Source organism: Passer domesticus, chromosome 3 (genome assembly GCF_036417665.1).
Source record: "Passer domesticus isolate bPasDom1 chromosome 3, bPasDom1.hap1, whole genome shotgun sequence".
Taxonomy (NCBI): domain Eukaryota; kingdom Metazoa; phylum Chordata; class Aves; order Passeriformes; family Passeridae; genus Passer; species Passer domesticus.
Genome location: NC_087476.1, coordinates 65,615,136 through 66,768,568, shown reverse-complemented (window position 1 = coordinate 66,768,568; position 1,153,433 = coordinate 65,615,136). Strand labels below are relative to the sequence as shown.

At 38.1% G+C, this 1,153,433-nt stretch overlaps 8 protein-coding genes and 6 long non-coding RNA genes across 65 annotated transcripts; 9 read left to right on the top strand and 5 right to left on the bottom strand.

Moving 5' to 3' along the window:
- Window positions 1–74,546: 74,546 nt before the first annotated feature.
- Window positions 74,547–81,388, top strand: LOC135298128 (uncharacterized). The gene is made up of 3 exons (XR_010360114.1): window positions 74,547–74,635; window positions 76,490–76,611; window positions 81,194–81,388. It is a non-coding gene; the product is annotated as an uncharacterized LOC135298128 (long non-coding RNA).
- Window positions 81,389–169,843: 88,455 nt separating this feature from the next.
- SAMD5 (sterile alpha motif domain containing 5) lies at window positions 169,844–213,396 on the bottom strand. Of its 7 annotated transcripts, none has more exons than XR_010358830.1 (3): window positions 212,700–213,396; window positions 212,099–212,286; window positions 169,844–171,443 (listed from the first exon to the last, which is right to left on the bottom strand). XR_010358830.1 is itself a non-coding variant. In XM_064413674.1 (2 exons), the coding sequence occupies exons 1-2, from the start codon at window positions 213,153–213,155 to the stop codon at window positions 172,157–172,159; spliced, it is 462 nt and encodes a 153-aa protein (XP_064269744.1). In that variant the 5' UTR covers window positions 213,156–213,396; the 3' UTR covers window positions 169,844–172,156. The 7 variants fall into 7 exon arrangements, 1 of the variants encoding a protein (XP_064269744.1); XR_010358832.1 differs by having other exon boundaries at window positions 212,099–212,258; XR_010358834.1 differs by lacking the exons at window positions 212,099–212,286; window positions 212,700–213,396 and adding exons at window positions 199,760–199,812; window positions 202,925–203,073 and having other exon boundaries at window positions 169,844–172,162.
- Window positions 213,397–248,749: 35,353 nt separating this feature from the next.
- On the bottom strand, window positions 248,750–349,989 carry STXBP5 (syntaxin binding protein 5). Of its 11 annotated transcripts, XM_064413647.1 has the most exons (30): window positions 349,850–349,989; window positions 349,234–349,625; window positions 347,348–347,445; window positions 321,838–321,919; window positions 320,947–321,047; window positions 309,315–309,449; window positions 308,155–308,218; window positions 305,745–305,828; window positions 296,936–297,059; window positions 295,810–295,888; window positions 289,809–289,963; window positions 288,715–288,787; window positions 286,473–286,620; window positions 286,193–286,260; window positions 285,121–285,161; window positions 284,018–284,238; window positions 282,336–282,514; window positions 280,420–280,545; window positions 279,789–279,940; window positions 278,304–278,387; window positions 272,462–272,527; window positions 269,093–269,152; window positions 268,949–268,996; window positions 262,209–262,259; window positions 257,884–258,123; window positions 256,121–256,484; window positions 253,461–253,626; window positions 252,583–252,694; window positions 250,194–250,414; window positions 248,750–249,506 (listed from the first exon to the last, which is right to left on the bottom strand). In XM_064413647.1, the coding sequence occupies exons 2-30, from the start codon at window positions 349,384–349,386 to the stop codon at window positions 249,465–249,467; spliced, it is 3,537 nt and encodes a 1,178-aa protein (XP_064269717.1). In that variant the 5' UTR covers window positions 349,387–349,625; window positions 349,850–349,989; the 3' UTR covers window positions 248,750–249,464. The 11 variants fall into 11 exon arrangements, with proteins under 11 accessions (XP_064269717.1, XP_064269718.1, XP_064269719.1 ...); XM_064413648.1 differs by lacking the exon at window positions 262,209–262,259; XM_064413649.1 differs by lacking the exon at window positions 278,304–278,387.
- A 15,983-nt stretch (window positions 349,990–365,972) lies between these two features.
- LOC135296816 (uncharacterized) lies at window positions 365,973–377,054 on the top strand. The gene is made up of 3 exons (XR_010358816.1): window positions 365,973–366,186; window positions 372,803–372,906; window positions 374,155–377,054. It is a non-coding gene; the product is annotated as an uncharacterized LOC135296816 (long non-coding RNA).
- Window positions 377,055–410,267: 33,213 nt separating this feature from the next.
- ADGB (androglobin) lies at window positions 410,268–584,880 on the bottom strand. 11 transcript variants are annotated; one of them, XR_010358819.1, is made up of 42 exons: window positions 584,745–584,880; window positions 572,107–572,233; window positions 569,449–569,541; window positions 567,125–567,196; window positions 565,696–565,884; window positions 562,942–563,081; window positions 561,190–561,276; window positions 559,436–559,647; window positions 556,166–556,285; window positions 549,806–549,900; window positions 547,286–547,460; window positions 546,469–546,559; window positions 543,624–543,768; window positions 535,277–535,322; window positions 533,569–533,734; window positions 531,623–531,686; window positions 529,909–530,011; window positions 528,685–528,817; window positions 527,103–527,217; window positions 525,505–525,672; window positions 523,403–523,541; window positions 523,012–523,068; window positions 517,797–517,985; window positions 516,328–516,421; window positions 514,616–514,750; window positions 513,725–513,878; window positions 510,394–510,581; window positions 508,712–508,896; window positions 503,534–503,730; window positions 502,242–502,353; window positions 495,545–495,654; window positions 493,712–493,867; window positions 491,807–491,915; window positions 489,661–489,748; window positions 488,336–488,519; window positions 486,561–486,706; window positions 472,265–472,398; window positions 470,330–470,497; window positions 461,323–461,475; window positions 459,818–460,028; window positions 448,513–448,643; window positions 423,010–423,167 (listed from the first exon to the last, which is right to left on the bottom strand). XR_010358819.1 is itself a non-coding variant. In XM_064413644.1 (37 exons), exons 1-37 carry the CDS (start codon window positions 584,801–584,803, stop codon window positions 484,555–484,557), a joined length of 4,683 nt encoding a protein of 1,560 aa, XP_064269714.1. In that variant the 5' UTR covers window positions 584,804–584,880; the 3' UTR covers window positions 484,509–484,554. The 11 variants fall into 11 exon arrangements, 3 of the variants coding, with proteins under 3 accessions (XP_064269714.1, XP_064269715.1, XP_064269716.1); XR_010358818.1 differs by lacking the exons at window positions 423,010–423,167; window positions 459,818–460,028 and adding an exon at window positions 410,268–410,477; XR_010358817.1 differs by lacking the exons at window positions 423,010–423,167; window positions 448,513–448,643 and having other exon boundaries at window positions 459,872–460,028; window positions 461,309–461,475.
- LOC135296824 (uncharacterized) lies at window positions 479,278–485,540 on the top strand. Its single transcript, XR_010358829.1, has 3 exons — window positions 479,278–479,355; window positions 479,663–480,565; window positions 484,822–485,540. It is a non-coding gene; the product is annotated as an uncharacterized LOC135296824 (long non-coding RNA).
- Window positions 584,205–587,533, top strand: LOC135296823 (uncharacterized). Its single transcript, XR_010358828.1, has 2 exons — window positions 584,205–584,579; window positions 585,020–587,533. It is a non-coding gene; the product is annotated as an uncharacterized LOC135296823 (long non-coding RNA).
- Window positions 587,534–591,430: 3,897 nt separating this feature from the next.
- Window positions 591,431–611,329, bottom strand: RAB32 (RAB32, member RAS oncogene family). Its single transcript, XM_064413659.1, has 3 exons — window positions 610,948–611,329; window positions 595,173–595,450; window positions 591,431–592,978 (listed from the first exon to the last, which is right to left on the bottom strand). The coding sequence occupies exons 1-3, from the start codon at window positions 611,174–611,176 to the stop codon at window positions 592,829–592,831; spliced, it is 657 nt and encodes a 218-aa protein (XP_064269729.1). The 5' UTR covers window positions 611,177–611,329; the 3' UTR covers window positions 591,431–592,828.
- Window positions 611,330–611,431: 102 nt separating this feature from the next.
- LOC135296822 (uncharacterized) lies at window positions 611,432–632,650 on the top strand. The gene is made up of 5 exons (XR_010358827.1): window positions 611,432–611,472; window positions 627,111–627,200; window positions 628,585–628,678; window positions 629,159–629,294; window positions 630,977–632,650. It is a non-coding gene; the product is annotated as an uncharacterized LOC135296822 (long non-coding RNA).
- Window positions 632,651–646,977: 14,327 nt separating this feature from the next.
- GRM1 (glutamate metabotropic receptor 1) lies at window positions 646,978–828,990 on the bottom strand. Of its 8 annotated transcripts, none has more exons than XM_064413641.1 (11): window positions 828,618–828,990; window positions 826,210–827,107; window positions 790,966–791,215; window positions 715,391–715,626; window positions 691,659–691,905; window positions 685,841–686,009; window positions 683,847–683,973; window positions 677,439–678,369; window positions 662,458–662,496; window positions 661,329–661,409; window positions 650,590–650,729 (listed from the first exon to the last, which is right to left on the bottom strand). In XM_064413641.1, the coding sequence occupies exons 2-10, from the start codon at window positions 826,970–826,972 to the stop codon at window positions 661,349–661,351; spliced, it is 2,823 nt and encodes a 940-aa protein (XP_064269711.1). In that variant the 5' UTR covers window positions 826,973–827,107; window positions 828,618–828,990; the 3' UTR covers window positions 650,590–650,729; window positions 661,329–661,348. The 8 variants fall into 8 exon arrangements, with proteins under 8 accessions (XP_064269706.1, XP_064269708.1, XP_064269707.1 ...); XM_064413640.1 differs by having other exon boundaries at window positions 650,625–650,764; XM_064413643.1 differs by lacking the exon at window positions 662,458–662,496 and having other exon boundaries at window positions 828,618–828,989.
- Window positions 828,991–847,795: 18,805 nt separating this feature from the next.
- On the top strand, window positions 847,796–915,339 carry SHPRH (SNF2 histone linker PHD RING helicase). 2 transcript variants are annotated; one of them, XM_064413635.1, is made up of 31 exons: window positions 847,796–847,958; window positions 850,243–850,912; window positions 851,302–851,431; window positions 856,854–857,072; window positions 857,394–857,472; window positions 858,244–858,394; window positions 859,696–859,801; window positions 860,302–860,558; window positions 861,054–861,749; window positions 864,190–864,441; window positions 865,237–865,315; window positions 867,226–867,389; window positions 867,480–867,736; window positions 870,493–870,614; window positions 873,080–873,168; window positions 874,861–874,950; window positions 875,507–875,614; window positions 876,103–876,245; window positions 879,101–879,274; window positions 879,589–879,651; window positions 880,693–880,918; window positions 881,808–881,951; window positions 883,262–883,363; window positions 884,201–884,272; window positions 886,001–886,189; window positions 889,727–889,819; window positions 890,371–890,457; window positions 890,904–891,082; window positions 892,918–892,998; window positions 894,218–894,357; window positions 912,191–915,339. In XM_064413635.1, exons 2-30 carry the CDS (start codon window positions 850,274–850,276, stop codon window positions 894,312–894,314), a joined length of 5,088 nt encoding a protein of 1,695 aa, XP_064269705.1. In that variant the 5' UTR covers window positions 847,796–847,958; window positions 850,243–850,273; the 3' UTR covers window positions 894,315–894,357; window positions 912,191–915,339. The 2 variants fall into 2 exon arrangements, with proteins under 2 accessions (XP_064269705.1, XP_064269704.1); XM_064413634.1 differs by lacking the exon at window positions 912,191–915,339 and having other exon boundaries at window positions 894,218–894,965.
- Window positions 915,340–929,370: 14,031 nt separating this feature from the next.
- On the top strand, window positions 929,371–946,749 carry FBXO30 (F-box protein 30). 4 transcript variants are annotated; one of them, XM_064413626.1, is made up of 4 exons: window positions 929,371–929,555; window positions 934,052–934,156; window positions 940,852–942,940; window positions 943,841–946,749. In XM_064413626.1, the coding sequence occupies exons 3-4, from the start codon at window positions 940,868–940,870 to the stop codon at window positions 944,042–944,044; spliced, it is 2,277 nt and encodes a 758-aa protein (XP_064269696.1). In that variant the 5' UTR covers window positions 929,371–929,555; window positions 934,052–934,156; window positions 940,852–940,867; the 3' UTR covers window positions 944,045–946,749. The 4 variants fall into 4 exon arrangements, with proteins under 4 accessions (XP_064269696.1, XP_064269697.1, XP_064269698.1 ...); XM_064413625.1 differs by lacking the exon at window positions 929,371–929,555 and adding an exon at window positions 929,880–930,016; XM_064413627.1 differs by lacking the exon at window positions 934,052–934,156.
- Window positions 946,750–954,500: 7,751 nt separating this feature from the next.
- EPM2A (EPM2A glucan phosphatase, laforin) lies at window positions 954,501–997,908 on the top strand. Of its 5 annotated transcripts, none has more exons than XM_064413632.1 (4): window positions 954,501–954,959; window positions 973,512–973,686; window positions 994,406–994,647; window positions 996,056–997,908. In XM_064413632.1, the coding sequence occupies exons 2-4, from the start codon at window positions 973,625–973,627 to the stop codon at window positions 996,334–996,336; spliced, it is 585 nt and encodes a 194-aa protein (XP_064269702.1). In that variant the 5' UTR covers window positions 954,501–954,959; window positions 973,512–973,624; the 3' UTR covers window positions 996,337–997,908. The 5 variants fall into 5 exon arrangements, with proteins under 5 accessions (XP_064269702.1, XP_064269700.1, XP_064269699.1 ...); XM_064413630.1 differs by lacking the exon at window positions 954,501–954,959 and adding an exon at window positions 954,971–955,126; XM_064413629.1 differs by lacking the exon at window positions 954,501–954,959 and adding an exon at window positions 961,176–961,605.
- Window positions 997,909–1,068,384: 70,476 nt separating this feature from the next.
- LOC135296808 (uncharacterized) lies at window positions 1,068,385–1,112,668 on the top strand. Of its 11 annotated transcripts, none has more exons than XR_010358808.1 (10): window positions 1,068,385–1,068,815; window positions 1,076,235–1,076,363; window positions 1,077,667–1,077,778; window positions 1,077,858–1,077,983; window positions 1,078,115–1,078,325; window positions 1,096,737–1,096,824; window positions 1,096,925–1,097,026; window positions 1,104,037–1,104,142; window positions 1,105,653–1,105,818; window positions 1,106,794–1,112,668. It is a non-coding gene; the product is annotated as an uncharacterized LOC135296808 (long non-coding RNA). The 11 variants fall into 11 exon arrangements; XR_010358812.1 differs by lacking the exon at window positions 1,104,037–1,104,142 and having other exon boundaries at window positions 1,068,439–1,068,815; window positions 1,106,794–1,107,645; window positions 1,111,155–1,112,668; XR_010358807.1 differs by lacking the exon at window positions 1,104,037–1,104,142 and having other exon boundaries at window positions 1,068,386–1,068,815; window positions 1,078,068–1,078,325.
- The last annotated feature ends 40,765 nt before the right edge of the window (window positions 1,112,669–1,153,433 follow it).

Sequence of the window (1,153,433 nt, the reverse complement as noted above, 5' to 3'; positions counted from 1 at the left end):
TATTCTTATCCACACAGAAAAGTCTGCAATACAGAAAAGCAACAATTAAAAGAGAAAAGCTGCTAGACCAAATCAGCGTATTCTTTAGGTTTTGACAGCTGGCAGCAGGTATCACTGGCAGTTTTTCAAGTCACCTGCTAAAGATTCTCTTTTGTAAACCCAGCCCCTTGCTTATGCTTTTTTACTCCCCAACAGATTTCAAGGCTCTTGGAGACTTCTCAGCAGAAGTCTCTGCCCTACTCAGATGTGAGGGATCCCAGCCCATACTGGACATTTGCCATTTGGGTCTGGCCACACAAACATCTGATACAATATTAATGCTATTAATTCCATAGCATTGAATTAATACCACAAATGTATAAAAACCAGTAAAAGAGGGATCTACATATGCAGTCTTGTAGCCTAAATGGTAACTGGAGAGCTTCTCACTCTGTACAAGAGCCTGAAAAGAGGTTGTAGCCAGGTAGTGGATCAGTCTCCTTCCCAAGTAACAAGCAACAGAACAAGTTGTTCTGCTCTGTTCAAGTTGTGCCAGGGGAGGTATAGCCAGGGTATTAGAAAAGAATTATTCACCAAAAGGGTGGTCAGGCATTGGAAGAGGCTCCTCACAAAAGTGGTTGGGACTCCATCCTTGGAGATACTTAAAAGACCTTTAGATGTGGCACTTAAGGACTTGGATAAATGGTGAATTTGGCCATGTTAGTTTTAATGGTTGGACTTGATAATCTTAAAGGTCCCTCCCAACCTAAACAATTCTATGAATCCAAGTAGGTTTAGAGAGATTGATTAGTTGCCATCACAACATAATATACCATTAAAAAAGTATTAGAAGTTATAAAATGATCAATTTATCTCATTATTATGTTGTTGTTATAGGACAAAGTCAATCTACATTTCACAGAGTTAATCTTATACCAAGGGACAGGGAGAGCTCTCTGCACCAAAACTAGGTCCAGGCACACACCACTTACAGGCGGGAAGCCCAAACAATGCAGGTCTAAAGACCACTGCACAATGTATTTCAAACCAAATACTGCTGAATGTTTTGTATACTCTTGTTCACAGACATTTCAAAGTATCTTTTAAACTGCATTTTTAATAAAAGTTAGTTTTACAAGCCAGTCAAAGGAGGTCGCTCTGTAGACTGAAGTTCATCTCCCTCTTCCTTCTTTTCCAATTAATATTTTCATGAAGCTTCCTCCACCAATACTTTAACAGGTCAAGGAGGACCAAAAGATCCCCATGCAAAGTTATAAACAAATAATGCAGAGAGAAACATTAATGCCTGCAGAATGACTGTCATAATAGCTAGGGTCAAGTCATATCAAACACAGGGGTGTGAAATGGCTTTCCTGTGGGCAAAGAATTGCTCAGAAGACATCCCATTAAGATTTTACTACACATTTTGTCAATACTCTTTGCTCATGGGAGTTCTCATGAAGGTCTGTGTGGATGACGCCATCTCAGAGAGACACAGCTTTACACACTGAAAAGCACTGAAGAAGAACTGCCAGAACACAGAAGGAGTTCTGTGATAGTGGCTCTTGGTTAATGGGGAGAAGGATATTTGTTTTTTACACTTGGACTCAAAAAAAAGTAAATTTCAGGAAGCTTTGTAAAGTTACAGTCACTACTGAATGGCTGCCATCATGTAGCAGAGACCAGGCGTGTAACTGTGCCTAATTACAGACCAACTTTAATCCACCAGATGATCTGGCTGTGCAGAAGTCTGGCAGGAGCTATCAAGAAACATCACCTTGAGGGGCTCAGTACAGGCAGGCTTCAAAAGCTTTATTTCACTTTTGAAACATTTCTGCAAGGGTACCAGAAGGCAGTATAAAAATTAGCTCTGTTTTCCAGCCTAATTAAGCTTTGAAAACACTGAATTTTGGTGAGTAAATTTAGCACATACCCAGAGCTGTGGAGCTACAATATGCTACCTAATACTCTGAACATAGAGCATTCTGAATGTGTTTTCTGAATATAACTACTAGTTTTACAGATTAATTTATTATGCAGGTATTTTATACAGTATCTCTCATTTTTGACAACCAGCAGTAAATGAAGGCAGAGTCAATAGTTTCTGAACTGAGTGAATTATTTTCCTAACTACCAGTAATCATGGATACCATATTTCCACCAAAGCAGCATTAGCACTTGATTTATTTCTATCCAAAAGTTAATGCAGTGTTATAGCAAGGAAGCATAAGATACATACTTTCAAACTTCTCTCCACACTACAACCAGGATGAAGTGAAATTCAGATAATAGCAATAGCTGTCTATTTGCTGGTTCAGTCTTTTTCATCCTTTCCTCATTCATACACACAGAAGGGCTTTCTGTGAAAGAGCTCTTTAAAAGTTTAATATATATATATATTTATATACATATCTAACCTGTATCTATATAATTTATATCTATTCTATATAATCTATATCTATCTTTTTCTCTATGATGCATTATGTTCAATTTGATTTTTATATTCCCCAATACACATCTGTGCCTCAGAAGCAGCACAGGAACCCCAGGAGGCTGTGTGTGTGGCTACTCCTGCTAGGCTCAGCCTTTTATTCTTTTTTTTCCCCTTTTTTTTCCCTTTTATTGTAAGATTTTGTATTTCTTGAAATTCCCAATATTGAGTAAGTATTTCTGCAAACAGTAAAATATGCAAATCCTGCTTGAGTTATACAAGATGTCCTTGTTTTAAGATCCATCTCACAACTGCAGTGTTCTCCTTAGGATGATTGTATACATCTAAGTAATGGTTTGAAAAACAAGAGAAATGCAAAACGTACTTCAGTAGCTAGAGAAATGGTCAATATTCTTCATTTTTGTAACATTCTTAATGAGGATGACTAAGAAATATATGACAACACAGTCTAATATTTTGAAGATGGCTCTTGGGTTTTTGGTTTGCATGCAAGGGGCCTTTTCTCCAAACAAAGTAAAAATAACTGAATGGTGTCTATATTATCCAGTCGTAAGAATCTTTCTGAAGAACCATAAATCCTACAAGTGCTTAACTTACGTTCAAACAATTGCACAGGCTGATTTCACCTATGACATAACTAGCAATTAACCTCTGAGTGGCATAAGGGCAGGACTTCCCCATTCATTGTCTTGGTAGCTTCTCCAACCAGGCAAACCAAGCACCAGTTCTGCATTCAAAGAATCTACGCACCAAACTGACATGCATCAATAGCAGAGAACACACAACAAGCTTCACAATAAAAAACACTTCAGAGAATGACAGAGGCGATCTAGCCCTGGAAGAACACCTGTCTCAGGATTTATGGGCTCTGTTGAAGGGAAGGAAACTTGGACTGTATCTGCCGCTGCCTGAAGTTGTTTCTCAGCAGCCAGGCTACAGTGAGATGGATCATGCTGAATTCTACTGGCATGGCTGCTCTTGCCCTGCATCCTTCACATGAAATGGTTCATCTTGGCAGAGAATGCTTTTCTACTAGCACCCTCCACTGTCAACTTGCCTTGAGAGTCCCACTTTACTTATTTTTCTTCTTGATTTTGGTTTTAAGACGTCAGGTACGCTTGCTTTGGTGCAATCTTGGCATGTGTTTTTCAATGCCACAGGCAATGGTGCTGCTTCTACTGCCAAAGGCACATGAGCAGCCATCACTTCTATCAGTTAATTAAACTTCAAAACTCAAAACAGCTAAGTAGACCTGCACCAGGGTCTGAACCTTCATACAGAAAGCAGGAGCAGGCCTTGCAAGATCAACAGCTCAAGTGTTTTTTCAGGTGAACTGAGAGGAGCAATAAAAGTGGCATCAGCTAGTTTGAAATCCAGGTTCAGTTTCAGGCAGGCACTGGGACTGTGGATGCTGGAGGGACAGAGTGTGCTCCTGTGATTCCTCCCAGCAGTGCTGGAGCTGCTCAGGGCGCTGACCTCTCATGTTGAGGAAGGCAGCAGCCAACTAAATAAAGCCTGTCTGCAGGGTTTTGCCTCAGCTACATATCACAGCTACTGACAGCTAAGCTGTTTGTGACATCTTCCTCAGCTGCACTTTTCTAACTTCTCCTTTATGGAGGCTGTTTTTTTCTTTTTCTCTAAGGCTGAATATTTTAGCTGGGCTCCTTAAATAAACTTCCAACACATGGATGCAAAGAGCGAGAACTGAATAAAACTTAAAAGAAACATAAGATTTTACAAGTAGCTTTGATGTCCTCTAGTTTTTTATTTATAAAATACAGATTAAGTTCCTTTTGTTACCATCTATTGTTGTTTTATAATGGGCCTTGCTTTGATAAGTGAATTGAAAGAGTTTACTGCAGTTCCTTTAAGTGTCCTGTCGTACTAAAAAGTAGGTTCTGTAAAAATGTGTTTCTGACTGAAAAATGGAACGAGAAAACTTAATCTGATTTTGGATGATTGTGAAGTAAAGCAATTGCTTTGAAGTTGGGAAATGTAATTTCTATTCTCACATGTAACCCATAAAATTCAGCTTCAACCTAACTCACATATGGGCATTGGACAAAAATAATCAGTAAGTCTGCTCTTTGACTGTTTATCCCTTTTGATATAACTATATTGTTTCACTGAGACACTACAGGTTCCTTTTCTCCAACCTTTTGCATCTCTACAATCAGTACCTTTTTGTAATACATAGAGAGGTTTGCTTCTGAGGGATATGCCTGATCCATTTTTTATCAAATGTGCTTGAAATTTTCTATAGATGTCTAAAATAGTCCCAGAAGTGGCAGATATTCTGAGAATTCCTAGGATCACTTTAAAGAGTTACCAGTGAAATTTATTATGAATGAGCCTAGGTACGTGCACTCTAGCAATAGGGGCTACTGGATGACTGCTACTGTTTCCCTTCTTATTTCCATTCAGACACCTCCTGTTGCTGCCACACCTACTGCTGTCCTCAGTGGCACTGTTCCTAATGCCAGTGCTTTGGGCAGAGGAGGTTTTCAGTTCAGTACTTTCACAAACTGACAGAGAACCTGAAACTCAGGTGACAAAGGTCTAAATCAGCACAAGTGCCAAGGTACCTAACATGCAGTTTAAGTGGAAGGTAGTGGCCTGGACTCAGACAGGATGTTTCACAAACTTCAATCCCCACAAGCCATATCCATACCAGTAAATAAACAGCTATCACCTCAAGGTCTGCTGGTAGGTGTACAGCAGTTATCTCCAGCAGTAAGTCAGAAAGCAGTCACAGATAAAACACACTTTTCAGTCTGTATCATATTCAAACTCCTTTTTCCCATCACGTACTCTGCAAATGACTTATCTTTTCCCATTTGATTGCTCATTTTCTGGTCTCCCACAGGTGCATTCAGCACAATGGTGCAGCTCCTTTTACTGAGCTGCACATGTCCTCTAGAGAGGAATCAATGTACATTTGAGTCTTCTCAGGTCATAGAGGAAACTATAGGCAGACTTGAGAGCACTGGATGAGTGCTCCAGCTGCAAGGATACATGTAAAGGTCAGCAACTTGTCTGCAAAGAAAAAAATCAGTTATTTGTCCATACTAAAAAGGGCCATTTTCAAGGATTAATTCCAGGCTTGGTGTAATGAATTTCCATCTTTTCAAGGTCACAATTCAGGTGTTCAATATGGCATCTAATTTGTAGGAAAAATACCCTCCTCCATGGCATAAATCGGCAAATATTCTTACTAAAAGGGTTTTTCTCCTCAGCTATATATGATCATATGACTACAATTTTTGCTATTTGCTCTTCCCACTAGCTGTGGGTGCAACAGCAGCATGATTCGCCAGTTCATCTGAAAACACCACTTAATGACATATATTGATCCTTTGGTTACTACAAAATCCAGCTTATTTTGCTTGGGCTTGGCTTTTTTTTTTTTTAAAGTAGTATCTCCTTTCAGTTTAATAAATTATTATTTCAATTTAGTTGATTTCATCTGCCATGTGATTTCTGAATAGAAAAACATCTCACCTTTCTTTTTTTTTTTTTTTTTTTTACTTGGTTGTATGTTCTTTCAACTATTCAGGGCTCCTTTCTCAGCCATGTCTTCCTTCTAATGGATCAGATATGCAAAAGGCACATTCCTTTTACTCAAATGTAAAACCACGATGTTTCCCGTATTTAATGATTTCCAGCTCAGTTTTGCAAAAATAATATTTGGGGAATTGGACATGCTTGTTAGCTGCTCTTCCTCTAATCTTTCAGCTTCTTCCTGCTCTTTTCTGCAAGCCTCCTTCTCATCTCAGCTTTTTAACTCCAAGGACTTGAACTCTATTTTTAGTCTTTGTATGAATTTTCAATCTAATGCATTTAAAGAACCTATCACAGATGTCTAAAACCTTGGAAGCAATTAATTAAGTCCTGCTATTTCCAGACTACACCAAAACAATTTGTCACTGCATGTAAAATGGTATAATCGTGTAGTATAAATGTTTTCAGGCCAAGTCTTGCTATGAATTATTTAGTTCATCTCTCCTAATTAAAGACCTATTGGAGGATTAATGTCTCATAACCTGGCAAACTACTTTACTAAGTAACAAATTATCCATAAAATGACCTCAAACTAAATTTATGTAACCTGAGTAGTAATTTGCATAAGTATACAAAATCCACTGAAATAGAGAAATCTGCATTCAAAAAAGGAATCTGTACTGAAAGTAAATCTGTACTAGAAAAAATAGTTCACTGAATATCTGGGTATTTTCAGCACTTACATCCATATACATTTATAAGGACTGCTTCTGTGAACACAGCAAGATAACACAGTTATGCTGTGGAATGAAAACACAGATTTTCCATTTTCCTCATGGAAATAGAACTTACTTTCCTCTGTAATGCATGCAATACATACATTTCCTGGTGTTAGATTTTGTATCATGAGCCTACAGAATATGCTATGTACCTGAGATTGGTTGTGAAAACAATGTAAATGGTTCAAAAAATATAGGGAAAGATGAAATAGATCAATATATAGGTCGATGTGGAAAGATGAAATATTGGTCAATATAGAGCAATTGCCTATATTGGTATAAGGAGGAAAGCAGGATGTAAGGCTATGATTTCACAAACAAAATGCTCAGAATTGTTATTGTTGTCAAAAAATTGATAAAACTAAATATTAACAGTAAAAAAAAAATAGGCTATAGCAAAAATCAACAACAACACTCTGCAACCTTCCCCTTTGATTCCCAGGGCCCTTCCTGGCTGTGCTTTCAGAACCCAAGGCCCAGCTCTGATCCAACCCAACTATGTTACTGTGCCTCTGGCTTTTAAGAAAATGACTAAGCTAGGAGAAAGAGCAGTCTGAAAGAGTAGAAAGACGAGAAAATAAAGATTACAGGTAGGGAGAGTTGCTGAGCTGGGGCTTGTTACCAATGCCAGAATTTGAGAGGGAAAGAAAAGAAAGCTAACTTCCAAGAGGGAAAGCTTCACCAACACAGCGACATCTGAAATCCTAAGGGGAAAAGGCACGGATGCCAATCAAGGGAGCTGGGAATGATCAGGTCACAGCTCTGAGCCGGCAGTGACAGCAGTGGTGGCAGAGCTGGTGGCAGACGGCAGCTCAGCAGCGGGGCCGGGGCTGCAGGGCTGACCCTGCCTGCCGCAGGTGCCGCATGCTCGGCCTAAGAGCCAACGCTGATGCTGTGGGACTGCAGCTTTGCCTAAGGGCTCATTGAATCCTGCCTGTCCTCTGTGTGCTACCTAGGCAATTATTGCTTATACTCCGTGTAATATATACATATAGCTTGTGTCTGACAGATTTTTATACTAGCTAATGATAACTGAACAAACCCATCCAAACTGGCAAAAATTCTGCTTTAATATTTCTTCTTCTGGTTACATGACCTATTTCTACTAAGCATGGTAGATCAGGCTATGACTGGACAACTTCTGAGTCCAAGATTTTCAGACCTTATTTCTGCTTTCTTTATGTCCTGCTTTTATCAGGCCACAGTTTTACTACAATGAAAACCAAGTATCAACTCTTCTTATCCCTCTTTATTATCTGCAGAAGAAATTACAATCAACATGCATATTCCAGTCTGATTGGAGACAAAAAAAACCTGCTTAGAGGACATAAAGAATTTATTAGGTTTTTCTGCCTTGATTCTGTAAACTCTACTGTAATATACATATTATCAAAGACAAAGCTGAGCAAAACCATCTGCCCTCATATACACCAAATGCCCCCAAGAAAGATGAAAAATAGCCTGTCAGAGCATCTTACTTGGCTTGCAAATAGAAAGGGACTGATGAATTTGGATATGATTTCTGTAGCCTAGGGGAGAATGCCTGAAGAAACATACTTTACTCAAGAAGCCAATCCATAACATACCTGATTTTAATACTCACCCAAATACAACAATAAAACAGAAAAAATATTCAAACCCAACAAACAGTCCTCCCTGACCAGTTCTTTAATAAGCCTCTAATATACCTAACCTTAAAAAACTGCTTCTTAGGAACAAAAAGGCTTTCAAGGTAATACAACAGAAGCCTCTTTAAATCATGCAATCATTAAAAGCATAAATGTTAGTAAACCTAACTGAATGGGCTTGAGGGTTTTGGTCTGTTGTACTCTAAGAATATAGTATGGCATCATTTCCAGTACCTAATAAAGAATTTTTAAATTCCAGTACGAAAAAAATGGAAGAGGTAAAAATTAAAACACCTATACCATATTCTAGATATATGACAAACTATAAAGGGCTGTTAAAACTACTTAAGAAGTCTATTTTTACAAGTCAGAATAATCAAAATGCAAAATATGCTGCAATTTCTTTTTTAATAAATGCTCAATAAAATGTAGAGAATAATGTAGAAAATATAGTGCCTTCAAATCAATTATACCTGTCTTTTTATTATTCATTCCCTATTCAGGAATGTTCTATAAAAATATCCCTCCATCTTCAGGATTCAGGAAGCATCACCTTCACTATAGATCTCTGTTCTGTATTTTGTATGAAATATATATGTTTGTGCACAAGCTCCTCTGCAGAGAGGAAGAGGAAAAAAAATCCCAAAGAACTTTGCGGGATCTATTTTTCTCAGTGTCCAGGGCTTCACAGGAGGTAGGTGAAGACCTGGACCCTGAGAAAACTCCTAGCTTGTCCTCTACACCAAGTTTTTGTTACAAGACCCAGTTACTGACTGGCAGTGAAACCCAGTTATGGTACATATCTAAGCATTATCTATAACGTTTCTGCTCTATCCCAATAATCCCCACTACTAAGTCCAGCCTGGCACACACCACCTTCCTAGACAGCAATTTACAGAGGGTTGAGGTGAGCCAGTAGTGCAAATGAGGACTGTAAAATTCATTTTGATGCACTTCTGTATGATTTTAACTGTTTCCTGAAGAGAAATGTAGAGTTGTACAACTGGTTACCTTTAATATACAGTTTGTATTTGTAGTATGTCCATGGTGTGCCTCGGATGTATTTTTGAAGTTTTCATCCTATAGCTCTGGAGAGCACAAGAACTTCTTGAAAACAGCCGGAGAAAAATGTGACAAGACAAACTTTTGTGTTTTCTACTGGGAGCTGCAAGGTCAATGCTGATTTAATCGAGATGTGGGGAACAGAGCTTTACCCAGAGGCATAATGGAGAAAGATGCTTTCAAGATTTTTTCTCATGAAAATTTCAATTCAATCAATATGAAAGCTACACATTTGGATCAAAAATGGCAGTGAATCCTCAAGGACTCTTCATACAAAGGGTTCAAATAATCCTAAAATAGCCTTTGATAGCCTGAGAGAGAATTTTGTGGCTTTGAAAGTATTTAAATAGCTGAAATTAATCAGTGTTGCTGGAATCTTCATTTTAATGCCAGGCAGTGACATTTCTTACTGTTTTTAGTGCTTCCATGCTAATTTGTTCTTTACCAATAAGGCCTGTCCCAGGAATGCTAAGAATTCTCTGCATCCTGATGACAGTACTTGAAGAAGTACAAGGCAAAGGTGGAGGGTAAATCCAGGATAAGTTAATATATTACCATGATGAGGAGTTTGTCCTAGGAAACTGATTAACTTCCCATTATGTTATCTGGGTCCATGCATCTCTCCCCTTCTTTATCTGTAGTATTTTGAAAAAAGTCCTGATTTTTGTTCTTCAAAGGCTAAATGAAAAAAAGAAACAACCCCCCCAACAAAAAAAAGGCAAAAAACTCCGCAAAAAACCCCAAAGAAAATGCCCCCAAAAAACCCCAAAGAAAACGCCCACAAATACCAATAAGAAAGCATTACTTAGGTATCCTATTATAGTTCCTGAATTGAAATATTTCCATCTATATAATATCAGTTGGATGCCTGTTTAAATGAACTTAAACTAGCACCGTATCAGTTTCCACCTGCCCCCTTTTTAGACCAAGTTATACAGATATGGATCAAAACAATTCTCATGTTAGTAAGTGAGCTGGTTTCCATGTTAGAACATTTAAATTTGAATTGCAGTTTTTTTGAATCAGCTAACAGTAAGTGAAAATATGTATATAGAGTATGCAATATTTTAATATATTTTTATTAAATACAGTGTGTATATATATATACACATTTATAATTTAAAGCCTACTATATTACATTCTTAATATGAAAAAGTGAAGAAAACAGCTAGAAATTAAAAGGAATGGTGTTTTAAATTATCTGGGGTATTTGAACTACAACATAAAGTACCTTTAAATTTTATTACTGAAGGACTTTTTACTTTGCTTATATCAAAATTTACTTTAGAATGCAGAAGCACTGATAATCTCTTTGAAGAGATATGCGCTCAAAATCTATGATTCAAAACCCAAAGCATTTAAAATTAAGTAACTGTCAAGGGGCATGTGCAATAAAATGAACATTAAAAAAATCTAAGCTGATTCTAAGTTTATTTATGGAATTTTCTTCCCTTGTGTGGAATAAATGGATATGCAATTTGCTTTGGCTTTGTGTTTAGATCTAATTTACATCTGAAAAAAAGGTTGTTCAATGGATTTCTGGGATAACTAGAAAATCAGATCAAATCAAATCACTTGTTCTTATCAGATGTATCTACCCTTATAGATTATATACACACACATAGACACATACATAACCTTGGATATGTACCCTCATCCACTCTGCTCTCTTCCCTCACCATAATACTGTCATCTCTGCATCCCACAAAATGAACTTGTTGAATCTTCCCTATTGGACTGCAATGAAGAAACATGAAAAATTTGGATTGCCATTGCCCAGGTCACCATTTCCAAAGTTGGTGTTTTTTTTGGTTGTTGTTGTTTTTTATTTCTTTTTTTTTTTTTTTTCAGAAAAAACATCTTGTAATCTTGTAAGAGGCAAATAAGTCGGACAGCATAGCGGTATTTCCAAATACTGCATATGTTTGACTTTGGATTCAAAAGACTGTGAAATACTGGAGCTCCACTCAGAGTGGCAGTAGTGTCATCAATTACCACTTTTTTAAACCATAGCAATAGCATTTACTACCTGGAAAGCTGCATGTACTCATAGCTGACTCAAAATAATGCCAGGCAAGGATTAAACAGGAGATACACAGAAGAGCTATGAAGGTGTTATTTTAAAAATTATATATTTTGACTTCCTTATTTTTCCAGTCCCTAACATTTCTGATTCCTCTTGATTCAGAGGCAACTTCTAGGTCTGAAACTTGCATGGGAGACCTGAATCTGAGGGTATACACAGCACCAAAACTCCTGAAACTGAATGAATAAAGCAGGTACTGTGGTAGGCCTCAGACCTAGTATGCTTAATTAAATAATAAAGATGAAAACACGCAAGTAATCCAGGGAATTTGGTCAAGGTTTAAGAGTCACTGAGAGCTAGTGATCAAAAGTACTATTGAGAGATAGTAGAATAAGATGGATAAAAAATATAAATGGTGTGAGATTTTAATTTGACTGATTGCTTGAATCAAATCATTAACATTTTGTAACTGTGACAGGAGACATAAAAACTCAAGACTTGACTATCAGAGGAAATATAGCTAAAGCCTGAAATGCCAATTGAAAGTGGAAACAGAGCCTTTGCGTGTACTGGCATGGAAAGTAGTTCCCCAAAAGTGTCACCAGATTTAAGATACGACTAGCAGTGAATGACCCACCTTTTATTTTAACTATCAGCTGAACCTTTTCACAGCCCCAGAAGCTAAATGTGAACTTTCACGTGACCACAACTGAGTGCATCTCACACAGTTTTTAAAAGACAGCAGTTTTAAAAGTAATAACCATAGTTAGAACCACCACAGAAAGTCTTGCTCTCCGTAAGCAAAAAACCCAACCAACCAAAAAAACACCAAAAAAATCACCCCACAAAAACCGAAGAAGTCTAACCCTCCAAACTGAACCAAAAAATGTTGTCTGTACCGTAGTTTTTACATGAGAGCAATTTTCGCTACCAGTCAGCTCCAGCCTTTTCCATGCTTTCTTCTAGATTTATCAGTTTAGTAATTTCAAAGGTTTATTAATAACATCATTGTGTTCAATGACTTCAAGTCTCCAGTCCTTCTTATAGAGGCTGAGACCAGCAACTGTCATTTGAAGGAACGGCAGGTGTTCTACAGAAGTAACAGAAATAACTGAGGTTAAGAAAACTTAATCTCTTCCCTTTACTTCTCTGTAGGCATGAAGTCACATGCAATTTCTCAGACAGAAAACCAGACCACTTGGATCAATTTGGTGTCTCAACTTCTTATTTTGGGGACTATTCAGTTGAACATTAATGTGGCAAAATGGGATAGTGGAGGATTAATAAGCAGGGAATAGTGATATAGACAGTCAATCAGCAGGCTTAAAGTTGCATATATAGTTTCAACTGCCATATAAAGAATGACATGTTTCTTGCCCTCTACAGAACTGGTTAAGATTTAAACTTTTGTAACTGAAAGCTAGTAAAGGAGCTGAAACAGCTGCAGATCTCATATTTTTGATGCTGGATAAGACAAAAACAAAACTTTAGATGAATATTCTCCTTCCCACTAACATAATTTCAAATTTCTTATATTGGAAAAAGACCCTTGGGGCCCCCCATCGTGCTTCATTGCCTTGGGTGGCTCTGCCAGCCCACACTTCCTCATTTGCTCTCATAATTCTGCCCATACAAGTTGGTGGTGCAGGGGGAAGAAAGGTAAAGTCCTACAGTCATTCAAGTATGTCTTCCTGCCCAGTCCTGTACCAGCAGAATAAACTAAGGCAGGAAAAAAATCAGAATTGGTGATTGGTGCTGTCTGCTCTCAAACACACATCCTTTTTGTCCCCAAGTTGTCTCTGCTAAATGAAGTGGAGAAATGGCCCTTCCTGACCCATAACATATCTACTCAGTGTGCAAAAATTCAAGATTTTCTGTTTGCATTTAATAGTATGTGAAATTACAGAAGAGGTATAGTAGGAGAACATTAAACACTGAGAAAAACTGGAAGTGAAACACGCAGAGTAGACGGAGCAGGTCATTGTCTTCATCTGTAATCTCTTACTGAACCTTACTACTACCCCTAAAAATAATGTCAAGTCATGTAGAATATTACAGAAATGTCAGCTAATAAAAAATAAAATCCCTTTAAGAATTTAAATGGCAAGAGCCTTGAGCAGTTGACAATAGGTTTCTCCCAGAGAAACAACTCATGTAGACAGAGGAGTCAGGATTACTGGAGCTAGCTGTCATGCAGCTCTGTGAACTTTCTACATTTCTGTTAGCTGAGGGTATTGGCCCGTGCTGACCTTCTGTACTCTGCTTGAGGCAATCACATCAAATTCCCTTTCTGATGAGACAATGTGAATGGCACTCTGCTAATGACTCTTCCTGCCACATTTCAAGATTCATGGCAGTTACATCCAAAGGAATTATGGACTCCCTATCTTTTGCCTTCAATTAATGAAATCCTTTCAGTTCAAAGACCCTCAACTTGCATGCTAATTCAAAGGATATCAAAGTAATTGATAGTCTGCATGAATAAATCTATGTGCTTTAAAATGCTTAGCCTTCAAAAAACCCATCAATTTATAATCTTGGTGCCTTAAAATAGTGAAATCAGAAATCAGAAGAAATTCCTGTGCATTACACATGCAGTTGGTTAACCTATATTAGGAAAAAGAATTTCCTTACCAACTAATTTCACAGAGTAAATTCAGACAGCAAGTAACTACATCCCACTTCTTCTATATGTGAGCTTTTACTTGACCTTTGCCTGGAGAATTTCTGCACAATGACAGTTTCATAGCTTGTACTTCCAGTATTACTCCTGATTAAAAAAAAAATCCCAACTAATTAGCATGTAACAACCAACATTAACAACATATGCTGGGACTGTAATGAAGTCCTAATTTGGAAAATGTTCTCAAGGATGCTGTATTATTGATTAAAAATTAACATTTTCTCTTGCTCTAGAGCAATTAGTGAAAATGTAAGATAATGAATATTTATAAAGCTAAGGTAAAAACTTGATCATACCCTAAGACACCATTTTTTGTGCTAAATAGCAACCAGCAAACTGCTGGCAAGCAAATCTTAGGTTTCCAAGGCAGAAGTTTGTTCATGGCAGTCTGCTTTACAGCTAGAGCTGAGAATGCAAGAAAAGGGCAATTTCCCTCACAAAAGCCAAAAGGCAGCAGCAATAGCACCAAACAAAAAACAAGAAGTCAAGTCAAGCTAACTTCTCATGCATATTCCCATGAGTTTCTCAAGAGGTCAAACTGTCAAGTTAGTGAACACCTTTGAGGAATTCAACAGCAATGCCAGTTACAGCTTTGCAGTTTCTGTTCAGAAAAATATTATGTGCATGCTGCATTGCACTCATTCACTGGGACTCCCCTGATGGAATATAAGGTGGTAGCTAGACATTTTTATGTCGCTGGCAAAGGTAAGATTTGACCCATTTCACTCTCAGGAACAACTTAGTTTTATGAACTATTCTGCTAGCACTCTGCACTCATAGAACAATTATACCTGTTAGCACTTTGTCTTACTATCAAATTTTTAATCATTCCTTAGCTCCGAACAACCTATCAACAAAACCTGCCTATTTTATATTTCCTGCCTTTGATTCTCTTCCCCCAGAATTCACAAGCACAATAAACTTCTTCTATACTTATTAAAGAGATTGCCCCTGGACTGCCATATGCGAGATGATAAAGCAAACGTGTCAAACCTTGAAGCTAGCGATATATTTCAGATATATTAAATTCTCAGCAATTAATTACACTGGAAGGAACACTTCAAAGTAGTTGCTAATGCTAACTTCTGGAAATTGCAACTGAAAAAAAATACAAACAGCTGTCATAGGAGTTTTTCATCCAAATCAAGAAAAACATTACTGTTGTGTAGCCCATGGTCTTCAGAAACACAGAGATATATTAGATGGTCACGAGTCAGGGAAGGATCTGCCTGTAAAGGATGCTATATCCTGCCAAAATATAAACATATCCCTTGCAACCCTGAGTGGAAACCCTGTCTCCAGCCTGAGTGGAAACCTTTCTTGCTTCTTTTTCTGGACCAGATGGGAATTCAAACCCTTTTTGAGAGCTGCCATCCCACACTTGCCATTAGGTAACTGGGACTTTATGTGTCATGCTGAGACCTCAAGGTACTAAGTTCTTAATCAAAAAAGATACTTTTTCTCATTAAGGAAGAGTCTTACATAATAGCCATGGCAGCAGAACCTGCTGATCTCAGCTGTAGCTGCAATACACAACACATCTACCTGCAGCCTTCACAGAAATGCTTCTGACACTGAGGGAAAGGTTGTTAAAAGCTGTGGCTGTCACAAGGGGAACCGTCATAGAAAGAGGAGTGTTTTTCTACAGCTTGAATCTTTCTGGAGATATTAAAGGTGTTTTGGTTTGAGGGGTAGTTGTTGTTGCGCTGGGGTTTTTTTGGTAGTTTTGTGGTGTTTTTTTCTTGTAATGAATAGGTTATATCAATAGAAAAGAGAATTGAAAAGAATCTTAAAATTAGGCTGCAGTGTTATCTCTCCTACTTATTTGCTAGCACCATAGAGCCATGGCTTTTCTACTCTCAGGCAAAGTCAGTTTGTGGTAATTAAAATATTGACATCCATTTTCTGACAAAAATGAAAGTTCAGTGCTTTTATAAGATAACTCAAAAAAATATCTTTTGTCAGCATTTTTTTTCCAGTTAACTTTTTGTGGCATTAATAATGTAAGTTAATGTGAAGATTTTTAATTCAGTTCTCTGCTGCAGAAGGGCTGACTATGGCATTACCAATCAGAAATAAATGCTGAATGACAGCTCACTACATCCATATGCATTTCCTCCTCTTGTTAACTTCAGTAGATGTGACCTATCAAAGGATATTGCTTTGTATTTCATTAACTCAGAAATATGGGGAAAACACATAAGGGACGAGCATTTCTAACCAGAGCATTTCTGCTATAAAAATGTTTTCTAGATCTTTGGTAACTTTTGCGGCAAAAATAATTTCTTACACTTATGCTTAGTTTCAAATGTGCAAACCACACTGCTAATTTTAACAATAAACTTTACAGCATCAAAATCTTTTGTCAATGCTAAATAATGTTAAAAAATAAAGTTTAACTTCCATTAAGCATTTTAAGCTCTAGTGTTTTTTAGCACTGAGAGCACTAACACACGGTCTTTGCCATCATGCCCAATTAGAGGCCGTGTTCTTTGTGCTTTTTTCAGTTTAAAAAGATGAGGTTTTATGGTTTTTGTTCCTTTAAAATCTTGGTGATTTTATCAGAAAAAATAAAGAGCCAGGAGAGGAGGGTGTCTATCACAAACAAAAGAACACATTTAAGCAACAGGTGAATGCTCAAATAATCAAGTGGTTCAAGAGATGAATTACCGCTGTGATAATTAACATGATTACAACCAAGTGAGGAATAAAGCTGTGGCCACTCTGTAAATATTCTAAGATGGACCAAACTGAATGGTAATTGTACCAACCACTGCTCTTCAATACTGCTTCTCAATGGCAGGAAACACAGCCAAGGTTCTGTGGGTTTGTTTTTGAAAGGAGCTGAGTATACACAGAAGCTACTAAAAATCCATTACTCCAGTCCTATGAATTTTGATGAACTTGGAACACCTTACACCTTGGAAAAGCATAATGTAGTGGGCAAGTAAAGTCTCTGATTTTTTCAAGTGCTCTTTACAGAGACAGAGTAAATTTGGTAAATTTGCAGGTCTCTTTTTTTCAGTTTTGAACTACTAAGCTAGAGAAACTCAGTACTGTACTTCAATTTCCATAAGCTGTAAGTTATTGTGAAACAAGTTTCCCAGCAATACAACTTAGGCTGTTGCTTCTTAGCTTATCTGTGCAAGTTTTCAGGAGAGCTGACTTGTTATCTTTTAATTATATATTCTACATCAGCATTGCCCAGGCTGGCTCCCATGGGTTTTGCTGTCTGACTCTGACTGGAATTACTACTTTCTTTACTAATTCATGCCAAGAAAACTTCTGAATGAATTACTCTCAGGTCAGTGTCAAAGGTGCCCTATAATATAAACACTTGTTTAGAGTTATCACTATTACACTTAATTTATTGAAATAAATAAGAGATCCCTTGGCACAAATAGTATTTTTCACTATAGAGAGAAGGCAACAGTCAGCATTATGGGTTCAGAAGTAATTACTGACATAAATCAATCGATGCTGGAAATATTGATTATACATTCACTGTTAATTCTCTGGCACTGCATCTCCAGGATATGACCACCACATCTTTCATTTAAGTCTTTAAAAAAAAAGCCTAGAAATAAATACAGATTTTCAGGATCTGGCAAAGATTAAATACTCAGTTAATGACTCATAAGAGAAAATCTTTGTATGTCACTGCATCATCAGACTTTGAAGGTTCCATGGAGTAATTTTTTACTTCCTTCTCAATTAGTGTAAGATGCTAATATGGGTTAAAGGGAACTTTCCAAGAAAATGAGAGAAATATGATAACTGTCATAGAGTTTCCTAGTTGCATTTTTCCTTGTTCTTGTGAATGAAAGTTAAATGTCATCTCTACATTTAATGTGTTCTGCTTTCATCAAATTGGGCAGGAGGAATATGTTCAAAGATTAGCATTTTATATTGCTTTATGAAAGAAGAGGTTTTCAGCCTCAGTTCCTAGCACTGGGCAGTCTATTTACAGAAAGGTTAAGTGGAGTTAAATGGCAGAAAGGACTTAATTTTAAGGGATAACAGTACAGTAGTTAATAAGCAGTTAAGTTTGGTTTTTGGGTTTTTTTTGTGAGTGAGGGTACGTGCACATGTGTTTATGTCAAGGAAAATTTTCCCAGATGAGAAAGATAGAAACTAAACTGGACAGACAATAATACAAGGAACCAGAGAGAAACACAGACACTAGGGAAGAGCAAAAGACATCAAAGCTAACTTGTCATGTTAGCATGAGAAAAACTGAGTATAGAAATAAATTTAAGAATTAAAATGAAATTACTAGTCTGCATAAGCAAGGGAGGCAACCATTCTAATTAGTTTTCAAATGGAACTTGATGAATTTATTACCAATAATCCATCAGGCTGTAGCTGTAATCACTGGAAACTGAAATCAGTTCTTCCCTGCTAAAGCACATCCCCCGAGCCTGCTCTCCCCAGGCACATTGGTCTCTGGGAGCTTCACCCTGAAAATAGTTTCATATTCCTCTAGAAGCACTACCAAGTCTCTTTTTCTAATGTGAATCTTCTGTTTTAATGAATTTCTTAATCCTTTCTAAGAGACACCAGTTGTGTTGTTTGCACTGCCACTGTTCCAGCCTCTGCCCTAGGTCAGGCACATATATTTCTGCAGAACAATCCCCCATATCTTCTCCATGAAGCATTTCTTAGCAAGGCTGCAGCAGGACCGTATCAACAGGATGTACATTTGCTAAAATCTAATAGAAAGTTGAATTGCTGATAACTGAAATTTTATTTCTGTAGATGCTTTGCTTCATACACCCAGGGTCAGAGGCTTTCCAGAGCCACTTCTCACTTAAAGAAACCCTAAAGAAACTCCAGCCTTTTGCTGGAGCATTTGCTTAGTTGAACATGTTTACAAAAAAATTATTTACGAACTCTCCCCTCCTCAAGCACAGAGGTGTTCTGTTTAGGATCTGTGTAAATGTACTGGGGCAGGAATACCCCAGTGCGCTTCCTCTGTGATTTTCACAAAGTTAGTGAACAGTGCTCACCCCAGAAAGAGAGAAGTCTGTCTCTTCATCATTAAAAAAAAGCTATGATGATTAGAGCCATAAGAAGATGATGAACAGTAAAAGTCACCTCCCAGTCATAAAAGTCACTCAGATCTGTGTGCAGCACAACAAAAATTAAACTGCCTTTTTAAACTGAAAATGGGACCTTATAGTATTTGTCTGAGTCGATATCATGAATGTGTCATGTAATGCATACAGAGTGGTATGCCTGGGTTTAAAACAGATTTTCAGCAGATTTTCAGGCTACCTGTTATATTTATTTTACTAGAGTTATTTTTTTAATTTTAAAGACCTGGATATTCATCCCTGCCCCAAAGTGTATCTCTTCTTTGACTCCATTGTATTTGCATTAAAAGTCACAAAATTAAACTGCAGATTATCCCTTTTTGATTCTAATGATTCTTTGTTATATCTGGGAAAAACATGCTGCATAACGTTTTATGCCTGCAGTTTTAAACAATGACTTTATATACCTTTTTGTGTGTGCATTGAAATAAATTGCATTTTAAGAATAGACCAAGACCGACTGATTCAACCAGTTAATTTTAAAATGGATGTAAATCAAGTTCATTAGAGCTGGCAGCCTGATCTACTGTGTCTGACTTGTATCAGATATTTGCTCTAATTCACACAGAATATGGCAGGCCATCCTTTTTAACTAGATGATTTAAATAGATGGCATCTGTACTGTGTAGAATTTACCTCTGGCCAAATATCCTTACACTTCCTTTTGGCAGTGTCATCAACTACAGTGACAGTCTGGTTTGTCCTGAAAGGGATGGCAGGAACCTCACAAGCACAGCTGTGGTCTTTCCAAGGCATCTAGGCCTGGATGGAATGAGGACAACTTGGGACATGAATTGTTTTGTACACATGCACCAATCCTTCAAACACCAGCTTTCCCACTGGCTGCTGAACAGAAAAGCAGTTAGGTAGCTATTTATAGCAGGTTACTGTATGAGGCACCTGTTACACATGCCAAATATATGAACAGGATTTATGGTTTGTCAGGTAGTATCTCTCCACAAAACGCTACACAGCATTTTGGACACAGTCTTTGCAACTTTTCTTTTACCAAAGCTGAAGCAATCCTCTAAACCAAGATAAAAGATGCCCCATGTGCAAACACAGTTTTATTTCATGACAGAGCCCCGTAAAAGAGGCAGCATCTGCATAATCAGCAGGCATTCCCAAAGTCCCAAGTCCTTGCTCTTGCAACAGATGGGACTGTGAATGACAGGGAGACAGAGCCCTACTGAGGAATCTCTCCTCCCTAAATACTTATTTTAAGCAGGCACCTTTGAAACTCTTCAAATGAAAAGCCACAACACAGAAGTTACTTTGCATTCTTACTTTGCAGACAAAATTTGGTATTCCTACATACAGCCTGCTGAACAGTACTTTCTTTTGCCTTTTTCTTCTAAAAAATGTAATTTGTTTGGTATTTATACTGCATTATTAAATTCAAGTTGGCCTTTAAATTACATCTTTGGAAAAAGTAAAAATATCAATATGGGTTGTTAAAAAAAAAGGCGAATGCTTCTTTTTTTCCTTACAATTTTGAGTGTAAAATAAGAATGTCTATCAAACTGTTAGATTGTTATAAAGTGCCTACACAACCACAGCAGTGTTATGATTGGTTCCACAGAATCTCTTCTACTTTCACACTGCTGCTCATTTCTGAATTGCTCCAACAGAAAATGATTTCAGAGAAAGAATGGATTCCTAGGCAGCAGATTCAGTCAGGCTCCAGAATGTTTTGAATTCTTGCAATCATAAATACAGTTGATGCTGGGAACTGAAAAATCGTTGACATACTATTTGTCTCCAAGATGCACTGTGAACTGACTCAGCTCTTGCAGCCACAAAACAATAAAGCATTCTGATGTAACCTACCCCACTTTCAGAATCACATTTCTCTACCTCCCTCTAGAAAATCTCACCTAAATCTATGTTATGTTTGTGGATTTTCTTCCTTCTTAACATGGGAGAAATGTCTTTTTCTTCTAGTCTCAATCTCACTTCACTTTGCCTGGAACAGAACCCAGAGAATTTGTTTTAATGAGGAAATCTAGCCCAATTCCTATTTAGACATAATTCATGGACCATACTCTGACCTTGTTAACCACTCTATTCATCTATATGCATCAATCTCAATGGATGAAACAAGTACTGACACTAATAATTTTGCTTCCAGTTTCCAAATGGGACTGAAGGGAAGTAGAGTGAATGCAGCTGAAGTCTCCTACGGACTGTGAGCTTTATCTTGTTCTCATCCCCCGAAAATGTTTTACAGTGCTTCTGACAGATTCTGAATATGCTATGCTGATGTTATTAAACATTTGTTATTAAACATCTGGTGCTTGTTTCTATAGAATTGACATTGCAGAGGCTTCTTGAAACCAGCAAAGATGCTGATCTGACATACAAGGTAACAACTTCTAAAACATTCTCTAAAAATCCAGCCTGGAGAGAATCTGGTCAGTTCTTACACACTTTGCATAAAGGCTAACTGCTATATTAATGAACTATGAAGAGGTGGAAGACTGAGTTCCCACCTGCTGTATCCTCAAAACTACCATTAACATTTATTTAAACACTGGCAATATACTTCTAGGTTCCCATTATATCATATATACAATGTAATACGTACATTATATGTGTAATATGTATCCTATGTAGACTTGCATTTATCCTACAATATTGGTCAATCCCTATCCTTGGTTGTCTTCCATATATCATGCCGACTATTACAGCCTTACAAAGTTCAAATGCTGCTTATAACACTGATTGCTATTTTTTTCCCAGTTACAGACCAGCCACTATCAAAGTCTAACTGCTTTTCTAAACCATCTGAGTGAGACCTTATTAAACAAGGAACATAAATTTTGGGGGGAAAAAATTGCCTTTGCTAATAAAAACATGGGTATTAGACTGTCTCATTTAGCAGAATTCGGACGTTATCTGCTTCTCTCTGCAAATTACATTTGATCTTTGCCAAAAAAGCAGAAGTACACAGTTTAATATGATAATATAGGACCTGTTGTGAGGTAACACAGTAAAAAAAAAAATCATAACTAGGCCATAAATGTTAAAATGCAAAAGGAAGGAAATGCCTGTTATTCATCTTGCAGGCAGTATTCAGACATTCATGAAATTGAAAGTTAATGTACCAGGGACTTTCATTATCTGACCCATTCTATACTATCCATTAGAATCCCATAGTACTGGAGACAGAGGACCAATATGTCACTAATACAAGATGGAAAAGGTCACAAAAACTAAGCATCAATAAGACATTACTTCTCTATTAAATTTCACAACACTCAGCAGAAAACACATTTGCTGAAACCAGAATGTTTTATTATGTAATGTAGCTAAATTGAGAAAAATATATGTTTACCAAGGCAAGGGCATAATGATTAGTTGTCGAGTGAAAGTAATGACTTTTTCCCCTCCATTTCCTCATTAAAGAAATTTTGTTTGTTTAAAGGAAAAGAAAGGTATTGTATGGGTTTATTTTTGCTTTTTAAGGATATTTCTTACAATAGAAATATATTGCTCCTTTGGCTTTAGCAAAGGTTTCCTTTCACACCACTGAAAATATAATATTTATTAGTATGTAGTAAAGCCAAAACAAATTTGCTTTCCATTTCCTCTAGTGGAATATTCCATTTATTTAGAATAGCTTTCAGTAAAAACAATATCACTACTACTGTAACATCATTTTCCTGTAGAAAGATGATGTACTGATTCCCTTGAGCTTTCTCCATCCCATTTCTCCCCTAACATTGTTGCCCAAGCTGCTCCATATACAATGCTCTTACTACACAGCTGAGAAAAATGCATAGCAGGAACTGTGATGTGCAAATAAATTACTATGAAGCAACTTATGAAAAGACTCAACTTTACCATTTGCCATTACAGAAAATATGTGAGCATTCACAATATTTATTTTAAGTGTTGGAACTAGTTTTTTCATGAGACAAAGTTTGCTGTCGATGATCTTGGGACTCACTGAGATGAAAAGCTCATTCCTCATGCTCCTCTATCCAGTAATGGGTAAAAAAGACTTGTCATAGTAGACTCATCCATGTAAATGAAAAGCAGGACCAGTGATTATGTGCTGATGGACAATGGACCAGAGGATTTCATTCACCAGTCTTTGACTTGTGGGGAATGCCACAGGAAAAAGAGCTACAGCTGTCCAAGTTTTACCTTTATACATTAGTTCAGTGATTCTAGTATTTTCTGTATCACCAATAAACATCTGGAGACTAGGATAAAACTTTAACTGTTTAAATATAAATGAGCACATCCAGGTCTTTCAGTAAAATAATATTTTAAAATTGTTTTAAATAGTACAAAAACAACCTGAAAACTGGAGAGAGTGTACTAAAGGTGCTTGTAAAGAAGAGACAAAAATGAAAGTATGATGAAATTAAGGAGATCTCAGGAAGCAAATTTTCATTTGGGATTCCCAGAAGTAGAGTGGACAAATTTACACAACATACTACAGGACATATGATGCAAAGAGTAACTCTACAGTGCCTGGAATAGAGACACGATAGATCAGTACCATCTCACTGCCTGCCCCTGCTATCCTTTTCAGTCAGGAAGGCTGGAATTTCAAATTAATCATGCAAACCAAGGAGTGACTGAAGAAAAGCCTGACACAATTTCAAGTCAGTTGCATCTACAAAGATACGAAGTATTTGCAGTCTTTAATTGAAGATTTGCTGGTTTTATTTTTTTTTCTTTTTAATTAGAGGAATTACTAGGTAAAGATAACTGCAGCTGAAGAAATTCAAAATTACAGAATGACAAAAATGAAAAAAAATGGCTGAAAGACAAATTATTGCCTTGCCTTCAACTCAGCAACTTTTGGTATAATGGTTTAAATTCCTTGCCATCATATCAGAGGGAAAGCCTCTCCTCTTTTCATCAGCTCTGGGCCTGGGCTTCCAGTGCCCATCAGCTTCCACCTTTACCCAGGTCACCTTGGCTGGGACACAGCTGAATGCTCCCACTGCCCAACCAGCTGTACTCTTCAATGAGTGACAGAAGTGAAAGCTTGGTTGTTCTGGGGAAAAAGAAACTTTCTCCTGCATACTCTCCAGAAGGCTAAACTGAAGGAATGGTGACCAAGTCTAAAGGACATCCATCATTCTTTCCTGTCTTTCCTTTATGATTTAAGATTTGATATTTACCCAATAAGTACGAAGAAACATCTAAAAATCTCTACTGCTCATCAAAGAACACCATATCTAATTACAATACTTAACCTAAGGCACATGGAAAGCATCTGCATTTACTTTAATCCTACTGTTCAAGGAGGAGACACAAGGGAACATTTTAGGCATTTTTTACTCTTGCTTTGGTAAACACGTTGCAGTGGACTGTGACACAATTTTTATTTAGAAAGTGGTCTTTTTAACGGTGCAGAATCAATAGTAATGCAGACAAGGTTAGCAGTTAATGGCTAACCTCTGTCCAAAATAGCAGGCCCCTGAGGCACATGGAATTTATGCAGAATGAAAGTTAATAGTGTTGAAAAAAGAGACAAAACCCTGAATCCTTGCTACTTGATGTTGCCTCCTACCCAGTGTGCTCACTGTGTTTGAGATAACAAAGACAACCCAACACTCCTTTTCCATCCTAATCTCCTGATCTTTTTTTTTCCATTTTTTTAAATGGATGTATAGTATTATTTAGCTGAAAGCAAAAAACTCAGAAAGTAATTAGGATGGAAGTTTGTTAAAATTACCTTGCAATTACCTTGTAAAAGACAAGGAACATTTACTTCTCTTTTTTTCTTTTTTGCATTATAGAAATTTGTTGACTCAAAATATCTGGATAAAATGGTAGTCACCTCTCTGTGCTTACTAACCTTTAATAAGGGCTGGATTGAATGGGAGCATTGGATGGCATGACAGCTCCTCCCAAAAGAACCAGTACGAAGTCTTCAACTTGTGTTTGAAAGAAGAATGTTTTTCACAAGACTTCTTCTGCCTACCGGTGTGCTAATATGAAGTAACCCCAACACATACAGACAGAAAACACTGACCTGCAATTCAAAGATTTTAAGTTTGGCAATACTATTCCATGTAATGTAGTCAGTCTGCACTCCAGATAAACCCGGAAAACCAAGAGAATATTTCCAAGAAATGCAATTCTAAAATAATTACTTCTATTTTATAGTAGATTACAATGCATGCACACCATATGTCTTTACATAAAGAGATCTGTATCATTGTACCAAAGATTAAAACATGAAATCTACATTTTCCAAAAGAAAATGACAGCTGAGAAAACCTAGCCAGCTACATTTCAATAACAGGGCAGGCCATATTCTTGTTTTACTGGGAAACAAAATATATGACAAGTAAAGCTTTGGTTTAGACTTAATGTCACTGTACAAAAATAACTAACCTTCAGAAAAAGTAAAAAAATCTCAACCCCAAAAAACCCCTTGAAATACAGTGTCACTACACAACATACAAAATACAGCACTTCACAATACTTCAGCTTGAACAGGCAATAAAACACATTCAATAAAGTCTCTCAAGATACCTATTTCTTTTTTTGACATGCCTCCATGTATTACTGTCACCATTTACTACTATTTACTTTAATTAGATCCTACTGCCAAAATTCATTGGAGAAGAATCTTGTACAATGAAGAATAATAAATTCTGTTCATATGTTTTTTAATTATTCTGCTCCTATAGAGCAAAAATGATACCTTGGCTTTTAGCTAAGAGATTGAAAAGAGTCACAACAATTCTTTAAAAATCTTGTGTCAGTCATAACTGAGTTCACAGGATGTACTGCTAGAGCTTCAGGCAAAAGAGCTACACAGGATACCCATGATCGAGTGCTGTATTACCGGAGTCTACACATCTTACTGCAAGAGACACTGTAATTGTTGGCCAGGAGGGGTGACTGACACCCCCCAGCCAAACCCTGTCCCAGATATCATGAAATATGGAAAGCTCCAAATTTTGAGCTGTGCTTAATTACCTGGTTTAAGGTTCTGGAAGGAGAAGGGTGGAACGAAGTCTCAGCCTAGTGGCTAGATAATTTGCCCAGGAAGTTAAGAGTCCTGGATTTAATTCTCTCTCCATCTAGAGTGATGGGTAATTTCAAGGTAATTGCATTAACAGCCGGTTTAGGAGCTGCTTTCTACCTACCCTGTCAAAGGAAAGCTACCATGCAAGTACTGAAAGACTTATGATTAGGTTTGACAAGCTACTAGGTATATATAACTACATCCATTTTCATCCCAACTAGCAATTAACTGTTGAGAACAAACACACACACACACATGTATGTCATCACTCCCTCAGCTTACACAAATGGCTACTAGAAACAAAAATCAGCAGAGTCACCATAAAGTGCATTGTGGAAAAATCTTCCATCAAATTGTAGTGTAACTCCAATCAATTAGTGCATTAAAATATTCATTACACGATATTTTTATAAATTACTACTACGAAACTCAAATACTTAACAAGTATTTATCGAGGAAAATCCTTTTATTCTCCCATGTCAATGTAGAATCCCACTTTTTTATTTTATTCTTTCTTGTTTAGATACAAAAGAATGCACATCATCTTCTTTTCAATGAATATCATCTTCAGGTAAATGTTATATCATTCCTGTCTTTTTTGGGAAGATGAAATGAAGAGACAAATTCTAAGTCCTGTAGGAAATCTAACCCATTTTGAAGCTGATGGAAATTGCCTGATTTCACTGAAGGATACAAAATCAAACTTATAATGGAAACTTCTACTTTAATTATGGAGCAAATACTGATGCCACAAGAGAAGGTTCATTATTGGGCTGTTACTTAGGTTACCATGGCTTTCAATGATATCCAAAGCGATACTGGTTGAATTTTCTCACCAAAATTCCACATGGATTAAATGGAAATATTACAAAAAATTCAAGGAGGTTACAGGAGAAATTGAGCAAAGACAGGAAATTAATTTTCTGCTTTAAGTCAGACCCTTATTTCAAATTAGATTCTGCAGGAAAGGTTAAAATGCCTTTGTAGAGCACCTTCTCTACATGCTCCCTTTTCCTTAGGCACAGGATTTTCCTGTGCCACTTCCCCACCTATGACAGGACAAAAATAACAGCTCTCATTTGGTACTTGAAGGGATAAGGAAACCTGTGCTGGCCAAGGGAAATAAAGGACAGGAATTTGGCTTATCACCAGGCCCTCTCTCTCTCCATTTCTGTAAAACTTCTCAGCTCATAGGGCACAGATGGAGCTATGAAAACTCAAGGGCAAATTCCCTGCATGCCAAATTGCAGATTTTTTATCACCTCCTTATTTAACTTTATCATTGTCTCCTAACACCATGAAAAGAATCACTAAAAAAACCACCAAAATATCCTTTTTCCTGAAAGTCATGAAAGAAGAAAAAAAAACCTTGCTACCCCTTCACATGATCTGTCTTCAATCAGTTAGCTGCACTCCAAAAGCAACAAATGTGGCTAGGAGCACAGAATCAATATAAAAAACAAAACAAAACCAAAAAAACCCCCTCCAACCAGCAATACAGGTGCTGCTAGAGATAGAAATTAAAGGAAGAGAAGAAAGAAGTGAGGTATCAGTTATATTCTCACAGTCTACAAGAGGAGAAAAAGGTTTATGCTAACCCTTGTGCCTCATTCTTCTTCCTGGGCACAAAAATGCAGTATTAAATATTTTCTGAACTGCTGAGAAGAGGGGGCAGCAGGCTTAAGTAAAGATAAATAAATGATGCCCTGAAGGCCTGCTACATATCCAGGGTGCAGTTTTGTGTAACAGCAGAGAAGGCCTGAGGAACGAGTGGAGGCCAGCATTAATTAATTTGATTTGGCTAAGATACTAGAATCAAGCTACTTCATTTGGCTGGGCACAATTCAATTACAAAAGGGTTCAACTGATGATTTTGAAGAAGAAATTATTTATTTCAGAGAAGTAAAGATACATGGATGGAAATAAGCCAAAGAAGAGACGGACAGGTACACAGATCATTTCTCATCCCTTTTCATATAAATTTACTTAATGCTTTAAATTTTGGGTTCCGGCAGATTCTCCCATAGGAATAATCCTTAGCAAATAGCAGCTGTAAATATTTGGCTTGCTTAAACACTTGGAAAAACACATTTCTAAGAAACTCAGCTAAGTAAACAAACGTTCCAATTTGGAGTCAGTCTGAAACTGAGCACCAAATGGCACAATAATGATCAGATTGTGCACAGTCAGCTAACCTATGTGTGGCAATGAATGCATGTTAAGAAGTATCTGAATAATTTAAAATGCCTCTTTGAGCCCCTACTGAAAATATGGCTTCCTATTTTATTGAATTGTTAATTACTCCAAGTAGAAGATTTAATGCCAGATAAAGTCATGTGTGCATGAATTTTTCACATCTAAAGCATTTAATTGTGTGATGCCTATGTTACAAAGCAGAATAAAGCAATGCTGTCTGAATTAAATACTCTAAATGCCAATAGGTTGGATGGAAATAATTTCCTCTTCCCTCTTTTTGCTTCTACATGACAAAGATAAAAATTAGCATTAATCATACACTGGCAAACAGCTCAGTGTATTTAGTTTGAGCAAACTCATCTCAAGTGGATATAAATCCAAGTGGATTGGGAGCAAGAAAGACTCTGCAGTCTCCTGGGCAAGTGAGCATGAGGGTGGCTGGCACACTCCTCTGTCAAGGCACAGTGTTTAAGCTGCTAGGCATTTAAGGTATTAACTCTATAGGGTGTGACTCAGTTTGTTCCTCACTTTCATAATTTGTGTTTTCTCCAACTTCTCTATAAGAACAGCTGCTCCTTACCTGAGAAGACTTTTTATGGAAGAAGCTTCCTCAGTGCTAACTTCAGACAGAATTTTCAGTTTAGGGTTAATGTCAGAAGAAAAGCTAACACTGATTCTAAATATACTTTCCTTCACCTTAAACTTGAAGAGTCTGATCCTTACATTCCTGAAAACCAATTCGTTTCACCCAAACAAATCAATCTCTATTTGCAGTCTGAGCTAATTTGTCAGAAATGCATCCACAAAATGCTTTTATTTGTCCTAATTCTGTTAGCTCATCTCATTTTCTCTTCCCCACTGTCCCCTGGCCGAGGAAGAAGATCTAATTAAGAGCCCTGTTAAAGTAGCACGGTGTTGGCTGAAAGCTTCGTTTGTACCCTTGCCAGCAGAGAATGATCGACATTAATAATAACCCAGATTGCAGCCGCTCCCAATAGTTAAAGCAAAGCAGTGGCTGAGGCAAAGCCAGCACCAGCGGTTTAAAAGAGGCAGGGTAACAAAATGGGCCCACATACCTGGCAGCAATAAGAATCCTTTCACTGATGGATAGGAATAAATATAGAGGCTGATAGCACAGTAATAAAACAATGATGATAACCTAAAATTATTTATTACAAGGCAAGAATGCTGCTGCTTGCTCAGGCTCTGCTGTAAATGGAAGCTGACATCAATGGATGACTCTCAGTGAGAAAACATGGACCATTTTAATTTGGGAAGTGTCATCTCATTTTTTAAGGTGAAAGCCATTATCAGAGGTGACAATGATCTATAGTGAATGAAAAGAAACAATAAACCCCCATACTTAACCCTTCAGTCTTGTACATTTACTACTGATAGAAACTTCCTCACAAACACTACAAGCTCTTAGGAAGTTGAAAAACATCAACGACATCTTCTTGGAAATCAAAAGTCTTATTTGGTTTATTAAAGAAGAGCTAGAAATCACACCGATACAGTATGTTTTTTGAAGATAATACAATTAGCCCATATTATTCAGACAATGACTACCAGTGAATAACAGGGCATTCCATTGGAAAAAAATGAAAAAGCACAGCATAAAAACATGGAGTAAAGTAAAATTCTGATGAATGGTGTTCAATAACTCCTAGAGAGTCCAGTCAGGAAGGGAAATTTTTCTTCTCACTGTTTCCTGCCTTAACACAGCTAAACCTATATTGACAAATTTAGGAGAGATAATGTGCAAAAGAAGCCTTATGGCACATCCCATGTAAGTTCTATGGCCTCCAGTAAAATGTTACCATAGAAACACCTTTGCCACAAGGAAGGTGCACTTTTGTAAAGGGCCTGGGGGTAAACTTTCAGATTCCCATGGCAACTGTTGTGTTGAAAGCGTAAAGTACCATGTGTCAGTTCATTTTGGAGCAGCATGCAAGAGAAAGAAGGAAAAAAACCCACCCCATATTTTCTTCACTGGAACTGGTAGTCATAGCTGATAATCATTCAAGGTAATCATTTACCTGAAAGTGGAATAGCCCCAAGAGAATATTTTAAAACTGTGTGTGAGCGGAGTACTAAATCTACAAAAAAACAAAGGATGAAAGTAGCATTAATTAAAATGGCAGTGAATAATCTGATGCATTCTCAGTAAGTGAAACCTCTAGGGGCTTTAAAGTTTTTAAAGTTAGAAGGACTCAAAATTCCCAGATGAACTCAATACAAAAAGAACTACAGTAAAAAAAAAAAAAAAAAGTCAGTTATTTTTGCCCATCAGATTTTATACCACCTAAGTCAAGAAATTCCTTTATTTCTGTCATATGTTCAATCACCACCACTTGCTGGGAACAGCTCTCACCAGGAGAAGACACTCTGTAACAAAAGTCAAGAGGGCAAGTATGCTTAAGAAGGGCTAAACATTTCTCATACTTCAGCAACTTTCCTATCAGCTAATACAGAGCAGTCTGTGGAAATCCTAACAAACAGCAAACTTTTATTCAAAGCAGATTATTAGACAGGACCTGTACACAAAGGTATACCTCAGCTTTGTTTGGACAGCTTGTCCTTTCTGAAGCACAATAAGGGTCAGTAAAAAATTGTGTATATTTACTAATGCTGACTGAGAAATGTAATAATGCTTCTTGTCTCTATGATAAATCCCTCAGTTTCTTGTCCTTAAACCTAGGTATGAATATCTAGGAGAGTAATAGAAAAGTGCTTGTTGATACTGAATTGGTATCTACTAAAACTCTCAGAGTAACTGAATTATTGCCTTTCTGTGAACTGTCTTGGGGCTGTTATTCTCATCCTCATGAATCCTATTGGACCTAGTAAAACCACTAACCTTTTTTGTTCAGATGGAGGCACTTGTAATAATTAGATGCCTGTTTTCTGAGGTCTTTGAAATGGTCTTTAATGAGAACTTAGAAAATTACCAGCAATATATCTGGTAACTGTCAAAGTAATTAGAGTTCCTTGAGATCAAATACTTCAAAATTCTCAGAAAAATAACAGTGGGAATTTTTTCTTTATCTGAAGTAAAACTAGAAATATTTCTTTTAGAAAAGCCAAACCTGGGCCGAGGATTAAAAACTGCGAAAAATTTGAAAGGTGTCTTCAGCTGAACAATTCTGGTACTGTCACACCATTATCAACATGCTTATGCATTTTCTGTCATAATCCAAACACACATTGCAGCTAGGGGGGAAAAAAACCCCAAGTGGACAGAAAGGCATTGCCTTGAATCGGTCAGTACTATGGCAAAATTCAACTCAGAGAAACGAACATAGAAGGGCAGGCTTCCTTTTGGTATTATATGAAACTCCAGGACATAAATATTGGGTTTTTTCAAACCAAGGAGACTCATATTCTCTGAAGAAAAGGTTTTTCTCATCAGCTGGGAAGTGGCAATACCATGCAAGCCCTCCTTCTGCTACAAAGAAACTTAAACACAATATTCAACCGGCTGACACCTGTTTGTTCTTAACAAACATAATCTCCTTGATCACTTGCAATCTTAGCCCTTATTTACAGTGATTTCAATATAATTTTAATCCTTTTTGAAGACACACACGTTCATGGCATTTCAGAAGGAATTCCATCAACATTTTAAATAGTTGATACTACTCAGTACAAGAACTAGAAATACCTTATCATATGTCTTTTGCGTGTTTTGCACAACAAAATCTCATCAGTTTTTCATAAACATCCTATGAATGCTTAATGCACTTAAGTCTATTTTATTCTAAATTATGAGGGCACAGAATATAGCAGATATTATTTGCTCCTGATACACGGCTTTGTCTCTTGTACTATTAAAATCCATCTTTTTATTCATTTCAGCTCTTCATATTACCCACTTCATCCTACTTGTTATTCAGCTCCTACTCTGCATTGAGATTGACCCCATCTCTGTTATATCAGCAAATTTCATTCGTGAGTCAAGGTCATTAAGGAGAATGTTAAATAAGATTGTTCACTTGATGAACTCCTCTAATATCCTTTTTCCCTGAAATACTTCCACTTTCAAGATAACTCACCATTCTGGAAAGATAAGGAGGATACATGCAGTAGACAATGGGCCAGGAATGAACTCGGCGGCTTCAAGTCTCTTCCTGGAACAGCAATAAACTGAAACCTGTTACTGTTATGAAGGGCATTACATATTAATGTCACCATGGTACTGGTGGTACCTGACCTGTGTCTCATTCTGTAGTCCCAGATGTGGCCTGGCCCTTTGCTAAGCCACTGCATTTTGTTATGCCAAGCCCCCCATCCCAAGCTGGGCCTAGCAAGAGGACTGTGCTGGGAGCATGACTTGTGCACAGCAGCGAAAGGGACTTGTACCAGCAAAATGCCAGGTCAGGGGCTGCTGGATGGACCTAGAGACAAGCTGGGGGGTCAGTGATGAGAGACAGAGTGCTCTAAAGCTGCAGGAAAAGAGCTGGTAACAAAAATCTCCCAGATGAATGTCCTTACATCTACAATAAAACCAAGACTATCTAGAAGACAACAGTGTTAAAGAGGAAAGAGACCCCCAGATTCTTAAAACATAATCTAAATATTTTCAGGGCTTCACAGAATATGAATTATCATGATTCTTACTTTTTAATAGCAATATTATGAAATTTTCAAATGATACTATGCATATTAGTACAATAAAATTCTGCAATTCTTAAAGCTTTGATGAAGGGGTTTTATAGCTGTGCAACAAAATATTAAATATTTCCCTCTTGTCCTTTGGTGCTGAAGGTCCACAACTATTTAGCCAGTCCACTGGAGCTGGCAGGCCAATGGGGTGAGAAATTAGACAGACTCAGCAATGCTGCTTAGCTAAGAGCCATTGCTAGGCTTAGTAGGATTTCAAGTGAAGCCAATCTGGCACAAATAAAGAGAAACTGGGTAGAAGGAAAGAAATTTTTTAAAAGCTAATTGAACTTCTTCAAGCATATTCCAGTCTCTTTTGTGCCTGTTGGCCTGTGCAGATTGGCAGTGCAGGAAAAGCAGGTGTGGAGAGGAGAGGTCCCTGGGCAGAGGGGAGGCCAGGCAGCAGCTGTGCAGGCTCACAGAGCATGCTCGAGCTTTCTGGTCTGTAGCTGGACCGTGGTGTAGAAAATGAAGGAGGGAAAAGAGGTGAAAGCAAAGGTAAAATGGGGAACTGAAATAGATTGATCGCATCTCAGTGACCTTGGTTGAAGCACACTGCCTCATGATATATGGAACTGCAAACTGACTTTTGAAGCATACTGGTCTATTTTACAAGGATTTATTGTCAAAAATTGTGTTTTGGTTGCAAATAGGCTTACAAGTGTTCACACAGAAATTTGATACAATAAAGCAAATTCTTGCATTTCTGTTTCTTCTCTGCTATGGCACAGAAGTCCTGAACTGGCTTTGAGCAGCTGTACAGATACATCCCAAACACAGCCAGGCTGGCAGCTTACGTACAGGAAACTGACTTATAGAACAGCCTGATGGCAAGCTTTTCCTCTGGCTCAGTTTTTTGGTCAGTCTGAGGAATTAACAATTTTGAGCTAGACTTAAGCTTTAAGAATCATTATCAATTGAGTTTTAAAAGCCCTTACAAGTACCTCTAAGAAAGATAGCTGTAAAATCCAGTTTAACACAATTTATTTGAACTTGGAGCATAAAAGTATAATGGAAAAGGAACTGTGCAGTCAATAGCCAAATGAATCAAGAATTTATCTGGGATTTTAACAGAACCTAGAAGAATTAAAAAGCCTCTGAAAAATCCCTTTCTTAGAAAAACAGGTAAGACCGAGGGCTTTAAAGAAAAGTCAGTTATCAACAAGTTTGCAAGAGTAGATGCTGCATGCTAAGTCAAGATGTCAGAATTCAAGGTCAGGATTTTGACAAGGCAAAATCTCTTTCACTAGCTATTTTCCTTGGATATTAATCAATGTGAGAAAGCAGTAACAAAAGCCTAGAATTTATCCAAGTGTGATCCAAAAGAAATTTCTAATGACAGTATCTAGCACTGTATCCACAGGCAATGTACTTGATTACAAAATCCTCATGCAAGTTAAGGACACACTAGTTAAGGATTATATCAAGGGCCTGCAAGAAGAGGTTAGAAAGATATGCAACATTTCTTAGTAATTTCATTGTTTTAAAAACATCACACTTCTACACTGATGACCCTTTCTTTGGCCCTTCCTGGATTACATTACAGTACTAAAAAATAGATGAAACTGAAAAAAAGTTCTTTGCTTCATTTCCAATGCAGTCTTGCACAAGTTTCGTAGAACTCTCAGTTCTAAGAACTTTTCAAGTTGAAAAATATTGTGTGTATGAAAAGAACAACCCTCACACATCAAAAAACCAGCATATTTATTTCCCAGGAAGGGGGAGGCAACAGGTACTTTTTAGTGAAGGATATGGATTATTGACTGTTTTAAAGGAGGCCACGTCAGTTTACAAAACAGCACACAGTTGCAGGAACCCTTTACACTTGTCTCACCCAGCACTGAGAACCTGTAGCTTTCAAGTAAGCTAAGTCATAACAGGCAAATCATGTTTGAATCCCATAAAACAGAGGCAGAGAAAGAAAGGTTGGAAACTGCCTCCCTAATCAGCTTCTAAAACAGGGAAACTAAAATGTTCCCCTATAAAAATAATTTTCAGTTCTGCAACATTGATGCAAAAAGGCAATATTCTCTCTGCACTATTCTTACTTAAGTTCCTTCTGCAACTGATTGAAGCATGATTTTATTAAACAACATTTAAATTTCATATATGAGACCTATTTTAGAGCAAACTATTTGTCCATAGTAGGCAAAATTCTTTAGGTGTTAAAATTTTCCTTTTTTATGTCTGCTATTTTTAACATCTTCATAAGTAAAGTAACAAGTGCATGATTGACCTCTTTATGAGAAAAATCTAATGTGTAAATTAGCAAGACATCCTAAGGTTCAGTAACTAAAAGTGACATGAAATTCCCTTTTGCTTTTTAAGCTAATTATCTAATTGATGCATTTGCTTCATTAAGCTTTAGGCTTTATTTCTTTTCTCAAGTAGTAAAATGCTAGCTGACATGCATTTTAAAGAGATATCACTTTCAGTGGCTTAAGACAAATTTTAAAGTAGTGTTTCTTAGAAACTTTCAGCAGATAAGGTTTAAATTACACTTTATAACAATGGCACACTGAACATTTTAAAGGCTGCACAAATATTACTCAGAAGGACACAAGCTGCATTATCCACCTTGAGTATCGTGACTAGTTGTGCACAGAAATTCTTTTCCTATTGCAGAATGTACAGACTTTTAAAGTGCAGTTTTACAGAACTAAGAAATTAGGCAATTCAACTTAATATATATGCACAAAAATTACCATGCATGTTTTTTACAAAGGAGAACAATTAGTACCCAATAAATATAATTATTAAAGCCAGGAGAAGAAACTGAACCATGTGTGAAAGGCCTATTCTCTTATAACAGGTGAAAAGGCTTTTCAAACAGAATTAATGTTAATCACATCAGGATACAATGCATATTTCAACAGAATAAGGGTCACTTACTTATTTGAGCTATCATGGGGGATATTATTTCTTTTTCACAATACTGTTCTTTTTGTTGAACTTTATTAATAATAGTATTGAATGCAATATATTATATATAATTAAATATAATTAAATTACATAGTAGCACCACACAGATTATTGAATCTGCTAGCTAAAAAATGGATTTAAACTTAGCAAAGAACAAAGCAGCAGCACTGTTTTACATAAGTTTGGAGAGGTATGTTTGTTCTACCTGCAAGTCATTATCTACTTTATCACTAGAAAAGATTATGGCTACTTTTCATTGTAGTTTCTGTTTCAGAAGTCATTAGAACACAGAATAGACTAAAAAATATTTTAGATTTGTGGAGACAGAAATACTTGTATGTAATTAATAGAATTTTCAGCCAGCCTTGAGTAACTACTAGTAAGGTCTATCTACATCAAGACAGATGGGCTTCCAGCTACCACTGCCTTCTCCAGTTTCCAGAAACAACATCATCATCATACAGGATGGAACCAGGTGTCACACATTTATTAATGTGGCTGGAGAGGGAGCAGAAGTGTTAAAAAAAAGTCAGACTCCAAATGAATACTATTTTGGAAATGTGACAAAGAGAAAAGTCTGGCTATTTGAAAGCTGCACTGACTGTGGAGCCAAACCTACAAGCAAGTGGACAGAAACCAGTTTTAAATCTGACTCTTGTGCAACATCCATTTTTAAACTATGTACATATGTATCTGAAGTGTCAGTGTGAAAGGCAAAGCCACACTTTGCTGTTCAGATCAGAGCCCATTCAGGAAGGTGAGTGTTCAGCACAGAACTTTACAGCAGCAAGGAACCATTGCCTGCTTAGAAATCTATGTGCAGCCTTCTTCAAGGGATCTGTCTTAATAGTAGAAATCAGACTTCCATTATGAAGTGTTCTTACACTGTGTGGTGGCTTGATCACGGCTGGGTGCCAGGTTCTCAACTTTATTCCTGATTCTCTACTTCCTCTTCCACAGCAATGTAGGGAGATGGGGGATGGGGATGTGCTGGTTTTGGTTGGGGTAGAGTTAATTCTCTTCACAGTGGCTTGTAAGGAACTGTGTTCTGGATTTGTGCAGACCACAGTGTTGATAACGAGGAGATGTTTTGCTATTGCTGAGCAGGGCTTGCACAGAGCTAAGGCCCTTTTTATTTTTTGTACTGCCATGCTGGCAAGGAAACTGAGGGTTACAATCAGTTCACCACATATTATTAGTGCTGTTGCTTTCTTCTCAGAAAGAGGAGTCATTGCCTTTGTCCGTCCTCCTCCTCCATGGACTCCTCCAGTGTGATTCCTTCCCATAGGCTGCAGTTTTTAACAAACATTAGATTTTTCTCATAAAGAGGTTAATCTTGTACTTGTTACTTTATTTAGGAGGGATAAATTAAAAAAAAATCTGGATTGCCTTCTATGCTTTGTGGCTATTATTAGGATAACAGGTTCCAGGATAAACAGATCCACTTCTGAACAGAAATTAATCTGTGAGACTCCAGAGCTAAGCCTTTATTCTATGTTTGCATCTATTTCCTACAGTTTTGGCTTTCCTGAATCAGATGGATTTGTACAATTGATGATGTCTCTATCTCCCTGCTCAGTCAGCTACCCCTGTTTCCACCTCTTTACTGTTAACTTCTTTTACTGTATTTGGCTTCTGTCACAACTTCCTTGTTCATCCACACAGGTTCCTTGCTAACATTGCCGCACTTCCTGCACATTATACAGGACTATTACCAAGCTTGAAAGTGGAGATTTTGGAAAATCAACCAACTCTCCTGGACACCTCTTCTACCCAGGGCCATATGCCGTTGAGTTATTCCAAGAAGATCCATCAACATGCTAGAGCCTGTTCTCTTAAGCACAGTGTTATGATCCTGCTTTTTTTCCTGTTAAAGCCTTTCAACTTCTCTATTCATGATCACTGCAGAGAAGGCTGCTCACCCCAGGCTTCAAATTCCCAAGCAATTCTTCCTTGTTTGTAAGTATGTGGCTCTGCAGAGTGGTATTTCTGTTGGCTAATTGATCACTTTTGTCATAAGCGAACCCTTTTTTCCCTACAATTCACCTTTTCCTCCGTGATGTTGTCTCTGCACAGGAAAGATTGCAAAGCAAAACCAGCAGAATGGTAAAGAATGAGAGCCAAGGGACAAGAGGAATTATAAAGCAACTGTCAGTGGTATGTTTTCCTATTTGAGTATTCATGCAGCACTTGAAAAACCAGCATACATTAAAATGCAGTCAGGTATTTTCTTACACAAATTCATCTCCAACTGCTCAGCAGGCTTAAAATAAATTTTCTAGCATCTCCTGTGGCAGATACTCTGGTGGTATTCCTAAATTCAGAAATAGTGCAATGGGTGATCTGCTTATTCTGGTAAGTTAACATAGCATTGCATGATGAAGGTGTTTGTCTCATTGTTCCATGTGACAGCAGCATCCTTTCTTTGCCCTGTCTTAGGAAGTTGGCTGTGAAACTAACTGGCACTCAGTCAAATTCTGCAGTGGACCAGACAGAAAACCATAGTTCAGAATTCAGTAAGGTTTGCAGTGTGCAGGTTTACACAGTGACACCTGCCACACTGTGCCACCGTGTTCAGCCAGCTGTTTACAGGAGCCCACTCAGACTGCCACTACATTTCTCATTTTGATTCTGCACTTATAACCCCTTCACTTGTAGTCCAAATTATGCAATGCAAGAAAACATCTTGAAAGTGGGAAACAAACAAGCACAAAAAATTAGTTTCAGTAACCCTTGCTGTGTGGAAATTGAATAATAACATCCCCCACAGGGATGTAGAGATTTACAAAGAATGATATCTGTTCATATCAATGGTTTACCATTCAGATCCTGGACAGTATGTAAATACCAGGCCCCCTATAGTGTCTCTAAAAATTTCCCTAAGCTCGATTTTAGCTTTTGCACCTCAAAATCATTTCATAAGGTGTAAAAGTTTGGTTCAAATCAAATTTTAAGCTTTTGTGGATAAAAAGACAAAGGACCTTGGGTTTAGCACTAAGCACAATATAACTTTAAATGATCTCTTCATTAAAACCATTACAAAAGAGAAAAAAAGCAAACCTGTATTGCACAACATAGAAACCTTTAAGCATTAATTAATCAATCATTTAACATTGCTATATGTGATTCCCTTGTACCAATGTGAATTTAATAAGAGAAAACTTTAGAAGAATTTGGAGCTTTAAAGCAATTTAGCTACATTGTGCAATGCCTCCCATACATAGCATGATGGGAAGCTATGGGTGCTAAGATCAGACAGAAGTTTGTAACTCAAAAGTTGTGTGTGCACAAGAAGTGTATGTATTTTCTTGGTGTGGTAGGGAGAAAATAGTTAAACATTAATTACTCTCCTATCCCTTTGCAACTTTAAATCTATCAGACTGATACATAAGGATAGAAATTCCCACATATTTTTTGTTTTGCTACCTTTATTTTTCCCCCAGCATCTCAGCTATTGAAAATTTCCAAGGCTTTTTGTTCATTTTAGACAAAACAGTTTTACCAACTTGGCCATAGAAAGAAACCAGTCTCACAATCAAAAATATGATTCTTAAAGATGCACACACACAGCTCTTAACAAAATGCTGCCACTGCATCTCATCTACACATTAGCAACCTGTCATGACTGGCTTGCTGATGTGCAGCTTCTACTAGTCTCTTAACCTCTCCACTTCCAGGGCAGACATCTCATTATATGCTTTCACATAGGCGAAATATTTATACATCTTTCAAGTTTTCTTTGAAACATTCACCATCTTTCACTGACCGAGTCAACATGAAGTTTTTCCCAAAAATATTACAGCCTTTACCCCTGCTGGCTCCATCTCACTTCTGTCTACTCACTGCTACACAGAGCCACTTCCAGGTAAGTTTGAGAAAGTGGAAATAGAGTAAACCCACATTTGTGTGCTGTATATCACTTTTACTATGCAAATGATTGTTTAGAGAAGAATAAAAGGCTGTAAATATTTTGAGAAGTGGGCCCCCAGTGCCTCTTCAGTCTGCCAAACGGCGGCGCGTGCTTTGTAATTATGTAATATAGAGAATACCAGCTGGTTTGAATCGTTCTCAGGGGCTTTGGATGATATCGAAATGCTCGGCTCCCCCAGTGAGAGCCATAATCAAGCAAGTAATACCGTAAAGTCAGACCAAATTGACATTGAGCTGTTGGCTCTTAACACACTTTAAACCAGATGTTAATGCTGTACTCTGTGATTTTAAAGTTTTTTTGTCTTTTCTTAGATAAAGCATTATTTCTCTGACAAATGAATGCTCTTGTATATAGTCTCTCAGATGTTGCATTTTACATTTCCTGAAGAAACTGACAGGCATTTATTTTCCACTGCTGTGGCACAGAAGGGAAGGGGTACTTGTTTTGCTGACCAAGTAGTTTTGGGAGGCAACCAGCCCAGCCTTTGTTATATATTCAACATGACAGTGGCTTAAATTGGAGTCTTAGGAGCAAACTTCTCCATTCCTACAGTGACACTTACTAAGAAGAAGTGGTAGCTTTTTGTTAACATGTAAAAATAAGCAAGAATCTCCATTAAAAAGTTTTTGCAATGGGTTCTCCACTGCTTTACAAAGAAGTAGACACCTTGAGTTTCTCCAAACCTTGTGGTCTTTATATATTCACAAAAATGTACTGTGAAACCATAATATTATATCCATTCTGTGCAATCTAATATAGAAGCTGAGAAAGGTCTCAACTGTTAGCTGTTAGTGCAATACTTCCCTCCCAGAACATCACAATTAAACCTTTCTCCATAGTATCTATGTCTTCCTTCATATTTTTCTCAATAATTTCATACAGCCATGCTGAAACAACTTTCAATTTTTATGAGAAGGCAAAGAGCTGCTTCCTTTTCCATACAACACCCTCCCAGGTCAAAGACCCTGTAAGCCAAAGCATGAATAGAAACTCACCACGTTCCCTATGGACTGTTAGGAGTTGAATTTAACTACATGGGCTGCTCTTCTTGCTGCTTATAAGCAAGTTTAAAAACCACATCTTACCTTCTGCAGGTGTCTAAATGCAATAGTGGGATTGCCCAAACAGCAAACTGCACTTTGCAGTATGGACTGGAGGCTCAGCAATCAGCTGGGTGACCCAGCTCACTGCTTGGGTGCTCCACAGCCAATCCTCCCACACAACCAGGGAAAATTTTATACAATGCCCATGTAAATCCTATTCACAATTTATAATGCTCTCACAGTGTTAGCCAAAAATATGCCATGTCTGAAGGACCCAAGAATGGCTGCCATGCATTACATGTATCATGAGACCAGTTCAAGTCCCTCTTCATCCTCACTCCCCTCCTCCTAGCCTTAGTGGTTTTCCACTCTGATCCCTTGACAGCCATTCTGCTGGTTTTAAGCTGCTTTGCATGCTGCTGTCTGATCTGAGATGCGGGAAACAGAGTGCAGTGTGATTACGTGTGCTGTTAGACAAAGCCACTGCATAAGGGACAGAGGTCAACAACTGCTTGGTTGAAAAAAAAAAATGAAAGAAATGCAAAAATGTCCTAACCCCCTGCTGTATATTGTAATATCCCAAGGTGAATCACAGTGACATTTCCTCCCTGAAACACAAATATAGCATAGTTTTTGTAGAAATATGTAGCAATCCTCCACCAAAAATCAGTATAATACACTTTTATCCTCCTCAATAACCACTAAAAACTCTTTTACATATTATCAATACCCTCCTTCTAGATAGCCATGTTAAAACAGCAAATAGACAAGCCCCTAGGTAATAGGAATAAACACAACCAATTATGTTATCAATTATTCAGATGGATAACTACTTCAAAGAGGACAATACAGCTACTTTAATAATTAATAATATATAAGACACTAACAAACTACAGTGTCACTTAAGATTTTTATGGTCTACTGGGCAAGTATTTTTTGAAAGAGCACATAAAAATAAAGGAGCATTTGAGAGACTTCTGTTTGGGTTGAAAGAATGAAATGAAAAGATTTTATCAGTATTTCAGGTTCGATTTTAAAGCTACTTTCCACAATAATCTTCTATCCCAAATGACCTGTTCTTAAAAAAATAGGGCAGCCTTGTATTTCGATAGTTAACATTTTGCTTTTTGTTGGGCCTATCTTTATTCATCTTTATTCTTAAGTTACCTTATTTCAGTATATAAAAAACCTGACTTTAAATCCTTCTCTTTCCAATGGGAGTCCATATCAAAATGGAAACTTGTTGGGAATGGGTGCTGAGATAACCTAAAAATAAAATAAAATGTTAAAAAACTAGAACAAGAAGATGTCCAATCAGCTCTTGTTTGCATAAAAAACCAGCTCCCTTTGAGGAATGCAATAAAAATATAAGCAATTGTATTTTTGTGAGTAGAATATGACCTCTACTGTTATTATCTCTTGTATCAGTTTTTATTAGTTCCATTTAACCAACAGAGAGGAGAGATCTAGAGATTTTTGCCCCGATGCGCATTCAGAAATTTCCTAATTTCTTTACAGGAGTTCCTAAAAGTGGATTAAATCTATATACTTTGATATCCAAGATGTTTAGCTTTTTGGCATGAGTAACTAACTGCAAGGTATTCATCTCCTGATAAAATAGCTGCAGGTAGGTTTTTATTCCATGTCCATTAAAGAATGAAAGCATCTCTAATTTAGTAGGACAATTCTTGTGTCATTTAAGATTAAAAGCATTGCTACTGACATGTGCCTTTTCAAGCCCAAGATCCTGTGGCAGGTTCAATACACATAATTTCCACAATTAACCTGGAGCTGAGTGTGGTATCTGAGCTATAGTTTTATTGCTTATATTTTTTCCTCTAAAAGGTAGTTATCCCCCAGGTTTCTTTCCCAGAATCTTCTCCTGCAACCATGGTTCACTGATTGCTTGTGATTCAAGGACATGACTGTGCAGGAAATTCGTCACAGCAGGCTGGAGGGGTGTTCCATTTATGTTCAAAAAACCACAGACTCCACAGTAATATGTCTTCAGCCTTGCTCTGGCACAGCAACTGCACAGCAAACAGCTCCTCAGAAAATATCAACACCTGACTTACAGAGGGAGCAAAAAGGAATATGATTTTGATTCACAATGTGAATCAAAATGTGCCTGGCCTACTGATACAGGCATATTTAGAAAAGGGTTTGAAAATTAAAGCAATTTAATTACACTGAAGTTAAAGGTCATAAAAGCTTGTTTCAAAAGATACACACAGTTTTTATGTCACACCTTAACTATCTCCAAGAGGACTATGTAATTTCTTTGACAAAAATGACATGGTTGCTTTGTTAAAATTTATTTTATTTTTACATATATTTTTCATTCTGAAAAAATCCTTGCATTTGTGATTTTTTTTTTTAGCTACTCCTCTCATGGCTTTTAGAAACTCATTTAATATTCTGTGAAAACAAGAAAATTTTAAATATGTCACTGCTTTGGTAAACCTAAAAATGAGCTATGTTCTTTATTACAGCACAACTACACAGTGACTGAACTGGAACACATAATAGGTTTCAACTAGATGACATTTCTCTTTTTTTATCACCACTTCCCCAAGGGCTGTTTGCCAAATTGGAGAATGATAAAGCAAGGGGAAATTATTTAGTAGGATGGATGTTATCAGAAACATGGGAATGCAATCTAAGATCAACCAGAATAAAATCACAGATGGCAGGTATACAGCCATTATGAAAAAGGCTTTTAAGTATAGTAACATGAGAATACTTAGCAATTGTAAAAACTTCAATTACAAATGGAAATGATAAAATTTCATGACATCCCAATGAGACTAAAATATTCAAGTAATACTTGAACTTACAAAGAGCACAATGTGGTACTCATCACATAAAAATGCAGAAAGATTTTTTTTCACCATGTCAGTAAATTAAGGTTATAAATACACAATATGGACTAGGGAAAAGAATTACTTAAATGGCTTCTTTTTTTTATAATGACCTCTCAAAACTCTATGGAGATGAGTGCAGAGCTATTTTAACCACTACTACCAGTTTTTATAAAAACCTCTTAATATTCAGGATACTTAAGAAAGTTGAAGGCAGTCTAGCATTTCATTATCCAACAAAGGCAAACAAAGAAGTATGATGAATACCGTGCATAATGAAAGAAAAGATTGCCAAAGATTTGATTTCTAGAGGATGGGAATGCAGTTAAACACTACATTTGTGGTTGTATAATGAAGGTCTTGGCAGCCATACCTAATTCTACTATTTAAAGAGGTTATAATTTGGTAACTACAAACCTGGGATATTCTTAGAATTTTGTATTGATTCAACTATAATCACATTAACTACAAACTAGAAAATAGTGCAACACTAGACAAATACCAGTAAAGAATGCACAAGGCATAAAATTATCTAATAATATCTAATGATTCTCAAAATGCTGAAAGTGCAGTTTTGTAATATTCAGTACTAAAGACAACCCTCCAAAAATTTTTTAAAAGCATGAAGGAGTAAATAAAAAAACCTCCAACAAACGAGATTGCTGATTTTTCAAATTACACAAAGAATGCTTGTAAATTCAGATCTGGAGAAGTAGTGCATAGAAACCAGTTACTGGGCAGGTAGCACATCTAGGAACCACAAATACAGCTCACACTAACAGAACAGGAAGTCTGAACTCTGGAAAATGAGGCTGGAAAAGATTTAGAGAGAACATAAACTTGCAGGTTGATGTTATGATGTAAAGTACTAATGAAATTCTTGGGCAGGAGCAAGAAGTATGAAGCAGAAATAATGACTTCACCACAGTGCTAAACTGACATGCATGCACTTGGCATGCATGAGCCAAAAATGATTTTCAGAAACGGAAGAAACTACAGGGAGAATTTAAAAAAAATAATTTGGTTTTGATATTGCTGCATAAAATGTTCAGAACTAATCCACATGTACCACACATCAAGAAACTCATTTCAAGATGATCAGATAAGCAGCTTTGTAATTCCTTATCTGGCCCCAGCGCTTCTATCCCATCCCATGCCTGAAAGGTGCTACGGCCTCACACAGCAGTTCTGTAGGTAGGAATCATCCCAAAAATGGTGGGGTACACCCTCCCCAGCCCACATATTTTCTGGCCTCCTGTATGAAAAGGCAGAACACAGACTGGACTCTTCAGGTGGAAACAACCCTGGCTCAGGTTGCAATGGCCAGAGCTAACCCCTGATGAAATAAATAAATAGCTGGAGTCAGACAGCTTTGGTGGGAAACTGGCATGATGTTTTAACCATGAGAATGCACAGGTACCAACACCACTGAGCTCAGGAGTTGGGCTCTTCACTCTCCCTATTTGTGCCCGCTGAATGGCACCTCAGCCTGGAAGCAGTAGGGAGGGGAGCTTGGGAGAAAGTCATGCTATGTTTGCAGGACGTATCCTCACCTGCTTTTCATGATGAGTCAATTCAGTATTAACTGCTCTGCAGAAACACTGATGTTTGTCTGACCCCGCTCAGGTAAAAATCTTACCAAGGGAAAAATCTACTCAAAAATTAGCCATGTTTTACAGGCTGTCTTTTCAATTTATTTCTGAAATGGAAAGACATAGATTGTTATGAAAGTTTTTAAAAGATGAAGACAAAAACATATTTAGGTTTTTCTGTAATTACTGCAAGATATTCAGCATTTGCCTTACAGATTCCCTGGAAATATTACAGTACCTTTCCATCAGTTACATGACAAGTGAAGTCAAGAACACCTCCTATGTGACTGCAGATTGTGTGAACTATGAATGATTACAGCCATGAAAGCCAAGGAAATTCCCCCTCAGAAACAGAATACCTATTCCCAAGTCATATACTGAAAATTGAATATAGGAGACACTTGCTGTATTTGAGCTGTGATAGGAACTTTGTTCTCTCTACACTTGTTCCTCCATTAATAAGCACCTTTTGATTCACTCAACTACAAATACCACAGAAGATTAAAGACTTTAAAGAATTAGAGCATTAGAAGAGTTGCTTTCAGTTAGATGCATTAGCATTGGAAGAAATTAGCCTTTCTAATTAGGCATTTAGATATATTTTCAGAAAAAAAGGATGCAAATATTTAAAAGCTATTAAATTAACAGACAGTCTTCTGTTATTTGAAGTCCTATTAAAAGTTGTAAAACAGTGCATTTTTATGAAAAAAACCCCAAAATTTAGATGGGTTGGTGCGGAATGGACTGTAACCAGTTATAAATCAAATTAAACTCTAAGCTAGCATGCATTTAAAAATCTTTATTCCACTTTAATTTGTTTCTTCTTTTGCACACAGAAAGCTTGGCGAAAGTAGAGTTGACCTAAACCAATACAATACACATTCATCTCAGAGTCCTTTATGTGATAACTTTTCCTTTCACCCTAGCTCTAGATCATGCTGCTTCAAGAAGCAGGATTTTAAGGACTTTGACAGCTGATATTTTAGATGTTAGGCAGCTAATATCTTTTGAGCACCCGACAGAGAAGTTTAATCTCTTGACCAACCATTTTTATGTGTACCTGTCCTACAGATTCAGCATTCAGGTTGTGCACTGTTGGAAGTAATATCAGAATGCTTTTGTGACAATTCTTTGTTGCAAAGCTTTATTTGTTAATGCTCACAAAGATTGTTTCGCTTCAAGTTATAAATGAGGTTAGCCATTATCCGAAGAACTCACCTCACTGTAAGAAATGGTTCAAATTAATCTTCTGATCCACAAACTGATCCTGTGGCTGGGCACTAACTACAGCACATACAGCCTCAGCTTTTCAGAAGTGCAATTCTACTCATACCAAGGCCCTAAAAAGGCAGCTACACTTTCATGAGAGAACAGGCACATCCTTTTATTCTAGAAATACACAATATGAAAGCCACAAAGGAGAATGAGAAATATAGGTCTCACTTTTTAGGACTGCTGTTAAAAAAATACCATTTTCCATAGCTTACATTCTGTGTGACTGAGAAGGAAACCCAAAAAGAGATGAGATGAAAAAAAAAGAGCTAGCAAAGGACAGAAAGTCTTTCACAGGATGAGAAAATATAAGTGCCCTCTCAGATATGGAGAAGAATATAAAGACTAGAAAAGAAGAAAACCCAGTGAGTTGAGGCACAGAGTTACAAAGGCAATACATGGAAGCAAAGCAAGCAGGTCATTTTTACAACAGAAAAGATCTTGACCAGAAAAATACAGCAATATACATATGAGAGGCAAAAACGTGTAAATATATTGGGTAACCATAAGATATGGAAAGAAGAAAGATATCAGAGCTTCCAAGGAGAGAATAAACAAAGGGAATAAACAAAACTCTTGGAAGAGAGATGGAATAGGATATTTTGAAGTGGAAGGTATCTAGGGATGGTATGAAGAATGATTCACAGGAAAAAACATCAGGAGGCTTCAGGCAAAAGGAAAATAGAATTTTGGCTTGAAGGGGAATGAAAAAAAAAAACTTTGTAGATTTTTTTTAAGTAGCTTCAGAATGAAATGGCTAATAAAGGACAATAGACAGAAAAATGGTATGGAAAATATGGGTAGTTTAAGGTAGACAGTTCAAGGAATTGGTATTGGATGGGATTTTTCCACTTGGAAAGGCAGACTGTTTACTCAAGACAAGATTGGGATGAAGAGTTTGAGTGGGCCTACAGAAACATCACAAGTCAAACCAGAGATGCAGAAAGCAGAGAGAACTAAATGAACGTTGTCAGCCAGAGATACAAATACTACCTGCATCCATGACAAGAACCAGCATGAACCAGTCTAAGCCTCCTAACTGAACAATTACTCAATCAAGGCAACATATTAAAAAAAAAAACATATTTAACAGTAGTTATCACCATATTTTCTCAGGATGAACAGCCACAAGTTTCATCAATTTCCAGAGGTCTAGCATTCCCACCTGCTACATTCTATTTTTTTTATATGCTGTATACCTGCAGGATAAAGGTTATACTAGGAGCCCTTAAGTGTGTACATCTCTCCCCAAATAGTTATCTCAAATTGATTAGTGAAGTAAATAATTACTGCCTGTCTAAGCTGCAACTTAAATTACTGAAGGACTCAAAACAATCTGAGAAGATGATAATAAGCAACATTACCCAGCAAACACTTTCTATTGTTTTAAGACCTGCCAGAGAGTAGACATGCACTGGGATATTGATATGAAAAGATGAGTTATTACTTCCACTCAGTTAGCAGAAAATTAATTGACACAATAAAAGGAAAAAAAAAAAAACAGTGATTTTTTTTTTCCTTCTCTGAGTTTGCACTTGTAAAGCTGTGACATCTTGTAGTGAAAGGAAAAAGCCTCACAAACTCTGTGGAATAATTTCTTTCCAACATACTTACTCAAATACACATAAACTGTGTTTATGTGTTAAGTACTCATTTTGGCAGAGATCTGAAAAGTTACTCACATCTTGCTCAAGCCCGTGACTCAGAAACTGACATCGTCCTACTCCTGCTAAGTCATGCAGCTTCAGGGATTTTCTAACTGGGAGCTAATATTGCACTTTGCTCACATGTATCCATCAACCTCAATCACCTTGGCTGGTGCATTTCTCATATTTTCAACTCTTTCATTTCACTTTATCTTGTCTCAGCTTTTAGGTCCAGGAGTTCAGAAAAGCAATTTCTCCCTTTCACCACTTCAGAAGCATCCTGTTCGTTCAGCTGACCTCATCAACCCATGAGGGATTCAGCTTCAGAGTTGAGGCCTCTTTCTCATGCAGGGCAGCACAGTACCTGAGAGATTTGTCTTTTTTATCTTTGCAAGACTGAAAACAGTATCAGTAAAGCAACACATCACAGTATGTCAGTATATTGTGAAAGGTGCTGACAGTAGCACCATTCAGAAGCTCTCTGTGCTAGCCACAGAGAGTGGTTATGCTTTCATCTGCTGGTACTAAAAGAGGCCATGTTGTGGCACCATCCACAGAGAGAGAGAACTATCCAGAACTATCCCAGAAATTATTTTTAGGGCAATTTTAGCTCCTTAGCTGTAACACATAAGAACTTTTATTCTGCCTCAAGAGGTAACATGGCTGTTCAAAACCTGCCTCCTTTCAATGTTCCAAACATGTTTTCTGCTGGCTTCAGTTCAGCCCCTCTTATAGAGGAAGATGTTCTCAGCTTGGCCAGGTCAGTCTTTGTCCTCTTGAGTACTAATAGTGAGCTCAAGGCCTTCATTTTCTGTGTGAAACTTGGCCTGTATCAGAATTTCTACCTACTTCAGATTTTGACTAGATCTGAATTTCTGCCTGCATCACTGCATCTGTTTACATTGTATTTCATCTGCCATTTCACTGCTCAGTCACTGATTCTGTAAGTTCTTCTTGTAGCTGGTTGCTGATGAACCTTGTGGTTACTATGCTGAGTTAACCTTAATATCACAAAGAGATGTGGTCATATCTATATTCAGTCTCATTATTTCTATTTCTTTTTTCTTTTATCCACTACTGGACTACTAAAGGAACTGTATAGGCAGCAACCCTTTAGTCACTTGATTTCCTTAAAAGTTTTTGGAAGTCATCTTTTGGAAAGCCACCTGGAAATTCTAACAATATCCCTTACCCACATACTTGCTAACAACTTTGAAGAACTCCAGTGGCTTTATGAGTTCATTCTATTTAAATAACCATCGTAAGAGTTCATGACAATTATTCAAGTATCCATTAATTCTGTCAGCTAATGATATGTCCAAATGATTTAGAACTGTTGCCTTACTTTCAGCTACACCTAACTGCTTATACACTTTATCCATTTAAAATTGAAAGTAATAACCCTCACAATTATATAAAGATAGAAATTTTCAGATCAGAAACTGTTTTGTATGCAGTATCTGCTGGTATGTCTCTTTCATTACTGGCAAAAGAAATTACAAGAACACAAACCTTAACCAAAATGCTGCCCAAGAATTCCTACTTAAACTTAATTGGATATGACTTCCCCTTGTTTCCAGATTTTGGCATAATTAGGTTCATATTTATTTTTAATTTAAAATACCTAAATTTCCACTAGAGAACTGTTTAGTTCTGAACTTCCATCATCTTAAAGGTCTCAAATGGAAGACTGCAATGGATTTTATAGAACTGAACATCTGTGATGTTGAGATACCTGTCATCTCTGTCAGCGCTCCTTGATAAGCATCGAAACAATTTTGTTCTCCCTCCTCCTCAGCAACTGAATAGGTCAGGCATTTGGACTAGATGATAATTTCCAACTGAAATATCCTATTCTATCCATCTACTGCTAGTCTGGCTTACTTCTAAGAAATAAAAATTTAAATTATGTACAGAAAGCATGCATATGGCACAATACAACACTATCTAAAAATGTTCCTACCAGGCTACGTTACTTTGAAAAACATCACTGTTGATAATATATCCACATACACGACCAAATGCTGTTTAATATATTAAAAATAGTTTGTACAATTTAATTTTATTCCAGTTACAAAAGCTGTCTCTAATAAAGATACAAATAACCTGTGAGTGAAACACAAACATATTTTCTTCCAGCCTTGATTTGAGGCAGGATCTCTATGCTTCACCAAGCAGAGAAAGATGGTTTTCTTCCTTGCATCAGACACAAGCAAGGAGAAGATTTTGTATATGTCTCTTGACAACATTTCATCTTAATACAATCTGGTCACAGCAGCTACTGCAGAAAATTGCTCGTGGTTTGCTGGCACCATGGGAGACCATCATTACTGACAAGATTGAGAAACCCATCAAAGGCAATTCAGGACTCAATCTAACTGTGGCATCCAGGTGCTGAGCTTTTTTATTGGGGCTATTTTCTTGCATCTCTTTAATTCTTATTCATGTCCATTGGTCCTTGACTCTCATTGTGATTCAATGCAATAAAGGCTTCAGCTCAACTGAATTCAATCTCAGAAATCATCAAAAACTAAGATTTATGTTATAGTTTTTGGAAAACCTTATGACAGCTACCAATTCAGGTGAAGAGATGTAATCTCTTCTTCAACAGCATTATAAAGATATTTGCCTGACTCCTTCACAAAGGAAATGCACAAGGCAGCCTATTCTGTATCATGTTGTGATGACAGAAGTCACTATCATGTTGTGATGACAGAAGTCACTTTCTCTGTGGATGTTTGGCAGAAACCAGTTACCACCTGTGTCAGCGACTTTGTTTAATAGGTTTGTTTGATTGATTGAAAGTCATCTATGGTATGGTAGTTTTTACCAAAAAAAAAAAAAAATAAAAAAATGATCCTTTCAGTTTCAGGGTCACCCACTCCAAATTAGACTGAAGCCATCACTGCTTTTAAAATACCATACAAAACTATTCTTTTGAAAACACATAACTTGCTGATCTTGCATATGTGACACAATAACCAGCAGAAAGCAAGAGGCAAAAATCATAGGTGTATTTTCATCTTGTTATTGCAGACAAGATACCACTACCTGCAAAGGGGAGAGAGAGACTACAATTCTGGAAAAGTTACAAAAACACATCGTTTTCATGAGCAGGGCAACAGACACAAAGATTCACACGGTCTTCAGCTGAAGTTGATGTACCTGTCATTATACTGCACCAGTTCTATGATCTTCATCTGCAATACAAATCTCATTTTATACCTTACAATGGCAAATATTAACAGCTACCTTTTCCCAAAAGAGTTAATCAAATGAGTAATCTGGATTTAGTTTGGGAAAGGAAAAAAGGAGGAAAAAGATTCTGTGATTCTTCTTTTTTTTTTTTTTGACTTCTATTCCCTGTTTGAAAGTTCTCTCAAAAAACCGCATCCCCAGCCTCTCACTAATAAGTAGTAGAATATTTTAGCTTTTGATTTTCATCAGTTATTGAAAAATTGTCTCTTTATACAGTCAAAATAGGTTGTTTCCAAGTTTAGTACAGATTCCCAATTTGTAAATATCCAGCTTGGAGAATTAATTTGGGGCAAGGAGGAATGGTGTGTGAGTGTGGAGTGGTGTGGGGTTTTTTGCTTTTTAATGTCATATAGTCAGACATAGAACAGAGGTTAGGAAAAGTCCTTTCTTCACTGCAACTGGGTACTGAAGATACCTTCAAAAATCTTGTGATCTATTAAAAAAACCCAAAATATCTGGCTGGCCTTGTTTCGTAGCCAAAGGCTGGTTTCATCTCATATAAAGTTGTTACCAACTAGCTCCAATAATGAACATCACATTATTATGCCATCAGACAAGCAGAGTGCATTAGGCCAAGGCTAAGAATTCCTCTCTTTCATCATTACGTAACACAGATCCAAAATGAGATACCAGATTGTGGTCCAAAGCCAGGATTGGCCAAAACACTAGCAACCCAGGAAGATACTACCAAGCTTTCCTCTGGGAAAGGGATACTGTGCAAATGGAAAAACATATCTGTGTGCTGAACTGCCCACATCTGAAGGGATTAACCAAAAGGAAAATTATTTAGTTGTGGAAGCTATCCTAAATTTTAGATAAATTAGCATCCTAAGTTCATTCACTTTTCAGATGCTTATTCACTGGCTGATTCCCATCTACTATGTGTGAGATCAGAATCACATCTATCACACCTCTATTAATAGAAGCTAATTTTGGTTGTCTCTTTTACAGCTTGGAAAAAAATAGTAAATGATCACACACATAGAGTAGAGAGAGAGTGCCATTAAAATTATTCAACACATCTAGTTGCTCAGATAGGACAAAGGCAGTTTCTTTTAACCACAAATCTAATTAAAAACAGCTTACATAGAGAATCTCCAGTGTATAGTGAGAAAATATGGAAAACATGCATATTTAAAATCCCTGGATTTAAATCTAGCAGAGCCAATAAAGCAAAAGAATGTGGAAATAATTTCAATTAAATTTAGAATCCTAATTATTTTTTATTTCTTTTTCAGTAGGGTCTTAGGTTTTTTTGGGCACATTTAACCATTTTATCTTTGGTCTAAAGGACAGGTTTCCTAGTTGGGCCGCAGAATCTGTAGAAAACACTCAGGATGAGTAATCTGGTTGATATCATCAAAAATATTACTTGACAGAAGAACTGAAGCTTTACATAATTCTGCTCCTTCTCTGGATCTCTCATGAGATCCAGGAAGATCTCATAATGAAGCATCTGCTCCATTTAAGCAGAGGTGACTGAAAATGCACCCCTAAATAAGGATATACCTCTCAAACACAATTGTCCGAAGTGATATCTAAACAGCAACTAGCACCAGAGAGAAAATGAAATTACAGAAAATAATCTCAGCAGCAAAAATAGAAACTCCAGATATAATAAAGACAACTGAAAGAAATCGGAATCATATTCTGTACTTTAAAAATGGCTCCTGGTGAAAAGAACCAGCAGAGAACAGTCTGATAGTAGCTGACTCCTGTGTTCTTGATGTATTTTTGTTGGCAATCACATAGAGGCAGCTGATTGTGCAGATGCATTGCATATGACTGAGAAGAATCATACCTCAGGTAAGATCAAAATTTGTTTTAAAATATGTATGTCTTGTGCTTGATAACAGAAGAAAACCTAAACCTTGAAAATGTTTGTAGCTTACCTAGGACTGAAAAGCTATTTGCAGCTCTGAGAGAATTCTGAGAGAATAAAAGACCAACTCTTGGTCAATCTAAAGGACAGAAATGTCAAAGTGATATTCAAGGACATTTAGAATCAGTTCTTTACAGGGAGATCCTCATTTTCCCAGGAACAGCCCCCATGCTGATCAGGCTGTAGTTTCTGACCACACAAGTGAGATTAAAAATGCAAAGGTATCACAAGGAAGGGCTGGAAGCAAAAAGCAAGTGGACCTAGTTCAACGTCTTGTTAATAATACCTGGAGCTTGCCCAAAGTGAGAAAATCTGAGAAAATCTAATGAGGCAAAAAAAAAAATAGAAGGGATGCAATTTATTTTTAAGAAAGAATACCAATATCCAGGTTCAGCTGAATTGCAGAAGGAATGGTGGCAGCACTGTGTCTGCATGACAGCATACATCAACTGCCTACAGTATGCTAGGGACCCAAAACAGGCATATTAGTTCATTTTCAGAAATGCATAGTTGAGAAACAACTCCATTGCCTAATGACAAATCGGATACGGAGAAGCACCTTAATCAGTGGGCAGGTGTCTACCACCTAAACTTGCATGCAACTACAGCCACCTAAATTCTCCAAGCAAATAAAGTCAGTTGGTGTGTTTAGAACAAATCTAAAAATCACTAAGGCAACCTTCCCTGACAGAAAAGAGATGCTCACATCAGGCAGCCAAAGCCAAGCCTACCTTGGTGAGACATCCAGCAGCTAGCAAAATTGCTGTCAGAGGCAGGACCCATGCCTTCCCAGCCTGAAAATATTTGAAACTCACTGCTTGGGAGTGCCCTGCTTATCTGACAAGAGGCACAACTGAGAGGAAGCTGCCTCTGTTCAGAGCCAGAAAACCAAGATGCAAAGGGCTGAAGAGAGAATGAGCGTGAAAAATGTTGATATGATAGCTTTGTTCCTATTCACAGATCATTGCATAGAGCTTAAAAAAGGTTTTCAGAACTGGGACCAGCTTTATGAATTCCCAAAGGAATTTGTTCTTCACTGGGCTATAAGTTGCATACTTGACATTTAACTTTCAATATAATAGTCTACTACTATAGCAGGCTCTAGTTTGCAATTTGCTACTATAATTTCTGAGGAACCCATCACAGTAACTTATGAAAGGCTAAGCAGCAGGCCAAAGTGCTCAGTCTGGTCTGCCTAAGCATTTGACTATATCAACAACAACAAAAAAATCAGCAGTTTATGAATGCTTAAATTACATATGTGGGAGAGGACAGGTCAAGGTCATACTTCTGTACTTCACATTTCTGATTTTTTACAGAGACAAAATATGCAGGGCAACTCTCCAAAGTTTTACATGTCATTCAATTCTGGTGCTGACCTGCTTAAAAACTTGAACTTTATCCTCATGCAATGACTGAGAAAACTGTGAAGCTGCATTTTCCTTGATAGTTCAGACCTCATCAAGAAACATCCAATTGCTGAGTCAGTAAGATTTTTAAAAAGCTGCCCTATAATGCAGCTCTAATACTGGATTACTTCCAGTCTACTTTTTTGACCCTTCACTGAATTACATGGCATGGATTTTTCAAACAAAGCCTTCATTGCCTGCCATTAATCCTTTTGGGTAAGCAAATCAGCAAGCCTTTTAATCACTGCAATTGATGCAACCACTCTTAGAAAAGCACCACAAGCCATCTGCCAACTTCACAACTATCAGATCCATGAGTGAATGAAAGTACAAAATAAACAGCATGGTACAGAATGCCACGGCTGAATAAAAAATTAGAACCACCACTGGAGAGATGAATTTCTACTTTGTTGTACTACAATCCATGGAGCAGTTAAATCTCAACATAGAATTTCTATTATAGTAGTCTTTGCTCTGAACCACAAGTCTAAGCACAAACTCTTTTCTCTCCATTATAAGAACAGAAGAATGCAGTCACATATGCAAAAAATATGAACATAATGTAGGTTTTCATAGGCTACCTTGCTCCTGCTACCTACAATCATGCTTTATCTGAAACAGTACTTCAAAATAAAGAAAAGTCTTCGTACGCTTTACACTTTAAAAAGTTGTAATTTTTGTCCTATACAGTTAAATAAACTCGAAACTGCTTAATGGGATATGAGATGCCCCTTCAAGATTATGACAGGCCAATCAGCAAAGGCTACTGCAGCAAAGTAGTTGATAAAACTAGGTGCAAAATAAAACCCAGGACAGTCTTTTTTGAAACAGTTGAAGATGGAAAGTTACAGTGGAGACAAGAAAGGGTCACCATCCTCCCTCTGCATATATGGATTAGAATAATTTATCTATTTGTTTTCTTTTAACATCCTTTTTGAGAACATAATGGAAAAAACCCCTTAAAATACATTGAAATAAGAAATAATTGGAAAAAAAAGTCTAACCACCATCACAACATGCTGGAATTAATAGTGGCTACAAGCAGAACAAAAGATACAATTTGATGCTCTGCTCGAAAGTGCTAGCAACAGCACAAGTGGCTGGGGCCTCTTCTGAGTCTCCCTCAAACTTGCAAAGATCAAGCCTTTTCAGCATAAGTTCAAAATTCAGAGAGCCAACTATTTGACAGTAGCAATCAGAAAAAAAACCAAAAAACCCAGCAGTGAACAAAAACTGTAAAAATTATAGTTATTGTTCCCTTTCTCTTCTCCCAGGCCAGAGATTTCCACCTCTAAGGATGTCAGTTGCACCCAAAGTTTAGAAACAGAAGCTGATTGGGCATTAACCATAGGTTACAAGTGATAGAAATAAACTTTCAGTAGAAAGACAAGATAGTGAGAAGGCAGAGACTTTCCTGCACTGGTTTGGCTAATTCCCACCAAGCCCCCAGTTTTGCAAAAAACGAGCTGCTCATCCCTCACTTGGGCACGCTCACACCCAGTACTGCTCCTCAGGCTGAGGGAAAAGCCACCCCTGGCAGGGCAGGAGCAGGCAAGATTCTCTTAATCTGATGCTCAACCAGTAGCAGCTTGGGAAAATGAGAATCAAGAGGGAAGTTGCTGATGAGCAGCTTTGCCTGAATACTGAGAAGGGAGTCAACCGGACCCTGGTAGCTTCTAGATGGATTCATAAGGCAAAAGCAATCAGTAAAATGTCAGGAGATGAGAGAGACCCGCAATCCAGCTTTTGTCACTGGCATGTGGTAGCTTCAGCCACACTTAGTGAAAAGCGCCACAGGCCTCTGGGCTCTTCTGAGGTCCTCAGTGGTTCATGCTTCTCTGAGTATTCAGGGAGAAGACAGCCTCCTTTCTGGATCCTCACTTAGAACAAGAACCAGATGAATCACAAATACAAGGTTTCCTGCATAAGGGTGAATGGCCAGAAGCTGCTCTATTTGGATCCCCATTGCTCAGGAACCTTCCACTCAGCTGTGTCTGAAGCAGAACAAACTGGAGAGGCCAAAACCATGCCTTTGTTTGGGGCTGTTTGTAGAAGCAGTGTGAAGGTCTTTAGCCAAGATAATGTCCCAGGCCTCTTTTATTACCTGTATCCATGTACTAATAGAGAGCACAGACACATTCTTACTAAGGAAAAACAATCCCAAAAGCATTAAAAAATTTTTTTTTGTTTACATTTTTTTTTCTTAAAAGTATCAAACCATTGTCGGCATTGTGAAAAAATTTGATCAGTGTTTTCAAATTTGAATGGCCAAGTTCTATAAACTGCCTGGTTGATAGAAATATAATTAAGTTTCTGAAATCTCCATCCTTTGGCAATCAATTTAAGTGTGTATTTCTGATGTGTAAGTGTGGACTTAGATGTCTTATTTAAGTATCCCAGCAAGACAATGTCAGCATGATTATTTAATGTCCAAACAGAAGATTTTAATTAAAATTGTTTTATCTCATTCCATGTCTTGAAGGAGATTTATCTGCAGAAGTCATACAGAACTTAAACCCCCTAAAAACTGGGGCTATTCACTTAAATGTATCTCTAATTTCAATAGTAAATGTATCTCTAATTTCAGCAGGCCAAGTGGCAACATTAATAGAGGAGAAAGCAATCCAGAAACGGATTTCTTTATTGGCAACAGTTTTGGATTTGTGCTGAATACAGGGTTGATAATGGAGGTCTGTTTTTGTTAGTGCTGAGCAGAGCTTGCAGAGAGCCAAGGCCTTTTCTGCTTTCTGCACAGCCACATTGCTGAGGACACTGGGGGTGCATGGGGGCTGGGAGGAGACACAGCTGGACAGGTGACCCAAAGTGACCAAAGGCACAGTCCAGACCACATGACATGATATTCAGTACATAAAGTGGGTGGAAGAAGGAGGAGGAGGGGATGTTTGGAGTGATGGTATTTGTCCTCCCAGATAGCTAACTAATACTGCTGACCCTATTTATTGCACAACCACAGTTTTTAATAAGAGTTTGCTATACTTGAAGTTCACTTACAAGGTTTACATTATTTATCTATTATCTTATTGGTGGCTCCAGGCCATTCCTGGAAATTAATGACCAATGACCAAACAAGGACTACTGTGAGGTGTTAACCTTTCCAGATGTCAGCAGTACCCCTATGAAATAATTTACAGAAGTTTTAGTCTCCTAAGAAATGCAGAAATAATCTCTTTCTGCTTTCTAACATAACTGTTTTTGGGAAGAGCTACAGTTTTGTTTGCTAGAACCCTTTCCTAAAACTTTTGAAAGATGTTCCCAATGTGCTGAGTCTTTCTGAAGGCTTTAAGCTCTGAAATTTGGCACATTCAGTCTTGATTACAATGGTTAAGGTTCTGCCAACAGAACCTGCTCTTTTAAGCATCAGGGGGGAAATATGCTTTTCTAAAGTGGGTCAGCTGGCCTGCTCCTGCTGGGGCAAAAGCTTCGGTATATTCACAGAAGGACCAAGCTATTGTCTGGCTTTATGTTTGCTATTATCTCTTGAATCAAAGAAGTCGTTGTTACATTTAAATTCTGTGAAATATTTATATAAGAACATCCAGAAGGTTACAGTCTCCTACAGGCAAAGCCTCTGAAACTTCCTGAATGGTCCTGCTACTTTTTATATATTCTCCCTATTTGACATTTTATCAATGCTTTTTGTCTTCCAAATCCCCCATTCAACCACCATCTCTTTCCTTTCTGCAAAACAATAAGGGGCCAATATTCACACTTTAGAATTTGAATTTTCAGTTATAAATATGTACCTCATTTAAGAGTCCCTTGATGCATGAGAAAAAAATGAATATGTTTTGCAAAGTTCAAGAACTGAAGTTCCAAATGGTTGAAGGCCAAATCAGCTAATACTTAAAAAAAAATTAAAATAAAAAAAAGATTACTATTGTAGATATGGACCAAAAATGTTTTGCTGTCACATAAAATTGAGTCATTGCTCTAACAGTGGAATCTAGTCTGCAGAATAGGGTGGTGTGCTCTATAGTGACCGCAACGCTTATAAATATTGCAGAAGCATGAATCTTGCTCTACTCTCTTAATCCACACGTCAACCAAGTAATGTCCTCAACTCTGACAAGAGGAAGGGGAGACAGATAAACAGATACCCAGTGTAGATCCATGATTTTTGCCAGGTTAAACCTGCTCTAACACCCAGACAAGCACTCCCGTCCTGTTCACACAGCTGCATTCCTCTTTCCCCTCCTACATTTAAATCAGCTTAAAAGTTTTGCAAAGGTTCTAAAAAATCTTGGAAAAAAAATAGAAATAACAGTAATCCTGATCTAACTTGAGAAACTAAAAAAACTACAGGAGGAACATCAATTAAAGAGAGCATATTTTCTGTCTGGTTTGACAAAAATTCCCACACAGTTCAGGGGGCAATTAGCAGAACCAGAGTAAGGATATGCAGGAAGCTCCCCAAGACAGCCCACACCTGTAAAACAGCATCCTGGTCAATGTCACTTGTGCTCATGGCACTTTTATATACTGACCTAAAACCATGCTGAACATGGAAAATGTAGTTTGTCTTATGTCTGTGCTCCCTGTTTAGTGTTTCTACTCACCACCCCCACCGTTAGTCACGTAAAGAAAAATAATTTGAGTCAAGCACTTAAATAAAAATAATACATATATTTTGATATCCCTAGTTCCTATAATGAACAACTACAAAACTATGATTAACAATCACTGTCTCCAGATCTCAAGAGACTCCTATGCCTTTTACTCATGATTACTACTGAATAAAGTTACTTAGATGCTGAAAGGATGCATAAAACCCAATACAGTTGCTTTGTGTAGTCTGAGGCACTGTTGTACAACTATGAAATGCAATTCCCTATAGTTACTGTGAATATACTTGAAAAGAATGCAGTGTATTTTTATGAGGGTACACCATGCCAGAAATAAAGATGAAAATTGCTATCAGATTATAATAAGCAGTCTAGAAATTCAACGATAACCTATATGCACAAAGAGATGTATATTTTTACATTTTACATATTAAAGACTACTGAGAGGACGAATTTTGTGTATCAACTCTGAATCCTTTAAAAACTTTGAAACATACCTTATAGTAACTTTATGACCTTGTAGGTTTGTTCCATTTTACATTACAGTCATTTTCAATTGAAGATTAGACTGAGTGAAAGAACCATCAGTCAGTGCAATTTTAGAATGTTTTAAAGCAGGAGTAGGAGCAAGAGTAAACCTGGTCCTTTCATGATGTGAACATAAATAAGAAGTGACACCGTGGCAGCTACAGAGTATTTCCTTTACCTTTGTGAAGGCTTTCTTCTATCACACCTGTGCTTCCATAGGCGTTTAACCAAGCTGCAGCAAAAACATGGAAATTGCCTAGTCAGTCCTCTCTTGGATAGACATTTCTCCCCACATGATCTACTGAGTCTGCCACTGAGCCTATCCAGTGACTTACAAAGTCCCACAGTTCAAGTACTGTCAGCTGTGTTTATCACTTCTGCTATCCCAGAAGTGATAAAAAGAGGGCTCAGCCATCTCTGTGAGTCCAGACAGAGTATCTCCTACTTTGTCACTTGAGACATTTACATATATTTCCCGAACATGTATGGATAATAGGGCTTGGGATAGGCTCCAGCACTTCTCCACGATCATTTACTGTCAAAGCTGTGATTAATATCTTGTCTGGTGTTTTTGCTCACACCAGGTAACACAGGTGTGATTGAAAAATAGTCTGCTTGTAGCAAAATGCAAGGGCTGTTCTTAATAGCCTGTGTACATGAGGACATGATATTTTTTTGAGGGAAAAATATACTATATGAGTACAAACTCTGTTGTGCTCCTTGAGATAAAGGCCAAGGAGTGACGCTTTGTCCATAGATGCTTTCCCTACATAATCTACTTCCCTGCAAATGCGCTAAACTCCTGGTGAAACATGGCAAGAAGGCAATCATTGAGTTTCAGCAATCAAGTTTAACCTCTGATTGCTCTGTCTGTGATTACTTCTCATTGGACAATTTTAGGGCTTTGCCTTCCCCATACTACCTTCCCACAAACATACACATTCTCCTCTACTTTCTGTGAGGATTATTAATAAATGAGAAACTGCCATTGTAATAGGGAAATGTCTCTCAGTTGAAGGCCTTTTATGGCACAGTGACCACTTGGAGCCTGTCACTGCAACAGCTGCCAGGCATCTATGACACAATTGTTACTGTAAGCCACCCCAAAGCCAGCAAAGATGACACTGCAGAGGGAAGATTGCAATGCAGAGCTAAGCCCTTGAAATAAAGTGTTTACCAACCTGACGCATTTTATTTAATTTTTCATAATTCTAAATGGTTTAGTTCAGTATGTCTTTCTTAACCTAAGATTCAAACAAATTTGTTTTCTTCATTAACCTTTCTAGATACTACTCCCTACTCATGCACACACTTTTAATTTGTTTACTGAGCACCTTGCAGGTATGAGGCACACACTATCCTCTTTGGCTATACTTTTTTCTTAATAGAAAATATTAAGAGGTTCTGTAGAACCAGTAACCAAGAACAACCCTGTTTCAGTTTTATGAGTATGATAGAAGCTAGCAAATGCACATCGGTGTGGTCAGAAAGAGCTCTTAGGGATTGGTTTCAATTTTAAAAATTCCTCTCCATTTCTACTCTATCTTCATAATCTTCTATTATACTTCTAAATAAACCCTTATGATGAACACATCACTCTTGCATATGAAAAACTATATATCAGGTGTTAAGGAAAACACTGTCAGTGTCTTAAAATCCTCATTGCAGAGCAGCTAGGTCTCTGAAAGTAGACATACATACTAACCTTTTAGCATGAACAGAGAAAAAGAGGATGAAAGTTCAAAAACTACACTTTCTTTTAAAAAAGTAAATGAAAATTTCAGCTCAAAGATCCAATGTAGAACTACGTACTGTCACTGAGGCAAAGGCTGCCATGAGTTGCTGTCTTCAGCAAATGAATATAGATTTTAAGGATTACATGTATATCTTGCCTAGCAAGCACCTGCAGTAATTGAAGATGCTGCTGTTCCACAGCAATATGTTCGAGCCTTGGTGCTGGAGGTTACTGCATTGACCTGCATTCTTCAGCCACTTCATCTGAAATCCAGCAGCTTAGCCCAACCCACATTTTCATGACCATATAAACTAAAACCACTTAATTTTGCACTGTTGATGAACACTTTCATAACCTGTTGACACATCTCTCTAAGAGGTGGTTTTTAAACTTCTGCAGCTGATTGCCATGTGACATACACCTAAGATTTTAATTGTAAAAAACTGAAAATTAAATACAAGATTAACATTTGTACCCCAATTTGCTTCTTCAGAACCCAGGCTGATCTCTGGAGCATGTTTGGTCTACTGTGCAACAAGGATTGCTCACAAGTCTAGCAGTGGTGCTTCAGACATTCCTAAAACTAGCCCAAAATTAGTACACAAGTTAAAATCTTGCAATGAGAAAAAAACCCCTTTTTTATATACAGCCAGGATCTGAATTTCATTAGTCAGTTTCTTCCTGCAATACACTCTAAAACTAATTTAAACAAGGAAATTTGACAGTTATGGCTAGCCCTGAGGCAAATGCCCTAAAGAGATATGGGTTGCAGAACTAAAGCTGTGACAATCTGTACAACATACATAACTGTAAAACAAAGTGATGGAGTGAAATCATCAAGCATTTGAAAAACAAAAAATAAAACTCCATTCTCTACATCAGAAGTTATCAGTAGAGTACAACCAGCATACCAAGTTTGCATTGTTGAATTCAGCATATCTTGCATTTAGACTGATGGAAACGAAGAAGTCTGTAACCATGTTCTGAATTGCCTGAACAATAACTTGAGACACAGTTTTCTAATAGTCAGAGTAGAGAAATGTGCTGGTGGCAGGGGACCTGAGGGAAAGAAACACCATTTTCAATTATTTACTTGATGACAACCTACACTCCACAGTATAATCACTTCTGTAAATTACGAAAGCCTTACTCCTGTTGTAATGACTTGGTAATAAGTCCAAATGCATTGGAGCATGACACAACATCTAAACTATTACATGAAGTGCAAAAGATCATTACCTGGCTCAGAAATTATTATTGTAAATAGCATCTTGTGCAATTAGCAATATCCACTGAATTTGAAAAATGACAAGTCATTTTAGGCCAACTATACATTGCTTCTCTAACATTTACATATTACTGTGAAACAAAGACATCTTTATAGTTAGAGCCCAAATCCTGAGAATTTGGAACGTATGTGTTTGAGCAAGAGAGAGCAGGAATGTCTGTCATTCACTGGATGTCTGTCTTCTGTTTGCTGTATGTTTTGAATTCCAGCATTTGATAACCTCAGACACTGTCTAACTGGATAAACATTTGATAATTTTCTGTTTAGCAGAAAATAGTTCAGATGTACGTTCCAACTGTCATATTCTATCCTTATTCTTATCTATAATCAAAACACAATAAACTTGTTTCATCATAAAATAAATTTGGTGGAATAAGGCTTTTAGATCAGTGCATAATGAAAGCTGCCTTCTACGCTCTCTTCCTATGGGACACAGGACAATTTCAGTTTTGAGCATCAAACAGTTGGTTTTTATAGGATTTCCAAGAATAAAAAATACTCTTTTATTTTCATTGTTTATGAGTTTGGATCTTAAATCATCAATGTAATTGTCCTTAGTGAAAAGATAATGTGATTACAATGAGTGGGTCCAACTGTTAACAATAGGGTTCTCTACTTTCAAAAGAGACTGTCCTATTTTTAATGATAATTTATGAAAAGAGTAATAAAAACCCCCTAGCATTTTCCACCCCTTTTATGTTGAGTCCTTTAACATCATAAAGTAATCAAAGTGCTAGTTTCATCTTCTTGTGCTTCACCAGAGCACCTCATCAATAAAAAAAAACAAACAAGAAAGGATTTTCTTCAATAGGAGAAAAATCTACAGCAACTTCTCCTGCCCTTTTCCTAAGTCCAGGGATGCATTACTCAGAGAATATTGCATAGGTGCTCATTAGAGTGTTACTGCATTTTGAGAAGTTTCAGTAGCCTTTTGGTTTTCATTAATTTCTTCTATACCTCCTTTTTTTTAAATCTCTCTCCATCTTTACTCTCAGTGCATAGAAAACACACAAAAGGAATTACACCCACTGCTGAGGCCTTTTGTGCTGTATTTCAATATTTCAACATATATCTGTTTCTAAAACAGAATGCTGGTACTCTAAATATAGTCACAATCAGGGAATATTAACTTATTCCTTTAAATAATTTTTATTTAAATATTTTATGTCAGACATAAAATGCAGATTTGGGCTCCTAAAGAAACATGTGGTGTTTATACATCTATATATGTTTCTTATAAATATAATGCAATGATCTTTAGATCTTCATAATACACAAGGCCCAGCAATAATATGAAATCAGATGTGCAACAAAGCCAGTCTTGACAATGGAGAAATGTTTTCTTTTCACTGTCTCTTTATCCAAAACCCAAATCACAGTCAAACTGAACATTTTCTGAGCTTTGAAAAAAGTTGGCTAGATTTTTTTCCATCCACAGTTTCTTCTCCTGTGACCACCATATCACAGAAATATCAAACAAGTTATTGTGGTCAGACTGATGAAAAGCAGAGGTTTCTTTTCAGTCATGCTGAACTGGTTTGTGGAGTCAGTGTACACAGTGACTGAATGTTTCCCCTAGATTTCTGCAAACATATTCAAATTGCTTGGGATTCTTCCAGAAGTAACACTTGCATTCTAGCAAGTGCCACTTTTATTAGCTACTGCTTCCATTCAAAACTGATGAAGAAAAACAACAATGGCTATTTTATACAAATTTACAGTCCAACTCACTACCCACTTTTCTTATAAAGAAGCAGCTATTCCAGAGAGTTCAACAGCCTTTTTAATATGTAACATGACTATTTCCAAGACTAGGTCAAAGCCCCTTTAATGTCTTTAAAGCATTTTTGACTTGCCAGTTCCTACCCCACAGAGTAAATACAGCAGCATAGCTGAATGTGCAATCTGCAAAATACTTCATTAGCTACTGAACTCTTAAAATCCCTTTGACAGGGTCACACAAGGTGTGTGAGACACCAGACACAGTCAGTATACTTTTGGCAGTGAGATTTCATGAGAAAGTGCGTGATGGGACAACTTCCCAAAATGGAGATTTGTTAAAGCAAAGTTATGAAGCTCTGATGAACTGTTCATACAATCAAGTCAGTAGCATTCCCAGAGTCTCCTTTCAGTGTGGGTGCTAAAACCTTGTGAGTACCTTCTTCACTGAAAAATAGCCCAAGATCACAGTTTGATCCTGTGTACAGAACAGCTGGGCACTGCACCACATAAAATATAATCAGTATTCTTCTACTATTTACCACCTGATATACAATCATTATTATTCTATTCCTTGAATCTACAATTGTAGTTGTCTTCTGAATCACATACCATGCTGTAATTTAAATGACCAACTGTCCACACCATATAGCTCATTAGGAACAGAGCAAAGCTGAACTCTCCTTCTTGCTCTATTTCCTTAATTAGCTCAAAATCTGCTCTCTCTTACTGTTTTAATGTATATTAATGAGATATATTTTATTCATCTACTAATTTATTACCAAACTTTTATTTCAAAGACTGGATTCTGAAAGAAAGATTTGCAGTTACTGTTGTTTTCAGAGTTCAGGTTTTTGATCATCTGATAGTCAGGAAACACAGTAGGAGATGCTTTGTATCAAGGAGGTAACAAGGGACTTACGAAATCAGAGGATTGTAGTTAGTTGTGCTATCAATAAAACAACAGAGCTCCTGCTAAGGAAGCAGTTTGTTGGGGGCATGTAGCACAGTAGGAACACCATGTCTGTCTTTAAAGGTGACCTGAAAAAAATTATGTTATACTGCTGAGCTGTTTATTATGGGGCCTGTTTCTTTCACAGCACAAAACCTGTCACATTTAAAAATTACTCCAAAATGTTACTCCAAAAATCCATGTTTGAGAAAACCCGCAGGAAGGGCATAACATTACACAAAGGAAGAGGGTCAGAAGCCATGCGCCATACAAGTTCATGCACTGATAGATGACAAACCTTCACCAGGAAATGACATCACTGATCTTTTGCTATGCCCTTCATTGCTTCAGTAGTGACACATTTTAGTAAGGCCTGTTAATGTCTTCAAACTAAAAGATGGTAGATTTTGGCTAGATACATGGAAGAAATTTTTCACAATGAATTTGGTGAGACATTGGAACAGATTGGCCAGAGGGATGATAGTTACCTCCTGCTGATGCTACATTAGGTGAGATGACAGTACCTTTCATAAACAAATAATAAAGTATGTAAATAACTATTCATCTATCTTAATCAGCTACTGGTTCTTCATTAGTTTAAATTCATACCAATCTCTTCTTTGGCTGAAGATAAATATCTTCACCATTCAGCTTTTAATTTGCTCAATATTCTATTATCTTCTCCCCTTCAATAGGGATGAAGTGATTAAATTATTTTTAGAGATTAAATAGCTTTCATATACATATGTATGTAAAAATAAATCCTTTCTCAATGATACGGGCAGGTTGGCTGAATAGCAGCTGTGTTACATCCCAGGCTGACGCTGGCACAGACTAAGTTCCATTTAAAATTTTTCCTTTTAAAGAGATATATTCTCAACAAAGGAGAAAAAACATATTTAATCAACAGAAAATGTAAGGATAAATACAATGTGATCTTACCAGGAGCTACAATGCATGTCTTTTATTCTGTATTTTGATAAATGTGTCATATATCTTTGAAATGGAAAAACATCTGATGAGAGCATATCCCTTCCAGAATGTGGCCCTCTCCACCAAGGTCATACAGTTATGAAGATGTTTTTCCTCCATTACAGCACATTTTCATTATGATTTATGACTGCAAAAACCTTTTCACATTAAGATTTGTTTGATTGTCTGTTTCTATTAAGGGTATCATAATAATATTTTTCTGTTTTCCAAATAAATGTTCCACACTGCCTAGCATCCGCCAGACTTGCACAGGACTGTGACAGTGATTAATTTCTGTTGCTGAACTCTTTATTTCCAATAACTAATTTAGGAAACTCACTGCTTTTTAATAACTAAAAGGTATAAATTCTGCAGGGTATTTTTGCTTATGTAATTGATAAAACATCTTCCTATAATACCTATAAGTTATGACTGTATTGTATAAATCTATCTCCTCTGAAGTGTCCTGTAGGACATGCAGTATAGGCAGCTGCTGTGCACTGAGGTATAAAATTTACACTAAGAGGAATAACACATTACCACAATACCAGAACTTCTCTGAAAAAATTAATATAAAAATACTTTTACTGCTATAATTTTATCTAGATGATAAAGTTCTAATTAAATAATATATAATAGAAATAAATTATATATAAGGTTTTTGAGACTGCTCAATATCATCTTCCCATAAAAAATTGCAAAAGTACAATTTGGCTTGAGTTTTAAAGAGCAAATTAGACAAACCACTGGAAAATTGTTTGTGGAGAAAAATGGTGCAATGACACACCGAAGGACAGGTAACTTTAGAGAACTTCCCTAATATCTTAGAATTCTCAGTCACTGGTCCTTCCTTAGGTAAAACTATAATCAAGCGTAGACAAAGTTGGAAGCAAATTCCAAAAATAAATGGTAAACTAACACTCCATTTTTAAAGCAAGCTCATGAAATTATCCTTGCTTCTACATAATCCTTTCTGACAGGTGAGCCCACATTAGAAAATCAGGAAATTTTCTTTTGTAGTATCATATACTATACATGCTTAAAAACACTTTAATGTTTAGAAAATAATTTGGTCTTGGTATGGCCTACTATCTTTGAAGAAGCTATAGGAAGTTTTTTCAGGCAGTGATGAATCCAAGTCATAGTACAGATGGATAATCAGACTTTTGATCAAAGTAGCTAAGAGCTTGGTTTCACAATTCTATTGATCTGCAAGCCACTAAAGCCTCCAGAAATTGTCAGCAGCCAAAATATGCTGATATTTCATCAGGTTTTGATATCCATGTATTTATATTCAATTTTATTGCACCTTATAGGAAGGTATAGTCCATATATTTGGGTTAATAAAAGTTAAGATGACTTCCCATGCAAACATAAGGCTGAAAGTCATGTTGAACAGAAACCCACTCCTCTGAAATATTCTCTGCTAAGAACAATGTCTCTGGGCACTAGACCAGACTACAGAGGGGAGTAAAAACACCTTTTTAAGATACTCAGTAGCTGTTCCTTATTGTGCATTTTACTGGAAATCAAAGACAGCAGTATTTCAATAATGCTTATAAGCAAAACTATGATATCTGTATAGTGTGCAGGCACGGTCATCACTTATTCATACTGCACTATTCTTGGCTCTAACTCAGCCATCCTTTGTAGTTGCACAGAAAGAGCAGGAGCTAAGGAGGATACAAGGACACTGACACAGACCCTTCACCATACCATACTGGAAAGCCTCTCCAGATTTTCTATCCACCTATCCTTATATCACTTTTGTGCATGCTACAACCTGCCATTTTATGTGTGTACAGGATTTTACTGTTTGTCAAAAAAAAAAAAAACCCTCTAAAATGTTCGTGCCAGACAGCTCCTACTAGACAAGACACAGGACAGCAGAGACTTTGTCTGTGAATATGCAACTGAATTTTAACAGCCCTGGAAGAGAAAGGGTTGAACACTCCTAATCTATTGGCCAGTATACAAAAATATTATCTGCCAAAGGCCTAAGTACTTCTCAGACATACTTTTAATAGCATTACTGTGTTAGTCAAATTTAACAAGAAAGTGAATTCAGCTGATGCTGTAAGAAGAATGAAGTTGTTATGTTTTAGCATTCTGTCTTTTTAAAAATTATCATGGGATTTATTAAGTGCCAGTCGATCATGTCTTTCAGGGACTGAAAGTATTCTTGGATATGACAAAGGCAATATGTTACATTATTTCTGTATCATAAAGCAATTCACCAGGCATGGAGTAGTGTAGTAAAGAAAATTACAGTAATTCTCAAATTGACCAGGATGAATGTGCTCTTACCTTAAATACACACTGAGCATCCCTGAAAAGAGAGGTCTGAATTCCAAACAAACCTCAGCATGCCTCAGCCTGCAGCTGAACACACCCTCTTTCCTCTTTCTCAAAGGGGCTATGCTGGAGTTATCACAGACTAGATGTTTTGTTGGGGTCAATTTTGTCTTACTCCAGCTAGGCAATTATACAGGAAAATTATAGTTTTTAAATTGCTGCAAGTACAAACATCACCTTGCTTTTGCAAACAATAATATAATTAGAGGCTATTATAAAATAATCAACTCTGAACCATAATTCTGCATGTTTTCACTAAAAATGCACAGACTATAATTTTTAAGTACTGTAATTATTTTAACATTCAAATAACATTTCATGGAAATATTTTGTCCAATGCAGATTCAGAAAGACCCAACACCTTGAAGACTTGCAAAGTCATAAATGAACTCGCAGTTTCTGCATGTGCTTTAAGATTTTACAAAGGAAATTATCTACAAGCTTTGAAAAAGACACAGATGGTATTTCATATCAGAATGTTACTGGAAGCAAAAATTAAAACAAAAAAAGAGAAAAAGTTAAAAAAAAACCCCAAACAAACAAAAAAAAACAAACCAAGACAAAACCCCACAGGGTACGGAGTGATTTAAGTTGAGTAGCAATGCTGGTAACAGAGATCTTTCAACAGTTTTCCAAGGGCAAAATCTTTGACAGTGGACAAAATTGAGTCTATCATGTCCTACACAGGATCAAAATAATTGAATATTTTCTGACATGCCAATTTTTACAATATTTAAGTATATACCATATCTTAGTTTTGCCCATAGGAATTTATTTGAGAATGGACTTTCCACCTTCACACCTTGCTTTCTTATTTAATCCAGTACTGAAAAACAGCGGAAGATATGTACCTATTCCCAGTTCAAGGAGTTAACTGGAATGAAACTTCAGGCCTGATAGTATTTGCAGCTGAGGAATGAAGCAGCTACACAAAATAGCAAATGTAAGGAAATACTATAAAGAACATAAAAGTTCATACAAATATTAAAAACTCTGAAGCCTTCTCTTTCTAGGAAAGCCTAACAAAGATACTGAAGCATCCTATAATTTACATCTATAACTTTCCCTTTTAAGATCATATTATTAATTTAACTTCAAAATAGAAAAGCAGTTCAGAAAAGTGCTTCTTCACAGTTAAACCCTAACTCTTCTGCTTTTAAGTGAGAATTGAATAGAAAAGAACTACAGTCTCAGAATGCAACAGCCTGAGGCAGATCTCCCAATTGCCAGAGCTCTTTGCTGACAAGCAGCCAAAATAATAGAGAAAATAGTCACTGTGAAAAACTGGAAATAGATTTGAGATTTAAAGGGGAGAGAAATTAAATACATGTGTATTTTTTTACTTACAGAAGTATTGCATGCATTGAAAATAAGCAAAGCTACAGAAGGTGGATTTGAGAAATATGCCACTGAAAATTATTAATACTGTCATTAACTGCAATAGAACTAAAAATATTATTTAATTAAATTTATAAATATTCCTCTAAAGTATTAAGACCCAAGTTACCTCACAGCATAAGTTTTCCTTCTCTTTTTAGCAGCATTACCTGGCAGCAGCATGAAAAGGATGTTGTGCTACAACACTAGACTCTTTATTTATTAATAAATTAGTTCATCCATAAACATCTTGTGACTAAAAAATCCTGATCCCTTGCCTACTTCTGACAATGAAACTCCTGAAAAACTGAGATAAAACAGAAGACATGACATTTTCCATGACAGTGCACTAGGCTGCTAGAGCAGTGAGCCTGCTGTTCACCATCCATGCCATGGCTACCCACCTGGAGCATGGGACAACCTTGAAGCTGACAACAGAGCTGAGCCTGCTTAATACTGGTAGAGCAAGAGTTCTCAGAATATTTTAATCTCTGTGACTGATGGCAGCATATGTGGAGGAGCTGCCAGAGGAGAAATATAAAATGCCGTGTTAGGCTACCATAGCGTGCTGCTGTTCTACACAGCAGTAAAAGCTGGTTTCAATGCCTTCCTGTGCTTTTTTGGGGAACACTTCATAACCACTAATTTTATTTTAAAATATTAACGCTTTATGTGTTTATGATGTAAATATATTAATTAATATTCTTGATTTCATTAAAACCTGGCCAAAAGTTAAGTTCTTCATAAAACTAGACACATGGTTGTCAACAAAATCTATGGCAACATGGAAAGAACTAAGCATAGAATAAACAACAAACCCTCACTTGTCTTCTCCTGAAAAGGACATCACAGCATGACAGGGTGCATGCACACTGGGACAAATTACATCTGCTATTATCCTGTTCCTTTTGCATGGTATGACCTTTCTCTGACTTGACTTTTTTTGGTGAAAAGTGCAAGCTCTAAATGGACCTTCCACCAAAGTGTATGTAATAAAGCTTTGGATAAGACCACTGTTTCCTGATTTGGTTTGACCTTAAGCATGACTTTAGAAGAAGAAACTTGATCGCCAGGAAGATAAAAAAATTTTAGAATATATATAAAGAATTTAGAAATATAAGAATTTAAGAATAAAACTGGACATTGCAGAACAGCTGCTCCACATCTTCCACAAATACTGCTGCTGTTCTGTTTTTAATGTGCATCCACACATTCCAATCCAAGTTGTCCAATTCTTTTCTCTTTTTTTCTTCAGAATCATTACACTTGAGCTGCTCAGTATTTTAACACAAAATGTGGAAAAAATATGGTTTAATTTTCTGCATATTCCCTTTCTTTTTCTTTATGTCCATCTTATTTGAAGTCTTCCTCCATTCTAACTGTATTAATTACAGTTAGCTCCTCTTATTCCCCTTTGTTATGCAATCCTTTATTGCTCCCAACTACCATTATTTTCTCATGTTGCAATTCCTGGGTCTATCAATTAGATCTATTTCTACTTCCCTCTGTGTTTTTCCAGAACAATCCCCATTGTTATCCAGCATGGTCCAAATCCTTCCTTTCTTCCATTTGTATTTCTTCCTAACACTGAAAATATGATCCCACTTTCACATTGTTATGTATCGCTCCTACATTTTGGTTTTCCCAAATCTAAACCAGACATCGCTAGCCATCTTCAAAATAATTCCGGAGTGTCATTCTGGTACTTACACCTGCCCTTACTGTGGGCTAGACTTTAACTCTTTTCCTGATATCACTCTCATGGTGGCTACACAACCAAAGGAAAAAAAGTACCTCAGCAATCCATCAGGAAAAGTACAAGAGAGGAAGGCTGAGTGAGCCCTTCTCTCACCATGCCAGGCTGAGCACATTCTGTGATATCCCATGGGGGGCACAGATAATTAAAGCAATAGACAATTCAGTAGGACAGAATAGGAAGAAGAAAAAGTAGTATGAATATTATTCAGCAGGCTGAGTTAGCCACAGACAAAGAATTTTGGGCTACAGAAAGAAAACAGAAAGGTGACACACTCTGGTGGACACAGAGGAGGAAATTATTTGAATATAAAGGTATCTCCTTCCAGTTGTGAAACATAAAATTACACTAATGGATAGGAGCACAGCCTGTCCTTGTCAGATTTCCAAAGCAAAGGAAGAAAAAGAGCCCTTGCTTCTGTTTCTGCTTTCGGTGCATTGACCATCACTGACATAATCTGGTAAAGGACAATGAGGGCAGTGTCCTGATATATTTTAACTGCTGTTTTCATGCAGCTGATGAGAATATTTTCCTAGAGACATAACTGAACATATTTTCAGAATTATTTGAGTAAGATAATGCTGTGCACACAATTCTTATTTCTGATTTAGAGCATAAACAGAGTTCCTTGGGATCAGCTGAGAGAGAACACAACATTCTCAGAGTTCACCTTGTGGCCTAGCAGAGAGTTAAAACCTTCTGTTTACTGTAAGGAGTTTACAACTGTCATTTAATAGCTCCCATATTTCAGTTTTTACAATGGAAAGTAAAAACATCAAAACAAAGGATAAATTTATGTTTTCTACAGGCTTTTCATCTCAAGAATTGTTTCCAACATTTCTAGAAAAACATACTTAACTGTGGCACATGCTTATCTTTCATCTTCCTTCTTATATATAATTGAGGAATAGTACATGTTTCTGTGGCTAAATTTTTTAAGCACCTGTGGAAAAACACCCCTCAAATGCTATACTGCAGTACATGACTAGAAGACACTGTAGCCTTAGAAGACATGACAAGCTAAGCAGAAGGAAATCTGGGATTGGATTTTGCTTGTTTTACTCAAAGGACAAGCACAGTAATATTTACAAGCTGTGACATCTGACTTAATTTTACTTCTTGTTGGCTGGAAAGAACAAATAGCTTCATTTCATTTTCAGCAACCTAGAATTTGATTCACAAGATCAGAGGACAGCTGCAGCACATTCAAAGATAAGCCTTCAGCTTCTAAAGTGAGTTTTAAAAATGTAATGGGCCCTTCCTTGTAATGAATTTATATTTTCATTTTTGAGTAAATAGTACCACCACAAGAGATTACAGAATGCACTATTGCATCAGAAAAGCATAAAGATTATTTCCTTTCAGAATTTAGTTCAGGTAAATATTAATGAACACATGTAAAATAAAAAGTTAGGGATTCTGGCTCAAAACAGAGCTGATCAATAATACAGTCTATGTGTGATTATGAGAAAACAAGCATGAAAATGATAAAGAGATGGGTATCCAGAAAATATGTCCCAGAGAGCACCAGCAATAACATGTATTTTATTGAAAAATGTAACATGTTCATGATATAAAAATGTTAAGTCAATAAATCATTTTGTGAGGTTTCTTCATTCATGTGTCACATTATTTGCATAAGATATTAATTTTTTTATTTTTTTTTTTACAAAATCAACTTTTTTTTTAAGGGGGTCCAAGAGAAAGATTTAAAGACTGAGACCTTGAGCAATGCTTACCTCACTTTTAGATACTAGTTTTTTACAGGCAAAAGAATTCATTTTTTTTCCCCTGCATTTTTGTGTCAAGGATTCTTGTTTCTCTGCCTTGTGTCAGATAAAGGGAATTATACAACTACACGGTGAGTTAGGTCAGTTGGCTCATCCTTTAGAAAGCTAACTCTGCCAGCACAGAAAAAGCAGAAGGCAAGTTTTCTGATGATTTAACAAGATCTATTGATTCACCTTCTTGTGATAAAATCACTTGATCTAATGCAAAGTAGAGAAGTGGGAATATGGTTGTCAGAAGGAAAGTACACAGACTGTTTCATTAAGTAGTCTTGCCACAGGATCAGCTTTATGTACATATCCCAACATAGATGCCAGTGTGTGGATGGGTGGAATGTAGGAAAATATAGTGCTGAAGGTAATCTCGCCCCTAAGGAGTTACAGCTGTGCTAATTATCAAGAATTAGGAACAGGCCTGCCCTTAATGGGTCACAGCCAGATCCAGTTAGGGTGGGTATTGTAAAATAGTAGGTTAGCTGGTTTAGGAGGAAGATGGAGTTTGTTGGCTGTGCTGAGAAGAAGGAGGAGTCAGTGCTGTGAGGAGCTGCCCATGAGAAATCACCAAGAAGTATGAAAACTTTGCAACAAGATGGGCAACACCAGTGTATGGGCCATTCCTTAAATATTATCATCTGAGATCTCCCCTCTTTCTTGGCTGTACCTTTGCAGTCCTTTCAAACTCCTTTTTCTGGGGAAGGTGAGATTATGTCTCGTGACTTTATTGTGCTTACACTGCTCTGTCAACAGATGAATTTTTCTAATGCTGTTGTATGTTATCAAAAAAGTTGTGATACCTCTCCCCAGTTGTCCATGTCTACGTATCTTTGCAATTTATGTTTTCATGAGTGCTAAAAGTGTATTTTTCAGAGGCAGACTAAGCATGAAAGCACCTGATGAGGAGTGCCACATAAATTAGAAGAGGCACTGTTATTAAAAGAAGAAGTACCAGTATTAAATTTCTGAAGTACTTCTTGCTTTCTAGTGGTTTTCTTAAGTACTTGGTTTCTAGTGACTGATACTGGAAAAACAGAGGTCCAAAAGGCAAACATGTACTCCAGTTCCTCTGACAGTGGCCTTGGAACAGTAGGATCCTTTATGAGAACTTTCTTTAAAAGAAATTCAGATGCAGAGAGCCTTAGACATTGAAAGCCTATAGGACTCCTGAAGAACACTGGACACTGTGAGCAGATGAAGTCATAATATGAGGAAAATGTCACCTTTATTATCTTTCGCAAATGGCTCAGTGCATTGGCTATTTCTAGGAGATCTATGACAGAGAAGTGCCTGAAGAGAGCACTCTGGTTTCTTTTCAAACAGCTAAAAGAGGAACAAAATCATATCTAAGGGTCTGGATCTGCAGAGTGCCAATTTTACCTCATGCTGTTTCAAATGGAACTGGAGCTGCCATCTTTCTCAAGTTCATATCTTTCATGAAGTTTAGTAGTGCAAAATTCAACACAGAACTAACTTATAAGCTTGGCCAACACTGTGAGCAGTTTCAGCCATGATATGTGATTTTTGAGGTTGTCTGTTCAGGGCAGGGGTATACTATGATCCTTGTGGAGTCCTTCCAACTCCAGATATTCTACGATGCTCAGTGCTGGGCAAGAGATGGTGGGTGTTAACACCAAGCCTGTGGAAATCACAGGTGTCTGGGTCTGAGATGCTGCAGAGGAGAAAATACCATCATAATCTATTGTGAAAAAGAAAACATTCAGGCCTTGGAATAATGAGCCTAGGATCAAGAACAGCCCTTGACAATAGCAAACTTGAAGTTTTTCCAGGCTTTTTAGCTCCTCTAGCAGTTATAAATTAATTATTCAACTGTGTCCAGAGCTGAGGAAGCCAAAGAGTGTTCCAAGCTGGAGAACTATGCAGGCAGCCCTAAAATCCAGGGGACTAGTGATCTGCCACAATAGTCTCTTGAAAAGCACAATCAGTAGGAGAAGCTATGTCTACAGAGAAATATAAAGTCAATTTTTTTCCCCTCTGAAATACTAAATTTATAGAATTCAAAGAAGAGGAGAAATAAAATGTGGTCACAAAACAAGAGTGTAACTGTCCTTCACATGAGTAAGCTCTGACATAGGAGTGACAGAGCACGTGGTCAGCATTTGGCTTCACACTAAGCTTGACTTGGTCTTTTGTTGTGGTCAATAACAACTTCTTCACTTGATGTACTCTTACATTCTATGTTAACATTCATGTGAGAACAGACAGACATTTGAGGAAACAAACACATTTACAAGTCTACTAAACTAATTAGCAAAACTGAAAGGTAGTGACTAATTCTCTTTGAAGTTTTTCCCTCTCCTGAATACATTAGCTCCAAACACTACAGTAATCTTATAATTGATTTCTTTTCTGAGATCCAAGCCTCTGGTTACTATATCCTGACACTGATTTACCAGGGTTAATTCAAAGGAGCATTTTAAGATGACCTAAAAATATTTTATAGTCTACCCAGCAGGTCTACTTTTAGTTATGCTGTCCTTGCACAACTTCCTCTGCTGAGCTGATCAAATATCTCAGCCCTTCTTTTGTTGTTTAGGTAACTGGCAGCAGAAGTCCCATTTGGGAATCCTAGAGTGCCTTCTCCTGTGTGTACCCAGCCCAATGCAAATGAAACCCTTGTTCACATGCAGTACTGAAGAATGCCTCGGAGGACTACAGGTGAGAAAGCCCTCTGGATTTGACTTTGTGATTGTACGAGCACCTCAATCACTGAGGCAGCAGATGAGGCTACAGGATAGTGCAGATGAGGACAGACCAGTTTTTTTGAAGCTCTTTCCAAGACACTGCCTCTTCTGTCACAGTGACTGTCACAGCTAGAACTAACTTAGAGATTCTGCAGCCAGTACACAACTGCATTTGCTCAGAGAAAGTACTCTGTTACATAAGCAACGGCAATCTTATGCCAGGAATTTTCAAATAACAGCATCCAAGGCCACAGTCTGTACAGCAGAACCCATGATAAATCTTTTCTCATATACATCAGTCACACATTAAACAAATACACAATCTTGTAGACATTTATTCAAAGAGAAAACAATAGAAGAATTGGGCTGTCCATATAGACTACCATAAACATCAGTCATTGGCTCTCAATGCTTTAATAATTAATTCATATTTTCTTAAAAAAAAAACCCAGGTAGCTAAATGAGCCCCAAAATGTGAAAGTTGAACAGTGTATAAAATAAAAGTATAAAATAAAATGCTGTACATGAAATTTATATTGACTAATCAAGAATAATTTTTGTTCAGAAAAATACCACAGGTCTTCCACAATGCTTCCAAGGACATTAGTGTTAATGTACATACCTAACCTCATATTATGAGCTTTAAATTTAAATTATCTTACTCACTTCTGATTGTATAATATCTGCAAGGTGCTCTGGTTGTCATACTACTACTTTTCTGAAAGTTAAAGAAAAGCTTAAAAAAAGGAAGCAGGAGTTAGACTTGGGAAGTTGCAGGCTTTTTTCTATATTTGCTTCCACAATCTTTTTTTTTTCATTATTTGCACTTGGGGTATTTTAGATATATAATCTTAGGAGACCTCCTGAATGCAGCAGGAAGAATTAGAGAAAAGAGAGCAAATTGCACAAAAAGCAGAGCTATAGACACTAGTTAAGGAAAGAGCAAACATTGTAATCGTGTTACATATTAGTGTGAACCAACGTAGAAAAAACACTGAGTAATTTTACATTATATTAAAGAAAGCATCCGCTCTTCCTACAATGATTATTTTTATTGAGAAGTCTCTCACCTAAAAAAATTCCCAACCTTTTAATGAGTCATGCCCACTTTCCACAGGAAATCTGAGTTTGACCTTTTCTAGCATTATATTATCAGTGCTGCTCTGGAACCAAAACTTGAGACTATTTGTGTGTCCAACAGTTTGACAGGGCACCATTGTCATTTCCCTCATGCCTCAGAACAGAACCATTAGTTGGGTGCTGCAGGTAACACTGCTAAATGAAACATGGTTTTCCTGTTTCAATGAAAGTACTACAGCATTCAAGTTCTTATTTTAGACAACAGTATCTAACTATGAAGGTGATAAGAGTAAGGGAATATTATGACTAAATCATGGGGGTTTTTTACTTATTTTGAAAGCTCACAATATTCAGCAGATGAACAACATACTTATGGAGAGAAAATTCTATTCATAAGAAATGTCAATGCATCTTACTAAGTGCCAGCGCAGTAGCATGTTTTTGATATTATTAAATTCACAGCTTTGATAAACAGCCTACAAATTACCTCTTGAAGGAAGCTGCATAATAATACCTGAAGCGTAAAGAGAGGAAATGGAGTTTAATTAAGTGTTGCCCAGCTAAATCACACAGATAAAAGCTTAGGAAAGTGGTAAAAATACTGAGGACTTCCATCTCTGCATGGAGGTGTAAGACAGTGTTGCCAGGCAAAAGGCTGTATTTGAAAATATACTGAGCTATAGTGGGTTATACACCATCACTTCCTGATGAGCAAAAGCTCCCATTCTCATTCCTGTCTTTCCACATGCAACATTCATTTTCTCCCCCTTGTACTCAGAGGAGAAAAGCAGTATCATAAAACAAGGAAAAAACTAGTAAGGATGAACTGCATGTATCCAAATTAACATTTAATACTTAAAAAAATATGCAAAGCTGTAGTGCAATGCACATTTAGTAGCCCAGCAGGAAAGTCTTGGGGAAATAAAAAAAAACCAAACACAGATGGAACCACCAGGGAAAAAAGTTACCAGGGTTATACTGGTGTTGGAAAGCAATGGTACTCAAATATCTTTTGCAGAATTTATAGATTTTTAAGACAAATGGTTGAATTTTTTTGCCATGACGCTAAATGCTAACATCACACACTGCTTTCCCTCTTTCCCTAAGTATTAATAAATATGTATTAATTGTGATAAGTAATACAATAATTAATAATATAATAAATGAAATTACTTAAAATATAAAAATTATTATGTAATTATGTAGTATATACCAATTTTTGTTTCATATATTCTTACACAAAATATTATTTTTTAATGATTAATAATAGATTATTAAGTACCATCTATCTTCTGGAACTATATAGCTTCCCACAAAGAAAAAAAGTGAAGTACCATGATACTTTTAGAAAGTATACAAAATTTTTAATGTATGAAGAGTCCAACATCTGTAGGAACAGGGAGATTCTCAAAAATTGTGTTGCTGCAGAGCTCCAGTACTTACTCACATCCCACAGGTTACAATGAGCCTACATTTGACTTTGCCTCATTATGAATAATCCTTGACTGAGAGCATTTAATAGAATCCTAAAATATTTTAAATTAGAAGGCAGCCACAAGAATCATCAAGACAAATCCCTTGCAAACCACCTAGAACTAATCCATGTAACTAGAAGTTTCTGGATGATGCTTGTCAATATATGGTTTATTTCTATTGCCCTAATTAAACAAATGAACTTGTAGAACCAGAAGCACATTAACACTCTCCTAATTTTACCAAAATTTTTTTAAATTACTTGTGTAAACAATAATTCAGTTGTTTGATAGGATATCAATTTCTAGACTTTTATGACTGTGAGAAATAATTCCAATTCCTGTTTTTCTCCACCCTGATTCTTAAATTAAAATGTGCATTCAGTAAACACAAAAGTATGTACAATGCCTAATGGTTTGAAAACAAAGACAAGACATGAATTTAATAGGGATTCATCTTCATAGAAAGACCATCCCAACTACATCATAGACAAATAATGCAAGCAAATTCACACTGAAGTCAAGGACTCCAAAGCAATGCACCTGCCCTTCAGAAACAAGCTCAGGCAGATATGGCAACAACTGCATTTTTGTCTTTGCCCAATGAATGAACAAAGGCTCTTTAAAGTGTTTCATATGACATAATCCCATAGAAATATGTCTTTGGTTGGGGAGAAGAATAATGTCAGACTTCTGTAATGAAGAGAAATGAGAACATAAGAAATTTCCTGTTTCTTAAGAGTGTTGGTTAGGTAAATGCTAACCTTAAGCTTCAAGAAGACAAGTGCTGGTGCTTCTGTAGTGAGTCAGTCTCTTAACTAGAGACTCAGCAGTCAAAACAGAGAAGAACTTCAGCACAAATTGCCTGTACTAATAATAGAGACAAGGTGTCATCTCCTAATTAACACACCAACAATTGAATATTGATTAGAGTTTGTCACTTTCAAAATAATTGAATCTATTTTGCCTCTAACAGCCATGAGTGTTAAAGATTTGTAATAAAGGATCTTCAGTTGAGGAATGCTTTGTCAGCTTTCCTACTGGACACTGGAAGACATGTTCAAAATATTTCCTCCTATTTGATAATTTTCCCTATTTTTTGGTTCCCAAAGAGAAAACACCTGGGATATCCTGGATGCATAGAATTAATGCATATCTTCTTGTTCCCACATACAAAAGCAGATCAAAGTACAAAGAATTTAAGATAATAAAAACCTAGAACTAATAGTGCTAAATGTTACATCATTTACTGGAAACTGGGATAAAATCATAAGGGTTGCACAGCAACCCTATGAAAGCTCAGTAACATAAAACAGAAGGAGGGTTTTTCTGCTGGATTTCCCCCCCCCCCCCCCCAGTTAGATTTTTCTGGAGACAATCAAATCCTGAGAAATAGCAGTACTTGAGATAAATTGGAAAAAGAATCTATAGGAAGGTATATGCCTGGTTAACAGTAGAAACAAGTTAAGGGTATAATCCTGCTGACTGGGAAAAAAACCAAAACCCATTGGCCTTAAAATATTTTCTTATTGGATGTGACAGGAGTATAAGGAGATGAGACCAAAATCCAAGTCTTAAAAGGACAGCTGAAATTAAATTGAATACTATTCAGAAATATCCCCTTTGAATGATTTTAGTTCTTCTTTAGTTCCCTCAGTTTCACAGGTATGCCTCACAAAACATAAGATTGATTAAAAACCAGTAGATTTAAAAATAATAAATAATCTTTCCAAGTTCCACCTGGTTAAATGATTTCATGCTTACAAAAGAGGTTACTTTCTAAGTTAAAAGCTCACATCTGATAAAATATATGTCATACATGCACACACGACATTCCAAGATGATTTTTTAAGAAGAGATATTATTTTAGTACAATTTAAGTTTATAAAACCAGCTTTTTTTTTTTCTGCAACAGGGATTAAAAAAATGCATTTAATAAAAAACCCAAAGTCATCCTGATTCCATGATGTTATACTTAACAATTTTGTGATGCTTGCTTCCCAGGTGTTCAAGTAACCAGAAAACAACAACTGCCAGTTCACACAAGTGACTTCTCAGTTCTACCTTGTCCACCCTGAAAGAAGTGCAAGAACTTAAAATCATGAAACCTGAGAAGCAATTTCTGTGGTTAAAAGGCCATTTAGGCATAACAAAATGAGGTGTTGCTGGCCAAATAAGTAAAGGTATTTATTTTGCCTTATTTAACCAACAGAGAAATTCATAGGTATTCCTTTGCTATTCTACCTTTCTTTCAATATGGAAGTTGCCCTCTGCAACTTATGCAGCAGCTGGAGAGAAACGGTAACACATATCCACCAAATACACCTTTTTCTCTCACAGAAGATACTTTCTGTGCTTGGATTTTGCGGGAGAATACTCTGGATGGAAAAGTCAATTTTTCATTAAAAGCCACTGAAGCTTATCTTTAAATTGGTGCCAAAAATGGTTCTTGCATTGCAACCTTTTGTGTCCGGATTCATCATGTAGGGAATTTTTACAGCAAATTCCACACCTCCTGCAAAGCATGATTTAAAATGCAAGCTCCAATACAACATTACCAATGGCCATGCCATGATAAGAGAGCAGAGAATACAATCATTGTTATAGTTTGCTAAACTCCACCTGGAGGACCTGGTGGCTAAATAGATTACTTGCTGACTTTTCACCTCTGGGATTCCAGCCCTGACTGGAGTGACTGAAAATCATTCTGATCAGTCAAGTGAAAAAAGACCAAAGTGAAATTAGACTGGTGGTTTCAGATCAGTTCCCTCAGTGCTGTACTTCCAAATCACAAAACCACAGCACGTTGAATGCTGCTAGCAGGGGAGAAACTGAGAGGCTTTGAGGCTTAATGAGCATGAATCCAGCTGCCTATCCAGCTCACAAACACCTTAACATAGACTATAACCACCCCATACAAACAGGCACAAAGTAGAATAAATGACTGTGGATTACCATACAAATTAAGCAGGAGGAATCCCTTGCGAACTTGTATTGAAATGCCTGCACTGCAATCACAATAATAAAATTGTTAATCATATTAGATTAATTCTGACAGCCAGATGATACTTTGGTAAATGTTTAAACCAAGTCTGTAACAGTATTTGAATATTTCTATTTTAAAAAAGAAATGCCTTTCTCTTTGCATTGCATTTGCAAAAACTGAACAGTCCTAGCACATCCCATGATCCATGTGTTAAGAATTATTTCAATTTGAAAATAGGAAAACTGGGGATCAAAGAGGCTGGAGTGTTTTTATCCATAGATTTTTAAGGCCAGAAAAGGAAAACGTGATTGTCTGATCTGATATTAGACCATCCACCATCTCTGTACAAAGCTAGACGATGAAAAAATCAATCAAGAAAACTGCTGTTGCCATGCAAGAATGCAAGATTTCAAACCCCAAGCTCAATTTCCTGTTAATTTATGGAACTAGGCATAGAAAATTTGCCTTGAAGCCAGTGTTTTACTGCAGATAAAACAGTCTTGCCCTGTGCTGCTGTCTTTGGTTGTAGCTTAGCCAGCAAAGACAGAAAAAAAAAAAATCCCATTTTCTACAGTGAGACAACTTAAATGGGAAAGAGAGCTGGCATACATGTATATGGGAAATACTCCATTAAATGACTGCTTGGAACCAGTCAGAAGAAAGACCTCTGTCATAGTTTGAATATTTGAGGGCTAGGTCTTTTTCCTTTGGTAATTTTTTATTTTCCTTGTCTAAAATCATATGAGATTGCTTCTTTATGGCAGAACCCACAGAAAATACTCATGTGCTACACAAACACAAATGATAGTGTAAGTACAGAAGAAACTGTAATTTTTACACTGGAGGTGAGATATCTCAAAAAGAAGTCTCATCAAGAATGTTTCCAATAAAAATGAACATTTTTATTCATGAGATTATTATTTGGGTGTATCTAGCACATTGTCATGATTTTCATTAAATGAAAAATCAACTGAGGTAAAAACAGAGCCTGTGAATTTCTCTAGGGGATCAGGCATCGTTCCTCACTCAAAAGCGATGTTGGTTTTGCACTGCAGAGCATTCTCAATTCTCACATCAGAGAAATAAACACGAGTTCTTATAAAGCAGCCACAGCAGCCCAGCTTCAGTTTACAGAAGTCTGACATTATTTTTCTCCCCAACCAACTATCTTCCATGCTCTGTTTAACGAGATTAGGGAATATTAGCAAATATACAAGATTTGACTGCTGTGAAAATGTGTGAGAAAAAATTAGAAGTCGATTGAAGCATCCTGTGTATGCGGAAGATTTTCAAATATGGTTCACTGCAGAAGGCTTGATTAGCTATACATGATTGCAATCACTAATTCTCTTCTTTAGGGTCATATACCTGCTCAGATGCCCAGGAAATTTTCCCTACAAAGAAAATGGGCTGTGTGTGCTCCACAACTCCTTCACTAACCTAATACTGAAAAGCCTTCTTAAACACTGTTTTTGACCATAGCTCATGCAAGCAATTTCCTGTTTGGAATTACTTGTCTTTATTTAATATTTATATTTATTGCTTTATAGGATTTTTCTTAATCTATTTTTAAATGGTTCACAGTATGGAAGTGCTTGTAGAACTTTTGTAAAACTTGCATTTAATGAAAGAGTATGCCAAAAGACCTTCTAGAAATCCAAAACCAATTTAAACTCCTGATATCTATTTAGCTATTGGCACAAAAATACATGGCTCCAAATTATTTCATGTATCACAGGCACCTTATACTGCAAGATCTCTCTCTCTCTACTCTTCACCTTCCTGTCTTTAACACTGTTGAAAAGAGACTGTATCCATATCCTGAGCTTTATTTTTTTGGCGCAATCTCTGACAACTGGGTTACTGGGACCTGGATTACTTACTGTAGTCTATTGAAAACCATGTAACATTATTTTTCTCTGGCAAGTCATATGTATTATAATAAAAACTTTCTCAGTGAGAACCTTGGTAAAAACTCATCTGAAATTAATTGGTCTCCATACAGACACCAAAATAAGACAAAGGAGTTGATACACTTTATCATAAAGGAAAGATCAGAATTGCTAATGGCATTTACTGCTATGCAAAAATAAGGGGTTAGATGCAAGTTAATTGCATCTGATGTTTCATCTATTTCATTATAGAAACTCACGCATTCTGCCTTAGAAGAGTACCACTACAGAAGATAATGTTTTCTTTTGATGCATCACCAGAAATTAAAACTGGCTTTTTAAAAAGTCTATTGGGGAACCAACATTTTCCACAATTTTTTTCATCCTTTACGTCCCCAAAATGGATTTTCTTATTGATTTTGGAGCTATCATATATTTTAGTCAACATTAGCCCAGCACACTGAAACATTGCTGGGTACATCTATCTCTTTTGCTCTCTGCTATTTAGATTTTGGATTATACAGTCATTCATCTCCCAGTGTGAAAGCCTGCATCATTTTCCATCTGTGCACCCTATTAATAATATTTAGCTATATTTTCACATCAACTTTTTTTCTTACCAGTCAATCTTAATTAAAAATAAAAATCTAAAAATCTACGCATGATTGTTTTAAATAAGCCTTTACTGTTTTCTTTCATGTAAAGAAGTGTATATTAATTTGATTCCTATTTTCCTATTTTCCATGTGCAACAGTATCCAAAATTGCTGCTGGTCCAACGAAATACTGCTAACAGAAAAAAATGTTCTTCCATTTTTTGTCTCAGTTAAGAGCTAGTCATTAGATAGGTACATTTTTCTTATTTAAGCATATCCGTGTATTAAGAATCTGTGTCTATTTGTACACAAAATGTAGTTCTTGGAGTATGAACAACCTGACCTGAGAGCTACTGCCTGTGAATCAGATGGAAGGATTTACCTTAGAATGAACTAGTATTAATGCAGGTCATTTCTAAAATGCTGAGACCAAGTTGCACATTCTTCTCTCTGCCTGGATATGAGATTATAACCTGATACCACATCCAGGTTTGCATTTCTAGAAGTTGGACATTGCATTCAGTCATACTTATTCTATTTGTCTTCTGTGGAAAAGCCATTGAGGGAAGAGATGGCAACAGTATCCTTGGCACCCTAGCTCGGCTGGGCATGTAACAAACACAGCATCTTCAAACCAGGACTCAACAAAAAAGGCCTAGGAGAAAGAATCTGTATTAAGAGTGAATCCAAGCTGTGATGTCATTCAAGTGTCCTTATCATGTGCCACAAGATGTAGCAGAGAGAAAAATATTTAAAATTAGTTAACCAAAAGAATAGGATGGTATGATCTTGATTTTCATATAGTATGTGTTAGTGATAAGTATTAAGGCCTAAATATTAACATCTAAATTCATGTCTAAGGATAGAGTTTTTCATTCATTCTTTAATACCTGCAGCTATGGTTAGCTGGGAAATCAACATATCCAACACCAAGGCACAGGAATCACAAGCAGGAGGAGGGGCAGAAAGCAGAAGCGCTTAAGGTATCATGAAGAACAGCATGCCTTCCCAACAACCAGCCTCAGGCAGAGTCCTTAGCAAGCAGGGAGAGAGGGAGAATGCTTAAATTTCTGCCTTTGTGAAAAAAAAAAACAAAAAACAAAAAACATTTTCCCTAAGTGAGCCCTACAGCTTATTTAACAATTCTTAGTTTTTGTTATATTGATCTTAGCTTTTGTGCAGTTTTTCTCCACAGTGGGAGCTGTATGCAAGCAATAGTTAGAAACTCCCACTCCCTGAATCTCCCACTACTGCGATGGGGTTCTTCAAGTGGAGGCATTAAAGTTAGCCCCCATTACACAGCAGTGTCACTCCCACTGGGTTTGTGAGAGGCGTAATTCTTCTCTCTCACAGAAAAAACCCCAATAAAACACATTTCATATGCCAGAGACCATCTCCCTACCAGCTATCTTTACTAGAAGGGCCCTTGAACACCCTTGAGTTCATTTATGCAGCTGATATTGGCAAGGCTTATTTTTTCCTCTTACTGGTGATTGTTGCTATTTTAGGGGAAATGCCGTTCGAAACAAAAGCACCTGTAATCACAGACACTTCATAAAGTGTCCTCAGGCACAAAAGCAGCCAAACAATGGATGCCTCCTCATACATTTGCATATATTTGGTTTCTGTATTCAGAGGAAGCTATTAGACATAAAGAATGGTTGAGAATGCTGATGTATAAAGACAACTGCATGATATATTTAAATTAGCCTTGCCCCCCACCCCAGCGATACTGCTTCGAACAGTATTTTTAACATGGCACAAAAAGAAATTTCCACACAACTACACTGTCATGAACTGAGATTATAGCAGCATATCCTACAAAAAACAGCTCAGGTTGGTAGATGTTCAGACATGGTCCCTAATGAATTAATATTTCCACCAATTGTAGGTACAACCCTAGACTCCAGGTGATACCCTGAAAACTTAAGTTTCTCTCACTAAATTAACAATTTTTTAAAAATTATAGCAATATTTGCTGTTTTTTGCTTTCCTAAGGAACAACACATTTGTACTTTCTTAGTGACCTCCTGTGTCTCGAATTTGTCCAGTTAGCATCATATCACTGTACAGGTAAGGAAACCATAACTGGTCACAAGTTTTCTAAAAGCAATGCTCCTAAATTCTCCTCTTCCCCAAATAATATCTCAAACACCTGTAAAAGGTAACAATGCACAAAAAAAGGCTACCAAATTAATTGTAGAGTTGAATACTATCTTATTACTAAAATTTAGGAAAAAAGTTTTATTTAGTCAACTTTGGCTAACCTAATATTTTTATTTAATTACCAAGATGTACTTCTGAAATCAATCACCAGAACTACAATAAAATTAAATAAAATAGTGAAGGGAAAATTAGAGCATTAAATAGTCTTATATAACAAATAGGCTCCCTTAAAAGAAGACTATTTGCAAATACGTAAAATATTAATCAACTTCTAAAAATATAAGCCAGAAAATTGTTGCAAGCTTATAGCTCTCATGCAGCCTATAAAAGCATTACCATTTTGTAGTTGTAATTAATTCCCCCAAACCAAATACATTCAGGAACAGTTACATTCTTTTTGCCCTCCTGCTACTACCACCCTTTATCTGAAACAGTTATTTCACTTTCTTCTCTGGTGTCTGCTCCCAAAACAGTAATCACACTCCTCAGCATTAATTGTACTGCACTTAACAAGCCAAACTCTCTTTGTAACCTGCACATGGTAGACATTCCATTTTTTAATTACCCTAGCTCCACCTGTCCCATTCAAATTCATTTTCCATGAGCATGGCTAAACAAAACTGACAGGTGAGTCCTTGCACCGTGCTGTACATAATGAATGCTCACCTATCTCTACCCAAATGCAGTTTTTGAGTGGATAACAACATAACCTTTTTTTATGGACTCAGCATACAGATACCTCTGATACATGGGGTTCTAGTAGGTTTGCTTTTTTTCTAACTCGTTGATTTGTCATTGAAGGGACTAGCTCGGTACAGAAACTGGTGTTCTATAAGGCTAAAAAAACTCCAGAACTTCTCTATCCCTAAAGCCAGGTACACAGCACACAACACTAGAGTGTAAGGCTGGGCCCATATTGTATGTCCTTGATCCAAGGACACATGTTGATGACAACAGTGACAGCAATTGCTATCATTTTTACTATCAGTATTATTACTGCTAGTGTGTGGGGTTTTTTTCAGACCCACACACTAGCTGTTTAACATACTCATACTAAAAACAGAAAAAGAACCCCATGTTGTAGACCACCACTGTAAGCACTTTTATGCTCCAAAATGAAGTTTATCTGCAATGCACAGCACACAGATGCCATATGAAAGCATATGGGACTGTTTGCAAGTGCAAAGCCTGTGGGAGTTAATTGCTACCAGCGCTGTCCAAACTGGTGGCCAGGAATGGTATTTGGAGCTCTCTGTTTCCCAAGCCATACCTGCCCATTGTCTTGAAGAGGGCATTAAAGCTCATCAGAAGGCATGCTATGAATTAGAGATCATGCTAAAAATCAAGAAGTACAATCTACACAAGTATTTAGCAGTCTACAAGTAATCCAAAAGAATGATCCCACACTTCCTAAAACTGAGTTTCATCACATTTCTATAATCTTCAAGTTCATCTTATTTTTCTCATCCTACTACATCAATCCTCTTTCTTTGCTGACAGTAAAGAAACCTCCTAAGTTTGTGTCAACTGCAAAAACAGAGCACTAAAACTTATTAGAATTTGATGAAAAATACTAATTACTCCATTAATTTCTTAATCTTTAAGAAATCCCACTTCTTTTTCACCCTCAAACCAATTTTTTTTTTTAATACAATCCACTACCACACCCTGTTAGCCATCTCTTACGCTTCCATATACTAATCTTCATCTTCCCTGGTTTAATAAGTCATTTTTGTCATTCCTCTCTACAGATAACTTGTTACACTTCAATATTATTCCTGTCATTACAGATTCCCTCAAAATTACTAATTCCAAACTGACAAACTTATTTGCAAATGGCCTCTGAAATCTGGGGTGTCAACTTTGTAGTCCTCTAGAACTGAACACACTAAGCTCTGGAAATTCAGATGCAGTAATTCCCATTCTTATGCAATCCATAACCCTCATGCTTTTGATCAGTACAGTCTTATAGAGTAGAAAATACAATTCATTATTCCTTTAGTCACACAGTTGAAAAACTTAACACTAAAGTTTTATAAGGATTTAAAAGGAGTGTAAAGTGTAAATCAGTCTTCTACAGTACTACAACTTTTATTACACTTTCATGGCAGTCTTTTTTGTGCTGTCTTAATACTCTTCAATTAGTTATTTAAACACATATTTTGGTTCAGAACCTCACAACAATAGTAAGGTAGGTTGACAACAATAAACACATGAAACTTTTTAAGCTTTTCAAATTCTGACCCTAGGGATGAGCTTCTGATGAGTCCAAATTTCATTGTTAAGTCAATCAATTGGATGATTATACATTATTTTTTTCTAAAATAAACATTCTACTTCAAAACTAACTTCTCAGCTAGTCTCCCTAGCCACTTACAAGATCTCCTGAATTTGACATATCTCTAAGAGAAGCAATTGAGAAATGGAAGGTGAAATACAGCCTCCATCAGGGGAGGGAGCAGATAAGGTCATACACTGATAAGGGATTTTACCCTTTTGCGTTTGCAAGCTTGCCAAAGGACCAGTGGCTGAAATAAAGTGGTGAGCTCCAGATTCATTCCAGGATGTACTCCACTTCCTGGCAGTTCAGGTAGATTATTTTCTTTCAATAATTTTCTTAGTGGAAAAAAGCAAACATATTTGCTCCCTTTTCCCTATGAAGGGAATAGGTTCAACTATGGCACGTCTCCAAAAAGCACTCCTTTTCTCCAGCACATCTCAAACTGGGACATCAGATTCAGTGAAACTTTTCGCTATCCTCAACTTGTTTGTGCCAGACACATTTGGAAACTATTCAAATGTGAATTTAAAGATTTTTGTGCCTCTAGTTACATGATAGTGCTTTGGGTTGTTTTAGTTTTGATATTTTTTTTCCTAAAAGGAGAGGTTTTGCTTCTCCTTCATTCATTGAAATGACAAAATAGCTTTAAGAACATATTTTATCTTTTTTACCTCTTGTTCTATTAAAAGACACAGTATAACAAAAAAGCATATCCCAATAAGTATTCCAAAAAGTAACAAAACCTCTGAGCTTATTCTCCTCTCAACAACTGAAGGAAAATAATAGGAACTACAGACTTTTTATGATAAAAAAGCTTTATCTCTGTGCAATCTACAAGGCAGTTTATTCATTATTTATCCATTCTTCCATTCATTCTACTATCCCCTTTGACTGTAATAATTACATTTGCAAGACGAAAAGAAAAGATTTCATTTTAAAGTCAGTTTTGATCCTTTTCCTTTGCCAGAACTTCTTGACCAAGCTTCCTTTGTCTCTCTGGAATTAAATGAAAGCCATATGCTGAAAACACGTAACTTGAAGACTCCTTCAGTATTAGCAATGTTACAGCTTGCACTGAGAGAACCACACTTAGAAGGAAAAAAAGCCCAAAGAGCTACTTTTCAGAAGCACTACACAAATCCTGACCTACCACTACTGTGTAGAAGCACAGAAGAATTGGTTTTGGAGCAAATCTACCAAGTAATCAGACGGATGCTCCTTTCTCTCTCCCAAAGACAACTAATTGAAGAATTGTGGAAAAAAAAAAAAAGAAATCCCACATTTACCTTAGAGAGGCAAAACCACAGTCTATTTATGGTCTGTCTGAAAATATCAATGTGCACAGAAACATGCACTGCACCTTGCCACATTTAGTTTCTGATGTCAGATGCAAAGCAGTATGTGAGCATGCAGTTTCCACTGGAGGAATGCCTTCATAGAAAAAAATCCTTCAATCTGCTCCATCTCAGCAACAGCAGCCCCATAGCGCAATCATTTCTGATAAGTAGCAATACATTCTCTCAGAAAAATAATTAATTATTTTATACCAGAAAGCTCTGACCAGACTGAAATCCCTCAGTCTCAGGATGGATTCAAACACAAACTCCTAAAAGGAAGTCAGCCATACAAGAGATTCCAGGAAAAAAAAAATAAAATATTTTCTACTTCAGAAAACCAGCTATTTAGGTCTTTTCTGTATATCACAAAATTAAATTTCATTACAGAAAAACCATATTATTCTACAGAATATGAGAAATAAAATCCTATCAGATGTATTAACACTTATTCTTTAGAAGTACTGTTTCCTAAATAGTGCAAATTCACTCCAGTTTTACTAAAACTGTTGGTAAAGCTGGTGAAAATCTCAGAAGTTTCACCATCTGCATTTATTTTTACAGAGTGTTAACAACTCTCCTATTATGGTAACTCCAACAAGCAAAGTATTTTTAAAAAGTAAGCTGGGTTTTGTTACAGATTTTTGATTATTTTTTCAGAAAGATATGACTAGAGAAAATTCTAGAAAAGATAGGTTTTTTATATAGGCTGTGTGTTAATGAATTATTCATATAAGTAACTGGTCATTACCACCTATAATTCTTCTGTGAGTCTCTGCATCTTAGCTACACTTTCCAAGCTACTGAGGATGGATTCAGGTTCCCTTCCCCAGTAGGAGACCAAAACATCTCATTTTCTTTCAGTGGGTTTTATCAGAAATTACTTTTGCCTGAATGCCCTTCTCTAAAATCTCACTAAAGCTCTTCACAGGCAAAATTATTTCACCATTTATAGTTTCTCTTCTTTTAATTAATAACCTAGGATATAATTGCAATATGACATTTCAAAGAGTGCAATTACAGTTTAATAAACCATGCGGGGCATTTAAAGGCAAAGTGCCCTAGGTTTTCAAGTACTCTGCATTATTTGCATACTCTTTGACATGCTTTGTGGTTTAGTCTGATGTGGCTTTTCTAATTAGAAATAAACATAAGTTAATCATTCAAGAGGCAAAGGGAAAGGCACAGTCAGAAAAAAACCCCAACCTATTTTGCAGTTATATGTTTATTCCATGCAATAATTTAGACACAGTTTACCCCCTCCCTTTTTTTTCCCAAATGGACTGAAGAAATAGACTGACATTGAGAAGGAGGGGAAAAGTCCAGCAAATAATACAGAAACTTAAAGACAGAATAATGTTCTGTTAATGTTTCTTCAGGAGTCTATATATCACCTCTGTCCACATTAGGTTTTCTGAGCAGTACCTTGCAGAGTTCTTCCACAGAGAACAATAAACACAGTTAGTTAACCAGATGATTCAGAAAGGAAGAATTTGATAAGGATATCACCCAAGTTCTAAATGGACTCCACATGACTCATTTATTACTTAATAAAATCTATGGTATTCATTATCTAATATTTTGGGACTATCTCCAGTGGGGATAATTATTTGGGGAAAAAAGTACAATCATATTATCTAGGAACAAGGTCAGATGCCCATACAACATAAAGATTTTATTAAATAAAGCAAGTGTTCATCTACTGTCTTGCAGGAAGCTCAGAGAAGATAAGGAAGCTCTGAGCATGGGAAGTTGTTGACAGACTTCATAGTACTGAGCAAAAACCAAATAAAGGAGCCATAATATTGAATAAATAGTGGTTCAAATTATGTAATTTAGCCTCCACTTCCAAACTACTATTTTCCAAAGTAGGTTACAACCAGAATTGTCAAGATCTTTGAGTGCTCTCAGGACACTCAGGCATCTGACAGACATCTGACAGTCATCTCAGGACGTTCTCAAAATGACTACCTTTGATAATAATTTTCCATGAAAATATGATCTTTTCCTACTTCAGACTACTTCTTAAGTCAATTATTTTTATAATAAATATTTATTGTGATGAAACATACTCTGAAAATTATTATTGGAAAATGAAGAAACTGGACCAACTCCCTAACAAAAAATCACTAGGCATTTTTTCAAAGAGAGAGAAAAAAAAGTTATTTTTATTCTTACAGTAATGACAGGATAAGAAATGATGTATCAACTATCTTTTGCAGTTCTCTAATTCCTTTTGTAAAATCTTACCTCAAAATATTGATTTTCCACTATTATCCCAATAAATTGCTAAATATTCTAACTAAATGTGTGTAAATTAGCAAACTAAGGGTTTTGAGAAGCATGCAGTATGTCTTCCTTCTTGCTGTGTGTATATTCCAGGTACCTTAACTATTATTTAACTACTTCATTCTATTTATTTTTTTGGGTATTTTATATTGTGTCATTTAAGTATTTGCTAGAACGTGCCCCAAAAGGAAAACCAATTTTTCACTCAGACCCTCAACATTCTCACCAATAATTTAATGGCCTTGAAACTGAATGCTACAAGCTATGTTTAATTATGTTCAGCACTACATGCTTTATTCAACCTTAAAAACCTTCACAGTAATATCCCAGTCTGGAAAGAGCTTTCTTTCCCTTTTCGCCCCTCCTCCTCTTCAATTTGTTACTATCATCTAGTAAAGAAATTTTCAATCCACAGCTGCTAGGAGGACCATAGAAAATCCTGAGACCACCAGGTGCTTACCTTATGCTTGTACTGGGAGATTTTCTTTTGCTAATTTCCCACTAAACTTTTAATAAAGCATTTTTGAAGGTGGTCAAAAGTAGTTTGTACTTTTATAAAGAGCAAACACACATGTTCTCCCAACCAGTTCTAGTAAATGGAAAGCAGCTGCTGTTTGTGCCCATGTCCCCAGCACCTGTGGGAACTGCTACCAAGGCAGATGGCCAAGAGGAGGATGAAATGAAGACGGATGAAGGAAAGAAGGAACCAGACGGACAATCCAAGATGGTATTCATCTAATTCTTCACAGTTCTATTTTTCTATTTCTTCCCTTCTGTCTCTCTGTCTGTTCCAGACTGAAAATCAGTTGCCCCTTTTCAAGACATTTTACAATTTCACAAGCAAACTAAATAAAAACATTAATTCTGCTTTTCTGGAGCTGAAAATGGTAAGCAAAATAAGAGTTCATTGACAATAGTGAAACTACTAAACAAAACACTTTTATTCCTGAGAAAAAGGGCTTTCTGATTATGTAACTCTCCCATCATATAGGAAACTTTTTTTCACGACAGTCCAACAATATTTGGAATTTATTTTCCTCAGTTCCGGATCATCCCGGCCTTTTATCTCTGTTTCTCAACCACCTTACTCCATTCCTGAAACCCGCTCTAATATGCATGTCAACCATTACTAAAAAGCATATAATTAGACTTAAATCAATAGCTGGATATCTGGCTTGTGCAGTGGCAAAAGTCAGGCAATTCACAGAAACAGCCCCTGGGGGATATCCTCTGCTGCTCTACAAGGTTTTAGGTTTTACTTTCTGCATTTTGACTGATTAATACAAAATGTACCTTGGCATTTTTGCTGCTTATAATGAAAAAGGTTTGCAACATACAGCAAGATAGACTTACATTTGCCCAATATTTCTAATACAAACACTACCTTAAATTTTCTGAATTACCACAGCAGATTTTTATTATTTCACACACACACACGTTCTCTATTGGTAAAAGCAGTAGCTGTTTAATGTTTTTTAATTAGAATTAAAAATCTGTTTATTTGATTTAATCAGCTCATTGAGCATTCTCTTTGTTCCTCTAATCCCTTGAATGGGGATGTCAAGGCATGTGATAGCACGCAGCCGTGACAATAATCTCAGGAGGTTATCTACCGCTGCCATTCATAATAACTAATGCATCTTAGCACTAACGAGACAGCCATACTCATTACAGGGGAAATCTACTCCTCCCCATGCATAAGAGCAAGGGCAGCAGACGGCTTTTGGCAAGGAATTATGGAGGTCTTTTGGGTATAGAACACATTTACAAAATGGGAACTGGCTCTGGAGCCCTCTGGAAAGGCTCTCACTCCATCACATATTTTTGTTCAGCATCTAGACTAAGCAGCAAATTGTAATTGTCTCTTAGTTTACTTTCAGATCTTCCTCCTGTTATACCACATTCAGAAGCTGCCATGGACTCATGGCTCTACTCTGCCACTGAGTATGAGTGCTATGGGACTCACCAGGAAAAAGAACCTTCCATATCCAGTCATGGATATGGATACCATATCCATAGTTCAGGATATATCTGCACATGAGATATATAACATCGGACTGTGAATGAATAGGTGTATGAAGTAAAAATCATGCCCTATTTTACTTCAAAGATAAGAACCTTCAATTAGACTACCATGTAAAAGAAACTCTTGTCGGAGTTGTTTAGCACCAGCAAAGACCACCAGAACTTTAATCAGGGCAAACCTCTTTTAGCTGTTTCAATCTAATTTCAGTTTCTTGCCCACAAAACTGAATGTTTTTGTCCACAATCAGTTGATACATCTATGTAAAAGCTATGTTAGGGTAAAAGATACTGCAACAGCAAAGAAAATTTTTTCTCTCTGGAGATGAAAATGTAGGCTGTCCCACTTAAGTACACCTACTATGTTTTTTTTAAAGTTTCCTCCTATTCCAGTTTCCAATTCACTACAATAATCTTCCCTGATAGTCACCCTGCTTCTCTTTACAAATTCATCAGTGTCTGAAGTTGTACTTCATGATGAACAAGAAAAATCTGCAGTGTGCTTCAAAGGATTGTGCAATGCTGATTAGCATTCATTTGAATGATGTGTGCACTCGACAAGGCAGGTAAAATAAGTCAATATGGTTATCATGAGTGTTCAGTCAATCGGTTTCCAGAGAACTACACAATTGTTTCAAGTAAGGCAATTTTTGCCTCTTTTCTTAAGCTATTTAGATAGAAAAGAGTTGTGCCATTATCCTTCAGCCTTGAAGAGAGATGATGACTTGGTTTTTTCTCACTAAATTGCAGCTCCAAACTTTCAAAGAACAAAGGAAAACTAGAATGCAAGGGCTATCATAGAAGCACCATAAAGTCTTTCAGGGTTTATCACTGTCAGGTTTAAATTGTGTGGGTTTGTGGGGGTTTTTTTTTGTTTGTTTGTTTTTTTTTTTTTTTTTTAATCCAACAGTTACTTGCATTAGTAAAATTTTGTTTTCTTTTTTACTTTATCTTATACGGGCCATGTGGTTGCCTTTACCTACACAACTGAAAACACTTCTGGGATTTCTACTGAAGCCTAAGTCTGTGCCATTATTTAAGCATTCATATTCATGTTTATGCTTCATGGCTGCAGAAACGTGGTGAATATCAATCACTAAAGTCCCATCTCAAAAAAGCAGCACAGAAATTTGCAGGTCAAACCTCTATGAAGTGATTAGGTCCTTGCTAATTGATATAGCAGGACGAGTTCTGTTTAGCAATATGTAGAGAAATAATAAATTCCTTAAACGCATCAGAGTTACCTGAGAGCCTTACTCAGTGACACTGAGATCAGAACATAACTATAAATAGCAGCAGATGAGAAAGAACAGTACATACTGGGATGCTTACCTGTTTTTCCTAGAGGTGATACCTGAAAGGGCTATTACTACAGAAGAAATAAGTTGGAAGAAATATGATATCCAAATTCCTGTTAACTTCTCCTAGAGATGAACCTCAGAAGCTGCAGAATCAGACTCCCCTTTTTTGATGACAAATGATGATAAATGGATGGTTTTAAGCCTTTATTTGCTAACCACATGATCACATAGCCCAATGTAGCAACCACAGATACCACAACTTATTTTAAAAGAAAAGAATTTCCATGCCACATGTTTTGAGTGGCACATTTTAATGGCTGCTCAGTCTGATGACTTGGATATCATGTCCCATCTTCAAAGAGTGCATCATTCTGCACAGGTAATTGCACTGACTAGAAACGGCATCTCCCCATCAGAACTGATTGAGGAATTAATTCACTCCATTTGGTGGTAGGTTTGGAATCAGCTTGGGTCCCTGACTCACTCCATTTACTGAAGTCAAGTCACCTTCTGGTCAAATATTCAGGCCTTCTTGAGCAACAGAGAAAAATTATGCAAGCAATTAAAGATAGCATAAGTTTCAACTTAATCACAATGCAGTCTAGTAAGAATGGAGTTATTTCATAGATACCTATTGTATGCCCTCAAAAGAACTCACAGGCAAGAGATATTGTTAGGCAACAAATCCAGATTTGCCTTGTGCAGTGAAGTGTGAAGAGAGGGGGAGCTTCTTTTCCAGCTGTAATGAATTCAGTGCAAGCACATTAACAAGCCACTTACTTCTATTCTGATTTATCTTTACCATCAATTAGATAACTTTTATTTATGCCTTCGGGCTGTGCTGTGTTGGCACTTGCTGTGCACTCTTACCCCTGTGAATTTATTAGCCAAAGATGTAATTTAATCAGTGATTTCAATTTACCACCAGCAAATCACATTTACTGTCATTATTTCTGATAATGTTTTTCAACCATGTGGGGTTTTGTTGTGTTTCCTTTTTGAATAGTGTCTTCAGTATTGTCCATCTGATCACATTAGGCCTCAACCTGTGCCAAAGAATGTACTAACTTCCCGAGTTCCAACTCTCTACTACTCTACAACATATCACATATGTTAGAAACATAATCAAATTTTAAACTAATGCCTCAGGACAGTGACTTTTCTATCTCAGTTATAGTTCTGTTACTTTCCGGATACTGGTCCCAATGGTCTCAACAAAATGATACCAACTCTCCCAATGATATCAACTAAACCTGTGTGAGTCGGGTAAGAATGACAAAAGATAACGGAGCCACTGCTTTGAGCTTCCCCTCAGGCACCTTTTATCATTACTTTGCAATATTAGCATTCCCAATGAATGACTGGCATGTCTAGGACAAGTAGCCAAGGAGCAGTAACCACAATAAATATGCCATCTGATTTTCAAGGTTATTCTAGCTGATTATGCCAAAAAGTCCCTCAAGTGGCTTCCACTTTGAAGTACCAGCAACAGGAAAGACTTCATGAAGCTCCCACCTACGAATGCTGCTAACAGCCTTGCTTGGTGAAAGAGGTGAGAAGGGCACTAAGTCACAACAAGAGTCTCCTACAAGGGATCCTATAGACTCTGCAAATATTACTCACATATTTTCTAGGCCTCTGTTTTCAACTTAAGGTTAATTTCCTTAAAGGCTTAACTCCTTTGTAACCTGCTTTTCTGTGGCATGAGGAAACAAGGATCATTATGATTTTTAATACATAAAATAACAAAACTAAAGGAAGACTGAAGCACTTCCTCCATATAAACATGACATTTATAATTTTTAAAATTCAGTTCAACATGAATATCTGATTGGTTTGCATATAAGCTCAAGGTACTGAACAAAAGGGTGCTGCAACAATGGTCTTCAAAACAAAAGAAAGGAAAAAGATGAGACAAATGGTGATAGATTAATAAATAATGAATCAATTAGGACTTAAAAGGTGTATTCACTTATTAAAATCAGTTTCTCTCATCCCAACATTTCATGATTCTCTTTGATACTAAAATGAAAACATTGATTACAGATTATTATTTCTAGATAATTTGCTATGTGTATAAACTGTAATTCAGATGTTAAACATCAAGCTGTTACTGAACAGTATTTTGTGTTTTATTTGTTGTGTTAGCATAATTTTTTACTGTAGTTATATTTACTTTACCTAGAGTTAAAAGCTGATATGGTTAATGCATCTCAAAATATATGAGAAATAAACCTCTGAATAACAGTATTTTACACCTTTTTAATGAGTAAAGACTGTTAATAACAGCAGTGAGTGAAAGTACTTGTAAGTATTAATGTCTATTCATTCTACAGTATAGTTCCTCACATGCACGCTTATAATTAGGAAGACTTATGGAAAGCAATGCAAAACTAATCAATTAGGTAATATTGAATTGGAATATTACCTTCCTGAAGTTCAAAAGACTTCTTAACATGGTGCAAATCAGTGACAATGAAAATAACCATTCTTCAAAGGAAAGAGATGTTTACATTCATTTGGGGAATCTGCACGTTTTCTTTAAATGAGATTTCAAATGTAAAAGTTACACCTACAGTGTGTCTGTAGGGTTCACAAGGCTCAGTCTTATTACTTTAAATAACCTGTGTCAAATCCTCAGATGCACCAACCTACCTTTTTGGCAGGTCAATAGGGACAGATTAGGCAGACTGTCCTGCCTGGCACTCCTAAATTTCACCTTTCTATCACCCAATAGAATTAGTATATTAAAGGAAATAATATGGTCAGAGCTCTGTTTTACTAAGTATTGTAATCAATTCAGACACAGAACAGACCCCAAAAAGGATGGCCCAAACTTCATCAGAATCAGGACCAGCAGTCAAGCAATTTTTAGCAGTTAGAAATCTAGGCCATTGTCTTTACCTGTTTTTGTCAATGACTTTGGTTATCTGCCACCTATCATGACCAAACTGCAGCAGACTCCCAAAATCAATTAAGATCCCAGATTAACATTCTTTATAATAATAGATTAAAAAGAGCTTTCAGTTTCCTGGAAGAGTTTTTAAGGTGAACTAAAGCCAATGGGGTATGAAGGAAAAAACTTAAAAGCCCTCAGAGGACAAAACATGATTCTCTCTAAAGCTTAATTCTTAGTTCACAGCACAAAATAGTGTAAGGGAATTGTGTCTGATTTGCTACAATTTTAGTTCCTTACTTGTTTGATCTTTTATCTGTAACACACCACAAATAAAGTTTTACAAAACATATTTAATTTGTACTAGCATTCATCTTCCCATTGAAAAACAAAAGAATCCTTTTCTAAGTGTTCTCAAGGTTGAATCTTGCTGTATTTAATAAAGGAACAATGAATTTTTTAAAAAGGCAAACAAAGGGCCAAAAAAGAGTGACAAACCTGCTACCAAAACCAGTTTCAGATCTTTCCAGATATCCAGATGGTACTATCAGCTGGACAGCAAAATTTTCCTGCATTACATGCCTTCAAAACTCAGAAGACCTAGATGTACCACATCACACAGTATAGCCAGAATAATCCCAATGCTAACCAACAATAAATTGGGTATTACAGATTTCAGAGGTATTACTACAAAAAGAACATTTGTACTTCATCACTGCAATCAAAATAACACTCAAATAAATAATTTAAATTCTGGACGTCTCAGAGTACTGAAAACAAATTCTATTCCATTCTCAGAAAAAATTTGCCAAGAGAATCCATTGTTGATCAAAGGCCTTAAGTATTTAGGCTTTGCATACATATTATGTGTTATCTGAGGGAGCTACTGATGCTAGTAAGATATATAAAGCAAAGACTAGTAAAAGGTTATCTCCTTCTATACTTAAATGGCTTCATCAGAAGTCATCAAAATGCAAAGGTAACACAGTAACTCAGCAGCTAAAGAGTACCTGACTTCCACCTGCATTCTTCTTCTTAAATGACATATTTCTAACACAATTACTTAAATAACAATATACTGCAAGGCAGCACAAACTTTTTGAGAGCGTGAATAACTCTTATCTCCCACAGAGGACACTGGGAAGCGGCAGCGCTCTGCACCTTGAAGAATCACACCTGGAAATTTCACATAAAACCAATGGGATCTGGCCTGTCCTAACACTGTGATTCTTGGATGGTTAAACACACGTGGACAGGGACACAATGACAAAGCTAAGATGCTTTTTTAATGAGAGAAATGAAATGGCATGAAGGCAAGCATCTCTTCAGAGGAGGACCATGCACATAGTCAGCCAGAAATAGAGAATATGTAAAGACAGCATGCTTGTTTCTAGATTACTAGATTAAATACGGCACTACAAAACCAAAAGCTTCACAAATTAATTTCCTTGAAGGGTCTCCAAAAACTTGGACTTCCAAAGCGTGATATCTACAAAACAATAAATGTTCATCTTACAAAGCTCTTTGTAAAGATGTATGAAAAGGAAGCTCAGTCTAATTCACCACTTAGGCAGTTAAGGAGTGCTTCTTTCAGCATTCCTCTGTGGCCTGTGTCAACCCCATTATTCTTAATAAGATAAGGATGTCTTGACACATGTTTCATTTTCTGTAATAGTCAAAATTGGTGATGCTGGAAAAGCTTTCAGGCACATGACCTCCCTCTATCTAACTGCAAGTCAGCTCTTGTTTACAAGTGCTGGTATTGTGCTGTGCTGGTATCATTATCTATATTATCTGCAGCACAGGTTGCATTATAGATTTATTTCATAATGATTTTTTTTTTCCTTTGGATGAAAATTCTGTTTGCATGGTACCTCAAAAAAAGTCTCCAGACAAAACAATATTGGCATTTTTTAAATTTTCCAGCCTGTTAATACTAATAGCACCTCATATTTCTGCCATGAGTCATTCACTGGTACCCAAGTGCTATATGAACAATAATTAATTATGTTTCTCAACATGCTGGCAAGGTACCATGGCTATTATTTTCATCTTAACAAGAGATTAAATTACTTGTTCAAGGATGCAGAAACAAATCAGTGATTCAGATGGAAGGTTTGAATCCTGGGTTCCTGCTTCTTGATGACCAACATTTCCTCTCCTTTTGCTGGAGAGAAATAATCATAAAAATTTTCAAGAGTTATCTGTTAAACATCTAATTGTGCATTGTACAAACTATCAGTATCGGTGTGCATAAATACATCGCCACCCAACCATTTCATCTTCACTCTAAGACAAGTAACTTCAGCAATAATGAAAAAGGAGATGTATCAGAAAGAGATCAAAGGTTAATTGTTATCACATTAGACTCTAAAAATATGCTCCCCTTAACACCTCATGACAGATGCCAGAAAAACAGACAGAATCTGCCACAAGGGAAGAAAAGATGCTAATTTGCAGATAAGCCAGCTATAGTCTACAGTAATAAAGTCAGTTCTTGTTGTTTCTTAATAATGAGCTGTCAGACGGTGGGATTACAGTGTGGTTTGACACCAAACTACTCACAAAGAGCCACAGTGTTGTGACGACACTCATCTCCTTCACTCCTCTGGGATATTTCAATTCCATTACGTTTAAAATGGAACCCAATTTCCCTGGTAGAACAAACCAACTTTGAAACCCTTAATGTAATTCTGTGGAGTGAGTGGGCATGAGGGAAACCACTTCATAAGGAAACAAAATCACATTACTAAATCATCATTTCTTACAAATACACTGCCTACTCTGCCTGGTACCCTCCCTTCTTCTTCCCCTTGCTCCAGGGCACAACACAGTACTGTGCAGTACATTGCCTTATGAATCTTCTTCAAGTACCCAATTATCCTGGTGCACCAGACTTGTCATTACCATGACAGCTGTGTGTAGCATGCAGTACATGCTGTCAGAGGTGAAAGATTGTACACGGGCATCCTGCATTTCCATTACAACATGGAAAGGAAGACAGACACAGACATGCGCACACCCCAACAAACAACTTTGCTGAAGATGCTGATTAAAAGCAGAATTTAAGATGCTTTTTTTAAGTGGCAATAAAATTGCCAGGCATTCCAGTGCTGTCTATGCCTCCAGCAATAGCCCTCCTGTGTGTTTTTTGTCATGATAATCGATAAAGTGGCATAAGTACATTTTGAGCACTTTTAAACAGAGTTGAATAAAACACTCCATCAGCCTGAAGTTCCTCCAGAAGAATTAAACTTCGTATTTTCTTTCCTCTGACCAATTTTCTTATTTTCAAAAAGTAAATAACTCATTACTTTTCACAAACAGAGACTCAAGCACAAAATCTCACAGGGTATCTCCACAGTGCTGGATTAGTTGTGCTGCTTTAAAGAGCCTCCCATGCACAGAAAGGTGCACAGAAGTGATATGGGACACTCACCCTCTGGGTGAAAAATATTGGCTAAGTGCACACATCTGACCCAGGACACATCTGGCAAACTGAATTGTGATGGATCAAACCTGGCACTCACATGGCGGGAAGCAAGCCCTCTAAGCATATGTTCATGCAAGGTGACATATGCCCTCAGTTCCTACTAATGCCAATGAAAACCATACCCTGGAAATATCACAGTCAATATCTCACTGCATCAGGCCGTTTAAGGACAAACCTGCAGGACAGATGAGTGGTCACGGTTCTTAAGAACGTGCTGCAGCTTTTCTAATTACACAGTGTTTGGCACTTAGGTTCTGCATCTCACTTCCTCCTCCTTGAATTACCCCCAGCAATCCCTTACTAACTCCTCATGTGATCATGCAGTTCATTACAGCTGTAAATACAAACACCTTTTTTCCACAATCCATAATTATTAGAAAACCAGATGGTACAAAAATACCTAGAATAAAAGTGAGATAGGGAGATTTCTTCTTCCCTGAGTAATGGATTTTCTATTTTAAACCAATGTATAATAAACCTATAGAAAACAATAATTACAGAGAGTTAAGGACTTTTTCTAAAGGCAAGCAGGCTGAAAAGGCTGTGTAATAACTCCTAATTCAAAATTAATTTGATCTAAATTAATAGACACAAATGGAAGCAACCTGAAACCCCTGGTCAAGTATTCTAATACCAGCACTTGAGAAGATGTATCTTTCAGTCTGAAATGAAAGAGAAAGGGAACAGCTGCAGAGAGAGAAAGGAAGTAAGCAGAGAGCTCCCACCTCTCTCCTTTGCAAAGTGGCAATGAGGTGTTTATTACTCAGCATCAGCTGCTTAGTTTTCACGGGATGATATAACACACAAAGCTTCTGAACACGATCTAGAGGTAATACCCTGTGCAGGCACAGCGCATTTATATTTATAGAGGACATGGGAGGCTGAGGTTATGGGGACTCAGTGCAGAAGCCTTTCATTCCATGCTCCACATAACCAAAGGACAACCATCAGTTCCTTGGAAGAGCTGTACAAAATCTGTGCTCTGAAATCAGCGTCCTGTCATGAAATATGATAGTGCTGTTCTCCTGTTTAGATAACACCACTCCTTACTGAACAAGAAGCACTCAGAAAGCAGCCTCCCTCTCAGAGTCAATTACACAGAGGACAAAAAAAAAAATGCCTAGACACAGAATAAGCACTGAAAGGTAAGGTTTCAGAAAAATGTTTAAAAAATAGGAACTGAAACACTCTTCAATATCAAACATTTAATCCTTCATAATTTTTCTTTACTGCAAAGGCCCAAGAGCATCACTATCACCTTAACAGCACAGTCCCACCAATGTCAACAACAGACTTAAGCCCATGTGAAAAACAGATCTTTGGAGATGGTGTGGGAATTAAGACAGTGAGATAAGGAAGTGGTGAAGGGTGGAAAAACAAATAACAGCAGCAATAAGAAAGTGAGTTCTAAAAACCTAAACTCATTATTTGTGTATTATCTTGTAGGAGCAGCTCTGACAAAAACCAAACCCAGCAGTTAATCTAACAAATACAAAATATGCATAATTTTTACTAGTTATGAAAACTGCAGCTGTTTTATAGCAGAAGGTTATGAATTTCCATATGGTTTAGATTATTATAATGTCTTTTAAAACCTACATCAAACTAACTATTCACTTGTGCATATAAAGTGCACAAGTGAACTTTTTCATCTCTCTGATAATGACATTTTTCTATCTCATGTGAATTTCTTTCATTTTAAATTATGCATTATCATTTTTTCACAAAAAGATCCAATACTTACAAAATTTTGCAAATGCTTATCTTATCATATATTCCTAAAGTAAATATCCTCTTGTGATGCTGCAAGGTCAGAGGCATAGAATGCACACATGATCATGTCAGTGGTAAGAAGGAGCTATAAATATCTTAATTAATTTTATTACTAATCTCACTCCCAAGCTCCTTTCAAGTTAGCAAATCATCTTCACCTTGCTGAAGCCTTGTGAGTGGGAGCACTACACAGCTGGAGGATGTGACAACTTTTCTGTCACAAGGATATGCTGCATAATACCTGGACAGCATCTCTGTGAAGCTGGTAGGAAGGCAGAGAACACTTCAGCTTTTTAAGGGCATTTAGTGTGACTAAGTTCTGGCTCATCTTAGTTCTGTAAAATTACTCTTATGCTTAAGATTTTTTTTTCCTTAGCATCTATTAGCCCTGTGAATGTTAAATCATCTGCAATTCTGGCTTTAAAAAAGAAATCTGCATAGCCTGGAATTAATAGTCTTGAACAATGTTGTGCATTTTGGTAAACACATACGAATCACTTCCTAATGTGCTGTGTAGGAAACCAGAGGTGCTAAATACAACTTCCATTCTGAAGAGCAACACTAAAATTAGGGTTTATGTCTGAGTTTTTCTGAAAGACAAAAAATAATGTACTATATTTTAACAAACAAAATGAGAATTTCAGAAATCACTTGGTGATAAAAGGATCCATTTACTTGAAAGTGAGAGGAAATTACTCTCTGAATATTTATTCCCTTGCACCTCTGCACATACTTGTATACCCAACAACAGAAATTAAAAACACCACACTGGGAGATGAAGACCTCAAATTACCAGAACCCACGGGACTGTTCACAATCTGTGAACCACTGATATTAGCAGACTCTCCCTGCACACAGATCTATCACAACTCACTTTCAGAAAGTTGTCTTACTTTAATGCTGATTACAATTGAGCCTCTGATTTTTGAAGACAAGCATCTTATCCCAAGCCTGCATTTCCATTACTATTACCATTATTCAAATTACTAATGGTATTTTAAAGGCCTAAAGTAATTCCTAAAATATACCCTAAATTATTTCATACAACAAAAGCACTTTATCAATGGAAATAACTGTCTCTTTGATTTGAAAAGAAAAAAAAGTCCCACTATATGATTAAATTTTAAAACTAATTAAAATAATATTTCCCCATTAGACACATTTTCTTACCTTAAATTAGGAGTAATTATTATTGCTGTTAATGTTAAAAAGAACCCCAAACAACAAAAACCCCAAAATTAACAGAGGTTAATTGAAAGTGGGAGAAAAAAGTTGTAACCAAGATGTTCTACTTCATTGAAACTGATAGTGAATATCATGTTTTTATAGAGAATTATTCCAAGCTTTTCAAAATTCTTCTGTAGAACATGCAATGCTGGCAGACCATGATGCTGTCAGGGGCATGATGTCAGCTGTTCCACCTGATACTGTACTTCAACAACAAACAGCTGCCTTTTGCCTTCCAATTTCCTTCAATCTATTATGTTTTATTTCAATATTAAAACTCCACTACATAAATCCACCCAACTGACACCTGTAGTTCATATTCAGTAGACTAGAATGTAGTCTGACGAGTGTTTGCAGAACCAAATATTCTAATAAAGTTTATATGCGCAAGTGAATTAATAATTTTAGCTGATTTATCAAACTGTACCCGGAATGTATCAGCTATATTCTAAACAGTAAAATTCTACTCCCATAAGAAGTGTTAAATTCTGCAGATGGTGCTTGCACAACTGGAACATCTTTGACGAACCAGCAATATTTTGGGGCTCTAACACAGCCAAATTGCTCAAGTACCTACTGTCTCAGAGGACTAACAAGTGAAGAGCCCTCACCCCCATGTGCCACTCAGCCCAATGAAAGTAGCAGCACTGTGAACTACCTGTATTATAGGACCATAAGGGAAAGTTCCAAACAAGGATTCGGGTCAGGACTTGGAGAGAGCTTCTAATGTCCAGCAGAAGAAGCTATATACTGTGATAGCATGTGCCTTCAAATTGATTCAACCATTTTCTGCTACAGAAATAGGAAGGTTTTGCTCACTAACCCCATGATAAAACTATTGGTGGGTAAATCCTTAAAGAAAACAATTTATCTAACTATAGAGGAAACACTGCTGCTACCTACTGCTTGGGATAATGCATGGCACTGAAAAAGTCTTCATTATTTTATCATATCATTGGAATAATTTGAATTGGCAGAAGTTTAAAAAAAATAAAATTCAGCATCATATTAGAAAGATTTGAATGTATTAGCAATGCAAGTCTTCTAGAAAATTGCCTTCACGCACAGACAGTCTTGTAATTTCCAGATTCTCTGTTCTGCTCTTATGTGCCTTTTAATAATGCAGCATATTTATACGGTCATGGCACAAAAACATTTATTAGCAGAAACATTTGACAGTAATAAAGCAGGAGGAAAGCTACCTTCCTTCCTTAACTGTGTTGCAGAGCAGCAGGCCCTTGGTTTTTCCCATGCTTAGATGCTGTCTGGGATCCGTGCAGGAGCAGACCTACCAGTTTTCTTGATCTCCTTCTGCACATCATGGCCTCCACCTCAAATCTTGCTCGATGGGATTGCAATGCCATGTGAAACGATGGTCTGTACCTTGCAGGGATACTCTGCATAAGCTCCCCAAACCAGTTTAATCTTCTAATACAGGATTATAACATAAACCTTTATCAACACAATCAAATCGGGGGTGGGGAAAAAATTAAGAAATTGCTCTATCTGCAGTAGAATTTCACTCTCAAGACCACAGCTGTGTTATCAACATTTCATTTTGAAGTTTTTTAATACAACCTTCTAAGAAAATATATTCAGCATTTGTTTCTATCAGTCTGACATTAAGAACACTCACAGGGCAAAAAATATGCAATTTCATTTGGTACAACTGATAGGCAATAAAAGTAAACATAACTTATGAATTTTGAATCTAATCACAACAGATTGCTAAAAGGACTGACAAAAAATGTGACATGGCTTTCTGAGATATTTCTCTACCCTATTTACAGTAAATAGCAGAAATGCCTTTAGAATTTAGGGAATGCTAAGGCTATCCAGAAACCATTCTCAATTTAAAGTCTATCGCCATTTAAAAAACCTGAGGTGGAAATAGAAGATAAAATCTCTGTATCAAAGCAATTACATCCAAAAAATAGCAAAACAAATTACAACATGTAGCACAGGTTGCCCAACTGCTTCTCAGTCATGGCTTGTGGCCAAGCACCCCTTGTCTTTGTTTCACACTAACAGCTGGACACTCTTATGCATGGTAAATGGCCCTCATAATGAATTATACTTAACAATATAATCTATAGATCTTCTCCAAGACCAAAATGGAGACACCACAAACACTTGAGACACTTCATAGGCTGAGACTAACCCCCTTTTCTTCAAGGGCCCACACAACAGAGGTGTGCACACTAACTATTTCTAGCCACGAAAAAGGAGATGGGCTGTGCAAGTCCTCCCCAAAAGTGGGGAGGGAAAACAAGAAGCCTTCCAGCAGGACTGGCTTCAACACAGGGCTGCACAAGGACGCACACACAGCTGCAGCAGAGTGCAGAAATCTCCAGGGTCAGAGGCAGATGTATGAGCTTCTCTCACTGGTGTGAGGGGTCACAGACTGAAAGAAAGGCCAGTGCCATCCTTCCTGCCTGCAGGATGTCATTCTAACTTGGGAGACACTGGACACAGGAGCCTGTCTCATGCACTATTTCTGGGCAGGAGGTGAAGGTGTGCATTTAAATGAGTTTACAGATGATGTAGAAATGGTACTCTGGAAGTCCTGTCTCAGTGCCCTTGCAGACACTGCTTTGTCTTAGCTACGACTCTGAGTGATATTGTTTCTGGCATCCAGTACACCTTGAGGGTTTAATATCCTTTTCTCTCCCCTTCTTGTCCTGTCCATGTATGCTCCTACTTCACTGTTGTCTGTAATTTAAAGATATACTTTAGGATATTATATCGGTCTTAAAGAAGAATATGACAACACTTCAACTTTCTTAAGGGTTATATTTTTCATATCAGAAATTAACCTCAGCCACACATAAAGAGCTTTTGCTCCCTTTTGCAAGAAATAAACTATTATTATGCAACAACAATTGTTATGGGGCTTTTTTAGTTAATAATTTTAAGGACATAATAAGCATAACAATTAACACTTATTTTTAAAAGAACCTGAAATTTGCAACTCATCTTTATTGATTGTTGCCAAGTAATCTGAGTACTTCAAAAAATTTCAACACAATCCATTAGCCCTCTAATCAAAAGCAATAAAGCAATGTTGGAAAGCTCTCATAGCTCAAAATCTCCATAGAGGTTAACAATGTGCACAGTGATACATGAGTCCTTGTCTATGTGTGTGCTCTCAAAAGGGGCAAAACACTGAGGAGGTGTCTTGATCCAAACAATATTATCTATTACCTGAGCAATAGTCTCTAAAATAGAGTAGAGAGACAGCAGTAGCATAGAAAACAAATTAGTAGAAGTACTCCTTGGTTACACTTACAGCAGTACATTTTTCCTGTGCCATGGAATGTTTCTGGGTACTAAGCCTCAATGGTCTCTACTACTAAATCACTAGAATATGCTTTTGGGCTGGGATGACCATTGTGTTTCCTAACAATTTCCTGCCACAGTTCAGGAGTTCAGAAATGCACACTGGAGACTGTTTCTAACAGAAGTCTGCCTACAGCCATGCTGGGCCTACTTATGAGAACATGAAAAGTGTGTGAAAATGTATTATGAATGTATGGGTATACCATAACAGTTCTGGCATGTTTAATTTAATAATGACAGTGTGTGTCAGTTATAGCAGATCCCAGAGGTTGATCTAAATACATTCAAAGTGAGCTATTAATAGACAATATGTTCAGCAAAAGATGTTTTAATTTTTTTTAAGTACAGGTTTAACTTTGCACAGCTGGTATGTCTAAATAGCTGCCATAAATGAAGACAAAAGATATGAACCATACTAAAGAAGAAAAATTTACAAAAAAAATTTGCTTAAAATTTTGGTAAGTGCATTAGAATCTCTTTCTGGACTCAGCCAGTGAAGTTTTATTTCCAAATGTAATTAACACAGTGGGAAAACATCAGTTCAGAGTAAAGATCTTTGTTAACAGAAAGGAGGTTCCTACAGCAGAGATCTTTTTATATGGTTGATGCCCAGCCTAAGAAAAAAATGTTCATTGCATTTGTGTGGAATAAACCAACTATTATAATAATGTAATTGGTGTGAACCCAAGGTCACTACTTTCTGAGCACTGAATGAAAATAACTGGTATAAAAACAGAGATTCAAGTACAGTGCTGCTACCAGATGTATACTGTCTGTGTTGTTTTTACTTGTTTAGGATATAAAGGGAGTTTTGTTCTTCAGAAGAAAAGAGAATTGGCAACATTCCACCAAATGTGCTTATGTGCTGCACCTCAGGGGGCCAGTCAGTAACTTTATTTTGCTTTTGTTTTGTCTTTACATAAGGGCCTCCATATGCTTTACCAACATATCCATATGCCTTTTCTTTGTGCCTTTGAATAAAAAACTGGGGTTTTCTTTTTCAAAACTAACAAAGATTTTGTTAACATTTATCTGATGTGAAATGAAAATTTAAAAAAAATATAATCAGTTTTATTTTCATCTCAGGAAGCCCACAAATGGATAATCGTTTGCTACTGTTCTGAGTTCTCAGAAGTCAGTTCTATTAATTAGAGTGTAGCACATGATGTGTCTTAGAGAATTTGGGACAGAGCCCTCTAAACATCATCTCCTCAACATATATGGCTGAATTCCTCTTCCAAGAATATATAAACATTTGGAAAAGCATGTTTATCAGAAAAGAAAGGTATACAAATTTGCTTGAATGCCTGTCATTATTAATACTGTTTTTACTGAAACTTTTAAAGCAACAAACTTAAAGTTACCAATAACTACTATATTAGCAGTTTATTACATTCAAATGTTCGTTTTTCTAAGCCATGCATCTGCTGCATGTTTCTTTTTTGCTTAGATTTTACTACTAAATAAGAATGAATAAGCACAAGTGAATTATTTTCTTACAAAGTCTCTCTTTACTACAGCCTCTTTCTTAAGTGCATCCAAATAGTACTAGTTTGGGCACAGAGAAGAAGGCGCCAAGTGTTACTCAAAACATAGAAATAATTGTAGATTTTAGAATTTGAGATGGAAAATTAATGTGTGATACTTGGGAGACAGACCTCCTGTATGGAATAACTTATTGTATAATTGGGGTATCTGTTTTACACATATCTAAAGTCTGGTTTAATATATCTACTCCTGTTTTCCATCCTTTGTGTTCCTTTTTTTTTTTTCCTTTTACGATCCCAATATAGATATAACTTTTAGCTATCTTATTACCCAGTGAAATTTTATGAGTTCATATCTATATATGTGTATAACCACTGAAAGAGCAACATAATATGTAAAAAAAGGATTTCCTTACTCATAGGTGGTGAATGACTGCAGCTGGTCACACATACACTTAACAGCACTAACTCTTGGAGACAGAAATGTTAAAATACAAAGGGCTTTCCTCTTGCATGATAATAATATCTTTCCTGTTGTAAAAGAGCTTTTATGTTACATAGCTCTGTTACAGTCTGCCTGTGTTTTGAATGTTTTGTTTTCCAATGTCAAAACCCCTGCAAATTACATTTACTTTGCAAAAAAAGTGCAAAATACATAAATACACAAAATATGACTTACTGTGACAGACAGATACTTATTTTATTCTGAACACTCAGCCATTTCCTTATGAGTTTTCCCTTCTCATGTCGTCTTTTGCAAGACACATGGAAAATGATCCCACAAAGACATTGCCACTGAGTAACAAGACCTTGTAAACTGAAAGCTGGATTATGCAATCAGGCAGCTACATGGAAATAAGGAAAGAACAATGAAGTTAATACTTAGAAAATTTTACTCTGCAAGTTTTGAAGTAAAGAAATGACCAAGGCAGCACCTACAAAAATACCTTATTCTTGCAATGAAAACACACAATGTATCTGCACAAATGCTTTAAGGTCCATTTCCCCTTAGAACATAGTTGATGGATGCTGGCAAAATATCTGCAACCATATGAAAATAAAAATATAACCAAACATGTTCATGTCCAGAAGTCAATACAGCTCCGGCCCGTCAGTGATTTTTGCACTAACTGCCAATGACTCCCAGGAAGGCTGTGATTTCCATCACAGTGATGAAACAATCTCTCTTTCCTCCCTGTCTTAAAGGACGTTTTCTGGTTGTCCTGTTCCATTGTCCAGTTACTCCACTGTCCACTTACTCCAGAGCTAACACGTTCTGGTCACCATGAGCAAGTGCAATGGGAAATCAACACTGCTTGTGCCATTACAGCATTAACGGGGTCATCTTGCCTCTTACATTACACTGCCTTAAGGGTCATGTTTTGTAATAATGCAAACTTTTCTACTTCTTAGAGTAGCAATCCATAGACAGTCAGAGAGAGCTGCAGCACATTTCACTACAAGAGCTCAGAAAAAGCCTGTGTGAAAACCCATAGCAGAAGAAAGAATATTTTACTCAAGTCTAACATTCAGCAACCATGTTATTCAGATGGTAACATAAAATGAAGTTAAAATAAATGTGCTTCATAAAGCTCAAGACTAGGAGAAGCATCACAAAAAATACAGGGTGGCAGATCATAATTATTTCTTCTGCAGTGACTCTGGTTAAAATAATTTGGGTTGGCTTTCCATATATTCCTTTATCAGCAACAAAATAATAGTATCTGTAAGTGCTGACTGCTAATTGATTTTTGAAAGATTATTTTTTCATTTATTTTAAAATAACCTTCACAATTAGTCTGCAACAAAATTTTTGTCACAGACTTCATATCTTGGAAGCAAGCAAAAATTTATTTCAATAAATTCCGAGAACACCAACACTTCATAATTTAAATACTCCTCTGACATTATTAGAGATACTGTCCCTCAAACTCCAGAGGAGCTAAGAAGTGAGATACATATTGGTGAAAGGGACATCTTTTCCTTAGGTGCTGCCTCATAATTAGATATTTGCCCAAAGAGAACCCTTCTGAAGTCATATGGTTAGAAAACTCTCCTGATAAGAGCAAGCTGTGGCTTCGAATCCCAGTAGTCTATTAGGATGCTTCCAAGAAATTCTCCTTAAGCCTTGATTGCCCACTCAAACAAAAAAAAAAACAAAACAAAACAAAAATCCCCTAAAAAGTTCATCTACCAGCAACAAGAAAATATAATGTTTCAAATTACCATGCTGCTGTGATTTGTATCAGTTCTCTGTGCTTGGTTAGCTCTTTGGTCCTCAGACAAGGGTGGTTCCAGCTGCGTGTGGAAGAAAACCGAAGTACTTTAAACTTGACATGAGGTACTAAAATTATTTTGTGTCACTTTGAGTCAGACTTTCAGAGGCTACTTTTTAGATGAACACAGCTTCTCTGTATCTCACTTCAGAGACCTGAAATGAACTTTTTCCTGTCAGTAAAATTACTCTGACTTTGCTTCGAGCAGTTTTTAACCCAGTTCATGGTGAATTGAATTTTCTTTGTCTAAACTACTCCTGTATTTTTCACAGTCTACACAGCTCTGCTCTGCACTGTTGACAGACTTCACACAATGGAAAATTCATCTTGTGCCTTTGTCCTATTGCATGGAAAACTGAAAGGAAAGGTGTTGAACTTCCAGTCAGATTTTTCAATGTCCACTAACAAAGTGCATGGATATTATACAATACTGCAATAAAAGTAGCCACACCTTTCCCTGTAACACCTTGTTTCTGCTTTCCCACTTTGCATAAGATGACACATCAACTGATTCTCACCATTACTTATACTTACAACCTCAGTTCATTATCAGTTCACTCTTTCCTCTACAACACAGCTGAGATGCTCCAATTCTACTGCTACCTCATTCTTAGCATCTCCAAGACCCTGCTTGTGCTTCCTACAGACAAGTCTATTACTCAGACCCTTATTAACCTTAAGCATAGATAAATCCTGTTCCTTGACTTGTCAAGACTCCCCTCATTCATGCAAAACACAGCTGCTGCAATAGTTATCTTCATCACCTGTCAATTTGATCATGTCAAGTCACTCCGTCTTTGAAGCTTTCCATTTCTATCACATCAAATTTAAGCTTCTTGTCATCACATTCAAAGCTTTAAATTGCCTGTCCCTGTCCCCTTGTTCCCTTGACCAGTTTTCCTTATGCTCTGAGTTCCCTAGAGCAAAGAACGTCCTCCTTGAACACTTGTAAAATCATTAATGGTATGACAGAGGTTATTACCACAAATAAATCATAAACAATAAAAGACCCCACCAAACCTCATTTTTTATTTCACTGTTAACCTTGCAAGCTAATTCCTACAGCTCAGACACTAGTGAGATAAATTTCACTTTCCAGTTGACATCTGAAAAATTTCTAATTTATTGGCCTCAAAACCTTTCTTCCCAGAGTACCAGATAAAACTGCAGCATAGAGAAACTGAGAATGTGCAGAATGTACATTCTGTGCAGAATGCACAGAAATGTTTTAAATGACAAAATTGAGGACTAAAGAACCAACAGAAATTCTCTCCAAGGGAAGCTTACACAAACAATATGCTTTTGCTTCTAAATAAAATCCTATGAAGATTTTTATGACTATGTCATATGTCATGTCATACACAAATTGCTTTCCCACATCACTCTGCCGAGTAGCCCTCTTTCTCAGGTGTCTCAGACTTAGAAGATAATTTCACAACTGCTTTCACTGCTTCATAAGATTATTCTGCATAGTAACCTTATGTGCTTTTTCATCTACTTTAATATAAAACCCATCTGTAGGTAGTACACTTGTGTGGTGCTTTACTGACTGCCAGGAAAGACTTCAAAACCACAAAAACTGTGAACTTTGTTGCTGTATCTTCCCCATTTTTCACTTCCAGTTTCCCAACACTTTGCTACAGATAATAGGCAAAAAACCTCTTTTATACACTGGCTTTCCATGGACAACCAGATTCTTTAACATTACATGTTGAAGAAATAAGACACAATTGTGCATCATCATTATCCAACTCTTCTCCAAGGATATGTCATTCTGAATTTGAGACAAGGGCTAACTAGCAAAAGGTCCTATATCTGCTCTGAAGCACTTCCCTCTTTATGTGTATTCCAACTTTCTGTGTGTTAATTAAGACAAGCTAGATTTCCACTTGAGCTAACTTCAATATGTCAACATCTGTGGCAGATTGAATCCCCTTTTCTGTAGCTGCCTTTACATCAAATGCATGTTATATTTTTATCAGTTCCTTGCTTGCTCATGACAGATTTAAACACCCATGACAGCTCAGCACAGAAGGACGACTCAAGCTTTTAAGAATTCCAGGAAGTGCCACTGGAAAACCTCCTTAGGCAACCACACTGCCCTATAGCCCTCACGTATCCTCTTCAACAGTGAAAGTACCTGTTGCTCTTACCACTACTCCCTCCTCTCCTTTTATTACTTAACCATTTCACTCACACACAGAAATTGCTCTTCAATGTTTATAGTTCATTAAAAAAAAAAATCAGCATCTGTTAAGTTCATGCAAATATTTTGGGCATAGCAGGTGGACTGAAATCGGAAAACATGCAATATTATTGTGCTTCTTTTTCCTGCAGCAGCTATATTTCCATAATCCTGCCACAAGTTAAAAAAAAACTATAAAAAATGCATGGTGACAGAAAATCTGGTGGATGCATCAGATTCCCAGATCTCTGCTACTACTGTCTTCTGTGCACTTTTGTTTCCTGATCTTGACTTTATTTGCTCCTCTGGTTATGGTTCAGGGACATTATGAGAAAAATCTGAAGTACACTGCTACTGCAGGAGGAGCTCCCAGAGTTGCCAACTAGAGCTGGCATTCCCCTGCTTTGATCCCAGTCATTTCATCTTCCCCTCATCTTCCTTTGCACCACATCAAGTACGTTCTAATTTTGTAGACTCAGTCCTCAAAAACAAAGCCTGAGCAGAGGAGCTAAAAAACATCCTGTTGAATTAGCAGCCTAAACCTTTAAATGAAAAGTTAGGAGTCAAAGCTGTGGCAAAGGAGATGGGTAGAACCATGTGGTTTAGGGGCAGACAGGAAGAGCAAGGGAAGACTTGTCTCTACACCTCTCAATGAGCTCAGCTGTAACACATAATTGCTTCTTAGGCTGTGGCTCCACAGCAGGCTAAGCAGAACAGCTTACTTGGACTTGTGCTTCACTGGCTTGGTGTGGTGAAATGCAGGTTTGGTGAAAACAAGAACTGTCAAATGTGAGTGGGATATGTGTGGCAAAGAAAGGGGCAGACTGTGACTGTGGAAACAGTGAGAACAACTTAAATTCCTGTTATGTGCTTGCAAGAGCTTCAGTTATTTCTCTGAGACAGGAACTTGTCTCATCTGCATTCATATGATGCAACTTTAAACTCAATAAGGCCATTAAGTGCAATCACACTGGAAAAATAATAAAACAGATAAAGTAAGATGTCAAATTGAACATGTCACTTTATGATATTTGCTGAACTAGCCACATTCCTAGTAAGTGATAGCATCAGAGGCATCACAGATTTTGCTTAGAAAATACCTCAGTATATTTAGCAGATCTCATACAGATATTCAAAATGACAGAGTCCAGCATAAAATGCTTTCATTTTGGAAGATCTATGAGCATCAGGAAGACAGCTCTAAATCCTATATTTTTTGCTTCCAGACTATTTTTTCTAAGACAGATAGAAGAGATGCATCAATTTAAATACTCTACACTAACGTAGCAATGCGTGGGACCTTGTTTAGAAAACTGATGCTCTTTCTGCGACAATTTGTAACCCTTTTTAAAGGCTCTTCAAAGCTTAAATAAAATCTGACAGTTTTCTTCCTACCATATGTAGAGGTAATGAATCTATCAAGTCTCTTGAGGCAGCCAGCAATTATCTCTGACATTACATACAACACACTTGCATTTAACCACACAAACAACTTTAACTATGGACCAGAGTAATTAAAACTTTCGAAGCTACTATGAAGTAAGGACAGAACAGCTGGCAAAATGAAAACACACTGCAAATAGATTTTAAAACTGCAGTGTACTGATTTTCTCCTGCTTGCAGTTGTGGCACTTAAGGATATCCACCAAAAGAGGTTCTGTGAAGCAGTTTGGCCCATTCCAGCATGGAACAGTTTGTGCACCTGCAGACTCACTCACTAGCTCTTAATAGATTCAATTCCCTCTAGGTCTGGGGCATACCTTCTTTGAATATTTTGGTGCTGTTTTGAACTCACTCTTCTTCAGTCCTTACTCTGACTGCCAGTGCCCCTTGTTCCTAGTTTTACCAATTCTGGCTACAGAAGGGAATTATTTAATTCCCTCTGTACTATACAGGGTTTGGAAACCATAATAATAAAGGTACTGGGATTGCCTACACTTGTTTAATTCCAATTTCCAGAATCTGAAAATTTCCAGTATTCTAGGGCAGGCAGAGTGTCTTGTTTTCTTGTTCTCCAATCATCTTTGCACAGGGATGGTTAAAAAGCTCTTGAATCCACTGTCTCTCTCTGCTGTGTAGAAAGGCTGGGACGTGTCAGATATTGTTAGTTATTCAGTGATGTTTTCTCAGAAAATTCATTGTCTCTGCCAACTGGGCCAACTTCAAAACACAGTCCAAATTCAGGATCACCTTGCAATGGCTCTCGGGGACAAGCTGTCAAATGCTCCTCTCAGCAGGTAATACATCTGCAATACAGTCCTGGGCAAGGTTAGATTTCTTCCTGCAGTAATACAAGATGGAGACCCTAAAGTAAGACAGTGACAGTTTGACAGAGATGTATCTTACTGTCATCCTTGAAAATTGGTAGTTTCAGGCCTGTATGAGTTACAGCTACACAGTGATTTCTGCTATGCAACCCAGTGAGAAGCTTCCCATCTTTTCCTTTTCATCTTCACCTATCACGTCCTCAAAACCACATCACAAGAGAAATTTGGCCTGCTTTGTCCTCTTTCCTCTCAGAGCACATATTTACTACAGATAAGCAGCTATTTGTTTCCAGATGACTGCATAGCTAGCCAGACCTGCTTTGTGAGTAGCTTACATGCTGTGTGTATGGGTCAGCAACTGTGAGCAAACCAAAAGCTACACAAAACCTGCAGCTGTTGATGTGCCCAGTCCTGCTCTCATCACCTCCAGTGTGCTTCAGCACAGGTACAAGTTGAGCTCTAGACCTCTTCCACAGCAGTGCTCAGTCCTGCAGTGAAGGACTATGCACACAGGACAGTAAATTCCTTTTTACTGTAATGCTCTCATCTCCATACGGAAACACCATGCCTTTCAATATACAGGGTCTGTTGTATAGGACTGATATAGATGAGAAATTTTGCACTGAGACTGGAGGGAGTGGGGGTAGACTAAAAAAACTGAAGAAAGAGCAAAAAAAACCCAAAACCCAAATTCCATACTGAGGACTTGCGTGAGACAGCACGTCTACACTACAGCAGAGAAACAGAGCTCTTTTAAAAATTACTTTAATTTCCTTCACCCACTGCCTATAAGTCATGAGCTGGAGACCCCTGAAGTCAAAGTTTCCTGGCACTGAAGATCAAGCCTGCTTGGGCTTTGCTCACTCTGGAAAATCCCTGTTGTCAGCACATGGGAATTTTTCAGTCTTGTTTGAAAAAAGTTGCTTTTAGTCTCAGCTCTACAAGACAGAAGCCTCCCCCACCATTCCACAGTTAGAATCATAAACCCACTACATGTTTGAAATAGACACGCATAACCTTACTAAGCTTTCAGAATGGCTATGGTTCAAATTTATTTTGATCATGGCTACAGCTTTCTATTGTTGGAGCATGATGAAAATTAACAGATTTGATGTATACTGTGAAGGTGCATGTTAACTTTTGAGCCTGACACAGCAACTGGAGGGAGAGGCAGAACAGTAATTAACTAACTATCTGGATGTTGTGGCAGTGCTAATTAGATACTGCAAAAGCTGATTTAGCTCCACAACAATTTTCACTGAGGTAGTCACTTCAAGCACTTCTTAAAGGGGTCTTTCTGTCAATCATACAAAAAGATTCATGTTTTGCTTCTTTTTTTTCTCCAAACTGTCATAACATACTTAAAAACTTGGCACACAAAAGAATGAAGATCAAACTATGCCTCATCTCATTTTCTCTGCAATCAAAACAAATTCAATACTTGAAACATCAGGCCTATATGACTTATGCAAAGTGTGTCCCAGTATAGTCATATTTAGTTAGTGAATGATTTAACTAACATACGAGGACAAAGCAAAAATTCAGTCACTGCTTCCACTCTTCCTCAAAGGTGCTCCAGGTAAAACCCAACAGTTTTAAAGAAATCGACGTGTTTCCCACTGGTAAAGAAAAGGAAACAGATCTAAGAAAGCAAGACAGCTTTCTCCAGGAGAATAAAATTTTCAGGCTTCTAGCTCCTATGTACCAAGCATACAAGATCTGTCATGTCCACAAATTGTTGCACTTGTAGCTGGCATTTTAAAATGAATTAGGTGGGTGGATGGTTAAATGACAACAAGTACTGTATATCTTTAGCCCTCAAGGAAGAGAGTACTTGAGATCTCCTTAATATGTCTTTTTTCCCCTCCTTCTTTTAGGTAATAAATTTTTCCAGGAAAAGGTCAGGCCAGAGTGACAGAAAATCTGATTTGAAGGCTTTTAGGAGTTATGAAAGTAACATATCCTGCTATATTCAGCCAGGCTGGATTTGTGCAGAAGCCTGCACAATGCAAAAACACAGGAGAATGTGCACTGGTGGGGAAATAAAAAAATTCAAAAAAAAAATTCAAACAAAAAACCCCAAACACCAAAATGAAACAATTAAAAAAAAAAAAAAAAAGGCAAGAAACAAAGTCTCCACAAAGCAAGTTCTCCCAAAAACAGAACCAACAAGAGAAGGAAAGAAGCAATGTTACTTATTTTTGAATATAAAGCCTCCTATACCTACTCTAGCACAACTTTCTACCATTTTTTCACATAAAAATAGCTACTTCTTCAGATTATGTTAGAACAAGTTGGGGTAAATGCATTTTCAATAGCAGTAAACCTTTCAAAAAGCAGGGGAGCTCAACTGTGAGGTGGCTTGCATCTCTTTCCTTAAAATGTGTTGACCAGAAGAGGTGAGCTAATGCAGAGGGAAGATAAGCACTGGCAGGTTTAAAGCTCATGATAATTCAGTGATCTAGCTCCAAGACATGTACAATAAAGCTTCTTCGAAGACTTATTTCATTGCATTCTTTACCAAACAAGGAAATCTCCTCTAATCTGCAAGTAAAGGAAATGACAAGTGTGAACAAAAAAAATGAACTGGTTACAGACTATTCAACCTTAGATTATATTATTCTGAACTGTTAATTAAACTCTTTTTATAGCTCTCTCCTGAGTCTGCCTGGGGCTATACCTTTAAATTACCTTTTAATGGGAAATTGATGTGAACAGCATGCAGCCACAAGACCAGGGAAATGTGTCCCCATTCTTAGGATGTCTGCTGTGCACATCAATGGACATGAGGGGTTCATGTAGAACTGCTACCTCTATTCTTGGCTGAGTGAGGAGACAGCCAATTAATTGGCTGTCAGGAAATGCATACAGCACTGTAACAATTGGATGGAAAAGAGAAAGAGCATACAAATCAGAAAAAAGAACACAAGATACGCAGGTCAACTATCATAAAAAGTGTGGAAAGGAAAAATAGCTATTGGAAATAGATGAACACAACAGTGGCTCAAACTTTCAATTCACTGTATTTATACTGATGCAAGCTTGGCCAACATGTTTACACAATGACATAAACCACACTATGATATATTCTGAACTATTTCCAAAAGCTTGATTTACACTGAGAAGATCACCCCTGGTAGCACATGTCAGATGAATGGTGTAAATGAGATTATTGATATGATAAACTGTTACAAAAGAAAACTGTGACAAATAGCAATGACTTTATGTTATAGTTTTAAGTTAGGAATGTAGGATAATGCTAATGGGGTTATGGGATTTTGTTTCATTATTATGTCTGTCTTGTTTAGCAGAAAATACAGGTCTGATGCAGCCTATAGATTTAGCATCTTAAAGCTCTTGTCAAACACAGTGTTTTCTGCTGGGTCTAGCCTGAGAAAATCCAGGTGAAATACAATGATATAAAACGCGAGGAATAAATTTATACCAATAAAAAGGCAAACTGTGTCAAATAGGTCATAAAGAGAATGAAACAAAATCAACATAAATACTGCCCTCATGTTCCATCATAGAAAAATCAGCTTTCATAAATGTACTCAGGGGAAGTCTAACTTGGAATAAGAGGACCGGCAGAAAACATTTAGAATTCAACCATCTAAAGAAAGATAACTGTCACCATTTTCAAAGAAAGGTTTAAAAGAAAAACTACATGAAAAAACCCCACTATATGACATAGAAATGGTCAAGGTGTTAATTGAACTTCAGCAGTCCTATAAATCAGAATAGCTATGATGGGACCTGAATTCATAACAGAATTACAGGTCAGGTCAGTGCCCCACTGCTCAGACATCCCTGGGACTGGGGAAGTGAAAATATAATAGCTCCAAGGAACAATTACTGAAACAGTATTTTTTAAAATATGTATTTAGCTACAGTAAATTATTCTATCCTTACCTGATAAACTACTATATAGTATAAAAACCAAAAGCCAGTGCATTATTACAGAGTTACAGGACAGACTTTACATTTTACTAATAAAATCAAATACATAGATGCAAAAACCTTAAAGTTTGAATCACACAGAAGTTGATGGTTAGAAAAGTATCAAAAATAACTACATCAGTGCAGGACCATGCTGTGCACTTATGTTCTTAGATATTTCTAAGCAATCATCACAATTTTAACTAAGAAGCAAGAAGTTAATCATATTCAGCAGAGCTGAAATAGGCCTAAGATCACAAGACTGCGCAGTTTGGTTCTACAACAGCAATCCTTATAAAACAACAATAAGGACATATGACCATGTCTACTTTATTAAATATTTCTTAAACAACACCCGCATCTTTGGTTTGAATACACAAGGGCTGATCAGGAGATTAGATGGACAGGTAATTCAGCATTTCATAACCAAAATCTTATCCTCCTTTTGTTCCTCCTTAAGCAGAGCCAGCAGGAGAGAAGGCAAAGATTTGCTATTCCAACAGCAAATAGAGAGTCTTGTTGGGCAGAAGGAGCAAGGAGGGAAAGGTAGGAATGGGTCACATCCTGCTGACTCAACACAGCTCGAAAAAAGCCCTGTATTGGAAAGGGGAAGGCAAATACTCATAATGGATAAATTCCTTCCTGTTTCCTCAAAGAAAAGGAATGTGATATTTGCGTGCAAATAGCATCCTCATGAATGATCATTTCCATGTATTTCCACTGTATTTCAGGATGTTGACATGTTACCTGATCTTTAAAATTCCTGAATATGATTCTGTTGAACCGTATTTGTCTCTCCCAACATTATACTGCAATTGCAAAGAAACTGCATTTCTCAAGAGAATCTCCACAAAGATAATCAAGTAGCACATAGTAACAAGTTAGGGGCTGATTTCCTCTCCTAAGAAAGATGTGTTCTTCTTGAGAAGGTCATGGACCACCAAAAAAGATTACAATAAATTATGGACAATTGGCTAAGGTTTTAGCCTAACTAGTAATTTTGAAGCAGCTAGATGGAACATTTTACCACACAAAATCTACAATGCACAGCTGGAAACAAAAGAGTAAGTAGACAGCATTTACACTGCCAAGTGGTTAAAGGCATACAGAGGTATCCAACAGGATGTAAACATACCTTGCAACTTAAATAATTTAAAATGGATCCCCTTCATGGAGAGGTTATTCAGAGTGGAGGCTAACTGCCATTCTCACTACTACTGATAAAATCCCACCTACAAGGGGAAAAGAAATCTTTACAGCAGACAAAAAGCTTTGCCAGTGGCAACACTGAGAAAGTGACTTTAAATAGTCAGTCCTTACAATTGAAATAAATTGCTGAATTATATATTTTATTTAAACTCAGCTCTAGTATCAGACTACTTTAAAATGTAATCAAGCACAGTTAATTACTGTCAGTTACTTGTTCTTACACTGTGTATAGGTGGCACACATTGAAAAAAAAGATTGCTGAAACACATTCTCACTCCCTCTCTTTGGGAAAGACAAAAAATACTCAAGAATCCAGAAGGAAAAGAGGATGCTGGCTACTGTTTCAAATTGTACTGTGTCACTCTTCCATTCAGCTGTATAAATGCAAGATATAAAATGAAAAATATTACTGATATTCCCAGTGCACCAAAGTAGAACACACAATTTACTTGTATACACTTTTCCTGGGTTTGAATGCTGATGTCCACAGAGCCTTTACAATGAATTTTTCATTTGTTTTCCTTATAGAGAGAAAGACTGAAAGAAGGAAAATAAGGTACAGGCTACCTACAAAAATAATACAAAACCCTTCAAACTAAAAGCCCACCACTTCTGACAGCTTTTAGTTAGGAAAAATACAAAGCATTATATTCATTCATCATCACACTTGTAAAATATTTCTAAAAAAACCCCTACCTATTCTCTTCCCTTAAATCCCCTTCAAATCCTCTCCTGTCATATCTACAAGAGCCTGATAACAGTGTAGGCAATGCATTATTGCAGAACTATTCATAACCTTAGATTTTACAGCTTAGCATCAAATGTTGTTAGGAATATACCTTGATTCATAAATATTTTTCCAGACATACTGTATCAGACATGTTACTCTAAACATACTGTTCCTAATACAATTTATTTTTATGCATGATTTGCAGATAGACACACAACTGTAGAATGCACATTTTTAAAGACAGCATTTAAAAACTTTAGAACCTCCACAGTGCTGAAAGGCTGCCCCAGGAAGGACTGTGTCAGGATGAAGGCAGCTACAGGCTAAGAAGAAAGGAGTGTATGCATCCTTGGGAACCTCACATGGCACACAAATATACTCCATTCTTCCCTCTCCTCCTCCCAGATGCCAGCACAGACGCTTATAGTTGTACTAGCCTACCAAACAATATGTTTGGATGTCTCAACAGTTCAGGCATTTCTTCTTTTTACACAGTGATGTCATAGACTGGTTCACAACACTTACAACTTTAGTCTAGTATCTTCAATAGCCATGTTAAAAACACCAGCTAAGAGAAATATCAAGAAGATAACAATGACCTGAATTTGCAATTAGTGTCCAGGTACTTTTTGAAACCCTCATGGTCCAATCAACCCTCATTTGGTTCAAGAATGCTTACAAGCAACAAAGTTTCCCCAGATGGTATTCAATTTAAGTAACAGTTTACTGACTTGATAGGCTGTAAAAATCTTTAATTAAAGGAATACATTTAGATTAACTTTCTTTATCCACTTGTATTATCTGACTCTTTCTGCTACACACAAGGGGAAAGAAGCAGGAAGCATGCAATACTAAAGGGTTTATCCTCATTTCATATTCCCCATTTTAAGATCGATACCTGAGAGACTTAAGTAACTGCATAATAAAATATGGCAGAAAGCCCAACAAAGCTATTGCTGTTACAAGAAAATAGTCTTAGGCACTAGAGGGAGCATCTGTCTTTCCAGTCACTGAACAAATGTTTCCATGTCCCTACAACTTATTCTGTATTATGTGCAAAAATAATTTTGCATGTTGTGTATAAGGTACAAGTCCTACCTTTTCCATGAAAGACAAACAAATAAAAGCAATACCAATATTATAAAACCATTACTTGAAATAAATATGCCTTCTTGTCTATTTAACTTACTAAACACTACTTTTAATTTTATTTTCCTAAATTTCAGACTCTGAAATTAAACCTTTTCTGTAGAATTACCTAAATAGCCTAACAGCATTAGAATACCATGGCTGCACTGTTTGGGAAATGAAAGCAGTGACATTTTGCTTTAAGGACACAGCTTCAGACTTCTGCAGACATCCACATCTTAACTAACTGCCTAGACTCCCCATGAGAGAAGGGCATTTCTGGGCTGTGATTCACCTGACCAGCTCTAGGCAACTGTCAGAGGATTAATGTGTGAATCATACTCCCCAAGCACCACTTCTATGAACAGCAAAAGTAGCTGGACTCACATGTGGACATGCACACCACAGATTATTAGCTCACAAGCTCCGCACCCAAAACCACAGATAGAACACGCTAAGAAAAAACATGTGTGGCAACATTGGTGATTGTAAACTGGGGAGGGCGGGGACAATTGTGGATCACAGTGGCTGGTTACCTGGACTGTACTGGCAGCATGAGCTTACTGTACATTTTCTAGTACTATAAAACTCTTCATTCCTGCTACAGGTAACAGATTCAGTTAGGAAAGCCAAGATACAAAGAGTAGAAATCCCTTAATAAAGTCTGTAAAAAATAAGACAACTTAAACACCTACCAAACTTGCATACAGAACCATTTGAAACATTATTACACTTTCATCCCCTTAGAGCGATGGGAAACAAAAAGTATCTGCCACCCATGGTTCTCCTTAATGCCTTAGCCCTCCTGTGAATTCCCTTCCTTACTGGCAGGTTTGCATACTCACTTCAAGATAGCCCTCAGCTCTCTGCCTGCCTGGATGCTGCTAACTGAAACACTGCTGCTAAGAATCACAGCTTAGTTTACCATGGCAGTTTAGTAGCCATGGTTATAATATCAGACATTATGTTCCCAGACTTTGTGCCAAGCCCTGAAGCAGGAAATTCTATTTTCAAATGCATCAAATTGGTACTACTGCAGTCAAGGTTAAAAAAGTATAAAATTTTAGCTTATTGTGGGGTTTCTTACTGTTGTGTACAATGATCAGCCATGTAAGCCAGGATTTAAATTTTGGGAAGTAATATTAACTCTGCTTAAGTCCTCTAAACAAAATACAGTGGCCGTGGTTCGCCAGAATTTTTATTAGAAAGCTCCTTTCTTCTTCCCCTTGGCACAAAGTTCCTTGCTCATTGTGAAGGACAATGCATCACAAAGGCAAAATTACTACAGTTTCTTCACTTATTCTTCCAAATTTATAAAGCAAAGTGATATCCAAATAGGACTTTTATTGAAAGAAGGTAAGAGACCAACAGCCTCCCAAGTTCAAAGCTGGGTTCACAAACCCACTAGTTTTGACTCTAATAAAGCTGAATATAAATTATTGTACCAAAAGGATCTGAGCTCCTGTAAATTTCAGATCTCTTTGAAAACATTTCTCTTTGCACTTCAAACGTTTTTGCAGTACTGTAGCAAAGCCTCCAGAAAACTAACATAAGCATTTATCTTTAGAGCAATAATAAAAAGAATATAGAAAAGTCACAAAAATAAAACTTAAAGGTAAAATAAGACTTAAAAGGTAAAATATTGAAGATTCAGCCAATATATAGGGTTTCAGAATAGAAATATATATATATATTTGGTACTGCAGTAATAAGGCAGCTGGAAATTCCCATGGGCATTGCGGTTTGTTAGTCACAAAGACTGTGCCTGAACTGCAGGGTACCTGACCTAAGCATGTATGGGTGCAAGGAAAAAGAAAAAAAAATGGGACAACCCAATTAGAAGGAATTACCATATGGTGTAGACTTGTTCTAACATGAAGCTGGGACATTACAAGACTAATAAAGTAAAGATGAGCAGAGGTGAAGAAATAGCCTTTCATATTTTTCCCTTTCTCCATTCACTCAGTGTGAGCTTTTGCACAAACAAAATGCTCAGTTCCCTCATGTTAGGTACACAATATATTCCCTCCCTGTGCAGGAGAACAATCTGTTTGCAGATCATTATTTGAACTCAGATTCACTTGCCAGAAGATGTGTATTTTGAGCAACTAAGAGCCACAGAAATTAAAATCTAAGATTCCTGGGTACGTGGGAGACATACAGTTGGCCCCTGTGAGCCTTAATGCAGAGGTGATAACACTACAAGGATGAAATAACTGCGGAATCAGATAACCCCATTTTTTTCCCTTGTGACACAAAAGTTACTGTGGTCAGTAATACCATACTATAGGGGCAGAACATTTCAAGTCTAGGAAGTTACTCTTTCCCATTGCTATCCAGTTTTAAAAAGTTGGCACAACTCCTTCAGTAACAACTTTCTAAGGACTTAAATATTTTTTTCTCTAAAATATCTGAATTTTTTAAAAGCAGTTAAAAAGACATGTATGAAAAGTTATTGGTTCCGATTGACAAGCTTCATTCTGTTTAACTGGGACCACAAACATTAACAGCTATATCCTGTGCTGGATAAACTAAAAAATACAGCAGACCACACTCAGTCTAGGATAATGAAGAAGCAAAAGTCCTGTTCATGTCTCCAACATGCATTTAACAGTTTAAAGGATGCTTAGTAACTCATATCAGCACCTTCCCTCAGTTACCAGGACAGTTTCACCCCCCAAAAGCACTACAGTGGTGTTTCTTTAGTCCACAGACTTCCTCCCAAGCAAAATGAATTGTGCATCATGTTGTGACAGGGAAGGCTACAAATTACATACATCATTCCTCCATCATTCCTCTTGCTTTGTGGAGTAAGGGATGGGGTGGCGGTGGGGAATATTTAATTCCTCCCATGTTTCAAAAACAAAGCTACACAGGAAAGCTCTTGTTGTGTTTTTTGGTGTTTTGTTTTGGGGGTTTTTTTGGGTTTTTTTGTTTTTTGGTTTTTTGTTTGTTTGTTTGGGTTTTTTTTCTTTTTTTTGGTTGGTTTTGTTTTGTTTGGTTTTTTTTTTTAATATAACAGTGAAATCTACTAAGGCTGTGGTCTCTTTAGAAGAAGGTTGCAGATAGTTACATTTTTGTAAGCTCTGAAAATACACAGCGGAGCCCCCTAACCATTTTCTTTACAAATTGTGGAACACTTGCTGTATCAGAAGCAATCCATAAATATGTATTACAATCTTATAAATATGTATTGTGTTACAGATGAAGAAAACAACTGAGTAGAAGACCTCATAATCGCTATGGTCCTTCTTTTAAAAATTAATAAATCCCCACGTAATTCCACAGGGAAGTACTCTACATGTAAGTGTGGAAAGATAGTATAGCAAAACAGTTTCTAGTTCTTTGTACTTGAACATAGTATTTGCAGGTTTCAGGCATTTTTTTCAGGAGGGGCTTTTATTTATTTATTTTGGTTTGTGTTTTGGTGTTTTAAAAGTTTTTTTAGTTTAAACTGAGGCAACAGGAGGGCAGAATGAGCTGCTTGGTTTATTGCGAGAAGGACAGTAGAGAGGGCAGTTTTGTATTCATCCACATGGCAACAGTACTCATGCAAGTCCACAGCACCTCGATTATTATATTATTTTTCTTTCTAAGGCTGGCAATTGCAACAGTACTCAGTTGTGGTCACTTCCTGAAGCTATTGCTTTGAGTATGCCACCCACATATTCCCTCTAACATTTTCTATTAGACTGAAAGAACAGTAGGCACATGCCTGTAATTTTGTGCAAGTTCTTCTTATCAAGCAAGCTATTTGAAGCCTGATTGTATATTTTGAAATTCATAAATACAAGAAAAAAAATTAGTTGGTTAAACTCTCTTTAGAAAAATATGCAAGTTTTCAAATTTATTCTTCCCATCTAAAATATTCCCAATTTAAGAAGATACCTACAGGTCAGCCAGGAGCTGCACACTCCTCAAACACTGGGCAGAGGCACTGGTGAAACAATCTCCAGCTGTTCAGCACTGAGCTGATGTGAGCTGTTGAAAGAGTCACACACAGGTCCATTAGTTTGGGCTATGGACTCTGGATGTTAAGTGGAAACACCAGCAACCTGAATCATGAGAGAGGAAGAAAGACCTGAAGTCCAAGACTTTACATCTAGAAAAATTAATTTACTAACACTTTGCTTTAGTGCAGAATTGGAAGGCAGAAGAACAGATTGTGTATAACTTTTAAAGTAAAATACAACAGTGATAATATCAGTAGATGGCAATTTTTTCTTATTTTAAAACTAGAGGAATAAACAAGATAATGAAAGAAGGGTGCTCATTACTGGGAATATCACCTGTACCTCAATTCATCAATCAGACATTATCCAACTGTATATTTTTCTATGCAAAATGGTGTCTTATAGATATTGAAGATCTCTAAACAATTATTACCACACGCTTCAGGTTGCTTTGCCAAAGATGAGTGTAAGAAACACTAAGAATGATAATATAAGCAAAGCATAAAGATGGGGATTTGAACCACCTCCATGCTCAAGGACACAGCCTTTGGGCTCTTGACCGTGTGTCTTGGATGTCATTTGTAAAGGTCATTATATCTCCAGTCCCAGGGTTAAACCTGAAGAATTTCCAGCCCATAAGGCAATTTTTGAGCAAATGGGGTGTTGCAACTTGGAGAATCCAGCTCAAAGTGAGCTAGTCTACTCCATAATGAAAACTGTAAAAAAGGCCACAACTTCATCTGCAGGAGAAGCTTGAGTTGTTCTAACACCCTTATGCATATTCAGTCCATGTAACTTTACAAATGAACAGTGAAAAAGGTCTCCAATACTTCATAACATCTATCAGTCTTTCATTTTTTTTCCACACAAAATTACCTCAGACTAGGGAGCTCTTTAGAAAAGCATGAAAAACACCAGGTAGGCTACAGAGAAGGGTCACCACTAAGAATATGACAAAAAGTGACATGGTCACATGTGACTGTATCTTCCATGTGAAGCATCACCAGACTGATGCCTCCCAGTAGGGAGTCAGGGCTAGAACACTGTCTTTCTATGGAACCATCTATTCTCTTGTGGCAGAGGAAGGTCTGGGCCATATACCTTCAATTTTCAGAAGAAAACCAGCACTGCCACCTGAATATAACATAACACTACTGTTTAATATTCTGCAATTTAAATGAAAACAACAGCAGACTTTGCAATTCAGTAACCTGAGGTTCTAAATTAATGAACATGGGATGATGAGAGTAGAATGTAAATGAAAGGGTTCAGCACTAGAATTCCCACAAATAAAGATCCAAGGATTTGAGAAACAATTTACAAAAACACCTGATTGTTTCACTGCTATTTTTCAGTAAGGACTGGATAATGGCACTACCACAGTGCTATTTTCTGGCAATCCACTGATGTATGATTACACATCATGTGCATGTATGTATGTATGTATGAGATGAGATCTTTATTGAAACTAAGTATCTTATTACAAAATGAAAACATAATTTACTGGGAGTTTATGAGTAAGAAATTATTTTACACTTTCTAATCTCCCTCCCATCCAAACACCATAAATGTTTCATTGTTCTCTCGAGAACATGTCTCTGGTGGAATATAAAGATGGTGCTTACAGCAGCATTTTGAGACAGTAAGTAGTTAATCATACGTAAAACTGTTAAAAACTAGGGGACCAAATAATTTTTAAACCTCCCTCATGCATCCTGTAATTGTGCTGAGGGAGTCTGACAGCCTGATGAATACTGGGTCAAAGTTTTGCAGAATACATTGTGTTTAGGTGACTGGGTAGGTAACACAGTAATGACAGCATGATAATTACAAGGAAAAAAGGCTTACGGAAAAGCCTTAAAGGAAATGCAGACATATAAACATGTACCTCAGCCAGAAAACATAACCAAGGGTTCTAAAATTCAAGCGTCAGGACAGACTCACAGAACACAAGAAGAGCAGGCACTGTATGTTGCATTTAACATACCTTCTTAGTATTGTATTGAAATGGGATGCAAGATTGTCTACAACATCTCATGAGACTTTTCCTGTTAATCTATCAGAACTGACTGCCACTTCATTTCTTAATTCTTTGGACTCTCATTTGATTCCTCTTTTGGGCTGATGTCATTGCCACTCAAAGAGATGTAACATAGCCTGCAGCTCTTACCTATTCAAACCCTAATTAGAAAACCAGAGTAGAAAGCAAGACATTCTCTCACAGGAGCACACGTACTATGGTGACCAGAGAACCCCTGTTAATCACCATTAAAGGATGACCTCTACCTTTTGAACTAAGTCTCTGGTTTTTTGTCCCATGTGGAGTCTGTTATGAAGGGATCTTACCTTATCTGTCTTTTAAGTAATGGCTTTAGGAACTTGACCACTCTTGGACTCAAGCCCTATCATCATTTCATCAAAGTTTCCGCTCCTCATTTAATTTTCTATAAGATTGATGATCTTGATGATACTGCAATTCATTAAAAAAAACCAAACAAAATAACCCAAACATCCACCCCCAAAACAAAGAAACACCTGACAAAAACTAGACCATAAAAAAAACCGACAAAAAACCCTCCCCCCCCAAAAAAAAGAAAACAAAAAAATAAAAATAACTGAAAAACCCACCAAAAAATCCCCAAAATAATCCCCAAACTCATATTTATACAATAATGATAATAATCCCTAAAAGTTTTAGATTCTGTGCCTATTTCTGCTGAGAGAAGCCCAAGAGGTTGAGTTTTGTTGGGTCACATCAAGCACACCACAGTTAGCAGTGCAGCTCCATTGGCTCAGTGTGAGCAGTCTCTGACTCCTAGGCTGCCTGCTCCATTCATGAAAAGAATTGTATGACTTCAGCAATCAAAAGAGCCTTTGAAAGCCACGCTGATTCCCCTACTACATGAGGCAATAAAACACAGTCAGTCTCCTCCTGAAATCACTTATATTTTGAGCACAATTTATTCCTAAGTTCTTTTTCTATTACTAACTTGTTGAAATGAAAATTCTAACAATTCAGTATGAGTTACCTGTCAAGACTATGAACTGCATTCACTGACTTGCCCAAGAAGGAACAAGGGACAAAGAGAAGCCTAAAACCAAAACTAATTCGCTTGGGGTGTTGGAGGTCCTGTCAGCATTACAGTGGGAAGTTTTGCAGTTTAGTATCATGGCTATATACATAGAGCCATACAAATACTTTTTTCCTTCTTTCCATGTTTTATAATATTTTTATTATGTCACAAACAAACCTAAAATTATTGTTCCTGGACATCAGTATGCCTGATAATCTTTGCAGAGTATCTGACTATTAAGTGCGGAAACTCACTTTTCAACTTTCACAGCACTGAAGAAAAACCAGTTTACACAATTTATTCTTTATTTTTCACATTTTGGGAACCAAAGGAAGGAAAATTTGTAATAATAATATTCAGAATATCATATTCAGAACTTTGGAAATGCAAAAGAGAACAGGTCAAAAATCTGACTGGGTCACACAGAAGTGAAAAACACGTCACTACTTACTGCTCAGCTGGCAAAGCCACTGTTTGTGTGAATGCCAAAGAAAATTAAATAATATTCATTTGGAAGCCATTCAGGGTTTCATTTCACATGATTATAATGAATTAAATGCATACAAGATTCACAGCATCAAAGTACTCAATCAAAATAAAACAATGAGAAACCAGGCAAGAAAGCTTGATAATTTAAATATGAACAATTCTATCACAAAGCAAATAATTTTCAGTAACACAGCCAGGAGAAAATAGGTAAACATTATACACATGGCCTTTTAGTTTTCTTGCACCTACTCTAGAATGAATGCCCTTTGTTTGAAAATATATTATAGTATATTAAAAAGTGAAACAGACTTGATTGACAGAGAGGGACAGGGATTAAAAGCCCCAAGGTTTACTAGCCTAAAGGCAGCCATGACAAACTGCTGCCAGTTGCCCAAAGCCTGCACAGCTACTCAAGCACACAATCCTCAAAATAGTAATATGTGGCTGAGGACAATCCCTGCTGTGCAGAGCTGAATTTCAAACTGGGCTCAAGAGAAGGGAAAACATCAACACAATCACACACCAGTCACTCACATCTTACATTCATTATCAGGTTTTTCAAAGGAATCCCCAAGGCAGCTATATTTCACAGAATTGAAGGTTTAAAATAAAACAAAAGGAAAAGAAAACCAAAGCAACCCTCTCTACGCAAAACTGAATTTATTCTGTTTTCTAAATAGACAATAAAACATATGAAATAAAATTGCTCAAGTAGACTTCAAGACAAACATGTTTTTTGGAAAGTGAAAAATAAATATTAAGAAAATACATAACAAGAATAACACTGCTACCAAGCAATTGAATGCCATCCAATATATAAATTCTTAGCCAAATACTATATAATTATAGCTTACTTTCCAGGAAACCCTGCAAAGAAATTTTGATTTGCTGTACAGAAAACATAGCTACCCCTCTTGTCTTTTCCTCTGTGAAAATTCTATCACTGCAGGTAAGTACCAAGTATCAGCAGTAGGATGTGATATGTTAATGTGTTCTAATTTTGATTACTTCAGCAGAACTGATGTGTGAAGAAATTAAAGTCTGTGCATTAGACAGATTAATAGTCTAGGATGAATAAAATTGGCAATTAGAAAACTGTTTAAATTAAGAAGAGAATTTGCAGAGAGGAGGGCACATTACATTCACATGAATGGCAATCTACTGACTATTTGTGTGTTTTCTGGTGTCAGACAAATTTTCGTTATTGGGGTACTCTGAAAAGAGTTGGAAGAAATTAATAAAGACTTCAGAAGGATTTATGTATATTTTACTGACCTAATGTGCTTCAAGAAAGCCAATAGTAGTCAAAAATAAGGCAACAGTTAGTAGTGCAAGCAGAGAGTAAGCAATCAGAACACACACGACTTATTGATACGTTACACATGCAGATGAGAATGTTAAGTACAGCCTGGGAGTTGTTGGTTGTATTTATGTTCATTTTACTGCAAGACCTCCATAGTCCTCATCCAGCACTGCCCTAGTGGGAACCCTTCTTTCACATCGCCCTTTTACTCCGGCAGGAAGTATTTAATAAAAACCCCTGAGATTAAACAGATCAGAACAGTAAGTGAGACTGACTGCAGCCAGCAATGTCATTGTCATTACCCCATTCAATGCATTACCCATCATTCGCACAAAGGAAATGTGGCAACCAGCAAACCCTGATTGTGTTGGGCACAGATGGGAAAGCTTCCTCCCTCTGCTAATTGTCTGGGAAGGAAACTCATTAAATAGTGTTTTTCACCTGTCACAGTCCAAGAGCAAACTCAGCAGCCCTCTCAGCTGCCCACTTGTAGGGGAAGGCATAGCTGATGGTGCACCGGGTTCTCTGTTTCTCAACACAAATCAGCAAAGGACCATCCATCTAACAATTAAGCTCCAGTAGACTCTAATGTCATATGCACCATTACTTTCTACCAGCACCCCAAATAAATGTTACAATTCCTGATTTTCATAGGCAGTAAATCATGAATAATCTAGAGAATGAGTTCAGAATTTTGTTGGGGCATTTTTTCCTTTTTGTTTAAAGCACTGTCAGCACAACGAAGCTTTATGAAAAGACATTTTGATTTAAAAAATAAGAAAATACATTAATTGTTTTCAAATTACTTTTACCTTTTCAAAAATCAGGCCCATTATTATTTGCACTTACTAGAAAAAAATAATACTGAGAGTTTTTTCCTGCTTTGTGCTCTGTTTTATTACACTGCTTCACTTATAGCAGTATAATTTTGTAAAATTCAAAGAATCAAATGTACATACAACATCAGTGTAAATCCATGCTAGACCAGAAAATCTTGAACTTCTGTGTTACACTGGTATAAAACAGAACGGGATTTGGTTTTTGGCATTGCTAGAATGCTTAAAATAGTTCGTACACACTTGCGCTACTTCATTGGGTTGTGAAATTCACCAGTGGACTCCAAGAAAAATTAATTAATGTACCTAAAAAATCTTACACAATTGCTATGTTATGTTCAAAAAGAGTAGATACTGAAACTTTCTAACAGAAAGTTACTACTTTCTAACAGTAGTTACTACTACTGTAATTATGTATGCTCATATAGCGACATCAGAGAGAAATAAAAAAGAAAAAATCCCAGAGGTATACATCTCACAAAAAAACTAATACATGCACTAGTTCAGAGTACAACAGCACTCAGCAAGAATGCACAGCTCTTACAGAGACAAGAGCAGAGAAAGAACAGCAAACAGTTTTAGAGAAGGGGTTTATGCAAACACAGAAGCAGTGTGCCCCTCTTCAAAATGCAGACTTTAAAGGGAGTTCCACCAGTTTCCTGTCAAACAGCTCAGCAAAGTGGGAGAGTGAATATAAATCAAATTTATAATCAAAATTTCTCCCACTGCTGCTTTTCCCTGACCTCTCCCAGCCCAAAGAAAACCTCACTAATGCTTATCTGTACTTGTATATATCATGGCTGGGCTCTCCTGCACAAAAACCTGTCCTTGTATTTTAAATGGTTTGCAGGAAGAACAGATTTTACTTCAAAGCAATGCTGCTTTCAAAGAGCTGCTTAGCTATCAGTCTATTTTAATTTATGATTTGCATACCAACTCTAAACCACAGAAGAATTTTCTTTCACAATGACTGGCAATAAACAATGCAGAGCATTGACACTGAAGCTGAAAGAAGAATTAAGGAAAATAGTCCCAAAATTAATTCTATTGATAGGAAAAGTGCCATGTGGCATGTTTTTTAAGAGGACTGGTCCCAATACCTCAGCCACTTTTCCAATTTAGCATGTTTTTAAAGTGTTGTTCTCCTTATCCTTTCATTGAGTCCTTACATAATACAACAAACTAAAAATTTGAGTAAGATTACTCACTTTCTGCCTTAGCCATAGATAAAGATCTAACTTGTAGAAAACAGACTGATGAACAAATGGATACTTCTTCCTTTTAGTAAAATTGTATCCATAGGGAAGGAGGGGCGATGGCTTTGTAAAACCAGTAAAATAAAAAGCGAGAGCAGTGCAGGTCAGCCCAACAGCCCTCTATAAATTCAGTTTTCCATCGGCCTCATTGGCAGTTTAAAGAAGGAGCATGATGGGGAGCAGTGATGTAGCTCTGTAGATCTTCATGCTGAATTCTAGCCAAGTATGGAAAGCTGCACACAAGACTGTCACTGGCCAGTCTGATGCAAGGGAAAGATGTCCTCAAGAGCAGATTCACGCTAGAGCTATCCAGCACAAAACCAGGATGGTAACAAATGGTAAAGGATCACAAAAAACAAACAAAGACAAGTATCTGTATAGTAAATAAGGAGCAAATGCACAGACTCAAAGAGGAGCACAGTCCATGCAACAGGTCATGAAGAGGACATACCTCCTTTTGGGTTGCTGTATAGTAAAGCAAGCAAGCCTCCTCTGCAGAGGAAAAAGAAGGATCAGTGGCTACAGAAGAGCCAGGATGAAACTAAGTTTGTCGTTATTCTTTTAATGCCAGCTCCACGAGCTGCTGCTGAAGTAACAATTGGAAAACAAGTAAAATATTAAGAGAGACTCCCAAAAATGTAACTTTCAGACTCACAATTCACACTTTATTGTTTGCCTACAGGGTAGAACTCAAGACCATGCTGCTTTAATTTTTTCTTTAATTTCTTTCCATAAGACATGATGGTAACAATCATCAGGTTAGACAAATTTGTTGCATAGACTAAATCTGCCTATTTTTCTACTTTGTGTCCTACTTTCATTGACAATTATCCAAATAAAACTATTGTGTAAGCTCTTTGGTTTCATTTGCCTCTGTAAAGATTGCCCACAATGTTATACAACATCCAAAAGAACGCACACAAACCCCCATATTGTGAAAAGTTACTTAGTCACTTCCATCCCATTTGAAATATTTTATTTGTTTCTTGCTTCAGATGGAATATACCCATTATGTTCTCAGATGTCAGACATGTCTTGTGAACACAATGCTGTCAAACTATAATGGACTAAGACTTTTTTTTTTTTCCATAGTGTGTTTTGCTTGTATGAAGAACCGGGCCAAGTATCTACTAAGTTATATCATTTCCTTCAGTGAAACTAATTTACAAGGAAAATGAATCATGGGAAAGACAAAGACGGTATCAGCCATTCTATATCCACCCTGTTCCTTCCTGTATCTGTGCTTGGAAAAACCAAGCAACATAATAACAATAGAGCAAACGCTGACCTGCTGCAATGCCATTGAAGTCAATGATGTTACAGCATGAATGAAGTTGGCGCAACGACAAAATTTAACTTTCACCAATGCCAAAGTCTACCCCAGCATGCAAATGTTTTCCAATTACTTGACAATATGAAGATAACTTTCTGTTAAAAGCGCAGTATGCTGAATCTATTTTAACTGGAATTGTGTAGGTAGGCAGGAGGCATACCATAGATTTAAAACTAAGTTAATGCTTCAGGTGAGTAACAGAATAAGTGCTCTAACAAGATGCATGAATGATTCGTAGGCACAGCAGCAACATATTGCTACAACCAAACAAAATCCCATCTTGTTTGCTTCACTGAGAACACAGACTTTAAGATTGGTGGGACAATGTCATAGCTGTGAATAAGTAATTTTTTATCATAAGTCCTCGTGTCAGGTATATTCATGCATTCTCTTAGGAAGGTCATCCTTTGGGACAAAATTTCTATGCTTGATTTGTTTCCACAATTTCTGAGGGTAATCTGTCATTCTTGTAAAATTGCATATACAAAAAAAAAAATTTAAAAGCCCCAAACTCCCAGAATAACAATAACCAAAAATCCCTCAAACAAAACAAAAACCCCACAGCAAACACGAAAGCATAAAAGTACTCTATCAGCAATATAAGGATTAAAGGATTATACAGCTGCTTTTTTCTCCCCAATTAAGTATCACAAAAACAAAATTATTTTAAATCTGAAATTTACTGCCTACACCACATAAAGGTTATATTAATGGCTCTGCAGGTTTTTTTCCCTGCACCCTGTCTTAATAAATACATGCTGCCTCCAAAGTGAATGATTCTCTAAAGTTCATGGGAATGCATAGATAGAGAAGGTAGAAAAACTGTTGCAAAAAGAAAATATAAGTATGTAGCCCTGAATCACAAGTTGTGTTGATAGACAAATGATGAGCGATGAAATTTTTTAACTTATTTTAGACTTAAGGATTTTTTGAATAGTGCTCTTGTGATGAGCAGCAATCAGACTAGTTTTAGGCTTGTTTCTTCTCACCTCAGTAAAGAGTACATGATTTTCCAGTGTCCCCCCACTGCTAACACAGCCACTTGTGCAGGATATGGAATCAAAATCTGTTTCCATGTAGGTTGTACTCATTGTTTCAATAAAATTGCATGCCACTTGACCTCAATACTATCCAAAACTAAATGCCCATTTGAAAGATCTCTGAAATATTTTTCAAGTACTACCATTATTTAGTAGATGCTCATAAGGCTGCAGCAGGGTGTGCAGTACTACATCCCTGGATTGCCCTACCTGAGCAGTGCCATCTGACAACACCTTTCTCTTGGCTGAGAAATGGCACTGCTATCCACAGCTTAAAAATCACACCATACGTAGAAACCTCTACTCCATCTTTTAAAATTAGGCTTTTATATCCTTATTGTTGAAAATTAATTTTAGATTACGATTGTCTAGGGATAAAGACTACTATGGAAGTCTACCAGCTTTTGACAAACCAGAAAAAAGTTTTAAACTAACAAATACGGAAGAAAGAGATGGATTAGCTACAATATAAAAACAAAAGATGAAGCTCAAGACAATTACTGACTCCAAAACATGGATGTATATTCCACAGCTTTAAAGAGAAAAAAATCTTTTATCACATAATAAGAGCAAACAGACCATTCACACAGTGCTCTTACGTATCCAAAAAGCACTTGAATCAATCACACTATTCTTGGCAGCAGGTGGGCCAAAGAAAAGATGATGGTGTGTTGCACTGTGCACTGATGATCCAGAGGCTAAGTCCTGACAATGCCTCACTGACCTAGATATTTCCTGGTCTTCAAAACCAAGGCCAGTGGCAGTAACCTTACTGACATGCTTATGATTTACCCTGGACAAGCAGCGCAAACGCTGGGAGCCGGGTGGTGTAGCAAGTAGTACTATGTCACATGTTTTCAATTACACAAGCTTAACTACTTAAGATTAAAATACAGCCTTGTGCAGGGCAGTCCTGCAAATAAACTGCTCTGAACCTTGTTAAATGCCTAAAATGGCCTTTTTTTAAAGTTTGCAGTCAATTCAGGTCACAAGGAAATAGGATGCAGTTTCACAGCCTCAGAAATAGGCTAAGAGGGACAGACACTGACTCACTTTGAATTCTGTTCCTTGTGCTCCAATAGAGTACAAATTGTACTGTGTTTGTGTTGTTGAAATACACATCCTCTGATCTATTGCACTGAGTGACACAGAGCACAAACTCACTTGAAAATATGTGCTCCATTACCCAATTCCTTAGGTGGAGGACTTTCTTTTGTAGATGCATTTTCTACTCTTGTTTTCCTACCAGCAAATTGTGTAAGTGACAGTCAGTGAAGTAAAAGGACTTCCCCATCCCCATGAAGCCATTCTCCTTTTCTCCAGGTTGCTTTCACTGTCTTGGAAAACAAATCTGAGCCATGCACAGAGTTTATAACAAGGGCTGTAGTGCATCTCTTTGCTTAATATGATACCATAAAATTTAGTTATTATATTCCAAGCAAATCACTGAATCTAAAGCTGTTACATAAAAAGAGCAAGCAAACCTTGTGTAAGTAAAATAGAAGAAATGCAAGAAATAAATACAAAAGTGGGGCATAAACAGTAGTAGTTATGGTCTCAGATAGTTGTCAGAGACTACAAAATCTTGTAAAAAGTAGGGGAAAATGTGTTTTTAAATTTATTTCATAAATCTAATGTGGCAAAGTATACACTACATTGCCAATTAAAAAAGGTAACAGCTCAGTCAAAATAACAGTAGTGTTACCCGCTTCAAGTCTCTGATAAAACAATGTTTGAGCTACAACAGCTTGATTCCAAAGGATAGCTCTATGTGTCCAGAAATTTATCACTGGCAAAGACAAAGAAATGAAGGCAGGCAGCCAACATTCACTGAAGGGAAATAAATAACAGTACCTAAAATGACTCCAAATATACACAGCAATATAGCCATAATTTTAGAAAAAAAATATAAGTAGCTAATAAAGGCATGCTTCCAAAGAGTTTCAGCTAGAAATCTTGCTCTTTACTTTTACCCATGTAATGTTTGCATATGTGCACATGAAAAATAATGAATAGTACTGAAAATTCTTTGTTTGCTTTAAACTGTTCAGTAACATGCACTGCCATCTTAATCATATCCCAGGTATGTTGGCAGCAGTGCAAAACAAGTGGGAGTCACAACTGAATTTTCCTCTGTAAGACCAAATCAGCCTTTAAAGACCTAGAAAGGAAAAGTTCTGAAGCAGCTTGTTATGTATGAAATGATGTGTTCTCCAACAGAAAACAAAACAAGTTCCCTTTTATTTAGAACCCACTAAGGAACAAAACTTATTCATTGCTTAGAGGCTTAACTTGAATCAAAAAATTTTCTTAAGTATCAATTAATAGTGATTTTTGCTGCATTATGAGCAGTAAGTTCACTTTACTGCAATGAAGCATATACATTTGCTGAGGTGGTAACAAGAGTACATACATTTTATTGTCCCACACACATTGAAGCAGTTATGTATTCTTCACTAGATTTTTTTTTTCCAGAAGAACACACACAGAGAGTGTGTGAGTTCAGTACCTCTCTGAACTCCTTTCTATACCCTTTAACAACATTCCAGACTGCCAGAATGATGCATTTTTTCATATATATTATACTTACATTTGTTAAGTTTAGGGAGCCAGTATTATTTAACACTGCACAAAACATTATCATGTAGTATATTAGGCAAAAAAGACAGTGTACCTCCTTTCAAGTGACTGAAAATCCCTAGCAAAGTTATATTAATCTTAGTCTAAAATAATCATCCACAGAAATAATTTTGATCCACATGAGTCTTTAATCCTAATCAGCATTACTGCTAAATTCTTTCTTATTGGACCAAACCACAACATTAAGAGGTATTTTCTACAGTATAATGCCCTGCTATGTAGAATTACTGCAATTAGCTCTAAACCCACAAAAGGTCTCATTGACTTCAGTTCAGGCATAAGAATCTGCACTGCTCTGTATTGTTAAATACTCCACACCAACAGATGCAGAGCATTACTGTAAGTTGCCATTGATCCAGGAGATACTCCCTCCAGTGTGTCTCAGTATCATTGTTATGCAAAAAAATCATGCAAAACCCCCAAATCCAATAAAGAATTCCAACAGGATTCTCATTTTGTTTTCAAACAGGGGAAAAAAAAGGTGACAGATTTTGAAAAGGCACCCTTTACAGACTTGCTCATATATTGATGATGGATCAAATTATGTCACTTTTCCTTCTTCTCCCTGCCCCCATACCCCTAAAAAGGCGAGGAGGTGGTCTCAAAATATAGCTACTTATCAGGCTATTGTTTCCTTTCCCTCCAAGACCACCCAGCTTTTCTAAACTGAATCTCTCTGCATGAGACAGATTGGAGCACTACTGCTGCTCTCTATGCAAAGACTTGCTATGCTGCACTATTTACCATCCCTGCATAAACAGAGCACAATGTACTGGCTGAATACAAACACATAAGAGATAGTAAAGCTTGGGTGGGAAATAGTGAAATCTTAGGCATTTCAGGAGGGGAGAGCCATGAGTAAAGTCCTCTTCAGAGCTCAGGAGATTGCTTAAAAACAGGCACCTTTTTTCTAGAGAATGTATACAAAGCCTTTATTTTCTTCACACATTTGGAGTTTTGAGGCTATATCGTTAAGGTGGGAGTGTAATTCAAGTTTTAAAAAAAACTGGAAATTATCACACAATTGAATTCCACATTCTAGCATTTCTGCAGGAAAAAAAGAGAAATCAAAGAGGACGTAAGTTCCAGTTTGCCCTGAAGGTGGGGGCAATACACTGGGCAACGCAAAACACAGATTCTAATTATGGTTTTCTTGTTATCTGCTTCAATTCTCAGATTATGACACTTCAGTTTCCCACCCAGATACTGGTACATTGCTACTCGTCTTCACCGTGCTTTGAATACTACAAATGAGAAGCAGAAAGTATGAAGGGAACTATGCTATTATGAAAATGAAGTTGGAATACCACACAAGGGATAGACACTGCTTAGGGGCATGGTTTTTCTAGCTGGCTTTAGCCAGCTTTAAAAAAATTAAAATGAAAGGGACAAGGTATGAGCTCCTTTGAAGACAGAAAAAAATCACAGCAGGGAGTTGCTCAACACTGGTGCCAGCCCAGACAACTAGATTCAGGTGACCTGAAACACACCCTAGGCAAGAATACAAAGCTAAATTATTTACAAGAAAACATGTCAAGCATTTTGTTCTTGGCTCATCAAAGCAACACTGGCACCAGTGTTGTTCTGTATTTCATCAGATTTAAAATAATCAGTTTTTACTGTGATCAGTTGTACATATCCTTGACCAGTCATGAACTTGCCACCCCACACTATGCAACTGGCACAGAAAATATCCTATAAATCAGCAGCTGCTCAGCAGTGAAGTGGGGCTGGCACAGAACCTCCTAAGACCATGAGCAAGAGAGGGCACTTCTTTCTGCTATGACATGTATCAAGGAGCATCTAAAGACAAAGTTATTTTTGAACCAAGACATGTCATTATTAAAATTAACTAGTATCAATACAAAGTTAGACTGGAAATCAAAGAAAAAGAGGAAAAGTGCTCACTAGTCTACTGTCAGTAATAACATTTTGACCCTGTCTGGATGTGGGTTATGTTTTAAATACCTTAAGATATGCATTTTTTAAAACATGAAAAAAAGAGATGTAGCATTATTGCTCTGTTGCTACTGGTATTTAATATGACACTCTAACAAAATGCTTCAATTTAGATGATGGGTTTGTATTCCTAATTTTCCTTCTGGTTCCCTAAAGTATGATAAGAGTTGAATGTGCAGCTCATCTAGGAAACAAGGTTGCTTTGTTTCAATTACACACAGCATAAATATGATAATACAGAAAATAAGGTAGCTAAATTGGAGGTGGGGATGTCAACATGGAGAGTTTTCACAGAAGCACAGAGACAGGATGAGTGACACCGACACAGGCTGTAATACAGGAAATTCCAATGAGGTATTAGGAAATAACTTTTCAAAATGAAATAGTCAAGGACTGAAACAAGGGGCTGGTCCAGTTGATGAATGCTTATTTTTGAAGAGATTTAAAACTGGGTTGGATGAGACTCTACGCAACATGCTGTACTTCCTCTAGTTGCAGTGGAGGGCTGGACTTATTTCTCTAGAGGTTGCTCCAGCTTAAATTACTCTGATTGTAAAGCACCTTGAAATTCCTTGCCTTCCAAATGACCACTATGTGTAAGACATTTTAAATTACTACAGTTAACAACATAATAGGTAGTATTGTCAGCATTTCCCTGCTAGGTGAATTTCTGCTTCTCAGGTAGGCAAATAGCTCATGCATCAGTGACCTGGGAGGCTGCCCTGAACATCTTAAGCTTGCTTGACAAAAATTAATTTCTTCTTTGCAGTCTTGGCATGCTTCCTTCTCTCTCCATCCCTATCCACAGCTGTGGCCTATAACTAGTTTTGTGCCTGTAAAATAATCAGTGGCATTAATTCTTTCTGATAACTACATCACACACATTTCCCAAGCTGCCATTTTTATGAGGTTTGATGTTGCCTGCTTCTAACCTGGGCTTTGAAACCCTCCATGTGCAGACAAAAAAACCAAAAATTAAATGTGCTTCCATAATTGAAGTTTAACTACCCAGAAGTCAGCAAATTAGTTACTCACTGGAATAGGATGTTTGCAAAAATAGATGCTTCCAAATATATTAGTAAATGGCTAAAAAGGAAGGCGGTAGACAGGCTTGCTACCACTCTGATACCTACAGTCAATTATAGTAATAGTCCAATAAAACCACATCCAAAATCCCTACAAAATTTCAAAACAACAGCATAGTTTCTGGGAGAGAGAATTCTCTGCTTTAAAACAAACATATCTTCACAGAAATCACCCCAACAGTAAAAGACTGAATTTTATAAATATTTATAAACACTGAAAATAATTTTTGAGTGCCAAGGTTCCTGCCGTTTTTTGCCAACCCTCCATTTTCTCCTAACTTGGTGAAAAAGAATGAAGAACAATTTCACAGGCATCTGACATTGACAACTGAATTGGATTAGGCTTTGGACAGAGTAATAAATTATCAAGATTGTTATTATGCTGTATATTCATCAACAACTGAGCTTTTACAAACTTCAGGAACACAAGTATAACTACAATGTCACAAATAACAAAATCCATTTCCATGAATAAGGAAACACAAAAATAGCAAAACAAAAAACATGGAGACTTTTAAACTGTGAGAAAATGCCCAAGTGGAATAGCAGCTGTTGCATTTAAAATACTTTAAGGCTTGAGTCTATACAAATATATCTATAGATTTATGACACTGACTTTGTCAATTGACAGTTAGAAGGTTTTCATGTCATTCATAATGATTAATTCTAATGTCTAATAAATATAGTCTTACTGTATTTTTTCCTCCTTTCATGACTTCCAATATGAAAAGCTTACTTAACACAATATTAACTCTAAACTGACACAAAAGGAGAGGTTTTTTGCCACAAAAATATTCATTTTTTTCCAATTATTAATAAAATGTCAAAAATCCAAATATGGCCTAAAGCCAAAAGAAACCCAAAATCAATGAAAATGTTTAACTTAGATGGTTGCAATTTTTTTTTCTGTTTTAATGTTAATTATTATAGCTGTTGAAATAAACACCAAAGAGAATGATTTCATTTAAATAGTGTTAAATTAGGATGTCACAATAATTTCAAAACTCTGTCAAAAACATTTCAAACCAGGAAATTCCCAACCACTTCCTATTAAGATTGAAGCCAGGAAAATTTTGGTGTAGCTTGCTGCTTGGGCTGTTTTTTGTGTGCATGACATGAAGTATTTCTATGATGGAACTGCAGTGAAGAGATAGCATTCCAAAGGCAACCATTTTAGAAATTGGAATGAACTGTGAGTATATTTTTTAAACTCTATTTACATAAATGAATTGTCACTGAATCATAAAACCTTAAATAAGGAACAAAAGAAAAACCAGAAACTGTCTGCATGCAACTATGAGAAGTAACATTACAGCAATTTATGCTTTGATTTTTAATTCATTGCTTTTATTGGAACAAAAATGTATTTGAAAAATGAGTGAAAAGCTAATGAGCTTCTGTTCTGTGTTCTGGGTGGTGAGTCAATCTCATACTCTAAATCATCCACAGGAATCATGAAATACAAAAAGGGATGCTGTAGCTTGTGTATCAGCATTGAATTAATTATTTTGTTCTTGGATCAAGCACATTCAATCTTCAGATATGTTACAGCTGCTTTCAAGATTTACTAAAACCCCTTTAGATGTACAGGACTTAAGAGGGTTTCTATGTTTTAGAGAAGGATCTCTGGATAAAGCATATCTTTGCCTTTTCAACTACTATGTTTTATGTGGACATGCTTAACACATGTCCTGGTACAAACTTTCTGCAGATTTCAGATGAGGAAATGGCCTGGGTTATTATTAACTTTGAAGTTTAAGTGTTTAGGTAGGCTGAGAATACTTATTTACAAAGGAATTTCATGGATTATTTTCCCTTAGGCACAGAATACAACTTGATATATATGTTACCTGGTATTTATCAGCCCCTGCACAGTTGAGCTACCCTGCTGCCTAGATATCATTGCCAAATTTTGAGGCACTGTCCTTACAGACCTGAGTACCTCTACACTGCACTCTAAAATCACAGAAAAAGGACATGCCTCAGTTTCAGAGACCAGCCACATCCCAGATATCACACTTAGCCAACAGGAACCAAAAATGGCAACAGGAGAGCCTACTGGTGTATCTTCAACCCCCCATCCCCTGTCATGGAAGCACAAGCAGCAATATTCCTGTTCAAGCTGTCTGGAATGCAATCAAATTTAGATACATAAACTTTACAAATCTAAACTGTTGCTTAATGTTTTTAGGTAAGTCTCATGACTTTTGTGTGCAAAAAAGCAGTTTCAACTGAGGACTGTCCCTCAGCCCAGATGAGTGTCATCTGCAAGGCAGGGCCATTTCCTGAGTCTGAACTAACATATTCCCAGATGCAAGAAATAATCTTCAGTCTTTCACATCCTCACTGAGGCCTTTAAACCAGAGATAGGAAGACTTCCCCTTCCTCAGGTTTTGGGGTGTTTTTCCCCCTATTTCATTCCCATTGTAATTCTTCAGTGTGGCAAGTTGATAGAAATAAATCATGTGGATATGGCAGACACTTTAATGTTTAAAATCAGATCTCTCAGCTCTCAGAAAATTTTACTTATCAAAATCTGAGTACTGGAGACGTGTTGTTAGACATACCTCGATAACATGTCTAGATTTCTAAATTTCTTTCTCTACCAAGTTTTGGTTCCACTAGGGTATGGGTCTCAGTCTGTCACTGAAACACATGGAAATGGAAACATCAGGAGTGAGGCAGCAGAAAGCAGTTTGTCAGTGAACACTGCAAGTGTGTATAGAGTGAAAAATGCTCTGCAATGTGCAAGGACAAAGGGCATCTTCTGTCACACCAAGTCCCAGGGCAGAATCTTTTACATATTTAAAGTGATCATAGTTATGTATGCTTCAGTGGTTCCCCAAACAGAAGTGCTTTCATTTGCAGCCTGACGCAGTCCTCAAAGACTGGGAAAAGGAGGTCCAGGAACGGGAGACTTGCAAAAGTACTGCAGCAGGACTGGGAGGCCATTCACAGCTGAAACCTTTTTTAAAAGCCTCAGGTGATCATTAATATATTAGATGCTTTTACAGAATTCATAATCTCTCAGCTGTTAAGTAACTAACAGATTTACTATAACTTGATCAAGCACAAACAACCTGTTTTTTAAAAAAAAATATGTTCTGGGGAAAACAGCAATCTTCATACTTGATTGATCTCTGACACTGGCTTTCATCTCCTTAATTTTGTTAATGAAGTTGCTATTTTGTAAGCATATTTTAGTGCTAATTGGAGTAGTTGAAAAATTAAGTTTAGTTTTCTCAAGCTACTGGTAAATAATTTCAGTCCCATCTAGTTTTATAGGAGAACAGGAGAAGCACTGAAGGCTACAGGAATTTATTGCAATAGAAACAAATTGCTGGGGTGTTCACAGAGACTAACAAGTCCTACTATCCCAAAAAGTTATTATCTTATTAGAAACAAGCTACCTATTTCGTATTTCTGGAACTGGCTGTTGTTTTTCTGGTGGGTCATTTTATTAGTGTATTTTCTCCTCCTAGGCCATGTTTTGGGGAGATCTTTCCCCTCCTTTAACTACAGCAAGGATGAAACAGGTAGTTTAAATTGCTGAATAGCAATTTCAACAGAATTGCTGTTCATGTAAATTACCTACCCCCTGTGGCATGTTTACTAACCAATCAAAATATTTTCTTCAGACAAAGCACTGCAATAAATTTAAATGAAAATAAGGACAACCACAACAGAAGACACATAATAAGAGATTTGTGCACAGCATGGAAAGTATCTTATAAGTAAGAAAATTATGTTCATGCTTTACAGTGCAGAATTTTCAGAATAATATAGCGTATTTATCATTTGCTGCAGTACAGTTGTTTCCAACAACTTAATGAAAAAACTCCAGTAATAAGTTGCTATTGGAATTGCTGGGAATAAAAAAAATTAATCTGCTTTTCAAAGCATTTGAAAAGCCATGCATATTCTATGAGAGCAGATCTTTTATCACAGCCTTACTATAAAAAACACTTAGTGAAATGTACATTGCAACCCAGCCAAAAAAATTCCATCTAACAATTTCTGGGGTCCATTGCAAGTGCAGATGGAGCATAACACAGCTCTCATCAAAAATTATGGAACAAGGCACACACACCAAAGCTGAACAGAAAGGAAGTGTAAATACCCTGTAAAATAACTTTACATCCCCTCAACAGACAGATGTTAAAGACCCTAGTTGCTAGCCGGCTCAGAAAGTATCTCTCAGTTTTCTTCTGTTTACTAAAGAAAGGGCACACCCAGAATAGCACAATAAACTACAACTTTGGAAAATGACATCTATCCCAACCCAGGGTAGAGTCTCTCAGTTTGCTTTGTTCTGTGAACTGATAGTCTCAGCAGTAACTGATAGTCCCAAAAACTTTCCCCTTTGGATTTGGTAACATTTTACATATGTGTATGTATGTATAAATATACGTGTGTGTATACATACACCTACATATCTATTTGGATATAAAAATGTAAAAAAATCATTACTGTCATCCTGAATCAAGATACAATAAAATTTTATCCCTCTTCAAATCCAGTTTTCTGATATGCTGGCATTTGGCAGCTCACCTGCTGCCACAGTGTTAGCCAGTCTCTTCAGACTCTTCCCAACTCAGGATCCTCTAAAAGTGTGCAGTTGAAGCTGATGATTGCCTACAGCAGCAAGTTGCTGGAGGCAGGAAAACAGTCTTGCATCCCTGCTACTTGCTTTCCCATTCCAGCTCTCCGAGAAGTGAGATGGCTGATGGTGATGCTGAAGAAGAGCGTGAGGCACAGCAGTGACTCCTGTCCAGGGCAGAGAGGAGCCAGACCCACCCTCCCAGGCAGCCAGTCTGCCCCAGTTCCCTGGTCTGTCCCTACCTCTCTCAGAGAGGAGAAGCATTGTTTTTCTCGGCAGGATGGGTCCAGTCAGACCTGGAGACCCGCAGCCTCTGCAGGCCCTGTGGCAGAGCCATCACATCACAGACCCCACTGCACCCCAGGTCTCAGCACTGCAGAACCTGAGGCAGTGCCCCCAGCTGCTTGTGACCAGTGACTGACTGCACAGCCAGCTTGAGACACACAGCATTCTCAAAGCCTCTGGAAAAAAAGGCATTCCCACGTGAAATGACCAGAATTTTTTTACCATCTGATAGTCCTTTTCATTACTACTTCTTTTCCTCCAACAGCTCCCTTCTAAACTGAGGCTGCATATTCAGACAGCAAACACATCAACAATACACTGACATACTGAGCTGCCCAGCCCAGACTCAGCTTAAATCCATCCCCCTGTATCACATCTGTGCTACGGAAACAAGAACACCATGGAAGAGTGCATTGCCACCAGCCCTTGAGAGGCAGGAGGCAGAAGCCAGCTGGTCCAGCACTTCCCAGCCACCTCCATCACTCATCCAGCCTGAATGCATGTTCATCCACCCAGAGAAGGGTGAATGTTTGAGATACATTAAGATAAAGAGGATGTCATGGAACTAGTGGGGACAATATAGAGGCAAAACAGAGTAATGTGCCACTGGGAGTATTGTGAATGGAAAAAGGGAAACACCTTACACACAGGGAAATGTGCCATGATCTGTCATAGTCCATCAGGCAACCTGATGTGTACACTCCTGTTAAGGAAAATGGGAGAAAGTTGGAAGCATTAAATTGAAGAGACTACAATTTTAACACTTTTTGCTTTTTTTTTCAAACTGAAAAACAGCTAGAACATAAAAATCAGTATTTATGTAGAGAAGTTAGAATGAGAGTGACTTATCTTGCAACATAAGGAATTATGCAATGAAACTGAAGGCAGAGAAATGCAGGGGGGTGAAACTGATCAGTATTGTTTTGCAGAATTAAAAAAAAATCAAAATAAGAGCAAGTTTTGACAGTCATAACTTGCACAGCTGTCAGCGATATTCAGATTTTGTGAAACCAACATAACATCTTGAAAGGTTATTAAAATCTCATGTTTTATGGGTTTAAACCTGTCTTTAAATATCTGTAATTAGAGTGAAAACAGTTGGAAGAAGAACTTATATGCCTACTGTGCCATTTTTACAACTTCAGTTATCGGATGCTGTCAAGTACACTGTCAGAGCCAGGACACCAGCCAAGACAGCACTGGGAACTGGTATTCCCACAAACAAAGCACTCATTTCTCATCAGTGAGGCTTCCCATGGCCATCGTTCTGCAAAGTCAGTGATTCTTAAATCAGGGTTAACAGACCAAAAGAAAAACTGGAAAAAAAATATTGTGCTGCTGGAACTGGATTCACACACAACAGAAAGTTGGAAACTGCTGATCTGTATGCTGTACTTCATTAAGTAAACTGTATTTTGATAAAAGTTTAAACATGAAATTATGATATACAAAATATAGTAAGGATTTTGGGGGGAAAAAAGCCCTTATGTTTTAAATTTATCTCTTTTCCCCAAACCAGAGAACATTCGTAAAAATTGCATATAACATCTTTGTCTTAAATAACTATTACAGCATGAGGACAGGTGTAGCTAGTCAGTTAAAACAAGAGCTGTATGATCCAAAGTGAAAAATCAAGCCCAGAGTTGAACTGAAAAAGTCTCCCTTGGAATGGCAAGAACAAAAAAATCCAAAAGTTACTGATTCCTAACAGATCCTTAGGTTATTTTATTTTATAAGTATTTTGCATGGAAAGTAATAGCTACCTCGCGCTTTTTTAAAACATTGCAATCTGTTTGTGTTTTATCTACAATTACAGACCAATGAAAAAAAAATTCAGTATATAAAATTAATGAAAAATAAGCCTTGTCTTTTTGCGCTATCAATAGTTTACAATTTTTACTGAATCTTGGCTGGAACCTACCTACCTCCACAGAGACAGAAGGTTAACTCGAGTCGGAATATCTTGAATCCTGACTAGCTAGCACAGATGGCAGCATGGCTTAGAGCCCAGAGTCTAGTTTAAACTCAGTTAGCACTTGCCCATTTTGTAGCAAGAACAGAAATAAAAACACTCCGAAGCCTCCAGTACCCCTCCTGCAACCCATAAGAAGGGGAAGCATTTCTAAAGCTAGCCTAAAAGGAAGTCTAGTTTTCCACATCTGGCTGGGATAACCTTAAGGCATCTCAGGCTTTGGGAACATAGTTACAGACACAAGGTTAGATCACACTGTTCATCAACTAGTACAACAGTTGCATTTAAAGAAAGAGAAACTAAACATTAAGGTTATGAGCTTGAACTTACAGCACCTGAAAATATGTTTCCCTGTCTCTATCTCTTTGGATGATAGGGTCAGGATGTGGAGCTGATCAGATACAACTATTACACCCAAAATTAACACTCTGCCCTAGCAAGAAACATTGGGAGGGCCACCAAAGAATCAAGTTTTAGACATATTGAGGCCTCAGGTGAGATCAGTCATAGGAGCCCCACATCTCTGAAAACTGCGGTAGGTGGCCAGGTTTACCTGCCGCCACAGAAATTGGCTGGCTGCTCATTCTGTAAGGGGGAATCACACACAGCCTTTCCCATCCCACATGGGCAAGATGGGGGAAGCTGAAGCAGCTCTGTGAAAGCAGCAACATTCGTCCATTTCCAGAAAACCTATGCCTGCCTAGAGGTTTCAAAAATTGGCTCCTACATTTCCATTAATGTCCAGTCTTTATCTGTGGAGCTCTGTGAAGTGTCTGTGGTGTTCAGGTTTATTAAAAAAACAGAAGGTGTATTCAATCAATATCTTTTCACTATTTACTTGCTTTTTACTGACATTGCTTGGGATTGTACATGTTTCTATTTCAAGTCTTCCAGTGGCTCTTCTGAAGAGTAAACCCAGAAAAACCTGACCACTTGCAGCACTACACTGATTTTAAGAGAGAATGACAACGTATCAAGTGGAAAAAGAAGTAAAATCTAAGAAAATATATAAAACCTCAACCATTTTTATTATTTAATATGCTTATTAAAATAAATCATACAGTAGCTTCTAGTTCTCATACTGCTATTTACAAATGAGTTTTAACCTTCCATTCCTTTACGATGTTTTAATCTCCAATTAAGTACATCTTATAGCCTTCAATAAACTTGTTCTTTCACATCTGCTAGGCAGAGAAGTGCTATTCTCCCATGCTCCATAAATATGGTGCCTGGAAATTCATTATTAAAACCATTCATGTGATTGCTCAGGTTCTAATTCATGACTTCTCTGGAAGGATTTAATCAAACCAAGATGTCTGATAATCAAGAAAGTTCTTCCAATAGTCAAGAGCAACAGATCTTTCATAACCCGTTAGAAGATGTGCCAAGACAAGTTCCTTCCCTGTGTAATAGAAGCCACAGGAATCAGAGCTTCTGATCGAAGTCCAACACCTCAGCACTGCCAAAAGCTGACAAGCCTTTTTTCTCCTCTTTCCTGAAAGGAGCTCTGTAATCACACTGGATTTTAATAGGATAACTATCTCTTGGACTCAGACTGAACTCAGTTGTATTAAGCTATGATTAAACCATATGACAGTTGCTACATATAGCATTACTTCATATATTTATTTTAAAGCATGCTGATATTCTTATGCAATCTACTACTACAGTCCAGATCAATGGGGTTTTCTTAACATGTAGAAATTTCCCTTTCATCAGGGACATAGTATGAAGCATGGAACAGAATACTCCAAAAAAGAGCAAGCGACAATTCTGCTCTATTTGTCAGTCCAGAATTTAGACACTGAATTTAATGAAGTTATTCTGTTTTGACCAGCACCACCATGAAGAGATTTTAATTGATGGAAACAAGTTCTGCTATACATTGTTTCATACTGTGGGGCACTGCTTCGAACTTTTTCACAGCCAAAGCACTTAGGAAACTCATGGCTACAAAATTCCTTCATCAAGATTTAGGGACTAAAATAACAAACTGATCATGCAAAATACTAGAGCAGATTTGGCAAAGTTTACCTGCTCATGTTTGCATTGCAGCTTACAAACAGGGTGTTTTCAGCTTGCTAGTGAGAGATACTCCCATCAGTGGGAACATAACCCTAATCATCTTTAAAATTTGAAAGCATCATAAAACTGTTCTTGAGTAACAAAGAGCCAGCATTAACAGGGTCTCTTGCAGCCTAAAGAAAGGAGACACAGAGATGATACGCTATACAACAATTCACATTCAAACCAGAGCAGAGGGTGAGGAACATCAAGATCTGTGCATATGACTTTCCACAGCTGTGCTGATGCTCTGCTTCCTGCAGAGTGCGGGGACAACCACACACACAAACTAAGCAAATCACACCTTAACTGAGGGACTCGTGGACAAGGGCCACTCCAGCCAGCCAACATCCTTCATCAGTAATGTATTTTGTTAAATACTTGCACACCACTGAGATCCTTCAAAAATCTAAGGATTGTTCTCATGGAAACCTTTAAAACTTACCAGTTTTGGATGTACAGTTGACATTTAGATATTATTCAGTTAGGGGTACCAGAGGAAGTAGAAGTTCAGGAGTAATATACAACAGTCTGGACCTACCTCTTGTATTACTGATTTAGTGTACAGCCACAGCAATACCCCAGAGCTGATTTGTGCTTCATTTACCAGGAGAAAAGGCTAAACACTGACCAAGAAGATCTAATTGTCCTCGAGAGGAAGGACTGTTGCCATAACATGTAGCCTTAAGATGAGAAGTCAGGAGAACCTCAGGACACAGAAGATTTTCAAATGCTCTTTCCTCATTTCACAAATGCTCTTTCCTCATTTCCAGGTCTTCTGTTTGAGCTGAATCACTTAAACATGTGTGCCAATGACCTAATTCTGTTTTCTATGGATGCATTACTTATGCAAGAGAGACTATAACAACCTCTTCACAACTATTCCCAGTCATCGCAGAGTTACATATTTAAAATACATACAGTGCATAGTGAAATGTAACAGTGAGAAAACATGCAAAACTCAATTTAGCAAAGGGATTACAACAAGTCATACTGCCAGTTACATCTCAATTCAGTAAAAACAAATCCATCAGATTTCATATTACACATTTATGGGAATTTTAGTACCTAGAGAGAAATGAGTTAGCTTCCTCAAGCACCAATATTTTTAAATATAAGATATTATGGAGGCATAAAAATATCATCAACAAATGATAACATAAACCTCTAATTTAGTATAATTTTTCTTTTAAATCTACCAGATGGGGAAAGAACCTATTTTCTCTCACAGTTCTCATCACACAGTAGTCACTTATTTTCCCACAATATTCTTCAACCAAACTGGATCAAACTACTTATAATAGTGGAATAATCACAGTTAATATTTCGAGAGAGTTTTTATAGGAAACAATTCGAACCGTATGCTTGGACTTGAATTAAAAACAGTTCGTGTGAGTCTAATGTTTTGTGATTATTAAGGTGCAAACTGCTGACACGAGGCCTTACAACTTGTTATATTAGCTTAACTCTCAGCAAGGACTAAATCACTCAGAGGTGTATTAACAGGTTTCGCTGTAAGATGCCATTATTTTGAATTTTAAGTTTGTGGCAGACCTGCTAAAACTGTCATTGCAACCTAAAGATAACCAGACTTTTTATGCCTGCCTATGTATGAATTGCTTCTTACAAGAAGGAACAATAGGAACAGGCAGCAGATTCCTCTGTATCTGGTGATATTTAGGTCTGTTTGAAGCAGTTCCAGTCAGCCTAAGGCTACCAGTGTGGTGCTGACCACACACAACCTCTCAGCAATTGTATGAGAAAATGCTGTGGGCTTGTGCACAAGTGGAACCAGCTTTTTCCTACCCATTATTGGCTTGACAACTCTTCCCAACCAAGCTTTTGATTTTTGCTGACCGATTTCAGTCAGTGAAGAATTTTAATCCCCACATACTCTCATTATTTAAAAAATCCTTAATGTAAATATAAAACACACAATCATACAAAACCAGAAAAATAAGTCTCTCTCTCTCTCTCTAAACACAGAAATCGTACACTACCAGAAAATTTGGAAAAAAGAAAAAAACAAGTCTCTGTAAGTTACCATTTTGCAGTGAAAAAGCTAATGTGTATTGCAAAACTGAACGGATTTTACTTTGCACATTATATCTAAAATGTAGCTGTTCATATCCTGGCACAATCCACCCAGACAGGAAACTGTTTGCTGTCCTGCCAAGTTACTTTATAGTTTGAGCAGGTTGCTTCCCTTTAGTTTGAGCACTAATTTAGCTGAAAAAGGCAACAGATCAAACTTTTCTCCTGGTGAAGTGGTCTTTATTCACCCCCACCACCACCCACACACTCACTTCAAATGTTACTGCTTGGCCAGGGAACAGAAAACAAGTTAGTTCCCTTTGCACTGCTTAAATGGAAGCAGATTATCCCATATTATTGCCAAATGGGTGAAATTGAAGTCACAAGATTCCATCACGTGCTTGATAATGTTTATACACATGATGATCACACTTTCTAGTAAGCTAATTAGGGTATTTTGGCACATAACACCCATAAATATCTTAGAAGACATCTATGGTTAGATATTTCTAAGAGAAATTACTTGCTAAACAAAAAACTATTCAGCTAGAATAGGAGATGGGAGGCAGTTTCTCAAGTTACTGCCTTTATGAAACAAAAAAGTTAAAAAGAAGAGTTAAATTTTAGATACTCCTTGCAACACACTTGCCTTGAAGCCAGACAAGAATCATTTATCCATCTAGTGGGCAATGTAATCCTTTAATCCCTGTGCTGCAACCCAAAAAACCCATGTGCCAACCAAAAGATGTGCCTAACTCAGAATAGAGGACTGCTTGTCATTCCACAAGACCAGACAATATTAATGTCAGCGCTGGATCTTCCTAACTACTACTTTTTTGTAGTTTATTATAATAATGAAAATGAAATATGAAAATAAAGGCTTTTTAAAACTCTCACATCAAGTGTCAAAACCCCAAAAACATTCATCATGTCTCAGAATTCAAGCTACCATATTTTAATGGGGCTTCAAACAGGAAAACACACTGAGTACAGTAATGAACAAGAAAATGGATAGCGGCTGCTGATTTTATGCAAACAAGAAAAATTAAAATATGCATTGCAGAATTAAATAAAACTGTTTTGCTGCACTTTTCTCCAATTGCATTATATGAACAGCAAAGGAAAGAAATAAGGGGTTTTTTCTCTAATTTTAGAAATCAACATACCCTAAAAGTATCTCCACATATTTAGGGAAAATTCTGCAAATGCCACACCCTAATATTTTGTTGTTTATCTCCTGCTGGAAGACATACAAATTATGGTGAGCAGGAAATGTTTACTGCATCTCACATCCCATACTTCTGAGATTAGAGATATGTGCGTGTGTCTGTGCAGAAACAAATGTTCATGGTTATAATTTTCTTGAAATCTTACTCAAGCAGCAGCAACCCTGCACTCCATCTTTCCTCACACATACATATTAAAAATTTCCAGAGACAGAGACAGGAGCTTATTAGCAAACTGAAGACAAGTAAGATGAAGCTTCCTTAAATTATTATTTTCCCATTAATTGTTTTGACATTACAAGATAAAAATCTGTGAATAGACTGTCACAGCAAAGCAGTGTCTATAAAGCATTATGTAAAGATAATAAGCCTTTACAGATCAGATTTTAGTCTGGTTCCCCAGGATGACACCTATTTCAATTTGTCAAGTAAAAATATCTAAATAGCTAAGAAATTAAATCAGCATTAGTGTGTGTTTAAATTTTTAAGCTCTGAGAATTGTTGTAGATGTATTGTCAACCATGTGTTTGGTATCTAGCTGAATTATCATCAGTTTATCTGATGGTAATTAAGAATTCTCATGTGCACGTTGAAGAAATCAATTTGCGTGTTCCATAAGCTATAATGCATTATGGCTTAATAAAGATAAAAGCCACATACACCCATTTTTTTTCTTCCTAGACTATGCTTCTTTAAAAAGAAAATACTTGGTATCATGTGCAGCTTTCTATTTCACATTAACAACGCCATAATACACCTGATTGAAATATCAAGGAGTGTTTATATTTTGCTTCCTGGACATTCCATTTCTATCAAGCACAATCAATAATTCATTGCAAAAATGTGTGCTTCACATTTGTTTTCAGTAGTCATTCCACTGCCCTTTCACTAACATGAAGATGGCCATAATCCAGTCTTGACAAGTACCCATCTCATTAATGCCTTTTTAATCAACAAGGATGGAACCCCTGTCAAGTTCTAGATAAATTATGTCAAAGCACATTCAACACACAAAAGCATCATTCTCTCAATACATTTCAGTATAAATGGGTTTACCATGGTAATCTGAAATGAAAAAGCAGTGGGCAACAGCATAGGAAAAAATAAAAGAAAATACATAAGAACAGGAGTTCTAGTGATATGTTGAAATACCAAGCAGGGGTTTTTTGCTTTGGGTTAGTGGGGTCCTTTTCAGTTTGCTAGGCTTTGATTTTTTCTCTATTCCCTGTCCTCCCCAGTATCGCAAAAAGATATATACTCTCAGGATTACTATTTCTTTTTCCTCCCAGCATTGTTCTGCTGCCACCAAAATGCTTCAGCCCTGCTCTTTCTTCCCTCTTGCTCTGCACACTCCTGTCTGACAGCTTCTTACACAGCATTGCCTCGGGGGCAGCACAGGGTTCACCAGGAGCACAGCAAAACAGAGGCTATGATTTCAGTTTCAATGCTAGTTGTTCACCCAGAAGCAGCAATTGCAGCAAAATGAATCCAGCTTTAATGACATAGCTCCAGGCTAATGCATGTTAAGTATCTCGGGGTGATATGTGCACAGACTGGTCAGCACTAGCAGAACTAAAACATGCAGAAAAATGCTCACACACAAATTCAGTGAATTCAGAAAATCCTGAGATGAGAATTCACTAGTACTAACTTCAGTCAAGCAAGTTCTCTTTTCCTTGGCTTCCTCCAGAAGTAATGAATGAAGAGAGCAACTCAGCAGGAGCCTAACTTCGATCCTTTGAATCAGTCCAGGAAAAACTTGTCTCCCATTAATTACAGAGAAGAATAATTTTTTCCAAAATTTCCCTTTTGTCTCTATTCACCCCATGCAAGCAGGCTTTAAAAGTTTGTAATCTGGCAAATGAATTATACAAGAGATAGCCCTGGCAAAAAGACCACCTTGCTCCTAAATTTCAAGGCAGTGCTCCAATTATTGATCTCAGTAGATAAAGCTAATTATTATCATTAGCTGCTGGAATTATTTTGCATGTAAAACTTATTTTCTCCTCATCTTCTTTCCAGAAACTGTGCAATAGTTTATTCCAAAAATAAAAAAAATAATTTAAAAACTCAATTATAACAAAGTTTAACACACGTTTATAAATGTAGCGATCAGGCCCCATCAAAAATATTACACCTTGACTACTGTAAGTCATTCCAGTGAGGTACAAAATGGCCTCAAGTCAAGCAGTGGAAAATTTCCATGCCTCTAAACACCTGCCACATTGGAACAAAAGTCACACAACAGGGAAGAATCATACAGAACAATCCACTCTCAGGGATTATTATGCAGTACTATTAAATATTGTCACCACTAATCATCTAAGCACATAGAATTTTTCTTAACCAAGACCTTTATCTTCAAAAATAAAACTAAAATAATGTCAAGGCTGAAAGTTCTGCTAAATACCCATTCCCAAAACTCCCCAAAAAACATCTCTCCCCATCAAGACAGTACCACCAGAATGCCCTCATATCTAATCCTCCTCCCTTCCCTCCTTGCCCCAAGAACAGGAAACAGTCTTGCAGCAACATCCACTAATTTAGCTGCATTTAACCAGATGATTTTTGGCATAAATTTATATCTTTTCTATTAGTACAAAATGAGACAATAAATATATTCAGACCATATAAAATTGCAATTCAATCCTTCATTTTAGCAGTTTCTGTATTCAAATATTTAACCAATGCATCTCACACCTTTTACTGTTTTTCTAAGTGTATTAAATGACCAGCTTATAAATTTTTTATAACAAGAGTCTCTTAACATCTTAAGATCTTAAAAATATATTTTTAAAAAGCTGCCCTGACTAGTCAAGGCAAAGCAAGAAAACTACTACACAACTGAAGGAAATTTCAAATAAATTTCTGAATCCCTTTCTATATGCCACTCATTTCAATAAAGAGAAACTAAGATATAATACTTTTCTAAAAATATGTGATGAAAAACTTGCTGTTATTATCTGCGGCTGGGTTTTGGAAAAGTTCATGGGGAGCTGATAGTAATGTGGTAGCCTAAATGTTTTGTTTTTTTAAAAAACAAATAAAAGAGTAACTATATTAATACATCCATGTTTACTGAAGGCTTCTAGGCATGTCCTTGAAATAAGCTTTTGAAAACCTGCCAGACAAATGAAATTGCATATCTTTGCATTGTCTCACCTGACTCATGTTGGCTAAGCATCTCCTTACTAAAACTGGACTTCTCCCACTCAGGCTTTCTAATTACCATCCATAATTATCCCGTCCCTCCAAGAAGACTACAATTCCTTCTTCCAAACAAGAAATAGATTATGTTATGTTTTGTTATTTCACAAAGATCAGGTAAAAACCCTTTAAAGCGTTCCTGCTTTCACATATATTGCTCCTTTTTGTGTTTATTGGGTTCCATCCACCAAACTTAATGGCAATGGATGAACATATCTGAGAAGAGAATTCAGCAAAAAGTAGTTACAAAGTATGGCAGTGGGTTAATACTTAGATTTCTCTGCCAAGGGCAATAGAGTTTTGAATACATAAACATACTGCTGGGCTTCAGGGTTGTTGTATGCCAAGTTATTCTCTTCCCACATATGAACCATAAACTTACTTCTGAAAGCAGAGGCAGCAATCCTAGGCTTTAAAGCAGCTTATGAAAGCTAGCCACTGCATGCCCCATTGACTGGGCATTTCATTCCTCAGCTTTCCTTCACAGTCTCATAGCATAATGGATGCCATACATATAAATTCATGTCCCCATGCATCAGATTTCTACAGTTATTCAGCTGTCTCAACGCCTAATTGGATTTTTAAAAGCACTGAGTAATTTTACATTTATTGATTTCAATGGAAGTATGCATTCATGTGATTACCTGAGTCTGTAAGTACACTAACATCTATAATTTAACTGGACTTACAATGAGATCACCTAATTGGATACTGCAATTTTGTCATTGCTAGTGGTGTGACTTCCAAAGATGCTGAGTCTTTGCAAAACCAAGGGACTAAGCGCTTTGTAGATGCTCAGCACTTCTGAAAAAGCAGACACTAAGCTTACCTGCCCTAATCAGAAGAAGGCTACCTTTGATCAAGTATGCCTGACACAGCATGTTTATTTAAAGTGCTGAAGTGTCATGCACTGTATACTGAGAGAGTCTAGCTGAAGAGGAGACTAAGGGGTCCTTCCACATTCATTCAGCACAGACCTGACATTCTAGCAGCTGTGTTTAGGTAGTCTGGAAGGAAAAAACTGATTCATACTTCAAAGATCCTTAGCACATACATCAAAAAATAGAAGGTTCAAACTGAATTGTCTTTAAAAACTGTCTTTGCCAAACAATGTAGCCTCCATTCTGTCCTACACTTTGAAGAAATGGGACCAAAGACACACATCCATTTCTGTGAGATCTGTCTTGGAATTTATTTATTTATGCCTGCTTGAAAATTTGGCTGGCATATCCCTGTTGCCCAGTCTGTTATCTGTATAGCTAGAATCTACTGTACTGGAGGCATCCTGATGGAGTAAAAGTGTATCTAAACACTACAAACAGCTAATGTCAAAGGAATGAACCAAAGTAAGGAAGTGAAAAATTCAAGCCCATACAAGAATTTGCCAGGGAGATAAAGACTACTATTTTTTGAAATAATCTCACCTTCAAAACATGCTTTTAACTTATGCCCTTCAGGGAGCTCTCAAGCCTAGCCAAAAAGGGAGCTCAGTGCAACAAATTATCTACTTTGTCCATCCTAAAAGGAAGTTTTTCATTAAGTTGTGGTGATAACAAAACTGTATTTCTTCAGCATTTAATGTGGAAATCTATAATATAGAAAACGCTTAAACAAGATAGGGAAAAAGTTCTGTCTTGTAAATGTATTCTTATTTGTACTAGTATAAGGTGCACACTAATATAGCAGTGATAGTTATGTGGTGTTGTTTTTTTTTAAACAAGAAGAAAGAGACAGAAGTAGCTATTATAAATGTAGGTTTGGTTAGGACACAAAAAGGGTAAAAATCAAGACATTAATAGATCCAAGACCAATAAACAGACCTTTGCTTCCACTGCTAGAAAACAACTTCAAAAACACAAAATACAATCCCATGATACAAATAGTCTTGTAGATCAGCAGATCTTAATTCTGTCTCTGAAAACTCCTAGAGGCAGGTTTTACACTGCACTGGTCCATGGATTTGATTCCGTGAGCACACTGAGATCGAGGTTGGATAGCAACATTCTCCAAATGCTTTTTTACTACTGACTATGTCTTCACATAGTCTTACATGCATCTTTCCTTTCATAGGAGCTGACAACTTATCACAAGTCTTATAATATCTTTTCAATCACTATATAAGTTGCTTACATACAAGAGCACCATTAGCAATGTGTTTTTTTCTTCATTTCAATACAGTTTTAAAATTGAAAATGAAGAGGTCATATATCATTAGTCAGCTCTCTAAGGATCAAATACTTGCCACATACTTACCAGACCATCAACAGCTTGTGAACCACAGAATTAAAATCTTTACGACACAGTGGAAAGTCAAGAAAAAAGTAGGTGGACAGTGAGTTTTGCTCATTTCACTGAACTACTCAAACAAATCTTAGCTTTGTTGCCTTCAATCTACAGTATATGCAAGGGCTAATACAATAGCAAGGGATATTTAGTAGCATTTTAAAACTAGGTAATGAATAGAGCCTGGAAGGTAGAGCGGATGTTTCAGAGGACGAAGAGGAATCAAGGATGGGAGTGGGAACGTGTGAGAAAGAAAAATGTTTTCCCCATTTCTGATTAGCCAGATTCTAAAGATACTTGAGTCAAAGAAAATCTGTTAGATGCAACTACACAAAGCTCTCCACTCCTAAATCAAATTATAATGTTATTGGTTACTCTTTTCTAGTACATGATTACATAGTTAAGGTTTTTCCTTGTTTATTTGTTGGGGTTTTTTGGGGGGGATGGGGGCTGGAAGAGGAAGCAGTTATTTGCTGGTGTTTTTAAAGTACTTTTTAGTTATAGGAATAGAAACATATTCTTTAAGTTAAAAGAAAAAAAAACAAACACTGAACACCAAAATACTAGTTTCAGCTGCCACTAAAAGCTTTTCAATTAACAATACGTGAGATTTATCTCTTAAATCCCAGCACAAAAATTTCCAGGAACAGGAACACTGAGAATCCTTAAAGATGAGCTAAATAAAGCTTTTGCCCTTGGAGAAGGCTGAGGGTCTTTCTAATTCAGAAGAGTTTTATGGAGCTAGGTTTTCTATTTTCTTCCTTTAATAGATTCAGGATTTATTTCCTTGGTTGGCCAGCATTATTTCTATTTTCCAGATAGTCCTGTTTGCTTGGTTAGTCACATGCAGACAGCTATTGATATAGTGCAACTGTAGGTTTCTGCACAACATAGTCCAGACAATGAACACTTAACTGTTATCTTTAGCTCAGTCTATAGCTAGAAACAGAATTATACCTCAGCTCAGTCTTCAGTTCCCAGAACTCAGCTGGTAACCAAGCCAATGTAATCTCAAAGCTCCCTAAAATAAGTGTTAACACTAAATAAAATGGGCAGAAGCTGAAGGATCAAGAACAAGGTGTTTCCTCCATAAAGCCAGTTTTGCTCAGGTCTGAACTCCTATAATGTTTAATTCAAAGCACTAGTCTTTTGTTGCCAGTAGTTTGTGTTAAGTTTGATGCCAGCTGGCAAAACCCAGCCTGTCACCTCAGTAAAACTACCTTCCCAAACAGCCCAAGCCCACAGCAAAATGTCAGTACGGACAAACGCCAATGGAGAACATATGCCCTCAGCTCCCCTGACGCTGTCCTTTCACAGTATAGCACCTTCCTCAGCAAGCATGCCTGGCACTGGGAAAAGCAGCCAACTCTGCATACATTCCAATAATACAGCAACACTGGCAGCTGTGGGCTGGCAAGTTTTTGGAGTGTTGTGCACACCGATGCAGGAATAGAGGGGGTGTGGTTTGCATTCTAGGATTTAATTAAAATGAATACAATTTTCTAGAGGCTTAAATTCCTCCTCCTCACCTTCTTTTGTACCTAACAAATTAAAAGGGAGGAAATTCTAAGAGGAAGGAGGGAGAAGAAAAATAAAATAGATCCTTGTCACTGAGGAAGACAATGTGCTAGCAAAAATGCAGCCATGGTAACTTAGTAATTACATCGCAGCCTGTTGTATGATAATTAGAACTGACGAGGTCACTTATACCTTGGCTTCTATGGAACAGAGAGGGAAGCATGAACATCAGTTTCAGTACTTTTAGGTGACCACCATTTCATTATTGAATAAACTGATAATTGCTTTAGTCATGAAGGAAAAAAATGCCAAATAAGTTTCAACACTTGTCTTTGAAAAATCCCCTTTTCTAAAAGAAGTTACAAACTAAGCAGACCAGCACAGCACACACAGTAAATCCTACATATTGCAGTATGCAGAGAAACATTTTGGATTTTTTTATTGCTCAAACCTGTGCACATAGCATGTGATCAAAACACTTCTCATTCCCATCTGAGAAATGGAAAAATGGTCAAATTGAATCAGACAGGCTGACTTTGCCAGACTTGACCCAAATGACAGCATGTTTTCAAGCTGCACTGCAAGGCAGCATGCCACAGATAAGAACACTGATATGACCATGACTTACTGCCACAAGGTAAGCAAGTTTTTGAAATTGAAAGCAATTGAGCTATTTGCATGTTTGTATGGTAGCATTCACTTCTGCAGGAGCTTTTTCTGGATCATTGGAAAGGAAGCATTTGAATACCATTCCTTTAGATTTTAATGACACTTTATCTAGTCACATGTACATCAGGTGGAAAACAAACAATAAAAATAGCTTTTTACTCAGAGAAAAAGATACAACCTTAGTAAATCAGACTCTTGCTTAATATACAAACAAACAAATGAAAGATTCTGGTTCTTGGTTTGCAAAAAATCAACAGCTAATATTGCTGCTCAAGGGACAGTATCTCAGTAGACATCTCGAACCTACTGATTAATTAATAGATTCATTAATTAGACAGCTGTAGTGTTAGAAGATAATTTAATTGTTTGGATTAATAACCCTACTAATTAGTCCTAAAGAAAATCATCACCTACCTATGGAGATGAGAAAACACTGACTTCCTAAATGCCCATCTGCATGATTAACGTCACATTTCCAGAACTTGTTAACTAAGTACTGACAGACCTAAAAGACTGTATGTGCCTTAGGAACATCCAGAGCACATCTAAAGGCTGTGGTTTTTCTGGTATATAGCATATATATATATATAGATATAGATATACATACACACTCCCCACTGAAGACAAAAGCTACTAACAATAATTTACCTATTCCTTGATTCTGAAGTATGGCCCTGACATGGCAATCTGAGAAAAACAATTATAAACATTAAGCTTTTGTGGTGCTACATAAAAACTGAGGCAGCCTATGAAGATTACTTAATTTAAAATCATCAAGGTATGCAAGAGACACACAACAGTGAAGAGGAGCCTATGCAAAACCATGACAGGGCTACAGGCTTTGTGAATAATCTTATTTGTCTTATCTCATCAAGATAGACATATCCCTTTCTAGAAAATAAATGCTGAAATTATGAGGTATTTCATACGAGCCACAATAATCTACAATATGTGACAGCCAGCTTAGAGTTCTGTTTAATAATGAGCTAAAGACCTCATTGCAGAATGTTCCTGTCAACAGAGTTGAATCTGACAGTATGTCTATTTGATGTTAAATATGCTAAAAATTCTCATGCTCGTTTTCCTCCTTTGTGTCTAAGCTGCCAAATGTATAATGCAGGTAGTACATCAAGGAGTATTGTTAAAATAAATTAATTAATTTTTGTAAAGCACAAAGGTGCTTCACTGTCATTCACCTCAAAACCCCACAGATAAAATGGGTCATTTTGTATGGATTTCATTTAATTAGCATAAAAAACATGTAGTAGGGATATAGAGAGGAGAAAACATTTTGCAGATCAAACATCCCGCATGATAAAGTTTACAACCAGCTGGAAAATAATTAACTATGAAAAAGTTACACATGAAAGGAGAGGGGATAGGGTAAAGTAGTTAAAATTGCAAAGGAAGCCACAACTTGATGGTTTTTTCCTGTTCTGAGTGCTTGTTTCTAGAGACATAAAATTCTCTTCCTGCATTCATGAATTCTTTAGCTTTTTAGGCCTTTTCATGCTGTAGAGTTTTGGAAAATGAAGTTTATTGGCTAAGTCAAAGACTGAAAGAAACCACACCACATCAAATTATAAAAGCTACTTAGTTACATAAAAATTCATGGAGCTCCTTGCAGAATCTTAATGGGGAAGAGATATCAGGGATGTTTTTAAAATTCTACAGCATCACTTTATGCACAGCTTCCTCTGAGTAAAATAAATCTTTTAATGAATGTGTGTCAGATTATTATAATAAACTACATGACGTTAGGAAAGAAACATATAGCTCAAGTGAAACTATGACTTAAATACATAGTAATCTTGTCTGGCCAGTGCTTATTTTACCTGCAATGTAATGCTTGAATATTACAATCAAAATCAATATTTCTTCTTACAAACACTTACAAATTCTGCAGTTGTATGTTAAATCAGAAGTTTCTTAACAGAATATTGATCAAGGAAGTTTAGCGATTAACTTCCATCCTACCAAGTACCTGCACAATTGTGTGTACCAAAAGCCCAGTGCTTCCAAAACACTACAACTCACCCAAAATGCAATCCACAGAGCAAGAACTGAGTAGAGAGTGGGAGAAGCACATAGAAAAACCTTCAGAGACTGCTTGGGTAAGGATGCAGTAGAAAGATGTTGTGGTTGACCATGTACCATGCCTGCACACCAGGTACTCCTGGGCCGAGGTAAGGACAGGGAGAGGTCACTCATCAGTTACTGCCATAGGCAAAACAGACCTGCCTTGGGGTAATTAGTTTAGTTTATTACCAATCAAATCCGAGAAGGACAGTGAGAAATAAAACCCAATTGTGAAAACCCCTTTCCCCACACCTCTTTTCTTCCCAAGGTTAACTTCATTCCTATTTCTCCACCTCCTTCCCATGAGCAGTGCAGTGGGACAGTGGTCAGTTCATCACACTCTGTCACTCCTTCCTCCTCACAGGGAGGATTCCTCACACTTTCCTTGCTCCAGTGTGAGGTCACTCCCACAGAAAACAGTCCCCCATGAACCTCTCCCATGTGAGTCCTTCCCACTGGCTGCAGCTCTTCACAAACTGCTCCTGTTTGGGCCCTTTCCATGGGGTGCAGTCCTTCAGGAACAGAAAGCTCTAGTGCTGGACCCCACAGAGTTACAAATCCTGCCAGAAAACCAGCTTAAGTCTGGGTTCCACTCTCCACATGTTCATAGGTCCTGCCAGGAGCCTGCTCTAGTGCAGACTTTCTACACTGTCACAGCCTCCTTCAGGCATCCCCCTGCTTTCCACCATCACATCTCCCCAGAAGACATACTAATAATCAAATTATAGGCTAGAACACACTAGAACATTTCTGGTCCCTTGTTGAATTGTAGCTGCAAAATTGGTCTCTACAATGACACAGTCAGGGCAAAAAATACAGAAGGGGGAGGGAAAAAGAAAGTAAATAATGACACAGTCTAAGATAAAGACATCCATCCACTATTCTGCCAACCAATACATTTTCCCAACAGAATTATTTCTTTTATGCAATTATTACTACTTGATACAGGATAAAGACACAGGTAGCAGAATAGAGACCCACAATACTGAGAACTCCCCCATTAAAATTGCCTATTTCATCTAGAAACTTTCACAATTCAAAGCCCAGCTACAACTAAGTGAAGAAGCCCTCTGAATAACCTGGCAAGAAGATAAATGATCAAACAATGAGATGGATCATGTACTGAAATGAAGGGAAAAACAACCTACTTCAGGATCCATTTATACCATGCTTATAAAAAGAGCAAATGATTTTTTTTACCTGACAGAAACAGAACAAATGTGAATTTTAAGAAACAAGTAGAAAACACACCAAAATATGTTCAGAGGAATATTGTGTGTGGGAAACCACTTTCCTGCCTTCTCTAAGTATACCAAAAGTTAACAAAATCACTCTAGTAAAAAAAAAATGAACATTAAAGCTTATGGTAGAAAAATTTTTCAAGTAGATTTATTTCAGGGATAAAATCCACAAATTCCTATTATGTGGTGTTAGGGAAAGACAGATATCTATTTAGATTGTAGTGACTGCAGTCAATAAGTGTATTTCATCACTGCTGCTGCGAAAACAGACAGCATAGAAAACATGAATGATTTATTATTTGCATTACATTAATAACTGAAGTGTCTGAAAGAAGATGAACCAAGTGGGATCAACTGGTTAAAAATAAATCATCGGCATTGCTTTTCTAGAAATAACCTTTTTCCATAACTTATCAAGTGACTTTCTCATATTACTTTTTCTTCTGCATTGGGCACCCTTTCCTCTTGATGCCTATTTAAGAAAGTATCACACATAGTCAATGATTCCGTTTACCTGAGAAACATGAAAAGTTCCCTAACATAAGAGTTACCAAAACATACATTTAAATTGCAAACATCAACTAAAAGTAGACTATTTTCTGAGTATGGAGAAGACTTACTGAACAGAAAAGTAGCTTAAAGAAAAATATATTGAACCAAACTACTAAAATTAAGCAAAGAGCACAGGAATGCTCTTGATGGCTCAAGGAGCACCTCTAAGGTTTCCCTTTGTCCTTCTGTCTTTTCTTGGCATTTTGACATTCTAGAAAATAAATTACTCAAACTATGTAATTATTTAGGGTGGTATAGATAAGACAATTAAGAGTCTTTTTTCACTCATTGTATTATTAGGAGAGAAGACAATTTCTAGCTATGTTGAAGCGTAACTGCATTCAGCCTTTAGTAACTGGTCACCATCAGCAGATGGCAGGCAACCTGTCAGTCAGTAGATTAAAGTAATGCCAGAGGCCCTTGCTGCTATTGCAAAAGATTTCTGTAATGATCTTAAAAATATACAGAAAATATTGTTACTGCTACAGTTCCAGCTATGGAATACCTCTTGCAGCTGAACTAATCATTATTAAAACACCCTTTACTTAAACTGTTTGTATCATCAAGCTATATTGAGAGTAGCAAAGTGCAATAAAGCTCAATCCACCAATCCAACAAACAAGTATTTGCTTGAGAGGCTAATTTTTATGGTAGACAATGCAGAAAAAGGAAAGGAAGTTAACACAGGGGAAACCAATAGTCATAAAATTAAAAAATTAAGACACAAACCCATATGGAAACACAAAATCGAAGACTGGAACGGGAAGAGAAATCTGGGACAATGGGATTTTATACCTGTGCTTGACCATAACAGAAGTCTCATGAGACCAGTATATTTGAATGTGATTCTCAATTCTTTGTTTAGATAGTAGCAGTGGAAAGAACAGAGTTGGGGGGGTGGGGAGGTTTGATTGTTGTTGGGGTTTTTTTCTTGTTTTGTTTTTAATATGCATGTCAGCCAAATAATTTAGAGTATCAAAATATAAATGTTGAAGTCAGCTTGCCTTTCTGTCAAGAACACACAGAGAATATGAGCATGTTGCCAACTTCTACAACACTGTCAAAAGTATCAACAGCACTTTTCTCCCTCAAGGCATATGGTTCAGTAACAACCCAACGAGCTTCCATTTTTTAATAATGCATTATTTGTGCTTAAAAAGCACAAAAGCAAAAATAACAGACAGAAGTTAACTGATGATAATACAGTGACAACACAGCTGTGGTGGTCTGGAAGAGCTCACCACATCCAGCAACATCGAGATTTATTGCAGAATGAGGGTGATGAGTGCAGTCAGAGTTTTGTGCAGGCCCCTGCAGCAAATACCCTCCATTACCCAGAAGTGGGCTAAATTATGCCCACTGCTGGACCAGCACTCCTGTTCCTGAGAATGCAACTGAGATTTTTCTGGGATGAACTTGTAAGGATTTCACAATATCATTTTTCACAACAATTAAGAGCCATCTTAATGGCTTAAGACACCCCTACAGATGGGATGTTTTTTTTCCCTTCCTTTCTATTAAAGGAACACGTTTGTACACATGAGCTTGAAAAAGTCCCTGGCTTCCAAAGAGAGCAGAGAGAATAGAGCTGGAACACCATCAAGATGTCCTCAGGACAGCATCCTTTCTCCCTCATTCACCCCAGCCTCTTCATGGCATGAATTCTCTGATGGTCCTCTGGGCAATAAGTCTGGCCCTGCTAAAAAGTAATACATATTTCCCTCTTTTCACTTCTTTATCTGAAGTGCCGCATGATTTTTGATAAATGCAGTTTTGGAAAGAATGCCACTGCTCTGCAACAGATTCTTATCTCAAAAGTCCCATATCTTTCCATGGGATCTTCTGTCAAAATGCTTCAATGAAAATAAGAAAAACTAGACCATAACAAATACATTTACACCTCCACAGTGAACAGAGTTTATTTAATGTGCACATCAAGTATAACCACTTTCACCACCTGCTTTATATTCATATCACAAATCATAAAAATGTTTAAAACTATGATAAAAAGGAAAAATTATTATTTTTTTAATGCTTTAATTTCTCATTTTCAAGGTGCATTGGCACTTATGTGTAAAAGCAGCTTTTTTCATGGCTCCGCAGTGTGGAATGGAGTATCTTATACTGGAATTGTAAATCAAATCACAAAAATAGATATACATTAGTGTATTATAGATACAATTTGTTTTGGATAAATCTCCACCACATAAGAGACTATCTTTGTATATTTTCACTGTGAATTATTTAAAAAGACGAAAGCAAGCTAAAAACCCCAAAAAAAACCTGCTACCACAACAGGCTGAATTTCAGGAATTAAGCAGATATTCAAATAAGACTCCCAAATATACAATATTTAATTCTTGATTTTTAATTGTCTCAAGTTACATGACTTTCGATAAATGTCAACAAAGAAAACGTATTGAAGAGAAAAGGTATTGCAATTAAAAAATATCTGAAGAAACTATTGCCTTTAAATTTAATTTCTCTGGATTTATTTCTATTTAGCTGTAGGCACTATTAAAGCCCCTGGAGTTCTGTACTTCTTACATGAGTTTCAGTATCTATATCACATGCACATCAGCTTGGTTACTGCTGCAAGTAATAGGATTTATGGTACCCATGGAAAATAGCAACAAACAACTCCAAAACCCTTGAATCAGCAAAGCTATTTTTTTCCAGAAGCTACTAAATGATCAAAAAGTAATAGAAGGTATTTTTCTGAGTATAATTCCAGCCATCAACATTTTCACAAATAGGAATTTGTCAGAACATTTATTTTCATTCAGCTACCAGATAACATATGGATCTTTCACAATACTTGCACCAAAACATTATATTTGTCCAATGTTGTGACACAGTATATTCATATAACAGATTAGCATGCCTTGTCACCATAGAATACTTTGTCAGAATATTGCTGAATATTCCATTTCTTTGTTGGACATCACACTGTTTTGGCAATAGTAGCCCAGGTTGGTCCCAGGTTCTGCTCCACTTCTCTCATTAGAGCTCTCCAGTATTTTCTAAACTCTTGTATGTGCTGTTGTTCACACTGCTTTCTACTACCCACAGATGACTCTCAAATCGCACATGCAGATAAACCTAGACCAAAAGAAACTCAACACTTCATACATTCTTACAGCTGTATGTTTCTGGGCTTTTTTTTCCTCTGTTTTTTTCTTTTTTTTTTTTCCTCCCCTTCATTTTGTGCTTCTTATGTTTTTGAAAAGCATGAGGCAAAAACTATTTTGTCAGGAATTCTTAAATCCTCTTAAAATTTTAATCTCTTTCCTCCTCTTGCCCTGGCATTTCTTTTCCCCTAAAGCAGGATGATGGCAGTATTTCATACTGGAGCATGCAACAGGGAAAAGAATGGATTTACAGGAAACCATTCTATTTCAATACTACAGATTCCCATTATATAATTTATTTTTAGGAGCAGTAACTCAGTTTAAAATAGTAGATACACATTCTATCTCAGGTAGAAGACAAGATGCAAATTTTAGTTCTGAAATACTGAAAAGCCGAGGGTACTATTTATCCCTCTGAGCCAATTTATGAGGTCATGGCAAAGTAGGTCCTAACCAGGAAGGATGACTGAAATCAAAGCCATGTGCCACTGTGCTAAATGCTGCCAACAGTGGCTGTGAAAGTGTTCCTCCACCAGTCTTAGGATTTCTGTGTAAACAACCAAAGCATGTGCCCTCTCTCAGCTGAGCTGGCTCAAACATCTGACTGACAGCTTGCTGCCTTTAATGAACTGGAAAAAAGTGTCTTCTGCCTCTGCAGATTTGGGCAAGTTCCACTCTGAGAAATCATGAGCTGCTTTTTGCCTACTCCATCATCCCACTTCTTTCAACACTCAACTTTGAATAATTAAAAAGACAAAGACTTGTTTTACATTTTAAAAGGTTTTCCTGCCTCTTTTCTCCCCTGTTGCTTTGTGTCATTCAGACAGAAGATGCAGATATTTGGAAGCTACTAGGCCCCCAGCTTTTATTCCCAAATGAAATGGGGTCCTGCTTTTTCTTCTTAATACGTGTTTGTATTCATTAACAAAATGACGTTTTCCCACAAAACTGCATCTACAGAATGTAGTAGATCACATCCACAGCACTAACACCTTACAAAGAATTGCGCTGACTCAGGACTGCTGGAGCCAATATCCACATTCAGTGTAAAAGACATTATGGAATAAAGATAACTGAGCTGCCCATCACCTAATTTTAACTCCAAGATCTGGGGTTTTTTTCTTGTTATGGTTATTACAACTAAGAAAGGCATTTTGATTTTAAAAAGAAAGACAGGAGGGTAATAGGAAAGCTGTTTCCTGAGCAAAGTACTGCTAGACAGGATGTGGAGGTTGCTGCAATTCTTCCTTGCTGTGAAATTAAATTTGTCTCAATGTAGAGCTGATTAACCACTGAAACAGGTACCACTTAAGTGTGCAGCAAGAGTCTTAAGTTCATATCCCATTCTGCCTTACATAAAGTTGTTTTTAATTTTTCTTCTTTATCCTGCTTCCACTTTAGCAGTTTTCTCCAGTCCAGAAAACATTTCCAGATTAGTCTGCCTCATTTCCTCCTGGCAGCTTCTCCAAGAAGCACATCTCTGCAGTGGCTTGAGCAAGGCTTTTCCTCCCAGGGCAGAAGAGGCTCCTTCTGACACTCCACTTGAAGATGGAGCACTTTACACAGAAGCTTGCAACATGCCCCTGAAATTCTTACAGATCATTTCATAGCTGCTAAATGAGAAGAAATTCTGTTTGTGATGCACGTTTCTCAATCTGTGTCCTGACACTAGAAAAATAAATGAAAACCTTTTGCTCTTAACAGCTGCAACCTCAAAAATCTACGAGTGACTGAGCTCAGTGGACCTCAGGCCACACAATTCTAGATTTCCCCCTTTCAGTAGCTTTCTTTCTTCTGGTGCATGAAGCATCCATTCCCTCCAGAAGCCCCCTGCGACATCTGTTGAAACATCTGCTTCATTTTCTATTCTGTATAATATCCATAAGAAAACACTCAAAAAACCCACAACCCACAAAAAAACCAACTTGTTTTTACACTGAAAACAAAATAAAAGCACACACGATTTGGAGAACTTTTAACAACTTGTTCTCATCTTGAGTAACATGGTAACAAGTTTTACAGGGAGAGAAGAGTACACTTGAACACCAGTATTCCCAGTGTATCCTATGACATTTACTTTTCTCTACCAGTTCCAAAGAAAACATGTACATATACGCTGTGCAACAGAAAGTGGAAAAAACCATATCTCATAATGAATCCACATTTGCAACACTGCCAAAATAAACATAATCAAAGGTAACCTAACACTCCTTCTTTCATCATAACCCAGCTTTCTTCCCTCATGTGTCCTTATTTCTTTAGCATACAAGGATAAGAATCCAAAGCTTTTTCAGCCAAGGTCTTCAGCTTTCTGTGCTCTGCTTCATCCCTAAAAATAAAGTCAATCCAATCAGTACACCTATTACACACTTATAAATCACTTCAAAAGTGATTTGTCTTCATGATATTTTAGAAGTAATGCAGTATTGAGAAATCATATGTACTGTTTTAATCCATGAGTCATAAGCAAATTTTCACAACTAAAGGTCCATTGTTCTTTTAAAAATATATTTTGTAAGAATTAATTTAGTGCTTAGCAAAGACATTGTGTTTGCAGTTCTAAAACAACTATGACCCTATCTACAAATTCTGATGGAGATAAAAATTGAACTTGCAAGCCAGAGGTTAAAATACTTTGTCATATTGCTGAAAATCCCTTGCCTCACCTGTGCATGTGAAGGGATAAGGGAAACAATATAACATGGCATAAGAAGATTAAATGCAGAAACAGCTTCTCAGTAAAACAAAATGTTTTAAACATGAAAATATTAGAAACTACTCTTAAAAAAATTGATCAAATGAAGTTTAGCACTGAAGAAAACAATGTCACCTACACGTTCTTCAAAGAGAAGAGTGTAATTCTCCAAATTACACTCTTACCTTTCTAGATCTGACAAACTACTAAAGTGAGCACAATCCACTAAAACCCCATATACACTGCACTTACATTACCTGAACACAGCTTCTTTTAGGACCATCACACCAGGAGTCATGCTCCAAAGGCTCTAACTATCTGAGGAATTGCCATTCAAACCAATAAAGATTTCTAGGCACTGAACAGAACAACTTTGGTATAGATGTACTGCCAGGCTTCCCAAAGCACAGCCTGCAGCACAAGCCTGAAGCTCCTCGGACGCGAGTCCACACAGATCCAGAAAATCTATACCTTTGCACTACCTCATCTAGGTCATGTTACTTCTCCAGACAGCATTTCAAATCCTGCCATAACATTTTTGTGAGGAACATATGATTCGAAGCAAGTGGTGCAAGGTAGATTCAATGCTGGTCAGTATTGTGCTTATATAAAAAACTGTAACTAACAAGAAAAGATTGTCTGCTGTAAAAACTCAGCCCATTAAAAATAGCCCAAAGTGCTTCTAGAATTTAAAAACTTAAGACACTCCTCTCCTGACATGCTTTCTACTTATTTTGAAAATAGGATATTTTGGGACAGCCTCAGGAAAAGCAAGTTACAGTCAGCATAAGAAAATTAGTCATAAGCACGTAACTACACACTATTATGGCCTTGTAAGTGTACACACATGCTTTTTCCCCTCACCAAAATTCCCAATGAGATTCACTTGCAAGTGCCAGCTTTCACCTACAAAACAGTATTTCCTACTATAGCATACAGATTTTCAACTGAGAAGAAAACAGAGCAAGAATCAATTTTGGTATTTTTCAAGTTCTGCTAGACAAATTTTGAAGAATAAAACTGGATGAGCCATAAATTTTTTCTACCATATCTACCCTTATATACAGTTTCTTCTGTATATACCCTTAAATAAATGCAGATGTTAACACTAAGAGTATCATGGGATTATTATACTAAATCATTTACCACAGCTTTTCATTTTCTAAATCAACACTTGACTAAATTAACTTAAATAACCTGGGGATTTTTTTCTTCTTCAAGAAAAATTCAGAACTATTACACAACATAATGTGCAAAGCATCATAATATCATATATTACAAATAGGTTTTTCACCCCAAGGGTGGTTGGGCACTGGAAGAGGCTCCCCAAGGTAAGTGGTCACAGCACCAGCCTGACAGAGTTCAAGAAGCATTTGGACAATACTCTCAGGGTGTGACTCTCGGGGATGGTGTCATGCAGGGCCAGGAATCAGACTTGATGAGCCTTGTGGGTCCCATTCAGTTTAGGATATTCCATGATAATACACAAAATATTAATTATACTGGAAGCCTTCCTAGTAATTACTGTAAATAAATCTTTAAACCAACTTAGCATTTCTTTAGATTTCTGAAGTCTTTAACTAATTTATTTTGACAAGCGGTAGATTGAAGATGAGCATTTTGAAATACTGTGAGAAATAAAAGAACACAGGCTTGTGTAAAGAGCTGTATTTCAGAATGCTTTATACAGTAAAGGGCTGTCAAATGCACAGTTACTCTCTTTAAATATAATCTATTTAATAGTTACATTAGTTTGATGCATTTGATTTTTTTGCAATCATTTACTTAATATTCCTGTACAGCTCTCAAGGGTCTCTGTTCTTGGCTATTTGTACACAGCCCAAAAGAATTTTAAATTAAACTTCTGTTTTAAACATATAATTTTGATGTAAATGCATCTAGGTATGTTATATTTATTTAGTGCTGCAGACTGACGTGACATTCCATTTGCTTCCCTTTTTTATTGTATAAAAGGCCCTTTTTACCAAAGTTGCCTTGATTTTAATGAAGTGTGCAGTTCCAAAAGCAGTAAAATACAGGGTTTGCATAGAATCCAAGTCACTGTACAACTAGATTTTTTCATATGACATATTTTTTATGTGCACACAAGGGAGAAGCTTGAAGTAGAAAAGACTTTCTTATTTTTATCAGTTTAAGTAGACAACATTCAGCCTCTGCATTTAATATCATTCAGAATGACATTGTGGGCAACCACAGTTGTCATGTTCATATTCTGCTTTTTAAGATGGAATTAAATTCAACCACACAATGGTGTGATTTTCTATTAAATCTGCTTATTTTTAAACTTAAAGAACTGCAATAAGTTTAATCAGAAGGTTACAGTGTTAAGAGACACCCACAAGAGTGTTTCTCAATACATTTGAAATATTGCAGCTCAGTGGAAACATTGAGCAAAATGGGTGTACCCACTGAAGCAGACACAACTCGGTATCAAAACTTATGGACCTAAATAAAATCTCCAGATAGCAAATAAGAAATGACCTCTGGATGAAATGAGAGAAAAGATACAATTAATGACATAATAAGTAGAGGAGCTAAAAAGGCAAGGTGAAATGATGGAAGAGAAAAGAACATGGTATCTATATAAATTGATCAATGAGACACAGGTACAATCTACAGTAACACAAGACAATCCAATTTAACTCTTCTTAATATACACCAGGAGCCTGAGAAAAGATCTAACTATATAAATTCTGCTCCACAATTGGTTTAGAAGAGCTGCTGTCTTTCTTGATAAACGTTGGATGTTAGGATGGTTAAACCTCCAACACACAGAAGTTTTCCTTCAGTGAAAGCACAAATATCTTCAGGAAGGAGAAACACTACAGATCCTTTTTTCTTTTGTTTCCAACTGTGTTTTTAAGTCCAGCATCATGCACTTTTTTTCATTTTATTTTTTCCTACATTTGTAGGTTACTCAGTTTTTTCCCCTACACTTCGTAAGGGAGATTAGAAAACAGAGGATGGTGCAAATGGCAAAGCAAAGCAGCATCTGCAGCTCCTCTGCAGAGCTGTGGCCAAGGGCAGCCTGTGCTGGCAGAGTCCCTCCCACCTAGTGCCCACAGGTCTGGGTGCTCTCTGGTTGAGTTAATCTCAAAACTGGATAATCTACCCTGGGTTAATCAAAAATAGACCTTAGCAAATCAAGACATACAAATACAATTTTATTTTATACAAAACCCAGGCAGAAAGACGCAAGGATTTGGGGGGCGGGGGCAGGTAGGGGAGGAGAAAGAACAGGACAGCTTTCAAGAACAGTCAATATTCAGTGTTTGAACTTTTCTTTCAGCAAACTAACATCTGAATAAAAGTAGTATTTTCTTCTCCGGAAAACCAAGACCCAGATTCTCAACACCCCCTGTGATAGTTGTTTAATGAGTGTCATCTCTTACCTAATATTGACAGATAGCAAGATAGCATTACACTGCAAAACCAAAATGTTTTCGCCACCATGGAAGTTTGTTTGGTTTTGATTGTTTTTTTTTTCTTTAAAACTACAGAAAATAATGCAGTTATTTGATTTTAATATAACTTCATGTGTGTAGTCCAGTTCAGAAACAAAAGGAGCACAGCTCCATAAAGTCAGTATTAAGACATTGATACTTTTTTCTCTAATGTTCGTGCTGGTTAAACACACACCTTTAATTACAGAAATGCACATTGCTCCCAAGCAAGGCTGAAAAATGGTTGATATTCATGTCTACAATTTGTTCAAGGCTTCTCCTTTATAATGAACCTTCTTATAGGAAGCAGACTACATTAGACATATAACAGCATGCTATTTAACTGCTTTTTGAGTTGTACGAGACTAGATCTTGAATTATCCCAGTGACATAAAATTGTGTAAACTAGTGCATTCTGAAAAACATTCTTCTTTGAAATATTAGAAAATTCTATTAAGTAACACGACTTGTAAATCTCCTAACAATTACAAAGATAACTACTAGTTCCGGGAGACTTAAACATTATAAGATCTCTACTTTATGCTCACAATTCATGAAACAAATTCTGTTCAACTAATATGACCAAATGATTAGAAATTGTCATTTATAGAAGTAGTTTTCGAAACTGAATTATAAATTTAATTGAAAAACTTGAATTTCATCTAGGCAGTAAATGACACACTGTATCATTACTACAGAACAAGCAAGATGAACCAAGATTTAAAATAAGAGTGTCCAATATAGTAAAAGGATTTTCAGGAGGGGTGCAGAAAAGTGTGGAGATGTAAACTCAAGATTTCTAGCTTAAAAATCAGTCACATTCTTACCACATGCATTTCAATAATACTAACTAGATAAACACAGGCAAAACTCCCTGTGCCCAGTTTCAGATCATTTTGATTAAAGTCTCATCTCAGTAACTAACATACACTCTACAAATTGTCAGGGAATGCTGCAACTTGTTTCTGCAGCGGGATTTTTTTTCACCTGATCTGTTCTGTACACTGTATGGTAATGAGAAAGAATGTGGCATGAGATAAATGATTTCTAAGTTACTTTAATTTTCTAGTTCAACAACAAGCAATTTGACTAGATAGCAAAATAAGTTCATATGTTCTTCATCACATGTTAAAGTTTACTGAACATGAGAGCTGTTTTCTCCACTGATTTAACATACTCCCCATGGAGAATACTTCATTATTTTGATTATTCCAAAATTCTTATTTCTGGAACTTTCAGATGCAGCTCTGCAAGCTCTTCTCCCCTCAATCTCTACCCTTTCACTTGGAAGGCTGAAAAGCAGTTTGCCTTCCATTTTCCCAGAGGATAGATTCTTCTGATATTCTTACTTAAAATATTTAGACCTATTTTTTTTTGTGAGGTTTTTTAGTGTTATATTTTGGTATTTTCTGGTTTTTGACCTACTGAGTCTTCTGGAACCACACTGAGAGTGAAGGAACCACAAATGCATATATGTTTTGCTAGAATATAGTTTGGAGCTATGGAAATAAAAGCCTGGAAATGCATCATTTCACAATGACTTTTTAAACAAAACTGGAACTACATAGAACCCTGTCAAAGTAGGTAAAATTGCACCATGTTGAATAAAATAAAATAATAAACCACTACCAAGGCAAGGGCTTGCAAAACAGGATATCTGGCTAATCTCCTCCTTCCTAATTACAAGCATTAAGAATGTCCATACCATTCAAGTGTTATTGAGACTGACTGCAGCTATAGCTCAAGTGAGAGAGTTTTATTCATTCTTTCTTGAAAATTATCATTTTGGTTGAAAATACTTTGGTTTACTGACAATCAGAACAATACTTAGCTTATGATAGGCTCAGCAGAATTTATGGGAAATTGTTTCAGTTGGAAGACTGGGAATTGGTTTTTTACCCTCTTCCTATGTCCCAGATGATCCTCTTAGTGAACATGCAATCATTTAGTCTAAAAAGAGTGGATGCTGAAGTATTCTTTCAGTTTACAATGGACTTGGAGGCCACAATCTCCTGTTTCTGCCCCTAGAACAACGGGCCTCAACTGTATGTCTCTAGTTTACCTTTTCCAGTCAATCAAGTAATATCCAGTCATGCAGTAATTTTAATATCTAATAAACTGTACCTCTTTATTAATAAATACAAGGCCTCCCACATCCTTGATGGCACATGGCTGCAGACCACTGCCACCAGCCTACACCTGCTTTGCCCACAAGCACATTTTACTTTCAGTGGCGGTGCAATAAAAATTTGGAAATACTTCAAAGATAACATGCTATTCAACAGAGATAATGGCATCAAGTATTGCTCTACTCCCACAATACCTTTAAGTAAAAAGAAATAAAGGAGAAAGTAACATTTATGCTGTCTGAAAAGACTAAATAAAATCCTTCAGAAATACATGTCCCTCAAAAAACCCAAATCAACAGGGAAATATTTTTAGAACATTATTTAAATAAAAGACCTCACACACGCTTATATAAGCACTCAGATTGTTAAGCAAGCCCCAGAATGATTTTTCAGGGACTGGGCAGATTTCCTATTCTTGGAGGATTTCACTGAATTAAGCCATTAGCACTAGTTCCTAGAGAATGTTAAACACTTTGAGCCGTTAAAATGAATACAGAAGTCAGTGACATGCACGACATACAGTCCCAGGGATGGTTCCTGATTTTATCCTGTACATATTTGAAAGACTGTTTCACTTAGAAATAATAGATGTTGTAATTTTTATAAAAGCCATGATACAAAATACAACCATAATAGATTTTTCCGGTCTTAAATTATGTTTAAAAGTTTATTTCCTTCCTAATGTTCCAGTGGAATGACTTTTTGGCAGAACTAGCTGGAAAGTAGAAAGCAGACTTAAATGCAGAGCTTAACCCATTTATTTCTGATCTGAAATGCGTACTAATATTTGTACAATTTTCAAGTCTTTTTCAAGCTTTAAGTTACTAAAATAAACTTCTTTAAAATAATCACCTTATTTCCCTTTTGATTTTTTTCTCCTGAGAAATTATAGGGAGATTTTTTGGGAAACTAACTGAAAAGTCCAACTTTCCCCTTTTTGTCAACTGTTTAACTTATTTCTTCATAACTCTCAACAACCCTTTCCATTAGGAGAAATTCCCCCCAGACTGTCTCTGCAGTGAGCTGTTCACTGCAGCCATTTAGTGTTTTGTTTTAAGTATTACAGAAACAAGCATTAGAATTAAACACATACATTTATTAAACATCCATGTAAAATGCTCCCCATTCCATAACAAGCTGATCATTAAGGCATGCAGTTTTTGGCTCAAGACCAAATGGGAGGAAAAAAAACTAAATAGCTATGCTCCACAACAAAAGGGAAGATGCCCAAGCCTTGAACAAAAAAGAAATAGCAGTAAAGCACATGCAGCACATTAAACTAAGAAATACTCACCAGTATAAAAAAGACAGGAAAACCAAAAATGGACAAAAACCCCCTAGTCAACACACAAAAAATCCCCAAAATCATGGTCAAAACTCCTTTTTCTCCAAATAAGCATTGTCTGTCTTGCGCAATAACAAAAACTACAGTAATAGCTGTTTTATACCAAGTCTCATTCCAGAAAGCACTTTCCATGGGACTTGAAATATTTGAACTTTAGACATGAGTGAATGATACTATTTCTTCTGGTGGAACAGCTCACTTGACTAAAAGTAAGTTAGCATCATTAGAGTTTATAGACCCTCATTCTACAAAGCCAGTTAATTGCTCAGTGTATCAGTTTTATTAGTGCACTGCAGCTTTATCTATATCCTCCACTAGCTGGAGTTGTTCCCACAGTGCTCTATTTCACTGTTAGCTGTTTACAAATTTCCAGAAATCAATGTATCTCTTCTCCTAACCAATTGTTCCTTCTATATTACAAAGGAGTAAATAATATAAATTGCAACCCCCCCCCCTTTCTAATAGGCAATAACAGCTGAAATTAAGGCAAGCTTTTGCAATTTTACATGGAGGTTCTGCAGCTTTTCTTGGGATCATTGAACACACGGATCTCCAAATGTAACCATATATTTTGGTATTTATTAAAAATTAAGCAAGAGCTCTACTGTACAGCTTCGTCATATAAAGTTGTCACTTGTTGAATTTGATGACTGGAGTTTGTACAAGATGCCTTTTCTTTTTGTAGAAACAGTATTAAAGAGAAAATAGAAGTAGTGATGAGTTTCCACAGAGAGACTATGAGAAGATATCAGTCAGGTCATTGCATGTAACTACAGCAAAGCAGCTGTCACATTCTCTGCCTCAAAAGAATCTGGAGAGAAGGAAGTTAAGTTCTTTTTCCCCCTCTGTATATTTAATTTGGACAATCTTGCTCTTTCAGGAAGTTAAAAGTCCTTTCTGAATGGCATCTTCAAGGAAGTCAATAAAATGGGTTATTGCCTTCATAGCCAATGTAAATTCTCCACAGCTTCATTTGTTTTTTGGGGGTTTTTTTCAGATGTTCCCACAACAACACGACTTCCCAAGAGCACTGCAAGCTCAGCAAGTGCATGTACACGTGCTGCTGCTGGGCTTCACTTTGCATTCCACTGTCATACTCAGTTCTATTGATTTAACTAAAAATATACTTAACACTCTACAGCTTGAGGATGGACAACACACACAGACACCTCTGAAACAAAGAATTTTGAGAGTAACACAGAAGTCATTTATTACAGTAAAATTGATTCTTGTCAGAATCGTATAGGCCTATAAATGTAATGTATGTGTGTGGATAATTGTATGGACCAGTTTTTGTCTGAAGCACTACTTCTACTGGAGCACACTTCCAGAGCAGCCATATGATTTTTACAATAAGAGCTATACGTTCTCACTATAAATCCCTCCAATCATGTAGGGTCACATAACTAAAACACTTGAGCCACTTAAACTGAAATTGTCAAACAAAAACAATCCATGGCTAATGGCATCTGTGTCTTCAAACAACATTTTTTTCTAATTAAAGTCACACAAACCAAAAGGGAAAAAACCTCCAGTACACATCAATTTAAGCAATTACCTCACACATTTCATGACCACTTCCTTGATGATTACTTTATGTTACACTACTCCATATCTTTTTTCATTTCCAAGGATTTTGAAAGCCAGACCTCTTCCACAATTTGATTTCTTGCATTTAGTCTTTCTGGAACAGCCTTTCCAAGGGATCATTCCTGCTACTTTCCTCCCCAAAGAGGAAAAATTATTTAAATACAAGCCCTTTTCTTCTAGAAAAAATAAACAAATATCACAAATATCACTAACTGATGATATTTGCTTGTATACTGCACTCAAAGCAACTAAATCAGTGAAGAATTTGCTATATATTTTTTTACTAAAATCCATCAGAAAAATACCAAGGAAGCACTAGAAAATGTGTGCGTAAGTTACATAAAATTACATGCTACCTAATCATGGCATATTTATCCACTGTAATTAATAATCAGCTGTCAACATCCTGGAATGGCTTTCCAAACACATTAAACATAGGATGCTTACATATTTTTAACTTATTTTGTTAACATGCATCTTTGAACAAGCCGAATTATTTTTCCAAAGCACTGCATTATTATGAATGCCTGAATAGGATTAAGAGGCTTTCTTGAAATACAAGAGACCAAGTGGATTTCATCTGCTATGTGGGAAGCCAGTGCTGTTCATGGGATTCTCAGGTTTACATTACATTCATTATCCACAAGCACTGTTAGGTGTTGACAGTTCTAACTGCCTTCACTGGAACGACAAGCCCTGCCAAACTGAACGCGCGCAGAATTTACGATTCGCCGCCCATCTGCCAAGGCTGAGAGTCAGCCCTTCAGAAGCACATGTCACCACAGGCACATCTCCCCCAACCTTTATGGGGGAGGTGAGAAGGGGGAGTCAGGGCCAGAACACGAGGGGGGCTGGGGAGAAGACCCTCAGCAGTCTCTGTAAGCTTCAATTTCACCCAACATCCAGTCACAAACAAAAATCCTACTAAGAGGTTTACGCGTATTTTAAGCGGCACATAAGTCTGTGCCTCAACCTGCTATGCCAGAGGAGTCAGCATGAGTTTGTAATATGGTAAAGATTTCCAGGTCCAGAGGAGGACCTCAAAGATGAAATAGAGAACTGAAGCACATCTCCCATGAGGAAAAACTGAGTTAGGGTTTTCCAGACAGAGAAGAGAAAGCTTCAGGGGGACCATTTTGTAGCCCTACAGTTCCTAAGGGGAGCCTACAAAATAGCTAAAGGGGGACTTTTTATAAGGGCAAGACAACAGGGAACTGCTTCAGAGTAGGATTAGATTAGATGTAAGGAAGAAATTCCTTACTGTGAGGCTGGTGAGGCTCTGGAACAGGTTGCCCAGAAAAAGCTGTGGATACCCCATCCCTGAAATGCTCAAGGCCAGATTATACAGGGTACTGAGGAATCTGGCCTAGTGGAAGGCAGCCACTCCCATGGCAGGGGTGGGAGTGGAACTGGAGGTTCCTTCCAACCCAAACCATTCTAGGATTTCACAAAGAGTAAAGAGACACAGGTGAAATGAAGAGATTCTTTTGTCAGTGACATGAATATGTTCTGACAATCTGTTTTTATGTTCCAAAACCCAGGAACACCTTTTCCCGGTTTTACTATTAAAAGCAATCAGCATTCTGAAGTATTCCTGTTCTAGACTCTTAACTTTCCACTTTCCATAAGGAACATTATTTTATTTCAAAAGCATACTCAGATACAATTAAAGCATATTTTTAGCTGATATTATTTTCATTATGCTAAAAAAAGAAGTCACACTTCAAGTAATTGCCTGATGGTGCCAGTATCTTAACCATGAGGCTGTTATTAATTGATTTTGTGTCCAACTAAATTGTGTAGTGCAACCACAAAATGCTAGACAGATTACCCAGAGAATTTCACTCATGCGTCTTTTCAAACTTACTGCTTATGCAGTAGTATTTTTTAGAAAAGAAAAATAGATATTAAAATACTGAACTACGAAAAAGAAAGTGGAACAAGTGGGAAAAATAGAGCAGTGTTTTAAATAAAAATTTGAAAAAGACATTGTGTTGTTCCATACCAAAAAATTCCACTGCACAACCTTTAGTAGAAAAATTCTTTGACAAAGAACAAACATTAAAGCATACACCAAACACCAGCATTCTATATGAAGTTTAAATTGAGAGAAATTAAAAAGTCAAATGATGGCAAGTAAAGCCTTTCAACAAATAGTGGTTGTTTACAGCACATATTGTATTTTTTGACTTTTTAAAAATATATAAGTGAAATACCAAAAAAAAAAAAAAGCCCTGATGTTCGTTCTTGAAGATAATGTTATGAAGTAGATTATTTTCAGCAGTTACTAAAAAAATGTTTTGGGAGGTATGGAACAAAACCTACTTTGACTCAGTTTTCAATAGCAGAGGATAGAGAACACAAAGGCAGGAGATATGAACAAGAGAGCTCTTGAGCTCTTAAACTCATCAAGGCAGAGGCTTATGCTTGGATTTGGAGAACTAGATGAACAGTACTCCATAAGAATGAGCAGGAATAAAAGTCATTAGGTCAGTGAGAGGATTTTTGCACAAAGAAAACAGATCATTTGTTGCAGAGGAAAAATGTTTCAGTGGTTTAGACCACTCCAGTACCTATTCTGTCCAGGCAGCAGCTGCAAGGGAAAGGGGTTTTAGAACAGGCATGTGAACAGACAATTTCTGTCATTTTAAAGGTTCCCAATTTGCTGTGTCAGGCACAGTTTCTTTATCCATTTTACACCCATGACCTACAAGTTTTGAGTCCAGTGTAGTTCTCACATGACAAGATTTGGTGAATAGCAAATCCAGTCTGTCAAGTTGTGATGTTTCTAAATCCTATCTGGCATTTCCAAGAAACTGTGTTGGGGACTTTTTATTGTTTCATGTCCTTACTTACTATACCATTGTAACTTTTTCTACTTTCAAGGCTTCACAGCTACCACTAGTTCTAATTTCTCTTTTTCTATTTTTAAAACCTACTTCCACAACTTTCTATAAATCATCCTACATTTACTACTTCCCACAGGAAACAGGTAAGCCTGGTTTGGATTATTCTTCCACTCAAAGCACTACTTAGCTTTAGCGCAGAACAATACATATCTGATGTCTTTTGCCCGCTTGGTATGGTGAAGCTCCTCCCCAAAACCACCACATAATTTGAGCACTCAAAAAAAAAAAAAACAAAAAAAAAAAACCCAACAAGATGCCCATAAAATTCCCCACCCACTCCCAAAAAGAAAAAGAGCTCAGCATTATCAATTTCCTTAGGGATTTAATATATATATATAAAAAAGCAAGATTCTGAATGTTACAAAGCATAGAAGGTTCGCCAAAACACATTCAGTCTCATACCAAACAATTAACTCAAGGATTACTATATGAAAAGCAGACAAGTACAACACTTCAGAGTGAAAGGCCTGTTTATATAAAAACACTAGATACCTGCATTTACATCAAACTGTACTTAACCACAAGTGTCAGGAGGACAATCCCACCCACAGGAAAAGCAGATGTAATACAGTGATGGATCAGAAAAGTATTGGAAATATTCTATTTCAGCTGTAATAAACCAATATATGTATATGGGACATTCATGTTAAAGATATAAAAAAAAATTAATCCTACTTTGGAATTTCTTTCTTTGATCTATGCTGGAAACCAAAAATAATCAATCTTGAAAAAAACCACAAAACAACAAGACTCTGTGGAAGAAAGAAAACTCACTTTATGCAATAAACTAAAGCTCTCCTCTTTCCCCCGCATTCTTTTAAACCACAGAGATTGATACTGTCATTGGAGTAAAGACAGCTTTGTCTGATTGAATTTAAAAATTATATTAGCATTGTGGATAATTAGGTATATTAAAGATACTTAAAATGTATAATAAAATATAACTCACAGAGAGTTAGAATAATTGGTGTTTGCAAGGAACCATGCATAGGCGTGCTCTGTATATAGCACTACTGCACACATGTATGATACCTGTTACTAGTATCAGTAACTGCCATCTAGTCTTTCTGGGGAAAAAATTCAGGGGAAAAAAACAAAACTGTCTGCACAAGTACTTTTTTTTTTTACTGAAAAGAAAACAGGAGAGCAGCACAGGAATATTGTGGTTTATTTCCAGATCTTCAACTGATCTAATGAGCACATTCAGGTGATTTAGTTTGCGATTATACATAAGTTTCATCACCTGTAAAATGGTACTTATTTCCATTGTAAAACACTTGAAATGTACTGATGAAGATCTCTACATAATCAAGTACTTTTATTTTTTAGTTCACTAAGTAGGCATCTAGGTCAAGAGATTACAGAGTCTAAGAATTAAGGAACAAAAAAATTGTCACATGCAATATTAAAAAGTATTCCCACAGCCTTGAGAGTATCACTGCTGAGATAATACAGATAAAACCCAAAACTCTACTAAAATAATTGTTCCCCATTAGTAAAAAAATAATTTTGATGGAAGGTGATTCATTTATTCCAAAAATCATCTATAGCTTTCTTAAATTAAAAAAAAATATCTCACACTTCAGTTTAAGCACATATTATTTTAGATTTGTACATCTTCTTCTACAGATATACAATTACACTGGCTAGAAAAAAAAAACTTATTTACTATGAACTGACTTTCTCAGTTAAAATCAAATTGCTGGAATATTAAACACCAACTTGAAATAACTGACACTGAGAAAGAATGTTACTTAAAGTAACAAACAAACAAAAACCAACTGGAACAGAGGAAAGTGGTCTGTAATCATGGTTTGCAGAATTACTGTGTTCTTATTTTTGGGGAGATTACCAAGCCTTTGCTTAATATAAAGATAAAAAAAGCATTTTTATCAATTATATTATTTTATTTATGCTCAGATTACTCTATCACTGGTAACAATTTATATAACGCTCCAAACTTTGCATTTCCTTTGTCATTGAGAGTCATTGTCATTTACAGAAAATGGGAGGCTGCCAGTCAGCTCATCAAGCTGTCACTTCTACTCCTTCCCACCCAAAAGGGGAAAACAGGAAAATTCTTGTCTTTCTTCAGCACAATACTCCAAGCAAAATACAAAACTATGTCACTTGGTACAATGGCAGCACCAGAAGACTAAGTGCAGACTATATCCCCCTAACACAGGAAGCCATTAGGCTTCACACATTTATAATCTGCCAAAAAGAAGATTCCCCCAACAAGACTGCAAGGCTGCTGAACAAGGACAGGAGTTGCTAAGACTCCTGTTCCCCTTTTTCAGCAGAGCTTTGAAGACAGGCAGTCACCCTGGAAAACCCAGTTCCAGTTCAGCTCTACATTTCACAATTTTCCTGTTTCATACTTCATCTTTCCCACTCAGATACCAAGTCCAAGAGCTCCTCAACACAGCAGCACAAGATAACCTGGTATAAAGATAATTCTCACTAACAAATATCACAACTCTCAGTACCAAACTAAATACAGTCAGTATTTTGCCTGACACCTCAGCTCATAGATCCTGTAGGCTAAGTGGGTGATACCTACTGTATCACATCTGGGTGACACAGAGGTATTAAATAATAAATTCAGATGATCTCCATTAGGTTGCAGATAAGTTTTTTGCCAGTAGTCTCCCAAATCACTCACTGTTGGCTGAACTTAGTATACATAAATTATAGAGGATATTATAACTATCTAATATTTTCTGCAATAAAACATTTGCCTACAATAATTATACATCTTGGAGTTTTGGGACTTGCTTATTTGGTTGGATTTTTTTTTTAATGACACTTGACACATTGATCACTTGGTACAAGGTCAAAACATCATGCATTTCCCCCCCTGCCCCGCAATTCTTTCATGAACAGCTTAGTCCACTTTAACCTCCAATTGCTTCTTCTACCATCCTTCAAAATTTCTTATAATTTGAGACTCCCTGCTTCTAGTTGGAAAACCAATACACGATGTACAGAATAGTCTTGTGTTATCTGTGAAGTCCTGGAACCAAAGTAGTGTAAACCTGATTAAAAACACATATAAACCCACATTACACAAACAAATACACATGAAGCATCCTGTTAAGTTTTGGTTGTGTATCTATTTTCCTGACTCCAGCTCTAGGACTTCAAACACAGTCTATCAATTGTTTAAAGATGGAATATCTCAGTGTCTTTTAACTTAAAGGTAAATGAAAATTTAAAACAAACAACCAAACACGTCCACTTCAGTAAACGTATTACCAGTTTTTAACACGCATGAAATAATTTTTATTTTCAAATGTCTTGCTTTTTCACTTACATGGCAATGAGGAGTTCAACCAAGTCTGCTATTGTGAAGTTTTTTTTGGTGTTTTTCATATAGAATTAAACTGCATCTATTTATCTCTGTTACAGCCCTTCTGCCATCTGTGACAGATCATATTTCTTGAATTCATCATCAGAAGATTACTTGTTTCATATGTTACCCCTTTACACTGCTGTACATGTATTCCAATCACTGATATTTCACCTCTAGGAAAGAAATCTTTGGATTTCAAGAAGCAAAAGGAGACTAATGACAGAGCCCTCAGCAGGACTGCAGCTCCTTGATACCAATCAGGGATTACATTTCCTGCCTTGCACTGCAGCAAGAAAGCACCAGCTGAGCAGTTCAGAGGAGATCTAAGTAGTTTAGAAAAAACCCTCAGAGCCAATCATAACTGCCTACTGGACACAGCAGTCGCAGAGAACTGGATTAGTATGCAAAGCAGGAGGAAGATGCAAGTCATTCATTAATTCAGTCATCTGGGTGCCTTAATAAACTATTAGAGAAGAGGCAAAAGAGACAGAAAATGACCAAAATTATGTTAGGAAAAAATCTCCCCCTTCTACAACAACAACTAATTTGATAAATACAGTTATTCCATTATCAGGGCTCTTAGACAATTGATGCAACTCTGCTGTCTTATCTCCACACAGATTTCTTTGAAGGCCAAAGAGACCCAGAACACAGCTCCCCTCCCAAGCAGACCAACCTACACAGAAAGGGCAAGGGTTGGAAACAAGTGGGCCTGAGACCCCTGGCCAAACAGACTCCTGAAGAAGAAAAGGTTGTCATCTTGTCTGGACAAATGGAAATCTTGTGAGAGGCACCATTCCTAGGTTGGGCACCTTGCTAGCATGTCAACAAAAAGCATCTACAATGAAGTTTCAAAACTGGTATTATGAAATTGGAGATCCTCATTCCTGAAATGATCAGGATAAGCAAGAGTGACATGTAGAGATTTTCTGCACATCACATACAAGAGTGATGATACAAAAAAAAAAGCACAGTTAGCACTATAACCTGCAATGCTGTTAAAACTACAGTATGTGATCCCAACATTTCAGTTCCCATGCAGCAGAGGTCTGCTCTGAGTTGTAAGAATGTAACAAGAACAGTTCTATGCAAACTTTGTGTGATGTGTTGTGCACACTGCTGCAGTAGAGTCCTAGCTTTGAGCATGGGGAGGAAGAAAGACAATGGGGAAAAAGGTTGCTCTTATTCATCACAGCATAAAAAAAGCTCTGGAAGCACAATCAATTGCAACAAATTCTGATCATAAGGAGGTTAGGTTTTCAGCAGAGGGACAACCCCACATGTATAGCTTGTCAGCAAACAGACAACCTGCCATGGAACACCAAGACGCAAGTTTATTTTGGAATACTGATATGCAAACCTTAAGGGTAAAAACAAACACAGATAATGTAGATGGGTTTTAGAAGAACCCAGTTTCCTAAAGCAAGTCACTTTCTTATCCACCAGTATTTAGCTACTATTCAAACACTCAACAACAATAACTATCAGTTTATATGGCAGGCCACTTGATGTATTCCCCGTAATACGAAACAAACTTTCCCAAAAAGCCACCATACTCACGCATACAAGGTTTTATACTTGGGCATAGAATGGCTGTACTAATCTATACTTCTATCACAGCCTTCTTTGTGTTGTCTTTACCCAGCTACACTTCCTTCCTAGTTTCCAAAAGACAAAGAATAAACTTGTAATGACTCTCCTGCATGGCCTCGAGCCCATCATATCCCTTACTTCCACCTCCCACATTCCTTATCTTGCAAGTCTAACGTAAAAACTTACTTTTTTTCCCCCGAAGTCAAACTATCACTTCAATTTTTCAAAAAAGAGTATCACCATTTCCCTAGGGGGTAGAGAAAAAAGAAGCCCTAAAACACAATACAATTTTATTTAAACTTTTTATTTAAGTCTTTACTTCAAATAAAATACTCTATTCTACATTGACCATTTAAGCTCTTGTTTAAAAACTATGACTGCTGGTGTTTTTTGTGAAAAAACCAAAACACTTAAAAACTATCTCACATACTTAATAAAAATACTGCTTCCCAAAATATTGTCATAAAAAATGAAACCAGCTTTACTATCCAAGTAAGTATAACAACTAGTTTTAAAATTTAGAAAGGGAAGTGAGAAGATTCTGAAGTTCTGGGATTATAGTCAGAAGCAAAAAACCCTGCAAAAAGAATATAAGATACAAACTCAAAAGAGCTCATTTATGTATCAGTGACAACTGGCAAAACAAATAAAATGTAGCCACTCACAGAAGTATTCATTTGACACAACAACAAACTCCAAAACATCTTCTCTAGTCCTTGTAAGGCAGAGTGTCCTGTTTGTACCACTCTCCTCCTTTATACTTGGAACAAGAGAATAATAACATTCTGGCCTGCCTTTTCCTCAGTTAATGTATTGCTTCTATTCACACTCATGATATGTCCTTGGCAACTAATGATTTACCTCACCTGTTCCAGACACAAGCTGATTGTAATAAATTAATCTGGCTTTCAACACTACTTCTCCCATCCATATGGCCCCTACTATACACTCATCATTAATCTACAGTGTTTTCTGAAACAAGTGGTGCTGGTGAAGGAAATGCTCACACAGTAAAACAATATTCCCATTTATTTAAAATGGGCACAATTTAGAATGAATATATTCAGTACTGAAGCTCAGCTTAGTCCTAGGACAGATCAGTCATAAGTGTCTGGATCCAATTGAGCCCCTAAATGTTCACCTTTTACAATTATATTTAGGCCAACTAGTGAAATAAAGTGTTTGCTACATGCTGCTTCACAGACAAGTAATAGCACTATTGCTGTAGGAACTAATACACAAGGCATTAATAATGCAGACAATTACTATGATCTCAATCACACTTGGAATTATGTAAGTCCATGTCAGCTGCTGCCATTTCATGTGTTCTCTTTATTGCTCAATTTCCCTAATTTAATAATATTTTAGAACTCATAAGTAATTCAAAGCATAAAACTATGCCTTATCTCCCTTTCAAATCTTCACCATATAAGTCTCAATATTTTGGTTGCTGATGTAGAGCATTGCATACTTAGGTACTGCATGCTGTGAAACATATAATAAAGCCTCAAAAATTTTCAAACAGATAATTTGCAATGTATAAAGAGGGAAACCAGTAAGGAAAAAAAATGGTATGAGCTATTCTCTCTCCCTCTCACTTAATCACATCATCACAAAAAATGAATATAAAAGCCTATTTACACAAAAGTCATTCTAGGACAAAGAAATGACAATTCTGATTCAATAAGAAACAGAAGAAGGTATGGCTGTGATGCAGTTCTGTTATCATATCCAAAATAATTATCCCAAAGCAAATAATGAAGTGGCTCAGTTTTCCTAGACTCCATAAATCTATTTTGTGACACTATGATTTACCACACATCATGCCTTAAAATTTGCGGTATCTACAACATAAATCTCTGTTTTTTTTTCTCAACATTGTTCATCTGCTACTACTATTTCAGTATGAAAAAAACACACAAGACAAACATACCAAATTCAACTCTGCACTGACTCTGCTAAAGTTCTGTGACATTGGCGGCAAATCCTGCCCCTCATATTTTGTGAGCAGTCAAACAAAACCCCCAGCACTATACACTGTTGCCATACAGGCACACAGGTAGAATACATCTACATCTCTACAGAAGCAACCTGACCTAGAAGAAAGCACCCGTCTCCTTGACAGCCTGAGAAAATCAGCACACACTTGCTTACAGCAGCACATTGTCCCAGGCTTCCAGGCCCTTTCGTAGCACATCTGTGTGCGAGGCAGGTAGACAGTCTCAGGCTGCAGGTGCAAGCACTCCAACAGTGCAGGTAGTGCTGCTCTCAGACATCAGAGACAAGATGGTGCTCTACCATCAGCCAACTGACGCTGCCCAGACATTAAAAACAGAGATGACTGGCAGCTTTCACTGCTGGCAATCTCCAGCATCCAGAGTGCCATTTGCAAGCACCTAAAAGCTTCCCATGTAACCTTTATGGAACTGATTATATAAAAATGGAAGTGACTGGACCTTTTGTTGATAAATGTCATTAAACAATCCCAGCAAGTTACACACCAATCTCATATGCAGTCACTGCAGCACCGTTCAAACTCACGTTTTGTATCTGCCACAAGGAAAACTGTTCATATAAATTTAAGTATTCATACGAGACAACTCCACATCCTAGCAGACTCAAGGATCTCCTTTACACATACAGGCTTAATCCACATGTACCTTCAGTAATTTCCATATCATCTTTTGCTACTTCCAAGATTAATCTTAGAAGTATTCAGTTCATCCCTGTCTACCCTAGTTTAGTCCAGGTACTTCAAATACTATTTTTGAGCCCAAAGGCTTACCCAGCAGTCTAACTCTACAGAACAATGAAGACTTAGCTAATTATGCTAATTAATTAAGCTAATTAGGCAGCTTCAGCTAATGTATGTAAATGCAGCTGGTTTCAGAATGTTTAATTTTAAAAGGCTAACATAATTCAGCATCACTTAAGGCAAACAGACACTTTTATAGTAAGTGTTAGGAAACAGCTGTAGTGGGCTGTTTTGCACAGGAAACTATTGCTGCCATACTCCCACAGAGAGAAATGCTCAGGGGACTCAACATTACTTAACAAATCGAAAAGACTAAGCTCAGCTACAAGACAGCGAAAGTGTAACTTGTACATCTACCTAATATATGTGCCTTGCTGTCCAGAAAATTCCCAGCAGAATTTCAGAGTCAACCCCTAAGTCTGAACTGTGCAAATGCTGCTATAATCTAGTTAGCTTTAACCTGAAACAATCTCACTTTGCCTTTGTGCAGGCAGAGGTCACGATTGTAAAAAAAGTCATGGGTCTGTCCTGCCATTTTAGACCACAAATATCTTATTCAAGCTTCACAAGCTAAACCATCAAAATAGAATTAGCAGGATATAATGCACTTTTTACATGATCTACTACTCCAAAATGGATTGACTATGTAAAAGTATTTAGGGTTAAATGTGCATTAACATAATCTTCAATTTTACTAACAAAGGTTAGCTACAGATTACTACTGGCCCATGAAGGTCCAAAGGCCCCAAATGTAAATTTTATTGCTAGGCTGAGCTTAAAGTGATAGATTAATCTGAAATCTGGCTTACTAAAATATAAAATGGACACTCACATTTGCAAAGTATACCACCTTCTCATCTTGCTGCATAAAAACACTAAGACCCTATTTAAAAAATAATATGAATATTTGTTGGATAAGCATAAGGCTAGAGAAAATAAGTGTCAAAAGAAACAGTCAAATTTAAACTCCGACCTACATTCACTTAGGGTAACTAGCAGGGTAAAAGGCCAACAGCCTGTAAAACTAGAACTAGAGACTCTATATTTTGGTAGGAAAAAAAAGGTGCTGAGATCTCTGCAAGAAAGTATTTAACATGACAATTGACAATTATGATTAAATAAAACTAAGAGCTGCAGTGTGCATACTAGCAGTCTATCTCATTTTTGCTTGCTGTTTATCTTATTTCCTTTTCATTAAGGAAATGCCTCTTTTCCCTACATGGAAGTGTAGTGACATTTGACAAAGTAATTAAGAGAAGGATGATCATGATCAGCTGCCTTTGCCCTGTTACCAAACACAGTCAATACACAGTTCATGACTCCAGCAGATGTTCGTGCTTTACAGACTTATTGGAAACTTAAGGTCTTAGTTTTTCTGTCCTTCCTGTATTACATGGAAAAGAGAATCTAAACAGAGAAACCACTGAATTACTAGCAGCAAGTATTAACCCCTCCAGCACAATCTACTGTACTAATCATCAAAAAATAAACTGCCCAACAGTTTTATTTCCACTAATACAGAGCTATTATGAAACAGGCGAGCTTGAATTCTCTTGACAAATGGCAGAAAAACTTGTTTGAGCAAAGGACTCTGTCAGGGTCATTGGCTACACATCCATCACTCACTACCCCTCCAGTTAATACTTGGCTAAAATAATCCTGCTCACAAAACATGACTCTACAGTGCAGAGGACAGAGGGTCACATAGTATAATGAGGTAGAGTCGAACTCTGACTGTAAAGAAGCATTTGTGAATTCCCCCATCACTTATGTCCTCACCTCTGCCTCTACTCCATCTCCATTTTCTACCCATCTTCACATGACCATGGACCTGCTCACATCACAGGATTTATCCAAATCAAAGCTAACCCTTCTCAAAGGGCACAAAGAGGAGCTTTGTGTGTGTGTGTGTGTCTGTGCTCAGACAAGATGAAGGTAGTAGAAATTTAAAATTCGCTGCCTAATAAAAAGGTTGGGTTTGAGACTTTGTTTGTTTGTTGAAATTGCTTATCAAATGAAGGCCTTATTCTAATACAGACTCCTTCAACTAATGCAGTGAAAGTACAGTAGTTAAAATCTAATTTGGCAAAAGGCATCTCTAGTCATGCAAGAATGCCATCGCACTGAGCAGCTATGAGTATGAGGTTACAGGATAAATGGCTCCTAGGCAAACTCCTCCTCATCCTGACAATTTCTGGGCTTTAAACACTGGAGTTTTGGCTACACCCTAGACACCCATCTGGGCTTCACAAATATATCAGAGATCAGCTGCAGAAACTGGGGATGGATACCAGCTAGGGATTCACAGATCCTCCAGTGAAGAAGCTGAGAAGGAGAAATGAACAGATGAGGCTGTACAGATCAGAGCGATTCTACAGGGAGCCTGGGCCAAGTCTCATTAGAAATCAAAAGTTCACTCAAAATGGCAGAACATAAATGGAACACTTCAGATGCTCAATTTTAACAAAAAAATATCCAACAATCTCTAAACACAAATAGACTATAGTGATTTTTTTTTTTTCAGATTCAGTTTTGGTTGGCATCTCTCCTGCATGATTTTACAAGCACTTAAGTCCTTAAGAAAAGAATAAAGATAAAATCTTGCTATTTTCAATTCCCAATGCACCTGGTCTCACACTATCATAACCACTAAACAAGGTGCCAGGCTGGAGAGAATCTGCCAGAGTGTGCAAAACCCAAAGCAACCAGGACTGCGGTTATCTCTGTTGCACTTCAAAATCCACTTTCTGATGAAGAATCTTAATATGGAAAATTTCTAAAGATCATTCTTAAGAACATTTTACATCAGTGGTATTAATACAAGTGTTAATTCAACACAGTGACTGAAACCTTAAGTAGAATTCCACATAAAACACAAGCTAATATAAAATACTACATTTATTCTTGTAACACTATTGGTCAAAAATAATAAAGGCCCTGCATGAGAGCATGCAGAAACAAACCACTGTCATTCAAATTTTCAGAAACCTCTCTAGTTTTGAGTTTTTTATTCACTATTCCTAACTAACAGATATATAATCAGTAACTACAGCAGTACATTTTACATCGTGACTTGACTGCTAATGTACCTGATCACTATCTTATCTTAGTTAAAATCCAAGTTTAATAAGAACAGAAAAGTGCTCTCTATGCTAATGCTCAAGAATGTTCTCAAGAACCATGTTATTTTTAAAACAGCTTTAACTCAGACTTCCCAAAGCCCAGCTCAGAATCACAGAATGGTTTAGGTTGCAAAGGATCTTAAAGACCATCTTGTTCCAACTCCTTGGACATGGACATCTTTCCAGGTTTCTCCTAAACCAGGATGCTCAGGGATCTCCATCTAACCTGCCTGGAACACTTCCTGGGATTAGGGATCCACGTCTCTGGGCAATGCTTTGCAGTGCCTCACCACCCTCACAGTAAAGAATTTATTCCTAATTTCTCATCTTAACCTGCCCCCTTTCAGTTTGAAGCCATTTCCCCTCAACCTGTCACTACATGCTCTCATAAACAGTCTCTCTTCATTTTTCTTGTAGGGTCCATTGAAATAATACTACTTAAAGGTAGCTGTCTGCTCTTGAGTTTTGATGCATGAAGGTTCAATAAAAAAAATACACAGAAAACTGAAAAAATGGACAGAAAGAGGAAATGTGACCAAAACTCCTGCATACACTTATTCTATTCAAAAGGCTTTCTAAAATAATCTCCAAGTAAAATAGATCTTTTTGTGTGTTTTTAAGTGAGTGCTCAGAACTTCAATATATTAGCTACTTTTTCAATAATTCATATATACCTAGATATGCATTTGGGGTATGATGGGAAGAAGTGAAGAAAAGGACTTCCTTTACATGCCAAACAGAAAGGAGGCTGGCAGCTAACCTTAAGTTCTTAGACCATAATAGAAACGAAGGGGAAAAACCCATATGCATATGTATGTGACTCTGGCTATTGCAGTCCATCTAAGTCATTATAGCTGTAATTAATTTCCAGCAACAAAAGAAGATACAAAGGGCTACATGTGTATTCTTTATTATACAAGATAATAACTAATATAAAGTCTTTCTTAAATTTACTGTTATCATCTATTAAAGAATAACTAATTTTACAGCTTTCTAATGCGTAGCTCTTAAGCTCTAAATCACTGACCATAACTAATAAGCAGTGTAATAGCGTGAGTATCTGAAGTAAAACCACAGACTGCAATTTTGTTGATTGTAAATCATAATCATTTTAATGCAAAAGCAACAGCAAATCTCTGTAATTACTGGGTGCATTTTGAATCACTTTTATGATTACTGCTCTATACCCATTAAAAATCCAAAACACTGAACTGCACAGGGTATAAAACTAGAATTATGATATACTACAAACTGTAATTGAAACCCATAAATTCCCTTACCAGTATTCAAGTTATTTTGTTGCCATGAATTGCATCCCTGCAAAATTGACTTTACAAACTTTTCTTACTTTATCTAGGGGCAAGGATAGTAGCAGTTGCTTTGAGATATGTAAAAAAAAAATTAAAATCATCAATGGTCAGTTTTGGCACCCCTGCTTGTTTATGTAATACATACAGCTACCAAATTTGCCAATTAAAAAAAACTGTTCTAAGTTCTAGAAGTAAAAACTGAAAAGGTCAGCAGTGGTATACATGCAATTTGGACCTGTAATTAAACACTTCAAGACACAACTTGTAACACCTGGGATAACTTACCATCTACATCATGGTCAAGAATATTCCACAAAGTAGTGAAACACTGTATATAATTTTAAAAAGATAAAACAAAACAAGACGAAACCCAGGAAACAAAAAATAAAATGTTTACGCATCATTTGAGCAATCTCCTGCTCAAATAAAATTTCCTCGGTAATAAAAAGAAAATTGGCTTCTATAAATGTATGCTTTTTTTAGGAGAGGTGGAAAGGAAATCAGAAAAGTTAAATACCTCATAACAGGAAAAGACTTTAATGTTTCTAGAGAAATCAAAGTGTATGCTAGCTAGACATTTCATAAAATACCAGATGAAAAACTCTGAAACAAACTCTGATTCAGACTTAAATGGTGTTAGCAGGAAAGGGATAACAGAATATTTGAGGTTGTGGGCTATTTGAACAAGGAGAGACCAGGAGAGCTTTCCTTGTTTCAGCTATCAGAACAAAGGCATTGAAGAGATACACCTGCTCTTACTGTGCTGTGGGTCTGGGCTATCCCTCAAATGGGGACTGTTCCTGCAATTAATCTCTTCATGCAAGGAGATACACACACCCATGTTGGAGACTGTGCACAGGGCACTGTGTCAGGGTTGTTCTATTGTTACACAATAACCTACTTAAACAGGTCATTAATATTTTCTAAAATATGAAAGCCAAATCTACAATAAAAGTAGGCTGAAAATTAGAAGACAGCTTCTGTTAAAAAAAAACTGAAAAACACTTTTGAGGATCTTGCAGAGCTTCTCTTAGGATGACTGATAGGAATAAACCAGCTGCTAAGTCAGAAAGATTCCTCCACACCTATATACTCGTGACATTGTCTGCTTCAACTGGTCACTGAAGTGTATTTTTGTGCACAATAAAAATTGCTTTTTATTCTGGTGAGGGTTTTCCTCAATTAATGACACTGCAAAAAAACCCAGTAAGAGACAATTTGCAGATCCTTCCTGCAGAGCCTCCAGGGATAGAATTTGACGAGAACAAGGTAAAAACTACACTTTGCCTTTTCTTTTCCTTTCCTCTCTTCACTCTCTTTCCCTTCCCTCCCCACCCACCCCTCCATCTCCCAGCTTCAACACAGTAACTTCTACACGATCAGATTATACATTCTATTCTATAACATCCTATTAGGGGCCACAGTCATGGTTGAAAAAGTATTCTTTAATCTAAAAGCCCCTTTACACAGATTTATAACTTCCTCTAAGTGATTTCCTAATTTCCCCAAAGCTCCAGGCTAGGAGCAACTGCAAAATGTTTCCCCTAAAAGCAACATATTGAACTGTTTGTTTTCAGGAATTGTGTGGTGAAAGTGGGTAACATCAGTATTATTTAAGAATGTTTGCTATTTAAAAATAAACTGTTGAAAACACCAAAGTTCACATAAGTAGATGAATGTGTGGTTCAGCAATTAAGAAAAAAATCTCTAGTATGCTGCAGATTGCCCCCTTCTCATCAAGATCAGCATTTGTGAATCAAAACATATTCAGTCCATTAGATGATAACACAGACAACATTCTAAGACACTGCATGGGCTCCCACTGCATTAAACAGAAGATCTGCTGATTATACAAGTAGGGACTAAGATATACAGCACCACAGAGATGCGAACATGGGGATTTTCTCATTTATCCCTTCTATTTCTCAGGCTTGAAGAAACACAAGAGTGACATTTTTGGCTTTCTTTTCTCTTGCTTGTGCATTTGAACTGTCCAGGGCTTTTCCATGAACTTGATTCCTTCCAGCAGCACATTCTTTCCCCTGATTAAATTACTGTGCAAGGTTTCATTATACCATGCATAAATCCTTTGCAGACTCTGCTTTTGCACACACACACTTCTGTAGCACCTACAGGCGAATCCTGCTCAGGCACAAAGTGTTTGAAGAGGAGAACAAAGTTAACCTCAGTTCCCTCTACCCACCAGAAAACCAGCAGGAGCTGAAACACAGAGGACATAGGTGGCTCTGGCAGACACTGTTAACATCTAGGGGTTAACTCTGTTAACATGTTAACCCATGTAGGGGTTAATAGCTGTGCAGAGGCCCTCACCTACAAGGCTGGGTTTATGATCACAGCATGGGCAGAACTCTAGACTGCATGCAAGGAGATGGGCTGCTGCTCAGCAAGAAAACATGCTACCCTTGCCCAAAACTGGTGGTGGGAGTGACCAAGAGCAGTGAATTTTTGGGTAAAGGAAGATAAAGAAGGTTGAAACAAATGTGTATTGTTGGAACAAGATTTCTATGCTGTACAGAGAATACTTATTAATCCTCCCACATAAAAATGCTTCTGTTTCATTAATCAAAAAGTGACAGGATGTTTAACAGTTAGCCTAGACTTGTCTAGAATTGATTATGTCAACTCAACCTAATTTCTTTGTATACCAGACAAAAAATTGCCACAAAAAAAGGAAATAAGCGAATGCCAAAAATCTTAGCTTCAATATATCTTTTGATGTTGTTTCACTAGACATTTGGATTAGAGAAGCATAGTATAAATCAAAATTTAAAAAATGAGTACAAAATATGAGTAAAATGTATTTTTACAAGCAAAAAAAGAGATATCAGGACAAGTTTTGCAGGGGGCTATCCTCATTAATCACTGGTTTTAGTACTGATTTGGGTAGAGAAATAGAAAAATTTTTAATATCACTAGGCCACATTCAACTAGATAGAGCATTAGTGTACAGAACAACAGGCTTAGACTTCCAAATGGCTTACACTGGAGGGAGAGCCTGGTAAATACAGGAACATTATTCATCAGGGACAACAGCAAGAAAGCACAACTGACCACAAAGCAGTGCATACACCAATGACGTGAACTAAACATCTGGCTCTGCTACCCAAGGTCTCAGGGCCACTTGTGGATCCAAGGCATGAATCCACAGTATCACAAGAGGCTAACAGCCATATGGGGGAAAACAAACCAAATTGTCAACTGCAAAGAGTTATGCCCCACACCAGCAAGGCCCCAATGGGATTCAATGGCCAGAGCCCTTCAGTCCAACAAAGGAGGGGACCAGCTTCGAAGAACCAGAACTGACCTAGCAAGTAAAAACTAAAAGTAGAATTAATTAACCATCTTTATTAGCTAAGCAGGTAGAACTCAGTAACATCCTTGGGCAGCTAAAGCTTGTCACCAGAAGAGAAGACAAAAACATTTATTCTCCATGACCATGGCAGACATGGCAAAAAGTAACAAGCTAAAACTTTCATGGAAGATTCAGGAAAAAAATATATAACAGCAAAGACAGCTTAGTGTTGTCAAACAATTAATAGTCAAGATTAAGATCACCGGTAATGTGACCTTTGAAAAGTTATACAACTGCTTGTCAGTCACCAGTTTCAAAATCCAGAATTGAGGAAAAAAATACTTACCAGTATGTCACTTCTACTCAAAGGTATGGGACAAGTATTTCAGTCACAAAAACCTTCAAGGGTTAGAGCTACCAATTAGTTGAACAGCAGAAGGACATTTAACTCCCTATGTAGATCTGATGTCACATAAACAGAATTATTTTTACAACTCAGGCAACACCCACTTGGTCAAATCTTAGATACCCTGAAAGGGAGCACATGGAAAATGGCTGAACCATTTTCAGTCCTTTTTCTGGTATTTAGAAATACACATTTCCATGCAGCACTACCACTTATTTGTACAGGAGAAAAAAAGAAGCTTATATAAAACTGCAAGAAACATTCTTCAGCTGCAAGCTGTCTAAACAACATCCAGAGCTGTGATTTAAACATGAACCTCTGAAAAAAATATGCTTTTCTTTTCCAATTTTTTCTTGTATTTAAAAGTCACTGACAGTATTTGGAAAGCCAGGGTTTAAATATTCTTTTTACATAGTTTTGGGGATATAGAAAGAAAACATCCTTAGGGTGTTATTAGCATACCCTTTCAGGACTTTTTTTTTTTTCCAGGCTGATGGTCTACATGAGCACAAGCAGTGGGCTCACAGGTCTAAAAAATGTGTGTATTTATCAGAAAAGAAAGCAGAAACCATAGATTCTGAAAAAAAGCAATGGAACATATGGGCAGACAGCCAACAACTCCTCTGAACACTTCCACCTTTAGGATTGACCAGACACAAAAGGAAACCAATCCTACCCATCTCCAAACAAATCCCACCCCTTCACCAATGTCTGAGCGATCTCATCTTTGGGGCATACAGTTCCAGAACAGCATTATACAAATCCACAGTGCAAAAACCCTTCTTTACTAAAGCTCATGCCATCTTTCCAAGTTTTGCTCCTCCAAGGCAGTTTAAGTCTAGGAAGTCACCAATAACTAAAATATGGAATTATTTTTCTTAAATAGGTTAAAAATCCTTTTGAAAGAGATATATAGCATCAGTAGATAATTATATGATCAATTTATTCCACTTCTTGACCTCTCAATATTTATGAATAGCAAAAAAAAAATCTCATTCTTACATTTTCTATTCCCTAACTCCCAGCTGAAAAAATGGAAAACCATCCAGAATTTCACCAGACTGTTTAACAGATTACAACTTCAGGGCCTTTAAACTGGAAAAAAGAAAAGGAGTGGGTGGGCATGGGGGGAGGGGAGAGTTGGGTGAGAGCGAGAAAGAAAGAGAAAAAGGCAAGCAAGGAGAAAACAGAGATACAGATTTATTTAACAGCATTTGGCTGACAACATTAAGCATGGTGGGGAGGAGCACCCACAATCTCAGCAGCTCATTCCCAGGAAAAGGGACTTTACCAGCTTGTGAAAATAGCAGCTAATAAAAATATGTTTTAAAAACTATTTAAATCTAGGCAAGATTTCAACCAGAAACCATAATGGTTACATTTTTTATTTAGTACTTTGAAAGCACAGTTGTAGCTCCTTGGTAAAATCCTCAGTTCATTCCCAACAAAATCAATAGCAAAATTTCCACTAACTCACATGATGGGAGTAATGGCCACAGCCTACAAACCTGACAGAATCTAGTGTAAATATGCTTTTAATTTGAAAACCCTACTATAGAAAAGAGAACTGATCACACTTAAACTGCAGAAATTTCCACTTCTACCTAAGACCTATTTACCCAGCATCATACTATTACATATTCTGCAGGTCTCACCTTCAAGCAGCTAATGAGCAGACCACAAGAAAGTACAGCAAGATAAAAATTCAATTTTGTAATCTGTTCAGGTTTTAGTTTCAAGGGTTTTTTAAATGCTTTTAAATATTCATATATGCCCTTAAACCCATGTAATATTAAACCCATAAATATTTCTCTGTTAGCTTATTATTTTCCATGAGATAAACATAACCACTAGTAGATAATTACTAATCAGGTACCTATCTGAAAGAGTCTAGAGAAAATCAGGATGGTTTTTTTTTTTGGTAAATGGAACACTTAGCAATACAAACACATGCTAAAATAAAGGAAGACAGATCAAAAAGAGAAGAAAGGGGAAAAAAAAGGGGTAGCAGAAAAAAAAAAACTACCAAAGAGCACATAAGTTCTCAGAGGGGGTCTATAAAGTAGCAAGGTGCTAGTGATAGCAACTGAGTCATTCTGAAAGTCATTTTTGGGATGCCAACTCTAAAAATTTAGAGCAGAATTTAGATATCATTATTCATTTGAAGGCAAACCAAAACTAGAACTTAGCTAGAAGTAACACGTGCAAACTTTCAATTAGACAACTATGAAATGAAAAACTATCAGGTACATGAAGCATATATTCATACTGCACAAACTATCAGCAAAAACAACAACAAAAGGAAGACTTTAAAGTTAGAATGTGCTAAGTAAAAGTATCACATTGTTCTTGTCTAGTTGTATGGCAAATTCAAATTAGAGAAAGACAGTTTTCCATTGCAAACATGACAAGAGATACAAGGAGAAGAAAAGAAAAATAAGCTCTTGAAATTCCTTCACTACCTTCACCTTGAATTTAATTCATATTCACTGTAAGTACAAAGCTGCTACTTATTATTGAGAAGGTGATACTCATTTCCTTGTCCCTGTAGGAAGAAATATACTCAGCACAAAGGAATTTCTGCCTTATTTTCCAAAATGAGATCAATAATATTAACTATTACATCAATTTCAGCCACTGAGAGGTCTATAAAACAAGCTATATAAAAACCTACGCGAAACCATGCTTCTTCCAAACCCATCACACACAAACAGACAAAGGATATACAGCAATAGCTTATTTCACAAGAGACACCATAGGAATTGACTTAATGAATCCAGTGGTTGCATAAGCAGTTCTTTTTAATATACACAAGTTAAAAATACAAATTTTCTTTTAAATGTGTTTCCAGCTCTATGATGAAACAATTCCTTAGGGAAATACCTCAATCCTTTACAACTTCTCATAGAGGTGAATTAATACCTGCTACTGAAGACTCACAGGAAAGACACCCAATTTCATAAGCAATACAATGTTTTATAAAAAGCACAACACCCAAAGCAGTACATACTTGCTACAGTATCAGCCTAAGACAACCTTCACAAGAGATTCACACCACCTCTTATTATGATAATCCCTGCTTTCAATGGCATGCATAAAACTTACCTATGACAAGAGTCATTGCAAGCAAAACTCCCTTGAAAACATACTCCCACACAACTCAAGGTTATGCAGTGCTACTCATATTTATAGAAGTAAAGGAGCACTGAGGCCACCAGCCTGGGAGCACTTAGGAGCAAGCCTGGCTCAGCTGATTCCCATCACTGCCTGATAGCAAATAAGCTCCCTTCCTTTCACTTAATGGCAGATGCACGCCTTTCTGTCAAAGAGAACAAAAAAATTTCCTGGGGAACTATTGCATCACGACCCAAAACACTACTGAAAAGAGAATTTTTCAACATTGCTTCAAACTAGGAGGTTTTAGAGCACAAGCATGAGAAATATTGAAGAATTTTGCCTTAACCTTTGCTAGAGAAACAAATGTTACTTCTTGAAGAGATATAAAATGAGTGACTGTGGGGTTTGTTTGGTTTTGACATTACTGGCAATGACACATACACATTTTATCACTTCTAATCATTGGCCCTATGCAGTATGTCCCTACTGTGTGTAATTTTTAGAGCTGGACAGAAACCAGCTAGTGGTATTCTTGTCTAACTTCCTCTTGCTCCATCCTACTCCACAAACTACAGAGCATTATTTTTAACACTGTGCAAATAGTAAGTGCATGTGAAAATGCTCTCTCTGAAACACTCTCTTGGCAAAATCTTATTTAGAAGTTATCACAGTAAAGTCCAATAAGTTTTCTACACATGAAAACAGCAGGTTAAATCAAAATTACTCTTGTTTTAGTCCCATTTCCTTTTTTTTTCTGTTTTCTCTTCTTTTAAATGTTAATACCTTAGAAGGAACAAATCTTTTTGGTTAGCAATTTCAATTTCCACCATTAGTTTCTACAAGTTAGTGTCTTAAAATAAGATCCCCTTCTGACGTTTGGTATGATGTGAGAAAGAATACAGATTCAGAGACTGAAATAGCCATTTTTCTTATATTTAGGTTGAAATTTTTACCGTAGGAACCAGAACATGAAGACCTATGATAGTCTTGATGATTCTTTATTCTGGTACTTTTCATTCCCTAACTGCAGAAAAAACTTTGCTAAACTAATTACTGGATATTTAGGGGGAAACCTTAACTATGAGGCAAACAAGAGGTCAGAGACGCATTTGTATAAAAATTCTTAATGCAGTACAATACAAGCAGTTACAAGTAGAAAAGGTTCAAATAAAATCTCAAGAAAAACATTTTGGCAAACAAAAAACAACAGGACAAGAATTCAGAGATGCTGCAATTAGAAACAGTTATTATGATCATACTATTAGAACTAGAAAATTATGTAAAAAAGAAAGGCCTTTCAAAATTTTTGCACTGAAGGCATTTTGTATTGAGGTTACAACTTACTTATTTTTTTAAGAATACATTGAGTCCTGCTTCAAAAAGACCAAATCAGTCCCATACAGCAGTTCAAAAGCTATTATACATCTTCCTTTTCCTAGATCAGTCCCTTCTTTCTGCCACAAAACAGGGGCTGGAGGGACTTCAGATGACTGCTGCTTGTGGCGGTTTTAAGACTGAAATTTTTAACATCAAAGTTCAGAGCTTTCATTTATGAGAACAATCTGGGTTCAGCCACCTGTGTAAGTCAGTGGGAAGGCAGCTGGGGACACTGAGCACAATGGGTAGAGAAGTGATCGCCCTGCTCTCCTGAGTGAAAGTTTCTGTTCTCATTAGAACAAAAGAGAGGAGAGAGAAGGATCCAAATAGCAGCCTGAGACACTGGGCAGCAGGAGAGGGAGGTGGAATGAAACTCATACAGAATGCACATTAGGAGAAAAAAAATGTTATGGAGACCAAAGACAAAATATGTATATTCTTAGGTGGGAAAAACATTCTTTTTAGGGAAGAAGATAATGTATCTTGAGGCAGATTTTGGGGAGATAATTTAGGAGAAGTCAGGGAATGTGTAGCTCTGGGGTACACAGAAGGCTCTGGGAAGGGCTGGGAAATGTGGAGCCCAAAGACAGAGGTACCACTTCCAGCAAACTTCTCTATCCACAAACTCAGGGTGCTGATGCAAAAATGGCACACACTCCTAGTTTTGTCTGGAGGTTGTTTTGTTATTTCCTCTAAGGAATATATTTATTAAGCTTTTGGTTTATACTGGCTTTTGGCCTTCTTCACAGCATGAATAGCCTAGTTACAGAACTCAGCCACTGAAGCTCTCAATGCCTTTTTCTCCCAATAAAAATATTTCCTTCTGTGCATGTGAAAGCATGGCCAAGTGGCCACTTAACTAACTCTGGGGAAAAAAAACAAAACAGTACAAGCTTCCCTTAGGCCCTGACTGAAAGGCAAGCAGTTTTTTTCCAGCTTTTCAGCTTTCTTAACCAGGCCTAGTTTACTGTGTATTTTTTGAGGCACAGACATCAGAATCAGACTTAATTTCCCCAAAAGATTGACATCGTATGCAGTGATAACACCACATGCCTGCATCAGGGTGTGTTTCCTCAAAACTAATGCAATTATTCTGCAAAAAAACACAAACGTGTAGAAGACATACATTTGTACCTGCTTATAAGGTTTATTTGCCATATATTATTGCTATTTCTCCCTGATTTTAAGTTACTGAGAGGACAGCTGTAAACAACTATGTTAGTTTCAACCGACACACATTAGTGGAGATTTCAGAGAATATTTACCAAACATTTATTGTTCGAATATTGCCAGATATTTATCAAATATTTATCTAGCACAGACCTGTAAGATATATGTTCAAAAGTCTGTCTCACTACTGTTTGAGCTGTTAAAGGCGATACTTAAAGATTTGAACATTTCTAATTTTTTTTTTCTACTACTGTTGTATTTACCATTCTAAACTCGTGTAATCCTGTTCTTGTCCACCACCACAATCATAGCCTGTAAGGGTATGTTTGTTATATCTGATGTAAATGTGAACACCTCACTCAAAAAGCAGCATCAAGTGAAATCCCTGGCAAAACCCCCACTGACTTCACTGGGAATGAGACCAACTGGAAGAACTGGGCTCCCACGAGAGGCATGAATCACTGTCATTCCCATCCTGCTGAGTTTGTGGGAATGAAGATGAGATACTCTTTGAAGGCCCTTCTACTTGCGTTTCACGTGACACGCCACTTCTTTTTGTTTTGCAAAATCATAAGGAAAGGTTTTTTTACTATCTGAAAGTAACAAACTGAAGAGGCTGGATGAGTCACTGGAGACAGCTTTGGGCCAGCTTGGCTCTCAGACTGCCAGAGTCATGGAAGGTTCACCCGAATCTATCCTTCCTGCTTGCACAGCCATTCCCAAAATAACGTGGCAGTGCTAAACATAGCCACGCTGTGCTCTTTTAATAAAAGACGATTCCTGCAGGGTGCACAAGCCACCACATTTGTCAAGATAAGCACATCAATATGAGATGTCATATTAGCCTAGACAAAGAGATTGAACAGATAGCTTTGTCAAACACCAAGCAGAGGGGCTCATTCAAACTGACAAAGCAAGAAATTCAAACGTTGAACCTACATTCTAGTATTAACACATTCCATCCTCTTCTGCTGTAGCAGAGTCTCAAACCAGTAAGTGAGTTCCTGTAAGTGATATCATAAATTTATTCCTAATCTACAGTAATAGTATTCCTGTCAATTCAACCCTCTCTGCTGTACTTATCAAAAATTCCATAATGGCTGTTAGTATGTTTCAGGTTATGTTTGGATCTATACACTTTAGTGGATAGGGACCCTGCAGAATGGCATATGCACACAGGATATAACTAACATGGAGAATTAACGAACATAACTAATTGCCATGCAGCCATGCCACCAGTTATTCCTTGATCACTTTTCTGTTACACATAAGGAAGCTTACTCTTAATCCTAAAGCAATAGACAAAGACACTGCACCAGTGGGTCCTCATCTGTCTAAAATCTGTCATGACTTTAAACAAATTATTCAATTCCATGTCAGAAATCAAGGACACAGCTGCCCATATTATGGAATATGTGAGATATTCATATTGGTCATATACAAAACTAGAAACATGGCTCACAAGATTACTTCTTTGGTGAAAAATTATCTTGGGTTTTTTTTTTTTTATTCCACATGTGTAGCTGTGTGTATGGGCTTAATCATCCTACACATGGCAGAGGCAGAAGCTATGGGGGTAGGGTTATCAACATAAATATTTTCTTTAAAATGCATTTACACTTCAGAAAGACTTAGGATCACCAAAGTTCCTTAAAACAAGACAGGTTATCAGTATGTGGAAGTGAAACTGGTAGACAGATTTTTGTCACACCCTTGAGGTGCAGTATTTACACAAAACCCCACAGTAGGTGGGAAAAATCAGTTCAGCTTTGCACTACAGAGCTCTGACTGAATCAAGACCTTTGGGGGAAGGAAAAAGCCCTCAAGAAACTACCAGAGGCTAGGCATTTCTCTTTTGGCAGGAAACTTTAAGTTTAGCTTTTCCTTCAAACTTAAGAGACTTATGGAGGATGTAGGAAGGATTCCCCTTGCAGGGCAGCTGCTCAGTCCCACACAGCTCCTCTGCCAGCCCACACCTCGATTAGAGCTCAGAAATTACTCTTAACACAATTGTGGAAAGGGGGCAAAGAAGCTGTGGAGTTGATACTATTCTCTCTCAGAACTCCACCTGTAATGTACCCTAATGAGATCTTTCTTCCCTCTTAACTGAAAAATAATAATATCCATGAAGATTTGCATTCAACATTTCCAGAGGAGATTGAATACACTTTAAAATATTCAGGAACAATTCAAATGCAAATACAATATAATACTGTATTGTTCACATTCTGCAACATTTTGCTTTAATGGGCTGATTGAAAGATCTTTTCCAGTTTGTTTTTTGTGATTTTAATAAACTGGGACTTTGAAACAGCTGCCAAATATATGAGGTGCTACATTTTCTTTAAAAGAAAACAGAGTTGTGAAGTCAAAGGCAAAATCAGTGGTATCTTATATAAAATACTTTTTCACTTCCTGAACATTGCCTGTAGCTTTGCTAATTTATTGCCATGAAAATATTGTTACTACTTAATGCACTAGTACTTCTGTCAATAGGCAGCTTTCCCCAAGGCATATTTGAGAACGCTCTGCTAATCAGAGTTGATGCAGTTATTCTAAAGCAGCCAGGTCTTTAGAAAAAGGTTCATGTTTAATTCCAGTACAGGTGAGTGTTGCCATTTCTTCAAAGCACAATGTTTTTAATTTGCTGAATTCACTTCTGTAGAAATCTAAAGTACTGATTACATTATCCAGCCCCAGCTTGAACCAGTGTATTTCAAAGCAGTATTGCTGGCTTCTTTACATCTTACAACTTAACTTTCGTGAAATATTCCTCATTTTGTAGTGGCAAGGATTAAACAAAGACTTAATCAGAACCACAAATCTGTGCTATATTATCAGCACATAACTTAAAAAGAATGTGTTTGGGTGTTTAAGCAGATACTAATTTGGATCTGACATTTTACTTTTCTACATCTGCTTGAACTCTTGAGATTATGATCTCATGCATCTGAATTTTTAGTGTTTGTTTTCCAAGCATGCTGATAATCATGAAGAGCACAGTGAGTGACAATGAGGTCACGTACACACACATATGTGACACTACAGTTTTATTCTCTCTAATAAATACTGAAATCTCCATGACTATAACTTTACTGAGGCTAAGCAAATAATCTTATTGGTGTGGGAGATTTAATGTATGTATGTTTTTAATGTACTTTCACTTCTATGCAGACGAAAAATTGAATAAAGTTCTTCAAGAAATAGGTCAGGCCATTTATTTCAATTAGAAATAATAATGAAATTACCGTAAACTATTAAATGTCACTTAATCTATATTCAAGATAAATAGAGTACTAAATTTCTCTTGGCATGTTCCACAACAAGGTACCCTACTTGTATTTTATTGATAAAATTGAATGCTTCTCTCTTCCACAGTGACATTTAGTGACTTTACTCCTTCTCAAATCAGCATGGACATTATCCATTTTGGCACAAGCCCACCAAAGAAGTGGTTTTGTGTAAAGTTGATGACTATACATCTCAGATCCCACTGGTTCAGATCAGTGCTGTGTTTTATTACATTCATCTTCACTGTATGCAGGGGGTCTGCTCATGTTGGTTTCCTTCTGCTGTCAATTCATTTCCCAAAACTTCTAGGGGTGAAAGACTTTTAAAAGTCTTTCTACATTGTGCATAATTCACTTCCTAATTAACGACAGAATTATAACCATCAAAGATAATTTTTTGAGCAGATATTTCAAGATGACAAGATCTTTCACTTGGCCATGGGCTCTTTTTTGAAGGGCATTCAATCCCATCACCTCCACAAGAAATTTCTTAGACATGGGAGACTCCTAAGGCTACCAGCCAGCAATAGCAAGCTTGGTGAAAAAAACTAAAACAAAGCTTTGAGTACTATGGAGCATTACCAGCATGGAATAAAATCTGACTCCTTTGGAATTCTCCTCAGTTAGTTATCTTCCTGGGTTTACCTGAAATACACACAGGATACAATGTAAGGAGGTGAGGCCTCATTCAAATTCTCCATGGAAATAATCAAGATGGCTTATGATAATTCTCTGTGTCTGAAGTCACTCACACACATGGCTTCAATTCCAAGTCTGCACGTCTTTTAAGGGATTTATATTAAGCTCTGCTAAGTGGCTGTTAGCCATTTCTGCTGACTGAAATCAAACTAAGTTAAACTAAAATTTACCATAGCCATAGATTTCTATCCTGCCCACTCTGTTGTTCCACCTTTCATCCGAAACTACAGCAAAAAGGAAAGACAGCAAAAGGATGCTTTTAACATCTCCACAACTACACACAATAGTAATTTTTGATCTTTTGACATGTTTACAGCTCAGCCATCTAGCAAAAGACTCTGAAAAAGCCAGAGGAGCAACACTTCATTTCTCAGGGATGTTTCAAAATAAAACACCAAATCTTGCTTGAGAACTTCTTAACCAAGTCCAAGAAGTGAAATGCATATACAAATGTACATGTACATACATATACACACCAGCAGGCTCCTCCTTTCATAGATATTAAGTTCTATGCATAGATATTAAGAAAAAATGGCATTCTCCATGTAAGTCATGGAAGTGGAAGACTAGTATGCAGCTCAGCACAACCAGAAATGCAAAGAGATATTGAATAGGTCAATGGTGTAGTGTCTCACTCCAGAATGTCCACATGACAAGGATGAGTGGTAAATGTATACCAAAAAACCCATGACATAAACTTCAAGTTGATTCTTCAATCCTGTGTGCTGCAGAAAATACATTCAATTTTTTGACATGCAGAATCTTGTATATTCTACATATGCTGTATGTTCTATATAAAACTCTAATGCTTAAATTATACCCATAATTTTCTCAAGTTTGGCTTTATTGGATTTTTTAGGTTTTGTTGGGTTTTTTTTAAGAGATGCTGCTATAATATGGCTCTTTCCCAAATGCAAAAATACAGTATTTCATGGCTTTTGCTCTAAACAACATCCAATGAATAATGTACAGTGACACAATCTTCTGCTATTTACTTTAAACCATTTTGGAGATAGATTGCTACAGTGGGTGGCATTCAGAATAATGCATGTTGAGCAACACACACTCAAATCTTGCCAGCTTTATGCTTTCTTACAACATGCTACAATGTGAAATGATTCACACTGAGAAAAGTTTTTTCTGGTATTGTAAAAAATGATGTTATATGCATTTATTATCCAAAATAAATACATTGACACCACAGCCTGAAAAAAAACCCTAGGAAAGTAAGCTTTGTTTCTCTTTGTATTTCAAAATATTACACTTAGATTTTAAAAAATTAACGCTGAGTGATGCTTTCTGTGTAAGTCAAGCTTGTTCTGACTGTTAATCCACATTATTATCAGACCCATCAAATTAAAATAAAGTGAGCTAAAGAAGAAACCAATGCCAAGGATTTGAATTGCCTTGATGTCATACGCTGGCATCTTATAAATTTTACAATTCCCATGGAAAAGTATCATAGAATCATTTAAGCTGGAAAAAGACCTTTAAGACCACTGAGTCCATCCATTACCCTGTACTGCCAAGTCTGCCACCAAACCATGTCCCAAAGTGCCACCTCTACACCACTTTAAAATACCACAGAGATAAGGTAGATGATCCGCTTGGAAAGACTGAACTGGTAACTAAGAACACACAAAGTCAAATGGAAGAAGTGAAACATAGCTGTGGAGGTGGTAATGTGGAGCAGCTACACTGACAAGCCATAACTTCCATGGAATTTCTTTTATATCAAACATGTAATGGTAATTTCAATCTAATGATGTGTTACTCCAAACCGTGGGGGGAAAAGAATCTCTGCAAAATGACACAGTAACTTTTGGAAGATGCTGTACTTAGACCATATGTTCATGAGTGTTAAATTTGACATAGTGTCTCTTACCATGTTCTCAGCCAGAAGCTCAGGAAGAGGGAATAAATAAATATCCCAAACCAGACAACTGTGCTGTACTTGAGAAGTGACTATGGGCCTCTGTCACCGAGATGTTAAAAAATTGGAATACTGAAATTTGCAGTTATATTATCTGCACCTTCACAATGTTATCCAAGTTGAATTTTACCCATTATCCTCACAGCCATGTCCAAGAGAGCAGATAATACATTCTCAATTTTAATTCCTCAAATTGCTGTAAACCCAGACTTGCAGCCCTCCCCTTCACCTTGCTTCTGTACATTCATAAGCATTTCAGAGAGAAAGAGAACCCACAAGTTCAAGGTCAACATCAACTGCTCAGTCTTTCTGAAAAATGAGACTTCAAATCATTGAAGAAAATATAGGCAACTTGGGTCATCAAAGTACTCTGAAGCACTTCACCCTGAACTCTTAAACCCCCATGCATTATAATACCTTTGCTTCTTTTGCAAAAAATTTTCTTCTTCACGGTATTATTAATTTTATTCTATTGTTTTACTTATTCTGCATATTACATTTTCAGCAGGAAACCTACCAAAAATTTCAGACAAAACAATTTCAAACTTCCAAAACTGGTGAATGTTACATTATAACCTTTTCAAAAGATAAGAATTAGGTAAGCATTGAGGCTTCATCAGCCTGGAATGGACTCTACTGAGATGTACCCTTTTCTGTCTTTCAGCAGATTGTGCATCCTGGAGACTGACTGACCTGTGCTGGAGCTTGATGAATAGTTTTGACATTCACCATCATCTTCCAGCAAATAAATCCAGGCAACAGTTGGGTTCAGCTGCTGGAGTTCTTTCTCCAACCAGATGACTTGTTGTTTCAGGAGTCATTTCACCAACAGAAACTGACTAAAACAGGACCACTAGCAAAAGATGAGAGAATCCATCCCTCTTGAACGCAATGGGAAAGTTTTACAGAAAACACAAAGAAACGCCCAAACAATTAAGACCATCCTGTCAATTTCCACTTTCCCACCTCAAACTAAACCAGACTAAAAGAAATGGTTAATTAAAAAAAAAGGAAGGTGAAACCAAAACACAGCACCATGCCGTACCACCAGTGCCAAAAAGTTCTGGTGGATCTGACCTTTGTTGGCCCCACTACTCTTAACACCTTGCTGGTGCTCAATCCCTACCATATTCCCCTCCAAAACGCTACAGTGGAGAAACTTAGCACCGGTACATGGCAGAGGCGGGACCAGCCCCTGCTGGACCCCCCATCTCCAGCCCAGCCGCCCCGCTACTCCTCCACGCCCGACAGCCACGGCTCCTCCCGGAGTGGCGGCCGGCGGGGACCCCCTTACCTTGTTGGAGTAGGGCGGTTTACTCAGGTTGATGCCGTCGCGGATGAGCTTGTCCCGGATCATGATCTTCAGCTTCAGCCGGGGGTAGGCGACCAGCCCCCCGCCGCCGGCCGCCCCCCGCCGCCCGCCGGGCCGGGCCCTGGGGGCCGCCCCCCGCCGCGGCTCCTGCGGCCCCCCCGCCCGGCGGGGACAGCGCCCGGCGGGGGCGGGCGGCGGCGGCGGCGGCTCCAGGGTGAAGTAGAGCCCCGCCGCCCTCTCGTCCGCCTCCTTCAGCCGCCGCACGGCTTCGTGGATTCGGCGCCGGTGGTGGGGCACGGCCACGCCGATGGCATCCAGGTCCGGGTCGCCGATCTGCTTGCAGACCTCCAGGTCGTCGTAGCCATTATCGACGAAGGACTCCGCGTACTGGGGGAGCTGCAGGGTCTTCAGCCACTCGTAGACTATGTTGGTGCACATGCTGGCTCCAAAATAATAACGATTGCAACTTTCAGCACTGAAGCCAGCCTCCCCCTCTCCACTTCTCGCCAAAAGACATAAAGCCACAGAAACTGCGATGCAAGTAAGAGGTCTCAAAATCAAGGTCAAGAAAACATCCACCAGGAAAAGAAAAAAAAAAATCCTTAAAGCAGATCAGTAGGGCACCGCAAGCACTGCTGACCGAATCCCTTCTGCTTAGTCCTCCTCTTGTACCGAGTTGTACCGCTTTCTGCCACCGGAGAAGGGAGGCTCGGACTGGAGAGAAGCAAAATATAAGGGTGCATCCCCTAAAATCCCAGGTCGCTGCTGCACAACATCCACCCACTTTCTCTGGAAGTAATTCGCAGACGCTGTCTTTTTTTCTTCTTCTTCTTCTTTCTTCCTTTCAGTGTTAGTTTCTGTTTCTGCTTCTGTCTCACCTTCCTGCGCTCTGTCGTATGATGAATCTGTCTGCTGTAAGTAGCTGCTTTGGTACACGATGGTGTCGGGGGAGAGCCGAGCGCAGGATCCCGCACCCTCGCCCAGCGTGGGCAGGGGTGCCGGTGTGCAGTGCGCTCCTCTCCCGTGCCTCTCCCAGCAGCGGGCGCACACGGCGGCTTTTGCTTTCCTTTTAAACGGCTCTTTTCGGATTAGGAGCAAAACAGAGGAAGGACCAAAAAAAAAAAAAAAAAAAAACCCTAACAAATCCCACTCACTTTTCCGAGTTACTTTCCCAGTTTCCCTTCATCCCCGTAATGTTAAATGCGCTTCGCTGGCAGCGAGACCAGAAACTGCTTTCCAGCCCCAATTTCTCCTCTCTGATGCCGGCGGTGCCCTCCTGCCCCGGCGGGGCAAGCAGCCCTACGCCCGGCCCGCACAACTTTCCCCGCGATTCCCTATCTCTGCTGGCGCTCCCGCCGCTCTCCGCAGCCGCCCTGGGGAGGAGGCGGCGGCGGCGGGGCCGTGCGGGCGGCCGGCGCTCCGTGCATCCTCCGGCGGCGGCGGATGAGCCGATCTGCGGCAGGTCACCGGCGCTGCCCCCGCCTTCCCCGGATGCCGCCGGATACCCTTCCCGGCCAGCGGTACCGGAGCGGTGCTCCCCGCCCGGGTCCTCCCTCTCCTCTACCCCGGAGGCGCCTGATGCGCCGCCCGCAGATCTCCTCCGGCTCCTCCCGGTGCGGCTTCTCCCCGCTCCTCCTCCGCGCCCGCCACCCCGCTGCCAGCCCCCTGCCCCGGCTCTCCCCCAGCCCTTTCCAACTTTCCCTGCCGGCAGCCCGCGGTCCCTGCCGCCGGCCGCTCGCCGGCCCAGCCCGACCCGCCGGGGGCGCGGGGAGGCGGCCCGGGGGGCAAGGCAGCCTGGCGGGGCAGCGGCTCGGGGCTGTCGCCGCTCCGCGGGCTCTCCGCAGGGCTTGCCCGTCCCCGTTTTCCCCGCGGCAAGGGAACGCCGAGGGGGGCACGGCCCGGGGAGCTGCCCCCCAGCGCCCTTGGGACACCCGGACCGACGGCGGCGCCGGCTGCCCCGCGGGGACAGCGACCTTGGTGGGTCGGAGGGGCGCAGAGCGGTGCCGTCCCGGCAAGCGGCGCTGCCCCGGGCACGGCGCGGGCAGGCCGGAGGCGCCGGGCCCGCTCCCTCCGCGCCGCCGGGGCCGCCCGGGGCCGCTGAGGCGCCGCCGGGGCCCTCGAACGCCGGGCTCGCAGCGCCCCCGCCCGGCCGCCGGGGGAAGCGCCGCCAGCCCGGCCCGGCCCGGCCCCGGCGCTGCCCCTGAGCCAGCCCTCAGGGCCTGAGGCGAGGACCCTCCTGACATTTTCATTCTGAACTGCTTGGAACTTGTTTTCCTGCCAAGATCCGTCCTCATGCCGGCTCGGGGGAGCTGGGGACAGGCGGTGGGGCACCCGCCAGCCTCCCGCAGCACAGGGGTGCCGGAGGAGGGGCACCCTCCTCCGGTTTTGTTATTTGGCGGGGGGACATTATTCGCAACGGGAAGACTTTTTTGAGCAGAGTTAGGCGCACATTTGTCCTCAGGCTTCGTGTAGCTCGCCACAGGATTGCGCAGCACAGCGGCGTTCTCGCAGAAAGCATCGCACTGCAAGGTGTTTTGGAAGGGTTAGCTGCTCACCAGCGGTTAAAACGCAGCCTCTGGGTATAAAGCCTAGGGATCACAGGTTCATCTGCTAAAGGGGAAGAAAAGGAGAAAGAGAATTTTACTCCTTTAAAAATCTTCTTACATACTCTTTTTTTAATTTATTTTTTTATTTTTTCTCCCTGAATCTTATTTTCCTTCCAGATCACATAATATGTCAAACTCTGTTCTCAGCCCACAGACAGATTGATGCAGCAATTATCTTCTCTTCACAGACCTGGTGAAAGACTGACAGCACCGGCAAAACTAGCAAGGAGGTTCTGTGATCTGGATCTGGAACTGATGGTATGAGAGGCAGGAAATCTGACTGATGCAGGCCCTATTCATCAGTCTTGTTGACAATACATACTGAATTACATTATTTTATGTGTGCATTTTGGAAGGGTCTTGAAAGGCTTTTCAGATATTGCAAATGTTTTGATTCCGATGTGCTTGGTGAAAGGGTAAGGCCCTTCTGATGGGGCTGCAGGAGGAGAAATGGTGTATTCCCATGGGACTGTGGAGGCTGGCGAGGTTACAACATTGTCAGCCTCTCTGGTGGTTTGGCACTGATTTTGGTTTCACAAAATTAAGTCACCTATCATCAAATATAGTAAAGTTTTATGGGACTTTGAAACAAAAAGGACTTTGTGGGACTTTGAAACAAAAATAAACAACAATAGAGAAAAAGAAAGACAATCAGAAGTCAAGGAAACAAAAGACTGGTCTACCTCACCTCAACCCCACAGAGAAATCTGGGGCAAATCTTTGTGAGGACTTACATGAGATTTGGGTGGGTAGTTAGAAGGAACGTTCCTCAGGGTTGATACTAGTGCCAGCACTGTTCATCATTGTCACTGATGCTCCCAGTGCCAAGGTGAAATACATAGTCAGGGAGTTCCCAGACAACACCAAATAGGGAGGAGGGTAGTCAGTATGTTGGGAAGATAATTCAAGAGCAAAGAAGAAAGAAGGTCAAAAAATGGCAGAGCAGAAAATGGAGGCATGTTTTGATTGGTAATAGCAAATTCAGTTTGACGAAGTCCTTTGTGTGCTTTTTATTAACTGCAGTGACATTATTCAGGAACACTTAGAGTTGTTTATTTTTTCTACATTCAAGATTTATTTGATTTTTTGACACATTAAGGAAGAAGCATGGGCATTTGCTCTGGATACCCTCTGCTGTTCAGTGTTTTAAGTCATACACTCACATATTTGATGGTCGAAAAAAACTAGACAAGAACACAAACACTTAGAACTGAGTATTCACATAGTGGATGAATGAAAACAATTCCAACAAGATATTTATAAAGGTGTTCAGGTAGAACAGGAAACTCAGATTCACACAAAGAATGAGTACCCCATTACTATATTGCAAAGAATAATGTGCAGTGAATGAGTGGAAACTAATATTTCTGTGATTTTTTTTTAAAGAAGAGAGCCAGACTCTAAAATATTTCTCTAGGGCTTCCACTGGGGAACAAGGTGAATAATTCACTGGAACTCCTCATACACAATGGCAAATGTTTGCAGAACCAGGCTATTAGTTCAGGTAAATAGAGCTATTTATACTTGTGTGTAAATGTTGCCATTATTTGACTGTACATGGTATACATTGGCAAAGAGTTCAAAGGAAATAACAATGACAGCTTTGAATGTATCCAGCGTCTTACCCCAACTGTTAATCTTAAAAAACATATAGCAACATAACTGAGCATCTAAAGGAAGATTTGACCATGTAAACTCTGCAGAGAAATAAACTTAGAACTTCAAAAACTGGTATACATCATGTCAATTCCCACAGCTGTACTAACTCTAATGGAAAGTACTGTCCATTAAGTGTTCTGGAGATTGACTTTTCCTCATTAAAAAATCAGATGGCCATTATTTAAAGTACTCTTTCATAGAAGATTAGGAAAATTTAGTTTGGAGAGGACCCCTGGGAGTCACCTAGGCCCATACCCCACTCAGAGCAGACCTAATTGCAAACTCTGATCACTTTGCAGACAGGTTTGCCCCATTGACTTCTGAAAATCCACAGGGATGGAGGTTCCCCAGTCTTTCTGGGTGGTCTCTTCCAGCACTGACCTACACTCACCATGAAGAATTCCTTCCTCTTGTCTGGTGAGAGCAGTTGTGACCTTTGTCTCATGTCCTTTTGCTGAGCACTTCTAAGAATGGTTTGGCTCTGTCTTCTCCATGGCTTTCCCCACAGGCAATGAAAGACTGCAGTGTGATCCTCTTTGCCTTTTCATCTATAAGATAAATAAACCAAGTGCTCCTAACCTCTTCTCATATTTTGTCAGCAGACAAAAACTTGAAAACATGTTTGTGAGGTATGTAAGTAAAAGTTTTATCACAGAAAAGACAAACAAAAAAAGAAGACTAATGAGAAAATTGCAATCAGGAATTTATCTGAAATTTAAATGTAAAAATAGAACTGTTTACCAAACAGATTTATCACTTAGAATTTTATATAAACAAAGCAATGTTTTAATTAGAAAGGAAACTTGAAAATATACAAAAACATGACCCCACTCTAAATTTACTCACCATGTTTGTAATAATGCTCACTGAGACTATACAACAGGGAATCTGAAAAAATCTAGTTGATTAAATATCCATTTTTCTTTGTTGTGAATATAAAATTTGGATTTGAGAGTGTATTTTAAACAGAAGAGTTACTTTATTTACTGTGACTCTCCTTTCCTGTAACAATTTACAGGCATTAATTTCAGTTCTCTTTTTAATGAGGTAGATTTCATCAGAACAATTCCATATCAAGAATTGTCTAAAAATTATCCTCTTTTTTCCTTAGTAACAGAAAGAAAATGTATAACAGCCCAACTGCTTCCACATACTAGCAAATTCCCCATTAGCCAGTCAACTTCAAACACTTTATTTTTGGTGTCACAGCCCATGAGAAGGTAAATGGGCTTGCACAATTTTTACCTGCTTGGCCTTTTATAACAAAGACTCTATCCTGAAAGAAAACAAAATTATCCTAAACCAAAACAAAATTTTTTTTACTATTTTACCAGCTGCTGACAGACACCTATTTTCATAAAGCAATGGTTCCCTGTAATAATTCAGGGTGGGTTTGTCTTTACAAACATAGACCACTGACCAACTCTCATTGCTACTAGCTTTGAGCCAGAAGGTAGTGCTGATATGGTGTGTGCATGGCTGAATTTTTCCAAACACAAAACATTTTGCTTCACACTGAATGCTCTTTAAGTGAACTGCTTATTGTAGATAAATATAAGAAGAAATCTTAAAATATTACTAATAGTTGCATTCTTACTACTCCATAAGTTGTGGAAATCCCTACTAATAACAGCTGAATACCAGTATGGTGGATAGAAAACTAATAAATATTTACATCCTCAAAATTTACAATTAGTGCTTCCATATGATACCGTCTGGAAATAATAATGAAGAAAAAGCTTAAAGCTTTGCTCTCTTGGTCATTTATTTCCATTTCTTTTTTTTCTATGAAGTTCTACATACTCATCTTCATCAAGAAGAGCTTCTTCATAAGACACATTCATGAATCATGAAACAACAATCTTTTTGAGGATGTCAAATTGGATTTTTTTTTCCAGTGAGAAATTTAATTTAAAGCATTGGCTAATGCCTAACAAAATTGAACTCACAGTCAGTATAGTCACATGCCTTAAACAAATATCTTGTGAAAATCCACAAACATCAAGCACCTGGTTTCCAGGAAACCAAAGGGAAGAAAAGAATTTAATAAAATGTGCAAAAATAATTTGTAATTATTGTTATTTGTATTATTATTATCTGTAATTCCTGTGGAAGAGAAAGCATATGCTAGGGAAGGGGAGAACCCTTCAATCCTCCAGAAATCCTCTCCCTTCCAAAAGGGTCCTCTGGTGTCCTAAAACCTCAAGGTAGTATCCTGGCCATGGTGGATACCAGGGAAAGACCCCTGCCATTCAGTTCAGAACAGCTGAGCCTTCTGTGTGCTCCCAGAGCAGTGTCACCCATTCATCCTACAGAGCTTCATCAAAGCTGCCCTATGACAGACAGGTCCTAGTTTGTCCCATGTTTGTTTTTACTCTGGCTCTCTTCAGCAATTTATACACAAAGGCCCAGATTTAGAAAGTACTTGGGGGAAGACAGATAGAAAATAATGAGATTTTCAAAATTATTCAAAACCCAGACTCTCTTAAGTAAATACGCATTACAACTGTGTCCGTAAACTTCTTTCTGTTGGGTACATAGCTGATAGTAGACTGGTTGTTCCTATTACCTGCTGACATGTGTTAAGGTTGTCCTATTCCCATGGGCTCTTTCTCCAACTGCTCCATTCTTCCACCCTTCCTCCATATCTATTATCCACAGCAATTTTCTGCCCAGTTCTCTCTACCTTATGGACTGTGTTATTTCACCATCTCCTATTTCCACAATTCCTCCCCTTTTCCTTTACAAGAGCCCTTCTGAATAGATTTTGTTCACACTTCTCACTTTCAGTTATTTTCTCCTTCTCTTGCTGTGTCCAGATCTAATTCTTTCCCCCTACACCTCCAACAAAAATAGTTAAGTGAGAAAATTTCCTTGTAATGTTTTCCCTCTTTGTGTACTTATTTTTTACTTAGGCACCTGCTAGGCACCTAGACAAAATATCGAGCTAGAGGAGCTTCACATCTGATTCAGTGTGCCCATTACTAGGTATGGTTTTTGTGAAGGGTGAAAGCACCATCCTAGCTTTGCCTTTCTCTCTTAAGCTCAGCTACTGTAGATGTTATAAACACACAGAACTTCCTGAGTGGTGCTTGAAACACAAGGTCTTAAAGCAGGAAGGTAGAAATCAGCAAGAGCAGAGAAGCAAATAGTTATTCTGTTTCTTGAGGGTCATTGAACATAAAGCACTTCCTCAGAGGAAGAAGGTAAGATTATTACCCAGGTGGCTATCAGGTAAAAATTACAGGAGTCAAGCAGTACTGCAGGTTAGCAGTCAGGATTTGTTCTCTTATGGACCTGAATCCGTCACATTAGCAGGGCTATAAGTCCTGGAGGAAGAGAAGGAACCAGCTGGCATGAAAACATGGGCTATGTATGTTAGACCATCTGAAACAGCTAAGGATTTGGCTCCTGGTTTGAAATAAAGAGTCCTGATACTGCTGCGACTGTGAGAAACCTCCACCAAAAAATCAGAAAGCTTCCGCTGTGCCGTTTCAAAACAAAGACAGAATAAAATGTTTGGAGTTGTGCAAAAGCTTTTCTCCAAATAATCAATGTTTGAAAGAATCAAATATTTCCCTAATTCCCCCCAGACATCCCAATTCTGGATGAGTAATGAGAAATTAATCATTCTGTCAAAATGGATGCTGTGAGACCTTTTAGTCATGCTCACCCCTCTCACCATAATAGATTTTTGTCAGTCATTCAAGAAGGTGTCCCAAAAGACAGCACTGCATCTCAGCTCCTGCCTTTTTTATGGTCTTTTTTTTTCTGTCTAGGACTAATTCCAGCATTCCTCAATATGTCAGGAGTTGATCACACATCACAGGAGCCCAACCCATCACACCCTCCTTGCCTCCGCTCCCACAGCAGCACACAGCACCAGCTCTTCATTAAGTCAGTGTTGATTCCAGCCTTCCTGCAGCTGATACCCAGGATCTTCCTGACACAAGCAGGCACAGCTGGTGCATCTGTGGGGTTTTAACTTCTTAGATGGATAAACACAAGGCTAGCAGAATATAATAAGGTCAGGGAATTACCCAATAGGAATTCTCACAGTCATATGAGTTCATTTACACCACATATATTTCTGCTGAAGTTGATAAAACAGTATAATTAGAAATGTGAGTAAGAAAAAGGAAGATGTAACTTGGGTTTACTTTTCCTCTGAGTCATGATAACTAAAAGAACCTGGAGTTTTTCTGTAAATACAAAATTGAAATGATGTGTTTTATCTCTAGAGAGCAAATCCATTTTAGATTTTAATTATTTTTTTAACTGTCAGTACCTCAACAGAAGTTTTTTATCTTTGTATTACTGTGTCTTCACTTCTCAATAGCCTGCATGCAATTTCCATTAATGTACAAACACTTTCATTGGCATGAACCATCATCTATCTTTAATTATCAGTTTATATTTGAAGTGATTCCAGGAGGGCTGCTGAGGGGTAGAGACCTTGGCTGCAGAAAGAAAGACAGATCTGAGAGTTGGCCTCTCTGGTAGGAGAAGACATGAGAAAAATGAGTTATAAAGCAAATAACTTTCAAATTTAAAAAAATACCATATGTGAAAATCACTGATGCTTTTAAACCCTGGAAGTGTTGGTAGGGGGATGGAGGATGTTTTCTTTCCTTCCAGGCATCTGTAGACTTTCACATCTCACCCACTTCAGCTGAGTATGCAATACAGGAGTGTTGCGGAAGTGGAGAGGGGCTGCACACATGAGATAATCCAAGCTGTGACACCCACTCTGATCTATATATGGGTCAAATCTAGCCCAAAAATAGCATCATTGACAACACCTTGGCATTTGTCAGCATCCTGATTTTTGTTGTCATTTCAGGTTGTGACATTCAAAAGACAGTTTTAAGTCTATAGCTCTGGCTTTTAAGTATCCAAGAAAGACTCTATCTCGGCTTAGTGGACCAGGGACATTTCTGTGCTCCTAGATTCTGTGTTTGTAAATTCTCCAGCTGTGTCACAACCTCTTACCAGAGTAGAATTTGGGGGGCATGTTAATTATCTTTGCAGTAAATTTTATGGTAAGAACAGCAGTCACACAGCCTGGAAGACAGCTATTGCTGATGTCAACCAAAACCTTAATGTGGATGTTAGAGAGAACAGGAGTCCAAAGTGTGTCATGAAACACACCCACCTTTCCATCTAGCAAGCCTCTGCAATCCTGCTAGTGATTTGAGACTGGTCAAATCATGTCCTCAAAATTCAAGACTCTGATTTGTAATTAAGAGTCATGTTTTGATCTAAAGCTAACATAATGATGAATTATCTTATTTTGGATTAATCAAATATTAGGGCAATTCCTCTTTCATTCAAGCCCAGTTAAAGACCAGGTAGAAGATTAATGCATCTCTGTCTCTGAGCAGTGTTAGCCTTAAAAAACTATCATTGGTTCAGGCTGGTTAGCTGAAGTGTCAGAAGTATTCTGAGGCGATGTGCTGTAATGAATAATTTTTCCTTTTTCCAGAAGATATAAAAAGCTAACTCTTTCTAGTGATGCCAGTCAATAGGTTTATGAGGCAATCTGTAGTCTACATTTCCATTAGCAGACATGTAAGATAGGGTTGTGGACATTCCCTGTCCTTTTACAATAAAAAAATCACCTCTCTTACAGCTGCAAAAATCAAACCAAAGGAAGCTTAATCAGCTCCAGCCCAGGCAAAATGCCCTACCTTCAGTGAAGGATTCATGGGTTTTGGGTTACAAGCTTTTAACAAAATCCCATTTCACACAAATGAGCTCTTTTACTTTCAGAAAAAGACAGTCCTCTATGGATGTTTTCAATGAGAGCTTTTAAACTCTAAAGTCCCTATTTCATGGCTGTTTTCTCCCTTAGTCACTGCTATGCTGAACTACCCACCACCTGTCTAGTGTAATTGTAGGAGGGATCATTGGAAGTGGTACATTTTAGAAGTAAGAGAAAGAGAGATGCGAAAGGTTCTTGTGAATTAGATAAGGAGTACGAAATGGAAGATCCTATCAATGAGATCAAAGAAAACTGTAGAAGTGGGACATATATGTCTCTGTATTCAGCCTAGTAATTCAATCTTAACCCTCATGAGTAGAAATTTTAATACATAATTAATTTAATAACAAAACTTAGGTAAAGTTTTGAGGGTACTTTGTACAAAGCATGTAGGTAAACCTTTGCTATGCTAGAAGACTTCACTGAACTTCCAAAGTAAACTAAATCTGAACACACCTAAGTGAGGTGCATGTGAGTGTGCTCATGGATGCCAGAGCAGTGATGCTGGGGGCTTTCAGAGCTCCAAAACGTAAAAGTAGAACACCACATTATCTTCATTTTGCCCCTGCCTGAAGTACAAATAGGAAAATGCGTCTTCTTACTCTGCAAACTGAAAATATTCAATGCTTTTAATATTTTCTAATCTACCCTGTATTCCAACAGTCTCCACAGTTCCCCTGAGACATAACAACCCTAAAGCATTGCTGCAGTTGTCAGTCAAAGACGTGACCTCTGAAGTGCTAATGCTGATAGCTGTTTAAAGACATATTACTCTGCTAACATGTCACAACTGCTTGTCACACATGATGGTTTATATGCTATAATAAATAAAAATAAGGAATTTTTGCTTTATTTGCTTACCTTCCTATCAAGGAATGGCAGACACCTCATACTCATTGCATTGCAAGATCTTATTATAGCAAAAACAAACCAAAGAGGAAACACATTGAGCAGGAATATCTACTAATTTTTTTTTGTCAGTGTACAGCTCAACTTAATTTTGAAGATTTTACTTTAATGAGGAAGAAAGTTAAACTTCCTTATTTCACCAGGTTTTCACTGCTAGAATAAGCAAGAAAGAGAGAGGTCTTGCAGCAATCATTCTTGACAGCAGAGCACTATAAAAAGGATAATAATATTTAGAAACTGGTAATGCAAATATATATATCTTTTTTTTCATTTTACAGCAGGGACACCACAAATGCATTTACTTCTGTTAATAGTAATGGTAGTGAACCACAGCAAGTGGCTGAAGTGCAGATTCTGAAGATCACTAAAGTGAGTTAAGCAGTATAAATCCAATTCTGTTTTGCTTCTGTTATTTTCTTTATCAAAAATATTTTTTCAAGTTTTTGAAGGGGTAACCAGCCAGTTTAGTTAATTTTAATTTCCTTTTTAGTTGCAGAACTAGCTCTTGTAGATTGCACTGCCTAACCAATGGCATCAGCAAATTATCTCAAGTACATCTTGAGCAGTTTTGCATATTTCAGCACAAGTTTTCTTTGAAAAGATTACTTACGTAGATCCATCTGCAAGAAGAAGCTAATTTGGTAAGTTTGACTTCAACAGGCTCTTAAATGTTTTGCAAAATAGAGGCAGACTCTGAACCTGAAGTAATTTCCTTTTTGAATGCTGCTAGATGATTGTTATTGAAGAGAGAAGGAAGGAGGGGTAAAGCATGCCTAGAAAACATTGCTGGTCACTAGCCTGTACTGCTTTGAGAATTGTTCACTCGCTTCAGCAGATATTTTTCTCAAAGTATTCCAGAGATCATACAGATTTAAAGCACTTTCAGATCAAGTTTTTGCCTCTGTTTAGCCACCACCATTTTTTCAGTGTAACACTCAGACCACTACAGAGACCACAAATAATTATTCATAGGTTTGTGCAGTTGAAGACCATATTTAATTGCTTCAGAAAAGTGCCTGCTATTCTTTGCCTCTGTAGCAACCGTTGTGTTTTCAATACAGAATATTCAGTAATCATGAACTATGTCTGACATTTGATGTCATTCATATGATTTTTCATGACAGCTGTTTTTTTTTTACAGGGCAGCCTAGAGTGTGGAGGAGTTCCTTTTTTTTTTTCCTTTTTTTTAAAGAAAAAAAGATTTTCACACAATCATTTGCTTTGGTGATTTGGAGTTTTAGTAAATTTTAGTATACTTTGCACTGCCAGTAGTGCAGGTGACATCTCAGCAAAGCAGAGTAGAAAGGCAGAATCACCTCCCTCAGCCTCTTGAAGCATCCCAGGAGACGGTTTGCATTCTATTATTGTAGTCACTGCAAACAGTAAGATATGACTATATTAGCCATTGCTTCTGACTTCATTGCTACTCATTTGACTGCCAGAATAAATACCCAGAGATCCCAAATAACTGCAGGACTGAAACCCTGATGGATCCTGCCCATGGTCGTGGCAGGCTGTGCTAAGCCAAGGCCACCACGTGGCTTCACCCCATGGGTGCCCAGCACAAACCAGGGGCTCTGTCTGTGTAGCTGTTCCTGGGAAAGGATAGAAATAAACATTACTGCTTCCCTGCCTTCCCTCCACCACAAACAGCCTGACAGTCATCTGAGTATCAGGGACTTGTCATGCCTGCCTTCATCAATAACAAAATTACAATCTTGATTGCCATTAAAGAAGCTTTTTTTTTCATTTTTTGCTAGGCTGTAACAAGCATTTCAACTGTTCATTTGTGTTAATGTTGCAAGATAGGGTGTAACCTGTAGACTAACTAATTAAATGCTCTTTGATTTTGAGTGAAGTGTTTGGTACAGTCTAGACAACAGAGTCTAATTAGCGCTGGATGTTTAATGGAACTAAAGACCCATGAAAAGCAAAAGGTGCTGAAATAAAAAGTCAGTGAGAGAGATGTGAAGATAAATGAGAGTGAAATAAGGAAAAAAAATAACCCTTTGCTATGCAATAAATACCATTCCCTCAGAAAAAAACCCACTATATTAATTATGAAAATTTGAAAAAATCCAATCAACTCCAATGTCCAGCTGTTTAGAGTAATATAATGGAAAGCTATCCAAAATACATTATGTCAGCAAGGAACAAATTAAGGCGTTTTGCACTATCTCACTGCATTTCATTTCTTCCAGGCAACAAATTCACCCCAGTATTTTTACAATAGAATAAAAACTCCGCGTGTATTGCTTTGTGAGCTATGATTCACAGCCTCTCGGCAGGAAATTGAATGTTTGCCTTAACAGTACCTTCCTCTGTCTGTAAATGTAGCCAATTTGTGGTTTTCCTCAGCTGAGAAAAATGTGGATGCAACTCTCCATTCGTATGTAGTTAAGTCCATTTTAAAAACCCAACACAATACAACAAAAAACTAAAAAGAAACCCCCAAACCCCCTCAATAGATTGGTCAGCTTTAAACCAATAAACTTTTATTCAATGCATGTGTTCTCTCTAAGAAGGGATTAAGCTGGATGGGCTAGGAATAACAAAGCTAGATTGGCCCCCCAGCTCTGCACTAATTCCCTGGTACTCTCATCTGCTGGAGAGCTGGGAGCAAACTGTACCAAATCAAAGCCAAAAGCTATGGTCTTCAGCACCTCTCATTCCCAGGAACCACCTTGTTTTCCAAAGAGAAGTTAGTTTTAGGCTTGGTGGCACACTTGGTTTTCCCCTGTTTTCTTTTAGGGCTTTTCAGAGTATTTTCGCTTTATTTTTTCTGAAGGAAAGCAAGCTAACAAAGGAGTCAGGAAGCCAGTGATACACTGTATAACACTGTATAAATAACAATATACTGTTAGTTACTGTATAACTAACACTAGTTCCTGAATAGGATGGTTTAGAAAAAAAAAACCCAAACTAAAAAACCCCACCAAAACACAAACAAACTAAAAGAAAAAAACACCCACAGCAACTGCTGTACAAAACCAGATCCTTTAATCCTGCAGCAGCACGTCAGTAGATTTATAATCCAGCCCTTGCTTTCTAAGAAGTAACATTTGCCTAATGATGTGCAGCATCCCTGCCTGGGGGATGCAGTAGGGCAAGGATACCTCCAAGGACAAAGCTTCCTGAGGAGGGTTGTGTGCTCTGTGGCAGGCTGTGGGGAGCAGAGCTGTGCTATGGGTCAGTGCAATGCAGAAGTGGCACCTGGCCCCTGTCAGACATGAAGAACAGGACCTTGAGCAGCTCAGACTTTGTTTAGCTGTCATGGGGCAGGAATAAAAATGGCTCAGTGGTTCTGGAAGCCCCTCCTGCCTCTAAGCTCTGTGGCTTTTCTACTCACACCTCACTGCCCATATACAGTGACAGATAATATTTGCCTTCCACATAAAGCCACTGTACCCTCTTCCATCTTTTCAAAGCATGGAAACCAGGATAATGTATTCCTGAGCTGGACTCCTGTGCTCCACTGAGACATGCTTTGTGGGAGAGGCCCCAGGAACTCATAGCCAGGTCAAATTTTGATAAACTTGGTAGAAATTAGCAAACGCTTGGTGGGCATCACAGTGCAACAGTGCAGCCTTTGGGCACAAGAGTTGTTTTCCTTCTGGTAAAAAAAAACAAAAAACCAATACCAAATGAACTAAAAAAAAAAATATAAAAAAATAGGAGAAGAGTGTTGCAGAAACTCCAGAAATACATCAATGTACAATGTACTTAATCTGCATATTGGAGTTCATTCTCAGGGACCTCAGGGACCAGAATCAACCTATTTCAAAGCAGCCTTCCTGACTTGGGTATAGCCTGAAAAGCAGATATTTAACTCTGAGTGTTTCTCACTACCAGTATCTTTCTATTACTATTTTCCAATGCAGCTGCAGCCACATTGCTCAGACGATGGGTTAAATGCTTTCACCTTCTCTACTTGTCAGTCCTGAAGCTACTGCTATTGCTGAGAAAAGGAAAGAACTGACTCAGCAGTCACAGCAGCAGGGTTTCATATAGATCAGCACAGCACACAAGGTGGCACCATATGTTCCTGCCCTTCAGCATCTAACAAATATCAATTAATTCCAGCAGGCACTAACACAGAAGCAAATACTAATTAGAGATTTGGAGAAAGTGGTGGTATTAGCAGTCTAAATATTGGGGGAAATTCATGCTATGCTTAGAGGCATTTGAAGAAGGACAAACTGAAGGTCATTTGCATATTTGCATTTCAAAAGCTGTGATAGCAGCCACCCCCCCACTCCCCACAACATGCTAAACCAGAGCTAGCTTGGTCAGAAGAGATTTGGAAAGCAGGCTGAGAAGTTCATATTGGGTACAAGGAAGAACAGGCTCTTGTGTGAGTGGCTAAGAGGCAGAAAATACTGAGTTAAAAGAAAGATACCCTACTCAGGAGTTTTGAGAGTGTCACAGACACCATGGTGCTGCTGATCCATAACTAACAGAATAAGAAATAATCATTTCTTCAAAAGTACAGTTTTATGTAATTAAAATTATTTTTGGGGATCTACCCCTGGTTGTATAAAATACATTTTACTCAAACTTACTGCAGTTTTTATAAGGCATTTATTCTCTATGACTGGGAAGCTTGCATGGTGACAAGGAAGAGGGGACTTAGGAGCTCTTATTCCATAAACAGTGACAAAGCCAAGATATAGATCTTACTTTCTTTTTTTTTTTAATGGGATATTTATTATATCTAATAACAAAACCTGCTGTTTTCTTCTAAGTCTTTTAAATACTGTGACTTAATGACAGGAGTCTACTGCCAAGAAGGGAGTGGAAGTTGCAGGTAGGGGCTCTGTTTAAGTGAGCCCTAGAAGTGGTTTGAAATACTGTGAGGTCAAAATCCAGCCTTAAGATTTTGTGCACCCAAGCTCTTTCAAAGGTTCCAGTCCAGAGGATTAGAATATCAGCAGCAGTGACATAATCTTCAATCTGTGCAGTTGATAAAATAAAAAAAATCCCAACAACAACAACAACAAAAAAAACCCCACAAAACCAAAACCAACCAACCAACCAAAAACAAACAAAAAACCCCACCCAAACAAGAAAAATCCTACCAATACCAACAAAAATAATCAAACTCAACACAGATTTACATGCAGGTCTGTATTTTGAAAGGCAGCAAGAGGAAGCAGGGGCAGAATGCCTAAAGCCATGGAAAAGTAGCTTTCATAACACTGACTACAACTTAACAGAGCCACTGACTCTTGTGAAATCCCACCCCACCTACAACCTGTCAAGACGATTTCTACTGCAATGTAAGCTGGCAACCAGAACTATTTGCACAGAAACAAATAGAGTAAGGAACAATTATTGAGTTTCCAGGTGTATTTTCATAGAATAAATTCTATGAAATTTATGAGGTTTTCTTTTCCTCCAGTGCCAGGGAAAACGAAGTCTCCGGAGATCAATATCCCAAGTATTTCTTTTGGAGCACAGGAAAATCATACCACTGTTGGCTTGTCCTTGTCCATCAACTATTCTCTGTTTTCCAAGGTAGGTTAGTGCAGTCCTTTGTTTTTCTGCTTTGTTTTGGTTTCAATTTCTTTCTCTGTAGAAACTTTTTTAATGCTGGAGGTAAAATGACAAAGAGCTAGTGCAAGCTTAGAAGGTGAGAAATGTGGAAAACTTTATCCCAAGGCTGGTTTTCATGACTGATTAAGTAGAAACAACTGGAGCAACAAGACTACTGCAAGGTCTGCATGTCGTCTGCTATTCACATGGATTAGTGCTGAGAATGAAGAAATTAAATGGATGGAGCTCAGAAAAGTAGACAGTATCCTGGAACACTGCTCATGGAATTATTTGAAATGAAACTCCTCAAATGTGAATTAATATCTGATGCTGGGTGTTTTCTGAAGTCACAGCTGTTTCTTTATGAGGAGGAAGGCAAGGGGAGGGAGATTTCAGCATTGCTGCTTGTGCTTAACTCACCGCAGCAATACCAGATCTCCAAAATGAAGTCACAGCCCCAAAGTATGGCCTTTTCACTGTCATCAGTTCACATTCCTTTGAAGATTGTGAGTGGCACAAGGTCACTCAACTTCAAAAATCATACAAAAATCCCATTAAATGCTTACAAGAGAGAAAGCACTGAGATTTGTGAGAGAAACTTTTGCACCAAGGGCATTCACAAGAACAAGCCACCTTCTAATCCTGAAAAATTGAAAGGCATGTGAGACACAACTTCAAGACAGTTTAGTGGTTAAACAAAAATAGAGACAAAATACTGAAAAAAATTTTCATTATACCCATAACTGACTATGGTTTCCAGTGCATTTTCTTTCCTCTCTCCTTGCCTTTCTCAGCCAAGAAATACATATCATATCATCTACCTTAAAGGCAGCTATGGCCTGACTTTGTGTCATTGTCACCATCAGTAGTTTTTCTATTCACCCTAACAGACCCACACTGATTTTCTTCTAGCTCAGGTCTTTCCTTTAATCCAAGGACTCTAAAATTCCCTGCACTAAGCTTTGCTGGACCTTTGAAAGAGCAGGTAATAGGTAATGTACTGACCACAGCCTTAAACGCTGAAAGAAAAAAACACTATTCAGAGGATGGCCAGAGCCTGCTTTACATTCCTAAGAGCATTTTCTTCATGACCCAGACCAAAGAAAAATCTGAATCCCTATTGGAAGGTTAGGTGCATAGACAGAGAGATCTGAGAGGCTCTGTGTGTCATGAAAAAAAACCAAACCCCAAAACTAGAAAACAGTAATGGATGCTACTCATGCAGTACAAACCAGTGAGTATCCTTGCAGTCACACATTTTGGTACTCTAAGCACCAAAAAAACCCCCCTCACTAGGTTTTTTAAAAAATCCTAGCCTCTAAGCCTGGCCTTCAGGTATGTTTCATCCCTGGTGGAAGACAATGGAGAAGCCTGAACAGTCAAAGGACTTTTAAACAATGAATGAAAAAAATCCATTTCTGTGGTTATCCTGCTCTCAAGAATGTGAAATTCAATAGTAGATAGTAAATAGTTTTTGCTTTTTTTCTGAAAAAACTTATAATTTGTGATAGAAATACTAAAATGCATAACCCTTATAAGCTATGACTCTATGTTATTTAGTAAATATGTGATATGGAAAAAAATTACCTTAGTGCTTTACTTGTCCATCAAAATTCTAAAGATACTCTTCAGGCTTTGAAAGAGTCTCATGGGAGAATTTGGTAGAAAGGAGGATGACACTTTTGTGATCCAGCTGACAGCTGGAAAGGCAGCAGCAATTTTCCTGTTGAATTCAGGCTGCTGTATGATAAACGCTGTTTTAAATTGAAACCTTGATGTATGAATGTAAATTGTTTGCAACAAGAAAAGCATTGCTGACCAAAGGACATGGGCTAGGCAGCACAGGTTACCAAAGCAGTATCACCCCAATTCTTCTGTCTTTAGCAATTCTATATGTAACTACAAATCAGAGGAAAGGTTTGATTCATCTTATTTTGTGAGCAAGTTGCAATTTGTGTCTGTAGAGTCCAAATTTGGATTTTGGAATTGGGATCTGTAGCTGGATCAGAGCAGTGGCCACTCAGCTCTGCAGAGTGGCACTGAGAGACCACCCATGTTTTGTTTCCTCTCAGCTGGTCCAGGGGTTTGAGGTTTGTAGCTCACTACAAAATGACACTCAGATGACTAAAACATTTGCCATATTCAGAAATAAATACACAGGCCAATTTTTTGACCTCTTGTCTGAAGAAAGAGGTAAATGAAACTTTTCCTCACTCTGTGTAGTTCTGGGAGGTGCTAGGATTTTAGTCACCTGTGTAAGGACCTCAATCAATAAATTGCAAGACAAAGGCAAAAAAGGAGGAAAAAGCCCTACTGAAGCTGCACTCAAAGTGCTTTTACAACATAAATAACAAAAGCAATTTTACAGCTTGGTGACTGAAGTGACATAGCTGCATGGAGGAATTATTAAAGCAGACAAAAAGCAGATTTTCCCGTGGGGCTCTGCCTACACCCATCACTGGGGCTGTGCAGAGTTCTGGGGTGGAGGAGGGAAAAGAGCACTTTATACCTGGCAGCAGGTTCTGGTAAAAGGAGGGCTCCTGATTTCAGAGTGAGCCTTAACCCCTCTTCCTAGTAATTAAAGTTAGAGAACACTGAGGGAATTAGTGAAAATCAAATAATTTTCTAAACTTTGTCTATTCAATTCTGCACATGCTTATCAAGGATTGCTTATTTTCAGGCAGAAAATTATTGATTCAGGAGGATTAGCTGGGACTGGGAAGTCAATGCCAGACTATGGAATGGGAGACAAAACCTGAATGTAGCAGGATCTGAAGAAAGTCAGATTGGCAAAAAATATAAAAGTGACAGGGTAGGAGAGTAGAGAGGGACCAGATTGCCCAAGAGGAGAGGGCAAAGCCTGGCAAGGATACAGATGCTGGGAAATTCGGGACAATCAGCAAAACAGGGTTAATAGGATCCTATGTGGACCTTCTGGGCTTCTCCTAACATAGAGAGATGAGTGCATAGCTGAGAGGGGTGAGGTGCTCCAGGGCAAAAGGAGCAGCAGGACACGAGTGACAGGGACAGACTGCTCTGCCTGGACTGCAGTCCTCAGAGTCCTCAGAGGCCAGCCCAGGACACTGGGGTGGGCTAGGGAGCAGTGGTGGGGCTGCAGACTGGCTGGAAACCTGCTGTGTGGGAACAGGGGCAAGGAGAAAAGATGGCAACCAGAGTTGCTCCTACAACACTCATATAAAGCTAGGCTATTTTGTCTTAAGTGGCTTACATTTTCAATCTTCAAGCTCGGAATCCAATCTATTCTGATCTGTTTGCCATGTTTCAGGTTAGCATAAAATACACAAATCTTATATGCATAAAAGATAAAGAACTAGCATAATTTAATACCTAGAATACAGCTTCCTATCATAGCTCTATGTATTTCTGTTCAACATTTGAAAGGAAAAAAAATAATTCTTTGTTTTAAGTTGATATTTTTACCCTCTAAGGATTTCCTTCAGAATAAGCCATGCTGACCCATCTGCCCACAGATGTCTGTAGCCTGAACTGGATTTTCCACCTGTCATTATGCCATCATTTACTTAATTTGCTAGAAATTTTTAAAAGCAGAGAAAAGGGAAATGGTAAATAGAAAACTTGCAAGCTCTTTTTCTGGATTAACAGATAGTGGGGAAAGTTTGATAGAAAATGGACAGTGGACATTGTTGTTCTATCAACATGGTTTTCTGTTCCATGCAAACTGTTAAATTTGTTCTATTTAGAACAAATAAGGTCCAAGGTACAGATGTATACTCCTAAACACTGAATGAATAATTATAAGCAAAATAAATAGTATGCAAGCTTGGGAATGGAAACCAGGTCAAAGGAAGAGAAATTGATCAGAAAGACTGCAAACCCTTCAGCCTGGCACAAAAGAGACTTCTCTGATGAGTTTGACAAGAAGGGTCATGGATTAAGCAAACGGGATCCAGGCTGCCTGCCTCCATTTTGCAGAAATGTGAAGTAGCTTCACAGATGGAAAGCAAGAGGAAACAGTATGACCACCAGACTACTTTGAAGAAAACTCCAAGGAAAAACCCCCTCCTCATATTACCAACCCATTCAGCTCTTGGCTTATGAATACAAAGTGCAAAGCAGCTGTAAGAGACCCACATACCACTGTGGGTGGACAAATTTTACTTACACTGGGGGAAATTCCATTTTTCAGGGTTGCACCTACGAGGGGCGTAAGCTCCAGCAGTGTACAGCATTTATAACACCATACCACAAAGATCTTGCTCTGAAATGCAGGAAAAGCATTTATTAAAATATAAAGTACGAGTACAGTCATTTTCCCAGGGTCACAAACAATTGCTTTGCTTGACATGAAGACTTAATGTAATGACTCAAATGCAGAGAAACAAAAGAACTGGAGGATACAAAGCATCTGTTCTGGAATTTGTTTATGAAAAAAAGTTCTGTCTATTTTTGCTTAATTCATTCCAGTTTAAAATTTTTTTTTCTTTGCTTTTAATGACAGTAATTTACCACAAAAGGGAGGAAATCCAGACAGGTGTGGCATGGGCTGTGTTGTCCTTGACTGGTGGGAGAGGAGCTGGGCTGAGCTGACAGTGGCCCTGCTTCCTGAGTGGGGTCCAGCCCTTCTTCCCTGCTCCCCTCCTCCATGCCTGCCCTTCTCCCCTCAGCCTCACCAAACCATGTCCATCTACCATTTCAAATAGCAGCTGTGCTGGTGCTGCAGCTTAGGCTGCAATTAAATTGCAGGCTGAGATCTTTCATGAAAAATGCCATGAGATTATGAATGATCCCAAACAATGAAAACAGGACATCTCTAGCACAAGAGGGCTGCTGCTGCTTGTTGGTGCATCAGGGGAATTGTTAAAGTAGTTATGAGCTGTGACACCATTTACCTGTTGCGATTCAGTGAAGTCATACCTCCACAGGCAGGAATCTTGGTGATGTGTAGATACCAAGCACATGGAAAGGTACCTGAAAGCAGTGCTCAACCCTGCAGGTTCACAGCTTTCTCAAGAAAAAATTGGAGCTCAAGTGCTTCTGGAAATGCCCAAAGAAGCAAAGTTTTACAGGTAAGCATGGTCTGATTTCCACTTATTTCGGACCTTATTGAGGATCTGCTTCTAACTGCTTTATAACTCCAGATTCCAGCATAAGATGGAGCCATACCCTAAGTTTGCACTGCTCTGGGTTTTCTTTAGCATTGACTAGTTCAGTTACTGGTATACAGAGGAGTGCTAGAAGGCAAACTCCAGAATGATTCCCATATGCCCAAATGTTTCAAAGACCATGCTAGGATTGACTGACACATTGCTCTCATTGTCCTCACAATTTGTTGTAGAATTTGAAGAGTTTGAAATAATCATACTCTCCCACATCTGCATTTGAAGGGAAACATCTAAAACTTTTTTTAATGTTCTAAATGAATTGAAACAAACAAGTTGCTATTTCACAGCTGGTATTAATGAATCTACACCCTGTGCATCTTCTACTGGCCAAGGAGCTCTTCCATAATGGACAAAAGTAAGGCTGGGGTTGCATACGGTCAAGAATAAAAGCACAAGCAGCTTTGTGAGAACATGGTCTGTTACTGTGCTAGTAAATGGGATCTGCAACCCAAATAAAATATCTGAGTAGACTGAAGCAAGAATGAAACATAATATAAACTCCACTTTTGTCCCAGGGGACAAAATGTGATTTGTTAACACCCACAGTAGCTGCTCATGGCAGAAATACGTCAATGAGTATTGCTTATGTGGAAAGGCAGCAGAATTCCTGTTTCAGCAAAATCTTTTGAGAACAGGGTTTGTCATAAGCTGCTGATGTTACACAGTATCATATCCAAGATGCTGAAAGACATCAATTTTTTTTTCTGTGGAACAACTGCCAGAGAAATACCTGATGGGTCAATGGCCTCGCTACGTGGGGGGAAAAATTCATGGGCATCTTTTGTCAGGAATGCATAAGTAATTATTTGCACTTGTTCATTCTGCAAGAGAGAAATTGTTTGCATGTGAGCAATAATAAATTAGGCACTTTAAACAGTTGATCCTCTGCTGTCAGAAAAATGTCAATACAAAGGCAGTTTCCAGTAGCTAAGATTTGTAATAGAAATTCAAGCCCTTTGTGCAAAGGGCATTGGATTTAAGGATCTCATCTTTTTCTGTAGCAGAAAAATAAGTAAGAACCTTGTCTATTTAGGTGAATCTATACACTTGATAAAAACTTTATAGGATTTTCAACTGGCTGTTAGATTTAGAATGAACCCATTTACACATTGTTATTCTTACTCTTATTCTTAGCTGAAATGCTGGATTTTGCTAATGCATGTGGCTGGTTAATGGGGTCACTGCAGTATTGAAAGAATAATTGTCAGAAACAGGGTAAATTGTTTTCTCTGCAGTTTATTGTTACCATTACTCTTCTGAGATGTATATCAAACAAAGTTACCTAAATTGCCTCAGAGAACCTCATTGCAAAGTGATAGATTCCAACAATTTAGCTGAAAGGACATGTTGCCTCATGGTCTTAACACACTGCTCTGTGAGCTACCCCCTTCCCAGTTCAAGAGGAATTATGGCTTAGTCTCTGAAAAAAGAGTTACAATTGTGCTACTTCACCTTCATTACATCACTGTGGCTATCACTACTTCAAGCAGACTTGCTATATATTTTTTAAAATTTCCCAGGGCAAGAATAATTATGCAGATTATAATCACTGTTTCCACAAAATGCATTGTAGCAACCCTTATGAAGAAGGCTCCATGTAAAATGGAATGAAAAGGCATACACAGGACTCGATGAAGTCGGCAGTATAAACTTAGAGGATTTTTTTTCTGGAATGCAGTTATGTGAAAATGACTTCTGACTTCTGCCTGAATGGCTTCTTACAATATTCAGTCATATCTGCTTAGTTGTTTGACAGAAATTACCTTTATTGCCTCTTCCCCTTGAGATACAGTACGTACCAATGCAATTTTTAAAGTCTTCTTTCAGTACAGAACCACCTCTTGCAGCCAGAAAGAGACAAAGACTCCAGCAAGGCCTTTCAGCTCTCCTCTCCCCCTGCCTGGGCTCACACACTACAAGGATAGCCTTTCTCTAACATTTTTTGTTGTTGTTGTTGTACAATTTGTAATTTATTGCAAATATCCAGGGAGGTAAATTGACAGGCAGGTGAATGTTCGGGTGATATTTCTCTCCTGACAACACTAGATGGACCCAGACATAGGAAACAATGTGGTATCGTGAGATATTTTTGCTGAATATGACATTTCCAATTGAGCACCTTCAAGACTGCTTCAGCTTTGAATCCGAATTTGCCTGATACAACAAGGATTTGACATTGACCCTTCACCTGACAGTAATACATTTTTTATCTTTTAATAACATACAGTAATGCTGCTTTGTGATTTCAGGGAGCTCTTTGAGTAAACAAATCATATTCATTGCCTGGAGACTAACATGCCTTTCCAGAGTCTATAAAGATGAGAGATAAGCTTAAAGGCAGGCTTGAAAAAGTTTTCAGCCATCTAACACAATATTTTTAGGAGCACACTGCTGAACCAGTTAGAAATTACTACTTACTTTTATTTTTTAAGGTACAGTTGTTTATATGATTTCTCAAATTGATTTCTCAGTATTGTTTGATCCAAATGTGTTGAGGGTTTCAAACTGGGTCTTTATGTCAGTTTCTCAGAAAAACAAATGTTATGTGCTGTTACACTGTCTAGCTGCCTACGCAGAGCAAATCATTTTTGAACTCCAACTTACAATTTCTCTTAAATTTCACATCACACTAGCAGCAATCTCCTCCAAATTCTGATTCACTGGTCATTAACTGTTAGAATGAGAAAAGCAGTCCCACTTGTACCATCACACCCACACCCCATGGCAGAAATGCTGAGGCCTGGAGAGTGTTTGGTCTGGCAGAAATGAGTCAGCGTGGGGAAGATCAGTATTACAGTAAAATAAAGCTTTTAGACAGTGATGCTTTAAAACAGAAAATGAAGACACTACCAATACAATTGAGGACTTTTGTTTAAAAGGCATTCTTGCAATGTCCAGGGGACATCAGTGTGAAACCAGGAGAGCATCATGTGCTGCATGCACCCCTGGGTCCTCCCAGCAGAGCACAGCACAGACTTTCCTCCAGACCCAATTTTGCGTGACAGCTGCCACTTACAGGGAACTTCATTTGGCAGCTGGTGGTAGGAATGAAACGTGTCCAGAACAGTAGGATGACAAAAAATTAATTAACTGTGGTTTGGCTTGGAAAATTAGCTGGATGAGGGGAAGCAGCAAGATTTGTTTGAAGTTTGAGGAATAGCCTATGCAAAGTATTTCAGAATATAGAGGGGACATACTTGCAAACCAAGAAGAGTTTCCAAATATGTTTGGAGGGTGAAGGCAGAAAGACACAAACAGACACACAGAGGTTGGAACATCACCCACATATATGTTTTAAAGTTTCTAATGAGGCTTTTGAAACTGTGTTCAAACTGGAAGGGAATATTTTTGTGTAGCATAGTGGAGAATAATTACTGACAGATTGAAGTGAATAGCACATGCATTGTACCATTTATTTTATCAAATGAATTCTATGATTTGTTCCTTATCCTACAGTCTTGTAATGGCATTAAGTGATAATTCTGTGCTACCATGGGTAATCAGAATGAAAATTAGCCTTTTCCAGTTGAATTAATTGTCTCTATTTATTCTGCTTCCAATTCAGTTTTTAGCCATTATTTGTGGTCTATTTTAAAAAGATTGCATCTCTTCTGCAAAACCACTGTCTTCAGCAAAACCACTGTCAGAAATAAGAGCAGTTTTACAAAAACTGAAATAATGCAGTGTTTCTCATTTCAGTTGGCTGTGCCTTCCATAGTTAGCTCTTGGCTTGAAAAGAAAGCCATTATATTCAGATAATAGTTTTTCCAGCCAAAAGCATGCACTCATATGGAAAAGATTGACTGTTAGACTATAGCAAAATCTGTAATCTACCCACAATGGCATTTTATAATAGCAGCCTAAGCTAAGTAAAGGCATTTTGTTTTTATTTTTAAAAAACTCCTGAGAAACCACAGGGCTGATGTCTCTGAATCCAGACCAGCAAGCAGCCTAGTACCCCACTGTGCATTTGACAAAAGCTGATTTGTTCAGTTCCAGAAAAGACTGGGATGGTTGTATCAGTGTTTTTACAATATAGCAAAGGTTCCTATCTGATACAGCTTTGTCTTGCACAGGAATTGAGTCCCATAATTTGTCAAGTGCTATTGATCAACCATAATAATTGCTAAATCACCCAAGGTTCACTTCATTGCCATCAGACCTATGTTAAAAATCCACACTGTTGCTTTCATTATGCATTTTGGGGTAAATTTTTCCTCTTGCTTTGCCTCTTGGCCCCCTCCAGGCAGGCAGTAATCACAAGTCTGTGTAAAGCATCCTCTGTGAAACAAGATTTCCTGGGAAACACAAATTAGAGGTGACAGGGTGCAGCATACCCAAGTGTTTGATTTGGTCAGACTTTCGGTGACCCACAGACTGGTGCTGCTCTTCCTGTCCCTGGGATATTTTCTCAGAACTTGAGAGGTGAAAGGCTGTGTGCATAGCTGGTCCCTCTGTTGTACTCTGCTGGTTAGAGAACAAATTAAATTGAAACGTAATAGCATGAGGTGGAAGAGTCAGAGAAGCCAGACCACATCTCACAGGTATCCAGGGACGCCCAGTGTTTGGTAAACATGACACTGGATCCCAGCAAGCCATCGGAGCAGCAACTCTCCCCACACAGAACTTTTTCTTCCTGCCATCCTTGGCTTATCCCCTCCACCTTTGAACTCACCAGCTGCACACAACACTCCTGTAGTGGCAATCCACAGGCTTTTCTTCTTCCCATCCCTCACTTGTCCAAAAATACAGCTGCACCTTGCCTGGGTTCTAGCAGATCTGGCCGGGACCCTGCCAGCCCCTCCTACACTGGAAATTCTGTTCCTGAGCCCAGGTCCCTCTAAATACTCCCTTCCTGTGTACCCCAGTCCCTTGTGCAACCTGTCTAGCCCCAGGGGTCACCTCACCTGGGAAGGGGCACAAAGCAGGGGCAAGAGCCCTGCAAAACCCCAAACTCTACACATTCCATCCTGCTGCCTCTCCTTTCTCCTCCTCGTGGTATAACAGTATCTTCTTCATGTACCTGATGGGAAAACGGTGGCTGCTGGTGAAATGATAAAATCTCGGAGAAACCTTCCTCTTCCACAACATACCTCCACTCCTGTGGCCCAGTGGCATTTGTTTCCCTGGCACAGAAAGCAAGGAACACCCTCCCCAGTGAGCTGCCATGCTGATGCACAAAACAAAAAAAAAACCCAAACAAACATACAAAAAAAAACAACCAACAAAACAAAAAGTGGAGCACATGTTTTGGGAAAGGTTTTCCTGTAGCTCACACAGTGATAGGAAGAGTTAATACAAAAAGTAGCTGAGTGTGTGGATCTTTTAAGCGACTCATTCAAAGTGGAAGTTTGAGACTCATATTTTAGTTATACAGGAACTTTTAATGGGAAGTTTTACTACAGCATATACTAGTTACTGCATTACTCCCGTGTGCAGAGGAGCAAGGGATAATGCTGTCAGAAGATATACAACTTCCCATTTCCTATGCAGTAAATCATCCCATGTAGGAGAAGAAGAGTCTGCAATTTCAGTCATTCTTGATGCCCTATAATGTACCAGCACAGCTTTTAATTAAAACTATGGAGCAGGAAGGGCTTTTATTTCACTCCAGAGCAGGATGGTTGGTAATGATGAGAAGGGGATGACTCTTTGCTTATTAACTTGCAATATTACCAGTACTCCTCCCATGAACAGCCATCTGGTGCCTGAGAACAACCCAACTTGTTATTACAGGGCACGTTTGCTGCCGAGGCTGTGAGGCTGTTGCAGATCCCTCTCACAGAGGCCTGGCAGTGAAGCTCAGAAACCTGGCATGCCCATGAAATCCCTGTCTCACAAGTGTTTAGCCAAAATGTGACAGTTCACTGAAAACTCTGAGAATGAATCAAGAAAAAATCTACTCCTCTGTCACGTGCATTGCCTGCAGGGAGCAAGTGTCCCAAGGCACAGCAGACCTACAGAACAGCAACTGTGAGGCCAAAAGAAAGTCTGCTCTGAAAATCAATTTCTTTGCACCAAAGGGTATTTGCATCTGCCGTGTTCTTTGGACAGATGTGGACACATATCAGTTCACTGAAGTAAGCTGCAGATCTTCTACCATTAAGAAACACTGCCAGTTAATTTGGCCTTCAGCAGTAGTGGGTAGGGGCGTTTTCTTAAAGTAAAAGAACTAAAAATCAAAGGCTGCAATTGCTTCCCATCAGTCCAGTGGGGGAATAGAGCAAGCCACCATTAGGCTTTGCCTTTTCCCAGGTGAAATCAAAAGGAGTGGGGTTTTCAGGCTTGAAATTTGCCATCCAGGATGTGGTCAATGTCTCCAGGACACAGCCAATCCCTGTCCCCTTATACTTTGAAAGACATCTTGAGTTACAACCCTTGCTAAACTCTGCATCCACTTCAGCCACCCCCACTCCTACTATGGAAATACACTGAAATAGTGGCAGGCCTCAGATGCAATACTGCAATACTAACAGATTTTCTATTGTTCCTTTGGCCATGATCTGCTAAATACTTTCAAGCAGTTGTGATACTGGTGTTAGAGCCTCATAGCCCCAGCCATATTTAGATATTCTTCAGTTTTCTTTACCTGGAGAAAGTTTGCATCGGTGACTACAATCCACAGGCTACTTGCCAAAATTGGTTCATGCAGCACAACTAGACTACTGGAGAGAAAGAAGCTGCTTACAGAAGAATCCTAAAAAGAGCTAGGAGTTGCATGTCAGACATAGAGCCAAACCAACTACTGGCCTTTTAGAACTGAGGGAAAGCTCTAGAAGTCAATGTAACTTCCATGGATCCTGCTCTGACTACAAATTATATTTAAAAAAGTGTAAAAACAAGTTTTCTGAAGGAATTTAACTGAAACAGTAGAAAAAGGAGCTAATTTCCAGAATGTCGTGGAAAAAACCTGTGAAGTGGTTGGGAACTCTGAGACCCAACCAATAATTGCTCTGCTAAAGACAAAATGGGAGGTAAAGGGCCTCTAACTTCACAGCTAGAATTGACTTTGGATTCGATCATATTAAAAAGAAACCATGATTCAATGACCTTGATTAGTCCTTTTTCTAACCCTTTCATATTTAAAAAAGAAAAACACAACAGTTCTTCCTTCTATAAATTAATATTAAGTTCTGACATATATCTTGAACAACAGACATGCATACTCAGTCTGAAGACAGCAACTGTAAGAGAAGTCTCATGAGACCTTGGACCACTGTGCTGTGTCCTTGGAGATCCTGGAAGAAAAAGCACCACAGTCAGTACGTGACACTAACACTCAGGTAAAAAATACTTAAGTGGTGCTGAGAGTTGCAGATGCACAGGAGAATTAGGGGACACCAGCTTGAAATTGTCTTCTGTTCCCTCTGTCATGGGAGACTGCAATCCACATTATTCTTTCCAGGAGTGTCTTGCACCACAGAAACCATAATTATATAAAATTTCCCATTATGTCTGCTTAATTAGGCAAAGGAGTTCCTAAATTTATCAAAACATAAGCACAGTCTGACATTTTGATTGCAAACCCCTTCAAACACTTAACTGTCTAACAAGTCCTGCTCACACTGAGACTGTAGCAAGATACAAAAATGCAGTTACTTACTCCAAAACACCTCAACCTTTCCATTTGTATCTCGACTGTGGCTTTGCCAGAGTCCCCCATCAGCCCTTCTGAGCAGTGTTGGAATCACACAGCTCCAAAGGAGTGTTTGAGGCTAAAGGAGTGTTCCCCAGGTCTCAGCAGGGGCAGTGGGGGTGGCACAGCTCCCTCCTTCTGAGCAGCCTGTGCACAAGCCTCAGCCCAGATTGTCTCCTGTGGCTGGCAAACACACAAAGCTGTTTGCTACAGCAAGTGAGCAGAGCTCTGCTACTATAATAAGTTGCATGTGCAAGCCCCCAAGCCCTCACTGAGGGAATGTTAATTACACATTTAAAAAATCAGCTAGCAAACTAGGAGGTGAGAAACTGGTGCTTGCTGCCATCCTGCTCTTGTGGGTTCCCAAATCCCATTTCCTCAGGCCAGGCTGGGATGCCTCCTGGAAGAGGAAGCAGACAGTGCCTCTTGCTTGGCTGACCCGAGGCCAAGGGAGCAGTGCAGGTGCACAAGAAGGCAGGAGGAGGGAGCAGCCAAGATCAGGGATACCACTGAGCACCCACAGGCCAGTGGGCAACAAGGAGGGGCTGGTTCAGTGACCCTGCCTGGACGAAAATTCCCAATTCAAAAAATCAGGGTAAGAAAAGTGCTGATGGGCATATAATCATATGTCTATAGGTCTTAAATTCATTTAATTTACAGTGCACTGGCACCAAAACTGTTGAAGCACATGATATGCAAAGGAACCACATTTTTAATATGGTTCTCATAAAATCCTGAGTTTCACTAAACGAAAATGCTTCACTTTGCAATCTCACTCTGGCACTCCGCTCTTGTCAGTCCATTGGTGTGTGCAGTCCTACAGTACCCATAGGAGGGAGCTACTTCTACTCTAGCTTTTTTACTTTTATTGGAGACTACCAGACCTACTGAGTAGCTGGAGGCAGTGTGACAGCTCCAAATATCTTGAATCCAATTAAACTGAAGATAATTTTTTTTTTAATTCCAATGCATTATCCTTTTTATAACTCCATGCACTGCAGAGCCTCCAGTTCATTATGTGTAACCACCAGATATTAAAGAAAAAACAAAACAAGTAGTCTGGAACTAGCAGACTTTTCCCACAGATGAATCTGTATTCTCACATACTGAAACAACCAACAGTGAAATATTTTGCTATTTCACATCAAGAGATTCCAAAAATTTCTCCAAGGTACAGCAATTTCACTTCTCAGATTTACTGCCCAAGCCTCTCTTTGGATTCATTATTTCCCCACCACTGAGTGTATGTTTACAAAGCCAGGTTGTTTCTATTTCCCTCTCTCCCCAGCAGCAAAAGACAGAAAATTTAATAAGACTGCAAGCTAGAAACTGCTCTGTGGCAAAGCTGAGCCTCAATCCAAGAAAATAATCCATCTGCTGTATGTAAATATGGCAAAGAAAAAAAACCAGTTTAATCCCTTCTCCCCTTACACACTGGATTTTTCATTTAATAGACACTGACAAAATGCAGCTACAGAAAATACTTTGCTTTACTAAGTCTGTACAATGAATGTCCTTAACTTTCTGATAACTTAAAAAGGTAACAGGACTTCACATTGTCACCATCAGTATACACATTTCAGAACATTTTTAGACGTGCCTGAGGACACCACTGCAGATGAACCATTTCAAACCTCTCAGGGTCCTTCAGGGCTACTCCTCATCATCCAGGCTGGCTGCTCTGCTTGCTATAAAGCACAACTCACACCTTCCTGCTGCTCCAGCCAGCAGAAAAACAACTGGTCAGGAAGTAAAGAGTAAGCTACACTTGTTTCAGGAGAGATTTGAATAGTTTATTTTGCCCAATCAAGAGCCCTTCAGCATAATGACACATTCATATACACATATATGAACATTTTTTTCTGAAACATTAATGTATAATACATTTTAAATTTAAAATACCAGCTGCACAGGTATTTTTATTTACAAAAATATTCCATACTTAATTTTTTTACTTCATTATGATGACATAGTTCAGTCCAAGTACATGTAAGTAAAATAACTCTATGCAATCTAACATAGTTGAATTTGTAACAGTACAGTTTGCAGTTCATATGAAACTATATTTGTAGACAAATGGATTTGCAACCCTACCTAAAAATGCATATTCCAGTAATCATCCTCAGAAGAGCTAGTGGGGCTCAGCAAGACTTAACTGAAGAAGTTGTTGCAATGAACATAAGGGAAAAAGAAAACACACATGTACACACTAACATATACAGAAACGAGAACTGCTACACATCAAGCATGCTTACCCAGGAGTGGGCAATGTTAGAAAAATTTACGGATGTATTTTTTTTCCCCCCATGGTGCTGGTACAATGAAACAGCAGCATAACTAGAAAGCAGCATGTTTTCCTAGTTCTAACCACTACAGATAGCAGAGCTCAGGTCTAAAATAACACAGTACTGCTTATTTACAATTCTGTTTTAAAAGGGAATATTTAAAACATGTTCCCACCCCTCTCCCTTTCCATCACCTATGACTGAATGGTAGTGGTAATCCACATACAACTTCTTACATGTTTACAACTGAAACAGTTTAACTTCTGGTTACTTGCCTGGTGATATGGAACTTAGGAACTAACAGAAAAATACAAGTGCCAAAGTAACCTACAGCTGTAGGTTAGCTTAAATGTTTCTAGGTGCACATGGAACTACTAAAAGAAATACTGACTGACATCTTCCATTTGATTGTTTGGTCTTTCTGCCTCATTTATCTTCTTCCTTTTTTCCACTTTTAAAAAATTAATGCCTGCATCTTTAAATCTAAACTTTATAAGGTGGAAAAGAACCCAGAAACAGTACACTCATCGGATTTGAAACAGTAATAAGGCAGATATATAGCACATCTTTATAATGGGCTTAAGAAGAAGAAATCGGCCCAGGTCAGATTTTCAATGAAAACTGAAGTAAAATTGGTTTAACTGATTCACCTACATTACACTCTTTCCCCCCCTGATTCTGTTCACTTCCACCCCTCAAGCATCATTAATTTCTGTCTACAGAGTATTTGAAGATTTTGTGGTAGCAGCAAAGCTATCAACATCCACCCAAAAAGACTCAAATCAATTACCCAGGAAATTCCCTGGCACAAGAGAAGGTTCAAGTGACAAGTTGCCCTTCCACCTGGAGAGGGAGGCAAGGCACTGCAGTCCCTCCCTCCCACACCAGAGTGTCTGCAGTCAGTGCCTGCCCAGACGTGTTAAACTACAAGCACAAAGTAGTGGGCACTTCAGCCACAGAGTCTTAAGATTTCCAACACGTTTCAGACACAAAAAAACCCCAACAAAACAAACCCACATAAAAACCAACCCTGATTTACATGTAAAGAGCTGATGTATAATCAAAATACACGGATTACTCAAAGAAAATGTTTATTGGACATACCTCACTTCAGTTTTGGAGAATTTTAAAAATCCAAGAAATAGAGCTGAAAAAAGTCACTCGTGTACCAGAAAAAACCCCAAACCATAGAAAACCAGTCAGCCATGGACTGCAGCTATTAAGAAAACTTGAATATTAGGCTAGTTCCCTATCTTCTTGCTCCATACTTGGAGAATTGTTCAAGGATGTTCATAATGGGAGGTAAAAATAACTGATCATTTTCTGCAAAGCAAAATGGGCTATTTGTTTTAGTTGCTTAGAAATTGTATCATCTCGATATGAGATATGAATGTATTCATAAGCTTAAAACAACTTCTATGGATAATATACATACTTTAAGTACTTTGACTTAAAACTTGAACGTAAGTCTTTTTAAAATTAAAGGTAGAAGTGTACATATAAAAATTATTTAAAACTAAAAGTATATTCTTAAGCAGTATGTATAAATATAACAGATTTCATTTGTATTATCTAGTAACAAATGCGAAAGTGTTGCAGTAATTTATAAACTGAATGCTGACACAGAATACGTGCCTTTCATTAGATTCTATATTGTATATACATATTTTGCTAAGAAAACACACATTCTAAATAAATCACATAATTAGCAAAGGTGCCTGAAAGTAATCTGTTCTAAAGTCTTTATTGAACATGTGTGTTTATATACAAATAATGAACCTGAACTGCACAAATGCAGAAACAAAATTAAGGAATAAAATACCATGATTGAATTAAAGTGCAGGAAAATTCAAGTTTAAAAGTTCAGGTAAGATCAGTGCCATTAATTAAGCAAAAAAGAAAAAAAAAAAAAAAACAACAAAAACAACCAAACAAAAATTCCCACCCCTCAAAAAAAAAAAAAACCAAACCAAAACCAAACCCAAACCAAAGCACCACCAAAACCAAACCAAATTAAAAAAAACCCAAAACATAGAAAGGAAAATAAAAGGAAAACTAAAAGGAAAAAAAAAAGAAAATGAACTTGCTTCCAAAAATCCTCCTTTGGATGTAGCTTTCCAATCACCTGCCATGCAAGTACCACCTCAGGCACAAAAACTTTGCATAAAGACAGACAAGAAACACAACCATACATTACTCTACTTTATAACTGACTGTTTGCTGAAGAACAAATCACTGGAGATGCCTGTGGTGTGACACTTTCAGACTGATTTGGAATACACACATATTTACACATACCAGGATTCAAAAGTTACGATTTGGCAGGACTAAGGTGAAGAAAAGCTTCTTCAGTTTACAGTTCCTAATGAGACACACTACATATTAACAGATAGGTAGCAGCAGGTAGTTTCTTACTTTCATTAAAAAAAAATAATAGCTCAATTGTATTTTATAGTTTTCCAGACACTCTAAAAAATGTCACAGAACTAAGATGCTATTGAAAAAAATAGGGGTGCTTCCCTGCAAGGATTTCAATACACTTTGCTGTACAAAAGGTGCACCACCAACAGCACAATAAAATGCAGTGATGTGTGTGTGATTGCTTTCCTTCCACTGGGAAGGAAAAAGTAACATTTTAGATTAAAATTTTACATAGCCCCTTTTATTGACCAAGAACCATTTGTGTCATTATCTCATGAGCAACCATGTCATTAGTCTTCCTGTCCCTGAACATAAGCAACAGAAGAGATTCAACTACAATAGATTCTGTAATACCAAATAAGCCACTACTCTTCTGGTACTGCCAGATGGTCTCTCATTGCCTCTTATTATTTTGCTTGCTGGTGGTTGTCAAATGCATCTTGATGAGAAAGTTAAGTATGTTTTCCTTTCAAGCCAAGGTCATCTTACATTGAATGATACCATAATTTGTTGAAGAATACTTTTGTAATCCTCTCCCCCTGAGCCTGACCAGATTAATTTCCCAGGATTCTGTTGCAATGAAATGTACTTTACCTTCAGCAGGTCAAATAATAATGAGTCAACTCAATTTATAAATGTGAGACAAGGAAGAGGACAAGTATCAGCTAGGGTGGGTTTTTTTTGGATGTGGTATGGGTAGTGGTTTCTCTCATTTTCTTCTACCTGGATGTCTCACAAAATGGTGCTAAATAGGCATTAATTAGACACTAAAAATAAATCAACATGCAGAGGCAAATATTGCATGGCAAACTGAGTTAAGTAACTCAAGTAAACATCGCCTCAGTAGCTATGGGACACAACTATCAGGAAATCATAATACTGCTTGTTTGAATTGTCACATTCTCATTTTTTAAGTCCTTTGAGCAATGGGCATAGTAGGGCATGCCCTTTTACTGGCAACACAATTAAATTGTCTTTTTAAAATGTTGCTCTACCTAAAGTGAGAAAATTTATCAGTTTGTGTTTCAAAGCCCAAACATATTTGCCTGTCATTTGAAAAGTAATTTAAGAACCATAAGTAATTTCAATATTTTACATGCTTGAGGTGTTTTGTAAGGTTGCCTTATCTGTGTACCTGCAACATCACTTCACAACACAAACATAACCAAGGTTTTGCTTTGGGAACATTCAGAAAGTTTGTGGAAAAAAGTACACAAAATGCAATGCTTGGAGAAGCAAACCTAAGTGATTAATTTCAGACAATGTAGACCTATCAGCTTCTAAGTACTCCCTTTTATGAAACAAAACCAGTCAATAACTATTCCTACTTTGAGAAAAAAGTCTAAAGGAATTTTTGAAATGCAAGCATTTATTTTAAGGAATCCTGTCTTTTAAAAAGAGCCCTGGTCATTCACACTGCTATAGCTTTGGTGCAGTAGCCATTAACAAGTTAGCTCAGCTGTATTATTTACCTCTCCCAAACAGAACATTAGTTCAGCAATTCCTAAAGTTTTTATGCACACTTTATCACTGCTTTAGAGATTGACAATGAAAACACTGCTTTAGAGATTGAGTCCAAACTTTAGGACAAGTGCCTTTAGTGCTGCATGGGGCTGAGACAGGTACTTGTAAAATAGCACTACTGGCAGAACCTAGAGATTTGATAAACAACATACTGACAATTATTAAGTATTAGATGCTTGCTTGCCATTATTCATGCATCAGCACCTCCATGGTATGTAAAAGTTTGAAAACCTGAGTCCAAGGTTATCTGATTTCATAGTAAAGGACTAAAGGGGCATCTAGAACTTGAGTCTTGAGCAAAACTATCCCAACTATTTCAATTAATGGCTGTAAAGATACATTCTGTTAAACATTTATAAAAACTCACAGCATGAATGGAACCCACAGCCAATTCTAAATGTTACACAACCTGAACCAATAACTATTTTTGGCAAAAATAATATTTAACTGAACAGAAGTTGAAGAATTCTTACCACAAGGAAGATGTTACCACATTTCACATTGCACGGCCATAACACAAACGAAAACTCCCAGCATGACACATTCCAGTCATATTATTCACTTGACTTTTTAATGCAAAAATTACGTATTCTTTTGTTTTGCACGTCACACAATATGATGTGAATACAAGAATACTAGATCAGGGGTCCAAGAAAAGACTATGCACAGGTCAACTATGTATACAATTTTCAATAAGAAATCTTCCAAGCTTCCAGCTTTTAAAATGAATGAAGTGACAGGAAACTTCAGCTCTTCTTCAACAATAATGGTAAATACAGAGTCCTAGAGAGGGTAATTGTAAGTCAGCTACTGTCCAGCAAGACAAACAGCTTGATTCCAGCTCTTGGACCCCTGATTTATTGCCTCTCCTTACAGGAGGGTATAACACTGGCAGCAATTACAATAGCACAAAAACTTTTGGCATATGAAATATTAACACAGGATTGACCCTGCATTGCCCCTGCCCATCTCACCACGATTTCCTTTTACTCTCTTTTCCACATGTTCCAGCTACCTTCTCTGTTCAACTTTATGCTAACCAACAGCTAAGAAACACTCAAGTTTCTTTTTTTGTGTGTGTTTCTTAGATATAAAGCTCCTCAGTTAAAGCCAGGACTGAGGTAAAACAGTGTGTCATTTGTGCTAGGAAACAACAGTATCCGATGGTGAATACTCCTTTAAATTTCAGTGGTCCTGCCAAAAGTAATGAAAAAACAAGATTTTTTCATCAGGACAAAATTAAAGATGTGGTTGATGAGAGTCATCAGAATTGGTACCACTTCTTGTCTTTGTACTTCAACATCATCTAAAAAACAAAAAAAAATTTCTAATTACTGTTTCTGTAATGTACCAAAATGTACAATGACACCAACAAACACTATGCTTTACAAAGCAGCATGAGAAAGAAGGATTTAGCAAGGCTTCTCAAAGTTGCAAACACATCGCTGAACACTGAGTGTTTAGCATGATGAATTTTCTAATGTTAGCGTCATTGCTGGTGAGCTAGCCTCAGAAAAAGATATTTTTGGGAGAATGGGGAGGTTGCACAGGAATTTGGGGTGTGGAAATAAGTCAGCATGAAAATGGATGAGAATAGCATTCTGTGGTAGTCACTGAGGAAAAAAAAGAAGTTGTACTCAGAGGGTCTGTATACAAGAGGATCTTTCTTAAGGACAGCAGGAATCTGACATCAAACATTACTCTTCTTATTAATTCAGTGACAATAAGTAATTTTTTCAGTAATGAGGATTAAGTTGCACATTTAGAAGCTTACATGCCACTCCAGCAGACTGCATGCTCTAGAGCAATGTGCCACAAGACAAGGCTGTTTACAATGAGTACATCATTGTTAGGAGTGCCAAGTGATGGATGAAAGGGAAGTGTCCTCTATCAATGACACTCCATATCCTTTAGATACCTCTAACATGCCTTTGGCAGAACTCAGTCACTTGCAGAATTTGCATTTGTCTGACAATCAGTTTAATATACTCACCTCGTGAGCGTGTTTTGAGAAAGAATCAGCACTGTAAAGCATAGCTGCAGTTTTTTCTTCCAGTTCTCCCAGCTTCTGTCCTCTTTCATCCAGTGCCAACCGGGCTCGTGCCAGTTCACCAACTACACCAGATGCTGCTCCTTTGACACCTTCGATACCCCCAGGTCCTGGAATATGCTGGGCAAGACTCCTTGATGCCTTCCCAGATGCTGATTCTCCAACTGGAGGCATTTGCAAAAGCAGAAAATACAGAATAGTAAGTTTTCCTGTCATTGTGACATAAATATCACTGAAACTAGCTTATATAGAGATGTAATTTCTTTGCATGGAGACCAGACAGCTTACTGTAGGTATGACTATGAGGAACACTCACTACTCTATATTAGTAGATGCTTTTGCATTAGAACGGAGACATTCAAACATATTTTCAGGTTTCCAGGTAGGTTATACAACTGTAAGCTCTTCACAGCTCAAGTGTGAAATTAAAATTCTGATGTTCATCAATAGAATTGTTAAAAAAACACTTCACCAGTACAATATAGGTTATTTCATGAGGAATGGTTTTGAGTTCAACAGACAAAGCAGGGTATTGAAATACTGAAAAGTTGTGGTTAGTTCTGGAAGTGCTTTGCTGGTATGTAAGCCAGCCAGTGTGATTCCACCAGCAGAAGTCTTTTTTGATAGAAGTTCAATTTTATATGCAGACACCTGAAGATTAGGTGTCAGTGCTGCCATTATTTAAAAACCTTACAAAAAAGAAAAAAAATTGAAAAGGAATGTAAAAAGACAGTATGGCTGTAAGAACAAATCAGCACAAATGGTCAGCTGAAGAGCTCCAGACTCCAGTGATGGCACTGACTACACCGACTTTGCTCTTAATGGCACATCAGTCACCCAGTTCAATCTAGACACTTGATGTGCCAGTCTCAAGCAGAATTGTATAGACCACTGAAATCTGAATATTTGTTTTAAACAGTGAAATATTGCTTGAATATTTTCCTTTTTTTTACCTCCAGGAAAAATAATATTAACTGGTTAAATACATCTTGATGCAGTATTTCAAGACTCTCTGATTTGATTTTATGCTTCTATTAGGAATAATTTACATTTAAATTAGTACCATAAACATCTTTCTGTGAATTTGCAAAATAAGAGAAATAATTTCACTTATTACAGATTCTGCTGTGACTCTCATGGTAAATATGTTTACTTTAAAGATATTCTTAAATGTCTTTTGAATTGTCATTGAAGTCTCTCTCAGGCTTTTTTTCATTCATTAGGATTTTTTTCTTCCATTCAATACTATTTTCCTTCTAAAGATCCAAGCCAAAACTTAATGGTAGAAACTTGACACGATATAAAGAGATAGCTTCTAAAGCTACACAGTACTTTCCCCCCTGTCTCAGTCATACTAGATTATAACTTGTGCACATAAATTTCTCTACTGAAATACTTGACCAGCCTTCCATAGTATTACATATGTGTATATACACATATGTGTATATAAGAACACCCAAAAAAGAAACCTATGACACAAAATGTGACCTCTAAATATCTGATAGCTGCTCAAAGTGTACAGGCACAAGTAATGAAGTCTAATTTTTATTCTGTAGAGATCAAAAGAACCACCATAAAAGAAAGGATTGGCAGGGCACCTTGTCCATTTTGACAGATACATTTCACATTAATAAGAAAAAGGTTCTTAAAAAGAAGCTTGCATAATATGGTATTGCATTTAGCAAGTATCTAAATAAATAAATGGAAGCTATTTTCCTTAAATATATTAAAGTGCTTAATGCCACCACAGTAAAAAAAATGTAATAAAAAAGAGAAAATTATAAAGCAATGAAAATTTTGTCAAATCTGAATTTTAATGTCCTATAAATAGAGGACTGAATTGAAATATCATACAGTTCTGCCCTTGCTGTCATTTCTAAGGCATGTCTGCTTAAGCAAAACAAGGAAAATCTGGCAAATAACTGAAGTAGAGTGAAATTTTAATTTTCTCACTGTGCAGAAGAGAATTCTCCAAAAGCAGTGCCTTTCAGTTTACCAGCATAAATAGAATCATGGTCAGTACTACACGCTTCATAAAGATGAATAAAAATAAGGTTATAAAACAAGAAATGGTAATAAAACAAAACCAAAATGTTATAAAACAAAACTCATCTACTGCTGAATAAATGAGCTAAAAGAACCCATGAAAAAAAACATACCAAGCTTTTCTCATCTTGTTGGTAAGGTGTACAACACAAAATCTATGGAAAAAATATTTGTCACTCCCTATTTTACTCTCCTCTTCATACAGGTAATGTTCTGTGAACACATTTACTATGAATCACTACCTTAGGAAGAAATACCAGAAAAATAACAATTAATAATAACTTACAGAGTTCTTCTCTGTCAAGTGACTGTGCCCCACCTCCGAACAGGCCTTTGAAGAACCCCCTGTTTGGTGCTTCTGGTGTTTCTACAAGAGTGAAGAGCTCACCCAACATTTCCTTTGCAATGAAAAAGAGACATAACAAGGCATAAATTATTAAAAATAATGGAATATTCTTTCATTTTCAGGATTTGTTTAATGGATTTTAATTTTAGAAGAAACATGCTTTAATGGGCATCTGTCTTTGCAAGGTGATGTAGGAAATAGAAAAACAAAAATATATTAAGAAATTTGTCCAAACCATCTGCTTTTGACGGTTGCAAGCTTAGAGCTCATGGAATTCAGAAGCAAAGAAATGCATTCAAGTAAAGCTTATTTGCCCCTCTACAACTTGGGCAAGACTTCTGACTTGGTTCTATTGAAACTGCATCTACAAACACTTATATCCATGTAGCAGTATGAAAGAAGAGCCTGCAACTCTGCTATTGCATTATTCTATACAACTAACCAACCTGAAGCATGACTGGGAATTTTTCAAGCTGTTAATACCCCTGAAACATAATAGCTTCCTTCAAATATCCTGAGTTGGCATTCTCCACTTGTGTCAGCAGACACCTCCCTCAGTGTGAACTGATCAAGGGAATTTTAACTGCATGTTAAAGGAGGAAATTTCCTGTTGATCAAAATGGAATTAAGCAAGAAACTGATTCAGCTACAATAGGATGGATGAAACAAAAATTTAAGGTAGAAGTGATTCATTTAGAATCAGAGTCTACAATGAAGAAAAACAAAAGGGAAAAAACGAAAATCAAAGCACAAAAGCCTAAATGCTCAGCTCAGAATGTATCTAAGAAAAAAGTGATTTTTCAAAAAGAGTTAATTACCTGAAGATTTTCACATGTTTCTTGGCTGTAGGTGAGCCTCTGTATTTCAGTTGGTGAGACAAGATAGAGTGCTTGTCCATTATCAGTGAAGCAGAACGTTCTGGCTATCCGCATATTGGTGAGTGGCAGGTAATATACATCCAACAATGGCCTTAAACTTGGCAAACTTAAGGAAAAGAATTAAAACCCCATTAAGTATAGCAGAAATGTCTCTTATTGATCAAATTACTGATTTTTAAACTGTAATACATAATTTCTCTTCACCATCTGCATGACACCAAATAAACAGGTATCATTTAATGACATTACAGAATCTCAAGACATCAGATTTTTCAAGCTAGCACCTCAAAAGTGAAATTTAAACATCTGCATCACAGATGCATTGAAAATAATTCTTTGAAATTATAATCTGAGCATGTGTATCACAAATTCAGTATTTAATGAACTAGGTATCACTTAATAATTACCAAGGTATTTTGATAAGTATCTACCAACAGTTTACAACTTAACATCCTGTCTCTTCTCTCAGATTAATAATTTCTCCTTGACTAAAAATACAAGTCTAAAAGATCTCTTCTCAAGAAAATTTAGAAATGTAACATAAGTGTGCTGTCAAAGAAAAGCAGAGTACAATAGCCTCAAACAATCTTATTAATTAAATGCCCCTTTTTTCTCTGACTAGATGTTGAAGAGAAAGTCCTCTTAGAGCAAAGTTTGCTTACCTTGTATTTTCTGATTCTATACATGTAACTGCAGAACTTACTGTATCAATCTACTGAAGAACAGACTGCACACTTGGGCTAGAACAATATTCCACTACCAAACATTCCTCTCCCTCAGTGAGATAAAAAATGCAAGGGACAAACCACCTAATCTCCTGACAAGTAGAACCCATAATAAACCACTGTCTCAAACATCCCCTGCAAAGTTCTCCTAAAAAAATTACAGAAGTTGTTAGCTGCCAATGTCCTAATAATACAATGAACAGCTTCTGCTGCAGACACAATCCACATAACGTTATTAATTCTAGACACTAAAAAAGCAGCCAATGGGGAAAACTGAAATTAAAACAAAACAAAACAAAACAAGATGTAGTAACCACAACAGTATCAGGCTGCCTTGTTTTGTTTTTGGTTTTTTTTTCTTTTTCTTGCATGATGCTGACATTGCCTTTGGAGGCAAGTTTCAAAAGTGAGAAATAAAAAGCCATATTCTCTTGTAAGCATGTCACCCGGATACGACACCTCTGCCATGCATGTATCTAAAATAAGAATATTGCTAAGAGTCAGTAACAGGGAAGTGTTTTGCTTCAGATCAATGGGAGCACAAATCATTCTTACAACTTCAAAACACAAAAACATTAGATCACATAGAACAAGCATGATATCCATGAGAGCATTTTCATAATTTCTGTTACAGATTTCTTTGTTACTAAGTCCTATCTGAATGTATATCAGTAGTTAAGTATTGAGCACCTTGTGTACTATACAGCGCTCTGACAACTTTACATGAACTGCACATAATGTCCATCCCCAGCAGCAATTCATGCTTACGAAATGGAGCTCAGCATTGGAATCCAACTTCCCCACACAAGGTAACAAATCAGCGTTTATAATTTACCACATATGCAGAGAACAATGTGAACCCTGAAGAAGACAGGATTTTTTTCAATATATGGTATCTGAACATTACTACGTTTAGTTTTAATTAGGAAAAAAAAAAGTTTGCCTTGCAAGGTGAGCAGCATTTTTTAGAGATGTTTAGAACACATAAAAGATGGGATATACACCAATGGAGTTACAGACTTACATACTACAATTAAAAACAAGTTTAGATTGTATCAGTTTTAGTTTTACTCCTAACAACTTCCTAAACAAATAATTTTTACAGAATTTTCCAAGCTGAAAGCTTCTTTTGGCAACCTTAAAATAATCTTTTAGGAACTTCACTGGCATAATTTCATAGGGCCACACATTACACATTCATCTTATCAGGCCACAACTAAACTGCAGGTGCAACGGTGTAAGTATATACACACTGATGGTTCAGAATAAAATAGCACATCAAAACATTTAAGATTAAGGAGATGAAAATTACACAGGTGACCTGTAAGTATATTTAAACACTACTACTACTACTACAACACATGTTTAAACTAATAACATAAATCCCTTACTTTAGATGACTTATTACTATACAACTGGCAGTTAATCTTGCCTTCACAGACTGAGTTTAAGCCTTTAAGGCACAAGCAAGCTACACAAGAAAATATTGAGGCATGAGTGTGATGCAAACAGCTGCACAAAAACAGGCAGAGTTCTGGTCAGGTGCAAGCTAAAGGTCTGACTCAAGGCAGTTTTCTCCATCAGGAAGTAAATTCAGCTTTTAGACAAACCTGGAGTCATGGACCTATATCACCTGTTTGGAACTATGTGTTGAATAAGTGTAGCTTGAGTTAAAGTGATAAACTTTTTCATGTGTTAAAGACATAACTAACAGGAATGTCCAATCAAAATTATTCAGGCTCAAGTATTAGAGAATCACCAACACTGAGTGAATGTAATTTTTTAAAAAAATCATCATCCTGTGGAAAAGGAACCTTTCTTTGTAGCAGAGGACTACTTCTTTTTGTATTTAAGTTACTATCAAACAGGTCTTACCTAAAAGTCATAATATGTCCATTGGCACAAAAACATGCAAGGCAGATACTGTTACTCAACGACACTATGTCTCCACGAAGAACAAAAGAAGTCTCTGTTATATTTTGCTTATAAATACAGTTCTGGGATGGCAGTGAGATAACTTTTGCTTGCTTTTCAGAACATATCACTGCATATTGGTTTTCACTGATTTCCTGAGAGGAAGAAGGGGACACTGAGACAGGTCGTCGCTTTTTTGCTTTTTCTTTTTCATCTTTATCTTCATAGTGTTCTCTCCAGGTTTCATGTGCTGGTGGGACCAAAGATCCTGTGGTGTCCAAAAAAGCCATTCTCAAGATTGCCCCTTTTAGCCTCAGGATGGTTCCTAGGAAAGAGTAGTTGAGCACATTTCTAAAACAGTTCTCCTAAATTGCTTTCCAAGCTACAAAACATTCCTTTAAGAAGCTAGGAGAATTAAAAGAAAACAAGAACTTCAGTTTGCCTTCCTAGCCAAACAGATGTACACAAACCTTGGGCATTAATCAAAAAACCAATGAAGCACAAATGTAACCATGAAAATGTTAAACCAATTTTCAAGGGTAAAGTGGGTACATACTCTTTCAATAACTTCAAGGGAAATGCATCTGTATTTATGTTCAGTGTCACAAATGCAACTCACTTAATTCTCTCCTGATGAGTACACAGTATATTTAATATCAACAATAAATGTATTAGTCAAAGTGAGCACCACCTTTTCTTTCAATTGGTTTAGAGACAAGCATGTGCGTTTTTTTTATTTCTCCCCTGCAGTTCACACTTGAATGCACTTCTCTAGCTTTAAATGAAAAAGTTTTCCCTCCTTACTGTTCAAATCACTGTCTCTGTAGGCCAGACCTTAAGCAAATAAATTTTATTTTACTTTAATTCATTCACACATAAGTAACATGAACATTTGCTAAATCCAAAATATAAAGCAATATCTTTTAAGGATTATGCTGCAGATCCAAAGGGGAAACAACTGCCTAGCCTGCAGCATTGCCTTTATGACCAAATGTTACCAAATCTGACCACTGCTGCCAATCCCTCACTCAATGGGCAAAAATCCCATTTATGGTCTAGATGTCCACTCCTCATCATTCCTAAAATCAAATGGCATGGCAATTTGTACGTTTGATACCATCTGTGTAGTAAAATGGACTAGAGCAGCCTGTTCTGCATGAGACAGTGGTAGCAGGAAAGCCAAATCTCTGACTAACAGTCTATCCAATAAACCATTAATACATAATCACAACAAAATCAGTTGCTGTGTATCAGAATAAGATCCAAAACCTTTCCCAGCAATCAAAAATAATTTATTTATCACTAATATTTCAAGCTAGTTGTTCTATTTACCGCCTCAGTTTGCACTCCCTTTTTTCACTGCAGGAAAACTGATTGACTCTTACCTCATGACTAAAAAAACAGTAATAAACGGAGGATTTGATAATATTCATGTCTTCTGCTATCTCTGTTTAACAGCGATAAATGCTTTCTCAGCAAGTAAACACTGAAGTTATATTTTTTATTTTATGAAATTGTACTTTATACTTTTCCAATTTGAGAAACTCTGGTAACAAAGTAACCAGACTAGCTTGTTAAACTTATCAGCTAAATCAGTGCAATATATATTTTAAATTAATCAATCGTTGAAAAGAAAACCCCAAATCCCAAGTTTCTTAAAAAATATGAAGAACGACAACAATACTTCATCAAAGTGTACTTTACCCTGTCTGCTTTGTACATACCACTAGGAGAAACGATTACTGGCTGAAGAAGTCTTTGCTCTCCTCCTGGGGGTAAGTTCAGCGCAATGACAAGCACTGTACCCAGCGTGGTTCCAACCCACAGGCATGGGGAAGGTGATGTATCAGCCTTTCTTGTGAAAGTCTCACAAAAATGAAGAGCTGAAATTGCCTCGCGTGACTCTTTATCAATGCTAGTTACACTAGAACTCCGGGATCGACTGAAAGAGTTGTCTTTGACATCTGAAAATAAATTGGTATTAATTAAAAAGAATGGCAAATTGGAGGGATTAAGAGAATTTAATTTTTTTTGTTGTTCTTTAGCATCAACTGTTTACTAACTATAATGCTGTTGATTTTTGTACCCCTATCCTTCATAAGTCATATCTCCTTATTCCCCAATTTCCAGCTGTTTCTTGAGCAAAGCACCCAATATTTGTTGCAGAGGCTGCCATTAGGTAATTATCATGAACAATTTGAAGGCATATTTCTGTCATCTAGAGCCAGAGAATAACAGTCATCAAGTGGTACTCCTTTAAAACCTCTCTGCCAATTTACTTCACTGGGCAGATGAAAAAATGTTGGCTCCCATGGAACACAGTTAACCAATCTTAGGAAGATACAACTATTTTACTATAGGAAATGCAGTGACATCTGCACAGCATGATAGCATGGAACCTGTATGACTCAGAATATTGCTCCACTTTAGGAAACAGTGTGCAGGAGATCTAACAGGCTATTTACACACCCCCAAACTTTTAGTAAGAGAAAAACAAACGCTACCAAATGCCATCTGGTACTGCTATGCAAAGCTGAAGATTTCTACTGGGAATGCTGTAGCATAGTGCCAGTAATAGCACTAAAGCCCTTCCGGATGTCTTGCTCACTGTTTAGCAACAAGTGAATTCTAATGTTAACAAAAGTAAATGTGCTGCTCTACTCTTGCTGTATGCTATCTGTAGGTGTGGCTGATACATCAGCAGACACTGAATTTATCTACGCATTCACAAATTAATGCTGTACTTTCTTATTTCATAATTGCAAAGTCATAGCAGAAGACAGCCCTCACCAGCAAAAGTTGGATGCAATTTATATTATGCTTTTGAAAAAAATAACTCAAAAAATCTTTTGAGTAGGGTATAGATGCAATTGACATTTTAAAGCAGGATTAAGATCTAAAGAACAACATTCAACCATGTACTATTTGGAACTACTGCTATGTTAGTTTCATTAAATTATTGAAAAACTTTATACAAAGAATATCTAACATGCATTTGGAAAGCATACATACTAGATTTCAACTGACTAAATACACACATCTACTTAACACAAACAGTGAATCTTCTGAGGAATTGCCTCATTCCAACAAGGATAGAAAAAAACCATCGTCCTGTTGAATTTTAGCTGTCAAATATAAAACATGGATTATAGGAACTAACACAATCAGATGTTGACATACTAAGTTTTCACATTAAAAACAATAAATCCAGTGTAAAACAATGAAAATTATAATTTGTTTTTATAAGTCTTCTAATGACCACCACCTCTTATGATGCTTGTTTTTTTCCAGGCTTGAATATTTACTAATTTAATGGGTTTTTTTCAACTTTAACATGGATTAATCAGTCTGAATATAACCAATCATACAGTAACTACAATAAACATAGCTTTACATGTGCATTTGTGTCTTCTAGCTATTTGATTTGATGAACATGTGTACAAATTCCAGAAGCATTGGAATGGACAGGAGAAAACCAACAAAAACTAACTTGTCAGACATATGGGCATTTTTGAGAGTGGATAATCCATTCAGAAGAGAGAACAGAGGGTTAAAAGTTTAACTGCTTTAGTGCATCCTACTTATCCTGAAGTCAAGGAAGAAGTTTGTAAATGGATTAGATTTTGATGCAGAGGAAGGAGCAGCAGTGTCATGAATCACTACGCACCACCAGAAGGATGGAAAGATGAGGCTCTTTTGAGCAAGTAAAGCAAGGAATAGCACCTAGTGGCAGTAGCATCTTAATCACTGGATTAGAACATTGAAAAGCAATGGTATAATGCAGACAAGGGTATGATCAAGATAACTTCTGTTTTAGAAAGCAGAGCATAAATACAGAAACACATAGTTTAGATTTTATTTGTTCAGAGAGGAAGAGGAGTCGGTTAAAGATCTAACGACAGAAAATTAATTTGAAAGAACAAGATCATGAAAGAGTAGGTTTCAAGAAGCTATGGAAAGAAATGAAAGACAATGATAAGGATAATGAATTTAGGAGAAAGGCATTTCAGTTGTCTCCTACAGCCCATAGACACGGCCACATAAGTGACAAAAATATAAGCAAGCCAACACTGAAGAACACTATGCAAAAGCTATATCACTAAAAGAAAAGACAGAAGCAAAATTAAATGTAACTGCTTAAGAAAGTGATTTACAGACTTGAAAACCTAGAATAATTTTACACAGACCAAAATGAGGTTTCTAAGCACAGATATTCACATGTATGCAAAGTCAAAATCAGTCAAAGGCTATTGAAATTCAGAAGGTACAAACAATTTTATCAGTTTATCAGAAATGATGTGACAAAAAAACCCTTCCATTATTTCAGTAGAATGAACAGCAAATACTAAGTGATGTAGAAAACACTGTAACTCTTTTTAAGATTGGAAAGTGCTGAATAAAGTTCCGCATTCACTTTTCACCAGTCTTCATTAGGAAAAAGTAACACTTCCAAGTAATTATTGCCATCAAAGAACTGTGAGTAAAACAGCAGAATTACAATTGGTTGATACTTAAGTTTAAACATGCTCCAGTTTGTCTAATATGAAATTCATCCTATACCAAATTTATCCCTAAACCATTAGTAAACATATTGTGAAAAAACAGAAACATATTGAAAAGAGTCGTCAGATTCTTCAGCTCTTCTGTGCCGACATGGTCACAGTCAAATTGCTCTAGTTCCAGACACTGAGCTTAGAAAGATGAGGAAAAGTTCCAATTCCAAAGGAGGTTAACAGAAGCCACCCCAGGTTTACATAACATAACCTAAAGAAGAAGGAACTAATTTCTGTAGAGAAAAAAAAATTCTGTAAAAATGAAATTAGATATGATGGCAGATTTCAACACCATAAAAAAAATACTAACAAAAATAGGGAGTGTTATCCCTGTTTATTGTGCAAAGGACAAGAAAAAGTTAAAATGGAAGCAAGGAAGTTGGATTAAATAACAGGAAATCTGTCTAATTAGATGACACAACAGTGAAACTTTGTCTGGTATATTTCTAAAAAGCTTTTTTATTGGAGGCACATGAATAGATCAGAGGTTAACTTGTCAAAATATCTGTATCCCTGCCAAATGATCCTTGCCAATCCTTGGATAAAGAATCTCTAAGAATTGCTTCCAACTTAACATTTCTCTGAGAGAGGCAAGCTGTAAATCAGGGCGGTCCAGCTCAGTTTGAGAATATTCCAGTGCCATAGATTTTTCCCCTGGTTGACAGCAGCAGCACCTGGCAAACACACAGTGCTACAGCTCCCATCTGACCCTGGCTGTCTTCTGCTGGGCTGGTGGTAGAAATTCTGCTGCAGAGAGAGGAGCAAGCTGTGGCACGCAGAAGGGAGCTGCATTTATTACTGTAGGTCTACAGTTGTCCCCCATCATCTTTAGAGAACAAGTCAGAGGAGCTGGATCTAACAGCTGGCAGTCAAAGTATTTAAAAAACCCCCAAATGACTAATTTGTACATTGTTTTGGGCAACACAATGACCTTTAGTACCACAGACCTCACAACTGAACTGATCCTTATTAAAAAGTTACTGTGCATTTTCAAGAAAAATAAATTCTCAGACTGGTCATCCATCCAAACAGTTGCATATTGCTTTGCTTTAGAGAGAGTGGTCACAAGACAATTAACATTTATAAAACTATGCCCAACTATTTGTTGAGAGCTCCTCAACATATCCTGTTAAGATATTTCATTTTTCAATTTAAAGTGTATCAGATGGTCCTAAACAGGCAGCAGCAGTTTTCCTAATGCTGTCTGCTTATTCACGCTTTTGCTATCACAGCACTACTGATAAAGTGAGTGACAGATACCTAAAAATTATGATGAAAGTGTGATAAGCCATATACAGGAATTGCAGGCTTACCTTATGATGACAGCAATGACATTTTGTGCCTGAGAGTCCCCAAAAAGAGTGGAATTAAAATTTTATTTCTACACTTCAGATAAATGCAACATAAAGTCACAATAGCTTACATAATTTAGCCCTCTTATTTTAACATACTCACATTCAGATTCAGTAAAAATAAAATCAACTATATAAACTTACCTAAATCAGGCTTTAACTCAGTTGGCAAACTTAGCTTCCTGGACATCTTTGCTGAAAAGTGAAGTATATCTTTTTTTTAAAAAGAATAAACATAATTTTCCTGGTCCTTATTTGCTTCTGTTGCAATATTTAATATATAATTATTACATTCATTGAGGTACTTTAAAGGATTTCCACTAAGGCAGAGCCTCACTTCCTCAAGTAAGTGGTACAAAGTAAATCATGGAAGACAGCAAAATCCCTAAATACAGCAACTTATGACTTTTGCTGAGCTTGATTTCTCTTCAGGCTTTAGGCAGGACTTCATGGATTGGATGCACTTGGCTTTGACTCAACCTCAAGTTTTAAACCCTCAGGTGAGAGGCCAGAATTACAAGGATGTGCACTGATTCTTACAAAAAGTTAAGATCCTATCCCCCTTTCTTATGCCCCACTTTCTGATCAAACCTGAAACATTTAAAATAGAAAAAAAGGACTTGAAATTATACTAAAATTAATGCACATGTGTAAAAAGTTAATCAGCTGACAGAAAATCCACAACCTGAGACAAATGAAGACATTACAGAGAATAATCATAAAATCAGCAGTGTACAAACATTTGCAAGACATTCAAAAAACCAGAAAGACTTTGATAACACTGCTCAAGTGAAAAACAGCACTTCAACTCATCCCTGACTTAGAAATTCTTTTTATAGGTTTTGAAATCTTGCAGTCCATTTAAACTGCAGCACAATACAAACAAATGTTGCTACAAAAACCATCACAAATAAACTAGTAGGCATACATATCACTTCCATCTTACTTTCAGTAATTACTGGAGAAGGAATTATTTTAATATAGTTTATCTGCTAGACCAGGACTACACTCTAAATTTATTTGTCAGCCACATGCTTCTGCTTTGATGTATCATTTTTATGATCTCGCATGGGTAATATTTCTTTTCCTAAAGTAGATACTGAGCTTAGCCTCATAATTCTATGAGTACCTTGTACTCTCAAAGCAGCCTGAATCCTGCTGCTTTTCTCTGTTAAAAATGGAGTTACCTCATTCTAATTATCGCTTTAACAGAAATCTTTCCAATTTCTACATATCCTGAAGAACAGCATGTGATTTAAAGTTAGTTCCATTCCTCCAAAAGTGAAATACTTCACTGTATCATAAATTATGCGCATCAATATTGCAAATTCTAGTTATCTGAATAGTTGAACAGTTTTATTCCTGTAATACATCATAAAAATTTGAGAACAAGACTCCAGAAATAATCTTCTAATTTCCTTTATGTGTCAATGTTAAAGGTATGCCTGAATTAAATTGAAATTACTTACTCTTAGGCAGAAATGCTAACCACCTATTTTAGTGCAGGCTGATACTGAAAAGGGCAGCCTGACTGTGTGTTTTGTACCCCCATCCTAGCATTAGCACTGGCAAATACCTAACTTAATGGTGAGGCCAAAACTCATCTAAATGATGTTTCTGCCAAAGGTTGCTTCCAAACAAGATAAATTCCTATTTCAGATCAGAGCTCAGAGATAGGAACAGAAAACCAGGGTATACAACAGCAGTAGTGATGAGGAGCCCATCTTTTTGCTGTCAGCTTGAACTTAAAACTGCTTCTGGAGAGATCATTAAATCTCATCTGGAACAGTGAAATTCAGGATGGGCATTCTTCATAACACTTATTTTCTCTGTTAGACATTTAAATAATAAGAGCTGAGGTACTGAAGAAAACCTCAAGTGTGTACACAGAAAATAACTATTTTTTCGCTTTTAACAGCTTTTACCATGTGTAAATAACCTATTTAACTAATTGAAGACTAGTACAGTCACTCTTGGCTTTTCAAATAGAAACATTGTGCCAAATCTTAACAACTGGGAGAGAACTGACCAAAAAAAAAAATTCTAAAGTTACAGATAATATAACATGTAATAGCGAGTATAGGCAAATGTGTTGGATTCTGAGAGCTGATCCAATTTTGGCTTTTTGTTCCTTAGTGAAAGACCAGCTGTGTGAACTAGGCTGGTAAGATAAAACAAATTTGTCAGACAATTTTCAACATACACTGAACTATGCCTCATTAATAGGACAAGAGGATACAAGAATTGTTAAAAAGGATATAATTACTGGAAATTGTGAATTACTGTGCTGTGCAAAAAACCCCCAACATTTCAAAACATATGTTAATGTGTCAGAAACCTCAATAATTCAAATGTAAATGAGAAATAAGGACCTATTCCAACAGCAATGGTGCCATCTTGTGTTTAAACAAAAAACTGCCTAAACATGCAGTAAGAAAATAGGAATTTCACCTGCTAAGCCCTTTTTAACTAAAGTTACTCAGTATAAAAAAAAGCCCTGTTTGCATTCACATTGGCCTAAGTTTTACAATTTTTGATAAATTCAGGTTTTTTTGTCAGATGAAAACCAGCAACATGCTAGATACCTTGTACAAAGCAAAAGATATAAATCAGCAAAATGGAAGGTATAGAATGGAAATCTACAGAGAGAGCATTCAGTGTCAGGCTTTCATTCCAGCGGTACAACAGGACAGAGGTGATGCTAACTGCTCCTGCTGCACGTGGCTGACTTCCAGTAGGAGCTGCCATATCAGAGTTCAGTATGTCCCTTGTTGCTGCAGCATTTGCAGACCAGACAGAGATCCTGGCACACTGCTGCTCAAGGCAACAGTGACTGTTTTGCCTGGATTTAGTCTTACATTTAATATTTCTCTATATTAGAAAACCTAGAGTAATACACGGGTGCACACACATGTTCTGTCAACGTATATAATTAGGTATCATATTAGCGAATGGTCCAAACCCAGGGATTCTTGGAGATTTCTCACAGGTCAGGCTTGGGAAGGTAGGTGTTAAAATATGAAAGACTGCCTTTCAATAAAATATTATGTGTCAATATAGCAGGAACAACCTTCAATTCAATGAAGAAAACCTGAAGCCTGAGAAGGCTTCACCATAGGAAGCTGTGGCTTAGCAGCAAGAGTTACATTTCATTTGCAGTGGGTTATCCCGAGCTCATATTTTAAAATCTATGGCACATCAGTTTTAAAGCTATACAGTGACTTCTCCATTCCTTTTATTTTAAAATAAAATTCTAAAGATTATAAAAAAGATGTGTCTTGGAGCTTTGACAACTAAGAGAACAACTTATGAAGCCTATTTCATATAACATCACATGAGAAATAACTAAGCAGCTTAGAATTTGTTAGAGACACCAAAGCTCCCTAGTTATTCTATATTTGACAACTACCCAAAGTGAAATATTTACATTACCAATTAACTAATGTTGAAATCTCTAAAATTCACATGAGAATAATAAAACCATTGTATAACAATCTGTAAGAAAACATGTACTTGTATACATCAAAAACTAGATCAAAGTATTAAAAACACATTGAAAGAAATGGTCTTTGACATTAGGGCAAATAATTATGAACATCTTAAAATTTGTTTCCATTAAAACAGCTGTAATGGCAATTACTATAGAAATGTTTTAAAAGTTTAGGTATATGCTTAGAATGTAAGAAATATGAGAAACTTCTGTCAGTACTAACAGCAGGGATTACAAAAGTTTGGAACTAAATCTACTCTGCTTAAGTCTGTCTACTAATACTCTCTGCAATTATTTTTAAATTTTAAAGTGCAGGAAATAAATGAGACCAATTTTTCGAAGAAGTTTGACACATAGGCTACTAGAACAGTTATAAAGGTTTTAAAATCTGCCATATTTTGCAGGCACCTTTACTAAAGGTTTTTCCAGAAATGGTTGTTACATCTTAACTTCCAACACAATTTGTAGCTATAATATTTAATCATATGTATCTCTATATGCCAAATACTTAATTTACCAAATTATGAGTAAAAAAGCTGAAGATTTTGCTTCCACTGAAGTTGGATCCCAATGTCTTTCTATAAAAATGACACAGCCTTAGAAAATAAATACTTTCTACCAATTCTTCTTTCTGTAAATTAATTTACATTTAGTATATTCCTTCATATTACTTCACAGCATATTGTTTATACCGTCAAATAAGTGACATTTGTAAGTGAATGGGCTGGATTCAGTAATGGCCAGAGCACTTGTTAAAATTTCTAGAAATGCTTAGTTAAATCAAGTATCTCAATATCTCCAAGGAAACAACTAACTATGATTTTTTTGAAGTTCATCTTTGATGCAAACAAAAGGGAAACATGACCCATAAGCAACAAATTCGTGACAGGTCTTTAACTTGATTTACTATCCATTCCTTAGCACTGAGCATTCACAGTTGTGCATTTAGAAGAAGACAACAAGCCAGACCAACTGATCAAAATGTTGGTGCATGAAGCATTTGCATATTGTTTTACAGAAATCTGTAGAAATGATGATGCTTTACATCAGTTGCAATAAAGTGATAAATTGACAGTGGCTCCATGTTTATAACTGTGTGTATGATGTTACCACCTTGCAGCCCTAGCACAGAAATTAAATTACTCCACACTTTGCTAGCAGCATTCCCTTGCTTCTTGTTTCCATGGGGCAAACACATGTGTGATATTAACAGCAACTGAAGTTACCAATGGAAATTATTTTAATTCTGTTTTGCACCGCATTTAGCAGTTTGTGTTTTACCCATTGACAAGGAATGGAAAGAACTTGAACTGAGTGCTCTGTATGCCAGTGCAGAGAGCTATGATCATGCCATATAGATCAAATACATCTAATTCATCCCTGAGAATACAGTTGATGGCAAACGATTTGTTTCATACAACATGGTGGTGTTGATGACAGCGACGTATTTTACAAAACTCATTGTCCATGCACATTTGGTTGTCAATTTAGTTTAAAACAATGAAAAGCAAAACCATGCAACTATTAACACAGGAAAGGTGTTTTATTTACATGAACGAGCTTAGAAGTAAGTTCAGAAGGAGCTAGAATAAGCATGCCAGATAAGCTATAGAAAACATGGTAGCGAAACAACCACATTCAGTGCACAGCAACCCACTCAAAACTATGAAAATGAAAAATAAATAATTATCTTTAAGCTTCCAGTAAACTGTGCAAATTACACAAATCACAGTATAACTTACATCCTGAAGAATGCATTGCTTATATATAAATGTTTTGCTTTTTTTAGCTGTGAAATACATTTCAAACACTTTCAGTTGAAAGGCTTACAGCTGAAACAGATGTGAATGGCTCTATAGAATCCTCATTAGCATACTTTATTAATGCTCTAACATAACTCTTTGAAAAGAAGTGGAAAAAAAATCGAGGTCGCAGTCAGTCAAATTTTCCATGTATTTTGCACAAGACAGTGTGTCTTATTTTCATAAGAGACAAAAGGGAAACTACCTCAAAGGACATTGATTTAACACGCACGAGATTAGGTGTTGTTTTTCTCAACCTGAACATTAGGTTCTAGTTACCCTGAAATTCCTTTAGGGGAACATTTGAATGCTCATGTAAAAGGCACTAATTTCTTTTTTAATTACAGATGAATTCACATAATGTATTATTGACAGTAATTTGCTTTCTTGACTTATATTCACACTTTTTCTGCCCCAAAACTAATTTTCTCTGCCATTTCTGATGTCATTGCAAGAAGATCTCAACATAAAGCAAAAATATGCCCTTTGTACAGTACTTGCTCATTCTCAGATTTCAAGGATTACTCTGTCATACTCCTGTTTGTCTCCCTGAATTTTGAACGATTCTTTGCCTCAAATACTGAATTATGATGAAAGGGATTAATATTTTGGGATAAAATTTAAATTGCCAAACAGAAAAACAAAAGGGAGACTTCAGGAAAAGAAATCTCTTCCTCCTTCAAGCTATGCTTCCACACAACCTGTGAAATAGTGGCTTAGCAACTAGTTTTGCTATGTAATTTCAACCTAAACTGACTGAAGAGATAAAATGAAATTATCCTACAATGACATACTAATTTGCTAAATGAAAACAAAATGAACAGTAGCAAAGTGATTCTGCAATCAAAGTAACCATATCAAAGTTAAGGAAGAAGAGTCCCTTTCCCAAAGCTAAATCATACAGCCTCTTGCTTTCATTTATTTAATGAGCCAGTTGTCAGAAGCAGAGTTATTTCCATTCCAGCCGTGAAAGGGTTCAATCTACCTGCATACAACATATCCCAGGGCAATTTTGTTACCAAATTAAGACACAAGTTTAGAGCTGGTAAGGTATTGTGTCACTGTTAGATGCAAAAAAAATACAGCTCTGGAACAGCAGTGGGGAATACTTATACATATACAAGCCAGTCCTCTTCCAAATGAATAAATGAAATCATGATAGTACCTCTTTCCTGACCACAGCCATATAAAAAAATCTGACCATATGGCCATGAATACAACATATAAAAAAGAAATGGCATCAGCAAAATGTTCCCAAAACCAGCACACCTTCACAAAATAGTGGAATCATGTTGTGACTTGTACAGACTGAACTCTTACTATGTATGAGAATTTCATCCATATAGAAAAAGAGAAGTGCAACTGCAAAATCAGAGAATTTAAATCACCAATATCCTTGATTTTTTAGATTATTATGCCCAGTGTATTTAGTACAGAAGCAGCCCACAGAATTACCAAGTAGAGTAAAGAATGAAAAAATTAATAATAGAATGCATTGAAATTTGACTGTTTGCCTTTTTTTTGCTGCTGGGTTAGTGCTGCATAGAGTAAGGCACTGAATTAGAAAGAGTAGGTTTTTTTCTAGTTCCTACCTATGTCATTGGTTACCATCTTGGAAAACTTTCTGCTTTTGGTCTTCACTGTAAATAATATTATAATAAAAAAAAATCAATCTAAGTGTACCAAAAGGTGAACTAAAGAAAAAAATAAGACTAAAGAAAAGAAAAATACTGTACCCTTTTCTATAAAATTATTCATTTTTTGTTCATCATCAGAATTGTTTGGTGAACCAGAACCTACAAGTGGAGACAGAATGAAATGGATATACATTTGACATGAATGAAGGGGATACAGCTTTGACACAAAAATCAATGTATATTAATACACTTAAGATATACATATATTATACAATATATGTATATACATAATATACAAAATTATATACAAGATCTGAGTTTAACAAAGATACAAAGAAAACATCAAATACTGATATTGGTATTCTCTGTAGCTGTATTAGATATTATAAAGTACAAATTACTTTGGCATGACACAATTCTGGCATATTGGAATTAGCCATAGAACTTACAATGCAAGGTACAATGCTGCACATTGCAGTGAGTTTATTGCTAGAAATAATGTCCTCATTGAACAAATGTTTACACTGAATAACTAAATGGCTCTACTAATCATTGCTCCAGACACAGAGATTAGCCCAAGTTATGATTCACAAAACACAGCTGTAACAATAAACACAAGTTCTATAAATCTGTTTGGGTTTTTTTTTCCAGTGCAGTAAATTACTGTTGGACCACAGTTCTTCAACTACTCTGCAGACATCTCTGAGCCAATAGTGCCACCTGGCGTTTTCTGTATCCCAACCCTGAAAAACTGATCTTAGCAACACACCACAGCTTCAGGCTTACCATTGTCATGAAATTAAACGATGGCCAGGATATTAAAACAATTTGTCTAAAAAATTTAAAATTTAATTGGATTTTATATTGTGGAAGTGTAAAAACAGAATAGAACACAAGCATTTTGGCACTTCTGAAGACAAAAACTTGACAGTTTAAATGCTGTACAATCTTTTAGGTCAGATAAACATTCCCAGAGTCTAAGCCTAGTACTGCTTGACATCTATAGAAAAAGCAGGAGGTAAGATTATTCCTCCTGCATTTTCACAGTATTTCTATAGTTCTGTGCTACTGAAACCCTATAATTTTGTGCTACTGAAGGGTAGGATACCCTTCTAACTTGCACAGGCAGGCAGTCCCTTTCGCAGTCCTCTCATCTATATAACTCCCCATTGGAGGAATTCTAATGGAAGTTAGCTTCCACTTCACTTGGACATGGAAAGGTGGATTTAAGCAAATGCAGACTTCCGTCCAAACAGTGACTGGTCTCTTTTACAGATCATAACAATGAACACCAATAAGGCATTCAATTGCCAATCCCATCCTCTAATCTTAGAGCTAGTAGCATGCAAACATTTTGTGTTTGTGTATTCTCTTACTAGAAAACCTCTGGACTGAAAGAAGTTTCCTTAAATTTAGCCTCCATCCTTCTTCTCAAGCTCACCAATACTCCACAGCAAATTTCTCAAAAAGGTCCTCTCTTACCTCTGAAAGCTAAATGCCACTTTCAAGCTTGTTTTCAGTCTTGAGATTTTGCCCAGAAAAGATATAAAACTCAAACCAAACCTAAGGAATTGCAGTTCTCTCTTCACAAGCATCAATAAATTATTTCCACACCAGGGTGGTGCATCCAAGATTTTTTTCAAAGGAAAAATTGTGAAGTCCACCATAAACTTAATCTCATTCACTGAGAGCAAAGGACAGAATCAAGGGAAGCAAGGCACAGTCCAGCCTTGCTACTAGAAGTTTCTATTTTACAGGAGAATGCAAGAATTACATTCCCCCTCTATCTTTTGTCCATTCACTATTTTTGGTACTTTAGACATTTTTAAACCTTCTTCAGCTCACACTCAACTCAAACAAGCAGGAGGAAGGTAGGGGAAACCAATTATTAAAATTAGGAGTTTTTGATAAACCTTAATTTTCATCTTTGGAGTTGCCTTCATTACACTGTTGCAGAAGTGCTGAATTGAGTTTTACTCTACTTCAACACCCAATTATGAAAGAACCCTCTTATTTAAACTACACAGTGTTTTAAGTGTTTAAGTGGTACACACTAGGAGTTCTTTGGGCTAACATTTGGGTGAGTCTGGAGCAGGGGGGAAAAAGGTCATTTAAAGTTATGATTCATTAGCTGTTCATTGCAGACATTCTAGTGTTCCAGAACCTAGATTTAGCCCAGACTTTTTAACTGGGTCAAATTCAAATGCCATAGTGAATTGATAACTATGCTCAACCCTGACAGACAAAGGATTTACTGCAACTGCAGCAATGTAGAGCAAATTGTTTACAGGCATTGGTCTCAGTATATAAAAATGAAATAGGAAACATGATCTTGATTCTCAACACCATAAAAAAGCTTTCATTATAAACTACACTGAAGTTGATGACTTCAGCATGCCAATACTTCGCAACACAGATTTGTCATAAAATCGCATCTTCAGGCAAGACTTTTAACTAAAACTCACATCTAGGTTTTGCTTTAATTATAAATAAATCAAATTTACTCTAAGAAAGAGCTAGCAAAATGAAAATTACATTCATTGATCTAGAGGTGTGTTTTGCATAATTTAAAATGAACACCAAAATACAATTGTCAAATTAGAAATTAAAATTTATGTTAAAATTTCTACTAGTGCTACAAACACAATGTCTTGGTTTGTTATGCTTTCAATTTGGCTTTGAAAGATACAGGCTACAACAGAAAAGATCTTTAGACTCCCATCTTAGTTAGCATTTTACACTACATTCTATTTTACGTGCTTCATTTAAATCTGCAGTTGGGTCCTTTAACCTTGAGTAGTTTTGAATGAAACAAAATGACATCTTTAAAAGTTCTCCAAGCAATAAGTAAAGAGAAGTGACAATTTTTACCTACTACAAAAACTATTCACTCTAGGCACTGACATGCATTATTAAGTATTTACATGGTTATAGCCTCAACTAGCCAACATGAAAATAATTAATCTTGAAGGTTTCACTTAAAATTTTCACATGCAACAGTGGCAACTGGAAAACTGAAAAAAAAAAAAAAAAGGGTGCAGGAGGAGGAGTATTAAGTACTCCTTAAGTATTAAGTAGGGAACTCCTACTTTCTCAGGATGCTGGTTTCGCTCAGAAATAATCTCTACCACTTCTGAGGGATATGAAACACAATCACACAAATTGTTACAGGAATTTGTGCATCTCTTGTCAATGCTTCAAAATTCCATTGTGCAGTATGTTCCCTAAGGCATAAATATTTCAGCTTATTCTCTCTGCAATCATCTTTGTGACATACCCCTATTGCATCTCTTAAGTCAGCCTTATTTTAAAAATGCAGTTGTTCAAGACAGCAAAATTTATGACACTTCCAAAAATTTGTGAGAGGACAACAGGTTTTATACAATTACTTAACTAGTAAGTGTTAACTTAACACATGACATCTTCTGGGAAAATAAGAAGCTGAAGATCAGGGAAAGTTGTGATTACCTGACGTGGGTGACTTGCAGCGGTCTTCTGGCACCACCGTACCTTCATTTATATCACACAGACCTGCTGAAACATAAAACCAGTGTATTATAAATACAGTTCCCATTTTATTTTTACTTCCACTGCAGTCAGGAACTTCATTTCTTATTAGAGACAAACAAGCCAGTTGTGATAGAATTTCTGTTACATACTACTCTTTTTGACATTACCCACAGTAACTGTGGAGTCACTTTTTCCTACTGAAGTTTTCTTTGCAAAACACACACTACCAATAAATTTCAGTGAAATCCATTATATTTTCAGCTAGACAGACTTATCAGAACAGTTAATTATTTACATTCTACAGGTATATATTAAGCATAAACATAATTTGTTTTGAAAAAATCAGTTATATTAAAAATGTAATTGCAAAAGCAAATAATATAAAAGAGAGTCTTGAAGATTACAAACATGATGTGTGAAACTACAGTGCCTTTTTCCAAACTACTTTTCCACTGTTACAGTGATATGCCCGTATTTGCCAATTTGTATTGCCAAGTTAATTTTCCAGAAAAACTCCTTATTGGTGTCACTTGGAGAACTCAGGTGTTAGGGTATTCATAGGTGTTCTCCCTTGCATGGAAGAATTTCACTAAATTTCTTACAGCATCAAATCTGATCAATTTGAATAACTGCAGTATGTGAACATCTGAAAGCTCAGTCCTTTCATTCCAGTGAAGGCAATAAAACTTAGTCATACACAATCAAATGCAAAAGATGGAAGCTGCCTCAAAATAGTCCTAAATATAATAATAATTGCATAAATTAAAAGTATACAAGAAATTTTCTATTTCAATTTTGACAAGAAATTGCTGTCAAGACTGTCCACAATTAAGAGAAGTGCATTTTGTTGATATTTTAAAGTTAGTAATGCATCTTCAGGTTTATATCATGAAGCTTTCCTACAGAAATTTCATGATGTCACACTAAGGCAAACAAGCATGAATCAGGCAAACAATACTGAACAGTAATAACTAAGAAATATTTGCTAAAATTACAGAGTTTTGCATGCACACAAATATTTCCAATACTCAAAAAGTTTGAGTGTTAATGATAATGGCTAAGGCAAGAAAGGTATCACATGGAAAGCCTGTCTATACAACTGCACACTACACATTCACCAGTGCGTCTGTACATATCTGTTAACCAACAAAAATACAACAGCTCTACTCCATAAAAGTTTTAAAATTTCCAAACACTTAATCAGAAGTTAATAGTTTAAAGGGAAAAAAGGTTCTCCTGAAATGACATATCAATATGGAACACATCGAAAGTATGTTACATTAACAGTTCCATTTATCCAAAATAGCCTTTTTAAGATCACTAAGAGCATGTATAGCTTAAACCCCAAAACTCAATGACTAGAATCATCAAATGACCTTAAGGCTTTGTTAACCCAACATTTAACAGTCCTGGAACCAATTTAAATTCTAAAATGTCAAATGGAATTCCAGGTGGAAGCTATATCTTTCCACTACACAGGAGAAAGAAAAGAGCAATTTATTTAGTCATCTGTCAGTAAATCAATGAACACTATGGGATAATGAGAGCTTTATACCAGAGTTTTAAACAGGCACAGGAGACTAAATGTTTTGAACTAGACAGGATTGTGTAAAAAGATTTTTGAAAAATCCTAAAGTTGCTTTCACAACAAGCAATACAAGTTTTAGATGAGAGCTGTGCTGGGAGGATAAACCCATAATGTGCTCTTCGAAGTAGTTGCACCCTCAGGAGCCAAACCAAATAAATTCATACATGCAGTTCAGGAACACAATTTCCTCCTTTCCAATAAAGATTAATTCTTTACCTTCAAAAGAAGAGTTTTAACTTCTTGTACAAATTCTCCTATGAAAATTCATTAATTGACAGCAATAGTCTTTAACCAAGAATGAAGACACCTGCACACTTGAATTTTTTGTAGGAACTCTCAAGGCTATAGTTTGATTAATATACATCTTAATTAATAATGAGAATAAGTGTGCATTATGGTAATCATTATGGCATGTAAATCTTGGATATCTGTTCACAGCCATTACTGCTATTACTTAGGAGAGAAAAGGAACAGGAATAGATGAAAAGTAATTTTAGCTATGATTGCATTAGTAATTAAACTGAGCAGAGTATAACAAGAACGATCTAAGTTTGTGAACTAGGAGGGTCTGCCCACGACCAAGCTGAAGAAACTTGCAAGATAATCTCTTGCTGTTCATCTTAAAACCCCAGGTATACTGATAGAAGCACTGGGAGCAAGACAGCTCTCCTGGAAAAATTCTCTGCATGCAAATTGCTATGAATTACAAAAGAAAATTGATCCAAGAGTTTCTGTTTCAGAAATAAAACTATATCCTTCTATAACACCAATACATGTACAAGTGACCTCCTAATAATATTTTAGTTTATCTCTGCAAACTCCAGAAGCAAGAAAATTAGAATCTCGCCAAATTACCGAAAATTAAATAACGTCATTGAAGACATCGTTACCATATTGCATTAAAAACTCCACAGAATTACCACTGAAATTAACTGATATATAAAGTTTCATGAGACTTAGTCATTTTTTTGCACAAGCCTTAAGCAGGAATATCTCAGAAGAACCTACAATTTGAATGAAAACAGTGCAATTAAAAATTACAACTAAAGCTAACTTGATATGATGTAAAAGTTAGAATTAAAAACAACCTGAAAAACAGAGTAAAAAAAAACCAAACCCCAAGTCCAACAATAAAACTTTCTGATACAGTTTTGGCCTTGGCTGATGTCAGTCACAACTGATGTTGGTCTCATGACATTTAAGCTAAAAATTCAAATAGTGCGTGAAGGTGAATGGGAAAAAGAACATGACCAAGCAACTCCAGAAGAGTTCCAGGCATGTATTTTCTTCCAGTTTGTCTCCACCCCACTTTTTGAATCATTCACAGATTACTGTCAAAAAGCTTTTTGATGTAAAATAAAAATTTCAAAAAGTCACATGCAGGTAAGGACTGCTTAATTTTTGTCAGAAACCTAAACTGCCTCTGGGACAACTAAGAAATACTAACTTTTAAAGAGTTGTACTAAATTGCACTAATCAAAAAGTCACATAAAATCTTGTAACTCTCACCAACAGTAATTTGCAAAAAAAGAGTTATGATTGATGTTCTCTGTGAACTTATGGAGCTAAGCAGGAAAAAATAACAGCTATATAAGTTTTGATGTTTCATCATGAAATTATGACCTGTCTCATTTTTTTATCAGTACTGATTTAATGACTCCTGTCTTATTTAGCCAAGAGTACCTCAATCAAAGGTCACCTAACAGTGTAAGCCTACATCTTGTATAGTTTTCATCACACTATAAACTTTTACTTACACATTTCATGTCTTTGGGCACATGGCCAAAGTTGATTTTCTACACCCTCCCCCCTCACTATACGACTCTGAAGGCAAACTTTGATTTTGTTTTTAACCTTGACAAGCACCTGATGACACTGTCTGGCAGGCCTTAACAAAACACATATACTGCATGCTTCACAAACTATAAATTGCCACCCAAAACATGTGAGTAGTATACCTGGTACGAATCACTGATAAATTCCAAAACACGATCCCAACTGGGAGCTTGTATCTGTAGAGCTAGCCTGAAATGACATTTTACAGTCTAGCTAGTGTAGAGAGCCTTGTCTCTAAATAGATGCTGCTTTAAGACGGGAATCTGAATTTCTTTTCTGAGTAGAAAAAATAAGATGACAGAGAAATACATCATATTCTTGCAACACAAAAGAAGGGAAAAAAAGCTTGCATTTCCATTCATATTTTCGAAGATATGTAACTCTCACTCTATGAAATTTTTTAAAAGATGCCTTTGCAAATTTTTACTTCTTTGATTAAGTTACTAAATCTTAAGTATGTTGGCATATACTGATAATCTATTGAATTGACATTTTATGCTGAAACATACAGAATATCCAGGTTTTGATGATGAAGGACCAATCCTTCCTGCCTTTTCTGGACGTGGTTGAATGTACAATAGCAATATGCTGCTGTGTGGCAGGCTGCCTGAATGCATATGTAAGCTAGTATGGTTATTTTTTCCCTTAAATACACTGTTGTTGTCTCAAAGAATAGGAATTTTCTAAACCAACCACATTAGATAGAAAAACACTTTTTCTAGGAAGATTTAAATATTAAGTACTAGTACTCCCTGAAGATTATTAGTTGTATAGCCATTGAAAATATCTTATTAATAGATAAAAATAATCTTGAAGTATTAAAATAGAAATGTTTTCAAGATAGAGATTCAATGAAGGCACATCTTTCAAAGCAAAAACAAGGCAGCATAAACTCCTCACATTTTTGAAAACACTAAATGCAGATAATGAATGTTCAAGAAAGGGAGAATGCAAAATCCCAAAGTGTTCTATCTCATATAGTTCCAATCCTATAAATAAATCAAAGGGTAGTACTTAAATATATCAGACTCATTATTTGTGGAAAATTATTGAAGCAATTATTGAAGTCTGGGCAACACATACATTGAAAGAACTACAAATAATGAAAAATGTTAAATGATAACTAAAGAAATTATTTTCAGTTTTTAAAACAACTGTAGCTCCAGTTAACCCAGATACTGTCAGGATGCTAAACAGAAAGAGAATTACAAGGGTTATAAAATTAAATCTCAGATACAAAACTTGTTTAAACTTATACCTAAATAAAATAGTCCAAGTAAATTCAGCTTTACAATATTTACTGGTTTTGGGATTTCTACCCATCTTTATATTTTTTTTTTCAAAAAAATAATCAATCAGTGCCAGATCCTGGTTTTCAGTTCTGTACCATCTTAAGGTGGAGGCATTTCTTTTATGCCTAGCTCCCTTTCTGCCATGGCAGTAGAGGAGGAAAGACTATAGAGAAGCCAGTATTTGGCAATTGAGACTATCCTCTGAGATGTATTTCTTTTTTCTTGTTGGGGGAAAAGAAATGGCAGAACTATGACTCAGACTAGAATTTCAAGTTTGTTTTGCAGTTTTGTTTGTTTGCTGTTTTTCTTTTAAAACTCCATTTTTAGAGTAGCTTAATCTGCTCTACTTCATTAAAAAAAGGGCTGAGATTACCTACCTCTGCCTGAGGGCTGAAGAAAACTGGCATCCTAAGAAAAGGAACAATGCTATGCTTTTAAAAAATAAGCTTTACATTCTCCAGATTCTTGAATGCTGTGAATGATGTCGTAAGTCAGTCTCTCTCGGGTAATTCATGGTTCTGATGGCTTACCTTCCTCACACAGATACCTGAACTTCAAAGCTGCTTGGAAACTGAACAGGGCTGTTCACAAACACCTCTTAATCCCTATAAACAACATTTTTATAGAAGTGACTTTTCACTTTTAGAAGAAGAATCTCTCTATAATCAGAATGTTTATTCTTATCATTGCTACTAATACTCTAACTCTGGACTTCTGAAGCTTTTTCTGCCAGAAAGGGAACCATGCAAGGAAAGTTTCTAGTAACATAACACTAAATTTTTGAGTAAGATCTTAGCTCTATAAACACCAGCAAATTCTGAGATAGGATCTCCTTTTGATTTTGAGATTTATTTATCTAAAAACACAAAATACAGACACTATTATGGCTGCTTTTTTCCTTTAAATTTCTTTTAAAGATAACATGAATGAGAAACACGAGGGATGCAGGATGGATTGAAACCAGTTTCGATAAGTAAAACAATTACTTAAAAAGAGCTAAAGAAAATAATTATGGTGAGTGAACAAAACAAAAAAATCAAGTTCAGATGCTCAAAAAATATTTGAATGCCATGAGATGACTTACTTATATAAGAGGTGCGAAGCTTTTTCACAGACTCTGAATATAAGTTAGAAAGGCCGCACATGCAAGAAGCCACAGTCAGCATACCTTCATGAAGCAATGAGAAAAGGAAACACGGAGACACTAACAGTACTTTTGAGACAGAAAAGCCAGCCAAGTAACTTGTACAACCAGGTTATTAAAATGCCATTGCCATGCAGATTGTTAGTATCAGAAGTTAAGATGAAAAAAATACAATTTCATATAACAGCTATACTAATGAGCAAAAAGGGCTTTCATCATGAACATCTTAGAGACAGAGTTGAAACACAGAGTTATGTGAATCCAATTTATTGGATTAAAATAACATCAGTTAAGAAAACAAAGGCAAGTGATGTTTAAAGCTCCAAAAGGCAGTTTATAATCTATATGCATCAGCCAGAATTTAAGCCCTTTACTCCCAGGACAAATTAACACAGTCAAACAGTAAAGCTATTTCTTTCTCTCACAGTTTATATCACACAAGAAAATATTTTATCTGACAGGATACCAACTGTGTATGCCCTGCTCTATATGAACGATTTTTAGATCCAATTCCTCAGTTGAAATAAGCTGACTGGTGTTAACTGGATCTTTTTCAAACCATCCATTTACTATATCCATTACCTCTTAGAACATCCATTTCAATTTGAATAAAATATTACCTGAAGAACTTTCAAGGACTTTACTCTGGATCTCCTAAAGAAAGTAACACTCAATCATGAGGAATGGTTTTTTTGAACAGTTTATTATCATGCCTTGTGCTGTTTTCTGAAATAACTTAGGAGTATTCATGACACATCAGGGAGAAGAAAATTTTAAAATACTAAATTTTTCCTTTGGTTACAAAAAGCTTTGCATTTTGATTGAAAGTCCTTTTTAGCTGAAAAAGGACACTCTTCAGCATATTTTAAAATCAAAGTCCTTTTTCTTTCTATTTCAAAGGGATTTATTTTACCAGTTTGTATGTAGAAGTTTATTTTGTTCATTTCAATCTCTCTCAAGCATAACATAACAGTATTAACAACATAACATGATTTAGCTCATCAGTGACATTTCTAGTCAAATTTTAAAAAAGGAAGTCAAAAGATCCCAGCAAACACTCAGGCTATCCTGCAAACATTAATGGATTTACATAAACATGTAATATGGGTACTAGCTTTATCAGAAATATCAGGATGCTTCCTCATGCTATGTAAATTCTTGTAAACTGCATAAATCCATTGTAAACTGACTTTTTTTTCTTAAAATACACATTACACTGAAAAATAAGTAATGGTATGAAGCATCAGTATATTCCACTGAGCAACAATTTTTAAGGAAAGATGTATTAACAAAACTGCAATAGTGACACTAGCAACAGATAAAGAAGAAAGAAAACCACAGTGAAGAATGTTTGTATTCAAAGAATACACACTAAGAGTAGATGAGCCTTTCTTCTGAGCTTAAAATATGTTTTGGGTTACCCACCTCCAGATGGCTGCCGAGTTTTTCGGGGAGATCGTGGCTCCCTGCGATAGGGATCATTGGAGCCATACAGTTCAATAGTGCCTAGATTCAGGAGCACTGTCTTCTGGAGGTAATCAACCATGGCAATACCATTACAGTTTCCAAAAACTACTCTGGAAAAAGAGAAGTTAAAGGAAAAACAATGCTAATGAAATGTTGGAAATGCTTCATACAAATATTTTTTGCAGTACAGCATTTAATACTTCCTAATTTTTAGGAATTATCCTAGATTGCACTTCTTTAGAAATTCCTATTTTAGAGTGTAGTATTGATTAATTCTTCTCTCATACATGGTGCTGAATAGAACAGACCAGTCTCAGTGTCCTTGCCAACCTATCTGACACAGAGCCTTAAGTGACACTTACTCTTGGCTGTACAGTGCCAGGTGAGGAAGAACGATGCTGATCTGCTTCTGCTGTTAGCATCATCAGCATCTGCCATGACCCAAAAGGAATGCTCTCAATAGCATAAGAAAGTGATTACCTCTATTTTGCTGTGCAGCTCATGTGAACACACACAGAGACTCAGTTTTAATGGATAGTTTTAAACCACTGTGACGGAATAATGGAAGAGATGTGCAGAATACACTTACAGGCCATATGCTGAGTTGATGGCTAAGCTGGTTATCTGTTGAGGAGGTTCCCCACTCACCCACACCAGCTGGATAACGAGCTCAATTTGGTAACCTGGAGACTGCTTGAGAGGAGAATTTTTGACTCTGCAAAGTAAACAAGACATGGAGTGTCACATTTCAGTGTCTCAATTTTTTCCTTATGGGATCAGAATTCATTAAATTCTACACTACACTGGACTTCAAAATGTTGAAAAATTGTAAAAACTATGATCAAAAGTAAATAAAAGCAATCAGAAGAAAAAAACAGAAGAAAAATTGACACTAGGAATTCACTTTTTTATTCACTACCTAATTGAAAATTAATTGAACAATGATCACAAATTTTTCATTTTTTCCAACCTCAGAACAAGGCATAACAGTGCTATTATGTTGTATTTCCTTTAATAGATATAGGTGCTCAGTCAGTGTCTAAGAAAGAAGGAGTTACGTTTTTTTTTTCAGAGTTTCCAAAATAACTGATTTAGAGAACAGAAAAGGTTGAGAGGTGTACATGGAATGAGCACAATGACAAGGGAAACAGAAACAAAATGTATTGAGATAAATGCAAATAAAAAGCTGAGGATATGGCAAAACTAAAATGAAAACAAAAAAATTATTGTAATGGCAGACCAATTGTATGCAATGAACCTGGGACTGGGGGAATTGAAACTCTTGTAAAGACTTTGCTTGCATGCTGACAAATAAGCAGAAAAGATTAGGTATTGTATTTTCTTACACAAGAAATTTTATGTAGAACAAGCTTCTGTCTCCCCAGTTCCACTTATTTTACCCATTTATTCTCACTAATGGAAATTTGAAATTGATATTTGAAAAAATATTTGAAAATATTTTACATAAGTTTAGAATTTTCCAATTTTTCTACTTTGATGAATTTCCTTCAGAAATACACCCCTCCAACTCAGTACAACCAATATAATTTGAAAACTCTTACCCAAATACAGCAACTGTATCAGAACTGTTTTCTAAATTGATACACTCAAAGAATTAAAATCCCAATTGGGATCTTAAACTTCAGAAAACAAGGTATATACTTTATATCTCTAGTTATATAATCCATATTTCTTACATTCCGTTAGAAAAAGTCATGGCTCATAAGTCCCATAATGCACTCTTGTAGGAGAGTAAAAAAAGATAGACTTTTTAAACTCTAATTTTTCTAAATGGGTACAAGCTCACAGAAAGAAGGTTGCAGAAAAAGCTTGCAATTTAAAAAGATTAAAAAACTTGTCAAAGACCTACAATGAGAGCACTATTAGGCATCGTGCAAAGTGCAGATCCATGACAAAGGGATATTTAATTAATTCTGTTTCCAAAACGCAAAGTTGTTCCCTAGCATGATTTTCAAAAAAGAAATATGTTTATAAGCCTAAAGAGTCAGCACTCAGCCACCTATCTGCAAGAATTTTCACTTCTGATTTGCTTCTAAAACTTTAGGCTCTGCAAAACTAACAGATGAAACATATTCAGACATACTTGGTCTAAAGTTAAGGAGAACCACAGAGCATCAACTTACCTACCTATTCATTTCAAGGACAATAAGAGATCAAAGTGACTGAATTGCTGCTATTAAAAACTGTTTGCTCTAAGGCATGATCATCTATCACTATACTAACATTATACCAAATTCTCCTAAAATCAGGTAAACCAAAAGGCAAGGATTGTTTTTTAAGTCAGCTTAAGAAGTTTAAAAAATTAACATTCAATATTTATTTCTTAAAGCAGAGCTCAAATTTCAGATACTTGGAAAACTTTGCTTTACAAAATAAAACATTTTCACCAGCAATGACATATCTGTAATGATATCAAAGTACATATACTCTGACATATTCTTGCAATGTTTCAGACTCACTGAAAGCATAACAGAATAAACTTACTTTAAACATGGGACATTATCACGAAGTCCATCAGATGAACTGCTACTAGTAGATGGATGAGACTGGGGAACAATGGATTGGGGATTGGAACCTGTGCCTGGAGTTGGTACAGGTGGCGCCTGCTCACCATCTGGAGTTTCAACATCATTTATTTCATACAGGAGACGTACTTCCAGCATCTGTAAATTAAAGGAAACAGAAATATCAGTAAAGTCTGCCTTTCAAAACACTGAATATGAAATAAATGAAGTGCAAGTGAAGCAGTAGTGATAAAAGTGACACCCAGAACTTTTCCATTTTTTGAAAGATAACCATTTAATAAACAGTGTAACAAAGACACGTGGTTTTCAGAAGTACAGAGTCATACTATTACAGACTGAATATCTGAAGACAGCTAGAACTTGAATGTCTGACATATTTTCCAGTTTTTGAAAGTTTGCTTCTTAATAGTGAAAGAAATTAAATACTGGACTTATTTAATTATCATTCTGCTGACATACATATTTAGCTATGAAGATGACTTGGTTTATGTACTTCAAGAATGGTAAAACAGAGCTAAAGCCACACAGATTGCTAAATTTTTACTGATGTAAAATACTGTACACATGGTGACATAGTTCGGTATTTGATGTTGTGTTGAACTGGATCATACACTTTAAAGAGCTGAATTTTAAATTCAACATGACTTTAGATTTCCTTTTCCAGGATCTGTAACAACATCAGAATTAACAGCAGCGCAGTGTAAAGGAAGTTTTCAACTGTTTCACTATCATCCACAAAACAGAACTTAACTCAAAGAGTATAGAATTACAGAACAGAGAACTATATAGTATTTTTTTAAATACTGTTGAAGAGTACTGAAGATTAACTTGATTTGGGCTGATTATAAAAACTTAGAAAAAAACTATTCCCTAAGAAGGGAATGTACTTGTACATAAAAAACACATAATGAAAGCTACACACCTCAGGTCCATAAACTACAACTTACAAGCGAGCAGAATAGGGAGGGGAGGGTGTGTGTGTGTGTTGGAGCAAGGGGTCAGAGAAAAACAAAACTACATTGCAATTAATGCTTAGAACAGGCAACACCTTATAATTAAATGTTAAGTTTTAGTTCATACATTCAAATACACAAATTTGCATGTGTGTGTTTCTGATTTAACAAGAAACTTCTCAACTCTTGTAATCGATTCACTGTATCTTATACAGACACAGCAAAGTTCTTAACAGATTTCAAGGCGTGTTTGGCACATTTTTATTCTTCTAGTTCTGCATACTGCAGAAGTTTTGATAGGACAGATGGCAATTATGAAGACTCAAGGGATCAACTCCCTAAAAGCTTTGAAATTCTTCAACTCCATAGGTCATCCTCTTCTGTTTTCATTATACCTTTGATACAGCCAAGTTTTGATACACTATTTGTTTTCATAGATAGACCAAAGAATGATTATTGGCTGCAAAACCTCAAAATGTCACTGAAAACCTGTATCTCGGTGTGCAATATTTACTTTTGTTGAATTTTATAATTAATTACTTTTTCTCCAAAAACTCTCATCTGTTTTGAGTCAATTATTTTTGTCCATTTCACTAATGTAATTAAAAACAAAAAGAATAAGAAATTGTTAGAACAGTCTTATTATAGCTAAATCCTACAAAGTTAAAAAATGGTTATAACTCTTTACCGGAATGACTTCTGTGGTCACTTCCTGCTTGCTGAACCTGTAAATAATGACATGTGCAGAAACTCCAGCTATGCACAGCATTCTACTTTCTGCACACCATGAGATGATCTGAATAGCATATGGATCTTCATCAACTATATCTGTGTTTGGCCTCTCATCTTTATTCCGTGATTTTTCAAATACTTTGGCTGTTTTTAGCTTATAGAGTACTTGCAGCGTTACTAGAACAAAGCAAAAGAGAAAAATCAGTTTTGAGCTAAACATATAGCTAATATATTGATACAGCTAATTCTCGAATTGTACCCTTCTCAACTGAAATTTTAATTCTGTGTTAGATTTTCTTTCAATTGTCTTCATGCTGACTTCAAACTTCACAGGCGCATTATCCTATCAATGGCCCAAATTACTGCTATAAATACTAATCACAACATTAGGAAAACCTAAATTACAGCATGCCTTCTCCTCTTCCATATTTCATTGGTTTTATCTGAATCACATTTCCCTAGATCATCAATAAGACTGTCACATTAGAAAGACTCAGAAGTTTTTGAATCTATAATAAAGAGGATACTTGCAATTTCTCCCTTAACAGGTTTATTTATCTGTTTAAGAAAGAAACTAAGTAACTTTAACAGAATCTCCTTTTGACAGATCTATGCCGAATAGAATTTTTAAGCACACAATCAAGCAGGTTTGGCTTACCCCCTCCTCTTTCCCAGGTTCCACTCCCACTCCAAACCGAAATTAAAGATCTATAACACTCCAAACAGTCCTCCTCCCAGCTTTTAAACATATACATTGCATCTGCTTCCTCCCACAACCACACACGCCTTAGCCTTTTGGAAGCTCACCAGTTTTCCACAAGTTTTCAAAGACAACTGATGACGATCCCAAGATTGCTTTAAACAGCCTTTAAGTACCAAGAGTAAGCTTAGTTCCAACTAGAGCAATTCAAACATCTAACTTTGTGCAATCATTTCTACTTTGAATTCTTGCTGCATTTTTCACTGTGAGCTGTGTAGAATATCAGATGTAATTGACCCTTTAACTGCAGAAGAAAAATGTACAACTGCACAAGAAAAATCTCTACTGAAAACACTTACTTGCTGATGCATCCCAAAACTTGATTGATCCATCAGCATGCCTATCAAATATAAAAAAATGAGATGATGAAATGATTAGTTGGAGTGCTTGACCTCTGTGGGAGAGTACACAGTTAATATTCTATTTTTATTAGTCTTTTTAGTGACACCTGATTTTCACAATTTTTTAAAAGCTGGTATTTTACCAACATGTGCTCCAATTACTTTGGACAGAAGAGACTAAAAAAACATTTGAAAGCTAACTTCCTGATGATTCCATTGTGACATATTCATTTACCATTTTAAATACTGAGGCATACCTTACCATGCACTGTTTTTTGAAAGATGCCCTATATTAGGAGCAACACTTCTAAGAAGATGCCTAAATATACAGTATCCCACTGCTAATGAGTCACCTAACATGTTTATTTAGCCTTGAGTTTGAAAAATCAGATGATTAAATTTTTTCATGACCATCTCAAAGTCTCTGCAATGTGTAGTACACAGTTGACAGTGTGACAGTAATCCTGATTCGGGCTAATGGGCTGTTCTAAAACCACTTCAGCAGTGCTCTCACTTTCAGTGATACACTGCACAGTTATAAATTAAATTTCACTTATGTTCCTTACAGTGGTATTAGAAAGATCAGTATCAAAATGATCAGATTTAAGTATTTGCTTGTCCTTTTTGAGATAAAAAATTGGCTTCTCTTTGAGAACTGAACTCAATAACAACTTAAATATTACTTTAACTACTTTAAAACAATACTCAGGTATTTTGCAAAAATCAAAGAATAAAAGGTAATTTTGATCCAATATACTTTGATAGGAAGCACATATAATAATGATAATAATAATAATAATAATGCCTGTAAAACACCTGCTATCATTGTGTTGATACCTTCCCTTTCACATTCTGCTTTACTTTCTCAGTAACATGTCAAGGAGATTATGCCAAGGACATATCTGGTGATCATAATTTCATTAATCACTCAAACCACTCATACAAAACAATATTTTAAAAGAGAAACAAAAATTTGACACTTCTACTTAATGAGCTAAGAAAGTGATTAGTAGACTATGGTATCACTTACCCTGTAATAATGATCTCTGAATAGCTCTGAGTGATCACACCCCAGTTGCCTCCACTGATAGGCCATTCCTGGAAGATTAACAAATACACTGAGGAAGAAAATATCATACAATGCAAAGTTAAGGCAAATTACTGCAGATACTGCAGATTGTCTCCTGCTCTTAGCCACTGTCAAAGGCAGGCTGAGTCAGGTGTAGCTTTGGTCTTATGGCACTCCTGTTATTTAGAGCTTTTGGGTTTTTAGTATTTTAAAATACAAGCATGTGTAGTAGATATTGTACCTTCTTACTGTAGCCTTGACGTTTCTGTCGAGCACCAACTGAATAGAGTGCAGGTATGAGATCCACAGGACAATCAGCAAAATATTCACAACAGGTAACTGGAGACTCATGTATAGTCAAAGGATAGGGATTCTCAAATATAGGATACCTTTAAAGGAAGAAAAAGGCTAACTGTTAATCTAAGGAAAACTTTTTTTTTAAGTGCAGAACACAAGTAAAATACTAATGACTCAGTTGGCATTCTTTTTGTACAGAGGAAAATAAATGCATATCAAATTAGATATGAACAAATACGCTAGACAACTTTACTGCTCATCCAGTACACTACAAAGATAGTGTAGCACTCTAGATGGAATCTAACATTTGTACAGTTTTTAGAGTTTTTCTATAACACTACTATTCCCCCTGTCATTTATATTTTCAAAATATTACTAATTTAGTGGCCTGTGGAAAAAATTAAGCTGCCAAGTCTCAGCTGCAGTAACATGGAGCTATGAATTTATTTCTAACTCTTCGGTCTATTCTTCTAGGGATAAAGACAGGAAGACTCCTATCCCACTTGCTATTAGCACACGGTACTTAAACACAAAGTTCTCCAGCATTCTGCATGGACAAATTTTGCTTAATCTACTTGCACCTCCAAGATCACTTTCTGGCAATTACAGATAGCAACACTCAGTTACCAATTAGAAGAACATACACACATATGCTCCACACCATTATCTCTGTCTGAAAAGTGACAGAGGCTTAATGAGGAAAACGGTCAATAATACTAACAGAGGCAAATGTATCTGAGTTCAAAGAACATTTATCTCCAGAGAAATGCATGCCATTTATTTTACTTTTTTTTTTCTGTTATTTTTATCTCCCCTTTTTTAGTGGAGGTGAAAAGACACAGCTTCTCAACCCATCTAAAGGAAAAATTAACAACAACAGATGAAAACACTCTGTGCATCAGGAACTTTCTAAAGGGCTATAAGGAAAGCTACAAATATAGCTTAATATACAATAATTATGTGCAGAAGAGGCTTAACTTTAACAAAATATAACAAATCCCTGAGAGAACACAAGGTAAAAGGAAGCCTGTAGATTTTTCTGGTATTATTTTTATTTCTTTTTCAGGTGTCAAAAACCTAATGGTTTGCAAGTCAATCATAACAAAGACCATTGTAAAAACACAAACTGCTGAAGATCTTTCAGTATGAAACAGAATAAGCTTTAACCTAACTTCAAATTTCCGGCACTTCAAACTAAATATGAATGTTGACACTTCAAACTATTGCTATATCAGAAACAAGTTTTGGATATATCATACGACCATGTAACATTTGGAAAACCTAAATTACATTGCTCAACAGCTGCAGAGATTTAGGACAAAACTTGATCTACTTCCACATTTCACAGTCTTCATTATCTAAGATGTCACCATTGACTTTGAGGACAAATATTTACAGGATTTTTGTTTTGCCTTAGAAGGATGCTCTTCACAAGGATTTTCCTCCACTGATCATTGGAGACTTTTAATCAGGAACAGTAGCAAGTTCTTACCCAGCCCCTCTGCTCCTGATCTCTTAACAGTTAGTTGTTACTGCCTATGCAAATTTCAATACCCTTCATAAAAAAAATTTTGTAGTGTCTGGAATTTTTAATCACCACTAATAACAGTGTATGTATTACTCAATGGACAAAGCAGCAAGAGACTCAATGTTTTAGGCAGGTATGATTTGTGAGATTAGATCTTATAATTCAAATTTTATACATATGATATTATTGCATCAGTATGGAGTTACTTTAAGCAATGCAGATAGTAATTTATTTGGCAATAAGATCTGCAAATATTTAAGTGATGACAACAGCCAAAATTACTTGGGTTATTTAATCAGTTCTGTTCCCTGCTGCCTTCCTCAAAACTGCAAGTTCCCCAAAACTTCAAATTCCTCCCACAACACTAAGGAATCAACTTGAAAAGAAATTGTGATACTTAAAAAGCAGAAATTATCTATGAATAATTTTGGTCAGTCAATCAAGCCTGGAAAAAGTTACATGATATTCTACTCATCTACTATACATTAACTTGAAAAAAGTTGATATAACAGCATTATTAGTTCATTTGAAGAAATTTTAAATTTAATATTCAAAATTTAATGTTCTGAGGTACTAGGTTAGACTAAAAAGCTATAAAGTAGAACAGGAGGCTGATCATTGTAGCCAATGACTGAAAAAGACTAGAGAAAAGTCTTACCCATTTTGTGCAAGGTCAATCAGTACTAAGTCCTTTTCTAGGAGAACAACTACAGCATATGGTTCCTGAAAGTCTGCAAACAACAACAAAACATTACCTATTGGATGCCCATGCATGTACAGCCTCAAGAATAGAATCAGTGCTTGCACTCTGGCAGCTGAGATTAGAAAGCCATTTAAATTATTATAGTTTTTGAAGATATTTTATACATGCAGACTCCTGAATCATCCAAGTGAAGTTTGAAAAAATTATATTCTTTTATTCAATATTCTCAACAGCTCAAATAACAGAAAAATGAGCATGCAGAGTAAATTCTGTAAGCAGGTTATATGAGTGAAAGAGCCAATTTCTGAGTAACATCCTCCCACCCCTAAACTGCTTTTCCTCATATTCAGTGGGTTTTAAGTTTTACTTGCTTACAAAATGGCTCAAAAGACAGCTGACTTGACAGTAAACTAAGAAACTTGAAAAGGTATCCAAAGTTTAAATTGCTCTCTTTCAGCCAGATCTCAAATTCCAGGCTAAGCAGTTTAATATACTCTGATGGAAGCTGACAGCTAAACCCATTGGAATCATCAGCAATATAATACTATTCACCTGAAATAACTACCTAAACTATAATAAGAAATCCCCTGCTTCAGAAGAGAGATTACAGGTTAGTGATGACATACATCTAAATATTGGAATGAACAAAGCCACTAAAAGTTTAAAATAATACAAATATGCTCCTCATGGTTTAGCACTGACTGTAAAGGCCTCATGCACCCAAATATCCTGATGCACATATCTGCTCCAGTAACTACAGCTTTAAGTTGTAATGCTTTTGGTCTGCACATGCTTTTGGGATTAAAAAGAAAAAAACATGCTATGAGTAACTGGCTTTTTTTCTAGACACAAAATTGGCTTTATAATGGACTATTCTGTTCATGTTTTGGCAAGTAAACCACACTTCAGACAATAGGGATAACAGATGTTGCTGCTGCAATCTGATCCCCAGAGATAAAACAGAAAGACAATAGTAAAGAATATTCTGATGGGATAAAACTTCAGTGATAACAAGTCAAGGTACCAAGAAAAATCTTTACAGAGCCTACCATTAGGATATGGTGTTTCACACAGGGTTAGAAAATCAACAATAGAATAATCCATTTCTAGCACAGCAGTACTTTTCCCATGCATGACTGTTAAACAGGGTCTTCTTCCTACAGTGTCATATGACAAGCCGCCTGAGAGAATGATGAAAGGCTCCCTGGAATGAAGCAGAAGCATTTAGGATCAAGTCAGGATAACATGCTAAAAGAGACAGGGCGGGTTTTGCAAACTTATGATAAAATTCAATGAAATATCATTAAGCAAATGTGGAGTAAAAATAATGAATTATACAGCTTGGGTATGTATTTCAAATCTTACTGTAACTTTTGTTTAAGTCAGACATCTCCTCCAAATATTTTGTTGACTTAACCAATCTTTAAAACTTCGTGGCAAGATGAGATATTTTTATTTTAAAAAAATTGTACTAATTTAGAGCTGTTTCTTTTCTACTCAACTGCAGATTCAGATTTGCCAACACTCCCATTTTTCCATAACACAAAACACCCAGCAAAATCAGGAACAAACAGTCCCATTTACTTGCTGTACACTAATATGATTGTCTTGGAGATGCAACCAACTGCTGGATAAGCTTTAAAGACATAACATCTCTTAAGTAACATCACACGTTTACTCTAGATGTTTTATCCGTATTTCCCCCTACCACCATGCACAAAATTCAAGAAACTACTCTGTCATACATTATTCTTACTGCAAAATCAAATAGCTGAGTAGAGCAAAGTAGAGATATTTCTTCTAGTCTTGAGAAGAGTTTAGAAGCTTCCCTTGAAATTTTTTTAAAAGCCTTTGCAGAAACATACTTTTAAATAGATCCATATATTTCCAATATGCACATAATGTACAGTTTACTATTTAATTTATTGAAAACAAGATGAAGTGAATATGTTCATTTTACCAGGTATTTTCTTATTTCCTGATTGTTATGAATCACTCATTTAAATATCGCTTACTTTAAAATAGGACATAATTCTTTTTAAAGAGTAGGCTGACTCTAAGTATACAGCTCAAAATATAAATGTTACTCATTACTGACTATTGCCTGAAATTTCACATTATATTTCTGAAGGAAAAATAGGCACTTTGCATATCTATCAGTTGCCTCTGATCTACTTTTATGCTCATTTTCAGTAGCAGTTCTACCCTTCATTTGCATCTTCCTTGGGAATAGCTAGTATATCAGTATCTGGAGAAAATGTTTACAAAAAAAAAAAGCCATGATATATTGTAAAAAGACAGGAAACTTTTTTTTAAAGTCCTTTCCTGTAATACCATCTTTTCCATACTGTCTAAAGTTGTATAGTTGGCATTTGAAGCACAAAGTGAGACTAGATACATCAGAATTCTTGAAAACTCTATATTAAGGGTTTGGTTTATGTACATGCTGCAGTTCATGAGTTTTAGACTTGGCTGAGATGTGCTTTGTGTTTGTAGCACTGAAGGCACAGCAGACTGAGATAAGCCTCCAGCTTCTACAAGTATTCCTTGTGGATTCCAAGATCAAGCAATCTGATCTTCCAGAAAGACCTATGACCAAAGATTCGATAGGATCAAGGAGCACTGCTGGCTGAGGAAGAGACCACAAAGGAATGGCCACAAATCAAACCATGGGCCCATCAAATTCATTATCCCGTCTCCAACAGTAGCCCAGAATGTATCTCTAGAAGTTCAAGGATCAAGTTTTCTCTGAGTCTTCATTTAATCTCATATTGAAACTTGGTACAATCTTTTATGGTCAGGTCCATGAAAAAATTACAAGAAAGCTATACACTTGAACTTAGTCTGGTATTTTTCAGGATGTCAGGGAAGAGAAAAATACTGGTGAGGTCTCATTGTGTTGGAATGATTTACTGTAGTATTTTTTTGTCCATAGAAATCATAAAGTTTTTTAAACAATAACGCTGCCAGGACAATTTGTAGTAATTATGAGATTTGCACATTCACTGGGATCAACAGACAGTAACAAAGTAACAAATTTCAATTTTTAATTTTCATACATCACAGTGACAATTGTATGCCAGCTTCTCCAGGTTTTATTTCTCAAGGTAATCCAACTGCTTTGGGCAGGCTTGCCAGAGACAGTATCCTTTAGATGCAAGGAATGGAAGAGCTAAGAATAGAGCAACACTGATCTGTCACACAGATTTTCCACAAATGAATCAAAGATTAAACCCGACTTGAATCTGCCAGAAAGACCACTAAAAGTTTGCATACGAGTTTTTCATATTTTCATTAAACCATGGATTTACCACGAACACAAACTGCATTTTCTAGTTAAAGTGCTGCCCTTCAGCTCTGATACATATTAAAAGGTTAGTGCACATCAATCAGAAATACATAATTTAAAATTAAAATTTAGAAGATTTGTACTTTATATAATAGAGGAGACTGATTCAGCTTTGGGAATTACACTTTACCTACCTGAAACAATGGAAGACATTTAAAAAAACTCAGGGTTCAGATTTTAGAGAATTGCTTTAGAGCATTTTTAATAGCAATTTATAGCAACTGCTCATGCAGAGATTCTTTGAAACAGTTCAGCTTCAGCAGGTTTGCAAGTAGTCCTTTACATGAATTTCCTCATCAGTGAAGTATGTAGAGTCACTTGGAGAATACTATAAGAAATTGACTATAAAAGGGGGCAACGGATCATTTCAGAATTTTCAGAAAACACAGGATTAGGTTTTGCAATGTATGAAAAAAATACAATTGAAATTTGAGTGGCTCACAAACCAGGAGGATATTTCTGTTCCATTTTACTAATGAACTATCAAATATGAGCCAGCTTCTGACAATCCAGATGTGTGAGAGAATGGTATACAGAGAAATCAGGTCCTTGGTGTCATCTGGCTTCCTCTTCAAACCCTGAGTAAATCTGTGGAGAAGTTAATCCTAGTATGAAGTTGGAAAAGAGTTAGTTTACCTTAATACTTGAAGTCCTGAAGTAGTAGTGAAGACAAAACTACAAATTTATTTTGGGAAGTGTGGTTTTAAACCAGTAAGCTGACACAAGAAAATACCACTATTCAAACCGAATGAACAGATTAACAACTTTTCCTTGGTGGGAGGCATCATCACTAATGTAACCTCGGGATCCCAGTTACACACAACCATCCTGCTAAGATGACTCAGTCAGTCAGTGACAGCTGCATCAGCTACCAAGACAAAACCCTTCTGAATTACGTTTTATAAAGAGACTTTGAGCTCTAATTTCTATTAGACACAGGCAATTTTACCACAATGCTAATATCAACCAGAGTAAATACTGCAGGGCACTGAGCCTGCACACATGGAAAGTAGCATCAGGAAGAGGTGAATCTGGAGGGAGAGGGAGTGGCACAAGGAAGCTTGAGAGTGTCTCTAGATCCACTTAGACAGAAAAAGTATACATGCAATACTACACATGCAAAAAGCAATATGGGAACCAGTTCAGAAAGCTTAAAAGGTAAGCTACCTTTGAAATTCAGTGCTTCTGAAAAGGATGAAGTATTTTAGATGAAGAGTGGCTGCAGTACAGTGACATTATGCTCTGAGACTGCAAAATTATGCCACTTTGCACGAGGAATATACAAAGAATGTACCTTTTTCACCTCTTATTGATCAGTAGTAACCTTTCTCCCAGGAAGAAAGCTACAGACATACTCTTGTTGTAGGGTAAGTTACTTTGACTCTGGTCACTTCACTTTTTGCACTATTTGCAGTAAACTTAAAAACCAAACCAACCAAACAGAAAGCAACAGAAACCCCACAAAGTTAGCAAATAAATAGGCAGCCCATAACATGCCTCATGTCCCCTTTTTGTCCTGACCCCAGTTTTACAATATGGAAAACACCATGCAAGGAAAAAAAATTGAGAAGGAATTAAAAAGAGGTGCAACAGTAAAAAACCTTAATGTAGGTTGCCATAGGTTATGGTCCTTCCTTTTGCATGGTTCTGAGCCACTTTTCCCCAAAACCAGCTTATAGAATTAGAAGCAGTAAAAAAACCCAGTTCAGATCATATCAATGAAATGTTTGCCACTGGAGGAGATATTGAAACAGATGCAGATCTTTGAGCACATTAGATAGGGGAGAAACAAAAAAGGGGTGACAGGAAGATGTTCAAAATACAGCATGAAAATAATGAACATTTTTTCTTAATAAAGATTTGAAATATAACTTAAATAAGTATTAAATAGTATCTCTTAAATGTAAGCTTTTTTGCTTTTTCTTCTGTTTTTTTATAATTTGTTTTTTAAGAACAGCTATAGTGTACTGCCATAGAAAAAAGTTTATTTCATATGTTTCTTACATTGTTTTGGTAGCCTGAAAAATTCTGTCCTGTCCAGAAACAATTCTCCTCTGTGTTACACAAATTAAACCATGAATAAGAAATGACAGCACTTTGGATAAAAAGTATTGCTCATATTAAACAATTCCAAATGGTAAATAGAAAATCTACAGAAAATTTATGTATGGAAAGGTAGTTCTGTCTTGCCTTAAAATTCTTGTAAGATTAGAAGTGAAACTGAAAATTGAAGTACAAACTGAAGTACACATAGCAGTAAATGGAAGGAGATTTCCAGCACACTGCTTCTCTACCACAGTACAGACTGGTGTGGTTTTGTTTTTGTTGCAGTTTTTTTTTTCCCCTCTCTTACTTAAAAAGTTCAGGAAAGGTTATCAATAATTGTAGATTTAATAGTACACTGAAGATAGAAAACATTAGCGAGAAGACTAAATTGAAATGTGTCAAAGCATTCAGTTTGGATAAACACCAGAAAGTGAGAGGCACAACAGAAAAAAAAAAAAAGCCAAACCAGGAAAAAGTAGCTTCCCCAAACCATCAAGGATTATTAGAAATTATACTAGAATAAATTCCTCCTTAAACTATGTCAAAAGTCAAATAGTTTTCACATTGTAATACTATGTCACAGAACAAGCTCCAAACCAATAGTCTCCTTCAGAATGACTATTCATAATAAAAGAAGGCTTTTGATTGCAGAAACTGACTTGCTGAAGCTGAGATTTTTTTTATTATCTCTCTTTAAATCAGCTTTTGATATTTTAGTTGAGAAAGGATTACACAGATGTAGACTTTTGCAAGTAAAATATGGCTTTCCAGATGATGACAGATTTTTATAAAACTGGGAGGCAGACAGTTTTAAGTTTCTATTTACCTCATTTTTAGCAGAAAATAATAAAACCTAAAGCCAGTGATATTATGAGTATATAAACACATTACTGTATTGTATCATTTAATTAACCATCTTCTACAGATTTGAATGCCTGAAAAGCAAATAAAAACAGTATACAAACCCCCCAAATATAAAAGAAGACAAACAAAAAAATCAGATTTTGCAAATAGCTGAACTGACTTCCATGGATATTTTATCTTCATATTGCACTTTTTACTCAAACACTTTATAACCACAAATTATAGAAAAGAAATTCCACATTCAGGAAATCCATCCACCCTAGCTGCAGTCTGGGTAACAAAACATGCTACTCTATGGATCCTGTAATTCCATCTGAGCCTCTTGTTACAATTACTGCTTTGTTACATTCTCAATGTGCATAATTAGGCATACTTCACTGCATAAATTACTGCACTCTACTAGAAAAACTTCTCTTAATAACATTTTATTGGGGAGGAATATGTATTCAAAATTAAAAATATTCACTTTGGGATACTATTTGTCAAAGTTCAATTTATCATGTCTGTGTTTTGGTGTCTTTGCTTTATCAGCCTTTTTTTCTTCAGAACTCTCAAAAAATTGAACAAAACCACAAGTTTTAGTAGCATAAAAGAAAATGTAGATAATGCATTAGCAGCATTGTTGGCTTGTATACAGTAATTCATTCACACAAATTTTTCTATTTTCTTCATCAATATCTGATTTATTAAAGCTAAAACAAAGCTATACCATCAGAATATGGGAAACAAAGTCCATTCCCAGAGTGCTGCACTGTTAGATATGCTCATTTTGCATACAGAACAAGTCTTACCCAGCTCTAGTTGTTTTATATTCCACCTTAAGGATAGGTTTGCAGGGTTCTGGCTTCTTTCCATCCTTCAGCTGCTTTCCTAAAGTAAATTATTTTCCTGTATTAATCTTGCAGTTCCGTAACATTATGGCAAGTAATGAAATTCACTGTGCAGCTTGAGGAGTATAAAATTCACCCAACATATATTCAACAACTTTGACAGTTATAGATTATGCCTAGGAATAATAGAATTGAAAATTTCTTAAAGCTCACAACACGCCAACTATGAAGGTTTAGGGAAAAGAGCAACTCTAAACCTGACTGCTGTACAAAATTTGTTTTCAAACATATAATCCTCCCCTAAAGTGCTGTTTTAAGTAGCACTAGGAGAGTTCAAATTTATGTTGTGTCTACACTTTTGCAATTAAAATTGGTCAGCTTACAAGTAAAGTGAGGTTTATCCTCAGTATTATCCTTAGGGCTAAGACTTCAATTAAGCATGAAAAGTTCACTCTCTCTCAACTGTGCAATTATCCTCACTGATACAGACACACTTAAAAATCTCAAGTTGCTAAGACATGAAATAGAGACATGCACAGCATGTAAGCCTGGCATTTGTGTACAACTTACTTGAAGAGCAGCAGTATATTTCACGGAAGAACCACATGTAATGTTAATTTCCTAGATTAACATTAATGCAAGACCTCTCAGAAGTGGAAACTTCTTATCAGATGCTATTCTTGTTCTGTTACAAACCCTTCTGAAAATTTATGTGGTAATCTACACATTTATACACAAAACAGGTACTTGCTCATACATATTTTAAACAATCTAGGGGATTGTAATATAAGCAAAAAGCAAGTCCTGCAAAATACGCATTGGTTAACTCTGAGATCAGTGCCATTGAGTGAAAGGCAAGCTTAAAGTTTAGAGATTTAGAGAAAGCTGCACTGATTTGGATTCTGACTTCATAAAGATTTTTCTTTTTCAAGTGAAATCTATGAGCAACTGACATGACTGAGAAAGATTTTTACTGCATTAAAAGTGCACTTTTAATATTGTTTTTTGCAAAACACACTTCTATTAAAAACAAGTTCTCTGTGTTTTAAGAGCTGTCAAGTAGAGTGGGTATCCATTTTCATCTTACCGTGTGGAGTGATTGTCTGGAACGGTTTGGTAGGAGATTTTACATTCCATATGGTCAAGGTACCATCTGAGTGACTACAAATAAATTGTTTTCCTTCATGATGCCAAGCCACAGAGTGGATAGCCTATGCAAGAAAAAGCAGAACAATGTAAGTTGTGTATCTTATATCTTATTATAATTTTATTCTTACACCTTCCTTAGTGACATTAAACAGAAAACGCCAATTAGAAAAATTACTAATTAAATAATACCTATCCTCTTATGTCCTAATTTACCCATGTGAAGTTCTCCTAACTTCAGACACACTTTACCCATCAAAAATACTGTCTTCACTGTAGTGACCTGTTTAGGGAGAGCAAGAGGAGAACCCACCCTCCTCAGAGTAGTATTGAAGAATTCTTCCATGAAGGTTAGCATGAAGAGAATATTTGCAAGCACTTACTTAAGCTTTGCCAACCAAAATTTTTCAGTATTGGGAAAAAATGTATTGTCCAGACAAAAATCATAGGATGAGATTATTAAGTTCAAGTGTTACATATCGTTTCGAGATGTTTATGTGGATGTGCACATGAGACAAGCATTGGGTCAAAACTTGCATAAAACAAGAACTGAAGTAACAAGACCTTTTGAAATTATGATGATGAAAGCAAAGTATTAGCCTGGATGCTCTAATATTGCAATGGCAGTTTGAGGTGCAGGAAAGCGCAGGAAAGCACAGGAATCTACTTGCAAATCTTTCCATAAATACAAAATCATCTCTATATTCCTAAAATTAGGAATGGAACAATTACACCACGCCACATAAAAGCTACAGGAAACAGCTAAATAAATAAAATCTATTTGCTGCCTTCAGGCAAGAGGAAAGTAAACAATGACGCAAAGAATACAAATAAAGAAAAAATATTAACTAGCAAGAAAGGATTGGTCCCATTTCTGCTTCCAGCATCTCTGTTAGTACATGGAAACATGATGGAACCATTAGGTGATATTCAAAGGAATTTTAGTTATAGCATGAAAGTAAATAATGAAACCTTAAAGTATTTCTCTACTACCCAGAAGGTGCAAAAGGAACTATTAACTGCAAGAAATATTGAATTTTGGTACTAATGAAAAGCTAGATTTTATGATGAAGACATTACTCTAGGTAAACTAGAACAGCAGGTGCTGAATAAGTGAGAACTGATGGACTTTACAATACCCTCAATGGATACCTTCAGTTGTGTTTCTGTCTGTAAGAAGGGCTTACACTCACTCCAGCTCCATGGGGACCTTGGGATTTCCTCTGTGAGGAAACCTGGGTGTGTGAGCAGTAGAGAACTGTAACCAGCAATGACAGCTTAAGCAGTAATTACTGGGTGAAGAGCACATCTCAGGACAGATCCAAGCGAGCTTTGCTCAAACTGCTTATACACAGATCAGGTCTTCATATTTCATGAAGTTATACAGAGACAAGACAGTTTCCAGCAAACTGAATGGGAGAATCCAGAGCTTAAATGACAGAGGAAAATGGCTATGCTATATAAGTCTAGTCTCCAATAAAATTTTCCCCAATATAAATTAATATAACATCTGGATATATGTAAACTACAGATTAAGTTTAGCATTTCTTAGTGAAATTTAATATTGTTCTCTATGTATTATGGAATCACTATAGATTATACACATTACACCAAATAAAGCAAGGGATCAACAATTTTGAGAGTGCAGACTCAGTAAAGAGAAGGTTGCATTTAAAGAAGCTCATCACTGTCAAAATAAATGTCTACAGCAGGCTTAGCAATACAATATAATCAGTACATTTTACATTATCTCCCATATGAAGTCTAACCTCGACAACAGTAGGCAGCCCACAGTGTAAATGGAACAGTTTGATCCACATTTATATAGAAATAGGTCTTCAGAAGAAGTAAGAAAGCAAGTTTTACAAGAGGAAGGAAGAATAAATCTGAGAAATTACCACTTCTTCCTTTTCTTGAAAAAGAATGTCAAGAGAAGGGAAATACAACAACTTGTTACTGTTGAAATATAATTAATGCTCAAGAAGATAAAAAGACCTGAGCACAAAGAAGGATGACTGCTCTCACTTTCTGCGAGGAACATGGAGGTAAAAAAAACTAAAACCCCTGAAAAAAAACAATGAGTCTTTTGGCCTTATGGCTATTTACTGCCTAGTTTTAGAGTCACTTGTTATACTTAGTAATGCAGCTAAATATTTTTTAAAATGTAGCTGAAATACATGCTTTGTATTTTGAAAAATAATCCAAATAACAGCTCTGTTGGCTGGGTATGATAAACTTTGGTATAGAGCAATATTCTTTGCTGTCACACAATTCACAAATTCTTGTAAGTCTAAAAAATAAAAACCAACTCCATAAGTAGATCCAGCATTATCTCAAGGTACAAAACAAACTGGTCTAGTGTCAAGACAGTTATAATGAAAAGAATACAATAACCTTGAGTAGTACTAGCTAGCTGATAGCACTAATTGTTGACTAGCAAGAGTCTCAACCACCAAAACAAAGTATCTGAAAAATCATCTCTATACACAAGAGCAAAAAAGTTTTGATATTTTTTCCAGAGTTAATATTAGTGCTGGAATTTGGAGGAATGCATAAAATAGAAAAATGAAGCAGAATCCACTGAGTCTGCAAAACTACACAAATCCTCTAAGACATTAAAGAGCTACTACGAGTAGTACATTTTTATTCTAATATTTTACACAAAACTTATTGCAGAATAAAACTCTCTGTTTTAATCTTAATTCTCATATTGATTAAAACTTTCTGTTTTCTTTTTGGTACTATAATGCAGCAGTATGCTTATATCAGCTGGTGCAGATTTAACTGTGTCTTAAATCTTTTTTGGTCATATGTGACCAGAAAGTAACCCCTTATAACAAGATCACACCAAAGCATCACAGAGGATTGTTGTTATATTTAAAGCATTTATATCCATAATCGGAGTTGTCTGCACAGGTAAACTGAGTCTTGACCTTACTTTCATTCTGAGTCCTTCCATTTACGAAAATGAACCAAATACAGGGAATCTCTACAGGAACTCAAACAGAAAGAACTCTAACAAAAAAGCAACCAAATTTGTCAACTTTTTGTAACTTTAATTAATTACCACTGAAGGTTTCTTATTAGAAGTATTCCTACTATTCCCTTCACTTTAATTCAAATTTAAGGTACCTATTCTGGACTCTAGGGAAGTTTGTTTCAAAACTTCTGAGACAGTTATGTATTTTCTTGGGAAGTGGGGAATGGAATCTTACATTTTTGAATAACAACACAATTGACCTTGCTGTCCTACATATGCCTAAACTTTATTAGAAATTGTAGAAACTATCCCTGAGTTTTATGTAGAGACAGGCTGTACACAAACACAAAATCAATTCACCATCTGTTCCAGAAAGATGATCCCATGTGGAAAACTTACTGCTATGCAGCCTGCAAAGAAGGTGAGTATACCTGATTTTAAGACAGAAACATTTTTGCAGCAACTGCAGCAGTTAACTGAGGGATACTTTGCAATCACAAATAAACCAAAAAAGTCTGAGGAACAGAATTGAAAACATTTATATGCAAGACTCCTACAGAAATATCTTAAGTAGATCACTAGCTTTTCGAGCGATTATTGCTTACTTAAAAACATTTTATGACATTTATTTTCTTCTGCAATAGCTTGTAAATATCCCTAGAAATAACTATTAGTTCTTGGTACTTTTAAGAGGTACAAAAATGAATAATTTAAATGAATCCTTGCAATATAAGAGACAAGTTCATCAATAAAGACTGAAGCCTTTATGGTATTTTTCCACCAGGGGAATTCAGCTGTTTCAATTCACTAAATACTGACACAAAGAATCCCGTTCTTTTAAATTTATACAGGCTTATTTTAGCCACATACATATGATTTTGGAACATTTTGAGACCACTCATCTGTCATGGTTAAACCCCAGGCAGCAATCAGGCACCACAATGCTGCTCAGTCACCAGTGGGATGCGGAGCAGAATCAGATAAAATGCTACAACTCGTGGATTGAGGTAAGAACAGTCTAATAATTTCAATAAAAAGAAGTACTCAGCACAACTAAAACATCAGTGTGTTATTGAAGTTATTCATAGCAAATCTAAACACACAGCTCTTTGGCAGGTACTAGAAAGAAAATTAAACCTATTCCAACCAGAACAGTACATGGAGATTTTCAATGATGAAAACACAGAAGTTATTAATTTAAGCAGTTTACAATGTTTTCAAGAGAGATTTTTTAATCCAGTTTTCTAACATTGAATTTAGACTACTGCAAATATGGAAAGCACTAGAGACATTGATAAGTCCTTTCATAATTCCTTGGATTTCTCAATGATCCTCTACTCTCTTGTGACATTAACTGAGCTTGAAATACACTGTGCATGACTGGCAAAGTCCATGATTAGTTATTATGCAAACCAGACTGGTTAGTTACCACATCTTATCCAGATTTCACTGCCTTATTATGACAGTCCTTTAATTTCCATGGATATGGGCAGCATTTTTGCTTAAACATGAATGGATGATGACACTCACTCCTTTTCTATCAGTTCACCGAAATATGCAAAGAAGATATTTTAAAACTTGGAAGTAACTATGCTAACGCTCTTGTCAACAACCTAAAGAAGGGAAAAAATGCTGTGAAAGGAAGAAAACAAACAAAAAAATGTAGCTAATGAGACTTAAATGACAATACAACATGAAGATTATTTCAATGAAATGAAATACATTGACACATTTTGGTTTCTGGCAAGTCGCATACCAGGGTTGTTTCTCTTTCCCCTGTCCTCTTAATTCCACAAGCTACTTTGACATGTTTTTAATGCTCTAAAATAATCTCTTACACTCAACCATGTACCAGAACACTGAGTCTAAAAATAGTCATCTATAATGCATTATAGTTAATGCTGTCAAAGCTTACTTGACATCAGAACAAACAAAATATTACTAGAAAAAGGGACTTGATTATAAAACAAGCTTTAGTTTTCAGAAGTTACAGTTGAGGGATTTGGGGTTTTTTTTGGGCAAAAGCAATACTTAAAAAATTTGTTTAATTTCTTTCATGAACATACAGGTTGGGAAATGACTGCAATATAAACTGTATTTCACATAAAAAATGCACTGCTTAATTTCCTTAAATCCCCAATGTCTGCATATAAAAAGCTTAAAAATGGTGCAAAAGGAATTTAGTCTTACTGTTTCATTGAGCCTGCCCAACACAAAAGGGATGTTTTGCGTAAAAGGTTTCAAAGAAATTTTCTAAACAAAAGTTAATTCACAGCTACAGCTCCACTATGTGCAAATAATTTCCTCGAAATTCTCTGAAAAATAATGTTACACTCGTGCATTATTCTAAGTAATTCTAAATATTTGAAGTATTACTGTTATAATAAAATATATACACTAAGGTCAGGATTTAATTCATAATATAGAAAGATCAAGTACAAATTACAGCTAAAGTCTGAATTTTTGTGTAAGTAGATTGTTCTGGAGAGAAGAACATGCCAGCAATCAGCACTAACCTCATCATGACCTAGAGCTGCATCCCCCAGCCATGGTTAATGTTACTCACCTGTTCCTCTCCTTAGGGTGAGTGTCCTAGTGTCCCTGTGCTGCAGCTATTGGCCCAGGGTGCTGGAAAGGCACACGTGTTCAGCCAGGAAGAAAGTGTGCACAGTGATAACATTAACCTGGCTTTCAGGCAACAAATGAGACTGCCCTACCAAAACTTGGGAATTTACTTCAAGAAAGCCTCCTGAAGGTCAGGACATTTGAAATGAAACCAAGCAGGAAGCTACAAACCCATATAATTGGATTCAATATCTTCCCTCAGGAAATAACAGGTATCTTTCCACAGACCTCTGAACACACATAGATTTTGACCCTCACTATGATCTTCCTCTGCTAAGGAAGAAAGGATGACATTTGGGTCCCTGCACACATCTGAAGTTTTGAGTTAAAAAAGCTGCATCAAATGATGGTGAAAGACTGCACAGACCTTCATATTAAATGTTTTAAGTATAACATCAACTACAAAGTGATGAGAGAGGAGGATACCAATCCAATGGCAAAGTTTCTAGCAAACTTTCTTTATGGTATCAATGTCCTGGCCACCCTGCTCATCATGTCCGAGGAAGCCTACCCACCCACTAAGATGGCAAGCATGACAAAATTGGACTAAGTAGCTCTGTTCTTTACTGGTTGTCAACTCCACACTCAGAAGAGCTCTCATCAAGAACAAGCAGAGAACCAAGCACATAAATCCTGAGGCTTCAAATCCTGCTCCTGCTACAGGGCAGAATGTCACATGCATTACCCTCAGTGAGAGAAGAGGTGAAGCATGTTGTGACATTAGATGCTCCCTGTCCCTGGAGGGTAGGTTGGCACACATGTTCATGATGGAACACAGCCCTTTCAGTCAGTGCATGAAAGAAATTCTCTAACAACGCCATGAAACCAGGAAACCAACAAGAAACTAGCCAGAGAGATTCTTTGCACAGAAATGTCCAAATTCACAGTTTGTTAGCAGGAAACAAAATGGAAAAAAACTTTATTTGCTCTGGGTCACGGTAACCAGAGACAGAGGAGATCTCTTGAGACAAGGCACTGCTCCACTCTGAGCTTCTGTGTGCACACCCTCATGAGCAAGGAAACCACTACATTACCAGATTGGCACTTTTTTCCCTTCCCTTCCTAACCATTCCCAAGTCATGATAAACTCATTTCTTTACCAAGGTTCTGACCTGAGATATTTCATTATTTCTTCTGCAATCAAAAAACTCAAAGTGAACATGTAGATGTATTCACTTCTAAATCCTAAAGAAATTCAAAGGTGTAACACCTGACCTATTCACTGGTCTCTCCAGCCTCTCAAGTCAGAATTGGTTCCAAAAAGTACTGAGACAGATATTAAGTTAATTTTTAAATAAATGGACCACAAAATAAAATAATAAAAAAATCCAGAATAAGCAGCATGGTGTCTGCCATAGGTAAGTTTCTAGAAGCTGCAACAAAATTTTCATAAATAACACAGTTAATTGACATATGGATGAATATAATATACCAGACAGAAGTAGTCAACATGGTTTTTGTGAGAAGTAATTATAGTCAAAAAAACCTCCAAGAATGGTAACAGGCATGAGGTTCATGGAAACACGACTCAAGCTGTCTACAACATTTTTGAACTCCTTGAACAACGTATCTCAAAGGAAGCTAAAACTAAACAGATTAGATAGCTTTGAACAAATAAATAACTAGTTAAGGAAGCAAAGCAATCTGGAATAAAGACAGCTTGCACTAATTGATTACTTCATGGATGAACCTAAATGGTAGAGACCCTCAGGGATCTCATCTGCTCAGTTTATTCATAAGCAAGTTGAAAAATTAGAAAAACAATATTAAGATGGTAAAGTCTCCTGACAGTACCAAACCAGACTCAAAGCAGAAATCAGGATTTCAGTGAAAAACTGCAGCAAGACTTTAATTTTTACTGTCCAACCATGTGAATGAAAAATAATGCCTAAATGTCAGGACTTTGACCTGACAGGTAACACCTGAAGAACAAGTCTCTGGTTTTATAGTTGGTTGTTTCAAGAAAGCATCTGCTTTATGCTTGCAGCATCAAAAGGCTAATACAATATCAAGATCAAGAGAAAAAGAAAGCAAGGCCAAAGACAATTATTCCACATGATAAATCCCATGTGCCCACATCTTCATATATACTATGCTGCTGTGTTTCTGTTTTACAAAACAAAGACGAGATAGAATGGTTTAAAAAGTTAGAGAAGAACACAAGTAAGAGGTCTAGGAAGAAAAAGATAATAAAGACATAAGAAAATTTATATTAAAAAAAAAGATAAAGGGAATTAATTAGGTTCATGCAATGAAAATGGAAGGGAGAAAAATTGTTCTTTGCATAACACACTCTGGGGCTTAGATGGATTATTTCTGATGATCTAAGGCTTAGACTACTTCAGAGCCTCCTCCTCCAAGCAAACTCTTGATTGGTAGAATACATACAAGTACTGAGCCAGAACTGCCACCAAAAAATCCAACAACCCTGGCCTCCTCCCCCTACAAACACCCTGAAGCTGGTACTGAACAATGAAAAGGCATTTTACAGTCAGCAAAATGTAATCAAGACCAATTTTATATTATTTTAAATGATAGACATCAATTTGTATATTATTTTTACTCATTTTTTGTAATCTCAGTTGTTCAAACAGTCTGTTCTCTCAAGAATCAAGTTTTAAAGAAATGAATGGCACCTAACGCTATTGTTTTTTTTAAACCTCCCCCAGTCTCATTTCAAAGAGCATTGATCTTATTCGACAGAGAAAAGGTGGTAAGAGAAATGTTCTAGTGAGACTATTTATTTAGTGGCTTCTTCCCCTGCCCTTTTGTCTTGCAGTTCCCAGAATATGTGAAAGATTCCAAATTACAGAAATTGCTAAACCATCCTGTTTCAACTTAAACTCTTAACACAAGTGAAAGTCACACCATTAACATAAATAAGATCTAAAAGCTTAGTGAAGAAATCCAATTCATGCCACCATTCATTACTTTACAAATTTAAACTCAGTGAAGTTATTTGGTCAGAAGTTTATTATCCAAGCCCTACTGCTCTTTTAGAGAAAATTTCCAGTACTTGCAATTTCAAAGAGACCTACTTATTGATCCACTGGTGACAGAAGCAGGAGATTAAAAAATAATAAAAGTCACTATTTGAGTAGTGAATTATAGCCTCAGAGTAAGTAATGCAGACGAAAAATGTTACCTCATCATGTGTATATCTGTAATCTGCCTTCTTTGACTTCAGGTCCCATAATACCACCGTCCCAGATTCAAAGCCAATCAGAAGCTGCATTAAGAAGATACATTAATTCTTCATAAGGAAAATCAAAATGATATAATTTGCAATGCCTAGGGTTCTTGTCCTAAAGGATACACAGCATAATAGCACATACAGTAACAGCAAGTAGTTATAAAAACAAAAATTAAAAAGGCAAAAGCCTCAACATTAGAAAGGTTTACTTTGTACTTATTGTCCTCAAGTTCCAGAAAATATAATGGGCATTCATGCAACATCAGAAAAAAATGAAAGTATCCTTCTGAAGTTTCCTTGGAAATCACTTTGAGTTGCAGAAAGATCTATACTAACCCTTGCTATGTGTATTCCATCCTGAGTGAAAATAAGGGGTGTTGAAAAGGAGAACTTTATTGTGCGTTTTCCTCACTGCAATTTGTTCTGATTAAATTTGCTGGAAGAACACAATATTCCCTCTGAAGTTCTCAGTAAGAATTCATTGTCTATAAAGAAACTATGTACTATGAGGTTTCTCCAGAAGTTAATCACAATTGAAATAACTGGCTGAAGGAACCCCAAAAACATTATTTGTTCATAGGAGGAAAGCTAGATAAACTAAACTAGATAATTTCCCAAACAATCTTTTTACAAGAACCAAGTTTACACCTTTTCTGCAGGGAGTGAAGACTCAAATTGCTCATAATTGTTGGTCTAACTAATTGTTGAACATCTAAATGTTTTAGTTGCCTATCTCAAGAGCCACTTCTCTTAATGGAAAAAAAGAAACTAACCATGTCCAACATAAGGCAGTAGTAACAATCTAGTGCCACACCTAGAGGTTTTGCCTGGATAGTCTTTTCAGCCTGTTAAGATTTTCAAGGTGCACTGTTGTCTCCAGTACAAAAATAACAGCTCTCCTACAAGCCTACAAATAAAATATTTCATCTCTTTCAGTGCTATACAGCACCAAAGTATCATCAATATTAGACATCTTTGACCTAGTAAAAGTGAATATTCAATTTTTCCCATTAACATTACGTATATTAAAAATAATCTTGCCTATCATATGCCATATATTATAATTTTTCTATTTTAACTTAAAACATTAAAAAACCACAGTGATTAAAAAGCTAAAAGCATGAACAAATTTTAAAAGTGTATACATGGGGAATTTCTGCAACTACATGGGGCTCTTCTAGTAATGTTTTCCTTACAAGAAATTAGCAAAGTATAAGGTCAAGATTTCAAAACACTGATTTGTAGCCTAATGAATAAAACTTTTTAAACTTTAACGGTAATATTTAACAGTAATTTTTAAACTTTGACAATATTAAAGTGGGGTGGAATTGATCATTTTTATTTCCTGAAATTAGAACAGCTTCATTGCATTCATATGCTAGAGTTTGCAAAGTTGGAATGTGATTCAAACCTAATTTTACAGAGAAACCCATTAGTTATGCAATTACTGCAGTGAGCATCATACTAATGAAAAAACCTCTATTCATTAAATTCTCTGCTGGACCAAAACCTCAGGTGTTTAGGATACAAGTTGATAACTAGCTAAAGCTTTCAAACCACTAAGACAATGGGATCATTCCCCCTCCAATTTAATCTACTACTGACATGAAAAATACAAAGTAGACAAAACATATTTCTCCAGCATATGTAGGACACTAGTAAGCAAAATGGTATGCCACAGGACAAGAACTCCTGTCTTGCAAGGGCTTCAAGAACATGCACTGTAAAACTTCTTTTTAAGATGAACAGATGATTATGTTAATACCATCTCATAGGAATGAAAATACAAATCTAATACATAGATCTTTCTCACATGTTTTGGTTTGCTTTTCTGTAGGACAGTTTCATCAGCAAACAGCACCTAGTGGTTATAACAAATGGCCTAACAGGGGAGTATGAGTTGGATGTCAAATTCCACAAAACCCTGTCTCAGATCAGTTAATCTAAAGACAAAGAACATGGTATTCTATATAAATATGCTATACAAATAAGCATTTTAAAGTTGTGAAATAACACACTAGAGTATGATAAAGTGGAATTAATTTCCATCACACTTTAAGCAATCTAGTTATGATTGACTATTTTTTGTAGCATCTTAATTTTTATCTCCAGAAGTAAGTCTTTCAGCTAATCATTTTTTCTCTGTTTTCAAATTACAAGATGATTCACTCCAGTAATGTATCCTACACTCATGTCTGCACATGTTACTTTCAAAGAAGTAACTTTATGTTACTTACAACAAAGACCTAAAATCTTTGTTGTCTTCATATACTTAATCCTTCCTTAAAGAGCCGTGGTATCTATACTTTAAAAGAGTCTTGCTTTGAAAATAATGTATTGAAAAGTCTTTGAAATATCTTACCTTTCCTTCATCCATTGGATTGTCACTAATGTGGACAACAGGTCCTGGGTGAGATTTGGATGACCTAAAAAAGAAATATTTCCATTTAAAAAAAAGTTAATACCCCTGCCCTAAATGGTATCTCAAAACAATTTGAAGTAATTTCTTCTAAAACAGATTCTGCAGATACAGACTCTATGTAAGCAAGTTATGACATTTCAAAATAGAGTTACTTTTACTTTTATCTTCAAGCGCAAAAATACCGTGTCTGTTTGTAGACATTTAGACTAATTCATTGCCTATCAACAAAAAAAAAATAACATTAACTTTAAACATTTTATCCTAACATCTGTTGTTACAGAATTGACACTGTAGGATAAAATGTTTACTTTCATACTGGAATACATGTTTTTCCATTATTCATAAATTGTTCAAGATGGTCATTGTTACAATAACACAGAATTAACACTTCATGTGGACTTCTTGCTATTTAAGAAGATGGACTAATGCAGAGCTGTGTTTGCTGCAACACCCTTTGGCAAGTGATGGACTTCATGTATTTTGGAAAGAAGATATACTGGGAACAAAACACCAGCACAAGAAAGAGCAGCACACAACTACATCTTTCCCCCACAAGCCACTGTATTTGTACATACAATTTTAACACTGAAAAAAGGAGATGCAGTGACAATAGCTATAAAGTGTGGTTTGGTCTTAGAATAGACCTATTTAAATTTGCATTTCAGAATGTCACTTCCTATTCAGAATATATCAGCCCTCTTAAAAAAAGGCATTATTCTTACACTTTGGTCTTTAATCCCCAACTGTAGAAGTGACATGTCTGTCCAAGTACCAGCAACACCATATTTTAATGTTTTATCCCCAAACATAGGGGTTTTTTAACATCAATTTCTATACTGTCTATTTTGTCTATTTCCATGTCTATCTCAGGAACTATGATAAAATACTGCTCAATGGCAGAAACACATATTAACATTAGCACTTCACATTCTTAAAAATAGAAGTATCTACATGACCATGTACTTTGACAGCGTACATAGTGCAGTAAGATGAATATGGAGGCCTCTCTAGAGAACAATGACATTCCTGCAACTGATGTTAACAACATCTGGGACATTGCTGTTCCCTCCCCTCCACAGACAAAAATTGGTTAAACTCACAGTTCAATGGCTTTATTCCACATGATGACATAGCCTGAGAGAGTAAATGATTCCACATTGACAATGTGAATGTTTCCTCTTTCAGTGCCCACATACAGCCATTTGCTTTGGAAAGGCAGGTGACAAAATGTTATCCTGAAAGAGAAAGCCACCAAAAAAGAATTAAAGAAATGTCTTTTTGATATCCTACATTGAAAGGTCTATGCTACCAGAAGGCAGAAATAAGGCAACAGGCAAACATAAATATCTAAGACAAGTTTGAGGTAAAGTAGACAAGTCAGTACATGACCAAAGTAAGAGATGAGCAGACAAAGTAGAACCTTAGGCTGAACAAAGAAATAGAAAGTAAGGTATACTAAAACTCATAAATCGTTAAAAACAAAAAGAAATTAAAGTCACTTTTAAAAATTATTGAATGCATTTGGTTGCTGTCATGTCAAACTTAAAATACAATACTCCTATAGTCTCTAAATCGCCCTTTGGAATCTATCTACTTTCAAGTTTTAAAGAGCAAAGGATTTTAGAAGTTTTCATATGCAGATAAGGTTGATTTCAAGTAAGGAGACAGACAAAAGATATAACTCAAGATAAGTAAGTTCACATGTAATCCAAATTAATGCCTAAAGAGCAAACCTTAGAATAATCCTAAACAATTATAAAAGTGATTTTGAAAATAGTTTAAATTTCAGGCTTTACTTCAATCGTGTTTTAATCTTCTGCCTTTTAGTTTTTCCTTCTGCTAGAAAGATGTACCTGCACAAGACTCAACAGCTAACAACTGTATGTACCAGAAGAGGACTCCTCTTTGTAGCTTCAGCCCAAATACTAGCATTTGAAAACCTGATTATTTCTGCACCCTTGGGTCCTGATTACTGTTGACTATTTCTTCAAGATAAGGAAATCATGTCTGTACAAACTGACAGAATGCTAACTTGAAACTGGAGTCTAGAAACTTTCTGGAAACTCTAAGCCATTTTAATCTGACAGGGTCTGACATTGAAAGAAATTGCCAAATTACTTAGCTATTGAACTTGGGCTTTCAGAAATGCTTTAGTGATAAGGTAAAACAATTATTCAACAAGAATTTGTTCTGTCAGCTCTAATCCTTAGCTTCACAAATTTTTTATGTTCTTGTTTTCTCCCAGTTGGGTTGCTTATTGCCAAATCCATGCATCACTTCACAAGCCTGTTAAGTATTTATGCAAAGAACAGCTTTAGATCCTTTGCATTAGATGCTGCATACACACACCAACTTGAGCTGAAAGGAAAAGCTAACAGCAGCAAAGAGAGAAGTTGCTGTGAAGAGATGCTAATTTTGCACTGCAGGTTTCAAAAACTTCTGTCGTGATACTACCTGGATTCAGATCCAGATACCCCTGGACCTTAGTTTTGTTTCACTTATTTCTCCCTAATTAGGAAATGGACTTTGCTCAAGCAAATACTAATCTCTCTGCTTTCCAACTCAATTTCTTGTCCTTGAATATTTCTGCCAAAATGAAAGACTGCATTAACTTTTTCATTGATGTTTCACAGAAAAAAAACACTACATACGTGATTTAAAATGTCCTTCCAACTCAACTTGCAGAGGTTGCAACACATTTCACAAAGCACACTAATCTGTAACCACCACAGGCTGAAAAGTTGTGTTTCCCCAAATCCTTTAAAAAACAGGATTTTGATGGAAGCTAAATTACATACATTGGTACACATTCTTCCTAGGCAGGCAGTTACTGTATGCAAAGATAAACATAAACCTTCAGCACTCTGCAACACCACAGCAGCTTTTTGTGCCAGCACTCCACATGCCAGAAGCAGCTGGCAACCACATCAGTTGGATCCAAAACCATGGCCTAGCAGCCAGAAAAAATAATCAGTAGCAGGGTTGTAGGCTTGTCTTGATTAGCAAGTTAATATTGTTAATTACAATTGTCCAACACTTTCGTTATAAAAAACCAATCAATTTACATCATTTCAAGTGGGCAAAAATAAAAGTCTGGCCTCTAGTCTTGACTGTTATAGCCCAAGGGTAACATTTAAAGAAGCTCCTCAATATTTTTGATACTCTTCTTGAATATGCAGGGATATTCAATTTACTGTCTCCTTTGCGCAACTGAGATTAATTTTGTCAAGAGTTAGCAAACAATGAAGTGATTCCATGGTAATAGTAAATGAAGAGAGCAAATAGCTTCACAAAATATTTACAAACTCTCAAAGGCAGGAGGTTGAGAAGACTTTGAAAGAATAGGCACACAACACAGTTCTTGACCTTATTCTTCAAAGTATTTTACCATTCTTCCACAATCAGACTTGTATAATTTTTGTATAAACTAGAAAATAGTCCTAGATCTTTTATTTCACAGAAAAACTAGTTAAATACAAAAGGAATGGCATGCTGATCTTAGTAGAAGAACCAACATTCCTCCCTGAATGTAGTAAATGTTACTCCATTTGCAAATCAAAAAAAAATTACTATTTTATTTTCTTAATAGAAAAACTGTATGTCTTCCAACTTTCAGAAACTCCATTATATTTTGACTTAATGACTCATTTCAGATAACTACATTTGTTTAAAAAAATTGAAGAATAATATTTCCAACATCAAAGTTCATGCACTGAGCTTCCATCCTCACTAATTAAGGCTTCACCTTAAGCTCTGTATACTTTAAACAACTTCAGAAATGTTACAGCCCTCTCTAAAAACTAAAAATCAGTGAATCTTGGACCATCTGAATGGCCTGAGCAGCCTTGTTAGTTCTGCTGAGAATTGGAGTGATGATTGAAGGGATTCAAACTCCTTTTGGAGGATGGAAACAAAAGGTTAGAGTCTTCTTGGTAGTGATGCAATACCTGCTTATTTGGCCACAGACAGCATTTTTTGGTTCTGAAAAATGCAGATTTTTCTTTCAGAAATCTATCTTTTTGCTGCAAGATTAGAATATATTTCATTCACAATGTATTTTAAGATCAACAGAAGCAGAAATGGACTTATAATCCTTTGACCACTTCTACAACTCAAGCAGTCTTCCCCCTCTCTCCCTGCCATTTGTGAATGGATATATACATAAAAGTGGAAAACGTAATCAATTGTTGAGAACACATCAAAAACATTGTTGTACTTGTCTTTCTTGCACACAAACCCCAAGTGCCCAAAAACAGTGTAGCAGTCAAAAGCAGACTGTCACACTTTTCTTCTGTAGCAAGCCATTCTGCCCAAAAATACTAAAATAGAAGCATCTACGATTTAAAATCGTCCAGTTTTGTAGATCTAAAGCGACAGCCTGGGATTGTTGGAGCCAGCAGTCACAGAAAGCAGGCTTTTGCAGGCAGCTCTTTCATGGCACAGCAGATTCCTCATGTTGTCTCCAAGGCAATTTCAGCTCCCTCAGTAAGCGTAGTACATTTTGTGAAACAGACCAAAGTTTTAGCATAAACCAGTACAGGGCACAGCATGTCATTTCAAATATTTCACTTTCCCATATCTTCACAAAGAGAAAGATCCCTTTATAGAAAAAAAATGCTTTAAGGAGATTTATTTTTTCAATGTGAAATCTACAGCAAGATTTTAGTATAAACTAACATCACCACTAAAATGAGGCACTGTTATACAACCTCAAAGCAGTCAGGGTAGTTTTAAATTCTCCTGTAGCTGTAATTTACTGTAAGCACAAAATCTTCATCCTCACCACACATATATTTGCAAAGCTGCTCCCTCCCCGCCCCTCAAAAAAAAGGACAAAACCAAGATTTTTCTTTCTTGCAAAATGAATTTGTAAAAGTTGAACCAATAGTTCAAGAAAACAAAATTATATACAGAAAAGCAAGTGACACACCCACAGGGAAAAACAATGATCAAATATTTACTCTTCTTACAGTAATTAAAATTAACTTAGGATATTGCTTATGGGAGAGTCTTAGAAATGACAGGAGATTATTCAATACACTTTTTGTTAACCTGCTGAAAGGATTCCCTTTCTTAACTGCAGACCATGTATCTTTTCTGATAATCTGTGAAAGATACTAAAAAAAAATCTTAATTGCTGCTGTTTCACAACATATATTAAAACAATTCAGCGAGTGGTAATAGTCCCCACAGGAATTTAATTACAGAAATATTAAAGAATACAACTTATTAAATTAATACATTATTCAGAGGAAATTAGTAAGAGGAAATACTAAGGAAAAATGACAGACTGTTAACTGTATTATTATGACAGCAGAAATCCTTCTAAATTAATCTTTACCTTTTCCGCGTCTACTGCATTATGAAGCATTATACATTCCTCAGAATTTTTCACTGCTTTAACAAAGCACAGTGACAAATACTTTGAAGTATGACAAACACTGATAACAGGTTTTATTGTTAAGTCACTAAAATATTTCTAGTGCCTCAGGCTGTCATTACAGGTGTGCAGTAACTGTAAGCACACAGCTGCTCGGATCAGTACTGTATAGGCAAAATAAAAGCAAAAGATTAAGCTATCAAAGCTGTATTCTGCACACCTTTATCCTCAACCTTTTATGTATGAGATAGCACCACGAAAAATTCGGAAGCTAAAAAGTTTAATTCTGATGTTAGTGTAGACTCCAAATCCATGGACTCTGGTCAAAGTGCTCCATGGGCTTTAAAAGTCAAAAGCCAGTGTCAAAATGACATTCTGATGGAAGCAAGCAGTAGCTTGGATACCACCTGACAGCTGCAAAACGGTATTTTTCTTCATCTGATAACTTCAATAAGCTTAGAACATCTACCCATACAAAAAAAGGCTCAAAGACCAGAAGGCATAAGCAGAGGAAGATGCATCCCAAAGAAGAAGCTCTTCAATGCATCCTAAAATGTCCCACCAAAAGAACATGTGGGCAAATGCAATAGGAAATGAACTATTCCATTTATATCCCTCAACCATAGCATTTACTTCAATTCCATTTATGTCCCTCAACAGCATTCCAAATGTTGCTTCTCCAAATCCACTGACTTGAATTGCTGCCTCTTCAGGCAGCAGAGAAGCACCTATGCTCAGTATCTGAGTTGTGGCGAACACCAGTGGTGTCAAGATGGAGTAAGCACGTGTCAGAGCAAGATGCTCAACTGCCTTGGGATGACACAAAAAGTAACCAGACCATTGGCATGGCAGACACACCAAGAGGAGTTCACAAATATATAGTGCAGGGTATTTCATCAGCGTTAAGAAAGTTTCAGATTTTTTGAGTGTTTGGTCTAATTTCTTTCACACCGAAAAATTCTCTTGGTTTTCAAATCAGTTGCCTCAAAAGGCATGTAGGAAGTCACAAACTCGAACTGCAGAAAAAAAAAATGGCTATATCAGAGATGAAGCCCTATCACGCAAGGCAGAAAAATTATTCCTATCACTGATGGAGCCTGTCATTTAGGCAGAACTTAAAGACTGTAAGTCCAATTCTGCCCAAGAACATGGCAGTTGGCCATTATATGCCTCATATCACTATGAAAGTCAGTGTGAAAAGTATAGCTAACAGGGCAATTGAGGCAATTTAAAAACTGTTTCTCCAAATTTGAAATTTCAGAGTGACAGGACCCGGCATTTTGGGTCTGCCTCAGTGCTAAAGGCAGAGGAAGGCAGCTGATGCAACTGCAGTTCCATCAACCACACGTGGAACTCTGCATGCATGCATGGCCTCAAGGAAACACTTTTCAAAGCAATTTGATCCTTGTGAAAGAAACATTAACATATATAACAAAGCCAATATGTTAATTTTCTCCTGCTAGTTTCTTGAAACAAGATCAAATTCCTTCTAATTACATGCCCTAGTGAATCACCACTAAGTTAAAATTTTAAGCTCACTAAGTAAAAGGCTTTACATGACACCATCAAGGCAAGGAGACCCAGTGATTATAGCCTCTCACTCTGAAGAAAGTCACTTTAAAATTGTGAAAAAAAGAAAACAAACCCCAACCCAAAAACTATGTGTGAAAAATGAACCAAAACCCCATAAACAATGTCCATCACCACCTGCTCTCACAGGCAAGACAACTTGTATGTCCTTCTGTTATCCACAAAGTGGCAGAATTGGTCAGTTTATAGATTCAAGGTGAAAGAAAACTCTCAAGTCTGCTCAGGCACAGGCTGAGTACAAAGCTACAGTATCTAACAAGGTAACATATGTGCCAACAGAAGTTTAAAATCTTATTATTAATAAGTAAATACAAGTGGGATTTTCCACTCTCCATAGACACTGTTCCAAACACTATGCTAAAGCTGCTGTTTACAGCAGGATACAAAGCCAAAGATATTTTCAGCATAATTTTGTAACTCTGAATTATGCAGTTTCATGTTGAGGAAAACTATTTAAATCCCATAGCACAGAAGTTGACATATTAAAAATTAAACTGCTATCAAGGCATTCAGAGATCGATATGCAGAGCACTTGCACAAAACACTCAGTTCTATTTTTATGCCATTCTTGCTTTGTGACTTACCATAAAGTAAGCCAAAACCTTCTTTTGCTATTAGAACAGGGAAGGATGTAAGTCTTGGAAAATTAAACAAATTTTTCATACTTGCATACAAAGCTGGTTTGCTTTGGCAAAGTAGCTAGAAAAGGGTCCCCAAATTTGTCATCCCACGCTACTTTTTCTTTTTTTCCATCAAGTTAGTCTGTCACTCCACCTTCTCAAACAGGATCTGTCAAAGTCCCTGTCTAGTTAGTGATGCATGTTTGACTTTTCACACCTCAGATCAGCATCAAGTTTAACAGTTTCTGCATGGCAGGCAACTAAAGCCAGATTAGTTATGAATGTATGTACGTATGTATCTCACAACATGCTTTCAATATTTACTCTAATAAGATGTTTTAACTACACTTATTCACTACATTTATGTTTACTACCGAGTTAAAGTGAGTTTGACATGAATCTTGCATTACTTGTTAACACACGACAACCTTGTGTTTAAGATACTTATACATAGATATGTAGATGGCAAAGGAAATAGACAGTGATCAATTGAAGTCATCTTAGAGATGTACAAAACTTGAGATATCAAGTTCACACACTGAATTATGCATGCTGAAAAGAGGTAGTATTTAGACACTTTTGCATGACAAGTCACACAAACAACTGTTCCATGCCATTATGCATTTTTGTCCCGGCCCCTACACACCGCTTCCCACAGTCAAGGAACAGTGGCCAAGCATGACGTTGATCTACTACCTCCTAACCCTTGTTTGGTAACTAGAACATAAAGCAGCTGCAAAGCCTCCATAAATGCAGCAAACAAAAGGCTAAAAAACTTGAACTAGCTTGTTTTGCACTGAGCTTTTGACATCTGTCAGTAACTTCAGCTAACTGATTTGTTAGACATGTAAAACCTCACCAATTCCTGCTTCAAATTAATAACTATCACTGTTACAAAAGGCAGTCAGGAGCTGTGAATCCATTAATGGTCAGTCTGTTATCTACAGATTATTCACTAATCTAATGATTCAAGAGAAAGCAGCACCTTTCAGGACTATTGGCCACTGTTTTTAAAAAAATGTTTTGCTCAAATCTAAGATTGGTGTAAATCACCCAAAGACATTTTCCACATATCAGAACAAAGCCTGTAATGGATCAGAATTACATTTGAAAGAATCGGCTCTTTCTCACCACTCCCTGTTCTTAAAATTCATGAGTAGAAAAGCAAGAATTCATATCACTTTCCTGTCATAAACTAGAGACTTCATTCTGAAATAATTTACAGATTTAAAACTTAACTTTTCAGGTAAGTTTACAAAACATCTAAACACACAACAGAAGCATTTATAAATAAGCTAGCTCTGGGGTTTGTATCTTAAGATGTTTAAAACACCTGAAAGTGAGGCAACAAAATTCAATTACCAACAGGAGAAACAAATATGAAATCTAGAAATTGTGTTGTTAGACATTGGGCAGTAGTTCTTCCACATGACTAAAAGGAATTAGGCAGAGCTGTTAAAAGGCTGTGCCAGAAGACTACAGAATTAATTAACGAAGCCTTATCACTTGATTTTTTAATTCTTGTTTTTTAAACAGTTAAAGAATAGTTTTCAAGACTAAGAAAATGCTTTCATCTCAGTAGCTAACTGGTACAGTTAGCTTTCTATGTTAAAGACAAGTTTTTAGATCAAATCTAAACCTTACATATAAAAGTTATTTAGAAACAAAATCTGAATAGAAATTTGCCTGTGACAGTTTAAACTTCAACTCCTGTTAAATAGGACACAAATACTGCTTTTCTCCAATTTCAATACACTTCCAAATAAACCCAATCAGTTAAATAATTTTAAACCTTCACCTCAACAAGAGTTCGAGAACAAATACTGATGCCACTACAATCATTGCTTCAGTCATATAATGAGTTGGAAGTTATCTAATCTCCTTTCACAAACTGACAAAGTATCAGAGAAGACAGTTATAAGGCCGTGTTGTAGTGCACAAAATACTTCAAATAAGTCCTGTTTGAGAAGTTAGTTATCCTTATGAACAGATCTTAATCCCACAACAAAAAAGTACTTTAAAATTTTTATTAATTAGGTTTATAACAGCTTCATGACTTGAGAATGTAGAGGCTGAGAGGAGCTGACATTAGTCGTGGTATGGGTAGTGGTGCTGCATGCCTCTGCCACCCAGGACACCAATTTCTCTGAGAAATGCTCATTAAGCCTCGGCCTCGATGAACTGCACTTGGACTAAACTCCCTTTGAGCTTATCAGGAACACTGTCTGTTCCCAGGAACTAACAGGTGTCTAATGAACATCTGCTTTTAACAAACAGCCTTGGAATTTTATTTTTTTTTAATAACAAGTGGAATAATATTTTTGTTGTTAAACAGTCAAAGAAAGTTACCAACTCAAATTGGCCAGAATGGAAAATTACTACAACTAAAGCCCACTCTCTTGATACCCTATAAACAGTGGTCTAAAGTGAGACCTTTTTGAGCTCCTGATTATAAAGGGCTAACATATATTAAAGCCCAGTGTCTAACAACCCTATAAACAGCAGTCCACAGTGAGATCCCTTTGAGCTCATGATTCCCAGAAGATAAGGGACTAATGTGTATGTCTCAAACACAGATAACTGGATGGCTGTGGAGCCAGCCAAGGACTGTTATTACTAACAGACAAGAATTGCTGGTAAATCCAAGGACTATTGGTATTAACACACCATGAGAAAGAAAAGATTTGACTGGAGAAGGGGGGTCAAGGGAGATAGAGAGGAAAATTTCATTTACAAAGAACACAACACAGTACAACGCAGAAATGAGTGGCAGGAAGTGGACATGGACAATAGGCTGGGATTAAAACCACCGAAGTCCTCCAAAGCCCCCTGACACATTTCCAGAAAGATCTGACAGAAGAGACTGTGCATAATTTACATCATGAACACTCTTCTCAATAAACTTAGTTGTTAATATACAGCATAAATCTGACCAAAGAAAAGCCCATTTACTTCAGATTCATACAGCAAAGTATTAGGTATAATGAATTACAAAGAACTGAGTGTTATAAAAGCCCCTACGTATAATGATTCAACAGTGAACGTTTTGCAGTTCAAGTTCAAATCAAAATATTTACCTGGTAGTGAAATTACACACTATTTCATAAAGTTGTATTTTATAAACTAGTCAAAAGAAAACAGAGTATTTGAAAACAGTTAACAGTCATCCAGCATAACCTAAGTGGCTATGACAAGGTACAGATCTGGGAATCTTAAGTGTTCTGGCTAACTTCATATGTTATTATAATAGATGTTTTAAAATTAAAATTGCTAGAAGAATAAGCCCTTGTCTCAAGCTATGCTCACACCACTCATGGTAACTATGGTGCTCTCATTACCTACCTTGGCAAGATAGGATTAGTAACTAAGTCAGCCACTAAAGCAACATCAGTGACCAAGACTCCTTTCTACCCCCCCTCAACTCCCTGTGATGGATTTTGCTACTGACATCATTACATTTACAGAAAAAAGGATAGTTTAAAACTTCCAATTTTCTTAACCAAAGATACCACACATCTAAAACTCTAACCCAGCCTACAATAGATTTACACACAATCAGAATCAGATACCTGTTAGAAGCCCATGTTTAAGTGTGGTTTCAGGCTACAAATCCCACTTTTACACTGACACTTAAGTAGACACTACAAGTAAGAGAAAAGTCACTAAAAAGGGAAGGCAGAAGTAGAAAATTCAGTTTGGACACACTACTGTATCTCTTACACTTGGACAATCCTCATTAAATTAGTTGTTATAAATTGCATTTTCCTCCATTTGACTTCTATGCTGCATAAAGGAACACTGCCACTCCTTTGGGGCCAAGAATTTGCCTCAGTCAACAAAGCTTCCTGTTTTCTGCATAACAGTTCAGAAGCACAGAATTGTCTGGGCCTGAAGGGGTCACTAAAGGTCACCTAGTCCAACACATCTCCTGTGGGCAGGGACATCTTTCAATAGATAGTTGAGCAAAAACCCATCCAACCTCTTCTAGAACACTTCTAGGGATGAGGCACACACTACTTTTCTGGGCAGGCACTTACAGTGTCTCACCATACTCACAGTGAAGAATTTCTTTCAGTATCCAATCTCAATCTACCCTCTTTCACTTTAAAGACATTACCCCTTGTCTGATTCCTACAGGCCCTGGTCAGATTTTATGCATAGTGATCATAGAAACAATTTCAAAAGGGACTTGGAATCACTTAATCCTCTACTAAAGAAACTCCAGTAATCTGCATTTATGTTGGTCCTGACAAAATTGTTCATAACCTGCTCTTTAAAACAACAAGATTACCATTTCACCCACCCAACAGTTTGTTTAGAACTTGGCATGACACTACATTAGAAGGTATTACATAAGTATTTAACTTTTTCTATTGCTATCTATTACTTAAAATTATTACCTCCTGTCCTATTCAAAAGAAATACAAGTGTCAGATTATTCTGTGTTCTTGCTAGTATCCTCTGAGCTCCCCAAGCAGTCCATGTCTAATGCATACTGTTGAAAAGCAAACACAGCATTCCAGCTGAGACTTTACACATACTGGAAAAGAAGGAATACCTCCTAAAAGGGAAGGAATACTTGCTTTTAAAACAAAGAACACGCTTTTCAGAAATTTAGTCAACTGACTTTTAGAAATTTAATCTTAAATGTCTCTCTAGCTTGCTTACAATTCTATTACTTGAGTATAAAAATTTTTACTCAAAATACAAGTGGTATTCAGCTACTCTGATACAAACAAGAGCTCTAACATGGCAGAATTTTGCCTTACCATCAAGGGAGAAAAAACTCCAGGTAAAAAATTGAACCAGTTTTCCTGGTTGCCTTGTTGGTGCACACACTTTCTTTTGTTCTAAAATTCCTCTGAAGACATATTCAAATTATTCTGTCCCTCCACATTTTAAAGATATGAAAATTGATGTTCAGCAATGCAACACAAAGTGATAGAAAAGGCATCTCAGTTTAGGTCGCCAGTGTGTCTTATTCACAACTACTTTGGGGCCTAACAGATTGAAACTCAAACCCAGTGTAAGCCCAGTTCAATTATGTACCAAGTTATGACTTGGACTGCATCAGTAAGATCTGGTTTTACAGTAGCAGGTAGTGTGATGCTAAGGGGCCCTGCAACAATGAGCAGTCCCTACCGTTCCCGGTTAAATTTGAGCGAATGAAGTATAGCTGGCCTCTTCTGGCGCAAGTTCCACAGGTGCAAGGTGTCATCAGCCAAGGCACTCACAAGAGCTCCCTAGGAGAACAAAAACATTTCAGTCAACTTGTTTTCACAGCCCTAGGAACAGTGTAGCATCACAGTGGAAATGCATTACATATCAATTATCAGGATGAAAAAATTATATAAGCATGTGCATCGGCACCATAGCACAGCTAAGTTCTAAGTAGTAGGAATGAGATAAGTGATGTGATCACATGTTCAGCTCACTCATATTTGGTTCAGTGCTATACTGAGAGGTGATGGGGAAGAAGCTTTTTCCAGTGTGTGCTCATCAGTTTCCTCATGCCCATCTCTGCAGAGAAATCAGGCAATGAACTGCTAATATTTGTGTGCTGACAAAGCTAGCAAGATCCCTCTGAAAACCTGTCCCTAGCTCAAGAACAGCGCTGCTGTCAGATCTCAGCTGCTACATCCATAGAAACACGCATCTGAAACTGAGGCAACATTATGCAGTTCATATCTAAAACAGTAACTCGATCAAAATAAAATTAACTACCTACTGAAACTGGTAGTACTATTGAAAAAAAGTACTTCACCACTTCCAGAGATAACTTGCAATGTTCAAGGACATGAAAAGATATTCCCAGTTCTTGCTTATAGCAAAAAAGTACTCTAGTGACAAAGATATTTTCAGGAGTTAGTCAAGCATTTTCCAAAACTAAAAAACTTTATTTATAATTGTTATTACAGTTTGCTATTTGTGCTACATCACTTTTATCAGCTAATTTTAATGCTTGCCTAATGAAAAATTAATGAAAATGTGCTCCATATCTTCTCTGAATTACACATAAATCATTTTACTAACCTCATTAATCAGGAACTGAAGTTGGATTACTGCAGCTCCACTGTCATGTTGACAGTAGCATTCAACTCCTGGCCGACCAAAGCTGGAATTAGTACCATTAAGGAATAATTGTTGCATATAACAAACAAAACATACAGCATAACCAACATTTTCACTTTCACTAATACCATGTTCACACAGGCTAACATCCTGCTTCTAGCTAGTGCACTCAGCATATCTAACCACACAGAGTTGAATAGTTACCAAAACAGTAATTTACAAACGCCACAAAGTGACACAAAGAAATCAAAAGGCCTACCTTGAAATATAAAAAAATTATGTATAACTGCTTAACTTACAGAGATTTAAGGGATTCTTCATCACGAAGAAACTGAAGAATGATGAAGCAGTTATTTTAAAAATGTTAAATATCAGGACTAGAATTAAAGAAGTTTTTCAAATTTCAAATTTTTCAAATGCCAAAGGATCTTTCTCTACATTTAAACGTTACTTAAGGATGAAAAGACCTGAAAAATGCAAGGCACATTAAAAAAAAATCTGCTGTGACAGAGATGAGAAGATCAGTAGTCAAAATATGGAGGAGTCAATGGGAAATTATGTATAATGTAAATTTTCAGGATCTCTGTATCAAGACTTCCTGGATTCACACCAGCTATGAGATAGCAAAAGCTTGCTCATTTTCACTCTCACACATAAATCAGTCCTATCCTTCCATAACGAATATTGCTGGAAGCTGCAGCAAAACAGATTCTTTCACTTCTCCATATTGAACTCATTCCTTAGTTGCAAACATTCTCTATTTTAAATGTGGTTATGCACCTGCTTCTGATGCAAAATTAAGTTCTCCAATTTCCAGGAGATCGAGCAGAAATAAGAGAGGAATTAAGCAAACTGATCAGAATTTCGCCATCATTGTATGCCCAGGGTTTCTGGACTATAATTTGTCAGTGCTGAACACTTCTTGTTTTAAAGAAGCACCTTAGCTTTCAGAAGAAATTATTCCAAAGCTTTATGCAAAACAGGGAATAGATGCACAATTCTTTCTCTCAGTATACGCTAAAAATTAATAAAACTGTACAATTCTCACCCATTCTGCAGCTTTCCATTTACTGAGAAATTGCTGAACAAAACCTAAGTGGATAATACGTGCATTCTTAAAAAACATGTGCATTCACACTAGAGACAGTTGAAAGGCTGAAAAGACTATTAGGCTGCATGCAAATAAAAACTCAAACGCATCTCCTGCTCAGCCTCTAAGCTGTTAAAGTAAAAAAGTACAACAGCAGGGAGAAGTCTGCTACACCACATTGCTATATTTCAGCTTTTCAACTTGAATCACATTCTTCTAGACAAATAAATCTGCATAACATCCAGCTAAGTGGTGAGATACACACTAGACAGATGTTGAGTAATCCACCAAACTTAATACCAGCTTTCTTCCCCAAACAGAATTAGTAATTTAATTTTGTTCTGCCGTGGAAGGACTTAAAGAGTCAGTGAGCCTCACCTGGTTGTTTGCTTTTATTTTACATTTTTATCAGTAAGTTTTTTTACAAAGAAGTTGTCTGTATTCCAGTCACAGTTTATAGCTTAAAAAAACAAAACTAAGAGTGGAGGGGAAAGTGTTTTCCCCATAAACGGTACCTTCCTACACAAACTCAGAATACTTTTAATGTAAAGTCATTGCTTTTACATTAACTATGGATTGACTACAGAAATTGCCAGACTGAAAAAACCCACAAGAAATAACATAGGTTTCAGACCTGACTGCCTTTGGCTTTGCTCATGCATCTGCATTCGCTTGAATTAATAATTATTTGCACAAGTAGACAAAAACGATTTTCAAATGTGAAATTCAAATGCTTACAGGAATTGAATTTTAAAACTTATCTTCAATGACATCGGTTGTTTTCTAATAAAAGAGCTTCCTAGCCCCTCCCTTGAACAACATTTTCCATAATTAAATGCAAACCTTGTTTGTAAACCCGGAGTTTATTTGGAATTAAGCCTCTACAGCTACCTTGCTTCAAAATAAGAGGAATATGACCCAGAAAAACATAAGTCCATAGACTGCTCAAGTTACTTCTTCCTTCAAATTCTATTCCTCAGATGCTTTCTGCAAGCACTTCTGATGCTAATATTTCTGGAAGTACTGTTACAACTAGTCAGTAAAAATTTCATTATTAAGAATATTTCAATGTTTCCTTAAACAAAAAATTCTTCCACATTTTCCAGGAATCAGTAAATATGCAGCACTGGGAGTAAGATTACACAAGTTTTAAATATTCAGAGCAAATCTCTCTTCAACAAATTAGTGGAAAACTCAAATGCAGATGTGAAAATAGTTTGGCCTCCTCTATAGTGCTCACTGTAATTAAAAAAAAAAAACAAAAAACAACAGTCCTTGCAGCTAGTCTTATTTAGTTCCTTTACGCAAGGATTATGTCATCTTCACTTTTTCACTTAGTAGCTAAAATTATTCTTCTCATCTCAAATTAATATCATCCTCCTAACCAGCATTAATCTTCTTTTCTAAAGCAATGCAAAGCCTCCCAGTTTTGCGGGGTGTGCTGAATTGAAAAGCACGTCACAAAGGCTGACTGTAGAAGGATAATACATGCCTGCTTCAGTACATGTGAAGCATTTCTCAACCACACAAAAGAGGCAGCAGCCCAGGGAATGCAGTTTGCCCAAATCCACTGCACTTGTGCATGTGTGCTTTAGGCAAGAGAGCTCGCTGTACTAAGCAGTGATCATCTACTACATCGTCATTCCCAGAACAGGCAAAAATTATAATGAGTAATGACAAGATGAGCAAAGCATTTTAATTTTGTAGACAGGAAAAACTCTCTGCCAAAGACCTTGAGTAGCTCTAGAGGAAATACTCTGCTCTGAGCAGTTTTCTAATCAAAGACCCATCCCTGCTCCTTCAATTCCAAGCAGCTCATTCTACTATTCATGCTTCATTCCTGATTCAAAATATTAACAAATTGGATAAATTAATAGCTTCTAAACTGTACCATTGAATATTGCTTCCATGTTCCACACTGCCATTTGGAAATTAACCCTGGAAAACACGAGCATTTCAGTGCCTTCACTGCATATGTTTTGTGAAAAGAAGAGACAACAGCTGTGCCTGAGAGAAGAAAAAGAGAACTTGCTCATGTCCTAGTATTAGTGCTTATTTTCATATCTGCTAGAAGTGCAGGTAACACACAAGGAAATCACAGTATGACCTTAATTTAATATCACATATGACTAAATCCACTTTTATTTATGAGAAATAGCAACATTTCCTAAAGGTATTTTTTCAAACAAGCTTCAGACCTAAGCTTACACTTCAAGCACTTCTTTCAGCAATATGCATGCAAGTTGTCTACTCAAAATACTCTTTTTTAAAAATTATTACTATTACTATTTATAGCTGAGCTACATAGTAGCAACTCAGTGCACATCTGCTCTTAGAAATCACAACTGAAAGGAAAAATTAATTCCAGAATACTTAAGAAAGTCACAAACCACCAGTTTTTTGGGGTTTTTTTGGTTTTTTTTAAGTAGACCTAGGGACTACTAGGGATGACTTCTTCACCTGTGGCTGACCCATCTGAAATATGAGACAGTCCAAAATCTGTATTTATCAATTCAACCCTTAGCATAAGGCAGTCATCAAAACATCGCAAAACATTTAGATTGAAAAAGACCTCTAAGTTAACCAAGTCCAACCTTTGACCAATAGCCACCTTATCAACTAGAGAATAGCCCTGTCACGTCCAGTCTTTTCCTGAACCATCCTCCAGGGATGGTGACTCCACTGCCTCCCTGGGAAGCCCATTCCAATGTTTAAAAACCTTTTCCATGATAGAATTTTTCATGATATCAAAAATAAACCTCCCCTGGCATAGCTTGAGGCTACGTTCTCTTGTCCTGTCATCAGTTGCCTGGGAGAAGAGGCTGATGCCCACCTGGCTACAGCCTCCTTCCAGGCAGTTGTAGAGAATGGCAGGGTCTCCCAGGCCCCTGAGCCTCCTTTTCTCCAGGCTAAACACTCCCAGCTCCCTCAGCTGCTCCCCATAGCACTTGAGGACAAGTCTTTCTCTGGACACACTCCAGCACCTCAATGCCCTTCTTCTAGTGAGGTGCCCAGCACTCAAGGTGTGACCTCACCAGAGCTGGGTACAGGGGGACAATACTGCCCTGGCCCTGCTGGCCACACTGCTGCTGATACAGGCCAGGATGTCATTGGCCTTCCTAGCCACCTGTGCACACACTGCCTGATGATCAGTTGCATCCACACATCCTTTCCCAGCTTTCCAGCCACTTTTCCCCAAGCCTACAGCACTGCACGGGGCTGCTGTGATTGAAGTGCAAGCCCTGGCACTCGACCTTGTTGAACCTCATAGCACTGGCCTCAGTACATAGATCCATTCTGTCCAGATTTCTCTGCAGAGCCTTCCCACCCTCCACCAGACCTGCATCCCATTCAACTTAGCGTCATCTGTGACCTTACTGAGGGTGCACTCAATGCCCTCATCCAGATCATGAATAAAGATATTAAACAGAACTGGCCCCAACACCAAGCCCTGAGCACTTGTGAGTGAACACCAACTGGATACAACACCATTCACCACCACCCTCTAGTCTGGCCATCCAGGCAGTTTTTAACCCAGCAAAGGTGCACCTGTCCAACCCATGGGCAGCCAGTTTCTCCAGAAGAATGCTGTGGGAAACAGTCAAAGGCTTTAGTAAAGTCCAGGTAGACACCATCCACAGTCTTGCCCCTCATGCATGCCACCAGTTTCCTAAACCAGGCTGGCTGGGCTTGACCCCTTGGCTTAAGTGCCATGTGATCAAACTCAAGAAAACCTGTTCCAGAACCTTCCTGGACAGCAAGGTCAGGCTAACAGGCCTGCAGATCCCCAGATCCTTCTTCTGGCCCTTCTTGTGGATGGATGTCACATTGGCCAACCTCCAGTCAACCTACCTGGGTAGCCAGGACTGATGGTAAATGATGGAGAGCAGCGGTGTGAGCTCTTCCACAAGATCCCTTGGCACACTTGGATAAATCTCATCCAGTCCCATAGACTTTTGAGTGCCTAAATGACGCAGCAGGTCACCAACTACTTCATCCTTGATTACAGGGAGGCTATTCTGCTTCCTGTCCCTGAATTTCAGCTCAAGGGGCTTGTCACCCGGAGGTATAAACTCACATTTATAATTTAAATAATTTTCCAAACTATCACCAGACAGATATTGGCATCTTTTTTTATTACACTGTGATAAAAAGTCTTGATAATACAGCAAAAGCAGACCAGGTATCAGATTTGCCACTGTTACAATAGCTCACAAGTACTAAGACAAATCTGAAACTGTAGCAGCCTTTAATATTCTTTTTTAGATACTTCTCAAAATTACAGCTGTAACACCTAACAGTACTTAAACATTTGAAAATTTTGACAAAAAGATCATTGGCTAGAGAAAGACTCAAACCACTGATTTGAATTGCATACAAAACACTAAAACCAGTAGATTACTCAATGTATTCTAATATATACCACTCCACAGCATACAGCTCTCTGGGACCACATAATATACCTGCATATTTTACTACAGTCATGAAAGTGTATCAGTTTTCCACTTAATTAGACCCTGAATCATTTAAAAAAAAAGTGTCACTGTATCTCATCAAATCTAATGAGTGCTATTACTTTCACATATATTATCTACACAACCATCTCAAAGAACAATCTGTCAAGACACAGTTATTTAGCAAGAGAGTTATTCAAAGATTCAGAAAGTACTACAGTCAAACACTGTCTAGAAAATACACTTTGACCTTTCTCAGCCACGTACTAGCAAAGAAGATAACATATAATTTGTCCTATTGCAATGGTAATAACAGGTACAACATTTAAAAAATTGATGTTAGATCCTATTACAAATATCATAGTAGTTTAACAGGGTATAGCAAACTACTACTGCTGTTTGCTATTGAAGCTTTAGAACTTCCAGTGAAGTGGTGACTAAACAACTGGCTGGAAGCTGAATTCCTCAACTTCCAAATCAACTACCAATAATGTTCATTACTACATAAGTACAGATCAGCTTCCTTAAGTATTCACTTTGTTTATGGAACAATGCCCAGCTCCTTTAAACACTACAAGCCAAATGACTCCATGTTTACTTGCAAAGAAAATCTCAGACTGATAGAGTAAAAAGGAGTTCTGTTTTGAAAAAATACCAAAGTCTATAGATCTCAGTAAAAGTTTAAGTGGATTTTGTATAAAGGTAGTTGTAGCAATTTTAAAGCACAAACCCACTTTCTTCCCTCAATCTGTATGAGTTTTGTATTTTAAAATTAAACAATGATTGAACTAGTATTCATGTAAACCAATAGGGAACAGGTAGGGAGCAATAACTTAGGTACAATCCACTTTCTAACAACAGACAGGGGTCAAAGCACTTCTTAAATGTCAAAGTTGTTTACATAAATGTGCACAAATACATTTCCCAAGCAGCTATAAAAAGTGCCAGCAAATTTTCTGTAAAGGCTGTATTTGTTAGAATTTTCTCAGAGCTGCCAGTGAGAGGCAATCGTTCATTGGAACAAGATGTAATCGAGCAGTACAAATGCAAACAGGATAAAAAAAAAATCAAAAAAGCATGATTTAAAATTAAACAAGAAACAAGATTGGTTTTAATGATAAGATTCTATATGCACAATTCACAGATGGCAAAGGATGCTATTAAATGAAGACGTAAAAACATCAATTTAGACCAAAAAAAAAAAAAAAAACAAAACTAAAAAGGCTACAGGGTTTCCTTGATTTTACTCACTTTGCTTTCTGAGACAGGTTGTGCTCCTTTAGCCTAAGACCTCTATTTCAGCACTAACAACGCAAAGATGATTAATTCAGTACTTTTTCTGGGTGGGTTGGAAGAGAACAGCAGAACACAAGAGTAGGAAACTCTTACAAATAGTGGTTTCTACGACTACACAAGATGCAGTGAAATGGATGGTAACTGCTAATTCAGTAAAGTTTTTATAAAGGCTGCATATGTAAGAGTAAATCCAGGAAATAATTACATATTTTTGAAGAACTTCATCAAAATTCAGAGATAAAACCTTTTTTTGCTTTCCAAGACCTGCTCACCTGTTACCCATTTAATCCAGTTTAGTTTCAAGTCAAATTTCAACATGTTATTACATACTATATCACAATATTAATAATTAACCAGGCTTTTCCTCTTTACATGCAAAGCTTATTGGCCAAGAATAAAGGCAGGGGCATTCCATGCTCCTAGAACTGAGGTATACTTGGAATAAGAATGATGTCTCTTCGTAGAGTCCTGATATTTTGTACAAACATTGCCAAGAGCAGCATTAAGAAGTGTAATGTTCTAGAACTAGATGCTAAGTGAATTATATACTTATTTAATTTAGCTTATGAAAACATAAATAACCTTGGATATTATCTAATAAAAGGGCAATTTAACATTTTCAAAGAACACAGTCAATCCTTGCCCAATCAACTATTGTCTGTCATCACCTATTTCTGACTGTAAAGCATTTTGCTAGGTCCAGAAATCTCTCTTCATTCACACAGCATGATCTAGAATAGTTCCCCTAACTCGTGTCCGACAAGCCAAGTTTCTTCAGTTATTTCCAAATCACCAACCACTGGACAGAAGTGACAGAAGACCAACTGTAACCACCAGTCATTCCACCTCAGCTTTGTTCACACACAAGCCCATTCCCTAATCCCCTCCCCACAAACTTCATAGCAGTGAGTGTAGTCTCCTGAGCCAATTTTACCTGTACCTCATTAACTCTTTACACCATAAGGGGTCATTTAGAATAACACCACAGGTACTGTTACCACTCTTCATGCAGCCACTTTCACTCACTTGCTTTAATAAAGACAGCAGAAAAAGCAGGGGACCTAGGCATAGGAAGAGCTCTTAAACAAGAGCTCAAATTAAAATAAAAGTTAGTCACATCTATCAATTTCTCCCCCAGACTTTGCCGTAGTTCCTCTCTCTGTACTGATATCAGCTCCTTCCTTTGGACACAGTCACCCAAATTACCCATCACCCAAATTACCAGTGAGGTTTAATCTACCCTTCTACTTCCCACACTACTTTGCATTGTACTAATGATGGAAAAAACTTCCTCTCCCAAACATGCTTCTGAAGCAAGTTTAGTCATTGGAAGTTTTATCAACACAGTGACACATACATCATGTTTATGCTTACACAGCTTTCTGAAGTATTTAACAGCAAAGTCACTTGTTGAAGCACTAAGCAGGTCAAGGATTAGAAGTACCAACACTCCACAGCATCGGCAAGAAGGAGAAACCTAGATCCCAAATTCAGGTGGCAGGTACAAGTTTACCTCTTCTGTTTGTACCAAATTAACACAACAATCTGTCGCCAGACTCACAGCAGTCTTTCAGCTATGAGCCTGGGGACAGACAAGCTGAAAGACCTTCCAAATACCCCACGCGATATTCACAGGCACAGCATCACAAAAAGCTGCTATTGCTTCTTAAGTATTTCAGCTAGCAGTCTCTATACCCTAGTAATTCAAACATAATGAAATAAATAAGTCTTGGAACAAAATTTCCCTCGTCTGCTCAAAGCAGAAGTAGAGACTTCTTAAATAGTCTCATTCAAAATGACACTAAAAATTGTTACAATTAGCCTGAAGTGTGAGAAATCACAGCTATCCTTTAATTGCTATTTTAAGTATTTTGTAACTCCAAGACAGTGTTTTTTACTTCATCTTAGCTTAAGCCTCCTCAGGTTCCACTTCAGCATAATTTTTAGTTTTGCATATCACCAAAGGACTGAGAAACTTACTATTTCACTGCATCAAAATAGTAGTGACCATTTTATAGGTTTGCTCAAAATTACCACCACAACTGAAAACCAAGGTACAATTCCAAAAATTCAGTAGATGGCACTATTCCACAAAAATCAAGAGAGGAAACTATGTCCTTGCATAAACAAGGGGTACCATGGAGCTCAAAATCTCATTTTAAATATGTAAAAACCAATGCTCGCTCATTAGACTGCCTTGCATTTTTTCATGCATTTCATAGAATATGGAAAAATACATGCCAAAACATAAAAAGAAATCATTGTTTTGTGGAAATAGTTACTTAGCTATTTTGATGAGACATTTCTGCTATTATACAGAGCTCGAGCTCCACTTCACACCACAAAAACAGCTGCATACCAGTATTGCAAAAAGTAATATTTTATGGTTTGTATTTACCAGAAATCCAATTTGACACAGAATATTAAAAGGTTGACATTGTCCCTAGAAGTTGCTTATGCAACTTTAATTCACATCTCCTCAAATGCATGATCGTAACTTATTTTTAAAATTTAATGCACTAGCTCAACATCAATTGTAAATGTTTTGCATTATTCAGCCTCATTTTTTTAAGTGTCAGAAAGATATGTGGTCACTAACAAAACCTAAATTGCTAGATTCAAAAAATCGGCATCAAAACATGTGTCTTCAATATTAAGTTGTAAAGCATAGCCCTAAAAATAACCCTACCCATTCCAGCTTAACTCTTCTCTTAAAATTTGTTGCAGCTGCCAAATTAGATTGTGTAGTTTGTTTCTTTCCCAGCATACTTGAGGACTTCAGATAGGTTCTTTCTTTAGCCCCAAGAAATGAACCACAGGGCAGTGCTCAGGAGTTCCCACAGGAGTACAAATACAGAGCTACTGTTTTGCACAAGCTGTGAGTTTCAGAAACCCAAAGGTTTTTCTTAGCGCTGGGAAGGGGATAATTCAAGGTGTGTTTATGGGATTTCCAAGAACCCAAGGCCCAGTTTAAGACTACAACAGGATGGAAAACAGATCATCAACAGAAAAAGCACAGTCCAAGGTACTTCTCCTGTACATCTTTCCTGCAGTTTTTCCTAGTACGTGCTTTAACTATGAGATGGAGGGAAGGTATTACCTTGCAACTGTAGCCTCAGTGATTTTTTTTTCTCATACTTCAGAGAATCTTCCCATCTCTTATTCGCTTTACTTCCAGGGCCTGTCAGATTCCAAGTGATGTCTGATACTTCAGACAGCGCTTATTTGCCCTGCTATTGCAAGAATGTTTGATTTTACTGGCAGAACAAACAAATAATCTGAGTCTGAAGAGTTATTTCAATCAACTTTGACTGAAGAGATAGAAATCTTCAGCTAATACTTTTCTATAAATTTCATGAAAATATGAAGCTGGAAAGAGTGGAGAAATGAAGATGGAAAGAAGGGAAAAAGCCAGATTAGGCCCATATCCCATCCAAAGCATTACCTCAGTGTCCTAAAATACAGGCTCTGCGTAGTCATAGGAAGCACTTCAAGAGTTACAACACACATGTAATAGCACTACAAGATTGAGTCATATGGTAGCAAGTTTCACAGTGCAAATGTCTGTCTTTCCTCTAGATAAAAGTATCCAAAATTATAGATGTTCATATATTACAATTCACATAACTGAAACTATTCCAGTTCCAAGGGAAATTGAAGAAGTGCAAATACAGCAAATTGTTGCTTCAAGCCCCTTAAAGACACAGAGGGGCTACTGATGCTGCTCAGAACTTTGAAATTTCTTCCACAATCCTGCACCTTAACAGAAATATCTATTAATATTTCGGCATCATAAGACAGTCTTAATAAAAAATACAAATACTGAAGGTTTACAGCACCTGAGCATTTATGTACACTCCCTGCATAGTAAAGGAAAAGCTACAGAAATATTAGAGGTTTCCTTTCCACAAAGCACTTCCACCTCCTTCACTACCACCCTGCCCCCCAAATGCCAGGAGAGCACATTCACATTTCCAATGATCCTCTCATTTTTTTTACCGTGGTAAAGAGAAGGCAATGTAAAGAGCAAGTCTGCACGAAGATATGCTTGAAGAAAAAATAGAGCCAGATTCCTCAAAATTATTACCTACAAAGTGAATGTTGTTAAAATACAAAACAAAATTTCAACTATTTTTTCAAGTAATTTGGGTCTCACTGGAATCTTCAGCAACATATTTACACAAGAACCACTTACAAGAAAGTGAAATGGCTGCTGTTCAGTTAAAAGATAAAACCTACCAACTATGCATATTCCAAAAAAGTAACCTCTATCATCACCACCAGTCACAGTACTACCCCATAGAGAAAATTTAACAAGAAAAAGAAAATCACTTGCTGTTTGAGGCAGATTATCACCACATTCCAGAGCTTCACTGAGGTTTTAATGTTAAAGCCTGTAGTTACAGATGTCAAATAGACAGGGTTTCCTACCTTCTCTATGAAAGTTTCCAGCTGTGAAAAAGGGCACTTCAGAAATGCCATAACATGAAAATATCCAAGGGCTCAGACAAAAGAAAAGCATTGCCTGGAACAGGATTCTTCATCCAACTTCAAGATAGTTTCTAAGCACCAAATCCAGATCATTAAAACTAATGTGGCATTGTAGCCCCATGAATTCAGACCCACTTTGAGTCAGAACCTCAGTTTATGCAGTGTAGTTCACAGCTTTTTCTACTCAGCAAATTAAATTAATTCATTTTGCAAGTTCACTTCTATAACACTTTCCATCAAAAATCCAAGAGGAAAACATGTAATTGTCAGCCAGCTACAACTTACTAGCAGCTGTAAACTGTGGAAGTTTTGTATATGCTCTGCATGGTGAGGAATAAAAAACACATGAGGCTCAAATATAAGCTGGAACATCTGAGCTGGCACGTGTCAGACAAGTTACCTGTGGTGCTCCTCAAACAATCACTAGGGAAAAATAAAACAAAAACTAAAACAAGCCATGGGAGAAAACTACTGTTTCCAAGATTTCACTAGAAAAGTTTGAAGAGAATAAACACTACCTTTACAAGTTACTGTTTAAATTTTACTTCTTCTTTCAAATGTCAGCATAGTGGATTGGCAATAAAACAGGAACAAATAATCCCATTGTATATTTAGTGTCCAGTAGCTCTGTGTGAATTAAAAAAAAAAAAAAAAAAAAAAACCAAGAAGAGCATTAGACTTCCTGATGATAAAGAACTCCTCCAGAACAAAAATCAAGTCATATCTGTATTAAGAGAAAAAGCTAAGGAACCTTTTCTGACTAACTGCATGGAAATTTACTTTAGTTCTTTGAAGTGTTACAAATCTGAAAGTGTTTCACCTGCAAAGTATCCAGACTTCTTTTGCAACAAAGGACTTTAAAAGTTTCCAATTGATACATTAGACACTGCAACCTGAAGTCTGAATACTACTCATTTTTCCCTCGCACGCTCAGTCTGCTCAACTCTCTAAACTTGGTGAGTCTGCAGAGAACTGGTAGTCTTCAAATTCACTGTCAGGTACAAGACTTCAGAGTCAGGATAAAAACATTTCAACACAATCAAGCCTTACCCCTCCTCACAAACCACATCCATGCACAAACAATCCTCTTGAAGCCGAGAAGAGGAAAGAGTTAAATCATTCACCCCAGATCACCAGAGATATAGGATAGTTACATTCCTGGAAACTATTCATGGGCAAGGGCTACAATTAATTCTACCAGAAAAAGCACTATAATATAAAGCACACTTGAAAAACTAAGATAAGTATTTTTTAATTATTATTTTCTGAGAAAAAGAAACCAGTCACATAGAGATGCTAAAAAATTTAAAGATGAGATTTTAAAGGAAAAGTAAAAATTATTTCTATTACTCAACAATTTCTAATACAAAAAACCAGCAACTATAAAAAACCAATATAATCTCCTTGAATAAAAATGAAGGAAGAAATATTAATTAGTGGACTGTTACAAAAATCCAGAATAAAACCTATTTTACTAAAAATCACTGTGATAAAGTGATACACATATTCCAGTCAAACATCAAGAAAATTAGAAACACTGAATGGCATTTATCAGTAGTCATTAAAAAAAAATAGCCAGAGATCTAATATACCAAATAATATCTGTGAGCAGCACTGAGCTACTAAGATATTTTAGATTATTAAATATGTTTAAAAGTTCTTGTTAGGAGCTGAAAATAATATATTTATAGCAGTTCAGTATCATTCATACAGAAAGCACTTACCCTGATCATCTTTACATATTGTCCATTAAAACACTAAGACAACGCTAACAAATATGCACAACTGAGTTTCATTTCATCATAAGTGAACTTCTCCCAAATTAACTACAGTTGTATAATGTACAGTTATTGTCTGTACTGCAGCAATTAAAGACAGGTAGAGAATCCTCCATTCTGAAACTGTTAGGGTGGCATTGTGCAGAATGAACTATGAAGAAAAAGTTTTCAAACTAAGCTTTAAAATATTTTACCTGTATTGTAACCAAAGCCAGTATAATTCAAGTTTGACATGAAATAGGATTTCAGAAATATTTTGCAAGAATAGTCTCTTTGTATGAGTCTTTCTACAGCAAGTGAGATTGCACTCCTAGAAATGCCAGTCCATTACTTGGTATATGAAAATAGCAAGCATTAGCAGTATCTTCCTTGTCAAATTGGCTACCATTACTCTGGCAGCACACTGTGACCGTTGAGAAATGGCACAGAGCAGCATTTCTCCTTTAAAACTTACTCAAGGGCATTGTTTTCAGAACTTGCCCAGCGCTGTGTTCACATTGCAACAGTAACTTCCGCTGTAGACAAAAAACTGAAAGCAGAGAACATCCTCAGATAGCAGCGTGATCATCACACTCCTGTCTGCACAACAGCTTCCTTGATAAACTCACCACTACACCACTTCAACAGTCTGGGCATTTTACTCTTTACCATAGCACTAACACATTTTCATCAACTGTTCAGGCACCTCAATTTTTAGCTTGAGTAGCAAAGATGTTTCCTTACTAACAAACCAGAAAAATTTAAGAAAATTATAAGCTGTGTCCAAAAAATGATACCAATATAAAGTACTGAGTTGAAATGAAGACGTGCTTCTGGTCATATGCTATGATAGAAAAGTGCAGTTTCTAAATATTTTGAAACCAAACTTCACTTGTCAGCATTATCTGATGTGCTGCTTTTGTCACTGGGAGTTGCCAATAGAAAGAACAGATCATCAAAAGTCAATAAAAGTTCATTCGGAAAATGCCACTTCCTCTTTCTTTTTCTTTTTTTTTTTTTTTTTTTTAAATTCAGAGTAACATTTATTTGATCAATTAACATAACTGGGACTATATTAACAATACTTCCATGGACCAGGTCTGTAAGAAAATAGGTATAACAGTCACATCCTAGGCAGCCACATATACTGGGGGTAATTGAAAAAAAAAAAATCGGACCTATACCTGTTTAGTTTTTTGTTTTGTTTTAACTAAGGATAAACAAGCACAAAAGTTTAAGAAAATGGTAGTACTCTTTGCCAGCAGCTACTTGAACTCTATTTCCTTTGACAAACAGCCCTTATGAAAACATGGGGACATTACTAACAAGCAATTACTAACATTGCTTTTGACATGTAGGTTACCTGATCTCTCTCCATCCCTGCTAGTATCACCAGGACTTTCAAAAAGGCTATATTTATTTCCTACCTCATTATTTTAAAGAATGATGGGATATTCGCCATGCCAGCTCTGCCTTTTTTTTTTCTTTTCTTTTCTTTTTTTTTTTTTTTTGGTGACTTTCCTTTTTATCTGACATTTAGGGGTGGCTGTGGAGGTAATCTTACTGCATCAGTTTACTACACAGATGTGGAACACATAAATGGGAACGCCAGGCGAGTTATTGTTTTGCAGCTTGTTCTCCATATTAATATGCATCACTAAAGCTTAGTAACTGTACCTCTAACATCAACATTACAAAGTCCAGTTAAGAATGTTTTTCAACTGTGAAGATGAACATCTGCTCTGTTTAATAAGATAGTATGACTGGAGAGAGCATATGCTAAAAAACTAAGACAGGCACTCTAATACTATCAATTGAACATTAAGTGATCACAAAAAAAAAAAAATTAGTATTCCATCTTTTTCCCTAATGAGCAAGTTGGAAAATGCAAATAGGTCCATCTGCTGCTGCTGACTAGGAATCATTGTTACTAGCTGGGAAAGAGGAAGGGCATACAGTAGAAACTGTTACCAAAAACATTGGACGCCAGCTGGATTACCTCTTTAGTTGGCTACTCTTGAAGAGCTACATTTATCATTATTATGTGAACCAAAAATGTAATAAGGTTACTTTTACACATACAGAGTACAAGCCAGACAGCAGCTTCAAGAGGCTAAAAAATACAAACCCCTGCTTAAACAATATGAATCACACAAAATAAAATAATAGCTCACTAAGCAGACGTACAAACATATTGCTTCATTTGGATCCGCATCCTCTCCTTAATCCTCTGGCTTACAAAGCTCCAAAATTAAACTTCTGTGGAGTTTACACAAGAATATAAAGCAGGAAATGACAATTAATTCTTGAAGAATCCATGAGAGATACCTCAGAAAAGGGCCAATTTGATCTATAGCATTCTTGGTGGAGAACCTAGCCTCCACTCTCCACCAGCACTGCTTGAAAGAGCACTGTGTGGTTTGAGGGGGATGGGCTAAGGACTTACTGTGAACTATTATTATGTCAATCCTAAAAGAAAATTAAGCTTCAGGTTTTATAAACATAAATCAGGTTTTGTTACTACCTTTTTTAAGGTGTTCATGAAACAAAATCCCAGACACTTAGCAAAACTACAAATAAAGTAGCCTTGACTTATTTTTACCAAGCTGTAAACTTGTCTCTGTACAACATCAATCAAATAATTGATTTGGCAAACTGCAACACTTTGGACTGCCCTTTTTCAAGTATTACAAAATCTGCATTGTTATTATTAAAAAAAAATTCTGTTTTTATGTTTTGAAGCAGCCATCTGAATACAATCCTGAGTCATGTGCTCTAGCAGGGTCTGTTTGACCTGGGGGGATGCACTAGATGACCTCCTGCGGTCACATCCAACTTTACCTATTCTGTGAACCCAGCATTCCTTAAAAGCACATTGTTTTCTATACTTGCAGACACACATTTCCAGTTTCACCTACTTTCACTATTCTTGGCATTTGAAACAGAATTCATTTAGAATATAATATTAATTTTTTATAATATTTAGAATACCTCTAAGTAACTGAAAAATAAAAAAAATCTCAAAACTCTCAAGAAAAAAATCTGTAAGATCAGAACTACTTAATCTTAGCATTAAGAATACAAAGACTATGAATGGAAGACTATACATGACCTACTCCTGATATTTGAAAAAAATTTTTACTAATATAGTATTAAAATCAATCTTCAGCAATTGATAGAGTTGCCTCAATACAAGCACCATCAATAACCAGATTTTTTGTTTAAGCAAAGCTTAGGGATTTAAAATACACTGAATCATTGCACAAAGTGAATAAGTTGAAGTAAGTAGTACGCAGACCAAGGACGTCATCCAGTTGTGCAGATCTTGACACAAAGCCAGTTTTAGAATTTCTTAAAAGGAGATATTTTTAAGTGGAAGAAAATGGTTCTCGTTTGCGTCAGTCTTAAACTGAGCATCATTGTTCCAGAACTAAACAACAGCCACAGAAAAAGTAATTTCATAAATGCATTGCAAAAATCACAAGAAATCAGGATTCAGCATGAGTCCCCAGAGGCTGAGAGAACTGCTACATATTTTAGAAATTTACTAAATAAGGCATTATACCACTCTACCAGTCCTCTCTTTCAAAATAGTTTTGTTTCAGCTGTTTCCAAGACCTTCATTATTTTAATGTGTCTAAATTCAGTGATACAAATACCACCGACAGAGATTTAAATGATGTCTTTAGACCTTCACCTGTATTCACACTGAAAGTCGACAGTGGTGGTAACTCAGAGTGCTTCCTTTGATAAACACGTAAGCTGTACGATTACCAGTGCCTATGATAAAGGCACTGACATGAATGGGGTCACTAAGTTATTGGAATTCTACGAGGCTACACTTGACTGGCATTCAAGTACCAATTACAGTACCACTACTGAAACCTATGGGTCAGCAAAATAAGGGAACTCCAAAAACTGCTGGCAGGCAGCACACAGGCAGTGGGTAAGCAATGCGGTTTTGTCTCAAAAGAAACACAAACCTATTCCTCAGGCTGGCAAACAAAATACTACATGTCAAAGAACTATATCTCTGGGAAAGCAGAGTCTTGTCCACATAACAAGATGAACTTTGCAGGATCAAGAACAACAACTTTTCAAAAAAAAAAAAAAACTATGATCAGTTTGATGGTGAGACTTCAAGATAGGCACATTGAGAGCAGGAAGAGGAAGAGGGAAGACCCAACAGATTAAAGATCTACCACAGTATTAACTCTCTCAAAACTATTAGGTACTCCAATATTTTTTTAAATGTAAAACCATTACCAGACAGCTAAGATCAAGGGCAAAGTGAACTGTTTTCAAAATCCATGTCCTGCAGTTCTGTTTATCTTCATATTGAATGTAATAATTTGCAGGTTTTATTCTGTTTCTCACTGAGGTTCTACATAGATAAGCCAACTTAGTCACTTTAAATTTATTGTGTAAGAACACTTACCTTTGCCTTTTGAAACCTTTATACAACAAAGGGACCTGGACACTTAGAAGACTAACACAGTTTCAAAATTTCTGTCAAACAGTTTTGTTAGGAAGGGTTTCTAACCTTGATTTGTGCCTTCATGCTTTCTTTATCACATCTCAAATCTTAAGCTGCTTCTACTCTTCCAGATGTGACTTGACTAAAACTGCTCATGTCATGTCCTGCAGCAATAGTGCTACTTCAGTTCTAAAAGCCATTCCACAGTGATCAAGAACAAATCTAGTAAAATGCCAAATTAAGATCTTAGTGAATTGAGCAGTGTACCATAAGTCTGAAAGCCTAAGCTGGGCTCCAGCCATCCAATTTCCTCTTACAGTTTAGCCTAACCTCATCAGGTCACACAATCCATATACCACCTCAGCGCTTCACAAATAGCAGAGTGGTACAAGGAAACAAACTATGCTAGTGCTACAGTAACCTGCAGCCTTAGAAACTTTTCCATATATTTCTTTCTCCATGCTCACCATGACCCAGCAAGTTTGAAGCCGCAAGGCTATATCCAGTAAGTTTCTGCTCTGTCAGTAAAATACCTAGAGGGAAGTTTTTATCATAAATTTTTTTTATATTATAGTATGAGCTTTAATACGGTTATACTTCAGGTATTCTTGAACAAAAGGAATTACTACTAGAAGCTGCATTAGTAGAATCAAAGTATACGTAAAAATGCTCCCAATAAAAGACCTGCTGCTTCCCCACAGCCGCAGTTGCTACTGCATGGCTTTACCCACAGTCCCTTCAGAGATAAACCTGCTCTAACATGGCTTTACCCATGGCTGCAGTGCTTCCAGAGGAGTACCTGCTCTCATGTGGGATTTTCCACGGCCACACACTTTCAGGTGCTCCAGCACAGATCTATCCACAGGCACTGATGTGTCAGTATCCACCTGCTGCACCACAGACATCCCTGGGCCTCCATCCCTTCAGAGGTTCCTGCTGCTGCACTGACATAGCCACAGGCACTTCCAGATTGTCCTGACTGACACAGATCCACTGCTCCCACGTGCACCCCTCCCTGGGTCAGGTCCCTTTGGCTGAAGCTCCCACAGCAGTCCCAGCCAGCCCAGGCCAGCAGCACAGGCACACAGAGGGTCCCTGGGCGCCTGCCAGCCGGCACATCGCTGCTGCTGCTGCTGTCACAGAGTTCCAGGCACAGCACAGCCAGGGGATAAAGCAGCACAGCAGCAGGGAGAGCAACAACCAGCCACTAATGAGCACTGGACTCTAATGCACAGTCAGGCAGGCAAGGCTCCTGACAAGCACCTGCCAATTAATAGCTAAACAGTAATTACAGCTATAAATTCAATCTAGCACATTCCAGTCAAACCTGTCATTATCTCAAATCCTTTGAGCTGCACATTGGGTGTCAGAAAGGGTTGTTGCAGTTTAACCCCATCTAGCAACTAGACTTCACACAGACACTTGCTCACTGCCTCTGGTGAGATGGAGAAAAAAATTGGAAAAGAGAGAAAATTCACAGTTTGAGATAAATAATGTTTAATGGACAAAGCCAAACCCATGCTGCACACAAGCAAGGCAAAACAAGGAATTCATCCACTGCTCCCTGTGGGTGGGCAGGTGCTGCCTCCAGGAAAGCAGGGCTCCCTTATGTGTAACAGTGACTTGGGAAGACTAATGCCACCACTTCAAACACCATTCCTCCTTTTTCTTCCAGCTTTATATCCTGAGAATGACACCATATGGTATAGAATATCCCTTGGGTCAGCTGTCCTGGGTTGTGTCCCCTCCCAGCTACTTGTGCACACCCAGGCTGTAGGGTGGGGTGAGAGGCAGAAAAGGCCTTGGCTCTGTATGAACCCTGCTCAGCAATAAGGAAAACATCCCCACATTATCACAACTGTTTCCAGCACAAATCCAAAACACAGCCTCCTACCAGCCACTGTGAAGAAAACTAACTTTACTCCAGCCAAAACCAGCACTAAGTTTCCCAACAAGTAAAACCACAGATTTGAAAACAATACCATCCTATTTATTATAAAGAATTCAGTCAAAGCTTTCTCTGTGTAGGACTCAGTTGTTTTAATTCCATGCACTTTTAGGAAATACATGCCTCACCATGCTATTTTGGCCCTATTTCATTTCAGAACACCCAAGAGTAGCTGATTTTTTTCCTTTAGAGGATGGGAATTTTTCACTAAGATAACAATAGCCACATGAACAAAGTGTTGGATGATTTGACAAGAAATGCAGTAGTGTTAAACGGAAATGTGACAAGATTAACATACACTTTAAGCAAAGTAGTTTTCTTGTTTGAACTACTCTGTGTGAACTGAGTGGCAAGGTAGACAATAAACATTTTCATAATAATAATCAGTGTGTCTCTGACATGACACTACTGCAATATTTTTAACAGCTTTACAAAGTACTCTTCCCAAAACAGGCATACCTATCCAAAGTCCAGGACACCAGTGACAAGCGTTGAGACCATTTTCTTCAGTGTACAAATGCCAAAAAACCCTGACCATCCACAAAAGAGTAGTTCAATTCAAATTTGGTGTGTTCACAGAATCAACAGAATTACAGAGTAATTTAGGTCAGAAAGGATCACCCAGCTTCATCTGGTTCAGCATCCCACTTGAAGATGTGCCAACATCAGTTGGATGCTCTGTTTAAAAAACTGAAATCTTTGCATACTCTAAACAACTCCACCCACTGTGCTACTACCCATGCAGAGCTACTAGAGAGAAGAGCAAGTACAGAACTACTTCAATAAAAAAATACCCAAAAAGAAAAAATCTGAAAATACAAATATCTCAAGCTGATATTTCCATAAGGAACAAAATCAGTTAGACTGCCTTGCAAAGTCTGAATAATCCAAAAGAGAAATCATTTTAATGGCTATAATCACATCACAACTTGGAAATGCTGTTTTGTTAGGGCTTCGGAGAATTTACCAAATTGCTTGAATTTTGTAGTATATATCTATGGCAAAGCAATCCAGATGTTGCAACAAGCACTTCATCAGAAACTGACTGCATGGAACCACATACCCAGGCTTTTGAGCTATTGTGATTTTTTAAAAAAAGTGAGTTCCCAAAAAGGCTGGAGAATGGAAATTACAGGAAAAAAAAAAGCTTTATAGACCCCAAACACATAAAAACTTCAGCCATTTTCTTGCAGAAGTCATCTTTTTGTCCTGAAAAGACTGTGGGGAAATTAACAGATACTGACATTCAGGATGATTGGATTCTTCAGATTTTTTAATGATGGAATGATGAACAATCTAATTTTTCTCCTTCCTGTGAACTTGGATTGCAAGAGGGGAAAAAAAAGCCAAACTTTAATTAAATAACCTATTCTGCTTGGGAATAAGGAGTCAGAGGCACAATTTGGTCTGTGTGGAAGGTAGAACACTTACAGGTATTCCCTTCATTCTCAATTATTTCTAATGAAAATGGTCTTCCTTTCCAGAACTCCTTCTATCAAGAGAGAGGCTGAACTTCATGCCTCAAATGCATATTTTTAAGGCACAAAGCAAAAATAGATACTGTATTTATGTTGGGAAATTATCACAAAACATCTAATTTGATATATTGTCCTAGTTTTGCTACAGAAAAATTAAAGTGAAGAAAAATAAAGAAACTTGTTTAAGATGGAGCAGTTAAACAGCAGGGACCAGGAGAATTCCTTCAATATTTCTGCTTTAGCTTCAAAGACTATTCTACCTTATAAAAGCAAATAAAAAAAGCTCAGCTGACTATTATTATTAATTGTACACAGCCCTGGACTTAGAACTTCTGAGGAAACACCATCTTAAAGGCAAAAAAAACCCCAAGAAAGCTTACTACATCTTTCTCTAGCCTCTTCAGAGTTTACATACCCCCCTGTTCAGATCACATTAGGCTTCCAGAGGGCCTTCTAAATAGAAAAGCAAAAGTAATGAAGAGCACAAAAGCAGGGTTATTACTCTTGACACTGAGCACTGTCAGGACGTCACGGGGTAAAGTCTAACTGATTACACCAAGCTAAACCTTGAGTAGATAAACTGAACTCTAACTCATTAGAAGGTTTTGATATCTGCTGGGAAAACAAAGCACAGCCAATTATGCACAAAACTTTCTTAAGACCAAGGACTGTATGTCCTACTGTAATGGTCCAGGTATGCACTGAAAAGAAGCAAAGCACAGACACATTTTTAACAATATCTAACATATTGTGACAGTAGATCAAAAGGTGAAAACTACCCTGGTAACAGCAGCTAAATCCCTCCAAGTATGGAGAAAACCTAAGATACTGACCTGCAGTGACAAAAGAGGCCACCAGCAGCTTACATTGACCATAGCAGTTTGAAATCAATAGGGAGTACAATTGTTCCCTGTGGGGATCACATTCACAAAAATCCAGCACAGACAAGAGGGAGCCTAAGGCAGAATTGCCACACAAGAAGCAGGCCACCAGCCAAGACTCACCTCAAACAGCTGGAACAAGTATCCTCCAACCACACCACAAACTCAGAGGAACAGCTGGACCAGCAAGTCCAGGTGAGTGCTTGTGACAAATCATTTGAGATTTTATGTCACTCAGCACAGTGCTTCTGCCCTTGTGTCTACCTCATCCCTCAATTTCCCTAGCAACAGAGAAAACAGAATCCAACAGCTTAACTGTTTTTAACAGATCCTAGTGTCAGGAAGAGGGCCACATCAGCTGGCTCTACTCTACTAAGCTACTCACTTTGTAACTTTTCCTTATACACCGTAAAGTAACCGAGCTGTTGTTCACAGGTGAGAACAGAATTTCTGTTATTAATAGCTAAAACTGTTCTTTTTGGGGTGGGAAAATACTCTAATTAAGGATCCATCTACCTCCAAAAATCTTGGTTTTAAATCTCCTAGCAAAATAATAGTTAGAAATGTTTTTTAGTAACTAATCAAGTTTTTTTAAATGAATACAAGGGATATACTGCTGAAGTTGAACCAGTGAATAATCCCAAACTTTCAGGACTCATAAATTTAAAGTTTTACACTAAAAGCAGTCTCTTCCTCGTATTTTTACAGACTTCTCTCCCTCTTAAAACTGCAGGATCTACAACCAACTGCTGCTTATGGGCATAGAATGGTAAAGTTGCCCCTCTGGCATACTATGTTACCAACTATACCCATCGAGCCTAGAGGCAAAAAATATTAATAGAATAGTAATTCTACTTATAATCCCATAAGAGCAACATGATACCTATAATTTAGGTACTTCCATTTTTACAATTACTTTGTGGATTTAGAGAATTCAATACAGTGTTGATGTTCAGTATATTTAAGATAAAGAAAGACAACATCATTGAACTGGCAGTATATTTGTAACCATGGATTTTGGTTCTTCAGAAAAAGCTTCAGTTCTGTTTTTAAAAATAATTTTAACAGTATTGCAAACATGCAGTACTTGTGCATAAGAAGTCACTCTGTCCTTCCAGTAGTGGTTACAGAGGCCTCGTAAAGAAGAATAAGGCAAGAGTGTGATTTAGAAAACTCCTCACATTAACCTGTTCTGAACAATACTGGTTCAGAATTTAAAATAACCAATTTGAAGACTGATCAAATACAGAGAACCTCTGTAAAGAGTCTGATAAATAGTCCAAAGCCAAACCACGACTGTACCATTATTTTCCTCGCATATTAATGAAATCTCAAACAGGTTCTTGCTCCTTGATTTAAGAATATTTTACCTTTAATACCCTTTCCAAAAAAAACAACCCCCAACTTGTTTCCCTGTTCCCAGACAACAGAAAGCATAAAAAGATGTACCTATACTTGAAAACACAAGGAAAACACTAATACCCACTTCCCATTTGCTGGTAGGCAACGAAAGAAACATTATCATTCCTTTACTTCTATACTCTCACAACATGAACACAGAGGAAAATTAGGACTGCCTTCCATTGTACTTCTATGATTTTTCAATGAATAACACTTTACTGATACTCAGTCTTTCTAATCCACACCTCAGTTCAATTAAAAACACTTTTGCAGCTTTAAAGAGTAAGTGGATCCCACTTTAATGAACCCTTGCACATAATTTATTATTAATAAAAACCTTAGCGGGCAGAGCATCCTGAGGTCTGGCTCTGTCTTTGAGCAATAGAATGAAATAAGCACTTCTTGCAAGCCTCACTCTTACCCACTCTTCTCAAACCAGCAAAAAGCAAGAGACTCCTTTTACATTGGGAATATGTCTGAGTCTATTCCTTCTGCCTGCATTCCTACATCACAATGAGGAGGTAATCACAGGAGATGCAGATTCTGCAGTGCTGTCTGGTTACAGGGCTACTCTATCAGCTGAGGGCTTTTAACCAGCTCTTCCAAGAACCAAGAGCTGTATCAAAGTACTAAGAAGCATATTCATTTTCATCAAGTTAGAGGAGCACTAACATTTTAGCCTCTGCATGAAACTTCTTCCCTTCCTTTAGAGAACGCATTTTCTGTCATTTTCTCACAGTAATGCTTTCTTCCCAAACAATCTTGCAATACCTCTCTCAATTATTTAGAAAGCAATTCACACTCCAAGAATTCACAGGTGTGTGTAGCCATGGTTGAGTGCCCAGGAACAGGTTTTGTTGAGTCATCATTACCCAAACTGCAACATCATGTTGCCCAAAATTACAGGTGAGTACGCTCTAAACAGGTACATTTTAATCTCTTCTTTGCCTCCAAACCAAGTTCTAACTTCTATGTCTATTTTTGCTTTCTCATCTATTCTACCAATATGAGAGTAATTAACACCACCCTTCATTTAAGTCAGCTCTATAACCTCTTAAAAAAGAAAATTGATTAAGTGTAGTTTCAAATATGGCATTAAGAACATTGCATTATTACCCTGATTCCTCATGTTCTGAGTTAAGAAATCTGAAGAGTTCATAACAGAAATCTCATTTTTCAACTTTTAAAAGTTAACCCTCTTATGACAATTAACCTTATAGACAGGGTAGTAATATACCAGAAAGAAACAAAAAAGGGCTACTTGGAGACTAATATAAACACCAAAGGAAATTGTTAGATTTACCTACAATTTAAAGAGGATTAAGTCAATTTCTCTAGGAAGATGACCTAAGCCTCACCCATAATGTTTAGAATTCAGTCAATTTCAGGACAACAAAGAATTCAATTAATTTTCTTATGTTGACAACTAAAGGTTCTGACAACAGTAGTGTGGATTAAAGACTACAGGACACCTTCTTTGAAAAATATAAGTTTAAACACATATGTTGTTACATGGCTGGGATAGTAGCATATGGCTGTGGTACCATATGGCTACAAACATATGGGTAGTTCACTTTTTAGTGAGCAAAAAGAAGCAGGGTTACTAGTGCTTTACTTCACAAATTCATTCCGCTTCTCTCTGTTACTTGGAAGCTTTTAGCAAGATACAATCCCTGTACCTTTTACTGCCCCCACTTGAAACCCTCATTTGGCAACACAGGTCACTAGAGCATTACAAAGTTTATCTTAAGAACAAGTCCACCACCCGAAAGCAGCCCAACCAAAAACCCTACCAAAAAACCCCAAACAAACAAACACCACCTCACCAAACAGCACAGAATGTTTCAACCCCAGAGGATAGAGCAGAACAACAAAACAGAGCTCAGCCCACGTCTCTCTTTAGATTTGCAGTCAGCTGCTGTAAATTGTCAGCACACTAGTAACCCTCTACAAAATTTATCTACTACCTTGAGATAATGGCAACTGAGCAGCCATACCTCACATCATTTACACAACTTAAACTGACACAAAGAACAAGCAGAACAACCAAGCCACCCACCAACAGCAGAGAGAGCTTGCTGTTTCACTCCCCTCCGGCATACCTGATTCCCACCAGACTTCTGAATGGTTCCAGCAGCTGAATCAAGACATCACCTGTGTGAGGTGCACTAAATCCACTTCAGAATACAAAAGGATACAGCCTTAGTGCTCCAGTCTGAGTCCCAATGGCCAGTATTTTCTGAACAGGATCAAATGCCAAGGCTGAAGGTTGATAGGGGAAACCGTGGCGTACAGTCTAACAAGCCAGAGCAGCGCAGCAACAATGGGTCAGGCAGGATACCAAAAATAAACAGAACCAAGACTATGTTAGAGAACAGGATTCAATGTTAATCACAATTAAAAAGGAACTACAAAGCAATTTAATCACAGACTGAGAAAATCACCTGCCTTACACAAATCACTTACAAAAGACTTTTTAGTCATAATTACTCATTCATCTTCAAGCATCAAGAGACAGTCAGACTTTCTGAAACTTAATTTGAATCTTACATTTCTTTTGTATAAAGACTGTATCAACTCAGCATTTAATTTTTTCATCTACCTCATTCCCTGAGTAATCTTATTTTCAGCTCTAACAAAGACACTAAACTATTAAAATCTGAGATGTTCCTAGCAAGTTTGGCAACAAAGCCAGACTTATCATCAGAACCATTATAAACTACTAGACTTGCTTTTCTGAGAATCACTTCCATTTCAATCCAACAGACCAACATGACAGTGCAACCCCTCTCAGCTTAGTAAAGAAAAAAAAATAGCAACTTGAGCTTGACAGAATCAATCCCTCATCCTCTACTTCCCTCAAATAGAACAGGCAGCCCCAGAATTGACCAAACCGAAAAATACCTCATTGAACAAAGGCAAACCCCCTCAACCACGGGATTCTTTGTTAATATGGAGCTATTGGCACATTTAGCTTTTTTGGTTAGCCAAGACTAATTTGGTAATTGACCAAGCAATGACTCCATTAAACTTCTCAGGCTGCACTTAATCAGAACTGAGAACATAATACAAGTGACACCTACTCTTCCTTCCACTCTAAATGCACACATCCTAAGCCATACAAATGCCAGCTTTTCCATTTCTAAGGCTTTAGTTTAAAGCAGAGGTATTTCATGACCTCATAAACGCTCCTGATATACTCCTTGTACTTCACTGAAGTTGCAGGCATATCCCACAACTCTCTGTATTTCACAACTGAATAAACTCTTAACTGGCAACAGTTCTGCTCTTCTTCACATCCTTCATGACCAACTCCTGAAAGCAGCAGAAATGCCTGCAATACACAAAAAAACTGAGCAGAGTCCACAAACAAGCTCATCCATGTCAAGTTAGGCCATGAGTGCACTGCAAAGATAAAAATGAAATTGATATTCCAATCAGCTTTTATTCCTCTTGATACAGCTGGTGGTTAATTCGCTGCATCATTTTCTGAAGCATGCAGACACAAACTGCAGTTATCATATCACACACAAGCAAATAAATAAACGGGAACTTTGTCTCTAGATAGGATTTGCAATAGCAGCATCACCAACTTGGCAACACACTGCAGTGAAACCACCACAAACATCGAAAGCCTTTTTCAGGCATAAAGGAGCAGGATAAACGATTTCCAAATAATGCAGAGGGACAGATTTCCTGTCCTTCGGGCCCATTAGCAGAGGCTTTACTCAAACGCCGCGATAATCAGAGCTGTACTACAGCTAAGAATCACTCCTTCCCCCATCCATCCAACTCTTTCTACGAAGCCTTAGTGAGCACTGTCAGGATTACTCGCACAAAAGAGCCTAGACGACGACAAACCCCGAAACTCTCCAAGAAAAATGACTAAAGAAATCCGACAAGACCTACACGCACCACTTTCTTCCCGTCTTCGCCCCCGAAATAACCAATCCAAACAAGTAAACAGGAGCGGCGGGCAGGCTCGGCGAGGTGGGTACGGAGGAGCAAAGCCCGCAGCGCCCATCGCGGCGGCGCGCCCCCTTCCCCGGCCGCCCGTCGGCTCGGGGCTGCAGCATTCATTCACCTTGCAGAGCTGGAAGTGCTCGGACTGGAGCGTCTCCTGGATTTCGGTCTCCCGGTTCCCCGCCTGCTGCTGCTGCGCGGCGGACGACGCCGAGGCGACGGCAGAGACGGCCGTCAGGCCGTCCAGCACCTTCCTGATGTTAAATTTCCTCATGGTCCTCGGCGGCGGCGCTCCCGCTGCCCCGGCCTCGCCGCCGCCGCGCTGTCACGGCCGCGCCGCCCGCCCCGCAGGCGGCAGACGAGCCCCGCCGGGAGGGAGGGAGGGCGGGCGGTGCAGGGGCGGCCGCGCTCGGGGGCGCCGCGCTCCTCCTCGTCCGCGGGGAGGGCGGCGAGGCGTCAGTCCGGCAGCGCAGGGGCGCTTCTCATCGGGGCCCGCGGGCTCGGAGACGGAGACTGGAGCCAAGCAAACAGGAGTCGGTCAGCCCACCGAGCGCCGCCACCGCCGGTCCCACGCTCGCCGCCCGCGGCCCCGCGCCCTGCCCGCCGGGGAACGCGGCTCGCCCCGGGCCCGGCCGGCCCCGCCCCGGCCGCCCCTCCCGCCGCCGGGGCTGTGCGGGCTGCCTCGCCTCGCCTCGCCTGCCCGCGGAGCCCCCGCGCCCCCCGCACGGCCCCCTCACATCGCGGCGGCCGCCGCTGTCACCCGTCCGCGTGCGTGCGCGCGTGCCGGTCCCCTCCCGCCGCCGCAGCCTCTCCCCCCGCGGCAGCAGCGGCAGCAGCCGCCCGCCCCGCGGCTCCGCTGGGCTCAGCACCCTCCGCCTCCTCCTCAGAGCTGCGTGTGCCGCCAGCCAGTCACCAGCGGGGCTTCTCCCGGCTGCTGCCAGCGCCTGCCGCCGCCCGCCCCCACAACCATCCTCCTCCTCCGCCTCCTCCTCCTCCTCCTCCTGCCGCGGAGGGAGCCTCCCCCGCCTCTCGGTCGCTCCCCCTTGCCTGACAACGCGGAGCGCAGCGCCCCGGGGAGGAGCAGCGGCGGCGGCGGCGATACCGCGGCGCCCGGCCCGGTAGCGGCGGGGCGGCCGCTCATGCGCGCTGCGAGCGGCGGCGCCCGGATGTGGCGGAGCCGCTCCCCCCGCGCCGTGCGGGGGCCGGGGCGGCGTGCGGGGCGCGGCGGGGCGGCCGGGCCCCAGTGCCGCGCTCGGGCCGGGCGGCGGCGGCGGCAGGTAACAGGTGGCGGCGGCCAGAGGCTGCCGCGGGCAGCGCCCTCAGCGCCGTCCCTGCCGCCGGCGCGGCGCTGGAGGCGCCGGACGGCTGCGGCGGAGCCGGGCCCCGCGCCCGGCTTCCCGCGGGAGGTCCCCGCGCTGCGCCTCGTCCCGGACCGCGGGGCCGGCGGCGGGCGGAGCCGCGCCGTGCGGCCGGGACAGCGCGGAGCGGCGGCGGGGCTGCGGGCGAGCGCGGAGCAGGTGCGATCCCCCCGTGCCGCTCACCCGGGCGGCCCGGGAGCGCTCCTGTGCCGCTGGACAGAGCGCTGGGGCCGAGCTGCACAGCACCGACCGGCGCAGTCACGGACAGCTCTGCCGTCGCAAGGCGAGCGCCGGGGTTACGAAGGTGCTTCCATTGATTTTTACGGCTGCAAAACCAATTTAAACAGATGGCACAGGGCCAAACGTTTCGTTCTGCTAGCCCCTGTTGTACTGTATTCTGTATTTGCTTTTATTTTTCTTTTACTGCGAGATTGCAGTTTGGGATAGTCAGTGGTCAGGCAGTAGATATTATTCCATCTCAGTCATGTTTCTTTATTCGTGGAGGTCATAATTATTTGTGACTCGCTATTGAACTTCTTTTCAGCTAAAATTAACTGATCAATTCCTTTTGGAGGAAAACTTGTAGAGATGGGAGTCAAGACGTTGGCTCACATTTCCTAGCCTCAGCATGGATGCCTGAGCAGTAGAAGGCTCCGCACACTGGAAAATGGTCCTTTCAGGTGATGTCTCCAGCCTGATGGGCAGGCACACTGTGTTAGCCCAGTGTCCAGTGCCCTAGTGCACTGAGGGGTGAGCGTCATCCAAATGCAGTGGAATTGCTACAATGCAGCCATCTGCATAACCCCAGAAGTAAAAATCCCACAAACTCTTCTTAGACCTGTAAGTTCTTGTTATTTTACAGCTGTATTGCCAGTATGTGATGTACAAACATTTAAAGAGACCAAGATAGTCCACATATTCTTGCAAAATGAACTTACAGAGCTGTTCTTTGCATTACTAGGACAAAAATGTTGGACGTTTCCTGAAATCATCTTGGTAAAATGTGAAAGAATGCTTCCAAAGATGACAAAAATTCTAGGAAAAAGAAAGAAGTAAACTTAAATAAGGTTCAGTAAATATCTGATGTGAAAATCAACTTAATTTTAAGAGATGAATCTGTGCAGTTTCATCATGTCTTTAATTATCTGTAACATATTTTAGCTAACTGTGTATAAGTTACAGAATTAATGTCTATTTTCCCATCTATTCCCACATGCTCATTATAACACACTGAACTGGGAGGAAGCTGGCAGAACATGGCCATGTTTAAATTGTAAATATAAGCTGTTACTGGTAAAGACAGGTACATGTATAACTTTAAGAATATAAATTATAGTCCCTTTGAGTCCTGTTCAGTATGTTTTAGGCCAGGCTGTGCAAACACTCCTAGATACAACTTTGATAATACAACTAAATGATTTTTTATAGGAATATTAATCACAGCAACAGCCCCCTCAAAACTGGGTGACGAATTAAAGGACATTAAAAGCTCTCCTTTTGCATACTACAGTCTCTTTCTTTTTCTTACCTACTGTATGCTTGCTCTATGAATGCATTCTTTATTTGGTCTGTACATTTTTAGAGGAAAGACTGGATTTGATTTTCAGTTTATATTAGAGCCTAAGAGGAGCACCTCATTCATTGTTGCAACCTTGTATTGATACATGCAAACATTGAGGCAAGTGATACAATACACACTTGGTGGGACCAACACTAGCTCGTCTCCCTCACGCTTTCAGGTTAATACCATTCAAGTGTTCTCTGGGACTTCAGCTCAGCCTGTAAAAATGTTTCAAAAAACTTTCTACAGTAAATTAGTGAAAAAGTTTGTTGGGTTCACTGGGATATCAGTTGGAACAGTAAAAGGCCTTTTAGTATTTTAGCTCAGTAAATATCCTCTTTATCTCTCAGAATTTAGCTACTGTATTTGAGAGCTTCTTTGGGCCCTCCAGCACTTACACAATAACCACATCCTGTTTTACAAACAAGGCCATTCTGCTTAACCTCCTTCATGCTGCCCACTCAGACCTTCCGGCCTCCAAAGTCAGAAATCACTTGTCAGTTTTGTACCCCAGTCCAAAGTCCAGTATCTTGCACAGCTGGACAAGAAGCAGTCACACCCAATTAGTGTGCAACGTTGTTGTGCTCAACTATGACAGAGTCCAGCTGGGACAGAGCCAGTGTTAAATGTTCACAAGTTTCTTAGGCCCCAGCAGTGCTATGGAAATCCCTGCCATCAAATGAATCCACATGGCTTACGTTTTCTTTGCCTGTCATTTCTTACTGATCTCGTTATCTAAGATTGCTAGAAAATGAGAGGGGAAATCACTTGCTCATGTCTTGATTGATATTCTACAGATACTGCATAAACAGCCACTGTTCCTAATAGGAATCTGAGACAATGGGGCATGAAGTGTTCAGTGGGGTATCAGTGCCCACAGACCATTAGTTAGTGCGGGTCAGACTGGTTGGGTCTTTGGCCTCAAGGTATTCCAAATAACTTCACAGATTTACTGTAGGTTGCAGTTATCACTGTGCTTCTTGATTGGTTTTTGGTGGTTGGTTTTTTGTTTTTATGGGGTGATATATCACCAGTTACCCTGAAGAGGAAAGGAGTGATTGTAGTCCTGCATGAGCCAGAATGAGTAAAAGCCCACCCAATTATAGTGTATTCTAAAATTTGTTGGAATAATCAAGAGCAATGGGTAGGTAGTGAAGTGAAAGGCCACTTATAGTGTTTGTCGTTAGTTTGTACATGAGCCCCAAAAGTGTTACTGGTTGTGTCCTGAGAAGGCTGCAGGGATTCGCACACCCTCCAATTTTTTTTTGTAACTATTGCAATACTCAGCGTATATGAGAAATGGATCATCAGAAGTGACCTCAAGATCCCAGCTTGGCCTCTAACAGCACTAAAGCTTTTGAAAGTCAGTCAATCCAGACTTTGAAGTCTAAGAAGTACACTTAGCTTTCCTGAGAACTTCTTAAGGTGCTTAGTCACTGCAGTCAGGATCGACTGAGCCCTAGCCAAAGATTTCCTCACCTTAAATAGAAAGAAACTTGGAAGCATTTCTGGACTAATCTTATTCAGGTTGTTCTACTCAAATGTATTGGACAGGACAGTGTAACCACAGCTCCAAGTAAGTTTTGGAATCTTGCCTGCCTGCTGGGAAACTGCTCAAGCTTTCTAGACTTAGAGCTGTTGCCAAACAAACATCTGTGATTTTTTCCCCACAATAATCTGCACTGGTGATGAATCCTAAGGAGGACTTCCAGCTGCAGGTGAGTTTTTTGATTTTTCTGCAGCTTGGTTTTAATAAGCCACAAACAAGACAGAAACTAAGAGCACTAGCTGGTCAATTAGCTGGTCAGCTCCAAGAAAAAAAGTTGTGCCAGAACCATGACTGGAGGTGAACTGTCTGCTGTTTGTAAATTCACCCATTTCAGAAATGTCCTGATGGACCATGCCTACACTGATACAATGATTTTCTGCATCTGGAAGTCTGTGTGGTCTTTGGCAGGCACACAGATCATGGGACATCCATAATAAGACCTATGGAACAGCATGGCTAGCACTTCTATAAGGATGCCATCAGGCTGTATGGACATACATGACAGAGAGAGACCTGCTGCTGCAGAGTCTGCGACAACATTCCTGCATGTTCAGCTTGGGTCAGCAAACAGAATGACAAGTGCACACAGTGGTTGTTGAAATCTGAATTGGCAGGGCTCTGCAGCACTGATCTACACAACCAGCGTAGCAAATCGTATACAAGTGCCCATGTAGCTGTTGTGCAGAGCTATAGCATAGCAGAAGAAAGGCATGGATATCTTGGAAGACTTCAAGGAATTGTTGCCAGATGTGCAGTGTGGGTCTCTGACTGCTGGTCACTACCAGTGACAAGAGGTGAACAGCTGTGATGCACGAGGAAGGGAGAGTACGTAAGGCAAAAGAGAGCAATGATAGCAGCACTGCACGATGAAACATGAACGTTGTGCAACATTCTCCTCAGTATCTCACATGCTTCTTTGCACCTTTGTCCTACCACTGTCATGATGAACCAGACTAAGGCAGTGTCAGCTATTAAACTGTGCACTAAAATTTACTGCATCTAATTAAAATATCTATGTTACTTAATATTGAAGTGCAGTGTTGTACTTAGGCTTGTAAAATTCACATCTGTTATACTTCAGATCTTATCCTTTGTCAATTTATTCCATTCCTTACAAATTATAGTTTTTATGGATACTTTTTTGTGTATGAGTTGATTTCATAATATTTATCTCAAACTGAAGGGGTTTCAGTCTCTGTTTTTAGGAAAATCATTACTCAGGTACTGTTAGTGGATATTCAAGATTTACAGGAGGAGCAGGTAATACATATATTCAACATTCAGGTTTGCTTAATGTGTTGTAGGTCTTTAGATGCCAAAGCAAAATTGCAAATAATGATACCGAAGAATTTCTAATTTTTACATGATTTATGCAATCACTTCAACATATAATTAACCTGATGTTTCCTTCAATTCAATCCAGGCACCTCCTTAAGGTGGTACCTATAGGATTAAGCTACATCACAAGAAGACATGGTTTACTCCACTGACAGAGTGACGTGCTCATTACCAGGACATAAATTTCATCATTATTTGCCTTCTATCATATTGCTTCTGTAATTCCATCTATTGTGATGGATATTTGAGACATATTAATGCAGAGTCATGTAAGCACAGAGTAACTGAGGCAAGAAGGGATCTCTGGTGATCATCTGGTCTACTGGTCTACTCAGGTCATAAATTGGATGCAGCTTCAAAGTCAGAGCATGTTTCTTACAGACATGTCTAATTTTGGCATGCCTCCCAAGATGGAGATACTTTAACATCTGGGTGGGGTTTTTTTTGCTTTATTACAAAATAAAATTACAATTTCACATTCTACGTACTGCATTTCTATTTTCTAGGTTTTACATTAATAGTAGGCCTAAGTCAGTATTAAAACCTCAAACATACAGTGCTAGTCAGAACAGGTTTTTAATAGCTTAAGGCTATTATCCATCTGGAAAAATATGGGCCAATTCTTTACTGAATAATAAATATTGTTTCATATGGATTTACCATACACATTTTATAGTTTTCAGTCAAGTATATTACAAATGCTTCTTATTACAGTGCTACTTTATGTCCTGCGTGAAGTAAATACGAATTACAATCTGTCTCCGTTAAAAGAAAGCAAGTATTAGAAGTGAAATCAACAAAAGCTTTATAAAATAGCCAAATTAAGATGAAGTATGGGTGTCTGTCAAGTGAGGAAGGTTCATTTTGTACTAAATGAATTAAAGCTAAAATATGGTGGACAAAACAAATTTATCCATTCTGAAAAAAAATTATAGTGATTCAATGTCTTTCAAATACAGTGATCTGTTTATATGCAGTACTTAGTGTGAAGTATAGCATTTCAGACAGGGTCTTTCATCAGCAAATCATTTAAAGTGATTGTCAAACACAAGGAAAAAACCCCTTTTTTTTTGTACTGTCATTCTAATTACAATGCATTAGTTGGAAGGTCTGTTGTACAGTAGTTTAACAAATTAGACAAGTACTCAGACTACAGAAACATTAGGCCTTTGTTAAAGATGGCTACTATTTCCCTGGTATTTTCTCTTCTTGCTTTAAATTAAAAGTGGTTTTATACCACTTTGTAAAGAGAATTACATAAACCTCAAGGCTAAGCACTCAAGCAAGTGGACAATCCCTTTAAAGATGCTGAAGCTAGAAGATCCAAAATACATTGATGCTTCATTTAATTTTAGGCTTTCATTTTTTGAATACAGTTATTTTTATCCATGTTACCATTTTTCTGTGAATGTAAACCCTTCTTCACTATAATAACACCAGATACACATTTAAATTTTAATTTTATCTCCATCCTGTGAGAAAATTTCAGATATCAAGATAATTAAAACATTCACCACAAAAGTGTGAGCTTTCTAACATGCTTTCTAGCATGATCTTAACTTCATCTGCCTCTTCCTGCATCTTGCCCCCTCCCTCCCAACTGGTGAGACAGGAGGTGAAATGCAGGGACAGCTAAGACATTTCAAAGAAAATGCTGGTGTGCTCTAATTTAAGAACAATGTAATGATCTGAAATTAACAAGGTAAATAGTTGTTTCAGAGAAAGTAAACAGGTAACAAGGCAAATGTGTAGGAGAAGCCTTGAGTATGCAGGATGGATTTCAATTTATTAAAGTCAGTGATCCTGACAATTCCCATTTCTCCCATTCTTTATTTTTTTCTAGGGTCTGTCCCAGGACACTACTAATCAGTGAGCTTCTAGAGTTGGTTTTAGATCAAACTGGTGACTTAGCCTAAGACTTTCTGAAGTCCTAATTGAGGCAATTGAATTTTGACATGAAGTAGTTGAGTGAATTCAAGTCCAGAGAAAATTGTAAGCTTTAGCTAGATCAGCTCAGCAAGATCCATAGTGCATGGCATTGTGACAAAAATTCAGACCTATTGCTGAGATTGGGTCAAGCAACTTGATGTATTATCACAGTTTTCAGCTTTACTTCAGGCAAGGTGTGTAAGAAGTCATTAATATCTGCTCCTTCAAATCTCCTGTGAGTCAGCATCTCTTCTGCTGTAGCACTCCAGCCAGAGTTCCAGCGTCAATTAGGAAAAGCCAACGTTTATGAATTATACCTTCATTTTATAGTCCATTTCCATTGTAGATGCTCAGTTTGAGAAGATGTTTCCTGAGTCACAGTGGGAGAAAAACTTGGCACAGAGGCCCCTCCTTAGGCAAGACTGACAGGTTAATGGGAAAAAAGAGATTGCCTTAATTTTAGCAACTGGAAATTGAGATACACACACAAGGCGAGCGGTGCTGGTTTAGCTGTGCAAGTCTGTGGTACAGCCTGTACTGCTGCGTGCAGCTGCGCCTAAATTACAGTCTGCAGTAGGAGCCGTTTAATTTGCATTAGATTTGCATTTCTCCCCTTACACGGAGAGCAAGTAACTTCCCTGGAACAATGTTGAGGTGTGTCTGGAGGAATCACAGAGTCTGCTGGCACAGCCTGAGGTTACCTACAGCTCTGCCTCTCGGCTAGGGAGTGGAGATCCATTTTCCTTCTCCATGGCTCTGCCCCACTCCCTCAGTCCTTTCCCTCAGGACACCTTCTCCTGGTGGAGCCTGAGTGGCCCTTACTTACTTTTTTTGGCTTAAAATGGTAGCTAAGCTTTTGAAAAACAGTCCAGCCTAACTAATATCCCTCTCTATTCCCCATCCCTGTAAGTATCCAAGGCCAAGATGGTCAGGGCTTTGAGCAATCTGGTCTAAGGGAAGGTGTCTGTGACAGCCCAATGTTCTTTTGTGATAATAAATTCTGAACTGCACTATCTCTGGGCCATGAAGGTTCCATTGTAAAGATGGTTTAACACGTAGTCAGGGCACTGCGTGAGGGCTGGTGGCTCTGTGGGTCATCAGAGGCTGCTTATGGGAGTCCCTTGGCACAGCCTGGAAACCAGGATGTGAGACATCCACCAGCCAGGACGAGGCAGCCATGAGGCCCCAGGGCAGCCCAGACCCGCGCACCATGGGGAACCTCCATGGGGATGTGTCAAGGCTGGGCTGGGACATGGCAAGCTGCAGAATGGCCTCGCTGCAGCATTTCTGGGGCAGGAGTTGATGACTCCAGGTGCTGACATGAGTCCTGTGCCAGGGGAAGCCCTGGGGGCTGGCAGGGACAGTCAGGGCTGGCAGTGCCCCCAGGGCTCTGGTATTTTTATGCCTACATCTAGAGTAGCATTCATATCTGAAGAGCAATCTTATGTCCCATGGAAATATTTTTCTAGGTCATGAATATCTTTGTCTAGAAGTCCAGCAAAAGCAAATTTTTTTGAAGATAAAGGTGTGTTCCATAAATAACCATTATATGAACTGTCAGTGAGTTATTTTCTTCCTCTATATTTATATTTTGCTGATATATTCTCCATACATTTGTGTCTTCTGTCTTCCTCCTGGATATGCCATTCAGATTTGGAGACACTCCTGGTCACACTGAATTTCAGGAGTCCCTTAGAGCTTCCACATAGAAGAGAGGCTGCTCTATCTTTCAGTAAGTGCTTTGAAATACTTTTGTCTGACTTGCTGATCCCACAGTAAACACAGTTTTTTAGAATCAAGAACATAGGCCACTGAATAGTATTTTCAAAGAATTATTCCTGTTTAAGCATAAATTTAGTGATGCATATATCTGACAGATAGATTCTAAATGCCTCTGATTTTGGAGTTTTCAGGTGTTGACAGATGTACTGAAAAGGTGTCCTCCCAGAAAAAAAAGCATATTTGGGTTTTATCATAAACTAACTTCAGCTGTGCTGAAGTGGAGCATACAAGCATTAGTAAACATTGCCCTGTATATGAAATTGTTCACAGAATTTTGAGGAATAATGCTTTGTTTCTCACACCTTTTGAGCTAAGTAAACGATTAAGTGGAATAAGAAGTTTTTCTCCCTATAATGATCTGGGTAGGTTCTTATTATTGCTATGGAGTTCTGCATTCAGCACTGTAACTTTCATATGTCATATGCAGCTTCTTTTCTCTCAATCTCTACAGAGAATTACGTGAGCAGTATAACTCTTCCCTTTGGTAGTTTTCTTTGAGGTGGAGAACCGGTTGCACATATCTGCTGCTGTATTTTTGTACAAGAGAAGGTATGATCAAAGAAATATGCCTTGCACTTCAGCAGAAAATGATAATATTTGTGACAATACATATTTCATGAAAACTGTAAATTTAATTTAGTGAAGAAATAGGACTTTGTGTAAAGAATAAAGGAAAAGCTTTTATTAAGGTGAAAGCAGAGAGAAATTTTTCTTCTGTGAATGTACATAGAGTAAGTAAATACATAAATAGCAATGTTGTTTAAACAGATTTTCCCCATAGAACTCTTGCTGGCCAAAACCCATAGAAGAGTTCAAGCAGTGAAATTTATGTCCAGTAGAAGTAAAACATTCTAAAATTTCATAGGAACAAATTATGCTCATGTATTTTCATGCTTAAAAATATAAAAATTAAACAAATTAAAAGAAGAGCATAAGTACGTGAAAGCAAGACTGCTTTGCTTTGCATATGTTTTAAAAATTATCTTAATCTACCACGACCTAATGTTTAGTTTCTAAAGTAATTATAAACATTGTGCAGAGTCTGTGTAATAAACATACAGCTTTAAAGAGGGTTTGGATACCCCGTTCTCTCCAGTCAGAATAAGATGGATATTTTTCTTGGATAATACAAAGTATGCAAGTGGGTAAAAAAGTGTGATCTGGCGGTCTCTTCTTCCAGCTCCTTCCTGTTTGAATGTGAAATTGTGAATACTTCAGCTGACCTCAGCTGCACAGTATTCCATGAGTGAGAACTACTGTGTAACCCTCCGTAGCCCTGTATTTTAATGCATTTTCACTTAGTCTTAGTTTATTCAACACTTACACCCCTCAACTCTTCATTTTATTGGTCTAGTTTAGAAGTCCTTAACCTAAGCTAGGCTTTAAAATGGGGAAAAAATTGAGGAGTTTTGTCTTGTATTACTTATAATTATCACTTTTCTCATAGTGTATCGATTGTTTTGAAAGAAGAGAAGAGCACTCTTTCTGAACTATCTTTGTACACACAAGAACTATTTTCCATGTCTGAGGTTACTCTTGAGAATATTTGCGTTCTTGACCTTACGCTAAGAGTAGCCTCAGGGTGAAAAATTTATCTTTAACAGAGAAAAACCCTTCTAAAAATAAAGTGAATAACCCTCCCCAGCCCTACTGTCTGGGATCATTTAGTGAAATGTAGATTGTCAAAGATAAAGGAAAACTTAGTGTGTTCTGCTTAGTCTCTAGCGATGTCCATCTGATCAGCTATTATGTTAAAAAAAGTAATTGAGTAGACCTGTGTAAAAGACAAAAAAATGAAAGTAAAAAAATCCCCTCAGATATAAGTAGCAACTTCAAAACAATAATAATGTTAACAAAATATTTCAACATATGATTAATATGCATATTTACGTGTATTTATTAATGATCTTTAAAAGACATTTTATGGCATCTAGGCAAGAGAACTATCAGAAGACTTCACAAAACTAAAAAGAGCCATATGTGTAGTAAAATAAATGCTTGTAAATTAATATATACAGTGGGAAAATTTTAAATAAAAATATGAATATCTATTTTTATGTTTTAAATTACTATCATCATGCCTATAGAAAGCTCAGGGAGAAATTATGCTTGGTAATAACAAGTCAGTGGAATCAGTTTTTAAATTTCTAGAAAATACTAATACATATTGGACTGAGAGTGAACTTCATCATGCTAAACATTACTGCGAAATGAAAATAGGTGAGGAGAGTCTGACTCATTTAGGAGAATGGTGGGATATTGGAGAGTAACTCTACTACACTGAGGAAAGATGAATCAAGGAGGCATTAGTTATATACAAATCATAGTGAAAAAGGGAGGGTTACAAGGGTCTATGAGAAGGGAATGTGTCTATATTTGGTATAAATATGGGAAAAAAATTAAAAATTGGGAAATATTGAATTAAGAGCTAACAAATTAAAAATTGACAACAGGCTATATCTCTTAGAAGCAGTGTAATTTAATGGAAAAAAAATGATCAGCCAAGAACTGTGAAGATATTTAGATGAGTAATAAATACATTCACTGAGAATTAGTTGACAGCTTTGAAAAATATTGCCTATAGACACTCATGACCAAATTAATCAGACTTCTGCTGGCGTAGGAAAGGAATTGCTTCTACTCAGGGATGAGTTGCATTTCTTCATTTTGGAGGTTTTTTCCTAACTTCCTGTCCCCAATATTGTCTGCTGCCAGACACAAGATTATATGGACCATTGATTTAATTCCATTGGTAAACTGCTGTTCTACTCCCAAGTAAGGCAACATTTATTTATTTGTCCTAGCTTTTTTACTTATGGCCGAGTTTCTTTTTGTTTACAATACTTACAAGTATCTAGATTTCTTTATTGTTAGCAATTCCCTGATTTATGCTATTTCCCTTCATATTTTGGAAAAAGCATTTCCCATCCTCTAAACAATATAAATAGGACAATTCATCACTTTCTAAATAATATAAATTGGAAAAATTCCCTGTATTGTTCATATGTGTTTGAGAACCACATTAAAATTATATATATTGTGCAAACACTCTATCTGACCTTTAAAAACTTACAAATATTTGGACAAGAATCCTGGAAGACACTTGAAATTCAAGCAGCACTTATGCCTGGATATTTTTAGGAGAAATTTTCATCATGTACAAAGAAATCTCTGTTTCTGTGAAATATTTGCACTGTTTCAGGATTGAAGGGAGTTATGAAGGATGTGCACTTTTAAATCTAACAGCTGTTTACAGACCACTGAATGTAGATATAGTTCTTTAAATATTCTTTGCTATATTATAGGCTTAATGTGACCATTCAGATCCATAATTTTAACAGCATATGTGAGTTTTTCCACTGTGTTGAGATTTGAGAGTGAGCACTGTAGTGGTTATTTTGCTCACAAGTTTTCAAATTATCACAATGCTTTTTTCACACCAAAACATTGCAAAGAAATGTACCCTTGAACTATTTGTGTCAAAGCAAGCCAATGCTTTGTTTTACATATATATACATATATATATATACACACATATACTGTTTTATATATTTATTTATTTTGGGTGAATGCCTTTATTGTGGGGATTAGTAATCAAGATAAGAAGGAAAGGAGTGAATCAAATGCTAATCTGAAAAATCACGCCGTCATGATTGCCCTGGAGGTATGAGATTCAGGCCTTGAAGGGCTGCACTTCCTAATGGTAGGATAACTCACTTAAAAAATTCCTGCCACTGGGTATGACTGAATTTAACACAGATATAAAACAGGAGTTACTCCATCATTTTTCAGATGCTAGAGTGGCACAAACTATAAAATCTCTAATCAGAGAGAGAAAACTTGGTTTTTGATAGATGTGTTGACTGAAGTCTACAACTGTCACTAATCAATTACCTTGGAGTTTTTCTAGGTGCCCAGGGCTTCAGTCACACTCAGAATGAACATCTTAAAAGCAAATCACCCTGCAAGTAAAACTCAGTGTTTAAGGTTATAGTGTTGTCAAAGGACAGGGCCAAAAAAAAAAATTACTTTTCCAAATTAATTTCTACCACAAACTTCTCTTTTGGACTGAACTGTCCCTTGCTCTCATATCTGGCAAAGGAATGAAAAAGTGAGAATTTGTGTTTAAAGAAAAAGCACTGGAGAGCTTAAGCTCACTATGAAAGTAGGAATCCTCTTGAGTTTTTTGTGTAACACATCAAATGAGAAGGGTCAAAAGAGAGTACAGGCAGTGCTCCTGGGGAGAGTTCAAAGAACAAATCCATTCTCTAGCCATCTGGAATCCCCTATCAAAGTGAAATCCCTGAAATACACCTGTATAAGCCAGACATGCATTACAGTCAACGGTGCGAAGACCCAAAAATTCAGGACAATTACTTCTGATGCTTACTGTGAGAAGACCTTCCACCAAGCTTAATATTCTGTTAGTCTGTACAGTCTGATTAGGATAAAATAAAAAGAAGTCTAAACAGGTGTCTATACTCAGCCTTGTAACACCACCTGAGACACCTCTCTGCAGGGAACAGGTACCAGGCAGGACAATGACTTATGGACCTGTTGGTACCCAAAGAGAGCTGAGAGGAAGATATAACCATTGCATGCTTGAGCATGGTCTGTATGAAAGGAGGCATTGACAATTCTCAGCAGTAATAGCTCTCTGATTATTAGTGTGTCTTTGCTAACTTTAGTCAGCCATGAAGAACATTCTTAATGATGGTGAGATGATGCATAATGATGTAGGTCTGAAATTTTTAATAGAAACTCTGTGTGACAAATGATGTATTAACTCTAACTTGGACTGAGTCTTTAATATCCTGCCCAGTGAAAGAATCTCAGAAGTTTTATGGCTAGTACCAAATTTACAGACAACTTTCTCATTAGTCTTTAGAGGTTCCTCAGTTTGATCTTGCAGCTGGTAAGGAAATTGCTACATTTTGAGGGGTAAACAGCCTCCCAAATCTGTGTTTTACTTTCCTGAATATACCAAGAGACCGGTGTGGTAGTTGTTGCAATCTCTGCAATAGAAATTGTACTTCACTTATCTGCAGTGGAGAATAATATAAAAAAGAAACATTTTTTGCCTAAGAAAACTTCCTTTCCTTACACAAAATATTAGGAATATGCACTTTTTAAAAAGATAATGTGAACTTTAGAAAACTGGTGCCTCTTGATATTCATGTAATAAATGACTTTTTAAAAAAATATTGCATTTGCAGGGCTTGTGTTCAACTTTGTTGATTATGTTCAGAAAATTAGAATTCCATGTCTATTGACCATCTGTGCTTTTTTTATTTTAACTAAAATTTGCCAGATTTATAGATAAGAAAGACTTTCCTAATTGGCACCAAAGCAAATCCTGCTTTGGAGAAGTGAAAACCAAGACTGGTGTTTTCCTATTTCACATATCATGATAATGGACCACCCCCTTGGCACCCTAAGCATAGCAGAAATAGTTGGTTTGCCTCTAATTTCAGTTCTAATCACACAGTACCTAAGGAAAATGGAATAAGTGTTTTGATTATTGACAATGCAAAACCTGGCTCATTTTCCTACTGTCCTATTGGAGCTGTGACAAAGCTAAGAAATAAAATGTATATTGTACAAAAGTTGATGTGATGTAGCTGACTAAAAGCAAAGAACACAGTTGAAGTACTGCCCCACGACAAATAATAGAATAGAGATACCGAAATTCTGAACCTAGCAAGTAAGTGTTAATATTAGGCTGTTGAAAAACAAGAAGTTTCAGTCTCTGTTCCATTTAGGAGAAAGAGTGCAAACATGCCTACATTTACCTCTAAAGTAGCAAAAGCCATTCTTTGACAACAATTATTTTTAATGCTACTGCATAGCAAATATTTTTTTAACTTATGCAACATAATAGCCAAGATGATCTCAGTAAATATAGACACAATCTTACCACAGGCCACTGCCAAGCCTAATAAAATTCCCTAAGACATCATTCAGCATCGTATGCTTTTGATAGACACCAAAGCCATTATCACTATAAAACTAATAAGCTGTTTGTCTTGAGCAAATTTTAAAAGGTAATGATTTTTTTTGCACATATGTCTGTAAGGAAAATAGTAAAAATATTGGACTATCAAAATATAATGGATAGAGTATTGGCATTCATCAGGGCTTTAGCTTAAAACAATAGCTGTAATATGTGCTATGATCTCCATTTCTCAAAGCTATGTCTTGTTTGCAAATGCCTATTCATTATTTCAGAATATGCACTTTTTGTTAGTAGCCTCCTATTCTTATCCTAAGGGGTTGGTTACCAAGGAAGTTACGTAGTGGTAGCCAACAAATTAAAGGCATTTGGCTGTTCAATTTGGTGTTTTTCCTCTCTTAATTTTACTTAGCAGGTGCCTCACCATTCTTGTGGGAGATGTTGAAGCAGAAAAAGTGGGGACAATAGGCAAAGGGTACATCTTCTGTGTCCTGGACAGGCTGAGCAATTATTTTACTTTTTCCTGCTGTTGTAATGCTTTTTTGAGTTCACAAATATTACACTTCTGAGGGAATGATGACTTTTGTTTCCAGCTGCCAGAAGAAGTGCCCTTTGTTTGCAGCCTGTCAATGGAATGACCTTTCCCTCCTGCCAATTCATGCTCAAGAAATACACGTGATTGTTTTCCCTTTGCTGCGTGTTTTAAGATCTTCCAAATTTGTTTGATCAATAGTTCAGAAGCTTTCAAACTGACATGAGAAAATACAGATTTTTGCAGACTCATTTTCGGTTGGATCTGGAGCAGATGAAGCTAGAGATCAGCTAGAATTAATCTGTACTTAATGAAGGAAACTTGCTGAATTTCTATAAATGCTTGCTTATGACACATATCCAGAGTTATATAAGCAGTCTGCCATTTATGCAATCCGCTTTGGCAATATTTATATTTGTATTCAAATCTTGTGCAAATAAATCAAAACCTTGTAATTGCCTATCAGTCAACAACCTGTCTTTTGGAATGCTACCTCAAAGGCAGCAACAGCCTTCAAAAGCTGCTATTAGGTTTTCAGAGTTGGCATAGCCAGCGATACTTTCTTCCCACTAAGTTCAAAGCAGATGTTGTCTTTGTCTTTAATGAAACCATGCAGATGCACCAAATTCCATATATCTTAAACAAAAATTTGTAAAGTAACTTTAGATGCATTCCTGTCTGTTTGGCTACAGGACAGGTATAGATGTACTCCAATGACTTTTGCCTGTACTCCAAGTTATCTGGCAAACACGTGGCTGTATCAGCATGGCATTGTATCTAAGCTACAAATCTCTGCTAAGAAGCAGCATATGTTATCCTGAGCACATGTCACAGGTTAGCATTGTGATGCTGCTTCATCTGAGCACTGTAGGTCTCTTACCAATCTTTTTTTTTTTCTTTGATGATCAATGCAAAATTGACATTAGGCCCTCTGAAATGCTCCATACTGACAGCACATTTCCCATCAGCAGTATCTGTAAGCTCCTGTTGCACCGGGTAATGGCCAAGAACTTCTACAGTGGAAGATCAGGCATGTAGAACTCTTGCCTACATGAAACCAGTTATGCCAGCTGTGGGTATCTTAAGTGCTTTTAAAAAACATACCTTAGAAACCACTGCCTGCACACCACATGTGTTCTCTGAGTGACAGAAAGCAGGGATCAGATTTTTAGGGGATTTTATAGAGGATTGCTTGTTTGGGTGGCACAACACCTTTCCACTAAGGTACCTGATTTATGACAGATTATAGCAAGTAGCATGGTCCATGCTGTGCACAGGATGGATTACTTGCTTAATTTGCCAAGTCAGGAGCCATGGCTGCATTACATGTATTACATATTAATTGATCTATTACTTCCCTATTGATCGCAAATCTAAAAATCTACATTATGTACTTCCTGAAAGCTAGGACACACGCAGAACTCATAAATCTCATTTTCTCACAGAGGGTAAGTTATACATCAAAGAGCAGTGAGGAACAAAGGTGAAGACCCTTAGCCCCAAAGAAAAAAGTTGAAGAGAATTTTAATCAAACAGTACATGCATAAAGATCAAATGTGGGAACAGTTATAGCAGTGTAAGCTGCCTGTGACCAGCAGCTGAATTCCTCCTGCCTTCCAAGTGGCATCTCACAGAGATGTGCTCTTCTAGCTGTGCCTCTCAGACATGTTTTGATGGGAGCCATGCTGTCCTTCTACCCTCTGGCAGCTGCACTAGGACCACTTCTAAAAGCATCTTAAAATATTATCAACTCACTCAGTAATTTAAAGATCATGGCAATGTTGTTTGCAGCCAAACATGTATTTAGCACAGGCTAAGTGAACTTTTGCTTTCAGACAATCACAGCTTTGATGCAGTAGCATCATAAACTAACTCTCCATTATTTTCACTGAGTCAATGGTCTGCTGCTGCATTTTCTGGCCAGAATGTTCTGGTAGCCTCAGCTGCAAAAACTCTTGCCTAAATTTACTTCCTGATGGCAATCACTTAATCACGTGGCTCCTCAATGTTTTCTCTAGAAGATGGCAGTAAGCACTCCCACCTCTCCTGGAAGTTGCAGGGGCCACCCTTCAGGTTATCATTGCAGCCTCTCAAGGGAGAGTGCTGCCTGAATTGAGAATATTTCTCCCTTACTGCATTTCAGTGCTAAGTGCCAGTGACTTAAGGCCAGTGTTTGTTGCTCTCAAACAAGCATGGTCTGTTGCATTAGGACACAATTCAAAAAGTTGCTCAACTGTTAGTTACTGGGTCTTGGGTAAGAACTGATGAAACACAATGCAAGTATTTCTAGTCCCTTAAGCTGACTTTGCCTTAAACAGACTGGATTACTTGGGCAGCTACATGGAGAGGTACAGTAAGAAAAGAGGCAGTAAACATCATAATCCTAAACAACTCCCAGCTGCACTTATCAAGATTGAAGTCTTCCTCCCCTCCAGCCACCTTTCAGCATCCATCTATCAAGACATGCGTTCTTGGAGCAAGTGTTGGGACATCTGCTTATTAATGGAATTTTCCATATTCCTACTCAGAGCTACATGGCACTAGAGAGCTGCCATGCTTGCACCTAGTGTAAGGCCTCAGAATGAGATTTTGTGCCAAAATACAAGGGTATGTGACTTACCACAGGTACCGGGTATGTCCTGAAATATGCTATGAGATGCTCCCTCTATTAACTTAAAATCCTTTAGAACCTTCAGAGCTGTGCCTTGAACTCAGGCTCTGAGCAGCTAGAATGTTAGGAAGCAGATGCCAGCAGATGGAGAAAAATGATCCATAGTGTAAAAAAGGAGCATGGTCCATACTGTAGTCATATGAGCACAGTGTCATCCCAAACTCACTGGGCTTGCTGAGATGAAAAGCTTATTAGTTCATGTACATTGGCTTCCTTTTACAGGCAGACTGCTTCCTGAGGCTAAACCAGCGTGCTGGCACATGTGCTACACCATATTGTCATACCAGCTCGTTTGGCAGAGCTCAGATACTCGTGCACTCCCCTCCTTGTGTGCTGTAGCTTCCCTCCAGGTATCTGGGAGGGTAACTAATGACTGAGCAGTGGCTCTTTACACAGTACATGCATGGTGCTGGTAAGCATCTACAGTCTTACTGCCTTTAAAAATCTCGTCCTCAATGAATGTAGGTTGCCAGAATTGATAGATATCTGATAATAGCCAGGTGACTGCAGGAGTAGGACAAGACACATTTTCTGTGTACCACTGATATAGGGTGATTCCTTTACAAGATGTGAATGATGCTTTCCCACCTTACACTGATGCTCTCAACAGAAAAGTGTGAATGCATACATTCAGACAAAATGGTCTTCCAACAACACATCACTTATTGAAAGTACCCATGTTACTGCTAGTCTTACAACATTGCCCACTTTTAGAATAATTTCTGGACCCTCAATTTCCTTTTCTTTATAGCCTTATTTATATTTGTTCTTAATTATGCTTGGGCTTCCTCATTATCTTCCATGATTTTAGCAACCCATTACTTGATTACTTTCTTCTTAGGAGCTAGATAGAACATCTTCTTGCTCAGCAATAGGAGATTCCATGCCTACCATAGTAAGTAGGCTAGGAGTGTGCTATCCTTCAAAGACCACTAGCCAGGTAAACAAAACATATGGAGTCCAAAATCCACATACTGAGCCATTAGATGCTCTCCCATATTTCTCAAATCCTTCTTCCAGTCCCCCCTGCCCCCCTTGAAGACCCTTTAATCCTGCCAGGTGAATTGCACTCCTGTGGTCTTTTCCCCTCACTCTTCTCAAACCAGCTCTAGTAGCTCCATGCCAATATGGCATTTTGCCACCCCAGAACTGAGCATTACTATTTCAAAATTCTACTTCTTACTGTCATTGAAAATCTAGTTTTGGATCAGGAATATGGTCAAGTATATGTAATCTTTGTGTTTGGATCCTGACAACAACATTGGATCATGTAAATGCTTTTCATTTCTTTTGTTACTTTTTGTTTTCCTCTTTTCTTCTCATTACTTAGTCTCTTTTAGCTTTCCTCCTCACGTGCAAAATTAAAATAGATATCACTTCAGAACTTTTAGAAAAACTCCCCCCTGAAAAAAAAAGAAGAAAAAAAAAACCTTAAAAATCTTTCCATACTGTTAATTTCACATCTGCAAAAGCAGATACAAAAACCCCTACCACCCACTTTTGGTCAATAAATATCATTACTGCAAACAAGCATGAGTTGTTAGAGCTGAAGAAATCAAGATGCGCTTTTGACAGGTTCATTTGGCAGTGTAGGAGGTATTCTACAATTCTAAAAATATGTTCTATTTTCACAGACATTTTGAGATGTCTCTGTAAGTTCTCTTACAGAAGATGGCCCAGGGCCCATATGGTACAAGTCAATCTGACAGATGTTATATAATAATCTTTCTTGATTAAACTAGTACAAGACATTCTCTTCTCACCAACCAAATAACAAGAAAGAAAGAACCCATCCATTCTGAAATTAAACACCACCAACTACATCGACATGATAGGGCTAGAGACCTTCCTGTAAAAATGTTCTGGTCACGTTTGGGAAATCCTTGTCCCTCTGTGTCCCCTCGGTAGGAGGGGTCCATTACCAGAGGAGGTAAAGTAACAAACAGGACTTGTTAGTTCAAGAGCTTACATCCATGCCATAAATTCAAAAGCCACATTAAGGAATGGTAATATACACAAAAATAATTTAGTAAAAAGAAAGCAGTAGGAAGAGGGGGACTCATTACAGAACTGATAATAATTAAATTATTTTGCACAGAGAAACTGAAAGTAACTAATTTACTTTATAATATGTATATATAAATACATATATATAATATATATAATATTGTATATATTATATATATGTAATAATGATAAAACATGTAGATTTAGAGAAAATCTATATTATGTTTTTTAGGGGTAGAAAAGGTCATGAAAGATTTTGTATCAGACATTGCAGAAATAGGACTCAGGTGTATTTTGAAAACATCTATCTCATATATTTTGAATATGTTATCTATACATACAAGGAGACATTGGAATATTTTCGCAAGGGAATTTGATGAAGAGGCCTTGGGTATACAGCATCTTCTAGGAGCCCATTATGAATATCACAAAATTTTAAAAAATAAACTTCATGCATTTCTTCAAGTTGCTCAAAATTGCATCTGAATCTCTAAAGCTGTTGATGAGAGGGAGAAGGATGTAATGAGACCATGCCTATACTGCCAACAAAAAAAGACAATTTAGTTCTGAAACATCTGTGCTGATCATCTAAATTAAACGTTAAAAAACCCCAAAATTGTAACTGTCTTTAATGCCTATGGAAGAAAAACTTCAAGCTCTTCCACATAGACATTTTGTTTTCTTATACCAAATATGCTCATGAAGACTGAAGCTCTAGTTTTCACTGAGTTTTGAGTCGGTAACATTGCTTTAAATATTTAAATGTAATTTATGTGTGCAGAACCTCACTGCACTGTGTTGTGATTTGGAACTAATTTTGCAAGCCTGCTTGTTTTTGGGATTTTGTTTATATTAGCAGTCATGTGGGGATGACTGTAATTCATAATGTCATGAATAAATTTTTACAAAACTGGATCTTTAGTCTAGATCTAGCAAGACTGAATAAAAGGACATTTTATACCATAATGTTTTTCTTGATCTAAAAATTTCTTATGCTTTAAGACTTATTTCTTTGCTTCTCTGTCTCTCAGAACAGTTAATCATCCTGTCTTGTTTAGCTGGTAAAAAATGTAGGCTTATATGAACACAGCAACCTCAGATACTGAGGACAGGACAAAAAAATCCTCTGGTCTGGTGATACAGCTCTATATCTGTGTCAGGCCTGTCAGTCACTCTCAATTTCATGCTATTTATTCTGATGTAAAGCCATTCAAACATGTAGGAAGACTCCCATTCATTTTATTGGTCCTGGCATGCTTGTCCAAGTCTCAGCTGAAGCAACAATCTTCTGTTCATCTTGTATGAAATTAGACTTTATCTTATTGTACCAGAACCCCTGGGAACTAATTACAAGTCTATTTTTATGGTAAAACAAGCATATTAAAGGTTTACAAATTGGGTGTATGTTTGCTTTCCTTAGCTCACATACTGTGCTCTGGAGTATTATTCCCACATGTAAACAACATTGCAAATATAAATTGCCTAAGTGGCTTCCCTGTTGTCAGAAACAGCTGTTCAGTGTGCTAGTTAATCCAGCTTTTTTTAAACACAGATACTAACCCCCTGAACTAGCTCTCTTACAAGTGAGTAGCAAAATGGGATACTGTAGGAATTATTTGCGTCACTGATTTTCTTTGTATTTTAGAGTGAATGTCCATTCACAAAACGAATACACTAATTTTGATTGAGCAAATCAAAAATCATGGGCCTAAAATGAAGCACTCAAGTGTATGTGTCACTTGTGCCTAATGCCAAATCACATGCTTTAGTGTTCTGAAAAAGAGAGTTCTAACATATCAGCTTTCCCTACATCCTTTTAAATGGAGGATAAATTTGATTCCTTGTGTTCAAAGTCCATGTTTTGAACCTTGAAGTACACTTTTGACATTCTTAGAGAAGTGGTTGGTTGGTTAGGTTTTTGGTCTTGTCTTTTTTTTTTTTTTAATGCAAGGCCCAGGTATACCTGTGTCCGTTAAAATAAGAAGAGTTGCACATATTATTTGGTAATACCAGGTGACTAAATTTCAGAGAAACACCAGACACTATGAGAATCATGATAAAACAGAAGGGGGAAAGAAAGTCACTGCTAGATTGCAGATAAGGGAATAAAGCATTTGCATAGATGCTCATATCTGTGTGTAAACAGGGCAAGCACAATACACCAGGTACATAAATGCTAAAAGGTAGAACTTCCATGATATCTTTCTATCTCTTTGGCACTCTCCAAATAATAACAACTCTTTTCACCTTCTTTAACATTTGAGACTATAAAGATCACAGACAGTGTGCAAGAACAATCAGTAAACACCACCAGTGGAATATTAAGATTTAAGCGCTCTAACACTGCATTAGTGATATCAAAAATCAACTATGGCTTTCTAAAAACTAATTTTGTGGTAATAATGATTGTCTGTCCATTTTTGGTATACTTATTCTAACAGAAGTCTCAACAGCTACAGGAGGACTTTTTATCTAGGTGGGAATTTCAGAGATGAGACAAATGACAAACGTGACACAAAGGGAATTTTAAATGGATATTAACGGATGCCTATATGATGATGGCATAGTCTAGTGAATATTTCAGCTACTGTGACACCAATACACTGTTCTGAGCAAAACAGAAAGACTAAGTACTTTGGAACAAAGAGCATTATCATTGAAATATTAGAAGGATTAACCCCAATGGAGCTGGGCTTTACCCTTGATATGGAGGGTGTGGTATACTTGTTTAAACAGGCACTCCTTATAATTGTGCTAGTTGTACCTGTGGTGAACAAACAGGCTTGACTCAACATATTTGTCAAACCTTAAAAAACCATGTCAACAGCAGCATGGATGGTGCATAGGACTTGGTTGGAAGAAGATCTAATACTAGACAATGTTAATTTTCTTAGTTATTGCTTCCATAGACTTATAAAGATACATTATGTCTGGTAAGAAAATTCGGTTTTATGTAGCATTTGCATGGCTCCAATTACTGAAGTAAAAAGAAAAACTCTCATTTTATCAGGAATTCAAAACTTTGCTACTACCAAGGATTACTGAAGTCACATGGAACTGCTATAGACACCTTCTGGATGATGCTTTCACAATAATTCTAGCTTACCTGGCTTGGTAAGGATTGCCTCAGAATACCTGAACTCTAACAAACAGCAGCTGATGTTGAAATTGGATACATAATACAGAAAAGACTCCCCAAACTGTTAGTGGTAAAGCAAACAAGGAACTAAAAATAAAAAACCAAACAAAACCAAAAAAACTCAATTTCTTTAAAAGACAGTCCTAACAAAGACTTCAGCTTTGACCCTTCTGCCTTTATCAACTAAGAATGTCACCACAATTCAGAAAAACAAAGAAGCAACCAGAATTTCAAAGCTATTGAAGTGAGAGTGGTTTGCAAAAATGTCTCTTTGAGTGATTTTTAAAATCTCTAGTCATCTCTGGTGACTGTATGCAGAAGATCCTAAATAGCTGTGCTAATACGAGTCTAAAGAACCAGTTTGCCTACAAAACAGCAGAAATATTCAGGTGATTGTGCTTAAAATTTAATTACTCCTTACTTTATTTCTCATGTTCATTCAAAACTCACGTGAGCTACCTACTCTAGGCAGAATATATGTGACCAGGTGCTTTTATAAAGTATTGCTTCATATTCAGGTATCAGGTAGCACCAATCAGAGATAGTAATACTACAGAATAGTGTATGAAAGACAGGAACTGGCTGCCTTATCAAATGACACTAAATGTTTTTTCTCATTAGGCAGCAGATAATGTCAAAAGTAACTCAGCAGAAACCAAGTAGTACCTTTTTCCTTTTTAAAATTTGCCCATAGTGTTTATCCATCATGTTTTAATTCATATTCTTAGCCTAATAATTCCTCAGTTACTGCTTATGCTCATTTAAACTTTGGACCAACTGTTCTGCTACATCACCTGCTGCATGAATGCAGAAAATTTACTCCAAGCTGGTAGTCTGAAATATAGAATTAGAAATAGATCCTGCATGTTCTTCTGTTAAAAAAAACCCTAAAAAAATTGTTGTCAGTTGGACCGCTCTGAACTACAAATTCGAAGCATAAATAAAATTTGAACACCCCCATCTCCTCTTTATTTCAAAATCTCACACATTCACATCATTTTGACCTTACTAACTTTATTAAATACTCAGTGTTGAGCCAGGCTTACAGTGTGGGGGTTCTATAGTGTGAAATTAATGAGCTGGATGGGATCCCTTATATTTGGGAGGCAAAAGGAAGTTTTGTGGGGAGGTGTGAAGTCTACTCATGTCAGTGGAAATGTGTTGTGTGGGCACTGAGGTGCTTTTAAGAGGAGTTCCATAACCTGACATTTTCTTGCTTTCAGGAGTTTTCTCTGCATGGATGTCATACTTACTCAGCCTTAACTGATTCAAACAAAGTTCTTCTACACATGAATCTGCACCGTCAGTGGGGAAGTACTCAAAGTAAGGCTGGTGAAGCCAGTCATAGGTTCTGACGCCACAAAAAGCTAAATTCAGCAAGCTCACAACGTACCACCCCTAACCTAGTCTGAATTTGTAGCAGAAATACTCCATTAGTCACCATTCCAGCATGATACAGTCTCTGCTACCTGGCACTGTAGTATGAGTGGGACTAGAAATGTTCAGAATCCTTTACCATCATCTGAAAGTAGGAAAGCCTTATCTGCTAAGATTGGGGGGGGGAGTTGGGTTTGGGATATTTTGTGTGGTTTTCTTTTTCTGTCTAACACTGCACTCCTTAAAATGTTGAACACCAGCTTTACTTTGCCATAAAGTTCATAATACTTCACTGAAAGTGTGGGTCTGCCAAGGGCATCCATGTATGTATGTAGAACCTAAATGTTGAGAAGTACACTTGTGCTGTCTGAATGGAAGTTCATGTAGAATTCTTCTAATTTGAATTATTTTTTAATTTGTTAGTCTTTGATGTAACTTTGTTTCAGGTGATTTATGAATTTGCCAAAGCATAGACAGCATGAAAGTTACTAATTAGCACCATTATTGTCAGTACATGTCTCAGCTATCGCTTCTCAACTTTCACTGCCTCTTTAACCCCCAAAAGGGAATATTTAAAACAAATATATGTTTTAAAATAAAATACTTCTGGGTACTTATCAAATTAATTTTGCCTTGCTAAACTTTTCACAAGAACGAAAGAAGAATTGTTGTGCTTTTATGAATTTCACAGTGTTTGCAGTTCAATAGGCAGGTAGTGCAACTTTTGGAATGCTTTCTGCAGATGTCTGCAGGATGGATAACACTCCCTGACAAGAGATTTAGCAATTTTTAACACTGTGTTACAATTGTACTTTGATAATACCTTAAATTTAATTCTACCTCTTTTTTTCAGTGAACACATACCTCGGCTAATCTCACTTTATCACGCTAGCCTGTTATTTGATCATACTGCCAACTAAATCTTTAACTGAGGGAACAGAATAATTTTCCTTTTTATTCAATTATTCTCAAACTCAGGAAAACAAAAAATCAGTTTTGGCTGGAATATTACTTGTTTGGTTTCCACCCAAAAGAAATGTTTAACATATTTGGTTTAACATGTTCGATCAGAAATTTACTTCAGAATGTGAGCATGAGAAAATGGACAAATTTCTCATGAATAAAAAAAGGCACTGGTATTATTTTGAACATCTGTAATGGAGAGAGGTTAGAAACTGAAACTGAGTGAAAAACAGCTTCAATTTTCTTGAGTTACAGATTGTTAGAAACAGAACCCTGCACTTGGTCAAAGCAAATTTTTCTTCACTAACATGGCATGCTGTGATGCTTCATGGTTAATATGCCTAAGACCCAGAGGCTGGGGAAGCACTTCTGTCAGATGTATCTGAAAAAGCACAAAGAAAAAAAACCAAAACTTTGTAAAATGGAAAATAACTCTCAACAAAAATTATTTGCCCTTTGCTGAAAATGTTCATTGAAATGAACCAAATCCAAGTGTGCAATAATTTTGAACCTTAAAAAAAGAGCTTTAAAAAAACCTTAAAAGACCTTAAAAATAAAAGTGATTTGATTTTGGTTTTAGGTTTTTTTTACAGGAGTTGAGGAAGTAATATTGTTACCTACAATCAATTCCTTCTGTTTGCCAAAGGTGTACAGAGTGGAATTGCGCAGCAATACTGGATTCTGTTTAGGAACTCAGTGATACAGGAGCAGATCCGAGGTGTGCTACACACAGGCTTCCCTCTGACAGCCAAGGCATAAAAGCCACCAGAGTAGGCAATTATGCATCAACCCAATACAACTACTCCAGACTCAGGTAACTATAAGTAATGACCAAGGATGTGCTTCTAAAATCAGATGTAGATTGTATCATACTTATTTTTATTATATTTTTTTAATGTTTGACTTGCAACAAAGTACACAGGGAAAAAACCTGGTATAACACGTAGCTCCACATAAGTAAAAAAAAAAAATATTCAAAAGAAGGTGGAATTGGTCAGGAAAACAGAGAAAAATCAATGAAAATTTTGATCAAGCTATGTGAACTGGGTAACAGAATTGTTTTGCTACCTGATATTTTAATGAGTCACCTCCAAAGTAACATTGTGTTGATGTGAAAACAATGTTTCAAGCATGTTCCATTGCTGTAACTTGAAGTCGCTAGTTTGTACAAAGACATTGCTAACAGTATGCAAAATGGCTTAGATGTATATAGGACATAAATATGGGAAGCAGATGGAAGAACACAAAAAAACCATATTTAAGAGAAATAATAATTTTTGGAGGAGTTAACTTTCTGCATCATGGTGTGTGTTGAAGTCAGGCTGCACTCAGATAAAATAAATGAACAAGGTTTTGCATGGAGAAGAATATAACAAAATGCCAACAGATTGCTATGGAGAGTTTGGCAGGAGATAAGAGATGATTTTCGCAATAAAAGAACATTAAACTTACTAATAGCTCTCTGAAGCTTAAAACTTGCAACTACTAAAACTTGCAACTATTTGAAACCAACCAGAGACTGATGAACAGGAGAAAACCAGGATTCCCATGAATTTCAGTGTAACATAGTGTTCAATCATGGAATAGTCTGGGTCGGAAGGAACTTTTACAGGACTTCTAGTCCAGTGATCAGGAACATATTCAGCTAGATCAGGCTGCTCAGAGGCCTTACCTTAAAAGCTTTAAAATTTTGATTCATTATGTTCATTACATATTACATTACTTTTCCCCCTAGCTTCTGGCCTCTGTAAAAGTATGGAAAGTAACTCCTTTTCCTGCATTTCATGGGAAAAAAAAAAAAAACAACCAAAAAAAAAAAAAAACCAAAAAAAAAAAAAAAAAAAAACAAACAAAAATCCCCACTGTAGCTGGAATGAGTCTTATTATGGGACGTTTTTAGTATATTTTTTATATGGGTTTCCATTTAACTTTGGCTATGTTTTACCATTTATTTTGGTTTAAATTCAGGAAAATTTCCATTGAATAATAATGCTTTGTTGGAAATATACTGGAGCAAAAGAAGTCTGATGATTGAACTTCAGAAAATTTCTCATTTTTTACAGATATATTCTTTTCTTACTTTCATGATATTTCTTTCCATAATAATGTATTCGCTTGTTGCAACATAATTGCTTTCTTTGCAGACACAACTATGTTATGTACTGTTGCTGCTATTTATATCTTATTTACTTTTAAAAATAAATGACTGTCTAATAATAATGGAGTTATTTTGTCTCTCTGAATCATGGTACCTCTTAGTTCACTAAGGAATTTTTTTTTGTGACAGATGTGAGATCACTTGCTTCTTTTTAACCAAAATAGACTATTAATAATTTGTCTGAAAGACCTTTACTTCTTCAACAATATTTTTAGACACTTAATGTTCAGCACTGTAGCTCACACAAGAACACCTTCCAACTCTCATCTACAAGTGCAAGAGGAAACACAAAAGAGAAGAAAATCATGGTCATAATTTTTTATCTAAATGTTACATATGAGAGGATAAAACATAATGGCTCCACTGTGTTGGGTCATCTCAGGACAACCTGTAAAGTATTGCATTCTCATTTTAATATTTTGGGCTGCTTACTCCAGTTTCCTAATGCCCATAATTACACCAGCTTTGAAAATTACCCTTTCACATCTATTGTAATCAACTTAGCCTTAAGAGGTACATACCATTCCTCACCATGCATTCTTAAGAAAATCAAAAGTTTATAGATTCAGCAATTTCACAGCACACAGATATAATAAAGAGCTATGATTTTTTGAGCTTGGTGTTTCAGATGGCAGTTCTGTATAACCATTAAAAGCCCTTATATCAGTGTTGTGAGTATTGCTCTTTTAAGTATCCCATATTGCATATAAACACCTTGAAGATTAATATTCCCAATCACATACAGAATGGGGCCATCACTTAAAGAGCTATGGCTGGAGGGTCACTAACATAATTAGATTTACAACTATGAAATTAAATCAGGTCCCAAATCACAACTAGATGCAAGCATTCATTGAAATTCCAAAATCCCACCCTGTACTTTAGAAACTCACAGCTACTTTATGAATTTTTGATTTGCTCCTTTCTATTTCAGGTTTTATTACTCTCTGACATTAGCCAAAATACTCTACAAACAGGAAGATTACTGCAATATATTTAGCTTATCTTTAATTGGTTCATTCTGGAAATGGGAGATTCTCCAACTAAACTTGTGTCATTGTAACATGATGCAGTTCATGTTTGCAACAGTGACATACAGGAGAGGAAACTACAAACTTCCTTGCACAGTTCAAACAAACCCCCCCCTGCAAACAACAGCAACCTCCAAACCCTTCTAGATATTGAGCCACTACTAGGTCTAAGTCTCTCTTTAAAAATAATGAAAATAAAAATCCTTCTGTGTGCCCCTGATCCTCATGGGAATCTTTATGCTTTATGTCTACATCTCTGTGGGATTCTCACTGTGAATAAAGGCTAAGTGGTAGCTACAAGCATGGGGGTAACTGAAGGACCTGTATGCCAAGGTGACCTGCAAGTTTCTGGGCAAGATCAGGAGGGAAGGCTTTGTCAGTTACCAAATGCAGAGCCCAAATATAATGGAGATCAGAGAGTTCCAGAAGCCTCTCTAGGCTTTTCTAGAAGTGCCTGCTTTTAAGCAGAAACAACAGAAATTATCTTTCCCTTGAAAACAAACATAAAAACCATTATTATTCTGAACCCATATACCAGCTGGCACAAGTGGCATTCCCTCATTTGAATATGCCTAGAACTGAGATCAGGCACTGCGAGCCAGCCATTTCTGCATCCTTCTGATTCATCCATCACCACATACAGACAGTTGAAACTATAATTAAAACAAGGTTTAATGTAAACCTGCTAGTCCTGTCAAAATTTGGGATCAGATAATTGGCAGATTACCAGTGTCAGGATTAGTCCTGCTTTTGTGATCTGGTGATACCTAACCACAAGGTCTGGAATATGATTTAGAGTCTATATGTAACAGAACAGTACTTACACCCTCCAAGATTTTGTCAAGGCATCAGCAGCTTCATATAAAAACCCTTCTGAAGACAGAACACCTTAATCCAAGTAGTTTTTCTTACTACATTACTATGGCTGGCTTGTGCCACTGCTTCTTCTTGCAAAATGATCTGACACTGCTGAAGAGAAGCTTTGCAATGAGTTTACAAATTATGGTTAATTGCTTGTGTTTTTCAGTCCAGTGTGGCAAGGATTCAAGTTTGCATGTATATAACACACACCACACACAGATGAGCAGGTATGTCATTGAGCAGAGTTCTGGAGCTCTTGGCATGGATCCTCATTGTTGGTATGCGTTGTTTTCATTATGCTATTACATATTTACTGTCTCTCAACTTTCTTACCTTTTTTTTGTTTTATAGAAGAGATATACCCCAATTTAAAATTTGGCATTTTTTAAACAAGTTAAAGCAGTTATCTGTAAGGACTGACTTGTTTTTGATTACGCGATTTTGTGTTTCTTTGAGGTTGGGTTTTTTTGGTTGCCTGGAAAAGAAGCACTTAAAAAATTTAATGAGTGAAAACAATTTTTCCTACTCTGAGCTCACTCTAGAAAGACCAGGTAGAATTTTATCACATTTTATAAAACATTCACTTTTCAGCAGAGCAAAGTCAGAGAAAAAAATTTCCCCTAAAATGATGGGACCTAATGACAGAGATTTCAATGAATACAACTCACCATCTGTAATATCTTTTAATTGACTAACTGCTTCATGAACTCAGAAGCCACAGAACACAGAGGGAGCATTGCACTTAGGAAGGGTCACTAATGATTTTACAGTCCTGCAAACCCCAGGTGAAGTTATGACTTTGGTAGACATGACTTTTGACACTTGTAAAAACAGTTCTCAAAAAGCAGTTTCGATAATTTGCCTCTGGGAAGAGTGATAAAGATGCTGATTAAATATAGATTTGGTCTCTTAAAGCAGACTACAGAGAACTTGACAAAGCTCCCTTTCTCTAAGAGCACACTTGTTCTGTTCACATGTTCCAGGTGGTCACAGCAGAAATGTGACCAATCAGAAATAGTTTTCTCTATAAAGTATTAGATTGGAATGGCAAGCTAATAATGAAAAGGAATAAAACTGCGACTTGCAAGTTATCAGCTTACATTTGATCAAATGTAATACCAATAATCAGAACCAGTAGATCAAACCAATTCATTAATTAGTTGTGTCTAGGAATTGTAGTTATTCTTTGGCAGAATAAAAACCTCTTCTCCAATTGTACATACACAATGTACTAACACCAAGAAAAGGAAGAAGGAAGTATAGTTCGATAGGAATATATACTTATAGATCAATGAAGGGAACCACAAGGAGATCCTTTTAAAAATAAAAAATCTAGGTATAGTACAGAGAAGAACAAAAATAATGAGAAAACTGAGGCTGAGGAGAACACTCACACCTTACAAGAAGGCTTATGACCTTTGAAAGTGATTCATTGTCTGCAATTGAATGGTGAAGATATTTGTACTTCCTGAATGGCATTATTTCCAGAACAGATTTCCTTGCTCCTACATAAAACAAAACCTGTTCCATCGGTTTTATGCATGCTTTACTTAATGTGCCATGAAATGTTACATTAATTTAATATTTACCAACCTAGCCCAACAATTGGCAACTCCTTTTTGCAGGATTTCCAGCAATCCTCTAAACTGGGGCTTGAAACATGGTAACTAAATTCTTATTCAAAATACATTAAAATTAAATGTATTGCTCAGGACATTCAGATTTTGAAAACAGTTGGCTGGCTAGGATAAACTGGTACATTCTGAAAACTTGTATGTCATAGCCATTTGCAAAAGCCAAAGATTTGGCCTTTAGAAAGGAAGAAACTTGTCCCATTTATTGTGGATTGAATTATGTTATTTTAGAAGTGATTTGGTGAGATTTTCAATTTTTTAAAATATAATTGTGTGTTCTACGAGAACAACATGGATTCTTCAGAGTAGGATTTTTAAAATTTAATTCCAAAGATTTACATAAATTCTCTGAGGGTGACTGTAATTTGAAGGAACAGCTCTTCCCAGCTGTACTTCAGGTTTTAACAAAACAATTTTTTTCTGGGTTGGGAAAAAACCCAGCTCCCAAACAATTTAGAGAATTAACACCACAGAACAAATAACATTTCTGAGTACCCTGATGAAGTCCTTGTCCTTATAACTTAAGAGTGAAATCTTAAGAGTTGTAACTTAGACCTGTTTGGTGAAAAGCAGGAGAGACTTGCATGCTGAGTGGGAAAACTGTTGAATCTGGAGAGCTTGAGAATCATACCCCATTGTAGCACTTATGCAGATGTAATACACCTCATGGTATTAAAATATGTGCATCAAACAGTGCTGTAGAAAAAAACAGGGTCGGGAAGAGCTAAACTCTATCAAGACCTCACTTCCAAATATGACCCTCTGATAATCATAGCTCATGATTAATACAGACTATGATTCAGCAAACCCTGAAATATGTTCTTAATTATTTGAGCACTCCTTTAAAGTGGACATTCCTTTAGTTAAAGTCAAGATTATACTTTGTTGTATCACTGCTGTTAGCAAGATTTCTTATTTTGCTTGTCAGCTTGTGGGAGAATGGGGAAAAAAAGAGAAATTCCCCCATTTACTCTTCCTTCAGAAGAAAACTCTATTCTTCTCCCATATTCTTTTAGCATTTGCATTCTTCTCCACACCCACAATATTAGAAACCACTCACCTGAACAGTCAGCCTGCATTTCTCAGCTTTCCTTAGAGTTAATGGAGAGAACAGCTCCTTCATGGGGCAATTTGCAGCAGAAGCTATATCCATGTGGGATGCCTTCTAGAACAAGGCTTTCTGCTCTCTTGCTTATCCAGGTGTATGGGATCACCAGCTAATAAAAATGGCTACACTTGAGTAGTTTAATTGTGCTCTTGTTACAGCTGGAAAACTCAAGGAAAATTTAAACTACTAAAAAAATAAAATAAAAAGGCAACACTCAGCAATAAGGGAATTTAACCCTTGTCTTTTTCTCAAGTTACATAATCTTAGGTAGTTTTATGTAGTGCAAATCTTATGTGAACATAATGAAACCTTTCCACTGAGTGAGTTCGTGTAGCCACTTTTATTTTTAAATCCGGTGAGTTTTTCCAGATTAAATTTGCTTTTTATGTGTATTTTTTTTTTTTTTTTTATTTTGTGTGTGTGTGCGCCGGTACTGCCAGGTTGATTAATATGGTCTCTTGTACATTTGTGTAATATCTGCAGAGATGCACAAAACATTCTTGAAGTTTGCAGTGCCTGACACTGTGGATATGTCATATTCCCAAAAAGGGGGACACAGTGATTCTTGGATAAGTTACACTTTGGCTATTTGCAGTAATTTTCTGCCTTTGTGACACTAAAGGAGAGTTTGAAGGCTGCCTTTTCCCCCTGCTGAGATGTTCAGCCAGGATGTGTTGCTGCATTTAGCAGTCCTCTCGACCCTTCTGCTTGCCCTCACACTGACACCAACTTTTGCTTTCTCCCCCATTTTACTTCATCATTGTAAGATATAGTGTAAGATGCCAGTCTTCCCCAACCCTCAGTGACAAACACAGTTATGAATCCTTTGCCTTCATTTCTGCCCATGACATGAAAAGGTGACCATGACCTGCCTAGATCCCAGTGGTGCTAAATTAGATGGACAACTCACACCTTACTCTGACAGGATAGAAGTGCATGCTTCTGTCTGCTTTAATTGGCAGAAGGACTGTACGAAACATTTAGGAACTATTTAAAAATCAAGGAGTTTCCCTTGCTGGCTTGTGCTTCTAACCACAAAAAATTTAAACTTTGCTTCTTAATTGGTTGTACACTTCATTTATTTTTGCTTATGCCATAGTATGGCAATCAGGACTTCAGCATTCCCAGCTGTTACCTACAGTATCTTCTCCTTGGGTTCCAATTTATCCCCACAGTAATTTTTCTGTCCTGAGTGCAACTGGCTTTACTGCAGAAGTGAACTTCCATAGACTTCCACCTAGCAAAAATCTTGAAAAGAGGATCAAAACAGGGAGCTGTACACTTTAAGGTTAATATAATCACAGATAGACACACGCCACCTCTTTCCCTTCCCTACTCTAATTCCTTCAAGTGACTTGAGGACTTAAAGCATAAGAAAATATACTGAGAAAAGCTAAACGGTATTAGGGGTGTGTCACTGATATATGCTCCTCAAGAATCTCACACTTAATTTATTTCCCTTTATCAGCTAAACCTGTCTTTTTATTGTTTCCATAGTCCTAGAGATCCCAGAGCTCCCAGAGTCTCTGAGCCTCCTTGCTCAGTCTAATAACATGTACAGGACTGGCTGAATAAATCCCCAAATCAATAAAATCACTATTTTAGAGAAGAATAAAGAAAGAAATTGTTCTGGGAAGGCAAGAAATCTTACAGGTGGTTGATTTGACTCTTTTTCAGCTGAGCTGAACCTGTTTACTGAACTGAATAATTTTCAAAGTATGTCAGACCATATCTCCTATGTCAAACACATGTATCTATGAATAATTTAGTCTGCAGGCTGACGTACAGCCTCCAGTAGTCAAAGTTGTAGAATTTTTAAGTGGCAAATGCCTTGGCTCTCCAAAACCAAACTTACCTTAAGTATTTGTCTCAGTTTTCTATTTTTCTGCTGATAATATGTAAAGGGTGTTTTTAGCCACTAATAAATACTAAACTATCGGACTGGTTTGGCAAATATCATCAATGCCAAAACAAACCTCAACATAATTCGTTCATAAGTCAGCAAATACGATCCGCCCGGACCTCCTCACCCTCTGTGTGCTAACCATGGCCCAAGTGGTGTGAATGACACAATGCTCACAGCATATCCTTGTAGCTTGATTTATTTTCTCCTGCAAAAGTAAAAACAACGAGGGAAAAGGCCCCACATGTTGAGTTGGGTTGTATGACCATTCATTGGCTCCACTTGACCATGTAAAGATTACGGGAGAGATTATTTTTTCCAAAATGCACCCTTGTGGGACAGAAGTATAAGAGTATCCTCAATTAGAGAAATTATTGCCAGCAAGTGGAAACAATAAACTTCCCATCTACTCAGCACTGGTGAGGCCACACCTGGAGCACTCTTTCCAATTCTGGGCTCTTCAGTACAAGACAGACATGGACATACTAGAGAAAGTCCAAAGTACAGCCATGTAGATGATGAAGAGACTCACATATGAGGAAAAGCTGAGAGCTCTGGGATTGTTTACACCAAAGAAGAGAAGAACTGGAAAGTTATTTCCAGAGGACATAAACACCTGAAGGAAAGATGCAAAGAGGAGCCAGGGTTTTTTCATCAGTGACAGTACTAGGGATAGTGGACATGAACTGAAATACAGGCGGTTCCCTCAGGAAATACTTTTTCACTGTGGGGGTGCCTGAGCACTGCCACAGTCAGCAATGAGCTTGTGAAGTCTTCATTGCTAAAGACAGCCAAAAGCCATCTCAACATAATCCTGGGTAGCTGGCTCTAAGTGACACTGCTTGAGCAGGAGGGGGCTGGACCATGTGAACAGTTCAGAAGTCCATTCCAGTCAACCATTCTGTGTTTCTGCGAAGTTAAGAGAGTAGAGAATTGTATTTGAAGCAGAGTATCAGTGTACTGCTCTCAGACATTCTAACAGAAGCAGCCCTGGGCAGTTTTAAACTGGGAACCTACTGCAGGTTCCTGTGTGCTTTGGGTTCCTGCCAGCTTAGAAGGATGGAAAGCTCTTAGTAGCTTCTGAAAACATGACTAATCCCAGAGGGCACAGATCTGAGTGCCACATTTGATCTTTGTTTCTGGAAAAGCTTGCTGTACTTGTATTTTGTAAAGGAGAAGGAAGAGATATTTTTATGTGAAGCTGTTTTAGAAAGAAAACACAGTTTGCCTTGGAAAACGTTCTTGGGTTTGAATTATCAAAATAGTTGTAGAGTATTCCTTTCCCTTTCGTTGGTGCAGAGAGAAGATTAAAAAATTAAGTAAAAAGATATTTTAAGATATTTTAAAGAGTCTTTGATCTTCTGTTACAAATAAACTTTCCAAATTCAGTGGTTTTTTTCTTCCTCCAGAGAATGGTAAATTTGCAAACTCAGCAACTCAGCATTACCACTAATATCACTTATGAAACTTTAACTTAGTTGCCAAAGTTAAAATCATCCTAAATTCAAGATGCCTTTAATCCAGTGACCTATAAACTAAGATTTAATGTTCATTTGATCTCCCTTTGTATGGGCATGGGTCAGGTCATGTTGTTTATTTTTTTATAGTGGCTGGACATGAAAGCAGAGAGAGCTACTTTCAGTTCCTCATATTCCCATGAGTCGTTTATTTCCATGATGCACGCACATCCCTTTGCCTGAGAGTCCCAAGCTGGTTTATTCTCAGTGTGACAGAATGGTGGGGGTGTTTAGCTGGAATCCTCATTGTGCATTGAACATTCACATTTTGAAAGACTTTTAATCTCTATTTAGGCAGTTTACCCAAGGGACAACTCCTTTCCTCCTGAGTTTGCTCCCTCATCAAAGAACTACAAGGTTGTCTGAGTTGCTTAAGTTAATACTTGAACGTGTACTTTAAAAATGGTAGAACACAATATTTTCCTTTAGTCCCAAGGTCAGAAATAGTTGATCTTTGTTTTTCCCTCCCACTAGAAATTCATTCAAAATCAGACACCCACACTATAATCTTATAGTTTAAAGGAAAAAAAGTGACACAACCATAAATGCTTCAAGGCACAGTTCTATTCTGGAAACAATTGGGCAACCATCTCTTGAGATTCCTGGTAGCCTTATGTAGCCTTATTTGTTGCACATATATATATATATACCTACATACATTCATATTCATGTCAATAGCTTGTTATGTAAACACATGCTTATCTCTAAAACCTGGGAACATTTTAAAAATGAAATCATAACCACAGCAGTACATATTTTAAGCTTCGTGCTCTTCCATCAGTCAAAAACCAGCAAAAAAATACTCCTGCTAAATTACTTGCATGTTTTTCTATCTAGTTTCTCCTAGCTATCATAGTCATAATTTAATTTTTGATGTTTTTTCACGTTGACCAAAATACTGCTGCAAAACAGCATTTCAGGGCCCTCCAGCTTTACTACTGCATGAACAGACTCAGTGATTCACCTGGGCTGCTCAGGAGTGTGAGGCTGCAGAAGGGCTGTATGCAAAACTGGATGTGCAGCTTATCTCCCTTCTCTCTATAGCTTCATGCTCCACTGCCAGGAGGTGGAATGACTGCTGGATAGATTCTCTCATATGCGATGCCAGCATCCTCTAGTTCTTCTATAGAACTCCAAATCAAATGTCAGTAAATAATTAATACAAATAAAATAGCAATTGTGTTTTGGTCACAGCATGGGTTTATGTGCCAAAGAGAGGCAAGAAGTCTGTAGGAAGAGAAGAATGCATCAGTGCTTCACAATTGGTTTGACAGATATCAGCAGAGTTTTATTCCTTTGTTTTTGGCATGGTGGGGGGCCAGGGAGTGGCAGGGGAGGCAGAGGCCCTCTGTGGAAAGGCGGCTGTGTCTGAGGAGGTGGTGGTGTTGTGTAACCACATTGACAGAGTGCGTCACAACGTGTGACATGTGGTAGCAGAAGATCCTTAAATAGCTCTCACCATCTTTTCTCCTCCGGAGGTTTTGAGGAAAATTTGGTTTCCTGAGTAATGCTTTATCCTTCCTAAGATCACCTGATAATATGGCTCAAGCTCCTCTAGAGAACATCTCCCTGAGGTGTCAGGGAGTTTTAGAGTAGAATCGGTGAGAGTCTTGGTCTTTTAAGACCAGATGTTAGAATTGTACACCCCAGAGACTATGGGATGAATATATGTTCATTAATCCTGATGTTGAAATTGAGAAATGTCCCTTCATGACCTCATCTGTAACAGAAGCTGGGGCTGAATTAATTCCTGCTTGCACTGAAGACATTATTAGAAGTGTCTGACAATGACTCAACTTTTTCCAATGACAGAGGATCCATTGCAAAATACAAAACTTTGTTTAACTGTTAATTATCTTTTGTACTAAAATTTCCACTTTGTTTCTGAAGGTTCGTGAACTTCTCTGGATTCATCACCCACTCAGGACTTTGTTATTCATTTGTCTGCTAGACTTCAGAGACCTTGTTACCACATTTCTGTTCTTTATTCTTGTACTTACAGACTGTAACCTGTTTATCTCTGTAAGCTAAATACATTGAGTTCTTTCACTCTTTGTCCCAGGAGCTGCTTCTGCATGTTGCTCATTGCTCTGATCTCTCCAATTTATCTGTGTAGCGTTTGATCTGGTAACACCAAATTTGGACTAAGCATTCTAGCAGTGCCTGTGCTAATGAGGAATATGGTGAATGCATAATGTCAACTGTGCTGCTTAATATTCCCCTTTTACTCCCCCCAGAACTTAGGTGACCATATCAGAATGCTGAGCCCACATGTCCAGTTCATCAGTGAGTCATCTTCAGAGTCACTGCATCGTTCTTGTAATTGTGGCTTTTATTTTTCATTTCTGGTTGAATAAATTTTGTGAGACAGTACTAAAATGCAGGCTGATACCCATACCCAGGAGTGCTGTGTCCTGCTGACACATGCTGACTGTGCTTTACTGTACCTCAGACTGTGACATGAGCTCAGTTTTTGTAAATCACCTTGAGTTTTCTTTTGCAAATTAGCAAACAACCCCCTGAGATTCTGGTGGTATTCCCCAAGACCCTGGGACTCAGCCTAAAGTCACTTTTCTACCCTCTGAGTCTCCCTCCTCCTCTGCCAGAAGAAAAAATCCTATTTCTCCATGCACCGCTCCTCCACATCTCAGCCTGGGCCAAATTAACTTAATAGATCAGCATTTATTACTGATCATCAGCAGTAATAATTTTTAACCTCAAAGTGTGATTTTGTAGCTGGCTGGCCAAGCCTTCTGAGACATAGCCCAGTGAAAGTTGTTTTGCTGGTGACACCCTCTTAGACTTCATCTTTCACAAGCACAGGTCTCCTCAAAGTGGAATTTATTAAGCTGAGACTTAGCCTTTCTCAGGTATTTCAACATCCGGTGTCAAACCATGGAATACAACTTGGATTTGTCACCCATTTTCAGCACTCATCTGTCACCAGGCCAAGGACGGGACATCAGCTGGGGCTGTCAGTAGTCTCTGGGGTGGGGACTAGGGTACACCGACGGTGTTTGGGATTTAGGGTGAAAGTAGGAAGGAAGGAACCACCCAGGAGGAGTGTACTGGTTTGCAAGATACGCAGGCAACAGAGTTATGTGGGATGCTGAGGCTGTGGATGGCAGCTAGGAATGTAAAGGCAACTGCTGGATGGGTGACAACCAAAATGAACAAAAGTCTTTTAAGGGGCAGAAAATCAGGAACCAGTGAGCTGAGAGCAGAGACTGAGGCAGCTGCAGAGTGCAGATGAGCCTAGGTTCTCTTCCCTCCCTCCTCTTCTCTTATTTCCCTCCTCTTCTAATCTGGCATAAGCATCTTTTTCTCCAGGCACTCCTTGTACACAGCATCAAAGCTGTGCATCCAGAAGGAAAAAGGACTGCTGGAAGCAGTCTGTGGCTAAGCTGGCCTGGGCAAATAGATGTATTCTCCTATGTATGGTCTGGCCATTCAGATAATTAGGGATGGTATCTATCTTTTCTTGACTCCTTCTTTCTCTGAGATTGTCTCCAACACTGTCTTGTATAGTAAATGAGACATATAAAATGTAATAAAGGAATAAAGAAGGCAGTGTCCCCCAGTTTGCTTCCAGCCATTCCCACCATTGCCCCCCAGCTTAATTTGCCATGCAGCAGCAGTCGTTTGTAAAACTTCTCTGAATATACTACTCAGTAAACAAGCATTAATTAAAAGAATAAGAGGATGGAGATCAACGTTGATTTACAGACAGAAGACAGAGAGCTAATCCTCAACAGATAAATAGCTCTGAAATTATATCTAGAAAGTGGATGGAAAGAGAAGAAAAAATATCTGTCAAGTTCTTGTAGTGAAAAAGTAAGACCCAGATTCTGCTTGGCCCCAGGATTTGCATGTCTGATAGAAAAGGGCAGGACTAGACAGCTTTTAGGATACCAATGCCAGTGAGGAGTAGGATGGGGGAATACCAGAAGCAGCTGGTTTCTTTTCTGAGCAAAGTTTTTTATTTCAGGTCTAAGAAATACTTTCACCCCCCTTAGGCTGTCATACAAAATGCTCCCAGATTTCTGAGATGTGTTCCACTGCAAGAGCTTCTTCCCACCCTTGTCCCTGTATATTCCCCCTTTCAGTCACTGAGAGAACTATTATTTCCAAGATTATCTTCTTATCACAAAAACATAATCTAATTCCTTCCAATTTCCCCACCCATTTCTTTCTCTTGTCTAATCCCTCATAGAAAATTTCAGCATATAACATATTTCCACTGTGGTATATGAATGTCATACAGAGGGCAGTGCTGCCTCTTCACAGGCTCTCCTGCTTCCAAATGTTACACCGCTCCTGTGATTTTTTTTTAGCAGGATTTTTTACTTTTTAAGCCAAAGAGGAATCCAGTGCAGGAATGAATTTACACTGGCCTTGTGCCACCTAATCTTGAGAACTGAGACACTGAGTTTAACATTTCCGAGACAAACTGTAATGTGTTACAGGCTCTATGTATCTTAACCTCTAAGGAGGGAGAAAAGGTGTTTGAACAGGGATGATTTAACAGAAGCAGTATTTAAAAAAAAATAAACCCAGGCCATCTGAAGGAAAAGGACCCCCTCTTAGAAAGCAGTAGCAAGGATTTGCTTTATGAATTTCAGGAAAGAGTTTTTCGAATGACAACTCTGTCAAATTCTGCTTCTCTGTTTCAAAGCCCATGGATTTGCAGCATGATTTGATGCTTGGTGCATGAACATCTGTGAAATAATGTCTGAGAAAGCACAGAAGTAAGTCCCTGTAATTCTCTTAATGTTATATAGTGCAGTTTCTTCAAGGGAAATAAGAATTTAGACTCTAAGGGATCCCCCACTTAAAGTACACGTCCCTCGAGGTCCCATTAAAGAGCCATTACAGTGAGCTTGAGGCTGTGCTGTTCTGTCCCCCAGCTCCTGTGTGTTTTGTGGCTCCTCAGCAGGTTCCCTCATTACTTTGGAGGGAAACACAGTCACTAGATTGAAGATCAAAAAGCGTTGGAAGTGAGATGTGAAGTACCAGCCCAGTCAGAACTGAACAAGTGCCATTTGATTTTCTTTGCAGAGGAAGCAGTCTAGCGATGCACATACAGCTGTGCCTACTGTTTGGCACATCCTGCGAGGTGTTTGATCACTTCTGTTGTCTACTTAACCATCAACTATTGAATTTGTTTTCCCTGATGCTATAGGGCAGGGGGAGGGGGAGGTCAGTGTCACCCCAAGCTGCCAGAGATCGACAGAGATGTTTCCCCATCTGCTGCCTGTAACTGGTTTCCTCTAAAGCCAGAGTCACTACCCTCCTTCTCCTTCCTTGTATTTCCAGCTGCTTTCCCATTATGCTCCCATGTGCTGCTCTTTTTGGTGCTGTAAAATAGATGTAATGGCCTGCAATTGGACAAGCAGCAGAGACACAGCCCGCCCCAGAGTTTCAGACATAGCAGAACACAGTGAGCTCTGAACTAGTCTTCAAGGGCTGTGCAGTGGTGGTACCCAATCCCTGCCTCCAAGCTTTTGGTCCAAGTGATACCACTGTTAGGGCTGCACAGGAGACCTTACCTGCATTAGACATGACCCTGCCACGGAGCTGCAGTGACAAGACTAGATGAGCTCCAGCTGTGTCTTCCAGCCTCTGCTGTTCGATGATTCCGTTTTCCAAAAGAGAAGCAAGCCAGTTTGGTAGTGTTTTCTCAATATTCTTGAACAGAGACCCAGCTTTGATAAGAGATTCTAGTAATCATTTTTATAGAACCAATTAAATAAAAACTAACTGCAGAATTCAACAGCCCAGGAGTTTTAACAGGCTTCCTTATTTAATAATATAAGCATTTAATTTTTCTGCTTGGCAGCTTTGTACAAACAGGTGGAGAGGAAAGATCTGGGCTGACTTAACTTGTGTTTTTTGACACAGCCAAATGTCAACACTGAGAAGTGTGTCATGCAAATCAAAGCCTCAGATCTGAATGGCTCCAGTCTTAGGGAAGTTTGCACAGAGATACAGATTTTACAGATGGCTTCTATCTTTTCAGTCATCTGGCAAAGGCCTTGGGGCTGAACTGTGGAGTAGTCTGGAGCTGCATGATGCAGACGGTATTAATCTGAGAATTTATGGATGAGAAAAGAAAATGGTGTTGCTCTGCAATACAAAAATAGCCTTTCATTACACTGAAGGCTGATGTTGTCCTAGTAGCCAATCGCTCCCACAATAAAGTACACATTATGATGTCAGCCAAAGCAGAAGAAAGCAACTCAGGTGTACCCAGGACAACACACAATGAAAAAAAGAGAAGTTGTCATTCCAAATTCTAGCCAGTAAACGTTCATTGAACACTACTGGTTGATTTTGAGGAATTTGGATAAAGTCATGAGGAGTCCAAATGAAAAGCAATTATAGTAATAATAAAGTAATTCTCTCTGAATAGTCTCATGAGCATCACTGAAAGCAAAAGTAAGAATATCAATGACATCAGAGGTAACTCAGAAGGTGAAACAAAACTGTAGTAGCCAAAATCTACTATGGTTTTCTGTGAAGTGTTCCCATTCATCTGGATGAACACTTTTTCACAGCAGTCAACAAATAAACCTTCATGGAGTTCCTTGTATCATGAGACAAGGAGATTAACAGCAGGCTTTGCATATGTCAAAGGAAAAAAAAAGGTTTCTCTGTGTTACTGAACTACACTTCTGCACTAATATTCATTCAAACACAAAGTTAGTTTAATTCCAGTTCATAGGTTTTCAAATGGAGAGAGGTAAGCACAAGCACATGCTAGGACACGTATGCCAGAAACTAATAAAAAGATGCAGTTAGACACCTAGGTTGATAATAGCTTTGTATAAATTCTCTCAGGCAAGGTGGTGTACTGGCTTTACAGTCAGTAAATAACTTCATCTCTGCTTCTGACACTAAACACAGATTTCCTTACAAGGAGATTAAATACTGAGATACAGGAAATAACCAACCAGACTAGATCTGTAAATAGGGCATGCAATAATGTTCAGTTCCCCGATCCCATTAGGCCTTTTGGTGCCCACAGATAAACTGTTTCAATAAAATCTTTGTATCTATAAAGATACCTCTATCCTACCGATTGGGTTTGTTTTCAATGGAGCTAATTGGAATTAATATGTAGACCTTAGCCTTCCAATACATCACTTTCTGCACCAATAAAGAGCAGCAGCATTACATGTCCTCACAGCAACACTAGAGAGCTTTAATCGCATTAACACTTACGAGGGTCTGAGGCAGAGGTGATGGACACTGCTCAGATATCACACACTGAAAATATAACAGTGTATATTGAACTCACTACCTACCCACACCATGAGGGAACTTTTCTTAGCAGCACTGAGGTGGTGTCAAATCAATCATTGCTGAAGTCCGCACAGAAAAATTAATATCTCCTGATATTTCCTTCTAGTGTCCACAAAGATTGGCACAGGAATTGTTCAATTGTTCTTTAAATTTTGCATGTGAGTTTCTGTGTTCTGTGAGTTGCTGTGATTTCATCACATCACTGAAGAGAAGGTATCTTGGCAAAACCTGGGCCCTGATGTATATTGTCATTATTCTTGATGTTTTGGCAGTAGCAGGGGAAAAGGTGCAATCTTCCCCTGTTTCTCCAGCTTTGAAAGTCAATGTGGCTCAAAGAAAGAATTCTCTTTCCTGTCTGCTAGTCAGAAGTGGGTCACCACCAGCTTAGAGTTGGCCAATCTTTTTATTTGCAATTTTTTTCAGGAGCTTAGAAGGACATATAGTGGTCAGCTTGACTCTATCCATTCCTGCTGGGCAATGCCCATTTAATTATTCCATTGCCTTGCCTCCAGACCATCCTGTTTCTATGCTGAGCAAGCCAGAAAGTGAACACTCCCTTGGCATCTTGGCAGAGTCTCTGGCGTTTCATCATTTAGGATCCTGTGTCATTGATGTATTTGTGCATATAGATTTTGAGAAAATTGGGCCCAAGATATGTTTGTAACCCAAATAAAACTTTTAGAAGAGCATACATTAGCTTTTAGTCATTCTGACTACACTGTGTACAAACAACGCCAAAGGGAAAAAAATCTAGTGGTCATAAATTGTGAGGTGTGACAAGCCCTTGTATGCGTCAACAACTAAAACAATTATTTCTGTAATCAGCAAACACAGAAAGTTAAAGAAACAGGGAGATTATCCTTCTACGCAGTTCCTAACGGGAATTTAATTTTAGACAGCATATCTGATCTCTCTTTTTTCAATCTATCTCATTCACTCATTTGATTATTTCTTGGAAATTGGATTTATGAAAAGAAAATCTTCATTGTAGTTAGAAGTGGAAGAGTGCTTTAAAAATGAGGGCAATGGTATAGAAAACATAAGAAATCTTTGTTCCTAACCTATGTACATCTGTGTGTCTTCCCTCATTTCTTATTGCTACATTTTATTTACAAGTAAACCACCAGGCAGACCGATTCTTGCTGTAAGGAATAGATCCATTTTCTTTGTAACTAACCTACTTCCTCGTTCTGTAATTTAAATGGATCAGTATAAGTATGTTAGTGGCCTTACCTGAGGAGGCATTTCTAGAGAAGAGAGCTGAGTGTGATGTACAGTTTAAGTTCAGAGCTTCCTGTTTCCAAGCATGCACAGATTTCTATTTTTATAAAGCAAAGGAACAACTAATAAGCTTTAGACATAAAACATTTGGTATCACCCTGCAGCTGCTGTTTGCCAGAAATGCTGACAAACCTGTTTGTAAGTCTGCAAGAACCACATGACACAGTATGATTCACGTTCATGTTGACCTTTGTCTTGTTTGTGATTGAAAACAATTAAAATTACCAGAGTCAACAGAGTGAAAACTATGTGGAGTAATTGAGTTTGGTTATCTGTGCCTCTAACTCTGTTTCTGTGTTTCATCATTCTGGCTTTGCTGTGCACAGAAGCTACTGAACCATTCATGCGCACTCATGTGAATATCTAGACTCAGCGTGTTTGACAGCTCAGGGAAGTCATAAGGCAATGTTGTCAAACAAGTGCAGAGAAGATGCAAGAGACATTAACTAAACTGTCAATAAGCTACAACATTAACATTAAATTATCAAATCAAATTTGTCAAGGATAAACATGCATTTTTCTTAATGGAACAGCATTTAGATATTTGATTATTAAGTTCTCTCCAAGACAGCAGAGTAGAACAACAAATTGAATTAATGTTTCTCTTAATAACAGATTGTCTTTAAATATTTAGTCTCTTTAAATATTTAGTCAGGAACTATTTGATTAGGACACTTTATTTTTAAGGAACACCTTGATTACACAATGATTTCTTCCTTGCTCACATGGTGTCCTTCAGTCAGGTGTTCGACACCTCCTAGTGCTGGTGGAAGGTGATGACTGCTCCTCAGCGATTCAAAGGGTGACATTTTTGCCACTGGGTAATGAGAATGTCTAGATGTACATCAGTGCACATGAATTAGAACAAGTTGGTGATATTCAGTGGCCCCAGTCATCCTTGGTGCATTCTTTCCCTCTGTGTTTGCAAGATACACTAAGAAGATGCAGGGACCTATTCCTAGTAGGGTTCAGGAATGACTCTGAATTAACATATTAATAAGAAAATTAATGTATTAATAAGAAAAGCATATATCTTAAATAAGGGAATTTATCTTCTTTCTATCAACATTGATCTTAGAGTTTGGATAATCTCTGTTTGGGTGGTGTTTCTTTAAATGAGAGCTCTTAGATTTTTTTTTTTTAAATTGTTAGCAAAAATGCAAGAAACAGCATGTCTGAAGTCTTGTATTTCCTGAGCAAGGCCACAGCATTTTGCTGAGGTGAGTTCAGTGCCAGAACTTGGTATGGTAAGTAAGCAGAGAGGGAGCCTAGAGCCTTTAGATACCAGACCTTTGAATGCCACCATACACTGCCAGGAATCTCAAAAGCAAAATATGTTGCTATGACAAGTACCTGAAAAACAACACTGGCCACATTAATTTATTGCAGTATGAATAAGTTTTATTACCGCTTCTCCACAGAGGATTATCAGATTTTATGATGCAGTCAAAGATAAGGTCTTTAGCTCAGGAAGTCCCTTTGCTGGTCTTATCCAGTGGTGTAACATTTCCAATGACATCATATGTGGCTAGGTTACACACATGTGCTAGTCAAACAAAAGAAGAAACTTAATGTTTGGAAAATCAAAACAAAAACAAAGAGAGAAAGATTATTGGGATGAAAAAGTTCAAGAGCTCTCAGCATTTCTGAAGGTATTGTTAAGAAAAGTGGCCTTTAGATTTCTTTATTTTTTAATTATTTGTTTTCATTCAAATAAAATCTTTATTCTATAGGAAGATGTTTCTTCATGCTTGAATGTTTTTCAAAGGGATGTAAGTTTATACTTAATATTTTATATATCCATAACATCTGTTAACTGATACTGCAGTGAGGGGATTAGGACACATACTCTAGATATTATGGATAACATATTCTTCTTGTGGAAGTGTCTTTAAATAAAGCTTTTTAGCTTTGAGTTAGAATATCTTTTCACAGCAAACACGTGTCTTTTATTTGTCATTTTTCATGACCTTTTCTTTCAAGAATGTCTGCACATATGCTGACATTTTGTATTTGTCATTCCTTAGACTTAGTAATCGCTGTATTTGCCTTCTAGTGCCACAGAGTTCATTCGTAGAGCCATTTCTTTTTATTGCTATACACTCTTAGGCTTTTCCATCGTGCTCCTCCCTGTAGCATTCCATTCACTTACAGAAAAGAAAGGTAAAATCTTCATATTTTTTGCAAGAATGGCTAAGGCATCATTGCCTTGGGTACTTTTCACCTTTGCTGCAGAAACTAGCAACAACTATTCATGTAATTAATACATTTCATTTTAACTTACTGGGCTTTTCTAGCTTAATACTACTGGGTTTTTGCCATTACACCTGCTTCTTTGATGGTAATTAATGTCCTTCTTATTTCCTAATCTTTGTTCCCAAGTCAGTGAGTATTTCTGTTCTTTGTTTTTTCCTAGTGAGAAGAAATGGGAGAAAATAAAGAAATGTATAAAAAAGATGTTTCTGGGGTTTTTTTAGTTTAGTTTTTTTTACTTATCCCTCCCTCTAAAATATCCAGAATTATAATAATTGTTTTTATTTGAGAAAATTAGTATTTTTGAACATTTGTGCTTCAGCATATAAAGCAGTGATCAACGGATAGGATTACAAAAACTTTCTATAATTTTTTACATAATTTTCTTCTACATAATTTTTCTAATCTTAGCCTGAAGCAGTCAGCAGTTTTTACAAAGCAAGACAAACTGAAGTCTGATATGAAAGGTTTCGTTGAGCACATAAAATAGAGAAGTACAATGAGAAATCCCAGTACAAAAATCAGTCATGGTCCTTCCTTGAGGCTTTAACATGAAAATTACCTAGAACATATTTCTTCCTAATTCAGGCTTCTAGAATCCTGTTTATATGTCTGTTTCATGGATAGTGACTTCCTCATAGGGAATTAAAGTTACTATTCAGAATATGATACCATTTAGATTCCTAATTCATGGACAAAGACTCATTGTGCTTAGCACCGTAGGGACCACAAGACATCCTCTCCCTCTGTAAAAGCTTAGGCTAAGTGAAAAGGCTAATAAAGACTCAAGAAATAGTATTTATTGATCAAAGTGTGCTCTAAACATACTGTTGTCCAAAGTCCATAGCCATCAGGACAAGGGAAAATTATAGGGAAGATAGGGGAAAAATAATGAGGTAGCCTTGTGACTAATTGTGGACCTCTCTTTCAGAGTATGAAGCATGCCAGAAACACAAAGTCTCCGTGTTTGAAGGTTAACAAGAGAAGTGTAGGCTGGCATTTTCATAAGAAATGAGAATAAGTGCATATGACCAGGATGGGTATCAGCACTCTTACAGAAGGAAATCAAGCAGCGTGGTTTGATTAGATAGGGAATGGAAGGCAGGGATGGCAAGCACAGGGAAATCTCAGTGGTCAGTGTGGGTTGGATGGGAGCAAGGCTGAGAGTGCATTTCACAAAGAAATAGAGAAGGAAGTTGCAGTAGCTGACTGCATATATGAAATAAGGACCCTGCTTTAAGGAGGAGGAGAAATGCATTTACTTAGAAATGCAATGCAATTTTAATTTTTTTTTTAGCTAAATATGTGTGAAAATTTTGAGAACAGGCAAAGATGTAGGTAACATGCTCTTCAAAGGTCTAGAATACAGGAAAAGGATTTTAGCCATACTAAAAATTTAATAAGAAGTGGTAGTTTTATATAATGATCTGTTACATTACCATGTATCTATGTTGCTTGCTAGAGCTTATTTTCTATAATGCAAGTTATGTCAGTGTAATGCAAGCTGAAGGCAAAGAATGGATAATCCATTCTTCAAGGAGCACAATTCCCAGGAAGTAGTGGTCCAGGGATTATTAGCTATGCACAGATTTAACTGCTTTGATGCCTTATAGCTGACATTAAACAGATCTTCACACCAGTGCTGCCTCATTAATTATTTTACCATCAAGTATTTTTTCATTGTTAGAGTTTTATATTAAATAGCTGCCCTCCTATGAATAAATATTAATCTGTACCTCTGCCCAAACTAGGAATATGTCATATCAGCATGCATCTTAACTGCATGCTGTTAATTCTATTAATATATATGAAAATATAATTATATCTATTACATATTTTAAAATATATATTAATATTATTAACAGTATCCAGGCTAAAGTACATAATCACTCAATTGTTAGGGATTAAAACTATCTATTGTACCTCTATACTATCATATTTATTGCAGTTCCTGCATTAGGTCATTAAAGTTATCAAGTTATATTCAATTTTGAGCCCAGATTTATAACAAAAGTGTATCTTGAATTTTTCAGTTTGTGCAAATGCATGGGTCAATGGATTTCAAATTCTGGTGACTGTGCAGATAGAGGAAAAAGATCAGGAAAGGTTTTGATTTAAAAAAAACCAGATGTCTCTTGGAAATAGTGTCATTTTCATTCTGGTGAAATTAGAAAACTCTGATGAGATGAAAGATTTTGTGATTCTCCAGGTTTACTTATTTTTTTAAAAGAAAAACAAAGTGAGGTTCAGTTATATAATCAATTTTAAAAAGGGGGGAAGGTTTTTGTAAATCTTGGAAGGTCCATCTCTTTAGAGATTAAATAACAAATCAAAATACTTAATATACAGTGTTTTGCATAAAATATTTTTTTAAAGGCAATATGTAGTATTTCCTCTTAAGCATTAATTGAAGACATTAAAAAACCCAAAAAGCAAACATAAAAACCAAACCAAGCCAAAACACCAGATAAAAACAATCAGGAGTCTGGGCAGGGAGACTTCCTGGGCAGCATTTACCAGCATGACATGATTTTTGTACACAGAAAGGTGTGAAACACAATAAAAAGTACAAGTTTTCAGAAGCAATGATTTACTAAGGATATCAGCATCTCAATCTAATTTTTCACCAGACAGATTTTGTTTTTTCAAATATTTCATAAGTGAAGCAACAGAAAACATCATCTTTTAACTAAAAGTTGTCAAGGAATATTGAGGTCTTGAGGTCCATAGAGGCAAATTTAGATGAGAAAGATAATTTTCAGCTTTGATTATGCTTTATTCTAAATAAAATAAATGCTCCAAATTGCTTAAGAAAATATAGCCCCAAACCTGCAAATTATTCTTTTTTTTTTCCTAGTCTTGCAAAGCTGCAAGATCTTGCAAGGGATTGGAAGAACACTACTTAAGGTAAAGTGTAGAAAGTTTAAAGCTGTAGTTTAGGACTAGAGGAGTAAAGTACACTGTATATCCTGCAAACTCTCATGTCCCCTTTTAACTCTAAAATTATGATCAATTTTGGAGAATTTGATGAGACTGTTCAGAAGAATAGCATTAAATATATGCACAAATAGCAGCAGCAGGGGAGGGAAAGAGATCACAGCATTCACTAGAACAAAATAACACAAACATAAGAAAATTAGAATTTGACATTTTCAGTAGTGTTTTCCATCAGCTTTGTTTTTTGTCATGCTTTCAGATCATGCCAGGGAAATGCAGGCTTAGGAAATTTTGATACAATCTCTTTGCTTTAAAATGCTTGGTATGGCTGTAAAGATGTATGTTTAGACATATATTTTACCAAATTAAGGTCTTACTTTTTGAAGGATTATTTTTCATCTCTCATTTAAAAAAATCTAATTTATTTATCTTGAACCTCTGCTCCTGATATCACATCCAGCTGCTTACTAAAAGACCAATGTGCTTTTATTGCTGCCTGTGTTTTACATCTGTTTTTTTGTAGAATAGTAGGCAGCTAATTCTTCCCTTTCAAAAAGCATAACATACTCGAAGCTTGACCTATAAAGTACTAATGAAAATAGCAAACCAACAAAACACAATTAATAACCATAATGCAATAAAATACAAACACTTTCATACTTGAATTAAGAAGCAAGAATTTAAGCTAATCTTTTAAAATGCACATATGAAGAAAAAGGTTTTCTGACATACTGAGTTATGTGATGAAGAATTAATAATGTCTTCAAAAAAATGTATCAGCCACTTTAATTTCTCAGAGTTAATGTGTATACAAATCCATATTTCCTATGTCAGTTGCATAATTTTGTTCTGAAATTTTAGGAGGCAAAAGATTGCTTTTGTTTTTCCCATGCTGTTTCTCTGACAGCACATAAAATGGTCTCAGAAAACAGGAACTCATCAAATGGTATCTTAAGTATCCATAAAAATCTTGAGAGAGCCTTACTTTTTCTGCAGCCCTTCATTTCCTGGAAATATAATCCATGAGGCTCAGCATGATGGAGGTGTGTGTACTAGTGTGCCCTCGCTGACTCCAACAGGACAGTGAGCCTTGCACTGGCTAATGAACTGGCCATCTCTAACCCTGCTGAGCTGGGGAAAAAAAAAAAAAAGAAAAAAAAATAATGGAGAAGAACTAAGTTTTTTAAATGACCTCGTGGATGGAAAGAGGAGTACTCTTATGAGAGTATGAGAAGAGACCCAGAGTCAAACCTTAATGGTAGATGTTCCTTTTTCTTCTATATCAGTCTGGTAAATCAGCATTTCCTCAGTTCCACATCCTCATTATGCTACCACTTTCCCTGCAGCCATTCTTCTTGTCTATTTTAACTGGATGCCCTTCAGTGCAGAGTGTTTTGGGTGCTGGTGCTCTGCCAGAGACTCCAGGGACTGGTCTACTAAGCCATTTGTGTACTAGTTGCCATTCAAACTGAGCTTTGTCCAGCCCTGCCCTGAAACAGGCAGTGAGTTGGACTTGAGAGTTGTTATAAAACTGCAACTGAGAATTAGAGCTGACAAAACAAAGATGGTTGGCCAGGTCTCTTCTCTGTCACTGGAGGATGTCAGGGGTAACTCAATTAAACATAACTGAATTCCCCTGAAGCGGAGGAATGGAAAATCTGAACTGATGCATGCAGAGATGAATGTGTGGCAGAGGAGCAAGGATCCAGACTGTGTATGAGCTAGATTGCTGGCAAGGTGGCCGTAAAGCTGGTTGAGAAGGGATGTTAAGTGTGAGATGAAGGTCAAGCTGGATCAGCAAACTTTTAAGGAGAACGTTAAAGGGCAGGTGGCAAGATGAGGACAACTCACATTGGCCTGTGGAGACAACTGATTGTGTTGTTTTATATGATTTTCAAGGGGTGTGTGTGAGATTGTAACACTGGATCAGAAGAAAATAAATATGGTGTTTTTTCATAATACTCAAAAACACAATACATCCAGGAAAAATAATGTACAAATGCTGATAGTATATTGAGTTTATAATCTCACATTATAGACCTCATTTCTCATGAGGTCTTTTTTTAATGGCAAACACTTCTTATATAAGTATGCATATATTTTGCCCTTTCAAAATGGCTTTTGAATGGCAAGCTTTCACCTGGTTCTGAGTTCACACATTGTCATAAAAAGTTTATTTTAAAAAATATATTTCTAACTTATCAATTCATGGGGAAGTGAAAAGCAGCCAGTTCAGAAATATTGAGCGTCTTATACCAATCTGCCTCTGTTCAAAAGGAATGCACCAGCATTCCTCAGCAGTGGCAGCCAGGACAAGCAGTGCCCACATCACAAGTGCAGCATCTCACACACTAAATGCAGCCCCTCACATGGATCTGTTTCTTCTTAAACAGGGAAATGAGAAATGTGTTTCCTGAAGGACCTCAGCCTTGGTTTGTTTGTGTGCTCAGGGCAAGCAGTGCTGCTGACATGAAATCTCCATGGACAGTTCCTCAACCCCTGGGCCAGCTCAGGGAACCCATTTTGGGGAGGGACTGATGATTTTCCATCTGGTCTTACAGGCTGCACTTAGCTATGGGGAAAAGACTGCCTTTTCATTTAGGAAGGAGGTTTTTTTGAACAGCAACCATCCCCATGTAAAGTTTGTTAATTTGATTCTCTCTTTGCCTTTCTAACTAGAAAAACTCCTTACTGAAGAGTTTCTGTCTCAAGAGTATCTATGCAGCTCCCAAACGCCTAGATTCCTCACACTATGTAATGCTGAACATGCCAAACACCATGACACATTGTTTCATCAGCTTTCCTGTGACTGTCTCCAGTAGGCCTGAGCCCTCATGTCTATGTTTGCTAGATGTTTGAATGTAAAACTGGAATTTGTTCTGGATCAGCTATTTTAATGTAAATTATGGTGGCTATTGAAAGTGCCAATTAGACTGACAAGCCCAGAAGTGCAGGTCTCACTTTCCACAGCTTAAGTACTAACCTGTTATTCTGTTATTGCATTGAGGCAGCTGTCAGAAACTAATCCAGCTTGTGGATCTGATCCTAAAAGGCAGAGTACCTACCTACCTACCTACCTACCTACCTACCTACCTACCTACATCATAGAGCAATTCAAAACATAAGTGTCATGTTGGTAATCAAAAATGCGCTGAGTGAAGAGGGGGAACAGCGAGATAAGGATGACTCAATACTACTTAGCCTGAAATGAAGCAACACCAGCTTGTCTGCTACCTGAATTTTAACAAGAACATTTTTTGTCTTTATTAGGACCAGAGATTTTTTTGAAGGAGAGGAATTTTTGGAGACTTCCTCTTAGACGAGAAGAGAGCTGATATTGCTGATATTGAGGAAGTGGTCAAAAACAGGAAGAAGAGGATAGTCTAGGTAGGTATTTCACAGCAAAGAAAGAGAAATAGTTTGCAGTGGATTATAGCTGAAGTGACAAGTAATGCAGCTAAAATTTCTTTTTAGATGGATAGTTCATTCTACCAGTAAATGCAACCCCTCTGCCTTCCTCAGACAGGACTGACAAGCCAGGAAAAGGATTGTTGCAGTAGCCTTCTGGTCACAGCATGGGAATTAGAAATTTATCTGTGAGGGTGGAGAGGAGAGGTAGCAAATTTTTAAAAGGTTATAGAGGAAATAAGGGGAAAACTTCATCTCTGCAGTGGCTTTAGGATCAAGGAGACAACTATTGTTAAAAGGAAACAGGCAAAGAAGATGGAATGGTTTCTGCAAAAGAAAAAATACTCTTGTCATGCAAAGGTTTGGAGATCTGTTTTGTGCCTGTGGTGACAAGACATCCATAAGGAGATTTCGATATTCAAGCCAACATTAAGACATGATGAAATAGCGAGTAATTTAAGGTAGCCAGGGTAAGCAGAGGATATTACACTAACTAGCTATTTGTCCAGTTTCAGGGTTGCGAGTGAATCAAAGCAATATAAACAGGAATATTGCTTCAGTTAGCCTCATCCATGCCTGATTTGTCAACTGATATCATTGCTTTCCATGGCACCATCATCACCACAGCAAATGACTGCAGCATTACAGATGGAGGTGCGTGTGAGGAATAAGCAGGAGAAAAAGATTAGCCCATCATTAATAATTTTGTTTCTCAGAGACAAGAATTCCACTCAGAATTTTTTACATTTCTTAAGTTTTTTATTTTCAGGAAAGTTTATTTTTTACCAATATTAGTAAAGGTTTTATCTCCTCTTCTCATAGACTTCTCTTTAACTGTGTTCTATCAGTCCAGCAAGCCTAAGCTCAAGATGAAAGTAATTTGTGTTCTCTGCAGTAATAATGACCATCAGTTGAAGCGTAACTCTTAGCTGTGAATCATGGTATAGCTCTGATGATAGCTTTCCCATTATTGCATTGGTTTTTCAAATGAGAATCCTAAAATAGACCTTTTCAGGCAGAAAAAAATGCCAATAGAGAAGACTCATTCAGGAAGAATTACATATAAATAGTAGTTATTTCTTTTAGGATCATAAACAAACTCTCTGCTGTACATGTGATCTGTGCAAACACAAAGCAAAGAGAAAATGCAAACCTTACATGGAGAGTCCTGCCATAAAGATCTTCAAATGCCACACTAATTCTTCCATCTAAGCAGGTACTGAAGGAAGTCTGATATTTTTCAGGAGAAATATCAGAAGCCTGAGAAGTATCTTACGGGTTTTGTAGGAAGTGTATTTATTTGGAATTATGTCCATGCATTTTCTATGCACTTTGGTTTTCATCCAACTACCATGTTATGAAAAAAAATCTTACAATTAGCTAATAAATTATCCTAAAATACATGCAAAGCATTTTTTCTTCAGTATATTCTCTAGTTAATGAAAAAGACCACTTTCAAACAGGTAAATATTTCTGCAGAGGAGCTACTGATGAAGTTGTGTGCAGCTCTTATTGTAAGCCAACAATTTATACGTCCTTGAAACAAACTGGCAGCTGCTTGCTATCTAGCGTGTGTATCTGCAGAAGTCAACCCATATGTCAACCTTTTGCTTTGCAACCCTCTGCTGATTGTGAAAGTGAAAAAAAAATTCAAGAAATTCCAGTACCCCCACTCTACAGGTTCTTGAGCTACTAAAAAAAAAAAATAAGAAAATAGCTGAAATTTCCTAAGGACAAATGTTTGCATGGTTTCATGTACTTTTTCTTTGAGGAGACTGGGTGCTTCACTTTAGTAATCTAACCTAAAGTGCAGTGGGCATCTTTTAAAATGTATCCCCTAATTTCTTCAATCTTTGAATATTTTAGTAAAACTTGTAGTTAAACCATGATTTTCAAAGGGTCTCCCCATACGTCAGTGCTCAGCTCCAGCTGAAACAGGACCTGAGTGCCTAACATATTTTTGATGTTGTACTGGCATTTCTAATTCCAGTCCCAAGACTGACAAAAGGATATGGAGGAGTTAAGGGAGGAAAGACAAAAATCTATATTTTACTTCTTAAAATCAAGACCAGTTTACATAGATACTTTTAAATAATTCTTCAAAAGGAGATGGTAAATTTTTAAACTTTCTGCCCATTGACACTCAAATATATTGTGGTGATAAGTAGGTGACATGGTTAGTGTCACGCTAAACTCCACTTCTCAGAAAGACAGCAATGACAAAAGTTAACAGAGATCACATAAGAGCTAGTGTTCTATTGAGTAAGATAATTTTGTAGTGCTAGTTTCCTTGAGTAATTACTGTGTTATCTTTCATTTTGAAGGCTGAAGTTCTGAAAATTTTGAAATCTCTCAGCCAATTTGAGTGAAACAATTCATGTTCCGAATCCTTAAAAACACAGTGAAATCAGTGAGAACCTCTTCCTTTCTGTGTTTCTTTGTTGGTCTATATAAGTTTTTCTTTGTAGAAGGTATTGTAGACACTACATAATCTCTTCACAGAAAGTACATTCAGAGCACTGCTTCCTGTCAGCAAAGTTTCCCTGGCTCATCAGGTTAGATGGTAACAGGCTGGTGTTTTTGGTTTGTGTGGAAAGTTTTTGGCAAATCGGGGTTACAGGAGTGACTTCTGTGAGAAGCTGCCAGAAGCTTCCTCTGTGTCCAGAGAAGTCAATGGCAGCTGGTTGCAAGACAGACCTGCCAGTGGCCACGGCTGAGCCAGGGTGGTAGCACTGCTGGCATGACATATTTAAGGAGAAAGGAGTTAACTGTGAAAAGAAAGTGCTGCTGGAGAAGAGAGGAGTGAGGGTCTGTGAGAGGAACAGCTCTGCAGGCACCAACGTCAGTGCAGAAGGAGGGGCAGGAGGTGCTCCAGACACCGAAGCTGAGATTCCACTGCGGCCCGTGGTGCAGACCATGGTCATGCAGCTGTCACCCTGCAGCCCATGGAGATCTACAGTGAAACAGAGACCCACCTGAAGTCCTTGGAGTACACCATGACAGAGCAGGTGCGTTTCCAAAGGAGGCTGTGGCTCCCTGGGAAGCCTGTATTGGAGCAGACTTCTGGCAGGACTTGTGTCACCATGGAAAGAGGGGCCCACACTGGAGCAGGCTTTCTGATAGGACTTGAGACCCTGGAGGGCACCCACTCTGGAGCAGTTCACAAAAACTGCATCCTATGGTAAGGACTCATGTTGGAAAAGTTCATGGAAGACTGTATCCCTGTATCCCATGGGAGTGACTTCATACTGGAGCGCGGAAGAGTGTAAGGAGTCCTCCTCATGAGGAGAAAAACCAGCAGAAACAATGTGTGATGAAGTGACTGTAAACCCCATTCCCCTGTGCTGCAGTGGAGGGAGGAGGTAGAGAGAACGGGGAGTGAATTGGAGTCTGGAAAGAAGGGAGGGGCGGGAGAAAGGTATTTTTAAGATTTTATTTTATTTCTCATTATCCTACCCTAATTTAATTGGTAATAAATTAATTGGTTTTGTTTCCCCAAGTCAAGTGTGTTTGCCTGTGACAGTAACTGGTGAGTGATGTCTCCTGTCCTTATCTTGACCCATGAAAGTTTAGTTCTATTTTTTTCCTTCCTCTGTCCAGCTGAGGAGGGAGAGCAATATAATGGCTTTGGCTGGCACCTGGCGTGCAGCCAGAGCCAGCCCAGCACAGCTGAATTTCACACAGGACCATTCAGGACCAGTATTGGAACTCACCGCACCTCACGACAGAAAACAGACCTCTGACTTGAGAAAGGAGTTCACTGAAACGGTGCATCAACAATGGTACCTCACTCCATCTGGCATATCACCCCAATCCAATGAGATAACAGGCTTTGATATCACACCACCAGTGAAGTGGCACTGGAAGGAGTAACAATAACAGGGTGAAGTATAATTACTGTTTCTGCAGTTTTGTCAAATATCATATTGGGACAGCGTGTGTGTTGTGCTGCCTCACTTTATGTATGGCACTCCTGAGACTGCATATTATTTCTCATGGCATGAACGGATGTGATATTTATAAGCAAATGGCAGATGATATTCTGCCAGCTCAGTGGCAAGTGTAACTTCTCCACAAACTTTGGATTCTTTCTGTGAAGGATGACACTGGATATGGCAGTGCTGACCACAAAGCTGCCCCCATAATGTATGCAAAGCTGAAAACTTACTCAGTCCCTTTGGGGTGTTTTCTACAGCAGATAAGAGAAGCTTGATTTTTTTTCTAGGAGATTTTATCTCTCTCTTTTTTTTTTTTTTTTTTTTTTTTTTTTCCCGGGAGCTCTTTTCCCCAGAGCATTTATGTCCTGTGGCTGCATGAGAGAACTCATTCTGCATGGATACATTTGTGACCCTATGAAAAGGTGAGTGTAAAATGGACAACTATAAATTCTATTTAAGGATCAGTGGCGAGGAATAAAACAGAAGTAACGAAACTGGCCAGAAGGCACTGACATTGAATGGGAGTCTTAATATTCCTCCTTCCCCATTTCACTGATGTTTTAAAGTCTTGGAAATTGTCCTTCAGGGTAAGTTTAACATGCAGAAAGTAAAGGTTTATCTACATGACCCTCATTAGCACTTAGTTGTTTTGGATTACAGTCTGGGAATCTTGCTGCTGGAGCTTACAAAGTATAGCAGTGGAGCACAATTTGTGCATTACAAGTCCAAGGATGACAGAAGCTTGTTGTTGTCTCTCACAGGAAAGAATGTTGAAGGACAGGTGTGCAGGAGAAAGCTTTCCTGGAATCACTGCTGAAGGAGCCATTTTAGCTCTGACTTTATTTTTTTTCTAGAGAGCAGATTACTAAGCACCTGACATACAAAATGAAATGGACATTTCCTAGCTACTCCTGTTGAAGATGCATCTGCAGTACATGTAAAAACTCCTTGAGGTAACTACAATAAATAAACACTAAAAATAATAATAAACTTAATGCAGAACACGGAGATCTACTGGGTAAGGCCTCAGCAGTGAGGTTTGCTCTGAGCTCCACTCCATCCTTCTAGGCTGTGAGTTCAGCTTGACCTCAGGGACAAAAGCAGGCAGAGAAAACTGCAAGGTCAGTCCAGGGCAAACCCTGGATAGAAAAAGCAGACAGATCTACCAGAAACAGCATCTTCTAACGGGAAGGCAGAGCTGTTTGGCCCTGGAGATGTGTAAAGAAAAAGCTACCTGAATGCAACCCAGTTGCCCCTCTACCTGGCAGGATCTGTGCAGGCACCGATTGCATTGCCACCACTGCAAAGACCTGGAAGGGAGAGGACAGCCCTGACACTGCTCCACAAGGGTCATATCCATGTGCCTGCTAACAGTCCAGGGCTCTCACCCAGCACCACTGCTCTTCATACCTTTTAAATAACTTCCTGAATTCTTAAGGATTATTTTTATGAGTTGAGCACAAGATTAGGAGTACGTGTACAAGGTTTAGTACAGGGAAATAGACTGCCTTCTTGATTTGCATTCTGCTGCAGCAACAGCCTCTCACTTTGCAATGGATGAGAACAGAAGATCAAAAGTCTATTTTGAGACTGTCTGGAATTCACTCTACAGATGTTGCTCTTAACATGATGCTTTTAAATTAAATCAATTTAGTTTTAATTTCACACACATACTACGTTGTTTCTAGAGCTTGCAAGTCACAACTCCAGCTGAGCATACAACCTCAAATCTACACTGAGGAGAAGAAACCTTATTCAGTTTTTAATTTTAAAAATTAGATCCTGTACAACAGTTTTTCTGTCTAAACCTATCTAACACAAATGCTTACCTAATGAGGATTTAATAGGTGTTAAAGATACAGTACTGTATCTTTAACTTGATTCACAATCAGTAACCAGGATAAAACTTTCCAGACAGGTTCTTCCCTGAGCTAGATAGTTCAAGATACTTTAGGAATCTGCATGTACATCCAAAGTTATCCATGAAAACAAGTGACACTTTGATATTTTAATTTGATATTATTTGCTCTGCTTGCATGTGTAGCTCTCAGTGGATGAAGTTTAGTTTAAATGTCATGGCATTATTAGGATTTTTTTAGGAGTGTCCCTTAAAAGCCAACAAAGAGCCATCTGCTTTGAAAACTCTTAATTTTCAGTGTTCAATGTGCATTTAAATGCTAATGTATTTAATGCTGACTCATTCCACTTAATACATGGAATTAAGAAAATATTGTGAAGTCATCTTCACATAAAACTCAGATTAAAAAATCCAAGAGATAGGAATGTGCCTATCTAGCTGCCACTTTAGATTTGAGCAGTTGGGTAGGATGTGAATCCTTGAGATGTCATGGTTTGCCATTCTGACTGAAAGAGTAATATTTGCATTTTGCAATGAGACACTGCAAGAAATGATGCATTTCTTAGCTGCAAGGTGGCAAAGGAGGAAACTGAGGACTCTGCAAGCAGCTGTGCAGTGGAAGCAGGCCTCACCACCATGGCTGGCAGGAAGACTTGCCCACAGCCTCACATGGAATCAGCAGCAGCAGCTCCTCACAGGCAAAGGAAGTTTCTGGCTGGCTCACTGACCAGACTGCCCTGGGCTACTGGGACAGGCTTCAAAGCCAGTGCTGCCATTTTTACCAGTTGCTGCTGGGTATATGACTGGTTGGAAAATTTCTGACAGAATAATGTTTCCACTAAGGAGATAGTTCTATTAAAATTGACACATTTCAAGGAAAGAATGACACAGTTGATTCGTTTGGACTTCTCCCATTTGAAAAATGAGACTTCATTTCATTTTTCTGCCATGAAAACAGTTAATCTCAGCTTTTATCACTTTGCTTTACTGCGCATTTAAATAATAAATGAGCTGCCACATACACATAATATAGATACATAGTATTCTGACATTACAGTGACCTAGTGATTAAACCTTATGAAAAAAGTTTCACAATGCAACCCTTTTGCTAGCAGATTCACTCTGCAGTTTCTACATCCTGTTCATAGGAAGTTTGAAAGATTAAGCTTTTTAAAGCTTAATGAGCTTAAATGAGAAATCAGATTTGCCTATGCAATGCAGCTACTCAGGTTCCTGAGTATCACTGCACGGCAGCCAAGCTGTCATGTTCTGCAGGGCAGATGTTTGGAGGAGGCTCCTAATTTCCATGGGCCTGATCACTGTCCCCAGCTAATCCAAGAGGCCAACACGACTGCTGCTTTCTTTCCTCTCCACTCGAATCTGTCAGCACGCTCCACTCGGATGGAAAGCCAGGGCATGCAGGACTGACTGCAGCTGATCACCAACCAGCCCCCATGTCCTTCCCTCTGCACTGGCTTTCAAATGGGGATGCAGCCTTTTAGTTAGTGGCTGCCAGACACAGCTGTTAGAAATGTGATGTCACAGCAAGGCTGCAGAGCCCAGCAATGTGGGTATAATTGAACAATTAAAAGTGAGGTGTAGGACATTTCCCGGGGAACTGATAAGCAGCAGGAGGACTTAATGGCCCACGTTGTACTTGGCTCATTAAATGCTAACAGGTATCAATCTCCAGACAACATTCCTGATGGGAGCTGGCATTGCTGTTTGAAATGAGATGAAGACATATTTTGTTTTCTGTATACCTACCTGTTTGTTCTCATATGTGTTATGAGTTTGATGGTGATCTCTTTCTCTTTGCCAGAATGAGCCAAAGGGGTCCTAAATCTCCTCCACGCACCCTGGTAAAAGTCCTGAAATCACCAGGTGGGAGTAGGCAGTTCCTGCAGAGCAGTGCCTCATGCTAATTCCTGGCTCATGGGTCAACCCGAGATTCCCTTACTGAGTTCCACACCAGCATGGGAGTTTTCTCCTTTTCCATACACAATGCAATAGACTATGAGAAAAGAAAATGGAGAGAGAACAACTTATGAAACCTTGTAAACTTATTTAGGGAAACTTCAAGGAGTTCTGTAATGTATAAACTAAAATTAATTATTCCTTACAGGGAACTGTTTCTGAGTGGGAAAAAAAAAAGAAGACATAAGGCAAGCTAGCAGCTATTTTTGGAGGACATAAAAATATAGTAACAGAAGTTATTGATGGGTATACCGTTGTCAGAGAAGCTCAATAACGTTATCAACTCAATCACATCCTCAGTTTTTTACAGCTTCTTAACAGCAATGGCAACCCAATAAAAAGAGATTGCACACAGTTTATGTCACTTTTTGTACATTTTAAATCTATTTGATTTTCTGCTAGAGAAGAAATACTTTCTGGGAACATCATACTGAAAAATCAAAACTCTTCTTTCCAGCTTTTCTCCTAAAAAGTAACAGAGACGTCTTTGGGAATCAGCAGCTTAATCAACCTAAGCAGATTCTGCTGAGCTGCCCACTGGGAATTACCTGAAAATCATTTCTTATGGAACTCCATTGACAGTGATAAAATTGCATCAAAGGTGAATTTGGTCCTGCCTACAAGGATGAAGGACAGAATCACAGTAGGTACTGTGATACTTGTATCTGGACATACTAGTGGGTTTGGAATTTTTCTCTTTGTATCTGGGCTGGAAACATGAGGGAAAATCATTAAGGACAGAAGGAATTAACGAGGCAGAGGCTAAGGGCAGCTATCCAGCGAGATGCAGTCGTTATCTATGTGCCCAGAGCACTTGCCATGAACTCATTAAAAAACCTTACAGTTTTATAGCTAGTGAGAAATGCTCATTTGAATTGCTTTACAGCAACAGTGACTTTTAAATTAAAAATTGGATAAACGTAGGTCATGTTGTAGAAAAATTCCACTTAATAACTCGGCTTTCTCTGGAAGACAAAGAAGGTTGTTCTTTTCAGTTTCCTTGTACTGGTAGTCTTGGCAAGAACAGAGAAATTAAGCAAAGCTGACCATATTCAACAAGACCAAGGTGGTCGTGGTAAGTGAGCAGACTCAGGGCACCGGAGCTGTGCTGGACTGCAGGGGATGTAAGCACCCAGTAATGACTCCTTGTATAAGGAGAACAACCAGCCAGCCTGCCTGAGCCTAGCAGACTGCACGAGGAAAGCTGCAGATGCAAAAGGAATGTTTTATTGGGTGAGTTTTCACCATCAATAAGACAACCAGGTATTAAGATTGGGACTGCAGACTACTCTACAGATGCAGTGGGTTTTGTACACTTTTACGTATATGACTATATTGTATACTTTCCAAATAAAGGTGCTTGCAATTTCATCTTCAAAAGACTCTTGAGTGATTTTAAAAGACTGAAGAATACCTGAAAAACCACTAGGAAGTTCACAGATTCAGTCTCTGAACCATGAGCATAGATACATTTTTGGACAAGGAAGGTTCAAAGAAAGACTGTTGAGAAAACTGAGTCTCTCTCTGACAGTAACCACTGACATCTGGTACAAAGTCACAAAATAAAAAGGGAGAGAGACTGAAACATATGACCTTAATGAAACAACAGTTCCCGTGGCATGGTGGAATAGTATGAGATAAATATATTTACAGCAAGAAAAGGGAATACATTGGCCACTCCTCTCAGGATGCTGTGAAATACTATACAGTAGTATTCCTCTGTCTTAAACTTTGTAATTATATTACAGGTAGAATGTGGTATGAATCAGAACAAAATATTAGTTTAAAGGACAAATAATAAGACATCGGTTGCTTTATTCTTTTTGTTATGCTGTCTCATGCCACTTTTATTGTTCCTCTTCCAAAGTGCAAGAAGGCCTCAATATGTGTGTGATGCCAAAACCATTTTGGATTTAGAAACAAAATTCTACCCTTATAGTAGGACAGTCATTCAAAACTGTAATAAATTATATACCTAATATGATAAAATAGTTCCGAGAGTGGGTAAAGTGAGGGCTTGAGACTTATTTTATTTTATTTTATTTATTTCTTGAGTGCTTTTGGGGCTCCCACTGCTGCAGAACCTAAAACTCACCACTTTAAGAATTTATTCTCCTAATACTTAGATGGTGTTAGGAGCTAAAGGAGCAAGTCCATGATAAATGACTAGTCATTTCTAGACTCCTAGAGTCCTGATGGTGCTCCTCAAATTTTTTTCTTAGATCTTTGAAAAATTAATTTTTTTTTCATTCCCACTGATAAATTCCCGGGAGTTCTCCTGCTTTTTAATTCCAGAGAAAGTTCTTTATTTTACAGGCTCAGCAAATTTATTTAAATCCCCAAACTGGACAGTCTCCTCAATTTAAATGCTTCTTGGCCATAGTGAACCAGACCTAGCAGCCATCCTCTGAACATTCTGCAGCAAACTTATACGCAAGTAGATTTTTGACCCCAACAAAAAAAAACCCAAAAAACAAAACAAAACAAAAAAAAAGTTTTGGAAGCTTCAGTTGTTCAAAGTTACAGCGAAAGAAAGGGGAGAATGATAATGAGTATCTTTCTTCTCATCATATCAACACATACATGTTCACTCCATCCTTAGCAAGTGTCCTAATTACCAGTTAATTCAGGTATTCAGATTGGAGTTGCTGTTTCGAGCCTTGGGATACACAAAACCTCCCAACCACTGGACCTCAGTTAACTTAATACTCTCAATCCTGACTTTCAAACATGGCCCTGCAGCATACAGGTGTGAATTCACTGGGCAGCACGAGCACATTTAAACTTTCAAAATCTCAAAGCAATAACTCTTTTTTTTTTCCCCTAAAGCCTGCCAATAATTATTTGTCATCAAAAAATGAATGAAGAATACCTGTCTGGTGGAGAAGAGTTCATACTGGTAGGACTCTCTCAGGCATGGATGTTTTAAATGAAAAAGAAAAATAAAAATATGCCTGCTGAGTCTTTTAGGCTCCCAGCTATGGGAAGTGATTTGGTACTCCAGATCACTTGGCCAAGTGGTCCAAGTAATGCCTGGAGGGCTATATCAAATGAAGCTCTATGTGATTCAGAACATGGCAAAGATTTAAGTTACAAACTTTTGTCTGAAGCATTTCCAGCTCAATGATGAAGCTGTTGGAAACACCCCAGCAGAGTGCCAGCTTCCCCTTGGAAGAGAGGTGATAGAAGGTTTTTTCAGTTTAAGCACCAGATGCAAGACTTTGATTTCAAATGGTCCTGGAAAACCGAAGGTGAGTCCTCTTGCAGCTTTAACCCTATGTGACGTTTCAGCTGTCAAAGCTGGCTAGGAAGCTGAATTAAAGGCTACATGCCAACTACTACTAAAACTACTACTTTAAGAATGAACTAAGCTGTTCACTCTAAAGAAGAATCACCTCATTTATGGATTTATAGTTAGCCACTTAAAGTTAGATATCTGATCTTGCCATGTACATATCTCCTTAGCTGGTGGGAAGAGAAAAAGGCTGAACAAATTACTCTTAAGCAGTGCCTGAATATTTTATGGTAAGAACCTAGGTGGATGACCTGGAATAACTTTTGGATGGCTACATCTGGATAGGACAGATCCCATTTTTTTCTGTGTTTAATATTATCAAGAGGAGACGCTAAGGCAATACTGTCAAACAGCTGGTTTTCATCAGGAAGAAAACTATCCCTGACACATCAGTCATATGAATGCTTATTTAGGCCAAGAGCCAAATGATGCAGCCATCCAGTCAGGGATGTCTTCTTAGCAAGAAATGAGCCTTAGCCTAGAAGTGGCAATAGGTTAGATAATAGCACCTGGTCTCATTGGTTTATTTTTTTTTTTAACTATGAAAGGACATAAAAATGCTTAGGAAACTAAGAAATAAAACTTGAAATACATGTAATATACCTCTTTGAGCCTTCACCAGACAAAACAGGAGGATAGGGTGGGCTTGTGTTGAGCTTTCACACATGGTTTGCTTATAATGTGAGAGTAACTGTCAGTGACAGCATTTAGCTGGTTGAAAGAATGTGTTTTTCCAGTGTCTTCTTACAAAATTCTGTTTTCCAGCAAACTCCTTAGGTACTGAGTCTCTCAGAATAGAGCAAATGGATTGCCAAAAACCATGAAAACAAAATGACTGTCACCACTGATTAATGAAAATAATATGCATGCTAGTAGGCGCACACTCGCTAATCACATTTTCCATGTACAAGCCCTAATCTTGTATTTACATTCAAAAATACTTATTTTGCATAAAAAGGAACAACAAAAGAAGCTGAAAGTAAATACTCTGTGGGAGAACACAGTCTGCATCTCGTCTGCGACAGCCTGTGTCTGAACTGAAGATGCAAGGGTAGCAGTCTCCAGCTGATACCAGATTCCTAGTGACTGAATGGGGTTATACAGAGAAAAGATTCTAATGTTTATTATATACCATCACAGTCTTGAATTCTCCAGACTAGGAAAATATTGCTTTGATAAAAGTGACAGATTACAAATTGATAAATATTAAGCATGAGGAAGCAACTCTTTCTTCAATATTTTCGCAACATTGAACCTTCCAACTCTCTAAAAGAAACACAGTGAGAAGGACAGAACTGTAATTACCAAAGTTGTAATTCTTTGTGTCATGCATGTTTAGACACTAAAAATTGTACTCCAGACAATTGTACTCCAGACTTCTGCTTGCAGTACCAGGTTCTCTGTCTTTCTTCTCTCTTAGCAGCTTCAGCAATTTCCAAACGCAGGGTATGTCTCCTCTGTAGCTAGGAAAACAACCAAAACCAAGCACACAAAACACTGGTCATCCTCTCCTCTTCTCCATCCTTTAGCCCTGGACCCAGTTGGCAATTGCCACCTTTCTGTGCAGATGGTGGCCTTCTCACTCCTCCTGCAGTCCTTTCTCTTCCTCGGTTCTAACTGCCAGCTTTCTGGTGAGAATCTAAATTAATTTATCTAGCAGAGTGATATCACCTCGTTAGCTCTATCATGAAGCCCTGCAGAATGGAAAATAAAAGGAAAGAAGCCGAGCCTGGAGAAACATAGTGAGTTTTTTCCTTCACTCTCTAATTTCTTCCACAAGACTATAGGTGTAAGAATGCAGGTAAATGGCTTAGATTTAATGAGCACCCAATCTGCAGCCAAACCTATTTTGTATGGCACAGAGCCTAATTTTTTTTTGTTTTTTTTCAGCAGTTGGCTGAAACTCAGAGCATATGCTAATGACAAGTACTACGAGCTGAACAGTCAGTGCTTCTATAGCTGGCTGGACCACTCTTAACATTCAAAATCAGACCTCTTTTCACAGTGCATCCAAACCAAAATGTCAGATCTAAACTTCCTCTTGAAGTTTGCAAAGCTGAAGCCTGGTGCTGAGCTCAGCAGTTGCAGACCAAGATGAGCAAATGTTGGAAAGTCTTGGCCTGGCCTGAATGGCTGAAAACCAAGCCTTATGTTGTTCATGTAACTGCATCCAGGGAATAGCTCTAGGTCAGGAACCTGGTTTTCCTGGCCATTATAAAGTAGCTTTATCTCTTAATTACATCTAGGTAACTGGCTCTGTGAGTCAGAAAGGAACACAAACAGCCCTCATGCAGAGGAGTCACAATATCTTCCCTCCTTTTTTCCAAGGTTTCTGTCCCCACTGCACAAGCCAGAGAGACACAGCCATGAGATCAGCTGTCTGCAGCACCACTGTGATACAACACCATAACTTCAGGTTAAGATGGGAATCTTCTCCTTTCCCCAGCCATTGCAGCATGATAAAGTGAACCAAGAAATGTGAGCTAGCAGCTTTTTCACCACCTTTCCAATAAAGCTATGTCCACATTTATTGAGATATTCTGGCTATTTGAGATTTTTCTTTATTTTTAGCCTCCAGTCCAGTACTGTGAAGACTTCAGTTCATGAACTTGACCTAAAAGAAATTCTGAGAGTATATTATTGCCAGCAAGATCATTGAACTCATCCTCTGCTAGTGGCCACAGCCAACACAAGGTTGTCATGAAGAAAGGAGCTGGTTGGGAGTGGAGACAATGTGAGTCTTGTGTCATAAGTTCAGATGTCTTTTAGCTATATAGATGAGGAATGTACTCTCATTTCACATAAATACACTTATATAGTCATTGATTCTTCCCAGCATCCAGATTGTCTGAAATCAAACTAGTGAGGAAGACTAGTGTTTTTGCTATTGTTGAAAACCTGTCATTTATAGCCACTCACTGCAAGGAGAAAACAAGAGTCTGCTTTTTTGCACATAACTCCCTGAGGTGTGAAGCATCAGAGAAACAAGCTCAGTTACACTGCCAGCTATTCAGCCATGCAAAGAATCAGCTTTGTGAGAAATTACGTAATTAAGCCTGCTTTTAAATTGGCATTTAGAGAAGGACTTCAAATTCCTCAAGTTTCTGTTTAAAAAAAAGTATTTTACATTTCACACAGTGGTACTCTTTTACAAAAAAAAAAAAATTTCTTCCTTTTGGAAAAAAGACATGTTTTCCCAATTCCTTTGAGCTCTTCTAACTTACAAGATAAATGTTCATGAATTTACATCTCAAGTGACATTTTTTCTCTGCCATGTTTTTGACCCAGACAAAAAGAGAAGAAATATTAAAAGTCTAAAGTTACTGCTGGAATTTTTCATAGGTGAATATCTCAGGGAAAGCCAATAACAAGTCAAGATTCTGTATTTCTAACACAGATTGATTTTAAAGCTGGATTCCCAATAGAAATTGTACTGAAGAAATAGTAGGGATCTTGGAAAACACAGGCCAGAAGCAAAGGAAATAATGAAATTTTGAATAGGAAGGTGCTGGAAGAAGTAAGGTCATCCAGGGACATAGGGGTAGAAAACCTGAGAAAGTGAAATGCCCCATAATCTTTAATTTTCTCTTCTGAATAGATAACAGTTAAGAAGACAACATTGATTTGGTTTGACCTTAGAAGAAACACTGGCTCTTATTTTGTGAAAGATCACCACTATCAGTTCATTAAAAATCTCATCAACTCAAGCACCAGCCAGCAGGTACTGTTCTAACTTCACAACAAATTAAAACAAATACTGAAGGTCCATCGTCCTCTACCTTTTGGTAGAACATTATATTCTCAGTACTTAAGGTTAATACATTTAAATCAGAATTAGAGATGCCATATGTGCACACACCATGAGATATAGCAGGTGGGAAAGGAGAGAAAATTTGATATGGAAGACAATTGATAGCCTGAACTATGTGTGGCCCTTACTGCTTTGAAGAAGAGTAACCAGAAACAATGTTTACCCAGGCTGGGAATCTGTGAATGATTTTTGGGTCCATTTTTTTGGTGGGTGGCCGGTGTTTGAAAGTCATCAAGCATTACCATATGACAAATATAGTACTCAAAAAGTCAATTCTATTGGGTTACTATTTGAAAGACTCCCCTCTTCCTGTACAAGAAGTAAGGTGTTTTTCTTTCTCCTCTCCATTAAATCAACTATTATTTTTTAGTTTTAGATTACATAATCCTTTAAGACTTTCCTGCTCTTTTAATTAGTCTGTTATCATGATCTTTTAAATAGCATTTTTGAGCAATCCTGCATGTCCTTTAATCCTGTCTGTTCATCATCTCTTCTGTGACTTATTTTCTATACAAGTATTTTCCAAATGAAAACCTTTCACCATCTTTGGAGTCTTAAATTATCCCTTCTGCAGCAGAAAGTCCAAGCCAGTAAGTATGTCAATTCTGACCTTCTCAGGTTTTGCACTCTGTGAAATATTGCAAAACATCAAAAGCACTTGAGCACATATTTTAAAAGCATGCAGAGAACGTAAGCTAATTTAAAAAAAATTGCTGTTATTGGTACATCTAACAAGCAATACCCTACCATGACCTTTTAAAGCATCAAACACCTAGTGAAAAAATACCAAATAATTTTCTTCTTGTCTTGTGTATGGTTTCTCTTAGTGAAGGAGGGGAAAAAGAAAATCTGTTACCTTAAAAACACTCCCTTAAGAGGCACTCAGCACCTGCAGTTGTGCCCTAATGTCTCCATCTAAATTAAACTGCAAATTTCTGCAATTACCTGAAGTGGTAAATACTGACATTTAAAGCTTAGCTAGATTTTCTGTAAACTACTTTAGTTTTTCTGCTTTCAATGAGTTCTGTTTTCTGTTTAATCTAAAGGTGAATTCATTATTCTTGGCTCTAACAATGAAGCCACACTAGAGCTACAGATTTTAGAGAAAAACAGATACAAGACGAAGGGTAGGATTTTTCCCAGGAACCTGTTTCTGGTGTTGAAATCACTGAGCTTGGATTAGTCTCCTAAGATCAAGCCCAGCTGGTTACCCAGCACTTCCAAGTGCACCACTGAACCACATCCATGAGTGCCACTTCCCCAGACCTTTTGAACACTTACAGGGACAGTGATTGAGCCACTTGCCTGACCATTCTTTAAGTGAAGAAATTGTTTCTAATATCAAATCTAAACCTCCCATGGGGCAACTTGAGGCCATTTCATCTGGTCCTCTTGCTTGTTACCGGGCAGGAGACTGACTCCCACCTCACTAGAAGCTCCTTTCAGGTAGTTGTAGAGAGCTACTTTGGGCTCGGTTACAACTGTTAAAAAGATCCAGACTTGCAAAAACCATTTGCACTGGACAGAGAAATTCTGGACAAGAAGATCCCAGTAGGGGGCACAAGTTAAGTAAACATTGGCTGTGACAGAGCTGGGGGTGATAACTCCATGGAGCAGTTTGCACATACATATATAACTGTGCCACAGTTCCATCCATCTAACCTTGTGCTTTACTTGGGGAAAAGCCTCTGCTCCCCTGTACACGGAGTCCTGCAGACCACGCTTGCCAAAGGGGATCCGTAGGTATGCAGGTTATAGGGGCTGCCCTGTAGTGGTGGCTGCCAGCAAAAAGCTGAACTCTTCTTCTGAAAAATGACCAAATCCAGAAGAGAGTGCATAAATGGGCTGTAAGACGTAGGTCATGCTCCTATGCAAGCTGGTACCCACCCTTACCAGTAGGGGTGACTTCTTCTTCCCAGCTGCACACTGATGCAGAGGCAGCAAACTGGTTCCTTTGCAGCTGGAGAAGAGAAATCTCTATTCTAAAAACAGTCATGGAGCTATCCTGAGCTTTAAATGGGTTGCACTTTGTGTGCATACTATTTTTGCTTTCGTATATTTTTTTAAACTTGAACACTGGAAGATTTTTCTTTTTTAAACTATTTTCTTGAAGTATCTTCCTGCTCTACTGCTTCCCATCAGCTGAGCAGTCATCAGCCCTTTTACCATGCAAGCCACATACACAGAAGGCTCTGAATTTGTGGCTGGGAGCTAACCTGCTTCTGATACTCTGTGGGAAGGTTCTAGTAAGGCTTTGACAAACTGGTGCAAAGCTCTGCGGTCTGATTTGCTCCAGGTTAGAGCATTCTACCCATTTTGAAGCCTGCAGCCTGCTTGGCCTGTATTATGCATGGCATGAACACCACTGGCCTCGCTTCCAGGCAGGGCATCAGCTCAGCAGGCTGCTGGCTCAGCTTACATCCTACATCACATGCTGGATTTGCTGCTTCGGGTCTGATCTGATCTTCAAGTTTACGTCCTGTGGGTTTAAGTTTAAGGCATTTCGTTGTTGTTGTTTGTCAAATCTGAAATATTTTCCTCCCTGATATTCATAAACTGACTTGTTATCTCTAGATAAAAGCCCAAAATCCCTTGCTAAAACCAACGAGAACCATTTAAAAGCATTGCTTATATGTTTTGAAGAATATGATGTATTTTAATCCACATCTCTGTACATAAGTGAAAATTTGTGAAATAAAACAGTTATCTGGGATGCCAGCATTTCTGCATTCATGACTTGTCACATTAAGGAATCTTGGTTTTCCCCACTGTAAACACTCACCCATTCTCAAGAAGTCACATACCCAGAAAACCTCTAAATACATTTTGAATATTTAAAACTTGTGTGCATGAGGATCTCACTCCTACAGTTCTGTATCAGAGCTCTCTTTTCTTTTAGAAAATTTCTGATACAAAATCTGTTTTTTCCTCTCCTCCTTCCTCTTCCTGCATCTATAACAATCTTAAGCTCTTCGGTACAGGACCCGTCTTTCCATACTGCCATGCTGTCCACAGCACAGTCTGAATGCTGTGGCTGCACACAGCATGCAGGATCAGAAGTACAGATCTTGGCTCTGCCCATATCCAATCTTCCATGGACCACTCCCAATAATAGCACCCTGCTGCAAGGTTGAGTGCTGAGGACAGTTCTGATATTGTAGGTTGTACTATGATTTTGGCAGGAGAGCTACTAGCTGGAGAAAACAAAATCTTCAAGAAGGTGGATTATTCTTTCTCCAGGTTGGTTTCCTGACCCTGCCCTACAGAGATATGGCTGTATAGTATCATTTCTTATGTTAAACCCTAGCAAAGCTTTTGTGTGATTGCAGGCAGCTGACAACAACATCAGCAAGCAGCCAGCTGGCTTTTCCACACTGCCATTCTTTACTCTCTTTCTGCCCCTGTGAATGTGCCGTAGTTTCACTGGACACACTGGTCCTGAGTATCTGGAATATTATAGTTCTACAGTGCCCCAAACACAGAGACACTACCCCAGCTACAGAGATAAGGCTTGTGCTGTAGGAGATGTCAAAGGTCAGAAGACAAATCAAGGTCTTGTTTAACAGAGTTGCAAAAATGGATTTTATGGCATTTTCTTTGTGGGTGTGACAGGACTGTCCCCCCTCCTCTCTGCTGAAGTTGGTAAGTTGGTGCATAAAGGGATAACTCAGGCTGGAAGGCCAGCAAGGGGTCATCTCTGGTGCTAAAAGGGCTCAGGCCTCAGCTAAGAATCAACATCTTAGTCTTGAGAGCAGATGTGGGAAGAGACAAAAGAAATATTCTTGACTAAGAGGCACTGTTTTATAAACTATAAAAGAGTTATCACATGAATTATCACAGAGGCTGAAGCCTCCTACATACACACTCTAAAAATGTTTGAGACTTCCCTCTGGAGTTTGCATGCAAATCTGTGGTTACTTCCCTGGGGATTAGGGAAAAGGATCTTGATGGGTGCCCCACCACCAATTGGATGGTGAAATACATTGAATCCCGAGTTATATTATTTCTTGGCTAGCTGTAACATTGACAGATACCTTTAACCCTGCCCTGTATGAACCTACTAGTAGTTTCTCTTTTTACCCTTATTCCTGTGTAGTATCTGTTTGTTTTAGGTCTTATGTCTGTTAGTTTTCTGCCTATGAAATCAAAAATTCATTCTATAATAGACTAAATCAGCCATTATTAAAGCACTTGCAAGTGAAAGTGGGTTTTGAGTGCTGGCCACCTCAGTAAAGCTACTGCCTGCTGCCAGAGGCCTGGGCAAAAGGCAAGGAACTCATCTAAACCCCTGCATCCAATGGTAACTCTGGGATCAGCAGCCGATTTAAACTTTATTCTTTTCATAGGCATTTTGACAATGCTGACATCAAGGCTTGTTAATTTGGCATCCTGTGCTGCCTGTACACTGAGACATGAAGACATAAAGAAAGTTTCCTCTTCAGCTATGCTGACTGTACATGTGGAGGAGCAGCAGGATCTGGAAGGCACAACATTCCCTGCCAAGTGACATAAACTAGCTCTAAGGCACCACTGCTCCTGGGGCAGTGGGCTGTCGGACACTGCCTGGAGAAGCAATTTTTTCTGCAGTCAGCTCAGCAAAGCAGAGGGCAGGAATCCACTAGTCCAGAAATATTAGAAACAATTGCTGCAAGAGAATTTTAAAAGCCATTGGAAACTTTTGAAGCTGGAACATGCGAAAAATAAGACAGAACCTAGAGAAGATGACTTAGAGGAAGCTTGTACCTCTCCAGAGATTTATCACTGATTCACATCTCATTCATTCTCTCCTCTTTCCTCAACATCTTCACAATTTCTTCTTTTGGCAGTTTTCTGGAGATAGGGCATGACCTATGAGCATGAGACAGCATAAAGCCTTTCCCCTTGCTAATATTGTGTGACAAACATTGGTAAGCCTTTGCTGGATATTTGTCAGTGGCCAACCCTCCTGCAAGTTCCAGTCAGGGAGCAGCAGGAGACCCACAATGGTAGGGCATTAAATAAGCCAGAGCTCATCACACCACTCCTGTCTGGCAGGTGCCAGAGTAGCTAATAGCACAGCAACTCTTCCCTTCAGACACATAAATTAACTTCAGGAAAGCAGCTCTTGAAGAGGTGTATGGGCATCTGACCCCCAACCATGGTAGATGCTGGGCTGCACCACCCCATGGGCACTGCCCAGGCAGGACAGCCCTGGCCACACTGCAGAAAATGGCTCTGCTCATCCTCTGGCTCGGCAGGGCCACTCTCAGAGCTGCACTGGCATGGTATCCTTCTCTGGACAGCCAAATGCTGTTGACATGATTTGCCAGAGGAGGATCACATCCTGCTGACTCCAGGGACCACGTTACTGCTCGCTTCTGATCTTGGATGTGCTATAAAGGGCCTCATAAGAGTTTAGGGACCAGAAGAGAAATCTGTACTACCCTTACCTCTACAAGTTGTTTGGGTTTTTTTCCTGCTGTACCTTACAATTCAGAAACCAGTGCCCTTTACTCCCATCATGATCTTGCAAAGAGCAGCATCGCAGTCACCACCAAACCACCAAGACACTGAAGGAATAGGAGGCCCCCTGCACTTGCACACAGATTTCCAGATATCAGCAAGGAGGAAGGATGCAACACCTGTTTGAAGGGAGACATTTTTCTGAGGGTTTTTTTTTTTTTTAATAAGCACTTGTAGACTTATGCCAATCCAAAACTGAGTAGAATTTTCCTGCTGAAGATAGGGGAAGAAATAAAACTAATTTCCTATGAGTTGATCTTATGAAAAGCATGACCCAGTATGGAATTGGAGAGGATTATTTCAGCTGAAGTACTCTTAAGAAACATTATCTCATTTATATTTGTGTCAGATGAAGAGGCAGAGGTAGAAGCTCAGAGATGTGACTGGTGGGCTGCCTCAGAAAGTGTCCTGTTATGAATGACCTGGTGAAAAAAAAGTTACCCAGAATGGCTTGATGACTATGGCTATGTTCCCAGTTTTATTATGATGTTACTGTTATCTGGGAAGTGTGTCCTTCTAAGAGATCAAAGAGTTTCAGGCACTCAGGTTTCAAGAATTCAAGACTTTCAAGCATCAAGATTCTTTCAAGCATTAAAGTGGAACTGAATGTGAGTCAGAGCTGGGATCTAGCTGGACTGAGAAAGACAATTGAAAAAGAACAGTAGACATTTTATGTTTTTCCTATGGAATATGCTTTTTCCGAGGGTGAGAAAATCCTTGCCAGGAAATCCAGCCCTTTCAGCAGACACTTGTTCATCAGTTGTGATGCTTTTATGGATTTGTCTTGAAAACACCTGGAATATGGCACTGGATTTGGAAGTCACTTTCCTCCACCTCATCTGAATGATGAAGTGCTGTGATGAGGTAGGAGAAGCCCTCAGCATGGAGAAGAAGACACAATGCTCCCAGTGCCAGACATCTGACACCCCCAAGCTCTGAATGCAGAACAGATTTACATCTATGACTAAAGGGTCCTCTGGGCCACAGTTTAATGATCTTTTAAGTAATTCTGGATGTGCCTCAATCATGCTTTCAGTAGCCATTAACCTGTTCACACTAAAATATAAGTATTTTCCAGCTGTTCAATATACACACATGCATTTCTAAATTTGGTCCAAGTTAAATTTCCAGCTTCCTTTTTTTTTTTTTATTATGTCAACACACTGAATGTCTGCAGATGTCATCAGAAAATTTGCTAGAGAACAGTCAGTTACAGTCAATTCTGAATTTAAAATGTTTTCCGTTTTGTTTGAAATGAAAAATAACCTGAAAGCCTTTTCCTGGTAATAAACCAAGCTTTGTAGCATGCATTTTTAAAGGAAAAAAAGAAATTATCATTTGGAGTATTCACAACTCATCACGGTATCAAAATGAATGTGTACTCCTAAGCAAGAATATAGCTATTCTCTTTGATGAATAGGAATTACTCTATTTTTAAGAAGGAAGTGCCTAATGAGGAAAACAGGCTGGCAAAGCAAACTCCCAGTATATTTGCATCTGAGACTCAACTTGCCAGCAGGTTTTATCCACACTTTTTAGTTTAATATTCAGCAGCGACTGATAATTAAATCAAATTTCTCTCCTTAACTATCCTTTTAATTTTTGTTTTTCCTTATTTGTTGCCTTAATTAGTGGATCTTTGTTTTATTCTTAGTCTGGAATTCTCCCAGGGGGAGGAGAATTTTGTTTTAAACTCAATACACCAAAACAACAAATCTTGTGATAAAGTATGGCACCTTAAGAACATTGGTCTGCAGCCTTCTCCTGCACTTTCATGCATCCCATGTTTTCTTCCAGGTTGGGAACATTTCACTTAAATTTTATTTGAAAAACCCCAGAAACAACCAAACAAGCAAACAAACAAACCCCAAACCAACCTCAAAACAGAAAACACATTCTGTTGAAAAAAGGCTAAAGAAAATAACATGTCCATTTAGAAGAGATTTCACTTCAGTGTGAGGAATTCAGGACTCCACCCATCTGGAAGAGGCCAGAGGTGTCTGACAAGCTGCAGATTGCTCGTTTCAGCATTACCTTTTCTTTCTGGAAATCTGGTTGGTCCCTTCATGTGGTATCATCCAGTTGTTTCTCCTTTTGTTACTTGTTCTATGCAATGTTAGTCTCCCTTAGGTGACTAGCAGTAACATATGAATACAGCAGTCCACAGTGGGTTGTGGTGGGAAAGGGGAAGGGAGCTTTATAAAACAAACCTAATCAAAAAGCTGAAATTTAAAAAAAATCTTTGCTACTTAAACATGTCTAATTTTTACTTAGTTACTAAAACCGGCTAAAAAACCTCAAGGCAAACAAACCTGGTTTTATTGGATGGCAGGTTTTAATTAAATTGGAGGGAAATAAGTTTTCAAATCAAGACTTACTTTCCATAAACTTTCATTTGAAAACAGATACATTAAACATAAATGCAAAATTTTCTCAAACAACAGACCCCAACGTATTTTTCCTCTCACAGCACAAGCTCAAATTCATGACATAGTACAATTACACCAGATAGAAAAACCCAAAAGGTAGAACGTGATTCAATCAAGCAGGTGATTTCTATGATTCCTTATTTTTGAAATTTCTCCAGTTCCCACTTGTAACTGCTTTTAAGGATGTAGAAGTCCTGGTTCAATTTATGTGTCTTTAGAGGTTTCACTGCCATACCTTATTTACACATATAATCAGCTCAGACACCATGGACAGACTGTGCCACCTTGAGAGAGGGAGCTCTCCAGCAAATCACTGGAGGTCTGATTGATTCTGTAACACAAGACTTTTACTCCCAACTAGCTGAAACAGCAGTTAACAGCACTGGCTGTTGTTTACTGGACATTAATAATTCTACAGTTGGGTTTTTTCCCCCATGCTGTCAGGGAGCATTGATCTTAGGAGAGAGCCCATCCTCACATGTGCTGAGTTCAGTTCTGCAGCTAGACACACCATCAGGAGAGAAAGGATTTTGTTTGGGATTCAGATGATCTTCCTTACTCTACTATGTTTTAATTATATATGCAGGTCAGCAATCTCAAGATCATAACACCACCTGAAACCAATGGTATTTTCAAGAAAATAGGATATTGGTAAAGAATGGAGACTATTACTATTCTAACAATCTAAGTTAGATTGAATCAGAGATAAAAAAGAACAAGGTAAAAATAAAAACTTGAGCTCAAACTTATATTTGAGATAAGCTTGCAAGTATTTGGATACACATCCAAGATCTTTAGGTCATGTTAAAATATGAGCCCTACAGGCCATAGAAGCAAGGTAGATTAATTTCTGGACTACTGCTAAACTGGGGGTTTTTTTAAGATTTCACCATATTTGGTTCTCTGTGCACTTCTGATTTTCTCTCTCTGCACTTACTACCAACAAAGATCAGAAATCTTACAGTTTCCCTATTGTTTTAGGTAGATCATGCCTTGGCTAAGGAAAATGAAGCCTTTTGTTTATAAACTTGTGGACAATAACTAGGACAGCATCTCACAACCTGTCAGTAATAAATAACAGAATTTGTTCCTCCTTTTTAAATCTGCAGCTCATCACACTAACTCTTTCAATGTGCATATTTATTGGTGTTATTTGATCTTCAAAACCTATGGAAAGAGGACCACTACAAAAAAGTTTAAGCCCAATTCCAGTACAAGCCCTATCAGCTTCATGAACACATTGCCTTTGTCAACTTTTGGAAATGAAGATGTGTGAAATATAGGTCAATAATTATCTGGCTTTAACAAATCTACACTTTTGTTTTGCTCTGAATGAAAAAGAGTTGCTAAACTCTTTTGAAATCCTGATAGTGTCAATGGGAATATTTTATTTTATGAAAGTTAATATTTATGAATATGTTTTATAATGCAGCCCCAGATTTTGGAAACAGCACCACATTAGGGCACATAGATATTTTGCAGAATCAAACAGTTGGAGATAAAAGAGATGTCATTTTAATGCCAGGGCTATAGACATCCTAATGACACTAAGCAACTCACAGACTCTAGAGAAAAATGACATCCCTTTTTTAAATACAAAATCTAATAACTAATTTTTTCAAATGTGAATAACAAATAGTACCTTCCCCCTCAAGCACTCATCAGCACCCTGTATGTGTATGCATTCGTATACATAAATATCCTACATTTATACACACAGTGTTACATTGCCCCTGTGTATACTCACCCCCTTGCACATGTGATCTGGGTTACTGCAAGTCAAGAAAAAAATCCAGCCATAATTTTCCCGTGAATGTCAGGCCAGATGTCTCCACAGCTGTGAAGGTCTGCCTTTATAAGGCAGATATAAGAAGCATCTGCATGTACATCCTTTCCTAAATAATCCTCAAACAAGGGCTCAGCCAACAAAGCAGCAGTTTGCCATGAATGTCACTGTCTTGTCATCTGTACTTGCTCAGGGCTTGAAAACCCCTTTTCACATCTGCCTCCAAATGGGGCTGCTTGGGACAAATTTTTCCAGAAATCTCTCCTGATCTTATTCACAGTAGATGTTGACATAGCTTCCTTTAGTCTATTTGGAAACAACATCTTTCAATTAATTTTTAGAGTGAATTACAGCACATGCTCAGTAACAGATAAAATACTGCATCTCCAAAGCTGTCTTGTCTGTGCCTGGCAGTTCCAGCACAGCTCCACAGTTCAGCTATGATTCACCAGGAATCACAGCTTGATGAAAAGACTGGATTAAATTTCAGTGAAGCTTGACCAAGTCTGCTGCAATATGTATCTGGGAAGAACTGTGGCTTATGACTGAGAAGAATTGCTGATAATAGCTGAGTTTTGATGCAAGTTTTGAGTTTTGATATTAGACTCCAAAAACACAGTATAGACTAAAAAGCTCAGTGCTTCTTGAAAGCTCAGATAACAATATTTCTACTGAAGCTGCTGTTTGTTGCAGCACATGAAAGAGACCTAATATTGGCAGGTTGCCTTCTGAGGTGCTATGGACCAGAATGAACCAAGTGCCCCTTTCATCACAAAATGGAAAAAAACCACTTTCCATCTATCTCCAACAAAGTGTTTCTACCATACTTTATTCAGGAGAAACACTGATGAGAAGTTAAAAAAAAAAGCCACAAAAAGATGATGTACACAGAACATTAGGAGAAGAAATATTAATTAAATATATCAGACAGAGGAAAGTCAAGATGTTTGAGATTTTTAATACTGCAACATTATGATTTGAAACTAACAGTGAAGTAGCTCTGTTTTATCAAGGAAAACTTTCCTCTGGACAAGTTGGACTGTCAGTGTGAATCCTGCTCACCCCTTGTGCTCTGTACTTACATGTGCACAATTGTTGTGACAAAAATTGTTGTGACATCTTGTATTTACACCTAAAGTATACCCTCTTGTGGATTATTTTACTTTCACTGTCGTGAAGATAAGACCTCATGGGTCAAAGTGGAGGTGAGGTTTCTTAGCTTATTAAGGACTGATGTATTAAACCCTTGCAGAAGGGTAGCAAAACATGTTTATCACATCAGAGTTCAGTTTGGCCTAGAAATTTCAAGTCTACTGAATATTTTTTCCCCCAAATTCAGAAAGCCTCTAGCAATCTTATACCACCGATCACTCCTTTGTAAATTTGTGATTGTGCACATATTCCTTGCAGGAAAGCAGTCTTTTGCCACTTCCATTAAATTTTTCATTCCAGGTTTCTCCAGTGAAAGAATGTTCTGACTGTCCAGTCTGCCCAGTCAAGCAGCATAAACTCACATAACCTCTGACAAAAAGGTCACTTTGCTAACATTTTGCTATTTAACATCTATTCTAAATCTTGATTTTTTTAAAATAAACACTAAAATATTTTGTGTTCTGCAGGCCCCAAAGGTGGCCAAACTGCTTTGGGAGCAAATGTATTTTGAAGGCAATGGGTAAGAGTGTTTGCATGCACTGAAAACACTGAATTCTTGCTATTCAGATGTCTGCCCATGGAAGAATGTATATATTTTCCTTTTCCTCTCATATTCTAGATCCAGGTTGAAAAAAAAAATAAAAGTGAAGGGGCAACTCTCATTAAGTAAAATCAAAGCTCTCCATGCAGGACCAGATTTTATTCCAAACTATAGTCTTATAAATCAGCCTCACAGTGTTAGAGAAGTAAGGTGATACCCTTCACCACTTTGGTTCACTTCCTGGACTCTGTGCTATTGTTTGGGGGTTTTTCCATTCTGTTTTTAATTCACTTTTTATAATAAAGTCAGTCTTCACTGCCGACCCTGAATTACATTTTAGTACTGCAATTAGGCTCTTAAACAACATGATCCCCTCAGGCAAGGGACACAGCAGATCAACAGAGCAATCTGTGCTTATTGTCCTGTATATCATGCTACTGTGACACTGAAGCTTTTTGCTTCTGCAAAGGAGAGGTTTGCAGGAGGAGCCTAGCGGTTGTTTGGTTGTGCTTGCAGTATCACGAAAAAAGAATTCACACTGATGATGATCATTTAGATTAAAAAGGAGCAGAGTCTTGCCCTCCCAAGAGCATGTCAGGGAGATTGCTTCTCACCACATCCTTCTACCCCAAAACATTGGTCCAAAAAATCCCAACTTCTATCTGTAAAAAAGAAATTCATATTTATAATTTTAAGTAGATCACAAGAGTTTTGGGGAAAGCAATGGGCAGTACGTCTCATTTACATGGGAAGTGAGAGTCAACAGTGTTATCTCACTGAAGAACAGTGAACACAATGCCATAAAATATGTTGAAAACAATTGTACTGTGCTTTTACCAAAAATGAAGTGGATTTTAAAGAAAAAAAATTTACAAACATAAAAGGAGTTCAGCGATAGCAAACAGGACAGGACAGAATGTGAATTTGCCAGTGTTAGATCAGATTAGACTGATTTTCTTCTCTGCTGAGATAATTAGTATTCACACAGGGAAAGATATGGTTGATCTAACATCAGAAAATATTTAAATTACTACCACATAGGTAGTTATTAAACTGGAGAAGATAGGAAATACCTGTGAGAATCATAAGCTGCAGGAAATGGGCTAAAGAGAGTGGCTTGTAAAAGGGTATGAAGCTGGAAAAAAAAAGTGTGCAGCTTGTCAGCAATTGGTCTTTTGGTCTCACCTTACATAATGTTCTTGTTAGTGCTTGGAGCATGCTGGTGAAGTTAGTGATCCTATGAATTTGGGAGGCAGAGATGTAACAGGGTTAGACACTTGTATTGGCAGAAATGGATGACCTTGCAGTCTGGAGTAATAGAAAATGCACAAGTGAATGTCATTCCACAGAGAAAGCTAGTGCGTTTCAGGATAGATAGCTAAATCTTCTGCTTTAAGGCATGGATGTCAACTAGAAGTGATGGGAGAAGAGAAAGATCTGATTGTTTCCAAGTGTGGAATAGTCACTTCTCACTGTGATGATCAGGAAAAGCATTTCTGTAACACTGCTGCAGTTGGCCATCTTTGCAGAAGGGCAGATTTTTTCCCAACCAGGCCTTTTCCATACAGTCAGAGAAGGAGCACATTAGGAGGCTGGCATTTACATCACTGTGGCAGGGCACTGTGGTGAATGGAGCACTCATCCTTTGCAAAGCCATTCTCTCAGATTCCAAAAAAATGCTAGTGGACATAGCACCCCATTGCCACTACTACATCAGCAACATTCAGCTTTCAGAGCTTTCTCAGTGGCCATGCCAGAGACTATTTAAAATGAAAGGAATCAGATTCCTGGGAACAAGATGTCAGTGAGAAAGAAGTGCCACTATGTCATTCTGTGTTAGGTCAGCTGAATGTGAGACTTCAATGAAATAATATCCAAACATTTTATGCATCTGGACAGTATGTTTACCTTGGAACAAATTTTTCCTGGGCTCCTAAGATTTTTTCATTTGTCCAGCTTAAATTTAGCTTAAATAAAAGCACAGAATGTCAAAGAAAGCCAAACTGCAGGACAAGTCTTCATAAATTATTAAAGATTCGGGATGTTATAGCAGAAATTTTGTCTTTGTACCTTATAAAGCTGTCACATTAAACTGATGAAGGGCCAATCTGAAACTGGGCAACACAATTATTCTGAAATGAACTTGCAAAAAAAACCCCACCCAAACAAAAACAAACAAAACCCCAAAACAACAACAAAACAACAACAAAAACACAACAAAAACAAAAACCAACCAAAATCCCACAAAAACCAAACTTGTTTCCAAGCCAAATAGCAGGTACATCTTGAACTTGATCTTCTAGAACACAATCACGTGGTACTTCAAGGATTAATTCAAGTAAAACTAAAATACTCCCCTAAAATGTAAGAGAACCTTTTCCTTTACTTGAGAGAAGAACAGAACCCACCCTTCTGAAATAAGAAGCTTCCTAAACACATTTGTGTCTCAAGGGAGGATGTGGGAAAAAAAGCACTCAATAGGGAAGATCACATTGCACAATACATTATTAAAAGGGTCTTCAAAGTGAAAGCTATAGAATACAAAATCTTCAGAATCCAACCAGAGACACTATTGCCACCTAGAAGGATATGAAAAAGTGGATAAAATTGACTAAAATATCTTTTAAATATTAGTGAGAAAAAGCTCTTAATTTCCTAACAGAAGAGAAAACCTGAATTATTAATGAAGCTGAGTTCTGACTGCTGTTGGAATTGAAAGTAGGCCTGCAGACTCAGACATCTGGCCCTGAGCATGGCTCCACTCCAAGTCTGGGAGAAGACAAGAAGAGAGAAGCTTTGGCAGACAGGCAAATACACTGTTCATTGGAAATACTTCCACCACAGAGGAGGAGCAAAAGTTCTCCAGTTCTGTCTACCCCAGGGACACCCTATGACAAATGTCCTGTGAAGAATTACTTCATGTTTCAAAACACATCTGCTAAAGGGACAGAATCTGGTGAACTGATCAATCAACAAAAAGATCAGCCTGGTTTGTAAGAAATACTCCTAAAAAATGAAAAGTAACAGCTGGAGAGTACCACAGTGCTTAACTAAAAACATGTTTATCTGCTAGACACATTTTTCTGAGATGGAGGTTCAAATTTTGCAACTTTAGCAGATCTGAGCAGATCCCAGGCTGTTTAGGCATGGCTGGACCTGAGCTCTGCTTCATCTGCTGCAGTGTGGCTCTGTCCATGGCGAGACATTGCACCTCTGGGTATCAGATTAGGACAACTCTCCAGACAACAGGCTGTTGGAGTGGCAAAGCAGCCTACCATTCACTGCCTGCTTTGCCATTGCAATGGGTGGAAGGGCTGGCATCCCCTCCATTGCCAAGGAAAGGCTCAGCATTGTGCAACAATGTTGAGGCTGTTGCTGGGGTCTGTAGCAACAGTAAACGCCCCTTCCCACATCCTTTCCTCATTCAACCTTGGAAGAAGAAGTAGGACTAGATTTCCCAGGACCTCTCACAGCCATCTTCCATACCAGCCCTGCTCCTCTCTAAGCCCCTGCCTCCCCATTATTTTCCTACAGCAGCAGCAGAGTGGTCCCTCTCCCATATACTTGTGAAAGCAAAATTTAATTTTGCCTTCTCTATCTAAAAGTCCAAACTAGTACTGAACTCTGCAGAGCCTACAGGGTTTGGTATTGAGAACTAGTGTTGGTGCAGTTTAATTACTGTTTGTAATTCAAAGGGAATCACATGACTTTCTGAAGATACTCAGCAACAGAGAGAGAAGGAGTCTTAGTCAAAGGGTGCAGGATAAGTTAAGGTCAGTTGTTAATATCCCAGGAATTCCTGGGAGTGCACTTTGGGTCAGAAAATGTTTCAGAGCTCTAACCATTGCTGCTCTCTGTGGTGCTACAGGGCAGGAAGGGTAAGTTTCCCCAGGTGTCCCACAGGGTGGAGAAACCCCTTGTATTTCTAGCTATTGAAAATAGGATGAGAACCTGATCTACAGCAAGATACCAAGAACATAAAGCATTCTTTGAAGGACTGGAAAGATTGGGGCCAATTGACAAGACTTCAGTTTCCTGTGAGGAAGTGTCTCCTCTTTCAGCTTGGTGGCAGAGCTCAGTGCCAGAAGTAGAGAGACTCTTCTGAAGCCCAAGTCACTGTTGCTGAGGCTTGCCAGGGTAGGGAAGCAGCACAGGGAATAGTACAAAGTTGCAGTTGTAGAGGAATTCAGTTATTTAGCCGTAGTCCTGTGACAGATTATGTATATCTAGGCTCTGAAGCCCTTCTGATTTAAGCAGGACTGTTATCACTATTTTTACTACATTTGGGAAATTTAAATAAAGAAAATACAGTCAATCCCTAAGGTCACTGTAAGGTCACATGCCCAAGTTGTGGTGCTCCTTCTGCTTTTTGATTATTCACTTACATGGTATATGCCATAACTTGCAAGCTTAGGGGAAAATTACATCTGGAAGACTTGAGGTATATAAAAATAATTTTTTTAAAAATCCAAGCTATCAATAGTCCTACAATTATGAGAGAGTTGCTGGTCATTACACATAGGCATCAGGAGAAAAAGTCAGTGAACACTGCTGTAGGGGTAAAACATAAGAGTTGAGCATCAAAAAAATAAGGGATAATATAGAATTTCTGCCTCTAGCCCTCTTCAAGGTAAACTTGCTGAATAGATACATTTGTCATGCATGCTTTACTAAGCTGTCATTAAACTGAGCAACTAATGTCAAGGTTGGGTCCTGGAACCAACAGTTTCAGCTTCATGGCCTGGCATATTGTTGTGTAAGGCAGTACAAGTTGTACAAACTACCAGTGGTAAAGAGTAGTGCAGAATAGAACTGAAATGGGCCAGCTCAGAGTCAAACTTCTAATCAGAAAGATGTTAAAAACCATAATTAAAGGCAAGTTAAATAGGTGCTTAAATCTCAGGAAGCAATTGAAAATGAAAATATACTGTAAAGCCCTGGTCCTCACTTGGTGAATTTATTTAAAAGAGGCTACTTTTCCCTGGGGTGATTCACAAGTTCCCAAGAGGTTAAAAAACAAACTTTACTGGCAAAATAAAAGGTCAGGAACTCGGCAACATTGAAAGAAAACATTCCATCAAAATAAAGCATTTAATAAATCATTGACTTGGCAAACTCTAACCCATATAACTTTAAATTACCCAGATTTCAAGAGGAGGAAATTAGAAGAAGAAAAAGAGAAAGAGAAAAAAAGAGAGAGAGCAAAGAAAGATACAGCTATTGCCTTGGATCCAGCTTCCTGTCAGCTGCCATAGTATCAAAAGACAACAGGGATGTGTGACCATGTGTGTCTCAGGGCAATGGGTTATATCTGCTCTGGCTTTCTGTGGCCACCACCACCCCACCTCCCCCAGGTGAGGCTTCCTGTCCTCTGGCCACTCTGAAGCTAGACTAAGGTTCCAGGGTGGGCTGTGGGACATTGCTGTCCCTGTGCCAGTGACTGACAGCCATTCTGGGCTGGACTAGAGGCTCCAGTAGGGTGGGGAGTGAGCAGTGCATCATCCCACCTTCACAGAACTTGCTCTGGCCCATTCCCCTTCACATACAATTTCAGTTGTTTTGAGCCAATAATAATTTTCTCCAGTCTCTCACAGATACTGAAAGAGCTCTCTTAAACCTGAAACTCAGACAAGTTGTACTGATTTCATATACAGACATATAAATTACCAGCAGCACACATGCAGAACAAAACAGCACAGTCAACATGAGTAAACACTAATTTTAGGAAACCAGGTTCTCAGAAATGTCTGAAAATCACCGAGGAGCATCTACTTTCCAGTCTACACACATCATGACTGAAAATTCTGACCCCTGCCTCTCATGTGGAACTCAAGTAGTTTGCCTCTCAGCAGCACTTATCAAATTCAGACTTTTCTTCTTATCCCATTGTTGCAAGTTTCACAAAAATCCTTATATCACTGCCATTTATGATCACACCTGGTTTGAACTGAGCTTTTGATTTTCCCTGTAGCTTAGCAGCAGAGAAAGAACTGCAAAGTTGATACATGTGAATGGATGTTTTTAGGAAAGGATAAGAATACTTTACAATTCAATAGCATACTCACCTGGATCTGGGGCTTTGATTATACTGAGATGCCACGTGATGCAAAACACAATTTATTTCTGTTCTTTCCCCTCAGAGACTAATACTGTATGAGTGAGGATATAACTACAGAGTTGGCATGTAAATAACTTATTTGAAGGATATCATTAGTAACTTGCTGTGTTCTCAGTTGCCCTCCTCTTCCTATCCACCTCAGTATTTGTTAAGGATTGTATATTGGTCTCATTTTAGAATATTCCTTTGTGTAGCTGTCTATAGGAATCAAATTGGCAATACATAGTAGCCAGATTCTATAGCATTAACATACATTAGTTGAAACTTCTTTTCTAAGTGGAGTGTGAAAACAGTCATTTCTTCTCCTCCACACTCTTGGAGGGGATGGGAGGGCTAGACAACTCCTCAGTTTAACTGGAAGTAATCTGTGATTTATGGAAATTCTAATGCACAAGGAAGGCTGTATACCATCCACAGCAACTAACAGGACTTTTCTTGCAGGTGTCCTCAGCACTGATATTGCTGTTGTAACACAGTAGTAATATTCAACCTCTTTTTGGGTTAGTTCAAATAAAAATCAGTTATTTTTATAAACAGGATTCCAACCCCCTCTTTTACTCTTCTTGAATAGATGCAGAGTCCTATCACCTTCAGATTTTGGTTGCTAATTCACAGATAAGTCCCTTGGTAATACCTGAATATATTACATAGAAAATGGATAGCAACTCTTTCAACAGATTGGAATTCTTCTGCCCTGCTTTTTTAATATTTTTTTTTAATTTTAAACAGAAAACATAAAATATGGGACAAAATCAGTGTACAAGGGTAGCAGGACCTTGCATATTTGTATAGTGTTCTTTTCTGGGTATATTACTACAGTGAGAACTGTAACAAAAATATCACCATAAACCCTAAAAAAAGGTTTTATAAAAAAGATGTATGCCTTGGTACGCAGCTTATGCCTACATCATGTTAGCACCCAGCTCTCTCAAGGCAGTGCACTTTTCAGGATCAGAAAAAGATCATTAAAATCTCTACATCCTGAATATACAGCTGCTCTGAAGCTACACCAGCCATTTAGGCTTCTATTACTGACACAGCTATCCAGCCCCTACGTGGAGAGTTTCCAACCAGCATACCTTAGTAATAACAAATGGCAGGAGAGATGGCAAAAGGGTTTAACTAACCACGATTGAAATTCTGCTGGGAATCTCACCCCACAGGAAGTGTAGTAGTAAAACAGCCTGGACTGCCTCCTAGGAGTGCCTAGAAATACTGCAAAAGTTTCTCTGTGCTGGAGGAAGCCAAACTTGTGCACAAGTATTCAAATCCTTTGAATACTTGCAATATATCTACACAGAGCTGTAACTTTATTGCATAGTAAGAGTTACTTGAGTGTATGACAGATTTCTTAGGTGGTCTTGTACAGGTGCATATATTCTTAGAAAGAAAATTGTTTTGGCACACACACCAGAGTTTCAGGAATAGCAAAGGAATTCAGCTTGTAGGAGTGACTAACATGATAACATCATTTCATTTAGTATCACCTCTATCAATTACAATACACACAATTCCAAAACAACTCACATATTACATTATTGCATTTAACCATCTTCTTTAAGAATATTTTTCTTCTGTTTATGAAGAAAAGTGGGAGGAGAATGGGTACTTCAGAGGAAAAGAAATACAGATTTTCTGGAAATGCTTATGAAAGATTTTACAGTTCAATATGTTCTCTGTAAATTTAAGAGGAACAGAGGCTCAGAGGCTGCACTTCACACACTTCCTGACTGAAAAAGGAGTTATCTTTTAAACAAGTCTCTCTCTCTCTCTCTCAAAAAAAAAAAAAAAAAAAAAAAAAAAAAAAAAAAATTAATATTTTTCAGTTGTAACATTAGCTTTTAGGAACTTGCTATTTTCCTCAATTGTTATTGAATTGGACAAAAGGAAACCAAGTAGATGTGCTGTGTAGTACAGGAAGAATGAAATATCATTCTAGAGGCCTCAATTCAAGAGTCCTGGCTTTGTTTTTGAACTTCCGAAGAAGGAAGCAAGATGTGCTTGTGCAGAAAAGAAAAGCTGCAGACACCCTCTCCATCAGCCTGATGTCAGTGCATTCCCTCAGAGAAGGGAGCATTAAAGATCAGTCTATCTTACAAAAACCTTTTTGTGGAGGGCAATTGAACATCTGTTTCTGCTTCACAGTGGACTAGACAGAAGTTGAAGCTTTTCCAGTTGCTTTTGCTTTTTAGACTGAAGGAGCAAGCCTGAAAATTTCTGGTCAATAAAGAGAAACAGGAACCCTGTATGTTTATATGGCCCTGCAAATGAGCTGTGGATTATTCATCACTGCCTCAGTTTAATACAGCATGTAGGACTACCAAAGCTATACATGAATTAATTTGGCTGTAATTGACTTAACAGGAAAAATAAAGTGGGGACACTGAAAAACAAGGACTGGTGAGTCTGTATGTATCAAGTGAAGCAAAATTAGCAAAGCGTTAGACTGGTTATGTAAACCTAAAAGCTCCTAAAATAAAGAAACCCCAACTCCCCTTAACCCCCTTTCTCTCTAGATAGAGAGGACAGTTGTTAATATTGGCTGTTGGGCTGATTACATTGCTTATTTCCAGCAGATAGCATATTTCAGCACATTTGTCTGTACTCTGCCCCTTACACAGATATCCCTTCCCGTGCTAAAGCCTGGTGAAAGAAAATGTTGTCTCTCGATGTCAACAGCAAAGCAACCATTATCTTTATCTGGGTCAGGATTTCACCAGCTGTCTGCCTCTTGACTTTAACTAGGCAAGACAAAGTCAACTCTCAACTTCAGCTAGCCTTTGGACAAATAAATTTATGTATGGCATTTTGCATAGAGTAAGAGTTACAAAAAAAAAAAAAAGAGTAAGTGAAGGGGGAACAGAAATCCAACCCAGAGAGACATCTTGCACAGACTCTCCAATCTTCTCTGCACGGGCTAACACAAAAACTGAAGCTGTGCTGAACCTTAGCTCCAAAACTCAGCTTGGGGATTCACAGTCCTAATGCTAATCCCAGCAAACTCCCAGATTGCTTCCAATTAGGAAAAATTATTTTAATGTGAGAACACAGGATCTAGAAGGCTCAAATATGAGAAAAGCTAAACATTGACTCTCTTTAATTGATTAAAAGCAAGGTCTTTCCAGCTGAACAAAGTCTGATTCTGTACATACTGAGCCACCCAGGAAAAAACTTAAGCTACAAAAGCAGCTTTGTAGAGTTCCACATTAAAATGTTCTAATTCATCTCCACATTTCACTTTTTTTTCATGTTGAGAACACATAGTTACCTATTTAAATTTTTAATTAATTGGAAATAAATTTGCATAAGTACTTAAAAGATTTTAAAAAATATAAATATTAAATGGTGCATAATTTAATAAGTACACAGAGTAACACAACAGGGTGCTTGCACTACTCGTTTTCCCAAGAGAAACTCAAGGATATTCAGTACCCTGACACATTACCCTAGTTATATATGCTATATCAATATTGCACCAACAAAGGAAGTTAAACTAGGAAAAATCAGAGCCCAATATGACAAAAAAAAGAAAGCTCCTCTCTTCCCTAAAAGTGAGAAAGGTAGTATGGATTTTGTAATTATGATTAGTGTAAATGAGACAACTTCAAAACATTACCGAAAAAAAAAACTTACTTGAGCTTTTTTTTTTCCTGTGCATTTCTTAAAATCAATTATTTTGGCTTGAGCTTCTCACACACTCTAAACTGGGTACCAGAACTTGTCTATGGCTACTTCTGAAAGTTTTCGGACACAAAAAAGAAAAATCAAAGAGAAGGCTGTTGCATTAAGCAACACAGAACCTTTTGCTTGAAATCAGTAAGTTGCATTCCACCAGATCCCAGCTATAGCTGATGACAGACAGAACACCTATGTGTCTCTGTAGAGAGTTATTTTATTGCTTTCAGGTCCTCTTTGCCTTTGTCAGAGAGCAGCTATGCCAGGGCCTTCCAGGACCACATACAGGTGTTATTTAATAGGGGCTCTAAGCTGGTGCAAGGATGAAGACAAGTACAATGAAGACAAGTTGGAATCTACAATTCCCTGAAAGGAGGTTGTAGTGAGGTGGAGTTTGGTCTCTTCTTCCAGGTAACAAACAATTGGACAAGAAGAAAAGTGGCACCAGATAAGGTTTAGATGGGATATTGTAAGAAACTACTGCTTCTTCACAGAAGCAGTAGACATGCAGAGGGCTGCCCAAGGAAGTGGTAGATTCACCATCCCTTGGCGTGTTCAAACGTTTTGAGGATGTGGATATGGTTTAGTGGCAGACTTGGCAATGCTGAGTTAAGGACTAGACTAGATATCTTGGAAGTCTTTTCCAACCTTAATGGGTTTATGATTTTAACTTTTCCAAGAAAAATTTCTAGTAAGTGAAGATTCCTGGTAGCAACCAGATACTTTGTACAACTTCACTACATTGCCTTGGAACAAATGGCTTTGGAGCTGCTTTTACAGGCCAGGAGGCAGTTTGACTGGAGGCACTGCTGCGCTGCCATGCATCAACGTGGCAACAATGCATCACTGGAGTGATCAGCTCTAGTTTCAATGCAGCAATGCAATATATTAAATCTGTGGCAAAAAATCCCTTCACAGAGGCAAACGTAGGAAACACTCGTGTGCCAGGTTGCTTCAGTAGGTAACTGTAGGCAGAAGAAAGCTGTTTTAGTTAAAAAGACATCTGGGGGGAAAGAAAAGTATCTGGCTGATGGGGATATGTTTGTTCTACCCTTAAACTGAAAATGTTTCCATTAGACTCACTCCAGAAAACTGTTTCTTGTTTCATTAGAGTGATGGAGAAGGAGCCCAAAACTCTAAAAGTGCATTGCTTACCTGCCTCTTGATTTCTCTCAGACTGCATATTTCCAGTGTACATATTATATACAATGTAGTTTTAGATGCTGATGTAAAAGTTATTTTGTGACTGGGTGTTCTGTGAAGTTAATTAGCTGTATACTGTATCTGGACTCAGACCAGCAAATCTTGCTTACCCTTTTCAAGCAAGACCCTCCAAAAAACTTGTTAAAAGTTACTAAATGGGCAAAATTTTATTCCTGCCTAATATATCAAGCAGTTTATGGAAAATTAAAGGTCTTTACTACAAAACCTCTTCTGTCTTCTCAACTGTATTGCACCTGTGACACTATTTAGTTAAAATTGAAATTTTGAAATATAATTCAGAATATTATTGTTGGTTCATAAAGTCTATTCTCTTTTCAGATCTGCCTCACTCTTCACACTTAGTAAAAATCGTGAAAGAGTGACTTGGGTTGCAGCTGAAATACAATTTAATTTACATGTAACTTATATTAAGTATAATTATGTTTTATAATTACCACTTGCAACTGAAAATGCCTCTTTCAGAAACTCAATAATAATAATTTGTCAGCCATATTTTCTTTGTAATTAAGAGTGACTTGGTTAAAAAAAATCATCCTACTAGCTAGACATGCCTTGAAAACAATACTTGTTCACAAAATTATATCTGCTGCACAGTAATTTAACTCACACAATTTTATACTGAGCTTTCTGCTTTTGAGGTTTCTCACCATTTAATTTGCCTAATTTCTGAGATGGCTGTACAAAACCAGACTATGGACAGTGTGTCCTGGGTTTTGGGGGTGGTGTTTTTAAGCTCAGTGCCAGTGCACTCAGACATTCGAGCCCTAACCTGACAGAACTACTTGGAAATTTTGTTCTATAGCTGGGATGATTAAAATGAAGGAGGGGGAAACAAACAACAAACCCAAAGTAGCAAGCATTTTCTGCTAATGATTCCTTTCTTCTGTTGCCACTTCAAGACCCACCTAGCAATAAACTCCAAAGCTGGCAGGTGCTGAAGAATACCTTCTTCATCTTTCAGATGTTCACAGTCCTTCCTAAAGGACATATTAGTGCCAAATCAAGAGGGAAACAGCAATTACATTGAGTACTGAAATCCCTGCTGGGAGAGGCTGAAAATATTTTCACATTTCTGCATAAAGAGATGTAAGTGAAAAAATATGTTGGATATATTCTGTCTCTTCTTTTGAACTCAAAACTTATTTGCTGCAATTTAACTTCAGCAACAGTCATGAAGCAATGATTTAACCATTAAATAACTTGATAACCATAGGGAGAGGAGACAAAAATATAATTGCTAAAGCAAACTATGAGGTACTAACACTGCAGTGTCGTTCAATACCAAAATGTGTTTGTATGGGAAGCTATTATGGCAGACAAGGTGAGACTGTGACTCCCTAAGGTGCCTTTTGTTTTTATCTCCAGAGTGCCTCCAAAAGGATACAAAGTGCCTTTGACCTCTTTTCCTAAGAAGCAGCCCCCACATTTTGAGTGATTGTTTCAGTTTATACAAGGTTTGGATTGTCTCTCATATTTTCCATTTGCCTCTGAACAATTTCAGTTCTTTGCTTTGTAACAGAGAAGAGCTTTCCTTAGTAATCCAAGCAAATACATACTCAAACTGTAAGTTATTGCTTCAGAAATACCATTCATTTGGAGAGAAGAACTTTCTTTCAGAAGCAGTTGAGCATTTTAGAAAGCAAAAAATGGTATAGTCATGCATCAGGAAAGCTCAGATGTGTTTAAAGAAACCAGGCATATTAACATGGGGACACTTCTTATATTCAGCAAATAATAATTGCTTGCTAGTTGATATGGCTGACACAACAAGATGCAGCTTATAAGGAAGTCTTTTGTGAATTATACATGGAGAGCAATGGGTAACTGTGTTTTTGCACAGATCAAAGGTAAGAAGACAGTATAGCATTACCCCACACGTGAGTAAATAGTATTGCTTGGCTAGTAAATGAAAGTAGAGGTCTTTGGATATACCTTCATAGATTAATCCTATCAGAACTCCTAATCCTTCAACTACACTTCTGATTTTTTGCACCAATCATAAAGCCATTTATGAGCTGGATATGTAGCCAGTGAAGAAACAAAGCCTGCTCCACAGGACAATCTGTCACATCTAAAGGAGCAGGCTCCATGCATGGGAGGGCTCATGAGTTGAAAGAACTTTCCTCTCTGCATCAGCTACATATGTCCAAGCCAACTCGTCTAGACTTGTTTCAGAGAACAAGGTTCAGGCAAAATAAATCCTATTTCACCATATGTAGTGCTTCTTATAAATAAGAAGGCAAATTTAACCTCACTAAAAGTCTTACTCAAGAGGCTGAAAATGCTATCACAGTTTCTCACCACTCTATCAACAGCTGCAAGGAATTAAGGCGTGCAACACAAAATTAAACAACCTCACTGAAAAATAAACTATTACTTGCAATAGCATTTATGCTGGTATTAAAATTAGAACCCAAAAGAAATGTTAAGTTATGATTCTACCACTACTAAAAAAGATCAGAAAGACCGTGTAAATCAACATCTGATCAAGGAAAAGAAAATATGACAATGATTGCAAAGTTTGCTATGAATGTCTACACACTGTATTATATAATACAGTGTATGCACATGGAAGTGCTGGTCATATTGTGTCAAGACATATTTGCAGGGAACAATCATATTCCTTCTTCTTGGATGACAGCAGTAGCTGGAGGGACTCAGGCATATTTGCTTTGGTTTGGCACTGCTCTCAGAGGGGTGCCTGCAGCGGGTGTCCTCTGCGTGACACCCTGCCTACTATTCTGGTCATGGCACAACACGGCATTAAAAGCTGGATCAAACGTTAAAATAGAACTTTTAACATTGAGTGTAAGAGATGAGATTGCTAGATAAAATTGAACTAAAATGCCTCAACCTTATCACAACCAAACTGTCTTTTGACCTTCCTCAGCTTAAGCCTTTCAACGCAATCTGAATTTTTAAAAAAAGGAAAAAAAGTTGATTTTGGCAGGTGAACCTTTTTTGATTTGTTTTGTGATGCATTCTGAGCACTTTCAGTGCACAGACAGGGCTCAAAGCTCACTGCAGTGGGCCCATAGGATCAAAGCATTTGATGTAAAACTTGTCATCGCTAAGAAGGTAGCATCATGTCTTCCTTTATCCATCTCATTACTAAGAATTTTTCTCATCTTTCCCAGGTAGACTAGGATAAATGTATAGTACACAATGATGTTCATACAAATCAATTGGACTCATAGCATCAGGAAGGCAGACATACAGTGAGAGGGTTTTAATTGCTTTTATTAATAACATTTAAAACTAATATATAACTCTCCTAGTGTTTTAATCAGCCTTAAAAATATAATTGCACAGAACCCTTATAGTTCAAATGATGTCAATATTTCAGGATGCCCACGTGCAGAGAGCTGCTACCAGCAGATAATACTGATTGTGTTTCTTAGTAACTGATAAAAATTGTTAATTTATAAGGAGGAAGCCTCTCTGAGTCACCTTAGATTTATGTTAAGATCCCTGTAAAGATATGCTCCAAGACATGCCATATGCAGCCAAAGGAAGTAAAGGGCAGGTTTAGAATGACAAAATCATATAATTTCAAAGCAAATAATGTAGTTAGGGATCAATACAATTTCTTGTGTATATTTAAATTTGCACACTTATCTTTTCCCTTCTACTAAAGGCCTGCTTGGTGCTTAGCAACTATGAGGTATCTGAACTGTTCACTACAGTCACTGCAACCCAGTGAGAGACATTTACAGAAAAAAAATGTAAAAGGTTATGGAACAAGCACATTGGGAACTCTACTATATGAAGCCATAAAAATGATCCAGATTTAGCCAGATTGTTTCATATGTTGCTACAGATTCAGAACACAACAGAATTTCTCTTTCATTCTTGTGTATGCATGTTTCATATATACATAAAATACTTGTATATACATATATGGCTGTGCATATATGTGGTGGGTTTTGTGGTTTTTGGTGTGGGGTTTTTTTCTGGTGGTTTTTGATTTTTTGGTTGTTTTTTTTTTTTTTGTTTGTTTGTTTTGTTGTTGCTTTTTCTTATTTATTTTACGATGTTCAATGAGCACATGGAGGTGTGCACCTCTAAGGCACATCTTAGTGGGTGCATAGCTGTAGCTGATATTCAAAATAAGCTTCCAGGTAAATAAACAAGGAATCCCTGACCTGATCACTCAGAGCTGAAAAAAAGAAAAAAACTTTTCTTCCTTATGCCAGAAAAATTACTTGCAAAAAGCCAAAACTCTTCGTAAAATTAAAGAAAAACTTGGTAAAGACAAGAATCACATCCACATACTCAAAGTTGTGTAAAATCACAATACTGAAAGCATGGGGGCAATAAATATCATCTACAGAGAAATCCTTGAGAAAGAGAGCAAAAAGAGTTCAATATTTCTAGCTGATACTTTAAGAAGGGTAGTCCTTAGAAAGTGGAAGATGTGAACAAACAGAATAAAAGATCATGAACTCCTACAGACTAAAACCTAAACACACAGTGAGGCAGACATAAATGTTTCAAAGCACAATTGACAAAAGTAATACATCCACAGAGATATAAATTGATTGCAAAGTCAATTGATAATAGTGTAAGAGCAGAAATGCATGAAGAGAAGATGTAATTTCTTGCACAGCTTTTCACCCTGGGAGAAGCTGGGAAGATTCCCATATTCCCAGAACAAAAACAACAACAACACAAAAAAAAACCAAAAAAACCCAACCAAACAAACAAAAAAAACCCCCACAAAAACAAAAAACCCCAAACAAACAAACAAAAAAAAAAGGTTGGGGGTCTTTTGAGGGAGTTTGTTTTTAAATGAGTGACTCAGAGGAGCTGTCTGAAATTGAAGTAACTGTAGAATAAGTTATGAAACAAATTCAGAAAATGAACTTAACAAATTGCCAAGTCCAGATGGTATTCACCCAGGAGCTTTAAAGGAACTCAAGGATGAAATAACTGAATTACCAAGGATAGTGTGCAGCCTCTCATTGCATCAGTATGAGACGACCATGAAAAATGTGATGTCATTTTTTAATGTTTCAAAGGAACTTCAGGCCTCTTGACCTGTAGTGGGCAAGTAAATGGCAACTTCAAATAAAAAAAACCCAGAAATAATAATCATCTGAATGATCAAATTCAGGAGTCGATAGGGCTTTGAAGAAAAACTATGCCTTGAAAAACTATATTTTGAAGGGGGCAAGAAATTCTGTAGAAAAGTCTTATAAAGCTGAAAAGAACTACTTCTATTTCCAAAAGGATATCTAACTCAATTGGAAAAAACAAGCAAGTACAGCATAAAGGATGAATGTGCCAGCATAGACAGATAATAATTTGAAAGTAGAAACTCAAGATGGAAGTAAATGGTCATTTTTTGCTGACTAATGGTTCTACCAGAATTTGTGCTAATTTCCATCCTGGTGAAGCACCTGAGAGAAGGTGAAAAATGGAGTGAGAAAGTTTTTTTTATTTTATTAATATTAAGTTATTAAGAATGAGGGCCAACAGAAAAACAGCAGGGCCAAAGAGCTGAGTGGACAATAAAGGAGCAGAGGAAATTCAGTGTAGGTGATAATAAAGGACGCACAGAAGACAAAGCACAATTCCAGCTTCATGTATAAATGATGGTCCTTACCATTTTGCTGGCCATTACCACTCACAAGTGGTATCTTGAGACTATGACAGAAATAGAAACACAGGATATATCTATACAAATATAATAGGAAGTTCCATGAACACACCAGCTCAATTCTTTGCAGTGCTTAAAAACTTAAAGATTAGGCACTATTGGGTGATAAACAGAGAAAAAAAATATATGACGATGCCATGGCTCATTTGGTTCATGAGCATTATGAGATCATGAGTGCAATCTCCGCATCTCTTGTGGGAGCCTGGAACAGATTCAGAGGTGGAAAGCAATGAAGAACATGAATATGAGGACTGGACAGCTCAGCTACAAAAAGAGATGAAAAAAGCAGGTTATGGTAGAGGTGTACAAAATCTTGATGTTCATGAACGGGTTAAAAAGGCATCACTAGTTTGCCCTCTTTGCCAATAAAACAAATGAAGCATTAAAGAAAGCAATTTGGAGCCAGGTTGTAAGCAAACAAAAGGATAAAGGTTAATTTTACAACATTCCATAAGACAATAATAGCTGTACCTGGGAGAATATTCAGGATTACCCATGTTCCTACTCTTTTCACTTTCCCACATGCCTCCATTTGTGGCCACTAGGCTAGGATAGTTAGCCAATTCCCTAGTCTGACTTGTAGCCTTTTTTTCTATTGTCATATTAAGATGCATGGCATCATATTTCCAGATTAATTCAGATACATCTGAACTACAGATATAGAATAACAGTTTATCTGGATTTGAGAATAAATACTGTTTATGACAACCAACAGCTTTTCAAGAAGGAGGTATCATGAATATCATCTCTACAAAACCAGGCATGTAACAGATGAAGAGATTTTAAAAGAAAAGGAATCTCTTGTAATTCTTTCACTGCAGTTTCCTCTTGGCAATTGACAATCAGATTTTTGGTTGCTAAATACCAGTCGAGCTTCTGTCATTTCACTGCAGCTCCCCAGGAACACCCAGTAAAGAATCGTAGAAAGTAAATACCAGTGCTCTCTGTCCTTGTTAATTAGATAATTCTTGAGACTGTTCCTGGGAGCACTGACGTGATCGTCTATACTGTTGTTAGCACTGTCCTACCAAATAGCACGTACAAAACCTCACAGAGCACAATTCTAAACCAAAGATGTTCCAGGGACCCTTGCTAGGCCAGTTTTCACATGGATACGTTAGTCTGAGATCAAAAGAGAAGACAGGAGTTTTCCACAAATAAAAGAGTGGAGGGAGAAGGAAGGAAATGGATGTGGGAAGGAGACAGTTAATATTCTTTCATGCCATAAATCTGTACTCAGATTTCATTACACTGTTGCAATTTCCATCCCACATATTTTTCTCTTCCTGCCTTAGTATCCTGGCAAACCCTGATGCTCAAGCACTTTGGTCTTTCTCTTGAACTGGTTTAAGGGCAGAAGCCCTTCCCACATGTAATGCTCCTCTTGAAATCCTCCTCTTTTCCACATTACTTCATTATCTGCAGCCTCCTCAGTGGAGAAGAAGCTACAGGTATATGAAACAAGACTTTTTTTTTTCCATTGTCTGTGTTACCTGTGCAAATGCTAGAAAAGCTGGAAAATTTCAGGAATATTCCAGTCTTTATAGACATGAAGTACCAGGAAGCCACATTTCTAGGATGAATATCTATTCAACTATGTTTTCAGTTTCCTACTGCCCCTTGCACTTGAGGCAGCACGTATAGAACTTGACAGTAACTTATATAGATGTATGCAGCCTACTCCCCTATGCTAATGAGTGTATTTCTATCTTGCCCTTGTCTGTCACTTACAAAGGGGAAAAGGTTTTATCTGAGACTATGTACTGCACAACACACGTGCTGTGTGTCCAGGGAGGGGCTGGATGTACAGCTCCCAACCCTCTCAGGAGACAGCTGTGAGCAGGAAGTCACTGGTATGTAGTAAAAAGAAAAGACATCACCAGTCTCAGCACTCTGAAGTGCATTTCCTCTGGTTGGAGTCTTACAGTGGTTCAGAGAAGCTGTCTAGTATCCCTGCCACTGTCCTCTAGAAATCCTATTCATGGAATGAGTGACTCCTTCAAGGCCAGTGATAAGCTGGGGATGAGAGAAGGTATATTTCTTTGATGTACATTCTCCAATGGTTTTGGTGATAGATTTGACCCAACTGAAATCCTGACTGTGATAGAGACAGAAGTCTTTATGCTATTAATATTTCTGTTGGCTAATTTGCAATGAAACAATAACATAGGTACTTCTATAAATAGACGAAAGGGCAGCAAGATGGGTTCAGTCCAAGTTAATCAAGTAACTTCAGGAATATCATCACACACCATCAAATCAACACTAAACAGCTGAAGGAAAGAAGCACATATGGTCTCCAGATACAAACTGAGACAAAAACTATCCCAATAAAATTTTATTTCTTCTGAAAAAATCTTCTGAAACCAGCTTAGATTCTGTGTGATGATTCTACAGTTTTTTCTTAACTCATTAGCAGATGCTAGAAATCTTTCCCTTGCTTCTGACACTGTTATCTCAGTGCCTATTCAAGCCACTTGGGCATTGATTCAATACTAGCTCAGTTGAGATTCTTCCCAGCTCTCCTGTTCTGTCCTCTTAGGAAACTCCATCCAATTAACATAACTCAGTTTACGAGCATATGAGGCCATTATGAGCATTGAACTTTCTGTAATTCTTACATGATTTAGTCTGGCATTTACTTGTTCATGATGAAAGGCACTCTTACACAGCACTTGAATACAAATGTTCTAGCAACGTCACAGAAAATCCACACTTTTTGAGGTAGCTCATAAATAGTATAGTAATATTACTGGCTTGCTTCTAAATGATAGCACTGTAGGCACTTGTACAAGTGACACTAGCCCAACTAAAAGTGGTAAAAGCGGTTTATTCTCTTCCAACATATATCTATATATACAAATAATATAATCCCACCTGTAGATAAGACCTCACTCCAGCTGCTCGTTCCAATACCATGAGCAACGTGCTCTGAGCAAATCCATTCCCTCCATCTTCTCTGCAGCAAAGAAGAGCACCAAGAGCTCTCAGTGGCTGGGGGTCCATACCTAAAACAGAGTCCAGGGACTCGCATCAAGATAGCAAGACAGCACCACAAAGCCTTTTCCTAAACTAGTGAGCAGAGTACAAGGGAATTATTTTTCTGCTAGAAAAAAAAAATATTATACCTATCATTTCAAGCATCAAATAAATAATTTTTCTGTCAGTTTGGTTATATTAAGTAGAAATGCTGAAATGGAACTGATTCAAATAGAATTGACCACCTTTCAGATTGGAAAATCTGTTAGTTCTGCTGAAAGAATTAGAACTTTTTTATCTACCTTTGGAGGCTTTATTTCTTTTGCAAATTAAACAACAGTTGGGAAATATAATTTCAAAGGAACTGGCATTTGTTGTTAAAGGGATTTTTAAAGTGCATTCCTGCAGCAAACGGAAATTTAAAGTCAACATTTTCTTCCTGGTGAAACAGCCCTGGATAAACATGAATAAAACCTGAGATAAAAATAAAATTGAGATACAAATGGAAAAAAATAATAACATTTCCTCTCAAAGAGCCTAAAGACTCCCAAACCAGAAGTAGTCAGTATGCAAATAAAGACTTAGATAGGAGGGCCAAATATCTACTCTGTTCTGGGAAAGAACTGTAAATCTCTCTCAGCCAAATCCTCGATGCCGGGAAAAAGCATTGTCAGTGGTGAAACTGAGGACTGAGAAAGGATATAAAAAATTTGTTTAAGTGGAGACTAGGTCTTTTCAAAATACACTCCTAGAGCAAAACAACTCACCTCCATATCAGTTGAATGAGTCTTGAAATGATTGAATGTCCCGGTTCTTTTGAGAGCAATATGGTTTGTTTTGTGGTTTTGAATACGTTTTTGAAAATAAATTTTAAAAAAATGTTGAGGGGTTCTGGCACAATGTCATTCTATCATATTAACTTTACCGTAGAGTTAATGTGAAGAGACTATAAAGCCAGAGAACTACGTTGAACATTAAGACAGGTCAGGAAAACCACAATTTCGGAAAAAGCAGCCCCTTCAGTAAACAAAACAATTTAAACATAAACAGGAAAAAGAACTCCATTTTGAGTCCTCTGTCATAAATGACATTCAGTAGATAAAAGCCCTTTATTTTCACTTGTGGAGGAAGTGTCTTAGGGTAGCATGACTTAGACCTCTGAACAATATTATAAAGAGCTTCCTCATTGCACCACAATTTTTGCAGCAGTGCACCACTTTTTTTCTTGTACATGTCAAGACTTTTGTCCTTCTTGCATCTTCTCAGCACTTCCCAAATATTTAAGAACCAGAAACCTACAGGTGGCTGGTCCATCCCCCACAGCTCAAAGCACCAGTGGGGCAATTACTGACTACCCGTCCAAATCACAAGGGTTTTCACAAGGCAGTCTGAGGGTTTCCAGATGATAATTATGGGCACAGAGAAAAACTTCAGAAACACTTAGGAGGAAGATTAAGAATTAACCCCACTACAATGCCATCTTAGCAAGGTGATAAAATTGAGAGTGATATTCAAACAAAACTACTCCTATCCCCAGTCTATGGTTGCAATATGCAATAATATCCAAATTGCTTATCGGTATTAGAGAGTCTGGGCTTTATCTTCCAAAAGCTTTCTGGGCCCAGCAGCAGACATTTAGGTGCCTTTTCATTAAAGCAGCAAAGGTCTGTTGGCATATCTGTCCTATTGAGATTTTTTTTTTTTTTTTTTGTAGAGAACAATTATATGCCACGTCTCTGAACTGTCATCCAGCCTTACAAAACCAGCATCCCGCATGTGTCCCACAGCGCTTTCTCAGGGAACAACTCAGAGTAGGGAGGTCAAGCCATCACTTCAGTAGAGGATCAATTCAGTAGCATAATTATTTCCAGACAAAGCATACAGTTCATATTCATGTCAGACAAAATCATTGTCAATATTACAAAGCTCCTCCTAAGATTAGCAGTCCCACAGTATGGGATGAGGTACAGGACAAGCAACTTGGGAAGAATACAGCAAAAATGGGGTACCTGTAAGGTGCAAGAATCAGGAAACTGAAAATTAAGAGGGCATTTTTGTTTCTGCCATCTAAGAACTAAGTTACATCTATTAATGAAGTATATGATTTTGAAATGTCATATTATTGGGGTTATACTCACTAAAACAGAAAGCAAGAAGATACTAATGAGAGAGGTCACCTGCCTACACAAACAGGAATTCTGCCTGGTTTGGCCCAGTGCTATTAATGAAATCAAGACAGGAAAGACTGGAATGGCATATGGCTGACAGATGCAAGCATGTAATTTGATGGTGCAGTGGAAAGAATGACTCAGTACATCATTATCAATTTAATATTTTTCAATTTCTTAGGAGAAAAAGACTTCACTTGTGGTTCAGCCATTTAGAAGTTAACCTTTCCACAAAGGCAGTATATGTGGGGTACTTTTCAAATGTAAGCTTTATCATAAGTTATAGCACAATACAAGGGATGGTTAGAAAGGACTCTATGAAGTGGCACAGTGTGTGCCCAGGTTCAGCTTCAGTCTTGTCATTTCTGATTAATATTTTTCCAATCTGTTCTTAAAGACCTTCTCAGCTTCTGAGGTCTAAGGATATATCTCATTACTTTTACTTTTAGGTTGTTGTTTTGAGTTGGATTTTTTCCCTAGCACCAAATCTCTACTTCTGTTGCTGCAATCAAAGCTCACTGTGCAAAATGCTCCATGAACTCAGAAGTTTTTGCTCTATTTTTGAAGTGTTGAGATCACATTATTCCTTTGTGCTATGTAAAAATCAAACCAACAAAACAAGAAAACATCATTTCATAAAAGGATCCAAATCATATCTCCTTCAATTTTGAAGCTGTAACATTGATAACCATATCCAGAGAGCAGCTTATCTGGAGAAAATAAATTTTTCATCCAACCCAGTTTCTTAAAGACTACTTTTCCCTAGGTGATTCACAAGAATTTTATGTGAAGTAATGTCAAAAAAACCTGTTTCCTTTCAGGGCATCATCATGCTGTCCAGGCAGAACTCTAAAGTTCACAGATAAATACTTAATGCTCTACCAAAGTTAACTGCAGGCTATGGAAGATGGATAGTAGACCATTCAAACTATGTTTTATTATTAAAAACTGTAGGCAGTGACCCTGTATGCCTTTTCTCTTGCTCTATCTTTGTTTTACAGTATGTATCTCTTGAAGGAAAGCTCAGAAATATTATGGGATGGTAATGTACAACTAAAAAGTCCACCTTGATTTTTACCAAGATATTTCAGTCCAGTCCAGTCTACTCTTTCACATCAGTGAGGCTGGTACTTGACTTTCACTTGGCATTGCAAAGTGAGCAGCAGCTTGAATTCTGAGTCATCTGGCAGGAATACTCACTCCAAAACAGTAACCTCAAAGTTTTATCCTCTCTACTTTTCCTGTCTATTTTCCCATCATTTTAAACATGGATGGCTATGGACGAGTGAAAAAAGTATTCTTCTGTTCATGAGTGAATATACTGCATACATTTTGTTTTCAGAAGAGTATGAACTGTACCCTACATTAACAGTTAAGATATCAATGAAAGGTATAGGTTTTCTTGCCTGGTAAATCACATACACCCTGGAGGATTAAATTACAACAATCTGAAAGCATAGGGAAAAGGGATTTGATATCTGGAGCCAAGGTCCAGTCTTAGGTTGCTTAAATTTAAATTACTTTAATCGATTATTTTCCAAAGACAGATTTATCACAATTAGCTGCAAGTACTTGCTTCACTGGTAGCTTCACTGGTAGCCAGCAATTAGAAGAAGAGCACTCTATTAGATGTTAATTACTTGGGAGTTTTTTCTCTTCTCCAAAATGTAGTTTTTAATCAAATACTTAGCTGTGTTTAGACCAAGCATTTGGTACATCCATCCAGAAGCTCATCCATAGGAAGCCAAGAGGTGACTCTGCAAGATCTCTCTGTATTTGGAAATATCTAAAGTTGTAAACTCTGTACCCTTCACACCTCTGAGAGAAGCAGCTGAGTCCCTACACATTGTTCTAGAGTGCACTGGAATTCAAACAAAACCAAAGGGACACATCTAAGGATTTTCTTTACTGAAGGATTTTCTTAGCTGAACCTTTCCTAATTCAAGCAACCCACATGTATGTGCACATGCACTAGCTCAGATATCCATGTATCTAAGGCAATTTACCAATCCCATGCTTTTACATCACCCTACACCTGTTTTTAATCTGGCTTCAGAAACACAGTTTCCGTACCATAACCTCCTGTGCAACTACAGAATCCCACATTACTGTGTATGTTCACCCCAGCAATGAGAGACTCTTTCATCAGCAAGCAACCAGCCCTTTTCAGCCCGGGTATATAGCTGTGTGACCTCTATTGAACTTTCCCTGTATGACTCACAGGCTTGATTTCCAGGCCCCCACACCCTCCCTACTCTCACCCTCTCCCCCGACATTAACTAGCTGCCCCAGAGGGAAAAAATGTTGAGAGGAAGAAGATATTTCTGCCTCACTGAATTCTGCACATGCCCCAACTCAAAAGCAATAATGGAGAAGGAGAGAGGTCTGGCAAGTGCTCTGGCACTGTCCTTGTGCACTGGTTTAGACTGTGGAAGGATGGGCCAGGCATTGCTCTGGTAAGCTGTTACACTCTCCATGCTGAAGCACAATTATTTTCTGACCGCTGCTGACAGTAGCTCCAGAAAGAGGCTCTGACTGGAGTCTGAATTGGAAGAACAGCCTTGAAGGAATTTGCTTGTTTTGCCTTCCATGAAGCAAATCAGATTAACTCTAGCTTAAGTCTGATGATTTACATTAACATGTCATTTTGTCTACATACCATTAAAAAAATGTTCCTCATGTTAGAAAAGGGTTGTGTTTGGGGTCACTAGTTTCAAAGCCTGGAAATGAATCAGCAGTTCTGAAATTACACAGACAGACTCACCAAGCAAGCACTGCAGCAAAATATGGCCTGGGACAGCTCTCCTGTTTTCCTTGCCTATAAAACACACTATAAGCTAAGGCTCTTGTTTAAAATCATCCTTAAATATTTCAGTAGAAAATAAGTTGTTTAAGACCACCTGCCTTTAGGCTGAAGTTTTCAGGAATCTGATAATACAAGGCTGTGCCAAACAGAATGGCTGAGGCCAAACCTTCTCTGGGCAGGGAAAGGGCTTGTTTCCCTTCTGAAACAGGAGTGAAGCCCTATGCCTTTATCCTAGATTTGCAGAATAACTCTGTGAGAGATCTGGCTGATTTACTCAGAAAGGCTGCTCCTGAGCCATCTCCTTGGATGAGCTAGCCCTCTACTTTGCTTGGTTCCAAATAATGACATCTTTGAAATCCCAAGCAGAGGTGTTGACAGAAGACAAATCCCATGCCAGCCCTGTAAAAAGGGCTACCAGTACTTAAACAGATGTCTCTGTCAGCACATCTTTGATGAAAATAGTCTCTCTGAAGAGCCATAAAGGGCTTACCTTGCCCCAGCTTTTACATATCCTAGACCTAGGTGTCCACACTTTACATAGGGAGCTGCATCCTTCATTTCTGTGGTGTCCCAGAGCCTTGCCAGAAACTACTCCCTGGCTAGGAGACAACAGTCATCCTGGCAATATTTGACACTTCCACTCCTGCCAGCTGCAGTGTGCTATCCAGGGACGTTGGTGGAGAACAGTAAAACCAAGTTCCAAATCACCAGCCCTATTCAAACTGCTGACACTGCTCAGGCAAGCAGGTATTGCTCAGTGCAGAGGCAACCCTTGCAGCTGAAGGATTGGATTTACATCTGTATCTTCTTGCATCAGAAACATTTGTCTTGAGGTCTTAAATAATCATGTTTATACATATTATGTCTCTTCTCCCAACTAACAAGCAACAGGACAAGAGTAAATTGTGTTGAGTTGCACCAGGGGGAGTTTAGATTGAATATTCATGAGAAATTTCTTCACCAAAAGGGTTGTCAAGCACTGGAACAGGTTGCCCAGGGTAGTGGCTGAGTCACCCTGGAGGCGTTTAAAGGATGTGGTGCTTAGGAATATGTCTTAGTGGTAGACTTGGCAGTGATGAGTTAATGGTTGGACTTGATAGTCTTAGATGCTTTTTCCAACCCAAATAATTGTATAATTCTCTCTTTAAATGTGGGGAGGGAGGAGAAGGCAAGATGGTTTAAGAGCTCCCCTTTAAATTTCAAGTTGGCTTTGGCCATGAACAAGTCACATTAATCCAGAAATAATCTGGTACACACCCAGACAAAGCCTGGCTGATAACTTGCCCCAACTCCTTACTGCCCAGAAAATGATTCAGAAATGAGTACTTTTTCATTGAAGTAATGCAGCCATTCCTCCTGTCCTGAAAGCAGATATTCCCTGAAATACTGCTCTGTAAACAGCAGCTATAGTAAAAGGCCAAGTAACTACCTGAGCTGGGTCCTATCAATGAAACCCTTACAAAGCCTAAACAATAAAAACCAAGAAACAAACATAACAAAAGAGTGGTCTCCAAATTCATAATACACCTCATGACATTAAATGGCTGCTAGATAATAAGATGATGCCTTTTCTTTTTTAAACTGGTTCCAAATCATAGACTGAAAGGTTTTAGCATCATTACCTTGCAATTTTCATCCAAATGATTATACAAGAATCATTATCTATAATAATACTTCACTATAAAAATGTCTGTTTTCCCCCTACCCCTCCAGCCTCTTCTTTTGTGCACCAGAGGACTGCATTTCTTTCAACCAAAGTTATTGAACCTACCAAAATTCAATAGGAATAAAAACCCAGAACTGGACATTGACTGAATAAAAATTTAAAAGGATTTCTTTTGTGGCCCTTTGTTCATTGAAATAGAAGACAGAGATGCTGAGAGTTTAAATACATAGTTGCCTAAAGGCCTACGAAGGAAGCCATGCAAGTGACTTGTTTCCAAATGATCTTAGCAGGTCTTCAATCTTGCAGCTCTTATTGAACATATGCTCAGCACATTGTTCAACAGTGTTCATCATATCATTTGATATCTGTAAATAGGGAGTATCTGTAATAATAATCTGTAAATAGGGAGTGCTCTAGAATCCAGTTCCCACTCCATCACCTGGACAGAGTTTTCACTTATTAATTCAGCCAGTAGTTAAAGGAAATTTTACAGAGAAGATAATGTAAGAAAATATTAATTTGGATGCAAAACCCATGAACAGAAATAGAAGTCTGTTACACGCTTGTGTTTTTCTTTCCTTTTGTGTATTGCAACTCAGTCCATGTAACCAATTTTTCCTACTGTCCACTGCTGCCCTAGTCAATGATGGTGCAAATATTGATTAGAGTGGGCAACCAGGACAGATGACAAAAGCAAGCAACAGATTTTTGCAAGCAGATTGAGAATATAGCCTCTGCTCCTCCTGCAGTTTTATAAGTAATTTTTAGTCCTTTTGATTCAGTAAATTTTATAACTGATAAACAATTTGGCTGCAGAATCTAAGAAAGCCAAGAGCCTAAAGCATAACATTAATCCAGTCAACCATTACAGAAGTTCTTATTAACTCCTTTGCTTTTTTGTTTTGTTTTGTTTTTAAGACAAAACACCCCATATAATATGTCTTGCAAACTAGAGAAAACTACGACCACTACGGTAGCAACACAATAGCTTATAAACAGACTATAAATAGGCTGCTATTTTTAGAACACTGTGTTTCTTAATTGCCTATAAACTTACCCAGTTGTGAGCACTTTGTGAAGACTGATGAAAGAATGCATTCTCCAAATTTCCAGAGGGCATAGAGACTCTGTATTGTATCTTGTGGATGGGATGTTGACATTAACTGACAGAAGCAGGAACACAGCAAGACAGATATTTTTAAATAAGAAAGGAGAGAAAGAAGGAGCCCTATTAACTCTCCTTCTGCCTCCACCTGGAGTTCCCTGAACCTGGCTCAGCTGTGGCTGAATTTCAAATGGTCTCTGGAGGGACCTGGATCACTGTGGATTTGCATGTAAAAAGAATTGAAGCCAGATGGAAACATCCCAGTGAGATTCCTATAATCCAGCTTTTGTCCTCACCAGGTACAGACCCTGCTGATGATTTATGCATCATGCTGTTTTCATCAAATAGTAAAATCTTTTTTACCTTAGGAACAGTCATTCTGAGATGAAAAGTGTCTCTGTGTCTGTATCTCTGTGTCTGCTCATCATTAACAGATAGATTGAAGTGACTGATGTCACAATTTTATAACAGAAGCCAGAAACACCAGTGAAATATTGACAAGTGGAATTTGTTCACAGAGGTTTTACAAGACTCATAGGAGAAAAAAGCAACCTTAACGAAGACAGATGCAATTATCGAGAAAATTACTGGGTGTTATGCACTGTTTCTTTCAATCCATAGCTTCAAGTGTGATAAATAGTTCAGAATAGAACAGAAATCTCCAGAGAGGTGCTGAGTCTTCCCAAGGAATGAATAATCATCACTGAGTGCCCCATGGCCTTATCTTTGGACAGACTTCCAGTCTTGCTGCTCCTGCAGTGCTCTTTACATGTGTTTCTACCTTGGGTTTCCAAGTGCTTCCACAGTTTTCTTGCTGGTGAGTCTCGTTTCCAATGCCTACTTGCTGTCCTTTAAAGTGCCTCAGTTCTACCACAACTACCCCCTTCACCATCTCCATGAGCGCTCATGGCCTCCAAGAATGACTCCATGTGACTCATGCACCAGCCACCTTGAAAGCACTAACTTCCCAGCAGACAAGTCCTGACAAGGATCACTATTCCCGTTACTTAATCTTTGTTTTCAGCAGAGGTACTCAGAGGGCATGCAAACACTCCCCCTTTCTTGGGAATCTGAACACTTCTCTAAGGCCAGATCCACCTCAAGTATTTTCTTTGATTTGATAAGGTGAGGTGGGTAGCCAGTGCCTAGTTTTTGGCCAAGGACATTTTATTAAAAAACGAGCAGCAATGCAGAACTTCTCAATAGTGTAGCAAGTTTTGCACAGCTGTAAAAAGAAGTTTTATCACTATGAGTAACAGTGCCATCTGCTGACTCCCACTATAACCATATTGGGAGGATTCCATATTAGATAATTAAGCAATAAATTTTACCAAAATCCAATGGCTTTTCATATAAAACAGCTGTTGTTAGGGGTTTTTTTAGTCATTTTATAGGATTCTGGGGTAAAAATAATTTTCAGGATGACTTCTGAAGTCAGGGAATCTCAGCTGTTTTCCTATGGACCTGAGAGAGTGCAGTGTTTTATTAAATATTGCTCTGACGTCTTTGGGATATTTGGATTACTTTACAATATTACACAAAACATCAGAAAGCTTTGCATAGCTCTCCCTGATCTGCCTCCTCTCTAAGTTATTGTCTGGGCCTGGTGAACTGAGAGCCTAACTTTCCAGACAGAAGCAGTACCCTTGAGGTTTACAGAAAAACTCAAAGCTACAGTGTCTAAGCTCCAGCTATTTGGAAGAGAAGCTGTTGATTTTTAGAAAATTAGGGGAAAAAAATCCTAGTTGTTACATACACTGAGTCTGCTAGTCTCAGAAGCCTAAATCCCAAACACTGGCCCCAAGGGATCCAACATAAGGGTGACTAATGCCAATGGATCCATTTTAGGTACCAGTCTCCAAATCCCTGGTCATAGTCTTCTTCACATTCAGGCATATTAGCTGCTATTATTATGATTTTTAAGATAGTGGTCAATTTTTTTTCAATCAAAATACACTTGATAGAGCATTCCTTTCTAAATAAGGAAAACTACTTCCATACCTGTATCATCCTTGATCTTTTCAAGGGAAAGCTTTGTGTCTACCACTCTCTTCACTACAGTGTGTTTCATGCAAAAGATGTTAAAAATGAATAAGTAAAACACAAGGTAAGGGGGCAAAAAAAAAAAACCAAACCAAAAAAACCTGGCGTGGGGAAAGAGTAAAACAGTATAGCTATAAGACCTGGTGAGTCAACCTGAAACCTCCTGCAAATTATGTTTTATTTATCACATATTTCTTAGCAGTCCAGAACTTGCTTTTCAGCTGACTATTGCTAGGCTGAAGTGGGCTGGTTGAAAACAGCAGATGTAATTTGTTTCTTCCCAGATGTTCTTTTCCTGCCACCCCAGACGACTGAGTAGAGTCTACAGTTTTTACACTATAAAGACCTTTGCTGTGGGACTGATGTCACTATATAATGCCATAACCAATTCTAAAATATTATCATAACATCATATTATTCACTAGACCCAAACTGGCAGAAAATGCAATAAAAGCAGATTTACTTATGTAATTTTTCTTTTGTGTTAATATGACAAAGCTCGGATGGGCTAAGCATATGTAAATTAAAATGCTGAGAAAAAAATGCAGAAAATAAGAAGCAAAAATTGCATACAAACACCACCAACATTAAGAAGTTTTGGGCTTGAACAGTGTTGGTTTTGTGTGATAAGTCAAATTCTGAGATTATAAGAGCCATAGCAATGCTAGAGGTCAGTGTGGGAAGATAAATGAAAGCAAATTTCTGACACCTATGTCTGCCAAGGAGAGATTTCACTGAAGGCTTTGGCAGAGGTTTTTGGAGCTCTGTCTGAGATGCTGTTAGAGAGTTTATAAGAACTAATTAAATAAGAGAAGGCTGAAATGAATACTCCCATTGAAGAGAGGTCTTTGTAGCTGTGCACAGTATCTTGCAAATATGGAGAGGGTTTATGCAGTAATGTCTTCTTCTGGGTCTGCTTCACTCAAGTCAGTGAGAGGTCCCAAATTTCTTCAAGCAGGCGTAGGGCAAAACTGACATCAGGCCAACATTCATTTGTGTATATTGCTGCTTCCATCTGGAAACAGGAAAGGAGGCTCTCTGCTTTTCCTTTCAGTCTGGAAAAGTGAATTTGGGAGGTAGATTGAACTGTCATAATAATTTTGCTGGTAAACGAGTCCATAGCATGATCTTTGGCTTCACTTTGTCCCTTTTTGGTACTGTTTGCTGTTCACAGAATTCATCCTGATTTACCAGTTTTACTCAGCATCTGTCTTGCTCATTCAAACAGGAGAGGAAGGAGGGTTTTGGTGCTTGAAGAGGCCCAGTTGAGTAAATCTTACTTGAATGTCCACTTCCAGTCCAGTCAAGAGTTATTTTTAATGTGCCTTTCAGGCTGTGCTCCAATGTACCCCCCACCCTGCAATATGCTATTTTCTTTTCAGTGTGATCTTTCTGACTGCTGGTCAACTTGTTACCTTCTGAAATTGCTATGAGAATTCATCCCTGGAAAGCTGCTATTCATGCAATTCACATACATCCCTGTGTTTCTGCATTCATCCACTTTACTCTTCCATATTCTAGGTCATTTTGAAGGGCGTCTTCAATTCCCCACATTTTTTTCAAATTAATTTTGATTTATAATTCTGTTCTCCAGCACATCCACAGTTCTTTCTAGTCTGGTGCAACCTGTGAATTTAATACAGTTACAATTATGTCGCCTGTGACAAGATGCTGCTCAAGATGTCTTTTGTGCTGGCACTTCAAAGATCCAGGCTGGACTGCCAGGCCGGGAAATGAGTTCTGTTCAGCAGGAAGTAGTGGGTAGGATCCAGTTCTTCCCACACGACCATATGATAGATACTGGTCATGCTGGGAGCTGTGGCAGGGCATCTCAGCTGATCTATGATACATCCAGGAGAATGGTTCCTCCCAGGAATGTAGGACTTTGCTAAAATTCAGTCCAGACTTATTCATGAGACATATATACGTCATTCTGCTCTTTATTATCCAGCAGTGACTCTGGGACCATGTAGGAGTGTGTTTGGGCCAGGTGTGGGGTAGCTCTTACAGATATATTTGTACGTGTAAGGTTCAGTGTGTGCCCCCCAGGCTGGCTGCATAGCCACAGAAGCTTCCAAGGACTTTGTCAGTGCATGTAGCCTATTGCAACATTTCTATTTTGGTGATGAGCATATGATGCCTCTCATTCCTTATTGTATTTTCTATATATTTTTAGAGGATGAAAAGCAGAGTTAAACACTTGTTAATTTAACTACCCTCTTTCAATTCCTGGCAAAAAAACTCTTTCCTGCTAGAGGTACTTTTATGTCAAGGAGCTTCAATGTTCCCTTAAGCATAACATTTGAGTCCTTGCAAAACCACCTTTCTACGGTAATTTTCATAGTGGTCCACTTACTTGCTCATAGTGGTAAGATGTTCATGTCTCCTTCTGTTAATTCACCTGGTTCAAAGTTTGCTTGCAAGACATCATTGTATACTATTTATATGAACAAGAAACTGGTGAGCACTCACAAAGATTTTAGGAAATGGTAGTAATTCCTACTTGTTGAAATATTTTTTTCCTTGAATGAACTATAGATGGGATTTTATCATGATGAAAACTAATAATCACTTGGAAACTAATAATCCTTTTTTAACCAGAAATAGAACCCTGTGTGCCTCCTGTTAACAGGACAGCTACTGGCTGCTGTGCACAAGGAGTGAAATCAATGTAGTTGTGGTACAATGCCGTATGAAACAGGCTCTTGTGCAGATACCTATCTGCAATTAGAGTAGCAATACTCAGTACTGTCTCTGCAAAGGGAGAATTTCTCTGTGGAACCTGTAGAGCAGAATAACATCTAGCCAATCCATTTCTCCATATGGAGGCAAAAAAGTGCTTAGTGAACAAGTCAGACCTAATATCTGTATGATGGATTTGGATCTTCAAAGCATACAATCCTCACCTGGAAAGCCTCACCTGTACCCAGGAGTGGATCTTGGAATTTCCTTCCAAAGCTGTGGTCACGTCATACACACTACATAAGAACACTAACGTCTGGAGAGGCTTAGATGTGGGGGTCCAGTTCCATCACACATTAGTACTTTGATGCTGGATCACAGTTTTGCCCATCTAGAGAAAAAGAAATTTAGGATTAGGTCTACAGTCTATGTACATTATTTTTATTTTGACGACTGACTGAAATCTAGATTTATCAGCCTGAGAGGACCACAGATTCCTGAATTAGTAACAGGAATTATTATAGAATCATAGAATATCCTGAGTTGGAAGGGATCCACAAGAGTCCTCGAGTTCAGCTCCTGGCCTTGTACTGGACAGCACAAAAAGTCACACCATATGCCTCAGTGTATTGTCCAAATGCTTCTTAAATTCTGTTAGGCTTGGTGCCACAACCACTTCTCTGGGGAGCCTGTTCCAGTGCCCAACCACCCTCTGAGTCTGTACATCCCATCTAAAACTCCCCTGGCACAGCTTCAGGCCATTTCTTCTGGCCCTGTCATTGGTCAGCACAGAGAAGAGATCAATGCCCGCCCTTTCACTTCCCCTTGTGAGGAAAGTGCAATGAGGTCTCCCCTCAGTCTCCTCTTGTCCAGGCTGAACAGACCAAGCGACCTCAGCTGCTCCTCATACGGCTTCTCCTATGGACCCTTCATTTTTCTTGCCCTTCTCTCAATGATCTCTAATAGCTTTATTTCCTTCTTATATTGTGTCACCCAAAAATTTGTCTATTTTTTAGCAGAATATTACAGTGGAGAGATTACAAAAGACATGTCTGCAGTCAATATGCTGCAGAGGTGCTATTGTTCTGGCACAAGTTTTTTGTTTTATTTTTGGCTGTTTGCTGGATTCATCCTTTTGCACTTCACATTACACAATACAAAAAATTGCCAAACTCACATTGTTTGCTAATACCTCTGTGTGAGTTTAATCTCCAAATTTCTATTTGTGAAACTGAACACAATTTAATCAAGAAGGAAAAATATGCATCTCCAATGATCAATAAATTATGAAAAGCTATTTCAGCTACTTTGACTAAGAAACTTCTCAACATTCAAGATTAAGCAATGAATCTACTCCATGCAAAAAAAATCTACCAAAGATTACAAAAACAAACTGCTTATTGTGGAGATTAACAAGAAAAAAAGAAAGTGAGTCACAAACATTTTCAACCCTCTGTTGGCTCATTGCAACCCACGAGTTTGGGGAATTTTGTTTGTTCATGTTTCTTCGTGGCATCTTCTGTTGCAAAGCTTGGCTGCCCTGAAGGCAGAACCTCCCCCAGGTACAGGAGTTCCACATCCCCACATCCTTTGTGGTTCCACCTATTTGCCATTATATGACCATCCATGGAGCTAGCAATGCTCCCTTATATGTCCCATTTCCCAGCTGAGAACTGTAGGCAAGATACAAGACAATGGCGGGAAGACATGGAGGCAACCTCTACAGCTACCAAAGTGACCCTGTTCTTTTAGATCTTCCTGCTCTGAAAGTCAGAATTGTGCATGTGGGGCTGTTGTCCAGCTGTTCAGGTCCAGTGCTGCATGCAGAGGGGCTCATCCTTTGAGCATAGCTGCATCTGAAGCTCTCCGTAGCAAGGAACTGGCAAGAACATTTCCTTGCTACAGGTGACTTCAGATAGAGGTGTGCTCCAAGGCAGCTCGGGCCTCTATTTTTGTCCGTTTTCATTTGCTAGCAAAATCTTGAACACAAGGTTATTTTTTCAGATGTCAGCAATACCCAGTGATTTTTTTGCCTGCTTTCTTACAACTGTTTAGTAGCTGAATCACTTCCCAGCCAGCAATTGTGAGCTCAGAGATGGAGGCATCTGTTCACACAAACTGAGGTGTGGGAACAAATTAGCTCTAGGTTTGGAAAGGGGCGAGGGGGAAGGGAGAGACATTTTAAATACAAGCCTCTTAGGCCCTAAAGCAGGCAAGACAGCCCAGAAAAATGCCCCACACCACCCTGCAATGCTGTTTGAAATGGACTTTTCCAGCTTACACAGAAGAGGTTCTGAACTCACTAATAAAAAAATAATGAACAGCAGTAAAGCTCCAGGGTTACACCTTATTATTTTCTGTTGCCAGTCTGTTTCAGATTAGTCTTGTAGCTAGGCTGAAATAGTTTACCAGTTTATGTTGCTGTGCATGGCAGTAGGATTTGATATTTGTTCTGGTGCAAAAAAGCTTTCGTCTGTGTGTGATGATTAAGGAATCATCAGTCTGGGATTGCTTGGTATTGCTGGATGAGGTGCCCCTAAGCTTTTGAGCCATTATACAGAGAGCCCTGTTGGGTTTCTTCCATTTCTTCTGCTCCCCTATAAGGCTATTTGCTGTATTTCCTAAATGAAACAGACTGCCTCTCAGCACCCGAGCTGGCTTCCCACCCCTCCTTTTCTGATGGAAGCATACTCAACAGCAGAACAGTCTTCACAAGCTTTCTCCAAAGCTGTTATGTGGTCTGCTAACAGCTTCATGGACAAACACACAATCAGCCACTTAAAAGCAACTTTTCCAGGGGAATACTCTGCATTCCTAATGGCAATATTCCCAAGGTTAATTAGAATGTACCCAATTTTCATTGTACTTCCATCATCACAGCTTCCTTGAAAGCTGCTCTAAAGCTGCACAGACCTTTAGAGCTCTTACCTCATACAGTGATAGCTTTAGTCTTGGCAGGGAATGAGCAGGGAGAAGGAAGGAGGGAAGGGGAGAAAGAAGAATGGTCACTCCTGGCAGAAACAAAAATTAAGAGTTTGTAACCTTGCAGAATTCACCCTGGAATCTTGCCCCTGCAGCCTTTCACACAAAACCAGCCAGCCATTGTCCATACTGTATCCAGAATTAGATAAAAAAAACCACCAAATCTCTAAAAAACCAAAATCCCTGAGGTCCAGCTGACTTCAGAATAAAAGAATGGTGCCTCAAAAACAGATTTTGCAACCTATTTCTTGCAGCATGGTTGATCTGGACAGCTCCAAGCTGTTTTGGAAAGAACTGCCACATACATATCTTCAGCGTGTGATTGCCCTCACCAGTGAATATATATCAGCACTCCTGCAATCTTTTATATCTGTGTGCATTAGCAGGAGCTCTGAGAGATGGTTAATGATTTCTTCCCTTCAAATCCACAGGAACAATAAACACAGACATTGTTCAGTGTGGTTTGGGCTTAGGTTTGCACACATGGTGCTTTGAATCTGGTTTGAATAGGCTTGGTGGTCCCAGGACACCTAGAGTCAGAGCAAACTGTGTTGCCAGCACAAGCATGCTGTGATGCAATTAACAGTTACCACCTTTTCCCTTTGAGGTTAAGAAGAAGAAGCTGCAAATTAAATGTTGCTCCTCTGCTTCTGTTTCTAAAACCACAGGAAGACTTGCAGATGCAGCTGACTGAACCGATATTCATAGCAGCTCATGAAATAGGAGGAAAAGGTCTGATGGCTGTTTGTCCTGATAAAGGCTCAGGAAACACAAAAGTTAAGAAAAGGCAAGGGGCTCTACACTGCTACACTTTTTGCCACTTAGAGTCAAGGGAAATACCTAAATGGCAATGCAGTGAACCTTTGTATGCTGAAACCTCTGCAGAGGCCTCATTTTGTGCTTCAAAGCAGGATGGGAGAGCTGTAGGATTTGACTTTGGAGCGACAACCATGTGAAGGACAGGCATGTGGCATGTAATAGGACTTGAGATGAAAAGTTACTGTGACTTAATGTCTTCCTTCTTAATTAATTGGTTTATGAGTAGAAAGAACTAATACAAAAGAAAACTAAACCTATCTTCCCTTGCCAGAACATAGTACCTTCAGTAAGCAGTTCAAATGACTCCCTGACTAACAGTTCTTGAAATCATAGGTCAACAATAATTTTGTGACCTTCATGTTTCCAGAAAATTTGTCCAAAATTGGCCCGACAATCAAAAAATGATGGCCAACCTGCAGGCCTTATTCTCCACAGAAAACTCAAGAAATGTTCTGCCCAGTGCAAGAGTTTGGGTAAGCTCCAAAATTGAGTCTGAGCACTTGTGAGTTCACAACACTTTGGTTGAATACTGCAGACAGACACCCAGCCATAGGATGACTCAGGAGTTTTGTGAACTAGGTGGACTTGAAACTGCATCCTACAAGAAAAGGATTTTGCAAACAGGCAGCTCTAAATTCCCATCAGCTGTTGTGTGTCTGCTCAAAGGTCAGGCACCAGGGCAAATTCAAGGGAGAAACACAAAACTCTTAAGGTTAACAAATTGAAGTAGGAATTCATATAGGATTTGTAATATTATGAGCAAAAATCATTATCTTACTGGCACCTGGAGACTAAGGCATTTATTCATCTTTCAGTCTTGATAAAGTTACTTAACAGATCTTGAGATAAATAGTTTATTTATGAAAGAGCCAGCTATTTATGTGACAATCACCCCTACTACTCCTATTTAGTTAGTTAATCTCTAGAATAATCTGAGGTCCTGTGTGAATTGATAATAGGGGGTACTCATGTTGGGTGGGGGGCTTGTCATCCCAAAATGTCAGCTACTCTCAACCCTGCCAGCTATCACCAGGTGAAAAAGAAAAAAAAAAAATAAAGCCACCAGAAAACCGGGTTTAGAGAATGAGAAAGTCAGCAGTCTGGTAGCCCTCACAAATCTTTTTCATCAGGCAAAGAAAAACCACCATCTCCTTTTGATATCATTGGAAAGGTTAGCAGTTAATTAAGGTTGTGTCGATCAACTGAGCTGGAAGAGCACAGCACCACAAGTACCAAAAGAGCAAGAAAAATGTTATCAGTTTTCAGGAAACCTGTTTTTTGTTAGATTGCTTTAAAACAAAATTATATCAGAGAAGTGAATGGGAGAATTTAGAAGTTAATGCCAGAACAGAATATAAGACAACTTCCTGGCACATGCTTGCTCTGCAAAAATGCTGTGGTTTCCTCTGTCCAGATATAGCACAACTGCTTCAGCTGCACGTAAACCACCACCATCACCACCAGCAACAAAGGCACATAGGAAAAGGCAGATCTGAAATGTCCTGACATTTTGAGTGTGCAGTTGGAATTGCAGGAGATGATCACTGGGCACATTCCACTGTTTTTGAAGGAGCTGTTTAAAGGGCATTCTTCACCCAGCATCTTGGCTGTGCAGAACTGGGCTGCAAAGATTAATGCTGAAATATTCCAGCATGAAGAAAAATCTCAAATGATAATACACTAGCAATAAAATTTATATTGATGAAGTTCATATTGGATCACATATACACTGCATATGTGAGTGAATGCATACACTTCTTCTTCAGAGAAGAATAGAGATGAAATTACTTAAGTCAAATTTGTCAATTTAATTTATTTCTGAATTTAACAACATTGTATATTTCAGTACATTGAACAAATATATAAATGCATGCCAGGAAAACTCTTCAGTTAAGAATTTATTTTAGTTACTTTTTACTGTCTTCACACCCTCTGGTCACTATACAATGGAACAGAGCAGTCACCATGCCAGCAAATTTTGCTAGAATGAGGAATTCCACCAGTATGGAACTAGGAAAATTTAGGTCCCACAGACTGGTGTCAGGTAACCCCTGACTGCTCTGGCCGTAATAATTCTTGCTTTCTGTATCTTTACACTATTCTGATCATGGACCATAAATATTTCATATGGTCATATTTATTTTCCCACTGCTCACATGGTTGGAGATAATTGTTTGATTTTGCCCATGAGACGTTCCTCTCTGCTGACTTAGCATTCAATATCGCTAGCTCTCAAAAGCGCTCCAAGAGGAGACAGTACTCTCCTGTCCCCACTAAACCAAAAATACAAGTTGCACAGTAGCTACTGCAAGTTCACCTTATCATGGAATTACCACAGGCTGAAAAGCATCTCTTAACTTAGTCTGAGATCACCCTCTGTTACTAACAAAGAAAATTATGCCAATTAGTCAAATATATGTTATCAAAGCAAATGGTTAAATGGTTGAATAAAGAATTGAAAATTGAGATAATTTTAAATGTAGATACCAATCTTTCCTTGCTTTTGAGCCTTAAATATCTCCCTCATTTCTCTTAAAATATATTCCCATTGCACTCACTAGAAACAAGTTTATGTGAAATATAAATTATGAAACATCTAGTTAGATTTACTGTTTTAATTCACTCTAAGTTCTAACAGAAAAAAGATGAGTTAATACCATAGGCAAAGCTTTTTCTCTGGATTGCCTCTTCTTTTCACCAACTTTAGGAGCCATACTCACACATAATGTACACATCCTCAGCCCAATGTGAAGTGCTTCCAGTTCTCAGCTCCACTTCTACCCTTGCTGCAGAGCTCTACCTCCTGCACCCAGCACCCCTGTCATCCCTCCATGCCCTTCCTGTGTCCCACTCCATCCCACTGGCAACACCAGTGTTTGGCCTCTCAATTGGGCAAAGAGCAGAAAAGCATTGGACAAAAAGCAGCAAATGACTGAAGCACCTGGAAGCTGTGTATGTAATGACTGGCTGCTCCCCCAGCATGGGCTCAAGCAGGGTCTCTTTGATTTTGGCAAAAACTGCAGGAACTTACTATCTCTGAGATAATATCCCTCACTTCCTTTGCCAAATTTGACTGAGGTGATGCTGCTGATGGAGAAGGAGAAGGGCAAGTGGAAGGAAGGAAGGAAGGAAGGAAGGAAGGAAGGAAGGAAGGAAGGAAGGAAGGAAGGAAGGAAGGAAGGAAGGAAGGAAGGAAGGAAGGAAGGAAGGAAGGAAGGAAGGAAGGAAGGAAGGAAGGAAGGAAGGAAGGAAGGAAGGAAGGAAGGAAGGAAGGAAGGAAGGAAGGAAGGAAGGAAGGAAGGAAGGAAGGAAGGAAGGAAGGAAGGAAGGAAGGAAGGAAGGAAGGAAGGAAGGAAGGAAGGAAGGAAGGAAGGAAGGAAGGAAGGAAGGAAGGAGAAATTTGGGCAAAGACTGACAGGCAGAGCTGTCACATCATCTTTGTTTTGACAGAACAACAGACTAGCACTGCCAGCCAACTCTGAAAACATTATGTCCTCAGATGCTGCACTGTGTTTGGTTTGTCTTCTCCTTTCCAAGTCTTACTGAAAATGAATACCCAGAGGAGAGACAGATCCCTCAGCCACCCTGCAGGATGAGAAGCCTGTCTGAAACAGAATGTATGTATGCTCCTCCATCCACCCAACATCCATCCTGGCAGTGTTTGAACAAGATGCAAAAACAAGTGGGTCTTAAAATATCATTCATACATACAAATTATCACAGTTTCATTCCATTCACCCCACAAATGTAAAATTTGGAAACAAGCTATTTAGGAACATGACAAATACAAGACATCACATTCTATTGCACGGACATTCATTGTTCTGTTGCCATTAATACTCCTTATCTATGCAGTGGAAATTACGTGCTTGTATTAACAACCCATGAACCAGACAGTGGTGAGGATTACTTCTAGCAAGGCCCCTGCTCCCCAGCCATAGTGAGACTTCTGGGAAAGACATGCTCCCAGAACTGTCCTTCAGGTGTGCGTGGAGGAGGAGGAGGACCTCTAACTGTGAGGCAATCTGAGGCAGAGAGAGAACTTGGAAACATGAACTATCCCAGTATCCAACCACATTGCTCTGGGCTTTCTTCTCTTTATGGGGAGTAATAGGTGAAGATGAAGAGAGTCAGTGAAGTTCTTCACAGGCACATGGGAATGAAGGCTCTCACTGCCCTGCCCTGTTACTGCTCTAAGGGCATAGCAACACAATCATTGTGTGGCTTTCCTCTCCTGTAATGGCTGTTTCTCTGTGCTTGTCCTCAGAACTTCTTCCTGTCACCCCTGGTCTGGTTCTCACTGAAATGAATCATGCACTGTGTACACTGCACATCCTTAGGCAAAATATCTCATGAAATGCAACCACAGTTTAGTCACAGTTTGAATTAGATCCACTCAGGCACACACTATGGGGGGGGGGGGGGAATGTTGATTTGTTTGTTGCATATATACTGGCTGTTAATTTTTATTGCTTGTAAACTTTCTCTCTATAAAATCTGTGTGAAAGCTGGACCACCACGGTAAAGGAAAGTTACCATATGGGGAAAATATGGTTGATTAAAGTGGCTGTTTCCATGTTTGCTCTGTGTTGTGACACATCTTCACATTGGGTAAGGTGATTGGCAGAGAAACAACGGCACTGATGAGTGTATGCGTCATGTAGAAATGCCTGGAGCTGAGTAGGGCTAGGTTTTGCAAAGTTCTTAGAGCTTCCAAGCATGATTTATTGAAGATTTTTCTGCAATAATGAAGAAATTGTAAAAAATAAAATCAAATAAGTGTCACACTTTCTGCTTTAGACTACTGAATGCAAAATGAAGAAAAAGCAGGGAGACTGTCTCAGGCAGGGAATTAAGGTTATTTTAACACTACAAATACTCTACAAAAGGTACAATCCCATCTTTCCTATGTGTATTAGCTCCCTTCTTTCCCTTCCAGAAAGGAAGGATGGTCTTCCTCTTAAACCTGGCTTTCCTGATCTATCACAGACATTGAGTATGACCTGAAACTCAAGCCATCTCCTCTTCCTTCAGCACCACATCTATAAAATGTGGATAACACTTCTTCTCCCTTAGTCTTCAACGTTGTATATTTTCAATACAGTTTATTCTCTATGTGTATGTAGATATATACTCAGAACTATACAGACTCTGATTTTCCTGGCCTCTAGCTGGTTTATAAAATGAGAATAAATAGCTTTCAGTAAGGAGCAAATATGGTGGTCAACTCATTTACTTACTCACTGGTCTAAAACTGGACACCAGTTAGACCTGTAAGCACTGATTCTCATGAGATGCCACAGGTAGCAGAGATGTGATGCACAGGTTTCAAGAAGCTTTGCACCTCAGGATATTTAAGCATTTGAAGCTTCCTTAGAGAGGGACAAGACTAAGAGCTGTCCCTAGCCACTGGAATGGAAAGCCCAAACACAACCCAGCCATACCTGTTCCCTGTGTGCAGAAGCTCCTCTGCTGGTTATTGTTGGTCATCTTCATTCTGTGACACGGAGAAGGGGATGTGGTCCCATCATCACTGCATTCCTTTTGGTAGGCTTTACTTCAGTCCTTGTGGATGTGACACCAGCTGCTTCATGTCTCATCTCACATCCATCCTAAAAAAGCATGGGGGTTTTTCAGACTTTCAGCCTGTAGCCAGTCCTTCTCCTCCTTTGTCAACAGTCTCTCATCATTCAACTCTAGTCTCAATCCCTTTATTCACAGAAGCTAACCTAGAGCTATTTTTCTATTCAGCTCAAAATATACCCTGATGTCAAGGCAGAAGCTTCTGAGGTCACTTTGTATTTCCTGCTGGCCTGAGGCAAGTTTTATTCTCATGTGCTCCCTTCACCAGGCCTCCCTTACTTTCTCCATTCAGCTTTCTTCTGCTAAGGCCCAGATTTCATGGAATGCCCTAACTTGTTCAAGAACTAAGTTTTCTGAGGTGAGGGCAGAGGTCCTAGAGAGGTTCTCCCTCATGGCTGGCACATCACTGCATGGGGCAGAGCAGGGATGCAGCATGTGAGAAGCAGAGCAGGGACAGAACAGGGAACTAAGCAAGCATTTAGACAAGAGACCCTTCTGAGCCAAAGGGACCCCAGCTGTATTGAGGAGGGGTAAGGTCACCACTAAACCTCAACTAACTCTTGGTATTTGGACCAGCCTGCCATGAAATCCTCCCTTGCAGCACCAGAGCCTGCTTCATCTGTGAGCTGCTGGTTACAGCTTCTCTAGAAGCACGTGCTGAATTCATGGAAGGGAATTAGATTGTTATATGGTCAATTAAGTCTCTGGACAACCCTGTGGGGTCTGACCTTACTACTCCCTGTTCCTGCATTTGCATCCAGTTACTGCAACTGCAGTGAGCAAAGCTCTTCGGGAAAGAAGTCAGCTTCAATGAAAGAAGACCAGTATTGGTAATTCTTGCAGGGAATACCTGCAGAGTGGGAAGATGCTCTTCAATTGCACCAAAAGCTGTGCTGCACATGTATGCACTGTGCTGCAAAAAGCTCTTCCTTTGGGCAGAATGGGGAAAGGATGGTAGGGATGAAATTAGGATGCATTTCAGAAGACTACCCACAATGCAGTAATAAAGTCAAGTTCAGCTGAAAGATTATTGTGGGACTGGCTTTTGATTTTCCAAACAAAAATTGAAGTGAAAGTGTTAAGCATGTTAGTGCTAAACTGATGGGATTATTTGTAGACCTCATTGCATAATTTGAAAGAGTTTTGCTGTTCAAGGGGAATGGTTATCCTGGTGACAGTCTCCTGCTCCCAGATCCCAGGGGCAGCAGAAATACCAGACAGCAGCAGTCCAAAAGCAGGAGCTGAGGCTGGCACTAGTGCAAAGTGTGTTTCTGATGAACATTCTTTACATTTTTGACATGAATTATTTTGTTCCATAAACCCTGCCTGACAACCCAAGAGCAACACTGCTTAGTGAAAAGTTTTGCAGTGCATAATCAGTTACAGAGGACTAACAAACAATGTGAAAACCACAATAATGAATTTTATTTTTAATATTTTTACAAGTGGAATAATCAGACTTGCTCTGATTTGGTGTCAGCTAGCTGACAGGTGATAGCTTATCATTTTCACTCAGGGGCCATGAGGGGTCTTCTGCCAAAACTATCAGCCCTTCACAAATATTTTTTAACTTGTGTCATCTAGGCTTTTCCTCTTAGGCTTATTAGCAATCAATACCTGCCTAGCCTAGGAGAGTTTCAAAAGGAAAGACATAATATGGGATAACTTTTGTGGAAGAATGTGAAATTTAATGCAATTTAACTTGGGTGTTAAGCAAAAGAAATAATTTTGAGGGAGACTTTGCCATCACAGCAATTGAATGTTCAAATGTAACCACTGGCCAAGAATTCACTCACCAAGATGTCTCCTTTTTGGGCTTACATTTTGAGGCCAGATATGCAGACACCTTTCCTATGACAATTCTCCCTCAGTCACTCTGAAAAACTTAGCTAAAGCTTTTGATTCCAGCATCACTCTAATGGTGTTTCTCCTGGAGGCCAGTTAGCAAGAAGAAAAGAAAAAATAAAAGATGTGAGAAAGCAATTTTTGATTGTTAAATAATAATTTACTGCTGAATTTTGCAGAACATTTGGAAATATGGAAAAATGTATGTCCAAAATTAATCAGATGTACACAAAAAAAAAGCAACACAGGGGCATAAATTATCACAGTATTTGGCTCTAGATGTGCTAGTAATGACACAACACTCATTTAAAAAAATAATAATAATAAAAAAGCTCATTCTGCATTGTGATACTTGTTTCTTCTCTGGTGCCCATGAAAGGCAGCTTTCTAAGCTGAGAATTCTGGTCTGTGGCTCTGTGGTCAGCCCAGACTGGTGCTCTGGATACACGACTTTCCTTCAAGGGTCACTTTGTGGCTTTTGCGAGAACCAAACAGCTACACTGTACACAAAACCAGACAATCCAGGGACTGTAACTCCAGATGCCATGCAGCATTTGGAGACAGACAGTCACCCTGAATTTACTGCCACATACAAAGAGCAGAACTGATGGGGATTAGCTATTTCACCTTTATCCCCAAGTTCAGAGCACAATCTGTTCTGTTGCCAGGTCCATTTAGGTTACATAGATAAAGATTTTGCAAAACATCCTTGACCTTGCCACAATGTTTTCAAAATATTTACTGAATTTCAGGGGAAAGAGATACATCCTGTAGAGAAATAACGAGAAGGAGTATAACACTGCTCTACTGCCAGCAGTGGTTAAAATGCCAAGGTGTATTTAAAAAAAAAACAAATTAAATTTGAGTTTTACAGTGCCACAGAAACTGATTAAACATATGCCTTCTTTTGACAGAGCACTCTGCTCTGTCTGCTGTTGAGGGAGATATTGGGAACTGGACCCTAGCTGGCTGCCATGCAGTGAATGGTCCTGCTTTCATGTCCAGGGCCTCCCTGGGTTTCATCAGACTGTGGCATGGCCTCTTATTAACACTATTTTCATGGGGAAAGGCTGCTCCAAATCTCAGGCAGAAGCTGTGTGAGCCGAAACCTTTCGCTCTTCTCTGAAGACAGAAATCCTGCACAGCGCCCGTGCAGAAGTGGCAGCACCTGTGAGCCTTCCCCTGCCTCTTCCCACATCTCATCTGTGGACAAGGGGACCACCCAGCCTCTCAATCCACCCATTTAGCTTTTCTGCAACTCGGCTGAACGCCAAGTGCCCCGTGGCAACTCCCTTATTTCAGCCTTGAAGTAAACCCTGCTGAAATCCCAGGCAGATCTGCTGCTATCCCGTGGCTCCCCACAGCTGCGACTGAAACAACCCCATCTCCTAAAAATACACTCCCTTCTAGCCTGAGAATAGTCTGAGGGTTGTTTTTTTCTGATCTCATTTATTTCCCATCACTGTGCCTGCGATTACTCTCTCTCAAGCCCTCTCTCTCCCTCCTACCAGCATGCCTTGCCTAATTCCTCCCGCGACATTATCAGCTGGGATGATGAGAGCTGAGCTCGGCATTAGCGCTGACGCAGGCGGGCTGACAAATGAAAGCGCGAGCGTGAGCGCCGCCGGGCGCGCTTTCCTGGGAAGCGGGAGCTGGAAGCTGACGGGCTGGCAAAGAGCGGGAGCTGGCGGCTCTCGAGCCCCTTCCCTCGGTGGCTCCGGGAGCAGAGCGATACAGGGAAAAGACCCATATGCTTCGCTGCCCTTGGCTTGCCAAGAGCCCCTGGCTACGTGGCTGCTCCGGGCCCTGCCCAGTGCCGTGTCGCACAGCCAGCCGGCAGCTTTGCAAAGGGATTCGGTGCTTTTTATTAGGCTTTTTGTCGGTTCGTTGTTTTTCTCCCTGTGCATGCACCCTTAGGATCACAAAACCTGCGTGGCATGACTGCCCAATGTCTACTCTAGCAGGAAATGGTGGGAGATGAAGCACTATTTGAAAAACAAGCCATGCCCTTAGTTAGTCTCCCTAGAAGTAGATCCTCAGATTTTCACTGCCCACTGTTCCACGGCTGGGTAGCTCCACATCCTCCATCCACCAGCCCCCAATCAACTGGGAAGCACTGGGGATTTTTCTTAAGCCTCAGTCCTTGGCATCAACTGTAAAAATGGTGAGTCCCCCTTTGTTCCAAAAAAAAAAAAAAAAAAAAAAAAAAAAAAAAAAAAAAGGTGAGTTTCCTGTTCTGCACTTGAAAATGATGTGTGCTGAGCAATGACTGGCAGTAATTGTACATGGTAAGTTCTAGCTGACTAGATTCAAAGTCTGTTTTCCCTCAGCAGACCTGCACAACACCTCGAGCTGGGTTTGTTCCATTACAGTTACTGTGATGAATGCCAGGAAGTCACATCAGGAAAATTGTACATAACCAGCCAAGCATTTCTCCTCTTCACTTTGTTACCAGCTCCTGCATCCTCCTCTGCTAGTGATGCTTCTGGTGAAAAGCTGTTTCTCCTTTCTTATTTGACCAACTACAAGAGAATTACAATGTTTATGCTCTTCTTTGCTAATAAATCTGGATTTATGTGTGAAAGAAGGCAAAGGAGTTTGGGGGAAAAAAAATCTACTCTAAAACGCAAATGTCCATTCCTTCAGTAGACACATATCACATAATATAAGAAAATGCAGCTGTAAAATTCTCAGTTTCTGGGGAGCTGGTGGTCACTGTTCTCAAGAAGAAAGACTCTTGCTGTATCCCATCACAGGGACAGAAGAGCCACAGTTGGAGAGCCATTAGTGTCTGCTGCCTGGTTAGCTATGGGCTCTCACTATTTTCCATTAGCCTGCATAATAGAAATCCCACAAGGATGAAAGTTAAAAGAAGCATTACTCCATCCATTCTGCATCAGGCTGTTAAAGACTGGCAGAAACAAAATGTGCCACCCAGTGCTCAGTATGGAAGGTGCCAGGTGGTGGCCCTTGGGGTGTGATCGAGTGGGTTTGTTTCACCACTAGATGACACTCCTGTCTCTTGAAAAGGCTCCCACCACCCCTATTGTGCTTGCAGGTCACAGAAATTTTGAGAGCAGATTAACCTGGCTCCAGGTGGGAGCTCCCTGAGCCCCTCTCAGACACAGTCACTGCCTGATTAATTGCAAGTGGTTGCACATTAGGAAACCTCACATTATTTTGTAAAAGTAAACTAGAGAAAAAATGATGGCTCAACTTTCGAAATTTCGGTTTCCCTCCCTAACAAGTGCTCAGTGAGAGGGCTTCTCCTACTGCCTTGTGGAGCATAGCTGTGGAGTAGCAAGAGAACGCATTGAGCTGCTTGTCAAAAGTAAGGTGGGCTCAGGGCCCAGGTACTGCAAGACCCCAAACTCACTATGAAACCATGGCCAGGCTGTGCCACACTCCTAACACCACTTTAAAAAAGCCTACGGGGCTTTTGTGGGCTTATGTGGTGTTATGGCCAATACCCAAATTATACTCCCTGCAAAACCTGGACAGCTCCTTGTGCCCCAGCCCTCTCAGGAGACAGAAATCAATCCTGTATACAAGAGCTCAAATACCACAGGGTAACATGCTGTAGCCACCATGACAATGGAGAACTTTCTGAGTGATACTCTTCATTCTGCTTCAGCAATTGATTATAAGTATTTGATAATGGAAATTTAGGAAAGGCAAGACAGGGGAAAAAAAAAGCCTGAGATTAAAAGAGCCAGTAATAAAAAGTCCAAGACTCAAATGCTAGTATGGCTTTAGGTTACACAGCCATCATGTAGCAGAGCAATCTACATGGGAAATGTAGAACATGGTGTATTAAGGACAGCTGTAATCACATTTCTGAAAACTGTCCATGAAGAAATGTCCATATACTTCTGACACATGCTCTTTGATTCCCAAAAACCAGAGGGGGGAAGCTCCTATTCCTCCCAGAAATAAGAAAATGGAAGAACATTCAAACACAGCCTGAGATGGCAGCCCTACATCACCCTCTGATCAACATTAACAGGCTGGTAGTGCCATGCAGAATCCACAGGACTGTACTTCCACAGATCTGCATGCAAGATGAGAGATTTATAGTTTTTTTTATTGCTTAGAAAGTGATTATCAAGATAATGGGGGCAATTTCTCTGCAAGCTAGCCTTTATAGAAACTTCCTAACATGAAGCCTTTCTTCTCACATTGTGCAGCTTAACATGAACAATTATAGTCTTTATGAATTTTGCTGTTTTGTGTTTTCCCCAGTTTATGGTCTTTGCTTCTTCTTTTTCAACAAAAATGGAACTCTGTTTCCCAAATACCTTTCCTCACTTGTAGTGCTGGCCAGGCAATTAACAACTTCACCCACAATCAATACGTAGAGTTTTCCTGAGTGTGTAATAAAGTAGGAGATGAAGATAGATTTTTCCCATGTAAGCTTTCCACATTAAACCTGAGTATTTACTCCTCTTGCATAAATCTACTTACCTCCTCATCTCTACTTACCTCCACATAAATTCATCCACCTCATGATGATGAAATCAATTAAATACATTTTACTTGTCTGCACAAAACCTAATGAGAATAAGATTTACAGGCAAGCAGGGTATTCTTGATAACGAATTATTGGATGGAGTCTCAAGTTAGCCTTTAAGACTTGTAAAAGTTAAGATTTTTACAGTGCTGGACAAGTCTGAAGACAAACCAGACTGCCAGTGCCTGAAACTTTGCTTTGCTCCTGTGTCAGAAGAAAGCAAAAGCTGTGTGCCTGATCAGAGCTATGACCATACATAGGAGAAAACAGTCCATTTTGGGGAAGAAATTTACAGGAACAGCTTGTTTACTTTCGGACAAACAGTGCTGCCTGTGAAAGCCCCATCTCAAACACAGCTCCTGCTGACTTCAGTGGGAATCTGCTATGAGTCAAAAGTGGAGGCTCAGTAGTGCTCTATGGAGAAGTATAATCATAATTATAGCATGGATTGTAATTGGAGACTTGCAAAGTCAATCAGCCTGCTTCTGGTAATATCAATAGCAGCCTGGTGGCTAAATTGCCTAGACTAATTCTTTTTTAACACCTCAGCCATAAGACTCATCATTAGACAAATGCCATATCCTAATATATACTGCAGCTTAAACACAATGAGAGCTTCAATCTGTTTTTTAATTTCTGTGATATTCTGGTTTTTTGCCCACATACAGGGAAAAAAAAGTTTATTGTAGGCAGAAGACTGCACGGACTGTTCTCCATCAGAAGGTTCTTGCAGTCTTCTTGTCCCTGGAAAGTGATGAGCTCCCGCAGACCTCTGGTGCATGATGACATTTGAAAAATAAGCAATAAGCAAAACAAAAATTTGCTGAAAGAAATTATCAAACTAATATGTATCAGATTCATAAATGGAAGAAAAGGGCCAAACAGCTGTTCAAAAATCTAAGCAGACCCCGTTATGATCCAGCTTACTTATACAGTTACCTACTCAGTCCATGCAAGAATACTTGGGGAGGAAAAGACCAACCCTTGCTTATCCCAATCCCCCATTTTCCTCATGTACAACAAGCAGAGTGTGGATTTGGTTCCAGCTGAAGAACCTGTCCAGAGCCAAGCATTTGCATACACAGCAGTGATGGCACTTGTGCTGTGTCAGATCCCTTAGTGGAGCAGGCAGGGTCAGTACCACTGAACAGCACCCTGAAGTTGTCAGGAATATTTTTATGCTTGTTCATTCCCTGGGTCTGTTTCAAAAGGCAAGTGTTGTACTTGGTGACAGCATCCCGCGTTTTCAAAGCTAGACTCCACCAGCAGTTAATTCAAACTGGCCTGATTTTCAGTGCTCCAATTTGAAGCAAGTTCCTCAGCTCCTCACTCAAGTCATTTTTAGTTAGAGACCTACCTTTAGGTAACCGATTGGGAACATTATGACCTGCCTTTAAATGTAATGTGTTACAAAATTAGAGGGACAATTTATGGGACAGCAGATACTTCCCTTTGCAAGTTTCTAACTTCCCGATGCATTATATCCTTATAATGAATCAATAAAACAAGCCACAGCTGCAGCACAATGAATGTCAAGAGGCACAATAGACAGCGGGTATTTTTGATGATTTACTCTATCAGCCTCCTGAACAAGCACTTTTACTTTCTCAAAGTTCCCTGTGCTACACTGCACGAGGGGAGTGCCTCGCGGCGCTTTGGCCGCACCGCCCGTACCGCAGTGGGATCGATACCGCGCGCCGCCGTCAGCCTCGCTGCGGGAGGAAGGTCACGGAACCAAGGCGGCAGCTGGCCCGCAGACAAACCCTCGCAACAAAAAGCGGAAAAGCCTTCAGGGGCTCTAAGGCTGAAGGCAACTCAGGCTGGACACAGCCAGCATTCCCGGGGGCTGGCAGCAGCGAGGGCTCAGCCGCGGGTCAGCGAGCCGGGCTCCGGTTTGCCGTGGGGCGGTCACACACTCGGGGCTGGAACGGGCAGAGGGGCTGAAAGAGCACAGAATCCATCCCGTTCACCCAGATGCCTTCTCTTTCAAGTGGAACAGCGGCACAGCTCTGCAGGGCCCAGATGAAAGCACGACGCTTTGTTACTCTGCAGACCCAGTGCCTCCCAGTTATTATTTTTTACTTTATTTATAGCGCTACTCAAAAACTGAGAACACATTTTGCTGTGGGGGAAATAAAAGACTAAAAAACCCAGCTATCCTTGCCTTCAGCCTCTCGAAAATTAGCCAGGGTCAGCGAGAATTCAGCACTTCTGTCTGCAGCCGGGAGCTGCTGAGGGACCGTGTTTGGTCCCAGGGCAGAGCTCGGAGCCGGCGCTCCCCGCGGGCTGCCCGGGCCGTGCCCCGTCCCCTTGGCGGCGGGGCGTGCGGGCAGGGCTGGGAGCGGCCCGTGAGGGCAGGGGTGCCCGCCCAGCAGTGCCGCCATCCCGGTGGGGTGTAGGGGCAGGGCTGGAAGCGCCCATAAGGGAAGGAGCGGCCGTGAGGGCAGGGGCGGCCCAGCAGGCACGGGGCAGCGCCCCCTGGCGGCCCGGCCGGAGGGAATGGCGGCCGGGACATGACACGGGAAATCGCCGGTGTGCATTACCTGTTCGCACCGACACGCTTCACATCGTGTTTTAAAAATTCCTCCAGGCAACAATCATAATTATGAATTTTTAAAAGTGACTGAATGACTACTGAATGACTCAGCCTGCAGATTTAGATGTCTGTAGTTATGCGTCCCCTCTATACTATCTGCACTATTTTTGATTAAATAAATAAATAAAAAAACCCTAAAAAAAATTTAAAAAAGACTGTGGCACAACATTTCTGTAGGTTTCTGTTTAAATTAATTTCCATATTAATTCCATATTATTATTTCCATATTAATTCCCCATACAGCTACACTGCAACCAAGGTGACAGTATGAAAACAGCAGTGAATACAGTGGAACTGGTTAAAAAGGATGGAACAAGGAGACGGCATTGTGTTGAGTCTGAAAGAAAAGTACTTAACTGGACTGCCAAGAGTGCTATCTGTGCTATCTCACAATGTTCTGCCCTGTGCATCCTGCTGAACTCCTGGCCTCTTGCAAATCTCCAGCTGAATGTCACTGAGCAGGGACTTCATCTGATAAAATGTCTCGCACTTGATTTGCAATTGTTCTGCACTGCACGCCAGCTCTGTTGTACCAGTGCTGGCTGTGTGTTGAATTACAGCAATGATACACATGTGCTGAAAGATAGGTGGTGGACAATAATAGACCTCCAGCTCATGCTAAGTTTAATGAGAAGTCTGAAAAGAGAATGATACTTCATATGGACTTGTTTGACTCTGCATCCACTTTGTAAATGGTACCACAGGGACCTACATTCTTCTTATCTTAGCCATGTTTCCAGATTTTTTGGTTGTTGTTTTGTGGTAAACAAATCAGAGTCTTTAGGAGAAAGCAGATATGGACATAGACAAACACACTAAACAGAACTTAAATATCTCAGCATATGCATATGGTACTTCAGAGCCCAATTACCAAAACAGTTTCCATCTGCTACATCACAGCTGCAATGTGCTAAGCCAGTAATATATGTGGGAGAAAAAAAGAAACCACTTGAAAAAACCTAAGTTACCATTGAAGTCTTTTAAAACCACTGAATGGTTCAGGTGAAAGCCATTTAAGCAAGTCTGAGAAATGTGCTTTTCGGAAACTGGCCTTTTGCACTAGAACAATAGAAAAGCATTTCCTTGCTTTTCCTAATGCTTTTGGTGAAATGCTGAGAGAGTCATTCTACCAAGAATAAGGCCAAGGTAAGAGGAAGTTTCTCATTCCTCCATTGGCTGAACCTCACATTCTCTCATGCCACATTTTTGTCATGTAAGAGAGAAGAGTACAAACATTGCTTTAGGCACTTGTGGCTAATATTTAGTTCCTTATCTTTCTCCAGTTCCCAAGAGTAAAATTTTTATGGGGTATGTAAAGTCCTGTGATATAAAGGCTTTCATTCTTTTGTCTGCTCTGGTGGACTAGGGGTGGAGTAATTTTAGTCTTTCCTGGATTTTTGGATCTGTGACTCTAACCTCTGCCAACAATAGTCTCCAGAGGCAAGTCAAGGTTTCTGTGTAGTAAAAAAAAAAACAAAACAAAACAAAACAAACAAACCAACAACAACAAAAAAAAACCCAAAACAAACAAAAAAAAAAACCAACAAAACCCATAACAGTTGTGGCCTTAAAGATGAAGGAGTGGAGTATAGAAGAGGAAGGACAGATTTTTTTCACTGCCCCTTTGTGCCCCTTTAGGTGCTTTCTGCTTTCTGTAAGTCTGATGTAGTTCTGATTGCCACAGCTGTGCCACCACTGAGTGCTTGGACTGCCTCTGTACCTGTCTACTGGTTTTTGCCATGAGTAGAATGTCCAGACATTGGATGGAAATAAAGTCTTGCACACTACAGGCTGCAAAACAGTAATCTCCTTTTAGCAAGACACTTCACTTATATGACTTAACTAACAAGACTAACAAGTCAAACCTTACAGAATTCACGGACATACAGCTGCCCTATCCTTCCTTGTATATTCCAGTTTTACAATGAGCTGGCTTATACACTGAGCCAGGATCTCTCTTGCCCTATGCTTGGTCTTGTGAGCATGGGTCTGGTGAGAATGGGTCTCCCACAGTCTGGGAAGTATATCTGGGATGTCCTGTCTGTGGGCCCACACCCATGGAATCCAGCTTTCTCAGGCTGAGAGAGACAAGCCTGGGTATTATTTTCCATAGATTGTGCTGCACCCACAGGGGTGCCATGTGCAAGGAAACACCTCGCATCTACCCACACAAGTGTGAGCATTTTGGGGTTTGCCCTTTGAGGGAAAGCCGTGTGTTGGGCAGGGAAGCTCAGCTTTCAGAGAGAAGTGTGCCCCGAGATCTGACCCAAAGTGACATGTCCTGGCTACACTTGGGCTTGTACATTATCTCATTTTCAGAATAGCCTGCCAGTCCCTGAACAACTGACCCTAACCACATTCTTGATGCCACACAGATCAAAGTTCTTGAGTCCTAGCTAACAATGTCCCCCCATCCCCTCCACCAAATATTTTTTCTTATTGTGGCTAGTGACATCTTCACTGCATCTTCCTTTTGTGCTGTTGCCTCACTTCATACAATGCAAATAGTTTTCTTTCTTTTCCTGGCTTCCTACTTCTCTACTCTCTTTGTCCTCTTTTGAGATGGAGGACGACAGCATCTTGTTTTTCTGCAAACAAGAATATTGAAATCATTGAAATATGACCTGGACTCTGAATCTATTAGGACTGATTCAAGAAATGAATGAGAGGAAAAAAGGGCTCTGAGAGTGAGATTTCTTCATTCTGCAAACTGCCATGTGATTATGCAAAGCTGTTATCTTATGTTTTCTGCCAGACAAAATAGGTAGACACTTTTCTTGCCTTTTGGAGGGAAAATACTGTGCATATGCATAAATTCTGTCTTCCTTGAATTAAAATGAGCCCTTACAGAGTGGGTAAATTGCACTTTGCCAGGGTGAGCAGACTGGCAGCTCAGAACCGAGCCTGGTTTCACAGCACATTGCTTGTCTCAGTAGCGAGGTAACATGGAACAGGCTTGGTCTGCTTTTTGGTCTGTAACTCACTGTGTAAATGCCAGCCAAATTAAAGCAAAGCAGATGGGACAAGTAATATGAAGATTAATGAAGCTACTTGCATTTAAAAGTAACTGTAGATACATCTTTTAATGGAAAAGATCCTTTCTAATTCAGAATAGCTGGTCAAAAGAAAAGGATCAAGCAGTGAAAACTGCTAAAGCCTAGCAGAACACACCTACAAAGAATTATCACAAGTGAATAAATCCTTATGGACTTAATCCCCATTAAATTGAATTATCAGGTCAAAGACTTATTTTCTTTCTCAGGTACCTGCACCACACTGTGAAGCTACCATTTTTCCTAAAATGTAGAAGTAAAGAAATCAAACTCTGAAAAATTCTTTAGGGATTATTCACAATGACATCTAACATGTTTTCATTCTCCTGTGACTTTTGCAGTTATCATCCGAACTTTTACAAATTTCTACTGAATAGTGACATTTTTCCTTTGTATAACTGGCTACACTTCAGTTGAAAGAGAAATGAGTGTCAGGGAAGAGTACAATAAACAACTTCTTTTAGTTTTACCACACAAAAAAATGCAGCTCAACCATAATGATATGCTGAAAGATGCCCTCTGCTCTAACAAAATTCTAAATCACTATTCAAAATTCCAGCTAATCACCAAGTATATTTGCAAAACATTTCCAGTATTACTCTAAACTCTGAGCTCACTAGGTATTGCCAATTGCATAGCTGGTTCACAGGAAGAAAACCAGGCTTGTCTCTCACATGACACTATGCTGCTTCTTGAAATCGCTTCTTCTTGATGTTTAGATACTAACAGACTCTTCAACAGTGTTTTAAGTGCAGAGAGTGGAATCAGCTTTGTATTTTTTTCATGAGTTGAAGGTACTTAAAGATGTGGGGGAATCACAAAAAAAACCCCAAAACCTTACCATTATACTGGAGAGTGTCTCTAAGAAGCACACAATCTGCTGCCAGATACAGATTGGGACTTTTGAACTGCTGAATTACCAAATTCTCTTTATCTAGGTAAAAAAATGGCTGCCAGACTCTTCTTCAGGAGTCAGACTTGACATTTCAGGGAGAAGTATTACAGTTAAACTGCAACTTTTTAAGATCAACATAGATATATGTACTGTTTTTCATACACAGTCTTTCCATGAAGAAAAAATAAGAGGCTGTGTAAGTGACAAATTGTGCCAACATTCACAGAGAGGATTTTCTGTAAGAAACAGTAGAAGGTCCCTACTCCCACTCCCTCAAACCTCTTCTGTGGTGTGATGCCACCAAATACCTTGTATAGTAGGCTTTGATGCAGCCATTCTGCTACTGCACCTCCAAAATGAGTGTCATCTTGAAAGATCAGGCAATCGTGTGTTGATCCAGAAAAGCTTGCCCTATCTATTCTGTTCTGTTCTGTAAAGGGCTTGACTCCATGTATCAGTCCTTTGCTGAAGTTCTTCACTGAGTAAGAATGCACATAATTTCAAGCTTGTCCTTATGCCCCTACTGAATCTAGCCCAGTATGGCTGAGCTAAGTATAAGCAGGACTCATGATTATCCAAATTCCAGTACTTTCATTACAGTAAATGTTATAAAGTTATGGTGCTTAAAAGTTGTGTTACTCCTACAGGGTAAAAGAATAAACATGTTTTACCCATGTGAACATATAATTTGAGCAGCCTGGTCTACAAACTTGAGGCAAAAATCCTATCAATTAAAACACAACATACCATTCTTGTTTTCCTTATAGTAAAGTGCTACACACAATGGCTCTTTAACTTACTGCAAATGCCTGTTTTGAAATAGCTTTGTTTTAGTTTTTGTACATCTTTCCCCACTAACTTAGCCTGCGATATATTGCACCATGTAAAAAAGCTGTTTTGTTGGTGTAAAACTGATGCATATGAAATGCCATCAGTCATCTGTTTCTGGTCCAATGTATGCAAATTCTTTGACACAATCAAAACAAGGCATTTTCTCTTCCAGGCTCCATTGAGGTAAGTGAATATTTTCTTCTTGTGGAATATGTATAGGGATTTAGTAAAACTGTTACTGTGCTTCTCTTAAAACATTACACACTCCAAAGTACATGTAATTAAACAGTGTGATAGTTATTCACACCTTCATCATATCTGCGTTGTTGAAATGATAAAAAAGCCAGTCAAGACATTCACAAATCACACAGCAGATTTCCACGATGCCACATTACCCTTCAAAATGAGAAAATCATGAAACTTAGAATTATGTTTAACATTAGAGCAAGATTTGATAATGTAGATCTGACTATACTGTGCCTGAGTTTAAGTCAGTTGACAGCTGATTACACATGGGGACGGGTTGTGATCATGAAGGTTATTAGATGAATTTTTGACATTTAGATATTGATAATGCTGGCTTTTGGAGCTGGATTGATTTTTACAACAGAATGTCATTATAGCGCTTGCAGTAACATGAAGAACAGAACTTCAACTTGATCTTCCTCTACAGAAGCTCATTAGAGATTCACATAAGAAGACAACCAACACGTGCTATTGCCATGGAAACAAGATGGAATATTATGAAGCAGTATATCCCATATTCCAAAATAGAGAGGACAAAGACCAATTATAGCAAAAGGCTGACAGGCTTTTTATTTGCAGCTTGTATGGGTCAAAGCAAAACTTAACTCCTGCTCTTTGAAATAAAAATCACCAATGCAGTTTTAGGCCTCTGGTTTCAATTCTTCCTTTTCAAAGACAAAAACTCAAGCTAGTTAATTTAGTTTAGTTTACGATGTATGGGAGGAAGGAGGCTGAATGGAGGCATTGGCATGGCAGCAGGTGTGGTGAGGTACAAAGCACACACGTCATAGAACTGTCAGAAGACTGAGTCAAGTTCAAACCAAATAGTGAGGTATGGATAAAACAGAGGTGATCAAAAGCACCAGAAGCTGAACATAGTGGGCATTAAGATGCAGAGGAGGCTAGTTTCAAACACAATGGCTGGACAGTACCAGTGGCCAGAAATGCAAAGGATAACATTTCTTTACATAAAATTGGTGAGTCTTATAATTTCTTACCTTGCCTAGATAATGAAATGCTTTTGGACATCCTTGGCATATTTCAGATATACAAGGCATACTTAGTCTAACTTCCCAGGCTTCTGCTTGGGACTACATACATGGAAAATACTTTAAGTCATTTAAAACAGCTGTCTGTTCTAGACAGTTATCACAATTGTAACAGTCGAGATCATTGTGTTTGAGTAATAGTGATAACTTCTGAGTGGTTTTTTTGGGAAAGATGGATAGGGAAGCAGCTTGTGATGTTAGGTATTTTTTGTGTTTGATGACACAATGACAAACAGGAATTCTGTGATAATGGAAACAAGAGCTTAGAGGAAATATTTCACCCTTTGAATAAGAAGCTTGTGATTGCTGCTTCACTCACACACTGGTTTACTTTTAAGAAATATTTTTAAATTCCAGCTGGGAGCCTATTGTAATTAGTCATTTGAACAAAATCAGCATGGGCAAAATACATCTTAGGAAAGAGAAACAAAGATAATAATAGGGTTTTAAGGAGTGTTTAACAAGCCTTGGAAGGTTGTGTCATGAGTTTGTCACTGCAGAGAATGACTGTGAGATTCCAAAACACTTTAGGAGAATGATGGAAGGGAAAAATATTACAGTACATAGAAAGCTTGTGAGCCTACTCAATCAGGCTTTGGTAAGCCTCCTAGTGCCAGCATATGAAAAGTGTGGTTTGCCACTATTTAATTATGATAAACTCCACAAACTGTCATCCACTTAAGGAACCAGGTCAAATGACATTCAAAACTCTCAGGTTGCATTCACTGTTTCAACTCTGATTCATTCTTGACTGCTTCTGTTTTGATTGAAGAAAACAAAAAGACAAAAGACACTGGGATTTTGGGAGAAGAGCGTTAATGGAATATGAATTTTATTGCAAAGTTATTCTAGCAAAGCATAAAAACTTTAATAGTAGCGAGTAGCTTTGTAGAATATTAGATAAATTTTTTCACTAGCAACAAGCAAAGAGATAAAATGTGATATAGTTGCCAAAAGTACTTGAAAATAATAAACACTTTGTCATCTTTGCATATGAACTTTCTTTCCCAAACTGTTAAACACAATTCATGAGTGATAGCAACTGCACTTTTTTGCTAAATCTTTACCGTTTTTTCTTTTTCCTTCTCTCTGCTTTCAGGGCTGCTTCCTGAGCTGCCAGTTCTTCTTCTCTTCTGCGCTCAGCCTCCAGCAGCTGATTTCTGTATGCTTCCCGAATGCTGTAAACTCTGCCTCGTGCTTCATCCAAGGATGCCTAGCCAAAACCAAACAGCAATACTGCCCTGCTCAACACATCAGTCTTGGTTTCACCACAAGCAACTCCATCCTTCCTGTTCTATTTCACTTTGTGGCTCTCTAAGTACAAGGAGAGCATCTCTCCTTTTCTTTTTACATGGATGTTTGTTGACTTCTCAAAGGAAACAGCTATATGTCAATCTTTTCACCATGAAGAAGAGAAAGTTCAGGAAAATCCTTTTTAAACTGCTGGCATAATAAGCTAGTTGTGTAAAAGAAGAATAGGGCAATAGAGTAGTTACCTATCTGGACATAGTTCCTTTTCAGTTACTGGTTTGCTTTGCAGTCTTAAGTCTATTAAAAATAGGTGTTAGAAATGCTGGAATGGCTTAGGAGTTGTGGCCTTTTAAGAGGCTAAAGGAGCCTAAATCATAATGATCTTCAATGAGACTTGGGGCAAGTGGGATTTTGACATCTCTGAAAACTTTTCCCTTTCCATTTCTATCCTGAAAAATGGGGATACCTGGAAATTTGTATATAGTTCTTTGTGGTCTAGAGATGGAAGGACTGCAAAAGAGCTTATCAGCACAGTGTGCATATTCACAAATAAATCTTGATTTAAATTCATACTGTGAAACATTTTTAATGGAAATTCTTTCTAGAAAGAGTCGAGGATCTACTCTTGTGAAAAATTTGCCCTTCTAATATACAATATGTTAGGCATGCAAAATCATAGCAACATCTTAAAACCTGGACTGGCATCCTTATTAGGGTCAGCCACTGCTGGAGAACTGTGACTCCTTGCTGACCTGTAGTTGATTAATGTAACTCAGACTGTATGGGAACTAGCTAAGGCGATGCTTTCAAGTAAAATTTCTGTAAATAGGTTGATTTGATGTAAAATTATTTTTACTGTCTCTTATCCAGTTTTAAGAGCTCTGAATTGAGCAGCTGATTGATAGTGGTTATTGTATCACCACTATAACAAACAATATTTTTCCTGTTGATGCTCAACAGTTAAGCCAGTTTGGTAAGATATTTGTGCCAATTTCATGTGCAGTGCATTGGCTGAGTTAATCCTCACAATGAATCCTACACTAATGCTACCACCTTTATTATTTATATACATGTTTTTTTTGAGGTTTAATAATATAAATTCTTCATTTGGTGGCATCATGCATATTTCAAGAAAACTACATTCTCTAACTTTTCTGAGACACATTAACAACAACTTATCCCCCTGTATAATAGGTTTTTTATTACTTTTCAAAAAGCTGTATACAAGCCTATAACCAAAAAAATAGACAGACTGGAGATACTGTACTTAATAAGCATCTGGTCATATACGTCAGTTTTTGGTCAGTTTTCTTCTGACTTATAACCATCCTTTTATGGTGATATAATAGGGGTTTTTGCAGAGAGTGTATCAACAAAGTACCAAACATATAATAAAGATATGATGCAGTATTTTTTTTTTTACTTTAGAACTTTTAGTTTTAACCTTTCCCCAAGTAAAATTTCAAGCTTGTTCATTGCTTCTAATCTTTAGCACTGAATACAAAAGCTTTGATAATGGTTGATGAGGATATCCAGACTAGTGGCAGACATCACAGCACCAGTTAACTGGAAAGCAATCTTGAAAACATACCTGCAGGTTCTCATACATTTCAAGTAAATTTTGCTTCAATAAAATTCTCTCATTTTCTTCTTTTTCTCTTTGTTTCGCAGCCAGCACGCAAAGTTGCCTAAAATGGTTGAATTTTTCTTCTTTACGCATCTGTTGTTGTTGAATGATAGACTCATTTCTCAGCACAGGTTCAGGCAATGTGTTTCTGAAAAAAATACAAAACAGATACTTGTCTCATATCAAATGCAGTTTTGGTTGTTGTCTATTTTGCTTAACATCTATATGCAGGTATTTGGCTTATATTTGGCAACACCACCATCATATGGCTAATATGCTTAAGGAGTCACTTTTCCTCTGCTTCTATATAACACCAATAAGAAAATACATTCCTGAGGCCAGGTCTTCTTATACTTGAGTGTCTATTTTAAATCTATTTGTAAAATCACGATCATCTTCGAGCATACGAGAAACTCCTACATGTGACACTGACTTTAATTTGCAAGAAATATATTTTCAGAAGTTTTTGATACTATAGTTGAGGCAAATTCAATTTATCTTGTAGGGGTTTTGTTGCTTTTGGCATAATGGCAGGTAAGTGGGTAATATACTTTTATATTTTGTCCTAAATGACTAGTGTAAAAGTCAAAGAGTTGAAGACAAATGAAATGCTTACAAAATTTAAGCTTGTGGGAGGTATCTTGCCATATTTTTGCCTTACTATTTTAATGCTATTCACTTCAATATAATACCAATTTCCTTCTTAATTTAAAATTTAATTTGAGCAGATTTTTCAGCATTTTTGAAGTCTTTTGAAGATCAATGAAATAGAAAAAAGGCCACATTGAATACAAATTGACTTAAGGATGAAATGGGTTATAACAGCAGCACAGCAAACATGGAAGTGCATTTAAATTAGCTCAATAAGTTCACATCAACACTTGTAATAAAGAACATAGTTCTTTTGAATAATAAATGTAATTAGTGCAATTATTTCAGCTATTGACTATTATTAACTGAACTGCATTTATTAAATATGTTGTTTTAAACCAGCATAACATCCTGACAAATTTTTTATGACCCTGGGATTGGCCAGCTGGTTGGAGTGTGGTGCTGATAACACCAAACTTGTGGGATCAATCGCTGTACAGCCCATTCACTGAAGAGCAGGACTTGATGATCCTTGTGGGTCCCTTCCAACTCAGAATATTCTGGGATTTGAATGCCTCTTTCAAGAAGACTGAAATAAGCATATTTGCTCATTTTCTTCAAATGTTTATGTCAGATACTCATTACATGCAGTGCAGTGATTCAACACCTTTGACATTTATTACGTTAGGGCAGTTTACCTTGTGTATGGACTAAGGTCTATAAGTTCCCATTTTTTTTGCTGTGTTTTCAGTCTTGAGTCAATAGCTGTTTCTGGTGATTGTTTTCCTGTGGTAAGAAAATATAAAACAAAACAGATTCAACTGGTTATGTGGTTATCCTAGGGAGCTCCACCTAAATTCTTACACCAATTTGTCTTCCTTTGGCTCAGCAAACTACATTATTAAATGAGAATATAGGCTGGAGAGGTATAATATTTCTGCCCTTTTATTTCCAACACTTAGGATAGAATCAAAAATGCTATAAAAACCCCACATATACTAGAAGGGAATTAATACGTGTATTTTAGCGAAAAGCCCTCTGCTCATGAAAGTTAGTAAATCTAAGCAAGAACATTGACTTTGCAGTGCCTAAAAGATATAAAAACAACTTCTGGGTATCATATTCTTCTGTTTAAAAAAATCAGTAAAAATCTGATTCTGTGGATTCCTGGATGTAGTTTAAAAAAATTACATTCCCTTTTGGGGAGAAGATTTAATTTAAGAAATACCCATTTGAAGAAAAACCATAACATAACAAAACTGGTATTCTGAAATCTTAGCCTTTTTTTTTTAACATAAAGTGGATAAAGCTTGGTGTGTTTTATTGTAGCATTCTTGCAGTACAGTGACACATCTGATATTAAGCATGGCAGTGGGCTGAGCTGCTTTGTCATTATTTCAATGCTTCTTCCTTCTTTCAATTTGTCTTGATGTGCTGAAAAAACCTGTGAAATTTGATGAGATTTAATGATGACTGCACTAGTTTTAACAAAACTCTTTTATTACCTTACTTCTAGCAATAACCAATTGAATTATGTTAAAAATATTACTGGACTTTTCTCATGAGAAATAGAAAGAGGTTTCTGAGCATTAAAATAATTACTTTTAATATATTTACTGCCTATAGATAGACAAATATACCAGCCTTCTCTGCTGGTCTCAAAGGGTGACTTGGATCTTTGGAAGTGCCTTATTCACTGCCTATTAGAACAATATTCTCCAGAACACAAAAATCCTCATTAAGATACTGCATATTACAGAAATGTTCAATCTCATCATTGCCAAATGCAGCACTCTGTGGAATAGAACCACAACAGCTTAAAGTCATTGCGGTGTCACTCTTTACTTCCTAAGACATTACATTAGACTCTAAATGCTTAGTTTAGAACAAAGCTCTTGGTGGACAACCATTAATTCTGAAGTCCTTTAGCCAGTAACTTTGAGGAAACAATATTGTTTCAAGTAACCAATACTGTGTTAAAGGCATTAGATGAGGATTCATTCTACTTGAATTTCTGAATCTGAATCTTTCCTGTGAGGATTACTTACTGGGATGGAAAAATACTAATCTATACTTAAGTACTGGTCACAGGTTCTAGTTCCATGCACATGAGTCGTGATCAGATATTGTCACAATCAGACTGGGAAGTATTCTTTCCCTTTTGTGATGGTCTCAGTGTAATCAGAAAAGAAAAAAAAATACCAAAAAAACCCCAACAAACAGCTTGAAGTCTTGCACCCAGTTCAACTTTTCATCAGAGTACAAAAATTGGCAGGGAATACATATGAAGAATCCATTGAAGTTGTAATCACTAAATAAAATTAGACAGCAGATATGGAAGCTTCCAGGAAACTGATGCTACTCAGTATGCACTTTTTGACACCTGACTTCCAGACCACTCTCCATGAACAGTTTCCATGAACATGCACTTTAGGTGTATTAGTCTCTTACTGACATGCTATTTTAGCTGCTAAACACTTCTACATTTCTACACTAATGAACTTTAGTACTTGGAATTGACAGAGAAGGTATTTTCCACTAAACTTCCAAAAATTTCAGATTAATTTAGGGTTAGAATGCTACTACAGAAGGGCTACCTGAAGTTTGCTTAAGGGTAACTTAGCATCCTTCAAGAGCTGTGAGCCTGTATCTGTGTCTGGCAATAGAGCAATGAAACAATTAAACTAAAGAGGGGATAGAGAGCAAGCCTGCCATTTGGACATTTGCACATTTGGACACCTTTACTGAGGCTGATCTGTCCATCTACTACCAGTATTTAGTGCAGAAGTCTTTCCTAAGGAGTGGAACATGGTAAATAGAAGACACAGAAAGTTGTTCTCTTACCTTCTTCTCCTGAACTAGGTGTTAAGTCGTCAGTCTCAGCCCCACCTATGGGTTCCTCTGAGTCTCTCACAGCATACTTATTAATAAAACGCACACGTTCCTGAAAAGCCTACAGATCAAAAGATTTATAATCCAGATAACAAAACTTTTACTGCATATTTCAAATCTCAAAGAATTTTCAAAAGTAGAATTCTATAAGTCTTCAATAAGACCTAACATCAGAGAGCAGTGTGCAAGTCTGCCTGGTGCTGGAATCAGAAAAGCCACCAGTATCCTACTGAATCAGTAATGAGACATTGCACACTTACACTAAAGATCACTGTCCAATGAAATGCTGGGAAATCACTGATCTCTGGGCAGTTTAAAATAGTATTGGGATTAAAAATAAAATAAAAGCTGTATAGCTGAATGTATGGCTAATGCACCTCCTAGGAGCTCCTGTAGCCTGATGATTTAGACTTCCTCTTGAAAAATGGGACCTTTGGGTGCAAACCCTTTCAGACTCAATTACCTCTGATGCCAAAACCAGACATCAGCACTTCTCTCTTTTCAGAAGGAGACTTTGACTTGACTTGGCATTTTCTTAAGGGCTGTCACTGCCAGAATGGACAGAGAAGCCCTTTGGCTTTTGGTCAGCTTGGAGTCAGGCACTCAATTTTCAGAGTCAGAGAGTCTGTGACCCATGGAATAGGCAGATATTGGGCCGGGGCTGTCAAGAAGAAAGGAGAGGAGAATCTACTTAATCTTGATAGCATACACCCAGTTTAGACCCTGGTTTAGCATATTCTGTTGTTGCTGCAATTTTCTTAATGACAGCTGTTTTAAAAAAACATCACAAACCTAAGCGGCTTCAAAAATAGTTGCAATTCAATTGATCTTCTGATTAAAAAAGATAATGGTGATAGAACCAGATTCTGAAGTGTCTTCACACATCAAAGTGATTAATTTCTAGCTAACCTTTAGGAGGCTGTACTTGCATTTTCAGTCTCAGCACAACTAATCAAAACTGCAGAGCAGCATTTCTGCTTAGTTCAGAATTTAACAGAATAGTGTCAGGAAAAGTTTTGAGCTTTGAACACACTGAAAAGAACTGAAAAAATCTGAGAATGTAACTGGGAAGACTCATGTCTGAGGTTCACTTCTGAAAGGTAATACTAAAACCCCCACATTTCTAAGCTGGGGATTCTGGCTGAACACACCTTAATGGGCAATGGTATTGGTGATGATCGGGAATGACTGGCAGGTGAGTTTGAAGACTGCACTTTGTTATCTTATTTTTCTTTAGTAATGATGCTTCCAATTCTGAATCACTTTTTGCTTTGCTAGAAAGAACATGTTTCCAACTCAAGCATATGTCACGTCAGAAGCACCCAGATGCACCTGGCAACTAGATCAGTGTTGCTTCTCCAAAACTGTAAATTCATACTGAGCATGTTACAGGCTCTTAGGAAACTTGCAATGCAGACTGAATTTTGAATCCTGGCTGCAAGGGAAAATTTGGGTACTGATATGACCAGGTGCCAGATCTTCAGGAGGAAAAATTTTTGGCATGTTTGTAGCAGTGTATATCTCGATAGAATCTGTTCATGCTAAATATTAAACTTGTCACAAGTAGCAGCTTTGCAAATGTGTAGAGGTAGTGGGCTTTCTAAGGAGAAACTTTTCTATGTCTTGTGAAGCATAATCTAAAGTCTCAGTGACCTAGAGAAGTCTGATGTAGATCATGTGAATTCCTACTTGGAAATCAGGCACATAATTACATTTAATTCTTTAAACTGTAAAATTTCCTGTCTTCCAGAGGGGTGAAGAGAAGGCAGGTTTCTGTAGTGGCAGCTGCTCTACCATTACAACAACTCCTGGAACTTGTGAAGAAACATCACTGCAGAGAGAGCACTCTGGTGTTACCTTGACAGCTCTCCCTGGCTCCGCAGACTCCCATGCTTCTTTCATGGCTCTGATCTCATCTACTCGCCGGGTGTCCTTTTTCACCTCCAGAAACTCTGCCTCTTTCTGCTCACTAACTATGCGTAAAATCCAGTAGGGTGTGTTTGAATCTCCTGGCTGAAAGTATCATAAACATAGTGTAGTCACTGGTACAGATCTATTACCACTCTTTTAGGGTGAAGTTATGTTTTGTATACTGTTAATTTTCTGACTGATATACATTGCACATTGAGAGACTTTGATATGTATTATGACACAGAGGCTGCCAAGGGAAAGAAAGATTATTTTGCAATGCCTGGAGGCTCTTTGAGGTGTTTTGTTTATATGTTTTCCCCATCCCCACACAGCATGCTCCACACTCCCAGTTCTTCTGAACAGTTTGTCTGAACAAAAGTGTTTTGTGTGATTTTTCATAAAATTCTTTTATCTCCTCTCCTCTCCTCTCCTCTCCTCTCCTCTCCTCTCCTCTCCTCTCCTCTCCTCTCCTCTCCTCTCCTCTCCTCTCCTCTCCTCTCCTCTCCTCTCCTCTCCTCTCCTCTCCTCTCCTCTCCTCTCCTCTCCTCTCCTCTCCTCTCCTCTCCTCTCCTCTCCTCTCCTCTCCTCTCAAGGTTCTTTACTAGAAGCCTTATTCAAGTGGGGTTTTTGTATAGAAATAAACCTTGCTCTGTCTTATAAGGTTCTTTTCCAATCACTTCCCAGTCTCTAAAACACCTTAACACATGGCTTTTCTAGAATCACAAAGTAGGGCCTGAAGTCTAGTAGACTCTTCTGATGCCTGACCAAGAAATGAGATATTATGCTGCATATATTTCTGGAAAACATATCATCTGAAGAAGCTTTAAGCCTAAGACTTAGAACTAGGGTTAGGAGTTCAGCTCTTGCTTGAGACTAAAGGTGGACCTCTTCTCTTTCTGAGAGGGCTCCATCTCAAAATTTGTATCTGTTTTGGTGGTGGACTCCCAAGAACCATCATCCCAGCACCTCTAGTGTAAGGTACTGTTCCAGAACTCTGTATAATTAGGTGTGGATATGAATCACAGGGAAGTCTGCTGTGCAGCAAGGTTAGTCAACTAAAAAAATCAATAGAGATTTCTTAATGAAAACCTCTATGGTTCTTTTGCTTAAACTGCACGCCATGAGGCAGCAAAATTCCCAGCAAAAGCAATGTCATTAAACAAGAAGGAGTCCATTCCTTCATTGCTTTCCATTAATTCATTTGCCACCAGTAATGTCAATTATTCCTTTTAAGGCACAAAGGCTGGCAACAGCTTTTCAGACAGCCACAGAACACTCAGATGATCCACCACAGGGGATAAGAACTTCCAAGTAAGCAAGTACACACCGATTTTTCTGCCATGTATGTCTGCATGCTAATGACAATTGTGATATATGAAACTGACTACAGTGGAAAGACCCATTTCATCTCTCTAGAAAGCCATGGAAGCCTCTACAAATGAGGGAATAATGGGACACAAATATGGTGAATTCTTAGAATTTAGTAAGCCTTCAGCAGAGACAGAAACTACACCCACAAAAGGAACAACTAGTTTTTCCTTTATACATAAAGAAATGAGCAAATTGTGTCTCTAAATCCAGGCTGCACATCTTTTACGTTCAACATTTTTAATTCAACCTCTCTCAAGTGTTAAGCTAAAAAGGTGGCAAAGCAGGGTATAGAGAAATACAAGGGACATTAGAAGTCCTAGCAGTACTGATCTGCAGACCTGAGAATATCTCTATATTCAGTGCAAGGATGGCACATTCAATAAATAGAGGATTTGGCTTTGTTCTCACCTGAGATTCAAGTGATGCACTTTCTTTCCTGAACATCTCTTTTTCTATCTTCTCAAATGCTGTATCTTTTGATCTTCTGATTGATTTAGGAATAGTTGCAGTCTTTTTTACTTGGAAAGAAGTGAGAATTAGGGGAAAGCTGTGCTCCTCATATTTTCTCCTGTGTGTTACTCAGATATAGTTATAATGCATTATGATTTAGAGAATGTCATTGTTATCCATAAATATAGTTCCCCATACAAAACCCAGGGTGGAATAACAGCACAAAACAGCCATACAAAGAGACAAAGGAAAGCCAGTTAAGTAGTTGACACTTTCAAGTACTACGAAGAAAGAATATGAGGTCCAAACAACTTTTAAAAACCTACTTAACAAGGTGAACACGTGTCAGCTTTATCTGTCCTAAATACAACTTTACCCAGCACTTAACTGAGAGTTTTTCATGGTGCCTGCCAACAGTCACTGCATTACTGCTTTGTCTATGGGTCAGTATAAAGACTTCAATGCACAGAATCACACCCTGACTCTCATTTCACTTCTATAGTCTCATACAACCTCTGTCAGTGTTTGTTATGCACCAGGAAAGAAGGTAAAGTCAATGTTCTCATCATCTTCCATCCTAAGACTATCTAGAACAGAGAATGTAGATACACCCCATAAATGCAAGGAAGTTAAAGCAAAGAAACATGTTTGAGACTCAATGAATATTTAAGAAATGCAAAATTGTCATTGTCAAAACTATCTGGGAACATTTGAAATTAACTGTATTATCAGTACATATGTATATTATAGACTTGAATTAATGATACTGAAAATTGACATTTGCAACAGTTATTTTGCAATTTCTTAGCTGGTGAGAGCTGTAAACAAGACTTCTTGCATGTCATATAGTTTTTAAAATAAATTATAAATAAAGCATGTAATAGCATATAATTTTATTAGCATAAAGGATGTGTCAGTTGAAACAACCAGGGATGAATCCAAAACACTATGTTAAAGATTAAAAACCTGAGTCTGAAATCTCCATTTTTTTCCACCTTCCTACTGCCTGAAACATTGAGAGAAGTGCTGAAAACCTAGATTTAGCCAATATGCTAAAACAGGGCACTTCTCTCAGAAAAAAAAAAAATTGTATGAGTGACTGTTTCACAGTCTGATGATAATAATAAGATATCTTTCACATAATGCTTTTAAAGTAGATGTCTTTCACTTAGTACTTTTTCACTTTCTTTCCACTGAGGACAAATCATTGTACTGCACAATTAATGAGCTTTGGATGAGATCTGCATTGTCATATGGATATATAAAGTGGCTATATGGATACATAAAGTTGTAAATATTAAATATATAGAAACATATTTGTAACTCACATATAGCTCCACATACAAATATACATTATATATGTGTATTACATCATACATCGTACATGTGTTTGTCTACATATAGTATTATTCTTGTCTCCTCATGCTACTTTAAAAATGACCAGTGACATTTTACACCAAACTGTAAAGCTTAAATTGGTTCAGTGCTACTAAGGCATATATTAATGAATGAAAGCAAAAAATTAAAGTGGTCTCCACAAATATTGAATATGTTAAAACAACTCCACAGGAAATGCAAATATAAAACAGTGATGACATAATTAAAAGTTGTAAAATTATTAAATAAATGGCTCTCGCTTTAATTTCCTTTTAATGAATAATTATCATTCCATACTAGCACCATAAATCAGGCTGGTGTACATACATTATTCAAGGCATTATTAAATTTTAGGGATAAATTATTTATTGTTTACACAAACACTCAAAGATATTCAGTGTAGTTAGCTAAATGATCCCAGACAAAGACTTTCCATGTCATGGGATACTACAAGCTTTGTCTGGTTTCTAGAAATATTTTGTGACTCTGAATTCTAACATTTTGATGCTCTGAACCCTGATAAGTTAGTAAAGAACAAGCAAGCATGAGAAATGACAGGGGCTAGAATGAGGTAACCTACTTTAATTCCAGATATGAAGGCTTAGGGCAGGATTAAGTTAAAATCTCCAAGCTCTCCCACGTACTGCACTGTCCAGGTTCCCCCAGCCCCTCCCACTTCCTCAGCAGAGCAATCAGTATCCCAGTTTGGGGATCAACCTCCAGAAATGCCTGGAGGGGGCAATGACTGCATTTTAGCACACTGCCCACTCTGATTCAAAGGGAGATGTGAGCAGCAGCTTGGGGCTTTTCTAAGGGCAAAGCCAGGCAAATGCTTTGTATGGGATATGATGAGAAAGGCAGGCAGATGATACAGAAAATAAAAGGCCATTCCAGCTCACAGCTTATGCATCAATGATCACAAACTCTCAGTGGCAGTTTTTTATATCTGTGTGGCACCAAGAAAAGCTTGGGTATCACACGGGCTGATAGTGATGATACACAGCTGACAGCAACTTTAAAATTAGCTTGTCTACTGTTTTTCAATTATTTATACAAAAATTCATTTAGTCTAATGCCAAATGGGACCAAAGTGATTGTCCAGTCTGATGTCCTGTCTATGACAAGTTAAACAATTGCACCAAACGATTCCTAGCTGAAACTCAGCTTCCGAGTGAGATACATCAATTCTATTTTTTAGATAGACAGCTACTCCTGGTTTATGAAATTTAAATTACAGAGTCATCTTATTCATAGGTATAACACAGAGGAGTCTTTTGTAGCTTTTTTTGAGAAGATATCATGCTACTGCTATCTAAAATAGGCTCTGAGCATTTAGTGGGGTTACCCAGTAGCTGGTAGTAATGATTGTTAGTTGCCCCATGAGGGACTTTCAGATTTCATTAAGAAAAGATTGAGAAGTTCAGCTGTCACTTTTCCTGTCTTAGACTGGACCCTCACAAGGATTCTTGACAGACGGCAATGTCAAAAGTCTTTCTAAAGTTGGGCTCACCGAGACAATAAAGTTGCAGAAAAAATACACCCGGATAGAAGCAAACCAATAATTGGTTGCAGTAGTAGTGTGTGGCTTTGGGGTCTACCGAACCATCACGTATCCTCTGTGAACTATTTGTTCACTGAACACCAGGCCAGTGATTAATCACTACTGACAGGCAAGCTGGGAAAAGGAAAGAGAGAGAGATCTGAACATCCTGTTAAAAATCCCATGGAAACCTCTCCTTGGCATGAGCCAGCAATTTCTCCTGTGGGAAAATATAACCTGTGGGAGAAACTTTGACCGCTCTGGAGGATAAAAGGGAATATTTCAAAGCATATTGCCTGTCCTGCCTTTTCAATCCTACCTCTACTACCTGGGCTGGGCACTCCATCTTCTCCTCCATTCCCAATTGCATAGACAGCCCTTATCAACAGCTCACACTCCTAAGTTAATTTAAGGCAATATGTAAAATACGTGCTGCAGTTAGCATTCAGCACACAGTGATGATTCAGCTTGGGGTTGTGACAGTTGCGCAATAAAACTGATATTCTTACCACAAGAAAAATAAAACCAAAGAACCCAGAAACATAATGGCTGAAAATCCTAAATACAAAATGAACCTTAAAATGATTTTGTTCACACAGTCAAGCAACTGAAAATGGTACTAGAAGTTGCAAGATTGCCTGCTTATTGTTCCCCTTTTACACAAGAACCTTGAGGTTACATTTTTAAAAGTCTTTTTCCATTGAAGGCTTGCTCTGTAACAGTTCTCAGAAGAAAGAGGCAAAAAAAAAAGGAAAAACCCAAAAAACACCAAACAGGGAGGAAGAAAAAGAATGAAGAAGAAAGAACACAGTATAAATAACATACATGGAACTTCCTAATTTCTGTGTACTTAGGTTTTCTTGCCTAATGCCTTTTTAATGTTTTGTTTGTGCAGTGGGCACTTTAATGAAGCATTTAATGGGATTTTATATGTAATAAATATGAATAATTATTATTCACAAAGTAACTTTCGCTAACACAGTTCTTTTTACAAGTACAAACATCAAGAAATACAAAATTACCATAACATCTGTATATCAGAGAATTTACTTTCTTCAGAAATGTTCTAAATAAGCATTTATAATATTGGTGAATATCAAGAGTATAATAGCATGGGTCTTAATTTAAAGGGAGACTAGTTTAAAAGATTTGAGTAGATCTTAATACAAAGTAGAAATATGCTTTTGCCATGATAAATTAGCTTTAATACAAATTTAACTCTAGATGGCAGTGTTGACTTGCTTAAAAAAGGGTTACTTGAAGAAGGGAAACTTTTTGCATAAATTTTTCACCTGGCTCACTGAAGCATTCTAAAAAATCATGTGGTGAAACAATACATTTATGGTTACATACCAACATTATTATTATATGAATTTGGGTCTGACAACTTGTGCCAGCAATTTTAAATGGTAAAGGTCAGTTTTCAAACTGATTTAAGACTAGCTCACAATCAGAAAAAGGAATAAATGCTTGGGCTTCCCCCCAGAATACTTAACTATAGTAAGCACTTCAGATAAATATTGCTGTTAAGAGGGGTACAAAAAGGAAACACTAAGTATTGCGTATTGATGCTTCAACTTTTTGATATAAGTTGTGTTTAAACTCTCTTGGTGGCCTAGGCAATCTGTTGGCATCCTTGTATAAACAGAAACACTCCGTTAATAAAAAATGTGAAATGGATTGGGTTACTTTAAAAGGCAGCATTTATGAGGGGGCACAAAAATTACAACATTTAAAAATTATTATATTTACACCATTTTAAAATAATCCCAAGGAAAAAAGCGCTTGTTGTCACTGATTGTAGTTTGTTTGACTGCAAATGATCTTCAATTAGCATGAAGAAGGGGAGCTATGAACTGGAATACTGCTGCCTTGAATTCAACATGAGAACACTCATGACATTGCCAAGGTTCAGCGATACAAGCTGAGAACTAGTGAAGAAATTTAAGAGATAAGCGACCCCCTTTGACCTGCAGTTTTACAGAGCATGGTGAAGCTGTATAAAAGGATATTGTCAAGTGCAAGCTGTCACTATGTAGCCAACTCAGAAGAGTAAGAGGATGTAACAGAATGCCTGCTGTGACAAGGAGTCTAACAGGGAAAACTAAGAGAATTAATGGAATTATCTAGGAAGAAAACATGATACTGTGAAGAACACAACAAAACACAAGCAGGTGAAATCACTAAAAGAGCTGTGTACAAGCCTGTAAGCCCACACGACATAGCTCCTCAAATGCTACTAAAACTGACTACAGGATACAGTAAACCAAAAAGATACATATTTTTAAAGTTGTATAGTAATAACTGAAGAAATATTGAAAAAAATCTCAAATACTGCATATGTCCCAAACCCAAGAAATTAAATAATATCCATCAGCAATTACTACTGCTGAATCTAAGTTCAGTCCAGAGTACTAGAAATTACTGAAAAAAGACCTGACCAGACATTTAAAAAGAAACATGTAAATAGAATAAAAAGTGAGACATACCACTAGTAAATAAAAACCAAACCATCCTAAATTTTTTTTTTTAGTATTAGCAAGTGTATATATATGGGAAAGCAAATTACTTTTTCTTATCACTTCTTTTAAAAATTGAGTTATAGAACTTTAATATTAAAGATACAGAAAATCTACTGAATGATGGGAAGTAACATTTTAGGTTCTGCAGGAACCTAGGGGTGAGAACACAGGAGAATCAGCTGCATGTGTGTGTGATGTTCTGCACCAGCAGCTGGGGTAGGGCTGCAGCCTCAGAACTTGTAGGGGATGCAGAGGCAAGCTGCGGGGCACATTAGGTGTCTAAGTGCAGCTGGTGGAAGGACCTACTTTTTTAGAAATATACAGTCTATCTAGGGGACTTGCATTCTTTCCAGCCCAAGAGGGAAAAGCAGGATAAGACAGCTGGTGCTGTTTGTGCTCTGTCTGGCTGAGATCTCTGTAGCTGGCAATGTGTGTGTGTTTATATGTATAGATATATATACATCGAGTGTATCTGTGTCTATGTGCACATGCTTGGTGGGATTGCACCTTCAGCCTCACAAACAGTTGCATCTGGGAATGTGCAGTGGCAGAGCCTTGCGTCTCTCAGGCTCTTGGGTCCAGAGTGTTAAACTTTAACATAATAAAGATCTACAGAATTTTGTGTCAACCTTGCTGATAAAAGAAGAAGAAAATATGAGACATTTATCTAATTTACAGAATACTGACTAGGATTCTAAGTGCTTTTAGTATGTCTTGGGATTGGTTTTTACTATCCCTTAAGAAGAAATGCTACAATAATATGTAAAAAAACCACAAAACCTTATGTAATTTCTCTGTCCCCTTTGTGATTAAGATATACAGACTGTACTTGGAAACTTTCCTAGTCTTTTCTCTTGCTAAATTCTTCTACCAGTACAGGAGGAATAAATTTCACAAACCAGGCCTTTCCCCCCATCTTGTTCAATGCATTTTCTTAAATTATCAGTAGGCATGCTTCTGTTCCAGATCTCTATCTAAATCTGAACCATAAGAAGGTGTCTTGCAGTGTAGTCTCTGATTTTCTTATGTTTTGTGAACTGAAGATGTAGATTCATGCAATCAAACTTTATTTCTAAGAGCTACAGAAGAAAGTTTGCTTGCCTAGTTATTTCACTCAAACAATGAAACAATGAAAAAATGTTGCTTGGAGTAATATGTATTTTTTTAAATCAGTAACATGATACATCTGACTAAATATGTACTTAGATTAACCTACCTTTGATTTCATCTTTCTGCATTTCTTTCAGTTCCTCAACAAGCAAAGACTCACTCTCAGTAAGTGGCCAACTATCATGCAACACCAGTGCCTCTATTGAATACTGGTGAGACTGTGAAAAAAAATGCAACATGCTGAAGTCATAACAATTGCAGCAAGCATTCAAGTCCTGCAGGTTAGTACAGCTCCAGCTATTGAATTCAGCAAATAAAACACATAATTTATTTACAAGCTTGCACACAACAGCATTCACAAGAAGCTTAAAAAATTAATGCTAATTCCACAGATCTTATTTTAATTCCTGTGAAGTTAAACAATTACTCATGTGTTTATCAAGTAAAACTAAACTGGGCTACACAATAAAGGGCTACATTCCTGTAAGATTTCTATGTAACTTCCCTATGTGTGCCATGTAGTAAAACAAAGACTTTTGTCTTTGATTTTAAGACTTACTATGGGGCTTTGAGCCCTTGTACTAGCACTCAATAATGCCCTAATTTGCAATAGAGGTGACAGGGTCCATGGCTGTTTTAAACATTGTCTAAACTGAATTGGAAATTATTATATTTAGAAACTGTTTTCAAAAATTCTAATGACAGTTCTGAGTCAAAGGAACAACTTTAGAGTTTATTTCTCAATAATTTTTGTTTTCTTTCTTTATTTTGTTGCAATTAAACTCAACTATCAAGAAAAAAATCACAGCAGAAAAACATGAGGAGATGTAAAACAGGAACTTTTTCAGAAAGTGTACTCAATTTCTGTAAAATACACAATACTAAATGGCATCAAGAAAAACCCATGGTTTGACATTAGCCTCTGACAAACTTGGCTTGAGTAGCAGATATTATGTGTCTGTTACTAAAGCCTGCAGCTGACTGGAAATAGGTATTTCTCTGTGCAAACTATTACAGATGACCTTCTACAATATCATCTTTCAAGGAAAGCTCATATTGAAGCATCAAATCTTTAATATAGTTTCTGGCAATTTTTAATCTTTATGTGAAAGTTATGCTATATTTGTATTGGATTTGCCAAATGAAGAACGCTTAAAGATAGAGTAAATCACCTTGATATGAAACCTCCTATTTATTTAGTCATTCATACATGTACGTTATCCTTTTTTCATCACTTCATTCAAAAGCTACCAACAATCTTAATTTTGATTCTTGTTTTTACCCCAGAATAGAAGATCTCCACATGTACCAAAAGAATTAGCAATAACCCTTCACTGTTTATTTGTTTTGTGTTTGGTTTTTTTAATTCCCAAATCCCAGTGATTAAAAAACTCTTACTTGTTGTGGGCTTCCAACATTATTTTCAAAGTTTTCTGAGACTGAGGATTCATCTGTTAATATCACTGAGCATTCCTGTACAAGGTCTGTCTTGGAAGAAGTTTTGCTGTCCTTTGACGAATTACGACTTCCTTTCTTTATTCGTCCAGTTTCCAATCCCTTCACTATATTTCTTTGACTAATCTGTAGTTTTTTTACTGCAAGATGACAAAAAAAGGGCCTGAAATTCTATGAGTTACTGGTATGATTCGTCGAGAAAGTAAAAAACAAAAATCAGAAATAATTAATATAGTCAATTTTCTCATACTGGATTATACTCCAAAGCTTCCAATTCAAACTATACTTATTCCAAATAATATCCTGATTTAATTTTGCATGCAAATCACAAATATCTTCAATGCAAATAATGAGAAATTTAGGACTGTGTGTATATGACTGTTGTGACTGTTTATAAAGCATATAATTTTTCTCCTCAAAGCCCATGCTTCTTTCCTGCATTAACCATCACAGCAAGATGCTACACATTACAAAATATAGAGAGCCTTGTGCTCCCTATTATGAAATCCCTTTGTGGCTAATTTAATAAATTGTATAAAACTGGATGAAGGGAAAAGACACATTGGCCCAGTTCTGGCACTGCATACCCTTACAGAAGTCTCTTAGCTTTTTGTGCCAACCTGAAACAAAGATCATAGCTAACTTGAGCTAAAAAAGAGCCAGTCTTGAAAAGAGACATAAAACTATTTGTGGTCTATCCTTTATCAATGTATATAATTGTCACCTAAAGAAGATGTTATGTGGAAAAACCAGAATGTTCTAAAGAAGGCCTGGCACAGAAATATTAACTCAAAATTAACATAAATTTGTTTTCATTTCTAATGCCATTGAGATGGGGTCTTTTGCCTGCATGTCTACAGAGAAAGTAAAAAAGAATTCTAAAACTGAACACCTCATAGAAAATTGAATAAGGACAAAGAATAACACCTCTGGGGAAGCAGCTTCACCTGTGTTGCACTAACCATCACCTGTGCTACACTGGAGTATCAGCTGAGAAAGAGATATCATTCTGACTTCACTGAAGACAAGATGCTTTACTCCTCCCGGGGATTATTGTATAAAAATGGATGATACTGCATCATTGTAACAGTTCAAAAGAAAAATGCACATTTTCATGCATGTTAATGAAACATCCAGGGAAATTCACAGGAGGTGGAAGGACTATTAGACACCAGATTGAACAAAATTTAATGCTGGTGTGTCAAAGAATAAATGCCCAATTAGAGGTTAAGTGTGCTCCTAGAAACTCACATAGAGCCAGGAAATATTGTTTCTTATGAAAGCCAAATATCACAGATTCCTTCCTATTGCGTTTTTCCTCTGCATAAGCCAGTGCTTCCTTGTTCCTAAGAAAAGCAGTAGAAGTCAGGAAATCAAAGTAAGACCTTGCAGAGATGGTCTCTTAAAGAGATTTCAAACTCCTAATCACAAGTTTTAAGTTGCTCTTCTGCATTGCACTTAGAATCTTTAGCACCAGAGCCATCCCTCTTGCTGTCCCTGTGGCAAGGACGCCTGTGAGAGAAATGTGAAGGAAGACAAAACTTGGTTTCTTCTAAACCATTTTTTAGGGTACTGCAACTCCATGGCTATTATTTTGCAAAAAGTATGCCTAAGCAAGCCTGTAACTGTGGAATTGTTTCTCACTCAGCTGCTGCTGAGCTTTCTAGATATCAGTTAATATCCCATGCTGTGAAGGTGAGAGTAGAGGTAATTCACAGTGGTTAGATTGTTAGGTCTTTCACCAGAAGAAACCAAAATCATGAGGCTTTCACTCAATAAAAGTGCATTTGGATGAATAAGAATCAATATCCACAGACTCGAATCTTGAATATTCTATATCTGCAAGAAAACCTGTTTCAAAGAAACAACCTGTATTCCAAATGGAAGAATAACTACATAAAGACATTTTCTATTTGCATAAATTGCTTCTAGTTTACCATTTGCAATATTTTCATAAAGGTTTCAAGTCAGGAATGATCTTCAGTGCCTGTCTGAGCACTGTGAGCAAGGGCCAGTGGATGTAACTTACAAAAGGGTAGCAAGGCCACCTAGATGATCTCTCTTGGAGTCAACAGAGAGGTGAGCTCCACTCCAGGATGTGTTGTGTCGGGGCTTTAGGAGATGTGCGCTGCCCTCTGCAGGAGCTTACCTCTACCCAGCAAGATAGGTAGAGTTCAAGGGAGGCTGCAACTGGTTCTCATGACTGCATGGCTATTCTCCTCTTCTCTCTCTCCTCAACCTGAAGAGCTTGAGTATTGAACAATTCTATAAAGATTATAAAGATTTTCCCAGAGGAAGGTCCTGCCATGAAGATAATTCCTCGCAGAATGGTGGAATCCCCCGTAAGAGTCAATCTGCTTCCTGTGCAGGAAAGATCACTTGCGAAAGCTCCCCAAAATACACACACAACCGCTAAATCTCGCAATGGTCACCAGGTGGTGCTGTAACACCAATTTTTTTTTAGTACACACAAAAATATGTGTATGTCACTCATGGCTTTCCTCAGTTCTGGCTAGAAGAAACTTCTACCTACCTCGCTTCCAGATTCAAACAAATATCTGAAAGATATTTTTATACTTTTTAACAGGATTGTATCAGACTATTACTGTGGAAAATAAAAGGGATTGTGAGCATTCACTTGCCCATCTGTCCTTAGGCAACTCCTGTGCTTGTATCAACAAAACAAATTGTGGTTGCAATGTGTGTGTCAATATGTAAGTCCTTTATTGTCAAGCAAATGTTCAAGGTCCAAGTCATCTGCTACATCTCAGAAGAGGTAAATGCATTCAAAAATCAGTTGGTTTAATGTAGTTTTTGAGCTGTAAAAGACATTAATAGAACAGCTGTGACTGGAGATGAATTAACAGGCTGTGGGTGGGCAGGGAGATAATGTTTTATTGGAGATGGTTGCGCAATAATGTCACTTAAGAGAAATTCTGGCAACACGGAGATCAATTCTATGAGAGGCAGAACATGTGTGGTAGTGAATAAGTGTCAAATTTAGGGATTGTATGTGGCTTAACTAACAAGATTGGTGCCAATGGTATAGCAGTGTTTTCTGGTTATTCTTATTCTGAGAAAACACACTTTTTTTAGAGGACAAAGAAATACTGACAGAAGGAATCTTGTTCTATTGAGTGTCTGTTGTATGAATCTTCACCTGAACTTGGAATCAGTATTTCTGAGTGTTTCTATATTGTTATTGTACAGACCATAAAACTACTTCTGACAATACCAAAGAAATAGGCTTTTACAATGCCATAGATTGAACCCCTACTGAACATAGAGACACTCAGCAGATTGGGTAATACAGTACTCTCATATTGGTTATACTGAGTATTTTTCAGAATATTTTGATTTAATTTGGATGCTATGAAAGATTCTACACAAAGTATCTTCTTTGTGATATACAGGATGTATATTAATAGGAAAAGAACTTCAGTGTTAAGGCCAGCTGGTCTAGTATTGTATAAGTAATAGTAAAAAACCCCAACAAACAGTGAGAGCTTCACAGTCATTCATTCCAAATGGCAACTCTCTATATACTCACACACACTCAATAAGCATCAGAATAACCATTTCAACTTCAAATATAGCCTAAAATCATAACACGATTTTATGGCTACTACTGCTAAATAGGCCCTGATTCAAAAACCTTCCTATATTCAATCAGGTCAATGTAACAGATATTTCATCAAATAATTCAAGTGGATTAAAAAAAATTATAAATTAGCAGAAAATATTTGTATCATTGCACATTAGAGCTAGAATGTTTGTGTCTGATTTCTGAGGATATTTTGCAAAGTTCTCACATATGTGTCCTGGTAGACTGGCAAAAGCAATACACCACTTCTAATTATTTTGCCCCATTCTCTCGCTTTCAGCATTTGGTGGAATCAATTTCTCTTCTCTGTCACTTGATTGTCCCTTTAAATTTATTTCAGTCTTCAGACTATCAGCTTTGCAAGGAGACAGTCTCCTGAAACAAAGTTTCTCCTGCACTTTACTGATAAGTTGGAAACTTCCTGCCACTACTGTGATGCTGATCCTAAGCTGAGTTATTTTATACTTTCCTCTTTCTATTTCCACAGTCTACCATTAAGTTTCCCAGTCCACTTCCACATTCCAAAAAACATTAACCAAAAATAGCTACTGATTATCTTGGTAACTCAAGAGAGAATCATGACAGGTTCTCTATGACTTCCTTAAAAAACCTAATGTTTTCATCTGATGAATAACATTTTAAGAGCATGGTCTCCATAGGACTAATTTTTTTTTTACATTTCTGATAATAACAAGGTGCAGTTCAGACAGAAATCAAGATGTCTCATAAATATTATGAAATTAATTATTTTTCCCATAAAGCATTGGAATTTCATATTGCACATTATGCTAAAGGATCATATTTGAAAACTCCACAGTTCAAAATAGTGGAGGTGAGCAGAAGAAATATAATGCTATTTTGGACTTTAGCAAAGCAATAATCCAGTATTTGAACAATTTGTCTTTGCCTCAGGTTCTCAATATGCTCAACTAGGCAAACTGAGATTTATAGAAGATTTATTGTTTAGAAGTCTTCATAGAAGGACTGAAGACTTTCATATCTTACATATCTTATGTATAGTAGTATCACTGGAGAGTACAGTAGCAGCTTTGGCTTATAAACACATGCTTTATTTAAGCAAACTTGTAATTCTTATGAAGAATTAATTTTAAAATTGAAACAAAACTATAATGAATAATTCAAAATAGCACACAAATTAAATGGAAGTAATTTGATTTAGAAGTGAGGTTTAGAAAACAGGAAAACAGATGTAGATTATCAAAGAAGAGGGCATGGCAGTAGCCTCTAAAATCTATTATGTATAAGAAGTATAATGGAGGCAGGCAGATGGTACTTAATTTTTGTTTAAAATTACCTGAGCACTACAGGGTCCATTGCTGAAAGTATGTCTAAGAATTACATACCTCATTCAATTGTACTTATTGGTTTTGAACAGTAAAATTAAAGTTAATGAAAAGAGCAGGGAAAAATAGTATTTTCCATGATTATCTACAGTTACTCTAAGAATCTCTATCCTGCAGTGAATAAAATTACTAAATATGTCATACAATACTTACACTGGGAGCTCAGAAGTGATTGATTACTCCAGAAATTAAAAACTGGGATGACTGCATTGCCCTTTCCAATGACACTCGTAATTTCCTTCTCATTATCTAGGACTTGTAGTTTAATGAGCACATCTGAATTAGAGGTCTGTACCTGCAATGTAGCAGTATGTGGTGCTGTGACCTTTACAAAATACCTAAAGAGGAAGAAAAAATTATAGCAATATAACCAACTATACCTGAAAATTCTTTTTAGGAAAGTAGCTAAATGTTGTGCTGAACTGGAAGCAAACACTTAAAATTGAGTTACAAATCAATTGCTTTCCGGAATCTGATGGGCTAAGCTTCCTGTAGTGAAGTTTAATGCGGTGTATCAACGAGCAAAGCAAGTGCTGCTGCTGCAAAATGGGGTGGTCTAGCTATTTCTTTTTTTTTTTTTTTTTATTGCCTTATCAAATGTCCAAGCAGACATTTGAATGTCAACTGTACTTTTATTTGTTGAATATCATTAGCCAGATTAGGGAACTGTATCATTATAAAAGTACCTGAGGAAAAACAAAAGATTATTTGCTTCAAAAGTGTAGGGATATCTACTTTGATGGCAGTAGCTACTTTGGTCAGCTTAAAACACCGTGGCATTATAAACCTGTTGAATTAGAGTCCAAGGAAAAAAATCAAATAATTGTTATGTTGTTCAAGTAGTTGTTATGTTGTAACCCATTGCTTTATGTATTATATGCTTTTTGTCCATAAATTCAAATTGTTATTACTAATCTCACCAAACAAGCAAAGAAACAAAAACACACAAAGAATCCAACACCTGACTTCAGCACATTTGGAACTAAAAATATATAATTTTTTTTAAGGTCAGTAACTACAGAAGGGTAAAAGAGTGAAAATCATCAAGAAAGAGAGTGCTTACAAAATTTTAGTGCAGTTGGGTTTTTTCCATTACATGCTTTCTTTAATTATACTGAAACTGATTCCTTCTCTTAAAGAGACCTCTATCCCAAGAATAATCTGTTGGTTTGAAATACTGAAAAATCTTCCAGGAATCAGGGTAAAATGTTTTAGAATTAACCTTTAAAATATACACATTTAATCAGCTCTAAGCACAGGGCCTGTTGTAGTGCAATGTGTTTGCACAAACTTCTTGGTGAAAAAACTAAGTATAGCAATTTAGGAGTGATAAGTTATGAACTCAGAATGGATTTTAATGAACTTTAATTAATTTAAAAAAGGATTAATATAAACTAAATCACATGTTTGTTAAATATATTCTCCTAAATGAATCAGCATGCAAAAATAAAACAAATATAAATTTTCTACCAATACTGCAAGATGGAAATTGGTCTGATATATAGGGAAAAGAGTGTTTCAATACATGTTTATTTCCCAAAAGTACTATGAAATTTCAGTAATTGGCACATGGATAAGACAGAGGTTACAGAAATGCAAAACTGAATTTTGATTTTAAAGTTATATTCTGTGTACTTCACACTTCTTCTTCATTAAGTAGTGGCAATATTTCACAAATAACATTTTCACTAATCAAATGTTAATTTGATAGCCCATAACATTCAGATATTTGCATCAATATTCTCCCCTTCTAAGAAAGAGGAAAGAACACACTTTTCTGGTAGGGATGACCGATATAAAAGCCAGAATTTATTTATTCTTCTCTCAATATTTACCTAAATAGTAGGAACTCTTTGTTGGGTATGTAATACTCCTTAAATTGTAGAGTAGAATAGGTATTATCTACAGCCTCACGAGAGAGAAATGGCAGGGCACTCTGGGAGCTGATGAAGCGCAGCTTCCATTTGCCACCTGGCACAGGCTGGTCACCAGTGTGTGCTTCAGCCACAAAAGTGTATCCTTTCTGAAAGGGGAAAACAAGTCATATTTACATGGCAATAACATTACTCAAAAGGCACTCTGTGACTACATGCAACATCCTTTTTGTCCATTACACTTATTAATATCATAAGATGTCCTTATCAGCAAGAATCTTATAACTCCAGTCTATTCTAACCTATGGAGCATCTCCTATTTTAGCAATTTATATTTGGCAAAAAGTTACATGGCAAGTTAAATCCAGTTTCATCTAGCTGGAAAGCTGGCAGGTGTTTTTAGGGGCAGATACAACCAAAGTCCTGAAGTCAGTTTCTAACCAAATTATTTGATGATTTAAAATGCTCCTTCATGCTTAGGGAGTGTGAAAGTAGGGGTGGATGAGTTTGCTGCACGGAAATTTAGAGATCAGACTACTCCAGTCTTCAAATCTGAGTCTTTCAGACTCAGATTACTTCAGTCTTCAAATTAACATTTACCCTAATTTAATAATGCCACTGCAGATATAGCATATCTGAAATGACAAGATATTTATCTTATTTTTATTAATATATTAAGAAAAAAGATTTCTAGTATTAGAAAGTTAAAAAAATAATAAAAAATACAATACACAATAAGGTTGATGCAGATTTAGGTGCTCTTTATTAATCTTGAGAATAGGAATATGAGGAGCCAGGATATAATATAAAAAGATTCAAACTTTGATTAACTGGTATTTGTGAAAAAGAAGGCAATGTGAATGTGATTACCTGAAAAGCAGGGGCAGGAAAAAAGGGATATAAGGAATGAAATGGCCACCTGTAATGTTGTAGGGGAACTCAGAATTAAGTCCCTTTTTCATGTAGTCTAACTAGCCCTACTATCTCCCTATTTCAAATATTAAAATTTCATGTTCCACCCAAGAAATAGTCCAAATGAAAATTCTTTGAAAGGTTCCATTTCTTTCAGTCCTCTTCTAAATTCCATTTAAAGAAATCATCATTTACCAGCAAAAAGAGCTTTGTTGAAAAATCCTTATAATAAATAGGATTGTGATTTCAGGACTATCCAGTAATTCAGGGCTGTGGCTCCATGAATACTGAATATTTAGAATGAAAGTAAAATAAATTATTCATTATTCCAATTTGTGCAGTTGTAGCAGTAAGGCACTTTACAGCCTTTAATCATGACGAGGGAATAGCAAGCACTCAGAGTAACCATTCAGGAGAACTCACTCATTTAAACATCTAGTTAAGCACAGAGTCACAGGCCCCTCTGTTCTTATCAAGTACACCTGGAAATGGAGAAGGATTTAGCCAGATATTCAACTGCTTTCTGACAGCACGGCATGCATGAGAAGAACAATTTATCACCACTTTTTTGTATACCTATCTATATAAAGCTAATGTTATAGAATCTTAATGTTTACTAAAAATATTCAGAAAATTCAGACTTAGGACCAAAAGTCTGTTTGAGTGAGCACTTTGTGAATACTACAAGCAATTAGAAAGCACAATAACTGAATTTTGCATCTGGTAGGAAGATCAAGTCACTACTGAGAAATAAGAAAATAGATGTCAACGACCCCCTTAAATTTATGTGTCTTTACTAAATAACCTTCAAGAGGTTTCAGTACTTACTTAGATATCTTGTTACAATTCTAGAATCTGTCTCTAGAATCTGATAGGATTGTTTTCAAATATACCATTCAAGTTAACTTTATGGCAAAGTAAGATGAATCCCTTACATCCTTTTATGTCTAGTCAAGAGAAATAACTTAGCAGTGTCCTTGCTCAAATAGACTTCTATTTTCTAGACTAAATATGGTGGTAGTGATGATTTTTTAAACTCTTATCTATGTAGGTCAGCTGAAGCTTGAGTGCTTATCTCTATCCTTTTCTACAATCTGTTCAAAAGACTTGTGAATAATAAAGACAGTAGAATTAGAAAAAAAACCCACCAAGAACTAAAACAAATTCAACTGTACCCAGCAGTAGGAAAAAAAAATAAACCAAAAAACACCAAAAAAAATTTAATGCAACCCAAAAAAATCCAAATATACTAATCAAGTACACAGTTTCCATCTAGTCTGCAAAAAAAGAAAAGACAGACTTTATTGCTAGTGTGCAAATTTTATCTTCATTGTCAATCATTCTGAAATGAACTTTAATGCGTTCCAGAAGTGTCTCTGCAGCAGAGTAAGAGTATCTGTTGACAGGATTCCTTTTTATCTCTGTTGTAAATTGCTGAGTCATAGTTTGGAAGCAGAACTGGTAGGTGTATTTTTTAAAATTACTTTTTATATAATAATACTGACATTTAAGAATTCAGGCATACTGAATAATTTCTTGCTTGATGTACTACATTGTTGACTATTTTTTACAAAATACTGTTACAAAAAAATGTAACAGATTAAATAATACCACTGCATTCTGTGTTTACTAATTGCAGAATCTCTTGTCAAAGCATCAACGGAACTTCCAAAAGCATTTGCAGGTCCACTGAAACAATAATCAACTATTTGGAAACAGGAAGAAACAAACTAAATTGGAGAGCATAAGGTTATATACTTACTGAGGAACTCAAGAGCTCAGTGGTTGAGAAATGCAATAAGAACAAGCAGAAAAATACAGCATCCCTGCACAATTCTATTTAATACTCTAAAAATCACTCTTTACTGCTATTAAACACATTTAATATTACAAAATATTGACCATTAGTTTAGCAAACAATAACAAAACTGTGGGTTTAAGAGAGGACTTCTTCAATAGGGAAGAGCAGGAATCCAATGAAAAGGGCCATTTTCATCAGTAATTGACAGAATCACTGAGGCTACTGTGCTGTACCCATGGGAAGAAAATATGTACCCTTATAATGCCTTATTCAAACTTTTTATGGCCACAAGTTACACATTGGCACAAAATTTACTGTGCTCAGTGCTATGCATGATAAACAGGGAAAAAAACCCAAAACAACAGCAGCTGGAAAGAGTACAGAAAATAATCAAAAGTTTACTGACAAATATTCAGCATGGAAGCAGATCAGGGGTGGTCTCTGTTCAAACTTGCTAATAAATGAGGGTGTGCTTTTAAGTAGAACACTACTAACACTAGTAGTTAAATTCTCCACAGAATTTGGGCATTGTTTATTATTTTTAAAATTATAATTTTCACAACAACTTCTTGCATTTACCTTATTTTTGGGATAAACATGAGATGCCACTTTGAAAAAGGCATGTGGCATTTCTTCCTGTGTGTCATTATCAAGAACATGAAGTCTACAGGAAGGGATAGTGGTAAACACCTGTGTCAATATAAGCAAGTCTTCTGGGACAATAAATATTTCTCTAAAAAAGAAAAATTAAATTATATCAAAATTATTTTCCCAAATAAAAGAATATGTGCAATACAAAGCAAAAAATATTGCCATGGTTTAACCCCAGACAGCAATTAAGTACAATGCAGCTGCTCACTCTCTCCCCACACCCAACACACCTGAGGGAAAGAATTGGAAAGAAAATATAAATCTCGTGTGTTACGAACAGTTTAACAATATAAAAAATATATTATTATTTATGCAATTATTAAAAATTATATTTTATATAAATAAATATTCTAATAGTATAAATATTTTTAATGATTAGGAGAGGGAGAGAGAGTAACAACCCAAAAGAAACAAATGATGCTCAATAGAATTGGTCGCCACCCACTGACCAGTGCCCAGCTTGTTCCTGAGCAGTGATCAGCCCCCTTCCAGGTAATCCTCCCCCAGTTTATACACTGAACATGACATCCCTTTGGCCTCTTCAGGACAGATGTCCTGGCTGTGCTTCCTCCCAGATTTTTGTGCACCTCCTTACTGGCAGAGCGTGAGACACTGAAAAGTCCTTGACTTGGGGGAAGCACTCAACAACAAAAACATCAGTGTGCTATCAATATTGTTACCAGCCAAAGTCAGAACACGTACATGCCAGAATTTAAGGAAAGCAGACAGATAAGTAATTTTTTAAGCAGGTTAATGAAAAAACAGAGTGTATCAATACTACTCTCCCATGAGAGTTGTATAGGACTCTGTGAAACTCACCTGAAAACCAGAAACCAGGCATTTGGTGGTTGATCAGCATATGTTACTGTATAGTCAGTGAAATACATCTTACACCATTCATCTTCATAACAAGGAAACTTTTCAACTGAATTAAAGTTTCTTTTAAATATTTCTCTGGAAAGCAGAAAACAAGATAAAGACATCAATCTAATCAGGATAGCATATATATATATATATATATATATATATTGACATACTGACCATGAAGAGCACTACGTTGTGCATGAATATAAAGCGACACAAAATGTGTTACTAATGTTTCTCTAGTAGTTGTTCACTCTTAAACAAAAAAATTATGGAGGGATTAGTTCTTTCAGACCTCATGGCAAATATATACACATATTTCTATCCATCAGTCTACTGTGACTACAGATGCTTCTAATATCCCAAGATTTTATGGCTTCTACAAAACTTTACCCCCTTCTTTTTCTTTTTTTTTTTCTAAGAAATACCAGTTAGCATAACTTCACTTTCTTTATATTAATTTGTCATTTTAAAGCTGTGGAATCATTAGGAGATTAAAATCCCTTTATTTAGTTTTAAAACTTTTTGGAATAACAAAGGAATAAAAGCAAAACTGTGCAAAACTCTAGCAAGGTGCTAGAGTGTTATGTTAAATAGAAATCTGCCAGCTGTTGAAAAAAATTCAGCACAAGCACATTAGCATGATTTTAACACTCAAATTTATTCCTCAGGACAATGCCTATGAACCCCATAAGTTTTGTAAGTCTGAAGGCAGGCTAAAAATTGCATCTCATCTTTGCTGATGTAGAAATGCTACAAATCTAAAATGGATGGCTAATATTTGAAACAAGGCTGTAGTTGCAAAGTCCTGATCACATCAATGTGCACAGGTTTTATAGGATTAGAAACACTAAAAGGTGAAATGAAATTATACCTGGTGTGAGTGTTGCTCAAATTGCTGGTTGTAAGGAGCAAGGATTTATATCCACAGGCAGTAATTATTGCCAGTTTTCACTCCTCACCCTTGGAAGAACTGATTTACTGCTAAATCAGTTGTGTGAACACTTGCAGAGAGATTTTTGGAGGACTTAATGGAAATATCTGATCCCCAGAGAGTGTTAGGCTTGCAAATGACTTAATGAACACTGTTGAAATTAGAATAGCCATCTTTCCAAAAGCTGTAATAAAATATCAGGGGAAGCACAGAAATATATCTACTACAGTTCTACTACCTAGAAATACATCTACTTCAAGCAAGTACAACAAAAACTGTTGTCCCCTGTGTCCCCTGTTGTGATAATGAACTGTGTACCATTACATAGTAAAGGTATCTTTCTACTGTCAATCATGATTGCTTAACAGATAGCACAAATCAAAAAGTTTCCTTAAATCAACTGGTTAACTGCTTAACTAAGGAATCAGTATCAGATCTATACTTATGGAACACCCTACCAAATACCAAAAATAAATACATGCACAAGGTAATATTTTAGATCAAAAAAACTGGAAAAAACTGGTAATATATCTAAAAATTAGATTTTACTCATGTAGGGTACACAGAATAAAGCACAGCATATTTTTAGTGAAAAACATTTCACTCCTTCCATCAGGGATTTGTAATTTTGACACTAATAATGCTCTTACTATGCTTATTTTGTGAAAAAACCCCAAACAACAGTTTATGACAACTGCCTGCAATAAAATAGTTTGATATATTGCATGATTACCTTAACAACGTTACAGCACACTGTTCAAAATTTAACTCAATCATAGTCCACAGGTTTTTCAAAGTTTCTTCAGCATCAGTGTTTTCTTTAGTACCTAGAGATAATAAAATAATTTACAAAATATAACATCCAATTTTGCTATTGTTCTAAATGTACACCTGCCAAATACTTCTGAAAAATATCACTTGTACAAGTAAATTGCCTTATTTATTTGGAGTTTTACAGAAGTCTCACTGAGCTGAAAACTCCCTTTGACAGAGTATATTCCATTCATCACCATCTTTGTACTTTTCAGCACACCTACATTTGCAAAAATTATGTGATCAATATTTTCTCCAATTTACAGTTTTTTCACTGTAACATGTTGTAGCATGTTTGGCAATCTCTGTCCTCACAGAATATGCTATTTAACTCTCTGCAACTTTCATCTGCATATACCAGGAAGGGGTAGGGATGCACCTAAACTATCTGTGTAGCTACCAGGAAAAGAACTGGGCAGCTCCAATGTGTAATTCACCCCATCTGTCTTGGATAACTCACATAACAGGATGTGATGTCATCTTAAGGCGTCTGCTTCTATACACAGAATACAGATGAAGACTACAGATGAAGATTTGAAGTTTTCAGTAGTACAATACAAATCTTGGTTTATTCCATTAAATACATTATCTTTTTAAAAATAAATACCACTTTTCTAACTTGAATATGTCTGGATTCAAGCCACAAACTGAATCTTAGACTAAAGATCTTCTTGTTAACCTTTGGATATCAGTCTAAAGAGACTATTACTAGGAAATTCCTGTTCTTGTGTGGGTACTTAAAAATTCTACTATAAAATTAAAAATTCTGAAATGACAAACTAACAACCTGTAAGTACAAGGCCTATATTCAATCCTGATCCTTACAACTCAGCTCAGAATTTTGCAGTTGTTATCTTTCTTTCTTCCTGGACTCTGGATACTGCACTTGGACACAGAATTCCAGCTGAGATAGCAGAACTGCTGAATAGGAAATATGCTACAAGTCCTGAACTGCTATGCAAGATTCCTCTAGCTATATGCACAAGAATGATGGATAGTATCAGTACAGCCTCTTTGGAGGACAGCATCAGACTTTGATACTGTGTGTGTTCCACTGACTACTCATTAGGATGCTTAGGTTTTTGTATGATTTCCTTTACACTTCCAGAAAAAACCCCTAACATTTAGCCCACCTCTGACCTAAATCTACATTAATATAAACTGTGGTTTAGTATCTATGCAAATTTATAGGGGTGTATCTTTCAGATACTTTTTAGTATCATATGTGCTAACTGAATGGCTAGGTGTACTTAATAGAACTACAAGTTCTATTTCATTCATTTCAGTCAATTTTACCTAGGTATTAATTAGAAAAAAACCTCTTTACAGTGAAGATTTGAATAAGATGAAGTATAAAACATTTTTGAAAGGCATTTTCAAATGACACACCTGGTTCTCTGCTCTTCAGTATTTTCCTAACATAGGTCCCTCGCCAGATGGCTTGAATTTTGAGTGCTGCTTCTTCTTCTTCAGATGTGGGAGTTTGAGTCTCACAACTACTAAGGAATTTCTCCTCACTGCTCTCTGAAGGATTGGAAGAATGAGTAACATCAACAAGGCTGGAATTCCTGTTGGTGCCTGTAATAAATTTAAAATGGAAAAAAAAAAATGAATACAAATAAACACAAAACAGCAATAGAGTGGTTTCAAGCATAAATCTTCTGTGATGAAAATATCACTCTTGCAATTTTGTTTTTATCATGTTGGAGAAAATATACTGTATAATTACACAAAGTCAAAATGTCAGCTACTTTTCTAATTACAAACATCAAATAATTTAATTTTTCTATTCATGGACAGCTATTGCAGGACATTTTTTAAAAACACATCTCCTACTGTAATTTCAAAATGTTCTTCCAAACACGAACCAAGAGGATTTGATACACTAAAGCCTGACTCTGTACACAGCTTAAAAGAGCTTCACAAGACTTTAATTACTTTTATGTCTCAATCTGATAATTTTATTAAGTAATAATTTCAACACCAGTGTTGTTCCAAACATTTTGTTTAACCTTCACAAAGGAGCCATGGAATACGGGTAAGTTCTCTGCTAAAGTGAAGAGTTCATTTTTCTGACTTTATGTTACCAAGGAGTTTCAAAGTGCAATACAAATTTGTGGATTCTGACAGGTTAGCAATGAGGTCTTTGAAGGCAATAGAAATTAGCATCCTGGGAGCCATCAGTACCAGCACTTAGGGGAGGGTGTGGGGAGCAACACTCCAAGGGACCAGTGCCAGAGGGGTAGTTTGGAACTGCACACATATAGAAAAAAGGGAGCAAGAGAGTGTGATAGGAAGGAAACTGTGCTGCAAAAGGAAGTGCCAACAAAAAAAAAAGGAAAAGAGGAATCTGCTTGAAAAATGTAGACAACATTGCAGGCAAACAAACTATCTTAAGATATTGCTTTCATCAGCCAGATCACACATTTCAATCTAATCACTTTTACTCAATATTGCTAAATCCGGCTGTGTTCTCAAACCATCATTTCTTGTCAGTATTGCATTTCCAAAACCTAGAAAGCCTCTTTAATTCTTGGGGAATGGAAGATTACACAACCCCACTTCAGTGAAAACCACATTAGAAGTCAACAATATGAATGGCTAAAACCACTTTTATAAAAGAGAAATATATAATCAATCACAGAATAATACAGACTTAAGTGGACTACTGAAGGTCATCTGGTCCAATCCTACATCCAAAGCCAAATGAATTTAGAACAGGTTGCTCCTGTTCTTGAATAAATGTCCAGTCCATTTTTTAACACTTCCATAACAATGGAGACTCCATAATTTAAGTAGGCATTCTTTTTCAATTTTTGACTAGCCTCATGGTGAAAAAAGTTTTCCTAATATCCAGCTGTAATTTAACATGCTCTAAGAAGTGTCCTGTCTCTGGAAACATTTTGGCTCTCCCATCCATTCATCACTGTAACACACTTCAAAAGGAATTTGTTCAATCTACAGACTTGTCTATTTTACAATTAAATAACCCAGTGGCAAGATGACTTCTGGCCCCACTAATCATTGTCTTCATGGAAGGGAAATAGACTTTGATTTTCAGTTCATGCTTTGGTTCAGAAAAGTGAGTTCTGCTGCAGAGCCTACATTCCTCATATAAGGCAAAATAATGAATTACAAAGTAACACTTGTATATATGAATATCCTAACATGAAGCAGGAATCAATAATATAGAAAAGTAAATATAAAAAGTATTGGTAAGTTGCTGCCCTGTGAACCAGCTTAAAACTTCATCCACTGAAGATGTCAAGTGGACTCCATAACTAGAAGTAAATACCTATAACTCCAGAAATAAAACATTTCATTTGTGAGGAGAAAGAATATATAGATACACAGTAAGTTAGTTAAATGGTAAACTGCTTCTGAAAACACAAATACAAAAAATTTGTATAGATTGTCACACAAAAATAAATTCTATTTATAGAAACTGTCAAAAATTACCACAGATCAGGCCAAAACTCAAAAATTATGAGTATATATTCCTAAGGAGGATTTTTTTGTTCACATTTTTAAGCAATGTCATAAGAACAAAAATTTTTTTTTGCAACATTTATGGCAAAATAATGAGGTCTTAATTAAATATTCTGATCTTTCAAGGCTTTTTTTACTTAACATTTCTTAATATTTTTTCTTATAAGCAGAGAAATGCATACTGTGAAATGCTTTGAATCAATCAAGCTTGAACTAGTGAATGCTTTCAGTCCATCAGTATTGAACTAATGGATGTTTCAAATTTGACATTATGATTGAAAACAGATTTGTCAAAAATCTCTGACACACCTTAGCTGTTAATGAGAAGACACCATGCTAGTAATAAAACTGAAGCTTTCAAAGCAGCCTAGCAGGACACTGTTCACCATAAAATCACTGCAGTTCCTGGAGGCAGTGTAGGAATGATTTTTTGAAAAAGGAGTATTTTGCATGTACTCAAGAGGCATTTTACATATTCAACCAAATAATGTCAAACTTTCCCTCACCTCTTACTAGAACTCAAGTTCAAATCCAAAGTGCAAGAAGAAACAAACGTTCAGCATTCTATTTTCAGTCACAATGCAACACAACACAACCGCATAATCAATGATCTTAACCTATGTTTCTGGAGGAGAGAGAAGCTTGTTCTGAAAAACAAGCAGGAGCTTGTTTTTTGAAACTGTATTTGGAGCAGGACTTCCAAATACAGTTTCACAGTCAAGATAAGCTTACAGAGAACAGCTTGACTTCTTGATAAAATTTCAGACCAGAAGGTTTTAAGAGAACTGTACACAAAGGGCACTCCACTTCCAACTTCAAAGCTGGAATTTATCCTTGAGAGAGAAATGTAGCCCCTGAATTGTGCCTAAATGACTGTTAAGTATTTGAGACTCTTGAAAATCTGTGCCACAAACCTACACTGACCTGACTGGCTCACTATTGGACCCTATGAAACCAGGACAAGGTAAACAATGTATGCAACAAAGAGCAGGCAGGCATCCTGCTATGCTTCCTTTCCCAGGAAACATCACATACCTCTGTAAATTCAGTACCTCATGATTGCCCAAAGTTCTGCAGGGCCCCTTTATGCACAGTTCCTCCCAGAATATAACAGAAGAGCCATGCCATGGGGAAACTCTCAGCTTCAGATACTTCCATCTTTTTTTCATATGTTCACATGGCACTGTCTTCCACTTGTTTCTTGTGGCTCTTCTGCTAATTGCTCCTTGGGGATGGATGATACTTGGCAGTCAAATAGATAGGAATAGATAATTTTCAGGATGGCTTCTCAGAAACCTTTGCAGGCATGACCACTAACTGCAGTAAATATCCCTGCCCTTGCTAAATCTTGAGATTAATTCAGCACAGAGAGAAAAATGAATATGCCAATATAAAATGGAGGTGCTGTTTCAAAAAAAGCTCAGATTTGACCTGATATACTTGCAGACCCAGATGACAAAAATATTTCATTCATCTGTTATGGTAGTTTACACTGATGTCTGTTAGGTTCCAAAAGATTACAACCTCAAGTCTTGACAAGACTTGACTAACCTGACAATGCAGCAGAGCTAATGTGGGGGAAGGGCATTCAGCTGATGCCAATCCTTCTAGGACTTTCTACAATGTAGTTTTCAACTGGTATTTCCTGCTATCTACCTCTTTTTCCCTGACAGTTCACTTGGTTTATGCTTTATTTTTTTAGGTTTTTGGATCGAACCTGAAAAAAAGCATGCAATTACTCCAAAGCAACCTTTATTAAGCAGGGCAAAATGTCAATAAAGGTCAAAAAATGTCCAATATCAATAAAACCAAAGGGAAACAATTACCTTTCCAGTCCAATAGGGATCTCTTGTAATTTAATTTTAGAAAAGCAAATAATTTAAAATGACATATTGGACACTGGAAGAAATAAAACTGAAACAGAACTTTCTTCCTCCATATATTTATTCCACTTTTTTGATTCACTGCCCAACTCCTAAAAAATACTCTGTCACAGTGGATCTCATACTTTAGTAATTTATATGAGATCTTTGCTACAACCTGTCAACTGTGCTAATTATTCAAATCTATTTAAAAATTGTCTTCTAATGCTGACAAGTGTTTAAGGGGTTTTTTTTGGGATGCAGGAATCAGTAGCACAGTTATCTTTTAAAAATATGACAGGTGTTGTTTACTTTAAGTGGTTTGATAAATGTTAATATGCTGACCCTTGTAACATATTTTTGTCATGGGATGCAATTCTCTGAAAAATACCTGATGTCTCACAGGAAGAATAACCTTCAAAAGAGAGGACATTCAGAGGAAAGTTCCCAGTAAAGAGAGACAAGTATACGTGCTTATAAGTGCTTTCTTAAAGAGACAAAAGTATTACAACATTGTGTCAGTAAAGATATTTGTTTAAATTTGAATTTCATTTTTTATACTATTTTTCCAGAATAAACTCACTAATCAAAAGGAAGTTAGTATCATTTTGTTTGATCAAGTAGAAACACTTTATTCTGTAAGTTCACAATAGACAAAGAAAAAGCTAAGTACCCATATAAAGCCTTCAAATGGTGCTCATGTCTCTTCCCACCAATCAGATAAATTATTTTTCTGTTGTGATATGAAACCATGTATATAAGGCTTTTATTGGTAAACTAAATGCTAGCATTAATAGATTAAGAAGCTACAGAGACTGAAAAATAAGTCCTAAAATGGAAAAGAGCCATATATTTGGTTGCCAGGCAAACTTAATTCTAACTGTGTAAAACTCCAGCCTGCATAAAAAATGAAGCAAAGAAACAGTGGGAAGAGAATGATCCCTGCTTGTAATAAATATGCTGGCCTTCCAATGGCTTCTCTCAGAGTAAGCTTAGATACACAGCACACCCTGACCACAGGCTGGAGAAGAGGCAGGGGGTGCCGTAGCCAGTTCCACACTACATGGGTATGACTAGCCAGCCAATTAGCCAGGCAACACAGTCATTTCCCAAATAACAAGCTTAAAAAACAAGCAAGCAAGCAAACCAACAAAAATTTAAATACACACCCCCTCCCCCAAAAAAACCCAACCAAACAAAAACCTCTCAACTCAACACTAAGAAAGAGCTGAACTTTAAATGAAGGTACTAACTTGAGTCTTCCTTCACTCTCATTCTGTGAACTATATAGGCATTTAAGGTCTTTCCAGCTGATAATTTGAATGAAAGTGATGAGGTCCAGTACAACATGTAAAAAAATGCAGATATTTGTTAATGTTTGTTAATACTGACAAGTGTAACTCAAAGAAGACCAAGGGCATTTTTATAAATTAACAAATGGTAAACAGACTTTCTGGAACAAAGAAAAGGATCATTTCTATTCTGAGATGAGCCTCAGATGTCCTGTCAACAGTAAAAGTTTTAGGCTTAAAAATTAACTGTGCCAACTTAAGCAAGAAAAAACAAGAACAGAGAAGAGTTGGCTTCGCTGAAAATAAGAAAGGGCAGATATATTTGAAGTGATTAGCAATATCAATACATTACCTGAAAACACAATGTCATCCCCAGAAATATCAGTGGCTTCAAAATCCAAAGTAAAGGATCTGAAGGCAAATTTATATCTGGAAAATTCATTCTTGTCGAATACACATTTGATCATATACCAAAATGCCTTATTGAAAACCTAAAATCAGAATGAGGAAAAGCATTCAAAAAATAATTAATTTATAAAGATTGATTTATATTGCTTCTCATTATTGTTTCAAAAACTGTTTCCCTCTTCTCTTACCATTTATAAATGAAATCTTTAACTTCCTCTAATAAATACTGTATCTGAAAATTAATCCCAACTGTAGGACTATAATGCTTCAAGACAACAACAGAGAGAAAACCTGTTTCATGCTTGGTTTATAAAAACCAAGAAAATAGGACTTATTCTACAGTGTGTTTATCACCCAGATACATCCTGGTTTATGTGTAGAGGGTTGATGGCCTCATACCAGAGGACAGAAGAACAAATTATAATGACAATGAGAGTTCTAAACTCGAGGTTTCAGAATAGAGACAGGTAATTTAATGGGAATGCTTTTGGGATTAGGAAGTGCCACAGCATGGGAAGATTTGGCTCTATTTTTATGCTTTGACATATTGATTCTCTTTAAAAAGCAGAAATCCAGTATTTTCCTCCCCCACTCTTAGTAGAAGGGAATTTTAGTGTCTTTTACAGAACATGTTTCATAATCTGAGTTTAAGAACATAGTAAAAATTTACTGGAAAATACAAGATTTTTCTATTTCATTGCCCTTAGTTTCAGATTTTTCTGCTTCCTGGAAACATATTTTATTTATTTCAATACTAATAAACATGTCCTTTATTTTTTAAATTTGTAAAACTAGGGAAGAAAGAATACAATAGATCCTTTCTTGTATTCTGAACAATTTTTCACTGCTTGTATTAAGGACAGGCAATTTCTGTATTTTCATCCTTGAATCACTGTCAGCTCAGTGCCTTTCATTTATCTAATTTATGTCTTTTTTCAGCTATACATTGGTGTTCTTAGAGGAGGAGAAATTAAGGGTTTTGTGTGTTTATGACTACTGAATTTTTCTTAAGGTCTCAAAGTTTTGCACATATTTCACATGAGCATCTGCATTTAAAATTTGTTTATTTAATTCCTGAGTTCAAGGCAATTTTTTTTTCGTGGTGGACTTGGCATGTAAATTACCTCTTTCTCAAGTGGTGCACCTGTAATCATTCTTTATAAATTCTTTTATTTTGCTGAATTTGAGCTCGTGTCCAGCCCATGTATAAAAGTGCTAGTGTTCTAATTTTTAATATCAGTGATTATAAAAAAATATTAAACCCTTTTTTTTATTTAGTCTTCTAAACTACACATAAACAGTCTAAACTGCATGAGCATTCTAGTACTTTGATGAAAATAAATGAATCTGGACTATATAAAATACTGACTTTAGAAAAATCAAGTAATAGCAATATGATCAACATTTGCATACACATAAAAACTAGTGTATCTTCTATAAAAATGTTTTGTTGCAATCTTTTTATAATATTGGAAAACTATAGCATAGAGATCTACAGAAAAGTGTAATGTTTTCATCATGTATCTTTAATTTATTGCACATAGAGAGCAGAAAAGTTGAATAAGAATGCTGGAGTTTCAAGAAACAGAGAAAACCAAATTGGAATAATGTGAACTCGTCACTGCCTTCAGAAATATAATCTGTAATAATGTTTTCCTGTTCCATCAACTTTAGGCACAGAAAGTGACCATTAGACTTTTTTGCATTTCAGGTAGTACCTTTCAAATTCAAAATGAAGTTTTAATATAAATGCAGCTCATGCTTTCTGTCCCAAAGCATGCTAAACTAGATCAACAACAACAGACTCAATTTAGAATGTGCTATTCTGTGCACACTGAAATTTCTCTTCTTAAAAGAAGATAATTATCATACAGTTGCAAGTTATGTCATTTGGCCTTACACTTTACAATGAAGGCCACATTTACAGCATGCAGGTGGTCCTTGTTAAGTCCACAGGCATTGTTTTCAAGAGGATAATGACAACGTTAAGCAGTTATCCAGATTCTGTAGCTTTTAAATATGTGCTCATTCAAACTATTTTCTCACCTTGCTGTTTTCTTCAGCTATTTTAGTATCATGGAGGCCAGGAGGACAATAAGCTACTTCCAATTCCTTCAGGGCTTTAGGAAGCTCATCCTTACTGCTGTAATTATTTATCACATTTCCAACAGCTCTCAGGATAGCTGTAGCCTGTTCTATAAATCGAATGCTTTCCTGAGGAAAGAGAATAAACCAAGCATTAGAATGATTGCCTTAAGATTTTCTTTGGTTTCTTTCTGAGCCATGAAAGAATACGAGCTTTTTTTCTGTGATGAAGTACAAAACTTTTGGAATTCATTCAGTTGTTCTTAATATTATAAACTGTAAAATCAATTATGTCTCTGATATTCAAAAGCATATCAACTTCTCACTGATTTTAGCCAGTGAAGTAAATATCAGGCACCATTAGTTATATCTATTAATTGCTTCATTTTTCCTATATCATTAATCTTAGGAAATGTAATCAAAAATAAGATACATATAGAGACTTTCTACTTCAATGACAATAGTGACAGCTGAAGTACTCAGCATCTTCTGTTATGCAAGGAAAAATTAGTATCCTACTGAAAGCAATGATCAAATACATGCTGCCTAAAACATCAATAATCTTCATCAGGATTTCTGTGCAAGAATGTGGACACTTTCCTGCAAATGACAGCCTGCAAAGAAGTTACTTCAAAAAGAAGTACATGAAAAACCCAAGGATAAAATTCTACTTTATTTTCTTGATGAGAAATAGCTTTTCATCCAAAAAATTGAAGGCAAGGGAATAGTAGAGCCACAACATATTTTTAATGATCCAACGTCTTATATTTCAACCTCTTTACCACAGTAAATGTGATAAATTTGCACAAGGTATTTTATTGCTATTCCTATTATTAGGACCCAGAATCTACACTGCTATGTAAATTTGCTGTTACGCTCATCCTTTAAAATGTTTTTGCACAAATGTTGTCTAGAAAATATATTCCCTCCCCTCAGGGACTTCAACAAATATTTGGGCCTAATGCTTGCTAGAGAAACCTTGAAAATACAGATGACAGTGGTGTCTGGATTATGGACAATGAAGAACAAAAGCTGTAGTAATTTCTCCCCTGGGCCTCTTATCTCAGCTATGAAAAGTTGTTTGATTAAATTGCTCATTTTACATATAAAAGCTGCTTTCAGACCTGGTGAGTAATATGCAATCTCATGGGACCAAACATACTTCACTGATGTGAGATTTTATTTAAATAAGATGGTATTTTTTAATATTAATTAATATTTTTACGTGTATTTTATGACATGCCTCAAAGAATGAGTTATACCCTACCCTCACATATGTATTTCAACAAGAGCATTTTTCACATTTTATGCTGCACTTTTATGTAAACCACAATACTACCCAATTTTAACTTACATATTTATGTAAGATAATTTTTGCACTATGCACCCAGTACTTGTTGTGCTGTAAACCATATATCTTTTATGGCCTTACCAATTTCATATTAAAAATAATACTATATGATTGAATATAATAACTCAGTGGAAATCCAATACTACTTCACTTTAATTAGTAGTTAGAAAACCTGTTATCACAATGTTTGATTAGTCATTATGCACACCTTCTGAAGAGCTGGCAGCACAGCATCTTCTTCTCCAAAGACACATGGCACCATGGTACACAGCTGAATGTGGTGCCCTATGGGACAAGTTACTGTGAAGAGAAGGATGTGTCGCCTAAAATCAAGAATAAAACCCAAACAGCTTTTTAATTTTTTTTAATTGCAACAATTCTTAAGCTTTTCCTTTCATGCATTTGGTAATATCATTGTCAGAATTGTATTTAGGTGAAGAAGCTTATCCAGGCCACAGCTTCAACATATTAACCAGAGATTCAGCAGTGAGAGTAAGAAAGGAGAGTTCATGCCCCCAGACACACTGGTAGTTTTTAATTACATCTTCTTTCAACTGAAATTTAAAGGCTCCTTAGCCACTAACAGACAGTGGGAAGAGAATACGTTCCATGCTTACCAAGTGACTTCCCTTTTGGAATGAAATGGGGAAGTGATCAATAAGCCCATTTGTCTCCCACACCTTTTGTAAATTAAATCTGACTCTTGTCTCTGACTGGAGTAAGGAGAATCAAAGGTGGGAAGCCTATAAATTTGAGCTGATGGTATATATTTAGCTTATCAGGGGCAAAAAGATACACATTTTTGGCTCCCCTACAGTACAGAGAGATACAGCTTTTAGAAACTACACTGAGAAAATACATGTGAATCCAGAACTAGATGTGAATTTAGTCTATAAACATAATAATAACTATTCCAGTTTTAGCCTGAATCAAAACAAATAAAGAGCACTATTAAGGATCTTTGGCTTAATTTCAGTATACTAGAGTTGTGGTATTTTATTTCTATGCCTATTTATTTGACATATTACTTAATTTTTTAAAAATACATTTTGTTTCATCTCTTTGAATTTTAACTGATGATTTTCTCTTTTTGGGAAAGTAGAAGGACTCAGTTAATTAGGCAGGAATATTATGCATTTGACAGGACATGAAGATACAATTTTTCCTGGTTTCCCTGGAAGAGTTTTCAGAAAATAACATATCAAGAGCTCTTGCTTTTTGTCTATTTCTTTATTTAAACAATCAGACAATACCCCACACTGAATATTTAGAGTTACATGCAAAAAGAAAAAATCATATTTAGCAATATGTGAATGGGAAGTGAGATACGCAGGACTTCACAGATAATAGAATTTCTCCTGTCATGTCTCTTGAATCCTTTTTCAAGAAAAGCATTGAAACCTCCTATGGTATCACCATGCTTTTACAGTTCTACTAACAATGCTAATTCTTACATTTTTCTTGCTACTCCAGGGAACATTTCAAATTGTTCTAGTTAGAAAAATTCCTACTTTTAAGTAGGAATTTGTAGGAATTTAAATATATTGTTTAGCAAGTCAATGTGATTTTTCTTGTTAAATGATCCTAAGTAAGAGTAAAGAACTCAGATTGTTATAAAAGTGTTGGTAAATTCATGCTAATTTGGCAGTCTTACCAAATCTTAGCTATCAACCATTCTGATACTCCCAAAACTTATATTTTAGGAAATAAACTCTTACTGGGTTACTGTGCAAACAGTATCTTCAAGCCTTAACTAAAGAGTCAGGAGAGAAATGAAGCCTCATACATACCCAACAGGAAGATTTACCACAGTAGCTTTGGTTGCAGATGTATGCATCTTTAACACAAGTTCTCCAGGAGTCACAGATTTCCAAGAGAAATATTCAACCCTCAGCAGACCTGTTGAATGTTCTTGTTTAGTACCTAGGTTAAGAAAACAAAACAAAACACAACCCACATAATGGGACGGTGAATAACATTCAGACACACCTATGCAGGATCTGTAGCTACTTCACACTCATTAAAATATTCATTTAGGTTTTGCTAATACAGAAAAACCCAGTCACCTAAAATGCATTGGTGGTACAAAGCATGGCTTATTTGTACTATTTGCTACAAAATAATGGTTATAAAATGTGCTTCTGAGATATATACATCTAATGCCTTGAGAGGCTAGACGATATTAAAGAAATAAAGTAGGTATTTATTAAAAACTTCAGGCATCACATCAGACATCTTCCAAGTCACTAGAGACTGCTGTGAAAGTCCAAACAAATCCTTTCTGTCCACATGCAAATTAAGTACATAGCCATAAAAAGATTATATTTATTTACATGTATAGCTTACAGTTTAATTATTTTAACAGAATGGTCTGTTTGGGTTTTTTAAGCATTCTTTTGGTTCTCCCTACTCCACTGTAGATTCATTAAATTACATCCATGTAAAGTGTTTAAATATCTGATTAACCTAAGCCAACTACCATAAAATGCTATAACTCTCCTGTATTCCATCCTATATTTTTAATACAAGGGGGATTAATATTTAAATCATTCAAGTTGTTAGGTCTTCAAAAAGCCATCTTAAATGTACTTGAGAACTTATTGTGTACCATTTTAAAAATAATTTCAGGAATTTACTTTTGTTATATTGCTGGTTTTGCTGCACTATGATCAATTAAGGCATAAAGTAGCTTGCAAGAATGGAATTTGTAGAAAAGAAACCACAAGAAACACAAGGAAATCCATTCCAGAAATATACAGATGAAAAGCTCCCAGAAAATAATAACAAACAGAAAAGGGAGGGATTCTTTCATGAAAATGCTCATAATCAATATGAAATAATGATGAAGTATTGCTTGACTATTAGTGTATTTCTTAAAACCAAATTGACTATTTCAAACTATTACTAAATTCTCAAACTGTGCCCAAGTAAACAACAGACAAACACAACAGCACAAACATATTCAAGAATGGGAAAACACAACACTGCCATGTACTTTTGTGTATTGGCCTTACCTTCAGTAACATACCAGTATACTAATGCAGAAAAGCTAACCAGGATTTCAACGGGCATCAGACTGTCCACAAGTAAATAATAGAAGACTTCCTCATCAGAAGACTGTAGAGAAAAATGGATGTTTGTTCATTCACGTGCACTGAATGCTGTCCAAGTGGCCTTATACAAAGTAGCACTAAAATTTTGGATATGGTGGCCTTAGCTATGGTATGGGAAGTAAGCAATTAATTGTCACTACTTCTTCCAAATTTCAGACATGTCATTTAAGCCCAGAGCCTCATGCTGCATATAAAATAGTGTTCAGTTAAGAGATAAAAGGAAACAGAACTTTTTTTTTGCATGAGAATTTATCTACTTTTATATTATACTATCATATGTACCTAAATATTTTTACTTGCCAAACAACAATTAACAGAAGACAAAAAATTTTGGGTTTTGCTGCAACTTTCTGATTCTAATTAATTACAGAAAGCTTAAAAGAAATAAGTACTCTGAATTTGTAGATATGAGTGATCCTTCCTTACATAGGGGTTTTTCTCCTACAAATCTCTATGAGGACAATATCTTTCTCTCTTAACTTTAATGCATTATTCCTATGCCAATATTAGAAACTATAGAAGGATTCTATTGTTCCTAGTAATTCTCCAAAATCTAATGGTGAATGAACTTTCTTCAGAACTATTACAGTACAGGTCTTCCTAGATATTCCAGAGTTATAGAAATCCATTTTTTGGGTGTATTTATCTTCCTATCATAATATGAAAATGTTCTTTTATAAGCATGATACAGAATTTACCTAAAACTGTAAACATATCATCTCTTTCAATGTTAGAAATTAAAATGGTTTTACAGCAGAAGGTTAGGGGTTTTTTTGGCACAAGAGCACACAGGCTTACATAGTCCTAATACTGATTATGGCTTACAAAAGTATACCGTGCAGTCATTAGGAACATTTCTTGTGATGTGATTACAGAGAGGTGGGAAATTGCAGGTGTACTGCAATTATGGAGCATTAATCCATGTAGTTAACCTTCTCAGTACAGGATTTTACATGAACTTCACCCCTGGAGTTTACATTTTGGTACTCTACAATTACACTTCAGATACACTATAAAATAGGAGCTGGGACAGGATATCCAAGCATGTAGAATAACCTTCTGATAATACAAACTAATGGCAGCTTTAGAGAAATTCCATTATCTGAATGTAACTAGAGAGTATTTCTAAATCCCCACAGCAGGATGCTGTAAATGGTGAAAGGACTTAGCATTTACAGGGAAAATGGAGTGTTATGCCAAACAGACTCACAGTCTGGGTTTTAGGTAACAGGGAAAGATGAAGGAGTATTGAAGAGCAGATTCTGTAGCTGGATCATCATTAAATTCAACTTAGACACCAAACTGTTAAAAGATAGTTTTAAATCAAAATAAAGAGTGGTTGGAGATCTGATTCACTATAATTTTTCTTTACATAAGCCATTTTTTTATTATTGTGCAATAGCACTCCACAGTGTTTTTTCCTTTTCTTAAATACATATATATAATGCTAAATATTTGCTTGCAAACATACATTTGTATTAACTACAGTAATCTTAATGCATTATTATTTTTCAGTAATAGCAGTTCTCTATGCTCTACCAATATCCTTTAGGATTATATGTATTATCTAATTATGTAAGACTTTGAAAAAAAAAAGCACAATATAGTCATTTACCTTAAAAGATGTCTTCTGATAGTTATAAGCATATGTATGTGGCTTGTGGAAAACATACAGCTTCCTAAGAAGAATATAAAATTGAAATATAAGATATATATATGGCTGTAAGAAAATAACCAGCAGAAATTACATAGTTTAGGTAAATGCCTATTTCATTGCACAAGACATTAATTTTACTTTCACAAGTCAGACTCACACCTATTTCTCAAAAATGGTTCAACATTTTTGGTTATAATAAAGGTGAATAAAATTAATCTCTAGAGAATGTAGTGGAAATTAATTCATATATTTGCTGCATTTCTACAATTTTCCATTGGAGATCAGGCCACTAATTTGTTTATTTTCTACCTGTAAATGGTAACATGCTAATATTACTCTAAAACTTCCATACCCACATAAAAATTACTGTAATGAAGTTTTATACAAAGTATAACTGAAAGATGGACTGGTTTATATATTTTATTAATGTTTTTTTCAGTCCTGTGCTCTTTGCACACCTTCAGAAAGCAATATAGATCCTGACTACAATTTTTTCTGGATTTGATTTCACCAAGGGAGATATAATTGGCTTCAGCTTTAATGGAGGATGGAATCAGATCCAAACCAATGCTGTGGTTACTCAGAAACTTCACAGGAATCCTGATCTACTGCTGGCATATCAATTCCTACAATGACTGAAATATTCCTCACTTCTCAAAGATGATATGGACTATGACCACTCTTCTTATTTTTAGTGTATCTGAGAATGACAGAGAAGGAAAAGCTTTCAACTGAGCAGACATGTAATATCAAAATCTTAGATGCCTAATTTCTGCTGAGGGATAAATTCTTCAAAGGTCAATGAAGATGCTCTGTTAAGAGCTACTTTATCAGTTGACAGTGAAAATAAACTCACTCATTTATAGATAAGAAACTGACAAATGCTTTTGCCTTAATTAATATTAATATTGGACTACAAAAGGTCAACAGTACTTTAACATTTAGCTAATAAGGTAGAAAGTTCATATTTCACATTCTCTGTATGTGAGCTACACTTTTAAAGGAAATTAAATTGGTTGTGAAGCCTTTTTTTTTTTTTTTTTCTGAATGTTCTAAATTCCTGGACCTAGGACTACCTAAAAGAAGCATGGAAATCTTAACAAGGCCTAAAGTGATCTATGACTTTTTATTCCTAAAGTTCCTGTACTGCTGGCTGGTATAAAAGTTATACATCCTCCTTTAGAGAGTGAGTGGAGTTTAAACACTTATTTATAAAAATAGAAGCTTCATAAAGAAATCTCAATTACACATTCAAACAGGAAAAGAACTGGGTGAATTTTCTCTGATAAAATTATTTCCCTCAGCAATCTTATATTCTCTAAAGGATATGTATTGTACCACACTCCTTTAATCTGAAAGACAGAAGCTGAAGATATGATGCTACAAGTACACTAGCTTTTTTATGTTTTCAGAGGCATAAATGCCTTGAAATTATATTGAAAATGGAGTGAGATAAAACATCTAGTTGATCAAGCAAAGCTATGCCGATGGAGACAGATTTTAACTTTTTTTTTTTCTTTAGAATTGTGGTGTCTTGATGCAGACTATGCCTGCCCAGTGCCTCATGGGTGGTAAAAGCACCTAATAGCCACAACACTCCATGACCTACAATTTCCACCCCAGCTGCAGTGTGCCAGCTGTTTTATGGAGCTGGTGGTTGTGTTCTCCACTGTATTCTGGAGGACACACCCAAGGCACAGAGCAGAGCTGCAGCCACAGACCCACTGTCAACAGGGACAGTACATCTAGTCTGGAGAGGAGCCTTGAAGCCACCCTGAAAGGCAGGATAGCTATACAAAGAAGACCTTTTATGAAGATGCAATTTTTATATAGCCATGTTTTGAATTTTAACATTGTTACACAGTATATTGTATGGAATAAAACTCAAACCCTCTATTCCTTACTGGAAACAAGCACAGAAGTCTTCAAAGGTAATCCAGGTTTCCCTGGAAACTGAAATATTTTCTGATGCTGTTTCATCCTTTGATTTAGTCCCTGTCTGGCTCTTCATATCCGTATCAGCTCTTTCTGACGTTTGTTTTGTACTTAAACTGATATTGTCATGTTCTTCTGCAAAGACAAAAAGACACACAGAGCCAATACAGTGACAATATGCAATTTAAACTAGTATAATTCTTAAAAATTATCCTAAAATTATGAGAAAATTATCTATACATCAGTTATAATGCATACAGTTTAAAACTAAAAGCTATCCCACTAACCTAAAGAACTCAAATGATGACTGAAGCAACTCTATACAGAAAGTTAGGGTTTGCATCTGCAAATGCTTAAGCAGTCTGCCTCAATAAACTACCACATATTGAACTGCGCCCTAGAATCTTCAATATCAGCTTGTTAGGCATACAAATGATTTCTTCAAACCTAAATTCATCTACATAAAGAAAAATGCATCCCCTTGTCCAAAGTTCCTATTCAGTGAAAGGTTAATGAGGCAGTATTTTACAGCCCACAGAAAAAAATGCAGAGAAATTTGGAGGACAAAAAGGCCTAGCCTTGCCTCTGGTACTTAGTACTCCTATGATGCTACTCACACAAATCAGTCTAACTACTTCTAAAGAGAAAGAGATTTCAACTAAATCACATTATAAAATCAAAATTAAGGTCAGATTCATACCAAAATATAAACACGAAGATATGTAGTCAGATTTTGCAATCACTCAATAACTTTTTGTGCTATAATGTAACTATCTCTACATTTATTCTCTGAGATTCATATAAGTAGTTTCTGAAAATGTTTGACCTGGCCCAAAAAGAAGTTTTGAGATAGCTCAACAACTGAGAACAGAAGAACTGAACAGATATTAATTTAGAATGCTTGCTGAGGAAAAAAGATGAGGTAATATTCAAACATAAGGTATAACAAATGAGAAAGCATTAGAAACATACATATTTTATATTTAAATGTGCTTTGTAATATTTCATTATCACCAATACATACAGAGCTAATATGTGGCTCTAAATTCGTTTGCACCTATTTTTCAAGAACTGAAAGAAATGCAATATAAGGAAAGGCACCAAAGGCCTTTTTCCTTTCCTTCAACTACAGAAAAACTACCTGAAAGCTGAAAAATCTAGACTTTCTCTTCAATTTAAGTTAGCATGGGTGTTAGGCTTCTTAGTAAAACAACCACAGTGCTCTTATTTTTCTGACCAAATCCTTCAAACATTCAAAGTAATTTAAAAAAATGCAGTATTCATTTTGAAAAAAACTTGAACACTCTTCAAATAGTGATGTAAAACAAATTTCAAAGGAACACACATTAAAATGGAAGCTGGTTTTGGGGTTTTTTTTGCTATTTTTCAGGGAAAAAAAGAGAAAATAGTATAATTCACAGTTCTTAAAAAAGAGCTCTCTGTAAAAATCCACCGTATTTTCCTGGAGAGTAACTTATGAAAAGTGCTTGAATTTTTTTGAATACCAAACTGAAGATATTATATAATTAAATATACTATTACCAGTTCTTTGAAATCTTTTCCTGTAAAACCAACACCCATAAATAAGACTGCTGATATATGTACATGAGGCTTAACACTGACACCAAACAACATGGGAATGGTATAACTCTGACTATAAACTTTACACACACTTACCTTTACTGAGTACCTCTGAATTTAGTTGCAATAAGGGAATGGTCTCCTATATGTGAAAAAACAAAACAAGGAAAAGTAATGATGGTCATTATACTCTTGTACTATTGTGTTAGAGAAAATACCTGATTTTGGGGCAGTTCTTCCTGAGACAGAGAAACAAGGTGGTAAGTTATCATCATGGGTTTGTGCTGGGTTTTAAAATGAAAAATAAAAGTAGCAAATTTCACCATAATACCTACATACATATCAGCAACAGACAGATTGATGTTTTTCTAGAGAAGCACATGTCATCTGCAATGTGAGATAAAAGGTGTTTCATATAACACTTCACTATTAAAACAATGTTCTTTGATATCACTGGTTTTTGACAATAAAGTAAGTTTTATTCTAAGAACTAATATTCATATTCTACAACAAATTCAATTTTTTCTGTTTCCATTCTTGAAAAATAGATAGAGGAGTCCCTTTCCAACAAGAATTTCTTGCTGTGCAAGTGACAGTACACAACTGTAATTAGCAACAGAATCCTTGATTACAATAGCATCATTTGTTTTCTATCACTGTATAAATAAAAAGTAGCCTTTTTTTTTAATGCTTTTGGCAAATAATTTTATCCCGGTCAACCCCAGCTCCAAGCTAGAATTGCTGAACTAATATAAATGCAATATAGCTGCTGACACTTGAAGTTCAAATGCCAGCCAGTTAGCCAGCCTTTCAGAAAGTCCACTCTTTACATTTACAAAGACAGGGTCCTAGTCTTTGAGAGATTCAAATCTTTGATTTAAAAACGTGTGCCTAGTCATCCTTCCTTCTGACTGCCCTCTTGTCTGCAATATGACATACACTGAAAGAGTCATTTCCACCTCTTTTTTTCTTTAGTGAGTTTGGGCAGGAGAAAGAGGTGGCAGTTTCCAGTTCATTTCCTATTTGAATGTGGTACTATTAATGGCTTAGCTGGACCAGCTTTGCCTTTGCAAAAACAAATATTAAGGCCTAAAAAAAGCTATTACAAACAAATTTGCAAGTTTCCTTTCGTCCTACGTCTCCCTTTACCCAGATTTGTCACCCTTCTCCCCACCCAAACTCCTCATATATACCCTCATATATCTTCACATATGTTAAAGGTGCTGATGTTGAAGCTGGCAGCATTGACCTGGCCAGCAGCTGGACACACAGAGTGATTTTCTGTTCTGCATTTCAAAGAGGAGCTGTGGGAGCTGTGCTGACTTGGAGCTTTTATGCTTCTGTAGTACCGTTGAGATATATTTTGAGGGGCAGACAGACATAATTTAGACAGTCTGACAGGTCACAACAGTACCTAAATCTTGCACGAGGTGATTGTGCTGGAAATCCAGGTCTGCCTCAACCCTCCTATTACAGACTACCCTGTATACGCTATGTGAAGGGACCTGTGAATGCTTCCTTAGAGGAAAACCTTATGGCTTCCTACTTTAATTTCTAGCTCCAGTAAAAGTCTTCCTGCAGCATTTTACAGAATCCTGTGGGCTCAGGACATGGGAACAGGCTCAGAAATCTCACCTCTGGAAAAATGTTAGGTGTTTGATATTCTCTGAATTAACAAAGGAAGGAGCTGAGCAAATAAACTACAGATTTAAGAGTCTGTATCCCAAAACTGAAAGTGGCAAATAATTTTATACACATAATTTAACTGTAATATTGTTTATTATGGGAATTTGGAAATCCCATTTTTGCACAGCACGAATCTGAAATTCTATTCCAAGTCTGTTGTGGGCTTTTGTTTTTTCTAATGTTCATGAGTCAAAGCTGAGGACAGATCTAAAATTAAGAGCAATTAAGAGAAAAATTAAGGCACTGCTGAAGTTGTTAATACTTGGGTTAAGAATTTAGTAATGGAAATATATTGCATTTTGCATCTTTTTTAAAGATTAATTTATTGTTTTTCTATGAGCAGAAAAAGACACATCTCACAAATATCTGTGCACTTCAGCTCCTGTTTGCAGAATTCTGTACACACAACTGTTCAGAACAAGTCAAGCTGTGATCACTTGTCATGTCCCATTCAGAGTCATGTCTCAGCATATGAGTCTGCAAAATCACATGGACTATCTCTTCCCATTAACCTGTGACTTTGGAAGTACACATGCACAGAGCTGCCATATTTCTCCATGTAAACCTACAACTTTCAAAATTGCAATGTTGCCAAATTTCTTGTGGGAGTCACAGGACTTACCAAACAGACACATGTCAGCTGAACAATTTATTGAGTTTCTTCTCAGAAATCCTGGGCATGTCCAAAGTATAAAAGGGATGAGATCTACTGTATAAGCCTTGGAGACTGCAACATCTGTACAACAAGGCTAGCACTTTCTGCCCAATATAGTGCTCATGGATAGTACACAAGATCCAGGCTTCTAGTATGGACATGAGGTAGTTTAATATAGGGCTACTTTGTCAGTACTAGCAATTGGCAGCAGGAAAACCTGGAGAGATACAGAAAATCCTCAAAAACTGCATCAACAGAATTTCCAGTAAAGAAGGAGAACGTGCCCTGAAAAATCTGGATGCTTAGTAACATCATGCAGTCTGAACTGTGAAGCCAGTCTAACCACAGCTGTGTAGAGACCCCCATAGGCTCATTTACTCAGTTTTTGGAGCACAAACATAACACAGAGTCAAAAGCTGCCTGCTTTTTCAATGGCACAGCATGTGTTCATCTACCTAATCTTCACTGACTTGGAGACAACTGGAGTGTCAAGAAAGTTCTCATTCTTTTATACTATTGCCTCATGTACTGTGCCTAAGACATTGGCACAGAAATAGAAAATAAAGCATTTTTCCTCCTTAATGAACACACATTGCCTGAAAAGTCAGCTCTGCTGCCACAGAATCTTATAAAGAAATGTATCAGAAAATACTTAGATCCAGCTGTGAACATGGAACGATGCACACAGATTCCGGGAGAAATAATTGTTGTTCTTCCTTCAAAGAATGGGAAATCTGAATGAAAATTCTGTAGATGACTTAAAAATCTATTTATCATATCTTAAATTTCATAAAAATTAATGCATATTTGCAAAAAATCATGGTATAATTTTATAGCTATCTTATGTTCAAGGATTCAATTCCTATTTTTCAGCCTAATAACATTAGCTATATTTTTATTTTATTCAAATCTACCAAATAATAAGTTTTAATATTTATCTGATATTCTTATTAAAAACAGTTGCCTTTTCTATTGTACAAATTATGCACGGCAAAACTTAACACACCAGTTTTTCTGTGAAAAACAGAAGTCTTAAACAAATAAGCTCTTTGACTATAAGTACAGGTGAAGGAATAAAGTTTCAGGTACCCTTTTTTAAGAAAAAAAAATCCATTTCAATTCCTTCAAAATGACAAAGATGACCAAAAATATTTCTTAAGATCTAAACCTCTATTAAATTTCAAGGTTTGACATTAACCTGAGAGTTATATCATCAAAGGGTTTTGCATTTACAGTCATTTGGAGAGTCTTTTTTTTATTCCTCAGTCACTGTGCTCACTAAATGGAATATCAGTTCTCATTTTACCTGCAATGTGAACAGGTAACAGAGGTGGACTTTGAAAAAAGGAAATATTATAAAAGAACAAACATCTGCAAAGCTGTGCACAAACCGAGATATAGAAATAGCTTAAAAATACTGGATTACAAATTTGGCACCTCTTTTACTCAGTCTCCAGTGCTGAAGCTGCCCAATATGTATGTGCAAGTAGATAATTGTGGGCGCATCAAAGTGTCTCTATACCACAAATGTCTAAATGCCTCTTCTCAAGTCCCTCTTCTAATTCATGTCCCTCATATGTCATGCATAATTTTTCCCTGAAAATAATAAATAGGGAATTTCCATTTTATGCAGGGTGAAGTAATTTTCAAAATTATAAAATTTGTAAATAGATTTGTTTTATTTCCTACCTAGATCTCCTGGTGACTCAATACCAATTTGTAGCACTTACAAAATACAACAGAAGAAGGATTAGAGAGAAAAGAAGAAAAAGCTTGTTATGACACAACAGTCAGTAATGTTTATGGGGTACATGAAAAGAGAACACAACAGAGTTCACAAATTAAATAAAATGGTATCAGTTGCACATGAGAAGATAAGACTGAGTTTGAATATATAATTGACAGACTGAAGAAAAAACATAAAGGAAACATGAACATTAAAGAACAAGTTTTTTGGATTGTGTCACTGGGAGAGAGTGGAGACTAACACTTTTGTACTAGAAATTAGCATTGCTAGGGAGCTTGACACTGAAGAAGCCACAAAGAGAAATATGAGTGTTCTGCTTAAGATGTATGAACATAGCAATCAGGTCAGTATCTTAAAATATCTAGTAGCCATTGCACATACTGATGGTAAACATATTCTGATTTTCTTGCTTTGCATTTCCTCAAACAGAACACATGGAGCTCTAGTCTCAAAGGAATTGGTAATAAGTTCTATCAAAAAATTCATCCCAACGAAGAATATTCAAATAGGCTTTTGAATGGCAGATCTACAAGGTCTATCTATTCCAGGATAATCTTTTTCTCAGAAGCACTTGACAAAATTACTGTTGCAGAAATCTGCAAGACTGTGCAATTTATATATGATGATGGCCTTGGTTTTTTCCTGGCCACAAAATACTTTTACATGTATTTCAATGTGTGCTACACTTATAAATTACTTAATTTCCTATTGAACAAGAATAAAAGAAAACCTCTCCATATAAGAATTTGGCCCTATGTTATGGAGTTTTTAAACAAAAAAATTAACAAAATAATTTTCCTAAGAACAGTGTTTCAAGATCAATTAAACTACTAAAATGAGATATTTAAAAATATTTTTTCCTAATGCAAATCCAAATGCTTCCAGGACTGTAAAATCAGTGAATGGGAAAGTCAGAGAAAAAAAAATAAAAACAAACAAACAAACAAAAACCCAAAAAACCAAAACAAACAAACAAACAAAAAAACCAAAACAAAACAAAAAAAACCCCAAAAAAGTTTGAAAAATTCAATGACAAAGGATTTCTAATTTTTGGCATGAATACTTTGAGGACATGAGGGATAATGGCATGTCTTTCAACTTCATATTTTTCAAAGAAGGTACATCCCACTCCCAGAATTTTGTCTTTCATGTATCACTCATCTCTGTTTCTGTGACAACAGATCTTAGGAACAGTGAATCAGATATTCAAGTAATGTTACTTCATGCAGTTTACATTAGAGAGAATTGAAATATGCCAATTTAAACTTGTCGAGCATCTGGCACAGCAGCTGACTGAATTTCAGTCAGCTTAAAGCATAGAACTGCTGTATCCCAAAGATTTACCAAATCTGTATCAAAGGTTTTAAAGCAGATGTCTCCTGACTAGTAATCACACAGTTTAAAATGGAGACGAGGTTATTCACATTCAGTATGTTGCAATACAAAATTCTAAAAATTAGCAATAATATAGCGAATTCAGGATATCAATGTTTCTCTTTCAGTGTGTGGTTTTTTTTTACTCACTAATTGATTTGTTTTTAAAAAGCATATATTTTTATATCAAGTTTAAAATCTACAGAAAGCAAGCTCGTCCTTTATGTATTTGCAAGAGGTATCCACATAATTTTGTTGATGAAAAGATGTAATATGTGAAAAAAGAAGATTGTCCTCCAAGTTAAAAACCATTTTCTAATCTGTAAAAATGAAGTTCTCCTTGCATCCTCTAGCTATTAACAGGCATAGCATTTTTCAACTGAGGTTTAAATTGAGGCAAAAGTAAAGTTAATGTACAAGTCAATTAGCTGTTCATTACTTCTTACATTTCATGCCTTAATCTGAGATCGCCCTCTGCCTACATCACATTCATGTCTTCTTCCAACCATTGCAGCTTTATCGGTGTCTCTCTCATGTATTTTCATATTTGCCCGTGTCTCTCCTTGACTGCATGTCCTACTGTGACAAACCAGCCTTCTAAATCACTCTTGGACTAGGGGAGAAAATCTAAGGGATGTTTCACACTCCTTTGATGCTTCTAGCACCTAAACTCCTATTAATTTGCAACTAGCCAAATCTATATTTGTACATCTGGAGACTGAAATAATGAAAACAATAATTATTATATGTTACTTTACAATAATTAGAAGATCCTACTTTGTTTTCGGGAGATTTTATGAAGCTTGTATTTCTAATAATCTGTTTATGTTGGATATTAAGTTTTACACTTTTAAGATTGGTTCTGAGAGTGAAGAGGGAAGAAGAAGCACAGCGTTTGCAGAAATTGCACTTGGTTTGCATTCTTTCTTTTGGTGCATGTTGTTTGCAGCATGGACAGTGAGAAAGAGCTTTCTTTTGATTTTAGTTAGTTTTTTTGCTAGCTGAAGCAGAGAGGTTTTTTGGACCGTAGCTTGGGGTTTTTTTGTTGGAACTGTTCAAACTGGTTTTGGACTGAAAATTTAGAAAAAATATCAGAAGCTCACACTGGGGCCTGGGACATGGCATTTCCAGAACAGGAGGGACTGATAAGAGACTGAGAAAGCTGAGCTACAGCCCACAAAAAGGACTTTCTGAATTTTCCATCTCTTCAGAACAGAAGGAGGTTTTATTGTTCAATATTATTCTTTTTTTTCATGTTTGTGAATACTTTGCTTATTAAATAAACAGTTTTTTTCCCACATTTCCCCAAGATAATCTTTCCCAAACTGGTGGGGAGGAGGGGCCACTCAAATTTGCTTTCCAGAGGGACCTCATTTGGAGGTTTCCTTCCAGATTTGTCCCAAACCAAGACATACTTACAGCTCCTTTTTACCCTGCTGGTTTTTGTGATGATTTTTGTATGATGCCACTATTTAAAATACTTTTAAAGGCAAAGTACTATTGAAATACTAATTAGGCTACTGTTTATAAAATGTACACAAAATACTGAATAGCTAAGTATATCACAGAATCACAGGTCATAGATATATTCTATTGTAAAGCATTCTTCTTCACAGCAGAATTGCTTTATTTTAAAATCATTAAATCTATTAATGATATCCACACATGTACATTATCTAAATACACAGTAAATATATAGATGGGAAATATAAAAATGGTATGAGGGTACTTTGCAGAGGGAATATAAATAGACACTCCAAAAATTACATAGAAAATTACTTCCCAATCATTAAAAAATTTAAAGCCAAAAGAGAAATCAATCAAATGGTCTTCTGAGTAGTGTTTGCTGCAGTCAGAATGAAATTGAAGAGATGCTGGCACATTGCCACATTGAGTTACTTTGTAGGAATTGAGCAAATGAAACAACTTCAGTGGAGCTCTGTTTCTTTCTTTTTAAGTGAGTATTTAAGTCTTTATTTCTCTATGTCGTCAACTATTTCCCTATATGAAATATTTTTTCATGAAATGTATTGTTCAGAAAGCCTTTGAAAGTATCACTTTTTATCTGTTAAGTATGTAATATTTAAATATTAGAAGGAGCATTTTGTTGAAGATTTATCTAAAAGCAGACTTTGGTAGCATATACACATTCAATTTAAAAACAGAAACAAACAAAAAAAAAGTATTATAAAAAGCAGTAATTACAACTTCCCAAAGTCATCCTGGTAACGTTTCATTAAACTTTGGTAAGATTAACTGGAAAAATAATTGGAAATTACAGTGGAGACTTCTACCTAGTAACTAGCATTGGCTTGGGTGGTTTGAGCCAACTGGTAGTCAGTGCTGCATCCAGTGAACCTGTTTGGAGCAATGTCATTCCCTCACAGAGTTGCACAGGAACCCTGAGGGTCCAAATCATAGCTGAGGATTCCTTTAGAATGCAGAGCTTTTGAAATCTAAGAACAGGCCAACTGAGCAGTGAAGCCTTACATCATTTTCCAGATCTAGCCAGAAGCCCTTCCATTCAGTCCTAAATGATGATGCCATTTTAAAGCATTTGTCAATAAAGTTTAATTTTTTCTAGTCACATGCCTAGGTACATCTTGCACTGCAGTAGAAATAAACTATTAATAATATAAAGTAAGAGTTATTTAAAACACTGCAGACTATCTTCTTATGATACTCCCATCAAAAGGATTTTGAAGAGCAAAACCAAGACAGTGTTAGCAATAGAACTGTTATAATGTGAGGGAAAATGGTAAAAAAGAAAGTTAAAGAAAAGGTACTAAGAAAGATTTCCCAACGAATATACATCAATATAACTACAAAGTGGAAAGGGTAGGAAAGTTAGTTAAATAGCAAAGGAAAAAGCTTTCTGAAATGTCTTTGAAAACATATATTTCAGTATTAGATGGCTTTATCTTTCACTCTCCTTTGTAATATAAAACTAGATCAAGTTTAAAAAATAGAAATATTATTACCTGAGAATAATCTTCTGCATTTGAGTATCTCCCATTTTGATTCATATCCCCATTACTGTCACTTTCATTTTCATCAGTTTCAGTAACAGAAATGAGACGGGATGTAGAATGAAATCCTTTTTTGAGGCTAGACTGTGGAAAGTAGCTAAATAATGAAAGAGAATGCAAACACTTTAATCCATACATTTTCTTTCAAATGACAGTCTTCACAACTTCATAAGTCTTCATATCCTTAACAGAATAGTTAGTTTGTGTCTCCTTTATTTTGACAGATTCCTAGGGCAGCACAGAATCCATATCTTCATATATTTCTTGTCATTACTGGCTTGGCACTACACACGAACCTATGATAGGAAGACCTCTTAATTGACCCTCAAAAAGCATAACCCAAGCCAGCTGAAAACTAGATGATAATGTCAGAAGTGAATAAATTACTATGGCCCCTAGACAAGAAAAAAAACACTGTTTAATGGAGGTAAGGCAAAAAATTAAAATGTTTTTTGTCAGAATACTCTTTGCCTTTTCCCTCAAAATGGGTCTCCATAGCTACCAGACCCCTAAAACACAGGATAACCAAGGAAACCTGGGCAGGCCTATTCTGGTACTAGCAAAAGAAAGCTCTGTTGCTGACTTCATTGGAGGCAGGAGTAAAAACTGTATGAAATATAAGTAACTCTTTGCTTGTTAAGTGAAGAACTAGAAGAACAAGACCAAAACAATTTTGCATACATGCTAATTAGACTAAAGTGTGTAATTGTACTATTACAGCAATAAAGAACAAATTAAAATCAAAGCGTGTGTTATCTAGCCCCCTTTCTAAGGACTAAGATAATGAAAGATCAAGATCTTTTGCAGTAACAGTCAAAATTATCTTCCCTTTAAGTATTTCAAAATAATTTATTAGGGGAAGATGAAGAGATTAAAAACTTTCAGTCCCAATTGTGTATCTAAGTCCCTTATCTTATTTACACAGCTATATTACTTGAATGCAATGTTAATACCTGCTATATATTTTTGGCTATTACCTGTTAATTAAATCACAAAGATTAAAGTAGCCAATTGTCATGGAAACTCAGCATATTAAATAAACTATCCTTCCCAAAATGGGCTAAGTTGACCATGAAGCAATCTATCAAATATGAAAAAACAATATAAAATCTGTTAAAGTGCAAATACTTCAACATCTTCATTATCCAATCTCCCATTACTTTGATAGCCTGATAATTGCTTAGAGCATTATAATATATTACTACTCCTACTGTTTGAAAATAAGTAGTAATTTAGGTACATTTAACTAACAAAATGCAACTGTATCAGCAAAACAATTACATTCCCAGAATATTCCAAGATCACGTCATTCATGGACAAATGCTGCTGTTCAAAAATAATTAAAAATATCTAGCTGGTTCATTATCAGTCTGTCCAATTATGATGATCAAAATGTAGAACCTGCCACATATGTAATTTAGTCAGTTTTTTAGAGATGTACCCCAAAAAAGGCACACACTAAGAAGATACACAGATCTCCAACAATTTACAACCTATTGTTGGACTCAAGTCTCAAGAAAAGACATATCCTCCAGAAAGACATAAACTTTTCGGTGTACACTGAGTATAAGACACATTCAATTCTTTGTGACAGAAGCTCAATCAGAGTAGAAGAGACAGGACGAATAATTCTAGAACTTGTCTGAATGTTCACATCATAAGCTGAAGCCTGACAGAAGTGCATTATGCAGTATGTCCTAGGGAAAAAACTACAGCTCTGATACATTTTATGGTAATCTTTCTTTTCTTCTCAGGGAGCAAGTATTATGCTGAGCATGGAATATTGACTGGAAGTAATGTATACAACAATTTCTGAAAATTCTCTAAGACACTCTATGTAAAGACTTTGGTTTTCAAGGGTTTATGGAGTTCCAAATAGTCTTTAACACAAGGCATTTATACAAAGCTGTGTTTTGACCATGAGCTTCTTCATCTGCACTCTCAAGCCTGTTGTAACAATCACAAAAAGAGAACAGCCTATTTTATTCACAAACATTAAGTGCTCCATATCAAACTTGTGATTCCTATGAAAATACTGACTGGCTAGTCAATTATTTCCTTCTTATGTGTTAGAACTAAAAAAGACTAGTAGTTTGAGGATAAATGTGAAATACTTCAAAGAATAGTCTTATTTCTGGCAGAAATAATCTAGCAAAAATTCTGTATCTTTAGGCCCTCTGGGTAGAGAATCTGGCAACATGTCTTTACCTGACATCACTCTCAGTCCTCCAATGTCAGAAGCCCTGAGAATCTGCATCAACTAAGGGATGTCTGTACTGGGTGTGACAAGTGGGGACCCATGTGTGCATGTCCACCCCCTGGGAAGCTTTCTCAGCAGAGCAGTCATGAGCAGATTGAGGGAGAAACAGATAAGCCCAGAGACTCACATCTCCAGCAGGAAGTGTGTGCTGCACTCCCAAAACAGGAGGTCTTTGTAAGCCTCAAAGACGGGAGGGTGAGCATAATTGTGTATGTGTGCATCTGTGTGCCTGATTAGAACTACTTGGCATTAGCTACAGGAAGGTGTTCAGAAGTTTTTAGGTGTTTATTAGCATTTTGTAAGTGTCTGGTATACAAATTTATTTGTTGTATTGCCAATATTTATCCTAAATGTACAGTTCACTGATAGCTCCTTAATTACATGACACCAATACATCAACAGAGCGACAGAATGATTTGTCATTGTGCTTCAGACATGATCTGAGCAGTTTTTCCCTTGACACAAGTAAAGATAAGCCATTGCACTTTCACAGTGCACTTTCACAATGCTAATGCTGAAACTACATTATATACTTACATATCTGTTGGGATTTTGATAATATCCAATTTGTATTTAAAAAACAGGCTAGCAATCTCAACATGTTTTTCAGGTTTCTCTACCACAGGCTCTGGGAAAAAAAGCAACTTGTTAAATATTTACATTCATAAAAGTATGTAATACTATTAATGTTTAGAAATAATTTCCAAAAGGGACTTGTCACCCTTAAATAATTTTCTAACTGTCATCCCATGCACTTGAATGGAACAGAAAAAACAGGGGGGGCTCTAGGTGACATATAAAGAAAAAATAAATGCATTACACTCTGATCCTCAGCCTGCAAAGTATTAAATTGTGCCTAATTTATATGTAAGTTTGGCTAGGGTAGCTCAAAACAAATATGACATCACTTTTTGCCTTTGCCAATTTCCCCTATTTCTTATCCCAGTATGCTTTACTAGCCTGCCTGTAACACTTTCATGCTCAAGCTATCTCATGTCATGCATCTAACTTCATTATACAGACAAGCCTAGAAAAAAAAATTACTCTAAAACCATGAGTTGATACAGCAGGACTAGTCACATACTTTAAATTTTTAAAAGGTGTTCAGAAGCTTCCAAGGCTCTGCATCAGAGAGCTTCTGTGTTACTTTGATAACATCCCCTCTTCATTTGCTCCACTAGAATGCTTTTTTCAACTTAAATTAAGACACTTCTCAAAGCCTGTAGGAAATATGGCTACGAGGAAATAAAACAGAATTGAGTTCAATTGAAATTAAGCTAACAGATGATAAGTATGGTCCTGAAATAATTAAAATGTTATCACAAATTTATTTTGGAGTTTTTAGTAGACAAACCTTGGGGCTCAGATGTCACAACAACTTGCTTTTTCAGACGGAAAAGCTTCCAGGTAGGAAGTGGTGGTGGTTCTGGAGGTACTACCAGAGGACAGGACCTAGTTCTAGTGATCAGGACAGGATGGCTGTGTGTATGGGAAAGCCCATATTGCCTCATCTTCTCTGAAGAATCAGCCTACAAAACATGGAAGGGTAACCTGACTGGGTCAGATCTTCTTTCTCCTTATATCTGTCTAACAAACAAGAACAGTATGCACACAAAGGAATCTAATAGCTTGTATAACAAATAAAATTAATATAGTCCACCTGGAAAGATTATCCAAAAACATGCTGATTAAAATTTGATATTCAGCATGAGAAGTATACTTAGAAGTGTTTACATGTATTTTATTTTTTATAATAGATTCATCGCTTCTTCTGACTTTTTTATATAACCATAACATACAAGTGAAGAGAGTAAATATGTAAGAAAGCAATAGGCACAATATTTTCTTTTAAATAATCATACTTAAAAGCACTTTCTGAGGGAAAAAGTCCTTTCTTCATGCTGAATTCATAAAATGGTAGAATTCTAAAATCAATTGGTCTTTTATATAATTTCTAAAAACTCCATAATGTATTGCTTTGAACCAACACATCATTAAAGCTAGGCGTTTTATTTGATGAGTCATTTATAAAACACATTAATGACACTTCAGTTGACCTGTGTACCAAAGCCCTTAGGAACAGACTTAAGAGCAATTTTAGAGGTGGACATTGAGTGGTGCTCTTCCCACTAAAATAATAATGGTCTAGTACTTAACATCACAACCAAAAGTTCTGTTACAAGATTTGTACATCCTTTTAATATTAAAAGCACACTTTCTTTTACATGCTAAATAAATCACCAATAACTTATTTCTTTAACATACTCATCAGCAGGTCTCTGATTGTTTCCACTAATTTTAAAATGTTCCTTTGGTTCTGTATTTGTGAACTCTGTAGAGAACAATGCTGTGGTTGTCAGTTAGATGAACAATGGGGAATGATTTAAATTAAAAATGCCAGTTAAAACATCCAAGATTGAAAAGGATTTTGAAGATAACCAGTTAGGTGTCATAAAGGAGAATTAGCTGTTGAGTACACTACACACTTGTATGACTCGATTGCTGGGGGTTTTTTTCATTTTATTTGAGCAAACTAAGACAAATTCAAGCCATCAAAATCCAAGGAAATCCATACTAGAAAGTAAAGCTAAAAGGGACACTGCAAAAATTCGTGAGGAAAATTCTGGCACAACTGCAGTCAATGACAAAATTTTCTCCAAGTTTAGGGAGCAACTCTTATCCCAGTGAACTTATTACTTTATTTCATTCAGTGTAGTTTTTCTCAGCCCTTGAACACAGCTTGAAAATGGTGGGGTTTTATCCATATGAAATCCCCTACACTTCTATATTTAACTTCTGTCAGCTTCCATTTTTCTATCAAGTCTTTACTAAAATACTAGTTTAGACATATAGATTCATCTGTCTCATCCTATTTGGTCTGCCATACCTCTTTTTCAGTAATTTCTATATCCCAACAGACTGCAGTCAAGTTTGAGACTCAGGGTGTCAGGTGGCAGGAAAGATAAAATGCCCTCACTTCCACTTTGCTTTTTGATGACTAGCATTACTTATTATTAGCAAAGAGACAATATTAACTGAGACCTTATATTAAAATTACAACAATATCACAGATAACAAGTTAATCTTCAAAATTGCCTAAAATACACAGCACAATTTTAAAAAGGAGAATAATGCAAGAATTAAGTGCACTAAAGCATATCACCTGCAAAACATTTCTGGAAATTTCTTTACTTTATGAAGCTTATCAGTTTCCTGAGAAGGCAGCTTAAGATGTGATGACCTAATGATGATAGATATTATTTAAATGTACAAAAACCTAATTAATAATCAGTTCAAGAAAGCCTGGTCTGGCATTATAAAATGCTTTCTGATGAGTGTGAATGACTAAGTGGAAATTTAAGTGTTATTTTTACCCCAGCTGCATTAAGTGCTACACTTTTTCCAGCTACTTTTACCAGTTACAACACTAATGAGAGAAATTGATATAAACATGCTACTTCTTGTACAAGAACAAGCAACATACTGGAAAATGTATATCAGAGAGTCTTAATTGTAGACTTCAAGAAATTAAAATTCATAATTTTCAAGTAGCCCTTAAAATAATTAGACTTTCCATTCAGAAGTATCTCATCATGATACATTTTCTAGTACACATCTAGTCTCTCTGAGAAGACTTCAGCTTCTGGGATCCAAAGAAAGTGGAGGAAAACTGAGTAAAATCAGCAGGCTTTGGCAGGAAAATGCATGTTCAGAACACAGAAGTACCAAAATATAAATTTAACTGACAGTCATCATGTAGTGACTGTTTCACCGCGCTATTTGTATTATTTTTTACAACATTGTTGCAACAAAATGAAACACTCTGATAACAAAATAAGTAATGCTTTCCTGTCCCGAGAGCACAGAATCTTACCATTCTTGTTAGTGAAAAAATGTCCTCTTCAAACAAATACAGAGGAATGCAGCCAGCATACACCACCATTTCTGGCTGGGTTGGTATGGGCGTTTCTACACAAAACATCAACATGCTTTAGAACAAGGCAAACAGTAAAAAATGTAGCTGTAGCTCACACTAAATTAGTGTGCTTTCTCGGCCTTATTTTTATTACTATTTTCTTTGTCTGACTGTTATTTTATTCAAAAGAAGAGCTCATTGTAATGCACTTTGAATAGAAACCATGGATGGAAAAAAACCACCTCATTTAAATCATCAACAGCATTTGCATATTTTACTTATTTTTCATAAATGAGCAACATAAAATACAATTTAAAAATATGACAGGTCAGAGGTAGCGAGGTAGCTTTCACATTGCTTTTGCTTCACTTCCAATTTTAAAAACAGTAGATACTAGCATAAAGAAAACAATACATATAATCTGTGTAGATGAAGTAAAAACATTCTGATTGGTCAGTCCTAGTTAAATGCTTATCACCAGTGAAGGCAAAATTTGATCTTTCCAAAAAAAGGATCCAAAGCCAGAGCTCTGGCCACTGCTGCCAAGGGATATGGAGATTGAGATAAGTAATTTGAAAAACATAGTGCTTGTAAACCAGGGTTACTTCTCTCATTTCTGTCAAGCAGATGAAAAAAATGGAGGTAATGATGGCTGCCTCAGAAAGTATGAAGCTCTTATCCCACATAGCTTATTAAATTGTTTGCCTGTAATTCTGCTATAGGCAAGGAATAGAAACAGGGGCACATTCACTTTGTTAACCCCAGAAATCTGTTGCAGTAGGCAACCATACGATCATCTCCTACCCATATCTGTGAAAGAAGCCACTGCTAATTCCTGAATCATGAAGAGAAGACAAGGACGTCTGACAGTCAGTTCATGCATGCTGAAGGGAAATTAAAAGTCTAAAACATAAAACTTGAAATATACATCTTTAGTTTTAACAAAAATACATCTCAAAAAGAAAGGTATTAATTTCTCTCTACTTTTCCTTAGTCATCTCATAAAATTTGGAGACAAGATTTCAGTACACAGGTTGTGACACCGTTTTTCAGCAGAATGTTTTTTAGGAAAAATTTCTTCACAGAAAGAGTTGTTAATCATTAGAACAGACTGCCCAAGGAAGTGGTTGAGCCATCATTTCAGGAGGTATTTAAAAGATATCTAGATGTGGCACTGAGGAACATGGTTTAGTGGTGGGTTTGGCAGTACAGGTTAACAGCTGGATTCAATGACCTTAGAGGTCTTTTGAAACCTAAATGATTCCATGATTCTATCCCCATCTAACACTCCAGTAAAATTATCTGTGTCTGTCATTGTTCCCTTCAGCCTAACCTCAAATTCAGGATAATTGCTTCCTATGTTTAATAAATATTCAATTGGAACTTGCACTAAGAATAGGTATTTTCTGTGAAATGAAATAAAACAAAGCTATCTGCATATAAATAGGCAAGTGTCTGGAAAATATGATTTATTAGACCTAAAATCTATTTATTTAGAGGGTATGCAACATTTTATTCTCTAAATATTCTTCCAGGAATTCAATTACCCAATTAAATATAAGCTAAAGAGTTACTTTCCAATTTTTCTCACTGCATGCTTGTGATTCCCATGTTAACCACAGCTCTTGTGTTAGTTGTGGGTTCAACTTATTCAAAAGCAAGGCTATAGTTAACTTTAATCTCGGTCCTTGCCAGTATATCTGATCTGTTACAAGCACAGCTATATTAGCTCTGATGTCCTGCACGTTACAGAACAGTGTGTGACACAAGGCATACTGATCTCATTGCATGTGAGAAGTATTTCTGAAATAAAAGTATATAATCAAATACCAGGTGGAATGTAAATCTGTCATATTCAGTCCAGATGGGTTGTGAAATAAAATGTCTGCAGGGCAGACAATAAATAGCAATGAACAAATTATTAGAGCATGCAAATGATTAACCAGGCACATCATATCCACGTTAATAATACCATTACAATACTAGTACATTATGACAGTAGCTTTAAAAATTACATATTATTTGATCTTTTTTCACTGTACAAAAAATGAGGAGGATGTAAATTATTTGGCACCAAGCATAATGATGGTTAGTGTGGATTCACCATTTGGGGAAACTAGTTAAAACTGATAGCCTTGATAAAATTGCATTATTAGATGAAAAATGTTATAATACACAGTACAACAAAACAGATTCATCAAAGTCTATTATTTCTATCCATCAGTGTGGATATAAGAATTCTGCAGTGCTTTGTTAAAAAATTCTGAATCCATATAGCTACTTATGTTTCACACTTGCAGCTTTGCAAATTCACTTACAGAGAATGAGTACTGAACAACCCAAAAAAATCCTTCAGTCCCTTTGAGAAGGGAAAGTAAGATTTTAATTGATCCATGTAAAATACATATCCAGTCACTTACAAAGAAAGGCCAGGAATTAAAATTGTTGGTTTTAATACATCTTAATAATTTTTATTTGTTTATCATATGTTTTGCATATGACTTGCAAAGAATTTTCTCACTCTCAATGTTTCTTTTAAATTTTTATCTATCAAACAAGAGCTGATGCTGTAGTATACCTTTCTAAGGACTAATGATGGCAGATGAGGTCTACAAGTGATCTGAAGGCTGGAAAACCTCTCCTATGAAGAAGGGTTGAAGAAGTTTCTGTTGTTCAGCCTGGATTAGAGAAGGCTCCAGTGAGATCTTAGAGTAGCCTTCCAGTATCTAAAGAGTGGCTTGCAAGAAAGCTGAAGAGAGACTGTTCAGGCCATGGAGTGATGGCTGACCCCTCTGAAAGAGGGCAGGCTTAGATGTAGAAAGAAAATTCCTTACTGTGAGGATGTTAAAGCACCAGAATAGGTTGCCCAGAGAAGCTGTGGATGCCCCATCCCTGGATGTGTTCAAGGCCAGGTTGCATGGGGGAGGCTGTGAGAGCTCTGGCTTAGTGGAAGACGCCCCTGCCCATGGCAGAGAGTTGGAACCAGATGATCTTTAAGGTCACTTCCAACCCAAACCATTCAACAAAAACACGTCACTCGGCTTTCAATATCCCGACCATCAGGTGTGCAGCTCAGATGTAAACTTCTACAGTTGTGATAGGCAGGGATTAGCTTTGCTTATTGGAAGGCATTTTTTAGTTTTCAGAAAATAATCTGTGTGCTCTTCAGAATGGATATAAATTTGCAGAATGGTGATGTGCACTTGAAAAAACAAAACATTAGGCTTCAATCAATCTTGTAAATGAAAACTCTGGAATAGGTAAAAGAAAAATTCTAAGAATGTTACAGTTGTGTGACATTTATCTCATTGACTCTGATGATTACAGATCTACTTGTTTGATTTCAAAAACTTCTAAATATAATAATCTTATCACTTCTGTGGCATAGAAAATACTGTCTTTAATTAACGAATTTCTATCAAGGCACAATGAGATTAGCAAAATGCATGGTTGATTTGTAGAACAAACTCCCAAATTCCTACCTTTCAAATGGAATAGTGTTCCCTTTCTAGCAGTTAAGAAATTATTAAGAAACTCAGTAGTTTGAAAACCTAAATACAAGCAAAGCAGTGATTCTTTATAGGAACAATGTGACTGAGTACCTTGCTGCATGTAGGTAAAACTTTACAAAGGGAAGGCCTTGTAAAATCATGACTCAGGCCTGCTACTTTGGCTAAGTAGAAAAGGACTACAGGAAAGTGACTCAGCTGAGTTAGAGGCAGAAAAACAAGGTATGTCACCATCACATGTTCACATCATGGTGTTGGTTGAATTATGTTTGTTATGATGTAAAAGTATGTGACTGATAAAGGCCTGACTGCATGAAAAAGGCCTGGTTTTTACAATAAAGCGGCTCTCCTTTGCACCTGCCTGGGTACTTTGCGTCACTTTGGACCCTCACTTCACAGTACCTTGTCTCATATCATATAATTTCAGTATAAACTGCTCATAAAACAGGGGGATACCCTAAGTATGAAAGGTTTGTTACCAGAAGAAAAAGCTGCTGAGTGAAAAAGTACAGGTTTGTACACTAAAATGGGTCAGGAGGAACATATAAATTATCGGCTAAAACTTCCCAAAGACTGGCTGACTGATAAAGTCAGATCAAAAGTCAATCAGATAAGTCCTTTATCAAAGACATAATTGGTTGGTCTCAGGAAGAGTTCAGACTGACTGTATCAAGGGCTTGTTATTCAGCTGGATCCACACAACTGGATACATAGAGAAACAAGTTCAATGCTTCAATGATCCTGCTACTCATACTGTGTTTGTGGGGTGCCGCAGGCATTGGTCTGACTGTGCAAGTGGTTCAGGACTGCATATGTTTGTTTTGGATCTTGCTGGGATGGAGCTTTCATCAGGGCAGCCCTATCCCAGCTGTTCTAGATATGTGACCAAAACACTGGCATAACACACCAGTTTGTCAGTGACTGCTGAGCTGAGCTCGCACACCAAGGAATCAGTTTCTCACTACACCACCCCAGCAAGAACACTGGGGGTGGGCAAAGGGCTCAGTCCTCATTCTCTGCCCCATCCCACTGTGGGGAGTGACCAGGTGAATGGGTGATGGCTTAGCTGCCAGACAGCATCAATTCACCACAACATTATAGTCCACACAAAAGCAAGAGCCTGTAACAGAAGTTTCCAAGTATTTAGAAGTAACTGGTCCTTCAACGTGCCATGAATAACAAGGTCATGAGTATACAATGCAATGAATACAGAAGGTTTTGCCATTTTAAAAGTCAAATATAAATATCTGGAGTAGTTGAATATCTCTTCAGAAACAATCCATATTAATCACAAAGAAGAAAAATTTCCTTGAAGTCAACAATCAACAGGTAGAGTGAAAGCTTGCAGCAGGGAAGTAAGCACTTTTATCATGCTGGGAATGAAAGTTTTCAAGTCAATTAAAATTTAAAAAAAAAAGAAAATAAAAAATATTGCTGCATTAAGTAAAGTCACTGTTACAAAATTCTAGCAGAACAATTCAGGAACTTTTTACAGCTACTGCCTCTGGAGTCTGACTTTTAATCAAGACCCAGTTTCAGATGTTATTTTATGCACAACAATGGTTCTACTGTTCTGGGCCACTCTGCAGACCATGTGTCGCATAAAGCCTGTAGGTTTCCCTCTTTTGGCTACACTTTCACAACAAAAATGGCTCATAATTCAGTATTATTTCAAACTTCAACTCCTTTTTTATTCTTTTCAGTCTAATAATTTTAAATTTTCTCTGTTAATATAGAGATACCTACCTCTTCCTCTTCTCCAAAAGTCTTTTTTGGTTCAAACTTAGGATAAGAGTTCTCTGATCAGTGTACTTGAGACCTGAATTAATAATCTTTCTAAATAACCTCTTCACAGGACACTATTTGGCTTTCAGAAAAAAGCATAAACTGTGCTTTAAGCAGCAGGATAAAGATCTAAATATCATGTCACTTTTACATGGAAGCACTGCCTCTTTCTTTAAATGCTCTTCCACTCATTTCACACACTTTCTAGAATACATATGTTGGAGCCTTTTGCTTCCCTTTTGCTTTCTTTTCTCCATCACATGCTTGAGTACTAGTTAGTCACTTTACTTATATTCACATGAAACACCTCATTTCCTATTCCACACCTGCTACGCTAAAGCAAACTACATTCCTGCAATATATTTTAAAATTTACTGCTGTTTAACTCATTTAGTGGCATGTAAGATAGGAATTTAAACAAATATATTTGCTGATGACAAACTACAATCTTGGTTTGCTGTAGTTTAAAATTGTTTTTGTTTGCTTGTTTTACACATTAAATATAAATGCACAAAGCAGGAATTTACTTAATTTTTATGCTCTTATTAATATATCAATACAGGAATCAAATTCACCACTATGTATTTCCTGGACAAAGATTTAAAAAAAAAATTAGATTTACATTATGGAGTGAATTCTAACACATATTTCTTCCTCCTGTCCCAGGTCCCCTGCCCTTAGAAAACGAAGTGTTCCTGCTTTTTCCAATTGCAATTTTGTGTATAAAGTGGATATTGAACAAATAAATTACAAAAAAGGGATTGCTGTTTTTTAAACACAGAACAACTGTAAAACAGTTTGCCACTAAAACAAAGTACTGTAATATACTGTTTTTAATCTATGTTGCAGATTAGTTTAGAATTACTTCAGTGTGTAATGCGAGCTATAAATAACTACAATTTAAAGAAAAAAAAAAAGTAAATACAACCTCCCCCAGCTAAGTTCAAAACAAAATTAAAGCAAAGCCTTTTGCTTTACATATAACTCCTGTCTGTATTTTTAGCTTCAAAATAATAGGACTTACTTTCAGTTAAGTCCTGAAGGCCTTGTGCTTTTGCCAACTTTCCTGGAGACTGAACTGCTACCTTGCCTTTTTCTTTCTCTCCTTTTTTTTTCTTTGCTACTTTTTTCTGCTCTGCTTTTTCTATTAAGCAAAATAAAGATTAAATATTTTTCTTTCTCAGAAAAAATCTTTCAGTCATCAAATGTCATACAATGCAAATACTTTAATAAGATTTTAGATAAATTTTAAAAACAATCAACCACAAACTCTTTAAAGTCAAGAGTTGAGATACAATAAAAAACTAATGTAATTTAATTAAAATAAATAAAAATAAAAAGTAGTCCTTAAGACGTAAATGAAGATTTACTGAGAAGGAGACAGAAAGGTTTGGGCCCACCTTTTAGTTATTGCACAACTTTTATGTCCTTACTACAATGTAAGAAATCATTGTATTTCTGGCACTGTGCCAAATATGTTCTCCATGTCCTTGCTCTCATGCATCAGTAATTACAAAAAACAATTCATATAGACAATGCATAGATTCCCAATGGACATGGAAGTAGAAAGTCTCCCACAGAACAAACATTCTTTGAAGTCTTAGAACTTGGACTACAGGAAAAGACTTTTTAAATGCATTAAAAAAAAAAAATCATAGACTCATGGAATGGCTTGGGTTGGAAAGGACCTTAAAGATCATCTAGTTCCAACCCCCCTGCTGTGGTCAGGGAGACCTTCCATTAAAGCAGGTTGCTCAAAGCCCCATCCTGGCCTTGACCTCTTCCACAAATTGGGCAACCAGGACTTTTTTGGGAAATCTGCATCAGGAGCTCATTATTGTCAGAAAGAATTTCTTTCTAATACTCAATGTAAACCTGCTCTTTGTAAGTTTTAAGCTATTCACTCTTGTTCTATCACTGCATGCCCTTGTAAAAAGTCCCGCTCCAGTTCTCTGGTAGGCCCCCTGTAAGTAATGGAAGGTGCTCTAAGGTGCTCTCCCCGAAGCCTTCTCTTCTCTAGGCTGAACAATCCCAGCTCTCTGACTGCCTTCATAGGAAAGGTTCTCCAGCCCTCTAATCATCTTAGTGGACTCGTTCCAACAGGTCCATGTCTTGCTTTTGCTGGGACCCCAGAACTGGATGCTGCACTCCAGGTTTGGGTCTCATAAGAGCAGAGTAGAGGGGGAGACTCACCTTCCTCACCATGCTGGCCACACTGCCTTGGATGCAGCCTAGGGTACAACTGTCTTTCTGGGCTGTGAGCATGCACTGTTGGCTCATGTACTGCCTCTCATCCACCAGATCCCCCATGTCCTTCTCCACAGGGCTGCCCTCAGTTCTTCTTCCAGTCTGCACTCATGCCTCAAATTGTCTCAATCCAGGTGTAGTGCCTTCCACTTGGACTTTCTGAACCTCATTAGATTCTCATAGGTCCAATTCTCAAGCTTGTCCAAGTCCTTTTGGATGGTACTCCTCCTTTCCTTTTTTGTCAACTGCACAATACAGTTTCACAGAGTCACAGAATGCTTCAGCTTGAAAAGGATCACAGTGGGTCATCTGGTCTAACCTCCCTGCTCCACCAGGGTCATACTAGGGCACATGGCACAGGATTGCATACAGACAGTTCTTGAATATCTTCAGTTTAAAGCCATTGCAAGTGAGGGAAAATCTACAACCTCTCCGGGCAATGTGTTCCACTGCTCAGTCACTCACACAGTAAAGAAGCTCTTCCTCATGTTCAGGTGGAGCTTCTTGTGCACTAGTTTCCACCTATTGCCTCTCTTCATTTTGTTCAGCACCATGGAGCAGAGCCTGGTTTCGTCTTCTTGGAACCCATCTTTTAGATACTTTTAGATATATGTTGATGAGAACCCCTCTCAGCTGTCTCTCATAAAGCTGAACAGGTCCAGCTTCCCCAGCCTTGCCTTGTTGGAGATGTTCCAGTCTCCCAATCATCTTCATTGCCCTCTCTGCTGGACTCACTCAGTAGCTCCATATCTGTAATGTGCTGAAGACCCCAGAATTGGACATTCCAGATGCAGGCTGAGTAAAGGGGCAGGATCAGCTCCCTCAACCTGGATTGCAATGCTCTTCCTAATGTATCATTGGCCTTCTTGACCCCAGGGCACACTGCTGACTTAGGGGCAGCTTGTTGCCCACCAGGACCCTCAGGTCCCTTATCTCTCATGGTGACATGGATGGCTTTGTGTCATCCAAACATTAATCTCAAACACCAACAGAATATCTCAACAAAGCTTTTAGCCTCAGAGCTGGAGATTACCGAGCTGTATTGGACACAATAGTTCCCTGATTTATTAATGAATTTTTAAGTCATAGGCAGGATTATATTTACTTAGTTTTCAGGGGAAAAAAAATGACAGCATTCTGTTGGATGAACAACAGTGCTGCTCCCAGTGACATGTCCATTCCAAACTCTGAAATATCTACTACACTGATGGCTGAGTCAAAATGATAGCAGGATTTCCTAAGAAGATAGACTACTATCTCAGTCAGGTAACTTCTAAGACTTTTATAACACTTTAGACATTTGGACATAGTATTTGGGATTCAAAGCGAGGACGTCAGAGATTTTTCTGAAAATCTAGGAAGATACAGAAATTTTAACATGTGATTTGTAGTCTCCAAAGGCATGAGAAGTGTCGTGAAATTGCACTCATGCCTTCAAGTTAAAAACAGCAACTAAGAAAACTCAGTCTCAAATAAAAAAAAAAAAAAAGAATAATATACTGAACAAACTAGTTTATAAATCTATTTTTTTAAATTTAAATGTAAATAGGATTCGCAGCTCTTAAAGAAAATTATTGCCTATACATAACAGCATAAAATAAAAGTTGCAATAAATAAAAATGCAGGTAGATGTTAGAATATATTGTCATAACTCTGTAGATAATGACACTTTACAACACCCATTATGAAATGTATAATTAATTGATGATCAGAGCAGTGTTGCCTTTGGAGAAACTGCAACCTCTCTGATTGGTATCCCTCTGCAAGGAACCAGACTTTAGAGAAAGGACTGTGACATGGAGCTGAAAAAATCTCTGCCAGAAAGTGAAGCTATTTTTATAAAATAAAAGAATACTACTGCTTCTCATGAGACCTATAGCTAAAACAAAAGTATTTGAATATACATCATTGCAACATGTTTGGTGAAACAACAAACCCAAAGAGTTGTATGTGGCAGTATATGCAAAATATACTTATTTGAAACAGAGACGATGTTAACCTTATTTAAGCTTGGCCTACAAAGATTAGACTATGTAAAATTACAGACCTTTGCTAATGTTATTGGCTGTGTCTGCCCTCTCAGCTGAATCTGGCAGCTTACTCACAGATGAAAGTTCACTTCTTAACTCTGAGTCTCTGGTCTCTTCAGTTTTTGTATCATCCTGAGTAACCTCAAGTTCTGGAGCTGCCTTCTCTGGCAACTTGAATTCTGGCACAATCTCTTTCAAAAAGTCCCAAACTTTGTCCAAGTATTCAGGCCTTTAAGAGAAAACACAAACGTATATGTCAATGGTAAGGATATTTCCAATAAGATAAGAAAGTGTGATTTTCATTTAGACAGCACAATACCACAACTGATACTCCAAATCTAAAAAATGCTGCTGGGTTATTTTAGTAGATACAACACCTTCTGTATCAGAAATATTTGTTGAGACAGCTTATGGAAAGATGCATAAAAAAAGAGATGGTGGTTAGAGATGCATGCAAATAAAGCATCCTTTGTCAAGATTTTTAGTAGTTACAAGTTGTGGAAGAGAAACTTGCAGACTACTTTACTACTACACCATATAACTGTGAGCTGTGATTCTAGCTCTGTATATTAAAAAGTTTCTCAAATGTACTTCCAAACTGGAAAGTTTTTGATATCATGTAACAGTTGCAGTCATGTTGATTTTCCACAAAAACTCAGTGATTCCAGAAATAATCTCAAACAGGGTCACAAATGAGTTTCATGCAAAGTAACTGCATTCAATTTTTTTAAAATAAAATAAGTGATTGTAAAATTAGCTAAAGTCATCTTATACTACTATTCCAAAGACTCTGTAGAATTCACATTCTCATATTCTATTATATAATGTATTTGTAGTAAGTGAATATTGTTTTTTGCTGTTGAAGTTGTAAAACTGTCTATAGAAAGAAATTTAGGCTAGTTAGATTTTTAAGTCAATTAACTACATACACACTACTGTAGGACACAAATTTATCAAAACTTTAAATTGCAAGCATCGCTTGAGACATAAAAATTACTGAAAAATGGAATAAAATATTCGTTGACTGGAATTATTTATTGGAGAAATATGGTTATAAATAAACAATTATATCTAAGTAAATTATATATAAACCATAAGCACTCGTTATCTAGATATTCATTTGAATGTATATCTCAAAAGGCAAAAAGGTGTAACTCACAAGAAAAAGTCTAAATATTTAGTAAGTGTATCTGGGTAATTAATTTCGTAAGAAGAGTATCAAGCTGAAAAATCAGAATATCTTTCTTTAAAAATACAAATTTATATAAAACACATAGGAAACAAGAAAAATGTTATTGTAGGTAGGAAACATTTTGGTTGAAACTAGAAGTCTGCCAACTGTTACTTTTTAAAGGTGGAAATACCATACAGGCTGACACTGATTACTTCCAAATTCATGACATACACTTTCTATGGTATAATCAGATATAAAATTGTTATTATCAGCAGACATTTTATAACTGCATACTAAATGAAACCGATTTCTCTAACCTTGTTTTCCTCATGCTGTTTAATATTAGTTAAATTAATTTTATAAAGAATAGACATCAGCATGATAAATAGCTTTACAAGAAAATGTATGACTTACAAAGAAAAACACAATAAAATTGCATTTTTCAAAGGTACATTACCCAAGTGCCAGAACTATAAACCACCGACTTTCCAGAATTGATGGTGAAGGACTTTTAGGGCTCAGCTTTATTTTTCATAATACCTTATAGAATTAAATATTAAATAACTGACACATAAATTGTTTGACTAAAGAACTTACTGAAGAGGAATAATTTCTGGTATCCATCCAGTCAGTGTTTGAAGAACTGTAAATTCCTCCATCTCTCTTTTTCCACTTTCATGTATACTATAAGAAAAGCAGACTTTTTGCAATTATAATGTTACCAACTACAGTAAACTCTGTAGTCTACATTGCTTTCTGTAATAAGACCATATAATAAAGAATAAGATCATACACAGATTAGTTTGATGAAAAACAAGTCATTACTTGCAATTTTAGGAGCTTTCCAAACCACTGCTGACTAACCTCTTACAAAGTCCATGCCTTCGCATCAGGTCCATTATTTTAGTGCTCCCCCTAGTACAATGGCATTTTTTTTCACCTTTGTTAGCAAGCATACTATGTATACTTGCACACAGTTGCAGGGTTGGAGATGTGGGTTTGAAACCCCTTGTGCTAAAACAGGGTTATGATTCTACATCTTCCATTTCCTAAGCAGCTTCTCTAGCTCCCAGGTTATTCTGAACAAGCTGGTTGACTTCCACTCTAGCAAAGTTCAGTTTCAAACTGACACTCTGCTACTCTCTGGAGAGGCTTCCTGAGAGGACCAAGGCCAAAGATGCCAGTAGTTGTATGTCTAACCCTTATGCTCTGGAGAAATGCAGTACGTCAATCACATTCCTGCAAACAATTTCCTGACAAGCATCTCTCAGCAACTCCTTAGCCTGTGTCAACATACTTTACATTACTCTTCTGACAAACATTGTGGCCACAGCTCTCTTCACAGAGAGAAGCAGGCACAACTTCCCCAGGATTTTTCCCGGAGAAGGCAGTGAGAAAGCTCAGAGAAAGAAGAGAAAACAATTCTTATCTCTATTTGCTGCACCAGTTGTTTGGCACATGTGGAATGTGTTATGGAGATTGTTTACCAAAAGTGATTTGTTAATTGGACTCTGGTGATGGTTGTTTCGATTGATTGACCAATTAGGTCAAAGCTGTGTTGTGACTGTCGGAAAGGGTCATGGGTTTTTCTTTAGTATAGTTTAGTATAGTATAGTACAGAGTATTAGTATACTATGGCATAATATAGTGTAGCTTAATAAAGCATTTGTTCAGCCTCTGAATCATGGAGTCACTGTATGTTATTCCCCAGATGTAGGTTACCCTAAAATAAAACATAACTTGATATAACAAGAACAGGGAAGCTTCACTACCCATATTGTGTTTTGAATTATTTTCTCAAACTTATTCATTTAAACTCTTGGTGTCCACTCCTCATTTCATAGGAACCTGTAGCCATAACTGTCAATTACTACATCATAGTCCACCTTCTACTTTTCCAGTCAGTTGCAGGGAAGTAGATCACTGTACAAAACAGCACAATTGTAGCAAAGGTATCAAAAGAAGCTCACAAAACTTTCAATATTGTTTGAGTCAATACTGGTCAAGGTTCACAATAACAATTTCATTAACAGTTCACAGATACTTCTGTTTGGCAGAAAGCCACATGCGAAGTTTTCAGGAATAATGTCAAACAAATGAAGGAAATAATGAGAGTACTCCAGTTTCTTTGTAAGTTTTCTGTGAATAAATTTACAAACACAAAAATTTACTGTGCCTTCTATATCTATAGAGGATTTTGTTTTACTGATTTACAGTGTCAGCTTTTGGAAGTGTATAACTGCCATTAAAAAATTTAGCAAAATATATTTCCTATGTATACTAAATCAACTTTTTGTTGTTACCACGTGACTTCACAAAACAAACCAAAAGTGAGATGACAAAACATACCTAGTATTTGCCAACTTAATTATAGCTTTGGACAGCAACATTGGCCAAAGTTCATTTTTGCAGGTTGTAGCTGGTAATAACAAATTTTCCTCTTCACTGAATGGCATAGTGTCATCCACAATGATTTTTCTCCAACACCCCTGTGACAGGGGAATGGGACGAAAGCAGAAAGAACAAAAATTAGTTTGTGGGCTGGCAAGTGAAAAGTATGCAAGAGAAATTGTAATGCTTTCCCAAGAACCCAATTCTACTGTAACTTGATTTACATCACAGATGGCTTTAAAAAAAGTTCTCACATAATTTATGAGAAACATGGAAACAGCATTCATAGCATTTTATTACTGCTTTGACTTATTTGTTCCAGAGATTAATCTAATTGTTGCTATTTCCAAATATATTTCATCTCATATGTGTAGTACATCATGTGCATGCATTCAGTACTGTTTCTTCAGTTGCCATGACAGATGCCTGAGAAACACTAATGATTAAAAAAAAAAGGCTTAACTAAGATAGCAGCTTTTTTAATGGCTCTTTAGGTATAAGTCTTGAAAATACTTTTGATGTAAGCAGTTCCCCTTACTTCCCAAAAACTACCTGGCGATATTGACTGCAGTTAGTCACCTGTAAAGCATTACAACAGTATTTTATAAAATGCTATACTAAACAACACAAAATTATCAAATGTAAAAAAAAAAAAGACATATTAAAAAATCTGTATTTCCAGGATAAGAAACAAACAGGTACAGCAAAGTACTGATATCTCCAATACCAGATACTCCATTAGTAAACTGAGCTAATATTCCACAAAATAATCTTGTCTACCATTCTGCAAATAAAACTCTCTGTCCTAGTGATAAAGATACAATAGAAAATAGGTGGGTCAGTAGTGAGTACTTCTGTTAATTCACCCACAAAATAAAGAATGACCAAATCACTAAAGTGTTCACTATGTGTTATCAGAGAATGCAAAACTATTATTCTCTGCTTGTAACTAAACTATGGATTCAAGCTGAAATGACAGCTGATTAATGCTATGAATTCTATAGGTCTAAGGAGAAAACAAATTTAGGCCAGAGGTCAAAGATATTAAAAAAGCATAAAAGAAGTTAATATTTTTTAGGATAAGAACCATTTTGTGACAACCAAAACAAAATATTTAAACTTCCCTAGTTTGAAAAGGACCTAGTCAGGGATATGATCACATATTCATCTCCTCTTCCAATAATTGCTGAAGTTTACTAGGGAGAACAGAACAAGTTGATAAGTAAAGGAAAATAAACAAAAAAAAAAAAAGTGGGGCAGGTCTACAGATGGAAAAAAGTGTGAAAAAATAACTACAGGAACAAGTTCAATAAACCTCAGGAATATAAAGTGAAAGTAGAATGTGGGATAGAATTTATATATTGTGTCAATTGTGAAAAAAATATTTTCCACAGGTTTGATGACATGCACAACAATTCCTTCAAGACTCAATGCAGACCATTAGTGAAATCAGTTCATTATTCTTCCATCTTTTGCCCTCTTTTTCATTTAATTTTCTACTTTCTCCTATAAAATGTCTTTCTCCTCTATCTCTTCTGATATTTGTCTTTCCTTGTTTGTACAATTTGTTTATTCTTCCAACAGGTGACCCTCTTTTTTTCCTGTTTTTCTTTCTGTAAAACACAGCTGTATACCCAGAGGAAAAAAAAATTATATAAACACACAGCGCCCACCCCCAAAAAAATAAAAAGACAAAGAGTGTAACAAAAAGTGAAAAAAGTGACAAAGAAAATGAAACACAGGTACCTCTTGGATACACTTTAAAATGTAGTATTTTACCACACCACTTCATAATATCTGCAGCATTAAATTCACACACAGAATAATGTCCTCTACTGAGGAACTTGGACAACACAATTTATGCCTTCTCAAACTCATGCAACTCATTTCCATATGAATATAAGTTATTCCACAAGCGAAGGCAGTAGTAAGGGGTGAGGAAAAACAGGCATGAAAATCAGATAAGTGTTCCCCTTACAGCAAAAGTCACTTTCAAGTTTTTGTTTCCAACTGACTGTCTCAAAAATATTTTCAACTTTGGGCAACTGGAAGTTTAGTAGGGTTAGTTACAGGTCTTATCATGCTGTGACATTTCCTTTTTTTCAGATGGCAAATGTAACTGAAATAACTCCAACAACATAGATAACTTTTAGATGTCAGTTCTTTTATATGTTACTATTTCTTTATTAAAATGAGGTTCAATATGCAGTTAAGTGTTCCCTGTTGACCACCCAATGTATTAAGAAATTATCTTTAGAAATCCTTGTGATGTTTTAGTTTTACCAGTACCTCTTCAGAAAATGGTCCTCACACTGGAAGCATCTAACTATCTTTAATACACTTAGAGACAAATAGCACTTTAAAGTCAGCCAAGTGAATTACTTAAATATTAAAACAAAAATTTTGCCTAATACACCAGAGGTGTGAGCCACACATCTGACTCTACCAAGCATTTGCATCAAACCTCCAAAACTACAAAAATAAAATATTGCCTTTACAAGTAATAATACTTTTATCAGGTCACAAGTTGCACAAAAACCACATGAACTGTAAGAGGCATTTTAATTAATAAGCATTCAAATCAACAATTTGTCAGTTTTTCTACTCCTAAAAATCTCTGTACTTTCAATAATAAAATTTATGTCCAGTAACCATTAAAATTTGCCATGCTAGCTGCATCATATTTTTATATTGTTGGAGGAAAATACTCACCATCCAATAAAGTTTCAATACATATTTCCCAAATTTATTGTACAGTGGTACATGTTCCTTGGTACCTTTACATAAGGCATAAATGTGTTCCCAAGGTTTCCAAACAAGTGTGGGTGTTTCACTATTTAAGGAATTTTCATTATATATTCTCCAGACAGCATAGATTTCACTTACAATCCATCTCATCAGCTAAAACAAGAGAAAAATAGAAAAAAAAATATTTCAAGTAACACATTTTGAAAAAAAAATCAAGTTATAATGATCAAAGAATAAACCAGATCCTGTTGTACATAAGAAAGTGACATAAAAATATAGCTATGGTTTAATGGAAAAATTAATTTTGCAGTTACAACTTCTCTTAAAATCATTACAATACCTATCTACAATAACATTAGGCTTCATGAAAGTAAGTAAAGGCACAGGATGAATAAAGGTATTCATCATTTAACAAAGACAAAGAAATATGATCTTAAAATAAATTATGTTACAGGACTTGTGAGTTGTCACTTAATTGCTTTTTAAAAACAAGCTGCTAAAAGTCAATATTGCCTTGAATAGTCATTATTTGTACTCAGCAAAGAAAATCCTATATTATTAAATGTACTTAGAAATCTTTAATTCTTAAGATCAGAGCTTTAACTAATCATGTTTTATGCATGTGTTTTTATAATATGCAGATTTATGATATATGCCATACTTTCATATGTATTACCAAACTGTTACAAGGATTTATACATACTGGAATGAAAAAAAGCTTTTACTACAAGAACCTTGCCCTAAAATTAATTAGTGGTTCTATGGACATTCTAAGAAACTTGTCCTAAAGTAAATTAGTGTTTTCTTAGACTTAAAAATTGACATGACCCGTCTTCTGGTGTTTTCCCCTTTATATCTCTGGTGCTGAATTTTGAATTTGCATTGACATACTGAATGAAATAGAAATTATTACATAATATTACATTCAGTAAGGCACTCGGATGCCTTGGTTCCATCTGGTTTACATTTTCCCATGACCTGCAGAAATTCAGTAAATCTTTATTCAGCTCTGGAGAGACAGAAATGACTGTCTGGATCACAGACATTTGCACACACAGGGATATTTGCAGGCCCACTAGGACTTCCAGAATGTTTGAATAAAGAATATAAATCCTTTCTAACAAAGCCTTTATTTACTCTTTTCTTTAGGCACTATTATCCAGCTGGAAAACCTGTTACCATCATTGATTTTTCAAATTCTAAAAATGATAAACACTAATTACAATAATCTAGATAATTTCTTGCGACTTTAACCCCTTCATTCATTTTCAACTTAAAAAATTTTTCACAACATATTTCTTCTCCATAGGAACTTGGAGTGAAATTCAAAAAGTCAAAAAAAGATAAAAAGGAAATAATCTTTTTAAAGGGACATTAATGTATTTCCACCTACCTCACAACAAAATATGTGCTCATTTGCTGAAACAAGGTCAAATGAGGTTTCATTTCGGACTATCACAGGAACCTAGTAGAAAGTAAATTAGTTAGGTCCATAACTAAATTATCTGTAGAAAATTAAAATAATATTTGCATTTAACTGCAGCGAACATGCAAATGTTGGACATCTGGCAAACTTTCATTACACACTTGAAAATTGGAAGTGATCTTGTAGATGGTTTGGTATTTCTTTATAGAATTTTCTTAAAATGTAGGTTCAGATTTAAAAAAAAAAAATTATTATTTTTACCAGGAGATTTAAAGAGTATCAAATTGAATAGTCACATAAGTAAATTGAGATGCCCTTAATTTCTTAAGATATTTTCTGCATTTAAATCATGATCATAACACTGTCTCATACTTTGAGATTCTCTTAGCCACCCACCAGGGTTCACAGGGATTTATTTGCTCATGGTCAGTGAGATAGTGGTATTGTCTGAACAGTGACCTTATCAAATATTTGGCTGCATTACATTGTGTTCATTACTATTTTCTTCTTGTACAGCCCATTTCCTTTTTGTAAGCAGTTTAGTGATAACAAACTGGGATTGCAGTTTATTGAACTAAATGCATCTGTGCCTCTCATCACATATTGGTGTTCGTTGCTTGATTCTTTGCTTACCACACTAAATAGGCTTGTTTATGCTTTCTTTTATAGTCAAACATATATCAGGTAACAAATAATTCTTAATAGCCTTTCATTGCTTGACATTTACATTAATTTTTATATAAAATCTCTGGTAATTATTGCTTGTTGATTCAAAATATATTGGACCAAAAGCAGCAGCAAAGTTTTAATCAGGTCCTAAAGAAAACAAATGTTTTCTTCATAGTACTCCAGAGACAGATTTTTAAAAGCTATTTTTAATACAGATACACATTTCCATGACTTTCTGGGCTGCCAGCTCTCTTGCCCTCATCTTTCAGATACCTCCACTCAGTTTATGCATTTTGGCAGTGTTACCTATCCAATCTTTTGGTCTTGTCAATTACTCCTCTGACCTCTCCCTCTCCCTACATTAAAAATTAAACTTAGATCTGTTTAGTGTCTAGTTAATAACAAATGGAACTGACAAGCTGACAAAAGCAAAACTGACATGCCTGAAAAAGTTGGAAAGGTGGTCCAAGTGCTTTAAAACTTCAATACTTCATCTGAAGTAAATCACATAAACCCTTAGATTAGTAACAGTAGTGGAGAACACTAACCTTTGAAATGAGAGGCTATTTTCTCAGCAATTAATTTTAAAATTAAACTGATTAACAGCTATGCACAATTTTAAAATGTTATGGTTACCTTGCAGAAAAGTACTGTCAAAGACATGTACTCTGTGTAGCCCAGAAAAATATGATAGTTGAAGTGAAAAAAAGTAATGCAGTTCTGGTAAAGTTAGTTCATGGTTTCATGACAAATACAAATACTTCAGACACATGCTCAGGTGGAACACACAGACATTTTTCTGCCATGACAGTAATTCTTAAGTGAGAATAAAGAAATAGAAGGCATCTATAAAAATAGAAAGATATCTCTCTGCCCAGTTGTCTTCCAAATGAACATGGGTGTCAAAAAGTGGAGCAGATGAGGGAGGATACATAACCATGATGTTTTGCACCAGCAAGTGCTGGTCCATGGTGGTCTAATCCCATAAATAAATTTAATTAATAATTAAATCTCAGATTCTGTATAGTATCACTGAGAATGCTATTATTACAGCTATCTGCAAATAATGGGATTAGTAGATAGCTAATCTTATGTCCTTTTAGACACTGAGAAACCTGTGTTGTGTGGCACCAAGCAGGCCTCTGATTCGTCTATGCAGCATTCTGTGCAGATGCCATCCATTGTGGTTTTGCTGACCTATGATACAATTTGAGCTATGAAAGGATATTCTTACAACAAAACAATTCTGCTCACAATTTCTGCAGTAAAGTGAAAGGATGTTGAAGAACTTGTCACTGTGGTTACATAAAGTCAAGGAGATGCAGGTGATGTATTTGCCAGTAAGGAGCAGGAGCTGCCTGCAGGCTCCTCCATCACCATCAGCTGTGTGAGCTCACCCTGTGTGAGTTCAGGGTTTCCAGCCCCAGGGCCCAGCCGTGCGAGCAGCACACGTGAGCTGTCACACGTGTCACTGAGCCCAGTGTACACCGGTGTCCAGGACAGGACCCACTGCATGGTCAAGTGGCTTTTACTGTTGAACTAACTTCCTCTGCTAATCTCACTCTACTTTTCACAAGCTAGGCAATTAACATTTTTTCATCATGACCTTGCTTGTTTCTTACCTCTTTTGTTAAAAACTCTTGTGGACGTTTCCATGAATGCACTTTTAAGGATGCTGGCAACCTTATTTTCCCTTCAGGATCATCAAATCCAGGCTACACAAAAAATGCATGAACAAAAATGGGCCATATTTAATAATTACAGTATTGTATCTTTCATGAGATTAAAATAATATATTGTTCACAGGATAATTCACTTAAGGAGCAAAATAGCATAAAAAAGAATTAATAGTACATACATAAACAAAAAGAGCCCAAAGCCCAAGGTGGAGATGCAGCACAAATGCCACCCCCAGTATTCAGAGAAGTTTATACGGTCTGCACTTTCTAAGACGTCCATATGAAAGGATTATTTTTCTTTTCCTCTGTCAGAAAGATCTCCAAAAAAGCTTAAATTTTTAAGTCTGTTACTATTCTACCAAGTTATTCCTATGTACTTTTTCTAACTCAGTTATTTCTATAGCTTTTAAGTTGAAGACTGAAAGTAAATATCTGAAGTGACTATTAAGAAATGGAAAACTCATGTTCCATGCATTTAGCACTGCTATAGAAACCAAAGAGAGCTATAATTATACAGCATGAGTTAGCTCATTAAAAAGAGAGGCTCATACAGTTTTCAAACTTGCATTTTTAAGTGATGCTTATCCTCCACGTGCACAGAAGGCGTTGGGATATATAGCGCCTGTTTACTTACTGGCACATTGTGCCATGAGGACACGCCTCCGGTTGTGCTGACTGAGAAGCTATTCAGTTACAGGGATAATGCCTTTTATTTGTGCCTGGATTTTCAACAGCTTTTAGGCATATTATATATTTGTGAGTGTTTCACAGTCTATGATGCACTCTGTCTTCTACAGACCAGAGAAAAGGTTGCCAGGAACAAAAATCTATGACACTCTGAATCCTTAATGATTAAAGGAAGAAAAAACAAAGTACAACACAAAAGCATAAAAACCAAACACAAAGACCCCCCCAATAACCTTTCCTTCAGATTTTTTATGTGTTTTGTTTTTCATTGTGTAAGCTCCTTCACCATAATAATCTGCAACAACCTATTTCAGTACCTGAAGGAAAAAAGAGAGGCTGGGGAGGAGGGGAGGGAAGGAATGTTTTAGGAATACTTTCCTCTTTTTTTTAATTTTTTCTGAAAGCTTAAAGACTTCCTTGGAGCCTGGATCATACAAAACTGTATTAACAGTGTTTATATTCTGTTTTCAGAGACATCCAACTTCATGGCATAACAGCAAAGTTTAGCTCTTAAACACTAGATAAACCAGAGAAAGGAGGCAGATGGGAATGACATGACACTATGCAAAGTAAGCCCCCCCCCTCCCCCCAAAAAAAAAAAACCAAAACAAACCCACACCAGGAAAGATACCTTTCTTTAGCTTACTAGTGCAAAAAATGCTTTGGAGCAGAATATTATAGGTCCAGGCTGAAAAAATCAAGTTTTGACTTATCTTTTATTTAAGGTGGCTATAAGAGACAAGCGCCAAGTCTCAGGGGTTCATACTCTAAGGACAGAAGCCTTAACCACAAGTTCAACAGGAAGGACATGGAAGAAATGAGCACAAAAGACAAAGACAAGGTCAAATGTGCAATCTCAGCAACACAGTGCACAGCTCTAAGACAGGGCGTTGTGTACAGGTGGTTGGTAAAAGACTTTTAGTGTTACCAGGAAGAGATCACTTCAGGTTGACTTCTATGGCCACACAAGAAAATAGGACTGTTTATATTCATGTTCCAAGTGTACTAAAAGGTTCTGGATGACAGTACTAATTTTGCTTCCAAATGAAATAACCTATACGATGTTGAATTCTGGCTACCTACTTGGATCAAAAGAGGTCATGTTAAAAAATACTTTAGATCTGTAAATTCATCTGCTGTGACTGGCATATAATTCCTTTAAACATGTAAAAGAAGCAATGTTTCACACAGCTTATAGCTGAAGAGCTGAAGAGTCTGTTAAACAATTCAGAACACCTCTTGTGCTAAAATAGAAGAAAGGTTTTCATATACAGTTAATTTGAAGTTTATGTATGATAATAATGTCTGGTAGACCTGACAAATTAGTGCTTAGATAAATGTTGAGTACAGCCCAAAGACACCAAAAGTGGTAAAGGAACAGGAGAAGGACACAAAGGAAAATTATTTACTTGACAAGTTAATGGCAGTCTTCAGTACAGAATGTATACCTTCTCTGGAAACAATACTTTGGCCCCACAGGAATTTAATATAGTCAACCTTAGGATAAGAAAAAAATAATCCAGAAATATCTTTTTGAACCCACAGAAACTGCAGTGCCCTCAGTAGTGTGTCAGTGCCCTGACATACTACAACAGTTCAGCTGTTCCCACATCCCCAGCTTTAGTTATGCTATGAAATAGATTTGAGGGCTGTAATTTTTTTAGACCATTAATGTACCCACATTAATGCACATGAATATGTTAACAGTTTATTCTAAAAGCAGTAAATAAACAATGCACAATTGTTTCTAGTTTATTACTGTAGTTTAGTAGGGAAGTATTTAAACAGATTGAAAACATATGGTTGAAAATAAATATATTTATCAGTAATGCATAATTTTCAAGTTCTGACAAATACTCTATTAAATACAAGCACAAAAAATGAAGTGAAAATAATATGTGCTACACAACTTACTGAAATTTGACCTTTTCCAAGTTTTTCTTTTCCAGCTTTTCCAGCATCCCATTTTTCTGCATTGATATCTGCATCATTCCATTCTGGCCAAAAAGGAATTCTCCATTTCTCATTGGAAGCAGCTACCCTGGAAAGCATAGATGGCTTAGAAAACACACAATAACATAAATCAAAATGAACAGCATTATTGGACAAGGGCAGTAGAAAGTAATTTATCTTATAAAACATTCTTTTTTTAATGTAATAGGAATTTTAGTGTGTGGTAGACACCACATTAGTGTTTTTAACTATGTTAACTTTTTGTCACTAAGATAAGCAAACCTACCTTAGAAAGCATTTGATGTTGCTATTAGGTATAAACCAACAAAATATTTACTGCATTTATACATCTGATGAAGTAAATTGTGTAGGTGAAGCACAAAAACAGAATTTGAGGACACTTTCTTCCCTCTTCCCCTGCTTCAAACCACATGGTTCTTCATTTTCTCCTGCGCCAATCCTAGCATTCATCACTCAGTTCAACTCTCACCCATCTGAAGGCATTCTTCCATTTTTTCTATCTTATTTTCTTTAGATAACCAGAAGGAGCTTGCCATGAATACAAGATGCCCTGGGGAAAAGGACTCCCACTTCTAGGCATCTGTGAGCTGCTAAACCAGCCAGCGCTGTCTCCAGGCAGTTTCATTCTCAGGGCTCTTGTGCTACCAGCACTCTCACTACTTTCTCTTGGGTTTTCACAACCCTGGCAATAATTTTGCTGAGGCTGAAAGGATTTTCACAAGACTAATACACAATGTGTTCATAGCCATAAAGGAGCACTAGTGCACCTTCATCTTTCCAGCGCATACAAAGGGCTGAAAAACTGAATTACCTAGAATATTCATTCATTGTTCCTATATATAAATGCAACAAAATGTGTAACTATGTTCCAAAGTCAAACACAGACTACTTAAATGAATAGTCTGACTGAGGAAAATGTTGTCTAGCAAATGACACCTGAAAACCCTATTAAGCCACATCACCCAGAAGGTGGAAGCAGGGACAAGTCACTTGAGGGAACAGAGGCATTGCTCAAGCGTAGAGCAATGAAACTTCAAAAGCAAAAGCTCAGCTGGAGTAGAAATAATCAAAGGATGTTAAGCACAAGGAAAAAAGCTTCCATAAGTACATTGGCAGCAAAGGACAGATAAGGAAGCGCATGTTGGCTGCTCAGTGGGGTGAGGAACAGCTTAGTGACAAAGAACATGGGAAAGGCCAAGATACTCAATGTCTTTTTGTGTCTTGGGTTTTGTTGGCAAATTTGGCTCTCCCCAGTCCAAGAGTCTATTCACAAAGTCTGTGGGAGTGAAGCATTACCCACACTAGAGGAAGGAGCTGGGCAGCACTTAAGCCAGCTGGACACACAGCTCCGTGGGACTAGCTGCAAAGGCACTGAGGGAGCTGACTGGAGTCTGATTTGGATTTTGGTAACTGCAGTGCTTGGAGACACTTTAAACTCAAACAGACAAGGATCTAAGCAACCTGATGTAAACTCTTAAGTAGGAGTGTGACTAAATGGCTCCCAGATTCACCATTCAATGTTTTTCTATAATTCCGTAATACTTTAGTTGTTAGCAATAGTAAGGACAAAGACATGGGTAAAAATAAAGATTTCTCACTGTCTAGACATTAACTACATTCATCCACGCTACCAGTAACTCTTAATGGAAGACAGCAGTTAAAATTCAATACCATCTGTGCCTTCTGCTGTGCAAAACCCACCCAAACATAGCTTCTACTTCTCTAACTGGAAGAAAGATGTATTCTGTAGAGTGATAGTTAGCTTTATTTTTTCATCTTTGTCACCTCAGTCATGTGTAAATTGACTCTATTATGTTTGATCTTATATTAATGGCATAATATTTTCTCCAGTGTTTTCTTGAAGACTCAAATGATGCTTCATTCTGTATTCAATAGTACTTTACCAGCAATTGAAAAACCTTGAGGTATTTATCAGTTTCTCTGTATAATTTCCAGTTGTTTCAAAGAATCTTTTGTATTTGTGCTAACCGCATGCATGAAGAACAATGAAAAACTAAGTGCTGGCTGTATCAAAAGATTCAACATTTGAGGTATTTTGAACACTGAAAACTTCTAGCACTGATTTAAAAAACAAGTCCCGGCAGTTTCTTACACGTAGTAAAAAAATTTATAAGTTAAAATTCTCATTTTTTGTGCTTTTTCTTACTTCAGTTGAAATATGAATGGCATACGTATCAATTTTAAATATTTAAGGACTACTCCTATTTTTTTTTTTTCCTACTTCTGCATTTGCTCTTCTACATATTTATAGAGAAGCATGGAAATTTCACTTACTGATACCAATAATAAAGATATTCAGACACCATTCGCAAATAAAATTAATGATAATTGCAATAATTCATAGAACCATAGAATGGTTTGGGTTGGAAGGAACCTTAGAGATCATCTAGTTCCACCCCTCCTGCCATGAGTAGGGACACATTCCACTAGACCATGTTAATCAGAGCCTGTCCTCATTTCTTGCTATAAGATTTCTGAGTGCTTTGGGACAATAATGGAATAATAAAAAACCACAATTTTAAAATGTAACAATGAGATATGGAAGACTGACTTGGCTTACTATCACACTTACACAGAAAATCACTTTCTACCGCACTTTGACATAACAGAAGATCCTCAACATTAACAATGTGGAAGACATGGAAACAATGCTACCTATGATTGAGATGCCTAAACTAAATTGTGGAAGTCTAATGCTACTGCATCTCAGAAACTATAATTCAACAAGACCTGGAAAATTCACAAATAACTGCAATTTAATTGGTCTCTCTCTCTCTAAGTAATGAAAAAAGACAGCTGAATTAATTAAAATACTGCATTTGAGTAATGCTATTAAGAAGTTCCTCTGTTACAAGAATTGAATAATATAACTGTGAGAATTCTTTGAAATGAACTGTAAGATACAAGGACAATGCAAATTACTGGTATTTTATGTTCAGGCTGGATGGGTTCATTGTGCAACACTATTTTTAAAACCAAATTACTGACAGACTTCCTTTTAATCCTGTGCTAAACCCTAAAGGAGAAAAAGGAAGAATAAATTGCCAAATGAAACACCATGAAGTTGGCACTAATTCACCTCTGACCCTTAAAGCAGCTTCTCCAAGAACACTGGTATAATTGATATAGTGCCAGCAGAGGAAAGAGGGGACGGCAGGATAGACAAGCACAACAGAGAAAATGCAGACAGATTGCAACCTAAGTTTTCCAGAGACTTCAATTTAATACAGAGACAGGAAACAAGCCCACTGGAAATGTGCTCTCAAGTAATACAGTCATTTAGTCTGTAGACATATGCACTACCACATTCTGCAAGCAAGATTGTGTCAGCTTGGTTAGTGGAGTCTAGGAATCTAGGAAGCAAATATTTTCCTCCTAAAATAGATAAATCTACCTGTAAATTATCTATGGCCATTACTTAGAGAGAGGGAACCCAGCAACACTGAAGGGAGTCTTGTCAAGAATTACAGAAGTATTGGTAGGTACTTCCAAACAGCACAGCTACTCCAACCTTCCTTTCCCAATACTCATGTCATTCTGGACCACCAGACAACAACAATTTCATGGTGTTTTAGAAATCATGAAGACATTAAGAGGCAGTAAAAAAAAAGTGTCCCTTTCTGTGAATTGTTTGAACAGTCATAAAAAAAACTACTTCTGTCCTCAGTAAATCTTTTTTATTAGGAAAAAGAGGGCAGAGACCAAACAGATGCTTCAACTTTTTCTCCAGATCTGCCCTGCAGGGAAGCTACTTAAGTTTTTCTCTAATCTCTTCCAACCTCAAAGACAAAAGTCTCCTTTGAAGACCTTATTTATAGCAGAATGTTCTTTTAAACTATAATCACTGAAATGATTTTTAAAAAGTAACATCTGAATATCTTAGAAACCCAGAGCAGAAACCATGGTAACACTCAAGTTCATAAGAATCCCTAAAGGATAGAGGAAAGTTTGGCCAAGCTTCAGTAGCTCTGTGGCAAAATGATTTGCTCTTTTTCTTCATACATAGTGCCATTCTTCAGAAGAGGAACAAACAGAATGAATCACAATCAGACAATTTAATAAGCAGCTAATAACCCAATACAGTTTTCTCCTTAATATTAGCATAGTCACTAGCAATTACAAACTAAAATCAAAATATGAATGTGTTGTTTACAATACCTTGTCATTAATCTTATCTTGGATACTAGAGCCAAAACTTATAGGATTCTCTGCAGAAGCAAAACAGTCTATGTGCTTAGAGATCTCACATTTGGGGAGACCCAAGCCATGGATGCAGCTCAGGTATGATGAGCAGAAGAAATAATTGTAAACCATCTATGTTGCAATCACAGTTGCTTGCAAAAGCCTGTGACAATAGGTTTTATTGCATTTCACTTTTGTGTACTGGGGTAGGGTTTCTTCCCCAAAAAAGCACAGAGTACTTTCTGTGTGAAGCTAGTTCAAACTGGAAAATTAAAGTGATGATAGACAGAAAAGATGAACACCAACTGACTATTCTTTGTAGACATATCATTTTAAAGGGGTCTGTAATTTAGATCACTGCTTTCAAGTGTGATGTTCTCATTTCTAAACATAGCTGATGTCCTTGTAGGTGTCAGACAAACTACTAATAGATCTCAGTAACTTGTCAAGAATGAGCCTCTTTTGAAGGCACACACACACATTTGCTAAGAGAGATGGTTACCTAGCCTGACATTTAGCTTTGCCAGCTAGAAGTCCACGTTTTCTTACTTATATTTGCCTTCACATTAATGGAAACCAAGTTATTCCCTCTTAGTTTGCTTTCCAGATTCTAGGAGGGGGAAGAAAACCCTAAATGCCAAATCTCTTGTGCAAATTTTATACAGTAGCATGACTTGGACATTACTTGAAAGAAAAATTAATAGAAAATAGTAGTTTAGAAGCCCTGTAGGTTTTAATACTTTAATTTTTTTGTTTGCTCTCCTTGTTTTCAGCCTGATTCCATTTGTTGCCTTAAAAATATTGTCTGAATTCTTATCCTTGTAATTTTAGAATTCCAGCTAAAATTGAGTATCTTCTGCTGTTTTGATCCATTTATCCCAACTAAACCTATTTGCTATATAAAAACTTGAAGTCAGAAATTGAATATAAAACACAGAATCAAGTAATGGACTTTTGCCAAGTGTTAGGGGGAAAAAATTAAGTTGTATTCAAAAAACTGGTGACAAATAGACTGATAAGCAACTGAATACTTAATATAGATCACAAAGGATTTGTTTTATCTTGTGTGACAAAATCTATGTAAAGCAAAAAATTTTTTTTTTTCTTTTTTTGGAGGAATTCCTGTAAAATTCAACCTTCATGCTCATAGCAAGCTCATGTACAGTGTTAGAATTCTGGACCCTGATCAATTTTTGTATTCCAGGAAGAATAGTTTATATTGCATAAACTACCATTTGTAAACTGCTCAAAGACAGAGGTAAAATCAGGTGGCATTATATACTTGAGAAACAATCTCATGTATGTGCTGTTTTCAAATGGCAGACCAAGACCCTGAAGCCTATGAGACCAATGCCAGAAAACTCAGCTTACCATTTTCTGTGCTGAGAGGCAGCTGTAATGAAAATTCTCTGCTCCTGATGCTATGGAGCCAAAGATCTGCTATAAAAAAGCTTTGAACACAGAATGGAGAAAAATACCTTTTACTTATTTGAAAAACATTCTTCATAATGGAAGGTATCAGATTGCCTGGAGGTCATTCATTTGACCTTTCATGTTCTACCACTCTGGAGGTCACTTAAACCTTCAAAAGGCATCCTTCAAATTTATATTTTTTAATTACATTCCCAAGAGTGGAACATTGAAAATTAATTCCAAGAGATGCCTGCCAAGGCAGAAACACTATATTATCTAGCTCTTAAATGAGCCCTTGTAACATACAGAAACAAAAAGTCTGCAGAGGTGGGCTTTCTATCCAGTGCTATAGGTGGGAATATGATATACCAATACCTAGATAACGTCATAGCAAGAGCCTGGAAAGAGGAATGTCTCTTCCAGTCATTTTCAGATGCCAATCTCAGCCACAAGAAATGATCTCTGATGGATTCTCCTAAGATGGTTATGGCTGACCCTGAGCTGTGCTCCAGGTGGGATTCTGAGCTGGTCCAAATCCTGTGATGTTAACTGGTTTCAAAAGGGGGTGGTGACAGGCCAAGTGAACAGATTGCCACAGACAACAAGGGCTTCGAGATGTATCTTGGAGGTTTCTACCAAGCCACAATTTGAAAGCAAGTAAATTTTACATGCAATTGGCAGATCAAATTTTTGTCTGATCAATGTGCTCTTCTTCCAACTAGCAGCAAATGAATAGGCATTATAAGGTTATAAGCTGACCTTAGACCCAGCTGTAAGAATGCTAAAACTGCTTTTGACGCTTAAATTTGATACTTAAGTGTCAAAATATATGAACTGCATGGCATCGCTTCTTTGTTGGCTTCTGTAAAAACCTCTTGTGCCTTCCGTATGGTGCCTGAACAATTAACCAAGAGCTAAAAGCCTCTGCATGGCAGAGCATGCCAGTACTTCTGTGGATTTAAGCCAACTCATTTAAAAAGCACTTTGCATACATTGTTAAGAAAATCAGGAAATCCTATTTCTTCCATGGTGGTTACAGAGAGTTCACAGAAGATAAAGACCATTCTGCTTAAATAGATGAATAATCCCTGGCAAAAAGAGTCTCTAACATTATACTTTAAGAATGCTTTCTAGTTTCAAAGCACAATTATTAGTGGTTTTCTTTTGGCAGTACATTTTCTGCTATACAGTTCTGCTGAAAGCTGCTTTTCTCCATCACACTGTTCATCACAATAGAAATCAAAGCTCCTCTTGCAGAGTCTGTACAGTCTCCAACCAAGGGCTCATGGAGTGTTTGCCTGTAAGATTCTCTGACAGTGCTTTGAGTTTCATAGAAAGAAAAACCTAAAACTAAAATCAGTAGGGAGTACAGCATTTTGTATGATATTGTCACTAGTAAATTACTTAATATTTTCATGCCCATGAGTCCATGAAGTTTGAAATCTACAGATCAAATAAGCTGAGCTCTCAGGGGTTCCTTGTTTTAATTAGAATTAACTAGGAAAATTAATTTGAATACATAATTTTCTAATTAACATGTAATCTAGTTAACAAAAAATGAAACTTATTGGTCAGCTTACATGCTATTCTAGTATGCTTCTCATATTTACCTGGGGAAAAAAAACAAAACGTTATCTCACCACAAAGCATGAAACTAAAAAGAAAGTTAAAAGTTGAAGGGAGTAAAAAGTACCAACAAATTGACTACGTAAAGTTGTACTGCATTTACACACTGAAAAATTTCTATTAATGCAGCACAGGCACTGAAAGCAAGAGCTTCATTTTTCTGGTCAGAAATGCTAGGTCTAATTAAGAAAAAAATTTTTGTGATACTAACAAAATTACTGCCCTCAGAAATATGAGTTACTTACAAATAAACAATAAAAAAAATAAATGAAAAGGGGTTCTTTGAAGCTTAAGAAAGACAATGCAAAATCTTCAGGAACATCTCTAGCTTTATTCAGGTTAGAATTTAGGAATTAATACAATAGTACAGCAGCAGAGCGTGCAATGGTCAATGATGCAATAAATAACTTCTGAAGAACAATCATGAATCTAAGAGCACAACACATTTATTCACTAACACTGCAATGTCTGAGGAAAGTACATATGTGCAGGATAGTACCACTTGCTCAGCATTTCAGAAGGTTAAATTTTAAGGTACATAGATACTTTTCCCTTCTATTACGCAGCTGGATGTCCTGGAATCCTGGGCCATCACAGATTTATGTTGCACCTACATTTTTTGAGAGACCAGGAAATGCCTTCCAAAAGGTTGCAGACAGGCATTCAAATCAAACCAATTGTTTATCTTTGGATTACAATTAATAGCATGCTAAAGGAGACCATGATCTCAAAATGTCCTCAGTTTTGTCAGGACAGTAGCTGCAAACTGGAGATGAATAACTGCTGTAGCTCAAGATACCCCACTCACAGTCTCGTGAAACCTTAACACTGGCTTTGGTTAGAAAGGATCTGAACCGAGCTGTTTGATACAGAAGAATCCCACAAGTTATCAAAAATCAGCCTTGTAGTAAGAGTATAAAAATCTTGTAATATGTTACCAGTTACAGTTGCAAAACAGATTATGAATGCAGTGAAGGTTTAAAATTTTTCATTCAAATCTTTTCCTTGGGAAGTCCAGTGAGTAGCTGAATCGGGTTTGGCTAGGTTTGAAGTAAATTTCCTCAGAGCAGCTTGTAGGGGGGATATGTTTTAGTTTTGTGATGGAAACAGTGTCAATAACACAGCAATATTTCAATTATTGCTGAGCAGTGACTACACAGAGTCAATGCCTTTTCTGCTTCTCACACAGCTCTGCCAGCACATAGGCTGGGGGTGCACAAGAAGGGACCAGAGGGACTCAGCCCAGACACCTGACCCCAACCAACCAAAGAGACTTTCCTTACCATATGTCGTCATGCAGAGCAATAAAAGCTGGGGGAAGAAGAAGGGAGTAGAAGACATTCAGAGTGATGACATTTGTCTTCCCAAGTCACCATTACGTGTGATGAAGCCCTGCTTTCATGGGGATGCCTGCACACCTGCCTGTCCATGGGAAGGAGTGAATGAATTCCTTTTCTTGCTCTGATGTTTACCTATTAAGCTGTCTTTATCTCAGCCCACAAGTGTTTGCATTTTCACCCAGATTCCTGCCCTCATCCTGCTAGGGATGAGCTAGCAAGCAGTGTGGGTCAGAGCCACCAAGTGGGGTTAAACCATGACACTTGAAACTAATTATATTTTCTTTTAAAGCCCAGTTTCTAATAAATTGGGCAGAATTAACCATAAAATGGGTACACCTAATTAAAAAAATGCAAAATGAGGGCTAGTATGTCTTTTGTCCAAAACATTCACTGTTTCAAGTCTCTAGCAGAAGTTGGTTATAAACCTTTAAGCCACGCTCAACTCTGACTGTAGCTCATGTACAGTCAAAAACAAGCATAAGCACCTCCGTGCAAACGTAACCAGCTTTTACCCTAATACAGCAACCCTTTCTCTCAAATAAAACATGTTCTAACATATGTTGCAAGTCAAAGATGTACCACTGGGCTACCCCCTTGGACCACAAACAGGAGAACAGGAGTACTGAGTGAGAGAATGAGTGAGCTGTAACCCAACACCTTGTCTCAAACAGTACTGCAAACCAAAAGCCTTTATGCAAACAGCATAAAGGCATATTTAGTATATTTGTCAAATACTTTCACAGTCCCTAAGTCTTTTTAAGAATAGTGCTCAAGCACTTCCCAAGCTTGATGTAGTTGCTATGCATTTATATAACTTTCAACGGATTTCTTTTCTGCAGGCTTGTTCACTGATTCCATGTAAATTTTTAGGTCCATTAAAACTTATGTTAACCAACATGATAGGTCCACTAAAAGCTTCAAGTTCAATTACCATGCTCTTACCCACAAGTCATGAGTTCTTACCATTCTCAATCTTCAGCCTATCTAAAAAACCCAAAACATCAAAAGATTAATCTGGTCAGTCTATATTCTCTAAACTACCAAACCTAAAGAACAGATGTTTGTAGTAGATAAAACCTCAGTCACAAGCCATGGCTGAAACCTTATTCTAGGCATATGAGAACTGAAGAATGAACTAGCAATTTTTTTCTGCTCTTATTGTCTCATCCTTTAAGCTTAATAACAAACATTAGGTAATCCTAGGCATTGGTGCAGCAACCTGCTACTGATTGCAATCAACCAGGCACACAGCTAAAAAATAATTTCTTTCAGCCAGTGCAGGCTTCAGCCTGTCTCTGCTGGTCCTTAAGGATACATCAGCAGTACATATTAGTTAGTGACCTCTTTAAAAATAACTCCAGCATTGCTCTGACCTTCCCCTATATACATTGGTGACCTCTGTCTGTGCCACAATTACCCCTAAATCACTTGCCTCTTTTGGCACTGATCATTAACTCATTTTTGTCCCTAATAGCCTAAACCCTAATTGAGATAGATGCTGATGGCTTAATTCAGATGCTTGATGGCATAGAGCTTCATCAAATTAATTTAAAAGCATTTTAATTCATTATCCATTCTTACTAGCCAGAATCTCTTCCAGTGCCACCACAGACATCAACTCCTATTTACCACAGCTGTTGAGACCTGGGAAAGATCAGATTCTCAGTAGCTGCTATTGGGGCACTTCAGAAAAGCTGTAAGGGCAGCAGTTCTTTTGAGTTCTTCAGCCCTTCTTCCTCTCCAGCAGCTGCCCGGCTCCTGAGGGAACTGCTATCTAATTAGAAAGCAATAATGAAGAGAGACCCAATGGAGTATCCTGCAGAGACCCAAGGGAAGTTTGGCTAGCAAGTCCAGAGGAATTTTCCTGCCTTCTCCATATGTTTCTGAGGTCCCACTCTAACAATGCAATATATCCACCCACAATTCTGATCGATTTTCCACAGTGCAGATGTACTGTCGTGACTCTACTAAGCACTTGTGGGGGAAAGAAAAGAAGCCTGATTTCACTAGAAACTGAGAAAATTGATTTTAAGGTGTCAAAATATATTGCACAGATGTTTGTACATATTACTCTCAGAAGATTTCTGCATTAATTTTATCCACAACAGATGAAATTATAACACTAATTCTTTTTTGGTAAGCATGGACAGATTTCAGGATTTTTTTTTGCAAATTGTTAAATAAAAATTAGTATTTTTCTTTTTTTTATTACTTATACTTCTATTTAGTATTTTGATCATTAGAAACACATAAAAAACAAGTCACGTTTACTATCAGGAGGACAGTACTAGCCAAAAGACAAAGTATTTTTAACATTTTTGTCCTTGCAACCGCAAGCTTTGTTCTAAAATAAAACAGAAAAACTATCTTGCAATTACAACAGAATACTAAACTTACAAGACAACATTTTCTCAGGCAGACTTCAAATATCCATTTTTCTTTCAAGTACAGGAATAGTTACATTACTTAGGTTTTCATAGACTTATACAAAATTTTACAGTAATTGTCTCTGCCTCATAAACATCCTGAACAAGCTGCGTAGCAGAATGAACAGAATGCATGAATATCAAAGCAATCAGAGAATATTCTGAGTTGGATTCCACTAGGATCATCGAAGTCCAACTCCTGGCCCTGCACAGGACACCCCAAGAGTCACTCCATGTGCCCAAGAATGGTGTCCAAATACTTCTTGAAGTCTCTCAGGTTTGGTGCTGTGACCACTTCCCTGGCCAAAACAACAACAACAGAGTTACTAAGCAAAGGCTGCAGTGGGGAGAAGGAACTAGATACTGGCAGCCTACAACAGCAAAGTTAGCAAAATTGGAATCAAGGTGTGAAATATAAAGCAGAAACATGAAAATATAAGAAACTACTGTTAAGTAAAGACTGTGTAACTAGATATGAAATAAGCATAAAGGGGCATTTGAGATTGACTTCAAGAGAGAAATAAATTATACGACTGAAATCTTCATGTATGGCAGAAAAAATAAACAAGCAAAGGCCATAAGCACATACATGAGATACCTTTTCCATTTGAATCCTGACAGCACCATGCATTCAGGCCTACATTAGGATGAGAAAGCTGCTAACACCATAGAAACAGAACTCACAAGTCAAAACAGTGACAGTGAATGCCAATGTTCTCTATTTATTTGTCTTTTTAGAAAGAAATAGACATTTACACAGAAATATACAAATTCACACTAAACACCCAGCAAGCAGCAAATAATTTAAAAATAACTCAAGAGATGCTACATACACAGAAATATTTAAGAAATTAATATGAAGAATTATTTTCTTTATCATACGTGCTTTCTTCAGATTCTTCAACACATAAAGCAAACCCTCCAGACACTGGGAATTTTCTTTCCTTTCTGTAAGGAAAACTGATGTGCTATAACCGTCATTAATCATTTTGCCTCCAAAACTGCAGCTAGTTTGCTTCCCCTCCCTGATGAAAGCAGAGCGTCCCCATTCCCAAAATTATTAGAGGTTCGAGGTTCTTTTAAACCCAAAATCATTTTAGTGAGCTTTTAACCTCTGATAGCTCCCGAGCAGCAGCCGAAGGCTTCGTTCCCCTCGCTGTGCCCAAGGTCCGAGGCGTCCCTGCCAGACCAGGGGGGCTCCCGGACAGGCACGGCCCCGGTGGGGCAGGACGGCGCTGCCCGGCAGGAGCGCCCCAAGGACCTCAGAGGGAGGGAGCACAACTTCCACACGAGCTGGGCCCCCAGTCTGAACAAACAAACAAACCCCAAGAACAACCAAACCCTTCCTCGCCTTTAGAAACCACTTTTACCGAAGCACCCACACGAGCAAGTGAACTTTCTCAGCGTAAGTCGTTTGCCCGGCCGGTGCCACGGCGACAGAGCCGCCTCGCACAGGTGCCCGGCAGGGAAGCCTCGGGGGAGGTTCCCGGCCGGCCGCAGCAGCCCGGGCCGGGCCGGCCGGCGGGGGCTGCCATCCTCCCGCGCCCACCCTCTCTCCCGGGGCTCTCACGTTTTGGAGGTGCAGGGGCGGCTGGAGACCTCCTTCTTCTTGCCCGCCTTGGAGGCCATGGCCGCGGGTCGGTGCCGCCGCGTCCCTCGCGTTGCCGGGCGACCCCGCGGGCCGCGGGCGGGGCCGCGGGCGCCTCAGGGGCGAGGGCGAGGGGCCCGGCCCGGACACGGCCCCCGCCGCCCGCTTCGTGCTCGGGGCGCCGAAGGAAGGGAGCGGAATGGCTTTGCGGGCAAAGGTTTGGCTTCGAGGGTAACAGATACCGCTTTCTGCCTCAGGAATCCGTTCCAGGGACGTCGTTTGTCTGCTGGCCGGTGGTAATCAGCTGTGAGAAGCTGTCGCCTCCGTCTAAGACGGAGAGGCCCTGCAGAGAGACCTGGACAAGTGAGGGGACTGGGCAATGACCACTTGTATGAGCTCTGGCCAAGACCAGTGCTGGATTCTGCACCTGGGGCACAGCAACCCTGGATGTACAGACAGGCTGGACAGCAGCACTGCAGGAAGGGACCTGGCGGCCTTGGTCGATGGCAACTTGACAATGAGTCAGCTCTGCCCTGTCTGCCTAGAGAAATTTTAGAGCTAGATTATGCAAGTCTTTCTTTTTAATTTCAGATTGAGGCAATTAATTAACTCGTGCTATGAAGCCCATGATTACCAAAGTGAATGCTGTTCCACCAAGGTCAGATAAAATTAGCATTAATCTGCTGGTTTTGAATTCAGCAGATAGTTGACTACAACTTCATTTATAAGAAGACTTTTTCGGATACATTCCAGAGATTGCACTATTGTGAACAGCTCCTATTTCTAACACTGTATTTGCTGGTTCCCAATCTGTAGTGAATGATGAAAAATCCTTGATAAAACAGAATATACTTTGCTTATTCTTATTCAGGCTTTTTCAAATATAAAAATCAATGACAACCTATTTGTCAAATTGCAGAGGGCATGAGTAGATTAAAAACAGGCGAAAAAATAGGCAGATGTTGCTACATCTAGAGGCTTATTTTAGACAAATTTCAGATGTTGATTTATATCAATATGACAGGCAGCCAGATATACACTCAAATTTCAAAGTGCAGAATTCTTCCACAGCTTGGCATTTCCTTTGGCGTTATGTCCAAGAGCATCCATTTTAAACAAGGTACTTTGGGACACTTCTCACTTGAGAGCCAAGTAAACATTTCAATTTTATTATTTCTTTTCAAAATGAACAGCTGGTCTTCTCTTTATACAATTATGCTATCAAATATTGATTAGGGCAATAAATAAAATAAAAATAGGAGAGAAAGAGGTGAGTTCAAACATCTGGCTACCCCTCTTCAGTACCAGCAGAGCACTGTTCGCCTCCACACCTTGCTGGATGCTGATGCAAACTTGTAGATGGGGGACAGGATTCAGTTTGTGACCCAGAATGCAGATAAAAACACCATGGAAATTACAGACTTTCTATTCCTCTCAATCGCCTCTCCTATACTTACTGGACAGAGAAAATACTATGGAAGAGTATCTATGAAACATACATATAAATGTAAGAGGCATTTATGAAAGTTTTCATAGTAGGAAAACTCCCTTCTTGAAAGGAAAACTCCTCCTTCTTGAAGAAGAAAAACTAACTTCCTTCTCCTTTTCCTTCTGGAAAACTTCCTTCTGGAGATGACCAATGAGATTTGCAGCATCCCAGCAAATAAAACTTTCATAATAAACTTCTGTGAAAGACAACATAAAAGTAACTGAAGTTTGAGTGCCTGGGGTGGTGGAGGAGGAAGAACACAAATCAGAAAAGCATATTCAAGTACAGAGGCTTTAATTCTTTGCTCTGTTAAATGATAATTGCTACATAGAAAGTTCAGAATGGACCTGACCTTTACCATAAAATCCTACAGTAAGTTTGTTTGCTAAGTGATGGCATTAAAAGCATGTATCTACTTGCTTCGTGAAGGAAAAACAAGATCTCAAGTTTAACATCCATCAAGTTACATCTTTTTATTTATGCAAGAAGTTCATTTAGAATTCCATAACCTAACAGCAGTGACAAGGACAGCTTGTTTGGAAAGAGAAATTAATCTGAATTTCAAACAAGCTAGTTTTCTAACTGGCAAAGCATCTCTAAGGTCACGTCAGCTGTTTTACTGCCCTAATGTCTCAAGCCATGAAGTATATCTGACAGACACTCCCTGAAGGCTAGAAACTGTTAGGGTAGAGGCAGCCTGACAGAAAATGTGGAATAAATGCACAAGACAACAAAACAAGTGTTAGGAACCCATTGAGATGTCACTAAACAAATACTAAGGCAGCACATACTGATTAGCAATGGATGGATGACCTTCTGGTCATCATTCTTCTAAGGTGCCATTCAAAACACCAGCTTCTTTGTTTTTCCCTGAAAGCATCACAGCAACAGCTACAGCACATGCAAGTCACTTACAGGAAAGCAGCCTTTTAATCTTCAGTGCATCGTACCTTTTTACACCAACACTTAGTAGCTGGAGAGAGTAGAAAAAGAGTAACTATGAACAGCAACACTACCAAAAGCCCTCAGGGGTCTTGGAGCTCAGACTTAAGTCTGATTTTACAGAGGGCACAAAGATTTCAGGACAAGAGAGAGTAAAAGTTTTTGCCTTAAGAGAAGGAGTGTGGGACTGGGACAAAGCAGAATGTCTAGAGTAAGTGATGAGTAGGCTAAAGACACTCATTCTTCTCAGAGACACCAAGTGACAGGATTAGAATCAATGTGAGAATTTAAATACAAGAAATTCCTCTTGAAAATAAAATTTTATTTTAATTACAGTGAAGTTGGTCAAACACTGGAACAGGTTTTCCAGCAAGATTGTGGAGTTTTTAATTAAAATGGGCATGACCATGAGGAACCTGCTCAAGGTCTGAGCAGAGGTGTAGGACTACACAATCTTTCAAGGCCACTTCCAACCTTACCCATTCTGTGGTTCTGGGAAATTTTCCATTAAAAAAATGGGTTAAGGTCAAAATCAGCTAGAGGGTTCTGTAAGAAGAAATGCTTTATTTTCAAGCATGAGGTTGCAACAGTCACAAGATGAAAGGATTTTAGTTTTGAGACATTTTTTTATCATCTCTTTTTATCAAATGATACAAAAATCTAGGTTCTGAAATTAATGCTTTTAACAGATTAAAAAAACCCCACTGCCCTTAACTTCCAATACTCTCTTTTATCTGGTTGCTATGTGAAAGAGTAGGTGGAAAAGATGTAAGGAAGGTACAGGTCAGTGGAAAATAGTGAACAGAGGAGGACAGCAGTGCACTGGCATTTCATTAAGAGCAGGCAGTGAAGGATCAGGAAAGAGTGAAGGGTGATCAAAAAAAGAGCAATTGTGAGTGGAGAACGTTAATGCCTGAGAAAATGAAAACACTGCAGTATGTGATAAAGCCTGGGAGGAGCAGTCTGTGCACTGAGTCGGGAACAGTCAGTCACTGAGGTGACATAGGCCAGGGAACTGAATTTGAGCAAAACCATCCTCAAACAGATGGACTGAAGCTATGCACAGCTCTAGTCTGTTAACTCTTAATGTGAGGCTAGGGAGTAAAGTGGATTATGAGAGTTTTCTTGGGTAAACTGATGGAATAAGACAAGGTAGGGGGAAAAATCACAGCCAGTTGCATAATAGAAAATACTTTTTGCCTAAGCACAGGACTTCAATGCCATTTCAAAAATATCTTATGGTAACATGCCTCACCTGATTTTGTCAGGGACATGGTTTTTCCAATATTCCAGCCTCTCTTGAATTTGACACAGTGCCAGAAGGGTGGGGTTCATCAGAGTCCTATGTTACTATTTCCACTTACCTTTTTTATTTTCAAGTTCTTTATTTGCTAGAGCACCATTCTATCACATTCTCATGCTATAATCTCATTTTGGAGAAACACAGACCCCAAACATTCTGTTAAATATCAAGCAGCTGTTCAAGTCCAATTTAAATACAGCAATAACATCAAGTCCCATGGGAGTGCTCAGGGCACTTATTTAGGTAAAAGTGTGAACTGAGGATCATCACAACTTTGATCATCTCTCCACTCTCTATTAGAGGGATAAAACAGTGTATGCCCTAAGAGCAGGCAGAGAGCAGAGGAAAATCAAAGTGCCTCAGAGAATCATGCAGAGCCATTGCCTTTCTTTTGTAAATTTACATTTGATGATACAGGGATATATTTCTATGTCAAAAGGAAAGGTTTTCTGGGTTTGATACAGTGTGAAAACCCTTTCTGAAATTTGGAGTTAAATAAGACAACTGTGATTCTCTAACTATTAGAACTGTTATAAAATTTGGATATGGACAGAAAAATTAGTATTGCCTCTTTAAAGTTCTAGATATTTGACTAAAAAGATAGAATGAAATTGTGACAGTAGCCTGAGGGACAGAAGGGTATTTTTTTAAATTGAGAATACACAATCTTAATGTAGTGTAAACTACAGAACTGCAGAACCTATTAAATCTCTTAGTATGCTATTTTACTTTAGTATTTTGGTTTTTACAATTTTTTTAAAATAAGAATGCAACCTTTTTGAAGAAGATTTAAAAAGCTAAGTCTTCTTGTTCTAAGTAAAGGCACACTGCAGATCACAGCAAAATCCTTTTTAACATTAACTTTAGTATGTTTTAAGTGTGGCTGCAGTTGTATATGCAGGCTAAAAGCAGAAAGCTGTACTATTTGAAAAATGCAAAATGTAAGATTGCTGGATAAATATGTTTTAATAGAAATGTGATTAACATTCTTCATGAAAAGTTAGAAACAAGACCATAATCTGATGTAAGATGTCTTCTAACTTGTTTTAGCCAAATAAAAAAATATGTTGTCTTCTCTAAATAATAAAAAAAACTACAACAGTTTACATTCTCCAATTTCTGAAACTCATAAAAATTACATAAATTATTGTCACAATTATGCCATCATCCATATACCAAGTGCCACTCTAGCCATTTGAGCTAAGACATCTGATCTTATTGTGCTTAAAACAATAACCCAATAAAATGAAATGGCATCCTGGAGGACAATCTGATGGAAAGTTCTTGCTCCTTAAACCACTAAATACAAGAAAACAGTGATTTTGGGGATCTTGTGGCAAAGGGCCATTGAAAACAACAATTCGTTAAGTTTCAAGCAAAGTAGTTTCCCTGTGTGATGTGTTGACTCTGGCCAGACAGCAGGTGCCAACCAAAGCCACTGCATCACTCCCCTCTCAGCTGGATGGAAGAAAGGAAATATAATGAAAGGCTCATGGGTTGAGGTAAGAACAGGCAGTAATCACTCACAATTCCTCTCATGGGTAAACAGACTTGACTGAAGTAAGTTATTTTAGTTTACTACAAATCAAATTGGATTAGAATAATGAAAAAATAAAAACTAAATCTTAAAAACATCTTTTCCAACCCCTGCCTTCTTTTTGAGCTTAACTTTACTCACAATTTTCTCCACCTCCTCCACCCAGTGGTGCAGGGGGATGGGAAATGGGGGTTTGCAGTCAGTTCATCACATATTTGCTGCTCCTTCCGTCTCAGAGGACTCCTCACATTTCTCTGCTCCAGCAAGTAGCCCTTCCCATGGAAGACAATCCTCCAGAAACTTCCCTAATGTGAGTTCTTCCTCTGGGCTCCATGAACTGCTCCAGTGTAGGTTCCTTCCATGGGGTACAGTCCTTCAGAACCAACTTCAGCTCAAGCATGAACACCACCACAAGGTCCCAAGAAAGGTCCCAAGACCTGTCAGAAAACCTGCTCCAGCATGGGCCCTTCCCTGGGGCCACGGGTTCTGCCAGGAGTCTGCTCCGGCATGGGCTTTCCACAGGGTCACAGACTACTTTGGGCATCCGCCTGTTCCATGGTGACATCAAGTACTGGGTCTCTAGGAATGACTTAAAACTATTCCCAACAGATTAATTATTATAGAGGAACAAAGATTTGTTCAATCTACAGAGCTAGTACAACTCAAGCCTGACACAAAATTTAAACAAAACTCTGGAGCTTGGAATATCTCACATTTTCCAGGCACTGCAGTTAAAATAAATCAGAAAATCCTGTATTGAAAAAGTCACTCTGTGTCTGTCTTCCACATATTTTCCCCAATCAAAGTTTTTGGGTTAATTAGGATAGGGCTTCATGACTAGTTTAACTAACCTATACACTTCTGCATGAACTGCAGTCCCATTTCCCTCTACCGGGGAGACACTACAATTTCCTTCCTCAGGCCAGTCTTTTCTTAGTTTTCTTGTTCTGACTGGATCAACTTTCCCAATCCAGCAGCACAGTCTTAAAAATCACAATGCTCCCTCTCCACAGAGGGATAGTGAGAATGCAGTTTATAGCACAAAGCAAGACTAGGCATTGAAACAACTTTCCCAGGGCCGTACAGTCTCCATGATTTGAGGTTAAGACCAGACCACATGAACACCTAAGCACCGTGCTATGACCTTGCTTGGAGAAAGTCACTGGCTTAGAAGACATCCTAAGATCCCTTTCACCTGAATTATCTTAGGATGCTAAGCTTAATAAACCCAGTTGTGATTTATGCCAAGCCTTGCTGTAGTAACTTTAAATAATTCTTTAACATAGCACATACTAGAAGATAAAGTTGTTTTCAAATGTCAATGAAAGTATTTGAGTATATGGTGGAACATATGAGAGGATTCATGTTCTTGAAAGCATACAGCAACACACAAAAGATGCCCAAATATATTTATTTAACTCTTAAAAAGTATGTTACTCTTTAGAAAAAAAGACAGCCTAAGAAATCTCAATACAGATTAAAGTATATCAAATCCTGCATATACCTAATTCTGATGTTCACCCAAACATCAGCACCATCAAACCCAGCAAGGTAAGACTTCTGAAGTCAATAGCAATGAGGTACCAGGACAGAAGAAACCCTTAAAATAAAGAGGAGCTTCAAAGCCTTTGAGCCAATCAGAGCCAGAGTTCCAGAACACATTCAAGAACTATGAAATATCTCTAATCCTTTTGAACTTCATTTGCTGCCAAAAATACATGAGTGTTATAACAAAGAAACATAAGTATCTCAGTATACAGTTACAAACTGGTAAGCCAGGTCATTAGTTCAAAGCAGTCAAAAGAGTTCTAAAACTGACAAAGACAGAGCTTGGGGCAGAAAGGTTGACAGACTAGCATGAACCAATTAAGCTATTTCCCTCAAGACCTCTCTCCTTGCTCATGATATTCAGAACCATCTCTAGACAGAAGAAAAAGTTCATCATCACAGGACAGTAAGATACTTACTTTTTGTACTCTTGGTAAAGTTTTCAGTGTTAGTGCATGAAAAAGTTACTAGATGCTTATTTCTGGATGTGCGTAGGGGTGAGGTTACCATAACTATGTGCCAGCAGTACAACTGTATTCAGTAATGTGTTTCATATGTAAAGTATTAGCTTAAAATGTTCAGCCTTAAATTGCTGGAGATGCATTTTTATTAGTATCTCTATAACAATGTCTTTCCCTTGTTAAACACAATAACAACCATCTTGCTTTTACTCAGTGGGAAAAGCCATCTACTCCACTCAATCTTAGTGATTACACTAGGAAAGATACCTCCCATCTGTCATTGGCCCCTTGAAGATTTCTGGGATGTCTTGATCCAGGAGTACTAGCAGAGAGATCCTCATGGTGGGGATAATAAATAGGGACACTTGTGCTGGTGAGACGGCTCAAGTGGGACATAAATGGTGACAAAAGAAAAGTTGACTTTAAAGGTGCAAGAGTCTAGTCACCTAAAAGTGAGTCCTATTTGGAATGTAGCATATGTCCTAGAAGCAAACTAGACACTGAATGTTGTCTTTGTTCCTTTTATGAGTGTAAACACTACCTTATGTTCTCAAGTAAGAAGACACTAATCAGACTTAGATGCAGACACTCAAGCAAGTGGAATGATAACTCACAAGATACTCAGTTTCATGCTAAATGAGAATATGTAAACACCCAAACGAGTCACCAATTCAGATAGTACCAGACACCCCATATGGATTGTCACAACGCAGCACCATAGCAGCATTTTGATTTAAAGCAAAGTCCTGCTGCTCATTCCATCACATCTACTGAACGGTGGTAGCATTAGCAGCACTGTGATTTACTCTCTGCTTTCAATGGGTCTAGGTCCAGTTTTGGTTTCCCCACATCATTCTCTTCATTAGGAAAGGTTTTGTAATTGGCAAGGATGTTTTCCACCAAGAATCGAGCAGCTTCGTCTATGTTGATGTTGTCCTAAAAATGTTGAAAGCAAGGAAGTCAGTGATCTTTTTGAAACAGTCATGCATTCCTATTAACAGTCACACTTTCCTAAAGCTATCCAAAAAGAAAATTCTTCAGTCTTATCAGAAAAACACAACAGTTTAGATGCAAGAAGTCATTACTCACACTTCTTTTTCTGAAAAAGTTAGCAGAAAGGTTGGAGACAAAACTATTCATCTGTATTACAAGCTGAAATTTGATTCTAATCTAGTAGGCATTCAGGAGAATGAGTGCCACCTCTATTTGGAAGACTGACAAATGCCTAAGTGCATTTTTTCATCAGGAAACATCCTAGACATCATCTGCAGTATTGTCCTACCTTTTGGAGCCTTTTTCTGTTTCTGATGGAATTTGGATGCACTTAAGTAAGAGGTTCTTTTATATGATCCTCAAAATCACAACTATTTCTAAGTGCCTCATCCAGCTACTCTGTATATTCTTGTGCATACTTTGAAAAGTCCCTTCCCATACACCCTAAAGAAGGTACGTGTGCAGGATACTTAGAGATGTATTTTGCCAGAATATCCCATTTTCTGAGGGTCCAAGCTGAGTCTCTGGACACAGATTTGACCTGGCTGGGCCTCTGGTAGCACAGGGATGCCATGTTTGGAATTGCTCATCTTTGCTTCCAAAGCAAATACCAGCCCAGTATATTACTGATGACTGAAGATCCAATTATCGGTTCCAACAGAAAGGCAAAAGCAGATTAATAGGGTATCCAAGTGGGCAGGACTTAAAACCATAAACTACTTTGGTGTGCTTAGAAAATGAGACAGTTGTACTATATGTTTGCTATTTCAACTACAGCTCTTCAGAGTTCTAAACAAATCAATACCTAAAATAAAACTTATTGCCTGGATTTTTCTCTACAAGAGATTTGGACGGATTTTTCTCTACAACAATTTTTTTCTACAACGAGAACCTTGTTTTACATTTTCCCATCTTAAATGCTACCTAAAATGCAAGTTGTCACTAGAATTTCACATCAGATTTTTCTACAATGTTACTGGCATTTACTTTTAAGCCACAATGCAGTCTATACATAACAGCATTACAGGCAGGTAAGAGTTCAGGCAAAACTTTTACGAAAGCAGAATCTTGGCATTCTTTTTGAGCATAAAGAGCCTTAAAAATAGAGTTTTTAGTAGCAGATGGGTGAGTTTGGAAATATCTTTTCAAATGCATACAAATTGTTAGCTAATTTAACTAATTCCTTTAACTGTGTATCCTTCTCTTAAAGTAAACAAAGAACAACTTGTTAATTTGTTTCATATAGTCTTAGAGACGCTTTGCTTTTTAAAAGTTATCTGAAGATCATTGTGTAACACTTCAGCAGCAGCTGAAGGAAATAGGCAAGACAAGGGAAAAGTGGACCTTGAGGCCTATCTTACTTTATAAAGGATTTATCAGCCAGACCAGTAATCCGGTCTGTCAGCTACACTGTCCTCATCTAGAGGAGTCCTTAATTTTAAGAATCAGTTGGGCTTTAAGGAAATATTGTGTTTCACTTCCAACTAAGCTGCTGCCACTTTAATTTGTGCATTGACAAAATGTCTGTACAATATATGTACATATATTGTACATAACTGTACAATACATGAAATTACTCAAAGTTAACTGAACAAAGCAGCTGTCTTTCTCAATTTACTACACAGAACAATTTTTCTCTAGTTCAGTCTTGACATTGCCTGATAAAACAGAAAAGTTCTTTAGCAACACTGTGGGTAGGTAGTAATGAGTAAGCAAATAGTTTCTTCACTTCAAATCCTGCTGTTTCCTACACAAAACAGTGACAACAGAAAATGCAATTTAAAAGCCTGCACCTAAAGATGACCTGTATGTTTTGGGGAGCTTGATCAGCATTTAGTAGTATTAACATCTAAAGAATGATCCTCATGCATGCAAGATTAAAAAAAAAAACCATATCAAACTCTGATAATCAAGGTTTCCAGATAGTTTCAAGATGCTCTGAATTTTAGTTAATTTTTAATCTAAATCATATATGCCTCATCCTCTTCAGGAATGAAGGTAGCCTGCACATCACTTCAAATTTTGCTGGATTTGACTACCACTTCTTATACATGATAACTTTATTTCCTACATGATTATATTCATCCTTCTTATGCTCATATTCAAGAGACTAAAAGTATTTTTCTATTAAGCTCACCTTGGCAGACGTTTCAAACCATCCAACAAAGCCACCTTCTCTGCAGAACTGGTCCATTTGAGAGGGATTTTGGCTGCCATCTTTCTTCTGGTCACACTTGTTTGCAAGGAGAACAGCAGGGATGGGGCTGCCATTGGGAAGTAGTACTTTACTGTCCAAATCATGCTTCCATTTTGAAACAGCCTCAAAAGTGGATCCTCTTGTGACATCAAAGACCACAAAAGCACCAACTGCTTCTTTGTAGTATACTCTGGTCATATTTCCAAAGCGCTCCTGGCCTGAAAGAGAGGACAGTCACAGAGTAGATTTATATTGAAGCATGAACTGTATTCAGTGTAAACAGATTAGTGTAAATACCAGCTTAATCCATAGAAGTTTGGCATTTGGGTCTAGTCACCTGGGGCACAAAACATTGCCTCCTCTATCTCACCTAAGTTCATTGTAACAGACTTACTATAACATGAGAAGTCAGATGCTTAAAGAAGTTTGCAGTCCCAACTACAACTTGGAATTTTTCTTTAAAAAAACCCTCAACTTCTATACCTATATAGTCAACTTATTTGTTGAGTAGAGTTCTTTGAGAAGTAATGCCTAAAAACACTACCAACACAGCCATACACAAATAATTATTTCATCCAAGAATATTAAGGCTCGTATCTCAATCTAGTTGCTTCAGCTAAAGACTTAAACTCAGCCTTTTGCTGAATGGTGAGAAACAAGGGGTTTTGCAAGCTTCAAGGCTAACAGCCTTCAAAGCATCTTCTGAAGAAGTCACCTATATTACAGACTTTTCTTTAGGAATAAGTTAAAAAGAAGCTGCTAGCTTAACAGTTCTGGCTAAATCTGTTAAATTTGACTTCATTTTTTCAAGTCTAAGATTTACTCTGGATTAATTTTCAACTATAGAAGTCCTACAGCAATCCCAGGATTTAAAACAAGAACAGTTAAAGTACAATTATTCACAACAAAAATCCAGGAAAAAAATCAATTGTCCATAAGCAGAGAAAAATCAAAAAAGGCCTTTTCTCATTAAGCACAACTACTTCAGCAAGAATACTTGAAATACAGAATTAGTGTGCCAGTTCACTTTTTCTTCTGTTTGAAAGGTCAGACTATCATGGTATGTTTACATTTGAGTGTGTCTAGCAGTATCAAGTCCAAGCACATTGTTTGGAAAGTCTGGGCTACTAAAATAACTTTCTGCTTTGTTTGGAAGTCTCCACTGGGAAAAGCAGTCCCTGAACTCTATGATTTAGTTTTACAGTGTATCATCACTTGAACTTTTATCTTTTCATGCATATGAGGTATAAAAACAGATAAAGGAAGAGCTGTATTTGGAAACCTAGTTGTCCTCTCTTTATAAACATTCAAGTCCACCTTTAATTAGCAAGGACAAACAGATAGAAGGAGAACTGGGTGTTGTCATCACCTTCTCAGAAAGAGACCAAAATTCAATAAATGAAGTTGACAAGAGATGCTGTTCAGCAGTGTTCTTTTCCAGCTCATTTGCCTCATTTTAATGCCAGTAATTCAGAGTACAATTAGCTCATTCCCCACAGACAGTTTGAGAAAAGGTTGCCTAAGCAGCTACTAGAATGGCCTGAAAACAGCAGCAGCTCCAAAGAACTATAAAGAAGCTGACTTTATTTCTGTCTGTTCACTTTAAACTATGATGCTGCAGAAAACAGCATCACTACCCAGCATATTCTTCAGAATGAAGATTAGACATTATTTGTTTCCACTACATCTTGTGTAAGAGCAAGCAGGATCCAAGAAGAAAGCTCTTATCTCCATACTCAAAACAAGTTTTAAAGCAGCATTTATGTCATGGACTTTAAGACCATGCAACAAGCCAGGCACCAAGCCTGCATCTCTGTGACTATGCTTCTGGAAAAGCCACACTGCTAATACAATTCTCCTAAACAGAGTACACAAGTAATTCACATTGTCTCCCTAGGCTGGACTTTCATGCCCAAAAGAGGTTTTTAGAATAGCCTTACTATAAACCATACCACTGACCACTGTTTCCACTAATCAAGTACCGTTGGGGAAGAGATAGATCAGAAGGCTTTTACTACTTCTGCACATCAGCGATGTCACATTTAAAGAAACTTTACTCTTAGAATGTAGGGATTTTGGGTTTGGTACTTTTGGGTTTTTTTAATGAAGTTCCACACAGTCAAATTTACTTACATTAAGCCAGTCACTGCATAGGGCACCACACGAGTTTTGAGAAGCTCCTTCTCAACTTCCTCCTTTGTTGAGCTGTCAGTTTCAGCACCAATTCCTGCCACATGGGAACACCTTGGACTATGCTGAAGCACTGACTCCAGTACCCAATGCAGGGAGACATCCCTTCACACCAAAGGACAGCCCCACAAAACAAACAGTGTAATCTCAAGGTCTACAATGCCCTGTACCAACCCCAGTCTTCTACAGAAAGATTTCTTCAATTCAGCCCTGAAATGGTCCAGAATTGAACACCACTTGCTGTTATTTACATGAGACTGAACATGAATCTGAAGCAGCAAGAGAAACGGTCCCATTAGTCCTCACTATTCAGTGGCTGGAGAGCTGGGAGGCTTCCAGGCTTTCCTTAAGGCTGTTTTTCCAAACACTTGATGAACATTTACATAAGAAAAATCAAGTTGTACTGATTAGTTGCAGGAAGGGTTGCTAGATTGTTACCAGAAGGAATAGACAGAGCATGATCACTACATATGAAAACTAAGTTATTTAGGAATTGCAGAAAAGGTCATTGGGCAGTAACCATTTCTCAGATAGCTGTGCATGCTGTACATAAACAAGGCTGTAATCACTGAGCACAGTGAAGGATGTTATCATTGACCCTTACTGCCTATTGCTCTTCCATCCAAAACAGCTGTAAAGACAAAAATAGGTGGCAAGGTGGCCATACGAGCCTCCTATAGCAATAACCATTCCTGAAACATGCACAACAGCACACTTAAGGTTTACAAAGTGGTGAAATTAGTACAGTGTTACATATAGTTTCCAAAGAAACAAAGTTACAAAGCATAGCTCAGAGCCAAACCTGAGGAGTCAGCCAAAGTTAGCCTTGTCCAGCGGCTGCTCAGTGTAAGAAGAGAGAAGTCCTGCTAGGAATGGAAGTCAGCATATTGCTTGGTATTCTACAGCAGCCACAGTATAAACCATGGGCTTTGGCTGTCCACAACAATGATTGAACTCTTATTTCCAGCAACTCTTATCTCTCTTGTAGTATGAGTTTTAGATTTAGAAAAACATCAATACATATTCTTCCACAGTTTTCATTTGGGTGAAAGTAGAAGCCTATTAGCAAATATTCCTAATATAAAGCTTTAATCTAGTAAGTAAAAATAGAAGCTTTCATGCTATGTCTTACCATTAAACACACACAAGCTCAACAGCATTGGATTCTTACAGATTAAAGCCTTTTAATATATAATAAATTATATAACATATTAATAAATATGCCAAATACTACCCAATATGAGGGCTTCCCTTTTCTAGAGTAACCCAAACCAGGTTATCATAGAGCTGTTTTCACCTCTAGAATTCACATCTACTAACAATAAACCTGACCTGAATACTACCTTGCAACTGCTCTTTCATCTTGTCTGGAGCCTAATGAAGATGGATATACTATATTTCATGCAAAGACAGAAACAACAAAACATGCCCTGCCCAGAAGGTAAGAGTTTTGTTTGGTAAAAGGTATACAACATGAGGCAGGAAAAGAATTCAGTTCAAACTGATTGGACTTTCTTTACAGTCATGTAATTACTGCTGACCTTCTGGTCTAGGATGCAGAGCATTCTAGACAGCCTTTTGAAAATTTAGCGGTAATTTCAGGCAGAGCTTTTGCAAACACTTTTCTGCTTGCAAAAAAAAAAAAAAACAAACCACTAATCCTCCAGATTCTCAAAGTTGAACACAATTCTCTTTGTTCTTAAAACTAAATGTCTCAACTTCTGCAATGCAGCGTTCAGAGATTTGCCATGCCCCTTCCTCTATCCAGCAAGATATTTGCTATAGTCATTTCTCCACATGTGACAATAGTGTTGAGCAGTACAGAAAGTAGATCATACTCCCAAAGAAGAAAAAGGCTAAAACTGATCAGACTAAACTGTATAATCTTAGAAAGAAGAGAGCAGGAAGATAACTAATTGCTTAGTACATCAATATAGAAAGGACATCACAAGATTGACCATTCTGATAGGTCCAGTGACTAGGCATAAATCTGATGCCACTAAAGTACAGCTCTTTAGTAGGTCAGGTGCAAATGAGAAGCTAAAATACAGGACAGTCACAGGGATCAGAAGTTTAATTTGGGAGTATGGAAGTGACTTCATGTAATGCAAAGTTCTGCATTCTCTAACCACAGTTTTCATATCGAAATGACTCAGCACCTATTGTCATCATATTTTCCAGTAATTGCAACAACCTTAAGTGAAATATTTGCACAATGACATGCATCAGGAACTAATCCACTTCCCTCCAGCAGCACCACAGGAATAAAGCTCAGTTTAAAACTGCATTAGAGCTTGGGAGCTATTCTTACTCCCCAGTTTATATTGTAATGGGGGTGGAATCTAAGTTAAAAACTATGTGAAGGAAATTATGGGCTGTAATTTAAGATTTAACATTAGAAGCTTTATATTTGTCCTTTACTGCAAAAGGTAAGTTATCATTGTAACCTTGAAGTACATTTAAAAGAGTTTCTAGAGCAGTCTTTCCCAGTGTAAGGGAGAAATACTAGTGTCCTGTTTATTACAGCAGTATGACTTACCATTGTAGCAGTTCTTGTGAATATTTAGCAAAAAAGATACCCTAGACTCCTATTATTTCACTTATAATTTCAACTTGTAACTCCTCCTACATGATGGGAATTGGGGCTAGAAAAAGCAATCTAAATGTACAAATGACTGCTGGATGTGCACAATAATGAGTTTGTCAAGCTTCCTCCCCCCAGACTACTTATTATATTAATGAGTTAATAGGCAGTTTATATCAACTAATACATGAAAGCTTTTTTTTTTCCAGGAACACCTGAGTGACAATTCCATATTTACAGATCCAATTCTCAGTAAAGTTACTGTCATCCAGTGTGATAGATTTAAACTAAATCCCCTTCCAAAATGGCTGGGAACATAGTTCAATCCTCTAATTGAGTTAGAATTACTGTCACTTTCAAAACTCACCTAAGCCCTTCAAGAGCCACAGGCAGGAAAAGACCACACTTTGGATGCCAGCTGGATTTGAATACAGCAAATATCCAGAATTGCCCTGAGGAACAACCTCCCAGTTCTCCAGATATCTAATGCACATTTCAGCATTATCAGGGCCAGGTGTGAGTTGGCTGAAGTTCCTTTTTAGAGAGATGCATAAACATGTTACTGGCAAGTTACCACTGCTGACAGCTATCCCCCATCTCCCCAAACCACCACATCTTGTCCCAGAACTGTCTTACCTAATTAGACTGGCTCTGTTATTCTGCAAGAAGTAGGTTAACCAAACCACTATCAGTATTACACCCCACATTCAAGTGCATCTACCTGCTTTTTCTCACAGATAGCAGCCATAGTTTGAGAGTAGATAGACTCCAAGACTTAATACCAGATGGCTCCCCACTCCTCAATCTTATCCATTTCAGCTATAAGTGTAAAGTTGCCACAAATTAAAACACAGAGGTGTTGAACTATGCATTTATTTAATGACAGACAAATTTGCAGATGACATCAAGCTGAATGGTGCAGCTGACAGAAGGATGGAATGCCATCCAGAAGGACCTGGACAAACTTGAGAAATGGGCCTATGGGAATCTCATGAGGTTTAACAAGACCAAGTGCAAGGTGCTGCAACTGGGTCAGGGTCCCAACACAGGCAGGGGAATGAACAGACTGAGAGCAGCTGAGCCAACAAGGACTTATAGGTGCTGGTAGATGAGAGGCTGGACATGAGCCAGCAATGTGCACTTGCAGCCCAGAAAAATCACTTGTATCCTGGGCTACATCCAAAGCAGTGTGGCTAGCAAGGCAAGGGAGGTTGATTCTGCCCCTCTGTTCTGCCTTTGTGAGATCCCCAACTGGAGTGTGGTATCCAGCTCTGGGATCCCCAGTGTAAGGACATGGACCTGTTGGAATGAGTCCAGAGGCAGGCCATGAAGATTATCAGAGGGCTGGAGCACCTCTCCTATGAAGACAGGCTGAGAAAGCTGGGATTGTTCAGCCTGAAGAAAAAGCTTCAGGATGACCTGAGGCTTTCCAGTACCTAAAGGGAGCCCTACAAGAAAGACAGAGAGGGGGTCTTTACAAGAGCATGTACTGACAGGACAAGGGAAAATGTTTTTAAATTAAGAGTAGGTTTAGATAAGACATTAGGAAGAAATTCTTGACTGTCATGGTAGTGAGGCACCAGAACCGGTTGCCCAGGGAATACCCTATCCCTGTGGATACCCTATGCCCAGAAATGTTTAAAGGCCAGGTTGGGTGGGGCCCTGAGCAGCAGCGTTGGAACTGGATGATCTTTAAGGTTCCTTACAGCCCAAGCCATTCTGTGATTCTATGACATTAGCAGCTCTAGCAGATGTTAGAAACCTGTCAGTGTTAAGGATCATCCAGCTTGACTTTTATTTTCCACTGCTGTGAAAACATGGTATTTGTGGTTCTGGTGAAAAACACAGGCTAGGAAGTGAGAATTACTAGAATATTGTATTTTCCTGTATGAGACAAGTACTAGAAACAGCCTCACTGCCTGCAGTACTTGGAGTATCTAATAGACAAAAGGAGCCTCAGACAATTACAACTGCTAGTGCCCCTTCTTAATAAGGGTGGTAGGGGTAAGTTAAGTGACCACTGGATGGACCTCTTCCCAACACTAGCCCTTCTCCAAATGCTTCAGAACAGTCTTCAGGACAAAAGCCAGTTAATCCCTGTTCAACTGACTCACACTTTATCATAAGATACAACCTTTGATCCCCTGATTATGTCTATATTAGAAAGCTGCAGGGTGCAGTTGAAGCAGTTCTGTTGAACAATGCAGTGTCAGAGGCATGACACTGACAATATACTGTACAAACACAGTACATGAGAGACTCTGTAGTCATTGAAGAGTTACTGATATCAGCCTAAGTGCAGCAGTCTTTTGATTATTTAGATCATATCACAGTATTTCCACATGTTCACAGAAGTCACTATTTCATTCTGAAATGTTAGGAAGCAGTTTTCTTTAAAGTTCCATTTCTCAACACAGCCAGTTTCTAAACTAACAATTTAACTACATGAAACTTCAAAATCAATGACTGGTCCTTCCATTCACTGCTTGCTGTCATTATTCTTTAACACAGGACAGTCCTGTACACTACCCATGAAACAGCAAGAACACAGCGATGGCAAGTGCTGGAAGCTAGACACTAGATTTCCACCAGGAGCTATGATTGCTTCTACCAACCTAACAGAAAAGGCATGCCATTCTCTCCCACAAAGACAGAAAGTTTTCCCTCAAATAATTGCACACCCCTCACTGGGAATTTTACAGCAAGACTGAAGTTTTCATTGCTGCCTGTAGTCTTGGGCTAATCTAATTACTTAATAGTCCAAACTGACTTCAGCAGCTTACCATTCTGTCATTAAAAAGTTGAGAGGCAACACCCTGCACTTAAGAGTTCAATGGATTTTGTCCAACACCATGTGTATTTTATGCAACGATATGATAGTCATGTTTGTATAAGAATCCACCTTTTTTTTTTTTGCATCTTTGCTAAACAGCAAATGAGAGACAAAGTCCCTGTTTAAGCACTAGATTTCAATCCCCAGAAAATCAGTGTAATCAAGCTAAACAACTTCTAACTAGCTGTCAAATGCAGCACGTATAGAACAATTCCCCTGCATTAGTTTTCAAAGGAGTTGACATAGTCCAATTAGTGCCAGCAACAGCATTAATTGGTACTTCCTACCTTGCTTTAGCAAGACTTACCCAAACAAGTAATCTGCCAGAGTTAAGCTATTTCATGCCTGCCATTCTCTGATCCATATCCTTTGGTGTGCTGCCCTGCAGCCAGAGCTGCACTGTGTACTTCACAGTGATGCTGCATGGCACTACAGCATTTCACAGCACACAGGAGAACAATTCTAAAGTCAGTTTGTCTCCAGAACAACTTTATCACGAGACTGAAAAAATGTTAATCTCTAAAATGGTCAATGTGTCATGGCAAATTGTGTGTGATTGGAATTTTGTATCAAATTGCTGCCACTTTGCTCTACCCAGCGCTCAGCCTGAGAGCATTTAAAGAACAAGTTCCCATAAGCTGTTTGCAGTGACAGTCAGAGACTACCTCTCAACCTATTACTTGAAAAGCTGCTAAAATCCATACAATAAGGAATATTTGTTTTCATTACCTGCTAAGATAGAAGCCTCTGCTACTGTGAGCTTGCCAGCCTTCTCTAGATAGTCAAGACATTTATTTCTAAGCAAGCTCTATAAAGCCCTGAAATCCTTCCATTTCTCAAAGCACAGTCACACTCCATTTATCCTCTTTTTGTGTTTCCATAGCCAGAAGAGATCTTTGAATATTGAACATTGTACCACAGTAGCTTGAGAAGCATGCTGTGCTTTGTAGTCACTGCTTACTGCTGGTCATGCTAGCTTTAAAATCCACAGGAATTTCACAAGAGGTATTCCTATATTTCCATGCAAAAATATAAACAGACATTCCCTTCCTGCAAATCACTTCTTTCTACCATGGCACATCACACTTCTGAACCTCTGAAGCAAGTATTTGGAGGGAACCATTTACAGCAGACTACAAAAGCAAAGCAATGGTTACCACTGGAATTCATGGAAGGTATGTCTGACAGCTGTGAGACTGAATCCAGTAGTCTCACTCACAATGAGAGGGAAAATCTTATTTTTTACAGCATGCTAATACCTTTTCTGGAACCAGTCAGCTAAGATTATTTTCTTTGCTTTATGTCATAAGTTGAGAATTACCCCTTTATAGCACTTGCCAACTCAAACTGTACTTGTGGATGTGCACTTTGTTAACACCCTGTCCTAATGTGCACCTAAAGGAAACTAAACTGATAATAGGCAAAGTGGAGATGTAAATAAGTTTAAGCACCAAGACTCTTAAACTGCAACTTCTGAAGATGCAAGGAGAGTTGATAAAGCTTGATTTACATTCATGTGAATGCCATACATTAAGAGAAAAGTGTGTATTCAACATTGTCTGCACCAGTTTGTCTCTGAAGGGCAATGTGCTTGACTTGTCAAACCAGCTTGATTTCTGACTACTTGAGTCAGTATTATATGAAGGGCAGGAATATAATACTTGCCTTCAGAAAAGTGGGTGACCCATGTAAGATGATAATTTCTGCAAAGTATTCCAGTTTTACAAACTAATCCAAAAATTAGTTATGCTGAGCACTATGTTCTATTTTTCCTCCTGTCTACTGTGTTGCACGTAAGAATTCAGGTATTGTTTGCCTTTAAGGTAGATTTCCCCTGTCCATTTGATGTATACCTATTCAGCCTGTATTAGAGTACTAGGAAAGAGTTTTTATTGTGATCTTGTAGGAAGCACAAAACTTCTGAGCAACTGCTGTGTGATGTGTTTGAAAAGAAGGCTGAAGCACCATCTATTCCATAGTGAATAGACACTCAAGCACAAAGTACTTTTCCATTGTTGACAGGAATTAAAAGTACCCATAAGATAAAGACACTGAACTTTATTTCAAGCCAGTACTAGATTGGGTGGTCTTTTAGGATCACATCTTTAACCCCATTTCTCATAGAACATCTTGAAACACCTTATGAGGAAATTCTAAGCTCATTTCCAAGACAATCAAAGAACATCTTCTCAATTCTCCCATTTAACTGAACAGTCCTGCCTTGCATAATCAAAATTACCACCTAGACTATCTTACAACACCAACATCAAGACAGTAGCATTTCCCATATGCTTACGGAATTCAATCAGCACAATGGTTATAGGCTTAATCCGAGATAACATATACCATAGTTTGAGTGGCTACATAACATAGTACGAAGCAAAAGAACCTTTGCCATCATTAATGCTTTGGTACCCCACCGATAAGACGTGGAAATTCCTTCATTAGACCAACAATCATACCTCATACCTTGATAACATTTCATTAAAAGTGTATTTAAACAGGACTCCCAAAAAAGAAAACATTCAGAAATTTGTTTGTATTCAGAGATGTCTGAAAGTTGGAAAAACACCAAAACCCCAAGCTAAACACATTCAGAACTTATTTCGATATTTAGCTGTAGAGCTCCAAGCACAGCAAGTCATTCTGAAGTGAAAGCTCATAATCCAAATCCAGTTATTCCAGAAAAGTCATAAGAAAGGACACCCACACAAGATTTCCCACAGAGGGGTGGTTTCTAGAAGGAAACAAAGTACACCTTCAGTGCTGTTTCTTGCTTCTGAGTTCAAAATCTATATGACCAGGCCTTCTACTTCCCATTCCCAAACTTTATCTGCTAGTCTTGCATGTTTCCAGTAAGCACAACCCTTAAGCAAATTTTCTCTCATGAGTTTTATATTTAAACCTGTGTGAGCAGGAAGCAGTCAGAAATTAAGTCTTTCATATCTCCATGAGTCTACAGACATAATCACCTAGAAGGTTCCCCAGCCCTGACTGGGAGCTTTCTGACCTGCCTCAGCTATAAGCATAATTATAGCACTCCTAGTCTCCACCTGAAGGCTGCTCCTGGAATCTCCATCACCATATAAACTAGGAAACAACCTCAGAAAACTTACAAGTTTCTGAAAAAACTCTGAGTTCCAAGTTCTGCATCCATTTCTGATACAATTATTTGTGTACACATCCTTCACTCATTAAGACTATTTATAGTGGTGAGAAAAAAATTCCCACATTTCAGGGAAGGTTATGCCTGGATTGTCTTGCCTTCACCTTATGCTCACTTGTACCAGGCATATAGCTAAGCAATTTTTTCATGGTTTTTTCTGCAAGAGTTGCCATTTTAATCCCTTCAATATGCATTGTGGCTAAGGACAAGTTGTAACAAGAATATCTTAACTACTTTAGAGACTGCTGCCTCCAAATTCTCCACACTTAGGAGAGACTTCCCTGCCAAGCAACTGAAGCATACATGCCTCTGGCACGGGTAGGGATATGGAACAGCAGAAGTTTTCTGGTTGTTTTCCTATAGACTTTCAGGGATGTATTAACATCATTTAACACTTGCTTTAGACCTTATTAAAAACAATAAAATCAGTCCCTAATTCAAGAAACAAGCTAACGCCCCAGTACACAGAAGCAACTTGGAAGCCACATGCCAGCAGCACAAGTGCAGACTAACTGGAATACAGAGCTGCTTGAAACTAGGGTTTAGTTTACTATGGAAGTAAACTATCTAACATACTATAACTAACTGCCTGGATGCCTTTGAAAGTCAACCATAGCCATGGTTTCCTCTCTCCCATTTTTCACGGCTTCCTGTAGATAAGCCTCAAAGTTACTTAGAAAGTTAACTTGCTCTTAACACCAACTCACATATCTTAACTCTTCTTCATACAAAAAATGGGTTATTCCAGCTCTTCCTCAACTTAGTATTTAACCAAAATACTTCATCTGATTTCTCCATCCTCTTGGGGACTTGTATATACTTATAACAAGTTACAGTTCAGTTCCTCTCAAGGAGACATGCAAGATTTTAGTATCAGATTTACATGCTACACACTGCTTATCATTCAGCTCTTGAAACCCTTTAGAGTAGGCTTACAGCACCAAAGTACAATGAGTCCTCTTCTGTTTGGCCAACTTCATAGACATACTCTGCCAGTTAAAGCATTACTTCAGTTTTAATAAATATTTATACGAAGAAATTTTAATAAAATCCTGTAAGAAGAATGCTATTACACAAAAGTTAATTCAGAATTCCTCAAAAAAGCTTTAAAATCAAATTTGTCTACCAGTTGCCATTAGTGACATTCTTCATGAGAAGCCAAACTCAAACCACCATCTATGATCTTTACCATGCCTGCTCCCCAGAAAACTGCACTTCATACAGGCTGATGTGAGTGACAGTGATAGTCAACATGAGCACAAAAGCAGCGACTAACACAGTTGCTGGTTTTACTAGATCAGCTCAAAAGTTTCTATGATACTGAAAATCCTTTAAGCACTCTTTCAATATCACCTGACAGCTTCATCAATATGCCACACACTGTGGTCAGTGCAGTGCTCACTAAAACAGCACACCTGTCAAGTAGGAATCTCTACTGTTTTGAAATAGACTACAAAAACACTTCCCTATCATTAAGATTTCTTTGGTTTGCACTTCTTTACCACAATGACTCATTCCTACATCCTATTTATTTTGCCAATCATTTATGCCCTTTGATCAATGCTTTAACACTTTCAGAATTTATCCCAGAAAGATAATTTTCCATTACTTCATGCATCAAAATAAAGGCAACAAAACACACAAAGCAACAAAACCAAACAAAAAAACCCCAAGAATAATGCCAAAGGGCAGCTAAAGTTCCAGCATGAACACACATAATCTGTCCACATTCTTTCAGAATGCTTCTTTCTTTATGCTGTAATCAAGATGATTTGACAGTGACTGATCAGTCTTACTCTCAAGCTTTTTCATCACCTTTATTTAAGAAGTTACAACCTATGTCTAAAAACTAAAATAAACTATCTCTGAAATACAAATGTTTAGGCACAACAGTAACCTTTCTCCCTCTTCATTATTTTACATCCCTTCCCCTTGGATGCTGCTGCAAGAATTTGCATTACTTTGTACCTTACAACAAGAGGGCTATTTTCAGCAGAAAAAAGAAAAAGCATAAGCAGTGTAACGTGGTCATGCTCTATTTGACAGAATTATCTAATCACAAAAAAAAAAAAGACCCAAAACCAAAACAACGTCAGCTAGCACAAAAAATTGAAATAATCCAGTAACCTACTGCATTGCAATAAACAGCACAACATTCATCACTTTTCCTATAATCAAATCAGAAGCAGCATAGTATCTGCATTATGATCTTTAGCTGATGCATGAACTACAGGGTCAGTTCTTATCATTGACTTAGGTACAAAACTTTCATTTGCATCACCCAGCTCTTTAAAGAAAGCTTCTTACGATGAGCTGTTACATACAAGCTTTGATCTAGTGAAAATAACATCCCTTTCTATGCTTAAGGGTTAGACTTTAATTCAACAGCCTTTTAAATGTATCAAAATAAATTCAGAATGCCAGCACTATATTGCTTGCAGGGAAGTCACATGTAACATTACTTACCATAAGATTCAGATCTCTTCAAGAGATCTAAAGCCGTTTGTCTGCACACACCAGCAGGCAAAATTATCTACGAGCTGTTGAAAGCCAGAAGACAGCTGGGCTGATGAGTTAAAAAGGAATGACTATCACATGCTCAGACACTGCTACACTTCAATAAAGCACTTTAGAGAATGTTGTCTACGATTATAGAAGCCATCTTCAATCTGGTTCTTGAACTAATAGCTTCAGTATAAATCTGTTGACATCCTAACATACTTGGAAATATTCCTGATTGTACACATACACAGCTGCAGAACACACTCCCAGGTTGAGGACTTCAGCAGCTTTAAGACCATCAAATACCCTTAAGAATACTAAAATGCTCTTTATTTTACTAATTAACTCTCAGATGTTAAGGGCCATAGGAGTCCAAATTGTTGCTGTCACACTGGCTCATCACAACCCAATAAAAAACACCAAGATTACTTCTCTTCTTGGTCTTGTTTTTTTCATTGGGCAAGATCCCCCCAGCCCTTTGGAAGCAGAATACCCTAAACTAGCACATCAGACTAAGAGTTTGGAGTGCAAACTGCAGAACAGTTGTATCTCCCTTTTTAATTTCTGCTAGGGAAATACTAGTCAGGGGTTTCATGTAAAAGTCTTATAAAATAAGAAAAATATTCAAGTGACAGGAAAAATTTTAATTCTTCAACCAATTTACCACAAGCTTCCAGGGATTTATCAGCAGCTCTTCACTTAGTCTTCAGCTAGCAGTGTCAAAAATACTCCAAGGGCAATAATCAAGAATGAAGAATACTGTCTTCTGGATCATGACATTAATGCATGGATGTACTGATAGAACTTCCCAAGCTGTAAATAGGTTCTGTCCAAACTTTGTGACAAGTTAAAGCTAAGTTTCTACCTATCCTGTTGAAACTGATTGCTTTGGCAAAGCACACAGCCTACCCAAGTCTGAGCAATGAAGGGCTGAGAAGTCAAACACAAGGATGGCAGCCTGCCAAACCCCAGGATGCCAACAGCCTCCCCTCTTCAATCTTTGGAACCCCGGGCTTGCTAAATATACCCAGAGGATTGCAGTAGTTTGTACTGATACTGTTAATTGAGTCACAGAAAGTTAAAACTGATCACAAGAGGAACACATCAGAAAAGAAAGCTTGCCAACATCTCACTTGCTCTTCTAAACAGCAATTAGAAAATATTTTCATTTGCCCTACAGGCCAGCAACAGAAAGATCCATGGTATATTTCAGCATATGGCAGTACAAAGGCTTTTCAGTTTGAGCAATCATCTTTGAAGTGTTTTAGAGCAAAAAGAGGCGCTGAGGTACAGCTGGTCTGTCACAGGGTTACAGCAGCCACATGTCACACTTCCTCATTTCTGAGCTTCCACGATAAGCATAAAGTTCACGGAAACAGTAGCTACCGGCTTTTTTTCCTTGGGTCTTCCAGCAGTGCAAGTTTAAACACTAGGATTTGAAATAAAGTCTGCTTCTTCAGATCCAAGGAGATATTCTGATGGTGATAGACAGGAATGAGGAGAGTTGCAGGGTAACACCTGGGATGCACACAAAACTAGAGATGCAATACCAAACAAGGTGATCATGGAGCTAAGGGACAGACTTCTTATGAGACCACGGCAAAACAGAGATTGTTCTGTGGCATTTGACACCACAGCATAAGCAAAGTTAACCATGATATGTATACAGTTGGAGTCTTGGAAACAAGAGATGCTGAAGAACAGGTTTGAATCACACATAGGAAAAGAATAATGCATGGTTTGGACAAGTAGACAGGACTTTGCTGCTTCCATGTGCCCATAGTATGCTTCTAATACACAAATGTGAGATTTGAATATAGAACTAAACATAACAGAAGTTCCATTCCCTCACTCAATGCAGCAAGGATGAAAACCACTTTTAAATTAACCAGGTGACTCTAAGCACACAAAGCTTAAGCATTCTTCCTTTGAAGAAAATTTTAGCTGTTTGAGTTACCTTTAACCTGTAAAGCATGGTGCATTAGATGCATTACAGAGCCATAACCCTGAGTTAGTTTCAGCAGGAGCCAAAACCAAGGCCACCACCACCCAGACAAGCAGGTCAGGACGAGCAGTATGAGCAGGAATACTCCCGGAGCCCTGGATCCAGCAGTGAGAGTAAAGCAGCAGTTCGAGGACTGCTGTAAAACCCTGGGCCAAGCCAAGAACCCCAGCAAGTCTGCTAACGGGAAAGGGCAAAGCCTGTAAAAAGTGAAAAGCTTCACTCCTACATCAAGTCCTTCCTCTACTCACACCTCAAGGGCAAGAATGAGAGATTGCTTGTAACAGGGGCAAGACAAAAAAAAACAAGAAGAGACATTTCCCAGCCAAAACACTTTGGCTGCTTTTCTCCGCAGAGGCCGTGCGCAGGGCCGCCGACCGCCGGATTCCCAGCGCCGTCCGGGCGCACCCTGCCCGGAGCAGCCCGCCCGTCCCGTACCTGCGATATCCCAGAGCTGCAGCCGCACCAGGGTCTTGCTGTCCCAGTTGATGACTTTGAGCGCGAAATCCACGCCGATGGTGGCCCGGTAGTGCTGGGAGAAGAGCTGGTGCACGTAGCGCTTGATAATGCTGGTTTTTCCCACTCCCAGCTCCCCGATGACCAGCACCTTGAAGAGGTGCTCCCGGCACTCCGGCACGCCGCTGCCCGCTCCTTCCCCGCCGGCCATCCCTCCCTCCCTCCCTCCCGCGGAGTGGCCGGGCTGCCGGGGCCGCGGCTCTCCCGCTTCTAAACTTTCCCAGGCAGCAACTTTCCTCCAACTTTCCCCAGCCGGCTCCCCGCAGGGCCAGCCCTCGCCGGGCGGGGGAAGGCGAAGCGGGACAGCGGGTGGGAGGGAGCGGGGAACCTCGGCCACCACCTGACTGCAGTCACAGGACGCGGAAACTCCGCGGGCTTATAGCGGCCCGGGGGAGGGGCGGGGAGAGGGACCGGCCCGCCTCGCCGCTCCGGGACACCGGCTGGGAGGTGGGAACGGGAAAGGGCCGGGGCGGGAGCAAGGAAGGAGTTCCCCCGCAGCTGCTGCGGGCGGGCCGCGCTGGGAGCGGCAGGACAGCGCGGTGCGGCCCTAGAGGGGGCTGAGCTTCAGCAGAGGGCTCGGGCTGGGAAAGTGTCAGCTGTCCGTACCGTTCTTTGGCATTTGCTTTCAGTGGTGGTGGCGGCAGCGAAGTTTTCTCCCGGTGAAGTCTCTGCAAGCAGCCAACTTCTCTCCCCACCGTCCGGCAAAGAGTGTTTTATGGCAGGGAGGTCCGTGGGACTGAGGGCCTTACCAGGATGCGTGGGGAAGCCTTCCAGTGGCCGGCGCTCGCTCCCAGCCTCCATTCCCGGGAGGCAGCTTGGGGAGCTGTGGGTGCAGGGTGCTGCGCCCCGGCCCCCTCCCCGCTCTCGCAGGCCCTGCAGTGCGGCCTAGGGCTGCGTGCGGGCCGGGCCCTGCTGAGCCCGCCCGGGCAGACAGGGCCGTGCTGAGCCCGCCCGGGGCAAACAGAGCCGTGCTGAGCCCGCCCGGGACAAACAGGGCCGTGCTGAGCCCGCCCGGGCAGACAGGGCCGTGCTGAGCCCGCCCGGGGCAAACAGGGCCGTGCTGAGCCCGCCCGGGCAGACAGGGCCGTGCTGAGCCCGCCCGGGGCAAACAGGGCCGTGCTGAGCCCGCCCGGGGCAAACAGGGCCGTGCTGAGCCCGCCCGGGGCAAACAGGGCCGTGCTGAGCCCGCCCGGGACAAACAGGGCCGTGCTGAGCCCGCCCGGGGCAAACAGGGCCGTGCCCTGGCAGCAGTGACGCAGCGATGGCTGCTCTGCCGAAAAGGTTTGGGTGAACAGGGGCAAAATCATCTCCTCATCTGCAGGATTGCCATCAGACACCTACAGCTAAATTTGGTTCCCTCCTGTTCCCAAATTGATCTAATAAAAATATTTGTGTTGTTCTCTAGTTGTTTTAAAAATTACCCTAGCCAAACATTGAATCGTGCAGTGGTTTGGGTTGGAAGGAACCTTACAGATCATCCAGTCCCAACTCCCCTGACATCACAGGGACACTTTTCACTAGACCAGAGTGCTCAAATCCAGGTCCAGGGATGGGGCATTCACAGCCTCTCTGAAACAGACACTTTCTTAGAAATCAACATAAAACAAGTTTCCTGACATTAGGACTGTGTAGTACCATGGGTGCTGACTGCAGGTGCTGGGGAAAAAAAAAAAAAAAAAAAAAACCCAAAAACCCAAAACAAAAACATCCTTACTAACATACTCTCCAAATTAAACACACAGCCCAACCCGAGGTGCCTGTGCCAGTAACAAGAGAATGAAGTTGTGTGGTAGTGTCTCCATGCTGTAATGATTGTTTATCATGTAAATATCTAAACAGAATTATTTTGTGCTGGAGAGCAATGGCAACCACTCCAAACAGGAAATGTTACCGCATCATCTGGACAGCCTGTGTGTATAGAGCCAGGTAACCCAAGGGAAGATCTGACTAGCAGTGAAGGGATACCCCCAGTGGGAAAGAAAGTAGCGCTTAAAATACATGGTAACATCTATCAAACAGCCCCTGATACTATAACAGGTTTTTTGCACATACTAATTTCTTTACAATGCTTTAAATTAGTGGCTTCAGTAAAGTGATCCAGATATCCTCAGGTGGCTTTTGGAGAATGGGTATTTTCATGTCACACAGAGAGGGTGGATGCAGTGTAGATGGGAGTACGTAAAAAGAATAGCTGTTTTGCAGAATAGGGCCAGAAAAGACAGCATTCTTGGAGAAAAATTGTTTGGGGATTTTGGTTTGGTAAATTTGTTCATTTGTCATGCTATATTAACTCCATGACAATTGTTGTCATTAGTATTTACTTGCCCAGCAGTAATGATAACAGAATATAAACTGGGGGAAGACTATAACTTAGAAACTTTTTTTTTTTCTTGATGGAGGGAGGCACAGGGCAGCCTAGGTTCCTGTCAGGAGATGAGGCAAGCAAGTAACCCTGTCTTTATCCGGGAGGTTGAAGTCACATGTGAGACAATATTATTTCAAGTACAGGTACTTTAACCCATACTTTAATCACTATGGGTTCTGGTAAACCTCTCTAGCTATATCTAAACTGAGGTCTGTTTCATCACAATTGTCCATTCAGAGGGGAATTTGGCTGGCATGCAGTGAAACTTCTCCCCAGATAGCTGCCAAAGATTTATTTGTCTTGCAAGAATCAAAATGGGTTGGAAAAGAATTGTCACATACTCATGTAAGGGTGGCTGGGGTTTAGGATGGACACAGAAGCCTTGTTCCACAGGCTTAGACTTTGAGCCTTTATTCCTCACCTGTGATGCAGTAATTACATTGCTTTTCTACCTTCTGGGAGAGTTGTATTAATTGATTACTAGGCACATTCTGTAATTATATGCCAGGGTGTGAAATGTTTGCATGCTGACTGCAGGCCTCTCATAACATTAGGTAAATTGTTTTCCCTTGCACAGGTGGGAGCAAAATTGTATGTATTTCCTACTATTTGTTAGGTCTGCCTACTACCCTTTTTGTTTTACATGTCAAAAATTCATTGACACCATAGAAATTAATTCTTTCCATTACTTCCTCCATTCCTTCTGTTTTGGTTTTTTTTGTTTGTTTGTTTGTTTGTTTGGGTTTTTTTGGTTTTTTTTTTGTTGGTTGGTTGGTTGGTTTTTGTTTGTTTGGGTTTTTTTTACAAGCAAGTCAAGACATATTCTGGTTTTGGTTGGGATAGAGTTATCATATTTAGTAAGTGAGCTATTACTAACTGTACTACTAGTAGTAAACTGAATACAAGTTCTTCGGGATACTTGAGTTTTATATCAACAGTGCAAAAGAAGCATGTAATTTAACTTTATTCTTCACATACGTATTTGGAGCGATTAGAACCAATATTAAAACCAAAGAAGTCAACAAAAGTCATCATCTGTTCAGAGAGGTGTCTGTATAAAAAAGCAAGGGCAAAATGTGACTGATAATTTGCCATGATTAATAGTTTAATCAGTACTAATTACATTACTTAATGCCAAACATATAGCAGTAGATCTTGACTGAACTAATAATTTGCCTTAATTTCGTTAATATTAATTTTCATCAAGCTGGCTGATAGCTGTGTAAAACAGCTTGGAAAAATTCATTCATTTGTAGTCCTGTGTCTCTGGAGCAGTGCAATCAGTCATGCATGAGGTTATAGAATAAAATATAATCAACACCCACCTAATCTTTATATTGTGAGTATAATTTCTGTGTCACATGTAATTCTATTTTTTAACTGACTTCCCTTTGTCACTTGAATGTCAACAAAAACACTCTGTTGAACAAGGGCTATTGACATTATGGCACAGTAATTGGGATAAAAACGTAGTATTTTACCTTCAGTTGCCTGCACTGAGAGACCAGGAAAGGATTATTTTTGGCCATATTACCTAGCTTATCTGGTTGGTTGCCTTTAAATAAGATGTGTGCTTCATCTTTCAAATAAAAAATAAAAGCTCTTTGGTTTTGGTGGGTTTTGGTTTTTGTTTTTGTTTTCTTTTTTTCTCCTTTCTCTGCACTGGAGGTCTCAGGAATGAGGAAGAGAAATGTGTATCTTACAAAACAGGCTTTTAGTACCCTCTCATCCTAAAGGCTGAAGTTTGGTCTGAGTTTTTTTTTTGCCATTGCTGTTTGTTGCAACCAGTGGCTGCCCAGACACTGGGTTCCTTTGGTAAATTATGTTTATCCACATGTCAGAACACTAGCCTCCAACAGCAGCTGGATTTAAGGAACTGGCTGGCCACTGGAAATGCTACAGAAATTTTAATAGCCTCATGATCGTTACACAATGAACTGGTGAAATAGTTTAGCTTGTAAGACAACACTTCAGCTTCCTTTTTTTTCTGATCCGTAATGGCTTTTGTATCTCTCTTCCTTCTAGACTGTTTCTTCTAATTTTTCCCATGTTAGTCTCTCCTCCACTTCCTCTACACACCATTTTGCCTTATCTCCCTTCTATTTTCTTCATACCAGCTGCAATTCTTGTTATTCTTTAACAGCTTTTCTTTTTGCCCTCTTTTACTTTTTGCCCTCTTTTTTCTTTTTGCCCTCTTTTTCTTTTTTTTTTTCTTCTCCTCCTGTATTTTTATTTCCTTTTCCTATGAATGTTATTTTTCTCCTGACCTCATTTTAAGCCTTTCACTTTTTACCTTTTTTTAAATATGATTTCTTTCTTTCATACTCACTTTCCTATTCTTCTGAGCTTTTTTCTCTCTGAAGTGAATGAGAGATTTTTCATGTTTGTACTTGTCAGCCAGTGGTGAGAAAGGGACCAGCAGCAGGTTCAGCCAGTTAGACCAGGGAAAGCTGCACATTCTTGCCTGAAGCAGAGGGATACATTTAACTTACTCTGCAGTTACATTAGAAGTCAAATTCATAGCTGAAGGGATGGTGTGAGTGGCTGGAAAAGTGGATGTACGACACATGGACAATTTCTCTGTGCATATGAGGATGCAGAGCTGCTTGGAGACTGCTGTGACTGAGCAGGTTTGCACCGTGTTATCTATGTGCTTCCTTTATCTGGTGGGGGATGCACAGAGCACTTCCTCTGCTCCACGTAGTGTTTCCCAGAAGTCAAGAGCAAAATAAATCCCCATTGTACATGAATACCATGATCACAACCAGAGCGTTCTGCTGGAGCAGCAGAATGCTTTCATTTAACAGTGGGGCTTGAGGGAAATGTCCCAAAGCACTGTGATAGTAACATACAAACGGTAGAGACCAAGGCAGGAATGGAAGGCTGGGGATATTTTGGAAAAGTGGTTCTGTTGTCAAGTAAAACACTGGACAACAAAGCATATACGCAAAAGCACTGAATTAATATTAATTGAAGGTTAGATATGAGTTTACAGTCTACAAATGCATGCCTGGTTTTTGCCCACTGTATGCCACCAGCTGTATGAGAGCACCCATTAACAAAAGCTAAGATTATGTGATAGTATTAAGCCTGCCTGGGGCTTTGCTTCCTGCCAGGCACTATGACACACTCTTGTCTCCCGACCACAGATTTAACTGAGTGATACAGGCTTGAACTTGTAAAACATTCTCAGCATACAGGAGAGTTCTACTTGTACTCAAATGATATAGTTGGAGAACTACAGGTACTGTTGTAAAATATATCTCAGATGCATCTATGCAAAACTATTATTAGACAACCATAAATATATATTGGAGAATCCAGAAAAATAAATACTTATTTTTATTTAAGGCCAGTAAATTAATGGTGCAAAAAGTGAAGTAATGGAAGTATCCTTCTGTCCAGAAGAGTGAGAGAAACCAGCCATGAAGAGGTCGAGTCAAACAGTGGCATTTACTGGCAAACTCCTGGAGAGAGTCCCTGATGATCACAGGCAGAAGTCTCCTTAACGAGGCCTGATGGTCTTGCACAGAGGATGGGATAGTCTTTCTCACCTGTAGTCTGTGCAAGTAAATGATGGACTTGGAATACCATTTTCACCTGGCTATCAGGTTACTTGTTCCCTACTTGCAGGTTTCCTGTTACCCAGATTCCAGGCTATATCCATTTTATCTTTACTTCTGTCCTTTTGAAAAGTCTTTTGTGCTTTTCAGTTGTCAGGAAGTGGAGGGATACCATACTGTTAAGGCACTGAGTGACTGAGAGACTCTCTCATCATCTCCCTGGGACTGCAACACACAAAGCAGGAGCAAGCTGTAGTGAAAGTGCTACAGATCTGCTGATTCCTTCCCTGACTTCTTTAGGTAAATCTCCATCTGCATAGACATCAGACTGAGAGAAACAGCTTTTGAATTGTCTCCCCTGCAAATATTTATTTTTTTCATCTTTACATACGAGAATGGAAACTCTTTGCCTTCATTTTGAGCACTCTGAAGAAGAGAGTTCAATACTCTAGTATTGAACCAGTGGAATGAGCACCCGGTGTGTTGTTGGCAGGCAAATTTGTGGCAAAATAGGTAAATACTTACAGAGCATCATTGCAAGTCTGAAGACTGAGGCGAGGAGGGAGGACGGCCATTGACTGGGATTCAGATAAGCAAGATGGAATAGTTATTGAAATACTGAGGGGATTATTATGATAAGCTTTCTTCCTTTGCTAGCTGTTCGCTCTAGCTTGTGCGTGGACATTTATTCCCCCAACAGCTTTTCCCACATTCAGTAGCCATGCTCTCCATTCTTCTCAGTACTCCCAAGCCATGTGCTAGGAAGGAAACAGAAGTTCTTCCATGCAATGCCTTTACTTTCCATCCACAGTGACTCCACCTGATCTCTTCCATAAAGTCAATGTCATTTTGATCTCTCATCAGCATAGAAGAAGAATTATCTGTGTGGTGGTGATTAACTCTTACCATCTACAGCACAACATAGAGGCTGTGAGCATTTGAAGGTGGGGAGAGATGAGAGGATTTACTCGGTCAGCAGCAAACTGTAGTATCTCCAGCTGGGCATGGGTGGACTCTGCAGTACGCACCACCCAGACATAAGCTGCACTAGGAAAGCATTTTTTGTGTGCTTTAAATGGTTCTAAGACTGAAGTAATGAAAGGCACTAGAAATTCCTAATTGTGTTTACGTTGATAACTCACCATATTGTTTTGTGTCACTCTTAACTAAAAATCCTTATCATTCTTAGCTTATCTTGGTTTAAAAACGTACTTTTCCTGTATCACACTGAATAATATCTGCAGCTACAGAAATGTGACTGAAGATATGACTTGCAAACATAGATACCAGATTACATAGATGCTTAGAGTGATGAGTGACAATCAGACACTATTGTAAATAAATCCATGTTGATTGACACATTTAATTTTAAGTCATTAAAATCTATTTAATTTGTATCAACCCTTTAAAGCAACAGCATTTATTGCATCTTTCATGGGGAGCAAAGTAGGAAAACTGAAACAAAAAGCATTCTATGACCTTTTGTACACTTTTGTAGTAAGTCCCCATTCTGCTCACACACTTAAGCAAAAGAAATTCAGTCATCATGACTCATCCCATCCTCTGCACCTTCTAGAGTTCACTCCTGTGCATGAACTTCATCACATGCAGCCAGCTTCTTATTTTTTGTGGTGAGGCATAGAATGAAAAAGATAACTATTACAGCAGACCTGGAAACACAGCTAATATGCATGTAGGCTTAAATATACATAATGCTTATTCACTCATTACACGTTCAGCTGAAAATATAGATGTTTTCCACTGCCTTCTTTGCTGCAAAATTTCACAGCAATGACAGAAAGCATGGCAATGCCCTTTTCTCTCTCTCTTCACATTCAAAAGGGCAAGCTTCTCTAGCAAAATAATGTAACCATACTTATGCATTTTTTGTTGACCTCAGTGCTGTTGTGTGGCTTAAATATGAGGCCATGTAATGGAGCAAGCTGTATTATGATCAAAGTATATAACAGTCTCATTTATGTGCAGATTGTGTTGGAATTTACATTGCCACTGAGTGTCTTTCTTACAACTGGCTTTAACTGTGAATTGCTAAAATTAGTGTTTGAACTGAGGTGTCCAAAACCTGACCAATTTGAAGGGTTTTTTTAATGGATACATCAAGTTTGATGCATGCTACCCGTTGTCAGTTTTCAAGATCCTACTACCAAGGAGAGTTCAAATCTTTCCAGTCTAGAGGCTTTTGATCTTTGATTTGGGACAGTCATTTCCCCCCTCCCACCCTCTCCCTCCCCCCCAAATAGTTTGTTATTGAGAAATGGTTGAACAGGTCTTGTTGGCAGGTTTTAGAGCTTCTCAGCCTGAGGCAGACACCTGGCATGGATAAGGTTTGCTTAGGTTTCAAGCAGGCTAAAGAAAAACAGTGGAGATTCCCAGTCTTCATTACTGAAAAAGCTAGTAGCTCCTTCTGCAATACTGTATTGTCTTATCCTCATTGCTCCTCTTTCCTGTAGGTGTTTGGACCATGGTTTTATAGGCTGCTCTCAACCATACAAAAATGCAAACAAAGCATACTAAATAAACAAACAAAAAACCCCAAGCCAAACAAAACCAAAAACAAACCAAAACAAAAAAAAACCCCAAAAACCGCCACAAAAACAAAAAAAAACCCCCACAAACAAAAACAAAAAAATCTGTCAGGCTCAATCTGTATCAAATTGTATTTGATAAATAATAAATGAGAATGTATTAGGCTAAACAATATAGTGTGTTTTTCAGTCATAATTTCTTAAGGAAAAGTATGGAAATAACATATTTGGAAGACAGTGTGAGACTACTATGACTGTGTGAGAATGAAGCTGGGTTTAATGCCCAATTACTTTACCTGTATTTGCAGACAAAAAAATCTTAAGGTTCATCATTCACTGATTTTTTTAAATTTTTTTATTTTTTGATTGGTTTGTAAGCAGGATTAGAGTGCCATTGAAGCCATTTTCTTTCTTGAGTATATATTCCATCACAGTGTTCCAGTTCTTAACCTGTCCCTGGCTGTATGTGCCTTTTTTGCTGGATCCTCCCTGAGGAGCAGCACCACTCAGTCCACAAAGAGCTGGCGGCCAGGGAGTGGGGTCTGAGCACTTTTGCCAGCTGGCCGATCAGCTGAGGGACAAAGACAATAGCTTATCTATTCTTGCTCTGGTCAGCTCCCAAGACATTCTTGTCCTTCAGACTGGCATGACTCCTGGCTCAGTGCCAGCTTTCATCACTGTACTGCTGTTCTACATACACACAGCTTCTTTTTGCTAGTTATTTATCATTTTTGCATAACTTTACTTTTTTTTTTGTTTTGTGGTGGCCATCTAAAGAACTGTTGCCTGTTTTCTGCATTGTTAGCAACAGTCGTAAGCTGCTGTCAGTCGGATCTTGTTAAGCTGCAGCTTTATTCCATCAGCCTCTATTCTGGGAAGCCTACACACCTCTAAACTGTCTGAACATAAAAGGAAACAAAGACCTCACTCCAGGCATAAATCCCAGCAGCTGAGCATCTGTGTTGAATGCTTTTGAAATACTGTTCTAAAAGGTAGCTGCAGGTGGTTTTGTCAGTAAATAATTTTGCACTTGTCCATATGTAATGTTTCAAAAACCTAGTTTCACTGGTTTTTGCTTGTTTTTTTTTAATCCATTAGGCTCCATAGCTAGTTAGAGAAGTGAACTAATTAAAGAAAATAATGAGCCATACCCATATGAGATCAAGATATTTGGAAATTTTTTTACAAGCTGAATAACAATCAAGCTGAAAATTAGAATGTAAATGTTGCTAATTCCATGAGCAAGGAAAGGGGCATCTGGTTTAATGTCTGCTATCAAGATTATTATTAGATGGTTTTCAAAGTACTGCCAAGAGAGTACGTAAAACTGCCACTGAGTTGCATATTTAGGTTCAGTATTGTTCTCCCAACTGGAGTACTTGGAGCACAGTTACAATCCTTATCTCGCTTTCCATCTCACCATGGTAACAGGAGTTATGTACCAAATATTTCTACTTCCAAGTACCTTATTTTGTGAACAGCCTGTTTATGTCAGAGATAATATTTTCAGGTTATACTTTATATCATTCACAAGCAACTAATTCAGCACAGACATCTCACGGTCCACCCATGATGAAAATTGTAGCCTAAAATGAAGTGCTGACTTTCTATCAGTACCTATTTTTGTTTCTTCAATGTATCTTTTTTATTTTTTTCTCCTACTTTCTCCTCATAAGACATTCTACTGAAGAAATGTAACTTCTCTAAACAACTTCTTAAGATACACTTTAAGTTTACAAGTTGTTTGTTAGTTTGTAATTTAATTTATAGAAACAAAAAGTACCTAAATATTTCAGAAATTATGCAGTCTGAAGTTTGTTCCCTCGTTTATTTAATCTAATCCTGTAACTAATGGTGATGATCTCAACAAATTTAAGGGTGTCTATTTGCTTTTGTCATAGAGATAGTTCTCAAATATTAACTCTGCCAGTGGAATGAAGTATGGTGGACCACAAAAGCAAAGCCATTCCTTTGCAAAGCTGTTGCAGCTCTGAGTCAGTGATTTTGTCTCTATGAAAGACATAGTAAGTTCTTCACACATAACTTCCAGATGAAGGACATTTTCTTCCTAACAATAATCTGGCTGGTCACAGAGCTCAGGACTCATCTCTTCTGAGCTACTTTTGCAGTTTCTTGCTGTCCTAGATGCAAAACACCAAAGAATCCAGTTCTTGTCAGAAAGAAAATCACTTACAGAACAGAGAGTTACAGATTGCATATATAGAAGTTCAGTTTAGAACTGAAGGTGTTTATTTAAAATGTCCCAAAGCTACAGTTGACATTACTTCCTTTTGCTGGGTCTAGCAAACACTTTCTATCTTACATGTGATTGCATGTGTGCTAGAGATCAGAGAGCTTTTTTATCAACATTGGTTCTCAGATGCCTATAAAGTTTTAACAACCATAAGCAGTCTTTTCAAAAAGCTGCTTGTCACATGACATATGTGGATACCAACCAAGTTTTCTTTCTTTTTGTTCTTTTTCTCCTAAATGAAAAAATTTCTTCCGGCAGCTTCCAATGAACTACTTCAAAGAAGTCTCAAGTCCTTTTTTTTTCCCCCTGATGACCCACTATTCTGTGTCTTCTCAGAAAATTAGTCAAGATGTTTGAAATTTAAGGAGTGTGCAAAACACCAAATTTGATGGGTTTTTTTTAAACCAATAATGGATTTCAAGAGTCCTGATTTTATTTTCAATGTTTTTTTACAGTGAAGACATATCTATAAAGGGGTATGGCCTGCAGAAAATTCACTAGTTTTGGAAAGCTACAAGGCTGACAAAAAAACAGTCTCAATCCCACACAGTACTGAAGTTATGCTTAGTGTCAAATATATGAGTTAGTGTAGGAAAGCTGAGATTCATGCCTCAGAGCTAATGTGTTCCGTGCTCTCAAATGACTGATGAGAGAGCAAAGACTACAGGTTACCTGCACAGATTTGGTACATCCAGCAGTGGGAGTTTCTTCCATGCCCCTCATTTGCTGGATTTAATCACACATCAGCCAGTGGTCTCTTAACCTCTGTGTTTAATATACCAGAAACCTCTGCCATTCTAGATAGCGTGAATTCTCACCACGTGCTGTCACTTTGGTGGGTATTTTTCAGTGGACTTTTTGAACAGTACAAGTGACTGAAACCATGTTTTTGCTTAGGTAGGAAATAAAGTTCTACTTGAAAAGCTAAGCATTCAAAATCATGAAATTTCAGAAATGAGGCTGGCCAAAGAACTTTGATTTGGCACCATATAAGTGCCAGTCATTAATGGCACAACTATATTCTTTCCCTGTTTCCAGCTCCCTTCATTGTAGTGCAGTATGCTTAGAGAATCCAACATCTGTTCACTATTTTTATCCTTGTTGCTTAACTGGTGGCTATACCTTGGAATGAGTGCAGAATTATTTCTTTCCTTATGATCCTTTCCAGAGCATACTAGAGTGCAACGGTGTCCAAATGAATCATGAACTTTAATGATCATATGGCTGCTATGAGATAAAATGAATCATTATCTCCATTTGATGTCCATGAAAGTGGAACAAAATCCTCTCTGGAGGCCACGCAGGGAGTCGATGGCAGAATTGGAATTTGGGACCCAATCCAGTGCTCATTCTCCTGGATGAAACCATTTTCCTCCAGGAAGTGCTGAGCAGCCTTGGCTCTCATTGACTTTGCAGTTTTGAGCATTCATCATGCCTGTTCCCCATCAGAGCACTGGTAATCTTAAAAAGCTTAACCAGAAGATAAAAGCCCAAATACATACAGTGGCTCTGTGCCTGAAGCAACAAATCCAAATGCCTTATTTAAAGAGGCTTTTCAGTGGAATTATGAAACTGAATGAAATTGCATATTTCCATTTTACTAATGCTTCCTTTCTTCTCACTTCGAAACCCATATTTCTTCCTTGTGACTTCTTCAGTGTACTCACTGGGGAAGACACCACTCGTGCTAGGGATGGCACAGAGCTACACTGGGGACGACTGTCATGCCAGAGCTGGTGTGATCACTCATGAACTGGAACACTGCTGCCCTGCTGAATGTGGGATGGACCCTTCTATCTGATTCCTGTAGTGGGATTTGGGCATGTAGCATAAATCCGGTTCCTTACTTCTCTGAAAGTTATTAGGACTTAATTAAGGCTGGAAGCCTCCTACATATGACTGAAATGAATGAAGTTGTTCAATGCCTGGTGTTTGAAGGATGGATGGGCAGATGAACACACAGTCCTTGTAAACACATAGATTATCCTTGGCAAACCACAAGCAATTTCTATTTCCTACAAAAGAAAAAACAATGTTCAACAAGAGACGTGTTTCTAGTTCTGGGAAGGCAGAAATAGTCACAGATATATATGAGGTTTTGCACTTTCAGTCTCTTTTAGATGAAGGTTGCTCAGATATTTGCAGGGATAATAGCAGGAGAAAATGTTTGGATAGGTAAATCAAAATAATTTTCTTTCAACCGTCATGTTCTTAAACTAGACAATAGAATGCTAATATATTTCAGGCACAAAAAAAGTACATAAATTGGTTTGAAAAATCTGGAAACTAAAAGCTATGCACTTTCATACCAGTGCCTCAGGTCATTCAATTTCTTTAGATTTTCTGACAAAATATGCCTCTTGGTTAATATAATTTAGCTCAGTTAAACTTGTAAAAGAATAAAGGTAGTATATACTACGATAATTGCTGTTTGATGAATGCATGCTGATTGTCCATTCTTTTGCTAAAATACCCTCCTCAGTATGTTGTGGAGGGCATACTTTTTTAAGGAATTTCAAAAAATAGACCCATTTTCTGGGCTTGTCTAGAATGTGCATTTATCGCTAGTTACCCAAACCTTCATCTTTTTTGAAGCAGTTAATTGGGCTTGATGTGGTATATGCTCCATAGAATTTTCAGATGAGTTTTAAAACTAGATACTACATGCTTTGATCTGTGGGCATTTGGGGTAATGTGGTTGCATGCAGAGAAATGGCCTTTGGTGGAGGTTGGCAAACACCAGAACAAGTCCTTGTGAAACACATGCAGTGAAGTCTGGTGGATTTCCTCCCACTTCTGCACTGACTAGCATGTGTGTTTGCTGTCTGTCTCTGTGTTCACTTCAAATAGTTCATGATGATCAAAACACACCACCGAATTATCCAGAGAATTCGGTGTTTCTTGTGACATTTGAGACTGCTCAAAGTTTGGATGACAGCTCACTTTCTCTGCCTGCCCTAAGTTATCACTGTATTACACCAGGGTTTTCCATTTTGCATCCTCACTCCATGAGAACTCTGAACAGCTGTGAGAACGATCATCTGGGAGCTTCTGGTAATTGGTACAGTATTTTAAGGAGTCCCAAAATTAAATACTGAATAGATGGATTTTAAGTTCATGCAGCCCATCTATAAAGACTGAAAGCAGAGATGATAGCATATGTGTGGCATATGATTAAACCTCTTTAATGACTCCCACAGAGTTCACAGAGTGGAGAAGCACCTCACAGCAGTGGAAATATTTGCAGTTACAAGGGGAAATTACTGTAATTGTAAACCCCAAGAACTTGCAGCCTACTTGCACATAGAGAAGACACCAAGGAAGGCAATTATCTTATGCTATGAACTCACAACCTGAACAAGGCTAATGGGAAAGTTGAGCAGAATTATAAAATTATTCTAATCTGAAGAACATTGTCTATTAATCTGTTGTTTTGGTTTGTGTTTCACAAACGAATAAAATCTCACTTCCTTGAGTGACATTAACAAGGCAAAAGGCAAAATGTTCCCAAATAATTTAAGGAGCATATTGTTTCAAGAAAAATCATGTGATAGACATGGAAGCATTTGAGAACATTTCTACACAGCATGACATGCTCCTGGGTTGTTCTAGGACAGCTCTCCCTATTTGCAGTGAAACAAATCCATTCTACAGGTGATGAACAGGACGTGGCTGTCCTTTATTTTTTGCTCCCTTTCTGCTAGGAAGGACAAGCATGACTAGTAATGACTTCTCTTGTTGAGCTGCAAACATTGCTTAATGTATTCTTAGTTGCTTGACAATGAGTTTCTTGAATTGTAGGGTTGCTGTGAAATGTAATGAGCAGACTGTGCAGATAAGAAACTTCACACCAGCGGATCTGGTTTCATTATGTAATCATTCATTTCTACTCTGCAAGCTCATGCTTGTACACCATGTTCCTCAGCTTTGACACCCTTAAATTAAAAACAGGCCTGCAAGGACCTACTTATATTTAATAATGATACAAATAATATGAGTCTTATGAGGCACAAGAAGTATATAGAAGTGTAAATTTTTCTCACATTCCAGTTCTTCTCTATAAACCAATCACACTTCGTCATTTAACTTGTTAGACTGTGTAGTTATTTGAATGAATCAATTACTCTCTTAAATCCAAAGAGTGATAATCCTTATTATTAATTTAAAACTGCATATCCTACAATTTTCACTAAACAGAAGCATACCATGTCTAATTGCAGAGGTATAAATATTAATTTTATGGCTCAAAGCCCCTGTTCTCAAGGGGGTTTTTTCACCCTTTTTCAAGTTCACTGTAAGGCTATGGGTTATGGTACGTTTTCATTCACAACATCACATTTCTTTCCAGTAATCTGACATCTTCTCACTATGACCTGACTCACAGAAGACTGAAGCACCAATGCCATACCTAATTATAATTTACATTATCATAGCATGTTGTCACTTCATTACTTGTGTTCTAAGTTTATGTCCACATGTCTAGCTGTTGAACTGTAGTCAAGAGACAGACGAGGAGAGCCATAATATTGCTAATTAGTTTTAATGTTAGAAATGTCAGGCAGTGATAATTTTTTCAAAATTCTGAAAGAGGTGAAAGCAAACTTGTGCCTAAGAATTATGAAATGTAGGAAATTGGATAGTATTTTATAAATCTCTCATTCCTGTGATTTTTTCCCCAAAGAGAAAAATGATGCCACATAAAAAGAAATTGTAACTGTAATCACACTCCAGTTGTCTCCCATCTTTCCCATCCTTTCTCCTGAAAGTATTATGACAGTTTTATCTTTTTTAGACAATTCTGAGATATTTTAAGTACAAAGTTCAGATACTTTTTCCAATTTACTGACAATTTAGACAAAGAGGTATCTCCACCCACACTAAAAAAGACACAAGATCTCCAGAGAGGAAGAAGATTCTGCTTTTATGATCAACCGTAGCAAAACCAAATCATTAGCAAAACCAACACATTTATAATTTCCTATTGTACATGTCGGCTAAAAAGTGTTCCTTGTCCCGTGTTTTCTTTCTATCACTATTTTGACTCTGTTTGCACAGCAGTTTTTCTGAGAAAAGGAAGACACCAACACTACTGTTTGATTAATGCAGATCTTTCCTATTATTGTGCCTCCCTGACATTCTTGTCATTGACTAAAATGGGACAAGGATCTTCTGTTGATGCAAGGTCAGCTGCTGCTGGGCTAAACAGCAACAGCTTCTCAGGTGGAAGTGCCTGAGCAGAGCATTTGAGCAAAACATTTGACTTCTTAAGGGATAAGGCCTAGTTTCACAGCTGTCAGGACAAATAGTTCACAATTATTCTGAGAATGACTGATCAACTATGTTTGCTGTTTTTACAGGCTGACTTAACTTTAATAGTGTACTACTAAGGTTAAAGCTGGTTCTGAATCCTGAGGATGTGTCCAGGCTGAACACTGCTTCTTTGGGAGGTAGGTGTGGTGTGAGCTGTGCAGGGCAGCAGTGGCAGCTGGTGCTGCAGAGCTGTGCCACCTCACTGGGTAATGCTGTGCAGCCAGCCCCCTTTGGCAGACGTAACTGTACAGAAGGAAGGCAGTTTTGGCAGCTCCACTTATGTTTTCTGTGTGGCTGACACAACCAGACCCACAGGGAAGCTATTCATATACGTCAAGTTTCCACTCAGGAACTTCGCAGAAAAAGCCTTGTTCACAATTCAAAAATTTTGATATAACTTCTGCCATCAAAATCTGAGGCTGTGAAACAATAAGGATTGTCATATGCAATCACGTGTTCACAAAGTATTTTTGGTATGTATCCAGCCATCTGTTCTGATAAGCTTTTTCTCACCTATTTGTCAGTTCTGAGCAAAGCACTGTGATCATTCTTATTTATAATATTACCCCAGTTCTCCCTAGCCTGCTGACATCTACAATGTAAATTAGTTACAGCAGTAGAGTCTCCGTAGTGAAAGCACGAGATTTTTGCCACACCACTCCCAAAGGATAAGGGGTGTGCAAGAGCAGCTCAGCTCCCTCTGCCCTGCACAGCTGGAGGGGAGCTCTGAGGAGCCAAAGCAGTGGGAATGAGGCAGGAGCTGGAGTGAGTGCAGCAGAGAGCTCTGAACCTCAGGAAGGCATATCTCTAGTGGGGCTATGCTGTATAGTCAGAGAGCTATATTGGACCATTCATTGCCTTTGGTTTCAACTCTAGATTACTTCAACTTATTGAATAAAATTACATAATACTTACAGTGGGAATAAATATTTAGGCCTTTTTTTAAATTTTAAAATATCTCCTGGACTTGGAAAACACAAGAAGAATATTTTATTAAGAGGATAAGGAGACAATGTGCCACAGGCAATTCAAAGCAAAGAGGAGCTAAGACAGGACAAAAAACAAGTGTCAGATAAATGAAGCTGAGATTGCCTGAAAGAGGGGAATGGCTGAAAGGATTTAATGGAGATGCAGACTATAATCTAAATCCTATGTAGGCAGTCTTTGGACTGAGCTAAATAAGCTTTGGATCATGACCAAAGACAAATTGTGTACCATGTAACCCTCATGAAAAGTTTTTACACAGGCATTTTGATCCACTTAATAATTAAGGTCACCAGCAACATCCCTTCCATTTCTGGAGTTCATTTTGCAACATACTATGCATATCTTACTGAGAACTCACAAAATGCATTTTAGTCTAAAAGTGATTAGGAAATTGCAATTAACATGTGAGAGCTGGAACTCAGGAATAGTCAATAAATACAGCACTTACAGCTGAGATGTTATCAGTCTTACCCTTCACATAGGAATGGATGAGTTTTCAAAAGCTACTGTGATGTAACAAAGTTTGCAATGCAGGTCTGAAGAAAATTCAGGAGCAAGACACAGCCATGTGTTGTAGCCATGGGATGATCACAATGTTCAAGGTTAAGCAGCTCTCATGTGTCTTCAGGTTAGTACCATGTATAAATGCATTCTGGTGCTTTTGGAATGTTGTATTTATTTTAAGAAGCTGAATACTAATCTTGAAGGCATGAATGATACTAAGAAACTGGATTTTTTTTTATCACTGGAAATAATCTTAAAATTATTAAATAATACAGCTCAGAGCAAAAAGAAGTGAGTTCAATATGGAAATATTTGCATGCTATTTCATTCCTCTCTCCTAACCTCAGGGAATCACAGTTTAATAAAGTGAAGACTGAATTCAGTTTAATGAAAGTGAATATGACAAAACCTTCATGTAATTACGAAAATAAGGTCAAAATAAAGTAGTTTTAACCTGGAATGAGCCTCATAAGAGCAAAATGAAAGCTAGACTCAGTTTTAAACATATTGAGAAATGCTCTGAAAATAATTGATCATGCATGTGAATATTAGGCAAGAGAAAGACTATTTAGTTCCACTTCATGTTATTAAATTTATTATTAAGTCCAACAGCACTTGGAGGATGGATATTCCATGGGATCCCTGAGCACAGTGGAGTCTCTTTGGTGGAGAGACAGAAAGAGAAATGAGATTATGAAGAATTCCTGTTCTCATTTGATAGAAGATAAACTGAACACCAGGTGATGTTACTTGCACAAAGTCAGTTTTCAACAGAGCAAGCAGTACTAAACTGGATTTTCAATTCATTTTAGGATGGATAAATCGAATTTTTTCTTCTGGAAAAATACTAATATAAAAAAATATTTTAAAAATCCCATTTTGAGGGTTCTGAGTACTTATAAAATTAAGTAGAAGGAAATTTAAGTAAAAGACCTTTGCATCAGAAAGTCAAACAATTTAACCGTCAGAATGTTTAAAAACGTACTAGCACTTAGAGGATTAGGAGTTTCCTGAAAAAGATTACATAAAATGCTTTGGGGTTGGGTTTGTTTGGGATTTTTTTCCCCTAAGTATTTCTGTTACCTTTTCTGTCTTGGAACAAAAAGCAAAATAGTTAAACCTCTATATGTGTACAACATGGATATGAACTCCAATCAAATATATTTGCAGAAAAGGCATGCTTATTTGTGAAGAGGATATAAACTTCAGAGCTAGGAGCTAAATGTACCAGTGCATACTGACCCTGGGCTCCGAGGCTGTCATAGAACCTTGGTTTTACTGAACATTTTAAGGTTTATACGTGCATTATCTGAAACTCAGTAATTATTCAGATAGAAATGACTGGGAAAGTATTTTAGTTTTTTGGTTGGAAACTAATGAGTTAAAACTCTAAGGAATCAATATTTCTGTTTTGATGAAAATTTCATGAGAAAGTAGTAGCACCTACAGTGTTTTTTCTGTTCATAATCAGTATAATATTACAATAATACTAATTGTCCGGCAACATAATAGAGTGGAGAACCTCTTGATTCAGAACAGCACCTTAAATGAAGGTTTCTTGTATTATTTTATATTGGAAGATGAATCACAGCCAAGGACTCATCAGGACACTAATACTTTGCATTAAAAAAAACCCCCAAATATGCACTTGCTAAGTGACTAGAGTTAAGAAGTAGAGAGATTTTTCTACCTATTGTTATTGAACTTGTCCTGCACTGAGTCACATAGCCTGGTGCATCACATGGCTCGGAAGGAAGCAGGTAGCCAAAATTATGCAGTGGGTGCTGCGTTTTTCACCCACACACCTCGTGGAGTTCATTCAACATGAAAACCTCTCTCTGGCAATGCTTTCTGTGAGCAGCTCCTAACACCCACTGAAGAGAACCCCCTGAACACCCTGCAGTGTCTGTTTGCATTTGGTCCTCTCCTTCTGGAAAAGTAATAGAGCACTATGGAAAGTAGTACTAGTACTTACTCTGTAGAAAGTAAAAATACCACTGGCAGTGATCCTTCTAGCTGAAAATTCACAGCTACTTATGCAGAAGAGTATAAAAATCTCCAGTCTCCCCCCTAGCCTCACCTGCTGGGATGCTCACGGAAACAGGACAGTGTGTGGATGGCTGCGCTTCCCAGAAGGGCAAAACACATTCCAATCCAGCCACTTCTTGATAATGCTGCCGTGTACCTGCCTCTAAGTGCAATCACAGGCATGGACTAAAGTCTCACCATCACACCCAGCACAGAAAGTGGCTGTGATTTTGTGTGCAGACTGAAAACTACATTGTGCTGATAAGAATCCTGGGGAGTTAAAGGGCAGGGGTGTAGATTCTTTTCTTCTTTCTTGCCAAGGTCAGGATTAAATGCATGAGATGGTATCTCTTTTTTGGAGTCAGATGTTTATTAGTTCTTATCTATATTACAGGCTCACAAACCATGACTTCTACAGCACTTCACTCTAACAAACTAAAAATGGAGCTGCATCCCTCTCTCTACAAGGCCTTTTAAGGATAAACTGTCCAATTAAGAAATGACACCTAAATTATTTTTACTTTTAGTCCAATAACCCATGGCCTGCAATGCAGACTTTTTTATCCAATTGGATATATGGATAAAAATGGATCTATACATATACCACCCAAAGCCATGAAGAAGGTGTAGAAGAAGGACCAGCCACCACCCTAAAATCTCCATCATGCTATATAAATATTACTATATTCCAAAACCTTAAACTCTAAGTTTTCCACAATGTGATAATACACACCTCTATTCAAACTACACACCCATAATCCCAGTTCTGTTATTCCATTTTGGAATCCTTCTCCACGGCCTCAGCTTAAAAGCAGTGTTCTCTTGGGGGTCAGTGCCTGACAGCACAGAAAGTCTAAAATTCTCAGTAACCAGGGTTCCAGCACAGGGGGAAAACAGACAGAGAACACTTGTTTTCTGCACAAACCCTAAGGAGGGCCATGATGAGCATTTCATCCAAGCCCAAGGGAAATCAGGTTTCTGAGAGCTGTTTTTCCTCGACAGCAGGTTGATGCAGGCTGGCCTGTGCATAGCCCATCCACAGCTGCTGGGTGCTGCTGCTCTCTTGGCACTGCCATTTTCTGTCCCTGCCACATGTGATGGATAATCTGTCATGCCAAGCTTTGTTTCCTGCACCTGCCTCCCTCTTTAATATCCAATGTCTCTTGAGTCCAGGAGCTTCATATCAAACTAGCCAAAATTTCCAGGACTTCAGAATTTGAATTCCTGTAGTGTCAACAAAAATAAATCAACATAATAGGCTCCATAAATGAAAATATTTTCATATTTTCAGTGTATCTGATGAACAAGACTGGTCCTGTGTAGTGCAGGTCACAGCACCCGTTGAGTACCAAGATCAGTAACCCAGTTCCTCCTGACTGAGAAAGTAATCAGCTTTGCTCTTGCCAACAGTGGTTTCAGAAGCATGCAAGTGCACTGAAATATATACCTCCTCTGGGGAGAGAAGAGAGTTTTAAACTGGAGAGGACTGGAAATCTGGAGCTTGAGTAAGGCTAATCTATAGCACTTCCAGATTCTGTCTGTATTTTTCTCCAGATGTCTGCCGCTATCCAGGTTATTCTGGCACATTTGAGCTGGAAAATATTGTGAAATTTAAAGACTATTGTTTAAAATTAAAATTATGCAAATGAGAGAAGGCATGGATAGTGCCTGAAACTAGGGCCAGTGCCTGGAAAGAGCAGGCACTGGGAAAACCACCATCTGCACAGCCTGAAGAATAATAGCACTGAAATGCTGATCTATGGATTGGTGTTTCTATCTGCTGTGGCTTCCAGCAAGCTTTCATTGAATTTTTCACTGCGGCTGATACCTATTGTCCTGTATGCTCTAAAAATGCCAGTGATTGAGCAGGATAAATTTTTGTTTTGGCACTAAAATACACAGAAAATTAAAGAGAATCATGCTGCCACCACCATTCAAGTGCAGTTCTGTGTTTCTCTAACATATAAATGTTTGCATTTCTTAAGTTTGTCAATTTCAAACTGACCAATTTCAAGAACTAAGGAACTTCATATCTGTTCATATCTTTTCTTGTAAAAGCAAAATTAAGGAAGATTTGGTATATGCCTATCAGGAGCTCCCCAAGCACAGTGACCTCGGTGTTGGTCAAATGTCATAATGGGAAAGGAGCTACCTCCAAATGTAATCCAAGTATGACAAGCCTGTGTTGGAGAATAAAGAATTTTAACTGCAGATGTTTGAGGTGTGCTGTTCCAGTATGATTCAGGGCCAGGTGTTAGATCTGACTTATTCTCTTTAGCATCCCTGTAGCCACCGGGGCTTCTGTGTACAGCAGCACACGTTGAGCTGGAGCTGCAGAAGACTCACCCCTTCCTGCTGCTGCCAAGAATTGTCCTTGTCACATTTGGTGTATTCTGCAAACAGCCTGATTGCAGCCTCTGTGCTCAGAACATCTCTGACCTGCTCCACATGAAGGGAATTTGAAAGGTCATGCAGTACCAGCTACCCTGAAAGCAAATTCCCTGCTACTGGTAAACTTTGTGCACCTGGGAAGGAATGAGATCAAACCCACAGCAACGTCTCAATCTCCCATCAGAGAGGCTCATCTGCAAAGAGAGCTCTGTAATGCTGAGCTGCCTTCTTACCTGCAAAAGCCTTTGTCCTTACTGGAATGTAGGTGTGATTCTGAAAAGCCAGCTTCCAAACTCCAGAAAAGAGTGTCCTTTGGGGTAACACAGAAGAAACATCCTGAAGAAGTCTGGACAAACTCAGACCATGGATTCCTCCAAGTAGTCTTATCAAAGCAGAATGTGTGCAAAAACTAATGGCTTTCTTTTTATTTAAAAAAAAAAAAAAAAAACAACAACAACCACCCTGTGCTTTTAAAATCATGCCTTAAATTATTCCTGGGCCTATGCTTGGAATTGCCTTTCAAAGAATACCATTAATGATACCATTAATAAAAATGGCAGTTCAAACGTCACTGCAATTGTATGCTTTGATCTGTGACCTTTGCTTATTAATACTGCAGTCTGTAGAGCTGACATCAGAAGGACAAAAGCTTTTGACAGCTTCTTTTTTCAGCTTGGATTTAAATGATATTGTTCTTTATGAACAACCCAATGAGATCTCTGCCTTTGTCCATCCTCCTTTGAAGAATTGTCTATCTAAGAGAAGATAATTTCTTTTTTCTTTGTTTTGTTTTGTGGGTTTTCAGTTGTTTTCCTGAGGGGTTTTTTTGCTTGTTTTAATCTAAATCAAAATAGTGGAGTGGCTGAATTAAAAACGGAATGATTTAATTGTGGTTCAAATTACAGCACATAATTAAAGCACACTTGCCTTCACTTATTCTAGCATTAAAATATATAGTGGTAATGTTTTTTTCTCTTTTGACAAAAGGGTTTCTGGATTATTTCATCCGAACAACATAAAAAATTTTAAAGTTCACTTTTTACTCTAAAAAGAGAATGAAAGTTTATTTCTTTCTACTATTATGCAACCTTTAGGCTCAGTATCTCACTATCAGGTTCACATAGCAATTTGGAAATACAATGAACAGTAGCTGGGTGTTTCAGCAGTTCTAAGCTAATCTCCAAAAGCAGTAACATCTTCTCTCATTTTTGCAATACCCTCCTCTTCAGTGTAGGCTAGCCATTTATCTTGTTCTCAACAGGTGTTTTAGATAATACCCTGTCAATCGTGTCATTATAAATCCTAATTGCCAAGTGTTTACACAAAGATTATAAATATCCTGCAGTTTCTCATGTCTCATAGTTTTTACTGGAAAGTTTCCTCTGCAAAACCCATACAGCCACCCTCACCTCAGCACCAGCAGTGCAATCATAAATGTATAAATTGCAAACTGCTGCTGCAGATGGTGAGAGAGGTACATCAGATGCTGCCTTTGCTCTGACTGAAAGTGTGGAGGAAGGAAACCATGGCATAGTGGGAAGATACAGGGCTTGGTACAAGGCTTTCCCTACAGATGATAAAGGAAACTCAAAGCTTTCAATCTACAGCTTTCATCAGGCACAGACAGATGCAGATTAGCAGCCAAACCACTCTTAAAATAAATCACTCCTGTGGTTTCTTCATGCAAAATTGTGGTAGCTCCTTAGTACTGAGGAATAGTCCATATGGACAATTTCAAATGTGCTGAATGTTCATCTTCCTCAGATTAAGCAAGATGCACAGTTCTGAGCAGTTTTACCTGGGGAAACAAGGCTATGCACCTTTAGATTCTGGATAAATGTATGAAGCTTCACAATTAGACATTTTAATGGAGCAGCCAGTGCTCTACTTGGCCTGGAGGCATGGAGAATTCTCTAGCTTAGTTATCCTCTCATGTGATTTTTTAAGTTATGATGGGTCCTGTGATATAAAAAAGTGGTGATGTATTTGCAAGACACTTAACTACTTATTACAGAATTCCTCCCTATCTCATCCTGAATAACAAGTGGCTGAGTGGCGTGGAGCTTTTAATGAAATATTTATTCAGAAGAAAAACATATTGCTGTGTCAGTTCCAGGCCTCACCTGCCTTCATTACACCCCACTTCTTGCTCCTAGGTTCAGAAGAGAGACATTTAATAAACACTAAGGAGGTGTGAAGTTTATGGTCATGACCACAAGGCCACTTGCAAAGCTCCTGGGCTTGTTGCATGTTGCTGCCAAAGACTGATTTTATTAGTTCCCACATTTACAGTCACACTTGCTATTTAGCTTCTTGTTTACCAAGAGAAGAACCATTAGAACCATTTTCTAATTGATGGTGTCTTTAGAACTTTAGGGCTGTTCCTTTGGACAGTATTCCTTTGCCAGAAATTTATGGTATTCATTTCTTTTTTGGGAAAAGGGGATTTGTCAGTAGTGTCATAGTAGAATGGTACTGGAAACAGGGCAGTGGTAAAAGCAACAGTTGCCTTCAGGAAAAACTTAGCTAATAAATATTAACTAACAAATGAACACACAGCAAGTTTCCAGAATTATTATTTTTAATAATAGCTGAAAAACATGATCACCTGTGTTTGCAGTCTCCCTATTACTGTGGGAGGTAATGTGTTGCATGATACATTGTGCCCTGAATTTGGAAAAAAGCTGCAAGTCTTTTTGGAAGAGATGCCTCCTGTGCTGTGGTGGTAAGGCAGGAGATGTGCTTGGAGCTTGGATTTTTTATAGAATTTCATTCTGGCAAAGTTTCTGTGGACAAGGCAACAGTTACTGAAGGGATTGCTATATTCTCTGCAGGCTTCATGCTTGTGCCAGTTTGAATCATTTAATATTATTTGAATAGGTCTTTAAATGCATATTGAATGTGGGGTGTGTGTGTGTGTGTGTGTGTGTGTGTGTGTGTGTGTGTGTGTGTGTGTGTGTGTGTTTGTGTGTGTATGAACAGATATTTTTCTCTTACTGGAGATTTAATACTTTGGCAGTTAGCTCTCAAGTGCTTGGGAGCACAGCCAACATAATGCTTTCTGAAATCTTTTTGAAGTTTTTCTTTTCTGAACTGTGAAAATGCTTCATTTTTTTTCACCTCAGACTTTTTTAAGAGGATACTGCCAGCTTTGTCAGCCTCGCATTGTGTATCACCAACCACACTTTGTGAATAACCCCAGATGAAAAGAGGTCTGGCATTCCACTGCGTGTGTACCTTGGCATCCTATGGAAGAAATGTGCTCAAGGACTCCCTGTGGATGTCTGGAGTCTCAGTGCATCACTTAGGAATAATAAAAACCTGCCTTCTTCATGATGTTATGAGACCACAGTGTCTGATCAATGACCTTTTATGAATTCTACTGACTATGAGTGATTTACCTGTATATCCTACTGACTGTAGGTGAGATACACCAGTCAAAATGGATTCACACAAATGAATCTGGTTTTCTATCTTCCAATAACAGAAACCTTATTTATTCAGAAATAATGAGCTCTGCATTAATGGAATAAAAAAATTTTGCCAGGTTCCCCATCTACAGGAAAAAATTTGCAATTCAGAGAGAATCACAAAATGAGAGAAAAAGGGAAGGTGTGCCCAAGCAAATAGATAAAACCACATAGATAAAGCCACTGTTTCTTTCTGATAACCCCCAGTACCACTTGCTGTGTACTTGGGAATCACATAACATGCCATTTTATTTATTTATCTATTTATTTAACTTTCCTATTGGCTGATATATACATTCCTTTTAAGTTCAGGTGAGTGAAAGAGTGAAGAGATGGACTCTTTTTAAGATGAAAATTGATTGAATGATTAATTAAAATTTTGAAAATCTTGAGCTTTTTGTCTCTTACTTCTTACATGTTGCTAAAGCTATAAGGAAATTGCCTAACTAACCAGAGTTTATGGCATTTTCTCTTTTTTCTCTCACTGTTTTTCTTCACTGAGGTGCTTGTCTGTCTTAATGAACATGGGATGTCTTCTATTCCATTTTGGACACACAGTACTATTTGATTTTTCTTTCTTTTCAGATTACAGATTGGAAGGTTTTTTCCTTGCCATAGAGAAGTTCACTGACTTTTATTTTAGATGTGAGAAAAGAAGAAGTTGGCAATACCAATTATTTGTTGTTTGTAAATGATCCATTAGAGACTATTATATCATGTTACATCTACCTGCACTAGGTAAGCAGCATTCTTACCAATACTGTAGATTATGAAGTAAAAGATTAGAATTTTTTTATATTCTCATATATCTGTCATTTATTTCAACAAAACAGAGATGTCTTCTTACATCATTCCCCAGCAGCTCATGCTCCCTTCCACTGAAAGTGTCTCATCAAATACCAGGGCCCCACTGCACATATACAGAACTAAACCAAAGGGAAATGGGTGGGAATGCCATCAGGTGGAACAGGCTGGATGTGCCTGTGTCTGCACGTGTAACTAGCTATGGGACAAAAGGGGCTTTATCAGTCTTTGCAGCATTTTTTACCTCCTTCACTTTATGTCTTGTCCATTAAGCCTGAGCATGTGACACTATTAAAAGCTACTGCAGAATCCTTCTTGCTAAATTGATAAAAATTGGCTTTATAATGGGACTGAATACAAAAACTAGCACTACTTAGCAAAGGAAGTTGCCAGATTTCTTAAATGAACTATACAATAAGCAAAAAACAAAAAAAAAAGGAAAGCAAACCACTAAACTGATTGCCTCTCACTTGATTAATTGTAGTGGCAACAAAAGCTCAAAATAGTACCATTTATATTGTCAAGTGATTCCCAGATGAATAACTTTTCTTTCATCTTAATAGCACACTGTCACAATAAACGTCAGGGGATAATGGATGCATCTAGATTTTCAACCAGAAAGACTGCTTGACAGTAGGTTGGGACTGAAAAAAATATTCCACTGAACAGGAATTACAGCAGAAAAAGTGCTTTCCTTTCCTTCTGAATTTGGCTGATGGTCTACTCTAACATGTGCTTCTGAGGAATGCTATTTGGCATTACCTTAAAGCTTTAGAGCATCTCCTGCTGTAAGATTTTGTTTGAAGCTGCTTGAAATATTGTTAAATTATTCGGGCTGTGATTTTCCCAGAGTTCAACCAATCTCAAATTTTAAATGTTCAAATAAAAGACTTCCTTTTGTCACTTAAAAAAAATAATACATCCAACATTTCTTTAACAAGCACTGAAATTCAGTCTGAATTTACTATGGGGATTAGGCCTGTGCTATGTCTGCCAGAGGGATATGAGGTACTTGGCATGGAGGGATACGAGGTGCTTGGCTTGGAGACTGGGACCTTCTGCTGGAGCAGAGAAGTTCTAGGAGATCAGTGGGGAAGCGGACACATCTGACACAAAGATCACTTCTCCCAGGATGAGTCAGAGGTCCCAATGCATGCTGTAAACTCCCACCATCCTGTAAGGCTGGGCTGTGGTGGGGTGAGGATCCCTTGTCATCAGTCGGGTGCTGCAAGGAATGAGCAATGAACAACACAGCCCAAACCATGAGCAGCAGTTGTGAGGCTGGAGCTGCTCTGCTGCTGAGTGTAAACCCAGGCCATGTCACAGCTTGAAAAATATGGTCAATTCTCCCCATGTGAATAGTACCAACATGCTTAAAAAGCATAACCTTGTTTTGTTCCTTTTGCATAGACAAGTGAAGACAGCTTTTAGAGATGGGAGTAAGCACCATTTTCCTATGGGCTATTTTTCTGTTCACTAACAGGATGAACTTGTTTTAGGAATGAATCAGGTTCATGTAGTAAATGAAAATTACGTGGTAAGTGAAAATCATGTAGTAAATGAAGAGGGGAATTGAAGGACATCAGACAACTGTCTTTCATCAAGTTAAAACATTAGGCTTTATTTCCATCTCTGGGCAGCCATATGTGGTACCAAAGTAGCAAAGCTGTGATCTTATTCATGACTTCCTTATAATATTATAATATTATGTAAATTGAAGCAGCTTGGCCAAAATGAGGGCCCACAGTTAATGGTGTGACCCTTCTCTCTCTGTCTCAGTTTTATATGCATCTTTGTGTGACTAAGCCCCATGTCTCACAGGAGAGTTATAGCACAGAATTAGTTTGATTAATTTGAAAGAATTTGAATAAAGAAAGCTTGCTCACCTTCTCATGGGTGAAAACCAAAAAAGCATTGGGAAGCTGTTTGCTGTCTGAGCACATTCCCTGCACTGCAAGAGAGGGAGAGGTCCTGTAAATGGCAGATGGTTATGTGGTGACAAAATTGAAGTCTTTGACCTAAGGAATGTCAAAAAAGAAATCTGAACTACAGATGAATAATCAGTCTTTGGGCATGCCCTGTTTCAGAATTCTAGGTCTGGGGCTAGATCATTCTAAGGGACATTAGTGAAGGTTTTGGTGTTCAAGATGAGTACTGATAAACGATCATAGGGTAGAAGGAGAAGAATCTCTTCTCTTTTTGCTCAGTGCCACCAGCCCTCATTTGTGCTACAGGATCCTCATCTTGGAGCAATTGTTTGAAACATTTTTGCAGAAGAGTACATAAAACCATTAGAAGTGAGATCAACAGGTCACATTTTATAAATATATGTGCTTAATATCTGTAGCTGCCATTAATTTCAGGAGAAGACAAGAACTGAAACAGGCTATTTTTTTTCTTTAAATGTCAAAATAAGAACTTAGTGTTTAGCTTCAGGAAAATATTTGCAAATGTTGGTGTTAGTATACGATGTGTCAGCCTCCTCACCTGCCAAATGGGGAGGACAGTGCTACATCCCACACAAACACACCACATTACAGACAGACTGAATCCATAACTATTTATGCTCTGTAAAGCTCTAGGAAAGGAGTGCTTGTAGCCTTCCAGATGCCTTTGAAGAGTTGCAGTGTCTTGTACTGGGATGAATAAAGACATGAATATCAAAGGCAGAAAGGACCTGGGGCGAAGCTGCTCAAGTGTAAAGACATATTCTGTAAGATGCCATGCCATCAGTTTAAAAAATCTCAGAGGCAATTGTGACAGAAAATGCAGAGGTTTATGAGGCTTAAATCTCTCTTGACTAACTTCAGTGTTTCAGTAGGCATGAGAAGGTAAATTTGTTTAGTCCCTGTGTTCCAATTAAAGTTCGGTTTACCAGCAATTGAAAATTGGACTCATGTCTCTTATTATTAGATTAAAACCAGTAAGTACCTTTTCACCATTGCTTGTTGTGATTGTCAATGATGAAGATGAATGTAGTTCAGTCGTTTTGCAAAGATATGGTGCAAAGTGTAACTTTTTTTTGGTTTTATGCAGGGCTTTCCTCTCAAAATAAAGGAAGTCCCCAGCCTTCTGTTGAAGACTCTTTCTTTGTCTTAACCTTGATAACTGCATGTTAGCCACTCATGGCAGGTATGAGTTCCCTGCAAGAGAGAGAGCTTTTGGAATAGTTAGCAAAACTGACCTGACTGGATGACCAAGCATCAGGCTTTAGGTGAACACATCATGTGTTAGGTAGCATGGAAAGCCTACATACTGAATATTTACATGTAGTTGCTTTTATAGAGAAGAAAACATGACCAAGTGTGTTTGGAAAAATACTCGTCATTGAAGAATCCTCTCCCTCTTCTTCTTTAGGTCAGGTAGGACATAACATGCCCCGCAGCTGTGACACAATTTCTATACATACTCAGTGGTTTGCAGGAGGCTTATTTTTTATACCATGGTAAACTAAAAAATAAAATTAATATTTCATTGATTGAGTGAACCTTTCCTGGTAGGAAATAATGCAAGTTTCCTTTGAATTATTCTACAGATGCAGTTATACTTTCAAATATGGATTAAAGAGGAAAAAGACTTTTTACCACTATATCCTGTAACTTTTATATGAAGAGCTAGATCCTTATTCCTCTGGCTTGGTCATTTGACATTAACCATCCTTGTGAAACTTGGGTGTTAGAGTACCACTTAAATTTTTTTTAAAGGGTTCAGAATTTCTCAGAAAAGCAGAAGATGGAGAAATTTTTGTCATGGTGTCACTACAACTATGAGTTTTTTAATTTCTTCATGAAAAGACTTGCTAAGAATTACTCCTAGCTTTTGGCTGGACTGAGCCTGGCACAGTAGTAGAAGAAAAACTTGTAACATCTCAGCTATGAAGTCTTGTAGCTCTTTTAAGAATTAGCTTTTCTTGCTGACAGATGCACTTGTTATCTAATTGGGCTCATTTTCTTCTGTGTCCTTCTGTTGTCCTTGCCTCTGTGACAGTGAGTACAAACCCACAGAGAATCCCCAGCTGACAGGGATGTCTGAGCTTGGGCTATAAGGAGCAAGACATAGAGATCTAATGGACAGCACGCACTACTTCTCTCATCCAGCCCAGTCAGAACTCTGGATCTTCATGATTTGGCCAGGATTTCATGGACAACAGAGTGAAACAACTCACAGAGGCCTTTCAGCAGCTCCTCTCCCTTTGTTTCTATCATGTTCTGCACGTGCAATACCTACGTGGTTGGGTATTGGCACCATTGCTCTCCCTTCCCAGCCAGGACAGGGACAGCAGACCACCCTCTGCCTCCTGTGCCCACAGGGACAAACACTGGTTCCCATTTCAGCTTGCATTTTGCTTAGAAGCCAAGTGATAATGCATCAGCAGAGACCTCTGGAGTAAGCAAAGAAAACAGCCAGAGTCATGCAGCTCCCTGCAGGCATCTTCCCCTGTGGAAGGAGAATAACAAGTGTGAAGAGCCAGGGCTGGAGCTCAGGAAGGTCTGAAGCTGAAGGGACACTGAGCCTTGGTGGGCTGTAGACTTTCCCAGACACAGCAGGAAGAAGTCCTACATTCACACAGACCCTGTGACCTGAGTCTCTTGGAGGAGGATGTCAAGGGGGAACTTCCATCCTTACCCTTTTCAAAGCTCTCTGTCCCAAACTGATCACACATAGATCTTGATTGTCTTGGTGAACAGCACTTGTGAACAGCACTTGAGAGGGCTCCATCTGCCCTGTCTCTCATCCTCAACCAGTGTGACAGTGTGGGCACCTTGTCTTCTGTGCACGTAGGGGACTCTCCTGTGGGATATGTCTAAATCAGTGTTCTCTGCCTTTAGCACCAAGAGGCCTTTGCACAGAAAGTGTTTGTCTCCCCTTTTCTTCAGTCAGGCTTGCTCGTTTGTGTCACAGGTGACAAGCTGTTTGTGACAGGAAGATGGAGCACATAGGTAAGGGATAGTCCTAGCAACGGAGCAAGTAAATACTGCTTGCTGTGCTGTTTTTGCCAGTTGTGTGTTGTTCACGCTGCTATGAGCAGAGGTGCTGAGGCTCAGACGGCTCTAAATGCAGAAGGGAAACACAAACAACACAAATGTCTAAAAGCAGAACACTGTGCAAGAAAGCTTTTGCTACCTGGGTCCTGATCCTGCTCCAGCAGTGCCCCCTGCCCAGCCTGCCATGGCCAGGGTATGCCTTGCATGGAAGCTAATGAAGCTTATCTTAAAAACAGCATTAAGGAGAGAAAGGTTTGGAATGTTTTTTACGTGCTGGGGAAAGGTCTGTGCACAGAAATCACTGAAGATGGTTATATATCTATCTTATCTATCTATCTTAAACAAACAAACAACCCAGCACTAAGAAGGAAAAGGCTCAGAGTGCTTTGCAAATGGTGGTATTGCAATCTGACAGCACAGCGTTATTCTGCAGCTGGGACTCAAAGCTTGGGTCTTGCTAGGAAAATTAGTTCTCCTTAGACCTGCCAGCATTTCTGTCCTCCTGAGGGTTAACTATGTTGTGGACTCTGGTCTCATTTGATGATTTTTATGGCTGCAGCATCTAAGCTTGCCCCAGCTGATGTGACTGTTTTTCCTTCTCATTGTGTGCTTTTTTATTCCATGAGCTTGCACAGACATTACAAATCTTCCTTTAACAGTGATCATGAGATAACTGTAAATAAGGAAAATTGCCAAAGACAAAATTATTGAACTGTATGGTGCCACTTCCACAGCTATGCCATGTATGCTATAAAAAGAGGCTGAGTAAAAATGAGCAGGAATAAACTGGCATTGAGATCAAGGTGAGAAAGAGAATAAAAGGACTGTGAAAATCTTCTTTTATTTATACAACCTTCTCCTGTGTCCAGGCCTGAGTTGAAAGGAAAGACCAGCTGAGTTTTTAAACATATCTAAAGGATTTCTATGCCCAGTTTTCACTTGTAAACTGTCCATTGTAAACTGGAACCCTTATGCAACTTTGAAATACCCTTGGGTAGATGAACATCCTGAAGTCATGGAAAGAATCAAGAGCTGAACTGGGGTCAGAGCTGAGGGTGATGCAGTGATGCACCAAATTGATGCCCAACAGCATTTGTGCCAGATTACCCCAGAAGAGCACTGGATACACACATCTGGGTAAATCCTGATGTCAGGGACAACAGGAGGGCAAAACTTTCTCATTTTCTTGTTTTTAAAGTCCACAACCACATTACCCAAGCACAAAAAGCACACTGAAGGGCATGCAGCATAGCCACCTCTCAAAAGGGGAAATAGAACTCAGAAGGAAAATCTCTTGGCACTACTGGGGAGCTGCAGCCTGATGGGCACCTCCCCCTGTAATTGTGCCAAGGCTGGTTCAAAGGCATCGCATCAAATGATAAGAGCAATGAGCAACAGCAGCTTCAAAAACAGAGATAAGAACAACATCCTCACAATTGCAGAATGGAGCTTGGGGTGGGAAATGAGTCTTGAAGAAACTCAAAAGTTAACAGCACAGGTACTCCGCCAGCTTCTCAAGGAAAATGACATAATTCAGGACTCAACACTGATTCACACACATTGAGGATCTTGGCACTTAGAGGCTTCGGTTTCTAAATTAGCATCACACAGATGCCCATGAAAATCCTGGCACAGTTAATAACCTTGCTAAGTATTCTAGGCATTATTTTTAAACAGAAAAGAAAAAACATAAATCCAACTCCCCCCCCCCAAAAAAAAAAACCAAAAAACCACAAAACAAACCAGCAAAAAATCCGAATAATTACCAATGTGCCTGCCAAATTAAAATACAGTTTAATTGTTCTGTTTAAGTGTTCAAACAAAACATGTATAACACATCCCAGGAAAACACACTCATTCTTGCCTCCCTCCCCAAATAAAATGACATTGATTTGTCAGTGCATTTTCAAGTCTAAAAGATATATTAAAAAACTCCTATACCATACATTTTTGAAAACGTTGCTCAGATTCAGCTTCCATGAAAGACATTACTCCCAGTCGTGGTATTTAAGCATTTTGCCTTGATAATTTTTCAGTTTGTCTATTGAAGTGTTACCTAACACGACTAGCTAAAGAATGAAGAGCCAGCTCCTTATGTCTGTTGAGATGCAAATCACAGGAGCTGTCAGGACTTTGTCAGAAGCCAGAAGGGACACGCTGCTGGCTCCACGGCACAGTCCTGCCTGCCTTTCTTGTGAGAGAGATCAAGGCAAGTTGTTGCCTTTCTTTTGCTCTATCTCTTTCCCGGTGTCATTGAGAGCAGTGAAGGCAACAGCAGGCCCTCAGTGTCACTCAGACCTCTGAGTGCCAGCAGCTCAGGAGCAACAGTGTGAAACTCCCACCAAGCACCTGCTCGGGGCTGTACCTGTACCACCAGCACTGGGCTGCTGGCACCTGGAGAGTGATGGACCCTCAGAGCCTGGATTATGGCTGTGTTTAGCTGTGGGAGACACCTCACCACGGGCTGTTGGAGGGCAGCTGGGGAAACAGCAGGCTATTGACTTATTTTGAGGTATTCCAAAGCACTGAAATTCCCCGTCTCTAGGTGACGCTTGCAAGGAAAATACACTCAGTGCATTGCAAAGACAATCCGTGTTAGGAAAACAGGGAGCTGACCAGACACTGGCCTGCCCTGAGCCAGTCCTCCAGGAACACCATCTGTCCAGGAGGGAGGTCTTGCAGATCTGTTCCTGGTTCAGCCTCAGAGCAGCACGGGGAGGTAGGAGTCCCACACACCATACCGTGGAGTAGGTGGGGGAATGGATCTCATGCCACCTACACATTGCACGGTGTGCAATAAATAAAGTGGGTGGATTAAATGTCATAGATACATACCACTCCTAAACTTTTATCTGTCTGCACTGGTATCTGTGCCAGCTGCTTCTCCACCTACCTAGAGGCCTTTTGGTTATGGAAACCCACAACTCACAACGAGATTTTACTTTTGTAGAGATACATTGCTTACGCCCACAGTGAAACCAAGCAGAAAACACATGCTCTTACTTGGTACCAAAGAGTGACCTGCTCTCTTGGGGGAGCAGTCCCATTTTGTGTGATCTGGAGGTTGAATTAAAGGCAAAGAATAGCTTGCTTTTTATTTTAGTAGGATACAATTTACCTGTAGTACTGGAAATGACAACCAGCCACTCCTGCCCTCTTCTACCATCTCTGCTTGGGAGCTTGCAGGGTTTGCCAAAATTTGAGTCCAGATCCAGATATGGGGCCTGTGGTATTACCATGCACTTGGCAGTGTGGCATTTCTTATATTCTCTTTTGTTATTATCCCTTTGGAAATCTTACACAGATAAAAATAGGCTACAGTGTCTGCTTCTCCTTCCCAATGATTTGCAGACAGACACTTGCCAAGTGTCTAGTGACTCATTTATTTGGGAAAAAAAACGACCACAACAATGCAATCTGCAAACCCACACTTTTCCCACTCCCATATAAGAAGCATTTTTAAGTCACTCAGACCTTGTGTAGAACAGATATTAGCAAGCTGCTCCCCTGTTTTTGTCTAAAGAGTGATGAATACAAGCCCAGGGGCCAAATTTTCTTTTTCTGCCTTTTTTTGGTAGCCATTTACTCCATGCAAAGTGTACCTGACACCAGTCTGGAGACCCATGTTATTGAGCAGAGCTTGGGCAGAGAGGCATGGGATGGGCTCGTGGAGCTGCCAACACTCTGTCTTTGACAGAAGGATGGAGACTAAATCTCAAATGTGCTTTGCGGCTCTGTGGTTCTGGTCCAGCCATCCATTTAGCCAGTGAAAAATTGCTTTAGATGTTGTTTTGGTTTTTTTTTTCAGCAGCTTGTGCCACATTGCACTGGGTGATCTGGGGATGAGTGCTGTGTTTCTCTGAGGATGTTGTTGCAATTGAATACACATGGTCAGCAGAACTTTTACTAACACATAGACAGAAAAGATTTTGAAAACAAAAATAAAAAGGGATAAGGAAAAAGAAAAGCTCTATGAACAAAGAGACCAAACTTTTGGTACTTACCACAGAATGAAATGTCACTGTCTGTACTCCTGCATTGCAGTAGTTGTAGGTGGACTGACTCCTCAGACATGGGCTCTTGCAAGGCCAGATCCAAACAAAGGAGCCACAAGCCTATTCACAAGTGTAAAGACAAAATAATCTAGATTTTCTATGTTTAGTGCCACTTGTTTCTAACAATCCCAGCAGCACTCCAAAAAAGCATCTTGCTGAGGCACAGAGCAGTTCAGGAGACACCAAAAAGCCACAGTGTTTGTGAGTTGCAGAGCAGGAGTCAGGAGTCCCAGTACTTTGCTGTATCCAGAAGCAGTAAAGGTAGGGCACAAAATGCCAGGGTGGGTCAATGCCTGTCATTTACAGCTGTCAAGAAAGCATATTGCAGTTTTCCTGATGGGAGAAGCAGACATCTCAAAGACAATTTTCAGAGAAGGGCTGGTGTTTTCCCATGTCCTTGGGAAGCAAAATTTCCTGTCATTTCCCATTGAATTCTTTTCTACAACTTGTGTGCCCGAATGCATAGTTACAGTTGTTCTGAATTTTATTAGGAAGCCAGGAATCTGTGGGTTTTTACCTAAGCAAAAATCCTCCAACCTCGACCATTTCACTTTCATGACACAATTTAATCAATACCTACCTCCATTTAAATATCCCACCATCTCATATTTATGATGCTGAAAAGCCCTGGAACAATTACTATACGTGATTATTTTCTACTCAAGAAACAAAAAATTAAAAATTGCGGCATTCTATTTTTAAATAATAAATAGAAAATATTTATTTTACAGCATTTTCAAGATCATTTTGACAAAAAGGCAGTTTTCATCAAGCATTTGACAGAGCAAAAGAAAGAACTTCTACAGAAAGCTTTGTAGCTCATACAGCTGCATACACAAGGTGAGTTCTTGCTCTTTAGATATATTTACGTATGTGTATGTTTCCAGTTTTAACAATTACAAACTAAAAGCTAATATACTGAATTTCAGAGAACTCCTACTCATGATATAATTACATTGCAGTAATAAAATCAGTGCTTAATATGTTCAAAAAAGATATGAAAACAGTATAGTACCTTGCCACATTGCCGTCTCCTCGTCTATACAAATCTGCTGTATTTCTTTTTCTTATCTCTCTCAGATCTTCAAAAACTGGCTTCTTAGTATCAGCTCCGTGCTACTGACAACGTATGTTTTTGGAAACAGCACAGCAGATCTTATACTACAATTATTAGAAGATAGAATTCATTGCCAGTGCAGTGATCAGCAAAGAAGATATGGCATTTTTCTTGCTGCTTTGAGGAGTAATCAGAATTTTAAATAAAAGAAACAGCAACAGAAAATATGCCCCTAAAAGCCCCAGGCAGAACAAAAAATCAACCAACTAACCCTCAGGTGTCTCCAATTCATTATAGAGACATCAATATACTGACAAAAACTTGTCTTTGGGCAAAGTCATTTCATTCTTTCCGCATCAGGACGATGATTGCAATTGGCCACAAGTAATACTGAAAGGAGCAAATATTGTGAAAAGAGGATGAGAAACAAAAAGACTCTCTGGTTTTGAATATGAGCCAAACATTCAAACACCAGCACTGCATAATTAGGAAAAAACGATGAGATTTTGATCTTCAGAGATGAATTGATAACAAGCAGGACTTCTTAAAATTCAAGTGAAAAGAAAGAAAAATACTAGAATTATGATTAATTCAGAAAAAAATCTAGTAGAATATTCAAAAGAAGCATGGTTAAAATCAAGGTTTGCAACTAGATTAACAGGAAGACATTCCTTTAAAATATTTTTTGAAATAAAGTGTGGATCTGTGGGAAAGATTGTCATCCTCAGCTGAATTCAGCAGCACAAGCAAAGATGATAGCAGCTAAAATCCTGATCTGTGTATGTACAATAAGCAAATTTATAAATAGGGTAATCATGACTATAATTAAGTTCAGGCCACAGCAATTTCACCTCGACTTTTATCATGACAGTCATTAGGGAGCTTTGGATTAGGCCCATCTCTAGGAAACACATGAAAGATAGAGGAGGAAGAAAAAAATGACAGAACTACAGCTGCCTGGAAGTGACCTTTAAGCTGTATTGTATATCAAATGCAAGAAGTGAAAGCATAAGGAAAACACATGCAATTAAACATCATAGAGGGTTTAAAAGGACTGTCAATAACAAAACCTGCGAATTTATGCACACATTAAGCACTGATGAAATTTCCTGTCCTGACATGATTTTATTTTAAATTATCTGAAGCAGTGAAATAGTTGGATTGCTTTTCCTGTCTCTCACCTGCAAGAGTTCTAAAACAGACCTTTTTTTTCTATTTTTTTTTTTTTCTGGTTAGCCACGCTTGCTGCAAAACATGTAAAATAGTAAGTTCTCAATGCACTAGTCATTAATATCATATGTCTACTTCATAAAATATCTGCAAAACAAAGCACCCTATTATAAGGGTAATGACTGTCTCAGCTTGTATATGAAAAAAAGGATGTGTCAGCACAGCATACAAACCTTCAAAGATCTATCGAATATTTGTACCAAGGCGATATAAAAACATGATTTAAACATAAAAATATTCATAGTATATAAGACAATCTTCCAGTGGTAGTTATTGGACATTACTCTTCACACACACCGTACCCACGCATACAGATACACAAACGTACGCTCACTCTCTGGCCTGGAGGCTCCATAGCCCCCAGTGTGGAATTGCCCTTCTTCCAGACTAACAGTTGTTGCTCTAAGTAAACAGCTATTTCTCAATGCATTTGATTCCAAAGTAACACAAAGGAATGATGCAATGGCATGGCAAAATACGTTGTTTTATGGAAAGATAGTCAATAAATATTGTTCTGCTACAGGAAATGTTGTGTAACAGTTTAGCCACATGGTTTGCAACCTTATACAAAAGGGCAGTTTTTCTAAGTCCTTATCATATTACAAGTACTATGGCAAGGCTTTCTTCAGAAACCTCTTGAGTCTTAACTTGATCATATTTCTTGCTCTGTTCACAATCAGCATTGAAAGAAGCCCAAAACCCCCAAAAAGCAGCCTAGTATGAAGAACAAATAGTTCAGATAGGAGTCAGTAAGAGCCATGTGCTTTCACATTACCTCATCTCCTCTCCCCAAAATAAAGTTCCACAGTTATACTACCTGTAGAAACCAGGAAAAAAATATGTATGCATATATGTCTCATATACAAGTAGCTTTGTTCCCCTGCACCACACTCTGCCCTTCCAGCTCCTAGGTGTGTTACTTCCATAGCAGACAGACAGCAGTCATGAGGTGTGCTAATGACTTCTCCAGGTCGCACTTCCCAGAGTCCTTTTCAAGCATTGCCAAGAAAGGGTGTGACTAAGTGTGATTTTTTTTTTTTCCTGCGTGTTTATTATTTTAATTTTTTTTTTTTTTGCTATAGAAGTTGTTCCTTTAGTTTGTGCTTTGTTATGGTTTCCTAACATTTTCCCAAAGTACTTTTATTTTTAACAGATAGAGAATCTTGAGCCCTCAGAATGTATTTTTTATTTTCTTTTTGTTTGATTTTAGTTATTTAAGTGCAGGATGAAATTTTCGCCCTGTCATTTGTCACTTTGCTCTCTGCTCTCGCTCCCGCAGCCCTGGGAGTCTTGTCTCCGCAAGTCCTCCCAACGGGCAGCTGCCAAAGTCCTTCCCGTCTTGTCTCTTGCAGCATCTACAGGGTGGACGAGCTTTGCTTATAATCCCTCAGGATGACAGAGGCGTAGGTCACATCTGGGGGTGTGCAGAGCACCGACTCCGACACGGGGGAGCTGGGCACGGAGCTGCCCGAAGCCACCGAATCCCGGAAAGGGGACGGGGGCGTCAGCGCCGGAGAGTCTTCTAGAGTCAGTTTGCTGGTTGCCGGCTCCTCGTCCTCCTCCTCCTCCTCTGTGTTCTTTTCATACACGTATCCCTGAATGAGCTTCACCTTCTCACTCTCGGCTTCCTCAGCCGGGGGAGACAGGGGCTCCTGGCTGAAGGCAGCCGCCGGGAAAGGCTGCAGGGGCGGCTGCTGCGGTGGCGGGGGTGGGCAGGGCGGCCGCACGCCATTCCCTGGGCCGGGAGCGGGGAGCACGGCGTTGAAGTCGGGGATGCCTGCGGCAAACTTGTTGACCACTCCTTGCAGCTGGTCCATGAGAGACTGCGGCTGCAGGGGCAGGGTCTTGGGGGACTGCTCAGGCAAGAAGAGCTGGGTTTCCTCCGCCGTGGCCTGCAGCGGGGGGGTCGTGGCCACCCGCCTGTGCACCACCATGGAAGGACTGCTGGACTGGTTGAGGTGAACGGGCTCTCTGTCTTCTTCCTCCACATTGTACAGAGTCTTAGTGCTGATGTCGGTAAAAGTCAGACTTTGGCCGTGGTAGTCTTTAGTGAGGGGCTTGATCACCGCTGTTTGATTGCACCCTGTCTCCTGGTTCTTCACATGCACTGAGAGTCTGTGCCACGTATGTTCCCCCTTTGGATCTTGTCTTCCACCTGGTTCAGACCATGACACAGACTTTCCATTAGAACTATGAATAAAATAAAGATGGTTTATTTGCATTTACATTACAAAGACATGGGCAGTATAAACAAACAAGCCTACAAAAATACTGATTCCTTTGCCTCATTAGTAAGCCTCCCCCCTCTAATTTTTAATGTCCTCCCAGAAATACTACATGAGAAAACAACACTATGATTTTCATCAAAAAGTGATGTTGGTTATCCATCCTACAGCCAACCTGGAAAGGCTAGCCTGCGGGACGGGCTCTGGGTGAGCCACCTGTGGTTTCAGGACTTGAGCTGTCATTTGGTATCTAGGTTTGCTCACCATTTTGCAAGGGGGAAGAAAAAAACACAGGAAAAAAGTCACAGAAAAAGATTTAATTAAGTGTAATTTGCAGCTTTTAGGAAATATTTTCAAGCTGTTGGAAGAAAAACAATCCACAGTCATAGCCTTTGGCAAACTGGGTAGAGAGATAAATTGTTGCTAACCCCTCCTTTCCCTTCTATTCCCTCTTTCCCTTAGAAACAGATTAGCTAACAGAGAAATGAAGGACTCCCAGGGCCTCTATCAGGTGGGAGGTAAACACGCTTCTTCCCGGGTGACTGTTATTTACAAACCGGGCTAAAATTCTGGGACTGAAAACAGTTGGTTTTTGTGGGAGGAGGAACAAGCAGCAGCATGACCATGGTGAGTCAAAGCCTCTGACTCCTCATACAGGCTGGGTCCCACCAAAACACTGGGCACTTTGGCTGAGTGAGGGTCCGGTCCCACGCTGAGGAGCTGTGGAGTTTTGCATTTCCCTGTAGCCTTGAAGGGAGAGGCACTCACAGCTGAGTGGCAGCTTGTGAGCAGCTGGTGGGACAGGGAGCTGAGCAGTGCTTTAGAGGACCAAGCAACTGTTTAATTGCAGGTCAGGCAGTAGAGATGGTTCACAAATTCTAAAATACATCATCTGGGTGGAAACCAGAGACAGAGAAAAATTCTGAGATGATTTATTCGAAGCAGCCTTATCTCAGTGTTTCATCCCTCATGGGCCAGCAGCAAACAAAGAATTACATTTCAGACCCTGAGATTGCCATGCAGATGGGAGACAAAGTGAAGGGGAGGCTGGCACAGCAGCCTCACCTCCTGCTACTGCACACTCCAGAGGAGATTGCTTCCCCTACAGTATTGCAGTATTGTTCTAAGCATTTTGCTTTCCTTGCTCAGACTCTCATGGTTCTCTTTTTTAAGGAGTAAATAATTGCCACTTGAATTTTATAAAAAAAACCCCATATTGACTGACTTTGTCATAGCTGGAAGAGACTGGTACAAGACATATAGTGTTGTAAATCTGTCAAAACAGAAAAGAAATATACATGACAATGTGTCATTTTCTGTCGAGCAGTAAGTACTCCTGGAGAAAAAAAAAGGATTTTAGGTGGATCCAAGCTGGGAAGCTCATCTCCAGCTCCAGACTCCAAATGCAGGACCTGTGACTCACCACCTCTGTGGGAACTGGGGCATATGAAAGGGCCAATCTAAAAAATTCATAACTCCTCAAAGCATATAATTGGTAGGACCTGGAGCTGTTTTGATTTAGAGCTTTAACCTAAGAGATAAGAAAGCTATTTTCCCAACTGAAGAAGGAAATGTCTATATTATGGTGATCAATGAAAATATAAGAATGAAGGTTTAGAACCATTTCTGTTTTGATAAAATAAGCTATGGTATGACTTTCTCTTTTTTTTTTTCTTTTTTTCTTTTTTTTTTTTTATGTGTTGTAAAGATAAGCAAATGAGTATAACTCTTAGGTGTGAAAGTTTTTTAAAGTAATGTTTAACATGCCAAGAACTACAAACTCTTCACACAGAAACACATTTGGTCTACTTTAACTTCAAAACAAGTATCTTCTTGTAGAGAGGAAAATAAGTCAAGTGCTCTCGTATTTTGCTGATGCTGCAGCTTACAGTTACTGCAAAGGGCTTTTCTAAAAAGATGTTATGATTATCTCCTGCCTGTTGTGCTACGTGCACTTCTGCATCATTTATTTCTTCATATCTAGTTCTGGTGCATCACCTCACTTTTGAATCCCTCCTTACACCATCTGTTTCTTCTCTATCTCATTTTATTTCCAAGATTTTGTATTTTACATCAAAGGCAAGCACAGCTATTTTAAGGAGCTCACTAGCTCTGTTTTCAAGTCTTGCTCCTATTTAGTTCATTTCCCTCTCCCTCACTCTCAAATTCTTCTCTTACTTCTTTCTTCTGTAGCACTCTCAATAGTCTCAAGTCAATGGCCACAATTAAACTGTCCTGGGACTGCAATGTCCTAATGTGAGCAAATTATTTCATCTAGATTTGTCTGGTAGCATCTAGCTCCTCAGGAAGAGCTGGTCCTGCTTGCCTCAGCTTGCCAGACCTTACTGCTCATGGCCCCAGTGGCCTCATGATAAAAAGATTTAGGGCTGCAGTGGTTCTCTGTGGAATCCATTTAACAAGATCCATGGATTATTTGCCTCAGATTATTGTTCTAGCTCTTTCCCTCTATTTGTTCTTCTTGCTATGTCCAGGCACTGCTAGCCCGTTAATGAGTCACATTTTGAGATGGAGTCCTGAGGCTGCCATAGAAATACCTGGGCTCTGTCTTGCTGGATGGCTGGCAGGGTGTCACACTGAGTTTGACACATTCAGGAAGAATTAATCATTAAAATGCAAGAAGAGTACTTGTTATGCTGGAATAAAGAGCAGCCATCTTGAATATCATTAATTGACATTTAGACAAAAACAAAGATGGGTCTGGAAAAGCTCAGACCTGAACTGAGTCTCAGTGAGAGAAGGAGTCGTCTCACTTGTGCAAAGCAACAAAGACAATCCTGACTGTGTGCTCACCACTCACTAAGTGATTTCCATCTCCTCTTTGAAGGAAACATCCATTGGAGAAGGTCAAGATCAAAATAATCTGCCTGGGATAATGGAAGAAGGGATGGTTTTCCATACAAAGGCAAGAGAGGGTACCAAGCCAGGTCACAGCTGGGGTATTGAAAACCTGATGTTCAATTGCACAGGGACGAGATGGCACCAAGTGGTAGCTCTTCATTTTATCAGTAGGATGATTACCCAGTTCATGTCCACCATGTGTTTATTTATCTTTTCTAACTCTATCCTTTCTCCTGTCAGTTTCTCATAGCATTTAGACTTCACACTTTCTGCACAGACGTGAACTAGGAGTCTCAAGGGATCTTAAGGTTTGTACTTGGGTATACCCAGTGTAACACTCCACTTAACTATTTCTCCAAATCCTCCCATCTAGTCTACATATTCAGATTCCTGGATATCCTATCAGCACATAGGCTGGGTTTGCTTTTGTTTATAGGTAAGAACATACTTTGAATTTAGATGCTTTTTCTCAATTTTCACCACAGCTTTATCTATGTGTTTTGTATTTTAGGGGAAATAGAAGTAAATATATTTTTGGTGTGAGTTTTTATTAGTTTCATGAGCAGAGCTTTTTCTATTTTTGGTAATTAAAATTTTGCTTCTGATACATCCATTGATATTTGTAACATACTTGCTGCATGACTTTGGGGCACTTTCAGCTTTCTTTCTTTGTTATAGACACTAAATAAGATGGAAAACAACTTGAGATCCTAATAGTTACTTCCTGAAATTCTTTAAAAGATCTGATGCACCCAAGTCTAAGACTATGGTTCAAAATACCTGGTTCAAAATGGTTCAAAATGCCTGCCCAACAGTAGGTCATGCCTATAACTTGTTATACAGCTCACTGTTCATTGTTAAGTATCTCCATATGACCAAAATCGTGTCCCTCCTTGTGACCAGGAGTTCCCTGGACCCAAGTCCAGTTTCAGGCCAGGAACAGTCCTGCTCTTGCCAGTTCCTGGAGGATCTCACTTCCTTGGAGCAGTGTCAAGTCTGAGTACTCCACAACAGTTGGCTTCTCTCCATACTTCAGGATTCTGAAGATGACATATTAGATGTTGTATAGAAAAGGTTTCTTTATATCTCAGAGTCTGAATGCTTCTGAGGTGAAAAATTATTGTTGCATTGGTGTAAGGTAGGTTAGACTGTGCAACTCTCTGATCCTTTTACCAGCGAAGTTATAACCTGAGATCAAGAGCATAGAGTATTAAATCACCTTGGAGTCCTGTGGGCCTGAAACTTTGTCTCTTTTGTTGTTTGATTTTTTTTTGTTTTTTTTTAGCCTTGAAGATATTATGCATAACAATCCCTAATTGATAGCACATGAAATAGTTAAGCTGAGTAGTATGTGCTCTGATGAGGTTAACTCCAGGAACCCACAGGTTGGAAAATGGCTTCAGATGCAGTCAGGCAAAATGCTTGAGAAAGAGCCCTTTCTGATAAAACAGATCTGTTAAGAGTTCATCCCCTGTTTTGTCCTTTCAGGATGCCAGAGTGGTAGTCTGCTATCTTCTCCAAGTGGCCATGAGCTGAGGAAGAACATTAATTGATTAAGATTTTTAATCTTGCTGAGGTGAGTGATACAGTGATTTGAACAAGCTTGGTGGTGTTAGACAGGTCACAGAGCACAGATTTAATATATAATGCTGTTACTGGGGGTTTTTTAAGCAAAAATGGTAATTAACCAGAGGAAGAGGTTATGAGAGAAATAATAAATGATACCTGTCTTTCATTGTCAGCCCAATCCTTTGGCCCAACCTACCTCCTTGTAGTCCCTGTAGTAACTGAAATCCCACAGCCAGGAGGAAGCACTGGGATAACCTGGCAGTGCGTCTTATGAAAATAAAATTTTAGGAATGAACATAAAATGTGAACTGAGAAGTCTATCAACTTTGTCAGAATAAATTAAGTCTGAAACAAACCCTGAACTCTCATATCAGCAGCCAGAAGAGGTCAGTGTCAAGCACTGCCCAGTGACCAAATGCTGCTCCTCCCTTCAGAGAGCCCAGTTACAGCCACTGACAGCTGGCTCTGGAATTTAGCACATGCAGAGCTGTCCCTGAGCACTGACACAAAGGTGACTAGCATTTGGAGGCAGTGGGACACAGAGCAAAAGAAATGCCCTGCTCAAAAGCTGTGCATTGGACAAAACCTTTCTCATCCCCACACAGCACTTGCTGATGGATGCCATCCTAGGGAAGCCAGTGGAGGAATTTCTGCCCTGCCCACAGAGAGGCAGTCAGTAACTACAAACTTTCTCCAATCCTGCAGTCACATAATTGGTAATGAGCCTGCCTAAAGCTCTGTCCCTCTGCTGCCTCACGGCTCCCAGGGCCTAAGCTAACAAGCTGAAAATTTAAGGCTAATACCTGCACTGCAGCACACTGCAGGTGCTTTGTTGGTATCCCCAAAGTCTTTTCCTTTATTGTCTCCATTTCAATAAGGCCACTGGGGCATGAAATGTGATTAAGGGAGTGAGCAGATTTTAATCCAGGGTAGTGATACCTCCCTGCACTGAGCAGCAGCTCCTCTCAGAGCTGCCACAGCCAGCCCTGGTGCTCATTAGCAAAGCAAGCCATGCTGGTCTGCGTGTTCCTGCAAGACTAAGTTCTACAACCCTGGTTCTAGGGACTTGTCATCGACCACAGTCCCTATCTGGTGTATGCTCAGGATTTTTGCCTCATAAAATCACCTAAATGAAAAAGGAATCACAAACTGATTTCAGCCTTAGCTCATTTACACTATAATTTCTATCTTGGTGACATGAGGAACTTAAAACTGTTCTCACAACATGGCTCCAATGCTCTTGTTTGTGCTGTAAATTAGTACAATGTTTAACCTCCTACTTGTGTTTCTGGAAATTTAAACTACTTAACTAACTTCTCCTTGTTGCTCCCCTCCTCCCTTCCTCCCCCTCGTCCTTTTTTCTTTCTTTTTTTTTTTTTTATAAAATTGCCTCTGGCACTGGATACAACATTCTATGTGAATTAGAGCACTGCTTTAAATGTATGATGCAAACTGCTACAAAAATTATAGGAAAACATAATGGTGTCATACTGTCTTGCCAGAGCAGAACCTGATGATACATAGAGGTTTTGTGAGTTAGCTCAAGTCCAGAGCTGCCTTTCCAACTCTCTGTCTGGCCTGGTTTATGTAAAATAAATGTAACATAATAGTTTCCTTCATAAGCTACTCAAATGCAGAAGTTAAGCATTACTTTATCTGAGTTACAGATAGGCTTTCTAATATATATAGACCATATTTATAAATGGGGTATTTTTCTCTTTTTAAAATTGAAATCCTAATATTATACAATCTGTAATGTGGATGCAGTAGCTATGAGTAGCTAGGCTAGCAGTAGCTAGGCTGAGCACCCCATGATGAGATCCTGGTTTCCATCCACAGGGGCTCCAGGTTGGGATGAGTCCCTTGGGCAGGATCAGAGGTTGGCAGCCCACTCACCTCTCTGCTCTGGTCACCCAGATGGGGCAAGCTGGAACCAGGCCTGGGGTCACTCACTTTACATTTGTGCCACCATAGAAACAGGTTGCTGCTAAGCTCATATCTGGCCCTAGGGGTAGGGAATTAGTTCCAAATCCAACAGCTCCGATACAGCCAAGTGTCCCAAGATAAGCAGATTTATTCACTTTGAGACATAACAATAATTTTTATGTACATAAGTGCTTTTGTGCAGCTGTGAATTTGGGGAGAGTGGGAGGTGGTGAGAGAAATGGTCAGTACATTGCTTCAGTGTAGTTGAAGCCCCACAACTTCAGCATGTACCACAAATCTACCTAGCCCAACAGAGGTGATAGGATGTTACACTGATAATGTGTGTGAAGGTCTGACTACTCATGATAATTACTACTAGAAATTTGTAGTCTCATCTGAAATACAGAAGCTGTGCTATATTTTAGTCAACCAATTTAGTGGAAAAATTTGCTTCACCTGTGTGTTCATTAGGTGTTTTGAAAAAAAATCAAATAACTACTAAAGTGTCGCTTTGAGAAAACCATCTAATAGATAATACAAAGTTCAGGATAATAAACAATTCAGGATAATAAACAATTTGTCAGATACAGAAAGAAAATTCATCTAGTGCTCAAGAAATGAAGAAGAGAAACCTGCAAATCAAAGTGAAATTTAAAAGTGCTCTTAATAGTGAATAGCTTTTGAATCTGTTTATTTCATTCTTATTAACAAGTAAAACCCATCATTCAGAATGAATTCATCCTACTGAATGATTTTGGTAATTTTTTTTAAGGATAATACAGTTAATGCATAGGAAATCATGGTGTAAATCATCATAGGTCCTCTGCTATCAACGGAGAAGCTCATTTGTGTTATCTGAAGGTGTGCCTCATGCTGCAAATTCAAATAAATGTTATGACAGTGCAGCCAATGCCAATGCCTGAGCTGAAGCATTTATTCTTACAAGCTCAGAGAGGAGCACAGTCGATAGAATCTGAAAAGTGAAAAGTATAATGTTTTGAGCAAAGGAACCTGGAAAGCTTAGGAACATACAAAGAAAATGCTAGATCTAAGTTCATTTACAAAAAAATGCAGGTGGGTGCAACTAAGGCAAAATAGTCTGCAGGACTGGGAGGCTGTGAAGATCAATAACCTTCAAAAAACATGACAACAAAAGAAATGCCATGGAGCTGCTGTTGAATAAGAAACACTAATTAATGAACTTTGAATAGAATAAAACCACAAAGATTGCCCGTGAATTCTGTATTCCCCACTCAAAAGCACCACACCATGGTGCAGAGATCAGTAGGTCTTTCCTATGAATGCAGTTTAATAGTAATTAGGACAGTTGGAGGTTTTTCCTTGCTTTCTGTAATCCTCTGTGGTTCTGATGGAAAATTATTTGGGCCAAAATGTTTTTTACCAAAAAGATATTGACAAGCTGAAAGCTGTATAGTGAACAGCAATAATAAAACACTGGAGACATACGACAGTGTGCATGAGATACAACTAAAATATCCGAATATATTCTGGTTTTTTTCAAGCGTCTCGAAGGCATTAGCACCACGGCTGAAAAGTATTTCACATGGCATAGAGATGCCCAAATGAGACCTCTAAATGAAGCTAAAAAAGGGCCAAATTATACTGCACAGCCAGAATATTTCCTAGTTAATAGCTGTATCAGAAAAGGAGCAATTTCTTGTGAAAAAAAAAAGACTGTTGCCCTGGGTATTTCCTGCCAAAAAGTGTGCAACTCTTGCAGGAGTAGTGGTCAATGAGGTCGTTCTTCCACAATAACTTGTCAAATTCTCTGGTATACTTGAGAATAAAATAAATTCAAAACAGTTTAAACGGGGCTTAAACAGCCATCAGACTGTTAAACTTAACAGTTTAACATGCCTTAACATGCCAGCATTTTAAGTGCTTAACTCTGTGGCAAACTTAGCCAAGCTGCCACAGGAAGCTTAGTCATGAGGCCCCGTGTTTGTAGTGTACAGCTCTCCCTAATATGCTGCAGTAGATAAAGCAGCCTGGAAAGCCTGTGGGTTTTTTGGGTGTATCCGAAAGTTTCCATGGTAACAAATGTGCAGCTTCAGAAGAAAAGAGCCTTGAAACTCCAAACTGATGCCTCTGGGTTTTTTTAATATCGTAATAAAATGTTATGATTCTATATTTTGATGATTCTGCATTTCTAATCATCTCCAGCGTTGTACAGAGAATGGAGATGAAGATTGGTGAAACAAATGATGCTAAGTGTTATATGCATCAAAACACAAGACAGTTTCAAGGTTTACATCTCCTTGCTTGTAGGTGGGAGCTGAGGGAATCCATAGCATGTGTGGTGATTTCTAGCACATTGGGATGATGAAGCAGGGCCTCCTAAGGAAATTCTGGCCTTACAGACTGCTGGAGTTCTGGTGAATGAGACTGAGGCTTGAGACCAGATGGTGGTGATGGGCAGCTGGTGATATGATGGACAATTGTCTACTGCTCAAACTGGGCTATGTGGCCACAGGGAGCTCAGGCTGCAGATGGAGGACGTGTCCTTCCCTGAGCCACAGTGCAGCTCTGCCAGGCCTCTGAACACATCAGCCCTGGCTGGCGGGAGAGGGAAACCTGAGGGGCAGAGACAGGCAGAGAAGCCAAAATAGCAAGCTTCATGCTCAGCAGATCTGAAAAACTGCCCTGCTTCTTGAAGCTGTTCTTATCTGGGCAGCTACCACAAGCATGTGCAGACCCATTGACAGGTTGGAGTCCCACCAGAGGTGTTTCTCAGGAGCTCATGCGGATAAGGATTTTTTTCAAAACTGAAAAAAAAAATATCCCAAGCGTGGTCATGCAAAAAGCAGGAGGTTCAGCTTTCCCTGTGCTCAGGAGTTTCACAGCTTGTGCTTGTGCTTTTTTGAATAGAATTTGTTCTTGCATTTGCTTTTGCCTCCTAATAGTATGACTCTTTGGACTCCCATTTGAATTTCCAGACAGACAATTGGTGATCTGTGCCCTGAGAATCTGCAGCACTTGTTCCAGTTCAGAAAAAAGAGGCATATTGTTCTAACTAGAATATAGAAACAAATAGTTTGTACTGCTCCTTACACTGCCTGTGTATAGTTTGCCTTTCAGGGTGCCAAATCTGTTTGCTGCACAAGCCACATAAAGCCATCAGGACTGCTCCAAATATATGATGCATTTTGTGGGTTTCTTCTGATCTGCAAATCAGAGAGGCAGGTGGGATTGAATTAACATCGTTGCCACATGCCCACAAATTGCATAGACTCTCAGAGACAGACACAGAGCTAGAATGCTTTGCACTACTCAGAGCAGTGCAACAGCATCTCTGGTTGCAGCGAGCACCACTGCCCAAAATGCTGTGTCAGTGGATCACAGGCATCTTTCCACCGAGTCACTGCACAATCTTCCCTGGGGCAGGGAGCAAGACTGTTACACATCTGCTGCTTATCAGATGGAAATGAACACAGATCTGGAAGAAATGATGTGAAGTCTTTCTGGTTTTGCTTGCTTGTTTTCTGCACCGTGTTTGTGTTTGCTCAGAGAGGGGCAGTATTTGTACTTCTTGTTTCTGAAGAGCTGAACTTTACTATTGTTTGCTGAATGCAGAACTATGCAGAATCTGAACATCTTTCAGAAATCACAACAGAAAAAAGATTCACTGCTGTTATTTTGAGATGCTGTTTGTTCCTACACCAAATCCTGCTGGTTTTATTTACACGTGCCTTTTTGTGATTTCCCTGTTTTCTGCAAATCCCACCAAATAAATATATTCTGTGTTCCCTCAGCTGGATCTGCAGCTGCAGTTTGCTAACAAGCAAGAGCTGTGCACAGCAGAGGTGTCTTGCCACGTAAAGCACACAGGATAATGTCATCTCTATGCAAAACTACAAAAAGGAGAAAAATTTTGGCTGAATGGAAAAAGAAGATAAAATTAGTACAAGAAAGAGGACATATTTTCAAAGTTGTAGGCATTTAGAAATAAAAAAGTAAAAGCTTCAAAAAATTATTCAGTGTCCTCTTCATCACATCTGGACAATGTTTAAAGTATTGTGTGAAACAAGGGGACATAAGCAAATTTCCCATCTTTAATGGCATGCACCACATTTGTCCCATCATTAGACATGATAAACCAATGAGAAAAAGAAAGCAAGGGGTAAAACCACTCTTTGTCATGCAGCTTCTCTTACACATTCACTGCAGGGATTTTTCAAAGCTGCACATGTGCCGACGGACACTGGCTGGTGGGCGAGAACTCTGGCTGCCTCTTCCTGAAGATTGAAAAGAAAAACACACCCAGTGAGTGGCTATACACATGTGCACACATGGTGGCTATACCACTCAGTAGGTGCCTGTCCCTGACCTATGCCTGTGGGCTTGCCCACCTTTCATCCTCTTGTCACCTCAACCTCCACACAGATTTTTCCTTGGCTCCAGCACAATACTGGTTAAAATAGATTTTCATGATGTTCATTCTGCTTCCTGTGCTGAGCCTTGATGCACTTTACATACCAGATGGCAAGGGCTGCTGTGCATCTTGCTGTCAGAGGAACTTCGCCCCTGGTATTCTCAACATAGGATGAAATGATGAAAAAAGGAGCATCTGCCCCTCACATCTTATTTACAAAAGCCTCACCAGAAGTTTTTGCTGGTGGAGTTTTTAATATGTACTCAGCTGCTGCTTTTTCCTTTGTCTCTCCTCCCCTAATATGTTTTTCTAAATGTTTCTTTTACTTTTGGAACTCTGGCTGAATAGTCACTAGCTTTCATTAGACGTGATTTTACTGCTATTCTTTTTTTTTAAAGGAATCATTGGGTTTATTGAGGTAGACACAAAATGAATAGTCTCCTAAGCACTCTATCTGCAATGGTAATTCAATACAGAATTGCAGATTGCAGCTTGGGCTGTTAATATAGGATGATTTCCATTTCATTTCCTTTTCTTCCTTGCCCTGTCAAGGAGATGGAAATTCTCATTTGTCTTCCCCAGTATCAATAAAAATAATATACACACAAGCACGTGCTTTGACAAAAATCTCAGGTATTTTTGCACATGGAATGTATCACTGAATTTCTGAAAAAAAAAATCAAATAAAATCATCATTGTATTGCAAATAAAATGCAAATAGAAATTCAGCATTTCTCCCCATCAAACAGCATAGTGCATGCTTGCCAGACTTCTGTGTACCTCCAAATTACAGATTCATGGATGGTGTGTGCATGTACTACATACTCAGCACATGAGCCAAACAAGCCATTCCTCTCACCACGTACTAAAGCACAGGAGCACAGCATGATGTACACAGAACATATGCATACCCACTTGGGAGCAGTAGATGCCTTGAGATGACTTCTGAACTATTATGAATAAAACACAAATAAGACATTCTGCTGAGCAATTTTGCCAACCTGATTACTTTGAAGCCTCTAGAAAAATTTAATTCCTTACCAGGTGTAATGGGATCGCTGAGATTAGAAAATTTAAAGTGATCATGACTAGGAACTTATCTAGCATGCTCTCTCCTTCACCCTATTAAAGTTACAGGGATTATTAGGCTTCTGATTAGACAGAATATTCAGCATTTCTATAGTCTTCCATTTTTCTTTATCAATTGAGAGAATAAGAGCTTTCTACTTCCTGTGCTTTTTGTTCAGTCACAGGAGCTAATTTTACAAAACAAGTAGTGATGCACAGTTGTTTATCTGTGAGAAATCCCAGAGCTAAATGTATTTCACACACATGTATTGCTGTACACTCAACGGAGGGCACACAGCCACAGACAGCCCTGCTTAGGACCAGGGAAGAGGTGGAAGACTTGTTTCAGAACATGGCTTGGAACTTGGATCTTTCTGAGTCAACAGGCTTTGGCAGCCATCATTCCTCAGCTGCTGCCATTTGCTGTCACTTATGGGTTACTTAGCTGCACGCCCTTTGTGTTTCTTCATACTCATATATATCCCTGTAGTGAGCTCAGAGCAGTTTGCTCTCAAAGATTGGGGCATTGGTTGGTTTTGTTATGAAATTCTCCTAAGTGAAAGGAAGAAAGAAGCCTGCTTCCTCAAGCAGCTCAAAATACCTCAAAACATGTTCAAAATACAGCAAATTCCTCTCTTACTGTGATTCAAGTTGTGCTCTTCAGCAAAAATCAGCCACGGAATTTGCATCTAATAGAGTATGCAACCCCCAAATGCCTGGCCAGGTTTGCATTCTGGAATTTGGTTTGCATTGTTGTTGTTAAAATCGTGCCAAGCTCCATCAAAGCAGTGGTCTGCCTTTTGATCAAGGTCAAGGGTGATCCCCACATGGTAATGCACAGCATATACCTAGCAGAAATCACCTAAATCTCAGGGTTCATGCTTCAGTAGAATTAGAATTTATAGTGAAATTTAGATTTGTAGTATGGGAAATGTGGTACATGTGTTGATAGTATTTCAGTGAATTATTTTCCAATTATCAAATCAATGTCAACTGTGTAAATAATAAACACTTTTGATGCATTGAATATGAAGTAGCCTTATAGGCTTTCTTTTATCTTCCTAGTAGTGTGTGCTAATACTGCAGAGCTGTGGTTCAGAATTAATGCCCAGATCTCTGTACCTTTATTTTTTTCTTTTATTTTTTAATGATGGCAATGAATCCCTGATTCTTTCTCCTAGCCTTGCAGGCAGTAAGAGCACTTCACATACATCTGGTTATAAAAAATTAGGTACTCTGCCTATCTTTACAATATGAGGATTAATGAGTCATTTTGGAGGCAGTCTTCTCAAGGGTAATTCCTGCTGAGTAGTTATTTGTATCCTGAGCCCAGAGGCAGGATGGATCTGCTGTGCATTTGAACAAGGAGCTGGCATACCATCATGAAAGTGTCTGAGTTGCTTTATAAGGAACTCCTGGGTGCAATAACAGGGAGTCTGGCAGAGGAAACAGGGTGGCAGTGCAGAGGGTTCCTGAAAGAAGTGGCTTAATTGCTTTACTTTATGTTCTTTGAAGCAGAAAAATGCTTCTGGCTAGTCATTCAGAACAGAGTAGGTAACAAGCCTGTTGAAATCTGCAGTGAGGAATATAAAGCATCAGAGGGAAGAGTCACTCTTGCCACCATTTTTCCTCTTAAGTGTAAATGAATCATCCCATGAGGCAAACAGCTGTGTCAGGATTATAGGAAGTGTAAATTCCTATCTGCAATGTTTTATATCTGCACAGCTGTGAAACTAGAAACATTCACCTTCTGCTCTGGAATTATTCTCTCTGCTCAATAACACCCCTGAAACAAAATGAATCTATCTGGTGCCCAAGAAAACTGAGATGCAGTACACTGTGCTTTTGAAGTAATGGTCAGAGATCCTCCTCCCTAGATGTACTCCAAGCTGTAAAAAACTTTCTCATTCCCCACGTGAAAAAAGTACAGAATAGCACATCACCAGAATTTGTGCAATCTCATTTGAAACAACTGACCATCAACAACATTAGGAAGAAAGTAAAGAGGAGAGGATATTCAAGGAAAGTTAAGTGATAGCCCTGAATAAACTCCTCATTTTTAAGAACTTATATATGACCCCTAGCTTTAGTACAGGAAAGGAGAAGCTTTGTACCATGTACCCTTGGCACACTGCCTCACATTCAAGAGCAGTTCCTGCTCCAACACTCAGGCTGCTGTCCTCTGCACTCCCAAGGAATATCTCAGCAACACCAGAAACATTCTGGCCTGCATTTCACCTCCTCAGTGCTCCAGTGGTGCACTACAAGGTGACTGGGAGGGTAAGCAAACCTCATGTGAAGAACCAGACAACTAAAGTGCTCAACTAAACTCTCGTCCCAGAGCCTCATGCCTCTCCAGTTCTAGCATCTTCCTAGGAAGAAGCATGTTTCTCTGCAGGTGTTTGTGTCTTCGAAAGGTCAGGTTTTATGTACATAGTTGTCATGGCTGGATCAAAAGATATCTACATAAAAAGAAGCAAGGCCATGTCCTTTTCCTGTAGGATGGGAAGCTGAATTTTCAATGCCTTTTATATGAGCTAGGACATGATAAAAGATTTCTAAGCCAATAGATGAAGTTGGGAAGATGGACAGATTCTTGGTAAAATTTAATTTTTTAAACACAAGTCCTGAATTCCAGTCTAGGTAATGTCTGGAAATAATTGCTCTGGGTTCGAAATTAATTATGCTAATCAATGGCATAGCAACAAGTTTTGGAGAAAAATTAAGAGTCATGGTGCAAAGAACAGTACAAGTCTGTAGGGTTATTCACCCTCAGCCAGCAGAGCGAGGCATATGGGTAATTATCACCCACAGAGGACTGAGAAGCAGGAGGGATTTCATGGCACATGCTTTATGTTGAGGTGTGGGCATCTGCTGAAGAGGTCAGAAGGGTCAAGGTGACCAAGGAGAACATAATCCCAGAAGGATGCCCAGAAAGACCTGGCACTGAGCTGGATAGTGAAGATGGAACAAAGGCTGTGTGTACTTTGGGTCACCCCAGGGCAGCAGGAGCCAGCTGTTCACTGCTCCCTTCTGCTTCTTCACCACCTCCTCTGTGTCAGCACAACTCTTGGTGCAATTATTCAGTCATCTGGCAGGGAATGACAGGGACAACTAATCTGGGTCACAATCATGCCAGAAAAAGAAAGGAGAAAAAAACCCGTCTTATTTTACATTTTGAGTTCACAGCATGACTGTCTGAATTCTTGTCCCTGCATAGGCAAAGTGATGGCATGGGATAAAGGAAGGCTTTGAGTGTCAGTTCTAGCTTAGGGCAGCTTAAAGCATTTGAGGATTTACAAGCTATGATAACCCAAAGTAGCTGCAGGAAAATCTCTTGGTTGTCTGGGACGGTGGCAGGAGAGATTTTTGAGATAACTTATATAACACTAAGGATTAAGAAATGTATACAGCCTTATGTTTCAGAGGATATGGGAAAGCAAAGGGGGAAGGACTGCTCACTGTCTGGGGAGCACAGAGATGCCTGGGGCCACACTCTGTGCTCCACCAGAGCCTGTAGTGCCCAGGCACACGAGCTGTGGCTGCACACACACGCAGTCCCTGCTGAGCCCACACAGGAAGCTGCCAGCTGGGCACGAGAGCCCTTGGCTCAGCAGGGCTGCTGCCAGCCCCATGCCTCGACTGCTCGCTGGGCACTGGCTGAGGGTGGCTGCACTTGCAGGTGTAGCTCCCTGCCAGTCCCTGTCAGTCTGCTCGAGGTAGATAATCCCTCTGTGGGGGTTTCCACAGACTCTAGGATTTGCTTTCTTTGGTTTGATTGGTTGTTGGCTGGGTGTGTTTGCTGTCTGGTTAGTCAACTTGTCTGGGGGACTTTGAGATGCAAAAAATATCAGAAATGTGAAATAAGTCCCAATTTCCAGACAATAATTTCTCTGGGAATGCAGGGCTTGTGAGCCAGTCAATGCAGGCTGAATGGAGCCACCTGAAGATTTGGGTTGTGCCAGGAAAATAAATGGTCAGAAGATAACATTAAAAAAAAAAAACCCAAAACAATCAAGTAGAGGGGAAGACTAACAAGAACTCTAAGTAAGAAAGTGTGAAGATTCCTGGCTTCAATACACCAAGGATGAGAAAAGATCAATAGTGTTGGGTAAATAGGAGGATCTACTAACTAGAATATGGCTTGTAGATGGTTATTTAAACTGAACCTGTGATTCTCTGGGGCTGATCAGACTGAAATTGCAAAAACCAGCAAACAATTCACGAGTGAGAAGTTGCTGTAATGAGATCAAGGGGCACTTGTTTTGATACCGTTTATGATCAGCTTTGACATCTCTGACTGTGGTGCTGCAGCACAGCTGTGCTAAACTAATAGTTTGCTGCTGAAGGGGACAACTCTCACCCCTTTTCCCCAAACCATGGGCACTGGGGACAGTTTCTCTGGTGCTGACATTAGTGTTTAACTGACCTTGAAATCTGGCTCAAGGAATCCAGCAGACAGTAATTAATTTTCTTTTCTTTTTTCCTCTTTGTAAGGATAGTTTTATAGGGTGGAAGAAAGCCACATCCTGCATACCACAAAAGAAGAATCATAGAGAGCAGAAAAGGGGAAACAGCTTAAGAAGAGATAAACTGAAGCAGTAAGCTAGAAATGGTAAATTATCTATAATGAACTAACAAGAAACCTGGAGTTTTTAGTTGTCAAGTGGGCTTGAAAGTGACAAATTGTGTGATTGCTTTCAGCCTGCACGATTATTTGCTGTTTACAGAGATAATGACTTTTAACCTGTGCTTGTCAGGTGTGGGAGGCTGAATGCCAGAGCACATATATACCCTGAAAAATTAGTTGACTTGTTGTTTCAAAATTAAATAGTCTCTTAACAACTTTAGTGTGGAGGCAGATGTTATATTGATACAATATACTTTCAACCCACACTGAAAGTGGTTTCTTAGAGCCCTTTGGCACAGGAGAGAACCTAGCTTCTCATGCTGGCCATGTTCATTAGTGACTTTTTGACACTATGTCTTCTGTGTGGTGGAGTCTGTTGTACAGATATACCTTGGTCTAAAAACCTCAAAAGAGATCTGACAATGAAGAATTTGCCTATTCAGAGTCCTTGAGGCACAGAGGTAAGAACACACAGAACAGAGGGGAGTGTGGTCAGATCTCTGCTCTGGGTGTGAATAGTTTTCAGTGTGTTTGGGGCAGAGGAAAAACAGAATCAGAAGACAAGTGAAAAAAAACATCACTCCATACTAGCTAAAAAAAAAAAAGTCAAAAAGTCAATCAGAAATCCAAGAAAGATATTTTAAAATTTGTCACTCTTCCCTTTACAAACTCTTAAAATGCCAAGAACAAAAATATAAGAATGCAAGTTGCTCATTACACATGTCTGAGAGACAGACATTTAGCAAAGACTACATCCAGATTTTGAACTGAGTAGTGCACCAGAAGTTAGCTTTTGCTTTGCCATATGCATCATATCCAGATACAGGTATTTGTAAATGAACACATCTGAATCTGTAGATTTTATTTCGAAGAGGGTGTAGAGCCATACTTACCTACATTCCCTTAACAGAGACAGACCACCTTCTCTCTCTGGGGGTAGGATTTATCTGTGAATTACAGAGTCTGGCTAAAAAACCAGATGCTTTGTCAGCATGTGATCATAACATCTGCAGTTTGTCTTGTGGTGTTCTGCTTTGTGAGGCATCCCTGAACAAAGGGGAGAGCTCATCATAAGAAGGGATAAACCTGGTGGACAAGCCAGAATGCAAAATGCCTTTCACATCAGTGAAAGAGAAGACATGTGAATGTTGTCCCCTTCTTGGGCTCCTATGTGCCTCTTATGTGTCCCTAAGCAAGGAAGAAGATTAAATAAATTAGCAGAAGTTCTGCATTTCACATTAGTAACTTTGCACTCAATTTCTGGGCTGAATCTAAGTATTTTTCAGGTGTTTTAATTTGAGGGAAAAAACAAACTCCAGTATTTACTGTATATATATGTGTATAATACTGCTGCCGTTTTATAATCTTGTTCTTATTTATAAAGAATATCAGGAATCCACATCATACCCTTCAGTACTCAAATTTTTCACCCCTAAATTAGCTCAAAGATGCATGAAATCATAAGGTGACTCAGAGACCCCTGCAGAATAAATGCTTGCAGAACACCCTGCATGTTTATTCTAGCAAGTGTTTTCACATGAATTATCACGTGTTCGTGCAATGTCACAGCTCTCTTAGTTTCTGCTGAGGTGAGGTGAGCAACAGTGGCATGGGCTGAAACATCACACTGAAAATAGAAAAGAGGCAAATTGCATTCTTGACTTAAAAAATGTTAGTGACCTCTAGAAGACTTGTGTTTTAGTTCTTCGTTCCATTTCCATTTTATATTTCAGAGCAACACTCACAACATGGGTGTGGGGATTGGTTTTTTTCCCCTAAGGGTGTGCTTATGAGAGTTGGAATCTGATTTCCATTTGAAATATAAAGAACTATCCAGGGGTTTAGGTGCTTAACTGGATGTAACCTTCAACACGTATTTATGTATCTGACACTCTTTAAATGTGAAGGTTTCTTCCTTATTTCTCTCACAGAGGAAATTGAAACCAAAACAATGTGTGAGTGTGGTGCTAAGTAGATAAACAACACTTGCTTATCCCTACATGGGAACACAATTGTTTGTATCACTCACTAATGAGTTGATGCACTTCCGCAGCATCCTAACTGGATATGAATAATGTAAACAAGTACCAAAATACAAGGAAATGTAATAAGTGATCCAGTCAAGCAAGAAATTAAATTACAAGTGGTGTCCTTATTCCTGTGGTTTATGCCAAGAAAGATACTAGCTTTCCCCAGGATTTCTGTAGTGCTGTCTTTGCTTCCCCTCAGTCAGGAAGCAGAGATTATGGCACATAACTACAAAGCTCCCCTCTGATGTGACTCTGTATCTTTCTGTCATTGTGCTTAAGTATTGAGATTCATTAAACAAAGCTGCCTGGTGCTACAGCAGTGCCCCCAAGCAGAAAAACATTTTGTTATTCAGCATCTTAAGAGCTGCAAAACAAGAGGAGGAGTCGTAAAGTGAGGTTCTCCAGCAGTCCTTCGGCAAGAACCAGGCTGGACTCAGAGCCTGTGCCTTAGATATATGTCCTGTCAAAATCTCCTGGGAAAACAAAGTTGTGTCCACCCCTGAAAAGAATGTGGTAAAACTGCCATAGACTGGGAACTTCTGAGAAAAGGAGGAAATTGCATAGAACCTTACGCAACAGCCCTCTCATTTAAAGGGACCAGGCACATAAAATGTGGCTCTAACTGGTGATGAAGAAGTCTGGATGGGAGCTCAGGGTGCAGGCAAAGTATCCTGTAAACTTATTCAATATCACCTGGGTTTTGTTTGAGGGGGGTTTATCCCCACTGTTCTTACAGGGAAACCACTGCAGAACTTCATAGTTCTTCTAAGTTATTTTTCCCAACTGTAGTCTCAGGCAGCCTCTGTTTGGCTGTGGAAACAAACCCAGAGGACTGAGATTAAATTGCCAGGCCTTTTGGTTTTTTTTTTATCACAAACATCCCAATCACAGCATGTATTTTTGTCCCCTTCTTCTCCTCATCTTGTTTAAGGAATGGCATGTGATCAGCTATGCATGAGCTGGGAGTCCCTTTAGCTGGTGTAATTTGACAGGAAACCTTAAGGTGCTTTATGCAGCTATGCCCCTTATTTCTCATTAGAAGGATTAAAAAACCCACTATCACCAGACTGGTTATTTTGCACATATACACACAGGTAGACAATTTGGTATATAATTTGATATATGCATATGCTCTGCCTGTTTTTTAAATAAATACGGGTTTTAGTAGTTATTTAAATGAGAAAGAATGCATGTCTGGAAGTGATATCTGAGAGTCTTTTATCCCTTATTCTGTATTTTATTTTTGGTCTATTGGCCAGAACTAAAATATATGTGTATCATAATCAAATGCAAATTCAAGGCTATGGAGGACAATATTAGATATAATTACATAGATAAAATTTAACAGAGAAACCCTGTAGCAGGGTTGGAAGGGATTGTTATTGGAATGTTAAGTTTCACACTCCCCCATTATTTTTTGTTTCTTCACAGTTCTTTAACATTGGTTCTAAAAGTCTCTTTGGAACCATGTAACTGTCTTCTGGGAGTTTTAAATATTCACTTAAATCAATATACTGACAAAGACAGAACAGCTTGACTGGGTTTGTTGTATTTTCTTACATGAAATTCACATCACATCCACAAGAGAACTGGGTAAGAGCTCTTACATGTCACAGTGAAATGTGTCTGCAAAACCTTTCATGGTTTAAGACCAATAAACAGTCCAGCAAAGCCAGTCCAGCTGCTGAGAGAGAGCACTTTCATCTATCCTTTGTGAGCATGCAAGAGGCTTTCTCAAAAAGGCACAGCAACCTCAGAAAAAGGAGAAGAACTACACTGAATACAGAAACTGGGTAAATGTTAGGGAGGGCTGAAATCAGAAGATGAATCAGCCCAGGCTGGGGTGCCACCTGCCTTCCCTGTGACAGCTCTGTCACCAGGAGCCATTCTAGAGCTGCCACATCTGCAACAGCCTGGGAAGGAAGCAGACTCCTCCTGCATGATATGCCCTGAGCGTGATGCAAGGGTGAACCAAACGTTCAGTGGTTTTGGAGCCCCGTGCCCTGGTGGGGAGCTGGGAGCCTCAAAGCCATGGACCAGCGCAGCACCTTGTTCCCCATGGTGCCACTGCCTGACAGAGTCAGCCCCAAAACAGGGCATGGTGTCAGCATTTTGTTGGAGTTAATGGAGAGATCAGATATACAGCCACAAATTGTTTAAATAAACAACCTTATCTGTCCTGCTCAATTTTATCTTTTTTTTTTTTCTTTTCAATCTCTGAATAAATAATTTCCCACTGGCAGAAGCTCATATCCTTTCTGCTGTTCCAAAATTCTCTTTCATAATATGCCATTTTCCTCTGGGGTAAGCTTCTGGGATGGCTGTGCAGGCAAAGCAGGCTTAAGGGTCTACTTGAAAGTCCTTTGGAATGTGGTATTTTCCAGGGTCTGTAATGGTAAAAATTAGGGTAAAAATTGTGTCTGTAATGCTAGTGCAGGACACAAGATGTTTACCCACTGCATCAGTTTGCTAAATTGCAAAGCCAGGTAGTCTTGTCAGATCTCTTGTCAGATTCAGCAATTGTCTCTATAACTGGTTTGGCACTGTTGTAGGAAGGTAAAACTACAAAAGATGCTAATCTGTGTAAGAAGTATTTAAAGATAATTCCTATGTGCTGCAGGCTAGATGACACACTTCAGGACCAAAGGAAATATTTCTTACATTGTGTGTCCTGAAGCACAGGATTTAATATATCTGTTTTACAAGAGAAGGTACAATGGTGACCAGTTATTATTAATCCTTCTTGCACTTTCCACTAAACCTACTTGTTTCAGAAGTTTTGATACATTTTAGCCAGACTGAGGGAAAAATTCCCCCTGTGGCTATTGCTAGGTAGAGGTAGATTGGTTTGTTTCCATTTCACCTACTTTAGCTTGTAGAGATCAAGAAAAAAGGCATTGTTTTACTTACATCAAAAGTACTTTCATGTATTCTGTTCACACTTTTCTCTCTCCCTCCTTGCCTCTATAACCTCTGCTTAAACACAGAATATCAACTGTGCAGAATAATAACATAATAGTGAGAAGATGGACTACTCCTGAGCACCTATTTCTGTGACAGGGCTGTTCAGCTGGATTAAGTGACAGGCTGTAAAATATCTACATTTGAGCAACTGCAGCAGAGGATGCAGAACATTTACTCTCTGTGTCTGGAAGCGCCAAGTCTTGCCATGCTTCATTGTGCACTTGCCTCCTCCCACCACCATGAAAACCAGTAAAACAAAATCTTCTGGACATACTTGTGCTAAGATTCCCCTCACCACGTGTCTGTGGGAGGCTTTGAAAATGAAGGAGGTGAAGAGCCCAAAAGCATTTGTGAACTGTGAGTGGCCAAGGGAAATGAGGCCAGAAAAACATGGCTTGTCAATACAGCTTGCTCAAGATGAAATGGCAGCTCAACAAGTCAGTTTAAAGAGAAACATTAACTTCAGAATACCTGAAGATAATTTAATAACTGGCAAGACAAAAAGCAGAAGGTTTCCCTAAGCCGTGTGTGACTAGAGGTTACTGAGAACTCTGATTCTCAGTTAAAAAGCTGTATGTATGGAGCCAGCAAACAGGGAGAAAGGACAAAGGGAGGCAGGAAGAAGTGACTAGGGGGTGTTGGGTTGTCTGCAAATTTTTATTGGAATAAAATAAATCACATTTGAGAGATCCATGGCCCTGGTGACTGGATGCCTGTGACAGCAGTCTAGAGGCATGGACTGCTGAAATGTGTGAAAAAGATAAATTACATGTTTGGAAGTACTTTAAATCAGTATTAATTTCTAAAGGCAGACAGCTGGATGAAAAATAATTGAATGTAAATATACTAAAATTACAAGGGGAAAGCAGGTAGCCTTTGCATTAATGTGGAGTCCTGGCCATTTAGTAAGTCCTGCTAGTTGGCTTCCTTTTAACTCACATTTTGCTACATAATGTGTATTGACAATTAAATCGTTACTTACTCTGATTCAAAATGCACTAAAATGGTGTCCAGACCTGAGGTCTCAACCATAAATTTAAAATAATTTTTGCATGAAGACTGAGGGAGCAGATAAGCATCACTGCCAGTCCTGGAACTTATTACCCAAAGACACAAAATGAACTTTCTCTCTGTGGCAACCCCTGCAGCAGTCTTGGAGAAGGCCTTTCCTGAACCCTCATCATAATCAGCATCTGAAGTGTCACTGTTTGGTTTTTTTCCCTTCATGTAGTACAGAAGGGAGCATTGCTTCCTCAGGGAAGATATCATTCAGGCACTGTAAAAATGTCCTTCCCTTCAAGCCCATTGACCCCCATAGACCAAAATAACTTTTGAGACCAAGAAGAAGGCTAAAGATCACAGCAAGATCCGTACACAAAAGTTTCTGTCTCACATCTGGAAAAAATAAAAAATAGATGCAAAAGGCTCTCCTAACAAATGCTGCTATGTCATCATCCTATAACAGCCAGGATCTTGTAATACCTTCAAACAGCAAATGAACAATAAATGTCCTCACAAAGCTTTAACACAAGCAGCAGATATCCCTCTTTCCTCATCTCTCCTGATGGAGCTGCTCCATTTTTTATACATATTTAAGTATTCATTTGACAAGAGGGAAATAACGACAGTTGCTTGGTACTGAAGACACTCATGAGGGATCCCTCAGACCCAGATTCAAGCTCTCTCACAGAATTATGCCAACTATTTCCCTCGGGTTTGCACTACAATATTTTTATCTCTGTTCCAAAATACTGCTGGACAGGAACATACAGAAAGGGGACTTGCCCTGGACAGTGCACAATCCAGTTATAGATCATCCACCTGGAAAAGGAGATGCTCTTAGGCTGAGTGAGTGCTTTAACTGTTGGGGTAAGATGCCCTCATGATTTCCCAACGTCTTCCTCTTTCAGTGGGAAGAAGAATGTCCCTGTGGCTCCAGGTAAATACTTACCAGCAAAGCCCAATTCTATGAAGCATTTTGAAAGGCCAGAATTTTCTGATGGAAAACATATATATTCCACTGGAAAATTCCCAACCAGCTCTATGGAAAACAATGTTAGTTGTAATTGCTTACAGTTTAACTCAATCAAAATAAGAATGAGCTCAAACCCTCAAGACTGCACATACCATCTTGAGAGTGCAACAGATCAGTAAAGGCAGTGTGCTTTATTATTTGTGTGAAAACCAGTGTTATTAAGAAGTTTATTTTCACTGAAACTCTGTTGGCAATGCAGCTGGGACAGATGCTTCTCAAGATGACTTTTCTGACCACTATGTCAGCACCAGAGGCAGCTGAAGGGTTTGAATTGATTAATTGATCCTGTGTTAGTAGACTTCCCTGGTTAATTCTTTTGCTCTATTTTAAGAAGGAGAAAGGAAGAGTGTCTCAGCTTGCTCTAGTCCCCAAGCTATACTAGTTGAACTAACAACATAACATTGCCTGAAAATGCTTTATGAAAGCTTATATAAGTTTGATCTGTCCTTGTAAAAGTAAAACAGTTTCCATTTTTAAAACTAATTAAATTTAACCCTGTATCTCCACATCAATTTAATTTAGATGGATGCCACTTTTCTGTTTAAGAATTGGAATTCAATAGATTAAGCAGAGAAGAGATTTGATACAGACAGGAAAAGAGATGAAAATTGAAAAGCAGAAAAAGAAAAGCAAACTAGGAAGAGGGAGAAGGCACAACAAGAAGATAGATTAGTACATCTAAAAGAGAAATCTTTTGAGTGCAGAACTGCTGGCCACCCATAGACAGAAAAATGTGGCCACAGGGAGAGACTATTGAAGAATCTAGAAATAGAGCAACATACTTACAGGGATTAGAATTAATGAAAACATTGCAAATAAATCCCAGATTTTGATATTTGACAAACAAACCAACCAAACCAAATAAAAAAGAAACCCACCCAAAACAAAACCATCAACAAAATAACCTAACCAAACCAAACCAAACCAAAACCACAAACAAAACCATTGAAAATTAGTCTGGAGATCATTCCTGTGGTATTGAACATGTACCAGTAGCTTTGAGCCCTATTTCAGGAAGGACCTAATGACACATTTGACTTATCTAGATGCTTCCAAGACTGCAGCAAATTCTACTTTTTCCTTCTTGATTTCCGCAGTGACTCACTTTTTTTTAGTCTGTGTTGTCACAATGTCCTCAGAAACTTTGCAATGGGCTAAGCTAAGAACTAAAAAACCCCTCCAAAGCTGTGAAATTACTTTTTGTTTTGCCTTGTGACTTTATTTCCAAAGCTTTGTGTTTGTCTATTAAACTTCTCTCAGTTCTTCATGTCCATGAACAGAGCTGTCCTTTTCCATCAGCAACCCCAGGGTGCCTCTGCACCTGTGCTGCTTTGGGTGAAGAACATGCAGTAACTGCATAAGAGGTTTAGGTCAGAGGTGGGAATTTGGCTGTATAAAAGACACAGATTCTTAACCTGAGGGAAAAAATGCATATTAACTAGGTATTGAGCTTTTAGTTTAGAAAAACAAAACTCCATAGAGCTTTTTTGCTTTGTAACACTTACAGAGGCTTAACATAGAGGTTGAGAAAATTTTACTAAATTTATGTAACAGATTGCTTAAAAACTCAGATAAGCCCTGTTGAGTTTTAAAGGTGATAATGATGAGGGAGTATCTCGAATTTTGAACAAGATGTAATATTCTCTCATATTATGAACTGTATTCTAAGTATATCACATTTGGATATTTTCAATTACTTTTTTTTTTTTTAAATAAAGATAGAATAAGAGTAAGCAGAACAGAGAATTCATTATTAAGTCACTCATGACCTAAAATATTCAAAAGTCTTCTTTTTTTTGACAGACATCAGCTTAAAGAAACCAACACTGTTAGGCAGAAACCACACTGCAGGGACACCACACTAGTTTCTTGCAGATGTCTGAATCCCCATCTAACTACCATAAAGTCAGAGGAAGGTGGATCAGGCTCCACCTTTCTATTTGCACGGAATTCAAACTCTTGGGCTACAAAGAGTTTTGGCCACTTCCCTGGCCTCTGTGACACACTGAGCTGTGTATTTGGGTCACTTACGTCTCTATTCCCTTCCCTTCTGACCCCCTGTCTAGCAAAAAAATAAAATGTACTGAAGTAGCATGAAGACAAAATTGATCACAGCATGAGTTTTCTACAGTATTACCTCCATCACCAGGACAGATGAAAATGGTTCTTATGCAAACTGAACAAAATCAACCTGAGTGACTCAGAGAAATCTACAGATCCCAAAAAACTGGAAATTAACTGAATTTTAATTCTATTGGGAAGCTCAGAAATGTAGGTTTCACTGGTGCTTTTTTATTTTTATTTTTTTCAATTGGGACAAAAATCATCTAAGCTCATATGTAGGTAGCCCTATGGTGCTTCTTTAAAGATTAAAAAACAATAAGAGAATAAAGAATGCAAATTTTCAGACAGCTACTCACAGGGAGACACTGTTTGAAGTAACAGTTCTCTCTCCTGCTCTGCTGCATCTGGGTTGCTTTTAATTATTAGCAAGGAAAATAATGAGTTCCACAGATGTGAATGCAAGTTCATTTTCACTGTCAGTTGACTTCTGCAACTTTCACACCAACGCTGAGTTTGAGAACATGGAGAGATTTACACATATGATGAGTAAGGGTATTGCTCATAATGCTGAGTATTAAATAGATAGCATGGAGGGTGCCTTTGAATCACAGTCATGAGGACTGTCACAATACACTACCTTAAAAACTTATGTTCAGTCCTCAGCTTTCACACACATTCCAGTGACCTTGGGCAAGTACAATCATTCAGAGATTTCTTTTCTAAAAGGCTACAGTGGCACCTCAGTTTGAATATAATGCAGAGCAACTGCACGTCAGGGCGTGAGATCCCTGTACAGACACACATGGGAGAGGAAGATGTGAGAAGCTGCAACGGAGCTTGGTCACTCTGCCACTGCCAGACCTGCCCCAGCAGTAGAGGGAGCTGTGCACAGGGCTCCTTCAGAGCAGGAGAGAAGATAATGAGCAGCACACCAATGTCCATCTGAGACTTAGAACTAAAGGGTCATTTCAACCTTCTCTCCTACACATGAGATGCAACTATTACATACCTTACTATTCAGCAGACTACAGTCAACCAAGAGAGGATGGCAAAGAGAGGGACATATACAGATAGATGTGTACCTGCAGTCAATCCACTTACTTTGGATTTCCAGCCCCTGGCTTCTTTCTCCGGAATATGTTGAGGAAAGTGTTGGACTTGCAAGGTGCCTTGCCATCCCCGACATGCATACGCACCACGTCTGAGGTGGTGAAGGCACTGCGGACGTTCCTCTCCGGCTTGGCTATAATGATGTACATCTTAGGAGTGAACATGCACCCCAGAGCCACTGTCACGCTCAGGCTCACTGCGAAACAGGTGGTGATGATCTTGTAGTTGCTCCCGAAATAGATGGGCACGAAGGCCAGCCAGATGATACAAGTGGTGTACATGGTGAATGCAATGTACTTGGCCTCGTTGAAATTGGCAGGCACATTGCGAGTCTTGAAGGCGTAGTAGGTGCAGCTCATGATGAGGAGTCCATTGTAGCCCACGGGAGCCACGACGCCCAGGTTGCTGGTGTTGCAGATAAGGTAAACTTCCTTAATGCTGGGGTAGGAGAGGATGGGCATGGGGGGCTCCAGGATGATCAGAGTGATCACCAGTGTCAGCTGCACGCTGATCAGAATGGAGGCGATGACCACCTGGGCCCAGGCGCTCATGAAGCGGGGCTTGCGGGTGCAGATCTTCTTCTTGCTGCCCGCCAGGATGCGCGCGATGCGGTTGGTTTTGGTCACCAGGGCGGAATAGCACATGGCGGAGGAGAGGCCCACCAGAAGGCGCTGGAGGTAGCAGGACGTCGTGGTGGGTTTAGCTATAAGGGTGAAAGGGCAGACGTAACCCAGAAAGATGCCAGCCAGGATAATATAGCAGAGCTCGCGGCTGGAGGACTTGACAACAGGGGTGTCTCTGTAGAGCACAAAGATAAGGGTGACAAACATGGTGACCAGGATCCCCAGGCAGGAAAAGACCACAGCCACAATAGACTCTATATTGCTCCACTGGAGATACTTTACAGGGATGGGTTCGCAGCCTGCAGTGTACAGAAGAGAAACAGAGTGTTAGAAAGGCAGCTCCTGGAAGAACCTTTTCTGCTGGATCTCAGTATAATTCAAAAATTAGCATATGTCTATATGGTGTGGCTTATTAAAACCATTTTACAAAGGAGTGAACTGCATGATAGAAGTTTGGATTAATATTTTAAAAAACAGCCATCCATTTTGGGTCTCCCAAACATTTTCTCATTATGCTGCAACAGGAAATTAGATTTGGAAATATCTGCTTTTAGAGATACCTGATTACAAGCCCTGCATACCAAAGGCACAGCTGGGAACAGAATGCAGACAAAGTCACCATCATCTCTTCATTTCAGCAGGGAAAGTATTGTGAATGGGTGGGGTTTTTGCCTCCTCAGATTAATTTACTCAATCATTACCACAATCACTATAGTTTGATCTACTACATTTTTTGAGAGCGATTTTATAAATGTTAGAAGCTAATCAGAGGTCTATGAACAGAAAAATGGTAATAAATCCAAAATTTTAATGGAACTATATAATAGATACTGTACCTTCTTAGTACATTTCTGCTTTTTTTCTCTTCACAGTATCTTATTCTTATTTTGTCAAACCCTCTGCTCATTGTTTTGCCTCTAAATAATATAATTTAATTCTCTTGGAAGAGTCAAACTCACAGAATATGCATGCCTTCAGATAAAAACTGTAAAGACTCTCTAACCAGTACAGACATGCAAACATAGATGTCTGTTAGGACAGTACTTAAGTGCCGTCTCCCACACTCAAGTTAAAGGAGTCTCTGGATATCTTCCTCACTGTGCTGAAGTAATACCAGCAATAAACACTACAGAGAAAATAAAATCTTTTGTGTTAATAAGATGTTATGGTTGTGAAGTTACAGACATCTTTCATTATGGCATTTTCTAATTTCTGTTCTTCATTTAATAGTTCCAAAATGCTTTTTACATGCTTCTTTATCCCAAGTGAAGTATCCACAGCCTCTTCTACTTGTTCCCATCCTCCTCCAGTTTCCTTTGGACACATCTCACTTTTTCTGCCTTTCCCCCACCTCTCAAGTATCTTTCCTCCCAGTCCCTCACCATCCCTGCCTCAATTCACCTTACAGTTCAGGTTTTTTAGCCACCTCTCCACCCAAATGTCTTCATTGCAAACTGCTGCTCCAGCTTTTCTGATCCTGGACTGGCTGCTCATGAACTCTGCCTGTCTGGACATGGCTGAAAAGAGCAGGGGAAAGATGGTAATGTCAGCAAGCTTTTGAGAGAGGCATTTTTCCTCTCATTTTTGCTGCTAGATCTTAACAAAGGCCCTGCTGTTGTGATGGGCAAAAGTCATGCTCAGTCCCTTTCTCCTCAGTATGGAGGGTATTTGCAGAAACCATTGCTGAACTAAAAGCTTCTGAGTCCCACAGTTTTGCCTAATTTATATGTACCTCCCACGTGATGATAAAAACTACCAACAGATACCTCTACTGTAATGTAGACACCATTACTGAATGTAAAGTCCTCCCTTCCAAATAACTGAGGAGTAAGACAAGGTACAGACAACGGCTGAACAGTTTTACTGTAACCTCATTTTGAGAAACAGGAGAAAAAATGGTTTTGGTTTAAATTAAAAAAAAAAAAAAAATCAGCCCAAGGCAAAGTCCTGACATGGAAAATTTCTGCTTGAACTTTTAATGTCTGCCAATGTCATGTGAACTGAAAGAAGATCTTATAATTCTGTATCATTTTGTCTCCAAGCTAACTTAATTACAGATACTGTTGTTACACATTCCTGTAACATGAAAAACAATAGAAATTATAGCAGTGGCTACCAGAGGTCTTATTTTATAAAGAAAATACTATAAAATAAAGAGAAAATTTTATTAAAAAAATTATTTTGCTGAATGTGTTCTGTTCAAGACTCAGGTAGGAAACCCGTATGTCAACCAATACTTCTGTGGTGGAATAGGAAGGAAAACCTCTTTATTAGCAGTGTGAACCTGTGACCATTTGCCTCAGCAGTCCTGATTGGAAGCTGCTTAATAAAATACTAAGGATCAGAAGCTCAATAAAAGACTAAGGATCAGAAGTTCCTGCTCATTGATTAATACAAGTGAAGCTCTTCTCATAAAATAATCTGGCCAGAGGTTGTTGGAAGGGTTAAATTTCAGTATGGACTTTAAGCTTAACAACATCAAGACATATTCACATTGTTCCATTTTAAACTATATTTGCAGGGGCTTAACTCAGATCCAACATGGTAGTTAAGCCTATCGTTTGCTTTAGGCTTATCCTGTGTAAGATTTGCTTAGAAATGTTTCATTAAACCAGTGTAATTCCTGTGCTCCAGCAAGCCCAAGAACCACATATTGCACAAACTGCAAGAAGTTCCCTATGCTGCCTATTACCAGCTAACAGTTGTTGGTTGTCAGCACCTGTGAAGGTGGGTCATTTCCCAGCTAGGAGAAAGTGGGCTCTGGAACCCCATTGAGACTGAGGGAGGATACTCAGGAAATTGTGCATGCATTTATAAAAACAAAACAAAATAAAACAGCCCCCTCAACAATTAAACCAAAGATCAAAAAAAATCAGAGCAAAAGCTTCACAGTTAAAATTTTCTGATAAAAGCTGTCTGGTAGTTTTCATGTATTATTTTCCCTGCATTTTAACTGAGTAATTGTGAGTAATTGCCAAGATCAGAAGGCTAATCAATTTTTTTATTACTATATTCATAGTGCAAGGACAATAAGAGAATCTATGATGTTTTCTGAGGTTATTAACACATCCCAGGTAACTGATGGCCCCCAAAACCTTATGATTCTTTTCATAAGACTATAAAACTTATTTTTCTATCTTGTTTTATTGCTTATTTAAGATGGTTTATGTAAATTGAGTTTACTAGCTTGACATTTATCCGTCTTGTATTATATTCTGGTACTATAAAAGATTTCTCTTGGCACAAGGTCTAAGGTACTGGCTTTAGTGACTATTTCTCAGGTCAGGTTTTCATCATCTGTGGTGAGAAATCCTTTGTGTCTGCTGAGTCCATTTCACTGAATTCACATTTAAGGGAAACAATCTAAAAAAACTGTGTACATTTAAAAATAAAATTAAAATGCCAGGAAATGATTGCTGAGCCACAGAGACTGATTTCAAATGGAGAAAATGAGCACCTTGAAAAGGATGTCTTACGAAATAGGTTAGTATGTGCTTCACGTTTCTTAAAAGGATTAAGGATTTTTAGAGCCTCCATCTGTGATGGAAAATGAGTCTAAAACCACATACATGTTTAGCATTTAAGATTTAGATTTAAGGAAAGGGAAAAACAATCTGCACTGTGAGATGCTACCGCCTGTGTCTAGATGCTATGGTGACTGTCAGGGTATGAATACAACATATAAAACCAAGCTATAATTGATAGGAGTCCTGGCAAGAAAAGAGAATTCCAAATTAAATCATACCAATGGGGACTCCCACAAAGTTCAAGAGAAAAGTTCATATAGATAAATCCCCTTCTTCTAAAGATTAGGATGGCATCAGCTTCCTTTCACAGCTTTGTACTTTGTGGTATAGTTCAAGTAAATCAATTTTAAGGGTTAAAAAATAAGGTTTTTCTTCAATAAGACAGACTGAAGAAGCTGTGCGGGAGCAGAGTGCCATTTCAATGTTCTCTAGGAAATAAGTCGATGGCTATGCTGTCATTTGGCTGACGTTACTGTGATTTTAGAACAGCAGCAGTCCAGTCTCCTTGCTGAGAAGAAACACAAATCAGCAGGTCATCTACTGATTTCATTAAAAGTTAATAGATTGCAACATGCCCTGGAGATTGTTTCCAGCACTGATTCTTTCTGCAACTCTTTTCAGCAGTGCCTGTCATTTTGACATGACCCCTTTTGAGCTCCTCTGAGCAGCTGGTAGCTCTGAACCATATTCTCTCAAGTGCATATTGATCTCTCACCAGGGTTTTTGTTCTGGCTTCTTTTTAATCAATAGAGCCCTTTTTCTTCCCTGAAAAGTAGATCTAAGCAATTCTGTGAACTTCCAGGACCAGCAAAACCTGTTTATGTATGGATATCTGTTTTAAGATTAGCAGACGCTCGTCTCCTAGGAGCAGGAATTAAATATGGGCTTTTCAAATAGTCAGGACATTTATGAGAGGTTCTGTGGATTTTTTGGTTTCTATTGATACCAGATGTGTTTCCACAATTTGGGCCCTTACAGAATGTATTTTTCATTAACTCTTCTCCCTGCGACCCACTGACAAGAAACTTGAAGCGTCTGAATGATCACTGAGATTTCTGTATCCTGAGAAATCTGTTTGTCAGTTTAGCTGCAAGCCAGAGCACAGGCAGGGCAGGGTGGTGGGAGTGGAAGTGGGAGGTGTCATGTCCCATCCACATCTGGGACATGACCATAACTTGTTTTCCATGGAAAATCCAGACAGAAAATGGATCACATTTCCCAGTCTCTTGTAATTAATAATGTATTTTTACCTGGAGAAGTGGCTGGCTTTCCCTCTCAAAATACATGCTCTGAGAGCTCATTTGGCTGCAGTTACTAGCTTGACGTATCTTATAGAAGAAATTAATTGAAGTTTGAGAATTTTGTCTATGTGCTAAAAGTTGCAGCAACATCTGTCTGTCAGCCAGTCATGGTAAAGGACAAAGATGTGTTAAGTTGCATATTTGATCTTTGGCTAGGTGTTCAGATTGTTGCTGTGACTAGGAAAAATGCCCTGCTGTCATCCAAGATTTGCAGAGGTGACATGGGCCAGAGGTGCTTCTAGTTTTTCATAGTGATTCAAAGCAAAAGTTAAGGTCAGGGTGATGCTTCTAAATGCCTTGTAACTTTTTTGGGGGGTAATGGCTGCTATGAAGCCCAGAGCAGAAGTGGAGGTTGATCTTGATGGGTAAAAAATAAACAGAAGGATGCCATAGCATGCAACTCATCCGAGGCATATATACAAGGGAGACCAAGTCTAACTCCTTCCAGACAGCTTTTCGCAGGATTTTGTTAAAATTCTTCTTGCTGGTGGGTCCAGTGAGAATGATCTTTATACCAAACAAGAGTCCAGTACTCAGTTCTTGAAGGTCCTGAAGACCCAGATAAATTACTACTAATTTCATGGTAAAATGGTCAGAAAAGAGAATTGAGTCAATATGACAAAAATACACAGAACTCTTGTGATAGTCACTGCTAAATTGCAGCAAATGCTGCTGAGTTCATTAGCAGTCTTAACAGCTTTATTAATACTTGTGCTAAATGAAGGAAAGGAACAGACAGACTATAACATTTCTTCTTGGCAGAAATTTTGCTGTCTTTATTGTCTCTGGTGCTGCACTAAGCTGAAAGACAGTCATCCTAAACTGCACTGGAATGTGTGTCCAAATATGTACCTTTAATCTCTGCATGCTGCCATCTTTCTGTCCAGCACACAGCACTCTTCTTGCGCCCTGTAGAAAAAGAATGTGTTTGGAGGGACACATCCCTACCTGTCAGGTCAGCATTTGGCCACCAGCCAAGCTCACAGGCTTTACAGGTGAATTCATCCTGAACAAATTCATTCTCCTTGCAAGCAGTGCAAATCCAGCAGCAGCTGACTTCTCCTTTCCTGATCACCTGCAGTACAAAATACATCCTGGATTCTGATCCTCTATCAGAAAACAAAGAGGCACACACCACCACTCCCCAGCAAACACATAACACAATACACTGTTCAAAACATGACAGGATTCCTGTGTATGGCACCTTTCAAACAGCTAGAAAACACCAATCATGATTTTGTATCGATCCCTGTATTAAAATTTGTGTTTAGGATTTCAAGAATAACCTCTGGGGACAATATTATTTTGTTTTGAGGAGAGCTGTTCTGAGTTAAAAGCACAAAACCATTTTTCCTCTGGTACAGAGGCATGGTGAATGTCATATTTTCAATCAAACTTGAGGCTTAATCTGTGAGATGGCAGAGGTCAGGACAAGCAGTTCAGCCCACACTAAATATCTATTGCATAGTAAAAACCAGTAAACAAAGTCAAAGGATAGAACCAAGAGTAATTCCTGCATATAAATACACATATATATACATGTACACACAAGCACATTCACATTAACATGCATTCCAATTTATGTGGAAGTCTCTTTGGGACTCGTTACCCAAGTGTAAATAGAAATTAAAATAAGAACAAATTACAAAACATCCTGCTAAAAGGATCTATTGGGTTTTAGCAGAAAAAATTATTAAGCAATGACCAACCTCATGCTTCAGAACAGCTCTTGTAGGGACAAATGCCCCTTAAAACTTTCTTTCTTTGCTGTGAGGGCTACTAAATGTGATGATCCAATGCTGAAAAGATTATTTTCTTGTCTTGATTCCTAATTTCATTACCCTGAGGCTGAAAGAAAGATTAAGGATAGGTCTGGCTCCTAGAGCTCTGACAAAGACTCTGCCCTTGTTTGCCAGGAAGGAGGAATCCAGCCTTTTCTTCCAGGTCTTCCTATCCATCTATATGCAGAGATAAGTACAGCAGTGAAATGCAAAATGTTTGTGTTATTGAATACTGGCTTTGTGGGCTTTTTTTTTCGTTTAACATTTTCTCATGCAGTTTGTGGAGACAGTCCAATAGGTTTCCATGAGAGCTGAAGCTGGCATTTTGTATGCATAGTGTTTACATGTACACACATACACAAACTGCACAATCTCAAAAACAGGGAAAAGATGTTTTGGAGGGTGGTAAATACCGATAATGTTTCTCCTCCAAGATGTTGGAGTGTGTCACTGTGCTTTTGCCAAATCATCAGTTGCTTATTGCTTAGAGTAGCAATACAGAAATAAAAAGCTGCAAATATGCTTATTAAATGAAAATAGAAAGGAAGGTCTACTCTAAGGAGGTTTTGCTGAATGGTGTTGTTGCCATTTTAAACTTAATGCATCCATACCATTCTGATAGTGGTGAAACATGTCTTTATGTCATCCAGACAAGACTGGTAGCAAATTATTTGTAGCCTGATGCAAGTGCTACTGTTTGGTGCACACAGAGTGATTTCATTTGTGTTTCCATTTGTCCTGCTGTGAACATGAGATATAAATAGGCGTGGGGTTTGTTGGGGTTTTTTGCAACTTTTCCTTGCAGGTGTAACTGCTGGAACAAAATACTGGACTCCTGTGGGTCACGATATTTTCAAGATCAGCCCCCACGTGAATCACAGCCACTGAGTGACTAAGTGAAAATCTTTCTCACATAAGGTAAAACTCAAATTCTGCCACACTAGAAGATTCTGCTTTCCTACAAAGGGTAATTTTAGAAAACATGGGCCTGTATATGCTGTTGTTAAAGGAAGGTATCAGTCTATGAGTCTATAATTTTGGCATTCCTGAAGGTCAGGAAATCCTACCCATTGGCTTGAAAGGAGCTTGCTTGGGTTCAGGGAAAAAACAAGTACTGGATATTCATATTTCTATATCAGAAAGTAAGTGTCTGAGGCACACCTTAATCTGGCCCTTCAGGCAAGGCTCGCTGCACACCGATCGGACCATTCCGCTCTTATTCATCTGGATCCTGTAGTCATCGATGTTGAGCACGCCCTCGTGCCAGGTCCCAACAAGGACGTAGTCGTAGCGGTTGGGCTCTATGTACTGCAGGTTCATGATGTCATATCTGCAAGAAAAAAGCAATGAGTCACTGTCCTGCAACATAAAGGACAAAAATTTGTCTTGCTCTTCCTCTTCTGCCTCTAAATATTCATGTTATCCCTTAACACCAGGGGCTTGGGTTTCACAAAAACCCAAAATCCTTCAGGATTTGCAGCAGAATCACAGGAAGTGTCAGCTCTGATTGGCACATAATTGCTGATTGTTTGCCTTGCTGGAATAAAACTGGGTAAAAAGTTGTGTGTCCAGGAAGAACAGCACACCGAAGACAATAAACTCTGCTGAAGATGCACTTGTAGGCAATGTCTGGATGCTGTGTTTTCAAATAATTTGTCAAAACTTCTTTAACCTTCACTTGGTGTCTCCATGCAGGCTGGTTGTAATATAGCCCTTGCTTGGGGCTCTTAAGCAGAAATGCTCAGACCAACCAAGCTGTTTGCCATAAGTTAGCTGTAAGCTCTAAGTTTGACCATTCATTTTATGCAGCCCAGTGATCCTGTCAGGAAAAGTTAGCACCTCAGTCACAACATTTAATTCCTCACCCTAGGCAAGGCAGAGAGCACTTCCCAAGGCTAAGGTAAGGGAAGCATAAAAAACTGCTACAATAAACATCCAGCCTGCCCCATTGCCTTCAATGTGTTGGACCTGAGGTGTGTGCATCCCTTATTGATAATTATTATATTTACTCTTTTACCCACAGAATGCAGCTTGATTCTTAGTAGGAAATAAGCAAGATTGGAAGAATGAGTGTTGGAATATGAACAGAGAGTCTTCTGTACTGCTCTGGAGAAAAAAAACTTTTATTTATAATGGGCGTTGCTAATCTGTACATGCTTTAAGAATGAAAGGTGAGGTAAGCAAAGTACAAGCCATAAATAAAATTGGGATGTTTGGTTGTGAGCAAAGAGAGACATCCATTTATTCCTTTTCCATTTTGAGGTTCAAATATGGAAAATTTCAACTCTCTCTGCACTTCACAGAGGGAAGAGGTGCTAGAATTATTCTCTAGAGTAGAGCAGAATAATTTTCATAACTAAGTCTTAGTTAAAGATGATTTAAATAAATGCTTATTTACAGCTGTAATTAGACCTCAGTTTGGCAAATATGCATGCTCAGATAATGTCAGTGCCACTGCAGAGCTCCACTGGATCGTGTGAAAAGGACCCCTGCCACTGAGTTCAATGGAGCTCCAAGCAGGAGGCAGCTCCATTGGTTGGGAATTGGCCACTAATCAAGGCATTGCTTAGGAAACGGGTAAATTTCAAATTCATTAGGGAACAATTGCTTCTCATATCCCAGTTCTAACACTAAAGGAAGTGCCTAAAAAAAGAAATGCTGTTTCCAGGCTTGTGAAGAATGAGGATAACAAGAAGCAGTGAAAGTCAGGCATTTCATAATGGATACTTAACAGACAGGAGTAAAGCTCAGCGGAAATGTGAATTCATCTTCCTAACAAGGAAAAAGTACTTGGATTTCAGTTTGACCTTATATTAGACTGACACAAAATCAGTTACTCTGGGAAAATTAATTCAGGAAGGAGAATAAAAGATTGCTAAAACCTCACATTCCCTTAATGGAATTTTTGAGCCCATACGGTTTTTTCATTTTTACAAATATACATCACAAGGCACAGAGTGACACTAATGCAATATCAATTAAGAGGTTCTCCTGTGTTCTTGTAATACTATTCCCTTTCCTATAGGTTACCTGTCAAAGAATGAAGTATGTAGATTAAAAGCTCTTACACAGCCTTGCATTATGACAAGGTGTAGTACAATGTTTGCAGATTTGATATGCAGCTTGAATTTTAAGTGGAAAAATATGGTCTTGCAAATACACTTGGTATATGGATATGTGCTTAAGTTCTTTATCCTTTCCTTCTTTTTCTTAATGAAAAAGCTGTGCTTTGAGCAAAGACAAATTCAGTGCTGGAATACCTCCTCCTATCCTCTTGCTCACATATGTACAACTTTAACAATTTTGGGCTGTGTCCATGCTAAAAATTATGAGCCCAAAAGAAAAGGGTTTGACAAGAGTTGTGAAGCTCTCAGAGAATGAGACTTCTTGGAGGCAGTTGTATTTCACACACACATGGCATCCTTTAAAGAACCCATTAAAACATTCAGTGGAAAAATTAATCTTTCTTTTAACATAAGAGCAAACTCTCTGGTATCTTGGGAAATGATGTGACCCGGTAAGTGGTGTCTTTTGAACAAGTTACTTGTAAGGCAAGCCAGAATATAAGTCAGCTGGTCGTGGGCACACTCTTACTCTAAGTTAACTCTCAGTTAATCTCAGATAGCTGAAGTTATCTTTTTCCATAGCCATAATACCTGACTGATACTGATGATTGCTATCCTGGAAGACAGGAGGGAAAAGAGTGATGTTGAGCAATGCTGGGATGTAAATGAATGAAATAACCACCCATGATTCCAAACTCTGAAACAAAAATGCATCTTTGAAAAAAAAATTTTACATGCAAATTTGAAGTCTTTGCATAAGGCAAAATTTGATTATTCGCTCAAAGCACTAGAGTTGGTAGTGTTGTCATGATTGAAGCCTGAAGAACTGTTGGAAATTTTGAACTAAATAGACTTACATGGTTCTAAGTCCAAGTCTAGTTAAGATGAAATGCTAGTTAGGTGAAATTTTTCTCTTAGATTGTGAACCTCAGCATTTCTCCACATATCAAAGTTTCATTATTGGAGCTGAAAGTTCTTCTGCCTGTTGTCACAAAAGATTTTATGGTCAGAGGTCTATGCAAATAATTTGTTCTAGAGAGGTAAGGTTCTTCATACCAACCACAAGGTAAAAGGAGGCAAATAGCTAGAATAGACCAGAGCTAAAAAGCTATGTCTGTATCCTAGAGAAGGATTGCGTTGACTATTGCATCCTTCATACATTTTCCAGCCATTTCTGGAAGTTTGAGTGATGTGATTGCTACAGAGGAAGGAAATGGGAGCTACTCAATGAAAGTAAAAAGGGCAGCAAATTTACCAGCATGTTCTTAATGACAGTATAGTGAGCACATACAGCTGAGTTTCCAGAGTTATATCCATGTCATTTTTTCCCAGTCAGCTAAATGACTGCATTTGTGCCCTTCCAATAAAAGTTTCCTTCATATTTCTGCATAAGAGATATTCAAAGAAAAGATTCTCCACACAAAGAATACAACTTTGTTTACATGCTTTGTGTTTTCCAATCTCATTTTGATAAAAACCTTGAAACCATGAATTGAGCCTGAGATAAATAGAAAAAGACTTGTATCTAAACAAGTGGTTAAGGTTTCATGAAACTGTACAGGTTTCAAAACAGGAGATTATGGGAGTGCCAGACAAACATAACTACAGGCAATTCTATCTGCTCTACTCATGATGATAACAATTAGGATTTCATGGGAGTCAATTGCTCAAAGAACCTCAGAGATTTTGAAAATTATGAGAAAGGTTGTTGCCTTCTAAGGAGGAATATTATTCCACCTTGTAAAGTTGATTTGTTCACATGATTTGAGGACAAGATATCTAAAAATTTTCATTTGTGTAACATTTTTACACTTGCATAGAAAAGCTAAAAAAACTAAGAAATTTCATAGCAGGCTGGCTTTGCTATATTTAAGTGTTGTATGTGGTGTTTATCTTTCTATTCTGCTGAGGTACAAAAGCTCTTGGGTATAGACATAGTGCTATGGTCTGTTCACAAAGAGACTTTCCACACAAAACTCTGGAAGCACTACAGCCAGTCTGAAGCTACAGATGATTCTGTTAAACTGCTGCTGCCATACAAGGATCTGACAGACTGTGCAGATCACAGTTCATATACACACAGCTATTCTCTGATACGATATTGCCCACATCATAAATGCCATAGATTGATTCAAGGATTACAGAATGAATAACGAAAAGGGTAATTGAATTTCCTTGCCCAAACTTGCTAGCTCCAACTGTGAAAATATTAATAGGATCAGTAACAAAAAAATTCCCTACCTAAAATAACCTATCAAATTCTAAGTAAGTCAGGGAATCAAGAAAAATGAACCTTGCTATAGACCAGAATGATGGATGGAATAAATTCTATCATTCTGGCATACTCAGAGGAATATCCTGATATAAACTCTCTATGTTTTAAATTAGACTGTTCAATCTAATTTTATGCTTGGTACTGATGAGAGTTGTGGAAATGCTCTTGGGCGACAAAATAATAAATAAGAATTAGGCTAAAATTGGAAAATTACATCTAAACATCAAACCAAATAGCTAACAGACAGAAAATGCAGCATATGCAAAGCTGGAGTAATGCTTTTATGGACACAAATAATGTGCAAAAAGCATAAAGATACACTAAGCAGTAATTTCTCTATATTATCTAAATTATATGTGCAAAAACTTGATTTATGCACGTGTCGATAAGTATGTGTTCAAATGTAAGGGAATTGCTTGCTTTACTCTCAAGCCTAACCTCAAATGGTCTGTATCTTTGACTAAAAAAATTCTGAAAATGCTCAACAATCCAAAACTAGCTTTTTGTTGCTTATTAAACATAACAAACTGTTTAAATGTATATACTGTTTAAATATGACAATAGAAAAAACCATAACAATCTAGGAAATGGCAAAACATTGGCCAGTTTTGCTCATAAAACCTAGTAACAGATAAGAGTTGCTTTAAGACCACTGTGCCTTATTGGAGGCATGAAAAGACATGAAAACTCTTGTTTGCTCCAGAGCCCTCCCTTTGTGCGGTGCTGGCACTCAGATGCACTTATGCAATAAGCCCAAAGATGGAGTGAGAGAGCCTTTTATAACACTTCAACAACTCAGTAGGAAAACAAACTTCAGTGAAGCAATCCCTGGGTAGGTTTCAATTAATAATGGACTTTGTACTTCAGCAGCTGAATTAAATGTGTTTATAAAAAAAAGAAAACAAAGAAAAAAAATCCCTGTGTTAAAATAGAACACACAAAACTAAATGAAAGATCTCTGCGAGTTTGCTCCCATAAGAGAAACAAAGGTGACATCCAAGTCCACAAAGGTGCTGCCTTACCCACTTGGGTACATCCTGTGTCTGCTGCAGGGCTAAACAATAGCAGCTGCCACAGCTGGGACCAGACTCCAAATGAGTGAAACACAAAAACTTCTGCCAAAAGCTCCCTATTATTTGTCCTGCTCTACACAGATCTATCTTTAAATTCAGGGATTGATCTGATTCTATTTGGAGTGAAACAAATTAAGGAGATCATAAAGGATCTTACCAATCAACACCAAATGGTCTCTGGCAAGTTTTCAGCAGAGCTCCAGCTGAAATAGGATGAGCACTACAGCCCTCTATTCAAAACCATGTCAGGTAAATTCTTAATTAAATTCTAATCATTTGTATTAGGCTTTATACATGCTAAAACCCTGTTACTGTGACCAAATACTACCTTGCACACCATGAAGTCTGTGAGTTACAAGGTTTTTCCTCTCCTGTAGCACCAGAAATTCATAAGCTCTACTGTGGTTCCTGTCCCAATATAAGATTACATGTGTTACCATTGTTGTTCCTGGCTGTTGGAAAGACTCGTCCATGCTTTATGTTTCAGAAAAAAAAACCCAAAGAAATCTATATCACCAAACACAGTAACATTTAATAGTTTAATAGTTGAGATGAAAGCTCTTTACCTTCCAGGGGCATCTCCCTTTTCATCAAACCAAACTTCTTCTCCAGAAACACCAATGAATGAGGATTTGAGGAGGAACTCCAGGAGCTTGCTGCCATCAATTGGCTTCATAGCATCACACAGTCCAACATGCCCGGGGCAAAGGGAATGGTGCATGTTCTGTAGCCCATAAGCCATAGCATATATTGCATTGATGACAAATCCCATTTTACTGTCCTGCACATAATTTTCTTCTAAGCTCTCATTGCCTACAAGAGTAAGAAAAAAAGGGTTGTTATAAAGAAAGATGAAATTACATGAAAATATTTAAAAAACCCCCAACAATGTATAAAAGGGATTTCCTTCTTTCTGGTATAAAGCTTTAGAGGCACAAAAAAGGTTCCAGTCAGGGATAATAAATAAATAAATAAATAAATAAATAAATAAATAAATAAATTAAACACCCACCACCCCAGTGATCTTGAATTCATTAAAAGTGAAATGCGTCATGAGAAAACACCTGTTTCATCATGTCATAATCTTTTGTTTGGTTGGTTTTTTTAATTTTTCCTTGTCATTCCAAAATATTATTTATTTTAGGGAAGGTTAACCAAGAACACAGATTTCCACTGAAATAATTTTTAAAGTTATTCCCTTGAAAAATTGACATTTTGTTACATTTGAAGTTTTTTTTTAATCTCATGTTTTTGAGGGTCAAGATAGCAATGTCTCATTCAGCGTTAATAACTAAACAACATAAATCAGCATCACTTCTCAAGTTATCAGAAACAGTCCTTTTAGTTAAAACTGGTACTAGGTATGCCAGTATGGGATTGCTACAGAAAGTCAGCCAAAGTTCACAACACTGAGTTTTTGTGTAACTGCAGCAGGAACAGACACTGAAGTCTCCTTCCTCTGATCGGAAACAACGCGGCAGCAGAGGTTTTCTCCACCCAAAGGTTTTCCCCCTGATTTGCAGATGGGCCAGCACTGTCGCAGGATGCTTCTTTTTGGCTGCACTTCACATCAGAGCCTGCTGGGTCCTGGGCTGCTCCCTGCTTGCCTTCTGCCAGCTGAGCTGCTGCAGACCCTGCCAGTGCCGACCCCAAGGCACTGCAGACCTGGGCTGTGGGGCCCCGAGGCAGCTGGAAGTAAGAAACCTCCTTGTTTTGCTTCTTTCCCCTTGAGTCATTCAATGACAATATGCTCCAAACTGCAAGTTGCTTTTATCTGCAGGCCTCCCATGTTACTGGATGTCTAACAGGCAATGGCAATCCTGTCTCTGTTACTGTGTCTCAGGAACATCTTGTGTGCACCAGGGAAGTAGAATGTGTGAGAGACTAGCTGTTAACTGACACTTCTCGAATCCAGGTTGGAGAAGATGTTTGTCATTTTAATATGATGAAAGGAGGTAAAAATCTTCAAGTTCACCAAAACTTTAAAGTTAAAAAATAGTTCCTTACAGTAATGTAGCTATGCTATGGATTTCAAATCAAACCATGAAGACTGTCCTTACATTTATTATTGGAAAAGGCTCTGATTTGATAGGTCTTCTCCGTTTGCTTGCCCTAAAACTCAGAAATTTCAGCTGGGAATTCAGAGGATAGCAGAGATCCCAAATACAGGGATATCTGTCTTGCTTTCCCTGGGTTTCTTTGCAGCTGGGCAAGAAATTTTTGCCTCAGTAACTATTTTCCAGATGAGCTTAACATAGCAAACAGACGTGATGGTGAATTTAAAAAGCTTTGTGAATATAGCATAATCTGACTGAATGAGTTCATGTGCTCCTCACTACCATACATTCACCACCAGCACCACTAAGCAAGGAGCAGCCTGAAAGAAAGCACAAAGAAATTCTTTCCACAGGCAATGTATCTGCCACTTTCTTTATGAGAGAAGGTTCACAGCTCCCATTCAAATCGCATGAAAGGAACACCACTGAGATTCATGTTGAGAAACACAGAAAGAATAGAAAACCTTGTATGCAAGATGACAGAACATTCACCCAGGGAAGCAGAGAGCATGCCAGTGCTTGTGCACCCTCACTTATGTACAGCATAGCCTTGACATCTCTATGCCTGTATATGCTAATATATAGTCTCAATAAATTACCTTTTGGGGTGTTTTATCAGCTGATTAATCCCATAGGAATAGCACGCTGAATTTATCACTGATTATGCTTTCTCGTAGCTAGAAAATGAAATTATCAGTCCCTAAGTCTCTGGAAGAACCTGGGCTTGGCACAGAATTCCTCTTGTGAAGCTTCTAAGCAGCAGGTTATGGAAGAGGTCACAAAAAGCAGATAGTGCACAGCACTCATTATCTACTACATGAAAGTTTACTTCAGATCTTTCTCAAATTTTTAAATCAGTTAAAAAAAGGAGCATAAACATCAGTAACTCTTGCAGGAGATAAGGACAGCATCCATGTGTTTCCTGAGGCAAGTCTCCATGTAAGTAGAAAACAAAATGTAACAGGATTTCCCAATGTTTAAAAACAGGCCATTCCTTTAAGTATGTACTGACTCAGCAAAACGTGCTTTGGATTATCATATTTCAATATGATATGCACACCTCCAAAGAGAATAAATAGTTGGTGGCTGAAGAATTTGCTTTTGACTGTTTTGGAATGAACACCTAAATTAAGGTTGCAAGCATATAGTCCCACACTACAGAGATGACTTCCTTAATGTCACCTATAGAAAAAATTGCATTGTAGTAGAAAGCAACCTGTAAATTGTCTGGTTGGGGAATAAATTGTCTCCGGATAAGTAATATAAAAATCCTTATATGTAAATAAGATATTTTCCAGTAAATCCAGAATGACATTTACTATTACTATTTACCATTTACTCTTTTTCCTAAACTTAATTTCCCAGAGTCAAAATTCACTCTATTTCATTTTCATAATTATAAATGATTGATTATGCATTTGAATTTGTAAAGTTCACTTAAGACAATCAGTTAGATATCTGTGGGTTTTTAAAACAAAAGGAATAATGTAATCGTGTTCAGCCAGAGAAAAAACATGTTCAATTAAGTTTTCATAGGGCAAGCTTTTAATAAATGCAAAAGTATTACTATATTTGTCATGGGCTGTCTCTATAAAGTTGTATTTTTCCTCAGTAAGTCTATGAAATGTAACAATGAGCAAAGCAGAACTCTGAACAGTGAAACTTTTATTTTTTTCTTTGTTTCTCAGCCCATGGAAGAAAATATCATTGATCTACAAAGACTAATACAAAATATTTTGTTAGCTTTCTTCCTTTTTTTCTTTTTTAATTTTAGAGACCTTAGTTTTCACTAAGCAAAGAAAAACTGTAAGTCATAAGTCATGTGAATATTGGATTAATTGCAGTCACTCAAATTAGACCATTAATTTTTGGATGACCTTGAAAAATTCAGGTGTCCTAAATATCATACTTAATTTTCTATTGGATGTAATGCAAATCTTCCTTTAATAATTTAAGTTTAACAGCTTCTCAGTAGTCTGGGTCATTTTTTTAATCACAGTTTTGATTTTAGGCTCTGTTTCTGTCAGTAAATCTTAGAGGATGAGGGCACGTACACGCATACACTACTAAATGGAAAGGAAAAGAAGAAAAAAAAAAACAACAAACAAAACCCAACAAAAAATCAAACTCCACACCCTGGCTGCACACAACTGAAAAATGCTCCCAATAATGCTAAAAGTGATACTGAAGTACAGGTAGAAGGAAAGAAGAGAAAAGAGTCCAAATTTTCATGAAAATCACTCTTAATCTTTCCATTTACTGTAATGCACCTCACAGCTAAATAATACCAGCTTCAGCTAAGTCCTCAGAAGGATGTGACTGTGAGGCAGCCATGAATTTAATTTAGTGCTTTTACTGTGAAGTCAGTGTGGAGCTAACAGTGCTCTTGAGAACAGAGAGTATATTTTGCAAATCCCACTTGACAAGCTGAAATAAAGAAAAAATGTGCTATTGGAATTATGGCAAGATATGAGTTAACTATAATGTAAAAGTAAAGATAGGAGATGTCTCTTGATATTCAATATAAAACTCAGCACCAAATACTCCTCTTTTGCAGTCCCCAGAAAGGTTAGGGCAGGAGGGAATTTGTGATGGAAATAAATGTAAAAACATTTTGGTTGGGGAATCTAGCCAGTTGGCAAATTTTGAGCAAACACAGACATTTGATAAAGAACACAGTCTGTTCATAGATGACTCTTGATTAGCTTAAAAAGCCAAAATCTGTTCAGCAAAATTGTTATAAAAGACAATATTTCATCTGGAGTAGGCAGACAGTTTTATTATTTGCTATGGTCATCTGCTGAATGTTTAGGGTGAAATAAAAAGTTACCAGCTGTCATGAAAACTATCTTCATTTCTGGTGGTCGTGACAGAGGTATGAAGGTATTAAAAATTGAATATATTGCATTCTCAATTTGCAGTTGTCCTTTTCAGGACTGCCAAGCTTGGGAAGGCCAAATGAGATTTTTGCTTTGTTGTAAGTTACAACATGGGTGATGGTTGCATTGAATGTGAGTGCTAATTTATGCAAAAAAAAAAAAAATCTGGATGAAAAATTGGGGCAAAATTTCACTGGGAAAATGAAGTTAAATAAAAAAATCTCCCATACTTTGGTTGCAAATGCCAAGGATTAAAGAGGCCTTCCTCCAAAAAATGCTGGATATGAACTGGTAGAACAGTACCCAGGTTTCTAGAAAATGTCCATATCCATTAGACAAATTGTGGAGGCAGGTTCCCTGTCCTCCCCTTCAGTCCCAACAAACACTGGAAGAGGCTTCCTACAGAGATGGCCAATGCTTCAAGCCTGTCACCTGTTGGAGCCATTGGAACAAAACCCTTAATAATCTGCTTTAACGCTGGTCGGGCCCAACAGAATTGAAATTAAAAAAACTCCAATGAAATAAAAGAACCCCCAGTGGCTCTAAGAAAATTTGCTCATCTTCCTCTGTGCAGGTTTGTTTGTTTGCATGTCATAGCATGTCTTTGGAAAACAGTGGATGTCACACAGTTTGCACTGCCTCATGCTAAAGAAGACCTGACAAACTTCGACAGGATCTTTCAAGGAGCAGGGCAGAAGGTCAGCATTTTGACCTGACCAGTCATTTTAAATCTGGGACTCTAAAGGCAACAACTGAAGGTTATTTGGGAAACTAAATGGCACATTAATGGTGATGAACAAACTTAGTTAAGGGTGATTTTTGCAAAATTTTAGGGTATTTGGCTACTTAGAAAATATGGAACAGTTTTAGTTAGATGCTTAAATATTTAGTTATGGTTTTATCTGTGTGCACATAGAAGACAAAATGTAGCAAATTCTACATTTCTGTTTTGTCAACAATTCCTTGAAAAAAAGTAATTTTTAATTTTAGTTAAAACTATAGAATAATTTATGTTCAAAAATAATTTCAAGGTCATTGAGTCCAACCCTTAACCTGACAAGTCCACTGAAACCCCCTTTAATGTCTTTTATGACAATAGCCAGATTGTGTTCCAGCTGGACTTTGGCCTTTCTAATTTTCTCCCTGCATAACCTCATGAAATCCTTGCACCCTTGCTGAGTTGGTGGCCCCTTCACTCAAATGACATGAACTCTCCTTTTTTCCCTGAGTTCCAGCCAAAAGTATCTGTTCAGACAGGTCAGTCTTCTCCCCTGGCTTATCTTTCCACACATGGGAACATTCAATAATGGCTAATCCTCTAACAACCATGCCAAACTATGATTATATAAAATATTTTTTGCAAAGGGTTTCATTTGTTTTAACTCATTTGCCATTATTGATTCAAATGTTTTAGAAACCTTGCCAGCTCACTCCCTCTTATATTCTATTTGTAACATCTTTTTACATTATCTAACTTCAAAGATAAAAACAAAATTATTTAATAAATTTCACTTCAAGGCACTGCAAAATGAGTAACAGAGGTTATAATTTCTCTAGATGTGATAAGTACAACATGGTGTGTTTAAAACCTGTGAATCTTTTGGTTTTTTCTCTTCATATTACCTTTTAGATAAAAAATACATTCTGCTCATTAATATTGTATGGCTGAATGAAATCTGCACATCTGAAGAATAAAAAGTGAACTTTGTACTCACTATGTCAAAAAATAAGTCACAGGCAACAAGTTATTCTATATGCGAACATCCAAAAACCTCTTCCAGCCCACAATCAAATATGCAGTAACAAGAATTCCTGAGGTTTTATTTTCCTATGTAACTGCCTGCTTTCCAAGGCATTTCAAGCTGTAGCTCACTACCTATGAGGGAGAGGCCAAGATCTGGTGACTAGAACAAGCGATTGTGAATCAGAGGCACAGGTTCCACTTGTCGTGGGCTGTCTCAACAACTGCTGTTTCTATGTGCAAGTTATAATGTGACCACCAATAATTTGTGGGAAAATTACCTGGGGGAAGCATATTTTCCAAGCCAAAAGATGTTCAGACAAAAACAAAGCTTTGTTCATTCTTAATTTAAAATAACTTTTGCAATTTTCATGAGAATTGATAGGCTGAAAAATTTTTCACAGACCATAATATGTGTTTCATTCAACCTACAACAAATGATCCCCTCATAATAGTAAATTATTGTTTCTTTTATGGCTTCTGTTCCCAGAAAACCAGTTACTATTCTGTTTTCAAACAGAACAGGATATGTTCAATGGTTACCACTTTACTTCTCACTTTGGTGTCTGTACCTCTGCAGCAGGGAGGCAAGTCCAAGAGGTAACTAAATACAGTGAAAGAAAGGAGAGGTCCCTTACAGGGATGCCATACACAAAGGATAGAGCTATCAGAAAGGCACAAGATGAAACAAGTAACTCAATTCCCATTGTATGTGAACTATTTGTTTGTCTGGACAGAGCTCCTCTATTTGTAAGGTAAGGCTAAGGAAGGATTTAGTATTGTTATGTAGGAAAAGATCTTTCCCTAATGTCCCCCTGATCATCATGTCGCCACTCTATAGGAAGGAATGCATTTCTCTATCTAGAACTGCAAGTTCCTCCACCTTTTGGCAAGAGAAGAAGAAGAGCTTTCACAGGAGAAGCTAAGAGGAAAGAATACCTTACAAAATGTGGGATCTACACCAGATTTTGAAATATGCTGATAAATATTTGACATCTTACAGTACTCATGAAGCAATAAATGAAGTTCACAGGGTTTCAGACTTTGTTTTCAGGATGTCATTAAATCAGAAAGGTTTTGCTTCCATTCTTCAAATGGTTTTTATTTCCCCGAGCAAAGAGATTAAATTCATGCAATTACATTTGATGTATTTTTCCCTGAAAAGCTAGGATACAATTACAGTTACCAGTTGAGACACCCTGCTATTTTCTTTCTGAGCATGGTAAAATCTATGAGACTCTGAGATACTACTGCTTTATTACATCTGGTGAATGTTGTTTTTTTTTTAATTGGGATTACTGTATTTCTATTATTCTGTATAAAACTAGAGAGAAGAGAAACACCCATTTGAAAGCTGGGTGTTCAGCTAAAGCTCCTCAAAAATTTGCACTAGAATTCTCTAAGGCATTAAAAGGATGGTAATTGCAGCAGTATTTGTATGAAGGGGGTTATTTTTTATCACTAGCAAAGTTAGTCAAATCACTGATGAAATTTCTTCTCTTGAAATAAAGTTGATATTGAATTTAAAAGGATTTGGGGTTTTAAAATTTATTTTTACCAGCATATTTTTACAGATGTCAACTCCATGGCTAAAAGAAACCAGAATGTGAATTCAGCCATCAAGGTACAGGTTCTCCCTCATTTCAGATATCTAACACCTTAATCTTTTAAGATTACCACCCATTTTATTTATACTATACACCACCAGTGTCTTCAATTTCTTTGCTGCTTTTGTGAGTATGCCACATTATTCCCCAGTGTTCAAAAATAAGTTCCTTTTGTTTCTCCCTGTGTGTCAGAAGGAGTGGGGAAAGATTTAATTAAATTTACTTTCTTGGTTCTCCATATCATGTTATGTAAGCACATTAGGGCTTTAAGAGCTTAGTGTCAAAGACTCTGGAACAAGTCTGGCATACACAAATACAACAGTGCCACAGCGAAGTTGAAACATTGTGAGGAGAAATGACTGTACGAGTCGCTGACTCACTCATTAATCAGATGTAGAGCAAGTGTCAGAGCCTCTAAGCACAGGGCAGGAGAAGGGGACCCAGCAGTGCTGCCAGCCCTATGCCAAGTCTGAATTCAGCACATGACTTGGGAGCAAAACAGAAGGAAACTGATCTAACTCCTCCTTCATTTACCACTCTGCAGACTTTGCTAAACAGATACAGGAGTCTGAAGTTTGCTCCCCACTCTGCTCTTCCTGCCTCTTCCCATGGGCATTCAGACTCTCACACAACATTATGACTCCAGGAGGAGCAGCAAGTAACAATGCACATAGCTTATAGAGGTATGATGAAGAGGTAGATGATGAAGATGTGTTCTAGTGTGCCTTTGTCCAGGAGAGTAGACAGTCTCCTTTCTGTGTCCCAGAGAAGCCAAATGGGATGAGAACACTGTCACTTTCCTAGGGCTGCCTCTAACCACAAGTGAATGTGGAGACGGGGCAAGCCTGTTGTTACAGGACAATGCAGGGCTGAGCAGAGAGGGCACATCTGGGCGAGATATTACATATTCACAAGCACTTATAGCTGATGTGCAATGCTGCAGTCCCTGTCTGCCTTCAGGAGAGGCTGGAGAAAGGCTGGAGGCCTTTGCAGCAATTGCCAGCATGGCTTTGTCAGAACTGCATCACTGGAGTGGGAGGCTGTGTTGGAGAAAAAGATTCCTTTTCCCCTTCTCCATAAATCCACATTTCCTACTCTGTCTCTTGTGTTGTTTAGCAGTGAAAGAAAGGACTTTAAGGGAAATATAATGCACCACCTGAGAGCCATGCTAACAGCACATCTGTCTGCATGCCAGAAGCCCCAGGAGAGTTCTGTCTCTTCCTTCATTAGGCTGCCCCTGGCAAGGTGTAGCTCTCCAACACCACAGATTTTGCAATCTACACAGATTGTTCCCATGAGTTTATAACTACTATCACTGAGCTGAAGAAACCGATCACAGAGTTGAAAAGTTGCAAGTATGTAGGTCCACAAAAGCAAGAGGGAAAGGAGCAAGAAACTAGGTAACAAGCAGAGAAAATCCACAAGTTCATGTACAGGGGGACATGCTGTTAAATGCAGGTCTAGAGAAACCCACCTAGAGCAGATGGCTTGACAGAAGCTCATCAGCCTAACAAAGCTTCTGTAGGGGATGACATGGCCTGAAGCCTCTGTGTTTCTATCCCTTTAGGCTAAAATTCCTCATAAAAAATGTTACCAAAAAATATAGGATTTATGGCCTATGAGGATGATATGCTGAGATTCCTTCTTCTCTAAACAAGCCTGCAAGCTGGCATTTGAAACCCCTTCTGTACACATCCATTGCTATGAACTGTTAAAGGCTTGGCAGGACATTTTAGCATTGCTTCCCTTTATTCCTAGCTTTCAGTGGAATGATCTTGATGAAATAGCTCTGCAATGAGGACTGGTTTTTAATGAAACAGAAATAGAAGGATCTACAAAGTATAGCTCAGTGCAAGGTGAAAAAAAAATCAGCCCATTTAAAAGAATAATAAAAAAAAAGACTCATACTTGTGAATATTTGTGTGTGCGCTTCAACGAAATCAGCTTGAGAAGTACAATTCACAGAATGTTCAACAGTGAAGCAAGATAACAAACACCTGCCAAAAATGCTAATTTTCAAAGTTTTTGTTTGCCTCCTTTTGGCTATTATCTTAATTTGCCTCCTTTTGGCTATTATCTTAATTTGCCTCCTTTTGGCTATCATCTTAATTCCTGCTCTTTAGAATTAATACACTGGGAAACAACAGAATACAATATTTTATAATAGAATATGTATTTTATAATCCCAAGTAAGCATCAGTACAAATGATTTGCAAAGAAGCATGACTTTGTATTTATGTGCCATCGTTTTCATGGCTGCAGTCATGTACCAAACCAGAAGCATACTTAAAATGCCATAATGAAATAAAGTTATGGACATTAATTTTTATGCACACTCTAATGAAAATGTTTGGAATCAACTCCATCATGAAGCAAGTAAGCTGTAAAGATATTTCATCTACTTGCAGATCATAAAAATAATCAATATTCAGCCATTCAAGCTTATGAAAGTTCATCCCTGATTAAAATCCTGTGATCACATGTTGGAGGGCTCATGGAAATGAACAGGAAATCACATGGAAATACAGTGGCTTATTATGGTCAAATACTCAAACATGATACTCAAGGCTTTAAACTGGAAATCAATAAAATATTGATTCTGAACTTGGGAATCCATCAAGTCAGAAGCAGTTTAGGCTTAAAAGAAAGCTACACTAATTTAGATAGTTAGGACATAACATTAAATTACATATTCATTCTAGAAAAAAAAAAAAAAAAACAAAACAAAAAGAACAACATAGAAGAGAATATGAGGTGATTCCAGCATCCTTTTTTTGAAACAGAGAGCAATTACAATGAGATCTTTACAAATAATTATTATGATTTCCTCAAATTCTGGACTGTGTACAGTCTGCCTGCAAAATGACCACAATATGTTGTTTTACTTATTTGAAATTATTATTCACCTTCTGCAGCAACATATAATTTCTCAGTTCCTATTTTAATTAGAAATTAATATTTCATCCTATAATCAGCAATAAAATATGCCAGATGATCTTTTTCTTTGATTGAATGGTTTGTATATGTAATCAACAAAGATGCTGATTTCAAATACTAATATAGCATTTAAAATCCATCTTATTATTTCATTAGCTGACTAAAATTTAATGCCAACAAAGGCATTTGAATGGTCAGGCTCAGCCTTTGCAGTTAAAGGACATAGGCAGCAGCACCGTTATTTTAATGGAAGATTCTCAAGAAGTGGGAATGGAATGGAATGGAATGGAATGGAATGGAATGGAATGGAATGGAATGGAATGGAACGGAATGGCTTTTCATCTGTCTTAGCCTGTCCAGAGGCCATATTCTCATCCGGTGTCATAGGTTTTGTTGGGCAGTTATTTTGGGGCAGTGGTGGTGGTATTCTTCTTATTATGATTTTTCTCTTATTTTCTTCTGTTCCCTTTCTTGGGAATTCAAAAGGAGAGGATTTAATTTGTCGCTATTACTGTGTCTCACACAGCTACCTCTGTCAGTTAGAGTTCAACAATAAACTATCTCTGAGCCTCTCTCAAACTCTGCAGAGTCCCACAAATGTCCATGCTCCCAAGGCCTCAGGCACCAATTTAATCCTAATATTATTTAATGTAGTTATTATCACAGAGACCTTGGATCTGCCTTCGTCTCGTGCTTTCTTCACAGCCTTCTCCCAGTGCCATGTGGATCCTGACCAAGATTCTCTAAGAACAGGATTCCACAGAGACCATTTTCTACATGACCTGAACATCTGGGGAGAAACAAAAAGAAAGAAATCCGAATCTCGAGTCTTCCCCTCTCCCTTAGGTAGCTGTGTAACCTTGCTGCCTTACTCACACACTCAATTATAGACGTATTTAGAACTACTATTCTTAACAGATCAGTTATTTGGAACAAGCCGAGCAGATACTAAGTTGCTGCTACTCTTACATGAGACAGGAATGAACACACTTAAAATCAAATTCAGTTACAAACGTAAAAGAATGTACACAGATTTTTATGCTATCTGGCTAGTTTTAATCAAGTTTTCACTCTTAATAAAAAGAAAAAATAAAGTCAAGTCAGATACCCTTGTAGATGTTCCATTGTAACACACTGCAATAGAAAAATTGAAAGTTCAGGAAATAGGACAAATTATATTTTAGGTGTCATGCTTTTTATATGAAGCCTGAGACCTTATCTGAAAGAAAGAGATGGAACTCAGTAATTGTACTGCAGCTTTCAGAACATTATCCACCATACAATACTTAAATTAGGAACCTAAATACATATTCAGGTACCTAATTAATTGACTTGATTAATGCCTGAACTTTTCTAGCTGCTGTTGACTTTCATGGAAATTATGGGAGATCAGTACCCTTAAAAATCAGGCCAATTTATCTAGGTCTCAGAACATGCACTTGAAGAGCCTAATTTTGAGCATCTTCATCAGAAAATGCTGGTTCAGGGTTGAAAATAAGCAATGTTTATATTAACCGCAGAATGTAATGAGGCAAAGGAACTTACAAGAGATCTATTCTCAGTATATGTTAAATATATGGCACCAGCACAAAACCCAAAACAAAAGTCAGGGTCTTTAGAGTGGAAAAATATGATGATTGTAATAAAATACACATATTCATCTATGCTCCTATGTGTCATGGAGACAGAAAATGGAACAAATCACAAACTTTCTTCCCTCCATTGATCTAGATTTGTAAATGTCTAAGTCAGTGTATGGGCATGAGATTCTGAGGCCTTCAGAAGTGTGAGTCAAGAATCTCATGTTAATAGACCAAGTACTCACCTCATGGTAGGACACAAACTAGCTGACATAACTGATCTTTTCCTATCTTAAATTCCAGTAGTTCTGCCTGAGTACAAAGACCAGCCAGGAAAGATATTCACTATTTACTGTGCTTTGAATCACTATTGATTTAGAAGGGCTTCAGAATTCTTGTCTTTAGCACCCATCAGCCAGTAGTACTGGTTTTTCATTTCTTTTAATGTTTTTATTATTATTATTCTAAGAGAACAAACCTTCTTCTTCACTTCTGTTCTCAATGCTAAGGTGCTTTTAAAACCACAAGCATTAGCTGTCAGAATACAAATCAACACGAACACCAATGTGCCTTACTTCTGCAGAAATATAGCTTACTCCAAATTTCTCCTTTGCCAAGATTCCCGTTGATTTTGGGTTTGTTTTTGTTTTTAATAGTCCATATCCTCACACAAGACAGAGTCTGTGTGAAGGGCTGCCTTCCTGGAGCCACATGGATATCCAATGAGCAAGACCCAGGCTACACAGCAGTCCTGCAAACATGCAGCTTCTTACAGAAAAACCCCTGGCTTCCCAGGACCAAAGCCAGATGCTGCAGCTGCTCTGGAGCTGCAAAGTGGTCTTGGCCACCCTAACCAGCTGGGCTATGTTATAAACTAGCAGAGTACACTCACAGTTTTGGGTGAAATTAAGCATACTTTTCAAATGATTGTTAGGAGCACCCATGTGTTCCCTTTAAGCAATAATTTAATCACAAATACACAGATCACAAAGACCCACTTTATTGTCGCCTCACCCGGACACCTGCCCAGGGCTGTGTTCAGCAACACAGAAATGATCCTTCTTAAAACATAGCTAAGATTAGGAGTTTCTGAACAATGTCTGCGCAAGCACAATGCATCAGTGATTAGAAGCAAAGTACAGCTAAGCAAATCAGAAGATAAGTGGCCCTACTCTGTAGCCACATTTCAAATTCAACAATAAAAGAGAAGCAGAATTCTTTCTGATCTGAAAGAATTTTAAAAGCATGAATTTTAGCCCACCTCTTGTTTTCCTGGGTGTAGCCAAATGTGACAATGAAGAAAACACAAGATCTTGAGATCTCTCAAGAAAACAGGCCCCCGTGGTATGAATTTTTAGACAAAATGAGCCTAGAAAAAGCAGCAGATTAATCTGGCCTCTGCAAAAAATAGACAGTTCACTGCCTAGCATGATGTGTACAGTGCTACTATTTTGAAGAAAACAGCCCTGCTTTTTCATTCCTATGGAGCTGAGCCTGAATCCAGAGTTAAATGGAAGATTTGAACTTGTGGGGTCCTCCAAAGATACTTTCTACTGTATGAATCTCAAAAATCTCAGCTGGAGAAAACATTTTGAAATAATCTGGTCTATTGCCTTGCTGTGCTACAGTAGATTTCTGGCTCAGCCAGAAACCCAGTGTCGATGCAGTATCTTATCATTATTCCCTAACTCTCTCTACACAAGCAGACTTCTGCACTTCCCCAGACATCCCAGTATGAATGGGAAAACAGAGATTGATTCTAGCAGAACTACTTTTCAGACCACACACCTTCCATCAGATTATTCTTCCTGTGGATACCAATACAGTATACTGAACAGGAAATTCTGTGGGTTTTGTGGTTTAGGCTTTATCACTCAGGCTCATAATTTATTGTTCTTTATGCCACTGCATGCCCACAATCTTTTAAGAGGAACTGATTTATTTTAAGAATGTTAATGGCTATTTTTCAGAAAATATCCTTATGTGCAAAGTGTATCTAGTCTGCAGCTAGACAGGTGTGAGAATGTAGGACTGTGCCTACATGTGTTAGCCTCCACTGCTTCTCCTTTGCACCTGTATTTATGGGGTAACACTGCCAGTAATGACAACCTGTAAAATTGCAAGCTGTGTTTAAAACTTTCCACCTAGGTAAATGAGGAAATGAAAGCTATCATTTAATAAAAGACATGGGGTGTGACAGAAAGCAGTTTGTCTTGTGTTCAGATCAGTTACTTGTGTTATTTCTTCTGGCTGACTTCCTGGTTTGGTTAAATGTTTATATCTCTGCTAATTGTTCTGATGCACAACCTGCACAAACAATTGATTTCTAGGAACAAGTCAATTTTTGTTTTAATTTTGTGCTTTTGTCCTCACTGAAATCCTGATAAAAGTTTAAATCATCTGTGGCAATCTGAGCAGTCAGGAGTGGCCCTGTCTCTCTCTAGGCACAGGAGACAGAAGCCTGAAGGAAGCACAAGGGAGCATGATTCAGGTGTCCTCTTCCTTAGTGGCACAATCTTTTTGTCCATGTAATGGAGAAGGGTGAATGTCACAAGCCTACCAGAGGATTTTTTAAGCCTGGAAGTGCAAGCTTTTACCGTTAAAATCCAGAATGGAAAATGTAGGTGTAGATTCAGAAAACTTTTGTCAAATACTGCTGTAATATGCATGTTCTGTGAACTGTGTTATATGCTGTTTACAAAGGCACATGAATACTGCTCTTCTCTTTTATTTCATGATAATGCCTTTTTTTTGTTATAGGTCACAAAAGAAGAAAGATATCTATTTTTATTGTATACTTATAGACAGACTGGTTTAAAAGTACTTTTGGAAATAAAAAATATAAGATCAATATAATTGTTTTTTTCCAAATATGGACACAAAATGCTAGAACAAAATTAACAAAAACCTGGCCATTACATCCTTTCCAAATAATTTACATGATTTATCACAGATAAGCACATTATTAATCCTTCTCATCTTTAAGACTTAAAAGCTGTCTGTAACATAGGAAAATACAATGAAACTACAACTCTCCTGTCTTATCTGCTGTAGAAAAGACTTGACTAAGAAAGGTAGCAACTAGAATATTTTCAGACAAGTTGTCCCCAGTAGGCTTCGATCTAAGTGCCAATGAAACTGCAATCAGTCTTGATCCCTCCTGGGATCACGAGGATCTCCTGACTCATACTGAGGAAGAAAGAGTGCCATACAGGACCTAAATATGTAATGAAAATGCATAGCAGAGGTGAGCATGGATAACTCACAGCATATATTAGTAAAATATATTTTGAAGAAATTATGGCATGTCAATAACTTGATTCCTTCTTCAAAATCTTAAAAATATGTCTCCTATACATGACAAAGGTGATTTACCAGCAGTGGCTGACTTGGCAGAGGGCACACCCAGCTGTTGTCTTATGATTACTTTTTCTGAATTATTGTAGTGGCAGTAATTCCTACTGTAGGTGCTTCTGCTGATGAAAAATCTCATGGGACAGGTGTTCTATGGAGGAGCCCAGCAGATGTTGAGATTAAAAAGAATGTTCTCAGAGAAACACCGGCACACTTGTCTGACACAGCAGCATGAGCCCTAGTAATGTCTGCTGGATCTAATTTGTCCAACTCTGGAAACAACTCAGATAAACTTTCACTGGAAATGCACTCACTCCTTCAGAAAAGTGTGGAAAAACCAAGTAGACATCCTGGAGTGTGTTGTCCACTGAGATGAGAAAAGGAGAACCCCATGTCATTTCATATAGATGTAATAGAAGTAGGGTGAGTATTAAGAAAAAAGTTCTTGATTAAGAGAAGCTCTGAACTACATTACTGGTGGCCTGGATGTAACCTGAAAGATACATTGGCCAAGTACCACTGCGTCTCAGGATGGGAATAGACAGCCCTCAGTCTTCTGTCTTCCCATCTGGTGCAATAAATGCAGTCAAGGAGAACTTCACAAACAAAAACAGAAAAACAAACATCATGACAGGCAAGAGTAGAGGCCCTGTAGATCTCCTAAAAAAGATGTTATTATCCTTTTCTTTGTTTCAGCCAAAATCACTGGGAGGGGCTGTAACCAAGACTGTAATGTTATTTGATATCATCTTACATCATTGCCAAGGTGAGGGAAAGGGACTTTCTCTTATGTTCCCCTGCTGTGGGAGAAAAGGTGGTGTGGTGGGGAAGAGTTGATTGATTTGTTGTAGTTTTTAATGTAAATCATCTCTTTGTTCCTTTGTCTTATACCTTCTACTGCTATCACTGTACTGCTGTTGTTCACTTTCTTATTTCATTTTTGTTTACAGTAAATTTTTCTTATCTTAAACCATGACTTTCACCTTTTGTGCCTCTAATTCTCAACTCCATTCCTGGACCAGGAAGGGGAAGGGGTGAGTAAGTGAGTGGCATCTAGTTTGGGAGAGTCTTGGCAGGGGCACTGAACTGGGGAGTACCATATCTAAAACAGATATACCATGTCAGAAAAAAACCCAAAATTTTGACTAAAATTATAAGAACTGTGAGTCTGGATGGAATAAAACTAGTTACTTTTTAATGAGTGGGTGACAATGGTGGTAAACACTTAGGGATGCTTTTCAGAGAAATCTTAACTAGAGGCTAACAACACCACCTGACTTCAGAACCAATTGTTGAAATGATTGGACATTATTCCACAGATACAAATACACTATTTGTGCTGGTATGTTCATGTAACACTGCACTGCTTTTTGTATTGCTGTGTGCATCTCTAATACCTAAACCACCCCTGCCTTGCCTTCCACATCTCTTTCAGATTACAGCCAAATCTAGCGCAAGGTCTTTACTGTCACAAAATAGTCTATATTCACTGACATTTTCATCTCAAGAAGTATGACTCTGCTCTTTTCATATCAAAGCATAAATATTCTGGAATATTTAGCCTTCTTCCCAAGCTTCTTCTGCTATCATTATGTTCTGCTCGTGATTTAATATGTTATGACAATTTGTGGTGGTTTTTCAGAACTGGCCACATGTGGTGAAAGTTTATGTCTGCTGCAGAGAGGAGATGGAAAAAGACACACCTTCTTAGGACTAAATTTGAGACAAGAATAGGGTGGACATACAGATCCTTGGCAAGAGTGATGGCAAGCAGCATCCTGTAAGCAGGACGGTAACAACAGCACAACTAGTGTCTGAGGCATGGCATTATCTAACCACTACCACCATCCTTTACTTGGCACTCATCAGGCTGCACCTGGAACACTGCATGTGGTTTGTGAATCCCTAATACAGAAAGACACTGATAACCTGGAGTACCTGCAGCAGAGGGCAATCAGGATGATCTGGAGCTGCAATCCTTGCCTCTGAGGGCAGACTGGAGGGCCCGGGCTTGTTCAGCCTGAAGAAGAGATGGCTGCAGGGGAACCTTACAAAAGCACCTCATACCTGTGGGGTGTTTATGAAGGAAAGAGGGGCAGGTTTTTAATAGTGAGGTCTGGTTGAAGAATAAGAGATGATGGGCATATATTGAAACAAGAGAGATTTAGACTCTCTCTTTAGATATGAGGCCAAACTTTTCACATTTGGAATAGTGGAACAGGTTGCCCAGACACACTGGAGACCTTGAAAACTTTGGAGGTTTTCAAGGCCTGATCAACCTGGTCTGAACTGATGACTTACCATGCTTTGACAGTGAGTTGGACTACAGTCTTCCTGAGCTACCTTCTAGACTGAGTGGTCCTATGATCCTTGTGACTCTGGATGCACTCAGACTGATTGCTTGCAGTTCTCTTGGGCCAAGACAGGAATTAGCAGATAAAGAAATCCTTATGGCATGACCAAAATATGAGTAAGCATCCTAAAGGGAACTTGGACTATGACTTCCTTTGGAACAAAAAATATCTACATTTCTTGTTCTTATCTGCAACAAGTACATTCACTGACAAATAACCCTTCGTCACAAAGATCAATTGAATCGATGAATGAATCATGAATTGCCCACTTTGTTCCACTTTGCTCTATTGAAAAATGTTTGTGCTGATTGCCTGCCAGTGTATTTTGTTGTCCCAGCAGATGAACTGCTGTGAGCATAATCTGTTATTTGCATCAGTTCCATTACCAATTTCATAACTGTCTCTTGTGGTGCAGAGAAAGGCTCAGCCCACCTGGTTTACATAAACTCCAGCCATTGTATTATCTGCCAGGAGGAGAATAAGGCATTTTGTAAAAGAGCTTTTAGACATACTTACAAGTGTTTGCACTGCATTGAGTTTTACATCATTTCTGTGTGAGTATGATTTGCATTTAATTTTGGCCTATGTGGGTTCACCACATGCAACAGAGAAAGATAAGCCAGTGTATTTTTGTGTGGGAAAAAAAAATCAGACTTCCATTTGGAAGGAGAAAACATCCTAAGAAAACATTATTAAGTCTGTTGGAAAAATCTCTGAACTCTGTTGCCTGATGTACACAGTCTATCATTTAACCTTGCTGTCAGTGTACAATCTGCAAAATGGAGAAAAGGCTGAGTTTTCTAATGAACTGAGATAAGCAGGAACTGTTTCTTGGGGCAGTGCCTGAGGCTGTGTGCTAAGGGAACTTTCTGTCAGGTCCATCCTAAGTCAGATACTGTCTTAGTACCTCAAATTCAGAAACAGCATTTTTTGTTACAGTTAGAACACACTGTTCTGTTCTGACTTTTCATCTGATGGGCATGAAGAATGTTGTGAATTTCTGAATTCTGCTGTGTGTCAGGGGTCCATGCAGAGCTGTAAGGCATGCTTTGTTTCCTACAGACTATAGCAGCTATATGGGATACATTACAAGTACCTTAGTGGCACAGATAATTTAAGTAACTTTGTACTGGAAGTGGTTTTGGCCAGCTGGATATCCAGGAAACTCTAGCAGAATAACTTCTAGGAGAACAAATGTGTTTCTACTGTGGTACGTTGACTTCAGCTGGCTGGCAGGTGCCCACCAAGACACATTCTCACTCCTCCTCCTCAGCAGGACAGGGGAGAAAAATACATAAAATAAAAATTAAAACCCCATGGGTCAAAATAAAGGTAGATTGATTAAAAAAAAAAAAAAAAAAAAAAAAACACCAAATACCATGGAAGAAAAGGAGAATATATTCTCTAACTCTGTCAGCAGATGATGTCCAGTTTCTTTCTGGGAAATAGGGTCTCAATGTATTGCTTTGCAAGAAAAATGCCTTAATAACAAACGCTCTCTCACCTTCTCATCCTTTCTCTCATCCTTTATTGCTGACCATGACCTCATATGGTGTGGAAATTTTAGTCAGTTTGGGTCAACTGGTTTTGCCCCCTCCTGCTGTCTTGCTCACTCCCAGCCTACCAGCCCTTGAGGGTGGGGGTGTGTGGTGGGAGAGAGCACCAATGCTGTGCAAACACTGCTCAGCAATGCCCTAAAACTGGTGTGTTACCAATGCTTTTCTAGCTACCAATACAGAGTACAGCACTGTGGGGGCTGCTGTGGGGAAAGTTAAGCCAATCTCAGCCAGATCCAATACATGTGCAGGTAATAAAATTGCTATACTTGAATCTTATTGGGGAAGAATATTTCCTATAGCAGCAGGAGAAAGAGGGAAGAAGAGCGGGATAGGGAAAGGCATTCTGTTACAAGAGGCACTTGGCTAAAGCATTGCCAAGAGTGAGTCAAAAAGAGCTCCCACTCATTTGGCTACCACCCAAGTGGGAAAAGTAAGTTGTTTAATTTTTGCAGAAAGGGATGATCTAAATGAGCAGTAACTGCACAGTCTTGATGGATTTCTTCTCTTCCCAAGAATTTTTTTGCTACTACTACTTAGTTCTAGTAATCCAAATGAGCTATTCTGAAATTGTAGCAAACTGTTAGGCATCCTACAGCCTTCATGGAATAGAGCACACTCGGACTTGCTTCCTTCCAATAACGCTTAGAGCAGATATACTTTTTTATTTTTTCCCCAAAATATGCATGTATATTCAGGGCTCAGTATAATATGAGAATTTCTGAAGGACAACATCAGTCTTCTCAGAGACTGAATGAGGGAATTCCAGTAGTAATTCCTATCATCAGAGAAGGGAGATTTCTAGGAACTAGCTTTCCCTTTCTTTGTAGGGAGTATGCAATCCTGAGCTAATGCTGACTCAACAGTAACAGGGTGTGAGAAATTGCAGATGCAGCAGCTGTAATTGCTTGAGGAGAAGTCCTTGCCTCTCCATGAATGATAAAAATTGAACCTCACATGCCAGTGGCAATTCTGAATAAATTACTCAGTAAACTGATTAGACTGTATGTGAGTAAATTATAATGGGCAGGCAGTAATTGAAAATTCTCAACAGATACAAACTTTGCTATTAATCTCCTTTTCAAAACATAGATAAGTTAAAATATTGTGAATATATTTTAATAAGGCATTCAAAGAACAACACGATCTTTTCTATTTTTTTTCTCTTGCTTCTCTCTGCTCCTAGGAAACCCCTTGCTGTGTAAATACAATTACACTATGCTTGCCTATCACAAGAACTTTTGTACATGGTTCTATTTTTCATCCTAGAGTTTCCTGAGATGTTAGCTCTCCAGACATGGAAAACAAACTTGAGCAGTATTGCCTTCGAGAATTGCTGTCTGTGTTCAAGTATGGGTGTGTTTTGTTCTCAGTAAGGACTAACAGAGCACTTCTGTAATACAAAAGAGGTCATGACCCAGAGATATTCACAACACCTCTTAATAATGTGCATGGACTCCTGGGACCATAGGGGATTCAGCGTTTTCCATGATGCATGGCCCTATGTGCCTTTTCATAAGAATATTGAGGTAGGAGAAAAAGCTTTTAGATATACTGGAGATAAGGTGCTTGATACCAGTACTGGTTATTGATTATTTTCCTAGGATGATATAGGAGTCACAGAAGTACTTAAATTTGTAGTACCACAAAAAGTCACATCATCTATTGGCGCTTTTAATGGGTTTCAAATATAAGTGCTTATTGTTTCTTGAGCATTATGGATTTTCTCCTTGAAATTTGTGTGTGGAGATACTTTGTGAAGGAAGGAAGAGGCAAGAGACTCCTTTTTTTAACAGAGAGTTTGTGAAGAGTCCTGCCTCCAAATCTGTGAGAGATGAAGAAGGCGGTTTCTTGGCACTGTCATACTAGACCTCCTTGGAGAGAGTGTCTCCACCAAACAGCTTTGAAGCTGCTAGTATTTAAAGTGACATCCTTAACCTTCCAGAAATGTCAGATAAAGATATGTTCACAGAAAGCTTTGGTGGTGCCAGACAGTCAGCAGTCAGATCTGTGTAGTTAAGCAAAAATAAGTATTGTATTGCCCACAGATTTGCTGGGGACATGGAGATCTCTTGATTCTGTAACTATGTCATTATTAGGAACGATACCTTGTGATGCTTCCCTTTGGTGACTTGAGACATTTATGGATTTTTTTAATTGTGTGTGATAAGCCTGAGGGTACACCACCAAATTAAATAGCTGATTGCTTTTCAGCAAAGCCTAAGAAGTATCACATATTTTGAGGAGTCATGCAAAAATCGACAGCTTTCTAGAGGAGGGAAAGATGTCTGAATGCCTGACTTGATGCTATTAACTGTCAGAGTCTACAAATGTAGACAAATGATTTTGTGTTTCACTAGTATTTTCAGAATTTAGTGGTCCCTGACACCTTGAGAACACTGGGCACACATGTGATGATACCTCTTCAGAACTCTTCCAATACCCAGTGACTTCAAACCTGGGATATCCTGAAAAGTTTGGGGTTAGATATTTTCTTACCAAAATAACCTCCACTAATTTTCTTCCATGATTTTCTTAACTTTTTTTTTTTGCTTAAGTACAATTTTAGAGTCTAAAGCAACCACTGTCTGAAAACTCACCTACACATTCTGTGCAGAAATACCCCACGTTGGCCATTTTGAAGTCACTGCGTGGGGAGTTCCCTTGCCTTTGATCCACCAGATACAAGGTGACTATGATGGCTCAGAATCAGTTTTAGTTTCATAACCAAAGAGAGGCTGGATAACAAAATACCCATGTTTATAACAGCTGCTGAGATGTCTCGAAATTGAACCTTTGTTCATCAGCATGAGATCTATTTGTGTAAATGGAATGAACAAAACCATGCAATTTTAAGTTTCTTTTCTTACAAAAGAAGGCTGTGCGTTTGCACTGTGCATAAATCACTCAACTCTCCTTAGCAATTTTTGCCCCTGTTGGCCTATATCAACTTCTTTGTCTGAGCTGAAGTATTTCTGGAGCAGATTAAATATTTACACGAAAAAATCAACATTTTGGTAAAGTCCAAAGTTAGTAACTCATTTGAGGAAAAATTATCAGTATAAACTCTGTACGGATTTAGCCTGTCTGACCTGCTGTTAGTCCCTCAGCACTCAGACAGGCCAGCCTGGCTGCCAGTCAGCACATGAGGCCAGTTTAAAGTCAGTGACAGTATTTGGTGATGTGCCTCAAAGGTGAATAGTAGAACAGGGGAGAAACAAGAGGTACTGTGAAAGTCCTTATTAGAAAGTATTACTGATTGAAAAGGGAAGAACTAGAAAAATATGGGAATGCAGCTCAGAGAGCATGAGAAGATCAACTGAGATTAGTGCTAAGGGATACAGGAGATCAAAATGTAAATATGAAAGAAATGGATGAAAAGTAAGGTTTCATTAGTTTTGTTTCTAAGGAAATAACTTCCTTACTATCAAGTATACATTTTTGAATTAAATAATTGCAAACTATAAGCAAAATATTTGCAAAAAATCATTCAGGAAATATTTCATAGAAATGTAATTATCTCTCAATTTACTAATAAATTTAATCTTACTGAAATATTTTAGTTAATTTTCTCAGATTCTGAATGGAAGAGAAAAATTGTCTATGCAGAAGTATACTTCCCTTGCTATGAGGTAAGAGTTACTTCCATGCGTAAGACATGTTTTTAATGTGAATGCTATATAGTAGAAATAAACTGTATACATTTTAATTGGTTAAGGGGGAAAAAAATGGTAAAGCAGATGACTGGCCAAATTTAAAATTCATCAATTTTCTTTAAAATTGGTTTTCTGCTGTAATATTGTCTGTGAATTTCCTGATTCTTCAGTTAACTTTGTGGAAAGAAAGTATAAATTTGTTCATATTTTTGTTGAAATTTCATGTCTATTTTTTACAAGCCATATTACAAACTTGGGCACTCAGCATAGCCCTAAAGCATAAAATGGTAGCAAGTCACTCTATAACAGAGCAGAACTAAATTGAGAGAAGGCTGTGCAACAAGCACCAGATATACTCCCACCAGAGCTGGGATTATTATCTGCACAATTTGAGGTCACCATCTTTCTTTTCATAAAATAAAAAACCTCAACACCAAACATTTAATGAAAAACCAAAAAAAAAAAAAAAACCAATAAAACAACAAGAAGAAAAACCCAAACCAGAACCAATGAAATGTTTTTTGCCAGAGCACAGATTCAAAAACCCAAAAAAAATTAGAAATATTTGACAAGTTACCAGTACAATTCTTCTGGAAGTTGGGATTCTCTAGCGGGTGCCCTGGAATGCGGCACTGGAATCGGTGCTGCCAGAACTCAGGGAACCAGGGGTTGCGGGTGTTGGTGTCCAGCCGCAGCTTCAGGTAGTAGTCATCAAACGCCAGCACCTCGGGAGACTGCAGCTTGATAGTGATGCCTCCGTTTGCTTCGGGTTCATAGCCTTCAATGACTTCATCTCTGTCTGCCCAGCCATCACTGCAAAGAGGCAAAAAACCGCTTATTACACAAAGACAGAAAGCTGGTTTTGGGAAAGTTACCAGCCAAAGGCAGGCTGGCACCTTTGGAAGGAAGTGATTAATGGGGAATCTGAAGATGTAAAATTCAGGCAGAAAAAACAGAGTGATGGCGACTTGTAATGAGCAGTCTGACTGATTTCGTGCAGAGTCCTCATTAACTCATCCAGAATAATGAGGTTTTATCCTTGTCCTTCTGCAAAGGTTATTTAGGCATAGCTTGTGCTGTGATATCCCTGTGACTGAAGAGATTCTGCTTAATTTCTGCTGTCCTGTAAGAGGTGGAAACTGAGAAAATTATTGTTGTTGAAAAGGAAAACAAGCCAGAATCCTGGATTTTTTTTCAAAATAGACCTCAGCATGCATGGATCATACAGCTAGAAGAGCAATTCAAATCAAGCATGATGTGAGAATTGCATTCTGTTGGAAGAGAATGGAGTAAGACTACTTGACCAGACCAGAAAGAAAACCACATGCTATTCTCGCACTGCATGGGATTTGTGATAAATGTTCCATGCCCCCCTATCCTTCTTCTTTTTATTCTTTTTTTTCTTTTTTATTAAGAAAAAATGGCTTTCTGCTTTACTTCCCTGTTTGTTCATATATGAGTTGCTTTTGAAAACCTGAAGATAAAGCTCTTTCTTGACAAAATTATTTCATGAAAAGTCTATCTTAACAGGTTTGAATAAAGTCCATTGGGCTTAGCATCTGAGCTCCAGTTCTTTAGTTCTTTTTCTCCTTCTTTAAGTGTCCATTGATTTAGTGTCATTCTCCAGTTCTTATTAGTGTCCCCCAAGAACAATGCTTTTACAGTCTAATTTAAGTGCAAATATAAGTCAGCCATTGCTTAATCTTAAAATGCTGGGCATGTAATGAGAGAAATAGATTATTCTGGCACCTCACATCTAGATCTATTGCATTCAGAATCAAATCAGCTACACTGCTTCTGTGAATAGCAGACAGATGAAGCACTTCCAGCAGCAAAGAGCTTAAGAGGAAAAATGCAATTCACCGCTGAGAGAAGTCTCAGATTCACCCAAAAGAGGGTTGCATCCTGAATTCCAGACAGACTGAAAGAAGGTCCTTGTTAGAAGCCTTTTACACACAGCCTTGAGAAGAGTGTTGTGGTGCAGACCATTACCAGCTGAGGGCATTTATGAGACACTCAGCACAGGTGTGCCTGGGTCTCTACAAAAGAAAATATAGATGATTTAAAGTAGCAAGCTCTGTCACAATCCTGGTCAAACAGCTGTAAAGTGACTATGTACTGGACACGTGTGAGCTTTTGGTCCTCAGCCACCAGACTAAACAGCTGCATGGTTTAGCTGGCATTCACATTAACTGCTGCATTTCTGCTCTAAGCACCCAGAAAGAAAACGGCAGCTTTCCATGAAAATACAGGAAAACCCATGTAGTAAATTCTTTCCACATCTGAAACATAACACATGCCTCTATTATGGAAGTTATTTGAGACATGGGGCATCTGGGAGTGCAGGGTAATCAATACATTCCTTTCAACCTAGTCTCAGGATCTCACAAATCTATATTTTTAAGATGGTACTCCACAGAGCCTTCGAGGCAGGATTTCTCCTCTATTTCCCCCCTTTGCCAAGGCCTTGCAGTAGAACCACCCAAAATTTCTGAGTTTACAGACTCCTGACAAATATCTTCATAGAGGCTGAGATACATGATGCATTTCAAACGCAGTATGAAAGCAAAGAGCTGGAGGAGATGCAAGGTGTAGGTCAAAGGAGGGTGACAGAGATTTTGGAAGTGTCCCAAAGGGACTCTCTCTGTCTAGCTGAACCGGTCAGAAACTGCTGGTCACTTCTTCCCACAGCCTGGGGTGCAGGTTGCTCAGTGTCTTGTACCAATATAGCCCAGTGCTACCCGCCTGGCTCAGTTTTGGCCTGATAGCTGCACTTGCATTGCCACAGGGGTGCACAGAGTTAAAAACCTACAATTTGTCCATCCCTGCTGCCTGTCCCAGGAGACTGCCTGAAATTCCAGAGAGGGAAAGATGCCAGGGTTGAAAATCTCTGCATCCCCTCACTCTTCACTTGTCCATATGCTGAGGACAAATAATAAAATGTACCATGCTCCCCTGACTACTTCATGACAGACCATGGTCTAGGTAATCCTGGTCTAGTCAACCTATACAAAGGTAAAACCAGAAAAATCAGCTTTTTGGATTTCACATAATTCAAGATGGAAATTTTCACTAGACAGGAGAAAAGACACAATTTTTTTTTTTTTCTTATGTGGGGGAAAAGTAAGGAAGAGATCACTCTTACAGTATGAGTAATTAACTCCTAATTACATAATTACCTCATTATTTGTCACAATGTTTTTGGCTTTCAAACAGTAGACTCAAGCAGAAACATTAACAAGACACAAGAATTAAGCAAATTGAGCCATTTTTTACAAGACCTTGTTGAAATGAGGTAGTTTCACTACTGCTTGGATTCCTACCAGCCAAAAAAATAGCTATTTATTTTTCTTCTCCCATTCCCCAATATGTTTAGGTTGGAAAATGGCCACATAAATTCTGAAGGCAAAACTGAGCAAATCTACAAAACAAGATTTTGAGGGCAGCTCATTGAAAAGTTCCCCTAAACTGGAACACAGATTGTCACTTAATGTTTCTTTGTCTCTTTCTGGCCCCAAATATTTTTATTCTATTTTCAACTTCCTCAAATTGTTAAATCTGTCTGATAAGTCTCATCTTCAACAAAGTGTGAAGAAAAATCACTGGAATCAGAAAAAATGGTTCATAGGTATTGAAGCTCATATGGGAGCTTAGCTCTACTTTCAGTAAAATCAAGGAAGCAAAGAGTCCTCTGGTTTCTTAGGGAATCCATGTCATCCTGGCAGCTGCAGGCTGCCTGAGGTGAAATTTGCCCTAAGTGGGATGTGCAGCCCTACCTGCAGCTGTGGGAGGATTATTAGAGCCCCAAGATCCTGTTATAACACCTTTCTAATTCCTTTTTGCTGTTTATACCCATGTTAAAAAATGATTGTCTGGGAGCACTGCACCCCTGGTGTCATATGAATAAATGCATAGTGGTCCAGAAGATGGTGGGGAAAAAAATACATTTTTATTGCTGGGCAACAGCATGATACTGATGGTCAGATGACAGTGACAGAATCACAAGACCAATAGCTGAGTCAACATAAAAATGAAATTTCATTTTAAATAGGAAGCATACACTATTCTTTTGTTGTCAGAACAAGTACATTCCACCTACCATCCTTCTTTCATCCTGTTGAATAGCAAGTAGCACTACACATAGCACTTTTTGCTAGCCTGTCTTTCTGTGCCTTTGCTACAGATTTTGAGAGGTGGCCCAATATCCATTACCCAAACTGCCATTCCTGGTAAGTGTCCATGTGTGTGACAATCTAGCCTTGAAAGGTGCTGGGTACCTTGTGCAACTGTTGATCTGAAGCTCTGTGAGGGAGTTTCAAGTGTGATGACAGAAACAGTGAGGGAGGGAAAAGCATGTGGGTGTCAAACTAGCAACCACTCTTTTTGCTCTTAGGAGAGAAAGAACAGCTTTTGTTATGGTTTTTGGCATTTATCACAGTCAAAATGGTCACTGATATTCTGCAAGCTGCTCTTGGTCCAAGTTCCAGTCTGGTGGCTGATATTAATGGTACCAAATCCAAATGTCAATGTTCACTCACAAACAAAAATCAGGTGGAAAGGGAAAAAGCTCAAAGCTACCCCAGAGGATGAGAAGTCCTAGTTACTGCTATCACAGATGGAGTTAAAGAAACAAAGCTAATTTTTTCCAGTTGGTTTACTGTGCTGTTAATATGTGACAATGGACATCACTGAATTGTGGCTTAAGCATCTTAGCCTCTCCATATTTTCTGAACTGCAGTCACATATATTCTTGTGTCTGAAACACTGAGAGAAATGGAATGGATTTCCAATTTCCTCTCCTCTTCCAAACATGAATACTGTCAGCTGCTTTTCACAAGGGCTGATGAGACAACCAGCAATCAGCCTTTCTATTTTCATCTCTTCAGGGCTTAACTCTTAAGTGATGCAGCAGCAGCTCTGCTCTGCTTCTCAGCACAGTGCTCAGAGAGTTACTCATCAGATGCTTTTTCCAAACAGACAAACCCAAAAAAGTAAACACACTATTGTTTATGAGGACTGCTATCCCTGTGATTATTGTTGAGTTAGCATCCTTTCAAAGGGAAAGAAAATGAAACACATTTGTTAGTCACAGATACTGACTGGCAATTTGATCCCTGCACCCTTGAATTGTTTGATCTAACTGACCAAAGCTATAGAGGGCAATTGATTTAGAGTCCTCAGACTGGAGAGCTGCAACTCCCTTTTTAATTACCTGAGGTTATGTTTTCTTAAGAAGTTTTCATTCATTATGAGATATTTTCTTTCTCTATGGGCAAGTTATAAAAGAGAAGAAATTAAGAGCAGGAAGCCCTTTGAAATGCTAAATGAATTATTTCTGCAATAATCCTTCTGCCTACAGCAGATATTCTTGTCATTATAAAACCAAATAAATCAATCATATTAACATGATTTCTATCTCTAGTTTCAAGTATTCAGCCTTCACAGTGGCTCCCTGCAGATACCCCATTCAAACAGGGTGGCAGAGAGCTAGGTGACCGTGACTGTCACACAAAAGGCTCAGAATCTACATTCCTGCCTTGCCTCCTTTCCACAAAACTAAAGTCCATGTCAGTACACCTCCCCTGTTATGTTGATATATATTCCTGCAGAGCCCAGGAATGCCTTCTTGCCACACTCTGAAGGCTGCCAGCTGGCCTGCTGCTTTGTCAAACTTCTAATGCATTTAAGTGTGAGGACAGCACCACTCAGAGAATTCAACATTCCATAAAGTGCCATGACATTTTGTTGATATGTTAGTATCTGTATTTTTAAAAACAATTATTATGTGCTGGATTATATACTTTTTTTTTTTTAAAGGCTGGACTTTGTAATTGGAAAGTGCTTTTTGCAAAACTATCTTTCTGTGTAATAGTCAGACACTGCTTTTTTAGAGTCTCAGACACTGCTCATGCAGAGGTATTTCAAAATGCTACAAAACCCAAAATAGTGATAAGTAGTATTTAAATAATTTGTTATTTGATTCTGGCAAATACCAGTAGTCTCAATTTCTAGAGCTCATCAGACATGGAAGTCTGTAAATTTCACTTTCTCATTTTATAGAAGTCTTTTCTGACAGCATCCCACTGGAAAAGCCTGCACACATTCTCCTGTCTGCATTCAAGGGTTGTATAACTCCTTTTCTTTACTGGCAGAATGGATGGAAACCGAGCTTAGCATAAGGCCAACCCAAAAAGTAGCAGTGTGGCAAGTGGAATAATTTCATAGGAAAAAAAAATCAGTGTTGCCACTTGCTATGATCATAGGTGGCAGAATCAGGCCCAGAGTTACTCATGAACAGCTCTGTAGCTGACTGCTCAGATGTCTTCTTCTGGGAATAGATTTTTTTTAAGAATCCTTTATTTCACCAGCCTGATGTGAAGAAAAAAACATAATTACCTTGTTGTGAAGGAGGATGGGCCTATTCTCTGGCAATAAGGAGCACTACCAAAGATACTCAGTGTCTGTGTAGCACATGCCTTAAACAGAAGATGCCATGTAAAGAAAATTGAGACTTGTCCAATACTCACAAGTCAGCAACTCACAAAGTGACTTTCCTCCTTAGGTGTATGCACTGTCAGTCAATCCCAGCAGTCAGCAATGTCAGCTAAAGGGTGCTGATCATTATTGCTAATGAGTATTGTTGCAAACATGAGAAACAAAAGGCCATTTTTTGCGCTTACTCATTTAGCTAATTTACCAGAATTGTACACTTGCATTGAAGAGTGGGAGACCTGTCTTTAGCTGCCAACGAGGAATTTTTAAAAAGCATAGTTTTACTTTCACCTGTGTTATAATCCTAACAATATTAGGAAATTAACCTCGTGGCTACAGATAAACCTCTATGTCACTGTTGCAAGAGCAGGCTGAAGGGCTGTGTATTGTCAGTCTATGACCTGAGCCCTGCTGACAACTGACTGACCTCCTCAAAACCAGAAGAATCAAGTTCACTAAATTTTCTCAGCTGAAAGGAGAACAAGCAGGTGATAACACACAATCATAGAACAGCTTGGATTGTAAGGAACCTTAAAAGTCATCTAGTTCCAGTCCCCCTGCCATGGGCAGGGACACCTTTCACTAGACTAGATTACTCAAAGCCACATCCAGCCTAGCCTGGATGGGGAATCCCCAGGTTCTCTGGGAAACATGTGTCAGTGTCTCACCACTCTAAAAATAAATAACTCCTTCCTAATATCCTGTCTAAACCCACCCTTTTTCAGTTTAAAACCATTCTTTCCTGTCCTATCACTCCTAGCCCTTGAAAAAATTTTCACTACGTTTTCTTATAGGCTCTCTTTAGGTACTGAAAGGTGCTATAGACTCTGAAGACTTCTCCAGGTTTAATAACTCTCGACCTGTCTTTGCAGGGATGGAGCTCCATCCCTCTGATTGTCTTGGTGGCCTCCTCTGAACTTGCTCCAACATGTCCAAAACCTTCTAGGTCCCCAGAGCTGAACACAGTACTCCAGGTGAGGTCTCACAAAAGCAGAAAGCTGGAAAAGCCTCCTCTGATGCAGACCTCAATACAGTCCAGTATTTTGACTCCTGCATGTACAGATGGAGATAGGTAGAAGTCATCACCTTCCCAAGATCCCTGCCTTTCTCAACCAGTGTCACAAGGTACTTTGGGATTCATATCTGTTTCCTTCTTCCACAAACTCTGCTGGAGTCAAATGTATCCTGAATTCCAGCCTTTAGTTTTCTCCAGTTTGCTGACCTCCATAGGTCACTCTTGACTAAAATGAGCTGAAAGCATGGGAATATCAGTTCTGCACACTGGAATCATGAGAAGAAAACCACTGAAATTCCTTCTGGGAAAGCTTTAGAAAGCAAAAAGTAAACAGAAGACTGCTGCCATGACAATGTCATGCACACACAAAAGAAGGTACAAGAGGAGCATTTGGTGCCAGACTGCGCAGATTTTAGACTGAGAACTCACACAGCACTACTATGGCACTGTGGGCTGTAAACCCCCCATGGACTACAGACTGAAGAGCATGTCAAGGGTCAGAGCGACTGAGGAAGAGGTTGGTATGATTTGCCAGTTAACCCTGCTCCATGTGAGACAGTTCTCTGTACCCATTATAGTTTCAGTTCTAATGTCCTACAGAAGATGCTATGTCCTGAGAGAAATTGAGATATGAAGTTTAAAAATAATTCCAAGGCCACTTCTTGGAAGTGATTTGTCACATTTCTTAGTAAAATTTCTGTTCTTGTCAGGTTCTGCTTCATGACATTACATACAGCATTTTTTGCTTCCCATTCATGATTACTGAAAGCTGACAGTCACAGTAGCACATTAGTTATTATATTTCACACAAACAAACAAAAAATGTTCGTAAGGGCTTGAATCTTTTACTTAGTCAATCAGAGTGGGTTTTTTTGAATGAATGACACTCTGCAAAGAACCTGAAGTTGGTAAATGACAGTTCACAATGTTTGAAATTATCATCATTCACTTCCGTGTGAATGTTCAAAATTTTTGTACTGTTCATTTAAAAATGCAGATTATAACCTTGTGGACCATGATGGATTGTATTTTGCAAATATGTATTTACAAAGGTTTTAATTATCATATGTGGTGCATATATTTGCATGCAATTTACATAATGTAATTTCACTGCCTATCATGCAGGCACTATCTTGGAGAGTCTTTACTGTGAAGACTCTTGATATGTTTGGCATTTTTAAATGTAGTTGCTGCTTTTGTGCAGGAAAGGTTTTACCATTTTCAAGCATGCACAATGCTGTATATCTCGGAAAATCAGCAACCATTCATGTATTCTCTAAGGCAATGGCTGATTTTTCAAAAGGGATGCACATGCTTTCACCACAAACTGACAAGTGGATTAAATCCTTGCTCTGCATGTTTGAAATTCATAACATGAGGCATCACGAAAGCACAGAATCTTTTCTAAATGGAAGCATGTGTGTAGAGAAGAATATCTAATTTTAAATAAACACACACAAATTGGAAACTTTAATTTTATCACAGAAATACAGAATCACAGAATAAGCTGAATTGGAAGGGACCCACAAAGGTCATCGAAGTCCAACTCCTGGCCCTTCACAGGACACCCCAAGAGCCATGCCATGTGCCTGAGAGCATTGTCCAAACACTTCTTGAATTCTGTCAGGCTTGGAGCAGTGACCACTTCCCAGGGGAGCCTGTTACAGTGCCCAAGCATCCTCTGGTGTGCCCAAACACACCTTTTCCTGATATCCAACCTAAACCTCCCCTGATACAACTTCGGCCACAACCAGTGGAATCCAAGATTTTTACCATCTTATTAATACACATAAATGTAAAAACAGAGATGTTTAGCCTTGCACCTCTGTACCAGTTCCTGGGATATTTTTTGTATCCCCTTGATGCTGCTTTGCTTTGAAATATGTGCAAGAAGACTCCACCAAAAAATGAATATGGATTGTAAGGATATGGTCATTCCTGCTATAAACAACTCAACTGTAATCCCTTTTAAGGATGGACAATTAGGGACAAATATTCCTGCTGGTTTTTTCAACCTCTCTGAAATTTAGAGACTGAGGTCTTTTCTGTGCTACCATGTAAAGGCATCAAGGGGAATGGAATTGTTCCTGCTTCTACTCTGGCCAACTGCAGTTTTGGGGGCTGGGTCTGAAGGACTGGAAAGAGAGACAACATATGGAGAGGAAACAGACTGGAAATACCTGAAAAAAAAAAAAATATATATATATATGTATATATACACAGGAAAGTCCCTCTTTTCTCCATGTCACTCCATCGCATCTTGCTGGATGCTTGGATATTAATTTTTTTCACTTATGAAAATAATAAATCATAGATGTCTTCCCTAAACACAAGCAGAAAAAGTGGAAGCATAGTTCCTTTCTTCCCTCTTGCTTTGATTTTTTGCAGTCCTGCCAAGGAACAGGAAAATAAAGAAACATCTTAGAATCCCATTTCCATTTCCGTAAAAACCATACTTTCAAAACAGCATGAATTGCAGCCTTTTGATTTCTCCATGATGGTTGCTGACTTTCACAAGATAATCCAAAATTTCCCTTGAGGGTTTCTATTTTTAGCAGATTCCCTCAAGCCATCACTTACAGTAATATTACAAGACTTACATCTCATTACATTACTTACATCTCATATTACAAGAGTTAAGAGAAATACACAGAATTTGTAAGCCTTTTCTCAATATAAATCAAATTTCAAATATGAGGACCTAAAGAGTACATCCCATATGTTACATTAGCTTGCCATTACTGGTTTCCATATAAACTATTTTTCATGCCTGCACAAGGTTTCTGTAATGTCTTTTCCACACTCATGCTTGAAAAGGGAACTTTTGTTTAGGAACTGCTTTTTGCTTTGCTAGGCCTTTAATGAAGCTGTGTCTGCAGAGGCACTGGCAGCTGGAGGTGAGAGCCCATTATCCATTCCATACCAATGTGTACTGAAATGGGCTTTGAAAATCAGATTGAATAAAATGAAGAGCAAAAGAAAAAGTATGATTGAGCCTATGATAAAATCACAAAGCTCATGAAGATATTAATCAAAGTTATCATAAATTAGAATATCTCCCTAAATGACTGTTTCTACCAAAACTATTTTAAATTTGTCCTCATCTGTCATTCTCTCTTTTTCACGTTCTGTGCATAATTGAACATCCAGATTACTATGAATGTTTATGAATAATGTAATTTCCACTCAAATATTTATAAGTCATTCATTTGAAATAACATATTGATATGGGAAATATCAAATTCATATTATGCTAGTGAGTCTCCGAAGCACCTAAACCATTCCAGTGAGAGCATCAAGACTTGAATAAATAAACACAGAATAAATGAAATTATTAAACTCCAATAACCTACTAGCACAGCATTGTATTTTGTCAGTAAAGAAAAGCCCATGAACTGCTAGGAAACCAAGAAACCAATGAATAATTTGAATAATAAATTCACCTGAAAATTAACCAATTGTTTAATGAACAAGTGCTGAACATTGAACACATGTAATACCTTGAATTTTTTATAATCCACTTTGTTCAGACAATTCTATTATCCTTTACTTGAATCAAATGTTAGAGAGCATTTAAAATGTATAAAAATATTATTTATTTACCTTTCTTCAATTACTGATATTTTAAAGTTGTAAATGTCTAATCCTGTAGCTATACACTTATGAAATAACAAATTTAAGAACAGTCCTATGCTTGTCTAAACCAAATTTAGTTCAACACCACCTGGCTAACCTCAATACCTTAGAGTTCCTGCTGCAGCAAGCAGAGCTAGAGTAGGACAGTAGCAGTCTTTTAGGCACTTGAGTCTCAGGTATCCAGTCCCTGTTAAAACCAAAAAGGTCCTGAATGTAACTGGAAATTATCAGATGTCTTTCTCAGAGGAACCACTGAAATGTGCCATCTTGTTTAAATGCGCTTATTAAAGACTAGATCAGGAGTTTATCGTTCAGATTGTTCAAATGGTATTCCTTCCAGGTGTCATGCTGGCATCACTGACAAAGTTAGGATTGCAGATGCTCACTGGCATAAGGAAAAGTTTCACACAGGCTCCTGCTAGCATGCAGAAGGATGTTATAATATTGCATCCCACAGTAACGTCATTTTGTAGCATGTGGGACATGGAATAGCCATAGTGAGGTGTATATTTAAATGCTGAGTTTGCATGCAGCAATGCCTGTCTACCCTCCTGACTATCTAGGGATTGGAAAAAGCAGCTATTAAAGCCTTTTTGTTTTAAAACATTATTCATATGCAGACTTACTCAAGTGTAAACATAAGCGAAGATTTACTAAAAGTGATCAGTTTCATTTTAAGTTCTGCTAATCAGAAATTTATATTGAAGATTTTATAAGAAATATTTAAAACCCACTTATTGGGTATAAACATTAAAAAAATTGTGAACAGATGTACATTTAGAAAGAGCAGAATGATTTGCAAAAATCTTACTCACACTAGATGTATCCGTACAGGTACTTGAAACATCCTTAAAACTGCAGGAGAAAAACAGTTTCATATACTTTTTATATGGTCAAGCCAAACTGAAATTAAGTAAATGTACATTAAGGAAACTACTGACATTTCATTAGACTAAATAAAATACAGAAATGCATCAAAGTCACAACTGGGAAGGCCTCCATCCTTCAAAGTGCTTAATTTATCAAATCACCAAATTAATGCACAATATAATCAGATTAATTTCAAAATGCACAAAACAAATATTAATCCTTGTTAGTTCTGCACTGGAGATTGAGAGGGCATCTTTTTTCCTTCTAAATCCCAAGTTGTAGATGAGTGAATTGGAAGATTTCTTACAGGCAATATGTCTGGATATCTTTTCTGATATCAGATATTTTCCTGAAGGAAACTTGTCTTAATGACCATGTGCCCCAAAGAAAGATGAAGGCTTTGCTTCTGATGTAGAAGCTATGTTTGTACCCTTTACTTATGCAGTCATGGAATAATTTTTGTTGGAAGAAATCCCTGGAGATCTTATAGCTTAGGAAGATATGCAGTCCATGCAATCTCCCTTTAAGTAATTTGTCTCATTCCTGACATTTTCTTTGGATCATTAGAGTCATATAACGTGGGAGACAACAAATCTGCTACTATAAATTAAGTTTTACACTTTTACTTAGGAAGATAAAACTTCTTTTATATTTCATTAATCTATTGACCCCAGAGTAATCAAAGTGTTCCTAGGATCAAATGCTATTAATTAGTGATGATGTTACAACTTTCTAATGGAAAACTGAAGCAATCTTTTTAAAAATAGTACCTGATTTTGTCTGGCTTTTGAACAAAGGCACAACTGTGAAAGATTAACTTGACTTTCCTCCTACAAGATATAGTGAGAACTCTTTCCTTTTCCTTTCATGAATCTAGCCAGAGAAGAAGAATGTGTTTGGAGCAACAGAAAACACATATTTGTCAATTGCTTCATGCAGTATTGGGCAAAGAAAATCTGAAAAGCAATGTGCAGAAACTTGTCTTGAGTTTAAAAGCTGCATTTTTGGACAATGAAAGGTGTAGGAGCAAAAGCCAAATGGAATCAAGTAAAGCCTGCTGTCAGGATGCTCCATGGGTCAGATAATCCTTGAGGGCTGGGGAGCTGGGAGCTGAGGGGAAGCCCTGGGCAGGGCTGTGCCAGCCAGGGCTCAGTCCAGTTGTGCCCAGGCCAGGAGAGCCAGGGACACCCAGGTGCCATGGCCAGGTTCAGCATCCCTTCTTCTTTCAGACTTTTGAATAATTTTTAAAATCTCTTAAATAAATTTTTTAAATCTCTTAAATCTCTGTTTAATGTTTCTGTCCCACAAGTACAACTGCTATGGTCATGACAAATATGCAACATGTCCAGGCAAAAGAGAGAATGACCCTCATGACAACAAACTGGACCATTGCCGTTTCCTGAAAGTAAGAAAGAAAAGGAAATTCAAAACCATGGAGAAGGTGAGTAGACCCCAGTGCTGTTATTTCCTTTTACTCTATGGCTGAATGATATGCAAGAGGTTTAGAATCAATCTCAAAAGAACCACTCACAGAAATCTACTCTACCTCTATCAACGAGCTCTGAAAGCAAATTGTTAAATCCATGTTTATACATGAAAATCAGAGAAAAAACAGTTACTTCTAGGGAAGCATTCAAAATAAAAAAATACTTCCTTGTATTCATTCATTGAAATGCCAAAAAACCCTACAGAATTTAAGCTTATGTCACATGCAAGTTAAGAGAAAAGAAACCAAAAAAAACCCAAGCAGAACAACAACAACAAGAAAAACAAAATCCTGAACACAACAATGAGCGGGGAGGAGGAAAATAGCCTTTTCAATAAAATTACTGTTTTGGGACTAATGTAAGAACCGCAGTCTGAAACTTTGAATACAAGGACGGTTCCTCACAAAAAGGTAGAGAGAGAAAAAAATTGATGAAAGTGGAGATAAAGAGCTGTAGATTTTCTGTATTATGTCCTGTGAGCTGTAAGTAAAGGAAGATTGCACAGTTGGTACTACCTCAGGAGAAACCTGTGATGTGATTAAAAATCAAACAGGCAGAGTGCTTTCATCTGCTTCCTGCTGTCTTAGAAAGGACAAATGTTTGAGTTTCCCAAGTCCCCTTTGACCTTCTACTGGTGGCCACATGTGCTCAGTCCTATACTTTCCTCTCTACTTATTTCTGGTGCATTAAAACTCCTTCTTTCCCATCCCAGTGAGAACGAAAGCATGGGGAATTTTAATATGCCCAGTCAGGAGGAATGGACACAAAGGACAATCCTACAGAAGGCTGAGCCTTGATGGAACAGCAATTCTACATGGAGATAATTACTTATCCCTTGTGAATACCATGGGGCTGATTCTGGATCCTCTAACTGTGGTCTGGTAACACCTGCTTATCTGAGGGATACTAAAGGAAATACATGAGATTGCTCAGGGTTAGTAAACTTCAGTCAGTTAAAGAAATGAAGGAATATGAGGGTAGTATCAAGGTCACTTTCAATCATGGTGCTTTTCAGAAAGTCCATGGCAGGCAGAGGACACAACAGTAGAGAAAGAAGGCAGATATGTCAGTATTTTGAGGGTTTTAAAGAAGAGTGTATAAATACAGATATTGGCAAGAAAATAATGTTCTGAGTGAATTAAAACTAAGAGAGAAGGCAGGGAAGGGAAGGAAGGGAAATGTAGTCAATTCCTACATTGCAGTCAATGTAATTTGAAATATAAATACTTCATAACCTATCCAATACATATTAATCGTATCTCCAGTTGTAGAAAAGGAAAAATATTTAACCGAATGCCCCATTTGACAATATTTAGTAAACAATACTAATGGAAAAAGAGGAAAAAATATTGATACAGTATCTTTATGAAATAACATGCTGTTTTTACTTGAGGGAATAAAAATATAAATATTCACCAAATTAGCCATTACTTAAAATCAAAAACTGTTTATTAATTAATTAGAGTAATTTTTTTTTTTTAAATTGCACAGTGAACTTCCCTCTGTACTTGTTATTGAGGAAAGAAGAAGGAGATGGGACAACTGCGCAGATGTGAGACCTATGTATCATCTATATAGCAACCACAGTAAAAAGCTAAAAGCGAATTTACATGAAGGGGAATGAACTCTATTTGCCAATCAGTTTTCACCTGTCCTCTGAGTGCTCTTTGTTGTGATATAGCACCATACACTCTGTCCTGGACAGTGACCCCCACTAAGGCCAAGCCTCACCCCACCCTTTTCTCTTTCTCATCTGCTTGTCTGCTGTTTCCCCAGTTATTCTTCCTTTCTACACTACACAACCTTCACCTTTTCACACTGCTGAGATAATGGAACTTCATTCCATGAAAGCCTCCAGATATTGTCATGATTTAAGTGACAGAGGAACATTAAACTTTTCAGCCACTATTTTGTGCATGAGAGGCAGTATCTCTGCATGGACAGCCAGTGATAGCACACTGAAAACTACATTTTAATCCCTGCTGAAATGCTACTAAGTAGAAGGATGCTACATCAGTTAAAACAAATTAGCTGTGAAAGACTGGCATTGTATTAAGTGGGAACTACACAGTTTTGGCAGAGGAAGAAGAGAGCTATCCCTGGAAGTCTGAGTCAGTACAAAAAATGAAATTACTACAAAAAAATGTTATTTATTTCCATCAGCATCAAGTTTAACTGTGCTACATGACACATAAACACCACTAAAATATAAATGCATGTTTGTATTCTGAATAACAATTAAAAAAAATACATCTGTTTAACAAAATTAGAACTTGAGCCAGTATTTGTCACAGAGCTGCTTGAACTGTCTAAAATGTAAGTGGTAGAACACAACAACACTCTTACTGTGAATTAAATTATGACTTGGAAACTATATTTTTGCATAGAAAACAGAAGGGAAACAGAAACTATATTTTTGTGATAGAAGTAAAATATCACTCCCAGAAAAGATACCATTCTGTCATATCCTAGTCATATATATATATATGTGTGTGTGTGTGTGTGTGTGTGTGTGTGTGTTATGTATGTGTGCCATATAATTCTGCCAGCCAAGAAAACAGGACAGCAATAAAGAATTCTGATGAAAAAAATAATGTAATTAACAGACAATGAAAGTAATATTTACTAGATCAGATTTTACCACCTTGTCAGTGAAGTCTCTACCTCTAGGACTCAAAAGCTTAATAAATTAATAAATGAATTCTAGCTTAGAACTGTGTTGTCTAACAGCCAAAGAGAGCAGAGGAATAACTTTTTTATGTATTTGTCTAATGAATGCCCAGAAATAGCAAAGATTATTTTTCAGGGCAGGTTTGACAGAGAAGTGTGTGATGGGAGTTGGTTTGATAAGACAAACTTTTAAAATGCTATATTCAGGAATTCCTTAGAGAAACTCATACCTGTATTCATTTGACAACCTTCTCTGTAAAAAATCTTTTTCTCTTTAAAGAAAATAAAAATAAAAGTCATGAAGCTCGGTAAGGACCGATTCCATTTCCTTCTTTTTTTTTTCTTCTTTTTTCATGAAATCACAAGTTTAATTTACCAAGCCTGGAGGTTTTTGTTATATTGAAACAGAAGCTCATTTAAAACCAATGAGCCCATTCAACAATAATGGAAGTAGATACTGCTGCTCCACTGTCCTCTCTGACACCACCTTTACCACATACTATCTCATCACCATATACCAACTAACATTAGCCCACATTGGTCATTAGCTGCTTTGCAAAGAACCTTTGCACCCTCTTTGTAACCTGCAAAGAGAAAAAAACAATACCAAGAAAAATTTCCTCTTTTTACTGCCTCAGAAAAAGAGGTGAGGAAAACTGTGTGTCATACAACAGTAATTTATTATGTGTCCCAACTAAAACACAGTACCCAAAACCAAGATTCTTCATCCTCAGAAATGTTCCTGTGTTGAAACATTTATTATTGAATGTTCACATCTTCCTCAAGTAGGTTGTCCCTATGACTTTTACATTATCAATAAACAAAACACCTGATGATCACAGGCTATACAATTGTAAGCCGTGTAAAAATTATGATGTATTAATATACACAGTACTTTCAGAGACTATTAGAGCTTTCATTGCTCAAGTATTTCATTTGTTGAGGCTTTATTTGAAATCATAAGAGTTAAGCAATTGCTTTATATTAAATGAAAATGAAGATTCTTGTGTTGATGCATGCCTTCAGTAACTAAAATAGAACAGTAATACAAAAGAATTCAAAAATTAGAAAAAAAAGAAAGGCTGCTCTCTCCCATCAAGGGGACACTTAGTTAGTAAGCTAAGTGCACTCATAACGCTAGGGCTAGGAGAAACCACAGTGCTCCATTCCACAGTTTGTTCAAGTTAATTTCACAGAAAATCTATTCACAAATACCAGAAAATATTCAGGATGCAAGATGTACCGCCTGCACAGTACTTCACTGACAATATAAAGTGATTCAAAATCCATCTTAACTTTTCATCTTCATAGTACAAAGCTCCTTGAGTCCTTTGACTGGTCCTGCAGACAGGTTTGCAGCCCAGAAAGATGGACACCAGCTACTCCTAGGTGTGACACTAAGTTCCTAACTATTTAACTTCTTAATGTCTTCTCTTCTGAGATCTGAAACAGCCACTGCTATCCTGGCATTACAGAAAGAATGTCTGGGATAATTATGGGTATAATGTCTGCATTAAAAAAGAGTAAATAGTAAAACTAAATAATTTTCCCAAGTTGAAAAGAAAAAAATGGTTTATTTTCTCTTGATTCAAAAAGTCTTTGGAACCAAGAGTGCATCTGAGATCTGATATGTAAAGTAAGATGTAAGAAAATAAAAGGAGATGGAAATATTATTAGTGATTGGGTTTCTGCTTCAGACTACTGGGACTTGCTCACTGCTGCATGATGGAAAATTTGAAAATTTGCTTCTGGTTTCAAACTTCACATCTACATAGCAATACACCCAGAATTCTTTTCATCCCCTCCTTTTACATGTACTTGTCAGAATTTTATAAATATAACAGTCTTCTTCAGCATGCTTTTACACTAATTTCTTTACATGCAAAACCTAAATTTGAATCTTTCTTCTGCCTGTTTACATCCTTGGCATTATTTGCCTCATTTCTATATTTGATTTCCTTCTCTTATATCAGCAATGTGTCCTTCTCTTACATGTGCAATGCCCTTAAATACTTTTGCCTGTGTGTCTCATCTTCATTTGTCTTGAGAAAAATTTAAGCAGCAGCTAGTTTAGTCATTTTAAGCTCGTTATTTCCTATCTTTATTCATGAGTTTACTTCCTTCCTGCTATTTATTTTTTCTTGTTGTAATTGCAAACCAGTTATCTCCTTTTATATAGGTTGTAATTTCTTGTCTTCACATATGGCTCTCGTTTGGTTTACTATCTTGTTTGGTTTACTATATCCCTCCACTTGGCAGAAAACAGAAATGCTCAAATAGCCAGGCTGAAAAAAATCATATCCTTCTTTATGCACAGCACCTTATTGATATATATTTCTTATTTACCTTTTGAAAAAGTTGTTCTTGTAATTTATACTTCAAGTTCCAAGAAGAGAAATAAAAAGAGATCTGCCTTTGGAATTTCAGTATATAATTTGAAATAATTCAAATCAGAAGCAGCGCTTTTAATGCATATCTGATTCACTCTTCAGGCGTATGTGCATTACTTACTACTTGAGGGGATAAGAATCCTGAGCATACAACAGTTGTAGAAGTCGTGCTTTCTTTCAGTAAGAAATTTTTTAAACCCCTTTTAACTTTTAGAGAATCTAACAATTTTCATATTGCTCTTTCTCTATATGGTTATGTATGTGTTTGAACATATATTCCTATGCACCTGTACTTAATGAAAAATCTCAAAAACTGGTTACCTATTTACTGTAGTAATTTCTTTCTTTACAGACCCCCTGCTTCCCAGTTACACAGAAATCTCACTGCTCAGCTCAGTTCTGCCCCTGTTAACTGTCTTGGCCTTGGCAGGAAAATCACCATGCTCAACATACGTCTCCTGTGTTCAAATGGATTTATGGATTTGCTCTCATATGGGAGCTGGAAAGAGGAGCTACAGGACATTACCTGTGGCAGTGCATCTCCAACACACCACATGCCACAGCCAAAGCTGCAGACTCTAACCCTGCCCAGTTCCCATTTGTGTCAACTCAAAATACACATTAAACTCACCATGAGTGCAGAAAAGTCTGGGTTCATAGGGGAATGGGTAGGGGAAGAGGAAAAATATCTGAACATTTGCATCTTAGAATTTTTGCATACCTGGTTGAAGAGGTATTGCACATGGGAACTGGGAGATCACTACCTTAAATATCTGGGGTTTGTGAATCCAGGTCTTTGCCAGGGTTAATGGCCTCAAAAAATGATTTGGAATATTTCTGCTTCAGAACTTTGATCAAAGAGATGAAAATAACCCATTAGGATAGTGCTGTGCTCAGGAGGAAGCCCAAACCCTCTCACTCACAGTCAATTTCTCTTTCCTGAGACAGAAAACAAGCTGTGGGGTTTTGCGAAGTTGTTGGCTGCTTGGCATTTTCACAGCACTTAGGCAGGGTGATTCAGAGATTAAGAGAAACTGAGAGGTCAGAAGGTTGTGGCAAGGGAGACAATCTTGGGCAAAGTGATGACCCAAATAAAGTCCATTTTTGTTTACCTTATCTCTAACTAAGGGTTTGTGCCCTTGTGCATGCCTAGTTGTGGACAACACAGTCCCTTTTTAAATGACAACAAAAATGGAGTACCTCTGGCTTTTCTGGCTTCTGTCATGAGGCTGGCAAGGCGTGTCAGACCAAGTAAGCAGCAGCCATGAGTGGTAGCTACTGAGATTATTATTATTGTTGTTAGGACATAGGAGCACAGGGCATTGGTTACGTTGACCTCCTACAATTGAGCACCGGCATCTGCAGCTCTGATGAGGTTGGATGTTAGGCAGATGTGTGTGTAGCACAAAGTTAAATCAGTGGAACTCCAATATATTATAGGACTAATTTGCAGTGTCTTGTCAGTGTGTCTAATGGAACATGTGTTGGTTATCTGATATGGCTTTTGTCTGGGCTATCCTTACATGTGTGTTTCCAAGCCTTTCCTGTGCATAACAAGTCCTGCTGCTTTCCAAATGTGCATCTATTCCCAAGGTCTGGGTAAGTAACTTTTGAAGGTGCTTGTGTGGACTTTGTAATAGACAGAATCTTTGGGTCAGTTTGTAACAGCAGAATATGAGGAGCGCTCCAAAGAACTGAATCAGAAACAAAAATACCTAATAGAAAATTCAGTACAATTGAGACCTTATCATGTGAAGCTAAAGTAGAAGACTTCAATTGAAAACAAAAATTAAAACAATTTAGTTAAAATCAATGGGAACAAATATTTTTGCCCAAACTCTATTTAAAACATGCTGTAGCCAGCATGAGATGCAGAGGTTGTATGTAATGAAAGACTCCAGAAAGAGTAATGTAGGAGACCAGCTGTCCTTAATGGTATTTGTATACAGACCATAGATCCTGCTGGTTTACAGATCTTTAAGCTGGAAACAGAAATTCAACCATTTAGTTAACAACTGATAAGAGATATTAGAAATGGACTCTCAATAGGTACCACTAAAATGGAAATAAAATTTGCCTTATCTGTTTGTGTTTAGATCTAAGAGAACCAATTAGATTGAAAAAAGTTCAATGAATTGAGGTATTATTTTTTCACTAACTTAAATATTTATCTGCTTTGCTTTTACAAATCTCCCCAAATAAGAGGAATTCAAGGCAAGCCATGTTCGATGCACTATACAGGAGGTAGTAGTTTCATGGTCTTCCTTTGGCTTAAAATGAATTCCCAAGAATTTTCACTAAGTGTTACATATTTCTTGAAGGAACTGAATCTGTTGAAATGCACAGAGATGATGTTCTGACTTTTGAGAGTACAGCAACAGAACATCACAAAAGACTAAAAAGTGCATTTGACAGGGCTATGGAATGGGACCCAAATTATACAATAAATGTAAAGCTTCAGGCTCCAGAGATATTTGAAAGAAGGCCTAAAGAAGGCAGTCAATTCCTAGGTATTCTAGACTTCAAAGAAGAAAAGACAAATGAGTGTGCAAAGTGGGAGGGATGGTAAAATCTGTGGGAAAATTCATGCCATGCTTGACAGTCTTTATTAGTAGCTGTCAAGCACTTAGAAAGAAGAGCACAATGGCATTCAAGCTTGGACAGAGACAGAGTTACAGGGTTAATAAAGTTCCTATTTTTAAGTATTTTGATAAGAGTACACAGACCTAGGCATTTTCAGATGTTTTGGAAAATTGTTGAAGGATAGGATGCTTACAGAATAGGCTGAATACCTATTCTGTAAGCACCAGATATATTATATTCTGTAAGCACCTTTGATATCAGAATGCTCCTATGCTTTAGCAGAGGAAGAGGATAGGTGAAGGAAGTTTTACATATTCACTTACAGAAAGCCGCAAATGGCAAGAACTAGTCACATAGCTTTGGTGCTCAGCAAAGGTGTCACTGGTTAAATATAACTGGAAAATATGGTGGGGTTTTACTGATTCAATTATACTGTTTGAAAATATATAATGAACCTGGAATAATACAGACACAGACAAGATGAATTCTCACAAATAAAGTTGTATTGTTGCACATGGGAATAGTAAAAACAAAAATGTTTCAGGAACTATATTGCTGGACTATTATATGTGTTATAATAAAGCTACATGGAGAAATTTGTTCCAATTTTTTCATGGGAAGAATTAAACCTGCATTTGTCCTGGTCTACCACCTGATAGGCATCAATCTCCCCAGCACCCATGTACAGCAAAGCTTCATTGGTTACATTTACCATGCTTTGTGGATTTTTCTTAATTGACAGGGATCAGGCAGCTGTGGAAATGTGAATCTGGTTAGATTCAAACAACTCTGCAATTATTATAGAGTCAGTTCTCATTCAAAACCACTGGGATATTAAAAATTCTCATGACCTGTGCAACCATTTTAACTTTGCAGCCAATGTGTAAGCTGATTTCTCTTGTTGCTGGGACTAGATTCAACCAGAAGCAGCTGAAACTAATAGAGTTATAGTACCATGTACTAGAAAAAATTGCATCAGGATTTATATCTAGGAACAAAATTGGATTCGTTTTAACTTTAGAGTTCCAAAAGCTTTTTGACATGAAGCTTTACATGAAACAATACACCAGGATGGTATTAGCTCCCAGCACACAGCTGCACTCAGCATTAACCTGCTGTCTAGTCTGTCTCTGCTCAGGTTAACCCAGACCCCAGGGGTAGCACAATGCAGGTAATTGGTGCTGGAAGGCACTGAAGAGACACAGGGCTGGATTATGAGGGGTACTGGTAGTCTGCTCCTTGGGCCCCATCAAGCATTTAAAATTCCTTTCTTTACCATATGCATAAAATTTCCTTTGTGCAGAATATATGCTTAGGTTATCTAGAGGATACTGTGCTGATGCAAATATGTGCAGAAGAGGAGAGTATTGTATCTCATATATTATACCATATTATCTTGAGATACCATATTGTCTTGAGTAAATGTCTATCCCCAACCTGAAGAACTACATCAGTTCTTGAAGTAGAAAAGGATAAAACTGAGATGATAAAACCAGCAAGAACTTAGAATTTAAAAGAATGTGTTGTCTTAAAAAACCAAGAGAATAATCTAGGTCAGTGTTACTTGCAGCATAAAGAAAAATAGCAGCCAGACGCACAAAAAGGGAAAGAGGGGAATAAAGGTTTATTGGGCAGTGTCAGGACAGTTAAATGTCAGAAAAACACCCAGTCTTCATAAAAGATCAGTGATAAAAATACCATCCCATAAAAGTTGAAAATAGCAGAATAACCTTACAGGAATAAATGTCCCATTTTTATGAATGTGACCTATAGGATGAATTACTAAAATCTTAGCATGGGTAACTGAAGATTAGAAGGACAGCATGTAGCTATAAGTGAGTATGTACTGGACTAATAACCTTAAAATACGTGACTGAGGAAACTCACAGAATAAGCTATAATCCATTTAAAAAGATTTAGATGTGAAAGGACAGCAGTAACAGGTAGAATATCCATGAAGTGATGCTATATTTAAAGATAGATGACATATACAGCAAATTAAAAGAAAGTAACTCTTCCAACTTTTTTTCCCCTTACGAAATAAAATTCAAAGACAGTTTGTGACACTTAAAGATATCCAGTGAAGGTTGTAATGAAGCTTACCAAAGGAAGCATACTAAAAAGAAAGACAGGTGAGGTAGTGGATCAAAACCAAATTAACTTCATTTCATGAATTCATCATTTGAGCCATTCCATAGCTGTATCATTTGCGCTTCCATACCTTTCAGAGATTCCAATCCAAGGCTTTTATATTCCTCTAGAGTGAGACAACCTAATCATCTCCATTCTCTCTTTCAGCTGAATCTTTGAAGGCTTATTTATACATGAAAGAGCCTGCCTAATTTACTTCTGCTGCTTTTCAGGGGTGATGCTGAGTTCGCTGTCTTAGAGGTATCTACGGTCCTATTAGAAAACTAAAAGTTTTTCCTGCAGACTGTCAAGAGTTTGAAAAGACTAACCAGACTTCTAATTATTATGTTAAGGAGGCAAAGCCTTGTGCTTTTAATCTGGAGATGGACAGATTACAGGCTCTAAATCTGGAATTAAGGAATGTAAACCTCAGTTTATTTCTGTTTTCTCAGCAGGGACAGGAAAATAAAATGCCCTCTGAGAAGAGAAAAAATTACAGCATGTAAGGACCTACTGTGCCCTGACCCAAACTAGGAAGCATTACCTTAGGTTAAAAGGTACTGCATTGGTACCTAAATCTAGTCAATGAAATGTGAAATCAAAGAGAAAACATACTTGAGATTAAGAGATTCCTGAAGGAAACATTAAAGCAGTCTGGAGTAAGTACAGAATATGTGCATGTTAGCAGTTACATATGTTTAGTGAAATGAATTTAAAACACATAGATCACCCACACAAGTTTATCCAAGATGCTGGGGCACCATATGATTATTCATTTACTCATCTCATCATTTGATTACTCATCAAATGGAACCAACTTCCCAGAAAGCAAAAGTGTGAGGTCTTGTTAGAGACAGTTTTAGAGTTCCTTCTATCCCCTTCCTTCATTTATTTCCAGATAAAGTCTCATGCTGAACCCTCTTCTGAACAGTAGCAATCACTTTGCTGAGTGGTGCAGGGAATCACTGTGAGTTTCAAGACTGCACTAATTTACTCTCAAGGCTAAAGCCCAGTCTGGCACATCAAGGACCAAGCAGCAAATAGCTGATATACATGGCAGTTCACTAAAACCTCTATTAGCTGTATGAAAAAAGCCCCCAAATTTTGGAGAGATGATAGCAGCAGAGTTTAAGGGTACAGTTGTAAAGTACCTCCTTGGATTCAAGTCTACCAAAATAATGTAAATATTATTATTAATGCAAATATTATTAAAGCCCTACTGAAGGAAAAGAAACTTTCCAGAATCTATTCACACATTTGATTGCAAATATAGCAAAAGGAGTGCTCTTTTCTGACAGATTATAAGCAGATTTGCAGAGACATGCAAATAATACTTCAGTTAAACTTACTAACCACTTCCAATTTGAGCATGATGAAAATATGTAACAGTCATTTAAACTGAACTGCTTTACCAGCTACTACTCAAAAATCAACTGCAAATGCATCTTTGAAATGCTTGTGTAGAAAAAAAAACCCTCTCTGTATCTAAGACAGTAACACAGCATGGCTGAGAAACTGTTATTTTGCAAAAAAAACCCTAGAGAAAACATATACTGGTCTAAGGTGATGAAGGCCAGTCAGCAACTTGGAGCACAACCACGCAAGGCCTGTTTCTAGTACCTGGAAGTTTTTAAGGGGAATATGAGGTTCATATGAAGCCAAGGTGAAGATTTTAAAATTTTACTAATGTGTTGACACAGGCAAGTGTTACTGAGATTTTTCAGATATTGCCATTTCGTATAAAGAGGGTTTTGTAAACAAAATAATCACAAAGACCACACCAAGAAAAAATTCCCTGGATCTTTCCTTGAAAAAACCAGTGGTGTTAACTGACTCACTGTGTCATTTTTAACCACCAGGAATCTTGCATTTCAATTCTACTTATCACAGACATTAGTAAAATAGGACTGGTAGACCCAAGACTATCAAATATGGTTAGACTAATAATAGGTGAAGAAGAAATCTTGCATAGACAGAGATATTGCAGGAAAAACCTCACATATACTTAGAAATTAGTTAGCTTATTTTTGTTTTAATATTATAAAACTATGGGACACCCACAGCTTAACACAATGAAAGCTTGCCATCTAAATCCATCATAATAAACACATGATGTGACAGAGTTAGAGAAATTGTGACAATAATGCTATTTTTAATGCTGCATAACTGAACCTGATGGCATCATCAAGAAGCAAAGGAGAGGGACATAACTTAATATAGTGTTCTTAGCAAGCTGCAGATTAGAACAGGGATCTCAGAACCTGAGACTCATCCCACCTATTTCAATACATGAAACACAAAGAATGCAAATAAACCATAATAATAATGGATTATAAAAATAATAGTCTATAGACATATCAAAAAGATATGACCTGTGAACAGTGGAAAGCAAGTGATTTAAGTAAATTTCCATCACATTAAGTACTAAAGTAAAAAAGAATCCAAAGAAAAACCATATTGTCCTTTCCAGATCATAACAATGCATTTTCAATTTACAGCAAAAAACCCCAACATTCTTTATACTGTGATGCTTTTGTTTGTCTTTGGTGGTTATTTCAACAAGGGTTTATGAAAAATGTCTTCCTTGTTCACCATGCTTGCCTGGTTATGAGTGCCTGGAGACTTCATGTGCTGTGGTGCATGCATAGATATGCAGTAGCTACTATGTATGAAGGTAGCTAACAAGTGGAACATTATACAAAAACATTTATAAAAACATTTACTGAATTTATCAAGCTGTAATCACAGCAAAATTTACAGCACAGTAAATGTGATTACACATTTCAAATGGCTTCCTGACTGCACCAACTAAAAATTCAACAGATCACGTGTGCATTAGTACTAAGAACCACGCTTTACCAAACCCTTTGCTTTTTATGCAGACTGATTTCTGACACTTAAAGACCAAGTACACTTTCTCTCTGAATCAGCCACTGGTAATCTCCCCAGTTGTCAAGGTCTCACTTTGCGCAAGCTTAAATCAAAAATATGGCAAATTGTACAGATAAATAAATTTAATTAAAAATGAGTAAATAAACCAAACATAAAAGACTAGGCTTGACATGAGAAATCCCTACTGAATTGGTCACCACTGAAGAATACAGATTATTTGAAATATCTCAAACTTTTTAAACCCACTGGTAACAACTTCCATTGAACATTTTTGCCTATCTGGCAGATCCCAAACATTTACTAAAACTTGGGCTGATTTGTCGCTATTTATTACTAAATTGCTGCTTATTACTAAAATTGCCTGTGACTTCCTAGGGTAAGATTTTGTTTACAGTAATTTGTAACTTGGAAAAATACCTGTCTCTTTGCCTACTGTTTACCTCAGGCTTTCTTTTTTTATTGATATATTTTTAAAATATCTACAAAAAAATTGTAATTTCTATTATCACAGCTGCAGCAAAAGATTGTTTTGCCTTTGTAAAAATTCTCTTGTGACCTTCTTTTGAAAAATTCTTGCAGACTCCATCTTGAAATTTGTGACGGCGTACAGAATTTTTATTAGACTGTCTTTTGAAAGTACACATTTAGTCAATGCTCATCCCTCTTTTAAGCATACAGAGCACAGGGAAGGTCTCTTGATCAACCTCCTGCTCAAAAGAGGATAAGCTCTGAGGTTAGACCAGGCTGAGATCCATGGTAAAAAATGTTGGAATCAGGGTCAGAGCAAGGAGATCAAACAGGTCAAACAGGAGACTCCTGTGGAAGCTTAAAAATCTCCTTAGCCCCAATGGTCACTTCCAAACGTTTTTTACTTAGATGGCTGCTTCTAGAGATTGCTGGTATAGATAACTGAGACCTATGCTTCATTTTCCCAGAAAAATAAGTATTAGAAGAACAGTAAAATCAAGGCATCTAAAGACAGGATGGTGATTTTCTAATGGTTAGGCACAGGCAACAATATTTTTTTTTCCTTTTTGTCCAAAACTCAAAACTATGCTATCCTCCCCTCTCAGATCTATGATTTTTTAGGCTGGAAAAAAGATCAAAATTCTTATACCAAGTAAACTTAAAATACTGTTAAAATTAAAATAATTTGTTTCAGTATTAGGTTAATATTTTCATTCTTTTTCCTTTCCAACATGGTTCATTTTTAAATGCAAATTCCTCTCAGATGGAAGACAGAATTTTCATTTGCAAGAATCTGAATTAAAATATTTCAGTTTTTCATAGAGAAAATATTTCAGCTAGGAAAGTAAAAAAAAATCCTTTTATGTCTTCAAAACAAACTATCTAATAGTGTTCACTCTCAACTTCTGTATATTTTTGGTTCCTTCAAAATGCCACTTACATTATTAAAAATTAGAAAAACCTTTTCACCACCACTTATGCATTTTCTTGCACAGCTTCAGAATATGGATTTATTAACAATGAACTTAACTTCAGAACACACTTGTAAGATGAGAGAAGAGGGTTAGTTATTTCTTTTTCACAGAAGCTGAACTGAGACATCAGAGAAAACTAGTAAGTATAAACTAATTTGGAAATCCAATGACACCTACTAACCGGTTTTTCAGAGTACCACTACAGAAATATTTTATTTAATTGATTCTGTATGTATTTTACATTCATTTTTATGACAGATTAATACATTCTGCATAAAGTGTATTTATGTAATACACTCAGCAGTTTTGCAAAGGCTCTAAAGGCTCTAAAGCCTGGTCAGCCTCTAAAACCTTGTGCTACATGACTTTGTCAGCATTACACAGAAATGTGGTGTAAGGACGGTGTTGTGGCAGAGACAGGGTTTTTTTAAAAAAAATTTATCATAAATATGGATGTTGAATTGTTTTAAAAAAGACACTGTCTCCTTAGGAAGGGACCCATCAGGATCACAGAGTCCAACTCCTGGCTCCGTACAGTGCCATCCCCAAGAGTGACACCATGTGTCCACGACTACTGTCCAAACACTCCTTGAACTCAAGTTCAAGAACTCAGGACAGTCTGAGTCCATGCCCACTTCCCTGGGGAGCCTGTTCCAGTGCCCAAACACCTTCTGGGTGAAGAAATTTTCCTGATATTCATCCTAAACCTCCCCCCTGTGATACAACTTCAGGCCATTCCCTCAGATCACTGGTCATCACAGAGAACAGATCAGTGCCTGTTCCTCCTCTTCCCCTCATGAGGAGACTGCAGATTGCAGTAAACTCTCTCCTCAGTCTCCTTTTCTCCAGGCTGAGCAGACCAAGCAACCTCAGCTGCTCCTCTCATGGCTTCAATTCTAATCCTTCAACATCCTTTTGGCCCTCCTTTGACATTCTAGATTAATATCTTTTTTATGTTGTGGCACGCAAAACTGCCCCGGCACTCAAGGTGAGACTGCCCCAGTGCAGAGCAGTGGGACAATCCCCTCCCTTGCCTGGCTGCCTGATGTGCCCCAGAACAAGCTTGGCCTTCCTTGCTGCCAGGGCAGAGCTGATTCAAATTCAGCTTTTCATAGACCAGGATCCCCAGGTCCCTTTATGAGGTGCTTCTCTTCAGTCTCTCATTCTCCAGTCTGTACGCACAATCAGGGTTGCTCCATCCCAGGCGCAGAATCTGACACCCACCCATAGAGCTGGTGATTGCGCAGCCCTCCAGGTTTTTGAGGTCTCTGCCTTTAAGGGAGTTAACAGCTCCCAATTTAATGTCATTGGCAAACTTACTTAGTATTCCTTCAAGTCCTGCATCCAAGTCATGAGAAGAACTGAAAAAACCTAAGAGATTTTGAAGTGCACAGGGCCAATAATGGAGCCCTGTATAACCCCCCTGGTGACAGGTCACCAGTCTGATGTCACCCCATTCACTGTAACCCTTTGCACCTGACATGAGCCAGTTGTTCACCCACTGTGTAACTTGGTTATTCATCTGTGTGCTGTACATTTTGTCCAGCAGGAGAGAGATTGAGAGATTGTATGAAAAGCTTTACTGAAATCCAAAGAGATTATATAAACTGGCTTCCTTTGATTAACCAGGTGGGTCACCCTGTTGTAGGAAGAAATAAGGTTCAACAAGCAAGACTTTCTCCTCACAAAGCCATGCTGGCTGTGACCCTTGACTGAGCTGTTTTCCTCCAGGTGTTTTTCAGTACTTCCCACAATAATCCTTTCCATGATTTTAACAGATGTGACTGATGTGAGACTGACAGGCCTGTAGTTTCTGGGTTCCTCCTTCTTGTCCTTGAAAACTGGGACAACATTCACAAGGTTCCAGTCAACTAGAACCTCTCTGGGTTCCCAAGATCACTCAAAAATCATTGAGAGAGGCTTTGCAATGGCATTACCTAGGTCCTTGAGGATTGGCTGTTGAATCTTATCAGTCCCCATCGATTCATAGGGATCCAGCTGGAGTAGCAGATCCCAAAAAATTTCAGGGTCAACTGGAAGTTGATAATTCTTGCAGTCATGGTCCCCCAGCTTAATCCTCCTTGTCCTCTTGCCCTCTGATTTGTTTATCGCTTGTGTGATATTTCAGTATTCCCTGAGGCAGAGTTACTCCAAATGGCAGTTGCCTTCTGACACAGCCTTGCCTGTACCCAGAGGAGATCTGCAGCACGTACTGAATAATGCAGTGTCTTATGGAGAAGGAAGCTTGCAGTTACTTAATTAAGGAGTGCTTCATGGCATTCTTAAATGCCAAGTGATTTGCTTCATAACTTCAGGAATAAAGTCAAGAAGTAGTTCTCTGTGTGTGTATGCACATCCTCATCACAAATGTCTTGTTCCTCCAACTCTTTCTCTTCTTTTTAAGAATGTATTTTCCCAGGAACCTCTTGCAAAAGAATATAAGCTGTATGTTATCTCCTCTTGTGAAATGATACCAGGTAAGAAATAAATTAAGGATCTGAACATAGGTTTGATGATACATGCTTCTCTCCATTCCTCCACAGTTATGTTCCAGATCCTTTTCATGCTATCGTTATTTTTACACCAGTAAGTAACGGTCTCCCTAACAAGTAATTAGGCCAAGTACATGCAGGCCAGCATAAATAAGTATAAAACATTGAACATCTAGATTTTGTCCTATATTTCATGGTGAAAGCATTTGATTTGTACATATAACAATTTGGTGAACAACATAAGTTTTGAGAGAACAGAAAAATACAATGGAAATCTTGTATACAGTTAAAATGTCTATCAGACTTATAAATAAAAATAATGATGGTATCTGTTATTTTTCTCAAGTTTTTGTTTCAATGAAATGTCTCCAGAAGTGCCACCAGGGACTGATGTGGGGAAAAAGGATATACACCTTTCCCTACTTCGGGAAAGGCGTAGGGCATAGCTAATCCCTACCCTTGACAGATAGCATCTGCCCACTGACTAGCAAGTGGTCTTGGGTTTGGTTTCACTTTATTTTGGTATTTTTTTGGCAGACAGATGGCTCCATGCTAGCATTATTAACTAAGTCATTAATGTAATTAATTACATTCTTACATGTAAGTACATTGATTCAGTCTTGTGTGACATGTTGTCATATGCTGCCTCATAGAAGTTCTTTCCAGCCTTGAACACATAGCCTGCCTCCAGGTCTCCACAGGAAGAGAGGTCCTACCTAAATGCAGGTTCCCCTAGTGCCCTCTTCAGTGTTTCACCTCACTGAAGGATATCTATTATTTTCAGTTCTATTCATCTTTTTTAATTTTTTCCTTATACATGAGACATTTTCAAAGCTTTCAACACCACAACGTGGAAGAAAAGTTCAGTGCTGACTGCCACAGTTGACAAGAATGAGATTGCAAGATATAAGTGGAATTAAATTGGCAAACAGTACTGTGCAATACCAAAATGGAAGTCTTAAGGCCAGGGGATTTAGTGTTCTGAGTTAGACTTCAAAATTCTCAAGGAAGCTTCTTTTTTTCCTGAAAATCCACCTAGTTTAGGAAAATGTTTGTTCTTATAATCCATATGAGAATACATTGTAAAGAAAATATTGCTTAGGGTAGAGCAATTACAAAAAGAATTGCATTGGGTTTTATTTGTTTTCTTCTTTTGACTTCCTTTTTCATTGTTGAGATTTGATTATCTTTTAAAAAAATAAGCAAATGTTTTATTCAAAGTGCAGTAAGGGAGAAAAAAGGAAACACTATTTTAATGTTTATGTAGCTTACAGGGGGTTTTTAATCACCTCAGAGCTCACAGTGCAATTGGGGCCTATCTCATTCAGATCAAATCTGACTACTGGAGACGTTATTGAACAGATTCTTTTTTTTTTTTTTTAATAGGGCATATCTATTGGAATAGTCCACGACATTAGGAAGTTTGCTTTCACATTTTTCTGTACAGCATCGGCTGACAAGCTGCCCTTATTTTCTGCTGCTTTGTTTGTCCTTAATGTGTCCTTAATTTTTTTTCTATGAATGAGTAAAATATTTGCTTTAGTAAATGACTGAAAAATTGGTATCATGCCTAGGCTGATATAAATTTGTGTGATAATTTGGAAAACTCATACCGAATAATTAATAATTAGCAATGTCCAGAAATACTATTCTTTTTATTGTATTGACTACTACAGGCTGGTAGCATGACATTGTTGCTATGTACTTCCACCTCCTCAGCACAAATTTAAAGCTGCTAGGCTTGACTTAGTCATATTGTGAAAAGAATATCAAATTCCACAGCTGCTTTCCTCAATAGGGTGATATTTAAGGAAAGCATCTAACAGGAAATTACAACTGATAAATACTTACCTCGGAGTTGCTTATGGTTATGATAAAGAAAGAGATTCTCAGGTGAGATGTGTGAAATAATTAAAAACCCACCAAATTTATTGTGCTTTTTTTCCGTTTGTTATCAGTCAAAAAAATCCAAGGACCTTCTGCAAGTTAAATGGTGACTATGACAGTTTCCAGGCATGATATTCAGCTTCAGAACTTTTTTCCCTAAGCAAAAGTATTGACACTATCCAACAGTACATTGAATACCTTACACTGACAATATTCATATATTTTTTAATATGTTTAAGAAATATTTGAAGTGGATAAAAGTCAGGGAAGGATATGATTATCAGGCTAAAATGCTTATGTTTCACTCAGAACAGAGTTTAAGTTTTTGTTTTTTCACAGTGATCTTTTCTTTTTCACATGGTAATGACCACAAACCCACTCCTCCTAACAAGTGTAACAGTATCCAGTACTTTGAGTAGCCTATTATCTGGCAAATAAGGTTCATCCTATACTTTCTATTCTGTCTATAGGGGCGGATTTTCAAAAACCACATAGAAAGTAAAGAGAAATTAAGCAATTGCACTTCAATTAAATTCTACAGGAATCAAGGAGCTAATGCCTTGGGCACAGCTTTAAAAATGTTGAGATGAGCACCAATTGACTGGACAGCTCTGGTATCTGGCAAAGGATCTGGATTTCAAGGTTTTTTAGACAGCATGAGTTCTACAACACTAAATTAGAATGGGCAAAATTAGAGTTAAGCCAGTGCAATGGCCATCTCACAAAATTTGTTCTCAGGATGATCCCCAATATAGGAACTCTTTCCTCTATGACCTGCCCTTGCCACTCAGCAATCAAATGACTAAATCATGTAACACTGTTGTAGTCTCTGCAGTGGTCTTGGTAAGCCGGAATCAATTTATCAAATGGGATAAATGTACAGAATTGTCTAGCAGATTAAAATTATTTCTGGATAATACCAGTACAGAGAAATATATTGCTAGCCATTTTTTCCTTATCTGGGAAAATAATAAACTAAATTCCCAGGAACACTTACAGAGTGATTTCCAGGGAGGACTTAGCCTTGAGATCTGTTGTTACATGAAAAACTGGAGATCACTTTGTTTTGTGCAGGAGAGAGACGTCTGAAGCATCTGTTTCTGCTTGAATTCAGACATGCAAAAAACTGATCTGGCTGTACAACTGTAGGGATACTGCTCCTCCCTTGGAATACTCTCACTGTACGTGCAGGCAAACACTATAATGCACAAGGAATAAAAATTGGTGAGCTATAATGAAATCTAGAGCAGGAACAACACACACCTTATACAAGGTTTGAAAATGCCATATACCAAAAAATAAATCATTCATCTGGGTGAAGTCCTGCAATATAATTATATTATAGAGAATAATTTTGCCTAACCTACCTGCAACAAAAAGTACTTAATCTATTAGCTGATTTAAAACATTCATCATAGAAATGCTAGAATTTTTGAAATATTTGGCTTAAATAGCCAAATTAGACAAATTTCTAGACAAATCTCATGGACAGAAATTGAGATATCTCTTTTGGACAGATGTTCTCCCCCACTTTAGACAAGTCATAATTCTTTTAAATTGATGAGCAATAACCCATAGTAGAGGAAATCTGAACTGGACAGTAACACTTAATCATGAGCAAATGTTAAATAGCATGACAGTGTTTGATTTCACAAGACTTTTTCTATTCACTTGAGAGAGGTTTGGATCAGCCTGAGAAGCAACCTAGAGCTAATGAAAAGAAAGTGATATTCAGATTACACAGCTACTGGCAAAGTGCATGGAATGAAGTAAAGGAAAACAAAACCAAGGAAAGTTGGAAATTATGAGAAAAATATCTACCAAAAACTGTAGCTTAAAACTAGATGTAATTATGTTACATTCCATGTTTTAAGAACTGTTGAATGTAAAAAAATAAAAGCTGAATACTAAACCGAAGAGGAGACCTGCTGAATGATCGTGTGCCACAGCTGCAACCGGAATCCAACCCTATATCAACAAATTTAAGAGGTAAAAAAAATTAGAGTATGTGTATATTTCTAAGGAACCCTGTTGCAGATTTTTCTCCAAGTCTAGTTTTTATTATTACAGGAAATTTTCAACATATTGCAAAGTATGAGTATTAAAACATCTTTGAATTTAATTTGAGTCTGAATACTTGTATTGGTCCCTGGTATTGGCCTAATCTCACAAATAGCCTCCACAGAGACAGATTTTTACAGCCCTTCAGAAACTCGCTGATTTCAGTGGTTTCTCTGCTACCTATTCAATAGATCACTATTACATTCCAAGTTCAGGTCTGTGCTCAGCAGAATATTTAAGAGCACACTTAAATCCATACTTACTCATCAGAATACTCAGCTATAAGCACATACTCAAACCCTTCCAGTATCAATATCACTTAAATATTTTACTGACTATGAGGAGATATTTCAACTGGGACACTGGCTGGGTGTGCCAGCACATATACACCTCATTTCTCTTCTCTAGCAAAGAATATGGAATATTTGTTGCGATTTACACTACTATTAAATTGCTGGATGTGGTTAAAAAATTGCCAAATTGTATTTGACCTAACACATTTATATTTTTACCTTTAAAAATATTTGAAAACTTGCTGAATTGAAATTCTTTGTTGGAAACATAACTCTTATATACCATTTCTGTGGTATTTTTCAGAAGACTCAAGTTTGATAAAGGTTGTTATTGCATTGCTGTGTTGAGCAAATTTGATAAAACAGATGGAAAGATGATAACCCATCTATTTTCACTGCCCACTTCAAAACAAACACCAACTCTCAGAAATTTTTGAGACAAGTGTACATGGAAATACTTAATTAAAAATTAATAAAACCCTGGATGTTTTAAGCTGATTTAATAATAATTTATACTTTTTTAAGCTAGAGTAATTGTTCTGAAAGCTGCAGAATATCTGGGACTGTAAATAAAGTACAGTTAAGGTTGTTAGCCTGAAAGTGTTTCCTATGTCTGAATAGTTACTGAATTTTAAAAAGGTGAAACATTTCATTTTAATTTTTCACATGACCTCTTTTAAACAGACTGCTAGATAAAAATATTACCCACAAATTGTCTTTAAAAAAGCTTTGGGCCTCCAAATCTAGGGGTTGAAAGAGGACTGCATTATTTCTATTTGTAAGGGAAATGAAAGATACATAACATACTGCAAAAATTTTCAAAACAAATAATCCACAAATCACTAAAAATGAAAGATATTATAATTCTGTTATAAATTAAAACTAACTGTTGAAGAAAGTAAAATAACCATCCATTGTGCAAATGTCAAAAGTAATTATTCTCTTGTATGCAATCAGCTCAAGTCTCTAGAAAAATTAGCTGTGTCAGTCACAGCCCAAACTAAATGCCAATTTTGTCTCTCTAAAACCTTTCCAGTGAAAGAGTTGTCATTCCTAAAATCCAATTCAGCATTTCAATGTCTCTTTTAAATTCCGTACATTTAGAATTGGTAGTGCTTGATTGGATTGTGTTTTGATAATCTGACAGCTGCAGTAGTATTTGCAGCAGTAAAATTATATTATATCTGTAGTAGTAAATTACACATAGAACTACAAGTTGCCTGATATTGTTACAACCCCCTAACACGAATATCTGGGACAGTTGAAATAGCTAGGAAGAAAACAATTTTGAAATAACTAAAGCCCATAACTAGTCAAAATAGTTTGAAGTCCTCATATTCTTGTGTCTACTGCTAATGGTGTAACGAGCTGGTGTGACAGTCACACGTGAGTGAGACACACAGGGTCTGTACTGAAGGCACTTAGCAGGAGCCAGAAGAAATCCCCACCAGCATCTCAGTGTATATTCCTCTGTGGGTATCTGCAATTGGTATTCCACATTCCACAGAACAAAAGGGTAACTTTGGGTGAAATATTTACAAAATATTGTGATGTTGGAAAAACGTTTTCCATTTTAGTTTTTTTTTTTTAGGTTAGTAGATTGCATTTACCCATAAGGGCAGCAGACTTTGCGCAGTGTTTTTGAAACAAAAAAGCATTATGCAGACTGCAAAGGATAAAATCCCTATGATTAGCCTCTTACCTCTGCAAGCTTAAATGGAGTTAATAATCAGCTTTGCAGTCTGCAGGTATAGTTGAAAAGGCATGAAGAAATCTGTATTCTAGCCAATATTTTACTCACAGAAGAGCAGGAAACCTAAGTTTATCTTAACTAATGTTAATAGCAAAAGCAGTTTGAAGTTCAGGCTTTGTTCTCTGAAGCAGTAGCCAGGTGTTTACAAACACCACCGAGGCTGACAGGAATACTCCAGTGTTCATGGCACCCTTGCTAGAACTGCAGAAAAAGTAATCACAATAACAAATGATCTCAGTGGTTGAGTAATTTGATAATAACATTTGGTTTAATGCTCAAAAAGATAGACCCTATCTTCAAGTTATTTTTAATGTAGATCTCGCAACACTGTCACGGGAACAGAGAAAATACATTTATAAAATTTGATACTAATTTATTTGTCATAAGTCTGTCATGTAACTTCCCAGAAGATACTTCTTAAATTTTTTTTAAATATTGTTATAAAATATAGGAAGAAAATGAACACTTGATAAAGGAAATTCTGAGAGGCTGTCCTTAATTCTAAACCTTTGCACTAACAAGGCTGTATAGTTGTTAAAGGTGTCATTCAACAGTTTTTAATCACTGAGTTGTCCTCTTCACCACTGAGTTCAACCAGCACTAGCACAGGTTGCCTGGAGTTTCCATTGTTGCAGATACTCAAAAGTCATCTGGATGATCCTGGGTGACCAACCTTAGGTAGCCCTGCTTGAGTAAGGGATTTGGACCAAATGACCTGCAGTGGTCTGGCCTTCCAACCTCAGGCACTCTGCAATTCTGTGCTAATTCTGAATTTATCTTTCCTATTCTCTTCCTTTACTATGAATATTCCACTAAACTCTCCTGAAAAGTTCTTGGACAAAACCCTAGTCATGCAATACAAATTCATTGATTGGTTACTATTTTATGTCCTCCTTCTTCCCCTGAGCAGAAGGCAACCTAAGCCGACAGATACTATGAAGAATGTGGGACACTCAAACCCCTAAATGGCTTTTGTGCTGCTGACACTGGGAGGCAAGATCAGTGCTTTTGGCTGCTCGAAGGGAGCTCACTGACAGACTGCCAAGCAAGATCAAATATTTTATCAGGCCCATGTCTTGGTCTGTCCCACTGTTATTTGCTGTGCATAGAAAAAGTTTATTTGGAGAAGGCATCAATGACAGGCTTTAAAGCTGTTTGCAAAATGCAGTTTAGCTGGAAATGACAGCAAAACCAGCAATCTTCATGGTCGCTGACACAAACACAAGGAGACACCAATGCAGAAATGTGCTTTTGCTTCTTGTATTCTACAGACAAAAACCTGTCTCAAAAGAAAAAAAAAAAAAAGGAGTTCAATGAGCTATGTCCATCTGGTCCCTCTTGCCCAGGGTATTGTTAATCTTAAAATATGCCAAATGGAGGCCGTGAGCCTCTCAGCTTCTATGCTGAGCCACATGGCAAAAGTGATCCAACAGAGCACTAAAATCTGTGCAGCTCTGTGTGCCTTTCTCTCGTGGAAAAGGGAGCAAAGTGAATTGATAATAAAATGAAATTTGGCTCAGCAGCCAAAGTCCCCTACAATTTTTGTGTTTAATTGGCTTTTTCCTGGTAGTACGAAGGTGCTCAAAAGGCATTCAAAATCATTACTTTTAGAGAGCTCACTTCTCAGGAAGCCCTGAATGGATAAGAATCTCTCAGGAGCTGTAATAAACTCCCACCCAACTGAAATGTACCTCTAGAATACTACAGACACTTTTGTACACAGAAGCACTATACAGCCAGTTAAAAGAGAAAACAAAGAAGGAAAATTACAATTAATGATAAAATTCCAAAGGAGGATAACAGAGCTATGCAAAATGTTGTGATTCACACAGAGGTTCAAAGAAGAGTTTGTGGGCTCTGTACGGGCTTATTCCATTCTGCATGGAATAGCAGAGAAATGGAAGATCAGGTTCATAAATATATGACACTTAAAGTTCTACCTGAACCCAAAGCTCTATCCTGAAACATCTTTAGATTCCAGGGCTCAGGTGAGTGTTCTCCTTGTGGCTGACTCTGAAGTGGGAGCAATGCCTAGAGCTGACCTTAACAACTCTCCTTAGTCCTTATGATCTGTCTCTTGGAAAAGAAAAATGCTACATACTAACATCTGTTGCTCAAATTGTGATGTCTCAGCGATGCTCAGATTTGAATCACTAGAATTACAGGAGTGGATACAGGAATTTTGTGTGTACACGCATCTCTATCTTAACAATTTCTGTGTTAGAGCACACGGGTTCACTGGCAATTCCACAGTCTGACACTCTTCTCACCTTATTCACATATCTGTTTATATTTCCATATAAAATTTCACCAAAAAAAATTCACTTGCCAAAAAAGCACATGAAGTAGTAGGAGAAGCTGTTCCCTACCACAGGTTGCTCCCAGCCCTCTCCCTGGTAGCAGCCTAGAACATGTAAGGTGTTTAGATTCTCTCTTGGGGAAAAATATGTGCACCTATACCTTATAGAAACAGTCGTGATTTACACCATTCCTTGAGGATCAGGTTGAAATTTTCTTCTCAGTGTTTGATTGGAAAATTGTCAACAATTTTTCTGCATTCCCTCTCAAACTTATGGTAAACAAGTGCATTTTGGAAGAAAAAATAATCCTCCTTCATTGACCTGACTGTGTTGTTCCACAACAGTAGCAGGTTGCTCCATTCTGAATATCACTGTAAAGAAGACATTTAGTGGTACCAAAAACATTTTGAGAACTAGAATAGTGGGTCTTCTGTATGTCTGTTATTTCAATTTTATTTTATTTTGGGGGCTGGAAAGGGAAGCTTCTTTGCCGTTCAGAGTTTAGTGCAAAAACTGTAAATGTAGGTTGCCTGGCAACTGCTTTTAAAGAGTGTTATTTGCTCTCCAAGAGACAAGCTGTTACTTCTTGCTTTTTAAAACAAAAACATAAAAGAAGAAAAAATGGAACAAACAGTAAAAAAAGGAAAAAGGTAATTACTTCACCAGCTATTAATGTAATGGCCCCTTTATATGCATACAGTGGTGACATGCAAGGTCTTTGTCCTCCCCACCACATGACTTCCACCATGTAGCAAAGAAGAACCTGTAGCAAAGTGGTTTTCTATAAGAAGTGCAGCCAAGTGGAACTGACATCTCATACCAAATCAGAAAAATAAATTACATGCAAGACAATGCATCTCACAGGCAGAAAATGCTATTAGAGGCCAAGGTCAAACCAGCTCAAAATTTTCTCTTTTAGAAGATCTTGCCAGCAGCTTCTTGGGGAAAAACTGTAAGGATCCCTGTGCATATTCCTCCACCCAGCTGTTTAATCCTCTATTTAGAGGAGGCTGTGAAGGGGCAGAGGCTCAGCAACACCAAGCCCACAGAACTCACAGAGCAGAATTAGGGAAACCCAGCTGAAAGAGACAAGATCATTGGGCTCCCTGAGGAGGACACCCCCCATCTAGAAAGCTTTCACACCTTTTCAAGAATTGAAGGCCAGAAAAACAAACTAGCAATGGCTGCTCAAGACAAAAATGCAATGGGTCCATAAATTCCATCACTTCCATCAGCCTCCTTTTCTTCCTTAATGAGTACGCAACATCTTAAAACTCCTTTTGCTGAATTTTTGGTGTTATGGTTCTATGAAGACAATGAACATTACGTTGCATCATTAATATCAGGTATTATTTAGCTGCAAAAAGACAACTTACAAAAACCAGGCACACTGAAGAATCCAGAAAGTGCTTCAAATTTATTTGGTATGTGCAGTTAGGGTTGCAATTTCACATGACAGAATGTGTGGTTTATAAAACAAGCATACTTACTTCTCTTGGAGGAAAATTTATACAGGGCGGAGATCCAATTCAGACTACAGAGGCTAAACATTTCAAAAGAAAGCATTTAAGGTACACATATGTCCTCAACAGTCCTCTACTCAAGGAATATATCCACTCTAAGCAAGTAAGTCAAGTGTCTTAGAGGTAAGAGGCAACTACATGAATGTCTCTGCAGAACAAATAGAAAAGAGAGGAATTTGTAATAAAAATTAATCTGAGTAAATACAGCAGAAAAGTTTAAAATTGCAGGCCACAAATCAAATATACTATCAAGAAGATTAATTATGCAGCAGTTTTATGTTCTTCTAATACTGACAAATGAATAGAGGTTAATAATTATCTGGTTTCCATCAAGAATACTTTGCAGATCGTGAAAGTTCCCAAGTCGAAACAACAGCTAGCTAGTCTTCAGAAATATTAATTCTCCTGAAACCATTATATCACAAGAGTTAGCAGATTTCATTTAATTTGCTTGGAAACTTTTGTGCTTGGTGCATTTCAATACCTGCTAGCTGACCAAAAGAAAAAGAAAAAAAAAAATTAAAAAATAAGAAAGTTGTGTACAAGTCTATAAAGAGGTCAAAACTCACCAATTAGACCTGATTAGTTTTCATCTTCAAGTATACCAGTTGTGTTACACCAGAAAAAATTTGTATTCAAATGATGGACCTGTATCTCTTTCAAGTTCTAACCTGAGCTACTGTAGCACAAGAGTCTTTGCATGTGGATTTAACTTATCTTTTTTTAAAGTAATTTTCCCATGTAAAAATACAGTTCTAGCTATAATTGCTTAAGCATTTTGCAGTTTCTTTGATGGGCACCAAAACAGAGCCTGATTTTAATATCTTATATTCTCATTTTCAGATGACATTTTAGGATAAAATTTGCTTCTGCAGAGGGGAACGAACATACAATTACCTCATAAAATGGATTAAATGGAATCCCTTTCCTGGTGTGCTTCCAACACTAAAAGAAGAAACATCTTTTCTGGTATAAAAACAATTCTTAAATTAATGGCTCTAGGAATCTGTATCTACATTTTCTTCGAAAAAATATAAAGAATGCTTAACAGCACTAACAAAAAGACACGTGTAAAACATGCAACTTTATTCCAAAAGGGTGGAAATTATTTTTTCCTTTGCTTTTCATTCAGAAATTACTTTTGGTAACTCACTCTACAGACAAATGTCTCATGATTACAAGAGAGAGCAACGAAGGTAGATGCCTGGAGTTATATAGCTGTGATCCTATACAATTTTGTCATTGCCCCAGCAGTGGAACCAGCAGTAGCAGCACTACAAACACTTTTCATGGACACTATTAATAGAGCGGAACCTGTAATCATCTCAGCCAACTTTTAATTTGTTGGGGTGTTGTGCAAGACCTTAATGATTGTAGCAGACATTAGGAAAATGGGGTGGCAGATACATTTTAGATGGGCAACTGAGGAGCTGGGCTCTGCCAGGCCTCTCAACACAGCAATGGAAAAGTTGCAACCATGTCTCAATTCAATTTTCTTTTAATCTAAAACAATATACAGGGGAATATGGTGAGAAGTAATGAGCTTGTTTTGCATCCAGAGAAGTCATAATTGGCTCCAATAAAGCCCAAAATGTTTCTCCAGTGTGGTCCTAGTGTCAGTCAACCGGGTACCAAGCACCTTAGTCCCCAGATATGAATTTTCCCCAGGAAACTGTCAATATCATTCAGAAGCATGTAATATGTGCAGTGGTTACTTCTTCAGGAAGCAATCTATTGACTCATTTCAGGCTGCAATTATTGCCAGAATCAGCTTGAACAAGTTAAAATTTTTTCCCAGAGCTGGAATTAGAGTAAATATGCATCTCTTTAGACTGCTCAGCCCTTTATAGCCCATGTGCAATATAATAAGGGCCAGATTCAGAGTAATGATAGTGGTCATTCAAATTCTGTACTGCAGAAGAAACAACAAAAGGAATGAAAACCACCAGACTGATTTTGAGTTCTAAAGTTAGTATCTGAGCATTGTCAACTGTAGTGCAACCATCTTTGTTGGCTGGTTGTAGGTCCTTGGTTCCCATTAGACCAGGAATGGACAATCTGGTCTTCTCAGAGGGCACCTCCTTTGGGCCTCTCAAGGCAGGCAGCAGGCACTTGGCTGGCAGAACCTCATTAAGCAGGGACATTGCTCACCTTGCACATTAACTCAGTGCTAAAGCTGTTAACACAGAAACTTGGGTTCACATTCTTTGTCTAAGCAATTTGAAAGGCCCATATTCCTTCCCAGGTGTCTGAAGGCATTGGTCAATCTAAAGGGAACTCTTAATTTTTGTTGGATCAATTAGGCTGAGGAGTAGAAAAGAAGTTAAAAGAAGAGCATGCAATGGAGTCCATTTCTGTAGCTTGGAAGCAGGCTACAAGGTCAGGAGGAAGATTCTAGCTTTCACTCACTGTTTCCTGGATGATTTACACATTTGCAATACTCTTTTTTCTTTATCTTTCTAATTTTTTTCCCAAAAAAAGAATGAAACAAGCCAGGAAATTCTTAGAACTATTCAGCATGGTGCATTCCAATCAGGAAAACTATGGAACTCTCTATATCATGTGACACTTTTTAGGAGGTAGAAAGTATATCTGGATATAAGATTTATTTTTTTGTCAGAACTTTAACCAAAAAAATACACAGAATGTTGGTCACTTGATGTTCTGTAACATAGATGTGAACTCTGGTTTGGTGCTTTTTGCATTCTCATTGAGGGAGTGGTTTTTTTGTCTGCTTAAAAACCTACAGTCACCTCTCAAATAGCATCCCCCAATCAACATTTGGGGCTTCCATTATTCTAAGCATTGCAGCTAAATTGTAGCAATAAAATTACAAAAGACCATTTTTTACTTTATAATGTGACATCAATATGCACTACATGTGGAAACATTAGCATTTATATAAAAATATTAATTACTTTCATTTAACTTAGCCTTCTTACAACCAGAGGCACATCTATTAGCAAACAGACTCTGCACTAGCTCAGCAATTCCATCTGAGGTTTAAATAAAGAACTTGTGTTTTGATACTCTTGATACTTGAATAACATTCAGACTGTATATTAGATTTTTTATTGAAGTGCCATCCTTGCCTGTAAGCTGGCAGTTAAATTTATCTTTCCAGTAACAGCCTATACTGAACACAGGTTTGTACTTCAGTACAAACTTAAAGGTAAGAATTAGCATTATTTCTTGATAATAAAAAACTATATGTGCTGAAAAAAAATGGTTGAGCCAATACAATGAATGAGAAATACAGTGGGAAGGGAGAGGCCTGTGCTGATCTGACCCATTGAAATGGGCCAGCTCTGTTTCTCTTGAGAATATAAGCCAAAATAAGCTGTTTCCAGCCTGCCAGGCTAGTATTTCATCAGACCACAGAAGGATACTGGCACAGCAGCACTGCCTCCACAACAGATAGGACTTTTAAGTGCTGGACCAGACTGGGCAACACCCCTAGAGGAAATTTTTCCTTCTCCCTTTCTCTTTCATGAATGTTGTTTTTCTTTTCTGCAGTCTTCCTTTCTACATCAGAAAATTCCACTGATTTTCTAACATGAAATAAACTGTGTGAACCCTCTACAGTCTTCTTACAGTAAAGTGGACAACAGTGTGATTGAATAAAAGCACCTAGATTTGGGAAGTATATCTAAAGAAATTTAAATCAAAATTAAAAACTTAGCAAACTACAAACCTTTGATCAGCCTGAAGCATCCTTCACAGAAAACAGTTCATGCAATTTTTCAGTCTCTGCTTGGAAAAGATTGCTGAGGTGCTCAGAGAATTTCTCCTCTTTCAAGCCCCCACTGTAAAGCTAATTGCTTGAAATAATGTTAGATAACACAGCAAAAGGACCATACTAGTTTTTCATTACTGTACTTTTTGCCTTTTCAGGATGAGCCATTAGAAAATGTTGTACTTCTCTTTCTCTTTTCAAGGATTTCTCCTGATGACAGGAACATTTACATGAAAATACAGAACAGGCACTGACTGACACTGTGTTGAAGCTCATAAAACTATCAAATTATGTTAGGTTAGAATAAATGTCATTGGCATACAGGAACATAGCATGCTCACTAAAGCTTCTGCATTATTAAGTTTGAATATTTACTTAAACTAATTAAAGATAGTATAACCGTCTGTTCAAAATTAGGGAGTTAGGTTTGGGGTTCTTGTGTAGAGAAAAGGAAACTACAATTTAATTGAACTATTATGACAGGTGATGCCTGATTAGTTTTGCCACACGTCACGTTTCTAATTAAGACAAGTTTAAGATTAAGTTGAAAAATGTACTCCAGTAATGAGGGAGTTATTTCCCATTCTGTGTTATTACATCATGTAAAAAAATACACCTATGCATATAGACATTATGAAGTGAGTCAAATTTAAAAATAATGAATCAAATGCTAATAAAAATCTCAGCTTTTTTTAAACTACTTATAGTTCAAGATGTAGCATGGCTGAATCTCAAAACTTTTTACAAGAATGATCTGCAAATTTCACAACAACAAACAATTCCTATTTCAGACCAGGCTGAGAATGGTATGTAAAATTCAGTATGCAGTGAGAGAAAGGCTTGTCCAGTATTTTGCACAGATGTTAAAGGAACTGGAACAATACAGATACAGCCTACTGACCACAAACCATTTCAATCAGATAGAGTGGCTGAAGCACTCTTGGAGGGTGAAGGCACAGGTACCAGTAGTATTCTTTCCTTGGGGCGTGGAGGAAGTCACCTTTAAATGACATTTTAAAGTTGCTTCCAGCTAAAATTTTTTTTGAAGAATTTTGAGAATGCAAGGATATAAACTTGGGACCAAGCATTCATGAACTGATACAGAGCATTCTAATAACACAAAGAAGGAATGAGAGCTCTCTCATCCAGTGAGCCCCAGTCAATTCAGGGAACAGGTGGGTATATCAATAAGGGGATGTAATGCACAGGTGTGTGTGAAAAGTGCCATTTACTGAGACACGCAACATCAAACGCTGAATGGCACTAACTCCTGGCACTGTGGAAACTGGTAAAAACCAGACAAATGGCAGGTGTCTAATATGGAAATATAAAGGGGAATGCAGATGTGAAGAAAAACAAAAAGAAATTTTAAAAAATCATTTGAGAAATTTTGGGAAATGTCACATATTATGGACATTTTATGTCCATGGTTTTTCATTACTTTAGATCATCATAAGAGAGCAAAATAAGAAAGCCTATCTGAAAAAACCAAAATCTTCACGCAATACAGACCATAAGAATAAAATAACATATCAATATGGCTGTGTTTTAACTCAAAATTCTGAAACACTCATAAACTGAAGCAATTAACATTGGTATAATAATTCTCAATTTACCAATTGGGTTAACTCTGCTCCAAGCTAGAACAAAACTGATGTATCTGACCGTACAGAGAACATTCTGGCACAGGTCAACAAGTCCAATCTCTAGATGATCCATTTTTCTTCAGAGCAGGGAAGACTTGTAAGATATTAATGTGTCAATTAACATTTCCAAGTACAAAAAACTTACATAATTTAAGTTTTGGTTCCAATTCATTAAACCTTTGAATTGGGATTTCTAGTATAACATGCCACTTGAAGAAAGACAAAAGTTCAGCATCGTAATAGATATCCACAGTGAGGGAGAACATACATCAGCATCTCCCCTTGAATCTCATGGAGACAAATGAACAAAGCCTCTGCTAAAAGACAAGCAATATCTTGAGCTGAAACTGTGAAAATGATACAGATAATTCTTGCTTTGGCTATCTAATACGGATGACACGTTTAGCTCTAGCCTCAAAATCACAGTTCTCCTAACGACTGGCTCTGGTGCTTAGGCAGAGAAAGGTTTCTTTAGCCTGCTGAAGCAATTATGAGGACCAAATTAAAACATCAGTACTAGGAATAATATGCTTCTTACCTATTCTCTTCTTAAGGTAAGAGCATCTGCACTGGATTTTATCTAGGGAAAACACCCAGTTTCAAATAAAAACTATGTGGAAGAAAGTAGAAGGCATGAAATGTACTGTAAGGGGTGAAATACTAATGGCATTTGAGCAGCCTGGTCTGGTGGAAGATATTGGGAGAAAGTAGCAGGAGAGACTGTATGAGATAATCTTTAGGGTTCCCTCCTAGCCCAAACCATTCTGTGATTCTATGATTACATTTTATTCTGTAGTTTGGTCAGGGACATGTTGTATGCAGCAGTTTTTGGGACTTTGAGAGGCCAAAGCAGTGCTATAATTCAGACTTTGAGAACAAAAGGTATTTAGAATTTCAACATTTCTTTGCTACCCTAGTCCCCAGTCTGTTTATTTTTCAACCCTCACTTTTATTTTTCTACTCACACATCATTCCTAAGGATTCACTTCACATCTGCTCACAAAGCTAAAGTTCTGATCCACCTGCTGCTTAACTTTTTTATTTAGGTCTGTTTTCACAAAACCCTTGGCTTGGCAATTGCACAGGTCAAATCACAGCATTCTCAGGATACAGAAAATAAGACAGCTCTCTACCTATGCTGTGAGTTAGATAAACAAAATAATTTTGAAGATATCTCTGTAATTTTACAGAACATCTTCTCTGTGTGTCATCCCCTTTCTTCTAGGTACCTGTGAAATAATGGCTGGGGTTTTTATAATATGCCCTTTCTACTGAAGATCATGTCATTATATTTGTACTTTGCCATTCCTGTTTGTATTTTTTTCCTCAGACTTTTGTAATAATGGGAATGATGAGATGATGATAATAATAAAAAGTTCTGAATCATAATAGCAGGTATAGAGGGAATTAGTTCCTGCATTCAATATTAAGAGAAAGAAACCAAGACAGAACCAGGCAGCTGGAGAGATGGCAAGGCAAGGCTAGAGAAAGATAGTGAAAAGCCAAGCTGGAGGAAGCTGCTGACTTAGACCCAGGATTCAAGCAGAAGAAGACATCTGTGGAAATGAGGCAAGTGCAAAGCAGAGACCAAAGACACAACAGGCAGTATCAGGAAATTAAAGCCAAAATTAGAGGCAAGGAAGGAGGACAGATATACCGCAGTGGTCAGAGGAAGGTTTGTGCACCACCTGGCATCAGAGGTGTTCAAATCTCCTTCTTTGGGAGAGTCAACAGAAATACAAAAACACAGTGAATATTTCACACTTCTTCTCTTCCCACCATGAAAGAAAACAGAGTTCTTTGAATGACGGGGACAGAATATCTGTCCAAATAGGGGCCAAACATCACTTACAGTTACCAAGAAAGCCAAGAGTACCACTGATTAATTAGCAAATTAATTTTGTAGAAATGAGTATACAAATAAAGGGGTGGATCTGGAAGGGTCAAGCAGACTTTGATCATAAACACCAAGATTTTTCATAATAGATTTATGCAAAGATCTGATAAAAAGATATTAATTTTTCAGATCAAAAAAGTAGGTATACAGCAGTGAGCAACTCCTAACAGAAAGACTGAAACTTTGTCTTAGACTCTGCTTGAAAATGAGGGCCTTCAGATATCCAGTCCAGTGGGAGCCGTATCAGGCAGCAAGGTAAAATGGTGAAATCCATGACTTGGCAAAAGAAGGTGGAATTTCTACCAGAAGTATTACTCAGCTCTTCTATACAAATTCAGCAGAAAAATAAATGATGATAAATTAATAAAGCAAGATAAAATTTGCTTGAAATATTGATTGGCTTATTTCATTTTTCCATTGACTTTTGGAGAAAAATTATAACTCCTTCCATAATTTAGAGATGCACCAAGTTCTTTCTTTCAAGCCTAGCCAGCTGAGAAGAATATCAAGCAGTAACTATTGTATCCTGTGTTTGGCTTGTATATAATTCAAGAATTCCACTTTAAAGTGTCAGACAGATACAGGTATGCCAATGACTCACTTTAATTATTTTAGCAAAAGACGTACCAGTATCTCTCAAAGTTCACAACTAATATCACAAAGTTTTACAGGTTGACTACAAACACAAAAAAATATTTTCAGTCATTTTATACTCATTTTCTACATTGTACATGCTTGAAAAGAACAGAGTTTGGCAACAAAGACTTTTCTTTATTCCTTCCCCCTCTTTCAAATTATTGAGTGTGGTTCCTGTTTTGACCAGTCAGGTATGAGTCCTTTTCTTCTTTGTAGCAAATCGTTAAAGAAGGTGGCAAAATTATTCATACTAGCAATTAGATGACTCAATGTTTATCTTTACCCAGTATTTGCAATAAGGTAATATGCATTTTAGCTGGTTGCTGAATGATGACATCATTGCTGTCCCATTGCAGTTGCTATAGAAACACAACTGGGCTTTTTACAGGCCAGGCAACAGAAAAGCTGTAGAGATTTGCTTGTTTCTAGTTTGGGTACATGACTTGTCAGCCAAAGTATAAGATCCTATCACTGTGTACCTGATGGAAAACAGAAGTATTAAAGGTCATCTATGTCCTAAGAAGAGTGATTTAGTAAGGTCACTACTAAGTGATCTGGTTTTCCTGCAATTCAATCCATATTAAACAGATCATGATTCCAGCTAAGGAAGGCTGAAGTGAACTGAGTACTTGTGGGTATCCTCACACTGGCATAAAAAAGCAAGTCCAAGTTGTGGTGTTTATACTTCTCCATCACATGTATATTTAGATGCTACCAGCTACATGCATATCTTCCAATTGCTTACAAAAGCCTAAGTGAGCATTAAAGGGCAGATAGACTCCTGTTTAAATCTCACATGAAAGTGAAAATATTGAAGAGATCTTTGTGGATTTGAGTCTGCACTAGACCCTGCATTTCTAGACCCAACCCACATTGCATAATCTCTGGGGTTATATTCCCTAAGCATGCCACATTTTCTGAATGTGCAACGTTTGGTGTTTGCAGTTGGGAGACAAGACTCAAAGATACTACAAAACCAGGGTCGATCCCTTCCTAAATATGATCGTAAATGAAATCGCACTTTATATTTTCATGGTTTGGTGTAGAAACTTTCATCACAGTTGTAAAAGAAGGCAATTGTACAGACTTCAGAATTTAGTTTTGACTTATGTAGGTTTCAAATTTAGAAACACAAAAGTTCCCTTTCAATGCTGTACAAAATTAGTTGTGTGGCTTTTCATTTGGTGTTTCATAGGAAGCAGTTATTTTAAAGTTATTTTGAAAGGAGAAATGAAGACTCCACGCCTTCCTAGAAGGTCTGAAAGTGTGACTTCACCATTGTGAGTCTCAAAAAATACTTTCAGAAATACTTTTATTCAAATCAATGCAACCTATATCCCATGCATTGTACAAGATGCTACACAATCTTTAAAGAGATACACTGGTTGCAATTCAGTCCAACGGCACAAAACCTTAATTTATGTGTGTACGTGGAGGCATGTTTACTTACATGCCTATAAGAAAGTTAGGTGCCAAAGTTGCGATTATAAAGAAAATTTAATCAAATACAGGCAACAGAGACTAGATGATGTTTCAGGTAGCATGTGTCTGTTTTTGGGGACTGGACTGGTTTAAAGATTTCTTGACTTGCTCTGCAGTAACTGTAGTGAGATCTCAGTCACATGATACACTTGGACACCTAACTGAGACACTTCTGTTTAGATGTATAAATTTGTAGATAAATTTCAACCATGTATCCAAAAAACAGAATAAAATCATTACATATTAGAATAACACAATAAAGGGGGCAATTGTAAAGGCAGTAGGAGCAAAAACAGGTGCTGTGTTTGGGTGCTATTCCTCTCTTCCATAGTAATGCAATATGCTTTCTTCTGGAAACCCAAAACTTGGCTTTGAATACATGAAACTCCAGGCTCATACAGAAAAGGAGGTTAAAGGGTCTTGGTGTGATCTCCTACAAAGGCATGAACATTTTTTCAGGAGTGGCTTTACTTGGCAAAGTATCTAACTCAACTATGCAATTAAAGAATTTTTGTCATGTGATAAATGAGCTAGGAGAGACTTCCTGTCCTGACAGCACTTTCCTCTCTAACAGCACTGACCAGCTTAGTTCAACCTCAATGTATTCATAGAAACATAGGACCATAGAATATGGTGATTTGGAAGGCACCTATCAGGATCATGGAGTCCAACTCCTGGCCCTATGTAAAACACCCAAGAATCACACTCAATACCCAAGAACGGTGTCCAGATGCTTCTTGAACTCTGTCAGTTCTGTGACCACTTCCCTGGAGAGCCTGTTCCAGTGCCCAAACACCTTCTGGGTTAAAGCCTTTTCCTGATAGCAAACCTAAACCTCCCACGACAACTTCATGCCATTTCCTTGGGTCCTGTCAGTGGTCCCCACAAAGAAGTGATCAGTGCCTGCCCCTCCTCCTCCCCTCACAAGCAAGTTGCAGACTGCAGCGAGCTCTCCCCTCAGTATCCTCCAGGCTGAGCAGACCGAGTGAGCTGCTCCTCACATAGCTTCACCTCCAACCCTTCACCATCCTCATGGCCCTCCTTTGGATACTCTCTAATTGTTTAATGTTTTCTATGTATTGTGACACCCAAAACTGCCCCTGGCACTCAAGGTGAGGCTGCCCCAGTGCAGAGCAGAGCGGGACAATCCCTCCCTTGCCTGGCTGTAATGCTGTGCCTGATGTGCTCCAGGACAAGTTTGGCCCGGATCTGACTTAGATTCAACTTGCCATAGACCAGGACACCCTGGTCCCTTTCCACAGTGCTCTCTCCAGCCTCTCGTTCCCTAGTCTATACACACAACCAGGGTTGCTCCATCCCAAGTGCAGAATCAGGCACTTGCCCTTGTTAAATTTCATGCATTTCCACAGCTTAATTCATTTTAAAAAGAAACAACAATGGAAAACCAAACACAGTGAATTTCAAACTTTACCATAACTATATTCAAAATCACTTTTTGCTAGAAAAAATATTGCATGGATTTTGCAAGAGAATTTTTTGGTTTTGAAGAAGCAATACAGTTCCAAAGCAGACACTTCTTTTTATCTGTGTTTTTATCTCTTTTTATCAGAAATGGATCCAAAACACACAGGAAATATTCATTAATTGCAAACAACAACCAGCCTAGCACATCTGCACTATCTTTTTTTAGTTCAGCAGTGTTGAAAGGCTACATTTCCTTTTGTAGTACTTTTTAGACACTGCACTTTGAGACAGAATTTTTTGTAATTTAATTTTCCTTTCTTTTTTTACATTAATGCAAGTAAAACCTGTTGTCTAATTGTCTAGCAAACACTCCTATGATGAAAATTAACAATATAAGCAGTTTTGGTTAAACACCAAAAGTTATAAATTTTGTCAAATTAAAACATTTTTGGGAATCCTAAGTGACTACCAAAGGAGGATTCAGAGAAAATGCCAACTCACATGTAATTGCAGTGGTACCATCTCTCTACAACCATGCATTTATTATGGCATTTAAGCAATGCTATCTCCCAAAATGAATAGCACTGAATGGCTTACAGGACACAGTGAAAAATAATTCGTTCTCCTTTAAAAACCTTTTGCAAAACATATTTCCTCTCCGGTTTAATTAAAGCCATATAAATGTCAGCCTTTCCTTTTTATTTGTTCACATTATTTATTTAATGCTGAAATCTTTTATTTATAAGGGGTTGTGCAGGTAATTTATTTATAACAGACGTCATTTAACTGGACTAGGAGTGAATTGTGCATGAGATCACCTGTGTCCCTAGAGAACTCAACTGCAGTGATTCAGATCCCATCAAAAGGCAATCAGCCTTTGAGCTGTGACCTTAGTCATGGCACTTAGATTTTCCTTTTTATAAAGGGTTAAGAGGGTTCCAGTACAGAGCATGTCACCAGTTATACCACGTTTTCTAGACGTCTTTGCTCGTTTGTTGTTTGCAAGTTACAGGTCTTAATTCTCATCACTTACACTAAAAATTTTGTCAAGGGAAAAAGGAACACACTTTATATCCAAACACAAGAATTTATTGGCAGCTAATTAGTCTTAAAAACCTGATCAATTAATTTTAACCTAGTTGCAAAGATACTAAAAATTTATCACATATATAATACGGTGTAAAATGTAGTATGATGTATTGCATTTATATAATTATACACAATTCCAATTATATATATTCAAACTTTCATGGTTTTGATGGGGGTTTTTTACCTTCTTAAGGTCATAAGCTTGGTGGGGGCCAGAAGGGGACAGAGAGGGAAATGAAGGGATGCAGGGGAGAGAAGGGGAACCTGCAGTATCCTGAGAATTTTTTCCAAGAGGAGAGCAATGTGGATGGTTCCCTCCCCCTCACTTAGAGTAATTTTTAGGTTTGATAACATATTCTACAGACCTTTTTTTTTTTTTTTACTTGTTCAGCAAGACCACAAAGCAAGTAAATTTGCTGTGGGTTTTGGTTTTGTTTTTCTTTTTCTTTTAACTACTCTTGGTAAATCTGTTTCTGGTATAACAAACTTGCCAAGGTTTCATTCCTTTGCTGGTCACTGGAGAGCTGCTTACAGCTCAGAGTCTCCAGGATGTCTGCCTGTGTTTTTAAGCCCTGTCTGCCACCCTGTGCCTTTATTTCTCTGTGCCGTAGTTCATTGTAACCTTACAGGTCATTCATTCCACACACAATTAGCACTTTTTATTGTGTACTATTTGCAGAAAAGCGATAAATATCACAGCCACACAATCACGGAGAGCTAAACAAACACCAAAAAAAAGTAGGTGGTAGTCACCTGGTCATTAGACAAGTAGTGCTGCAAGCTAAAACAAATCTCCAGATAGGCCAAAATAGAGCCTAAGGGAAAATCTGTGGCCTATTACAAGCAAAAATGTCCTCAAATTTACTGGGCTACAAGGTTACATATGTCATTTGAAAAGACAAAAATAAACTTAGCTGGTGGTTTCTAGGACAGAAAAAAAAATCAGCGACAGATTTCTACAGCAAAAGTGCATCTGGAATCTACCTCTGAACACCATATGTGAGAGAAAGCTGACAGTAGCATGCTTGAAGTTAAGTCCATTGTGGTTGAATTATGCATCCATGTAAGATCTAGGAAATTATGTAAGTCACCTACATACTGATACACATAGGGATGTATTTGTATGTCTAGTTGACTATATTATACTTCAGAGTAACAAGATGCACATGTGTATTTTCAAGCACACCCCAGCCATTTCCCAGCCCTTTTGACCCATCTGCTTAGCTGAAAAATACAACAGGCCAAATTCCAAAGGAAAAACCTGAAAAAGGATTTTGCACCTTGGGCTCAGAAATCTCAAAGACAACCTGCTCTTCTAGTCTTCTGTTTGGTCCCATACAGCCACCACAAACCCAGAGCTTTTCATTTCACTGCCACTTGATTTCATTAGGATGGTGCTGTGCAGGCCCACAAGTCAGACTCAGTAATCCTTATGGGTTCTTTCCAGCTCAGCTCAGTCTGTGATTTTGGGATTCTACAGTTTTACAGGCAAAATATTTCATGCAAGGCTTATCTTGATTGCTGCACATTGACACCATCATGTGATTTGTTCCATATACAAGTACTTCCTTCCTGCTGTTTTAACTGCCTTGCATCTTACATCCATATCTATTTGTTTACTTATAAAATTTTAACACAAGCCCACACTATTCTAGGTCTGTGATTAAAATATTTATGGATGTTGCACAGGTGTCCTGGGAACCAAAAAAGGAAGCTGTGATTTGTATATCCACCAGGTTGCTAAGCAAAGAAGCATCTTTTCCTTTACAGACTGGATGACTGCAGGATATTTAGGGAAGATGCAATCCTTATAGAAAGGAAACCCAAGGTCATCAAGTAAGAATACCTTAAAATAAGTTTCATTTTCAACAGAAAGCTTTCTGTTTGAAAACAGGGGAGGTCTGGATAAAAAAATTAAAAAGTGTCCACTGCAAAAGTCCCAACTCATTAGATCATAGTGTTCCTTACTTTATTCACATCACATGAAATAATCAGTTTATTTTCATATGTGGTATTATCCTCTAATAATAATATAAGATTTTGCCAGACTTGATCTTATAAGAAGTGAATAGGGAGCCAAAATTATTGAAAGGAAAAGTCCTTCATATCCAAGACACCAAGACAGACATGTCTAGCAGGTTTCAGCTTCCAACCAAACTGTCGGTATGGCAACAAAAGATATTCACAGTTCAAACACAGAATTTATATATATGTATATGATATGTGTGAGATATATTGTATATTCACTTTCAAAAGTACATTTTGAAGCCTCTTATTTGATTAGTTTTAAAGGCAGATCCTCTTTGGTATGTATTTCCCAAATCAAATAGATCCAATAAAATACTTCCAAAAATTACTATAAATAATTACCACTCCCTCAAAAGCAGTAGGAAAAGACATAGTTTACTGATCAGTCCCACATAATTTAAGTTGCTCATATTTGTGAACAGAATTTATATCTTTTTGTTCTTCTCTGTCTGGCACAATTTCTGAAATTTCACTGCGGGGGATTCTGACATTAAAGTAACAACATATCAGGTACAACAAAAACACTGATACCTTATAAGTGCAAGTATACAGTTTCAAGTAATTTCAAGTATATAATTTTTAATAATTTCAAAAACAAGAATGATATTAATGAAAACCAGCCCTTACCTCAAAATAGTATCTGTTATAGCGTGATATGCAAAATTCTTTTTATATAATAAAGCAAGAGGCTCATCTAGATGTTCTGAGAGAAATTATACACAGGGCAGTCATCTTCAGGCTCCATTCATCTATCTAGCTTAGTCATTTTGTCTTAAATATGCTGAACAAGAAGATGTCAAAAATTTCATCAAGGCATCATTTAGGCCTCTGACACTGAAGAACATTGAGGATTTTATTGCTTTTAGTTGTACCAAGAGCACATACTGACAGATGCTAGGAAGATGGGCTCATTTTCACCATACAGAATTAAAAGATACATCTCTTATGCGCTCCACATGTCAATCTTAGCCCACAGCACCCATCAGTCCTGAGCAGAGGACATCCATCACCCTTCTTGGCTGGAATTATATTGTCCCATTTTTAATAATTTTCCAAAAGGCTGGTGCTACAAAGGTCTCTATCTTTTCTTGTTAATATATGAGAGCAGTTGTATATAGAAAATACCAAATACAATGTCTGAGTTCTGCTGACAGAATGACCAGGCATTTAAATCTATGAGGTGTATCTATCAGGTATGCTGGTTTAAAAGAATCCCAGAGTTGCTGACTACACCCTTTACTGAAGCAACTAAATACTCGTGCATGGGTTTTTTTTCCTTACTGGAAGGTACTTTTACTTTTTACCTTTGTATTATTAGAGCCATAAAATGTAACCTCATTCAAATCACTCATTACACTATGCCTTCTCCAGCTTGTATTTGTGCAATGTGAAGATGTCTTCACAGCTAAGTCACTAAAGCATATTAGATCAAACAGGCAGCGTGAATTCGCTTCATAGGTTGCTCTACTAATGGAAACACTCCAAGAAAACTGGCAAAAGATGTTGCTTGTTGGCAAGATAACACAGTGTCTGAAGGCAATGCATCTTCAGAGAAAACAAACAAATCAACAACAGCCATCTCATCACTTTCAGAATTCGTTAGCTCAAAGGAATTTAATTTCAATTCCTGTACAGGCTCAGTATAGCAGAATGTGTGCATGTATATATGTGTTCCACCAGCTTTCTGGTAGATTCACTTGGCACTACACTCTGCAATTCAGCCAAAAGCTTAACTAAAATTTTCTGATACAAGATCTCTTTTCTTAAATCACATTTTAACTTTTTTTATGCCATTGTGTGTGGATGCAATTTCTGAGCAACCAACAAAGGTCATATTTTTTATTTTGAATCAAATTTACTTTGGCCAAGGCTATTACTGTATTTGACTTCACTTTGTATCAGTCTGTACATAAAGCAACCAACATTCAGATTTCAGAGGTCTTACTAAGGTCTTTAAATACTAACTATAAAAAAGAAAGAAATAGCTAACTTTTTGTAAGAGTTAAAAGTATTTTCAACAGTGTTTATGTTTCAGTGCAAATACAAAGTTGGAAAGCTGAAGGAATAGCAAACTTCATGTGAAATGCTAATTGTCTAACATTAAAGGACAATATAATTTTTATCTTTTCTTACATACTGTTTACACCAGAACTCACTGTATTTTTCAGATCACTGTAATGAATTCTTTTCCTAATGGATATTCAGCACTAAGTTATTTATACCAATTTGTTTCAGTAACAAATGAATTCCTGAATCAGCACAACTAACAAAGCACTTATTGACTGTCTAGTTGGTTTCTGCATTTCTACACAGACTACCAGTGAACAACCACAGACCCTCAACTTGGTGCTTCCTTTCTTTGACCTCAGACTCAGCAGGAGTCCCTCTGGCCCCATCCATGCTGACTGCCTGGCCAAGGAGCAGAAGAGTTAACTTTTCTTGTGGAGTTAAAGAGCCCTGCTTTGGGGTTTCTCTTCTGCACACATGTCAGTTGTGGTAAGACTGATACAAACTCTAATTCTGAAGGACTTTACTTGTCTGCCAAATCTGTTTGAAATTGATCAAAAGTCTTAATACTTATTCTTTTTTATACTTTTTTTTTTCTCATAGAGGCCAAGGTAAAGGAAAGTGAATTTTGACCAGATTCCTTCCCTTTCATATTCATTTTCAGAACTAAAATTTTAATAGTTAAGAATTCAGATGTTCAGCTCTTCCAGATTTAGCCTTGCCAGTAGAAAGTGTGATTGTCCATAAAGTAAAAGTTATACTACATTATTAAAGAGTGCACTCAGAAGTTTTCTTTTTTCTGTCCCTCTTATTTTTTTCCATTGTGAATGAGAATTGTGTGTTAAATTTAAAAGCATTCCAGCAAGACTGTGGAATAAGAAATTCAGCAAGCTTAAAAATGCAATCATTCTTGCTAATGAAATGTCCCAGATTCCTAAGCTTCCCCAGGACACAGCCAACTCCTATTAATATTATTGTTAGTAATAATATTTAAAGACAACTGAATGATAGACTTCTTTTCTTTTTGCATCTCTCACCATTATCCAGAATTGTAGCCTTTATTAGAATTTTTTACATAACATTTCTTATTACTGACTGATGGTACGTTTCTTGCCAATACCAGATACTTCCATTCAGAACCAAGTTTTATATCTGTACTTTATTCTTCAAAGCCACACATTTTTCCTTTGATAAGAGGGAGTTTTTAATTAAAACAAATTAACAAAAATACCCATATAATGGCTGAGAAATACTTAAACATTTATGTTAGAGACAGTCATCTCAGTGCTTTTAAATAACTGCTTTTTTAAAAAAATCAACATCTGGAAGAATTGGATAGTTTATAGGAAAAGTAATGAGATGTGAATGCTTCTACCAGTATTTAGGTCCAGCCATACAACTTAAAATAAAAAATTACTGAGATCACCATATCAATGAGTGTCTGTTATTGAATGTTTACTGATGAGAATCCAGTTTCTCATGGAAAAAGCAGTCCCATTGGAACACAAATGTAACTAATATATCATTTGGTATCACTGTTCAGGAGACAAAAACAGTTGTCCACTTTCATTTGGAGCATTGTGGTTTGGGTGTTGCACTAGATCTGCTCAGCCTGTGAAGGATGTAATTTCTGCCAATTTCCCTCTAGTATATTATACAGAAACTGAAGTCCCTTTTTTTTCTCTGAAATAATTTAAAAAATTAGTGATATATTCCAGTTAGATAGCACACATTTGTCCCTTGTGATCTTCCTTATGTAATCAGAGTACCATATGACTTTCAGCATATTTTTACTTCAGGACAATGGAGGGAAATGTACAGTCACAATCAGTATTCCTAGATAATACCTGGATACATAGATCTCATCTACACAACAACAGCAAAGCATCAACACATTAATTCTCAAAACCCTCCTGCAGAGAAACAAAGACAAGAAAGCATTACAGTGTCCATTTCTCAGACTACAAAAAGACCAGCTATTTGAAGGGGTCATCTGTTCAGGACAACAAAGTAGAAACAGTAGTGATAAACCAGCATTTTCTTGCTATCAAGCTTTAGAAAAAGATTGCAATTTCCCTTCTTCAAGCCGAATACAACATATACTCCCCAGTTTGCACTCAGAAAAATTAGTCATAGAGAAGCAGAAGCACAATCTGTACAATTCTGAGTTTCAAATAGGCCAATAATGTAGCCCATGGCCTGATGCAACAAGAGCCATTGAAAAGTATTGTTTCAAAGCATGCTGGAAAAAATAAAGAACAAGTATTTGTGCTGATGGGAATAAGCATGAAATATAACCCTTCTTTATGTATTCGTAATAACTCCTACTTCCTGATTTTGGTGATCAATCTTAAGTGACTCTAGAGCTTCCAAAATTCAGCTGTATTAGAAATGTCAAGCAGTGACTCAAAAACTTTTAGTACTAATTCAGCAGCAGCTGACCACAAACACAAAATTCTGGATTCAGATAGTTTGTCACAGTTCTGTCTGATCTGAAATAATAGAAATCATGGGTGCCACAGACTTTTAACCTTTTAAGGAAGTACAAGCCACAGAGTGGGAACATACCCCAAAAAGCAGTCCCTAAAGAATATGTATTCTGGCACATTAAAAGGTTAAAAAAAAAGTAATTTGATTGCATATGTTGTCCACTACCTAAGTGCTCTACTCTGCCATAAACAAAACACTTGCCTCACTACAAGATATAAATATACTTTCTTTATGAATTTAACGTGCATTTGTTCCTGAAATTTGGTCAGCAAAGCATGCTAAATATTCATTACTTCACCATAGCCTACTATGATGAGTCTGTGTCTCTATCTCCAGCACAGCATTGCAATCCCTTTCTCACCACATACACTGAGACACCAAACAGATTCTCTAGGCTCAGCAAGCCTTGCATCACATCCTGCTTCTACCTGGTGGTCTGGTGAAAAGGGAAAGGGAGGGAGCAACTGATGCAGAATAATTGCAGCTGCAAAAGAAAGTGATAGTTATGTAAACCTCGGTGCTTGAGACTCTGACAGGCTCACTCCATTATTAGAACATGTTAATTAGCATATGCTCTTTGATTTTCTCTCTGTTGCTCTTCTTGGCACATAGGAAAAAGAACATGAAAATAAGTGTTAATTCACCTCATAAATTAACATGTACCCACTGGGAAAGGCTTTGTTTGAATATTTTTGGGTTGGGTAACTTCATAATACATAAATCTTAATCTAGACTCATAGCTATGTTAAATAATCAACCAACAAGGATATTGTATCAAATATCAATTGTAAGGTGTTGATGAACAGAGTTTCTCATTTTTATATAACTGGAGCGTGTCAGTTGGTAATCAAGAAAGTGCTTCTTATTCACCTTGTATTCCAAGAAGGACAGAAGATATCTGATGAGAGACCAAGAAGGAAGAAGATGGAAGAAAAGATATTTAGTAGATGAGAACCTAGAGAAAAAACTTGTCCCTAGGGATGTTGAGCAGTTCAGAAAACTCTCCTGCACCACTAAAATCCGGACTAGTGTGACTCTGATTAATGGCAAAAGAAGGAATGAGAAGTGCTGGCTTCCCTTCTCATTGTAGAGGAGAATTATGTAGAAGTATTTGTAAGAGAGCCATATGTACCCACAAAATGTATCTTTTGCCTAGCAGTGCAAAGGGGACTGCACATTGTAACCTGCAGAGAAACCCAAAACAGGGACAGGAGACCTTGTCTGATAGATGTGGGACCTGGAAAGACTACCTGGCACTTCAACCACAGACACTCAAAATGGCATTAGCAAATTTTATGCAGATGGCAGCATGGAATATACAATTGACCATTGAGAGAATTTTTCTATTAAAAATAGGAAAACAAAAGCCAGTGTTCAGTGTTCTACAGATCTTAAATAGCAAAACTGGTTGTATTGAGGGACCCTTCAGAAACAGGTGCTGTGAACTACAGAGAGATGATGACAATGATAACATGCTGTCTTTGTTGGAAATATCACCCTTTGTTCCTCAAAACACAGGGCTGCTATTTAAATGTTAGTTGCAGCCAAGGTTCCGTTTCTCCCGTATGTCAGAGCAGAAGACTGCTTAATTACATACTTCTATGAAAGAAAATCACTGATTCACATCTGCCTTTGCTTTAAAATATGTCCTCTTTTCAGCCAGCTGTATCAATTGCATTAAGTAGGCCTAGTCTGATGCTGGTGTAAATTAAATGTACACAATCTAATTTTGCCATACAAACAATAGATTCAGGAAATTAGTCTTATTTGAAGTTGAAAAGTTAGAACTCTCTTCTGCTTAAGTTGCAGTATGTATTTATACCAAACTGGTTGTGGATGTAAAGACAAATTGCGGTTCTATTATCACAAAGATGATACAGTCCTTAACTTCAGCATAGATAAAAACCCAATCATAAATCTAAGTCCTGTTTTGTCTCTAAAATAGCCCAAAAATTCCCTCTGACATTCATACCCTTTGAGAAACTTCAAGTACTAATTTTTAGAAGAATTTTTTTTTTATTTTTCAGTATGAAATAGCTAACATTTAAAAGTACAAAAATTTTAGTTGAAGACAAGTTCAATGCACTGCATCAGTGACAGGTTCTGTCTCTATGGGCTGTCAAGCTTCAGGAGAAATCTGGTTTACAGCATCAGAGAAATCAGAGATTTTGTGCCACTCAACCGAAACTACAAACCAAAAAAGGAGTTCAGAGGTATCAAAGCAGTTGCCCAAGGACCCAGAGACAGATGAAGCTCTTGAGAGATTCCCTCTCTTGAGGATGTGTGACAACAAAAGAGCCTCCAGCACTGCTGGCCCCAGCTATGAGCCAACATCCAGAATCACCACCATGAGGTCAAGTAGTTCCCACACCAACAGTACCACAAAAGACTGGAGACAACTTCAGGCCTTTCTCTCTCTAAAAAGGGAAGTCACAAGGACTCTTCAAGTCGTTGAAGAGCCCCATCTTCAACTAGTTTTCCAGGGATTGTCAAGTACAGCTCCACATCCTAGTGACACTGGTCCCAATTCACAACTGAATGGAAAGTTACTCAGAACAAAAAAGCCTCAACATCACAAATCTACCTTCTTTTTATGTACAAGTAAGGAGTCTGGATGCTACTTCTAACAAAGAAATGCATGTAAATTATATAAGCACGTATTTCCCAACCTTAAATTTATTTTTTGTGAAGGGCCATGAAAAGCTAGACAATAAGCATACAACTTGAGACATGGAAAGGAAGCACCTACTAAATGGCCCTTTCTCACTTCTGAGTGTTTGGTTGGGTATTGACACAAATTTATCTGTTGGTTAACAAATATTTTGGTGTACAGACAAGCCTTTTTCTTCTCAAAACATCATGAGCTTTTTTGGCTACCAGATATGCTCCAGAAATTATAGGAGAAACAAGGTGATTCAATAAAGATTAGTTCTTTGAGCATGAGACAAAACAAAGAAAGAATTTAAAGAAAACATTAAATATAGCATAGAGTGAGTAAATGAATAGTAAGATGCAGCAGACTCTTACAACAAGGAAATCACATATGTCAGCTCTATGAAATATGTGGCTATAAAGACAATATAAAAATAAAGATTAGACCAAAACCATATTCTGTCTTGGAAAATCACAAATGGGTGGCCCATTTATTAGAACAAACTGTTATCTCAATTACACTGAATTCAGAAACAAAATGTCAAATAACCTCTTACTGCACCCTTAGACAAGGACCAAGGCACAAATACAGGTAAAAGAAACACAAAAAATCCTGGTTTTCAACGTCTTCAACACTTTATCACTGCTATAAAACTATATCACTTTCCTCCATGACTATATCTAACATAATTTTATTCTATACAATGCTTATAAATACATCTATTGGCTTTTTTAATCAAGTTACTTCTTTGACCTTTATGAATGCAAGTCTCAACTTGTTTCTGAATCTTCTTCCCTTCTGTGCTGTAGTCATCTTAATTACCATGATTAGAGTCAATCTAAAGATATATTGACAATAACTTTTCTTGTTCTTTGCTACCCTACTATGTGTTACTCTGTGCCACTTTTTAAACTGTAATAGAGTCTTACTACTTACATTTTATACTAGTAAATTGCTATTTAGTAGTCCAGAATAAAATGTTAAATTTTAAGTGCATACTGTTGGAATAATAATTTAAAACCAGAGCCTAATTAATATTTGCTGCTTTTTTAAAACAAATCTATGCAGAACAGGAACCTTGTGTCTGCCCTTGTCCATACAATCTCAGTAAGAAATGTGAGGGCAAAAGTGGGAAGCCTACATGGGAGGAACCACTACATATCCCAGAGGACCAAAGTGTCCAAGATACAAAAAACCCTACACTAGAAGGTGACCTACAGCTCTCATTTACTTTTACAGCGACCCCTCTATTAACCAGGGTAAGAGAAATTAGATTATTTTCTCTTTACTGACAAAATTCCCTCCTTTCTCAGAAACAGAAGGGATAGTGATAGAAGAGGATCATTTTTTGTCCTGAAAGGCAGAAGTATTTAATGAAAAAATGGTTTATTTCTTTCTGTATAGATGCTTTGTAACCTCCTTACCTGATGCTGGAATTCCTGGACTTTTGCATGACTTTGCATATGTCTTATCCCTGTAGCCAATGGGGTAGGGAAGCCGGGAGACAGGGGGATGGATGGACAGAAAGGTGCTTTTAGAGGTCAACATGGCCAGGTGTAAAGAGCTCAGTATGACTGCTCTTCTTGCTCTGGTACTGCAGGAAGATCCTAACCTTTAAAAGGAGGACTGTGAAGCTGGGCAAGCTCCTCTTTGCATCTCCTCCTTTTGCTGGTAGAGCGTTGCATGCATCATGGAGATTCTGCGCTGCAATGCATGTTTGCAGCTATTTTCTAGGGAGATGTTTAGGGATGTTCATTCTGTGCTCTCAACGCATATATTTTTATGAGTGTTGATAAGAGAAGCCAGCAGCTAAGCTGCATATCTTACACCCTATCTCCTAAGGCCAGTATCAGACAGAAGTTTTATATTTTCACAGTACTCTTTGTGTTATTACAGAATACTCCCTTTTGGCATTTTAGACAAAGACATCTTCTAGATAGCTTTGTCAAAGATCAACTCTTTCCTTAAGGATAAAAGGAAAGCTGGTGTTACATAAGGATTTTGAAGCTAAGTAATTCTATGGGGAGCCAAAAAAAACCAGATGATGGTTATCAGGAACAGCATATTCCATGATGCTGAGAATGCATGTAGCACTGTCCCATGCTCCTAAGGACGTGAGTCTACATAACTTACATTGCATTTGTGTAGATCACAGAAGAAAAAAAAAATAAAGGAGGCTTGTATTATTATCATTATCCAAAAGAATAGGATGGAGTCTCAGACTAGTGAAAATAGCGGTAGATTTTGTTCTGTGGAGTCACTATCAGCCAGGATTTCAAAAGCATAAGTAAAACTTAAAAAATGGATGAATAATACATCTGCTGGAAAATACACTTGTGGGGAGATCAAAATTATTTACCAATTTGGAAATGATGGAGGGTTAAATGTTATGACAATTTATTTTGACTTTTTCTAGAAGAAATAGTTTCAACATTTTCAAAACAGGAGCATTCTGACTTTCTGTTTTGAAATAGCATATTTGTTTTGAAATTGACACAAGATTGCTCTGGATTTAAGAAAAAAAAAATTGGGTTGACAAAGAATAAAATTCTTCTTCCTTCTGAAAAAAGAAAAACTATTAAAATCATTAAAAGTTGTTTCAGGTTGCTATAAGCATTGCTTCCAGAATGTTCAGCCACTATACTTTCAAAAATATTATAAAATCGATCATTTTTACAAATCTTTGAAAAACCAGCAGGGAGAAAAGCAACTGGAGATGCATACCTTTCAAAGAGCAAGGCCCTGAGGTTTCTTTTTCCTTGGCTACCACCCACTGCAGCATAAATTGGTTTTGTATGTAATAAGCCAAGAAAACACATACATATAATTTGGAGCACTGCACAGCTGCTTTTCTGTCTGTATATCTGCCCCACCATTTAGCTCTCCATATATTCCATAATGATCAGTAGACCTGACTCCTTCAAGAGGGATGCAAATCACTTCCTACCTCAAGGGGAGACTTCAGTTACACAGCAGGGTTCCTTCTGCTTCTCAGTCTCAAAATTTCTGACAGTTTCATTTAAATGGATCCCAGAGCTCCATATTAAGTTACATACAACATGTAATAACACAGATAATACAACAGTTGATGTCTCATTTTTATGTTAAATTCCATTTTTATTTGGAGTGTCTCCACTATTTCAGCTTTCACTGTGCTGCAGATTTAGGCATTAACAATGTATGAAGTTTGTTTTAGAGGTTGCCAGGAGCAGAGAGTTGGAGAATTTGGATAGGTAAGGAGCAGGTATATGAAGGTCTGTTTGTCTAGGGACTCAAAGGGATTTGAGGTTTACAGGAAAAATAAATTTTAATCTGGTAGAAGACCTTGCAAGGATACAGCCATTCTTTAGTGGAAACTGCAATCTCAAAATCATTGATTACAAGGAACTCCGAATATTACAAGGGGCTCACAAATCCAGTTTTCTCTAATCCAAGAACTCTGGCTTAAGAAAAGCTTCAATTTTAAAAGATTAAGAACTAGATTTGATAGCACAACTTTCATTGCCTTAAGCCAGGAAAAGGAGACTTTAGGTAGGTCTCCATCACCTTGCAGAATCTCCTTCTGGAGCTCTGTTGGAGAAATGGGAGCTTTTATCAGTGTGCCTATACAGTCTGGAAGAACCACAGCACTGTAATAAAAACTTTCCTCCCCAGGCTCCCAGTCAACTTGGTTATCAGGACTTCAGGAACAGCTGCTCCTGTTGATGCTAAGCACCCCCACTTTAGCAGTGGGGCCATGACCCTCATGCAACATCAACATTTTTGTAAACACACATAATTTATCTCCCTCTTCTCTTTGGTGATTGGTCTTTCCTGTACATTCTTTCCTAAAATATTTTTATTCAGCTTTAAATATTACTATTTGCATGAGTTGCGTGAGTGATTAGCAAACTCAGTTATTAGCCAAGGTCACACCTCTTTGTATGGCATTTTACTGAGCCAAAATATTGTCCTTTCCCCAAAGCGTTTGTAGCATGCAGGACTTTAAAAACAGTGTACTTAGTCAGAAAATGACATGAGGACAAACATGACACTATGTCTAACATAAATGATGAAAATTAATCCAGGTAGACTCATATTCCCTGTTCTATTAGAAAGACTTGATTTCATTAAAAGCCAGCAGGTGTAAGGTACAAAGACATTCGCTTTATATTCAGACTAATATTGGGATCTCATAGGCACCACTTAGGTTTTTCTCAAAGTTAATAGCTTAGGAAGTTCTAAATAAGAACAACATCCGGAATTTCTATACCAAGGATGAAAATTACAAGGAAAGTCAATCACCTGGTTTGAAAACAAAATAGCCAGACAACATTCTAGGAGACACATTGCTTCACGAAGGGAAAGAAAAGGGTGGAAGTAAAAGATCTAAATTTGAATCACAGGCACTGAATGTTCACCACTGACAAACACAATCCTAGAGTGCATGGATATTTCTCTTTTTTTACAGGTAAGATCTTCATATCAGGAAGATATTCTTATTTCACACTTGCTTTAAGACCCCAGAGAGTCATTTATGATTCACAGCAACATGAAAACAGAATTCAGTCCCTGATATTTTAGTGGAGAGGTTCAGTTCAGAAAAGCATTCTTGTGCTGATGGGCTAGCAGTCCATCACTTTTTCAGTTTGGAATAACGATTCTGCTTTTTCATGTATTTTAACATACCTCAGTCTAGATCAGAAAAAATAGTCCCTACCTGTAACCAAACCTTTATCACTCTTCATTGCTGTCTTACGTACAGACTTTTATAACTCATCCTCCTCCACTTCCACATTCTATTTACCTTCCTATAATGGATGCTTTTCTTTCTCTGTTAGTGCTACCTCCTCTCCTTTCTTAGTCTTTTATCTTTCCTCCTTCTTAATTCTGCCTATATCTCTCTAAAACTTCAATTGTTACCCTGCTGGTTGTACAATTACTTAAGTCTCTCCATCTAAGAAGTTTTCCCATAAACATAATGGCAAACAGATAAAAGAAATCAGTCATACCTGAACATAGACCTCTCGAGATACATTGTGCTCTATCTTCTATTTTTATTAAACTTAGAGACAACAGAGAGTGTCTTGTAAATGCTGCAAACTCCCCATTGTCATTCAAGGTTCATTTAAAATACAGTGTAATCACCCTGCTGAGACAATTCCTTTGAGATGCAAGCAGATTAACACATCTAGTCTTGTACTCTAGGTGTTCCACTGGAAACCAGTCTGGGCACTGGCCTTAGCAGTGGTGCTTTCAACAGACTTTGGCATTTGGTGTGTTTGCTACATTATGCTACCTCTTAGTGAGTCCCCACATGCACTCAGCTTGCAACTCTGAGAATGATCAGCTCTCAGCCTCCAAAGTCAGAGCACTGGCCTAGTTTCTCTCCCTTATACCATTGTCCCTCCTCAAAACTTAGTTTTAAAATACCAGGGATAGCATATGAGTCCAGATTAAAGTTGATTACAGTATTTCATTCCTTTAAAGGCAACAGTGGTTAATATGATAACAAATACTCCATCTTGTATTTTTAATGGCAATAATAATGCAAAGTCCTGTCAAGAACAGTTGAAAACAACAAAAAGACCAGTCTTACACAGCTACATACCTACTTTTGAGCGGGAGGACCTCTTTTTTTTTACTACTTGTTGCACATCCACAAACAAAAAGAGGCTACATCACTCCTAAATTGATAGGTTTATTTAATTATGGCTTTAGGTGTAGGGTGATTATCTGCCTAACACAAAAGAAACAAATAGATGACACAAAAGAGCCATGAAATCAACCTGTTCCTCAAGCATCTCCTTTATAGGAGCAAGATTTTCAAGAGCAAGTTTTGCTTATCTCCATTTCTGATTAGGGAAATGCTAAAACTCTTCATGACTTAACAGAAAGGAAATTACACCAGCACTACAGACTTTTTAGTACACAAAATAGCAGGTGCTGGAGGGTTCAAGAAAGTCCAGACTCAGGTAAATGGGGCAGAAAGACCAAGAAAGGATGGATGAAGATGCAAGGACCAAAATGCAGTATGCAAGGAACTGAAGAATGCATGTAATATATAACAGTAAGAAAGCAGCTAAAAGTGTATATTAGGAGATACACCAAAGGAAGAGTAGAGAAAATTTATAGATTATAAATGGCAACTCATAATGATTCACCCTGCTGTGAGAAATAAGCAGAAATCATAAATGGAGTCACATTCACATTCTTATTTCTGCATACAGAATTACTTAAATCTGACCTATTATGCAGCTTTCCTGATCCTCACGTTGACATGCAAGAGATGATTTTAAGCTTCATCTTAGCAATAAAAAGAAGGAATTGAGTTTGATTCTGCAAAGCAGAAGAAAAGAGCTCACTCCATTTCTATTTACTGTTAAAATAACAGTAGTGTGTTCTTCTTTCTAGCTCTGACTTGCATTACATCCTTCCAGTATTATCCTCAAAGAGGACCAGGAGAAAAAAAAACCCTTAAAACCGCCTCCCCAAAAAATGAATAAATACAACCAAATCACCAGCATGGAAAATAACTGTATGAGCCCTAGGTATCAAAGCTTACCCACAAATAGCTCATAGTGAATAATGCATGTGGTTTAAAGTCAGTTAAAATAAGTGCCAGGTCACTTATCAGGCAGCAGTGAATTTGCAAGACTTTGAAGCAAAATTCTTCTTGCGATTCTCCCTCTCTGAGGAACAAATAACTGAACTAAGATGCAGGTAAGTAAAGACTGGAGTGAAATGTGGTCAAGGGCTGGCCAGTCTTTAAGTCCACAGTCTTTTAGTCCTATAGCAGAACAGGCTGGTGCTGAAAAGGCACCATGAAACATGAAAGAGCCTGCTTTGACTTTGTGAAAAAAGTTCTTGACATCATTTGGTCCTAAAGCCCTACTATGCCTCAGAAACTGAAAGGATTTTTCTTGGCTGAAAAATTCAGTAGAAAACCAACAGACTGAGAATCTATCAACATGGGTCAATTCCCTTTAGTCCACTTTAATTTATGTTTTTGAGACATTATGTATTTGGCTGCCAGATTACAATATTTGCATGACCTAAAATTTTCACAGTGCATGTTCATAAGGATGCTTCAGGGCTAGCATCCCTTCAGATGAATTCAGCTCCTCAGACTGCTGAAAGTTGTGCACATTTTCCAGCCTTGGAAATGTACCAGGGTTCTCCAGCAAAGGCCATTAGGTTAAGGGCATGTGTGAAAGGAAGGATAAAAGTGAGGAAAAACAGGCAATATATATAAATATATGGCCTTTCTCCACAGCATCGTACCCTGCTCTTTATTTTATCTTCTCTGCTTAATGAGCCAAAGGTTTAAACAAGATAAGTTTCTGCACTGAAAGTGCAGCCAACTGATTATTCAAAGGAGCTCTAAAGCTTTTCATTACCTCCTTTCCAGGATGCAGGAGAAAGGTGCTTAAATTGTAACATAAATTATTTTCCCCTTGGTGTGCTTGAGCCTGTCAAAATAAGTGTTGTTTGTATGGGTACAGCTCAGGCAATTATCATCATCTTCAGCCAATATCTTAACCCTATTATCAATGTTCTTCTAGTGATCCAAAGACTGGAACTGTTACTAAGAGCTGATGATATCTATTCCAATATTGCAAGAGGAAAATTTATTTTTATACCAAGACATGTCAAGAAACAAGAAAATAATTATTCTTACATAATAATTCATAATAATTATTATGGTTATTCCAGGTAAGATTAACTTTCAATTTCTGTTTTATCTCTTAAAAAATGTGGTTAATTTGCTGCTTACAATTATGAAAATAAACCTTACAAAAAATATAGAGTTTGAGTGAGGGTTTTGCTCATGTTATTTATCAGAACTTCTTTAAGTTTCATTTTTATTTGCACACTAAAAGGAACTGAAAGTAAACTGTAGAAATTTGAAAGGTCACAGTATTAGGGTCTTATTTTAACTGTTGTGAGAAAAACAAACTTTGCTTTGGTTCTTAACCATTTATAAAGAATCTCAGCCTCACAAAGATGTGCCTGACAAAGTCTGCCCCTACATAAATTATGCAAAGACCCTTGAAATGACATCATTCAATAAGATTCCTTCACATTAAAGTACATCATTTTCCAGGTGAGCAGCATTCATCCAGCTCCTGTTTTCTGCAGGGGCATGATAAAACATCTACTGCCCAATAAATAAACACTTAACACACAGCACTACTTAATAACTCAATTATCTCACATCCATATTAGTTCATAGACAACAAGCAGATCTCGAACTTTTGCACATTTTCAGGGGTGGAAAACTTCGCAGAAAACTTCAGGGTAAATTATTTCTATCAAGACTGGTCCTTCCTTGCATTCACTTAGACATTACTAGCTTAGGTAACTCTTCGTGCAGAACCCATGCCAAGACAATTTGAAAACACTGAATCAAGTCTCAGCTTTCCTTTGCTAAGTAAGAAGCATAAACTGCACTAGAATCCCAGAACATTTAAGAAATTTAGAAATGTGAGGGGTTTTTCCCCACAAGTTTTACCATCATAAAATTCAAACCTAACATTTGCTAATTTTATTAAGACACTTAGTTGTACATTTTTGTTTCCTCTCCTATTCCAGTGACTTAAGCAAGTAAAAGATAAAATTCCTTTGCTTTGATAATCAATTGCATTACATCTTGAGAAGCAAAAAAAATAGTACTTTATGGACTCATAAAGGACTCTCTCATTTATGGAAAAGGTACATTAATGGCTGCCATTATCAGTGAATATTGCTTTAAAACATGTTTTCACGTCCTGTTTGTCAAGCCAGCAAGCTTTCATATCGCTTTAAAAAACTGAGTAAATATTTACTTTATTAAAACATCTTAACTTATAAATTGGTATTTTAATAATCATTTACAAATCACTCGTATCTCACCTAAAACTTCTGTACATTTCATCCTCGTTTAAAACACTGAGTGCATAAAAGAAATAGACAAGAGTTAATACATGTTTTTAAAACTAATTCTGGATGCCCATATGAAAGATATTTAATTACATACAAAACCTAGTTTAACTCACATCGCATAGAAGCCAGAAGCGAAAAAAACAAAAGAACACCCCCACATTTTTAAAAATTGCCCACTACAATATATAAATCCCACTTACCATAAAAAATATGTATCCTTCTTGTATTTTCTTGTCTCTGTAAAGGTCAGCATTGTTTTTTTTATTAAGACTCAAAATGCAGTTCTGCTCAAATATACTGCTGTTTAATTGGCACTTAATAATCAATCCCATTTTAACATGGATTGATGTTATTGTAGTTTAGAAGGTAAACAAAATATGCTTTCTCAGTCTTCTTGCATCATGTAATTCTGTTTTCATCCACACAGATTATAAATTCTTGTCATAGTAAACAAGTAATAGACTGCAACTACTAAATGAACCATGAATAAGGTACAAAATTTTCTAAGGATATGTTCTGAGATTTCAGAATTTAAAATTAGCAGTGTATCCCATTACAAACCTTGATAATGTTCAAGAAATGGTCTGATGTTGCCAGGTGGGACTATATTAATCAATGATACTTTGCTTAAATGTCAACTTCAGTTATACTCTGGAAGGATTTAAATAATGAAATAATGACTTATTTCAGCATTTCACAGAATCTACCTCAATTTTAATCCAGGAATTTGAATCCAAACCCAGCTAAACCTCTCATTATATCTAAACACTTATTTAACACAGTCTTATATTAACTTGGAGTGTCAACAACAACAGAAATATTAAAAGTAGTCATTCTAAATATCTTTGGTCATGGAGGTACCAGGAAGAAAAAACAGTCCTCTTTCTGCAGCAAAATCCATGGAAAGTAAACCTTTGGGTATTAAATTACTATTTTTCTTGTTATTTTCAGCATGCCAATTGTCTTGTCATCTTTACTTTGTACTTTTAAACCACTGAGTTTTACGACTCAGACTGCCCTCTCAAAGAACAGTACATGGAATATGAATGGTTTGGGTTCAATCATATATATTTGGCAGTGCTGGATTACTACCAGTTTTCTTAACACATTCCCTTTCATAACAGGTTGGCATAAAACAGTATCATGATCAACACTCTACCAACTATTTTTGTCAGTTGTATAAAGCCCAAAGCTATCCTAGATAATCTGTACTAGCACAGGCAAGGTTTTTCCCCTCATTGATGACATATTGTTGCCTCTTAGTGATTTCTTCGTAATCTCTTAAGTACCTAAAAATAGCAATTTTTTTCTTAATGGAATTAAACACATTGGCCCTGCAAAACATTTCAGCTGCTTTGGGAGAATGTGGACATTTGTCATTGATTTTTCATACATATGGAGCAGCCCATGTGACGAAGACAAGGTGTATTGGAGAGCAGAGTACAACATCTTTCTTTTAGCTAGTCGAACTTAAAAGGACAGTCGTATCCTTTGATGGCCATCTCCCTTATGAAGAATATTCCACCAACAGTAAAATATTCTCAGTTATTTTATAAGTAATGCATGAGCCACTGGCACCAGGGACCCTTCAGGGAGCAAGAAACAGGCAGTCTTCTTAGCCACATATGTGAGGTGGTATTTGTGATACTCTTATGTTACTTGTGATGTCAGAACTGAATGAAAGAGAAATACACGACATCATGCTTTTGGCAGTGCAAGCTATGTCTTCTGTACCCTTGGTCAGCAGCCAAATGCTCACCCAGCCACTTGCCAGCTACCCTATTGAACAGAACAAACATAGAAAACAGAGAGAAAAAAATCTCACAAGTAAAAATACAGAAAGGGAGATTACAGGCAAGAGACTCAATTTGGGGCAAATTAAAACAATTTCTTGCCAATTAAAATAGATACAGAGAGAAACTTTGGTCACTTCCTTCTCCTGCTGCCTTGCAGAAAGGCCAGTTCCCTGACCAGATTCTTTCTCCTCCCTCACTAAATGATGTTATGGACCTGTCAATCTCTGCTACCATTTTTTGACAGCTGGGGTGATTATTGTGCTTAGAATTTGAGTGCCTGCCTTCGTCATGGTGTCCTTAAGTGCAGAGGCTCTCCTTCCTCTGCAGTGATGGAGCTGAAAAGGCTCAAGAGTCTCAGTGCTAAGGAACCGAGGGGTCTGATTGGGGTAGGCAAAGCATTCCTCTGTCAAATGCTGTACCAATTCAGTGGGATTACATGTGTGTTCTGATACAAAATCCCAGGCCTTGGAAGGTGATATCTGCCCTAGGTATCTGCCATAATCTTTCCACACTCCTGCTGCCCAGGGATTGACCACATCAGGTCACATTTCTCTGTCAATTCACCAACAAGTTGTTGACACTTGCACTTGGATGCAATCAAATTCCACCTATCCAGAAATATCAGGTAATAGGACCAAATAGTTTACAGAGAAAATGCCTTGTCAATATTTAAGAAAGTGTGAATTTAAATGCCAAAACCATTATTTATATTGGCTTCTGAAGGGGGAGCCGTCAGAAAAAAATTTCACGGCAGTAGGTACTCTGAAAGTTCCATCATCCTATGCTAAATGAGTTTTATTAGATACCTAGAAAGAACAGATATGCCCTTCAAAATGGGTTGACAGTAGAGAATCCAACCACACCTTCACTGCTAAGCATTCAAACTTGGAGAGATTGCTCTACTGACACAAAATTTATAGTCCTACAACAGCCCGTACAGCAGCATTAATAGGGACTGCAAAGCATCAGAAACCTACAGAAGTAAAGCAGTACCTATCCTTTACAAAGGACTGTACTGAAAAACAGCATGTGCGCTAATATAAGCCTTCCTTTGTAAAGTTCTTCATACTTTTACACAAACCATTGAGTGTAGAAGTTTGAGAACAAATCGTGAAAGAGCATTTTAATTTCCAACTATTCATCTAAAAATTTCTCTTCTCCAATGACCTCAGAGCATCTCCTAAAACTGGTTACTTCATTTGATTTTCATCTGCTTTGCATTATCCATACAGATGCTGAAAAGTCAGTTACATGCCTTTTCTTGATGCATGATCTCAGGGGATATATAGCAGACTCATCAATCTTGCAAAATTCTCAGAAAATCTAATTGATGCTTATAAAGTAATATAACACCCAGTGGCCTGCATAAACATGATTAGACACATGAGGTTGAGCATCTTCCTACATAATCTCTTCACATCAAAACTAATTTCTGCTAAAAGAGTTATCACCTGAACTACCTTAAGAGTACAGTTAAATTTTTTGCATAATTTTTGCCTTTGCTTACTCCAATTCTATTCTATTATTTATTTTTATACAAGAATCCATAACCAAGTTTTGCCTTCTTTCCGTTTCATTAACAGTCCCTTTTAAAATTTATCATCATCATTTTGCAGTTTAATAAATTTTCTCACTCATTCTCTGCTACATTTCTACAGTATTGATTTCAGAATATCTGCCATTCTGCCTCAGGCAGGATTGTAACCTCATCTGTTGAACTGTCTTAATTCCAGCTCCCTCCATATTCAGAAAGAGGAATTCCCTTCTCACCAAAATAACAGACTCCCACTTCCAGTAGTAAAGGAGACTGAACTTAGGACTAAACCAAAGTCAAATTTAGTTCCCAGCTCTCTTTCTGATAGCATGAATTTAGTTAAGCTAAGCTGTTCCTGTCTGCTTTGACAAGTAGCAATATTGAAGATGTAGCAGAAGAACTATTTAGCCAGGTGTTCGTTTGCAAAGGCTCCCTCTTTAGAGTGAGTCAGAGCAGAGTATGGGGTTGATAAAATGTGGCTGATAATAAACCTGTGGGTAAACTAAAGGCTTTGTTTGGCTTATTATTGAAAAAAAATCTTGATTTCACATTCACTTACACTTCCCTCAATTAAAAGAATGTTCTTAAAAGGCTCTTAGTTTTTTGCTTAGCTGGGTACTTGAACAAAAAAGACTGAATAGCACATCAAAGTAATGTTAATGTGTGCCTTGGTTCCTGTTTGTATATAGATGACCAAATTCACAGCACTGCAGTTCCACTGCAACTTACTTATTCACAAGTTTGCTAATTTGCCATATTTTAAAATCTCTTAATTAGGACAATTCAAAGAAAATTTCTTTTCTTTTAGTTCTGCAAGAACATAAGAACATGTACAAGCCCTATAATACTTTTTTTTTACTTCAACCAGCTGTTGTGCACAATCCAGACTATGCAAAGCAATAACCAGACTGTTTTACAACTGACAGAACCCATTCAGCCCTAAAAAGGAGTCTCCCATAGTCAACTAACAGCATGAAGGAAGGGTATGTGAAAATCTACCTGAAAAATACATAGTGATTTCCAAAGAAATTCCATTTAATAAGTGAGCATTACTTACAAAAATCTCAGAACTACACTGTTGGACAAATTCTGAGATAAACAACTGAAATTTATGGACCAGGGTTATGTTTGGTAAGGGCTCAAAGTCAAAATTTAAAGCTTAAATATTCCACATATCCACAGAGCAGGGCATTGAGTGGTCTAATAGGAAACCAAGGTTTGTAGCTTAATGTAGGAGGTTTAATTTATTTGGTTCTCAGTATGATTAGCATCAAGAGGGAGCACCAAAATCAGTGAACAATGAGACAGACCTACAGAGACAGTACACAAAGAAAGCACAGCATTGCCCAAAGCTTCAGGATGTTTACTAAAAGACCAGGGATGCTGTCACTGAGACTAATTTTATTATATTCGGTTTCTTCTATTCACTGAAAACCTATACATAAAAATGTGTCGCTCCTAAAGCCTTCCATTTTTCATTTCAACTGATGCAAACTAAATGATGCACTTGAAGCACATGTGCACAATCTGGAACACATAATTTTCAATACACGCTTGCTCTTTGTTTCATTTTAGTGCTGATGGTTGTCCAAATGTGCTACATCTTATCTTCATAATCTTCTAGAGATATTCTAAAACCTCAGCTTCAAATAGATAGCAAAAAAGGACTGCAACAAATAATTTATGAGACTGACTTAATGCTTTTAGTCTATTCCTTAGGCCAGAGTAGGTATCTGACTTGTAGAAATCATAACTGTGGATTTTGAGGAGCAATACGCTCAGGGGAAGACAATACCACAGCACAGAGCAAAAGGAGAGGATCTCAGTCACAAACACAGACACAAAGAACTTAGGGAAAGAGTGGGAGAAAAAGAAGTCAGGATCAAATGACAGCAGAAGCTAAGTAGACATGGAAACAACTGACAAAGGCCTTGAAATAATTAATTTAAACATTCCTTCAGGAAATATTAAAATTACAAATAAAGAAAAAGGGACTAAATAGAAGGATTAAAGCAGACATTATCAATCCAACATGGAAGACAGAAAATATCCATCCTCATCATTTGAGCAATGTTCAAGACAGAAAAATGGACAAAGACATTGCAGAAATCAAGGTGAAAGTCAAAGAAGCCTCAAAATAAGAATTGCCACAAAAATGGAATAAAGTATGTGATGGAACTAAACTAAATTTACCATATTTCAGTGAATACCTACAAAGATAAACTCTAGTAGAGCAAAGCAACCATTCCCATTTTGATAAAAACAGCCTTTTTCTGTCCAACACACATCTGCACTCTTACTCTGGTGATATAAAAACACACATATATACTCATTTAGCCATCAGCAAGTCTGACATTTTAAGAGCCAAACTAGCCTGCATAATATCAGTGCCCCAGCTTTCAACAGCAAAGATCACAGTTTAGTGTACAACTGAGAATGCAAGGTTGTAATCATGACACTGGAAATAAATTCTAGAAATCAAAACCACTTGGTAATTGAAGTTTCAAATTATAAGGGATCATCCTTACTTAAACACATAAAATTTCATCACATGCCACAAATCACATACTAAAACCAGAATTCTTCACTCCTTACTTCAGGTCTAAATATCTGTCCGTGAAACATTCCTCTAGAGTGTGCAAAAGCACAAAAACAATAATATCACATATCCATATAAAAGAGTTAGTAATTAACATTTAGTTCAGCAAAAGCTATCACCGCTGATAAAGCTGGCATAGATCTTCATATCTCCTTCCTGAGAATCTTCTCTACCACCTTGCCACTTCTTTTCTTGCTGTAGAAAATTAAATACGGAAATCACCAGTAACCTAAGCTGCATAGTTCTGAAATCAAAGGCCTGCCTGCAGGATGAGAGGGAGAGGACAGGCCAAGAAAGCAGGCTCAAAGCCTTACCTTCCAATGAGCAGGAACTCCCCGAGCACGCCCAGGCGCCGCATGGCGATGAGGATCCCCCTGACTGTCATTCCCTCGCAGAAGCACACCACCACCCTGGCCTTGGGTAACCTCTCTCGCAGCTTGCGCAGCAGGCGATCAAAGCTCTTCTCGCCAGCATTGCTGTAGATCTTGTCAGAGTGAGCAATGCAGAGACCCTCCTGGGCAGCCAACTCTTTGAAGGCTTCCATTCCACTTTCCCCATAATTTCCTATTAAAAAAAAATATTATATAATGCATTTAACTAATTGAATAGTGATAGTTTCCCCCTCCAAAATCAAGCAGCATTAGCAGAAGGAAAAGCAAAAGAGATCCATCAGAGTGAATCTGCTCAGAGTTCAGTGGAGCAACAGGAAATCCATGTATCAGTAGGTCTTAACAGACTGCAAGTTTCATTTCTTACCTTGACTTAACAACAGAGAGTAAAGGGAACATTAAACAAGGAATGGACAGGTAGAAAAGGGGACAGATCAGACAGTAAGAGTGAAGTTTTATTAAAATTTCTATGGCAAAACCCACAGCCGAGCTAATTTAGCAAAACTGTAATAGGAAAGGGAAAAAAGGATTTCATTCCAAGCTGTCTGTATGACATGCAGTCCTTATTCACAAAAGTGAATGAAAGATGGATGCACATTTAAAACATGCTGATCTGGTAACATTTTCAAAGTCACACTAATTTGACCAAGCAATGTTCATGACAGCTAAAATTTAGGCTTGATGATGTCTCTCTTAGAATAGGAGACTTTCTAACTGAAAGAACTTCAGAAATAACCCTTTCCAAGACAGAAATATTTGAAGTACAGTTCAAACTGTATATAAAAACTGATTCTCAAATTCACTTCTATGTATACATTCAGCAAGCCAAAACAACAGTTTTACAAAGCTCAGAGTGCCTTCTGTTATGCAAACAGGTGAAACCCCAAGTTCTCTTTGAATATCTTCTGCCTGACATGAGCACAGGAATTATGATGGGCACCCATCACGTAAGAGGAACAGATGGATTAAAAAAACCCATATCTATTAACAGTAACAAGAAATGGTTCAAAAAGAGAATTGTTAATTTGATGCTATCCATATCCATAATGTTTCTTTCATTTAATGAGGGAGTAAAATCTGATATGCTGATCACTTCTAGACCCAGACCTTTTCAGGCAAGGGATGATTGAAGAGGTCCCACTTCCCTGTTTTCAGCAACTGTTTAAAACAGCAAATTGCAGAGGAGAACTTCTGAAAAGGCCTAAATTTCTTCACAAAAAAAAAAAAAAAAAAAAATTAAAACTCCTCAAAAATAGAAAGAGAAAGAAAAGAAAGAAAATGCAGCAAGTTCAGGCACTCTGTATAAACCCAGTAGAAATATGTGCATTTTTCCAAAAACATGGATCATTTGCCACAGATCAACACCATGCAGACACAGTATGGCAGTCATTGTCATACTAAGTTGCAGACAAACCTGACAGGTCTAGTGTCAAACACAAAGCTGAAGTTCCCCAGCCCTTTGCACTGAACCGCTCTAGTTTCTCATAAATTTGAAGTGCAGAAGAATGGCCTCTTTTCTAGCCTATGACTCAACATCATATTCAGCAATCAGGTCAATTCTGCTTTTTTTATTGTGAGCCAGAGGTACTCCAGTGCAGCAGTCCTGCCTGGGTGTGGGGAGGAGAGGAGGATCTGTACCTGGTGGGAATTCACCACAAGCAGCCCAATCCCACACCCCTGTACTTGGGTAAACACTGTGGCCTTGTCATATGCTGAGAATGACCTAGAGGGAGGCATTTCCAGGTATTTACAGGCCAGGACCTGCAGTCACCAAGGGACTTACTCCAAGGTAGTACAGTTTGAGCCGTGCTGCTTTGATGACTTGCCTTGCCTTAAGTTCCAGACTGAGGTAGGACAACCTCACTCCTAACTTGCCATTACCAAGAACTTTATGCTTCAGAAGGATATATTCCCCAATTTCATGTGGAGCTTTGTTCAACAGAGATTCCTTTGAAACCGGTAAGGTTATTCTTAAAATCTTACCTAAGGAAGGACAGGAGACTAAACTGAATCCTATTAGATGTTTAGGAAGTGCATATTAAAAAAAATATATAGCAAGTTTCCTACCCTTTAAGGAAGGGCTTTGTTATATATCAGTAAAGCACTATTTCTGCTGTAATTCAAGTTAATGGTTGCAAGAAATGAAAAATTAAATCTGCTTGGAATTATTTTTCTCAGCTTTAATTTTGATAAAATAACAATTATCTCAAATATAGTCAAACCCGTACTAACAGTACAGCAGCCTACCAAAACATATGCTAAGAGAAAGATTGATATCTATAAATTCAGTAAGTGTGACAGACAGTCTAGAAGGGAAAAAGCTAATTAAGATCAAGAACAACAGGAACACAAGATGGAATAGGGAAAAAAACAATGCAGAAAATGTGCAGCTCCAAAGGAAAGACTTCCAATCCTTATATGAAAGAAGCATAACAGCTGTCCCAGTCCAGCAGCAGCACAAAGAAGCCTGATGTTAGACTGGAGCTTGCTCATCTCACAAGAGCATTATGTAAAGTAGGTTTCTGCAACAGCCAGAGATGAGACTTGGTGACCCTGGAGGTCCTCTTAAAATCTGTTTGCCATGCTCCCAGAGCAAGACAACATGCTGCACATCTTTCCCCTCCAGGGAAAAAGATCAGAGAGAAAAAGAACTTGTAACATATGCTAGATAGATTGCTCAATGCCCCCAGCTACCGAGGTATGGACAATGTAAGAGCATATATGGAATAGAAAACACCAATTAATTCTGTGCAATAGCCAAGAACACAGCCATCTGTACCAGCTTGGTGGGTACATCCATTTCAATTCGCACTCAGACAGCTGAGAGGACAAACCTGTAATGAAAGAAATCTCTTCATGATTGTAGTCAGTGAAGAGTTACGTCAGGGCCCCAGGCTAAGACCTTCCTTCCTTTGAAAGAACCATTGAATAAAAGATCTAATCTTATCTGAAACTGTCTTTTGCTATACTCACAGGATCAGCTGTGAAAGGCAAAATAATTATTATTGTGATTTTCTTTCTGACCTCTACCCAAAACTAGGTGAGAGAGTAACATACTTTGAGCCCTACAATTGGGGCTCAAACAGCCCTTGCCATTTTTTAACCTTTTTTAAGGTCTGCTCAATTTGTACCCTAATCAAAAGAACACATATTTTGCTTATATGCTTCATTCAGAGTCTGTAGAGCAGATTAAAGGTAAATTCTAAACCTATCATGACTGCAATTTTACCAAGAGAATTTTTATAACACTTTTATTTCAGCGCCAAAGGAAGTTTTGCTTCACCACTGGGAAAATTCAAGATAAGGCCATTTCTGAGAGGGATCCGCATATCTAAAGGTACTGCTGAGAGTTACATATAGTGGTAATTATTCTCACTCTTTGCATTACATGCCTTAAATATCTTAATAAAAACATTAAGACGCTGTAGTAAAAATCAGAGATGCTGTCTTGATCAACAGAAGACATACAAAAGAACACACTAACAAAAAATTCAGCCTCATAAATTGTTCCTGTGAGCCAGTAAGTATTACATTTGTGCCACAGCTATACTGAAACCAGCACTCTTTGGTTGTATTAACACTTGAGTAGTGTGAGGAGCAGAACCCATGAGCTCCATCTAAAAGGTTTATGTTCTTTTTTTTTATTACAGCTGTTTAGGAAATTTGTCCCCATTCTCTTCATGAAGAGAACAATTTGTTTTTTGTTTATGAAATGAGCAGAAACAGCTCAGCAGTGAGGTGCTTATGAAAATCCTGGAGACTGTTGTCTTAAGGGATAATAGAATATTTGTGTGGGTCTTCCCAAGCCATATAACAGTGTGTTGTGTTTTCAGGGGGCTTAAAAACAAAACAATGTGTCCCACCTAATCTCTATCTTTGAATGAAATCAGCCATTGATTTATTAGGGCAATAACATAAGGAAATATGAATCATTCATATTTGAGCTGAACAGAACATTTCCTTGAAATATAGGCTAATCACCATTTAAAAAAAAAAATCTTGAAGACCATAATGCTGAAGAGAAAGACCGAGATTCTTCTTTCTTGCTCTGCTTGAAGTGCCGTTAGGAAATACCAGCTACATTTTAAGACATGTTTAGAGAAACAACAAAACCCTCAGCAGAGAACTCTGCCTGGAAGAATGCTCCAATGCACTTAAAATGACAAAAGGTAGGGAGCAAGAGTTAATTCACCCACCAAAGCCATGAGTAATCTCTTCAGGTGAGGTCACCTGTAGATCACCAGTAGGGGCTTATTTGCTGCATTCATTCCTCTAAACCATGGCAACCACATCTGGGATCAAAAGTGAACACACAAAAACTCCCATATACCCTGCAAGCACACAACAAAGGTAATGCACCAAATAAAAAACCACAAATTCCAGTTTCACTGCAGGGTGCTACTTGCAGAGAAAAGTCATATTGCAAGAAAGTTCCCCTTTTCAAATTAACAAGTGAGAAACTATTTTTTGTCTTCTTCTTTCCTCTCTTAACATTATGATCTGTTTTTTCACCTCTCCCAAGCTTGTAAATACCTTGCTGGAGGTATGAAATCTGTTTCATTGTTCAGTATTGATTCACTGCAAGGCATCTCTTTTACTCAACTAATTAACTACATTTTGGCAGAGAAAATAAGATGAGAACAAGAGGACTGCATGACATACCAGCAAGTAATAACTTTTTTAAATCTTCACTGCTGCAAATTATTGGGGAAGAGCAGAGCAAGGACATGATCTGATTGTCAAATTAGTCCCTGATATATTGCAATAAGTAATTTGTAAAAACTAGTGATAATATGAGGTAAGATAGTAACTATACAGTTGTCAAATACAAGTCTGAAAAGACAGGAAAGTTTGGGACCACTGAACAGACAAAAAAATAGGCAGAATGAGCATCAGTTTTCTCTCCTGTAATATGGTATGCCTCCCTATGCCACAGGAGTATCTTTGAGTAGGGTCAGTAAACAAGGAAAAAATGGAGTTCTCTACTTTTAATGTATTTGTTAGAAGTACCATATTAAATAATCATGTGTAGTCTGTTAGTTGATTACAAACTAAAAAATTTCAGCCATCAGATTTAAGCTAACATGTAAGTAGCAAGTTGGGAGCACGTACAGAATCAGCTAATGAATCTGAAATGACAAGTAGTCACTTTCTAAGCTGTACTAATTCAACCACTCACAGCAGTTTGTCTGTCCACACTTTTGATTGGGAGAGTTACAAATAAAATTCAAAGTTCATATTTATTCCCTGAACGTACCAGACAGACAAAAAAACCAGAAAAGTTGTAGAAATGGATCTGTCAGTGTATGTTATTGTGGTCTATCCCAAACATAAATGCTGTGCTCATAGAAAGCAGCCCTGCTGGCACACAGCTTCCTGGGCCATCCAACTGACACCATGCAGCCTCTGCCAGACTTCTTTGTCACTGGGAAAAGGGCAAGGATCCAACGCTTCCATGTTTCCACAGAATATATTTTTCAAGGCTACCATACCACTGATGCCAGGAGGGGCTACATTTTACCAGTTATAAGTTATTCCAAGTAGGATTTGTTTTTATCTTTTTCAGTGAACTCTCTACACCTAATGTTGACTTTGCTACCTAAAGCCACACAATTTCTTTTCAGGGTTCAGATAGAAAATTATGTTGAGAAAACTTCCTCTGCTCAGTAAACTTCACCTCAGGTATTTTTAAGGGACAACTTCAAAGAAGGTAGCCTACGAGAGTACTTCACAAACCCTAAAGTACTGGGTATTTTACAATAAGTAGAATTCTGTGTGGATGTGGGCTCTGATTCTGTTACCAGTCAGGACAAAACAGCAGAGAAAACATCAAAATTACAAACTTCACTCGACCTAAAATCTCAGTCAAACTGCAAAGGAAAAACTTAAAAGGGAAACCTCTACCACTTCCTTCATTCTAAGCAGTTTACTGAGGAAGAAACAACCCAAAACCTGCTTTATAAAGAATGCTGAAGTGTATATTTCAATTTCTCTAGGTACAGTGGCTTTGAAGAGAGAAACAAGTACTGCAAACATTGGCCCCTAAGGACATTTTAATACAGGTTGAACATCAATGCTACTCACTAGAGGTTTTCCCCTCTGCTGAAGACCAGCAGGATGGGTTTCTGCTTCCTACTCCTTAGACTGGGTCCAACTACCAATCTCCTCAGTTCTACAGTTGCTTTTAGCCTGCTACCATGCATCGGTATCAAAGTCCTCCTTACCACCATCATCTTGCCTTCCAGACCAACCCATGGCGCTCTGGAAGTCAGTGTTTCCCTTACATTTCCCTAGATGCATAGCTTTGACATTGTAAAAAGGACTTTGTATTGGATGGAGGCCTTACCATCTTTTAGCTGTGAAGAAGAAAACTCATTATTAGAAATTGAAACTACACTGCAAGCAGTCTGTCTTCATTTAAGCTTAGGAAAGTTTTCTGGATTCTTTCCAAGTAACTGCACTCTAGCCTTACAAAGGCCAGAAGGATATGTTAAATGAATGAACTGAGTCATCTTTAGTACACTACAGATCTCAGCCATCTGTGCTTACAGCCTGTTTTCTTCAGGCCCTTCTAGAAATGCAGAAAGTGAGCTGTTAAGGCCAGACTGTCTTTTTTTCATATCCTAGATTTTCCTAACCAAAATTGAGTACAAGGGATTTTTTTTTAAAAGCTGAAATGCTGAATTAGATTATTATTACATCCATTAAACAATACACTATGCCTAACACAATTAGAGAATGAGATTATATTTCAAATAAGAAAACTCACATAATTTTATTAAATGCTAGGTTACTTCTTGTCATTAATTTCATTAATTACAAAGTAAGTACATTTTGCCAATAGCTCACCACAGTCATGTGTTACCTCAGCAAAGAAGATACAGAAAAAGGTACAATTCTGCCACTCAGTAAAGTGCTTATATTTAAGCCTTCATCCTGAAAGCAGCAGGTGCAATATCTTGAACAACTACTTGATATTCTTGTCAGAAATACAGCCACAGGTGAAGTCAGCCTGAAGTAATGAGACTACTAATGCTAAATGACACTTCCCTAATAAGACAAATGCCAAATTGTAGTATCATGCCGTTTTTTTCCTAAATGTATTCAAAGCATACACCCAGTGATTATTTATTATGTATCTATCAAGGAGTTTGAGAGGTTTATATTCTAATGAAGCTATTTCAGCTCCAAACCTAGCTGACACACACTACTTGTAACAAATTTGCTTGCTGAACTTCATCTTTCTGTTCATGACTTATCAGCAAGGGGCTTCCAGTTTTCTTCAGAAAATATTAAAATTAATCTAGTAATTCCTAGCATTAACTGTTGGTTGGTTTTCTTGCTTGGCATTGGTAGAAAAAAGTCTCACACTTTTTTGGGTGTGTTTCTTGGTGTGTCTGGGGAAAGTAAACATAAGAATAAAGCTTCAACTCCTATAATAATATCTTTTTGGTTTAAGCTTGCTGTGAATACTACACTTTGTAAAATCATTTCCAAAAGTAGTTACAGCAAGGATACCCAAAAGTGACATCAAATTAGGAGAACAATATTTCCTTTTTTTTAATATGAGCAGAAATTTCAAGAAGATGGAAAGAAACATATCTGCAGTTCTGCTCATGCTTCGACAGTTTTTCCATTAGGTTAGTTCACATTCAAGCACAAGATTTAAAACTTTGAGCAATCAAAAATCATGCATACATGTACCCTACTATGAGGGTTTGAACATAATGAAATTAATGAAAATTTTAAATCACATTTCTACTGGTTATCTGCTTTCTGAACCTGAGGATACATAGTTTCTGACCTTTCCTTATAATTTTGAGAGTTAAAGATGGTTATTTTATTTTAGTGACACCAGACACTCACAAACTATATGTTTTAATGTGCTGGCACTTAGAAGGCCAAATGTCATTAAATGCTCCATAAAGAGTCAGCAATACTATGACCACTTCCCAATAACCTGCACTGCATCAATGACTTCAGGAGGTATCTGGAAAGGATGTTAGAAATTAGGTATTTTACTCTCATTTTCTTATGAAAGAGAAGTTAGTGTTTGGACCTACTCCCACTGAAGTGAGATTTCCTTTCAGATGTTTATTAAGTTTTAAGAGAGACAAATGAACTATTAAATTTTATTCTTCACTGGGTGTTAACACACATCATTGAAAAAAAAAGTCCGAAAAGCTACTGAACTACAACCCCAGAGCTAATAGTTCATGACCTTCAAGGTAATTTTAGCTTAGATACAATTGTTAGACACTGATACATTCTGTTTATGTGAGTCACAGTTCTAGATGTGAATTATATTGTGTCTGGAATAACATATAGCTAACAAAACTTAGTCTTTTGTCTAAAAAACTACACCTAATCCTATTTTATCCATCACAAGAAAAACTGTGTTATCTAACTGGAATGGAGTCCTGCAGTTTTTTTACAAACCAGAAGATAAACTTTTTGATGTATGCTTTATCAAATCCCTGAATACTGTAGACTTATTATTCAGAAGAATATTATGTCATTTTAGAAATAATTGTGGTTTAAATTAAATATGTTTAAGGAAAACAGTGATTGCCTTGGTGTACATGTCTATTAAAGGTTTTGATGAAAATGAACATAATTTCATAATATTATGTGAAATAAATTCAAAACAAAAAACAAATTTAAATCCTGAGTGTGAAAGGTACTCTCAGTTATAAAGTTGAGAAGGGATACTCATACCAGCATTTCCAATTGAGTTCCTAACTGATTGACACAGTATAAATGTTTGAGTTGCATAGTGTTAAATGTCATGTCTGTTCCTGAATGGTTTGAAATACCTTTTCCCAAAGGCTATTGTAGTATCTGCATATGAAAAGGTGATTTAATGTTAGGAATAGAGGCAGAGCTAGTACAGGAAATTAATGTAAAAGCTGAATTACCACAAGCAAAAAACAAATTAGGAGTTCACTTTACACGGCTCCCACAGAGGTAATATAAAAGACTGAACTCTGGAATGGCAGTCTTGAGAGCTAGAAACAGATGGCCAAATGCAAGTAGGAGAAAGGGATAAGCCTGAACACGTGAGACAGTGAGATAGATACTGCATGCAGCTCTGCACCTGTGCAGCTCTGCACCTGTGCAGCTCTGCAAGGCTGCACCCCATGGATGACACCTTAGACAGCTTGAGTCCTCCCATATCCATGTCCACATTCAGGAATGCTCTCAGTCATCTCCTGTGCTCCAGGACCTAATGGGGGAGGCCTTAGGATTGGCAGGAGGCCCTTGCAGCATTCCTGATGCAGTTCTTAAAGCATCCTTGAGGAGACGAGGGCAGTGCTGCTACACAGGCCTGTAAAATTCCTCGATGGAGGGAAAACAGAAGGACCTTTTGCCTAGCTAAGAAACACAAAAAAAAAAAAAAAAAAAATACAACTCATGGAGAAAGATGAATATATTGGGTTTTTTTCCCATTGCAGAATTTGGAGTTTTTCTTCCTCTACAGCCAGAGCTTAAGATAGATCCCAAGGAATGGCTTCTGGGTACTCCCAAGTTGTACTGCCATCCAGAAAGCCCCAGCACCCCTCTGTTCCCAGCTCAAATCAACCTGAACCCAGGCACGTCATTCCACCATGGCTTCAGCTGCTCTGTCCTCAAATAAATGTTCCCGGTAAAACGCACTGAGGGCAAGGAGTGGCCCTCAGCCAAAGGCCCACAAAATACCTGCAGGCCCCTGCATGAACCAGGGAAGCTGGACAAGCCCTTCTTGCTCCCACCACCTTGTCTCTTCCCAAATTGTCCCTCTGAGGGCCAAAGCCTGCAGAGAAACAGGGCAGCAGCAAAGTGGCCAAGGGAGCTGGCGTTGGTGCCTGCCCTGGGACAGGGCAGAGCCGGAGGAGCAGCCATGCTGGCCCTGCCATGGGCTGTGGCGGCCTGGCAGCTGATCCCATCCTTGCTCCCAGGGGAGGCTGATGGCAGGGCAGGCTCCTCCAGCACAATTTCCAGGTCCTGGGTATTTGGAGGGGAAGGCAGGATGAGAAGGAGAAGGAGAGCAAGGGGAGGCATGACCACAGATGGAGCAGTGGCAGGTGCGACATGGAGGAGAGAGGCCGAGGCCGTGCATGCACAGAGCACATCCAAAAGCGGCAGCTGCTGAGGGCAAGGCAGCCGTGCTTGCACAGCTGGCTGTGTACAAGCTCTCCAGGAGCACTGTGTCAGCCACTGCCAAAGCAGGCTGTGAGGTGGCAGAGTGCGAGGCACATTTGGGTGGCCTGCTGGCCTCAGCTTTGGCACCCCGCTGACAGTGAAGAAATAAAGCTTTTGGCCTTGACAGTGGCCAAAGGGCAGCATTGACATGGCTGGCTCTGATCTCACATCCCAGAGCCAGGAAAAGTACATCTGCATCTGTGCAGATGTGATCTTCTTGGCAAAAATATTATGGGGGACTCCTCAGCCATTCCATGTGGTTGCTCCAGCACTGGGAAAGAGCACAGCCTCCTGTGTGCCAGGAATTTTGATGAAGGTATTCATCAAGGAGTGATTTTCAGTGTGTTCAATATTTCTGCCATGACTGAATCAATAAGCGATTGACATAGATGCCTCTTGATCTTATGACAATGTGTGGTAGGTCTGATCTGCACACTAAAGTATTCCACATATTTCTCAACAACAACAAATCTATTTTTGACAACAAAGCATATAGCAGTTCAACAGATGTACTTTCACCGCCAGGAGCGTCAGAAAATCCATCCCTAAAGATCTGACTGGGCACCATGAGGATATATAAGAGACTTAAAAATCATAATTGCCTTAAACACTATTAAGACCACCAAAGGACTTTAGGCAAACTGTATTAAGAGCCTGCTACCATCAAAGCCCACCCTCTCACCATCACTGTCACCATCATCCCACCCCAAATATACCTCCTGGATTTGGGGAATTTGGACTGTGAGCTTACCTGATGGGAACTCGAGATAGAATAAAGGCAGCATTATTGTTCAATTATCTCAGGTCTGGGGAGAAGTAAACAAGGCTCAAGGAGAAGAATGTGTCCACGAGGAAAGCCAAACCCAGCAGCTGTGCTGAAAATCAGCTCTGGCTGGGTTTGGGGCAGGCAGGCCATAGTCCACAGACTCATTTGCTGAGGCCAGGTTTGCACACTCTCCCTGCCAGCCAAGGGGGAGGAGGAGAGTTTTTGTGTGTATGATGGCAAAGCCTCTGGAACAGAGGGGTTGAACACCTGTTACCAGAGGCTACAAGCCAGAAAAGAAGCAGACCCTGCAGAGAGTCTTCCCTCATACAAACTGACTCAGTTGTAAAACTCCTCCAACCGCTGGGAATGTCACATTCACACAGGACATTGACATGATAGATAGGTGTCTTCATTTAAAAAGGGTCATAAACCATCAAAGACCCCAGAAGCATTCCCCAGACTCATTCCTAAGGCCTTCCACAGATCAGGAGTGTGTTGCAAAAGGCAGTGTAAAAGTCCCCAGAGGTGCTTGGCACCTTCCCATGGATATCTGAATGTACTGTATGTTTAGTGGGACCCCCACCACCAAGAGGACCAGAAGAAGAGGACAAATGGGACATTGCTGGATCTACAAGGATGGTGAATATCTTTCTACTTAATCTTCTCTCTGTCATGTTTTTTTTCGTTCTCTCCCCCACCTTCCTTCTGCTTTTCCTATTTCTTTCTCTCTCTCTCTGATCCAAAAGAGCAAGACACTACAAATTCCATTTTGGCATTGTATAACCTGACATCACTAACATGCCTCTAGTATGAAATAGCATAATATTCTGTGACAAGATGTAGGCAAGAATGAGTGAGAAGATACTGAATCTTTCAAATATATAGAATGTTTTCAGGCCAAACATCATCGGCTTCTTGTACCTAATCCAAATACAAAGGAGTGAATTGGTGCTGGTAGAAAGAACATGTGAGATAAAAATTAAACATTTTTTCAGTTTCTATTATATTGGACACTTTATTATTTCTTTCTTTGTTCCTTTCTTTTATTTTTTTCAGAAAAAATTCACTTTCTCTTCAAATTAAAGTAATTACTATTAACCTTCAGTAACACAAATTGGTATAAAGCAGAGGTGTTATGTTGGCCAAGTGTTAAAAGAAAAGAAAACCAAAAGAACAGAAAAGGTCTTTATGACAGCAAGCTCATAAAAGTTTCATAAAAATGTTAAATAGATGAAGAGGAAAAATAGGTCTTAGAGAGAAAAAACTAAGCAGTGCAAAGGCCAATGCAAATTCTGTATACCACTGAGGTTTCACACAAACTCTTTCTCTCTCCAACAAAGCATTTCTGTAACTTAAAATAAGATCTGTTAGTCTTTTATAGAAGTCTCACATAATTTCCTTTCCTCCATAATATCTGTTAGATTTGATGAATGTTAGTACAGAACCAAGATTTCATCAAAATAGCCTAGAAAATACTGATGCTTCCTCTACTATTGTGGAAAGAAAATAATGGTTCTTCTTAAGATGTAACTATAAGTTATACAAATCACATGGTACTTTGGATGTCACTAATATGTCCCTTTTATTAATTGTAAATGTTTTCTTTTTCTTTCACACAATTTAATAGTTTGTTTCTATGGTTTGCATGCACTTGTCCTTTGAGGAGGTGATAATGATACTGTGATTTTACAGAACACCTGTAATGAAATTAGGTTTCTCTTACTCTATTCTGAAGAACACTCTTCTGTTAGACTCTATGATTAAATTGGATTAAAAGAGCGATGTTTCTATATGTAATTGTATAAAGAAACAAACCCACAGCTGCTTGGAATAGGGAATTTCAGGGCATCTGTGTGTGTGTACTACATGAGAGCAGAGATGCCCAAAGACTGGGTAGATCCTACTTACATGACAGGGATTCCCTCAGAAGGTGCAGAATGCATTAAGCAGTTTCCTTTTCAGTAGTGTTTCTCTGTTTCTAAAATGCTGGTATATTTTCACCATCTATGTGTTCAAAAAATAGTGAACGGTGGTTTTCTTTAAAATATGGTATCAATGCAAATTTTTCTCTGTCTCCTTTGAGATTGTTTGAGCCTCAGAAGGTAATATTGAAATTTGCCACTGTTCATTTCCTTTAGTATCATCAGCATCCAGCTCAAGACTTCCTGATTGCACAGATAAAACATCAGTGGGGAAGGGATAGAGAAAAGACTGTCAGTCTAAAACCATACACAAATTGTTGTCACAGATTTTAGCCTATTTCCTTCACGGATTCGGTTTAAACCCCTCTAGGATGGTTACCCAGGTAAGGGGATAAGAAACTCCTTCACATATGCAACATGAACCAATTCCATGAGCAATGTATTGCAACTCATTCCAAGCTGTTTCTCTCCCACATGGAAAGCAAAGGATGCCCCCAAAGGCTGTCTGGGCTGACTGTCTGAGTAACACAATGGCCTCTCTCCCACTGTCACTGTGCCCCTTCCCAGGTGTGGGGCTGATGGGAGGGTGTGAAGGTGCTTTTGATGTGTCTTGTGAATACAAATGCAGAAGGCTGTTCTTGAGATGTCAGCCTGATGACGGGAATTACTGGTACAACCATGAGCAAGCCCTTTCCTACAAAATCATTGGCAACAACAAACCTCAAATATATGGAATTTGTATTAGTTTAAAGTACATTTGTTAGACTTTCCTACAGTCCTACCTCCTACATAACAACAATTGGGTTTCATTTTTTATGAGTACGAGATCTTGTGTCTAAGATTAGCTTTTCCTCAAAAACACATTGCTATGGTATTTCCAAATGAACTACAATCTTATCCTATACATCTGTCCAGGTTTCAATATAATCAGAAAAGCATATGGTTATGCATATTAACATACTATGAGAAGTAGATGAGTTAGGCAGACCTCAATTTTCAGCTTTGATAACCTGACTATTTATAAGCTGTTGGAAAGCATGTTAAATGACAGAGTGAGGACAAAAAAACTACTGTTTTGAGGATGCAGATTTAACTTATTGAATCTGGGGTTACATGCATATACAAATGCAAAAACAGAAGAAGGAGCCAGGACTTTGTTTCTGACAATTTAAAAAATGCTGTTGCAACTTGATGCAGACGGAGGCCAAAAGATGAAGGTTGTGTAAGTTTGGAGATTTTAATAAATACCAGCAGCACTTATCTTCTAACTTTTGCCTCTCTTGGTTCCAACATTCCGCTATCTATTTCTTGGGTGCCTGTTGCCTGTACAGATGCAAGGGGACTGTATTTCCAGCAGATACAACAGTACAGCAGGGCCGTGTTTTAAAGCACAAAGGCATAGTTGACAGAACCCACTCATAGGCTTTTGGGAATCTAAGAGATAAACCAATTATCTTTTTAGATTAATTAAAAGAACCCTCAGTGTACAGAGTGTAAAATCTAACAATATAAGAAATACCCAGAAATTGTTACTGAACTCTGGAAAACCATCAAATGCATCTTATTTATGAGTGAAAGAGCCAAGCCAAGATTACCAAAGAATCAGAAAAAGACAAATGGCCCTGTAAAAAAGCTTTTGAAGTCTGCTAAAGGTCAGCTGAAGTGAAAGATATATCTTTCACTTCATCAAGATATATCTGAAAATGAAATGTGTTCATTTTTCTGACCCCTGTATGGGCCATTCACTTAAGACCTGGACACAATCCTTGTGGATGCCTTCCAACTCTGAATATTCTGTGATTCTGTGGAAAGGCTTTATCCTATAACAATAATAAAGGCTGATGACTACTGGCTTTTTGCTTAAGGATTTCCATTTTTGCTTAAATAGTTTGTCTGTCCTAATCTTAGGTTAGTGCTTTCTGAGAAATTTCTAGCTCTTATTAAATTGAAAACAAATTTCCATGGTACCCCTTTAAAAGAAGTCTAAATTTATCTGGACTGGATATCTACTGATTTTTTTTTTTCAAAAGCAGAGGCTCAAGCAAATGACTGCTGAAAAAATTAGGGTTTCAGGCTTATACAATGCTTTTGAGAATTCTCACAGTATAGAATGACAGTATTTTCAAACTGTCTTATTGCATCTTCCTTAGCTAACAAAGTGGACATATCAAAACTAATAAGATATGTTAAAAACAAAATTAAGACATTAGAGAGGAAACAAAATAGGATCTGATTAAAAAAATGTAAATCACCAGACTCTGCTAGGGGTAAATTTAACTTCTTATTTAAAGATGATATTTGAAGATAGTACTTTTAATGTATTGCCTGAAACTTTACTGCAATTATAAAAAAAGGAAAATCAGGCAAACTTTATTTACCGAATTAACATACAGGAATCTTCCGAAGTAATCTATTGCAGTTTGCAGCCAAAGGAACTGTATGTGATTATCCTTTTTGTTCACTAAGTTTTTTTCAGTTGTGGGGGGAAAACAAACACTCTCAGAAAGACAACTGAGTAGCAGCTACGTTCTCAGTGGTGCTGGACCAAGTTTGCTAGCACTCTCCAAGTACCCCTGCTCAGGGAGAATCACCTCTCTTCATGTAAGCCTTAACTGACCTCTGAAGTAGTGCAGTGGTCTGGCAGCTTTGTGCTCTGTACTGCTTCCTAAAATAGTTGTGGTTGATGCTTTCCTTGTAACCACTTACACTCAGTGAGCATTAGAGAAGCCTCATTCTAACATCTAAAGAAAAGCTCAGGAATTACAGAGCTTTTATTTGGATAAAACCCTGGTGTGATGATTTTCACTTGGCACTTCTCAGCCAAAGATTGGAGTTTATCTCAATAACCAGCAAACAATCAAGAGTAAAAAAGACACCTGTAAAACCGCTGCAATATCTCGTTGGAACACTCACTACCAGCCTTGCTGTCAACCCTACAACCCAAAGAGAGATGTAACTGAAGTTTTATAGGAAAGTGACTTGCAGGAGTTCCCCCCACAGCACTCGATTTCCTGTGAAGTCTCATCAGCAGCTATAATAATGTTTGCATTTCCAATTAAAAAATCCAACGCGAGACAGAAAAGGCTGTTAAAAACATCATACTTTAAAATGTTATCACACACATTGCCTTGGAATGGAGGTTAGATGGGACAGTTTTCCTTGGCAATATTAATCAGACTAATTGCTTCATTTTTCTTACCATTTAAGAAGGTAATGATTTTGCTATTTTTGTATGTGTCTGCCTATAACAAAAAGTATTGACAATCAAAGATAAATGGATTTAAGAAAAAAGAAATCCAAATCTGAATTATCTATTACAGTGACACCATAGTGCTAGTAAAAAAAAGATGAAACATCACTTCCTGAATTCCATCCACTTTAGTCACATTTTGTTATAGATGTCAGTTCTGTCAGAATATCATCTGTCTGAATGAATTAGTACAAAATTTAGTACTTCACTTTTAACAAAAAATAAGATTGTAATGGCATTTCAATTTTCCTTCATCCTCTTGTTAGCACTTGATAAATGCAGTCTCTCAAGCACTGCTGCTCATCTGACATGATGCCTGCAATGTTAATTTAACAAACCTGAAGATAATTCAAGGGCAGAAAATTTTCTGGTTTTCTTAACATTTCTTGAGATTTCTGCAAACTATTTTTCTCTTGACAACTTAATTTGAGTGGACCAACAGGGGCTTTTTCTCCCCCTCCCCCCCACCTCCCCAAGGAATGTTTCGTTCTGAGTGGGTAATCATATTAACAGAGGTTGATGAACATAAAACACAATGTCAATGAAAAGCATCTGAAGCACTTCTGTATATTCATGTATGTATACAGACCAAGAGACAGACGAGCTGGTTTTGTCTCTTACCAATGGGGTGCTGTGAAGTAATTTTTTTTAACCACAAATGAGCATTTTCCTTTCTTTTCTCATAGAGTTATGTCAGAACACGACACTTGGAATAGACACTTCCCCTGAGAAAACTGCTGTGCTTACCATCCTTGAGAAACAAAATACCATTGCTCCTTCAATGCAAAACCCAACTGCAGGCACAACCAAAGGCACAACAATGACTCAAGCACCAAATGTTGGCTGGGCAATCTTTCTGAGTGACACCATTAGAAGTTTTCCATCTTCTGAGCACACAGCACCACCAGCCATCTGCTACACAGGGAGCTCTGTAACTGGAGCTGACTCAAAGTTAGTCAAAAGCATTAGCAGATGGCAGGAGGGGCCCTGGGATTTAGGGAAGGGTGAAGGCTTTGGGGCAGCAGGTTGGTTGCTTTTGGCAGATCCTAAAACTGGGCAACAAAGTTGGACCTTCCTTTGCCTCTCCCAGTTGTGGAGATTCTCAGTTCAGTCAAAGAGAATTCTCCCAGGCTTCAGGCCTGGGAAACTTAAAGAAGAAGAATGAAAACAATTATTATCTCTCTTTCTGTTCATGTTGTTTATAAATATATACCTTCAAAGTGTACTATTCACAGTTCACCAGTAGTGTGAAAAGTTTTTACTTTGAGACCAATCAGATTTCACCTTAATAATCTTAGTTATAAAAAGACACTACCTCTTACTAAAGTCACTCTTTTTCGCCTTCTGAACCATAGAATAATTTTGTTCATCCCTGACTCAACAGCCTCATCCCAGTAATCCCTCTCAGCCACTTTCTTTGTTTGATCTGAACTGGCATTCCTCTTGCAGAAAATAATGAAATTATGCCATTTGGCTGGTGATATTGCAGTCCAAAAGGTAAGAGAGAAGCTTTAGAAGCCAGGAACTTTGGAAAAGAAAGAAAGAAAAAAAGGGACAATGATGATGGGTCAGCGCCAGAAGGGATTCTGCAGAACAGAAAGAATCTTTTAATACATTTTTATTATATGTATTTTGGGAAATAGACAGATAATGTATACATACCAGAAGATGGTGATGATGTTGATGGTGATGATGAATGGTAATGTCCCTTCCCAACTCAGAAGGAAATCAAGTGGCAGCTCCAAAAGGTCAGGCATTTTTAAGTGGATGTGTTCAGATAACTTCTGACAGAAGTTGCTGATGAGCCTCTAAACAACTAGAAACTTTTTGATAGATGTTGGAGGTTGTGAAGCGCCAGAGGTCTGCAACAAAGGCAGTGCTGTGCAATATTTAAAAGGATGAGTGAGTTAACCTGAGTAATTACAAGTCTGTCAGCCTGACATCCATTTTGGAAAAAATAATAGGTTATTTTGTCAGCTGACATGGAATTTGAGTACAAAAAAAATTAAGGGAACGGGGCAATGTAAGGGTTGCCAGTCATGATGTGTGTGTGGAAACTAGGTGTTTCCAATTTAGTTATCCAAATCATCTCTTATAATTGAATTTATAATCTTGGTTTTCAAGAGTAATATAGTCAATGCAATGCTATTCAATTTCCACAAGACATCTACCTTCATTTTGCGTGACATTTTGGCTATGAACCTGGAATGATAAGAATCAGTACTGAAGACATAAAATAGATTAAAGTCTGGCTGGTAGGTTTCAAGGCACAGCTGCAGTAAAGGAACTCTAATTGATTGGGTGTCTTTTTATTGTGTCCCATAAGGATCTGTCCTTAGATTTTACAAGTTAACATTAAGCAGTGACCTGGAAAAACAAAAATACAAAAACATTACCAATAATATTTGCAAATGACAGAAAGATTGGGAGACAATTTACCAATGCAGTCTGATTTAGGTTAGTCAGTAAACTGGACACAGACAGAGAAATATGCAGTTAAATACACACATACATTTAAACTTGCAAGAACTAAGAACTCTGCTCGTAAGGGATATTGGATTCCATCATGAGATGCAATTACTGGTATGATAATTATAACATCCTGAAGATAATGATATGGCTAAAAATATAGAATCGGGGTTTAGTTATGCAAATAAGTGTGGTACTGTGGTAACAGAGATTATACTACCTTACCTCTAATTCACAGTATTGTAACTGCTTCTGCACTGATACCCAGCATTACAAGATAATGGAAAAAATGGTGAAATCTCAAAGAATAGCCATCAAGATCATGAAAGAGAGAAAGATGTGACTTTGAGTCAGATATACAAAGGCAGAGTCTCCTCAGATCAAAAACAAATAAACAAACAAGCAAACTCCAAAGCAACATCCAAAAGTAAAGCGTTCAGGAGGTTTTAATTGTAGAAGGAATTATATTCTAGAACAACATTTCAAGACAACCACTGGTATTAAGGAACTTAGCAGGCCAGATTTCAAAGTGAGTTAAGTGCACACATAAAATTATACAATGTAAGGCATCCTTCAAGAAAATGTCTGGAGAATTGTGTGATTTTTAAGTTGAATCTTGTCTTTTGAAACTTCTGCTCAAGTGGCTCTAAGGCTAGACCTCTACTCTGTATTCCTGAAATATATCTCCTATTTCAAAACAGTTAAAGTTCTCATAACACCACAACTTCTACAACCCTTGGGAACATCTTAAAAATGGAAAAACTTTCTAAATTAAGCGCATGAAATGTCATTTATCTGTAATATATTCCTATATCTCATAAGTACAGTTGGTCACACAGGTATCCAGGCTATTTAAGCACAAAGCATGCAATGTAAGAATTGTCCATAGAGTGCTCTAGGCTGTAAACCAAGATTAAATAATTTTACTCTTCTAAGTCCTTGTGTGGCTAGAGTTTGAAATGCTAGTGCATTATCTCTAAGGTATTAGCTGGGAAAGTTTCTGTGTGATGTTACAAACTCAATGAGGCCTCTGCAGACATGAAAGTTCAAATCAAGCAGTTCAGCATTTAGAGCACTCATCAGAGAAGTTTATAGCTTCAGTTTCAACCTGAGAGGGTAAGAAAACATCTTTCACATAGGAGAGTGGCTTAATCACTGAATAAGGTGTCTCTTGACCTGGATTTTAGTGGATTTGGCTGCAATGGAGTGAACTTTCCTCATAGCAGCCAGTATGGGCCATGTTTTGGATTTGCAGCTGTTTGGATTCACTCTTTGTTCTACCTATTATCTCTCCTTGTCCCCTCGGTACAGAGTGGGGAGGAGTGAGTGAGTGGCTGTGTGGGGTGTTGGCTGCTGGTCAGGGGCAACCCTCCACAGGGAGTAACAAACACATAAATAGTTCTTGTAAAATACGGCAGTGTCACATTTGACAGCAGTGCTTCAAAAAATGGTCTTCTCCTCATCTCGGGGAAAAGCTGCTTCATAAGCTCTTCAGTTAGTGTGATAAGTGAGACAACATTTATAACAAGAACTCCTATCATGTGTCCTTTCTTGGCTCTTAAGAGTGCCCCAGGATAAAACTTTTTCTTAATGTTGAAATAATTTCAGTTGTCCGAAGAACTTTTCCATAATAAATACATTAATTAATCACTTATCTCTAAAGCCGAGATGTAACCAATCATTTCAAGGTGCATAAGTCTTAAGGTAAAGTATTTCTTGTTTTGTTGCATTGTCTTCATTTAACTGTGACACATATTTAGATTCCTCTTTTCTACTGTTTCTACTCCTAATTGGCACTGAGCAGAACTTCTTGCTACATAGAGAACATAAATGCTCTGAGTAAAACAAAAGTTGCAGAAATTACGGATAAAACATCTGTGCCTGCAGGTGTGCTCTACCCCATCCGTCTTTTTATTAAAATGTATGCTTTTGCCAATTGGTGCTCCTGACTACTGTATGAAGAAAAACATTTTGTCTTTATTCTAAGTAAAAATGGACTTTGTCACCACAAAGATCATTAGTAGCAGCATAAAGTTTCCCTGAGATTGAAATTCAAATTTACATTACCATGGAGCAATTCTTTATAGAGATTAACACTTTTAGAATATCCCCAAAATCTTCCTATATGAAAATAAGGCAAACTGAAGAAATATTGTTTCTATCTGCAAGATGTGCAGGCTTTCCCTCAGGTTCTGTGCTTTATAACCCTCTTTCCTCATATACATGGACAGTTTGTTTATATGCATGTATATTTGCCTTGAAATTATAATACAAATATATTATATTATATATTATAATAATTAAAATCAAACTTCTTCCTACACATATCAGTGGCAAATCTTCAATGGGCATCAATGAAATCAAATTGAAAGTTATTTTTACATTAAAATAATCTAGAGGGGAAAAAAAGCCAATGATGATCTAATTGTAATGACTACAAAGCTTTTTTTTTTTTTTTTTTTAATTCTTTGCCTGTCTGAAAACTAAGCTTGCAGCTCAGCTCAGGCATTTAGTTTTTCAGTCTAAATAAAATGCACTTGCTCTTGATTGAGGGCATGATCATACATTTCATGTGGTTCAGAGATGCTTATGCCTTGTTTTCCAAGCTACAAAAGTCTGGTGGATTATGTTAAAAACATGAAAAGAGCAGCACTGAAAATGAGTGATTTTGCAGTACTTGTGTGCTTTTCCAGAAGGCACTACCTCCTGAAAACAATCCAAAGCCAACTGAGCTTTTTAGAGATTGTTCTAAGTATAAGTATAAATTCTGACATACAAGCCTAGGAGAGGGAGTTGTAGGGAAGAATAGGAGACAACATACAGAAAAGTACTGGCTATGATTATTATGGGATGCGGTGATGAGACCTGGAGTCAGAGACAGAGACAGTTAGAAGATTCCTATAGGACACTTCCCCTTTTCTAAGGTGATGATTCAGCAAAAGCAAATGAGTCAACAAAAATCCTGTCATATCAACAAATTTCCCCCCAAAACGAGGCAGCTCAGTGCCCTTTCATGGTCATTTCCAGTCGTCTTCTGCATGCTGCTGTTAGAAAATGAAACCTGCCTACTAAGAGATGCAGCACAGATAGGGCTTATTCTAAATATGATCTATATTTTTTTTTAATTTCTGTTTCACAAAACATTGTGTGTTCCAGATTTTAAATTAGTATTTGTTAGAGGCTAGACAATTTAAGATAGCATCCTTGGGAATTAAAGTTTGTAGAAGTATAAGAAGCCTGACAACACCAAAAAAGCCTTTTACATCAGAAATCTTTGTATGACAGAGACACAGAAGTAGTTTCTTTCTTTTTCTGCTTTGTGTGTTATTTTCCTCCATGTATTATGATAAAAAGGCTGCCTAAGCTTGAGAAATTAAGCACACACAAATTAGCACTCTAAGATTATTCATTATAACAGAGAGAGGAAAAAAAGCCAGGTAACATTTACCATAGTGTAATCCAGTATAGCAAATGAGTAATTAAAGCAAAATAAACAAAATACTTAAAAATAAATCATAGCTTTTACATGGGTAAATACAATTAAGTTTCAACATTCAGTTAGCTGCTTAATTACCTTGATCTTCTATTCATAAAATTAGAAAATAATTAGAAAGTAGAAAGCCAACCTAATCAGTTATTCCAGCACTCCACTTTAAATTAAGAAAGACAGCAACAACTAACTTTTCCTGTAATTTCAAAACAGCACTTCCAAAATTCTGCCTTTTTTCTCCCAGTGGTTTGCAGTCAGTCTTCATTTAACCCACCTATCAATTTCCATAACCCCCTGATATGCACAGTTCTAAGGCTCTTTGGTTTCCCCCTAGACTAACCCACTGCAGAGTCCCTTACAAAGCTTATAAATGTCTGCTTTATCAGTAGAAAACCTGTCTTTAATGTGAGATAGCCACACCCAGCCTCATCCTGTAAAGCACTGGGCACTGTTGTGATGCAATCTACCTCCAGAAACTGTATTGTCTAAGTATGTGGTTAGTTCTTGCCCTCCATAATCCAAGTGCTTAAAGTTAAGGTAGCATTCACTTGCCATTTGGGATCGAGCAAGAGCATTCTGCACCTTACAGGATCACCACACAGCATCATCATGGCTACATTTCAGTCAATATCTTCTATTGACTTCATTACGGACAAACGTAGCTCCGAATACAGATGTTTTACCAGAACTTTGAAGACAGTGTTATTATTCATATGTCCTCAGGATATGAACTATAAAAAGCAGATATGTGAGTCTGGATATGGTGCCAGTGCATTCCCATTTCTCACTTCACAGACAGCAACACATCTGTGACAAAGGTGGAATGCATTATTTCACATACATTTGGACTCAGTAGAAAAGTCAGAAGCAGATGTGACAAGAACAAAAGAATCTACAAACATGGTTATAGTCTAAGTTGCCTTGTAAAAGGACATTAAGATGTTCATTTCATGCAGGAATGAAATGAACATCTTAATTGTGTTATAATGTGTTGGTTGGGATCTGAAACAACCAGAAAATATTGATGTCCATATTACATGTGTTAAAATTAGAACAGATAATGAGAAATTCAGCACTGAATTAATTTCTAGAAAAACTGCTGGGTAGGAATGTTAATTAACCTAGATATCAAGTTCTAGCTTTCTTTAATAGTGTCTTTCAATTCATTTACTTTGCATGGCCTGTCACATGAATTAAATCATTTTAGGTACAAAGCAGTATTCTAATTGGTGAGACCTCTGGAAAATGTCGTTGCATCTTTTTAGAAAACTTGTGGTTTTGTTCAGTCACAGGGACAAACATCTGTGTCACAAGTAGGAGAATAAGTGAAATAAAAATTCCACGTGCAAATGGAAATTTCCCCCAAGCAAACAAAACCAGTAGGAATTGGGGCTGTATAGTCTAAGGCCAAAATGCATTACAGGCACCAACTGCTGATGAGAGGACAAACACTGACTTAGAATACTGCATGTAAACTGAAACAGTGGGCTGAATTTTACTGATGGGATTATCTTGTCCTGAGTTGCTCTTCCTCTACAATCAGTATCCACAGCACAGGATACTTTGGATGTTCCTAGGGAGCTAAATAAACAAAATATTAAGCTACTCTTTACATAAAACATTTTTTTCACCTCCTTGCATAATTAAAACTATTCACAAATGAACAAGATTTAATGACAAAAGAATTGTCAGCTCTTATTATCTGTCCATACCACCTATCAAATTCCAGCCCATACATTTGTTCCAGATCCAGCTGTGCTGTGCCCAGTGACATGCATTTCAAATAAAACTGTTCTGGAATATCTGCAGCTAATTTTGATTAGACAACATCAAAAGTTAGAACTCTCCTCAGTCATTTATCTCAGTGATCAATCACAGCACAAATAAAAACATTGGTCTTTTTTTCTAATTGGAATTTGTCGGCTTACCAGCAATCAGTGCTTGTTTTGCATTTAACCATTAGGATGCAGAGCCCCATAGTTCCCAGTGGCTTTGTTTGCTTGGAGGAAAGAAAGCATTTTTGACACATAAAACTGCATCTCCTTTTGAAAAACCAGACAGATTAAGCTGGTTTGGATTCCTGCTATTAAGCACTTTTTTCCTGCCTCCAAATCATTCAAGGTTATCCCTATCTCTTTTCAATATTTTAATACTGTTTTTTAAAAGTTGACAACAGAACTGAACAAATACCAAAATTAAAAGTATTAATCCTTAGACTGAGGTGGAGTTTCCACTTTCTCAAGGATGACATTAGCTTTTGGGTTGGGGTTTTTTTTATGCATAGTTCCTCTATAATGATAAAGTGTATTAGGACTTCTTTCAAGGACACAATTCTTCTGTGTAAGCTGCACTTGATGGTCACCCTTGACTTGCTGAGATCAGTGTGCTGAGTTCAAATTTATGGGACATCTGTTTTTCTGACATTGCACAGTGCTTTTTCAATAAAAATATTCTGTAATACTGACTCAGTGCCTGAAAAGAAATCTAAGATACTTGATCTGAACTTCCAATCTCTAACTACCAAGTTTGCATTTTCATCAGGGAATAAAATCAGGTTTGTTTGAGAAGAGCTATCCTTCATAGCATCACACTGATTTGTTTTAACTTCATTACAGTCTTTTGTCAGCTGAAGTCAGCTTCACCATTTTACTATTATTCTGGGGATTGCTGTCTGGCATAGCTCATTTGTCTTTTGTGTTTGGATTTTTGGTATAACTCAATACTGTCCATTTTTGGCTGCTCTATAATATATTGAAATCAATATTTGTTGACTCATTCAACTTCAGAGCATCAGTTTTGGACATTAGTGTCACAATGCCACTTCTACTACATCCTCATCCTAACCTTTTTCAGGATGCCAACACTGAAGGACACAACTAGGGCATGGTTAGGGGCATATGTTTAATAGACTATTGTTTATCTCTTTCTGAGTTTGGTGACAAATCCATAAGGAGCTCCTGAAGAACCTTCCTGTCCTAACAACATTTCCAGGTTGGTACTATGTGAGAATGGAAGGAATTATGCCTCTAGGTGACACACACTGGCACCATGTCACTTAGTATGCCCAGACTGAGCTGTCAGATGTCGGAGTCCTGGTCTAACTTGACAGAGGACAAATAATGGTTTGAGTTGTGCAGGTATCCACCCGAAAGAGGAAGGTTAAGCCTATCTAACTGGAAATACTGTGACACCTGAGAGCCACAATTGTAGTGCCTTGAGGGTGGAAGGGAACAAGAAAGGACTAAGTGACACCCAGTCTGCCAGGGCTGCTGTCTGGCTCATTCCCCCTTCTCAAAATTTTCAATATTTTTGTTCCAGTGGAGCAGCTGTACAGTACAGCAGTTCAGCACTATGCTTCATATAGCTGACAGCTGTAGAGTTTTTAATGCAGTGTTGAATGGGTTTATCCTCCGAGGAAATATGGCCTGGAAAATAAGGGATTCTCCAAAAGAATGCTGCCAGCTTGCCACCGTAACCCTTTATGAATAGTTCAACAGGAGTGAGTTTTTACTTTCCAGTCTCTCAAATAATCCTAGCTTTCCAGTGCTCATAACACAGCATTTCTTAACAGTACTACCAATATTCAGTTTCACATATTTGCTCTTTTGGCAAGAGACTGAGATCTACTCATGTGGAACTCACAGTTAGAGAAATATATTCTCACTAGGAGGATCACCAATTTCAGCATCCAGCATAAACTTCTACATGTCAAATTTTCATTTGCTGAAGCCTTTCCACACCACCACATGGGCAAGAAAGGCTCATAAACAAGCTTCAAAGGTTTTCTCACTTCCTGACAATTAATTGCAAGTTTATCTTTTATATTCTACTCCACCTAGGAAAAGATATTCAATGTTCAGTGGAGCGTGGTCAAACATTTTAAGAGAGTATTTATGAACATTTATTCAGATTCCCAGTAGTTGTCATTTGAGCAATATTCATGTCTGGTTCTTATGGCTGTTTTCCAGGATGAGTTTTGTTTGAATAATGTCTGGGAAATTACTAGCTTATGCAAACCCATCTGTACCTGCAGATTAATAAGGATGAACATTGCTGGTTAAACAACTGCATTTAAGAAAATGAAGGCTTGTTCCTCAAACATTTTGCAAAGAGAAGCAAGTATTAAATTCACTAGGGGAGCTTGAATGGGAAGAACTAGATTCAGCCTCCTTCTGTTTGGAAGGAAAAATGTATGTATCTGAATGTCCTCCAATATCTATGCAAATCCAACAAACACAGCTTTGTTTTCACACAATCTTACACTACTCCCAATTAACTATGGCATACACCTAGATGTGGGATTCACAATCCCTGCAGATTTTTATGGCTTTCTGAGTATTGTCAGCTCAATAACCTGAAAATAAAACATCTGATGGCTGTGCTGAGCTCCATTTAGGATCCACTGGTCTCAACAGAGGGACACCAATTAACTTCAGTGAGCATTTGATAGGTGCCTTATTGCTACACTTGCTCTCTGCACCAGCACAGGACATGATCTTCTTTGCTTTGCCTACCAGAACTGCCAAATGCCCATGCTTAAAATAATACTGTCAAATTTTCAAGGGACTTATAAATCATTGATGGCTGCTAACATAATTCAAATATCCTTTAAGAATTCATTTGTCTATAAAAATATCCAAGAGAAATTATGAATTAAAATTGTTTGAACAAAGGACCGTGATACTACAGAACAAACAATATGAGTTGTCAGTAAAATGAAATATCTGCCACACTGGTTTTTGATAGACACACACCACTTAGGCAGTGGCTCAGCAGAAGAGGAAACAGCTTGTGATGCACAATGCCCATGTCACAAAATGCTGTTAAGACACTCTGGCTCTGTAGGTAGCAGTGCCAGACTGTGGGTTAGATAATAAAAAATGAGGGCAAAACTTACATACTGTGTATTGATTTACTTTTTATGTGTTTCTTGTGTTACTCACTGGCTCATTGAACACACAAAGGAAGAAGCAACTCTTGATTTAGTCTTAAGCCATATACAAATTGTTAAGACCTAACTATCCAAAAAGCAGTCTGCAATTGTACTGTACTTTAGTGGTAAGTCCAAAAAAAAAGCTGCATGTGAAATAAAAAATCAGTAAAAGTAATGTTTAATTCAAAGCAAAATAAATTATATCAAGATGAGAAAGCTAATTTCAAGGACATTAGAATGAGTAGCAAAAGACTGAAATACTAAAATTACATAAAGACTAGTCAGGAATAGTCAGAGCCAAAGTTCCAAAAGGATTTAAAAAGCTGGCATGATAAAGCAAAAAAGTAAATTTCCTAATGCTATTCAAATAAACAAAGCAAAACAAAGTTAAAACAAATACTTTGAAAAATCTAAGTTGTGTTCTAATGAGGGAAAGAAAACAGAGTATACCTCGACAATTGAAATATAAAACCACAAAAAACCAAGATGAAACAATTCTGAGACATAAAGGGATAGGATCTAATAACCCACCATTCTTCAGATATTCAAGAAATGGGAAACTAGCCTGATATTCAATGATAACCTATTATATAAAGAGAGCACTCAGAGAAGATAAAACCACAACAGAAAAGTTAAATTAATTCTCTCAGTCTGCACTGCCAGGGAAGGCAGATAGGACAGTTCTCACACAATGGTCATTCCTTATGTAGGATAGAAATGAACCTTTGTCTCTGAGTATCAATAGAACGTGTTTTAGAACAAATCCAAATTCTTCAGGTGGACTTCTACAAATTTCCAATACCAGCTAATTTTCTACTGGGGCATGTTAATAGCAGTTACAGGGGCTTTAGCACAAAAAAAAAAAAAAAAAAAAAAAAAAAAAAAAAAAAAAAAAACAAGCAATAAAAAGCAATTTTATATTTTCACATATCAGTTTTCATTTTTAACTGAATTTATGAGAGTAGAGAGGCATAGAGGGCAATCCAGCGGACAACAGACATGATATTTCTGCAGACTTCAGATATTTCTTCACAAAGCCAATTGGTAGGAACAATGACAAAACAGTATTAAGGTACAAATAAATAAATATCTCATATCAGGAAAAAACTAACATAAATTTTCAGGAAAAATCCCCACATATCTCAGAAGTTAATTATACTTCTTTTTTGGGAGGAGGCAACCATATGACTAATATGAGCACTATAGAGCACTTAGGATTTAAGAAAGCTTTTGACGAAGTCTCTTATTAAAGTCTCTTACAGAAATAGAGGTAATATAGGATACAACAGAAGTTCCTAGATTAATAATTGGCTAACAGATAGGAATGAAACTGTAGGAAAAAAAATTTTTGTTAATAAAGTAAGGGTAACACACAAGGATTACCCTGTGCATAATGGCCTCTGAAGTAAGCCTTATCATTTACAAAGAAGATTTTGTAGTAATTTTGAGGACTTTTCTGACAACATTCATTCAGTGCATGGTGGTAATTAAAAAAGTAATGGACAACTGGAAGTTTATCAGGAAAGGTCTGAGAGCAATACTGAAATTGTTATCTGACAAGAGAGTTTAACCATGGTCTATCCCCACCCAGAATACTGAATGTAGCTCTGCTTGCCCACATTTTATATTGGAATTAGAAGTACAGAATAATGATCAAGATTAACAAATTATGAATAGTTTGAACTTCTGAAGATAATGCAGTTATCAAAAAATAGTTTTAGGGAAACATTTCTTCACACAAGATACAATTAATTTACAAGACTGAGAGAGAACTTCTTTACTGGTAGTGTTACTGAGCCCTGGAACAGGCTGACCAGAAAGATTGTAGAATTTCCTCCCCAGGAGATACACAAAAGCCATCTGGACAAAATCCTGAACAACATGCTTTAGTCACTCTACTTGAGCAGGAGGCTGGATTAGATGACCTCAAGCGGTCTGCTCCAACTTTAACCACTCTGTGATTCTGTGATACTCTAGAGACCAAAGTATAAATGATACAAAACAGAATTGGACAAACTCCTAGAGGAAACGTTCATGGCTGGCTGGTAGCCCTAGGACTTGGGAATGTGCTACAGACTGGAACTGTGGAGATGTGCTCTGTCCTGCTCATTTCTTTTAATATTCAGCCTCTCTCTCAACAGCTAACTTTCTGCTGGCAAACCAGATTTAGAAATTGTTCTTTAAGATGTATATTAATAGTAATAATAGCAATAATAGTGTTTGAGAAAAAACTATTGAAAAATTAGACTGCAAACCTGAGCTGGTTACCCACTGGCTGGCATTTGTCCCTTGCACGCGTCTCTCCAATCATGTCTGATGATAACCCTCAGCATTCCTTAGATACCCATGAGTGAAAGGACAGTTATTTCAGGTGCAATCATGTCAAATCGATTCCTGGCCCTCCAGTTCAGACTGCAGGCACATGTTAATTACTGCCATCTGTGACAGTGGCTTATGCAGTAAGCACTCCTGCCACCCAGAAGATAAACTGAAATCCCTGTGTTGCTTCACGTGGGTCAGGGAGCCCCAGTTAGTAATGACTTTGATCAGCATTTTTCTGGGCTGCGTGTGGCAGGTGCAATGCTTCTGGTCTCTCACTACTGTTACCAGCTCACTGATTTATTAGGCCCCAAAGAATCTTTCTCAGTGGGTGACACTTCTTTAATTATATGGTTTCACTCCATTTTACTCCATATTTTTAGCTTTTTGTTTTCTGTCTAAGAATCCTCAGTGCAAGAACCTCCATGTTATGAACCTAAGTTTCAAAGGTATATTTTAGAGTCATTTGGACACAGATTTTGAGAAAGCTGAGGTCATTTAACATTTCTAAAAGTCTCCAGTGAGACAAGAAACCTGCAGAAGTTAACAAGGATTGTAGGACATAAAAACCAGATAGCAAGGGCATAATGTAGAAAAAAATAAAGCACAAATGAACTCATTGTGCTGACTGATAAATATGAACTCTAGCAGTATTGCTGAGAAGGCAGGCACAGGAGTTTGATGAACCTTTTGAGATGATATAACTCATGCAGCTGCCAGTTGTGTAGTTGAAAAGCTATACTACTTGTGAATTTAGGAGTAATGCAAAGCAATATATTTTCAAGAAGGAATTTCTCTTGATCTCTACAACGTTTGTCACCAACCATAATTTTTCCAATGTTAATCTATGAAAATTATTCTCCCAGCACCTTCTAATTAATACTATTAATGGGATCCATCCAATGTTGAATATTTGTTTTGAAACTAATTTCTGTTTCCCTTGGGATATATGCCTGTCCTTTTTTTTGTGTCACAAAGCCTCTGAAGATGATTAGTGAAGTAAGTTAAACACAAAAAATAAAAATAGACTGAAATAGGCACTTATGAACACACATCTCAGCTCAATTCATACCACTACATGAGGTTAACCTATAAGAGCATTTTTGTAATTGTTGGTATCATAGAAACACTTGCACTCTCTAGAATTCCAAACATTTGAAATGAAATTCCTTATTCTGTTGCCTGACAATAATTTTATCAAAAAGTATTTATAATTGAGTGACACCATAGAATTAACAATAAAACTTTATCAGAAACACTTTCAAGAAATTAAACACAATTTTATGAAAATCATTCCTTTGAGCTATTTGATCTATATAGCCCCACTTATCTTTAAAGAGAAGGGTTATCTTCCACCATATCTAAAGCTACTTTAGTGCCTTCTACTGAATGAACTTGTGAAAGTTCACTATTTTCTTGGGAAATTTGCAATAAAGTGCAGGACTCACTCCTTTCCAAACTCTTTCCAACACATACAACCATGTTTATGAGTTTCCTGTACAATGGATAGTGTGCAGCAGTCAGGTTATCAAAAATCATTGTGAAGATAATATACTTACCACCTATTTTGATCTGAAAATCTTTACAATTGTGCCATCTGCTTCGTCATAGTTCATTTTAAGCCTTATACTCAAAAAAAAGGAACTGCCTGGCAATACAAATCTGACAAAATTTAATCAAGACCAGAAACATCTCACTGTTCTCTAAAATTAATTTCTAAACAGTCCAAATTTGGTGCAATTATCTCAATCATTCCATTTCCAAAGTTGCTTCTGCAAAGTCTGCGTGTTAATCTGTTGGAATGGAAATCTTGTTTATAAAGGCATATTTGTACAATAAAGCATAAACATGGTCCATAAATTGCAAGCAGCACTCAAATGAATGCTCACATACATTTTATAAGGCTAACAGGTAGGCAAGATTGAAATGGAATCCAGGTACAGGCGCTAAGTATTTCTATTAGCTTATTCAGAAGTGGGGTACATAGAAGATGAGGTGATAAAAGGGCTACTTACACCATCACCTCTCCTGCTCCGTGTACAAGAGGAACAGGTAGAAGTAAGGGATTTGGTGGAGACTTCATGCTCATCACTAGCCAGGGTGCAGTTGTCTTGTAGGTTTTGCCAGTCAGTTTAACCTACAGTGATCTCGTAACCACTCTGCTTTTTCTGATGGCAATCCCAGAAATTAATTTTCTCTGCCTTCAGCATGGAAATAGCACAGCAGTGGTGCTCACTAACTCTTGCCTTGCTCTGGGGGCAGCCCAGGGGCTCTTCCCCAGGAAAGGAAGAAAGTGTCCCCTGTAATTCTTCACAGTGTTACCAAAGCACAGTGGCTGCCTGGTCTAAGTTGAGAACTGACTCTATCTTGCTAAAGACAAGAATATCTCACTTGGAAAGTTACCCTTGGCAAGTGTCACTCCTGCCCTTATCACACTAAGGATTGTGCCCAGTTTTAACCAATGTGCTTTTTGATGCCTTTGATTTCCACAGGAAGCTTTGGCTCAAAGTTAAGCATCCACTTATGTGCATTTCAAGATAAGAATGGTTTTCAAGCCTAAATTTGAAATGTAGACGTGCCAAGAACTCCAATATTGAATTATCTTTGAAGAAAACTTTAAAAAATAATAACCTTGAAAGTGTTTTGCCACTACTATATGGTCCTAAAGCCTTACTCTGACAGATGCACAGATTTGTTACAGCATTTAATGACTGTTGCCCACTCTGGGAAAAAATTTACTCTTATGATAGGCAACTATGCTTAACATAGGTAAATAATAAAATAACTAAACCCATTTCTTCTTCAATGTGGAGTTTTTATAAGTAAATTTTAATCTAAAAGGAGCAATGTGTTATGCGGACCTTTGAAAACAGATTTTATTGACTGAGAAGTTTTCACACAGATAATGTTTATTCTTCTTAATAAACGACTGTGTAAAAAACCCCAACAGGTCTGGCACATCTCCATGCAGCTTCATATACCAGAGGGTGGAGACTGAGTGTAGTTAAAAGTCATCATCACTAATTAATTATCATATTGGCACATGAAGGATAAAGTTCCATGTCAAATGCAAACTACTTAAAGACGTCATCCTTTATGGATGACCTCCTTATGTTCATTCTTATGGCATGTAGAGACTTCATGTTAAGAAACTTGGACAACAAATTGTGTGCTATTTATTTCTATTATTATTAAAGCTATAATTGTGTACCCAGGTATTGGTTTGGGCATTCAGCCAACTTCAGGTAGGCCGCAGGAGCAGAGGAAGGGTACGCAGAGGAGCTGGATGGTTCAGGCTGGGAAAGGGCTCATCTGTCTGGGCAGTTTCCATGGCCCTGCCCTGGGTCAGTGAGGACTGAGGAGTGCGGCTTGCTGGCACAGGCGGTCAGTCAGCTCGGTGGTCTCACTGCATCCCCTTGTGGCTGGGAGCCTACAAGAGCTACACCTTGTCCATTCCCATGAGAACCAGAGGTCAGGTAGGAGGAAAGCAGCTTTCCTGCTCTGGAAAGGGGGCCAAACTGGATCTTGGAAGGGAAAGGAATTAACTTCTTCACAATGTCAACCTGTGCATTTCCTAGAAATACGCCCCTTCCTCACAGTCCCTGCTGAAGAGATTCTCCAACCAGTGATACCCTAAAATTCCTCCCAGCACATTTTGCAGCCCACCATAAAGACTGTGTAGAGACCTATGAGTAACTGTGGGGGAGGAATGTTTCTGACTACACTTTATCCCCCTATTTCCAAACATAGCATGGATGGAGCTGCTCTGCTCAGACTATAATTCAGAGTGACTTTGTGTTGTCTTTGAAAAACGATTTCACTTTTAACAATACAGTGAATTCACAGGATTTGAAACAACAGAAATGCAAGCATTTACACTGATTTTCATGAATACTAACTTCACTTTAAATAGAAGGGAAAAAGTCTTTGGAATCTACCCAATAGCAATTGGGTGGAGTAAATAACTTGTCTGTCTGAAAAGAAATGAGAAAGTTAAAGCTTGTTACATAATTTCAGTGACATTTTTTTCCTTTAATTTAACAATAAATGAATGGCAGACACAGATTAATAACAAAAAAGCAAATCTGAATCTCAAGCTGTATGATCTGTGAAATTGTTGTGATCTTTCCTAAGAGGAGTGTTGCCCTGTGGGCTACCCCTATTTTCAAAAGTATCACTTCATAAGTCTAAAAATATCTAGCAACAATTATTTTTCATCAATCAGTAAGATTTATAAAAATAGGCATCTAATTAAAATTTCTCACAAGCAATGACTGAAGTTGCGGATTACAATGATCTTTTTTAAAAATGAACCTTCAGAGGATGTTGTCTTTTCCAAAAGTGGTAAGGTCCACTAATGTTAACACGAGTGGGACAGAGGCAGCCAGTCCCTTGAGGCAACTCCTCAGGCACAGTGAGTTAGCAGAGCACCCCAGAGTGCCTTGAAGGGAGAGGTGGCTATTTAGATCAACAAAGAATTTACCCCTTTCATGTTTATTTGTCATCCTGGCCTTCCACAGGATCTAATCATATCTGTCAACAATAGAGAATCTTAATAGCTCATGTTGGAGTCTTGCTAGCAGCTCATTTTCTCATCTGAACAGGGCATAAATGAACTGCAAATGTTGGGTCATTGCTTCATGCTCTCATTTGTCCTCCCCAGCCCCCTCAAACTGCAGCATTTTCTGGTTTTGGTGTCCAGATCAATCCAGTTTCCTTCTAAATGTTGTAAATATGTAACCCTTCCTGGAGATTTTTTTTTTTTTGGTCACAAAATATGTTCTTACCTCATTTTACTTAGTCATCTCTGTGAGAATGAAAGGTGTGGAGTCAGCTCAGTAAGCACAGGGAATCATAAATCAAATCCATACAAGAGATAAACTCAGATAAACAGAACAGTTGCAAAGCTATAGCAATAACGCGGTCAGATTTGCAATTTTATACTTAGAAATCCCATTTTGAGGACCACAACTGGACTACAGAAATATCACAACAATATATCACAAGTTTATTTTCTATCAAATGCAATTGCTCCTCCAATTTATGTTGGTCCACATACCCTGGCTATGAACCAATGCCTCCTCTTTAAAATAACGTTATTATTGTTATTTTTTCTTTTGATATTTAAAATTAAGAAGACCTGTTGACAGAGCAATAGCTTTGACTGTTGCTCAAGCTGCAGACAAGATGCATGAGCCTCTGCCTGCCCTTTCCCTCGGCAGCTGGCTTTGCAGGGACTACCTGGACAGGAGAGGGATTTTCAGGTTCCTTTCCTCACTATTCGCAGAGCCAGGAAATCAGTTCACACGCAGCAAAGCCAGCAGCTAATCCTGGAGTCCCTGCCGAGCCCTGATCCCGTTTTGTCAAACTCCCGGCGATGGCAGTGACCGAGCGCCTCAGCCCCCCGGGCTCGCCAGCCCCACGGACCCGCCCCGGCCCAGCCGGAGGGGCGAGGCTGCCCGCCCCACATCCAGCTGCTCACATCTGTTAACTTTGATTTACAAACACGCGAACCACTCCGTGTGCGAACGGGGACAGCGCCGGGACCGCCGGGGAGGCGCCGGAACCCGTGCGGGCATTGCTGCGCCGCCGAGCCCCGCTCCCGCTGCCCGCAGTCGGGGGGCCCTCGGAATGGCACCCCCGGAATGGCACCCCCGGAATGGCACCCCCCTTCCCCCGCTTCTCGCCGTTCACCCCACGGTGCCGCGGGTGGCGCTGTCCCGGCGAGGCGCCGCACCCCGGCCCGGTGCCGGAGGGTGACCCGGCACCGGCGCGTCCTTGCGGAGCCGCCGCGGAGGGCGCAGCGGCCCGGGAAGGCGGGGTCTGCCCCATACCCACCTTCCGTGTGCACGGCGGAGACGTAGGTCCAGTTGTAACGCTTGACGATGTCAAGCATGGCCCTGGCCTGCAGCGTGTCGGAGGGGACCACCCTGAGGAAGTACTTGTACAGCGTTTTGTCGCTCAGGTCGATGCTGGTGGCAGAGTAGGCGATCTGAGGGATGTCAAAGAGCTGGAGCAGGTTTTGGACTTGGATAGCAACTGAGCTGGAGCCGGGGCCGATGACCCCTGCGATGGGCTTTTTCACTCGGGTCTGGGGCTGGGTCTGGGAGTCGGAAATGCAGCGAGTGCCTCCATCCCTGTCGTCCCTGATGGAGATGAGAGAGTCCCGTATGAACTCGATGCTCTGCTCCAGGGCCACGGAGGAGTGCCAGCAGGAGTCTCGGATTTCACTGCCCAAGGTGATGTTAGGTAGCAGGACCGGGTCTGCGTTAATTTTATCCAAAGTGTGAAACATGGCTTCGACTCTCTGGATGCCGTATTGCTCCCGGATTTCCCCGCACTTCCTCTCGGGCACTTTCTCGGCTGGTGGCTGGTGATGGACAGAGAAGAGGGCCCCGATGATGACATCCCCATCCATCCGAGCCACCGACCGCTGTGAGGAGGCTGCAGAGAGAAGAACCTTCCGACCACCACTCTTGGGCAGCACGTCCATCTCCAGAAGCAGAGCAGGGAAAAAGACCAGCAGCACACCAATCATTTTGTTGCACGATGTCATCCAGACCCAGGTTACAAATTTCATGGGCTCCCCTTGCCTGCACATGGTTTAAGGACATGTAGGAAATGGCATTTGCTTCTCCCCAACAATGGCCAGGTTGCTCTAAATACCATCACAGCGAAGCCTCACAGCATCACTCTTGAAGGTGCCAAGACAGCCGTCATCCTAGTGACTTTTAGCCTGGTGACATAGAAAGAGGGGATAAAATGGGATAACCAGGAAACCGATGTCAAACCTGAGCTCAATAAAGCAACCCTGCACAGTTAGAGATGTGTCCTTTCTCAAAAGCCCAGGGCAGTGTGCTTTGATAAGATGCTCAACAAGAAGTTTCAAGTAGGATTAAATAATGTATTTTTTTGCCTTGCCATACGATCATGCATAGTCACATATGTTGAGTTTCTACAATCCTTTTTGCACCTGCATTTCAAGCCAAGGCAGCTACTTCCACATCTCCAGCCAGCACACACACACCCTCTGCCCCCAGGAAGTTGTAAAAGTTTCTCTGGGTAGGCAGCTTGTCAGAGAAGATCCCTAGCCCGGCCCCAGCAGCCCCAGCTCTGAAAGCAGAGTGGCAAGTGCTTCTTTCTTTGCGTTCTGATTACCTGAAGGCATCTTTCTCAGTTTAGACATTTTCTTTCTCCATCCATAATGTGAGCAAAAAGAGAAAGTGAGCGGTCTGCCCTGCCAGCCATGGGAAATGTCATTTAAAGGTCAGCGAAGAGAAGAAGAAAAAAACCACTCTACAGTTTAGATTAACTTTTCCGCGTGTAGGGGGCAAAACTGTAATCCAGTCAGGGACACACACATGAAAGCCGTGGAAAATACATATTAGTTACTAAGGCAACCGCGGGCAAAGCCCCGATGTGCCTTACCAGCACGCCTGCCGTGCAGAGAGGCTCCGGGCGGGGAGCGGCGGCGAGCCCGGCGGCAGGGCTCGGCGGCTTCAAACGCCGTGCTGGAGGGAAGATGCCCCCGCCGCTATCCCGGAGCGCGGCCGGGCCGCGTCCCTGTTGCACGAGGAGCCGTCAGCACCCGAGACAGCGCCCGGCAGCCGGGGCAGCCCCAGCCCCGCCGCACCCCTTCCGTGCCTCCCCGTCCGGGGCTGCCCTGCCCGCAGCCTCCTGTCTCGCTGTCCCGGCACCCCGCTGCTCCGGCGCTCCAGTGTCCCGCTGTCCCGCTGTCCCGCTGTCCCGGCCCCGCCACCGCCGGCTCGGCCGCCCGCCAGCACTGCGGGGCGCTTCCCCAAAACTTCTGCCCCCCGCCAGGCGCTGCTGCCGCGCTGTCCCCGGATGCACACGCACCGCGGCTGGCACACGCACACGCACTGCTCGCACACACGCACTCGCACACCCGCACAGCTCCCGGCGCTCGGAGCCCGCCGCGGCGCGCACCGCCCCGCGCTGGCCGCCGCTCCGTCCCTCCCCGCCGGCGGCAGGGGCGCCGGGGCCGGCGGGGCTGCGCGTCCGCCGAGCGGCCGGGGGCTGCAGACGGTCCCGAGGAAGGCGAGGCTCCGAGGGAGCCGCCGTCCTGCCTGCGCGTCCGCACCCGCGGGCGGGCAGAGCCGCCCGGAGCGGGCTCCCGCGGGGCAGCCCCGCAGCTCCCCGCTGCCATCTGCCCGCCCTGCCTGCCCCGCGGGCCGGCCCACGGCTGAGCCCCGCGGTCCGCTCCGAGGGTCACCCCTGAGACGTACCTGGCCGGGCGAGGCAGTGGCTCCCAGCCTGCTGGGAGCGGGCATTGGCGGCTCTCCGGCCGCCCCGAGCTGGCGCGCTGGCGGCGGGGCGACGGCTGTGGGCTGGGCGCTGGTGCCCTCTGTCTTCAGCACCGCTCCACCGCAAGGAAAAAAACAGGTCATCCCGGGCTCATCCATTATCTCATACAGAAGGTTCAGTCATTTTCTCCCCCTCCTTAATTTTTTTTCGGCTATTGTCTTGTAAACGAGTAAGCAAACATCACCCGGAGCACGCTGCGGCTGCAGGGGAGGTGATGGCTCTCACCTCCCGTGGCTCTTAATTCATTATCTCCCTGCCTCAATCAGCAAGAGCGAGAGTTAAAGCAAGAGGCTGCTGCTAGAAGGGGACCCAGACCACGCTCGGGAGACCCGAGACAATGAAGTGTGCCTCACGGGCAGGGCTGAGCTATTTAAATAATTATTTATATTTGGGGGAGAAAAAGCAAAACAGAAAAAATACACTGCAACAAGGTAAATCACCTGTAAAGATAAAGGCATAAAAGGCATTGAGATTGCAGTTTTCAGGTCAAGATGAACCTAAATGAAGCACGTGAGAGGCATGCCAGATTAAAATAATACCAGATTGAATAATCATAATTCAGACGACCTGCTTGCATTCCTAACAGAGGTCTCGGGTGTTTTACTTGACTGCATGAAAGTTAAAGTTAGATTACCTCCCCGCTGGGAACTCTATAGATATTTGCCCTACTTTTGAAAGAAAGAGGCAAGGACAAACATTTAACTATTGCTCATTCAGAGATGGGTTTGCAGTGAGTGCTGCCTCAGGGGTGTCTTCAACTTGTGTCAATATCTGAGCTGATTTTATTGTCACACAGCTAGTTATTTGTCTGCACTGTGTTTATCCACGAGCTCTGTTTATTATGGAGGACCCTGCCCAGGAGGTTGCTGGTGCCCTCTTTCCCTGCAGGTAATGCTTCCCAAGGAGGGAACCAGGGTCAGAGGGTCTGCCTGTCCTCTGCCTGTGGGCATGCAGCCTCCCCAAGGCCAGCCTAGGCCAGTTCTGCCAGATGTGCACAAAAGGGGGAACAAATTCCCCTTCACCCATGTTTTAATGATTAAACTTTAATTTCTGCCCTTGACACAGCGAGCCTGCAGCATGCCAGCAAATTATTCCAATGGTTAAGTTTTGGGTTGCTTCTCTGGCTTTAGCAAGAGAAGCATTTGCAATGCTCCCACTGGTTTTTCCCAACATACAGCACCCTGTAGCCTTCATCCCCTCTAACCAGGCGCTCAGAAAGACAGCAGGTCTTTACGCTGAGACTCTGAGATGTGCAGAGCTGTCACACAGAGCTGTTTTCCCTCAGTGATGGTCTGAGTTTTGCTGAGATTGGAAAGCAGGTCACTGGGTCCTGATGCCCAGCCATGGCTGCAAATGCTGCCTCTCCCACCCCTGCAGCAGCAGGTGGGACTGGGTGGAAATGGGCAGAAGTCTGGGGCTCATACGAAGATATTTGGGATGTCTTTAGGAAAGGCCCGGGAAAGACAGCACTGGTTGCAGTGCTTTTGATTTTCTCTTCTGTCATGGGGGCAGCAAAGGCTTTGCCCACCACTAGTACTGCTCTCTTTGTCCCACAGAGTCATCCCACTGCCTTTTGTCCCTGACTTCTACACATCCTCATCCTGCTGTGTCCCACAGATCTAGTATTTCTCCCCTCAGAAACAGCCCATGTTCCCAGTCCTATCACCTTCACAAATTTCTTAACATATGGTCCCTTTATCATCTGGTAACCATCCTTGAGGCACTACATGGGACCGCATTTTTTGCAGACATATGAGCTGCCATCAAGCAGGGAATCAGGGCAAAACCAGAGCAAGGCTGGAGCTGTCTTGTAAGCAGCAATTCCTTTCCAAGGGAAATTGCCTGCTGTTGAATAATTTTTTCTCTGTGAAATGAAGGACAAGTGAATAATTTTCATATTCCCATGCTGCACAATTTAAAAATCACTTGGAGGTCGATTGAAATATTCTGTTTTGATGGCATCCAAAGTGTTTTGTTTTGTTTTCTTTTTAGACATTTTATACAATGCAGAACAGTTTTTACTTCAGCTAAAATCAATCATTAACATAAAATGAATGTTCCAATATTTCTTCCAAAAAAATTATTTTTTTCTACTCTTAGTTCACCAGAATTACCTCTATTAACAGAAAATTTTCTACTGGAAAAGTTCTGTTCAGCTCTTATGAGAAAGACTCGTGTATTGTAGAAAATGGTTTGAAAGGAGGATTGTTTGGAGTAGCAATGGCTGAAGCCTGGAAACCTGGTTTGTTGAAATCCCACTTTTGGTTTCCCTAACACGGCTACTCCCTCCTCTACTTCCTACCAAGAGAGACAAACCAGATTGACTGTCTAGCTGTACAGACCTTCCAACTAAATTATTGGGGAGATTTAAAGCTATTCTGCAAGGATCAATGCTGCTGAAGTTATACAATTTTATTCTGCCTTGGAAACAAGCAGAAAGCTCATGTGTTCCTGTCAGAAATAAGCTGAAACATACATCAGCTATCTGATAAATTGTCTCCAGTCCTTTTTATTCTGCTCACTTAGCTGCTTTCTTTTCATGATTTAAAAATGTCACCTGCTATATATAAACAGTGTGCATGCAAAACATGCATAGGTAGCCCACTGTTGTAGATACTGAATTGTTTGCTTGTGACCGAATATTTGGAATCATCATCTAGCAGGCTTGTTCAGATAAAACAGGGATTTAATCTTACTAATATTCAATATTTTTTTACATTTTCTCCTTTTCTCTTAGCAAAATAAACATTTCTCATAGTTTTGTCTTAAACATATGCATCATTTTTTACCTCTTTTCTTGCATTTAGGCTTTCAAGTTGCCCTATCAGTAAGATATAAAGCAACAGCATTTTTAAGTTTTGATTGCTTACACTTATTTGCTGCAACAGCTAAGAAATGAACATAAATGGATCAATGTCTGTATATATGGAGCTTTGTAAAGGTCTGATTGCTCAGCTGTTCCTTGTACTAGTAGATCCATTAAAATTAAATAGGATTAACCCATGAAATTTAGGACTCACTTCTGAGATACTTAGAAACTCGCAATACCTTCTGCACAAACCTATAACTGTATGGGGTTACTCTCCATCTTTTTTTTTTCTTTTTCTTTTTTTTTTTTTTGACAGGAATAGACATCCCTTGAAACCCAAGGATTCCCAGAAGTTTGAAAGCTAACATTGGTAGTCATCCAACACCCTCTTGCCCACTGTCTCAAGACACACTATTGTCAGCATATTTTACAGATTTAGGTGATTTTACAGCCTTTAAAAAAGTTCTTCTGCTGGGGCTTTCTCAGGAGGAAACTGTCTGCCTGGTTATGATTTCAGATGCCTTTCAAACAAATTTGAAGTCCAAATCAATGCAAAATTCAGTATTCAGGGATGCCTTGTAAATTTTTTACACTCTCTGAGGATTATAGACTCCGTGAAGTGATAAATAGAGCAGATTTATTCAGACATTCAGCAGTTTTCATCTCTGGCTAGCAGAGCTGTTAATAAGCTAAGAGTAATTTTTTTTATATTTAAAAATAAGTAACTGATTGCTTTTATAACTCAATATTAAAGAACTTTCAGCAGAAGTGCTTCATGCCGGCTGCTAAAGAGAGAGACTGTAAGAATGTGGTCCAGAAAACAAAAGGCCTGATCTCTCCTCAGCAGAAACTCACCTCACAAAGGGTTCCCTTACCACAAGCCTGTGCCCTCCAAGCAGTGGCATGCAACAGTCAAAGGCAGATTGTTTTCATTCCTTACAGGGAGGGCACACCTCAAGTCTTGAAGGTTTCTTGGGCATCTGCTCTTGTGAAACCCAAAGACAAATTTTGGTCTCATGGCAATGGGGATGCTCCCAAATAGTGAATAAAAGTCAGCTGAATGTCTTCTTTGTTAACAACATGACTGTTCAGTCCCAGACAATGTTTAAAATAATTCCTGTATTTATTTTCTGCAAAAATGTACTTAGGGTGCCCCCTAGGCCAAAACGCTCCACACTGTTTACAACATCCACTTACATCAATTCTATCCAGTTCAATTAATTTTGATAAAACTCCTTGTCCTGAAATCCCCTGATTTCCCTGAAATTATCTCCCAAAAACCAACATGAGTAAATAAATAAATTTCTGCTGGGACTTGCATTCCAACAAGCTTACACTACATCAGGCCAAAAGAGAAAAGTGCATTTCAAAGTCAAAGGTCCACAGTTCCTGAGCAACAGACTGTCCATTTAAAATCCACGGACTTCTAATTTAATTTGGAAATGTCAGTCTGAATCATTCTGGCTGAACTCACCAGACAAGGACTTATATAAGTGTGAAAGGAGAGACAGTACCTTGGATATATGGGATTTAATACAAATTAACAAGACAGGTCTACTTAATTAGATTGTAACTAACAGGACAAGTAATTTAACAAGAAGTCACCATCCCTTAAGGAGACAGATTTGGTTCTCTGTGGGAAATATGGCAGCTGAAGCATCAGCTAGCCAAATTTTCCAGTGATTTTCAAGGACAGCTTCTTGTAAAGCCATCTGCAGGAATTCAGTCTGGTACCAGTGAAAACCGGTAACACCTACGTATGGAAAAGAAGTCGTTGCTGTGTGAATGAATGAGGGAAAGGTGTTCCTGCTCTCTCCTGCCATCTCTTTCAGGCTGCAGCCTAGGGTAAGAAAGACTTTATGCTGCAGATAGGTTGCAGCTACAAAAGGCACCAGTAACTTGTGAAGATCCAAAGTTCACTCCAACTGTACAATGCAGCAACACATCTCTGCACTGCTCCAAGAGAAACTGCACACAGCCAGTAATTTCTGAAATTTTCCCCATGACTACAGTAAGCACTGAAGAAAACAGCTCTGTGTTTACTGGCTGTTGTGCCCTCCATTTCTCCACACAGAACCCTTATAAACATTTTGTAAAACAAAAAGAAGGAAAAAAATATTAAAAATCACAAATATCAGAGATGGAAAAGGCTAGCAGTCTTTTCAAAATGAGCATCTTTTGCACATAACTAAAGAATCAGAGGAAGTTTTACAAATATCAGTTTAGCAAGTAAACAATGTGTGATAAATACTTGACATACTTTAAAGAACCTTTCTAGTACTTAAAAAAATTAAAAAAGAAAAGAAAAAAAAGCCCAAATTAATATGTTGAATACCTCTGGATACTAATTGTTCCATTTGCAGTCTGTCACTGTTTATGTAACGCTGTATACAGGATACTTTATCAGCTTCCCTAAACACCTATTTTTAAAGTCTGCAGTAGCAAATAAAATAAGGAAGAATGGAGTACTTTAAAGATTAGTAGGATTTTGTGGTGACCTTTAACTGAAATGATTTCATTTTCTACACTGCACCTCCTTTATGCATTTGCAATTGTTCAGGCAGATGGAAAGAATGCCTTAAAATCAGTGCCAGCAGACTGATCACTTTATTCACTTTTTTCTTGCTATACCTGGTTGTAAATGAACTCAGAGGTGTCAGCTAGAACTATTGTTCTAGTTTCACAATCATTATTTTCATTATTTTTCCAAATGTCGGTAATGTGACAGAATAGCACGCCACTGTGTAGTAACTCAATAAAATAACGTAATTCTGTTCTTGTTTTAGCTGGGATAGAGTTAATTTTCTTTGCAGTAGCTGGTGCAGGGCTGTGGCTTGGATTTGTGCTGGAAACAATGAAGGGATAACAGAGAGGTAGCACAGAGATGTCTTTGTTACTGCTGCGCTCACACAGAGCCAAGGCCTTTCCTGTCTCACCCCACTCCACCAGCAAGGGCTTTGGGGGTGCACAAGGATTTTGGAGGGGACACAGCTGGGACAGCCAACTCCAGCTGACCAAAGGGATAGTTCAAACCCTGCAACATCATGCTCAGCATATAGAGCCAGAGGAAGAGGAAGGAAGGAGGGGTCATTTGGAGCAATGGTGTTTTTCTTCCCAAGTGACTGTTACATGTCATGGAGCTCTGCTTTCTTGGGGATGGCTGGACGCCTGTCTGCCCATGGGAAGCAGGGAATTAATTCCTTATTTTGCTTTGCTTCTGTGAATGGTTTTTGCTTCCCCTAGTAAATTGTCTTCATCTTAACCCACGAGTTTTCTCATAAAATACCATGTAACACTGTATTTATTTGTAGTATATAGCTATTACTTAAAACAAGACATACACAACAGGAATCTGATACCCCGAAATAGAATGAGGATGTGGTATACAAACTACACTCCTCCAACTATTTGCAAATTACTTGATACATTTGTTCAAAACGTTGATGCAGAAAAGCACCATTCCTACAAAATGAGAGGATAGTTCACAGCACTATAAAAATAGTTCTCACTAAGTGCTTACACATTTTCTGACATCTTCTCTGCTATTACAAAAAAAGAGAACAGTATCAGATGACATATGTTTCTTTAAATACTTATTTATAGTCATTATAAGGAGTTGCCTTGATGACAGAAATTGCACAGACTTTATCAATTTGACTTTCCATCCAAGCAATGCATTTCTGGAAGCATTTCATTACTTCAGCATCTATTAAAATCATTGTAGCTCTCCTTCCCCTCATTTCCCTGACAGTATGCTGCTGTGGCTTTGATGACACATTAATTGCTTTTCTTCTGTGACTTCCTTCTGGTGAAGTGGCTGCACAGCCTCACTGGCCACCTGCCACTGCAAAGATGTCAAGACCTTGATCCTCACTGGGTTACCTGGCTCCTCAGTTTGTTGCTATGACTGGTTGGTCCTTGGGATGCTTCAAATCCCAGCATCCCGGTTCCTCCAGAATCAGACGTTCTCAATCTTGTTCACCAATGCAACTCTATTTGACCTAACATTGGATTAATCATAAAAATTGCATTTATTAAGGCAGGAAAACAAACCTCAAGTGTAACATGACCATGGGTTATAAAATGGCTGAAGTCCAGCCGATCCAGCAGCTTGAATTCATTGGCTGTGAATGCCTGTCCTCAGAAAGTACATTCAAATGCTTTTTATCTTGAATTTCCATCAGCTAGTTGCCTTTTGTCATCCTTTCTCAAAGTAGCCAACATTTCATTTATATCTCTCATCCACTTGTGATTAATGGCTCACATTTTGTTCACGGATTAGATCATAGAGCTTCAAACACCATACTTGGGTGTTTGCTCTCCTGATTATCTTTCCCAAACACTATTATAATTTTTTTTGGCTCTACCTGAGCAAAACATGCTTACAAGGCATTAACAGGTTCTGATTTTCTACAAACATTGAAGTAACAATATTCTGAGGTACCAGACCCTCTCATACATTTTGAATTGGACATTAAGAATGTGCCTAAAACCATTAGTTTCTTTAAAAAAATCTTACTCTTTGTAGACATGGGGCTGAATTGAAAATTATCAAAAAGGAAGGCCAGGATCAGTGAAGAAAACTCAAAGAGAAGAGTCTCACTCAATTAAAGAACACTTTTATCCTCTTTGTCTAAAGAAATATAGCTAGCATGTTAACTGTGCCTATTGCCTCCACAGCCCTTCCTGACAAAATACCAAAAATATTGAGAAGGCAATTGAGGAAAAAAATTCACTGAAATTTGGAAAGGTCTCAAAGGTAAATACATTTGTCCAAATTTTTGAATGGCAGTTGTCAACTACAAGAAGTAGACCAACATAAATACCCCCACTGGGAGAGAGACAGTTAAAATTCTTCACTCTGAGGGAAGTGAGGCACAGATGTAGATTGTCCAGAGAAGCTGTAGATGCCCCATCACAGGAAATGTTTAAGAATAAGTTGAATGGGACCTTGAGAAACCTGGCCTAATGGAAGATGTCCCGGCCTAGGGCAGAAGGTTTGGAACTCGAAGGTCTTTAAGGTCCCTTCCAACCCAAACCATGCTATGATTCTATGAAATAAGCAGCAGTTGCAAGCAGGTGCCCAGGCAGCACAGCCCTGGGCTAGCTGCAGAATGGGGTGTCTCTGTCCCGGGGAGGTACAACTGAGTCCTCACGAGAGATGACTTTCAGGGGTGGAGGACACAGCATTCATTAGGCAGGCAGATGATACATGCCTGATTACAGGTTTGTGTAGGAAAGTGGGGTCCATGAAACCCCTATTCCCCTCACAGGTGTCAATCATGTGTAGATGATTAAATGTGACTCAAAAGGTGAATCTTGAAACTTGTTTAGCAATGAGCAGATGAAGGGACAGAAAGAATACATGTCTGAGTAGCTGCATTGCCATACTGTAAATAATAATCATAGGTAATCAACTTTTGCTTCAATAAATTAGAGAATTCAATAAAAAGAAAATGTCTAAATAGCAGTTAGTTGCATTGTTTAGAGAATGTCCACATATACAGGATGATTCTATGTAAACAGTCTGTCCTTGTGGTTTTCAAGTTTTCTGTAAAAGTCTGTTGTGAAAGCACATACTAATTTCATGGCATAGTCTTTATTTTTATTCTAGGGGATATTTTCTCAATAAATATACTATAATATGTGCTTGTTTTCATAGCATATGCTTGGTTTTGTTTCCTCTTTTCTTAGCAACAGCTTCTAAAAAGTCGTCTCATCACCACTGCACTTTTTATTTAGCTGCAAACAATAAGTCCCCAATAAATTAACCCAAACCATCTCAACCAATTTGGCAGCTGCTGTCACTGCAGTAATAGACAGCTATTGATTTCCATGTCTTTATTTAAATTCAACTAATGCTTGTGCTGAAGCTTGTGCTGCATCTCAATTCCTATTGTGTTTCTGATTTCTAAATGATACCTGCATTTAGTTTATCTTTTCTTTAGCTGGCTTTTACTTTTCTCTAAATTCCAACTACTGTAAACAGGGGATACAAATTTGTACAATACTCTTTCTTCTTGCTCTCCTTTACCAGACAATGTAATATGCACCACTCAAATAACATATTTTCAATCAATTTTCTAAATCATCCTAAAATTTAATTCTTCAGCCCAAACCCACATGAAAAGTCTTTTTGTGTGCTTTCATTTTGTGACTCCATGTACATAGACTGATGACACACATATAGGACTCAATCCCAAAGAATATTTGGACATATGCTTAACTCCACCTTCATTCAACATAGCTTTTAAGTTTTTGCCCTTGTTTTTTCTTTTTAGAAATTGAGGAGGAGGGCAAGGAGAAGAATCCAGGGATATGTGGTGAGAAGACTGCTTTCAGCTTTGGTTATGTACTCCATTCTTATTTTTGTTCATTCATTTCTAATACAGTAAAATTAAAAATTACAGCAAAACTAAAACAAAAGTCTACCCAGTAAAAATTCAGAGGAAGTATTATTTTGTGAAGTGAGGACCACACCTGTTTTTAGGTATGCCTTCCACCTCTGCCTATACTTTCTAGTTCAAAACCCGCGCAGCTGAAGAAACAGAAATCTTGTCCCATTAGGTATCAAAGGAAGAACTGATGCTGCAAGACCAGACTTCACAGTGGCTCCTTGAGGCTGCAGGGTATGTGTGAGAGTGTGGAAGATTTCTAAGGGGTGTTAAAAAGAAGTCTCTTAACATTTCACAGTTGTAAATTGTACTTTTTAGAATGCTGAGATTAAACTGCATTATCTCTTTTCCTGATTTAACTATCTTGGTTGAAGATATGAAATGTGGGTGAGAGGAAGATGTTATTCAGTTGGATGTTATTTTTAATTTCATAGTGTAGATAATGTATTCAGAAACCTTTGCTTTGAAGGCAATCTGCTTTCAGTGCTGGTAAAGAGTATCAAATCTTTACACAGTTTATGGGATAATTCTGATTAGATGCAGTACTTACTCTGTGGCCAGAAGTGTACAATACCTAAAATAATTATGGTAATTGTGTATTGGAAATCAGCTATTCAGGAGGAAGCTGTTTGTTTAGCACATAATAGTTCAGGCCTGTGAGAGAGGGAAGTATCTGCAGCTGAAGGACAAACAATAAAGACTGCTTGGGAGCAGGTTGTTCTTATGTTACTTCACTTTATATGTATCCTAAAGGTCACTCAAATTGAAGTTTTCCTGCTCCAAACAACACTAACGTCACCAGAACCCCTCAGAAATGCAAGGCATATATGGGAAACAATCAGCTTGGCTCCTCAGGAAACAATCTTGCCTGTGCAGAAAGCAGATGTGAAAGCAGATGTTCCTGGGAAAGGTGGCACCAAAACATCAAACCACACCAAATTCTCAGCAGGCAAACTCAACCCAAAGAAAAAATTTGGCTGACTCCACTCAGGCCAAACTGCGCAAGCTCTCAAGTCACAAGAAGCTGAAACAAAAAATCTGTGAGGATTTACTTGGTGCGGATGCTACCTCTATTTCCCTTCTAAAATGATGCTGGGTTTTTGGCAAAAATTTTGAAACAAGACCAGCAGCTGCAATAATTCTTCTGGAGTTACCAGGGTAGCAAAGCAGAGCAAAACTTGGCATCCAGGGTTACTTTTGGTGGATAACTCATAAATAATGGTGGGTGGCTGGTTCTCTGCATATAACCTAACCTTTCTGCACTACCAGAGATGTGTCTTCAGGTCTTCTGACATCACACTCCTCAACAACACCCTGATCTGTGCCCAGAGCAGGACCAACCCCAGGGCAGCAGCAAGTGCAGGGAGCTCACCTGACCCTTCTCCTTTCTAGGATCCCATCAGCAGCAGCACATGGCACTGACATACCCCTAATCACTTGGGTTAAGACTGGATAATGTAAGTATTTCCCACCAGGTTAATCTTTTCTGGAAGGCTTCCTGAAAAATGTGGTTTCCAAGTAGAAGTGAAAGGAAAAACCACCCTTGGCCTTGGTACCCTCATTGCTCTCCTTGTGGATCAGATATTGTAGGGCTCCCGGGGTGCCGGTGGTGGTGGGAGACCTCAGCAGGTGTCTTCCAGAGCAGAGCCTGGCAGCCAGGACACATCCCATCTCCCCAGCCCAGCAGGGATGATCAGGAAGGGCCAGTCTGGGCTGGCAGCAACATACCAACTTGTGCTTTGGGCAGGAGCCAAAACTGTTGCAAAAATTGATCAGCCATAAACAAGATGCTTACCAAGCCAGCAGATAAGCATTCCTTGTTTTGCTGATATCTCTACACACGACATTGTAGTATTGTTATTTATATCCTATAACATCTTAATCATTTATCACTTTCCATCTGTGCTCCAGACCCAGGATTTCATCAGCTTGGAACATCTGCAGGTCCATCAGCATCCCAGGAGAATATTTTTGCAAAATTTTTGTATTATGTTCCTATTGCCTAGAGAAACAAACCATAGTTAGTGAAAAGTAATACTTTGTTGGAAAAAGGGGAAAATATTTATTTTGTTCTGACCTCATTACTTTCTCTTGCAATCATTTTTCAAATAAAAGCCTGTTCTCTCATCTCTCGATAGCTCCCAATTACCTCCTCAATTAAAAAGGTTTATTTTTACTCAAGCAGGGTCATGAGATGTAATATTTCATTGTTTCATTGTGTGACAAGGTGGGTTTTTTTTCTCCCCTGAGACTGTGCTCAGTGATGCACAGAAATTTCTGCTGACTCATTTCTCCAGTCAGAGAATGTGGATTCTACCAAGCCCAGCGAGGAGGCATGAACAGTCCTGTGCTACACAGATGGGGCACCATGTAGGTCCATGCCTTGGAACAAAACCAGTCAAAAAGCAAACCCCTCAGAGCACTGAAAGTAGGAAGGAGATTGAATTGAAGCATGGTTTATTATTGACATTTGTGTACAAACTTTGGAACTGTAGGGCTACATGACAGGTTATGCATCTACCCTAGTGAGAGCACAGCAGACAAAGAATTATTTTTTGTTGTTTTACAGCTAGGACAAAATCCATACATCTGGGTTAGCCTGGATGGGAAAGGCAAAGTAGAGAGTAATAATAAGAAAATATCTACAGTGGCTGGAGATTAAAGAAAAAATATTAAAATTTGATTACAAGTTTCTGCAATTTGAAGTGGCAAATATGTATAGAAGTACTAAAATGTATACTAATATGTATAGAAGTACCAAAATACTTAAATTGCTTCCACCTCTTGTGCTGGTGATAAAACCAGAAACCAGAGCTGTACATTACATGGGCCATTCCATCAGCCCCCACTGGGCTCCCCGTGGTACTATGTAGGAAAACAAACTAAAATACACATTTGGAGTCCCAGACTAACTTCTCATGGCTTGATGCATTTCTAAATTTTAGGCCAAATACAGGCAACAAAAATATAGTTTGATTAATAACTCGGTGTACACATATTTAGAAATACAATGACATTTATATCCAGAGAAAACATCCTTTCTCATTAGTTAAGGTTGTTGCCTTAGCAACTTAATACCCCAGGCCAAAGTAAAATAATTGCTTGGGAATTATTCAGGTGCCTTTCTACTACAGACTTGCTCCAGGGACCCACATGACAGGGGGTCTAAAGGCTTCTGCTGTCTTACCATTTCCCCCTGAACAGCAGCATCAACTCAGTACCACTACACTCAGGTCTGTCTCTCTGTTGCAGATTTACTGCACCTTTCAGGGAATAGTTACAAGGGACCAGGCGGCAGTAGCAGCAGAAAGCAGCCAGTTCTGCTGCCCAGCTGAGATCTGCCCCTCTGTAATTCCCATGTGGCTCAGTGTCACATCGTATCCCAATCCCTGGGATACTGCAGAGAGAAATACCCCTCTGTGTCCCACCAGAACTGCTGCCTGGCACTAACAGCACCCAGGTAAGGTGGAGCTCCCCCGAAGCACCGGGCAGTTTGCTGACAGCTTTGGAGCATCTCCTCGGCTCTCCCATGCCCTGCGCAGTCTGTGAGTCAGCACTGCCTGCTCCTGCAGCCCAGAGCCACAGCAAATGCACAGCCTGCCCTCTCTGAAACCTGCTGCTTTTTCTGACTCAGGTAGTCACCCAAGTGGGCTCAAAGGTGAATTTTGGACAGGCAATTTCATATAATACTCCTCTGAAGAGAATTATTATTAACCTTCTGCAATGAAGCTACATCAATCTTTATGTAATTGTTTTAACATCAAACCTTGTTAAACTCAAAGAAAACATCTGTGGAGGCAGATCTCCATCAGTGTTAAATAAATACATTGATTTCTGGCTTGAGAACTGCAGATCTTTCTATGCTTCTAAGTTGATAAATCAAAGAAATAACAACCCTGATAAAGTTCACATTTTCTTTGACAGAAACTTCCAAGACCGCTTATCACTTCTTTACGAAGAAAGAGGCCAAAATAAAATAGTTTCAGAAGACTGCACATTTTTGTTTCAAATTATATTTTATTTGCCTTTTTTCCATAGTATAAAACATAGGTAAGAATTTTGCAAGCATTTTTGGTTTGCCTGTTTTTTATATTACAGAGCAAGATATGAATTCAAACCTTCTCTTGCCAGAGTGTGCAAATCAGCATTTTTCACTGCCAAGAAATATATCTCTAATAGATAATGTCTGAAATATCCTTTTGTTGTGAGCATCCTTCAGCTCTCTTTTGAACCATTTTGCCTTGTATTATGTTACAAACATCTATATTTTGAGCCTAAATTTCCAAATGCTTTTACTGATTTTATTATAAAGATTTTATTTATTTAATTCCAGTTTTATTAGAAGGTTTGTTTTTTCTCAGAAACTGCAAACTTTTCCTTTATGCATTTTTGTTACATTTAAAAAAAGGCTTATAAATGGAATATTAAAGCAATGAAAACATTGCTTTAATATGTACCTTATTTAGGTACATATTTAAATAACTCCAAGAACTGGATTCCAAATCCTACATAGTAACTCTAGATGATGTCCTAGATGCAATGACATGGTTATTTTTTTTTCTGCTCTATATTTAGGTAGTCTTTTTAACTGTCCTTTTCTCTTGGAAAAAGGGAGATGGGCTCAACTCCCACCAGTGACAGATCAGCTGCTGCTGTCAGTCCTGAGGTCAGGTGTATCACCTGGTTTTCACAAAACCAGCACGCAGCTCAGCTGAGAGGCAGATGGGCAAGGGTGTACGAGAATTGTGCACACACGTGAGCTGAGACAGATGGCCTGCAGCGTGCTGTTCTGTGGGGTGCAGGTACATTCCCCCAGGAGATGCCATGCTAAGAGGCAGAAGGACACAAGTGATATGTTGAACTTCTCTGTTTTGAGGAAACAGAAAAGAGTGGAAGCCCTGAAGGAATGAAAACAGGGAAATTTGTCATCACAGCTCCATGGTGTTTTTCTCATGCTGGGTTCTTAGCTTACTGGCTTACATGATGGTTTTTGGCACACAATAACACTCTGCTCTTTGTAGCTCTCCAAAAAATATTGAAATTCTCCACTCTTTTGTCCCAAGCAGCATTAGACACTGTGGATGGTGGCAATTACATGATAACACTTTCAAAGTCCCACTGTGACAATTATACTATTTTCTATTATATATACACCAAACACTCTGGAGGTTGGGTAGAAATTAACCTACGAAAATAATTTCCTACCAGGCCACAGAATACTGCTCACAATTTTATTAATCTGGAATAGACTGGAACAATATTATGCCTCCGCTGGGGTCCATCTATCCATTTCTGCCACATGGTGACTTTTATCAAAGGAGCTGAATAGGTTTCTCCTGCTAGTTAGCCACCTGAGTAACACATGGGTTTGCTGAGGCACAGCACAGCACACAGTCATTGTAGTGCAGGCAGTAGAGTCTATCTGCCCTCAGTTTCGTTCATTTGCTACAAACATTCACATTTCCTGCCAGAACCAATTTGGAGACTTACTTGATTTTCTTTAGAAGATTTCTGCTTGCCTTTGCAACTAGAAAAGGACTTTGAAATACCATAACAATTAGCATGCCGTTTTCTCCAGCCTCCCTCAAAAAAGAAATCCTTTGCAAAGGAGCATGTCTCCTGATTTTATTTGCTTACTCTTTCTGGGCTTTAAGAGTTGCTACTGAAAGCATAAGGGAATTTTTATTCATAGGCAAGGGAGGTTATGTTTTCAAGTGTGGTCAAAAAAATCACATGGTCTTATTTCATATTCTCTTCTCTTTATACTGCTCTTTTTTATTTTGTTAGATTAAATGGCAATTATCTTCTTTCATGTACTGAAGTTCTTTAGAATAGGAGAGAAATTACTGGGTGCTAATCCCCTGGATCCTTAGTCATTAGCTGCTGAATAGAAACAGGGATTTTTCCACCTGCTCTCAACCCTTATTTCAAAAGATAGGTTTGCAAGTGACTAGACAGAAAAGCAAAACTCCTTCAGACAAATGATGGACACAGTGGGTGAAGACCCCTTTATTTCCTCCTAAGAAATGCCTCAACCACTCCTATGGAGCCACAACAGGCAAGAGAACAGTCAAGTGTTCCATGAGATATGCTATGAGATATGTAGCTAAGAGATTTCCATGAGATGTGTGAATGCTGTGCTGAGGGGGGGATGATCCTTATCCTTGCAGCCAAGTGGAAGAGGGAGTGCTGCTAATGTGTCATGGCTCTGCTCTGCCCTTTCACTAGACCCACAGTTTTTGTAATCCTTCTCTTTATTCCTCTATGTATAAACTGTTACTTTTACATATAAATTGGCTCCCTGCCCCCATTTATGATGGCAGCATGGTCGTACCTCTACTTCTTCCAAAAGGAAAAACTGGCATTTGAAATCCTTGACTACAGAGGCTGAGAACACAACCACCCTACAGACAAATCAACAGGCCTGCTTCTCTTTCTTCCTCAAAGCAGGGACAGCTCTTTGGTAAGATTTGTGCCTCTGACTGTGTTGGAGTGTACTCAAGAACTTCAGAACTAGTGTTCCTGACACTCCAAAGATCTCCATTGCTCTTAGAGATGTCCAAGATCTCTCTTGCTGTATGCTGCAGCACAGATGATCTCTCTCTCTCTTCCCCCCTCTTTTTTGTTTTCTCTCTCTACTTTTCTCCCACCCTCCTCTTTCTCATATGATATTGCAAGGTTTACCAACATAGTTTTGCTAGCTGTTTGCCTTCATCTTTGCATTAACAAATGTGAATTTTTCTTCAAATAAAAGAATTACTTGTTGAAGGACTTCTAGTGTTGTTTCACTGCACGTCTACCCAAGAGTATTTTTGAATCTGAGTCACTTTCCTCTCCTTCTTGAGTTGAAAAGTTCTAAGGGGTACTGAGTCTTGACCCAATAAGTGGGCAGGGAGAGCTGGGAAGTGAGTTCTCAGCTTTATGCCAGGAGGGGTTCGAGCAGTGCCAGGACAATGGCGACCTGGGGAAGGCCAGTGACTGTTACCCTGTTTGGAGTCATCTCCTGCTTCCCTCGGCAGGATGATCATGGCAAGGTTGTTTATCTTGAGAACTAGGAAAGATACTTCTTACCAAATGAGAGTGAGAGAACAAGAGAGGCTCAGATAGATATCGTCATGTAGAGCAGGCACCCTCTTGGGGCCATGGTGTTTTCCCCGTCCTCTGAAAGCAGAAATGTTACTCTCTTGCTTAGTAGTCTTCATGACATGCAGATAAGAAAATAAAGTTCAGTTTCACAAATGCTTTATATTCTAAATCTTTAAAGACCATCATCACTACCAAAGAAAGGAAAAGTCCCAATCCAGGAGAGGAAATCGTTAATAGAAGACACGAACAATATAGAAATAGAAGAGCTAACTAAAGGGCAAGACTCATTAAGAGAGTCATGGCCCTGTGAACAGCCCTGTAAATGAGTCTGGGAACAGATGTCACTGAGGCAGGAATTGTTGTCCGCTATTTCTACAAGAGTTCTGGAAGTGTTTTCTTTCCTGTTTCCCTTTGCTGGTGGAGTCCAACTTCACCAAGTGGAGGAGGGTGAGCAGCAGTCACTTGTGGGACTTTGTCACAGCATCAGGTCATCAAGAGCAGGTGCAGGACACTCACATGAGGAGTCACACCTTTGAGGTCCTGTGTGGGGGAACTCTACGTTATCACAGACTCACAGCACACCCCCCTCACCTCAGTAAATGTGATGGAAGTTGTCCTCTGGCTGCCCTCACTCCTGCCAAGAGAGCGAGTTCAAGAGAGACAGTTCAGAATGAGAAAAGTTGATATTCAGATCTTGCAACACAAACCTAGATGTCACTCCTTTAAAAGTAGCTGCCTACCCTACCCATCCATATGTACAGGGATGCATACCAGCAGAAGGAGTGAAACAGGGTAGCTTCACGAATTCCTAGCGAAGGGAATCACTTCAGCTGCTCACTGCCCACAGACTGAACCAACAGGCATCCTGGCCTGCATCAGCAACAGTGTAACCAGCAGGAGCAGGGAAATGATCCTCTCCCTGTACTTGTGAGGCCACACCTCAAGTTCTGTGTTCAGTTTTGGGCCCCTCACTTCAAGAAGGACATTGAGGTGCTGGAGTATGTCCAGAGAAGGCAACGGAGCTGGGGAAGGGTCTGGAGCACGAGCCTTATGAGGAGCACAAGGGAGCTGGGGGTGTTTGGACTGGAGAAAAGGAGGCTCAGGGAGGCTCTTACTGCTCTCTACAACTCCCTGAAAAATATTTTATCCAGGTGGAGGTAAGCCTCTTCTCCCAGCAACCAGCAACAGGATGAGAGGACGTGGCCTCAAGCTGTGCCAGGGGAGGTTCAGGTTGGACATTAGGAGCAATTTATTCACAGGAAGAGTGATCATACATTGAAATGGGCTGCTCACAAGAAGGTTGTGGAGTCGCTGTCCCTGGAGAAGTTTAAAGGAAAGACTGGATGTGGCACTTAGTGCCATGATCTAGTTGACAAGGTGATCAGTCAGAGGCTGGACTCGATCTTGGAGGTCTTCTTCAACCTAAATGATTCTATGTGATTCTGTCTTCCCTTTCATCTCTGTTCTGCAGCAATTTCCTGTTGTAACATAGGACCACGTGATGCTTTTTAAGCTAATTTTAATCTAGGAATGTGAATTAAACATTGCAAAATTAAACCAGCCAAACCACATAAGGTTGGTATAAGGGCCAACACTCCAAAGCTACTGCACACCACGGTTTTGAGCAGCTCTTCTGAACCCACCCTTTCAGAAAGGCTGCGAGTGGCAGAAAATCAACAGAGGCAAGCAAGGAATTAATCTGGAAAACCTAATACTAAAAAATTATTGAAAAAAAATTTATGAAAGAGAACCCCACCTTCTTGCTGTAAAGGGCTATTTCTGTATTTACAACTGTCTCCAATTGTCAATCTGTGCATTTCACAGAATCACAGGATTGCTTAGGTTGGAAAAGACCTGAGATCATAGAGTCCAGCCTTGGACTGAATACCTTGTCATCTATACCATTACACCAAGTGCCATATCCAGTCTTTTCTTGAACACCTCCAGGGACAGTGACTCCACCACCTCCCCGGGCAGCCCATTCCAGTGTTAAATTGCTCTTTTTATGAAGATAGTCCTCCCTTTGACAAACCTAAGCCCCATGGGCACAGCCTGAGGCCATGTGCTCTCATCGTGACCCTGGTGCCTGACAGAAGAAGCCGATCCCCGCCGGCTGCAGGCTCCTCTCAGGGAGCTGCCCCTGAGCCTCCTTGGCTCCAGGCTAAACACTCCCTCAGCCACTTCTCCTAGGACTTGTGCTTCAGCAATTTCACCAGTGATATTCGCTCTTAAAAACGATTTTGCCTTTTCGCAGCGCTAACAGCCCAGAAACTCGCTCTTTCAATCGCGCTTGCCAGATGCCCGAACAGTCCTCTCTCTCCTGGCAAGACAAAACAATCACAGAGCGGGTCACGGTGGAAGGGACAACAGCGGGTCACGGTGGAAGGGCTCCATCTGACCCAGCCTCCCTGCTCAGGATCATCCCAGGGCGCACGGCTCGGGAATGCGACCAGAGGGTTCTCGGGTATCTCCAGCGAGGGAGACTCCTCAGCCTCTCCGGACAATCCGTTCCAGTTCACAGCCGCCTGCACGGCAAAATTCTCCCCCCGGTTCGGGTGAACTTCCCGCGCATTCCCGGGATCCCACCAGGCTCGCCCCCCGCTCAGCGCCACCCGCGTGCCCGCGGCCACGCCCACCTCCGTGACGTCACCACACGGCACTCGCCACGCCCTCAGCCACGCCCCACTGAGGGCACCGCCGCTTTAGCCCCGCCCCTCGCCCGGGGTGCACCCAACTGCGCCTGCTCCCAGGCCTTCTCTCTCTTTGTTCCGCTGACGTCAGGGAGAGGCGGGGCAATGCCGCGGTTCCCGGAGCCCATTGGCTGCCGCTCGGGCTGTCCCGTGCCCGCCCGCCCCTGCACCCCCTGCCCGGGGGCTCCGTCCGGCGCTGCCAGGGGCGGCGCGGTCTCGCGCCCCCGGCCCGCCCTCCCCGCCCGCGCCGGGAGGAGCCGGGGCAGCAGCGCCAGCGCTCCGGTACGTCCGCGGCTCCGCGCCCCGCTCCCCTCTCCCTGCGCCCCCGGGGCCGCCCCCTGTCCTCCGCTGCGGCCGTGAGCGGCCGCTCCTCCCGCCTCGCTGGTCCTCAGCTGCGCGGCGGCCGTGCCGCGGGCGGCGGCGGCGGGGCCGGGCAGCCCGAGGCCTGTGCGGGGCCGCGGGTGGCGGTGGGTGCCGCGGGGCCAGCGCAGCCGCGCGGAGCCCGCCGGTGCAGGCGTGGCGGTGGTGCAGTGCCGGCTGCCCGGGGTGTCGCTGGGCTCCCCTTCCCGAGCTTCCCGTGGCTTTCCTCGCTGGAGACAGCGCGAGCTGTCCGCGTCCCTGCGGCGGAGCGCGGTGCGGGAGGCCCCGGCCCGGGGCCCGGGGCTCGGTGCAGCCTCTGCGGGCAGCCCCGGCCGCTCCCTGCCCCGGCGCGGCTGTGCTCCCCCTCGCAGGCGCGGGCGTCTCTGCCCGCTGGAGCTGTGAGCGCACCCCAGTCGCACGGAGCGGTTCCCGCCGCTTGTCCCGCAGAGTGCCATGCCCAGGCTGGCGTGCTCCTGCAGGCCGGGGTGCTGCAGGGCCCCGTCTGCCTGTGGGATGAGTGCAGTGTGTGTTCGCCGTCGGGATTTGCTTCGAGTGCTGTCAGCATCGCTCCGCGTGCATGAGCATTGTTTTGAAAAAGTCGCCCTTCCTTCCCGGAAGTCTGTTGTGTAATTGTGGGAGGCTATCGTTCCTGTAGCCAGGTGAAAGTCGTGCTCTCCTCCCGAACAAATGTGACTGGGATGAGAAGAAATGGCCTTAAACTGCGCCAGCGAATGTCTAGATTGAGCCTTTGGAAGAATTTCTTCACAGAAAGGGTGATTGGACATTGGAATGTGCTGCCCAGAGAGGTGGTAGAGTCACCATGCCTGAAGGTGTTTAAGGCAAGATTAGATGTGGCACTGAGTGCTGTGGTTTAGTTGACAGGGCAGTGTTCAGTCACAGGCTGGACTTGATGATCTCAGCAGTCTTTTCCAACCTAATTGATTCTGTGTTTGAGTTTCAAACACAGGAGTGTTTGTATATTCCATTCTATTTCCTTCGACTTTCATGAATTGTCAGTTAGTGTTTGTTATGTTTTTTGGGGTTTTTCCAAGACTCTTAGAAAATCACTCAGTAACAGGAATTCTGTTCTGTTCCAGCATAAGCCTTTAACATTAGGAAACTGGTTTTAGTAGCTTGGCATATTTTCCTCTTATCTTCCTGTATTCCTTTAAAAGTTGTATGCACAAGCTGAGTTGACACAAATATCTATACTCACAAAGTGTGATATGAAGACACAGATCTATTGCTGTGTTCAGGCTCCTTGTAAAAAATATTTTCTTGAAAAAAGTTCCTACTTGCTTGAGTATGTAATTATGAGCATGTGGTCTTGGATATGTAGTTACTAGTTTCCCAGATGGATCTAATATTCTATAATTTGCTTCTTCATATATACAATTTAGCAGTTGTACTAAATTTTCTTGTATTTTATCCACAAAGTCTGTTCTTTGCCCAGGTTCAGTTAAGGAGTTGGATGTCCATCTTGCTTTGGTTTGCAGTTAGTCAATATCAGTAAGACTCTACATTTGGTTTGCTGATTGGTCGCCCTGAAATGCACAGTAACTAACTAAGGGCTCTTCTGCAAGCAGTTTGTATATTCAGGGCCCAGGATGTGCAGTTTCCTGGGAAAATTATTCAATACTAGTAGCAAGGTCAATGGGGACTTTGAAGGACAGAACTTGATAGCTTGGGCTCTGAACCATATTTTATGTAGTGGCAGCTTCAGACTAGCCCTGTGCCAAGTTTAAGTTTCAGCTCTATGTAGACTTTGAAAGGAAAGAGGAATTTTATGTGTGTTTATCCCACTCCCACCCCCACATTTCCTGTACTTCTGCACTTTTGTTTGCGGAGGTTTGTTTTGGTTTTTTTTGCTGTCTTCCTCCACCCCCATCTTTGAAGGATTCCCCTGCTTCTAGGTTTATATCTGTCCCACAAGATTCTGAGTAAAGAGCTCTGAAATGAAGCAGTCTTGTTGATCTTTGTCTGTAGCTGTCTGGAAAACTTGTAAGATCTGGTACAAAACCATGCTTCATGTCCAGCTTCGTGTGATGGCGCAGGAGTAGGAGGCCCTCCCTCTAAAGCTAATACTTCTGAGCAGTTTGAGTGCATAGTGCATATATTTGTGTCCCAGAATTTTGTACAGCGAAATTCTAGTGTGGCCATTTGATTTTGTAATGCCTGTTGTTGACTGATTTACTTCACCTTGCAGATACTGAAAGCACCACTGAGAAAACAGCAAAATGAGCAGTCGTCGGAAGCGGGCACCCCCATCCAAAGTGGATGAGGAGAAGAAGAAAAAGCTCTGCTGGAATATGCATGAAGACCGGAGAAATGAGATAGTGGCTTTAGATGATGAAGTAACTGATGAGGACCATATTCCAGTTCCAAGCACTTCTGCATCCTTCACTGTTATCAATGATGATAGCACTGATGAAGATCTTGTACAGAAAGAAGGCAGTGGCTCAAAATCTGTTAAGTTTTTGACAGTTAATGATGAAGAAGACTCTTATTCCATCTTGACTCCTGTGTCTGTACAGCTAAATATTATAGTCTTGCCATACCGTACAGATATGTCCTGGAAGGTTTTGTTGGGAGAATTTGCTCTTCGTCTGCCTTCTGAGCAAATTCTGTCTGATGAATTCCGTGACAGGAGCTTTACTTTAATGAAAGGAGACTCTGATGATGAGCTGCAGGTCTGTGTTCATGAAAGAAGTGAAGAAGAGTACAGTAATGAAACAAAAGAATACCTGGGTGCTTATGAACAACGTATTGTGGTGGAAGCAACTTTAAGTGGTGAAATACTGGAAGGTTTGAGATGGTTGCAAAAGAAAAAGATAATTGGACTTTATCAAAGACCTGGGGAGGCTCAGGCTTTAAAGGTATGCATTCATTATACTTGTTTTGCATTTTGAAAATTCTTTTTTTTTGTTTGAAATATAAAATAAAAACATCTGAACAAGAAAGTCTGGCAGCTACTCTGTATTTATAATGTGATGAAAATGTATAGTTTCTACGTGCTTTGTAAAGTTTTCAGTGTGTTTTTCCAATAAATATATTTTTATTTTTCACCATTAGCAAGGTATTACCTGAAAGAATCACAGAAGCTTTTTGCTGTATTTCCTCTACATGGTGTTTTTAGTAGATTTATTATATCTGTCTGTACCTGCTAATTTTCAAACCACTGTTATTATTTTTGTGCTCCTCTGTTGATAATATTCTTGTCAATTTAAGAATTAATTAAATTGTTGACTGTATAACCTCTTTACAGGTTGGAATTTACCTTCTTGAAGCTGGGCTAAGTAAACCAGAATTTCTCAGTGATGGAGGTGGAAGACCCAAAAAAGCTAATCAGATGATTCAAAAACTCATGGAAAAGTTCTACAGTTTTTTAATTCCAGGTAATGCAATAAAGTTGATTGTTGATGAACAGAAATAGCTTTGTCTTGTGTAGTAGTTGTAAATGTAAGGGAAAATAGTAGTTATTCCTGCCATCTGGAGCAACTCTTCTTTTCCAGGCAGTGTTATTAGGTAATTCACCCAATACTATTATCTAGTCATTACGCTAATTCTTTTATGCTGAAATTACAGGTGATAATCCTTCTTTGCAGGTACTGAAGCATGTTTTGAGTCCTTACTTTTTTGGAAGTAAATACCATTTTCCCTGTTTCATGGGGGTAGTTCGAACAGATCTACAGTATATTCTCTGAATTATACAGGAACAGTGTAAAAGAACCAGGAATTAAATTTGGAAAACTTGTTCCCAGGTTGGGGAACACAACTGCAGCGATAGATTTCTGTTTGTTTTATATTGTAAAGCAGTTACAATATAATATACAATATAAAACAATGCATGTAAAATGCTACAAAATTCAGCTTTATGACAGTTTCGAGAATATACCATTGCAGATTGAGAAACATGGGCCTTCCTATCATATTAGAATTAAAGGTTTGTTTTCCAAATTACACTTACTAGTAATACAGATTCACATAGTGATAAACAATGGCTCTATGTTGTGATGTCTTAGGAAGCTTGTGGAAAAAACAAACAACCCAACCAACGTTTGTCTCGTTCCTGAGTGTAGAGTTGAGTCAAAATTTTGACTGAAGACTGTAGTATACAGTTCGTGTTCTTGTGGCAAAAGCCAAGCACCCACCCCAAATAGGACTGCACTTAATTAGAAAAGGCAGAGGTGTATAAAAATCAGGCAACTCAGGCTAAAGACAAGCTAAAAGGAAGAGCTAACAATAAAATTTGAACATCCTTACCTGCTGCAAAGACAGCTATGCAACTATGAGGAACAACTTGAGATGTACCAAGGGATGGGCAGATATAACTCAGAAGCTGGGGAAGGTACTGCACTTGAGAAATCATCCTTCCAAAAACTGAAGTCCAACTGACACAAATATGCCAGTTTAGATTTGAAAGAACAACAAATCAGATCCAAGAAGAGGTCTGAAGAATAAATAGTTTAAGGTCTAGAAATGAATAGTAGTGGTTTTAAATCCGTTAGGAGAAGTAGAATAGTTGCCGGAGAATTCATAGACTTGAGATGTCTAAGGTGTGTGGTAGAGTGCTGAAATAAAAGTAATGCTATAGCAGAAAGCACCATTTCCTTCTCTGCATATCTTCGCATTGTGGAAGTGTTTGTGAAAAAAGTCTGTGAAGAAAATTTCTGGTGACTTACTGTAAGGTCTGCTGGAACCTGGGACATTTGTCTTCAGTACACTAAAGGATGTGTTTATAGGGACTACCTGGTTCAGTGTAGCTTACAGGTGAAGAGGCACTTTCTGAAAGGGAAGACATGCCCCTCAAGGTTTCTGGGGCAAGAATGTGGTTCTGAGAAGTTGCATTGTCAAGCCTTAACTTTTCAGAAGCCATGCAAGCAGCTCATATTGGTAAAGGAGCGATGTTGTTAGCTGGTAAAGATTTGGACTGTTTTTCAGCATGTACATTTTTATGTGCTGTAAAATAATAATAAAGTCTTGATTTCACGCCAATGAATGCCGTGTAAGTGATGAAGTAAAATAGCTGACATGGAAAACAGAAATAAATGATTGCAAATCACCAGTCAAGTCCTACAAAGGCATGTGCAGCTTAATGTATTACTAACACTTTGAGAAAAAGAATGATTGGTGTAATGATATCAACAATGTTTAAGTGTATTATTCAGTATAACAGATGAAGAACAACTGAAAGCTTGCAAGCAGACTAGGCAATGGAGTTTCAGTGGAAATTCAATAGATGAATAGAAAACAATGCAGAAGAAAAAAAATTAATGGCCTCTTTCTTTGCTAACTGTTGCAAGCAGGGTTGCAGTTCAGTATGTGGGTGTATAGCTCAGTGAATGCATCATCTTAATGTTCAGTGTTAATGAAACCAAATCAATAGTAAAGAATTATCCTGAAAGTGTTAGAGAACAAAACATGATCACTAAGTCACAATATAAGTCCATAGTGTGCATTATGCTCTGCTCTGAATTCAGAAAAAGCGTGTCACAGAATTGAAGAATATTTGTGAAGGATAGGTGATTATGCACTGTGAAACTAGTTACATTTCCTAACAGTTTTTGAGCACAAACTTACTGATGTGGCATAAAATAATATAGCCTTGATTCTGTGCTGATTAATGCATTTCCCTTAAATGTTTCTAACAACTTAGTTTAAATTCCACCTGGTTTTAAACAGAATTAGTTGAGGTTTGTAAAATTACACCGAAGTGTATATTCTAACATTTACCAATATCCATCTATAAATCCATACAAATACATTCTATACAAATCTATACAATAACATTCCAAGATGAGGCTTCTTCTTCCCCCCACTGATGAACAAAATCTCATGCTGATGGGGTTGTGCTCAAGGATTTACACAAATAAGGGATATGACCTCTCTACTTCCACATTTAAATATCTTTTTAACTGCACTCAGTTAATTCTGTTAATATTCTTCTAGATGGTTTTGAGACTTTATGGCAGGAAGTTCATCTGTATTATGGCAAGCATAGCATAGGTGCATTAAGTAATCTGAAAAAAAAGATAAAATATGTAATATGGAATCATCAAATCATTTAGGTTTTAACCCAGCACTGCCAAGTCAATCACTGAACCATGTCCCTAAGTGCCACATTTACACGTCTTTTAAATATTTCCAGTGATGGTGACTCAACCACTTCCCTGGGCAGCCTGTTCTTAGGCTTGACAACTCTTTACAGGAAGAAATTTTTCCCTGTTACCCAATCTAAACTTCCCCTGGTGCAACTTAAGGCCATTTCTTCTTGTTCAGTTACTTGGGAGGAGAGACTGATCCCCACCTCACTACGACCTCCTTTCAGGTAGTTGTAGAGAGGATTAAGGTCTCCCCCTCATCTACTTTGTGTCCAAATGACCTCAACTCCCTCAGCTACTCCTTATAAGAGTTGTGTTCCAGATCTGTAACCAGCTTTATTGCTCTGCTCTGGATATGCTCCAGCACTTCCATGTTTTTCTTGTCATGTAGTGAGGGACCCAAAATTTAATACAGTAACCTCACAACATCCTTGTAGTCGTCCTGAACTGCCAGTCCTTTCTTCCAAAGGTCATAAACTCTCTGTTTCCCCTAAGTCTCAGCTGAATCTGCCTGTTTAGGCAGATGTTCTCTGCCATCTTACCTTTTTATCATACACCATTTACCCTCAGTTTTCTTAAGAAGGATAAATTCTTTGTACAAAGATGGTTTTGGTATCTGTTTGTTTACTACCATACATGAGGCAACAAGTTTTCCATTAATCTAGGCTGTTTTCCTTAGTGTGGATATTGTTATACTGCAGTCTGGAGAAGGAAAGATCCTCCTGCAGATGCAGTAGCAGAACTGTAGTTCAGTCATCGAAGGAATTAAATAGAGTACTTGAAAAGCATCAGAGAAACTGAATTTTTAGATAGTACAATGCCATCTGTTTCCCAAATGTAAAAAAGATTAAGATGAGACCTCTGTAACTGAATTACATTTTGAAATGGTTGAAAGCATAATTAAATATTCACTGTTTAATAAGTAACTGAGAGGGATAAACTTCCTTAGCATCCTTTTCAAAATCCCCGTGGTACGTAGAACCATTTAATATTGAAAAAGAAATATCTGAAAGAATGAGCAAAACAAGAACGGTGTGTACAAAAAAATTAAATTGCACAAAAAAAATTTTTGCTTTAAATTATATTGCAGTCTTTGCTCTCCTGTAGAATTCTGGATAGACTTAGTTTATGTAAAAGTCAATTTACTATCCTTAAAAATGTGAGATTTGAAGACTTTTTTTAGAAAGTATAATGATAAGTGTCATTATATATCAAATTCTTTGATCAAAGTTATACTTTGCAAATACTCTAATTTTCTGTTCTTTTCCTAAAGTGAGGGGTATGTGTTAGAGGATCCCTTTGAATGGTTTCTTTACTATATAAAGCTGAATGCTTTCTTGGGTGCTTTTTGTTTGGCTGGATCTGATTGCCTTCTTTACATTACAAGTCATATATATAGTTTTCATGAATATGTAGAAACTTAATGTCTTTCAGTATTCTCATTTCCCTTGACAAGCTCTGGGATTGTTCCTTTGATTTAAAAGGATTAGGGGAAGGCACTGATGGCTGCCAAATATAGTTGTATAATTTCCTCCTTTTGTTTTGGAAATCATTCTTCATCTTCATCACCCATTTGAATGAAAGAAAGCTTTTGCTTTTCAGGAAAGAGAGTTCTAATACCAGATTCTGAACATTATTTTAAGATGAAGCTTTCTGGTTTTTACCAGGTACATCCCTTCCTTGTAAGCCCAAGGCATCAGAATCAAAATCTGATTTAAGTGTGCCAGCTGTTTGCTGTGTTATTAAAATGTTAAATATACTTTAAGGTCACTTCATGCTGAAAATTATAGCCTTGACTTGCTTCCAATTTTGGTGGTGGTTTTTTTGTTGTTTGTTTGTTTTTAATACAGAAATTCTGCAGGGTGAGTTTATCGCCAATGCTAGCTAGGGTTAGAACCGGTCTGTATTTTTGATATCAAAGTTTTAATTTTAGGCCTAAAACACTGTTAAAACATGCCTTGCAAGTATTTAATTCTCTCATATCTGTTTTCTAGCATGCCAGCCCTTGAATTTTTCATGAATGTTCTACATTGTTTAAGTTCCGTGTATGCCCATATATCCATACACATCTGTGCTCACCATAGCATGTTAACTTGAAGTGTCCTGGGTCCAGCTGGGGCAAAGTTTGTTTTCTTCTTAGTAACTGAGTGCCGTGTGTCCGGGTTCACTGTGACAATAATGTTTATAATGCAATGATGTGTTACTTCTTGCTGAGTGGTGCTTGCCCCAAGCCAAGGACTTTTCAGTCCTTGCTCTGCAGGGGCACAGGAAGGGAGGGAGCATGGCCAGGACAGCCAAAGGGATATTCCACACCACAGAACAACATCCTCAGTTTATAAACTAGTGGGAGTTGGCTGGGAGCCACCAGTTGCCACTTGGGTATGGGCTGGGAGTGGATCAGTGAGAGGTGAGCAATTGTATTGTGCATCACTTGTTTCTTGGGTTCTTTTAATCTCTCTCTTTTTTCCTTTTCATTGCTATTACTATTATTATTACTGTTGTTATTGTTGCAATGTTTTTCTTTATTTCAGTTATTAAACTGCTCATTGTTTACTACTGCTGCTAGCTGAGTCAGATGCAGTCATGGCATATGTTTAAATGACACTTTGCTTTGCTTATTTTCATGTGTGTAAACTAAATATGTTGCTGCAAAATTTACTGAAATGTTGTCCCAAGTTGATTGATGATGCATGCCTTGAATTATTTGTGTATGCAGATGAGCTGGAGGAAGATGAGGAAGAATCCGACACGGAACTAGAACGACAAAATATTGAAGAGCTTTATGACTTTGTACGGCACACCCATCAGCAGGATATCCAATTACTGAGAAAGGATGTGCAGCATCCTGCATTAATTCCCATTCTGAGGCCATACCAAAGCGAGGCTGTGAACTGGATGCTTCACCGAGAGAACCACACAAGTACTCCAAATAGCGGCAAGTATATGGATCTGAAAAACTTGCATAATTGTGGAAAGTGTAATTGCATTGTCAGCAGTAATGTTTCCTTGCTGTTTGATTAGAAGTTTTGTGATTTATTTCATTAGTATTTTCATAAAAGCTGTTTTTTGGATCATACACTAAATGATAAGCTAGGTTTTGCTGAACAGCAGTTGGTGTATCATGTTGGTCATGAAGCTCTGTGGAGGTGGACTTCAGCTTTTTTTCTCTTGATGTCACAAAAAGGCTGAATAATTCTAAGGAGTGCGCTGTTAATAGAGAAACTTCATCATAGTAATGTTAGCACTTTCTCCATAGAAAACGCGCTGCACTTCTTATGGCGGGAGGTGACCACTCTGGATGGAATAAAAATCTACTATAATCCATTTACTGGCTGGTATGTTTTTATAGTTACTCTTTCTGAGGGCACCTCAGGGTTGTACTTTGTGAAAACCATGTTGGTAGCTTTATCCTGCAGGATATAAGATATTCCATAACTTGTTTTTCAGTTAGCAACTAAAGAATTAGAACAATGATATCTTTAATTTGAAAAAAAGAACAAACTTGAGGATATAATGCACAGATAAATATGTAGATCTCAAGTTGAAGATGTAATTATTAAAGCTTTTCTTAAAGAAGTCAGTAATTTAGTGGTTTAATATTAACTTTTTTTAATTTGGAGTATTGGAGGCTTTGATCTTCTGATCCAATATTTTCCAAGTCCTAAGGAAGGCAGCAGTATAAAGCTTTTTATTAATGCTAGGTATTGCATTAATAAGCCTGTTTCTCTTTTCTCATTAACTGGGTCAGACTAGAACCTTTTGATTGCTAGTTTTTTTATTTTTCCCTATGTTACTTTTCACATTGAATATAAAAATATTTCAAATGTTTTGATATTAATACTATGATATGCTAAGATTAGCAAGGAAAGGCCTATTAGGAAGTGAAAAAATTCTAAAAATTCTGGCATGCATATTTGTCTTGGTCATGTTCATACACCCAAAAAGCTTGCTAGTTTTTGTTAGTCTCAGCTTAACTAAGAAAAGATAATGCCTCACCTTACAAACTTTGCCTTGCTGAAGCTATGCCATGTGTCCCTGAACGCACTCTTCTCTGTCACAACATTCTGTAGTTACTGACTTTGACTGGGAATGTACTTGAATTTTAGCATTATCCGTGAGTATCCAACTGCTGGACCCCAGTGGCCCGGAGGTATTTTGGCAGATGAGATGGGTCTTGGAAAAACAGTAGAAGTGTTGGCTCTTATTCTGAATCATACTGGACCAGAGATTAAACAAGATGATCTGACATTACCTGAGGTAAGGAAACCAGGTTGAGCGTTGTTATGAAGATGATGCTTTTCAGAATGAATGCAAGAGCATTCTCTTCTCTTGAGTTTATTGCTTTCTGGTTTATAGAAGTCCATATTTAAAGCTGTATTGCTGTGAAAGTTTATGATACTTGGCAGAATAAATGGTGGAATGGTTTGCATGAGAAGCTGTTGATCCTTTGCCATTGTTCAATGGTTTTATTAGGTGACTATGCTGTTAATATAGTTTGGACAGGCTTCAGGAGTGTATAAATACATAATGTAGTTTACTGTGTTAGAGGTCATTCTCCTTCGCTTCATTGTATTGATGGGTGTCAAACATCCATTAGACACATGTTCTGTGCTGAAATAGGGACAGTTTACATTCTAAATGAAGATTTCTGCTCTCCCTCTGTTTCGTATAATAAATGAGCTTATTTAGCAACAGTTTTCCATCTTTTCACTTTCCTTATCGTGCATACTGTGAAAACTTGGCATGTCCACTAAACCCAGAAATTCTTTCTGAAGGGAAAGGACCATTATTCTTAAGTAAACTCTTACCACTTTGTGAGTTCCATCCCTTGGAAGTCATGGCAGCCAGTTTCATTGTACATTTATCACATAGTGATCTCCTGCCTGCTTGTCATTTTATCAGTTAAAAGGACTCGATTCTTAGAGAGAATAAGATGATTCTTCAATATATGAGAGGGTCAGCACCAAGTAGTGCAAAAAGAGGAGTAGAAGCACTAAAGTGCCTGGACACCGACTGACAACAATAGGTAGAGGCCAGGGCTTTTGGAGGGCTGGAGTTACTGAAACTGTTTAATGATGTAAGTACTTGGGACAGACATCTTAGCTAATATATTGCTCTAATAGTAGAGTAAAATTTTGGGAGGCAATCCCTAAAAGGAGAAACATACCTCTTGTACAGCTGACTAGGGCTCTTCCTCCATATTGCTTACCTCCTTTTGTGTTTCTAGCTATATATTAAATATATATTTTCCGCCCCCATCAGGAACCTAGATCAGTTACATCTGTAGATTCCTGCAACTTAATACAAAATTAGTGGAGGACCCAAGAGGCTTTCAGAGCTGCTTTGTGGTTCAGTTAGGGTGCTGACCACTGTTTGCCAAGAAACTGAACTAAATGATGTGTCACTCTAAGAAGAATGAGCTATCTGAGCAAATTAGTGAGATCAGAATATACATTTGTAGCAGCTCATGCTTACTTTAAAATGTGAGGAGATCAATGAAGGTCAGAGTGACTGTGAAGAGACATGAGCTAATAACTATTTAATGTTGTCTGCATTAGGGTAAGCTTGTGAACTTCTTTGTTCCACCTCAACCTTTAGAAGGAAATAAAAAGAAAAACCCAAAGGAAATGGAGCCTAAATTAAAGGAAAAAATACAGTATCCCAGTAAGTATTTCTGATGAGTTTTAAAATGCATTTTGCTTTTAGCATTGTCTTATATTGGTCACTGACTGTGAGTTCAAGGCTACTCTGGACTTCTTCAGAACGAAATTATTCTTTTGCTGAGCCCTGTCATGTAGGATTGCATGCTACAACCAAGTGATCCACAGTTAAAAGTAAAGTTACTAACTCAGAACTCTGCTACAGAGCTCCATGCAACTAAAGGTCTTTGTAAAGAGTTTATGCATTTCAATGAAATAAGCTGTCTTTTTTTATGCCTCAGTAGGAAAATTGAGTGATTTATTTCTGTTGCTATCCAACATTGTTTTAGAATCACTGCAAAACAGCAATCTGTAGAGCTGTATCAAGTAAAAGCTTGTCAAAGTTGCTGCCTATCTGCATTTTTTAGATGAACACTATGTTTAGAGTTCCCTTAATATGCATTCTGTGAGGTAACTTAATTTCATCTGAAACTGTAAGTTGTTTTGTTTTGATTCTTCATACAGGCTTACGAGTAATGATATTGGCAGCTGTAAAGGAAATGAATGTGAAGAAAGGAGCATCCATAATTGCAATATTTAAGTACATCAGTTCTATATATAGGTACGACACGCAGAGAAATAGACGGCTTCTCAAAAGAACTCTGGAAAAACTAATTGCAGAACAGGTGGTAGAACAAGTTAAAGGACATGGTCTGGCTGGGTCTTTCAAGCTGGGAAAGAATTATAAGGAACAGAAGAAGCGAGAAAGAGCCAAAGAGCAGGTAAAACATGTGCTGTAGTTATTTCAAAGAAGGCTGTTCTTTTTTGCTGCCAATTGCATGCTACTCTCAGCTGCATTGTATATGTACACTAGCTCAGTGATACTGATCTAGTGTTAAAAATGAAGAAAACTTCAGCAATTGCTTTGACACTCATAAATAAAGAAGCCAAAATCATAAGTAGATAAAATTTGAGGCTAAAATAGTAACTATGTCTGTCATAAGTCTTTTAAAAACAGCATCTTGCGCTTGGTCTTGTTGAAGTGCATGATATTCCCATGGCCCCACTTTGTCCAGGTCCCTCTGGATGGCATCCTATCCTTCAGGTGTGTCAGCTGTACCACTGAACTTGGTGTCATCTTCAAATTTGCTGAGGGTGCACTGGATTCCTCTGGCTCTATCATTAATGAAGATATTAAGTACCACTGGTAGATGTTAAACATCACTGGGCAAGTCTGAATGTAAAGTCTGACATTCTTGGTTAATTTTACTTTGTAGGTAGCAAGGACTTCAGAAAACACTCAGAAGAAGCAGTTGATTGATGCTAAAACTCAAACCAAAGAATCAAGAAACAGTGATGAAACGTCTGAAAATGTCTTTAAAACTGCTTCACATGAGAATATCGCCATGGAAGAACATGATTATTGTACAACTAGTAAAAATAACAGGAAATCTGAAGCAGATAATGAGAACTCTGTAGAAGAGAAAAATGTTAAGCAAGAAACTGTGGTCCCAAAGTCTCCTGATTTTCATGGCAACCTTCTTGTCTCCAGTGACACGAGCAGTCATCCTGATGTTGATGTTTCTAAAACTACAGCTGTTATCCAGCAGGAAATCCCAAAGGTCCAGTCCTCACATTCCCAAGAACATGCTGGCAGTAGCGTACAACATACCAGTTCTGTATTTCCATTTAATACTGCTGAATATCGTTTTGAATGCATCTGTGGTGAGCTTGGATTGGCTGACTACAAAGCTCGTGTGCAGTGCTTGAAATGTCACCTGTGGCAGCATGCAGAGTGTGTAAACTACAAAGAGGAGAACCTGAAGAGCAGGCCCTTCTACTGTCCCCATTGCCTTGTGGCAATGAAACCCGTTCCCACAGGAGCGACTCTGATAATTTCTCCTAGTTCTATTTGTCACCAGTGGGTAGATGAGATCAACAGGCATGTAAGATCATCATCTCTTCGAGTTCTGGTAAGATTATATATGGAGAGTTATTTTATCAAGGCTCAGGGCTTGCATCACTCGAAGTTCAGAGGTCTTTGTCCTCTTTGCTAGAGCTCTACATTTCTTGCTGCTAGAGCAATGCTTTGGCATTATGCAGTGCATCGGTGTCCCAGAAAGACAGTCTGTGATTAGTTCTTTTATTTTTTTCTGTTTCAGTTGGTCACTGGGAGATAAACCAGTGGACTAGATTGTATAGCAGCTGAAAGCAAATTTTTGTGCGGTTGGAACATGTGGTTTCTGAGGGAAGGCTGTTTGAAAGACTACCAAGAACTTAAAAAGGCCTATGGGTGTTTTGAGTGTTGTCTCGCTGTACACATGCACTTAAGCAATTCTCTGACTGTTGCTCCTCCTTTTGTTCTAGATAAAAAATGTTTCCATAGGTAAAGCCTGTAGTTTTGCATTTCTGGTTCTCAGGCTTTATAAAAGAAGTCTTGGGCATTGGTGTTTTACTGTTACGACTTGGCTGTTGTGTTTATAACATCTACCAAATTGATTAGTATGTTGCTTATTTGGAGACCATGTATTGTCCTTTTACTTGATTTCTCATAACCCTGTCACTAGAACAAATCTAATTATACTTAGAGTAATAATGGCTATACAGGTCTTTAAAAATACTGTTATCACAGTATTCAAGAGTCTTTTATTACTGATGCAGCCAAGTTTTGTCCTTCATATTTTTAGCAGCCAAGAACCTTTTTAATAATCAAGAGCTTTGAAAACCATCAGTCACTTGTATTTTGAACAGAGTAATGACAGGTTGATATAACTTTGTATTCAGGGATATATCTGATACCTTTGGCTATTATGCATAGTTGCCCATGTATCAATGGATTCTAGGCCTCCAGTGCTATTTGTGTGAGCTGTCCAGTTAGATTTAATGCAGGTACTAACAAATGTGTAAAACTCACATGGTTTTTCTAGGGCCCAGTCCAAGTTTAATACCAGCTTTGATAAAAATTATCATAAATAGATTTACATGGTAACAATAAACTAGTTTATGTACTGAATATCGGTACTGTGTGACATCTTCCATTCTGCAAGATTGTTTTCATTTTCTTTTAACTGCCAACTGTGAGACTTGTTTTCAGTGTTGCTTCAAAAGGAAAATTTGGTGGTTTATTTTCTGTTAAGGTAAAATGGAAGTAGTGGAGATGTTTTAAAGAATCAGTTTCCCATGTTAACAACTTTTGCATTGCATGTGACATGTGTTTTTTACTCTTCAACTGCTTTCAACCCATGGGAAATTCTAATGGTTTTATGTAATAGAAGAAGAAATTAAAATTTATCAGTAAGTCTTGCCTTGTGGCAGATTGTCTTTTTCTGCTGCTGTGAAAACAACCAAAACTTGGCCAAGTTATAAATCTCCAGAAAATCTATTCTTAAGTACTTGAAGAAGTCATTAGACTTTGGCAGCTGTTTGTTTCTTCTTGGTTACTTCAAAGAGCCTCTTTTTGGTTAATTTGTTTCTTTTTTTTTTTCCCCATCCAAGCTCCCCTTCTCTCTTTTGTTTCATGTGCAATGACCTGGGTTGCTCTGTGGTCCCATTTTGGGGCACAACAGAAAGAAATTATCTACAGGTGTTTCTTTCAGTTGACAGAAACACTGTTGCCATATGCACAAATGGAGAGGAGGAGTATTACTGGAAGAAAAAGTAGGGTTAAGAGTGAAATTAACAGTGAAATCATGTTCTGATCATCAAAGGGTAAAGAGCAGTTATTTTCATTTCTGTACCTTTCTAAAGGGATTTGGCTTAACATTATGAGGGAGATAAGAAAAGTACTTCTGATAATAGAACAAATGTCAGTATGAAGGGTTTCTGTTAGTGCACAGGGACTGTATTTTACCCAGGGTATTTTTTTTCATCTCTTAAATCTCTGTAGGTAAAACTTTACTCAGAGTGTCATTTCTGGTTTTTATATATTTTGATGCATATTTCAGTCTTTGCCTAATCATCCATTAAATTTTAGTGAGTAAAGTTTTCAGAAGAAAGGTAATGATTACAGTAAAGGAGAGAAGGCTGAATATGTAACAGTGACTTGTGTAATGATGTTCTTCCATAAAACATTACAGAATACTTAATCTTCAAACAACTGTTACAACAAATAACTGTTTTAGAAAATAATGAAGTCCTCTCTCCTTCAAAGGAGGAAATAAATGTTTTGCAAAGTCATAAAAAGTTAGACAAATTTTGCATCCATGACTCTATTGTATTTATTATTAGGTTACTCAGATGAATTTCCCACCATACGATTATATAAATACAGATTTTATGAACAGTTTCTTTTTATATGAGCAACACTGCTAAAAGCTTGCACATATTAAGCTGTACTGATATGTTAAGATTTTTATCAAAGTGTCTCTTACCTCCCTTCTTTGCTATTGCGCTGTTCCCTGTAAATCCCTGTAGGTGTACCAAGGTGTGAAGAAGCATGGCTTTTTGCAGCCGCACATGCTGGCAGAGCAGGAGGTGGTTATCACCACCTACGACGTGCTGCGCACCGAACTGAACTACGTGGACATTCCCCACAGCAACAGCGAGGACGGGCGCCGCTTCAGGAACCAGAAGCGCTACATGGCCATCCCCAGCCCCTTGGTAGCAGTGGAGTGGTGGAGGATCTGCCTCGATGAAGCACAAATGGTTGAATGCACCACTGCAAAGGTATGACATTCCTGGGCATGCGCTCGTTTAACTTGAAAATGTTTGGACAAGTTTATTGTAAATAATAGTCTTTCCTTCCCCCTTCTTAATGTTCAGAGTACACTCAGGTGGTTTGTCCTTGTCCCTTGTTCTTCAGAAGTGAATTTTCTGTTGGAGATACTTACTATTGAATGGTTCTCCTGTTGGAATTTTGGCAGATTGTGAAGTATATCCAGCTGAAAAAATACTTAACATAATCTATACTGACAGTTTAAAGAACTAGGTCATCATGTTGTATATGGTGTTTGATAGTTTCAAACAAGACACTAGCCTTGTTCAGTGATGTGGTTCAGAGGCATAGATATGTCCTTTGGGTCTAGAAGCTAAAATAGTCAGCAGTCTGTCTGCAAACTCAAGGGATACAGTCTTCAGGGGGGATTATTTTAATTAGTCTTTGTCCAGTCTTTTTGTCTTCCAACACAGGAAGACAAAAATGCTACTTACATAATGCCTTACAGGCTTTAATGTTCAGAATTTTTTAAAAGTACAGTTTATTTTGCTATTTGTTTGCCTTCCGTGAACCCTTAATTGCACTTGATTACTTGGAAGAGGACATGGCTTTTATCAGCTTTCAGTTACCTTCTAAAAAGATGAAAAATTGTATATATGTTTTATAATTTATTGCATCAATGCTGCTTCTAGGTCTAAGGGTACATTCTAAAAAGATGTTCAGCCTTCTCAAAAATAAGATCCACTTGGTGTCAGACTGTGTTCCACTCTGTTTTTCCTTTCCTACCATTGGCTCTATGTCCTTAGGCTGCTGAGATGGCGCTCCGTTTGAGTGGAATCAATCGCTGGTGTGTCAGTGGCACTCCTGTGCAGCGAGGATTAGAAGGTGAGATTTTATATAGCGGTGTAATCTCTGGGCTTTTCTTATGCTGATAACTAGGAGAGGCTTTGAAGCAGTTAAAATGTCTGCTAGTTTTGTTCTGAATTCACTAGGTACTCTAACTTTGTAAGCCATAAATTTTAAGCATGATAATAAAGCTATCATTCATGTATCAATATAAAAATCGAAGAGCTGAAATATTTTTGTCTCCCTGAGTTAGACAAATACTTTGAGGAGTGGAGAAGCTGTATGTCTAATAGCTGACTCAAGTGTGTTCTTCAGTTTTCACTTAGTGGAGTGGATAAATATTAACCCTTCTCTGTAGCAGATAGTCTGCTCTGGTTGCAGAATCCTGTGAACTGTCAAATACAGCAAGCAAAGCTGTATTTGCTTTTTGCATGGGTCTGTATGAACTACCGTGGGCATCCACTGCCATGAATATAAATTCTAAAAATCGTGCTAAAGCTTATGAAACTGTCTCCAGTCCTTATGTAAGGACTTAATGAATTGAGATGTGTGGAGTAGGTAGCTGTGTGTTAGCAGGTGACATTTATCTTGTCTTTTTTTTTGTGTGATGCTCAGTTTCTGTAGACAGGCTTCAGACAGAGATAGAATAAAAGAAAGGGAGCTGACTAACTACTTTGTCTCCATGTGTTCTCTGATGGATTTTGAAATATATGGTACACATTGGGGCAATGCATTTCAAAGTGGGTAAATCAGTGTAAGCATTTGTGGACTGTTGTTTGGATACTAAGTAGTAAAAATCAATATTTTAGATTAATTCATAATGGAATTTTGAATTAAATTTATAAATACATGTAATAGTTGCAAGAATACAGCGTTAAAGCAAAGCTGCAGAAAGAAGTGATTGATTTTAGTGTCATGATGAACTCCTTCAAGGCCCTGTGTGTGATAGTTTTGATTTATTACATATCTGAAATGTCCATAATACATGTTGGCAGACTCTAAGGCAGCCCCCATCAAGTCAGGGATGAAAACTGCCGACTCATTTCAATCTGTGCCACTGCTGCTGTAATGCAGTGGGATAGGAGCCCTGAGTAAACAATGCTTCTTGCACAGAAATGATTCCCAGAATTTTTCTTTCTCTGGTCTGTGATGTGTTTGGTGAATGTCTTGATGCTTTCAGCTGAATACTGAATTATGATAAAGCTAACAGAATAAGGAATGTAGCCACCAGATTTTCAAGAACTAGAAGATATCATCACATATCTCTGTTTCTGCAGTATCCACATGCAGTATTTAAATGTGTGCTTCTGTATTTTTCCAGTAAGATTAAGGCAGAAGTTTAAAGTCAATATGTCCTTAAGTTTCATTCCAAAAAGTGACGAGTTTCTGGATTAGGCAGAATTAGCAAGACGTATTCTCTCAATTAGCAAGAAAACAATTGAGTGTCTTTTGTTAATTTCTTATGCATTAGGAGAGAAGTGAAAATTCTTCTGAATTGCAGCCCCTTCTAGGATTGTGGGCAGCAGACAGTTGGTGCACAGCAGGCTCTGAAGTAATGATGCTGAGCAATATTGGTTTAGAAAAACCTGGCAAACCCAGTTAACCATATGCAATCATGTAATTTCTGCCTCTTGTCTCTGCTCTGAATAGGTTTAAATTCTTTGCTCTCTTCTGCTAAGCTTGAAATTAGGAAAGTGTCTCACAAACAGCAAAATTGTCTCAAGTTGTGTGGAAATCAAAAGCGAGCTAAAGGAGAGAATGGCCACCTTCCACCACCCAGTCCCCTGCCTCAAATTAAATATTTTGCTGAGCGAGTGACTGGAAAACAAGTACAAAAGATAAAGGCCAGAATGGAGATGGTTTATGCTTCATAGGCTTTGGTATGACAGCTAATTTTTTTGAGACATATTGTGAAGTATTAAAACACAAACACTTTCTTTTCTTGGCAGATTTATATGGATTAGTCCTTTTTCTTGGAGTTGATCCTTACTGGGTCAAACACTGGTGGGACCAACTACTGTATCGACCTTATTGTAGGAAAAATCCCCAGCCTCTCTACAGTCTAATTGCGAAGATAATGTGGAGATCAGCAAAGAAGGATGTGCTTGACCAAGTAAATCAAAGTTTTGAGTTTTAGAATTCCTGAACATCATTTACCAATAGTTTTATTTGCAAATTACTTACTTTCTTTTTTTAATTTCAGATTCAAATCCCCCCTCAGACAGAAAATATACACTGGCTTCACTTCTCTCCTGTGGAGAGACACTTCTATCATCGCCAGCACGAGGTGTGCTGCCAGGATGCATTGGCAAAACTCAGGAAGATTTCAGACTGGACTCTTAAGCTTAGCAGCCTAGATAGAAGGACTGTGACTTCTATTCTGTACCCTTTGCTACGGCTCAGGCAGGCCTGCTGTCACCCACAAGCTGTTCGGGGAGAGTTCTTGCCGCTACAGAAAAGGTGAATTTCTGTCATTTCCTAAATGGCCTACTTTATCCAAAGCAAAACTCTCATTGTCTCCAGCAGTGCAAGCCCTTGTACAGTCCTCAAATAAGCCTAATTTAAACTTCTTTGGGTAAATGTGTGACTATGGCACACCAGGGTAATTGACCTCAGAGGCTGAACAGGCACAGTGGGTTCATTAGTGTAATTCTTGTGTTAAAGGACATAGTACTGAAGGCATTTGATTCTCCAGTGGCATTCTAACCTTACTATGACTAGAGTGTTGCAGGTAACAGATTGAGTGTGAAACAAAGCAGATTATTTTTTGTTTTAAAATAAGCCCACTGCTTTTTATTTTTTGTCTCGTACAAAGCTCACATTTATGAATGAGAACAATGAAAGAATTGAATCAACGGAATGGAATAATTCCTTAGTTCAAAGAAAATGTTAATGTGAGGTTGCAGAATTTGTAAGTATAGATCCAAACTTGAAAGTTGTGCAAATAGTCTTTTATTTGCATGCTTTCAGGGTCATCTTCCCCACAAGTGCTCTGCAAGTATCACTTTGGTCTCAGCTTTTGTTACACCAAAAAAAAAACATGTTGCCAGTTCTGTTGTGAAATGTAGCTGCTACCTTTTCAGTCAGTCAGAAGGAGGTTATGAAAGAACAGGCTGTTTCCATTCCAGCCTCTCAGAGTGGCGTCTATGTTTCTTTTTTAAGCTGGTAGGGAAGAACTTCGACTTTTAGGACTGCCAGTGTTTTTGCTACTGTTTCCTAGTCCATCCATTCTATTCAGACTCTTTCAATCCTTGTTAGAAGTTTTGTGTCCTACTCCTTGCTCTTTGTTATACAGGGCACCTGCAGTGCCTGAGCAGCTGAAGCTGACTTTGCATTTGCCTGAGCAGAGATCAGTAGTTAGACACTGTGTTGTAGTACTTGCTGTGGTAGTCTGCTATGTGGAAGCAAGGGACTCAAACATAGGAGAAGTCAATATTCCCATCCATCATACAAGATTATTTGCATTAAAATGAGCCAGTGTAGTGTAAATGAAATATATGTAAACTGAGCAGAGTATGGTGGGAACAACTTCATACTGTGTTGATTTTGGTGGAATGGTTGCACAGCGACAGCTGCATAGTAACTGGTGGAAAAGCCAGCAATGAAAATTAAATCTTTCTTAAAGTCACGTGTACAAAGAAAAGTCAATTCCCAGCACTGTTTATATACCTTTTTTTTGTGGCCCAAACTTGACTGCAGCATTGACATTCCCAGAATAGAGAGAAGATTTGGTTGCTGTCTTTGGTTATATGTAGGAGAATAATGAAGAAATTCTCTACTATGACCTTTGATGAATAAGAGAAATTTACTGAAATAAGAAAGTTGATGCTGAAGCATGTAGATAAGAGACATGGACCTGAGTTAAAAACCTGAATTTGGAGCATATTCTGTTCTATGATAGATGACCTTTTTTCCCACCTGTGTAGTGAAGGCAGTAAATGACGTCTACTCAGAAAAAAAAACCTCTTAAAAGAGATTTTTCTAGGTTCTCCTAATATAACTGAGTAAAACCCACTTCTGTTTACCTTAGTTGGTAGTCTCAGGCTGTGTATCAAATTGCATATTTTATATGTACATCCTTCTGCTGCAACAATTTTTCTTGAAACTGCTGATGGTTTTGAAAATAGAAGGTGAGTAGCAATGGTGGAAGTATCAACATACGTTATGTGTATTTACCGTTTCCTTTGCTGAATTCAGTAATTATGAATAGCGATTATATTGATTTAAAGCCGATTCTGGTGTAACACTGTACTATAAAACCAAGAATCAGTTTCTGCAACTGGAACAATGTTGCAAGGAAGGTAAAATAAAGGCCTAGGCAAGGGTATCCTTCTAGCATAATTTGAGCCCAGTCTGTGCAAGAGTTCAGTACTCTGTTCCACAGTGCTGAACACCAAATAGTAAATGCTTCTCCTGGTGAATGAAGCTGAGGAGCAAGGTTTCAGTGGAGGGGAGAGGTGTCTGGTCTAACAGCAGCAATTGATGTTAGAAGCAGCCTCAGGTCAGCTGTTGTAGGCTGTTGCTATTGTTTACTCTCCTGTCTCTTCATATCAGTCCTCTGATTCTTTAACCTGTGGCTTTACTCCAAGGTATCATTCAAGCTTCCTTCTTGCATCCTCCTCATTTCTGTTCCTGCTTCTCGCTTTTCTCTTAATTTCTGGTATTTTTATGTGAAGCTAATTTTTTTCCGGTAAAATTCCTCTCATAATTTGCAGATATGACAAATGTAGAAAAGGAAGTTTAGAATTATTTTTGCTAGTCTTCCCAGTTCTCATTTCACACATTTTCTTCTTTACATTGACACTTCATGTGTTTTGTGTTTAGATTGGTAGCAGAGGGTAGAAATGTAGTCTGTCATAGCTGTTTTCATCTGAACAGATTTTGACAAAATGAGGTCTATTTTGCTTGTTTGCAGTTCACCACTAACAGAAGGAGAACAATAGTCTGCCACATGAAGGATTATTTTACCAAGTTCAGATTTTCTTCTTGCTCCTTATTTCTTGGTGTTCTAGGAGATGGCAACCTCTGGATGCACTCAAGTTAGGGTAAAGCTCTAGCAGGAAGAAAATCTGACAGTTAGAGGTCTTTTAATAAGTAAAGAAATCTCAGAAAGCATTTGCAATATGTTGGATGCATGTAATGATCTGCTACGCTGCTCAGCATGACCCTCTTACTTTTCTAGTACTGTCATTTTGTTTCAAATTTGGTCTTTTCAGCACCATGACCATGGAGGAACTACTGGCATCTCTGCAAAAGAAATGTCGAACAGAGTGTGAAGAAGCTCACCGACAGCTGGTGTGTGCTCTTAATGGCTTAGCTGGTATCCATATCATTAAAGGTAAGACCAAAGGGCTGTAGCATATTCTTTACTCCTTTCAGTACAGGAGTAAAGGATATGCTCCATCTCTGTGTACTGGGAGGTTAAAAGGAGTCACACGTGTAATTGTTCTTAACCTGCTTTTGTTTTACCAGTACTGCTTTCTGGGTTTCCCTTGTGCCCCCAGCCATGCAAACTTCTGTGCTGATTGCTAAGATGCCTTTTGCTGCTCCTGCTAGACAGCTCTGTCAATGTTGATTTTGTCTGAATTACAAGGCAAAAAAAGCTTTGAATGAGAAACAAAAATAATTATATCAATCTTGAGTGTCCCACAAAATAAAAATAAATTAAAATTACTCCATTATGAATGTGTAAAAATGCCACTTTTCCAAATTCTTCTAAAGTTGACATGCTGTTTGAATTTTTCCAGTTCATGTCAAAGTCTTCTTCCAAAGAGAACAGGCAAACTGCCTTTTCTCTTACTTGCCTCACAGAAGGACTATATTCAGATTCTTTAATCTGTAGTTAGCGGGTTTGAAATACTTTGTTATAATTGTAGCTTGGAGATAAGTGTTTCTGATACAGTTAAGTGCTTAAAAAGAGTTACATACAGATGTAATGCTTCTGAAATGCACTAGTAGCAAAAATTATGTTTGGACTATTTTGAAAACCAGATTGATAAAAATTTTGTCTGATGAGAAACAAAAGCAGGACAAAAGAGGCAGAGTTCTGGTCTGTAAGTGGTCCCCCCGTATTGCCCTTACAGTCGGTCCTCTTTATCAGGAAGGGGGAAGCACACCTTACATAAAAGTGAGGCCATTAATTTAATCGTGGTATAATTGAAAACTTATAGGTCTATTATTAGTCCAAATTTATTGCTATAGGCAAAGAAGAGAGTAACAATCACACTTGTTTCTACTTGTCCTGCTTTTCTGCTCACCTTTCTACTTAGGCTCATCTGGACCCTGAGCTCAGTGGTTTTGTAGATGTGGTGGCAGTGCAATTGCCAGTTGTCACTACCTTCATCAGTAGGAATAAGATGGTTGTGTTGATGGTTTCTTCCTCACACACAAGTCCAGTGAGGGTCATTTTTATGTTTGCTAGCATGTTTGCATCTTTCTCTTTCTTCATTGGTCTGCAGCTTCATGAAAATGCCGAATTTAGTGGACATGATGCCTTTTATGAATGTTACATACTCTTTCTTTGTTCTCTTTGTTGCCCCTAAAACCAGTTTTGTCCAGCTCTAAGTCTGCATTTCTTTGACTGTGGGTGAGTTGTTTATAGCCATGGCTTTCTTATTCACTGCCAAGCCTGTGCACCATCTCTTAGCATCCCATGGCTCTACTCTACACTGCATCCTATATCTTTACTTGTCAATAGCCTCTGCTATTGTTACTAGGCCTGTATTTCCCTACACTACATCGTTGTGGTAGTTATAAATATCTCATTCTACATGGAATAACTGCTTGTTATTGCTGTCTATATAAAGCTGTGTTTGTACCACACAAAGATAAACAAAAGTTTAAAAATATAGTAAAAATTAGCCATGGACACCTGGTGAATTACAGTGAATTGCTGTCACAGCTAAGCCAAGTAAAAGGTTCAGGCAGGTCAAGAAAAATTCAAGGGAGGCCTGACAAGCTTCAAATTAGCAAATTCAGCACATAGCTTTTGGCTGGTTACTGGTAATTGCAATCCTGTATTGCAGGACTACACCCTTACAAATGCAACTCTTTCAATGTAAGAAGCAGCAAATCTTGTAGACATAGAATTGTTACACTTCCATATAGATAGGATGATGTTTTTTGTTTTACTCTCTTATCTGTCTTTATGCATTTATTTTCTCTGTACTTCTCCATGTTTTAAGAGTCTCTAAGAGTATTACTGGCTAAGTAAATTTCCATCAGTTGAGAAAAGCAAATTGAGATGGATTTATTTTTTCACTGCTTTTCCATACACAACTTCAATTTTGTATTTCTTTTTAATTGATATAAGCTATTTTCTGAGAACTGATTGTGATGCTGGCAGCTTACATCAGTAGTTCTGCTCCCTGCATGTACTTAATCATTTCTGCATTTCTGAAGTATGACACAACTTTCATGGTTTTCACTGGGAGAGTGAATAATGCATTTGCAGTGCATTTAGCAATGCATCACTGCAGTGAGTTGTAGATTTTATTTTTTTTATTTATGACACCATGATACATATTTTAAAATTAAGAGGTTTGCAGATCTTACAGTCACAAAAGATATTTAATTTGGAAACTGCATTATTCTTTGTAGAATATCATATTCTGTCTTTTACCTGTTTTCTGGGGGAAGGAATGACTAGGAAAGAATTGCTTGAAGACAGGCACTTAATATACAGTTTCTCTGAGAACGTTTTAGTATGTTACAAGTAACTTAACACTTGTAAGGCCATAGCTGTTTGTATATTTAAAAACCAGCACAATGTGTCTGTGTTTTTGCTACTCTTTTTTAATTCAGGAGAATATGCACTGGCCGCGGAGCTGTACAGAGAAGTACTAAGATCATCTGAAGAACACAAAGAAAAGCTCAAAACAGATTCCTTGCAAGTGAGTGAGCATTGCAATGTAAAGAGACGTAGTTAAGAACTGGAATACTTTAGATTTAATTTAACAGGTCAGTCTTTTCTTCCTCCCAGCGGTATGCTGAATTACTCTTTCAGCCTGCTGTAATGATAAGAATATTTTGATTACAATCTTTAGATAGGAATCTGTCAAAAAAAAGCTACTGTGTATCTAAAAACCTGCTTGTGAGTTTTCTTGATGTCCCTGAAGCAGTGTATGATCTCCACCTGCTGTTCTGCAGTGCAGTTAACAAGCTGAATTCCTAGTCTGGTGCATGTGACTGTGACTGCTCACATTAAGTGTTATATTACATCCTGCAATTACAGAATGCAGAATTTGCACTGAGAGTGATATTAAGGTGCCAAATAGAGATAGAGAATAATAAAATATTTGCACTGCAGAAGATAAAAGGGCATCAAAACATAGAAAAGAATTGAAGTGCCTTTTCTCTTTGGGCATTTGATTTCATGCCTTTTGAATACTATTTAAAAATATAAATATATTTTCCTGGTTAAAAAGTCATGGTTCTCTAAGTAACATATTTATAGTTCTTCAAGAACTACTGGTTCTTAATTGATCAAAATTTTCTTCAGCAAAAGAGATTTTAAATGTTAGTGACACATAGATAAGTGATCAGTTGTCTGTTTCTTTCCTTGCTTCCATGAGCAAATTGTTTGATTGTGTTGCATGTGGTCACCTGATGTCTCTGTTGTGCTTCTTTGATTCTTCCTTTTCCTTTGTGACTTCCTGGTGGCTTTTTTGGCCTAGCATAGAGGTGTTAGTGTAAACTTCTTAAGTTGCACATAGGTTGTTAATTAAATTGTTCTACTGGATTGTACAATCCAATTAAGTTTTTTTTTTTTTCCCTTGAAATAGATTCTGACTAATGTTGCCTTAGTGTAATAAAATTTTACTTCTGTTAAGTCTTCTCAGTTGTGTAGGATTAGCTTTTTGGGATAATGACAAATCACTGCTGGCCAGTCCTCTTGAGTGACTGAGATAGTAATAGGACAGAGGTGAAGAGAATCCAGGATGTGAGAAGGGCACAAGTTTATGATAGTGGAGGTTATTAGTATGAGTTTGTGGGAGCTGTGCAGGAAGTACTATATTATTGGTCTGGTTTGAGAAACAAAGGGTGAAGCCAGAGAAGAGGAGCAGAGTTTCCTTATATTAATAATCAAATTTATTTTCCTTAAAAGTATACCAAAAGGTCATGTGTTTTTCAATATCTTTTATTTCAGAGAAATTAAAAATATGAAAAAATATTATAGCTCTCTATTATAGCTCACACTTTATTTAGCTTTAGATAGGCTAAATGAATTTTTTCCTCAGAATATTCCAAAAGACACCAAAGAAAGTGCTCTGAGATAATTTGTTTTTCATAATAGTCAAGGGCTGTTTTAATTAGGAGGGTGAGTATGGCATAGGATCTGGTGACCTGGTATCACACTTGGTTGCTGATTTGCTTTTGAGATGTTAAAAAAGGTCTTTTTAATATTTCATTTCCTATCTCAGTAAAATAAGGAAAGGAATCTCTCTTTTCTTTATAACGTGCTTCCAGATTAGCAGAGAAAGACAAAACTATTTTAAATGCATGCTAATTTCTTGCTGTAAGCTTTCATTGCTCTTTCCTGTCACGGATGTTCCAATGTTTGCTCTTGACTTGTCTATATTTAGAGACTTCATTCTACACATAATTTGATGGAATTGTTGGCAAAGCACCCAGGGATTCCCCCGACTTTGCGTGATAGCCGACTTGCAGAAGAGGTAAACATCTTTTGTTTTTACATAAATGTCGTAGAGCATGTTTTTATTTTTTTGTCCCCTCAGCATTGTCTCTAAATAAAGAAACAACAATTCTTTTCATTTCAAAAGAAATAGCTTTTGAGTTAACTACATACGTAAGCCTTTCTTGTTATTTTATGAGTAAGTTTTATATCTAAGTAAGTTCAATTGTCCTATTCTCAGACTGCTCTGGGACCTTTTTATTGTTTGCTTATTCAACACAGATAAGTAAAAATACTGATTTATATTCCAGTTCCCTTTTGTATTCCTATTGTGTTGTTTGGGCTTACCCAAAAGCAAAGCTGCACAGTTAGCATCTTTATCATAATTTGTCTTCTTACATGTTTTTTGTGGCTTACTAATAGATTCTGGATTCTAGAGGAAAAAAAATATTGCTAAATATTGTTTACAAATGAAGGTGGGTAGCACATAGATAGGTAACCACTTAAAAGCACTGTGGTAGTTGGGGAGTTTTTACATTTGCAGTATTCCTCACAGATATGATTTGTGCATAGTTTAAACTCTTATTTCCATACAGGCAGAACAACTCCGACAGCATTATATGAGTAAATCCAATGCAGAAGTTGCAGAAGCCCATCAGGCCTTACAGCCAGTTCTTCAAACCATTCGGGAACTTCAGAGAAAGGCAGGTACCTCTTAAATGTTTTGTCTCTGACTTTTGGCATTTTTAAAGAACATTGTTTTCATCTTTTTGTCCAGAACTCTAGCTGTTTATCTTCTTTCACCTGTTAAAATTACAAGGTCACTTCAGCATTGCTCTCTTTATTTCACAGGGAACTTAGCTTTCTCTGATTAAATGATCTCTATCTCCTTTTGAGAGAGAGAGAAGGAAGAAACTTTGAGATCACAATATCTCTGTGTGGCTGTTCTGTGTAGATAGCCTTGATGAATCTGATTCTACTTCGGAGAATGTAGACAGTTTCTTAGTCATGTGTTTACTCATCAACAGAAGATGGGGTATTTCTTAATCACACTCTCATCCTCCACTTTTCATGGAATTCATAGCCAGTCTGTGTTTGACTGTGGCCTAAAGATCAGTATACACCTCTGCTGCAATGAGTAGATTGGTTTTCTGTTGAAAGTTCAAGGATAAATTTCTTGTTTTTCATACAGATACATCCAGGTTCTCCTTGGTGGTTGGATGTCATCCAGACAGCAATACAGTATGCCATCGATGAGGAGCTTGTTCAACGTGTGCAAAATGAAATAACCTGCAACTACAAACAGGAGACAAGTAAATTCTCCATGGCAGAGAAGTAAGAGAATAACTGAAATAGGCTGTTAAATACCGTTAAATCTATTCGGGTCTTCTTACTTGTTTGTGCTAGCTGTTGCAATTAGATAGCAGACATTTTTGTTTCAGAGCATCTGGACTGCAATTATGTTTCAAAACCAGTCCCTGAAAAAGCACAACTAGATAGATGACTTGGAAAGAAAAGCAGGAAAATTACTGTTTTCTCTTAGATAAGCATTCTTTGAAATGTTCTTCTGCATTATCTACTGTGGTTTTACAGTCTTCAGTACTCATGGAACTGCTGATAAGAAGAATTCAAAGTTTATTACATTAAAATTGAGTAACCTGTAAAAGAAATTGACTTGCTTAAATGGAAAGTAGACAGACAATATCAGAAAATCCTTGTGTAAAACCATAAAATAGCATCACTCTTTTTCTGAGCAAAGAATTTGAAGTTGGTTTCATGTTCAAGACAGCAGTATACCATTTCTTTTTGGGTTCAGTTACAGAGTAATGTATTCAGAGGGGACATTCAGAGGTTGTTTAAATCAACCTCCATCTTGGGATCCAGACCCATGCTTGTTCAATCCAGTAAAGCTGCACAAGGATTTGACCTGTTAAATATCTGCAAGGAAGGAGATGGAATAGTCTCTGTGTGAAGTCTGTTCCAGTATTGGGCCCACTTGGTGGGGAAAAGAAAGACATTAAAATTATTTAACCTAGTTAATATTTCCTGTGTTGCATCATTTGTACATTTTCTCTTGTTCTTTTTTCAGGTGCCTTTGACAAAAGTTTGACTCAGTCTTCTCTGTATGTTCCAGTTAGATAAATATAGAAAGCAATAAGGTCTCCCCATAATTTTAGGATTGAATAGATCCTCTTCTCCTAACCCTTTCTTGTACATTCTGGTTGAAGGTCTGTAAGTCCATCACAGAAAAAGGAAACATAGGAACAACAGTGCTCTGGTGGTTTAACTTGAGGCAATTTTCTCAGATACATAAACTTACGCTTTTAAATACAATCTTTCTGAATCATGTTGTAGTCAAATACATTTTTGTTATATTTATGAAATATATAAATATATGTATATACATCTGTGTACAAGTTTATAAAATGTGTATAAATTTAAATACTTAAAATACACATATTTTAATTCCATGTGTAGAGATGTATCCTCTACTCTGACCATTCTGCCATCACGATTCCAAAAGGTTGAAATTTCTTCCTGATGGAAGTAAATATATCTTTTATTTTCAGTACTTAACATAATTCTATTGAATAATCTAAATAAAGACAGAAAACGTAACCTCTTTTTTCTTCAGCAAAAGAGGCAGTGGGCACAAACTGGAACACAAGACGTTCCCTCTGAACATCAGGGAATGCTTTTTTACTGTGAGGGTGACTGAGCACTGGAACAGGAAGCCCAGAGACATTGTGGGGTCTCCATCCTTGAAATATTCAAAAGTTGTCTGGGCATGGTCTTGGGCAACCAGCTCTAGGTGACCCTGCTCGAGGAGGGCATTTGAACAAGATAAGACCCTGAGGCCCTTTCCAACATCAGCCAGTCTGTGTGTCTGGATGTGAAAGTCTCATAGTTCTTTGAGAATGATAGCATCACATTCTGGTCAAAATAAATATGAGGAAAGGATTGTTTGCATGTTCATGCAAAACTTTTATGCCTATCCATCCATCTGTTTGTTAGCTTGTGTCACACTGATTTTTTTTTTCCTTGATTGAAATGAGGTATTTAGAAAGTATCTTCTTAAATTGCTACTTACAGATTGTATAACTTTGGAAAAGTTATCTGTGACTAAACTTTATTCTATAACACAGGGATAAAGCTAACTTCCTTTTCAGTTTATTTTAGCATATGAGATAAAAAACAGTGTTGTATCAAGTTCTGCTGGTCAATGGCGGAAGCAACAAGTGCTCTGAATTGAGTACTGGATATGATTAATCCATGGTATAGTGAGGGAGATTTTTATAAAGCTGGTATTATTTGGCAATTGATGATATTAACAGCAGACTTGTAGTTGCAATTTACATTTATTTTCAGACTACCTGGTTAGGCAAACTTTGTCTATGTTATTTTAAAATGCATATTACTGAAGTAGGTTATATTGAATGCCAAGCTTTAGTAGTGTTAAACCTGTGCTTTGCTCTCTGCACTGTACAAAATGTATGTTTTGGATCAAACTTTCTATATTGTGTAGAACCACAGTCTTGTACATCAATGTCAGACCTTGTAGGAATGATGCACTTTCTTTCATCAAGAGACTTCTGCTCTCAGGAAAAACATAATGTGGGAAGGGCTTAACTTAACACAAGGTCTTAACTTGTGTTCGTGTTCATTACTGCAACACCCCTCCAATCACAAAAGACAGCTAGGTACCTAGGTTTTAGGAGAATAGTTTACTGTTATGTCCATGTAATAAATTTTAACTTAGAAAGCTAATTTGCTGAATGAAGTGTATTTTTGTGATGTGTGCATGTGTCTGTTGTGAATTGCAGAGGTGCATTCAAAATCCTTTTGTTGGCCAGCAGACACAAGTAAGACTGTATGTGCAGTGGTTTCCATTTAGTAGATCTGCATTGTGGACCAGAGTGTTGCAGGTTGGTGTTCACTACTAGCATTTGGCCACATCTCTCAAGTCTTGGAAAAAGTCTTTCTGTTCTAAAAATACCAGGCATCAGCTCTGGAGATACACTGGAGTGATTTCTGACAGCACTGCATGTAGTAGGAGTAAGCATTTTCTTGTGGTAGCAGCTTTGTTTGTTGTCCTAGATTGCTATTTAGCTACTTCTCTTCTACTTTAAAATACTGAATTGGGTTTGGATTTTGTGTCTTGGTGTAATTTCCCTTTTTCTTTAAATCAGATTCCGTGACTGCAGAGGCCTTCAGTACCTCCTCACAACCCAGCTGGATGAAGTGAAGAAGTTCCAGAAGATTGTAAGAGAAGCAGTGAAAAACTTAGAAGGGCCTCCTTCTAAGCAGGTTATTGAGGCTGCCACTATCTGCCATTTGCGACCTGTTAGACTGCCACTTAACAAGTAGGTCTTGAAAACAGAAAATATAACTTAGATGTGTATTACTACATTTTCCTTTGTTTGAAATAGCATACTGAAGCCTTTATTATGTACTCAGGAGCTGTATGCACACTGTTATCACAGATCTATTTGTTAGAATCATGATCTGTAGTTTTATTTTAATAAAATCTTTTGTTGTCAGCTGTATTAGTGTACATGTGACTGTTATTTTGTTATTTTTTAAGAATTTGGTGTAGTTTTTATGTTGGAATAGGGGTTTATGATAATTTGGTTTCTGAAATTCTGAGTGCATCTGTTTTCAATTTTCTATGTTGCAGCTGTGTCTTTTGTAAGGCTGACGAATTGTTCACAGAATATGAATCAAAGCTCTTTATGCATAGGTAAGTTCATAGCTTTATAAATTTCTCACTGTTAGAAAAAGTGAAAGTTGGATTGCTTTATGTTTTCTGAAATAAGTTTATGACCAAATGACAGAGACTTCTTGCTGATGGCTTTGACAGCAATTCTGTTAGGTTTGATTTTCTATGTAAATTTCATTTGAAGAAATGGTGTCCAAGGAATGAATACATGCCACTTTCTCTCAAGCCACTATAATATGACCATACATCAGAAATGAAGGGGTGGCATGTTCAGAAATGTGTATAAATACAAGTATGCTAATTTAGCACATACTCCTATTTGTGCAAATATTTATTTGTAGTCCAGCTGCAAGTGGTATAATACCACCCTCATCCAGTGTTTCAGTGAGAAGAGATCTCAGACAGAATGAAGCTGAAAGAAGGGTGACATCAGCACGGGGTGTCAGAAGTGCGCATAGTGGGCAGTACTGAAAGATAAATTACAGCTCTCTGCATGCTTTCTTTTGGACTTCTCTCTCTCATATCACTCACAATGTCAAAATCGGATTGAAAAGTCTTGAGGTTACTGAGAACATTTTGAGACGTCTTTACCAGTGGGGGTTCTGTTGCTTCATGACTGCTGGAATCAGGAAGAATGGATTATTTTAAAATTAGCATTATTTGTCAAGGAGAGAACTGGGAAGCTGTACTGTTCATTCACAGTGCCATACACAGGAAATTTTGCATCTGAGTTTAATTGTAATTCTTGCTTATATAAAACGTCAGAATTGATTTTTTTTTAATGAATGTGACATTAATAACTACTGAAAGATGATTTATATATGTAAGCCTTTACAAAAGCTGTAGATGATTTGGGGCTGACAGAATGGCCTGAGGATTGGTTCCAAGGTCACTGTGTTCAAAGCAAGATTTTGATTAGGTCATAAAACAGCTGTTTATATTTGCTTGGTTTGCATTATCTTTTAGTCATATATAAGAAGGCTGAAATAGATGATGAATAAGTACAGATGGATGGGAAAGTACAAAATCAGTGCTAAGTGCTGTGTTTGGTTTGTTTTGAAGTGTTAAAGGCCAGATGGCAATATTCGAGGAGATGATAGAAGACCAAGAAGGGCTTGTCGATGACCGCGTGCCCACCACAAGCAGAGGGCTCTGGGCAACCAGTGAAACTGAGCGGGCTTTGAAAGCTCTTCTTTCCTTTGCCAAAGCTCACCGCATGGATGTCAGGGTAACCGAGGAAGGGAGCGCATTCCTGGAGCTCTTTGAAGCATGGAAAAAGGAATATAAGGTACAGTAAATTACATGGTGATCAGACAGTTTGTCATCCATTTAGTTTATTGTAAACAAATTGCAGCTGAATATTAGCACATCTAAGTCATATTCCTGGAATTAGGTTTTGCCTACCAACCTTTTCTACAGTGCTTATTACAGGATTTGATGTTAAATGATTTATATCTGAGCTAATTGTTTCTAAGAGCTATATGGGCTACTAATCAAATTTCTAAGCAATGTAATTGCATCTATTAAGACAATATAAAGATATAATTAAATGTGTTCATCTGTTTACTTGAATCAGAATGTAACAAGACTCAGCAAATCCAACACCGGTCCATTCTGTCATTCCGGTTACCTTCAGTTTTGTGAAGAAGGAACCCAGTTTTTTTATGTGCCTTTATGTTAGGAAACAAAAGATGGGCCTAATGTGCCAATGAGAATGAAGACAGTGTTGTGATTCTGTCTGTTGTGACTTGGAAATATCGATTCAGTGGTCTGTACTACTCCAATGTACACTGAGCTACAAGAATGATACTCTTTGAAATAACTCTTTTTTTTTTATTCAGCAGAGTTTGTTGTTTTTGGTTTTTTTGTTTTGCAAGGCATTTTGTTTCTGAATTTTTAGTTGCATTAATTGTTGTAGTACTAGTAGTTGTAGAAGAAACGAGCAACATCTATTTCTAGTTGTTTATCCAGAGAGGCTGGAGAAGAGAGCAGACAAAATGATGTCTATACTGCTTGTTTCCCATTGGAATTAGTTGTTGTTATGGCTGACTGCTGTAAAGAAATATTATCTCTTCCTCCAAAAAGGTTATCACGTTTCATTTTACATTTTATGGCAGAGTCATGTAAGTGTAACTCAATTCAGTTCTGCTGTTCACTTGTTTGGGGTTTTCTTACAGTTACTTCATGAGTACTGGATGGTGCTTAGGGATCACGTGTCTGCTATTGATGAACTGGCAATGGCGACAGAGCGACTGAGAGTGCGTCACCCTGATGAGCCAAAACCAAATCCACCAGTGCTCCACATTATAGAGCCACATGAGGTAGGGTGCTGGGCAGGAAAGAACGGTTTCTCTTTGAAAGAATCTACCTCCTACAGAAATAAAATCCACATCTGGATGTGTGTATAATGTCTGTAATGTGTCTCTGATTTCAGTTCAGACAGGCTTGGTGGAGTATAGAATTTTTCTAGGTTAAGTACATTTTGACATAGGGCCATTTTGAGCTTGTAACTGTTACTCTGATATATTTTTGTTAGCCTTCTGACAGAGTGGCATGTTTGCAAGAGACTGCTGTTCGTTCAGCAGCAGCAACTTCCTTTTTCTACAGTTGTCCAGTTTTCCAAGCTGGGTGGAAAATTAAGTTGACCTGATTCCTTACCCATATTGATACTTTTCACAAATACCAATATAAAACAGAAATAAGCACATCAAAGAAAAATATTTTTTTCAGTATTTTGAAATTTCTGAGCTATCCCTGACTCTGGTTATGATGATAGAGAAAATGCTGGGTTGATTTAACCTCTTAATTTTTTTTTGCACCAATAGAAGTGTATTTTCTAGAGACACATTTTGTGGAGTTTTATTTCTGTGAGATTAAGTTAGATAAAATTGCTTCTTTCTATAAGGAAATGAATTTCATCTCTGTATTGGAACAATTTTTAAAAAGGAGTACTTTGCTTAACAAATGCCTAATAAAGTCTTAAGATTTATGCATGTATATGCAGCCATAAAAAAAACACCCATGTCTTTGGCCTTCATCCTTCAGGTGCCTGCCTCTTTTGCAGTATTAAACTTCTCCACTGTCAGCTGTAATTAATCTTAAAAAAGTCAGCTTGATGGTTCTGTCTTTGTATAGGTTAAATCAAAAGTGGAAATTTTTAGGAAATAGAAAGAAAATAATTGTCTTTTACACATTGTTTTTGGAATCAGCAGTTAATTCTGATACATATATATATATATATATATATATATATATACACACACACAATTGGAAGAAAAGAGATGATAAATTGGAGGAACTTCAAAAGAAACTCCTGAAAATCTGGGTTATTTTAATTTTATTTTGTTTCTCTAAAGAGCCAATAATGTAAATAAAACAATAAAAAGCAATTTTGTATGTCTTCTGCATCTCAGCCCATTCACACTGCTGTGTTCATACTGGGTACAGGAAAGGAATAGATAATCAGTTTTGCTTCGGGAGAAGCACGTTTAAATTTCCAGCATGAGCTGGTTTTCTATCTGTCACCAGTAAATTAATCAGCTGAATTTCACCAAAAAAATCAATTTAAGCCTTATTGTAAAACTTAACTTTTTTTTCCCTTTTTAACACATATTTAATGTTGTTTTCATAGGTAGAGCAAAATCGAGTGAAACTTCTGAATGACAAGGCAGTTGCCAAATCACAGCTTCAAAAGAAATTAGGACAACTTCTGTACCTCACTAATCTGGAGAAAGTAAGATTAATGGTTCCTTGGTCTTTACCTAAGTGCTCTGTTTACCTGTGGAAGGGAAGAAACCTACCATTATTTTTATTTAAAGCTTCCATCTTAAATCATATTTTCTGTGAAGATTCATTATATTTTGAAATTCAGTGTGCTGTTGTGCTGTTCTTTGTTTTACTGTGTGCTCATAAAATTATTTATTGCATTATATATTTTAGTTACTTGTTTAATTACATACTTATTAAACTATGAACTAGTTTTAGATGTGTAAAGTTTTCATTAAAACTAACTGGGCCATGTTTAGTAGAAGCCTTATAAAATTATGTATGTCTCTGCATGCCTTTGGTATTTTGCTAAGAGGTTACCTGAAACAGAAGGATAGTCTGGAGTTAAAATAAGTGGTTAAAAAAAAAAAAAAGGCAAAACAGATAATCTGCATTTATTATATGTTATTTTAATCTTAGTTTTTGAGTAAGTGCATTTATGTTAAAGTAAACATAGTTAAGCAAAATTTAAGTGTTTCTGCAACCATGTGAAGCTGATAGAAAATACGTGGAGTTTCTTGTTTCAAACTTGTATTTTACCATGATTTTTCAGAGCTGGTATAGAGCTACAGATGCCATCAGAAGGAGTGCAGAATGAAAAGTGCTCCTTTTGCTTACCATAAGTTACATGGTTTTTAACTCCTCAAGATGGACTTGAGTACATGGATATATTTTTAATTTGATCAGACAGTGTTTTGGTTTGATTTGGTTTCTTTTAAAGGCTTTATTATTCACTTTTTGTAGAAGCTTGTTTTAAATATAGAATAACAAAACAAAGCTTTTTTTTTTTTTTTCTAATTTATAGTCTCAGGACAAAACTACTGGGGGAGTTAACCCAGAACCATGTCCAATCTGTGCACGTCAACTGGGAAGACAGGTAAGATACTTACTAAGCAGGTTTTACTTTTAGAACATCTTTAGCTGGAGCTGAGCCAGTTGTGCGTCAAATTGTCAGGATCTGTTTTTAAATGAATGTTGTATTGAAAAACAGGGCTGTTTCTGTAATGTACCAACCAGTCTCTCCCCTGAAATAACATCTTTCGCAGATGCAAACACCTCTACTTCTTTTAGCTTTTGACATCTGCTTAAGTGTTCCAGAAATGTGAGTTCATGATTGTTTTATAAATCTGAAGTTATACTTTTGGCAGAAAGATTTATTTCCCATTTATAAGCTAACAGAAAGAGGAAGTCGGTAAACTTCTATTGTATACCTTTTACTGTAATTGTTCTTATTGATAGTATTTTTTTCTTCTAAAGAAAAGAATATTACATATGCAAACAGTAGCAAAATCCAATAGAATAAATACTGGCAATGTGGATTTCTTTCCCTGCTGAAGTGCAGGAGTTGAAATTCAAGTGAGACTTTATATCATAAAGTACAAAGCCATAGTTTAAACTTGACTTACCATGCATTAGGGAAAAACATAAAAGGACTCATTATGGTAAAACTAAATTGTCTCTTTCTTTTAGAGTAGCTATTTTAAGGAGGTTTAGCTTCTCTTTGCATTATAGACATGTGTAAGCATGAGCTGCTGTCCTGCTATGTTTCCAAAATCCCCTCTGTTCTCTTCTTCCAAGGGTAATACAGGTTTTTACAGAGAACAGCTGTTACTCCTGTTAACTGCCATTATTCTTTATCTCAGAGCTGAAAAAGCTCACTGAAAACAAAAATAATCTCTTAACTAACTTTATATTTTCTTAACAGCAAGACTGCTTCTTTAGATGATAGCAGTTTTCATGTTGTAAAGAACTTCTAAAATACGTCTCATTCTATTTCTGCACAGTTGCAAAAAACCTTACAAAGTCTAAAGGACCTGCTTGATAATCAGTGATTTAGTCAATCTCTTTGCTGCTTGGTCCTGTGAAAACTTCTAGTTTTTCCTCTTGGAATGGCCTAAAGAACAGGCTAGTACAGCAAAAGATATTATTTTGAATTTCAAAACTACTGGTCTACAAATTGCATCTCTGTTATGGGAGGTTCCAGCTGACATGTAGCTGCTCTAGGCTCACAAGAGAACAGCTTCTGCAATGCAATCTTGTTTCACATACATTCTGTCAAAAAAAAGATTAAGGCACTGTATAAAATCTTTCTTCTAAAGTCCAAAGATGCTGTCTTGGACTTACCAATAGGGAAAAATTAAAGCATTTTTTCTGTCACTTATTAAATATGACCAATCTAGTATGAATGCACAGATAAAGAATTGTAGAGAAGGCAAATAAAAACATTTTTGTAATTTTTTTAAAGTATGTAAATACTTGATTTGTGTTTACATATAAGGCATTAAGAATCATCTTTCATAGAAATGGAAGATTGTAATGTCTTTCCTGAAGTTCAAAACTGAGAAAATTCAAAGAATGAACAATAAATTCAGAGACTTCCTTTAGATCATGAATGTCTCTATACTGGAAAACTTTAAAATTCAGGCTTTTTAGCAGCTGGAGTGCAACAATTGTAAAATTCTTCTTTAATCTGATGAATATCATGAAAATAATGTGATTTCTCTATGAAAATGTAATTTATCATAGATTAGTACACTGTTTTTCTTTTGCACTGGCCCAAAACTGAAACTGTGTTGTGTCTGGGCTTTTTTTGTTTCCTGCACAGTGGGCAGTGCTGACCTGTGGACACTGTTTTTGTAATGAGTGCATAGCAATCATCATCCAGCAGTACAGCGTTGGCACCCGCCGGAGCTCAATCAAATGTGCCATTTGCAGGCAGACAACATCTCATAAAGAAATATCTTATGTCTTCACTGCAGAAGCTGCAAATCAGGAGGATGATATTCCTGTAAAGGTGAGTTGTTTGCAGGAGCTCTGTGGCTCAAACTTTCATATTTGTGGTGTTTTGTAGCATACTGCATTTAGGCAGACAAGTGTACTGTATAGTTTTATAAATAGTTTGCCCTAATGACAAAACCTCTAGACACAAACATGTAGGAATTCAGTCCTGATTGCACTGTTGTATCTGCTTTTTTTACTAAAGGAGAGTTTTCATTGGGTTGGAGAGACAGCATCTCCATGAATCTTTGGCAGTAGTGACATAGATGTAGTGCTTAGGTACATGTTTGCACTGCATGAATGTCTTGTAGAATTGTCTTGTAGAAACCAAAAACCTGTGTTTAGTGCAGTTGTGGAAAAAATAGAGGATTCTGCATTGAAATGCAAAGGTAAAATACATTGATAATATTTTGGTTTAGATGATACTGCTGTCTTTTTTTTAAAATATTATGATACAGCTGATTTAAAATATGATTGTAGTGCTTGTTATAATTTTAATCTGATTAGTGTAGTTAAATTTAAGTTTAATTTAACTAAGTTTAAAGTTAATTTAATTTAAGTAAATTTAATCTGATTAGTGATTAGTGTAGTTAAAAATAATAACTAGTTGTGCTGAGAGACTTCCATGGTATCTGTGCAAGTCTCCTTGAACCTTGCACAATTTCTAGGGTTGCTACCCTGTATTGAAGACAATGCTACCATATTCACACTAGTTATTTCAACCTCCCTGGACAAATGAAATTCCATTTTATAAGTAGATGATTCCTAACTCGAATTATTAAAGTAGTTGACAGTATGTGGCACCAGGGGGAGTAAATAGGCTGTATTTTTCAAGTGCTACTTCTTAGAACACAACTTCATGCAGGGGCTTTTTACATATTAATTCCATATACAGTTTAGAGATATCACCCTGTTTTTAACAAAATTTCAAATATGTTTCATAAATTACATTAAAAAATAACCAGAATTACCAAATTTCATAAAGAAGACACTGAAAGAACATGTCATCTGCTGTCCTATGTAAAAAGTTGTAGTGTTTTCTTGAAATATTTCTGCATCAGAAACTTTGAACAAAGCAAAAGTAAACCAAAATACGAATTCTGTGTGAATTTTCTTGAGCAAAGCTCATTCTTAGTTAATGCAAAATTAAAAATTTACACTGTAGCTTCACTGTATTTACTACCTAAACAAGCAACATTATTAAAAAATTCTACCCTATTCATATTCCTTTAAAGGACAGTTTACAAAGAATAACAAACTTACTATGGTTTCTGTAGAATACTGATGTTAAGATCAGTATCTTTCAGAACAGATATGAAAATTGTGTGATTTATTCAGTGTTCATATTTTAATCTGATCTTTTTCAATTCCTCCAGACTCTTAAAGTACTCACTACCTCTCTTTCTTTCTAACTCTTTATTTTACTGACACTAACCATCTTAAGGTAATGCCTTAGATGCAAATGGACTACTGTAAATGGAAACATTTTATACTGAGAGATTACTGGCATCCCTGCATGTTTTGGTTTTGTAAAAGCTTCCTGTGTCTGGTCAGCATTACAGTGGGTGTTGCCAGCCTGTCATCTGAGACAGAAATTGTTTGTTAGAGGGTAGTTTTGGTTCTGATGTTAACTGTTCCATAATTCATTTGATCTAACCAATTCCTTTATAAATATTCATCTGAATATTTAACAAAATGACAGACTATGGTGTAGGGGTAATGAGTGGGATACCATTTTTTAAGACTGACTGAAAAATAAGAGTGTTTCTGTCAGTTTCATCTCTCCATAGAGAACAAAATTGAGATCTTTGTGTGTGCTGTGAGCCAAAGTTTTAGTCACTTGTAAGTTCAATAAGTATAATATAGTTTACATAATGTAGACAGAGAGATGAAGAACTTCACAAAGTTATCTTGTTTAAAAAATAGAGCAAAAGGACTGTGACCACTTTGAGCATTGTGCTGTTCTTTTCTGCACCACAATTCCCCCTACTGATCTTGTACAAGTCACCTTTGTGACACCTGAGTCACAGGAATCTGAAGGGTGGAAAAATCAACAGTGGCTAAAGCTGCTATCTGTTATAGGAGGGAAAAGAACCTATGATAAAGTCAAAAACAGTTTCTGAGGACAAGACAATTAGATTAGCCAGGATTGTCATCACTGAATCACATATGAATAGTATTGGAAAAGCCATAAATGATCCTGGAATTATGTAGGAAGTCCTAAAAGCTTGTCTCAGGTCTCCTAACTGTAGGTGTTTATGATTGGCAGTCAGTAGCCATAGGGCTGCAAATGTGTCTTCCTTTCAGACCTGCCAACATAAGCATTTCTAATTGTCCATCTGACTTTGCAAACAGTCAGATGGACAGTCAGTGTCTATCAGGTGAAGAAAAATGGCGTGGAAGAAATCTGGTTTGTTTCTATGTCTGTGACATTGCAGGGTTGGAATCACTGTCGAGGACCCCGGGTAAAAAATGGCACTGCTTACTGCAGCCTTTGGTAAAACAGTGTGCAGAAAGTCTTTCACATGTTAGCTGCCTAATGTGTGGTGATCAAGCAGCCCAGCAGCATTGGTTCCCAGCTTGTGCTGAGACTGCTGACATCCTTCCCAGCCAATTCTGCACGTAGCATGACTTCAGTAAATTTGATCTGTCATTGTAGTGAGCCAACATAGTTAATTCAATGTTCAAAAGACAGGTGCAGACAGAAATAAAACAGTATTTGTCCTGCTGAATCTAGCACAGTTTGAAATGACAATGTGTGTAGTAAGAAAGTAAAGGCTTCTTTAAAAAAGACATGAGGCAAAATTGCTGTAATAGAAGGTACATACTGAAGGAGGTGAAAAAAGAATTGCATCTCATTGTATCCTCTAGGTGACCTAAGGGTAAAGGGAAGAGTACATAAATCAAAATGGACAAGATGTAGAATAAAGTATTGGATTCATTAAGCACTGAAATACTTCTGAATGCAGAATAGAAAGATGTTTTCATTGCAGCTCACCATAATTAAAAAATTAATTATATTTACAATTTTCATACTGTTTTAAATATGATTAATGACCATCATAGCACTGAACATAAGTTTGATGTTGCCAGAATGAGAAACAAAAGCAACATAAATAGCATTCAGGTAGGTTTTTTTCTTGGACCATTTTCAAAAGGTGTGAAGGTAGGGAAATTTTAATGTGCATTTGAAAGATTCACTAAAGGCCACAACGTTAAACCACAGGAGGCCTAATGGGCAGGTTTGGTGCCACTGCACTGCTTGGGCTGTCTGTTTTGCCTCATGCAGAACTAGAGGTGTGTCTGCATAGCACTTCATTCCTCCATGTGCTGCTCATGCTGTTACACACTGCTGATCCTAGTGCAGTGTGTTATAAGGGAGAGGTAAAAGTAGTTCAGTGCTACCTCACCTGCCCTTCCTCAAGGCTGATCATTGTTAACTTTGTGTGAGATGTGTAAGAGACATAATATGACATCATTTAATAAAGCAATGAATGTGGAAGGAGTTTTTTACTATCCTGCTTTACTAATGTGCTTCTTTGACTTTTCAAAGGGAAGTCACTCCACCAAAGTGGAAGCTGTGGTCCGAACACTGAAGAAAATTCAATTTAAAGATCCAGGGGCTAAGTCCTTAGTATTCTCAACGGTATTAATCAACATCTTCTGTCTTGTCTTTGCATGTGTGTTTTGAGTTTAAAGCATTCATAATATTTTCAGGAGCTAGTTTAGCTACCAAAATGTTGAATCACTCTGTACAACTGCTTGATTGTTTTGAGGATATGTAGGGCAAGTCTTGTAACTGGAACAAGAATAATGATCATAGTCAGCAGATGTGAAAGCTTTTTTCTATAAAGGGCAAACATCTAGATTTGTATGGAAGCAGTAGAAACTTTAGGTAATTTTAAATGTGATGTCCAGATGTTTTTAATACATTGTAAAACTGGTTTTGCAATGGCAACCAATTTCTTGTATTCAAGTTGATCTTTCTAATTACTTGTCTTACTTAGTTTTATGAAAGATTTGGTTTCTAGCACACAATCTTTTTTTAAATTGCAAATCCTAGCAGTTTGAAAAGCTTTTAAATCTACTCTTTGTTAGGGAAGCTAATTATTATTTTTTAGTTGTCATTGCTGTTCGTAATGTTGAGTTACTTTTATTGTGTTGTGTGGTTTTGTTTTGTTTTTTTTTTTTTTACAGTGGCAAGATGTGTTGGATATAATTTCAAAAGCTTTGTATGACAACAACATGGTTTTTTCTCAGATCAATGGAATTAGTAAATTTCAGGTACATAAAGGATATTTTTCTTAAATTATTTTCAGTGGGAAAATCATAGTTCATAGAAGTTAATCTGATCCTTTTTACTTTGCTGCTTCATTTCAGAAACTAAAAAAGCAGCAAATTTGTATGGCAGAAGTTTTGATCTCTAACTTATTAATTCTAAAAATTATCATCTCAAAAAGTCCCAGTTTAAAGCATTTGGAGATAAACAGTACATTCACTTTCAAGAAAGATGCATTGGCATGGATGTTAAGGATGAGACACACTGATCAGTGTTGCAAGAAGTTCATGCCTTCCTGAGACTGTCATGTATCTGTTCTGGGTTGACAGACCTGCAAAGATTGTCGATCTGGAGCCTGTATAAACTGCCATAATTTTTTGAAAATATAGTCTTGTCCCCCACACACGAATTGAGCAACTTCTGTCACACTGCTGTGGTGTTTGCCTTCTAGGAAAACCTGTCTGCATTTAAATATGATCCCAACATCAATATTTTGCTGCTGCCTCTTCACACTGGTTCCAATGGACTAAACATCATTGAAGCAACTCATGTTCTGCTCGTGGAGCCCATTCTGAATCCAGCACATGAGCTACAGGCTATTGGCAGAGTACATCGTATTGGCCAAACAAAGTAAGATTTACAATTGTGTTCAATGGTTTAGGTATGGTCCAGAGTACATCTGAAAAAACCTTTTTCCAGTTGCTGCCCTATTTCATGTGTGCCATTGATGCCTTAGTTTTTAACTTTGGACTTCTGCTTGCAAAAATATCCAGAAATGTCTTAGCTTTGCAGGTCCAAGAAACTCATAATTTATGTCGTATATGGCTGCATTCAGGCATGGCCTTTATGAGTTCCTTGAGAGACTCTTTCTAACTGGTCATTCTTAGCTCCAGATTGCATAAATTGTTGGGGGTTTTTTGTTTCCTTCTTTTGGGACATTTTTTAATTGGGGTTTTTTTGCAAAAAGAAAGTTATAGCACATTCTCATTAGAACTGATAAGTTTTTAAATCACATTTCTGCCCTCACCCCTGTCTATTTGAAGAAATTAATGAGTTTGCATGTCTCTTGTTTGTTTCACTGTTGTTGCTCTGACACAGGTAGTACTGAACACTTGAAAAAGGTTTGAGAAAGTTTGTCCTCAGCATATGAGATGTATGTGTTTTTTCTAAGGTCTCGTGACTTTATTGAAAAAAAAAAGTTAAAGCCCAGTACCTGAAGAAGAAAAATAGCTGCAGTCAATTCTGGAATAAAAATAGTGTAGAATAATAGTGGGGGTTGTGTTCTGGAAATGAAAGCAAAGAGAGAGGACGACATGAAGGAGCATGTATGTGTAAGAATGTTTATGAACAAGTGGATATTTGTGTGTGTTGGTAAAGATTTTGAATTAATTGTGGGGGATAGGAAAGACTGATTGCAACAGCCCACACTGCAATTCTACATGATGCTGGAGATAAAAAAACCTTGCAATAAAACCACCAAGAATACATAGTACTTTTTAAGAATTAAGATTTCAGCTAGGCCTATTTTTAAAGAGGGCTGTGTTCCAAGTATACTTAGCATTAGGGAATACTCCTAAGTGTTTAGTGTCACTGGTGCAACTATTACCAGTTCAGTTCTTATTTACTTCTCTTTTTTAGGGGTAGACCTTTGCCTGTGAATCCAAAAGCATTCCTCCTTGCATTCTTCTGTGAAATGTTACCTGCCAAAGTTTCAACCTAAGACCTAAAAACCATCTAAGCATTTTCAAGGGTTCTTACCTTGAAAAATGTTTATACTGGGGAGCATGGGGTGCTTTTTCATTTTTATCTTTGGATCTGACTTTTTTCCATTTCAGTTTCTGGTGCCTGTCACTTTTCTAAATTACTACTTTCTTTTTTGAAATTTTATTTCATAAATGGAATTTTCATTTTGTGGTATGTTTATTGGCATTTTGGGTTTTATATTTTACCAGTGTTTACTGACTGCAATTACTGACTTCTTTAAAAAAAATTGTTATATTTTGCTGTCTTCAAAAATCGTATTATTAAAACTCTGGGAATTAGGTTTAATTTTCCATCACATTGAGCTCTTGTCTCTTGGAATAATTTGTGACAATGAAGTATGAACATTATATATAACCAGTGGGCAAAACTCTTCTTTCTTTGGGCTCCGGAGGAATGTTTCTAGTAAGGATACAGAAAGCAGAACTTTGCCCTGTATCTGCATTAGGATTTTAGCTAATGCAGCTTACATTCATTAGTGTGTGATCAGTAAAGTGAGTGTGTTTACAGGGAAGCACTAAGCTCTCTGAAATTTCAATGGAAGTTGCTAATCGCTTCTAACATTTATTTCTTAAAAACCAGAGGCATATTTTCAACACTTTTAATAGAATTAGTATGAGACAAAATACAGTTATAAACTTTGGCAGTAAAAGTACAACTTCTGCTCACTTATGGTGGCATTGTCTTTTTTTAAACACATTCAGATCTACGATTGTTCATAGGTTCCTGATAAAAGCAACAATAGAGGAGAGAATGCAGACTATGCTGAAAACTGTAGATAGAAGGTATGTGTTGAATTTCTTTTAAAAGTCATTATTGCACTGAAAATGAAAAGTTGGTTCTCCACCATACTTCTGTTGTGGTTAGGAAGGTATATCTTATATATAATCTTCAACTGTTCTTCAAACTGTTTTGATTGGCAAAACAGTTTTAAGACTTAAAAAGTTTTAACCTGGTTCCAGCAATGTGCAGCTTAAGGTATTTTAATTCTCTGGAAAACATTTTGGTTATGTTTTATGTATTTTACTTCAGAAAAGCCCAAGTAATGATTTATGTATTATGGTATGATTTATCTTTTCAGTTTACCTATTTTTATTGGTATAAAAACATTGCAATTGATGGAGCAGCACTAAGCCTGCCGCTAGAACAACAATGTGCTATAAACTCTAACACAGGACATGGGTTCCTTCTTTTGTTATTTTATTTTTTTAATCCTGAAAACCTCATCCAATGGTGCTGTGTGAACTGCTTGGTTTCACAGTCCATGCAAGCACTGCCCAGATGCTAAGTCATACATGAGGCTGGTGTGCAGACACAGAGAACAGCTCTCACTGTGGTTTATCTTTCCAAAATCTATAAGCAGTGATGGATTGGAGCAGGGCCAAAAATGCTATTTACATTCCTTATGCAGACAGTGTAAGAGGTTTGTACCTTTTAACCAGATGGTATACACATGACAAATCTAGGAGGAGGCCTTTGTTTAAGTAAATTTTCCTTGTTACAGATCATGAAACTAAAAATTACATGCACATCTTTGGCTGTAGTTTTGAAAGATTTCAGTTTTAGCTCTTCAAGAATGATTTATACTCCTTATCTGTAAAGTAGCACTACTTTTGCACATAAAATTTGGATAAATGTACAGTGGTTGAATGATCCCATGAGGGCTAATGTTTTGAAAGTAATATTAAGCGTTATGCTTGGCAGCTCAAGCGAATCCTTTAAATGTTAAGAGGTCAGAGTGCATTATCCCATGTTCTGCTGCCTTTGCAGTGTTTGGTGTTGACCACATTTGGGGACAGTAGATGGACTTTTTCTCTTACTTAGAATGTGCAGGAGCAGTAGGTGATGAGTGTATGTGTTTCCTGAACAGAAGGTGTGCTTTCCTGCTGAGCTTCAAAGCTAAGCAGGTATTGACTCTGAACTGTGTGCTCTGTCTTCAGTGCACACAGCTCATTTCTTACCCTGATTCTTTCTTTGATGCCCATGTGCAATTTTTTCCCACAGCCACACGAGCTCTTCCATGAAACAGTCAGAAGCCTCAGTGTTGACAGTGGCAGATTTGGCTGATCTTTTTACAGAGGAAACTGAAGAACTTGAGTAAAAACATTGGTTTGACCTAATGAAATTGGCAAGTACCTGACCCAGTAAGCACCAGGATAAAAACCACTTGATCTGTCATTCCTGTAGGCATCATCTAACACTTGTCTGTAAGAGAGCAATCAGAAATTGAGAAGTCTTAATTTTTACTGATTTATTCTTTGGTGATGTTCATAGCAGCACACACCTCTGATGGCACTGGATAAAAGTTGCACTTTGCACATTATACAAAAACATGATTTTTTTTTCCCAAAGAGAATTTGAGCTGGATGCTGAAACCGAGATCTTGGACCTTTGGTTGAGAGTATTTTTACCATCAGGCTTGACTGGCTATTAGCTCAGTCTGAGAACAAAACTGTGTGGGTAGTTGGGTGGGAAAGGGAAGCAGAAAAATACAAATCTAATTTTTTTTTATTGTACAAAGAGTTGTTAGAAAGAATGACTGTAAATTAATATTCTTCTAGAAAAGGCTTGTTAGATTTAATGCAGAGTTATTAAGTGTCTTATTGTTAACACTTCAAATTACAAATTTTACTAATAGTTTGGATATTTGTATTAGGCCTTTAGATATTCATAAAGACTTTTGACAGTTAAATATTTCATTGTTAATGCTTACTCACGGCAAAAAGATGTTAATTAAATTATGCTTTTTGTATGTGTGTTGGTCTGGTGATCAGTTAAAGACTTGAACCTGCTGTACATTTTTTTCACTTGAAGCTGTGACTAAGTTAGTGCTCTGTTTGAAAAAACAAGAAAAGCATTTGCTACAGAATTTTCAAAAGGTTACACGGCTAATCACTTCGTAATTATTTGGTGTTTCTGTGCATTATCTCACCCTGATCTTTTTTCTAGTTCTTCCCCTTGAAGATTCAGTAATTTAAATACAAAAAATACATGAAATTATGGTAGGCAGGCTAGTTATTAGGTGCCTGGTCTAAGTTAGAGAAAGTGTGAACAAAAATGGAACTTTTGTGAGGCTTCATTTTTAGATATGCAAGAACACTCTACCCCATCTTTGTTGACAGTAGATAGTTTACAAAAGAAATCTAGGCTAACTTTCAGACTGCTGAAGGTAGGCACAATAAATTTTAAGCCTTTTGGCGTTGGGTATGGATGTGCATTTACATAATATTAATTTCTGAAGGTATTACAGAAGCCAGCTCATTTGTGCAGTGTTAAAATTGGTGTTAAACACAATTTTGTGTTTAGCGAGTGTGCAAATGTGTATGCATGAGCAACAGGCTACTTCTCTCAGTTTGCAGCAAGAGAAATGGAATAGATGGTAGGGCCTTTAGATAAGATTGATCAAGCAGTTTACACAGAAACTGTGACATCTCCATCCTTGAACATACTGGGCACGCAAATAACCCTAAGCAACCTGATCCACCTTCGAAGTTGGTCCTGCTATGTGTGGTGTGTTGGACCAGATGACCTCCATGGATCCCTTCCAGCCTAAATTATTTTACAGTGTACTGGAGATCATGCTGAACAGACAGTCCAGGAACTCTGAGGACAGCAACATTCCAATTTCCTCATCAGCTTCAGATAATTTTGATATTATATGACACAATGTGACTGCACAAGAAGCTGCTATTCACTCTGCGAAATTATGTATCTGTGCTACATAATGTGGAAGCACATAGTGTTTACATTCATAGCTCCCATTTTAATTAACTAGACGTGGGAAGAATAGTTGGCAATGAATGTGAAGACAGAAAAGCAAACTGAAAAATGTCAGTTATGAGAGGTTTCCAAACCTCTTCATGTTTTTAGCTTGATGCCTTTTTCAGGCTTACCTAGAAACAGAGGCCAGACAAAGTTAAAAGGATAAAAGTGGATATATTTAATGAAGGGCCTTCAGGTACATTAAGGGCAGGCAAAGCCTCCCCAAGGCTGGGGGCAATAGTCATGAGTTTTCCAGACAGATATAAGTTTGGTCTACTTGCAAATAAGGGGGTTAATGCTCCAGTTACAGCTTCAGGTAATGAAGTCATCTTCCCCCAGTCCACACACCCCCAATTCACTTTTTATATTTTTTGGGGCTTGAGGCTGTAGGGTGTCCTTGAGTTTTAGGCCTAGAGGGACTGTTTTGTCTGACCAAAATGTGAAGACAGTAGTTAACAGTTTGTATGGAGTTTGGAGTTATGCACTAATGCAGTACAGGATTTGAAAAATAGGAAGGCTAAAATCTTAAGGCATCAGGTTTATTTTTATAAATATGCTGCTTTCATTGTTTATTTATAAATATGTGGCTTTTGAATTCCTAACCAAAACCATAGCTTCTTATCAGGCACTGCATGAGTCTGTAGTCCTGGCTTACCTTGTTTCATAGTCATATAACAGCATAGAATGCCAGAAAATCTGGTTCTAGGTGCTCTCCTGACTGCCCTGGAGCAACGGCACCTAAAGCTCTGGATACATTACATTAAAGTGTGCCATGAGTCGTGTTAAAGCACCTCTTGAAATTGGAGGGTTGAACCATCAGAGTATATAGTCAGTGTCAGTAGTAAATGAATTCTTCCAAGTTTTACATAATACAAAACGCAGAGACCAAATTTAATGCATTTTTCCATTTTTTTGCAATATTTAGTATCTTTGATAAAGGTTTTTCTTTCAGACATTTTAAGAGACTTCTTGTGAAATGAATTCTTTTTTCTTTTTTTTTCCTGCTAAGGGTGTAGCTTGTGCTTTTCTCTTATCAAAGCACAATAAGCTTGTTTTCATGGTACTGTCATGGTTTTGCTCTCTATCAAAACACATTTGAAAGAGAGTATCTTAGCTGAGAACAAAGTCTGCCCTATCCTAAGACTTACAGTATACTCATAGAAATGGGATTTTCCAAAAAAGACAGAAACCCATAAATACTGACTGCAGTGTTTGCATAACATTTTTGTGGACCTACCAGAGGCATGTACCAGATTCTCGTGTGTTCTGCTAAAACATGTAAATGTGATCCAGGTTAACAGTATTACTTACCTGGTGAAGTCAGTCCCTTGAAAAATGAGGCTTCACCTGTTTCCAAAGACCTCAGTGCTGACTTTTAATCTTTTTCATTTCCATAACAAAGAATATTAAGGGTTTTTTAATTGTAGTTGGTGAGGATTTTGGGACAGGTTTTCTCACTGTATATAAAGTTATATATTGTATAACAGAGCTGTCATTTTGTTATCTGTAAAAGCTTGATGCAAATAGTGAACTTCCTTGAACCATACAATATGATCATCTCGGAAACTGAGGTGTTAAGCTTGTGTTGTTAAATTGAGCTCTTTGAATGTCACTGTGGATCTTTAAGAGAATTTGTAAGTTAAGATTCCCCCTTGCTCTCCAAATCACCCTGTGCCAGGAATAGGTTTACATCTTAACCTGTTAAGTAACTTTTTAACATACTAATGAAAGTCCAGGATAAATGACAATTTTCATTGTAGTGTATTTCAGGTCAGGCACCACAGAAGAATATTTACCTCAGTCTTCTCTTGCATATTCAAGTTTCATATTTAGAAGTGGACAGAGTTGATGATGCTTTTCGTGAGACAGGCTGTCTGAACCACATGTCTGCCAATGTGTGCAGATGTATTAGAATTATCTGTGAGTGGGATCCTACAGAGATAAAAAATAATTGTGTCTGGTTAAACCCATAATTAGACATAAATCCTCTTGTAAAATTCTGTCTGGACTCTAGCTGGGGATCAGCTAACAGCTCTCTACCATTGTCTCTTCTGACACAAACAGTGCTGTCCTCTTTGCATCCATTTTTGCAGTCCTTATGACTACATTACTTCTTTCAGGAGTCACAGATTTATTTGTTCAGTTGAAACTGTGCTTCAGTTAATTTGGAGGGGAAAAGGTCTGTATTGTGTTGGTCAATCTGGCATTGACTGGTGTAAGAAAAAACTTAACCTTGAAATTTATTGCTCTCCCAAGGTAAGCAATCAGATGAGTTTCTAAGGAAAACGTAGAAGTCCAGGGGTTTGTCTTGGTGTAAATAAAGCCTGTTTCTGAAGCACAATCTAAAGACTTACTGCCTAAAATCTGCCTTCTGTGCTTTTCTCCAGACTGAAAGGCGATCTACAAAGCCACTGTGCCTGTGCTTTTTTTCTTCCTTTTTTGGTTGCCTGAAACAAGTGAGATCTTTACAAGATTATATGCTATAAATGTAGATTAAATTGATTTCATAATGGAGAAAAAAATAAGGTGCAAGACATCTGTCTCTCCCTCTGCCTGTGTTTTTATCTTTTACTGTGTTGGTCATCTCATCCTACTCTCCACCCACTTCCAGCTTGCTCAGTTTGTTACAAAGAATGTATGTGTTTGGTCAGTGGATGTAGAGTAAAAGAGTTACAATCCATAAAATGGCTACAGTAAAACTAGCTTACTGCATCACAGGAAAAGTATCTGAGGTGAAGAGAATTGTAGCCTGCAGAGTTTGTGGTGATTGGGCGTGAGGCTGTGACCCAGCCTCATCCCCAGTGGGCCACAGCTGTGAGCTGCAGGTGAGCAGCACCGAAGGCAGTGAGACCTGGAGTGCCCAGGGGCACTGAGCAACCATCAACGGGAGCAGAGGGCACACAGGTACAGTGCATTAATGGTGGGGTATAAAAGGTTGGGCTAAGGAACAAGAAGGATCACTGCTTGCAGCCTTCTGAGGTGATGTGGTGTTACTCTGTAAGAGCAGGTGCTGGAAGCCTTCTGAAGTGGTAAGATGTTGCTCTGTATGAGTTGAAGCTTTCTGAAATTGTATGGTGGTACTCTGTGTATGGTGACCATCTCAGCTGTAACGTGTGCTGTGGCATATGTTGCAACAGTGGCCTGGTATAAATTCTTTTTTGTACTGATAATATTTTCATTTCCTCATATTCTTCACCACTGTAGAATCAGATACTGAATTTCAGGCTGTTAACTTTTGGATATCTGGTTATATATTGTACAGCTGACACACAAAAAGGACCCCACTAATCTACTTTCTGAGTAAGAAATGAGGCTTACAAGTTTTTACTTGCCAAGTCTACAGCTTTGGAATTCATAAAGTGCACCTGAACCACTGCCACACATCACAGTGTAACCACTGACTTCTCTCCGTTAGAGAAGGAGGAGGGAATAGGTAACTACTGATTCATGGCAGTATTGGATTTGAGTTCCAAGTAGGCACTCTGTATTCTACAGTCATACACGGTGTAAAGAGGACAGGTAGCATTCAAATGTTGGTAAGGAATTCAGTCACCTGGCATAGATGACATAGGGTTTCTAAGTACTAGAATAATTCTTAGACAATTGGATTGTGGCATACCTGTAAACCTCTGCTTTGGCTTTCTTCTGTGTACAAGAGACCAGCCTTCCAGGGCTCGCTTCCAAGTTCCTTTGTTTTGTGTATTTATAGAGCTTACACAAGCAAGTGCCCAGCCCCATTCATTGAACTGGACACAAACCAAATTTTATCAGTTGAGGAACAGGTGTCATTGTTTCCATGATATAACATGTCTTGGTTTGATAGTAACCTTCACATTGGGCAGAAACTACCTTTCCAAATTCTTCCAAGTGTAAGGTCTGACTGCTTACAGGATGTCTCAAAATGTAAATTGTTGGTGTAGGCTGGCTTAGATCGTTGTGGGGAGTTTAATTCTGCTTTTCTCTCTATCCTGTGGGAGCAAGTGAGCTAATGGGATTCATATTATGTTGTTATGAATTGTCATTTCTTTATGCTAACAGATGATCTTCATTTGTCAGACTTTCTCTTGACTATGTCATTTGTTTAAGGAAGAAAATCTAGACTGCATTTCTTGTTACCTTGATGAAATTTTGGCTTGTCATTCTTGGAGCCTCCTGAGATGGAGGCTCACAAGTATGAGAACTGTGACTTCTCATTTGTGAATGCTGAAATTGTAAGGGACTGCCTGTACTGGCTGTGTGTTCACAAGTCCATGGAGCCTGATGGGAGTTCATCCCAGCATTCTGAAGAAGCTGATGTATGATGTGGAAGAACCCCTCTTGATCGTCTACCAAAGGTCTGGAAATGTCCCTACTGACTGGAAGCTAAGTAATGTCCTTCCAGTTTACAAGAAGGGCGTGAGGGAAGACCCAGGAAACTACAGACTTCTAGTCTAATCTCAATTATATTTATTATACCTACTATTATTGAAATGTGTTGTTTCTCTTCTAGCCTTCTACAATATCTTGTAACGTAGGAGTTCTGGACGTGATTACAGCAGATAACTGCTGCCCCCATTGTTAGATCTTGTAAGCAGATCTGGTTAAAAGACATTCTATCCTACAACTCCTGTCACAGAGATAGAAAGCCCAGAGCACTTCACCAGCAGCCAGAAAAGGGATGGAGGGGATATCTCTGAGACCATGTGATCCATTCATATCTACTGCTGTTGTACATGCTGCAGTGGAGGTGGAATCTGTACTAGATGGAGTTGGAGGAGATGGGAAGAGGTTGGGGGGGGACAAATGAGGAATAGTTGTAAAATGTTCCTCTGAGTGCCCTTCTGCTGATTTTTCTGTGGGAGGAATGAGTCACTGATACGAGCAATGAATAAACAAAGGGTGAAAGATTGCAAGTAGAGCCTATTCATTGGAGCTAAATGTTCATCTAAATGCAGTGGCACATTTTTGTGTTCCAGATTTGAGATATTAGTCACTTTCAGTAAGAAAGTTCTTGGGCTGTGAACACACAGGGCTTTGCAGTGCTTGAACAATAGGGAATATTGAAAAGATTTAGCCCCTGGGATACATGTTTTAATGTGCACCTAAGTCATAAGATTCCCTAGTCAAATGTTTGCTGTGGATTTGTGAAGGACAGTGGTTCAAACTTCTAATATATACTTTTATAGATTAACCTCCCTGAACCAAACAGGCAAATTTTGCTTAATAGAGGCAAGGTAATTAATCACTTCTGCTGTAAATTAACAAGTATCTCTGAAGGGGCAAGACAGTGAACTTTGTAATTCCTACTTGGGAAATTCTGCACCTTGAGAATGTTTGCAGCGGGCATGAAAGGCAGTAAGCCCAGCCCAGTCCTCTTGTGCAGGGAAATGAGTGTTAAGAAAACTTGCCAAAGGTTTGAGCCACCTGTGTCGAATGAGGGACATGCCATGGATATTTCTGAGGAATCTCTCCTTTTGTGTACTGTAATCTTCAAACATCTTGTAAGCATAGATTTCCTCGAAAGTTTCTAGAATTCTTAACATACACTTCCTTCATCAACACACTACCACTGTTCAGTAGGGCTTTTCTTTTTGCCCTGTGGAATGTGTATTTCTTTTCTGTTATTTGTTCTTAACAAAGGTGGATGACCCTGAATCATTTACAGCTCTTATTAAAAGCCTCTAGAAGAGAATTAGAGGATACGAAACATCAAAGTGAATGAGGTGAGGGAGGTTTTACTTCTGCTTACTTACAGCTGCTGCTGCTGTAACACAGAGGACAAATGTGAGAGTGGGGGAATGGTAGAGAGGGGTGTCCAGCCCAGTCCTGGGGGATTTGATTCTAAAACAGAGAGGAAGGGTTTTCTGAGGAGTGTTAAAGTTCCCACTTGCTCCACACTTCAGGAAACCTGTTGCTGGGCACAGGACACCTTTTGGCCATTTCCTGGGGCCCTTAATTCTATGGAGAGGTTTTAAAGTCCAAAGCCACAACCCTGGACTTAAATCTATAATTGCACACATTTTGATAGAAAATGTTTGCTTTCATATAACTACATATTAACAGATATTTTACCAGGAATTTGCAAGCAATTTCATGTCCTGTAATTTAATTGTTCAAGTAACAGAACACTGAAACTAATCAGCTTTTGCAGCAGCAAGTTAGTGACTTTCAGAAACCAACCCACAGGAGAGAAAAGAACAGTGTTCAGTTATGTTCTAAAACTGAAATTCCTGCATGATAAACCAAGAAAATAGTATTTTGATTACCTCTGTGTTTTTTCTGCTTTATGTAGCTATTGTAATTTCAATGAAATAATTTATTTAGAAAGTAGCAAAGCTAAATTTTTATTTGAAAATTATCAGGTATGGGTAAATGTACAACCTTGTGTCTTTTTGGTCTCTGAGTAAGTTTACATTCTCATCAATAGCCTTTCTTTTGCACTCGGAGTTTGCTCTCAAAATTACATCATAGTGTCTCTTGAGCTTTGCAGCTATTTCAAAGCCTTTGTGAACACAAATTTTTGTCTTAAATTAACCTGACACTGAAATAATACTGACTGGTGTAACATTCATTACCTTTTCTTTCCATCTTCCTGGTTTGTGGAAGAATAGCTGGTGCCCCTTCTGAGAGAGAGCGCTTAATCATTGTGTTCCTATTCCTCAGTGTGTAACTGAATTGTCTGATAGGTGTTACCTGTTAAATAGTATCAATTGATGGGAATGCTCTGCAAATATGTAAATAATTGATATTCAAAACTGCAATTACAATATGCATAGAAGCACGGGGGTCCATAATTATTCTTTCCAATGTGATTGGTTGAAGCCAGCTCCAAAACTGCTGACTTCTGGAAACAGCTCACTCTTCCCTACAGCAGTTCTTCATTACAGTCTTCTGCTCCATGGGGACCAAGCCTGTGACTTCTCCTCGATAAAGTTATGTGTTGGATCAGTTGTATCATATTTTCCTTCCTAGAACTGTAAATCAGTTCTGGTCAATCCCAATATATACAAACTATTTTTAAGAGAGTGGTATAATTAGGAGACCTCTTTGGCCCTTTGGTATATTAGAGTTCATGTGTTACTGTTTATAATTCCTTTTAAGATTTTTTCAAAATTTAATAAAATATTTTAAAATGTGCACTTAGTTATACCTAGATAGAACCTAAAGAATAAAGAAAATAGCTGATACATTTCATAAACCCAAACTTCTGGACAAAGCATGAGAAATTATATTGAAAAAGGTACCTTAACTAAGTTTTAAGACAGTGCTGCAGCAGGGCCTTATTTTTCCTGGCACTGCACAAGTGGGATGTAATCCAAAGTACAAATCATAATAGGGTATTTTTCTGTGGAGTTAAATGGTCTGTGGAGCAGTTATACAGGGAGGGACAACCTGCCAGCACACTGCACAGAAGCTGCAAAGGACACGAGGGTGGTGAAGGGGCTTGCCCAAAGCCAGGTGGCAGTGGAGTGGAGATGGAGCCACAGCCTCGCCCATTCCGTGGGGGGAGCAGGCTCGCCCACCTGGGCCAGGGGCAGCCAGCCCTGGCACGGTGCTGGTCCAGGGCTGCCTGCATGCCCAGGGCTGCTGGCACGCTGGTGTTGGAGCCATTCAGCACAAGCTGTCGTGCACGGTGCCTGCTGGCACACAACATCCTGTTCCTGCTCTTACTGTGGTATTTATTGTCTATTGATGCAGCTCCACAGAGGCTCTTGTGAATTGCTGGGTTCCTTGCAACACTCCCTGCTACGGAGTGTTGTGTGCAGGCAGAGCAGGATTGGCTTCCATGTCCCCCACACTCGGCTGACAGCTTTAGACAGCTGTCCTGCCCTGAGCAGCCAGGCAGCCTTCCTCAAGAGGTGTCAGTTCTAGCAACAATGTGGAAAAACGTGTGACCTTGGGAAAAACACCACATCTCTTAACAGACAGAGCATGTTATGACCTGATATGCTGAAGTACTTAGGTGTAAGTAGGCAGGAGATAAGGTTTTCCTATCAGAAAGGCAGTACATCCATCAAAACCACTGCAGCCATTGATCAAGGCTTTTATACATCTGTTACACTTTGGAAAAAACAAAGAGCAAGGTGTGAGGAGTGTAATAGGAAGGCACCAAGGCTCTCTGGGGTGCAGTTGTTAAAAGATGATTGCACAGAAAGTCCACAGTGGAGTCTGGTTGATGCAGTAGCTGCTGTGGGTGAGATGCAGGCTTTCATTACAGCGTGTCATGGTGGGAGCACCTTCTGGCATCACCTGTACCAGCACTTGAACTAATGATGTACACTTACACCTTGCTGGAGAGAGAGATATCCCTTTGCTCCAAATACTGTAATATGATGTACTACAGGGTCAGAAGGGAAAGGTAGGATTTCAGTGGAATCACCCTGAAAACATCCATTTTATATTGAGGTTTGGCTGGGAAGGAGTCAGCAAGCCCCTCTGGCTTTGGGCAGGAGGAGATCTGTTATCTATGGCATATGACTGAAGGCTGAGTTCAAATCTGGCTCCTGAATGCCTCCTGGGATGGTCCCTGTGTCAATTCCACAAGCCCCTGCAAAAAGCCCCTGTTAAGGAACTGTGAGTGCATGACTGGGACCTGTAATCCTCATCCAGGAAGGATGGGAACAGGGATGTGTGAAGTAGAACTGCAATAAGTGAAGTGGGAGTGCATGGGAAATGCCTGGGGGGGGGTTAAACTTTTGCTTTCTAGCATGCACAATAAGAAGTTATTGCTATATATAGTTTTCCTTTTCTTAGGTATCCTGAATAAGGAAGATGGTGTGTTAGTAGAGCAAAAATTGTTAGGTATTCGTATAGGAAAGGGAAAATCTGGACTTCCAACAGTTAAAAGCCAAACAGAAGTGACAGCTGGAGTGAAAGATCAAAAGGCAAGGTGTGCTACTGGCCATTTCCAATGAGATGTTCCAACGAGCTGATTCCTTTGGGTATGTTTCAGTATCTAGGGACATGTCTTGCTGTCAGTCAGTCCACTGTAAATCTGGAGCTTTATAGAGTTTTGTCATGCTCGTGCCAGTGCAACTGAGAGTAAACTTTGGCTCTGGTTACATCCATCTGGAGCAAGCTGCAGCTTGCCTTATCCAGAGACGAATTCCTGTTGCCTTCATAGAAGTTTTTCATGACTTGGACATGTGGATTTGGTACAGTAATACTTAACGTTGTGATGTTGCTGTAAACACTAGGATGTTTAAAGAAAGGAGAGACAGATCAGACCCCTGCTAACTATTTCACAGGAGCATAGGGTTTCTTCCAAGAAAAATATTTGAGCTCTCTAGGGCAGCATCTGCTCCCAGATTTCTGTTCTGCAGGAAAATCTGCATTCATGAAGATTAAAATTAGCCTCTGTGGATTCCTGGAGTCAGCTTGAGAATTTCCTGTGTCTTGCAGTTTCTAATTGCACTAATTTTTCTAAGTGTCAGTGAAACTGTAATGGGTGCTGAGCAATTGTCTCCCATCCCTTGGGGGTTCCAGCCTCAGTCTACCCTGAGCCAGGGTATGCATCATTTGATAATTACAAGCTCAGCTTCTGTTCCAAGAGAACAGTAAGTGAACTACTATGAAAATTGAGGATGAAGATGATGAATATTTAGAAAGGGAAAGCTGTATTTTAGATGCACTTCCCTTGTACCTGGGCCTAAATTTTTGAGACTTTCAGAGTTAGATACACCATATGGTTATATTTCTGTTTCTCAGTTGAACCCTTCTTATATACAAATCATCCATTCAAAGCAGAAATTGATTTAGCCTTTTTTTTTCTACATCCTGCAGCTCACATGCCACTCCAGCGTGTAAAGTTAAAACAAATATCCACTGAGACAATTTGGATGAAAATTAGTACATAAAAACCATAATAAGCTGCTTCTTTTACAGTAAGAACTGGTCCTAAACCAGCAGGAACTTTGTGTCTGCAATGTGGGAAGAGCATTTGCAGAGCTCTGTGCCAGGGGTTAGCTGGCAGAGAGAGGGAACTGCTGCTGCCGAGGTGGAACTAACTGGCTGCAGCTCCACGTGGATTGGTCAAGTTGATGTTAAGCTGGTGACTCAGTGGTAAACAAAGAGCTGGAGCTCTCCCTGTGCAAACTCTGCAAACACAAGAAATAATCTTCCCATCATTTTGCAAAATACCAGAGGTTGTAGAAATAATTGCAAAGGTTGGATAGATAGTATCAGGGTTTTTTTCACCCTGGCCAATAAAATTTAAATGCTCCCTGGCATGGTCACCTTCTTGGGATCTTAGCCTCAGCCTTGAACCAGAGATACTGCTGGATTTCTGTCCCACATTTATCAGAGGGGGAAGTTCAGTACTTCTTGCTGGTGCTGTTTTCAGCAACTCTACCAGCATGGCTTCCCTTGGTCAGGAACTGAGCCCCAGAGGATTCACATTCAAGTTAATCTCCAGCTCGTGTAGCTGGAGATTAGAGGTCTCTTCCTCATCACCCACTAGATTTGCTGTTACAGCAAGTGAAGCTGAATATTGCCTGTCTACTACGAATGCAATACTCAGTATTTCCTTATTACTTTTCCCAGAGAGTTCATATATACACTAAAGGAAGGGGAAGACTTCCTCTCTCAGATAATTTTTCAGCTTGAGGTCTGCTCTTTCCACTGCCAACAGTAGATTACTACAGTCTTCCATGGAAGTGTCTGTGGGTCAATGCTCTGGTGCTTCAGGAGGTGTTTTTCAGATCAGCTCCTCTGGCACTCAGCCATGGTTGCTCTGCTGCCAGTGCAGCTGTAAATCAGAGTGAGCTGTGCATGGGAAAAGGGAACTTTCAGGCCTGTTGCACACTGGTGTGGAGTCCCGTCAAACCATCATTTGGTGTCAGAGTAGACACCTCCAAAGCCTTCTGGTTCCAGCAGCCTTACTGGGCAGCTCATCAAAATTCCCTTTTCACACTGAGAGGCAAGAAAGCCTCTTTGGTACACAGTCTGTGATAAACATTCCACTCTTCCCTACCCCATCTAAAGGTGTCAGTGCATCCCAGTCTCAGTATCTATGCTTGACCCAGGTCAGCCTTTGGAAGCTGCTGTGTGAGCAGCACACACTGCCTCCAGCACCAAGAGGGTCATTGCAAACAAGAACCTGAAAAGCAAGCTACACTGCCCTAATACAACCTCCACATTAGGATTTGTTCCTTGCACTGATTGTGAGGTCTGAGCAAAAGGCTCCTGCATCTGACAGGAAAAATAAAGCATGTTCTTTTCCATTCCTGCCTTTTTTTTTTCTGGAGACATGGTGTGCTAGGCACAGAGGTGAGGGAAGAGGTGCTTCAGCTCTTGCACACAACACATAAATATTCTGGATCTCCACCAGCCAATCTCCAGAATCTATGTTTAGCAGTGCTAATGAAACTTAAACACCTTGGATTACATTTACAAGATTGGGGTTGTGGTTTTTTTTTTGTTTGGTGTGGGTTTTTTGTTTTGGTTTTTTTTTTTGTTTGTTTTTTTGGGTTTTTTTGGTTTTTTTTTCCTTAATCCCTTAACCATTCTCCAGGTTGCTGTACTGGTTCCCCAATCTGAATTCCAGAGCCACTTGATAACTAAGCCATGCCTTGGTCAGCTGCTGGTCTCAACCTTAACTCTGTGCTGTGGCTGTAAGGCCCCTTGCTAAATCTCAGAAAGAGGAACCTGTGGTATTACTAATACTGGAGCATAGGGTAGGCTTGATTTCTTGTTTAGTTTTTACTCAAAAGACTTTTGTTGCTCTTGTTAAAAAGACATTGGCATAGGAAATATTTGCATTTCTATGAATTAATGTGGTGTCCTTTATTAAGGAAAATTGTGGGTGGGTGGCTTGTGTAAGAAAAAAGAAGGAGTCGGGCCCAAATAGTTGCTTAAATTATTTCCCAAAGGAAGTTTTTCAAGATTGCAATTTTTCATTACTGAAAAATTGGCTTATGAAAAAGAAAAAAGAGTAACAGAATGGTTTTAATGATGGAGATTGTTTGCTATCATACATGAAAGATTTATGGAGTCTCTATTGCTACCAGTGGAAGAGGTGCTGGGCTGGTTCCTAATTTCAGTGATCATTAACCACCCTGTGTGACAAGGTGTGGGGCAGTAATTACTGTTTTTCTGACATATTGTTCCAGCAATCTCTGAGTCAGGGAACTGCTAAATTAGATTAGAGCATGATACGATTTCATGAGGGGGCTCTGAGTCACCCCCTCACACAATAGGGATGAGAGTTTCCAGGTTAAGTTTTGTCTCCTGAGATGTCCATCCCCACTGTATTAATTTCCTGAAGGAAAGGGCTGCCAGGCAGGCAGCCCAACAGACCCCAGGAAATGTCCCTAAGAGCTGCTGACTGCTGTCCTCGAGGGGTGCCTGTTGCACTGCTGCCGAGAGCCAGGCACACTCAGGGTTCACCTTTGCAGAACAATGCAGAGCTCTTCATGAAAGCCCGTGCTTGGGTAAAAGACCAATCTGAGCACGACTCAAAGAGAAGAAATGTTTTCCTGAAAATCAAACCTGTACATGAGCTGGACTAGCTCTGTGCTGCAGACTGCATCACAGGTAATTAGGGCTCACAAAGCAATGCCAGTAGGTGGAGTGCAAAGTTGTTACTCTGCTCGGGTTACTCTGCTGCCCTGGGATTTCTAGGCAAAATACACCTTAAATACAATACTCAGTTTCTGTAAAAGTTTTCCTCGAGTCATTTTCCTTTGAGAGTGCTAGTATATAAATGCCTCACATATCCCAGGGGTCAAGGTGCCTATGGGATTTATGGGAAAGCTGCAGTGAGTGGCAAGAGGTAAGTCACAGGGAAGAAAACAGCCTACAGGATGGAGTGGAAACATGAAGGGTTTGAGCAAGAATTTCACAATTCCATGTCCTATTGACTTAAAATAAGAACTATTCATTCTTAAATGTCAAAATATTTCTTTTTTTACATTTTTGAATTGGCATTTTCAAAAATCTGATTAATGGAGAAGATATTTTCTATTCAGGGTGTATATAATGCTCAATGTATTAGGAAATTATGAGAAATAGACATTCTGACTTTTCTGCCTTTGCTGTACTTATTTCATTGTACTTTTTGTGCCTGAGCCTCAGAACAGCTGTATTCTACATTAATTTCAATCTAGCAATCTTTTGTAGATCTTTAGGTAAGAAAGTTATGGTAAATCTGAATTAGGATTAATAGGATGAAGAATCAAACTGGCCTCAGCTGTATGAACTCAAATGCTTAATTTTAATGTTTATACAGAAATCATTGAAAACCTTGTCTGTGCCAAGGACCTGACTGAGGTGGAGATTGCAAGTATCTTTCTTTTGAAAAGAATCCTCAAATTCTAGGAAGTATTCATCCATATGAAATGAATAGGGTATTTTTATGCCTTCATCTGATGGGCTTTCTCCCTTGTAATCTGTATAATTTCATTTTATCTCAGTGACAATTACATATTCTCATAGTCAGATTCAGTAAATAATGTAAAACTTACCAAATTTGGACAGACAGATAATGTTAGGCTATGAATGCCATGGAGAAACAGCTCCTGCAGTACAGTGGGCTCTCTAGACCTTAATCTGAATTTAGATGGCTCACTAGACATCCTTGTGTCAGAGGAAAGAGCAGAAATGGCAAACCATTTTCTCTTTATTTCTTTATAATTCTTTCAGTAGTAAAGAAAATAGAATTTTTCTTTCTGGAAATTAGAAATAGTGGTGGTAGCTCAAGGAGACAACTCCAGGCCATCAATGTGGTGAAAGACTAGAATGTTAGGGGAAAAAAATGACAAAACAACATTTATCCCATTTCTTTTGTAAGTTCAGCTGCAAACCTCTTCTGATCATTGCAAGGACTTCACATGACACAAGAACTGTTTCCCATCAGGCACAAATCAGCAGAGACTCAGAGAAGTCAGATGAGGAAGATCTTTCCTAAAGGCTCTTTCCTGAAATGATGAGAGGTTATTCCTGTCATCCATTCCACTCAGTCATGGGTTTCTGAAGCATTGACAAGGAATCATCAGGCCTCTGTCACTGTCCCCTCCAGCAGTAGCTGGGAATCTTGCCTCATTCACTGTGAATTTTGATGGATAGCATGTTAAAAAAATATCAGGAGTCTTTAAGTACAAGAAACCTTGCAATGAAACTTTGGTCTTATCGTAGTTCTATTAATGTTTCTACAAGAAAAAGAGTTTGCTTTGCAATTCCGACCTTGGAATATTTTATCTGTCTCTTTTCTCTTACTTTCACATGAAAAGATAACAATCTTTACATCCTGTATCACAAGTGACATAAAATTACACTTGGCTCAGTTTGTCATGTGAAAAATAATTTTTTTGTCCTATTTGAGTCAAATGGAAATGTGTTGATGGTTAAGAATCTTCTATTTTCTCACTTTATCATGTATTTTGCTGAGCTGTGAGAGACTTGCATTCCTATTTGTTGCCTGCCTACAGTCAACGGTGCACAGTGACTTGCATTTCAGGGTGCAAGAACAGATCATGTGGAAAATAGCAGGAATACAAGAAAATCCAGCTGTTCTTTGCATGCATCTGCTGGAACTGGAGAGGAAGCACCTACATGGTGTTACTGTTGTGCTTTGTCTTCTTACATAATGCTGAGCAATTTATTATCCTCTCAGACCATTAATCAAACCTAGTTGAAAAATTAAATTTTATATGGTAAGAAGGTAGGGTTTTGGGCAGAAATGTCAAATTTGAAGGTGAATTTGGCAATGTGCTCCAGTTAAACCAAAGAGGACAGAATTATAAGAATAATGAAATATTTGATATTTTAATTAATTGTTTCATGTTGGAAAAGTAAATAAATTATTTCAATGCCTTCAGAAAGGCATATTTATATGCTGTTTATATGGCTTTAAAATAGTTTCTCATTTTGCAATTAATCTGCAGGAAAAGCTGAACATTTGAATTGGTTCAAAATGTTCCTGTTTGTTAGCCTGCTTGTTTTATCAGAGATAAACATCCATTTGATTTCCATCCAGACAATTTTTTGTTGTTGCTTTCTTTCTTAAGTTTGGCAGTTGATTCAAAAAACGTGTTTAGTTGTGTAAACATGCTGAGATTTAAGCTCTGGGAAATGTCACCTGTTATGTGAGTGTGTGCTTTAACCCCAGCTGCTGACACAGCCTGGGGCAGATGCTGGGATGGGGGAGAGAATCAGAACAGTGACAAAACTCACGGCTTGAGATACACACATTTGAAGGGGAAAACAAAGCTGTGTACATGAGCAAAGAAAAACAAGGAATTCTTTCCCTGCTTCCCATGGGCAGGCAGGTGTTCAGCCATCCCCAGGAAAGCAGGGCTCCATCACATGGGTAGGTTACTTTGGAAGATGAACACCATCACTTCAGACTCCTTGCTCCTCCTTCCTCCAGCTCTCCATGCTGAGCATGATCCCTTATGGTTTGGAATATCCCTGTGGTCAGCTGGGGTTGGCTGTCCCAGCTGTGTCCCCTCCTGACTCCATGTGCACCCCAGTGTCCTTGCTGGTGGAGTGGGGTGAGAGGCAGAAAAGGCCTTGGCTCTGTGTGAGCGCTGCTGGGCAGTAATGAAAACATCTCTGAGATACCAACACCATTTACAGCAAAAATCCAAACCACAGCCATGCACAGCTACTGTGAAGAAAATTAATTCTGTCCAAGCCAAAACCAGCACAGTAAGAAAATGTTTTGCAGCAAAAATCAAGCAGTAAAAGTGGAACAAGACTTATAGCTGGAGCTCCCTAAATCAACCTCAGAGGATTTCATAATAGCTGCCTTCCAATGCAGATGATCCAGGTACAGATGATCAGACACAGGCTCCGTCCAATTCAACAGCAAAACTCTGCAAGAAAAAACCCAGCGCTTCTGCCTGCATTATTTCAGGGCTGTCTATGGAGCCAAAATGGGAGCTCTACTCAGCTACCAAAGAAATTCTGGATAAATGAGGATATAAATCTCCTGCAATTCAGCATCCTCCATCAGTGCAGCTCCTAGATATCTACTGGGCATCCTGTGGGTGTGTGTTCACAGTTCCCCATGCCATGGCTGAAAGCTTGATTCTTAGAAAATACCCAAGCCCCTATTTTGGTATTCTGAACCTATGGTCTTTCTGCTGTACAGGCACAGCTATAATTAATAGCTCCTTGTTTATTTTATTCTTTAGAAATCTCTTTCAGAGCCTAGAGTACGTGTAGATAATGTAGCTACAAAATGAGCTAATGTTAGTACATAACAAGCTGCTAAAAGTTATTATTTCATTCCAGATCACACCTGAATGACCCAAATGCCATGGTTTTGAAAAGGGACATGTTTGTGTTCAGCATTAAAAACAATCTGACCAAATGAGGAAGAAGAGTGGCAATATATGCCATAGCCTGCTCTCAATAAGAAACCTATTTTTCCCTGAATGCTGTGTTTATTTCTTCTGGTGCTGTAGATTGGATGGCTTAAACTGCAGAATAGCACATGTTTGAGGATTAGGCATGCAGTTCTGTGACATCTTTCTTCACACTGTTGACCTGTCCTAGTTTCTTTTTATTCATTTGAACATCTGTGAAGCCTCCTGATGTTTTCCAAAAATGTTATGACCATGAAGAATTTGCGTAAATGTAATGCACCATTTGAATAACTAATATCAGTAGTAAGATATGACTAACATTAGGCAATGAGAGCAAGTATGCTTGTTCTGCAAAACTGTAAATTTTCTTTAAAAGACTGACAGACACTAAGCAAGAAGCTGATGTTGCTCAAAGTCCATGGGAATAGATCTTTAGATAGACAAGAACAAAAACATGCTATGTGTGCAGTTTCAGAACATACATTAAAGAAAGAAACTCACAACTATAAAGGTCAAATTCAGAAGATTTACTATTTACTATTTAAGATTTACTATTTACAATTTAAAAAGATTTTTTAAATATATCTATTATAATTTGAGATTAAACAACCCAGCAAGGCACAGTAGTTTTCTCCACTTATATTCCTTGGATTAATAGCCATAATTATAATTCACAGTGTGAATTATTAAAATGTGCTAAAAATCTTGACAAATAGATGTGCCCTTTGGGGAATTGAGAAGAACAATAGTTTCCCAGAAGCCAGGGTACACTGCATGTGGAAGGAGGGGACATGTGAGTGAGACTGCCTGAATTCCAGGTTTTGAACACCAATTGTGGAAAAGGTGATGTGTACTTTTGGCTTCATTGCCTTTCACAGTGTGAGTTTAATCATGTCTGGCACCAGCTGTTAGTTTGAAATTAGACTAATGAATGTTCATTTTCTCCTCTTAAGCTGCTCTGCTTTGAGAACTAACAAAGCCTGTCTCCTTATGAATTTGCATGTCACCTCCCACCTCCACCCCACTGCCACAGCACCAGCCTCTGTCAACCCCACCAGCCTCTGCCAACCCCTCCACCACAAAGTTGTGTTTCCTTTCAGGTTTTCTAGAGCATCTACCTTCTGCCAAGCATTCAAAGAAGTCTGTTCTAGAGCCCCAGGCTGGAAGTGACCTGGCAACCTGTGGTCCCAGCTTCTACTGAAAGCTGGTGTTCATCCAGGACCTCATCAGCCCAAGCCTGGAGTGTCCCTTCCCCTAAACATTTGCACAGTAATGCTTCTAGCTCTCCTTCACCTCCTTTTCAGTCCTTCACCAGCACCTCCAAGTGCTCACCACTGACCCCACAGTGGTCAGTGGCTGGGTGGAAGGCAGCCTGGGGCAACTGAGCAAGGTGTTAATTGAGCCAATGTGTCAGTGGGGCTGCCAGCAGCTCACTTCCCAGGAAGGGGAAGGGAGAGATGTGGCCTTTTTCCCTTTCAACAGTGACAAAGTCTCCCTTCTCATCTGGGCATTCCTTTACACGTGACACAAGTGGCACCTTACTGTCCCTGGCGCCTCTACCAAATGTGGTTGAGTGTGGGCTGTAGGCTCGGAAGCTGCCAGGACCACGCTGGCAAACAGATGGTGTGGTGCTTCAGGGAACTCCCTGCAACGTACTGAAGTGCCCCCTCAGAGGCACCAGGGTGATATTAGGGTGATATTAGGGTGAGAGCAAAAGCAAGCCTGGAGCACATGCCTAAGGCTCCCCTCAAACCACCCCATTCCAAAAGCCAGACTCTGGAGCAGAGCAATCTCATGCCTCAGTGCTAATAAAATAAATGTAATTGCTTTTAACAATGATTGCTTTTAATGGAGCTGTGTGTGCATAAAGATGGAAATGTTCCCTTTATGAAGGTTTGTACAAACAGCAGCTGCTGACAAGTCTCCTTGTCTCCTCATATTTCTTCATTAACCTTCAGACTTCTGCTGGTGCACATTCTGTCTTCAGGAGCACAACACAGAGCAACATCTCCAGTACAACTGCAAGAACGTTTATCAGTATTGTGTTTATTTGCCAACACCCATCCTATTAGTTATATGTCACAATGGCCTGACAGGTAGAATAAAACTGCTGTGGACATCAGGTAATTCTATTTTTCCCTTTAACTGGAGGTAATAAACTATTCTGTTTAAAGAGGTGGTAAGAGAAAAATTAAAGTCCAGGGATGTTCCTCACCTTAAAAGAGTGTTTTTTCACATGGCCTCTGTAATAAAGAATGAGGCTGGCAGAATGGGTTCTGGTCTGCTTCAAACAGTAAGATCTCATGATTAACTTACATACGTACAATGACTAACTGCAGCTGTGGCCTCTCCCCAGGCCACAGAGCCCTGCAAATTTTCAGTACACTTACTGGGATCCTACAGATAAAAGTCTCAGAGTCAGAAAGCTCCTGAGCTAATGCCTTAGTTTGCCACAGGAATTGTGACCAACACCTACAAACAGCTTCTCCCCTGAGGGGAGAAGATTCATGGGACTGGCCACATCTCCTTTTTCTGGGAACCTAGTGTCCTGTGGTTTTGAGTGGGGAATTTCTGGCTCACATACTGGACTAATGTCAGAACCACCCTGCACCAAGAATGTGGAGGGGACACGCTCCTCCACAGACCCAGGGCTGATCTGACAGTATGGGCAGCTTGGGCTAGCTTCAGCATTCCTGTGAAAAGTTCAGTGTAGCCTTTCACACCATGGATCCCAATTCAGCAGAGCACTGAGCTCATGCTGCAGTTACTGTGCCCTAGTGACTTGAGTAGGATTTGAGTTTTCATTTCTGGCTTTGCTGAACTCAGTTTCAGCTATCATCTGATAGAGAGTGGCATTAGAAGCATGGTGCATCTGGCACCACCAAAGTTTGAAAAATATACTGGCTTATGTTATTTCAAAAGGAGTATTTTTGTTTCTTAAAATAAGAGGCTATTCAAAGACACAAGAAGGCAAATAAAAACTAAAATCACCGAAATATGGATAGATGTAAAACACTCAAAGAGTGATTTTTCAGTTCAGACATGGTTTTTATGAACTGTTCATGGACTGTTTCACTGTAACTGTGTGACTGATCTGAATAGTTCACAGAATAATTACACCAAATATAGAAGATGGTGATTTCTCTATAGATGCAAATTTGAGGATATATGAACTGTTATGGCATTTTTAACTCTGAAGGACTGCATTGTCATTAAAATCAGTTTGGTAAGCTACATGCTTATATTTTGGCTGTGTGATAAGCTTTTGATTATGTGGGGGGGCTACAGAGGTGGCTTCTGTGAGAAGATTCCAGAAGCTTCCTCTTCCTCTGTGTCTGACAGAGCCAATGCCACTGGCTCCAGGACAAACCCACCAGCAGCCAAGACCAAGCCCATTGGTCACTGTGCCTGTGCTGATCTGGGATCATGTGTTTAAGAAGGGGGAAAAACCCTCCTGCACAGCACACCTGGAGAGGGGCGTGCAGATGGAGAGGAGCAGCTCTGCAGACACCAAAGTCAGTGCAGAAGGAGGGGCAGGAGGTGCTCCACTCACCAAAGCTGAGAGTGCCCTGCAGCCCGTGGTGCAGACCATGAGGAAGCTGAGATTGCCCTGAAGCCCATGGAGGTCCACGGTGGAGCAGAGATCCACCTGCAGCCCATGGAGCAGCCCCATGCCAGATCAGGTGGATGCCCAAAGGAGGCTGTGACCCTCTGGGAAGCGCATGCTGGAATGGGATTTTGGCTGTGTGCAGAGACAGAGAGGGACCTATGCTGGAACAGTTTCTGAAGAACTGCAGCCCCTGGGAAGGACTCAGGTTGGAGAAGTCTAAAGAAGACTCCATGGAGAAGTCCATGGAAGACTCACTCTCATGGGAATGACCTCACACTGAAGCAGAAGAGCAGGAAGGAGAGGCAGAGACAACGTGTGATGAGCTGACTGCAAACCCCCACTCTGCATTTGCCTGCACAACTCAGGGGAGGAGGTAGAGAAATCAGAAGTGAAGTTGAACATGGAGGCATGGGGGAAAGGTGATTTTAATATCTGTGTTTATTTATCACTACTCTATTCTGCTTTCAATTGGTAATGAATTAAATTAATTTCCCCCAAGCTGAGTCTGTTTTGCTTATGATGGTAATGGGTGAGTGAGCTCTGCCTGTTGTCATCCCAACCCATGAGCCTTGTGTTCCATTTTCTCTCCTCGTCCATCTGAGTAGGGGAGTGATAGAGTGGTTTTGTTGGGCATCTGATGTCAGCCAGGATCAATCCATCAAAGTGATTTTTTTTTCTAAATACTTCTGAGGAGAAGGCTAGGAGACTGACTGATGCCAAAAAGCTGCTACCACTACTGTGCTTCACAAGCACAGATCACAGAATCATTTAAGTTAAAAGACCTTTAAGATCATCAAGTCCAACTGTGAACAGAAGAGAGTTCTCATGGCACTTCATAAACATCAACATTTAATCCGGGGAAGAGGCTTAATGAGGCAACAAAGGAATCATTTCAGTTGTTAAGCACAGGGGGGTTTAATATAAATATTCTCATTAAGAGTTAATTAAATAAAAAAAACTTTTGAAGGACAATGACTACCATATTTCCTCTGAGACCAGAGTGCTGAAATGACAATAGATAGCAGAGAAAAGAATGACTCACAAAGCTCTGCCATGGGGTTCTGTGCCCTTTCTGTCACAGTGATAATCACCACTATGACCACCCCAAGATATAAGCCCTAGGTCCTTCTCCTGACTCCTGTTTATGCTTCTCTATTCATGCTTCATTCTGGTTCCTTTCCTCTTTTCATGGGAAAGTTCCATTACACAGTTAGATCATGCTTTATATTAGCATGATGAGTGATGGACTGATGTGGCTTGCATCAGGTTTTGAGCCTTTGACTTTCCTGTCCTGAGTTGGTGGAAAGGCACCCTTTGTTGTTTCCCCACAATGACAGAGGCAGTCAGATGGGGATGGAAAGTAAACAACTCACAAGAAAAATGCATTTCATGGGTATTACACACAAAGGATCCACCAGAAAGGTTGTATCCTCACCTAGCTGGTACGTAATGCATGGCTTTCGGTCGAGAGAGGAGATCACAGAGAATGGGAGGCTTGAGCAACACAAAGCCTCATCTGCCACACCTGCTGTAGCTGACCAAGGGAACAGGCATCCTTGCTGCCATGAGTCAGTAGAGAGTCAGGCCAAATGGCACCTTTAGTACTTTTGTGGTTAATTTTATTCTGGGTTGTCTTTTCTCTTGTCTCTGGAGCTCTCTGCCTGGCTCTCCAACTTTTGAGAAGGAGATTGCACAGAAAACTTCACCTTTGCTCTCCTGTGTCCATACCTGGTACCTTCTCACCTGTACTGGCTCTGGTCCACTCATCCACCCTCCCTACACATGGACTGCCAACACTGCCCCTGTGCTCCCACAGCTTTTTTGTCCCCAGCTGTCCAGAACTCCTTTACAGAAGAAAGGCTTGTATTCCTATACAAAATTAAACATTAATCTGAATCTAGGGTTGACTGAAATTTTTCTGAACTGCATATTTTTATTACAGAAAATATGCAGTGAAATTGAATAATTTTCCACAGGAATATGTTGACTTTTATAAGAAAACAATGGAAAGAATCAATGCTTTGAAGAAAATCAGTGTGCTTCATTTGGGCTTTATAGGTTATGAATGAAGTTGAAGCTATTCCAAACAAACATCTTTACTTTATGAGATTAAATAATTGAAAAAGATGTGCTTGAAATTTTAAAATAATAATTTATTGACTTCTTACTTCATGGGCAACAACAAAAAATTAAGTCATCCTTTCAATTCAGCTTAAAAAGTTAAAGCAGAAATTTGCCACAGAGGATAAATTCTCTATATTGACCAATTCTATTGCAGTATCTTTAGCTTAAAAATATGTACAGTCTGACCATAACATCATACATATTTTCATATTTGTATAAGTTCCCATGTAATTTTATTCCAGAATTTAAGAAAGCATTAAAGTAGTCACTAGCTAATGTAGGTGGAAAATAAAATTTGTTAAGTAAATGTAGATTTGCATTGTGATACCTCTGTAAACCTGCACAAAACATCCTTCTGTGAGGAGTTTGCAGTTCATCTCTGTGCATTACGAAAATGAAGACTGACAATAATTTAAATATATTACCTTTTTGCTGATGATAATCTGAGCAGAAACACCAAGCTAATGTGTTTATCTTCCAGTAACAAATGGAATGACAAGCCAGGGATGAGCCATAGCTGGTGCTGCAGACTGCAGGGGCAGGTACGTGGGCTTTGGTCTGACAAACCATCAGCTGCTCTTGATCCAGGTTAAGATATCACTAAACTGCTGTCTCCCAGCTGCCCATCACATCTTCCTCTCTAAATCCTCATCTCTGCTGGTTAACCAGCTCAGCCGAGAGCTCTGGCTTACCAAGGGACACAAGTATTTCTTGTGGCATCAGGTTTTCATTTGGACCACAGTGCAGAGGCAGGTTACTGACTATGAGCAAAATGGGCAAATTAGCAGGAGCTGCCCCCCAGCAGGATTCTTTACAATATGTGCCCTTTCCCTCAGGGCCTGCAGCTGGGTGCATGTAACTCTTCATACAATTTTTGGTGGGAGGGCTCAAATATTTCTGGAATGAATCCAAAACGGGCATGCCAGTAATTTTAGGGTAGTGTGTCTTGTAATTTCAAACCAAATCTTTCAATAAAAGGATCATCACAGCTTTCATTCTAAGGGACAATTTTAAATTTTACAGAGTGCAGATAAACTAACGCGTGTAAAGCCTTGAAATAAATAAAATGTCACTGAACATTTCAGCCAGTGAAAAACTTCATTGAGGCAAATTTATTTACAATAACAGAGTCACTCTTTCCGGTCCTACTCCAAGTATATTACCTGTTTGCATATTTCATTAAAAACTGAAATCCAAGCCATGTTTATTGAGGATGACACCATGTTCCCTGAAGTCAGAGTTCACTTTGTGATCCAATTCTCCTATACAGAAAAGCTTTTCTGGCTAAGATTTTTTTTAAATTTCATTTTTTTAAATATTGAAAATTATAATAAAATCTCTAATGTCTCCAGAATATTTAGATTATAAGGTGCTGGATCTACACCTCTCATTAGGAATCCATTCTCTTTTGTGACTATCAAATTGACCCAAGAAGAAAAACCCCCATTTTTTCATTAATATTGAAAATTTACAATATTGGATTCTTCTCTAAAATACAATAAACCTACACAATGGTGTAAAACGTGCCTTACTCTACAGTCAAGTGTTTGCAAATAGTCACACACAAAGACTGCAGATGAAAGGAACTCAGCATGTCACTGTAACAGCTTTTTGAACAAGCATTAAAATACTTCTGAGGTCTTTGTTCACTCCTAGTACTGAATCACATCCATGTCAGGAATGAAGGCAGAGAGGTTTCCTGCTCCAGCCCCTGAGCCAGCCCCCTTGGCTGCCCAGCCTCAAAGGGAAGGCCTGGGAGGGATCTCTGAGCACCAGGCAAACACCAGACATGGGCAAGGGGGGGACAAGAAATGTTGTAAAACACACCTGAGACAGGGGGTTGAATGATATGCAACAAAGTGGCCAACACTGTTGTTTAGACACCTCCTTGTTCTTAGAAAAAGATTTTGTGACTCTACCCCAGGAATTTTTTGCTTTTGGTTTTTGATTTTATTCAAACTCTCACAGAAGAAAGCACAGAAAAAAGAACAAGATAAATGTTTGGGTTTTTTTCCTGCAGTCCTTCGCTTTTTCTATCCTCTGGCAAATCTGGAAAAATTAAAAATGTTTAAAAAGTAGTGTGAAAATTTAAAATTATTATTTCAAAATGAAGTGTAAATTGAGACTTCTAATAGGGAAATGGAGTTAGTACCTTTTTCTAAAGAGTTTTCTGATTAAGTAACCACTTTATTATTGAAATTTAGCAAATTCTTACTGCTTTTCTCAATCTGATTTTGATTCCTTCAGTTCACAGTTAGGTTATTTTGTGGGATGAATATTAAATCTAGTCCCTGGATTAGTTAAATCACTTCAATGTCTGATAAAACCTGTTCCACAGTCTAAAAGTTTAGTGGATCAAACTGCATCATAGCTTTTATTTTGCCAAGGATGAAACCCAGTCTATACTGATGAATGGAGTGTTTACAATCCAGGTGTTCAGATTTTTTGGAGTCTTTTACAACTACGTTTTTCACACATTGCAGAATTCAGATGTGTCGCAGCAGCTGCTTGCAAGCCTCTAAGTTCTGCATGTGTGATGTGAGGATAAAGATGAAGTCACATTACCTCTGGGCCAAGAGAGCAAGTTTCTTACATGGCAGTTTCTGAATCCCAGCTGCCATCATTTAGCTGATACATAGCCCAGAGCAGTGTTCAACTATGGGGTTTTAGCATCCCCTTCACAAGAATAATAATTCTAGCAGCAAGCCTGTGCAATGACTTGGCAGAAATGGAACTATGGAGAAATATGCACACGTTTTAGTGTAAATAGTAAAGTTTTTACTTTACTATTGCAGCTAGATGGCAAACTATTTAACGATGATTAAAGAGGCAAAAATCCCATTAAAATCAATTTGTGTTTTGTCTACAGTATTTGGATTGATACTTTTTATTATTTCTAGAGCAGCCTGTCCAGGGATGTGCACAGGAAAAGAAAAGTTCCGTAGTGATGGTAGTTTATAGCTTAAATGACACACTTGTAGCCCCGAAGGAAAACAACCAGCAAAGAATCTGTCTCTGTCTCATCAGACAAGGTATGCAGTGCCAAAAAGCACACGATAGTACTTGCTCCTACAGGAGTTATAACTAGGTGACATTTACAAGCATTCAGCCAATGAATTATGGGGTCTTGAAACAGGAGTTGTCTAATGGGAGCTCTATAATATCCCAGAAGAACAGATTGTTTTATGCTGGGGCATCCTATAGTGATGATAATAGCAAGAAGATTTATTATTCAAAGCCCAGAGGGAGAATACTTTGTAGATCAGAGGAGAAAATATTATATCATATTGCTAGTGCTTATGAGATACCATGACACAAAATACAATATCTACTTGATAGGTGTCAGGTAGTAGAGGTTTAGTCATTAATGGCAGCTGCCTCATGGCAACAGGGTTTTATGAACTAGTTTATCTCTTTAAAGATATATCTGAAAGTCACCACACTGACATTAAACAAGGGAAGAAATCAAAGCAGAAGACACTGTGACATTTTGGAAATGGATTCCAAAACAGATGCTAAGTCTGAAAGTCACAAGATTGTAAATGGACTCAACAAACAAAGTCTGAGAAAAACAGTACTAGGGTTTGCTTCTGCTTCCAGATATAAATGTCACTTATTGCTTCAGACCTTGTTATGTAAGTTGTCCTCACAACAGCACGACTTCCTTTAAAAAGACAAAACCCCCAAAACTTTAGGAACATGTGATCCTGTTAAACTAGTCCTTAGTTAACCTTGTGATTCAAAACCTTGGCAAAACAATGTCATCATAAAATACTTTTGAAGGGCATAAATAAGTAATTTTCCATTGCATCTGATTTATTTTATTTTTCCTATAAGGACCTAATATAGCCTCATCTAATTGTGAAGAAAAGGAGATCATGGAATCATAAGAGGCAAGGCATATTCCATATTGATTATTTCTCATGTGAGAAACAGACTCCTCAAGATGTAGCTGCAGAGTGGGAGTAGGTCTTGATTTCATCACAGGGGGTTATCCAGCAGTGGTTGTCTTAAAGGGACCAGAATTTCCTTTTGTGTCTACTATTATAAACTACAGCTTCTTTACATTTTACTCATCTATATGAATAAAACTGATGGGGCAGGATAAGAAACCCTTAAAATGTATTGCTGACCTTTTATCTTCTTCAAAATGTGCAGCCTTATAGCATCAGCATCTATTTGCAGTAGCTGACTTCATCTCCTCTTTGTGGAATAGGGTAGATTTTTGCCATGCAATTTTTTGGGTTTTGGAACAAAGTGACAATGATTTCTTAGCCTATCATATGGAAAGTGGCCTTCCTCAGCCTTTTGCAGTTGTTAGCTCTTACGAGGTCTAAGGTTCATAAATCACTAAAGATTTAGTCTCCTGCTTCTAGACAAGAAACTGAAGTTCTGCCTAATTAATCCTTCTGCAGACCTCTTTCTTTGGTATTGCAAAAGATCTTTAAGTGGGACATTGCAAGCCTCCAGCACGTGTGTTTATGAAGCAGGAGAGAGAGCTACAGCCCCAGTAACTTCTATGCACAGCTGTGATGGGAGGGAGTTATGGGCTGAGAGCCCAATCAGTGAAGCAAGTTTTTATTTTCGTCTGTGCAGCTGACCTGGATGTTCAGTTCTGGGTATGTTGCAAGGGTGTGAAAGGGGTAGGATTTCTGAATCCCGATCTGTTTCATTATGGATGGTGAAAGTTCTTCCTTAATTTGCAGTCTTGTTTTTGAAATTCACTATTTTTGCAGAACTGCATCAAGACAATGACATGCATATCAAGATCTTTCCCCAAATGACTGAGCACTTGGGGAATTCCCTTCCCCATTCCAACAAAGATGCTGAGAGATTCACTAGCATTGCTCACTGGAGTTCCCCAGCATCATTCCCTAGAAATTGGTCTCTATATATAGGGCCCAGGGAGAGGGAAGGCTTTGTCCTTGGAAAAAAGGAGTGTTCAGGATGCCAGATTTAACCTGTCATTGCAGGCACAGGCAATTAATATGAAGGAATAACCTATCTTCTCTGTGCAGAGTCTCAGTTGAATCAGCCTGCTTAGGGAAACAAAAAAAAAAAGGAATCAAGAACATTACTGTAAAAGGCAAATTGAACAAATAACTTGAAAAATAAACTGCTACTGTGCATCATTTTGCCCATATACTTCTAAATATGAGCATTCATTGTAATATTGTTCTCTTGGTTAAATCCCACTAGGATTCTTCCTTTTAGGATCACATTGACAGCCCTGTGTCATGCCAAAACTGCCTCTGATTTATCTTCTTGTGATATACATCTGTCAGTTTTGTCATGAAGAGGTAACAGTGTATTAGCTATTGTTTGAAACAGCCACAATGGTTACTTGTCTTTGCATCTCATCACCAAAAGTTAGACTTTCTGGTGTACATGGAATTTTGTTTCATGTAAGAGTAAGAAAATAATTTCTTATTGGCAAGAAAATAATTTTATTTTTATATAATATATATAAATTACCTATAATTATGCATAATATAGAAATATAATGTTTAAAGGAAATATATTAAATATATGTAAATATATATTATTCCATATATTATAGACAGAAATATAAGAAAATATGGTCATTTCTTCTTGTCAAATGTGCAAATACTAGGGACAAGGAAACAGAAATCTTTCAAGCTCGCTAAATAAAAATATATCTTTCAAACCTGAGTTCAAATCCTAACATATCTTCCAGTATGTGCTTTACCATCCCAGTAATTCACACTAATATGTACAAATAAACTTCCCCGGTGTGGATGTGAACAGCACTGCTGATAACAGTTCTGAACCATAAGTACAATTGGGAGAGTCAATAAAGCCCCATTTACTTACTTTCATTGTTCTTGTTGCTGGGTGTATCCCTTGTATGACTAAAATCATATTTGATTAGGAATTAATTCTCAGAGACTGTTAGTACCTCTTTGTGAACAATACTTCTGCAAAAAAAAAACCCCACAACTTTTGCAAGAAAAAGTTGTGCATTGATTTGCAGTGGTGGAAAATGAGGTCCAGCATAGCCACACTTGTGCAAGCTGCCCTGGGCCATCTGTAGCTCCACATCTTTGTGTGCAGGTTCATGCCACTGTTGACCTCAAACGACTTCCAATGAGCCTGTCTGCAAAAAAAGTTAGTGTTCCACAACAAGTTCTCTAAGTAGCAGATAGTCCTGCTTTGGCTGCAGGACAAGCTGTTCTGTGCCTCTGGAATACATGATATATTGGTTTGTATATATAGGTGCCAGAGCCCTCTCTTGAAAGGAGATAGCTCCTATACATGGCCTCATAGAGCTGCTAGAGCTGTTCCTTCCTCTTCTTGTTCAGCTTTTGTTCCTGAGCAAGCAGGTTTGTGCATTAATTGACTTTTCATTTTAGAGAAGCATACACACACCTTATAATTAGCCAATTTTTTATCAGAATTGTACTAATTATAGCAGAATGACCAGAAATAATAAATTCAACTTCATTTCCCACTCACACTGTCTCTTATGGTCCTATTAAGCAGCAGCTATCAGCCAACAGGGAAGCAACTCCAACTAAGTGGTTCACGAGAAACAAGAAAATTCTATGTAGCCTACTGAAAATCATCATCATGCTTTTAAAGTAAAAATGTGACACTGATTTGAACTTGAATTCTTATCACTGTCTTGAGATTAAAACTGAAGTCTCCTGTAATCCAAAAAAATTTAAATATCTTCATGCTTACCTCATGATGTGGCTTGCTTTCCTTGCCACTGTACTCTTTTGGATTAGCACATGTGTGCACAGCCCAACCAGATGTTCCTGTATGACTAATGAACACACTGCTTCCTGATCAGGCTGAAGGGCTGGGAGCTACCATGCCTCCCTGCCAGTAAGCTTTGGTAAAAACTAAAGCCAGACGTTTTGAGGCACAAATGGTTTAAAGTTTGCTGGGTAATGAATGACTCTAAGTGCACACCTGTTTAGTCCTGACTCTTCTTCTCACCTATCATGATACTGCCAAGGCCAGAAATAAGCCATGGTGCTGTGCAGCAGGCAGTACCATGTATATGATATTTTCACCCTTGCTTCCCCTTGCAGCCCTGCATGACAAGTTCAAACATTTCAGTAGTTCCATGACTTGACCTTCAGATCCTTTCCCCCTCAGATAAAACACTGAAGTGACATTTGTCACACCACCAGTTCAGTTTTGTAAGGGAAAAATGAAAAGAAATGAAAAGCACTAGTGGGTGACTGAATCTTTCTAAGTCTTCTGAATTAATCACCCAGGACAATGCTTTTTGCTTTTATTTCTAAAACAAATGATGTAGCTTGGAATCACTAAAACTAGAGGTCACACAGTGTGGCAAGGTTGGCTAGAAAGAACATTCCAAACATATGGAAAAAATAAAAAAACACTAACAGATAAAAGTTGCTGAATTGTAGGTATACAAAGAATTTACCAGTGCCAAAGAGAATTACATCCAGTGAAGGTGTTATGTCGCTGTTTATTTGTTTAATGGGGCACTCTAGCTCTGCTAAAACCCAGTTTTGGGCTATTAAGCCCAGGAGATGCAGTGATCCTCCTGAGCACTGCAGCTTCCCAGTGAAACCTGCCATGAGCTCAGAGAGGTCTCCTGATGCTGCTGTGTAAAACTCAGCCATTCACACAGCTCCTCTCAAATGCGGCGTCAGAGGCCCCATCTCTTCCCTCTTTCCACCACTCCAAATCAGACACAGCTCCATCAGGTTCCCTATGCCTATGCTGTACTTAGACAGCTTTAGGAACAATTAATCCTAAAGTCCTGTCTAGCCTAGCTGTCATCCATAATGGAAGATGCAACTCCACATCGTGGACAGTTTTCCCTTTAGACTGGAGACTGATTCATCCTCTCACAGAGGATGGGTCACACAGGATGAAGCCGCTGTGAAACCACAGGAGAGACCCACACGGCTGAAAACAGCTCTTCCCCATGAAAGCAACTCCTGAGTTGAAGAGGCAATATCATATCCCAGAAAATCGTGTCCTGCAGGTGTATGGCGCTGAATAATTTTGAGTTTCTTTTGTTTAGAGGACCACAACTGTGATTCTTAGTTTCTCTAACACACTCTTCCTCCTAGGTCTACAATCAAACAAGGGAATCCAATTTTGTCAGGAGTAAAATTTCATTGGGTTTTTTAGGTTGTGGAAGCTCTCCTTCTCTGGAAATACTCAAAACCTGCCTGGATATAATCCAGTGTAACCTACTCTGGGTGAATCTGCTTTGGCAGGGGGCTGGACCTCCAGAGGACCATTGCAACCCCAACCATTCTGTGATTCTGAAGGTATTTATATCCCAGAACCTGAGCCAGAGGACCAAGAATTCCTACAAAATAACTGGAGAAACCACCCACTGCAGCTTTAATGGTTGTAACTATGTAGGTGGGCAATTATGCTGACATTGAAACATCTGACCCCACAGGTCAGATGTTTTTCTTACCAAAAAATCCTTCTCATGCTACAGACAGAATAGGATGAAACAACACAAAATTCCAAAATTCATTAGCTTATCAAGCGGCTTCTTTTATAATCAATGTTCCAGACATTTTAAAATATCAACTCAAAAAGCTTTAGAAAAGGCATTACTATAATTACTACGCTATTTCAAGTCCCTAGGCTAGTTAATAGCCTTTTTTTTAATTATAAAGCACCTTGTTAAAGAGGAAAGGCTTTACTTGAAAAGGTGTAACCATAAAGGCATTAAAGTAAGTATCAGACCTTTTGACGGGTTTAGGTTGAAAACACAAGCTCAAGAGCTGCAAAAAACTTCTTTTGAGGTCTCTGTTGTTTGGAAACATCCTGCTGTCAAAGCTGTGCAGTGCAAATTGCATATGTGGCTTTGTGGGCAGATCTCAGCTGTTTATTTTTACACACTGCTAAATACGAATGCTGGCGCATTAGTAAACCTACTTGCAAATGCATTTCGGAAACACTTGAAATTTGTTTTCCCGCTCTGTATCTTCATGTTGAAAGGATTTCCAGACATAAATACCCACCAGTGAAAACTGTGATAGTTCGAATTTGAAATTAGAAAGTGCTTAAATAATTCACATTTCATAGAAAGTGATAGCAAACAAATTGCACTACCCACAACCTTAGGAATAAATGTGGTTTATTTCACATACAGCCACTCGCTTACATTGTTTGCCCACCTCAGCAACTGCCTTGGCATTTATGTAGACTTTACTTCAGATGAAGGGAAAGACACAAATCACAGTGCCTCAGGAATTTACACTTCACTCTCCTGTTGGCTTCAGTGACAGTGTCACGTACAGAACAATAGTGGACCAGACACAGATATTAATTTTCCATTTATGAGTAACCAGAACGATGTTCCAGTCATTTTGGATTTAGGCCAGTAGAAAATAATCCCTCCAGTGGTTCACCCAGTGAATCCTCTAAGACCTCCTGGTTTGTAGGTCAGTGGTACTAGCCAAACTGTATGATTAGAACTCGCCTGTTTACATTAAATGGCAGTTCATGAGAATGATGATGATTGTTAGGTGGGATACTATGGGATATGGGACCATGAGCAAGTATATGCACCAGAGCATTAGAGGAGAAACAGACTGTCCCCTGAATGACTGAATGACCAGACAAGTCTCAGCTGAAGTATGAGAAAGGAAGTCCAGGCCACAGAAATTCATTCTCCTCACTCAAAAGAGGCAATTAAAATAAAAAGCCCTGCTTCTGTCGTAGAAGCTCAGCTCCGGCACAGAGCCAGCCAGCCACAAAAGCCCTGCAAGAGCCGTGTAAGGAGCAGCTCAGCCAGCCAGCGAGCACACTGCGCTGTGCCGAGAGCCAGCAGCGCAGCAACCTCACCTGCCCCACAGCAGGCATTGCCAGGAACAGGCAGCTGTGGAAACCAGTGACTGTCTGCATGGATTCTGCCCAGCAATTTATACAATTGTCTGATGAGCAGATGAAACGATTCTGCTTGGCTTCTCTGAGTCATGATGCCAATCCCTACCATCTTCTGGAGCTCACTTGACTAGATTAATATATACAGATCCTATAATCAAACCTATGAGGGGAAAAAGGGCCTGTCCTCAGGATCAAGGAAGATCAAGGCTGTCATATAAGGGTGGGGCAATCCTGAGAGTGCTTATTATAGGAAGTGTTGGCAATGATGCCTCAATATTAAGGTCATCTTACATTTTGTCTTACACAGCTAACATGGAAATGATTTCTTATTGAAATGAGCCTTGCCTTCACGCTCTCTAAGAGTAAGAAAAAGTAAAACTCCTCTAAGATGATAAATGTCAAACTTGAAAGAGTCACATTTTTACTTACTCCCCACACCTGGGTTAGGTGCTGAGAGGTTGAGAGGATCTATTTGGCCAGCTCTTAAACAGGTATAACCTCTCTCCACCAAAAATTCAGAGCAATGGCAGGGAAATAAGGTCTTCAAAAGCTGGGTGCAGACCAATAAGGTTTTTCTGGAAGTTTATAGAAAAAATAATTTTTTCTTGTCAATTAATCATCCAAGTTAAACAGTTCCCCCTGCCCCTCAGGACTCATAAGACACACTGTAGCCCCTTAAAACATGGCATGCATGTGAAGAGTAAGAATCCCTACAGGGGTAACACGCTGTATAATTCCTACCTAGCTACAGCCTCTTAAAGGGCTGTCTTGCACAGGCTAAAGGGTAGAACCTGCAAAGGAAGGTTCAGCAACCAGCCCCTGTGGGTGCATGGCCACGCTTCTGGGAATAAGTTCTGGACCGTAAGTCTAACACACTCCAGGAAAAGTGTAGAGAACCACTGCCACTAACACCAAAAGGCGTACTGCGGGGTCACTGACGGCTGGCAGGAAAGGTTTTGTTAGGTGACAGCTTTAGCAAGGACCAGTGCCTGCAGAGGCCCCGAAAAATTGACTTTGGATACAGGATGGATTGTGTGGGTGATCCAAGGCTGGTGATCCGGCCCCAGGCCCGCGCCACCGCCTGCACAGAGGGCTGGGGAGAGCTGCCGGAGCAGCGACACCGCGGACTGGGGCAGGGGCAGGGGCAGGGGCAGGGACTGGGACTGGGGCAGGGGCAGGGACAGGGACAGGGACAGGGACTGGGACTGGGACTGGGACTGGGACTGGGACTGGGGCAGGGGCAGGGCCGGGCCCAGCCCTGAGGCAGCAGCTCATGCCGCCGCGGCCGCCTCTGCGCACGCGCGCGGGGATGAACGGGCAGGGGCGGGGAGCGCGCGCGCGACATCCGGGCACCCCGCCCCCTCCGCCGAGGGGCAACGGGGCCGCGCCGGCGCGCGCGCGCTCCCGGGCCTCGGCCCCGCCCCCCGGCGGCTCCGCCCCGCCCCGCGCGCTCGCTGGCCCTGTCCCTGGCACGCGCGCGCGCGCGGCCGGCGGGGGCGCGGCCGGAGCGGGGCCGCGCCGGGAGCCCCGCGGGCGGCGAGGCCGGGCCGGGAGAGGCGGAGCGAAGCGAGAAGAAGAGAGGAGAAGAGAAGCGGACCGAGTGCGGCGGCGGCCGGAGCCCGGCCGGGGGAAAGAGCGAGGCGCAGTGCAGGCTCCCGCGCCTGCTCGCCTGCCTGCGGAGCGACGGGGACGGGTGAGCCGCCGCCGCTGCTGTCCGCGAGTGCCGGAGAGCCGGGCCCTGCGTCCCGCCCGCGGCCGCGCCCGCTGCCCGGCAGCCGGGCGGTAAACAAATGGCGGCCCGGCGGGGGCCCGAGCGCCCGGGGGCGCCTCCCCGCCGCCAGCCGTGACGGGTCGCCGTTGGAAGAGGCCGCGAGGGGCTCGGTGTGCGGCTCCGGCTCCTCGCCAGCCCCGTGCCCCGCGGGGCCCCGAGCGCCGGCTGTGTGCGGCCGCGCCGGGCCGGGCAGGGCGGCCGCTGCCGCCGGGCCCGCGGGTGGCGGCGGGCCGAGCTGTGCCGCGGCCGCTTCCTCTGACCCCGCCGTGCTGTCGGGGTGTCGCGATTGCACGTGGGAAGGGCGCGGGGCCGGGGTCTGCCTGGGGCTGTGGAGAACGCAGTCGCCTTTCTGCGTGAAAGGAGGGAGAGCAAATAGTCCAGAGGTATTGCTGAAATCCTTCTCTAATCCCCCGTGTTTGTGTTATTTCGAGTAGATGTGCTCAGCCCGTGCGAGAGGTGGTGTTTTCTCTCTTCTCTCGGTCCCTTTTTTAATAGCAGTTTTTTGACGTGCGGTGGAGCCTTTGTTTCCCTCCTTTCTGAAGGTAACGAGGGTTGTGTGGCTGTACCCCTGTAACCCCACGGCTCGGCAGTCAGGGGCGTGCAGGGAGGTGACAGCAGTTTGTTGAACGGCTCGCGTCTTGGGACAGTTGTGTGGCCTCACTTCCAAAAGTTCTAGCGTCGCTGTTGTTCGCAGCAGGTCTTCCAAATTCTTAAGGGAAATAACCCGTGGGCTGGAGAGGTGGCTTTCTTTTGTTCTGTAAAGCTCTACTCGGATTTGGCTGAGGAGCTTTTCATAATCCTCGTTTCCCTTTCGCTGATTGTGTTGTTAATAATGCCAGAGAAGTGTTTGTTAGCATACTAGTCCAAACCCAGTGCCCCTGAAGTAACAGCCTCACTTTGCTTGTGCTAGCACTTAAGGCAAGATACCGCCTCTGCTTTCTGTAGAATTGGTGTGGAGTACTTGATGGTTAAGTCCTGTACCTGGAAACCTGCTGCCTTCTTCTTCACGATGATGTGATACATCTTAACTTGTGCTGTGATTTGGGGGCTTAAGGTGCATGCATGCGGTTTGAGGAGGATCTCAGTTATCTGTGGCCTTCCTCCCTGCACCCTTCTCCCAGAAGTACAGAAAATATTAGAAGACCTTTGTTGGTAAGCAAGTCGAGAACCTGGAGTACTGAAGTGCACTGGCAGCTTTACTTTGTCTTCTACTCTGTATGCATGTAAATATCTATGTGGAATTTCTCCCTAGTGGTCAAGTTTCGTCGAGAGAAGAAATAGATTAGAGAGTGAATTGGGATTGTATTGCAAGATGAGACTTTTTGTGGGATCTCTTCTCTCATTTGCTTCCAAAGTTAGAAGGTGTTAGAGAACAGGAGAATCCAGGCAGGATGGGCAAAAGTGATGCAAAAGCAGTGGTTTTACTCTGCTGCCTGTATATTCTTTCTTTTGCAGTAAAGAAAGTGCATCTTCTGCATTTACTCAATTAACTTCTTAAATTCGGGTTATATTTCCCTTGCCTCCTACTTCAAAGTTAAAAGTCTAATGGGCAAAATAAGTGCTATGTTCAACAAGCAATGTCTGGCTGGAAAGCTTCTGGACAAGATTTCTGCTTGCTTTTGTACAGCCAGGTTTTTAGGTCATAAGGAGTGTCTACAGCAGAGGGTGTAGTCTACAACTTGGTGAAGAAGAAAGCATATGGTTATTAGTCTTCAAATGAGTTCCTGTGGTGCTGCAGATTTCAGCTGTGTAAGAAACCCCTGTTTTGCCTTCAGTCCAATTGAGCTAAAAGGAGCAAAATTTCCCTCATATCGATAGACCTATTTCTTTGGTGGGCTCTGTCTAAAAGGAGGCAAATGCTGTTTGCCTCTGGCAATGAGATCTAGTAGAATAAAGATGGGAGCAGGGAATCATGTATAGTCATCATTGTACTGGTGACAATTTCCCTTCAGTTTCCTTATCTGCATAATGAGAATAAAGATAATGTATCTTTTGGTGAGATGGTTACATTGTGTAAGGGGTGGTAAGTATTCCTGGACAGACCAGGAAGAAACAAATATTTACATTATTGATGGTTACAGAGAAATCTGTGTAAGCTGTCCGAAGTGTCAGGGCACTGTCTAATCTCAATAATGAATGAAGGAGAAAGACTGAAAAGTCTTGTAATATAAACTGGTCTGAAACAGGCCAAGAGAGTTAAAATGCCAGGGGAGCTCTAGACTCTGACTTACTTTGCAAGTTTTTAATAGTTTCTGATGTGACACTTGGTGTCTTATTATAATCTTTTAGTAATCTTTTGGTTCTGTTTGAAGCTTCAGGACCCTGCAAACCCCTACAGTCAATACAACATCCACTTGAGTAGATCGTGCTCTTTCTTACCAAATGTCCAACATTGGTCTGAGCTCTTAATGTGAGATCACGATCAAAAAATTATAGGTCTAAACTTAAGACTTGAGAATGAGAGGCATGGTGAGGTAAGTTTTTGAGTGGTGTAGTTACAGCTGTTCTTGTAAAACTTTAGGTAGTGGTTCAGGCTGAGTGTGATACCTGGTTCAGACTGCTGCAGAGGTGCTGGAAGGTGGGTGGTGTTTTGTTGAAGTTCAGGCTCTTATTTGTCTATTTAGAAACTTCTCTAGTACAAACTGTAAATTTCCAAAAGTCCTGCTTGACAGAGAAATTTGTTGTTGTGATAGATTCATTGCAAACAGGATCTTTATAGGAGTGTGCTTTATTGGCAAAGCTTTAATGCTCTTACAAAACCTTGTTTTGTCTGAGTCACTGTTGTCACCAGATAAGGAATGTGTTTGGATAGGACCGTTCAGCTGGAGTCCTTGGGCAAAAAGAAATAGCATCAAGCCTGTTGACATTTGGAAAAGGTGGTCTAAATTATATTAGAGGTAACAAATTGATGAATAACCGTATGTCCTAAAATGCTGTACAAACTTGTAGTAAAGATGTTGGTGTTTTCCAGTTCTTCATTCATATTAGAAACATATTGAAAAAGCTAGTATAACATGCTCACTATGAGTTATATTCCCAGCTTTCTGTCAACTGTTTGGGATGGTTGAGGTTTTATTTAGATAGTAGTTTTATTTAAAACTATAATTTTTTTACTGTTTTGTTGGTCTTAAAACCAAGCAGCTTGGAAGGGGGAAAAGCCTGACAGTTGCTGCAAAAAGTGTCTTTGATTTGATAAGAAAGGGAAATACCTGAAAATAGAATAAAGTTGTTAAAACTTTGTCTTATAATATCAAATATTTTTAGTTTACTTCAAATTTTTCAAAATATTTTGAGACAAAATATTTTCTACTTCACTGTAATCTGATAAGGTATCCTTGTGGGTATGTCTGTTAATTTTTTTTTGTGTACTGTCTATTTTGCTACATATTTGTCAGGCCATTATCTACTAACAAGGGTATATTTTTAACAGAAAAAATAATATGGATAGAATATATGACGTTGCACTTCAGTGTAGGATGTTGGAGAGAAGTTGCTTTCATGGTCTATTTACTTTAAAGTTGTTTTCTCATTTTGCCATGGAACCTAGTTGAACTTGTGTAGTAAGACCTGAAACAGTATATTAATGAGATGTTTGGCCTGATTTCTGTAAGTATGCAGAGGTCAGGAATTCTTCAGCAGCAGCATGTATGAATTAAAATATTACATAAGAAGGATTTATTTTTGGCTTCTTTTGGGTGGTTAAAACTACCTACTGTAATACAGAACGCATTATTTTTTTCCAGTAGTTCTGTTTCTGGTTACTGAGAAATAGCTTATTTTCTTTCCTGCTTTTCTGGAGGATTTGTGAATTGGTCTTGGGATAAGAATATCATTGTTCCTTTGGGTATATCACCTCGATTTCACCTCTCTCAAGTTTTAGTGGTAATCCTTGGGAATGAAAGAATGGAAGAAGCATCTTGTTACAGTAAAAAGCTTTTTAATAGTAAGCAACTACTCAGTAAGTTCCCATGTATGAAGACTGAAGATGGACAAATTTTAACTAGACTAAAATGAAGTTTGTAAAAGGATCTAAATTTATTTATTTCTTTTAGTTCTCCAGCTGTTGCAATCTTTCATATAAGTTTAGGGGGTTGTTTTTTTTTTCCCTGAAGTGGTCAAAGCAGTGAATTAAGTGCAGTAGCTCAGAATAATAACTTTTAATAATCTCTTACAGCCTTAAATATAATTAGGTTACCATCCAGTGTGACTAACAGCTAGCAATAAGCTAAAATGACAGAAATTAGGTTGTACTTGGGAAGTCTATTAAAAACTTGTTTATAGTCCCATAAATCTAAAAAAAATTTCAGTGTTTGTAGCCCCAGACAGTGTAAGCACATGACCTTTTCAGGGGATTGTACATACAGAAAGTAATGTCTACACCTGAAGTGAAACCTTACTTCTGATCTCATTTCTTGCAGAATCTGCAGCAATCGAGGAGTCACACTGTGTTCAAGTTCAGAAGTGCTTTACACATGAAATCTACTGGCTCTCTAGCTGATTCTGCCCAGTCACCACCTCAACAGGTAGAGTGCTTTTGTGCCTGAGCCATGCAGCAAGTGTAGCTGTTCCTCGTGCTGTTGTCCTGTGTCCGTGTGTGCCCAAAGGCACATTGAGGTCTTTGGGTTTCTTCTCTTGGAAATCTGTCAAAGAAGCAAGAATGCATGGCAGATCTGTCACAAAAGTACTCTAAAGAAAAGCCTAGTAGTTTTGCTTATGATTTTTAGCACTCTTAACTGAGTTTAAAAAGGTTAAAAGAAAGTGTGCTGTCATTTCATCAGAGCTTCTGTTCTAAAATGTAACAAAGCCAGGCAGGTAGGGCATCAGGGGAGGGTCCACTTCAGTCCAAGCAGTGTTTTGCTTTGGCTCTTTTCCCCTTGAATTCTACTTTTTTTTTTTTTTCTGGCCGCAATGATTTGGGAGGAAATAATTGCACTGTATTCTGTGAATTGTAGGAAGATGGTTTGCCACTAGGAAGAAAGGATATTTGGGAAAGCCTTCTTTATAAGGTTGGCATAAAAAAGGTTGCAATTCCCTATAATTCTAGTGTTCACTATTTCTGCTATAGTTAGAGATTTCTCTTTTTCTCTTTTTCTGGTGTGGTTTGTTTGTGAGGTGGATAGGTAACTTTGATTTATGCTTAAGAAAGCAGCTAGTATATAGTCCTTCAATGCTAGACCACTGATTAAACTAGAATCTTTCCAGAAGTGTGTGTTCCCCTGAGGTTTTTTTTTCCTTCCAGTAAAAAGCCATGTTTTAGTGTAAACCTTTTCTGCCTCTTTTGTGAAATACATAATAATAGCTGGAGACTACAATGGTAATGGTTGAAGTAGCGTCCTGCTTACATAGTAGTTTGGGCTTTAGTAATAGGAGCTCTTTTCATGTTTTCAGTGATTAACAATAAATTAATGTAAACTTGTTCTACTATATTCAGTATGTGCAGTCACTACCAGCCAGGGAAGATGCTCTCATCTTTGTTGTGGATGAATTTATGTTTGAGAATGCAGTGAACACTCATCCATCCAACTGTTTTGAATGTAGTTTTAGCTTCCCTGGTCTACCTTGTTGTGACAGAAATCAGGGTTGTCCTGATGAACGTAGGGGTAGGGGGTGGTAATTAGTATCGTGTAAGGTTGAGAAATTAAATTTGGCATCTGAGAGAGAAGCTCCTAACAGAAACCTGGGAAGAAGGTGGAAGATATACAGCTGTCTCTTCTGATGCCTTGGACTGGCTACCTTGAACAGAGGCTCAACAGAGTTAAAGTGAGCATTTATTAAAGGCCTTTAACAGGTACACCTTGGGCAGGGCAGGAGCCTCGCAGAGGCTATATTCAGGATGGATGATGGTCATGAGTTTTTTGGGCAGATACAAGTTTAGTCTATTTGCATATCGGGTTAATTGTCCAATTACAGCTTCAGGTAATGAAGTCACACTCCCCTAGTTTGCTCCCCCCCAATTTACTTTTGTCTATACTTTTCAGGCCTGAGGCTGTGATGATGACCTTGGTTCTCAGGCCTGGAAGGATTGTTTTGTCTGGCCAAACTGTGACGAGGACTAACTAACTCTGTATGGAGTTCAGAGTTATAGACTAATGCAGTACAGGATCTGAAAACTATAAAAGCTAAAACTTACGGCATCGCTTCTGCAGTGTCCAAAACAGAAGGGAATTTTTTAGTATGGAAGTTTTGAAAATTTTTTGCATGTATTTGCTTGTGGGTGGATTTAGATGCTCCTGGGAGTTTAAACCTGTAATACAGCTTGTGTGTGTCTAGTCTTCTACTTCCTTGAAGCAGTAACTTAAGAACCTGTTGGTCTCTTCAGTTGAATTTGATAGAAGAGTCTTAAAGGTAGTTGAACTTCATAGATTTGATGAAAAATAGGGGGCTGTGTAATGGAGAGCTCCAATGGCAGTAATGGTTGCTGGGATTTCCTGTCTTATTGGCTCCAAAGTATTCATATAGGAGAGAGTGAGCAAGCAGGCTTTGGGTTTGATAATACTAAGTACAGATTTTGTGACATAGAAGAAAGTGAGAGCTCACACTTGCAGCTGAAGCATTGTGTGTATCTGAAACCCTTATTATGCTATTTTAATGTTTGTGTTACAACAGCAACTGGAAATCACGTGGCTGTAGCAGCTGGAATTTTAATCCTTTTAATTATGACAGATTTTCAAAGCATGTTCTGGCTGATTTAGTCAGCTGACTGTATAGTATGTACAATAACATCAAGTGATGGCACAAATTCTGAGAGCAGTGGTCACCTCACTGGAACGGGATGTATTTTTAGGTTTCTCTGCTAGTAACAGTCAAGTGTATGTACTTCAGCACCCTGAACTGGAGGAACTGAAGCTGGTTGCTGACACTACACTATCAGAAAAGGACAGCTGTTCATTCCTGCTGTAGTCATTGATCTGACACTGTCTTCTGACCATATTGTGACAAGGAACACAGTGGGATATAAACTCTGTAAATATTATTGGTGTTCCAACAACAGGTATTTTTCTTTATGTCAGCAATGACATTCTTTGTTAGCCCTTTCAGTTTGCTGCATTAGAGGAAATAAAAACACTTCTTACCTCCAGCGAGAATTTTATCTCCCCTTTACCGAACAGGTTTTTTCTTTACAAAGCAATATTTGGGAAGAGGGTGGTTCTTGTTCTCAGTATAGTACTAATGATATATTGGTCGTGGTTCTTTAATGGGAAATTATTCATATGTGAATGCTCTTAATCTATGAATGAAAGAGGTGCTAAGTTCTGTGATTTACAAAGTTGGCTTACAAAATAGAATGAGTCATGGCCATTTGCTGATTAATCAGTGTGCTAATTCTTGAGGTCTTATCTATTTATTTTACCAGTTTTATAGGGTCATTTGTTTTTTTGGTGGTTTTTTTGGTTTTGTTTTTTTTTGGTTTTTTTTTTTTTTTTTTTTTTTTTTTTTTGTCTGTGGACCTAATTGCAATTTAAGAATGGAATTATACCAGAAGCAGAAAGTAGTTCAAGCAGTTCAGGAATTCATGACTGCCCAAAACAGCTTTTGAGTTTGAAGCTCAAACATTAAAATTAAAAATGCATAAAAGGATATTTAATGTATTTAAAGGGACTTTGTAGTAACTCATAAATAAAATGCAACATTCTGACAAAATTGAAGTTTTGCAGTAGTTAAGCGGAATGCAGAATTTTAGTAAATGTTCTGCTACTTCATCTATTTCATTTACTGATGTCTGAAGATATTTTAAATTTTATGTTTAGGAAATGAGCCAAAGGATTTGAATTTTAAGATAAGTGGCAATTAATATCAAGCTTCTAGGTGACCAGTAAAATTCTTGTTGGTAGAAACTGAGAGAATAAGTTACTTCATCTAATTAATCGACTTTGTGCATAACTGTTTCTTGATAAAACAACCTGAAGCATCTGTAATAGAACAAATTAGCATCTAGCTATTGATAGGGCTTGGGATTTTAGTGTCAGCTTTGGCTTTCATACACTGTCTGTTAGTGATACTCGATGTTTTCACTAGATATTGTTTCCTTCTTACTTTGAAAGGTAATTTGCTTATATGAAATAATCAAGTTTTGATGAATATTAGCTTATGACTGAAAGGAGTTCAGGAGCCTGAGAAAAGTCAGTATCATTGTGCAACTCAAGTTTCACAATCTGACTTGTAAAGACCAAGATAGTGTGCTGGGGAGGAGGATGTTTTACTGTCTTAATAGAATGTTCTGTGTAAGCTCAGGCTATTTAAAGATACTATTTAATGATGGTTGACTAATTTAGGGTATGTCTCCAGAAACGGTGCAGGCAAACACGAGCTCGGTGTGACTGTGTTCTGAGCTGCTGCATGTGGGCCAGTTTTGGCCTAGAAGCAGTAGAATAGTGCTGGCTTGGCAGTGTGTGCCATTTATCCAATATAATTGACATATGTCCCCCTTCTGGGTTGAGTGAAGGTGGCTGATTCACCTTGCCCAAAATCTGTACAATTTTGGCCCAAATTGCTGTCATGTGACACATCTTGACATGATCTGATGGTGCTGATGTGAAATTCCCACTGAAGTGCAAGTGTCACAGTCGGTATGGAATGGCTGCAGACAGCCATGAGGGTCTGGAAAGGACGTGTGTCTGCAGCCACTCCACACGCCGGGTTGTGCCCAGCATGGAGCCATGCGGCAGCAGCCCCCGGGGCAGCCCAGTCCTGCCCCTGGCTGCTGTCAGACTGTACCCAGCTTTTCCACCCGTGGGAAAGGGCATTGGCAGCTCATGACATGAGTGCTCTCTCTTCACCTGGGGTGCTGTCAAGTGGGTGGTGAAGCTGCTCGATACGGTGAGAGCATGCATGAACCCCACAGTGAGGCAGAGGCCATCCCGGGTACCCTCATGGGCAGGTGAGACCTGTGCAGCTGAGCCCAGTTAGCAGCACACTGTCCCATGTTAAGAGAGTCATAGGTACTCCTGCCCTGAGCACAGACATGTGCTCTCCCAGTGACTCACTTCCGGCCAGCTCGAAGTGAGCAGGCTGTTGCTTTATGGGAGCAGGACTCTGTTTAGATAGATGAAGTAGGGGCTGGGCTCTCTAAAGACGCTGGCATTATACACTAGCAATTGTCTTTTTCAGTACTGTTTCCATTTTGTCTTATTCACTTTAAAATGCACACATAACCTCAGAGCTTCCTTTTGATCTCTGTTCACCTGTTGACTTGAGGAGGAGTAGCTTGGTTTCAGTATTGATGGAAATTTCTGAGATTTTCTTTGGTCTAGCAGCAGGCCACGGTATTTGGCAAGAATTACTCAGAGAGGGCTTTGCTGGAAGAACTAAAATTATCTTCAGAGAAGTCAAATAATTTTTTCATTCTTTATTGAACATGTTTAATCTCTTTGTAGTAGATGCTATCTGATTTAATTTGCAAGTCAAAGGAAGGTTGTGTGCCAGAGATGTTTGCAAAAATGTTGAACAAGTCAGTCACTGAGTCCAGCGACTGATACGCTTGACAGTTTATTTGAAACTTACTGTTACTCAGTATATAAATGCTAAGGTATGGCGGGGGAAATTCAGCTGTGTTTTGCCTGCTAAGTGTAGCACATATGCTTTTTTGTTAAAAGTGTTCAGGAGAGTGGGTGGCTAAAATATTTAAGTTATCCAAATTACGAAGCATGGGGGGATGAGGACTGATTGCTGCTTAAAGTTGGCATGAATTTCAAAGCATTATAAAAGAATACAAGTGAGTGAGGTGTCACATATATTTCTGTTTAAATGCTTTAGATTATTTAAAGTGGAGTGTCTAAAAGGCGCTTTTGTTTCCTTTTGCCTTCAGTTTTAAGAGAAGCAGTTCTCTTTTTATAGTTTAGAGTAATTTTAATTTAAGAAGGTTTAATGCATTAAACCTGAAGTGTTTAGTCTAAAGACAATGCATGAGAGCACTTGTTAGCAGAATAAGGAACCATTTTTATTAACCTAAATTATTTGGACATTTTATTTCTCAAGAAAATTGCTAGAGGGAGAGAAGTAAGGAGAAGATGGAATGAGCAAGGTATTTTTGAAACAGTATTTTTGAGATTTGGCTCTGTACAAGCCATTCACTGATACCTCTGAACTTTAATCCCTGCTGATATCACTTCTAAGAGGGAGTTTGTAAGTTTGTAAGAGCATAGGGGAGATCTTGGTAACTTGTGTGGGTCTACACTCCAGCTGGTGAGCTGTTCCAGACTTTCTCAAAGTATGACACAAAGAGACAAAGTTTGCTCTTCTTTGTTTTCTTTGGTTTTTGTTTATTTTTCCACAAGAAAGAATTGAATTTTTTGTTGGTGTCAATGTGTTGTAGATTGCACCATGGATGTATATGTATTTTGATTTTTATTGCTGTTTGGCCTTGTTATGCAGAGTTGTTGATATCCTCACACTTTGAATTGCTGGTATTGTGATCAGGGCGGCCATGGGATGCATTAAAAAATTGCCTTTTGTGGGTTGAAGTGGACGTATAGATAGGACCATGTAGGCAACTGAAGTTTTGCGTAAATGTTTGCAGTGAAATAAAAGGACTTATTTAATATGTAGTGTAATTATGTAGTATTATTTGCTACTCTTGTACAACAACTGCTGTGGAAAATAAAGGGAGGGGGCTATAGGCTTTAGATGATGAAAAAGAAGTTGTTGTAAAGGACTGCAGTCTGTCAGAAACAGGGAGTGGGGAGAGAATGGGACATGGCATAGAATTGAGATCCTCGCTGAAAGCTGCAGTTTGCCTTAAACAGAACTACAAGAAGAGGGTGCCAGCAGCTTAGGTGGTAACAGGCACCCTGGGGAACAGGTTGCCTCTGTTTAACTTTGAGAATTTGACATGAGGATGAATCTGGTTTGCTTTATTTTGTCTCTGTACTCTGTGCAATTGTATAGTTTATAATTGTTGGCTGCATAGTCAAAGATCATTTTTTGTTTTTTATGGAATGATCTTTTTGCAATGAGCAGGGAAAAGGGGCTATTCCACAGTGAAGGATTATACAACATTTTTACTGAAGTTGCATATGTTAGACCTGGGCTCTGATGCAAATGTGTATTTTTTTAATTTTCAGCTTAACTTTTAAGCACCAGTTCTTTGAAATAAGATGTTACATACATGTTTTCTTAAAATGTCTGCTGATCAAGCATGCAAAACTGCAAATAGTAGCTAGTAAATATTAACAATATTGAGTTAATATTCTATGCTGTTGTCTCTTTTCTCTTTACTCAGAATTGGATTTACAGTCATGGAGGAACATCAGCAACACTTACACTGTGTGAACTGTGTCAGCCGTCGTTGTATGACCAGACCAGAGCCGGGCATTTCCTGTGATTTGATTGGCTGCCCCTTAGTTTGTGGAGCAGTTTTTCACTCATGTAAAGCTGAGGAACATCGCATGCTATGTCCACTTGAAAGAGTGCCTTGTTTGAATAGTGGCTTTGGATGTCCCTTCATAGTAGCCCGAAATAAAATTGCTGATCATCTAGAAGTTTGTCCTGCAAGCGTGGTATGTTGTACCATGGAGTGGAATAGATGGCCAGTCAGTTATGCTGACCGAAAATCCTACGAAAACCTGAGTAAAGATGTTGATGAAGTGGAGCAGCTAGATATGGCTTTGGCTCTTCAAGACCAGCGCATGTTATTAGAATCACTTAAAGTAGCAACTATGATGTCAAAAGCAGGTGATCAAATACCAGAATCCAGAGAGCAAACCTCTGTCAAACCAAGTGCCCCTGATACAGTGCATACCAACGGTTTGATGCCTGTAGATGAAGAGTCCTATGGTGCACTTTATCAAGCTACTGTAGAAACCACGAGGAGTTTAGCTGCTGCTCTGGATATCCTGAACACAGCTACAAGGGACATTGGTATGTTAAGTTCAAACCTCTGCATTTCACCACATGAAATGAAAGAAGATCCCAAGATTAAAGAACAAGCTTCTAGTGGCGTTATTCAGGATAAAAAGTCTGACTCTGAAAATCCGGATGAAGATAATGTAGGAGCAGTTGGGGGAATTAACTTTGATAGCCTGAGTCAAAATTCACAAATGGAGCAAAATGGTTCTTGTGATATTTGTTATGATGTAGTGCAAAACCATGACTTAAATTTAAACCCTAGTAACTCCTCACTTTTGTGTAATGGCTTTCATGTAGAAAATGAATGTTCAAAGGTGTTGGACCACACTGAAGATCTTGGTGTATCTAATTCAAAACCATCCAGTGTAGCAAATGGTGAATGTACTGCATCTCATGATGATGAAGCATTACAGTCTTGCAGCTCCTGCCCTGTAACAGCACAAGTTGAAGTAATACCAGCTGATCACTTAGTTAATGGCAATGCTAATAATGTACTGCTTCCCCATAATGCTAATGAAGAAGAAATGTTGGAGAGACAAGTAGAGCAAGAAAGATTGAGAAACATAGATGCATTTTCACTTTTACGGCATCGATCGTACAGATTCCTTGTTAACCATTATTGGTCGACACCAAAAGAAGACAAAGCTGTTGATACATCAGATTTGGAGATAACAGAAGATCCTATGGGTCTTCAGGGAATTGATCTAATCACTGCAGCTCTGTTGTTTTGCCTAGGAGATTCTCCCGGAGGTAGGGGGATATCAGAAAGTCGTGCTGTCGATGTGTATCACGTTGACTTTGGGACCCAGACGTTTTCTCTCCCATCTGCTATATTGGCCACAAATACAATGGTGGGGGAAATAGCTTCAGCTTCCGCATGTGATCATGCCAACCCACAGCTCTCAAATCCAAGTCCATTCCAGACCCTTGGATTGGATTTGGTATTGGAATATGTGGCTAGATACCAAACCAAACAGCGTTCAATGTTTACATTTGTTTGTGGACAGTTGTTTAGAAGGAATGAATTTTCGTCGCATTTTAAGAATGTGCATGGAGACATTCATGCTGGCCTTAATGGCTGGATGGAGCAGAGGTGTCCTTTAGCATATTATGGGTGCACATATTCTCAACGAAGGTTTTGCCCTTCAACACAAGGGGCAAAAATTATTCATGACCGCCACTTACGGTCATTTGGAGTTCAGCCTTGTATATCCACAGTATTAGTAGAACCAGCAAAAAGCTGCTTAATTGGACTACACAATGACCATCTGAGTAGTCTGCCTTTTGAGGTGCTGCAGCACATTGCTAGTTTTCTAGATGGCTTTAGCTTATGCCAGCTTTCAAGAGTGTCACGTTTAATGAGAGATGTGTGTGGAAGCTTGCTTCAAGCACGTGGAATGGTGATACTGCTTTGGGAGAAGAGAAAGTGCCCAGAAGGAAGTTCTTGGCAGGTAAAAGAAAAGGTAAGTTTTTTTTGGTTTTTTTTTTTGTTTGTTTTTTTTTTGTTTTTTTTTTGTTTTTTTGGTTTTTTTTTGTTTGTTTGTTTGAAGGTGAAAGTATTCTATTGGTCCTGTTTCTGGTTTTTCTCTTAATATTATGTCTGTTACTACTGGATTTTGGTGTAATAACTTTTCAAGAAAGAGATTGAGACAACCTGCAGCAATTTTCACTTTTTCTATGCAACAGTCTTTTTCACACTTCAAGAAATAGAAGTAGAGTCTGTATAGCTTTTGCTGTATGTAAGTAAATTAGCTTGTGTTTTTTCCAATATTTTAAAATGTTAAAAGATTATTTGATGATTTGCTTTAAGATCAATATTCCATAGAAGTGGGAAAGCTGCCTACAAAGTTTGCTTTTCTTGCCTGTGTAGTGTTTACAGCAATTTTTATTTTCAAGTCTGTTGAGATCATATCTATTGCCTTGGTACTGAATGCCTTAAATACTGAAATAATGTATAACCTTTGGACCTTTGGATGACCTTTGTGTAATGCAGTTTTTACCATTCTCCCCAACCCAAACTGCAAAATATTTGCAGCACTCATTTGGAGCTGCACAAATTGATAAGAAACAAACTGTTGTGGCTGGTCTTAAAATACCTTATAATTTAACTTCCGATTGTATCTATTTTGTGGACACAAAAAATATTGCCTTTATTTTTCCAAGTGTTCAGAGTTGTCTTGGAGTCTGAATCAGCCTAATAGGTTCTAATACTAAGTTCTGTATAGTGTATTTTTGTCATGTTGATTTTTAGTATGAGTTATTGGCAACATTATCTGAAAGTTCTGTAGCACAAGCGTGTGATTTCCTGCTCTGAGCTCAGGTGTCTTGAAGCACTGTGAGCCTAAGTGCAGCTTGTTTCCTAGGTTTGGCGCTTCAGTACAGCCTTTTGTACTGTGAACGAGTGGAAGTTTGCTGACATCGTGAGCATGGCTGACCACCTGAAGAAGTGTAGCTACAACGCTGTGGAGAGAAGAGAGGAGGCTGTGCCGCTGCCGTGCATGTGTGTGACGCGAGAGCTCACCAAGGAGGGACGGTCACTGCGCTCTGTTTTGAAGCCAGTACTTTAAGTGCTGCACCACTCCAATTGCACATACACTCAAGCACCTGATGTAACCTCGGTAATATTACGAGACACTTTATTAATGTACTAAAGATACTTTCTAGCTAAATCTACTCTGTCACTGTGTATATAAGGTTTGAAGTGACATTTATTTTTTATAGTACTGTTTAGCTGGAAAGCAATGAAAGTTGCCTTAATGTTTGAAAAATTCGGAACTTGCTGGACAGGGTAGTTTTATCTAACTTATGTAATTTAAGAACAAAATCCTAAGGTGTGTTTTCTGATTCACTGGTGCCCATGTAGCTGTTGACTGATAACATTTCAAAAATGGCCTCTAAATGGTATCCACATTTGGATAGGAAACACTGAATTGTAGTGAGAGAGAAGTCCTGTCCAAATCCTGTACCTTCTATGGTTTTTTTTTTAAACAAATTATAATCCAAATATTTGAAAGATAAGGAAGAATTCAAAACTTTATAATAGATGTCTCAAACACAGCTTTTAAGCACATCTTTTCTCATTAAATCAGTGTTCTAGTGCTCTTCCTAGTTAACAGGTGATCTAGGATCAGCTTTTCTCAAAAGAAAGGTTTTTTAGGAATGGTATAAGTGAACTCAGAATTACAGCAGCTTAATTTTTAGTACAACTTTGTTTTGACATGTCACCAATTGCTATTTTTTTCTTCTGAACTCTTAACAAGTTGTTTTACTTCTGGGAGCAAAACTTTTAGAGCTAAAACCATGGAATACTATTTTTTACTCTCACACCTACAGTAATATCAATGTCAAATGTTCAGAAAATTTTTCCTTGTCCTGCAGTTGGCTGAGGGTTAAATTGCTTGAGCAGTCAGAAATTCAAAGTATGTGATGAACAGTTATGAATTTATAGTGCAGCTAATGAAAGGGCTTTACTTGTTCTGTGGTATTGTGACATGTATTGTCTCATATTCTGTTAATTTGTCTATAAAAATGCTGCTTTTCTAAGGAGCATTTTAAATTACTAGTATGTATAGCAAATGTATCATCTTCATAAGATGAGACATGATTTGTTAATTGTATAAGGCATATCAGAAATGTTATGTTAATCCACATTTGTTAAACCAATAACTCCAATTTGCTTCCAGTCTTCCATAAGAAAAGATCTTAAAAAGCATTTGTGAACAGAGAATACATGCTTTGAAAAATGGCCTGGTATAGCAAAACTTTAATAACTTGAACTGACTTTCCAACTTGTTTGTATTACTGTTGGTGTCTCTAGCCTGTTGCACTTAGCAACTGTGCCACAAAACTAAAACAGAAAGAGACCAGAGCTCGGAACAAAGAAATACAGTGTGTATTTCCATTATAGGAAAAAAAAAGAGATTAGTAAGGAGGAGATGTTTACAAAAATGGCTAAATTTATTACTTGTAATTTCTGTACCAGACACTTGTTTATGGCTAATCTGGCTGCAGTTCACAGCTTTGGTATCCGTGCATTTCCCATTCTGGATTCAGTCCAGCTAAACATTCACTGCCTTTTTTTCTATTCAGAGTGCTACAGGTGCCCAGAAAAAAAAGCCCAAAAAACAGTGCCATGAGTTGAAATTATAAGAACTCAAATAGAAGCTTTGCCTAGATCTTCAAACTGCATGTTCTCATTCCACAACTTCTCTTCTTTATTGTGTAAAGAGGAGAAAGGAGTAAACCCTCTACAGAAGTTAGCAACGTTTGCAGTAATTCTTAGCTGTTACCAGAGTTATCTGGAAAGGAGAATCTAGATTCAAGTACAGATCTGACTATACCAACTCTGTTTTAGGTAGGAATCTTACACCCCCAGCCTGGTTCTTTGAATGCGTTGAAATGCTCATTACCCACAAATTCTTCAGTACACAAGGCAGGAGACTTTCATCAGTTCTTGTCTTTCAGCTCTAATGGCTCCTTGCTGCTGCTCTTCAGTGTTTAAAAGTAGTTGTGTGACTGGAAGGATCCTGAAAGTTGAGGAGATAATGCTCGCATTTATGGCTAAATCTACTTCAAAACATCTGTCTTGGGTTACTGGTATCTTTTAGTGAGCAATGTGGTGGTTTTGGTACTCTGCATTCTTCGTAACTCCCCAGAACCCTGCTAAGTACAGTAGGCAGGCACGTGTCTTGGTGCTTATGGAAAAGAGGATGTTCAGTTAGAGGAACTGGTGTTAGAACCTCGCTTGTAGCACAGTGCAGAACTGCATTGAAAGTATCATCAGTTGTTGATCTATTAAAGTGAACTTTTAAAGTACTCTTTTTAAGAAATAACACTATTTCTCAATACATGCACTTTTTTTTTTCAAATGTAGATACAGGCTTTTTTGTTAAATTAGTTTATTTTTTATGAGAATCCAGAGCTATTAAAATATCAATGTTGTAAACAACATATCTGCCTTGTAAACTGCTCCAAATGCAGAAATACAGTATACTTAGGATAAAACTTTTTTTACACTGCTATGCAGTTTGTAAAACATCTATGGTGTATAGTCAGTCTATCAAAATGTGACCTGTTCACATTTGCCCTTGAATTTTAAAAATGTCATATCCCTTTCCTGGTACATGTTCCATACAGCATATATAGACAGCTGTTCCAGTCTTTCTTTTACTTGATACCACATTGCTACTTTGTTTAAGATGTTATGTTTTCAATCATTATGCAATATTTTTTTCAATGTCTGTTGAAATCTCAATAAAACTTTTGGAGTTTCTCTTTTAGTATGATGGTATTTTCTTTAAAGCTCATCCCCAGCCTTTGGGTGTTCAAGCATGGTGCTCAGTGTCTCCCTATAGGATTCCAGTAAGTACTCCAAAAGTAAAGTTACTTATGGGTAACTATTTACAAACATTCAAACATTGCATAATTTAGAAATTATTAATATTCATACACATTTCAGTATGAAGATTGGTCATTCATTTTCAGATTATCTACCCATTTCTATTGCTTTGGTCTATTATGCAGCATAGATTCTCTTCCACAATTAAAGATCTGAGTACATAACATTGAAGACACATATTGTAGCTTGTAGGTTTGTTCTACCTGATTTTTCTGAATAATAAATTGGAAAGATTATCTGATCAATATGATATGCTGCTGGTTTGCAAAGAACATTTTCAGTGTGTTGTGTCGTGAGTAAAGCTACTTCTAGAAAGTTGTTGTTTAGAATAGTACAGAAACAAAATTTAGGGTGTTTAGATAATGGTTGTATTTCAGACTGCTTGTGGAATATATGGCAAAATATAAAACATCATTAAAGTAGAAGAAATTTACATTTTGCTCTGACATTTGCTAATATTGGCATACTAATAGTCTTTACAAATAAAAATGGTGCCCATTCTGCACTAAGTTCAATCTTAAAAACTTGTGCCTATTTCACTTTTTAGACAGACCATATTTTGGTTTTCTCTGTCCATAACTGGATTAGATATTCTGCTGTATAAGGAAATATTTTTCTTTAACTTTCTTGATGGTTAAAAGTATTGTAGGGCGTTTGCCTGCATGTTTTAGGTGTTTTTCTGAGATTACTACTGCTACACTTCTGTGCTGCATGTAATTTTCTAAAATGAGATTTAAGTTCAGTGGACAGTTCAATGCCTGCCATAATATCAGATTTAAATTCTTTTAGTCAGAATGTCTGTTCAGACAGTTTTGATCATCTTCAGATGAGCAGAACCTAGCAGTTGTTCATAGAAAAAAGTAGTAATCAGATAGGATTAATAAAAAGCTATGGCATGTAAAGCAGTGCTTGAAGAATGGGAGTCTCATACTGTGACTTTGGCATGTGGTGAGCATTTAAGCAATAATCCAAACTGGAGAGGGAAACTGAATGAAGAGATAAATAACTCGGGCATCGAGTCCCAACATATACAGACTCTTCTGAGAGACTGTGTGAGAATGCTGGGAGTTTGACTTGTACATGCTGCAGCTGTGTTTCAGTGGCAATTTATCAGTTTTTCTACAGTAGCAGGACTTATTCTGCTGCTACTTGTGCTGTCATGTGCTTTAGTTGTAAACGGTCTCCAAGCACTGCTTGCATTCCTGAATCAAATATTAGTTAAGTTGAATGCAGTCCTCACTACTGAATGCAAGGTGTGTATTTGATGTGGATTATACATGCTGGTGGTATCAGAGACAGTATTTGGTAAGAATAATAGAAAAGTAAGGATCCATCTTCTTGGTTTTTGTTGTTATTTGCCAGGAAAAGAGACTGAAACTCTGTTAGGGAATGCAAGGAGTAAGACTGATAGCATTCAGTATAACTTGCTAATAACCTGGTAGTTAAGAAAAGACTACTAATCATCATTAGGTGCAGTATGATGGCAAGAGTCCACACTTGTGCCATTTTGACAGACTAAATTCTGTGACACATGCAGCAGTAGATATACAGCATCCTTACAGCCTCAGGTAGTAGGAAAAAAACATATACAGAGTTTAACTGTAAAATATAGGAAAGCTACAATTTTATTAGGGCTAGGTTTGTACAGTGGATCAGGAAAATGTGATTTTTGCCTTGAGGATATTTCAGTGTTCTGGTTCTTAGTTTTGTCCTAAACCGAGCTGACATTTAGATATTTATCTAAATCATAAAATGAACAGGCTGCAGGAAAGCAGTAGTAGGAAAAAATGAAATTACTTCGCAAAATTGTTTCAGTTTCATAAGATCATAATGAGATCATAATGTCATATTGAATCGAGAATTTTACAAGATGTTAAAGAAAGGAACAGAAAAAATAGATTGATATATGCTTTTCATTTAACATTTGCCTTTTTTTTCAACCTAATCTATGTTTTCAAGTATGTAACGGTAGAGCTACCTTCAAGTTTATTGTGATTTAAATGGAGGCAATTGTGCTAGTAAAATGAAAGTTGGGTGGTGTTAGTATTCATAGCACAGGGGTAGGCTGCAGGACAAAACTAATCTGATTATGTGACTGGTTAACAAATGAACAATCAACGACCTGGTATGAACCTACATTGGACTTTGTTCAGAAGTGTTAATGTTTGATTGTTATGTGTTGTGTAATCTTCTGAATATTGTTTTCTCTTTAGTGTTTTAATTATATGGTTGTGTTCCACGTGTGATTCCAGAGGCCTTTGCAGCAAACAGGAAATAGTGTGCTGCTTAAAGAGATTTGAACCTTGGTTAAGGTAAAGTATTAGTGCTATGAACTGTGACAGCTGTTTATGAGCATCAGCTGTCCGGAGTTTCACGTCATTGTGTATTTGAAGAGGAAGGGATGACTGGATGCTGTGTTGCCTAAGCAAGGTGGCTTTACTTACAAGCAAGATGTTTATAAGGTACAGCACTGGGCATGTGTTTTTTAATTTACAAATGAGTAGGATATTCTTGAATTAACAATGCAGTAAGACTACTGACTGGATGGGATTGCGTACAACAAAAATTGCTTCCCTGTTTTGTGATAAAACAGACTCTATCCAAGTGACCTGCATCTTTGACATTAGTTAAATGGAGTTGTAACTTGCAATCATATTTTTCAGCTGATGGCCTTTTGGATACACACAGAGGTCTTTATATTAAAGGTTAGACTCAAACCAACCAAGAAAAAGACCTCACACCAAAAAGAAACCTACCCAAATAACTGCAAAAATCCTCAGTGATAGATATTTTTTAATAAACAGTGTTGATTAATGGTTGTTAGGAGAACCTGGGAAGTAAATAGAAAACTCTGTTTCTATATTTTGTTCAAATAAAATCTCCTGCGTGTCGATAAGCAAGTGCATCTTTTTAATGAAAACCAAAGCCAAAACAAAACACATTTACAAAAGCTGTATGATTGGCAATATGACTTTTCTACTTTTGATCTCCAGGTGAAACTTTAATGATCCCAGATTTGCTAATTTTACCATCCAGAGGGAGGAAGCTCTGTGAGAAGAGACTGAACATTGAACAGAATGTGAAAAACACTTATGTAGCAGCTGTGAGAGAAGAGTGACAAAAATGTGAGAGAAACAGCCCTGCAGACACAAAGGGTTAGGGGCAGGAGGTTCCTGATGTGGGAACAGAGATTCCCCTGCAACCTGTGGAAAAGACCATGGTAACTCAGGTCATTCCTCTAGCGCATGGAGGCTTCAGAGGAACAGGTATCAGCTCTGCAGCCAGTGAAGGACCCCATGTGGGGTGCAAGTGCATCTACTTTGAGGGAAGCTGCAGGCTGTGGAAAGCCCCCACAGGAGCAGGAGATTCCACCCATGGAAGGGAGTCTATGCAGGAACAGGTTTTGTGGCTACTATATTAACTAGTCCCAGAATAACACACAGAAACCTGTGTGAATTAGTTACCTTGTATAGAGGTGTGGTGGGTAAGGTTGGCCAGAACATCCATAGATGAAATAAAATGTAAGTAAGAAATAATTGAAATAGGTGGAGAATATGGAATCATTTATGTTTCTGACAGTTAAGGTAAATTGTAACTGGTCTTTAATTTTGCTCTGACCACACATATGCTCTCAGCAAAATTGGGTTTAAAAACCACTACTCTACAGGTAGGGCACAACCTGCCTTGGGAACATTCTGTTTGAACTTTAAGCCACTCTTGGTTGACAGCAGCTGAACAACTTTCTGTTAACTATGGTACTTAGTGAGAACACACAAAGTGAATGAGTATTCCCTGGCAGCTGTGGTGACCTAGCAGAGCTTGGGGAAAGCTTAACAAGTGGCCAACTGATGCATGCTATGTGACTTCAGTTCTCAAGCAAAATACCTGATGGTTGTAGGAAGATCAGATGAGCATGTTTTTCTTCCATATTTTGACCAGGTTAGAGTGACTACTTTTATCCATGGTGGTAAAGTTTTAGAGTTGTGCTCGAGCTGCAACTATCATGAGGACCATTATCTGGGAACTGGCCCATAGTAAGGGTAAGAGGCCCCCAGACACCTGTGACCCCACAGCTTGTAATTGCAATTGTTCTCACGAACTTACCCATAATGCAACTTGTAAGGAAAAAAAAGTCACTATTTATTGCTGTATGGATCATATAGATATAGTCACATTTAAATGAGGTGAGATGCTAAAGCTATGACTATAGTAATTCTTTGAAATCCATGTAAAGTTAATTTTATGTTTAGTTGAATCAATGTATCAAATTAATTGATTTCTGTCTCCTTGAATTTATGCAGGTAGTAATGTTTGAACAAAGATGTGCTACAGCAAAGCAAATATTAATAAATGCAGAACAATAAATGCAAAATGAAACCACTCATTCTCTAGTGCTGTAGACATAAACTTTACCAGAACTTAGGAAAGACTACCAGTAACTACCAGATGGATTTATTATGTACATAACAACTTTTCACAGATTTTGAGTGATTTTGGTCTCAGCAGAACAATCTGAAGTTTGTTAGCTTATGTGTTACACATATTCATGGCATATTCATGGCATAGACATTTGTACATGTTCACATTCTGTCATGACAACACAATTGTTAAAGTTGCATAAAGAGGTGTTTGTGGGGAAAGGAGTGGATTCATTTGACTTCCACGCAAATTTCAGGCTGTTCTAATCCAGGTCATGTGGGTTGCTGCTTAAAATACATCTCAGTTCTAAACCAAAGTACTAACTCTCCAGGTCTGAAATAACATCTTCTAGGTAATAGTGTGCCATTCATCCATCACTCTAGTCCATTGCCATGAAACAATTCAGTAGCTTTCCCTTTTATAGGTCTTTATATTTGCATGTTGACCTTTATAGGTCGATGACTTGTCCCTAAAGAAAAGGCTGTTATATTTGCAAGCATTTCTGAATGGCAGAGAATTGCAGTTTTCAAAAAAAAAATGCCTGTAGTACCCAAATTAGTTGCTGAAATTTAATGGTCCCCTTTACATTTTGAGCTGATTGTTTGTGAGCTTTAATGAAATCCACAGAACTTTGCAAAAAACACCACTGAGGAAGCAGTAGAAAAAGGATCAGTCTGTCGTGGTGTCTGTGTAGTTTAGACAGGGATGAGCTTCTTTGCAATATTTCCTTTTTCCTTAATTTCTGTACTTTTCTTGGCATTGTTCAAAAAATAATAATATCCCACTGGCTGTTCCTACTGAGACACTTAATCCAAGTCATACTAGTGTAAATTATGTATGTAAAAGACCATTTTGCATAGCTTTATAAACAGGAATTTTATTTTCAGTAAGTCTTAAATTAAAACTTCCACCTATGTTAAATACCCATGGCTCAAAATAGATGGTCTGTAAGCACAGAATTAAATATATATTTCCAGAGGTACATAATCCTTTATGTGGTAATAAAGCCAAAGGAGGGTGTGGATTTATCTGTTACCTCTCATAGAGTCTTAGCTTTTGACTTCCAAAAAAAGAATGGTTTTGCTAGAGTCACTTTGAATCTTTCTACTAGCAAATGAAGGCACTGACAGTCAGTGCTTTTTACTTCATGCTTTTTAAATATGAAGAGAGAAAACCCTACCTTGCGAGGTTTAGTGTTTAACACATTTGAGTAAGATTGGTTTATCTTTCCCTACAAAGACATGGAGACCAAAATGATATGAATACTGGTTTGTCTCTCTCCTTAAAATTATAAAAAGTGAAAGCATTAGAAGGTAGATATAGTTGAGTTGTTACAATGCAATATGCCACCTTGGCTCAGTTACTTTTGGAGACAAATAACGATGGACTCGGATCTTGCAGTGTTAGATCTAAAAAAGTCTGTGTCTCATGCTTGTTCAGTATAGGATCCTTCTGGAAACAAATACTGATGTTGCTGTGCTGCAGATGGTTGTTTTGTACAGATGTGGATAGGTCTGTGACTGCCACCTCTCCTGCAGTACTTGGCTTTGAGCATGCTGTAGCAAGGTTTGTTCCACTGGTCACACATGGCAACAGGCTTGAATATTTTTTTTTTTAATTGATGCTGATAACTTGCCAGACTAACTTCCAACCCACAGGAGGATGGCTGATAGAGACAAACAAGTCTCTGCAGTGAGTAAAGTAGCATGGAGATCAACATGCAAATATTAAATGTGTCTTTTGTGTGCATAATCACTCTTTAGAAATAGTGTTGAAGGACACCCTGTCAATTAGTTTAGCTTATTATTTTATGTTGACAGAATTTATGTAGTTTGAAAGCAGTGTGTGTACAGCTGAGAGCAAGGTAGTTCAGAAAGCAAAGGTAAGACAAGTGCTCTGTTATTCTTGGCACCCATAGTCAGTACCTTCTGTAATACACTTGTGTTCTGGTGAGGAGGAACTGTTCAATAACAGCAGTCAAATTCACCATGCCAGAGGTGATACTCTCAGAATTTCTGATTATGGAAGCAACAGATTGAGTCATCACACCACAGTCTTTGCAAAATGCTGAAGGATAGTTTGATATGTCATTTAATGCAGTTCAGAGTAGTGAACACTAACAATATCATTGATCATAAAGGTAAAGTTATTTTATTTGCATATTCATACTTACAGTCAAAGTGAAAATGCAGAGCTTAATTGTTGCTTTCAGTTTAAATCACTTAAAATGTGGATGCTTCCAAAGGAAATCTAATAGTGGCACATCAAGTGCTTCACTGTGCTGCCTTTGGCAATCCAGAGTGGCCATCGTGCCAGTCTAACAGCTCTATTAGCTTTGCCTTTTCCTCCTTAGAAATATTTTAGCCACTCTGATAGCTGTAATTGGTAACAAATTTAAATTACCCATAAGGTGTGCAGTGTAAAAAACCTCTTCTTTAAATAAGATTATGTTCTTGAAAACTTGGAACATGATATTCTACTACATGCTACAAAGAATTGTTAATTGGTTGACAGGAACTCAAAAGTGCTTGAAGTTTGCATGGAACTAGTTCCAACAATCCCTATATAAATATATTTTTTAAAACTCCCATTTCATTGTTTTATGAGCAGGAACCTAAAAAATGAGAGATCAGATCAGGATTTATTCTACAAGTTTCACAGACACTGAATTTACTATCAAGCAAAAACTAATTCTGATAATTTAAGAAAATAATTCCACTTACCTGAAATTTGAGGTCATGAGTGTAATACTTGAGAAATATGCAATTTTCGCCAAATTAATGCCTGGTATTAATATATCAATCTGTTACCTTTTCTATTTAGATTTATCTCAGAATAGGAAAGGCATTTAATGACAATATTTTATATAGCACTAAGCCTTAATGATCTTAGGTTGAGAATTTATGCTTATGGAAAAGTGCAGATTAGTGAATGTATAAAAGTAAACCAAAAAGGAATCTCTAAAAATTAGATCTCAGTGCTATTTTTCAGTAAATTTAAAACCACTTTAGAAGGCACTGGTGTAAGAAGTTTCAGACAGCTTGCAATATATTTTCATGCAGAAAGAATAAAAAGTAAGCACTGAGAAAGATAATATAATTTGAAAATTCAAGTGTGCTTATAGCTGTTCAATGTATGTGTAATTCAACTGTAACTCTACACAGAGAATATTTGAAGTGTGTGCTGTACTTCCAAGGCTGTTGTAATACTGTTGATTAACATGACTGATCTGGTTTTGGGCTGATCTTCGAAATCCACTATTCTTTCAAACAGGTGAAGAAAAACCAAGTCATCAGCTGCTGACTTAGGGGTCAGGTACAGCTCAGCTGTGGTTTCTGTGGCACTACCTTGAGGGATGGCTGTGCTAATGGGGAGGTATCTGTGTGAGAACTTGAGCTCAAGTGGAAACGTGTTACTATGGTACACAGCAACATACACATACCAAATTAAGTAGCAGGAGTCCCCTGTCTATGATCTAGTCTGCAAAGTATGTCATACACATCTCCTGGTTCTTGGCTGCAAGCTGTTGCCATGGCCTGTGCAAGGTTGCTAAGTTGCAGGCTGTTTACACTCTCCTTCTAGACTGCAATTTCTATTTCCAAGGGTTTCTTTATAACTGGATGAAAGTAGTGTTTGTTTCTTAGCAAGGATTATTTGTGTGCCAGGTAAGTGAATTTAGGGAAGCTTGCCAAAACAACCAAAATAAAGTTTCTTTAAAATAAAGAGATGTGCAGTGGAAAATTTGGTAAATACGTGAAACCAGAAAGAGAAGCAGCAAGAATGTGTTGTATTGATGCAGTGATACAGCAGCAGATTCATATATGGAAAGAAGGTAAGAGAGTAAGATACTCTGTATGCTGTTATATACACTTGAGCATTAAATTTTTGTTTTATTAGATTTAGCTGATGATGTAGCTTCTTATTTTTTATATGTGGTGGGACTGTTGGGTAGGGAGCAGGGTGCTTTCTGATTTGTTTTTAATAATTCCTGCTGCCACTTTTCCTAGTCCTTAAAAATCATGTGTTGATCTAAAGATAACTTCTGGATTTGTTTTTTGATGTAGTTTCAATCTAAGGAAAAGGCTTTTAAGTTGTTTTTACTTTTTAAAATAGAATTGGAAAAATAAATTGATTGGTAGGGTCAGTCACCAGTAAGTTTGATTTCTTGTACTATAAGGAGCATATAATAACCACTGAGAATTGTACACTTAAATGAATAATTGTTTCTATTCCCTTTTCTGATACAGGGCCATGGCTTGAAGGATAATATCCTTCAGTTTTTGTTTGCTTAATTTTTTAAAAAATGTTTCCCTTTACTGTTCTAAACAGCTTTTGTTCCAAAGCTGTTTAATCATCATGCAGTAAAATGGTTCTGTTTCTAACTTACCTAAAATGTAGTTGGACTTGTCAGCAAGACTTCCATTTTTTAGGCTGTTTATTAAATTCCAGTCAGTTTTGGAGCTAGAAGTCTATTACTTAAGCACATATTGAGAAGGAAGTTCTCTTGTCAAACTTCCTTTCCCATGGTTGCTTTTCTCACCTTTTATTCCACATCTAATGCTGGGTGTGACTTCCTGAAATGTTGCTGGTCATACGTCAAACAATTGCAATTAAAAAGTCTGCATAATGAAAAGTAAGCAACAAAATTTTGTTTAAAATGGCCCCAGGAGTAAAATATACAGGAACTTTCTATCCATCAGTAATTTGCTGGGGATCCTAAGAGCACTGAAACCCTGCACAGGTACAGAGGGTGCATTAGGCTGGAGCACAGTTATTAGGATCTGTGAGCTTTTGAAAGTGGAAGGATTATTTAAGTCTCGCCAGAAAAAAGGCAGGCACATTGTCCTACTTAAAAATTAATGTCAAATTATAGTACATAAGCTTTGAGTCACATTGCATTCTCCTAAGTAATGAAATAAAGTTTTGCTATTCCATACAGTCACATATTTGTTTTTACACTGTCGTTTCTAAACAGCTGAAACACTTCTTTTTTTTCCTTAAGTAGACATTTTAATTAGAAACTTGATATGACATTGGTGGCAACAGGCTGGTTTCAAAAATGAAGCTTACAGTGAGTTAATACAGTAATGATTACTGCTACACACTGTTTTTCACTCAAGAATCTCCAGATACTTTGATCTCCAAGTAAGCACTTGGCCTCTCTCATCCCTTTGTGCCCGGCAGAAGAGCCATGATCCTGCTTGGGCTGTCACAGCTCTGGGCTGGTTTGGGTCACAGCATCCCAGTGCAAATGCACCACAGATGATGTGGAGCATCCCTCCAAAAACTGTGTGGCTCATTCTGGGCAGGAAAGAAGCCATGTGCTGGACTAGTCTGCAATATTCGTTAATTTCTGGACTTTGATGAGGCTGACAGGACACCCTGAAAGGTCCTCTTGCTGAACTATGTTGGGACTTTTTCCAGCTCCCAAGGCATATGAGGCTAGGGAGGATGCAGTGAGCTTAATTGGATGTTGAAAAAAGAAACCTACCAGATCAGTTATTCCTGTATGTATTTCTGTAGTGTTTACTGTAATGTTATTGCATATTTATACTGCCAAGTTACTTCTAAAAACAACAAACTATTTTAAAACATGCTACACAAACCCCCATGCAGAAATGGAAACCATCTCCTGTAGTGTCCTATCTATTGTTGCAGAATAATTTTCCAACTCAGTTCCTGAAATGGTCAGTCCTGACAGAACTTCTGTAGTTTGGTCTGCATAAAAGGTTGCTCCTAGCACTAAGCAGCTAAAATGGTTCATGCAGTTACACTGCTCTGACACAGCTCAACACTAAAAATTATGGATAGCAGTACTTATCTGTGAACAAGTTCTTTAATTCTTAGTCTTTTTTTAGTCTAATAAGGGTATTTCTTAGCTGCTGTATTGTCAAAAGTACTAGGAGTGCATTCATTCATAGTTCTATGAGAATTAATATGAGAGGGACAGTTAGAATTCAATTAGAAGGTCTGGGTCCATAGATTGATTAGTTTAATCAACATAATCAACTTTCACTTAAACAGTGGTCTTAAATTATTTGCACTAGAATAGGGTTTCTTTTATATTTAGCTCAATCTCTTTGAAGAAATACAGGCTGTCTAAATTTTTCAGCAATGAACATTTTACCCAAATCACTAATACATCTAAATCAGCTTATCACATAGTATAAATGTTAGCCTTTTTACAAGCAAGACTGTGTACCATGTGCTGCCTTTCTCTTTTCTATAATTAGCAGAAACATTTGGGAATTGCAATAACACTTTCTCTGTATCTTTACAAGAAAGAAAATGACCTAAAAAGGGAAGAAAGGCAAGTCTAGGAAGGAGCACTGCTAATCTAAACATCACCCACAACTTGCAATCAGGGACACTCCCTCCCTTCTCCAACCAGATCTTTCTGTATTTGTGTTTTGTTTTTGTTATTCAAACCCTCTCCCTTCACTACAGATTTCCCTACTTGGAAATATTACCATCTGAGATCACTGCACAGCATTAACAGATAAAGCTGTCCCAAGCTGCAAACTGGGCTGTGGGGTAAAAGTTTGGAATCAGTAAAGAGCACATATACTGTAGACACAGGCTACCCCAATGTGGAACTATTAAGTGTTCACATTGATCTTATAAGTCTGTGCTGTCTCTATACCTAGCAGACACTTTTAAAATAAGAAAATTGTGAAGAAAAAATGACTTTGCACTTAGAAAGCTGAATTTTGAACTGCTCTATACTGTCAAACTTCTCAACTACTGTCTACTAAAATTTCAGCCAGCAATATTTTGCCTAAGTTTTCTTGGGCTGTAACAAAAATATGATAATTTTATCTGTGAAAAAGACACTGTAAGAAATTAGACTTCTGCAGAAAGAACTGTGATTCTGCAAAAGTTTAGTGCACAGCAAGTGAAAATGCCTTTAAATGTATTTTACATGTCTGCAAATAAAGTCACAGCTCCAATTTCTAGACATTCAGACTTTTCCCTAGAATCCTTTCAGATACAGCCATTAGGCAGAAACCTGAAGGCATAACTAATGGTTGGTTAATGTTTAAGTTGGTACCTGGCCTTAGGGAGTCCTCCTGTGAGATCCCCACTACTTGCAAAAATTTTGGATAGTAAACCAGCTAATTAGCTAGAAATTACATATGGCTACTATGTATTGGTACAATTTAGTTGAAATCCATGAAGCAACTGATTCTTGAAGCAACTGTGATCTCTCGAGTCCTTGTTGCATACTAATGCTGTGTAAAAATAAGCTGGCCTTTTTTTTTCATATAATTCTTCCCTTTTTGCCAGTTAGAAACAGCTTTAGCAAATGCTTGGGATGGTAGCAGAAACAATAAACTGAAGGCTTTAATACAAACTTGGCACTAAGTTCTCTGTTCGATTTGAGGTCAATCAAGGCTTCCACTCAGCAAGTAGCTGCTGTAAGTTAAGTACACTGAGAGAGCCTAAACAGCTGTGAGTGGCACAAATGATGCACAGCATTTATTATTACAATGCAGACAGACCACTAGGATGGTAGTTTGTTCCCACAGGAATCAACAATTGACAGTAGTTTTTGTGACAGTTAAAAACAACTTGACTATTAGGGTTTTGCCCCTTTGTGCCAAAGCTTTTTGATGGGAACTGTAAGGCTTGCCAAGTTGGAATGAGGACTTACTGTAGTGGGGGGAAAAAAAAGAGAAATAGTCATGTTTAATTTGAGGTTGTAAAAGATGACTGGATTATAGGGAAAGCTTTTAGATTTCAGAATAGTGTTGAGGACTGTAGGGGAAGAGCACTGGCCAGGCAGTGCTGAAATAACAGGTCATTTTGGCAAAGGAAACTATTGTTAATTCCTTAAGAGGCTTAGGGTGACACTTAAAACTAAATTTAGGGTAGTGGCAATGGTTCAGCTGTGGAAGTACTTCATCAACTCCTTCAATCCCAAACACTAATAATAAATAGAACTCCTCCCCACCTCACCTGCCTTTACTCCAGCTGAAATTCCAGTTTAGAAGATGACAAATCAGAGACCATGCAAATCCAACAGGGAGGAATAAACATATATTTACCTTTGTTTCTTGACCTTAAAAATGAAACCTTACAGCACCTTTAGTTCCTCAGTCTCAGATCTAATGCTAATAAATTTTATCCTGTCTACAGCCCCCATTCAGCCTGCAATTTCACCAATATAAACTGCTCCTCTGTTCCCACTGTACCCAGCCATGGGATGTCCCAAGCCAATCTACATTTCTAGTTTTTATCGTGGTCTTGCAGGATCCATCAGTAGATCCAGTTTTTCAGCCCTTCCTGTTGATCTCTCAACCTAACCCTAATCTGCATGAGGGCTTTTGAGGAAACCACAGGAAATCAAGTTGGCCACTTTCTGTCATCTTTAACCTTAATCTAACACACAATATTGAGTGGCATGAAATGGATTAAGGCAGATCCTGGAGAAGAAATGGACTGAATTATTTTTAAAGATACTCCTTGGCACATCAGAGTCTGTAAAACAAGTTTTTATTGTTCCACAAGGCTTACAGATCTAAGATGAAGACTCAATATTTACAGGCATAAAGCAGTTCAGATTTGTCCAAAGATGGATGTTGCTGGTCTCTCTTTACACTCGGGCTTAGACAACAGCCAGGAACTGAACTGTCAGTCAGATGTCCTATTGGATCCTGCAGTTTCTAAGCTGAGACTGTGACTGGAATGAGCAGAAGCATATGGTTTTATGCAGACACAATATGCTGGGGTGGTTTTAGGGCTCCTGTCATGCTTGAGCTTTAGGATAAAACCCCAAAGTTGTTACATTCTGTCTCATCCATGCTGCTAAAATGAAGGTGTATAGTAAAGAGATAGATATTTGAAAGTATGAGACAGGGTATAGGTCACTTAACTGCAAGGTTGAGGAAAAAAAAAAGTACGGCACTGTTCCACAAAAGCAGCAGTGCTACAGTAAAGCCAGCAGAAATGGAGGACAGTGAGAATTTAATTCGCTTTGATTATGTCTGGAAAAGTGGTGGAATATCACACAAATTCAATGAGTATCAGTGAAAATTGGCTGAAGCACTCTTAAAAATAAATTTGGCAGCACATACACTTCAGTGTCAGCACCCCTGAATAAAGGAAACAAACAGCCATCTTTTGAGGCAGGATTTCTTTTGACTCATTGAAAGGCCTTCATCCTGTTCCCAGAACTTGACCTAAATAAAGTTACCACTCCTCTGTTTCTGGCCTTAAAAGCTTCTGAAATGGGTGTATTCAAGCAGGGACCGCCCATTAAATGGTTGGATTGCATCCTCTTCCTCAGTCTTTTTAAGTCCTGAGTATTGCTACACGTAGCAGTTGCCAAATTTTCCCCTTCTGGCTGTAAACAGAATGCGTGCAGCAGACTCCAGATTTCTTTTAAAAGCTTTCTAACCTCCCTCAGCATTTCACATTTCTTTTCTCACCACGACTGCTGGCTGTCAGGGGGGAAGACATCAACACCATGAACTCTAAAGCGTTATTTGCAGCCAGTCCTTGTTTGTAGCTGCAAGTATGGCAATTTTCAATGATGTTTTTTACCGCGCTAAATTAAGCCTGGGCTCTCGGGAGTAATTGCTGTGGCTTCCTTTAATGCAGCAATAATCCTTGTTGAAGTCACCATACGTGACGCGTAGCCTTTGGCAAGCAGGAGAGGCAGCGCTTATCTGCGGAGAGGATTTTCCCTCCCCACTTCGGAGGCGATCGAGGGTCGGTGCTGTTTGAACTCCCAGCCGCTACTTTAGGAGGGGAAGCTCCCTCGCCCGAAACAAGCGCACCGCGAACAGCCCCGACCCACGGAGCCAGCGCTGCAAGGGGCAGGAGCGCTGTCTGGGACACCGGCAGCGTCCGGGACAGCGTCTGGGGGAGGGGGGTGTCCGGGTCAGGGGGTGTCCGGGTCAGGGGCGGTTTCAGGGGCAGGGGAGGTGTCCGGCCCCAGCCCCGGCGGAAGGGCGGGCCCGGGCGGCCTCCCAGCGGCGGCTCTGCTGCCGGCCGTGCTGCAGGAGAAGGAGCTCGTTAAAGCCCATTCTTTCTGCGGCACTGAAATGCTGTTCCGCTTCGGCGTGGTGCTGCCCGCCCGGGTGACGGAGGGCGGCGCGGAGCTGCTGGTGGCCGGGTCGCGGCCGGAGCTGGGCGAGTGGGACCCGCGGCGCGCCGTGCCCATGAGGCGGGCGCGGCCGAGCGCCCCGCTGCCCGCCCAGGAGCCCGCGCTGTGGCTGGCGGAGGTGGCGCTGCCGGACGAGGACGCCGCCAGCCCCTTCTGGTACAAGTTCCTGCGGCGGGAGGGCGGCCACTTCCTCTGGGAAGGTAACGGAGGGGTCCCCCTCGCCGTCCCTCGCACGCCCGGCCCTGCCCTGCCCGGCCGCAAGGACGCGCCCGCCCGGCGGCCCTGCCGGGAGGGAGGGGCGGTGCGAGCCTGTCCCGAGGGCTGGCCCGGCCGCTGTCCGCCCGGCGGCCCCGCCCGCTTCCTGCCGCGGCCCCGAGGCGGTGCCGTCCGCCGGGCCGTGCTGGGCCGGGGCTGCCCGTGCTCCGGCACGGCGGTGGCCGGGGCTGTGCTTGCAGGTAGAGCACCCAGGCTGTCGTGGCGTGTTTGGTTCTCGCAAATAAAAATGTTGTTAACCGTGTGGTGGAGGCGGGTGAATGCAGAAGGAGGCTGCCATTCTAGGTTGGTAAAAGTTGAAACAGTTTCATCCCCCCCGCCCTTACTGTAGGCATCCATTTCATGATGTTTTGTTTTGGTTTTTTTCTTTCCCCACAAGTAAAGAATTTTGGATCTCCTAGTAAGCACTATGGTGTGGGTTGTTATTTTATTTCGCTAAGGTGAAATGGCATGATGGCATTTTCAGGCTGGTAAATTTTGCTGTTGTGATTTCTTAAAGAAAAACACAGGGAGAAGTTCAGTTACAGCTTTTCCAGTCTTCTTGCTGTTTCAGTAGTACTTCTAGCATGTTTTCGTCCTGCTGTGTGTTTTCAAATGTTGAATAACTCTAGTCAGTTTCCATGTGCTGTTCTAGTATATTGAAGTATCTTAAATATAAGAGAACACTCAGACAATTGTCTGCTGAGTCAAATAAAACTCTAAATATACCTCCTGAGGAATGGTTTGACCTAGTGAAAGGAAGACAGATCACTTGGTAATTTGTGACGGTATTTTTTTTAACTCATAGCATAATCCATGTACCAAAATAACACATTGTAGAGTAGTTGCTCTTCACCCATTTTAAGCATACATACCACATTTCTGAACTGCCTTTCTGTCATGTAGACTAAAACATGCATGTTGTCATAACTGTTGCATTTGTTTGTTCTTCTTTATGCTAATAAAAGACTTTCTGTTAATGCTACATTCACAGAAGTTTACATCATGAAGGACTACATACATCATACAATAGTAATTGTTTTGTTTAGCAGCTAAAACAAATAGTGTATTCTGCCTGTTTTAACCATGTTTTTCTTTTCCAGAATTGCAGGAAAAGTGAATTTGTGGAATAAAAATCTTTACATCTGTCCAAGGAAGCAGAATTGGGTCTCTTGGAAGGTGCCAAGTTGTACATAATATGACAATGATACTGGTATATAAAGCAGTCCCCACCATGCAATTATAGAAGTAATAATAGAATTAGCAATAATTAGCATTTTATAGAAATAATGGAGAATAACTACAGAGGATCAGCAGTTGTAAGGTTGATGGTTATTCTTTGGTTTGGAAGTAGTGGTAGCTCAAATTATTGTCTGTTCCAGAGAGCACATTTAGGAAATGTAGTCAGAATAATAAACATACTGTGTTTTGGCAGATTTGCAGTTTTAGGATTAACCTGGCTGGCATTTTGTTTTTGTCATTGTGAATGCTCAGTTTCAGCTTAGCAGGAATGATAGAAAGCAAGTGGGCATATCATCTAAATGCAGAAGAGTTTTTTAATTAGTCATTCATATAAACAATTTTTTCCTCAATTGATATTTAGAGGAAAGCACAAATTTGCTTAAACCTTGAAATTTATTGTTCTTCATGTATTACATGAAGGGAGCTTAAGGATGTTTTCTTATCCAAAACTGAGCAATCTTGCAGTTCTTTTGAATCTGTTTTGATGTTTTTTGGTTTTTGGTTTTCTGTGACTGTTGATCAATGAAAGTTTGGCTGTCATCTGTTTATTCTTATAAAAATCAGAACTTGAAAAGACAACTCCCTTCTTAAAGAAAAGAACAGGTTTTTTTGTGCTAAACAAATGCCATGCATTGTCTCTTTAGTATCCTGTGTGTTTAGAATTAAAATAGGCTTTGGGAAACAGCACTTGCAGAACATATGCAGTTTTGAAGACACGTTTGAGGGATAGAAGAAAGTGCAGAATGATACTTGCTCTAAGTTTATGAGTTGAGGCATCCATCTGTAACCAGAGAAACTAGTCCGTGGATGTCAGCCTAGTTATGGATGTCAGATGTTTGGATGTATTGGATGTTGAAATCATGTGCTGTATTTAAGAAAATTACTTCAGCTTTTTTCTTAAGACATGTATGCATGTGAGAATTCCACTGGCAGTGCATATTGTTTTATGACAGTACGATACCTACTGTAGCATGTATTTTGAGTACAAAATGCAGCCATTCCAATACAGTGGGGAAGACTGGAAGATAAAAGTGAAGGTAGTTGTTTCTGTGGGCTAGAAGAGTCAAGTGTTCTGTGGCTTTTGGTAGGAAGCTTTCAGGAAGGGCTTGGCCTGTGCAGGATTTGCTGGGTTGCTGTGTGTGCCTTGAAGGGAACAAGTTCCCTTCCCTAGCAGTCTGAAATGGGAGATAAGACTCCCCTGTGCTCCTGAAGGATCAGATACTTACCTCTGCTGTCCCAGGGAGATGTTGCTGGTCTGCACCCGGGACCTGTCACTTAAAGCCATTGAGTGTCTCTGGCTCAGGAACCATGAGCTGTGTGGGGTTTCTTCAGGGTTGGTACTTGCTTACCTACTGTGAAAGCTGAAACCTGCTGTCCAGGAGGGTTTGTGATATGCTGTGGAATCTGTGGAAGTAGGCTGGCTATGCTGAGCTTTACAATCTGGGAATAGGTTTAGGAAAAAACCCTAAATTCATGTATGTACCTTTTTTACCCCCAGCTGCCCCTGTGTCTGTGTACTTTGTTTTTGATGTTGATTCTTCAAAACTGGACTTAACATCTCTCAGCTTGGAAACAAAAAGTGTTTTGTGCATATTGTCAAAACTAAATAAATACAAGATGAAACTTATGCTTGAGTTTGTTTTTGTGAGTTTATGATGAAACATTCATATGTACCTTTATCCCCTTACTTTCATCTAAATGAGCTGTAGGTACTAAACAAGAAACATGCTGCATAAAAGGACAGGGAATTTACTGGAGGTATGCCCCAAACTGTATTTTGAGATGATGGAATACAGTCTGCTGACACTTCGTGTTTTTGGGAAGGGGAAAAATAAATTCTGTGAAAAACCTATGTAAGCTTGTAGTACATACACAAGCTTGTATTGTAGTATTGATCCTTTGTTGCCCAGAGAAGTTGTGGATGCCCCTTCCTTGAAGTGTTGAAGGCCAGGTTGGATGGGGCCCTGAGCAACCTGGTCTACTGAAACTTGTCTCTGCCTGGGGAAGAGGTGGGAAGCTTGGAACTGGATGCTCTTTAAGGCCACTTCCAGCCCAAACCATTCTGCTATTCTGTGATTTTCACGTACCTCTTAATTTGGTGTAGATGGAGCTTGCTTGAAGCTTACCAGATACAGTATGACCAGTGAAAGCTCCAAAGCAGGGTCAGCCTGTATTCTAGTAATTTGTTCAGGTGAGCAGAGCCTTAATCCTTCCAAAAAAACTCCAACTCTACTTTTGGGGAGGGAGGAGGACAGAAAAGGAGGTGTCTTGTTTGCAAAACAACACGAATTATATAATACATTGCAATTTGGAAACAATTATTCAGCCTGTGGTATGTTGACCTTCCAACATTTCCAGTTCATGCTCCTGTGAGCCTGTTTGTAATAAACCAAAAGATCGGTAAATTTATGGAGTAATAAAGGTTTTCACATCATTGTAATGCAATCTGAAAATATCAGAAGTAAATTCTTATCATAGGTTTCAAGGGCTGAGCACCTGATTAGTTGAAAATATGGGTGAAAGTTAAGCACATTAAAATTTCACTTTTAAAGTGTGTTGAAACTTAAAGCAATCTGACTTTTGGCCTCAGCTCTTTGAATAAAATAGGTGTAATTTCTTAATTAAAAGGAGGGAGTTCTTCTAAGGCTGTATGAGAAGGTAATCTAGTTGCCATTTGTAGTGGAGAGATTGTAACAGAATGAAATATGCTTGGGACTAAGCTTTAGCATACACAAAATAAAAAATTCTTTTGAGGCCGTTCTATGAAGTACAGCTGGATACAATGTTAATTTCTGTAACTGAGATCCATGAGTTTTTTCCTTTTTTTTTTCCCATCCAAAGCTAATCTACAGACCCCCAAAATAGGTAGCAGTTCCATTATTAAAAACAAACAAAACTAAGCCAAACAAAAAACCCCAGCGAACCCTGAAGAGTTACATTTGTTCATGGCTCTTTTAATACAGATATTTCATGTAGTGCTCTTCCCACTGGGTGGTGCCATATTCCCTGTGTATAGCTAGCATCCTGCAGCTGCTTGCACGTTTCATTAGTATTTAGTGTAATCTGTTCTGCGTTTGAAAATAATCCAGAGTTTTACTTATTTTCCCAATCCCAGTTCTGAAATAGGTGGTGACTAGAAATGAACATAAAGCACAAGTTATGTGACAATTGAATAACTGTGCATCATGGGCATTTTATTCCTGCAAAGCTGTTGCTTTCTGGACAGTGCTAGATTCCTTAACACTTTTCAGATGTGACAGAACTTAACGAGTGGATAACTTTGAATTCTTCAACCCAATACTTCTTTAAGGAGTGGAGGAAAACTTTGGTTACAAAGTGCAGTAGCTCCTTCTATTTTGTTCTTCAAGCCCCTCGAGACTTAACACATTGCATGCATTTTGGTGCAATTTAATGGCATCAAGATTCTAATTACTTTCTGTCTGCTTATCAGCATTAACCAGCTTATACTGAGCAGACAACCAGACATCAGTAAAACAATGTAGAGTGGCCTATGTGAAGCTGCAAAATTACAAGAATAAAAATAAATACATATACTTTCAAATACATATCATCTGGGTTTGGCAGGCATGGATCTGTTCCTACCCACAGAGATAATCAGGGGCCAGTTCTGATTTCTGCATGAGTCTAATTAAAACCTTTGTGGTTATAATGGCAAATTTACAATAAAGTAATTGTTTATGCAAATCCTATATTTACCATTTTTCCTGTCCCTCACTTCCAAGTGGTGGTAGCATGCGATGGGGCTCAACAACTTATTTTGAATGGCAAGAAACACTGAGAAGTGATAAGTAGCTGGGATGATACTTTGGTTAAAATATTGTTATGGTTGCTATTTTGATGTGGCTTGTTTCCTGCCTATTCTGGTATGATAGAAAGTAGCAATCAGTAGTAGACAGTACAGTAAACAGTGTCAAAGCAAATGGGAAGATGCTAGTAGGCTATACATTTTGTTGCTATCAGCCATTACTCTCTCATCTGTATTTCCTGTAGTGTTATTTCTACTATCTGTCAGAAAAGAAACTGTCTTATACATGAGGAAACTTTCCTTTTAGTTGCTTTTCTCTTCATCATCTCTTCTCTTCATCATTAAACCAGGCATTTGCTTAAAATATCTTAGTGCAGTAGATGTTCCCACTGAAAAACACCTGGGCCTGAGCAGACCTACAGAGCGAAATAAAACATATTTTTGAAAGTTGCCTTTGAAAATTATGATTTTCTTATATATGATTTAAAAAAAGAAAAAGGAAAAAAAAGTCTTGGTGATGAACAGCATTAAGTGTTGAGAATGGCTTTCTTGTAAACCATTTAGTTTTAATTCAGGCATAATTTCAAAATGTAATTCCATCAATGAATTTTCTTAGTGTATATAAATAGACTAAAAAGTCTTAAATTCAGACTGGATTTTAATAGAATTAGAACTTGTTTCCATGGTTCTGTGTAGCAGTGCTACCAAAAGGGAAGTTGAAATGGTCTGCTTTAAATCTGGTAGGATATAAACATGTGGTGTATGAGGCACATGGTTTTCTTCTTTTTGGGTATCTCTTCTTGGCTTGCAAATCCAGGAAACATTTCTGAAAATCAGACCAGCTAAGAAGGAGCTACTTAGCTAGGTGTGGTAAATTAACAATTTTGACTTACATTAATGCTAGGTATTTAAGTAATACAATGAATTCATCTGCCAGTTACAGAATCAAAGGGGAAGATGGTTTGCTGACAGCAGAAAAAAATAACATTACAAATCAAAGTATGCTTTTCTTAGACTTATGGGTAAGGCTTTGTACATGGCATACAGAATTGGAGCTATTTGTCAGAGCTGTTAAAACAAAGGGCTGCTGCTGAGGGCTTTGCTGAGACTTGAGGAAGGTGGGACTCCACATCCTGTGGCAGATTTAAACTCTCAAAACCTTGACCTCACTCAGTTCCAAAGAGGGGAACCCCCCCTCACCTCTGTTTTTAACAATCAATAGCAATTCATTCTTGGGAAGATTGAGACAGATCCTATTTCAAAACATCAGAGATTGAATTTTTCTCACAGGCAGCAGGGAGACTTTTGAGACATAATCTGGTATGAATGGTAAGTAAATTTGAATATTGTGAGTGTACTGAAGGAAGTTCAGTTAGACAGATGTGTGATAACAAGACTGTGCAGTAGCACGTTCAGATAACTGAAAATTGTATCCAAAACAGGACTTGAGATTTTCTTCATTGTAATTTTGCTGTAAAAGGTAAGGAAGCTAGCAAAAACTTATTCTTCTAAGTGCTTTATTTTTGAGAATTTTTTTGGTATATTTTCTGTTTTACTACTATTTTTTTAAATTATAAAAGTATTTTATTCCTTGATGCCTCCCTGCTTATCTGCCCCCAGAGTGCTTATAATATTAAGCTCTTCCAGGGGAATTTCTAAGCATGAGCTTAAGATACTAATTTACCTTGTTAAAGGGCACTGTTTGATACAAATGGAATTACTTAAAATATTTAGACATAGTTAAAATTTTGAAATGACACTTAGAGTGTGCTGGTTCATGCAAAACTTATGGCAAAGATTATAGGAGTTAGTCTGTCCTCTGACTGATTTGTGAGTAGGTGATCTGAAAAGTGCCTGGCTGCTTGTGGTTTGGGTTGGTTAGTTAGTTAATGTGTTTCTCTAAGGTTATCTAAGTAGCCCTGTGGTTTTTAAACAGGCAGCAGTGAACTGAGAAACACCCTCACCTTACTGGGGTTTGGAGGTTGGGAAGTTGCATATCTGTGTTTTAGTGTCAGGCTAAGGGCAGGGATGAGATACGCAGCACCTTTATGGCTGCTGTTGTGCCCTGTAGTTCCTGCATACCTTCCTTTACACAACACAGAATAGAAAAAAATTTAACTTGGAGCAAGGTGTGCAGCAAGCTGGTAACTGGGAGAGCAGTGGCTGAGCAGAGCCTTTGCTGCAAAGAGCTCTGCAGAGCCAGTGGGAGAAGCAATCTCATTTTTTTCATTGATGTGTTTTTTGTTCACCACTCTTAATGGTGATAAGGAATTTCATTTGACCCATATTTTGTTTATCTTTTAAGATCAAGCTGGTAATTTCTCCACTCTGACTCTTCTGTGCAATCTGTGTGCAATTCTTTTCTGTGTCAAGATGAGTCTGTGCTGTTGGCAGACTGTTGAATTATACTTCTTTCATGTCTGCAGTACAGCTGTAATAAAATAGTAACTGCAGGTTTTTGTGTTTCATGATTGTGCCTCATTAGACTGAATTTCAGAACATCCTCTTCTAGTCTCTGCTTTCCTTTTTTCAGTCCTAGATCTTTGCACATCTTGTATTACTTTCTGTATCTGCTTCTGTTTTTCACAGAATCACAGAATTAATCAGGTTGCAAGGGACCACTGTGGGTCATCTGGTCCAACTTCCCTGCTCAAGGAGGATCAAAACCAAAGTTTTCCTTTGCTTAATTCTGGTCTCCTCCTTTTACCAGCACCATTTATCAGTCATATGGTGATCTTTGGTTTTATTCTTTTGTTTAGTTATTTGTACAGCCACTTCTTATGCTCCTTTGATCATCCTTCATATGCATTAAACAAGGAGCCATAAACTGCAGTCATGCAGATTTTGAAAGAGCTCTCTGTGAGGGCTGTAAGTGGGGCTGCTTGGTTGCTTTGCTCTCCAGCAATTCCCTATGTCAGTGGATTCTGCACAAAACTATCTGCATAGTTTTGCAACCAGTGCAAAAATAATGAAAAACTTTATAATTTAATGCCTAGAAACTTATTTTAAACTTTCTCTTTCAGATAAGCATTTTTGTGTGAAGACTCACAAAGATGGGTTTAAATTAAAAAAAAATGGACCTTATTAAAGGAAATAAAATACTATCCCAGAAGTTAAACTAGGACCTGTATATTCTAATAAACTCTTCCAAAATGCTTTTCTTCTTTAATTAGGAAAGCCAACATGATTGATTAATGGGAAGATAAGTACTATTCAAATATTTAACTTACCTCTTTTTATGGTTGAATTTTACATGTTTTTGGATGATTGTGTATTTGCTTCCCAATGATAAATAATTAAACTGGTGTTTTGTCACTTGGAATATGAATAAAAACAAGATGAAGAAAAATTCTGATATAGAAATGGGTTCAGCTGTAAAACCATGTGTTTGCTGTTGTGTGAGCCCCTCTCAAAGGACATTTGTGTTTCTTTTCCTTTTTTTTTCAAAGATGAACAGGTGAACAGAACATATTATGTTCTTGGCTTTATTATTGTGCCTAGGAACAGAAAAGTTGAAATAGTATAAAAATAGCATTGTTGTCTTATGGCATACAAAATATGGTGGATTTCCTGAGACAGATTTTGCTAGCAGAAGCATGATGTGGACTGAGAAAACAATTTTTTCTCATTTTGAAACTTCCTTGTTAAATGCATATTGTGAAGCAAACTGTGGTGAGAAGCACTTGTAATCGTGTGGATATCACCTGGGTAGTGAAACCTGATCTTTTTTGGTAATTGCAGATTCCCATAATTCCCTTAAGAAGTATAGTGAATTCAGCTTTCTGAACACAGTCTACTTTGATCATACTGTTCCCTAAATAAGTATTTATTGAAGATTGTAGCACTCTTTCCTTCCTGTATGAAGCTATATTGTGTGTGAATATATATGTATATGTTGAAAATATGTTGATGTACATTCTGTTGCACAGATGTCTTATTTCAGTAGGAAAGTTGTTTAATTCATAGATCAGTATCTAACATAAGGAGTAGTAAAGAACTAGGCAATTCTCATGAAATATTATGTGAGTGCAAGCTGCTACCTGATTATTAAAGGCAACTCAGAACCATACTGTTTGAGATTCAGGTCTGACAGTAGGCCACAGCGGGAAGGCTGAGGCTCAGTGGTGCACAAAAATCAACAGTGATAAATATTTATTACACAAGAAAGTGTTTCAGAATGAGATTTGACCAAACCTGCTTGAGGGAACAAATGAAATAAACATCTTATGGCAACTTGGATCCATTTCATATGTGGTTTTAGGCTATTTAAGGGAATTAATGATGGTGAAGGTGGTACGGTTACAAGACAGGGAGGTTGCAGCACTTAAAAAGGCAAAGAGGAGGAAGGTCATAGAGAAGGAAGGAAGGAAGGAAGGAAGGAAGGAAGGAAGGAAGGAAGGAAGGAAGGAAGGAAGGAAGGAAGGAAGGAAGGAAGGAAGGAAGGAAGGAAGGAAGGAAGGAAGGAAGGAAGGAAGGAAGGAAGGAAGGAAGGAAGGAAGGAAGGAAGGAAGGAAGGAAGGAAGGAAGGAAGGAAGGAAGGAAGGAAGGAAGGAAGGAAGGAAGGAAGGAAGGAAGGAAGGAAGGAAGGAAGGAGAATTAAAACTGGAGAAGGAGAAGGATGATGAACTGTAAAACTGGCAGAAGTGCACGCACCTCAAGCAGCAGCAATTGGAAGTGGGGCAGTAGGAAGCACATGGTGGGTAGCTGTGTACAAGGAAACACAGGGCTGGGAGTAGCAAAAAATCCAGAGGCCCTGAGAACATGGTTCAAAACTGCTGTGGTGCAGTGAGGGCTGGCAACTCCCTAGGGACTGCAGGGACACCCCATGGGACTGGCAGTCAGGAGCAGGGAGCCAGGGGCCCAAGGGCAGCCCTAGCCCCGAGCATCAGGCATCTCCTGGGGACAGGCTGAGGCTGGGGCAGGACATGGGCATGTGGGGGTCAGGGTCAGACCCAGCCCCGAGATGACAGGACATGGCCACAGTGATGTGCATCTCTACAAACAGTGGTAGGAGAGTAGAATGGGGAAGGCAAGGTGTGCTGTTTGTGGCTGTATTTTGCTGAATGCATGAAATCATTAATTAAATGTCATAAACATTCACAGATTTTGTTACACTGTTGTATTTCATATATGCTGTTGTCTTCTTGTATTGTTTAAAAGTGGTAAGAATATGTAAACAATTATAAATGTGAGATAAAAATATAGTGGTGAGATTTGTAGCTCCTGAAACTGTACTGATCTTGTTTACCTTATTTATAATCAAAATAATAAAAAATTATGTGATATATAATTGCTTAGCAATGCGAAAGAGAAAATAGTTTTCCACCTCATATTTTGTTTTTCATTTTGGTAAATAATAATATTTCACAATTATGATAAAATGGCCTGCATGTCATCTGGAAATGAGATGGTTTGAGCTTTCCTCTTAAATGTTATTCTTACTCTCTAATCATTGCATTAATACGTCTCCCAAAATGCTCTTGCTCTAGCAAATTTCACTAACTGTAGTGATTGAAAACTGGTCATGCATTTATGTGCAATGGGAAATTGAAGATGTTCCTTTGGGCATAATTTTTCTCAGAAATATTTTAGCATCATTAATAATGTATAAGTGTAGCAGGCTTAAGCAAGCCATAGACTAGGTCACTTCTGATCTGCATGATAATTATTCCTACGTGGCAATTAGTATTACAATAAGTATGTAAAAATGGTGCTGGGAGGAGAATGTACATGCATTTTTGGAGACTGATAACCTTTTGATTGATGATATGACCCATTGCAATTCAAGTTGCTTACTCTGGCAGGGTATTAAAAACTGGTTTTCTGACTAAAGCTCACATTATCGCTGTAAGAGAAGAAGAAGGGGTAATAAATATTAGTGGAAAATCATAAGAAAAAGAATCTTGCTTTAAACTAGGCCATTTAAGGTAGTTGTGGTCATTCGCCATTGCAATTGTGACTGTCTCTCTGTGGGTCACTTTGGGCAGCTTCTTCTGTGTATGAGCAGACTCTCAAAGTGAGACATGCATTTGAAGACAGCAAAGTGAGTGCTTTTTGGTCCACAAACATAAAAGACAGATAGGGTTTAATGAACTCCTTGGCTAGATATCTGATTGTGTCTGGTCTGCAGCAGGAATCCGGAGCTGGCCAGGCAGCTGTGAATGAGGTGGAAGAAGGCCACCCTTCTTTCCCCCTTCAAACAAGCCTGCCTTGTTTCTATGTTGCTGACTGCCACCTTCTTTGGGCTTTGATGCCTTTCCACATTGATGTTTTTCCTCTTGAATCCTTAAGCTGGTAGCAAGCCCTGTGTCACCAGTCCTACCTTTTTTTTTGTGGTTTTACCTTTCTGAGCATGCATAGCTGTCCTCTGAAATTTCTCTGAGGTCTTTCCCATATCTTGGCAACTTCCTTAGAAGTCAGCCTGAACCAAGGTCAGGCTGCCATGGCTTGTCTGAGACACAGCAATATTGACACCCTAGAGAGAAGTCACTGAGCAGGAATATTAAGCACTGAAGTCACATACTGTGAAACATCAAATGAGGAACTTAAATGAAATGAATTATTCTTACATTGTAAATTATTCAGGAGTTTTTAATATTGTGGGGGTTTTAAAATAACCAATAAATTAAAATACATTAAAAATAATCTACAACATTTTATTTTAATGCTGAACATTTGCTTTGTGGCAGTGCTTCTGTTGCCACTATTTCAGTTGTTAATAATGCAGTTTGAAGAAGCAGGAAGCACCATTCCTTGCCTTGAATGCTCAGTTCAAATCTCCCCGCAGTTGTTTTTTTTAAGATTATCCAGACACACAGCCTGCAACTGTCCTTTCTTCTGTTCTAGGGAGTGGGCCCCATCATGATCGATGTTGTGTTTACAACCAGAGCAACATAGTAGATGGAGTTTACTGCCTCCCAATAGCACACTGGATTGAAGTCTCTGGACATACTGATGAGATGAAGCACACAACCGATTTCTATTTTAATATTGCAGGACATCAAGCTATCCATTACTCCAGGTAAAAGAAATGTGCAGAGCTTGGCTGGTGTCAAATGTTACAAACAGAAAATCTGAACTGTTATATCTGAAAACTGCATTTGAAGTAGGGAATGTTTGTATGTATGTAACAGTAAACTTTAACAAAGATTCAGCACCTCTTTGCAATTAAATGTCAGTTTAGCAGATCCTATGGTCAAGGATACCTGTACCCTGTATGGGACTGTTACATTGCATCACATCTGAAAATGTTTTGTGGCAATTTTTGACTAGTCATTTTCAAATTATTTTCTCTATATGTGTGTAAAATTGCATGTACATTATGTGTTTGGGATGATTTTACTCAAGAACATGTCCTGGGAAACAAAATAATATAATCCAGCACCAGAACTTACTGGTGACATGTTGTCACTCTTGTGTGGCAGCCACTGCAATTAATGACAGCCTCTTTTGATAATTTCTGCTTATGGGCATGTATTTAACAAAATTTTAAAAATTACACAGGCCTTAAAATGTTTGTATTCCATAGTGTTCACTTGAGTCCACTGTCCCATCCTGGGTTGGATTAGGAGACAGTAAATGTCAAGGAGGGCACCCACCCTTTAGGGCTGCAGATGAAGCACAGGCTGTATTTAGAGCAACAGGCTGAGCACTGGAGGTTAACAAAGTGGCACTGAGGAATTTGGGACCCTGTATAGCTTTTTTCCCCATCTCCAGTCAATTCATACAGCAGGAAGTTTGTGGATTGATAATAGCTGTGAGAATGCTGGCAGTCCTGATATGCCACATGCATTGCAGAACAGTTAGTTATCCCAAAGGGATATGCATTTTTTTAAGAAATCAAACCACCTTGTACTTTCATTAGGCCCTAGCATTGTTTTGTGTGAATTTCTCCAGTCCACTTTATCAGCTACACCAACCTCACCATCGTGTCTCCTCTTTGTGCACTTTATCTCCACCCTCTCACAGGGTAGGAAGGAGAATTGTCTTTTCCTCATTAGACTTGCAGTGTGAGAGGGAAAGATTTCTTCCCCTTGGTATCTTTTGGAATAGCAGGGATTCATAACCACTGTCAGGCACACGTAGGTATTTGTGGGACCTTTTCCCTGAGAGCCCCTCAAGTTATATAGTACACCTGATAGACTATAGTGTTGTGTGGATCTTAAACATCTGTTTCAAACATCCTATCAGAGTAAAGATCTTGTTTATTCCAAAGCACAGACTTGTCAATCCCAAGTAATCTTTGCGTGGCAGAGACTTTTTTTGAGAAAGAAGAACAGCTGTCAGAAAGTGAATATCTAAGTACCAAAGGCTAACTTATCTTCCTTTCCAGAGGCAGCAGTGATCCATTTAATGCTGCCTTATCTGCATGACTATGTGTTTCAAAGATTAGGTAAAAAGCTGCAAATTCTGCTAGAGGATATTTCTGGGCTGTGTAGTCTTTTGTAGATGAGGGTCTTTTCCTTCATTCCCTTCTCTCACACGTATACCTTCTTTGAAAGGCAACCTTATATGTCCATCTTAGTAACTCTTATCTCATTTCTTTGAGCTATATTAAGTAAGTGTGCTCTGTAACAGTCTTGTCACATAATTATTTCTAATACTTTGAAGATATGCAACGTTAAATGTTTTTTTAATTACTAACAGTTGGGGGCAGATTCACCATTCTGCTGGTTATAATAAAGCAGCCCAAAAATACTAGCTATTTTAGATTTTTTTTTGTTGTTGTTGGTGGTGATGGATCAGCTGAAGTAAACTGATGAAAATGCCTTTATTTTGTAATGGTTTTATTGATTCAGAGGAGTACTATGAAGATTAATCTTATAAAATTTTTTTAGAAATACCCATATACCCCCCATACTCCCCAAAGCAAAACCAAAACTTAAACAGAAGCAAAAAGTCAGTCCTTCTGCCTGTACAGTTAAATCTCTGAGTATGATCAGATCATGGTTTTCCAGCTAAGATTACCTTTTCCCATCCTGTACTAAAGGGATCCCTGTTGCTGCAGGGAGCGTTAGGACCACAAATTCTGAGTCCTGTCACCACTAGCAGGATCTTTACAGTGGTGGAGGCTGGAAAGAAGTGATTTATCCATGAAAACTTTTGATGTGAGCCTGTCCTCTATGTTGCTCCACTTAATAGGACTGCCATTATTATGAGAATTAATGAGAATTAATTATTATGTGAATTAATGAGAAAGGAAGGTTTTCCTCTGTCAAAGGAGGTTCCCATGTGAGCCCTGGGACTGATTTCATTTATCCTCTGTTGAATCACAATTAGAAACAGTTGCTCTGAGCTTTGTTGTCATCTTTCTTCTTCATAAAACATGAGCTTCTGCTTTAACTGGGCTGCAGCAGGATGAGGAGAGCCTGCCTCTGACTGGGGCCAAAACCAATGCACTATGCTGAGGCTGAGGACAATGCTCTGAGGAATCAGATTTTTCTTACTCGATGTAGATCACTCATAATTTAGTGAACTTACATTTAAACTTATATTTAGAGAACTCATTTTCTGTTGGTCATTCAGGTAGGAGAATATATAATGTGGTTTTAAAGCACAGCAGGAGTTGAAAGTAATTTCTCGTAAATGTGAAATGGAGTCTTTCCACAGCTAGGAGTCATGACTGATACCTTCATGGCATTAATATTCACTTGGTTTGGAGATGTAATGACCTCTTTAACCAAAATCTGATTCAGGAAAAAAAACCAAACCAAAACAATCAGTTTCTCTTTTGTGCTAGATAATACTGCAATAGGATGGCTTCAAATTGCAGGAGAGTTCACTTAGGATGAAGTAATTTTCCAAAGTAAATTAGAGTTATTGTAATCTTTTCTGAGAGATGACTTCAGAAAATTTGTGAATCTGGACCGTATTGTTTCTGTTTCAGTGCCGTCTGTGAAAGGCAGAAGTTCCTAATTTGTAGATGTAGTATACCTTATTATTTGTATAAAAACATCTGCACTTCTCAGAAGAAAGGCATTACATAAGTGCAAGAGAGGGAATGCCACCTGAAATTACAAAATCCTTAAATAATATGTTGACGACAATGATGCTTGATGGCAGAATTAGGTGCAATGGAAATGAATATCTCTGATAAGAAAAGCCATTTAGTTAGTTTCCTATTTCCAGACGAATTTTAGGTGTGTGCTTTTTGTGAGTCATATTTCCTAAATCTGACAAAGAAAAATAATTTTTACATGTTTTGCATGTAAAATGCAGATAAACTGGAATGTGTAAGTGAATTCCTCAGACAACAACCTCTGTAACTGTGGTATTGTATGCCTGTTAAACATTTTGGAGGAAAATACACAATTAGCAATCTATAGTCAGGGGAGTCACTACATGAGAGTAGCCATGGGTCCTGACAACAATCTTTTGAGGTCCATGTTTCTTTAGTACCTTTTTTGCATTATATATATATATAATATATCTCATGCTTATGGAGTGATTGGGAATTTGACCAATGTGTTGCTATCATTTTTTTTTTCCCTAAGACAAAATTAAGGTAATGATAAAAGAAAATGTACTCCCTTGCTTGGAAATATTATTTTTGTTTCTCAGTGGTTGCAAATGAAACACAATTTATGATGTAGTATTTACAAATTCTTTGTGGCTTGTTGGTGAGGCAGTTTCCTACAACACTGCCAGAAATATAGCTTATAACCTAAGGTGGGTGTTGAGTGGGAATGATTAGGAGAGTCACATACGATGCGTGTTCCTGCTTAGAAAATGTTCTAGTAAAAGTCCTTCCTTCCATAGTAAATGTTAATGTAGATAGGCGAGTGAATGAAGAATAATCCAGGGCAAAATGGAGATGCTTCTTTTTTACCTTGTGGAGGCAATAGAGCAGTATTTTGCTGATGGAGCACAGAATTTCTTTCTATGGGAAAAAGAGCATTTGCTTGATTGATGTGCATCTTTAATTAGGTGGTAAACAAGAACTTGGTTGAATATATTTGGTTCAGTACGAAATTAGAATTACCTTTGAAAAAGATACAAGAGAGAGCACTTTTTTTTCAGTCTTTAATTTCTCTTTTTACTGGTTGTAACTCATTCACAAAATAAAATGCCTTTCTATTTTAAATATAATTCTTAGCTGTTTTTATTACTGAATTGTAAAAAAGGCTTTAAAGAGTAAGATGTCACAAAAACCCCCTAGAGTGCAGTGACATGTGCTACCATAATAGAAAGCTGCACTGATATTTTATGCCTACATTATGAATTAAGAGGTGATGATGTCTACAGAGATTACCATAATTAACATTAAAATGTGAGAGCTAACTGTCCCTGGTGCCTAAAGAATGCTTGTGATATTAGAGAAAAGAATAAGAAATAATGAGCTCTGGAACAAAATTGATTGATTGTATTCTAGTGAAATAGTCCTGATCAAAAGGACTTAACATCAATAAGAGTTCATCCTTTGATTTCAGTACTTGGGGTTTTAACTGTGAAGTTATCTGGTCATTTTATACATTAAGTAATGAAAATATTCAAAGGCACATTTTTGATTTGTTTATCCCATAAAACTAGGATATCTGACTACTCCTTTGAATTGTTTCATTGTACTGAGCTATAGTCTGAAACTAATATGAATTGGAACCATTGTTTACTTACCAATAGGAATCACTTTTTATAGAATGGTTCAAAGGTTCAATATTTTTTTTGTCCTTTATGTGTCTTCATTTTTTTCTACATCACCCCAGCTGGAGCAGGGAAATGCTTTTAGTAGCCTCTGTTGTGAAGAAAATTGGTTTCAAAGCAGTGTAAGAAGTGACATTTAAGCAAATTTTTATTTAAGTTCTTGAAAGTGAAGAGGGAGTGTGAGGCAACAGGAGCAAGAGTGGGAAGACAAATTATGAGGCTAGAATTTGACCTGGTTTTAGTCCTTATTTGTTTTCATGTATTTAATTTGAGTAATCTCTGTATTTTGTAACTAATGCATTTTTCTTTTCCATTTGTTGTCCATCCAAACAAAAAGCTTCTCCTTTTGTGAACTCCCCACACTGTGCCCTACATAATAATGGCTAAACCCAGGAAAAATTGTTGTATTTTTCTAAGTTTTGTGATGTTGCTTAGGCAGAATGGCACGTGGCTGGGATAGCCCAAGCCAGGATATTGATGAGTTAGCTACAAATCTCAGTCTTGTGAACTGTGAGCAGAAGTAGAGGTAGGATGTGCCAGCAGTGCAGGCACATGCCATGAAGTGGAATACTGTGGATGAACTAGATGGCAGCAACTCTCTTTTCAATTGTTTTGATTTTTTGAGCAAATGGCTGTTGCCAGCACAGCTCTGGTTCTCTTGCTGTGACCTACTGCCTGAGTACCCAAAAGGAACTTGGCATGGAAACATCTGGATGTCACTCATTTCTAATTGCATTTCTTGTGAGCGCCATGGTAGCAAGGGAAATCTACCTTTAGAAAAGGTGATTTTGCCAGAAGAAAAAAAAGTCACAGAGCTTCTAGATTAAAGATTTTTACACAACTGTCATCAGTGTTTAAAGTCCCAGTATTACTTCTACCCACAGTGACTGGTCTGCTAAACTTGATGAATGGCTATTAGCCAGCAGACTGCCAGGTTTGTTGCCTCCTTCAGTGGCTGAGGGACACAAATTTTAGGCTTTGGGAGGAAGTTGAAGTAATGTCTGATGAACAGTACACTACTTATGTGAATAAGCTAAAGAAAATCTTATCATGGTGTCTGGTTAGTCACGTGAGTTTTTACTGGAGGTTTTTTCTTGTAGTTTTCTGTCGGAGCCCAGGACATCTCTCTGGATGCCCTGGATGTCTCAAAGCCCTGGCAGGGGCTCAGAGACCCTGGCAGGAAGCCAAAGACACCTGGAAATTCGATCTTAATTCATGGAGCAAATTGCCAACCTTATATGAAGAATTGCCACAAAAGTTTAAGTAGTAGTAATCACAGGGTGAAGGGAAAAACTTTTGGAGCACTGTACAGGGGGGTTTTGAACCTTGTACAGGGGGGTTTGAAATTCTGTACATGGGAGTTGGGAGCCCCAAGAGGGAGGGATTTGGGTGTGCCCTGTCCTTCTTCTTTCTTCTCCTTGGCATCCATGTTCAGGATGATGTTGGCATGTGTGGATTGGTTCATGGTGTAGGTGCACTTGCCAACAAGGGCGAAAAGTATTGGAAATTGAAGGTAAATATCTTATACGTAGTTTTTACTGTAAAAGAGACAACCGCCCCGTGGGCGGGAGAGAGTGCCCTTGGCTGTCTTGCTGATCAGACCTCGGCTGGACAGACAGAAAAACTTTGTAGATAAGGAACAATAAACTCAACTGAAGACCAAAACCAAGAGTCCAGACTCCTTCTTCAAAGCGCGGCCTGCCCAGAACCACCTTTTCCCGTGCTGGGGCAGAGACGAGTAACAGCCGACCCCAGCAGTTTTCTTTACCATTCTGCCATTCTTTTGATGATTTTGGCAATAGGTGTTTGAGAATTTTTTATTTAGAAGGATGATCTGGAATGAGTATTTCATTAGTAAAATGGCAGCAAGCAGAATCTGGCTGTTGATGAGAAGATGAGGCCTTTAATCAATTGCCTGGTAATAGGTAATGTTTACTTAAAACCACTGTTGCTCTTTAAAATGGATCTTTTCATAGGTGTGCCTATGAAAATTATTTCTTTACTTAAGAAATTCTTTACTTAAGAAATTATTCTTTACAATTCTGTGTCATTCTGGGAGAAAAAAAAACAGGAGGATTGAGAACCCTCCATGGAAAAACCTGGAGGAGTAAATGTAGTTCTGTTTTTCTCTGTGGGATATAACAGAAAAATGTTGATAGTCCGTAAGTATGAATTTTATGTGGGGTATCACTGTTAGGGAGCAGAAACTATTGTTGCTTCTAATTTCTCTGTGTGTTTTACTGTCTCCCTGCCGCTTGTCCATATTTCTTCTGGAGGTTTTCAGCCCTTTTTTCTGCCTCTTTACTCTTTAACATTCAGGCTGTCAGCAAGGGAGTAAAGTTCTGTCTCCATTGGAAAGCAATTTTCTGGTGTTGCTGGCTGTGAATGAAATTGACTGAGATTGTGAAATCCTGGGCAATTTAGCTCACAGCTGGGATGACAAGGAAGGGGCAGCATCACTCTCTCACTGAAGATGATGTTCCAGTTTTCTTGCAGATATTTATTTCCTCCTAGCTTTTACAAGCATTTATTAGGTGCCAGGTAATTGCTGGCATTTCTTAATGCAGTTTATCCAAAGATAGCAGAACTCTTTCTGAAAAGCAGAGATTGTGTACACATCCTAATTGCTATTTAGCTTACCAGGAGGGAGTAAATTCAGATTTCTGGTTTTTGTTGGAAAAACTTCACTAACACAATTCCATAAGTTACACCTGGTGAACCTGTTGAACCAGGGATATGTGTTTACAGAGTAAATCCACTCTGCCTCACCTTCCTGTGATTTTTTTTTTTGCAGGCACAGCTCCTAGGGCAGATTGGCCCAGCCAGCCTGAGGCTGAATCCTTCAGAAAAAAAGTCTCAGAGCAAGAGAATTTTTACTCCCCAGGTGTGAAAAGTGATACCATCAGATGTTTTATTATCACCAGCTGGTTTGGTGTTTACTTACCTGCTCAGTGTGTACTATATAAGAGGTGATCTGAAAGTCAAAAAAAATCTGAAATAAACAACTGCATAGTTATTTTAAATGAAATGGGAAAAACATTAAAGATGCTTCATTTGAAACAGTAGCAAGCCATAGATATTAAGTTATGAATTCTACCTCCATCTTGAATAATTTTTGTAAATGCTGAGAGATATAAATGCAAGTTTTCATGCTTAAATGCTCTAGATATTTACAAGATAATTTAAAAAATGAACCTCCATGTGAAAATATGGAGAGTCCTACTTAAAGGATAATTTTTTTTATTAGAAAGGAAACTGGAATATAGCTCTAATTCCTTTGAAGCGTGTCTCAGAAACATAGGTATTTTATTTCTCAAGAGTAAATAGAGATTATCAAATGGTTGCTGTATTTTCCCATATATAATTTTCTCTCTGTAAGGAAAAAAATAATAAACCAACAAAGAAATGAACTGCATTTGTCTTCCCAGGGAACATATTAAGAGGCTGAACTGAAAATCTCATGCTCCCTCCTTTAATGCTTGTACTTTGGGAAATTTAATTTCAGGGAGTCAGGTACATAATCCCTGCTGTTGTTCAGAAGTTTAATGCGTGTCCTCCCATGAACTGTGATAAAAATTGAGTCAAATGTCATAGACATTGCCAAGCTTTAAGAAATGTGTATTTCTTCTTTATTGGTTCAGTAGACAGCATGGTTTATAAGTTTAAATGAAATGTATTTTTTCTTTGATGTGAAAAACCTAGTCATAGAATATATGATTTTAAGCATCAAGAAGAGGATAAAGGCAAAATATGCATTTCAGTTTTAATACAGACACAAGAAAATGTGGAATATAAAAAAAAAATTAATATTTGAATAGGTTGTTGCTTACTTTCTGCCTTTTCACCATTTCCTTCCCTCCTCTTCCCTCCCACCCATCAGCTGTGGGTCAGCAATGAGGCTCTCTGTGACTCTTATTCAGTTCAGGGATGGATCCTGGGCACTAGTACAAGGGGATGGATGTTGGTGAGCTTCTAGAGCCTTTTCTTTTTTAATTATTAGTTTTTGGTTTAACTAACTTCTCCAGGACTGACTAACTTCAGAACAGTTCTATCCAGTACCATCATTTTCCCAAGGTGATGATCTGATAAGGAGGATATGCAGCTTCCCTAACAAAATAATTTCTCTAATGTTCCTTCTTTCTGTGGTCTGGCTGCCAGCTTGGAGGGCTGGCTGCGTGCAGACCAGTCCTAAAAAATGTTAAATATTGCTTTCACTGCAGAAGACTGAATTTTTCAGCTTCCTCATAATAATAAGTTGGTTCAATCTGGTGAGATAAAAGGAGGAAAAAGCTTCTCAAATATATCTGTAGTCTTGGTAATAAGGCTATCCAGTATGTTTAGCAAATGTACAAAGTCAAGCTTCAGCTGATAATGTAAACACATTTAAACAAACTTTAGTAGCAGTAGGTCACTTTAGAATATTTGTTCAAATGCTTGGAAATTTCAATTTCCAAGCAGGTTCAGTGATACTGCTAGGAAAAGAAAGAAATCTGAAAGGAAGAGAAAGAGACCTTTTTAAAATATAGAGAACCCCTGGTAATTCATGTCAGTTTTTGCACTCCAATAAAAACTGCAGCATTGATTGTTCATAAATTTAATTCTCATGATTTTTTCCCATTTTTCATCCAAGACTTCTTCAAGACATTCCACTATACATTGTAGTTTTGTGTTAAAAAGATACACATAGGTTCTTCTGGGGTCTCTTAGTAGCTCCAATACCATCCCAGACTCAACCTTTGATGTTGGCTACACATCCACCAGCATGATTAATCTTATGTTTAGAATCTAGAAACCAGGTACATTATCTAAAATGAAATTTTCTCGCCATTTTTTTGTGGTAGCACCATACACATGGTATTCCTTTGATTTTTGATTTTGATTTTTTTATTTGATTTGACTTTCTTGTGAGAACACCTTATTTTAGATGTTTATGTAACTGATGTGTGAGGTTAAATCCCATTTTTCTCCATATTTCTAAGATGTTTCCCCCAGCCTGTGCTGTTGAAGTATGTATCTGTCCTTCTTTAAAATTCAAATAAGTGAACTGATGTGTGTTTAGAAATTCTGGAAAAATTGGAATGAACATGGATACAGAGGTCATTAAGGCTGCTTTCGGATGGTACTACAGGGGATAAATGTATATCTTTCTCTGACTGTGAGAGATTCCATTATTTTGTACATGTGTATATAGTGCCATGTGGATCACAAGGCCACCTAGCAATAATCTGTGCTTCACAATTATGCAATTTTCATTAATATGTACTCATTTCTGAAGCATTGGAATGTATTTCCATTGGATTTGAAATGATACATTTTGAAAACTGGATTTATCTTTTATTGTTTTCCCAGTCTAGATTCCTAAGCAGCTGCTAATAGGTAAACTCTGAAAGAACACAAAATATGTTTTTACTAATGATTCCCGAATCTTCTTGGGCACTAACCTAAAGTTCATTTGTAGCAGTTTAAGTCAATTTTGTTGAGATGATTTAACTTAAAGGTGCCAGCAGTGGCATCATTCCCATTGCTGAGCATTTCTGAGCATTAATGTTAGAAATTCTCATTCCTAATGCCAAGAGATTCATGGTTTATTGCTGTCTGGCTAAGTTTAGCAGCCTGTTGTTCTTGTGTTTCCGGGTATTCATTCTAATTCAAAACAAATGGGAATGTTGGCAATCTAACGGAGACATATGTAGGAAGTAACCATTGGCGACCATGGCTGCATGAGACAAGATTCCTTAATTGGAGCATTTAGGCATTGATGCTCACAAGCCAGTGGAGGAGTCCTTTCCAGGTTGTTCAGTACAAGCCTTGGAACCTGATTCTCTTCTCAGGTTGTATTTTTGTAATTGGCACACTGTCTGCTTTCAGAGAATGTTTATAAGATGAAAGTACAAGAAGACTTGCTCCTTACAAAGTCAAATTTTGATTTCTGCTGCATACAGTGTGCTCCTTAGGCACCCATTGAAACCTTGAGTGTATGTTTGAAAATAAATTCTGGCCAAGTTCTGTAAGTCTAGATCTGGATACGCTGTCCTACAAGGCATTGGTGTGCTTGTGAATCATTACTTTCTTATCTTCACAGTAGAAATACATAGAAAAATGTGACGTAAAAGATTTCACTTTGAATACAGGGAGAATAACATTTAATGTTCCACATTTCAGTTCTGGCTGTGTAGGTAAAGTGTTGTGTGGCCACATTACTTTAGATCATATCTAGACTAGAGATAAAATAGATCATAAAAATTTTTATAAGAGATAAATTAATTTGCTTTAAGCTTTTTAATGGAATGAAGTGAAGAAGGGAGAAGAGTTTATACTGTGGGTCTTTTCACTGTATAGCTTTGAACATACTGCAAGGTTGATAACAGCAATTCCACTGAACTTACTGGAGTATGTGAGCTTAGTTTAGAGAAAAAATTAGATAAATTTAATCTATTATTGTTTCTGGATAACAAATATGCACTGAATGAGAGTGGTTTCCACAGGCTGTGTAACTTTTATGCTGCTGGAGCTGAAGCTGAATAAATTGTCTTGAAAGGAATTCTGTGCTACCATAGTTTGACTACTTCTGGGTTAGACAGCATAGTTTAATGAAGACTAAGAAAGAGGATCTATTACTATTTGTAAAAGACATTCAAGAATTAGTACAAAGGGGGAAGAAGAATTATTGAAATTGAACCTTCTTTAAGATCAAATGGATATTAATTGCTTCTGAATGAATTTAGAGTGTAAATTAGAACAAGGTTTCTGTCATTAAAGGAATGATGTCTGAATTCTGGCATGACCCTTCAAATAGGGCAGGAAGGACAAGGAACCTAAATTATTTCAAGATGGAACTTGATAAATGAATATAGGTGGTGATTCCAGAAATGGAAATTAAAGTTTATGATTATAGTATCATAGATCATAGGCTCAAAGAGACCTCAGAAAGTATCCAGTCCATTTCCTTGCTCCAACTTAATCTCAATTACATTTAAATCATTTCAGGTTTATCCAGCCTGATCTAAAATATGATCTCATCTTAGTGATGAGACTCTATAGGCCTGTTACTCTCCCATTCAATTACCTCATTATTCCAACCATTAAAAAGCTTTGCTAATCTCAATTTAAGTCTTCCTAGTGCAATTCAAGTTAATTTCTTCTTGTTCTTTCCACAGAAGACTTGGAGAGCAAATTAGTATCCTGCCCCTCTACAGCCCTTTAATATATCCTTGGAAACTCCTTTTTTTTCCCAAAATCAGAGTGGTTGACTTTGGAATATCTCACTATATTAATTCTGATATTAGTCCTTGGATCTTTCAGTCTTTTATCTGAAAACTTGTCTTCTAGAACTCTGTTTGTTCTGGCACTCTCTGCTGGGCTCTCCAGATGTTTCTCTTCCTTCATCCCATTTTTCCTGATGACGGTCAATGAGTACTGAATGTAACAGAAGGATTATTTTGTGACTTTCAAGCATAGTGTTACTGCTTATCCAACTATTATTGTCATTTTTGCAGTGTGGGACGTAGTTTACTTCCCAGTTGTCTATGTGTTTTCTTCAAATAAGTTCCCCTGCTGTGGCAAGGTATAGGATGTTAGGAATGTTCTCAATCTTTGTATCTGTTACTATGAGATGTTTTTTGTGAGTTTCTTCTAATAAAGCTCTTATGTTCCTTGCAAGGAAATGTTTAGGATTGCTGTGGAAGGGAAAAATGGGCCATAAAGAGAGAATTTTGTGGATCTGTAGACTAAAGTCTTATGCGACTTTAATTCTTCTCATGTGGATCTTTTTATACTGTGTCTCTGGTGAATTCAAAGCTGGGACAATCCTGAAGCACACACGGAATGTACCAGAAGGTTGTGAATGAGAAGAGCTGGGCTGTGCTTAGGCATGGGCACGGTTGCTCAGTGTCTCAAAACTTCAAGGCACTGTGGTGCCTGCTGTAAAAGCAGTTTGGTGGGTGAAGTGAGAGCAATCAAACCCTTTTGTGCCATCAAGCTGATGGTATGGAAATCCTTTCCTGAGAAAACAGAACCTGAGGGCAGTGCAACACTGGAACCACTTTGTAGCTGAATGTCTGGGCAATACTGTATTTTAGTTACAGGTTTGATATTACTCTTACCTGCTTTGCTTTTAGCACATTGTCTGCTTGAGGTCAAACCTTAATGGCTTATTTGCTTGGCATATCAGTAAATGAGGTAGTTTTATGCCACCGATTTATGAACACGGAATAAATAAGATACTATTAAGCAGAAGACTCAGAATTCAACTGACAAAGTGTTGTTCTAAAGTGATAAAAGCAGGTGTTTCTTTCTACATTCCAAGTCTGTTCCCATGTGAGAGGCTAGATAAGTAGTTCAAATTACATCTAAGTAGAAAATTTGCCAGACCTTAATTGCTTTTCATCAGAGTTCCAAAGAAGGAGAAGTAAAAAAACACATTGGAACTACATTGTAGCCTGCTTAATTCTCATTTAAAGCCCTGAGGTAGAAATCTTAACTTCACAATAAACTGCACTCTTTAAGTGGTAAAGCAGAACACATTTATAAGCAATGACTTGTGCTTCTTCTACATCTGACATTTAGGTAAGAGCAATTTTTTGTTCAAGAATATAAGTAGTTTCTACAAGGTCTGCAGCTGTGTCGTTTCAGTAGGATAGAGTTTTGTCATAAATCAGTGCTTTTCTCTGGTGGCTTCTGCTAAGGTTATGGCCATTTATTCCATCTTTCTTGATAAGAGTGATCTCATTAAGCCTGTTTATTCTATCTTGGAGTCAGACCATAGCATCATCAAACCTTGCTTTCCTGCTCTGGCTGCTACTGCTTGACTCTGTGCTGGCAAACGAAGTGCATCTGACTGTTGCCAGTCAACCCTGCTTAAGTCAGGCCTCTCATCAAGAAGAGTCCATCAGTTTCTGTTCTGCAAGGAGACTTTATCAGTAAATCAACAGGAGAAGGGATTAAGACCACAGCCATTTACCCTTGTGCCCTGTGCAATATGCAATGAAATGTCAGTGTCGTAACCCCTCAGTCCTACATTATTATTTCATTGGTAAAGAGGCATTTTGCTGAGAGATCTTTCTGTCCTTTGTTTAAACAGACTATAGTAAAACCAGAATTCCTGTGCAAGACCAAACAAGGGACTCCTCTGTTTTGGTATCTGTCCATGCTCTCTGTATTTTGGAGGAAGACACAAGACAAAAAAAATATTTTAAAAATATTGCCATTTTCCTCATCTCTTAGTATTTACTTTATAGGTGAAGCTATATAAAATTTTGTATTCTTTATGTCTTTGATTTTGATAAAGCCAGTTGCTTTGCCCTTTTCATATATATAGTCTTTAAACAGTTGTTAAATTCCCTCTTAAGAATGTTAAATCCTTAGTCTGCCCTCATTTGAAAGTATTTTCACAAGAAATTGCTGGAATCTACTGAATTAAGTTTTAATATTTTCATTTTTCTGTATCTTTCTTGATACAACAAAATATTGTAAAAAGTTCAAAGTTTGAGTGCATCGAGTAGGATCCTTGATTTTTAGACCATTACTAAAAATTTTCTGATACTTTCAGTTCACTTCTTGGTACAGGCTCATATTTCCACTTTGATCTCTTTATAAGGCAATTCTTTCACTACAAGCAGGTGCTGTTTCCCTTTCTATTTAATTATAGTTAGCTTAAAATACAGTGATGTGCATGTGAGATTATTTATTCCAAGACGTATTGCAGAGATGCATTCATCAGCTGTGAATCTCATCTGCTCCTTTGCTGCATATTAATTTGGTTTAATTTGGCACTACTGCCAATTGAAACTAATAATGGTTTGGGCAAACTTTGGTCTCTCCTTGTTGATTAGGTTCATCTGTTTGGAAAGGTCTTAACTTGAAAAAGTTAAGAATGTAGGTCAGCAATGACATGCTGCCAGGGAACTTTAAAGAGGGATAAAGCCTTTGAAGCACAGAAGTAAGTAATCTTTGGCTCTTCTCAGAAATGTACTCTTTTCAGTACTGGGAATAACATATTCAAAAAGAGAGAGAGTCCAAAGGCAAACAAGAGTGATCAGATGCTTTGAATATATGACAAGCATGTGTGTGTGTGTGTGTGTGTGTGTATGTGTGAAGAATGCAAAGCTGTGTTGGAGTGTGTTGGTAACTTAGAGTGAAGTAAAAGGGTTTTACAGAGTGGAAGGAAAGAATCTGTTCTTTGTGTCCATTGTGGAGACAAGAAAGTGTATCTGTGACTTGTGACTGCATTATTCATATTGGACAAAATAAATCTTTTTCAGAGGTGAGGATAGTAATCAGTGTGTTTTCTACATATCAAAGAATATTTGAACATGCTCAGATCTTCCGCTGGAGAACAGAATTTAGTAATTTGAAATTTCTTCTCAGTGTGTGAATCCATTTCAGGGCATTAGACAATCTAAGTAATGTTTCCAGATTGCTCTGACAAAAGTACAGGAACCTCATCTGATTTCTAGGAAGTGCTCACTGTCACAGGTTCAGAGAAAAGAATAAGGAAGGCCTGGAGGAGAGATGGCTAATTTGGTACTTCAGGGAAGGCACACACAGACCTATGAATAAGCTGCTATATGTTGTTAGAAGGATGCCACAGGCAAAAGAAGGAACACATGCAGGATGATAGTTCTGGGTCATCATAATCCAGTGGTATTGCCATTAAAGTGATGTGCCTTGTCACAGGGCAGAGAACGCAGAAAAGATGAAAGAGCATTTCAGCTATAGCTGAGCATTTCCTATATTCTCATTTTGAATATGCCCAAAGCAATACTTCTGGAAATCTCTTTTTTGTGTCATATGAGACAGGGAACAGACATCTGGTCTCTGAACTAGTTTAAATTTGGCTAAAAGTTGAAAATTTCTATGAAGTTTTTGGTTCAGACAGATCATAATTTTCCATTAAAAATTGACCTTATAAAAAAACTGAATGAGTTCCTACTCCTGTGCCATCAGGAGAGGAAATAGGAATGCAGTGTAATTGGAAACAGTCTCTAGTAGTTCAAGTGCTGCAAAAATCATCTGTGACTGAGTTGTACTTCAGCCTATATTCCCTTTGTACTGCTTGCTTGTAGTGGTACCAGGGTAATAGCACTACATTGGTGAAAAAAAACCCACTCTGCATGCCTAGAAGCAACACAAAATTCTGGGGATAAATTGACTGAATTATATGTGTTGCTCTTCTGGGAATGCAGAGTAAGTTTTCCTGCAAGTTCTGTGTAGCTGTGGTTGCATGCTATACGTTTAGGATATAAGAGTCTGAGGAGGACAGAGTTAATTTAATCATTATTTTGTTTGGTTTTTTTCAGCTAAATGGCTCTGTTTTGTTATATGTGTATTTTAGCACTTATCTCACTGTCATCAGATGCTCAATGGCATCTAAGGAAGTCTGGTCTAGAAAAGTGAAGTGGAGTGCAAGCTTTAACACAGGCTACACCTTGACCTGGCACTGAGGGATGATTCAATTAATCACTTTTCATTTAAAATAATAGACTGGACGTTGGTCAAAAATATCACTGGTATAAACAAATGGAATCATTGATAGATCATTGTTGCCAATAACCAATGACAAATACCCTGCTATTTTTCCTTAGTTTTGCAAAGTCCTCTCTTTTGATTAAAGCTGGCAACTATCAGGATAAAAGGACACCTGTCAGTACCTGATAGATATTCTTATGAAATGTGTTCCTAAAGTGCCAAATCCTATCCCTTTCTATAAGAACTGTACCTCTTAGTGGGTTGATTAATTTTAGGGTAGATTCTAAGATGCCTTCTCCTAGCACACTCAGGTCTGGAAGCAGCACCTGAGTCATCCCAGCTTGCAACTCAGCATTTTAAAGAAATTTCAATTTAGGATCTGTTTGCCTCAAAGCATTATTAGCAAAAGTAAAACTGGAGCTGCTGAAGAATCAGAGTAGACATTGGTGTCATGGAGGAAGAGCTGACTGCCTGATGCAGTAACTTGGTGTCTTCCCCTAGGTCAGGTCACTTTCCCTGGAAATGACATCCCTACAATTACAGTTGCTGGGCTGTTTTTATTGTACTAAGATTGAAAGGTATGGTGTGTCGTGCTTTGTAAACCAGCCTGAAAATTGGTGTGCACCAATAAAAAAAAAAAAAAAATTCACAATGCTAATTTTTCACTGCCTCAGACTCATTTTCTCCCTAGGGATGGGGAAGAACATTTGCATACACATTGATTAAATGGAATATATTTGGTATTTTAGATGTATTCACTCTGCATTGTTATATTTTAATCTAGACTGTGCGGGGACCTGGGGGAAAGCCAACAAACACAATATATGTCTACATCATTAAAAATAATTTAAGTGTTCTGGAGAAGAAGTGTACAAGTGTTTGCAGGGTGTTCCATATTTACTCAGTGGTAATGATAAATAATTGTTGGTTTTCTCAGTTTAGAAGTCAAAAAGCAGGTTTTAAATATGTCAGCCTTCAGTCTGGGCTCTGTAAAAATAAACTGAATAACATTTGCCTAACATTTAGTCCTTGTTACCACAACCTCAAGCTTCTTGCATTAATTCATGCATTGGACCCCTAAAAGTCCCCTTAAGGTAGGTAAATATTGTATCCATACTGCTGGTGGGGAACTGAAGTGTAGCTGAAAGGAGCTGACAGAAAGTAACTATAAAGAAAGGGTTTATAGACAATCTTCAAGTCTTAATCTCAGAAGATCACTAGATATTGTTGATGTTTGAATCACTCTAGGTGATTTCTTCATTGATAAACTGTCTCTGACTGAATTGACCGTGTCTTCTGGAGCCAAACATGGTTTGTTATCCTTGATGCAGAGAGTGAAGATGCACATTGACAAAATGCCATGTTTATATTAAAGCAAAATTTCAAGTAGAATTTTGCTAAAACACCATCCTGTTTTGATATTTTGGGAACATCAAAGGGGTTCAGCTGAAAAGATTAAAGGTCTATTGATCACTAATAATTTCCTAATATTTTTTGATGTGCTTAGGGATCACACAAACTGCTGCTGGAATATACCCACATGTGAGCTGGAAAGCAGTGGCTGTCAGAGAGCTCAGAGTACTATAGCTTGACAGTTTAGAGGGGAACATAAAAGAGCTCTCTTTCCCTTGCCAAATGGTCTTGTGGCTAAAATCTGGCTACCTACTGAAATTCAGTGGCAACTTAAAGAAGGGCCACATTGAAAAGGAAAACTAGAAGTTATATCATTAAGGAAAGAGATGTAAAAATGAAATTACCACATTCTTGCTTGGTTCAATATGTATGTTTTCCTGATCCTCAGCATAATGAAACCCTCAGTAGGGCTATCCAAAAAATCTATATTTAAAATATAGCTGCTAAACTCTCCATTAGTCTCTGTACTCACACATGCACCAACCCCTTTTATTCCTTCCTTCTGATGTCAGAAAAAGGCAAGGTTTAAGCTAGATAAAGCTAAATAGAAATATAGGTACCATGCAATAGGATTATCCTAGAACTTTTACATAAATTGGCTTATAGGACAGCTCTGCAGTACTGTTTGCTGCATGGTAAAAGGGTGGTTAAGCCTTGGCCAGCAAGACCAAGAGTTACAGTTTTTTGTAGGCGGGTAGATAAAAGGCTTGTAGACCAAGGTCAAGGCTATATCTTGATCCTCTCTAAGGCTAAACTTTAGGACCTGATCATAAAATTAATTCTCAAGAATTACCTGTCCTAAATACATCTCTTAGGTCATTCTCTGAATGACTCCACTAGTTTAGTTAATTGTGGGGAAAGACAGTGATAAAAATTTGGTGAACTCTTCAGATTGTTCAGTAAATGCAATTAGTATTGTGCAATACACGTGGTCTTGTCATGTACAAGACCTGTGAGGCTGCAAGAACAAAATAAACAAATGGTCTATATCCCAGGGGTCTTGCAGATAGCACAGCTCTGATGTTCACCCATTAAGAAATCATTGGGGGGAAAATTATATAGCATGGGTTTATCAGTAAGCAAGAGTACCACTCAGAATTTTATTTATCTCAGGAATGCTTCAGTCACTTTTAGTTTAATCAAATCCTAGAAAACACATGTTTTTTCCTCCCATCAAGGTAATTTAGTGCATTAGATGTTTCACAAAGTATCAAGTGAATTACATATGTATGAGTCTCCAGGAAAGCCTTTGAAGGAAGGGTACTAATGTTTTGTTCTTGAAATTATATCCTCATTGTCACAAGTTATTAGTGACATTGCCATTTCTCTGTCCCGGGAATGGAGTTTTGTGGCCATTGCTCATCTCCAGCCATTCGTCAGCATCTGTTAGGCCACTGTAGCTCACACTCAGCACCTGGAAATGCCCTAATCATGGTGGCAGGTTCCTGTGGCAGAATCCTGACAGCAGTCACTTGCTCACGTTAGGATGGGGGTTGCTGTGGGGCTGGCACGTGGGAAGGTGTAGTGAAGTTGTTGCAGTGGATCTTTGCCCATCCCTCTGATCAGTGGGAATGCTTGAGCTGGTTATGTTGGATTTTGGGCAATTCTTGAACATGTATGTGAAACAAAAACTAAGTCAAATCTTGTCAAGTGATCTCACTGTTGGAACATGGTTGAAATGGTTATTTGCTATGTAATAGCAAATTGTTTAAATTGGTCTCAGTTACCATATATTGAGATCAAGTGTTTTGTCCCATTGAAACACGGGCTGTTAAGGCCAAAGGCTGTGTTGTGTGGCTAGTATGCAACTCACCATGGAAACAATAGCAATTATTGTTATAACAATAATTACAAACAGGAAACAATAATAATTACTTATTTCCGGATCTGAATTTTTATTTTTGATAATATTGCAGTACTAATATAGCAGGATTTAATAATTACAGTCAATTACAGGTCTTAATTAAATGCTAGTATTTATTACTGTGACAGTAAAATGGAAATAGCTACCTGATGATTTAAGAGTGGTTTATAGGCTCCTGAGAAAACATAAAACTTTTCCCTATTTATTGCTGAGGTTAAAACTGGGAAAGATCATAAGACATACATGGCAGACATTTTATTTTTGAGGATCTTGCTTTTGTTGTAGATTTGCATTTAATAGTGTTTGCTACGTTTGTAGTTAGAAGTGCTACAGATTTGTTGCAGTTAATAAGGTTTGCAAAGTTTTGTGTTAAGTGTAGGGATATTTTCTTTAGTTTGTAGATTACACAGTCAAAATCGAAGTTAATGGAAGCAAAAAGAAATTAAAGCAGATCACTAATAATTTGAGCATCTGAATAATCCATTGTAGATGCCATCAATTTAATTGCATGTGCATATTAAAACCCCTCATTTGAAAACAAGTTTCTAAATATTCAGTTTATCATGTCAACATCTGTTGAAGTATACAATAGTTTTATGATAATCAGCAATGGGAAAACCATAGAAGTCTTGAAGTTTGATTTCGATAAACAACCATGTTCTGATACTTTCCCATCCAACATAAGCCTCTTGTTTTGCTGAAAGGTTTCTGGTCCTTCAGGCCTTGAGGGAAGCTGTACATATGTTTGATTCCCACTAGCCTCCAAGAGATCAGAGAAAAATTAGAAGAAAATTACTCATTAATTTTCAAGTTTCATCACAGAAGAGTTGTTCAAAATGCCTTTTACCCTCATTATAGTGGTAGCTAAAGAGTTGGAAGACTTCTTTATGTTTGACTTATTACTAAAGTAATGCAGATTTAGATCATGTGAATTCTTTAGGTTTTTTGTTGTTGTCTTTGGGGTTTTTGTTTTGTTTCAGTTTTTTGTGGTTTTTTGTTTTATTTTGTTTTTCTGTGTGCACAAATTGCATGAATCTTCAGAGTTTTCTTATTTTCATCCCTGATGTTAGTAAGCTTCTACTTCAAGCTTAGTGATGAATGATGCACTGGAGACCTGTGCTATAACTGTGCTCTGAAATTTTTTTCAGTATGTATGGGTAGTCTAGGAGCTTGATCCCCAGCATCAGACATCACCAACTCAACTGTAACAAAAAGAAGTTGTAATGAAATAAGAAGTTACTGCCTGACAGGAAAAGTCTGTGCTTTAGCAGTGTTTGTGTGATGATGTGAAGCAGGTTTGGAACTTGGCAGTTTCCTTAAGATACTGTCATCAATCCCACTGTTTTCTCAATGCTAGGATTCTGCCAAACATCTGGCTGGGAAGTTGCCCTCGGCAGCTGGAGCACGTGACCATCAAGCTGAAGCATGAGCTGGGTGTTACAGCTGTGATGAACTTCCAGACTGAATCTGACATTGTCCAAAATTCCTGGGGCTGCAACCGCTACCCAGAACCCATGAGCCCCGAAATCCTCATGAAACTGTATAAGGAAGAAGGTCTTGCCTATGTCTGGCTGCCAACTGCAGACATGAGCACTGAAGGTAATGCTCATGTCACTCTTGCAGTAAATTAATAGCAACAAACACTTGGAGTTAATAATTTGTCACTTTCATGACAGCTGGCGGGGAGGGGAGGAGTTCTGTGCACATTTTGCATGAAAATATAGCTGGAACACAAGGTGTAGTTTCTTTGTGTGCTGTCTTTAACAAATTATTAATATTTTCTTGTAGGCAGAGAGGCTATCTGAAGCACTTTGTGTCTGGCAGCATTACTTGTGTTTGAGTTTAAAGCAATCTGACATCAATAACTGCTTAACTATTTTTACTTTCAGCTTGAGTTCAGCCTATATAATGAAAATATGCTGTGTAGGTGGAAGACTGCAAGTTTGTAGAGCAGGGCAGCTTGCCACCTTTGCTGATTAAAAAAGGAGAGACAGTGTTTTTTGTCTTCTGTTCCCTTCCAAACAAACACTTTAACTGCAGTATCCCAGTCTGATGAAACTCCATAGCAACATTTATATAATCATTTGCAATTAACTGAAAATACTCAGAGCACCTGAGCTGTAACATCAATTACTAGTACTTTTAAAGTCCTTGGTTGGAATGCTCAGTTCAAAGTCTTGTTTTCAACCAGAAGGTTAGAAAGTGAGTGTGTTTTCAAGTGAGCAGCCTGCCAGCAGAAGCGAGTGCTTTCAACACAGTGAAATACCACTGCCTCTAATAGGTAACAACAGGGCATCAGGGAAGACGGGAGACCTTAAAACAGGGATTTGAAAGGGCTTAATGTCAGTGCTCATATGGGCCATGAGGAAAAGTTGGGTTCTGCTTCTTGCAGCTCTGTTTCTCAGGATAGCCAGAAGAAAAGTGTCAGAAAATGGTATGTCCATTCCTTTGGGAGTGAGAAAGGCTATTCTGTGTTGTTTGACTGTGGTCTTAGTACACAGTGAAATCATAACAGTTTTAAGTTGTACAGTAAAATGTTCTTCTGCTCCTCCTCCCTTCTCACTTACTGAATTGATGGCCTTCATGAAAATGTTTTGGAAATCAGCAGTATGTAGATATCTTCACAAACCTTTGGTATTAAAAAGGAAAAAAAAATAATTTTTGGCTTGCTAACTTTAACGCTCTGTAAGTTGTGCTGTCCTCTATAATGTGCTGCCTTGTCTCAGCTCCTTTGAAAATGAATATGCCACATACATCTGATGTTATCAGAATGTATATTTAGAGAAGACTTGGGGCATTTTACAGTTTTGTGTGATCTGATTCTATATTGCAAGGAAAAAAGAAAAAAACAAGTTAGCCTAGAAAGTCATTTGAGAAAAGAACGAAAAAAGTGGAATATGTCAGGTCTGCCATTATGTTTCACAGTTCATCAGGCTGTACAGGCAGAATCTCAGCCATGAGCTGACTTTGTCCAGTGCAAATGAACGTGCCTTGTTTTCAACCTTAGGAAGAATCCAGATGTTGCCACAAGCTGTGTGCCTCCTGCACGGGCTGCTGCAGAACGGACACACAGTCTATGTTCACTGCAATGCTGGCGTTGGCAGGTCCACAGCCGCTGTCAGCGGCTGGCTGAGGTACGTGATGGGATGGAGCCTCAGGAAAGTGCAGTACTTCCTGGCTTCCCGGAGACCAGCAGTCTACATAGATGAGGAAGCTCTGAATCGCGCTGAAGAAGATTTCTACCAGAAATTTGGGCACCTTCGTTCCTCATATCAAATAGAAGAGTAGAAAAGCAGAAGAAAAGGAAGGTGAAGAGGAATCCTTACATTTAAACCCCAAGGACTTAGAAATTTCTGTGACTCAGGCACCCACCTCACCTCTTCAGATTATAAGCTTCTTGTAAAAGTGATAAGAATTTTGTTTAAAAAGTGCCTTAGAGTTTTTTATTTGCTTTCTTTAAGCTGACATGTTTTCAAGCCTTTTGGTGAAATTATGAGACCTAGGAACTGCAACATGAAACAAGATTTTCTTTTAACCACTTGCCTATAGGAACTGAGGTTTCAGAGTAGACACTAAACAAGATGTGAGGTGAAATAGAGTTGGCAATGAAAAGTGACAAGAAAAAAATACGAAGATCGACTGGATTAAGATTCAGGTTAGGATGGAGCAGACCATCATCAAAGCTGCTCAGTTATTTTAAGCAGATATTAGAATATTGCAGTGTTTTGTAGTAATTCTGTAGAAGAGTGGTATTGATGAGAAAGACCAGAAGGAAACTGGTTCTTCAGCTCAGTGTTTAAAAACAAAAAGCTAATGTCTAATGCACTGAACTAAGATTTACTCTTTGTCCATCTAGTTAATGCTAAATATTATGAGCTCCAGCTATATTATTTTATGACATTGGGGTTATGCTGGGCTGTGACATGGAGAGAGGACACAGCTCCAGCTGTGGCAGCCTTGCTTTGTTGTGGAGCAGGATGACTGTTACATTATCCTAGACTGTGAGTTCTCTGAGTTGAAGCTGCATTTTGCTCCTCTGGTCCATGCAGTGCTGTACAGGGACTCTCTTAGGTGCCAAGTCAGTCTGAGCAGTAACCACTGGGGTAAGACAGTCCTATAGGAGTTGTGTGCAGGACTGGCACCACAGCCTCTGGGCTGTTGACCTAGATTAATATCTTCAATAGAGCAAAGGCCTCCCCTTGTGCAAGCAGTGGGTGTGTGTTAGATGTAGCTGATTGAAGCTAGTGCTGGGCCATCTCTGGGCTGAATGGAGCCAATATATTCCCCTATAGGAACAAGGAGCAACTCTGCAGAGGATGGTTTCTCAGGAGCTTAGCCTCAGTGTTAGCTTTGTGGATGATCCCTAGTGTTTCCCATTGCTCCTTGGTCCAAGCAGCACTGCATAGCTAAGCTAAGCTAAGGTAAGCAGTGGCACCGACAGCTTCCAGTCCCACTCAGATAAAACCAGTTTGCTGTAGGTTGAGTTCAAGAGATAAGAGACAATTAAGGATGCATAAACATTAAGAAACATAACTTCTATAGGTTTATTCTTCAGTGAAATCTCATTTTTCCAGCCAACTTCTTCCTCTAAAGATGCAGTCAGTGACAGAGAGGTTTAAGTAATACATATTGATTTTCTGAATACTTAATGGGGAAACTATTGGATATGAGCTGTTTATGGAGAATGTCCAAAATAATATATTTTATTTATCCTATACTTAAATCATCTTGAAAAGAAAAATGTTTATTTAAGTTATTCTATGTGTGGTTTTGACCATGACTTCATTTCTGATTTTTTGAAATAATATTGCCTGTTTAGAAAATGGATGAGAAAATAAAGACAAGATGGCTATTCCAGCAGCCTATTTTGTCATGTGTCTTTGTTTCCCAATTTCACAAATAGCAAAAAGGGTCATAACCAATATTTGTATATAGAAGTGGAACCAGCCACTTTAATGGTAACAGCCCGTGTCTTGTCTTGTGCTGTGTCAGTTTGACAGGAAATCTCAAAAAGCAGCACAGCAAAGGTGTGTGGATCATATGGCACCTCTGGTACCTTCAAAAACAACAACAGGTCTTTCTTCTCCTAGCCCAGAGCAGAGAGAAGAGGGAGTGTGTGAGTGCTGCTGTCTGGCTGTTGGGCTCACATGCAAATGTGCAAAGCTACAGCTGCCTGCCCAGGAGCTACCTCATTTTAACTGAGTTTAAAGTAAAATTGGTGAGCTATTGCTACCATATTCTCCTTAAAATCAAGCACTGAGAGAAGGGGAATGGCATGAGAAGCAGAGAGTACAACTTGCTTAAGTTTTATATTTCTGCTGAGATTTATTTGAAACTGCAAACTTAAAGTGTGTTTCCAAGCATCCCTGACAGAAGCCCTTTCCTCCAGACGCAGCTTGTAATAAATGCTGGGGCAAATACTTGTAGATTTGATTCTTGTTCCACAGGTGGTGTGTGTGTGTGTGTATATATATATATATATATATATATGTGTGTGTGTGTGTATGTGTGTGCGTGGATATATATATATATAGGGCTCTTGGGATTGAGCAGTGCACAACATGGCACAAACAAGTATAGGACTAAGTACAGCCACTCTGTATTGGCTACTTCCTAATTTTGATCATATTGGCAATGGAAGCAGACTGATGTTTCATTTGTAGTGCAGGAATCCCTATGACACAGGAGTCAGATTCAAGGATGCCCTAGCAGGCTGTTAATTCATTGCTTACTGTCATTTCAGCAAGGGGTTGTTGATTCATTGCTTATTGCCACTTCAGTTTGTGTTTCTGCTGAACTGCTTGGGAGCACACATCATAGAGATTGCATTAGCTCATGAACTGCATGAAAGCAACTTGCCAACATCATGCTGACAAAGAATGCAAAAAGATCCCAGGAGGCTCCCAGGGCTTGCAGTCCCTCTGTACCTATTTGTAGCATCCTTTTTTTCCCCTCATTGCTACTTTCCTGCTTTTGTCAGTGAAGACCACTCTGTCAAGCAACAGTCATTCAAAACTTTTTCTGTGGAATGCAACTAGGAACTTAAATGCTAAAGGGATCATTGCTAGAGACTATAGCAACAGAAAAATCAATCATATAAAAATATTCCATTTCTTCAGATGTATAATTACATAACAAATCTGCATCTAGAGATAATGTATTAGATTTAAAATTTTTAATGTGTTCTTATGCTGATTGGATCATTAGCTCTTTCCACAGGCTAGCCTCTTGATGTAATTTGGATGAAAGGATCAAGACAGGCTCTTGTTTATGTACTTGTATATTTTCTTGCTATTTTATTCCTAAAGTACTACAAATTTTAGAGAAAAGGAGCTCCTATTAAAAAAAAATAGAATCAGATAGACAGGGATGGTTATTTTGGAGGGGGCCCAAGAAGCCCATAATACTGGGAACCAGGTAAAAATATTTTGATAACTCATCACACAAGAGCAACAGTAGGCGAAAACAGCCGTGATGCTGTGAGCGTCTGTATTCTCTGCCCTGTTAGAGCATGTTTTTACCTCCATGAAATTAATGAATTTGCTGCTTGAAATGGGAACATTTATAACTCCAGGTAGTTAGACTATCTCAGTGTCATTATAAGGCCAAACAATAGTATATATTCTTTCCCAGGACTGTGCACATGAAGAAGCTAATCAATTCTGTTAAAAGTGATTTTGCAACAAGCACAACCCCTTGAGGGATGGGTTGGGCTTTGAGAGGTACAGTTTTGTGAATATTTTTCCTTTGGACATCACAAAAGTACTAGTGGCAATCTTCTGCAGGACATTTTTAGATTGATGATGCAAGCTGATGAAAGGGAACTGGTGTGTCTGGTGTGACAATTAAATACCTTCCTTTCTCCCTTACTCCATACTTGCTATTTTACACTTTGATCCCTTTGCTTATGTTGTAAGCTTATGACCTTCCCTCTCTGCACAGCAGCAAGCACAACAAAGCTCTGGCTGCAGGTTTGATACCAGGATGTTCTCCATGGTTGAAAAGTCTCAAACCTGGCAGCTGAGTTATATGTGCTGCACAAAATCATGTGCAAAACAGTCTCTCTGCGCTAGAATGAAACTAAAATTTGAGACTGCTGGTCAAACCCACATGAGCAAAGGAAAGGAAAAAGGCTGTAGATTGTGCTGGAGCAGGTAATAAAATCCCTATTTAAAACAATAATGCAAAAATGTCAGTCTTATTCCATTACCCATTGTGATGGCCTTTTTGAGCTCTAATCTATAAAACTCACTGAATTTACTGGTCTGTAACTGAGCAAAAAAAAAAATCTAAAGTAGCCAAAGACATTTACTCTAAATGTATAAACCTGGTACTGTGTTTATTCTTCATCATCAAATTGCAGTGAGATGTTTCAAACCAATGATGAAGTTACAAAATTATTATTTCTAAATAATACACTGTGTAGCAGAAAACAATGAGAAAATACTTAGAAGCATAATAGCTACTGGAAAAGCATATATTTGGCAAGCAAGGATTACCTTCTGGAAGGATAATGAACATCAGGCTGCTGTTAGCTAAAATGGAATTGGATTAATGCAGCAAAAGATAACTGAATGTCTCCAACTCTGTTTATATTCTCAGTGGTAAATCACCTCTGCAGATATTTCTTTAAAAGTATTCTGCTGGAAAAAAAATTGTGGTTTATTTTCCACATGAATCTAACATAAAGGGTAATGGGCTGCTCTGATGGAGCAGACTGGGAATGATAGAAGTGGAAAAGAATTAATAATTTTTATGTCTTTCAGCAACAGAGTGACATCACCAACAGCAAGACCAAACCACATGATTTTATAATTGATCTGCTTCTTAAATTATTAGAGGAAAGCAGTATTTTCAAGGGCAATGACATTACTGCATATTAGGATAATTGCAGGATTTTGATACAAGTAACCAAAATACATATTGTTGGCACCTCAGTTGTGCTAACAATGAATCTATGGGGTGCTCATTCTTAATTATAAATATTTTGCTCTTGCTTTTCCTTTCACTTCAAGGTCTTTCATTAGAGTCCTAAATAGTTTACTTTTTAGTTTTGTGGCTAAAAATTTCCATATTTGTAAGAATGAGTAATAAGTATTTTATCAAACCCTTTTTACCTACTGAGACTTGTCTTATGAAGAACTGTTATATCCTGTAAACTAAAGATGGTAACAAACTTAACCTGACATGATTCAATCTTTTTGTGCTTAAATGTGTTGTCTTATTTGGGAGAATTGAATTTATAAAGATTGCAGGACAATGTCTATGATTTGATAATTACTTCAATGCTGATGTTGTTATATTTACAGCAAGGAAAATACAAGGCCTGTTTATTCATAAACTGGGAAAATATTAAATGATATCTCATTCTCGATTTAGATAATGTGAAGAAAAAGGATAAAAAAGCTTCCAAGAAGAAATTTCTAATGCTGTACAGGTTTCTGTGGCCTTTACTTAATGTCATTATGACAAAATTTATTTTGTGGTAATGCAGTTTCAGCAAGGAAATAATTAATGGTCAGGCCATCATCCAAGAGTAGCAGCCATGGTTAAGTTGGGCAGCCAGCCCAATGTCACTGCAACAAATCAAATGCTGAAAATGAATCCAATCTTCAAAAATTCAATAAAATGCATAAACACAGAGGTTAAGAATGAAAGACTGTGTTTAGGCTTAAAATGCAGTTTGCAATATATAGCTGTATAAAAAAAAGAAGTGTGGAAGGGTAAGCTTTCAAGAACACAGACCAGCTGGATACCTTCTCCTGGGCAATTAACTCATGCAGTGCACTCCAGCTGGTGAAGCTTCGCAAGCACAAAAATGGTTGCTGGTGCCCTGTGGTTTGGCAGTCACATAAATCCTTTGTGTTGAGATGTGTGGTTCAGAAGTAGGACTGATGTGGCTGTGCTTTAGAAGAGCTAATGGGAAGGGCACCGCTTAAAGCATGCTTAAATTATAGTTCCAGGTGGAAGTGTAAACAAAACCACAGCTTGATGGAGTCTTTCTCTTCACACGTGTCTTACTGAAACAGGCAAGACTGTCAGATGTCTCCCACTCTGCAACACCTGTGCTTATAGCCAGAGAGGGAAATCCTCACCAGTAGCAGTGGCCCTGACACCAGCCAGACTCTACAGGTGAAATGGATTATTTAATCTCTCTACTTGAGTTATGCTGCTTCTTAACATGTAGCTAATTGGGAGAACTGCTGTTACCAGTGCCTGCAGTCACAGTGGCTGTGGGGGTGCTCTGAGCACTTGATCACACAGTATTTCAGGTACTTTGGAATTCCATGTTAACACGGTATAAATGACAACCTTAAATTTCACTGAGAGTTACTTGTCCATGACCCCCACATCCTTTCCTGCCACATGTGTGAGTATTGCAGCTTGATGGCACTCACAGGCAGCTCAGGGTCTAGCAATAAGAACCAGGACTCTGATCTGCCTTCTTCCCTGCTGGGATGTCTTACTCACCTGGAACAAGGATAAACAGATGCTGGCCTCTTTAGCCAGACTTGATGTAGGTTTTTTGTTGTCTTCTGGCACTTTCCATCCAAGTACCCTCTTCAAAGAATAATGTAAGCAATCATGACATTATATTCTCAGCACCACTGAAAATCTCATTTGTGGGATGGTTTTAGTTTGTTTGGTTTTTGTTTTTTCAATTAAACTTAATTTACCTATTCAGCCATGGGCAACTAAAGCAGAAAGTGCTGCTCTCAATTTCTGAAGTCTTCCACTCTTCCTATATGATAAAATAAATGCATTGTTTTGCAGCAATTTTGCTGCATGCAAAGGACTGCAAAATGTCTTGTAAGACAATAACTGGATATACTAGTTACTGGTTATCTTCTCTGTACTAGGGGAAGATGAAGAAACAAGAGTAGGAAAAAGCGTGAACTGAAGAAATGAGCAGCCTCCTGAGATAAGGCAGAGGAAGTGGCCCGGTGGCCTTCCTGCCTGAGCTCTCGTGTCACCTGAGAAGAAGCATCTTCACTCGGGTTTCAGAGCACTTGGAAATATCTCCTTCAGCTGTTAGCAACACAGGCACGGGGCTGAGGAAACGCAGCAGTGAGGCACAAACACATCTCAGCACCCAGCAATCACCATAAGCACACAACACCCTTGGGAACAGCAATGCCTGGCAAGCTATTTAACAAAATCTGCCAAGATCATTATTTTTGAGAGGAAAAAAATCTGATTAGGTCTCTCTTGATTGCTGGGAACATGACTTGAGTACACTTCAGAAAATGCTGAGCTCTCCATTTGTGTATTTCTGCTTATGGAGCTAAAATCAGTAACTTAATTTTAGCTATAAACAGTTTTATTTTGCTTTCCTGAATAGCTGTAATTTCAAAGTATTCTTTGATGGTACTCTGATTTAAAAAGAAAAAAAAAACACCTCCCTAAATAATTGTATCAGAAATTGATGGAAATTATATCAATAGGGTAATTTCTGTGCCTTTAAGTCTGGTTTATTGGGGTATCACTAAACATAGAATGTACAGTTATCTTCTTTTTACTCAACTGTCTACATTATGTACTCATAACTGTCTTATATTTCTGATTAAAATATATTCTTTGTTAGCAGAGATAATATAAAACTATGTTTGAAACTGTTATGTTTTTGTGTTGCTATGACGATCCAAGGTTCATAGTGTTAAAATTTGTGTTAAAATCCCCACATCTGTAAAACAAACATTGATGAGAAATGCAGTAGTTACCAGAATCTGCTGTTGTCCTGCTGAACCTGCTTTTCGTTTGGCAAGGCAGGAGAGAAAATGATGCAGAAAAACTTGTTTAAGTCAAGGAGAAAACATACCTATACACATCAATTTACCTTTCCTCCCTTTTTTCAGCAGTGGACTTGGGCAGGCGATGGGCTGATTCTCCTCCTGTGCTCTGAAAGGCTCTGCTCAGCTCACTCATCCTTTAGATACAAATTGATCTGACAAAATACACACAGCTTGTGGAAATTTAGGGGCCAGTACAGTAATTTCAAATTGAATACTTTCCACTTTGTGCCCAAGTGCTTGGTTGCATTTTCCACTGTAATGTTCGATGAAACAAATGAAAAACTGGTTCATTGTTGCAACTAAAACGCCCCCAGAAAATGCCATGATTTTGAGGAAAAGGACACTCTTGTTACATGACTCAGTGACTCATACAAGATGTGTAAGGTGATAAAGTGAAATCACTTCTTTTTTCAAGATCTGTTGTGCACACCAACAGATTTTTCCGAGTCTCTGTGTTCATGTGCCACATGCCTCCCTGGAACACAAGTAAAATGAAGAGCAAACCTACCCAAGATCAGGGGTTTTCAAGACTGCAGATTAAAAGGGTGGAAGTGTACATGAGTGGCTGGCAATCCAACTAAGCTCTGCAGTGTCTTGGTGAGAGTCTGCATTTTTCAGCAATACTGCTGTTTATTTTGCATCAGCATTATTTTTCTCTAGTCTGTGCCCATTTACTACTTTTCTGCTTAATTTCTGCCCCTGCTACTCCTCCCATTTGAAATGACTCATACTACAGAAGTTTTGAGGACAATTCTTTGACTTGTAGAATTTTTTTTCTCCATGGGCTTCTGTACTCTATCTTGGTAACGGTTCATTCCAGACTTGCCAAAAACCAGAGCAATACTATGCATACTTTGGTGCCACAGCTGCTTCTTTTCACCTGTGTTTCTTCACAGTGCTTGTATTCAGTGGAGAGAAAACTCTGTGAGGATTCTGCATGTCTCTGAATCACTTCCAAGAGATGTGCAGAAATCATAGCAATTAGATAGAAATCTCCCTACTGAAGAATGTGGATCCTACACCTGAGCAGGATTTTCCCTTAGTCCTTCTAAAGTGAGGCCATGAAGTTGTTCTCCCACAGGCCACAGCTGCACAGAGCAGTGACAAGAGGTCACACTGAGGGCTGCCCCAGCCCAACCCCACTCAGAAGGGGGATGAAAGCAGAAGCCAAGGGCAGAGTGAGACCAGGGCAAACATCAAAGGTGCTTTGCTGCCCCCAGGCTCTGAGCATTTGTAGCTCAGGATATTTCCAGTGCTGATGTATTTCTCTGTTCAGTAATCTAGAATATATCTCTATTCAAGTCCTTGTGCTGTCTTCAGTGTGCATAAGCTTCAAGTATTCACAGTGGCCTCTGGCAAGAAACTCCACGAGTCTGCTACATGCTGGAGGAATCATCACATTATTTTGTTTGTTTTGCAGTGCATTTCCTATCCCAAAGTTTTCATATGGGAAGAGTCAGAGCATAATTAATCTGTTCTCCACCTTTTCTATCTGAGTACACGTGCTCTGTTAAGCACACACATTGCAGAATATTAAGCACTTGCTCAGTTCCACTGGGAATTAACAAAACCTCAGCCCAAACCTAAACACTATCTCACCTGCAAATGCTTTGCTGAGCTTGAGAGCTCTGACAGCATTGCTGTGGAGCTGAGCTACACTAATTCTGTTCTGCTGTAAAGCAGAACACCATGCTCCAAACCTTAATTTATGTGTAGAGGTTTAAAATGTCCCTTCTAAACCTCTGCTTTCCTTGAGACAAGCTTTTTCGCCCTGCCTCAAAACCCCTCTGGTTTATTAAATTATTAAATGAAGTGTGCATGCCATTCACCCACAACTTTCATTCTCTTAACTATTCCTTACCTTTGATATTCATTTTTTCCCTGCTGTGGTCAGAGGCCACCAGCAAAAAGAAGGAAATATGTTCCTACACTCATCTGGCCATCTCAGAGAGCCTGAAGATGTGAAACTTCTGAGCACCAAATTCTATTTCTAGGTACTTAAACAGCTAAGTGGAAGCAATCATCACATTAGCATTGCTGGTGTGGCTCTACGGATGCTTGTGCTAATGTAATTCTGCTGATTCATTTTATTTGTAAAAATTCTGATGCATATATGCACAGATAAAAGACCTAGAAGTAATGGAGGATAACTTAAAACAAAAAGGGTCCTCCTGTTTATGACTAATGCCTCATAAAGTCCTTTTCCCCATCCCTTTCCCCAAAGATTTATTTCTGAGCATGTGACCTGCAGTTGTAATAGCCCAGCTACAGAGCAGACACCAAGAAGTTTCTTAATAATTTTTTTTTTAATTACCAGCTAAAAACTTATTTAAACCACATAAGTTTTAGGGCTTTTATGGACCAGATGAAGCTATATTGTTTGGTGTCCCAGCCCCTATATGCCACCTGCATGCTGACAGAGGAGCTACCTGCAGATACTGAATAGAAAATCAGAGGTCAGAGGCAAATCTGATGCCTGTCCCTAAGCTTGGGGTAATGTCTGATAAACAGCTCAACCTGTCTGGCTTGTGGGGCATAGCACCATCCCTGGAGGAGACACCTCTTATTTTTAATGAATTTACTGGTTTTTAGAGTGGCAGGACAGGGGTGATAGCTATAGTGCTCATTGCAATTATTCAGGGCTTAAAATACTGGCCTAGAAAAGGGGACTGTAGGCTTAGTCCTCTTTTGTGCCCAAAATGTTTCACAACTGTGAAAGATGTGGCCCTAGATGCTGAGCTGTATAGCACGTGAAGGAAATTTATGTTGAAGAGCCTTTACAAGCCAAAAGCATCCTGGAGAGCAGGAAGGACACTACTGGGCTCCTTGTCAACCATGAGCATCCTGGTTTCCCGATCCCACCATCAGCATCTCTGTTGTGCTTTTCCACTCTGACCCAATGAAACTTGAATTCTGTTCTGCATTCTGGCATGATGCTGAGGGGAATTGGGTGACTTGATCCCACCATGCTACAGCCTGGCCTAGAATGTGTTGGTAAAGGAACTTGCAGATTTTATGCTCACTTCCAAAGCAAGGACTCTTAGAAGAAAGTTATTATGCCAAAAATATCACCATAATCTCAGGTGTTTCCGAAGAAATGAGAGAAGTGGTGGCATATGTTCACATCAGCATCAAGAGACTGACAGTCAGTAAGTGATATTTGTGCTCTGAAGCCTCAGCTCACTAAGGAATCTGCAATGTTGTAAATCCCAGCCCTGGCAGCTGATGTATACAAGGTTTGGAAATGCTCTCTGCTGGCACCATCATCATCACCCCAGAATCTAAGGGGGTTTTGAATGTCAGCTCCTTCTTTGTCTGTCATCCATGGTAAGTGACAAAAAAAAGGGTGTATGTGCTATTACTGTTTTGTTCAACAACTTCCAACATTTTCTAGTGAAAAAAAAACCAACAAGAGGACAGTTTGTGTACTGCCTCTCCAAAGGAGAAATGTTTACTTTCTTCCCATTCTTAGCTGATATAAGACACCCTTATAGTGTCAGCAACAACTGTACTTGGAATGCAGAAATACTATAGGTTTATAATGTAAAAATTTGATTTTCCTGTTGTCTTTTTCTTATTTTCCCCAAATGATGAAACAATTTAAAAAATAATTTAAAGGGAAAAAATCTGTTAAGAGAGAGCAGCCATAGAAAACACTGGTTTACTGCTGGTTTTCTACCTAAAAAGGGTAGCTGTGTAGGAGAAAAAGAAAGGGAAAGGACATGTGTCTTTGTAGCCATTCCAACAGCCTTCACCTGCCACTCTCAAACAGCTTGTGCCACAGTGGAGGAGTTCTGAACTGGGCTCAATTCCCTGAGGAAATATACTTGTGAAAAATAGGACATACAAAATCATGACCTGAAAGTGGGTGTCAAGGTGAGGGATGACTTCTTGGTTGCTGTGGGAGTGCAGTGCAATCTGGGAGAGCTCTGCTGTGCACAGACAGGTCGTGCCCTCCTTGCAGGGATGTGCCCGTGTGCCAGAGGATGGGGTTTGAGGGCAGCCTTACAGCAGGGACTGGCCTCTCTCTCTTGAGCTATGGACAATTTTTAGGTACTTTGGGCCCTTTGCAGTGGTGCTGTGCACTCTGGCAGTCCAGACTCCTGGCCAGGGGCACCTCCGGGGGAATGGAAGGGAGGAAAGCAGAGCAAAGCCATGGTAGGGAGCCCCTGGCTCAGCATGGCAGCACGGCATGTGGGAATTAGCCTTCAGCTGAGTTTGTAGCAATGCCAGCTCTTGCAGCTGGGCATAAAACCAGAGACAGACTGTTTAAAAAATCCCACACAACAGCCTCTTTATATGAGCAAGGTTTTGAGAGTCATCACAAAATGTGTTTGGGCACTGTGCTGAAATCCTGCTCAGCCACCTGCCAGCATGTTTTGGAGGGCAGAGGAGAGCCCAGGCCCACTGCCTGCCAGCTCCACTGCCCCACCACCTCTCTGGGCAGGCAGGCAGAGCAAAACACAAAGATAAACTGCTGTTAAATTGTACAAAAACAGGGTATCTGAAGAAACAGGTTGGAAAGGAAATAAGAGACCTGGAAAGTGAGGCAAAATACAACAGGAGAAGAAACTATGAGAGAACATCCAGGTGTGCGTGTGCATGTGTGTGGTTTAGAAACTCTGTCAAGATATTCCCATCATCCCCAAAAAAGTAAGAGGAAGAAAAAGGGTCTAGATTTACAGCCCCTGAAGTTTATAGAATCCTAATAACAAGTCCCTCATATACTTATCAAAATCTCCTGTCCACACATGGGCCCAAACAGAGATTGCTGTTTCTTGGAGTTTTATTTTCTTCTGTGTCTTGCTGACTGGTAGACACATGAAATACGTATGGAAATATTGGAATCCACAGAAGATCCTTTAATACTACCTCCTCTGGTGATTAATTTGCCTTTGCCATGGACCTGTTCTTCTATCCTGTGACTTAATGCTTTTGCACTTGGTAAAAAGCAGGCATTTACCCTGCATGTAGCCATATTGTAACAGGCAAATTTTCTTAAACGGTATTTTCTTCTACTTCCCCACAAGATACTCCAAGGGAAAAGCTCATTCTCTTATCCTAGTATTTCACATTATAATATCTGTAAGTTTCTGTGAAATGGAGGAAGGACAAACCTCCCCTGCAGTTTACCTCCTGTATCCCATAATTTCTGTGATTACCCCTCTAATGGGGACATCTTAACAAGAGACCTCAGGCAGCTCAAATAACATTTGCAGGGAAAACCCTTTGCTGTGGAGGATGCGAAATGCTGAGGGATCCACCTAGAAGTGCCTTTGTCTTGATGACACTTGACAGTGCAGTAGACTGTGCCAGTGCTCCATGTCCTCAGGGCACTTGGTGGTGTGAGAACCACCTTCCTCCATCCTTGCTCTCCTCTCTGTCCCAGGAGATTTCAGGTCACTGACCTCAGCAAAGCAGGATTTATTTCCATTGTTTCTTTTACTTCCCTGTAACTGGGTAAAAATATGTACCTGTGGAAACAATTAAAAAAATATTTCGGGCAAGTTCAATTTTTTCAGTTCTCTATCTACAGAGCAGTGTGATGAGCTCCTCTTGCTGCATGGCTGTAAAGCAGGTGGAAATTTTGAGAATGCAAATGCAGAGTATGTTTGAGGTGCTTATAGAAAAATCAGCTGAGCCCCTCATAATCTGAAATATTCTGTTTCAGTCAATATTTGCCATGCTTGGATTGGTCATTCCTTGGCATACTGCCCTTTAGCTGTATCATTTCATAGTCAATTCATAGAAAAATGTCAAGCTGGCTGACTGGAAATCTTTGCTGTAATATAAACACAAAGGGCAGATCAGTAAATGACAGGGGAGCAGATACCAAATTCATTGCTTCTGGCTGGGCTACAACTGGTGAGGTGAAGAGTTACTTCCACTGGGATTGGGAAATTCATACCCTGCCACAGATGATTGCACTGCTCATGATCACAAAGATTAACACATGGAAACAAACTGATATTCTGCTTTCTGGTTAAGGTTAAAAGTTTCATTGATCTCATGGGACTTCGCACTGCTTCAGATGTGCATCATCTGGTCTATAAGAAACTGGGACAAGTGCATGTGAAACAAATAAAGTGTGAAAAACAATAAGTACAGAATAAAGCTAAAACCAGCACTTTGTCCAAAGTATTATGGGTTTAAGTGTTGATCCACACATCGGCACCTTCTTTTGTTACTGAGTATTGTGCAGAACTGGAAGTTCTGGAGAGTGTTCATATTCTTTTCTGAAAGTGTCTTCCAAATTAACTTGAATTCAGCTCTCTCTTCCCTCTCCTTCCTTTCTCAAGTTCCCTTGCTATGTGTTAATTGAATTTTTAAGTCACTACAGTTTCTATTGGCCTTTAAGGGAAAAAAAATTGCAGCACCCACATATGGGTTTGAACACTGTTTTGCAGGGCTTCATTTTTTAGGGATGTGAGTGACAGTTTTAAAGTTTCTCTTGTGGGGCTGTTGAAATCTTTTTCCACCTTCATGAGAATATTCCCCTTTTCATGTTTTTGAAATGGAATTTTCATTTTTATTTCTATTGCTTGAGGAAAATTAAATGGAGCACCAGGGAAGGTGACTTTCCTCATTCAGATTAGATTGGTCTGTTTCTCATTAAAAAAAAAAAAAAAAAAGAAAGGATAAAAAGATGAAGCACTTGATAGTGCAGTGGTATCCATCTTAGCTGATCCTAACTTTTGGGGAAATGAGGGTTTCTGAGTTAGTCTTTCGTCAGGCTGTCAGGTCATTTATTTTCTTTTATAAACTGTAGGTCCTGTTTGCATTTTTGTGGCATCTTCAGTCCCGATGGACTGACAGCACTCACCTTCTATCCATCTGCTCTGTCTTCACCCTCTGTTGAGGTACAGCTGCCACAGTCTCTGGAGCACAAATTGGATATGTGTTTAATTGTGTATAACAACCCTGTCCCGGAGTGAAGGACAGAAGCAAAGCAGAATACAGCAGAAACAGCAGGGGACCTTCACATAAAAGTGTAGCTAAAAAATGCATATTCAACTGAAATAATTTTCTGACAAGAAATTTCACTTCTTCTCATCCCTTACCTAGTTCAAACCTGTTTGTATTACAGGTATCATGTGGAAGGTATCTGATCTGCCTGTCATACCCTATAGCTAGTATTTTGATCAAAACCCATGAATTTTTAGTTTATTCTGAATTTATTTAAGTGGTACATGCTTTCTGACTCTCAGAGGTGCTCAATGTCCTTGCAAAAAATCAGTGGCTATTGATGGAGCCCCATGCACATACTCATCCTACTGAAGCACAGGCTCCCTAGACAGCCCAAATCAGGAGCATCGAATGAATTCCTGATCCAGGAAAGTTTGATCATAACAGCAGCACCCTGCTGATGCACAATGAACACAAAGGCAGAAAGCTGGTCAGGATATTAACAGCCCCTTCTAGCTAATAAGGCAGTTCAGCACCTGAGATAAGCACAGGCATTCAGGGTTTACAGCTGCTACAAACAGTGGCACTTCTAATAGCAGTATAGCAACAGTGCTCTGGGACTTTAATTCAGCAATTGGATGGTCAGTTATATAATTTTATGTGGCTTCCACATTGTTGTCTGCAAGCAAACAGGACAGCCAGCACAGCAGCCCAGAAGCATCGCTTCAACGTCCCTCCTTCTGGTGGGAGGAGGCTATTTTGGTGGTGAAGGGAAGAAAGCAGAGCAGCAGTCTGCTGGCAAGCACAGGGAGGGGTCCTTGGTGAAAAACCCAGAGGAAATACCTTGTTACATGGAAAGTCTTCAGCCCCAGTTAGCTGAAATTGTAGGGAAGGATATTTCGCTAGTGAAAAAGAGTTTGAAAACAGAAATTTGTAGAAGTCAGTGAAATGCTGTTTAAGGCAGATGAAAGTAGTGAGGTACACAGCTTTTCAAGAGTCCTGATTTCACCAAGGTTTTTCTGATTTATGCAGATATGCTGCATCTCTAAGCTGAGGCCATGTGTGTGGCAGTGCATGCTCTAGAGTTATCTTTAGCATGGGCCATTTTCCTAATCATCCCTGAGCATCATTTATGGGTGAGTCAGTCTGCCAAGGAGACTTTGGTATTCATGGTAGCAATCCCCCTTCCTACCTTCCAGCAATCTCAAAGGACTCATTTGGGCATGTCTATCACATACAATTATGTAGGAACCCTGTTAATTAATTAATATTAACTTCTAACAGTTATGTAATTAATTGCATTTGGAAGAATATAAAAAATTAGTAAATAACCTCAAAGTGTTGAGTCCTATTTGGCAAGATAATACAGCTCATCCTGCCCAATTACAATGATAAGATTTTAAACTAATTGAACTCACACTGTGCCTCCATTACCTGACATTCAGCAGCACACAGAGAAGATTAAAGGGATTCAGGGGATGGTGTGTTTATAAAACCAGAAATAGTCACTCCTAATTCTTATTTAAGCATAAATACATTTTAATTCACAACTGAACATTACTTTTAATGGAGTTTGCCATAGAAATTAGCATGTTGAGAAGTCTGGGGCTTTTGCTGGTGTTTCAGGTTAAAAATAGTGACCTGGGATGCTCAGGACCTCATTCCACAATGGCAGATGCATATCCTGCAATCAGCTGCTCACCACGGCACCATAGGAGCAGAGGGCTTGCCAGACTATATTAAATCCTTTGTTCATCTAACTTGACATTTTGCCTTCTGCACTGATATTCTTGAGGAAGGTGGAAGGCTCCCATAATGCCAATTACCTATCCAATAATGCTGTGTGGTGTTCAGGGATGAAACATCCTTCCAGAGCCCTGCAGGCAATTAGCACACACCCAGAAGAGTGATACTCAATTACCCTTATTATTTCAGCATGCCAAGCAAGCAAGAGGTGGTTAATGATTGCATAAAATTATCTGGCCTTTTAGGAAACTATACTCAGAGTTACTGGAACCTTACACTGCGTATCAGCAAGACCCATATGAGGCCCACTAACAGCAGTAAAGCTGATGGAAGGCCAGTGACAGATTATTCACTTGCATGGTATAATTTGTATTTTTAAGCCTCTTATTCATACCCACAGAATTAGTCATGGGGGACATTTTGCAGGATGAAAATTTTCACCCAGAAGCAAATTTATTACTCTCCCCACCTGAAGCCCAAGGCTTTTTGTTCACTATACAGAACTGGCTATTTTTTAAAGAAAGTTTTGGGCTCAGATTCTCTTGCAGCACTTTGGGCTCAGAAGTTGATGGTGACCATATCCATGGTACCCTGATATCTTCTGCCACTTACAGCAAAACAAAAAAATGATTGAAAACTGAATTATCTTTCAACCACTAATTCTAAAACTTTGCAGTAGAGTCTGCACTTGAATGAGTATTTCTTTTGTCATGGAAAAATGGGGTTAAAGACACCAAGGTCTATCTAAGTTGTGTAGGAAGACAGTATAGCCCATTCCCTACCATATCAGACCATGCAAGAAGAGAGGTGGTTAATAACAACTGCTGTGAGAAATTATACATTTGATACCTATTTTTACCAGAAAGGTCTGGGCTGGTAACTTTATGTCCTTCAGAGAAAGCACAAGGGAGATGATGATGAAATGCATCTACATTTTTCATAGTACCAAACAAGTGCTGAACTTTGTCAAACTGGTGTTATAAGTGGGCTGCAGATGAAATTTCCCAAGAACTTCAGTCTCTGAGGGACATGTACTCTGATTAAGATGTATTGAATCATTACTTATTCAGTAAGAGGCAGTTAAGTTCTTCCTGCTGAAAATTCAAGGAAAAAGCATTGTCTTTAAGGCTTAAAGGAATTATCTTCCTTTTATGTGAAAAGCTGTCTGCTAAAACCAAGGGTGGGGTGATGGGTGCCTCTTACAGCTTCAAACCACCATCCAAGTTCATAGAGAGTCAGGATTCCAGTTAAAATGCAGTCTCATACCTTTCACCAGTACTGATTGGATCAAATGTACATTCAATAAATACATATCTGCCCACTGATGTTCATGGCTTTGCCTCAGTGAATACCAGGACTTATTCTGACCTGTTTCACACTTAACTAAGAAACAATTTAATTCCAAAGCCTTTATAGAAAACTATTATTTGTCTAATGGACTTTTAAAATGAACTGTTTAGGAAATGGGAATTTTAGTCTCTGTTTTGAGCATAGTCTTGGGATTCACAAAGAAAACATCAGGATTTATATTCCCCAATGACAGACTTACTGCTTATGGCAGATAAAAACCAACTGCCTCCTCATGGGTCACAGTGAGCACATGGAAACAAAATACTGCTTTGCCAAGCTTACTTGATTATTGCAAAATTCGCTTCCCTAGTATCTCTGTTTCCTGTAGCAGATGATAGGAAAAAGTGAGACTAATCAGCTAAAATGTTTTCTTTTCCACATGAGGATTAAAATTTCACAGTGTGCTTTCAATTCAAATATTCTCAAATACCTACAACTGTAGCTTATTGAATAAAATGGGTGTAAACTAGAAAAACATATGGGTTTACTCCTCTCATTAATCAGAAGAATAAATTGCATTAAGATGTTGATGTTTTCCTGGAACAGAAGGCAAATGATTCTGTGAATGACAAATAGGAAGTCACACCAAACTGCTGCAAGTTTTGTAGCAGCAGCCGCCAAGAGCTGCAAACATCGGAGGTAAATGAATAATCACCAACAGAGCAGAACAGCCATCAGACATAATGATGGAAAACCTCCTTTCACACTCACAGACGTCAAGTTTTCTGTGCAATTAAAAGTTGGCAGAAGCAAACAATTGGCTTTAAAACAAGAGAAAGAGCTATGAAAAGAACCAAGTTTTTTGCTTCAGTGAGTGGACTGTCAATGAATTCAGTTGCTCTACTTGGAAAAGGGAGCAAACAAAAGCATATGCTTTTGCACCCTTCAAAAAAATTCAGTGTAAAGAAATCACACTATTTACTAAATCAAACAAGAACTACCCAAAACATCAATTTCCTGCATTTCTTTCAAAGCAGAGCTAGTAATGTCTCTCAAAAGTGTCTTTAGATTTGTGTCCCTCTTGAAAAGAGTGCAGAGGAGTGGGGACCAGGTGTTGTACCCCTAACTGTTGAACAGCCAGAGCAGGATAAAGGGGGATCACTAAGCGTCTTCTTCAGTGGTACCTATTTTGTTCTGGTGGAGTGCTATTGATTTCTTAAGCATCACTCACACAAAGTGAGATGAGAGTTGGTTTGTGTCCTTTGTGGCTCAAAATCCTTTAAGCACTATTTGACTCAGCATTTTATTGTGAGCTACTTCTATTTCCTGAAGGAAGTTACCAAAGAAGATGGAGGATGTTATTTGGGTGGCACCTGGTAGGAGATACTGACTGAAGAAGGGGCAATATAGAAAGAGAGGAAGTGTGCTGGAAATGGAGAGCAATTGATTTTCTCAGTCTCACAGAGTAAAACCAAGACAATGGGACTTTGCATGGTGATTTCCTTGTGAATGTTTTTCTTTCTGTTTGGGCTTGTGAGTTTGAGATACAAAACTTGGAATTTATCTGGCTTCGTTTTTGTTCTCGTTCTAAATTTCTGGTAAATTCTATTCTTTGGTAAATCCTAGTTTCCACATCCTAAATCCTTCCAACACCAAGTGGATAGCAGTATCTCATTGATCACCATCTTTAAATGACTTCAGCCATTCATGCTGAGAATGTTAGGCAAATAAAAGTCATCTATCTCACCACTGAGCAAGAGGGTTCAGGGCTGCATTTTTCTGTGCTCTTGATGGTTTTATTTTTATTATTAGGAAAGAAGATAGACTTTTAATTGAAGTCCTTTCCATGGAAATGAGAATACCTGGAATTTTAGAATATAAGAAAATAAATTAAATAGGACCTTTCAGAAACATTTTATGATTTTGGCCACTCCAAGTGAAAGGATGGTACTGTCAGTCTTCTGACCTTTAATGAAAAATTTCAGGCATCTTGAAATTTCAGAGTTAAAACTTATCAGCATAAATCTCCTGAAATGCTACAGAAAATGTAATTTTATTATCATTCTTCACCACTGATTTTTAGCTGTATTTTAATAGCAAGGTGAAAAGCAATTTATTGCCTTAGCAAAAATTACTTTTCTGGGTTGGTTGGTTTGGCTACTAGTGCTCAGTGAAGAAAGTTCTAACATGAGTGGCTGGTTATTAGCACATTAAGGTATTGCTGTGTGGGAAAGCATTTCAACACTTGAGTGTTTCATTGAACTGAAACCACAATTTAAAATGGTATTGGAAGTTGACCTAGGTAAGTACGTAATGCTGGAGCAGATAGGAACACCTAGAAAAAAGGAAACTTCTCAGGAATGTGAAAAGATTAGATTATATTCTTTGCACCATAAAAATTGGGAAGTGAAAAAAAAGAAAATAGAGCACAAAATAATAAGATTCTTTGTTTCAGTTTCTGTGAAGTTTTTCAAAAGATAGGCTCTTAATTCATCACACCTTTTCTATCAGGCTGCAGCAGGATCTTTCCCAGTGAACGCTTGGCTTAATCAGGTATCATGAATAATTGGCCTGTCTTTGTTAAGTTTGAAATAGAAAAAAGAAAAACACAAAAGGAAAAGGCTAAGAAAGACAGAAAAAATCCCCTTAAATTCAATAGAAATAAAATGCAAGAGGGGATGACGGTGAACCTGAGATTTTAAAAACTACCTCCATGAATGTTAATAGTTTGGGCACCCTTGCAGTCAGATTGCTTTGTGGGTGCATTGAGGGACGATGCCAGGATCCATGAGAAGGACAATGAATTGTCCAAGCTCCCTGGCTCCCAGTACTTGTCCTACAAATACTCACCCTGACTCTTGCCAGTGCAATGACAGGGAAGGACGTGGTCCTTCATCACTCCCAGCTCACCAGAGTGACAGCTGTGTCATACACCCAGGTATCAACACAACATTTTAGGTGCTTTAAACACAATTTGAAATTCAAATACTTTCTCTTGGTGCTCTGTGCTAATTTAGGACCCCAAGTTCAGTTTCACTGTTGAATTCTCCATGGATTGTCTAAACCAGGCAGAAACATTTTTATTCAGCTTTGCCAGAAAAAGGCTTTTATCAAAAAGTTTATGGGAAACAATTGCAGGTTGAGCTTGATTTGCTGTAGCTTTTTTATTTTCATTCAGAAAGGCATTTAAAACTTTAGCAAATTTTTATAGCATTTGCATACCCCAACTATAGAGACTTGGATGGTGTAAACACACAACCAACCTGCTGGCTTGGACCCCTCCTGTGAAATGTGATTGTTCTTCTATTCTCACAGTGTATTTAACAGTATGAAAACTCTACACAAAATAAACTTCTTGTAGGTTCTGAGATTGGTTCTCTTATTGGAAAAATAGTACTGTAATTTCCCTGCTATGTGTATAACACTTTTCTTGTTAAATATAAATATGTACATATATTCAAAACCATATTTCCTATATATTTGTGTCCAATTTTTTATTGTTGCTAGTGGCTGATGTAATTCCTTACTCTATGCAATAATTATCTTAGTAAAAGTATCTAGCAACTACTTTAAGTCTTTCTCTATCCATTTGTTCAAACCAGCACAATAACCTGTCCTGCATCAGTAGGTTACTAAACTACACTCACTAGAACCATAGATGCCAGGACACAGGAGATAAATGGTTTCTCTGTTCACCTCAAACAGGGAAATCTGAGAAAACTAAAATCAAGGAGGTGCTTCCTACTGTTATTTGCTTTTTTTTGGTCAATGATATTTGGCATTTAAAATACACTTAAAATACAAACAAAAATACAACAAAAAAATACACCCAACCCAACAATGTCTTTAAACATATCTTGAAACAGATCCTTCCTGATTGCTGAGGCAGGTCTTTTTCCCAGATCCCAAGAGAGAACAAACTTTGCACAAACAGTGTTTAAAATTTTAGACCTCTTACAACTTCTAGAATTAAGAGAAATTTGCCTGTGCCAGGGCTACCTCTGGGTGTCCCAGGAAAGAAAGCAAAAATGTTGGGGCCAGAAACAAGGCTTGTGTTCTTTAAAACTGAAAGCTACAGTTCTTGTTTTCCTATGTGTTCTCACTTTCATGTGTGCTTATTCTTTTCTTAATCTCAGCCTCAGGTTTTCAGAGCTGTAGCAGCACCTTGGCTCACCTATGTTACCTGGTGCTTTCTCTCTGTCAGGTTTTTACATCATCCAGAAATCAAACAATAGAAAAGTAGTTTGGTATTTGAAGTTAAAATTGTTATTCATATCAATGGCTCAGAGACATTTGCTAACGAGATGTTGATGCAAAGGATTAAAAAATTTTAGCCACTGGCTTTTAACTTCAGAGGAACTGAGCAGCAGGTGATTTGGTGTTGTTTTTTTCTCCTCTTGCTTTTGTTCATGTTGAAGTTTTTGAAACAAAGATCTTTTTAGCATTAATACACTCAAGAACTACGATGGCAGCCAGTTTGTCTCTCCCTAGTTGCTGGTTCACCACCAAGAGGAACTGATGTTTAATCCAAGCACCAACAAGTGTCAGCACCATCAGTATCCCAAGGTAAAGTCGTGTTGGCCTTATCATCTCTCTGATTTCTGCATGACTTAAATGTGCACTTGGCACTGTTGACTCATGGGACTGTGCTGACACCCTGGGAGCCAGTCTGTGCAAGGGTGACAGTTTGTTCCTGTCCTGCTTACAGGGCCAGGGTGCCAGTTAGCACTATGTAGGTGTAACCAAACTGTGTATTCCACTCCCCTCTACACCATTTCTGAGGAACTGGGAATGATGGGTCCTTTGCAGGAGCTGCCTGGTGCATATCTGACATCTCAGGCTACAAGCTGGATGTTAAATGAGATAAACAGAAAGAGGCAAACCCTAGAAGGCAGGCTAAGGTTTCTTTTTCTTCACAAATAACTCAGCTGTGATAACTCCCCTCTGGGGAAGCAGCAGCACAGGTACACCCAGCCTGAGGGATCATCTCTGCTAAAGGGCCGTGGGGGACTCTGGCACCAACAGAACTGGCAGCTGCAATGATTTAGACCATCAAGGACTCACAAAATATTTCATGATCACAGTGTTACATCCTCCTTTGTGGAAATCCCCACCCTGGGGAAGGTACTGAGCATTCCCACATGAACCTTACAATGCATTAATCTTTGGCTTGGGGACTGGGGACAGCAGCATTTGATAGATCCAGAGAAGGATCAGAATTTCCCCAAGACAGTACCATGACTCTGACCAACAGGTGCCAGGTTGTACTCTGACACTGGCGATTAAAACCAGTTTTCTCTGTGTGGTATTTGTTGTAATCTCTTCAGTAAATTATAACTCCAAACTGTAATCTCTCTTGGCATGGTTGAGTGGGGTACAGTCCTCTGACCCGTTTACTTTTAAACTACCCTAGTTCCCAAGTTCTGAGCAGTCCTCAGCTGACATTTTTAGGTGTTTTCTGACAGCCGTGGTGTGATGGTTCCTGTGAAGATGAGTTTCCCTGAGGCATACGCATTTTCCTGAATCCCTGTTTCTGATGCCATTTTCCAAAGGAAAGGTCTAAGTATTTTTCTGTTTTTTCCTTCACCCCACTTAAGTGCTGGGCTAAAGGCAGAAATGTTGTTTTCCTCATGGACTTCTTGGGTTGCTCATCTTATTATTTGAATGCATCTTTCATTTGATGTCATGACAACCAGGCAAAATGGACTGCTGTTGTCATGCTTGATTTACAGCTAGGATACTGAAGCAAAACATAGCTGAAGTGACCAGAATAACTGGTGATCATTAAAGCCTGAGTGATGAGGGGCCTAAGGAGACACCTGAAGGATAGTTTTTAAGGATATCTAGCTCTCTCATGCTTTTTGCCCCTCCTGCTGCTGTGCCACCCAGCAGCATCTCTTTCTCCTGTCATCTTTCACCTCTTGCTTTGCTCTCTGTCTTCTGCTAAAATCTCCTAAATTTAGTCTGGTCACAAAAGTGCACAATGGTAACCTCATGTAAATGAAAGCATTCCTTAGCCCAACTAATCCCACTGACTTCAGTAAGAGTAATAGCATTTGGCTTTATATATCAATAAAAAGGGGGGAAATGGTGGAGTTGGAAATATATTTTGTATTTCATCTTGGCTGTGAAACAAATATGTATTTTCTGGTAGTCAATTCATATTATATGGACTACTAAAACAAGTGTATCAGATGACAAGACCTGCACACAGGCTCATATTTGTGGGCAATAAATCAGGCAGAGAGTGAAGAACTGTGTGTTGCTATTCCAAGGGAACAATGATCAGAGCTTGATGTAGGATTAAATCCATAAGTTCTGGGAAAATAAACACTTTTTTGGTCCCAGGATTCATCTTTTTGTCTCATTATTTATTTGCAGTTTGTCTATGGGCAGACAATAAGGGAATAACAAACAGCACTGAATTGCAAAGAGGAGCCTTCCAAACTGGGCTGTGCTACTGTGTGGGTGTGACACTGCAAGAGCAGCAAAACTTTGTTGTCTTGCTTGACCAGCTATATCCCAAACGAAGGCCTGGATACAAACTCTGCAAGAGAGGTTTGGAAGAGCTGCAAGGGGAAGGTTCTTGCCTCATTTGCCCTTTCACTTCAGGAGCTGGGATAGTGTACTAAGTGAACTCTGCATTTTATACTGTGTTTAAAGGGGGAGTCAATGCTTACTTTTTACTCTAACCTAAACTCAAAAGCCACTTCAATCTTTTGATAGTTACATTAAAAATATTGCAGCAAAATTTTCCGTATCCCTTAGTTAACAGCCTTAGCCTTTTCTATATCCCTTAGTTAAAATAAGTTTTTTAATAATTTGCCAAACCTGTTCAATTCCCATGTTACCTCGACTTCTCATAGGAAGTGTGAAAAGGCACCTCCAGGGTAGGGGCAGAACTGTATGCCACAATATCCTTAATCATTGAAAGGGATTTTGCTTCCCCTCAGTCTTGCGTGATTGAGTTCAAATTTAATAGGCAGCATCTGTCCCCTGAACACATATTTTTCATAAGCAACTTTGGTTAATGTCCACAGTAATCAAGACAAACTTCAGTATTGGATATCTGTCTATTCTGATGTTCTCCAGTACAGAAAAGGAAAAGCTCTCCTTCTGAACTTGGATATCTCAGCACCAGGTGAAAATGCTTTGGTGGTGCTGCTTTCCCATCAGGTAGCCCTATAAAAATGTGGTTTGGCTGCATTTTGAGAATTCTTATCAGGCATCCTGACACTTTCTTCCAACACTTACAACTCTGAAAAACCTACTGTTTTCATGTTTTACTGCCTATGTAAAAGCACTGTATGTAATCAATGGGATTACAAACAGGGTATATATACAGCCTGGGAATTTGCATTCAAGCACAGTGATTCTCCTTTTTAAAAAACAAATATAGGTAGGTAAACAGCTCAACATGCAATCCAGAAAAGAGAATTGGCTGTTTTGAGAAAGTGATTGGCAAGAGGAAATCAGAAGAGGAATGTGAGCAGAAGAAAGGCTATTTTATTAAGGCCTGAAGACACCATAAAGCAGGAGGTTGTTGCTGAGTTTTATAGTGTTTAGTAATTTATAATGAGACTGCATTCCTGAGTAGTTCCAGGTGACTCACCTCCTTTGATGTATTTGACCCCCACATGGAAGCCTTGGTGTTGTCTCTCCAAGTTCAACATCTTTCTTCTGTATGCCAAACAAGATATATTGTGCTTTCCTTTGCAGACCAAGATTATCTACCCATCCAAATTCAACACCAGCCTCTGACATGCACTAGTGCATCATCAGCTGCATTATTAAACTGTCCACAGAGCTGGCAGCAAGATAGTCATACCTCTTGATACTGCTTAAATCTATAGAAATATTTTTCACTCCAGGAATTAAGCATTTGGCTATACTTTCAAGAAAGGGGAATGCTAGGCCAGATATTTGGTGGAAACTGATTTAGGGAAGATGTGGATGAACTTGATTCTTTGTAACCTCAGATGCTTCCAGATAAGCTTTGATCTTGGCACTCCGTCATGAAATTAATTTTCCTGGGAGACTTCACAGTAATGCAGAATTAGAGTGCTATCTGCTTTTCTAAAGGTCACATGGATGACTAGCATCAAACTTTAAAACATATTATCTTTACAACTCTAATTAAGAAAAAACACCTTAGGTTAATTGCTTACTTCCAGATATATTAGCTGCATCTGTTTTTATGTAGAAGGTGATAGCAACAGCAAGGTCTACAAGTAAAAGAAAAATTATAGAGGAAGTTCATACAAAAAATGTTTGTATTCCTCTCATTCCCTCAGGAAGAAAGCTTAGATTGCAAATGTAGGTACTAGATAAACTGACACAACTATTTATCATTTAAATGTGCTATTCTCATAATTCTAAACCCCCCAGATATTAATATAAAGTCACCTTAACATCTGTTAAAAATAATGACAAATGTGTAATAAATATTTTTGACAGTGTAGCTAAGTAGGTTTTTAAACATTGCATCACTTATAAATAAGTGCTGTTCCACCACAAAAACACTTCATGTCCTGAATTTCACAAGCTTAGTTTTGAAGAAATGACAATAACACTGAATACCACTAAGTCTGCTGAAGAAGCCCATGCATGGAAGCCCATACATTAAAAGGAGGGGCCACATTTTAGTGGTAAAACAAGATGATCAGGAAGAAAAAAGCTTGCATAGAGACACTCAGAGAAGTACTATGGTTTCATTAAAATGAGACATAAGACCATGTCTTTTTACTTTTAATCATACAATTTTTAGTTCAGTCATTTAGTGACTTCTTCAATCTGCTGTCAATTATTAGAGGATCTCTGTCTAAAGATGTTTTAACATTCCAAGGACTTGCCTTAAATGTGTACTTAATACTTAATAAAATTGAATCAGACTACCTGCAATCCTTCATTTCCATACTTAACGTGTACAAGGCATCACTTAAGTAAAAGGAAGCAAAGGGCTGAAGGATGATAATGAGTCAATTTGCTGCTGTTCTATTCTGGTTTGCACATCTACTGTCAGCATTATGCTTGATCACTCTGCGTTGTGCCAAAAAAACATTTCAAAAAGCTTGGAAAGAGCACGTTTTTGCTGTAAACATCAGGACAGGAGGCTGTTAACTGCAGAAATGTAAGAGTCTTTTTAAAACCGAGAAGCAGAAATTAATATTTCTGGGTATGTGCTCTAAACAAACAGCACTTGCTCATGTAGAGATGTTGACAAACTGGCCCTGCAGAAGGAAAACAATATTGATGTGCCTGATGTACTGTATTTTGGTGCTTTCCATTTTGATTCTCTGAAAGATGTAAAGCGACGCCTTCTATTGTTTCATCCACGTCATTTACCAGTTAATCCACAGACATCTGCAAAATCACAGCTGATGTGCAAACTGAGGCATCCTTTAGTTTAAGGATGGTGCACACCAAAACCAGGAGTGGGGAGACCAATCTGCTTGCATGTATGCCAGGTCAGCAGGTGAGGCAATCTTTGGACCAGGTAAAAGACATCGCTTAGAAAGCCATTAGCAGAGCAGGCCAGAGCGCACGAATGATTTAGTGAGCTTTCATCCCTTGGAGCACTGTCCCTTCTGCTTAAACAAAAAGTAGCTTTTCAGGACACGATTGAGAGAAATTGGTACTTTTTCTACTTTTCTACTAAATAAGACTTCATGTCATTGCCTTAAATGCTGTAGTTTTCCAACAACAGAACAAGCACTTTAGGAAAATGGACCCATTATTTCTTTGTTGGAAAGAATGGAAGAATCTGAAAAATGCCCAGATCTGCTCTGCTAAGTGGAGTAGGGAGAGTGGGCATGGTGAAGAGCTTTAAAAATCAAAATCCTGCTCATGGCATGCTGTACCAGTTTGACACTGGTACTAGTGGAGCGTTGCCTTCCCATGTTAGCTCTGGTTCCATGACAGTCATCTCAGGCACTTTTTCTCTGACAGTTTCTGTGGGTTTTGCCCCATCCAGAGATTTTTTTGTGAGTCACTCCCATCCACCGTTTTATCCTCTTAGCTAAATTTCTTCCAAATCAGGATCACCACTTGCCACAGTCTTTGCTGTATGACTCTGCCAAAATTCATGGTGAGCAATCTTAGGATCTTTCCTGAATATAATCCTCCAGTATTTTGAAAGAGACTGCCACTGTATTTGAATAATCTCTTTACATAAACTAGTATTATCTCAGAAAGCATGCCTTCCTGCAGCTATGAAATAATTTTATATGTTTCTAAGTCTGCCAAGAAACCCTAAAGGGAATATTTTTATATTAAGGCAAACCTGTAAATTTTGAAAAGAAATAAGGCTTGAATTCAGAATATAATTGCCCAATGCCCTCTCTAAATCTCTTAACTTGACACAATTAGGTGCTCTAGGAGGGCAATGGTAGAGAGTAGATGACAGCATTTTAAAATTTATTGTGAATTCAACTGAACTGTGCACAGAGGTATATCCACCATATCTGCATGCATAGGTGTTGTCTGCTTTTCAGAACAACAAAGGATCAAGGTGCTGCCCAACTTCAATAACTAAAGGTCTGATGACATTTCCTATGGGCTTAGTTTTAGCCTTTGTGTTCTGGCTGGGCTCTACTCCAGCTGCTCCAGCCTGACCTACAATTTCAGCCGCTTTCCTGGTCCCCATGGCTGTGTGATATAGTGAGACTGCCCTCAGCACTGCTGTGCTTTCCAATGCCAGCCTAAAGATCAGGGTGCTTGCTGGCTGGGGAGAGTTTGAGGGTATGCCAATCATCAGAAGTATACTTCTAATTCAATTTCTTGTAAATTTTCACCAAAAAAACCCCCTCCTGTCTGTGGGAATAGCCATGGTACACTTAGTGAGAAGGACAGGCTGCAGAGGATGTTTAGGGCACATCAAGATCCCAACTGTCTTCTGATGAATAGAGGCATAAATAGGAATAACCCTCTGTGGAAATCAGTGGGGTTGATTTACCCTTTTGTTGACAAGAGGGGAATGATTCTTGTACCCAGGGTGCTGTTGGTAACACAGGCATCTGTTTTATAGCCTGGCTCCTGGCTCAGGTCTATGAGCACTGTAGAGCTATTGATTGAAAAAGAGAGTTTTGTGCCTTTGGTCTCACCTGCTCTAGCCTTTGTGATTTTGTTTCTGTGTTTGTTTTGCAGACAGCTAAATCCTTTCCTCCCAGTGTCACTGAGCCCTAGACAAACACTATGGTATTGGGACACCACAAAAAAGAGGTATTGACAGTTTAATCAAAGAGGGTAGGGATGAGCTCTGGCCCGCTGCCATGGTCCCAAGCTATTTAATTTCAGGTTTTGGTTTTTTTTTCCTTTTATTTTCTTTTTTTTTTTTTATTTTTTTTTCCCTGATACTTCCTTTTTATACAGCTTGTTTGCTTTCAGACTTCCCAACAGCTGCCACCAGTCATGGTTAACCCTGCTGTCCTAGTGGCTGTAGGAGCTGCTTCACAGGGGAATGAGAAGCCCCACAGAGTAATAGAAGCTAAAGAGTCTTGTGTTGTTCCACAGTGTCTCACACAGAAGAATAAAATAAACTCAAAATGAACATGCCTTCAATCCTGCATTTGTGTCAGAGATATTTTCATTTTCTGTTTATCCAACTAAAAATAGAGATGATGGGACAATGAATTTTTTACCTGGAAGGAATTACCAGTATTTTGGTGTTTTGTATTTACCTTTGGGAATATTAAAAGGTGAAATAGAAACTTTTATCATAAAGGTGGTATGAAATTAAACAAAATGAAAAATTTTGGAGCAATGAGGGCTATCACTGCCATCAGATATATAGTTTGAGCAGTATGTCCAGAGACCATGGGAATCTCAAGTAGATGACAACAGCAGCCACAAAGCACAGAACAGCTGAAAAAACCCCACAGAAATCAATGCTGAAGCCATGCAGACAAATTATTTAGTTTGAATCTTCTGGTATAGGAATAATAAAATGTACTATTTTTATTTCTAATTTAAATAGTAACTTAAACCCAGAATTTTCTTAAGGAAGTTTTCAACTCATTGGAAGCCAGGTGTCACTGGAAAAGCAATTGGCTTGAATCTTTTTTTCTGTTCAGTTAAGAAGCATGTTATCCTTCTCTTTGTCATGCTCCAGGAGAACAAAGTCTCACTCATGCTTCAGCCCACCCTCAAGAGGCAGAAAAACACTTGCTGTGCCAGGACTCAGATCCCATAACAGATAGTCAGGGACTTCTTTATCTTTATCACAATGATCTTAGTCTTTGTTTTTTTCCTGATTCCTTGGACACAGCCTTAGGACTTCATAAATCTTTGACATCACCCAGCTCTTGGAAATACAGCCAAGAGAGCTGTCATTGAATGCATGCACTGGAGGCTTTCTAAGGAACAAGGCAGAATTTACTGTCTCTTTCAGAATACAGGGTTTTTTTAAACCTTTTGAGTTTATTGTAGTATTTCTTCAGCTTTCTTTCAGCGTCTCAGGGATGTACACTTGTGAATTGTTAGAGGATGCTTCAGACATAGGCTTGCACACTGGAGGGGAGTTGCACAGATCCAAGTGATGTTTCCTCTCTCCATTTCTCATGAGGTCACTTGCAGCCAGCATGGAGAAGCAGCAGTCAAGGATGGCTGCAGTCCTTGCAGGTTTGTTTGCCAGGGGTCAGTAAGATTGTGATCTGAAGTTTATTTGGCTCCTTTTCTTTTCTTGGTTTCTAAAGCAGGGCCAGCAAGACAGTTTCAGGCAGGAGACAGGCTGTACTGCTCCTCATCATCCTTTCTGTGCCAGGGTGGGAGCACACATCTGCAGTGAGGAGAATGAACTGTAAGTTGCTTTTACATGTCTATTTTTTGGCCTGCCAGGGGACTGCATAGCAGTCAGAATAGCCTGAAGGTTGCTTTTTCTGGGGCACTGTGCTCTCCTCAAAGAGCAGGTGTGTGACAGATGTTGGCTTTGTTTGGTGTCGTAGCTCTTGCTGCTCACTCTGTGTGACTTGAATCCCCCAAAGAGCATTATGGTTGGGTCTCACAGGGCTGTGATGGAGACCCTGAGAAACCTGGTATGCATCCTTTCCTGGAAAGGTGGGAAGTAGACAGGAATGCCTGAGGTACTTTGTGCCCTTGAGCAGCCAGCACAAACCTGCTGTACAAGCCCAGCCTTTCTGCTTGTGCTGCAGGGCTGCAGAGAGGCAACTTAGCCTCGCTGGATCATCGGATAACTCAGATTGGAAGAGGCATCAGAAGGGTTCACATGCTTCAAGCAGGGCCAGCCAAGGTCAGACCAGGATTCTCAGGCCTCTATCCAGGCATATTGCCAGCGAGACTTGCACATAGCTCCTCTCCAGGCACTTCTTTTTTTTTCTAAAAGTAGTAATATTTTCAGGAAACTGGGACATAAAAAGCAAAAGAAAAATAGTGAAAAGCCCTGAATTTTTTCCTATTCTTTACATGTTTGTTCGCATGGGGTCTATTTCTGCAACCTTTATTAAGCTGTACTGCTCTTTAGGTAGAACATTACCAAACAGTCAGATATCTCTGCTTTAAACATCTTCCTCATTCTCCTTCTGGTGATGACAACACTCATTAGTTTACATGATAGATGTTTCATGTGGGCTGGAAACAGATAAAGAGACAAATACTGATAAAGGATACAATTCATCTGATAGTTTCAATGGAGTTTAGATGTTCCATATCTCTTTTGATTACTATTCATTTTAGATTTGAGTGCCACAGTCTATTTCAGATATGGAAATTTATATAGGGAACTAGAGCACACCCAGAAACTCACTGCACAAGAAAGAGTCAGCTTTAAAGATGAAGTAACAGGATGTTCCCAGAAGATCTGACCCTGTTTGTTTGCATTAATGATCTTCACACAAACAGGATGACTGCAGCACTGACAGATTTGAGAAGCATCATCTTGCAGAACAGAATGAGAATACCAGCACATGAGAAGGATGGTGGATATGGCTGAAAAATATTTGAGTACAGGGCATTAAAAGAGACCTTTAGGACAGGAAAGCCTCAGTTATAAACTTCCACTGTAACCTGATCAGGGAGAAGTGACTAAGGTCATCAGTTCAAGAAAAAAGAACTGAACCCAAATGTTAAAAAAATTCTGGCGAGTTAGTCAGAGAACAAGATACTCTTTAGGAGAACAGAAAATTATTAATGAAATGGAGAAAAAAGGGCTGATTGTGGTGTGTGTTTTTATGGTATAAATACAAATAGAAAATGTGTATTTTACATTATTAAATGCTTTAGCTTCCTGTGCTCTCCTTGTTTTTGGATTTTTCACTGAATTAGCAGGACTTGAGCAGAACCAGGAGCAGCAAGAAGACCAGTGAGAGCAACTCATGTTTAGCAGGTATTCCCTTTTGAGATTAGGGTATGGGCAAGACACTTTGTGCTTATCTCCATGTCTGCGTTTTCCTTCCTTCCAAAGGCGTTGTAAAGCCATATTACTGAGGGTAAAGTAAGATAACTGTTTGGATCCTTTGTGGAGAATTTTCTCCTCTTATGTCCCACTTCTCTTTTTCTTGTAAGTAGATTCAATGTAGAAAGTACCAGATTTGAGGATTTGGAGTGTTTCCTAAAAGCAGCTCACAAACACACCTACATGGTGTACGAGACCTTATTTCTGGTGTGGAGATTACTCCCACTTCTGCCCCTCCTACACTCGTTTGTGATCCTCCTTAAATTTTCTCTCTTCTCCAGGGAACTAAGTTTAATTACCATATTGCCATTCCCAGTCTGCCTTTGCTGTCTGTGCATCCTTGGTTATTGGAAATCTGGGTAAATTGTTTGTTTATTTTGGGATCATACCTAACTGATCTATAATCCACAGGTTACCCAATCATCAGGACTTACAGACAATTTTATTTTCCTTATTTCCTTCTGCTGTAGATTTCCAAATGGCATTTTGTTTTATCCAGAATTTTACCCTTTGCAGGATCCAGCTCAGGTTACTTTGTATCAGTTACTGTTTTATATCCTTGTATGTCTCAACCTGCAAAATTTAATTTTACTTACATATCTGTCTGGTTTTGCCTTTGTAGGTTTTGTAAGCTTTTTGCTTATATCCTTATAAAGAGTAGTATATTTCAAATATTGTTTTAAAGGTGGATATTTATTTACATAATGGTGGAATCCATTTCTAGAAGTTTTATTTCTGGCTGAGGTCAAAGATTTGTTACTTTCAGCTCTTCAGACAGCAATCAGTTCTGTTCTCCTTCCACAGTCAAGCAGCTGTATCATCTCAGTCCAACAGAATTTGCTAATCAGTTTCCTTAGCTTGTCTAAATTTGCTTTTCTGAAGTCCAAATCTTTAGCTAAAGACCTACTCCCATTTGTTCTTTGATTTTAAATGTAAAATGAGTCAATTTTTGATCATTCTGCAGTTGCTTTCTATTATTCTGTCCATTAGTCATCTGTCTTTTAATGTCCTTTACACTTGCTGAAATCCAACAGTGTTACATCTCATTGACTGCTTGCAACTGTGATGAAGAAATGTGCTGGGTAATATATCCATTAATACCTTGTGCTGGTATTGATAGTGTTCATTTTTCAGCCAGTATTTAGGAAATTCAGCCATCCCATAATGCAACAAGAGTCTGTAGTGTTTTTCTCTGAAATGGAATCAGACCTTTCTGTCACAGTCAGAAAGTGCAATTTCTCCCCTTACCTGCAAATTCATCCAAAATCCACCAAGCATCTGGCCTTGACTGTTGAAGCAATATATCCCCAGGAATTCCTGTCCCACTTTCAGTGACCTTTCCTACATGTCACCCAGCAGTACCAAATATTGTACAACTTCAATTAGTACCCTCTTGGTAGCAAAACTATAAAATTCTTTGCCTCAAAAACCTGTGGAGAGAGGGAGAAATGAAAGCTTTACAGAGGGTCTTTTGGGAGACTGGGTCCAGACAGAGCCCACAGCTGAGCCATGACTGTGGTGTTCAGTGGTGGAGGATTGCCATGGGTGTGTGCCTCCACAAAATAAAGTCAGGTACATTTCTCATGCCCTGCTTGGTTTATCTTCCTCATAGGTATTTCATTGTGGAACTGGAGATTGTATTGTCAAGTTAAGGTAGAGCAGAACAGCAAATGATGATTGTCCAGGAAATGCTTTTTAGTTGATTGGAACTGTGTTTAGAAAATATAACTATTAAAAAAGGGCAGAGAAAAAAGATTACTTCAAAGCCTGATGCATCTGGATTTAAGACAATTCTAGCCAGATATTTTTTAGGATTTTACAAAGTTGTAAGGAAACTTAAGGAGTTTTGAGAAACTCTTTAAACTTAAAATTCAGAGTTCTTGTGGAGGATTTTAAGGTGACAAATTAGTATCCCTCACATTACAAAGCCTGGTCAAGTGTGTTTAGGCTTATGAGGGCTGTCTGATATTTCTATGCAAAAAAAAAGATTTTTAAGTAGACTTCGTGACTTTTAAGATAGGAGACCTGACATAAACTGTGAAACTTCAGAACAGAACGACGGAAACCCAGTAAAACTCTAGTGTTGTGGCCTCAGGGATAATTTGATAATTTTCTTCAAAGAAAATACTTTTAAAAAGTATCAGATAAGCAAACCAAAACCCAAGACACTATTTTACAGTTTCCAAAGTGTTTTCAAAAATGAGCCATTCTAATGAGGGAAAAAGATGAGAGCCCCAGTGCGGCCAGGAGGATGAGACAGCCGTGCTCTTTGCAGGCAGCCACATGGTGGCTAACATAATCTGTCACAAGCATTTTGCAGCACAGAGCCTGTGATCATTAAAGCCTAAAATTACATTCTTTGGATGGTCTAATTTCTGCCTATCTTGACTGTAATCACTTTGCTCAGAGCTGAAATTTCTTTCTTTCCCTTATAATTTTTACTATAAGGATGTATTTCCCAAAGTGAAAAAGTGCGTCTGAGACTACAGTCTGTCATAAAACAACTGTCAAGTAGAAGTATTATTGTTAAAATACAGTAACTTGAGATATATTCCTACTAGAGACAGGAAATACAGATTCACTGCCTGAAAATCTTTGTGATTTGAATCTTATTGTGGCCCGGTGATGCTAACTGGCCTGTTCACAAATTCTGGTCAAGCACAACCTCCTCCATTGTGTCACAGCTTCTCAAGAGTACTCTGACATCTCAGCAAAACCTCCACCTCTCCTAATCTCTTACATCTCAGAAGCATCTGTAAGGGCTTTTGTGTCAAGAAAAGATGGAGATGTTCTTGTGTTGTAACTTCTCTTGCTTTAAATTTTACATGCTCTGAAGGTGATGAGGAGTAAGTGCCATTTGACTCCTTTAAGGTTAAATTTCCAATAGCCAGTGAAGGACAGATTGAGACCTGAAAGTAATCACCGAGAGCAGTTCACATCTGCTCTTCTGGACACCTGCTTCAAGCCCCTAGTGATGACTTCAAATAGGTTAATCCTTTTTCCAGAGACCAGTGAGCTGCTAGAGGGCTGGATTTTTTTCAAAAGAGAAAACAAGTCAGTTCTGCAATGAAAGACAGGGGAAATGGAGGGAAGACACTAATTAAAACCCATACTGTAAATTGCTGCAATAGCAGAGAAAGCACTCCTCTCTCATCAGCATTGTCCAGTTGGTTTATAAAATTAAAAAAAATTATAGCTTTCATTAGGTCATAGAATGGTCTGATGTGTCACTTGTTGTTTACATAATGGGTACCTAGTTTTCTTCAGCATTAACACTGTAATTTGAATACTCACATAGGCCGATATCAAGCTTTGCCTGAGCCTTCACAGGCATCTTTCTTCCCCTTTGCCATCACAGTCAGACAACCATTAGAGCACCACTACCAGAGCAGTAGTTAATGGTGGTGTAGACAAGAAACTTGTGGCCAAACTAGTGCCTTGTTTTGTCCTTTCTGCATGAACATCTACGTTCAGTGGAGAAGAAACTTGCAAGGGAACTTTGCATTAGTATAAGAAGATCTGGAATAAAGTTCCTGCGATTTAGCTACGGATCTATTGTGCTGTTCCTATACCTTTTCATTTTGAATCTTCTGATTTCTGTGAGGAATAATTTTACATTCCAAAATAAGCTTTACCTTGTATTTTTAAATATTTTAAATTTAGATAAATATCATCCCAGATAATGATTTCATAGTAGAAAAATGGAAATGTATAAGAGAATTTCCTATTGAAGCTACTTAGCACAGGAGGGCTGTAGTGACATCTTGACCAAGACACTTGTGGTTTGAGAGTTGGGATATTTGTGGTTCAGGACCAGAGAACAAGTGAAGATGTTCAAAGGTATTAGGTGAAATTATGGAAAGAGACAAACATAAAATTGCCTGAAGCTTGTACTTCTCCGAAGAAAAAAGAGGTCAATTTTTTTTTCTTTAGCTTTTTGCAGTCTAGACTTTCTGTGGAGTTTACATCATACTTTTGTTGCAACACTAAATCTGGGTTTCCAGTAATGTCTGGAAGAAGATTAATATCAAGATTAATAATTAAGAAGTTAGAGCAGTTATTGAGTGCTATTAAATAGAAAAGTTTCTAGTGCATTTTTTTTCTCATTGTGATAACACATGTTGTTTAAACTGAGAAGAAAGAGGATGACTAAAGTTTTTCTGCCTCCAGGCTGTTCACACGTAAAATGTATCAGAAAAATGTAGCACATTTTTATGGGCAGTGTGGAACACCTTCCCTTTTTAGTTTGTGAGACATATGTGAAGGAAAAAATACTGAGGTCATTATGAGAATTAGTGACAAACAGGGTTTTATCTCTGATAAAATGAAGATGTTGATCTGAGCCAGGCAAGTGCAAATCCACTGGCCTACATAGCTGGAATCAACACTGAACCTGAAATTTGCTGTCTTTCTTAGCAGCATGGTAATTGCAAGGATTTTTTTAATGTTTGGAACATGTTTTAAAATTGTCAAAATCAATCTAGTCTAGGCATAAGCTTGAAATGCAAGGGAATTTCAAGGGATATGGAAGCGTAACCATAACAGCCAGCAAAGCACGTGCTCCTAATCACCTCAACAATTTGGAAGGTCCCAGACTGGTGCTCTCACAAGGGTTTAGGACATTGTTCACACAGCATTTAGTATGAAACAGGAACAATACTTGGTGGAATGCACTTAATCTTATTTTAGCTGCACAAAATAAAGCACATAAAATAGGCTCATTGTTTACATTCACAACATTAGTGTAAAATGAGTAATGGGAGAGAAAAAGCAATGAAGCAGCACATGAGGGTTTTTTTTTTCAAATGAAGCTACTTATGTATTTATTTCTTATTTCTTCAGATGCAGAACTAGGAAACCAGAGAGACTTCTGTTCACCAGGAAAAAATGGCACATTGTAACCAGATCTATTCAATCTTTATTGTTTATTTTGCACTAGAAGAGCTGAGCACCAAGCTCATTGTGAATTGTGCTCACTAAAATCAAACTGCACTGTCAGAGAGCTCTGCCTGGTGTTTTCAAAGCCTTGCTATGGAGTATGGGCAGGCTATTGCAACGACACTAACAGTGCATAGTATCTTTGGGGGAAAAAAAAAGGAAGAGTGTGATTTTGGTCATGGTCCTTGACAATATGCCGCTGAAAGACATCTTAGAGTCAGCACTGATAAAAATTGTCTGTCATGTGAGTGATGTGCAGCAAGACAATCCCTGGTGAGTCATAGAGGTCAAGAATTGACATTGAGCCAGTTGTTTCTTTTTTTTTAGAGAAAATAGCTGACATGTTGTCTTCTGATTGCCAGGGAGAGAGACTAGAGTGTCACAGTTTATCCAAATGACTCAATTTATAATTTTAGGAGCATAATATTTGTCACTTTTTTTAGCTGCTTTTTTTACTTTAGCTAAAATGAAGTGTGTTAAGATACTTTTGTCTCTGAGTTTATGAAGTCAATTGATCCTTTGAAATGAGTGGGAGCCTAAGGTTGTAGTATCATTGCTATATCATACTGCCTTTCAAAAAAAGTACTGACACTTAACCTTGTTTTAAGAAATGATTCTGTGCTGTTGCAAATATGTAAAACTCACAGCTGAGATGTGTACCTTCAAAGATAAACAGCTGCTATCATCTTTAGCAGATCAGGGTTGTTTTGTAGACCGAGACAAGAGAAGTAGGCTCTTGTAAATGCTGTCTGCATATTCCCTCACAATACATCCCTTCAAAACCACTGAACTTGTCACCAGCTGCCAATTTTCATCAAGAAAAGCCTCTCATTATGTTCACTGAGTGCTCACAGAACTGGCTCTGAGTTCCTCAGTCTCTGGCTGGATCATCCCTTACTCTGCAGTGTCTGTCATGCATCTGCACTGCTTCAAGGCTTGTGCTGGTCACCTGGAGAGAGAGAGGGTGGGAGGGAGGCAGAGTGCTTTCGTGCATAACTTGTTTTTGCAGATGAAAATGGGGAAGGTGATTTGGTTTCCTATGACCCACTCTCCTGGTAGCTTCTGACCTCTCCTTGCAATTCCAAAGCTTGTTGAGATTTTTTGAGGTGCCCAGGGTGATAAATGTAGGACAGGGATAATTGTGGACAACTGTTAGGCTCTCTCATGCACTTGATGCAATGGCAGAGATCTGGTCTTATGTTCTTAATGCCTCCCTTTGAATAAGTTGAAAACACGCTGTTGCCTTACACTTGCTATTTTAATACCCATATTTTACTCACCATCTGTAGGATAGGAGGGAGTGTCTGAGTCAAGGCATGCTGCTGTAGCCCTGGCTTTTACTGCCACATGGGAAGACAAAGGATGGATCACCGAAAACAATGACTGTTCCTTTCTTGACACAAAAAACTGCTAGTTTTCAAGTTATAGGTTGCTTGCTAACAGCATGAAAATTCTGAAAAAATTGCATGAAAATAGTTTATTTGCACAAAACTATAATTTGTACCAGCTCTGTTACTAATGTAGCAGTGTGCTTTGTGAATGCTCCAGGCTAAGCGGATCCCCAAATGTATTTGAGGGTCTAATAATATGTCAGAAAAGATAAATCTTTGGTATAGTTTCTTCTGTGTTGACTGGCAAACCTCTCCTGCTCCAACACAGAAATTTCAAAAGACTTTCACCCTGGCCTGCCACTTAAGTCAATGCTGATAAAAGTAGTCTGTCTAAAGGAATATTTTTTTCATTCTGAAGTGCAGGATGACACTTCGCTTTTATTCATTTACAGGCTGAACTAAATGCTACTCACATCCTTGTTTCAGTGCACCGTGGTGCTCAAGGGCTTGGAGACTGAGCTCACATCACACCACACCCACCCCTGTAGCTGCCCAGAGTCATTCCTCTGACATGCACCAAGCTGACACATGACCCAAAGATACCAGTCAAGAGCTGATCTTTGTAGAGATATTGATAGGAGGTATTAAGGTCACTTTCTCCTAGCAGAACGGATGCCCTGTCAGCTCTGAGAAATTAATTGAGTAAAGTCTCAGGATATCCAGTGTATTATATAGAAAATGTGCTCCTCTGTCCTTTCAGGAACCTAAATATTGCTGCAGTTTGCTTTTGTATGGGTTACCACTATAGTTCAAGACAGCAAGCAAGGCGGCTGACAACACATTGCAAATCTGCATGGGGACCCCTTGAAGGCAAGAAGATATTCACAGAATATTGAATATTCCTTTATTTGCATCCCATGGGTACCTGCTATACTTTAGTGACTCCTGTTCACCTATAATCTAGAAGGATGTCTTTGGTACTACAATGACATTCAGTGTTTACTTTATCTTTGCTCAATAATAAAAAAGTAACACTTAAGAAGTAAGTTGAGAGTTCCTGAATCAGATAAGTGCTTAGATTTTAGCTGTAATCAAAGAAAAAGTATTTCAATGCAGTGAGATTACAAAGTAGCTCTTCAGAGATTTTCCCTTGAACAATCCACTTGAATGCAGCTACCTCATTGTGAGATTATTATAGTGAAAGTTTGCCCACATCCAGCTGGTCTTCTGAATTTTGGGGGTCTTTCATCCTCTTCAGAATCACTAAAAGGTAAGGAACAGTTTCATGCTAAATGTTTGAAGCTTATAGCAGGATGGTGTCTATGAATATCTGATAAATGTATACCCTAATTGGCAACAGTTTGGGGCACTTCAACGAGAAGTTCATTCTTCTGCCACCTTCCCTAGAAAATAATTCTTCTTTATGTGTTCACTTATTCTATTCCAAAGCTCAGGACCCAGCAAGACTGGTGGGTGCTGGGTGAGGACTTTTCCACTTGCCTCTGTCAGCTCTGTAGCTGGTCCATCCCACCAACCAGTACCATTAAGTGCAGTTGAATCTTTCAGTCAGCTTTCCTTGTGCTGACTTGATTTCCCATCAGATGAACAGAAAAGGATCATCTAAAATCCTTTCTTTGAAAAGAGGATTTAATGCTTTGTCTTTACAAAATGCTACAGACTCTGCAGTGTGGTTAGATCAATCAAGGGAGTCTGCCTTGTTTCTCAAGTCAGTGGGACTGGACTGCCTGTGAACCCTTGGTTTGCTGATGCAGGTTGCTTGCTTTGTCCATGATGTGTTCAGCCTGGGGGTCAGAAATGTGGCTTAAATCTCAGGGAAGATTGACAGATGCTTTTTTTTTTTTTTTCACTTTCCCCAGTGATGAGGGCACTCATTTTCCAGGAACGTCCTGCACCTAATCAATTCTTTGCCGTTCACTATTCCTCTGGCAGCAGCTTGGTCTCTCTGGTATTCTGCCTGCAACATGCAGTTTAATCTCCTCAAAAGATGTGAGTGCCTGAAAATCTTTAGTTTTTCTAAAGCCTTTGGATTTAATATAAGACACCATCATGAAATTTAGCCTGACGGGATGATCTAATGAGTCCTTCTGGCTTTAAACACTGAACCTCTTGAATCCTCACCTTTCCCATGACTTCTTCACATAAAATACAATTTAGAATAAAAAGAACTCGATCATTTATCACACATATCTTCTTAATGGCAGAAAATTATTTCACAGCAGCAAAATCACAGAAAAAAGAATTTTACTGGGACATCTGTGGGTTCAGTTGAGTGTTCCTTAACCCAAAGTTTCTTGTATGGATGATTGGAGCCATTTCTCTGTGCTGAATCAGGACTTCAGTCCGTGTTACCAGTGAAGTATGGAATGCCCTTATCAATAATAAAAATAAAAGAGCAGAGCTCATTTGCTCAATAAGAAACACAAAACTATTTCCCTGACAAAAAGAGTTCAAAGACTGAGTGATGTGAAACTCTCTGGGAGAATAGTGAGGAGCAAATGAAACCTTCTAAATAATTACAACAAAAATTGAAATGTTGGTTTAAAAATTATTGAAAAGGACAGCTGAGCTAGGAGTCAGAAAATCTGGGCTCAGAACAATGTATCAGGCAGAGGAGCCTGAAATGAAATGTTAGTATTCTTTGGCTGTTTAGATCCCAGTCTGTGGCCAAGCCTGTCTAAAGCTGTCCTGAGCATGGCAGCAGCTCTGTGGTGGGGACTGCAGGGTGCTGGGCTGCCTTCTGCCAAATCCTCTGTGCAGCCAGGACCATGGCACGGGGCACAGGGCAAAGAACAAGGGACACAGGACTCCTGTGAGCATCCAGCTCAGGGGGTAGCTGAAAATGTGTCCCTGGATGGGGCCAGCTCCTGCAGGAAACACAGCTGATGCCTTGTTTCAATCCCTGCTCCTCATGCAGCTTAGCCATCAAAGGGAGCACTCAGAGAACAATTTTTCCTCCCTCCAGGACATCTGCTTTTCTTTGCAGAGGATCTTAAACCTGAATTAGAGCCAAGAGTCCAGAAAATGTCCATAGCACTGCAAGCAGCATGCTGTCTGTGCTGGGATACTGTGAGAAGCAGAGGCCCTGTGGAAAGTGCCTGGCAGAGAGATGGAATCTCAGTGTGGGCATATCCCCACAAGCCCATTTTGAAAAGATATATATATAGAGAAAAAAATAGATTATCAAATGAAAAGGAGTATAGCCCAGCCTATTTACTGCCTTTTGTCTCACTGTTTATGCCACTGCCTGAGAGGTGATTACTTTCCTTCCCCCTAGCCAGGATGAAGCCAGCAGGAATTAAGCAGTACTTTTTCAGGTACAAATCACTTTTTCCCATCCCTGCTCCCTTTGCTTTGACAAACACTTGTATAAATGAGGCACAGGTAGGGCAATTACTTCTGTGTCCTCTCAAGCTTGAGTGAGGTTTAGTCCCCAAATGCCTGACAGAGTTACTTTTGAGAAGAACTTTGAATTGCTTCTGAACAGTCTCCAGTGTAGTCTCCATCTGTGACTGAGTTCATTAAACAAATTATTGAGCTTGCTCACCAATGTCATAAGGAACTTCATACTGCCATGAATTTGAAGGATGATTTTATTTTGATTTGCTAACTTCTGAGTCACTCTTATAATTGGTAACAAAACACACAAAATAATTTTTTATTATTGTCTTATATATTTTTTTTTTCTTAGTTACTCTGTACAAAGTCACCGGAGTCACTAAATAACCCAAAATGCAGTAAGATTTAATTTTTAAGAGGGTAGTCACTCATAGATGTACCAACAATTACTGCCCTTGTTTTTCTGGTGCATCTATGGTAAGTAAGTAACAACAATAGCAACAAGAAGAAGAAAGAAGAAAGAAGAAGAAAGAAGAAAGAAGAAAGAAGAAAGAAGAAAGAAGAAAGAAGAAGAAAGAAGAAGGAAAAAGAAAAATAAAAAGAATTTAATTTGGTGGTACTTATTCTAATTTTTGACAAATTTTCTTTAACCTTTGCATGAACTTTTCTTCCCTCTCCCCTCTACCATTTGGGAAAGAGCAGAAAATCAGCCCTTTTTGTCTGATTATGTTGGGATTTGTGTCTCATCCTCTTGCAAGAGATTATACAACATTATGTTTTGTCTGCCATCCTCTTGATGATGCTTGATAAAGAACATTTATACTGTAGGTGTGCACATTACTTCACAGTTTAAATACCATCCTGCTCATTTTCCTGCTGTGCCATGACATTCAGAGGATGATTTCTTTCCTTTTCATAGTGTGTCCCTGCATTTTATCAGTTATGGTGATTATAAACAGTTTTCTAGAAAATAACACGAATTTCTCAGCTAAAGAATTTTGAGAATATACAGCATTTGGATATTCTTGAATCACAGCACTGATGCAGCTTATCTTGCACACTGAATTGGTGCCAAAGTGACTTCCATGGACTTCCTTGTGGAGTGTGAGCCCAGTGCTTTAACTTCTGAGCTTTGCCCAATTAAAATGCACAGTGTATATAGTTTGCTTGTTTACCGGAAAATTAAGTCTCTGTCACATCATCTAGCATATAATTTTGCTAGATCTGTTACAAGGTTGGGAACAGGGCAACAGCCCCAGCATGGAGGTAAGCTGCCCCTTTCCCCTGCAGCCACTGCACATGCCAGGACTGAGCTGTCCAGCACTGCAAGAGCAGTACAAACAAACATTTGTGTAAGAACACTTCTTCCATCTTAAAAATCTGGCACTCCGGCAGGATGATAATTGCCTGATACTGGTATTATGCATATCTGGAAAGTCACCTTAGGATGGCTACCAAAGAGATTGTACTACTCAGTCTCTTCCCTCTGGGAATAGCAAATAATTTGTGCCATCATTCAGTGAAGTACCTATGGGACTGAAGCAGCTGAAAAATTACTTGAGAAATGGCTTGCTCCTGGCCATGTTAGTTTTCTGAGCAACTTCACAGCTTAACTCCAAATTGCTGTTAGGGGTGAGTAGTGTGAGCATGGGAAAGAGCTGCTGGGAATGGGAAGTGAGCAGAATGCTGAAAAAACAAGGACATTGAAGCCAGTCCACGTGGTAAGTGGACCATGTGAAAGTCAATGTGGTTGTGTATAGAAAAGCAGCCATTCAAAACAGAGAAAGACAAGGGGGAATCAGAGTTCTTAGCCTTCACACACCTGTGAGCTTAAGTTTCAGCCAGGTCATGAGTCTTGCTCAGAGCACAGAAAATTAAGAACATACACAGTATTCTGTGTAGAAACAATGTTTAAAATGTTCCTACTTAACTATATTTCAACTGTAGTTTAAAGTGAAAAAGAAGAAAATAAAAAAAAAAGAGGAAAATACAATTTTTTGTATTTCCACCAAGAATATAAGGATATAAAAAGTCTTTAGAGACAATTGACACAATTTTCTCTGGTTTGTTTTTGGTTGGTTGGTTGTTTGGTTTTTTTAACTCAAGTAGGCTTAAAAATGTCCAGGATGTCGTCTTGCTGGTAAGTTGAGCATAATTTACAAAATATGCTTCTAATTATTTATGACCTCCCAGCATTCAAGAACATGACTAAAATTATTTCCATCACTTTTTCACATTAATAGGCAGTTAGAGACCAGGGAACTGCTCTACAGTTAAGATCCAGAATTTTCATCTCACTGCATGAACAAGGGCTGCCTACAATGATTATTTCAGTGTGACAAGAGTAAAACAATTTTATCCAATACTACCTCATTCTGTTAAAAATCTATGCCTCAGCTTTAATCCACTCAGGTCAGTTTGCCTCATCTCCTTAAAAATTCTGTCCTCCAGAATGTATGATGTGGATATTCTTTTTATAGAAAAAGTAATTATGGCAGTTTTCCAAACGATCACAATACCACTGTGCCCTCAATTCCCAAGGGCCATTCCAAGAATTTCTTTAAATTCAGAAATAGCTTACAAGAGCAACATAATCTTTTTGACTGAAATTGAGTATGTAAATTTGTCTGGGGGGCCCCAGTCCTCCAGCATCTCCATCTCTCAGCCCCAGTGCCCAAATGCCCCAGCAGGTGAGGAAAATTGGTCATTTTCGTCATTCCAAGCAAAATGGGCCCAGCTATGCAGCTGATGTAAACTGACTCAGCGGTCACAGCAGTGATGCTGATTTTTGCCAGCTAAGGAGACTATTATATTACATTTTGCTTATCTGTGAAGACCTTTTCTGAAATAGTGTGTGCTGATTGTCTCTCCAAGGCAGAAACATGCCAGCAATTGAAATTATCCATGCATAATGCATTTGAGGTAACACTTGGGTTTATTGCCTCTTGGTAAGTTATTAAGCTTTTATTGAAGCATATTTTGTATGAGCATCAGTATTATCCATGTGCTTTGTACCTAATGTGTTTCACTTCTTTAGCACATCTCAGTTAAGGGTTCTAAAGCAGGCTACAAACGCTAATGAGCCTTGATTTGCAGTGATCCAGTGAGGATGGCAAGCAGCAGCATTGCAGGTCTGCAGGTCAGGATTCTGAGTGACAGAGAGGCCTCCTAAAGACAACACAATAAAATTCAGATGATTGTTCCTGCCCTTCTGTCAGCACCTTGAGCCCTTTTGCCCTTTCTCCCCAGCAGTGCCATATGGAAGGAATGAAACCTGCCTGTGGTTGCTGGCTGCATCCCCAAGTGCAGCAGGATGCTGGATGCACCCAGGGCTGGACATCCTGTTTGGTGCCCCACTATCCCTGGACAGAGTTGTCCCCTCTGACCTCATAATCCTGCCTATGCCCACACTCTCTCCTTTTCCTTTTCTGCCAAAATCTGTGATTCCTTGTCTGTGGGCTCAAGCATGCTCCTGCCAAAGTCCTCATCGCAGTGCATTTTTCCTGCTCATGGCTCTTGGCTTCATCCTCCTGCTCCAATCCTGCTGTTCTCCCCCTAACAGCAGCATTTGGGGGCTCCCTCACACACTGGCATTCACCCTTGCACACTAAATAATTGCAGCTGCAATACAGAATTAAAGCCACAAGTGGGAAATCTTTTCAAAGCTCTTTTTCAAGACACATTACCTCAGAGGACAGCTCTGCTGAGACCTCCATGCTAGTGTACTTTAAGCATGAGGGCTTAGTGTTGCTGGAAATTTTTGTCCTTTGTCACATGCTCTGCTCATGGGAACTCATTAGGAGTCAAGCAGGAGAGGAACTATGCCACCAAAGAGCAGAGGGGCAATGCTGTGAGGCACTGAGATGGCCCCTGCCTGCCATGCCCTTGCTGGGGTCCTGGGGCTGCTGCTGGTGCAGCTGCCACTCAGGCACACATCTGAGAGGAAACCACAAAACCAGCAAGCACCATGGGCAACAGTGGGTCCCAGGAGGCTGCTGTGCCTTCTCCTCCGGGGCTGCCTGCTGCTCTGCAGGGATCCTGGTGATGCAGAACTGGCAAACACTGCAGCTGCACTGTCCCTCCTTCTGTCTCCTGCCCTCCCCGTGAGACCAGGGCCACAGCAGGTCTGGGGCAGTGTCACAGGTGAAGGCTTGTAATGCAGCTTGAATCAGCCACTGATGCACAGGGATGAGCATTTTGATTGAGCCCAGTGCAAAGTGCCAGAACAGATGGAACAAATTAACAGCCATTCCTCTAGTATGGAAACAGAGGAGGAACTTCCATTAGGAAACTTACTGGTGCTTTCTCACACAAACTTTTTCCTCCTCTGACATTATTTTTTTCTCATTCAACATTGTGCCTGCCTGCTATTAACTTTAGAAGTTTCTTTTCTGTAATGGGTACTTCTTCCACCTCCCCCAGGTCAGATCTGCCTCATGTCAGGAGAGGTCACACCTGCAAGCTGAAATGTCAGGTCCATTTAAAGTTTCTTTTAACAAAACTAGAGTTGCTTTGAGGATACCTTAATATAAGCTTTAAAAGAATCTCTTCCTCTCTCATTTTTGCTCTCACACACATTTAGATATTTATACTAATTCTTCCCTGGATCCCTGACATTTGTTTTTTCTTAAGAGATTGAGTTTCAGTGTGTACCACATTATAACAATAAGTCAAACACTTTTTCACTTCTGGAGCTTTCTAAGTTTTTGGTTTTATTTTTATTTTCTTTTCCTGAATGCAATCATCTGTAGAAACCTTTAAATGTTTTCTATCAACTCTTATACAGTCACTTCCATTTTTTCTCTGTGGTTAGTATTTCCCTCTAGTGTAGCTACCACATTCAGTGCCCTGCTGGGTTCCTCAATCTTCAAAATTGAGAATTGTCACTTCTCAGCACCTCTGATCAGCTACTCAGTAAGAGATTCTCTCCTTTTCAGGCTGAATGTAATCTTCTCAATCTTTCTTTATTAAGATTTAAAAATATGAGTGGTAAAAGAACACAAACCAAACCTTCTCTCCTGAAGCACAAAGTGTATGTAGTAGATATTTCTAAACTTTTCTTCCCCTTACAGAAATTCCACCACATTTGTACATTCCAGGTTCACCCATTCATCCCTGATACATCCCAAAGTTCCATGCCAGAGTTTAATGGCTCATTTATCTATGTAATATTCCTGCATTAATGTTTGTATAACTCCTTGTAACAGGGACAGAGAAAGCACTGTTTGGATTTCCAATCCCTAGTTTTGCTTCTGTGAGATAGGATAGTGAGTGGTCAGGGTCCAGCTTGACTCATTTTCACAGTGTAAACTCAACAAGGACTAATTGTAAAGATGCTTGTTCTACCTAGACCAAAAAAACCCAAACCAAACCTTTTCATCTTTGTCCTTTTCCTTATTCCTTTTCGCTTTTCCATTTCATTCTATTTATTTATCTATTTTTCTTTCAACTGCCATATTACATGACAATGGTGCAGAGAGGGGACTTTCAGAAATTTAGTAATGATGTTTGCATATTAGAAGTTTCCAGGCTTACATTGGGAAAATTTTGCCAGTCCATGAAATCTTTCCTCTCACCCCAGGACCAAAGAATTTTTGCACTAACTGGTCAGCACAGATCAGCTCTGTCTGAACACTCAATTTTTTAATAGACTAAGTATTTTGATCACCTGACACAATGAACTCTGGCAGCTAAGAAAGAGGATAAATTAATCCAATGGAAAAAAGTTTTATGAAGAAAGCAATAACCATGATAGAGTTGTGGAAGAGAAAGAATTTGATAAAAAGTAGCACACTGGAAATGATGCTTGTTAAAAAGAGAAAGAGAGAGAAAGAATTAATTTTTTTAAAAGTGTCCCTGTGGAAAAAAATGGTACTTTCCTTGGGTTGATACTGCCTAATAATGTTTCAAAGTGTACAGCGTGCCAGTTTTTCTGTCTCTTGTCCTTTGTCCCCACATATCCATGGTGATTTGAAGCTGGTAGAATTTAAAAGAAAGTGCTTTATGTAATTAACTGATTTTCAGAAGCTTAAGTGTCTGTGCCAGAACAGTGAAAGAGAAATCAAATTAGTTCTTCATACAGCTTGGGAAAAAATGGAAAGCATCCAAAGAAAAATAACTGAGGCTGTATATGGGCTGGTATTAAAGCTCAGGAAGTCTCTGATCTGTTTGCCCATATACCAGTGAAAGCAGATCTTCCTCTAGTGGCCTGCTTTGGGTTTCAAACTGGAAATCTGCATGGAAAGAAGGCTAGAGAGAACTAGAGAGAATACACATACATACATACATACATACATACATACATACGTACATACATATATATATACACACACACATGCACACATTTATTTATTTATTTATTTAATATGTTTTGTGAATTCTTTATGTTTTCATGCTCTGTATAAGAATTATTACACAGATGATCCATAACTATAGTGTTAAAATAATAAAGATGTTCAGTCCTTGATGTTTTGAGATGTAGCCATAGCACTCTCTTTCTCAACAGCGGTGTAGCAAGAACAAAACGTTTGATTTCCAGTCAGTCTTGGGGATTATATCCCTTTCCATAAATTAAAACATGCAGGGACCCACGTGTTTAGGTGGTACCTTCCAGGTCCAGACAGCAGGAAGTCTTGGGATACTACTCAAAATAAAAGCTTCTATGAGCTGTTTGTCAGAGACTGGAATTGCGATGAATACTTTCTGCAAACCTTTTAGAAGCTGAGCTTTCTCAAAGCAGCTGGGGAGGGCAACAAGCACAGATATTTAATGATGCCACAAGTTGCAGCTTCCAGTTCTGTACTTCCTGGTGAACTAATCCATGGGAATACAACAGATCCCAACTCCAACTTCCATCGAAAAGCTGTAACCATTTACAGCTATGTATTGCATTAGTTCCTTCTCTTTGTTTCCTTTCTGCTGAGGCACCCTCTTTACAAAGTCAATAAAAAGTTGATATATTCAGTGGTGGTATATTTAGGAGCCTTAGAGAGGATGGTGAAAATGCCTTTCCCAGAGCAGTATAGGATTCTCTCCTCTGGATTTCAGACAGTAAGTATTATACAATCCTGTCCCTCACAACTTCAAATGAGCAGCTGCTTAGTCCAGCTAAGCCCACAGAGTATTGAGTCCTTACTCCCAGGAATTCAGCCAGACAGTGCTTTTTGCACTCTATTATAAACCTCAATTCAGCCATGAAAAGATTTTGTGTCACATAAGAAAAGAGCAAGGTAGTTCAAGGGTGAATTGACAACATTCTAGCTCACTTTAGTAGAAAGTAAATGTTTTAAGTGGAAATGCTCAAAGTGATTCTAAAATATTGATGGCTCCACCTGCTGCAGAAAAGGCTTTCCCACCTATCACCAGTATCTGCCAGTCTGAGATACAAATGTGTACTCCGTCCACTTTAGATTTTAATCTATTGCTACCTTAATAGGAGTTCATGAGGCAGCTTCTGACAAGTGATTGCCTCTGAATATGATTTTCTTTAATATTTTTTTCTCTTTGAAAAAATGTTAACAGCCATTTCCCTGATGCAAGGTGCAACTTCAGGTCTGCTGGTTTGACAGATTTATAGATTTTACTTCCTTTATTTGTTTGTAAACCATGTGTTTTATCCTCTCTCCAGTCTGATTGTATTCAAGTATCTGCAACTTCTCCAGAAGTATACACTGTTTAGAATTTTCATAACTTTTCTTTCCTGCCCTGGTTTAATTTCGCCTGGTAGCTGGTGTGTGGGTGTTTGGGATTTTAAGGGTAGAATTTGCCACCTGCTGAATACTTACTTGCTTGTTGGAAATTTTGGGAAAACTAATCAGAGGTAAAGGAAGAATTGAAGTGTAAGTAAGAGATAAATGAGTCAGGGAAGGACTCTAAGGAGATCTAAAGGACTAAAGGAGATCTAAAAAAAACCCAATATAATTTATTTTTCTTCTGTGTACATGCATTCTGTAATAGATAAACAGCTGACATGGACAAGAAGCAAAAGGGCCCTTCTTGGGGTGGATGTTTGAGGGCAATGAGAAATACTGGTAAATGCACTCTGAGGAGACTGGTGCCAGAGCAATTTTGCTCAGCCAGTGCCTCTCCAGGCACTGCTCTGTGCTGATGTGGGATGGTTTCTCACCACAATGGGCCCAGGGAGCATTGTGACAGAACCCATGTCTGCAGGCAGTGCCAGAGGTTTGCCTAGTGTTCCCAGCTTACCAGAGACCTTGGCAAAGGAAGTGCAGTCAGCATGTAAACATTTTTTCTCTTACAGAATCCTTCTCCAGACATTTTCTATGAATTTCTTAGATGAGGTTCTGTTTTTTTGGTGAGGGACAATTTAAGCATTTCTTTCCATATTGGATATATTTTCTGTCAATAGCCTATGTTTACTGCAAGCCAGGCACTAAGAAGCATATCCTGCTGAGACTATCTGGCACAACCTTGAAGAGTTCAGTCTTTTCCATCCCTTTCAAATGGTGAGAAATTTATAGCAATAGCTTACTGGAGAGAGCAGTGGAATTATCTAAAAGTATTTTGTTACCTACAATTTCCCCCAACCAGCTGTGATATTTAAAAGACACTAATCTCTTGCTGGGTTTCCCCTGCCTCTCCAGACCCTCTGCTCCATATCCTCTGCCCAGCCCTTCCACCTCTCCAGCTTTTAGCTGGGAGTCTTCAGTGAAGACTTCGCAGTTAATTTGTGTCTTGAAAGCTGCAGCTACAAACATCTTCTAATCCTGACAGCAGATGAGTGCAGGAGCCAGAAGCAGATAAATCACACCTCCTGGATGCTAACTTTTCTTTGTGCTCTGAGTTTTTTTAACTTCCTGCATAAGAATATGAAGGCAGTGCAATTGCCAGCTGTAAAGGACTGAAGTGGCTTTCGTCTTCAAAGCTTTACTGCTACTTGTCATTAGTTATGTCAATTCAAAAGGAGAAAAAAAGGAGACCTTTAGACTGATGAGAATACATTGACAGCCAAAACCTTTCCTGGAATATTAATTGAGGATTATATGAGATTCCTCTCCAAACAGCCAACAGATCCTCTTTTCCCTGCAATAAGCCAAAAGACATTCCATCCATAATGATCCAAAAATTATTGTGATAAGATTTAAAATATTTAAATATTTAAAATATGAAGTACTAAATTAAAAAAAAAATCAAACCTAATGTGAGTTTTCTTCGTAATAGATTTTGTTGATAGTTATTAAAATAAAAGTGCGAGGAAGTGCTTCAATTCCCATACAGAGACCCTTGGATCAGGGAAGGCTTAAGGAAACAAAACCATTTTTGTCTTGGTGTTAGTGGATGCATTCTGCAGAATCAGACTCTGTATAACCTTTTTCTTGTGGTTATTACAGGCATTTCGCCACATTCTTAAGTGCCCCCAATAAAGAAAGAATCACAGTCTGCTCTGGGAGGTCTTCACCCTGCAGAGACCAAGGGTTTGAATGGGAAAGGAGTCCAAGCAAAGTCTCCATGTAGACACGATGATTTATACGTTCAAGTCCAGTTTTCTAACTCTCTCTTTTTTTTTTTTCTTCTATTAATAATTTCTTTTAATGTGTGCATATTTAAGCACAGGTCCTTTTTTTGGGTGAGAGACCTTTTTTCTATCCTCAATGTAAAATTATGCAATACTTCTGCAGACACCAGAACTGAATGGTTCCATGCTATACTAAAATCAGCTCACAAGCAAAGTCAGTATCAGAATAGATGCTATAAGTTTAGCCCAGAAAGTCTAAGGAATCTCATGGTTTTGTCACAACACTATGATAGAAAATGGTAGCAGAAATGTTACTCATACTTTTTGTCTGACGCTATGTGATTTCCAAAAAACTCATTATGGGAATATGTGTTCAGCATCAAGACTTGTATGAAAAAAGAAAACCCATTAACACATTTTAATAATAAGCCATCAATAATAGTACTACATTTCCCAAGGAAAGGCACATTATACAATCCTTTTTTTTTTTACTTTGTTCAAAAGGACTGAACAGAGAATAATGTACTACTGAGCAGCAAATGGAAGGATAAATGCCTGCAGAGTTGTTCTGTCACTTTATGCTGACTAACACTGATTGAAAGGTAGCTTCCAATGACAGCTGTAATATTTTAAACATAGGTAGTAGCTATGTGTGTGGAGTACACAGGCTTTGAAATTGCCTAAAATCCTAAAAGCAATGAGAAATTTTTAAACTGAGCAGGTCTTTACCGCAGGAAAAGACACTCTGAAAAGAGATTAAATCCTTTCGGAAAAGTTATCTTAAGCTCAAGGTGCAGAGTCTGTGCAAAATCTGTCCCCTGTGACAGAGGCAACATTGTCTTCTTAGGAAGGAAACACTTTGCAGTCCAGGGCAGAAAAAGTGAGAGCTGTGATGTGTAAAGCACTGAATCAAATAGGCTTCTGATTGATGGTACTTAAGGCACATACAAAGTCTTTATTTATCTCCCATGAAATGGAGACAACTGGTTGTGCTCAGGTGATTGAGAAGTGACATATATCACCCTAGAAAAATCCCATTTATTTTCTTTCCTGGAAGAATGGAAAAAGAATAAAGCTGCATAGAGGCAGGGGTTTACAGGCATTTAGGACTTTAAAATGTGGGTGATTTTAATGAAAAAGCATTATGTCTACACATTCATGTACTTTTATGTAAATATTTACAATAGAACCATGTATACGGCCTAAGAATACTAATTTTCAATCATAATTCCTTAGATTGTGATATCTCTGACACAGAGGTCTCCCTCAAACTGTCATTTTTCTACTTTTTTTTGTCAACAGTCCATCTCATTGGTGTGCTGTGTGTGGAAGGAGGCCAAAAATAAACATTGATATGTATCAATGAATGTATATACCTGAATATACAGAATTGCTGGAGAGGCTCACAATTTAATTCCAGGGTTTTTGTGCTGCTGCAAGTAAGAAAACATCCCATTGAAATGTTTTCCATGATGAAACCTTGCCTCCAGCTTGAATAAGTACGGAAAACCCTAACCAAGCTAAGAGGGGATTAAAAGAGTTACTGGACATTGTTTTCTGTCAACGCAGAGCAAACGCTTGAACAGCAGAGTGAGTTCCCATATTCCCCCAACTTTTACTGACCCCAAGGGTGATGTGAAGTCTCACCCTGCTTGCCCTGTAGCAGAGCACGCAGTAAGGAGCTCCTGGAGGCCATTTAAGTCTAGCTGGGGACTGTCCTCTTTTTATGAACAGCAATAAATCAGCAGTAATGCAACCAATGAATTCACATCATGAATCCACATTTACAAATTTGCATTGATGTGGGATAATGTCAGTAAGAAGCAGCACAGACACCAGGTCACTTAAGGTTATGTGCACCCCTGGGGCTACCCAATTTTATGTATTTCTATTGGCCATGAGAAAGTCTCTGGGATTTCTTCTGATAATAGTCCCAACCAATTCCATCCTATAAATCATTTTACATAAAACTCTGAGCTAGGCTTGACATTCTTGTTTATGTTCTAGCAAGTACAACAGAGGACCTTAATGTATAATGAAGGAAAGGAGTGTCTGAATGCTCCAGTTAGAGCTGGAAAATGACTTGCTAAATCTTGCTTTCTCACACATTTAGAATCTAGGAGTTTCTCACATGAGGGGAGGATAGTTTGTTCTAAAGTGGCTGTCATTTCAAAGTTATTTAAGATTAGGAATAATATAAGATAATAAGTCTGGAAGAGTTCCCTACCAAAGATTTTGATTATCTCATTCTCACCACTAACTTGGAGTTCATGTCATGTTTTCCTGAGTTTCCTCATATTTCAGTTTTTCCCTGTCAATATCCTATATCTCTAGACTCCTCTTGGCTACAGGAATGATATCAGCAATGGGAATAAAAATTGTTTAGCAGAATAAATGCTTTGCTATGAGCGCATGGACTAACATCCAGATAAAAGCTGAGGTAGATGTTCCTTGATGTGATTTTTTTAAAAGTTTGGCACAGATGGTTGCTTAGTTTTCCAAATCCCAGTTTTCATCCTACCCTGCATGATTCCAAAATAGTCTTTCCTCAGAAAGTCTTGCTGAGCACTGTCTTCCAAACCTTTCTGACTGGGCTTTGCAATAATTGAAAAGAAGTGCACAGCTTAGCTGATAGCCAAAACTGCAGGTGATGCTTCCAAAGCCCTCATCCCTAATTTACAGAGTCAGGGATCTGGATTTACATAAGGACAGGTTTGCAACTTCACCTTTCCCTTTTCTAATTAACCCCTGCTTGCATTATACTTCACATGGGGATTCATCACCTGCTTTATTGATAAATTTTGATAAGCTTCTTATGTTGATTAGAAACAAAAGGTGATGGTAGTCTAGGGAATCTTTAATGTAGCAAAGTGTTTGCTTTGTGAATCTCTGCTTTGAAAGCCATGTAGGCAATGCTTGGGCTTAGCAAATGCAGAGGCTATAAAACCTTAATTGCTCCTTCCCACACTTTAAAAAATAACTTCTCTTACTGTTGTGCTCTTTGCAACCCCTTATATTCAAGGTGTAAGTGAAAAACATACTTTAAAATGGTATTTCCCTTTACTCATTTTCATCTTCAAAATAGGTGCTTTCCCAAAAAATAATCAGAATATACATTAAAGGAGTTCTTTGTAGGTTTTTTGTCCAGCCCCTGCTCAAAATAGGGCCAACCTCAATGTCAGAGCAGCTTGCACAGAGATATTCCCAGCTGAAATTTGGAAAGAATAGAGATACCCAGATTCTCTGGGCAATCTGTTCTTGCATTGAACCACACTCATGGGGCATTTTTCCTCATATCCATTTGAAATTTCCTTGCAACTTGTGACTGCCACCTCTTCTCTTCATTGTGCCCTTCTGTGAAGAGTCTAAAATTTTGTTTTCTCCCCTTTGGGTAGGGGAGGATAGCAATTAAATCTCCCTTTGTCATCTCTAATCTGGAGAAAGCAAACCCAGCTGTCCCAGTCTGTGATCCTACATGTGCTCCAATCTCTACTCTCTCTTTGTGATCCTCACAACATTTATCACAAGTGATACAGTAAGTAAGTAATGCAAATCAAATTATTTTTGCATTCCAGCTGGAGTAAGATGAAGAGGTAATATTTTTTTGCAGTGATTTCATGCAAGTTTGGATAGAAAATAACACAGATAATGGAATTGGTCATTGAAACAAAAGGAGGGAGCAGAGGTGTCACTGTATCCCACTACCCTTTAAGTCCTGATCCCTTGCGCTATCCCTGAGAAGCCATAAACATGGCACTGTAGATCCATTGCACCTTGCATTTTTGAATACCCCAAACACAGCAGTTTAGGGAGGAAGTAGAGCACTGGCTGCAGCTGATGCTCAGTGAGAGACATGGCATGACCCCAGTGGGATCCAGTCCCTCCAAAAGACACCATCCAGCCTGACAGGAGACTGCAGGCTGCCATGTCCTAAAACTAATGGAAGCCACTTACTGGACTTAGCAGGGCTGCACAAGTTGCCTGCAGTTTCCAGAAATGATGCCTAGTTTAAAACACCAGGCCTGATTCGTCACTTTGTTATAGAGGTTTAATGGGGTGGTGAATCACATTTGTCATTTTCAAAAACTTAGAAGCATTAGTAGAACTACTCTCAATTCATAAACTTAAATCTATGTTACGATAAGATTCTACTTTCAAATTTAAGAAGAGAATAACACCAGGTAATCATAATTAAGGACATAATAGCAAAACAATAATTTTCTGGAAACATTGTATATCAAGAAAAAAAACCCAACTTGTAGCATTACTGATTTATATTTTCATCTTAAGATTCATATAGCCTGACACTTTTTGCCATTTTCAAGTATGAATGCAATGAAAAACATTATTCAAGACATTAATTCCTGTAATATTTCATTCCTAGAGGGTTTTTTTTTCCTAACTGGCTGATACAATATTCAAAATCCCATATCCCTCTTTTTTTGTCCAAATACTCTTAATTTTCTTCTTCCTCACTTTCTTCATCCATTTTACCTTGCTCAGCTTGCAAGTAGAAAGGGGAGAGAGGAGCAGGAAAAAGTTTAAGGGGCAAGGAGAAAAACAGTACATCCACTTTCATTCTCTATTCAGGTATAAAAATATTTTGCAAACATTTTCAATTTTGTTATGGAAAACATTCTAACCAGCTCTAGAAGTTTAGGTAAAAATTGCCTAAGGTAATTCTGTCACAAGCAGAAGACAGATATCTTCATCTTCCCTAGGTGTGATGTTTGGCAAATAAAAAGAAAAAATTGTGGCAGATTAAAGTGACATGTCCTTTCCCAATTCTTGGTACCATTTATTAGCTGGAACAGAACTACTTGGTGGTTTTTTTCCTTTTTTCTTGTCTGATCTTTCTCACTTATTTAAAAGGAATAAAAAGAACTGGGCTGGAAACCCTCTCAAAATCTCATAAAATGCCTCTGCATGATACTGCACATTTTCTTCTCCATTCTGTTAGTTGTTATAGTATATTTTATACAGGAAAGCCTTGGGAAATGTAAACCATGATTGCAGTATATGTCCTCTTGTTCTTGAAAGGGCACTGCATTTAAGCAAGACTCATACCATGATTCCTGAGACCTATTTTTAATCCTGTCAATATCTCATTTTATGACCTTGGGCAAAACTTCTCTCTGCCCTTCAGGCTACTCATCTGTTATATGGGAACAGAAATCTGAGATACTTTAGGGCATTATGAAATTTAATCAATATCTGTAGATTCCTCAGAGATGCTCAAAGGAAATTTGTCATCAAAATGGACAGTTCATACCAGTGTACATATACCCTATCAAACAAAACCTTCTGGAACCTTCTTATCCTGAGGCAGGGAGTAGAGATCATAAGCTATGTGTTTGTTTGATTTACTGTCATCTTCCTACTGCCAGCTGCATGCACGAGTAGAGAAAATCACTGCCCAATTTTTCCCATTTGTTTTTTTATAAACAAATGCAAACAGTGAAGAGAGCATGCTCTGACATTGACCCTTGGGGCACCACTGAGCTGCCCACTTTGCCAAAACTGGGGTTTTCTGGTGGTTTGCTGAGCTGCCTTCAACCCAGTAGAGTGATCTGTCTTCTCTCTCACTGGTTTTATGCAAGACAGCAGAATGAGGAAACAGAAACTTCAAACTAGTATGCCCTCACTGTGGGTGGGATCCCACTGTGAGTGCAAGATAAAGGAGAGGTGAAGAAGCAGAAGAAATTAATCCAACTGAAGGATATTTTATGCTGTGAGTGCACTCTCATTTATAATGAACCTAGGCCAGTGGGGTGACCAATGACAGGGACTTTTTTCAAGCTTTTTTAAGGTGACCATCTGTTGGTACTACTGTGGAACAGGCATTAAAAAAAATATTTCTTGATAAACTTCATATGATAATATTGTTATTCAAAAAAAGCTTATTCAGGGCCACACACAGTTGACATCTGTGTTTATAGTTCTCTTTTTCTGCAATCATGGGCATTAAATTTATCAATGCATTGACACTGGGTCAGAAGAAAGCAGATATTTGGGTGGGAAGTTGTTATATAACAGTTTAGCTTGGAGAGCATTTTCCAGATGTGAAATGTTCATAATTGACCATAATTAACTGGAAAGTCTATGATTTTCTTGAATTTTTAACAGGTTTTCATCCTGTGCAGAAGATAGGCATTTCATAGCTCAAGGCTTTCATAGATTCCTCTAATTAGGTCAATGGAATAAAATGGCTTACTAAAACATGCCTTGAGCTATATAGAATATGTATATATTGATCAACAGGTATTCATCTCCTGGCAGTAGTTTGTAGTTATATGATTAGATGCTATGCTAGGTGCCAAATGTAGATACTTTTCCTTTTTCATTGCAAATGCTCCAAGACAGACCCAGCTAAACTGAAAGTGCAAACCCCACAAATTATTGCCCCCTATTGTTTTTTCCTTCAGGAATCATTACTGGAGTATAGTTTACAGCATGTCAGCACTTGTTAAGTCAGGTGTCTGAAAGCTGGAAGTCTTCTGATCCATGTGAGTTTTCAGTCCTCTTTCCTGAAGTGTCTGCCTGCAAACAGGAGAGTCACAGACAGGAATGACTGCTGGGCTTTCTGCAGGGGGGTTGTGAAGATCATAATTGCTCTGTTGTGGAGCCTGCTTCCTCTGAAATCCTTATTTTACATCTGCAGGCTGCAGAACCCTCTTCCAGTTATTCACATTGCCAGCCTACAATCTCCTCAAGACATAGAAGCTACACGTATCCCTGTTTTATAATTACACGATCATACAGGGTCATGAACTGTTTTCTTTGGGATTAACACTCCTGTGCCAGTCCCCCAGGCTGTCAGTCTCTTCATGAGATTAATACTGTCCGACCTTCTTCAGCATTGATCAAGTGCACTTGATCACTTGCCTTGTTGCTGCCTGTCCCTTCAGTTGTTGATAAGGTTAATTCAAGTTATACACCCAAGCCAGTCTACAGAGGGAAATCCTTCCTGGAAAAAGGAGCTGCAAGAGGTGCAAAATCTCCTCAAGTACTGATATAGGCTACCCCTTAATGGCAAAGACTGTCATTTAAATAAAACAAAGAAAATTAAATAATAATAAAATTTTGGTTTAGACAGACAAGTTACAAACTGAGAAGACCTGATATGTGGCAGCCTGATGTTTAATTTTCCTCTGCTTTTTAAAAAAAGGATAGAGAGAATATGTCAGACCTAAAGTGTTTAATTTCAAAAATGCAACTATTTATGCAATATACTCCTAATGCTGCTCCATCTCTTTCAGCCATCCCTCATTCAGGCTGAGATGCAGGTCTAAATGTGGATCTTTGTTCAATAAATGGTGTCAATAGAATAATGTACACAGTTGTTAACTGAATAGTGATTTCAGCTGCTAGTCTGATGATCACACACTACATACTTCAGTAGCTCAGGTGATATTTATTTGGGTTAATGATGCACTTCATGTAGGTGCATATTACTCCTAAAGTCAGGAAAATTCAAATGGGAGAGATTTTTAAGATGAAGAGATAAAGCAAAAACATATAAATGGAGGAACTAGGCTTTTATTGGAAGAAAACATAAATTGCTATGCACAAAGTCTGCAGTCTTAAAGATTACAACTCAATTCAAGCCCTTACTTCATTTTTACTCACAGCATAATAATTACTGCTCATTTCTTGAAGAGAACAATTACTTCCTTTTCTTTCTGAGGGTCACATTACAGTGACCTGCGTACTTCACGTATTTCCTTCATCTCTGCATCCTCTGCAGAAGCACAGTGAGTGGAAAAGGGGCAAGAAAATCAGAAAGAGGGAGTTTTCTGGAAGAGGGACGTGCAAATGAACAAGAAGAAAGGCAATGAATGGGGAAAGAGAAGAAAGAAGAGTATACAACAGTGGTGAATAGACTAAATAGCCAGAACTTGTGGTACGTGGCAAATTGGTGACAATAGGACATTGTTGCCTTTTCCAAACAGGATCTTTGAGGTGGGATTTGAAAAACCTGGAGCTCCTGCCCTAGTACATCTCCAAAGGATTGCTATTTTTCTCAACTTGTTATGGATGATTTTTAACTTGCTGCTTGCAATGGCTAAGGACTTCATCTCACTGGACCCCACAGCCATCCACCCTGAAGACCCTCCCTCACATGTCTTTTTCTGTCATCTGAAGCCTGTTCACATGATGTGCTGTCAAATGCACTCTATTAAAACAGAAAGGGTCTTGATGTCACTAGTGCCACAGAAGGAGGTATGTAGGTATGCAGCTTTTCAATTTCATAAGCCTTTGTTTCTGTTTTATGAGACAGCTTTAATGGAGATTTCCAGGTGAACTTCTCTACGTTGCTACTGATTTTGAACATTTCATCCAGTATGTTCCATAAGACAATAATGGAGGAAAGTTTGGAATGCTTAATATTTATAATGGATTTGCTATGAACTTAGTTCTCACTTGACTAAATGGATCATGCCATATTTTCATTGATCTTTTTAATGAAATAGCATATAGGACATTTTTTTTAATACCTTCACAACATGGAAAGCTTTATTCTCCAAAATCCTTTGCTCATAATTCCTACAGAACCTTTATTGAGGCTGGATGACAAGTACAAGGTACAGCACTGAAGGTATAAATGACCCTTTGAAATTACTCACTTTGTTTTCAGTCTCATTCTTATTTATTACTGAGCTGATCTTTGCTCTCCTAGCAAAGGAAGATAGAGTTCCTTAAATCATGCCTATTGCGGTAGTGGAGATTTACAGTAAAAGCCATTGGACTGCCAGAATTTTCTAGGTAACAGAGGATGGTGGCACAAATTCTGTCTGCTCAATGCCACAACTTTTGCAGACAGGCTGACTTTAAAACTTTCTGACAGTCAAATGTTACATTACAAATTGAAATATGTGTGTATTTCTAAAGGGTTAGTGACTAGCTATGTACTTGAAATGATGATGTTATGGTGTGGCTTCCATTTTGAGGTATTAAGGCTTTTAAGGTTTATTTTTCTTACCATTTCAATGTCATTCAGAAGTATCCATCTAACACAGTCACAGAAAAAATTGCTCTCCTTCCTTTTTTTCTTTCGAGTTCAAAAGAATCTAACCTTTTACTTCCTTAGGTCTCTAGAAATATAGATGAAGGACGGTATCCTACATATGAAATCAAAATGGGTAGGATATTATTTGTCATATAAGGTTTTAGTTCTGCTGGAATTTTGATTGTTTATGAGAGGTGTTTGTAACCTTTACCCTTCTTGCCATTAGAATTCATCTAACCTTCTTGTCTTTACATGCAGTGACAAACAAGACTTTTAAATCAGACCAGTTACCTATTAGCCCTGTAATCAGGGAGAGAGTGTCACAGCAGATGTAACAGCCCACCACTGGGCTCAGGTCACAGTCTGGAGAGCTGCCAGTGAATACCCATGTGCCTACATGTGAATCAAATTACCCCCCTGCCAGCAGTGCCTAGAGAAAGACTTATCTCATTAATTATACATGGAAATTGAGATCCAGGGACATCTGATGAGGTTCTGTGTTTCGAGCCTTGTTTTTTTGATGCTGTCAGCAGCAGATCAACAATCTAATTAAAATGGCCATCAAAGCAGATCTGAAATACATTAAATGGTTCCCATTAATGTCATATTTAATTTAGTGGTTCAGTGTTGAAGATGTTCATTACTGTCCTTTGCTTGATTTTGAACTTCTGGGCAAGTATTATAAATGATATTTACATCTCCAGAAACTTAAACCCACTGTTTATATATTTGATCCTCTTCTGTCTTCACTCCCAGCTTTATTGCATCTGGGTTGCCAGTTAACCCTTGCTTATTTCTTCAGAACACCGTGGGAAACTTAGAAAGTGTGGGGGAATCACAACCAGGGGGAATGGCATCAGCTTTTTTGTGCTGTTTGTTCTCCCTGTCTTTCACAGCGGGTTTTTTGTCTAATTGTACAACTGAGTTGAGTCTAGTGATTAAGACCCGAGGGAATGGCCTGAAGCTGAGTCAGGGGAGGTATAGGTTGGCTATCAGGAAAAGGTTCTTCACCCAGAGGGTGGTTGGGCACTGAAACAGGCTCCCCATGGAAGAGGTAACAGCACAAGCCTGACAGGGTTCAAGAAGTGTTTGGACAATGCTCTCAGGCACAGGGTGTGACTCTTGGGGTTGGTGATCTGCAGGGTTGGGGGCTGGACTCGATCATCCTTGAGGATCCCTTCCAACTCAGCATAATTCAGTGATTCATTGACACGATGGGATGGCCGCTCATACCATCATTGTTCTTTCTGACTGCTGTGCGCTAGAACTCACCAGGTGCTGTGAGTAAGGAAGACTGAGTTGCAATCTTTGGTAGAAATAGCCTGTTAGAGGTCAGATGAGACGTGAAAGTCTTAACATCAGGCTCTATAGAATGACTTTGCTATTCTTCATTGTGGGATAGTCAGGAATGTAAAAGGCATCTGCCACTAAAATTCCCACCCCACCCCCCCGCCCCAAAGAAGAGAAGAAGAAGAAGAAGAAGAAGAAGAAGAAGAAGAAGAAGAAGGAAATAAGGTATTCTGATTGGATGTGTTTACCTCTTTTTTGTCTTTTACAGATGGTTGTGTTTTTATTTTAAAGCAGATTAGTGTAATAGAAGGGAGGATAAAATAAACCTAGCTATGAAAAAAAATGTATCCAGACCACAATTTTGTCATCACCGTATATGTTTTGCTGTGTATACATTCCCATACCCTAAAATAGCATCTTCCAAGGGACATGTGGAAACTTTACATTACTGATCTTAGTGTGATAAGAAGTCACAGTATTTTTTGTCTAATAAAGCTGTGACAGAATTAGAAAAACACCTTTGCTAAATACTTTAAGACACTATGAAAACACCAAATTCGGAAGAATGCAAATATTTGACATCTTTGGTGATCTAGGAAAGATATCAAATACTATAGCACAATTGCAGCCATTACCCATGAAAATTAATTTTTTTTTCTTTCACATATCTAACTCTGGTTGCCACCTAAAAAACAATACTAATTAGTAAAACACCAGAAATACTTAAATATGTTGGACGCATTTCAATTTTGGAGAGAAGCAACAAAATCTTTCCGTTATACTGACACAATAAGGAACTTTTACATAAGCAGACACCAAAAAGCCAGTTACCAGAAGGAATACAGATCAAATTTTTGAAGATTATAAACTCCATTTTACAGGAAGAGTGATTCAAACAGTGCCTGTCTGAAATAAATGAGATGAAATTCAGCAAGACTCAGATGAATGTTAGCATGTAATATTTTACACTTTTAGGATATTAGAATGTCAGAATCTGTTACTTTGGAAAAATCACCCAGAGCAAATCTCATCTCACTATCTAAAAGAGGAATGGGGAAAAAATCATGACTTTTTAGAACCAGGTATATAGTATGAAAGGGAGTAAGTCTTTAATTTTGAGCAGGTCAAAGTTTTTTGCCATGAGTGGGATGATATAGCATTAGCAGTTTACTGAGACTGTTTACAAAGAGAAACAGAAAACTGTTAAATTAATTATTTCTCTGTAATAAGTTAGCAGAGCAAGTCAGCCTGGCAATCACAGTAGCCTGCCTTTGCAGAACATTGACCTTAGATGTGAACAACCCCTGGACATTCTGCCTGTATCTGTACCAGTAATTGAAAAGGGAAGACTCCTGTAGGCTGTAGTTCAGCCATCCATGCCATAATATTGTTACAATGGTAACAATACACTTTTGATACACTTTTGGAACAAAGCCCAAGCATTGTCACTTTTCTGGGTTTTAGAGGGGGCAAAAGCTATCGTTTCTACAACCCAGAATTTTTGCATGTGAATGTATCATTTCAGCTGAGACAGTGACGAGTATTTTGCTAGCAAGGCAAAAAAATTGTTGCTTTCTGGTTGAATCAAATTGAATTATATTCTTGGCAGCTCTCAAGAATTTCCTGTCAAAATTCTATAGTCAAATTAAAGGTGATTTTCTTGTTTTCTGATTTGATTCTCCTTCTGTGTACAGCAATATTTTTTAAAATGATTTTTAATGCTGGTCTGCTTTTCTCTCTGAGCTAATTGATAAATCCAGAATAATTAAGGTGTTTTTTTTTGAAGTACAAAAAGTTTGCACAAGATTACCTGGAGAAATTATAATTTTAGGCTCCCTAAAAAGACATCCTTCCATTTCTGGTAACAGTGCGATATAGTCATTCTGGAGAAATAGTAATGATACAGACAAACTAGACTTCTAAAATATAATATATTGGTCTCCAGTGGTTTAGCAGTAATATTGGTTTATTTGCAGTTTGATAATTTTAATTGCATTAGGAAAAAAACCCAAGTATTTTCTCCTGCTTTCAATCACAAACAACTTTAGCTGTTTGTACTTCAGAAACAGAAGTGAAGTCTTCCATTTTTTTTTTTGCTTCCTGCTGTTTTTGAGTTGCTATATTGTTAAACCTGTGAATTTTAGATGTGTATGTCAAAGACATGCATTCTGTAGAATTCTCTAAAACACGCTTCATTTCAGGCAATAATGTGGCTTTATTATTTTTCTTTTTTTCTCTTGTTTTTTTTTTCCCAAGTGTTTTCCTATTTTTGGGGGGTAGGAAGGGAGCAAAAATATGTTCTGTGTCTCCAGAGAAAAGATCAGGTTCTGCTCATCTGGAGAGGAAGGAGTTGCCTCTAACGCTCTCCCACTTTAACAGATATGCCAGGGAAACCACATGTTTTGGGTTTTTTTTCCTCAGGAAACATCATCTGAATTGGATGGCAAAGAAAACCAGATTGAAATTAGAATTAAATTATACTTAGTGATTATGCTATTGCAGAAGCACTTCCAGCACATTTTGGGGTGACTGTATTACTTCTGCCTTTCCTAGAGGCAGTGAGTGTATAGAAATGCACTCAAGCAGTGATCAGATCCTGCCCCTCAAGGCTTATATTTCTCACTGCAGGTAAGCAAGGAGCCAGGATTAGTGAATGAGTGCAGTAAGATTTAGATGTTCTAATGTTTTTTCTGTAGGTAACACGGGCACAAAATCAAGTTCCAATTTATCACTACCTACCAACACCCTATTTAGCGTCACCCAGAATATGATAGCTGCTCCACTAGGTGATTTATTCCATACTTTTAATATAATTTTATTTTTTAAAAAGAGTCTTTGAATCAAGTGCTTCCTGCACTGATAAATCTGATACCTCTCCGCCCTTTGAAGACTTAGACATATCTGGGTTAGTGAAGTTAATGTGTTAAAAATACAGCAAGATTTCCTTTCAGAGACAGAAAACTACACATTGAATTTAAGTCTGCTGAAATGTGTCTAGGCGTACACTTAGGGGGAAAAAAAGATTAAGTATTCCAAGTGTTTTTATGCTTTTACAATATAACACAGAACTAAGTGTGAATAATCAGAATAAGTCAGAATATTCTGACGGTGAGCTGACAGAAACCAGGGTAATGTGACTCCCCTTCTTCAACTGATGCTTAAAGAATTATCTTGTGCTGCTTCTCACATTTTTTCTCTGAGGATTTCCAGAGTCTTTACAAACACAGACAAATCAAGGCTCCTAGGGGAATAGCTCTCTGTACTCCAAGCATGCATATAATCTAAATGTCTTTGCAAACGCTGTAACAACTCTCACAGAAACAGGTCTCTGGAAAGAGCTCTTGTGGGCAGGAGCCCTCCCAGCCCACACAGGTGATAGGGGGTGCTGGACTCCTGAGGGGGACAGCAAGTGTGACATGAGTCTCCTGCTTCTGGGCTGTGAGTTTCATAAATTTTTTAATTTGGCTCTGTCAGCTTGTGTTTGCTTTCTGTGGTCAAATGCTTTTGAGGCAGGATCCAAGTAGTCTGATACTCAATTGATTCAATGCCTGGGTCTCTTGAATCTTTTCCATTCCAATAAAGAGGAAAAAGAATTTATTGCAGTCAACCTTGTTGAAAAAAAAGCAGCAACTGTGCATTTAAACTACAATACTTTGTTAGACTCACAACTTTTGTAGTCCTATGCAATTAACTCACATGGCTGAGTCAAGACTTTTACCACAGCACTATCCAGTTACTTCAGCCAAGGCTGTGATGTAATTGAGCATTAAAGACCTAATCACTAGCACCAGCATGATTTTAGAGCATTTCTTAGAATGACTGCATGGTATTAAATCTAATAATCCACTTCTAGACATAGCTTATTAATGGCACGTGTATGGAAAACAGCTTTGGGAGACAGTTTTTCCTTATGAGCACAATTAGTTGAATAAAACATGTACAGATACTTCAGCACTGTTGTCATGAACATGTAGTTGCAAAGGTTGAGTGTTCAACAGTTTGCATACCACCAACATATGATGAAAACCACTGTGAATGATGCTCACCAAAACTCCTGCTATGAGTTTCCTCTGAATGAGTTCCCTGCTTTATGATTGTGGATGTGCTTTCTTACAGATTGGAAATAAATACAATTAATTGTTTCTCTGGAGAATCCTCCACTGGGTGCCTACAGTCCCCATAGGTGGGTGACAGTGCAGCTGCAGTAATGAAGACAGCAAAATATTTCCTCAGTTTAGAAAAAAGGTGTAAAAATGTATTTTGCTTATTTAATCTTCTCAGTGCATCTCAGAAATCCTGAGTCAGGTGTTTGAAGCTTTTATTGATTCTACAGCAGAAGTGAACTTTCCACACTGACATGGAGACAGCTGCAAGCAGGTGGGTGTTTTGCTATTTTCATAATGTATAAAATGGTCTAGAGAGCTAGACACCTAGCTCAGCATTTCTGAAGGTTTCAGATGAGTGCAAAACTTACTGCTCAGCCTATTACTAAATCATGAAAATGTGCTTATTTTGCTTGTTCAGTATGGAGTACATTCACACAGATTTTTTTTTTCTGTCTTGCTTATCTGCAAAGCTAAGTAGCAATCTATCCATGTAGATGGGCAATGAAGACTTAAAGGATACAGCTCTGGTGGCATATTCAGAAAACTAGGAAAGCTATTTATATCTGTGAACATGGAGGCCTGCAAATGCATTGTATAATCCATGAACAAAGAGCTCAGATTAGTGCATTATGTCATCATAATATTCTGGTGAGGCACAGAACTTCTATCCTGTAGGACCTGATAGTGGAAGAAAGTTCATTTTGGTCTCTGGAAGAAGCTCAGCTTTGATCCTGAGGAGCTACAGCCTGGTCTCTATGCATGGGGGTACTTACTCCTCAGTAACTCCTTGGCCCCTTGGCATTTCTTCTGCTGTGTTAACCATAGCAGAGGATTCAGTGTGACAGAAACTGATCAAAATCAGCCTTTGTCATGTATGGTACCAACATCCTACAGTCATCTGATGATAAAAATTTCCATCACATGTTTTGAGACCAGCTTCCAAGAGGTTGAGAAATACATTCCCTTCATCAACCCCCGGAGTAACCACTCCTGTCAACATTAAATTGTGCTAGAGGTGTTGTCTGGTGTCAAAGCAAATTTTGAGGTTTCTCCCACTCTAGAGTGTCTTGGTGTACAAAATTGAATACACAGCCTGTACTTGTGGCTCGGAGAGTTTTCACCATAAGAAAGGGCGGTGGACTGATAAAATGGGTGGCTGTATGAAGAAGACTCTCTGGGTCTTTTCAGTTCAGGGACACAGACAAAAGAGCGACTTGGCTCAATTTTCATGTACATCATAATAAAGACAATTTATTGTCAAGTGGAACAGAATTTGAGGACAGATTTCATGGAGTAGTTATTCTGAAAAAAATAGATTTTTCTTTAAATATGTTGGATTTCAATAACAGGTGTAATGAATTTATAAATGGTGGTGTTTTTGTAACTAGTGCTGCTGGAGCAGCTTTGTTGCAGCTGTATCTATGTGATTTCATCATCTCATTCAGTTATGAAAAACAGAACGGAGATCACACACTGAAAAATATCTTGGGTGTCCATATAAGTTTCTCTATTATTTCTCTATTTCTCTTTATGACCTTGGTATTGCAAATACCAATTTTTTTTCCTTTAGGGCACTTATGAAGGTCATTTCTTTGGATTAGCCTTTTTCTAAGTAACCTCAGGGTGTTTCATCTACATTTAAATCATTGGAGCTTTGAGTCCAGGTTTTATTCTTTTTCCCTTTAAATTTGTTCAGTGCAGAGCTCTCTGCTTCAGCCCTTCAGGACATCTCCAACTTGTTGGGTCAAGGAAAGATTTTGCTGAAACTGAGTTTTGGGCATTTGAGAATTTGGGCTTTTTTGAGGTGCTCTGTGCTATTAGACCAAAAGGCTAAGTTAGCAGCCACATCCTTGTTCTAAGGACATGCTTTCAATCGAATTACCTTAAGCTATCGTATCTTCACAGAACTTTTGCCATTATATTAAATTGATGGTCTTTTCAGGAGCTTTCCCTCAAGATTCTTCCTTCAAAATGTTTGATGCTTCCCATGACTCAGATGAGATTTAAAGCAGCAGACCTAATTTCAGTAGTGAAGTTTCATCGTATAAAATTTCATGGAGCTATGTGTCTCTCATTCGAGATCTCTTACTCTTTTAGATTAGAGACAGAAATATTTAGAGCTGTTATGAATATTTAGAGCTATTTATGTTTTTCATAACAGTAATGTAAGTCTTGTTTTGTGTGCGCAGGGATGAAAGTAGGAGAAAACAGTGCACAGGCTAAGGAGATGGTTTTGGGCAGAAAGAAACAGACTTACTGTTTTCTGCCTCTTGGGAAAATCCCCATGGAGTAATCTATCTCTAGAATCACCTGCAAATTTGTCTTGAAGATTTTTATTTGTTACAGATGAGGAAAGAGTTAACAAGTCTCTAGTAAGTTTAGGGACCAATGCTTGAGTTAACTCACTTGTCATCTTTGATTTAGTAGTCAGTAAAGATGTGTAGGAAATCAAATAATGCAAGAGTAAAAAAAAACCATTGGTATTTTTGAGCTTTCTTTCCCATGCCAAAGGCGTTAACTAACCCAGCAACAAGTACAGATTTTTATGCTACATTCTCTAAAGCATGAACCCTGACTCTTGCTCAGAATTTAAACTGCAGACACTCCATGTAAATGCACGAGATAAAGACCTCGGCCTTAATCTTGTACCTGTTTTCTTTCTGCCTTTTCAGAATGGGCAGAATGGATAGTTGCTGTTTTCTCTTTTACAACCCCCAGCCCTAATTGCATCCTTGGCACCAATGTTACTATTTTTTGTGTATCATTATCATCCTGCTGTAAAACAGAATATAATGCCTAATCCAAATTTGTTCTTTTCCTGATTTTTACACCTTTATGGGATTCTTGAATTGCTGAAATAGAACCACAATCCTGATCTTGCAACCTTGGGTAAAAATCTTCTACTAGGAGATTGCAATAACTAAGAATTATTCTATTTATCTCTGGAAAATCTAAAGAACCTTATAACATTATATCCTTTTGTGTATTTAGATTTTTCCAATATTAACTATATTCCCACCCATAATCCTTACCCTAGCCTTGCCAGAGGATCACTAAAATGCAGACACAGTGAGGGTCTTTATCAGAGTGAGTACTTCTCCTTATACTATATGCTGGGAACAACTCAATAAAATAAGAATTTTAGACTTTATGTTTCATATCTGAAACCCATAAACCTAAACTTAGTCATAGAAAATGCATCAGTTTTGGTATAAAATTGAACATAAGGCTTCAAGCAACAGTTCTGATTTTAACTATCCACTGACTGAAATTCTAAACCAAGGATTTACAGCAGACATTGGTTACCAATCACAAACACTGCTCCTGTCTAATGGGGAATTAAACAATGAGGGAAATCATGTTCTAGAAGAGAGTATAACTGATTGTCCTCGATATGCACAAGCCTTCTTATAATCATCTGAGGTGTTATGGAATTCAGAAATAAATGGAACACCCAATAATTTGAATTTCCCAACCTTAATTCCAAAATAATGTTAACTGCAAACATACCTAAAGCAAGAAGTATTTTTTAAAAAATATATGTACATTAGACCTTACCAGCACCAGCCCCTTCTCCAATTTCCTTAGACCAGCTTCCTTTGTTCACTTTCTTTGGGTAGGGAAGGGGACAAATTCTGCCTCAAAGGATTTAGTAGCATCTCATTTTCTTTGACAAATGCTGTTGCATTGACTTTTTCATGTCAAAGAGTGTGTTGAACAGAAACTTCATTACTGCCTGACAGCAATGATCGTGTGTGTTATTCTGAGCAATGGGGATAAAAAGCATTTAAAATGAGCGAGAAATCAATAATTGCAAGGCTGAGGGTTTCCTCCCTATTTGGCAAGACCTGACTCCATTAAATACCCCTTTTTAAACACCCATTTGTGGGTTGCAGTTTAAATTACTGCTACTTTTGCAGTGTAAAGTCATGCTCAACCATTGGTTGCTCCTTGTTTCCTTTCAATCAATAATTTAAAAGCACTTTGAAAAACTTAATTGAGTCTGAGAGTTAAGCAGTTGTGATAATGAATGTTGTCACTCGTAAGAAAGAAACCTGTTATGCCATGAGATCTTATAGCTACCTCAGATTCTTGTCTCTTTCATTTATATTTACTGCTTATCTATCTGCTTTTTGGGGTTTTTTTTGAGGGTTCAAGGGAAATGGTCACAGGGATAGAAAACTCTGATTATTTGAAAAACAGCCTTCTGATGGACCTCAAGGAAGTCTTTTAAAAAGAGTGAGATAATATTAATCAGTTTATAGCATGCAGATAGGTTGTGCAATGATTTTAAAGGAAGCTTCTTGCAAAAAACCCTAAAAACCTAAAACCAGTCAATATTGCCAGGTAAGTTTGACCTTTTTCTCATTTTTCACATTTTTGTTATGAATAGTACTACAAAAAACCCAAACCAAATCCAGAACTCCAATGCCACCTTTTGTTTGCACTGATAATTAAAACTAAGCACACTTACAGAAGGCCTGTGAAGCTAGAGAAACTTCCAAGTTAGGCATCAGTAGAACAATAATAGCAAAACAATCCATAAACTGACATGAAATATGTACATGGTCTCTTAGGTTGCTTTCACCTCAGTGAAATCATTACATGGATATCACACAGCAAGTTACTGGGAGAAGAAGAAATATTAATTGCATGTTCCCCAGTGAAAAGATAAATCCCAAGTATGAGTATAAATAATTTTGAAAATTAATAGTATATTGATATATCTTCTGTTATCTCCATAATCTACTATTTTTTGACCATAGACTTTTTGCTTAAAGAGATACTAATTAGTGCCATCCTGATTTCTCAAAGTTTTTACATGTTAGTGTGTTAGAAAATATTCTTCTGTTCAGATTGAGAAGAGATGAAATAATGAGGTTTTTATTCTTTTAATACAAGAGTCTAGGTTTAGAAATGAACTTGAAGATTATGTGCTCTCAGCCATAGAAAGTAATTTGTCTTTTTGTGGAGCTCTATATGACAGAACTGTTTTTTTGGTTAGGCAGACATAGAGAAGTCTGATTTCAAATATATGATACCATAAATCCAGGCTGTGGGAATACCGTGCTAGCACTTCATCTACTCCATTCTTCAAAGAATTTTCCAAACCACTTGTAGATGTGGGTTTTTTTTTTTTTTTTTTTTTTTTTTTTTTTAACACTGTACCTCATGTCAGCTTCTAAACTAAGAGTTAGAAAAGTTGAGGTTGTAAGGGACCTCTAGAAATTGCCTAATCCAGTCTTCCCTGTTCAAGTAGAGTCACTAAGGACAGGTTGCCCAAGACCATGTCCAGTCAGGTTTTGAGTATCTCCACAAATACCTGTAGCCATGATATCTTATGAAAAATCCTCTGCTAGGATTTTTCCTGCCCTGAGGAGCTGAGAGCCTCAGGAAAGAAATGTAAACAATAACTATCTGCTGCTGTGGAAGGCCACAGGTGCATCTTCCATTGGTCCGTGTGGATTGTTTTCAATCAGTGACCAATCACAGCCACCTGTGCCAAGGCTGTGAGCAGTCACAGGATTTTTGTTATGCATTCTTATTCTATTCTTGTCTTTGTAGCCTTCTGATCAACTTCTCTCTCTGTTCTTTTAGTATAGTTTTAATGTAATATTTTAATATAATATATAACATAATAAATCAGCCTTCTGATGAAAATAGAGTCAAGCCTTGTATCCTCACACAAAGGGTTGCCAAGACAAGAGATACCAAAGGATATGAATGCCTAAAAATACTTTACGCATTGCCTCTATTCCAGGGAAGGTTACTCCAAGTATGGTGGCAACCACCACATTGGGTGTCTGGCTTGTGTGCATTATGGATCAGAGGAAATGCAAACACTGTCCCTTTCAAATAAAAGCCTCATATGGGACACTTTCCCCCTTATCCTCCTGCCTTCAAGCAGAAGTGTTTTTTTCCTTCAGAGGTACTGCAGTTTCTATCAGAGTCAGGCATGACTCCAGAAAGTTTCTCTAGGTGGTGGCTGCTCTGAGTGTGGTCTGATCCATGGGACACCTTCCAATCTGAGACTGCTGACTGCACTCCTAGCAGGAAGAGTGTCATGTGGGCCAGCACTGCAGCAACCTTCCTTCCTTTTGCTACTACTGAGGAGGCTTTTTCTGAGGCCCTTTTCTGAGGTTTCTTCAAGCAGTCACAAGGACCCATGACTGTCCTTTGAAGGTCTCCTCACCCTCCTGGTGTAGGCAGTGGGAGGGACAGAAGGGAGCCAGAGGGTTTTGTGGGCAGTCTGAGCCTGGGCTGAATTCAGGCAGACTGTAAGATGAAATGCAGGTACCTGGGGTCCTGGCATGAAGGTCCAGGCTCCCCAGCACAACATATTTGCAGCTCTCACCATCTGGACTTTCTTACATAGGCAGTTTCATCTGCCACCTGCTCCAGTTTCTTTTCTGAGGTTGATCCCATCTGGTTTTAGCTCCTTTTCCTGCACTGTAGGAACACCACAACCCTCCAACCAGGCAACATGCACATTTCTACGTAGGTACCATCCATTCCCTTAGGAAGAGTAATATTATTTACAGTTAAAATGTTTTCTAATTCATTGAATCACCAAAGAATAGCAAATGTGAGAAAATAATGAGCATCATTACTCTCCCACTAAAACCACACCTCCCTTTACCAGCTCCCATTTACAGCTTCGGAAATATTAAAGTTTAAGTTGACCCTGCAGAGATAAGTGCATGGCAGTATTGTGGTTATGCAGATATCAGTGTTATGTTAATGCCCCAGCACAACAAAAAGCTGATTGACATTTTCATTGCTGTATTCTTAGCTGTTTGTTAACATGGAAAGAGGCAGTCCAGGAGCAATGAACAACATCCTTTTCTCACAGCCACTCTTTCAGAGCACTCAGCCATCTGCTGGCTTGTCTACCTGCAATAATCACTCCTTCTCCCTGCCAAATTTTGTGCTGCACCATGCATGACATTTCAAATTATTTGATGGACTAATTTGCATTTTTCAAATAATTTCACATGCCAATTAATTTCAGTCTATGGTTAATCTGCCCTTCCACAAGCAGCGTTATGGAAAGACATGGATAAACGCAAACTTTGCCTGTTCTGAGCACATCAGAGAGGGAGGCCAGGGCTGCTGGGGTAAGTTCGTGGGTAAGGGGGTTGGAGAGGCATGCATGAGGGGTGTCTGAACTCGATTGTCATAGTCACAGGGTATTCAGGAGTGTTATGCTTTGGCTGTCAGGCAGCAGGGCAGGACGGGAGCATGCTGTAACCGTGATGTGCTCTTTTCTCTGGTGCTGGTGTGCCCGGGAGAGCTGAGGCAGCAGCCCAGGCTTTTCAGGCAGTGGAAACTGGGAGATTTGCTTTCCCCCCCCAGCCAAGCCTTTGTTAAACTCATCCCTTTTACCTGTCCTGCCCACCTTTCAGCTGTTGCTCTGACTGGGTGCCTGAGTCCCATCAAAGGCAGCAAAGGGCAGATGAGGGATAAGCAGACGGGTGTCCAGATGTAGCAGTTTCTGCCAGGAGCTGAGCAAAAACTAAAGGGCATAAAGCCTGGAGCATAACATTCCTGTCCCTAAACTTCAAATTAATGAAATAGTAAGGCAGAAAGACAACCCTCCCCCATTTTTCAATGTCATTTATATGATGGAACTGTAAATACTCTGAACAACTCTGAGCTAAGCTGCTATGAAGATATGTCCTCCCTCATAAAAAGTACTTCCAACTGATGCAATTAAACCTTCTTATTATGAGTTTTCAACAGATTGAAACAGTAAATTGCACATCCAAGGGCAACCCCACAGCCAAAATTCTCCAGCTTCAGACTCTATGGATGCTCCAAAAGATTTCGTTTTCTCAGCAGCAACCCTGACTGGCACAGTGTCTTCCACAGCACAGACATCACAGCCTCTTCTGATGCTGTGGGACAGGTGGCAGCCTGTAGGCAGCCTTCCCAAAAATATTACAAGGGATTTGCAATGGGAAATACAATAATTAATGCACAAAATACTGCATGCATGTCTCCAGTATCTACAAAGTCTTCGGGGAAGTTGTTGCTGTATTTGTTTTCTGTGATTATAAACCTGCTCTCTAGAAAGTTAATTTTCCAGGTTACCTAAACACCTATTTTTATCCACTGTGTTAAGAAGTCTGACTAAAAATTAAGAACATATTTTCAAGGTTGGCAGTATGTATTTTCAAAGTATGTATTTTCTTTGTGGAATGCACTTCAAAATCCTTCCATATGGTATACTGATTGATTTTTATCAAGAACAATCTTTTTTTTATTTCCTCAGTCCATCTGAAAAACAAGAAATGTTTGTTCGCATGATGAAAACGGAACTGGTTAATGAAAAAAATTTCGTTTATTAGTAGTCTTCCACATGTTCATTGGAGAAAAATGCCATAAACACAACCTACCATAAAGTTATGAGAAAGTATCAACCTTGTCCTCGTTCATTTTTCTTAGTTTTAAAAAAGAATTCAGCTGAACTGATTGACATCTCTACACTGAGAGAAGTGGATATGTGAGGATCCTTTGTTCACACTGTGTTTTTTTGTCAGATAGCCTATGCAAATGGTCTGTGGCTCTGACCACTTGCAATAGCTAACAGATAAGTGCCTGGAATCTTGACTAATCATATCTGTAGCAATTTATAGCAATCTTCCACAGTGAATTAAATCATGATATTTTTTTTTATTAACCTAATTTAGAGAAAAGCTTGAATCCCTCAATTTTTTCCTTAAGGGGAAACACACATGATACTGCAGGGTAGAATAAGGATTTAAACACTATGTGTTGGGTTTTAAGCTTTCAGGAGTGAGGCAAGGAGAAACCCAACTGTTCATAAATTGATCTGCTTCTATGAGACTAGTTTATCTCATAAAAATGTGAAGCCAAATGAGAAATCTCTTAAGGTATTGGACTAAGGCCAGTAACCTCTAAGTAACATTTACAAGAAGTTGTCACCAAAATGTGACCGCCATCAATACCCTGAAGCCTCTTTAATTCATATGAAGTCCCAACAGCAATTTCAAAAATTTATATTCATATAAAGTATACAAGGACTTGGAGTGATGCCCATGGTATTCTTCTGGATTTCACACTCTTCATGGTTTTTTTGAGAGGAAAGAAAATCATGATACTCAAATGTATGATACATGTACTCATTCAGAATATGAATGATGTTTACAAAATGTTCTTCTTACTAACAGAATAAACAGCCCTATTTAATGCCAAAAGAAATCTAAATCACTCTAATGACCTTTCCTGGCTGCAGGAGCCTGGGTCTTCTCCATCCCATCAGATATTGTAGCGTATGTCTGTAATTATGCATGAGGAATATGTAAATGCAACTACTGTACGAAAGAAAAGGGAATATATGCTAAACAAAGCTATTAAAAAAATTCTGCTTAATGCTACCAGAAAACTGTTAGGCTTTGGGGATGAGAGTAATAAATTGTGTTTGTTTCCTAGACACTCACAGTGCCACACTGATGTGTTCATGGAGCCCTTTAAAACCTGTGATGTATTCATCCTTACAACAATTCGGTGAGGGAAGAAAACCATCTTGCTCATTTCATACTGAATGGAAGTACAGAGAAACACCATTATTTACTAAGAGTCACGTGAGAACATTGTGCCTCAAAAAGATTCAAAGAGCAGTCTAGTTGCTCTTCCATCTTCCCTCCCTTATCAAGAAAACCATACTTTTTCTAGTCAGTAATGCATTAATAGAATGCAAGCACAGACAGCGAACCTTACACAGAGAACATACCAATTAAATTGGTGAACAAAACACCAGAGGGACAGAATTTTTTAGAAATCCTTTCCAAGGCTTCTTAAAGATTTTTTGGAACCTTATGCAATCTCTGGGATTGCCCATTAGCATTGCTAAAACCACTGTCCCTCTGGTGTTTTGCAAATTATATGATGAAGCTATCTGTACAATAGCAATCAGTCTCTCCTGCTAGGGACTCATTTTTTCCATAGGCAGCTGGAATTGTGGCAGGAGCAGAGAGGATGCAAAGGAATGGCTCAAGAATGCAAGGCTCAATGCAAGGCTCAAGAACAGAAACACAAATGTGGATGGGGAATGGTTGAAGACCTGGGTACTGGGCAAAACTGGGAACAAACAGATCAATAATAGCAGGGTTAAAAATCCGAATAGATAGGGACAAAGCTGCAGAAAAAATGAAACAGGAGAGGAATGGTTCAATGCAGAGGAAACCCTTGAGACAGCAAGAAGGTCCTTTTGCCAGGAGCAGGGAAAGATCCCAAGGAAGTAAGGAAAAAAAAAAAAGGCAAGATAATGGAGGATGTCCAGGCTATTAATGGACAGAAGAGCCCTCATTGAATATGATTGGAGAAAAAGAGGTTAGGATTGGAACTTCTTTGATGGCAGGAGGTTTGTTGGATGAAGGATGAAGGGGCCTTCAAGAAGGCAGAAATGTCCTCTTGTCCTGTCACTGGTTGCCAGTGAGGTGAAACTCACTCCCACCTGGCTACGGCCTCCTTTTGGGTAGGTGTAGAGAGTGAAAAGGTTACCCCTGAGCCTCCTTCTTTCTCCAGGCTAAGTAGCCCCTGCTCCCACAGCCACGCCTCACAAGACTTGTGCTCCAAGTCTTCCCCAGTTCCACTGCCCTTCTCTGGACTGCTCCAGCACTTCCATGTCTTTCTTGCAGTGCAGGGGCCCAGAACTGGACAGGACTCAAGGTGTGGCCTCACCAGTGCCCAGTACAGGGAGACAATCCTGGTCCTGTTGGCCACATTATTCTTGATACAAGCCAGGATACCACAGGCTTTCTTTCCCCTGCTTTTAAGCAAATCTCTTAATTTGCCATTCTTATTCCTCTTTTTTTCTGTACTGTAAGATACCTTCACAATGACTAGGAGACTTCTTGGCTTTCTTAAGCTCATCCTAAGCCACTGCACACATGATTTATTCTGTTCTTCTCATATAATTCAAACTCTGTATTAAAGACATCTGTAGAATAGCTTTGTAGAATGGCAAATATCATTGGTACTTGTGTGTTTGAATTTATTTGCATTTAATATATGAGGGATGGTAGAAGTAAAGTTAATCCTTAATATGTGTGTACCTATATATTTTTTAATAACTTAGCACAATTGCTACTCTTCCTCCAGTACCTCTTCCCAATTCACATTTGTTATGATTAGGTTTAATTTAATCCTAACAGAATCATCCTGCTGAGGTTCATATCCATACTTTGGAGACAGAATACAACTTTTACTGATTTTAAAGTATCACACTTTTAGTCAGCTTCAGAGTTGTATGGACTTTCCAGATTTTCTGCCAATATTATTAGTATATGTTCAATATGCACCTAATGAAACATTTTTAGTGCAACTGGCTTACCATGACCAGCTGTGGGCATGGCACTGCACTTCTGGAATCTGGATATGTGGATATGTATATTTTCTAGCCTTGTTCATCACCATCAACACCAAGATTGTATCTCTCTTCTGGGTTTTTTTGGGGTTTTTTGTGACTTCCACAGTTTTTTTCAGGAATACGACATGAATTTTTAGCCCTTTCTATGAAAAAAAAAAACAAAAACAAAACAAAATCAACCAAACAACCCCAATTTGATTTATCTGTTTCCTAGAAATAGCTGTATGCACTGTGCTGAACTTTATACTTAATTGATGCAAATAAGTGAATATTGTAGCCTCACTTCTACAAAACTTTAGTGTCATGAGCAAAATAGTTGCAAACAAACAGATCTAACAAGAAATCAGATATTTCTAACCCTGTTTTCTTAGCAAAGCATAGGGATGTATCCACAAGAGCTATGGAGTTGTTTGCTTCTGTGGGTGCAGAAAACAAGTGAGACACTTTTCAGGGAGGTACCTGACATTTTAAGTTTTCCCTCTTCTTTTAATATGGAGCAAGAATAGAGAGATTAACTTTTTATATGACTATAGCCTTAAGAATCATTTCTTATATGGCTGTAGCTAATGTCTGAGTTTAGGATTTTTATCCCTTGGTAGAACCCTACTGTCTTACTCTTTAATGAGGCAATAAATTGGTTTGAAGTAGGTTCTTACCTCAACAAGTTTCCCATTCTCTCTATGAACAACAGCAAACCAGAGCTTGAGTGCACTGATGATCAGCAGTCGATTGTGAAACAGCCCAGGAGCCTTTAGAAATACAGATCTAAGGAGCAAATTCCTCTGTTCTGTGCTTCCACTGCAGCTGGTCATTATTATAAGATAAAGTTATTTGATCTCCAATGCCAACACAAGCCGTACCTGGGCATGAGGATTTTTGGAGAAACTCTACTACACTTCTTCACCCTGCTGTTTCCTTATTGATTGATGAATACTTTTTGAAAGCTACCACTTTCCCAATATATTGTGTCTTCAACAAACCCAATGCAATCATTGCAGAGGTTTAGTATTTTAACTGGTGAGATAGGAATCCCTAAATGAAAAAAAAAAAAATCCAACTAAAACAACAAACAAAGCAAACCAAATGCAACGCTGAAAAAATGAGTCCTGTGTGCAGGTTTGGGCACCACAGCATAGGAAAGACATTAAGATATTGGGAAACATGCAAAGGAGGGCCAGAAGGATGGTAAATCACCTTGAGGGGAAGCCGCATTGCTGAGGTCTCTTGGTCTATTGGGCCTGGAGGGGACTGAGGGGAGACTTCATCAGTCTTCACCTTCCTTGAGGCAAAAAGGACAGGCAGGCACCGATCTCTTCACTGGGGACCAGTGATAGGACCTGAGGGAATGGCCTGAAGTTGTGCCAGGGGAGGGTTAGGCTGGATATTAGAAAGATGTTCTTCACCCTGAGGATGACTGGGCACTGGAACAGGCTTCTCAGGGAAGTGGTCACAGCACCAAGCCTGACAGAATCCGAGGGTTTGGACAAAGCTCTCAGCACATGATGTGACTCTTGGGGTTCTGCACACAGGGTCAGGAGTTGGACTCGATTATCCTTGAGGGTCCCTTCCCACTCAGGTTATTTTGTGAATTTCTGATTCTGTTATGAATATCTCTCATGTCTTTGTCAGTGCCTTTAATAAACTCATATTGCTGGATTCACCCTGTGTGCACAGTCTTGGAGTGACATTAACATAAACTGGGACCTGGTCTTGCAGGCCTGCTCCATGCAGGTCTGTGCTGTGTTCACATAAGTCCCTCTGAAAACAGGAAATTTCTGCCTGCTTGCTCATGATCAATTGCAGGACTTTTAATAGTCCTGATCTTTCCAGATCTTAATTTCTATTCTGAGGAGTAAGAAAAAAAATAAAGGTATTTCTTGCCTTGATAACTGGCACCAGAACATTTCAGATAAGATTATGTTTTGGAGAGTGTGCATGATCATGTATTCAATCACTGCTTGAGACATCTCCAAACATCTGTGTGTTATCAGCATGGAAGTCAATTACAATTAAATAATTCAGTAAGACAAAATAGCAAGTTCATAATGGTAGGCAATGTTTTCAAGTAGAAAATAACTTGTGATTTTTTTGGCTTATTACACTGCAAAATAGTTCTGCATTTGCTACTTTCTGATTGACATGGAATTGTTTACTGAATGCAATTTGAAATTAATTAAGTCCTACTTACAAAAAGCACACTGGAACATGTCTTGTGACGGCCTTTGACTGCACTTTATCATGTGCTAATATTTAGAAACCTGATCTGGTAACCTCTGTCTCATCCTCTTAAGTTCATCTTTTTTCTCTGCCCTTTAGAACAAATGTGGAAAATAGAATTGAGTAATAGAATCATAAGGGTTGGAAACGGCCTCTAAAATCATTGAGGCCAGCCACTAACCCAGCCCCACCATATTTACCACTAAACTATGTCCCCAGGTGTCACATCTACATGCCTTTTGAACACTTCCAGGGTGATATACCCATCAACAAATACCAGGGAAAATAACCATACAATTTAAATTTTTTTTCCATAGTCTTGCCATCTCCATGGAGCTAGTGGCTGCTGACAGCATGATTTGTAGGTTATGCACAGTTTTAATTAGCACCAAGTATATTTTAATAGATAAGTCAGAAGCAATCTGGAAATGTTTGTTGATAAAGATAATTGGGAATATAAATTCAAACATGACTAGAGAGAACATGTGATTATCAAAAGTATGTTTCATGTACTCAATTTTAAATTATTCCATGCACTCTTTTAAAACTAATCACAAACAAACATTGCCCAGACTGAAGCTGCTCAAATGATCTGTGACTCCAGAGTATTTACAATACAGCTCACCTTCTAGCTGAGGGAACGTCATTGAAAATACCAAGTGAAGATGAAAGCTTAATAGTTTTGATATACTGGTAATATTAATTTCCAGTGTTTTCTCACTGTTGTCTTTTTAAGGGATACCATCCCTCCTTCGTCCTTTTTATTCTTTCAGTGAATTTTCAGTTTTTGCAAGGAAGAGCAGTTTTGACTCCTTGTTTTTCTATGATGTCGGTTGTGGCTCACAGAGCTTGGCAGTGTTGGCAGTGCACTGCTTCTGAGGGCACTGTTAATCCTGAGGGTATTCTCTTGGTTGGGATGTTACAGGGCACGATGTTGATTCCCTGCTTAGTCCTGAATTTCACAAAACACAGGATCCTTCTTCTGCAGTCTTTCACATCTGTTATCTGCCAACAGACATCTCTAAAGAACCTCCTTCTGCAGGCATGGAAACCAGTAAGTTCCGCTTCCAAGACTACTTCCAGCTCAATGACTTACTGTCACAGACACAGCTAGCATTCCTTTCATAAATGCACTAATTGTTTTACAGAGTGACTGGACAGAAGTGGCAAACAACAAATACATTGCTAAGCCAGTCACAAAACCCTGAACCAATTTGTTTGAAAAAGTGGAAGAAAACTGAGTTCTGATTGGAATTTCCCCACAGTTTGAGCAAGGGGTTAAACTAGATGACAAAGTTATTTTCATGACTAATTATTTTGTGTTCCTCTATTTTGGCAGTTAGGTAACTTCAGTTCCCAAAGTCATTGTGTGCCTAGCAGCCTTACTTTCATTTGGCTGTACAACAATCTCTGGTCACCTCAGAGGCATAATCATGTTTATACCAAATTAAGTCGTTAAGCCTTCCAATAAAGATTCTAGATTAGGTTGAGAGAGTTGATATGTGCCACTTTTGGGGATTCTATCTGAACTTTTGATGGACTTATTTGTCAATATTTCATGGCTTAAGCAATTTATTCCCTTTACTTGTTTTAATCTTTTGAACCACACAATCCTTTTCAACACTGTCTGATTATATTATACCCTTCAATTTGAATACAACATAAAAAAGATAATTGGGCAGATTTCCCCTCCCTGAATTAAAAGAACTCACAAAACAAATCTGCTTTTGGAGCAATGCATCAATGGTTGCTGCCAAGCTCAGAACACAAGTAAAGATCTATATAAATTTTCTGACTTGCTTGTTTTCTTCTGGTTTGCTTTTTGTTTATTTTAAATTTTTTGGAATTGTTAAATGTCAGGTTGAAGAAACTAAATTTACATGGGTGCCAAAAAAAGAAGGGAAAAGTCTTAGGTTAGGATGTGGTTTTTGTCTTTGTGTAGTAAGTTGACTAATGCTCCCTTCAATAACACTACTTCCAGCTGATCTTTGAGACCTGCTCCCATGTGTGGACTTTGGCTTGATGTTTCTCTCACTTACTGCAAAGTAGCTGCAAAGTAGTGCAGATATCAGTAAAGTCAATGAAAATTTGAAAGTCTCAAAGTGAGAGTAAAAGTAAAATAATTCCCTTATTCTTAGCAGTGTATTTGTTTAAATACCCTGGAGAAAAGCCACGAGACATTTCACACTCTAACAAGCCTGTTATTAATACAGATCCTGAGGCTGTTGATACCTCAGTAAAGCATTTTCAGCTGTTTATAGCACAAATTTCAGCATCATTTCATTTGAGAAGAAAGAATGTTCTAGTCTCAGTAAATATATTGGTTTATTTTGATCTCTGTTTTCATATATTTATAGGAACTGCATAATGGAAAACCTTCCTAGAGGAAAAATAGAAAACTAAGAAATGAGCTTTTTAAAATCACCAATCAAAATGAAAAACAGCTTCAGTGAAGGAGGATGAGAGCAGGTATTTATTATACAACATTTTTGTCTGACTTATGAAGTGACATTGCAGATCTATAATATTTTTTCCATTTCTTTTCCAGTCAGAGCTCAAGTTTGCTGGGGACATAGATCTTCCTTTCCCTCTAATAAAATACAAAAGATAGTGGACTTAATGTCCATCTTCGTCATTGCAAGTGGACAGGAATTTTTTTAGGATCACTCAGCTGGTGAGTGAACATTTTCAGCAGCTTAGGAGGCAGAATAGTGGTGGGGTGGGGAGGATGGGCAAAAAGGCAGACTGTCTGAAAAAGACCTTCCTCCTCATCTCTTTGTGGCACTGAGCCTGTGTTCTTGCCAGGGAGCCTCTGGGACAAAACAAAGAGTAGATTGGATATTCGGAAGCAATACTTAATTGTGATGGTGATGAGTCAAAGCAACAGGTTGTCCAGAGAAGTTATGGATGCCCAACCCCTGGAATCGTCCAAAGCCAAGCTGGATGGGTCTTTGAGCAACCTGGTCCAGTGGAAGGTATTCCTGTCCAGGGAGGTTGGAACTAGAAGATCTTAAAGGTATAATTCTATAAATGCATAGTCAGAGCTCCTGTTAACTGTAAGGCAGTGGTGTGGCTCCCATTTTGCCCTTTCCATCATTTTATGCTGCTGACTTTTAATATTTACTCTTTATTCATGTTTGTGGGGGTTTTTTTTGCATTTTTCAACATGGGACTGCCATGCATGTTTAGGGCCTCATCCATGTTTTCGGTGACACAGTTATGAGGGAGAGTCGGTAACTAGTTTGTCTTACATAGCATAACATGGCATTTAAAAGCCTTTCACATTTCCTAATATTGTTGTTATTCACAGCCTGGTTTCAGCAGGATCTTTGTTGAAATCCATTAAGTCAAACATGATTTAAATAACTTTCTTAGCTCTCTCCATGGCTTTGATTGTTTTTGTCACCCTAATACTATTCAAAATGTGAGCAATAATGGCAAAAGCAAAATCATGGAAAGAGAAGCATAGTAGAAAGGGAAATTGAGGGTAAAGGGTACTGCCTAGATCAGTGATTCTACTTATTAGTAACCATAGGAAACCCTGAAAGTACAAATGTGGCATATATAACTAAGCTGAAACCTGACATGAGAGCTGTCTCTCTTCAGATCTGGCAGTTCTGTGCCCCAGTTCTGAGCCTACCATGTGACTAACTTCACATATTTAGGGTATGTTAAATAAGATCCATATCTCCAAAAGCAAAAAGCAATAGGCTACATTCTGGATACAGATATAATATTAGGTAGTGATATAAGGTGCTTTGAGTCCCTCAGAAGTTCTTCACAGAATTCTTTGTGTTCTTCTCCTTCTCTGCTAGTGCAGGGCTGAAAACACTTTTCTCTGGACCATTTAATTCTCCTGTCAGGGTATGCTTGCAGGTCTGCTAATTCATAAACCAGTGAGTCTGATTTATGGTGCATGACATTACCAGTGCAAGATGGAAGAATGAAGTGGAGAGGTTCTTTACATTATGCTAGGATTAAAAATCTTACAGCAGAGTCAACACTGTTTCTCTGCAATTTTTGTCCTCTCTTGCATTGGTAAGTTTAGCTGATGTTTACACAGCACATAAAGTTCCCTGAAAAATGGATCAAAAGCAGAATACTCATAATAAAATATTTTATTTCTTTTGCATAAGGTTCATGTAGAATTAACATCTATGACAAAATATCACAGCCTTTTATTTTCTAGGTATAATGAGATCACTCTTGCTGCTTATATTTGGGTCAGTGAATATTACATTGTTCATACAATGAAAACATCCCAGAAGTCCTTAGTAAATAACCAGTCTGACATCCTGCTCTATACACATCACAGAATTTCAGGAAAATATTTCTATCTCAAGTATCTAGTTTCTCACTGAGTTACAAGGCATTGTCTGGAAAAGATCTGCATATTTTAGCCACCTCCTTCTAGTGCCATATTAAAAAGTGTCTAGAGCTCAAAAGTACTTAATAAATAATATTACTGGAGAATTTTTACTTTTTTAAAAAGTTCTGAGTTTTAGAAGTTTGAGGCTGACTTAACTCTGCCAGAGAGCTGGCAGAACCAGAAAAACAACACCTCTAAAGTGAATTAGACTCTAAATACTAACTGCTCACTGTATCTCCAATTTACCGTGGGAATATGGAAATTCTTTGCCCAGAGTGCAGAAACAGTGAGAACTAGTCTTGCTTGTGGCACCTTGAAGGTCAATGATACATGCACCCTAAAAGCCATAATTGCTTGTGATAAAAAGAGAATTTTTAAATAGTAACGTCTAGTGAATAATGGATTTTCGATGCAGAGCGGTGAGGCACCAGATTCACATCAAGATTTGAAGTTGATCTGCTTGTATTTCAGTTATAAACATGCATGGAAATCCTTCTCAAAGACTTCATAACAGTAATGAGAAATTAAAATTTTACTAAAATACCGTTGATAAAATAACAATCTACTGCTATTACACTGAAGAAGATAGAGGATTAAGCTGTAGGCAATGGAAATCCACATCACTCATGGTTTTTAATGTACATCTGAGGAAGGAGCTGCCCATCTGCTGAAGCCAGGAGAGGTCTTAGTTAAATTCAACTGAAAAAATTGTAGAGTTTAATCCAAAAAGTGCACATGAATGTAAGCACTGGAGTGTAAACTCAGGAGTGTAAACAAAGCCAATCAGAGAAGTAAAATACCATATGTGCCAAACTGAAGAGGGAATATCTGTAAAGCAATATGAGTAGAAGCATCATTAATATTTCTAGTGTTGAGGGAATGAAACAGAGAAGAGAGGTGATTAAAAAGATGCAGATTGATCATTCCTGAAAACTTAGGGATAATAAGTATTATTGTTGCAAAAAAGCTAAATTGCCTGCACATTTTGGAATTTTGAATGATGTTGTCAAAGGTGAGGAGAATTAATCTTTAAGGTTTAAAATAGATATGGTGTTAATAATAATAATAATATTAATAAAAAATTGACTTGTTAATCTGCAGTGCTGACCAACAGCTTTTTTTCTATCTAATGAACATTTCTTTCAGAGAGAATTTAGCCATGTACTTCATTTAACAATGAACTTATTTAGCAATGAATCTCATTGAGAGACATCTTATTTCAGAAAATATCTCTTATCATATCACTTTTCAGTTTCGATGACTTTGATTTCTTCCAGTGAATGAAAAACCCCCAGGAGAACCTACAGTCCTATATCCAAGCTATGGCTGTGGGAAGCAGAAGAGAGTGTTGTTCTTGTATCTTTCTCCTACTGCTATCACATGTGACATTATTGACAGTCTAACCCTACTTAACTGTATTGAATATCTTGGATTTATGTTTAGTTCCAGCTATCATAGGAAGGTAAAGGTAAAAACTGTTCCTTATTGTTTCTTGCCTAGTTCCAGCTGGAGATGAAGATTTGGTCATACCTTCAAGCTGTCCTTCCAGCCAATGAAACTGTTTTGCTTACCAGTGATAACATACAATGGACACAAACCAGTGCTACATTTGGGGTATCACCTCAAACCTTGCTTCAGCTCATTCCTTCTTCCTATTCTTCTTTTCACATTCTGAGCAGCAAACAGAAAACCCCATAAACTGAATTCCCAATTTCTTTCTAATAGTCTTATCCATATGGAAAGCTGTTGGAGTCACAGAGGGATATGGAAGAAATGATCATTAATCAGAATAGAAAATTTCAGTGTTTTCCTTTGGCAGCACCCTAGGGATACGTTCCAAGGCTTATTAGGAGTATGAAAAACACCTCCCAGTTTTATTTCCATTTTCTAGAAATGAACCAGAAAAAATGTATAAGAATGTAGCTTTATTTTCTATGCGCTTCTCTCTTCTATGCCAATTTAATTCTTATTTATTCCCTATTGCAGGTGATCTTGAATCAAAGTACACCTCATCTGTTGCTCTTGAGGTTACTGCTTCACAGTTATTATATAAGCCTGATATAAATCAAGATGTTATAGGTATTATCTGGGGAGAAGAAAAAGAGGAAGTAGTATGTTGTCCTAGAGAATAATGGAATATAATAAACAAATCTTGCTTAAAAATTCTAATGACTAAATACCCAGAATGAAAAAACTGGGATCCCATGCCACTTTATGGTTAAACAGTTTCTAGATAATTTTTTTAGATAACTACTGTGTATTTTGTTCAGATATCACAGTTTAACAAAATTTTAAAACACAGCATTTTCATTTGGCACCAGATGTTCACTGCTTCTGAAAAATCTCATTTATTCTGCTTATGCAAAAGCCTGTCTCATAAAATATGTATGTCCTTTCAATGTTAACTTGATGTGTACAGTCTCCAGTGAAGGCTTCAAATCAGTTCTGGGTGTTCCTGTGTGCTGTACAGGTTGCTTTCCCAGTAAGGATGGTCACCTGAGAAGGGAATAAGTGACTACAAGACTTTCACAGTGAAATACATCACAAAGCTGAACAGCAGGAGAAAATATAGCTAAGGCTAATGCTTCCACAGATGAAACTCCAATTATACTCTCCAGAGGTGATTTGAGAGGTGACCCATACCATAACTTACAAATAAAATTCAGTTTACACAGACTACTTACCCATTTAAAAAAAATTAAAGTCTCTCCATTGTGAACAGAGAAAACAAAACTCTCTTGGGGAATATGACCCTTGGGGAGCAAGAGCTCCAGACACAGTAATGGAGCAATCCTTCATGACATCAGCTGAGGACTTGATTTCTGATTTCTCAAGTGTTTTAGATATTGGGGAATCACTTAATTCCATCAGAATGGCTCAGCCTTTCCTGTGAGCAGGGTGATACAGCTGAGATGCACAGCTGGCAGATGAACAAAACCGAATTATGCCAGTCATGTTGTGGGTGACCAGTGTGCCTCAACAATTTCTTTTGCCAGGTGCTGGGTTTTCCCTGACAACTGCATCCCCACAGACAGAGAGTATCATAGTACACCACACATTCCTCAAGTGTGTGAACATGAGATTCCTCTGACCCCAGAAAACATTTCACAAATGTTACCACATAGCCATAAACTATAATCCGGACCTGATCTGCTTGTAAAAGAAGAAGGATTTTTGCTTATCAAAGAGTTTCTTAAAAGCACTTTGCTTCCTCTCCCGTAGGTCAAGCAGCCCTGTGACCCTTCCCTTTAGAGGGAGAAGCAGTGTTACCAACTCTCAAAGTCTTTCAGCAATAGAGTTACTCTGTGTGTTATGTTGGTGACAGGTGGAAGAGAAATTTTTCTTATCAGGTGGCAATTTACTTCTAATTATAAAACATCTTTTTGGATAATTTGATTTTTTCAGTTTGTCTAGCTTTGCAAACTAATTTCCTTCAGATTTCCAGCACTTTTTATTACATAGGCGATAAATCATAAAAGCCATTAATTTAATGGGGCTTTGAAGTAAACAAATAATTACAAGGGTGACACGTTCTGCATAGATAGATAAATCCTAATATAAATTCTAACTCTGCATTCACACAAAGTCTGTCCCAAATTCTAAGGTAAATCTTCATTGCATGATTATCCATTTTCATAGAATCATAGAACATGCTGAGCTGGAAAGGACCCATCAGTATCATTGAGTCCAATTCAGCATCCTGATGCAAAAGCCTGACCTTGCCTATAATTATACCAGTGAAATTTAAACAAAAATAAATTACCCAATGTTCTGTGGTCTCCTAATATCAAACTATTTCAAGGCTTGGAATTGCCTATCCCACTATTCACATAACTGTTTTGCAACTTTAGCAGCAGGCTGGTTTTAAACACCCTTTCCCTACCTGCAATTTATGCCATTTAAGCTCCTCCATTTCACACTCTCCACCTCACTTCATCTAAATAACAGTGGATGCCCCCCCATAACAGTGATCCCAAAGGATTTAATCAGATTACAGAAACAAAATATGAATTTGGGAACCACATCAGAAGGAGGACCAGTATGGAGGTGTCAGACAGCACTCTGAGAAGCAGGATCTGCTGGGTGGCTGGCTAGAGCTGGGCACTTATGAAAAGTTTTAAGGTGGACTTAATTGCAGCATCCGCCAGACATACATTCTGTTTTGTGCAGCAAAAGAGATTAACTTTCTTGTTATCTATTCTCCTAATTATTCCAGTTCACTGAGCAAACCCCACATTTAAGGATCTCCTAGAGATTAATAAGAATGTGTTCAGTGAAATACTAGCTCTGGCCTGGGGGTACCATAGCTATATTACCACCAAGTTCCACCAGGACCTGTTATTTTCTTAACAGTTCAATTTATTCTGGGCACAGCACAACTCTGCTTTTACTCCTGCTTTTAGCTCCATGACTAACTTGGCTGTCTTTCAGCATTACTGGACTGCAAAGTGCAAACAGACCTTAAGCTCTTTCCTCAATTCTGTTGCCTTGTTAGTAAGATGTGTGAACAGAGAAATTCACCTTTTCCTTCCCTCTCAACTCCTCCTTCACTGCAGAAAAATGAGTCTATGGGTTTCTCTTAATGTGTCTCCACCTTGTCCACTTCCCCTCATCTGCTGAACTCTGCATGGCCTGGGCTGTGCTCACTTTGTGCACAAAGCAGACCAACACAGCTGGAGGAACGTCATAGATCATTCCTGGGCACAGAATAAAGCCATAATGAGGCAGCATAGAATGAATGCAATAGGTGGAGATGTTTCGGGAGGACAGATATCAAAGTATAATTTAACTGCTCCAAATCACCTAAATTTGTAGCCAATTTCTATGCACTGAATGTACTGGGCCCCTTTGTAAACTGGTGTTATTAGACTAGAATTTATCCTTTGTCAATACCCCTTCAGTAAGACAATGCATCACCTTTTGCCTTGACTACCTGTATTTTATATGAATACCTTTCTTCACAGAATTCTCTTTTACTTCTTGCATGGTCAGCCATGAAACAAGACTACTGTTGACAGACCTCAAGTCTCCTTGGCACATCATTCAGAACCCTTGGACATGGTTTTGTAATCAGCTGGGGTGGAAGCCAGTTCTAACTAAATAAAAGATTAGCTGTTGGCAATTGTCCCTCCAATTTGAAATCTCTTGCTAAATTTCAGTCTGTTGTGCTTTTGTTTTGCTGAGGCTTTCAGCCTAGCTGCTACAATTCTAAGACTATGAGGCAGAGAGAATTTCTTTTGATCTGTTGTGCAAAAGTTAATCTTGAAATTTAAAAAAAAAAAAAAAACCACAAAAAAAACCCCCAAGCAACAAAAGACAAAAAAATGAGGTTTTTTGGTTTTTGCGGTTTTTTTTGTCTGGAGCATGGAGAAATCTGGAGCATTTAATAAATGTTTTAACTTATGCCTTCACTTGTCAAATCTAGAAAAATCTAGCAATCACAGCAAATCTAGCAGCAGGCAATTTCTCCCACATGGCTGTAGCAATGGAAGGCACCAGCTATGTAAACTCAAAGTCTCATTTAGGTAATTAGCAAAAAGGAGTAGTTACAGAATTCCCCAGCAAATACTTCTTCACTGGAAAGTCCAGAATAACCCAGTTTAAATCCCATATACTTTCTTTCTAAGGGTATCTCCTGAGCTGTTGGACCCTTACAGTTCAGAGAAAAAATGGAGGCAAATACACAAAATGCAGTAGCACTGCAGATGTCAGAGTGATGGCCACAAAATCTCTAGCAATTTTTACCAGGGCTGAGCTCATCTTCAGTCAAATCACAATACCAGCCAGTGTGTGCATCTCTCAATCTCCCTGCTACCCTGACTGCAGCTTCAATGCATGACCTTACACCACCTTTCCACGAGCTAAGCGAACACTTTTCATCTCGCAGCAGGCTCAATATAATGATGTCTGCAGGACCTGTGACTGCAGAGGTAGCTTGCTGCACTCTCTCAGTCACTCCATGGTCACTTGTCTGTATCAAATGGCTTATCTGCACAGTAAATATTTTCTGGAGCCGTAGTTTCTCATTGACTTTCTGCATGAACAACTTTGTAAAGATTGTCTATATATTTGATCTAATTTAAAATTAAATCAGTTTACAGCAATATGGATATATTGCTTATATGGTTATATGAATTATAACCACATCAACCTAATTTTTAAAAAGGTACTTCTAGCTTAAAAACATTGAAAGATAAATTCAGAAACCATTCTTCTTCAAACTGCTTCATTCTTCTTCATTCATTCTTCAAACTGCTCAGAGAATGACTGTCATCACTGCTCACATTCCACAGCTCATCTGTAAAATAAAGGTACACGTTATATTAGTGAGAAAACTCATACTTTAAAAAAACCTAATTTTTCTCATTAACATGTCATACTAGTGAAAAAAACCTATTCTCCTTATAATAACCTTATTACAAGAATTTTTCTGTATTGAAAAAAATTGAACAGAAAAATCATACCTTGTTTAGCCAATAGGGCTCATCCCATAATAAGGATTTTGCCTTGGAGTCTAGTTTAAAAATTGACAGCATGATGTTCCCATGGAACTCTTTCTGCAGAGGAAACATGAAGCTACTGTACCTCCCTCATATCGTGTATATATCAGTTTATGTCTTTTAAGTAACATGAGAGCTTTTGAAGTATAATCAGCACAGCAATGTGTACAGAGGTGTTTATGCACACTGCCTGCCTCGCAGGTGTGAATTACAGGTTAGCAGCTTTTGTTATGATGGAGAATTTACAGCTGATCCTTGTACTAATAGTTCAGGCTATATTCCCTGCAGGAACCATGATAAGCAACAACAACAAGAAGAAGTCTCAGTAGGACAATCTATGTAATATTTAGGTCAGAGGGAGATTTGAGTGGTGCCATATCCTGGCATATTTTCCAATAGCAAATATTAAGCACAAGAAAATTATTTAACTGTTTCTGAAGACCAAAGGTTGCTCAAGCAGACAAGGGAAGAGTAGAATGCACATGCACAGACTCAGACTGTTCTTTCTTCATGCCATGCCTCATAATTTAGGTCTTCAGTGAAATTTAGTTGAATCCTTCTTTTCTGGGAGAGGTTTGTGAGTTGTAACAATAAAGTCCTTGCAACTTTAGTACTGTAATTTGCTGCTGTGACAGTCACAGAGATATTATAATATAAGCTCCTACAAGGTCTCCATGTCTCTTCCCAAAGACGCAGTGAAAAAAAGGGGACAAGAAATTATATATAAAACTTAGGAGAAAAAAAAAAAATTTCTTTCAAATCATCAGTAAAATAGGTTTTGGTGCTGTTCCAGCTAAAATCCATGGGAGTTTTGTCACTGATATCAACAGGGGCAGAATCAAGCACAGTTTGTTATGGAGATTATTATACCAAAACAAGAGCTGTGAGCAGCAAAACAACTCTATAATCCCTCATGAAAAATCCTTTCCTGTCTCTTGAATGTATTGGCTGTTGTTGCCACTTTCCTGCATGAAAAAGAGATGGGCTAAACATCAGAAAGATGATATTGTTTGTAATCTCTAAAGGATATAATCTGCTTTCACTAAGAGAGATTTGACTGTTCTCCTCAATTGAGGAAGTTGGATGGTCCTAGAAAGGCTTTGCTCACAATTATGCTCTTGGCTAAGACAAAGGTAAAACAGCTGAGTGCCAAGTCAGATAAGCTCTTTCAAAAGTCTGGAGACCAGATCCTCAGGCTCTCACTCACATAGGCAAGTTTGGGGAAGGACTTTTTTCATGCTTAAAACTGAAGGATTAGGCTATAAAAGAATGAAACTAATCCCAAGGGTCAACAATTGTTTTCCAGTGTTTTTAAGTTAATAATTAAAAAGAAAATTGAGTCCTACTCATTGAATGGCACGGCCAACTTCAAGGCAGTCAGAGTCAGGGGATGTTAGAACACTTAGGATATTTATCCTTTACAGCAAGGAATTATTAACCTCGAAATAGAGGAGCTCTTATAAAACTATTTGTGAAAAATGGCCTGTATTATTACACTCATGCTGCAGGAAGGGAAAGGAAGGCACAGAGATATAAACAAGGTTTCCAACATTGAACCATAGGGGATTGACTCTGTTACAGTACCATGGATACCAGAGCATATTTCTGAACATCCAGTCAATCATGTACGAGCAATAATTGGATGCAGCACACCCTGCTCATTATACATACTTTTGATATGTCCAGTGCATTGGAAGGAAAATCTCAAAACCAGAGAAAACAAAAATTGACAAAGTATTTCATTTCAGGAAGAAGGGAAGCTTGGGTTTGTGTATTTGAGTACTTCCAAAGGAGTCATTGTTATTGTACAGATGAACATGTCATCTTCCTCACAAACAAAGCCGTGAAACCCCTCGAGTTTGATGTGCACCCCTCAAAGTCAGGGTCTTGCACTGATGCCAGGGGAAAGGTTGATCTGCAATGAGCACACAACACCAACATAAAGGAAATTATTGTTCAGCTATGACAGCAGATTTTTGCCATCAGTGTTTTAATCAAGTTACAAGTGAAGATGTATGTCTTGTGGCTTTGGCTGTTTCCCAGGTCTGTGGCAGATACTCTGTACAGATTTACAGGGCACTTTGCCATTGCTCTGTCCATTTCTCGCATTTTATATTTCTATACATCATCTTGATTTCAGTAAAGATTCTGCTGTCTGTGTATGATGTTTCTTGCATTCTCAGAAAGAAAATAATAAACTGCAATTTCAAAATGAAAGACAGAGAACAAACAGGAAGATAAATGTTTGCAAGGAAAGTATATCCAACTTTAAAGAGAAAGAAAGAACAGCAATAATAACAGTCAAAGTTTGGAAACCAGTAAAACATTCTCTACATTTCTCAATTTTATACAAAAATGAAATAAATCTAAGATAAGAAAGCTCTGTAAAATATGTGAGAACAAGTGCCTAATGTGGAGGAATTCTTGTTACCATTAGGCTTAAAATGGCTATTTTTTCACCATTTTGCTGAAACATGGTACCTTAATTTTCAAACTCTTGCTGACCTAATTAATGGATTTGTTTTTCTTATCACAATGGTTATACAGCTCTTTTGAGTTTGTAAAATTAAGAAAAGTGTCTAAGTATCAGTTAGATCCATTATTTTGTTTTCCAGGTTGAAAGTTGCTGTTTATTGTTCTTCCAGGGCTCTCATCTGTAGGGTCTCCCAGTGCTTCACAGTTCCTTCATACCGGAACAAAATTTTTTTCAATAATGCTACTAGTTATGAACAGCAAACCACGGATGATGATGCTGATAATGATAATCAATATTATTATTTCTAGTCATTATTTTGAAAAACTGCAACCTGACATTCCTAGTCTTATTATCTCCACATATGAAAGAACAGATACTGAATATTTAGAGTGCTCCACCTTGTAAAAGTCCATAAAAAAAAATCTAATGAGTCTAAGGCACAATGGTAATCTCTTTCTGGGTACCTTTATTTCCATAGTGTTGACATCTTAAGAGTAAGCAAGTTCTGTGGTCAACTGAGATGTTAAAATTTAACATACAGGTGCAGGACAAGATTTCCAATGTTATACATTGAAATTTTTTCCACCATATCCATCTAGAGAAAAACACTTTTTTAAATTTTAAATTTCCAGTTTTAATGTTATTTTATCAGTTAATTCCCTGAGTTTCTTCCATACTAGAAATTCATATTTTCTACTCTCTTTCCAAGATAATAATTGGGAGTGAAGGCTAAGCCTTTCCTTTGGGTTTGAATTCAGCATAAATAAGAACACCTTCCTCCCAAAAAATAAAATAAAAAAAATCCAAGCAAACCCAGAGAAAAGCAAACAGCAGGATGACTCATCTTGCTGAGGATAATGTTCTCCTGCTAGAAATACTGTGTGGGTGGATCTGATCTGCTGTAGTGTGTCTGTGGTGCATTGAATAAAAAAACAGCCAAACAAAATCTCCCTGCTTTTGGCTCCTGATTCACAATGTTATAAGAAAAGATGTAACAGTAGTCATATAGCACAATGAAAGAAAACAAAGTCAAGACTATTGCAAATTTTGGAAAAAAATGGATTAATAAAGTGGCCCATGACTGGTGTTCTTCACAGAACAGCAACCATAAATTTCCAACTGACCCCTCCTGAGGCCTGGCACTCACAATAGAGAGAATAAAATTCAGACAGGCACAAACTGTTCACAAAGAAACTTTTAGTGTCTTAAGGAGAAAAATGGAGGACTGACATAAGATACAAAAACATCAGTTAAACTGAACTTTAACTAATGTTGCTCTGAACGAGCTCTAAGTAAGCTGTTTCTCACTCGGCGTCTCTCAGCTATCAAAGTGTCTAGGAGACTTCTAAAATTTCTAAATTTCTAAAGCAATTTCTTGGGGATATGAGAGATTCTCTCCTCTTCTGATCCTTCAAGGAAAGGAGTCTGGTGAAGAAGGTAGGGAAATAATCAGCTACATAAGCAGCCATGAAAACAAGGTGAAGAGTTGCTAAATGCTGCTCCGGTGCTTGAAATGGAAATGGCATTTCAAAGTTTTTCCCTTTCAGCTGTATTGTTTGCACTTCCTGTTACAAAATGCTGATCATGAATGAGTTGGGGTTTTATTATTCATGGAAATAATGAACAGTAGAAGCATTCTCCATCTTAAAATAACTCTTTTTATCATTCAAGATCATCAGCTCCAATACGAATCAAATCATCTGTCTGATTGTCAAATTGTGCCACCTTCCACGCTGCCTCTCTTTATCAGAAGCTTTTCTTACCCCATAAAAACCTCTTTAAATCTAGCCAAAACCAGCTGTTAAATATTTTATGGAGTTCCCATAATAAACAATTTTCTGCACCTGCCTTAAAATTGTTTTTTAAGGGCTCATAATCAATCTGACTCAGGTAGCTGTTAACTCAGAGCCTGCCATCAATGGCAGAGCACCTTATATAGATACTGTTTCATAATAGACTTCTAAATAGATTCAACAATGCATTAAGTTGTTTAAATATTCATACCCGTCCTCTACAAACAAGATTCAATATATTTAATTTGAAGGGATAGTGAAATTTATAAACTCCACCCCAACCTCAAGCAACAGGCCATTACCATGTTCTCCCAAAGTAATGTTAGCAGCTCCATGCTATGATTCTGCAAGATGTATTAGCCAGATGTGAGTTAATTATTGGCTTGGAGAAAATTTATTGTATGCTATAATAAATCTTTGCATGAAGCATTGCTTGGAGAAGTGAAAAATGAAAGAAAAAAGAAAGACGAGATGCAATAAGCAAAATGTTAAGCCTTGGGCATTGAATTTACATTTATGAGATTCTCTACGATTTACTGCTCCAGCTTGTTTTCCTAGAAACGCCTTGGGTTTGTTTCAGATAAAATACACTATAATGCTTACAACATTAATTTGTTTAAGGTCCCCCTTTCTCTGTGAGTATTCAAGTACAAAAGTGAGTTCCCCACAGCAAAATCAAGTCATAGAGGCTTAGATACATCCCCAGGCAGCTAGAAAACCCATATGTGTACAATTTCTTATCCATCCTCATTCATCAAAATCTGCCCCAAGTCACCAACGTAACCAGAACTGCCTGGTTTTCTCAGAGTACCTGGATTTCTAGTCAGGATTGCATCCTGGACACTCAGTAATGGAGTAGCCACATGGTCCCCTGGGTGGTGGCTCAGGGGCAGACAGGTCTGGATAACATTGATCATTTATTCCTCATTTTTTGCCACCTCTGATGTCAGTAATGGCGTATTAATAAGACTGCTTATAAATCAGAAGTAAAGGTAATGAATCAGTAGCTGACTGAGACTGAGATCTCCTACCTGCCAACACAGCAGTCCACCCATCTACCACCACTTCAGTATTCCCTGGCAATTAGGAACTGCTTGTGAATGTTGCCTCCTGTGGACCATATTAATATGATATGGGGGAATAATTCCACTATTCCTGTGCTATTTATAGCTTCAGAGGTCCTGTCTGCTTGGCTCAGTGCCAATTCATGACCCATAAGAGGCAGCAATTTTTAATGTAATTTCTTGTCATACATATGCTCTCTCTTCAGAACGAGAAGAAATGGAGCAGATTAAGCAGTGATAAGTGTAGAAAATATGAATAAATAAAATGAAAAAGTCTGTCAGAAAAGGTTACATGAATGTTTTAAGTTGACAGGAAAGCACTGGCTTAGAGAATTACTGCAACACATTCTATAAACAAAATCAAAGGAACAAGAATTGTTCACATTTTCCTATTATTTTAAATTTTAAAGGGAGGTCTAACCAAAGAGGGTAGAAACTCCAAACAGCAATTAAATACAAAAATTAATCAGCAAAGATAAGCATTACTTTCCATAACATTCCCATCAGCTTCACTGCGTTACATTTTTGGTACAACTTGTTTTTGACCAGTTCTCATAAACACATAAGAAAACTGGGGTTAGAATTTGAAAAAAATATTTATATAAACAGAAAAAAGAGTGTTTTATTCAAGTGAATGGAGAGAGACAAGCTAGTTTCAGAAACCAGCACGTGAACACAGAGAACCTAAATGGAAAGCACTTTGAAAAGGGATGACAGAGATTATAAGAAGTTGGATAGCTTTCTTCTGAGACAGCTATTTTTAAAAGTCCTTAAAGCGGCAAATCACTACTGATATTCTCTAAAGATTTTCACCCATGAGCAATGCTTATAAACAGTGAACTGATGTTGCTATAGTGAAATCATAAGGAGAACAATTTTGAAAGTGGTATCATGAGAACGACATACGTAAATCCTGTTGTTTGCTAATAGGATTTGTGAGCAGAAGTCCCCATACACTAAGTTACAGATTGAGCTCTGAGAGTATTAAAACAGGACAAATTTTTCTTTTTTCAAGACTTTTTATTTTTATTGCTTTTCTTCCTCCCCATTATTCTAGAGGACACCATCTTCACAGCTAGAGGGAGCTGGATTGTAACAAGGTCCCTGACAGCTGCAGTTTGTGGATTGCAGGAAATCAGTTTTTCTGGAGCCCCGTTGATTCAATAAAGAAAAACAGAAAGATCCATGACTATCAATTACCACGTTAGAAATGGCAATCTAGAACAAGGTGAAACCAGCATGAGAAAAACCAGCATGAGAAAACCACCTAAGTCCTTGGTGGAGCAATGTTTTCCTCCCTCCTCTGGAGCACAGAGACAGAAGGAGAAAGGAAGGGATGTGAAAAATGTTCCTTCCTACAAATGCCCCAGCACCAAGTGTGTGCAGATGGGTAGGAATGGCTTCAGCCACATCTGACTGCAAAAATATGCCCATTCACAGTCTTGTAAAAAAAAAAAGTACAAACTATTGGGTAATTATTTAGCAATACTTCAGTGACCTATCTAGTTTTAAAGAAAATATAATACATCCATCATTAGGCCTGAGTGCCTTACAACATTTGAAAAATGTTTTCTAAATCAAGAGTTGAAGGAGAAGGTAGAATTGGCCCATCTGCCAAAGGCCAGTGCAAAGTCAACATACCATTTACTTTCTCAAAATGAGTTTAACAGACCCCTACAGTTCCATGCTGGCCTTTCCCAAAAAGATGACCTCAAGAGCATTCAAATGGAAAATAATCACCTTAAAAATAAATACTCTGACAGAGGAAAAGGAGAGATTTCTTGATGGAGTGAAATATATAAAACCCCCAGCTCATATTAGAGAAATAAATGTCTGCAGAGAGTTAGAAAGAGAGGCAGCATATTTTTGTGACACTACATCCAGGAAATTGAACCACATGTTAGCTTGAAAGAGATGCTATATTCTAAGCAGAAAGAGTCCTGTATATTTTAAAATATAAGGCAATCTAAACATCATAAACCCCTTTGAAATGTAATTTAATATTTCTTCAGTAATTCCAGGGGAAATAAAAGATTTATTTTAAATTCTCTTTCTAAATACCATCTAGCTGTTTCCGTGATGGTTGCTTAAAGGGGAAAGAGGAAGAAATAATGCTGGAATGTTTCTGAGCAGTTTTTATTCTTGAATGCTGCCCAGCCTTTGGGCAGTTTGCCCTTGCTCTTGTCCTCATATACTTATTTCCACAAAAGAAAAATATCACTGCTCCAAACTAGAAACATCTTACATCAGTTTAGGGTCTCTATAGAGGTTCACAAGGCATCAGGTTGACAAAGGATCCCAGACAGCAAAAACCAATCAAGGCTACGAAATGCAGCAGAAGCAGATAAGTTACTTTAATTGCATGGGGTTAAATGCTAATGGCATCCTCTTCATTATTGTCTTTTCATGTATATATACATATATAAATATGTATAAATATTTCAGGAAGCTTTTAATGTTAGACCCACAGCTTGAAAGGGGCGTTAAGTGTGTTTGGCAGATTCTTCATCTGCATAGTGTCATCTATTTAATTAGTCATATTTTGAGGGATGATTGTTGGTTTTAATCTGTTTCTATTGACTGTATTTTCAAATAATTATCATGGGTACATCTCTAAAGTTTTTGTAGAAATACATCAAGCATATAAATAATAGATCTTTCACTTGATTCCAAACAGTAACACATTACCCACCAGGGTCTTGCCTTTTTTTAGAACTTACGAGAAAGCTGATAGGAAACTAACTTTCCAGAAAGTTGTGAAAGTACAGATGCACAAGCGAGCAGCACTCAGATATGTTTCTACACAAGGATACACTTCTAGGCTCTGACACAGACTCACAACCCCTTGCTGTACTGTGGAGCTATCACACCATTTAACTGCATGAAATAGCAGAAGAGGGAAAACAGTGAAAAAGAAACCAGAGTTTCAGAGTCAATCTGTAGCTGCATGAATGTTTGCTAGCAATAGAAAATACAGAGAGCTGAAAACCTCTGAAGCAATTTCTAAATGGTGTCGAGACATTTAAAACTCACTAGAGACCTAATACTAGTCCAGTCAGCAGTTTTCAAGATATCAAGATTTCACACTTAGAAAACTATTGTGAATGAGTTATAAGAACAAACACTTGCAGGACAAAATTAAATTTTTAAAAGTATACATGTAAGATGACCTCCTTTTATCTCAAGTTTGCAGCTTCTACATAGGTTAAATGTTTGGGTGTCTGCATTCTTTTTATTTTTTTCCTCTATTATTTTGCTAGTAATACAAAATAAAGGAAAATAAGAAATGAAGATAAACTCTGGAATGCATGGTAAATATCATAATATTAATTCCAGTTTAGAAGCTGATGGTTTTGCTGTTGCAAACAGCACTGAGCTCATATCTGACAAGACTATGCAGAGCCATAACAATACAAAAATTGTTATAGAGCAGTCCATTCACCTTGTTAGATATAATAGCTGAAACAAAATTGAAACCCGCAAACATATATTTGAAATTTACCGAAGCATTTTTATCTTTGACATAATCACTGGCCATGTAATTAATAAAAGTTTTATTTTTAGATTTCAAATATTGCCTAGTTCCTTCCTGATCAGAAAACCACAGCAACAGCCCTTTTCACACCATATTTTCACACCATATTTTCACACATTATTTTTTTTTTCAGTCTGGCAGATAATAGGATTCTGAAAGTGGAAAAGAAGTTAGTATTATCTGCTTCAAAATAAGATGCCTGTGCTTGTGTGATTAAAGGTATTTCCTGTGTTTCTGAACCTGTTTGGCTCTCTACATCACTGGCGGGACATCTAGTGAATAGAAACTCCTTTTTCAAATTTTCTTTTGCACATTTACATTTGGTTACACATTTGTATCTGGTATATATATCTATCACATTTGGTTACACATTTGTATCTGGTATATATATCTATCACTTAAAGCTATGGTGGCACAGCTTTATGTACAGCTATATATTCTACATGCACAAGGAACCCAGGGTACACACAAAAGCTCTCTGCTTTTAAACTACTCATAGTTTTAAAACAAAAGGAGTGGCAAATGCCAAGAAGTGTTTGCCATGGCTGGTTGACAACACCAGGGCCCAGTGTTCCGTGATTTGCTGCCAATATCCTAGGGAGGCAAAGTTCCTCTTTCCATTCCCTGACTCAGCAAGCTACATATTACTTTCAGAAATAGGAGAGGGAAGAGTCCATCGGTCTGATGGAGTAAATATATAAATAGAAAAAAGTCACCTTGAAAAAGTCAGTGGAAGAACTCATGTTCTTATAGCAAAACAAGCTGCTGACAATTTGTTTTAAAGTACATCATGCTCAAAGAATGGTCTTGTGGATAATGTTTCACTACTTGAAAATAAAAGTCGGTACAAGACCGTTTAAGGACAGCAACCATTGTCAGCATGGGATGCAGGCAGCGTTACTGCACACAGACCTTAGTAGAAACAAGAGGTTTGTTTATAAGACCATTTTCTGAAAGTCTTCCCATGGTGAACCATCAAAGATGCAATTCCTGCTCTTGTGGCTAAACAGAAATGTCTCCCACTCAAAATTTTCGAAAACAGTGCAAAAGTGAAATGTGATTTTGGAGCTCAAATATTCTTATAAAAGAAAAAATCCAGACAGGAGGTCCACTCACAAAATAATTCTTATCTTTTGTGGTGAGAGGAAGGGTTCAGCAGATGAGTTGTGGGGGTGCTCCCTTCCCTCAACAAACTGCCAAGCATAGGAAGCAGGTGATCCCCCACGACTTTTTACGTCTACACTGTCAGAGGAGCACTCCTCAAGTCAGTCTTACAAAACACCCCCTTTGTAGTCTTTTTTTTTCTCCAAGGTGTTTAATCTGTTTATTTTGTCCCAAGCTGCAACATCATCTGCCATTACATTTGGGAAACTACTTCATGGTCTTATGGCTCTCATCTTCAGGCACCTAACCATTCATGCTATGGCATTAGTGCAAACATTCAATAGTAAATTCCTATCAGATTTGAGATTAGTAAGGAAAAAAGCTTGTGGTTCTATATCCCTTTAATAATAATAGTGTTTACCTCAATAATCCCCTCACAAAGCAACAGAAGATGGAGCCCTCAGAGAAATATTGTCTTCATTAAGCTCTCTGCAAATGTTCCACCAATATACAAAATCAGAGATACAGTCTGTCTATTTAATTTCACCTTGGAAAACAATTTAATCATGCATGTATGCATTTACAGGTGACTAAATATCCCTGGGCACAGGATGAGAATGTGGAATCTGAGCACACCTCAAAACCAGCTGGATTTGAGCCACTCAGTGGGTGAGGTATGTGTAGAGCTGCTTTATTGGGAAATCAAACCTTCACTCACATGGTAATGACTTCTTCCAGGTGCAGCATGTCTGAGCGTGTCTCACACTTTTGCAGGTGACATTGCAGCCCAGCACCCTGTGCTTAAAATGGACAACCTGATGTACTGTGCCTACTCCAGTTCATTCCTCTCTCACTTTGGGATTGAAGCCATTCCAGGTAGACAGATGATCTGTGAAGTCTAACACATTTGTAAAGTGTGGACATCTCTCAGAAGAGCTTTATCATTAGATGCTATCAGCAGCCTTCTAGGGCTGCTGCTGCATTTCAACAAGCACAGCTTCAGCTGCAACCCTGAAGGTGCATGAAGTAAAATTCTGAGGTCCAAAGGAAAGCCTCTTCCTAAAAATGGGTGTAGTTTGACCTTGATGATAACTCTCATCCAGCTGGAACATTGTCAGGTTGCAGTTTGGATGGTGCAGGACCATTCTCCTCACTCGTATTTTGTTCTCACCCAGCTGACAGTGACACTAATTCCAAGAGAATTGTTGTAAGATGTAACTATTAATACACTATATATTTAAATACTGGTTTGTATCCAAGAGCAGCTTTTGATTCTCTTTGACAGGAACGTCCTGGCATGTATTGCTATACTACAACAGACACGATCTGCACATATTAATGCATGCACGTTTTCTTATCAATAAAAGCTAACACAAATTGAGCTAAATAAAAAGACTGACTTCCCAGTGAGGTAGAGAGGTCATTATTAATTAGGATATGCAAATTAATATTAGGCTTAAACTATGCAGAATTTGCCCTTTAATATTGGAATAAATTAAAAATTAATTATACAAATGTACTACATGAAATAAGGTCATTTTTTTCCAAAGAAAGAAAGAGGAAAACTTTCCTGTTTCAAAAAATCATAGAAACGGTTTGTTGTATACAAGGTAACTACTTTGCTTTCATTTGTTGCACAGACAAACTGAGAAGGTTTTCTTGCAAAACTACCAATTACCATTTTATTTGGTGACATCTTATTTAGCAACACCTGGTATGCAGCATGCAGGAAGTAAGCATCTTGTTTATGAAAAGTCATGACTCCATGTCACAACACTTATGTAGCATGTATACAAGGGATTATCATTTGAGATGCAGCGTTCCCCATCTTTCCATCTATAGGAGACCTGAGACTGGCAAAAGGCAAGAGAATCACTCAGGGTAAGAATGGAGGTAATGATAGTGGTGAAATTTGGATTTAGTTGCTACTGTTTAGTGGTCTGTTCCTATTATTTTTCCCACACAATAAATAATGTAAATAACTTTTGAACATTTAACCATGTCCCAAAAAAAAAACACAGGTAAATTCTGAAACTTCTTTCTTTTTTTCTTTTTTTTCCTTCTTTTTTTTTAATGGGTACATATGGTAAGTTTTTGAACACTAGAGATTTAAAATAATGAATAAAGTTTTTCTAAGAGACATTATTGGGGAATGTAGAATTTCATTTAAAAGTTCCTTCCTCTGGGAGACACTCTTCAAATTCTTTTCATCAGCTCAACATCTTTGTCCTTATATGAGTAAGTAATACATTAAAATAAACTCTTTATAATCTCAAAGTTCCTCATAGAGTTTCCTATCTTTCCAGTTCAACATTTACAGATTTCTTAATTTACATGAGACTAGATATTACCAGTGAAAAGACCTGGAGAAAGAATTATGATGGAGAGAGAGGGCCTACCTGCCTACCTCCACACTTGCTAACACTGTGGTCCTGACCTTGCTTCAAGGGCCAGTCTTAAATGTTAGAGACAGATTTGCTGAATTAATAGGATGCTTTGACTTTTTTAATAATCTGCCTTAGGTAGGCTCCACTAGGGACGAGTCGCTTGCCTTAAATCCTGGCCTGGACCATATGTGCAGGGACCTTCCACTGCATGTTTTTCTCAGAGTGAGCACTCTATATGAAGATTATATATTCAACCAATAGTTAAAAATGGCAGATTTATTTTTGTACCCAAGCTAAGGGTGCCAATAACTAATTATGTCTGATTTTGATGGAGAGGTACTCGATAAAATGTATTAAGAGATAACTTTCGAGAATGCCAAGTGCAGAACTATTCAAAGCCTGTGCTGATGTTGCAACACAAAATGATGTGAGAGCAGAATGAGTCCAAGCCAAGTCTGTAGAGGGAGTACTGTGAGCAAACCGCAGGAAACTGAAATCACACCATATTCATAAGATGTGCTAGCTGTTAAATAAAGGCATCATATCCAACAGCTCCCATCTGGACATCTGAATCCTAGGCATAAAAGGTTCAAATTGCACATATTCACCTAGGATTGTCCTAGAGTTTGTCTTCAATAAAAACAACCAATAGTTTGAAATAAGAGTTTCGTCTACAGCTGTCTTTATGACTGCTTACTTTTGAAAAAAATAGCTGTGCTCTTTTCTATTTTCTCTACCAGTCAGTTTGCTATTTCCTACTTCTTCCAACTCATGCCTTCTTTGCTCCACTTCCCTGAACATTTCTTTCATCAGTGCTGCTCCTTCTTGGCTTCTTGCACTTAGAGGCATGATGTTGTAGAGATTTTATTGGTTATCCCTTTCCCTACAGCATTCCCTTTAGGCTGCTTTTGTCTTTCTTCCTCCTCTGTAAATAGGGCAGAAACAAACTAGAAATATTCCTAGTAGTCATGTGTGGGTTTCTAGATGCTTCTTTGCAATCCAGAGCTTAGATGTACCTGGAAGCACTAACTAAAGAGCCATCTGACCCTGCAGGTTATCAAAACACTAGACATTAAATTAAAAACAAAAATAACGATGTGCCATGAATGTATGACATTAAAAATTAAGAGTAATATGAATAGGAATAAAATCACTGTTCCTTATTTCTTGTGAATTCTATTCCAGTGTGACCCTAATTAGGACAGCAAAGTGTGTTCTGTCCCCAGGTATTCCTCCATCTCACAGCTAATTTGAGGAGCTGGGAGAATGTAGGTCCCAGCTCCTCTTCCTGGTTTAGTTGCCAACACTTTTTGTTGCAGCTCATTGACTTTCTTGCCTGGTGTGTTTAAACCCAGGCAAAGCAAAGATGTTTCATGCACAGGGACTTAGGGGAAACCACAGAAAATCTGGAGCAGCCAAAGTGCTATTGTGTCCTGCATTCCCTGAGAAGGGGAGACAGTGTTTATCAGCTGTAATTGCTCAGAACGTGGGGAAATGGTCTCAGCCCCCAAAGCTGGGGTACCTTTTGTCCAGGTGCTGGATCTCAGTCCCCTACAAACACCTCACAAAGCTGCTCTGGCGCCCGTAATGGCTCTGTTATCTTGTGCACTTTTGTGCAGATCTAGTTTCTTCTAATGTCTTGCAAATTAGTTAATTCAAATGCAATTGCCCTGTCTCTCCAGAGTATTGAATTATGCTAATAAGAACATGTTTTTTGTTTTTCTAGTGCTCTATTCAGGATATAAGCTAGAAATTCAAAAATTCATCCCAACTTGCTTCATTTATCAGTGAGGTCATTTTAGTCATTGCAAATTTTATACTGTAAACTATAATAATATTTTAACCTCTTTTAAATCTTCACAATGAACTAGAATTTACCTATAAGGACAAAAACAGAAAAGGAAGTACAGATTACAGTGGTGATCTCTAGTAACCATAAAAAGTTTCAGCTGGAATCAGTGTCAAGTCTACTACAGGACTGTAAAAAATGAAGTACTTTGGTGCAACAGCATATTGATTTCCCACAGTATTTAGTAATGTATATTGATATCAAAATATTAAATACATCCTTGTAACAGGAGTTAACTTCCTAGATATATTCAGAAAGATTATTCTAAAGAGAGAAATAATGATAACGGGGTACTAAGGTGGAAAAATGTCATACTTCTATTTGATGTTTTTTCAAATTCCTTTAATGAATGTTTTACTAATGTATTCAATTTGACAAAAAAAAAATCAAAACTAATTATGGTAAAGCTGTTGCTGAGTATCAGAATGTAAAAACAAAGAACCAAACAAACTAATCCAACAGATATATTCAGGGCTAAGCACCAAAATAATTTCACAAACTTCCAGTTCTATGATCCTGGTTCTCTTGTGGGAGATGTTAGGGTTCATTTTCAGCAGATCTTTCTGAGATAAATATCCAAGAACATGAATTGGTTACAAACCATAACCTGTTGCTCCTTAGTAACCATCTCCTTATGGCACAAAACCCTCTCTTTCACCCCAACTCAGCAATTCTCATTTCAGTCTCTGGGGGTTTTTGTCTGAATAGCAGATCTTTTCATCGAACATCTCTAAACACATGTTTTGCCATAATGTTTTGCTGAGGTTACTTTTCTTTTCCAGGTCAAAGTAGTTCCTCATATTTTTATTACAAGAAATAAACCAAATACAATTTAAAAACTCTAAGATCTTAGAAAAAGATGTGCAGGTCCTTAGGACAAGCTTCCCTTTAAATCTGAAATTTGTGAGAGCTGACTTGTGGCATGCACTAATAATCTGTTTGGAGACTTTGGCACACAGGAACACATGGATTGGTCTGAGTGTCACAGAGCAAAAGATCACAAGGCCACTTTTGTCAGAGAAAGGTGCTGACAAGAAGGCTGTATTCATTAGTCCTTCCCAGAGGCTTTGTAAAACATGGGATGTCTCCTTGCTGAGCTTCATTCAAATATAAAACTGAAGCCCTATTTCCAAATCTCTGTGTGTGGTGGCATTACTAGTTACCCAGCTATATTTTTGCTCCTGATAAACAGAGGATTTTATGCATATCAGGACAACGTAGAACTTTAAATATTCATCTCTGATTATTTTGTTCATTTCTGAAATCCCAGCATGCTATGGAAAACCTCATCAGTAGAGGCAGAAGAAAACAGCAAACAAAGCTATCTATAATCTTTTCCTCTGAAAAATACAGCCAACACTATATGTGGGAACAGTTATTTATGCTAGTCAAAAAGAGCAAAGAGACAATAGCCATTTTATCCTTGACTCTCACAGACACCCTAAATCCATAGACAAACAAAACACACAAGATGAACAAAGCATGCAAATTAATGCCAATTAATGCCCACATTCTTTTCCAAATAGGTTGATAAACCAATCTGTTTGCCAAGCATAAGTACTGAAGTTTGCATGCTGTATATATGTTGTCACTGGGAGCTTGGGCATACAGAATTTGAGAAACAGAGAAAATCAATCAAGAATTTACGACACAAACTCATAGTGCATACCCTACTGCTGCTGTACTGTCACTGCTGTCACAGTTGATATTAAGCAGGATTCAGAATGTAAAGATATGAAATTCATCAATGCATGGCCATGAGAAACTGCTGTAGAGTGAAGCCATTTGAATGCCTAGTACAAAAATAAGGCTGCCACAGTAAACGCAGTAAGAATTCTGATATTCTTTTCCATGAACTAACCTCCAGGCCTTTACCAGCAGTTATGAATTACACATGCAGATAAGGTATGGTGTTCTTCAATTCGGAGTGGGGAACCAAGGCACAGGAAGCTTTAAACCTTCCTCCTTCATTAACAGTGAAGGTATTCACATTTTCATGTGGTGTACCACAACTTCTGTTGCCTGAAAAACAAATTCTGACTTTCATTTACAAAACTGCGACTTTAATTTACAAACTACCCCAATTTCACAGAGTCCTATCTCTCCTTTGCCTATTATGTCTAAACTTTCAACTATACTAGTCTATCTGGAAAAGCCTTACAATAAAAAGGTTGTTCCACGACCTCCTTCATTGTGCCCCTCAGGTATGACTTGACCAAAACCCGATTGTGAAGGAGTGAAAAGAACTGGGGAAATAAAAGACAGGAGACACTAGCTGCTGTATCAGTGCTAAGAAACCTTAGCCCATTTGTATTCCCTACCCTTAAGAGAGAGTTTTGGAGACTGAAAACATAATTTTCCTAAAAGAAGATGGCAGATATGGAAAATCAACATTCTTTGAATCACAAAGGACACAATAGTATTCAGGATCTTGCAAGAACTTCTAATGCTGTAGTTTCAGAGGAAAACTCTAAAGCTGCTCTGTGATGTGAGTCTAAGGAAACAAAAAAAAATATTCAATTACAGCTTCTGATGTCCTTTTTACTTTAGATAACAGACAACATGAAGGAGCTGGCAGCTGAGACTGGGCAGTGACAGAAGTCATAGCTGTGACTACCAAGTATAGCAGGGAGGATGCTGCACTAATGGGTGCCCACTGTCCACAAACTCCAGTGCAGGGTGGAGCTTACCCACACACAAGCTTACATGTAAAATGAGATCTGATTACTACCTTTCTAAAGTCTGTCAGCTTGTCTATGTACTGTAGGTGGGAAGTGTTTCACTCACACCTTAGGTGCACACCAGACCTTGATTTGCAGGAATTATCTGAAGCATAAGTCAATACTGATATCACAGTTAGTCTTTGGCCTCACACATGAAAAAGCCTCAAAAGAAAAAAATCCCAAAACAAAACAATATGCTGATAGTTTTAAGGTGGGAGTGCTCAGGAATTATTATTCATAACCTGAAATTTCTTAGTTCAGCACGTGGGCAGTCAGTGTCAGAATAATCTCGATGAAGATGTTCTTGTATTCTCTTCGCCTTACCTGTACACATCATTGCTAGTCACACTACCCTGTACAGCCTTGCCTTAAGTAGAAGGGAATTTGTGTCTCCCTTTGAGCTTGTATCGTGTCTAGCAGAGATCTTGCATCAAACATCAGCTTTGGTTGACTGGCTTAATTTTTAGGCTGCAACTTCTTCTTCTCCTACAACTACAACTGCAGTTTCAGACTAGCCACAGCTCTAAACCTTCCCCTCCAAGGAGTCTGGGAGCAACCAGCCAGGCCAGTTTGGAAAGAAACCCTAATCCATTCTTTGTTCAACAGGAAGGAAACCCAAGTCTGTATACCAAAGCTTTATTTCAGAAGACCAAACATCAGCAGTTTTACAGTGATCTTTAATTTCCCATTTGGTTCCAGAAAAAAAAAAAAAAACAAACAAAAAACCAAAAAAAACTCCAAAAAAAACTATCCAAACAATTATTGCCCAGAACAAAGCTCTCAAAGGGCTTTCCATCTCTGAAACAGCCTTGCTAATGATTCATTCTCAGTGGTCTGTGCTCCTTTTCTTTACGACTTTCCTGCACACTTATTTTCAATTAAATTAAACCTTCCTAATTATTTTTTTATATTGTCATTTTGTACGAGAAATAGCAGGACAGATTTTTAAAGAGACTCTCAAAGCCTTGCTCTTCATCTGAGTCACCATTCTTCATGGGACACCCTGAGCTGCATTCTCAGAAGCTGGCTGCAGGTATCCAGACTCCCTCCCCTCCTTCCTGACTGAGGTTCTGTGTTATTCCAGCTTTGCAGTACCTGTGGTGATGCTGGTTACAGGTGTCACAGGCCTTTCAGAGTCCTTTAATTCCATTTGCCAAACACTGGCATAGACCTTGTAGAGTACAGAGAAGTGTCAGGGAAATGTGACATATTTATAGCCAAGCTCCCAAGTTGCTTATAGTGCCTCAGCAAATATTTTATTGTTTACTGCTTTAAGGCCCACTGATACATTTAAAATGTGATCCCTTGGGCAGCTGAAGCAATGAAGCCTGACTTCCTACAGCATCATCCCTTCTTTAAATTCTCTGGTACCCTGTAGCAGTGAAGGCACAATGGGGTCCCATGGTCTTTATTTCTCTCTTGTTGCATGAAATTTTTAAAAAGGGTTATTTTTGAGACAGTTGCTGCACAAATTTGGGTGTAACTGGCTAATGAATTTATAAGTTTGGGGGTAGAGGCTTGGTATATAGATGGATAGCATGATACAGATTTTCTCTCCTTAGAAGAGATATTAAAATAATTCTCTGGTACTTCAGATACCCTACCTAGGGCAACCAAAGAGTGAAGAAGCTAAGCTGTTACCCAGTATGCCATTCAGTGCCAGAGATGAAATACAGTAAAAGAAAATATCCCACGCTGAAAAGAAAAATAGACAGGACGAGGCCACACTTGCTAAGAGAATATATCAATGTTTAACACTGAGGATGAATCATAAGTTGTACTGCTTACTGTCAATAGATGAAGCTGGGAAATTGGATGTTCAGTGAAGCAAAGCAGAACCTCTGTAATCAGAGTGCATAATCTAAAACACATCACTGCAAAGTGGGGAGGGAGAAGTGACTAACCCAAGAAGATGGAAGTTGTTCATTTCAGCTGTCAGGGTGAGTAAGTAAAGATAAAATAAGCTTTTAGATTCACAACAAGTTCTTTCAAGTTCCTGACTAAAGGAAGCAGCATTTTGTTACCTGGATTCTGTCTTTTCAGGGTCTTGCTTCAATTTAATTTGCATGAGCAGGCCAAAGAATAATTTCAAAAGCTTTGGGCAATTTTGTATATCTGTCTTTTATAAGCATCACCCATCAATTTTTTTCAGAGAAAAGCTGAAAGGTCCTTACCTTGTTCTTTGATTAAATATTTACTGACTGCTAATTTGGCAATGCATTACTGCTATAAATGATTGCCTGCAAAGCAGTGGAGAGATGGGTCTGAAATGTCTGCCTATGCCTGTAGCCTTCACATCCTGTATTCTCATACAGGATTATTAATCTTTGTCAGGAAGGTCAGGAAGCATCAAATAGTGATTAATGGTGAGTTGCAGGGGTTTCTGATAACTGAGCTCCAGGGATTGTGGTTGAAACCTGTTAGATGGCTATTAAAACCTCCTTTGCCCTTCCTGTAATTCGCTGTGACTGCAGATGACTGTTGAAGAATTGCTGGCTTTTCATCTTGCAAGGACACTCACCACCCATCTCCCTCCTCAACAGGGTCAACATTTGTAGACCTTTTGTATTGCCAGTTGGGCACTAATGAGAGAGCATCAATGGATCAGGAACAGCTGCATCCACATTTCTTTCACTGTCCTCAGTTCACCATGGTAGGCACTGCCCTCTGAAACAAGCTCATGAATAGCAGGCTGGAGCATGTAAAAGGGTAAGATAAAACATTCCATGAAAAAGGAGTACAAAAAGTACAAAGATTGTTATTTAGTGAAATCTGTGCAGGAAGTTTTTCTGTGCTCAGATAATTTTAATCACATTGTTAGAGACTTCATCCAAGGCTGTCTACTTGAAAAAGAAAAATCCAACAAAAACAAGCAAAAATTACCCCTAAAACCTCACCAAACCCCCCCTTTTTAAAATACTAAGCTTAGAGAATACGCATCCTGCTCAAATGTAAGACACTATGTCAAAACAGGGTCAGGAAAAGTCTGGCAGGCAAATTTGTAGAAGAACCCCAGTGTGGATGCTCATCTTGCTAGGATAGGAAGGAAACAAAGCCATATTTTCTGTCTTTGGGAAATGTTCCCAGTGATTCTGAACCCTTGCTCGTTACACTAGAGCACTGACAGCTGCTTCCAAACCATGGGTAGGGTTTCAGGGTAGGAATGCATGGCAAGGTCAGCTAATCTCTCTATCCTCTCTGGTCAGAATGTCCAATGATAGGAGTAGAAATCTCACAGGTTGTGTTGGGTGTGTGGAACAAATTCTCCAAAATACAGTCGGGGAGAAATAGTGGCTAGAAACTAGGGAGATATCTTGCATGGATATTCGAAAATGCTTCAGTGTCTAATCTGTTCATTATGGTGTCATTTAGGTACAGAACTGCTTTGAAATTCTTTCATGACTGTCTATGTAATTTTCCAGTTACCTAAATATATTCTAAAATTTAGCTCTGACAGGCTACTTGAACAAAATACTTTTCAGCTATGTGTTTATATGATTGTGTCGCTAGTTAATTACTCTCTATTTCCACACTAAATTGAAATCATAAATTCATAGTGCAAGCAAAACTGTGTGCTTGCATAATCCATAATGGTATCCAATTTTGAAATAGGAAATGCAGAGAAACAAGAGTATGGAAATCTAAATATTTGAAAATTGCTTTTTTTTTTTTTTTTTTTTTTAGGATGCCTCTTCCTGTGTCCTCTAAACTGTGTAATGAATGCTGTCCTGGGAAACCACTGTATCTTCACACAAATAGTTCCTGTGGAAGGATGCTGTAAGCAGTATCAAATTAGCTGCCATAGAATTTGGCCACTTAATGCTTTTGCTGTCAAAGTCACACCCCATGCTGAGTCACTGTTAAGTGATTGAGCTGATATAAGCGAATGCATTGACTAAGTCATTTATTTACATCTTGCTGCCATCAATCTAAGGAACTGCTAAATGTATTAAATAATCAATCCACTCAGCAGCTGATAATGCAGTAGTAGAAATGAAGAAATGAAGTCCTACTAGGTTTTTATTATTGCTGTCAGAGAGGCTCTTTGGATGCTCTGAACATGTGCAAAAGGATAACAATTCAACAAATATAGCTCACATTTAGAAAAGTCCGAATGACTTTTGAAAGAAAAGCCATAATAATACAAAGAAACTGGAAAGATAATAACATATGGTTGTTTGTTAGGGGCCGCTGTACAGGCTTGAAAGTTGTGGACTACAGTATGTGTCTGGATTACAGTGTGTGTCTGGCTGTTTAATGCTTAATGTATTAATGATACAGAATTGCCTGTAGGTTACAAATTATTCACTGACAGGGATATATGGACAGCATCATTCTCTATTATTTTTTACAGTCATGCCATTATGCAATGTACATAATTCTAAAATGTCAAAAAAAATCATTTGTTAGGGAGAAGGCAATGCAAGGACTCACAAGACAGCTGCTAAAGACCAAAGGAATCAAAGCATTTCATGCCCCATGGAGCTTTTTTATATGCACATTTCAATTCTGTGACTCTTGTAAACTTCACCAGAGGTAAGAACATTGAGATCATAAATGCTAGTTACAACCACCATCATTTAACTTTTATGTTAGTTATACTTGTCTGCTGTAGGACTTAGGTCACTGTCACATCCAGAATTTTTCTCTGTGTTAATTCTGAACTGGACCTTGTAAAAGCAAAGATGTTTTGGGAATAACAGTGCAGCGTGTCTGATTTTCTGTCTGCTCATATCCAGAGGACCAAATTGTGCAGGTTGTGCCTCTGTTCCATTTAAACACAGGCATAGACAGTTATATAAAATAATAGAGAATATATGCTCAGTGTCCTCTGAACAGTGGGCCTCATTGATATCACACACTGACATCAAAACTTGACTTTACTGAGGTCACAGCAAAACTGCCATTGATGAAAAAGGGCATAGGTTTCACTTCTAGAGTTTACTCTGCTTTCTCCTCTTTCATGGTAAGAATGAATGTAATGAAGCCCACTCTGAAAAAAGAGTTTTAAAGGTTGGGCTGATATTTTGCTTTGGAGCAGTATTTATGAAATGAACATTATCATAAACAGTCTGGTTAGAAGGAGAATTTATTGTTATACATAGAGCTGATACCAGAAAACAAAGCAAAAAAATTTCTCAAGTATTTAATGTAATTGCTTTTATTTGTGAGATAATGAGTCAATTCTCTTTAAAGTATGTCATTTGGAAGTAGCAGCAACACTCCTAATAAAGTGTAGGCGGTGGAATGGAAACATCAGCACCACTACAGTAAATGTAAAGGGTTTGCCAAAGACGTGCATATTGATTCTATGAGTTGAACAAGAGAAGTATCAAAACGAGTATTACAGCGACCTGCATAAAGGCTAAAAATAACTTGACACAGGAAATATTAAACATCTAGTTCAGAAGGAATTGAAAAATAAATCATACCATTTTAGGAAGGCCTACAAAAAAGAGAAACAAACAGAAATGTAAGAGGACATAAAAGAAAGCAAATAAGGTGAAAACATGGGTCATAATTTTAAAAATATAAAGAAATCAGAACAAAAGATTAATCAAATTAAACTGAATAGCAAACACAATAATAAAAGCATACCAAGAGAAGGAGAAGGACTGTTTAGGACTCTACAGCATGAATAGCTCAGCAGAGATGGTCTAGAGAGATGGTCTTTACTGCAGCTATATTCCTGTACTAGATTTGTTTACAAAAATAGTTTCACAAAATGCTTTCATAGAGGACAAGGAAGAAATTATTCATCACGTGGTATTAGCTCCTCCTGGGTTTAGATGATATACATTGATGAAAGACATGCAAAACATGCCTCAGTATTTGTTATTTTTCCAGACAGACAGCTACTATATGGGATTCCCATTGCCATGAGGTATCCCATGGCATTCATCCCAAAGAGTAGAATGAGATGGCCTCACAAATGTGAAAGTCTAAAAAGCAGCCCATGTATTGCAAATGAGACAAGATAAAGGTTAACAGAGCAATTTCCTTAACAAAGTTACTTACGCTGGAAGAAAGTTCAAGATTTTTTTTCAGCATTGCACTGATCAATGAGAATTAGAACTTTCATGAAATCTCCTTTTCCCCTTGGTTAAAAACACCAACATAAATACAGTGAAATTTCTCTGATAAGAATTAAGATCTCCAAGCAACAACCATTCATCCCCATTACATTAAATCCCCAGCTGGCAGAAGGTGCTTTTTTGTACTGTATATAGCTCCCATTGCTCTCAAATTGCTTTACTGCACTGCTTTAGTCTCTTGATTCACTACAGACTTAAGGGTAATGAGTCTGGCACTGCCCAAAGGACCTCGTGATACCTCCTCATACTCAGCTAAACACAATTAGGCTGGAGAAATCCAGTGCCATTGAGTTCTCATGGTGATTAGTGACAGCCTGAAAGAGTCAAGAATGAAGAGAGTCTTAAAGGGTGTCTTTGCTAAGCCAAATAGGTTGCAAAGAATTAGTTCCTTATTGCCAGAGTCAAAATTCAACCACACTAAGAGCCTGCTTAAAGCACAGTTGCTGAGAAAATGTCCCACAAGGATGCTACAAAGAATTAAGATCATAGGAAACAGATGATAAGGAATAGAGAAAGGGAGGGAAAAAATGCTAATGAGAACATAATAGATTGTGAATGCAAAGAAAAATTTTAGAATTATAGTTTAACATGTTGTTATGTAACTATATAAATAAACTATAAATAGTTTAGAAATGTAGTTTACTAGATATTTAAAATGTAAGTTTGCTTGAGTTGTCTTTACTATTACCAATGTAACTGCTGCTCTTCTATCGCCTGTTATTGCCTGGGACCCTAATTTGTCATCTCTGTTGATTTTGGCTGTCGGTTCCCAGAGTTTGATTGATTATTGTGAGCAGCAAGAGAATTCTCTGGTGAAAAACTGCCACATCCTAGAATTTATCAAAACACATAATTGGCAGGATTGTGAATTTGCACTTTCTGTGTACAGTGTTGGAATCTAAAATGAATATGAAACCTAGCTTTATAGGCTGTTTCTTTAAACTAGGTCAAGGAAAGATTATGGTTACATCATTCAGTTTGCTGCACAGTCAAGCAGCTGAGGAAATTTCCCATTTATTTGATATTTTTTATGGACTATGGAAATCTCAACATTAGGCCATGCTTACTGTCAGAGCCTCCAGGACTTCAGAACGGAGATTATACTGCACTGATGTCACTTGTGGGCTGAATATAAACACTGTAGGTGTAGACATAAAGGGGATAGTTACATAAAATTAATAGCAAAAAAAAATGTCTTTGTACTCCCTGAAGCAAGCAACAAAAGTGTCTTTGTGAGTGCAGTTCTACACACATTGCTGTTGTCAGCCAATTGGGCTATGACCTAGAACTTAGCCAACTATAAAACCAATAATAAACTACAGAAAGAGCAACTCTTCACACTGATGGTAAGTACTCAGAGGCTAAATCATGAAAAGAATAAAGTTTTCAGTTTATCTTAACATAATGGAATTATCTCGCCATTTCTGATTTTACTAATACAGACAAAATTAAGGACTGTAAAAAAAAAATCAATCTGCTTTTATCTAAGGCCTTTATACCACGAACAATCCAAGAACAGCAGGGTTTGTGAATTCTGGAGCAAGACTGATATAGAAGATCTGTTTTAATGGTAAAATCACAGCTGCACTGCCTTCATGAACACAGCAGGTTTACAAGGTGGATCTGAGCACATAGTTTGTTTTTATTTGCCAGTGTGATGGGATACGAGAAGCTGTTGTAGGTCTGTCCTTTCCAATTACTGAGTTTATCTGCTTATGTTTGGGCTCAGACTTTTAGTATAAGCACCATAAAAGGTGGGGCTCAGCCCTGAGAAACTGCATAATTTCTCTGCTATTACAGCTGATGATCAAGCACTGCCTAGCATATTCCCTGCATTTACGTCAGCTTTTTCTTCATTTTGCTGCTAATCTCTAGTTGAGAGCTTACACAGCCCGGGAGCAGTGTCATACTGCTTGTCCTTTGAAATTCATCTTTTGTTGTTCCTTACAGCCATGCAAAATGGATCTCACGGAACTGTTCGGAGCAAGATGATATTTAAATCTCCTTTTCTGTACACAAGGAGATGACCCCACTGACAACTGACTTCCAACAGAAGGTTGCTAACCCTGAAGTGCCATCCCACTGAGATATTTAAGGAAATATGGGGGCAATGGGTATCAGATGCATAACTTTCTGAGGAATGTTAAACCCCTAGTAGAACAAGGTTAAATCCAGAAAAACCAGTTACAACTCTGTGTCTTGCAGACAGAGTCTAGGTTACTCTTTGGGGCTACCTGTGACTGTCCGCTCATAAATTTGGAAATCACAGCCAAGGGATGTTAAGCACTTCTGTAATATTCACTCTCAGTGAGAGCTGACATCAGGCTTCTTGGAGCCCATCCATGGGTTAAAGTAAAAACCCTTCCCTTTTTCTGTCCAACTCTAGAGTGACTTGCACAACTACATAACAATCCCAGGGATGCCCATCAAGCCCTGATTGCTCACCCCTAAAACCGACTTTGCAACCAGCCACTAGTGCTTGTCTGGCTGTCTCTCCTAAAAACCTGGGGCAGAGAAAGGTGCTCTTGTTCATTGTGATATAGCTTAAAGAAAAAAAATTCCAACAGCTTTTGTATTACCAAAATGTTCTGCTGTTTGCAGAAAGCCCTGAGCAGCATACCAACAAAAGCATGACCTTCCTGCACAAATAATGGCATATGGAAAGGCAGCTCCTTCTGCAGGGCAGTGGGAACAGTAGGTTATGAGTGATGAAAGTCTTCAAGGGCACTTTGCTTGAAATGGTGCTGTGTACTTTCTCTGCCCTAGTGCAGACACACCACTTATCACTCTAATTGAATCAGTGACTTATTCTTATAGACTAACGCAGGCATTGGCATTCCTGGAAGGCTGTGAAAGATGCAGGGATAAAGACAAGTAGGTCTGCACTGTCTGGAGCGTTGTGTCACTGCCATTTCATGTACGTGTAGTGCTAACACCCATGCTATGGTAGCACACTGGGACAAAGTGACACTCATATGTATCTAGATGTGTTGCCTCCCACATAAAAGGCCCTTTTTTGTCTTTGTGGGACGTAACTTAGCATGTACAATAATACTTTTCTCACCGGTCTCAGAGACCCACAGCAATTCCCAAAACCTGAACATCTGACCACCATTGTTCTGGTTTTCCTTTACTATTTTTATGGTTTTTGCAGTTTTGTATAAATGGCTTGCATATCTCAGTGTCTCAGTTCATTACAATGACCAAGGGACGATTCCCTTTCAGTTTAGGATTCCTGAGACTCACCAAGCACAACGGTTCAAACTTCATCAGGAAAACAAACTGGTGCCTGCCTTCTGCCAGCACACCCAGTGAGGACAGTACTTGGTCATTTAGTCAGTGTGTGTGTGTGTGTGTGTGTGTGCACTTCTGGGTCAGATGTTAATGCCCAAGGAAAGCAGATTATTGAGGGTGAAAAAAACCCTCTAATAAAAAAACCACAGCTCTGTGTTACTTATAACATATCCAGGTTTGCCTTGTTTTTGCTTTTGTTTTTGATTTTGTGTTACCTGGGAAAATATATTAAAAAAAAGTATCAGTGAAAATCTGTTTAACTGCATAACCACAGATCCTAACCTAGACTTTTCATCTTCTACACAGAATAAAAACTGATGTGGAATGAAGGGGTGAAAGGAAGTCTGTTTGTAAGAAAAATAAAGTAAATGGGAAAAATTACAAACAAGTGGAAAAAAAGATTTATTTTGACATGAATGAAAAGTCTCACTGGGCTAAGATGAAAAATATTAAATTTTAATGTATAAAAACTTCTCCATGCAAAGAATGATAAGTTGCAAGAGCAACTTCTTGTATAATGCTTGGTGATTTTAAACCATTATTTTTTGGCAGTCACCCTAATCTGATTTTCCAATGCATTGTTTCCCTCTCAGCCTATTATCATTTATTACAGACACATATAAACCCAGCAATTTTTATAGCGGTGTTTTTATTAGTCCATTTCAATTATGTTGTTTGTTTTGCAGACTGTAATGACTTTAATCCTCATTTAAATACATAAAAATGCATTATCCAATAATTATTAGAATATGTGGGAAATTATGATTAATTACGCCCAAAAAAGCCATTTGTCTCATGTAGATATCTATTGTGTATCTACTAAGTATTTTAAAGATAGTGAAGAAAAAGCTTTTTGAGAGAACAAGGATAATGCAAATGAGAATTCCTCTTCATTGCAATTTTGACACCATAATTAGTTCACTTTCCTCCCAAAAAGATGATGAGAGGGGCATGTGGGAAAAACATGTTATCTAAGTAACAATGACTAATATAAAGAATAGTGAAATAGTGACAGCTTTTTCTAATTCAGAGAGAAACATTAGTAAAAAAGTCCTGCTGCTGCACTCCCAGCACCAGGACTCCAATATTTTTTACTTGTGTGTAATCAGAATATGACTAATGCCGCAAAAATAAAAGTTTTCATTATCATTCTATAGCAAATTTTCATAAATTACCACCAACTGCTTTCAGACTGGAATTGTACCACTATACCATAAAACTTCACCATAAAAATTTTCAGAATAATGCTTGAAATCATTAGAGATGGGAAAACTTGAAATTCTAACATGAATAATCTTCTGTTCTTTCATCCCCAAAAATCACATCTACTTTTCTAGCATCTAAAATACCACCAAAGAAATAAAAAGAAAACTGCCTTCATGATTAGGAAAATCCTTTGTAAGTCAAACAAATCTTTCAGTAGTAGTTTCAGTATGTTTTTATACCTGAAAACAAGGGGAGCCCTTAGGTTTGCCAATCCAAAGCAAGGAAAAGCTACACTTGTTCATCCAGAAGTAGTTAATCTCTTTAAAAGCACACCAAGACACATGCCAGAGCCTTTTCCCCAGATATTTTATTGTTTCATTGTGAAATAATATTCCTAATAAGCAATGAGGTAGTAAGCCAGCAAGGTATAGCAAAGCAGTCAAAACATTTGGAATGCAAACTCTTATGATTGTGTTTATAAGTTAACAGGCAAGAAAATATTCTGGGCATAGCTCTCTGTATGAATCCTACTATTCCTGCTTGAAATTTGAAATTGCTCACAAATATTTACCCCTGTAAAAATCTGAATTATAACATCTTTCCTGTACGGGGAAATTCCTGCAAGCCCTTCTGTGAAAAATAACATTCTCTTATATCAAAGTGTGGACCAAGGGGCTAACACATGTATCTCAGATTCACTCTAAATGCTTTTGTTTCTGTTGGATATTATCATATCTTTGGGAATTGCTCTACTCCTGAACCTAGATACTGTAGGGAGAGAATGAAAAGAGCATCTCTCTACACTATGCTGTTACTCCTAAGTAAGACCGTGGATCACAGGTAAGATGGAGAGGGAAATGAAATCTTTCTACAGCAAAGCAAAAAATTATTTTAAGGCCTGAATGTTCCTTTATTCCACCCCTCCCTAAATATACTTTTTCTGGGGAAATTGGCCTGGGTCCTCTGTAGGTCTTGTTTGTCTGGACAGCCTGGAGACTAACCAGCCATGAAATTATGCTTTCTTCTCTACTCATCCCTACGTATGTTCCTTATTCAGCCTCCTGGCCTCAGCTCTCTAGAAGGGGAAGAGGGGATGCTCCCGCCTCCACAGGCAGGTGCTTTCAGAAACACCCTGTCAACTGCAGTGGGACTGCTTTGTATTGAATTTGTTGTGTCCTTTGAGAGACCCTTAAAATAAGATGGCAGATTTACCACAACACCTCCCAGAAGTATCAAAATTGGTTTGGTAGTACTGTCAGCCACCCAGTTTATAAAGCAGCTTACTGATGGAGCAGGCTGAGTGCTTGGTAGACATGGCTGTATGGCTTTGAGTGATTTCTCATGCAATTACCTACAAAGCAGATACAGAATTTTTATTCAATTCTCTCCAACAAGACTGAAACACCCTTAATTTTCAGGTGAATTGTGGCAAGGTTGAAAATCTTTGAGCAATACATAATGAGACAAAAAAAACGAGTAATTATGGCCAACTAAGGACCAATATGAAAGACAAGGGTATTCTACTGGTTTACCCACCACATCATATTCTATTCTGCAGCAGATCATAAAGAGAAGTTTTATTTAAACTCATTTAGCTATATGTCACACCTGCATCACTTATTGTTTGGGGTGTATGCAATATTACCCTAGTTATTTTTTTTAATCTACAGTCAGACACTATGTAATTACATTACAGCATTACATGTGACTGTCACTTAGAAGGTCAATAATTAACATTAACATTACTGTGGAAGAACACATCTGGAGACACAGAGAATGAAATATCAAATTCAAAGGCATTAGGTTGTAATTTGTACATTTTTAACTATGTAAATCCACTAACAACACAAATCTTTAGTTTGAAAGGGAGAAGGTTTTAGGGTCACTATGATGGTCTGCAAGTATTTAAGTGAATGCTGAAACCAGAAGATTTTTTAGGTACAGTTCATTTGGGACTCCCAATATACTTACAAATAGGTTGTACCTGCCAGTGTACTGTCTAAGCTGCCATTCTCAGTGCACTCTCAGAAATAGATGCCATAATTAGTCAGGCTGTAATCCTGACCAAAAAAAACAAAGCTTCAGATCCCTGAAAAGTGTTGGTGTTAATTGCTGCTTTTTTACCAGGGCATCTTGTATAACAACTGGGTTTTTCATCAAAGACCACTGTAGGCATCTTACACTACCAATTCAAGCTCTATAACAGATTTTATACAGCCAACACTTCTGTGCAAAGAGGTGACTATTGCATTAAAGGTAGTAATACACAGCTGTTATATGGTTGATTTTCTGGTCAGATTTAATTAACCTGTGATTGTCTCATCCACTTCTAAAAGAATGCAATCAATGCAAATGTTATTAGTGCCACTAACACACTCCATTCTTTCCAACTTAGAAAAACAAATAATTATATACTATATATACTATTATATACTATACTATATATAGTGTATAATAATACACTTCTAAGTAAGCCCCTAAAAACAAAATATATTTATGATATTTTCCCCATAAGACTTTGTCCACAGTACACTTATTCTGGAAATTTAGCAGTCGTACTACTGTTCACTCAGCTGTATCCTTGTCAAGTAAAAAGTAGTAGTATAGAAAACGGTATGGTTAGTTTTAGAAAATAATTTCAAATAAGCAATGTTCAAAAGTAAACTGAGAGCACACTAGCACACATGAATTGAACAGAAACAGCTGGAATGATTTCCATCCCTCTATGAATACTCCCAGTTTCTGTCCTTACAGCAAGGAGAGCTGAGTGGACAGAGGGTGATTCTGGAATCATTATAGCATTTTTGTCAGTATATCCAAGCCAATCCAGGCCTCAGTCAGAGGCACCTTCATACGTCAGGCTGCAGACAGCAATGGTACAGAACTGTACCTTGTATGGTGCAAGGTCCAGGAGGTCAGGTTGGACAGCTTGAAATTGTCACATTTTTAGATGTTCACAGCTGGTTCAATCCAACTGTGCCCATGCTAAATTTTATAAAATGTTCAGTCCAGTAAATTAAGAAATTCATGTAATAAACACTGAGAAGAGAGACAAGAATAAAGGAAGATCAACGGCTTCAAAGTTGTCCTTGAGGGAGAGACATTAAAGAAAAAATATCAAGTGTGCTTAACTGTTGGTGTGTTTGTGAGGGTATCAGGATGAGGGAAGAGATGAATCTGGCTCCATATTTCTTAGAAGGCTGATACAATATAATATAATATAATATAATATAATATAATATAATATAATATAATATAATATAATATAATATAATATAATATAATATAATATAATATAATATAATATAATATAATATAATATAATATAATATAATATAATATAATATAATATAATATAATATAGTATAATATAATATAATATAATATAATATAATATAATATAATATAATATAATATAATATAATATAATATAATATAATATGATATAATATAATATAATATAATATAATATAATATAATATAATATAATATAATATAGTATAATATAATATAATATATGTTATTAATATACTATATATATTATATAAAACTATGCTAAACTATAGAGAAAGGATACATCAGAAAGCTAGAAAAGAATCAATAATAAAAACGTGTGACTGTCCAGAGAGTCCAACACAGCTGGACTGGGATTGGTCATTAAGTAAAAACAATTCACATGGAACCAATCAAAGATGCACCTGCCACATTCCAAAGCAGCAAAACACAGGGAAAAGCAATCAGATAATATTGGTTTTCTTTTCCTCTGAGTCTTCTCATCTTCCCAGAAGAAATCCTGGCGAAGGGATTTTTCAGAAAATATCATGGTGACACTTCACTGCTCAAGTGAGAGAGAGTAATGCACGCACAGTACCCTCTAAGGAAAAAAAATCATGTCATGATTGCAGATATCTGAAGTAAGGACACAAATTGTAGGAGGAATCTAAGTATCTAAGCATCTTAAATGTCATACAACTGCATTATTGAGCCAGAGGGGAAAAAATTATAATGAATAAGTGATGATAATAATGATAAATGCTCAAACACACAAGTAGAAAACACATGTTAAGTGTATCCGGAGAGGAAGAAAGAGGTAGCAAGGCTCCATCTATGCAAAATTTCAATCATGCAAAAACAATTTGAGCTTTTTCCCAGCACATGCAAGGTTCATAGTGCAAACTTACTTGATTACATACCGGAGGACTGGGGAAAAAAAATAATATTTGTAAAACTTCCTCGGGTGCCCTGACAGGCTAGAGTAACACTACACCACTACAATGCTACAACACTACATCAAACAAACAAACCAACCACTTCCCCCTCCCAAAACCCCAAGGCAACAGCTGTGGGTACCAGGCATGAAAATAGCCAGAGCTAAAAGCTAACAATAGGTCAGCCACAGGTTCCAGCTCTGCCTAAAATAGAACTCCCTTGCTCAGAGTGCTTCATCCCAGAGCTTGAGAGAGAGGAGAAAAGCCATTCTGCAGCACTCTGCAGAGCAAATCTACACCATAGCAGTGAGATTTGACTCTTTCACGGACAGACAAAGCCAAACTACCAGCAAATAAACCAGGCAGTATTTCACACTACTCATGGGTCATAAGCCCAAAATTAAGATATAACCAGTGTCTGAAAAAGCTGGGATATAGAACACAGATCTAGCAAAAGTTCAGGAGCTGAATGCAAAAGAGCTAGAAACAGAGCATAGAAAGACATGCAAAACAGTATAATAAAATATGCTTTAGACTTTCCACAATAGCTTCATTTCAAGTGGTGTTTCTTTCTCCCTAGCCTTCTTGCATCAGGTAGGAGGAGCAGAAGGCCATCAAAAGGATAGGATTTTCATTTCCACCTCACTGTCATAGAGTTCTCTTTCTTAGGGGACAAAAACAATCTCCCTGTGGGATTTTCCCATGCATGAGAAGGGTTTGAAAACAAATACTATCACAAGAGTAGTTGTTTAGAAGACTGTGTCCCCCTAATGGGACCTTCCTATGTTATCACATTTTTATTTTTTTGCAGCATCAAATAGTAGAATATAGAAAATGACGTATATATAATTCCTATATATTTTTCTAATATTGTTCATACTGTTCAAGGTACTCTTACTCACTCTACACACATTGGCAAAATATGCTGGAATATACAGATAGTCATCTTTTACTGCTTGGTTATGAACATTAGCCAAATGCATTAGGCAGGTTACCTGAAGTAATTTTCTTTCACTGCTGCATTATTAAAAGCAAAGAGTGTTATATTGAGTGATAAAATTAGTTTAGGAGCATAACTTCAGCCCAGATAAGAATTTTGCAAAGCTCTAAAGAGCCTAGAGTCCCATATTTTTAGTGATACATTTAATTTATCACTCTCCATGCTTCATGAACAACCAGTATTGCCTTCAGAGTCCTTCTGAGAAACAACATCCCATGAGCAGTAAAACAGTAAAATGCATTGCATCTCCCCCCGGGCTCCAGTTGAGAAGCAGATTGCTTGCATCAGAATTATTTCAGAGATGTTGTATTTTCTGCTCATGTACATGCAACATTATTCACATGAACTACCTAAAACCAACTTTTCTTTGGTGACATTTTTCTCTTGTATCACAGGCAGAAGAATATAAATTTATGCAGAACTAAAATGAGTGCAACTCATTTACATCAGTAAATTGGGGTTGGTGGATTACATTTTGTGTTCATGTGCAAAAGTATTACTAGACATATTACAAATTTTCCAGACACTGATGGTAATGATTTTCAAAAGGTTGGTTTTTTTTTAATCAAGGAATATTTCTGAAGGAAGCTATTGGCATTTGCATTGACAAAGCAATGTTTAAATTATTATTAATAGGATGATATTTTAAAAAACGTTTAAAGGATATTTTCAATGAGGAAATTATAGTTTTAAAGGAGACTAATCTTAGTTCTTTGAAAACTATCTAGATGTTAATTTAAAATGCTGGTTTGCCTGTTTTGGGACAAGATTAACATATTTGAAGTTGATTTACAATACTTTAGGCACAAATCAAAATGAAATATTGTTGTACTGTATTCAACTAAATCCAAATCTTCATCAGCTAATTGCTGTTAAAAAAAGTTGAAAAAGTTAGACAATTCTTTCTGAATAGAGAAAGACAATGTTCAATAAGTTATACAGGAAAAGATGACTGCTGTTAATTCTCAGACAGAAACCTGTTTTGACATGACATCTGGTGGAATACAGTTTCTAATTAGAAGAAGTCCAAGTGAATGTCAGAGTCAACTAATTATTTCATCAGCCAATTAGGGGAACCAGTGATTTCACCGAGATTACAAAATCAATGAAGGGGGAACGAAAACATTTTGATTTAAAGTGTTTCTAACATCAATTGAAGGGCACATTTGTCACTGGCTACGTATTGTGAAGCAGCCCTTCGTGGTTCTGTTTGCTCTCTGTACCAGCAGAGTCCAGCCACAGTCAAGCTTCTCTGAATGAACAACTACCAGAGGCTCTCTGCTACTCACAGTCCTCCTGTCCTCCTTGGCATCAACTACACATGCTTAACTCCAGGGCTTTTCTTACTGGATGCTCACTTAGCACAACAAAAGAGGGATTTTTTTTTTTTCTGAGCTGAATATTGAGGGAAAGAAAAATTAACAAGACCACTTTTTACCTTGAATGCTCACTTCAGTGAGCATGACAAGAAGATGAACACAGAGAAATTTAGAAGCCACATCTTATTCTGGACGAAGACTGCTGTTATGTAGCACTGCTACAAGGCTCAAGGCTCAATACAGCTTTATTTGCCCATGGTTTATTCTCTATGCACAAGCAAATCCTCTGATGTGTTGAACTCATGGTCTGCAGATACAAGCCCCCAAGTGACCCATCTCCCTTTTCTATCATCTTCTGATTGCTCGAATACCAGCACTCCTTGTTACAGTAAATCAAGTTAGTGAAGCAGGAAATCAGACGGCAGCCACACACCTTCTATTAGCTTCAGAGTCCAGGAACTTAAAGTGTGCATCCCAGATGTCCCAGACAAGCATCTCTCCAACCTCTCACTGCACTTAGCTCCCCTGCTCCTGTGACAGCATGCAGTTACACAATTCCTGTGGCTTAGGTCAGTGCTATACATAGAGGCTTCACCAGCATGCCAAGACTTGAGCTTATGTCCAGGCTCCTCAGAGGTGGGACCATTCATCATGCGACCTTTTTTCCCAATGTTCCAATAGCAGCTCCCAGATATCAGCAGAATGTTCACGTTTCTACTCACAGCTGGGACATGTGCAGTAGGGCTGAGGCACAACCACCACCTGTGTTCATCTATTTTGGTACACTGGAATGGTCATGACCCAATGGGAGTGATAATGCCTGAAAATACAACAGCATGCTGTGAATGTCAAACACGTGTCCCACAAACTCCCTTACTCCAGTTCTGAGACTTATGACTCAAATCCACTGACAATTCAGAAGAGCATGTAATATCAAGACTTGTAAACTATGTAGATAGCCAACTTAAAAAATGTCTGTAATTTCTTATGAATAAGGCCAAAAGTTTGGGTGTTTATCTAGGACTTTACCAGATTTCTCCAAGGGTAGGCATACCTTCTGCTTTGACTCATTTGACTTGTCAATTTCCAGGATTTTCCAGAGCTCACTTAGAATGTGAGCTTTATTCTCATCCAGTTTTGATATTATGAGTTCAAAATTAACTCACAGAAGCAAAGTTTGAGTTAGGGACAAAGACTGTAAAATAGATAAATAGAAATTTAATTGGAAAAATTGATCACTAAAAAGTAAAAAAACAGCTGTGAAATTCTATCATACATTTTCAGTTAAAATCAATTTTTGTTTAAACTAATCCTATTTCCCATTAATAGAAGTGTTTTCATTATCAACAACCTAGTATTGGGGATAGTGTTCAGACAGCAAAAGTATTTCTTCCTATTGTAAAAGCAAATGCAGCCCTAGAGAGCATCACAAGCCTGTAAGCGGTAGGGAGTGCATATAGATGAATGAGCATTGTCACATCATTGTGACAAGACTCAGTGGACACCTGCATTCACCACCTTTTCTGTAGGCCAGGATTTCAGAAGCCAGTGCAAAAGCCAAGCTGTTATTGTGATGCTGCAATCGGTACTGAATCGGTACAAGGGCCTGCTGGGATCCTCTGCACTACTCCAAGTCTGCTGTGCCTGTAAAGTTTAGGTGATGTTGCCAGGCTATCTTAAGAGGCCAAAGAGGAGAAAAAAAAACCCCAAAAAAATCTCTAGGAGCCGACCCGTGTATCTTTTGCATGTGTAAAGGATAAATGAAGCTGTTTCCCTCTTCACTGGTGAGACCTCTTAAGTACAATATGACAGCTTAGACCTCTAAGTTACACTGAATTAGCATCCAGATCACACAGGTGGGTAAATATTCTAACTTACGTTTACATGTTTGCCACTCCACATGAATGAGTGGCAAAAATCTGCTTAACCCAAGTGACAAAAATGATAATGTTTTCAATGTGAGGAGTAAATGTTTAGCTACAGAAAAGATGTTTTCTAATTTTGCAAAATGTGTGTTCCTATCTCCCTGTTGCAAAACTTGCTATCCATTTAAGAAAACAGAAGGATACAATGACTAGGGGCAAGACCTTCACCTTTAGCTTATGAACAAAGGACGAATGCAGACATAGCCATTTTTCCAGATGGATGCCAGTAGTAAAATTTGACTGATGCATTCCTCATGAATTCCATTGACTGAAGGCTCAGAGAGCAGGCACTCATTTAAAGTACAGAGGGACTTTTAAAGTGGATTCTAAACTCTGCCCTTTCAAAATTGTTTGGTTTATTTTCTAAAATATCTATAAAGCCCATGATAAGGGACTCACATTTAAATCTGGTGCTGTTATTTTTTTGCCACTGCAGTACATATTAGAACCTCAGTCATTGCCATTGGCAAGTTTTTATTGCTTTTTTTTATTAAAGAAAAGATAGAACTGTGAATGATTTTAAGTGAATCCTTTTATTGGTAAGACTTCTTACATGTCAAGTAATAAAATGCTTAGGTACCCCTTACTGAAGAGAGGAAAACTGTAACAAAGTTAATTTTATTGGCTTATACTTGGCTGCATCATCACGCAGACTGGTGGATTTCAATCTACACTTGAGGGACCCCTGGGGCCTTCATGACCTTCTTTGACAAGAACCATATGGTTTCTGCACATCATCCCATAAATCTAATGGAAATATATCGACAGCTGTAAATTAAACCCCATTGCATTAGACAGTGCTGCAAAACCAGTACTTTAAAGCCTTAAATGATTCTAATCAATGATCCAAACACTGAACACTGAGCACAGCCCAGCTTACTGTCCTATGGGGATCAGTGCTGCACAAGTCACTTTGTATTTTTCTGACAAAACAATCAATTTTGACACAGCTTAATGAAAATTAAGGGAGTGGACACATCTGACATTTGCCTCTTTTCCACGAATAACTGCCTTGTAATTCTGGGCTGGGCTGGTATAGTCTTCTGCCTAAGATATAACAAAATAAATTTTAAAAATATGGGTGAATTCAAGGAAGAGCAGACCAGGGTATCATCACCAGAGTACTGAGCACTAAAAGATAAAAAAATGTGGAATACGCATAAAAGTCTTTCCATCACTCTCCAGTATCCACCATCATTTTAGTATTTTTATAGCTCTACTTGTACTTTTTTTCATTTTGGTTTTAATCAGAAAAAAACACAAAACAAATTTTAAATACGAAGCAAATTTTTTTTCCGCATTAATGCTCAACTCTCGGTAAAGTAAGAAAGTAAAAGATTTTTGCAACTCTGGATATATTTTTCAGTGTATTTTCATAGCTTGCCACAGTCTTATTTCACTGAGCTTAAGGCCAGAAGGGATCTCATATCTAGTATTGCTTCTTATAGACCACTACATTTCATCCATTTCTTCCTCCACTGAACCTGTCACTTTGTGTCTTTAAGTGTGTATTTTATGTATTTCAGAAAGGTAATTGCTGTTGATTTTAAGACATAAAAGAGACCATCCAGCGGGTTTTTTCTTAATTCTTAAGCATCTTCACCATTACATTATTTTCTCCTCCCTTAGTTTCTGAACAGGAGCCAAGGAGCAGCTCTTAGCTATGCTGTTTCTTTATAGACACTGAAGAACCTTTTGATACTCAGTGTCCACTTAATCAAATTACTTTGGCTTTATTGATAAGCTAAGCAAATTCACATGGTCCAGTCCTTTCCCTCTCCTGCCTCAGCCCTCCACATACCTTCTCCAAGACTGCAAAGCCAGCACAGGCAACCAGACCAACTCTCCTGGTCACCTTCTGTCCCTCAGCTGCTTTCTCTTTTCTGCCTGCATGGTATTTATGCACCTGGATGGTGAATTGTTCTAAAATACCCTGGTCCAAAAGAAAGAAATGAGTCAAGGGAGGAAACAATGCAGGTCTGGAAAGGGTAGGTTGCCCTTTTTAGGCAGTGCTCTGGTTTATGCCAGCTTCATGTGCTTGTGCAATGGTGAGATAAAGCACTCTGTTCAGCTCATCAGGCTTCTTTTTATTTTTTAATTTTTCATCTCAGATATTTCGAAATCACTCTTCAAGTATGGGCTCAGGAGGTAAAGGTCATCTAAGAGTATCCATTCTGCTAGTGGCACTTGCCAAAGGAAAACCACCTGCCAGCTGGTATTCATTATTCTCATATTCATTATTTTCCTCTTTTCATGGCCACAGTTCTCATTCACCTTTTCCACTGTACTGGACAAGGACTTGGGTGGAGAAGCTTTCACATTATAATGTTTAAATAGTTTTCAAGGTTATCTGTCTTCCAAGATACAGTTCCCTCCACAAATGGCATCCTAAGCTACTTAGAAAACATGAGCATATCTCCTATAAAATGAAATGTATGTTCATAATTCTCATCTTGCATGATTTGATATGTGTGTACATGTATAAAAATTAGTCCAAATTTCACAGATGCTGTTTAATACAATTGACAAATGGAATAATTTCTTACCTGGATATATATTTTTTTTAAATATTCCATCTTCCTTTTAATAATTTTCATGTGAAGAAAAGGAAAATTAAATGTTAGGAATATTAAATGTTAAATGCTAGAAAGCTAGATTTCTTTTGTGGAGAAGTCATTGCCTCACATGTGAATATGAAAAATATTTCTTTCCCCTCACATTTTATTGCTTCTTTCCTTTTTGAAAGCTATTTTTCATGACTTTGAATGATGAATTTTCCCTACTGCATGTGGAAAGCAATCTGCAGATAACATTTTCACAACAAATATCCATACCATTCTTGAAACTGCACATACTGCATTGTTGGAAATGCAGAGTACGATTTTTGTAGACAGACTTGGAAAGAAACCTCCAAGAAGACTTACAGACCAGCACAGCACCACCACAACAGCCAGGGTGAAGACAAAGAGCAGTGTCTCCTGTCTCTTCAGCTCTATCAGGCCCTCAAACACACTGATAAAGAAACCAAAATGACTGCTTTGTTCTCCACTTCCACAGAGAATGAAAGGAAACAAAAAGAGTAATGTCATTACGTAAGAAATTACAACAGTTCCTCTTTTAATTAATATTGAAATACCTTTAAATCAATGTTCTTCTAGATCTCTAGAGTTTATGGTCTGGCTTTTTAATGGGTTTGTGTTTCATTTCTTCCCCATACTACTCTATAACAAGTGACATTTCTTAATAATCTATCTTATTAATTATTATTCAGGTTTATAGGACACCTTCTAAGTAGACATTATCTGATTAAAAGCTCTTTTGGTGGTCTTAATTTCTATACATGGAAGCTTTTTAAAAAGCAAACCTGTGCCTAAAGGTTATGTAAAATAATATAGTATAAGTCACTGAAAGTAGCATTTTTATAGGGGCTTGCAGTGATTTTGTTAGTCTTACAATAAATCTCAGAGAGGAAATCAAGTGTTATACATGATTTACATGAAAAGTTGATGCCTGTTGGTGCTACCTGCAACCATATTTTAAAAAAAACCCCACAAATGAAACCAGGATAGGAAAAGTGTAATTAAAAGACCAGGGTTGCCTGAGCAAAAGGAAAATGCTGCCATGAAGCTGGTAAGAACGGAACTATTCCTCCTATTGCACCTTGCACAGATGTCCCCAGCAAGAGAAGTGGCTTTTCTTGGAAGTGACAGCAGAACCATCTTACCATTCCATCCAACTAAGGATACCCTTTTGGTACACAGGAGTGCAAACTGCTTCTCCCTGATAAGAAAAAACTTTCACTCTTCAGGGCTACAAAGAAATCTTATCAGTATGGGATTTAAGACAAAAAGCAGACAAGAAGCACTGGTACAACTATGTGAGGATTTCCTACTGCTTCTTATTGAAGTAATGAAACAGGATTTGTAGAGAGAAAGTATCTTTTCTTTAGGCAAATTGATAATAAGCAGGAAAAAAGACAGATAAGAAGGAGACCTTTCTTATCTAAAGAGTTTATTAAACTCTACAGATTTTATTATCTAGTGCCTATCTGCAAATTTTCCTTGTTTCTTTCTTTTTCCTCCAAAATCCTCCAGCATCCCTGCCACATGGAAGCAAATTCCACTGAGCCTCAAAATCAAGGCTCAGTGATTCGATGAAATCTCGAAGGAATACACTGAAGTCTCTCATAGTAACATGCTGTTGAAGCCAAACTTTTTCAGGGATTAACATTTTGTGGCTCATTGGCTTTGGAATAGAGGGGTTGATGAATGTTCTGTTGTGGTAAAAAGACTTCCCAAAGCTTTACTCTATTTTGTAGACATAGTTTCACATTGCTCCTTCTCATGCAATGAGAGGACACAGAGAAAAAAGAAATCAGGTTCAGTTGTTTTCTCATGGATCATAGCATTAATTTGAAATTAGGAAATAATTTTCATAAAAGACAGTTATATACTAAATGGAGCAAATAATGACTAGCCCTAAGAGTGGAAATCTATCTATGCAGAGTAGGATTTGCTCTCTCCATTAACCACTGTTACATGAAAGCAAATTCCTGCAATACTTTCAGTATAGCTGTGCAGTTTCAAAACAACATGCAAAAAAAAACTTGCTTTTATGTGAAGCAGCCTTGCCAGTCTCCCAGATTGCAGATACATCAATAATGTGCCTTGCCTCCTTGCATGCTCAGCAGTTTGCAGCCTGGGATAGAAGTTACCACATTCTCACACAACTCTGCTCATTTGGGACATGAGGCAAGACATGCAATTAACTTTCAGGAGAAGGATTTTCAACTAAAGATTAATTACTGGGAGTACTGAAGTCCGCTCTTCTAATTGCCATTAGGCATTAGGAATGTTCTGAACATAAGAATGTTAGACCAACAATATCTTTTCAATGGAAGTTTTATATTGGAATATCTTTGACAAGGATTAGCTGGATAATTCTGCAAACATTTTACATATAACAGGTTTTATGCACATAATTCCAACCTACTGTGATATGTACATGCATCTCAGGCTATAGGGTTTTTTTTAAGAACATCATTGTATCAAAATACCCAACCAAATGTTATTTCAGCACTTAATGAATTAAACATTTCTCAGTTTCATAGATAGATACACACATAAATACTAGAATTGTTTAAGCCAGTCAAGGCAGGTGATTGTCCCACTCTGCTCTGCAACGTTGTGGGTACCACAATGCAAGAAAGATATTAAGCCATTAGAGAGTGTCCAAAGGAGGTCAGTGAAAATGGGGAAGGGGTGGAGGTGTGGAAGGGGTGGAGCTCCATGTGAGGAGCTGCTGAGGTCACTTGGTCTGCTCAGCCTGGAGGAGACTGAGGGGACACCTCATCAAAATCTACAAATTCCTGAGGGGAGGAGCAGGGGCAGGTTCAGCTTTCTCACCTTTGGTGACCAGAGACAGGACCATAGGGAATGGCCTGAAGTTGTGTCAGGGAAGTTCGGGTTGGATATCACAAAAAGGTTCTTCACCCAGAGGGTGGCTGGGCACTGGAACAGGCTCCCCAGGTCACAGCACCAGCCTGACAGAGTTCAAGGACAGTTTGGACAATGTTCCCAGGCCCTTGCTCTTGGGACTACCTTGTACAGGTCCAGGAGTTGGACTTTGATGATCCTGATGGATCTGAACCTTCTAGCTCAGAATATTCTGTAATTCTATGATTCTAAGTATCTTTGACACAACATAACTCTCCTCATATAAAAATATTTTTTTTCAAAGCTACCTTGAAGTACTGGGAGATCAACAGCACATCTGTAGAAAGAAGTTATGGTTGCACAGATGAAAATGAAAATGTGAGTGTCAATTAGAAAGCTCTGAAATGGAATATGAAAGTTATCAGTCATCTAAAATGTATCCAAAATATGCCAACTACTCTGCAATCAGAATTTATAAGGTAGGAAAATAAATTTTGCATATTAAAAAAGAGGTAAAGAGAATGAAAAGGTATTTACTGCAAAATAACAAAGAATCAGATAGGGGAAGTAATTATTTACCTTTCACAAAGATGACTTTACAGAACTACTAGGTGTCTGGTACAAGTAAATACAGAATTGCTGAATTTTGTTTCATGACTGCTTATGCCTTCTGCTTTTTCTTTCTACTGTTTTCAGTACAGGAGATCAAAATCCATGGAAGCTGTCCCATTAGCACAGCCTATACACTATGAAGCAACCTGAAGCAAAGTATTGCCATAAAATCAAATAAGAATGGAAAGCAATAGGTAAAAGCCAGAGAAAGGGGAAGCTCTGTGGGGACACTGTGTTGCACTGAACTTTACAATATATACTCTGAAAGCAATGGACTTTTTAGCAGCACTTGTGAAACCAAGTGCTCTTTTCAGGTGAATTATTTTGTATGATAAGAAATGCTTGTGCGTTTAAGCAAGGTTGGAAGCATGACCTTCTGTGTGCATAGAGCTGGATAATGTCACTGACAGAGACAGATGTGGATAAAGCTCTGCCAAAAGTCATCCTGAAGAAATTGGGATACACAAGAAGTTTTGTGATAAGGAGAATTATTTCAGAGAAAAAGTCTCTCCTTGAAAGTACCAAACATACATAAATTGGTCCAATACACATAAATTCAAATCTTTAAAAAAAACCAAAAACACCAAAAAAACCAAAAAGCATCACAGAGAAATTTTCTTAAAAGCCGGGGATGGAACCTAAGAGAAAGAAAAGTGCAACATTTCTCACTTCTCTCTGTTTCATGGAAAGCGTTTCTCTAGAACCTAACCTAGCACAGAGCAGCTTGAGTTTGTGCCTTGATAAAGACTTGCTGTACCCATTTCAGCTGCAGGCACTGCAGCCCTCCCAGCAGAGCTCCACAGCTCCCTTTGGACAGTAACATCCTGGCACATGGTCCTGGTACTGGGGTACAAAGGTTTGCAAATGGGAATGGATAAAAAGATTAATTCTAAGGCCTTCAGCAGTAAGCAGTGAATTGCTAGGTTAAGGTAATGATGTAAATGGACTTCAGATTTAATTTCAGATTTTTATGCAGGATGAACATAAAAGTGTCACAGGTTTTTAAAAATTACAATTTCTAAAGTTATTTCAAAAGTGGCCTTAAAGGAGATTTCCCATGGTTACTTCTTCCCCTACATGATACATTTAAAAAAAAAAAACAAACCAACCAAACACAAACAGACAAAAACTCTGTCAATCTGAAGAACAGTCTTTTTCCAGAAAAAAAAAAAAATCTTTCAGTATAAAGGAGCCCATTTGTAGACATTCCTTTCAACACCAGGTCAGGCTTGGATCTGCCTGCAGACTGTGGAATACACATAAGGAAGAAGACATTCTGGAAAATTCACAGTTTACCAGAGTTCTTCATTAGTAGATTTCTTCCCCCACTTCATATCAATCAAAAGCAGACTGGCTGTTTGAAGGGCCTGTCAGGATTCATTTTGGCTAGAGATGGGCTGAATTTTCCCAAAATCTAAAGATTAAATATTGGAATAACATCCCAGCTGTCTGCAATCTTGCTGGATGTTGATAGAGATAAACACCATGACAAAGTGAGAAATGAGGTCAAGACAGACACAGTTCCTGCCAGCAGGATTGCAGTCTGCTTACAGTAGGATACCTAAACAGGGGGAAGTTAGAAATAACATAATCAGTTGCTTATCAGACCTAGGAGCCACTGTAAGTCTGATAGGACTACTGTCAGAATTGCTATGCTTGGGGAATTCAGTGGCAGTTTTGTGCCTATGAATGATTACTGCAAAAAATTATTCGAACAGCTCTTCACTCTCACTTGGCTTTGATGTGATGAACCACAGTCTGAATATGAACAGGGATTAGATTTCAAATAAAACCAAAATGAAGACAAAAAGCTAACACATTGGGATGAGGCAGTTTCCAATAACCAAGACCTGGCCAAAAGAGACATCCTTTGCTGCTGCAAGTCCCTCAGCTCCCCGCAAACATCTGATAAGACACAAATAGGTGGTCTCACCAGGAAACACAGCGTGGAATCAATATGTCATGAGTTAGACACAACTGCTAAAATGAGCATATTTCCTGACAAGAGCCATTTCTTTTCAGCAGGCCCCAAGCCCCTGAGGTAGCTAGGAGCTATGGGGAGGCTGTGGCAGTCATGGTAAACCACATTTCTTTTCCTCTGTTAAAACCTGATTCCCTGGGTTGTTAGAGCATGTCCCACTGAGGGGTAGGAGCAAAAGTTGCAATTGGATTCTGTATTTGGCAGGTTGCCAAGGCAGAGAGCTGTGAGCTACTCCTAGGGAGCCTTGCTTTCAGAGAGATATTCAAATACTCTTGCATTTTCATTTTTCTCCATCCCCTTATGGTATTTGAGAACATCAGTGTTCTACAGGATTAGTACTGGTAATCTTACTTCAAGTCTTATCAGGTTTTTACAAGACCTATTGGGATTTTTAAAGTGTCGATTTTTGTTCCAAAGGTAACTTAATCTTTGACATATTTAGGTGGTAAAAATAATTAATTATTTTTAATACCTATGGATAAATTGATAAATCCCATTCAGTTACAAGCAGACCTTTCCTTTTTTTCTTCTTTTCTTTTTATTTTCACAAGCATTTAAAGAGACAGGTGATAACCAGTGACCAAAGTTATAATATACCATGAACCCTCTGCAAATAAACAGAAATTCTTCATCTTAAGTTCTGAAAAAGTCTGGGTTTTTATTTAAATCAGATGGCAAGGAGACAGATAGAGTCCAGTGGGACCTATAATTCATCAAATATCTTTACAGCAATAAATGCTGCCTCTTACAGAAATAGCATTTTAACACAAATAAATGCGTCACAGAAAATCTCAGAGATGAAGCTTCCCAGAAAACCTCCTTGACCTTAGACCCCTGATCTACAAAGGTATTACATTGTGAACAAAAGCCAATGCCTGTGGGATGCCCTTGGAGTGCCCAGTTCAGCAGGAGGTAAAGAAAAGGCAGTCCAGGAGGCTGTATCCTTTTGAGAAGAAAGCCCAGCAGGTGCTGCTCCGCCCAGCACGGTGACGATGATGTCCCCGCAGTCTGACATCGATCCTCACGCTCACACTGGGGTCATGACAGCAGAGATGGGCACAGCTCAGCTTCTTCTGCCAGCCCACCACTACAGAGGATCACTCTCACAGCTGGGGGCCCCTGACAGAGCTGTTTGGTAGCTTGTTTACAAAACAGAGGAAAACCTCTGAGGTGTAGTCTGCTCTTTGTTCACCTGCCTTGTCTGCTGTTTCTGAAGGCAACACCTCCAAGCAGTCTCTAAGTAACACAGAGAGGAGATGGCTTGTCCTCTTTACTGCTCTTTCCCTTTTTCTCTGGCCACTGTCATCTTGCTAAATTATTTTTAGTTTCTACGGTTTGAGTTCTTCCACACTGTTCCATTTCTTACCTTTCTCCAAATAAACTGGTTTATATTTCGTGTTCCCATTAAGCCACTGAATATGCTTAAGCATAGACACAGTCAGCCATAGACATAACTGAATTTCTTCAAGACAAGAAAGATGAATTCTAGCTTCAGGACTTTGTATTTATAAGTGTAAACTTTAATGAAAACACTAATTCAAATAAGGCCTGATTATTTTATTTCTGTGGTTTGGATAAATTTCTGATCTGATGAAAAGGAACAGAGGCACACACAGTATTCCTTTTTATCATCAACTATCATTGTGATCTAGCTCTTGTTTTTGGAGTTTGATATTTTTAGAGTTTTGTGGGGTTTTTTTTGCTTGCTTTTTTACAGTGAGTAATCATGCCCATCAATTCACTAGTGTAGTCAAGACTAAATGGCACTGGAAAGCATGATCACTGGCTTTTGTTGATAGCCTATTCTAAAGAGATACCTACTGTCAGGTAAGATATATTCACACAAGTGGGAGTGCTCCAGTTCTGTTGCTGCAATGTTGAGTACAACTATATTAACTATCTTGTATTTCCCTTGGTTAAATTATTTACAGGAGCGTTTCCCTCATTTCTCAGGCCCAGGAAGAGTTGGGATGCTGTGGGCAGTGTCATACCTCTTCTTCCTCTGGATTCACCATTTTAGATGGCAAATAAATGGAGCTGCGAGCAACAGAGATTGCTGTTGAGGACCATCAGACAAAACATGAAGGTTCAATAAGTGGTAATGACATGAACAAAAAAAAAACAAAACAAAACAAAAAAAAATCCAAAAAACCCCAAAGCCCAAAACAAAACAAAACAAAAAAAGCCCCCACAATGAAAACCCCCATAAATGTTAGAAGAGTATTGAGCTTGTAAAACCAGAAGGAGGAACTTTAGAAATTAAGCTAGACTATGCAGGACTCTTCATCCCCTGTGCATTTGCACTGTGATGTAGCTTGATGTAGCTTTAATTAAATTACCATATTTTATTGTTTCCTGTCTCATTCAATGAGCAAGGAGTTACTCAGTCTGTACATATTATTTCTATTCATGGCATAGCCTCTGGTCTTATTTTCCACACATCAGTTAAGTCTAGGCTGACTAGAGAAATTATTAATTTCTGTATGGACGCCTTTTGCAGTTAAAACAGGCTGTTTAAAATGTATCACAATCGTAAATAAATATTATGTTTGTGAGAGTAGGCATCACATTTATTCTATAGGTAGGTAAAGGAGCCATAAAGAAATTAACACTAATTCTATTCAATTTTAATCCATTCAAATCATTTTATCTACTTGTATCAGAAAATTTATTTCTAATTCTACATAAGTTGCAAATATTTTTTTTATATTAAAAACCCATTAACAATGCATTTCTTGTACACAGTTTTCCAGACTGAAAATTGTGAGAAAAAGCCGGAACTATTATCACATTGCATCATACTGACCTGTGTGTGTCATCAGTAAGGTGGGACACATCAGATCTGCTTCACAGACCTGTGCCACTGCACCTAGCAGAGTATCTCATGTGAGCAGCAAGTTGTATTTCCCTGCTTGGGCCTACCTTAGAGAAGATTGGCAAACTTCATCATCAGGGCTTTCCACATGAAATTGTCTGAAGTGCTTTATAAATATGGATGAGTTTCTCTTGTGAAATTAGGCAGTGTGAGTCACCCCATTCTGTAGCCAAGTAACTGAAATGCAGAGACATGGATTTTAAATGCCCCAGATTATTGGAAGTGCTCTTGAAGTTTGCAAGCCCAGCCTTAACTTTCCAGAGCACTTAAATTTTTCTTTTTCTTTTTTGTTTTTTCCGTTCTTTCTTGGCATGAAATGTACTCACACTGAAGTCAGCTGTCAGCATGTTCACTTGATCTGCTCTCAGAAATGCCCCTTAGGGCACTTGAAAAATTGTGGAGTACCTCATGAGAAACCACTTATGCCATAGATGTCACATACAACATCCATGGCCAAGGACATGAAAGAGAAAAGAACAGTTCTGTGGTCTCTGTGGTGTGACATTTGGCATCTTTGGTCATGAGGCAGTGTCTGATTTTCTACAAAGATATGCCTCTGTCATAGACATTTGTTCCACCCCTACACCAGCCACTGACAATAGGAATCTCTCCTGGATGCTCTATGAAAAATTTTAAATTTTTGGTCTGGGTGCACTTCTGCCCTTCTGAACATTAATTTCATTGGACACAAACAGGGGGAGGGGTGCCCCTGTATCAGCACCCACTGTCAGCTTTGTACTGTGTCTTCCTCTGAAAAGATAAAAATGTGCCATGCTCAGAAATGTGCCACAATATATTCCAGTCCAGTGCCCTGCCTGGACAAGAGGATCACTCCCTCTCAGACCAGGCAGGGACAGCATTAGCCCTTTAATTAGGAGGTTATTGAAGTTCTGGAGGTTATGAGAAGCCACAGACTCCAATCTCCTCACGAAAATTTTAGGGCACAAGGTGCTGCATTTCATCCTAATGAAACCCAAGTGGGGTTGCACAGAAGTGAGCAGAAGTGGCCAAGCCTGGACCTACCATGAAACAGCAGGGCTGCTGGAAACAAGAGTAGAAAGAACTGTGAAGAGGAGAGTGTATTGGCACATTCCCAAAGAATTTCCTCCAACAGCCAGTGTAGATTGGATGAAGCTCCTGAAACGGGGTAAATAGCACATTTGCATAGTCGTATGTGCAGAGACACGATTTGATTCTTCAATACACTCATTGGGGGTTTATATATCTCTGGCACTACAGGAATTTTTATCTAATAACTTTAAATTTATTTCTTCATATTCTTTGTTCTCTGATCTCTGTTGCTGATTCTCACTGGGATATGATTAAATGGCGAAAGCTGACAGAATTGCCAGCCAGTGCTGTTACATTAGTTGCCACACAGGGTCTCTAAAAGGGAACCCTTTGTAGCTTTGAAGGTCCTTAAGGAGGATGAATGTTATGAATATCTAAGCATCATGTTACAGCTTTCATGGTCAAGTCAGAGTCTTCTCAGGGCTGTGAGAGCACTCTGGCTCCTAACATCTCCCAAAGGTCTCTCTGATGACTTCTCGCTTCTGTTTTCAGATATAGTCTCCTTGCTAGCAGGAGCAAGCTGTCCTGAAGGTCAATACTTCTTCTTTCAGTCAACCCTGCACCCTGAATGCCAGCATATATCTTCCCCATTTAGAAATAGCTCCCATTTTGGTTTTGACAAAGGCTTGAGTTCATTATAGGATGAATTACCAATTTGGTGTGAATATCATCTTTTACTTTAAAAACATATTAATATCTTTCCTATGACTTTAAAGTTCTGACTTTGAAAGGATGCAAGATTGATCTTCACAATATTTTAAAAAGAGCAGTGACAAAGAAAGGTTGAAAGTCCTCTTTGAGAATTAATTATATATTTTAAATAAATCATATTAGAGATGAAAGGCTTTCTTAATGCACACGTTTGAGGCAAAATTCTCAATCCTTTTAAGAGCTGATTGAGTAAAAGGACTTATTGGAAAATGGACAGAAGAAAAGGAAAAGATAGAAATTTAACATTAATGATATTTTGAGATCTTTCAGGAAAAAATCAAATAATATACTTAACAAAGTTAGAGAGAAATACTATCTTTCTGTACATAAGCTGAAATAATACAATAAAACAAAATAATTCATTGTAATAAGTTGATAAAAATGAAACTAATTATTCTAAATAGATTCTAATCTAATCACACCTTCTAATAATAAACTCATGAAAAAATGAGTCAACTCAGCCTAATCAGAGAAAGCAAAAGCAAACTCAACCCATTGCCTTGATCAGTCAACATTCATCATAGCTCTTTATGCTCATCTCTGCACACAACAGCAGCAATAGAAAATAAGAAAAAAACAGCAGCAAAAGTAAGAACCCATCTCACCCAGAACTGTTTTTTAATCACCCAGTGCCTGAAGAAGTTGGCTGAAACACTACGAAAGAATTGCATTTTTATTTTTATTTTTATTTTTATATGAAAAGAGACTGACAGGCTGATGTAGCTTCACACATTAATGGTTTGTCCTGGTGTGTAATGGGTTATGTACTGCAGAAGGTTAGACAGCCTACATAAACAGGGAAACACTGGAATGGAATATGAACTTCATTGAAAGCTTAACCTTACTGAATATTTGCTGGTTTGCTGTCTCAAGAGACCTGCCTGAATTACATATTACATTTAGATAGTTTAATCTTTTTTTTTTTTCAGTTTCACAGAACCCCTGTAAGACCATTTTCCTTATGGTAACCATTTAGGACATTTTTTTATTTATTAGCAACAGAGTGACGATCCTCTTTGCAACTATTTTGCCCAGCTATAGCTCTTCAGCTAGGTTTTTATTGACTCGGACAGGATATGTGAACAGTATATGTGGATACTGATTTGGGAACTCAGAAATTTTACTCCACTTACAAGCAAAAGATATTCCCAAAAGTGCAACCTGACTGAAAAATTTTTTATACCTTCAGAGAATTATTTTTTTTTTTCTGGAGTCCCTAGTATATTCAGGTTTGTGCTTCTGTGCAGGAAGACCTGTGGCTGTAGACCCTGAAGGCTCACTCAGCAGAGCAGACCTCTGGAAAACCTGGCAGATGTCTTTGGCTGCGTCACCACCAGAGTTTCTCAAAGCTGAGATATTTACAAAACATTTCTGTTTCAACAGACTGTAGGATTTCCCTGTAGCTCTGGAGAGCTTCCAGTTTCCTTTGATATGGATTCCATTTCGCTGGATGGAAACCCTTGGCTTGTGCCCAAGTTCATGCACTTACTGGTCTGAATTCAATTCAGATCTTTAAACTAAAAATATTTATTTCTCAAGTTCAAGTTTTATCAGACTGGACCCCTCATCCTGGTACAGTAGGAGACAGTGGAATCAATCCTTGTCATTTTTACAACAAGCGTACAAAAATCTGGGGAATGCTATGTGCAAGTTACCTGGAATCTTGTGTTACAACGAACAGGGTCATTTTCTTCTCTCCCATTCCCAGCATCCCATGAGGACTTGTTTTTGGCTGAGATGCAAAGGAGTCTTTTAGACCATTTTTTCCCTTTCCTCAGGCCCTCTGCCTGATTTTTTCTGCAACACTCTTCCTTAGAAATAAAAAAAATATTTTTTTCCTTTTAATTAAAAAGTACCGAACAAGGTTAGCTTCAGTTCTTGCCAGGCATCAGTCTGATGACTTGTACTGGCAATTTATCATCTGAGTCACTTGCCAGCAGGGACAAGATTCCCTGAAACTAACCTCTCCACATCAAGCTGAATTTCATTACATTATTTTTCCAGTAAAGATTTGCTTCTTAAGAGGAGAAGAAAAGGTTATAAATAGGTTAGACACATCTCAAGCCCTTGGGGGTCATTGTCACAAACTTAGTTATTTCTTTAATCCTGCCTAGCAAATAGCATTTATCATTCTTCACATTCTGCATATTTTAACTGAGTACCTGACTTCAAAATTATTTAATCACATTTTGTCACCATGAGCATTAATATCACTCCTAATTAACTACAAAATAACTGAAATATTCTCACTCTAAAACCTTGAGAAGTCTTAGTGGAAAATTTTGCTTAGCACACAATATTTCTAAATCTTCTAGGTCTGAAAAACTGGCCTAGAAGACTCAGATGAGATTTTTTCCTAATAATTTTATCCTTCCTTCTCAAACAGAAATAGCTACCCTCCTTCACTCGTTGGTGTCCTATGTCCTCAGCAGGTCCAGAGAATTCTGAAGAAAGAAAATAACTAGAAAGGACAAAAATTGACACATTTTTCCAAATGTCTTGGAGCCCTGGCTTGGTATTCAGTCAGACCAGGTGGATGGCAATACAAGCACATTCTTGTTTACAGAAGTGAGTAAACCAGAGGCAGCTCTCTCTTAATTTAGTAAGTCTTAGCTATTGAACAGAGGGGCCCAGTTCTTCAACTCAGGTGGAAATATCCCAGAGAACTGAAGCAGGAATATGGTACAGCTTTCCACAGAGACAACATAATATAGATGAACTGGACTTGTGTTTTTGCTTTCTCATGTCATATCAGGGAAGTATCAACAAAATAGGAGTGACAAAATATATGATCAAAAGCCTGGACTGTTGTCCTCTGTAGACATCTAGCCTGCATCCTCAAAGCCTTCATTTATGGAATGAGTTGTCTCCTCATTATATTTTTCTCAAGAGGGATTGCTCATGTTTTTAAGGTGAGGATTATACCATTTCCTTGGAAAATGCAATCTGAAGTCACTTTTATGAAATAAAAGCTGCCATGAAGACTTACTGTTTTCTGAAATTCTTTTCAAAGAAACCCCCCAATGTAAATTTTGAAACTAATGGAATTTTCATATTAGTTCTATCACAACTTAAAAGTTCATATACAGCTGCTATCATGTGTAGCATTATAATGTTCTCAGAATTATCCACAGAGAGGGAAATAGAAAATTACACATATTTTCACCTGTAAGCACTGTTGAAGATTAAATCCATTAAACTTCTTTACCATTATCTTCCTGTCACTGTCATGCACACAACTGCTCACAGCTGCTGAGGACCACAGCTGGGTCAGCTGGCCTGTAGCATGTCCTCACATCACACAGCCTTTGGTGTCTGCCATGCAGATACTGAAGTACCTGAGGCTCATGTTAAAATCACTTCTGTGATTTTTTAACTCACTGATAAAAGAAGTTTTTTACCACTTAAATCCTCTTTGGCTGTGTAAATAATATGTGCTAAATTTTGCAATTTCTTGAAGCAACAGTCCCATTTAAGACAATGTCTGTTTTGGTATGATAAGCTTTTAAATTTGTATAACTATTCAGTGATTAATTATTATGATAGAATTAGGTAGTCTTTTATTATGTTTGGTAAACATCAACATCCTGATGTAAAATGGAACTGCAGGTTAAGTTTACATACAGCATCTGTGTGTTGCAACAGATAACTCTGCAAAAAAGCACATTTTTCATACACAACTATGGGACACTGACATATGACCAGCAAGGGTCCCATTATGCTACTGTCATGCAGTATATTTTTTTCTGCATGTCTAAAGTGATCAGGAAGAATATTTACTTAGCTCTAGGCTCTGACTGTCTCCTTCATCACAGAGAAGTTAATACTGCTGTGGTCCCCTGCTCTTGGCAACATCATATGTTTGTGCAAATGTACTGACATGATGTGGGAGATCAAACCTTTCCAAAACCTGCTTGCAGTGAAGGTATCTGCAGGTAGTGTCCTGGAAAGAACAGCCACAACAAAAATATCCACCATGGGAGCACTTAACTTCAGAAAATAGAGCTAGATAAGGCTGAGGAAGCTGGTAAGAAGAATATTAAGAAGCAGTAGTTAAATGGGAAAAAAGCTCCCAAGGCATTTAGTTTTATGTTGTCTTTTACAATATATGTATTACAACTATTAAAAAAGACCACTATGGAAAGGATTCCATTCCCCTGTTCTTCAACATCAGTATTTTTAAGCAGAGGAATCAGTGAGACTTGTGAAAGAAAAAGTAGCATCTGAACAGGGAAAGCTGAAAGTAAGTTCCATGTTCCACAGTTTGGCTGATGGATATGTTTTGAATCTGGTAAAAAGAAAATGAAATGCAATTACCAGTGGTCTACCAAAATGATGATGGGGTGATAGATGACCAGTTTTTAGAAAAAGTAAGGTAAATTGACAGCAATAGAGGGAAAATGGCTTGCAGCTGTGCTAACATCTGGGGATTTTTACCCAAAGTCTGAGGAAATTAAAATACATGATTGCTAAACTAATTGCTGTGGGTGGTGTATCATTTCAGTTAACCTCGGTGCTGAAAGGATGGAATGTGTCACATTTGACAATTTTTAAAGAGGGAGCTTAGAAGGAATCCATGAATTACAGACCAGTAAATTTGATGTGCAGATGGGCAAAATGACAGCAGGCAAAGCTGAGGCAGCCAGCAGTGGACACAGGAGCACCCCCTGTAAAGAGGAAAGACTCAGTGTCTCTCATACAGTGAAGAGGGATGCCTGACCATTTATGCAGCTCTCTCTCAGTGTACGATTATGTTATTTTTACATATCCCATTCTAGGTCTCACTGTTGGTAAAATTCATCTGCTTCTGGTTCTCAATTGTAACTAATGTCATTCATATTTTGACAGTTTTGATGGGCTCTTCATGTTTCCTCTATTCCCTCTAGGTGCAAATGACACAAATCCAGATGATAAATTCATTTTCCCTCCAAGAGAAAATAAATATATTCTCTTGCACTCAAGAGACCACAGCTGCATGTTTTTCATTCTAATAATTAAAAGATTTTCTATGTTCTTCAGCCAAGGGAAAAACTATACTTTCTGAGCTTAAACTGTTCCAACTAGCTAATTTAGGAACATTTGATATTCTACAGCATTTGCAGTTGCCCTCAGAGAGCAGCTGAAATACAAACTTATATTTTAAATTGGAAATCCATGCATCTATAAACAACGACATTGAAAATAATAGTTTAGATACGTTGGAGAGATGTAGCAGTTAGGGGAATACAATCACACATTTAGTCAGAAAAAAAAGAGCCATAAACTATAAAAAACTGAAAGTAATTTTAAATATTTTTTAGTAATTATCAAATACTTCTGAAAATGAAATCCTGTCTTCAACAGAAAAAATCCAAAAAAGAAATTTGAGAAGATTTTTTTTAATTTAAAATTTCAGACTACCAGTCTTCTGGTACAAGAATTTCACAGAAAGTTTCTTTTCTCCTAAAGAAAAGTGCTTTGTCTTGAAATTGTTGAGCATTTTAATTATGTTTGGAAATTTTACTGTGATTTTCTTCCATCTATTTAGTGAAAATATTAACATCTTCATAAATAAAATGTATATGGAGATTTTCTGAGTTACTTCCAGCTTGTTTTTCACTTCTATTATTACTGTCATCTCAACAGTAAAATGAAAATAAAAAGCTTATTTTTTATAATGCTTACGTAAATATGTTTTGCACTGCTGGCATTTAATTCTTTATTTAGTTCATGAATAGTAGAAGAGTATTGCTATCTCTGTGAATGTTGAAATGAAAAAATTTTAAAAAGCCAAACAGGTGGTGAGATACTGTAACTTCTTTGCTTCAAATTTATTTAAATATCCCAAGCCTTGTTTTAGTCTCTGTACAAGAAATTAGTGTGATTTACTTCTTATAACTTCAAGAAAATAGAATCTCACAACACAGCATTTCTATTCATAGTGTACAGGATGTATGCACCAAAACTGCTAGAGACAGTGAAATCAATGTGGGAGAGGAATAGAATGAAAAAAATTTAAACAACAACAACAACAACAACTATATATATATATAATCTACAATATATCCTACTGAACTTGCCCTGCCAGTCTGAATTGCTTGGAACAGTCGGAGAGCTGCCTTTGTAATCCTGTTCTGTCAGCCCTGTGCCTAAGCTTGGTGATCTTGGCCATTTGCACCAACACAGAAGTCTACTGTAAAGGAAAAAAAGGGACACAGCTTCCCTGGGCTCATTTTTACAGTGCGACAGATACTAAGGAGTTTCTCAGCCTGACTGAAGGAACAGTGCTTATATTCCAAAATGAGAGGAATTGCAGGTTCTTTATTTTGAAAATGTCTTCCAGACTAAAGAAAGAAGGGAGGCTTACCACAAATGAGTGCATGGAATTAAATTCATCTGCTACAGAAGGACAGAGAATTTAGCAACACCTTCTGAGGTTTGAATGAATGACAGCAGTATCAAACTTGTTCCTTTAATAAAAAGTTGTAGCAGCAGGAAAAATTATATAGAATCAGTAATGTATCAAATTATGTACATCAAATTAAATGTGACCTCTCATCACACAATCAACTCAGATTACCTAATTAATGATGAGAATATTGAAAAAGCTTAGGCTGCAGTTAGAGAAAGACATTTTCAGCATCAATATAAATACAATCCTTCTGAAAGACAGGAACAGAGCAGTTCTGTGTACCAGTCCCCAGCCAGAGAGCACCTCTGCTCCTGAAACCACAATGAGCCCAAAGGGCTGCAGCCATGAAACTAAGAGAGAGCAGAATCGTGTTCAAGCACTGAAATGCTGTGAAAGATAGTGGAAGAAATAATAATAATAATAATAATAATAATAATAATAATAATAATAATAATAATAATAATAATAATAATAATATTAAAAAATAATAGTGGTAGTAGTAAATGAAAGAAAGAAAGATTGATCTGCCTCACAAAGCATAAGCATATATGGCAGTGTGTGTACTTCATTGAAACTGAGCAGAGGTATCAAGGATAAAGTCCAGTGATTTGTCTCTGGATAAGATAAGTGTTATATATAAGCAACATAAACTGTAAAACTGAAGTAAGGATTGGCACTTATTTTGGAGACAAGCTAAATAGGCCTCTACTCAGGGGCTCAATGATCAATAAATGCCTTTCCTGTGTGATGTTACTTACATCTTATTGAGCCTTCAAAAATTGTTTTTACAAAATCTTTCTCAAAGACATTGTGGGATGCAACTTCTTTTATAACAAGAGTTTTTGTAAGGCAGATGCACCCGAAAATAGTTTCTGTTAGTTCTCAAACAGCTTTCATTTTGAGTACTTCACCTGTGTATGAACACTGTGTGCTAAGTTCCTGTTTGGGTAAATGATGAAGGGAATTCTTGTTTCAGAATGTTTCATACCAATCTTTCCTAGGTAAAAATGATCAGAGAGGTTTCAAACCAATTAAAAATTTGCCTCAATGTACTCTGTTTTAAAATGTCCCCAGGGACCTTTTCAGTCACTGCTTTTAACACTAGTTGTCCTGCTCTGTCTGCTTCTCTGTAATTCTCTCTTTTTAATAAACATCTTAGTTATCAAAATTGGCTTAGCCTGAAAAAATGCAAGTTTTCCTTGGGGACCAAGGAGAATTTTTCTTCAGAGTATAAAGCACATTGCCTAAACTGTTTCAGAGCTACAGATCATTAAAAATAAATTACTCATTTTGAATATTTTAAAAGCCATTGCTATAAAGATTAGAGGTAGCTATCTGACTTGCTGTAACTTGGAAATCACCACTAAAAAGGAGAACCAGAAATAACTGAAAGCAAATGAGGACTTGTTTATCATGAAAGATTACTTGGACACACATAAGTTGACATGTCATTTGCACAACACATTAGTAAGTATTTTGTATGGGGGTTTTTTTATTTGTCTTCTGAAAGTTTTTTCTTTGCTTGTTTTTAACAGAGAAAAATGGAAAAAAAAAACCCCGTGAATTAATTTTTGGCATACTTGAGCAAAAATCTGTTTTTCCTGGAGAAGTCAATTAATGAGGAAGAATAGGAGGAAAGCATTTTCACTCCAAAAGTGATGATCCTCCATCACTGCTTCATTCCACTCAGGGTCATAACTAACTTGTGAAAATAATAGAAATATTCTCACAAGTCATAAACCTTCCCTTGGTCGTTTTCTGCCCATGCCTGCCCACGTGGGTAAGTTCCCAACAAGCTAATGACATCTATCTCCAAATTATTTTGCAGAAATGAATTGACTCAGCCATCCTTGGGATAGTTTTGACAAGCAAGCATCACCTGTTGGAAAAAAAACTTGAGAAATGCACAAAAAAAAGTAATCACTGCCTCCTTCATCTTTCTCTCAGTCATGGAATGGGTAAGAGCATGTCAGGAATCTGCAGAGGCACTGATCCTGCTGGGCAGAGACATCTCAGCCTCCCACAGCCTGACCCTCCAGCTGGGACTGGGCAGGCAGCTGGGGGAGACACACCTTTCCTACCCCTGTATGTTGGAGCAGACACAAGAAGGAAAATGTTGGTTTGCAGCTGGATTGTTTTCTAAGGAAGCAAGTCTTGTCAGAAAAAGAGATGTAGAGACAAATATGGGCTCAAAATTATTCCCTGCTTTTTTGCCTATCTTTGGATGGAAATAAAAATGCAGAAAGTCCATTTTGCTCCTTTGCACATTTGAAGATAATAAGCAAGCTGCAAATAGTGAGCTGAATGACAAAACTTCTGACCTTCTAACTCTTTTTCCTACAGTCTTACACGAGCTCAGTGCCTTTGAGCAGTTTGTGGTGAGAAGGCTCCAGCTTTGGGCCTTTAAACACACCAATGATAGCATCCCAGAAATAAAAATACTCATTTCCCAGTTTAACTGAACTTCAGTGGCTCTATTACCTTTTTTCAAAGAACACACTGGTAATGTATAAATCAGACTTTTGCTGACTACTTTTCTGGTGTAAATCTTCTTTCTCAGTGAAAACAAAGAAAAGATTTGAAGGCCATTTTCTATTTTTTGAGGCACAATGTAATGTAATGCTTAGACTCATAGTTTATGTAGAATTAAAAGTCACAGAATTCAAATCACAGCAGTGGTTGTCATGAAAGCTATGTAAGCTTGTGCTCTAATATGAATGAACAAGCAGACTTCCTTACTTCAGAAAATGTAGCCAGCTAGACTGACAGGACAAGTTTCCTCACTACCCATGGAAGGAAGGATCATTTTCTGGTAATTGTGGGGTTTAAGATTCCTAACAATATCTGTTGACAGCTAGAAGATGCACACATCTGCCCAACTCTGCCTCATTCTCTCCCTACCTGCACTCATAAAAAGACTTCAGATATTCAGCTTTGTATACTACTGTTGGGCATCTCTAACAATAAAAACAGGCACTAATGCTCCCAAGTTTCTTTTTAGCTTGGCCTTATCAATCAAAGGAAACCCTTATAAGCTCATGCCAAATTTGCTGGTATAAGATTTTTTCCTTTTCTTCTCTGTCCAATGCTCTCCTCCTCTTAGACTTAACAATGAGTGAACAATATGAAAAAGGTGGCCCTAGCATCTTTAGTTTCCAAGATGACACTGTTTCCCTATGTGAGTTTTCTTTTTCTAAATTAGAAAGTTTGACAATACAAGTGACCAACATCTGAGTGTACATTTTTTCCCTCAAAATTTGAGTTTGACCTCAAGCTTACTTGAGGTCAAAAGGGCAAAGGAGAAATTCAGGTGCAGTTGTATAACTGCTATATATAGAAACCCATATATATAAATTGGAAATGTTGTACAAAACACAGTACAAAACCTGATAATGGGCAAAATATTTCTGCAAGTTTATGCCTTTCTAGCAGTAAGCATCCATTTTACTTTACGGAAGAGAATCTTCAGTTTGCACTACAGCTCTAGTGATTAGTAAAAATTGTTATTTCATGTGTCACTTGTTATTAATAGGTTATAGTATTTGTTTAATGACTAGTCTATTTTTTCCCATGTTCCCATGACAGCAATTATCACATTGTTTTAGGTATTGTGATTAAGGATGGTAATTTTAAAGGGTGTCATTTACTACTGATTACTATATTGTGTCCCATGAATAGCTATACTTCATTATGGTGTACACTATTGTGGCAAAAAAAGAAGGAAAGAGAGCCTTGCCTGAGGCTTGGTGAAGGGGAAGGAAATTAAATGTTAACATGAAAGAAAGATTCTGTGTAAACACACAATTGCTTGCTTGAACTACAACACTCTCAGATGGTCCCTGTGTAGTGAAGATAAAGACAAACTGAAGAGAGTGTGGAATTATGTATCTTCATAAAAATTTTCTTTTAATCCTCAAAAATTATTCAAATCCTAACAGAATGCCGGTTGCTAAAGCTGCCTCCCTACAGAAGTCATGAGGCTAATACATGTTTATTTACAGAAAGTAATATAGGAAATACTGCTTGATGACAGTGCACAGTTACAGCCTTGTGAGAGGCATCTGAGTTACTCTTATATGTGAAGTTTTTTCTATTTCCTATCATAAAGTATATAACATCCTAGGCTAACAAGAACAACATTGCTTTATACCCTCCTATATTATATATGCTGTGTTACAGATGGCTACATTATATACTCTATTGTCCTAAAACATGAATTACAAAAGTTGAGAGGTTTCTGAAACAGCTATTTCCCCTGTACAACACAGTCTCTTCAGCAAAAATTCTTTTAGATTTCTGCCAGTCATGTTTGCAGAATTTTTGTCATTATATTTACTCCAGCAGTGAATATGAAAGAAGGAGCAAACTTGGAACTTTGTCACCCTTCTCTCTTCCAGCTGTATACTGGAACAGTAAAAAAATCCTCAAAATATTTTAGATATTCTACAGCCTTGGGGAACAGCATACTGACCCTTTCTGTTCAAGCAGTGGAACAGTAATGACATACTTCCTTTGTTGTTACTGGAGTGCTTCCTTTGTTGGCAGACTGGAGCAGTCTGCCATAAAAATGTCACCTGATCTAGCAAGGCACCCATTATCTCAGGACATTTTGTACATATAACTTTCAGCAGATTGATTCAGCACTAGAGCAAAATGAAAGAAAATAACTTGGATCTTAGTGCTTTCCAAAAAAATTTCAAAAGCATCCTTTTCACCAAGCCCAGTCCTTCAAGCTGATGAGCTGTTGGCTAAGAATGTCTAAGATGAAAGATCAAATTCCAGTGAAGGTCACAGACAAAGTTGCTAGATCATTTGGAACGTTAAGAGGTAATGAAGAAATACACTGAAGAGTAAAATAATCAATAGGCCCAAAAATTTTGTTTTGCTCTTCCTTATTAGACTTGTAGAGCTCTTTGACATGTAGCTGTGTATGTGGCTGCCTGCTACCTCCATATTATGAAATATGTCTCCCCAAAAGGCTCTTCAGCAGGCAAAACTGCTAACTTTTATGTAGAGGCAGGAAGAAATACCACCATGTCACTTGAGGGCCTTTGAAAACACAAGTACCACAAACATCTGATTTCCTCAGTGTTAGAGTTAGAATTAAACAAATATCCTGTGGATGGGAACAAAGAACCATCTATGGTTTTGTTATTTCCAGTTCAAGATGGAGATAAAATGATATGGATTCCCATAATCACCAGAACATAAAATAATGTCAGGGCAACCTGGCAATAAGAGAATCAGACTCGCTCATTTCTTAAAATTTTCCCCTTAAAGTTTCCCACCATACATTTCCAGCATTTATCACTGAAGAAAACTATGGAGAAAAACAAAGACTCAGAGAAGATAGGCAGAAAAATATAAGATATTGATTAAGTAGCTTGAAATGCGTGGCTGAAGGAAAAGGGTTAATCATAAACCCAAAATTACATATTTGTTCTGTGAGACTGCCAGACACTTTGCCATACAGGCAGGCAAAGCAGCCACTGCCAATCTACTCTATAGAAATTCCCTTTCCTAATGTAATTGTGGGATGGGATATTTATTCACATCTCAGTAAAGTCTATGGAGTACAGTTATGCTGTGTACACAGGATATATATGGAGGTTATTTTCTTAGTAATAGAACTTTCTAACAAGAGGCCTCGACCAGGGCAGCAATAGCACTTTTAAAAGTTGACCAAATTAGACAACTAGTGCCAAGCTATGAGCTTTAGTTTAGGATTTTATTTGCTTAATATTTTTCATGGAAAACTGAGATTACTGAATCAGGGCTTTTGCGCTTTTCTCTTCTTTTATAGAAAAACATCTGGTTCCTAATGACTAAAGCTTAGCAAATGGAAATGGTTGGGCACTTTGGATGGCAATTTTTTCTAGAATAGGACACTAAAATTCATCCTCATGTTCAAGCTCCCATTACAATTGATAAAGATGTAGGGCTCAGTTCAGATGCTGAAATGCAGACTTCTAGTACTTTTTGAGTTAAATTGTGATATCCAAAATACCCACTCCAAGGCTGCATGTATGAATAGAGTTAGTGGAGTTTAGCAAGAAATTAATGTTTCTCTAAAGCTCACAACTAAGACTGAGGCCAGTTGTTTAAACAAAGACACACAAAGCGCCATTTCAGAAAACCGAGGTTACACCTCCCAGCCTTCAGTCATCTTTGCAGAGGGACTCTGGTCTTCCCTAGTTCTTCCATCATATTTTATTATGTGACTTGGAAATTCTAGGATAACTCAAAAAGTACACGGCACCTCTGTCAGGGCAACTGTCTTGAATGCAAGATCTCCATTGCCTTCAGTGGGAGCATAGATAACTCCCTTGCATGTAGACCCCAAAATAATAGAGACCATTTTTAGACATCATAGTCACAAACAGATTCCCATCCTTTGAAGATGTGGGCGGAAAAATCCTTAACTCACATAAGTCCAAGCACAATACTGGTGGTGTGGTCACACCTGCTCAAATTTGGTTTCCTCTTTTTCCTCTTGCCTTGTTAGCTGAAACACAAAAGATTTGGTAAGTGGGGTTCTCAGCATTATTTAAATTCAAAAGTGGCTTTGGCTTTTTTTCTGACTTATCCAAACTGGATATATAAATAAATAGCAATATTATTCACCTGGTGTCTCTCTGTCTTAGCCTTTGCATGATTTCTGGAATAGCTTAACTGATGTATGTCTTGGGTCTTTTTGATTTGTTTGGGGTGGGGTTTTTTGTTTTGTTTTGGTTTTTTGTTTCATTTTGTTTGTTTGTTTAATTTTTTCTGTTAATGAATAAAAAATTGTGAGAATGCTAGGGTTTACTCTTCTGCAGTAAGCAAATCTGTCCTTAGAAGACTTATCAGAGTCCAGACAACAGCCACTTGTGTCCAAGCAACTGCCTCAACCATTCTGCTCCTTGCCCTCTTCCTCTTAAGTGACTGGAAATGTTCAAACAATGACAAATAGAAGCATTGTAAATTCCCTGAAAAAGGTTGGCATTGGCAAGGATGAAGCTCACAGTGTGAAGGTCACAGAGCATATGAGACTAAAAGTGCCTCAGGCAATAATTCTGGCTCTCACAGAGCTTACATCAACCATGGCATTAACAAGACAGCTGCAAAAAAAAGAACTTATATCCAGCAACAAGCGATAACACAAATACCTAAGGACAGGTTGTGGGAGCCTCTTTTCTATGACGGCTGTTTGCAGAGGCTTCAGTACCCCACATACCCTTATCCAGTGCCTGCTACTGCTGCTCTCTTTGGTGAACATCTACCTGACCTGCAGTCTCAGTAAGAGTTCATGTCTCTTACACTATTCAGATGAATATCAAGGCTTCAAGTACATTACAAGGGTTTCCTTTGTGCATTTCCCACCCTTCCTGGCTAATTTTTTTCCTTGAATAATAGGGAAACAAGTTTTTAGAATGCTGCTGTATCTTCTAATCTTACAGTCACCAATTCCGTCCATCTCAATCCACTTCAAATTGCAATTTAGGGTGGTTTGGGACTGTTTAGCAACTGCTCAGTTTTATTTGATGTCGCACTAAACATTCCAGGAGCACACAGACTAGGGTTTAACAGGTGGAGCACAGTTAGGCAGATGAGGGTACAAGAAGCATGTCTGGTACCTAGGATGATCACAGGATAGCAGTGCTCTAAGCCAGCTGGTCTCTTCCCCACTGCAGGAAAACACAACATTGCTAACAAGTGTTCAGCTTCTTCCTACAAACCCTTATTTCCTTCTTCACCATTTTCATTCTTTGTACTTCTCCTGTTTCCCTCAGGATGAAATTACTTTCATATCAGCTTCATTTCAAAAATCTTGAATTCTACTCCCTCCATAGCACATATTCAGGGAAAGGAAAACATATCTAGTAGTAATTATAATTTGAGCAAACTTCTTCTTGTACAAACCAACTTAAAAATGCAGAAGTCAAGTGGAGGGCTTAACTTTGGAATGGAGCTGAACCCATTAAGAAACAGGCTTGAAATTAGTATAATTCATGTTATACATCTAAACATTTTTCTATATTTCCATACATGAAGAGTGTCAAGTCCCAAGGAATTTAATGGTGTGTACTATAAATGGCTTCCATTAGTTATTTTTCCCTTCACGTTGTGCTAAATGCCTTTACAAAGAAGAGATTACAGTTACTGCATTTTTTACAGTTCAGATAAGGACTGTAGCTAATCAACATGTTGTCCTAGTCATATTTTTAATTTATTTTATTTTATTTCAAGGTATCAGTCAAATTATGGAAAAGAAAAAGCATCATATATAATGTTGGTAGAATTGTTAAAATAAACATTTGATGAATGACTTACCCGTACTACCCAATGGCTGCCTAGAAAAAAAATCATGTGCAGAATGAAAAATGCTACATGAGCTATTTGCTAACAGAAAAAAGGGAATTCTGCCAGCCCCAGATGTTAGAGGATAATACCATTTAATTTGGCATTGATGAGGCACACTTCATTTAAGATAGTCTTATTTATAGAAATGGGGTGACTTATCATAGAATCATAGAGTATCTATTTTCAAATACAGAGCACATGAATATTCTTGTGTCTATCTTTGTGCTATTTTTTAGAATTTAAATAATTTGGTACAATCTGACCATCAAGACTATTCTTGCAATTCACGAGTGTGTCATTCTCCTTTTGGACTTCCACAAAAAAATCAAATACTTGTAGGTACTTTTTCTCAGGAGAGATTTATTTTCTAATTAAAAAAAATAAATCTCTCCAACATTACCTTCTCTGTGTTTCTGGAGCCAGTACAAGACTTAAAAAGAATTTGTTCATAATATTTAACCAGAGGATAGCTCTTTCCCAACAAGTTCCTTCCTTTCCTCAACGACATAGCACTTTAAAGTCTTTGGTTTGATTACATAGATCCTAAAGCTGGCTTTCCATCATACAGTATATCCTAACCATTAGCTAAGAATTGCACAAAAAAAAAATCTTTCAAAAGAAATAGAGGCAAAGGATAGGAAGAAGTTGTTTCTCAGATTTGTCCATTGAAACCAGAAAGGAATCATAATATAAAAATGTTTGCAACAACTTGCAAACCTACTGCAAAATATCTGTCCTTTCTCCTCCAGAATATCCCAAGTAAAAGTATATTATCATTTTAACTAATGATGTCAAATCAAACTCTGAATTTTGTACTTGTAACAATGCTCTTCTGACATATAAAACAGGTGCAGATTGTAGTGAGAAGTAGTGGGAAGGATCTATTATGAGAGAATAATTTGGGAAGTTGGACATGGTTTTTATCACTCAGAAAGCAGGTGAAGAGGATAACAGATTTTACCTGCCTTAACAGAGACTTGCTTCTACTTCTATAATGTGTCATTTTCCTGATATTCTCTTGGTGATTTTTCCACTCAGCTTGAGCACCACAGACAATTAAATCCAGAAACTGTTAGACCTTAAAAAAAGTTTTTCAAGTTCTTATTTTTTCACTAGTTGGAGTTGGTTCAAGGAAGTACATCTCTATAGCAATATGAAAAAAAATCTCTGAGTGAATGTACCTTTAATTAATACACAGGGACACAAAGGGAAAGAGGAAGGCTATAAATACTGAAATGCCACATCATGTTATCTTTAAGTGATGAAACAAGATGTGTGAAAGAATAAAGGTCCTTTTAAGTCATGTTACTGAGTTGTCTCCTGGAGTCTGTCACAAAAGGGTGTTGCTTACTTCAAGTCCTGTGGCTAAGAAATCAAACTGAATTCTGGATTCCAGCATACAGAAATATTTGTACCCCACAACTAGATCAAAAAATGTCAATGGTCAAAAACAACAACAGCAGAATAAATTAGAACAAACAACAAAAACTAGGTGGTAATTCACTTTACAATCACTTCTCTCTAGCAGAGAACTGCTGCAAAAGTTACTTCTATCAAAGCATAAATCACTTTTGAAGTCTGCCCTACTCAGCCTTTTCAATTCCTGGCTCCCTTCCATTCTCTAAAGGATCCAGGAACATCCAAAGCTTTTCAGAAAATACCAAAAGCCATCCTATGAGCAATTGTCATAAGAACAGTTTGGTGAAATTTCCATATATGTTTAATATTTTAATATATCTCTTCCCCCTTTCATTAGTATAGTTGCAAGTAAGGGGAAAAAAGGGATTGTGTACAATGTAGCTCTTTGCTTTGCTTGGAATAATTTTTGACTCATCATCTGAAGAATTATGACACCTTAATGTAACAGGTCACGGCCTAAAAAGAACAGGTTCAGTCACACAGAAAACCCTCACCTCCACTGACCTGGCCTACTGATGCATCACCAGTTTAACTTTTATTGATTGCAACAAGAATCAGAAGGTCTCATATGCAAAACACTGCCCTTGCATGAGGCTCATCCTTTAGCTTTATGCTTGATCCTGTAGTGTAGACAATCACCCAAGTAACAGCCCCACCTTGCATAATGCCATTAAAATATCATACCCATTGTATTTTCCAGCCATCATACCACTCACACTGGTTTGGAAGTATTGAATGAATTAAAAAGGACTTCAGCCTTATTAAACTAAAATCTTAATAGTCACTTATTCACTTAACAGCCAAGATTATGCAATCAATGTCTTGAACCCATACAATTGTTTAAAATTTAGTATGCAAGAGGTGGATCTAAAACTGGGGGACAGATCCAATTTAAAAACAGCACAATACTTCTGTTCTCTTTGAAACAGAAAACTCTTCAGCTTGACCATTTGGTGTAGCCCAGGAGATATCAAGGAATAATGAATTTTTACTTACATCCAATTTCCCTAAGATACTAATAACATGAAGTTGGTAAAATTTCCACCTACAGAATTTTGGGAAGTTGCTTGCTGCTGTGCATAAGCAGTGTAAGAAGTGGCCCTCCTGAACTGGTAAATTTACAAGTGTGGATGTTTTTGTGAAAATAAAAGACAGCAGAGAATGAGAATCTCATAAATCTCCAAAGCCATGAGGTACCACAGCTTAATAATTCTTCTTCTGATATGCAGTCGTAACAAAGCAACTTTTCTCATCACATCTCAGCAAGCAGAGAAAAAGGAATTGCTTCAGAAACTTTTCTTTCAGAAATATCTCTCAAATGGAGGACATATTTCTTGAGTTTTTGTCTTCATTAGCTGATCTTGCCTGCATTTTCAGTTTGCTATGTAGAACGAATATATTACTGTTAAGAAAGAAGTTTTCACCATTACTTCAAGAACAAATTATTCTCAATAGGATGTCTTTACAGTTTTACCAGTATATTGTTCCATTCAGTTTCTGCAAGATCATTCAAGCTCCACAGCTCTAGTTTAAAAAGGCTAACTGAAAAATGAATATAAAGATTTTAAAGTGAATTTTCCATCAAGAACTCTAGAATTTCCTGTTTTCAAGAAATGATCTTAGCTGGGAAGCATCCCACTGCAGAAACCGCCCTGTCAAATCTGGAGTAGGCAGCAAGCACTCAAGAGTGACACCTGGCAAAAAAACTTCTTCATCCTGGGCAAAATGTAACATAGTCCTTCTCAAAGCACAGGACAGAAATTCAACAAGGCAGACTCGTTTTTTTGACCAGCTCTACTTGGGTACTCCTCTTCTTCCCACTAGGAATCTTGAAAGCAGGGAGGAGAGCAAACATGTAGGAATGGCCAAGGGCTTCAGTCAATGAAGCAGCATGAATCATGCCTGTTTAGCAGTTCATATACACTTTTTCCTGTTGGCTTGAAACTCTTCCCCATTAAATAATTTACTTATAAGAAAAAAAAAGGTGAAGAAATACACTTGCCTTATAAGGCAAGAGTTCATTCCTAGGCAATGGGTGATGTTATTTAAAAATAAATCTATAGGGGAATCTTCATTCCAATTTGAAATTACATTTGTAAATAAAGGTTAGATGTTGAATTCCCTCAAATTCTTCATAAGTTATTGAGTCTAGCGCCAGTTCCTATCTTTCCTGTCTTTCTAATGTCCACAGAAGTAAATAAAGTTGAGTTTAAAGAATGTATGATCTGAAGACTGTTGCTATTAGCAGATGTGTGAAGCAGTTTTCAAACGACCCTTTCATGTCTGGCACTAACAGGAACTGCAAAAAATACTTTAAAGCGATGGTGAAGAATGTGCTGTAACTGGTGGACAGAGTCAGCTCCAGCTCTTCACTATTTCCTCTGCAGTCCCCTCAGCAGATGCAGAGGCAGCTGTGCCCCTGAGGAAAGTGAAATTTAC

Coding starts and splice junctions, on each gene's coding strand:
- SAMD5 (XM_064413674.1), bottom strand. CDS start 213,155: ATGTGCACCAACATAGTCTACGAGTGGCTGAAGACCCTGCAGCTCCCC.
- STXBP5 (XM_064413647.1), bottom strand. CDS start 349,386: ATGAGGAAATTTAACATCAGGAAGGTGCTGGACGGCCTGACGGCCGTC. Junction 272,528..278,303: donor GCTTCGCACCTCTTATATAA/GTAAGTCATCTC, acceptor TTTATGTTTCAG/CAGGTCTGTGTGATATAAAT. Junction 253,627..256,120: donor GGACATATTATGACTTTTAG/GTAAGACCTGTT, acceptor CTTTTCCTTAAG/TTTGCCAAGTTTAAGGCCAT.
- ADGB (XM_064413644.1), bottom strand. CDS start 584,803: ATGGCCTCCAAGGCGGGCAAGAAGAAGGAGGTCTCCAGCCGCCCCTGC. Junction 547,461..549,805: donor TTTTTTCACTAACAAGAATG/GTAAGATTCTGT, acceptor CATGTTTTGTAG/GCTGATTCTTCAGAGAAGAT. Junction 546,560..547,285: donor TGTGACATCTGAGCCCCAAG/GTTTGTCTACTA, acceptor TTTTTTTCCCAG/AGCCTGTGGTAGAGAAACCT.
- RAB32 (XM_064413659.1), bottom strand. CDS start 611,176: ATGGCCGGCGGGGAAGGAGCGGGCAGCGGCGTGCCGGAGTGCCGGGAG. Junction 595,451..610,947: donor GCAGCTCTGGGATATCGCAG/GTACGGGACGGG, acceptor CCTCTCTTTCAG/GCCAGGAGCGCTTTGGAAAT. Junction 592,979..595,172: donor GGTTTGAAACGTCTGCCAAG/GTGAGCTTAATA, acceptor CAACATTTTTAG/GACAACATCAACATAGACGA.
- GRM1 (XM_064413636.1), bottom strand. CDS start 826,972: ATGTGCAGGCAAGGGGAGCCCATGAAATTTGTAACCTGGGTCTGGATG. Junction 691,906..715,390: donor CTTCCAGAAGAATTGTACTG/GTAACTTGTCAA, acceptor TTACTCTTGTAG/GCAATGAGAGCTTAGAAGAA. Junction 683,974..685,840: donor GCCTGAAGGGCCAGATTAAG/GTGTGCCTCAGA, acceptor TTTGTACTGCAG/GTGATCAGGAAAGGAGAAGT.
- SHPRH (XM_064413635.1), top strand. CDS start 850,274: ATGAGCAGTCGTCGGAAGCGGGCACCCCCATCCAAAGTGGATGAGGAG. Junction 880,919..881,807: donor CATGGAAAAAGGAATATAAG/GTACAGTAAATT, acceptor GTTTTCTTACAG/TTACTTCATGAGTACTGGAT. Junction 892,999..894,217: donor CTGAAAACTGTAGATAGAAG/GTATGTGTTGAA, acceptor TTTTTCCCACAG/CCACACGAGCTCTTCCATGA.
- FBXO30 (XM_064413627.1), top strand. CDS start 940,868: ATGGAGGAACATCAGCAACACTTACACTGTGTGAACTGTGTCAGCCGT. Junction 942,941..943,840: donor CTTGGCAGGTAAAAGAAAAG/GTAAGTTTTTTT, acceptor CTTGTTTCCTAG/GTTTGGCGCTTCAGTACAGC.
- EPM2A (XM_064413629.1), top strand. CDS start 961,344: ATGCTGTTCCGCTTCGGCGTGGTGCTGCCCGCCCGGGTGACGGAGGGC. Junction 961,606..973,511: donor CGGCCACTTCCTCTGGGAAG/GTAACGGAGGGG, acceptor CTTCTGTTCTAG/GGAGTGGGCCCCATCATGAT. Junction 973,687..994,405: donor CAAGCTATCCATTACTCCAG/GTAAAAGAAATG, acceptor TCTCAATGCTAG/GATTCTGCCAAACATCTGGC.